Source organism: Symphalangus syndactylus, chromosome 12, assembly GCF_028878055.3.
Source record: "Symphalangus syndactylus isolate Jambi chromosome 12, NHGRI_mSymSyn1-v2.1_pri, whole genome shotgun sequence".
Classification (NCBI taxonomy): Eukaryota; Metazoa; Chordata; class Mammalia; order Primates; family Hylobatidae; genus Symphalangus; species Symphalangus syndactylus.
Genome location: NC_072441.2, coordinates 50,556,606 through 51,710,038, shown reverse-complemented (window position 1 = coordinate 51,710,038; position 1,153,433 = coordinate 50,556,606). Strand labels below are relative to the sequence as shown.

Here is a 1,153,433-nt window from a genome sequence, read left to right as displayed (position 1 = left end):
TGAATACAAAAGGGAAAAAAATACAGGGGCCAAAGAGCAAATAAAGATGACAGACTCAAACCCAATCATATCAATAATTACATTATATGTAAATGAACTAAACACTTCAACTAAAATCAGAGATTTTTTCAGACTGGATTTTAAAAAGCAAGTACATGTTTTCTACAAGAGATATTCTCTAAATCGGTATTTCTCACATACCTCTGTATGTATAGTACTCTGTAATGCATTTATATCTCAAAAAAGATGTAATAATCTTATCACTTGAAGAAGTTTAAATCCAGCTAGGAGTGGATAAGGGGAAAATACTGTATAGAAACACATAAAGCAGTTAAACTAGTCAGATTTTTCTTGAATACAAGACACTGAGCAGGTTTTGCTGTTTACACTAATTCTCTTCTTTCTCTGATAGTGGAAATAGCATCCTATTTGTATTGATCCATCTGTAGTAAAATTTATTGATCTTCTTATATTTTTGCTTTGTCTTCTTAGACTATTTCCTTTTAGTTAAAATTACTTTCATTTAACTTTCTTATTATCTTCCTATTTTAAACTTTCTATTATGTTTACAAGGTGCCAGTTAGGTGTTTTTTAGGCATAATCTGCTATTCTGTCATTACAATTCTATAACAATATATAATTTAGAGGGTATGTTCCAGTGCCTTTCTTATTTGTACTTAAATTACATTAACTCATAGTTGAACACTAACAATTTTTTAATGTACTTTCTTTTTTAGAAGTTTAACATTTACCAAAAAATGAGATAGTGCACAGAGTTCTCATATGCTCTCCATTCGCTTTTTAAAAATTTTAATAGCTCTGGGGGTACAAGTAATTTTTCGTTACATGGTTTAATCATACAGTGGTGAATTCTGAGATTTTAGTGCACTTGATACCCGAGTATTGTCCATTGTACCTCATGGGTAGTTTTTTTATCCTTGGACCCCTCCCACCTTTCGCCTTCTGAGTCTCTAAGGTCCATTATATAACTCCGCATGCCTTTGCCTACTCATAGCTTAGCTCCCACTTATAAGTGAGAACATAAGGTTTTTGGTTTTCAATTCCTGTGTTACTTCGCTTAGACTAATGGCCTCCCACTACATCCGAGTTGCTGCAAAATACATTATTTCGTTCCTTTTAATGGCTGAGTAGTATTCCACGTGTATGTATACCACATTTGCTTCATCCACTCATTAGTCGATGGACACTTAGGTTGGTTCCACATCTTTGCAATTGTGAATTGTGCGGCTATAAACATGTGTGCCTGCACTAACTTTTGCATATTATTAACTTCTTATAAGAGTTTTGTTCATTTGTTACAGTTAATGAACCAATATTGATATATTATTATTAAAGTCCATAGTTTATTCATATTTCCCTAGTTTTCCCCTAATTGTACTTTTTTCCGTTCTAGGATCTCATCCAGGATACCATTTTACATTTACTTGTCATATCTAGAAGCTCCTCTTGGCTGTGACAATTTCTCAACTTTCCCTTGTTTTTAATGACCTTGAAAAGTTTTGAGGAATATTGGTCAGGTATTTCATAAAATGCCCCTCAATTGAAATTTGTCTGACATTTTTCTCAAAATTAGACATGGGTTATGAGTTTGAAGTAGGAAGATCACAGAAGTAAAGTTACCACTTTCATCATTTTACATCAAGAATATATATTATCAATGTGCTTTATCACTGTTGATGTTAACCTTGATCACCTGGCTGAGGTAGTGTCTATCAGGTTTCTCCAAGGCTAAGTTACTCCTATACTGTACTCTTTGGGAGGCAGTCACAGTGCACAGCCCACACTTAGGAGTACAAAGCTTTGCTTCCCCTTCGTATCAGTTAGGATTCTCCAGAGAAACAGAACCAATATGTATGTGTATGTATTTATATTTATACATAAATATAATTTATAAGTTTTCATATATGTATTTACTTTAAAGAATATATATATATACACATACATACATATATACACAAATCCTTAAAATAAATATACATGAAAACACAAATTATAACATACACAGTTGACTTTTGAACAATATGAGTTTGAACTGATCAAATCCACTTACACACAGATTTTTTCAACAAAATGCAGATTGAAAATATGGTTTTCCAGGGATGTGAAACCCAAGTTGATGGAGGGCCGAGTTTTCATATATTTGCTTCTACAGGGCTGACTCCAGAACTTGAGTATGTGCAGATTTTGGCATATGTCGGGGGTCCTGGAACCAATACCCCATGTATTGGAACAAATACCCCAAGGGACAACTGGAGGGGTAGTGAGAGAGAGGGGTCACAAGAGAAGGGGGAGGGTTGATTGATTCATTTTAAGGAATTGTCTCACAAAATTGTGGTGGCTCACAAGTCTAAAACCGCAAAGCAGGCCAGCAGGCTGGGAACTCACGGAGGACTTCTATGTTACAGTCTTGAGGCAGAATTCTTTCACCTTTGGGAAACCTCAGTTTTTGCTCTTAAGGCCTCCAACTGACTGGAGGGAGCCCACCCACATTACTGAGGGTGATTATCATTTACATTAAGACAATTGTTAATCATACCTACAAAATACCTCCACAGTCACATGTAGACTGTCATTTGACCAAACTATTGGGCAACATATCCTAGTCAAGTTGACACATAAAATTTAACCATCACAACCTCCTCAAGTGGTGTTGTATCTACATAAATTATTTGGAATTCTTCTTCATGAGTGCTTTGTCTCTTCTCCCCTTTTTATTTATTGACTTATTTATTTATATCAACATGGATGCAAGAATATCTATTTATACTTGGAGTTATAATACAACACTTATTAATATCTTTTGTTGCTCAAATTGTTTTAGCTTTGGCCATGAAAAACCCTTGATTTGCTCCTGTGTCCCTTTGACATACTTCCACTATTTATTTTATTTTATTTTTTTAGCACTTCCTTACTGTTTAGCACAAGATGCTCCAGGCTCATCTTGTATATATTCTTCCCAGACCTATAATCAGCCATTTCTCTAAAGAGCCCTGGTTTATATTATTGAAGAATGGTATTAGAAACAAAGATCCTGGTGCTAGAAGTGTTCATTGCTACCGGTGTTTCACTACTTTTAGGCTTTCTCAGTGGAGGAAGCAAGGAAATATATGCTTGTATACTAAACCATGTATAAACTCATATCTATAATATTTCTATATATAATCATCTGTGTCTATACTAAGCTAAACATTAGTTCATACTGATGTCATCAACTCTAACTTATTGTCACACAAATCATTGTAGCTTCCTCCCATTGCTTCCACTCCAACAGTGAGATACCTGGCTCTCACCATCCACCATTAACATAATTGCTCCATTCATATTTATATGTATACACACACACACACACACACAACACAAACACTAACACACATATATATAAACATCTCTATATATATAACATATACATATATACCAACCTTTTCCTCATGAGAATTGTCAACCCTTTCCTCATGAGAAACAATTTTATCAACTAGAATATAGTGATTACATGCAAGTACCTTTTATTTTAGTCTTACAGACTACATATTTCCAAAGTTACTTAGTCAGCACCTTTTCTTCCTATCTTATTCACTGAGATTGTTACATTCATTAGTAACACAGATTCTTTCTTCTTATACCATCACATTCATCCTGGGGTATGCTACATCCTAGATGATTTTTTTTAAATTTGCACCCTCTAAGATTAACTTCTTGTGGTATAAAATTTAATGGGTTTTGAAAAATACAGAATGCCATGTATGCACCATTACAATATCAAACTGCACGGTTTCATCACCCTAAAAATGTCTGTATTCTTTATTTAATCTTCTCTTCTTTCTCCCAAATCTACAGGAACCACTGAGCTTTTACAGTTACTTAGTTTTGCCTTTTCCAGAATGTTATGTGATTGAAATCATACAGTATGTATTCTAAAAGAAGACTGGCTTCTTTTATTTAGCAATGTGGATTTAAGCTTCATCTATGCTTAACAGCTTATCTCCTTTTATGGCTGATCAATGTTCTATTGTATGGACATATCATCATTTATCCATTCACCTACTGAAGGATATCTTGGTTGCTTCCAGTTTTTAGCAATTATGAGAAAACTTCTATAAACATTTGCATACAGGTTTCATGTGGACAAAAATTTTCGGATCAGTTAAGTAAATACCTACAGAGTACCATTGCTGGAGAATATGTTAAAATTATGTGTAGCTTTGTAAGAAATCACCAAGCTGTCTTCCAAAGTGGATGCACTATTTTGCATTCCAATTAGCAATGTATGATAGTTTCCTTTTCCCTACATACTCACCAGCACTTAGTATTGTCAAGTTTTTGTTTTCTGTGTTTAATTTTAGCCATTTAATAGGTGAATTCCGGTTTTAATTGGCCATCCCCTAATGACGGGATGTTCAGCATCTTTTCATACGATTTTTTTTGCAATATGTGCAACTTCTATGGTAATGTGTCTATTTAGATCTTTGCCCACTTTGTAATTGGGCTATTAGTTTTCTTAGGATTGAGTTTTAAAAGTTCTTTGTGGTAATCAGTTTTAATTTTAATGATATTTTGGTGCCTACTGGAGAAACTCACAGCAATCATGATTGTCTATTCTCTAATTCTACATTTGGGGTTTTTTAAATTTAATAACTGTTTAATATGATGCACCTACCACCAAGAACCTTTCAGTAATATTTTTGAACATATGCATAATTATTTCATTCCTAACCACCCAATCATGAAACACCAAACTCCCTGACCTCTTAATAGTTTGTCTTTTCTTCACTAAGGAAATACTGTTCAGCCTATAAAATTTTTGCTGTCCCGATACTTGGGTATTGCATACTTCCAGCCAAACAGCCTTGAAAGAAAAGCAGAGTAGAATTATGGCTTGTGTCTGGCAGTAACAATCACAGGAGACTTTTTATTACAAAAAAAAAAATCAAGAAAGACAGACGTTCACAAATGGAGAAGGTTATTCACCAGTAGCTCTTCAGCCACAAATAATCCATATTTTGATGATTTCATATTTTACAGTCCCCCAAATAATACCTTAAAGTGCTTCACTTCTTATCCACATCCTCATAAATCACTCTTGCCTCAAACTGCAAAAAGGGAAGGGGGAAAACGCATCAGTTGTTTTTCTAAATCTTTACTTATTTTTCTGGCCTGTGAGAGACTGGGGGAACTTTTCTGGACACCTTTTACAAGGCATAAGAGACAGTGTAGCAAAGTGGTTAGAAGTCCAGGCTTTGAGCCAGACTGCTTGGGCTCTCACCAGCTGTGGCACTGAAGTCGTCACAGCCTGGAGAAAATTCCTTAACTTCCTTGTATCCCAGTTCCTTCATCTCTAAAATAAAGAGAATAATGATATCTACTTCACAGAGCTGACAGGAGAATTAAATTAGTTAATACTTTGTTGTAGAAGGAGAATAGTACTCAAAATCTGGAGTGGAAAAGCTGAATGTATTCTATCCTGAAGTAAGATCTATGCTGGTCAGGCATAGGCTCGTTGAGCAAAGCAAACTGTTGAACGTTTATTAGGGTACTTGAGAAATGCATAATTTGCAGATGTCTTAGTTACAAAGGCAGGAGTTCTCTAAATCTCTCTTAGAAGCGTGGTTTGTGTTGTAGGAGCGGGTTAATATCAGAGTCAGCTTTAAAAGTATATTCACTGGAGTAAGTCCACTACTGATTGGCCAGCTTTGAAGGCTGTCATTGGTTGGCTGGCTTTCAGAGACATGTTAAATGAAACAAAGTGTCATTTATTCATTAAATAAGTTTAAACAGTTCTGATATATACTTGTTACCATGGTAAAACTGTCTGTTTCTTTCCTACATGCTTGAGGAATTACTCGTTTTTTAAACTTAGATGCCATCAAGTAATAAGTACTCAGTTAATGTTAGCTACTGTAGGAATTTTAACTTGATTTCGTTAATAATGAATGGTTGGGGATAATACATCTTTAACATATTTTTATTTCTAGGTGACAAATTTCTAATTGCAAAAGGTAGAGCATGAAGAATTTAAGAGTCTGACTTACAGCCTCCTCCATCATTCTAATAAGTGCAGTAGCCCTATACATTGATACAGCAACTATTTTCATGCAGAAATGCAGGGCTGTACAAATGAATGGGCAGGAAGAAAGGTGGAAAATTGTCATAAGTAAGTAGTATCATGAATTAGAGCATGTGATATGCTACATTTATGAGATATCCTCTACCTACACTTTGTGTGGAGAGCAGAGATGTGATTTCCTTTGGGGAATCCCCGTGTACACTGAGGCCATTCTAAACATTCCTGAAGGAAAGGATTCTGCAAAGCCAGAACCTATACTAAAGCTGAAGAGCAGATAGCAGGGCCAAAAGTATGATCTTTCTTTGTATATTGTCTTATTTGTGTATGTAAACTTCATTCCATGAATAAGGTACAAATTGAATCTTTTACTTCTTTGTTTACATTTTTTCAAAAACAGCTAATAAAACCTTGTGGGATACAAAGGGGTGAACAGGTATAGGAGAGCTTACTACATCTGCATTATATCCCAAAGTCCTTATGACTCCTATGTAAGTTGAGCATTATTTTTTCTTCTTGTTCTTCTTTTGTACTCAAATACTGAAATGCATTCATGTATTGAAATGTACTCTATAAATCTTTTTCAATAGTTTCTCACTAATCATCCTCTAACCACTGAAATGTGCATTAATATTTCCACTTTTCAGAGAGTAAGAAAAGTTAGAGCCATATGTCCAGTGTTAATCTTCTAATAAATTATATAAATCTGGAAAGAGTCAACTTTTTTTTTTCTCTTACTGTTGTGAGGAAGTCAATACATTTCATCTTTTTCTTTGGAAAAACATTCCCTGAAGAATTCCCTCCAAAAAAATTGGGGCTTCCTTATCATTTTGCACAATAATCTATGTATAAAATTACAACTTGATATCACAAGTTGTTAGCCATCCAAAAACAATTAAATATGACTTTAAAAAGAGAGAGAAATGGCTTGACTCTGCAATATAAGACAATTCGAAATCATTTTCCCATTAACATATGTGTATGTGGTGAGTGATAATGAATGTCTAAGGTGATGAAACATAACTATGATGCAGTGAGGTGTTGTCAAGATTTTTTTTTAATTTCCAATTAGTGTTTGGAGAGCTTTCACTACAATGTCATCAGCTACAGGCCTGTGTGAAGGCATTTTCACTGCTGACGAAACCAGAAAAATATCATGTCTTTCCAAGACTTACAAAAAGTGAGAAATGTAATGTTGCACACAGACTTTTTCAGGATGGAAAATGACATTTTAAAAAAACTTAACTCTTGTTCCACTGACTTTGCATTAACTCTCCTAGGCCACCACTGCTACTCATTAGGAAGGTGGGGCTTAATGAGATAAAATATATTTTTCCATCTTAAATTAAAACTGTTTGCCTTATTATTAATTTAGATTTTGCTGACTTTATAGATAAATTTTAGGTTATCCCTAATGGAGCAACAATATAAGGAGTTGGTGTCTAATAGGTCAGGAAGAATTTCTTTGATTTTAGAAGAAGCTAGCTCTCAAGTATCCTTCTATGTTTCAAAAGCTTGCCTAGATAGTTAGCTATTGGTTATTCCCCAAGTGTTGTAGACCACAGACTAGACTCCTAGTAAGAAAGAAAAGCAAAACAAAATATCTCCTATTTACCATGGGAATAATTACACAGATATGCCTATGTCAATATTTCTCCTTAATCCAACAATATATGATCAAATATAACAAAAATGATTTTAGAGAAAATCCAATGATTTGACAAAACATTTCATTTTCATATTATTTCAAAGATTATCTTCTAATATGCAAATTGAAGTAAGGTATTAGGGATTTATTTCTTAATCTAAATGTCTGAATTCTACCTTCTAACCCTATTCCAATCTCTATTCTCTTTGCTACATTATTAGTTAAATGCTGAATAGGTTGCCATTCTTCAAGAATAAGATACGATTTTATACGCAGCTTGAACAAGATAGCAAAAAAATAGGGACCTTATTAGAATATTACATAATTTAAAGGACACATGCAAACCTTTCAACCAACAAGTGTATACTAATGCTTAAATGTGTTTAGCACTGAGATCCATGTGATGCCTGATCTCTTATTTCTCAGAGTGTATAAAATAGAGAGAAACAACAAAACATATGGATGAAATAGTTCAGCGATAATGCAAGGCAGTATGTCCATAACCACCAAAAAGAAAGATAAGTAACTCAAATACTGTCATTTCTTTAAGCAGCCTAGAAAGGTACCAAGGTAACAGGAAGGAAAGTGAAGGGGCTCAAATCATGGTTCCTTCTAACTAGTTAACCTTTCTGAAACTCAATTTCTTCTTTTGTACCATGCAGGGGTGTATGTTCATAGTTTCTGAGATCCCTTACAAAAGGTAGATCCATTGGAACTGGAAGACTCAGAGAAGCTGGACAAAGGAGTTAGAATTTCAACTGCATCAAGAAAGTTGAGAAAAATTCGATGAGTGAGAAGCAATAACAGGAAATGGGATTACTATGAAGAAAATCTGGAAATAAAAGCAGAAAATGCCATGGTCAGAATATAGTGACAAACTCAGAATGAAAATGAAGGTGGGTTGATAGAGAAAGGCTAAAATATGGAAGTTAAAGGCCACGCTGAGGATTTGAACTTTTTCTGTAAGATGTACAGAAACACTGGAGATATTTTAGCAGGGCAGTGATAAAATCTCTTTTAAGACTATTAATCACATGTAATGGGTTGATTGGTGGGGAAAGACCAGGAGGTAAATGAAAGAATAATTGTCTTTGTGTGAACATAAAGAACCAGAGTAAGGTGATAGAAATGAGAATGCACATGAAGCATTGACATCGGAAAATGTTTAAGAAAGAAGACAGAGTGATTGATGGGAAGGTGCTAAAAGAGAAGGGAGAGTCAGGAATGCCTCCAAGTTTTTTATTGTGGGTGTATGAAAGAAGGGTGATTGCACAGAGGAAACGGGAAAGAAGTATGGGGAGGCAGGGAATGGTCATCAAAAGATCATGAATCTTCATTTAGCTAACAATCTCTGTCTCTAAACAATTTTAAGAAGTGGCTTGGAAAAAGTTGAGCTATATTAATTATGAAGTAATTATGGAAATTCTGAGGAGTTTTGGCAGAGGTGCAAGGCCAAGCAAAAATTTGTAATATCTTTAGCAAATTTCTGCTTACAGGTTTGAAAGAGGTGCATATTTTTTTTTCCTTGAACCATGGGAAAAGGTATTTTTCCAGTATAAAATTGCTTTTGGCAACAATTACACTGATAAATTTCATTAATTTAAATCATTCTTTCATAAGCATTTTGACTGCAAAAAAAATCAAGTTAAAACTTGGCTCATAGTTAGCTACTTACTACATATAGCATATATTTTGTTAAGCTAAAATAAATCTACATAATTAAGTTTACTAGCAACTTGTGCCATTATATTTTGTCAAAACCAAGAGGTGACATGCAATTAAACTTACTTGGCTTTGTAACTTTTCCTGTTAAGATAGGTCTTTTAAACATGTCACTGGCAACTTTTCTCAGAAGCAGGATTTTGATCTTGTTGAAGCAAATACATACTTGAGAAGACGATATTTGTTAGCATAGAATGTTATTACTTTGTCTTAATGAGACCCAGTCAGTGTTTACTGAGTAGAATTTATTCAGTATATGAACATGAATGCAATTATGCTCTCTACTTGACAGTTAAATGATCCCCTTACCTAAGAAGGCCTCTTATCTAGAGATTTTATCAGCATAAATAAACTAAATCTTTACACCTGTAATACAGCTATTATTCAAATTTTCATATGGATGTCCCAAAGTGTAAAAAAGATAGCAATATTTTCATGGGAAAGTGAGTATTCTGTCAGGACCTACTCAACCAAATAGAATAGGTCTTATAATCTCCTTCTACTTCTTTTGGTTTTTCACAATAATAAATAAATGCACAGTGTGTGCTCGATATTTAACTTATGAATTAAAAAGTTCTGAGATTTACTTCTTTGGCATTTAAGTTATCTTTATATCCAGGGCCAAGTAGTGAATACACAATAGATAAGTAGGTACCAAATAGATAATTTTTTAGACTACCATAGCTAAGGCCAAAGAAATATTTTTGAATAAATGAACATGCTTCTAAAGTTAATCTTCCTATCCTAACTCCTGTGTAATGAGTATCTTAGCTCCAGAGAATGATTCTGATAGTGGCAGTGTAAGCATTCGGGTCAGGTTAGTAACACTCTTGGTAGTTGCTATTTCGACTTTAATAAAGGGTGATGTTTGAATGTAAAACTTAGTATCAATTTTGGCACCAAAGTACCACTAAAAAAGTTGGACCCACCATTTTCCAACCCTTTCAATATTGCCCATCTATGACTAGACATTGACAACAGAGTTGAAACTAGCATACAGGACAAATCTTACCCAGTTTTGCCCCCATCTCCTACCTGCTAACTGCTCTCAACCTACCAAGAATGAGACTTCTTTATCCTAAATGAATTAACACAAGAACAGAAAACCAAATACCACATGTTCTCACTTATTGGTGGGAGCTAAACACTGAATTCCCATAGACAATAGATACTGGGGAGGTACTAAAGACAGGGGAGAGATGAAGGGGAGCACGGGTTGAAAAAACTCCTATTCATACCATGGTCACTACCTGGGTGATGGGATCATTTGTAGCCCAAACCTCAGTGTCATGCAATATACCCATCTAATAAATCTGCAAATGTACATTTAATCTATAATAAGTGTTGAAATTACAAAAAAAGAATGAGACTCCAGCAACATTACTAGTGGATTTGGGGTCCCAGAACAACCTCCAACTCTCAAAACCAAGGAAAACACAGGCAATGCTTGAGTGGGTAGAGTGAGTATAATTAAAGTGTGTTTTATTTGCAGGATGGCCTGATACCTTCTAGGAGAAATAGATAATATACCCATTTAAACTTACACCTAGGCTTCTGGGTTGCTGAGGAATGACTGCCACTCATTAGCCTTCCAGGCCATGTTCTAAACAAAAAAGGAAGTTGTTCTGATGGGATAGTCAAAGTATCCAGGATTGGTGCTAGGTGACAAAGCAAATAGATAACTTTTAAGGTAGCATACTAGAGTTCATTCCCATCTGTCCTCTGGCATAAATCATCAGACACTTTTACCAAATTCCCAACTCAAGGGAAGGAAGAAATATAATGAGCTGAAAAAGCCATATCTCCAGATGTACTACAAAATAAGAATTTCCAGAAATGAGCTGCTTCTACCCAGGAGATGTACAGGATAACCTACTGGAATAAGAAATTATAAAATAATATACCACATGTTCTCACTTACAAGCAGGAGCTAAACGGCGGGTACACACGGACATATAAAAGGAAATAACAGACACTGGGGACTCCAAAAAGGTGGGAGGGGAGTGAGGATTGAAAATTTATCTGTTGAGTACCATGTTCACTATTCAGGTGATGGGTACACTTAGGAGCCCAATCCTCACCACTACACAATATATCCATGTAACAAACCTGCCTGTGTACCCCCTGAATCCATAAACATTAAAAAACTAAGAAAGAAATTATATTTATACTTTTTTACAAAATGTAAGAAAGATTATTTTAATAGTATTTATTATACATCTGGACACCAACATCCATACTAGGACATATGTCACCCAGCTTCATATCATATGCAATAGCCCAACATTTGTTAACTCTCAGAATACTGTGATTTACTATATTTTAAAGTGATTTATGGGTTATATTGTCTTCTATAATGAATGTTCGTAATTATTTGAAATAAGATAGGGAGTGTATGTAAAAATCTTTTTTACTCTATCTATGACTACTAGTTATCTCCAGACAATATATTTAAGAATTTTCTGACATGTTATTTATTTATATACTTATCTAAATGTATTTGTCCATATCCGTATGTCCTCATCAATCTGTATCTATCCATTTATGTATTCATCCATTCATCTATCTATAAAGGTGTATTCTAAAAAACTGTGTGAATTAGGTATACATTCAAAATGTTTGAACACCACCAATATGGAAAACAAACAGCACAAGCTCATTGCATCTTGTAACCTCATGTTGTCTTTTCAAACAAATTGATAGAGCACATTTTCTCTACCTCAGGATGGCGGCAGAATCCCCTGTCAAAAGATAAGATTTTAATACTGAGGAAGCAATAACTTCCTCCAGGAAAATTAAGAGCAATCAAAGGGCCTGGAAACTGTTCTGAGAGGGGGTTGAGAAAAGTAAGACATTTCATGGATAAGAGGGTGAGGATGTTTGTGATAGAAGATTATCCCAGTGTCATCTAAACTTAGAGATAATTATTTCATCCATCCATTCCTTCATCACCCCAAAACTATGCATTTTGCTAGGCCCTGGAATGTGAAAATGAAAATGATACATCCCTATCTTCAAGATATTTATGGTCAATTAAGTTAACTCATCTAAACCAATTTATTTTATAATATCAAGATATGACTATTACTTTAAAAATCAAAATTAAAAGGTGAATATATCGTGATGAATGTTGTTTGCCTTTCCCTTTATAAAGAAAGAAAAAACACAAAGTACAAAAACACCAAACATCAGTTCATAAAGACAATTGTTGTCTGTGTTTAATATTATAAAAACACTGTTAAATGTCAATGTACATTTTAATAAATTTAATAATTTAATAAACCAATATTTTAAAATGTACTTGTCGATAAGTCATGCTTTTTCTAGCACTATTTGCCTAAAGTAAATGAAACAACCACGCTTGACATTTAATTGAAAGAAAAATCAAAATGACTTTATATGTTTTGACTGTTATTAGAGTGTATTAAAATGCATTTAATAGAATATTTAAAAGATACTAATCTGGCTTAAATATTTTAAAATTACTTCTTTGTTATTAAAAAATTAAAGGATGACTTAACTATTCATAAGGGATGGTTAAAGCTATTTCAGGTAAAAGAAAGGAGTAACGAAAGAGAAAAGGAGAAAGGGAGGAAAGAAGAAAGGAAAGAAAAAGAAAATAATGAGCTAAAGGCTAAATTGCAATTAATGTATTAAGAAGGAACACCTAAGTCTAATGTTTATTGAGCACTTTCTAAAAGCCAAACTCTGCACTATAGACCTTCACCTAAACCAATGAAGTCTTTATGTCTTGGTGATGACATAAAGTGGTTCCATCTTGATGTCAGAGGTAGACAACTTTTCCCATAAAAGGCCAGATGATAAATATTTTATATAGATATGGGCTACAGGGTAGTCCAATCACTCAACTTTGCCACTAGAGTGCAAAAAGAGCCATAAACAACCATGAAACATCTGTAAACACTGTTTTTTGCATTAATGACATACTTAACTTTCTCTTAAGCATATTAAGACAGGCACGACTGTATCACAAAAAAACTTTTTAAATGGATACTGAAATTTGAATTTCTCTCGCCACAAAATATTCCTTCAATTTGTTTTCAACCCTTTAATAATGTAAAACCAATCTTAGCTGGCTGGTCATACAAATCAAGCATTGGGCCAGATTTGGTCTCCAGACCACAATTGCCGCATCTTTATGATGTTGTATTTAACATTGAGATTAAGATATTTCTAAACTGTCCTGTGAGATGCATTGGAGCTAGCCTTCCAGAAGTTTATTTGTATGAGGTATTGAGAAATCTTATCAGAGAGGACTTTCATCCAAGGGAAAATTAAATTGAAAAGATTGGTCTAAAGGTAGAGGGAGAATTTTTATTTCAATATAATATTTTTTCACATCGTTTTGCCTCATAGCGTAACCTCTATGGAGGTGTGTCTAAATTCTCATGAAGAGCTTAAGTTGAAATGTTTTAAGAGTTTTTGTTCCTCTAAGAATTTTATAACACATCAGAATAGAAACAGCAGTGTTCCGTTATCTAAGGGTATTACACAAAAAGGTGAAATCAGCATTTCTCTCCACTTGCCACCAAACAATCTGTAAACTTTGGCAATTTGGGGACTCTAGAATAGCTTTGGCACAGATGTGACCCAGTAAAGATGGCAGGGCACAGTGGGTAGGGTGCAGAACAAGAAAGGGTAATCCCATTTTTAACCCAAGCTTACCTTAGGAAACTTGGGGTTCCACACTTAATTTAATCTTTACAATAATTATGTGAGGACACTGTTTTATTCGTCTTCTTATCCCTAAGCTAATTCTGAGAGAGAGTAGGCCTAATGGGAATGACAGCAGATCTGAAAGGAATGCATCCTGCTGCTGTCTTTTTTGTCCACAACTCGCCTTGGTATTATTTTTGCAGAAATGTTCATGTGTGGAACTGAGTATATCTCATCCAAGAATATGTTTTTGATTTGGGGGGTTAGTTTTAGTTTTCTAGTTCTAGTTTTGTTTTTACCTAGTGTTGTTGAGAAAATGACAATCTAAAAGTCTAGATAAATGTTTGAAATCTTGTTGTAGAAAAATATCTTTCAAGATTGATCTTAATATACTTTTAAATATTGATTGATAACTGAGCATTTACAGCTCTAAGAAGTTGTTCTCATCCATTAAAACTGTATCTCTGAACACATTAATAATTGTATTTTACAATTTATTTTTGGAATTAATTTCCTTTGGATCATTGTCTCACATCACCCACCAGCCCAGAATGCAAAACTACCATCTTTGAAGTTGTCACTCAGGGGTGGCTTCAATGAACACAGCAAGAAGAAAACTATCAGAGAATCACTTTTTAAAAAAATTATTGAAATTTTAGAAATAATTCAGAAATGTACCTTTGTTTTCCAACGCTGTGAGTGAATAAATTTGACTTTTGAACAACACAGGTTTTAACTACACAGGTTATACATGCATTTTTTTTTAATATAATGAAAAATCTTTTGGAGATCTGTGACAACTTGAAAAAACTGAAAGGCAAAGAACTTGCCCTAAAACTATGGGGAAAAAATTAAGAAAAAGTTAAGTATGTCATGAATGCAAAAAATATATTTAGATACTAGTCTATTTTATCATTAACTGCCATAAAATATACACAAATCTATTTTAAACAGTTAAAATTTGTCAAAACTCAAACACTTACAGACCATACATGGCACTATTGGCAGTAGAGAGACGTATAAACGAACTTAAAGATCCAGAATTAGGTCATAACTGCATAAAATTAACTGCAGTATACAGTGTATTGCTGTAAAAATTTTGTAGCCACCTCCTGTTGCTATTGCAGTGAGCTCAAGTGTTGTGAGTATCCCCTTAAATCACCTGTGTGATGCTAATCATCTCCAGGTGAGCAGTTCTTCTCACCATAAGTTGCATTACACAGTTAAAAGTGTTCTTTCATGGTTCTCATGTAGTTTTCATCTTTTTTTTTCTTTTTCTTTTCTTTTCTTTTCTTTTGCAGTACTGCTTTATTTATACCATCGACTGAGGTTTGCAGCTATGGTTGCCCACCACTTTAGATAGACAATGCATCTTGTAAACAGAAGACATACAGTATGAATAAATACAGTAGAGTACTTTAAATGTATTTTCTCTTATGATTTTCTTAATAACATTTTCTTTTCTCTAGCTTGCTTTACTGTAAGAATATAGTATATAATAGATATAATATACAAAAATGTGTTAATCAAATATATTTATCAATAAGGCTTCCCCTCAACAGTAGGCAATTAGTAGATAAAGTTTTGGGTGAGTTAAAAGTTATACATGGATTTTCAACTTCACAGGGGGTCAGTGCCCCAACCCCTGCATTGTTCAAGGGTCAACTGTATATTGTTTTCAGTTCTAGATAGCAGTTTTTAACTGAGCCACATCAACAGGCAGAACTTTCTAATAATGGTGTGATGAGAAGCTCCTACTAGGCCTTAATCACTGATCAAAACCCTCATTGCTCTCCAGTTTACAGCAATCTTTACTACTGTTGCTATTGTTACAATGACGACATTTTTCCCATCATACTTGATCTTAGGTTTTTATGCTTGAACTCAATTCTAGAGTCCAATCACGTCGAAAAACAAGGAAGAAAAGAAACAAAGGAAGGAAAGGAGGAAGGAAGGAAGGAAGGAAGGAAGGAAGGAAGGAAGGAAGGAAGGAAGGAAGGAAGGAAGGAAAGAAGGAAGGAAAGAAGGAAAGAAAGAAGGAGAGAAGGAAGGAGACTCTTCAAGGATGAAACAACGTCTGCTTACAACAAATCTGTTTTGCCTGTGGAGGAGAAAATTCATGTTCATAGATTCCAGTCTGCTGCCCATTAAGATCCATCAGTATTTCATTTCCACCAAGAGACATTGTGATTCTCTCAAACTCTCTGAAATTGTGGTGAACATGCACAATCATGGGATTACGAACTTCTTCATCCATCACAAATTTTCAATCAAAAAACACACCTAACTTATTAAGTTGCATCTACGGCTGACTTTGTATTCCATTTTCTTCCTGCATTCAGCTGAAAGCATTCACAAATAACAAAATATAATACTTCCCATGTTATGTGTTGCCAGGCAATCAGGGCAGAAATAATTAACACGCGAAAGTGGACTGCCAGTATCCTGCTGAATGGCTCTGGAAAGAGTTCAAATATGACAAACATTCTTAGCTGTCCCTTCTGGGACACGTGCTCTGAAATAACAGTTTGAAAGGACAACTGCCAACTCCAGTTTCAAACAGTTTGACAGCACTACAGAATTTCATTCTAAAATCTGACTCAGTTTTTATTTAAAGGAGAATTCATCTATGCACACTATGTCTTTTTGTGCCCATTTCTAAAAGGGTCCTTCCTGATCTCCTGCCACCTCTGTTCAAGTCCAACTGCCTAATGAAGCTAATCCTGAGCACTAGATCTTTCTATAAATGCAGAATTCACACTGAATTCAAAGGGAGACCTGGGTCTGTGAAGAGCCTTATGTCAGGCAAGCCAAGAGTATCACAGATTTCTTTTTAATGCCCTATCTCACTTTCTCTCTAATTCTGTTTAAATAAAAAACAAGTTGGAAAACCAATCAATTCAGTAAACACGTTCTCACAAAGAAATCTTCAACCAGGAGTACCTAACATGAGAAGCAATGTGATAGATATCTAAATACTTTCAAAGAATCTTAGATGAATTTGTTGCAAGTTAGTTCAATGAACATTTGTTGAGTACTTATAAGGTATAAGGCCCCATGGTAAGTGCTGGAAACCACTATAAAAACACAGTCTCAACTCCCATATACTTTTACTCTGGTGAGAAAAATATGAATGTAAACAATTATTTCAATGCAATTCAAAAAATGCTAAAATCGAAGTATAGATAGGGTGCAGTAGGCATAAAGATCAGAGACTCCCAAGCCGATTTAGTTTTATAGATGTTACTTCTGAAAGGGGCCATGGTGACTATCTAGTATAAGTCACACCTAACACAGAATACCACTGATAAAGGATCACAAACCTTCTGTTCAAACATTTCAGGTTTGGAAACCTGGGTTCAAGTTCTGTTTCCAGTCATTCATCTATGCAGTTATTAAATACTTATTGATACATTATTATGTAGGTTTGTCCTGAGATATTAAATAAATAAGACAATTAATGCACCGGACTTCATAGATCGAACTTATTATTTGGTGTGAAATACAGATATTTGGTAAATAATTGAAAGTGTGCTGGCGGTACACAAGAAGGCATACAACTTTATGCTGCCACATTCTTGCCATGCATGTGAGCATGCCTCTACTTCTCTTGACTTCAATCCCTCACCCATCGCATGAAGGAGTTGAAGCGTATCACTAATGTCCCTTCCAACTCTAAAGATACTATAATTTCTAGAGACAGAGAGCTACTGCTTTGTGAGAGTAAATCTGCTCCTTTTTGAAATCACTGAGCTCTTCTAAAACTTGGTGTAGTGGAAAGTCTCTATCTTTGGAACCCAACACAACTGGTTTAAAACCATCACACTGATATTTACTAACAGTGTGATCCTGGGGTGATCTGTAATTTCTTTGAGCCTTATCTTCCATGTAAAGTAGGAATAAAAAAATGAGGTTTATCAAGACTATTTTTTAAAAAGATAATATATGTAAAATAATATATGTAAAACAAGTAGCATAGTGTTGGTACATAGATACAAAGTATTGCTAGCTATCTTCCCCTGCATTTTTTTCCACTAGCTCAAAATCAATCACTCAATCTCACTAATCTCTCTCTCTTAATGAGATTTGACATTCATTGAATTTATTGAACAATTAGATTTATTGAGTGCCTACTTATTTGCCAGGCATTGTGCTAGGTGACGCAGATACCTGAAAAACAAGACAGTCACTCAGTTCCTGCCCTCATAAAAGAAGTAGGTAGGTCTAATTTTTCTCCAGATGTCAATCTACTTTCTAAGGTAAAGCTTTTGTGGTCCTAACCTGCTTCTCTGGGGTGCTTCCAGAACAAGACTCTGAGTAATGTCCTCAGTGATCCGCAGCCATTTTCACAAGGTACTCTCCAATGATTTGTCTGTGCTTCTGCAGCAGCTCTTCCCTAAAAGCATCAGCCTACCTGGAAAAATACTAAATAAACTCCTGCTTTATGCGATCACAAGGAAACCTCAGCTAGTTTTTTCCAACCTGATTAACTTAAAATGGACCCTAATTGGAAAAAGTTCTCACCTTTGAAAACTTCCATCACTGGAGTATATCTGTTTTTAACTATTGGTAACTAAAATAATCTTGCCTGCCTGAGAAATTGGGGAGGTGGGGGATCTGTGTCTATGCACTTCTAATTTTGAAGTCCTTACAGAGGCTCACATCTTCCCTTTAGTGTCCACCTTTGAAGTTATTTTTTCCAAAGTTGCATTCCCTTAATTAGTTCCCAAATAGACAAAATTGTTGGAGTTACCTTTATCTTCCCCAGATCAGCTGTTTTCAGTTATGGCATTTCTAATTTCCAGAAAGATTCAGAGCAAAAAAATTTGTCCTGATGGGCTCACTCAACCTAATTCCAATTACAGAACGGATTTTTTGACCTTACTTTTAACAATTAGGTGTCTCTCTTTCTGAAATAACTAAGGTTATGAGTGTATTTCCCTGCTTTAGCATCTTGATATTCTTCCTGGCTATCTGAAATAGATAATAACGTCCTTCTAATGACTTGCCTTTTTTTTCTTTTTAAGAATACTTGTATTAGTATTCATTGGCTATCATTTTAGTCATTTTCTTCAGGCAATACTGTTTCCACTGCTTGTGGATTAACAGACAGTTGCTTCCCCATGCCCCTGTGGAATAGACAATCAGAGAGAGTTGCACTGGTCAATGAGCCCTGATGAAGTGTGATCAGTAAATTCTCTTATCACCATGGTAACTGGTATACTCCTTAGACGCTGCACTATCTTGGTACCATGGGGAGAAAGCTTGATGACACATCACTGTGCTCTCCTTCTACATTAACCTTGTTGTTTGACTCGGTTTTTGGGGATATTATTGTTGAAATAATTATAAATCCATAAAATGTCCACATCTATAATTCTGCATGTTATCTATAATACCATAAGAAAATGTGCCAGATGTTTGGATAAGTCAATGTAGGTGATGTCCAAATTTCTTATTTGAATGATCTTCTACAAAAAGAAAGGAAGTGATTTAGCTGAATTGTTCCTTAAAATGCCAAACTGAGTCTTAATGTTCTTGTTTTTCATAAGGGCTCACAAAACATTGCTCTAATTTATATCAGAGTTTTCAGTTTCTGGTTTAATCTTGACATACTACAGGCTTTCCTTGATTTGATTTAAAGCTTTTCTTTCTCTATTTTCCTTGAACTAATCAATACAGTTAGCCCATTTTCCAATTTTGTATAGAAGCTGCTTTTCCATGTCAGTTTCCATGTCAGTGGATATCTTTGTGGGATATGACCCAATAAAATTCCTACTGAAACAATCTTAGCTATTAGAATTCTCCATTCCAAGTTTTTAGAATTGTAGTCATTTGCAAAAGAATGTAGCAGGTTAGTTGTAGGTTATTTGCTGGTCTATATGGGGGAGGGCACTAATTGGCTTTTAATTAACTAAGCCAATATGTTCTATGCCTCCAAACCATTGTTTTTCAATTATTAGCAACCTCCAAAAACCATATCTGTTTCTGAGACAGTGACCTTACCCAGGCTCTTTCTTAAGGGCTTATCTCTGCTGGATGATAAACACCCCACAGGTCTTGGGAGCTCACATTTTGCATGCACGATAATGTAGGAAGTGATATACCTAGCCAAGACTAATGGCTTATCTACTATAAACCATAGATGGGCACTGGCAGGTTTTCAGCTTTCCACTCAACATTTTCGCAATTTAAGGCAGACTCTCAGCATCAGTTGGATGTACTTTTTGCAGTTTACTTTATCATTATTCAGTGCCATGTGATTTCATGTCACAGTCAAAGTGAATAATGGAAGTTTTGCATTATTATTGGCCACAAGCATAACTCAAATGTCCTGGGACTTCACCTGTCTATGGGCGGATCCACAGGAGATGACATTAACAATGCCAAATGGGTTGGTTCATAATCCCAAATTTAGCCACCATCACAGTCATTTTTGTGAATCTAGTGAAAGCTCATGAATGCTAATGACATCAATCCTCTCAATGTCTCTTCACTATGGCCAATCTTGCCCCAAGGAGTCACTTTGCCAATGACAGAGTCTCTAGCGTCCTCTGTGCAAAATCACCCCTCTGCAATGTGTGTGTGTGTGTGTGTGTATTACCAAAAGATTCCCAATGTTTCAAAAACAATCCTGCAAAAGTCTAGTGGTGCTAAATAATACTGAGTTACTTTAATCCCTCATTCTTATAGTACCAACGGATGCCTCATATTTTATTGACAGCTAAGGGGTCAGCTCCAGATCCTGGGTCCAGGGGGGCAGAAAATAACCCTGACCTGTGCATCTCTCTAGTCTCTGACTTCCCAAAAACTTCTGTGCAAAACAACTATTTAAACATTTTTATTGCTGTTATGGATATCAGTGTACCTGAGGGGGTTGTAGCAGCCCAAAGCATCATTAGACACTTTCTCATTTTATCTTCTGTCAGAATATCCTGCTTAAGTAAATGGAGAATATTTTTTAGCAAAATGAAACAGTGGAGAAGATGACAAAAGGGAAATCAGCCTACCTATTCTTTCTTTTTTAAATTCCCAGCCAGGAGGGAAGCAGCTTCCTTCCAAAAACAGTTAAGGAATAGTGATGCTTATGTCTGCTCCAAAGATAAGGGTCACAGCTGGAACTGTTACACAGGCATCTCTTATGACCAAATCACTGTTTAGTGCAGGTCTGTTTCTTTACTCCTAATGAATCCTGGCTTTAGAATTGCAGGAATTCATCCAGCAGAAGAGAGGACTGCACTCATGTGTTATTTGCCCATGAGTGAATCACCTTCGATAGAGTATAAATTCCATAATTTTGTATGATGGATGCTGGAGTGTTTTGTGAGTGGGCCTTGAAAATCAGGATCCAATTTGGAAACATTGGTAAGGACCCTGCAAATGATTGTTGTTACTAAGCACACATTTGTATACTTTAAACCAATCTCAATTACAAAGAATAACATATGTAGAATAAAGTGATAACTGGCAAGATGACAAACACCAAGGCTTAAATCATTCAGGATTACATTAGATATCTGAAACAGCAAATTTTCTAGAATAGTGTTGTAGTGATTTCCATGAAATATACCTTAGTGAAGCAAGGTAATTTTCTCACCATCAAACCATCTGCTGCCATTAATGCCCTTGTTTTCAGAACAGAGGATCAACAATCATATATCCTAGAATGTTTTAAGACTTGCTGTCTTCAGGGCAGATTTCTTTGTTCTCTGATCACTATTTAAATCAAGTATAGCTAAGGCAAATGTCAACTAAACAGGTGTCATAAATGAGTGAACATAATAAGGAGAGGAAGGCACAACAGTGAACCTGTGACATAGTTCCATCCACACCTACCCTTTCAGGGTATATTTTAAAAAATGACTATAAAAAGCCAAATAAATACATCCACAGGCCACACCTTACATCTGCTATGAGCCTATTGGGTGCCTTCTGCAATCTGAGGCCCCTGTGCCAACCCGTACCACATCTGTTTTCACCTTCTAACTTAAACTTATTCATATTCATGTTTCCTTCTTTCAAATCACAGACACTTTCTAAATTACAGGTTACACATACTCACATCAATGAGGCAGAATTCACATTGTATTCCTATTTTTGTAAGACTATTTTTGGAAAATGATACAAATAGTAATTAAATAGAACTGTATATAACTAATCCTTAACTCAAGGTCATTAGTTATTTTTAATCTCAAATATGGACTTTTTCATTTTCTGTATATGCAAAAATTCCAGTCATTGATAAATTCAGACACCTATATTTACATTATACAAAGTGCAAATAAAACTAAAGATAAAGGAATTTGCTAATGTTGGTTTCAGCTACTAAATAGAAACTTCAGCAGTCCTTTAAGATAATAATAGCAAGTCAATGGTTGCCTTCCAAGTATTTTTTAAAAGCTGAAAAAGGTTAATACTCTATTAATGTACTTCTTAATTTGCACATTTCACAGATTTTAACTAGTTATTGCAGCTATTGCATGTTTACATAAGTACAGAGAAGGAGTGTACTCCAGGAATACAGTTATTTGGTTTTACAAATAATGTAAGATTCAGATAGTTTTTCTATCTCAAAGTTAAGCCTCTTAGAAAATAGTTAAAAATAATGAAATGGTTCAGATGGCAGGATGAATTTTCAAGAAATAAGTGAATGTACCATAAATATTCATAATCATGTTAGCTTCACTTTTTAAACAATTTCTAAGATGTTAGCTTGCTTCAGTGTAACTACTGGTCAAATCAGAGACACAAAGGTTAGGGTATGCTTCCTTCATTAATGATTTGGCTCAATGCACACAGCAGTATAATGTATTTTATGAGTGAGGGAAATGATATTGGTTTGAGAGGTCTCATGTAGCAGTCATATCCTGTCCAAATATAATTTTGAAAACAATCAGAGCCATTATGGCTCATACAGAAAGAAAGATAAAGACAGATAGCTGTATATGGGTTTTTAATAAGTAATTCACCCTGGGTCTTGAAACATCAGATTGCCAAGTAATGTTATTAATGTATAAGCATGTTAGTAAAGTCATGTATTCTTTCCATTGGCTGGCTTTAGATATGTTTCCAATGCAAATATTGTGTAAATGTATTGAATCCAAGTTATGCAAATCAAGAATGTAATTCATCTTTCAAGAATTTTACTTGATTATTTCACATGCCAATAAGCATTTTTCTGGCAACAGTATACTATTTATATCTAACATATTCCACTGGTGAAATAATGCATCATTTGCTGAATATTGGATATTTATTGTTTAATATATTGATCACCTCTCAATCTTTAAGGTTAGCATCTTGTGAAACTTCTTATTTGAGTCTTCTATAATGAAAGAAAACTATTGGCACTATCAAATTTTTTTTTTTTTTTGCAAGGAGCAATATGTGTGCTCATAAATGGGAACCTCAAGCAAAGACTTGAAAATAAAACATCTTATATCCAGAATGCTTGACCATCAATCATATTGTCGGGCAGATTTCAAAGACACTCCTTCTTCCAACTGGCCACTCTCCTTTCCTCATGCTCATAAAACACAGTGGGTCTCTGTGATACAGTGTGCCCTCATTTTAACACCAAAGTTCCCCTTGGGAACCTTAATGGCTACTCTCATATTTAGCACTACTCAACATCTACTCTGAGCATCACCTTCCAACACAGACCTACACAGATTAATTTCCCGCAGTATTTGTGTGCATACTTATCTTCCTCATTAAACTGAAAGCACCTTTGAGGGCCTTCTTGTATCATATTCATCTTTGATATTTTGCCTCTACTCTGCCTTTATTTAACACTGACATTTGTATGTAGTTAGTATTCATAATAAAGTGACATTTATTGAGCACTTATTATGTGCTAGGTACAGGTCTAAGGACTTTATATTATTATCTCACTGAAAACTTACAGCCAACTTTTGAGGCGGGTACTATGATTATCCCCAATTAGCAGATGAAGATAGTTAGACACTGAAGTTATAGTCCTACAGTTAGTAAATGACAGAGTCAAGATTGGAAAGTTTTACTCCAGGACCTTCACTCTTAGCCAGTAAACCCGCCTGTACTCACTATATTCTAAATATTTTAAATATACAATAGTAGTAATAATAGCTAAAACTAAACACTTTCTACGTGCCTTTCCCTGTTCTAAGACCTGTTTCTAATAGTTGATAGAAGATGTAGTATTACATAACGGTTAAGAATTCTGCTCAAGTGTGGGATGATCCTGATTCCAAATATCAGCTCTACCTCCCACTAAAACTGTGACTTTGGCACTATCCCATTTTGCAGATGAGGAAATAAGAAATCAAAGAGTTAGCTGGGCGCAGTGGCTGATGCCTGTAATCCCAGCACTTTGGGAGGCCAAGGCAGATGCATCACTTGAGGTCAGGAGTTCAAGACCAACCTGGCCAACATGGTGAAACCGTGTCTCTACTAAAAATATGGAAATTAGCCAGGCATAATTGTGGGCATCTGTAATCCCAGCTACTTGTGAGGCTAAGGAAGGAGAATCACTTGAACCCAGGACGTGAAGGTTGCAGTGAGCTGAGACTGTGCCACTGCACTCCATCTTGGGTGACAAAGTAATACTCTGTCTCAAAAAAAAAAGAAAAGAAACAAAACAAAAAGAAAAAAAATGAATGAAAGGAAGGGAGGGAGGAAGGAAGGAAGAAATCAAAGAGTTAAATAAACATGGTCTAATCAAAATTGATGGCTTGCATCACTTTACAATACCTTCCAACTATGATTATTCAATCAAGAGCTAAACCTCTGCAGATGAAGAACCTCAACTTCTACAGGTGGCACATGCCATCCTTGAGCAGCACAAAGTTTTGGAAGGTTCCTGCTTTATTTAACAGAAATATCTAACATATTATTTCTATCCATTAATTCTAATTCTACTCTGTTAGGTAATGACCATGTTTATGTGTTGGAAATGAAAATTCTAGAACCCACAGTCCAGTCTCTTCTCCAGTCCCCACACTTTTTTCAAAAACCCAGAAAAAGATAATGTAATTTATTTTCTACTTCATGGTCCTTTAAGTATTTGATGCGTGCCCTCTTGGGTGTTTACCATTTTCAGGACAGACATCCTTCTTTCTTCAACCACAGTTATTTAGGAGTCTGTGTCCTCAGATACATTCTACAATTATTTTCTACTTACTAATCCTGAATGACTTCAAACTGTATTTTTCTGACCCAGTAGCTCTCCCACCCTGAGTAGGCCTTGTCTCACTACTGGCCACTATATTTAGCCAGATATATTCTGATTTTCTCATTTGATCTGTTCCTGATGGGGTCTAAATATTAAAAATAATTTTTACATAAACAAAAAAATTAGAGACTCTCTAATGTTACTTGTGGAGCATCATGGAACATTAACCCTGTGGCACATACATAAATATTTTACAGTTTAACCATTTAGTTTAATCATTGAGTTAGAGAGAGAGAGAAAAAGAAAGAGCAAGAGAGATGCATATGAGATGCATGTAAAGGTAGGCATATGCACATATAGTTTAAAGATATGACTGCAGAATGCAAAACTGACCTTCTATTCAGTATTTTTTATATATAGCTGAAAACTTCAGGAATTTTTGGGTAGTTGTATTTATTAGTCCATTTTTATGCTGCTGATAAAAACATACCCAAGACTAGGAAATTTACAAAAGAAAGAGGTTTATTGGACTCACAGTTCCACGTAGCTGGGGAGGCCTCACAATCATGGTGGAAGGTGAAAGGCACGTCTCACATGGTGGCAGACAAGAGAAGAGAGCTTGTATGGGGAAACTCCCCTTTTTAAAACCATCAGATCTCATGAGACATATTCACTATCTTGAGAATAATATGGGAAAGACCTGCCCCCATGATTCAATTACCTCCCACCGGGTCCCTCCCACAACACATAGAAATTCAAGATGAGATTTGGGTGGGGACACAGCCAAACTGTATCATTGTACTAATCCCTGGTGACCTCAGTTAACTGAAATTGTTTTCTAGTCACTGAAACCACCATATTTTCCTCTCTTTTTTCCTGGTATCATCCACTTGGTCTGTTTATCAACAATCACTTCCAACCTCTTCTTCAGCTGGCTTCTCTAATCTGTGGATTCCATTCCCTATAGTTTTCTCTATGATTAATCTTCAACTTACTATACATATTGGCCATCAATTGTGTGCACTAGCTAAAATCTATCATTATAAATTAATCCTTTTGGATTTTGAAAGCTACTTATTTTCAAGAGTACTTTACTAAAATGAAAGTTTTTCAGGTAGAGGAAACTCTTTAAAAAATTATACCATCTGTGAATGAGGCCATAAGGTATCATAACGGCTTACAAGAAGGGAAAGCCAAATATGGCTTGATTCACACCTCTGCATATGGTTCTCTTATCATGACAAAACAAACAAACAAAATCTAAATGATAAAATACTTCCACCTGTGTATGCATTGAATCTTGCTAAAGTTACATAAAAATGGATTCAACAAAAGATCTGTATCTTGACTCCTTACAAAGGAACACAGTTAAGAAAGTTATAGGAGGAGTTAATGGATCCCAAGAACAGGACTAGAATTAGGCTGTAATGTGCTGGAAAAACTTAGGGATTTATTTGGGGCTGGGAGGCATGGCAGGCAGGAACAACATTAAAAAAAACCGGTGAAATTTAGTTTTCCTTTTAGGAAAGGAATGAGAATATAATTTATATATTTTACATATGCATATTTAAGACTAAATTTTAAATTTCCAACCATTCATTGTGAAACAGCAACATAGAGATACCATGGACATCCCAAAATCTAAACAAATCCCAAAACTGAGATTGCAAATGAAACAGTGCTCTACCCACTTTAAAGAACACTTTAACAGTGCTCTTCACAGTACATTATACAGTCCAAGAGAGGAGAAAGTATATTCTTCCCCACACAACATGTTATTGGTTCTTTATAAAATGCTCCCGTGCAAATAAAATTTCAAATTTGATCATGGCCTACATATAATTTCCAGCTTTGAAATCTTGGTAGGGAGAGATAGACAGGGAAATGGAAGATAAGAAAAGTTATTAATTTTTTTCTATTTTAGTTCAGTAATTATTGAATATAATTGATACAGAAAATTAGCATGCTACATCCTCACCCATGTTTGTTTATCTACTCATTCAGTCAACAATGATTTATTTATTGCCTATTTCATGCCAAGCACTATGTATATATATCTATATTACAAGACACAAACACTATGAAAATGGTGCATTTTTTTCCCTTCTTTAAAGTGCAATTCAAACGCCATTTCCTCTGGAAAGCCTCACTAACTAACCTAAGCAGAGATACTTCAGATTTCTTCTACGGCCCATGGGTCTTTGTCTATATTCTTACTAAAGTGCTTTCCACCATGTGCTATGATTTACCATGTTTTTATGCACTTAATAGAGCTTTAATAAATGGATACTCACTTTTCAGCTGTTAGGCCTTCCATCATATCATACATTAGAGCAACAACAAAAGAAACACTACTTATTTTGCCAAATAATTGGAAGTCTATGGAGAAATTTCTAAAGCAATATTGACATAAAATATCAAAGCAACAATTTGTGCTGATTTTTTAAACATAATTAACCTCTTAAGGAAAACTCAATCATTTTTGACTTAATGATGCCCTAAATCATGGTCCAAATTGTTATGCCTCTTCTGCCAGAGACATGGACTCCAAAGGAAATGAGTTCTCACAGGAATGGAGAATGAAAAGACACATAAAGTGTAAGTGGTACAAAGACTGGAAAAGACGATGGATAGTGTTGGAAAGAAGAGAAACATGAGCACCTAATTTGCCTATCTCCTAGAGGTATTTCATTCATTATGCATATGTGAATCATAGACATATATGACCTTGAAAGAATTGGCAAAACCGTAAGAATGCTCACAGTAATCTCATCCTACTTCCATGTATTCAGTGTCCATAAAATGCAAGATCAACTGTCTGCAAATGCCGTGTGAAGCTGATCCCAGAGACCCTGGCCAACAGTGGCTGACTCTGCAGCCAAAACTTTACAGTGTTCTTTGGATTTTACTGGCTTTTTCATGAAATCTAACCTCTCTTTACCAAATGTAACTTTTTTCCTGTTCTTTAATTTTCTGGATCTGTCCTTATGTTGCAAGTACATTTATATTACTATGACAACAGATTTACAAAGCAAAAAATTGACTTGGTTTCTTATCTAAGATTATATTTTCTAACAAAAATATAGTTTCTTTCAAGTTCCATAAAGAATTCTGTAACTTTTAAAAGGATTGTAAATGCCTGCAATTCTTGATATTAATATAACCATAAAGCTATAAGTACAAGCATAAAGATAAAAAGTATGCCTTAAATATCTAAAATATCTAAATATCTCAAAACTACAGCTCTAAAATATCATTGGGACTTTATTCATTCTACAGACAAAGTGAAATGTCTCTTACTCTTATAATGCTTAGGGAGAAGGTTTAGTGTGGAATCTTCAGACTTGGGAAAGAATAGGCCTGAATCTGGCACATTATGAAACCCCATAGAAATAGTTCCTTATATTCAGCGAATGCTTCCTTCTGTGTCATTTTTTGCTTATTTTCCCCTAAACCAATTGATTCCTCTCCAGTGTCACTGAACAGTCTCTGTGTCTCTTTGTCTCTATGTTACACACACACATGCAAACACACATTCACACACAGGGACAGGTTTATTGAGATTTTGACATCTTGTCTTATGAACAAATGAAGTGCTGCTTTACTGTATGGCTCACCAAACAGAAAAGCAAAATGCAGTTATTACTTATACATGTATATACATAATACTCACTGGAACTCCAGTGTAGTATAAAGAATGGTATCTTACTTAGAACATTGAATGGTTTATATGGTAACACACCTGCCAAGATTACTGAGTATGGAAGCTTAGAATCTGAAGTTATCATTAACATCACCAAATCCAAACTTCACACTTAAAGATGGAAAAGCTGAGGTCCATAAAGGTCATAGAACATGACTAGGGTGATAATACTTCATTATAGATTATAAAAGCTTTCGAATTCTGCCAGATTCCTTTAACACAGGATTAATAGCATGCTCTTCAGTCTCCCTTGTAGATGGGTAAGCCAAGAGGGATCATCTTTTGGGATTCTCAGCATTATTAGGGTTATTCTTTTGGCTGGATTAATATATATTTCAAATTGTGGTATTTGGAGCAAGAAACACCAAAAAATCATTAATGACATCACCACCCATGTATACTAAGTGCTGCTCAGCTAAAATTAGGTTTGTATGTGTAGAAAACGGCAGGAAAAAATATCCTTTCTGGTATTTTCATAAGCACATCTCAAAGACATTGTGTAGGAAGCAGATCATTAGGAGTCTATAGCTGTAAACACTGCATAGCCGTTAAAGTTGTCAGAATTGGCACTGGATTTTTCTTTATATTTCAAAGACTTTATTGTCATAAGTATAGTACTAGAGGAGTATGTAACTTTTTCTACCTTCCCACTTCCAGTAATGGAAAGTATATGCAAATATGCCAAGCATAGTTAATTTTTTAAAGATAAAATTAACACTTCAATTGGGTAACATAAATTCCAGCTCTGTTTATTCTGGATAAATAAAACAATTAAATTATATATTACTGATAAATACAATAAAAATAAGATACAGTCTGGGAGTAGCCAGACAGGTGTCACCAGGTTCTCAGGTTCAGGAGAGAGAAAAAAATGTCAAAGCTGGCAGATGGTTCAGAACCTTGGACAGTTGCCCAGTTGCTGTTGCCACTGCTGAACTTCCCTGCCCCCCCAAAATATGGTTCTCCTGACTTAACAAATATTTAGCAGTTTTTCGTCTATTAGGATTGCTGTAGATGGTGTGTTAGTGGCCCCAGAAGAGACAAGACCAACTGTCAAATGTGTGTTAACTTTAAAGACACTCTGAATGCAAGATTTTTAATCATCTGGACATTTATATAATATCTTATTTCCATTTTCATAATATTTTTTATAATAACCTAAAGGAAAAAAACTGAGATCAGCTGCATTTCTGGAAAAGTGTACCAGTTGCACCAAAAAATAATATTTTTATTTGAGACATTTTGCTCTTCACAGATAAAGGGAACTGTTAATTGAAATAATTAAATAGTTTCTTATGTTTAAATTCACTCTGCAATGTCTTTGCAAAGAAGCATTTCAGAACACACAGTATAGAACACTTAATTTAATTACAAGGTGAAAAATATTCAAATTCATTTATTTAAACTGCCCAATACAGATCATATTTAGAAAAATCTACACCATGGATTCAGGAGCGCATGAGAAACCACTTCACTTGCCAGCTGGTTTTGGTGGCAGTGCAGATTACATTCATGACAGAGCTTGAACCTTGTCAGAAATAAGAGATTTCAACAATCTCAGGCAACATCCATAAATCTTTTGCAAAATCCAGCAACTAAAGATAGGCCAGCAGCTATTCTTTTTTTCTATTTTAAAAAGAATGCCTATATATTTAAGTAACAAATATAGGATATGAAACATACAACTTCAATCACAATAGGATTGTTGTTTCATTCAATATGTTCCTTATCTCTGCAGGTCTGGCTGTGCCTGGAAAATATAAAATCACTGCACATAAGCTTTGTAAACAAAAAAGTTACTGTCTGAAAACTCTATACTGTATGAATATTGTTACAACAAAGGCTTCCTTTGGTTGACTTAATATACTATTTTAGCCTAATAATATTGGGTGTGCATTTCTTCCAACTAATAAAATCTATTTAACCAAGTGATTCTCTTCATTTATAATTTATTTGCATTTTATTAATTAACTTTTTGAAGAGTTGGCAGCTAATCTGCAATTTTTTTAAAAGGCTGAGGTCTCTCTGCAGGCTTTGGTGTTAGCATTAAATGAGGGAGCCTATCCTCATCCTTTGTCCCAGTCTAGTTCTAGTATTTTCAGATTTACACAGTCTATCCTACACTGGAAGAAGCTGGACCCGGGATAAATCTGGACAGTTCATTACAGACTGGCAATGTCTCCAAGAGCACTCTCCATTTCCACATCAGTCTGAGAATTCCTGAAGCCCTCTGAGAGGATAAACCAGTTTTGAGGACCAGCTTTGATTACAGCTCACTTTGTAGCTTACCTCTTCCTCTACAAGAAAGCCTTGAACTGATTATTGTTCTTCATCCAAAAGGAACCTTCTTTTTTGTAAACAGAGAGATTTTCTAATGTATCTGGAAGTTTTGTCTCAACCTGAATTCCCTGACAGTTGTCAGGAATAGCTTGATTTGAGTGAACGTTAGCCTTTTCTTTTTTTTTTTTATTATTATACTTTAGGTTTTAGGGTACATGTGCACAATGTGCAGGTTTGTTACATATGTATCCATGTGCCATGTTGATTTCCTGCATCCATTAACTCGTCATTTAGCATTAGGTATATCTCCTAATGCTGTGATGTTAGCCTTTTCATTCAGTTATACCAAATGACACAGAAATAAACTGTGACAACTTGGTGTCACCTTTACACTTTCATATTTTGCACATGGCAATTGATTAATTTTTGTACAAACTATAAATTTTTTTGAGACAGAGTCTCACTTCATCACCAGGCTGGAGTGCAGTGGCACAATCTCAGCTCACTGCAACCTCTGCCTCCCAGGTTCAAACAATTCTCCTGCCTCAGCCTCCCGAGTAGCTGGGACTACAGGTGCGCGCCACCATGCTCGGCTAAATTTTGTATTTTTAGTATAGATGCGGTTTCACCATGTTGGTCAGGTTGGTCTCAGACTCCTGACCTTGTGATCAGCCCACCTCAGCCTCCCAAAGTGCTGGGATTACAGGCATGAGCCACTGTATAACCTATAATATTTTTTAAACCAGAGATGAGTGGTAAGTTAGAGATGAAGAAAAAAAAATCATGTTTTCTAAAAGGAATACATAATTTTCTTCCTTCTATGTTTTATTGGGATAATTAAAGTGATTGATATAGCTAATGTTGAACTCTGTGCCTTGTATCAATATTGTTAATTTTTCTACTCAATGATGATATCCAACCAGTATACTAGTGGGAGAGCTTTGATACCATTTTGCAGATGAGAAAACTGAGCACAAATGAGGCTCAGTGTATTGGCCATCAATTTGGTAAAGTATCAGGCTTGAAACTTGAACTCAGTGTAAGAGAGATTTGTATTATGTACATTCAGTCACCCATGATTTGTTATGTATTATGAAATTAATGGGACTGTGGTCAACTATAGAATCTACAATTGATTATATGCATATTTTTTAAAAACAGAAATACTGAGTAAATATTCAGTGTGCACTAGTGTAACAATTTTTAAAAATAATTTACTGCTGGGACCTCCCAGACCTGCTAGCATGTGGATTACATAGCAGTAAACACAAGATTTATTTTCAGATAGTTGGCATATGGTGCTCGTGAGAACAAATATGTAGGTTTGATTTCTCATTTGGGCCAGTTGATGTAATTCAGGGAAAAGACATATTCCAGAGCTGCATGACAATCGCAGTTACACAATTTAAAGATATGTAATCACAGAGAAATGTAGGTGAGAGAATACTGTTGACTCAGTGAGGTGGGCAAAACAGCCATTCTACAGACCAACTTCTAGTTATCAATTTCATAGTAACAGTTCTTTTCAAAATTCTCTTTTGTTTTATCTAGAAGTTTACTTATTACTTTGGCCTGCAGGTGTTGAAATAACATCATTGTGTGGATTTAAACACTTGTAGATTTATATTTCTTGAATCCAAGTTCTATGATTGATATTGATGCCACCAAATTTACACTAGATCTTTTTCTCAATGAATATCAGAATTCCAAAGATGAATCGTGATTTATAAATTGTTTCCAATATCATATTGCATGTTTCTAGAAAATCCATGCTTAAGTCTAACAATATCATGGATAAAAATCTAATTATTCAAAATTAATGCCAGAAAATCTGGGAAAAAGAAGCTATCACTAATTACTGACCTACTGTTAGTCTTGGTTTCTTGATTGAATTGTGATAACTCATTTAATTCTTCACATCTTTCAATTATGTTATTTATATTTTTGCACTGAGCCATGCTTAATTATATAGCTCTTGCAGACTGTCCTGCACTGGTCCTGAAAGGATGCCAAAGGTAGTAAGGAAGACTGAGGCCACATAGTTGCATTCAATGTATCAATCAGAAAGTTCAGGGAAATATGATTCTGGACTAGAGATTACATGTTTTCTCCTGTAACTTTCCATATTTATGACCTATTTCTGATCCTTCTGTAGGGAACCTCTTCTTAGTTTTATAATTCTTATACTCTTACTTGTGTAATTCTTCCTGCTGCTGAATATCAAGAAACCTCAAATCTTCTCATCGCCTGCCTCACGTGAACATATAGGCTTCCCGCTACCTAGAATTAGAAACCAATTTCGAAAATTTTGAGCATCTTCTGAATATGTCACTATATTTTGTGGAAATCTGTGCTGAGCTTACTGTATCTGAAGGAAAACCACTCTTTCTAATTGATATCCTTGACACCACCATCAAATGTCTAAATCCTCTATGCTTTGAGGATGAATGAACTATCCAGAGAAAACCTCAGATACTGTCTTTACAAGAATTACTCTGAACTAATCAACTAGTAGTATCAAGTGGAATCAAAAAAATAAAAAAGAGAATCAAAGGTGTTTTTTTTTCTGCCTACCATACTGTCCAGTATTCCTACAGCATTCTGTGCTGCCCCTTAATGTCTAAACTTGGCAAAAACTAATTTATGACTTTATCTTTTAGTTCCATTTTCAAAATACAGAATTCATATAACATTTCTTTCTGAGTAAAGAACACTTACCTTTCCAAAAATAAAAATAGAAATGTTGCTTTTGGGTAGTAAATAAATTTGCTTATTCATGAGAGCCATATCTTCTTTTAAAGCATCACAGTAACATTCCCCAGTTTCTGTTTTAGAATAATGTTTGTTTTTTTCTCCTTTGACACCTCAGTACTATGGCTTTATAACACAACAGGGTACGCTTGGTTGGTGTGTTAATATCACAGTTTGAATGCAGTAAGCCATGAATTCAAAAGAGAGAAACTACAAAGGACCAAAAAGTGTATTACTGGTTGAATAAAGCACATCCTGAAGTGGTAATTCAAGTTTTATTTTGTCACTTTATTAATGATACTCATTATGTTATAGGGTATTATATTACATAAAAGGAATCATATGCCCCCAACTGTATATGGATAATGCGGTAATTGCATCAAGGCATTCTAGTAATGCTGCAAACTACCTAAGCAAAGCTTGAATAGCTTATTAGCACCAGAACACAGAAAGGAATAATAGCTCTTATTTTATATACATTGGGGATACATTATATACCACAATAAGTATTTATGTTAGTCAGGTGTAGTAAATGAACACAATTAAAGTGAAATTGTGCAAAGAAATAATCAATCATTGCCTTATAAAGAGAATTACCACACAATCCCTTTGGAGCCTCAAATCTCTTTCCATTTCTGTCCATCAAAGAATCAGGAATGGCAGAAAGAGAAGGAAAAAATTGTATCCTGCCCACATGCAAGAAGAGGAATTCTTTCCCCAAGTTAGCAATCTAAATAGTTACTGGAGCTTAGAATTTTCTGTACTGCAAGGAGAGCACACCCAGGAGTGTGCTATGTCTCTGTCTGCTCGCTATAATGCTGATGCAGATGGGCATTGCACAGGGCGTCTTCACTCTCTTCTGGGGACCATGCACACTTTAACACTTTTCCCATCAAAATCCGAGACAACCTTACTGGGTTGAAATATAAACCACAGGACACATTAGCAAGGATTGAGAACAGCAATTGTTCTTCTAGAGTGCTCAGAGCCTGTAAGTTAATGCCTGGGAAATCATGGAAAGAAAAGCTAACATTTATTGAATATATACTATGTTCCCACACTAGTTAAGTGCTTTATATACATCATCTGATTTACTCCTACAACCCTATAAGTAGGCACTATTATTAATGTCATCTGCCAGAAGAGGAATCTACAGCTTGCAGTGGTCGGAGACCTAGATTAGGATCGGAATGCCTGAAAACATGTGAGTCTAAGTAAGCATAAGAATTCTAAGTTGAGCTGGCTTTGAAATCACTGCACACAACCACATAAACGGTACAGGGAATAGTGTTTCCTCCACTTTTCCAGAGTGAGGCGTTATACTAAGAGAAGGCTGCTGAACAATTTCATATCCCTATTTGGTAAGCTTCACCCTCATACCTAAATAGAACACAAAATCACATCATTACATTATGTTTTACCATGTTCCAAGTTCCCCCAATTCTTGGTTCTTTGAAGAAGCCATCCCTTTCCCTTACAAAACTGGAAACAGTCTCTCATAACATCTTTCTACAGGGTTCTGAAGGGAAAGCATGGGCACTCTGACATGGAAAATTCAGAAGACTTGGGGTAGAGAAGCAAAATCCAGGTGATTGGGCCCAAGAACTGTGCTGAGAGTTCTGGTTGAGGGAGATTAAGTGGAGAAACATGATACTTCACCTAGACATATAATGGGTTCAAAGATGGACTTTCAAACAGATAAACCTCAATTTAAACCAACTTTAACAAACACACTAGTTATATGGCTTTCAGAATATTATTTAATATTTCCAAATCTCAGTTTCTTCATATGTAAATATTATCTACTTCAGAATATCTTCATTAATATCACGTAGTATAAGCTAAATAAAGTAAACTGTGTATGCCTGGCATGCTTAAAGCAGGAAATTCATTTACAATTATATAAACGGAAAGATGACTAACACAGGAGTAACTTTTATGATCATTTTTTATTCTACAAATATCAGAGTTACTTTTGTTATATTAAAATGTGGTGGTTCCAGTGAGGATGGCATGAGTAAGAATGCAATTCTGTGGACGATGAACAGATCTCAATCTAAGTGTTAAGTTTGGTTTTGGTGCACATTTCCTGCAGGACAAAGAGTTAACTCTGACACTCTCCTAGTCTTGACCTCAAGGCAGTCAAGAAATAGTAATGTGAGTAATGGTTTTTCTGTTGGCCGTCACATGGTGGGAGATGACAAGCTTGGAAGAAAAGAAACAAAGAAATCACAGAAAAAGAAAGAGGCCAGCAAACCAGAAGAGCAAGCTATGTATCTGTATCAGTACTGTCCAACAGAAATGTAATGTGAGTCATAAATGTGAGCCACAAGTGTAATTTTAAATTTGCTAGCATCCACATTAAAAAAGATAAAAATTAATTTCAATAATATATTTTATTTAACCAAATAAATCAAAAATGCTATCCTTTCTAAATGTAATCATTGTAACAATTAATAGGATTTGTTACATTTTTATGTCTTTGAACTTCAACCAAACAGTGAATGGAATTTGTTACAATTTTATGTCTTTGATAGCACGTCTTTATTCGGACTAGCCATATTTCAAGTGTTCAGTAGTAGCCACAGGTGTCTAGTAGAAATTGGTAGCATATTACCTATGTATCTCTTCTGGCCAGGAGCTACTGGTAAAATCTAATTGTAGTTGTAGTAGCACCCCCATTTCAGCTTGGGTTAATAGCACCCTCACTCGTCCCCATGCCTGGGTTTTAGAATATTATCAAAAAAGCAGTGTCTCCTGATGCCAGTGAGATGCAGCTGACAGTCAATCGGGGGGACTCCAAAAGGAAGGTAAATGTCACAGTGAAGAGTTAGATCCATGGACCACAGAACTCCTCCTCATCAGGAGATTCTCCTTCTAGAACTCTCCTGTGGGGGACAGGAGAAAGTCTGAGCTTTCATTTGGTTAACTAAGGTACATTGCTACAGAGTGTCATCCCATTTTGTGTAATTAAAAATAATAAGCTTTATATAGGGATACTTTATACGTGCAATGTATATATTAGCCTATTTAAAATAGTATATTTGCAGATGAAGAAACCAACATACAGTGAGTTCCGGTAACTTGCCCAAGGCCCCATAACTAGTGTGAGGTACATGTGAAAATTGTTCCCAGGCAGTCCAGCTCCTAACCATGGTTCTATTGCCCCAGTGCCTTAGTCACATGTCTACCCTTTTACCTAATGGCAGTGACAGGAATGACAGCAACAGTGCGTGTGATTCTGGAATGAAAACCAGATGTCCTAATCCTCATCAACCTGGGGCTATAACTCCTAGTACATGTATTAATATTAAGTAAAATAAAACCCCAGGCCCTTCACTATATCAGCACTTTTTTTTTTTTTTCTTTTTGAGACAGAGTTTTACTGTTGTCGCCCAGGCTGGACTGCAATGGTGCGATCTCGGCTCACTGCAACTTCCGCCTCTTGGGTTCAAGCGATTTTCCACACTCAGCCTCCCGAGTAGCTGGGACTATAGGCACCCGCCACCACGCCCTGCTAATTTTTTTTTTTTTTTTTTTTTAGTGGAGACGGGGTTTCACCATGTTGGACAGGCTGGTCACGAACTCCTGACCTCAGATGATCCGCCTGCCTCGGTCTCCCAAAGTGCTGGGATTACAGGCATGGGCCACCGCGCCCTGCCTGTATCAGCACTTTTATAAGCAACTCTTTCAGCTTAAAAAAATTAAGCTTCCCAATCGTCTCTGCATATATTCAAGAAGAACACAGCTGTTACATTCAGGAGATACTTGGCAGCTAATGGACAATTCCATAAGAAAAAAAAAATTGGCTGAGGTGAAACGTCTTTTGTTTTGTTTCCCCCTTCAGTCTCTCTCATTGCCTCTCATATCTACACTAGTGTTGCATGACTTTAAACTTTTTGTAGGACAGTTCCAAAGACACAGAGATTTGAGAAATACTCTTGGTCAAAATGTTAAAGTTCCAGCAAGTTAAACAGGAGAATAAATGGGGAGAAAATGAGACAGAGTCCCCTTTCCAGTTTGATCAATGAGGCCCTGAGAAATTCAAATGGGTATCAACCTATGATCCTCTTTTTTTTCTCTGCCCTGCCCAAATATTCCTTAATGCAAAGGTTGAGAAGAAGAGGGAGGAGAGTTTTGCAAAGAAAATGACCCATTTTCATCCACCCACCCAACCTTCAGGATTTCTAGTGCCTATTCAATGCTACTTTTCCTCTCCAAGGCTGTTCGCAGGGCTCAGTAAGTGGAAAAGGAGTGGACTTCAGAATTAAACAAACCTGATTTGAATTGCTTCTCTATTTATTTACGAATATTGTGACTTTAGTCACATCACTGAATCATTCTGAGGCTCAGTATGTATCTGCTAAATATGGATAATAACACCTACCTCTCAAAGTTATTGCCAAAATCAAGTGTGTATAAAATGTGTCGAACAGTGCCTGGCACATAATAGCTACCCTTTAAATGATAACCATTAGATATTTTTACGAGTGTAAACTGAAGCATCCTTCTCCCTAGAGATGCTTTTTGTCCAAGTCTGGTAGTTTTAATGAGGAACATCCAGGGACTGTACAGGCACCTATAAAATAAGAACAGGTGCCGGCCTTCACGTCGCTCTTTTCAAGCATAACTGCTGAATAGTAACGCTGCCTTTATAGATGTGGTCCTATGGTCTTCCAAATTAAGGTGGAAGACAACCCATGTAAGGAAATATAAAATCCATGCACCAGAGTCAATGAAGAGAGTCAGCTGCTACTCCCAGTATTCTTCCACTCCTTTCCAAGTAGATGTAAAGTTCCTTTTGGTGAGGACCTAAAATAAGTATTCTGAAGATACAGAAAACATCCTGTCCTATAGCCCCTTTCCAGCCCCACAAGGTGTGCTAATTGCTTGACACAGCCTCAGAGCCAAGCAAATATCTTTCCTCTCCAGGTCTCTGTGCCCATGAATTATGTCCTCTTCTAACCCATAACTGCTTAATCACACTGGGCAGCCCACAAAGGCCTGCAAACCACAACATTTCTCTCACAAATAAAAGTAGAAATGGTAAAGCAGGGAGTGTGTGGTCATCACCCATGGCTGAGCAAAAGTCAGAGCAGCATCCTGCCCTCTGCTGCTTTGGTGAGTCACAAGAATAGATTGGCCATTTAGAGAATTGTGTCTGCCCCTGCCAGTCTAGGAGGGGTTGGGGTGTTGCGTCTCTTGCCTCCCTCTCCAAGCAGCTTCACATAGGCCCAGTTATGGATTCAGGGGAAGAAGAATTAAGCCCTTAGTCTTCTTCACAGTAGATTTGCTCAACTTTCAAGTGTGCATGATATTGCATGAACACATCAGCATATGCAATATAAGATGTCCACACCAGAGCATAGAGGCCTCCTGATGAAATACTGAGAAATGAAGGGACATACATTAAATTCATCTAAAAATTCAAGAGTGAGGTATTACAAAAGTGCACTCCATTTTTCCACCTCTACTTTGCCTTGCACTCTAAATATGTCAATTATATAACTCTTCAAGGTAAACCAGAGTAAAGAGATTAAATACAAAAAAAACCCTTTCTTCATTCAGCAAACACTGATCAAAGATCATTTATAGACAAATGATGGAAGTAAGACATAAGTATTTTCTTTAAGTTTGCTGTCTATTGAAAGAGGTGAAGCCTTGGGCAGTATGGCCATTTTCACGATATTGATTCTTCCAACCCATGAGCATGGAATGTTCTTCCATTTGTTTGTATCCTCTTTTATTTCATTGAGCAGTGGTTTGTAGTTCTCCTTGAAGAGGTCCTTCACATCCCTTGTAAGTTGGATTCCTAGGTATTTTATTCTCTTTGAAGCAATTGTGAATGGGAGTTCACTCATGATTTGGCTCTCTGTTTGTCTGTTATTGGTGTACAAGAATGCTTGTGATTTTTGTACATTAATTTTGTATCCTGAGACTTTGCTGAAGTTGCTAATCAGCTTAAGGAGATTTTGGGCTGAGACAATGGGGTTTTCTAGATATACAATCATGTCATCTGCAAACAGGGACAATTTGACTTCCTCTTTTCCTAATCGAATACCCTTTATTTCCTTCTCCTGCCTGATTGCTCTGGCCAGAACTTCCAGCACCATGTTGAATAGGAGCGGTGAGAGAGGGCATCCCTGTCTTGTGCCAGTTTTCAGAGGGAATGCTTCCAGTTTTTGCCCATTCAGTATGATATTGGCTGTGGGTTTGTTGTAGATAGCTCTTATTATTTTGAGATACGTCCCATCAATACCTAATTTATTGAGAGTTTTTAGCATGAAGGGTTGTTGAATTTTGTCAAAGGCCTTTTCTGCATCTATTGAGATAATCATGTGGTTTTTGTCTTTGGTTCTGTTTATATGCTGGATTACATTTAATGCCATCCCCATCAAGCTACCAATGACTTTCTTCACAGAATTGGAAAAAACTACTTTAAAGTTCATATGGAACCAAAAAAGAGCCCGCATCGCCAAGTCAATCCTAAGCCAAAAGAACAAAGCTGGAGGCATCACGCTACCTGACTTTAAACTATACTACAAGGCTACAGTAACCAAAACAGCATGGTACTGGTACCACAACAGAGACATAGATCAATGGAACAGAACAGAGCCCTCAGAAATGATGCCGCATAGCTACAACTATCTGATCTTTGACAAACCTGACAAAAACAAGAAATGGGGAAAGGATTCCTTATTTAATAAATGGTGCTGGGAAAACTGGCTAGCCATATGTAGAAAGCTGCAACTGGATCCCTTCCTTACACCTTATACAAAAATTAATTCAAGATGGATTAAAGACTTATATGTTAGACCTAAAACCATTAAAATCCTACAAGAAAACCTAGGCAATACCATTCAGGACATAGGCGTGGGCAAGGACTTCATGTCTAAAACACCAAAAGCAATGGCAACAAAAGCCAAAATCGACAAATGGGATCTCATTAAACTAAAGAGCTTCTGCACAGCAAAAGAAACTATCATCAGAGTGAACAGGCAACGTACACAATGGGAGAAAATTTTTGCAACCTACTCATCTGACAAAGGGCTAATATCCAGAATCTACAATGAACTCAAACAAATTTACAAGAAAAAAACAAACAACCCCATCAAAAAGTGGGCAGAGGACATGAACAGACACTTCTCAAAAGAAGACATTTATGCAGCCAAAAAACACATGAAGAAATGCTCTTCATCACTGGCCATCAGAGAAATGCAAATCAAAACCACAGTGAGATACCATCTCACACCAGTTAGAATGGCCATCATTAAAAAATCAGGAAACAACAGGTGCTGGAGAGGATGTGGAGAAATAGGAACACTTTTACACTGTTGGTGGGACTGTAAACTAGTTCAACCATTGTGGAAGTCAGTGTGGCGATTCCTCAGGGATCTCGAACTAGAAATACCATTTGACCCAGCCATCCCATTACTGGGTATATACCCAAAGGACTATAAATCATGCTGCTATAAAGACACATGCACACGTATGTTTATTGCGGCACTATTCACAATAGCAAAGAGTTGGAACCAACCCAAATGTCCAACAACGATAAACTGGATTAAGAAAATGTGGCACATATACACCATGGAATACTATGCAGCCATAAAAAATGATGAGTTTGTGTCCTTTGTAGGGACATGGATGAAACTGGAAAACATCATTCTCAGTAAACTATGGCAAGGACAAAAAACCAAACACTGCATGTTCTCACTCATAGGTGGGAATTGAACAATGAGAACTCATGGACACAGGAAGGGGAACATCACGCTCCGGGGACTGTTGTGGGGTGGGGGGAGGGGGGAGGGACAGCATTAGGAGATACACCTAATGCTAAATGACGAGTTAATGGGTGCAGGAAATCAACATGGCACATGGATACATATGTAACAAACCTGCACATTGTGCACTTGTACCCTAAAACCCTAAAGTATAATAAAAAAAAAAAAAAGAAAGAGGTGAAGCCTATATAGTCACAACAGGATACATTACACACTGGGATGAAGGCAACTCCACATACCACTAGGTTAATCTGTACAGGGTTAGTGTAAACTCTGGCAAATATCACAATTTAAGGGGTGTATAATGGAAGAAAATTCAACACCACCACAAATAAAAATAATGAAAAAAGGAACTCCTCAAGAGTCCTACTCTAGTCTCAGTAAATTACCTTTATTTCTACATCATTGAGAAAATCCCGACAATCAAAGGCCATTTCCATCAACTTTTCATCCCCACACAATCAAACTCATTGTTAAGTTCACACAGCCTTCTCCTCTTTCCTCCCACCCCAGGGAATGAGGTGTCCCCTCCACTGTCATGACTACATTTCTGACTTCTACCCCCTATCCCTCCTGTCTTCTCAGAAACACATTTAAACCAACCATCTATTCTCTCTTCTTTACTCCAGTCTCTTTCCCAGCAGTTTCCTACAGCTGATAGAAATGCACAAGACTCATCTAATAAAAGCTCTCCCTTAGTGTCATATACTCCTTTCCTCACCAACTCTCAGTGGGAATACTCAAATATTTAGTCTACCCTGCCTATTCTCTTAACTCCTCACTGGAAGCCACCTTCCATCCTCCCACTTTACTGAAAGTGCTCTTGCGAAGCTCACCAACGACTAATTGCCAAATGGAATGGACATTTTACAACCACTATCTTATAAAATCTCTGCTGCATTTGCCATTGTTCCACATCCATTTCCATTGGAAATCTCTTCTCTAGTCTCTTAGTGTCTGTGGTTCTTCTTAATGCCTCTCTGATGGCTCCTTCTCAGTTTTCCTTCCTGTGCTCTTTTCTTCCATCTGCCACTTAGATGTCCACGTTCCCCAGAGTTTTGTTGGTGCTTCTAGCTGCTTAGCCTCCACCTTCTCCTGCCTGTTTTCTAAATTCCAGAGTTCCAGTTGCATTTGTGACCTATATAACACATTTCAACCATCACTTTTATTTTGGGACCAAATTATCCAGAGTCAGTTTCTACTGCTAGGAACTTAGAATGGAGGAGATCTGGCTGAGCCGCAATTCTGGTGAAAAACAACAGGAAATGCAGCTGTATATAAGGACAACATGAGTAAACTGGAGCCACCTCACAAACAAAGAAGCAAACAACAAAGTAACACAACAAGCACCTTGGTAGACATACAGCATTCAGATCAAATAATGTGATACTCCTACTTTACTCTGCAGTAAAGTATTTTGTCCAGTTTGGGGTATCACATTTAGACAAGCAAACATGTATTTAAACAATGTTTATTGGATTCTACATGACAAATCATACTAAGCAGTGAAAATTAAAAGATTAGTAAGATTCCTGTCCTTTTGATATTTATTCTACTGGGAAAGATAAAGTTAAGTGCTGTATTAATATAAAAGAAGTACTGGTAGTGCAGAGGGGGTGTAGCCAAAGCTGCTTTGAGGCACAGGAACAGTAATATTTGAGATGAATATTGAGTGATAAATAAGAGTTCACCAAGAAAATAATGAAAAGGTGGACATTCTATGCAAAATCAATGGCATTCAGAGGAGACTGAAATGACAGATGTTCTAGAATGTAGGGTAGAAGAGACAAGGACACCCCAAGATAAGAATGGAAAAGAAAAGTGGTGTCTAATCAAGAAGGGTCAGTTTGTAAGTCGAGCACTGGCCTTCACAATCTAAATTTTAAAATGCCTAAAAATCATATCTTTATGGGTCAAATAAAGAAAATGGGTTTGTTTTATTGTAAAATGAAGTGTAGAGAACACAAAGGTTGCCAGGCACTTGAAGATATGTCTTTCAAAAGTGAAGTTATACAAACTTTTTGCCTACTTATTTACACAATTCAAAAAGAAATTGCTAATAATTGGAACAGCTCTACAATAGAATGGAATGTCTTGTAAAGGAGGTAAGTTCTTTGTTACTTGCAGTGTTATTCAAGCTGGTCTGGAAACTTACAAATTGAATTAACTGGGTAGGAATTTAGGTAATATGAACTTTAAGATATATATTATTTATTTAGGTTTCTACTATTCTTTCTATTAGTTTTGTTGCTGACATATTTGTGTCTTAGGTAGGAAGCTCCATTGTTCGTATAACACTATCTCTTAAGATGCTGGGTCAATAGTAGCAGCAGCCAGTGAAACTACCACTCCCCTCTCTTTTAAGGAAAATATGTTTAGGTCTCAGGAAAGAATACAGATTTGCAATCAGGGTTTTAGATCAAATATTACTCCAGTGATTTTTACCTTCATTGTATTTTAATAATCAACTCCTTTCTATCTTGTCATTTTCCATAATTATTCTAACTTTGAGGGAATAAAAATCCATATATTGGTGTCTGTCCATAATTACTTTTTCCACCACAAAATAAGTTCCTTTACCCCCCTTCAATTTTTGTCCAGAGTTTCTTTTCAAAAGTATATCAGCTAATGCTGCAACACTTTCTGTAGTTGTCAATCTTGGCTGAGTCCTCATCATGGTAATTACTTAATTTTCCTTAGCCAGCTCATAGTTCCCTCAGTGGATATTCCAAAACTTCTATCTCCCCAAGACGATTTCAAATCTTACCAGATTATCTTGCCTTCTACCTCACAGGCAAGTGTGAAAGCATCTAGTACCCCTCATTTTCTTACCCCAACTTTTAAAATTATTTGTATTCATCTTCATTCTTCCTCTTTGCATTTTTGACTAGGCTATTCCCTTAAATTATGCTCTTAATTCCCTCCCATGTCCCATGTCATTATGAATCTTGAATCATTAACTAACATCTCCCTACTATATCTTCCCTTTCCTCTGGGCTGAGAAATACTCCAGCATTATTTTTTTCATTTTTATATAGATCTCTTAATATGTTACCCATTATGAAGAGAGTAGACTTGGAGATATAACAATACAGGTAAGGGACATTTATATTGCTTCAGGATGAAATCATAAAGATATGAACAAGAAAATGGTAGTAGTGATAGTGAGGTTAGAAAAGTTCAATAAATAATTAGGAGATAAAGTCAGTATAGTGATTAATATTATTACACATTATAAGAAGTACATGCTGTCACTGCCACCAAAAGTGAATGGCTCCTACTAAAACCACTGATGCTAATTGTTTGAGATACCACCATACCCCCTGCAAGATTAATACTTCACTCTCTTTCATTCCTGAGTCACTAACTTCAGATTTAAAGTCTTATACTAGCACATCTGATTGGCCAAGACAAGGTCATATATCTATTTTCGAGCTGCTTAGGAACATTGCCCCAGGAAAGCAAGTTATTTGGTATTATGAGCTTCTGTTTGGAGGAAAACGAGCTCCCCATTTTGGGAGAGGGATTAGATCTCAGGGAGAAAATACAAATGTGAATTATACTCATGCCAAGGCTTTTTGAACATAAAGGCAATTTTTTCAATCAATTCCTATTCAGCAGATTTTCCAGTCTTTTACCCTGTTTTAACCTCTTTATCTTTCTTCACCTTAAATATGTCCCAACATTTTAGTTATCCCCCAAGATTTAAACCACTTACAGATTCAATAAAAATGCCTATCCTAACACAAGCCTCTGGCAAAATTGTGTAGGGCAGGGACCAGAGCCAAGGTCTGTGAAACACCAAGATAAAGACCTTCAAATTTGAAGTTAATCAGCTCCCACTGAGAGTCCTGTTCAATGGGCTATAAAGATGCTTAACTGTGCTTTCCATTTTTTATGTTGTTCCTAATTACATAACCAGAATTCTTCTGACATGGTGGCCAACTATAATCTAAGTGCACTATGTCCACAGTATTCTCTTGAATTACCAGGATGGTAAAACTATCAAAAACGGGGAGGGGGTCATTTTATCTTGGTATTTTTTTTAATTGGTAAACCAAAGATGGAAAATAAGAATGAAAAGATGGAGAAATATCTCCTGGGTGAAGTGGAAAATAACAATCCCAGAGGAGCTGTTAAAGAACATTAGACTCTGAAAGAAATTGGGTAATCCACCAATAGATAAGCAAGATGAGACTGTATGATTGATGATCTTTCAGTTTACCTATTGGTGAAAAGTGCTATGAAAGAGGATGTGTCAAATATAAAATGTGACTAGAAGCAGTGCAACAAAATGTTCACCATAAATAATTGGCCCCAAACTTATTGCTTTGAAAACCAACAGGTGTCAACTAACTCATAACTTCAGAGAGGAACCCAGAACTGCTGGCAAAAGGCCCTATACCTTTAGAGTCACAATTTTTCCCAACCGGGGTCCCCTGCAGCTTCAGAACTGGCACACCAGGCAACAGCTCTGTAGCAAAAGGCTTTTTCAAACTGCATTTTTTTCAGCAGTTAAATCTGAGCTGTAACATTTGGCAGGTTTCCTTGCTAACATTTGGCAATAATTGTTTATCAAATGCTAACAAGGAATGCTGCCAAATGTAACAGCTCCGACTAAACCATCTAAAATATAATACTGAGGCAAAAGTCTACAGACATGTGCTCAATTCTTTCCGACTAATCCTAGAAATAGGATCCTGTGCCCTTGGTCATCAGACCATGCTGCACCACAGCAGGGAGGCACAAGGGACCAGATTCTCTTTCCTCTGCACAGTGTATTATTTCCCCTGATTTCCAAGTGAGCTTCTGAGAGAAAGATGCCTCATAAACAGAGATGGAAATTTACAACAGGACATACAGTGTAACTTCATCAATTTGGATACAAATTTGTGAAATATCAGGCAGCAAAACAAAGGCAGAATTACCTTTGATGGACAAACCATGTTTCATTCATATTAGTCCCCCGACTGTGCCTTGCTATCCACATTGAAGGCATCATTTCCGTGCCCATTCAGTCTCTTCCTTCTAGCTCTTTGGCAGTTTAGGTCTAACCTCCCCTGCCTTTGCTGATGCAAATCTTTATAGTTCTAGCTCAAATTCCACTTTCTGTAAGAAGACTTCCCTCCTCCACCTTCCCATTATTCTTGTCCTGCCTTCTTAAGTTACTTTTGTTTTAAACCTGTATTGCCTAAAGCCTTATTTGGCCCTTGATACTATTCCTTATTGCTAGCATTGTTCCCCAGGCAGTTCAGCACCGTAAGTCCTTCCTTCCCCAATAAGCCTACTAACCCCTTGGGAGCAGGATCTGACTGCATAACTCACAGAATTTCTAACAAGAAACTGCATACAATACTGTACTTATGACTCTTTAGGGCACAAATTATAGATCAAATGATTTTCAAATGGTTTGTAAGTACTCATTTACATACTGATATCTGATATGCTAACTGGAAGGTATACTCAGTTATTCACCAAAATAGGTCATGTCAGATACTTTCCCAGGTAATTTTACCTTATGTTAGCTAAATTTGAGTGGGTACATATGTTTGAAAGGAATCAAACTGCTTTTCTTCAGAATTCTAACTGAAAATTTTAAACATTCAGTAATCCTTTATTGAGTCTGAACTACGTGCTACTTTGCTAGGCTCTTGGAATACAAAAATAGGAAAGACACTGCCTTATTCTTCACTGCCCTACTCCCCTCCCCTCAAAAAAACATGCTGGAAAATGTCAAAATATTATTTAAATAACCAAAAATAACCCAATGTTATTTAAGGAATAAAAATAAATAACCGACCATTTTTAAATGTTGATTGAAGAAAATTTTCTTTAAAGATATCTCCTCCAGGCTTTTGAGAATATTTCTCATTTTATATAAATACGTACTCACATCAGACATATATACAAGTCACACATAGTACTACAAGCCAAAGGATTTAAAAACTAGTTCATGGGAGTAGAACAGTTAGAAAAAGCAAACTGAAGGTTCTCATCTCTACTATAAATACATGGCAAAAGTATTTCCAAATGCAAGATTTTGGTATCACAGGAAAAGTATATAGATTCTAAGCACTCTCTGCTTTGCCATTTAACAGCCAAGAGTCATTAGATAATTTTATTAGGTTCTCAGATATTCAAATCCCTTGTATAGAAAATGAGGATAACAACGCCTTCCTTGATTTATGTCAAAGGCCTCTGCCAAATACTCTCTCAGAGTCTACATATAAAATCAATGAATCTCTCATTTAGGAAACTTAGATAACAAGAGTTACAAAGCAGTTAAGAGTAAACTAGAACACATAGTAATAATTTTAAGCTTTTAGATTTTTTACTTAAAATGCATAGTTCCACTCCAGTCTTAAATTGTGCCCAGGAATGCAATCAGATTCCCCTTAACTACATAAAAGGAGACACAGGTAGAGTTTTCCTCATAATATTCCAAAAGATTGTTGGACATGAGTCATATAGAGTTACCAACAACAGGGATGTCTGCTCTGTGCCTTCCTCAACCGTAAGTCCCAGTGAGAAGGATCCAATATTTAAATGGTAACCAGGCAGAAGAGTGAACCTTCGCACAAAGATTTTCAGCCAATAAAGCACCAAATTTGGGCAAGTCTTCTTGGATAGGTGCCAACATAGACTAATTCATAAATTCGTCAGGGCTTGGGACTTTTCCCAGCTGTGCAAGTTAAACCTTTTTAGTGCCTCTCTATGCTATTCCTTCCTGCTGAACCTCACAACATCCAGCTGACATTCAGGCTGTGGAAAACTATATTGCCTTTCCTGATGGAGGAGAATGGAGTTTGCGCTATCCCAAGGACACTGAGGATATGCCGTTTTGCTATAAAAAGAGGCCATGACAGCTTACACAGTGCCTCTGCTCAGAAGAACACCTCCTCATTATTTTTTCAACAGATGTCTTGGTGAAGCATATTTTACTATTTATGTTAGCCTCCTGTAAAACATCTGAGAAAATTCAGAATAACAATAAAAAATGATTGTGTTCACAAAATCAAGTAAATCCATAATATTTCTGACAGAATTGATTACAATAATGTCAAACGCCCCTCTCCACTCTCTTTGAAAGTTATTTCAAACATAAAGATAATAAAATATGTTGCCTGTCACTTGTAAATTGTATGCTCAAAGTCTAAAGAGATAATTTAAAGATTTCCAGGTAGAACAACACACTTGCTTTATTTTATTTGTCAAGGAAATGTATTAGTGGGAACTTTCTACTGTGGAAGTTGGAAACCCCACAAGAGAAGCAGACATTTAAATTACAATATGAAATTTTTTCACGGGTCACATTCCTGAACTGTAGAGGCTTCTTTACAATTGGTGGTGGTGGTGGGTAGAGAGAGAAGCAGATACTTAGTTAATATTTCCATAAAATTTAGGTATAGGTTTTGTTATGGTGGTATAGCATAGTGGCTAAGTGCATGAATGTTTAGTATTAAAACACCTGGGATCAGGTTCCAACTCCATCGCTCACAATCTGTGTGACCTAAGAAAATCACTTCACCTCACTGTGCTTAAATTTCCTGCTCTGTAAAAGGAGACAATACTAATTACCTCATTGGTATATAAAATGAACAATATGAGAAGTATAAATAACTTTATGGCATGAAACACATAATAATTGCTCAACAATGATAGCTATTACTGAATGCACTGATAGCTATAGTTGTTATCAGATATAGTCCTCTACATATATTCCTTCAGCTCGATTTCTTGCTTGTCCCCATTTTTATTATTTTCATCCCATAATTACATCACACTTCTCAGAGTCTATACCCCTTCCTCATTGATTGCTCACTAAACTTTGTAATGAGGGGCTTATGATTTTATTTTTGAACTGGTTGATCTTTTTATTCTCTGCTTTCCCTACTATATGTAAACCCTGCGTGGGTATGTCTTGATCTTCACTGGCTCCTCCAAATCTAGCACTTATCTGTCACGTGGCAAGTGTTCAACACATGCAGTGAAATAAATGAGTGCATCATTGTGCTTTATTTACAGATAAGGAAAGTGAGGCCCTGAATAATTCAGTAAATTGCTTAAAATCAAATCAGTTCAACTAGCAAATGGAGGAGCTAAGATGTGGAGACTGGTTTTCGCTATCGGAGCTCACGCTCATTTCCCTGCACTCGCTGCCTTGTTGAACCTAGAGCTGCATGTGGCAGAGCTCTAGAAACCTGACTCACACGTTTTCCTAACAATTTTTCAGAGCACACTTTCCCTCTACAATATTTTTAATGGAATATCAAAGGGGGCTACTTGTAAATCTCAGTTAGTGGAGTCCTTTTGAACACCAACCACTGACATTCAAGCAGTTAGGCAATTATTGCTGCTGGAAATCCAAAGGCCCAACCTGCATGCTACCAGTATTCCATCTCCAGTGAATTTACCACCAGGGACAATAAAAAAGAAAGTAGTGAAATGGTAAAGTAAGTGTCTGATGGTTAAATGTCACAATAACAGATTTCTACAGCTTAATTGTTGTTTAGGGGGTGAAAGGGAATGTTCCTTGGGAAACAGTAGGGAACAGTTGGTAGTAAAGCCAATTTATGCTCATACATTTTCCTGTCATCAACAAAAGACATCGCCTAGATCTGGCTGAGACAGTATTTTATTGCTTAGTTCTTTTAGATACATAAAATTTGATCTTCATTTTAACACCTTTATCTCTGGAGAGTAATAATAATAATACACATTTTGTAGCATTTCAAAATTCTTCTCACTGCTGGTATACATCAATTATCTTTGATATTTACAATATCCTCAGGTTGGCCAAGGAAAGACTTATTTTCCCCATTTTCCACATGAAGTCATTGAAACAGACGAAAAGCTAAAAGACTTTGTGCCATCACACAGGCTATGACTGACTCAGGACTAGAGCTCATCCCCTGACTCGTAGTCCAATGCTCCTTCTTTAGCGAATATACAAATATGTTTGGGAGCTCCACTGACATTTTGACTTAATTCCAAGCCATTTCAGATATGTCAAAGTCTAGTATTCATCAAAGAGCAAGGAAACTGGACACAATGCTGCTTTTGCATAGCTCTTTTTTTTCAGTTTCTATCAGTACACAGGCCACTTAATATCCTTCCCATATTTATTTGGGAGATTTCATTTTTCTCACTTTCAATAAAATCCCATAGAATTTTTTAAAAACTAAAACCAAAACTCAATAATGAGAATACTTAAGGACCGGTATCCAAATCTGATTAGCATCCCCAAATGGATACTTCCACTTATTTCATAGCCCAGCCTGAACTGTATTTACCTTGTTCAGAGCTAGAATGTCAACATCACTCAAGCTGCTGGTGTGTGGGGTCTGCTGTGAAATCACAGTGAACCCATAAGGGACCGATTAGCATGACCTGCTCTTTATTAGGCAATCATGGCATTTTGACCACATCATAAAAAATCCTTCCGAAGAAAACAGTTTTCTGGCCCTTTGCTACTTAAATCAGGAGAGGGCTTCTTAGACAAATGTGTACTTTGCCTAAATAGCTACAAGTCGTAGTCAGAAAGACATGATAGGCTTCTGAATTTTAAACATCAAAATGTATGGCTGTGAAATATGCAAGTAGTTCACCTTTATGACAAAGCAGGGGATTCTATTTGGACCCCTTTGTTCCTTGCAAAGTAAGACAGCACTTGTTAACAGAACTCTTCTCTTTGTTACCAATACTTTGCTAGGCACGATAGGGGGAAATAAGATTAAGGTCAAAAATCTTGACCTGAAAGAAACTGCAGTGTCACTGGGAAGAAAACATCGAAACACTAAGTGCACTCAGAAGATGTTGTTAAGTTAGTAGCCATTTGATGAACTGTCTAGAAATGTCCCACCCCTACTCCCCAGCATAGGTGCTTCCTATTTCAAGGTATATTTTGTTAATAATCCTTGCTTTTCCTGCAGCCAGGAAATTCCTTAAGGGAACCAGTATAACCCAGGGGGGAAGATCCTATGTTATAGGGTTGGACAGCTCTAGATTTGAAATCTGGTTTCCACTTTATATGCTGAGGAATCTTAAGCAATTTATTTAACCTCTCTGTGCTCAGGTACTTCATCTTCAAAGGTGTAGACAGGAGAGTGTCATGCTGGATATACACAAACCAGAGGTGCCACAGAATGTTAATCTTCCTACTCTCTTACATCATGTATTTTTGTATCCCAAGATACCTTGCACTCCGCATTTGTAATTGCTGACCTTGATGTAAAGCAAAGGAACAAGAATGCTATTAGGCAACCACAAGAGTTAAATAGCAATTTTAACCCAAGGAGGAGGCCCTAATTAGATTAATTTTTAGATATGAATGTAGGCCATTCTGTTGAGATGGTCAATTAATTCAAAAGAAGATCTTCTTTTGCAGAAAGACAGAACCCTACCAGAAAACAAATCCCCTTTCATGTTGTTCTTAGCCAAGAGCAGATGTCTGGCAATATGAAAACATAGTGGTTATTTTCACAAATGAGATCTTTCTTTCTACAGGCAGCATTGCAAAGCTAACTCTGGCTCCTATCTGAGGCTCAAAGATTACTATCTGTGCAGTGTTTATAGCAGTATTCCTGCAGCTGCATTAAAAGGTACCATGACCTCTTTAAGTACATGAATAATCTTCTTCAATGTGCAGTTGTACAGGTTCGGAATTCATTGCTCTTAAACAACCAGCAGGTTCCCAAACTCGACTCCCTTAGGAAGTTCAATTAGCCTCAGATTATTTGCATATTGATCATTTCTTACCCCACCTCCCTTTTATTTTTAACCCTACAGCCTTATTCTACTAGTGTGAAACATATATTGAGTTTGTCAAAACATTTTTCCTCCTGATGCTTTATACCAGTACTTATTTGGAAAATGCCCCAGTTTACCTGTGCCCACTTGCTCCTTATGGTAGTAAAGGGTAGCTTTATCTAGCATTAATTATATGGTAATTTCAGGAACTTTATGAGCATGCATAATTCAATATTGCCTTTCTCATTGTTTTGCAGACCAAATTACCCATTGCCTAGGCTGGAGAAATCAGTTCAAGAGCACCAGCCCTGACTCAATTTAGGATGTAGCTCAAGTGAGTTCATCAGCCTCCTCTTTAGATATTGATCATCACTGCTGGTAGACACAATGCAGTTTTCTTTTTTTTTTTTTCTTTCCCTATTGGGCCCAGCCTTTGGCAGTTTGTTTAGAGAAGCAAAATAATTGTGGAAGAAATCAGGGAGCACATGTTATATGGACTTCATAGAAGGACCCAGATAAATTAGACCAAAAAGCTAAGTCAACCTGAGGCAAAACCCAGTTTTTATACTGTATCCATATTGTATTTGAGTTCAGATCACCTCAGTTTACAAACTTGACTTTTGCCATCATAGTCCCTATCCTAATGCCCAAACTTCCCAATCTTCCACTGCCTATCTTTTCTACTTCTAGGTATAGAGCTGTGAAAATTTAAAAATTTGTAAATACTCTATGGGTTTCATCTTTACAACTTTGAAGTTAAAATAGTCTAAGGAGCTAACTCTAAAGCTAAAGCTATCTACCTCAGGAAGTGCCACCTCTATTTAAAAATATCTTCTCTAAATCACAAAAAAAGTTTACTTCATTCTTCATACTGCCTGAAAGCCCAACTTCATTCATTCATTCATTCAACAAATAATATTGAAAGCTTAACATATGCCAAGCCCTATGTGAGGTGCTCTTGTACCTTTATGCATGAAATTAATTTGAAATAATAAATCTTCTTTTTAAGGATGAAAATATTGGATCCCTGGCCGGGATGAACTATTTTCCAGCCATTTAAACACCGGTGTGAATTAATTCAATCAGAACACTTTCTACTATCAACAGCTTAGATCCGTGGTATTGATGTGAACTGCGGTTATGAAAAGGGAAGGTGAATTAGGAATGTAGGAAACTCAGAACAGAAAGCTTGGCTTTGGACAGAGAGAAATATTAGAACACAGGGTCAACAAATGTCTGCTGTAAAGTAAAAATAGTAAAAAGGTTACTATATGAAGCAAATATATCCATCATCTCATATAGCTATATATTTTTTTAATTTTTGTTGCAAGAATGGCTAAAATCTAATCTACTCATTTAGCATGAATCCCAAATATAATACAATTGTATTACCCTCTAGTCCTCATGTTCATCATTAGATCTCTAGACTGGTTCAGCCCACGTCTGCTACTTTGTATCCTCTAACCTATAATAGCTATTTAAACATTTTATCCAATTCGGTATAAGATAGAGATTTTAAAATCCCTCACTTCTGCCAGGATCACAGCTGTAATTTCAGCACTTTAGGAAGTGGAGGCTGGCAGACCACTTGAGGCCAAGAGTTCAAGACCAGCCTGGCCAACATGGTGAAATCCTGTTTTTACTAAGAATACAAAAATTAGCTGGGTGTGGTGGCATACCCTGTAATCTCAACTACTAGGGAAGATGAGGCACAAGGATCACTTGAACCCCAGCGGCAGAGGCTGCAGTGAGCTGAGATTGCCCCACTGCACTCCAGTCAGGGCAGCAGAGGGAGACTCTGTCTCATTAAAAAAACAAAGCCAGGCATGGTGGCTCATGCTTGTAATTCCAGCACTTTGGGAGGCAGAGGTGGGTGGATCAACTAAGGTCAGGAGTTCGAGGCCAGCCTGGCCAATATGATGAAACCCTGTTTCTACTAAAAATACAAAAAATTAGCCGAGCATAGTGGTGGGTGCCTGTAATCCCAGCTACTCCGGAGGCTGAGGCAGGAGGATCACTTGAACCCGGGAGGCAGAGGTTGCAGTGAGCCGAGATTGTGCCACTTCACTCCAGCCTGGGAAACAAGAGTGAAACTTCATCTCAAAGAAAACAAAAAAACATGGACTATAAATCATGCTGCTGCTATAAAGACACATGCACACGTATGTTTGTAGTGGCACTATTCACAATAGCAAAGACTTGGAACCAACCCAAATGTCCAATAACGACAGACTGGATTAAGAAAATGTGGCACATATACACCATGGAATACTATGCAGCCATAAAAAATGATGAGTTCATGTCCTTTGTAGGGACACGGATGAAACTGGAAATCATCATTCTCAGTAAACTATCGCAAGGACAAAAAACCAAACACTGCATGTTCTCACTCATAGGTGGGAATTGAACAATGAGAACACATGGACACAGGAAGGGGAACATCACACTCCGGGGACTGTTGTGGGGTGGGGGGAGGGGGGAGGGATAGCATTAGGAGATACACCTAATGCTAAATGACGAGTTAATGGGTGCAGCACACCAACATGGCACATGTATACATATATAACATACCTGCACATTGCACACATGTACCCTAAAACTTAAAGTACAATAATAAAAAAAAAAAGAAAAAAAAGAAAACAAAAAAACAAAAACAAACCCTCACTTTTCCCACCAAGGCTATATGTCCCCTTTGTGCTCTTAGGATTCAGATCATAGGCTAATGCTTTGAGGGACATTATTGAGTTCCTCTAGAGCTAACCTAGATATCCGATTGTGGTTTAATTCAACTATAAATCTATTGTGAACTACTGCTATGGCTTGACTGTATCTGCCAATAAAACCTGATTCCCAATACAACAGTGCTGGAAAGTGGGGTCTAATAAGAGGTGATTAGCTGATGAGGGCTCTCCCCTCATAAATAGATTAATACAGGAGTGGGTTAGTTATCGCAAGAGGGAACTTGTTATAAAAGCTAGTTTGCCCCCCTCTTGCTCTCACCCTATTTCTTGCCTTTCTGCCTTTCACCACATGATGATGCTTTATGAAAGCCCTCACTAGATGCAAGTCTGTCAAACTTGGACTTCCCAGACTCCAGAACAATAGAAATAAATCTCTGTTCTTTGTAAGTTGCCCAGTCTCATTTATTCTGTTATTGCAGCACAATACAGACAAAGCAACTATTTACAACACTCTATAAGTAAATGCCTTCCTGGTTCCACACAAACACGTACATGTATATGCTAGAATCCAATCCGCTTACTATCTAGAGGATTTTTGAAGAATAATTAAAATTCACACGTTCACTTCTTCACTCACTAGGCCTGTGAGTGGTTCAAGATAAGATCTATATTATAAGCATAAAGAACAATTAACTTATTTGTTACTTAGGGGCCTCTACACAGATCATTAATGCTAAATTCATATGTAAAAGTCAATAATGTCTATCAGTGAAAGATAACACATTCAAGTCTCTTAATATAACCATTTTGTAAATATTTACTTTGGTAACAGGAATTTAAAGTGGAAGTTTCACCAAGTCAGATACTAACGTACCATAAAGGGTGAATTCCATGCCCAGAATTTAAAACTGAATGGGTGAAAAGTGGTTATTGGACTCCTGAAAACCCTCACCCCCACCAAGGATATAAAATGGCCAAGAGTTTGAAAACTAAGACGATTTGTAAGGAAAGCCATTCTCTAGAGACAGCCTTCAGTGTGCTGTGAGTAGACAGGGGAGGAGATATCTTCCTCTCAGCTCAAGCTTAGACAATAGGGCCAAATGTATGCCCTGATATGTGCTACCTGGATTTCGGGGGGGCACAGTGGACTGGTGTCTGGCATACGCCTGAGAAATCTAAAGGAAAAATGCTCTGCTATCAATCTGAGGTAGCAGGCAGTGAAACAGATTGATATGCGCTACAACAGTGTGGCTACCGGGATTCAAAAGTGTGGCCCAGGGAAGCAAGGGCCAGCCTGGAGTCTGTGGAAAAACTGGATAAAGAGGACAATCTGGTGGGCAAGGTAAGCCCAACGAGGTAGATCCATGGGGGGCTGATAAGGAAACAGCCAGGCAGAGGAAAATGTGTCATATGAGTTCCAAATTACCCACCTCTAGAGAAGTGGGGTCAGAGAGGTTCCTAGTGAGTGTCTCTGAAGAAATGGCAAAAAGCTCATGAGGGAAAGAACAGATTTAAACCTCCAATGCCACTGCACAGCAGTGTCAGCCAAGTAAAATCTTGTCCTCTTCGCCACCCTCCCTTCTGGAATTTCAACCCTGGCAGTATCAAATAGAACAACTTGCCAGAGAGAAGGAAGGAAGAAAGACAAGAGAAAGTGCTGCTGTGCATCCAGCGCTCTGTGAGGACAAAGAATTCCTCCAACTGCGAATGAAATTACAAGTTTTGGTTATTACATAGGACCCTACGCATTTCTAATTATTCAGTGAAGACTACCTTTGTGACTTAAAATGGCTGTAGGGCTTTTTATTACCCAAGAATAAACAAAATTTTAGCCTGTGCGAGTTTTTACCCAGGGTCAGGGGAGGAACTTCTCCCCACTGAATAAATTTCATTAGAATATGGGAGAAAAAATAAAGTTGCCTTTGATTACATCCCATGAGTCTTGCTCATTGAGCATATCAGTTAAACTTCTTAAGATAGAGGGAATTGCTTAAGGGAATACACGATGATTCTTCTCAGCAACTTATAAACAGACTCTAATTCATAAATTTGCTAACGGCTCTTTCCTGCTAGACATTAACAGAGAAAAAAATATCTCTGTTTGGTCATTAGCTTTAATTTAGATATAGCCTTAGAGTTACAAGGAACATCTTGAGGACAAGCAAATGGCTCTAGACTTTATTAAAACCACACTCCAATGAAACACTCTTGAAGCAGTGCCCTTTAGAAATGATCGCTTGAAATAGATGAAATGCAATTCTTTGAAAATTTATCCAACTCTGGTTGCCCTTTGTTTTTCCAGTGCGTGTGCATGATCTGCCTCTTTCCCCCTCACCAGTAGCAAGAAGTCTTCATGCTCAAATGTAGGGCCACTAAGCATTCTCTGATGTTCATCTCCACCATTCTTTCCCCAAAATGACTTATTAAGCACATTTTTTTTTTTTTAGATAGGGTCTCACTGTTTTGGCCCAGGCTAGACTCAAACTCCCAGGCTATAAGGATCCTCCACCTCTGCCTCCTGAGTACCTGGGACTACAGGCATGAGCCACCACACCCAGCTTATATTTCTTTTCTTTTCTTTCTTTCTTTCTTTCTTTCTTCTTTCTTTCTTTCTTTCTTTCTTTCTTTCTTTTTTTTTTTTTTTTTTGAGAAGGAGTCTCACTGTGTCACCCAGACTGGAGTGCAGTGGTGTGGTCTCGGCTTACTGCAGCCTCCACCTCCTAGGTTCAAGTGATTCTCATGCCTCAGCCTCCCAGGTAGCTGGGATTGCAGGTGTGCACCAACACACCTGGCTAATTTTTTTTTGTATTTTTAGTAGAGATAGGGTTTCGCCATGTTCGCCAGGCTGCTCTTGAACTCCTGACCTCAAATGGTCCACCCGCCTCTACCTCCCAAAGTTCTGGGATTACAGGAATGAGTCACTGCACCCAGACTTATACTTCTGAAACATCAAGTATAGACAAGGCTCCAGGTAGTGATACTAAGATGACTAGAATCTGCCATCCCAGGACTACCAATGTAGAAATGGAGCTAGATAGTTAAATAAGAAAATTACTAATAGAGAACAAAAAAATACACTGTGGGAGCAGAGAGGCAGAGATGATTAACTCCACTTAGAGAGGTTGAGGAAGCCCTCCCAGAAGAGGTGACAATTTGATCTGAGTCTTGACAAGTGAGTAAGGGCTCATCAGGCACAGAGCAGGCCGAACAGTGTTTTAGGCATTACATGAATGAGGGACAGTGAGAAGGAGCATGGATATTCTGGGAATTGGATAGAATTTAGAAAGTGATGAGGGCAGGAAATGACTCTTGGCGATGGCAGGGATCAGAAGAGATTACCTGTGTAGTTTGTCTTGTTGGGTGACCTGTAAATGAAAGGGAACCAATGAAGAATAGTCAAGCTACTAGATCCCTGACTGGAAGAAGACAGAAACTGAATGAAGGAAGTTATGATGACTTTCCATACATACACAAGAACCATATCTTTCTCTTGTTCTTCCTGAGCTAACAGATTGTGCACATGATATCAAACTGTCTGGGTATTTTAGTGAAACTGCACAGTGGCATCCACCTCAAATTTAACTCAGAGAAAATTCTTCCAGTTTCTGAATTAAATGCAAAAGAAGACAGATGCATCATACCGCCAAAAGAATAAAGTCTTTTAAAAAGGTAACCCTGTGTTACTCCTTAGCGTTCTCATGACACTGAGACAAAGTATTGAATCAGATATATAAAATTGTTGACAACTTTTTGTATGTGATAATAATCTGTTCAAAAATTTAAGTGAGTTATGACATGTGCTTTTCTTTTTTATTGTGTTTCCTTCAGTTTGTGTCTCTCCCCACACCTCTTGCATTTTGGTACTATGAGATGTACTTTGCTGTTTTTAATGTCAATTATTGTGAGTGAAGTCAAGATTATATGCTACTCTGGGTTTACAAATTTATTATTTATTCCAACACTGTTTCCTCCAGAGAATCAAAGAACATGGTTTCAAAAATTAAAGATAAGGCCAAACACAGTGGCTCATGCCTGTAATCTCAGAAGTTTGGGAGGCGGAGGTGGGTGGATCACTTGAGGCCAGGAGTTCAAGACCAGCCTGGCCAACATGGCAAAACCTCGTCTCTACTACAAAAAACAAAAATTAGCCAGGTGCAGTGGCAAGTGCCTGTAGACCCAGCTATTTGGGAGGCTGAGACTGGAGAATCACCTTAACCCGGGTGGTAGAGGTTGCAGTGAGCCAAGATCACGCCACTGCACTCTAGCATGGGGCAAAAGAACAAGACCCTGTCTCAAAATAAAATAAAATAAAGAAAATATTTATCATTTCTTCATGAAACTCTTGAGAGGTGAGCATCAAAAAAGCAACAAAAAAACTTAGATGTTTGAGTTTTATTTTCAAGTTTTCTAAAACTATGATTGAGTTTAAGAATGTTAAGATTTAAATGAAGAATAAGGTAAACTGTTTTATTACATAACTAGTATCACAAAATATTGTGGGATTTTTAGTCCTATTATATATTTAAAAGATATTTTATTCTGTAATCCTTGACAGATTATATAATTATAAATATTATTGTTATAAATATTATTTATAATTATTTTAACTGATTAATTTATGTGAATCAAAAGTAAATACTTTATTCTATTCTACTTATAGCCTTTCATAGTCCCAATTTTTGTCACTATACATGAGATTGAGTAATTTATAAAGAATAAAAATTTATTTCTTATAGTTCTGTAAGCTGGAAAATCAAAGAGCATGGCGCCGCATCTGGTGAGGATCTTCATGCTGCATAATTCCATGGTGGAAGGAGGAAGTCCAAGACAGGCCACAAGAGCAAGAGAGCAAGAGGGGGGTGACCTCATATTTAAAACAAGCTCATGCTCATGATAACGAACCCACTCCCTAGTTAATGACATTAATCCACTGATGAGGGCAGAAACCTCATGACCTAATGTCCTTTTATTAAGTCCCACCTCCCAACACTGTGGGATTGTAGATTAAGTTTCCAATATATGAACTTTGAGTGACACATTCAAACCATAGGATGGCCCATAGCACATTTGATTATAGCTTATTTTCTCAGTATAGAATTTTGTTTCTACTTGTACATAGCATTTGCCTGTTGTAACATCTCTTGTAATCATAATGATTTACTGAATCTCTTTCCCTCAAAAGACTACAGCCATTATGAGGCCAGAGGTCATATCAATCTTATTCATCCTTTTATTTCCATACCTAGATAAATGCCTAATGCAAGATAGGTGCTCAATAAATATCTGGTGAATGACATTTGAATTTGGAATGTGCCATTAGCCATTTTTAAAGCATGGACAAGATAACCTGAAGACCTGTTTCCTTATCTGTAAAGTGGAAATCATAACATAAAGTTCACAGGATGGTTTTAATATTAAATTAGATAGCTACATATACGATCTTATTTAGAACTAAGAATTCTGATCTAGTCTGTCTGTTCTAATCTATCAGTACCTCCACACAGTAGAGAAATAGTTTAAAAGGGAAGATATGTAAGGGAATGAAGAAGGTGGTTAAATATTTCTGTTGAGTGTAGCTTGACATTACTCTGAAGTATGAAAATGGGAATCCAAAAGGAATTGAGGACCAGATGCATCATCATTGTTAGGTTTTTTACCCACACGAGTAATTCTCTCCCTGTCTTTGCATCATCAATATTCCCCTCTATAATCTGTGAGTGAATTATTAACATCAGTGTGTGGTGAATTATTCACCTCACTATACACCCTAACAATATTTTTTCCATTGGCCTCACATCATCTTCTAGCTACCATTCATTCCGTACATCTCCTGCCCTTTCAACACAACTTCTAGAAGACGTTGTATTTTTTAAAATATCTCCTTTGCCAAACCTAATGAGAAATTTCAGAGCTCATCTTAGTAACCTATTAGCAGCATCTGAAAGAGTTGATCTTTTTCTCCTTCTTGCACCCTTTATCAAAAAAAAAGTTACCCAAGTATCAAAATAATTTTTTTTTTTTTTTTAGAGGGAGTTTCACTCTGTCACCCAGGCTGGAGTGCAGTGGTGTGATCTCAGCTCACTGCAACCTCTGCCTCCCGGGTTCAAGCAGTTCTCTGCTTCAGCCTCCCAAGTAGCTGGGATTACAGGCGCCCACCAACACCCCTGGCTATTTTTTTTTTTTTTTTGTATTTTTAGTAGAGACGGGGATTTCACTATCTTGGCAAGGCTGATCTTGAACTCCTGACCTTGTGATCCACCTGCTTCGGCTTCCCAAAGTGCTGGGATTACAGGCGTGAGCCACCACGCCTGGCCTCAAAATGATTTTTAAAGTGTACATACACAAACACACACACACAACTATAGATATGTATCATTAGCCCCTCCCTTTATTATAGATAAGGTATAGATAAGTATTTTTTACTTAATAATACAACATGGAGATTTTTCATATTAATTCTGTAAAGAGATTCCTTATCCTTTTCTAAAACTGCATAATATTCCATCATGTGGATGCACTTTACTTTGAATAATCAGCTTCCTATAGATGAACATCAGGTTATATCCAATTTTTTGCTGCTATATAAAATGTTTCAATGAATAGTGATATTCAGTCACAACTTCATATTAGTGCATTTTATATGCATTATGTATATAGTAGAAGTTCCTGGAAGTGGGATTACTGAATTATAAGGTAAATTCACTTACAATTTTTTATAGATATTATCAAGTTGCTCTCCAGTATAATACATGAGAGACAGTAGTTTTATTTTGCATTGCTCTTATTCTAAATCACTCCATGCTTGTCAAATATACTGTTTTCACTAGGCTTCCAGAGAAAATTTCTCTCTTGATTCTCTCCTCAGGCTAATGATTCTCTCTTTTTCTGACTTCTTTCTGTGACCCATCCTCTAAATGTGGCATGCCCTCACAGCTCAGCCTTTGTTTTCTCCAATGGAATATCCCTAGACTCCAGAATAGCACCTGTCACAGGATATGTGTTCAATAAATATGCATGAAATGAATGTAATATTTGCAGAATTTAACTTTCACAAAACCTTGCAAAGTAATAAACAGTATTCACATTTTATAGTTGAGGGCACTAAAATTTAGTAGTTACATAGTTTTCCAAAATCACTGCTAGTAAGTGGTAGAGGCTAAGATTAAACCTAGGTCTGGTGAATCCAAAGCTAGGAGAAAGAAAAAATGACAGTTGCAAAGTGTAGTTCAATATTATCTATATTTGGAAAACTGTAAACAATGTAATTGTCCTACAGTAAGGAGTGTTTAAATAAGTAAATATTAACATTATTATGAGTCTATTCAAATGAACATTATAGAGACTATGTGGTTACATGGGAAATTCTTCTGATATTAAAATGTACATCTAGATTATGATTACAAATGATTAATAAGCTAAAAGAGTTACATTTTTTTGTCTAGAGGACTATGAATTTCTTTTTATCTGGCTTCTGTGATTATAATGTTTATTTAACTTCTAAACACATATTAAGACAATAGAAAAATCTTTATTTTAAATCTTGTATAAATATACTTATATTAAGATAACATGTTCTGCTGACTAGCAGACTGTATGATATCCTGTAATTTTTGAAGAAAAGAATAAATGTTGAAATCATAATGTAAGCATAACACACAATTTCACTGCATATATTGTTACAGAAAATATGCAGTAGATATTGGCTTGGGATACCTGACAATTAGCAACCTTAAAAAAAAGCAGGTCATGTACTATATAAATACTATATGTAATAACTTCCTTTCATATCAAAACAGTTTTTTTATCACTTATATTATCATTTAAACTATCTTTAATTTGGCATGGTTTTCTTCTCCCCTTAATAGAATCCTCTATAAAGTGTAATATTTCCAAGAACACAAAATAGAACTGCAGTTGCTATTTAACTTAATACTCTAAAGTTTTTAAACTAACAAAATAACGTTTAGTTATTTGAAAATTAATGATGATATCTCATGTAAATCCACAATTTTATATGTATACTGTTCATATTGTTGTTAAAATATAGCAGAATGCAGATGGTGATAACAAAACTGATATTATCTGACATAAATATAAATTTGTCAGACAAATGTGCTATCTCGCTCTGTACTCTATGAAATATAGGGATAAACTACAGGCACTTTTAATCCAACCAGTAAATTTTTTTAGAGCTATTAATCTCTGGTAGCGAATCAAATAATTCAAATATTTAAACAAGTTAGAAATCAGTATGCTTACATGATCCAAAAGTAATCCAACGGAATTGAGTATAATGCTATCTTCCCAGAACTTAGTTTTTAAACACGTATACACATGCAACAAACATAAAGACTCCAGATAAAAATTGATTTTGATTATGGTCAAATACTGACAAATAGGTTTATCTTCCTTATTCTGCATCTCAAACCATAGTGGAAAAGAATATTAATGATGAAATGTATAAAGGGTTTATGTAGTAACTATAGCAAAGATTGATTGAGCACCATTGCTCCGCGAATCATCCAAAATAAATGGGGTCTTGAGAAAGAGATATTTTTCTGCATCTCAAAGCCATCCCCTCTACTTGGGCTCACAATACTCTCCTCACCTGTCGAGGGATCTGGAGAGTACATTCATAGCCTTTTTCTTTTACAGCTTCATCGCTCCTTCTCCATGGGCTTCTTCCCTTGTGTCTCCAAATATGCATGATTCTCCATTTAAAAAGCAAAAATGATTTCTTTTCATTTTTCCAGTTCTTCTAACCTATTAATATATTCCTTTCCACAAATTTTCATAGGAATTATTTGCATTTTATTCTGGATGATAAAGGCTAGTAAGATTGAGCAGCATGACATGAATTCATTAACATATTTAACACTAGGCAAGGGTCGTATGAGATTCACTGAATGAGTTTAGTAGCCCACAAATCCTCTTCTTCACTTGCTTAAGAACTCAACCATTCTCACTTCTCATTACTGAGCTTCCATTCAAACTAAATATCCTTTGTTCATTCTTCAACTCTTCAACAGAGCACATTTCACTCTTTTTTCATAACAATGACGCTCTGGCTGCTTTCCGGCCTTTCCATACTCTCATTTGAGGTTACTTGCATTGTCCCTCTCTATAGCTTCATCTGTCTGCAAATGCCTCCTACAAGACACTCTTTTCTCCTTAGCATTTACTCTTCTGGAGAATTCATCCAGTCTCATATCTAATCACTGACTCATTCTGCAAACATTCAGAGGGTGTTTATTCTATACATGCCAGTGTCCTGAGCACTGAGTTCACAAGTATGAGTAAGGCAACATACTTGTCCTTAGAGAGCTTAGAATTGAGTTGAGGAAAAGACAAAAAAAAGAAAAGAAAAGAAAGCAGTTATTGAGGTGTAGCTAGGACAATGGGCCCTGCAGAGGAGAGGAAGCCTCCTAGATAAGGGAACATTTGAATCATAACTTAGTATAAGATGGTCAGATGTTTAAACATATATATACATATATACCTATATACATATTTAATATGTGATATATGTTTATATAATATTATATATACACATGTGTCTCACATGCCTAAAACTTACTCCTGCTCTTTTTTTTTTTTTTTTTTTGAGATAGTGAGATGGGGTTTCCCTCTGTCACCCAGTCTGGAGTGCTGTGGCATGATCCTGGCTCACTGCAACCTCCACCTCCTGGGCTCAAGAGACTCTCACGCCTCAAACTCCTGAGTAGCTGGGACCACAGATGCATGCCACCATGCCTGGCTAATTTTTTGAATTTTTGGTAGAGACAGGGTTTTGCCATGTTGCCCAGGCTGGTCTCAAACTCCTGGGCTCAGGTGATCTGTCCCCTCGGCCTCCCAAAGTTCTGAGCCACTTTTGGCCTGGTCACTCTCTCTTTCTTTAAAACAACTCCCCTCTTCTACTTCACCATTTCTTTAACACTGCAATGGGGCTCTCTGGTCCACTAGACTTGAAAAGCCCATATTCACAGTCTATCATTCTTAGGAAAAATATATTTTGCCCATACCAATTATACTTTTACCATTTTAACTTCAGAAAATCCTGGGTGGGTGTGAGAGTTTGATTTAAAAAAGTACAAATTCTAGGTTTTCTTGCAATCAGTGAATTTAATCAGTCTGGGGCAGCTTGGGAAACAGGTATTTTTTTTTAATATCACCAGGTGACTCTAATGTGAAGCCACTTGTCTATGTTCTCATCATTACAAACCCCCATCTAATCTGTCCCTAATCTGTTTCAACAGAAAAATGTCAAATTAATCTTTCAAAAACACTGCTTTAATCACATTTCTCAGATCTAATATAACTGGAACTTTCTCACTTGATCTCTGCAATTTAAAATTCTAAAAAAATTCTGTCTTCTAACAAATATTCTTCATTCATTCATGTAATCAGCTGTTATTCAATATCTAAATGTTAGGTTCAGGGAACTGATAGTCCTCAACTCCTCACAGTCTTCATTCCAGCAAAAAAGACAGACACTCTATAACCACAATTAAATGTGATCAGTCTTAAGATAAGGAAATACTAGACTCTAAAGAAACCCATAATAGGAGAAGTTAGCTTAGTTGTCAAAGATGATCTGCTACACTTTAAATTGAAACATCATCAAAAATTTCTCAGGTAAAATGGAGAGGGAAAGGGAAGATTTCCAAAAGGTAGGCCAGCAGAAGCGGCATATGGTGGTTAAGTGAGAGAGATACCTCATCACTTTTGAAATGTGGAAATAGTTTCATTTCTAAGGAGGGTAATTCGTAAGGAGAACTGTTAGATATGAGTGAGGCCAGACCACACAGGGCCTTATAATGCATGCTAAGGAGTCCGGACTTCATCCCGAAGGAAATGGAAAATCATTGAGGACTTTTATGCAGGGAGTCATTTGCAGGTTTGTGTTTTTGAAAGATCACTACAGCAGCAATGTAAGGAACAGATGAAGGGGAAGCAAAATTAGAGTTGGAGAGGACATGTGAGAGACTTGCAGTAATAATGAAAGAGATACGGAATGGATGGTTAGGATTAAAGAAAATTAGATGGATTGGGAAGGAGTTCAGATTTAGAGTCAACAGTACTTGGTGACAGTGAATATAAGGAACAGAGTGATACTAGGGATGACTCCCATATTGCTGGTTTGGAAAAGTTGGTGAATGGAAGCATGATTTACTAAAGCAGAGAATATTGCAAGCAAAACAGTATTTTCTGTGTTGTTGGGTGGAGAAATGTAATTAACTCACTTTCAGATATTTTAAGTTTGAAGTTCCTTAAAAACAAGTTGGCTCTGAGTGAATGGATATCAGAGTGGTGGGACAACAATCAGGAGTGGCCACAGATGCCAAAGGAAAGGAAGAAAGGTAGTGAATGTTGCAGGAAGGGGCTTATTAGATTCGCAGACCCACCAGTTATTGGTAACCTAAGGGGGAAGGCAGATTAGAGTGTGCTAAAGAGTGATAATGAAGGGAGAAAATGGACAGTCAGTGTTGAAAACTCTCCCAAAAATCTGATCAGGGAAGAAAAGAAAGATATTGAAATAATTAGAGGAAGTGCTGCGCTTTACGATGGTTTGTTTTCCTTGCGTTAATGAGTTTGGTAGGAGTTTTGTTTAGTTTTAAATTTGATAAGTAGGCATATGTTTACATTCTGAAGGAAAGGGCCAGCATAAAGAGAAACACTGAAAATCATGAGGAGACAGTATGTATAACCATGGCCCAAAGCCTATGAGACATTAAGACAGGGTGAGATCCAGAACAGAATTGGAGCCTTTAAAAATCTTTAAGTAAGGGAAGTTCCTTCTCAATCTTAGTAGGATGGAAACGATGGTCAAATAATAGCCTATTCCAATGCAATTTTAACTGTTCCAGAAAACAGTAAGGACAATAAATTTTTTTAAAAAATTAAAAAGCAATAAAAGCATTCATACTAAAACATGAAAAAAATTCAAAAGCATCTACAGAAAAATCTCACTTGTGAATATCAGTGCAAATATCCTAAGTGAGATGTTAAAAAGCAAAATCAAGAAATGGTTTAACATAACAAGAAGAAAAGAGGTGTAGTAGCTGAACATCTTCAGGACTGCCAAGATGGGAGTTGAATGCCAGTCACTGTTGGCATTTAATAGGAAGAAGGGGGAAGAGAGAAGAGGAAGGAAATCTATGGCAGGTATTCCTCTTCTTATTAGGAAAGCAAATATTCTTCTAAGTTTCCCTGGAAGTCTGCTGTTTGCCATATGGGCCATAATTGAGTCACTTGGCCTCTCATAACTAAAAATGAGGGTGTGTGGTGAGCAGTTACCTCCAAACTCAGTGTAGAAGCAGCAAGGGAGCTTGGGATTGAGAATGGCTTGTGACTACTCATCAGTAATCTATGCACAGCATGCATCCATTTCTTTGTATTTTACTCTTTACTGTATCTTAATTTACATTTGCAAATCAAAGTATAAATTGATGCTGCTGTAAAAAATTTAAAACTAAAAAAAGAAGTATTTTAAAATTATAGTACATCACAAGTAAAACAATCAAATCTATTAATCTAATTCACCTAATTGACAGAAGAAAATTATATAGTCATTCCTTGGATCAGAAAAGACATATGACAACATTCAACATCCATTCTAGATTTTTTTAAACATTCATCAAAATGAGTATATATGAATACTTTCTTAACAGTGCATATGTGTATGTGTGTGTGTGTGCGCGCACGTGTGTGTGTTGTGTGTATGTGTCAGAGAGATAAGAGAGAAATATCAGCCCACAAACTGGCATTCAACCTAATGGAGACATTTCTGCTGAAGTTTAAACAAGAAAAGGATAGTCACACTCACCACTGCTATTTAATTTTGTACTGACAAGAGAAAATAATTAGAGATATAACGCTTAAAAGAAGGTGGTAAAACTTTTCCTATTTGTAGACAATTCTGTTATTGAAAAACAAAAGAATAAAATGGAGAAAAACACTACAAAAGCAAGATAATTGAGAATGAATTAAGATAGCAAGGAAAATAATTAATTCATAAAAATTAGTATCAATCATAGGTAGACACAGCAAGTGAGAAGATACATGGAAAAGAATATACATTTACAATAGCCACAGAAAGATAAAATATTATGAAATAAACCTTGCAAAAATGTGCCAAACCTATATAAGCAAAACCTAAAAATACTCATAAAATACACCTAAGCATGACTGAAGAAATAGAAAGACATATCATGTTGTTGGATAGGAAGGCGCAACATAATGAAAATATAAACTGCAAGTTAATTTACAAATTATACACAATTCCAATAAAAATATCAATAGATTTGTTGTAGAAATCTAAAAGCTAATTCTAAGTTTATAGGGAAAAAATAAACAAGAGTAAATTACCAGGAAAACTTTGTTTAAAAAAAGAACACTGAAGTAGGAATAATTCTACTAGGTATTAAACATACTCAAAAGCAGTGCTATCTAATAAAAATATAATGAAAGCCACCTGTATAATTTTAAAACATTTAGTAGCTACAATATAAAAATTGTTTTAAAAGGTAGAATTTAAAAATATATTTTATTTAAGCCAATATATCAAAACATTATTTCAACATGTAATCAATATAAAAGTTATTATTAATATATTTAAAATTCTTTATTTAAACTACATCTTTAAAATCCAGTGTGTAGTTTTCAATTACAGCACATCTCATCTCATACCAGCACATTTCAAGTGCTCAATAACCTATGTACTAGACAGCCTAGCTCTAACAACTAAAACAGTAAATTATTGGCACAGGAATAAGCAGACAGGTGAATGAAATCAAATAAACAATAGATCCAAGTAGAAATGTCAATTTATTAGATGATAAGGTAGTATCTCAAATCAGTGAGTCAAGGATAAAGTTTTTAGTAATGGTACTGTAACAAACGGATAAGCATCAAAAGACAAATTTTGATCCTTATCAGTAAGCGCGAAGTGGACCAAAGACATAAATGTGAAAGGGAAACCATAAAAGTACTAGAAAAAAAATAGACACATTTCTTCATAGCCTTGGAAGAGCAGATTCTATTTGTAACTCAAAAATCCAGAAACTATGAGGGAAAAGGACTAAGAAGTTGCATTACATTTTTTAAAGAAGTCCACAAGGCAAAACACATCAAAATAAAATACACAGACATAAAAAGGGCAAAGCGGAAAAAATTATTAATTGATGTCAGAAACTTAAAACGAAACCCCTACATAAATAACAAGCTTTAAGATATAGAGAAGAAAAAGACCACCAATACAATAAGCAGTTAGAAAAGGATGTGAGTAATTGTCAGTAATAAAAATACAAGCAGTTTTTAAACATATGAATATTTCTCAGCTATCATTTCTCACCTATCATATTGACAAAAAAAGCAAAATGTGATAAATATACTCTGTTGTCAAACCTATGGGAAAATAGGCATCAAAATTATTAATTTTCTTTCTTCTTTAACCCACTTTTAGGAACTGACTTAGATATACTTTCACATGAACAAAATGACAAGTATACCAGCAATTCATTGTGGTACTGCTCATAAAAGCAAAAAGTTGGACACAGACAAGAGGCCTACAATAGAGAACTGTTGAACATAAACTATAGTACATACATACATTAGCACGCTATGCAACTATGGTTGATCCTTGAACAATATAGGTTTTAACTGTGAAGACTTTATACACAGATTTTTATTTCAATAAAAGTTACCACGTGTACCTGCCTCTTCTGCTTCCCCTTCCACCTTCTCCACCTTTTCCACCACTGCCCTGTCTGAGACAATCAAGACCAACCCTTTCTCTTGTTCCTTCTCCTCAGCCTACTCAACATGAAGATGATGGCATTTACGAGGATCCACTTCTACCTAATGAATAGTAATTATATCTTATCTTCCTCATGATTTCTAATTACATTTTATTTTCTCTAGCATATTTTATTGTAAGAATACAGTGTATAATAAACATAACATATAAAATACATGTTAATCAACTTATGTTATCAGTAAGGCTTTCAGTCAGTAGTGGGCTATTAGTAGTTAAGTTCTGGGGAGTCAAAAGTTATACATGGATTTTTGACTGTGCAGAAGTCAGCACCCTTAACTCCCATGTTGTTCAAGGGTCAACTGTACTAAAACAGCAAATAAACAAAAAATGATAAAAACATTTTAGTGAAAAATAAATACATACATACATATAATGCTGTTTTTAATAAGAAAAGTAGATATATAAAATACTTGTTTTTTATTCATATATATTTGCACAAAGAAACACTGGAATGGTGTCCACCTACGGGGGTAGGAGGAAATGGGGTGGATAAGGCGGAAAGTGTTGTGATTTTGATTTCAAACCACATGAATGAATTACCAATTCACAAGAAGAGAACATAAGGTCAAATATATATGTGCTTGTGTGTATTTTTGCATGTATGTGTATGTGCATGCACCAGTTTTTGAGATAATGGGAAATGGAGATCATTATTGGTAATCAAGAGACTAGTTCTAAGTCTGGCTCTTCTAAAATTAGGCTATTACATTGCCTTTAATTTTTACTCTTGTTCCATAAAAATGAATGAATATCTTTTAGCGTGGTTATTATAATGACATTTTAACATTTTAGTTAAATTATAATTCAAGATAAAATTAGATATTTTAGAGCAGATTGGAATTGGAGAAAAAATGAGAAGGAAGACTTGAAGCAGGTGGAGGATATTTGAAAGAGTCAGTGTGAACAATGTGGGAGAGAGTTAAAGGGAAAAAGAGTAGATTTTGCTAAAGTTTTGAGGGTCCAGCTGAGGGAGGTGATCAAGAATCTACCCAGTTGTATGTTTTCTCTCTGTGTTTGTTTCATCTATGTTTGAACCCATAGAGGGGTTCACTCATTGTCGAGCTTCCTATTGAAAGAAACAGGAACTATCACAGGAAAAAGGAGTATAGGATTTGATTAGAGACAGGCTGAGGCTTTGGACCAGAGAATATCAGCTTAATGACGGGGAGTGGAGAGTGAAGATCAGCAGAAGGAGTATCAGAGAAGGAGAAAGCAATGGACCAATGACGTCACTGAATGAATGAGCCGCAAAGATAAAGATTAGGATAAAGACTAGGGTACAGAAATTTTTCCAATGACATGCCATTCATAGTGAGTTTTCCTTTCTCCAAATTTCTCCAGATTTTGCATTTTGTACCCCAAAGTCAGATTGCTTTTGTTATCTCAGACTTTCTTGCTACTCAGACTTCCTTGCTTCAAATCTTTGTTCTACCACTTACTACCTGTGTGGCATTGGACAAGCTACTTAAATTTATGTGCTTCAGTTACCACATCTATAAAAGAGAGAAAAGAGTGATGCTGCCTGCCTTAGCTTGTCATTTTGAGTTGAGGACACCATCAAACAATTAAAATATGACAAATACTTTCTTATTACTGGCTGTAAGACAAAATCTGATTTCAGAGATGTTATAATGTAAAAACAAATATGCACCTTGGATTTGATTCTTATTGAATTAGTTTGCTCCTTCACCATAGAACCTAGGACTTCTAAATTAATATTTTAAAGGCCAGATTAAAGATTTAATATAACAAAGTTACAGCCCATTAATGTTCATTACCAACTCACATTTCTCCCAGTGGTTCCTCTAAAACAGTGAAATAAACCAGCCCAAATTGTAATCATCCTGAAAAGGGGGGTAAGATATTTTTATGGCTTGTTTAGGCAATGCTTATTGATAAATGTTTCTAGTAGAACAGTTATCAGATACAATGTGCCCTATATTCTTTGTGTTTATTTAATAATTGCATGTTATTGTACCTGTTTATTTATGACTCTTTAGAAATGCAGAAAAATTAGGGATAATGATGTTAATATCCCTAAATCAAAAGACTATGTATAATAGGAGAAAGAATGTTAATTTGGATTTAAGCTCATGTGTAGCCTCCTCCCACCTCTGTTACTTTCTGTCTGTATGAATTGGATAAATTACTAACCTTCCCAAAACTGTTTTCTAATTTGAAAAATGGGTACAATCTAATAGGTAAAAATACATACCATTTCATAGAATTGTTGGGAAGTTTAAATAACATACTGTCTATAAAGTGCCTAGATACATGAGGCTTGAATGCTTGTCCCTAACCCCCTACATTGATTTCTACCCTGACATCTCTAACAGTATAAGATTAAATAACAAGGGAATGCTAAGAAAGCTGGACCTATTACAAAACAGTTCATACTTACTAAGATCACTCCCCCTCACCCAAGTCATTTAGTCACTTCCTCTTTTTTTTTCAATATCCCATTAAAAACAGTCTTTTTCTCTTTAGTTTATGATTATCTGGGAAAGGGCAGTAATGCTCTTTGTGAATAATGCTACATATTGAATTGAGAACAAAATAGCTGAAAACAGTCTGAGGCAGTTCTAGTTGGCACACAAATCAATTATAGATCATCATTTAACAGAAACCAAAACACATGCACACTACAGGACTAATTTTGCCCTCAACCTCTCTCTGAGAGAATATATATACACACACACACACACACACACGTATATATACATATATGTATATGTATATATACACATGTAATTGTCAGCCTTCTCCATTGACTTGTAATAAAAGAAAAAAATCTTAAAAATATCAATATTGCCATTCATTTGAATCAGAAAAGGATTGTCTCTATAGTATGTAACCGTAGCAGTGAGTTACCTGCAGTAAAACAGAACTTAGATTCTCTGCATCTTAACAAAGTATTATTTTGTGTAAACACCGATGCAGAAGAATGGCAAGAACTTTTAGCATAACCACTAATACTGATTCCAAAAAAGCGGGAAGAGGCATAAATGCTCTCATGTCTGTGTGCACACTTCTTTGCAGTGTGACATTAATGTTCCTTTCATCAAGAGGTAGAGGCAGTTTCTTTACTTACTTATGTTTGGGTCTGCCTTGTAACTCCCCCGATCAATGGAATGTGATGGGTGTTACGTTATCAAGTTCCAAGTCTATGCCTTAGAGGCCTTGCAGCTTCTATTGTCAACCGCTTGGAAACCAAGTAACACTTTCTAAAGAAGCATGAGCTAGCCTTCTTTACAACTGGTGAGGGGTGTGGGTTTTGCCAACAGCCAGACATGTGAGCGAGGTCATCTTAGATTATTTCATCCATTAAGCCTCCAAGTTGCTGCAGTCACGTAAGTGACCTCATGTGAGACTCGCAGAAAAAATATCCAGCTGATCCCAGCTGAAGCAGAATTAGGAGAAATTCTACTATTCAAGAGAATTCAACAGAATTAGGAGAAAATAAAATTATTATTTTATTTTAAGCCACTGAAGTATTTTTTTCTGAAAAAAAGTGGCATATTTTATTAGTGCTCAAAGAAGTTTTTCAGAAGATCAGAAGATTAATAATAACCATTTGAAATATATTATCAGAAATTGCGACTGTTGGGCCCAAAGAAAGCACAGATTAAACCCAGATGAGTTCACTTCATTTCTTCTAATTCATTCATTCTCTACACCTCCTAACTCTGCTGGAGCATGTTTTGAATTTCATATTTCAAAGCAATGATTGGACCAGGACAGCTAGTAAAGAACCTTGGCATTTCGGCTGTACAACACCATTCTCAAATCCTCTACAGGCCATTTCTCCTTTATCTTCTCCAGAGTTGGCCATATTCTAGTTTCTAACAATTTCTCATTTTTACCATAAGTTTTTTTCCAGATCCTTCGTCTCCTGAAGATGCTTCCTCAGAAAATAAGGATAAACCAGGTGCAAAGAAGTCCAAAATTGTTGCATAAATATCTGGCTTCATTAAATGTCAGTCTACATCTTCACTTTCACTTGTGAAAGCAATGAAATCTGGGCTAAAGAAGACATTTTTGACTCCTTCCATCCTAAATAACTGCTTTGCCAGAAGGGAGTAAAATGCTGCAGCTGGTGTGGGAAAATCTATGGTCCTTGTCTCTAAAATTGGTTTTCCTCTAATAAACTTCAAACTGTTGGGATTTGGGGTATGTTATGTTTCACTAAACTTATTTTATATGCAGTTACAACTAAGTGATAATTTCTGATGAAACAGAAATTGAAACTAAATAACCATACATTTTACTACATCATTGTCCTATACATGTATCAGTTTGTGACATGGTGACCAGGCAGGCAGTTGGAAAGGTGGTCTTAATACATGTTGATAAAGAGGCTGTTTCTTAGAGATATGCAAATTTATCATATTTAACAGAATCACTAGCAAGGCTCTATAGCAATGGCTACAGTATCCTCCAGCCACTATCATATGAGGTGATTTGTTACCCAGCAGTAGATAACTAATACATCCACCAAAAAAGGCAGTATGTTTTGGTAAAAAGAATACTGAAAAGGCAGATGGTAATCTGGGTTCAAGTCCTAATTACACCAACAGGTTAACCATGTGAAATTGGATGAAACTCTTAACCTGTCTAGTTCACAATTTCTTCTTGTGCAAACAGAGAAAGTTTCATTGGACAATCTTTTTATTATTATTATTATACTTTAAGTTCTAGGGTACAATCTTTAAAGTTACCTCAGCTATAAAGTTTATGCTTCTAACTTACTATAACTGACAGCAATTGTAGATCCAAATTAATCGAGCTTTAGTTTTAGAGTATGGGTCATAACTGTCTAGAAAGCCTGGATTCTCACCTGCTAAAAACAATGATACTTCTTACCTTGCTCAGAACAATGATTCTGGAAAACATCTAAGGGAAACTGCTAGTTTGAAAGATACTTTTCTTTTACAAGCTGAATTAATACAATATGATCAGGTGAATAGTACTGGCTTGTATGTACAAACCTAACACAAAAGATGAACTTACAGAATTTTTAAACTTTCCCCTATTTGAGAGCATATTATTTGTAAAAATCCTTAGCCATGGCAATAAATCCAAATAAAGGAATCTGCAGAAATACAGACGGAAAGTGTTGCACCAAGTTTTCAGAATTTCCATTTCCTAATGTCTTCATATCATTTTAAGTAGCAAGAACTAAAAATGATACGTCTTGTCTAATATTCCATTCTACCATAGACATCATGGAATCTACTTATTTTGTAGCTACCCAAATGTTAACCAAGGATTTTGAATATAAACATTTCCTGAACAATCAAAATATTTGTAATTAGCCTCAGGAAATGTTTGTGGGCTCTGAGAAAGTGCCCGCTATCTGGAATCTGATATCCAGAGCATTTGCGGTCGGCTTCCTAGCCATGCAACCCTGGGCAAACGACTAACCTCTCTGAGCTGTAGTTTCCACTCTAAAAAAAGGGATGAGGATATCTGTCCTGATTATTTCAGAATGATATTGTGAGGATCAAATTGGAGGAATCAATTGAAAGGTTTTTACAAATCCTCAACTGGTAATATCCAGAGGAAAGGAAAAGTGAGGGGCCTGGATAATTCTCAAAACAATGCAATGCCTGAAAGTTGGCTGTATGTCCATAAAGCTGTAAGGTTTGAGACAGAAATGATTAACACCAGAACTAGACTTTGTGTTTTCTTTTTAGGATCATTTACTTTTGTCAGTTGAAAACTTTTCCATTTTTTTCTTTTTTCAGCCCTTTTACTTTTTGTACCCCATGCCGTTCTCATTCATGTGTTCAGTAACTCAACTAACAAACATTCATTGAGTTCCTAGAGAATGTGGAAGACACAGATGATCGAGACCTGCTCCCTGGCCTGAGGGGCCCAAAGTCATAAAGCAACAAGTCATTCCAAGGCAAGGAGAAACAGTAGTAATGAAATCACAGCCAAGGTGCCAAGGAAGCAGAAAGGAGGAACGACTCTCTTTTCTGAAGGGCAGAGAAAGATACACTGAGTGGCCTCTCCAAAGGAAGTGATTGGCATTTGAGCAACATCTTGAAACATGAGAATTTTTCTAGGTAAACAAGGGGCATCTGAAGTAAATCATAAGATCACAGCATATGTAAAGCCCTTCAATAAATAATGATAAAAATAATATTAAGAGTTAACATCTAGCATGCATTTGCTATGTGGTAAGAAATGAGTTTAGACTATATTTTTAAAATAGAAGGAAGATATTTTTCACACTTAGAGTATTTCACATAGCAAATATTCAATTCCTGATTTTTTTTTAATTTACATACTCTTTTGGTGAATTAATGTCTCTAATTGGCGCCTCGGTGACATGATGCCCTCCAGTGAAAATTTACCTCAAGGCTATGCATTTAGCAGTTTTTAAAATGCACCCTTTGGTTCAGTTTTGAAGAGAAAATAATTAATGATTAAGAAGTAGAAGTTGTAATAGCTTAACAATAATACATTCAGGACTCTAGTCTTTCTGTTTACAAGGTGTTCAATCTTTTAAAAAATTGCAACTAAAATGCTAGCTATTGGAAGCATTAACAATTTAACTTGCACTTTCTTTGACATCAGTGAAAGGGTATTATTTATCACACTAAGTATATATTATAATCTTCTGTTGATAGTAAAAGATCAAAGATTACCTTGCATCAAACAGAATTATGATGCCATAACATTTTATCTTGTTACAGCTGATATCAATCACTAGGCAACAGTGAGCTGCAGAGCAGATTTTTCAGTCAGTATCCCTGACATGCTCAAACATCTGAAATATAGCAACCAACTTCTATGTGCATTGGTTGTGAAAGTGAAAAATGTAGTATAAACAAATAAGTGGCTGATTGCTAATATCATACATGTTGCTAAATATCAGTTGGCTTCTGAGTGAAACCAAGTGATAGTATTCTTACTAAGAGCCTCATTAAAAGAGAGAAAAGACAGTGTCAATAAAAGGAAAAGTGGAACATTGTTTTAAATGGATGGTGGTAACATCCTCAATCACAAGATTAGGGCAAAGCCCCCTCCTAATGTAACTCTCCAGAGAAATATATAGTCTCTCTCTTTCATCAGAGAGCTATATAAGGCCCTGACTGAAGTCACAAATCTCCCAAGCAAATCGTCTTTCTCAGGAAAGATCACAGCCTCTTTCTTGAGTCAATTTTGAGTTATATCCTAGGCTCACTCAATGGGTAATCTAGGCCACGTTTTTCTCTTCTCATGGTCATGTAACTGCATAGGACTTTTCCTCCCTTCTCATTATGGTGGTGGCTTCGCTTTTTAGATAAAGAGAGCAGAGTACTTGAGTTTTTGCAATGTTCAATGTGCATCCAGCTCTCTCAAATACTGAAGCTATAGAGAGGAAAACATTTTAGTTGGAAAATCATTTGTTCATCTTCATATGCAAATTTTACAGCATGCTGATTCATGTCAAAAACTCAGCACTATATTCATCCCTTTGTCGTACCTGCCTCTCTTTTGATATTTTTAAAAAGGAATTACAGATTAAAAAGAGCTTTATTATAAATCCCAAACTTTAACCTTTCCAAGGACTGAGTGAATATTAAAGTATTTAGCATTTATAAATTGTTACATTATTTATATTAACAAAAACAGTCACTCACCCTGTGAATCATAAAATCATTTTCCTGAAAATTGTATTTTCTTTTTTTTCCTGTATCGAGATGGTCATATATCATATTATCGAGAACACAGCAAAACGTTCCCAAACATGCAAAATTATTGGATGGGGACATTCATTTTTATGCAAACTATATGCATATTAATATAAAACAGTTTGAAAAATGTATCAGATATAATTAGCATGTTTATGAATCTATTTGCTCTGCTATTAAGTAACAAATTTGTAGTAACCATGGCAACTGCAACATCACAGGCACAAGTTCTATTTTTGTAATAACATGAGTACTTTTCTTAAAGCAACATTCATGCTCAAACCTCACATTTTTAAAGTATTAAAAGAAGAGTTTTTAAAATATGTCATTTCATTTTTCATTAGATAAGGGCACATTTTATATTTGAGTTTAATTTATATTAAAAGCTGTTTCTTTTTTGATGTGTGTTGTATCCGTGTCTGTATGCTTGTGTTTGCCAAAAATAATATTTAAGTGTAAAGGGGAAAAGAACCATGGAATATCAGGGGTATGTTAGTTGACACCTGTGGTTATGAGATTGTTAATTTTTTAAGATTCCATTTCACTTGAAACAATACAAATATATTACTTTTCCAAATTTTTATAATAAAAATGAAAGCCAAATGTGGTTTCTCATTAGGTTTTCATTTAAAATTCTTCTTTAGTTGTAACCATTATGTTTTATCAAAATCTAAACAATAACATTTCTCTGCATGGTCAATTTGGGAAGGCTATGTTTTGGTTAACACTTTGTTAAAATAAAGTTTTACTTATTCATCATCTTAGCAGAACCACTTTCAGACATGTCACCTGGGCATTATCTGTAACGTTTGAAAACCTGACTTTCCTTCACTGTAAACTGGAGATTATAATAATACCATTATTAAAATATTTTGGGGAATATAAAATCAGAAAATGCCAGCTTGATAAAAACCTTCATAATCTTTAAAAATTATAATTCTACATTCAGATGCATTTTGTTAAAAATATCAAATCTAACACTGAAATGAAAAGTTACAAATAATACAGGTCCTACAAATATCTGATTTCTGTATCTTCTCAAAAAGCTGCAGAGGTAAAACGGGTGTCTAGGAATTGGGATGATGAGCTTGGAAAAAAGGATTTTGTAAAAATGACCTTTTTCAGTTTAAAAAAAATGTCTGGCCTGGGTTTAAGTCCTTGAATCAATCTCTTACTGAGCCTCACTTTGCTCAACTACATATGGAAATAATACTACCTACTTCTTTGTATTTTTCCATGAGTAAATATAAAGTAGTCATCATATCCTATGATACAGATTTGCCAATAAAAGTAGTTTACTTAATTCCCGTCCTTCATTTTAAAACTTTATTGACTTGAGAAAGTAAAGAGATGGCTAAAGAGAAAGTAAGATGTTCAGATGAATTTGGTCTTTTAGCTGTATGCTCTGAACCAAGGATAGGCTGGAAAGAAATTTCTCTGGACAGACCATAGGAGATGGTGTTTGAGCCAAGACTCAGTTGGCTTTGAGAAGAATGGCTTCAATCTGAGCTTCAAGGGCAAAGCTGTATGCCAGATGGAAAGGACACGCTCATCCTGAGACGGAGGAAGGGACTCTAATCAAACTAGATGGTAAACAGTAAAAGCAAACCCAGGGATACCAAACTTTGGAGCTGGCAAGGTAAAGGAGAACCCAAGAAAGATGGAGAGAGTCTGTGAATCTTTAACTGTCCTCCTCTACCAATAGATTTAATATTATCTTGACCATTCAATGATAAAATTTCAGCCCCATTCAAGACACATCTATTCCCCATTACTTTGCTCTATTTTATTCATAGCACTTATTACATTGAAATTTGATATATAATTCCTCTGCCTGCTAAGATGTATACTCCAAAGACTTGCATTTCTGTCTTCACTGTTTTTTCCTCAGCAACTACTTTTTATATTGAAACAATAAAGATTCTGCGTGGTGTTTGGCTTCTAGTAAGTACACAGTGAAGAATATTTGTTATTAATATTTTTTACTTTTTTCTCAGAGAATTTAAAATTAAGGTCTTCTTGAAGCTGTTGATAATGGAAATAATGATCTGCCTTATTGTCTTTGGGAAAAAGAACCTAATTTTGCCTAGATCGATCACTAGAAAGAGATCTAAACATCTTATCTTCCAAGTGACTATAATCTGTGGCCAGTTGAATACAAATTAATCCAATAGATTATTTGGTCAACCAGTTTAGTTGCTAAATCAAACAAATAATTATCAATCAAGTGATCATTTGCTAAGATGAATCTAATTTTGCCATGGATTCCATATACATCTTTATCTCTGTAAGATCTATTCTTTATTCATAAAAATAAATCATTTGAAAAGTCTATCCCTTTGACAGTATAAATAGCCCCAAGACTAAGTTGCTTACTTTAGAGTAGGTACACATTTTAACTGATTTGTTATCATTTAAAAATTTAGGAAGAAAGTTAACGATGATGGTATGATTAGGTCTAATTTATCTCAACCAATGCAGTAAACATAAATTCTCTCTAGTCAAAGTCAACATTTGTCATTATGTACCTTGCCTTATTTTGTGTGTGTATTTCAGAGGCATAGAAATAGGAGTCATTTTCTGAGCAATAATGCAGTTAGTGATATACTAAACAGGACTTATAAGCTTTCTAATGATAAGAGATATAAACAGTAAAAACAACAGGGAAGGAGTGTTGCCTATGTCTTAGGAAGAACTGGAAAAGCAATGGGTTGGTCAGGTGTGCTACTAGCAGTTGGTGAGGCAATCTGGATCAGATTGCAAGGTAATTGAAATGAGAGGACCATAAACCAGTCAGCTGCATTTTAGGGAACTCCTTATAGGAAATTTAGAAAGAATATTTTTATTCCAGTTTTATATATCAAACAGAACAGGGACTATCTGGATGCTCACAGAACTAGTCCTATTTCAGCTGTCTCAACAGAATTGTGCGTCTGTTGAAAAGCACATATCATGATGGCTGAAAAGGATCTTATTTAGTTAAACTGTAAGACCAATTGCTCTAATGAAAATATTTCAAATACATCATGTCCCCACTTGATGTTTATTCACTCATTCTAGAAAAAAATGTTGTTAAAGTTAAATTTAAAAGTAATAGTATACATTGTGAACAATTAGAAGGTTCAAAAATAATATTAACCAATGAAAATACAATTGCAAAGGGCCTTAAAGACAAGAAGAAAAATTGATTTTTATTCCTTCTCATGCTGTGGTGAAGACTGTCCTATAAAATTGGTATCCCAGAAACAGAACTGTAACAAGGCCCAGCAACACTATTTTGTAGCCTCCCTTTCCTTGCCTTTCAATGTGGCTTCATGATTTTTCTCTCCAACAATAGCTTCTCTTCCAGCCAAAGCTATTGTTATGCATAAGTTCTGTTACTTCCAAGGTTGGCCCATAAAGCTCCCTAAACATCCCTTCAGGTTCTTCTCTCCTTACTATGAGTAAGAATGATGTGTTTAAGACGGTATAGTTCTTGTCAACCCAGGTCCTCAAATGATATTCATTCATTCAACAAATATATACTGAGTGCATCATACGTTGCTAGGCACTAGGTACTATATGGTTCTAATAATTTACAAAACTGGACTTATTTTATCAAAATGATTCAAATGTTATTTCAATAAATTCAATCATGCCATTCAAATATGTGATTTCATAATGTATTTAACGATGTGAGAAATGAGTGTGATATTTAAACTGAAAAACGCCAGACATAACACTATCTATATAGTATAATCCTAATTTTGTTTGACGTTATAAGAGTTGCATAGGCTTTTTCACACCCCATTCCACTCCCCTGCAGCATCAGAGGCTCAGAAACTAAAAATGGCTTATTGTATATCCCCTTGTAGCTAGTGCTCCAGATGTGATTTGGATTCCCCTTGATTTGGGTGGGAGTTATGCAGGGAAACAAGGAAAGAAGCAGGATGCAAGGCACCTATCCAGGTTGTTTGTGTGGATCAAGGCAGTAACAGTGAGGTGCTGGAGCCAGCAGTCATGAGGGGAGGCTTCTTAATTTTGCTGATTCCTGTGAGTGGCAGACACAGTAGTCCTCTGGCTTCTGCTGTGCTTTGGAGTCATTTCTGAAAGCTGAGAATAGACACTGATTTTTCAGCCCTGCAAACAATTCTGTGATCTATCCATATTCCCTAGTAAAGTATGCTGTGCTTAAACTAGCTGAAACGGTGTGTGTGTGTGTGTGTGTGTGTGTGCACATTGTTATATCTGAATTATTGGATTAAAGATTTCTTAAATTAACTGAATCTAACCCATAAGTCATTGGCAATTATTGTTATTTTAATTGCATATAAAAGGCTTATTCTCCGTAAGTACTTTAACTCCAAATTGAATGTTCTAGTTGCTTCTGAAATTACTCTTTAACCGTATTCTTTTCTTATGTCTCTATTGTGATAGTATGGAATCATAGGAACTGCAACTTCTCTAAAAGTGCTGTTACATAAGGCATTTATAGTCATAGCATTAACTATACTCCAAAACCATGTGACTAAAAGCATTTACAGTCCTTAACAAAAAACAATAGTACAAATTATAAGCTCTGAAGATTGGGACTGGCATTAGCCTCAGTGGAGCCAAATCAGTTGAACATTCTAAACAATTTTGTAGACACTTTTTTAAAAACAAAATAATCCAGAAACTTTTCAAACCATATATTTAGATATTATAAGCACATAGAGCTTTTGTAATAATATTTATTATTATTAAACAGACATTTGTTTTGCCCAGATGTATGGTGTCACTCTGAATTGAAAACGTACTGGCATTTCTAGCATAATCATATGCAGACCTCTTAATGAATATTTGCATAATTGTAATAGTATACTCCATTGGTATTATAAAACAGAAAATACATGACCACATCTTCTTGTTGGAAATTGATAGGCCCTCAATAAAGTAAAATAATAATAATTGGTATCAGTGCCTTTTGGATTAACAAACAAAACCTCTGCACTACCCCTATTTCCATACTTTCAACCACAACTTTCAAGACTAGCAAGTAAAGGTTGATATCACTTGGATTATGTTGCCTTTTTCATTTGCTTTCAATGCACTTCCGTTGTGCTCTTGCCAGAGAACAATGTTATAATGCCTGTAACACAGTTGTAGTGATTGATTACCCAAATATTTTAAACATCATGTTGCACAAGTATTTCACAATGTATCACTATCTACCTTCAGCCCAGTTTTTATTCTCTTCCTTTCAAATTCCATGTCTTTACCTTGATCAGAACTACTTAAGAAAAGGAAAAGGTCGCAGATTACTTGGGAATGTTTTGAGTACACCCATTATTGCTGAATCGGGACCTGGTCATACCCAGACCTGGTGACCATATTCTGCCAGGGAGTGCAGTCTCACAGGCTGTTCCCAGGCCAGCCACTCCTAGCTGGGGACTCACTCTCTGTGCCTCCTACCATTGCTTTTTGTCTCCCTCCTCAAGTGTGATGTGCCTAACTTTTTACACAAATATTCCTGAATGTGTATACAAATATATATGTATGCATGAAGAGTTTACTTAATTATAATTACAATTCACTTAATTAACATATTCTAAATTCATTTAGAACATAATGCAGTATCTAGTGTGTTTTCTGTTATGGTAGAAATGTAAAACCTCTTTTGAATTTCATTGAATTGTGACAACTTTTTTTTAATATTCTAAAGTAGAAATGTTTTTCTCTATTTTTTGTGATTAAGTAATCTAATGTTTGTCATACAAAACATTAAAAAGTCACATATAATCCCCCATCCAGTTATAACTAGAGTGAATAAATTAATGTACTCAGGTTTCTTGACAATTTTTGATGCAAATGTACACGTTTTTAATAAAAAAGAGTGTTCTATTTATACCATTCTGTTGCTTTCTTTTACAATTTAAAAATATTGGCCAGGCGTGGTGGCTCACGCCTGTAATCCCAGAACTTTGGGAGGCAGAGGTGGGTGGATCACGAGGTCAGGAGTTCGAGACCAGCCTGGCCAAGATGGTGAAACCCTGTCTCTACTAAAAAAAATACAAAAATTAGCCAGGCGTGGTGGCAGCACCAGTTATCCCAGCTACTCAGGAGGCTGAGGCAGGAGAATCGCCTGGACCTGGGAGGTGGAGGTTGCCATGAGTCAAGATCACACCACTGCACTCCAGCCTGGGCAACACAGCAAGACTCCGTCTTAAAAAAAAAAAAAATTCACATGTTCAGGTGAGACAGGTGAGTCATGAGGATCTGTGTCAAGTTTTGCTCTATGTATCCAATATTATCTCTTCGTCTCCTTTTCAAGAAAATTTCCAATAACAACCACTGATAGATTCCAAAACAAACAAACAAGAACAAATGTGTCACAAGAGGCATTCTCAGTTCCTGTAGTATAATGTAGTAAAGTAAAACTTCATTTCTCCACACTATGTCGAAAGCACCATATAGAACAACAAAGAAAGTAAGTAAAACCACTTATCCCCCAGCCTACAGAATAACTAGGATAGAAGGACCACTACAAGTTTCCAATTCTGTGTAAATATGAAAATAAATACCCAAATCTAGCAGAGGAAACTCTTGAGTCCACATCAAGCAGAGGGTCTACACATGAATACCCAGAAGGAATATTAGCTGACCGTGGTACACAGTTAAAATGCCCAGGGACATGGATGAAACTGGAAAACCTCATTCTCAGTAAGCCATCGCAAGGACAAAAAACCAAACACCGCATGTTCTCACTCATAGGTGGGAATTGAACAATGAGAACTCATGGACACAGGAAGGGGAACATCACACTCCGGGGACTGTTGTGGGGTAGGGGGATGGGGGAGGGACAGCATTAGGAGATATACCTAATGCTAAATGACGAGTTAATGGGTGCAGCAAACCAACACGGCACATGGATACATATGTAACAAACCTGCACATTGTGCACATGTACCCTAAAACCTAAAGTATAATAATAAAATAAAATAAATGCCCATACCCCCATCCCCTGGCCCAGAAAAAGAAAGTCCAACCTTGAGGTGAGAAAATACTAGAACAAGTCTGAGATCTGACAGATCAGAGCACTATCGACTGGGAAATCAACAGGAAAGGGATAAAGTGCATGAAACAAGAAGCAGGTCCCTGGGAAAGCACCACTTCTGCAAGGAAAATGCCAACTTGCAGAGGATGCTCTTGGAAGCTTGAGAGTGCAGGAAAATATGGAAGCAAGAGATGAAACTTAAGGAGCCTGCACAAACAAAAAAAGAGTCACAAAATCAAAACACGCAGCCCTCCACTATCCCCCTACCCAAGAGAAAAATAAATGCAATCAAAGAAAATCAATTTCACCATATTACAAGAAAGATTCTTGGCCTAAGAAACCTAATGAGCCATGCAAGCACATCTCCTTTGTCTACATAAAACTTCTTTCTAGTCTAAGAAAATTAAACATGTTTAAAATTTTTTAGAAAGATAATGTCAAACAACATTCATGCAAAACTATTTTACAAGAAAAATGGAAAATGCAAATCAAAATAGTTCAGCATATATTCTCCTTAATAAAATGACAATAAACCATAAGGAAACTGAATTAAATATCCTTAAACAATAATTTGCAGAATTTTTTTAAGAAAAACTTAAATCATAAGTTTATAAACTTCAAAACAGAAACAGACAAAAAAGCATGAAGATATGAAATAAGAATTGACAGTCAGAAACAAAAGGCATTCTTAAAAAGACAAAAATCATCTTGGAAATAAAAACTAACTTACAAAATGCTGAAGCGAGAATTAATTCAACAACAACAAAAATAGATTATAAGAAATGCTGAAAAAAATGCAAGTATAGCATTATGCCAATGAAAACAGAAAAAAACCAGAGAAATGTAGTTGACATAGAAAGTAAATATAGAACATCTACTATAGAAGTAATATAATCCCCTGAAAAATAAAAAAAAATGAAATAGAATTAATATATAAAATTACAATCAGAGAAAAACATCCTGGAAATAGAAAAAGACATGATTCCCATATTTTGAAAGGCCCATATGTACCTGGAGAAATCACCTAGACAAACTCTAATAAAACTAACCATTAGACTGTAAAGGTGAAGAAAAATCCTGTTGGTTTACTCAAAACACACACACACACACACACACACACACACACCAGCTCTATCAATCTAAACAGAAAGAGAAACAGACAAGCAGATAAAGAAAATGTCTATAAAACGTAACATTGATAAATCAAGGCGACTGGTATCTGAGTGTCCATTGAATTGTTCTTTCAACTTCTTTGTAGGCTTAATTTTTAAAATAAAAGCAGAAAAACTATCACAAGCAACACATACAAAAAAGATAATGAGCAATGTTTATGTAAATTATTTCCTAATTTCCTATCATAATGTCATAATATTTTTGGCTGCATAATGTTCTTTGTAAGAATTTTATGCCATTTTTTAAACCAACAAACCCTTCTTTGACATTTAGGATTTGCTTCAATTATTAGAAATCTTCAAATTTTGAACATGGGTTAAATTTCTTTTAATGAACCAAAATGAGAACAAAAAGTAAACTGGCAACAAAATAATGAGACTGACTTTTGAAATGATTCCAGAAGACAATCTTAAAAAAAGTCTTAGCAATGTCAACATGAACAGAATAAATATAATCATTTTGAAAGGTGAAATGACATTTGCTGTGTAAATTTCATAGTTTGTTTCAAAAAGAACCTTGAAAATAAGTAAAATTTAAAAGTAGAAGAAAAAAGAGAAAATGTATTACTTTATAGTCACACTAAAAAAAAAATTGTAGGACTATGGATATATCTCAAGCACCACTTTCCCTTGATTTTCTTTCTTTCTTTCTTTCTTTCTTTCTTTCTTTCTTTCTTTCTTTCTTTCTTTCTTTCTTTTTCTTTCTTTCTTTCTTTTTCTTTCTTTCTTTTCTTTCTTTCTTCTTTCTTTCTCTCTTCTCTTCTCTTCTCTTTTATTTTCTTATACAAGCAGTCTAGTGTGATTAGTTGGCTGACTGATCGAACATTCATTGAAAATGTACCATGGAAAGCATAAATATATGATCCCTTTTCTCGTACCGCTTACAAGTTTTTAGGGTACAGGTATATACCTAAGAGCTATAATACGGTAACACAAGCATGCACCTACCATATATAATGTAGGTAATACAGGCATACAAATAACGGTTATAAAATAGGTAAAGAGCAATCTGATATGTGCCACAGCAGAGGCAGAGAAAGTGCAGTGCAGCATAATAGAGAAGAGATGGTGCTTGGTTCAGATTTTTCAGAGGATGCCCAAGAACAGTAACAGAAAGTTTCACAGATGCATAAGCCATGACTCAAGTGAGAAAAGGCTTCCCCAGAGAATTATGGGAAAAGTCTTATAGTCAGAAAAAAAAACAAAAACAAGATTTAGAGATCTTTGAGAATTCTTGGATAAATGCAGGACACAATGTATGACAGCAAATATCCATGAGCTCATTCAAAAGATACTTATTGAGGCTGGGCACAGCTGCTCATGCCTGTAATCCCAGCACTTTGGGAGGCGGAGTTGGGTGGATCACCTGAGGTTAGGAATTCAAGACCAGCCTGGCCAACATGGAGAAACCCCATCTCTACTAAAAAAAAAAAAGAAAAAAAAAAGGAAAATTAGCTGGGCGTGGTGGTGCATGCGTGTAATCCCAGCTACTCGGGAGGCTGAGGCAGGAGAATCACTTGAACCCGGGAGGCGGAGGTTGCAGTGAGCCGAGATCGTGCCACTGCACTCCAGCCTGGGTGACAGAGCAAGACTCTGTCTCAAAAATAATAATAATAATAATAATAATACTTATTGAGCACTACCATGGGAAGACTTGACTGACATGCTCAGGATTTTGAAATTGGTCCTCAGAAAATACAGAGTTTTGAAGGCTTTGAAGCAGTGTGGAATGTGGTGATCATGCAAATGGTTAGTGGCATATGAGGGCCTGTCTCGGTCCAACACTAGACATCATAGTCTGCCTTGACTTTGTACAACTGACATGCCCAACAAGTTTATCTATCACTCCTGTGGCAACATGGTTTCTGCCTTAAAAACACTTGATTTCCTGATCAAAATTAGCAACTTTCTATTACTCTACACAGTTAACCTAATGAGCAACCCAAGGTTCTCTAGAGTAGTCGTATGGCTGACACTATAACAATAACAGAAGAATCAGCCCTAAGCTATATCACAGTATATATACACATGAATGCTGAATAAAGAAATAACTTTTCTTCTAAATAGCCAAATATGGGTATAGGATGAATTAATCATAGAGAAAGATAAATAGCCCTGTTATTCACTTTTTTCTTCTGAATATTTGGACATAAAATTGGTTCGATCTAAAGGTTTCTACAAACTCCAGAAACATTCTCCATATGTCTGGCAGAGATATCTACTTTGTCTGATGCTTCTTTGTCCCTTCCAGTCACAGGGATGAAGATAATGTACTACATCAAGAATTATGACTTGATTGGAAGTAAGTGTGATTTTCTAGGTCTTCTGGAAAGTACTGTACATTTGGTTGTTGTGTTTTTACATGATTTCAATTTGAAGCCAACCTTTGAATAAATCTCCTTTGGCTGAACTGCTGTTAGTTTCGGCCTCATTTGATTTAGGCAAAAAAAGTACAATCATGTGCTGAAAGATAGAGCCAAATTTCCTGCACAAGAAAGTAGAGATGTTGCCCCACTCCTCCTGAGGATTAAGTGACAAAATGAAACAAACACTGGATTGGGCTAGAGGACACTTGGATGCTAGGACTCAATCTGTCTCATTCATTCATTCATTCATTCATTCATTCATTCAATAGTTATTGAGCTTCCCATGCACCAAGCACTGAACTAGGCATTGAAAAGAAAAAGACGGCATTGACTTGGAGAAATAATCTTATTCTGAGTTAACCTTCTCAAAAACTTTCAATATTGGGATATCTCCAACATAGTCATGAACTCCGGATGATTTTAAGAACCAAGAGGAGAATATGTGAAACAAGGATGAGAATTGGTAAGAGTGGTGAGGGATCATGCTGTACTGGATAATCTATGCCCCAGCTAAAGGCATTCAAATTCAATTTTTTGAAATATAATATATCAGCAGGGGGGAACCACATATGTGAGCCCAATTTGAAGGGCTTCCAATTTCCCATCCTTGAACTATGTAATTTATAGGATATTCTCTGTTCCTCACATCACTTTCATACTTTAAAATGAAGGAATGAGGCCGGGCCCAGTGGCTCACACGTGTAACCACAGCACTTTGGGAGGCTGAGGCGGGAAGATCATGAGGTCAAGAGATCGAGACCATCCTGGCCAACATGGTGAAACCCCCTCTCTACAAAAAATACAAAAATTAGCTGGGCATGGTGGTGTGCACCTGTAGTCCCAGCTACTTGGGAGGCTGAGGCAGGAGAATTGCTTCAACCCGGGAAGTGAAGATTGCAGTGAGCCAATATCACGCCACTGCACTCCAGCCTGGTGACAAAGCAAGACTCCATCTCAAAAAATAAAATAAAATAAAGGAACGAATGAATGCACAAATGAATCTTGTTCTTTAAAGCTTGACTTCTGTTTAGTTTTTCAGACATATCTAGTCAGATACAAATTTTGCCAGGAGTCCCTTCTTCCATAAGTTGGTTCTATAGAAATGAAAAGCAAACTTGGGGAAAAGTATGGAAGTAGATAGGAAAAGGAGTTGATGACACATTGGCCCACTTTGCTGTTTCATTTTAGGTTGAACCTACCAATACAGCCTTCCACGTCTACACTTAGCCTAAGCTCAGAAGTGCCTTTTAGTCAAAATCTTTGTCTTAGATCTATGATTTAGATTTGGTGCTAAACAAGATACATTTTCAACCTGCAAAGTATTAAGTACAGCATCTGACACATGGTAAGTGTTCCGTAAATGAGAATTGTGAAAAAGCCACACTGCATTGTATATAAGAGCCTTGCCTCATACATCAGAACTTGATTTGAAACCAGGCTCTACTTTTTACTAGACAGGAGACTTTGAACAAGGCATTTCAGTCTCCGTAGTCTTAGTTCCCTCAGAGTAATTTCATGTGGGGTTGCTGTAAGATGCAACTGGATAAGATGTGTCCCATATTCAGCACAGTGACTGGCATTTAGCAAGAACTAAAGAGGCACCGGCCATTTTGTCAGCAACGATGAAAGTTCTGCTTATTTTTAAAAAACATTCTCATTTATCTTTCTGGAAATTGATATATAAAATATCTTAGGAGCACATTATTAAATAGATCATAAAAATTACTCTAAAATAAGTCTTACATATCAATTGTAAAAATTATACACATTGGATGGTTCTACGAAGGTACCTCGTATAAGCCTAGAGAAAACCAAGTGCCACAAGGATCAATATCAAACTTCAAATTTTACTTTCAAAAGAAAAATCTTACATCTAGAGTTCAGGCACATTTTACACATCAGTGAAAATTCCAATCAATATTTCTGAAACTTGTTGGCTGGCATAGATTTTCTATATAGTTGGAAAATTGTATCCAGTTAAATTGTGAAATGTTTAAACAAGGCAACAGAAGTTATGCTGGTATAAATGCAAATAATATTTTAAAATTTAGTGACTAACCAAAATTCCTAATCTTTGGTCTTATCTAAATCTAGGGAAATTAGTTTGATGATTCTAAGTCCTATTTGTGTATTCATCATCCACATTCTGTTTATTTTTTGAAATCAAAAAGGGACATCCTTTTTTTGCATAAAAGCTTATTTTAATCAACAAACAACCATCATCCCACTGAAAATAATTAAATACCTATTTAAAACATAAAAGTCAGTATTTTCAAAAAGTGTACTTTTATCATTTACTTCTGTTTTTTAAAGCTTGGTTAGGATGAGGTGTTTTATTTTTTTGAACAAAAGCTTTTTTCAGATGACACTAAAGGGCTGCCCTCCCTCTCTTCCACCCATATCCATACCAATCATTTCTGTGCCTCAAAGCAATTTCTGACATGAGTAGCATCTCTTCAACATGCTAGCTGCCTGAACCTTGAAAGTAAACACTAACAGTGAAAATAATCCCTCAACTTTTAAAAGGAAAATCTCAGAGGTACCATAATACTAAGGGAAAACTTCATTTCACCCTGGATTTTATTTAACTATTATTCTGAGTTGTCTCTTTTCAAAGCAGGAAACACTTCTCCTTTGGCAATGTTCTAAGCAAATGACTTTATTTCAATTATATAAACCATAAATAAACAGAAATAAAAGAGATTAATGAGCACCGGTGCAACTGAATGACAGTCATTAACGACAATTTTGCTTTATTGAAAAACCTCTCTCTGACTTTTGTTCCATTAAGACCATATCCTAATTATCTCAGTTTCATTCTGCCATTAATAACCTTATTTTCTTAGAAATAGTACTGATAGATGGGTTTTAAACTGTACTTTTGTAAGTAAGACAGAGTACAATCAAGAAAGGGGTTCCCATGTATAGTTTGTGGGAATACGTTTGAAATGATCACACTTCCTAAATGGTCTTGCAAATCAGACTTCAGCTAAATGTAGTACTCTATTATAAGGGACAGGGGAAAAAAATTGAATGTTGGAGTTCAAATTCGTATAATAATTAGAAGGGACATTTATTTCAAAATGTGGAGGACTTGACAGTAAGAAAATGACAGAAATTCAGCTCCACTGTGAATTATAAATGTCAAATTACTGGTATGCATGTAAAAAAGTATGTAGCTATTAGAAACCATACTCTGCATTCACGTGCAGTGCTTCTGCCTTTATCAGCTTCTTATATTCCTCTAAGGTGTTCTGTCATTCACTGTCAAATTTTCAGTGTAAGATTATAAGACATATGTCAGATCAGTGTCCAAAGCTTTCCAGGTTCTGGACACACCAATGCAGTCCCATATTTTACACAATATTAAGTATATTAAATGGGAAAAGCTGCTCAGTTATTAGAAGTCAGTTACAGAGGGTACTCTAGCATGTGATATCATCTACTCTGAGGAATGCAAAGTGCAGGGAAGGGGGGAGCAGCATGACTCTATATTGTGTGTGGACTCACGATGCTGTCAGAGTGTCAGCAGGATGAACAATGAAAAGGATGTTAACTAAATTTTGATGTGCAAGAACATGTGTTTAATTTGCAAGATGCTTTGTTTAATTAAAAGGTAAATACCATTTACAATTCCTCTTGCAGACAAATTTAGAGCAGCAACAACACCTACAGAGTGTTCAAATTGCCAGCAGAATTTCTTGGATGCATTTGATCAATTAAAAGGGTACACATTTGGGGAAAAATAATTATTTTTTCCATTTGTTTTCAAATAGAAATGGCTTTATTTTCTATAAACAGATTATTCCTAGAATTTAATGCCTAGCTAAGTGTGGATTTAAAGATCCAAAAACCATATTATTATGTACCTGGTGCAAAGCAAATATATCTGAAGGCTAAAAGCTTCTCTTGTCACTCAACCTCCATCTCAAATAGGATTTGTTTTCCTCTTTCTGTCTGTCTGCTCTTCTTTTTTTAGCAGGTTAGTTCCAAAAGGAATGTGGGTCACAAAGACCCTTTCACCCCTCCAGAAAGATAACCTCATTCACATTATTTGGGAGCTTCAACAAAATTATTCCATAAACTGTCCAATCTTAAGGCAGGTCGAAAAGATCTCAGATCTCACGTTTTTCTTCATTTAAGATTTGCTACTTTTTTCAGTGACCATGGTGGGAGTGCATGCTATTACTTCTTCAGCTGGCCTCAGGGCACAAAAAGTTGAAAAAGACCCAGACTTCTTTACTTACAACTTCTAATTTCCATAATACAGGTAGTAGAGATAACAATTCAACCACATTTCTGCAATTCAACACTTCGTGTAGTTGTAGCTTGGTTTTGGATATGCTTGGAGGCAGGAAATATACCAGTGACTCTCCAGAGAACCCAACTTAATCATTTCCCTGGTGGATACCACCACATGACATCTGACAACATGAAAGAGAAATTCTGCAAAATTTCTTCAACATTTCACATGCAGTGAATTGGACTTGGGTGGCCCCCGCTATGTAATAATCATCTAATAGTTTCTTTCAACCAGTCCTGCTTACGTGTTTTGTGTTACATGACTAAGATGTAAAAGACTAAAATATGAAGTAGGCAAACTATTATACTATTAACATATTATATTATAAACTATATCTGTTACATTAATATATCATCAGAACTCGGAAGAAAATAAAAATTAAACTGGCAGAAAACAGTACAAAAGAAACTTCAATGGAGTAAATGCACTTTTTCCCTTTGTAATATCAGACAAAACCCTCCTCTACCCTGTCCCAAATTAACAAAAGTTTCATTCTGTATATTTGCCGAGAGGGAGCTTCGTTTCATTGCCAAGTCAAATACAGTAAAACACCAGGGGGAAAAAAGTGCTCCTCTCAAGTGGCAAATATGGATATAAGACAATTGGCAATTGGTCCAAACCTTGACAGGCAAACATTCTTGTGAGGAAAGTGGCAGTTTTAAGGAAGTTACTACATCCTGTTCATTTGATGATTTTTCATTTCAATGTCCAGTATATGTTCTCTTTGTAATAACCAGTTCTATTTTCTAAAAAACACCGTTTTTAATGCATCTCACAATCACAAAACCCAAGATTTTACAGAATTGAATTATTTATACCTTTCCCTCCCCTATTATTCCATTGATGAGGGAACACTACCGTATATCATATTCTAAAAGGGAAAAGTTGAGTTAATCACAAAAACCAATTATAGTAAGCCTTGAAGCTTCTGCCTTAAACTCAAGATAGTGCTCTCTTGCTCTTTGGTTCATCTGTTAGGACAGTCTAACACACATTTGAAAATGTGTCAAACATCTTGCTGAATAATTTCCTCTTTGATCTCTTTTTTATTTCTTTATCCCAGCTCCTGTACAAGTCTATGTTTTCTCAAAGGCATTTAATCCCCAATTCACAGAAAGACCCTGTGATGACTCTGGGAAACAGTCTTCCTTTGTCCATGGATGGATCATCTGAGAGGGCTCTACTTACCTGGTTAGGGTTTGCTATGACCATTTACTACTAATTTCCAGTTGGTGATTTCATTATTTGGCGATTTCATTATTTAGTGATGCATTACTTGATTTCATTGTAAGTTCCTCAAATTTCTTTAACAGAAAAAGCAGAAGAATATCAGCCTATTTTTGTCTGCTTTGAATTTTATAACCTATTAGAGGGAATTTTTAAGAAAAATGTCTTTATAGCCACTGTTAAGACTGCCATTTGATTCTGTCCCACTCCACCGCCAGAATATGTTTCAACAAATGAAGGCCTTTTTTCAGGATTGTTTTATTTTTCCCTCTGTTGAATTCCTAATGCCTAGAACAGTTGCCAAGTTCATGACAATAACTAGTTGTTGAATGAGTGACTGAATCTCTCACAATGAACGAAGTAGGGACGTGATGCTGTGAGAATGCACGGGTCTCAGAGCTTGAATACAGAAAATCTGGGTTCCAGTTCCCATTCTTCCTCTTACTAGATGGGTGACCTTGAGAATTCTGTATTACCTCTCAGGACATCAATTTATTCATCAGTAAAATAAAAGGGTTAGACTAGATCATTTCAAAAAGCCTTTCTTCAGGTCTAAAAATCTGTGAACGCATTTATGGTATAAATTCACACAGACAAGCAAGCTTCATTATATAACATAATAGTTCAAAACTGATATTGACACTAAGGGTTTTAATGAGAGATGAGAAGAAAAAAAAATCCCAACTTGACAATAACAATCACATTCAACTAAATTAAACCTTTGGAAAAATCACAGATCCCCAACATGACAGGAGGCCATGTGGCCAAATAATTTGCACACAAATGACCGAGAAAGCTAAGACATGGGCTGCAGCCCAATCAGTGACTTCAGGCAGTTCGTCTGGTTTTCTCTGATACTTTGAGCCTTACTGAAAATGGAGGAACCCTAAAATCGTTTTTTGAAACATATTCTGGACCTGAGCTACCTTTAACATAAAGGGTAAATCAATTTCCACAATTAACTTCAGTACATCATAAGTGTGTCTTAAAATGTGGATGCCAGTCAAAAATCTTTGGTCAATTAATATTGTATATATTTTTCTCTGTTAAAGTGTTCATTCCAGAGGTTTGTTTTGACATTTTTACTGTAACCATTCACAGTTGCAAAGAAGAAATATATGAATGGAGATGAAAAGCACCGAAATCTTGTTAGTGTTAAACTCCTTTGTGAACAAAAGCTAGCAGAAATAAATGTAATGTGGAATGGCTTTCCTGGAGTAGGGTAGGATGGGTCTTGGGGGGTGGAGAAGACTAAATTGGTACTGAGACGAGCCTTTCAGATATCTTTTTATCTGCTTTAACTGCTTTTCAAGCAAAGCTGATGTAGTTATTTTAGTCTTTTGCCATTTTTGTCATTTAATTCACCACTGAGAATAGCCCTATTTCCACATTTGCATCCTTTCAGTATAAAAAGGTATCCACAATTAAGGTGAAAGAAAGCTTCCTCACTGAGAAATATGGGATTTGGGCTGTTAATGATCTACTGCTTAGCATTTTCAGAAAAACCAAGGATCCTTTTGTGTTTCAGCAGTATGGTTAACTGGAATGGATATAGAACCTGGATCTGCAAGTCTGGTTTTAAGGCCTGGCTATGCACTTTGCTGTGGTAGCTAAATGGATTCATTCTCTCAGTTTTCTCATCTGTGAAATGGGGATAGGGAATTCATAACAAACATTTTAAAAAGCAAATATCTCCCTTTGATCAAATGCTTTCATTCCAGGAAAAGAAAATATTTTCTTCTTTTCTTTATGAAAAACAAGACTGAGACCTGAAATATTAGCTTAGTTACTACCGGTCTGAATTCAATACAACAAACCTGAGTTCTCAAGATATCTCTTTTACTGCCTGCTTTCAGATCCTTGCTCTTCTGCTTACCAACTGTTATAACCTTGGTCAAGTAAATAAATCTTCCCAATCCTTACTTTCCTTCTCTGTAAAATGAGAAACTATCATAGTACCTAATCCATAGGATTGCAGTGGAAATTAAATGAGAAAATGACGGTAAAGGTTGCAACACAGCACCTGGCAACGAATAAGTACTCAACACATGTTAGTTTTTATTGTTATAATTGCGCTTTTATCCTCAGGAGGAGCTGCAACTCTTTACGACCTGTTCAGATCTCCTGGATTGATGAACACAGAGGAAAGATACCAGATCCCTCTTCATTTCATCCCCATCCCCTTACTTATTAGCAGTTCAAAGATTCTGTCATCCACCTGAAAATACCAAATAAGAAAACAGACGCCATTTTAAAAGATTGTCTCGTGGATCCTGCCTAGATGGAACAAACTAATTCCAGGGACAGTAAAAAAAAGTCCTTTGGCTTCTTTCCCTAGAAGAGTGTGTGAAGAAAGTAGGAGCAAATATTAATAGTACTGATCACTTACTAGACCCATCTATACTTATTTTTTGCCTAAGCTTTTGAATTTCTTTTAAAAAACTATCATTCTCCAAAGACAGTAAACATCAAGAGGCAACAGACTTTACTAAAAGTCACAATAATCATAGCATACTATGCCCATCTCTAACTCAAGGCTGCCTGAATAGAAAGAAATATTGTGATTTCTAACAACCTTTTCCTGAGAACAGAGAAGCATACAGCCTATTTCACTGTACCACTCAAAGCATACAGCCTATTTCAAGGTTAAATTAATTTCAAAACGCCATACAAAACTAAGTCATGAATTGTCTAGATAAACAAAACAATCACTTCCCCAATTCCATAGTGAGGGGTGGGAACACAGGAAACCTCGCAGAATGGATGACTCTCTCTCTCTCCTCAGTATATGAATGAAAACTTTTCGGCCCATGCTAGGACTTGGGACTGAAAGTAGGATTCACACTCAGATACGGGAGGAAGGGTTAAATTAAGAGGAATCTGTCTTCCTTTACCCTCCCTCTCCCCAATTCACAGAATAATTATTGGTGTCTACAACCTGAAATATTAGTAAACATTTCCTCCAATAGCTAAGGAAATGCTTCCAGAAACATGCACATCGGTAGTACTCTTCCAGACTGGCAAGTGTGAGTTTGAAGTGTGTGTGTGTGTGTGTGTGTATGTGTGTGTGTGAGAGAGAGAGATTTTGATGCTTGGAAAACATGTTCTAAAAAGCGGCCATAATTTCTTTTTCAGGGGGTCGGGCCCCTTTTGGCTCCTTCAGACCTCAGCCCAGAGAACCAGAGAAGGGTCAGAGACGCACGAGGGAGAGGCTGAACTCACACTTACCTTTGACCAGTAGACGACGTGAGAGTGGGGTTTGGCGCTTTGTTTGTTTTTGTTTTGTTTTCTGTTGCTTCACGCCCCCAGCGCCAGGGCGCTGGAGGGTGGAGGCGGGTCCGGGCTGGGCTGCGCCCGCGGGGCGGAGGGGACCGAGCGCGCCGCCGCGCCTGCCGCGTCCGGCCAGCAGGGGGCTCCGGCGCTCTTCTCCGGGCGTATTGGGCTCAGCCCGCGCGGCCCGGGACTCGGGCAGGGCAGGGGATCTGGAGAAGGGAGGACCAGGGGAGGAAGGCGAGAGCTTGAGAGAGACAAACGGGGGTGAGCCGCACAGCGGGGTTCCCCAAGAGCCAGCGGAGCCTTCTCGGAGCTGCTTAAGACATGACAAATCCTGGAGGAGCCAGGCGTTTTCGTGAACGGGGTCTGAGCCTCCGCCTTACCAAGGCTCCCGAGTCCCGCGGGGCCGTCTTGCTCCGGCCTCCAGCACAGGGCGCCCTTGGCCCGACGGGCAGCCGTCCTCTCGAGGGCGTTAGGGAGTGAGCCGTGGTCCCTGGCCCAAACTCAGGAGGACAGCAGAGAGCTCAGCCAGGGCTACGGGGAGAGCGGTGACTCCCACGCCCCCGCGCCCGCACCAACCGCGCCTCGCGCTTCTGGAGCCGCAAAGCGCAGGCCCACTTAGGAGAGGCAACGGTTTGTCTATGGATGTCCTGTGTAACCACACCTTTGCTTTGGCTTCCTTTCCTCGATCTGAAATCCAAGGTGGTGGTTGATTTTTTCGCTCTCCTACTCTCCCAGAGGAGGCCCCGGTCCGAGCTAGCGCTGGCGGGCTGCGGCTGCTGAAACTAGAGTTCCTGTGGCCAGAATGGTGCCCCTTGCCCGCTCCAGGGCTTCAGAGGAGAGCGAGCCCGGCCCGGGGTCAGGGTGGCCGGCCTGCCCCGCGAAGGCGCGCTGGGCCTGGAGACTTTGTGCTCTTCACTTCGCCAGGCGAGAGTTTAGCCCGGGGCCCGTCCGCGACACCTGGCCTCCGGCGGTTTTCGGGACCCTCTCTCAAAACTGCGCGAGCGCTGAGATCACTCTGGTATTAGCTCCCTTTAGATGAGGAAGGCATTGTATCTTTCTAAGGGGGTCTCTCAGACCTAAGTTATTTTGGTCTGCAGTGGTAGTAATGGCCTTGAATTTGTTTAAACTTACTGCCCACGACACCCTCTCCCCAAATCCCCCCACACCCACACAGTACGCTCCATCACGGCCACCACCACTCCCACTCTATTTGCATTTGAAAACCTCTGGAAACATAAGCGCTTTCAGGATGAACTCTCTCTCTCTCTCTCTCTCTGTCGCGCGCTCTCTCTCTCTCACACACACACACACAGAGCCCGCCAAGTGGAAACTGAGTTGAATCATAGGATGCATATGAATAGGATTGGATGGTCCTTTGCTTCTGCGGATAAGAATGTTTAATAACCCAGGATTCCGGCAATAACAGCATTACAGGGTTTCTAGAACTCTGTTCTGATCCTTTAGAAACTATTACAACAATAGTAATGATAGTAGGAGGAGAAGTAGGACTATGTTTTTCAAGGCACTTGCAAGGAATCTGCTACATCGTTTATGGGAGAACTTAAAAATATTCCCCTTGATTAAGTCAAATATCATCTCTCTTTTCTAGATGCTAATTAAAAGCAACTCTGTTCTTAGGTATTTGACAGTAATTTGAATCAAGATACTTGAAAATTTCTGACTCAATAGCAATGTGCTTCAGTACACACAATCAGGTATAATCATATATATGTGAGATATGACTTTGAAGAGGAGATGACTTTAAAAAAAAACGCCTACTCAAAGACAATTAGAAATGGCTGCTGCAGGCAACCAGTCACTGTTCTGGCTACATATTTGTGCAATTAATAGTCTCACAGCCTAGTCCAAATCCCCTCTTTACCTGGAGCAGGAGTGTTAATGAACTGTAGATGCAAAGCTCTTAATGTATAGATGTAGTGTCCTCTTGAAATTTAACAAGCTTTGAAAATGTAATAAAACAGAGATAAGTATTCATGTTATTTTTAGTTTGTGTTGGCTTGTTGTGTTTTTAATATTGTTTAAAATATGACACAGTTATCCCCAGTTCCTATCCCATATGTCCATTCTGGAGGATCCAGAAAACATATCAGTAGTTAGGGTAACAAAAAATCCTCCAAAAAAGACCCAAGTTTTGCCACTAAACTTTAAGTCTTTATTGAGCATTTCATAATAGCTTTAAAAAAACAAAGTGCAGTTCATGTTACTAGCTACTTTCATACAATGTTGAAATAATACTTCTATAATTTGACTAAGTAAGATTCTTATTGATTGCTAATTTGGTGTTAGAATTGATTATATTTCACATAGTGATATCCCACTGCTCAATGAGATGAATATTTATATAATAGGGAAATAACCATTGCTGGTTTCTTTACAACTCAGTGTGAATAGCCACATGGTTGACTTCCAAATAATAAAAGAATCTTTCCATAAACCTTCTGAAGTCGTTTCTATAAACTTGCTCCACTTTCTAATATTGTGAAAGAGTTGATGTAATTTAATTTCTATTCTGTCAATTATAAATTTATTTCATCTTGGCAAGGTGCTCTATTTGGAAAAGTTGATTGTGGGAATGGATGATAGTATAGCAGGAATATGGAAGTTGAAATAATGTTTCATTTTACAATCAAGACAAACAATATAATTGACCTCATCATATCAGGAGCAGGGAGAATCTGAAACGGTTTGATTTGCATGCACTTCATTGAGTCTACCAAAAGCATACTGATATCAAATTGCCCAGGGCTATATATTTATTACTGAGAATTCATAATTCCAATTCTGTTACATATTTTTTTTTAATTTTGCTGGATCTTGTGGAATAAGGATAAGGGAAGATGAAGAAAACTATACTAAATGTGTCAAAATGCTCCTTGTATCACAACAAAGTGGATGGTTTACTCAATGCAGCTAAATTATCAGAAGAAAAACTGAAATCACGTCTTTAAAGAGCATTTTTCTTAATGCACAACCTGTCTGTAAATAAATAGTTTAAGCCATAATGAAAGCAAACTTAAAAAGTTGACTCTAGTTAAATATTGGGAGAGACTGAGTAACTTGACTACCATCAATTTCCTGAGGACTTGGCCAAATTCTGCCTGCACTTTCAGCCTAACCTGCAGGGGGCAATAGCTTGACACGAATGACAACAAAGGCTGCTGAACTATTAGACTTGAATATCTGACTATGACCCTGGAATGTTGTGTAGGTTGGAAAGAGTGCTTAATTAATGTATATTGAAACAAAAGATCAGGTAAATTGTTTGATTTGTCTTCAAGCTATATTTTTAGACTAATTTAATTCATAACTGTTAGGTTTTTTTTTCCTTAAAGAGATTATGAAAGTTTTAGGAGACACATTCATCTTTAGAATTTTCCTGAACACTAATTGTTTACTATGGAATTTATGTAATGTATGTTACCAAAGAAAAGACAGCAGAATCAAAATGACCATAGTTTTCAGTGTTCAAATGGATGGCAAAATCAGAGGAAATATGGAATTTTTAGATATATTTAATAAAAGATTGTCACATATCTAGATAATAAACTCTGTTTCAATATTTTTTTAAACCTGTAACTATAAATGGGTGGGGGGCAGTCATCCCATTGTTTGCAATATGTCTTCTTTCCATATATCAAACATTATTTTTAAAAACTGGTTTAAACTTAAAATCATGATCAACAATTAGTGAGTTATCTCTTTTATTGCTATATATTTTTCTATTACAAGTGGAATATAATTTATTGGCTGTTGATAATCCACACTCTCTTTCCCTCCTTCTTGGTATTTCCATTCCCTCCCCCATCCCTATATTTCCCCATCAACTGATCTGGGAAGACTGGAAACAGACCAAAAGGGGTTTTGGCTAGAGAGAGTAATTACAGAATTAGAAAGGAAAACTCTTCTCATCTCCTCACTGCAATCATATTTAATGTTCATTATGTCAATTTTAAATGATACAAAATGCCTTCCCCAAAAGGCAGCCTGGTTTTAAGAAGTCAAAAGGGTACCTGGCATTAAACAACATTGAATCAATCCTGGTGGGATTAACTGGACTGAGTTTCTGTATACTGCACATGCTATGGATCTACTTTGATCACAGTAAGGAAAAAAATGATAATAGATTTTTTTTTTTAAATAATTGCTGCACAGGAGTGTTCCGTTTCTTTTATATGGCAGAGTTTGATCTTGATAAAAACCTTTTAAAACATCCTTTTCCCCCCACTATGGTAAAGAGATCATATCTGTTTTTGCTTTTCTTTAAGAAAAGAAAATGGGGATTGCTTACACGGGGAAAGAAAATTTTATTCTCCAACACCCCCTCCCATTCTACTAAACCATTTTAGTCGACATATGTTTGTTATCAGAGAGAGGTGCTGTGAACACACAGCCATTTTCTTAGCAGCTTTTTGACTGTATGTTACCATAGTCCCACAAGGCATTGGTCCTTTCCCATTGGGAAGTCATGAATAAGAGACTATGAAGCTTGCACGTCAGATCTTCCTCAATTAATCCACCATTAGCATGTTTGGGATCCACTACTGGATGGCTAACAGCAGCTTTTGTAACTGTACGCCGACCATATCCAATTATGCTCTGCTAAAAATGAACTCTTTGCAGACCAGCCCTCTCGGCTGTCAGTGTTTTCCGTTTTCCTATTTTAACGTTTGTGTATAGTGGCAGGCGACAGATGGTGTAGATCAGATCGATTTGATTGCATTAGATGATTTTTTCCCTTCCCCACTCCTTTCTGGAAGCTCGCATCAGCTGAAGGCTATCGCCTGGGACTCCTCGGAAGCATGAGCAAGCCGCCACCACGCGAAGGCACTGGGGCACAGCCAGCGCGAGGCGCCGAGGTCCCTTCCCAGGGCTTGTTAACACTGTAACCCGGCACTCGGAGAGAAGAAGCAGCTCCCACTGCCCAGAGCCTACCTCACTGCACATCAGATGACTCCCTGGCTTCTACACACAGTTGGAGTTCCGCTTGAAACCTGGATTTAGAGGGTAAGCACTTCAATCGAGATGGATTTGTGACAGTTACTTTGCCATACAGCAAGACAAATCTCAGCAAACGTAAAGGATGTAGGATGTATGGGAAAGGGAGACTATGTTTACATCGAAAAATGTGTTTCTTTTTGTCTGAGAACGAGAGTATTATTCAGTAAAGATATGTATACTCTTTTTCCATTGATTGTAAGAGTCAACTACCACCCTCCTCCCGATTTTTTCTCTCTCCTTGGTGTTTCCCCCTTTCTACTTGAGAGGGAAGGAGAGAGGGAGAGGGAGGGAGTCAAGGGGGAAGAGAGAGAGGGAGAAGGGGGGGAGAGAGAGAGAGAGAGAGAGGCATTTCAGCTTTAGCTTAATTGGCTTATTTCCTCAAACCGATTGCTTTGTCGCGTTTCTTTATGTATTTTTGGTTGCAAATTGCGAAGCGATTAACTGGGTTGGGTGTTGGAGTGTGGGGGATAGCATAGGAAAGTACTGGGAACCATCAGTCAGTCACTGTGGCCTTGAGAGATCAAAAGGTGCTGAAAGCCCCCTGCCCGCAAAACACACCTCTAGTTATTGGGGCGCGAGAGAAATGTAGATTCTAATAAACATGGCTTGCAGGAGTCGATGAACAAAGGTACTTAATGCGGACCTAAGCCTCCGCTGATATTGTTCCGCTAGCAGTATCTAAATATTCAAAAGCGAAGTGTAAGTTGATCAACAAACGCCCTGATGGTATTGGGCTTTTTCCCTTTTCTGTTTTTGTGTGGAGGGTGGAGAAGCGGGGGGAGGGTGGATGGGTGGGGGAAATCCGACAGCTTAAGGAGGCTTGAATTGAATATGCACCCAGCGGCAGTGGTCTCGTAGGAAATGGTGTTCTCGTAAGTCAGGCTGCCCCGCTCAAGCACGAGAGAGCTTTGGTTAGAGCTCAGAGCGTCAGTTCTGCTGCGAGTGCTGCGGGCAGTCGGCCCGGGTTGAGCTGTCCACTCGTCCAGGTGCTGAAGCTGGTGGAACATTGGGTAGGTAGGGAAAAGGCTGGCACTGCTACTTGGGTAGAGAGAAAGCATATCAACTGCGTTGTTCTAGTTTCTTAAAGCGTGTGAGTCTGTGGGTCAGTGTGTGTATATATTTTATTTTAATTGTGAGGAAGCAAAACTGAAGGAGACTACTTGGAAAGCATTGAAAAGCTGTATGGGTATTTATGCTGTGATTCTGATGCCCTGTGTATTGGGGTGTGTGTGTGTGTGTGTGTGTGTGTGTGTGTGTGTGTGCCTCCCTTGACCATCCTTTTGAGTTTAAAACGTTCCATTTAGTAAATCCAAGCCTATCTGTATGGTGTGTTTCTTGTTTTCCTTTTAATATTAGTTGAGATTTAAATAGAAGAGTGCAGAAGCAAACGTACACTTTGCTCATAGACTATTGCATTACTTTCCCTAAGGGCTTTTGTTTCTAGGAGTTCAAGCTGAAGAGAACCTGTCAGCTTTCTGAATTTTTTTTTGTTCTAGCACCAGAGAAAAGCTCCACTTTATACCTATGTTAGGTAACGGCAGAAAATAGTGCTTATTTATTTGTTTTATTGGTATCTGTCTTTTTGTAAGTGGTGTACTTAAGAGTTATCTGAAAATAATGTAAAACAGTCTGGTAGTTGGGCTATATTGGTTTTCTTTCTAGTTATTTTAGGTTCAGACATTATATATTAAACATCTATTCATAAAACCTAGAATTCATGCTGATTTTTCCATCTGTAAGTAACATGTCAAGAAAATGATGAGTTGGTGTGCCTGGAGAAGTATTATAATTTTTTTTAAAATAAGAGCAAACACAACCTAAGCGCCTTAAATTGCAACCAGGTCAGTTAGAGATGAGTTGTGGTAGTGGGAGAGAGTCTGTTATATAATTACTCCTTGATGAAGAGCTATTTGCACTTACATAATTTGGGAAATCATAATGTCTATTGCCATGTTTCCATATTCCCCCCCATTCCCCTTACATGGATGTACTTTCATGTATTTGAGAGTAAAGGGGAAAGCAAATTGAGAACTTTCTAATGAAGCTACACCATGTCTTGGGTAGTGACGTTGCACTTGTCCATTTTATTTAGTGAACAATAAACCCCCATTATCAGAATATCCACTGCAGGATCTTAAGACAAAGCTTTTCCAGTAAGAGCCATATTGATCATCAAAGAATCACAGAGATTCTCTCTCTGAATGCCAAAATTACAGTCACTTTGCAAATGAGTTTTTATTGGCTTTTTCTTCTTAAAATAATTTTTATGAACACAGAGCTTCAAAGGTTTTTCTGTAGAGGTGTCCACAACAGCTGTACAGCAGTGCATTTACAGTATGTATTTTAAAGGTGTGCTATGAAATTAAACATTGTGGTAATATAAAATGATGCTTAAATCATAGAAAGTCTACCAGCTTGTCAACTCAGTGAGTTTTGACACTATGGAAAATGGGTTTAATTATTGTATGCCTTGAAGCTTTTTTTTCTTTAAAAATCATTATGTTGTATAGCTCTAAGGCCTTCAAAGGAAAGATGCCTATTTTTGTACATCTGTAAGTATTTGATTTCAAGTAGTAAATTGAATGAGTGTTTATTTTCCATGATCTTGGGCTTAAGAAAAATGCATTTCCAAAACACACTACTGAAAATTTCACCCATGCATGACCTATCTTTATTTAAGCCTCACTCCTTCCCAAAGCCGTCTAGTCAAATATATTTGTATTTGTATGGGTAACTATTCATGTCTCTTACAGGGTTCTCTGGCTGCCATGGCACTCAATCAAACCACCTAGAGTGGACTGGCCGAGACCAGACTGGGTACCAAGCAGAGAAGCAGAGGAAAGCACTGGGAGAGCACCAGGTAAACTGAAGGTTACTTGTCACTCCCACTTGTGCCCAAAGAGCCTTGCCACATCTTCCCTCCTCGCTGGAAAAACAGCACTCTTCTGTGTTAAGTATTTGGTTTTGTGATTTGTCTTTCAGAATTGGAAATAGAGCGGCCATTTGGATTTGGGCAGGAAGCAGCCGAGCACAGCTTTGGATCCTTCTTTAGGGAAATCGAGTTATGGATTTATGGTCCCGGTCAAGCTCAGCCCATCCCCAGCCAGGGGCGGGCTCAGCGAGCAGCAAGAGTTCTGGTGGCGGCGGCGGCGGCGGCGGCAGTAGCAGCGGCAGCGGTAGCAGCGGCAGCGGCAGCTTGGTCCTCTGACTCTCTTCGGTGACGGGTATTCTTGGGTGGATAATACGGATTACGTTGTTATTGCTTAAGAATACGCGTAGTCGAGGAGAGTACCAGCGGCAGGGGGGCAGCGGCCGCCCTCCCCAGCCCACCAGCTGGCCACTAAACGCCCGTGGTTGCCAAGGTAGCACTTTCTTGTTCTTTTCATTTCCTCGGGTGTTTTCGCACTGGTTCCATCGGAAAGGCTGTGCGCTGCGCCTCTGGTGACCAGGACTGGAAAATGGGTTCGCGCAGGGGGCGGGGGCGAGGTGAAGGTGATGGGCGGGGAGCGGAAGGGGGTCCGTTCTCCCGAGCCTGCGGGGCGGTTCGGCGTTCCCAGTCCCCTCCTCTCCTCTCCACGGTGGGGTGCGGCTCGGGGGAGAGACGCGGACGGGGCGATTTTCTAAAGTTGGGAACGACTGAAAGGCCTTGAGCAGTTTGGGAGCGTCGCGAGTGAGGCGCCGAAGCTGGGCAGAGGGTCGCCGGGGGCTGCCTCCGCAGAAAGGGCGTGTCCGTGGGCGAAGGTGCCCCCGCAAGCCTGCGGAAGCGCGTGACTTCGCGAATCCCGGGCCCGGGGCGGTGCCGGAGCCCCACCCCCGACCGGCCGCGCCGCTCCGCAACCAGACTTGGCGGCCGAGCTGGGGAGGGGGCGGGAGCCCGGGGGCTGGGTCCCCGCGGAACTTCCAGATCGGAAGTGTGGCGGGTCTCTCAGGAACGCATATTTTCTTTTCGGATTCTCCGAGAAGGGGTGGAGAAACAGGATGGGAACCGGATTGGCTGCAGTGTGGCACAGACCTGGAACCTTCCTGAAAGAGGTTGGGGCAGGCAGTGACTGTTCAGACGTCCAATCTCTTTGGGACACCTCTTCAGCGCTGTCTTCCCTGCCTCTGCCTTTAGGATGAGTCTCAAACACCAACTAACTCAAGGCACGTCCCCCCCCTCAGGTCAGCTGCGAAGGGATGGGAGCAAGAGAGAGCCTCTCCCTCCTTCTACTTAGAGTTTTTGTTTGTTTGTTTGTTTGTTTCAAATATTAATGGACGATAAAACAACACGGATTTGTCACCTCCTAGCGAAGAGGAAGCCACCGCCACCACCCCCCTCAAGCATGCCCGGGCACTCCTGAGGACAATCGGACGTGGCAGGAGTTGGCATGCCCAAGATGGAGCTGGGAAGGATGACCCAGAGTGGAAGGCGTGGGCTGGGGCTCCAGGTCTCAGCTCTCACCAGCGTCGAACCACACAGCTTTGCCAGCTTTGCTCCTTGCCTTTCCTTCTTGTGAGGCATCTGGGACCGTCCTATCAAGGCGCATCAAAGGTGGAAGGACAGAGTGCTGGGGACAAGAACGTACCAGGCGCCCAGAAGATTCCACTAGCGCGGCCAAACACTAAGACCAGGTTTCCTCCCTGCGTGGTGGTCCTTGGTTGTGCACGGGCTGCGCGAGACAACTGAATTCCTGAGAAATGGAAACTGCAGGAGAAAAATCAAATAAACTTAGAGGCCTGTGAAGCTCTCCCTCTCGTCGCTCTGGGACCGCTCTAAGCTGAGCTGCATCTCAGACACCTTCTCCCCCTGGAGGATGGGCCTTTCTCAGGCACGAAGTGCGTGTGCCCCACTGGGCTCTTGCCCGCAAGAGCAGTCTGAACCCTGGAGAGGCTGACACCGAAGGTGTCTTGAAGGAAGCAGGCACACTCTCATGCTTCCCCACCTAGGGTTTCGCCTTTCTTCTAATATTTAGGATTCCCAGTGAAGGGTACTCCACACACACCCTCTCCCTACCCCAATCCCACCCCATTGTGTCTGATCCCACAATTACTCCCAGGGTATCTATACTCACAGCTTTTGCGCTCAAAGAACATTGTTGTCTGCAGGGAACGGGTGGAGCCCTTCTCAGAAGCTCCCGGGGGCGAGTCCATTTTAAGAATGAGTTGAAGTAGGAAAGAAAACACAGATGCTGTCTTTGCATTCGACATTCTATCACCAGCAAGAGAATATGTAACTCCTGTTCTTTCCTTCATTATTCCATGAATTATCTTTTTTCTCTAGGGATCCACCAGTTGGTGATTTAGGGCTTTTAAATATTATGCTTGTTATGTATTTAACAAAATGCAATATGTCTACTGATGGCATTGTTTCCTTGGGAAATTAGAAAAGTAGAAGCTACATACTCTAGTTCCTAGGTGGTCTCTGGAAAGTTGGCCTCATGCTGGTTGGCTAAATAATAAGTGTTTAGGATTTGAAAGGAAGAAAGAGAGCTGAAGGCCTGGTGACAGAGTTTGTGAGAAACAGAAGATGTAACACTCTGGCATTTGTTGAGGGGATGAGGAAGAACTTTTGAAAAATAAGCTATTCTATTCAGTTTTGTGCAAATTTATTGCAGTTGCTTCATAGAGGAAGAATAACGTTTAGAATGGAATAATTGCAAATGCTAGTGATGAAATCTAGAGGAAACCTCTACTCATAGTTAACTGAAAGTATTTTTGTTGTTGTTGTTTAAATACTTATCTCATTGCTTTCTTTCCTTTGCAGAATTATTTTCCTATAATAGTTTCCATTAGGTGTCAGTCTGACTGAACTGGTTCTTATTTAAGTTAGGGGTGAAAATGTTCCATCATCAGACCTTTTAAGATAAGAAAGTGGGAAAAATTAAAACTTTATTAAGTTGAAATTACTGGAGTTAATTTTTATTGTTACAAGGCAGCTTTTTTCTTCCCAGAAAAAATAATTTTAAATTACGTCACCACTGGTCAATGACTGCTTTTGCCCTGTCACTGTCCATAGCCATGATTAAAGAAGTACAAAATGCTTGTTTGTGCTTTTCATGCTAGATCCAAGTAGTGTTAAGTAGTCATAATTTTTGGATGGCTTTTCAATTGATGTCCTAATACTAGAAGGGTAAGCAGCCTTTTCTAATATTTCTTTTGCTTTACGAAGGTGATAGAAATTTTTCCTGAAAAAAAGAACATGGATTCAGCTTAAGCTGTTCATTTGACCATACTGAGGGCACAGTAAAGGAGGAGGGAGACAAATTGTGAAAATTACTTTTGTCCACTAGTTTTACTTTAATAAAGCCTGCTTAAATACTCAGAATTTGTGAACACAATTTATGATGTATAGGTGGGAGATTTTAGGTCACCCATTTAAATTTATATAATGTCTATAAATGGTCAATTTTATACTATAATATTCATTAATAAGTATAAGAAACATCATCTTGATTGGTAGTTTGCTACTGAGTCCCAAGTAAGTAGCTTGATAGAAACTGCATTTTTCAGAAAATTTGCTTATTTTATTCTTTGTATTTGTGAATTCTGTTCTGATGTTGTTGCTTGAATAGAATTGTGGGGAGTGGTGATGGTATTCGTGATTAAAGATCCATAGAGCATCATGACAACCCCATGAACTTTCCCTGAGGCCATTGTGAGCCCTAGAATGATGTGGCTCTTGGTGTCAGAGCAATGCCAATCTAGAACCAGAACAGAGGTCCCAGTGAAAGTCCAAGCAAAGGCAAGCAACGATGAAGTAGCATTTTGATGGAAGGAATATTCCAAAAACCCTATTATCAATTTTTGTCTTATTGTATTCCACATTAGTCATGAGAAATTTTCAAATATAAAAATAGACAACAAAAGTAGAGATGATGGGTATGTTGGGAAACATTTTTGTGTTTTATGTAGGACAGAGGAGAAGTACTAAGGACATAGAAGGAAAGACAGCATAAGGCCATCACAGTTGTTCACCAGCTTGTCAATATGTACAGGTGCAGCTACCATTGTATCACGGAAATGACAGAATGATGTTCTTACTGTGTTGGAAAGTAGTGTATTCTGCATAGGAAACTTACTGTTTAAAAGTAAATTTCTTTTGGATATATTTTCAGTAAGAAGAAAAAATATAATAGTGACATCAGAATATTTAAAGACTTTTAAATCATTTAGCTAACGAATTTATTTATTGATAGCTGTACAACTATAAACACAAATGCTAAGTAGATTTTAAGCAAATAGTTTTGTAGTACAATTTGTTTTTTAAATGTTTTCAGATTTTTATCTTAGTGCTTATACTTTAAATCATGACTTACAAGTCTTGCGTTTAAGTCTAGAAAACATTTTGCATGATTGTATAAAATAAACATTTTAGTTGAGTAAACACTGCAGTTCATCCAAAAAACATAAGCTAAAAATATATAATATTTTAAATTTCTTGAAATGTGTTTATTACCCAGTAATTAGTTGAGTTTGTTGAGTGCAGCCTAACAATAAAATCAGTGTATCTGTATGTTTGTATTGTTGACCAGCTTAAAAATTTATTACCAACTATATCTTGTGAGTTCTGGGTTCTGTTACATCCTGGCTAATAATAATGTGAGCTAAGCAAGGCAGTCTGATCTTCAACACAATTAAAATATTATAATACATATGCAAGGGTAAAGACAACACTTCATTTGCTTTATTTGTGGAATAGCCCTTTGAGACTCATAGTATTTGAAAATAAAATATGTACATATATAGTAGATCAAGCTAGAACCAAATGTTAAAAAGCTATGAGTTCTAAAACATGCAGTTCAAAGATTTTAAATAAGGGTTATTGCCTTTATTAATTTAAAACCCATACTGAATCTCATTCAGTTAAATTACAAACTAAAAAAGACATATTGCTGGAATCTGTTAATACTATGTTTTCAGTTCAAATGCAATTTGTATCATAATATGCTTTTTAAAAAGTTGACAAATTATATTACAATAGTGACATAATTGCATAATTTGAAAGTAGTGTCTATTTGTAAACTTGAATGAATTATGTGCTTTTTGGAAACACTTTTTCTGAAAAGATTTTTATAAAAATGATACATTTTAACTGGAAAGTTGATATTTCTTGCAATTTTGTTTTTAAAATTTGTATTCAATACATGAGTAAGTATTAATTGTTTGAAGCCTATTTTTGTCTCTCTAAGCTAGTGTAGTCAATTTCAATAACTGGTTCAGAGAAGTCTCAAGATAAACTAAAAATTATTCATTTAAAGTAGCTTTTTACATATCTGCCAAATAGTCCATTCGTTTTTGGATTCCAAGAAGAATGAATGAATGAATGAATGAATGAATGAATGTCATGCCTACTATTCTGTCAGAAGCAGATATAAGAAAAAGACCTTTTCCTTTGTGATAGAAATATATCATGATAAGACTTCCAAATACCCTGGATTGTTTTACAGATGACTACACAGGAATTAAAGTTATAGAATGATTACTTTATGGATCCAGTTTCATGTAGTTTGTTTTCATAACTGTTATTTATATAGGCTTTGGTGTTTATTGAGACAAAGCAAATTAGAGAATTGAGGCCATTACACGGAGAAATCTCAAATTTCATTTTGTCCCTCAATTACATGATACTTAAGGAGAGAGATATATCCTGTGGTAGAAAGAACTTTGGAATAAGACTAGAAAATCTGATTTCGAGTACAGATTCTGTTGTGAACTATGACAATGGACCTGTCACACAGCTTGCCTGGTCTTCAGTTGTCTCATCCATAAGAAGGGCTAGATTTAGATTTGCTTAAGGCCTTTTTACCTCTTTAGGATTCCATTTCAAATAAAGCCTTTTTTTTTTTTTTGTATGAATTCTACTCTTCATTTCATGTAAAGATGGTGGACCAACTGATATCACAACTAAGACAGAAGCTTTTAAAAAATATTCACCAACATTTTGTCTTGGTATTAAATAATAAAATGGTCTTTAAGGTTTTTACTTAAATTCTTAAAGCATGAAACACACGGAAATATTTGTTGCTTTTTCATACTTCGTTTTTTATTTGAAGTTTTAGTAGGGAAAAAGCCCCAAAAGAATGTTTTACAGATTCATTCTAATGTGTTAGCATGGGAGTACATGTATGTGTACATCTGTGTAATAAATTTGAAGCTGCTAAAACCGTAGATCTATCTTCATAAGCATTTTAGCCTAATGAGGCCAAATCACAAACAGCTCCATTCAAAGTTGATGTATATGGTTGTAGTGGATAAAGAATGAACATAAACACTTGGCCTCTAAAAATGTTTACTCCTTGTGTAAATGTTTATGCTATTAAATTCAATTACAATATTTGGAAGAGCATGAAAATTACTGTTTTTTTCCATTCTGTTAAAAGAACCAATAATTGTCTAGGATATTTAATTCTTCTAAAAGGGTTAATCATTTAAAATACCTAGTCCAGTGTTTGGCACATAGTAGGTGCTCAAAATATTTATTAATTTTGTGAAAGCAATGATATCCTTTTGGGGCATACTTGAATATAAATTTTACATTTTTTCATAATTATTTAAAGTCACTATTATATAAAATGATTGTTGTACAGCATATATTTAAGTTTAATTTAATGTTAACATAAAATTTAATTCTATAATTGTTTACTAATAGTGCAGCTATTCTTTGCCAAGAAGGAAAATACATTCTCTCTGATTATTTGATATAACTTTTAAATAATGGAAAAATCCATGGGAACATTGCTTTCAAGCTGATATTCTTTTTGAAACTCCAAGTAGCTCTTTAATCTACTATTGAAATAGAAAATTTTAGTCCATGTGAATGTTACCTAATATATTTATTTAATATTAAATGTATAAATATTTGTAAGAATTTATAAAGTTTTAAGACATAATCAATAGAAATGCACTTTATGCAATATAATAATTACTATGATAGCTAAAGATCTGTGTAAGTTTTTTCAGTTTTAAAAAATTATTTACTAGGAAAGCAGACTAAGGTAAATTTTATTTGAAAGGTGTGACTCTCTGGGAGGTTCAATGTATAGTAAATATAAATTGACTTTTAATCACAAAATAATACACCCATTCCCTAAAAATTAAAATAATATGGTTTATCAGCTATTGCTTTATTCAGATAGTTTACATACTTTCCACTCTCAGTTTAATTATGGGTATAAAACATTATGTCCATTGAAAACTTTGACTCTGATTTGTGTGCTAAATGGAAGCAAGCATAAAAAGAATAGAGATTTAAGGAGAAAAAATTAATTAAAAAATAAAAACTTTGAGAATAAGTTCAATAAAAATTCTACAAATCTTTCAAAAGTAATTGCCTTCAAATATATATCTGGGGGTAGGAATGTGAGGTTTGGAAGCCATTTATTCACACTTTTATTAAAATACCTCATGTTCCTTTTTGTTGTTGGATGTAGTTGTCCGTAAAACAGCTTTGAAATTGTTTTAATATTATATATTAGAACAGAGTCAAAATAAGGAGATTCTTTACCACAAACAAGCAGGTTTTTGTTAGTTGTGAATGCTATGTTTATTAAAAATAGTGAGTGACGTTAAACTTTTGAGGCGGTTTCACATTTTCATTTGGTGATTTGTATAGATAACAATTGAATTTGACAAGAGAAAAGGGACAATGATAGCAAGTAACAATATTAATGATGTGGACTGGAGTGAAGAATGTGCAGATTTTGGTGATGTGTTAAAGTAACAATAATGAAATTCCTGCTGGCTGGGACCAGTACACCTTGAAAAAATATCAATCTTAGGAAACGTTAGAAGAGGTCTTGTTCTTTGTATGGTACCCTTTACCCTGTTGTGATGGGTAGTGTTCAATATTGATTTTAGATAGTTTATCTGTGTAGAAGGATTCTTTCATAGTATGAGTGACAAGTGTATTCCAGAGTTCTTGCTTTCAAAGTCATGCTCTGATACAGAAATTTGAATCAATTAAAATAGAAATAAACTCTGAATAAAATAAGCCTAGCTTATCTGTAGAAAATTGAGAAAGGCAAGAAATCTGGATGTTTCTCAAATAAAAGAAAGAACATCAGTCTGAAAAGACTGACTTCTCAAAATTGAGCCTAGGGGGATATGGCTTAAAAGAGACAGCCTTTTTAACAGTTTTTCTATTAGAAAATATATGTATGATACTTGAATTTATGTTCTAGAAGTAAAGTAACCTAGGAGGATTTGTTAAGACAGTATTTCCTGATATAAAATACAGATACCAAGAGTTTAGTTTTTCCTATTCACTTAATTGATTTAAATTTTAGAGAGGAAATCTATTTGTTAGTTAACCATGATAAAGATAGAGAAGATTGACACGTTTGTCTTTGTCTAACTTGGCCTTTATTTCCAAATACACAACATTTCCACCTGATCATTTGTTTGCTTTTAATATGACTATTTTCCATTCCTATATCCACATGGAATACAAAATTTCAGAAGTCTTTGATAAGCTCATAGTAAACTCATATGATATTTAGTTGTCATTATAAATTTCTATCTCAGATCTAGTTCTTTAGTATGTAATACAATTCCCATGTTTCCCGTATGAAGTCCTCACAACACAGAGAATCCAAATAACTTCTCCATGGACACCCAGATAATATTTGGAACCCATTTTCTAAGTCCTTGCTGAGTGTTTTCTTTCTAATACATCACACTAAAACTTCACTAAACGTTGACGTTTTTCTCACGTTACTCTTCCTATTGTCTGAGAATAATTCTTATATTTTTCATACTATTCAGTGATATTTTACCCAAGTAATCTAAACTTTTCAAAAATTCTTATATTGTATAAATAGATGTGAATGTATCAACAGATTCCAAGGGTCTCTAGTGTGCTTGTACTAATTATTTTTTAAATCTTGGAAAATGGTATAGGGTTTCTTAATGTAGAAACAGAAAATGAATCATAATTAAAGGAATAATTTGATCTTTTACCCTAGTTGAATATATTTCAGTAAAACAAGGGAAGTGTTAATCACAATTACATCAACTCAGTTTAATAAGCTTCCAGATGCAAATGTTGACTAAAAGATTGGATACAAAAATATTTGTAATGCAGTGTATTCAATGAAAAATTTAAAGTGACACTGTTAAATAATAGTGACCCCATGATGTTCTCATACCAAATAACAGAAATAAAATCACATTTTAATATACAATTTAAAATTATGTTTTCTTTTACTTCACTTTTTAAATGTTCAAAGCTATCTTGTTGAATAAAGAAGGACAGATCAGCTCTTGGATTAGGGCAGAATCAAAGTAAAATTCTCAATTTTGCAGTTGAACCCTGTTCACTTCTGTTGTGCTATTTATGAAAATTGCATGGTGGTCTGCCACTGCCACATCTGGGTTACTTGTAATGCTAACCATTTAGGGGTTTGAGAAGGTGATTTTGCACTGTGGGTTCAACCAACTTATCAATCATGAAGCATGCTCCTCATACATATGTTGCTTAACAGCAAGGATACATTCTCAGAAACACATCTTTAGGCAATTTTGTCATTGTAGGAACAACATAGAATGTATGTACAGAAACCTACATGGTATAGCCTATTATACACCTAGGCTGTGTGGCAGCCTACTGCTCTTAGGCTAGAAACCTGTACAGCCACATGTTGCTATACTGAATAATGTAGCCCATTGTAACACAATGGCAAGTATTTGTGAATCTAAACACTCTAAATATAGAAAAGGTATAGTAGGAATACAGTATTACAAGTTTATGGGATCACCATTGTATATCTAGCCTGTCACTGATAGATACACCATTATGTGCCATATGACTACCAAATCATTCCTCTATCATAGCAGTGAGGGTTCACTAGAAAAAGTGGTGTAACTATCTTTGTTTTAAATTCATCAAGATAGAAAGTTGATATCCTTTTGACCATTTAATCCCATTTAATATGTTTCCTATTTTATTAATTATAAACAATAACTGTAAATAACTATGTTCATTCTCTTTCTCAAGTTTTTTTAAAGGTTGTAGATATAATTCCGAGATAGGTAGGTAGATAGACAGACAGATAGACTGGCTTTTTAAAATGTATTTTCTTGCTCAAATGAAAATAATCCAGTGGAAAAATTGGCACTGAGAAGCCACACCTAAAATAATCAATATTTTGTCCAAACAAAAATATTTTATGGATTCACATAATTTGGCCAAGAACAAAATGTTTTAAATTGTGTAAAGGATAGATTTTAATCCTCATACCAACTAATTAAGCTGCTTCTGTACAACATACAGTTTTAAGTTAACAGTAATTAATACAGCCAGCTTGGAACCTCAGGAAGCTAAAGCCAGCAAGTGCTTTTTGGTTCACTCGAGAGGATGCGGTTTGATTGCTGGCGCCAGTAAACAGGTTGGGAATTGTCAACATTGTAATTAGCAGCAAGTTTCTGGATTCTCTGCCTGCCAGACTAGTGGGCTGATGCTTGGAGCAGTTGCCCCAGTGGGGAGAGTGAAAAACAAAGGAAGGGAATTTGAGCAACCTTGGTAGGCTCTGCCAGCATATGCCACTGGACCAATGTTTTTCTTGGCAAAGTTCTATTTTAAGACATCTAGCAGTGGTTTCCACAAAATATGAAACTCACCATAGCAACCAAAATGGCAAGCGTCTCTAGGAACCTTTCCTTGATTGGGTATCAGGTCAAACTGTGTTCAGAGTGATACTGCCTTATGTGCAGTATGCTCTGTACCATGCACAATGTGGTTATTAACAGTATGATTAAAAGGGTTAAAATCTGTTTTGGCAGCAATCCTTAAATAGTCTGCCTCTGCCAAAAAGCCTTCAAAGAATAAGGTTATGCAAACCTTATTAACCCTTCGTGTAGTACAAATGGAAGGGAAATGTCAACCTGAATACCACCGAGCATCCAATCTTCACTACTTACTTACATCATTTCAATCTAGTTTTCTTAATTCCAAACTATGTGATTGCTATGAACAAAGGTTGTCATAGATTTTAAACCCAAACCATATTTGCAGTGACTGTAATATGAGGACTACATTAGTAAAGTTTATAAGTAATTTATAACCCAACTGAACAAAAATTAGACTACCTTTTGAAACCTGCTTAATAAAAGTTATATATGTATAGACATGTATACATGTTATACATGTTATATATGTATAGACACACACATATGTAAAATTTCACTATCTTAGAATATTTTATCTTATCTAAAATAAACAACATGCATACTCTGAGTAGTCACAGGATAAATACTAACCCACCTACCTTGTGGCAAAGGCACGATAACAAATCCTTTGGCCTTTTCTTTTTTTTTTTAAAAAAAAGGCAGCTCTGTAGTAAATTAATTTTTCTTTCCAGTCAAAAAAAGGTCAAGGTTGCTGAGCATTGCTAAAATACACATATTAATTTCTCCCAAATAAGTGGTTGGAGTCATATCACAGATATTCTTACTGTCACTCTCTATCTTTGCCAAAATGTGAGGAGGAGTTTCAAAAAGATAAACAGCATACAGAGAGACAAACAAAATAGCTGTCTTTACTGTTTAAAAAAAGTCCTCAAATGGATCAACGTGCTATATTAAGCAATTGCCACGTGGTGATTTCTGCAGGTGGATTATCAAAAGTGCACAAAAATGGCTGTGTAGATCTGGCACCCAGGTGTCTGGTGTAGCATTTAGCGGACTCTTTTGTGGGGAGAAGGATTACTCATTTGTTGGAGACAGTTCAGTTCTCTAATCCTCCTCCACAACAGAATCCATGTTGGAGTGAACAAGCAACACGATTCTTATCCACTCTCTCTAGACTCTGAGGAATGCTCCACAATTATTTATTATTTTCACTGGAATTAGATGCCTACAGGTGGCCCCATAATGTGCCTCCAGGCATACAACCTGCTGTAAATTTTTAAGTTACATTAACTCAGCAGTATGTTGTCTTATAACGACAGTTCATTCAGTTTATGGGGAAAGGAAAGGAAGCAGAAAGGCAGTCTTTCGTGTTAAGCATCATTACAGCTCTTTCCCCGTTCTTTCTTTGAAGTTAGTAAAGGATATTTGGCAGAAGCAACACTCCTGGTGTTTTGGTATGGGCTGTGTCTCCTGATAGATTCAGAAAGGAGGTCACAGGCTCCAGGCCTCTGCATTGTATCCCAGGGACAGATTTGTTTATGGGGTGTCAGTATTAAAAACAGAGGCAGAGCAGTAGGACTTTTTCTTTTTTCATTCTCTTTTTCTCTTACTATTTCCCCTTTTTTGCCTCCCTTTCTCCCTTCCTCTCTCTCTTCTTTCTTTCTTTTTCTTTCTTTCTTTTCTTTTCTTTCTTTCTTTCTTTTTTTTTCTTTCTTTGTTTCTTTGTTTCTCTTTCTTTCTTTCTTTCTTTCGAGTCTCTAAGTGATTTCTGTTACTCAAGTGTTTTGTCATTAGTGGTCTTTCATATTATATTAAGAACAAATTAGTTTAGTTTTATCGAGACATTTGGGCTTATGATGCTGTTGCAATTTCGCCCCTGTCACATATCCTATGTTCTGCAATTGTTTTTTCCTGGGTGTTTGGGTTACCAATCAGTGAGAGAAGGAGGGAACTGCTTCACAGCTTTTTGGTCATTGAGTTTTAGGCCTATCCTTTCTTTGTAATGTTGCAGTTGTCACTGAATGGATGCAGTTAATTCCCTCGTATATTTTGGGGTACAATTCTCAGAGCTGATAAAAAACAAATATAATATCTAAATTAATATTCTTTAGGAGTAGAAATTAGTAGAAACATTTTTAGGGGCAATACACAAGTCGATTTAAGCCTCAGAAGTCCTAGTACTGGGTTATAAAGCTCCTTCTTACAGCCATAACAGAGTAAAATTTGTCTCCCACCATTCTATTCTCATTAAACCTATAGCTTATATTACAAGTAACAATGATGATGTGCATATTTTAAAATATATTTTATGTGTACAAATTCATATCTAAATTATTAAAACGTACACAATAAAACTTGTTTTAGTTTTAAAACATTTTTATTAAAATTCCTGTATCATAGACGTGGGCAAACTTAGTAGCCTAAGGCCAATTGGACACTTGCGAAGTTATCTGCCTTAATATACAAACACCTAGACTAGCCCATCTTTTATTTTACAGCAAGGGATGAACTTGCTGAGAAAAAGCAACTTGCGTATTCAAAGGAACTAGGATGTCTTTCAGAATAAATCATTAAATATCCATTATGCATGTACTATTCATGAGGTTTGTGTCCAGGTCTGTCAACATTTCTTAAATACCTACTATGCAACTGGTATTCTTCTAACTGCTGGGGCTACTGAGGAATAATGAACAGACCTTGCCCTTGAAGCATCCATGATGTACGGGACCTCTTACAATTCAGGCTGTTGGAGACTTGGTGGGGAAGTCAAAGGAATGTAAAGCAGCATCCTCCTTTCAAGGAGCAGACTAGGATGTGGTTAATATTAAACATTAAACTGTATGAAAGTGGTTGTTTCTACAAGCCCTTACTGTTGTCTCTGCACCAGAAAATACTTACATGTCACAGATGTAGTAATAAGTTCTTTCTAGAAGTGGATTTGCCTTCTCTTTTTTCCTTTAAAATATGGAAAGTCTTTCAGAACTGAGTAGACTAAGGAAGCACCAGTTAAGAAAAGGAAAACATACATACTTTTTCACATCAAAGCACTAGTTACTGTATAACCTATTATAAGTTATAAAACACCATTTATAATGACACATAATTATATTATCCCAGGACAAATTATTCGTGTATCCATAGTTATCAGAAAATATGTTTTAGTGATTATAAAATGATAGTGCTTATATGTAATTCCCAAATTCATTAATATTTGATTCCAGAGTCAATAAGTGTCTTTTGAGAATGTGATGATAGGCTTTATAAAAGAAAGTGCTGAACACACTATGCTGTACTTCAGAAAGTGGTTCTCAAAATGGGGCCTTCTTAGCAGTAGCCTGAGTGTCACCTGGGAACTTGTTAAGAATGCCTGTTCTCAGACCACATAACAGGCCCACTGAATAAAAACTCTGAACTCTAATCTGAGTTTTAACAAGCCCAATTCTGATGCCTGCTAGAATTTGAGAACCACTGCTTTCTATTGATTTTTTTTTAAATGACAATTAAAGTCAGGTTCTATGCAACACTGATCCAGTGCTGACCCGTTTTAGGCTCTCTTGTAGATTTAAAGTTATAAGTTATTATTATTAATTAAACCAGATATCTTAAATTAAAAATTATCACTTTACTTGTCTGGTAAATTCTACATTTGGGAAATATTTTAAGCCCCCATTTTGAGTTCTATTTATGTAAAACTTACATAGTACTCTTATTAGTGTTATGTAATGCTCACATTGCTATCTTTATAATTATAACATTAGATTGAATTTTTCCAGGACTTAAACCATTCTTTTATTTAATTTATTATTATTTTTGTAATTCCAGTAGCTGTCCCAATTTTTTACTCTGGTATTTAATTATGTCCCAGTTTACAATCTAGGAGAATCAGCTTAATTTTATAAAAGGCATACAATATTGAATAAGACCTTTAGATCGTGTGTGTGTGTGTGTGTGTGTGTACGTGTTATTGTCTTATGGATTATTATTAAAGTTTTCTCATTCATCTATGACACAAATAATTTTTAAATTCCCGTGGAAGGGAATTACCCTGACAAAATTATTTGAGCACTTACAAAATGTTGTACTATTACAGTAGCATAAAATAAGTTTCCTAATATCTGTATTGGAACTGTATTTAATAAAAATTTACTTAGAACAGAGGTGATTATATAACAGTAAAAATGACTGTTACTGTTTAAGCAATTAGATTATATGGGTTCTCATTATACCAACTGGAAATTGTTTTACAAAACTATAATATGTTCTTACTTCAAACCACAGCTTTTTATTGAAGCTTTCATAAAAACATTAGAAATTCAAAGGCTGGACTGTTTCAAATGCAGCTCTAAAACTTAGTGAATAGTTTCTTGTTTTGCGCTTTAAATTAAAATAGAAAAGAACAACTGTTGAGACCATGTACCTCTGGATTGTAAGACCTAAACTAGTCCTGTGACTTTTACGTATTGGCTTTTGTGTTTAACACACACACAAAAATATCAAACCACCTTGAATGTTAACACTGAAGTAACTGGCTGACAATGTCAGTGGGCTTTTTCTCAGTCCAAAATCTTCTTTTCATTAATGAAACACTGTGTTTGCTTATGTCAATGCATGAACTTAGTCATACACATTATAGGACGCCAGGATATATAACAAAGAATTAATGATAATATTTTTTAGTAAAAGTGCATCTTTGGGGGGTTTTCTTTTTGTTCGAATCTCCCCAACCCCGTCTCTGTATGAGGGAACTGTTTTCTTATTCCTTTCTTCTTTCTTGCCTATTAAAGTTTTTGCTCCAAAAAAGAAAAAAAAAGTAAAAGTGCAGCTTTTACTAATATGTGAACACAAAAGGTAATGGCCTGAGTAGCAAAAAATTCACCTAAAGAAGAAGTATGTGTAACATTGATTAATAAATTCTGTGGTATTTTACTTTGTATCTCTAACACATTGATGTATTCCATAATACTCTGTTTTCTCAAACAGTTATTTGACTGTGTAACAGATCTTCCCCTCACTAAAAATACATTCTGACTATAAGCATAGAAATGTAAATCCATTTCAGAATATGATCTTATTTCCTTTTCGCGGTAGGGGTGAGTAACACTGTCCAAACTTACAAACTTAAGTTAAGAGAGAGTCACAGTGGTGGAACAATTTATGCACACCCAGTTTAGATGGAATGATTGACAGGAAATATGTAAGAAATTCAAGTTATTCTTATGGAGGGAAAAAAGGTCTATTATTTTGACAGTTAACATTTTAAGATTAAGCACTTTAGATTAACCAGAAAGGAAAATGAAATCGTTTTAGTAGGCCTATAGTCTGATGGATTTCGTTATTAAATTAAATAGACACTAATTTAAAGGTTACTACTTCAACCCTTAAACAAAGAGAGTTTTAACTGTATGAAAAGATGCAGATAAAGTACCAAGTAGCTTATATTTAGGCAGAGAAGTTACTTAAAATTCAGAAATGTCAAAAAACGCTTATTCTTCTCTTGCAATTTAATTAAATGTTTCAGTTTATTTTATCTTTAGTTTATCTTAAGTTGTATGGTGGATTAATTGTACTCAATAATTGTTTTGCTGTTAATGGTTTACATATTCTTTTTTACATTAACAAGTGTTATTTTAAACATTTTATAAAGGAAAGTTTGAAAAGAGTTGTTTAATATCACAAAACCCATTGTGATCTTTCTCAAGTGAATTTATAGATTTGTTTTCTTGGCCACATATTTTGTCTAGTTGTGGGCCTATATCACTGATCATCCCATGATATAAGTTATTATATTAAGAGCTGGAAATCTTATCAGATGTGAGCTTATTAATTATTCACAATAAAACATTAACAGTTTAACATTTCTCTTCTGGAAAGCTCAACATGTTTTACAAAGTTGATTTATTCATATCTCTTAACCATTTTATTTGCAGAGTGCTACCTTATGCTATTTAGATTTTTTAATATGCTTATAAAAGTAGATTTATGATAGAAAAGAATTCTAAATTACTCAGTTAAAATGTATTCTTTTATACTTATTGAACTCTAATTTTTACATAAAGTTTTGCAGTTTGTAGTATGTGAAACCTTACACTTAAAAAAGACAATATTTAGTATATTTTTAATAAATTACCATTCAAAAATGAATGATGGATTGCATTAGGTTAAAAAGTATTACCAGAATATCTATTTATAATAGAAAACTGTTGCAATTATAATTATATGCTAAATCTATATATTTATAAAATAATTATTAAGTTAAGCTTAAAATTATTTTAATTTTTAGATACTTGACATAGGAGTTCATAGTTCTCCTGAATTCTGAATTATATTTCATCTTCTAAAACTTTCAAATAAGATTTATATGATATAAATTTTCATTAAAAAAACAGAATGTTTGACCATACAGGAAAAGATAAAATTGAAGAAAGACTTACTAAGGAAATAAAAGTGAAAGTATACTTTGGTCAGGTATTAAGTCCAGGTATTAAAATTAGCATACTAAAATAGAAAATTTTATGTATAACCTGTTTATTAAATCAAAGTATTTCCAATGCCTTTCTTTTGTGTTCTTTCATTTTGATCCATATCGACTTTAATGCCACGACTGGCTCACTAGTAAGTATCAGGCAAGATCATAATTTAGCACTTACCTCCAATTACATGAAAATCGAATCCAAAAATGGCATACTGCAACCAGGTCTACTTTCATGTATCAAAATGGATTGCTGTACATTATAAATGATACTCCCTGATGTTTTTGCAATGATTCATGAAACTATGGGGCTGACATTTTAGTGCAAAGAATTCCATAAATGTTAATAAAGCAGGAAAACGAATCGCAAAGCACTTCTAGATCATGATAAAGCCAGGTATTCTAATAACTTTAATCTCGTTCTATTACTAATGCCATTTGTAATGCTTAAAAGATATCAAAATACAATACAAAATATTTTTATAGCTAAATGAATGGAAATTAAATGTTACAAATCAAAACTGAGCTATGATAAAAGATCACCACATGATAATTAAGCTTTTGCTTTTACATCTCTCAGTATAACATAACCACTTACAAAATAGCCAATCTTTAGGATGATTTAGCATCTTAGCCTGATGTAGAAACAATTACAAAATATAAAGAATTATCATTTATATCATTTTGATGTTATGTGATACATTTCTTAAAAGAAACTTTGAATCAAGTTTTAAATTCTGTACTGATTCATCAGCTTTTACCCTAGTTGATGTGGGTTTCTTAATCTTTAAAATGGAATCCCTCATCTCTCACACAGATGCCATTTCTTTAGTTATATGTATTTAGATACATTTTAAATGTAGAGTAATGTTTTTAAAATCTTTCACTTGTTAATTATATTTAATAATTTATTTGAAAAACTAGGCCACTTATGGCAAGGATGCCACTACTTATTTTTAATCAAGAGTTAAAAATGTAGTTTGACTTAAACAATTCTAATATGATTTCCCAAAGTGATATTTGATACATAATGATTACTGTTTTCATTTTTGTCTGTTTAACTTTATATGTTTATCAGTAGAAAGTACACTTATGGTAAAAAAAACTATTATTTTGTTTATATAATTTTTTCTAAAAGAATTAGCTTCATTTTGATTTTTCTCCATTTTTTAATAGGAGGGACATTTATATGAATTTTTTATTTTACCTTTATTATAATATAAAATTACACTAATTTAAGGATTAAAGTTCATATTCAGAATGGGCATTTATTTTATTTTATTTTTATTTTGCTATATAAATAATAATTTGCTTTCTGTGTCGAGACCCAAATGGATATAGAAATTATTTTGAAATAAAAACATTAATTTTTAATATTTAAGTTCCGTTAGTTATATATTTTACAGAACTATTTATGTATTATTAAATGTTATACATACATACATATATTTGATTTACATTGATTTGTGATGATTATTATATTTCCAATCTGTCTTTACTATGAATATTGTTTTTTTCCCAGAGTATCTAGTTTTAAACAAAAAGTAATCTGTCAATGCGAATCTCTTGGTGTAGCATATTTGAAATTTTATCTACAAATAGATGTAGATGGAAGTGTACTTACTTAGTATTTATTATGGTCTCAATTTCTGTGAATTTCATGCTCACTTTTCCCCTTCATTTCTTTTTGCAAATGGCCACTTTGTCATATGTTTTAACTGTAGGAAGATGAAAAACTCTAAAAGTGCTCACCATCAGCATAAAGTGAGGCATTTTGAGCTCTACTGTGCAAAATGAAAGCATAATAGTCACTGCAAGGAAGACTTAAAGTTCTATTATCCTGTCATTTATACTTAGAGGCACTTCAGTTTCTGGAATAGTTTAAACAAAGGAAATTTGGAATGGATTTCTCTTTAAAATTTTGAAAAACTGGAATACTGAGGCTGAAAGACTACGGAATACCTTCGACCACCTTCCAGATAATATCTGGATGGAGGATAATATGTGATGTAATAAGCTATAAATGTCAAGATATATGAGCATTAAAAAAGGAAGCTGATTTTGTGATGCCACTTATATCACCTCCACTAAGGGAATAGGTCAGCACACTGAAACTGATTTCCCATTTCTGCAAAACAGTGCAGTTCTGCTTCAGGCTCTGAATTTGGGATTTCCTGTTGAAGTCAAAACTAGGTCTATGCTGTCCTGGGGGGTCAGAAACAAAACAGGTTGTGATTATGGAAGCAGTATCTCTGGGCTCACTGCCAAATCCTCCAATACTCCTGGGTGTCGATTTGACCTGTTATAATAGAACCTCACAGGGTGGAACATCTCCCCTCCATCTTCAGTCCTGATAGATTCTGGGTCCATATGTATGAAGGCTCTATCTTTAAACGGGTATCTTTGAATCAACAATAGAATTGTTTTGAAAGTTTAGTGGTGGAAGAGCCTTAAGTGGTCATTTGGTAAAATCCAACTTATTTTAAAGATGACAAACTGAGCTTAGAGATATTACAGTTTTCTTTTTCCAGTAAAAGTCCTGCTGATAGTAGTAACTCTGAAGTCATGGATCAGTTGAATACACATGTGGTTTGACCTATCAAGCATTTGTCACTACCATCATGATTGTTACTACAAAAGTGATTATTATTACGAAAATATTTCTTCCTCACCTATAGTTTATCGCTAACTTTCCTATTATTTACTCGATCACTGGATATCTTATGGAACTTACTTAATTTATAAGGTATTTTAATGTCTTTATTTGAAGTAAATATATTGTTCAAATGTAACATGACAAACATTGAATTCTTTTTCCGTTTATGAAACACAGAGGCTGGAAGGACAACTCTATGTCCAGTTATTAATGCTAGTATGTACACTAACATTAAAAATAACTGATTTTCACATTCAGTGCATCTACTTGTTGGCATTCACATGATGTCACAATCCCCTCCTTTTCTGTGTAAATCTGATTAAGGGGCTTCTCCTGCCATTATTTTGCACGCAAAACTTCGTTCCATTTTGACAACAATCCTCTTTACACAAGGACCTCAGGGTTGAACACTGAAAGTAACTAACCATTACTGTATATTGAATCATGTCTTTTCACATAAAATTGCAAATATGGTTTGAGAGCCAATTTCTAGATTACTTTGGTTGAGTAGGACTAATTACTTTTAAACTGGGTGCAGCCAGGGTCTGCCAGAACAGTGCTGAATTCTTCCAATGTTAGGCGAGCTCTACCCATCCTGAGATTGTCTCATACTAAAGTGCTGTAAGATTATTCATGCTTGTAGTAATGATTAACTGTAAAAATAATGCCAATTGCAGATGATCGTAATAACAGCAGCTATAGTTTATTGAATGCCTACCATGGGGCAGGCATGGCATATAGTATCTATTATCTCGTTTCATTTCCTCCTGAAAATAATCTTATGTGAGTTTTATTATTATTATTTTCTAAATTTTGTTTAAAAACTGAGTTTCCAGAGATGAGTCTGAGAAAAACATCAGTTTGCGAAGTAGTAGACTTGAGTTCTATTCCTGCTTTTACCACTAGCTGAAATGTGACTATAGGTTCAACACTTAGTACCTCATTTCCCTCCTCTACAGAATTAGGTCATAGAACTAGCTTTAACTTTCTGTGATTTTTAAAAAGCTCAAAGCAGTTTATTATTTTTTTGAGAAAGAAAATTTTTTTAAAGCATTCATAGTATCACTGAACAGTATTTTTCTGGTATTTCCCACATTCTCATCCGATTTCATGGCTTCAAGCACAGAACAAAATCCTCATTAATATAGAAGGAAGTCCATAGTCTGACCAGATCAGTGAAGCACAGAGAAAGATATGAAATTCACTTACAATGGGTCAGACTCTTACAAAGTTTGAATTTAGCAACATGAATTTATTATGCTGAGTATATAAAAAATTAAATGGATGATGTGAAGCAAGGTGGGAATCTAGTACAAGCATAAAGGATATTTACAGTATGTGTGATGAAGCATAAAAATACATTTTTCTCCTTCAAAAAGCAAAATGTTGGATATATTCACATAAAACACCTTAGGCTATATCAAGAACACTATACTTAAATACTTAAGTACATTTACATACTATTTATGTAAATGTATTGACTTAATCATAGCAGCTCTAGGGATTCATGATAAGCTGTGAAAATTGTCTATAAAAGATAAATGAATGACCCTTTAAAATAGAATAAAAATTAATTATAGCACACCAGCAATTTTAAGCACATATACGTACCATTTTGAAAATCTGTGCTTTTGCAATGTTAGCAGTTCCTTATATAGTTCTCATAGTGATGCATCCACATCACATATACAGTCTCCTAAACATATTGTATTTTTCTTAGAACATCAAACACCATTATGTCCCATGTCAATTTTGTAATATTTTGAAAGAACAAAATATGGTATAGTAAGCTGACATATTTTCCTTCATTGAAATATTCTTTTGTGTGTAAACTCTTTACAGATTTTTCTCACCATTTTCTCCTTTTCTAAAGTTGACAAAAATGTAAATGATGGCAAAGTGGAAAGAATTATCACTTCTTTCCAAAGTTACTACTCTGTGCTCTCATACTGCTATTGTGTAAATATTGACTAAATTTCACAATTGTTGTATCTGAAATAATAATAAATAATTGCTCCCACTTGGAAAATAGGATTTTTTTCACACATGTGCAAATATGTCACTTGCCCATTGTGAGCAAGTAAGCAATAAAAAGTATAGTTAAGTTTTATTTCACTCATTTATTTATTTAACATTTATTTATTGAGCTCTACTATTTGCTAGGCACTATGCAAGGCACTGAATGGCATTGCTAAAAAATAAAGACAAAGTTGATACCTAAATGAAGCTTACAGAATGATGACAGAGATGAAAAAACAAACCAATAAAGAGAATCAGTGATTACAAATAGTGAAAACTTTCATAGAGGAAGTTAACACCCAAGGAGATAGAGATAAATTAGGGAGGCCAATTTAGATAAGGTAGAATGAGGATCTTTCTGAGATACTAAAAGATAAAAATAAAACTAATGCATGATGAAGAGTGTTCTAAGCCATGGCAATTCCAAGTACAGAGACATTGAAACATATCAAAATATTTTATGAATACATTCTCTGCTTTGTCCTTCAGTTTCATTAATTAGCATGATTCTCAGGAAAATTCAAACTCTTTGCGCAAAGATTTGCCAAAGAGATATCAGGCATTTTTGAAAAGCTGTAGTAATTTGGAAAAATAAAGAAATTACTCTTTAAAAATAGCTTTCAGAGGGGAAAATACTTAATACTTAAAATATTATTCTTCACTGGATATAATGTTTTTAAGAAACTTCAATCTCTTATAGCAATGATCTCTGGATTTCCTGTGTTTGTAATAGCATGTGAGAAAGATCAAGGAGTTTTTATACAATGTAAATCTTATTCTGATAATTTTTTGTCCTTAGCATAGTAACTGTTTCTTATTTATTTATTCTTATTCTCAATAAATCCATTGGATTTCCAAAATATATACTATATTTGAGGAAGTCAGAAGAAATAGAAGTTATTTGTCAAAAATACCTAAAAGTATTTTTATGTGAACTCATCATTTTAGAAAAAACAAATACATGGACCAGCTCAAAGACTGATTTAATGAAGTATCCTCTCATTGGGTTATACATAGGTGCTAGTTAGAGAGTGCATTATTTTGTCTTGAAATATTTACATTGCAAAAATAAATTAAAGAATGTTTTCTAAAGCCATTTTAGATGTTTTTATGAAAATATATTTTGATCAATTGACACAAAAATTCATGATAATGACATCATATACCTACATAACTCCATAACAAATAAAAAATAAAAGAAATTTTGCGTGATTTCATGTACATAATGTAAGGATTTGTCTTTTTTGGCCATCCTGAAATTTTATTTGATTCAAATATTCTTAATTGACTGGTACTGAGTGACAAGAATTAAATAAAAATTGAATTAGTTTAATAACTTTGCATTTCCCAATTAAATGATAATGCTACCAGATTTAAACTAAAACTGGTATATTCTACGAATCTTTAGCTGAGTACTTGGAGGGGGTACCACTCAATCTTCAGAATGATTCTTACAGGTATAATTCTCATTTATTTATTGAGACAAGGTCTCACTCTGTCCTCCAGGCTGGAGTGCAGTGGTGTGATCATAGTTCACTGCAGCCTCCAACTCTTGAGAATAAGTAATCCTCCTGACTTGGTCTCCAACAACACTGGGATTCCAGTCATGAGGCATCATGCCTGGTCTCTAATTCTCACTTAAATACTACTCTACAGCACAAATATCAGTTAAATATCATTTTCAATCAGTTTTGAAATAAATTTAAAGCCTAACAGGAAGCCAAACCATATCTTCTGAGATAGATGTAACACAATCCAAATCCACTTTGAAGAAGATAAATTCTAGAGCAAGGATTTTGTAAAAGTTGGAGATAAAAAGAATTTCTCAGTAAGCTTGTAAAATAAGACATGCAACAATAGTTTAACTTAAAGGCTAAAGCTTGAAAGACAAAGCTAAATTCTGGTCACATGCTAGAAGTTGTAAAATAAAGCTTTGCCCAAAGAACGAATAGACACCAGATTACAGTCATGAATGTCTCTTCCATTTTTACATAGTATTCAGAAGAAGGGAACAATTCATTCAGATACACTTTATACAGGTATTACACAAATGAACTAAGTTGAAAATTATGTTTCAGTTTCAGTTAAGGTTTACTGTTAAGGTTTTGAGCCAGCTAGACGTATTTCTACTTACAACAAATGATGTCATTGAACATACCTTAGTAATTCTTGTGTGAAAGATCAAATGAAGCAAATTTTTATATGCAGATAGTAATTGAGGAAGATATGAAGGTATCATTGACATGGAACCCACATGGAAGAGTAGGGGTCTTTCCATGGTTTCATATTTCTTTATGAATACCTTGTGGTACCTATGACATCAAATGTAATTATTGATTCCCAGACGTATGTCTTCTTCATGAAGAATTTCATGCATACACAATTTTGGATAACTAACACTGTAAAGGGTCTCTTCTAAATCTCTGGTAGATACTCAGTAACTGTGAAATGAAAGGATAAATGCATCAATGAGAAGAGAAAATGAGGAAATGTAACCAAGATAAAATTAAAGTCAGCTACACATAAAACAGGAGCTGAGTAGAGAAGGAAAAACGATTTTCTTTCATCCTATTTACCAAAACATGGAGAAATGGAGGCTGTTAAATGATACATTAGGAAACTATAAATTTTTGGTGCTCCAAAATTCATTAAAGTTTGGCATGCTTTGGTAGGGAGGCAAAAAAAAAGAGGGTGATAAACCATGATTTCCTTTAAGCATGTTTTATATAGTCACATAAGGATATGCATCACCATTGTCTCACATCTATACACTCTTGCCTCAGATCACATCTATCTTGTGGTGTCATTATGATCTTATTCAATTTACACTAATTGATCCTTATAGCCATGTTGGTCTGCCTCATTTTTCTGCAGAAATTTAATCTCATATGCTTTTTAATTTCAACAGTTGTCCTTCAAGGAACAAAGATGGTCTGTATGTAAGGATGCTGTTTCCGCTAAAATGTCATCTTAGCCAATATAGAAGGGTAAAAATAGAAACAATTTTGGATAACTAACACTGTAAGAGTAGCCATCTGCTTCTTAGAAAGATATAAATGTGTTTTCTTATTTCTTTCCTCAAACTAATCCAAAAGATTTCATTCCTGAAATCTGAGATTATGTTATTTCCCCAATTGAAATTTCTGATATTTTATGACCGAATAATGAACTTGCAAATACCTTGGATGAACTTTAAATAACCCATCAAATGTTGTTGATGGATACTACATAGAATGATCCAGCAGCCATCTGGAGACCCGTTGGACGATCAAGCTACCATTTTCCAGATTGAGAAAGCAATCAAAATGAGGAAAATGGGAAGAGTACCACACCAGATGGTATTCCAGCTGAACTATACAAGTGTGGGTACACAGCAAATAGTGAATACTTTCACCACTTGTTCAAAACCATATGGACACAGATAAATGCAGATATTTGAGGGACACCTATTTCTTAAGAGAACAAAAGAGGGGATATCTTAGGGTACTAAGAGCTACTATGTTAACTGACAGGAGGTAGCTGACTTAAATTTTGTTAAGTTCTCTGTTTTCCAAAATAATTTACTTTAGAATATTATAATCACGACAATGTCCTAAAACTTCAAAAAGTATAATTCATGAAATAGTAAAATAAAAGTAATTTAGAGACTATTTGAAACATATTGAGTTAATTTCAACTGAATTTATTTTTCTTAAGTCAAAGTTAATAAAAATACAAACACTCTAAATTGTAATGTAAATCTCACAACATTAGAATACTTGAGATCATGGTTACTTTTAAATTTTTCAGTGGAATAAAGCAACCTAAAACACAAAATTTGTTGAAAAGCCTAGTATTTAGAATTATTTGGATTATAATATTATGTAACACTCACTTATTTCTATCAGTAAGAAACATTCTAATCTCATAGAAGCTATAGGCAAGATTTTGTTGTTTTGTTTTTCATGGGTTTTTTTGCAGAATGGGGTCTCTGTAAAATATAGCAAATTATTTATTTGCTACTTATTACAAAAAGTCTTGGGCAGGCTCCAGCAAAGCAGGGGACTCTATAAAGATATATTCTTGCATGGTTTTATCCTCTCAAACATATATCAGTACCAGCTTTACTAATTGTGCACCCCATGCAAATATTAGAAAGCTAAGACAACAGACCTCTGAAGTAGATATGAAATAAACGTATGCATAAAGAGAAGACATAGGCCAGATGCAGTGGCTCAAGCCTGTAAGCCCAGCACTTTGGGAGGCCAAGGCAGGCGGATCACCTGAGGTCATGAGTTTAAGACCAGCCTGGCCAACATGGTGAAACTCCCGTCTCTACTAAAAATACAAAAAATTAGCCAGTTGTGGTGATGGGCACCTGTGGTCCCAGCTACTAGGGAGGCTGAAGCAGGAGAATTGCTTGAACCCAGGAGGTGGAGGTTGCAGTGAGCTGAGATAGTGCCACTATGCTCCAGCCTGGGTGACAGAGCAAGACTCTGTCTAAAAAAAAAAAGATATAGGAGCATTTGATTTTTCTTTATCTACTTTAGTTACTTCTTCCTACTAAGAATTTTATGATGAAGCTGCTTAGAATGCTTTCTATAAATGATACGTAGAGATAACTCCAATAATAATTGAGTCAATGAAACTTTTTAAACCCATGCTGTCTTTTGCAGAATATGTTAGCATGCAATGCTACACTTTTCTCATCTACAATGGTGTAGACTACAAGCTACAGGAAACAGATAGGAAGCTTCTAGAGGTAATTTTCAGAGATAGTATCTCAGAAACATGTATAAATGATAGTTCGAATGCTATGCAAACAACTGAAATCCCACATTTAACTTTACGGGAAAGAAAGAACTCAGAAATATGCTCTCCCACACACATAGTGTCAACATTTCTTAAAGCAAACACCCCAAACCAATTGTAAGTCAAAATTTGAAACCCCAAAGTCATAAAGTCTAATTTATTTTTATGCTGAGACTACCTCGATTTTAATGGTGTTATTATTCTAATATCAAAAATGTATGGAGCATTTTCCATGTGCCAGGCACAATGCTTAGCTTAAACGGAGTGTTTAATTCTCAGTCCACTCTGTGAGATTGGCATTATTATTTTTTTCCACTTGATGTATAGAAAATAGTCCCAAGAGAAAACATTAGAATTGTCAGAGCATGGCTTTGCAGAAAGCAATCTGACTGAAGAGCACTTTTTGAACTTCATCACCGTGCTATACTGCTTCCTTTGGAATTATCCACCTAAAACATTCTAGTGCTAATTATTTTTCAAAATGAAGAAAGCACATTTAAAAGGAGTCATGTCTGTTTTTTGGTAACTAACATTAAGATTTAGTTACTTCTGTATGAAATTTTATACAACTGATTTCTCCTAAGAGTTTGGTAAAAAAATTAATGCGCCTAGAGTTCCTGGCATATGTAAATCATATTGTTCTTTCAAGAAAGTTAACTTTAGTCTTATTTTAACTCATACATTGATCAATAAATTCCTACGATGTTTTATTTTTTTGTTTTGTTTTGTCTGTTTTTTTTTTGCTTTTTTTTTTTTTTCTTTTTGACACAGAGTCTCGCTCTGTCACCCAGGCTGGAGAGCAGTGGTGTGATCTTGGCTCACTGCAACCTCCCTTTCCTGGGTTCAAGCAATTGTCCTGCCTCAGCCTCCCAAGTAGCTGGGACCACAGGTGCCCACTACCACGCCCGGCCAATTTTTTGTATTTTTTTTTTAGGAGAGACGGAGTTTCACCATGTTGGCCAGGATGGTCTCAAACTCCTGACCTCAGGTAATCCGCCTGCCTTGGCCTCCCAAAGTGCTCGGATTACAGGCATGAGCCACCATGCCCAGCCACATTCTTAAGGTATTTTAACATTCAAGTGAAGTATTTCTCCATAGGAGATATACTGAATAATTTCTAGGTCTATATGAATAACTTATATTACAGATCTGGAGAACCTATTCAAGCATCAGAGTCAATAGAAGTCAAGAAAATTAATCAAAATATTGGCAACCATGAAAATGTAGAGATTAAGACAACTTCTTCATGTTTAAATGGGTGGAATCGCTTATTCAAGTATTAACTCTTTCCACCTGGAGAGCTGAATTCCAGCTATGAATGAGAAAAGCACATATGAATTGGATTGAATAAAATTATCATTTTATGATAGGGAGCTATTATTACACTGATGAACTAAAAAAAATCTACTACAACCATGAAGGGATGTGCTTTTTAATTTATAAAATCTACCTTTACTAGCTGAAAAACCAAGAAAGAAACCACTTTTGTGTCATATCTAACTATTTTGCATGCACATGCTAAAGTCTGTGGTACTCCACTTCTCGACTTGTGACTGTGTGTGTGTTGACAATTGTCATCCTGAGTACAGTTGGGGCAGAGGTCTTAGATCTGATTCTTGCCTCATAAACCGACGGTCAATTTGTTTTTCGCCTGTAAAATTAGACAACGGGTGTGTTTAGGGACTTTTCTCTTTCTTTTTCTAAGCTTCTATTATTCATGGAAACAATATTTTCCAAGATCACATAGGGGAGAAAATTCTTATATGTTCTATGTTAATTGTAAGTAACAGTCACATTTCCCTAACTTACGAAAACCTAAAGACTGCTTCTCTGAGCAGCCTTTTCCCTCCCACTTCTCTATTGCAAGGTTTTATATAATCAGGCTTTTGGTGACATAAATAATATACTCTAAGTTATTCTTGACATCTATTTCCTTTAATGATAAAATAAATGACTTTATGATGCTTGACTGCTCTGTAAGTTGCTGTATAAATGCTAAGTATTTATTTGTGAAGTATATAAACAAACACACACAGCCAACATCTGCTGGTTTTATGTAGATATAGTTTGAAAAACTGTAAAATATATATTCAAATTTTGAAACATTTCCCAAATTGTTACAATTACATATTTGGTCAGAGTAATTCAAGTTCAATAGCTCTTTCAGATTTCTAGTATTAAAAAAACTTTCCCCCCTTTTGCTATAGTGTTAATTTAAAATAAATGACCAATTACTTCTAATAATGAAACTTTTTTTCAAAACCAGAAGAAAATAGCTTTTGGGTATTTTAAAAAAATAATCCACATTGTATACATACATAAATACACACATATACATCTATTATCTTTTATTTTGTTATGGTACAAACACAATGTAAGATATAACTCTTAACAAATTTTTCAGTGTATAATGCAGTATTGTTAGCTATAGGCACAATGTTGTGCAATAGGTCTCCAGAATGGATTCATCTTGCATAACTGAAACTTTAGCCCATTGATTAGCAACTTTATTCACTTTATATTGTTATTTACTTGATATCCTTGAAGTTCATCCATCTTGTCACATATTTCATGATTTCCTTCTTTTCTAAGGCTAATATTCCCCTTGAACATATATACCACAGATTCTCTATCCATTCATCTATTTATGGACACTTGAGTTGTTTCCATATCTTGGGTTTTTGAATAAAGCTGCAATGAACATGGAAGTGCTCATATCTCTTCAAGAACCTGACTTCAACTGTTTTTGATAAATTTCCAGAAGTGGAATTGCTGGATCATATATTAGTTCTATTTTTAATTTTTTTGAGAAACACCTTCATACTGTTTTCCATGGCAGCTGCACCATTTTGCATTCCCACCAACAGTATACAAGATTTCCAGTTTCTCCACACTTTTGCAAATACTTGTTGTTGTTGTTGTTGTTGTTTTGCTTGTTTGATTTTATTTTTGAGACAGGGTCTCTCTTTGTCACCCAGGCTGAAGTACAGTGGTGTGGTCACGGCTCACTGCAGCCTCAACCTCCCTGGCCCAAGCTATCCTTCCGTCTCTTTCCCCCAAGTAGTTGGAACTACAGGCATGCACCACCACGCCCAGCTAATTTTTGTATTTTTTGTAGAGACAAAGTTTCGCCATGTTGCCTAGGCTGGTCTCAAACTCCTAAGCTCAAATGATCCTCCTGCCTTGGCCTCCCCAAAGTAGTGGGATTACAGGGATGCTCCACGGGGGCCAGCCTTGTTTTTTTTTAAAAAAAATAGTCACCCTAAAAAGCGTGGGGTGAAAAGAATCTAGTCAGACAATCACATATATGATCAGATACAGAGATCTTTAAATCAAGAGGGAGCAGAGTATCTCTGGAAGGAAACTTATTCATAATAATGCTTTGTTTTAATCTCTGTAATCCCATGACATGCATAAATAAGCACTCAATGAATATTTTTTGTTTGACTAAGTGAAGATTAAATTTGCCTTTTAGCAAGCTCAGTGATTTCCATTGTTGAAATATAAGAGAACAAGTATTAAAGGGTACCTCCTAAAATTTTCAATTTTTGAGATTTTCAATTTCCAAGTTTACAAACATAGAAATGCTAGTGCAGCATTGGCTTGTTTGAGTTGAGAAATCCTTTCACTGAAATTTAATCGCTTTTGCCTCTCTCTTTTGAGGATATTTTCTTTCCACAAAGAAACTGAGTTTTCTTGTTTCTTTTAAACAATTCTAAGAGAAACGTTTTGTATGGGCAGAGATGGTTGGAGAACAACAACAAGCAGCATTGAGCATGATGCTCAGTGACTCACAATACTTACTGGCTAAGTGACTTCTTCACATTACCAGAGTTAAAAGAAAATAATTCAAATTTGGAGTTTTGAAAAAAATGACCATAGTTTTTTTTTTTTTTTTTTTTTTTTTTTTTTTTTGTGACAGAGTCTCGCTCTGTTGCCCAGGCTGGAGTGCAGTGGCGCAATCTCGGCGCACTGCAAGCTCCGCCTCCCAGGTTCACGCCATTCTCCTGCCTCAGCCTCTCCGAGTAGCTGGGACTACAGGCGCCCGTCACCACGCCCGGCTAATTTTTTTGTATTTTTAGTAGAGACGGGGTTTCACCGTGGTCTCGATCTCCTGACGTCGTGATCTGCCCGCCTCGGCCTCCCAAAGTGCTGGGATTACAAGCGTGAGCCACTGTGCCCGGCCGACCATAGTTTTAAAATACCATAAACTTTTCAGAAAGCTCGTGAATAGTCCGATTTCAAATGGTAAATCCATAAACGGCAAAGATCTAATATAAATGACAACTCTCATATTTCTGGAGTCTTCCTAGATAGTATTTCTCCTGTCACTACTTACCAGAGTTATTAAATCTCTCAGCAGTCCTGAAGTACTGCTGAACCAGAAAGAAAAGTCCTGAATCAGTCGCCCTTCTATTTGAGCTACCCTTGTTCATACTTCCATTAGGCTAAATATCCTAAAATTGACTTAATTGAAATACCTGAAGGCAACTTTCCAGTATGTGAAAGTGCTTTGGAAAAAAATGAAGTGCTCTAATATTAGCAGGGCTACTGAAAGATGAGTGACACATCAAAGAAATGTGAGCTGGTTTTTCCATAATAATTTAAGGACTCAGAGTCCTCTTAAATCAAATGAGTTCTCCAATATATAGTCTAGTCTAAGATTCAAGAAAGCACCAAGAATAGAAATTTTGTGTTATGTTGATTAGTCACTATAAACACTTAAACTGTGATATAGTTATTTTTTTCTCAAGAGAATTCCTTCAAACCCTTGTAGAATTATAAGGATTAGAATAACTGGAAATGCTATAACCACTAGACCATTTTAATGATACCATGTTCATCATCACCACATAGAAACCAGAAAACATAGAATTATAAAATCTTTTCCCATTTGCTTTGCTTGCTTATACTTTCTTATTACACAGTGACAACACAAATGAAAGAATACCAATATGAAGAGAATAGCAAGAAGTTTGAACCCCACCACAACCTCATCCTCTTTCTTATAGTGTAATACTAAAACTTACATCTAATTGTAACTTAATTCACCAGAAGTATACTGTGCTTCTGGATTTGATTTCACACACATCGTAGAGTACCTGATTTCCATGCTGTTTCACTACTACCTGCAAAACTGATTTGCCTTTGACTGATAGGCTAAAATGCAAGCCTTTTGTTTCTCCATAGTAAAATGGATATGAATCCAAATAAATAGAGGTGAAAATTTTCTGTTTTCACATTTCTTGGGAGTCATAACATCCTCAGTGGCTACCTAGAAGCATATGTTTCCGGCCTACACTCCAGAAGAGGTATTTGTTTATTTATGTTTTTTTCTTTTTCTTTTTTTTTGGGGGGGGCATTGCAGCACATGATGCATTATTTAAAACAGCAGTATCCTATAAACTCTTCAAATTTTTAGGCCAATCTTCTAGTGTTACAACTGCCTAACAGGGGACAAGCAGGTACAGTGTATGTGTGAAGTGGGTCTACTGGGAGTTGTGCTGTGCTAGAAAGTACATGTCTTGTGTAGAGGGAACAGCTGCTTTCAGTTCTAGCCAATTGTCACCATGTGAGAATGTGGGCCCAGTATTGTCAGAGCTTCCAAATTTTCAAGAGAAAGCTGGAAACTCAGGGATTCATGTATAAAAAACAAATATCCTGATGTTTAAATACTGGCTTAAATTTTTAAAAAATATTATGCTGGCCAAACAACACATTTGTAGGCCAAATTGAGTCTGCTGGCAGGCAATTTGCAACCTCTACTACCCATATATGATCACAACTTTGTTCATTTTATTTACTGATTAACTCATAATTCACATGCCTGAGCACTGACCCAAATATGTCCAGGGGTGGTCTTAATAATCTAGATCAGCATATCTTCATTTGTGTCAGCTATTTGCCAAGGGTACTCAGTTTTCATGACAAAAAGTAATTTGCCCTATCTACCTCAGTTGTGGAGATATACCTTACTCCACTTTTAAATCCCAACCTCATTTAAATATTCAGATAACAGCTTGATTGTATAAATCGTCCTTTAAAAAGCAGATTATGGAATACAGTGATAAGTCAGGCACAGTTCATGATGCTGTCCAACCTGGAGAGAATTAAACATTTCTGAGGAATTGAACATGTCACTGCCTTAGCCCAGTGGTTTTCAAGTTTTGTTCCATAGAACGTAAAATGTTAGAAGTTCCTTATGGGCCACTTTATGGGGATAACTGAAGGTTGGTATTTGAAATATGGATATTTTTGGTTGACATGTAATAATTGTACATATTTATGGAATACAGAGTGATATTTTGATATACGTATGCAATGTATAATGATCAAATCAGGGTAATTAGTCCATCCATCACCTCAAACGTGTACCATTTCTTTCTGTTGTGAACATTCAGAATTCTCTCTTCTAGCTTTTTGAAAATATGCAATTAGTTATTAACCATAAATGTTATTTTCAAATAAAAAAGCTTGAGAATACTTTTTCATCAGATTACATAATCAAAAATTTTATCTGTAAAGAAGAGTGTCCTATCTTTAGACCAATGGAATTCTAAGTGTCTATAAAAGTGTTTTAGAGGATCCATGAACTACCTGATATATACTAAATTCTGTATGGATCTGAAAATTGCATTTTCTTTTACTTTTATTATATTCTCAAAGGGGTTTGTGCACAAACATAAGATATTGGAATCTATGATTATATATGTTTATTATTATATGTGATTATATGTGAACTGTGAAGTCAGATCTATGTAAGTTATTCATCCAAGACTAATTACAAACTTAAAATTTTTTGTTGATATGTAATAGATATACTTTTGTATTGATTGCAAACTTTTATGTTTCATTTTGCTTATCTTTAAAATAAGAATAAAATAGCATCTACTTCACTGTGTTGTAGTGAAGACCCAACGAGATAAGCAAGATAAATTTATTCCTTAAGGTCATACATATAGTAAGCACTCTATAAATGCTAATTATTACTATTGTTGTTCAGCAAACTGAAACTCATATAGGGAAAGTCACAAGAAAGTAGTATACTATTATGTTTGCAAAGAAAGTGATACAGAAACACAAGTGGAAGGATAACTATTCCTTCTTGGATGATTCAGGGAAGACTTCCAAAAGATGTGCCATTTGAGCTGGTTCTTGGAGATGAGTAGGAGTTTTACCAAGAGAAGTGAGAGAAGACCTTTCCAGGAAGTGAGTAGGAACAGTATATGTAAGGTGTAGAGGGTTCACAGGGATTAGAGAGCTCTGAGTGATGAGAAGATTGGTGCAACTGAATCAAATTGTGCATGCAGTAGAGGGGTAGAAAGTGAAGTCAGAGAAGTAAATTGGTGTTAGAATATCCAGGTGAATTGTGATTTGTAGGCAATGTGAAATCATTGAAGGTTTTAAATAGAAAAATAAGTTTTTACAGGAAGATAATTTTTACGATGTTGTCCAGGATAAATTGCAGTGAAAAAGTAACAAATGTGTGTATGTGTGTGTGTTTAATATGTGCCAGGAATTGTGCTAATCACTTTCTAGCTGGATACTACCTAATTTTCTCAACGAATTTGAAATGCACAGATTACTTCATTTAATAGGTGGGAAAACTGAAGCTTAGAACCATCAGCCATCCAAAATCACATGACCAAGTCATGTACATTTAATCATTTTTGAAAGATTCCAAAGCCCCTTATACTTCCACTACTAAATGTGGTGGGAAAATAGGATATGAAACTTTTGCCATTTATCCAGATGAGAGGTGATATAGGACCGAGGTAAAAGATGGTGATGAGGATTGATATTCAGAAACCATTTTTTGAGGAAAATCAGCAAACTGGGGTAACGAATTCAATATAAAAGAGGAAATAGAAAGCACTACTCAAGGATAAATTAGAGGGTATGAGGCTGGGGAAGTGTTAAAACATGTGGCAGTGTTGAAGACTCAGAATTCAGTAGATGCACCAGGATTTTGGGGGGTGTGAAGGAGCGCTGGTAGAGGGAAAATTTAATGTGAGTTTTAACTGCCTGGAAGACAAGCAGGCGGAGATGTCCAGTACGGAGCTGAAAGCACAGCTCTAGATAGAAGTGTTAGGGATGGTCACTATATACTGTGGTTGAAGTCTTGAGAATAGTGAGATTACCCAGGTAGAATTGAAGTACAGAGAAGACAAGCATTGATATCCAGTTGGAATGATTTACACATTAAATGTCAAAGTCCTCAGGACATTATCCTTATTGTATACAGTTTTGAATCCCTCAGAGTTTTTTGTACAACTTTCTTTCTTTCTTTTTTATTTTTTATTTATTTATTTATTTATTTTTTTTTTTTTTTTTGAGACGGAGTCTCGCTCTGTCTCCCAGGCTGGAGTGCAGTGGTGTAATCTTGGCTCACTGCAACTTCTGCCTCCCGGGTTCAAGCGATTCTCCTGCATCAGCCTCCTGACTAGCTGGGATTACAGGCATGCACCACCACGCCCAGCTATTTTTTCTATTTTCTGTAGAGACAAGGTTTCACCATGTTGGTCAGGCTGGTCTTGAAATACTGACCTCGTGATCCACCTGCCTTGGCCTCTAAAAGTGCTGGGATTACAGGTGTGAGCCACCACGCATGGCCAATTTTCTATATAGTAAATACTTCATAAATGTTCTATGGGTGGATAAATGAGAAGAGTACCAAAAATAGGACCTAAGAAATGGGAAATGGGAAGGGGCCCAGAAAGGAAGTTCAGAAGGATTGCTTAACAGATGGGATGAGATGAGAAGAAGAAGAATGGAAGCCAAAGGAGAAGAGTATTTCAAGATGTAGGAAATGGTCCTATAGATTGAAATGCTTCAGAGAGATAAGTTGGGACAAGAGCTTAAAATCAGCCATTGGCTTTGTCAATAGGAGAGTGCTAGAAAATGTGATTCTCAACTAATCACTGGAACTAATCACTGGGATTCTGTAATACATCCTTTGATGAGCTGGGAGTCAGTCTATATAAGGCAAGTGCCCAAACCCAAAACTTAGCAACATATCTAGAAGTAAAATCTAGCATGAGAGACTAACAGGCAATTAATTGTGCTGAGTTTCATTACAGGTTTCCTAATTGAAAGTGCTTCCTGCTGATAGGGCAGGCTTAATAGATATTAAAGGGAAGAAATGAAAACAAGATATTTCCATCGCGATTCTTTACCAATTAAAAATTCCAAACACAGATGCATTTGAGAATGCATTGATTCACTTAAAGATTAACATCTTCTCACACTGAAAATGTTAATACAAAAAAAGATAAAAATTGTTTCAGATAAAAGCATATGTCTTTGATATTTGTATTTCAATATTTTATTGCTTCAAATGCTTGTATTTTTCTATGACAAACAACCATTTAAAAACTCAGTCTAATAAAAAATCTGAGAATTGTTCTGGAAACATTAAAAACTCATAAATATACTATAACTTTCTATAAATTAAATATCCTCATTATTTTTCCTACATAGGTGGACTTTTTGGATAAAAAAATCAGATAAATTCAATTTTGTGTGATATAGTGCTGTTATAATATTTCATTGTAATGTTTTGAGAAAAAAGGCACTACAATCAAATAAATAAATGCATTTGAATAGTATAGTTTTATTTCTTAGAAAAATAATGGTAGAAAAGTGTAGTTTCTTGTCAAAAATCAGGATGGTTGTCCTCTAGATATCAGATTCTGTGTGTTAAAATTTTATTTATATGTTGTCTTATAAAAATCCAGAAAGAACCAACATTTTTTTTTAACCCACGAGAGAATTTGACACCTCTGAATTACTGAACAATCATTGATCAGCATCTAGCATGCACTCTTAAAGCTCATAATAGCTAACAGGAAGTACTGCTATAGGCTATAGAGTTAGGAATTTAAAAATGTCAGGCAACACTAATAATTCATGCATCCTGGGACCATAAAGCCAGGAGCATGTCAATAATAATGGCCTGCTCTTTGGAAAACAGGTAAAATTAACATGCTAATGTTTTACCTTAGGAGAATATCATGGAACTTTGATAAAAGAAATCATTTTTCTCTAGCATAGGAGGTTCTGATTTGTGTTCTATGGGTTGCTACTACTTATTATGCCTCCTAGATATGTATCCAAATACAAGGCTACATATACTGTCAATTGACAAAGTGCCTGACATGGCATAATAGCAAAATGTGTAGGCAATAAAAAGAAGTGCACAAAATAAATATCGATAACTGAAGAAATCAAGCATGTTAGATGATACAAGAGATTTCACATTTAGGAAACATTTAAGAAAAGAGGTGACAGACAATAAAGGATACCTTTAGGGAGCCCACTCTTTTGTTAAATTTTGATTAGACTTTTTATTTTTATTATTGCAGGATTGCCTATTTTAGAAATAATGCTTAAAATCAAGACTTCAGTTCAAGGCTTAAAAAGCTACCGGGCTCTTGAGAAACTGTTGTTTTGTTTTGTTTTTCTCATGGTCTTCATATTTGAAAGAAGCTTTAAGAAAACAGCTACATTTGAAGAGAAACAGAATACTGGACACAGAGAAAAGGGAAATTGTGTTTTATTGAGTGATTTCTTTATTGCCACTCTGAGAACCAAAAAGTGACTATGGCTATCAAATAAGTCTACCTCAAAAAAATCTTTAGATCAATCTTTAATGAGAGAAAGAAAGAAAGATCATTCACCCAGGTCTTGCTTTATCCACACAATTCTGTCTTTTCCTAACTCATCAATATGCTTGTGGTTATTAAATTTAGTATTTGAATTAAATGCTCAAGAGCCTTGAATGACATTCACCCACCCATTAAAAGATATATAGGTCAATTATATGGCATTGATAAAATCCTTGATATGATTTGTGTCCCTTTAATGACATTTCCTCTAACGTGACAAAATCACAACAAAACATAAGAAAAGAGCACCTCATTACAAAGGAACCCACCATACATTATTTAAATCTTTCCCTCTGAGATAGCAAGAGCTAGAATGCATACTGAGTAACTGCTACTCAACAGGAAATTATTCTTTTTCGTGCAATTCAGACAAATGATTTCTGACTGGTCATTACAAGAAAAACACCATCTGCAAATAATAATTAGAATGTAATACTATTTAAGCTTTTGAAAAGAATATAAAATATGTATGTAGAAGCTCTGAAGCTAATAAAAATATAATGCAGATTACTTCAAAGCATTTTGCATTTATATTACTCAACCACTAATAAAATGAAACAATGTTAAATCAATTTTCTTAAGTCCTATTTTAAAAAAAAATCTCTCAGTTGCATCAAGAATGGTTCAGCTCACTTGAAGTTATAGCCTGGTTTAGGAAAATTGCATTTTACTGCTCTTCTATTGATTTTTAGCAAATTTAAAACTGTCACTATCTGCTGATTCTGCTTATCTTTGAATTTAAAATGTCCACAGTATTTACATAGCATTGAAAAATTACTGTTTCAATGTATTGTATTTTTAATGCAGCTCTCTTTTTGTGGTTTATATAGCTAGCTTGCTACCAAGAGGACACTTTGATGTCATCCTCCTTTGTAGCATACAATGAAATCACATTTTTCTTTAATCGGCAATGGCATACTGATGAAAAGTAAAACCATTTCTCATTTCCCTCCTCTTTTTAAGAAAATTATCATTATCTCAATTGTTTTGCATTTTTAGTTTTCAATAAAGCATATATGTAGTTTTAATGGGTAGTTCATTACTTTAAAAATTATTTGCAAACAAACACAACATAATCTTCAAATTCGCCCAAGCAGAGATATCAATTTCTAGTTTCTTAGCTTACTGATGACAGTTCTACCCCAAGATAAATATATTATTCAGTTTCTGTTACCCATACAACCACATATCTAAAATGCACATAGAACTCAAATTATAAGCATTTGTTGAATTTCAGTCCCTTCAATTATGCTTTATATCTCTATGATTTAGCAAATGATTTATTCAAAAGATGGTCTTGGGGAATGTTTAAATATCTTCTTAAACAATTAATGTGCATCAATCAATATAAAAACAAGCTTTTTTCCTAGTTCCGGTTGAATATGCTTCTTTTCCTAAAATAGACATTACCAAACAAAAGCTATAGATTCAGTTGCTAAGCATCTATTAAAACTATAACAGCCACGTGTGATGTAAGTCGTATCACTCTGGCAAAAATGAAATTTGCATTCTTTGTGCAAATTCATCGTGATTGCAGCTCTCAGTAGTGTAACTGTAGGGGCCTATAAGTAATTTTATTGTAATCATGAAAATATATATTATAGGATTATTATCTAGGCACATGTAAGAATTTCCATTTCCCCTGAAACTTGAATTTAACAAACCGGCATTGTGCCTACTGACTGAATTTGTTTTACTCTGAAAGTTTTAAAATTATGTTAAACAAAATAAATATATTTTGTTTGTTTGTTTTGTATTATTTTAAACATGAAACCTTCTAGATCACAGAGCAGATTTGAATTTTTGATTTATCTATCAATTAAGGATTCAACAGGGGTGAAAAGGAAAGAAACTGGAGTTCATTAAAGGCCTTTCATTTACTCATTCCTTCCACATTCTTTTCAACTTGTTCCTATTATGTGCAGAACACTGTACTACCATGTGTCTGGTGTTGAGCAAACTTCATACATATTAAGTCAATAGAATTAATTAATAAATGTTTTCCATGCCGATATTTACTCAATTATAAAGCATTGAAATAAATATCTTAGATGTGGTGTTTACCATGAACATAATCACCCCATAGAAACCATTTACCTTCCACTAACCTTAGTTATTTGGATAAAATTGAGCAGTTAGGCCTGCTTCCAAGTTGTGCTTATCCTAAGACAATTCTTCCATTTTCAAAGTTACCAGCTTGGTGTCAATATAAAAAAACCCAATAATTTCTAGGATGAAAGCAAAGATCTTTTAATAACTCCAAGACTTTGTTTGAAAGACTCTAAGCGAAACTAATAAACTCCTGTTTAGTTTCCAAACGTTACATATTCAAGTCCTCCAAAGTCCATATTGTTTGTAAGAAGGCATGTAAAATGTACGTTGAAAAAAAATTCACAGAAAAAATTGCTTATGCTATATTTGATGAATTATAAAGTTCTAATTCTGCATGATTTTATAATTACTTCTTAATTATAATTTTCATACCTTCTTTGAGATTTTTTTAAACTCTCAGCTTACCTATATCATTTTACACTTGACAAAAATGAAGTATTGGAAATTTTATCATACATTAATCTAAGTGCCTCAATTATTGATAATACTTATATGAATCAAGTTATCAAATGTATCAAAATTTGTCACCCAGGAGTAAAAGATGGAATGTTCTAGTATATGGAAGCAGTTTGATAGTGTTTTTTGGTACATTTCAGACAGGGATACATTTCTTAATGAAGGACACTCCTTTTTCCACTACCAAGGGCTGAGTCTATTTTTTAATAATAAGATTCTTGTAATTGTAAATATAATGTAATATAATTTTATGCAATTTTGAAAAATTTTAGAAGTGTAAAGAAATTTACAAGAACAAACTGGTCGTAGTCTCTCCTTGATAGCTGTCATGCATTTTAAATATAGTTAGATAGAAAAATAGAAATAGCTACAAATACAGATATGCACACATACAAAGATACAATTCTTCCTAAAATTATGTGATTCTTTTTTAAAGATTTTTTTCAATGGTCAGTTTTGATTGATTTAAAAGCATTTCCCATGTTATGAATAATCTTATAAATTTTAATTATTTGTACTATCTTTTCCTTGCACAGGTATACTACAATTTATTTACCCAGTTCCATTTTGTTGGATATTTAAGTTATTCCCATATTTTAATACTGCAAATGTCACTGTCATAAACACTTTTCAATACACTTTTAGTCAGTATTCTAGTTTTTTATGATATATTCCCAGAAATAAAATGTATTGTCTCAGATGATACAAACATTTTAAGCTTTTCAGTGCACCTTGCCAAGATGACTTTTAGAGAGTTTATCAATTAATTGCCACTATTCGTATTTCATAGTGTTGATTCTATTGCATTTATATCAACTGTGTGTTCCAATTTCAGTAAAATATTGCTAACTTGATAGCTGGGAAATGGCATCACGTGTTGTTTAAATGTGCAACACCCATCATCTAAGGAGGAAATCAGAGCTGCATTAAAGATAGGACTCATAGCAGATGGTGGGGTCTTGCAGGTGACCTGGCCTGGCTATAATTTCTCACTTATAAATGTACAGCTAGACTTCCAGAGGGAGCTCAGGGCAACTCTGGGAGTTTTACAGAGCACATGCTTTGGACTTGACCTCCAAAACCCATGAACCCTCTGGGGATAGAAAAAAGAGCTTCCCACGTGCATAGACCAGGACAGAATTCCTTTCTGTCCACACCTTTAAAATATAGACATTATATTAAAATATACTCATAAATTTATAGATGAAGAAGATTCCTCAGTAGACAACTAGAGACATAAGTAATCTATTCATACTGTAGAAGTAAGTTTTAGATGTAATAGTGATAATTATCTTTGCAACATGACATTCAATCAAACTAGTAGTTTTCTGAGTAATTGCTGAATTATTTGGAAGGAATTTCAGGCAATAGTTTAAAAGAAAAGGGCTTATCTTGATGTGACTGCTTTATGTCACTTTCTGTGTAGAAACTAGTAAAAGCTTATAGCAATATTACTAACCATTAGATCAGAAAATTATTTTGACTTTTCTACTTTTTAATGAACAATAGTTTGGTTATTATTCCATATGTTGAGGTATTAGCATAAGTGAATTAAATAGATGAATGGAGCTACATTCCTGAAATTAAATTTTGTGATTTAAACTGATACCACCTTAATGAAAGATCATTTACACTAATTCCATACGATGCCAAAATAAATTAATTCAAATTGGTTATCAAGTTACAGAGAAAACCTTGGACCTACAAAGTTCATGGGAAATGTAGTGTTGTAATTAGCTGATATTTGAAATCAAGAATCTAGAAAAAATTAGCAAGGTGTAATTGAAAAAAATTTAGACTGTAATTCAGAAAATGTGTGTAATTACCACTTGGTAAGAGACTGTTGCAAAAAGAATCATAGATCACAAACAATGTAAGCAATGTAACTTATTTCAACTTGAAATTATAAAATGGCTCGGTAATAAACATCATTTGCAAATGTTATTAAAAACTTATAAATTTATTTATAGGTAAATTTTTTTGGGCGTGTGTGGCATCTGGAAATTTATTCTCTAGACAGACTTTCAGGGATCACACAAAAGCAGAAAGGCTTTTCTCCCAAATCTTCTACTGCTCAGGATTTATTTAATCATTAATTTGGACAAATCTGTGGGGCCTGGTAGCTTACACCTGTATTTCCAGCTCTCTGGGAGGCTGAGGTGGGAGCATTGCTTGAGGCTAGGAGTTCAAGGCTACAGTGAGCCATGATCGTATCTTTGTACTCCAGCCTAGGTGACAGAGCCAGACCCTGTCTCTAAAATTAAACAACAACAACAACAACAACTAAAACATAAAAATCTGAGAAGAAGAATAATTTCCAGTTAATAAGTGACATAACACCAATGTGCCTTATTTATTTTCCCCAAAACTTGGAATAATAATAGTGTATATTTCCTATGTTTTTAATAATTTCTAGACATTTTACTATGTTTAAATCAATTCAATGTTTGCAATAAAAGCCTCATAAATAGTGAATACATTGATATATTTAAAATATTCCCTGTACAATTATTGAGAATCATTAGAAATGTCATGTGAGAGACAGTACGTACTTGGCACCAGCATTCTCTCTAAAACTTCCTAGGACTTTTAAGAGAATGATAAACTTCAAATGTACTTCAATAAGTTCCACAGAAAAGATTTAATGTTGAACAGTCTTCTCTAACTCATTTCAAGTACAAGAGCTACCATTAAGAAGTCTGGGACAAATACTTAGAGACTGGGTATTTTTCTGTAATTGTGATCCAATTTCACATTGCTTTTAAGGTCACAAAAACTCAAAGGGTATTTCTGATACATGATCTCAATCTCCAACAGATGAGACTGGCCCTCATGAGTACATGTTGCAATGAGACTATCTTCAAAATTGAAGTGATTATGAAAGTATGAACAGGATAATGTGTCAGAAAATATACAAAGGATTATTAATAAAGCAAAATGAACATAGGAATCAATTGCTTAAGTGTCACAGGTTACTGATATCACAATGATGACATAAAACTTTTAGACTTCACTTTTGTTTTTAAAAGATTTTGAAAGAAATGCAATTGATCTAATCTATCATGGAGAGACAGACTCATGATCCTTTTCCTCTGGAAAACAAGGCAGGCTTTTTTTTCTTGTTTTTTTTTTTTTTTTTTTTTTTTTTTTTAATTTTCCACTATTGGACACTATTTCCAAAGTTTAAGGGCGATAGAGCAAGTGGAATAGCTTTCATTTTATAGTCGTGTCAACACTACCCAATCGTGGTTGTAGAGCTGGTTATTCTTTAACTTCTCTTACACTCTTGGGGCCCTCTGCCCTCCAAGACATAAAAAGAGAAAATGAAGTTGCATTGTAGTAGAAGAGATTAAAGCTACATATAACAATTTCTAGACAGGAAGAATTGTTAAATTTTGAACACACTAAGGGAGACTAATAAATCAATCTCTTTCTCTCCTTCCTGCCTTTCTAATTTCTTTAAAGACATTCCTTTCTAAAGTTAAACTGTTTGACAAGCTGCATTCTGTTTTAGTGATTGTCATTATTATGCCCAAGTTAGATGAGAAACATTAAACATTATATTTTAAACTCTAAAAGAAAACATGCTTAAGGCAAAATATATATATCACTTACATAAGTATACAATCTTACTCCTTTCTCTCAAACCATGACTAATTACCTTACATAGGTAAAATTGCTCAGGAATTTAATTTGCTACTTGGAACCCCAAATTTTTCATTGACAATTTCAGGTAAAAGGAAAAACCCAATTCAGTACAAACAGGTTCACATTTGCTAACTGCCTTTACTTGAGACTTAAAATTCAAATACTTGCCTGACATCAACATAGACATTGAAATAAATCTACTTCAATAGAAAGCTAAGATACAATACAAAATATGGAAATACTTTCTGCTAAACTTTAGGCTCAAGGAGACTTCAAAAAAAAATAGCATTGTGTGTGTGCATGTGTGTGCAAATATATCACAATTTATTTGTCCATTTTCCTGTCAATGAGAATTAGAGTAGGCATTATTTTGCTATTACAAGTAGTACTGCTAAAAATATTATTGTACATATCTTCTGGTGCGTGTCTTCTTATACATACACATGTATACACATACACACACATATGCACATATCTTGAGGTGGAATTTCTGGATTGTAGAATGTATGAAAATTCAGCTTTACAGGATAATATTGAATTATTTTTGAAAACACTTGTGTCAATTTACTCTACCACTAACAATGTGTAGTAGAATGATTTATCCACATTGTCTCTAACACTGCTATTGTGAGCCTTCTTTTTGGGATGGGAGGAAGGGTGTTATTCTCTCCTTATTACTAATATGCATTATTTGAAATCAAACATAGAGCTTCCCAATTGGCATGCTAATATACCCCAGTGTTTCCAAACAGGCTGCAGGTTTGCCAACAATAGTTATTCCTGCAGCCCTCAGAGCTTAGGCGTGGGGCCCGGCCTTTTGCTTCCAATGTCTGCTGGGCAAACCCTTCTCTTTTACCCCAGCGTGTAGACAAATACTATTTTCAATGAGTGCCATAATATGGAAATATTTAAGAAATCCTACTGTACAATATACATGGTGGATGGTAGTGTTGATGGTAGTGTTGGGGATTATCCAAATTACAGTGATAAATACATAAATGTGGGGCTCATAAAACCCCTGGAAGCAAAAGAAATAACTTCTCTTTTTAATCTACCAGTTTAAAAAATATGTTTGTGTTGATAAAGTCATCTTCCAAGGATCCCAGGGAAATGGGACCAATAAAAGAGACTATAAGATGCTCTAAGTCTCTTAAATTTATAACACAGTGATTAGTGAAAATATCCCTCACTCCAATAAATAAGAGAAAAAGGATATTTATTTTGATAGCCTGGCTTTCTATTTTTAAAAGTCAATTGCACCACCCCATGGACATTTAAGCCACTGCTAATAAAGACCATTTTTCTCTGTTTTATTTTGCAACTATAGGTATGGGTGGAATTTTGGACCCAAAATTAAGATAGTTTTTCTTTTGCTTTTCTTTGGGGCTGTTGTGTATGCAAGAGTTCATGTTTCCTAATTCACATTTAGCGACCAGTGTGTTTCTTGTAGTCCTTAGAAATAAGTTCACAGAAATCACCATGATATTCTTGGCTCTTGAAAATTCTTGTTTTCTAACGCATGCACACTTCTAAAACTTTTTTACTGAAAAGAAAAAACAGAATAAAAAACGAAAAAACCTAACACACATGCTTATTATTTTGTTTTCAGCTTTTGCATGTGCAAAGTTCTATTTTTGTATGTAACTTATTTCAGTATGGTCTTGTTCTGTCCTTGGATTTAATTTAGTAGACTTTGTCTTTGAATGAATTTTCTTATGAAAATGTAGTAATTTTATTGTATGTATGTACAAAATCTCTTCTTTAAAATGGTAATAGTTTTATATAGAAATGAAATATCAAGAAATCTAATTCTTGACTATGATGAAGGATTTTTGTATAAAAAGTAGTAGTGGAAAACGTTGCCTTTCTTGGGGTCGTCATTTTCACTCACCACATTTCATAAAAATATTAGGTGTTCTGAAAAGTTGACAAAGTTTAAAAAAAACTTCTCTATTACCGTAAGTGCATATTTGTAAGTTATCTTAGTTACCTCAGAACTCTCTCTCTTAGTGTGCTGTTTGATGCAGATAAATTACACAGTAATTTTAATCTGTAAGTATTAAATACCAGGCACTGTAATATATAACACTGTCTTATATCTCATTTAATTGCACAACCTGTGAAATAGGGACTATTTTATCCCAATTTTACAGCTGATAAAATTGAGTCTCAGGTAAGTTAAGTAATTTATTCATGGTTCAGCAGTTAGTAAGTGGAGCTAAAATTTAGTTAATCTGATTTCCAAAGCCCACAATTATCCCCACTTGACCATCTTACCTCCAGAGCTTGAAATATGTGTGGGTTTCTCAAAATGAGCACAAAAATGCCCAGTTCAAAAGATAAAAATAAGAAATAACATGTCATTGTACTTAAAATGATGGGGACATTTAGGTCAGAGACTCAAGGCTAGATCTGGAATGAACCTTGGCCAATGACATATATAGATCTCACAAGGTAAGAAGTAGTGTCTGATAATCTGAACTCACCTGTTACACCCTCAGAGGACATAGGATACTTTTGGAGTTTCCAGCCAGACTGAAAATCTCAGACACTTTTTTCTTTTGATACAGGGTCTTGCTCTGTTTCCCAGACTGAAGTGCAGTGGCACAATCATAACTCACTGTAACCTCGAACTCCTAGGCTCAAGTGATCTTCCTGCCTCAGCCCCCTGAGTAGCTGGGACTACAGGCATGTGCCAGCACGTATCCAGCTAAAATTTTTATTTTTCCTAGAGATGAGGTCTTCCTATGTTGCCCAGGCTGACACTTATTTTTTAACAAGGATAACGATGGGACTTTGAGAATGACCATTTTCAGTTAGCATAAGAATCGAGTGGCTGTGAAAATAACTCTTAACCACGGGAGAGTCCTAGAGACAAGTGTGGTGAGCCTAGACAAACCAATTGAACAGAAGCAGAGATTATGTGTGTTTTGCCATTGCTATATCCCCAACACCTAGAAGTGTACCTGACACATAGTAGGTATTCAGTAAATAGTTGTTAAAAGATTAAACTAGGGGATTAGGCAAGATTTTCATTAGAACCCTTGAAAATTGGTCATAACTCTCTAGATCTGATGACAGTTGGACTCAGTCATTTACCCCCAAATCCCTCCTATCTGCACTAGTTACATCTCAAATCACTCACCTGCTTCTACACATTTATAAACTGTGACCTCCACTAGAATCATAGCACCCAAAACTTCATGGAAGGGAATTTAGGGTCACATAGTTCAGTGAGTATGAGTAGCCATCTAGCCTCCAAATATTAACTACTCTAAGAGCTATTTCTCAAGTCTCCCTGAACGAATTATAGCAATTATTTTAGAAAATAAAGATTCTCATGTCTTCCTTTGGAAATTCTGACTCCAAAAATCTTTTATTTTAAAAACACATCTCAGGTAATTTTTATGCACAGGCATCTGTGAGAAATGCTTTTCTACAGCACCCATCTCCATTTTCAGAGAGCTCCAATAGAAATTTCTATGAACTAATTCTCCTGCACATACTTTGGTACAAGTGGGCTACTGGAGCCACCTTCCTTCGTTCAATCAAACCGCATTTATTCAGCTTATTTAATGAACACTATCTAAGACACTTGGGGGACAGAAATGAAAAGATGGGGAGACCTGTCACACATATGGTACTATGTCTATGCAAAATAACATTGGAATGTAGATTCACAGTGGAAGGCAGGGCAGGCATGGAAGAATTCTGAGAGTGAGTGTGACATAAGCAGATTTGAGTATGGAAAGATCATTTGGGAGTGATGTCAGGCATAGTCAGGTGGTGATTCTTAGGTCAAGTAGCTAGTAAGAAGGCTATTTCTGTTGTCCAACCAAGAAAGAATGAAAACATGCACCAGGACAAAGCAAGTGAGATAGAGAGAAGAATTACTCAAGATCCTTTTCATCCAGTTTCAGCAAATGAGGATATTAAACTAAAACAATTAGATTGAAAGATATATTTACCAGAAAATAAGTAGATGTCAGCAAGTATCAAACATTGGTCAGACATCCCATTCACTCCTTCAAAAATATTAATCAAGCACATGTATTTGTTTGGTGCTGAGTTAGAGATACAAAGATGTACACAATGAATAAGGCACAATTCCTGCACTTAGGGGTCCACTTTTAGCAAGAGAATTAGAATTACACAGGGACAATCATAATAATGTAGTATTTAAAAGAAAGGCTATAATATTGCTATTAAAATGCACCATCAAATTAGAGAGGGGGTGCACTTAATGTTTTAGAGAATATTTATGTGGGAACATAATGAATAAGTAATCCTTTTAGAAATAACAGTAATTTATTGAAGTCTCATGTAAATTATGGGATGTTTTCATATACTTATTTATAGTTTCTTTTTGAAAATGAGTTACAGGTGGCAGGGAGATATTTTATTGGTCACAAAAGACAGGATGAGGCATGCAACTTCAACAGTAAAATTAAAATTAAATTCATCAAAAACACAGACCTCCCAGAATATTATTTATTATTTACAAAAATCATCATGTTGTGAATCAAACTTCTATTTAAATTGCTTTCCCATATTACCCTAGTGAGGTTCCTTACTTAATGAAACATCTAGCAAGGAAGATTTGGGGAACATTTATCCAAAATGCCAGAACTGCTTTCCACTTTGCTCAAATGTTAGCAAGAATCTTTGAAAGTAGAAACACATTTTCCAGACATCATTGTCAAATTTCCCCTAAAGGAGCAATGTGAGTAGATAGTAAGAGAACCATGAATCAGATTGTCAATGCCAGGCTTATGCTGCTAAGTTTCCAGGAACATGGGTCTAACTTTGCAGTCACTTTTCCATTTTAGGATTGAATTCTATTTTTCAAATTAATTTTTTACAAATGTTAATCTTATGTGAGCCTTTCATTCATCAAAGTGTATCATTCATTCTACCTCTTAATTGTATGTATATGAGGAATTAAAGTACTTTAAATGTTAGCCAATTTAACACAAAAGTTAATAAAACAAAATTGCTTGGCAACAATTAGAATGCATTCCAAATCAAAACAGAAATAACATACATTGTCTGCCAGATTGTATTATCCATTAGGCTAGATGGTCTTTCAGTGATTCTACATACCTCTGTAATAGATCTGACCACATTGTATTGTTGATATTCTTTTCCACATTTACATAGCACCTTTCTTGCTAGAATAGGTGTTTTTGGAGGGGATGTACTATGACTTAGTCATCTTTGTATCTAAAGAAATTCCTGGCACAAAGTAGGCTTTCAATAATTGTATGATAGATGACTAATCGACTGCCTAACTAAATTAACAAATTATCTCTGTCTTACTGTTTTGTGTTGGGCCTATACTCTTTTGTTTATATCAGTTATTCAATTATTGGACTGGCATAAGATTTGATTTGAAATTCTCTTTTGAAGTTATATATTGACTAAAAGCCATAAATATAAAATATAAAATAAATGTAAATATTAAAATAAAAATAAATAGAAATAGAAATAGAAATACTGTATTAGATATTTTTCATTCTAAATGAATGAGCAAATTTATTAATAGGTGCTTAAATTAATGAGTTTGCTAATAGATAATATTTTTCTGAGCACTTGCGCATTCCCAGAATATTTTTTTAAACAGAGAAAATGACCAACTATAAGCTTGAAAACGTGTCAGGAAAAAAATAGTAACCTAGAGGAAAAATATGTGAGGGTAAAAAGAGAATAAATCAATCACTGAGGCTTCCAGAAATGATAGAATTATCCAGTAATCCTTTTCTAGTATTTATCCATTTGTTCAACAGTATTGTCTTCCAGTGTTCTCTGAAGGATAATTATGTAAATACTTAGCATTCTCAAAATAATGATAAAAAGGTATTCTGCCCCTCAGAAAAAATTAACAATTTAACAAGGGAAAGAATATTAAAGAAAAGCATAGTTGTGCCAGATCTAAGGGGAGAATGAACATAAAAGAAACAAGTAACTTAATTAACTAAGATGTCAGAAGGTAAATCAGGAAAAACATAATTGTACTTTAATCTATAAATAAGACAATGGCCCAAGATAATTTGTACTGTCTCCTCATGATGTCTGCTATCATTTACACTGCAAATAGTGCCATATGAAATGCTGTTATTTGTATATGAAGATGGTGCTATGACTCATCAGTAACAAATCTACAGAATTGCTTTGTTTTAGGAGTAGGAAAGGGCTGGCAATAAATTCATTCACACTCTCAGCTGGTCCTCTTGTGAGCAATGGTGTACATTGGCAAGTTGAAGTTACAGCTGCAGTCAGTCAGTGAGCCTAAAACAAAACAAAACAAAAAACCCAGTGAGTGAAAAATCAATTAGATTTAATTGGTGAATGGGGGAGCGTGAATCTCAGACCTGATATATCAACACCAAATCTCTGACCAACTAAGCTAAGCTATCCATGTGAAATCAAACAATGAATCTATATTTCATCAATTTTTAACATCAGATGCTTTTATATTTTAATGAATTTGAGAAAACGTCCCCAATTCCTGCTTAATGTACTGACTCCAGCATGCGCATCACAAATAGAATGTGAGACATCACTCAGTACTATAACTATGAGAAAATATGTAAAAATGCGTGGTCAGTCTCAACTTTTCATGGAAAAACACAATCCAAGTAATATTTTAAGTGGTCTCTTCACATGGACCAGCCCCATGGATGGCAGGTGAGTTTGATTTCCCCACAAAATAAGTAAGTTGAATAGGAATCATTAAGCTTTTTGACTCAATGCCTCTGGTGGAATGTCGTGAAAAGATGTTTTTTTAATGTTTAATGCTTTTAAATGATGAAAGCATGATCTAGCATAGGCCTTGTAGTCAATCATAAAGAGGAACTATCACTGATGTTGAAGTTATGCTGTGTCAGGTACTATACCACTCCTCATATTGGACTCAGTTCTAACAGTAGAACTATGTGGTAGTATTATCTTTATTTTCTAGATAACAAATTAAATCTTGGAGTAAAAATTTGTCCCGGGTCAAAGATGGCAAAGATTGAATTTGGTTACAAAGACTTACTCTTAAGTCCATGATAACAAAAATATGACCAAACAGCTTGGCTAGAATTTATGTAATTTGTATTATTTATATTAATCAATGGGTATAAATACTTGACCTAAAAACTCAAGGGGCAGAACATGGATTTTTATATGACCATGATTTTTGACCAAGAGCTTTATAAATTTAGAACATATTGTCAGAAATATTCTATTTTCTCAGTTATTTTAGCTTTATCTTAAAGACTTTACTAAACTGGCAGAATTCATGGGTAGTTACAGCTTTCCAGTCATGCTAATGTTTTAAGAGATGGTTATAACCCAGAAAGTAAACATCTGTTGGGTTAAAAATTAAAGTATTTCTTTCATTAATTTATCTAAGACTTTTTAAATGCGATTCTCAGCGTGGCTTATCATGATCCCTATATTAAAGATAGTCCAATATCTATTAAGTTAAACTACATACTCCAAGGCCAATCAAAGCACTTCTAATTTACCATTCTTTATGGGTTTCTCTGTTTAAACAACTTGGGAACGTTATTTTAAAAAGTGTGCGGCAACCAAGAAAGTACATCTGCATACATACATAGATACTTTCAATCACTGATATGCATGCATGTAAATGAATCACGGTGAAACAATCATTTCAAAAGATAACTGAAAGGTTGCCTTAAAGTCTCTTCTTCCACATTGCCATGGCCTACTAAAAATTCTATCTTATTGACCATGTTGTATTGTCAATGCTTTCTTGCCCAATCAGAGTATGAGCTTTATATGGGCAGAGACTATATTTTTTTTCTCAATGATATCAGTGCATAACACAGTTCTGGCACTCACTGATTACTTATTGAACAAATAATTGAGTGGTGTAAAGTAAAATATCAAATTACGTAATAGCATCATAGGTTATAATCCACGTTCGTATCCATGAGTGGATCTGATTTTTTCCTGCATACTCTTGAATGCTTGAAAATGCATCTTTGGTTCATCCAGGCACAAATTTTATAGAAGAGAGTTCTATTTAATCATGTATAGATGAAATAGAATTATTACTCAAAAGCAACAGGAGCCTCCTATAGTGCCCATGACAGAAGCTGAAAGGAGTTGACTTTCCTTGAATTCTAAGCAATTGTTGCATGCTGGTCCCCGGACAATAATATAAAGCTGGTAAAGTTTGTATTTGAGATGACCTTCAACCTCCATTTTTTGAACTTGTTTGACCTTTTGCCTCTGTTCCCAGGCATCCAAAGCCTCTGGGATGTGTTCTGACTGTAAAAACTCTGATGTTGTGAAAAAAGCTTAAGCTTCGCCTCCACTCAAACCAGGTAACTGGCTTGGATGTGAGTTAATTTCTCTACACTTAGTCCTCTCAGTGTAAGTTTAGAATAATAGTGATCTTCACCTGAAAGGAATGGTGTAGGCCTATATGAAAGGATGTAAGTGAGAATGCTTAATAAACTGTGCAACCTTAAACAGGTATTTGATGTGACTCAAAAGAGCCTTAAAATGAGGGAACTTCTAAGGCCCTCTCTCCCCTGATGTATTTATGATCCAAATAACTCCATTTTCTCCCTTCTATAAATTCCCATCTCTTGTTGCAATTGTTGGGACAGAAAATAATCTGACTGTTCCCTAAATTTATTCACCTTAAGAAAAAATGCCTGACAAGGGTGGGTGCATTGGCTCATGCCTGTAATCCCAGCAAAGGTGGGCTGATGGCCTGAGCTCAGGAGTTTGAGTTCAGCCTGGGCAATGTGGTGAAACCCTGTCTCTACAAAAAACTACAAAAATTAGCAGGGCATGGTGTTGCATGCCTGTAGTCCCAGCTACTTGGGATGCTGAGGTGGGAGGATCGCTTAAGCCTGGGAAGCAGAGGTTGCAATGAACGGAGATCACGCCACTGCTCTCTAGCACAGGCAACAGAAAGAGACCCCATCTCAGAAAAAAAAGAAAAGAAAAAATGCCTTATGAACATAAAACCACCTTAGTTTGTTGATATTTTTTAAGAGAGTTGTGAATCTAATTATTCTGCAGCCTGCTGGGGACAAGTCCGTCTTTTGTCTAATCTGTTCATCTCTATCCTGAGAAACACAAGAGTCAGAAAGGTGGCATCCCAGAAACAAAAGCCTATTCATATCAATGTTAAGGCTCTGATACATAAAGGATGGTAATTTAATTTCCTGAAATTTGTTAGTCTGAAAGTTTAATTAAGAGAAACCAAGACACTAAAATAGTTTTGTATCAAATATGTAGAATAGTGGGACTTAACTACTAGATGACTTATGTTTCCATACTGATTGTTAAAATGATATTTATGAAAGAAACCAAGCATAACCATTTTAACAATTCTAGGCATACTCTAAGAGGTAAAATTAAAATTAGGGAAAATGAGACCATTTATAATGGGCCATTATGACTCTGAATAACGATGATTATTGGTTCTGCTTAATAAAACTGTCATCTAACAGAAAATAGATATTAAGCTAAATTACATTACATTATCATTCTATCATCCCACAGAATTAAATGCAAATCTTAAAAAATAGATCCACAAGGAAACAGACCCAATATTAACCTTTTTTACCTATTTCCAATTAGCTTTAATTAGTAAAAGAACCCATGTGAAGAAGTTAAAAAAGTATATGCTGCAAAAGCATATAATTTACTAGAGCAAATGACTAAATATTTATTACTTGTGTATTTTTAAAACAAGATAGCTTTGTTTTAGAACAGGAGGATTCCAAGGCAGCATCAGAACTTCTCAAACTTCCCTCCTATTATTTAACTTTTGCTCCTTCATTTCATAGCTTGTCCTTCCTGTCAGTCTCTTCCTGTCCTATCTGCTGACCAAGTCATGTAGAGGAATCTTTGCTTTACCTTTCTATTATTGCCATTTCTAAATCTGATTGCACTCAGACAGTATTTCTTTCAAGGTACTTCTTTGGCTCTCAGAATCAAAATTTATAGTTTACGTGACTTCACATGTTGTGAAAATACAGATATTTAGAACTCAGACCTAATTAATCAGAAACTCTATGGTGGGACCTATGGATCTACACTTTAGTGTTTTCCAGAGGTGATTTTTAATATCTCTGGTTTGAGAATTACTGTACTTGAACTACTGACAATTAAAGGCAACATATTAATATTAAGGTATATTGTTGTGAAGTTTAACATTTACTTGGTTTATATTTAATCCATTACTGAAAACATTTATTGAGAACATACTATTTGCCAGGCTGTTTACTGGGTAGTAGGGCTACCTAGATAATGAAACATCCTTTCTCTCGTGCATCTTACAGTCTTATCAGAGGCATTTGCTCTTTCAAATCACTTATAGCATTATCTCTTCAGAACACTATAGAATCCTGTGTTCCCTGCTCCCACTAGTGTAAGCCAAAAAGAGATTTCAGTCAAATAAAATCACAAATAATTGAAATAAAACAATAATAGAAAGTATGTAGACTAGATGTAGATGAAGAGAAAAATAAGTGAATAGGTAGATCGAAGCATATAAAAATGCAACAGAGAGAGAAAAAGAAAAGAAAAATATTAAAGGAAATTTAAAAGGCATGGAAAAAAAATATCAAGAAGCCCTGGCATATGTCTAATAAGAATTCCAGTAACAAATAATAGTATTGATAGGGAAGAGGAAATATTTGATATGATGGCTGAAACCTTTCTTGAAAACTGAAGAAAGCAATGAGTAATTATTTTGAAAATTTAAATAGACAAAAAAAAACCCAAATTATACCTAGTCACTTTGTAGTGAAATTGCAGAACATCAAGGACAAAGAGAGAATTTTGAAATCAAATAGAGATAAAAGGTAATTTACAAAGGAACAATCAAGTGGATGGAAGACCTCATCAGCATTAGGAAAGACCAAAAGAGAATGAAGGCGTAACTTCAATGTGCTGACGAGATAAATCTCAGTGAAAAGTTAAACATTTAAGAGAGAAGGTGGAATAAAGAAGTTTAAAGATGCACAATGACACAGAATTTCCTACTTTCACTTGAAAAAAAATACTAAAAGACGTATTTCATTAAGAAATAAATAAATCAAGAAGGAAGGAGTATGATTCAGGAAGAAACAGTGAGCAAATAAATCAGTAAAAAATATTTTTAAATCTAAGTAAGTTTTGGATATAAATGATATTTGTACTACAAACACTGTTATGCCTTAAGTAAAAACTACAATTAAGTTATAGATAACCTAAATGTTTATAAAAATAGATTGTCAACAGGCAATTTTATTTTTAACAAACTAATTTGGGGATATATCAAGAGGCACTTGAATTAATGTTAAATATGTAATCAAAATCAGTTTATTTTCCCTTTATATTATCACTTTAATGGCAACTTAAAACTCAGCTGACATGAAAACAGGTCTTATTTCCCCTAGAAGAGGTTTACCAATTTCCCCTAAAAGGATGTTTTCTATTATTTTAAGCAGCAATTTCGTTGTCTAGTTTTAGCTTGTCAAACTTGTCAAACATTTAATTGTTGAATGATTAGCTCTTCACAAACAATGAAAGCCCCATCTTAAAAGCTTTTTGTTTATCAGAGGCATCCTAACCTTGTATGCCTCGTTTTTCGAGTCATAGGTATTAGCAGTATTATAATGGTATTAACAAAGAGAAGAGGCTATATGTGACAGAAAATGAGCAACCTATTTATTATGTAATTTAGGAGTTGGATTGGTGTGCTGCAGATTAATAACTTTCATTTATATCGTAGCTATACTTAAAAAACATGATGGAGTCTTTCCATTTTTTCACTGCTTAGATTGATGGGTTTTTCCCTGAAAACAAAACAAAACAAAACAAAAACAAAAACAACTTTTGAATAACATGGCATCTGGTAAAGTCAAGGAGGTAAATTTGTTTTTTTCTTCCTCTTCAAGAGAGAGTTGGCATAGTTTGCAAGAATATTTTCAAGAAACAACAAGGAAACAAGTATGAACTTTCATATTTAATGAGAAATTGAAAGGTGGGTTTATAATAATCTCAGTTCAATGTTTTATCAAAAGTGTTGGCATCAGTAGGCTGGGCACGGTGGCTCACGCCTGTAATCCCAGCACTTTGGGAGGCCGAGGCAGGTGGATCACGAGGTCAGGATATCCAGACCATCCGGGCTAACATGGTGAAACCCTGTCTCTACTAAAAATACAAAAAATTAGCCGGGTGTGGTGGTGGGCACCTGTAGTCCCAGCTACTCCGGAAGTTGAGGCAGGAGAATGGCGTGAATCCAGGAGGCGGAGCTTGCAGTGAGCCAAGATCACACCACTGCACTCCAGCCTGGGCAACAGAGCAAGACTCCATCTCAAAAAAATAAAAAATAAAAAAAAGTGTTGGCATTAGTAATATCAATATATTGTCAACATCTGCTAAAAGTGATCAAACACTTGGTCAGTTCATGCAATCAGGAAAAAAAAAAGTTGTTTGATTCACTTAAAAAAATCAAATCATTTAAGTGTGGATAACGCTTTTTGAATCTTTTGGGGGTGTGTGAAAATAAACTGATGAATGGTTTAAAAAATGTTTATGTTAATTGCTACAGAAATATAAATTTTAGTCGTTTTTTAAGAATTTTTTTTCTTACTACATTTCCATGCAATTAAGAAAATTATCATATTGTTTCTTTTTTTAACTTTTAAGTTCAGGGGTATGAGTACAGGTTTGTTTTGCATAGGTAAACTTGTTATGTGAGGGCTTGTTGTACAGATTATTTCATCACCCAGGTATTAAGTCGAGTACCCATTAGTTATTTTTCCTGATCCTCTGCCTCCTCCCACCCTCCACCCTCTTAAAGGCCCCAGTGTGTGTTCCTCTCTATGTGTCCATGTGTTCTCAGCATTTAGCTCCCACTTATAAGAGAGAACATGTGGCTTTTGGTTTTCTGCTCTTGAGTTTGTTTGCTAAGGATAATGGCCTCCAGCTCCATCCATGTCCCTGCAAAGGACATGATCATGTTCTTTTCTATGCTGACCCACAATTAACCAGTGCATTCTTCCCTTGGATTCCCTAAGCTTGTGTGCCTGATGAGCTGCTCTCCAGTTATGGCACCATGATTTCCATTCCTGAGGGGAGGCTGTGACAAAGAGCCAGGAAAATAGGAGCACCCCTCCTACTCTCATAGTGCAGTGGTTGAGGATCCTTTTTTCTATACGATTTTAAAACTGGAAATACACAAAATGTGCCAACATAATTAAAGGTAAAACTACCATGAAATAGCACAAATATTCTGCACATGAAATGTTAAGAACTAAAACAAAAAAATCTGCTTTTAGTAGGACTACATAAACCTGAACAAAACCAGTCAATACAGAATTGGGCCTATGTACAATTATTCTTGAAGTAATCCAAACACAGTAAGTACTCTAAGATATCTAAAATAATCTATGACAAAGGAAATAATCTGAAAGAAAGAAAAGATAATTTTGGGAAATTCTTATGTGTTATACTTTTATGTGGAGATAAGCTGAATGGAAAAAGAATTATTGTAAAATATTGAGAAAAGATTCTAAGATACGAAATAATTAAGAAAAAGAGAATAGGTAAAAGGAGCCCACGGTGATGAAAAGGCACTGCTCATTTTCTTTTTAAAAAATTTCCTCAAATTATTAAATCCAGGCATTCCCAACTTTTTTTTTTTTAGATGGTGTTTCGCTCTTATTGCCCAGGCTGGAGTGCAATGACATGATCTTGGCTCACCACAGCCTCTGCATCCGGGATTCAAGCTATTCCCCTGCCTCGGCCTCCCAAAATGCTGGGATGACAGCGTGAGCCACCATGCCTGGCCAGCATTCCCAATTTTTAAAAATGAATGATTGGCACAAATCTTAGAAAGCCATTTTCTGTAGATTTGAAAGCTACGCTATTTACATTGTTACTACTTTCTTGTTAAATCTTGCATGTCTGCAGTATGTGTTGTAATAGAAACCTAAGATTATGGTCTGCCGTATTCATATTTTAAAAAGAAAATTTCAGACTGTATAATCAACGAGTTGATGATTCATATTTGCTTGTACAAAGTTAAAAGTGTAACTTGCCAGAAAAGAAGGAGGCCTGAAAAGTATTCTAAATACATTAATAAGAAGTGTTCTACATGAATTAATTTTTGTTTTACCATCTACAGAATTTCTGCCACATTCTAGGCACTTCATATTTGCTGCAACATTTATTCTGACGTTGACAGAACAAGAGAAAAGAAGTTCAATTTTAAGTACCATGGATTGAAATTAAACTTAGGGAAGATATCTTATAGTGTGAATTGTTAATCTGTATTTAACAAGATATTCATTTATTTTGGGTGATTTAAGGATGGTTCCTTCTGGAAACAGGATTACCAACATATGGACCTATTTAGTCAATTTCAACCTTGTGATTTTGAATCTGACAAGTTCTCAGCTGCTTTTACTAAATAATGGATTTTCTTAATAATTACTGTACTCAAACTTAGCAAAAAGCTCTCACGATTTATAGCCCAGTGTTTTAGTCACACATTATTGTGTCTTGTCAAATTGAAACCATATACTACATTCTTTACTTATTAAGATGGTCTTTCTTTGTAATAATTTTGGAGCAAATAGTTTACTTATCTAAACCTCTGATTTCTGATTTAGTAGATTTTTGAAGCATTTCTTTTCCTTACCATACATAAAAATTGTCAGTTGAGGACAAGGAAGGATTAACCTGGACTACGGTGAATAATTGTTCAGGTTGCTTACTGTGTAACTCCAGAGGAGCATTCATAGGGTAGAATATGCAGATTTAAGTATTTATTACAACCATTTTCTGGCAGATAACAGCGGAACACCCTGTTCTAATAAAATTAGTTTATTATGACAAATTGCCTACAGATGGACATAAAGTGTCTTGAGGAAGGGCACCTGCTTTGGACTGAATCCTGTCCCCCCAAAATCATATGCTGAAGCCTAATCTCTAATGTGATGGTATTTGGAGATGGGGCCTTTGGGAGATAACTAGGTTTAGATGAGGTCATGAGTGTGGGGCCTTCCTGATTAGTACCCTGAAAAGAGAAAACAACAGAGAGCTTGCCCTCTCTCTCTCTTACCCCACAGGCACACAAAGAGGTCATATGAGTACACAGTGAGATAATAACTACCTATGAGAAAAGAGAAGAGGCTTCAGAATGAAATCTACTTTGCTGGTACTGTAATCTTGGACATTATTCTCTAGAACGGTGAGATAATAAATTTATCTTATTTAAGCCACCCAGTCTATGGTATTTTGTTATGGCACCCTGAACTAAGACAAATTTTGTTACCAAGAAATGAGGGTGCTACTGTAACTAATACCTAAACATGGGGAAATGGCTTTGGAATTGGATAGTGAGTAGAGGCTCAAGAATTTTCAGGTGCATCCTAAACATATGAACAAACAGTAAAGGTGATTCTGGTGAGGGCTTAGATGGAATTGAGGAATATGTTACTGGAAACTGGAAGAAAGGTGATCCTTGTTATAAAGTGGTAAAAAACCGAGATGAACTGTATTCTAGTGTTTTGGGGAAGGTAGAACTTGTGAGTGATGAAATTAAATATTTGACTTTTCTAAGCAATGTGACGAAGGAGCAGCTGGTTTCCTCCTGACCATTTCTGCTGAAATGAAAAAAAAAAAAAAAACATAAGTTGAAGAAGAAATTGTTCAGCAAAAAGGAACCAGAACTTGAAGATTTGAGAAATTCTCAGCTTATCCACACTATTAAAAAATGACAAAAACTTGTTCTGAAAATAACACCAAGAGTGTGACTGGACAACCACTTGATAAAAGTTTATGAGATTATATGAGCAGAAATTCTTCCAGTTTGAACTGAAGGGGATGAAGATGGGACAAAAAGAATGAAGGCTTTGAGACTTCTGGGTTAGACATGATGGGCTGATTTGCTTATTTGGCTGTGAATCTGCACTATTTCTTTTTTCTTTTTTTTTTTTTATTATACTTTAGGTTTTAGGGTACATATGCACAATGTGCAGGTTTGTTACATATGTATCCATGTGCCATGTTGATTTCCTGCACCCATTAACTTGTCATTTAGCATTAGGTATATCTCCTAATGCTGTCCCTCCCCTCTACCCCCACCCCACAACAGTCCCCGGAATGTGATGTTCCCCTTCCTGTGTCCATGAGTTCTCATTGTTCAATTCCCACCTATGAGTGAGAACATGCAGTGTTTGGTTTTTTGTCCTTGCGATAGTTTACTGAGAATGATGTTTTCCAGTTTCACCCATGTCCCTACAAAGGACACGAACTCATCATTTTTTATGGCTGCATAGTATTCCATGGTGTATATGTGCCACATTTTCTTAATCCAGTCTATCGTTGTTGGACATTTGGGTTGGTTCCAACTCTTTGCTATTGTGAATAGTGCCGCAATAAACATACGTGTGCATGTGTCTTTATAGCAGCATGATTTATAGACCTTTGGGTATATACCCAGTAATGGGATGGCTGGGTCAAATGGTATTTTTTGAGAAGATCAACAAAATTGATAGACCGCTAGCAAGACTAATAAAGAAGAAAAGAGAGAAGAATCAAATAGATGCAATAAAAAATGAAAAAGGGGATATCACCAACGATCCCACAGAAATACAATCTACCATCAGAGAATACTACAAACACCTCTATGCAAATAAACTAGAAAATCTAGAAGAAATGGATAAATTCCTTGACAAATACACCCTCCCAAGACTAAATCAGGAAGAAGTCGAATCTCTGAATAGACCAATAACAGGTTCTGAAATTGTGGCAATAATCAATAGCTTACCAACCAAAAAGAGTCCAGGACCTGATGGATTCACAGCTGAATTCTACCAGAGGTACAAGAAGGAACTGGTACCATTCCTTCTGAAACTATTCCAATCGATAGAAAAAGAGGGAATCCTCCCTAACACATTTTATGAAGCCAGCATCGTCCTGATACCAAAGCCAGGCAGAGACACAACCAAAAAAGAGAATTTTAGACCAATATCCTTGATGAACATTGATGCAAAAATCCTCAATAAAATACTGGCAAACCGAATCCAGCAGCACATCAAAAAGCTTATCCACCATGATCAAGTGGGCTTCATCCCTGGGATGCGAGGCTGGTTCAACATACACAAATCAATAAATGTAATCCAGCATATAAACAGAACCAAAGACAAAAACCACATGATTATCTCAATAGATGCAGAAAAGGCCTTTGACAAAATTCAACAACCCTTCATGCTAAAAACTCTCAATAAATTAGGTATTGATGGGACGTATCTCAAAATAATAAGAGCTATATATGACAAACCCACAGCCAATATCATACTGAATGGGCAAAAACTGGAAGCATTCCCTCTGAAAACTGGCACAAGACAGGGATGCCCTCTCTCACCGCTCCTATTCAACATAGTGCTGGAAGTTCTGGCCAGAGCAATCAGGCAAGAGAAGGAAATAAAGGGTATTCAATTAGGAAAAGAGGAAGTCAAACTGTCCCTGTTTGCAGATGACATGATTGTATATCTAGAAAATCCCATTGTCTCAGCCCAAAATCTCCTTAAGCTGATTAGCAACTTCAGCAAAGTCTCGGGATACAAAATCAATGTACAAAAATCACAAGCATTCTTGTACACCAATCACAGACAAACAGAGAGCCAAATCATGAGTGAACTCCCATTCACAATTGCTTCAAAGAGAATAAAATACCTGGGAATCCAACTTACAAGGGATGTGAAGGACCTCTTCAAGGAGAACTACAAACCACTGCTCAATGAAATAAAAGAGGATACAAACAAATGGAAGAACATTCCATGCTCATGGGTTGGAAGAATCAATATCGTGAAAATGGCCATACTGCCCAAAGTAATTTATAGATTCAATGCCATCCCCATCAAGCTACCAATGACTTTCTTCACAGAATTGGAGAAAACTACTTTAAAGTTCATATGGAACCAAAAAAGAGCCCGCATCGCCAAGTCAATCCTAAGCCAAAAGAACAAAGCTGGAGGCATCATGCTACCTGACTTCAAACTATACTACAAGGCTACAGTAACCAAAACAGCATGGTACTGGTACCACAAAAGAGATATAGATCAATGGAACAGAACAGAGCCCTCAGAAATGATGCCGCATATCTACAACTATCTGATCTTTGACAAACCTGACAAAAACAAGCAATGGGGAAAGGATTCCCTATTTAATAAATGGTGCTGGGAAAACTGGCTAGCCATATGTAGAAAGCTGAAACTGGATCCCTTCCTTACACCTTATACAAAAATTAATTCAAGATGGATTAAAGACTTAAATGTTAGACCTAAAACCATTAAAATCCTACAAGAAAACCTAGGCAATACCATTCAGGCCATAGGCGTGGGCAAGGACTTCATGTCTAAAACACCAAAAACAATGGCAACAAAAGCCAAAATTGACAAATGGGATCTCATTAAACTAAAGAGCTTCTGCACAGCAAAAGAAACTACCATCAGAGTGAACAGGCAACCTACAGAATGGGAGAAAATTTTTGCAACCTACTCATCTGACAAAGGGCTAATATCCAGAATCTACAATGAACTCAAACAAATTTACAAGAAAAAACAAACAACCCCATCAAAAAGTGGGCAAAGGACATGAACAGACAGTTCTCAAAAGAAGACATTTATGCAGCCAAAAACCACATGAAGAAATGCTCCTCATCACTGGCCATCAGAGAAATGCAAATCAAAACCACAGTGAGATACCATCTCACACCAGTTAGAATGGCCATCATTAAAAAATCAGGAAACAACAGGTGCTGGAGAGGATGTGGAGAAATAGGAACACTTTTACACTGTTGGTGGGACTGTAAACTAGTTCAACCATTGTGGAAGTCAGTGTGGCGATTCCTCAGGGATCTAGAACTAGAAATACCATTTGAACCTGCACTATTTTTCAAGGAGAGGAAAAACGGGCCCCAAAGGCAATTCAGAGATAGCCAGAGCCACAGCCTCAGTTTCAACAGGCTGGACAGTCTCCACTCAGCTCTTTGGAGGCAGAACCACTCAGAGGACTCAAGCCCGTCAGAGCTAGGCGGTGGGGCTGGCAACCCCACGGGGTGGAGAGGGTGGGGCTATCCTGCAAATCCATGTGGGTGATGGCTTGGGTGGGATGCTCTGGATTGAACTGTCCTCCCATCCCCTGCTCAGATTCTGTGTTGAAGCCCTTACCTCCAGTGTTATGGTATTCGGGGATGGGGCCTTTGTGAGATAATTAGGTTTAGATGAGATCATGAGAGTGAGGCCCTCAGGATTAGCGCCCTTATAAGAAACCTCAGAAAGCTTGCGAGTTCTCTCTCTCTCTCTTTCTTTTTCTTTCTCTCTCTCTCCGTGCATGCGTGTGTGTGTGTGTGTGTGTGTGTCATGTGGAAACACAGCACAAAGGCAGCCTCTGCAAGCCAGGAAGAGGGCTCACCAGAACCCAATCAAGCTGGCACCCCGATCTCAAACTTCCACCCTCCAAAACTGTGAGAAAATAAATTTCTGTTGTTTATGCTACCTAGTCGACGGTATTTTGTGCTGAGCTGACTAATACAGTTCCTTTCCAGAGTGTACAAAAATGTCACATGAATCAGAGCTCACCAGCTCTGGTAGGTATGATTGTTCAGTGTTCAGCATATAGGAAACACTGGGGAAATGCTCATATGTTCAATGAAGAAAATACGCATAACAAGTGATTTAACAATAAAGTGATAGTTCATTGGATTACTCTAAAAAATATGAGTTTTTTTAATGGCAAACTCTCCACAACACACTTGATAATAGATTGAGAGGAAGATGGCTGTGTAAATAATTAAGCTGAAAAAATAAGTTACATTTGCTCTCACAGATCAGTGGTCAAAGAGAGACAAAATGCTGAGGGTGGGGTGGGGTGCACAGGACATTGAGGACCAAAAGCACTTGGGATCAGCTTCAAACTGAAGGTAATAACTGGAGTCTTAAACACAGATTTTTCCAGGAAAACAAAATGAGAGAAGTCAGATCAAGCAGAGGAAGTTGTATGAACAATCACTAAACTTTCTGACTTATTCTCCAAGTTTCTTATTCCTAAACTACAAATATCTTGATTGCATTCTGAGAACATGATGTGCCTCCCTCTATCTTAGCAGTCACTACTTCATATTAAAATATATTTTGATGCTTTCCTTTCCCATAGATTCTCCAAGTCATAAACAATACCCCCCGCACCTAGCACAGAGCCTGGTACCATGTTGTTTGTCAAATTAGACTGAGCTCTGCTATTGCCTTCTTCACCGGGTGGTCCATACTCTCTTCTACCTTCCTTTAATACACTGGCATATGTTTTGTAAGCCCTCGCCACATTGTATTCAATTGTTTGTTAATGTGTTTGTCTTCCTAATTAGACTGTGAAATTCTTGAAGGCAGAGATTAGGTCCTGTTCATCTTTGCATCATCAGTGTCTTGCCTAGCATATAGTAGGGTTCCCTTAGGGCTCCTTTTTTTATGAAATGAACGAACATTCAGTATTTCAAAATTACTGGAAATTAGTGTGCTTTAGGTAACGGTGAGCGGAAGGAAGATGGATAAGATATAAGACTGGGAAAATATGGGGAAAATCCATGTTTGAGGTTACTTGATTAAAAAGTAGGAGCCTTGAGTGACTTCTGTGCTTGGTGTGATGGTGATATTCACCAAGGTAAGTTATACTAGAATAATAAGTTAGGGAGATAACAGTGAGTTGAGATTTATGAAATATGCAGGTGTCTAGTAGAGTTGGATAATTAGGCCTGGAGCTTGAGAAATTCAGAACAAAGATAGTGATTTGGACATCATGAGAGGCAGTATACAGTAATAATGATAATAACTAGACAGGACATGGTGGCTCAGGCCTGTAATCCCAGCACTTTGAGAGGCCGAGGCAGGTGGATTGCCTGAGCTCAGGAGCTCAAGACAAGCCTGGGCAACATCGCGAAACCCCTTCTCTACAAAAAATACAAAAAATTAGCCGGGCATGGTGGCATGCGCCTGTGGTCCCAGCTACTTGGGAGGCTGAAGTGGGAGAATCGCTTGAGCCTGGGAGGTTGAGGCTGCAGTGAGCTCACATCATGCCACTGCACTCCAGCCTGGGTGACAGAGGGAGATCCTATCTCAAAAAAACAAAACAAAACAAAAACATAATAATAATAATAATAATAATAATAATAATAATAATAAATATTAAAGCACTTTCTAAGTGCTGGGTAATAATTGCTTAGGTAATACATGCTAGTACCCTTAATACTCACATAAACAAACTTTTGGAGATGTGCATAATTATCCCCATTTTACAAACTAGAAACCAAGCCACAGACCTCCTAAATATTTTATCTTAGGTCGTGCAGATCTCAAACCAAGCAGGATTCCCACCCAGACAGTGACTCTGCTTCTAAAATTCGTACTCACTATACACCAGTATAGGGACTGGGACTGTCAGTCTTTCCTTTGCTTTGTGACTTGATTATGTTACCCACCACTTCTGTGCCTCAGTTTCCTCATTTGCAAACTGAGGGAAATAATACTATATATCTCAAAACAGCGCTTGGCATATGGTAGCACTCAATCAACCTTAAATCATTATTTCCATTAGCCTATTTATGAATGTTGAAATCACAGAGGAAAAGGAGATTGGGTGAATGCAGAGAATAAGAAAACCAGAGGGTCCTTGATCCTTTAAGCAGTGGTTGGTTAGAAGAAATCTAGTATGGAGGCTGTGTGATCATCCCAAGGGGAAAAGTGAGGCTTCCAGACCTGGGGCCTGGGCAGAATCTGGGATGCCTGGTCCGGTGCAGAGGGCTGAGTATCAGTCATCCACAGCAAGCACTGCGGTGCTAGAATGATAAACTGAGAAGAAATATGCCAAATCAAAAGCCTAGTCAGCCATCCAAGTGTAAAGTCCATCTAAAGGGACTGAGCAAAGAAATATGAAAAAAAAAAAATAAAAACCAGCTGAGACAGTATGAGACAAAGCTTGAAGTTTCTTAAGCAGGTGTTAAGGACTTCATAGGATGCCATGACATTGAGAGTTGTCCAGAAGACAGCTTTTAAAGACAGTAGTCTTGCACAAGCTGAGTTTGAAGAATAATCAAAGGGGTAGGAGGGAATAAGGATGAGGCAGGATCATAAAAACCCAGGGAGGAAAAAATGTGAAGGATGTGGGGTGATGGGAGATTTGGTAAGATCCCATTTCTTTCCAGCACCCACAACTTAGTTAATCCCTACAACAATTTAATGAGGTGAGCAGTCCATTTATTCCCGTTTTTATAGTTTAGGAAAATTAGACAACAATAATAACTGGCTTTGGGTTACACAGCTGGTGAGCGTCAGAGCTGGGATTTTAACCCAGGCTGCCTGGCTCTCACGCCCATGCTTGCAACCATCTATTGCATAGTCCTTATTCTTGGCTGATTTCCTCTTTGTCGTGGCTCACTTTACTCCATCCCTTGTATGTTTCTAAAGACAGAGAACATGGCGTGAACCCGGGAGGCGAAGCTTGCAGTGAGCCGAGATCGCGCGCGCCACTGCACTCCAGCCTGGGCGACTGAGCGAGACTCCGTCTCAAAAAAAAAAAAAAGAGAGAGAGAGAAAGAGAGAGAACTTGTTTATAGCATTTTCCATCTCCATCTACCTACTCTACACTCAGCAAGACTGGGCGGGGGTAGGGGAGTGGTACACGTTTAGATTTTAAGGAATTGCCCTCTCAAATATTTACGTATAGTCTGTCTTTTCCATTCCTACAAGGCTTCAGATTTTTTTGAAACAGGTTTCAGAAAAAAAGAAAAAAACTAAATACTTTCTTCTTTCACTTCAGGAACCTATGAGGAAAAATAAATCAGTTAATATTCCAAAATGAATTAATGGATTGCTGAGTCAGCAAATTTGATATTAAAACCATTCAATTACTTTCTAAAACAAGAAGGACTAGTTAATATTGATTGGCTGTTTGGTGAGATGTAAAATGTAAAAAGTACTTTGAAATATGTGTTATATCTGTGTTTAAAGAGAGAGCGAGTCAAAATAATAAGAACATTAAAGTTAGAAATGTCTACTTCAATTGGATCCACTCCCTCAGTAAGTCAGTAAGTGCAGTGTAATGCTCTTTAAAGCATAGTTAGAGGATTCAAAATCCATAATGACCTTGAAGGTCTTACCAGGGTTCCAGATAATCAATACTGTTAATAATCACATAATGCGTATTAAGGATCAATACATTCTAAAATTTAAAATAGCCTGATTTGGAATCATGTTGGTACTAATTAAAATTCCAATTTTAACCAACAAAAACATAATTGAATATAAATGTTGGTTAAATGAATAGATAACTGCATGAATAGAATAAAAAACCCAGGCATAAATTATGATGGTTTGCTTTCTGGTCCTGTAACATATTCTTTTTGAATATTCTAATCTCAGATAATTACATACAGATTTTAAAAGTCAAATTTTCTATTAAGATCAGTTCTTTCTTCTATGTACATTATCCATTAGGTATTAAATTCCATTGCATAGAGACAGTGAGAAGATTAATTTGGGTGGATTTGATTGTTGGGGTAAATATAGTATATGAAAATTAATCTTAAACTAAATTAAAAATTCAAGTTTCCCCAGCCTACACTTACTCTGTAGCTCAAAAGTTTTTAACTTTGGGTGTACTTCAAATTGTCTGGGGGAACGTTTAAAAATACCATTTAGTGAATCCCACCCAGGGCAATTAAATCAGAATCTCTGTAGGTGGAGCATTAGTTTTCTCAGAATCCTCCCAGGGATTCCAGTGTGCATCCAGGGCTGAGAACCAACATTCTAGTCTTTTTATTAGCTTTATTAGCATTGATCTTAAGATCCCCTACTCTAGGATGTCAGAATTTCAGGGATAAAGAGATGGTTGGTAAAAGCTACCTTTGTCATTTGTTCATTCACCCTGACAACATATATATTAAGATGATGGAATGAAATGTTATATGAAGATCTCAGGAACACCAACCAATAACACAAAGCCCTAGTTCTCAAGTGACTGAGAGTCTAGTATAAGGGGGAAAAGACAGGTGAAATGCTATATTAAAAGATATACAAGAAAAAAATAAGGCCAACCTGATATCCCACCATCACCTCAAAAGCAACACATCCAAAAGCTTCTCTCTTCTCTCCACACATTTTCCTAGTCCTTAGATACTAGGACCACAATCCTAGAAAACTAGGCTTGGATATTAGCCTGGCACTGACTCCTTCCCACATGTCTTGAGTTGACAAATCGTGTGGGTTTTCCCTCAACAGTATTCCTTACATCTGCATCCTCCTCTGGATTCTCACTTTATGCCTATAGTCTTATTTAATGTTGGTCTAGAATACAAATACAGTGATATAACTTGACTCCCTATACATACTTCCTTATTGCAAAACATAACTCTGGTCATGTCTAAAAATCTCCAGTGATTTTTTTTATGTATAAGAATTTTAAATTACTGATTTTTCAAATTCTAATAACCTCCACTATTTGTCCAAACCATGTAAGTATTTATTCTGGTAGTTTATATGAATACTATTAAGAAGCAATGAAAAAAAGCTAACTAAATATTTTACAGGAACAGAAAACCAAACACTGCATGTTCTCATTCATAAGTGGGAGTTGAACAAGGAGAACACATGGACACAGAGAGGGAAACATCACACACCGGGGCCTGTTGGAGGGTGGGGGGTTAGGGGAGGGATAGCATTAGGAGAAATACCAATCATAGATGAAGGGTTGATGGGTGAAGCAAACCACAATGGCATGTGTATACCTATGTAACAAACCTGCACCTTCTGCACAGGTATCCCAGAACTTAAAGTATAATAAAAAATAAAAATAAATAAAGATTTCATATATGTCAAACACAAACGTTTATGAATATATTACAAGGAGGAATGCAAAAAGCAAAAATGTAAATTTACAGTACATAGTATGGGAATATTAAACATCGTTCCAATATAAATTATTCATAGATTCAATTAAAGTATTATTAAAATAGCAAACAAAATAGTAGATTAAGTGGAAAAAACAATTAAGATAATTGAAAGCAAAATAATATTCTTGGATTTTATAGATTTGTGATGTAAAGAAGCAAAGCTTCATTTGATCCATTTTGTTGTAATTTTTCTAACTGCTCCCAAAATTCTTTTAACATCTACACTACTCAGGGAAACGCTGTAGAGGACCCTGTAAACTATTTCTGCATATTTTCCTTTGATTCCTTCATCTTCAGATGATCCTACTTTTTTCATAAATGCAAGATCTTTGTTACTACCTTTTTTTCTTTTCAAGAACTGGAATATTTTTAATTAAGTTAGACCTATAATTTTTATTTCTTTTTTTTTTAACATTTCGTTTGTATTTGCCATCTTTTGTTTTTTGTACTTGGAGATACCTATGCAGAGTTACCGCTCTCCCTATCAACACTGTCTTAACACATGTGCCATCAGAGTAGGATTATTCCTGCAAAACAAGTTTGCAGCACCACAGTATGTTTGCTTATTATGTGTGAACCATTTGTCTGTCTTTTTTGTATAAATTGAACAATTAAACGATTGATTTTACTTGTATGATGTAATAAATGTCGGAATAATAAAACAATATTATACTAACAAAATTACCAGTACTTTGGACTTCAAATTAATATGACATTATTGAATGCTGAAATACTGAAAGCCTGTATTGAAATCCCTGGATTGCATTACTAATATCACAGTACTTCTTAAGATAATGGTATTTTTACTAGGTGGACTTTTCTAAGTGAGGCACTGTAGGTACAGTGGTCCAAATTTACATAATCCTCTGAAATATTCTGTAATTTAATTATTGTGACTCTATTGTAAAGTAATAAAATTGCTAAGATTATATAGTTTCCCATCAGAAGAAGCAATTCCTGTTATTTAGTTAGTGTTTTTGCATTAGATTGAAATGTCAGAAGGTCATTGGAAAGTTTGCTAATATTTTTTAAATTGTTTTTATTCTTTGCATTGTTTCTGAGATTAAAAAATCATTTAACATAATGTATTGTGTTTTATTTGGAGAAAATTCTTTGCTACATTACTGTTCATTTGCAACATTTACATTTTACATATATGACAGTAAATTTTATATATATATATATATATATATGCAAAAGGAATTTTATTTCAAGGAGCCCAGTTTTAATAACTTACTATCATACTATTGGTGGCAAAAAATTAAAAAAATAAATTTTCATTTTACAATATGATTTTTAGGATTTTAAATTTTATTTATATTTCTAATTTCATATACTTTCCGACATTTCTCTATCAGAACACACACAGACATATTCACACATATGTTTACATAGATGTTCTGACTTTTGCTTGAAAATTTTGTTCTACCCAGAATAACTCCATTCATCCTTTCCATCTTTCTAAATCTTATCCATTCTTCAAAACACTGTATAAATCCTGCCTATGCTTCTCTGGCCACGGTAGCATTAAATCTTCTTTCCTTCTTCTGGATACCTTTGGTCTTTAATATTTGTATCATTAATTTATTAAATATGTTCATTCTCTTAATAGTTCTTAGAGTTATGCTGCTTAATATTTTTTATTTAACTTTTATATGCAGTGATTTAACTGTAAACTTTTTGAGGACAGAGTGCTAAGTTCATCTTTATCAATTTGCTCTCTAATTGCCTTCTGTAAAAACTAGTAAATATAAGAGAAACAAGCAATAAAATCCACACTGCCCATATCTTACATTTTATATGGGAAAGCGATAAAATTTAAAATAAATATATTTATTATGATAATGTTGAGTAGGGATGTTAATTCTCCCATGTGACATGTATATGGGTATATATGTATGCTTGTATTTATAAAGAAACGATTATAACTTAATTCTCATTAGCCTCTTACAGCTTTTCAAAATTCATTCTACTGTGTCTTCTCATGACTGATAACTTGGAAAGGTGATTGACTGCCATTATAGCCCTTGTTTATTTAGGAGGAAACTGGTGTTCAGAGAATTATAACTTGATAATAAAGATTTGATCCTTATTAATTGGCTAAGGAGGTGCCATAATTAGAGTCTAGGAGTCTTCTAATCCAGTTTCTCTCAAAATATCTGCACTGAAAGACCAGCTCCCCACCCACCCCCAATATGCCGCTAACCATTATTTTTTAGTAATATAATTGAATTACTAGAAAAATAAAAAAATAAGTTAAACAAAACACAAGTCCAAATATTTTATTACTAAATTAAACCTCATTAAATTACTTTAACAAATAGCTCTAAGAGTTCCTAAATCATTCATCTCAATGCGCTTATTGTTTTGGTTGGATAACAAATAGCACATGGAACAGCTCCAGTATCTGGATCACACTTTGAGTATTGTTTGTGTCAATCATGACATATCCCTTCTAAAAGAATCATCCTCATCCAGAATATCTGCCATCTAAATTGCTGTTTACTCACACAGGATCTAACCCTAATGCTAACCCAACCCAAACACTAAATTTACAGCTGAATGGAGTGGGGCCAAAAAATAGATTGGCCAGCAATTTTTGAACTGTGTGGCCAGGCTGCAAAAGATGAGCTGGGTTCATCAGTATTTTTGTCTCTGGGCTTAGATATAATATGCGAAGAAAAAAATTTTCTGTGAAATTCCCAGGTTTGGGACATGGTTAAAATGTGAACGAGCAGAAACTTTGAGTAATCCGTGAAAGCTGGATGGGGCAGGGCAGAAAGAGGAATATGTGCAATGCAGCTGAGTCATATTAATAGTAGATCACTAAAGATTAAAGAACTGCTGGGCCAGTCACAGTGGCTCATGCCTGTAATCCCAGCACTTTGGGAGGCCGAGGCGGGTGGATCACGAGGTCAGGAGTTCGAGACCAGCCTGGTCAACATGGTGAAACCCCATCTCTACTAAAAATACAAAAGTTAACTGGGCGTGCAGGTGCACACCTGTAATCCCAGCTACTCGGGAGGCTGAGGCAGGAGAATCGCTTGCACCCAGGAGGTGGAGGTTACAGTGAGCCGAGATCATGCCATTGCACTCCAGCATGGGCAACAGGGCAAGACTCCATCTAAAACAACAACAACAACAACAACAACAAAGATTAAAGAACTGTGCTGAAGCTGAAATATATAAAGCTGCTAGAATTCTAGAATTACCCCCAATACCCCTTAGCCCAAGGAATGAAACATCATTTTCTTTGAATGTCCTAAGATACAGATCCCACACTTCTTACAATGTATGTCTATATCCTAGCTGGCACAAGTATGTCTCTGAATTATTCAAGAAGCTTAGCTTAACCAGGACATAGTCCCAGGCTTTTCTTATTATACCAAACAAGCTTATTTCAGAACCAATAGAAGCCATATTTGAAAGGCAAGTTATTGGCATCCACATCTCTGCAATGAGACTGTAAACCAAACTGTGTTGATCTGGTAGAACTATCTGTTTGCTACTAAAATCTGTCTCCTACATACCTACTTTTCTATTGCTTTGTTTTTAACTTAGTCACAAAAAAGAATAATTACAACATTTTTTATAGTTAATTATAGTCTGATTTTGCTCAAGGAGGAAATATCTTAAAATTTATACCAAATTATCTCAATAATGGATGAGCTCCCACAATTCATCTGCCCTCTGTATGTTCTCCGATTTGCAGAGCTTTTTAGAGCCAACCCCTACTCTTTAATAGGCCAGACATGTGCTTTTAGTTGTACTAACCCAGACACATATCATATATTAACGGCTTCTGGAATCACCCCAGAAATCAAAGGTGTAGGTATGAGATTGAGTGCACAGTGATTTTCAAAACGTGTTTTATTGCTTGATGCTTTTTTTTTTAAAAAAAGGAAAATGTTCAGATAGATTTTAATTCCTTAGCTATATTAAAATAGCATATTTGCTTCACAGTTTAAAAGTTTGTCTTAGTACAAAAATGAAATCATAGCTTCCTTTTTTATTCTTCAGTAAATTCTAAATTTTAAGTTACTGCTAAATTAAATGGTTTGTGTCAGATGTTAACAATATGCAGCTTTAGATTAAAACAAGCTCCATGTAATCTTACTGAGCCAGTAGGTCACAGAAATAAGAGAAAATGTGCTTGAATCACAGGAGAGAAGGGATGTTGGATAGATCTGTGAAATCTTTATGTTGTAGTATCAGCTGATTGATAGCAGTGATTCTCAGAAGGGTTCCAATATTATGCCTTTTAAAAGCTGGAGATTAGTGCAACCATGGTGAATACAGTGACATTCTGGCAAAGAAAAAAGGGTCAGGGCTGGCAAAATGTGGCAGGTGTCAAAATAAAAGGTTAGGCTCTATGCCTGGGGACCCATCTGTCAGATAAAAGTATGACAAGGCAATTAATGTGTTTATTTATGTTGCTTATGACAAACCATGCATTCCCTAAAAATGATCAATTTAAACATTATCAACTGTTTTCTGGAAATTAAAATTAATATAAAAATAAAATGCTTAAAATAAAAAGCATAGTGTAATATTGAAATGGGTTGTTTATATAACCAAATAAAGTTAACTTGGGGAATTATAGTAGTCTTCATTGAAGGATTAGAACTATTAAATATAACATCTTGACAATATAGAGGTTATATTAAGGATCCACAAAACTGATGTTTATGTTGCAAGATAATCTTGGTAGCACTTCTCATAAGTTCAGCATGTTTTATATTCATTGAGCTAAATTTGATAATTTCATAATAAAATGAAGCCAAGAAAACTATGAAGAAATAGAATTTAGATATCCAAGCTATGCGTCTTGCATTTTCTTTAAATGTTTTGTTCACAACCTTGTCATTATTAGAGCTTTCATTTTCACTTTGTGACTAATCCTGACTTCTCTTTAATTTATTTATTATTTATTTAGCTTTCTCACTACTTCTGTTTTACCATCTGTTTAAACTAGAATATGTTTAGATTTAATATTCATCGGTGATACATTTTCCTGCAGATAAAATAAACTACTACAAGCTCCTAAAATGTCATGTGTTTTACTGGTCAATAAAATCTAACCCAGAATTTTGAGAGAAACCATTTACTACAGTCTAAAGTTTTATGCAGAAACTGATCATCTCCACTGTTTCCTTGAATAAAGAAGCTGTCAATTACCATGCATTAATAAGTGAGGCTCACACCTTATAGTAACAACAAAATTAGAAGAGAAATAATATGTATGTCTAGTGTAATGTGATATGCAGAAGAAAAATTTAAATTCTTTAATTGTAAAGGAAAAAAGCCAATATGACAATGTTATTGCCAACGTGCACTTTCTGTCTGCTGAGCGATGAAATTAACAAGTAAAGCCGTTGGAATAGTCAATAAAATCATTTGGCTTTGGAAAGAACAGTGGTATTTTGTTCAATAGTTTTGTTTTCTTTAGGTTGAGGCAGCAATTATGCCATCATCATCACTTTCCATCTTTTAGAAGGGTATTGGTTAAATTTTGAGTTAATGATTTTTTTTTCTCCCCAAGATTCCTTTCTAGCCCCTAACATTACTATAGTCTTAAACTATCTTCTGTTTGCCATACGAAATAGCTTCTCATAGGACAACACCAATGTCAGGGTAGGAGTTGAGGAAGAAAAAGTAAATAAAAATACACAAAATCCAAACTTTGTTATATGTTCCATTCAGTGGCCTTATACATGATTTACAAATTTTGTTTGCAGTTTAATTATAATTAACCACTATTTAAATCAAATTCACTCCTGGCTGTATTTCCTGATTCAGAGTTCCATATTGCTTCTATTGCTGGTTTTAATTTATTTGAACCTCAATCTTCATTTCCTATCCATTTTTTTTTCATTTGCCTAGAGGTACTTGAAAATGCATTCAGAAAAAAAAAATTCTTACTCACCATTTTGTACAACTCTTCAAAACTCTAGGATATGCTACATAATCCACATAATAAAAGTAGTAATTTCAACAGAAAATCAAGATGCCACTCGATTTTGCCATGGATTTATAAAAATGACACATCAGACAACAGGTAAGTTTTTTTTTAACTTATTGACCACGGTAATAATCCATTATCAACTAGCTATTTCACAGGATATATTCTGTCTTTACATTGGAAGAAAATATACAATGAAACTCATTTTATAAAAAGAAAAACCAACTTAATTTATACCTTTATATTTTCACAGAAGCATATGAGAAAAATTTGCTGAGTATCTACTCACTTCAATTCAAACATTTGAAGAAATTATGAAAATTCCGATGAGTTTTTAAAGTCTGTGCTTGCTCTGGTGTAGTGTAGCCATGCATTGATCTATCATCACACAGGTATGCTTTCGTAAATTTACCCTCAACCAATCAGATAGAAATTCATACCAATTTGCAAAATTGTTTTTCTTATTTTTCAAAGCTTAACACATATAAGGTAATTTGGGAAAAATAGATTTTCTCGTTTATCATTCTTTCAATCCATGATAATGTTAAACGGTATTTTTGAGTACCTTTATTATTTAAGCAAAGGATAAAAATTCTTGGTGTAAAATCTGTTAAATGAAGAAAGTACCCAAGTACAATTTTATTTATGTTGTGAAAAAAATGCTATCAGTTTGAAAAGTTCAATTGTTTCCAAATTGTTAAAATGAGTCCCTATCAATCATCAAATGATTTTTTGTATCTGCATCAAATAATTTTGGATCTCATGCATTCTCAAGGTATCATCCCTATCTCAGGGCTTCCATATGTGTTTCTTGTATAGTCTATTGTTTCGTTTTATTTTAGTTGATCAACAACTCATATAGCACAAGGTAAGTATTATGTCATCCCCATTTGCAGATGAAAAATCTCTGATACAGAGTGGATAAATAATTTTTAAAATGTAAGCCCATCTGATATTAGTAATAGGGCTTCCTATCCATCTTCTTACTTGCTCAAACCAGAATGTTGAAGAACCAACAAGTCAAAATGTGAAAGTTGTGCCATAAGGTAAGAAAAAAATAAATAAATATGTGATAAAAAAGAAAAAAGAAAAGAAACAGCAGCAGCAAACAGTCTAAAACAGCAAAGAAATTTGTTGGGGGCCAAACATAAGAATTTTAAGATGAAATGTGGCAATAAAATGCAAATAAGAAATAACACAAAGAAATTGTGAAAGCTTAAGGAAAAAAAGAGGATAATGGAATGAAAGAAGCATAAAACTTTTCCTTGACCTCTATCATATAACTTGTATAATTCTGAAAAACCATTTCCTGTATTAATTTCCAAAATAGTGTAAAAAGATACCTGTGTTCTGAATTTAAAAATGTTATTGACATTCATAATTTTTATGATTTGTCAGGTGAGTAGTTTATTATGTTAGGAAGTCATCACTGTATGATGATTTAGAGGATGGGCTTTGTAGACAACTGGTAGCTCAAATCCTGGCTCTCCTGCTTCCTATTATATCTGTGATCTTGGCAGTCGTGTGTCAGAGCCACCTCCTACTGGTTTATGATAGCTGATTGTGTGCATCTCTTCCCAACATTGTGTTCAGTGACATAACTGGTAGTTTGAAATCAGCCAAGATGAGATTATTTACACCTCTAAAATTGGCACACTAAATCAGACAATCATGGTTTTATTCCCTATGTACCAGCTTACCAGAACACCACTGGACTTTGGGCAAGTTTCCTAACCTTTATGAACCTAAAGGGATTTTTTTTTTCATCTGAAAAGGAAAGTTAAATATGACAGGTTCACATAAGATTCTGAAAACCTTTCATGGGATGGTATATTTTACATGATTCCTGGTACATAGTAAACATCAATAATGGTGGCACTGTAGTATTTTAATTCAGCCTATTGTATATAGAACATAGAACAGTTTCACATTTCTAACATCCTAGAAAGCGTTTCAAATAGTTCGTCCAAATTCCAGGAGAGGACGACTTGTAAAAATGACTTTATAGATGAAACGGTTTCTCCTAAATATTATTGGATTTTTGTAAAGAAGATAAAGTTACTAATACTTGAATAGTAAATTCCTTCTGTATGATTAGTTTAGAAAAAAACTCTGTTTCCTACAGTGATATATATAAGCTTCTTTCTCTCTGTTTCTCTCTCTCTCTCTCTCTCTCTCTCTCTCTCTATATATATATATATATATATATATATATATATATACAGACACACACATATAGAAGCTCAAGGACACTTGAAGTTTTCACCCACTCCCCTGACTTAGATCAAATTCATGGCTTCAGTTTTTCAAAAGTTCTTGATAACTTAACATGAGGACTGATGCTAGCTATACGCCCCACTGTTCAGAAAGCTCTCATAGAAAATTCTGAGCCAGAGGCCACTGTGTCTATCATGATGACAGACAGTATGTGTAACTTGAAACTTTAAAGGTAGGCACTGCAGGAAATAAATTTAAGGAAAGATTAAACAGTCTAGAGATAACCCTGCTTAGTTGCCTACTTAAAAACTCTCATCTAGGTAGTCTTCAATATGAATTATTCTTAAGATCCTTTTTTCATTTCTGGCCTTGGAATTTAATTATTTGTAATATTTTAAAATATCATACATATGCATTTTCTGATATAGCTTATAAATTGTAAAGATCGTGTTATTGTTAAAAAGTATTTTAAGGATCCAAGTAATTTTCTAGTAGAGAAAAAAAAAACTACTGAAGTTGAATTGAAATGTAAGCCCTTTATTACTTCAAAGACTTTATGGTAGATTGTTTACAAAGATAATTGAAATAATTTCTCCTATCCCTGTATGCACACATCTTTGCAATAAGACTTTGCTGTTCCGCTCATCAAGAGCTAAACTTTATTTCTCTCCCCCTTCAATCTGGCTTTGCCAGCTGACTTGCTTTGGCCATATGACACTAGCAAACCTGATGAAAGCAGAGGTTTGACAAGCACGTGCACATTAGGGCTTGCTGTCCTTGCTGCCCTGAGACTGCCACGTGAAAAAGCTTGAGCTAGCTGCTGGGAGGAGAGACCACATTGGGTGGAGATGAACTACACCAGCTGAGGCTCCCTGGACCAAACACCAGACATATGAGCAAGGTCACTGTAGCCCATTCAACCCTGTATGACCTGTCTGCTAACTGGAGTACCAATTCATCACCCACACACTCATGAGCAAAAATAAAATAAAAATTGTGTTTGGAACTGCGGATTGGCAGCCCATGGACCAAATCCAGTCCACTACATGATTTTGTGTATTGTCTAAGGTTGTTTTCACACTACAGTGGCAGAGTTGAATAGTTACAACAGACCATGTGGCCTGGAAAGCCTAAAATATGTACTTCTTCCCCTTTACAGAAAATGTTTGCTGATTCCTGTTTTTGTTTGTTTGTTTGTTTAAGACGAAGTCCAGGCTGGAGTGCAGTGGCGCGATCTCCGCTCACTGTAAGCTCCGCCTCCCGGGTTCACGCCATTCTCCTGTCTCACCTTCCCGAGTAGCTGGGACTACAGGCGCCCGCCACCACGCCCGGCTAATTTTTCTGTATTTTTAGTAGAGATCAGGTTTCACTGTGTTAGCCAGGGTGGTCTGGATCTCCTGATCTCGTGATCCACCCGCCTCGGCCTCCCAAAGTGCTGGGATTACAGGCGTGAGCTACCGCACCCGGCCTGCTGATCCCTCTTTTAAGTCACTAAGATTTGAGGTGATTTGTTAAGCAGCAAGAGATAAATGGCACAGAACTATTTTCCAAAAGGGAATATGTCCCATTTTTTATTAAATGAATTAATTTCTATGCTCATAAAAAAATACAAGCCATACCCACCCTCCCCACCCGCCCCCCGCCCCCCGCCCCCTGCAGGGCCAATAATCCCTTCTATAGCTAAAGGATTACGATTCAGTTTGCACCTCTAAAGTACCGTTATGGAGACTGCTAGTTTTACACCACTATCTGTTTCTTCCCTTTTTCCACAATTGGAACTGGTCATGCACCCACCCAGTCAGGGAATACATTTCTGAGCTTCTATGTCAATTACGTGTGACCACAAGACTAGGTTTTCACTTCTAGAGTATGAATGGAAATCATGCATGGATTTCTTGGGCTTTATCCATGCTCTTCTTCCCCTCTTCACTAACTGGAATCTATAGCAACCTGACTTACAATTCAGAGAATTAGAGGAGCACCAATGAGAGGAACCTTGATCACTTAAAAACTGTGTAGAGCAAGGACTCTCCCCAACTTAAAACAGTATAATGTTGAATCTTCCTTAAGCCACTGAATTATCAATGGATGTCATTTTCATAGCAGGCTACTCTTATCCTAACTAAAGTAATGGTTTTATACAATATACTTTGGCATCAGAATGATTTAGTTGGTAAAACTTTGGATCTTGGGTCAAAAACTCTAGGGTACTTTGAAAAACTTTGCCCCAATTTTCTGAGTTGGCCAGAGGCTTGTTACTTACAGTAACTGTGATTTTATTTTCCTAGATAAAAATATACAACTCTAGGTAGGCGAAACAGGAATTTCGAACACTGACCTTTCTAATTCCTAATTCTCCCAAGTAAGAGGGCTACAATAACCGGTGATTGCCCTAGGCATGTGTCATTTTAGTCCCAAGAAATGCTTGTATACCAACATAGTGCCTTAGGGTAATGTAATGGGAAAATAATCAAGGTGAGTTTTTGGCATTTGGACAGCCACAGATAGCTTTCCCATGAAAGGGCAAATATACACCATTTTGAGACAATTAGAAGAAAATTGGGGAAGACTATTTTAGTTACATTCTGTATATACGTTCAATGATGGCAGCCAGTAAGTCTTAAACTTCAGTGTGTATGAAGGGAACTTGTTAATCATGCAAATTTGAGGACTCTCCCACATGCCCCAGAGATCATACTTCAGTGGAACTAGAGTGGACCCTATAATCTCAAGGTTAAATATTACTTTAAGTGATTCTTTTTTTTTTTTCTTTGAGACGGAGTGTCTGTCACCCAGGCTGGAGTGCAGTGGCGCCATCTCAGCTCACTGCAACCTCTGCCTCCCGGGTTCAAGTGATTCTCCTGCCTCAGCCTCCTGAGTAGCTGGGACTACAGGTGCGTGCCACCACGCCAGGCTAATTTTTTGTTTTCAGTAGAGGCACGGTTTCACTGTGTTAGCCAGGATGGTCTTGATCTCCTGACCTCGTGATCTGCCCGCCTCAGCCTCCCAAAGTGTTGGGATTACAGGCGAGAGCCACCGTGCCTGGCCTAAGTGATTTTTAGATAGTGACCCTTCTTTGAGAAACCACAGCCACAGCAGAAATTGAATTCAGATATTAAGATTCAGTTCAAGGAAATGCAGAAATTGAGATGTGGCAGCAAAATCCTGGTGCAAAAGACTTAACAGAGTTTCCAAATGAAAAGCTTCTAGATTTTAAAATGTTATTTTAGGAATGATTCTATTGAAAAATAAAGAATTTCAAAACAAAATTGTGAAAATGAAATTGGCCTGTTTTGCCTGTGAACTCCCTACTCAGCCTTCAGTATCCAATTTAAAAGTGACTTCCTCTGGAAGTTGTATTAGGTGTCACTGTTACGTGCTCTCATCATACTCCATAATTTCTGGTTCAGAGCAAATAGCACGTTGAGCTTAGTTATCTAATTGCCTGCCTTCCCTGTTGAACTAAATACTCTGTAAGGAAAGAAATTGTGTCTTTCTTGCTCACCAAAATATCCCCAGAGCTTATTAGGATGCCAGGAATACAAGAGGTGTTCAACAAATATTTGTTGAAGGAATGAATCTCTGAATGGGAAATAGCTAGCTGGTTTTACCAGCATAGGAAATGAACATGAACAATAATGAGACAAAGTGGAAACTGCCTAAAGGATGTGCTTATATCAAGCAGATGACTTAAGCAATATAGACCCAGAGGTGTATTCAGAAGATAATATTGGGCCATGTCCCCTTGTGGGCATTTTACTTTGAAGGAAAGAAAAGTGGTAGATTTTAGTGCAGGGACAAGGATTGGAAGGTAAAATCCTTATTCAGACCAGTCTTCCTGCAGGGACTATACATAGCTTTGGGAAAGGGACTTTGAAACACTTTGATTTTCTTTTCAGTAATATAATTATGGTACTCATTCTTTTATGATATTAAATATTCTTTTGGATAACACTGAGGAAGGGGTGCTTGTGAGAAATAGCACTGGTATTTAGATTTGCCAGCTATGAAGGAAATACTCTTCACAGGTATTAGAGTACAACTGACTTGAAAGAAAATTCATCTCTCCATGGTTATATTTCTACAAGAAGTTGTTTAAATTTAAGTAAAATATTAATATATGTTATTTGTCTAACAGTGAAAGATAAAAAATCAAGAACAATAAAACATTAGAGAAGAAAATAGAAAAATCCTGTGAAAAAGGTCCAAATGCAGGCTGCAAAGAGGGGAAGCCAGTCCTAGCAAGCAGCTAACCAGCTAAATGACCTGAAAAATGTCTGTCAGCCTTTATCTACCTGGATCTCATTAGTAAAATTAGGAGGCAGGATGAAATAATTTATAAGGTTGCTATTAGCTTTAAAATTTTTATGAGTTCAGAGCCTTTAAAAACATGGTGTCTTCAGCAGAAAACACCACTGTGAATTTTTTTCAATATTCTTTTTAACTATAATGGAAACAAATTAAAAATAATAGGTCTAATGTTCATAAATCCATTAAATATTTACTGGTCACTCTCTTGATGACTATTTTGATTTAATACATGGTATATATAAATCATCAATATTTTCAAGTTCAGAAATGCACAGGGAGTAATTTTATGACTTCTGTGATGGCTTTGAACTAAAGTGTAATTTACTTCCTTGTTTATGTAAGTGTTTATATACTGATCATTTGTCAGTAAGCCTGAGAATCTAAGCACAATATTATATATGCATGCTAAGTGCTTAGTTTATCATTATGATTTTCCCCTTGAATTGTAAATTGTGTAATGCAGATAATTTAACTTTTCTAGCGTTCCCGTTTATTTTTAAAATGTTAGTGTCCAGGTAACAACCAGAAAAAAAAAACAAAACTCTAAGCCACGTGGTATGCTAATACTGAAAATAAAATGAGGGTTATTTCCCTTGAGGGAAAAGTAATTAAAGATAAAGGGGAGAGATGCCTAGAATAATGACATTCACTATACATAACTAATAAGATAATACTGTTTTAAAATTCTGTAAATTTTTCTTATTTTACTTAATTCTATGTCCTTGCTGGTATTTTTGCTTTTTTCATAAAAATTATCATTTATTTTTCTTAACTGCATATTGCCATTTTCATTTTTTAATTTTCTCACATATTCATACAATTGTTCTCTGTAATAGATGCTGTACAGTAATTATTTGTTGATCGATTAACCTTTTCAATGCTGCTTCCAACACCTACTTCTCATCCTCCGTGTAACAGATACTGTCAGTTACCTACCCTTAACAGCCTTTCCACTCCCAACTTCTGTGAATGGACAAGAGATGCAATTGTGATCACTGAACATGAGGCAACATCTTCTAGGAAGATATTTCCATAGTCTTCAGACAAAAGGAAGAGATATCTTTTCAGACAATATTTGAACAATCCTATATGAAGCTTACCTGAAGTTGCTGTAGGCGTTTGGCAAGTCTGGGGAGACTAACAGACACACTGAGGATAGCAGAAAATAAAGATAGAAACAGCTCAGGTTTTTGGTGAAATTCATGAGCTTCTGAATAACGAACCCCATACCACCCTATCTCTATAAAAGAATTCTTAATATGTGACATAATAAAATTTCTTTATTATTTAAGGCACTTTTAGTTGGGTCTTCTGTTTCTTGCAGCTGAAACTCATACACTCATCATTCTTTTATTTATATTCTCCATATATATGAACTCTATATTCTTATAGAGTCTGGCTAGTCCGAAGTCTTAGGAAAAATAACAGACCAACACTGTTTCTTTTGAGCTAGAAGCTGGTCACGGATGTGAGCACTAACCCAACCATATAATGATGATGACAACAGCTTACTATTATTGAGTGCTCACAATGAATGAAAAGGACATCGTGCTATGAATTTTACATATATTACTTTATTTGATCTTCACTACAGACCTCTAAATTGGGGAGTCATAATACCACTTTTGTTAAAATGCAGAAAATATGTCAGAGCAATAATAAAACTGCCATGGTCCCACAGCTAATAAGTGAATAAATTCAAGTCTGTCGGGAACAAGCTAGTAATCGTTATATATCTCAACGCATGTGGATAATTGAGATATAGACTGTACATGGACATTTAGCTGTATGTAGCATTAAAATGAACAGAGTAGCAATTCATGTTCTCTAGGGTTATCACTTATATTGTCGCTCTGTGTGCTGACTATACTAACGGTTTGCAGGTTGAGGACTGGGGTATGTAACAGTATACAGTATATATACATAGCATATGGTAATTCAAGGAAGAATATTTAAATGACATCAAGTAATGCTGGCATTCCTCTATACTGATACATTTTTAGCACATTTTCACTGGTAGTTTCAAAATTATAGTTACATTTGTGACCACAATTAAATAAAACATGCCGAATTTCCCTGGACATTACCATAAAGCCCTTCCATATTGAAAAAAATCATGTAGTAAAATTGGAAAGCAGCTCATTAAACTGAATCAATGTTTATTGTTTTTGAAATTATGGTTCTTTTGACAGAGAATCTAGGAGACTCAGTGTAGTATGATCTTAGACCAAATTAAAGATCTGTAGTAAGTAAAGCTTGGTAACAAAATAGGTAAAACTCATTTTTTGTAAATAACTTTTTCAGTAATTAATGGTTTACCTTGCTCTACTTACTAGACATATATTTTAAAATCAGTTTTTAAATTTTACATATTATTTTATTTTATAATGTTTGATACATAAAAATAATATGTGCAACTTACATAAAAGTAATGAAGCATGAAAATAAAATAGTCACTAACCCTCCAACCAGCTTATGAGGTAGATATTACCAATATCACTGAGGCTGCATCTATGCTTTCCTCCAAGTCCCATCCCTCTGCCATCCCCAAAACACAATTAGTATCCTAGATGTTAGGTTTATTGTTCCTTTGCTTTTGAAAATAGTTTCTATTACAAATGTATTTATCTCTAGATTTTGCACTTCATAGTTTGGTATCATAGTCAATGTGTTCTGCAACATGCTTTTCTCACTCAAGACTGTGTTTCTTAGGTTCATCATGTTGTTGCACATAGCTGTAATTTGTTCATTTTCATGGCTACATAATACTTCTCTGAGTGACTATACAACTTTTCAAGTCATCAGTCGAATGATATTTTGATTCATTCTATGTTTTCAAAAATTGTTATTAGAAATATGTCAGTAATGTGTTTAAATTATCTATATTTCCCAATTCCTTCCTGGTTAACATATCAAAAATTTAAAAAAGTAAATTGAAGTCTCTCCCTGTGATTGAGAATTTGTCACTTTGTTATTGCTGTTTCAGTCATTTTTGCTGTATACATTTTGATGATATTTTATTAGCTGCACGCAAAATAATTATTAACTCTTTCTGGTAAATTTGTTTTATATAATTGAGTATTTATCCACCTCATTACTTATAGTTTTTATGCCTTAAAATCTATTTTATCTCTATTTAATAGAACTACAGTAGTTTTAAAAATTTACTATTTGCCTGCTATATATATTTTCATACTTCTTTCAAATTTTCCATATCCTTAGGTTTTAGTTGTCGTCATTTTAGAATAGCCAATGTAAAATATCATTTTTGCTGATAGTTAGCCCATCTTGCATAAGCTTCCTTGGAAAACAGACCTTGAGGCAAAAGTTCATGTGTTACAACTTTCTTGAGGATAGAATTTTAGGAAAGCGAGAGGAAAGGAAAAATTAAGGCTAAGGAGTATGTTCCTGAAGTTTTTTTCACAGCCTTGCATCACAGTTGATTGTTAATTGTTGTAGGAAGTCTCCAGAGAGGCTATGTGAAACTATTAGAGAAAACAATAATTACAGGAAGGGATGGCAAACATTTATTTGCTGCCCCCCTCTGTTTTCTCCCTTTTATTGGTTAAAGTCTATTCATTTAGCATTAATGCCGCCATATTCTGGGTTGTATTAGCTTGCCCCTTCAGATATATATTGGAGAAGTCAAAGCCTCCATGTGACCAATACAGCCAGTGGATAGATTCTGTGTCCCTACGTCAGTAGATGCAGTGTGTGGAGGCTCCTAAATCTGTGATGATGGAGGTGGCAGTACCAGTGGCAGTATCCAGGACATCACAGCTGTGGAAGGTGTGAATCTTCACTAGTGCCTCTCTTGCTCTACCAGAGAGGCAAGTGGCTGAGGTCTCGTGATGTAGGTGGTTTCAGGCAGAACTCAGGTAGCACATAGACTGAGCCTAGTACAGTCCATCTCTGCACCACCTGGATCTGCTTGTACTCAGTTTCATCTGAGTACAAGTGCTCTCACTTTTTATCTGAGAGCTGAGGTGCAAGTCCAATCTTTTTTAGGAGGTAGCCAGTTGCAGCAAACCAAGAAACTTAGAGTGTTAGCAAATCATAGTTACAGTCCGCACTACTGCAGCTGGTCTAGGGCTATAATTAAAGGATTTAAAGAAGAAAAAGTGCATAGAGAGAGAGAAATTCAGAGAGAAGAGAAGATGGCATTATGTTAGGTTTCGAATATTTAAAACTTGTAAGGATTCAGAAGTTATATCATCTCTAGTTTTTTTCTTATTTTCATCCCCCCTCCCACTAACCAGATGTCAAACATTTTCTCCTTATTATGGAATTGATCTTTTTAACATTTATCCCTTCATGAATACTTTTAGAATGAAAAATATATTTTTTAACCTCGCCTAAATTCAGTGAGAATGGATTTGTTGTGTAATTTCTAAAACTGATTCTCTTATGGGCGGTACATCATGCAGCAAAATGCCAATTAGGTAATGAAGTTTCTCACAGTTCTACTCTGAAGGGGGTGTGAAATGAAGCTACTGTAAAAAATGTAAAAAATAAAGGAAAGGAAAAAGAAAAACAACCAGAAAGCTAATTGTTCCAGATTTCGTATTTAATGTAAGAATTACTTTGAAATGTTAACCTTAAAAAAGTTTTATGGACACAGCTTGATGAGATGGAATTCAATAGTAGAAGAGAGAATAAAAGGGTTTTAAATATATTTTAAAACATGCTCAGTGGAAGGGGGTTGAGAATAGCATTGTATGTTATAAAGTTATGGGTATAAGTCGAAATTCTTGAACTTTGGAAAGGAACAAAGGGAATAGAGAAACAAGGGAAGGGGACAAAGGAAGTGAAACCATTGGAGGATTTTGTGAAGAGTTCAGATGACACTATTCTGATAAACATTACAAGACTACCACGAAGTTAAGGCATAGTGTTAAACAGGAATTTCAACAATCAGAACTTCCTCCCTTGGCAAAGTATCTGAAAATATGTTAATTATTTTGATAATAGATGCATGCCCAGAAGAATGCCAGGAGAGCAATATCTAGGATGCCAGGTGAGTATATCTAGGATCAGTTTTCACCAATGTGGGAAAAATGATTGTGATACAAAAGTGACAAGACAATTAGGACAATTAGAAAAGCAGTGGCCAGTTAACCAGTGGGGTTCTTCTCTGATTGCTGGTTTTCTGTCTGCTTCACAGACACCTTAGTGTTTCCTTTCTTCCAAGCAAAGGAGGGGCTCTGAGGGCACTTCCTGGGCTGGTGTTCTGGAAGAAAGCCTAGTTATAGGGATAGAGTGAAAGTTACTTAGAGATGTTAGAATATAGAGTAGAGAAAGATTAGAAAGTGAAGAATGCAAAGGTAAGCTTGGAATCAAGTAAAACAATCTCAACACGTCCATTTGATGGCTAAGATGCTGAAACTGGGACCAAGGCAACAGATCAGGAACCTGGGCCCTAGCTGGAGAGGTTTTTGAGAGCATTCCTGCACACTTTGCCTTGGAGGAAGTTACCTTAAAGCTATGAGTAGCAGCCAATTAAGATACTAAGAAACTCTTAAATTTGATTTTTTGTGTGTGTCTTTTTTTCTTCCCTTATTGTGAAAAACTAATTTCAATGGTTTTTCTTACCCATGCATGCTGATAGCTCTCAAATCTAAAATAAGAAAAGAGCTTAGGCAGGGCTTGGTGGCGCATGCCTGTAATCCCAGCACAGTGGGAAGCTGAGGCGGGCTGATCGCTTGAGACCAGCCTGGACAACATGGTAAAACCCCGTCTCTACAAAAAGTACAAAAAATTAGCTGGGTGTGGTGGTGCGTGTCTACGGTCCCAGCAACTTGCAAGGCTGAGGTGAGAGGATCACCTGAGCCCAGGGAGTTTCAGGCTGCAGTGAGCTGAGTTCATCCCACTGCTCCAGCCTGGGTGACAAAGCAAGACACTGTACAAAAAAAAAAAAGCCTCATCTCCTCTAGGTCATTTTTTGTTTTGTTTTGTTTTGTTTTGTTTTTTTTGAGACAGAGTCTCACTCTATCACCCAGGCTGGAGTGCAATGGTGCAATCTTGGCTCACTGCAACCTCTGCCTCCCAGGTTCAAGCGATTCTCCTGCCTCAGCCTCCCAAGTAGCTGGGACTACAAGTGTGTGCCACCACGCGTGGCTAATTTTTGTCTTTTTAGTAGAAGCGGGGTTTCACCATGTTGGCTAGGCTGGTCTTGAACTCCTAACCTCAGGTGAGCAGCCCACCTCGGCCTCCCAAATACTGGGATTACAGGCAAGAGCCACCATGCGTGGCCAAGTCATATTTTCATTTGGGCATCTGACAGGCAATTCAGAGGTAAATGCTACAAGGTTAGGGTCATTATCTTATAGCCCAAATCTCTCTCCTTTTATTTAAAATCTAGAGCTTTTAATATCAACATCTGCCAAACACTTCAAGATGGAATTATTCTTAATTACTCCTTCTCTCATGTTCTTCATATTTATTTGATCGCCGATTACACTTCCTGAAATTTTCACGGGTGTTTTACCACTCTTTATTCCTGCCACTCTTGGGCTCATCTCATGTGCTAGTCACATATTTTCTTTACATATTACAATTTGCTTCCATATTTAGTCTTTATTCATATCAATGTATTCATTTTATGACACTAATATGATTGGGTCAAATCCTGCATGAAAAGTTTTGATGGTTTATCCTTTTATTTATATAAGATAGCTGAAGGAAAAGAATTATTTCAATAGTGTGGATAAAATTCATGTGAAAAAATAAACACACGAGAATATAAGAAAATCATGAAGACTGATGAAGGAGTACTCTGAAAGTTGTCTATTTTAAAATCAACCAAAAATAAAACAAGATATTGAACAAAACTGGAAATATACGACTATAGAATATAATAGAAAGCCCTTTTATAAAAAATGATTAAAATATGTAAAGTATATGTTCAAACAGTAGAAAAGATTTATGATAAGTGCTGTATGGATAGCTACTTAACAGTTATATAACATCAGTTTAAATTCACATAGTACACAAAGAAAATTATGTAACAATTGAAATTATTTAAAACTAGTGGAATGAAGTATGTTATCAAGACTTTGGTGGGATACGTTTCTGAGAAATTTTTTTTTTCAATTCTTTAGTAATCTTTTGATGTATGTAACATATAAAATAAAAGCATAGTCATAAGTATCCTTCTTGATGAATTTTTACAAAGTAAACATGCTTGTGTACCCATCTTCCAGACCAAAAACTAGAACATCACCAGCACCCCAGAATTACTCTTCATGTTCTCTTCAAGGATTTAATAACCCCAAAGGTACTATCCCAAATTCTAAAATCATCCATAAGTTTTGCCTGGTTTTGATTTTTATATAATATAGTCATGCAGTGTTTATTAGTCTGGTTTCTTTTAGTCAACATTATGTCTTTGGGTATTATCCATGTTGGTGCAGGTAGCAATAGTTTGTTTATTTTCATAACTTTCTAGTATTAAATTATGTGATATACTACAGTTGATTTACTCATTCTACTGGTGATGAATATTTGGGTTGTTCCCAGCTTTTTGCTAAAATGAATATTCATAGTATATGTTGTGATCATTAGAATGTTTGTTTTTGAGGAAGGGTGAATATATTACTAATTTCTGTTGGATATACCAAGGAGTGGAATTGTTGGTAATGCATATATGCAGATTCAGAAGATACTGTTTAACCACTGTCTACAAGGTTAGGGTCATTATCTTATAGCCCAAGACTCTCTGTACCAGTTCATATTCTCACTAGCACTACAGAAGATTTTGGTTGCACCACATCCTCACCAACACTAGAATTATCTGTATATTTCATTTTATGTGAGTGGGTTAGTAGGCATGTCAATCTGGTTTTAATTTTCACTAACTTGATGATCACCGGAATTGAGCATCTTGTATCACAGCCATTGGTCATTTGGATGTCATATTTTGTGAATTGCCTATTCAAGTCCTTTGCCAATCTTTCCATTGGATTATATACTTTAAAAAAATTGATTTGAAGATGTTCTTAGTTTATTCTATATAAGTATTTGTTTTATGTGTGTCTGTGTGTGTAAATATTTTTTACCATTGTGTCTTGGTTTTGATTCTATGTTTTTGATTATTGAACATACTTAAGCCTACTGTAATAAAACTTATACACTTAACTCTATTATCAATTTTATAATTTTTCCTTTATGTAAAATTAGTGCGGACTGTGTCCTGATTAATAAATCATTGATTCTTCCAACAAAAAATCCATTATTTATATTCTTAATCTCTTTGTTTTCATTTTAAAATTTTGGCCCACAATTCTTCTGAGATTTACTTTTCTGTATAGCATGAGGTAGTTGTCAAAAATTGCAATTTTTCTATATGAATATTAAACAGAATCAGCAACATTTATTCCCTCTGGCCCTGCAATGTCATCTTTGTCATGTGGCCAAATGAATGTGGGTCTCTTTTTGGACTCTCATTTGTTTCTTTTGTCTATTTGTCTTTTTTTTTTTTGCCAATATCACACTGTCATATTTACTGCAGTTTGACAATAAGACATGATAACTGGTAATGAAAGTCCTTCTGCTTTATTCTTCCACAAGACTGCTTTGGCTATTCTTAGATCTTGGCATTTCTATACAAATTTTAGAATTGGATGATCAATTTCCACCAGAATAAAAACTTGTCTGGGATTTTGATTGGGAATGCATTGAATCTATAGATCATTCTGTGGAGAATGACCATCTTATACACTGTTATTTCTTACAACTCTTGAGCATGTTGTATTCTATCTTTTATTTATGCCTTCTATAATTTCTGTCAACAAAATTTTGTAGTTTCCCGGACACAGGGTTTGTACACATTTTATTAAATTATTTCTGAATAGCTTCTGTTTTATGCTGTTATAAAAGTTATATTTAAAATTTTTATATTATCTTTTCTCTTGCTACGATATAGATAAGCAATTGATTTTGGTGTATTGGCCTTGTATTTTGTGACCTTGTTATAGTCACTTATGAATCTCAATAATTTGTCTAGATATTCTTTTGGATTTGCTACATATGTAATCATATATTTCATAAATGATGGCTTTATTTCTGCCTATAACATCCTTCTCCCTTTCACTTCTTTTATCATGCCTTTTTGCACTAGTTGAGACCTCCAGACACTTTCGTCTCATTTTCAGTTTCTGAAAATGCTTTCAACAATTTACAATTAACTATGATGTCTGTAGACACTTTATCTGAAGCTCTTATGTAGAACAGAAGACCTCATCTGTTCCTGCCTTACTAATAGGGTTTTTAAAATAAATGATATTTAACTTTGTAATCTATTGATATAATTTTATGTATTATTCATCTTTTCTGTTCATGTCGATTATATTAATCTATTTTTTATTGGTAAAACACCATTACAATTCATGCAATAAAACCCATCATTTTAATATATTGTTCTATTTGATTTGCTAATATTTTGTTCAGGAACTTTTTTCACCTGTGTTCCTGAAACAGGTTGATTTAATGTGTGATATTAATTTTTTGTAGTATTTTGCCAGATTTTGACATCAAGATTATATTGGCCTCATAAAAAGAATGGAAAGTGTTTCACCTATTTTTTAACCCTCTGGATGGGTTTATGCTGGATTGGCATTATTTCTTCTTTAATATTTGGAAGAATTCACTGGCGAAGTCAACATGAAAGAGTGTTTCTTTGTGCAACAGACAGGACCTATAGACCTATTTTGTTCCTGATATTGGCAAGTGGCTTTTCTCTTATTTTACTTGATCAGCCCTGTAAGTGATTAGAAATTTTAATCTTCAAAAACAGAAAGTAATTTTGTATTTTGTTCAGTTTCTCTGTAGTGTGTTTGCTTTCTACTGTAATTCATCAGTTTCTGCTCTTTATTACTTCATTCAGTCCACTTTTTTGGGTGTAAGGTGCTGTTTATTTCTTTTGCTTCTTGAGATAGAATCTTAGATGTTGATAATCAGCTTTTTTTGTTTTTTATTGTAAGAATTTAAGGCTGTAAACAAGTCTTTAGAAACAATATTTGGTATTTCAAAAGTATTGATATACTGACTGTATCATACTCTAGCACATAAGGTTTTCTATATCCATTGTGACTTATTTCACTCATGTATTATTGAAAAGTATATTGCTTAACTTCCAAAAGTTGGAGATTTTATAGTTATTTATGCTATTATTTTACAATTTAATTCAGTAGTGGCCAAGTGTATATTCTCTGTATTATTCAGTTAGTTAACATTTGCTAATAATAGTTTTTAGTATACATTGAGTATGCATTTAAAGATATTATACATTTTATGATATTTGTATGCACTGGTCAATTTATGACAATAAGTTATTTGTTGTGTTTAGATATTCTTTATTCTTACTTTTTTTTGTTTTATTGTCTAGGAAGATTGGTGAGTTAAATTCTTTCCAGTGATTTTGGAATTCTTTCTCTTTTTTCTTCCACCAACTTTTCTCTGTCTGTCTATCTATCTATCTATCTATCATCTATCTATCTATCTATCTATCTATCTATCTATCTATCTATCTATCATCCATCTATCATCCATCTATAGTAACATGGTAAGTTACTGGGTATATACAAATCTATAATTTTATATGCTTCTTTTAGTTTGACCTTTTATCAGCATTTCTCTAGAAATTTAACTAGTCTTAAAAATCTAGTTTGTCTCACATTAATGTAACACCTAGCTTCTTTTTGAGTAGCGTTTTTATAGTATATCTTTTTCACATCTTTTTACAATTTGGCTTTCTGTGTTCTTATATTTAAGATATGTTCCCAATAAACAGCATAGTTAGGTTTTATTTTTTAATCTTTTACTCAATACTTAATCCCTTTTAATTTAACATAATTACTGATGGGGCTTTGATAGGTATTAGCATACTATTTGTTTTTCTATATAATCTACCTGTTTTATATTTTTTGTGTCTTTTCTTATCTTCTTTAGAATTAATCAATTATTTTTCACGATTCCATTTTCCCTCTACTACGTTGTTAGTTATATATTTCTTTTTTTGTCTTATTGTGGATAATTATTAAAACATGAGTATTTGAATATAAGTTATTACTTTCTCACTGCCCAGACGATGTAAGGATCTTGGAATAGTTTGACTCAGTTTATTCCACTTCTGCCTTTTGTGTTATTATGATACATTATAATTCTGTATACATTGTAAAGCCCCCAAGCCATAAGCATGATTGTTATCTAAGATGAATATTCATTTATATTTACTTGTATACTTATCCTTCTTTTATTCATTTTCTTCTTCATTTTTTTCCTTTGAGATAATTTTGCTTCTATTGGATTTTTTTTTTTTTTTTAGTTTAGTTCAGCTAGGAACAAATTCTCTCACCATTTGTTTATGTGAAAATTTGTATTTCGTCTTAATTTTCAAAAGGTATTTTCTCTGGGAATAGGATTCTCTTTGATCAGTTGGATATTGTTTCATTGTCTTTTGGTTTTATTGTTTCTTTTATGAATGTATTGATGCTCTTTTAAAGCAATGTTTTTATTATTGTGACTATTTGTATGATTGTATTTTTGTTTTTATATGAAGCAGCTTTACTATTGTATCTATCCTTCTCAGGTCTACCAGAACTTCTGAACTCAACAGTTGATGTGTTCCATCATTTTTGGAACATTTGTGGCAATTGTGTATTCCTATCCCATTCTCTCTGTATTTTTCTTATGAGATCCAATTATATGCTTATTAGATCTTTACACTGTCTTACATTTCTCTTCTGCTTTTCTGTATTTTCATTTTTTCTGTACCTCAGTTTGCCTGATTTCATTAACTCATTTTCCAGTTTATTATCCTCTGTTCCACTGTCTAGTCTTCTTTTAGACACATCTTTGAAGTTTTTCATTTCAATTATTATATTTCTCAGTTCTAAAATTATTATTTATTTATGTTTACATATTCTAATTTGCTGGTGAAATTCTCAATTTTTTCATCTGTTTTCTCTTTTCCTCTATTTCTTTTAATATATTAATTATATTTACTTAGACGTTCTTGCCTGTTAATTTCTAATGTATTTATCATCTGTTATTCTTTCTTTCAGTTTTTAATCTTATTTTAAAAATTCACGTATCCTTGTTTTTGCCTGTCTGGTAATTTACAACTGAATGTTTGTCATTCATAAATTTTTGTCACTCTGGCTTCTGCATATGATATTATCTTCTTGCAGAGAGGGTTCAACTTTACCTTTTTTTTTTTTTCTTTTTTGGCCAGGAAGACAGAGTGAGTAAAGTGAGGGCTTGATTTAATCAGGGGCTGAGCTAAGTTAGGATCAGTTACAGCTTTGATATGATTTTTTTTTTCTACTTCTGGCTTGTTCTCATTCAGTGTACCCACCTACAACTTTTGTAGTAAAACTTAGTTTACTCACTTAGATTATTCTCTCTGGTAGGCTGTGAGATGATTTGTTGTTGTTGTTGTTTACTCAATTAGGCAAGAGTGCAGAAATCTCCCATCTGTTTTTCAGAAGCTGTTCAGCTTCTTGGCTGTCACCTGTGTAGCTTCAGAAAATGGCAAATATCCGGTGAGGAAAATTTGTCAAGTGTCAGTGTCATTCTATCCCTCCCTTCTTGCCAGGATCTTATCCCCACAGGTCTCAAATTTCATATTTAAGCCTTGGAGTCTACCAAAGCTCTGCTCTTTTCTCTGTCCCTGGAGTTTGTTCTGCTGCAGGAGGAAAGCCTGGATTATCAGCTGCTTATCCTGAAACCAGAATTGGCAAATATCCTCAGGAAAAAACTATGATCAGTCTAAGAGCTGACCACTCTTAACTTTGTCTCCATCCAAAATCTTGAGTCTCCCTAGTCCTATTAATGCTTGCAGTTCACCAGTGCCTCCAGGCTGCTATAGCAAAATACCACAGACTGAGTGGTTTATAAACAACAAAAATTTATTTTTCACAATACTGGAGTCTGGGAAGTCCATGACCAAGGAAAAAGGTGTCTGGCTTATAGACAGTGTCTTTTCACTATGTCTTCACATGGTGGAAAGAAAGAAGGACCTTCCGTGGGTCTATTTGATAAGGGTACTAATCTCATTCATGAGGGTTCTGCCCTCAAGACCCAATCACCTCACAAAAGGCCTCATCTCCTAACACCATCACCTTTTGGGTGAGGACCTCAACATAAAAATTTTGATGAGGACACAAACATTCAGACCATAGAACACTTGTATATTTTTAATTAATAAACTTTATTTTAGAGCAATTTTAGGTTTATAAAAAAATTGAGCAGAAAATGCAGAGTTCATATGCACTTAAAAAAAATCACTGTTTACTGTTCTCAACAGGAATGTTGGTCGATTGCAAGGCATTCCACCATGCCAATAACTGAATTACATCTGATGAAATATCTCTCAAGGTGATCAATACATTCAAAAGGAAACACTTAAAATCTAACACAAGTTCTCCAAGTTGTAAATGTACACATATATTTAAATAAAAAACCAGGAAAATATTTTCAACAAAAGTAAAAAGGGTGAATATCTGTATATGGATATTGTACATAACTATACAAAGAGGTCATAGAAGCTAATAATTAAAATACTGATCTCTCAATAGCTAGTTGGATAATTTATTAAAAAGTTTTAATGAGGAGGTAAATTTAATAACTAAATATTTAAGAACCTGCTAGGCTGATGAGCTTATCAAAAATGAGAATGAAAATAAGGATTTTTTTTCCGATCAAATCAGCTCTGATGACTGCTAGACTCTGGACTAGACACTGTACTGTGATCTGTACTGCTAGCAATTAGCTGAATTTTGCTTTAAACGGAAAAACAGTGCCTTGAAATCTTGATGGTACCACCTACCTTACCACAGGAATTACTACCATCTTGAAATTGTTGCTGACTCTGTTCCAATCTACTAGCTTATACTTTGATACTCTCAGAACAAATCAAGCCTGAGTTTGCCATATCCTTTTCGACCGTGATTTGATTTGCTCACCACCATTCTTGGTGTTTACTCTGTGATCAAATGAATTCTTTATACTTTCCCTTCCCATTCCTGATTTTCTTCTCTTTCTATAATAAAATCCTATTATTACTAATATTAAAGTAAATATGGGTTATGATAGTATCCACCATAAATGTGTCAGTGGTAAAACTGGCAATTTCAAACATTGCTAGTGCCAAAGCAAACTAGTAAACTATGTTAGAAAAGCAGAAAAGTATAATGAAAGCAACTAAATATTCAAAAATAAGAGAGTGATTAGGAAAATTGTTTATCAGTTTTATATATTTTTATACACATTCACTTTTAAATGACATACAAAATATTCAGAATATCATGGATAAAATAAAGACGCAAAACGTCAAATAAAACATGTAGGGGGAAAATAAAATCAGAGCTAATATTAGCACAAAAAACATACATGGGATATTGTGTTACACGGTTTTAGAAATAAACTGGGCTCCACTTTTTTATCTTCCCACCAGCCAAGATGGGAGAAAAGCACAGTCAATTATAATGCTCACAAATGTCTGAAAGATAAAACAGACCAGCTGATTAGAAACAATACCGTTTGTCCTGAAACATGAGAGAAATTTCTGCATAGATAGGTTCCCTTCCACATAGATGCAACCATTTTTCAAAAATATTTTGTGAGAATCAAACTCCTTTTTCAAAAAAAGTCTCATACAAATCAAATTCCCATTATTTAAACCAGTAAAATAGATAAGATGGACATACTTGGATATAAGGAACTTGGTAGGATTTTCTTGGGAAAGAGAAGTCTAAAAAAAGAATGAAAAAGTGCAGAGGAAAGAACACCAACATTCAGATTAGGCAGACTAGTACAGACACCAACTCAATCATTTACTGTCTGAGACTGAACCTTTTTAAATCACAGCTTTCTAAGCTTTGAAATTTAGTATTCCTTCCTTACAGGGTTACAAAGCTTAAATAAAAGACAAAAATTATGTAAAACACCTGGTACATAGAATGTGCCAGAAAAAGATTGATTTCCTTTCTTCTTCTCTGCTTTGGTGGTTCATATCTCAACATTTTCTTAAGCTGATTTTGTTATTGTAATAGATTTCTATATTACAGGCAAGAGTTTTGTAGGCCAGAGTTTATTCAGTAATTAATTAAGTAATAATTAAGGTCCTAGTACTTATGTCAGGTACTCTGCCAGGCACTGTACTAGGTGTTGGTATGATTATTAATCTTATGATTATTAATTTTCTTTTACAGCTGTAGTTATATTCTCTTTTTCATATATAACGTTAAAGATATGCATCTTTTTTATTGATTTGTATTTTCTGCAGTTTATCTTTTTTAATGGTCTTTTGAAGAGCCCGTGTTCAAATTTAATAATTCAACTTGTTTTTCATTTATAAATTATTAAACTACATTTGTATCTTTATTAATTCTTCCTTGCTTTTCTTATACTCAGAAGAATTATTTCTAGCTCCTTAACTTGAATGATAAACTCATTCATTTTCATTCTTTCATGTTTAATATACATTCATTAAAGCATTCAATTTTCTTTGGAGTTAGGTCTGGCAATATTTTACCAGTTTTAAACCTTCTGTAATTATACTTTTGATTTCATCTTTTATCTGAGTTAAGAGAAACTTTCTGTTCAGCAGAAGCTACTGGTTGCTTCAGCACCTCAATATCAGTTAATCTCTTCTTATATGGTAACATATTTTTAGCTGAGCACACGACCACCAGCCTAAAGAGTGCTACTTCCCAGGTTCTCTTGTAGCTGGGTTTGCCATGTAACTAAATTCCATGAGGAGGTATGAGTGAAAGTGATGGAATGATGAAACGGTGCAAACTCTTACTCTGAAAGGAAAAGTGTGTCTTCCTCACCTTAATGCCTGAAATGCAGACGTGAAGGAGACAGGAGCTGAAGCAGCTACTTTGGACCCCAGGGTGGAGATGGCTGGTGGAGGTGTGTGGAATAAGCAAGTATTAATAGAAGAAGCCTGGGTGCCTGACACCAAGGAGCTGCCCTATGTTTATAAAATAATTGTTCGTGAGAAAGAAATAAATTTCTATCTCATTTAAAACCCTTTATTTTGAAACCCTGCATCAGCAACTGAAATTATAACTAATAACGGTTAATAATTTTTAGTTTCATTGCATTGTTATCAAATAATATATAATGTACGAAGTCTGCCTGGAATATATTGAGACATCTTAGGTTACCTCATAGATGATCAAGTTTTGTAAATAGTTCTTGTATTGTTGTTAGTTTTAAAAGTTATTTAACTGTGTGCATATGTGTAAGTTTCATATGTATTTACATGTGGTTCAATCTGTCTAATCAATCACCTTACTACTTTCCATACTATGCTCTCTAAAGCACTGCTTCTATGTAATATTAATAGATTCACTTCAAAATAAAAAGTTAAATGGTCCCCGTGTGCTCTACTTCCTGTTTTTATTGTAGTGGTAAATGACAGACTCTGGACCATACTGTCAAATCCTAGCTTCCTTAATGAACAGGCTGTGTGAACCAGACAAGTTATTTAATCTTGCTTTTCCTCAGTTTCTATGTATAATACAGAAAATAATAGTACTTATCTGATAGGATTGTTAGGAGGATTTAAGTGTGAAACACTTAGAACAATGCCTGGCAGAGAGTAAGCACATTTTGAAACAGCTATATATTGAGACATTGCCTATAAGAGGTTCTGAAAAGTAATGAAGTAATGGAATCTGCTTAGTATTACTTACCCTAGCATTTCCAAAACTTATTTGAGTGATCATGACCAGTTGGGGTAAAATGATATGTTCACGGGAGTATTGGTTTTGGAAATGTTAAACTAGATTATTCAGCTCCGCTGCATATTGGGAATTTTTCACCTAACATGGGATATATGAATGACATTTAGAAGTTCTTTAAATCCCTGGAAATTGATGAATTCTATGTGTATATGCTTGTTTATCTGTACACATTTTCTGAAGACAAGACCTATGGATTATATCTGACTCTCATATTTCTACATATGTGTTTTTATACTTTACTGAAATATCAGAGACAAAAAAATAGTGTAAATCTTCTACTGTTTTAATATTCTTTTCTTCTGTTTCTGGTTGATCTCCAAGTTCAGCCTGTACATTATTATTAGGATTTTTGGATTTTCATCCTTTTAATATAATTTTAAATTTCATCACCATCCTTTAATATTTTAAGTTACTCTCTTACCATTTCATATGAATATTCTCTTAACATAGTTTTATCCTCCTTTTATAAAAAATAATACTTTCTTGTATACTTTTGTGAGTGCTAATTTTTTTCTAATAGTATTTTTTTCTGGTTCCTGCAGCAAATTATTACAGAAACAAAATTCTTCTACTAAGTCATCCAGAAGCTCTTTCCTTTCTATTATTTTGTATTGTTTTCACATATTCAAGTTTGGCCTTTATTTTATTTATTTTCTTCATTCTTAAGAAGACAATAACTAATTACACTTACAGTGTGTCAGTTAAGATGGCGAGCAAACCATTTTGTCCCAGCACATTTTCCAACAGTGATTTTGGAAAACCTTTTCAGACGTAAATTTGACAGGGAGGATAATACATGTATATTTCCCATACATTTCACTTTCTATCAAGTTTTGCCTGTTCCCTTCCTCCTTTGAGAGGACATTTTTTTATGCTCTTGATTGATACTCTGATACTCCATAATAATGTAAATATCTTTGTATAACATGTAATTGACTAGGATGCATACTGACCAGAGTTTTTCTGGGTTCCACAACTTTCTGTTAGGACATACTCACAGATTTTATACATCTGAAAACCACTGTGCCATCTCCAAGATCCTATTTCTAATTGTGCGCTTCTTTAGAACTGAAGTCTGTACCTGAATATGGAAAGCTGTAGGTGGGAGGTAAACGAAACAATATTTAGTCCAATTCAATTAACGGTAGCTAAGAAATAGAAAATGGGAAGTGCCTTTCTTCTAAGAGCAGATTTCATGATGTTTCAAGGTATGAGCATTTAACCAGACAGCCCTTTTATTTCTCACATCAATAGCTCCAGCTCACCATAGGATAAAACAACTAACCTCCCCTCCAAAAAAAAAAAAATCTGTTTCTCTTTCTGTATTCAAAACTTTGGCTTATATATTCAACTTTCTTCAAGTCTTCCACACTTGAGAACTTGTAAAGTAGCCCACGAAGCCATGTGGTATAGTGTGAAGAGCAAGATACTTAGAAGCAAATTATCTGGTTTGAAAATCCAGATCTGAGTATTTGATTTGCCTGAATCTTCATTTCTAGAATGTTGTAATCTATATAATAATTATATCTTCCCTACCAAGGCCAAATAATTTTCATAGTGATTAAATGGGAACCAAAACTATTTTGAAATTACGAACTTTAGAAAACAAATACATCAAAATTTTCAGGGTGCAGCTAATACAGTTGTTAAAAGGAAATTAGGTCAGGCGTGGTGGCTCACGCCTGTAATCCCAGCACTTTGGGAGGCCGAGGCAGGCGAATTACGAGGTCAGGAGATCGAGACCATCCTGGCTAACAGAGTGAAACCCCATCTCTACCAAAAAATAGAAAAAATTAGCCAGGTGTGGTGGCAAGTGCCTGTAGTCCCAGCTACTCGGGAGGCTGAGGCAGGAGAATGGCATGAACCCGGGAGGCAGGTTTGCAGTGAGCCGAGATTGCACCACTGCACTCCAGCCTGGGCAACAGAGTGAGACTCCGTCTCAAAAAAAAAAAAAAAAAAAAGGAAATTAACAAATGTTTTTTATTAAAACTGAAAGGTCTCAAATTAATGTTATAAATTTCCACCTTAACAATATACAAAAAGAGGTACAATTTCAATTCAAAGAAAGCAAAAGAAAGGAAACAATACAGATAAAATCAGAAATCATTGAAATAGGAAACACAAAACCAATAGAGGAAAGTCAGTGAAATTGAAAGCTAATTATTTCATGAGATCCATAAAACTAATAAACTTCTTGCCAAACTGTTCAAGAAAAAAATAGAACAAACACACAAATCACCAACGTCAGAAATAGAGAATATAATGGCAAAGGCCATGAAAATAAAGGAAGAAGAAAAAATATTATGAAAAACTGTTGCCAATAGTTTTGATAAATCTATGAAATGGACAAATTCCTCGAAAGACAGAAACCTCCAAAGCTCACTCAAGAAGTAGTTCTATATCTATTAAAGAATTGAATTCTATTAGTGAATTCTACTGAATATTCAATGAAGAAATAGTAACAATTCTACACAAATCCTTGCAGGAAACATGAGATAGAAAGACATTTAAACTCAGTATTAGTTTGGCATTATCCTGCACCTACACCAGACAAGACATTAAAAGAAATCAAATTTCAGACAATATTATTCATGAATATAGATGTAAAAACCTGTAACGAATACTAGTTACTAAGATCTTTACCAATTTTATCTGTTCAAACATCTATTTGTATGTGCAATATTTTTATTTCAGTCTCTGCAACATTATCTACTTCTTGCTTTCCATTCATTCTGTTCTTGTCCTATTTCACAGTCTTAAAACGATCACCTGGATTATTAAAACTTTCCAACTTGTCTCCCACACCTTCACTCCATTCTTTTCACTGCCCTCTATCAGAGTTTCCTTCCTGAAACTCAACATCTCTTTTGAGAGTTTTACAGGATTATTTAACATAATTAGAATCCTTTAGTCCAATATTTGAAACTGTATCACTATACTGTTGTATACTCAGTCAGGGAAACTCCATCATCTTATTCCATCTTTCTAATATTAGTGCCTTTACTTCATTATATCCATTACATCAAATCTTAGACTGTTAAAATCTGACTTCTTCCCCAATTTTAATTTCTCCACCTTTAGGTTCCAATGCTACTTTCTTTGAACAATTATCATATTTCACCTTATATAATAGCTGAATATAGCATTTTTGTTTTTGTTTACACATATTTGGAACATAGCAGATGATACCAGAGTTTACTCTCTATGGGTGATGACTGGCTTTGTAATAAGACTATACAACTTAAGATTGCTGTACAGTATACTTAATGATACTCTGTCTTCTTGTCATTTAACATAGTATTGTATGCACATAAATGTTAGATTATTAATAAATACTTGTTGATGATGAGATCAGACAGATTTAGTGGTAGATTAGAATAAAGCTTGACATATCTGCCCCTTCTTTCAGATGCAAGCATCATTTGGGAATATTTGAGCTTGTTTCTGTCTCTATTTAGCAGCACCTCTTAAACTGAAACCACACGTCAGTATGTGAAGATTTTCCAAATGCCTGGTTCTGTAATTTTCTTGTCCAGTGAATAATAAAAGTGTTTTCATACTTGCGGTTAGTTAGTTCATGGCTATCCTTACTTATATCCTTAGTCATCCTTGATCCTATTTTTCCCTTCCCGACTCCAGGCTTGCATAAGCATGCTTCTTCCATACAGTGGAAGAATGTCCTTAATGCCTATAACTATAATACTGAGTTTGAATATTTAAAACATTCTTTTATCTAATACATACACAACTTGGGGCAATGAAGTTTCCACTCAACTACAAGAAGTATTTATTTTTCCCATTTATTGTAAAAGATACACATCACTAATGTAAATATATACCTGCTCACATGCACAGAAGGAACTCATTTTAGCATAATTTCTTATGCTGCCTAGAAAATTCTTACCTTCAGTTTGAGAGGATTAGCTTAAGAAATACCCCTCTAAATATTTAATTTAATAAGTAGGCACTTTCATTCTTTCTTCTATTGTTAAGGTTTACATTCAAAAACCACGTTTAAGGGGTACTATAAAAAAGATAAAAGCATTCGATATACAACAAATTACCCTTAATATTTCCCAGGAATCAGATATAATTTGTACACTAGAAATAGAAATGTTGAGTCAAAATATCGTAAATCACAAATTTAGAATTTAAATTTTAAATTTAATTTTTATTATTTATCTATTTTTATTTCAAAATAAAATCACCAAAAATGGCATTAACATTCATACCTTCCGACTGTGTCTAATCCATAAAATAGAAAAACTGGAAGCCATAATTTTCACCAAGTTCAAATAAGCAGCATGCCCAATAGACTTAAAATTAATGGACATATTGCACTTAGAATTAATTTAAAAATATTTATTGAGCACCTACTATGTGCCAACCATTATGCAGGAGGAGATGAGCATTTTCTTAGTAAAATATATAAACAAATTTAGTTTTAATTTTAAAAAGAACCCTTTACTGAGAAAATGTAATCAGTAATTTGTCTCTCAACCTCAGAACAATTAAGTTGTCCCTGTTTCCAAATATCCAATTGGAGAGTTCCCAACTTTCCTACATCTCTATTATATTATGAATAATGTTTCTAGCCCACTAATTTTGCTGCTAATCAAACACTAAAAAGAGATTCTTTATACTTTCAGATACGCTTTGAAAAAGGACCCCCCCAACATATGCACCAAGGAATTATAAGTTCATTAGTACACTGTTTTTCAAATCTTAGATTCACAGTTCATTATTCTAACTTAGAGATAAAAATACAATTTTACACTTATATGACACTAAAAAGAATTAGAATTAACATCTGATTATGAGTTTTAATTTTGAAATTAATCTACAGACAGCTCTAATTTAAATATTTCAAATCAAAAACTACCTTTAATATTTTGTCACAAACAATACTTCAAACCTAAATTATACCATTTAGAGTAATGCTTTTCAAAAACATGCAGCATCTCTGGATTTTAAAATAATTTCCATATTTTATAATAGAGTCTAATGTATACAAACCTAAAAATAAATACAGACTTTGCATTTCAGAAACATTCACCATGCTTCTTATTTGATTCATTCTTTACTCAGTTGAAGTTTGTGGCTACTTATTTCTTTTCTATTTTTTGTTTTCTTTTCTGTCTTTTTTTTTCTTTTTTCCTTTTTTCTTTCTTTCTTTTTTTTTTTTTTGAAACAGAGTCTTACACTATCACCTAGGCTGGAGTGCAGTGGCATGATCGAGGCTCATTGTAATCACGCCTCCCAGGAACAAGTGATTCTTGCACCTCAGACTCCGGAGTAGCCGAGACCACAGGTACGCGCCACCATGCCTGGCTAATTATTTTTAAATTTTTTAGTAGAGATAGGGTTTCGCCATGTTGGCCAGGTTGGTTTCATACTCCTGAGCTCAAGCAATCCACTCGCTTCGGCCTTCCAAAGAGCTGGCATTACACACATGAGCCACTGCGGTGGGTCATGACTACATATTTCAATGGAAAATGGATTACCTGTAATCCAGTGATATGACGTAACACTACAAATCACAGAAGCACATATAACATTAATTCTGGCCATAGAAAATGCCTGAAGTGGTTATCATATGCCACTAAATCATAGATCAGCACTGAGACCATTTCATGAAGTTTAAGCACTAAGCCTTTTAAAACACTTTACCTAATTTGGAAAGACTTCCCCCCAATTTGAGTAAAGTTTTACAGAACAATATATCCAAGTTACATGTTAGAAGGAATCCAAACCCAGCTCATCCTCCTAGAAATATAAGTTGAACCGACTTTATGGATCTGCTTTTCTCGCACTAACTCTGGCCATAACTGTTTACTAGGCACGGTGTCAGACCATTGGATAATATATTTCTGTATAAACAAATTATTTGCTTACAAAGCCTACAGTGGTAGTAAATCCCAAAAAGATATTTTCCCTTAGTTCTTGTGATACAGTCTATGCACCTGCAAATAACAATATGAAGTACATTGACATAAGATACTCTAAAAGAAATTTAGGGCTAAAATAAGAATTGGGGAGGATTTTTTCATTTTCTTTTTCATCCTGACTCAATTATTTCTTTAGTACCCAACTGATTTTTTTTTCTGAAAAATCTTTTCTCCTCACAAGGAAATACAGCTAAATACATAAGATAATGCTCTGCTATTTACTCTCTTGGCAAAATATTAAAAATCATGCTCAGAATAAAAAATTGAAAAGAGAAAAACATATAAACATATACATTCACAAAACTATTGCTAAGGAAAGTCATTATAAAATGTTTTTCAGGATATCAAAGGTCATGCAAGTAAAAAACTATACATCTCTTTATTTAATATATCATGGATGAGCTCAAGGGATCATCAAAGTTATTTGATTAAATAATTTGATTTTTGGTCAAGAAAATTTGATATTATTATGACATCATATGAAAGCATTTGACTAAACTGCAAAACAAGTGTACTTACTGCCATTTATTTAATTATTTTACATTTGAAAATATAAAATGTGAACTAAAAAAAATCTCTTTTGAATACTGGAGAAAGCTACTGAAAATACTGGATGTCAGTAAGTCTTTTAAAGATTTTGTCGAATCTTTCCCTCTTCTACTACGAATTGCTGCCAAATTCATAATTCTAAAACGTGACCTAACCATGTAATTTCCTTGTTATCTTTGAGTAATTTCATAAAAATCCTTTTCACCATCCAGTGTGATTATAAACCAAATCCTACGTACCCTTCTAACATGGCGGCTTCCTCCGTGTTTGTGTTGTTAAAAGAATGTTTGTGTTGTTCTTTTATGCCTGGCTCATTCTGACCATTTCCTTCCTATCAGTTCCTGAAACTGAGTATGTTGCATCTTTCTTGTACCACACAGGTAAGTCCAAATTTCTTTCTTGCTTGACTTATTGTAATAATTGGAAATTATTCCTTGAAAGATTGCATGTCATGATACCAGTAACACCTAGTAAATTAATATGTTCCCAAAGTTCAGTGATAAGTTACTTGTTGGAAGTTGAAGAATTCATTTGCCTAAAAAATGCTAATATAATTAATATTCCAGCCGTATTTTGGATAATCTGAAATGTAGCTGAAACATATTACTGATAAAAACATAATTTCCAAAATTCTTATGAAAAGATGTATACCTGTAATCCCAGCACTTTGGGAGGCCGAGGTGGGCGTATCATCAGGTCAAGAGATAGAGACCATCCTAGCCAACATGGTGGACCCCCCCACCGTCTGTACTAAAAAAAAAACAAAACCCACAAAAACTAGCTGGGCGTGGTGGCACGCACCTGTAGTCCCAGCTACTTGGGAGGCTGAGGCAGGAGAATCGCTTGAACCCGGGAGGCAAAGGTTGCAGTGAGCCGAGATCATGCCACTGCACTCCAGCCTGGCGACAGAGAGAGACTCCGTCTAAAAAAAAAAAAAAAGAAAGAAAGAAAGAAAAAAAGAAAAGATGTATACCATAATCCAGCTCAACAACTGGAAGTCAAACGATAATCCAGCTCAACAACTGGAAGTCAAACGTGCATCACTCCTTCATTTTCTATTTTTTGTGCTTCCTTGGCAAATTATGTAGTGCTGGATATACAGTAGGTGCCTTGGTTTTTTCATTGCTTCAAAACTAAATTCTCAAACTTACTGGCTTGAAACAACAACTATTTAATTTGTTTACAATTTTGCAGTCTGTGCTGGACTCAGCAACTGATTCTTCTGCTTGTCTTGCTGCTGGTCACTTCTGTTGGTGAATTCAACCAGTAACTCTGCTGTGGGCAGGTGGGGAAGTTGAGAGAGCTAGGCATCTTTCTTTTTTCATGTAGTCACATGTCCTCTCATTCTGCTTGGTGCTTCTCACATGCCATTTCCAGAAGCATAGCTGTATTTCTGCCTGGAGGCTCAGGGCTCCTATGAGTGCAAAAGTGAAAACTTCCAGACCTTTTAAAGCTTGGGCCTGGAACTGGCACTCTGACATGTTCTTTTGATTAAGCGCGTCATTGGTCCAGCCCAGATTCGATGGGGAAGAATTATACAAGGGGATGAATACCAGGAAACTTGTTCACTGGGGGCCATGAACGGAACAGACTGCCAGAAGGCTTAATCACTACTTACTGAGTTGGCTGCGAGAAATAGAGAACAATGTATTCTATTCTTTAATTGTTGGGGGAAAATGAATTTAGCATTTTGGTAACATGCAAAAATCAACTAAATGGAAATTAAACACTTTGGTATGTACAGAGTGTGACTTGGGTTTTTTGGTTTTTTTTTTTTTTGACAAAGTTCCACTTCACCACAATATCCTACCAATGGGAATTAAATTAAGAAATTTTCATTCTTTTTCTGTGTTAATTCCTGGTTTATAATGCTGAATAATACTTTAGAACACTATCCCACATACTTGGAATAAGGATGCAAAGCACTTGCTTCTTTCTCCTACCCAAATATTTGATTTTATGTTAGCTTCAATTTCATAATTTTATGTGACCTCAGAAAGCAATTCATTAGCATCACAAAGAAAAATAATTAATCAAAGAATCTCAAATAATGAGCTTGCCAGGTTAATGTTTAAAGATACCACAATTACTTGTCATTTTTTAACTACAATGCAAATATTAGTTCTAACAGCTTATAATGAATAACTTCAAAGTAAAGTGGGAACTTTAACACCTCCTTCAAATTCTACCCTGTCCATACCTTTATAGGAAAAAAAAAAAGTGTGCTGGTTAGCATCTTTTGACTGCAAAGGCCACTCAGTAAGGTAATCTAAATAATGTTAGTCAGGATGAAGATGCAAAATATAAATAAGAAAAACAGCAATCTCAAAGACTGTGACATATATAGGTCCCAGAGATTATTTAAGTCTCAAAATATTTCTAGGAAGGAGATCTTATCAGTCCCAGAAAGTTGTCAGTTAACCACTATTTCCTTTCCATACTTGTTTTTTCACTTACAAATTTTGAACTCTACCCTTTATCTTTTCTGTCTTTCGGTTTCTGTTGACTCCTACATTTGTCTATTAATTTCATCTGGGATGTTCAGTGACATTAGGAATAGAACATTTCTTAATTGTGCAAGACTCTTTCACACACTGCACAATATTGATTCATCCTCAGACACTAAATGCTTGTGGCACACATGATCATTGTGACACCTGAAAGTACCCCAGCACCTTGTCATCTCCCCTAGAAGGTGCAATAATCATTTGCACTCAGGGAAGAATAACATAGAGCAAAATGAGTTTTCTATTTCCTCTCTGGCTAACAACTAGGTAGCTATCATGGTTTGTAACAGATAAGAGTTCACAAATATTGGTTGTTTTAGATGATTACATTTATTTGATTGACTAAAAATGAAGAGAACATAATCTTAACACATAATCTAACAATAGTGCTTCTAGGTACTTACCAAACTTATTTGAAAACATGAACATACAGAAACCTGCATGTGAAGCACATGATCATTAGTCATTAGAGAAATGCAAATCAAAATCTTGAGATATCAAATCACACCCATTACATGGCTATAATAAAAAAGATGGACAATAACAAGTGTTAGTGAGGAGGTGGCAAAATTGAAACTCTGAAACATTGATGGAGGGAATGTAAAATAGTACTGCTGCTTTCAAAAATAGTTGGGGAACTATTCAAAGAGTTAAGCAAAGAGTTACCGTATGACCCAGCAATTACAGTCATAGATATATATCCATGAGAAATGAAAACATATGTTTATGCAAAAATGTGTACATAAATGATTATAGCAGCATTATTCTTAATAGCCAAAAGTGGAAACAATTCAAATGTCCAACAACTGATGAAAAGATGAAGTGTGGTATATCCATATAAAGGAATAATATGCAGACATAAAGTGGAATGATTGACACATGTTTACAACATGGATGAACCTTGACAACGCTATGTTAAGTTAAAGAAGCCAGACACAAAAGGTAATGTATCATATGATTCCATTTGTAGGAAATGTCCAGATAGGCAAAGCTATAGAGACAGAAAGTAGATTAGTGGGTCGGAGGCAAGGGAGAATGGGAAATAATTGTTGGGTACATGGTTTTGGGGTGCTGAAAATATTCTTGAATTAAATGGTGGTGATGGCTGCACAATATTGTGAATGTACTAAGAAACACTGAAACATATATTTTAAAAAGATGAATATTATGATATGTAAATTATATCTAAATTTTAAAAAATTAAATGATAAAGCTGCAAATCAAATCTGCACATGAGTTTTTAGAAGTCTTACATATAATAGCCAAAAACTGAAAGCAACCAAGATGTCTTTTGGTAGGTGAAAGGTTAAACAAACTGTTGTCTATCCAAACAATAGAATACTATTTAGTGATAAGAAGGAAGGAGCTATCAAGTTATGCAAAAATATGCATGAACCTTACATGCATGTTAGTAAGTGAAAGCAGTTAGTCTGAAAGGCTACATAACTTATAGTTCAATGTATACGACATTCGGAAAGGGCAAAACTACAGATTCAGTGAACAGACCGGTGGTTGCCAAGGGTTCCAGGAGAAGGCAGGTTTAAATAGATAAAATACAGAGGATATTTTGGTCAAGAAACTTTTCTGTATGATATTATACTGGTGGATACACGACAATTAAATTGTCAAAACCCATAGAACTTTATAGCCCCAACAGTAAAGCTTAACACATGTAAATTAAAACAAAATCATTTAGGAGATTAAGAAATCCCATGATGGAAGGCAATGTGTGACAGAAGAATCTAACTGTACTACAAGTGAATGAAATAACCTCACTGAAGAAAGTAGGGAAAAAGGTACTAATGGAAGCAACTTCTGAAGTTCGTGGAGTCCACAAAGCTAGAGACAAAAGACACGGTACCTAAACAATATAGTGTAGTTGACAAAGTTGCTTCCCACAGGGTTATGGCTTAACAATTCTGATACTACCATATATGTACACTGGAACTGAAGAATTAAGTAAATGGATGGTGGGAGCCAGGTTTCTCACTGTTGGAGTGGGAAGTTACAAAAACACTAGGGGTGGTTAGAATGCTCAATGTGGCAATGGGTTAAAGTTGGAGACATTAGTATGAACTCATGTTTAATTTAGCATATTATTTAATTTCCTCTATATATTACAGGTGGATTATGGAAATATTTACAGATAAGTGTACATACAAGGGTTAGTATACATAAATTTTTTTTTGCTCTGTCAGCTGAGAAGACCTAGAAAAATGACACTCCAGTAGCAATAAGCACACCTAGTGCCCAGATCTTGGTTTCTAATGTACTTTTCTCCAATTGAAGGAAGCAAGTTACCCTGGGAAAATGGTTGATTCCAAAACTGAGGCTGGGAATAAACAAGATAAACTTAGGGCATATTGTAGTGCCAAAAAGTAAGGAAGTGTTAAAACACACATACACACACAGAGACACAAACACAGACACATAATGATGAGTGAAGGGGGCATATCAAAGGGACATTGGAGCCAAATGAAAAAGCTCTCAATGTCAAATGCTAGAAAAATTTAAGCAACAATAAAAAAAAAAAGTAGTGTGGATTATAACTCAAAGTATAAAATAAACATCCATCAGTCCATATTAATACAAATAAATAACTGAATAAGTAAATAAATAACAGAGAATAAACAGAGCTTTCATGCAGAATTCCAAATAATCTATGTAGGTACTTGGCTATAAGGAGGGGGAGCATAACTCCCCATCCTCTGTCCCTACTACCTATCCAAACCCTACCTTTTTTTCAAAGCATAAATCAAACTCTACTTATTTTATATTATTCTCCAATCTGGTCACTCCTTCCTACCACCACAGACCTTTCTTATTATTTTTTTCTTTTTTTAAGACAGTGTCACTCTGTCACCCAAGCTGGACTAAAATGGCATGATCTTGGCTCACTGCAACCTCCACCTCCTGGCTTCAGGTGATTCTCCTGCCTCAGCCTCCCGAGTAGCTGGGATTACAGGCACACACCACCACGTCCAGCTAATTTTTTTCTATTTTTAGTGGAGGCGGGGTTTCGCCATGTTGCCCAGGCTGGTCTTGAACTCCTGAGCTCAGGCAATCCACCCATCTTGGCCTCCCTAAATGCTAGGATTACAGGCGTGAGCCACTGTGCCCCACTGATCTTTCTTATTTCTAATAATTATATGTGGTTTTCTCATAAGGGACTTCATTCTAAAAAATACACTATGAAAATAAGGAGAAGAAAAGAGTAATTTTACAGTGGAGAAACCTGACAAACAATATCTCAGCCAGGTGAACAAATTTAATATCAACAGTGATAAGTCATATTGCTATCACACACTTGTATTATGATGGGATAAAAATGGAACTTTCCTTCTGAAGTCTTCCTCCTAAAAATCTGTAGCCAATCTAATCATTAAGAAATACCAGACAAATCTAATTAAGGGATTCTACAAAATATCTGACCAGTACTACTCAAAGGTCATCAAAAACAAGGACAATCTGAGAAACTGCCACAGCGAAAAGGAACCTAAAGAGACATGTCCAGTAAATGTAGTATGGTACACTGGTGGGATCCTGCAAGAGTAAAAACTATTAGGTAAAAGCCAAGGAAACTTCAGTAAAGTAGGAACTTAGTTAATGATAATGGACTAACATTGGTTCATGAATGTAATGTTCGTACCATACTAATGTAAGAAGGTATAATAATGGAAAATGGGTGTGAGATGAACAGGACCTCTCTGTACTATCTTTGAAACTTTTCTCTATATCTAAAACTATTCTAAAATTAAAAGTCTATTAAAAGTAAAGAGATCGTCTAGGGATTATACGTTGTCACTATTAAACTTTACTCTTCCACTGCTTGTTCCACTCTTTCACTGCTCATTCCACTCTAACATTTTATGATGGCTGTGGCTCCCGTGGAAGATGAACTTCCTCTTTGCCTGGCTTAGTTGTGAGAGACACCAAGATCCTTGAAACAGCGAAATTGAGTGCTAAGTCTTTACAGGGACCCACAGAGCCTTCTCTTTCTATGAACCTACATATTCAGGGGGCCTCTACTCTGTGGAACTTGTACTTCTTTTCTCCTTTCCACTCCTTCCCATTTCCCAGTCAGGAAACTCTCTCATTACCCCCCACCCACTCCAACCGCCTCCCAAAACATAAGCCCTCCACTATCCTGGTCCTGTTCTCTCTCATAAAGTGGATTAATGTCTCAAGAAGAAGTGCTTATTGGGTTGAAAAACTATCCACAAAAACGAAAAAATAATCTATTCATCTATCTTCACTTGATGGGCAGCATGATTAAAAAGTGACTCATTAGAAACACAGTGGCAAGACTTCCTTCTTGGAAACTGTATGTAGAAAGAGCGGGAATTACATTCACAACTAGTGAGTCACCTTCCTCTAATGACAGATAAAATGGCTCTTCTAAAGCCACAGCTAACCAACAAATGACCATACAAATAATAATCCCCTATCCCATCACCACCCCTCTAAAATACATTTAAAGAATGTATTTCTGGGAACACCTAAGCCTCCAGGTAAAATACTAAGTTAAGAATATGATTGGGATGCATACTATTAAAGAAGAATTTTGGCTCTGGGATTGCAAATAAACACTGGATAGTCAGGTTTTATTAGATAATATAGTTGCATGGTGCAGAATATGACCACCTTACACACAGGAAACCTGAGTAGTTGGTCAGCAGGTTTGGCAATTTCTCCAAGAAAGGACTTATTAGTTTAGTAGGCACCATTATCTCTTTCAATGTGAACAACAACAACAAATACACACACACACACAAACACATATTTACATACACAAACATATACACGTATCTTTTTCATAGAATGATATTTTGATGAAAGGTATGTATTTTTCAACTTTTTTCCTCATTTTTGCCTCTACTCAGTCAGTGGGATTATAGCTTCAGCTGAGAGTTATTAAAACAGAAGACAAGTTTTAGAAAAGTCAAATTTTAGCCTCTTGATTTCAAAACCTGTACATCGTAACATTTGGGAGAATATGCAATCAGCCAATTTCTACACTTCCTATCCTCCCTATCAAGGGAGAAAAACCAGTCACTATTGGGACTCTGAGAAAAGAATCTGAGCCCTGATGTTTTACATCCCCTTGCCAGCACCCCATCTTTGACACATTCAGAGCAGAATATGAGGCTCACACTGGCACAGCAGTAACTGAGAGAGAACACAGTGCTTTGAGAGTCTTGTCTTTAGGAAATAGAAGCTTCTTGTACTCATGCAGATGGACCAGCTAATAGAATAGGTGATGCTCATCTCATCAGTCACCACACAGGAACATGCAAATGACTAGGGCCCAGGTGCCTCACTCTCCTTCCTGAAATATGGGCACTTTGCCATCCCCTAAATTTAGAAGAAACTCTAGGTGAATGGGAGAAGAAGTATTAGATTGGCTGAGATTTTGTTTTGCCACTTGGCTGATTAAGGATTCAAAATAGAAATTAACTTTTATTATAGAACACATAAGTTATATTTTGAGTGAACCTAAGTCTGAAGTCTAAAGGCTAGTAACTATTACAGATTTATTAATACTTGAAAAAAGGAAGGATGCATTTCTTTATACCCTGAACTTTGAGAAAACACTGCTAAATACAAAACTGAGGGACATCTATTAAGAAATAAATTGAGGAGGGTTAATTACATAAAATATCCCATGTGTTCCTTTACAGTCTGCAGACCCCTTACAATTAGGCACTGTAATGTAACTTGTTCTGGCCATTGAACTATGAGTAGAATTGACATATGTCATTTCTTATTTAAGTATTTTACTTTGAGGTAAGAAATTTCCGCATCTTTATAACCACTTGGACTGAGGAGGCCACATGTTCCTGAAGGTGTAATCAAAAGAAATTGCAACCTCTGGCAGCTCAAGTCCCTGTGCATCTGTATAGAGCAGAAGCTTTCTACCAGCCCACATGGGATATGTAACGTAAGTAAGACATACACCTTTGTCGCATTAAGCCTCTGAAATTTCTAGAGTAATTTGTTATTGTAGCATAACCTAGCCTACACATACTAATATATTAGGGAATATCCAAAACTTAGAATAATATGAATCTGCTAAAAATCACTTTTCAAGTTAAGTAAAAAAGATAACAAATCAAAATTTCCGTAAATTGATATAAATTCAAATGTTGATAGTACAATTACGAGTATTTTGTATTTCCCTCCTTTAATGTTTTGTTTTATGATTTTCTTATCACATATTCAGAAAAAAAAACATGTGAATGAAAGTGATCACATATCTCTTAAAACTTCACTACTAGAAAACCAGGATGTGTACTGTATACAGTCTTAGGTACTGTAATAGGAGCTAGGAAAAATTTTTCTTTCAATTTTAAACCAAGGGGTTCAAATCTCACATCCCTAAAAGCTATTGCACTAACTATGTCCTTACGGGTCCTTCAATTCTTCTTTAGGATTGCAACACTGTGGCAATTGAAAATAAAAGGAATAACAGGTTCCCATAATTTTATCAGAATATCAAATCAAAGTCACATGCATTTATTTGTTGAACATTTATTCAGTGCACCATGAGGTGTCATGCAATGTCAAGGACAAACAAGAAGTGCATATATCAATTACTGGAATATTACACTCAAAATCCGACCTAGCAACAAAAGACTTAAACAAGCAAGAGTTGGTGTACAATAGCATATAAACAGCCTTCCTTTTTTCCACTATATATGATAAAATACTGAGTTGAATGCATAAACATAATATTTTCTTGCAGCAAACTTGACATATTGAGGCAGAATCTCAGGCTTGGTCTTTATGTGCCTAACTAGGTAATGTCTTGAGTCAAGGAACTTAAACTCCTAGAGGCCCATTCTCCTGAACTGTAAAATAAACATAATAATATCTTCTGGATTGATAATTAAGTATTGTATGAGTGTGTATAATGTACATGAAGCACTTAAAGGAGTGTGTGGCATAACATAATCTCTTAATAAATGGTGGCTATTTTTATTACTCAGTCTCATCATATCGTTTTACTCATGGGGAAAAAAACATGCAAGTTCAAGGCTGGAAATTACACAAAGTCATAAGGCTAAATTAACTCACAGTATACTTGAAAAATAGTATTAGATGTACCAAGTACCTCCATAAACATATGAAAGTAATATATGTGGGAAATTGGTTGTGAAAGGTAATAGCTATTTAATTTTCCAACCAGAATGCACACTTAACACTTGGGTGTTTTGTTTTGTTTTGAGACAGGGTCTTGCTCTGTCACCCAGGCTGAAGTGCAGTGGCGATCATAGCTTACTGAAGCCTGGAACTCCTGGGGATAAACAATTCTCCTGCCTCAGTCTCTCCAGTGGCTAGGAATACAGACATGCACCACCACACCTGGCTTATTTATTTACTTTTTATAATTTTTAGTAGAGACAGGTCTCACTATGTTGTCCCAGCTGGTCTTGAATTCCTGGAAAATCCTCCCATCTCAGCCTCTCAAAGTGCTGAGATTACAGATGTGAGCTACCATGCCCAGCTGCACTTAACCCGTTTTGATCTCAACTAATGCCTGGCACTTTCTATCCACTTTCTCATCTGTCCATTTTATTGTCTCATGTGGGTAGGACTTACTTCCCTATACATTTTTTGTACCTTTCTTGGCATAGGGTGCTAGTCCAGCAAGTTAGGATAGGTTGTGGCCAAAGATGAATACCAGCATTGCAGGTTGTTAGCAGGTCGTGTTTCTAGGGTGAGAAGCCAGAGATTTCCAGGTGAGGAGCAGGATATGGTTTCATATGATGTGGTTAATTAACTGAGGTGAAAGCTGGAAAAAGAAAAAATGAAGAGAGAATAAGGACTGAGGAGTTTCAGAAGAGTTATGGGGACATTGATATTTATTCTTCTGGCTACCACAGTGTCCTTCTACCTACCAATCCTTCCAGCACTATTGACCTTATTACTTACTTGCACTGGTATTGTATCTAATTTCAGGTCGTTGGTACCAACTAAGTTCAAGAATGAGAGAAATCTACCAGTAACAGGAATAACTGGGAGAAGCTTCATGGAGAGGGAGAAGGAATGCATTAGATAATTTAAAGGACTAGATTAAGTATAGAGAAAAAAAATGGAGAGAATCTAGGTGAGGGCAACAGCATGAGATAATGAAGATTGGGGGAAAGGAGACTGGCCTGTGCTTGGGGTAACGAAGATACTGCACTAACTTTGTTCTTATCAGTCCTTCTATTCTCCTCTAGGATTGTCAACACTGTGGCAATTGAAAATAACAGGAATAACTGTTTTATGACAAATGGACCTGAACCCTATGAAATGAATTTGCGAGCACTGGCACAGTTCACATATGCTACAAACAACCATCTTCAGACAGTGTAGCCAACCAACTGTGCCAGACTTAAATTGATGACCCTGAGGTGAATCGTTCTATTGTCACAACATTTCTGATCCTCAAGGCTCTCCATGCTCCTAAACTCTTTTCTTTAATATTCTACAGTGTGTTTATTTTCACAGCTATAAAGTCATACTCAGATTTGCAATGATATTTACTACCATATTTCAGAGTGTTTTAACTGATGTTAGTTCAAATCAATTTTGGAGAAACTTTCCAGCCAAGGGAATTGCAAGCTAGCTGGTTGACATTGGAGGTCAAATACTCCAGGGTATGGGTCTCAAATCACTTAATTCTTCACAGCAAATTAGAAACGGGACTCCAGCTGGTGCTAAAGAATAAGACAGACTTGCTGTATAAGGACAAGCTGCTGCTTGGATTTTGAGTCTTTATATTCCCAAAATAAAAAATGTGAGACCCAATTCCCACCCCCCAATCTCATTCTTTCAGAGTAAAAGATTTCTTAACAACAGCAAAAATCTGGCCACCTGATTTCAATACATAAATCTTGCCAAGGTATAAAAATAAAATATGATTTAAACAGCAACCTGTAATCTCCTGTTGACGACCAGCTGTGCCTCCTATTAGTATTAATGGAAGTTACACAGGCATAATAAGCAGGAGGGGAAAATGCCACCTTATGCTTTTTGCACACCTTAACATTTTTATAGCAAGTCTGATTACAAGGGTTTACTTGAGCGGCAATTAAACAATGATTGATTACTTAGTACAATTTGTATTCCAGGCAACATGCAAATGGCAATGAAATTCTCAGATAAGGAATGGAATAAATTCTTCTTACATCAGAGAATCACATCTTTTTAACAGAAAATGTTTTCTTATATGGAGATAAGAACTTCAGTATGAGTTTCTTAAATAATACATGTTTACCGAAAGACAATAAGCCTTGATTTGGATTTAGAAAGGAATGGTAATGATTTTTGCAAATTGTACTTCCCACTTCACCTTTAGACTACAGCTCTCTTTCCATGATGACAAACCATATGGATGGAAAGTATAATATTCACTCACAAATACATTGACTTCAACTATAGTCACAACTATAAACAATATTTTTCATCATATTTTGACATTGCAGAAATAATATCTACTTTTAAATTGAAAGTGAAGTGAAAGGTTTATTTATTAAGTGTCTATCATGTGCCAGGCACCATTCTAGGTGTAGGCAACACAGCAAAGAACACACAATACTCATGGTAGAGAAGAAGAAGCTGACAATAAACAAGTATATAGATATAGATACAAAGTCAGTGTATACAAAATTAAAAAAATGATCAGGAGAAACTGATGGGCATTGATGTGTATATGTACCTATTCATATTCAGGGGAAAATGATGGAAAGGGAAGTCAATGACTTTGCACTTGCTTTTTCCTACTTAAGGAATATCCTGATCCAACATCATTGAATAGTTGCCTGCTCTGTACCATTTTGATATTCATCCAAGTACAAAGAACAGAAAGAGCTTACAATTAATATGCTGGATAAATAGTAAAGCCACAGTGTCTGATGTGGTATAAGCTGGAGTAAAATGGAGATGACATGAGATCACAGTGTCCTTCTACCTACCAATCCTTCCAGCACTATTGACCTTATTACACAGAGGTATAGTCATTGTAGGCCAATCTAAGCAATGTGTGCTTTACTTGAATTTTAATGAGAATCCATTGATAGGTTAACAGGGGAGTGTTATGACGTAAATATGTTTTTCAACCATCAGTCTAATTGCTGTACGTGTGTTATGGGATGTAATAGAAATGTGACCTACCTTGAAATCTGCATTTTTCCTGAAGAACTGGCTAATATATTACCATTTTCACTTATTGAAAATTTAATGTAAAAGAGAAATTGCAGTTAATATCTTATAGTCAGGTATGTTTAAAACTAAAAATCAGAAATCGCTCCTGCTTTAAGGTACTATTATCATAAAAGGCAGGGATATGTGAAAGGAAAGAGAAGAAAAAGTTATGATGGCTATAAAAACAAAATATTAGAAAAGACTATTAAGGATCACATTGTCCATCAGCTTGCTTTTTGCGGCTGGGATAAATGGCTGTTTATGTTCTTTGTTCAGATTTCCAGGATAAAGACTTCATATCATCCCTGGTAGTCCATGCTAATATTTTGTCTTTGACATAAAGAAGTTATTTTTTATATCCAATTACATTGTCTCAATTTATTAAACCTATTTCATGACCTGATGTCAAAATAGAAAACAACTGCTCACTATTCTGATAAAAACGATTTCAATAAAATAATTTCTTCAAGCTTAGCCAGCTTTGTCTTCTCTAAGCTAAAGGATCTGAAACTCTTTACTCATTCCCTATTTTTATCACTTTAGTCAAATTTTTCTTATGCCCAGAACAATCTAAAGTATGAATTGCTTCTTGTATCAAAGCACGTACAAGTTGATTAGAAATTTATGTTCTATGTTTAGCAATTTAGCTTAGTTAAAATGATGAGAGGAAGATGACAAAGTATTTAACACATTATATTTGTGTCAAAATCTGTAATACAACTCATCATCTAGGCATGGATTTACTATGCGTAACAACTACAACTATACATATTTATTTAGGATGTGGATGATATATGTAATCTATTTAGTCATATATAATAGGTATATACATATGTTTGTTTCTTACTGTAACAAGGAAAAACCATGAAATAGATATTATCATTCTTTAATGAGGATTCTTATAGGTCACAGATTAGACTAGAATAGAACAGAACAGCAAAATAGAAAAATTCTGTAAGGGAACACATTACTCTATTTCAAGGCACACATGTAAAATAGAAGGTATTGAGTGAAGGAGTCCTGGGCAAGAATCCAAGATCTGCCACCCATTAGCCTTGTGAAGATACAGCATTAACATTGTGAAGCCTCGATTTTCTTAACCATATGATAATTAATATACAAAGTCTAATAAATTGCTTAGCAAAATAGGAACTCTAAATGTTAGTTCCATGAATAAAACCAAAATAAAATCCATTTGGATGTTTATAAAACCAAAAAAAGTTCTTTATAAAGTATACTGCATTTAAAATAAATAAAATTCACGATATTGTGGTGGTGTTTCAATAACTCCTACCTACCACCTCCAAGAAAGAAATTAGGTATCAGAAACTCCAATAAAATACATAAGTGTCAGTTTCTATATTTTTAAATTCAGATTATTGTGGTAATTAAATCAAAGATTATGTGTAATGTCCTGGGCATACAGTAGATGATCAATAAAGTCAGCTATTTTTATTAGCTCTAAGTAAAATTAATGATTAAGCATGCATGGTTCAACAGAGGATGCAACACAGCAATCAATGGTAGTTAAAGCTAGTACAGATGGGAAGGTGGCTCTGTCCATATACTCTAGTCATTCATTATCCAGGAACAACAAGTGTGGGCCAGGAAAATCTTTCCCTAGAACAATAGTGGATGCCAAGATCCTAACCACTCAATACAATCTCTCAGAAAGAAACATTTGGTGGCCTTTAAATAGAAAGTATCATGCCAAAAGAATGTTTTTGGTTCTACACTTTTTAATCTCCAAATTGAAAATAGTTAAGTTGAAAAATGTTTCTCAATGGAAAGATGTATTATATTTTTCAGGGGGTCAAAGTCAATCCTGAAATATGTTAATGCTGTTATATCCTAAGGTGCTGCTGGTTTGGAAGATGGGCAAAAAAATAAAAAAATTTATAAAGCCTTTAAGAAACAAACGTGTGTGTGTGACACAGATGGCTGGAATAAATTATGGGACTCAAAAAGCAGTTCAATTTGCTTAGTTTTAAAATCCATTTGGACATTTATCAAAGTTCACGTTGTGAAATGTATTTGTGCTACTTGGAAGAGTGATAGTAATCAGCACCCCGCAACACCAACCCCCAGAAAAGAAAAATAAATTAAAAAAGGAAAAATCTATAAGCTCTTTTCACTGAAGCCTAAAACAAGATAGTTGAATTAATGAATTTAGTGATGACTCATTTTAAGCAACAATTGGAAAAAGTATGATGAATGATTTAAAATATACATACACACATACATGTATATATCTATATATACACAACACATACAATGGCATAAACACGTAATACATCAGTTCTTCCAAAAGATTGTCAAAATACTTTCAGAATGGTTATTCTGTTTAAGATACAAAGTACCAAATAATCTTTCCCTTAAATTCTGCAAATAAGATGTGAATATTCTTTAATATTTAATAAAATTTTTAATAAATGGAGAAGAAACTGCTCAGAATATTTAAAACAACAAAACAAATTAAACTATTTGAATGTGTTGAAAGATACAAGGAAATGGGAAATATTTTCAAATTTATTGGAAATACCAAGGTCCTTTGCACGAATGACTGTATTTATCAAATATTATCAAGTGAGTTAAGACAAGAAGAATGAGAAATGTGTTTCAGAGCAAGCTCTTAGCTTAGAGTTTCTCTGATTGACATACATGATAAATTTCAATTTTTGAATACCTAAAGATGCACTGAGGTGGGTGCTTTGGGGAAAGTACACAAACATGTTGATTTTTATTCCATTTGCTTGTTCAGTCAACATATATTTAGAGCACATCTACTTAAATCCAGACACTGTCTAAACTGAGTGATTCAAAGATTAATAAGATGTAGTCCTTGCCCTTGAACAGCTCTGTCTGGTGGATGAGACAGACACATAAATGTAGAATATTAAATGCTAATACATAAGTATGAAAAGAGACTATAACCTACAATCTGTTTCATGAGTTTTTTCAAAAACATTTATTGAGCATCTACAATATGCTAGGCACTGGTTCAGACACTGATGATACAGCAGTGAACAAAACAGCCTCAGGGAACTTACATTCTATTAGGAGAAGGCAGGCAATGAGCGCACACATCATTAAAACAAATAGAATGTCATTTGTATTCTATTGCTAGGGAGAAAAATAAAATAGGAAAAGGGGGATAGTGTATGTGAGAAATGTGAGCTGCAATTTTAAATATGGTATTCGAGAAGACCTTACTGAGAAGGTGGTCATTATGCAAATGCTTGAAGCTGATGAAGGGCTATCTGTTGAAATACCTAGTATGGAATATCAATGCAGACCGAGGGAAGAGCGAGTGGAAAAATCTCTGTGGGTGGAGCTGGAGTAAATAAGAATAGCAGGAATGAGAAGGCGAGAAGAAACAAAAAGCTAGATATATACATACATGACTTGCAGGCCATTGTACAATTTTCCTACTGAGTGAAATGGGAAGACGTGATGGGTTTGGAGGGAGAGACTGACAGGATTGCTGCTTCATAGATTAAATAAATCAAAACATTCAAACAACTATCTTATAATAGGACATTCTCCACATATTTAGATTATTTTGCCTAGTTAGATAAAGCTTAAGCAGTTGCCAATTTCTATAACTCTTAAAAATAATTTGCCCCAGACTGATGATAATTATTTTGCTAATAATGGACTATAGAATATAGACAAATTTGGTATTCAGCTTTTCATATAAAATACTTCATATAAAAAAATTACAGAATACCTAATATGTGTCTAGGGTGGGAGTAATGAGGTTTTTACCCTGCATGCACAAACACACATTTATAAAAGGTTTGTGTATTGGTCTATCTGCTCATAGTGCAACGGAGCTTGTAAAATAACTTTTACTTTTTTGTATAATTAACTAATATGTGTTTGTTACTTGTCCATGAATATTTAGATCTTATATCATGTTATTTGATTTATTGATATATATTCTTTATATATATTTATATATATAATTGCCCATTTTTTTCTGTTAATATTCTTCTACATCATTTCTAATGCCTGCATAAAGTTGAATTATGAATTCACCAGATTAATGTCAGTTATTTATTTATTTTTTATTGAGATGGAGTCTCGCTTTGTTGCCAGGCTGGAGTGGAGTGGCACAATCTCGGCTCACTGTAACCTCCACCTCCGGGGTTTAAGCAATTCTCCTGCCTCAGCCTCCCGAGTAGCTGAGACTACAGGCATGCAGCACCACGCCCAGCTAATTTTTGTATTTTTAGTAGAGAGAGGGTTTTACCCTGTTGGCCAGGATGGTCTTGATCTCTTGACCTCATGATCTGCCTGCCTTGGCCTCCCAAAGTGCCTGAATTACAGGTATGAGCCACCATGCCAGGCCAATGTCAGTTATCAATAATCAGTTATCAATCAGTCACCTGTTATAGGGCATATATATTGTTTTACTTTTGTATGAACAACTTCAGAATGAACACATTTTTGGATACATCTTGCAAAAAGAATATTGTTTTCTTAAAAAAATCAGAAATAAAGTTGATGACTCAGAGAATGCACATATTTACCGTTTGGCTACTGCTCTGGTTTGAATGTTTGTGTCCTTCCAAAATTTACATGTTAAAACCTAATCACCAATGTGAGGATATTATGAGGTGGGCCCTTTGAGGGGTGATTAGATCATGAGGGCAGAACTTTCATAAATGGGATTAGTGCCCTTATTAAAGCAACCTGGAGAGCTGCATTGTCCCTTCTGCCATCTGAGGACACAGCGAGAAGGCATCATCCATGAACTGGGGGGCGGGGTGCTCAACAGACACCAAATTTGCCAATGTTTTAATCTTGGACTTCCCAACCTCCAGAATTTGGAGCAGTAAATGTCTGCTGTTTATAAGCTAACCACTTCATGGTATTTTGTTATAGCAACCAAATAGACTAAGAAAGCTATGTATTGCTCAACTGCCCTGCCTATATACTATACTAAGTTTTTACTCATTATGAAATCTTATGAACCTGTTAATTTTATTACACCCTCATTTCCTTAAAAAATCTTTGCCAGTTTGATGTGTGAAAAACTCTATGTCATTATAATTTTTTGACATTGCTTTGATTACTGATTGGGTTGACTCAATTTTCACATTTTCATTAACTGCTTGTATTCCCTTTTTTGTGAGTTGGCCATTGATGCCCTTTATCTGTTTGTAAATCACTAGAAATCTTTTCCCCTTAGGCTTTCCATAGTCTCTGTCACGTTGAAAAAGAGTAATGCTAAATAATGATCTGCAATGAAGTTTTAAGATAAAAATAGGATAGTTTTTCATAATATTTATTTACCTGCTATGTACTAGGTACTATGTTAGGCATGGAGGACAAAAAGATAAGACCCACTAAAAATTATCAAGGATCTTACAGTGTAGGGGTAGTGTAGGGGTAAGGGTAGTGGAAATCACGAAAACAAACTGCAGAACAAGAACAGCACATCGTTCATTATTCAGATGATTAAAAATTGATGATTATAATTTTATGTAGGAAAATAGGACGAGAGACATTGACTGAGAGACGGAAATCCTTCTGAAGTGTAGGTTTTTCTTTCTGGCCTCCGATTAAAAACAGAGATCTGCCTTTTAAGTGCCACAACATGCTAAATAGCAATGGTGTTAATATATGGCAGAAATGCACTATTTTGGTTTCTAATGGCACTTATGATTATCACCCAGGCTAGCATGCACAGGAAATGACTGAGCCCATCTCCAGAAATCACTTGCCTTGGTTGATTTTCACACATTCAACCAAGTGAGTCTATGAATATGCAATTACACATACATTGCAATCAGAGTAATACTTCAAAATACACATTTGATCATACCATTCTTCTGCTTTAAAAAACTTCCATGGCTTCCCATTTCTTATAGAATAAAGTTCAAAACCCTAAACAAAGACTAAACAAAACATGGCATGCTTATCTTGCAGCTTCACCCTGGGTCACTCTCCCACTAGTTGCTTAAACTCCAGCCAACAGGGCCTTCTTTCCCTGTTTTCAGTATATCTCTGACCCTGGAGCTTTTACACTTTGCTCTCCTTTCCCGGAAGTCTTTTAATAACCTCCTTTTGCCTTTTTAACTGTTACATTGTCCTTTAGGTCTCAGCAGTAAGGTCATTACCTCAAGGACTCCATTGACTTCTCAGGGCCCTCCACTATAACAGCCTTTTGTTTTTCATTGATGTTGTTATTTGCCGTAAATATATTTTTGTGTGATTATTTTGCAAATGTCCATCTCCCTAACTCATCTGCATAGCGCAGGAGAATAAGAGTTCACTTTTATTTTGCTCATCATGGTACCTCTAGTGTTTTTCACTGAACCTAGCATGTGTTCGGCACATAATTATCAGTGATAAGAATGAATGAACAAATGCAGAAATACCTCAGAACAATGAAATAAATGATGAGATTTAAAAATATGAGTTAATTTTTATGTCCAGGCATGATGATAATTAAGCATGTACATTTTACATGCAGTATAGACTATTTGTTAATTAACATACAGAGGTAACAATGCAGCTTAGATTCACTAGGAAGCAGACTTTGCAATAGAAATGTGTGTGCAGGAAGTATATTCATTATTCAGTGCTGTCTGGATGAGGCCCAGTGAGAACAAGGAAATGAAGCAGGATGGGCAAAGGGAGAAGCTGAACTCTACAGAAGTCCCAACATATGTCCCAGCTAATCCCTTGAGGGACCTCTGAAGGTGGGATGGCCCCTAAAAGGTGTCTTGAATTGAGGCAAGGGCCCAGCCTTTAAATTCCCACATCAACTGTCATTGGATATCTGCTACCCCAGGAAAGGGCCTGAACTTTGAGTGAGATGGCTCTCTTAGCCAGGGGCAATTTCCAGAGAGGGACTCAGCAGACAGCTGTCAACCACTAACACTCCCAGGAGCTAGAGAGAATGAGTGCCTCAGTTTTGAATGGGTTGGGGGATGGGTGGTGATCTGTGAAGCACATCATAACATCTGCTACAGATAACCAAAAGGGAAAATACATACTTTAAGGCAAGGATATGAAGAACTTGCTCAAATGTAAATGAACTAGAAATTATAAAACAATAAAATTCCAGCAATAAAACAAGAAACCACTTTAAATGCCAGTTCTTGGAATTATGACAATATTTGATGGTGAGAGGAAACCAACAAGGCCAAGGAAAAGACCTCTAAGTAGTGAGGCAAATTATTTCAGGGGACATTCATTCTAAAGGATGTTTTCCCCCCACTTTAATTTAGATAAGTCTATAAACTTTCCACTTACACTGCATTTTACCCAAAATCTTTCATAGGCAATCATGCATTAATGGCATTTTTCTAGAACGTGGGAACGTGGGCATTGAAAGATTATATCTTTAAATTTGTAATATTTAATTTATATGACACTGTTCAATTTACAAAATACTATTGCATACATTTTGACATCTGACTCTCATAGTAATCCATTCAGTTAAACCACCCATTTAAAATCACTAAGCGGCAATTTTTGTTTTTCAGTTAGTGGCTAAAGGTTTGTGGTAACAGAGACAATGTCTCTATTGTCCAGTGAGATGGCACTAATGCTTATCACAGTGTCTTAAACAATTGCACTCAATAAATAATTGCTAAATAAATTTATGGGAGAGGTTTGTAGTTTCTCTGTGTTATCTGTGCTTTTTATGGCATTTACATAGTACATGCTGATATACTGCATATCAATATATACAATATGATAGACATGTAGTTGAGCACATTATACTGTTTGTTCCATGAAATATGAACCAACGTATTCCTTATGGTCTTTTTAACAGGAATGCTAGAAATATTTGGGCCTAACTGATCTTTAATCATTATCCTACTACTGGTCAATATGGGTAGGAGTTAATTTGGCCCTTGAAAATCAGACAGTGGAAAAAATGCATCTCATGATCATTCAGCCTCTGACTTTTCGGGAGGAAATCATTTTCAAAGACGTGTCCCCAACCAAAAAAAATTTCTTAATGCTAGACTGCAAAGAGAAATAAAGGCATATGGAAATCTGAATTTTTATTGTGTTTCTAAATTTGTAATATTGAATAACTTTTTAGATGTGAAATTAAAGATGACTCATAAGCCCTACTTCTGACTTTGGTAGTAATAATATTCATTTATGTACTGTAAACTATTAGGTTCAAACATAAGCTGTCTCTCCAAAGCCTACAAAAAATTAATGTGGAACACCTGATATTTCACTGTGCTTCCAGATGGAGGGACAGCTTGACAAACGCCATCATAATTTACAACTTTTAAAAAGTGTGGTGCAAATGCATTTGCAGTAAAAGCTTTAAACAGCTTGCATTATTTACAGGTACAACTGTGTTTAATGTGCAATTTCAATGAATTTAAAATATTAGATTCAATCACTGATCACAGAGCATAGGTGTGGCATGTGAGCAATGTGATTAGATGCCTTAATTAATATGTCAGAACAGGATACATCTGTTTGATGAAGTTGGGGGGGTGGTAAATAGCATTTAAATTTTATATTTGATTATTGACTATCACCGATGAAACTCTTATCTTTGGAAAACCAGCATATTTTGGACTTATCCTCTATGGTTGTTTAGGAGAAGTACAATAACAAAATGAATATGAAAATACACTGTATAACTCTTAAAGATAACTTGGATTCTTGTACACATAATTTAACTATCAATTGCTAACTGATAAGATGTATGTTAAAGTGTAACCTGAAAGAGCAATAAGCCTGTATCCCTGTAGGTTAAGAAATTGAACATTGAACCTGACTGATTAAATTGGAGAAGAAATCATATGTATTATAATTATATATATTATATTTGTAAATTTATATGTTTATGTGTATATATCTTTTCTCAATATATACATATGTGTGTATCTGTATGTATGTATTTGGGTGTTTATATATATAGATTGATAGATAAATAGATATAGATAGATGTATCTATCTATCTATATTTCCAAGAGGATCTAGAGTAAGTAGGTAAGGTGTGGTTGTAGGGAGATGCAGGAACATCTGACTTTGGAACATTACTCCATGAAAAGATAAATAGTTATTTTGACCCATTTTAACTACAAATTCATTGATAGATATTGTGACCTATTTCTCAGCAGTAAGTAGGACAATGAGAATACGTGATGCAGCGAAACTAAAGTTTCTAAAATGAACTGCTCAGTGTATAAACGAATGTACTCTGTTCATTCAATCACCAAGTGTTCTTGGTCTCTTATGTTTCAGTCCTGAGCTAGGAACTGAGTATCCAGTAAACAACAAAAGTAGACATGTGCTCCCTCTTCCTGGAGCTTCCTCTCTAAATAGAAGACATATATTAAATAAGTCACATTCAAATAAATATTTAAACAACATTTTAGAAGTTTATGAAGATGAAATAGAATGAAAAAGACAGTGGGTGTAACTTTGTTGGTAATGGGGATGGATCATAAAGGTTTCAGTGAGACCTAAATGATGAGTAGAAGGGGAAGAAGAGCTCCAAGTGGAGGGCAATGTGCAAAGGTAGAGAAGTGGATGGAGGATGAGAAGATTACCTTGTGGTTGGAATATAATGAGTCAGGGCAAGAGTGGCGGAGAAGCAGAGTAGAGCAGGTCATTCAGAGGTTACTAGGGAGTTTGTATTATATTCTGACTGCAATGGACTATTGAAGGATTTATACCATGGGTACCTGGGTGTGTGGATGTATCTTTGTATGGCATGAGCCAGTTAATACTTTTTAAAGCTCAATCTGGTGTGGAGATGAGGTAAGAATAGAAGCTAGAATACCAGTAGTTTGGACCATGGTGGATGCAGCAAAATGGAGAAATGAATGATTCAAAATCTATTTAGGAGGTTGACTCCTGAGAGTTTGGGCATAGATTAAATGAGGCAATAAGGATAAAGGAGTCAAAGATGATTCTAAGGTTTCCATTTTCTAGTGTCTCTTAATATTTGATTCAAGAAAAATGTATCTGTCTTTTAGTAAGTTCCAGGTTCTGGAAGGTAATCTGATGGTTTGTTCAGAGAAGACTTCTCAACCACTCGAGGTACCCATACCCTAGTTATTCTGTCCTATTCTTCTTTTATCTTACAAGCAGGCATCACATTTTGCTTACTTGCTTATTTTGAGTATAATCTCCATGAGATTGATGTGTATTCTTGAAGACTATATCCGGAGAACCTAGCACAGTGTCTGTGTCTGGCATATTGAAAATGCTCAATAAACATATTTGTTGAATAAAACGATGAATGGACTAATAAAAAAAACGATAAGGGAGAAATACTTGACTCCAAGGTGTCACTATCTAGCCAAGTGCATGAAGGAGTGCCACAAATGTCCTAACAGAAGTAGAAAGTGTTATGGTAGAAAAGAGGTGGGATGCATCTAACAGGGGTGGGGGTGGGGGGATGGGGCGGGGAGAAAAGGAGAGAGGTCTGGAGTACACATATCCTCAAAAAACGAGGTGAATGTTTTCTGGATTGGGACCAACTCTACAGAAAATCTCTCCCTTCTCCTCAGCAAGCTCTAGAGCAAAAACGAAGAGCAACTTTTCAAAAGAGTTTCACATTTTAGAATAAAAAATATTTTTAAAAATAACCATTAAAATGAGGCTTTCCTGCAAAAAGACAACCTTGATAATGTCCCACCTGCAGCACTTCCTGTATGCTGCTGCGGGCTGTGGATGTTTTTGCTCGCCTCCCTCCCCTCCCCGCAGGGGCTGTGAACTCTCAGAAGACCGGTGCTCTGGTATCCTCCACTGCAGCTCAAACCCCGTCCACCTACTTGGTGGATAGATGGAGGAACATCTACTATTTCATCCTTGAGGAGTTCCTGAAAAAGCAGTTGCCCCTCAAACAATGTATCTACATCTCGCGGGGTTTGTGTGGAAGAAAAGAAAAAGTGCAAGTTGTTGCTTGGAGCGCTGACAGCGTTTACCTTTAATCCCGGGGATCCCTCCTATCTGGCCCCGCCTGCCTAGCTCAGTTTTTAGCAGTTTAGAGAGTAAAGGCCAGTCCCCAGAGCGGGTGCTCTACTCCCTCCCTCCCTTCCGCTTGCAGAAGGAAAACAAGCTTGCAGGCTGGGACACGGAGCGGGCTGAACGCGGGAGGCCGGGCTGCGGCTGCTGTGCCTGGCGCGGGAGCCGCAGGACCCAGAGCGCAGCCCCGCCCCGGGGGCGTTGCCGCCCTGCGCCCGCTCCGCCCCCGCGCCGCCGGCCCTCGTCTGCCTGTTTTCCACTCGCACTCCGGCTGCTGTCACTTGGCTCTCTGGCTGGAGCTTGAGGACGCAAGGAGGGTCTGTCACTGGTAGACTCGAGACTGTAGGCACTGCCATGGCCCCTGTGCTCAGTAAGGACTCGGCGGACATCGAGGTACGGACTTCGCGCCGGCTCGTGTGGTGGCGGGGTGGTGGGGGGTGCTCTGCTGGTAGGTGCCGGGGAGGCCCCCGCGGCCCCCGCGCCCCGGAGAGTGAGAGACGCGGGAAAGTTTCCCCCGTGGGAGATATGCGGGGGAGGCGGAGGAGCGCGGAGCCAGAGACCCGCGTGGGCAGGCGGGGAGCGGAGGGGAGGACTTTTCCGCAACTGGAGGGGTTACCCTTTGCGTCGGGACCTGTTTACTTCAGAGGAGATTTCAGGAAGCCTGTCTTGTCCTGCTCTGAATGTCAGTGACTGAAGAAACACTGGAGTTCCAGAGAGGTGGACTCTAGGGGTAGGAGCGCCCATTTCCCACACATTCTACCCCTTCACCTCCTGTATGTCGTTTCTGGACCCCTCTCCACTGCCCCCATCTCCAATAGCTGAATCCTGCTATTTGCAAAGGTGAAGTATAGAAATAAAACATCTGTGTGTCAGCTGTAGCAGTCTCCTCTAGCCATAGTATAGTTTATGAAATAATTTAACATGGAGAGAATGGAACGAAGTATTCAGAACATGAAAAATGCAGTGCCCTCAGAAAAACAAACTGTATTTTTCTCTCCTCTCAACGGTTTTTGATTCCCTCTTGCACTCCGTTTCTGTTAAAAAAAAAAAAAAAATCTTTTTTTTTTTTTTTTTTTCTGTAAATAAGGTCCTACCTGAAACGACATGGGATTTCCTTTCTCTCTAGTATCTTAATATATGGGATGAAAAGGATTTAATTATAAACAGTGAGTTTACACATACTAAACCTAGGTCAGCACTTTTGAGCTAAGACAAACTGCTTTTTAGTTTTCTGTTTTGTTTGGGGCTTTTCTTTATTTGAGTCTTCTACTCTGGTAGAAAATTATGTGTGTGTGTGTTTTCTTTAGAAATAACAAAATTTTCCTTTCGTCGGTCCTTTTGGCGGTTTAAGTAAAAGTTTTGCAAACCACCTGTTTGCAAAATAGCTGCTTTTGCCACATTTTGCCTCTGTAATTGAAGAAACTTTATATTCTGGGAGGAGGTAGTCCTGTTTTCTCCAGGCTCCATAACTTGATTTGAAAAATCATTTTAGTAACAAGAGCCAAAGTGTATTATGTGGACATCTCTGGTTAGTTTACTTTTGGTTTCTGTTATGGAGAGTTGACTTTTTGATATTGAGCAATATGATATATTTAACAAATATTTGTTCATCTGTGTGCAGGATAAGAGATACTTGTCTTTTTCTATATTTCATTTAGGGTAGTCTATTCCTTTTTGGTCCTTGTGACTTTGACTTAACTTTTTTTAAAATTTTATTTACTAGGTCAAAAAACAAGCTTCTGACAGTATTAAGGCAGTATTGATTTCAGATGTCAGAGTTGTCTTAGGATGGGTGGCTTTTGGCTCTTTAATTTCAGAATGGTGTGTTATCTGCTTAACTGATTTCTTTCTCTGCAGTTGTCTTTGAAATCAGTTCTTACATTCTACTGAGGAGAAAGATGCCAGTGAAATATTGAATGCCAAGCTTGATTTCATGTATTGTTTCAACTAAGAACATTTAAGAAGCCCATCCTTTCCACTCCCTCCACTCAATTCAAACTTAGTCTATATGGCCAGTTTGCCTAATATTACTTTTAATCTAGATTGCTGGTGTTCAAACACCTTCAGCTCTTAAGTAGTTCATATGTGCAACACTTTAATCAGTAACATCTTTCATCACTCACAGCACCTTACTTTTCCCTCAAAGTAATACCCGTGATTCATGAGCTAAAATACCATGAAAGAACATGAAATTAATCATTAAAATATAATGCAGTGAGGAAAAATACATTAAGCCTAGGGGAGCACATTCAAGCATCAATGCCTCAGTTGATCCTATTGATTTACCAAAGTTCCTTTTTGTGTTGAAGAATTAGAATGAATTATAAAGGCTCAGTTTTCCATCAAATTTGAATGCTTTTCTTGAACAAATTCATTACAACCATTGTCTAGAGATTGATCTGATTGTGATCATTGTTTTAGCTTCAAATACATGGATAAGCAAGTAATATTTAAAAAATATTGGTATGAAGCAGTTAATGAATGTGATAAGAACACATTGATAAATGTGAAAACTGCTTGACAATTGTTAAAATAACAGAAGTTGATGATAACAACCTACTCTAATAGTAACTGACTTTTCCCTATGAGCTAACTACAGAACCTCAGGTTTCAGTGAAACAGCCAAGAAATATCTTTGTTTCTGGGGGAGAAGTTATTGAGGTATATATAAAGGTGCTTTGTGTGCCTGCTTCATAATTTCTAGTCTGAATCCAATATCACATCAGGATTTGAGGGTTAGGAACGTGGAAAACAATCAGATCACCAAACTCCATAGCTGGAATATCCCTAGGCTAGGAGACAGGCAAGGAAAGGATGTGTCACTTGGTAATAGGACCTAGCTCATCTACTCAGAATTGTTGTTGTAATCATAGAAGTTGCATGAGAAATCAAGTTCTTTTCAGATATATTAATGTGGTTCAGAGCCTGGCTTCTGAAACCAGCTGCCTTTGATTGAGGTCTAACTTTAAGCTGTGTGTTTGGGCAAGTTAGCCTCTCTGAATTGCACATGGAAAATCTGCTAAGGATAATAAACAAATGTCACAAGTTGACAGCATCTTGTTGGGAAAAAGGACAAAAATGTTAAAAAATAAAGATAACAGAAAAATATATATTATTCTCAGGAAAATCACTTCCAATGAAATGATTAGCATTTTAAAGTCCATTAATAGTAGTTATATGCTTTTAGAAGTTATTTTGCTTTGTGAGTTTACTGTTTGGATACAGTCTGAATTTTGTCAACGATGACTTTAATACAAACTCTGCTGGGATGATTTCAAAGAAGGTTAGTATTGGACATTGGTCACTTTCCCAGGCCTCAGCAGTAACTTAACAGCACTTCTTCATTTAGATTGAATTTACAGCCAGTATATTGTGAATATCTGCACATTTGAAAGGAAATGAGAATTATTTTCAAAGAGTTCTCTTTTGTTCAAGACCTTGTTCCCCTCCACTGGCAAGGATAATGAGAATAGACTTTGAAAGTACATATATCTAAACGAAAATGTATGCAGCTGCAGCAAGCTTTTAACTATTCGAATACTAGTACTTTTGATAAATATTTATAGCCAAACCAAGTTGCTATCTGTTACTGTACTGCTACCACAGTCACAATCACAAGGCCCATTCCTTGAATTATCAGTTAGTGAATGTTAAAGGGTTATAAACTTAATTCACATTTACCCTGAATGAAAAAGGGATTTTAGTCCATTGTCCACAAAATCAAATGCATTTTGAGTCAAACAGAAATGATTTCTGAATTACTGATACTATGACTTCTATTCATTTGAAAAGGTAATTGGGAATTTTCTGTATGATGAATTAGGAAAATGTGATTAAAAATAGCGAATTTGGAAAATAGAAGCATAATGGGAAAGACTTGGAGAAAGTGGACTTTACAAATTTTGAAACAAGGAAAGTCATGGGTTATGAATTGGCAGAGCTGGCAAAAAAATTTTCAGTACATCTTTTATCATAGTTGCCTTTGCTGCTGGGGAGGAAGGAGAATCATGGATCCAAAAAAGATAATAAAGATTCCACTTTATAGAAAGCCATGAGTTGTTTATTTATTTAAATGGATATATTTTTACTGAATGTGTAAGTAACAGTCATTTCTTTTCTTCTTCCTTTTATTGATTGGGCACTGCAGATCTTTTGGAAATGTATTCTTAAATAAATTAAGACTTTTAAAGCTTTAGCTTTTTAAACCTATTTTGAGAGTTAGAGTTGTTGAAAACATGTTTGTACTTCCTACTTTAAGCTGTTTTGTGGGCCATAGTTTTACTTTAAAGTGTTTCTCCTTTCTAAGGAGTTTAGCTGGATAGTAGAAATGTGTCTGATTATCTGATTTCAGGAGTCACTGATTCTAATGGTAGCTTCCTGTAGTTTTAAGGTACTGCATATTTCTGTAGTTGAGTGTGTTGATACGTGTTTCAGTGCAGTTTTTTAAAATAGAGATGGGGGTCTCAGTATATTCCCTGGGCTGGCCTTTTACTCTTGGGCTGAAGCGAACCTTTCAGCTTGGCCCACCAAAGTTCTGGGCAGTTTAAAGAAAAATTCTATCCTTTGCATATGAATTCAGATGAATAGTTTTGGTAGTTTAATTAAAATCTGGGAGATTAATGACTAATGATGGATCCTGATGGAGGGTGATTTTTAGATTGGATCTGCTTAACCTTAATGATAGCAAATGGTGTTGACTGATTGCTTAATTGTAAAGTGTGCTGGAATTTAGTAGCCTCCTTTGTTACATTCTAGAAGAAAAATTCACTTTTAAAAAGATGATGAGTTCATATCCTTTGTAGGGACATGGATGAAGCTGGAAACCATCATTCTTAGCAAACTATCGCAAGGACAAAAAACCAAACACCGCATGTTCTCACTCATAGGTGGGAATTGAACAATGAGAACAGGTGGACACAGGAAGGGGAACATCACACACTGAGGCCTGTTGTGGGGTTGGGGGGAGGGATAGCATTTGGAGATATACCTAATGTTAAATGACGAGTTACTGGGTGCAGCACACCAACATGGCACATGTATATATATATGTAACTAACGGGCACGTCGTACACATGTACCCTAAAACTTAAAGTATAATAATAAAAAAAGATGAATATTAACAGGAAGGAATTGATAAGGACACTAAGAAGATCTAGAGTCAAAATACTGATTCAGTTATGGAATATCTTTAAGCAATCATACCTTTCTTTAACTATTTGAATATAGCATCTTACTAAACTCTGTATAAACTGACAACAACACAAGGGATGAAAGCTGGAACCCCAGTAAAATAAAGATGTCTGATCACTGTGGGAGAATTCTAATAATTAGCATAAATGTAAGTAATAGTTTGGAACACTAAAAATAAAAGACAATGAGACTGAAGAAAGATTGTCATAAAATATCATGACAAAGAAAATCAGATGAGATTTGATATAATCCAGGCTTCAATACAGCTAAAGAGGAGATCAAAAAGTAGGATTGGCCAATTTATTTTTCTGCCTCTCAGCTGTATGAATGTATAACAAATATGTTGCAGAGCCCTTCAGTCCTTAAAACTGTAAAGAAAATTTTATTTTGTTTATATTCCACCTTAATTAAAAATATTTAATAAGGCATTGTAAGATTACACCTTTATCTATAATTGGGACTTTGATTTTAAATTGTGACATATTTACCTTCTGGACTTCATTTGCTCATAATCCTCCATATCAAGACAGAAGGTGTTTTTGGCCTCAAATATCAATCGTGTGGGTGCTCACTGATATCCTGGAGCCAATTATACTACTGAGATAACTCTTAATAGGATTATGTCCTTCCTGTGGTTTATAATTATTACTGCTTCCATTGCTTTTAATTAAAATGTTACACTAGTACATATGAAACATCTGCATTCAAACTCAACCTATAACTTTTAGCCAGTTCACCATGAATACATATTTATATGTTGAGTTTAAATGCAGATGTTTTAATTCCTCAATACATATATATTTATATAATATATTTATATAATATATTTATAAAATAATACACATATATTTATATGTATTGAGGAATTAAGTACTTTTTGTATGAAGTTATTTATTTTGTATTTCCCCAAATCAAGCTTCCTTTCATGGTTAGTACAAAAAGAAAACATTGTATTTAAACAGACCTGGGTTAAAATCCTGGCACTATTTTATTTTATTTGTGTGACTGTAGTCAGCTTCTTTCTTGGACTGTCATTTCTTCTTCCGTGAATTGAATTTAATCCTATGTATTTCATGCAATAGCTATAAGGATTAATTGGAGTCACATACACAAAATGCTTCAGACAGCATTTGTCACATAAATATATGCTTTTTAAATTGGTTACACTTATTTTAAATGTTATTACTGCGTCTATCATGTACATTATATAAACATCAATTGGCAAGAATTTGTTTTTACTCTAGTAATCAACTAGTGGTATTGAAGTCTTTTAGAATCTGTGAGAAAGGGAGGAGTCAATGAAGTTAAAAGAATTATGAAAGAGGTGCGTTATAGATTCATAAATGTTGCATATATCTATTATGAAAAAGTTACTGAATTAACATTTGTCAATATTATGAGGGAGATTGTGGAGTTTCTGAAATTCAGATCAATTTAAAGAGACCCATTTCATTTAATTTCTGTTTAAAAATATGTTTTTAGTACCTGTTGTACTGCCAGCCCATGGTGTAAGTTTCAGATGATACAAAGGAAGTATATGGCTTAGGTTTTGTTTATACATGACTATTCACATCTATTACATAGGTTAATAAGATTCAAATCCAGGCTGTCCCCTATCGTTTTTTTACTGCAACATATATGTGGATTGATTCTTCTGTGTTTTTCTGAGTGTTTTTGAGACTAGATCAGGGCTAATGCATAGGTGAAAATTATTTTTTGGCATTCTCATTGAAATGTAGAAGGCATTTGACATTAATTTTTTTCTGAAAAGAAATTCTTACATAATTAAAATACCCTTGTATTTCCATGTGCTAACTGGAGTAAACTTATCTTCTCTCTAAGAAAACATATTAGCTTCAAAAACAGTTTTTTTCTAAACTTTTAAGCAACCCTAAACACACTACATTTGCTTATAAGTAACTCTTTTAGCTCCTAGGAAACGGTTGGAGATAACCTGTTTTGCACCAGGAAAAGGTAAAGTGTGATCTTACTGAGAGATGACTCATATATTACACTTTTTATACTAGCTATAATAATTTCATTTCTTTGAGAATTTTGCCTTGGCTGTGTAACAGCATTTTTGCTAGACTTTACCTCCATCATAATAATTAAAGAGAATCTGTGTCCCTACCTCCCAGGTGCTTGGAAATTGATATTATAAGCACTTATGAATGTCCCCTTGAGGCACTCTTGACTGGGCCACTTTGAAGAAAAATCTCTTCATCAATAATTAATCCCTGAGGGCCACTTCTCAGGGGACCCACACAAAATTACATGTCAACTCCAGGCCTGATTTATACAGGAGGCGATCATGGATGGAGCCCTGACTGCACTTCCTCCTCCCGCGGTGTTTTATTCCTCACCTCTCTCTGCTGGTTCTCCTCCACCTCAACCCCTCAAAGCCCCCAGCACTTTTACTTCTCTCCCAAAACTTTATCCGCCAATTTACAAGTCAGTGTACCTACACAGAATTGACTCACCAGGTAGATCTTAATCTTTATGAAATTCTTTAAGACTGACTTGAAAAATCGTAGGATGTTAAAATTTATAGAAACATTACCATGCCTAATGAAAAGGTCGTGTGAAAATTGCCAGCAAAATAGTAGAATGTATATTTACTATTTGTTAATTAAAATAAGTACATTTCCCAAGATACAGGATAAGCCTGGGGATAATTTTGCATTTTGCCATAGATCCCTTGCTCTCTGACGTTGTGGGAATCATTCAGCCACTGTGAAGAGTTTTCTGATCTTCAGTGAGTTTGCTATTGATCGTCTTTTAAGGATGGTTTGAAATAAAATATGGCAATGGTGAAATTGTTTGGAAATGTGACCTGGTGTGTGATCATATTAAGGAAATGCAGAGATCTTGGCTCCTCGATTTACATACTTGGTAGGATTGAGTGTGCTATTTATACCAGCTATATGAATTTGATGTACTTATTCACCTGATTTTAAACTTTTTTAATGTCTGCTTGCTGCCTTTTCTTTTTTAATCTGATGAACGAGCTAAATCTAAATTTTGCCTAAGAATACAAGAAAAGTTCAATCCTACTATATATGGCTGGAGTTGTGTGTAAGGGTGATCTGGAATTAACAAATTTACATTTTGTATGTTTTTAATAATGCTGTCTTTAACTAGAAATTAAGACTAGAGATTCAAAAAAGGAGATGGGACTCTTTATGCCAATTTCTTCAGTGTGTTTGTTGATTGATGATTGTAGGTGAAAACCATGGCATAAGCAATGGGGTCCCCAGAATTCAAGCTATGCTAATCTGACTCCTTGTGCCACAGTGACCTGAGAGCTTTGAGGGACTTCTTTCAGATATTTCTCTATGCCAAATATTGAGGAGTGCTGGGGTAAAAGTTTAAACTTCTCCACAGTTCAAAGATGAAAGGCATTCAGTTCCCCTCACAGATCCCTAGGGGTAACGCATGTTACCGTTCACCACAAAATGTTCATTCCTGTAAACTTTTAGTGTAACCTTAGTGTAATAAAAGTGTTAACTTTTATTACACTTTATTTCCCCGATTTGATTTTTAAATTATTTTTCATGATTATTACAGAAGATTTAAAACATACAAAAAACTAAAATCAAAAGATGACCCCAAAGGTACATAGTCATCCCACTCAAGTAATCCATGTAATATTGATGTAGTACATTTCTTTCCTGTGCACAAGTTAATCTTTCCCTAAATACTTTTAGTCATATGTAATTCGATATTTGTTTTCTTGTCCTATCAAAAGCATTTCTTCACATTCTTATTAACTTCAGTTTTAAGTCACGGCGTAACATTCCTTGTGAGTGGAGATATCAAAATGTATTCAAGCCTCTCTCATTATCATACATTTACCTTGTTTTTTAGTAGTCAGTTATTAAGAACAGTGTTTCGGCACAATTTTTTTTTATTTGCTTAAAGCATTGTGCTGGAAATACACTTGAGAGTGTTGGTTCAATGATATATAGTGCATTTTGGCTTTGCCCTTCTTGTTTGCATGCTTCAACTGAATTTAGTGTCTTTAAAAATACGTTTTAAAAAAGGAAAAGCGGACCATTTTGGGGTGCAAAGACAGAAGGGGCAAAATGGAAATGGAACCAGTTTAACTGTTTGCCTCATCTTCCTAACACTGATTCTAGGTAACAAAACAGGCAGGCATCTGGATGTAGTTCCCTTTGATGTGGATGTGACTTCCTTTTAACTCAGTGCTGTTAATAGCGTTTCTTTCTGGAGAATGGCTTGACAGCCTGCATGGTTCCTTATTTTTTCTGCCCTGGGAGAAAAGGAAGAGTAAGGTTGGGCCTCAGGTTGTTATCTTGGATGGAACATTCATAAATCTCAGATTGTTGTCGTGAATGGATAAATCTCAGGTTGTTATCTAGAATGAGTAAATGTAATACTAACTGCAGCTGTCTCATCATGTGATGGAAACTTTTATATTATCCCAGCCTTCCCACCCTCACCCCAAGAACAAACCACTCTGGCAGACCAGATTCTCAAATAATTATTTTATCCTAGCCTGCCTTTACTTTGAAGTATGGGTTGTCATGTGTGTGCATGTGCATATGCACTAGCACGTGTGTGTACATTTTCTTTTTTTTTCCTTCCTGATACTCAGAGAAGAAAGGGTCCATGAGTGTAACTACTTTTGACTCAACACATTTTTCTCCCACATACAAATTAAATGAAGCAAAACATACTTCTTCCTTGAGTGTGCTAACCAAAATGACTCTTGATTTTTGCTACATTTTAAAGCTAAAGTTTACTTGCAACCCAAACTCCAGACATTGGTATGCTTTAGGCTCTGTCTTTTCCAAAAGAGATAAAAACATTTGCAGAGAAAAATTTGTATGTAGCTCATGAAAATTACTGCCCATCACCGCTTTCATTCCAAGACTGGACAGTAAGAAACAAAACTTAAACATCCTTTATGCTTAAGATCACAATATTATAGGATCCTAGAAGGGAATCATCAATGGTAGGTATGACTACTTTAAGGATTTGAAATATTTTCAAGTTGATGTCTACATGGTACTACTAATTCGTATAGCTGCCAGCAGCTGTATGAGTATGTATAAAATGATACCCTTTCAAGTGTTAATAAAAGTTATTTTATAAATAAACAATTAGGTGAAACTTTTGTGTGATTGGTTTAACTTGTATTTGTTTGAATATTGGTAAATTTTAAACATTTTTCCACATTTTAAAATATTTTGGGTTTTATTTTAAACAAATTATTTTAACAACATTTTAATGTAAAATAAAAAAAGTAAATAAGAATACAAATAAGAAAAGTAGAAGTATAACAAATTTTAAGGAAACTAGATGCTAATGTATTATAAAATCACAACAAAATGAATGTTATTTTGGAAAGATAAAATCTCCCCAAACCTCAGATAAATTCAGAAACAGCAGTAGACTGATGACCTCAGTCCTTTATAATATTTATTGATAATGAGTAACAGATAATTAATATTTATTCTGATTATAGTGAAAGGACAGCATAGATTTGTGGTTAAGAGTATAGGCTCTGGAATTAGAGTGCTAATGTTCACATCCTAGCTCTGCCACTTACTAGTTTTGACCTTGGCAAATAACTTAAACATTTTATGTTTCAGTTTCCTCATTGTAAAAGTGGGGATAGAAATCATACTTACATTACAGGATTGTTGTGTGGTTGAAGAAAATACTACAGATTGGTCCTTTTTAATAGTTCCAGCATGTGGCAAGTATGCAATTAATATTAAGTATTAAATTATTTATAATGGCTACCACCTATTTTGACTTCAGTGACTTATCTCCTTGACAATATGTTATTTTAGTCTTCTTTAAAACACAGGAATTTACTCTCTTTTTTAAAATCTAAAATATTAATTTTTTCCTAATGTGCTAAGCACTGGTCTAGATGTTGGAAACACATTTTCAAACAAGACAGAAAAAAATTCTGCAGTCAATAAAATTGCATTCTAATGGAGGAACAATAGTCAGTAAAAAAATTTTCTTTAATGTACAGTAATTTCAGATAATATCATGAGCTTTTGTAAAAATAAACCAAGAAAATGTGATGCAGAATGGCCAGTAGGGTCTTCTTTACCTGGTAGTCAGAGAAGGCCTCCTGTAGAGGTGACATTTGAACTGAAACCTAGAAGATCATAAGAAGTCCGCTAGGGGCTTTTGAGGAAAAATTAAAGCAAATCAAAGAGGTGGGACTGTACTTAGTTTGGTAAACAAAAAGAAGTAACAGATGTGAGGGACACAAATATAGTATGTAATGGCATTCAGTTTGAAATCACTATTAGATAGCACAGTAAAGATACCACATAGGCAGCTGAAAGTAAGCTTTTGGACGTCTGTAAAGAAGCCATAGCTGGAGATAGAAATTGAGGAATTATTGACATAAAGATGTTATTTAAAGTCTTGGGACTGAGTAAGATTACTTAAAGACAGCGTAGCTCGACAAGGAACTGAGGACTTTAGGCATTGAGAAGAGGAGAAGATAGCCAAGAAACCAAGGAGGGAGGAAGGATGTGTATGTAGACAACTTTCTTGTCTGCTGTGGGGAGGGTAAGTTGAGGGCATAAAGATTTCTTTTAACTTGGTAACATTGAAAAAGTGTGAGCTTGACAATAGCCATTGGGGAAAGAAGCCTAATAAAAATGGTTTGAGAAGGAAATAGAATGTGAGGAAGTAAGACAATGGCATTGGGAAATGCTGGAGAAAAGTCTTGCTGTAAAGGGGAACAGAAAACAGGGAAGTAGCTGGAGAGGGATAACAGAGCATGCACGTGTGTTAAGGGAAGAGGTGCTGTAGGGAAGCTAGAGTTGAAAGACATAGAGGGGATAATTACTTGTATAAAGGGATTCTTTTGGTGAGAGGGAATAGGATTGATAATATAAGGTTTAGAATAGGTGGTGAGACAGAGAGGTGGCACATTGGGTGGCGGAACAAAAAATAAGTTCCCTCTTCTGATGGATGGTCTTAATTTTCTCAATAAGAGTATGAGGCAGGAGTACCAACTGAGGATGAGAGGAAAACAGGCTATAAAAGTTTGAAGAACAGGTAAAAGTATGAATAGATTTTCTGGAAAGTAGGATAATGAAAATAATAAGTATAGTAGGATTGTTAGGCAGTATTTGTTTTCTACTTGATACCTGCAGTCAAGAATTGAACATGAGAGCAGTGAACATAATTGTGGATTGTTCTCCATCCACTCTTAACTGCTTGGATTCAGGCAAAGAAAATGTAAAGAGATAAGTTTAAGTGGATTAGTTTTGCTTGGGCAATAAAGTTGGAGTGAGAGAAGAGTAGGGAATTAAGGATGTTGTGAAGAAGTCATAATAGTGTATCATGGAAGCTGATCTGAGGGACGTCAGCATAGGAGAATGAGATGACTACTGAAAACACCAGTGATACGCTCCATAGATTGATGGTTTCAGTAAGGTCAGATAATTCTTGGAAAGTGGAATGTTGTCAGAGGTAAAGATTGGAGTGATATGTTTGAAATAAAGCTTTTAGAGATAGTGTGATAATCACGGTAAAGTCAAGACTATAACCAAGGGTGATGGTGGCTGCAATGGGGTGGAAGAACAAGAATTATTGGTGGTGAGATGGCGAGTAAAAAGAGGCAGGTGCTAAATGAGCCGAGAGTCTGTTGAAGTCACTAAGACTGGTGTAAAAAATAGAGTGGAGTTGAAGACATAGAGAATTAGATGTTAAATTCTCATTGAATCTGGGTAGAGGGTGTGGCGGCAACCCCCTGGGGTTGGTAGATGACAGAAGCACTGAGTTATAGGGAGTAGAACACAGAGGAAATACGATGGGAAGATACATAAGAAAGGACAGCCAGGCCAGGTACAATGACTTATGCCTGTAATCCCAGCACTCTGGGAGGCCAAGTGGTGTGGATTGTTTGAGCTCAGGAGTTCAAGACCAGCCTGGGCAATAGGGCAAAACCCCATCTCTACAACACATACCAAAATTAGATTGGTGTGCTGGTGCGTGCCTGTAATCCTAGCTACTTGGGAGGCTGAGGTGGGAGGATTTGCTTGAGCCTGAGAGATGGAAGCTGCAGTAAGCCATGATTGCACCACTGTACTCCAGCTTGGGCAACAGAGTGATGCCTTGTCTCCAAAAAGAAAGGGGAAAAAAAATGAAAAGATAGCCATATGGCTATGGAGACAGTGATTGGAGTGATGCATCAACAGCCAGAGGACAACAAGGACTGCCAGAACCTAGAAGAGGCAACAAAGAATTCTCCCCTACAGATTTCAGAGGCAATATGACAAGGTTGACACCTTTACTTTAGACTTCTAGACTTGAGAATGGGTGCGGCAATACATTTCTGTTTTAAGCCACTAAGTTTGTGTAATTTTTTTAATGGCAGCCCAAGAAAATGAATACAAATTTTGATGTGAACTGCAAAGGAGCTGGGATATTTGTGGAAGGAAGAAAGGAAGGAAGGAAAGAGGAAGGACAAAGAACGTAAGGAAGGCAGGGAGGAGGAAGCAGGGGAGGACCTCAGATACTTTGATAGTAGGAATAAATGAGACTGGGGATAACTAACATTTGTAAGAGACAGTATTTATTAAATTCAAATTCGTAGTTGAAGAAAGTAATTGGGGTTGACTATTCCTAAATACGAAGAGTCTTAAATATGCTATTAAGGTCCCAGTTCTGGCACTTTTGAGCTTTGTGAACTTAAGCTAATTTCCCCATCTATAAAATCGAGATCGTGATCCTTGTTCTGTTTATCTTATAATGTTGTTGTTTGGAAGAAATAAATTAAGAACAAATGCAAATGTAAGCTGTTATTATCATGAAGTTGCTTAATTTACAGATATGCATAGTCCTTATATGAAGGGAAAAGATGTTTGTTATCAAATATGGAAAAGAACCAGGTAGATAATTTTTAAAAACCCACACTAAAAATTAAACACAGCAGTTCCCCTTCATCCAATTTTTGCTTTTTGTAGTTTTAGGTCTGAAAATATTAAATGTGAAATTCCAGAAATAAATAATTCATAAGTTTTAAATTGCACGATTTTGGGTAATGTGATGAAATCTTGCATTGTCCTGCTCCTTCCTGCCCAGCCCATGACTCATCACTTTGTCCAGCCAGGGTCTCCACGCTTTCTAAGCTCCCTGCCTGCTAGTCACTTAGTAACCATCCTAGTTGTCAGATGACTGTGGCAATATTGGAGTCCTTTGTATTCAAGAAACACATATTTTACTTAATAATGGCTCTAGAGTGCATTAGTAGTGATGGAGACAATTCATATATGCCAGAGAGAAGCAGTAAAGTGCCTCCTCAAGTGAAAAGGTGAAAATTCTTGACTTAAGGAAAGATACTGAGATTACTAAGATCTATGGTAAAAATGAATCTTCTGTCCCTGAAGTTGTGAAGAAGGAAAAAGAAATTCTTGCTAGTTTTGCAGTTGCACCACAGGCTGTAAAAGTTATAGCTACAGTTCATGAGAAGTGCTCAGTTACAATGGAAAAGGCATTGTAAACAAATATATATGTAGGGTTCAATACTATCTGCAGTTTCAGACATCCACTGGGGGAGTCCTGGAACATATCCCTGTGGATTAGGGTGGACTCCTGTATATATTTTTCGAAAGCTTAAGTTACCAACAAAACATATTATTCCATGGTTCCATTTTATAAGTAATTTTTAAGTACTTGCTGTTTCTTGGGAACTACATTAAGTACCATTTAGAGTCTGGTTAGAAAGATCTCCTCTAAATGTGCTTTTGATACAGAACAGAAGATGAGGCAAATTCACCAATAATTATATATCAAGACAGAAAGTCATAAGTACTTGGGGATGATGGTTCAGAATTATGGTGTAAGAGTTAAAATATGCATGTTGTAAGTTCACATTCATGCAACTTAATAATTTAGTTTTACACCATTATTTAGATTATATTTAATAAATGATAAAGAGATTCATATAAGTTTTGTTACAGTTTCCCTTCACCTTCACCTCAATATCCAGTAATTTAGGGGCCAGAAAATGAATTAGGTGATCATTTTCCAAGGACAGGTGGAGGAAGGCTGTCCTGGCTGAAATGGCGCAGGTGTGAGGCAGGTGTAAGTATAGGAGCTGGCAGAGCTAGAGTTAATAGGGATCACTGTGGATCTATGCACTCAGAGCATTTTTTTTCTTGTTCCCTACTTAAGAACATGTTTCCAGTCTTAAGAAGATGTATCCGTTTCAGAAATGGTGAAACCAAGGACATAGAAAGGTTAAATGGTTTGATTAAAGTCAGTAGTGAACTGGAAACTAAAATCTATGAATATGAGCTCAGTTTTACATTGCTGTTTATTCAGACATTAAAATACATGACATGAAAATTAGGAATCATAGAGGTATAGAACATTAACTTTTGAAGTCCTTCAAAAGTTACCTCATTTTTCCTGCCCATATGTATTCACTGAGTTTCTCAATAAGATGTTTAATATTCGGTTCTTCAAGGAGTCCTTCACATGTGTAAATGAAGCAAGGTATGAATGGCGTCTAATCCACAGGCCAGATGGTTGCAGTGGAGGGAGCTGATGAGATATCATCAATCACTTCTCTACGTCATGTCAAATGACCAGTTTTGTCCTTTGCCGGCCACTTTGGCGGCTGACAGGATAGAATCTTTATTTGTTGGGGAAATTTGGAAAAAGAAATAGGCAAACTGGATTACCGGACTGGAATTGGTTTTGGGATTCTATATCGTGTTTTCTTTTCTTTAAAGTCTGTATACATTTAGATGTGTTATAAAACTGATTCACTGGAGCCCTTGACTGAAGGACATTTTTCTTTTAGTTCTACTTTATAATGATAATGATGTCACTGTCAAGAAAACCAGTTCATATTGAGGACTGAAAAAGTATAATGACAAGGATATGATCTAAGGTTAATTTTATATTAGCCTAACCCTTGCTCCCTTTGCATCTTTAGTCCTGTATAATTTTGAATTAATTATGCTACAGGAGAGAATAGTTAGAGGTGAATATTGGGTAATTATAATTTGCACTACAGTGTTCAAAACAAAGCAATTCTAGTCTAGTTTTCAGTTAATCTGAAAGTGAAATAAATCCAGAATCTATGAAATTCTTTATAAATTCTAAAATAGTATACTTCCATAAATACATATATTGGGCTTAAAAATAAATATAAATGTAGGTTTGGTAATTTTAATTGTGTAAGTCAACTTTCCGGGAGAAATTAGATTACATTGACTATGCAGGTGCCCATGCTATTACTCAAGATCAGTAGTGCCTTTTAATACCCATGGCGACTGATTTGGATTGATATGGAATTTTGAGTACAAACTGTAAGGGAGTAATAACTTTCAATAGGTTCTTAGTTGGAACATACCCCTATTATGAAAGATGGATTAACAAGAGAAAAGTAAACAAATTGATTAACATGTATATTTCACAAGTACATGGGAGATTCCCAGAGAATGAGTAGTTTTCCCAGAAGTGGTTTTGAAATAGCACCTTCAACAAAGAACAGTACATTTTTAGAGAACTGAAAAGACAAAGGATGGCAACTTGAGGAGAAGGCAAATGCATGGCAGACAAAAGTTAGTAAAACTTGTTAATATAAATTCCTCTGGTACTGTTGCTAGGCTGATAAGGGTCTAAAGCTGTCTTTGGTGGTTAACCTTTTTTCTTTTTGGTAGAGAGGGGGGCAGGATACCATTTTCTTTGTAAATCTATCTACTGCTTTTAGGCAAATAAAGGGAGGGCAGAGAGCTCTCCTGTGTTTCTTCTTAACTGCCTTCAGTGCAATAACCCTTCATATTTTGGGAAGGTATATTCTGGTCTCCCACACTTCCATTATGATTAAGATATTGTCACTGAAATGTTATGATTACCTTGCCACCCAGTGGATCCTGTGTAATCGTTTCTGAATTATTCCATTGTTTTAATAATGACATCTTTAAATGCGTTTGATTTCCATCATGATAGTACATGCATATCATAAACATTTAAAAATAAATAAACAACTTTATGGAATAGTAGTTCTATTCCTCCCAGTGATATGATGGTAAACTAGTAAATGGGAGTTGGGGGAGGGATGGTGCAGAGAAGGGACATCCTGATGTGTAGCCCTTCCTGATTACCCTGGGGTAAATGCAGCCTCTGTTGCTGATTGTAAGCCCTCCCTAAGAATATGGAGTTGGAAATAGATGTTAGCTATCCTCTCTCCAGTGCCCACTGCGTCTAGCTTTCTCCTCACCCCTCTCCATCTTCTCCCATTTCCCTTTCTAGAAGCAACACTTTAGCTGTTTCTCTTTTAATTCATTTGCTAGTAAAATTCAAATTTTTATTCAGCTGTCAGATTTTTGGACAGTTAAAATGTTGTTGTTGGCCATTTGCCTAGCAGTCTTGGAAAGGCAGCTTTTTAAAAGGCTGCCTAAAGTTTGAATTAACATTTTAAAACTCTAGATATTTGGATTTCTTAGTTCCTCTAGTATAGTTTGAAGTAATTTAAAATTACCAAATAATGGGCCTGAACGTGAAAAAAGATGAATTGTAAGACAGTATCAAGAAAAATTTTCCAAGGAATAGTTTTAAAAGATACTGTTGATACTAAACATACTTATATGTTAATATATAATTAACTTAATAACCAAAGACACTTACTTAGCGTTGTCCATGTTAGATATTGATTTGCTAGACCAACATGTTTTGATCATTTCGAGATTCTGGTTATGGCAAAAACTCGTTTGGAATTGATAGACAGAACTGATCCATAAATTGTGAGAAACACCATTTACATACATTTCTAAAAATTTTCACATGCTTCATCCAGCTCTATAATCTGCATTTTAGGGGGTTATCATTCATTCAGATTAAAACCTTTAAAAATAAAAATGTATTATGTTCAGTAAAACAAATTTTAAAGCAAAAGAAATCGGAGCTATTTCATTCTTTGTGATATTCTTAAATATAGATTGTTTCTAGTTTTCAAGTTTTAATTTTGCTTCATAGTAAATACTATAAGAGATGTATTATCAAGCCTTTTCTTACTTAAGTCTTAACAAGTGTGTAAATAGTATGAATGTTGCTCACAACCCACACTGTAATTAATTGGCAAACTTGTTAATTTCCATCACAGAAGTCTCCCATTAAGTCAAATTCTCTTCTATGCCAGCCCAATAACCTTAATTACGATGTAATATTTATCATCCTTTGGAATAATGTTTATATCTTTGAGTAAGTTTAAGTGTTAGGAAGGTTTAAAGAAAGCGTGGAACTATATAGTGATGGGAGGTACCTCTTTCTAAACACCTGGAAGTTATTGCAGTTATTTAGATTGAAATGAAAAATAATAGCTGTTGGTTTCCTAGTGGTATGCTCCATTTAAGAAAAGTCTTAAAAGTCTTAAAAGGTAGATTGTATGCTCCTTTTGCAAAATATTCTATGTATAAAATAATCTCATTAGAATCTGAATGTTACTAATTTGATGAAATTACCACTTATTATATAGCAACATACCCATGCTTTTAATTTATTTTCAGTCTGAATCTTTAAAATGACAGAGAAAGTGTAGGAAGCATTGTATTAAAGTGATGGTGATAATTTACATATCTTTGAGATGAATAATATTTCAATGGAAACAGCAAACTTAATGATTAAAGAATTACTTGACATATAGGGATCCTGTAATCTTTCCTGTGGAAATTAAAGAAATCCAGTTTTACCCAGTAAATCTGAAACACTGAACTTCTGACCTCTTATGCCTCTCACTGGTCTATATTATTTATACATCTTCTAATTCTTGCTCTTATGCTACTTTCAAATATGGTTTCTTATCAGAAGTAGGCTCATAGGCAATGTAAAGTCATGGATAATTCAAAATATTTGGGAGCCTCGTTGTAGTGATATTTTTGTATGAGTGTGGTGATGTGATAGAGTTAGGAGACTTGGTTCTAATCTTCACTCAGTCTTTAATACGGGTTGTTCTTTTACTTCACTAGGTACATCTGTAAATAGAGGTCCCTTGTGGCTCTTACACTCCAAGGAGATACAATTCAATTTATTGCAAGTCTCTGTATTTATGCCTTATATAAGTTCCTGGAGATACTGAGAAGGATAATAGCCAGTCATCACACTCAGTAAGCTGAAAGGCTAGTGGGGCAGACAGGCATATAAGCAGAGAATTTTAGACTATGTGGATTTCAATTGGAATACAAGAATTTGAGGGTTTAATAATAGATGTAAACTATTTTATAAATTGATAAATATTAAACCCAGAATTTCTATTTTAATGGAAGTAACATTACCTGACATTTCTGAATGGTAAATGTATTTTTGATACCAGAGCATCTGTGATTTTTTTACAATTAAAGAAAAATCTTAGCTTTTTAGACAAGATGTCTGAACTTAATTGAAATCCAACAATTAATTGAAAGGCACTGGAGAAATGATGTATTTCACTGGCAGTTTGTTGTTACTGTTGCTGCTTATATGTCATTTGTAAGATGACACCATTATTCAAGTGATGAGCCAAACAGTACTAAATATTTTTTTCCTAAGCCAGTTTTCTATCCCAACTTTTATTTTCTGTGGATACTATTCCCTTATAATCACAAATTGTTAATATGGGAGGTGTGTTTACTTTTCTGTCTCTTTACAACCTATACTCATTGTTATCAAGTCCTGTTAGAGCTTCCTTAACAATATTTCTGAGGTTTGCGTCTTTCATTTCAAGTAACACTATATAAGCAATGTGTACCAGGAAGTTTGATATATATTGTGGCTTAATCAGCAGATAATAGACTTTTCTTTAAGTCTGACTTATTTCAGGTCTTGTTTCTGTAGCTGCACCAGCGCAAAATTGATTTCAGTATTTACAGTGAATATGCAGCAATCTTTGAGTTATACATTAAAAGTAAAATGAAACTAATATTAGCTGCCCATAGATGAAGTACAGAGTAGTGAATAACAGTCCATAATCTGAAGCCAAAATATGTGGGTTAAGAATCTCTGTTACTTCCTGGGGAAGTTACTCAATCTCCTTGTGATTTTATTTTCTCATCTGTACTTGAAAAACACTTGATGGGATGCCTGGCATACTGTAAGCTCTCATTCAACATCAGGTATTACCAAACAGTCATATAAGAACATTAAAAAATGTTCTTATATCTTTTTTAATATAACTTTTTTCAAATGAAAGACATTATAAAATTTTGATAAAAAGTAGCTAAACTGTTATATTGTGGAAGTATATATTAGACTGAGAACACATCCAGAAATCAAGTTAGAATATTGATAGAGATAGGGTGTTTTGCATGGTGTATCTTGGGAGCACAGAAATGTGTTATCTACTACGGCTTGATAGGAGGGATTTAACAGACTGGTTGGAAGTGTGGATTTTGGGGAGGAAGTTGTGTGCATGGGAGATTTTCAAAAAACAGTTTGCAAAGGAGCATTGGATATATTTTATTCACATCATTATGCTATATTGTAAAAATTTATGTCAGTTAAAATGGAGAAACCTATTAGCAGTCGATGAATGGAGATGAAAATGAATTACTTTTTTTGTGCTGGCACAATAAAATTTCCATTGATCATTCTTTGAAATGAGTAATTTTTGGTTTAGGATTTTTGACATATGATGGATTTCAAGAAAAATACTTAAGCTGATGTGATTTCCCACTTGTCTTTTAAGTACATAAGCCAAATGCTTTTATTTTGAAGTTTCCATGCACCCTGGTTTTGAATATTTTGCCTTGTTGATTGGACTATCAGTGCTTCCCATACCTAGTTGGCCACCAGAATCACCTTGGGCACTGTACAAACCAGGTGTTGCGGTATAACATGGGAAAAATTGCTAAAAGCGGCTTAAAGAAGACAGAACTTTATTTATTCCTCATGTAAAAGAAGTCCAGAGATACATACTAGAGTACGTATAGCACCTTTTTGTTGTCAAAAGGTTTCTATCTTTCCATTCTGTTATCCTCAAGTTCACCTCTTTGTTGAAGTTAGAAGCCAGAGCTCCAAAAGCAGAGAAGAACAGGAAAAACAAGGTATACCTCTCCCTTTAATGAGACTCCCTAAAAGATACACACTTCTAAATACATATTATTTCCTGGTACTTAGCGGAATGGCTTGTCAAAGCCTGGGAATTATAGTCTGTAGCTGAGAACTATGGCTCCCAAAATGTAACAGGGGTTTGCTACTAAGAAGGAAGGATGGAGTGCATACTGAGGCAGGAGAGCTGCAAAGTCTGCCACAGACATTTGTTAAACTGATTGATTCCCAAGGCCTATCCATGTATAATTGATAGATGTGTAGGGAAATCTGAGATATTCTGATATTCAGGAGTATCTGTGATAAGTTAACTTTTTCTACTTTAAAGCCCATGGTCCCATGACCACGTATCAATCTCTAATATATTTACCTAAGATTCCTATATAAAAGTGAGTAAAGAAATTACTTATTGCCATTTTGAAAATTTTTTCTGTATTGTTTGTCCAGGTGCTCTATAAAATTAAGCCATGTGAAGGAGTGGCCACTAAAGTATGATACTCTTACTGGAATTCTGCATACACTCAAGGTGGGACACTAGGGAATAGATGTACATTTTGTATTGGGGGTTTCAAGACCACCTTCAGGCACAATTGATTTACTATAAATACCCTCAGGATATAGAAGTTGTTGTATTCATGGTTATAGTTTATTATGGTGAAAGAATAAATTAAAAGAAACAAAGGGAAAAGCACATTTGTCAAAGTTCAGAGGAAGTCACCCAAAAGCTTTCAGTTGTCCTCTCCCAATGGAGTTACACGGCACACATTTAATTCTTCCAGCAAATGATGTGTGACAACATGTGAAGTGTTGCCAACCAGGGAAGCTCACCCAAACCTTAGTATCCAGGGTTTTTAATTGCGTGTTAGTCATGTATACATATAGTGCTGTGTGACTGACTTCAGTTATTCAAGGTTCAGACCACCAGAGTAAAAGCAGATACTCATTGTTAATCACACTGTTAATGCAAACTAGCCAACTGTTACAACGTGGCCCAAGGCCTTTGGCATTAAAAAAAAAAAAAAAAAAAAACACTCTTGTCTGACAGAATAGTCACAGCTTGGTTCCTAGGAGTGAGCTGAGGGCCACTTCTTCTGAAAACAAGCCTTTCTTGGGAATGCTTAGTGTATTAGTCTGTTCTCACGTTGCTGATTAAGACATACCTGAAACTGGATAATTTATAAAGGAGAGAGGTTTGATGGATTCAGAGTTCCACATGGCTGGGGTGGCTTCACAATCATGGTAGAAGGCAAAGGAGGAGCAAAGGCACATCTTACATGGTGGCAGGCAAGAAAGCTTATGCAGAGGAACCACCATGTAGAAAACCATCAAATCTCATGAGACTTATTCACTACCATGAAAACAGTATGGGGAAACCTCCCTGATGATTCAGTTATCTTCACCTAGGCCCACCCTTGTGACATGGGGATTATTACAATTCAAGGTGGGTTTAGTTGGGGACACAGTCAAACCATATCGCTCAGGATTTGAACAACTCAGGCCTATCAGGTTCTTTCCTGTACATGTTTCCACCTGAAACAATAAAAAAGAAACAAAATATATGAAACAATTATTTTTAAGATACTGGCTATCAGGCAATGAAATACAGTGTTCCCTGAGAAACATAAACAAATGAAGGGAACCCTAATATTTTTCTAGTTTATCCTCTTGAGAGAGTTTATAGGCTGCAGCTCAGAAGGGGGAAACCACACAAAGCCTGGTGGAATCCCTCAATTGGAGAGACAGAGCTGAAAGTCTAGGGAGACCAAGGAAGCTAGAGTTTGTAGAACAGAACAACAGAGAGGCTAGAGCTGCTCAGAGAGAAACCTGCAGATCAGCCAAGGGTTCCCCTTGAGTACTCCACAGAGTAATGATTAGCATACGCATGTGGGAAAATGACCCATGGCTGCATAAAGAACAGTCCAACAGAACTAGCACTCACATGGGTCTGGGAATAATGCCTCCTCCCACCAGCCAGACTGGAAAACTTCATGATTCATAGGACATTGGATATTCAGAAGTTTTTTTCCTCAGTATTGGGAAATAATTAGCCCCAGAGCAAATGCTGCTTGATTCCCACCTCACAAAGCTTAAAACCAAGACCTGAGAGGATCAAATTGTTTTCAAATAATTCAACTATGTCCTAGAACAAAACTCAAAAACATTTATAGGAATGCAAAAATATCATGTACCCAACATGGTAAAATTCACAATGTCTATCATCCATTTAAAAATAACTAGGCATGAAAGGATGTAGGAAAATACCACCCATAATGAGGATAAAAATTAATGTATCGAGACAAATCCAAAGCTGACACAGATGTTAAATTAGCAGAGAAGAACATTAAAACTGTCATTATAACTGTATTCTATATGTTCAAAAAATGAAGTAGAGGTGTGCAAGATAGATAGGAGACCCAAATTGAACTTTTAAAGATGGCAACTGTAAGGAGATGAAAAACACACTGGATAATATTGAAGACAGATTAGACTTTGCAGAAGAAAAGATAGTTAACTTGAGGACATAGCAATAAAAACTCTAAAATGAAACACAGAGAGAGAAAAAAAAATGAAAAGACTATCAGTGAGCTGTGGAACAACTTCGAGTGGCCTCATATACATGTAAATGGAATTTCCCCAAAGAGATGAGAGTGAAGCAGTGGGAGGACAGAAGAAGAAAATATTTGTAAAAATGAATTTGTAAATCCAAGAAGCCCAGTGAAACCTAAGCAGAAGAAATATGAAGAAAACAACACCGAGGCACATCATAATCAAATTGGTCAAAACTAGTGATAAGGAGTTTATTTTCAGAGCAGCCAGAGGAAAAAAAACAGGTGTACTGGATACAGAAGAACAAAGATAAAGCAATAGCAGATTTATTGTTGGAAATAATGCAAGTGAGAAGACGTTTAAAGTGTCAGGGAACAAAAACTTTCAGTGTAGAATTCTATTACCCAGTGAAATTAGAGTTCAAAAACCAGGCCAAAGTAGAGACTTTTTCAGGCATACACAAGTTGCAAATATTTATAAGCAGCAGACCCACATTACAAGAAATATTGAAATCATATCCTTCCGGCAAAACGAAACGATAGTAGGTAAAAATAGGGGTTTGCACCAAGGATTACATAATTGCAAAAATGGTAACTACATAGGTAGATATATGATTTTTACTTACTATTTAAATCTCATTGAGAGAATTGGTCATTTAAATTAAACAGTAAAGTATGGGGTTTATAACACATATACAAGTAAAATGCTATATGGATAATCTTTGAAGACATTATGCTAAGTGAAAGAAGCCATTTACAAAAAACCCACATATTGTATGATTCCATTTATATGACATGTCCAAAACAGAGGAATCCAAAGAGTTAGAAAGTAGATTAATGGTGCTTAAATCTGGGGGTTTGGGAAAAACTGGAAGTGACTGCTAATGGGTACATGTTTTTGGCAGGGATATACCTGATGAAATGTTTTAAAATTGACTCTGGTGATGGTTGCACAGCTCTGTAGATATACTAAAATTCATGAATTATATACTTAAAATAGGTGAATCGTGTAAGTGAATTATATCTCAATAAAGCTATTGTAAAAAAGTAATACTTTACCTATAAAGAAAAAAATAAAGTCACTTAAATATGAGACAGGGACAAGTAAAACATGACAGTGCACAAAGAGTGTTGGGTAACATGCACATCATCGGTGAGACTTGACAAGAGCATTTGCAATAGTGGTAGGAAAGTGAAGACTCAGTGGGTAGTTGAATGTTTCTCTTTTTCACTTTAAATTGGAGATACGTATGCATTCTTCTGTGATCTGTTCATGCCCTTTTCCTGCTTATCTGATAATATTTTCCTGTTTTCTTATCAATTTGTGTGAGCTTTATATAAGAGACTAACACTATGTCATTTTTGATGAATTTGATTGATACAGTTCAATGAATGTTTGGAACAGGATTTCTAAATAGGACGTGAAATCAAATGTTAATCTCTAAGAGTCCATTCCAACTCTAATATACTAAATCCTAGGGACCCAAAAAAGATGCCGAGTTAATTTTATTAATCCCTGGAAAGAAGCTAGATTAGGTCAAATAGTATGTAATTACAGTGTAAGATTGGGCATTACATTTTTATATCTTGCTTTAGGTATAAACTTAAATTATTTTAAGTGAGATATTTGTTCTCTTAAATTGGAATTCCTAGGTTGTTTTTGGTAAAAAATTGGGATATCTTGATGTGACTCCATACTGCATATACTAGCTAATACTACTGTTTAAATGGAAAGCATTCTCTCTAGGCATTGAAACAAAGTGTATTAATTAAGAATACAAAATATTACTTATTAAGAAAATAAAAGTAGCTTAAATAGTAATTGTAAGCATGAATTTTACATTATTTAAAAATTTATTTAATACATTAAATTGTTTCTAATAGAACTGATCTTATTTTAGATATAAATCTGATTTCTCCTCGTTCTAAAGATTACAATAGAAGTCCTTGTAAAAATACACATCCTTTAAATCTGTCCTTTCAAAACTTCACTTCTGGGCTCATGTGGCACCTATGTATTACTCTATGAACATACTTAAGCCACTTTGTTTTTATTGTTATGACTGCCTCCTGCAGCTTCTTTTGTTGCAGGGACCATGTCTTTCATAAGTTGAAGGTATGGGTGTTGTACAATAAAGTCCAATTTTTTTTTTTTTTTTTTTTTTGAGACAGTCTCACTCTGACACCTAGGCTGGAGTGCAGTGGCGCGATCTAGGCTCACTGTAGCCTTCGCTGCCTCCTGGGTTGGAGTGATTCTCCCATCTCAGCCTCCCAAGTAGCTAGGATTACAGGCACATGCCACCACACCGGGCTAATTTTTGTATTTTTAGTAGAGACGGGGTTTTGCTCTGTTGGCCAGGCTGGTCTCGAACTCCTGGCCTCAAATAATCTGCCCGCCTCAGCCTCCCAAAATGCTGGGATTACAGGCGTGAGCCACCACGCCTGGCCTAAAGTTTGAAATTTTGATCCTGTAACACTTTAAGAGTGGATAATACGTGACTCATTTGTGTTCTTGTCAGAACTTGTTGCTGATGTTATATTATCACAGATTACAAAGTTCAGTTTGAAGTGTTTCACTGCTGCTTCAGCAAGTCAGTTGCATGATTAAACCTCCGAATGAAACTGAGGAAAACACTGACCTCATATTTTTGAGTAGTTAATGGTTATATGGCTTGAAATCTTTGTAACTACTGACAAGTACTGCATGATGTGCCCTTTGTCCTCTGATACAGAAAGAACACCAAGAAGAAAACAGAATTCTATTTGTACTGCTGCCATGACAGTCCTTTTACTCTCCAACAGAGGTTTCTTGCTGTTTTTTGAATGTTTTGCTAAGGAATTTTTCTCATTAACAACCTTAAAAAAATTTTCTCTAGGAAAGTATTTTGCTTGGTTTTGAGCATAGGAGCATATATAAAATACGTACTTGCTTTTGAGAGTTTTACTGACCAGTTTGATGGGAAAGGACATATGTATTAATAATTATTTGATATCATATCCTATATGTCAAATGAATGGCAGTGGCAAGAACTTCTCTAAAAGTTCCTGGGTACAATCTAACATAGAGGAAGAGCCACTTCGTAACTTCTGGATGAAATGTTTTTTATTTACAGCTTAAGGAAAACTAGCATTTAGACTGACATAGAGTGATTGGATCCTGGACATAGGGCATGATGCAAACAAAGGTATAGAAATAGAAGTGTACATAGATTTAACAAACAACAAATAGATCAGGGTAGAGGTAGGTTGGAGTGGCAGGTGGGTACCAGATTGCACTGCAAGATGATGACTTTTATTAGTATGATGTATTTAATGGGGAGCCATTTCAGCTTTGTGTACGTGTGCAGGTGTGTGTGTGTATGCACATGTGTGCATTTATGAAGGATATCTGTCAAATAAGAGAGAGAAAGCACAGACTTGAAGTGAGTAGTCTAATTAGGAGAGTACTATTGTATTATGATCCTGGCGTACTGCAAGAAGGATCTTCCATAGGTTAGAGAAGTAGGGAATACAAAGGACCAGCCAGATGTGACTAACATGGACTATTATGTGGGTTTACAGAACAAAGGAGAAGTAATAGATACAGATTGACCACAATATGAGACCCAGTTTGTCAGAGAAGTGGTGGTATCATTGACAGAAATCAAGAAGAGTTAAAAGTTTGGGGTGTGTTAAGAGTTAAAAGATCAAGATGGAACACACTGAAGTAGGTTATGTATTTGGCCTTCAATGACGTGGATGACAGTAGATCAAGGAAAGTATCTTGAGGTTTGGGATATAGATATAAAAGTTAACTGCAGAAAGGTAATCATGAATGCCAAGCACTGACTGTTTCCAATGAAGAAGAGCAGAGGGTCATGCAGTAAAGATTCAAGAACCCGGAAATGTGATTGAGAGGGTTAGTGGAAGTCACAACAGTAAAGCCAGTGAAGAGGAAGAGGAGTCTTAATGCCATGATGATAGGGAAACCAAAGCTGGTGAGTTTCTGGATAGAAGGAATAATGAGCAGTATTGAATACTGCATTAAAATAATGGAGAGTTGTTAATTAAACTAAGATTTAATAGCATAATAATAGCACCTGTTTTAAAATATGGCATTTTCATGATTTTAAATAGTCCAACTCCTCAACTCACCCAATTCCCCAACCCCTCAGCTCCTTGCTCTACTCTGATCCTTCTCAAAAAATAGGTATCTTATGATAATCCTTCAATTAATAAAATCCAGAAATGAAAACTCATTTTTATCATATCAGTTCTTATTTTTAACATAAGTCACTTTCCAGCCCATATATATATATATTTCCTTTTAGCTGTTAACCATATAGATGAAGGGCAACTAGTCACGCTATGATTTATTACAGTTTTGTGAACCTGAAAATCATGCTACTTCCTCTATTTACTTAATTTGTAAAACATTTAAACTCAATTAGCCCAGGCCCTGCTTTCATCTTTCCCTTGAAGTCCTGTTTTCCAGCATCTCTATTTGTTGACTGGTATTAAATAATTTTAGCATGCTGGTGTACACTTAGCTTCTTTTGAACTAAAATAACCCTTGGTCTTGTGAGCAGTGTCTTTTGTAAATGAGAGTATTTTATACACAAAAGGTATTAGATTAAAGGTAAATCATAATACGTTTCATACTACTTGAAAAGGCCCTCTAAGGCCAGTTTTACATAGGAGTCAGGCAATTTCTGTAAAGCAAGTTTTGAGGTATATTGACTAATTTGTTTTGAATGAAGAAAAGTATAAATGCTAAAATATAGATTTGCTTACCCAATGAACTGGTGAATTTTTTTGGTAACGTAATAATCCCTGTCAACGTTCTTTTCACAGAATTTTGTCTTGGGATTTTGTATATATTTATACATATGTTCAACTTTGGCAAACGCAAGATATTCCAACATGTATTTTCATAGTTACACATTTTCTACATATTGGTTTTAATTTAAATATGTAATACATGGATGCTTTGCCACATTATATTAAATTGAAAATAGTTTATAATTAAAGTAATAAATTTCAAAATAAAATACAGTATAGGTTATCCTATTTTATATATTTTTGATATCTCTTTATAAGTGTTTGCATTTGACACTTTATTTCTCAATTCCTATAATAAAAATATACAAACAGTATATATAAATATATATGTTATTAATGTTTTGCTATTTAAATTGTTTAAAGAGTAAAGATATATAATTAATAGCTAGTGTTAAATTATTTGGTGATATTGTTTTCCTTTTCTTTTCTTAAATTAAGCAATACTTTAAAATATCTCCTTTGGTTATTCTGAAGTTTCTTCTTGATAAAATAAAATGGTACAGTCAACGTGGTACCATTTGAACTCTTAGGCTAAAGGTGTCTTTAAGTTGATGCCCAATATTAATAGTATTTGCATACTTCCACAGGTGGTAGAATCCTTTCCTTGTCTGTTATGAACTGTTTATGTCCCCTCAAAATTCGTATGTTGAAGACTTAACTTCCAATGTGTGGTATTTGAAGATGGAGCCTTTAGAAGGTAACTAGGTGTGGATGAGGTCATGAGGGTGGGACCCTCATAATGGGATTAGTGCTTCTTATAAGAAGAGACTACAGAGAGCTTTCTCTCATTCTCATTCTCTCTCTCTGCAACATGATCTGCAAAAAGGTGGCTGTCAGTGAGTCAGAAGAGGGAAAAGGATTCTTACCTGGAACCAAATTGTCAGGCACCTTGATCTTAGACTTTCCAGCCTCTCTAACTGTGAGAAATAAAGATCTGTTGTTTAAGCCAGCCAGCTTATGGTATTCTGTTATAAAAGCCTGAACAGAGTAAATTGTCTATGTCAGAATTAGTCACTACCTTTGGCATGTTCTGTTCTGTATTAAGAATTGTGAGGTTAATATCAGATGTTATTATTCTTGTGTTTGAATTATCAATCTTTTCTGAAAGACAATAAAAAGACTTTTTTTTTCTCTTAGAGATCATTTGGGCATCTGTTGTGTGGTATGTATTTTAGAAGTGAAGGAGAGTCACACACTGGGCCTTGCAAAGACAGACAAAGAGCTTCCTGTGGCTGATCTTACCTTGTTGAGTGTGAGAGTGACATAATAGACATGATATTTTAAAATGTATAAACTATTTGTGTTAACTCTATGCTCAGTAGAAATGAATCAAATATTCCAGGTGATATGATGAGCATTCTGAAGGGATTCATTTATTTTCAGTTGATAACATTTTTTGATGTTTTACAAATTCATCATTTTTCTTTTTTTTTTTTTTGAGACGGTGTCTCGCTCTGTCGCCCAGGCTGGAGTGCAGTGGCGCAATCTCGGCTCACTGCAAGCTTCGCCTCCTGGGTTCAAGCCATTCTCCTGCCTCAGCCTCTCCGAGTAGCTGGGACTACAGGCGCCCGCCATCACGCCCAGCTAATTTTTTGTATTTTTTAGTAGAGACGGGGTTTCATCGTGGTCTCGATCTCCTGACCTCGTGATCCGCCCGCTTCGGCCTCCCAAAGTGCTGGGATTACAAGCGTGAGCCACCGCGCCCGGCCACATTCATCATTTTTCATCTGACATACCCTTCCTGGGAAGGAAATGTAATGTAAATTTACCTAAACATGTTGGGACCAAAGACCCATGAGTTATATACAGTTCTATGGATTATAAAATGATATCTCCATTGCTATATATATATGCGATGGATATTAAAATGTGTTTTTGAATTTCATGACCCTTCCACACTGACATATTAATTTGTAAAAGGCATATTGTATTTTCAGGCAGCCTGCCTTTGAAATTGCAGGGCTTAGGGCAATGATAAGTTCAGAGACCCATGACTCAGTCAGTGATTTGGTTTCCTCTGAGATACATCTCTATTTTTTGTACTACCTTATTTATAGATATTTTCTCACCTGTTGTCTTCATCCTTTTTCTATATTCCTGTACTTAAAAACATGATTCCCATGTATACATTCAGAATTGACAATATAGGAATATGAATATACATTGGGTTAATAGTGGCTAAAACCTAGTTCTATTACATACATGGATAACATGTGGTAAGCACTTACTGCATGCACCACTCCAAACATCTTTTGCATTAACTTATTTAATCATCACAACAACCCTATGGGGTAAGTACTATTACTAATCACCATTTTACAGTTGAGGGAGTGTAGAGCTTGAGAGTTTAAATAACCAGCAAGGATAGTAGAGCTAAGACAGAAACCCAAATTTAATCTCAAACACTGTGCATATTGCTTAGTGAATACTTAACAAAATGAAAGTTGTAAGATTTAGGACGATCAGAGATTCTTTCCTTCATAAATTTTTAATCAACTGCAGTGAGTTACCCACTGTGCATAAAGGGAAAATTGGCCTTTGTACAGAGCTAGTAAAATGGTAAAAAAAATAAGAGAAGTTACTTGGAAAAGTAGAACAACCTAGGGGCTTAGAAACCTGTGTCTGGGCAAAGAATGGAAGTACATTAAAAAAATTATTAGGTAAATGTAAGTCTTTGACCAGGACTGATTATCATGGGTTTCTGAAATTTTCAGACTCTAAGGTTGATTGTATCTCAAGTGTGAACCTAGGATGCAGAATAAAGCTGCATTCTCTCCTCTTCTGTTCCCTACCTAGCAGGAGATGGGCCGTATCAGTTCTGAGCTTATTCAAGAACCAAAGGTACCTTTGTGAATTTCTAAGATATTAATGAAATCACTCTATAACTATGACTAATGAGAGACATGGAGAAGGGTGGGATAACTGGCTGAGACTGGGGCTTTTAAACAAGAGACTGTTGAGGAAATAAACTGAAAATTTTAGTTCTCCACTGACCAGCCTTGGTTAGATTGTTACCTGGATAAGGCAACAAATACTCGTCAAAAGCATTAATCAATAGCTATTTCTGTTTTTCTGTTAGCTGAGAATATTTATTGATAAAAAATTGGCACCACAGTAGAATGTTATATTGAAATCAAAGTGTTTATGCCCAATTATGAAATAAATGAGAAAAACATGTTTATTATTATTATTTGTTTACTTGATGCATTGGAAAGTAGTAGATACTTATAGAGAACTCAGAATAAGCCATTACAGAAAAATGTAAGCATAATTTAAATAAGACAAAGCTTAGTTTATCATCTTAAGCATGTAAGTACAAAATGTCAGCAACATGTGTATCATTTTAATGGCTCAGAATTATAGTAAGTAATTACCAGTATTGAATAGGAAAAATTTGTTTATAACTTCAAATGCAAAGGGTAAAGGAAGCTTAATGGTACACTATGTTTGGATAATTACTATTGTGATATAAAACAATACCACATGTTAAGAAAGAGGACATGTTGGTCAAGTAGCTTCCTGCAATTGGAATTCAAGCTCTTGAATAATACTGAAGCTCCAATGTTTTAGGCCTAAGATTTAGTGATTTTATTTGTGACATGAGGGCCTGTGATTGTAATCAATACAGGCTTCTCTTTTTTGCCCTCAGTGGTAATACAGAAAAACTCTCTTTAGATGTATAATTCTAGTTTGTATGTTTCCGCATTCCACTGCTTCACAGAATAGTGTTAACAGACCAAACAGTGACAATATATAACTCTTACTTGATTTCACTTATACTTGGCCCTGGATAATATTCTATCATTTCTTAATCTAGGTAAAATTAGTACAATTAAATTTTTTCTAATTTTGTTCTTCTGCGTCTGGAATAACCAGTATATCTTTATTGTGTTACTGAAAATGTTTGGTAAAGCCAAACAAGTCAAATTCTTTGATGAGAGAAAAATCTCCCTGTATAAGTAATGTACCCTGTATCTGAAAGGGTTAATGGTCTTCTTAAAGTGCTCAATTCATCCAGAGAGGGGACCCTGTGACCTGTTGGAACCTGGCTTTGGCCATTTCTTAGGAAAAATGCAATTTAGAACTCTCCTGTATTATCTGCCAGCTGCTTAGTTATTGATGATATTGACTTTTAGTTTTTTAAAGTCTTGCTTTGGAAAATTATTTTTAACAGCTCTGAACCACTCATGTCATGTATTTTTATTTTATATCACATTTCATTTGGGATATTATTAAGCCAAATCCTTGGTAACCATTTTCCACAATCCAATTTATTTTTACCCAAGATCCATTGAATTCAACTCACTGCCTTTTTGCAAAAGGTTAACCCAATATTTCATGTTATGTTATGCTTTCTACTTATGCTATGTGAAAGAAAAGTAGCTGTGATAAGTAGCCAATAAATTACATTCAGAATGTTTATTCTCAAAAGTTATATTACTATGCTGACATAGATAAACATGATCATTTATCACAATATGGATTATGGAAATAAAAACTAAAATAAATGCAGCCATCTTTCTTGCATGTTACCTGGTTGGTTTGCTTTAAATGTTAGAATAACTACTTTAAAAAAATGTGTCTTTTTATTTCTCAGTTTGAATTAATGGATGAGATTAGTAATGGTTGAAAGCTGAATAGATAAGCAAACATTATATTCTGGAATAAGAAAATGTTTTCACTTTTTTTCTATAAGCATGAGATTACTTGGATCTTCTAATATTGGCTTGGTAAAATAGGTTGTGTTAGTATTATTTCATCATAAGGAATACACCACTTAAAATTAAAGCTTTATTGTATATTTTTCTTCAAAAATACACAGATGTCTAACTTGAGAGACTGAAGAAATATGATTTCTGTAATATTTAGGAGTTACTAAAAATAATCTTGTTACATTTATATTGAGCTAATAAAAGAAGTTTTAGTGGTATTTATTAGAGTGAATAAAGTATATGGCTAAATCAACTGAATGTAGAATTTAATAGGGTTTTATTTTTGTTAACAGCTTTATTGATATACAGTTCACAGATCAACAATTAACCAATGTAAATTATAGAATTCAAAGTATTTTTTAGTGTATTCAGAGTTATGCCAATATAACCATCATCAGGTTTCTTCACTCCGAAAAGAAATCACATATCCTTTTTATAGTAACCATCTCATTTCTCCCTAATCCGCCAGCCTGAGCGACCACTAATATACTTTTTATCTCTATAGATTTGCTTATTCTGGACATTTTATATAAATGGTATCAACAATATGTCATATTTGTAGCTGACATCTTTCACTTAGCATAATGTTTACAGTATTCATCATATTCTTGAATTTTCCAAATTTCTTTCTGTTACTGATATCTAATTCCATTTCATTGAAGAGGGAGAACTATTTTGTATGATTTATTAAGTTAGTAGAGGCTTTTTTTCATCTGGCATACAATATATCCTAGAGAAGATTCCATATAGAGTTGAGAAGAATGTGTATTTTGCTCTTTTAGAGTGTTATATGGATGTCTGTTAGGTCTTGTTGATTTATAGTTGTTGTTCAAGTCTTCTGTTTCCTTTTTGGTCTTCTGCCTGGTTGTTCTATCCACTGTTTAATGTGGAGTATTGAAGTCTTTAGTATTGTTTAAAGGTTTGTTTCCTTTCAAATTTGTTTGTATTTTGGGCCTTGTTGTTAGGCACATATATGTTTATAATTGTTATATTTTCCTGGTAGATTGAGCCTTTATGATGATAAAATGTTCCTCTTTATTTCTAGTAAATTTTTTTGTTTCTTTAAAAGTTTGTTGTTCTGATATTAGTATGGGCACTGCAGCTTTCATGATGCTGCTATTTGCATGATATGTCATTTTCCATCTTTTACTTTCAACATATTTATGTCATTGAATTTAAAGTGTGTCTCCTAAAGACAGCACATAGTTGCATCTTGCTTTTTATCTAGTCTGACAGTGTACATTTATACTGTCTATTATAATTTCATAATTACCTATACTTTACTGTTGACTCTTGTTTTTTTCATGTGAATAGAAGGTTATGGTTACTTACTTTCTGCCTGAAGAACTTCCTTTAATTTTATTTTTTTCACTTTTTATTTTTATTTTTATTTATTTATTTTGAGATGGAATTTCACTCTTTTTGCCTAGGCTGGAGTGCAGTGGCATGATCTTGGCTCATTGTAACCTCCACCCCGGAGTTCAAGTGATTCTCCTGCCTCAGCCTCCTGAGTAGCTGGGATTACAGGCACCCACGACTGTGCCTGGCTAATTTTTGTATTTTTAGTAGAGACAGGGTTTCACCATGTTGGCCAGGCTGGTCTTGAACTCCTGACCTTGGTGATCCACCTGGCTTGGACTCCCAAAGTGTTGGGATTTCAGGCATGAGCCATCATGCCTGGCCAAGAACTTCCTTTAGTAATTCTTATAAGTCACATCTGCTAATAACAAATTCTCTTATTGTTTGTTTTTCTGGGAATGTCTTTATTTTACCTTTATTTTTTGAAAGATAGTTTTGTTGGGTATAGGAGTCATGGTTCACATTTTTTTTTCTTTTAGTACTTTGTATGTCTTATCCCACTTCTTTCTGGTCTCTCTGGTTGTTAATGAGAAATTCACTGTTAAACTTACTGAAATTATTTGTACATGATGAATTACTTTTCTTTTGTTACATTCAAGATTTTCTTTTTGTTATTGACTTTCAGCTCAGCCCTTTTACTGATGTTCTTTGTGTGGATCTCTTTACATTTAGCATACTTCACATTCATTGAGCTTACTGAAGGTATAGTTCAATATACCTTGTTATACTTTATAAAAAAATTAAATTGGGCAAATTTTAAGCCAGTATAACTTCTGTATTTTCTCCTGCTTTGTCTTTTCTTTTTCAGGTAATCCCATTACAGTATTTTGGTTTGCTCAGTGGTGTATCACATATCATTGAGGCTCTGTTAATTTTTCTTTATTCTTTTTCTCTTTGGTCTTCTGATTGTGTAATCTTTCTTGATCTGTCTTTAAGTTTGCTGATTCTTTCTTCTGCTAGTTCAAATCTACTATTGAACTCTAGTGAATGTTTTATATCAGCTATTGTATTTTTCAAGACCAGAATGCCTGCTTGTTGTTTTTGTTAAAATAATTTAAATGATTTACATCTGTATATGGATATTCTGTACTCTCTAAGACATTGTCATCATACTTTCCTTGTAATGGCTGCTTTGAAGTGTGTATTAGTCAGTTCTCATGTTGCTGTAAAGAACTGCCTGAGACTGGGTAATTTATAAAGGAAAGTGGTTTAACTGACTCACAGTTGTGCATGTCTGGGGAGGCCTGAGGAAACTTACAATCACGGCAGAAGGGGAAGAAACACGTCCTCCTTCACATGACAGCAGGAAGAAGTGCTTAGCAAAGATGGAAAAGTCACTTATAAAACCATCATATATCGCAAGAATTCACTCACTATCATGAGAACAGCAGCATGGGGGTAACTGGCCCCATGATTCAATTATCGCCCACTGGGTCCCTCCCGTGACCACGTGGGGATTATGGGAACTACAATTCAAGATGAGATTTGGGTGGGGAAGCAGCTAAACCATATCAAAGTGTTAAATTTGACACATGGGCCCTCTTAATGGGAGTTTCTGTTGTCTGCTTTTTTTGTGTGTCTATATGGATCACACAGTCCTGTTTCTTTGCATGGCTCATACTTTTTTAAATTGAAGACTGAACATCTTACATAATGTAGCTACCCTTGCTGGACACTAACCCCCCTCTAGAGGAGGGCAACTTGTTACTGGTGACTGGATATACTTTTTTTTTTTTATGCAAAGTCTCACTTTGTCACCCAGGCTGGAGTAAAGTGGCCTGGTCACAGCTCACTGCATCTTTGACCTCCCAGGCTCAAGTGATCCTCCTGCTTCAGCCTTCTGAGTAGCTGAGACCACAGGCATATGCCACCATGCCTGGCTAATTTTTGTATTTTTTGTAGCGATGGGGATTCACTGTGTTGCCCAGGCTGGTCTTGAATTCCTCAAGCAATCCACTTGCCTCAGCCTCCCAAAGTGCTGGCATTAAAGACATGACCCATTATGCCTGGCCTGGATATACTTTTTAGGGATGTACATTTTCCTCCGTGTGAACCGCTGATGTCATTCTCACAGGGTGCAGGCTTGGGTATGTGCAGTCATTCTTGGGTGTCCATGGTTTTATCAGGTGTCTCTTTGCCTTTTTCTCTGATCTCTCTCTTAAGTTGTCTGCCTGTAGTAATGTCACACCCAGGTTTTAGTTCCAATGGCTTCTGGCTGATTTCTTTATTACTTTTGCTGTGGAATATGAATTGTTCCACAGTGTGATTCAGTTAAATTTGGGCCTTTTTTCAGTGGTAGTTTTTGAGGTGAGTCCTTGAGGTTTTTTGTAACTCCAAGAGAACTCATCTTATGTTTCCTTCCCTGGGTTTCCCTTGTGAACTATCTGCCTTATGGTTTAGTTTTTTGTTTTCAGGAAGCTACCTCCCTCTTCTTAATTGTTTGACATGAACATTTTTATTGTTTATAAGAGTACTCTTAGGTTTGAACTTCCCTGCATACAGGTTCAAATAAAGTCAGTTTCTTTTGGGGGACTTCTCTGTTCTTATGGCTTATGTCTTCTGGGAAAAATTTCTGGGCCACCACTCCGGAGCTGAGGGTAGTGACAATGGCCCACTTCTCTCAGAGTTAAATCTCTGCTTTATGAGCAAGGTACTAGGTATAGGCAATAGCCTCTAGTCCTCTCAGCTTGCTATTCCTTGTGTGCAAACTCTACCCAGTAAGTGAGGTGAGTCAAGGATAATCAGGGCCGTGGTGTTATTGGCATGATATTCCTGAGGTAGAACCTTGGCTCTATGAGTGGGGGCTGGATGGAGTAACAGAACTCCTGACCTGTCAGCTGCACTTTAGTCTCAGCTGCACTCAGTTGCAGTTTTGTCTCTGTGTAGCATGGGGGAGAGAGAAAATGAGAAATGCTGGCATCTTACCCCTCTCTGGGAGATACCATAGCCCTCAACTGGTGGCTGGGGTAGAGCGAGCTCTGTGTTTTGAGCAATACCCATCTGAGGTAGAATGACTGTCACCTGGACTGAAGTGGTGTGGGTTATACTTCAAATGCCATAGACCTTCACTCCTCTTACCAGTTTTAGTAGATTTTCATGTATTATTGTTTCTTCATTTGCTGTTTGCCTTAAGGCAAATTTCCAGAGACTTTAAAGAGTTTTCATTTTTACTATTTTTGCAGTTATATGTTTATTTTTATGGGAGTCAGTCTGCAGAGGTCCTTACTCTGCCATTCCAGAGGTGACCTCTTAATGGTCATGTTTACTGGCTTGCTCAAGACAGGGTTTGAAATTAATTTTTCATTGAGCTACTCAGGTGCAAATTGATATTATTTAAAGATGTGGTTAAAAATGTTTCCTACCTTATATCTCAAAAAGTGACTTTTAAATATAGCCCTCATCTTTGGATCAGGTTCAATATAAGTCCCATACTCAGAAAAACAGAGTTCCAATTCAATTCTTTTTGCATATTAACTGTGAGATCTTAAGCAGGTTACTTAACCACCCTCAATTTATTTGCTCATCCTAAGTATTGAGATAGTAGTAGCTGTTTGTAAGTTAAATTACATAATGGATGTGAAAGCTTTTGAACTTTTAAACTCTAAAAACTTAAAACACAAAGGATTGTTATTATCACTTTAAATCAAACGCAGAATGAAATGAAGTGACTTTTTCTGATTTTATTCTTGTTGAAGAATACTAAGTATAACATTTATTTTAGAAAGTCATTTATGATTTTTAAATTCTTCATATTAGCATGTGATACTCTTATAAAATCAGCTAAGATATCACCTAGAAAATGATTACTTTATATATGTTGATTGTGGAATTACATTAGTAGAGGTGGAAAATAACATTTTTAGCTTGTGTCTGTTATTAATAGTATAATAATTCTTTTATCTGTTCATTTATTGTGGTCTTTTTGATAGTTCTCTGTGGATCTCAATAAGAGTACATTTTTATATGTGAAAATGGTGAACATGACCCAATAATTTTTAAAGAATCATGGAATCTAGATTTGGAAGGTGATCTTGGATTTGGTTGAATCTAGTAGGAATTGCATTCTCAGGTCCCCTGTCAAATTCTTACTTGGCCACTACATGAACAAATCATGGACAGAGGATTACTGTTGCACATAGCCTCTGGATTCCATTTTCACTACACTTCAATTTTTAGGATGTTTGTAGTTTAGAAAACATGTTGTATCATGCATTTCATTTATTCTTTACTTCTGATTCAGGTGTTGCCCTATTTTGCATGTGAGGAAATCAAAGATCAAAAAGATCAATGGTTTACTCAAAGTTATAAGAGTACTAGGAATTAAAAATTAGATTCATAATTTTTGAATCACTATTTTACAGGAATAAGCATATGCTACCTACCTGGTACTGTATATCATAAACTGAAAGATTTTTAAAAAGTCAGGAATCCCGCAACTCAAAACTTTCACAGTTTAGAAGGGAAGAAAATTCTTAAAGCAGCAGTTACTGTTTAGACTGGAATACTGTGGTAGAGATGTTTCAGTGATCTGGAACAGAAAAATGGATCTAGATTAGTTAGGGGTAACTTCACGGAAGAAGATGACTTTTGAAATGAACATCATTTAAAATGACTGCAGTAATGTCAGCTGGAATGATTTCTAATACAATCTCAGCTGCCACTTTTTAATTTATATCTGAATCCAAATCTTCCTCCATTAATTTCCACAGCCTTGGTTCTGTGTTAATATAAAACAAATTAAATTTCTCTTCCATGTGAAAATTCTTCACCTACTGAAATACACTGTGTCTCTCCCAGATCTTTTCTCCAGGCTTTTCTTCAGCTGTTACATCTAACTTTTCAACACATAATCATTATTGAAACATGGTAGGTAATGTTAATTTGGTTAAACAGAAGCATTTGCTGCTACCATGTTTTCCTCCTCTCTGGTGAAATAATAGTATGTTGTTCATTAATGATTATATTTATTTGTTTTCCGTGAAGTTTTTTTTCTGGTCAAGAATTGCTTCTGGCTAATTAGTAGAAAATACAATAGCAATTACTCGATTCATATTTTGCCCAGTATTAGTCTATTAATGTAAGCTGTTTGAGAGCCATGCAACATTTTAAACATATATTTTAGCTTTTTGTCAATGTATAATGATGTACATTGATATAATGATGTCATTATATCAATGATAACATTATTCGATTTTTTTCTAAGACAAGTATATCTTCTCAGTTTTTCCATATAAATGTCCGTTGTATTAGGATTTTCCCATACTGAACTTTTTTTTGGAAAACCAAATATAGGATTCCTCACTTGATTTTATTAAACATAATCTTGCAAATTTGGGGTCATTCCTCTGATTTACATGTAATCTTTTTTCTTTTTTTTTTGTGATTCCTAAGTTTTCTTTCCTAGCTAACTCTTTCTTTAGGGGCCTGTAGGAGGAAATCCTAGATAAAGTTTGATTTCTAAAAATGCCACCAGACGTGGTGGCTCACGCCTGTAACCCCAGCACTTTGGGAGGTTGAGGCAGGTGGATCACTTGAGCCCAGGAGTTCAAGACCAGCCTGGGCAACATGGCAACACCTCATCTCTACTAAAAATATAAAAATTAGCCAGGCATGGTAGCGTACGCCTGTAGTCCGAGCTACTCGGGAGACTAAGGTGGGAGGATCGCCTGAGCCTGGAAGGCAGAGGTTGCAGTGAGCTGAGATTGTACCACTGCACTCCAGCCTGGGTGACAAAGTGAGAGAGACCCTGTCTCAAAATAAATAAAAATAAAATAAAAATAAGTTTAAACAAATGCCAACATATTTCCATATATTTACACATTGTTTATGCTGTCTTTAGAGTATCCTGGCTTTAAATCCTCGAACACAAACTCATGCAACTCTGCGTTCCACTTCGGCCAAGAAATTAGACAAGAAACATTGGAAAAGAAATCCTGATAAGAACTGCTTTGTAAGTACCACTGATACACTATTTCATGCTGAAAATTATCTCACTCCACACATTATAAGACAAGAGTTTACATACACTTAGAAATACAATTAGGTATTAAAGTACAGCTGTGATTTAAAAAATATTTTAAATATTTAATATTTGAATAAATTCGAAAGTGTATTTTTAATTACACTGCTTTAAAAAATCTCCTGAAATACAAATTATATACAGGTTGAGTAACCCAAATCTGAAAATTCAAAATACCCAAATCTGAAACAAATCTGGTGTCAAGCATTTTTGATAAGGGATATGCAACCTGTAAATTTAGTTTGGTGCCAAAATTTCTTTTTTCAAAATCTTTAAAATTTGTCTTAAAATTGTTTTGCCTAATGACACAATGATACAGAAGAGTTTTCATATTAAAGATATAGTCTAAATGAAGAAAGTTATAGACACACTGGTATCTGTGGACTTTAAAAATACACCCTCACAGAATAAATGAACATTAGATGTTCTATGAACACCTAATATTTCCAGGTGAGGTGTAGGAGCAAAACAGCATTTCTCTGAGATTATTGCTAGAACTTTGTTTAACTGTATATAGGAGATGATTATAGAGCCGGAACTGTGATACCATAGATGGGATGTAAGTACAACCTTAAAGGCGATGTTAGAAATTTTATCTTAAGGTTATATACATTTTTAAATTTTGAAAGAAATGCCTTTTTACCTGATTTCCCCAAATTACCCCAAATTAATATTCCCAAAGTAATGAGTGAGACAGTAGTATTAGCTTAACATTAGCTCTGTTGGAACTTCGTATATACTTTCTTATAGAATGTATGATTTTAGTTGATGTACTTCTTTCCTCCTTCTTACATTATGAACTCTTTGAGGATGGGAATTGAGGGTGTGTGCTCATGTGTGCTTGTATTTATCTAATTTTTAGTTTTTCTATCACCAGCCACTGGGCAAATTTTTTTGAATGAAAAAAGAAATAGAAACAGAGAAACAATGTTATGTGAAAAGATCCCATAGTCACTTAATTACAGACATGGATTTTGAATTCAGTTTTTCTTGGTGCAGTTTTGGGAGCTTTGTTTTCTATCATGATGCTTCTAGTAGAGGTCTCTAAAAGGAAACCAGTGTGATTCAGATTGTTCAAGGAATAGGCCACTTACAAGCCATGACCCAGTTTAATGATAAGAACAATTGAATAACACTGAAAAAAGAATCATAGAATTTTAAACTTAGAAAGCCCTTAAAGACTATTGAGCCTAAATCTCTAATTTTTAAAGGTCTGAGAACTATGATCAGGAGACACTATGTGACTTCCCTAATGTCTTGCATTTATAAGTTTTCAAAGTATTTATGCTCAGGACTTTATTTTGAAACGGAGACTTTATTTCGATGGCTGTTGTTGTTATTTTATGGAAATTAGCATTTGTATCTTATAATGTGATACTATAAATTGAGTTTATTTTATCATTTTAAAAATAATGACCAAGGTGCAGTGAGGTCTGCTTTCTCCGTCAAATATATATTGACCCAAATATTTATAAAAGCAGTTTGACAATATATTTGACAATATTCATTTGGACCTGTGATGCTATACCTAGGGATGCTGTTTATGCTTACGGATGCTATAAGAAGATACCACAGACTAGGTGGCTTAAACAACAGAGACATATTTTCTCACAGTTCTGGAGGTTAGGAGTCCCAGATCAAGGTGATTTCTTCCAAGACCTCTCTCCTTGGCTTGTAGATGGTGTCTTCTCCCTGAATTTTTCACTTTGGGTTTGCTTGTGTCCAAATAAGGACATCGGCTATATTGGATTAGGACATACCCTAATAAACTCATTTTAACTTAATTACCTCTTTAAAGACTCTCTCTCCAAATACAGCTACATTTTGAGATAGTGGGAGTTAGGAATTCAGCATAAGATTTTTGGGGAAATATAGTTCAGTTCATAACAATACTTTTAAATTATCAAACACTTACACCAGTAATTTATTTTCTAATAACATATCTGAAGGAAAGAATTAGGAATATAGGTAAAGAATTAAGCACAAAGAGGATTATCTTAGGCATTATTTACTCAGTGGAGACAAACATAGGGGAAATCCCACTGAATTCCAACCAGTGGGTCATGGTTAAGCAAATTAGAGTAAATTAATTCAGTGGTATATTGTGCAGTTTTTAAGATGTTTTTGAAATAATAATCTGGATAAATTCTATCTGCAATGCATGGAAAGAGGATTTAACATCACTGTATTCAATAGTGATTGTGTACACTTACACATAACCATACTTTTATATATATATATATATATATATATATGCACAAAAGAACAAAAAAAGGAAATATTAATATTGATTATATTTTTTGGCACTTTTGTATATTTCAGTTCTTCTATAATGAGTATTAGTAGAAAAATAAAATGAAAGCTTTAGATCTATGTTAAAATGGTGATCTCAGTTTATAAGATCAGATTTATTGCACTGATGTCTATTAGTTTGAAGACTGTCTGTGACATTCATGAATTTCTCAGAGCAGTGAGGTTTATTCCCAAAAGTGAAATATAAAGCTGGGGTTGAAAGTTATTCTCAATGTGGTTAAATAATGCTACTCCTTACCTATTTGTTATTATCCTCTTCATGCTGGCATAAATAATTGAATGAAAGTGTCACCAAAACATATGGTTTGTTTTTCAATTCATAAAGACCCAAGTAGGATGCTGGAACTTTTATCCCCACTAGCTAGCCAGTAGCCAGTAACTGATGAGATATGAAAAAGTTTTCTTCTTACCTCAGTGACATCTCGTTCTTGTTTTTCTTCACTTCTTTGTTGATTATTTCTCCTCTTATCCCTAGATATTTCAGTGCCCAGAGCTCAAACTCTCTTTCTTTCTTTTAAAATAGTCACTACATTGGTTATCTCGTTATCTCCTTACAGTTAATACTATCTTTAGATTGAAGATTCCTTTATATTTCTAGCCTGCATTACTCTCAATCTATATATTGATATATATATGTATATCTCTATATATAGATATCTGTCTATATATGGGCTATATGTTTCTTATGTTCACTTACCCAAAACAGAGTTATAACTGGACTCAACAATTAGAGAAGTTTTTCTTGAGGCATTATATAGTCCTCTCTTACTATCTGCCTTCTTCCTTTTTTCTATTTCTTTGGTGCTCGAAGCATCTTATTTCAGGCACTGTATTGAATGCTACTCAGAGGTGAATAAAATCTAGCAAAATAAGTAGTCTAAAATCGTTTATTAAAATAAATACAAATTTTGTTTAATAAGTAAATCATAGGCTTCTTAGAAAATAAGCATCTGTTTGACCTGTAAAAGTGCCTTAAGAATGGCAGTTCTGAAATTATTGCCCAGGAATATCTTCACTTGGTAGTTTAATACTCTTCTAGTACTAATTGGAAATTCTGACTTCAGTAGGGGATTTAAACTGGCAAACATGTTTATACTGGTTAATGAAGCACGAAGCAGTTATTTCCAGTATATTTTAAGCAGGTGTTCCGTAACTGCTGTTTATTTTTGCCATTTTTGAAAATGTTGAACTATCCTAATTACATAAATATTTTGCGCTCATTTTTCCTGAGCAATTTTTGAAGACCAGAAAATATTAAAAATAAGAAAACTTATGCTAGGTGAAAATTGAAAGGCAGTTAAAGACAGCCAATTAGCCAATTATTAGACATGTTTTTAAGAATTGTAGCAAATTTGTTCTAAATGCATGACATATACAGGGTGCTTACCATAAATAAATACAATGAGAATAAGCTATAATGCATATTAAGAATTTGCAATGCTTTTTGTGAAGTAATTTATTTAAGCTTCAGAAGCACCCTGTCAGGTATATATTATATTTTATCATCCATTCATAGATGAGGGAACTGAGGCACATGGAAGCATAAGAAACCTATTCACAGTTCCACAACTGAATGGTAGAACTAAAGAATGAACCCATGCAATTTCCAGAGAGCTCTTTTAGTAGAATTGTTTTGAATAAGGAAATAAAATCATTGACTTATTTTCCTTGTAGACAATGAAAATAACTAAATACTATATGGGTTTTGATAATTTTTTTTTCTTGCATGAGCTTCACAATCTCAGTCACTCGTTTGTTTCACATTTATTATCTGTGCCACGTGCCACATTGAAATTCATGTGACATAGGCCTTGCCAAGAAGTTCTCACATTGTTTTGAAGAAGACTGAAATACCGATAAATAATAATAATACTCTTTCGAAGGAAGAACAGTTAAGGAGTTTTAATGATCAGTGTGAGTTGATCATATTTGCCTTTAGGTGAATCAGTCTAGCTTTCAGTGTGGACGATGGATTTAATGAAAAGATGGGAGGCAAGGTCTCTGGGACTGGGTTTAGAAAGCTGGAAGACAAATGATGAAGACTAGGAGGGAGGATGAGCTTGAATTGATTTAGGAGATAAAACACATATGATTTGGGAGTTGACTTTATGTGTATGTTTACTTGTTTATAGCATAAGTTGAGGGTAAATACTAAACTCACTTTTGGGTTATTTGAGGTCTTGTGCCTGTGGATCATTGCAAAAGCTGAAGATTAATAAAGGGTCTGGGATGGAGATAAAGAATTTTCGAATCATCAGGATATATGTAAATAAATAAAAGCCTAGGGGGAGAGTTACCCAGGAAGAGTGTGTAAAGTGGGAAGAGGGTGCAGGTTAGACCTTTGGGATTAGGGCAGAAATTAGAGTGAGGCAAGTGAGGCACTGGCCTGAGGTGCAAAATATAAGGGGCTAACAAAGACTCAGTAATCTAGAAAAACAATAATAATAATGTATATAGGCATACACCTTTTTCCTTTTGCCTCAGGCTCCAGTGTGGCTCAGCATGGCACTGAACATAGCACGGAAAAGGCAGTCAGAGATGAGAATTTAGCTATAAGCACTATGAGAGGTGAGATGAGAACCACAAGAGCATAGTGGGGGACTTCCATGGAAGAAGGATAAGTTAATATGTTTTTCTAATAATATATTATTTCTTATGTTCCAAATACGTTTAATTTATATACTTTTGGAAATTATGCTTAAGGTTTGTCTTGTCTGCTGGCACCATTTTTCCTTCTCAAGTTTACATGGCTATTAAGAGATGAAATCCACTTAGTTAACTACAACTAGCTGTCAGTCTCATTCACGTTTTCATAGATAGCCAGCTACTAGGATCTGTTAAATTTGATGGAGAATATATGTCCCTCCATTGACATATCAAATTCACAATATGAATTTTTATTTTTCTTTTTCTTTTTTTTTTTTTTTGAGACGGAGTCTCGCTCTGTCGCCCAGGCTGGAGTGCGGTGGCGCAATCTCGGCTCACTGCAAGCTCTGCCTCCCGGGTTCACGCCATTCTCCTGCCTCAGCCTCTCCGAGTAGCTGGGACTACAGGCGCCCGCCACCACGCCCGGCTAATTTTTTGTATTTTTAGTAGAGACGGGGTTTCACCGTGGTCTCGATCTTCTGACCTCGTGATCCGCCTGCCTCGGCCTCCCAAAGTGCCGGGATTACAAGTGTGAGCCACCATGCCCGGCCTATGAATTTTTATTTTTAAGCTCCAAAGAAAATAAACTTTTCACCAGATACCCAGTAAGAAAGCAATACCTGTTCTACCCTTGCCTCTTGTTATATGATATTTGAAAATACTTTCTCAAGCATGAGCTTGCTTTTTTGATTGTTGACAATTATTTTCTTCCAAAAATAGACAGTAGTTGAGTTTCTGAAATAAATAAAAACAGATTCTTCGCAACTAAATACCTCTTTCAGTGTGTGAAAAATGCAGTGTTTGTGTAGAGCATGCAGATATCCAACTAGAAACTCAGGCATGCAGGTTGCATGACCTCTTTTATTTTCTTGTAACTGAACTTAATTCTACTGTAAGTATCTGCGAGAGTGGAAACCTGTGTGTCACTTGTAGTATTCATTTTTCCCTGCTTGTGCCCCTTAGCTGATACCTAAGTTTTATGAGGGTTGGTGGCAAGTGTGGGCTGTGAGGTAAGCCCAGCTGATTTTTCATGCCATCTTCCCACTGGTCACCATCATGGGGACTTTGGAGTCATCTTTCATTTTCATTCATTAGAACCCTTTCTATCCCTTGCTTCTCTACTACTTTGAAGTCATTCTTGAAAAGATGACAGTCATTCTGATGTTCCACTCAACACTGGGGCTCAGAGAAGTTCATGGTTCGTTCAATCTACTCTCCCAGGGCTTCATTTGTCGATGAGTCACAGATTCTCCATCTTTCATTTACCCACACCTGGTATTTGTCAGCCCTCTGAGAATAGCCTAAGGAGCTGGGCATTGATCCTCTTTCTCCAAGATCTGCCAATATCTCTGGACCTTCACTTTGCTTTTGGTCCTCATTTTGTCTCTCTGTCTATTAAATATTTATATAGACTGGGTGGGAAGGATGGGAGTGGAGGAAAAAAGTTACTTTTAACTTATCACCCATTTCCTTCTAAATCCACTGTCAATCACTGAAGTCCTTTCAATTTTTCTGAAAACATGACTTCTAAAATTCTAAGCCCAAAAGAAACACCCTTTGTTTCTCTGCTTTCTGTAGTTATATTATTTCCTTCAAGAAATGAAAACCCAGTGGTCTCTCTGCCTAATAGGTATACATTTCTAGGTGGAATGGGAAGGGATGGTAGCAAAACTACAACCACCCCGTAAAGACTGATTTTGAATTTGAATTTATCACGATTGATGATCATCTCCTGCCCTCTATCCAGCAAGTTCTCAAATGAAGACTGTTGGAGTGGGGAGAGATGGCAGAGTAAGTTCCTATTTGGGATGGGAAAGGTTATAGAAAGGTAGGTGAGGGCAGGCAATGCCAGAGGAACCCCATGTTGAGAAGCTGGGACATTACTAGCGTGATCCTAAAACTGAGTGCCAACTTAAATGTAGTGCCACAGTGCCTCACTTACTTCACCCTGTTACTGGCCCAAAGGGCTTCCACTGTCCTGAAGGTACCAGCCAGCCTCAGGACCCAGTAGTGTCTCCACAGGTGTTTAAACTTCAGTAGCAACTGCAAAACCGCAGTAGCAACCCAGATGGATTTGGATGTCCAGGTTGAGTCAGAAGTACTTGCTGGCTCACTCTGTGGGATTTCCTGGTCATTACATTAACTTCTGAATTGCACTACCAGTCATGACACATTATTGAGTGTTTTGAAACACTTGATAATGGTATGATTTTACTGTTAATAATATATTACTAAATATATTATTATTTTCCTATCCCCAAATTAATTTAACTCAAAATTGGTAGACACTTGAATAAAGAGATCAGTTTGCCTATGACATCTTGATTTGAGAAAAACCCTGTATTCAACTAGTTCCGCAAGTAAATTATGTAAACATAAATGGCATACATACATTTTAAAAACAATTTTCCTGTGGCATTTGTTGAGAACATTGCAATGAATTAGAAAAATAAAAGTTTACTTTGAAGTAAGTATATTTTAAGTGATCATTACTGGGCAATAGCTTTCTTATTTCTAACAAATGTTAGATATTATTAATGTGTAAAGTTAATAATTCTGCATGTATGTGTTAGGAAAATTAAAGAAAATAACACTTTAAAGAAAATGCGAGCTTAAAATTTCAGCAGAGGGAAAAAATTAGAGAGGGAAAAATATACTGTGAAATGTGACTACCTAGAAATCCCTTCAGAGTATAAAGCCCATTTACACATACTGTAGACCTTGTAATTTTGAAGTTGAGGTGGAGTCTTTCATTGTATGAATTCTGACATACAACTAGTATTTATTTTAAAATAATAACTGGCTCCTTATGCAAAGGCATTTTGGGTAGAAAGTTTAGAGTCTAGTTGTAGATTTCAAGATGGGAACAGTGGAAAATCTCAATTATGCCTCTCTTGATAGCTACATTCACTCCATAGTTTTAATGCCCATCTATGTGTTTATTAACAGCCAAATGAATATCTCCATCCAAGATCCTGTCTGTATCCAGATGCTTCTTAAGATAGTTCCACCTAGATATTGTATTGGTTTCTGACTATTACTATGTCAAAAACCGAATTATTCATGCCTATTCCTGCCCGGCTTTTCTTTTGCTATGTCGGTAGCAAAAATAATCACTTTGTCATCTAGGCAAGAAAACTTGGGGCAATTCTTGACACTAAAAAAGCTATTATCAACAACACTGTATTATAACTAACATAGAATAAAAGAAGATTCATATAACATACATTCATTTAATATTTTTATGCCATTTGATTTTCATTTCTGTATGGAACAATGAATCAGTATGTCATTGTGGAACTTGCCATATTTGCCATGTTTAGTCAATTCTCTGATGCATATTTTATCACAGTTTCACATCTCTGGAATTAAGATTCATTTTATAGTTAATCTGATAAGAAAGTTTGTATCAGTTTAATTAGCAGTTTTTTGTTGTTGTTAGTATATAAAAATAACATCTTAAAAATATGTGTTGTCTTTGGCACTATAAAATAAAGCATGTACGGAGAGAAGGCAGAAAATATTTTGACTGAAGCAAATGTTCTCCAGTTTTTATTAATGTTGTTGGTAGATGTGATAGCTTTCCATAGCACTGGAAATTCATGAAAAGGAAACTCACTGAAAATAAAAACATAGGTATATGGACAATGGTCCTAGTAACTGCAAGATTGCAGTTCAACTTAGTTTAGGATAATTTTGTCTTGTATTTCCAGAATAAAAAGCAATTCCTCTGAGTGTCTGAATCACATCATTTTTAAGGATTCTCAAATATATTATTTTCCTGTCCCAAATTAATTTAACTGAAAATTGGTAGACATTTGTATAGAGAGATCAATTTGCTTATGGCATCTTGATTTGAGAAAAACCATGTATGCACCTAGTTCTGCAAGTAAATTATGTAAACATAAGTGGCATAAATGTTGATGATCTGTAAAATATTTGTAGTTCTCCTTCCTTATGAATGTATGATATATTTAATATACACAAACCATTTTTGAGTATCTGATACAAATGCCTAATTTAGATTATATGATTCAGTTTCTCATATATTCTTTCCATCTCTGTGCTGAGAAGCAAATACATTTCACTTATTTTTTTCTGAAGTTCTATGATTTAGGGAGTGCATCTAACAAAGGATTTAGCTGTGTGACACAGTGCCATTCTCTGTAATAGTATCTCAAATAATAGTGGTGATAATGGTGATGATGAAGACAATGAGGATGGTGGATAGTGAACCAGGCTGTTTATAATACTAAATTAGTTGATGAACAACTCTATGAAGCAAATATTACTTCATGCATTTACTCCTTATACTCCCTTTCCTGCTTTATTTTTCTTCATAGAACATATTGCCATCTAACATACTATTTTTCATATTGTACTTGTTTGGTTGTTTAGTTATTTTCTCCCCATGAGAATGTAAGGTCTATGAAGACCTATTTTGTTCACAACTGTATCTTCAGGTCCTGAAATAGTGCCAGACATGCAGTAAGTATGCAATAAATAATAATTAATTGAATATTTACTGAAATCTCAGTGTGTGTTAAACACTGCTTTTAGTGCTGAGAATACAACTGTGTACTTTATTCTTCCAGAACTTATATTCTGGTGGATGAGAATTATTACTGTTATTTTGTTAATTATTATGATTATAATCCTCTTTTTATTAATGGGAAATATGAAGCTTGGTGAAGATAAGTGAATTGCTCAATCTACACGTATATAAAAATGTATTTTGATATTCTTTTGAAGAATTTTTTTATAGTAAGTTTTATCTACTAACATACACCTAGATTTCTATAAGAATACAAAGTATACCCTGAAACAGCAAGTAAAATATGAAGCTATTGATTGGTTTCCATTGTTTATATATGTATATGTGAAGTATAAACTCTGAGTATCATCTCCTGAATATTTTTGGGCATTAATTCAATTGCTGGAAATAAGTTACCTTCCGGAGTAATGAACCCACTTAAAGAATTAATTTATTGCATCACACTTTTCAGTATTTCTATAACACCACTATATATAAATTATTTCACTTTGAGACTTATATAGTATAAATATTTGAATCTAAATTGTACATATTTATTAATTACTAAATATTAATGGAAGATCTAACATGTTCCAGCCACTGTGATAAGTGATGGGAAAGGGACAAAACGGTTTTTGCCCAGACAGCTAAGTGGGCATTTGCACAGGTGTTAACCTCATTTCATAATCAAGTTTTGTCAGTACAGCCTTCCATGGGAATTACAGCTGAAGTACCATAGCCTGGTCTCAGAATTCAAGGTTGGCCTCCCTGAGGAACCAGAATTTAAACTGAAAATAAAGATGAAGGAGGGAAGGAAGGAAGGAAAAAGAGGAATTTCACGAGAGTAGAAAACTTGTATCTGAAAGTCCGAAGATGGGGGAGCATACTGATTGAAGTTAAGGGATTGAAACAGTTTCAGTACTGCATGGCTAAAGTCATAGACCGGGGCATATAGAAAAGTACCAAGAGATGATGCTGAGGACCTCTCCACAGAGTAGTGACAATGATGATGATGACAAATATTTTTTTCTCGAAAAGTTCTATAGTCTGGTTATTTCATTGAGAAGCGCATGTTATATGTTAAAAAGTCACATTCTTTGTTTGTGATATGCTGTAATTTAGAGTTTTGATATATATTAGTATCCCTCTTTAAAAGTATGTGTTTTCCTAGTGCTTCATTCCACACATGGACTAGTATTGTCAGAGATTTATTTTCCAGGCAAAAATATGTAATAAGATGGTAATTGACTAAAAGGAAGAAAAGTGTTAACTCTTAATTTCCTGAGGCTGTTACAAAAATGCTTTGCTTTAATTATTTATTTCAGACTGATTGCAACTTTCTCCACATCCATGTGACACACAAATTAAACTCGTTTGTAATTGTCAGCCATCAGCCTCGTTACTTTTATTTTGTCCGTCACTGGTTTGAAGTTTTAATAATGGTTAAGCAGGGTGCTCTTTATTTTTTTAAAACAACTTTATGGTTAATGGAATATAGTTATCTACTCAGGGTTTAAACTGATCTGGAAAAAACTTTCCCCTAAGTAAGGTATATTTCAATTAGCTTTATTTGCAAAAGAAGGAAAATTTTCCCTTCACAGCTTCCTTATCTTTGAGGTTGGGTGTTTATGAGGGAAGACAGTGGAACCTAAAGAGTTCAGTTGTCAGTAGAGAGTTTGGTTAAGAGAGTAAGTGCTAGAGATAATCTGCTTAGCTCCAATTATTGGTTTTGCCATTTACTAGACTATGACCTTGAGTAAATTTCTAATTCCATTACTGCCTCCATTTCCTCATCTCTAAATGAAGAGAATAATATCTACCTGATAGAGTAAATGAGTCAATGTTCATAGTATTCTTAAAATCGTGGTTGGCGTATATATATATGTATATATATATTACCTTATATAAGTATTATTGCCTATCATTATCAGCATTTATAAGGGGGATGCTCCGAGGTTTCTGTTACTACATATGGAAGCCCATCATGATAGTGGATAGAGAACAATGTATATGGAAAAACCATAGAGAAGTACTGAGCAGCAAGATACTGAGGATGGTAATGAAGACAGAATATTTCCTCTATTGCCCAGAAATTTCCTAGTAGCATATTTCTACAGAAACAGAAAGAAGAGAGAGAGAAACAGCCACAAAATTTTTTTGAACACTGTCTTATATGTGCATATGGATGGATTCTTTTTCTGTGATTTTTTTTTTTTTTTTTTTTTTTTTGCCTGTATTTCTCCCTTCTCCAAAAAGCCTCAACATGATGCCTTGGTCTTGGAGAGTTTTTATCATAGGATAAAGGTTTGTATTATTGTGAGGAATTCCACTCTGGCCGAAGCTCTCTTGTGTGAGCTCCTGCGGGGCTCCTGACTGCTAACCTGAAATGTGTTCCCTCTCTTAGAATGGCCCTAGAGTGAAATATTTATTCTCCGTGTCTGACAAGGAAATTTCTCTTGGGAGAAGAAGTTGTTCTTATAGACTACGTATTAGTCCAAGAATATTGAGAAGGGATCCAAAAGATCTGGAACCAAATAGATTGAATTTGTTTACACAAAAATTCTTTGCATAATCATAAATATTAAACTGGAATTGTATGATGTATTATAGGTCAATAAGTAGTATATAATAAAGCAGATGTGTGTTAAGACTATTTCTATAAAAACAAAATATGTATATTTTAAAAGATATTAATGAAGCATATTACTGTATTTACAAATAAGAAATATCTTTGCATATGGGAAAATACAGTGCTCTGAACAAAAGAAATCAGCAAAATTGTCTTTAGAGTCTAATGGTATATTTTACCTTTGCAAAACATTTATTTGGTGCTCATAGCAAATAAATATGTGAGTTTTGCTGTTTTCCCGAATGGGCATACAATGGCAGCTGTCTTTCTAATCGTTCCCCTATTCAAACACTAATCGGTGGAACCCACGTAGAATGCTAGACGCCTGAATAGGTAGACAATGGCAGCAGCGTTTTTAATCACAGTCCCATTCATGCACTAATCGGAGTGATGATTAAAGGACATTAGAGGGAGCACTTTGACATCTGATCCTTTGAACTGACGTCTGTGCAGGCTGCACTCCATAGAGCTCACTTGGCTAAACTGATTTCCTTAAATAAAGTGCTGTGATTTCCAGTGTAGGAAATATTACATTAGAGCCTATTGAAATGATTAGGAATTGAGGAGCTTTTCTTTAGGTGGGAATGTGGTGTATGCTGTATACTCACAAAAGTGAGATCATTAATATTGCATGTACTACTTTGAATATCAGGGACCATAGAGAAATAGCATGAGAAACACCTTCCTGCAGTCATGCACTTAAAATGAATATGAACAAAAATGTGGAACTCTGCTGTCATAGCTCTCCATTACTGAATTTTATGAATTTTAAAATATTTGTATTTTTATATAACACGATAAAGATCCACACATCCTAACTGCATTTCATATTTTTGTTTTCATTAAGCCAGGATATTTTTAATGTTACCTATCTTGAAGTTGCTTTAATTACAAAAAAAATGTGTTATACCCTATTTGCATGGTCATGCTTTGATTCCTTAGTCGTTAGTGAGACAGAATGGAATATTTTATTTTCTCTTTTCTTTCAAATTTCTAATATCTATTTAGATTTTACTAACCTGTTCCCCAGAATATTTCATGTGATTTATCCTAAAAATGTTAATATCTATTCAGCATTTGCAAGTTGAATCAGTAGTTAAAATTCCAACATCAATATTTGAATATGGAGCTCCAAATATCAGTAACTGTATATACTACATTTATGTGTAATGTATGTAGGGGAAGAAAAAGCTTTTCCTTTAACCTCTTATGTTCAGTGGCTGGGGCATGTGAATTAAACTGACAAAAGACAGATTAACAGGAGAACATGCATACACATTTTATTTGATGTTCATATTTTAATTTATATGTGCACAAGGCCTTCACGTGCAAGAAACGAAGACAGAAAGAAGCAGTTAAACCCAGGGGCTTACATACCATTTTAATAAAGGGAGATAAATCGTGCAGAAGTGATAACACAAAGCAAAAGGGGTTTGGGATTCTAGGGGTGATAAATTGTGGGAAGATAAATATATGAGGGATACTAATGGAAGATAAGGGCTATTTTAGCAAGGTTTGTTTGTGCAAATCCATCTTGGTGCCAACTTTCTGTATCCGGTGATAAGGATTTTTCTCCTCCTGGTATGGAAGAAGGGAGGGGAACACCTTCACAAAAGGAAATTTATGTCTGCTTTTAGGCAGATAGGGAGAGAGCAAAGAGCACAGAGCTCTTTCTGCAGTTTGTTGTTTCTTAAGTGCTTTCAGCTCAAAATGGTCTTTATGCCAAGGTGGCATATTTTGGGGTGACATTCTGACCCCCTCATGTACAGCCTCTTTGGATTGTTTCCTTTGTTTATTATATTTCTTATTTATAGGATTCTTTCCTAGAAGATAGGTATATTTATCACAAATCCTGGATAAATTTGACTGTGATGTATACTTCTGAAGGTAGCTGCCACACAAATCCACAAGTTTATTGGCATAGACCCTCGAAGCTTTCTTTGTACCACCTAACTCTGGCCCTCATTCTGGCCACTTGAATCTGATGCAGAGAACTGACCGAGGCTAGGGAAATCAGGTTCTCTCCTAGATATCTAGGACAAGAGATCCTTTTTCATTCTGGGCTGTTTGAGCAGGAAAAAAATGAAAGCTTGGTGCTGCAGGGTGACCATTTTCCACTTGCAACTTGTACTGAAAATGAGAAAAGGCCAGGCTGAGGAGAGAGAAGATAGAGGCAGTCATAGAAAAAGAAGCTGCGCAGGTTTCTCATGGCTTTGTGTAGGGAGAGTTTTGCAACTTCGTGTTTTGTGAGATACTCTTGGATAGACTCTTTTTATTGGCTTAAACTATGTAAATGATGTTTGAGATATAGACAACCAAAAAATCCTAAGGAGCACAGTGCTGTATGTCAAGTCTTAATGACCTAGATAGAGCTGTTTTATTTTTATAGAATACGTTAAAATTACGATTAAGTTGTGCGAGGCAGTAGGGTATAATATAATCAGCTCTGGCTCAGAGACACATGCCCAAACTGAAATCTTCTCTACATTTACTAACTTGACCTTGGGTGTGATTCTTCACCGTAACTAGCTAGCTCTAGTTTCTTTCACTGTTAAATAGAAATATTGATAATTATGGAAATCTAACTACATTATTTTGAGAGTTAAATGAACTAAGGAATTTTAAAAGGGTATAATACAAAGTTTAGCACATGGTAAATGCTCACTAAGTAGCACTTTTTATTATTAATATTTTAGTTTTACCTAAATATTGGTAATGACTTCTGGTTCAGATGATTAATCATTTAGCTTGGATTTCTTCAAATAATATTTTTCTTTTAGTAAGAAATTACAGATATTCTTTGAAGTCTTTTGTGATAGTTCTTGTTATCAAGAGAGTATCTTGTTATTAAGAGTGTGTGTGAGAACCCTTCCTTTATGGCCTAGTCTGACCCCATTTGTCAAGATATTTAATGCCGTTGACTCCATTTAGATTTTGACAACTTTTACACTTTTTGTTTCTCTTCTTCAATTGTTTTCTTCAAAGATTTATAGTTTTCATGATGTAAATAGTTTAACTCCTTGGATACATTTATTCTTAATTATATATTTTTTAGCTACTTGTAAATGGGATTGTTTTCTTGATTTCTTTTTTTTGGATGGTTTATTGTTAATGTATAGATATGTTACTGAATTTAGTATGTTGATTTTGTATCTTGTAAATTTACAGGATTTGTTTATTAGTTTGAACTGATTTTTGGTGTTGGCTTTCGGGTTTTCTATACATAAGACCATGTCACCTGCAAACACACAATTTAACCTTTTCCTTTATGTTTTGGATGCCTTTTATTTCTTTCTCTTGCCTAATTGCTCTGGCTAAGACTTTCAGTACTATGTAAAATAGAAATGGTAAAAGTGGGTATCCTTGTCTTGTTCCTGATCTGAGAGGAAAAGCTTTCAGCTCTTCACCATTGAATATGATGTTAGTTGTGAGCTTGTGATACATGGCTTTTATTGTGTTGACATACATTTTTTCTACACCTAATGTTTACAGTGTTTTTATAATGAAAGGATATTCAGTTTTGTCCAATGTTTTTTTCTGCATCAATTGAGATGATCCTATGGTTTTTGTCCTTTATTCTGTTAATGTGGTGTATCACACTTACTGATTTGTGTATGCTGAACCATCCTTGCATCCTGGGGGTAAATAATGCTTGATTATGGTGAATGATCCTTTTAATGTGCTGTTGAGTTTGGTTTGTTAGTGTTTTGCTGAGTAGTTAATTTTGCTTTTTCATTTACCTAAAGGCTTCTACAACTCAAATCTTTCCTTCATTTCAAAGCAGTTTTCTTCTCGTGTCAACAGTGGCATAACCCACAATTATTCATATGGTTCTTCCTTTTTTGAGTACAGAAAACAGAAGATGTAGAGGAGTGTTCACTGCAGACTGAACGGCTGGTTATGAGAACTGAGGTCCAGAATTAGGACAGAACTCGTGCTCTGCACGAGCCCTCATGGGGCATCTCTCAACTGAACCAAAAGTCTTCCACTTCAAAGTCTATGGCAAGGTGGTTAGGAGAGTGAATGGAAAATAAAGGTTTATTTTAGATATACTTTTGGAATTAGTTTTTGAGGATTTATCCCAATGCTAAGTAAGGAAGTTATCTGTCTGTGGCCATGTAACTGCATGCATTTCCATCTCTTCTATTATCAAATTAGAGAAAACCTCACAATGTAGTAAACTTTTCTTAATTCAAAGATAATTTGAGTTACCAGAGGGTAGGGAATTGTGTCTTAGTCTTCTTTGCTTTACCTATGTGTATAAAACCACTTGTAGCTCAATAGTTTAATGAATAAATGAAAAAGTAGAAGTTGTCTTGTATATATTAATTTCGAATGTATGCCAGTGTTGATATTTTCAATTCATTTAGGTACTTGTTTGTATTACGCTTCTTTTAAAAGCCTAGGGTTTTAGGCAGAGACATTTAGGGCATAGGTCCATCAGAATTGCTGTTGCTCAGAGTCTTCATGGTCTGCCCATACAGTTCTGCCAATTACATATTCATAGTATAATTGGCATATAATTGTTATTGATCTTTATGCTCATTTGAGATCTACCTCTTATACTGTTAAACACACACATTTACTGTTATTTTTAGAAAAAAATTTACTGCCTACATATTGTGAAAAGAATGGAACTATGTGGTTAATCAGAGGGTGAAGGAGGATGGCTTGAAGGAACAGAACAAGATGGAATAAGAAAATGTAGATGGAAAGTCTATGGTAGCTTTTCCATCACATAAATGAATGAATACCCAGTATTGAATAAATCATGGATTTTAGGTCCTAACATTCCATATTCTTTTAAATAAATTATTTTCAAATATCCCCAGAGATATTTCCATATTTTCAGAAATATTATCTTAGAACAACCACAAGCACAGAGTATATAGAAACTTGAGAACACCTGTGGTGAGAAAAATTAAATGCGTCTCATGTGGTTCAGTCAACAAGCTTACTCTGCTTGTTAGAGCTGTTTATTTTAAATTTCCTATAAAATCCAAATAATAGGCAGACAAGTCTTTACCTGACCAACTTGTGTAGGTTGTCTTATACTGTTTGATTCTCAAACCCCCTGGTGAAAACGTCCCAAAGCCTGTGGAAGAAGCAGACATATACAAGGCAGTAGACATTTTTTCCCTCTACTTCTGCAGCAATATTTCCTCCTCCACAAACACATAGCCTAGGTTTGTTACTTCAAAAAAAATCAGTGAAAGTATGTTATTACAACTAGAAGCATTCACAGATATAACCAGCTAAATAAATCTCTTGCCCTCACCTAGAATCAGGCTTCAAAAACAACTATCCATTCTCTAGAAACGCCAGGCTCTCATATCTTACTCTTAAACCCACCATAATGTGGCTTTCACATCCTCTGCTCTGGTGAAACTGCCGTTATGAAGGTTTCAAATGACCTCTTTGTTTCTATTAATAAATCCTGCGAACATATTTCCAGGTGTTTCCTTATCAGAACTTCGTATAATTTGGCACTGTGGATACCCTCCTTCTCGAAGTATTTTTCTTCTTAGAACAGCTTCTCGAGTCACCATCCTCACTATTGAATATTCCTTCTGCCCATCTCTTCTTTGGCCTCAGTTTTTGTCTAACATCTGTCTTAAGCTTTCTCTTATCAAGATTTATCTACAGAGGTGGTGGGGGGGAGAGAGAGAGAAAAGAGAGAGAAGCCTACTGGACTTCTTTCAGATGTAACTTCATTTCTTCCAAATTAGTTCCACTCCTTAGTGGCCCTGAGTCATCTCTTTGACTCAGGCCTGAAAACAATCACCGTTCAAATATGTTTACTGAATCCAATCTTGACCTTCAGGCTTCAACTAAGATTTCATACCTTCTGGAAAATGAATCTTTCCCAGGCCCCCAGCCCCCTGAGCCTCCCTCTAATATAGCCCGCTCTGTCCCCTTCTGCTTTTCTTTCTCCTTTTTTCTTTCAATTAAGCGATCTCTGTTGAGGGCTTATTAAGTGCCTAGCACTGCCTTAGCATTTGGAAAACAACAAAACAGACCAAAAGTTTTGCTTCATGGGACTCTCATTCTAGTCACGGAAAGACAGACAACAGACACTTATAAATAATTACATTATACAGTTTTAAAACTTACTTACATTGTATTAATATTGCTCGTTTACTTGTCTTTCTTCCCAAGGATATAAGTTCCTTTACCTACTAAGTGCCTGGCATTTTATTGTATGCTTAAAAATATTTATTGACTCTGGAATCTGCCTTTGACACTAATCAGTGAGTGCTCTTGCCAAATTAGGCTGGTCTGTATTCCAGGGTTTTATATAAATTAGCTTTAGTCCAATGTCACCTTCATGCTTTATTAAGACTCTAGAGATAAGTTGCCCCTGGACAGATCCATATTACTGTGTTACATGCATTAATTATTTTATTTTTATTCTGGTTTTCAGGGTATTTTAATTGGTTGCTCTCCAATATTATATATAATTATATGTCACATTGTAACAGTATTATAATGAATTGTTCATCATATAAAGACTTCTAGAAAAGTCTTCTGCTAGTTGTTACATAGAAGGCAGAATTTAACTGATTTGTGGGCAGTACATATTGACCTATTCCATTAATTTTAATGACTGCATAATCTATAATATACATATGTAATTATATATTTAATCATCTTTTTATAAGGACATTTAATACTTCCAAGTCTTTACCATTGCAAACCACGTGACCGTAAACTTCTCTGTATATAGCTTCTTATGTATATGTCTGCATGGTTCTCTAATATGGCTTCCTAGAAGTGGAACTGTTGGTTTCAGCAGTGAATGCTGACAAATTATTCTCTAGAAAGGCATTACCAATTTATAATCTCCCAAATAGTAACTGCTGTTTCCCTTCCCTTTTTCAGACCTTTACTTTATAGATATAAATGCTGTTATGTGTGTGTAATTTTCTCATATTCTGATGATCATATGGCATTTCTTTATCAAAGAAAGGGGAGGTTAACCTCTGAATCTGTGGCCTAGGTCATGTTCCTCTGCTGGATGCCCTCAATGCATACCATATCACATTTTATCCTAATTACCAATATCATTATTATTATATTTCACTATTATCATTTCTTGCTTTAACAGTCATAACTTCTTGAGTAAAATACATTACTAAGATTAAAAAAATAGTTTACTGAGAATGATGTTTTCCAGTTTCATCCATGTCCCTACAAAGGACACGAACTCATCATTTTTTATGGCTGCATAGTATTCCATGGTGTATATGTGCCACATTTTCTTAATCCAGTCTATCGTTGTTGGACATTTGGGTTGGTTCCAACTCTTTGCTATTGTGAATAGTGCCGCAATAAACATACGTGTGCATGTGTCTTTATAGCAGCATGATTTACCCTAAAACCCTAAAGTATAATAAAAAAAAAAAAAAAAAAAGATTAAAAAAATAATGATTACAGCTTGGATAGGTCTTGGGTGTAAACATTTTCTCATTTTATTTTTTTGAAAAGTATTTTTATTATTACAATTTTGCCTAGTAGATATTCGAGAGTAATGTAATGATTTTGTCCAAATGGGCGTATTTTTCCCGTTGTTATATCTGTTATCATTTTCTCATTCACTTACATGGTAGTGAGAACGTATAGAATAATTGCCTTTTTTGAATTGACTATAAAATGTTTGTAATTTGATATAATATTAGGTCATTATTTTTTAATGTTCTATTGTTGATTGAGAGTAAAGTATATCCCCTAACTGTGGGATATTATGTTTGACATATACCAATTAATTTGAATTTTTGAGTTATATTGTTTAAACAATACTGTCAGGCCTCTGAACAAGTCATATCACACAGTGTGCACAGTCTAGATAAGGAAGATGAACAATAAAGAAATAAACAAATAGACAAAATTTTAGATACTGGTGAATATAAAGTAGGGAGAAGTAAGAGTTGTTGACTGGTCAGGGAATTTAGGTTGGATGGTCTCCAAAGAGGTATCTTTTTTCATACTTAAGTAGTATATTATTGTGGCTTTTGTTTTTGTTTGCTTATTTAATATTTTTTTTCTATGGTTTTCTCTTTAATTTGATTTCTCAGCTTGTGTCTGGCTTGTTTCTCCTTAGTGTATGTTTGAATTTAAATATAATTCAAGGTGAAAAATGTAGTCTATTATTGATGACTGGATACCATTTAAATGTATAATTATAAATGATAAATTTGTTTTCTATCAAGTGTTAAATGCTTTTATGAGTTTGTTTTTAAATCTTTTTACTGTTTTCTATTTTGTCGTACACATACTCTGGTATATTTTATTGTCTTCTGTAGTGATTTAGGAGGAAAAAATAATAGTGGTTATCTTTAAGACTTTATTAACTATATTTAAACTGAGATTGTTCTAATTTTCTAGGTCAGTAATTAAATAATAGTAAGGATTTTAGTATCTACACTTCTATTCATGAATATTTTCATTGTTTTGCATTTCTTACTTTATGACATCTTTGTTTTATTTACGTTTATACATTTCTCCTGGTACATATGTGGAAAAGAGTCTTTAGAGTGTACAGGGTCATAGAGGCTGCAAATGTAGAACACTGTAGCAGAATGTCAAATTGTTTATGCTATTTATACTTCCACAGCAACATTTTAGAAATAATCTTAATCCCTTTCCGCATTGTCTCCAACAATTAATATTGTCAACCTCTAAATTTTGGTTCACATTGGGGTGTAAAATTATATCTCAATACATTCCTAATTTGACTTTTCCTATATTACTAGTAAGAGATGAATCTAATGAGTTTGAACATCGTTTTATGCTTAGGGCTTTGCATGTTTCTCTTGTGTGCCTTAACTCCATGTCTTTTGTCCATTTTTTTGTTGTTATATTGCCTTTTTTATTACTTATATTGAAGAGCATTTTATATAACATAAATTATATAATTTTTACCTTGTGTTGCAAATATCTTCCCTCAGTTTGTGGCGTATCTTTTCACTCTTTTTAAATTTTGATGAATAAATGTTCTTATTTTTAATTTGGTTGAATGTATCACCCTTTCATTTTACAGTTATTATTTCTTGTTTAAAATTCATTGAAGTTGTATCTCAAAATGATATTTTCCCACTAATTTTGTGTAAAACTTAAGTCTTTACAATGATACAAAGTCTTTTTTTCCTCCTGAGTTAAGGAGCATCTTCTTTTGCTATACTCAGCTTACTGTTTCTGCATCATTTGTTATGTTTTATTCTTTTAAGATATCCACTATCCATATATTGAATTTCTTTTACTAGTACAAAATAGTTATCATTTTCCCTTAGTTTATTTTATGTCTATTTTTGCAGTGTATTTTGAGAAATGATCTCAAATTGATCTGTGATACTAGTAAATTGTCTTTCTGTCTGTAACGTCAGTTCTATTTTCTAATGCTTACAAAGGATTTGTGTTTCTATTATTGCATTTTAGTTTTCTGTAAGTGCCTTTCTCTCATCCCATCCCCACCTTGTTTAGCTAGATTTTATCTCAAAAGATATATAAACCTTAAAAAATGTTATCCTTATCTCTTTTTTAAGTTCCTCCTTTTTTTTTTTTTACCCTGTAGCTTTTTGTCGTTTGAGAAGACAAAACATTTTCTTTGTGTATTAAATATCTTTAGAGTAATGCTTTCCAATGATTCATATAATGTGATTTTTTTTATTGCTCGAGTTGTTTTTATATGGCTTTTGTTTGCAGTATTTTAGGTTAGAAATAGTTTTACCCATTTTTTTGTTAACTGACTTTGTATCTGTTATTTCAGTTGCAAATTTCAGTTTCTGGTTTGTCATTTGTATGGAATGTCATTGTGCATTGAGAATGTAACTGGTTATATTTTATTTTTAACTTAAAGATTTGTCCAGTACTCAGGTGCTTCATATTTACTGTAATTTATGTGTTTAATTTTTTACTTTGTGCATAATTCTCTGCTATGTGTTGGTTTCCACTATAGATATGTTTTATTTCATTTGTTTTAGAAAATTTCATAATACCTTATGTCCCACAGTAAGCTAACTTTGTTTTTCTCTTTTATACTTTTTAGTACAAATATGGTTTACATCTCTTTGTAATTGTTTTCCTGTAGTAAATAAGATATGTTTAAATGTGATCTCAAAAAAATGTTTAGAATTTTATTTATCTGTGTAGAGACAGGGTCTTCTTCTTGGGCTCCAGTGATCCTCCCATCTCAGCCTCTGGAGCAGCTGGGACTATAGGAGTGCATCACCACACCCAGCTAGTTTTTGTATTTTTAGTAGAGACAGGGTTTCATTATGTTGCCCAGACTGGTCTCAAACTCTTGGACTCAAGTGATCCATCTCCCTTGGCCTCCCAAAGTGCTGGGATTATAGCTGTGAGCCACCGCACCCACCCAGCCTAATATTTAGAATTTTTATCTCCCATACTTATGAAAATCTGAAGTATCTTATTTGATCTATCAGAGAAAAATATGGAAAAATATTAAATTGTTACAAATATTTATGTTCATAATGAGCCACCACACCCAGCCTAATATTTAGAATTTTTATCTCCCATACTTATGAAAATCTGAGGAAAAATTATTAAATTGTTACAAATATTTATATTCATAGTGGAACATATCTTTGTCATTTATATCTTTGTTTACATTTATAATGAGTAAATACACAGTAAAAGAAAGGTTTTGCATACTAGTATACTGAAGAGACTTAGAGAAAGGAATCCTTATTGTTGTTTGTCTTGTTGGAGCCTGTTGACTTCAGTAGTGATAGCACCATGTTCAAGAGACCAAAGAAGAGACCTGGATCCAGTGAAGGACACGTAGGGTTTACCAGGAGAACTTACATGTAGGGTGGTCCAGTGGTGGTGGGCTGGACAGGAGAACTGCTACTGCTTGTAAAAAACATGCAGTTTATATAGCATTTTCACTTAACGTTCTCCCCGTAGCATCCTCCATCTGACAATCTTTAACCTGAAACAAAGGGCGTTGATTCCCTGTACAGCCCATGTTCCCCGTGAGGGGCCAGGTTCAGATGTTCTTTATAGATAAGGAATGAATCTCCAGGTTGATCATTCCTGGATTCCTTAGCTCGGAACTCCAAATAAACATTAGTTATTGCTTTCAGATGCGTCTGCCATACGCTGCTCTTTATTGAAAAGGGTGGTGAATGGTGTTGCTAGACAACACAATCCTACCATAGAGATTCTTTTTTTTAAGCTTACATATTTTATATTTAAAAAGAGTATTGCTTAGAGTTATTTGTGTAATAGGCAAACAGATAGAAATCTTAAAGCTGAAGAATAAAACGACACAAAAAATCACTTATTTTTAAGAACAAAGAAGGAAATGATTCAAAAAGGAGGAAAATTATAAAAAATTACCACTAGAAATAACAGAGGAGAAAAAGTTGGGTAAAAATTCGAAAACCAAGTAAAATTAAGTAGTAGATATAAAACATTGTAAATTCATAGAACTGTAACATAACATGTTATGTTGAATCAAAATTAAGTACTACTGCTACATAATATTTGTCAAGCACATTCTGCATTTGGGATTAAAGATTTCATGTATATATTCATTAAGCATATATTATGACTACTATTAAAATTGTTTTGACAGTAGCAAAGATTTGATAATACTTAATTGAATGAAGTACTAGATAGTAATGCCTATTTTTTCCCCAAAGGCTTGTATGTTTACGTAGTTTCATTTTTTTTAAGACAGTTTATTTTGGTAAATATATTAGTCTCATAACTTGATTAAATTGTCTTTGGTATATAGAAATAAAGTTTGAGTTTCAAGTGTCTTAACTGAAGACTTCCCTGAGAAAATTCTTATTGCAGCCAGTGTTAATGGGACTAGTCAAACAGCAAAAACAGATGTACTATCTTTATAATATCTGGAAGTAGAAGAAAGGAAGCAATTTATTCATGAAATTCACTTTTAAATAAGCTGCATTTATTAAAACACTATCCTAGAATTGTAATCCTATCAAGTTTTCATAATCACTTAAATAGCCATAACACAAAAAAACAAAAAATCATAATTAATTTTGAAGACACTGGTTGTGTTTCTGGATTATTTTAGCAGACTTAACAAAAACACTTGAATTCGTGGCCTACAAATCAAATAAGATTGAAGCAATTTAGTTATACACTTCATATATAAATAATCATCCAAAGTTATAAAATATTATCTTACAGATTCCAATCCTGTCAAGCTTCCATTTGAGCCACTGTATCATCACTTAATAGGAGAAGAAATAAAAGGGAAGAAGTTAAAATTCCTTAAGTAAATAAAGGAGAAAAGCATTTTGCTATAATTCTGAATCATTAGAAACAGACTCATTGGAAGAGGATCAACTTATGTTTCAGAAAAACTCCCAAACCAACGTTTGTTTTTCCTCTGCTCTCATACAACACAGCAGTCATCCACACAGAAGACTTGTTTTACCAAGAAGCCCCATACACCAAGCAGTAGACACCAGCTGAGTCTCTTCCTAGTCAGACTGACATTATTTACCTGGAGATAGTGTTAGATTCCACAAGCTAAAGGCTCAGGCCTCGAGACTGCACCCCTTTCAGACACTAGTATCAAGTTGGGTCTCCAGAACTTCAGCCCAGCTAGCTTCAAATTGGGATTCCCATGACCACCTCTTTGGGTTTGACTAATTTGTTGAAGCAGCTCACAGGACTCAGAGAAACACTTGTTTACATTTGCCTGTTTCTTGTAAATGATATTACAAAGGACACAGATGAAGAGATGCATAGGGTGAGCTACGGAAGAAGGGGTGTGGAGCTTCCATGCCCTCCCTGGGAATACCACCCTCCATGAAACTGCATGTGGTCAGCTATGTAGAAGCTCTCTGAATCCTCTCGTTTTGGGTTTTTATGGAGGCTTCATTACATAGGCGTGACTGATTAAGCCATGGCCATTGGTAATCAGCTTGTCCTTCAGCTCCTTTTCCCATCCTTGGAAGTTGGGGGGTGGGGCTGAAAGTTCCAATCCTTTAATCATGGCTTGGTCTTTTTGGTAACCAGCCTTATCCTGACGCTATCAGTCAACATTAGTATACAAAAAGAAAGCACTTTGGAGATTCCAAGGATTTTAGGAGTTGTATGCCAGGAAACATGGAGGAAGGTATATACTCCATGATAGCTAGGAAATTGACTCACTTCTATTTTCAGTGTATGTCTGTTAAGACATGTACTCCATGATAGCTAGGAAATTGACTCACTTCTATTTTTCAGGCTATGGGGTCTGAAGACAAAATCCAGTGCTGGTATTGAGACCCTTCTTGTTGTCAGGGGAAGATGTACTGGGCGAGGCAAGTTTCTGGGAAATAGGGTTCTTGGAAAGGTTCATCTTTATAGAATAGGAGGTTGGGGAGAGGATTGTCTTCTCAGTACCTGCCACTGGGGATCTCTTTGTAATAGCTACCATTTAACAGAATGAATGATAGGATAGATTCAGAGCACCAGAACCTGAACCAGAAACTCCACATCAGTGGGACAGTTGAGCCCAAAGGAGGTCTGCAGCATCTGCCAATGCCAGAGATACCAGGAGAAACTCAGTTTTGCGCTTATGGAGGACCTCCTATGTCAGGAGGGAGTGGTCTGTTGGAAGGACCCTACTTATGCAGTCCTGAGCCTGGGCTGGGTAACGGGTGGCATCTGGTCCATATCATGCATGAGGCCTTGCATTTGCACACCTTCACAACTTGATACTCCTCCTTCGTCAGAGATCTGGTTAGCCAGAGTGTGCCCTGGTGGTCCTCAGAAGTCTCTGCTAAATGTTTCACTTGGAATATCAAGGATATTAGGATATTTTTTGAAACATGTAAATTGTTAATAATTTGTCTTATGTGCAGGCATTTTGTTTTCTTACATGATTAAGGTTTCACTTAGACAACAGAACTGTCAACCTGTTATTTGAGTATTTTGTTCATTGAAAAAAATCTGGCTTTGATAATAAGCCAATGACCTTTTTTTTCTAAAAACTTTTAGGCTTATATTTTATAGGTGTCCATCTCTTCACATGCATGACTGATCTTTTCACCTCCCTTGGGAAAATTTTCCTCTATCTTTATGGGGTAAACACAGTCTAAATAGGATATTTTGTGAAAATATATTTCATTTCTGTGATTCAGTTCAAGAAGGACTTGAAATTTCCACCAGCAATTTTGCCTCTCCTTTCTGTGTGCGTTTTCCTGTTAGTTTGTTTCTGAGTGTGATGAAGCTTTCCCAGTTTGCAGACTTTTAATATGACCTTCCCTCTTTCAGTTAATTTAGTGAGCATTCATGTTTTTTGAATCAAGATTTTCTAAATAACTCAGCTGCATTAGTAAGATTCTTCAAAATTTTGATTCATCTTCTAAGATGTCTCCGTTTTCTGTTGCATTTTGATATCCAAGTTCCTACCATCCATGTTGTCATCTCCAAGAACAGTAGCCCAGTCTCTCACCTTTAACTAGTGTTCACACAGAAGCTTGATCAGACTTGTCATATTTTAGAACTTGTTTCCTACACATTTTAGAATTTTCTAGCATTTTATTCTGCTTAGTGTGTTTGCTCCCTGTTCCCTTTTCCGCTCTTCAGCTTCTTGTGAAAGCAGCTCTGTGTTTCCCTGAAGATTGGAATTTTTATCCAAAGTGTATTTCAGTGCTGTCTGAAGTTGTTCTTCATTGTTCTGATGTATTTTGAAGGCTGTTTTGGTTGCAGCTATGTGAATTGTGTTTCGATGAATCTCCTAAACACTGAAACATTCTGTCTTTAAGCTACCAACCTAAGTTGTTCTAAACATTTAGATTTTTTTTTGGTCCTTTTCTGAGAGTCTTTAATATAAGCCCAAATAAAGAGTTGGGGCTTTCTAGTGCTTTATTAAAGATTTCCAGTTTGTGAATTTCTAATAATTTGTTCTTAAGTTGTCTTCTACCAAAGTTGATTTAAGGCCATTTTTTTTTTGAATGAGACAAATATTCTCATAAATATGTTTTTTCTTCCAAAGTGACAAAAACTCCAGTAGTCTGTTATTGGTCCCTACTTGCATCCAGCAATCTGCAGGGACCTGTGTCTGGGCTTAGGGCCCCTGGCAGCACTACCGTCACCTGTCATAGCAGTTCCAGGACCAGCTTGACACAGAGCACCATGGCCAACAACACGTTCTCTGTGACTCCCGAGGCCACTGCTGAGCTATCTCAGGTCGCCAGAAGCCTGCCTACCACTATGAACTTTTGAGAACACATGTATACAATTCTTCCCTGAACCAAACAAGTGCCTGGCAATGAGGACAGACCTCAGTGGAGGTGGGGAAGGGGAAGCAAGCAGTAGAACACAGCTTTCCCACCTCCTTCACATCCTGACACTCAGAGACTATAATAGAATCACCTGGCCCCTGAGATATGCAGGAGGCTGAGGTGATGGGCTTAGCTGATGGGATCAAGGTCTTGTCATACCCATAAAGTATTCATGGGTTCTCTGTTGGGAAGCTTAAACTACGTTGGATTTGCAGCCCCTAGGCTTGGCCAGTGCTCCTCCATCTCTTAATAACCTTTTCATTCTGTGGCCATGGACATCTCACCCTGCTCATGATGGATACAGGAATCTCCTGACCCTGTACGCTCTTTTGTCTGTATTTGGCTGGCCTTGAATGTACATAAGCAGGGGGTATGGGAGTGGTTTGGAAGACTGAACCAAGAGTTTCAACTTACTTCACTAATACCAGCTTTCAAAACTAAGGAAGAGAAGTATTCAGTAGAATTTTCAAACTTTTCACATATCAGCAATGTGCTAAGTTGATTTTAAACTCTTCCTGAATGTGATAAAATGTTTTCTGACACAAAAGCCTTTCTACATGCTAGTGTTCAGAATCTTAAACTCCGGGCATTTGATACTGAATAGAACTCTCTCTGCTCCCATGGTAGGAGTGTTGGGGCACCTGAGCTTCTTCCCAGTGTAGCGGATGGCCCTTTGAACTATAACCATGTATTGCATAAATGTATTATATGTTATTTTTAGCTACTCTTGAGTATCAGACAGATTGGAGAATATGCAATAAGCTAAATAAACTTTTGACAATTGATATATGATATTAAAGATGCTGCTTATTAAAGTCTCAACATCTGTAAAAAAAATCTGTGAATACAGATATTTTCATGAATTCCACTGCAGAAATCTCTTGTGTTTCTAAATTTATCAGAGAATCTTGTACATCTCTGTCTTTGCTCCAAAATTTATTTGCATAGAGTCTTGAAAAATCAAGAAAAAAAGGCAAACAATTAAATGACATGAATGTTTTCTTTTTATGTACATATTTTCTGGATAATAGAAATGGTGAATTGGTATTTCCTTTTTATTCTGAAGAGTTAACAATATAATCAGCAGTCAAATGTGTGAGCAACAGACAAGAAGATGAGACAAAGCAATATTTTAATTCTGTTCCTATAAGAAATGTCTTTTCATTTTTTTTCTTATATGAGATTCTTTTTTGGCCATAAGTATTTTTTGCAAGGATGAGACAGATTTGCCTCCACATGGACTGGTTTATTATAACATTTTCCTTTAATTGTCTGAGTATAGTTTTGTAAAGCAAAACAATACTGGAAAGTGGGAGAACACTATTTATGTTAACTACGCAATCTTAGACAGGTCACTTGACTTCTGTGCGTTATCTGATGATCTCTTGTTATCTGATCATGTCCTTCATGTCTACTTCCTAGTAAAAGTGTTAGTCTGAAGATAATTGAAGATGATGTGTAAAACATTTTGGAAAATACTAAATTTTAAATAAACCGTAGCTGTTAATTTATTCATATGGTTTAATAGATTTACTGAAAATCTTCGTTTGGGTAATATTCTACTTATAGACTCTAGGCCACATGTAGTGTAATATGTGTCACACTTGGTTAGGAACAAAATCAGCCTTAAGGTTGTGCTCAGCAATATCATTAAGACTGATGCTCATCAAGTAAGCCCACATTTGGCAACACAAGCTTAATTGTTTTTATCAGAGCAGTTCACCTGCTACAGAAACTTAGTATGACAATACCCAGGGAGTTTATTGAATGAAGATATGCTTAAGACTGTGCATAACTAAACTAACAGCATAGAAGTTTCTGAAGGATTGACTTAAGTATAAATCAATCATTAATTCAGTACATTGATACTGAGCATTAATTCAGGAAACTGATATTACCATATAATAAACTACGATAGAACAAGCACTGGGTTATGCAACAGACATTTATACATAGAGGACAGTTCCTGCCCTCATAATGTTTAGTGCAGGAGGGAGACCTACAGAATGCTACAGTAAAACAAGAGAAACAACTTGACAGATGCCCAAGTGCTAGGGTGCCCTTCTGTGCAACTATTACTCAGAATGGGCTCCCTGGGTATCAGGGGAGATTTCTGCCTAGAAGTGATGTCATGATACAAAGGGGTTTGGATATTGACAGCCAATTGATTTTCAATAATAAATTGGTGAAGTATCCCTGAGGGAAATATATCTGAATAGGTCTTGCTAAAATAGCTTCCAGTGTGCCAGCTTGCCAATTTATAATGAGGAAAATATGTATGAGTATTTGAATTGCGATGAACGTCATTTTCTGCCCGTGTTTCAGCTTTATGGGGTAACACATCATCATTATAAGTATGTTGTTGATTTAACCTGAGAAGTCATCATCCCTGAAAAAGAAAATCTATTGGGAGTCAAATTGTATTCAGAAAGTTGCTATACGAGCATCAGATCAGTTGAATTTGAGTAAGATGAAAAGTAGTTGGCATTATACAAAGCAGTTTAACAATGGAAATCACTGATAAAAATGCAATGTTCATTGCTCAATGCCCACACTCCACTTGTACAATTTGGATAACATCATCATTAATACAATAAGAATTATTGTAATAGATTCCATGTTATTATGTTTTATTCTTCAGTTTAAAGATGGGAAAACTGAATTTTGGAAAACTACCAGCTCTGTGATACTGGGGAGGTTACTTCAACTGTCTAGTCCTCAATTTCCTCATTTATAAAATGAGGATGAAAGTAATATATACTAATATTAGTAATAACAGTAAATAATAATAGTTATGTATGTGACTCCGTATGTCTGGCACATAATAAGCATTATTAAGTTATAATAGCACTTATCAGGTATGATTATCCCACCTAAGAGAAAATAGAAAGTAAATTAAAACAGAATTCAAATGATTAGTTTTTAATGTAAGGATTTCTGATTTTAAAAATCTAGGTAATAGCTACTTGAAATTTCCTAGTGCTGGTCCTTGAATGCTTGTGAAAACTGGCTTAATTTCCACATTCTTTCATTTGTTTTCCTTCAGGCATCATGTAGCTGCACTTTCTTTTTCTTTCTTTTCTTTTCTTTCTTTTTTTTTTTTTTGGAAATCGCCCAGTCTCTGGTATGTCTTTTTTTTTTCTTCTATACTTTAAACTCTAGGGTACATGTGCACAACATGCAGGTTTGATACATAGGTGTACATGTGTCATGTTGGTTTGCTGCACCTTCTGCCTGGTTCAAAGATGCAAGCTTTAAGCATTTTCTTTTTTACAGTCCTGGTTTCCCTGAATTGGACACAAACACAAACATGTAGACATACGTAGACAGAAAATCCTCTTGTATAGTGCATTATAATTGATAGAAACCTTTCACATATATTTGTTTAGAGCCTAGAGTCCAGTTTCTTTTTTTTTCTTTGCTACTGTCACCATTAGCCAAGGTAGAAATTTGAAAAGTTGGCCTGGTATTTGCCGAGTTTGGAGGACTAGGGTTAAATATCATATTTGGACTTCGGGACAGAAACTTTCTGTAAAATGTTACGATTATGTAGAGATTTGAAAAGACTACATAGGGGAGGTCCGAATGCCCCTGCATATTTAAATTATAACTATATTTTCTTGAATTTCCATGATGCTGTATGCCATTCATGTGTTTTCCCTTTATTTGACTTTGACCTTATTTGCAGTATGTGCATCTAGGAGATTTAATACATATAGTTGGTGAAAGGAATAAAGAATGAAGTGACATATTACACTAACATAAAAATAAGGAGAATCCTAATCTGACCTCATCATAAGCAATACTTTCCACTTACTTATTTGAATAAGAGTATTAAATAAAGGCAACAGAAGTGACATATATGGTAATTAGACAATGATAATTTATGTTCCAAAATTATAAATTGTTTGAGACTTATCATAGTGTATGAAAGTCTAAATGAAAATGTCCTTCCATATATATTTTTGTATTAATAGAGATTATGGCTATCCCTTCTTCAAATAGTATCTCCTTGAGCATCATTGCTTTGTGAAATGATAAAATATTATGACATATTTAACTTATGAAAGACACTAAAGTTCTGTTTTGCCCTCAGCTTTTCATAGTATGTGTTACTGTGTTTTATTACATAGACAATTTAAGAAACCAGAAGACAATTCATTTTTTTCTGTGAATTAGCAAATTGGTAAGGAATCATGGGAGATAATATATCATATTCTTAAAAAGGACATGTGTTTTAAAAATCACCATTGATATGATTTTTAATATATCATTTATAGAACAGATGGTGGAGTTATAGTTATAAGCAATGAAATACAAAAATCACCTTGCTGGATGGTTTTTTGTAGGCAATTTGCTGGATCAAATTAAGTTGGAAAAAATAGGTGACCGAATTCTATAGATGACACTATTGGTAGTTTTATTTTTACTGTGATCTCCTGTGTTTTTATCTGTCATGATTGTACAGCACCTTTATGTTCTTCTTCTCATTTTTCCTTCTATTCTGTCACTCTGGTATTCTGAGGCTGATATTTTAGATATTTAAAACCAGATTCTGCTCCAGAAAATCCATTTGTTTCAAAGAATTCATATGACATAAAAGGACTGTTGAATCAAAGGACCAAATAGTTCATTAAGAAGCATTGTAAAAGTGAATAATGTCCCAATAAAAAGTTTTATACTTCATTTTCATATCTAAGAATTTAGTTAAGCATATCTTAATTTACTTCTTTAATTAATACCTACTTTAGAAGTTAAGTAACAGAGAAAATTGGAGATTTAACCTACATTTTACCATTTGCAAGAAAGGTACAAAAATATTCTATACCAGCTGTAATCATGCATGACTTTAATCAGATATTTGGAGACCTATTTCAATTGCCTGCGGTGTTAGCTATTCAAACTCAAAATATTCTGTAAGATTCCCTTATAACTTGAGAAACAGATGACTCATTTCCCTTAGACAGCTCAGCTTGTGCAATTTTAGCTGTGGAGAATGAGCTGTCCATTACTTTTTATCACCATTCTCTGCTGAATGCATTTGCTCTTTCTTCCTTTCCATTGCTTGTGTTTGTTTATCTAATTTGGATTATTAGCATGCCATAATGGTCTATAATTTTTTTCCCCTCAGTCATTTGCTTCTCAGGCAGGAAATTTCTTAGTGCTCCTGAGGACAACAACACAACAACATGTGATATTTTGTTTTTGTTAAAGTCACAAAATTAAAAGTTTAGAAGACACTCATGTCTTTAGGAAAAGCTCTATTCAAACACTGCTGAGGAATATTGGCCAGTATTGTTTCCTGTAATTTTGTAGAAATAAAATTTGTAAATTTGTGGGAATAAAGATAGAACTGATCTTTGTTATGAATGGCAAGTGTGGCAAACTTAAAATTAATCAAATATTTTCCTTTATTTTTATCATTATTATTAAGATTCTTTGGAAATTATGAAAGATAGTACAGTTCTTATTTGTGGAGTGCTTGGAGTGTGCTGGTTCTGGTGCCAAACTTCTAAGATTCACATCTAGGCTCTGTCAGTTTCTACTCAGGAAACCTAAGCAAGTCATTTAAGCTCCGGGCTTCAGTTTTCTCAGCTGGCAAATAAAAAAATGAATGTAGAAATGGCTCTTTTACAGGGCTGTTGAAGTGTTTACAAATTAAGACATATAAAGCACTTGCTTAGAACAATGCCATATATAGAGTAAGAACTCAGTAAGAGTTAACTGCTAAGGGATTTTTATTGTACAGAATTTAGGAAATACATATACATAGAACAAAAGCAAATAGAATCACTTGAAATCCTACCACCTAGAAATGAGTCAATAACATTTTGAAATGTGTTCATTTAATCTTATTCTATATGTCTAGATTTTTATTTAAAAATGAGATTGTAGTGTATATTCCTAGTTTATAACTTTGTTCATTTAAAATAATATGCAAATGTTTTGTGTAATCTTGTATTATACTACACATTATTTAAGTGACTTCAGTATCACAATAATATGGTAATTTAGTTATCTGATGCTCTAGAGCTGATCATTAAATTTTTATACAGGGCTTTTTTTGTTTGTTTTGTTTTTTGCTGTCATAACCAATGCCTCAGTTGGTGTAATTGTAATCACTATCATTTCACGTATTTAAGAGTATTTCCTTAAGATATATATAGGTTTGCTTTCTAATATTTAGACTTCAGTTATTACTTACAACTCAAACCATCTGAAATTGATCCAATTTCAAATGTTTGGAGACATATGACTCCTAATCTCCTTATAATACACAGAAAAAAATCCCGAAACCTTTCTTCATTATTTTCCTCTGAAAACCTTTGTTCTTTATTTGAGCTTCTCTAAAACAAGTGTAATACTCAAGATGCTGGTTAATGGTGCCATGCAGAGGGAGATTCTGCTTATACTTAATTATACAACATAGTCTTTCCTTTATAAGTGTGATGCAATAGCACTGGTTCATATCAAATTAAGCATTATTGTATATCATAATTGTGCTTGATATTTACATGCTAGATATACATAAAACTTCTAATACATCTGTTGCCCTAATAACATAAAATATAATTGCATTTCACAGTCCAACTTCCTGAATCCTCTAAAGTAACACTTTCACATCCTCTTAAAAGATGAACTGAATTTAATTTACTTCACTCAATATGACATTTTTGGAAAATAGTCACTAAAAGTCTCTTAAATGTTTTTAAATAGAAGTAGTATTTGTGCAGCCTGTAATCCCAGCACTTTTGGAGGCTGAGGTGGGTGGATCACGAGGTCAGGAGATTGAGACCATCCTGGCTAACACAGTGAAACCCTATCTCTACTAAAAATACAAAAAGTTAGCTGGGCGTGGTGGTGGGCACCTATAGACTGAGGTACTAGGGAGGCTGAGGCAGGAGAATGGCGTGAACCCAGGAGGCGGAGCTTGCAGTGAGCCAAGATCATGCCACTGCACTCCAGCCTGGGCGATAGAGCGAGACTGAGTCTCAAAAAAAAAAAAAGAAGTGATGTTTTCTCTTGTTTGTTAGAGGGGTATAACAATTTTCATTGACATTGAATATTTTAATATTTTAAATGCTGTATTTTCACCTCAGTTTCCTATTATTGTATGTTCTTTGTGGGTTTCACCATTTATGAATATAAAACAATCATGTGCTTTGCATTCACATAGCCCATCCTTTTATTTTTAAATTCTGGCATTTGATATAGAGGTATAGCTTGTATATGACAGAGTAAGCCTTATTTGCTTATTTTTGATTCTGAGAATCTTTTCCTTTAATAGAAAAGTTTAACCTTATTTTTAATTTACATATTTGGACTTGCATTCAAATGCTGTATTAACTCCCAGGCCCACCCCTACCATGTCTATGGTATTTCTTTCTTTTGTTGTTTTTGCTGAAATTTTAAGTTTTTCTCCTGATTAATGTCATACACTATATTTTGATTCTGTAAGTACTTAATACTAACTTTTAAACATAATTGAATTGTTTTTTATAATTGTCAATAAGTATCAGAGTCAATAAATAGAGTCAGGCTCCATTGAGTCCTTTCATTTAAGCAGATAAATTTAGCATGCCTTTATTCCCTGCCTGACAATACCTTCTGTTATTTTGTTAGAATTGCCTGTGTTTGAAATCTGTTCTACTTTTTATTTTTTGGCACTAGGAATCCTTTTTCAAAGAATGATTTTAAATATTTTTATTAAGCTTCATAGGTATGTTGAAGACATAATACCATTTGCTTAAGTTTGTAACACTTTTATTTTTCATTTATTTTCAGTTTGTATATTACATATTCCTGCTATTTAAGAAATTATGTAAATGGAGAGAGTTTTTGTTTGAGTAATTATTTGATGTGTTTTTGTAGAGATTATATTCTTATTTTTTAGCAGTCACTATATTCCAAATGTATTTTGTGGTTCCTGGGAGGAAAGACAATTATTTTGAGGAAAAATATAAAACTCCATGTCCAGTTCTAAATTCACATAGTCCAGTTCTAAATTCATGGCTGTCCGTTGGAAACAAATGACTGATTCCTAGGTAAGAGTTCCCAAGTGTAAGTGGGATTTGAGGGTGAATAGCTAAAAATGATACCTGGGGCAGCCATCCCTTCCTCCACTTCATGGTTTTGAATTTCACAACTGAAAAGTGCTGTTTTTTTGAAGATATGTACTTCTTACTGAATATTTCTGTTATGAAAACATACGATGAACTAATGTTTTATTCTATATTTTGAGAAGTTAAAAATAGGTGAACAAATAATAGTCATTAAAAAATAGAAAGTATGATGTGATTATTTTCCTGTGATTTTAAGACAATGATGCTACATAACTATTTCCCTGTAAAGACTTCATATTGTAATTTGAATAAATGCAAACATTATCATTGTTGAACAAAATAAACAAATATTGTTTCTTCTTTATATTCATACCAATCTCAGTACTTCACTTCTAACACCAGATGTGTAGGATTTTCCCACCCCAAGTAATTCTCCAGTTCTCTGAGGACACCAACTAGGTGTTCTGCAACTTAATTCTGACACTGTCTACCTGGATTTAGCATCACATCCTGTGGGTTATGGGCTCAGTCCCACAAGACGTCCCCCGAGTCAGATGCCAAACACAAGTCCAGGCTGTCTCTGAACAACTGTCTATAAATCAGATGTTGCAACAGCACCCTCCTTGGGTTCAATCATTTGCTAGAATGGCTCAGAGAACTCAGGAAAACAGTTTATTTATTAGATTCCCAGTTTTTTTAAAATAAAGGAATGCAACATGGGAACAACCAATTGGAGGAGATGCATAGAGCAAGGTATGGGGAAGAAAGACATGGAGCTTCCATGTCCTGTCTTGGTTGTACCACCATCCCAGTGTCATGTGATCCTTGAGTTGTCACTTCACCAGCCAGAAACCTCTGTTCAACAACGCCTTCTGCCTGAGTATTGCCCATGCCACCTGGGCTCATTCTGCCCACTCGGCCCAGCAGGCTGTTCTTGGCTCACACCACCAGTCTGGATCCCATACCTGTGAAGGGCAAGCCAGTTGCAGCAGAGTGGCAAGAGGTGTGTGAGTGTGTGAGTGTGGGGTCCACCCATTGCACACAGCCAGGGATGCTGGCTGCTGCGGCAGGGTGGGCAGCTCCAGGCACTGGCACAGGTCCTGGCTCCATGTGAGGCTGCAGCTGGACCAGATGTACCACACGCGGCTTCTGCTGTATGCACCCACATGTGGATGAGGGGAATGTGATGGTGCCTGGAAGCTTGGAGACGTCAGGAGCCACAGAGCCCCAAAGAGGATGTGACAGCCCTGGCTCAGGTAACCCTAGGTCTGGCCTCCCTGAAGGGCCACAGCTCTCCTCTCCTTCGTGTCTCCTACAACATGGCAAGCAGTAGGAGGGTTCTGTTTCAGCCGTGTTTTTGTTACTGCTCTTTCAGTCCCACCATTTGGCGGGTGCTGAGTTCTTGTCCCATGTCCAGGAAGAATGAGGTACGGGGGCTACTGGAGGGAGAGCAAGGTAGAAAGGAGCTTCACTGTGTGACAGAACAGCACTCAAGAGACCCATAGTGGTTAGCTTCTTTCCACAGGCAGGGCATCCTAATGAGTGTCCAGCTCTCAGCAGAAAGGAGACCTGGAGTGGGTAGCTTCTTTCTGCAGGCAGGTCATCCCAACTAGTGGTGAAGACCCAAATTGGCTAGCTCCTTTCCACAGCTGGTTGTCCTGATGTCTGTGAGTCTGGCTGAGTCCAGAGGTTTTATGGGCTTCAGAAGGGAGTGTGTGCTGATTGGTCCATAGGTGGCTGTGGGCAGGCCCAGAAAAAGCACCGTAAGTTCTAACTCCAGGGACTCTACCTGGAACTGACAGTCCATCCCCCATGCTTCAGGAAGTCCCTGGCTTGAAGGTGGGGCTTCACTGGGGACCTGCCCCTTTCCATGCTTGAGGCTGTCTGCGTACTGCTGCCATTGATCATGTAATCTACAGTGCCCAGGCTATTTGTGCCAAGAGTGCCTGTAGGCCCATGCTGAGCAGCCCTCAGCACCCCCTGCTTTCCACTCTTGCTCATCGGTACCCAAAGTCCAGAGGGGCACAAGGTGAGAGACAGCTGGCCTGTCAGCACTGCTGCAAATGTATGCACACCCAGCCAGGTTGCGACAGCTCCTGGGCTCAGCCACAGCTTTGCTCCAAAATCAGAGCAGGTGCCGGGGTGGGGAGAGACCAGGTAGTGGGAGCAGGCACTTCTGAGCCTGCAGGGACGGTAGGGGGTTTCCCAGGCCCCTGAGAAGGCAGGGTTGCCCAGGTCTGGAGCCACAGCTGGGTGGCTGCAGCTGCACCCAAGAGGGCAAGGCTCCCACCCTGCCAATTCAGAAGGGAGTGGGGCTCCCACCTGTACCCGGCTCCTGCTGGCCCTATGGAGGGTGTAGTGCTGGCCACGCTTCCTTCAGCCATACCTCCCCTGCTGCAGCTGGTGTCTTCACAGTGGCCACTCCAGATAGACCACTGCTGTTATCACCAGCACCTCCACATGTTCACTGACCCAAAGTCTGTGAGCCCCTTTCTTTTGTTTTTATAAGGGTTACATTATGTAGGCATGATTGATCAAATTATTGGTCATTTTTAACTCAAACTTCAGCCCCTCTCCCTTCTCCTAGGATAGGGGATGGGGCTAAAAGTTCCATCTGTCTAATCACATGGTTGATTGACTGGCAACCAGCCCCCATTCTGAAGCTGTACAGGAGCCTCCAGGCATCAGTCATCTCATCAACATACAAAAAGACACTTACGATTTCTGAGATTCCAAAGCTTGTAGGAGCTGTGTGCCAGAAAACAGGGATATGTATTTTTTATTATATTGCAGTATATGTATTTTTTATTATATTGCAGTATCACAGTGGTTTGGCAAGATTCTCTGTGATCTGAAACCTGTCTCCTATTTTTCCTTCCACCGTTATGTACCTTATTATCATATTTTAGGCATACTGACTCTCTTTTAGGGTATTTGCAGTTCCTTTTCCTTTGTTAAGATCTTGAAAATGTCTTCCCTGACCATTCTGTTTGTAGTAGATCTTTATTTCCCTATCACTTTATTCTCCTTTCTTTCCCTGTAGTGTTTAACACTATCTGATAAACTCTGATAGTATCTGAGATTATCACATAGTGTTAAATGTAGACATTTGAAGTATGTATATTTTTCATATTTTAAAAAGATATTTTAAGTATATATTTGTATCATCTCTCTCCTGTTCATTAAAATGTAAGCTTATGAGGGCAGATGGCTAGAATATTTAGAATATTTAATAAACTCTAAAAGTATTGTAAACTTTTTTCTAGGAAATTCATACAGATCAAATTCATACAAATGCTGTACATATGAAAATAATTATGGAGTGTTTAGAGTATTGCTTACTAAATTAATGAACATTTGACTTCTTAGGGAAAGAAACATGACTATCCTTTAATCTAGGTATTCCATCAAACAAGGTCAGTCTGATTGTATGCTATAAATAAGCGTTAAAGAAAACCAAGTTCACATTTCTAACTTGCCTAGGAAATAAAAGTTCTCACACAGTCAATATTGTAATGTCCACTGGGGATTGTTCAGAAGGCTCCATAGATGATGGCTTTGGGCCAGACAATCAGATTATGCTAAGGGAAATTAAGATAAAATCCTGTGGACTATACTGAAGAGAAACATTATTTGCTATGAGGTAAAATAGCCTTTTCTACTAAATCTGAATGTTCTAGTGAGTTGAAGTGTTATTTATATTCAAAAGAACATATAGATAGAGAGGTGTAGGGGCGAATTATTGCTATAGTGAGAAGCTGTAAAGCAATATTTTGTTGATTATGGTAAAAATTGGTTAAATGCATTGGGTAACTTTTCCAATTTTAAGCTCAATTAATAAGGAGGGAAATTGAGACCCTGAATAGGTTTTCTGAGATAGGCGTCTGTATAAATTGAGATTTAAAGACAAGTCAGAATGATGAAGGAAGACTAAAGGATTGGATTGTTCAGGCTTGAGACTAGAAGAGTGGGGAGTTAATAACAGTCTTTAAGGATGAAGGGTTCTTATAAGAGAAAGAAGACTAGCTGTTTTCCATCTCCAGTGAGTACAGAACAAGAAGATGGGATTTAACAAATACTTATTGAACATCTCCACCAAGTGCAGAACAAGAGGATGGGAAGTATAAGTGCTTTAGATGAGAACTAAAGAATGTACTAAAATGAAGATTTTAATTCCTTGAGAGGTTATGAATTTTGTTTTTTAGAGATCTTTTAAACAATATAGATTTTTCTCTTCATAACTTTATAAATAGGCACTAGTGTCAATTCACTTTAACAAACGTTTATTGCATTCTTAAAGCCCCTTCCAGTTTAATGATTTCAGCAATGTGTCAGTGAATAGAGGGCTGATAACTTGGTAGAACTAGTCAACATTTAAGCTATTTAAAATAATAATCATGATGTTAGTTATAATAATTAATGAAATCAGTAGAAGAGTAAAAGGTATTAATAGTTGCATTTAGTAGAATCATTATGCAATATAAGTTCCTGTATGAATTGTAGAAAGCATTAAAATATTTGGATTATTCAATTGTATTAAAATGTCTTCTGATGGAAATAAATATATATTAGTGAGAGAGGAAATCAGCTTGAATGCCACCTAGTATGATCTTCCTTTGAAAGGCCATTTGAAAATTAAGCTCTAGAAGAATATTTTCCTCTTTGTGATTAACATATGCACTGACAATTTAATTTTATTATACCTGTTATTCTATTGATGATTGTAGCCAATATTTAATTATTCTAACAAGGATAGCAATATAGCTATTCAGTTCAAGTTGAAATATTTAATATGTTTAATAAAAATGTTACTTTATATATCGCCAAAGTTGATTAAAAATAAAATTAAAATATGCTTAACATCTTTCCCTGTGTAGCAAGTCAGTTTTTAAGAATTTTATCAGCAAGGGACTACATATCAAATTTTCCAGTGAAATTCCACTAATGGTAAAAAAAGAAGCCTCTGACTACTAGAGAAGATCCAGGCCCTTAGCCCATAAAAGGCAGCATCTATGAAGTCTTTGTTTAATTTTAATAATAATGTAAATTTTGTATTCTACATATAATGTATTTTTTATTCCTTGAACCTCTAGAATGGGTCAGATTCGGTTTAAACCCTTCAGATACAGTAGTGAACAAAATACAGGAAAATTTCATGTCTCCTAGAGATTGCATTCTATTTTAATAAAATTAATAATAAAAACAAACAAAAAATAAGCATAATATTCAGCATGTTAGATTCCTATAAGATTTGTTCATTTTGACATTAAAATGTTACATGAATTTTCCATATCTGGGAACAAACATTTTTTTTTCCCCTGCTACTCCGTTTGGGTAAATTGGTGGGATACTGTTTCTATGATCCTGTCAGGTTCGGGAAACCGGTTTAAATTAAATACTTATGTTAGATACTCATTTCAGCAATGAGGCGATTATCATTCTTGAGCTGTCATAGCATTGAAGATTGCATACAGTCATGTGGGGAGAGATGCCATCAGTTTCCTTTTTCACTGCTTGTAAAATATATCAACATAATCACTAGTAAGAGATACTCAGAATTGAGTCAAAGAAGCAGTACAGTGCAATATTTCCAGGCTGTGTTGATAGAAATTTTGATAAGTATATTTTTTGATGACAAGTTAAGCCACTTGTGGATTATGATGAGATGAAAGGGTCACTAATCTTTTGGTCAATCTTCTCTTGTCTCTGTGATAATCTCATAAAAGGATCAGTTCAGGGAATAATGATGAGTGATAATGCCATTAATTTTAAAACTGATACTGTAATTTTCATCACATGTAAATTATCTGAGCCTTGCAATCTACATAATCAACTCTCTTCATTCAATTTTCAAATTTCATTTTCATTGCAGCATTTTGGTCATGTACCATAAATATACTGTTTCTTTACATTTTTTAAAAAATGAATCATGCCCAAAGTTGTAAGAATACTTAAATGGGCCAAATGTGCAAATGTCTGTGTTAGGGTGAACAATGAACTTAAGTTGTTTTACTTGTAGTTTTTAACCTCTAATGCAGCATCATTTTTTCTTCATGGAGAAGGATTCTTATACCTACACTTTCTTCCAGTGAAGGTCAGAAGAGCAAACTATCCACATTCATGCCCATTCGATTAAAATGGACTAAAAGATATAATTTTGGAAACTTCATATATATATAATTCAACTGTTTTATCACTGAAATAAACCTATTGAGAGAAAATAAACTCTTGGAGACAAAGTATAATTTGAGAGTGAGGCTATTGCTCCTTGAATTTGGAAAGTGGCCAGGCCTAGATGCAATGAAATCCCCTTATACTTCTGCCTTTCATGGATTTCACATCATTTGTGCACATAACTCCATTCATTTTTCCAATTAATGTCATATTTGTTTAATAATTAAAAAGGAATGACAAAAAACTTACCCTACTGACATTTTCTTCACATATTTTGACTTTAAATATTTGAGAAATGAAGACATCATAAAAAATAATGGGATGAAATGGTGAATGTGGCAAAGAATAAGGAAAATTGTTGATATCCATGCTTTAATCCCAGAAAAATACAGTATCTGGTTAACCTCCATTTTCAACCAGTTATTCAGAAATTATTTCTATGTATTAAATTTTATGGTTTAGACTTAGATGAATAACAACCCCATTTTCTGCGTGGATGCTTCACTTTGGCCCAAAGCAGATTCAACCAAAATATTACAGCATTGGGCTTAAGAAATTTCTCCTATTTCATTGATCAAGGGAGAGGGTGTTCTGGGTTTTTTTTTGTCATGCATTTAAAAAAACACTTTATAATTTTCAGTACTTTATTGTTGTCTCCTAATTTATATTTTGATGCTATACATTTTCCTCTAAAAATCCACTATAGCTTTATCTCAAACATTATGTCATTTTTTGGTTGTTCTTAATATCCTTTAAAGAGAAACAGCAAACTGTTGTGTGGCCAAAGTTACCCTACACAGGTGAAGGGAAAATTATTGAGAATATATTTGTAACGTAAATGACAAAAATGGCAAAGGATATGAATAGGCAATATCTAAAAATAAAATGTAAATAGCCGATAAACACATGAAAAGATGCTTCACCTCATTAGTATCCAGGGAACTATAAAATGCTTTTCAGTCTCCAGTTGGCGTAGGTAGAGTAATAATATCTAGCACTGGCAAAGTTTCAGGCAACTAACCACTTTCATACATTGCTAGTGGATTGTGAATTACTACAAACTTGTGGTGAATTGTCTAGTAATGTATATCAAAATGGTTAAAAAAGATCCTGTCATTTTCACTATAAAGAATTTATCCCCTAGTAAGAGAAATCACCATCACACATGTACAAGGATATATTATAGCATTATTCATAACGGCAAAATTCTAGGGAAAGAAAACTATGTTTCTATTATTAAGAAAATTGTTAAGTAAAATACACAATATTGAGAAGTTTTTGGAATTTTATAGACATATTTATTGACCTGGTGGTAGATCCACCTATTTGTGGTACACACACACACACAAAAAGAATTGCTGACTGATGTTTTTAAGTAAGTAGACCCCACTGAGAAACAACAAGTACACACACATACCCCACACAAAAAACTGCAACATAAAACGTGTTATGTGAGCATGTAAAACTATAGAAAGGTAGTAATCTAGCTCACTGGAGTAGAATTAGATGTTAGGTTGGAGACAGAAAATTATTGTTACATAACTTTGTATTCAGTTCTTATAAAAGGGCATGTATTACTTTTGTAATTGAATATATTAAGATTTGAAGTTAAAAAATTAAACCATTTACAATATGCATAATTTTCAACATGCTTTATATATTGGGGAGTATACTGTGAAAGGAAGGAAGGTTAGTAGTATGTTTGTTACTAAAACATTTTTTAAAGGAAGTGGTTTTGGAAAGAAGTGGATGTATTTTGTAGGAGAAAGTTTTGTTTGCTGGTTGGTTTAACCAAGGTGTAAGGAAGTCTGATTTAAGGCTATAAACTTATTTTTCAGAAAATTGATTCCTGAGGATCTGCAGAAATCACTGATTCTAGTTCCTATAGTCTCTGTTGTTCTAGCATTGGCCCTGTTCATTTGATGTGATTGAAAAGTTTATATTGTTAATTTTAGTAGTAATACTCAAGTTATATTATTTTTGAGTTACATAACTGTTTCTACTCCGAGGAAACACACAATTGGAAAGAACACAATATTGAGTAACTTGAAAAATATGACTGTTGATTATAGTTGATGAGCAAAATTTTAAAACCTTTTTCCAAAATAGTTTTCGTGAACCTAATGTTCTAGGAAAATATATTCTGTTTTTCATTTGTCTTTGAATATGCACAACTCTGAGCCACATACCGTTACTATTATATCTGGATTTATATGGTTTTTATAATGAACCTGAGTTTGATATGCTACAGCATTGAAGTATTTAGAGAACTGGATTTTTTTATCTTTGCGAATTCTGAAATGCTTGATAGTATTAGAAACATACTAAACAAAATGCTTAGCTAATTTATTATAAAGACTACTGTCTGAGACTTGTTTTTAACATGATTACTGAGCTTATATAAAAATTATATTTCTGGACTAATCTGTTTAACCAGAGAAAATCAAAACATACTTATAATTTTTGATATTTGGATGAAAGTGAGAAAAATATTTTTTATTTTGTATCTTCTAAAATTAGGGTCAAAATTTTATATACTTAATAAGAAATACAGAAAATTGGATAGTAACAGATAATAAGCAACTTGATATGTATTTCAGACACCTGTGTTTCAACTGTCTGTGCTGTTGAAATAAAAAAAAAGTGGACGCCTCAGAATTCTATTCAGATCCCTGCTTCTATTTGCCTACTATCTGCTGTGTTAGACTTTTACCTAATTAATATTTTTACAAAGTCATTATCACATTCAAGCATTTGGTTTCTTAGGATGGAGAGTTTATGAAAACAGAGTTTATCTTTTCCGTATTGATCTATTTATTGCTAATACTTAACAATTTTATAACTGATGATCACTTATTATTCTGGGAAATATGAATTATTTATTCAGTTCCAAACTTTTGAAATAACTGTCTGGTGTTTTAGAAACCAGAAACAAAAATTATAATAGGAGTTTAGACTATAATATATTGCTGCAAGGATAATTATTAAGGGAAAACACAGCTGACATTTTCTGATTTATGCACACAATCAGAGATGGAGTCCAAGGACTGTGACATAATTATCTTCATGCTAACAATTTTTGTAAATCTCTTGACAGAATTTTAGCTAATTTTAAAATGCCTTCTGAAGATTAGCACTTAAAATTGTTGGGGAAAATAGCACAATTTATTAGCAAGGGTATAATTGTAAACCTTCTAAATACTCATTGTGAATATCATTTAGACAGTAACTCCTGCTTTAGCAGCTGGTACATAAGACACCCGTTTATGGAGTCTTGAAACAACAGAGAGTGGAATCTAATTAAAGAGGATTACATGCCAAAGAAAAAATTATTAAAAACAGACTAATAGACAATTGTTATGAATTTAGAAGTCTCTGCCAAATTCTCTTTTTGATACAAATTCATGTAAGTAACTGTCAAGTAAAAGCCTTTATTCCTCCAAAACCAGAAGGATATTAGAAGGCTTTATCTTTTGTGACTTAAAAATGATTGCGTCTCTGAATTTTAACTTAACACAAAAACTTAAATGGTACTATTAATCTTTCCTCATGTATTAAAATGCACACATGTGCTTTTAAAGATAAATGATCAGAAATATTATTTTAGGTTTTTTATTTGATATCTATCTAGTACCAACCATTCCGTAACTGTGTACAGTATACGGAAATCTTAGGCGTATTTTTTCTTTGTAAACAAAAATCAGCTTATCAACTTAGGCACTATTTATTGAGACTTATGTTAAATTGGCTTGCATATTTTTCTTTGTAATGTACATTTAAAATTCATGATACACCAAAGATTGTTAATTTTTAGAGCCCTAATCTAGTAAATTCCTTGTTTCTATTTGAACTGACCCACTCCACTGTGATCTCAAGGGTTTTTTTCCAAACAGAGAATTGAGGTAGCTTAAGGTAATACATATTCAGATGTTAATTGTTTTTTAAACAACATATTTTTTAAATAAGTGATCCTTCTAAATATGTTCTAGAGAAAAGACTGTTTACATTTGTGAGTTTACCTGGTGTCTAACTTTACATCTTACACACACTGGGTGGTGTTATTACAGTACGTCATGGATTGCATTACACAGCCATACCATCTAAATAGACTTTTGTATATTTTAACTAAATTAAGCGTACGTTAAAACTTGATTTCCGAAGACTAAGAATAACATGTTTTCTGTGTTACTAATAAATGCACAAACAAACTCATTGGATTGAGTAAATGAGACATTTGTTTAATATTCTTAAGTGAGTGATAGTCCTATAAACATAGATGAAAAACTTAACCATCCAAAATTGAGACATAGAGGAACACCACTGATGCTCAAGTAGTAACAGTGGATTTATTTGACTTTGCCACCCCCACCCCATCCCTGATACCAAAGTTTTCCTCATTTGCTTAGACACCACTTAGTCTAGCAGGGATTGCCAGATGCTTCAGGAAAACTCCATCAAGGACAAGGGATTGTTTTAAGTTTAAAGCCTCTAGATTACATCAAATTTTTTATCCTTATAGGGATAATATCCTAGAGAGCAATTGTGTAGCTGTGGTTTCCCTGTGGTGGTAATTAATTTAGTGGAGATGGGTCAGATTGTTTGGAGCTTAAAGGTGAGCAGGCTTCCCTGGTTGAAATAGTAGATTTTCATTTTTAAATTGCTCTTGGAGAGCCTTCCCTCTTGTCAAGATTAAGTGAGTAAGTAAATTATAATGGCTTCCAAAATAGTAGATATCAATATTTGTATAATAGTTTGTGGTTGGCAGTACATGGGACATAGAACTCCACAATATATGTTGAAATAATTATACTGTGTTTCGTTTGATTATCATGTAAACCATATGAGACTCAATCAAAATATAACCATACATTATGCAAACAAACACATTGTAATTTTAAATATGAAATTATGATTAAAAAGCAAATACTTTATCCTGAATTTTGTTGACCTCTCATAGATATAGGAATGAATTATCAGCGGGTAGGATACTGTAGCTAAACTTTTTATTTTAATTTATCTCAAAAAAGTACTAAAATATTACTTAATTCTTACTGTGTATGAGAGATGAAATCTTAAAATATTTCAAATAAAATTAACATACTTTCAGACTATAAAGGCAGAAATGAGATTCATTCTGTCTTTTAAAAAATATGTAATAATGTTTGAACAATGCGTATATTTTCACATACATGTTTTTATTTACTTTAATCTTTACAATAACACTTCGAATGGGTAATATTACTTTCATCATCTTCATTGATACCTTCATTTTATGAAGGACTATTTGCAGAGTGAAATGTTAAGCATTTTTGTAAGAACACATAAGCTGTTTAGTTGTGGAGATGAAACTCAAAAACATTTTCTCTCTGCATAGCTCCTACCTCTCCTACTGCATTATATTGTATTTCACTGTGACTCATATAAGATTCTCCTAGACAGGGCCTGATTGTATGCTGGCCACAATTAGTGAAATGACATTAGCTAAATATGATTACCTCTTAATGTTCCCTGAAAGGATTAGACTAGTTAAGACACACCAAAGGGAAAAGCAATTATCTATTGAAATATGAATCTGTTGATTAGAACTGGAAATCATATATTGATAGTAGAATGTTCATCTAGAGTTAAAAAAATATGAATATAGTAATTATTTCTTACTTGTAAAGAACTTCATCAGGGCTAGTTTTGAGACTTCTTGTTGAGTGCAAAAATCAAGATACAACACTTTCCAGAAAGAGTAAGTTCACCTAATTGACTCAATTTTTTTTTTTTTTTTGGAGGAACCTAGACCTTAGGAAATTCTAACTACATGAGAAATGCATGTACTTGTATTACCTTTTCTCAATTTACTTTATGTCCTAAAGAAAAGCTTTGTATTAACCAACATTGAACTGTCTTAGAATTGTAGCAGTACATGTTGGAGTGTGCCATTTTACTTAAATATTCCTCATATTTTAAAATATGAAATTTATCATTGCCTTCATAAGAGTGGTGGTTTCCCTTGTGATAATTCTCTGAGGTTCCTTCAAAATTTAGTATCCTGCAGGTTTTCAACCAGCTGAGATTTGTAATTATTGCTGATATATCACTAATACATGGCAATGGATGTGAGGCATATTTACCTTATAGCAGTTACTCTATTGAATTGGCTATTTTTTTTGAAAATAAGGAGTTAAAAAAAGGTTTTAAACATTGGTATCTCAATGATTAGCATACTATCTAGCACCCATTATGTTCTAAATAAATATTGAATGAATGAATGAGTGAATGACTGGTTTTCATTTCTATCTTGGCAACAGGATTGACTTTTGTGTCTTTTTTTAAGTTAGCAATTTGATGTTTGAACCTAAGATGCTTTATTGTCAAACAGCAATAGAAATTTGCCAACTTCCGGACCCCTTGTTTCACAAGGTTCTTGGACTGCTGATTATATTTGTAACTTCCGTTTTTAAGCTGTTTAGGTTCATTGTGAAATCATCCTCCCTGATACTAAAATTTGGTGCACATAGACGTTGGGCCATAGATGGGCTTCAGGAGCTGTATTGGCCCACTGAAATTGTATATAGCATAGCATATTGTGTACTTGTGCATATGTACTTTTGTGAAAATGTAATTTTTTAAGGAAAAGGATCATGGTTTTCATTATACTCTCATAGGAGTCTTATGACAAGAAAGTTAAAAAAATTCCATAAAGACTTTCTTTTACTTTATTATTCATAAAAATCACCTGGTAAACATGAAAAATGCACATTTTTTTTCTGTTTCACCATATGAAATCTGATCCATTAGGATTGAGTTGGGGTTCATGGATACTCTTCTTCTGTTTATTCTTTCCTCTTTTTCCACCTTTATTGAAAACGTCGTTGCTGAATGTACTAATGGATTTACATATATTACCTCATTTAATCTTGTTGATAGCTCTAGAAGGTAAGTATATTTCACATTGAGGAAACTGAGTTAATTAACTTGCCTAAGGACTTAGCTTGTAGTCAGTAATGGTAAGGTCTGAGGCTAGAGCCAATTTTACTACCTTAGCCCTCCCCCTTTTTTTCTCTTAATCTGGAAAATTTTAAATCATTTCAAAGACACATTTGGAAGTAACAAACTCAGTCATCTCTTGTTCCAAGAGAATTACTTCCTTTCTCTCCTCTGTATTCTTACTACATGTGAGCAAGTTGAGGTCTTGTCTTATTTACCTTCATATCCCTGTGCATAGTATTATCCCTGACATGTAATAGATTTTCAAGATTTTTTTTTCTGTGCTGAAATTTAATTCATTAACTCGAGCCTTTGTTACTTAGTAATTCTGAGACTTAAACTCCAATAGCTATGCCATTAACTTTGTGACTTTTCATTTATTAAAATTGGTTTCCTAATTTATTCAATTTAGGTTTGTATATAAATTTTAGATCTGATTTAGTTTTAGTTATCATAATTATAACATAAAAATGCAGTCCCATGGAAATAAAGTCCTGTGGAATTATCAGTGATTTGTTTTATTTAATAATTTAATTTGCTAGCTGTTTTTTTTTTCTTTTTCTTTTTTTTTTTTTGCTTCTTTCTACCTCCATCCAGCATCAGTAGATTTTTGGTTGAACTTTTTGATTTTTTAGGTATAATTTGAGCGAAGATAACTCAATGAATTTTATTTAAAATTCTCAGCGTTCCGAAATCTCCTTGTATATTATTTTCTTTCATGTGACTGTTGGTGTTCTACTTGTTTCATTATACTTTTATAGAATCCTTAACACAGATGAGATATAAAACACTATGAAATCTATCACAATTGAAACTCTAGACCTTCCCTCAACCCATGGGGATTCATTTGGCAGGAGGCCACCAAAACCAGTTCTTTTTGATGCTTAGTTTCCAGTTTCTACTTTAATTGCTGCCAAAATCTGAACACTTGGGAATTTAATTGCTCATTATATTTGTCACGGTGGTGTCACAGACCCAAATAAAGACTGTTGCATGCAAAATATTTATGGGTATTAATTTGGCCTAAATGTGTATATTGGATTCCATATTTTTCTACATTATAAAGTATAGCACTTCCAGACAGATGTAAAACAGAATCCTGCAAGAGCTTCTGCTCCATTTGACTCTACTAGTAAACTATTTTCCATCCAGCTCAGTATTTAAATTTGATGACACCTAGAGGAAGGCCTATTCAGAACTTTATTATATTCACTTATGCAGTTTACTCTTTAAAAGTGGACTCGTGAGGAGTTTGAGTCTGGCTCTGAGGCTAGACTGCTTGGGTTCAAATCCCTGCTTTATCCCTTGCTAACTATATAACCCTGGGCAAGCTTTACCTTAATCTCCCCTGTGGTTGTTTCCTCATTTGTAAAATAGGAATACATACGGTTGTCATGCAGATTAAATGGTTAGACTTCCTAGAAAAAGTACCTAATCCAGAGTCACTACTCAATATTAAGTGGTTTACTATAATTAATACACACACACACACACACACACACCCCACAGACACAATACATTATATATTAAAGCTATAATGTGTACCATGGTTGCTGATACAAATTTTTCCGAATTTTCAGCTTTCTACTAATTAATTAGAGCTAACCTGTGCCTGTTATATTACATGGCATGTCTGGTCGGCATTAAATTTAATACCTTTGTGACCTTCCATTTTTCCTGTGTATTACCACTTTCTTGCTCCACGTTGTCTAGGCTAGCAGACCTGCTTTTTGTCCCAGTATTTTATTACTAATCACGGATTATTTTTGTTCTTCTGCTTGCCGTTCTCAGGAGTAGTTTATTAATTCATCCTCTCTGTCCCCTTTTCTCTTTTTATCTGTTGCCTTTTCCTTTCTTCTGCTGTGATGGTTGTAGGTTTCTCTTGCGATTATATTGGTCAAAGGAAATTAGGAGGCACTTGGAGGGTGGAAATCACAAGCCACTACCACAGATAAGATAATTTTTTTGAATTTTTGTGAACTTTCCTATCCTGTAAAGTAAGTCCCCTATGTCATACTTGTCGCTGAAATCGTATTCCGGGACAGTCCTATACTAACTTACAGAATCCCCAAGAATGAATAACTTGTTGATTACAAATAATTTACAGTTTTTCTCAGATCTATGCTCATATAAACTGGGCTGAGAACAGATTTTGATTGGAGGCCGCTGGCTCAATTTTACCTACAGTTGTCTCTAATGTTAGAGAGGTGTTATTGGTGGTAAACGTGCAGTGAATCTGTTTGCCCTTTACTCAGTGGATGTTTGATGCTTACTTTTATTTATGGAGAAGTTTGAGCAGATAAAGATGTTAGTTACTTGAAATACTTATTCTATATGGCAAGAGCCTAATATTGTCTTAAATATAATTCAAATCATGTGTCTGTTACTTAGTGCTTCTATATATGGTTCTTGAAGCATAAAAAATAGAAATTTGATTTCAATTTCTGTATACAGAAGTATTTTTAGTCAAGGTAATAGTTAACTGTTTAAATGCTACAGTGCTTACTTATTTCCTTCATTGTTCTGTTGGGCATAATAAACTTTATGCAGACACAAAGTATAAAACATGGAGCATTCGTTCTTCTGTTAGTTAGCCTAATAGTCATTTTGGGTTTCCCATGCTACATCAAGGCAGAATATGCCATTTTAACCAGTTCCTGATAAAATTATTATTAAGGTTGGAGCTTCTACTCATTATAGTGAAGGTACTCTGAAACATGATGTTTCAGCTAAATCAGAAATTTGGCTGCCTTCAATTCCTGGCATCACTGAGCGCTCAGTGTGGCTACTCAGTGTGGCTACTACAGTCTGTCAGTGTCCACGTGTCCACTTTCTCTCTTTTCTCTCTTTCTTTTTTTTTTTTTTTTTGAGACAGAGTCTCATTCTGTCACCCGGCTGGAGTGCAGTGGTGCGACCTCAGCCTCCTGAGTAGCTGGGACTACAGGTGTGCCCACCATGCCCAGCTAATTTTTGTGTTTTTAGTAGAGACGGGGTTCACCATGTTGGCCAGGATGGTCTCCATTTCTTGACCTCATGATTCACCCACCTCAGCCTCCCAAAGTGCTGGGATTACAGGCATGAGCCACTCGGCCTAGCCTTCTGTCTCTTATTTTAATCCAATAATGTGTTTGTCCCCTGTGTCTGTGGCTAGAAAAACTAGATAGTCAAGTAATCTTCCAACCCTGCTGTTTATGCTAGGAATGGACCTTAAAAAATTTATGTCAAATAATTTTGTTATTTCTTTAATTATTTTATGAACTTGTTCCTCTGCAGTGGTGGAGGCCCAAGTAAAGTTAAAAATTACAGTAGAATACACACATATGTTTATTGAGGCACTATTCACAATAGCAAAGACTTGGAACCAGCCCACATGTCCATCAATGATAAACTGGATTAAGAAAATGTGGCACATATACACCATGGAATACTTCGCAGCCATGAAAAAAGATGACTTCACGTCCTTTGCAGGGACATGGATGAAGCTGGAAACCATCGTTCTCAGCAAACTATTGCAAGGAGAGAAAACCAAACACCGCATGTTCTCACTCATAGGTGGGAATTGACCAACGAGAACACATGGAAACAGGGTGGGGAACATCACACACTGGAGTCTGTCTGGGAGTGGGGGGCTGAGGGAGGGATAGCATTAGGAGAAATACCTAATGAAGTGATGAGTTGATGCGTGCAGCAAGCCAACATGGCACATATATACCTATGTAACGAAACTGCACGTTCCTGTACCCTAGAACTTAAAGTATAATTAAAAAAATAAAAGAAATAAAAAAAAAAGATTGCAGTAGGATTGGCAAAGAGGAGGAAGCTGATGACGAATTTCAGGGCCAAAAAGAAACAAACAAAAAATTATATATTTTTTTTCTTAATGGTCTCAATCAACAACATTTATAACTTTGAGAAAGTTTTTAAATTTCTTAAACAGGACACAAAAACACTGTACTTAAATTAGAAAACTAACAAATTCGATCTCAGCTTAAGCAATTCTCTTCATTGAAAGACACTTCTAAAAATGTGGGAAGACAAGACAGAAGAGGATATTTTTAATGTATATACCCAAAAAGGACTTTTTGAAAAATATATAATTTTAATTATTTTAGATTCATTTTGGTAATTTCAAAGATTTTAATTATAACAGCATATAACTGTGTGTGTTTGTTAAAAGGATCTTTGCCTTAATTTGACTTAGTTTTAAAAAATATCAAGGTTAAAAATAGTGGTTTATATACCAATATATTTCAAATCAATTTTTGTACATTGGAAATTATTAATATAATTTCTGTAATTTTGTAAAATTCAGGATACTTATTCAAGAATAGAAAGAACATATTAATACTAAAATTTTGTTATTTAGTTTTTCTTTCTGTAAAGTTACCTAATACATTAAATTTAGTTATTTTATTACCTAAATACTAGTAAATTCCATAAGAAATCTAGGGTACCAAAAGATTCATATATATATATATATAAATTTAAAATTTCTACAGTTTATGCCCTCAAAACCTATTCGGGTTCTCTCAGATTAAGTGAGTTTTAAGTATACATAATTATATTTAGAATTGTAGTAAAAATTTTTTAAAGTACTTTTAGAAAACTCAGTCTAGTATTGCTATTTTACCAAAAAGTAGAAACACTTATGAAATTTAAACTGCTTATGTCGTATTTACTCAGTCTTAAAATTCTTCTAAGAACCTGATCTAATCTAATTTTCACCTAATTTTAAGATTTGAACTTTAGTTTCAAGTACATAAATATATATGTACAGTTGTAAATATTACACATAAAATTGTTAAAGATCTGATTATAAAATTTTGATTCAAAAATTTTGAAACTTTTATTATTATATCTGTGCTCTATCCCTTCATCTTAGTCAATGCTAACTTATTTAGAACTTGGTATTTATTGTATACTGTTTATGGTGATTAAAAACTTACTGGTTTTCTCTTTTGAGTTTAAATTGGATTTTCTATACTTAAGATTATTTTAGAGAACTAATTATATTCCTCCAAACTTAAGAAGTTTTCCTACTTTTATAAATTCATTTCTTCTGTTTATCCACTTTGAAAAATTGATAACGAAACTCCACTTTGAAAAATTGATAACGAGACTTCTGTGACAGCTGTATCATAAAATGTTTTTATTTTGTTACTGTTGTATTTAACTGTCAATTTTAATGAATGCTACCCAATTAAAGTGGTATGCATATTTTTCATGAGTCCATGATCAATATAATCAATTATATGTTTGCATAACTGCATAGATATAATTTTTCTCAGGATCTTAGAGAATTAATGCAATTTTTAAATATGTTGCAGAATTGTGAGAAGCTGGAGAATAATTTTGATGACATCAAGCACACGACTCTTGGTGAGCGAGGAGCTCTCCGAGAAGCAATGAGGTAAGTCTGGGTCACCATAGCAACAGTCACAGATGTGGTAAAGAAAAAGTCATTCTTCATTATTTGGGGAACAAATGAGTTCATTGCCACCATTCAGCTCTGTTCTCTAAGGTATTAATTTGTCAGTGGAGAGACTTCCCTTGAGGCTGTACTTTGGTTTTGAAGCTGCATAAATGTTAAGCCTCAGTGCACAGTAAAAAATGTAAATGTTTAATTTGTTACTTAAAATGCTTAAGGGGTGTCTTGTTTTATATTTATACTAAACTGTGTGATTGAATGAAAATATTGTTCATCTAAATTCTGCCTGTATATAAAGAAATAGACATTGTACAATGGTGCTTTAATTGAGTAGTATTTCCTCCTAATTAATATTTAATTTAAAGAGAGGTACTTACATTTTCATCTTCTATAACATTTTATAGGATTATATTATATTATAGTACTTTTAGTGATTTACATTTTTACACTATTACAAAGCATATAATTAACTTCCTTTTAACTATAGTTGTCTATAATGAGCCTGACTTTTTTTCTTTTTTCATTTCTTAACATCAGTAATTCTTAATATTTATATGAAATTGCCCCAAATTTGATGCCTTTTAAATAACTTTTAGTGAAGCATTTTTCAAATCTATTTGATCGGAATCAAGAAAGGCTTTTTATTAGACATTGAAAATGTGTGGGAAATAAAACTCATCATTCTTGGAGTGAGAAAACAACAAATGATAGTAGTCTTAAAAGTTCTGAGCTTGAATATTTGAGTAGCATAATTTCCAATATATTTGTAAAGAAACAGTATATTTATATTTATTTAGCCTATAAAATTAAAATGTTTTTAAAATATGCCTTCTTCTATCTTAATGCTCATTTTTCAAGGATGTTAAGGCTAAAAAAATTAAAATGAGAGAAAGGATAAACCTAAGAGGCTTCCTAGAAAGGTAGTTTAGATACAATTTTGTTATTGCTAGCACACAGTTACCATATACTTTAGTTTAGAAGCTGCTCTCATTTAGTAACCTTCCTTTTACCATGCAAGCAGCAGGAGAAAGTAATTAAATTTAATAGAAGCTGCCCTCATTTTGAAGCCACTTCTATTTAAAACCACAGGGGGAGGTAATTAAATTTAATGGAAACAGTAGCTTCTACACAAAGATACATGGTACTTCTGTATAGATGATTATGATGTCACAAAAAGAGGAATAATATATTACTAGTACGAGAAATTACCAGCTGGAGCAAGTGAGCCTATTTTATTGTTAATGTCTTTACTAATAAAAAAGAGGGAAAAATAAAACTGAGTGCACAATAGAGAATTTGAATCTATATAAAATGCAATCAGATATTCTCAGAAAGTTTAAGTTATTGAAAATTTTAGCAAATTAAAAATAAGGTGTAAAATACTTATTTTGGAAAAGGCTAATGCAGAAATTATGAATGAATTTCTAATTTTCACCATACATAGTGGTTTATCCTAAAATTACCACTGCTATAAATTTAACATTTTTTGTAAATGCTCATTATGATAAGTTTAAATACAGTAAACATGCATGCCAATATTTACTTGGAAAACTGCAGTTATTCCCTATATTTTTATATCTATTTATTTTGAAGTAAATACATAGACAAACAAGAAGACAAAGAGGGTGCCAACTCTTATGCTTTGAATAAAAGAACTGAAGACCAAAAGACAGAAAGAACTGAAAAGAGGCAATGTGAATGAAAAATGACGTGAATAAGGAAAATACAACGAACAAGGAAAGGATATGTAATCAGTGTAGGAAATTTGTCCTCAAGAACAAAACAAATTGAATTATAAGAATTAATTTCATATGAAGAGATTATTAAATTCTGCCAAATTTTGTTATACATAACATTTTAGAACATATCAGGATGTCCTGTTTTTTAAAAAACTAGAGATGAACTGATGATAAAAACAAGTATTACCTGACTGGAATAACTTGCCAACCACCCATTCTATGAGACAAAGCAGTAGTCTGGATAATTTAAATGAGAATTTAATTTTATGGCATGAAATGTTCTTGTTTGCTTAAGTTATACATTTTACTTACACACACACACACATTATTGGTAATGTCTGGATTCATTAAACACAGTGGAATAATTTAGTAATTAATAGCATACAACAATTTAGTATATGGTGGGTCAGGTGCTTTTTAAAATGTGTTTGGAATATGCTTGAGGTGAAGACCCAGAGACTGAGTATTTCAGTCTTTTCCCTGGCCCAGAACATTTCATGGTAGCTTCTCTATTAGTCCATTGGCCTGGCATAGCTTGACTATGGGACCATCCCTTTTTCTTTCTTTCTTTTTTTTTTTTAATTATACTTTAAGTTCTAGGGTACATGTGCACAATGTGCAGGTTTGTTACATATGTATACATGCGCCATGTTGGTGTGCCGCACCCATTAACTCGTTATTTACATTAGGTATATCTCCTAATGCTATCCCTCCCCCCTCCCCCCACCCCACGACAGGTCCCTGGTGTGTGATGTTCCCCTTCCTGTGTCCAAGTGTTCTCATTGTTCAATTCCCACTTATGGGTAAGAACACGGGGACACGGAGCATCCCTTTTTCTTATTAGCTTGATCTCTTTAGCAGCCCCTAAGTGGCTCCAGGTCCCCACAGTGGTGTTCTTGTCCTGAGTGTGTCTAGCCAGGAGTAACTGGCACAGAGCTGGACCCACATCTGAAGATTGTCCTATTGTGGCTGCAGTGTTGGGGGGCCTTTCGCCATCTTGGGTACCTCCTTATTTATTTAGGTTTTACTATTTCTATGAGCTTAGAACAGAAAAGAGAGGATTCTTATTCACCTCATCCAGTCTCTCTTTCTGGCCAGTCTTTGCTGTGCAGTCTTGAATCTGGTCTTTTGTCAGTATCCGAGTTTATAAATCACTTTAGATCCCTCCCATGCTTCCTTCTGATCCCAGTCTTAAGGATGCTGTGAGCCTGTAGCCCTGGTGTGTAAAAAAGGATGAGGGGTTACAACGTTCTCTGGAATATGCTAGCTAAAGAAAACGTTAAATAAATACATTAATTGAAGTAGAGAGAAAAAAAAGAGGATTAGTGAATATTTGGGTTTTCAGGTGAATGTGAGATAGCTAGGGTTAACTCATGTGTAAATGTGCAATAGGCAGAGGGAAAATATAATGCAACAACTCAAGGAAAAGACTGAGAGTTGATGTGCACATTTGAGACTTGTTAGTATTTTGATACTTGTTGTAGCCAAGGGAAGGCATATGATTTCCAAGAATAGTGCATTGGGATAAGAAAGAAGGAGAGTCCAGCCAGATGTCTAAGAAAATACAGGGCTTAGGAAAATATGTGCCAGGAAAAAACATATTTTGGGATTTAAAATTCTGTATAACCTTCTCTAACAGAGTAAGACTAGACTGAAATATAATGTGCCTAAGAAGAAAAGAACAGGGGAATGGAATTCCTGGCCGTTGTTCTGTGGCTCTTAGAGACATCTAGACCAATGTTGCCCAGACCTTTCTGTGATGAGAGAAATGTTCTCCATCTGTGCCATTTAGTGTGAGAGCCATCAGCCACATATGGCCAGTGAGTACCTGAAATGCGATGAGTGTAACTGAAGAACCGAATATTTAATTTTACTTAATTTTTATTAATTTAAATTTAAATACTTATATGTGGTTAGTGGCTGTGGTTTGTTCTGTGCTGCCCTAAAGGGATGTTTTTGTGTTGCTAATGTGACACTTGACTGCCTCTCACTTAACAGAGTTCTCAACAAGGGAGAGGCCGGAGTGAAGCTAAACCATGTTCACACACATCACACATAGACACACTTACTTTCTTAGGAAACTAATAGTAAAAGGTAGATCCATAACCTGTTAATAGATGTAAAACCAAAACTAGAAAGTGTGATTTGATATAGAGGAGACAAGGTAGCTCTTATTTTATGAAAACATAATTTATACCTAGAAAGCCCAACAGAATTAACAACAAAACCTCCCTAAGAATTTGACATCTTTTAATGTGATCATATTCAAAATGAAGATGGAAATTCTTAAGTTCTTCTAGTGTTACTTAAAACAGTGTCTGTAATTGATAATAGATACTATAAAGATCTGATGAAGTTATTATATGATGAAGTAACCCAAGTAGTTCAGGACATGTTCAATCACCCAATAAATGGTATAAAAGGTTTTTTGTTTTTTTCTGTTTACTTGTTTGTTTTTGCTGTTTGGACAAAAAAAAAAAAAAAAAAAAAAAAAAAAAAAGACTTTATAGTCTCACTTCACATGGCCCAAAGGAAATTTCATGCATTTTTAAAGAGCTAAGGGAAATAAATGAAACAGCTGAAGTCCAGTGGAATGTAGAAGTGACTCTTGGAGATTGAGATGGGGGAAGAGATGATACACTAACCAGTAGGTGAAGAAATCACTAAGCTTTGATTCCATTAAAAAAAAAAGCTTCCATCATTTGCAACAGCATGGATCAACCTAGAAAATGTTATGTTAAGTGAAATAAGCTAATCACAGAAGGGCAAACACTGCATGATCTCACTTATATGTGGAATTTAAAGACTTCATCTCATAGAAGTAGAGAGTAGAATAGTGGTTACCAGAGGCTTGGGAGAGTAGTGTGGAGTGGAAATGAGAGGTTAGTGTTCTATAGCACAGTAAGGTGACCATAGTCAATGGTAATATATCGTATACTTTAAAATAACCTGAGAAAATTTGGAGTGTTGTCACAGGAGATGGAGACCATCCTGGCTAACACAGTGAAACCCTGTCTCTACTAAATATACAAAAAATTAGCCAGGTGTGGTGGCGGGGGCCTGTAGTCGCAGCTATTTTGGAGGCTGAGGCAGGAGAATGGCGTGAACGGGGGAGGTGGAGCTTGCAGTGAGCAGAGATCATGCCACTGCCCTTCAGCCTGGGTGACAGTGAGACTCCATCTCAAAAAAAAAAAAACAAAAAACAAAACAAAAAAAGGCAAGTGTTTGAGGTGATAGATATGCTAATTACCTTGATTTGATCATTACACTATCTAATATGTATTGAAACATCACACTGTATCCAATAAATATGTGCAACTATTATGTGCCAATTAAAAACAAACTTATTTTAAAAAGCTTATGCAAATGGGGACAATCACAAAATTAAAAGACATCAATGTACTGTTTTGCCATATGTATGACAGATTTTAAAAATTGGGAACTCAGTAGATAATTGGCAAAGTATGATTAAGTAACCCTTGGAAATATTCAACTCTAATGGCAAACAAAAAGTGTAAATTTCATAAAAAGTACACCAATCTCTTGCTTATTGCTGCTAATGCAGTTTGGTGGGAAGTTTTTGAGTGCTAGAGATGGAATAGCGAGACAGCTATTCTCACAGATGGCTAGAGATGGAATGGTGAGACAGCCATTCTCACATTCTCAGAGGACTGAAAATTACTGCTGCATTTAAGGAAAGGATTGTCACTAAGTATTAAGAGACTTAAAACAAACATACTTTTTTTGTATTAATTTACCTTCTAGGAATATATTATGCAGAAGCCATAGAAATTATGCATAATATGAATGTGATACTCAAATTATGGAATATAACCACGAACAAATTTTACAGAAACTAATTGTCTACCATTAAGACAATAGACAAGGAAATTATATGTATATAACATAAATATATATAAATGTATATATTACATATAAATATATATTATATATTCATATTTATAATTTTAAAATATTTATAAATTTATAAATTAGATAAAATCTGTATATATACATATATATAATATATTTATATTTACAGATATATACACAGATTTACATATATTTAAAATAAGTCTGTGTGTGTGTATGTATATATATATAGAGAGAAACAAAATTGCTTGTAGAATATTATCTCAACTGAATATAAAAAATGCAGAGAAAAAATAGGAATGAAATTTGGCTATTACATCTGGCTGGTTGGCATAAAGATAATTTTTTGAGGCTTATGCTTTTCCATTCTATATTTTCTGTGATGGGAATATATTATGAATAATTAGAAAAACAGTGAAGGAAAAATGGAGAAAACTAAAAATATGAAATAAATACTAGAATCAATGGTAAGAATCAAATTTGAGACTCCAACTGTAATTTTAGGTAAATTAATTATTTTATTCTTACTTTTTTGTAAAATAGCATTTAACATCTCCTAGGATTTATATGAGGAACTAGGATATATAGGAGAGAATGCTATGTAATTTATGAAAATTAATAAAAATAAGATATAAAATATAATGTTTGTATACATTTTTCCTTTTAATGATGTATGCGCTTACAAGAATTACATGTGTAATGTATAAATAATGGAATTCAGTGGAGAAGTTTACTGCAGTCTTAGCATATAGAATACTAGAAGCAGTATATCTTGTCCAACTTCTACATAGTGTATTGTAGTGCCATGGGTGTGGAAATCTTATACAGGATTTCTGAAAATGATAAAGAAAAAACATTTTAAGGACAGGAAAAAAGTACATCATCTCTAGGTCAAATCTCTGGTTTATAGTATGATAATGAATTTAGAAGTATAATTCTCTTCTTTTCATCATATTTTTTCTTTGTCTTGGTTGATTCAACTCTCTAATCATGCCAAGGTGATTTGATTTCTTTGCTATCATATTCTGTACCTGTTTTAGCCCCTGTGATAAATCCTGAACGGTAAGGGGAAGGATGGGGCCACTTTCAACATTTTGTTGTATTTTTTTTTTTTTTTTTTAGATGGAGTTTCAGTCTTGTTGTCCAGGCTAGAGTGCATTGTTGTGGTCTTGGCTCACTGCAACCTCTGCCTCCCACATTGAAGCGATTCTCCTGCCTCAGCCTCCCAAGTAGCTGGGATTACAGGCGTGTGCCACCATGCCTGGCTAATTTGTGTATTTTTATTAGAGATGGGGCTTCACCATGTTGGTAAGGCTGGTCTCGAACTCCTGACCTCAGGTGATCTGCCCTCCTTGGCCTCCCATGTGTTGTCTTTTTGTCCCTTTTCAGTCTCACAGGCAGTAGAGGGCTATGGGTAATAGATATATGCAGTTGGAAGGTATTTGAATTGAATAACTTGAGAAAAGGTGACGTCAGATTCTGAAAAAGAAGAGGTACATATAGAATATACTCATTAATAAAAAAATAAAAATACTATTGGGAGTTTTTTACAGTGTCTTTCTTAATACACATAAAATATAGACTGTTAATAGATTTATGAGTATACCTCTATGGCAAGAATACAAATTGTTTTTGGAGTGCCAACATTGCCAATTAGGTGTTATTTTATTTGCAGAGCCAAGTCTATTCAGTGAGATCTGTTATATTTACATTAGTACTATAAAGATGAACTACCAGTACATAATGTCTCTGAAATGTATTCTTTTTCGCTTGGCTTCATCACGTGTTAAGAATTTTGTCACTAGATGGTGATGTTGAGTTGCACAGTTTATCTGTGCTGGCTTTTTTACTGGTGTGTGTATACTATTTGTAGGTGCATCATAAACAGCCATATATACAGAGTTAAATATAAAAGTATAACCATGTAAACTTGGAAAGTAGCTTTTAAGAGGTCTAACATTTCTAAATATTATTTGAGTCAAAAGGTTAAACTTTAATGTCATTGTTTCTTTACCTTCAACTCAAGGACTTTTTAGAGGTGGAAGCAATATAAATAGCAATCTAACTTTTTATTGAAAGGCTGAGGTCTGAAAAGAGATCCCAAGACATTTAAAAGAGGTAGTTTTTCAGCTCTTCAGGTATGTCCCATCTGTGTGTATTAGCCTAATGTATGTCTTTAATTTCACTCCTCTGTTAGTATTCAGTAGTACTGGTGTTGACTACCATCTGACCTAACGGTTGTGTTACTACTGGAACCTAGGTATTATTTTAGCTGTTTATGATTTGGGTTATGTTAATATTGCATCTGTTGCTAAATATAATGGTTGAATTACACTGATACTTTAGCTGATACTTCTACATGAACCATGACTCCGACTAAGCCGTGATTAGTAAATCATGAACTGAGTAATTTTGTTCATCTGAAAAAGATTTAAAGATAAGAATATGATCATTATTCTACTTTATCTTAGAGATTTGTGTGTGTGCATGTGTATGCATATTTCTATATGTGATATGTATTATATAGATATTACATGTATCTATATGTATGTATATATTTCTCTATAAAATCTCCCCTTTGCAGTCAAGGAAAACTTGCACTGTGACAGCATTTGGAGTTTGGAGTTCCCTTGCCTTTCAGGTGTATTCATTAGGATTACAAAGATATAAGGAAGTTCTATGAAATTCTTTTAAAATAGTTAAAAATGGGATAGGGGAAGGACAAGGCACGCTAAGTATTTGAGATTAGCGAATTGATTAAGTAGTTTACAAAGTAAATATAAAGCTATGAGGGAAAAATCAAAGTGGCATTGAAGAAGAATATAAAATAAATAAAATGAGAAATGTTAACAAAGTACTTCCAGTGAAGTTAGCAGGTTGTTTAATAGTATGGAAAGTAAATAATTTTTTAAACATTCTGAAAATGTTATGTAATGGTGGAAGTAATAATAGATGATTTCACATTTGTAATTTATTTTTATTTTTCAAAGTGTTGAAAAACAAGTTCCTTTATAATCAGAAATGCCCGTGTATAAGGGTATATTTTAACTACCTGAAAAGTTTGAGCAGTGAGATTGGATTCAGAAGCAATGTTTCAACTCTTTCCTATTTTAATCATTTCTAAAATTCTGTCTTAATTATGTTTTTCCAAGTTTTCTATCACTAAATAGATCAGCAGGAACCTCCTGAAAGCCCTACTCCCCAAATCAGCAGAGAAGAGTATTCTCTTGTCTTCTATGCACACAGAGTGTGTTATCTTTATCATTTCTATTATAGAAAAACGTATTTCACCATGTCCAGAGCAGGTTCCTTGATTTGGTTTATGCCACCTAACACATGAATAAGTCAATCAGGATGGGGACTTTCAGATGTTTTTGAAATCAAAAGACAAAAGTGCATCATTACTTTAGATAATCATGCACCTATCCTAATAAATATCATTGAAATACAGGTCAGAAAATATACGTAATTAGTTTTATGTAATTTTTGTATTGTATGTAATTAATTTCATGTACCTTGAGTAACATGAATGTATGTATATGTCTTTATACACCTATATACACATGCACATACATGGATACACACATTTGGTGATTTATATAATTAGTTTCATGTACATTTTGTAATATGAATGTGTGTATATGTCTTTATACACCTATATACACATGCACACACATGGATACACACATTTGGTATTATCTGTTTGCCATGTAAATTAGGAATATTACTTCCATTCATTCACTTCAGGAGTGAGTGAAAGCCAGATTTGACACTCAGTTTCAGATGGCCCAAATATAATTTAATTGGGGAAATAGAAGAAAACTATTATATTAGCTGTTACCAGTGTTTACTAAAATCAACCATATGGTCGGCAACAATGCTTCTGGATAATTTATGGATTTGTTATTAACTGGCATTTATAAATACAGAATTCTGTCAATTTAGAATCTTTTCCTTCACTTTCAACTTGAATTAGAATTCGAAAGTGAGAAATATTGATTACATAATTATCAAGTACAAATCTGGTGAAACAGTAGAACAAATGAAATCAATTAATAGGTTAACACGATTAATTAAGTTATTAATTATTTATTTATGAAATACATTATAATACTCATTAATCTAAGCATTGGTTTGTTCCACCTGGTGCCTAGTAGGTACTAGGTGACATTTGTTCAAACACAGTATTTGCAGAAAAAAATCAAATTAATATTGCAAGTGACAGTTTGATATTTTTGGAAAGATAAAACCAGAAAAGAAAATATGTACCATTGATATACAGAATGTATCTATTTGAAACAACAGCATTGGGAACAGCAACATGAGTAGGAAGCTCTGAGCCAAGCAAGGTCAGGAAAAATTGCATTTTCCCCTTAGTATCAAAAGATTGTATATTAAAGACTAGGAAAGAAGGGATGCAGCTTTTGTTTTGCTACCAAAGGAAAGTGCAGAGCTAAGTCATTACTCTAGAATGCTTATCATTTTAGATACAAGCTTTGAATGAGCAGCTAATAGCTAAAATTATTTAGGAGATAAAAATTGGTACTGTGAGGATTAGCTTTAATTTTAAGTATCCATAATTGAAGTGCCACATTATGATTTTAATGTTATGATAATCTTGTTAACAAGCTGTTGTGTATATACTATCATATTTTAATGTAGTTGCAAAGCTTAAGTAAACCATAAAGTAAATTGCTTTTTGAATCAGGCTTTTAGAAGTGGAAAATTAGTGGTTTACATGTTTTGAATAAGTATTTTGTAATTATATTTGTCATTTTCTACAACTAAAGAAGACTAATAGAATAGATTTACAGATAATAGATTATTGTTTATAAGCACATTGGCATTTTTTTATTGCTCATTCTAATTATTTGGCATATATGTCACAATATACTATAATAAAATAGCTGGCCCTAGTTTTTTTGTAAGTCATCTCTTCTGGAAGATAGACATTGACATTTAGTTATAATATTTCTCATTTCTCTTATATCAGCTTCTTACATTTAGAAGAAAATTAATACAATTTCTTATCCAGCATTTCTACATGTTATTATGATGTGTACTAAATACCTTCCATTGAAGGTATTTGTGTTTATTTTATTTTGGGGAAAAAGGTCTCCCATTCTGACAAGTTGTTTTTTAAAAATGTGTTGCCTCTTTTGAAAATCAAGTAGAAGTAAGGAAACATTTTATTGTAAAAGGCCAAATAGCATATATTTTTAGCTTTCTGGGCTACATAATTTCTGTCACAACTATTCAATTGTGCTGATGTTGTACAAAGGTATCTGTAGACCATATGTGAATGCATGGGTATGGCTGTGTTGATGTGGCTGTGTTCCAATAAAATTTTATTTATAAAGACAGGCAGCCATCTAGATTCATCCCTTGTGTTGTAGTTTGCAGACACCTGGTTGAGAGCAAATATGACTTAAGTCCATTAGAATAAATTTCAAATAATGTTTGGAGAAATATATTAAGAATTTGTGATTTTCTCTGATAGATTAATACAAATACTATGAAGTCCTTCCAATTTTATCAATGAACATGACTATAGAACATTACTGAGGTGCCCTATCTACTAATTTCTAGGCTGTTCTTTGAAATTGAATAAGTTACATTTCCTGGATTACTCTTTCAAGTAATTAGTGTGATTAAGAATTAAACAATCTAGCTTGTGAAATCACCAATATGCAACAAACATGAGACATAGGTACCAGTGCCACTGAATTAACTAGCATTGATTATTCATGTTTATGTTTTATAGTTAAAATGTGGAATAACCACCAATGAACCATTTACATTATGAAACAGTATAATGTTGCTCTTAGTTGGACAATTAGCTTTCTATAGTATGGTACTTATAAAAGGACAACATTGTGTTATTTTAGTTTACTTATGATTCTTTTAAGTAGATGAATCATGGTATCTATACTAAGACACATCTATGATATCTGATACCAATTGAAAAAATATTGATTGTGGTCTATTATTTTAATGCCTTTGTAAGTTTTATACCCATGGAATTATCTAAAGAATTACTTTTATTAAAAATTTAGTCAATACATATTTAATAAATTAGTGAATCTTGAATACTTTTCTTGTAGTCTACAAAGAGAGTTTTTTGTTTTTGTATTTTTTTTTCTCTTTTTTTGAGTGAAAGGAGATGGCATATAGGATATTCTAAGCTCCATTTAAAAAATGTGTTTGGCACCTGTAGTCCCAGCTACTCAGGAGGCTAAGGCGTGAGTACCACTTGAGTCACAAGGAGTATGAGGCTATAGTGTGCGGTGTCCACACCTGTGAATAGCCATTGCACTCTAGCCTAGGCAATGTAGTGAGAATCCATCAGCTAAAAAAAAAAAAATTAAAAATTAAAAATGTAAATGTTCTTGGTATTTTCTTGATGTGCAAGATGTTATTTGGTGACAACTGTTCTGATATGTTCAGATATGTAGTGAACTGGGAATAAACCCTAATTTCAATGGCTCCATATGATGGCTGGAAAGGCCTTGCTCCTCTCAAAGGCCAACGCTTTCACTTGTGATCTGGATCCCATTTCCTCTAGTCTTTTCAAAAGTTTCCCTTGTGTAAGTACCGTCTCTCTCTTGAAACACTAATTTTTGCCTTTTTTTTTTTTTTTTTTTTGAGACGGAGTCTCGCTCTGTCGCCCAGGCTGGAGTGCAGTGGCGCAATCTCGGCTCACTGCAAGCTCCGCCTCCCGGGTTCACGCCATTCTCCTGCCTCAGCCTCTCCGAGTACCTGGGACTACAGGCGCCCACCACCATGCCCAGCTAATTTTTTTATTTTTTATTTTTTAGTAGAGACGGGGTTTCACCGTGGTCTCGATCTCCTGACCTCGTGATCCGCCCGCCTCGGCCTCCCAAAGTGCTGGGATTACAAGCATGAGCCACCGCACCTGGCCTAATTTTTGCTTTTATATGATTATTTACATCTGCATACTTGCATATTGTGCATCTTAAAGACAAACAAGTAAATGAAACCTGTCTACATTTTCCTCTCCAGGTGCCACTCCATTTTGCTCCTCACCCTCAAAGTCTAATAAAAGAGTTGTCAATAAAGGTTTTTCATTTTTTAATCTCCTTGTCTCACCTTAATCCACTCCACCTGGACATCTCTTGCTGTCAGTTCAGTGAGAATGCTCTGTGTTGCCAAATCTCTAATTTATACTTGATTCGTCTGCAGCATTTGCTTCAATTGACTCTCCTTTCTTGAAACATTTTTCCTCCTAGGCTTAAGTTACTCTACATCATTTTATTCCTCCCCTGCTTCATTGGCCACTCCTTTTAACTCTCCTAGGCAGCTATGTCCTCCTCTTTTCAATGTCTAAATATTGACATATTATAGGACATAATATTGGAATGCCTTGTTTCTACTATTTTCCCTTCTGTTCCTGGGTAGTTATCATTTCTTTCCTTAGATAACCATCTATTTGATGATAACTGCCATACTTTCATCTCTGCTTTTGATGTCTCCCCTGAAAAAACTTCACCTTTACACTTCAGTCAGACACTTGACTTAGCCACTTCAGTATGTAAATAACAACTCAAATTTAACATATCCAAAGGTGATATCTGGATCTGGACTTCTTTTCTCTTCTCTTCCCTTCTCTTCTCTTCTCTTCTCTTCTCTTCTCTTCTTTCTTTCTTTCTTTCTTTCTTTCTTTCTTTCTTTCTTTCTTTCTTTCGTCTCTCTCTCTCTCCTTCCTTCCTCCTTTCCTTTCCTTTCCTTTCTCTCTTTCTCTCTCTTTCTTTCTCTTTCTGTCTCTCCTTCCTTCCTTCCTTCCTTCCTTCCTTCCTTCCTTCCTTCCTTCCTTTCTTTCTTTTTCTTTCTTTCTTCCCTCTTTCTTTCTTTTTTCTTTTTGAGACAGGGCCTCACTCTGTCGCATAGGTTGTAATGCAGTGGCATGATCTCAGCTCACTGCATCCTCCCCATCCCAGATTCAAGCGATTCTCATGCCTCAGCCTACTGAGTAGCTGGGACTACAGGCATGTACCACCACACCTGGTTAGTTTTTGTATTTTTAGTGGATATGGGGTTTCACCATGTTGGCCAGGCTGGAGATTCCTGGATTTCTCACCACAATCCTCCACTGAACCAATTCATCCACTAGTCTTTCTATCTGAGTAAATGGCAGTAGCATCATCTTTAGTTATTTGAACTACAAATCTGGAATTTATGGAAAAATTTTTCTCTCTCACATGTGCATCTAATCAGTAAGAAAGTTGTATAAAAATTCCTGTTACAGCTATATCCTTGGAATCTGTCCAGTTTTGTTTCTCCCCTGCTACCCTCCTTACCTCTCATCTGAACTACTGATTTCCCTTTTTACACTCTTTCTTTAAAAATCCATTTTCCACAGATCACCAAGATGAACTAAATTGTGACCTTTCTCTCCAAAGGCTTGCTATTTTACTTAGAATAAACGACAAATTCCTTACTCCTAACTTGTCTTGCAAAAACCTTTGTGATCTTCCTCTGACTCATTAACCATATGTCTAACCTCTTTCAGCCTTTCTCACAAAGCTTCTGACCAACCATCTTTCCATCCCTAAAACTTTCCAGGCTTGGACCTGATGCTTACCTGGGCTCCTTCTTACGTGGGCTCTTCCATGCCTTGCTGCTTCTTGCTATTCAGCTCTTAGCTTCAGTGTCATCTTTTCCAAAAGGGGTCAGTGAAGGTTAGGTGAATAAAAATTGAATGAAAGAGGTAAAGTAATTTGGGCATATGGCACAAAATTGAAGGAGCCAGAATTTGAACCCAGACTCATTCCTCTTGCAGAACTCATTACCTCTCAGAAAATTTTAGGGGTGTGTGTGTGCGTGTGTGTGTTTCCTATCTAGGCCATGGGATATAAGTAGTTTGTCAGTACACTTTATGCACATATTAGAGAAAGCTTCATTAAAGGAATAAAGGAATGAAATGATAGATATCATGAAATTGTATAAAGATATTTAAAGATCAGTCTTCCTAATGTTTCCCAAGGGGTCTAGGAAATTTAGTTTAATTTAGTACATTTTCTAACTTCAGGCTTATAGCTCTGTCCCATTTTAAGGGCCATTACTTTGGCTGGGGAATAGAAGAAGTAATAGTAGTAATTTTATTTGGAGATCTTCCATAACATCAACTTTTAGTGGAAATGGGTGTTTGTCATTGGACCACAGAGGTAATACTTTTAGTTGATATCTGTGCTATGTTTACAAACCAATTATCTTGCTAGCATCTTTCTCTATCTTTCAGGAGAGTTTAGAGTAATTCTTTTTTTTTCTTTTAGATGGAGAAAGAAAAATGATTTACAATAAGGTTAAATTACTTACTGGCATTATATTTGTCATTGTCATATTTTTTCTTCATATTTCATTTCTTCCTTCATCCTCTTAGATGATGTTTATAATTTCATATTCTGGGAGGGAATATTGCTTGAGACATTTCTCACCCAGAGGTAAGAATTGGGTTGAAATTTAAACAGCTTGGATGAAAAAGCTGTTTGGGGAATCAGATTTTTTTTCTTTTTAATAGTGAAAAAATGATAAGAATTTTCTTCCTATGAATAAAAATAATTACTAGTTTTGACACATAATTAAAGGTAAATGATTGCATATGAGGAAGCTATATTAAATAATTTAAATACATTGGGTAGCCAGTTTGAGCCAGTCGCTACCATTAACTGCAGTCTGAAAGTTGTTCCTTGTATGGGGTGTTCCACCAAAATGAAAGTCTATTGTTCTTTGGCATTAATACAAGACTTGTCCTGCATTTCATATTTACTCTGGATTATAATCTGTTCATCTGAAATTTTTTGAGAGTGGATTGTTCTTTCAGTACTTCCACCAAAGTACCTGTCTGTTTTTAAAGAGCATGATAAATATTTTTGTCATACATATTTCCATAGATGACATAGTTATTGCAGAAGGGTTTCTTGACTATATCAATACTAACATATACTCTTTGAAACCTATAATTATATGAGCAAACTAATAATTTCTAGACATACCTGAATCATTATATGCCTGTGATTATGATTTTTCTGCTTGTTTATAAAAACAAATACATTTTAAATATGATGATGCCTAGAAATAGAGTATTTTTTAAAATGCCAAATAGTTTAGGACCATTAATACCTCTCCATAAGCCAAGTTTTATATTTTATATCCTCATAAATATATAACATAGTAGATTAATTTGACTTGGCTAAATCTAGATTATTGTGTTACTGTTAGGGTACTCAGTCTTAAAAATGCACTTCGGAAAAAAATTCTTAGTGTTTGAAGACATATATAAATATACACACACATTCCTTGTACCATGATTCAAATTGAATATTTTTGAATGGCTTATCACATTTCAGGTTTATCTCATTATACAGAAAGTGATTGTAGTTACAATATATGTTTACTAAAAGCAATATGAGGCAAATCTTTTTCTGTTCTTGATCATTAAATTCAGTTCATTTATGAGGCCTGTCAAATACCAGGCACAAGGCTGGGTGCTAGAGTATAAGAGTGAAGAGCCCTCAATTCCTGCTTTCAAAGCTTAGTGCCTAGGGGTAGATTTACTGTCAAAAGAGGTGGTTTTTTGAAAGTATTTAGATGGAAGCCAGTGATGTGCATAAAATGTTTTAAGTCATCAGCATGCATTTATTAATTCTAAAATCATGAGGGAAGATTAAAGCAAAACCAGTGGGAAAGAAGCAGTGGGTAAAGGAAAATCTGAAAATAGTCACAGCTATATAATAACTGATAAGGAAAGAAAGAAGTTATCACCAGAAAGAGATGACTGTTATATTGTTTTCTAAAATTTTCAGTTATAGTGATTTTCTAATCTTAATGATACCTTCAAATGTGTATGTATCACATTTTTATTTATAGTTTTAAATTAATTTCTTTAATGATCTCAGACTCTTTATCTGTGATTGATAATTAAAGGGTATTAGGCTTTATAAGAACTATCTGTAGCTAAGAGTTACAGTGCACCATCATATACACTTTGAATTTCAACCTACAATTTGGAGATTATAATAGAGGAAAAGTTATATATGTTTGCAACATGATTATGTATTTTAATACAATTTTAAATTTTGGTATGTGTATTAAGATGGAATTAAGAATACTGATTGATTGTAAAACTGAAGTTTAGAAACAAAGTAATTTTTTATATGCAAGGGGCTGAGATCCAATCTATGACATTTTAGAGGTTTTCTTTAAGAAAGAGGGGTTATTACGTTGAAATATTTACTGTTTTGAGCAATGTTCGTATTTGTGAATACTACTAGCATTTATATCTAAGGGATGACTCTAGTTTAAGAATTATAGTGTAAGGCCATTGAAGGCACAGTGGCATTGAAGATTTGTGGAGATACTCTTACACCTGGTTTAGTCTTTCAAATATTTATTGAGTTCTTACATATGCAAAGTACAAGTAGAAACTGGAGATACAGTTATGAACAAATTTTCATGAGCTTTATCCTCATGAAAATTGGATAATGGGCAGGCAGGTGGCACTGATCAAATAATCACACAAATGTATATAAAATTGTAACTAAGATAATTCTACAAAGACGAAGAAGGGTTGCTAAGGGTGTAAATTATAGGAAGATTTGACAGGGGAGTCTTCAACAAAGAGTAAATCAAGCTGAAGTCTGAAAGAAGGGTAAGTGGATATAGGCTAAGAAAATAGGCCAGTGTATAAATGAGAGATTTCTGATGTAAAGTATTTGTGGGCATGGGGTAGATGAAAGTAACTGAAGACCAATATGACTAAAATGCAGAGGGCACGGAGTTACATTGTGGGAGATGAGGTTGAAGCTATAGGTAGGGGCCAACCTTGGGAAACCCCACTGGGAAATTTTGTCTTCATACTAGGAGTATTTCGTATTATGAAATACTCTTTATACTGGGAGTATTTCATATACTAGGTAAGTATGTAAAATAATTAAGCTTTTGAGATACATCACCATAATTATAGAATTTTTAAAAATATGACTCTGGCTGAAATAAAAAGTTCAGAAGGATCTAAAATGAATACAGAGAGCCTGCATGGGAGGCTATCATATTGATTTTGGTAAGAGATGGATATGAGAGCTCTAATATGGATATTAGAGCTCAAGTAATGTTGCAGGGATTGGAGAGATGTTTAGGATGTAAAATGTGAAGGATGGGAGAAGAGAATTAACAGTCAGGTCTCTGGTGTAACTGGATGGATAGGGAACTGTATTGGTAAGAGTGTACATTAGTAGAATATTTCTTTGCAGGTTTATTTGACAATATCAAATTTAAATATTCACTCCCTTTAATCTGTAATTAATGGGAAAATAGGATGATATGCTATGTAATTATTTAATACATGATGCTATTTTCTCTTCACATCTGTTGTACTAAGTGAGGTGGGTAAGTGCCCTTTTTATTTCCCATTGATGCTTCTCTTTTTTCTTTGAGATGGAGTCTCACTCTGTTGCCCAGGCTGGAGTGCAGTGGTGCGATCTCGGCTTACTGCAAGCTCCGCCTCCCGGGTTCACACCATTCTCCTGCCTCAGCCTCCCGAGTAGCTGGGACTACAGGCACCCGCCACCACGCCCGGCTAATTTTTTTTGTATTTTTATTAGAGACGGGTTTCACCGTGTTAGCCAGGATGATCTCAATCTCCTGACCTCGTGATCCACCCACCTTGGCCTCCCAAAGTGCTGGGATTACAGGTGTGAGCCACTGCGCCCGTCTGATGCTTCTTTATTTTACCTTTCTCTTCTGGAAATCTATAAAATGTGATTCCCATTACATCATATTGCTTGTTACCCATCCTTCCTGTAGACACCTATGGATCTTTTGCTCACACTCCTTATTCTTTATAAAGTTTGTCTCTGGGCTTGCTTTGTCCAACTTTTGTCCTGATTCTTTGTTAGTTCAATAACCCACATAGATGAGGCATTCAGTACCTGACCTCTATTCTTTGAATTCTTCTCCTCCAGTATTTTTGGTTCTCCACCTTAATCCAGTCACCTACTCTCACAGTTACCTCAGACACTTAATTCTGTGATATTGTGTATACTACACCGTACCTCAGCCATCCTACATTTCCTTGTGACCACTGATTTGTCTTGTAGTTCAACAGAAGTTAGCTTGCTCCCAAATTTTAGGTAGTCCTTGACTCTCCTAGTCTTTTTAAAATCGTTCCTCGTATTCTACGCTCAGTCAATCAGAAACTATTGTTGACTCTCCTTTAAAACAAATCATATTTCTCTTCTGTTCAAAACCCGCTAGTGATTTCAAACTACACTTAGAGTAAAAGTCAAAATTCTGACAATGCCCTATGTGATCCTGATCCCCTCTACTGCCTCCATGACTTTATATTTTAGAACTCAATTTATCTCTCACATTTAGCCATACTGATCTAAACAATGAGAAATTAACACTTTTCAAAATAACCATAGGTCAGAAAATAAATAACGGGAAATTAAAAAAAAAATTTTGAACTGAACAATGAAATTAATCATGAAAACTTTTCAAATGCAGTGAAAGAGTCACTTAAAAGAAAGCTTATGGCCTCTTTGGAAGACAGTTTGGCAGTTTTTTTACAAAATAAAATTACTGCATATATTTATTATATTTTTTTAAAGATTATGGCTATATAAATAAATATTTTAAATAATAAAAAGATATAAACCCCAATTTAAGACCTGGTAAGATTGAGAACAAGGCAAGGATGTTCATTCTGACCACTACTTTTTGGCATCATACTGGCAACGCTAGCTAATGTGATAAGAAAGAAAAGAAAATAAAGGTGTACAATTTGGGAAGAAATAAATGAAACTACATTTGTCCACAGATGACATGATTGTCCATGTAGAAAATCCTAAAAATTGACCAAAAAATTTCCTAGAATTAATCAGCAATTATTACTTTGTTACTAATAAGCAAGATTGCCAGATACAAGATTAATATACAAAAGTTAATTATTTTCATATATGTCAGCAATGCATAATAAGAATTTAAAATTTAAAAGATAATGTCATTTAAATTAGTACCGAAAAAAGAAATAATAAATTTCATAACATAGGTACCAGATCTATATGAGGAAATCTATAAAAATATGGTGAAAGAAATAGAAGAAAAACAAAATAAATGGAAACATCTTTTGTGTTTCTGGACAGGAATACTCACAATTCTCAAGATGTTGGTTCTTTCCAACTTGTTCCACAGATTCAATGTAATTACAATCAAAATACCAGGAGGTTATATCTTGCTTAAGGACAAAATGATTCCAAACCTTATATAGAAAAGCAGAAGACTCAGAATAACTAACATAATATTGAAGGAGAACAAAGTCTGAGAATTGACAATACCCAAATTTAAGACTTACTATAAAGTTGCAGTAGTCAAGGCAATGTGATGTTATTGAAAGGATAGACACGATCAATGAGCTAGAATACAGAGCTCAGAAATAGGCCTACATAATCAGCTTGTCTTTGACAAAGGTGCAAAGGCATTTCAATCGATAAATGATACTGGAACCACTGGGCATACACATGCTAAAAAAAATCTAGACACACTAGACACAGATCTAACACCTTTCACAAACATTGACTCAAAATGAAGTATAGAACTAAATAGAAAACACATGCCTGCTTTATTCTGAGAAGATAACATAGAAAATATAGATGTTATTGGATTTGGTGATAACATTTTAGATACAACTCCAAAGGCATGATCCATGAAATAAACAATTGATAAGTTAGACTTTATTACAATTAAATACTTCTGCTCTGCAAAAAACAGTCAAGGAAATGAAAAGATAAGCTACAGACTAGTTAAAAATTTTTATGAAAGAAACATACCAGATAAATAAATAACATAAAAATATAAAAAGAACCACTAAAATCCAACAATAAGTAAATAACTTGATTTTAAAATGGGCAAGAGATCTGAACATACACCTCATCAAGAAAGATATACAGATGGCAAATAACCATGTGAAAATATGTCATTAGGGAATTGCAAATTAAAACAACAGATACCGCTACACAATTAGAATGGCCAAAATCCAGAACACTGACACCACCAAATGTTGATGAGAATGTGGAGCAAAAGGGACTGTCATTCATTTTTGCTGGGAATGCAAAAATAGTAAAGCCACTTTGGAAGGCAGTTTGGCACTTTCTTACACAATTAAACATACTCTTACTATCCAGTCCAGCAATTGCATTTTTGGCATTTACCCAAAGTAATTGAAAACTTATGTCCACACAAAAACCTGCACACGGATGTTTACTGCAGTTTTATTCATAATTGTTAGACTTTGAACTAACCAATATGTTCTTTAGAAGATGAAGGCCTAAATAAATTGTAGTACATCCAGACAAAGGAATATTATTTAGAGTTAAAAATAAATGAGCCATCAGGTCACAGAAGACATAGAGTACAGTTAAATGTGTATTACTAAATGAAAGAAATCGATCTGAAATGATTATACACTGTATTATTCCAAATGTGTGACATCCTGGAAAAGGCAAAACTAAAAGACAGTGAAAATATGAGGGGTTACCAGGGGTTTAGGATGAAGAGATGAATAAGTGAGGCACAGAGGATTTTTAGGACAGTGAGAATACTTTGTATGATACTATCATGATAGATCCATATTGTTATACAATTGTCAAAGGCCTTAGGATATACAACACTAAGATTGATTTCTAATGTAAACTATGAACTTTGTGTGATAATGATGTGTCAATGTTAGTTCATCATTGTAATAAGTGTAGTACTCTGATTCAGAATGTTGATGGTGAGGGAGTTTTTGCTTGTGTGGGGGTAGGAGAAATATGGGAACTCTGCATTCCTTTGAATTTTACTGTGAACCTAAAACTATTCTAAAAAAGGAAGTATATACAATTTTTAAAAATAGTCAAAATATCTGAGTAAAAAATGTCCCAAAGGATGATATACACACATCCAGTAGAAACATGAGAGTGTGCTCAACATCATTAGTCAGCAGGAAAACACAAATTAAAGCAACAGTAACATACTATTTTATACCCACTTGTATGATGAATATTAAGAACACTGGCAAAACCCAAATTTTGGTGAAGATGTGAAACAACTGCATTTTCTTCTAGATTTTGCTGTTATTTACTTCTAATTTTCTTCCATTATGGCAAGAAAATAAAATCTGTAAGATTATATTTTGAAACTTGATTTTTGTCCCTGCGCGTGGTCTATTCTTGGTGAATGTTTTGTGTGAACTTGACAAGAATGTTTATTCTGCAATTGTTGGATTTAGTGTTCTATAAGTAGATTGAGGCGATAGATTTATCCAGCTCTTCAGTATCATTACTGTTATTTATTTATGATTCTGATAGAGGGTTGCTAAAATCTCCAACTATGATTTGAGTTTGGTCAGTTTTTTTCTTTCAGGTCTGACAGTTTACATTTTATGCTTCTCCTGAACCCTCATTCATTTTGTTTATTTCTGTATTTTGGAAGCTTCTAGCCTCTCTTTTTTAGCCTCCCACAAACCTCTTGAATTCAGTATGTGTCCAATGGGGAAACAGACGTGTTTGTTCTCTTAATTTTCCAATTATAACACCCCTCCGCCTGTGCTGGTGATCATTAAACGTTTTGCTGATTTCTCCTTAGCCCATCTTAAGAAAGTTCTCCTCTCTTAGGAACTTTTGTTTGTCTACTTCTCCTTGCTTTCTCAGATCTCTTATGCCTCTAAAAAATATGGTGGTGTGGTTTACCCAGCTTTTTCTAGATTTTAGCAGAGAGAACATTGACTGGCCTCCTGTGACTTACTACATTATGCCTAGAAGGCAAAATTCCTTTCTGTGTCTACCTCAGTACATTGTTTTGGCAATCAAGATCATGGACTGATTGAATATAAGCAACTACACATCATTATGTTTAAAGGAAGACAAAACTGTGCTTTTTAAAATAATTTACCTTCTGTTTTGTTTATTTCAAGCAAAATATTTAACCCGCTGTCTTTTTCCCCTGTATTTTCTTTAAAATCTGGACATGTAAGAAAGTTTCATGCCTGGTCCTATTCTCACTCTAGGTTCATGTTCTATTCTTTGGCTCTTAACCACTATGTATATCAGTGTCTCTCAAGTCTGTGTTCTCTGCCCTGGTCACCCTCTTGAATCTCAAACTTACAGTTTTAAATGTTTGTTTGACATTTGATTGTTCTTCAAGAACTTCAGACTCAACATTTCAATCCCCAAATTCATTTGCTTTGCCTTTCAGTTGGTCTCCTACATTCCCAGGGTTCTACATCTGGCTCTGTCAGTGGGACTGACTGTAATTTTTAGTAAGCCCCTTAATCTCTGTGATCCTTACCTTTCAATTTATATTTCATTTAAACGAATCAAAATATAGCTAGATTGCTTGTTTTAACAAAATATTTTATCAAGTGCCAAATTAGTATTTTTTTTTGTAATAAAACAGCTATCACTTTATTCTTTTTTTTTCACTTTTTTTATTTTTTTATTTTTTTATTTTTTTTATTTTTATTTATTTATTTTTTATTATTATACTTTAGGGTTTTAGGGTACATGTGCACAATGTGCAGGTTTGTTACATATGTATCCATGTGCCATGTTGATTTCCTGCACCCATTAACTCGTCATTTAGCATTTATCTTTTTTATACAACCATAATAGAATTGCTGCTACCTCATATGTAAATGAAATAATTTATTACTTTGGTAAGAATTAGTTATTAATTGGTCTAGTTAAATAAAGAATAATTAAGGATAACTTTGTCCTGTCAACTCAGTTCAATGCTCAAAAGAATAGGTTTACAAATCCTAAGAGATGAAGTTAAATTAGTTTTAATTGAGCTTTTTATATGACCACTTAAACACTTACCTATCCTAAAGTGTCTGTTTTTACAGCTAGAATATGCAACCTGTTATGTTCTAATTTCTTTAATTCCTTCTTTTCTCTGGAGAGAGTTCTGTATCATTGAGTATGCTATTCCTGGGTGAACACAATCAAATGACTTTGACTTTGGTGTAGGAAGATAAATATCAATGAGCTACTGTAGGGATAGGTAAACTCAAAAAACATGGTAGAACTTGTCTAATTGTTTTATGAAATAAATGTTTTCATTTATTTTTCTTAATGAAATTGTATAGCATCTTAACATCTTGAGACCTCACAAATAGTTTTAGGACTTTATATTATAGGAAGTAATTTGCATGATTATGTTCAATTCCTTTCAACTTTTTTACTACTCACAAGCGTGTCTATTTCTGAGAAAATTCCATATGTGTCTTTATGTAAAATAAAATCTTTTAGTATTCTTGTAGCTTGATCCTTAGTAAGTGGTGATAATACATAAAGAACAGGCATTATTTATATAAAATTCTAAATTGGATGTTATATCCCACTGCATAGGCTCTTGTTTTTCCCTCAGAGATATTCATAACAAATGAGAATTAGGGTCAAGAAAAATAACATTTAATATAACAACAAATTTTGTTTTTTTAATAGACTGTGATGAGACTTTTCATTATTCACTGGAAATGAAATTTCATTGCTATTTAGCACAATTGTTCATAAAACTACTTCGATTTAAAACCATTTAAATGAATTGTACTGCTTCATTGACAAAATATTTTCAAAGTTATTTTCACTTTAAAAATGGTCTTGATATTTTAAGTCCAGGTAGATATGAGGTAGAGTTGCCTAGTATTTTCTGAATTAACATTTTAAATTCATCAATAAAGATAACAGCACTTTTCATAAAAGTTATTTGCTTTGGCAAAACTAACCATGTAACGCATGGTAATATATAAGCATAATGAAATATAACCCTAAGTCATAGTTTACAGGAGTTAATTTGAAGACTCTTTTATATACAAGGAAATTTTGACTTTTCAGCCGTATTTCATTTAATAATCAGAAGGGGAACTTTGTAGTCTTTTAATAATGAAATATATGCTGTTAATCTTTTTCTTAAAAATTGGAGAAGTCACATTTTTCAAAATATTTCTTATCTCTCTGTTTTTCGTATAGTCCCATTTCATAGATACCTGGATAGAAGTATGTGTGTCCATATTTTCATTCTCTGAATATACATTAAATCATGTAATTAAGAGCAATCACCATTATCAGTAGTTTTAAAACACCTTTTTGATTAATGTCTCAATTTTTTTCTGCCATACTATTTTTACCCATGACAAAGGATAATTCAGAAATATATATAAAGGAAGAGCACGAAACAAGATTATTATAGTAACTTAGTGATATATTATAAAGAAGAGTATTTCCTGTAGGGTAGTCCAATTACAAAATAGTAAAACAGGAACAAAACACAATAAAGTGTTTTTCCTATTTGTTTCAGTAAGTTTAGCACAGCAGGAGTCATGGCATTCCTCCTGACTGGTGCGTCAAATCGGCAGTTTGAAATGTAACTGCAAATGGGAATTATTTTAAAGACACCACATATAAGCTAATAACCTTAGCCATATAAATGAGATAATTATACAGCATTTAATATATTTAGTTTGTTTTTAGTGTAATAATTTCATACCTTCAGTTTGAGAGAATATGTTCATTTTGAAAGATTAATAAACTTTTATGTTGAAGGCATGTAAGAAGTAAACTTTGAATCATTTAAAGGCTGTTTGCCTTTATAAGTTTTTTGCAGGTATGTTTCTTGCCAGTTCAGTTTAGTTTGAGGAAAAGATGCTGTGAATTAAACGAACAACAAACATCACAAAAAAATTGACATAGGATCCAATAGAACTTTTGAAAAATAATCTAAAATTACTTCAGAACAACATCTTGGATTATAGCATAGGAGAAAAAGGATTGATTTTGTGGATTTGTGGAAATTTGACACTTTTTTTAATGGCAAGTGATCTAGATTTCAGAAAGGTCAACCAAGGCAAGAAGGATAAGTGGGAGAACTGGGACTTCTATACTAAGGGAGGATAAGATCTCAAAAGTCAGGTGTCTCTTGACAGTGACTCTTGAAAAGATATAGTTGGGAGTCTTGGTAAAAGAAATATCTGAGGGATAGATCTGAGGCCCCAAAAGGAAAATTGTGCTTTGAGTAGTACAAGCTGCTTCTGACTCTGTAGTTCCTTATATATTTTTTATTGTGTAAGTCCAAAGTTCCTACTGCAGAAGAGGTGACCCTAAAACAGTGTGAGAATGTGCTGAGTGATTGCTGGTAGTATGGAGCATTATACAGTCTGCAAATGTGGAGACTGTAAAATGAGTTCAGACAGGAACTTTTAGTCTTGCCCTCTGACATTTTGGCAGTTCTTATTCAGGCAGAAGAAAGATTTGTCTTAATTAAGGCTTATGTTCATATGTTCATAATTAAATAGTTTTAAAAACCTGAAAGAATTTGCTAGAGCCAACTGTCAGAATTGTGCTGTATCCAACTACAAATTTATCTGGAAGGCATTTCACTGCCAAGCTTTTTGAATATGTAGTCTGAACAGCGTGACTCCACGTCTTTACCTCCCAGTCATACCTCAACCCACTACAATCTGGCTTCTTTGCATCATTTTTTCTGTTAGACATAGTGCCCTTTACAAAGTAAAAGCTCAATTGACACACTGATGTATTTTAATTTTGTTATTTATATTTTATATCCTACTTCTAAAATATTAAAAGGAGATATATTAAGTTTGTATGAAAATTAGACACTACTAGTCAAATAACAAAATAAATAATCTTCATCACATATTTTAAATTAAACAATTGAGACAAGAACTACAGAAATTGGGGGAAAAAACATGCTAAAGCAGTGAATAGTTAATCTACATGGTTGAAATTTCAATAAGGGAGAGGAGGCAAACCATAAAACAGTTTCACAGAATACAGGAAAAAAGAAACATGAGAGAGAAAAATAATAGGCCTTTCCATTTGCTGTTCCCTCTGCCCCCAAATATTTGCATGCCCCCGATACTTCCTGTCATCCTTCAGTTCTTTCCTCAAATGTTACCTTCTCAGGTTTGCCTTTTTTGGCTACCATATAAAATTGGAACTCAACTTACAGCATTAACACTTCTTATCCGTTTTTCTAACTTATTTTTCTTCTGAGAACTTACAACTATCTAATATGCTATATATCTTACATTTTAAAAATCTTTAATGCATCTCTCTCAGTAAAATATAAGCTCGTGGCAGGGCCATTATTAGTGACATAAGCTGTATCCATTTGAGGAGTAGGAACAGAAGCTAAATTGGTGTTTTGGTCAGTTTTGGCTGCTATAGCAAAGCACCATCAATGGGTCCCTTAAACAACAAACATTTGCTTCTCACAGTTCTGGAGGTTAGGAGTTTCAGATCAAGGAGCCAGTAGACGTTCTTGGTGAAGGCCCTCTTTCTGACTTTCAGAGTATTGTCTTCTTGCTGTGTCCTCATATGGTGGAACGAGACCTAACTAGCTTTCTGTCCTGTTTTTAGAAGGACACTAATCCTATTCATGTTGGCTCCACCATCAGGCCTCATTACCCTTCAAAGTCTTCACATTGGGATTAGGGCTTCAACATGTGAATTTTGGTAGGCACAGACATTCAGTCCATAACAATTGGAATAGGTTGTAGAATGAATGGACGGATGAATGCAAAGAAAGGAAATGGAGATTGTCACTATAGATTTCAAACTTTTTCCCTACTTTTTGACTGTGCAGAGGAGGAAGGAGATGTAAGACTCAGGGAGAAATGTTATCAGATTGGAACAATAAAAAAAAAATTAAATGGTATTAAGGAGGCTCCAAGAAACAACAGAAGAGATGAAAGTTAAAAGCATGTGACTCTACAGAAGGTGAAGGAGATGGAATCTAGTTACACTTGGGATTCCTGTTTACTAGGAGGAGGGTCAGAAACAGCATCATGATAACAGGCGGAAAAAAAGACAGTGGCAGTTACAAATAGGCCCACAGAGATGGTGGCAGCACTATTTGGGAGTGCCACTTGAAAGCTTTGTTTTGTCACAGAAGTAGAAAGAAAGGTTATCTGGTGAGGATGAAGGAATGGAATAGGACTGGCTTGGAAACTGGAAGAGAAAGAAGAAAGTTTTAAAGAGCTATTCTAGGGAATGGGAGAGTGAGAGTTTGACCAAAGAAGTTAAGTTCCATTGCTGTGCAGTGCTGAGAGCTCGATCTGTGACAGAGGTTAGACCATGAGGCTAGTTTTCTGCATGAGTTTTCACCGTGGACATGGATATTTTCATCTGGAATTAGGATATTCTAAGGCATGATGGAAGAACTGCAAGGGGGCTCTTTATAAAAAGTTATTTGAAGTGATGAAAAATAGAATTTGAACAGTAAAAACTTGAAGTAAGTAGATAAGAAAAAAATAAGAGAAGTCAATAATAATAATAGCTATAATTTGTTGCTCACCTATGTGCAAACAACTTTTCTTAATACTTTACATATATTTACTCAATTCTTGTGACACTCCTATGAAGTAGGTATTAATACTTAAATTTAAACTTATTATTACTTTAATTTTACAGTTAATATCATGAAGACATCTACATTTATACAAAAAATAAATGGCAAATATGGGATTTGAATGTTTCTATAGTCTAGTTCTGGTGCCTTCACTAAATGACTTTGCTACACAGAGATCCTGAGGAGCATAAATATCAGTACTAATGGGGGAACTGAACAAGCGAAATGGGAGGTTTGGAGATGTGCATCGGAAGAGTAGGATGATTGAATTAGAAAATTCAGAAAGAATATACTTTAAGCTAACAACCAGATTCTGTTCTAGGCAACGTGAACTTCTTTCCCCCGCTACCCTCCAGTGGAACAATTCAATGCTGCAGGCATAAAATACTTTACCTGCATTTATTGAAGATTATCTTTTTCATGTATAATTTTTGAGACAAAAAAAAGTTTTGATAAGACATTGAGATCCTAGTAATTTTGTTATGGATTTTTAAGAAAATAGATTAAAGTATTCTCAGTGAAAGCTCCATGGGAGAGCATCTTGAGGTAACAGTCTCAAGAAATGGATCAGACTGGGATAAAGACCAAAATCACAGAGTAGCAACATATGTTTATTTCAGGTTATGATAGATCACATAATTTGTACTTCACCTTTGTTATTTCAGATAACTAGCATGGAGGTTCAGAAGGTGATTTTTTTTTTCAGGATGAAAGCTTATTCATGTGGGTATATCTTTGGCTCTAGAAATTACTGTCATATACTCAGTAACCTTTTTGAAAATTTGCTGATTGATCATACAAATCAGGGTCATCATTTGTGTTTCTCAAGAAATACTGAAGCCACTCCAATAAATAAACTTCATGGGAACTTGTTGTTTTTACTTGATGTAATGTGACTGGCTAACCATTGTATAATGTCTCTGTGCTTCCATTTTGCATTCTGTAGGGCTAGAGGAGGTGTACCAGTGTGGAGCAGTGTACAGGCTTCCAGGCCCACCTTGATATAGGAGCAAGCTTGGCCTAAAGAAGGCAGTGTGGATGAAGCTTGGTGGAGGGAGATGAGTTACAAGACTATACAGGACTCATTTCCTTGCCATAGAAAGGAATATGAATTTTAATTTAATGATAAGAAGCAAGTAGAGACATAATGTCTACACCTTATTACAGATAGAAAATGGAGATTCAGAAAAGTTCCATAATTTGAAGATGAGACTCTCATAAGTGGCAAGGCTGGACTTTATACTCCTGTCTGCCTGTTACAATGCCTATTCTTTTTTCAATACCACCTTTATTATCTGGTACATAGATACTTAACAAATGTTTCTGAACATATATGTGCTCTGTGATATGGCAGATGAGACTTTAAATAACTGTAGTGAATACATTTAAAAATACTTTAGATGCATTTATTAAATAAAGTATAACAATAACATCAAGCTTTATTTTGATCATTTAATTTTTTGATAATGTGTTAAATAGTTTGTATGGATTATCTTATTTATTCTTAATAACAATCCTATGAGGTAGGTACTATTATTATGCCCATTTTGTATGAACATGGACAAATAGCTTCACCTCAATACTGTGAGGTAGGTACTATTAGTATACTCATTTTATAATAACAACTATCGAATATTTAACAAACATTGCAAATCTATACTTAAAATGGGTATAATAATAGTACCCGCCTCACAGGATTGAGGTGAAGATATTTGCCCATGGTCATACACAGAGTAAGTGATAAATTCTTAATAGCAGAAACTATTTCACTATTTACTTGATTGTCACAGGGAATTCTTTGAAACCATGTTTATTAGCCCAGTTTGTGGTTATTCTGTGTATGACTAGATGGTTATAAAAATTTAAAAATTAATTTCATAGTTCACATTCTTAATTTTCTATAGCAATTCAGAGAGACTATCCAGACATATGAATTAGGAGAATAATTCTGAAGAAATAGATGTCACAGCAAAGGACTCTAGTTATAGGTTAGGAACATGTTCTTTTTGGGAAGATGGCCAAAAAAGAATTTTGAGGATATTTTTTCAATTATTTAACAAATATTGAAAATCTATTATGTTCCACTTGGAAAAGAAAGAATTGGTGGGCAGGAGCCAACTAAGATCCAATAAACTTTTGTCTGTGTCTTAACTCTTCTGAAGTTGTTAGAACGTTATGTTCCCCAGAGTTAGTTGTTTTGGTTGACAGAAATCTATGATATGCCAGATAAAGACTTTCTAGTTACTATTAACTTTGCCTTGCATGTAGAAAGAAAATATTACTCATCAGAACTTATCATAAATCTTAGGATGCAGTCATATCCCTATATATATTTTGATTATTTCAAAATCAAATATATACTTTATAAAAGGCTTACTATGTTTTGAAAGGTTCGTATTTTCTTTTTTTTTTTTTTTTTTTTTTGAGACAGAGTCCCGCTCTGTCGCCCAGGCTGGAGTGCAGTGGCGCGATCTCGGCTCGCTGCAAGCTCCGCCTCCCGGGTTCACGCCATTCTCCTGCCTCAGCCTCTCCGTGTAGCTGGGACTACAGGCGCCCGCCACCACGCCCGGCTAATTTTTTTTGGTATTTTTAGTAGAGACGGGGTTTCACCGTGGTCTCGATCCCCTGACCTCGTGATCTGCCCGCCTCGGCCTCCCAAAGTGCTGGGATTACAAGTGTGAGCCATCGCGCCCGGCCCGTATTTTCTTTCTGAAAAATGGAAAAATAGTGCTGGCCTCATGATGCTTGGTTTAGTACGGGAACATACATACTAATATAAACAGCATGCCCAGCCAATTCATTATCATCCTGGAACTATATTCAGCCTGGCTACTATCATGAAAGATGAGTAGAAGCAGTGAGCTGGCAAAGCTGGCCTCTGCCTCTGGTTGTTAAGCCGTTGGCAGCTCAGGATGCATGACCTTTCAAATATACGCTTCTAATTCAGGACTTCTTGTGATGTCATGTAGTTATGTTCTTCCCTTTTAGTGTATTCTCTCTTCAGAATTCTGTGCTGAAAAAAGGAAAAAAAAAAGAAATGTAAGCTACTGTCCTTTTGGCCAAATGTTGAACTTTTCCTTCTGTAACTTTGTAGGTAGGAGACAGCAGAATAACTGATCTTCCTACCGAAATGAATTTCCTTGGGCAAAATTATTTCAAAAAATATGTCTGGTATCTTTGTTTATACCTCAGGGTTGCCGAGCTATCAGCTGCATGCCTGCTTTTCATTGAAGCATATGTATATTTGTGTATATATGTGTTTGTATGGCTTCTAATAACATAGTAATAATTTCAGGGGAGGAAATAGAAAAGAAAGCAAGTTAAATGTATTACATTTTTGTATTTCCTCCTTGCATTTTTTTAAAAGATAAGACTGTTGTAAAATATAAACCGGTAATTTGATCATTACTTGTTATTCATTTGAACTAGTTCAGTCAACAGATAATGGACAGTGAACAGAGAGACCTCTTTTGGTAAGCCATGTAGTTTTTCCAGGGGTGATTGTTATGCTATGTGTATTTAGATAGAAGCTTTTCCCTGTGTAATCAGCTTGCTGCTGCCCATTTTACTGCCAAACATTCCTTCTCTATGGTAGCATAATACTGTTACCAAGGGAACAGCTTATGGCTGACACATACAGTAGTGCCACAAATTAATTTCACAGTTATCAGGATATAAGGTGATAACAGTAACGTGAGCTACTGTGAAATTACCATTGTTCCCACAGAGTTACAGTGTAATTATTACTTTTGTGGTAACTTAGCAAATAATTCGCTTCACTACTCCTGGATGTTTGTTCTCTCTTCTCTGCCTCACCCTCCTTCTTTGTCTTTCCCTTTCCTTCCTATATTTTCCTCTTTTGTTGATTCAGACTCTCTCCCTCAGTCTCTTTTCACAATTACCAATTAATATAGAGTATGTTTTATATTGGCATTAAGAAAGAGTTTTATTGAAGTGGAGTGAAGGCATTTCATATATGTAACTCATGGGCATAATTAGGATGTTCACTTCTATCAAAGATATAAAGGACTAAAACAGTGTATTGAGAGGATACATTCGATTTGTGATCATTGTAGACTGAGAGATTACAGTTTTATTTTCATAGAACGTTAACTTCATATGTTGAATAGAAGGATCCGTTTAATGTGATTAAAAGCAGGGAGAAGGCCGGGCGCGGTGGCTCACGCTTGTAATCCCAGCACTTTGGGAGGCCGAGGCGGGCGGATCACGAGGTCAGGAGATCGAGACCATGGTGAAACCCCGTCTCTACTAAAAATACAAAAAATTAGCCGGGCGTGGTGGCGGGCGCCTGTAGTCCCAGCTACTCGGAGAGGCTGAGGCAGGAGAATGGCGTGAACCCGGGAGGCGGAGCTTGCAGTGAGCCGAGATCGCGCCACTGCACTCCAGCCTGGGCGACAGAGCGAGACTCTGTCTCAAAATAAATAAATAAATAAACAAATAAAAATAAAAGCAGGGAGAAAAATTAACTTCCCTAATTAGCTGTGTAGCTTAGGACAAGGAAAACAACTTAAGCTTTAGTACTTACATCTGTAAAATTGGGATAGTAATAATGCCCACCTAACAGAATTGGTATGTGGATTAAAAGAGATAACATGTGAAAGTGAATTTTAAACTGTACAATAAAAGTTTTAAGCTATTATGATCATTGTCATATAAATGGGGATACATCTGTAAAATGGGGTTAAGTATATTCACCTAACAGAATTGCTATGTAGATAAAAAGAGATATGTGTAAAAGTGAATTTTGAACTGTACAGTACAAGTTTTAAGCTATTACCATCATTGTCATATTTTAATGGAGGCATCTCTTGATGACAGCCTACCCTCATTAGGAGAAAATTTATAAGGAGAATTCAAAATAACAGCAGTAACACAGGGAAGAACAGTTTTTATTGCATTTTATTATAATAAAAATAGTGTTTCATTATACCTAGGGCACAACAAAATGAGACGTTATCATTATAAAATAATAGTAATTTTAATAATGAAATTTTCCAGAGAATGAAACTCATATTTTTTTATTGTTTTTATTGAGTATATGTATATGTTAATTAAAATTTCAGCATTGAAATATAAAATAATATTATAGGAGTGTGTATAGTATGTCCATTTTTTTAAAAAAGCTACAGTGGTGAGTACATGTGAAATATGAATTGTTCACTATGTCAAAAAGTGAAGTTGCTAAGACAAAGATAAAATTATAGAAGTGAGTTGAATTTGTGTAGGAATGTTTGTTTTTAATTGCGTCAATGTACATTATGATCTTTGGTCTCCATTCTATGTTATTTTGCTTTTAAAACGTATTTTATGTATTCTGTTAGACAGCATGTAGCTAACAGTATCTGTCACTAAATGTTGAGTAGTTGATTATGTATTTATTTATCATTCTAACACTATAAATTATACACTTTTAGCAGTTAGAAAATTGATACATGATAGAATAAAATGATTTGATGAAATTTGTAGGTAGGTGTATTTGTTGAATGAATGAATTAAATATGGTGAATATGTAGTAAACTGCCTCCCATTGCTAAATGTCTTTTTAGAGAGGGTAGGAAATTAAAAATAATTATTTTCTCATGTAAATTTTTCTGCCACCCATTTTGAAGTTACCCAACACTGGCAACTTTACGTAAAGAAGTATGACTTTAACTGGGCTCTCTGCTCATCCCATTAGTTAAGACTGCTTTCTTGCATTATTATTATTTTGGAAATAAGTAAAATTATTTTTATTTGCTACTCTTATTTGTTCTCTACAAAGAAAATCTAATGTGATCTACAAAAAGATACTAGAAAAAACAAGACTAGGTATATTGCAAGATTGATATACAAAACCAAATATATTCTAATCACTAACAACAAACAACTGAAAATTAAAACTTAAAGCAACACCATTTAAAATAGCATGAAAATTATACAATACTAGGGATAAATCTGACTTGTGAAAGATGTGAAAGATATGTGTACTAAAAATCTATGTACCCTGCCCTGAAATAAGTGAAGCATGGCTTCCCACTTTTTAAGTGTGAAATAGGTGTAGTGACTTTTTTCCGAAAAGTATAATATGTAAAGAGTTGGAAAAGAGTAACTTTACAGAAGAGAAGCCTGAAAAATACTACCTAGCCAGGCAATGAAGATTGACATCAATGGTAGTAAGTCATGTTGATAATATGTACCCTTAGGTGAATGGAATATAGGTCAAACAAGCTTTTTAAAATAGAGATTTAAAAACAAAAGTAATATATGTTAACTGTAAACATGTATGATCAGACTTTAACATTTTTAGTTTGCTTTTCTGTAATGGTGAATGATGTTGAGTATCTTTTCATGTGTTTTACGCCATCTGTATGTCTTACTTGGTAATGTGTCTATTTAGGACATTTGTTTATTTTTTTTGGTCGGCTTGTTTCTGTTATTATTGATTTTTAGAGTTTAAAAGATATCATGGATTCAAGTTCTTATCAGGTATGTGTCTTGAAAATATTTCCTCCTAGTATGTGGGTTGTCTTTTCATTCTCTTAAGAATGTGTTTTGGCCTGGCCTGGTGGCTTATGCCTGTAATCCCAAAATTTGGGGAGGCTGAGGTTGGTGGATGGCTTGAGCCCAGGAGTTTAATGCTAGCCTGGGTAACATGGTGAAACTCTATCCTTACTAAATATACAAAAATTAGCCGGGCATAGTGGCACATGCCTGTATAGTCTCAGCTACTTGGGAGGCCGATGTAGGAAAATCACCTGAGCCCAGGAAGTTGAGGCTGCAGTGAGCCATGATTGCACCACAGCACTCTAGCTTGGGCGACTGGAGTGACACCCTGTCTCATACAAACAAACAAACAAAATACAACAACCAGGTGTTTTAAAGAACAGAAATTATAATTTTTGATGAAGTTAAATTTATCAATTTCTTGTGCTATGATGTATATTTTGGTGTCATATCTAAAAAAATCTTTGTCTACCCTAGGGTTGCAAAGATTTTCTGCCATGTTTTCCTCTAGAAGTTTTGTAGTTTTGTGTTTTACATTTGGCTCTAGGTTACATTTCACATTAAATTTTATATATGGTATGAGTTATGGATCAAATTTTTTTTTGTTTTTGTTTTTTCATATGGGCATCCAATTGTTTTAACGCCATTGTAGAAAAGACTAATTTCTCCACGGAATTGCCTTTGCACTTTTATGAAAACCAGTTGTCAGTATATTTGTGTGTCTCCTTCTGGACTTTGTATTCTGTTACATGATCTTTTTTTCTATATTAACACTGATATCATATTGGCTTCACAGTTAGTCTTGAAAGCAGTTAGTTATAGTTCTCAAAGTTAGTGTTCCTTTTTATAAGTTGTTTGGCTATTCTAGGTCACCTGAAATTCCATATGAATTTTGGAATAAGTTTGTCTATTTTTACTAAAAGCATCTGCTAGGATTTTGATTGGGACTCTGTTGACTTGATACATCAATTTGAGGTGAATCACCATCTTAACAAAATTGAGTCTTCTGACCAATGAACATAGTATGTCTTTCCATTTTATAAGGACTTTAACTTTTTTTCTCAGCATGGTAGTTTTTTTAAATATATTTTAAAACTTAGGAATAGTTTTAGGGTTACAGAAAAATAGCAGAGACAGTACACTATATAGAGATTTCCCACCTACACCAAGTCAGTTTCCTTTAACATCTTTTATAAATGTGCTTTGTCACAATTAATGAACCAGTATTGATACATTATTATTAACTGAAGTTCATATTTTATTCATATTTCCTTAGTTTTTACATAATGTTCTTTTTCTGATTTAGAATTCCATCCAGGATACCAAATTAGATTTACGTATTATGTCTCCTGAGGCTTCCCTTGGCTGTGGCAGTTTGTCCAACTTACCCTGTTTTTTATGACCTTGACAGTTTTGAGGAGTATTGGTCAAGTATTTTGTAGAATGTGCCTCACTTAGGATTTGTCTGATGTTCTCCTCATGATTAGACTGGGATTACTGGTTTTGGGAGGACAAGAACTGAGATGAAGTGTCATTCTTCTATTTTCATGAAATTTTATGGGTGTTTTGATGTGATTGAGGCTTAGTTTCATCATCTGTAAAGTGGAGATAATGATAATGGCATGCAGTAAACACTAATTGAGAAAACTATGTGTATAAAGTATTTAGCATTAAGAAGATCTGATGCAGACTAAGGAGCTCAGTAGCGGCCGGGCATGGTGGCTCACGCCTGTAATCCCGGCACTTTGGGAGGCCGAGGTGGACAGATCATCTGAGGTCAATAGTTCAAGATCAGCCTGGCCAACATGGTGAAACCCCATCTCTACTAAAAAATATAAAAATTAGCTAGGTGTGGTGGGTGCCTGGAAGCAGGGAGAATTGCTTGAACCTGGGGGGCGGAGGTTGCAGTGAGCCAAGCTTGCACCACTGCACTCCAGCCTGGGCAACAGAGCAAGACCGTCTCAAAAAAAAAAAAAAAAAAAGAGCTCAGTAGCAGTATTTTTCTCTTTGGGAGATGGGCAAGGCCATATGACTAGTTTGGTGTCAGGAGTATCTATGATTAAGGTCTTCCTTCCTTGTGTCTAATGGGCTTACCAAAAATAGTTGTTAATGGAAATATCTTCACTCTGTACTGCATTATGACTATGCATAATAGAAGTTAGCAGGTGAAAGGTTTGCTTGGAACAATTAAGAAGCATGAATCCATTCCATCAGCTAAAGCATTTAGAAATATAGTTTTTTTTTTTTTGTAATTGGTTTCTCAAACTCAAAATATTATGAGCATTGTACTTCATGGAGCAATAGGATATTGACAATATTTGGGTTTTTTTCTTTTTTACCTATTACTAGCTTCCTTTCTATATTTCTACTTCTTTGTCTTTTCCTACAATGTAACATAAAAAAGATCCATTACAATACTGGTGTAGCTAAATATTTGAGTGCACAAATTTTAGTGATCAGAATAGCTTTAGACAGGTGTATAAAATGCTTGTTTTTTTCTCTGTCCTCAGTGTGGGAAACTGAACAGGATAAATTAGGTTAGTCAGTACACTAGCATTTAATTATTCTTTTTCTCAAAAGAAAGAAGTTTTTAAAGTAGTAAAAAGAACTGTATCTGAGGCCAACTGATTCACAACCAGACCATCACATTTAGTTACTAGACTTAAGCATGGCTTCCTTGGAGACATTCTGTGTTATCAAAAATGAAAATTACTCCTTCAAAAAATTTACACATAGTACAAATTTAGCACACCTGTAGTATGAATCTACACTAGACCACAAAACTTGTTCCAATACTCTAATACTACAGTTGCAAAAGCACATCATTATGGTTTCCAAATTAAGCAGAGGTTTCAGTGGTTTTAATTTTGTGAAGATGTTTTCCTTTCTGAATCAGATTGTGAGTCTAGCAGTTCTTAACTGGGGGACTGCGTGTTCCTGTCTTTTGGGGGACATTTGGAAATGTATGGAGACATTTTTGATTGTCACAATGATTGGTAGGTTCTCTGACATTTGATAGGAAGGGGTCGGAAATACAATACATCCCACAATGTTGTGGAAAACATTTAATAAAAGGGAAGCATTAAATATTCCTTAAAAATGTGAATCATGCCACTTGAGAACTGTGGGTAATCCTGATGTCTTATGAGAAAAAATCTGTGTTTATGTACATTGTGCATTAAACTCTTATTTAGACATAACTTTGGATGAATCAACTGCCTTTTTTCTTACTGAATATGTAAAAATTAATAAAGAAGCTATAAGCTCAACAGAGTAACTTATCTATTCATAAAATGTCTTTCAATAGTTTAATAGATAACTGGAAATTTATTTTTGATAGCAGCTTATACTAAAGCAAATAAGGACATGTGAAAATTGTAGATAATCTTTAATCATGCCTACAAATTTGATTAAAATCACCTGTTGATTTTTTTTGCTAATTGAATCTTTTGAACTCACCAGAATGTCTTTCTAGTAATTCTCCTTTTTCCAATATGTGACCTAACATGAGCCTAGTCTTTTGAAGAATTCTAAAGATGAGTAAAAAAGAGATGTGAAGAGAGTAAGAAATAATATCCAAATGGTGAGAACACAGAAAATAACCACACTGTTTTTACTTTTTCAACATATGGTATTATCCACATTTTGCAGAAAAATAGAATGTATTCAAGCACGTTTTCTGAAACAAATGTCAGAAAAGTAAGAGAACCATATAAATCACATTGTTGCAGACTATTCTGTGCCCTCCATGAAAATATTGTATTTTTGTTTGAAATATGTAAATTCTGTAGAAAATCAGTTCTCTCTAGGGTCATCTGGTGTAGAATCCTTCTGGGCTTTATATCATCCTTTTCAATATGTTTAAGAAAGAACTATTAGAGACTAAAATATTAGTATCATTGCTCTCTTTCTTACCCAAGAAAAGTGACCTCTTTCAGCAGCAACTTTTCTTTGTAAAAAGAATGTGATCTTGAATTCAGCTGGGTCCATGAAGAGTATTCGTTTTGAACCTAGGCCAACTTTAAGACAGAACTGATCATTTTTCTCCAATACCAGAAAGAGTTCGCTCCTAGAAAATGGTAAACAGTGTGGGGATTCCAGATGATTTCTTGAGGGAAGTAGATGAAAAGTTTACAACGTAGGTCCCAGGTTTCTGTTAATGTGGCTCCTCGTTAGACTTGTTCCTTCCCCAAAGCTGCCCCACCTCCCACAAATACCTCAAGTGATGCTATTGTGGTTTTTCTCTGTTCTTTAACTTGATATTTCTCCCTTGCAATCTTGAAGGGCTTCCTTTTTTGTTTTTCAAAACCATCAATCTCTAAGTCTATCAAAGACTTAAAGCAGTATATAAATTAATCATATTGTGTTAAAGCTGCATGCTAATAACCAGCTGAGATCAGCTGTACTCAGTGGTTGAGCATTTTGATTTGAGGAAGGGAGCTGAGTGATTTGTGGACATGGAGTCTTTCAGGAGGTATATCTAAGAAGACATATTTATTTTATTCTTAATTTTGTTATTCAAATACTGCTTTTGAGAAAATTATGAAATAGCAAAGGAACTTAGGCCAGCATGAGGTCATACGGGCTTGAAAGGAAGTGTGGGAGGTGAGAAAAAAAGCACAGAAAAAATAAGGCTATTTAAAATTTTCCTTGTCATCTACAATAAATAATGTGATTTATTTTCTGAGGGTGAAAGCCTAAAATTCATTTTCATAAAGTATTTCCCAGAATTTAAACTACTAGAATTTACCATGCAGGGTTTTGTATCTTACTGATCAATAGTAAGCATGCAAATAATAGCTTGTGATTCAATTTTGCAAAAGAAAGAAATGCTGTTAAATGATTGATGCTCCCAGTATAGCCAGAAGCCATATCATTAAACTGTGTCTCATATAAAGCATTTTTGAGGGAGGGTCAGCTCATGTGATCAGTTATATTTGCTTCTGAAATATGTAATATATGGATAGTGCTTTCAAATTTTAATACTGGGTAATTAGTAGATTAATTTTATACTCAAATTAGGGCTGTTATGTGGACATTAGCCAGATTCTGGGTCACTATGAATTTATTATTAAATGAAGGTACTAATGTGTACCCCAGTGCAGATTATTTCTTGGGTTAAGGTTTTATTCAGCCACAGGTGTTTGCATTAAACAGCTTGTTCCCAGCACATTGGGATGCCTAGGTGGGCAGTAGACCGCATGAGCTCATCAGTTTGAGACCAGCCTGGGTAACATGGTGAAACTCCATCTCTACAAAAAAATACAAAAATTAGCCTGGCATGGTGGTGCATGCCTGTAGTCCTAGCTACTCAGGAGGCTTAGGTAGGAGGATGACTTGAACCTGGGAGGCGGAGGTTGCAGTGAGCCGAGATGGTGCCTGGGCCATAGAGCCAGAGTTTGCCTGGAAACCAACAACAACAACAATAAGAAAAAGAATACAGCTTGTATTTTTGCCTTTGCAATATTATTCAATCCTGGATGAGAATTCAGGGGAAATGCCTTTCTGTCCTTTATTAGCTGATTAGCCTTGGGAAAAATCAGGTTAGATTCTATAGGCCTATGTACTCCTTGATCACTTTTTCCTCACTTCATGTTAGTTATCGATTGCTACATAATCAACCATTCCAAACCTCAATGGCATAATGTAATAACAACTTATAATTTTTTTGCAGTTGTGTCAATTGGCTGGACTCAGTGGGTAGTTTCTTGGTCTTGCTTGAGCTCATTCAAACTATTTCAGTGATGTGGGAGCGCTGCTGATGCTGGCAGGACCAAGATGGTCTCTCATGTAGTTGGCAGTTGATACTGTCAGCTAAGGTATCTTTCTTCTCTCTCATGTGGCTTCTCCTCCTTTGGTAGGCTAAACTAATATCCTACAGCCTAGAGGTCTGGATTCTAAAAGAGCAAAAGTTACCAAGCTTCTTTAAAACCAGGTTCAAAACTGGTACAGCATCACTTCTGCCATCATTTTATAGGTCATTGGAACTCACAAAGTAGTCCAGATTCAAGGGAAGGGAATGAAGGTCCCAAGTCTCTGTTAATGTGGCTCCTCTGTAGCTTTGTTTCTTCCCCAAAGCTGCCCCACCTCCTGCACATAGTTGCTGTTGCAGCTCTATATATATCTTCATGGGATAAACATCACGGACATACAGGGATGGGAGGGTTTGTTGGCACCGTCTTATAACAAATTACAAATAAATATTATTATTACTTATTACAAATAAAGTAGTTTTCACATTGTGTTGCAATGATAATTTAACCTGTCTACCTCTCTACTACAGTGTGATTTTTCTAGAGGAAGCTTTATTACTAAATCTTGTCTCTTATATGTATGCAGCAGGTGACCGATAAAGGTCAATGGTAGAATGATCTCTATGTTGAAGCTGTTGATTACGATAATATCAATGTTTATATATGCTTATATTTTAGCACTTACATGTAAATATCTTCACCTCTTTTCAGAAAAGAGGATTTTGAGATTAACTTGGTTTTTAAAAGTGCTCTATTGTTATAGCCTTGTTCAACGGAACTTCTGTGTGTTCAGAATTTCCCTTAAGATTTAGCTTTTTTTTTTTCTTTTTTGTGAACAAATGGAGGACATCATAAAAATTGCAGAAGGATCATTATTTTAAATGGTGTGCCTTAGACTTGCAGTCTTTGCCAAGAATTGTTCTTTAAAGTGTTTGCTACTTCTCTGCCTAAGGGTAAGTTGAATCTTGTAAATAGACCTCTTTCTTCTTCTTCATGTATTACAGACTAGCAGGGGAACTTTGCCATGGATGACTGCCATTATTCTAAATGCAGGCTAGAAATGCAGGTTGACAATTTAAGCCAGCAGTTGTGATATAGCATCTTGAAACTTCTTTATTTCCAAAGTGTTTTCATTATGATCTATTTCACTGTTTAGGATAAAAGTCTCACTTACTTCATTTTACTTTAGATGTTGATGCAATTATGGCTTATTAAGTTATGCTTTCAAATATTTTCACTGCCAATATCAAGTATCCTACTGGGAAATCTGTGAAACAAGATGAGAGGCTTTATTTTCTTTCTGAATTTAGGTATTATTTGTGTGCATATATAACTTGAAAATTGTAGTAGTATTTTCTGTAATTGACCAAATGTTCCATTTTTTTCATTACTATTGTATGGAATATAGGAAAATGCATGAATATTTTAAGGACTGTTCTTAGTTCACAGTGACCTGTGTTTTTTTTTTCTCAAAGCCAGAGAAATAAAGCATAAAATATGGGGCAATGGTTAACTAGTCTAGAAGTTAGGAACTTCCATGCAAAAGGAGAACAATTTACACAATTTTCTCCCTCATTAGTTATGTAATAATTAGCTTTTTATTTCCACTCAAATTCTTTCAGATATATGCTATATTCTAACAAGCTTTCCCTTTGCAAATTTTTGCTATTTTTAGGTCAAACAAAATAAGTAATAACTCATTGTTGCCAAGATAACAAGTTAACTCATTGACTTTAGAATGTGTAATTTAATACTGGCCTTCAGAAATCACACTCTTCAGCCTAAAAATAGTGCCACTCTTTAGGTGTAAACTTCAGGTGTCTATTCTGTTTTATTCAGAGACAAGCTAATAAAATGACTTATACAAATGTCTCCTCAGGTAGGGCCCTAATCTTGTGTGTGAGCACATTTCCAGGATGAGAAGGATAAGTATTTAATGGATGGTCCTTTGGTATAAAATAAAATAATCTTTGATAGATGGTGGTTTTAAATGGGAACATTACAATAATTCAGAGTGGACTAAGCACATTTTATCTTTGTGCTTTTAAAAAAAATCATTTGTAAGGGTGATGTCTTTTGTGTAAAAGTGAAGGCCAATTACATGTCACAAATGTCCACATTTTTACATATCACACGTTTTTTCATCTGTACATTAAAAGAATCCATGAATTTCATCAGAAATATAAATTTTCTAAGGCACCAATCATCAAGTTTGTTAGAATTGGTAAAGTGTTGGTTAATAATAAACATGTAAAAGAGAAAGGAATGCTTTTCTAAAATTTGCCCTTGTTCCTTTTAGAGTAATATGATTTAATTGCCATTCATCTTCTCTGATTGTCTTAAATTGCGTATTTTGGGAGAGAAGTTGAATCCCTTTTCTTTTTTTTTTTTTTTTATTTGGCTGAGGCATATCGTTGACCCAAGATTTAAAGGCCAAATTGGGAAGATACCATTGCAGTCAAGAGTCAGTGGCCCGGCCGGGCGTGGTGGCTCAAGCCTGTAATCCCAGCACTGGGAGGCCGAGGCAGGCGGATCATGAGGTCAGGAGATCGAGACCGTCCTGGCTAACATGGTGAAACCCCATCTCTACTAAAAAATACAAAAAATTAGCCAGGCATCATGGCCGGTGCCTGTAGTCCCAGCTACTAGGGAGGCTGAGGCAAGAGAATGGCATGAACCCGGGAGGCGGAGCTTGCAGTGAGCAGAGAACGTGCCACTGCACTCCAGCCTGGGCAACAGAGTGAGACTCCGCTCCAAAAAAAAAAAAAAAAGACTCAGTGGCCCAAAAGAAAAGATAATCTCTCTTGTGGCCAGCATAAAGATCTATTAATAAACACCGGGTGTGTGATGTGCTTTCTGAAACTCACTGCATATTTAGGTTCTATTCATGTTTGGAGAACTGCTATAAAAACATACAGCATTGAAGACTGTTGATGGATGAGTGTCATTGCCTGTTGAAAGCTTCAAATCACAAATATGTGTGTAAGTAATTATTTTCTTCCATTTGTAAAATACCACTTTAAATATATATTCAAATTGGATAATATGCATAACATAAAACAGTGATCTAAACTGGTTCGTATTACAGTATGAAGAACACACAGATAGAGGAAATCTGTGTGGTGCATGTTGTATTTCAAGGAGATAGATTTTTACCTTTCTCATATTCAGTAAAGTACTTTTATATGTTATACATTATCAAAGTAACAAATGAAATATGCATAATTATTAAATGAAATGTTCAGTGGACTTTGTGGTGTTTGAAGCTTATACAAAATGCAAGTATATTTTGCTATGCTGCTATGTTTTTCTCTTTCTACAAATAAAAGTTTTTATTAGCTATATTCTCATTTAATGATTTTACTAAACAACAGGATGTGAATAATTTTCATTAGACAGCAAAAATTAATAAATGTATTTGTGTTTATTAAAATCAGAACACCATGAAATTATAAAAAATTATAGTTTACAAATAGCTTATTGTCTTTCTTACTTTTAAGCACATTATATCCTGACACAAAAGTAACCAGTGCAGGAATTGTTTTCCTGGCTTCTGTTTGTCATTAAAATTCTTCTGGACATGCAGTTTTATGTATTGGCTACCTTTATTAGTGTCTATTTAACTCTATAAAAAATGGAGGCCTTAAGTTGATATAGGTGACAGTCAGAATCACAGTCTCATAACAATGCCACATTGGATAACTCAGGTTAATCTGGTAATATGCATCCCTTACATGTTTTTCACAGTAGTTAGAAGAGACTGTCTGAAAAGGAAGTAGGAGAGAGGTAGGTAGATTTGAACACAGATCATTTATGAGAGAGAGTGCTTCCATAGTGCCTGTGTGAGTAACAGGAAATATAAACTGGATTTCCTTTCTCGGTAAAGTAATCGCCTATTTTGTTAAATGAGAACCACCCAGAACATTTTGTACTACACCTCTTGAGAAAGATAGTTTAGTCTTATAAAACTACATATATTTACATTTGTTTAAAACACTTAGAGACTTAAGTGTGTTCTCTTGTTCTTTATGTCCTCTTCATCTAGAGATCTACTTCATATCTCCCCTAGAGCTTCTTGCCAGGGAAGCTTGGTTACTAAGTAGATACCTACACTCTCAACTGTTAGTATCAAGAGCTGAGAAATTGGTTTTATTTACACTGTAAGAGTAATTTTTTTTTTTTTAAAAAAGGAAAAGCATGACTTATGTCTAAGGAAACACTGTTGTTTAGAGAAGTAATGAATGGCAATTAGCAGGAATTGTCATGTCCCCCATTTTGCTTTTTAGTATTCCTCCTATGTTGAACACTGATAGTCTCTTTGGAACAGAAAATCAAATGAAGTCAAGTATTGCATATTAGATGGCTGATAATGTGATACATATCTCTTATAACCTATTACTTCTATTATTAACAGCAAAAAGAAAGTGAGAGGATAATACTGCCAGTATAGTTTCCTCCCTGCTTATTAAGCCAAGATATGTTTACTGCCTCTACTCTGAACTTGCCTCTGCTGAGGTAGCATCTATTGTCATGGGAACCATTATTTTATTGGAAGCATGGGAGATTGCAGCGAAAAGCTGATGCTTTCTGTTACCATGATGTTGGGTTAGACTTGGGATTTAGAATGAATTACTGACCATAAGAAAGTGTAGCCTTTCTCTGAATGAGTTGTCTCCCGAATCTGCAACTTTTTTTGTCTTTTCCAGTTTTATGACCTCTAGTGAATGATGCCTCCTTATCTTTGATTAAAAATAAAATAACAAGGCCGGGTGTGGTGGCTCACACCTGTAATCTCAGCACTTTGGGAGGCCAAGGCAGGTGGATCACCTGAAGTCAGAAGTTCAAGACCAGCTTGGCCAACATGGTGAAACCCCCATCTCTAAAACACAATAATTAGCCGGGTAAAAAAAAAAAAAAAAAAAATTAGCCGGGTGTGGTGGCGGGTGCCTGTAATCCCAGCTACTCGGAAGGCTGAGGCGAGAGAATCACTTGAATCCAGGAGGTGGAGGTTGCAGTAAGCGGAGATCACACCACTGCACTCCATCGTGAGCGACAGAGCAAGACTCCGTCTCAAAAAAATAGCAAATAAATAAACAGTAAAATAAAATAACAAAGCTGTATTCTTTCCTTATTTGGAAACATCTCCCCTGGGATAGCAGTCCCTACTTGCCAAACCCGATAAAGCACATCTGATTTTCTGTGGTGTAAGTCATCTTGTATAAAAGTATTACTTTAAGTAGGATGATCAATACCTATTTCTGTACAACTAGGGCGTGGAGTTCTTTTTCATTTTGGAAGAGACCAGTTATTTATAGTCATGATCATTCGAATAATAGTTTTGTCAAAAATCCGTTTTTTATCTTTTTCTGTTCAACAGCGTTGGCTCTGTAAGAAATAGAAAGGGGACATTTGAGAGATGAGTAACACAGGGATTATAACAGCTAGCATTTGGTGCTTCTCTCCAACACACTCCTACCCCACGCTTTCAGAATTCTCCAGTGCCCACCACAGCATTGCACATTCCCCTAGGACTGTGCCTTCACTATGTCGGCTCACATGGCTGGCTCACATTAGGGTGAACCATGATATCACCCTGATACTGCCACCTGATATCCAGGGAATACTTTCTCAGTCCTGACTCCTACAGGCAAAAGTAACAAAGGACTTTGACCATTTATTCTGTCAAAGGTATCAAAGGAAAATAATTTACTCTTTGTAAATGATTTAAGACATCTGATGAATACTATTAAAGGTAGAAGGGATTGTCATATAAAGTAGCACTGAATTTGTGGTCAATTTCTGAGTTGTTTTTCATTCACTGGTCTTGCCTTTATACTACTTTTACTTTCTGTGCTTTTACTGAACGTTTTAAATCTAAACAGGGAAACGAATAAAATTAGAATACAGTTTGGTAAGATGGGAAGTAAAGTGAGTATGCATGGCAGTGCCCCCAGCAAATGTATAATTCTCAGTCCTCTACCTGCAGATAGGGAAGAGCTCACTGTGATGGGGTCCCATGATCCAGGAAAGGCAGCTGCGAGGGATGTGGACTTCCGTAGAACATGCTCCAAGCAAGGCCGCAGTGACTGCTGTCCATTGTGCTGCAAAGACAGCTGTCTGGGGCCACAGAAGAAAATGGGATAGTGGGTTTGAAAGAAAAGCAAATCTGTGGAGAAATGAAGATAACAGAGGTGGTATAGGCTGGTAGCTCTGCCCCGTGATTTATGTAATGCGCAGGGAACCAGGCAGTATGGAGAAAGCATCCTCCACAGAACTTTGTTTGCAGTGGTTTAATCTTGTATCTATTAGTGAGAGAGGATGAGGAAGAGAGAGAGCAGAAAAAGGTGTCTGAGTTTACTTCCTCAACAACTTAAAATTTCTGTCCCTACATGGCTACCTTGTACTAATACCTTCCAGTGTTGCACTTTTCGGTCTAAGAGATTTACCAAAGAATAAAGGATTGGAATGAGACACAGGCCTGATGCTAAAGTGAATCAGTCAGAACCACCATATCCTGTTTCTGTGTGATCTTAAGCAGCTTTCTCAACCTTTGCTAAGACTCAGTCTTCTCCTCTGTGGACATGCATGTGGTTATTGAGCTAAGCTGTATCTAAATTTATAAGCATTTGAAATATTATTTAGTGCTGATTAACCATATTAAAATGAATTATTGGTATAGAAAAAATGTGAGTTGACTTGTTAAAATCATTTGTATAATTTTTAGGGTTTATTTAGAAGATAGGTAAATAATGTCTATCATTTAAAGCTGCTAAGAAATTATTTGTAGCACAGTTTTGGGAGATGTGTTAATGGATACTCTCAGGAACTCAGTGATCTTTATCACATCATTAGGATCACATATACATTTAGGATGTGATTCAGGTTGATATAAATCATTTTGTTTCAGAACTTGCAGGGCATTTTTTCTACCCTAAACAAGACTCTAGTTGTTAAAGAAGGGTTTAATGATTTTGAAAGGATGTCTTCATGTAACTAAACATGCATGGAATATGTTATACAGTAGGTGCTCAATGGATGCTTATATGTAGACATACAAGAATAGATGAGCAAATCAAAACATTCTCTGGTGGCATCTCAGAAATAGTAATGCTTACACTCTAAATATGAAATAACTACATATGTGTAATTTTATCAAACAAATGGTGGTCTTAAAATCATAGGTAATTTTTGTACCAAAAATATAAAGCAAAATTATTAGTTTTTACTTTTGTATACATTTACAATGAATAGTTCCTCAAAATGTTTAAACATTTATGGTAATCACATACAATGGATGGAAATAGAAGTCTATAATGGAGATACAGGTGGAAGTTTAGCCAACCATAGCAGTGTAGCTCAGACTGCTATATCATGAGTAATACAGCTTGTTTTCTTGGTTTTCTGTGGCTGTGTGCTCCAAGCAGATTGCCCCGTTAACTGTCGTGAGAGCTGCAGTTGTAGTCATTCTGGACATTATGAAGCTTCTAGAATAATGCCTATTAGTTATTTGTTCTGCTGTTATGTTAAAGATATGTTCATATTTTCATTGTCTTTACCTTGGTGTATTCTCTTAAAAATATGATATTGTCTTTATCTGAAATAGTATCAAGCATCTTTAGTTTTCTTTAAATGTCAGAGAAATTACTCTGCAAATTGAGTGACCAAATTTTTAATGGTGAACACCCAGAGATCCATGCAATACAATTTATAGTAATTCTTCATTTGCAATTTGACAAGTTGCATGTTTCCATCTGGCTTCTTTTCAGTTAAAAGAAGGGACAAAATGAGGTTTTGTAGAGTACTACTTGCTTGGTAGAACTTAGAATATACCTCCTTCTGAGTTGACAGCTGTTGCAGTATGTTCAAGAAGTATCCATGATTTCTTCCCTGTGGCGTCACCAGGTGCTGTAGTGCCTGGAGGAGTTAAACGTGGCACTAGCTTTTACAGATGTCATCATTGTTATCCACATGTAAGAACTCTCGATTAAAACTTTGGGCAAACAGCAAATCAGTAATTAAGCATTATGTTATTGTGCATGACTTTTTAAAAAATTTATTGTTCCTTTGTCCATGAAGTTTAAACAAGTTTTAGTGAATTTTCAGTGTTCATGACATATGGAAAAGTTTAGTGAATTGTCAACTTTTTTCTCAAAACAGCAGGGTCGAAGTCTTAATCATAGCCTTTATTTGTTCAGCAGTTTCTGATTTTTCCCCATTTATGATTTAACTGCAACTGAGCATTTTATTGAAATGTTTTTGTTAGTAATTCTGCTTAGTTTGAAAAGAACATGAAGGTGATTACAAAAGTACAGTACAATAAGTTAATACTCTTTTTCCTCAATTCCAAGACATCATTGATTTAAAAATTGCTTTTGTGGGAGAACACAACTGCATTGAATGTAATTATAAGACATAACTTGATTTTAGAAGCTTCACTGAAATCAAACAATGTAGAAATTAAGTTATGTAAGTAGTCGTTATATATTAGGCACCCAATAAATATTAGATATCTCCAAAGATATTTTTTTGTCACAACTTATGAATAGACAATCTATAGTTTATCCTAGAGACGAGGTAACTGATCATGGCCCTACAGCTAGTAAAAGTTAGAGTTGGTTCTAGTTGTTTAACTTCTAAATTCTTATTTTTCCATAGAACCAAGTTGTTACATAAAGTAAATGGTACTACCAGGCCAAAGTGAAAATAAGGCCGAAAAAAAAAGATGCAACCAGGAGTGATAATACTGTACAGAATGCACGCCATAATTTCTTATATCATTGATTAAGATGAAAAATAAATTATTCTATAAGTACTTTAGCAACTAATGCAAAAAGGGAAACAGAGAACCCATTACAAACATGAATCACTGGATCCATAGAGAAAAATAAATCAGCTCCTATATAAAAACTTCATGTTTCATGGTACAATGGAAATTTCTACTGTGGATACTCAAAAAGAGGGTTATATGTAGGCAGGTACTTTATTTTGTAGTAGTAGTAATTTTATAGTACTGTTTTCTTTTGTCTTGTAAATTTCACATGCTAATATATTTATGTTTACAGTCATTTTTCAATTTTAGTCTTTATTTTCCCTGTACTTTCTTCAAATTTAAGCTATTGCAGCTTGTAAGTGTGTGTGTGTGTGTGTGTGTGTGTGTGTGTGTGTTTGCAAAATTATAGAGACAATAAGGGCAAATACTTGAATATAACTTCTTAAACTGTTATTGGAAAAATAGACTCTAAATTTTAGGTCAGTTGCCAGCATGTAATCAGTTACATGCCTGATCCTTGGATTTAAAAATGCTTATGAAACCATGTCAAAATTATTATTTTGTTCAAAATCTAAAAATACTCTTAAATGTAGTGTTTTTCTCTCAGGTTGCTTTGAATAGAGCTAATAACTTAAAAATTTCAAATAAATTCCAGATAATTTCTAGACATTATGGCCATATTCCTAGTGAAGGTTTATTTTTATAACAGAATATTCTGAAAATTAAGATATAAAAAGAATTGTCATAAGGTGGCAGTATGTTTCAATGCTAACCGTCAGTATAGAAAGAGAGCTTGTTGAACCAAGTGGTTCCTTAGCTAGTTTGAGCTCTGTGTGAAAATTCCCTGTAGATTTTTTTGAGGAAAATTGAGCAGCTATTTCTTAGGTAATATGTGTGAAATTATCAAAGATACTACTCTTTTGATTTTCACTATTACTTACTGGTGCATAAAATGAAACCTTTTCCTTCACCCTATCTATGCCTATATATAGTGATATAGCAATGAAAATAAATGTCTTTTGTTATGGTCATTGATACATTTAAGTGGTAAATGAGTTTACATGTTTTAAGATATAACATTTTAGGTTATAGTCCTGTTGAATATTGTGTAATAGTTATAACTTTGACTTTGGTAACATTGAATGCAGAAGTATTTTGGCAGGGTTTAATAAATAGCATTAGTCTATGGAGAAGTAATAGAATTTAAGCTTTTTAATGAAATAGAGTAAGTTTAATTCCTTGCCTTCTCACTCATTAGCTTTGCAAACTTGAGCTAGTTACTTGGGCTCTGGATTTTTTTTCTTGTTAATAATTTAGAGATAATATAATGTTTACCATGCAAGACTGTTGAAGAATTTAATGAGATGATGTTTATGGGTATGCTTTCTAAATTTTGAAATGTTTTCTAATTTTTATTATAACCAAATAATATATTCACTCTTCCTTCCCTTCCTCCCTCCCTCCCTGCCTCCCTCCCTTCCTTCCTTCCTTCCTTCCTTCCTTCCTTCCTTCGTTTCTTTCTTGTTTTTTTTTTTTTTTGACAGGGTCTTACTCTGTTGCCCAGACTGGAGTGCACTGGCAGAGCCTTGGCTCACTGCAATCTCCATCTCCTGGGTTCAAGCTGTCCTGGTGCCTCAGCTTCCCTAGTAGCTGGGACTATAGACGTGTGCTACCATGCCTGGCTAATTTTTGTATTTTTAGTAGAGATGGGATTGCACCATCTTGGCCAGGCTGGTCTCAAACTCCTGACCTCAGGTGATCTGCCTGCCTAGGCCTCCCAAAGTGCTTGGATTACAGGCGTGAGCCACTACACCTGGCTCCTATTTCTATTTTCTGATGTAATCTTAAGAGAAAAACTTGAGGGTTGTCGCATTTATTTGCCACATCACAGGTTAGTACATAATGGCTACTTCACCACACAGTCAAGCTAGAACAAAAAAACAAAAAGCATGTCTTGTTCATCATTCATCACATATCAACATTAAAGCATTTTTAAATTTCCTACCAATATTATGTGTGTGGAGGAGGTTACTAGGACCCAGAGGACATGATATCTGTCCTTAAATACCTTTCTGTTTGGCTGAAAAAACAAAACTAGATAAGAAATGGGAAGACCTGTGTTCTAGGGTTAGCTGGCTTTGAAATCTTGAATAGGTTTCAAAGGTTCTGTGGCTCCAGTCTCTCATTTGTACATTGAACTTGATCATCTGTAAGGTCCCTTCTGGCACTTTTATCCACAGAATATTTTGTGTTATGAATTTGCTAATAAGTAAGCACCATACAGTAGATTTTCAAAGGGAAGAGAAATTAGTGTGGCCTTGAGTATTTGCAGTCTCTTTGGCTTTATTTGCAAGAAACAGCTTTGTAGTTGCTCATAAGTGAATGGATAGTCATTTTCATGACTAAATAATCTTGTCTCTATGGTAAGTGAAAAAATATACATACATAACATTTAAAAGCCTGGAGCATATTACTTTTTTAAAAATTTTAATGTTATAAATGAACTGGGTGAAAAAGTGAAACATTTAACATTTACAACTAGGTGTTAGGTAGTAAATAATGAATACTCAGAGAAGAAAAGACATACAGATAAATAATTGTTGCAGTTATTAGTAGTTCCATCACGGTAAATGATATCCACATTTCTTATAGTATTTTTAGATAATTTCACTTAGAATATATAACTTTTGTCAAAAAGTTTGAGGACTACTTTAATTAAAACTCACATTTGTAGCTTTGTGCCTTTATGAATTCTCAAATACACTAGAAAATGGCTAAACTTGTAATAACAATAACAACTAATTTTGACAATTAATAAAGTCCTAAAGAAAAATATACTAAGTGTACATCAAAAAGAATTTCCATAAGAAAACTTTAAGCAGGTTTCCTATTTTTGTTGTGCTCCAAATTTACATCACAAAACATGGACTGCCTAAGACCAAGGAAGGAAAATGCTTCAAATACTCTGCCTCTGTCTGGAGAATTTACACTTGTGTTAATGAGGAAGCTGAGTATCAGTTTCTGTGTCTTTTTCTAGATTGTCTTTGCAAAACAGAGGACTTTTTCCTGGGTCTCCACTACTACTTCTTCTACATGCAGGCAGATCTTGAAAAGCATAGAAAAACTAGAGAGAACGTCCTGGGAAAATAATCCAGTCATAAGACGTTTTTAAGAGGATCACCTCAAAAAATAAAGACTTGCAGGTTGTATGATACAGATGAACCCTGGTAGCAGTGCCTGCAACTACTATGCACTATATTCTAACATCCTGGAGCATACTGAAGAATATTAACCTTTGTGATAACTTCAGAGATATGGACACACCTTGGCATAATTTTAGGACTTCAGCACAGTTCATGAAAGCATGACTTCTTTGAAAAAGGAGCAACATGTAGACTGAGATAAAACAAAAGAAAGAGATAAGACAGAATTAAGAATCTAAAAACATTAAATAAACTCCACTTTGCAGGCATTCATGAGTAGAATTATAGCTAAAGAAAAATACAATCAGTGGTAAAAAGAAAAAGAAGAAATTTGATCAGCTCTTGACAAAGCAGATGAAAATGATAAAGCTTAAAATTAAGTGAGACACTCTGTTGTGCTATCAAATGCTAATTCTTATTCATTCTAGCTATGTTTTTGTAACCATTAACCATCCCCACCTTTCCCCACCTGCATTCTCTTCCAACCTTATCAAACATCACATGTAGCCTATAAATATATATACCTAATATGCGCCCACTGTAAGTAAAAATGAAAAAATTAACAGAAAGTGAAACACATCATAGAAAATTATTTTCAAAATTCTAAATGTAAAGTAACATACAATAATGTGAGACAAACTCATTAATATTCAGGATAAATGATGACCCAATGTGGGTTTTCTTGAATTCACGAAAAAACTATTTGCATTCTAGCTATGGTATCATTCAATTTTCTGGAAATACAGCAATAAACAAAGCAAACATTACACCTGCTGTCACAAAGATGACATCCTGAGGAGGGAGACAGATTATAAACATTAGGACACAAGAATATATATAATATATTGGGAGATGATAATATGTTGAGTAAAAACAGAGCAGAGTTAAGAATCAAGAGTAGGGAGGCAGAAATAGGTATACCCCAAAGAGAAAGTTAAGTAAGTATAACCAATAATCAGAGATGTCATAGAAGAGTTTTTTCTTTACCTGAATGTATAACTCCAAATGATTTATTTTCCTAGTTTACTATTAGCTAGTCAAGTTATTATACTACAACAATTAAGAAAAGTCCTGCCAATAAATATGTAAGTGAAAGGGACAGATAGATTACCAAGAACGGGGGTGGAAATTTAGGTGGCTTCACCTATTCACTTCCATATATCAGAAGATAATATAAAAATTTTGTCTGCAGAATTTTAAAAGAAATTATGTTGTGGGCTAACAGTTGTATGTAGAGGCAAGATAGTTAATGTATGCTGGTGTATAAATATATTCTTAGACATTCAGGGGTTCAGAAAATATACCATTTATCTAACCTATTAGGAAAAAAACCTGGAAAATATTTTACACTTGAATGGAAAACAATTTAGAAATTGAGAGTACAAGTACAAGTGAATATAAAAGACAAATATTTTTTTAAATAGTAGATAATAGTAGGAGTCTGGCAATATAATGATGATAATCTACATATAAACCCCAGACACTGTCACAGACCTGGCATTCATAGAGCTTCTTTCTTTTTTTTGCCCCTACTCCAGTTTGGCATGCAGTGAGGTGACCTTTGAGGATGCTATTTCTAGCAAATCATTGATGACGATTTGGACATTCAAAAGGTTTTTCACTTGTATGTTTTCAAAGATGTTCTTTAAAATGTTCAAAATCATCAAACTGTTTCCCACAGTACTGACATACATGAATTTTTTTCCTAGTTCTTTCCCAGTTACCAACTTCTTCAAGGTAGTACAATTTAGGTGCTGTTTCCATGTGCTCTCCAGAAGACACTTTTTATTGTGTATTTCACACTTGAAACTCTCAGTAGAATGTGATTTCATATGTTCCTTAAAATGGCAAAGCAATTTAAAGGTGGCTGTTGGGCATGGCCTTTGCATGCTGTGGACATGCCCAGGCATCCGAGATGGGAGGGGAAAGAGTAAGGATAGATACCTGGAGCCATATTTGCTTGTGGCTTTTTAGGTAGAGGCTGAGTCGGTGTACCTCTACAAGTGGTCTGATTTGCACCTTTGGCGGCTGAGTGAAATGCTCATTTTACTTAGTAACATTGCCACAGCCTCTAGCAAAACTCTTAATATCATAAAGGAAGAGATAAGAGCCTTTCAAACAGTGAGAGAGAGAGAGACAAGAGATGAAGTCTGGGGTGTTTAACCAGCCTGGTTAGGGTGGTTAAAACTCCATGAGGGCAAACAGCCCTTTACTCACAGGAAAGAGAGGTGGCAGTGTTTAGGAAGGGTGGCAGATCCTACAGTTTTGCACTCACACTCACCTTCCAGGATCCTGGACGAGCCCCCAGGTGAAACAGGAAAAGTTCTCTTATCCCCCTCACAGGGCATGCAACGGTGGTATGGCTCACTTCTTCATTGTCCCAAAGCTCAAACCCCTAGGGGGAGCATGCATATGGGCAGGTAGTGGGGAATGTGGACCCCACGGCAGCATCTAGGGTTGGGTGTTTACAGCTCCTGAAGCCCCAGTGAATATGTGTTGCAGTGTGCTCTTTCAGCTTAGGTGTCCACAGGTGGCTTGTGTTAATCAGCCCAGTTAGATCTTCTGCCTTATCACAAGGACAGAGGGCCTTCTTTCTGTATCCTGGGTTCTTGCCTTAGTGTACTGAAAAAATCAGATCACATGTGGGCTTGGAAGGTGGGTGCAAAGTTTTTTATTGAGTGGTGGAAGTAGCTGTCAGCAGATGGATGGGGAGCCGGAAGGGGGATGGAGTAGGAAGGTGGTCTTCCCCTGGAGTTGGGCAGCTCAGTGGCCGGGCTCTTCTCTGACCACCCTCAGCCAAATTCCATGTAATCTGCATCGTTCTGCCATCAATGGCCGTGTCGTTCTGCCATCGATGGCAAACACAGTGTCTGTCAGTGTGTTTTTCTGCTGGTGTGTTCCTCTCAATGTCCAGCTGCCTGTGTCTGTGTGCCTCCTCGTGTCTCGGGGTTTTTATAGGCACAGGATGGGGGGCATGGTGGGCCAGAGTGGTCTTGGAAAATGGAACATTTGGATCTGAAAATAGGAGTGCTATTCTTACTTAGGTCCATGGGCCACAGGCCTGAGGGTGGAACCCTCACCAGGGACAATGCCCTTCTTTACCCAGCACTTCCCTGCCCTTCTCCTGTATCATTAGTAAATATGAATTAAACTTATTTACTAATATCCTAATATGTCTTGTGGAAATAAGCTCAGAGGAAATATATATTCATGATTAAGAGTGTTGGAATTAAATTTCCTGGATTCAAATTTTACTTGAATCACTTTCTGGCTTAGTTGTCTCATTTGTGCAGTCGATGAATGGCATTAGCCTCCCAGGATTGATGTAAGAATACATAAGTTACCCTATTGAAAATTAGCAGGGTATAGGCATTGTAAGAACTCAATATTTATTTCAGAGCCATTGTTAGAGATAGAATAAAACTTCTCACATTTCTTCCATAGGGCTCTGAAAAAGTTAGTTCAAAACAAATTTTAAATTTCTTAGCTAGTTAATTATTTAGATTCCTGATTTTCTACTCTCCAAGTGAATCTCCTGCAGAGGCCATGAAAAATCATCTGCATAGAGCTCTATCAGAGACCATCCATCCTCTTCAGAAATCTGGCCTCTCAGCTTTTCAACTTTATTAGAAGAAATATTTCTATTCTTTGTAAGTTTACTTTTAAGGTATGCCTTCAGTCAAACTAGTTTACCTCCTTCAGCACCTTGTTCCCTCACATATATGTTTGTATGTTGTTGTTGTTATGCTAGATTCTCCATTCTCCTCTGCTTACCAGTTTCCTCCATTCATAAGCATGTATGAGATTCTTCTATACAGAATGTGCTTTGGCTCAACTTTGCTGTTCTCCCTAGTTATCATTCTACTTAAATTATTTCTTTCACAAGTCAGCCTATTTTTAACAAATCTGCACATGAAAACAATGCATCTGTTTCCTCATCAAATGCTTACTTCCAACCTGTGAAATTACACTTCTGCCTTCAATGCGATCTATTGAAATCATACTTTTATAGATGACTGTGGAGTTCTCCAAATTCAAGTAGCTTCTCTACAGTTTTCTGTGGAGAGAAGATAGGATGAGAGGTGGAATACTGCTGTTGTTAACTGAGCAGGCTGGATAGCTAACTTTTCCTTTAATAAAAGAAAGAAAGAAGTACAATTTCTGAGTTCTTTAAGGTAAAACATGGATTTGGCTCATCCCCTGCTGTATCCTCATGACCTTGTGCAGTGCCGAAGACTATGGAGGACACTCAAGAAGTAGTTACTGAATACAGAGGATGTTGAGTGGCAAAATTGAGAGAGTCTTGTCTTGTTTTCTCCATTTTCCTTGTATTCCCTGATGAGAATGAGGAAGTAAGAGAGTAGTTTAAAGAGATAAAAAAAATGTAAGACAACATCATTGGGCAGAAAAAGTGAGAGGACTTTAATAAATAAAGATTTATCTTTTATTTTTGTATAATATAATAATACAAGAAAGAATATTAAAAATAATACCTTTCACTTATTTTTCTACTTACTAAATTTTATAGCCTTTTCCTTTTATTAAGAAATGGAAATAAGTTAAGCATAAGAAAAGCCCATGTAGTAGATAATATTTTATAATATGAAATGTTTTGTAAGATAAAACAAAAGGTGCTTAAAATTATTCGACTATGTAATCAAGCACACAAGTTATTCATTTTGAAACAGCAGTGGCTTTTTTCCTTATCCATTAAATATGAATGTTTTCATAATTATTTAGAAAATCTGTGGAGCTAATATACTGTCTATCATATTGACAGATGAAGTCAGAAACATTCCTAATCCCCAAATATGGGTTATGTAATGAGTTTTAAAGAAGATTAATGCATTCATCTAACTGTTTTGAATCAGATGTAAGGGAATATGATGTAATATACAACTATTATTCAGAATCATACCATGATTTAATTTTCTTTCTTTAGAATGTGTGCTTTTAAATAAGATATACTGCTTTACAGTAAAAATATGCTTTTTTGTTAATTTCATCTCCTTCATTTATTTGAAATCTGTATGCATGTCTTCTTGTGCACATACATGCATGTCTCTATGGGATATATTACTAGAGATCAATTTCTGGTTAAAAAGGCAGAAGTGTTTTTTACTAGAAATGTGAAATAGCTCATTGAAGTTGATGCAGCTGCTAACAGCATATTAAAGTACTTATTTCTCATTTACTTTCCAACATTAATATTTTTCTTTTTTCTTTGTAATGGAGACAAAGTCTTGTTCTGTCACCTAGACTGGAGTGCGGCTCACTGCAACCTCTACCCCCCAGCACATGCCACCACACCCGGCTACTTTTTTTTTGTATTTTTAGTAGAGGCGGGATTTCACCATGTTGGCCAGGCTGACTTCAAACTCCTGAGCTCAGGTGATCTGCCTGCCTCAGCTCCGCAAAGTACTGGGATTACAGGCATGAGCCACTGCGTCCAGCCTATTTTTCTTTTTAATGTTAGCAAATTTCATGTGAGAAAACGTACATTTTGATTTAATTTCCTTAATAACTAGATTACACATTTTTCCATATGTTGGATAAACATTTGAATTTTTTCACAATGACTAGTTTATAATACTTATGATATTATTGTCTGTTTTAGCTACATATGCACAAACACATCCTGTGTATATGTGTGCACATATCATTTTAAGATTATAATAAGATATATTAAGGAGCTAGTGAATGTTAAAAACTAAAATATTTGAAAGAGACTTGTACAGCGGCCGGGCGCGGTGGCTCACGCCTGTAATCCCAGCACTTTCGGAGGCCGAGGCGGGCGGATCACGAGGTCAGGAGATCGAGACCATCCTGGCTAACATGGTGAAACCCCGTCTCTACTAAAAATACAAAAAATTAGCCGCGCGAGGTGGCGGGCACCTGTAGTCCCAGCTACTCGTGAGGCTGAGGCAGGAGAATGGCGTGAACCCCAGGGGGCGGAGCCTGCAGTGAGCCGAGATCGCGCCACTGCACTCCAGCCTGGGCGACAGCGAGACTCCGTCTCAAAAAAAAAAAAAAAAAAAAAAGAGACTTGTACAGCAAATAATTTGTTACAGTGAAATTTTTTATTTGCAAGAGGATTTGAAGTTTCCCAGTGTAATGAAATAAAAGTAATTGTTATATTATCTAGTCAGCCTGTATGGAATCTATATCAAAAAACACTTATGCAAACTTAGTATGTTTTCTAGCTACTCAAAACAGTTTGAAAACAGTTTGTTTTCATGTACAGTGTTAGTCACTACAATTATTATCTTTATATTCCAAAATTTTTCTCATTTACATGCAGAGCATTCACTATTCAAATGTTGTTTTCCCTTTTCTTATTTGGAAAATCTTGGTACTCATAGAAAAGAAAATATGGAAAGTTTTTTTAAAAGGCTTTGAGTTTTGTTATTGAATTAATTTATTGAAAAACATTGGGCATTTCTTTGTTTACATAACCTAAATCATAACATTTGTTTCTAACAGCTAAAATCAGTATGTGCTGTCATATATCATACCCCTAGTAAGTGGCCAAATTTGTGTTTTAATTAAATAATAGACTTTTGTGAATTAATTGTTGAGATGGTAAAGCCATACTGATAATAATCTTTACACCAAACAACTAGGACACGTGAGCTTCAAACTTGGCCAGATCGCAGTTTAGTTGTGGATGCACAGCATGAACATATTAATGAGCACTGGCCCTTTGCATTTGCAGCTCCTTCTGCCAAAATGCCCTTCCTCTCAGATCTTTCATTGAATGGCTTTTTAATATCATTCAGGCTTAGTGTAAATACTGGCTTCCTATGCAAAAGGCTCACTACCTAATCTAAAGGATCTCTGCTTCTATAAATCAATCACCAAGTTTTTTGTTCATTTGACAGCACAATCACAGGTGAAATAATCTTGATTATTCATTTGTTCACTGATTTGTTCCCATGTCCTCACCACCTTGTATTCCCACCCTAAATGGTACTTCCGAAGTGGAAAGATAACTTCTTTTAAATGTTTCCTATAATTTTCTATTTTATTTCTTTGGACAGTGATTTTTAAAATAATTTATGGAGATAGTGTTTGCAAATTTTTAAGCTGTTTTCACAGGTAGAATAAACAGCTAATATGTTCAAGTTTGATAATACATGTATTTATATTTTAACAGAAATATTTCTAAATCAACTTCACATTTTACTTTGAAATATTTTCCACCAAATATTTTGAGGAATAGTTCTGAGATCTTGTCCTACTCTTTGAAAATGTTTAGAGTGAAGCAAAACTGTTCTTCTAATCTAAAAAATAGAGTGTTTTAACCACCACAAATCATCTTATAATTATTTAAAATGAAATCATCATTATATAATGGCAAATGTTTTCCAGCATGATATGTTAAATGGTGTTTTACAACTCAAATACATGATAGAGATTATTCTCTGGTTGAAAAATGTTAAAAATAGTGTTTTTTCAAGGTAAAGAAGAGGCCTGTTACCACCTTGTTGACTTTGCTTTTCCATTGCCTTAGAAAAAATTGTATGATTGTATCCAGCTCTTGTATTCTTTGGGAATGAAAATCATTATGCCAAAGAATACTTTATTGCTTCCAAAATGTCCTTTTCTTTCCTGCAGAAAACTGCTACTTAATGGAAATCTAGGCAAAACCAGCAATTTCTAAATAGTTTGTAAGGAATCTGGGATATTCTGTCAATAGAAAGATGGATAGCTATAGAAAGACCCCTAATAAGTTATATCTTAGTAAATGCCTTTCTTTTTGTAATCTCATATGAAAAACCAAATGAAATTTTCACTTTTAACATTTAATACTCTTGAGTTTTTTTGTGTGTTTTTTCTTTACTTTATGGAGATTTTGTGATTATATCGTGGTTAATATTATAAATATAATTTTATTTCCCACTTATTTTATTGCCAAAATATGACAAATATTTATTGTATCTTAAAATTGTGTTTTGTGAAATTTGTTTTGCTATATTTAAGAGCTCTCTCATTTAGCCTTTTCATTTAACCTGGTAGACTGATGTGGGATTTTTCTTATTTGGAAAAGATGCATTTTGAAATAATATTTTTGGGTTTAGAAGCCCTACATGCGTGAAAATCAGTTTTTAGCCACAGCAAAAGATGTGGAGCATTTATGCATCTTGTAGCAGGAATTTAGCTTTTATAATTGAATTATTCCAATTTTCACATCACAATAACTGTTCATCTATCTAAATTACAAAGAAAATGACTAAGTTTGGAATGTGAAAGAATGCTTAAAGTTCTTACATTATCATCACAGATCTTAATGTATCTTCTAAAATGACAATAAAAGAGATGAGTGAATTTCTTTTTCTGTCAATCAGTGATTTGTGTGAAATTCTTACCTATATAATTATGTTGGGCAATGCTTGCAAAAAAGTGTATTTAGGATCAATTCACATTGAAATAAACTCTGGCAAGGGCACATTCAGGACACGAGTTTGTTTTTCCTGGGTCCCAGGTCTATGGCCTCATTATAAAGAAAATTTTTAATTTTTTTTTAATACACACAAAGATATACATACAGACATACAGCAACTTTCAGAAATCTGTATATTATATGGCTCCAAGTATTTAAAAAAATCAAGAAGTATTTGAATATTAGAGGCTGCTTGCTCAAGATATTTCATAATTAGGAAGAGATACATGTACATATTTATGAGAATACTACTCAGATTCCCAAAACTTTTGAGGACCTGATTGCTGTCTCTCCGGGTTATGTCCTTCTTTACTTGAGCATTGTAAACTTATTCATGGAAACATTTAAGTAAAAATCAGATACTCTTCTATTGCAGTAGTGGATTTTCTATGAACTTTGACAAATCTCATCATTTCCTTAGTATTTTGGCAGGAAAAACACAGTCAAGTTGAAAGAACCTAAAATGATTATCTAGTTTTGGCCCTATCTAAAGAGAGGATTGCCGAAATTAATTCTAGATATTTTAAAAATTTGGATGTTAGTTAATGTACGGTTGATATTTGCAGGGGATCATTGCATGTGTTAACTGCTGAAAAAAAAAAAAAAAAAAAGAAGGCCAGCCCCAAACTCAGTGGCTTCAAATAATAAACATGTATTATTACTTGCGTATACTTATGCATCATGTCAGGGCTGAATTGTGTAGGTAGTTCTGCTTATCTTGACTGAACTCTTTCACACATTTGGGATTTGCTGCCTGTAGAGTAGTCCGTGGTAGATTTGGCTCCATCACGTGGACTCTTCTCTGTGTCGTCTCTCGTCCTCCGTCAGACAAATTGGGAGTCGCTCACATAGGAATGGCAGGGTTCCAGAGAGGAAACAGAACATGCAGAGTTTCTTGAGGCTGAGGTTCAGAATGAACATACCATTATTTCTGCCACATTCTCTTGGTCAAAGCAGTTTGTCTCAGTTTAAATTCACAGAGTAGGGAAAAAGCCTACCCTTTGATAAGAAAAGCTGCAAAGTCCCATTGCAAAGGTTATGAATACAGGGAAGGGTAAAAAAATGGACTCATTTTGTCTCAAGTCTATCAGAGACTACCATCCCTGGTCTCAGTTATACATGTCTCTCCTAAAGGAAAAAATATGCCCAATCCAAACCCAGAAATTGAATCCAGTTCTAACATCATGTTAATTCCAGGGTCTCCTATACTACCTGAAGTTCTGATGTGGCTTCTCAGATGTAACTCCAAAAAGAGGAAAAACAGGAGCTACCTAGCAATCACTGATCAGTAGTAATTCTGAAATCATGCTAGAAAAATGTTACCAAGTCCCTCATCTACAGAATAGGAAATGTTTCTTAAATCCTGCTTTTGCTCCCTGGGAGTAACTTCCCTGTTTATTTTTTCACGTGGTACCCTTTTGCTCTACCCTCTATGATGACCTTCATATTCTATCACTTTCCTGGGCTACTTCTGAAGAAATGGTCTATTTGGCACCTGATTAGTTTTCTTGGACTTATTCTTTCCTATAGAAAGTTGTAGACAATTTAGTTGATGGCTATTTTACCTATGAAACTTACTGTAAAACTTTGTGGGTTTTCTCTAAGTGTGGTTATACTCTACTCTCTGCTGCAAAATCCATACTACAATTATTTTCAAGAATGCTTCTTTGTACACAGTTAACTACAGCTATTTAGGGATTTGACATTTATGGGACCACTCTTTAAGATTTCTAGAAGCACCCTTCCCCTTTCCTTTCCCCTGTTGGGCACCACGTAATTCTTTCAGAAGTGTTAACAAAGGGTTTTACGGCCACAGCCTTAATTTGATCATAGTCTTTAAGCCTCATTTTACATGGATGATCTTTTGCCAACTGGGAAAACTATAAGGAAAAACAATTTTATTTTCCAACTCAGCAATCCTTGGCCTCTCTATATTCCCTCTAAAATCTGCTTGCAAATGGGTGAGTGCTGTTTTGATTCTCTCCTTATCAATATACCTTATCACATGCAACTGACATTTTGAATATAATATCTAAAAAATTATCTTACCATACTTCGTAAATCCATTAGGTATATTATCTTACTTTAAATTTACCACAGGCAACAGTTACTTATTTATTTTTTTTGAGACTGAGTTTCTCTCTTGTTGCCTAGGCTGGAGTGCAATGGCCCAATCTCAGCTCACCACAACCTCCATCTCCTGGGTTCAAGCAATTCTCCTGCCTCAGTCTCCCGAGTAGCTGAGATTACAGGCATGTGTCACCATGCATGGCTAATTTTTTGTGTTTTTTTTCATAGAATTTCTCCATGTTGGTCAGGCTGGTCTTGAACTCCCGACCTCAGGTGATCCATCCGCCCTGGCCTCCTAAAGTGCTGGGATTATAGGCGTGAGCCACCATGCCTGGCTGCAACAGTTTTACATTTGCTGCTGCATAACACAGGTCACCATTCTTCCATCACACATAATCTTTTCATTATTCAGCCTTTGATAATAGTTCACTTATCATCTTTCTAGCTTTTGCATCAATTATCAGCCTCTGCTTACTACCTGATCCTAGAGCCAGTGCCACATATTTTAGGTTTGTGTTATGTATTATTGTACTTGTAGGCACAGTCTTTCATCAACTAGCTATTGTTGTAGATCAAACCACTCCCAACCCAGTGGCCTAGAGCAACGTGCATGTATTACTGCTCACAAGTCTAAGGATGAGGTGGACGGTCCTGCAGGTCTACACTGGGCTCAACTGATCTCAGCCAATTTTCTGATGAGTTGCCGTGCCTCCTAAGGAGTAAGGCTGTCAAACTATTCTGTTCATTTCCTAAACCCACCTGGGAGGTGTGAGCTGTTAAGTAAAAACAGAGTGTGGAATTCCTGGGGTAGATTATCTGTACTGACTGTCCTAGCTGCTGTCTTACACAGCTGGTTCTGTGTCCTGTGAGCTTATACCTGAATAGCTCCAGTGATCTGCCTCAGAGTAATGGCTGATGGGCACAGTGCTCTAGTAGCCTCTCTGTATAGCCTTAGACCAAAGAAATGTATTAAACACAAATTTCTGAAAACACTTTGTTGATAAATGGATTAGATATCCAAGCAATGAAACATAAAATAGAAAAGCATTTCCTTCCCCAAAACTCTATAAACAGCTCCCACAATGAGTTTGTGACAATGCTTGAAACTAAAAGTAAAACTCAAGAGTGAAGGCGTTGTGTAAAATGTTAAAATCTGTGACTGAGAAAGGTCAAGGCATTTGTATTTTTAAGCTTTAGAAAGGGTTTGTCCTCTTAATGTTTAGGAAAGGGGCAATACCATTGTGAAATAAATATTTAAAGAAGATTTGCCTGGTAGTAATAGGTAGGTTCGAATGGAAGAAATACATACAAATATGTCAAACATATGAGAATATTAGTTCACATAGAACTTAATCAAAGTATACTTAAACTATAACATCTCACTGATTTATTCCTTAATTCATTCAACAAATATTCATTGAATATGTAAATTGTTGGGCACTGTTCACAGGATCAGAGATATAATATAAATTAAAATTAATATCGCTTTCAAATAATTTTCAGTCTACAAGGAGAAGTACATAATAAATCTCTAAAACAAATATGGTACATAAAATATGGTGAAGCTATTTATAAATCAGCATTGCAGATCATAGTAAAGTATTGTTAAAGTTTATTCTTAGGAAAAAGATATTTTCCCTAGAGTTTAAAAATTCTTTAAAGTGTAAGTTAATTATAAATAGAACTAGTTTACTTCTTTTCACATAAAATATGGGAACTGAAAATTGGACAATTAACTTTGTGTAAAGTGATAAAGTTAAAAGTTTGTTTTTTTGCTTAGAACTGAAAGACAAATGCTAAAAAGTATTCATTATTATTAACTGGAACATGTAGTGCAGATGTAATGTCACCTTTGTACTAAACCAAAATAGATAGTCAAAATCTAAATACAGATCTCCTTTTAAGTATTTTGGAATTATACAAGAATTTCTTAGCAGGGAATGGGAAAATATTAAAAAGCTCTTGTGTTGGGAAGACAGTCATTTTACCTTATGCTATATTTTAATTTCCTAGTGCTAGAATTTTATGGATCTAACTATGCATTTAAAATTTGTTTCCTTCTTTATTCTCTAATTTTTTATTTTCTTGTTTTTCTCTCTTTATGTAAAATCTTCCCTCCTTTTTTCACTTTTTGTTTTATATTTACCCCTTCATCAGTTTTATTTCCTGTTCAGTTTGCTTTGACCCTTGTTTCCTCTTTATCAACTTTGTCTTTCCTTGCCTGTTTATGCCGTCCTTCTTACCACAAAAGGTTCTGTCAGCAGTGTCATTATTTTTTGAATACAGTGATGACATCCTACTTTATGTTCATTCTGAATTAATAAAATATGTAGTAACTATTAGTGCAAACAATTGTGACCTGACTGGAAGAAAACGAAAATCCTTGACGATGTTTTCATACACAATAAATGCATACCAATTAAGCTAGTATGAAGCTTCACATTCAGAGAAAAATAAGATTCATAATAAATGTTTGGATGAATATTGAGAATTTTGATGCCTTTTTTATTTTAAAATATTCTTTTCAAATACCCTAACATAAATAAAAAATAATCAAATTAATAAATCACAATAATTTAAAAGATGCATTACCTTTTTATATGATACATTTTACTGCTATGCAAGAACTATTTTAATCAATAGGCAAGATTATTCAGGTGAGTTCAACAAATTTGAATTCCTACTGTCTATGACAAACTAGGCTAGCACAAGAATATGTTGTTGGATATAATAGTTAAAATCCTTTTGTTTTCCTTTCTCGATGGAGGAGTTCAGAGAAGGGATAGGTCAGCCTTGATGGACACAATGAAGGTAGATTGGGTATGCTTTTGCCAGAAGAAGAAAACTAGAGGAAATGAGAGAAACAGAAAAAAAGAGGATGAGAATGTAACAATAATTTAAGAAGTTTGTATTGTGCAATTAAAAAAAAAAACATTGGTTGCATGTATAGGCACTGAGTGGAAGATAAATTAGACTTTATCTACAATAATTTGTTAATCTAACATTTATTAAGCCCCTCCTATTAACTGGGCACTGTGCTAGAAATATAATGATACAGAAAGGAATACAATATGGGCACTGCTCTGAAATGATTTTAAAATTTAGTAGGGGGAGATAGATGTGTACGTAAATTAGTTTAATCAAATATATAAACAGAGAAAGGTAAGGCACAATGGAGGTGTTGGTCTTTCTCAGTCAAGAATATTAGGAAATGCCTTTCATGCTGGGTGTTAATGAGGATAGCAAAATATTTACTGGACATTTACTACTTTACAAACGCTTTGCTAGACTCTATAGAGACTTAATCTCCTTTGTTCCTCATAATAACTAGGAAGAAGGAACTTTTTATGCCACTTAATACAGATTAAGAAAGTGAGGCTCACAGCAGTTGTGACTTGACGCATATTTAATATGTAGAATAATCAGGATTTGAATCTAAGTCCATTTTACTTTTAAGAGACTGCTATTTCTACTACCCTATTTCGGGAGTGTGAGCTTGATTTGACAGTTCTTTGAAAATGTTATGGCTGCTATGCTTAAAACAAATTGGAGGTGTACATAGTTTTGGAAAAAAAAAAGACAATTCTAGTCAAGAAATACTGAAGTTCTCTGCTAAGTAGATTGGAAAGAAAGGACGAAGACAGGAATAAATGTGGACAGAGAATCTAAGGCTAAGAAGGAGAGGATTTAGAGAATGACTGATCAAGTTTTAACAAAATCTGAGCAGTTTTAAAATATAAAGGCTGACTTAATGAAGTTACAGAGAAAAGCAGGGGAAAATAATGGGTCTCTTTCCATTCCTTCTATCAGCTATTTGTTCATGACTTTATCATTCCTTGGCAGGACTATGACAATAACCTGCTACTCATTCCTTATACTGACACCAGAAGTGAGTTTCTACAGCATCCTCTGAATAATAACCTTAATGGCTCTCCTTTATCTGTACAATAATATCTAAAATTCTCATCCTCGGATATAAAGGTGTTAATCTTGTCACTCTGTGGTACATTTTGTATGAGTTATCCAGTAACATATTACAATTCACTGAATTTTTCTCTGACTATGTCCTCTCTGGAATGTACCTCATCTTTTACTTTTTCATTTCAATCACATAATTTTCTTTTTTTAACTTTTATTTTAGGTTCAGGAGTCCATGTGCAGGTTTGTTGTTTAGGTAAATTGTATGAAACTGGGGTTTGGTGTACAGATTATTTTGTCAACCACATAGTAAGCATAGTACACGATAGGTAGTTTTTTGATCCTCACCCTCCTCCCACTGTCCACCCTCAAGTAGGCCCTAGTGTCCTTGTGTTCCTTCCTTGTGCTCATATGTACTCAGTGTTGAACTCACACTTATAAGTGATAGCATGTAGTATTTGGCTTTCTTTTCCTGTGTGTGTTTGCCTAGGATAATGGCCTTCAGCTCCATCCATATTTCTGCAAAGGACATGATTTCATTCTTTTTCATGGCTGCATAGTATTCCATGGTGTGTATATATAACACTGTTTAAAAAATCCAGTGTAATGTTGATGGTTAGGCTGATTAAACGTCTTTGCTATTGTGAATAGTGCTGCAGTGAACATATGCATGCTTGTGTCTTTATGGTAGAATGATTTATATACCCAGTAATAAGATTGCTTGATTGAACAGTAGTTTGGTTTTCAGTTAAGGAATTGCCACACTGCTTTCCACAATGATTGGAACAATTTACACTCTCACCAACAGTGTGTAAGAGTTCCCTTTTCTCAGCAACCTTGCCAGCATCTGTTACTTTTTGGCTTTTTAGTAATAGCTGTAATGTCAGAATTTTCTATCTTTAGAATTTCTGCTTGGCTTTTTTTAGTACCCTCCATTTCTCTTTAATTTCTGCTCATTTTGTTTCATATATTCTCGTTTTGTCATTAAGGGATAGTAGTACCTCCTTTATTTTCTTATGATAATTTTAAACAGTAATTTTAAAAACGTTTTCAGATTGCTCCTTTTTCACTTTGTAATAAATTGGTTTCTTATAATTGGCAGTCTTTTTTTGGTGTTAGTTTTTCCTTGTATCATTTTAGAAATTTTGTGAATTTGTGCATGTATGGTGATTGTTGTGTTTGTTTTTATCTTGATGAACTAACAACTCTGATTGCCTCAACATGGACTTTAAGCCACCTGATGTAGAATCATGTCTTAAACTGGTGGCTCTGGGAGTAGTCCCGTTGATAATTGTGTTGATGTTTTATCTATGGAAACCACACGAGGGGTGGCTGGACCTACACCTTAGATTCAAGCTACATCTGTGTTGGATTCCTCCTTTCTCTTTGGCATACAGTTTTATATTATCCTAATTAGCACGACTTTCAATGTTGTTTTAACCCCTTGCATGGGAAGATCAGTCCTATCCACCTGGCCCATGATTTGAAGCAAGGAGCTTAACTACAGTCCCCCACCTGAGGCAGGGGACGTTTGGTTTCAATTACACTAGCGGAGTTGATTCTAGGCTATCTCTGCTTGCTTCAGAACCTGGAGCACTTCAGACCTGTAGCTTCAGTTATGCTTGCTACCCTGTGTCTTTGTTTCTTCTCTGATCCCTGAAGTGTCTCAGTTGTTCTTTAGGTGCCCTCTGTACTTTGACATTACAGTCATCCACCAAGGTTCTGTGATCCCCAGTGATACTGAAATCAGTTGATGTTCAAGTCTCTGATATAAAATGGTTTAATAGTTGTGTGTAACTTACACACATCCTTCCACATCCTCCTGTATACTGTAAATCATCTATAGATTACTCATATACCTAAAAAATGTAAATACAAGTATAAATAGCTATACTGTATCTTAAAATTCATGTTATTTTTATTGTATTGCTATTTTTTATTTTTTGAAATTTATTTTTGAATATTTTGCTTTACAGTTTGTTGGATCTGCAGATGTGAAACCCACTGATATGGGAGGATCAACTTGTATACTTGTGGGGTGTGTTTGTGTATGTGTGAGAGAGAGATTCAAATATGGCTGTATATTTGGAATGAAGATGGGCTTCCAATAAAAATTTTGCAACAAAATTCTTAGAGGACTAGTAAAACTGAGTTCCAATACAGACTAGAATTTCATTCCAGCTACCCTCTCTCAGGTATCTGTTATCCTAACTCTTCTGAGGAACAGAGATTTTTCCTGAGTGCTTTACGTACTTCTATATTCTATGCCTCTGCCCATTCTGCTTCTTCCACCAAAACACCTCCTGTTCTCTGTCGAAGACATCGTTCTTTAAGATGCATCCCAAAAGCCACTTTCCATGGGACGTTTCTCTTGTTTTTTCCCATTCCTTTCTTTGTATTTTTAGTCTTTTGCACATGCTTTTAGTTTATCACATCCCATATATCCATAATTGGATATTTAAGTATTTGCTGTCCAATAATATGGTTATTGTGTAAGTTATGGATCACATTCTGATCATCTTTGAAACTCTGGTGCATAGTATAGTGTTTGTCCCATTGTAAGTATCTAGGAAATGTTCGATAAATAAATATGTAATTATTAAGTGAATTAAATCAGAATCATCTCTTTAGTAACAGTATATCAATTTAGGACAACAAAAAAATACATAAAAGATTGTAGAAGGTGGCAATACAATGTAATATTTATTTGTTTTACAAATATTCATCTAAAACAAAGCACAGTTTAAAAAATACCAGTATTGAATGGTTTCTACACAATAATAAACAAAAATATACTTGTCTTCTAAGAGAAGTATTTCAATGTTACTTTGGATAAGTGCTGTTTTCCACTGTTATGTGTAACTTGATGGCTAGTAGGAAAAAGAAATATCAAAGATAGTTGTGAGGTTAGAAGCAGCCATATGGATAAATTTGTTGGATTACCTAAGAGTAGGTGAGCATAATATTAAAAGCTAAATGGGCAGTAAAGACTCAAAAGCCATGGTTTTAGCAATTTTAAGAAGCATTAACCAGAAACATGAAGGGAAGTAGGACAAGAGGAATAAGAAATCTGACCTAATGATTAGTCAACAAATGCCTTAGGCTTTTAGAACTTTAAGATATTTAGTGAAATATTTCTGAACACCAATGCAGCAAAGCTTTGTTTTGGAATGATGCAGTAATGCTGGTATACAGACTGGGCAGCAAGTAAGCAAAGCACAAGCCGAAAAATTTAGTCCCACAGAAGTACACTGCAGGTAAGGTGTTGGTGGAATGGGCATGAACACCAGCAAACCATGTATAAGTGAATAAATAACTGTGTCTTGAATAGCTGCTTGCCCCAACACTTTGTGTACTTTATTGGATTCTCATGATTCTAAGGTAAATATTATCTCATTTCCCAAATGGAGAATGTTAGAAAGATTAAGTGGCTTAGCCAAGCCCTGAAGCCTCCAAGTAGCAGGGACAGGATATAAACTCTTATTTTCTGGCTCCAGACCAGATCTTTTGGTTATTCTGTCTTATACTTTCTAGAAAGAAGCTTGATGTTTCCTGTGCAGGAGGCTAAAATGACATGATAGGGATAGAAATAAATGGGAAATTGCTGACTGTAGTGAAGGTCAGTGCCTGATTCTCAAAATTGAACTTAAATGACTCTCTTAAGGACTTATTCCAAAATTTTACTAGTTGGACTGCCAAGAAATACAGGGTGGAGAAACTGGAAACATTCTATATCCTAATCACTTAATGTAGCCAAATATTTTGGATCAGATTAGAGTTGTCAAATATTTTACCTTTTTTACTGCTGTGGATTGGATTTCATTCAAGTTACTCACATTCTTTTTAAAATAAGGGTTTCAGGCCTCAACTATGTTCTTATTGAAAGATTAATGTCTCTCATGTAAAGAAACATTCAGAGTTTAAAATTTTGGTGATTATCAATTTCCCCCTAAAATGAAACTACGTTTTTTTTTTTTTTTTGCTCTCATAAGGTGATAACACTTTTGACATATGTGAAGAGGACATGGGGTCATGGCCCTTGTGTGTTGGAAGGCACTTTAAAGACCACCTAATCATACACCCATTGCTCGTAGCTACAAAAAGTGAGGTTTCACTTAGCAGAGGTTAAGTAGTTTGTTCAGGGTTATATAATTTGTTGATAACAGAATGGCAGCCAGATTGCATTGTTTGTCCAGTGTTTTCTCAATGCAGAGGGACAATTATGGGTTAGATTTTCTTATTTGTCTTCCCTCAAGAGTTTATTTTTAGGTATCTTTGATTGCCCTATGACTGAAGTATTTTGTGATGGGAGATGCCTATAAATGAGATAATCAAAAAGGGGCAGGCGCTCCATTTCTCAGGCAGTGCATATTATGGGAATTCAGTAGTGCAGACAAAAGAAATAGTTAGTGCCAAGCTGCCTTATTGGGTATTCATTTGGTAACACTATGTGGAAAATGATGATCATTTTTTTTTCCTAAAGAGATTGTACCATTTACATCCCCTTGGATCCACAGTGAAATTTCCTACATATTATAAATACTTGTCCTGGAAGCTGATGTATGTAAGATGTGTGTTTTTCTAGTTACTTGCATCATAAATACTTTATATTCTGTATTTAATACTGAATTATAGCTGTCTACATTATTTCTAAGTATATGAAAAGGGGAAAGTCTTAACAAGGCAAAAATATTCCTATTTATAGTAATGGGAGTTAAATTACTTTCTAACAATTTCAGTTTTTTCAAGATAGGAATGCATATCCTCAAAAGCCAAACAATGGCATAGTTATCTTTGTTACTATTATTATTTATTTATTCAAAAAGCATTTGTTGAACACCTGGTGTGGCTGCTGCTGAAAATGCAAGACTAACCTGGCATTTTCCTTGCCCTCATCAGCCTCCCTGGACTCACCTCCTGCTTCAGTCACCAGGGCCTTCTTTCAAAGCCTCCAAATGCTGGGCCTCCTGCCATCTGATGGTATTTGCACATCTCTCCTGCCTCTTTCACTTGTCTCCTCACCCTGGCTAACTCCTGCTTCTTCTTGACTTAGCAGGAAGACTTTCCTGATCCCCTGATCTCACTGTGCTGTGCTATCATGATTTAAACTTAGTCTACAATGCAATGTTTGTTTGTTCACTTGTTTAATTCTGAGTTACAGAAAGAATCTGTCTCTGTATTACTTGCCATCATTTTCCCTTGACCCTGGACCTAACAAGTACTCAAACAATATTTGTTGAATGAATGAATGTCCTCCTGAGACCTGTCAGGCTATTTAGGGATACAGTTAGCTTACAAATTAATTATATTATAGTTTGAAAAATATGGGGATATGAATAAGAAAAAAATAACATTTAGGAGGAGTGGGGGGTAGTTGAGGAAAGCTTCTCAACAGGAGATGACACCTAATGCTGTGTCTTGAAGGATGCCCAGGAACCTGCCAGATAGGGAGTGGGAATGAGCAGCACACATTTCTATTGAGGGAAAAGCAAGAGTAAAGGCAGGAAAATTGAAAGAATATAGTATATTTAACTGAAAATAGTGCTTTCGTATTAGCATTACCAAAAGCAATACTGTACTGTCGTCTTATATATAGAACTTTAACAACACCTCTTCAATATGAAAGGATTTATGCACCCATGATGCTGGGAGAACAGATTAATATCTTCCTAGCTTGCAAAGCAATTTCCTCTCTGTGGGGTTGTTCTGAAAAGTTCACCTTAAAAAAATACCAAGTAGGGAGCAGGTGAGAAAGTTCACAGCTTAATGAAAAGGTGGCACATAAGAAAAATTTCTGTAATATTATTTTAAAATAAGTTTCTCTTCTTCTTTCTGTTTAATTAAAGTAGAAATTTTAGTGTTTTCTCATCATATCGGAGGCATTCATGTTTTGGAAAAATACCCATTTTAGATGTGAGGAATAAACGAGGCAAAACTCAAACTTCCATCAGAGATCTTCCCTTGACAGTGGGAGACTCATTGGCCTCCCTGCCTGCTCCTACCACTCTGGGCTATAAGATAATGATTGCCAAGTCGTTGTGTAATGTAACTCATCATGCAAATGGGATATCTATGGAGATCAGTTTATGTTTGGCTTTGTGGTATGGCTGCTGCTTTCATTATAATCCTAATAGATGCACGTGGCATTTACAATTTTATTCTTATGATCTCTTTGGTTACACAGTTTATTTTTATTCAACATGATACTACTTCCCTTCTGTGTTCCCCCTTGGTTGGCTTGGGAGATTAAGACGTTTTTCATCATGTTTCCTAGTTAACATTTATTGAGCAGCTACTATAAATATGATGTTGGTGCTTGTCCTAATTACCTCATTTATTTTCACAGTAACTGATGTGGTAGTCACTGTTTTACAGTTTTTACCATAGCTCTATACTTCCCAGTAGCTATTAAAAAACAGTGCTCATTTCCCACTTTGTATTCTCCATTGTTCCTAGATTATAATACAAATGATTTACATTATTGAGCACTCATTAATGGCAGGAACTGTTCCAAATGTTCCACATGTATTATTTATTTAATCCTCCCTATAATGGTATGATGACTAGACTATAATTAGGAATTTAGATGAGGAAACTGGGGCACAAAGGATTTAAATAACTTTCTCAAGATCACAAAGCTAATTATAGAGCTGGATTTAAATCCAGAATCCATTAAACCATACTGCCTTTTATGATATTGTGTTGTGGTGGGTATCAAATGTATGGTGTGTGGATAAAAGAAGAGAGATCAGTTGAAAGAAGGGATGATTTATTTACAGTGGGGGTGAATTAAATGTAGTTGGGCAGAGAGCTCTGTGAAGCAGATTCATGGTGCACTGTTATCAGCTTGTCTGAGTCTGATGAGACAAAACATGCTACATGCAACAAGTTGCATGAAGCCGGTTTATTACTTACAGATAGACAGTAGGGAAAACAGGAGCCTAAGACTCATTGTGAGCCAGTCCTCCAAGGTTTAGGAAAGTTGCCCAGGCGTGGATGATATCACTAATGGGGGCATCCCACTGGCATCACGGCTGAGGGACTCAGGGAAGCAGCCTGCCCTGGATTTTATATCCCAGGGTCATAGGACATATTGGGCTAAAGTGTTGAAGGACTCTCTGTTTCTAGGGGAGACTAGAGCAGAGCTTGATCTGTTCTACCTTGTCTCTTCTTAGCTCAGGATGCTGCATTTACAGCACATGCTATAGTTGTTCTTGAGACCTACAAGCAGGAAAGAGGGGAGAACTGGGTTGGTACAAGGCTGTCCATAGAATTGTCCTGCAACCTCTATGCCACTTTCAGTAGGATAGTATCAAGTGCTTTCAATTCCTCACATTCTGTGTCTTCTTAAAGCCATGTGTTACTTGGCCTGTCCACAAGACTCTCTCTCTCTCTCATTCTTCCTGAAGAAATAAATAAATACCTCATTCATTTAGTCAACAAATGAAAATTGAACGGTCATTGTGTCCTTAGCATGATGCTAGGCTTTGAAGATAGAGGAGTGAACAAATGAGTGTACCTCTGAACTAGGGTTTTTATTGAAGAAAAAAATAGACACCCTGTATCTCTTATCTTTCTATTACCCTACCTCTACATAATCTGAGGATGGGCATTTATTTATCTGACTCAACCACTGTGAAGATTCTTGAGGGCAGAACCTATAACTTACTCATCCTGTTATCTCCAGCACATAGCAAAATCTCAAGAAAATAGTTAAGTGCTCTATAGACATTTGTTGATTGAAGGAAAGAAGAAAACAAAGAATGAAGGAACAACGCAAATAACATGTTAAGATTCCGCAGAACACAAACACATTTAAGTACTATTACCTTGACTCAAATTTTTCATTCAGCTTTCTTAAATTAATGGAGCATGTCACGTACTGTGACAGCATTGTCAGTGCTCTTATGCATTTCATTAGGAGCATAGTGGAGGGAATTTTCCATTTTTACAAAACTATATTTTATTTGCCCTTAGCTTTTTTATTTTCCTGTTTTTCGAGTTTAAATCATATTAAGCTGTAGACAGCTAATTTTAATGACGTTATTTAAGATATTATTTCTGAACATTGTGTCCTTTAGCTTCTAGGCTAATTTTCTCAAAAAACCTTCTCTTAATGAATAGATCATCTTCATATTAGTTCACTTTCCAAGCAGTGCCATTGCCCGAAAACGTGGTCTACCTTATAATATGAATTAAATTGAGAAGATTAAACATTTATATTCTTATCTGTTTTTCACCCATATTCATTAATTTCCTGAAATTTCCACATATTCTTTATGTGCAACATCAGCATTGATTCTTAGGCATTAAATGCCTACGAACAAAAACATCATGTCTTAAGCCATTTCATACAAAAGCTTGCATGAGGTTATAGTGGTCCCACACAATAGTTTTAATGGGGACAATTTTGTTCTGAGCTACTTTTTTGTCATTTTATATGATATTCCAGATGCTGGATAGGGTTATAATTAGTTTAGAGTCATGGTTATATAAGTTGGATATGTATTTTTATTTTATCTATTATATATGTATTTTTATTGTATCTATTATGCCTCATATTTCTGATAGTTATAAATGTTGTTTCTAATTGCTTTTATTTTGTCTAGTATTTCTACTGGAAAGATTGGTCTTACTGATTTCTGTAGGTAATTTACATATGAGAAAATGCTTTGCAAATAATTACATGATCTGCAAGTATTTTTGCTGGGTTCCTAGTAAATAAATTGAGGAATTTTTGTTTGCTTGTTTCTAAATTCAGTCATATATAAAATATATAGTAATGACTATGTTATGCTTGGTTTTAATGTGTTATTTCAGGAAACTTTCTCAAGTTCTCTGGGATTACTGGCTATCATTATGAGAACTATTGCAGAAATGAAATGGTGATCCACACAGGCTGGTCTGTAGAGCAAGTCAAACCTGGATAAGAGTCCTGAATCTGCCTTTCACAAACTGTGAGACAAGCCTTGATGTCACTATACTCTGTTCTGAGGAAGTGGCAGAGATAACCAGAATTATAGATTTTTAGGAGATTTTTATTAACTTCTTGATGATTATCAGGATCATACAAATAGGCAGTAACATATTTCAAACCTAAATCAGAGGAGCAAATTTTGTGCCTTAATATCTTTTTCTTTAGAATGAGAATAACAACAGTATCTACCTCGTCGGGTTTTTATAAACATAGGAGTTAATATTTATATCTACCTCATTGAGTGATTATGAAAATTAAATGAGTTAACATTTATAAAACACACAGAACAGTGCTAGTATATAGTAACCCCTTGCATAAATACCTACTAAATAAATTAAATATAATGTTTAAATTGGAAAGATTTGTTATTTACATAAATTTGAAGAACATTTATTAAAAAATAATTTTTACCAAACATTAGCTGTATGAAAACTGGATTATTGCCAAAATTCTGGCTTTTTCATCTGAATTCAAATTAATCTATTTCCAAGTAGACTAACCTCAAAGACAAAGGAACCCAACCATTTTCTCACTGGAGGAGGAAATAGAAGATAGACGAGAAAAGTGAATCAGCTGTTACAGTCCAATGTGATAATTGCTTTGATAAGGGAACCCACGGGGTGCTATTAGAGATCAAAATGGCTCCAAGCATGATAGCCAGGGGGTTTCACAGGAAACATCTGAGCTGAGTTCTGATGAAAACTTGAAGTGCGGCTCTTCAGGAAAGGGAAGAGCATGTGGAATGCACAGTTTGAAAATGACCTACACATGGAACTATGAGCAGAGTTCTAGCGTCAGGCAGGTGTTGCAGCTCTAGCTGTGGAAATGCAATAGAAGCCGAGGCTCAGAGATGATATTGTACCAAGATTCTCCCCTTAATGAGAATGTCATGATCAGATAAGGATTTTAAAAAGATCACCAGGATTGCATTAAAACTTTAGAAAAAAATTTGTGCTGAATAAATTATCCTTTCACTTGGCGTAATCAACATAGATTTAGCTAAGTAAAATGAAGGAATATTTAAATTTAAATTGAATTTAAATGTAATGTGTGTGTGTGTGTGTGTGTCAAGTAGGTTTACTTTTTATTTTTGTAAAAGGGAGAATGGCACCATTTTTATGGAATAAAACTACCAAATAAACTTGTATGGATGTCACACATGAAACTCAACAGTTCTAAGAGGAAGACAATTCATATATGGACATTGCTTTCCAAATGTGCTATTTCATCCTCTATAATAATGGCAATCACTGTTGCACTTTTAAAGAAAAAAACTACACACACAAAAAAATCTTTTTTTAGGCCAGGTACAGTGGTTCACAGCTGTAATCCCAGCACTTTGGGAGGCTGAGGTGGGCGGACTGCCTGAGGTGAGGAGTTTGACACCAGCCCGGCCAACATGATGAAAGTCTCTACTAAAAATAAAAAAATTCGCTGAGCATGGTGCCTCAGGCCTGTGATCTCAGCTACTTAGGAGGCTGAGGCGTGAGAATTGCTTGAACCCAGGAAGCAGAGGTTGCAGTGAGCTGAGATGGCACCACTGCACTCCAGTCAGGGCGACAGAGAGAAACTCCATCTCAAAAAAAAAAAAAATTGTTTTTAGAGGCAGCGTTCTGTCACTGAGGCTGGAGTGCAGTGGTACGATTATAGCTCACTGCAGCCTTGACCTTCTGGGCTCAAGCAATCTTCCTGCCTCAGCCTACAGCTGTGACCGAAGTAGAGACCACCATATCTGGCTAATTTCTTTCATTTTTGTTGTTTTTTAGTAGAGACAAGGTCTTTCTATGTTGCCCAGGCTGGTATGGAACCCTGGCCTGAAGTAATTCTCCCAAAGCATTGAGGTTACAGGTGTGAGCCACTGTCCCATGCCATATATATGTATATGTGTGTGTGTGTATATATGTATATATGTGTATATATATGTGTATGTATATATATATATATTGAAAGCCCTCTCCGTGCAGTATGTGTCCAATATATTAAGTCATCATCTTCTAAGTAGGTTCCAGTAACTCCTCCCTTTTGCCAGCACGGAACTGAGAACACAGAACCTTTTAATAATTTTGAGTTGAATTATTTCTGTTGTTTAATTATACCTACACAGCTAATATGTGGAGACATTTATTTACTTCAAGATTCTATTATTGGTGAATACTATCTTTTAATTTTAAGGTCAAACTTCTTTTTCACTATTGTTTCAGCTTAATTAATGAGTGCCTCCAGCACTTGCATTGTCACTCAGTATTCTTTTCATCCACCTCAGCCCTTTTTTTGATAGCTTTATGAGCCACCAAATACTCAGAAATATAGTCATCCTTTGGTATGTGCTAGAGAGTTGCCAGGACCCTTACATATACCAAAATTTGCACATACTCAAGTCCCTCAGTTGGCCCTCCATACAGGCAAATTTTGTATCCCACAAATACTACATTTTGAATCCTCGTTTGGTTGAAAACAAAAGCCCATGTATACTTGAGCCCAGCAATTCAAACCTGTTTAAGTTGTGTATCCATTATGGTCACTCTATTAAAACTCTTAATTGAATTCTTTCTAAGGCTTTGGAGGGATTTTGAGAAAGGAATTTCATATATGGGAGTATCATTGGTTTGCTTTTGCCTGGTCGATTCATATGACCAGTGCAAAAAGTAAAAATTACTTAGGATAATGTGATTTTAGTCAACATCTATGTCTTGTTTTTAATAACATAAGTTATACCTACTTATTGCAAAAAATGCAAACAATGTAGCATTGTGAAAAGTAAAATCTATCCCAAATCTTAGTCCACATGCCCTAAGGTGGGTTTACATATTTGTCTACATACTGTTTTTTTCATAACAAACATATTCCATACATCTAGGAATTGTATAGGAACAAATAACCTATTTTATTTATGGATTTAACAATTTGACTTCCTTTTTCACGTCTTTTTAAAAAATTTTTATTTTTATCTTAAGTTCAGGGGTACATGCACTGTAAATCTATATGTCAGATTACTATTACTAATATATTATTTCTGAAATTGCCCACAAATATGTCATAAAATATAGAGCTTTCTCAGTTTTGAAGTTTGCTGAAAAGTTTACTTCTAGGGCATCTATGAAAAATATATATTAGTTTTTTAAACTTTTCTAAAGGGGCTTCATTGAAATTCAGATAAACATACAACAGCTGTTTCAAAAATTAAGAAGATAATTTGCATAGCATGTGAATATACAACCCAAAATAATTTTTTTCTATGAAACCTGGAATAATTATTTGATATAAATCAAAGAGTTTATGACGCTAATGGGGTAATGGTCCAGGTGAAATAAGATTACAGTGCAATAGGAAAGCTGTAATAAAAACTGTTAGTACTGTCATCAAGGTCTGTGAAGGATCAAAAGTGTATTGAGCATCAAGTAACAGCTGTCTAGAATATGAAGGAAACCATAGTTGTGGTGAGCACGGAACAATATCTTGGTTTGCAAAAAAAAATTACATATGGCTTGTTATTGTTAAACTAAAAATGGTAACTATAAATGATTGGACTGTAAAAAATACTCTGAACCTTGGGCTTCAGAATATGGCTACATGTTAACTAAATGCATAACTATTCTCTATTATGGATATATGTGGTTACATTTATGTAAACTTACTCAAATTAATGTGGTATATAAGATGTAGGTATTTCTCTATTAAAGCTATTAACTGAACTCTTTAAAACTCTTCAATTAAAACTATTCTCTATTAAAACTCTTTAACTGAATTCTTTGTAAGGTTTTAGAAGGATTTGGAGAAAGGAAATTCATATATGGGAGTATCATTGGTTTGCTTCTGCCTGGTCAATTCATATGACCAGTGCAAAATGTAAAAATGGTTGGACTGAACACTTAAAGCATATGTCTATGTTTGTCAGATGTCTGCTATGCTTATTGTGCATAAATAATTGTAAAACATTACTCTGACTCTTCACTAATTCCTTCCACATTAAAGAAGAGAAAGCAATGTATAACTTACAGAACTTACAGAAAGACAGACCATATTTGTACATGGATAGCCTATTTTGTCAGGGAAATTTGCTACCCTACCCTGGAACATGAGAAATATTTTGTTGCCATCTCATTAGATGATAACAGTTGAAACAGGGAAGGGAGATAGGCTGTACAGAATAGATACAGATAATGTGTGGAACAGGAATAAAGGAAAGCGTCTTTTGTCATATATATTCTCATACTTACCAGTTGCATCCTTCAGATACTTTTCAAACATATGCAACCATAATAAAGATCAGTCACATTTTTAGCTAGAATGTAGCCATTTTCAAAAGTACAAGCTTCACAGTACATGTGTTGTCCAACCTGTCATTTTTAATTTAATTATTTTAGAAGAATATTTTTTTACATCATACCATTACCATGGGGAAACAACCAAAAGCCTCAAGAAGAAAGGATTCCATATACAATACACTGTAAATAATATTGGACCACTGATGAAATTGACATGTATTTTTGTTGTTTGATTTCCTGAAGTATAGTGACTGAGAAATGTTTCTTAAACACATATGAGCACTTATATATGTGCCAGCTAATAGGATACGCACTGAGAACCAAAGATGAATTATAGTCTTTCGTTTTATTTATTCATTTGAGATGGAGTATTGCTCTGTCGCCCAGGCTGGAGTGCAGTGGCGCAATTTCAGCTCATTGCAACCTCCGCCTCCCGGGTTCAAGTGATTCTCCTGCCTCAGCCTCCTGAGAAGCTGGGATTACAGGCGCGTGCCACCATGCCTGGCTAATTTTTTTGAATTTTTAGTAGAGATGGGGTTTCACCGTGTTAGCCAGGGTGGTCTCTATCTCCTGACCACGTGATCTGCCCGCCATGGCCTCCCACAGTGCTAGGATTACAGGTGTGAGCCACCGTGCCCGACCAAATTATACTCTTTGTCCTGGATGAACCCGTAATCTATCTTCATGGATTGCATTAGGCAATAGTTTCTTTTCCCTGTATTTTTTTCATTAATTCATTCGTTCTTTTCACATTATTGAGTAGTTAAATGTACATGGTGCAGTGGAACTGGCATAATCTATTTTAATGGATTGCATTAGGCAATAGTTTCTTTTCCTTGTATTTTTTTTCATTCATTTGTTCATTCATTTCACATTATTGAGCAGTTAAGATGTATATGGTGTGGTGGCAGCTGCTGTGTAAAATAAAAAGAAGAACCATATAGCATTGATAACTTGCTCTCAGTATTAAGTTCTATTATACTAATCTCTACATGGTCAAATCCTACCTGTTCGTCAACTTTCAGCATAAGTTTCTCTATCTAAGAAGGCTTCTCTGGTTCTCCTGAGAGGAAAATAACTTTTCCTTCTTCTGAAATCCCTTATGGAGAAAATGAATACTTAAAGCATATGTATATGTTTGTCAGATGTCTACTGTGTTTAATGTACGTAAATAATTATAAAACATTATACTTTGACTCTTCACTAATTCCTTCCACATAAGAGAAAGCAATATATAACTTTCAGAATATATTGAAGATTGTAGAGAATACCTGTTAAGTTACTAAAGAAACACATGTAAGGGTATATAATCTTTAAAAATTATCGCAACAATTTGATGTACAAGTTATCCCCATTTGCAAATGAGAGAAGTCATGTCAGAGAGTTTAAGTCCTTTGCCTAATGTCTTAAAACCAGTAAAGTGAAGTCAACAATTAAATATGGGCAATCAAGCACCAGCACTTGTACTCTTAACCTCAATGCTACGCTTTCTGAGTTAATACACTTAAAGGCTTTGGATGAGCAAGCACATTTGAGCACTCAATATTAGCATACACGAAAGTCTGGGTGCATGCACACACTAAATACATATATGCTATGTATTATCTGACTGACTTATGCTAAATATAGACAGATTCTATAAAGCATCCTATCCTAGGTACATGGCTTATCACTATTTTCCTCGGTACTACAGGACAGAGGAAACTGATCTTCTTGAATCTTGCCATCTTCCTCAATCCCTTTAAGTACATACTCTCAATCCCCACCATCTTTAAGGCGAATAAAGAATGGCTTCCTAGGAGAGGGTTGCTAACAAGCCCGTCCCTCCAGGACATAAAGCAGAACTTTTATCTATGGTATTCTCTGGTTTTCTTGATTAAAGTGTACCTCACTTGTAGCTGCAGGTGACAGGGATCAAGTTTTATCAGCTATTTTAGTGCCCAGATATCTACTGGGCAGGAAAACATTTAACGAATGTTTTTACGTATTTTTTCCTGGTATTCATTGACTTTACTGTTACTGTTTCTGTATTATTGGTATATAAAAACTGGTGAATAGCCAATATTTAATTACTTCTAATAGTTGTAATTAATAACTTATTTTTTGTTCAGTTTTAACAATTCAGTTTATAAACCACAATCTTATGCTCCATAAATAAATTTCTAACAGAGAGTAATCAAAATTGGGACACTTTTCCTTCATACGGCAACCTACAGTAATTTCATTCAATCCCATAATTTTCAGCATAATTATCAGTACGTTCGTTTAGCAACAACAACAACAACAAAAAAACAAATAAACACCACCACCAACAAAAAAAACCCAAAAAACAAAAAACATTTTCTTTTGGCCTTTTGGTCATTGTTGTTTAGTGTTACTATTTAAATCTTTTCATTTATATATTGTTTATATTTCCAGTAAGTGAGAGCCCCAGTAGATTCAGAAATTGTTAAGTACTGATGCTACTTTCTTTATATGGGCTCTATTCTCTTTTCATTCCTGGTTATAACTGTCTGGACCTGTATTCATCATGTGTGTATTTTCTTCCAATGACTGCTTTGCAGTTATTAATGTATACGATTTCGATCACATCTTTCATGTTCCACCACTGTATACCAAAAGCCTTCTTCTTTATCCAGATATCTTTCAGGGTAAGAAAGCGAAACAAATACGTTTAAGAGCAATGGTCTTCAATAATCATAAATATGTTTTTTCCTGTATAGTAAAATAGGACAAGCTTTGTTTAAAATTTTGTAAAAGGTGATATGTACTAAGTTTTTATGAAGGTATTTTATTTGCTTGTAAGACAGCACAAAGTACTTGACTGAGGTTGTGGTTTCTTATGCTATTGAGGATTTTGTAGCATATTTAATTTTTAATAAGAATATGCTAATAAAAGTATATTTCCAGCACAAACCGCTAAATCACAGTTGCTTAAAATTGTAATAAAACTAGCTTCCTAATAATAACATATGAATTAGAAGAAAATAAATGTTACAGACTAGAACAGGCAATGGATTGAGTTAGAAAAGCTTGCCATAAATTCTGAGGAAGATTTAGGACAAGTCACTTTCCTTCTCTGAGTCATAGTGCCTCAATGACTACTAAGGTTGGGTAAGTCTTCAAAATTGCTTGATACTGTAAAACCTCAGCCTTTTCATCTGGACTTGAGAAGCCTCTTGAGGAGACAGTCAAGACTACCTTTTACTTTTTTTTTTCCTAAACTAAAATTGGACTCCAGGAGAGATAATACTGTAGTCTTTCTAGCTGTGACTTCTTAACTGCTTTTTTTCGCAGTCTTCGAATTACTGTGGCACGGAGGCACTGATGTCTTCAAGAGATGGGGTCACTAGAACACCACCTTTTAAAATTCTAACCTGTTTTTGTACGTAGATGGGATAGTCCTGGGTGTAAGATACTAAATGTGTTTTAGTTATTTCCTCCACCGTCTTGGTCACTGGTCTTTTATGCTTATGGGAGATGACTGGAGCCTCATCTATGAGGTGGAGATAGAAGTAGTCTTATAAATTTTTAGGAATCTGTTATGGATGAAGATAAATAATGAGTATGGAATTTAATGTAAGTCCCTTCATTTAATTCAAAATATGCAAAAAGTATAAACTATACATTTTAAAGCTATTATATGGTAAAACCAATAATCCCCTGACATAGACTTCAGAAAATACTTACAGGAAAGTTCTCAACTGTGTTTTATTCCCGGCTTCCTGGTTATTATCATCCAACAAATAATTTTGAGCATCAGTTGTGTGAATTGTGTTCTGTTCTAAATTTGCTTCTCTTGAATTGTTTTGAAGCACCCATGTGCAAAAGGAAATTTCTAGTAGATAAATAGCTCTTTAAAATTATGTTTGGTATTAACTTGTAAATACAAATAAATATCAAAAGCCTCAAAACATGAACATCACAGGTGTGGTTAAAAGGCGAATGGTGCACAGCATTAAAAATTCAGTTATTTTCATTGATGTTATCATAGCTTCCAGCTCAGTATAATAGAGGCTGAGCCAAGATGCATATTTAAGAATATTCAAAGTTAGTTCCAGATAGCCCTAAGCTATTAAGAACCTGTGGTGTAATCAGAGAAGCAGAGTCAGAAGTACATAGGAAGGGCTGTTAATGGATTATTAAGAGAAGCACAGAGGTATAAATAGGCAGATAATTATTGGAAGCTGAGGATGGCTTTTGGCTGTTTTGACTGCTTAATGGATCAGAGCATGGAGTTAGTCCTATCCTGTTTTAAAGATACCAGCCATCTTTCTTGTCTCATTTTATTATGATAGGGTCTGGAAGCAAAGGATAAGGATAAAAGTTGTGGAACTCATACATGTATGACACTTCCAACTTCGATTTCTTTATTCATATTTCTTTTCAGCCTGATAGTTGATTCTGCCCAGTTTTCAGTAGACATATTGCACCATTGAGGAAGATATTAAATTATGTATTTTCCTACACTGGTGCTTATAGGGTAGGGAAACAAGGTTTTGAATCCATCTGATACATCTAAACTAGGTAGACTTTCCAAATGATGATATAGAACATTAAATATCTAAGGAAATGCAATATTAATATTAGGAAAATATTTATATTTTAATATAAATACTTTATTGCTTAATGCCATTATATATAAATTAATGTAGATTTACATAGCCTGATGAAACAATGCTGACTCAAACCAAACTCTAGCAAAGCTAAGACAATGCAATGTGAGTTTTAAGGGTTTCAGATAGATTTGTGTGTATGCGTTTTTTTATTATTATTTTTTATCTGAGAAAGAAATTAATTCAGCCATTTAAACTCATTGAGTAGAAAATTCTTTAACAAGCATAGGTTACAATTCCAAATGCTGTGGGTGGTTACCAATAAAAGAAGCAGGCATCTGTTCTCAGATGTGTGAAGAATGAAATGCCGCTTGTTTCATTACTCACTATAATATTTTTGGTGTCATACTATGGAGTCAAACTGTCTAGCCTCACGGATATTTGGGAAGAGGAATCATGTTTCTCTTTCTCTAGAGAAATATCATGGACAAATATATCTTTAATAGTATTTGGCCTTTAAGTAAAAGTACTTAAGTTTTCGTACATTTTTTATGGTCATGTGGAATCATAAAAAATTAACGTTGATTAAGTATTGTATATTTTGCTCTTCGAGAAATTAATTGTTATGCTTTGTATTAAATATGAAAATTTAAAAAGTGTATGCCTAGTGAAAACTCTTAAGTTGTTTCCTTGTAGTTTAAAAAAATCAAATAAACTTCTTTAACTTTATGTATAGCAACTATTTGGGGGAAAAGTATGACATAATTGTTTCTCTGAATTAATTTTTGCTGCTTATGCATTTAAAAATAAACTGCAGTATAACTGAGTAACTTTGAAAGGTAAAAGGGGAATTAAATGACTAAAGATGAAAACAAGTGTAATTTAAATGTTACTTTTAAGGAGAAATTTATGTGGAACTGTGGTTTACAATAATTGTTGACATATTTCCCTAAGTACTGTGTCTGTGATTTTTCATGGTATCAATCATTTAAAGCAATTTAGGTAATAACATTCTGACATGCATTTCTGCTATTTTATTTACACCATTTGCCTATATCATTGTAATGCAGTACCTTTCTGATTTGGTGCAGTAAATGCATTCTGTAATATCTATTATGGCATGGTCAAAGGATAATTTATTGTCAAATAGAAAAATAGGTCAACACTAATGTCACTTGATGATCAACCCCCACCCCTCAAAGTTTAATAAAACATCTCACCAGTATGCATTCCAGTGCAGTGGTTGATATTTTATTAGGACTACCTGGCTATAGCAGTAGTGTAATTACTGAGCTGTCAGAGTGATAAGTGGGATTAATGGCAGCCTGATGCACTTTAGTCTGCAGAGCGCTTAGAGAATTGCAAGATGGTATTATTATCAGAGTCTGCCCATTCTGGCATATTCATGACACCAAAGGAAAAAAGAATGCTACAATTCAGGTTTGCGTGGCCCTGCCTCATTAACATCTGACATTTTCAACAGCTGTTATTTGTGAACTAGCTCAATAATAAAAGGAGAATTATTTGGTAAAGAGGCTTAATAACCACAACTAAAAATCCTTACGTTGTCAATGCTGTTAGGTGAATCTGTTTATGTTGAATATAAGATTTCTCTGGAAGAACAGAAAAATACACTGCACATTAATTTGGTTCCCTTATATCTGCTGACATTAAAACTTTATTTTTTAATTGTGTTATTATTCAAGTTGGGTGTTAGAAAAAAGAAAAGCAGGAAACTTGTGACTTCATAGAGATAACCAGAATCCATATGATGTGCCATATATGTGGTGTGTGTGTGTGTGTGCTTACTCTTGTGTAATGGCAGATATTTTTACAACTGTTTAAAAGACTTTTTTCAACAATAAGATGATATTTAAGTTGGCATATTATTTACTTTTTAGCTATTTTATATTGCGACATTAAAGAAAATCCTTTCAAACCACTATTAATGCTCAGTATATTTATCCGCATGACAGTTACACATATAAATATCACCTCATTTTAACATCAAGGACCAAATAGGCCATACATTATGGAGTTTTTTGTATTGTTTGCAATGTATGCTGCAGATTATACTTTGAAAAAATTATTTTTGAACTCAGCAATAGTGTTTCGGGGAAAAAATGTTAAGTATGAGCAGACAGGAGTTCAACTAAATGATAGATGTGAATCTAACAATGGCATTTAGAGAAATGATAGGGGAGAGGTTTAATGACTACATTTCAGAGAGGACAATTGATTATGAAAAGCCTTTGGTACTCATTATGTAAAATTTAATTTAGAGAGAAGGCTAAGGGCACAAACCAGAGAAAAGAGATGAGATTTAAAAACAAGATATTAATTAGGTACTGAGAAATTGGTTCAGACAATGAAGAGGGCTCTCTTACTCACAAAAGAATGACAAGGAGACTGGTATTGTTTTCATGAAGGAAATGAACCAAGGTCTTTACACGTGGAAGTGTATAGAAAATGAGCTAGCTAGTCACCTTTGTCACTGAGCAACGTAGGACTCATTCTTAGTGAAATTCTTGGAGAATGCTGTTTTTCTGACACATGTGGCAGTAGTATATTTTCTTTAGTTGTCTATCTCCACACTCATTTCTTTCTACTCCCACTCTCACTTTATGCTAGACCAAATTCATTAGTTCACCTACCCTGTCACGTTCTTTTCTTTCCAGGCACTGGTGCATACTTTTTCTATTCTTGGGTAATTATCCTGAGTGACCCTGCACTCAGAATCCCAGTGTCATTTGCTTTCCTAATGTCCACTCATTCTTCAAGCTTCTATTTCAATATTATTCCTCCCAAGAAGCCTGTCCTGACAACCTCCCTCCAGGACCACTGTCTTTCATCTGTGTTCCCTTAGCATACTATATTTCACCCAGATTCTCATTGACCACATTGACCAGTGTGTGGCTTTTTGTGTCTGTACTTCATTCAAACTACATGTTCTATGATGGCAGGACCATGGTGATATTTTTCCAACACTTTTATATTCTCATATCCCAGGGTCTGCTATGTAATGCAGGCTTATTAAATATGTATTAAATGAATGAATAAATGAAAAACACACATAAGTTAATGTGCAAATAAAGGATGAGTCTGGCCATTGGTTTTAGTTGTCCTGAATGAATAATTATAGAATGTTCTAATGTTCTAATAATGTGGTTCCAACTATGAACACTAGAATCACTTCAGAGGCCCTTTTCAAAATGCAGATTCCCAGGCCAGTAACTTGGACTCAGTAGGGGCTCCTCTGTGAAGTCTGTGCCATTTATCAAGCTTCCCAGGTGGTTCTTAGGTGCAACAAAGTTCAAATATATCTCTGGCCGGTCCCCCAGAGAGGAGAATCAGATGAGATTAATATGCAGGAAGTTTATATGCAGGTTAACATCTGTAGAAGAGTGAAGGAAGTGGGATTGAGCAAATAGTCACAATAGATGCTTCAATGGCTCCTTGCAGACTAGTTCCCCAAATATGGGAATGGGTAGAGAGCCTCTCACCCCACTCACTGACCTTGAATTGGATGTGTGCTGCTACTGGAAAGGAGGCTGACCTTGTTGGAGCCCATTCTCTTCAGCAGCAGAGGGAAGGCAGCTGTGGGAATAAAGCTTTGGTCCTGAAGAGGGTGGATCTGGGCTATGCTTTGAAGCATCTATTACAGAACTCAGTTGTCCTGTGAATGGGATGGAGGCTGAAAGACTTCAGAAAATTGGAAAGAGAGAGAGAGGTAGAGAAGGAAGCTGGAAGGAAGGAAGAGTGGAAGAAAGGATATTTCAAGTAGTAAAATAAGACTTTACCTTTGATCTTTGCATTTGTATAATAGGGCGTGGTGGCTCAGGCCTGTAATCCCAGCACTTTGGGAGGCCGAGGGGGGCGGATCACAAGGTCAGGAGATTGAGACCATCCTGGCTAACACGGTGAAACCCCGTCTCTACTATAAACACAAAAAATTAGCCGGGCACGGTGGCGGGCGCCTGTAGTCTCAGCTACTGGAGAGGCTGAGGCAGGAGAATGGCATGAACTCGGGAGGTGGAGCTTGCAGTGAGCCGAGATAGTGCCACTGCAGTCCAGCCTGGGCGAAAGAGCAAGACTCTGTCTCTAAAAAAAGAAAAAAAAAAAAAGAATTACAAACCTTATCATAAAATGTGCATGCAAGTATTGTCAGCATAGTGAAGGATTAAACAAAACTGATAGAGTGAGGGAATGGTATGTCCTAAATAAGTATGATTCTCTTAAAATCAAGAAGGAACTCTGAGAGGAGGGGCAGTTACTAGCCAGCATGATTCTCATTTATGCATCCCAAGAGGAGTGCCAAAGGTGAAACACAGAAACTTTGTATTTATTGCTTAAAAATGTTTTGTACCTAAATATGATATAATTTTATTTTTACTTACTAGACACGGACTCTGAATGAGTATAAGGTAGAAAATAGATTATCTCACTTATCTCGTAGTTTAACATAGTTATTTTATTTCCTAGATGCCTGAAATGTGCAGATGCCCCCTGTCAGAAGAGCTGTCCAACTAATCTTGATATTAAATCATTCATCACAAGTATTGCAAACAAGGTAAATTCATATTTAACTCTGCAAATGAAATAATAACAGTATTTGATCTTGTTCTCTATTATATGTGGGTACAACGTACAGCTTGTCTTAGCAAATCCAGTTAAAGCATTAAATATGACATCTATAGGCATTTAAAAATGTGGCACATTTATTAATTAAGCACTTCTAAGTTGCGATTTGTCATGAAAATCCAGGTTCATTGTTTTTTGTTTTGAAAATTATTTTGTGTTAAAATGAGTGATTTTTAAAATTCAAGACACTGAAAAGATTGATTTTAGTTTATGCTTGCTAAATACTAATAGACAGGAACTGTCATTGATCATCAAAACACATTTATGATTTGTGAAATATCTATGAAAGTGTGCTTCGATAGTAAGTCTAGCGCATAGAGATATCAAGGGAATAGACTTTTTTTAACTAAAATTCAGTTAATTTGTTTGACTCGAAATAATTCATAACGACTTATAGAGTTGTAGCAAAAAAAAATACACAACAAAAATTAGAAGAAAAGGCTTAAATGGGCATGAGTAGAACAAAAGGAATTTTGATCTTTAATTTTTTAAAAAATCAATGTAAGTCTAAGCCCAGTTTTCATTCACTAAGTGAATGGTTCATTGATTGAATAATTAATAGTACCTATTGTTTTTGTGAAGAGAGCATTGAGAGCTCTTGCCCAAGTGTCTAATCCTTTAAGGATGAGCAAAGGCTGAACAAAGTCTCCCATAAAGATACAGAGAATCCTTTCACAAGGTTTAACACTTATTTTCTAAAATGCTGTAAAGATACCTTAACTCCTAGTTCTTCAACAACTAGGTACCTTTTTACACATAAAGATTATTTCTTAATATTTCAAGTACTTAAAATAGATAATTTAGGAGAAAAATGATAAATACTTTTATATCAATTTAGGGTTTTGAAAGAATTTAAAAATTATTCCTGCATGGTCAGATTTAAATCTGCGTTGTCAGATTTATTAGGATTTGAAGTCTGGTTTGAATTTTTAGATAAACCACTTATTGTGAAACTGGGGATAATTACCTCCTTACTTTCACTTATGAAGGAAAGGTAGCATCTATCTTACAGAGTTGTAGTATAAACTGAATAATATTTTTATATGAAAATGTCCAATATAGTGATTACTCAACAATTTTTTATTTGGAATTATTAGTTTCCCTATTCATTCAGTACGGTAAATACTATAGAAGTGATTGCTGTTTTTGAAATAAATTGCTATTTATAAAATCACATTTTTTAATAAAGATCTCATCAGTAAAGGAGCGTCCAAAGTTTGAAGTCTAAAGTATTTTCACTAAAAATATATCTAAGTTAACACTCTTCATATCAAGCATGGGGAAATATGAGAATTATGATGGACTATCTTAGAAGATCCATGCTACCCCAATTTTTTCATAGATATTTCAGAACCAGTAGTTATTTTATGAGTACACACTTCGTTTATTCAAGGTCTACACAAATATATAGAAAAAAAGACAAAAGGGATTCTTAGAGAAGTTTACAAAATGTCTAAGCAAGATCACAGTCATCTCTATTTTTGGAAATCTACTTTCTGTTTCATTAATTTATTCATATTCTTTACCTAATGGAACATTGTGCTTAGACATCTATTTAAAAGATTTTTATATGAATATGAGATATTTGAAGATGATTAATTGAGAAGATAATATGTTGTCAAACTTCAAAAAAAAAAAACTCCCATAATTTTTTGTTGAAGGATTACTGTAGCAATCATAAAAGGTCAAAGGTTGTTCTTTAAAGCCTGCAGCTTTTTAGATATTTACCAGCTGTGTACAATGTAGGCTGTCCCACATTGCTTTGCCAGTGGACCTTAACGCAGGAGGGGGGTTCTTTCCAGGTTGAGAGGGTAATTGAATCGCCAGACTCAATGAGCCTTGCACCTCTTTGAGAAAAGGATGTCGCTTGTTTTGTATTGTGTTAGGCTTCTGTGATTCAGTGGAGTTTAGGCCAATACTTCCATTCTTTATTTTCTTACAAACTGGATTACAGCTCTGGTTTTGAAAGGTACACTCAATTCTATTGTCCCCCCCTCAGTCAGTTTTTCTCTGTTTGGTTTGTGCAGGCTGTTGTTTGCAATTGTATCTCTCAATTGGAAGTACACATTTCAGATTCATCAAACTGTGAATACTGGGTTATATTTCTTGATAGGTTTTCTTTTAAAAAACACTACTTTCTATGAGAATGCATGAGATCAGTCTATAAATATAGTGAAATAAATGACTGTTTTAAACAGTGTTCCTTGATTTCGTGATCCTGTATTTAAAACAATAGAGATATGTTCTCTTTAAAACTTTTGTATTAAAGTGTAAGCCATCGATTTTTCCATGATTTTGCATGTGTTTATAAAATCTGCATACTCAGATTGGTGTGGCTTTTGTGTATAGATAAATAAATGTATAATATATGTTACAGAAAAGCTGACTAAATTACACAATGTAAAAGAAAAGTTTTTTCTTTGTGATAGATCCTTATTAAAAGTAACTGGAAGTTAAAGGAACAACAAAATTGAAGTAGCAGAAATATTGATAATGTTTGCATTTATAAGAAAGTTACATTGATATGTGTGTGTTTGTATGTGTGTATGTATGTCTGTGTGTGTATATATATATGGTTGAGAGGGATATATATTGTATATATACTGTACACACACACACACACACACACACACATATTACAGCTGTTACAAAGCAGAAAAGCAGAAATGTAACCAATAGATTTGGTGCTTTCTGCTTTCCAGTTTGCCTTTCAGTTTCAATGGCTGAATGGTTTATACTCTTATCAAACAAAATATTGATCATATCCAGAATAACTTTGTAAAGCTTTGCTCAAATTCTGACTTCCTTGCTCAGTAACTAGTTGCTCCCCAATGCCTAGAAACAAATGTCCAAATACATAATCTATTATGTAAGTTGGTTGGGGTTTCTCCCACTATTATATTAAAGAAGTAAATAGAAGAAAAAATGTTAGAAAGTCCATAATTTATCACCCAGTAATTTTTTCAAATGTAAAGATTTAGATATATGCAACAAAAATTAGTGATAAGATTTCAGGTTTCCCTTGGTACACGAGGTCAGTTTCTTCATCTTTATTGTTGGATAATAAGTATTTACCCCTCTATCCATTTAAAGAGTATTGACTTATCTATCTGCCGTAAGATGGTGCTCAAGAGAACAAAGCTTTAAAACGAAACAAAACAAAACGTCTATCTCCTTTGACCAGCATGTCTCTAAAGTTATAGAATTACAGTTAGGAGGAATATTTTAGAAAATGTCCATAATAGACAAATATTTAGAAACAGAAAGTAGATAAGTGATTTCCTGGGACTCCGTTTGGAGAGTTGGGCAAAAATAGGTGAGGAGTATTTATAAAAGTGGGTAATGACTACTAGTGGTGATGGAGTATCTTTTTTGAGTGATTCAAAAATCAGTGTTCTAAATTAATTGGTGTACATATGCTATGTGAATTATATCTTAAAGCTCCACACACACACACACACACACAAATGCACACACACACCCCCACCTCTATCTCTGTTATATTCCTAGAGGATACACAAGCCATAATCCTGTAGAGCTGCTGAGTTGAGTATGCCATGTGATTTAAATAAGTAATTCTGAACTCATGTGCCAGTTTTCATTACAGATGACCTGCCAATTTTGGTGTATATATTATGGGTTGGTTTGTGTCATTTAGAATATCAATGTGAGTGGGTTTTGTGTCATAGAATAAGGTTTAATTCTAATTACCTCTTTCCATGTTACAAGATGTTCTGTGGATATTAATTCTCTCTTTTAAAATTTGATGAGAGTAGTATAATTGCTTTATTTAGTCAATATTGGATTAGCTTTATTCACATTTTTGTCAATTTTTTCAGTGCTGCAATTTCCATGTGGAAGCAGTTCTACTTGGAATAAATAAAATTTTATTCAGAAAGGGTTTTTTTTTTGTTGCCAGACTATCTTAATTTTTGTTTCTGAACTATTTTTATTTCCATTTTTTTACTTTTGAAAAGTTTTTTCACTAATTACAGAATTCAGGGTTGGCAATGATTATTATTATTTTTCCACCTCATAGCACTTAGCATTTTGGGGCCTTTTATCATACAATGCTACTATTGAAAAATGAATGGAAGTCTAATTATTGTTCATTTGAGGTTAATATGCCTTTGGGGTGCTGTTTTAAAGATCTTTTAGTTTTTGATGTTCAACAATTTTACCATGACTTATCTAAGTCCATATTTCTTTTTATTTGTCCTACTTATTTTTCTTTGGAATTATTGAAACTCGATTAATTTCTTTCATCATGTTGGGAAATATCTCACTGTCTCTCTTTATGAAGCTCTTATTAGACACATGTTAAATCTTTTTACTTTGTTCTCAATGACTCTTACATTTCATACGTTTGTCTTTTTATTTACAGTGTGGGGGTTTCCTTATAGATAATTTCCTTCAATTCTATTTTGAAGTTTACCAATAATTTCTTCACCAGTATCAAATATGCTGTTAAAATGGTCCATTGAGTTTTGAGCTACAATTATATCTTTCATTTCTAAGAGTTTTTTGTGCTTTTTTTCTAATCTGCCAGCTTTTTATTAATCTTTTCAAGACTTTTATTTTATTTATTTATTTATTTATTTATTTATTTATTTGAGACAGAGTCTTCCTCTGTTGCCCAGGCTGGAGTGCAGTGGCGCATTCTCAGCTCACTGAAAGCTCCGCCTCCTGGGTTCACGCCATTCTCCTGCCTCAGCCGCCCGAGTAGCTGGGACTACAGGCGCCCGCCACTACGCCTGGCTAGTGCGTAGTGGCGGGCGCCACTTTTTTTTTTTTTTGTATTTTTAATAGAGACAGAGTTTCACTGTGTTAGCTAAGATGCTTTCCAACTCCTGACCTCATGATCTGTCCGCCTTGGCCTCCCAAAGTGCTGGGATTACAGGAGTGAGCCACCGCGCCTGGCCGCCTTTTCTTTCTTAAAACGTAAAATATTCGTTTTCATATTCTGTCAATTTTACTATTAAAAGTCTCTGCGAGTCTGATGATACTGCCTGTTCTATCTGTTGCCTCCACTGAGTGCTTTGTGTTCCCTTGTACGTTCATTGAATTTTTATTATTTTTTTTTACTCTGCTCATTTGTGTTGATGCCTTATTGGAGGAAATTCTCTGAGAACCGTGAAGCATGCATGTTTCTTTACAAGGGATTTGTATTTGCTTCCCTCAGGCAGTGGCTTTACTGCCAGTCCTCTGGGACCACCTTCAACTAAATTCCTCACTTAATGTTTTTTTCCAGTCACCAAGATTGTGTGAATCAGGCCAAAAATACAAATTATAAATTTAATTTGCTAAGGACATTATTTTCCCTCCTTTTCTTGTGTACTCGTTTAAGACTGAAAAGTTTCTGTGCAATTCCAGGTGGGACCTAGGTGGGATTAATTTTAATTTCTCTTTCTGGTGATGTGGACTTACACAATCTTAGCTTTATGATTGAGTCTTCTGTTAGACTCAGACTTTAGGTGGGCCTTGGACTTTTTTTTCTAAAACCTATGTCCTCAGAGACCCTTAAAACAGAAGCCTTTGTTTACATGGTTTGGCAAATGCCTTTAAGATGATTCCCACTGATTTCTCCGGTCTACTTACTGCCTTGTTATTTTCAGTCCTTGGACATGCCTATTCATGACTTAAAAGCTATTTTCCTATAATTTTAATTTCTAATTAGAAGAGTCATAGCAGATAACTAGTTTTCAATATGCCCTGGAAAAGTGCAGTAGATATTGAAGAATGAGTGGATAGTCTAAACTGATGAAAAACCCAGAGATTTTGTAGGAAAATATAGGAGTAGCAATTGGGGAGATATATGGAAGAAAGAAACTTTAAAAAATAAAGACAAAAAAGATTTATTATATCAGATACTGATACTATAAAGCTACTGTAATCACAACAATGTAGTATTGGTGCAGGAATATACATTTCTCAAACAGATGAGAGTCTATAAATAGAACCAAGTAAATATGAGTATATAATATATAATAAGGAGGACATTTCAATTCAGTGGAAAATGAATTACTTCTTCAATAAGTAGATCTGGAATAATTTTGACTTTACTTTTAGACTCTTTCATAGGCTATCTCCTAGAATATTTTTCAGGTGGACTAAACTTCTACATATTAAAAGTACGTATTTAGGATAATTTTAATTACAAGCAGCTGTAAAATATAGGAGAGGAAATTTTACTACCTGCATTTTAAAAATATATTTTAAAATAAAAACTAACCACACTTGAAACCAAGTGAAAAATTATTTGCCATGCATGTTTCAGTCCAAGTGTTAACATCTTCGTTAATCAAAGAGCTCCTGAAAATTTATATGAGAAGGATAACTCAGTGCAGGCATAGGCAAAAATTTTACTATTATAGAAGTCATATAAGTGACTATTAATCATATTAAAGTTAGCCTACTTGCATATTAGTAAGATGTAAATGAAAAGATGAGATACCAGTTTTCTCTCATCAAATTGTTGAAGTTGAAAAGTAAACCCCTATGTTACTCAGCAGGAAGGAAAGAACTTTTATATGATGGGTGTATATTCGAGAATTAAAAATATATGTACTGTTTCACCAGCGTGCTTTATTAATTTGTTCTACCTAGAGAAATAAAGTAATTACAATGTGAAGGGACACATATACGAGTATATTATTTAAAGCAATTATAGCATTGTTTGAAGTAATAAAAAACTGGTGAAGACTTTAGTATCCACTCAATATATTAGGCTATATTTATATTATGGAAGGTTAAGAAGCAATTCTTAAAATTGCGTTTTATATTTATTGGTCTGAAAGGATATTTGTAGTAAGTGAGAAAGGACAAACTGCATAGTAATGTGAAAAGCATGACACTGCTTTTAGAAAAAAATTTAATCTGTATATAAACAAAAAAGGGGAGGATGTAATTTAACTTTAGTTTCTTCATTTGATTAGGGTTAGTGTAGGGTGAAGTTAGGTTTCTAACATTTTCCTTATAAATCTCTAAATTACTTTGCTTCTTATAATGAACATACGTTTTATAATAAAAATAATATATTAAAATTCAGTCATAATATTAAATAAAATAAAGCTGAGAGGTTTCACAATAGCACATGACAGACCCTATTCTAAGTTTTCATTGTGGTGTAAGGAGTGAGAGAAATATCAGGATTTTCTCCCCAAATTACTAAAATAGTTCCAAATATGTTTTTTGAATAATTAGTATACTAATGCCACCTTTATTGCCTATTTGATTCCATATTTATTTAGATCTATTTTCAAATCTTCTTTGTCTTACCTATCTATATGTAACAGGACCAAGCTGTTTTAATTTCTATGCTGTGTAGTATATTTTGTTATTAACTGAAAGCATCTCCTTGATATTACATTTATTTTCAAAGTATCCTAGCTTTTTTCTGCATGTAAAACTAGCTTTGTAAACTGAAAGAGTTCTACAGAATAAATGTTGAGCACCATGTTCAGACTATAATAAAATATTAATTTCTAATTATTAATGTAAATGTATGCCCACCTTGACTCATTCATTTATTACTAATGTTACTGTAGTTAATGTAACTATTAACTAAATTTTCCAGAATCCAGACTTTAATTTTAATAAATAACTTCCTAGTCTTGAATCTGACAAATTGTGGAATACTAAATTTACTAAAGACAAAGGACTGGGGTATTATTGTTAAAATATCACATCTTAATTAATGTATGGTGTGAAAAGGATAGATGGATATAACATTATTTATTGAGTCATTAATGCTTATATAAAATGTATCTTGCTTCTGTTTTGATACATATATACCTTCACAAGGTTACATTTTTACTTTTTTTTTTTTTTTTTTTTGAGACCGAGTCTTGCTCTGTCACCAGACTAGAGTGCAGTGGCACAATCTCGGCTCACTGCAACCTCCTCCTCCCGGGTTCAAGCCATTCTCCTGCCTCAGCCTCCCGAGTAGCTGAGACTGCAGGTGTGTGCCACCACGCCCAGCTAATTTTTTGTATTTTAGTAGAGACTTGGTTTCACCACGTTAGCTAGGATGGTCTCCATCTCCTGACCTCATGATCCACCTGCCTCGGCCTCCCAAAGTGCTGGGATTACAGCTCCTGGCTCATTTTTACTTTTAATCACAGCTGATACAATGTGTAATGGTCACTGATTTTATTCACTTTTGCTTTAATAGAGGAAGTTCAGATTTGAAAAGCCTGTTGCTCCAAGCAAATGTTAGTCAATTATAAGTTATAAAATGTAAAATAAACAACTATAAGTCTAAGAGTCATGTTAGTATAAATGAGAAAGGATTTTTATTATACATCTTAAGCCGATTTTATATGAAACAAGTAACATCATATTGTTTGTGGTTGTGTGTAGTATAGACAAATTTAAACATATGCTTTTGTAAATATTTGATAAAATTTAAATTATTTTTAAAAAACACTAATGATATAAAAACTAAATATATATAAATTAAATTGGAATCACAACTATTTTCTTTCACAATATTAAGACAAGGAAAAATCTGTATAAAGAAACACATAGGATACTAGTTTGGGTATTTTTAATATTAATAAGTAAAAGTCAATGTAACAGAATATAGACCAAAAGAAAATGTAATTGAACTAGGCATCTCATTGTATAGAAAAGACATTGGAAACCCAGCAAAGCTAGTGACACAGCTGCTTGATAGTATAATTAAATTTTCTAGATTTCTTTTTCAGTGTGCCTTTGTATTACACTATGCTATCGATATTAACAAAGTATGCAGATTATGAAATATTGTTAAAATATAAAAGGCTAGAACATTTGCTATCATGACCAAATTTTGTAAGTGCTATTAACATCCTGAATATTGAGTAAAAAGTATAATGTAATAGACTTCATGTTAAAGAAATTTGGGTTTAGTTTTTTTGAAAACTACTTTGAAAAATTAAATTATTATTATTATTATTATTATACTTTAAGTTTTAGGGTACATGTGCACAACGTGCAGGTTTGTTACATATGTATACATGTGCCATGTTGGTGTGCTGCACCCATTAACTCCTCATTTAGCATTAGGTATATCTCCTAATGCTATCCTTCCCCCCTCCCTCCACCCCACAACAGTCCCCGGTGTGTGATGTTCCCCTTCCTGTGTCCATGTGTTCTCATTGTTCAATTCCCACCTATGAGTGAGAACATGCGGTGTTTGATTTTTGTCCTTGCGATAGTTTGCTGAGAATGATGGTTTCCAGATTCATCCATGTCCCCACAAAGGACATGAACTCATCATTTTTTATGGCTGCATAGTATTCCACGGTGTGTATGTGCCACATTTTCTTAATCCAGTCTATTGTTGTTGGACATTTAGGTTGGTTCCAAGTCTTTGCTATTGTGAATAGTGCCGCAATAAACATACATATACAAAAGTATAGTAATAATAATAATAATAATTTAATTTTTCAAAGTAGTTTTCAAAAAAACTAAACCCAAATTTCTTTAACATGAAGTCTATTACATTATACTTTTTACTCAATATTCAAGATGTTAATAGCACTTACAAAATTTGGTCATGATAGCAAATGTTCTAGCCTTTTATATTTTAACAATATTTCATAATCTGCGTACTTTGTTAATATCGATAGCATAGTGTAATACAAAGGCACACTGAACAAGAAATCTAGAAAATTCAATTATACTATCAAGCAGCTGTGTCACTAGCTTTGCTGGGTTTCCAATGTCTTTTCTATACAATGAGATGCCTAGTTCAATTACAATAAATCATGACACATGTGCATGTGTCTTTATAGCAGCATAATTTATAATCCTTTGGGTATATACCCAGTAATGGGATGGCTGGGTCAAATGGTATTTCTAGTTCTAGATCCCTGAGGAATCGCCACACTGACTTCCACAATGGTTGAACTAGTTTACAGTCCCACCAACAGTGTAAAAGTGTTCCTATTTCTCCAACTCCTCTCCAGCACCTGTTGTTTCCTGACTTTTTAATGATGACCATTCTAACTGGTGTGAGATGGTATCTCATTGTAGTTTTGATTTGCATTTCTCTGATGGCCAGTGATGATGAGCATTTTTTCATGTGTTTTTTGGCTGTATAAATGTCTTCTTTTGAGAAATGTCCGTTCATATCCTTTGCCCACTTTTTGATGGGGTTATTTTTTTCTTGTAAATTTGTTTGAGTTCATTGTAGATTCTGGATATTAGCCCTTTGTCAGATGAGTAGGTTGCAAAAATTTTCTCCCATTCTGTAGGTTGCCTGTTCACTCCGATGGTGGTTTCTTTTGCTGTGTAGAAGCTCTTTAGTTTAATTAGATCCCATTTGTCAATTTTGGCTTTTGTTGCCATTGCTTTTGGTGTTTTAGACATGAAGTCCTTGCCCAAGCCTGTGTCCTGAATGGTATTGCCTAGGTTTTCTTCTAGGTTTTTTATGGTTTTAGGTCTCACATGTAAGTGTATTATTATATTCTACAGTGGACATAAAAAGGTTTTTCAAAAAGGCCTCCATTCTAAGTACATAATTTAAACCCATTAATAGCTTCAAAATATAATTAGTATCGATTCTAATTATTAGAATTATATTTTGAAGCTATTAATGGGTTTAAATTATGTACTTAGATTGGAGACTTTTTGAAAAACCTTTATATGTCCGCTGTAGAATATAATAACACACTGTACTACGCATCACAACAGTCTGTCAATTAAGGAATTGCTCATATTCTTGTCAATAAAGAGCAAACTCTCACAAAATAGTCTGAGTTTTTGTATAGAACAAATGGTGTGATATTAGAGTCTAGATTTAATGGCATAAATAAACATGTCTTTTGGCATGGCATAAATAATCATTAAAGAAAAAGTTTTCAGCATTTTATATGTAAGTTATATATGTTTGAATATATATATATTTCACATTAATATGAGATTCTTTGATTAATAATCTTCACCTTTCAATAATTTCTCAAACTTAAACATTCTCATTTGCTTGCAAGCTGTGTAATGTTCACAAATGAAATTGTAGAATTCTTTCAATGCCCAATGCTTTTTTTTCAACTCTAATGATGACTAGCTTTGACGTCTTTGTTTTTGTATTTGTATTAGTGTTTAGATGTAGAAAAGTATCCTATTTGAAGCAAATTATACAAACTCTACTACACACTAAATAAAAGAGTATTTTATATTTTTCTTTCTCTCTTCAAATTTCTTAATAACTTACTGGAAATGAAAAACTTAAGCCTCTAAATTTCTTATAAAATTTATTGCATTTATAATTATTTTCCCTGGATAAAGTGGGGCTTTTATAATTTTAGAACATATATTCATGTTATTTAATTTTAATTGACAATTCAAAAACTATAAAGCACTTTCTTATTTTTGCCTTTTATAGAGATGTTCATTTTCAATATTAAAAGATAAGTAGGCCAGGCGCAGAGACTAACACATGTAATACCCTCACTTTGGGAGGCCGAGGCGGCTGGATTACTTGTAGTCAGGAGTTCAAGACCAGCCTGGCCAACATGGAAAAATCCTGTCTCTACTAAAAAAATACAAAAATTAGCCAGGCGTGATGGTGCATGCCTATAGTCCCAGCTACTCGTGAGGCTGAGGCAGCAGAATTGCTTAAACCTGGGAGGTGGAGGCCACTGCACTCCAGCCTGGGTGACAGAGCCAGACTCTGTCTAAAAAGAAGATGGTAAGTAGTCATCAGTAGTTCAGTTTCTAGTATTATATACGTAGTTGACTACATGCTTACAGCCAAAAGGGGTTGATTAGACATGATCTCTGACCTTAATAAAACAAAAAATGAGACACGTCATAAAAATATAAGACTACCGCAAATATATATTAACAAACGCAATCATCAAAAGGCTGTTGTACAAAGTGCTTTCTGGCATTATGCTTCCAATTGGAAAAAAGCTGAAGTATTGATAAAGGTCTTTAAAAGAAATGTTATCTGAAAAGAATGGGTTTTGATACAGATGAAAGTTTTATTTCATTTAGCTGGAACAATATAGAGGCAACAATATTGATTCTTCATTCATATCTAGTGCTTACCAAAAGCACTCTCACATATTTGATGAATAAGGAATTGAATACATGTGCACACATAGACTAAGTTATTTTGACTAACTCATGGGGAAAATTGTAAGTTCTCAAGTTCATTAAATAGAGCAGGGAGGATAGATGCAGAAAATAGGAGTAATAGAAGTGACTTAAAATTTATATAGGTTCTATATAAAAAGTTATACCACCATTTATATGCCCCCATGTCGTTGATTTTTTATGGTTTGGTAGATTGGTGATTTTCTCTACATACATTTTGCTTCTTTCTTTCTGTATTTCTTATTCTACTTCCTAACATGGAATATTTATTTAATATTTATTTAGTAAATATTAAAATCTTAAACTCACAGTATTAACATTTAACAAAATCTTTTTAGGGACAAAAAGCCTAAAGGGGTAGAGTGGGAACCTAAGTTCAGTGAATCTATTGTATAGTACATAATGGAATAGGCATCTTATCCATGCAAAGTTAAAAAAAATACATAATATAAATATGCCTGACGAAGGAAGAATTTTGATCTTCATGTCTCAAGTGATGAAACCGAGGCTGAGAGATATGACATTTCCCCAGTCATATTGCTTGTGCATAGTATAAGCAGAATTCAAATTCAGTTGATGGCTTCAAAGCTTGTGTACGTGTGTGTGTGTGTGTGTGCGCGCGTGCTTGTATGTGCCTGTGTTTTTGTTCCAGTTAAATGTCTCAGGATCAATAAAAACTTTATCTTCTACAGGAATGATTATTAATTTCCTTACATGTATAGGCTTAAACGAGGCTCACTGAACTAAATGTATAGTTCTAAAAACGAATCATATTGTATAAAACTGTTCTAAAATGTAGTATATCTAAGATATGAAAAGAGAATTTTTCAGAATAAAACTAGTCAAACCTATTCTTCTGTCTCCATTTTTTTTTTTTCTACGAGAGTATCAGTACGATGAGGGCAGGAATTTTCATGTGTTCTGTTCACAATATATCTACATTCTTCTTTGCCAAATATCTGAGGACCCACAGGTTGTTCATTGAGGGATGGTGACAGCTTGACAGAGTGTTCTGTGTGCATGTACTTTCTGTCTGTGGTGCTAGAGACATTTTCTATTCAATTAATGTACATCAGTACATTCACCATTACAGCTTGAGCCAGAAATAAAAGTAATGTTAATTCACCCTTCTCACACATGCAAACTTCTTGAAGTTTAGCCCAAGTAGTTTTTTAAATGCAGCAGATTGGAGTTTATCTTGGAAGGGTGCTTCCATCTGTGAAAACTGTCATTGGAAGAAGGAAGAACACTTTAAAATAAATCCACCAGCTGTATTGATAATCTTGTAGTGATATGAAGACTTGAATATGATAGGACTATTTGTTAAATTAGTTATACCATATGACAGGGTAGCGGCTTGCGAGTTTTCCATTTCTTGATAATGACTTTGGAAATCATTAAATTGTGGAGGAATGACACTAATGCAGTTTCATGCTGTAATTTTAAAATAAAAAGCAAAGTATAGAAGTTAAATTATTTTAAAATTAACTCACCTAAATGTCATATGTTGTGCCTATGGAAATGCTTTAAATACCCCAAGGACTAATAGAAAATTCAACATCTGCAAATTGTGGGTAAATTAGTGGGCCAAAGAACATTCAGTGCCTAATGTGTTGATTTGAAAACCACAAACATTTCAAATATTATTTTTGTCTTTAGATTTTTGTTAGAAGAAGGATTGAAAGTCCTAATGTTTTGTACATAAAATATCTCTATGCACAAAAAAATCAGATATGTATTTTGTATCCCTCCTGACATAGCCCTGTACATTTTTTCCTCACATGATGGAACACTGAAATGCTTGTGACTGATTGAATAACATGAACCAGTTGAAGTAGTGTGTATTTTCTAGAAGGAGACTGCCGGGTTGTCTATAAAGTACCCTTCTAAATTTAAATTTTCTAGCCTTTACTTTTAAAAAGAATGAAGAGCTCACAGAATAGAAATCAAACCTCTTATGTAGAAGGAGGACTCAAGAAATCTTCCCACTTGCTATGAGAGAAAAAATTGATATTGATCTTGACATTCTCTGTGGGAAGAATTGAGGAGGTGTTCCCCTTCTAATAGGTTTCTGAGTGTCTTTGGCTCTGAGTACTAAGATCCCTAAACAATGGAGTTATCTACCATTTCTTCAAAGTTATTTGTAATAGATACATTGCAAAGGTGACCTCTGAATCATTGCTTAATATTGGTTCAACCCATTTTCAAAATCATGCTTCTTTATTCTATGAAACATGCCTATGCTTTCCTCTTTCTAGGCATCTTTGTTTAACCTCTCTCAGGCTCCCTACCTTTCCCCTTCCTTTCTGAGAATTTCCACATCATCTATTCAGTATTTTTCTTAGTTTCTTAATACTGGAACCCTTCTATTAAAAAGCTTTAATTAAATACTAATCCCTCAGCTTGCCAGTCAGAATCCTCCATAATTTGGTTCATGCATATTTTTCAAATATATCTTCTAATAATCTTTCCCAAGTGAATGAATTACCTCAGCCAAATTGCCAAGTCATTACACCAAGCCCTATTGTGAACTTTCTTGAATATTTACTCATATCAATCAAGAATGATGTGGCTATGATTCTCTCTTGTCTTAGACAAGTCACAACCAGAATCATTTTTACTGTTACCCATTTAAAGCTGATGCTGGACACCTTAACCTGAAATGACTTCTTACTCTGATGCTAAAGCATCTTGATATCAGGAAGCATATACTTGTTTTTTCAAAAAAATAAACATACACATAACCCTTTATATTTAGAAGACATTCAATAAATTCTTACTAACTTAAAACAATTTTTTAACCTCCTACAAATTTTATTTTGGTGAAAGGGTTACACTTAGAGTCATGAGAGTGTTAAGAATTATTAGACAATTTCATGGCAGTAGTAGATCAGGCACTCATAGTTTGACAGCTATAGAAAAATCATGAGCCATAAGTATAACTTTAAATATTTTATTTGTTGAAATTTTTCAAACGTGTCTCTTTTTCTTCTTGTGATATCATTTTATGTGCAATCTTTAAACCAATTTGGGGCCCATGAAACAATCAATATTCTTGTGGAAAGATACTTAAGTGTTTAATTGGATTATGTTTTTTTTCTCTGCTTCTTTACCCCAAGTATCCTTAAAAGTGGTCGACCAATTGCAGATCACATTTTTTTTGCATGATACTGTTTTTATATTACAAGGAAACTTCTAATTATACAATGGGAATTTTGAGTCATGGAGTCAGTCAACAAATATTTGTTAATGAATCACGTCAAGTGTTTCTGCGATGTCATGTAGGAGGAGGAAAGAATACTGACAGTGACTTTGAGATTATTTCTAACAGTGATGACCTGCTCAGTTGCTCTTACTAAGTGAAGAGATCAGTGGGCTTCAGCAGGAACTAAGTATGTTTGCTTAGGAATAGACTGATTAATTCTAAGTTAGTAATTGCTCATTTTCATTATTATTAAGTGAAATTATCCAAAACCAGAAAGTAAGGTCAAGGAAATGACTGTCTTTTTATTATCATACTAAAGTATTGTTTAAATACAAGGGAACAACTAAGTACTATTTAGTTTTCTAGGAGAAAGAAACATTGGCTCACTTCTGTGTTTATTCTTAAAAATTCAACCTATGAATGTACATGTTAACTAGTAGATTTACTTCAAGTAGAGATGCAATTTCTATTCAGAAGAAAAATGACTCCAAAAGTTATGTTTTATTGCCCTACAGGTCATTGCCCAGTTTTGTGTATAATCTGGCTATTTTATGCAATTATTCCTTTATTAAATTGAGTATATGATTCCCACTCCTTTAAATGCATGCTTTAAAACATAACAGCTTTTATTAGATATTTTCGCTTCCCATTTATTTGTTCATGTAAGTGAAGTTGACAATTCACTGATGTCTAGTACATTTGCAGTTTCAACCATCACCAAAGTCAATTTGAGAACAATTTTATCACCCCTAAAAACAACCTCCATACTTATTAGCAGTTATTGTCCATTCCCTCTCAGACCCCCACATATATGATTTACTTTTAGTTCATTTTTGTGTTTGGTGTGAGATAGGGTCAAACTTCATTCTTTTGCATGTGGATATTCAGATATTCCAGCATTGAAATGAATATTCTTTCCAATTGAATTGTCTTAGAACCATTTTCAAAAATTAATTGAACATAAATGTGAAAGCTTTTATCTGGACTCATATTTATATCACATTGATCTACATGTTTATCCTCATGTCAGTACCACACTATCTTGGTTATGTTAGCTTTGCAGTAACTTTTGAAATCAGGAAGTGTTAGTCCTCTAGCTTCATTCTTATTTTTCATTTTAGCTATTCTGGATCCTTTGGATTTTCCTATGAATTTTGGGATCAGCTTGTCAATTTTGGCAAAATCAGCTGGGATTTTAGTAGAGATTGTATTGAAATTTTAGATAAATTTGGATAGTATCATCATCCCAATAATTAGTCTTTTGGCCCATGATCATGGGATGTATTTTCATTTGTTTAGGTATTATTTAGTTCCTTTCAACAACTTTCTGTAGTTTTCAGAGTATAAATTTGAACTTTCTACGGTTTTTAATACATATAGTTCTGAATAATTTATTTTGTTTGTTGCTCTTGTAAATGGAATTATTGTCTTGATTTTATTTTTCGTTTGTTCATTACTAACATATTGAAATACCATTAATTTGCATTTTAATCTTGAATCCTGTAAGTTTGCTGTACTTTTATTACTTCTCATAGTATTTTAGTGGATTAGTTAGGGTTTGTATATACAAGATCATTTTACATGGAAATAGAAATAGTTTTTCCCTTTCCAATCTGGATAACTTATCTCTCTCTCTCTCTCTCTCTCTCTCTCTCGACCAATCTCTCTCTCTCTCTTTCCCTCCATCCCTCTCTCTCTCCCTCTCTCTCTCTCCTTCTCTATCTCTATCCCTCCCCACTGTCACTTCCTCCTTCCTTTTATGCCTAATTATCTAGCAAAAATTTCAACTGCTATGGTGAATAGAAGTTGTAAAATTTAGTGTGATGGCTGATTTTATGTGTCCGATGGATTGAAACTTTGTGTGCCCAAGTATTTGGTTAAATTTTATCCTGAATGTTTCTGTGAGAGTGTTTTTGAATTAGATTGACATTTAAATCAGTAAGGTTAGTAAAGCAGACAGCCCTCCCAAGTGTAGGTGAGCCTCATCTAATCAGTTAAAGGACTGAATAAAACAAAAAGGCTAGCTCTACCCTGAAAAATACATAATTCTTCCTGTCTGACTACCTTTGAAATGGAACATTGGCTTTCTCCCCTACTCTTGGACTAGAACTAAAACTAAAACTTAACTGGTTCTCAGGCCTTCCAAGTGAGACTTGAACTAAAACATTGGCTCTTCTGTGTCTCCAGCTGGCAGACTCAAATTGCAGATCTTGGAAATTTGCAGGTTCCTAATTGTGTACCAGTTTCCTATAATAAATCTCATATGTATATACACACACACACACACATACACACACACACATACACACACATATATATGTATACACACACACAAACACACACCCCACATACATCCTATTCGTTCTGTGTCTCTGGAGAACTTTGACTCCTTGATTAATGCAGTGAACATTCTTTTCTTGATATTGGAGGAAAGCATTCAGTTTTCACCATAAAGTGAGATGTTAACTGTAGGTTTTTGTAGAGGCCTTTTATTAAGGTGTTGAAGTTTCTTTCTGTTTGTAGTTTGTTGAGAGCTTTTGTCATGAGGGATGTTGAATTTCTCAAGTGCCTTTTCTGAGTCTTTTAATATGATTGTGTGATTTTTTTGTCTTTTATTCTACCGATACAGTATATATTTTGACATAAACCAACCTTGCATTCCTGAGATAAATCCCTCTTGTATGTTCTAGAAGTATTTGTCAGAAATTAGCATAAATTGTTATTATATGTTTTATACAATTCACTGATTAAGCCATGGCAGCCTCAAATGCCCTTGACTCAGATTTTACTATCTTTATTCTGTGTTTGTTAATGAGGTAAATATAATCTTTCACACATTTTTCTTCTCTGTGTGTAAGATATTTCTGTGTTAACTTTTGGATATTATACTTTGACAGCTTAATGATTTATTATTAACCTGTTTTAGACACTACCGAAGACTCTGACAAACACAATGGTAAATTTGATCAAATTTGGGGGAAGAAACAGATCCTCATCTCTTGATTAAAAGAAATAGACTTTTAACTTATTAAGCTTTTCATTGAACTGATGGAAAGACCACAACTAAAAGAACTATGTAATAAAAACTACTTAATATAAAGTGTAATGAATCTAATGGACTAGCTATATGTCCTCCAGCTTATATTGAAAAGAACTTTTGTGTCTGTGTATGCATGTGCGTGTGTGTGTTTACATCAAGTTATGGACCGTAGCTGAATAAGATCACTGTAACTAGATTCTATAATCTATTGAGCCATAAACAGTATACTTTAGTATGAATCCTGCCTCTGCCACTTATCTGCTTTATGATCCTTTGCTAATTATTGACCCTTTATATTTCAATTTTATTGCTTGTGAATTTAATTTCATACCACATTCTTACTATATATTCAGAAAATATATGTAGAAGAACTATTCTTATATGGCAGACGTAACTGTTCATTGCTGAAGGGACACTGAACAAGACAAATACTGTTAAACCACCACGAATGCTGTGAAAGCTGTGCATTAGCTTTTATTTTAAAATGTTTATTTAGTTCTAAAATGTCAGTTTGATTCTTTTTAAACAGATTCCAGTATTCTGGTGCTATTATTAATTGTTTCTTTTTTTGTCTTTTCTTTTCCTGAATTTTCATCAAGGTTATTTTTAAAAGTCTTTTTTTCTGACTTAAATTTCTGGATTATCTAGGAGTTTGCTTATTTTATTTATTGTTTTCTTATTACTATCAGGCATTTGGTCCTGTCTCTTCTTGCATCTAGGAATTTTTGATCGATCAATGGACATCCTATATAGTGAGAGATGATAACAGTAAATAAAATAATTGGTGCTAAGAGTAAATAAAAGTCTTTTGAAGTGCTGGAGATATGTTAAAGGGTCAATAAATAGTAAATGTCATTGTTACTTTTTGTTATCATCAGTATTCTGTAATCACCAGGAATTTGTACTTATGTCTGAGGCTTTTCATGGAAGCAATGTCTGTGCTTTCAAAGACCTTCAAAATTATTATAAATAAAAGCCAAAGGAAAAATAAATGCAATATGTTTATATTATTAAGTGCATTCTATCAGCTCTATTCTTAAAATGTATTTTAGAGCAGTTTTAGATTTATGGAAAAATTGTGACAGTAGTACAGAGAGTTTCCACATGCACTCATAATTACCCCTGTTATTAACACCCTACATTAGTATGATATATTTGTTGCAATTAATGAAATAATATTGATACATGATTATTAGCTAAAGTCCCTAGTTTATTCACATTTTCTTAATTTTTACATTTTTTTCTGTTCCAGGATATCATAAAAATCACCACAATACATTTACTTGTCATGTGTCCTTAGGCTTCTCTTGTCTATTAAAATTTGCCAGACTTTTCTTGTTTTTGATGTACTTGATAGTTTTCAGGAGTACTGGTCAGATGCAATTCTTCCTTTTGATTAGAGGAAAACATTCTCCCAGATATTCAGCTTATTATTCATTCTTTTTTCAGGAAATAATATGTTCCAAAAATAATGAAAGCTCTGGCTGCTTTTAATTTAGTTAAATGGAGGATAACCTGAGTACAACCATTTTTTGTTGTTTTAAAGTTTAGGTTTTGAGTTTGTTCAGACAATGCCATCTAATTTTCATTTGTTAAAAAGTGAAATGAATAATTTTTGACAAGATATAGTTAGATGACTTGTAAATGAAAACTATTTACAGAACATTTATTATATTTTAAACTTCAGTTTTCCAAAATTGATTAGTTACTCATTTATCAGCATACTGTGCATTGAATATTCCTATGTGTCAAATACTCTGCTAAGTTTTAATTGATGGTTCCTGATAGTAGTATTGAAACCTATGCATCTTATACACATTATTATCTTCAATCTGATTACCTAGTAGAAGAAATAATGTTTGTCATAATTTGGCTGTTTACAGTATATTTTTAAGTAGTAAAATTTTATTTTGTATTAATTTTGCAGAACTATTATGGAGCTGCTAAGATGATTTTTTCTGACAACCCACTTGGTCTGACTTGTGGAATGGTATGTCCAACCTCTGATCTTTGTGTAGGTGGATGCAATTTATATGCCACTGAAGAGGGACCCATTAATATTGGTGGATTGCAGCAATTTGCTACTGAGGTATGTATGATATACACGACATCCCCCCACTACCATCACCATGCAAAAATATCTTAAAATAACTTTAATCCTTGGTGCTCTGTTGATACCCAACATTTTTAGTGTGACACACAGCTCAAGTATGTTTTGTACAACAAACTTTATTTTTATTTAGCAGCTTGGCTACAAAAATGAAGTTTATAAAACCATATGTCAAATTAGTTGCAATCCCAGCAGGTTATTAAAATACTTTGACTGAAATTCTATAAATTAGAAGATCCAAAAATAGAACTTATTCATTAACTTTATATGGAAGTATGGCAAGGAGACCCTCTTACGAAAAGACTATCTTCCTTAACGGATTATTTTCCCTGAAACTCCCCTTAATCTTTAAAGCTTAAAATACAGCATATTTCATTGTATTCTTTGAGTAATAAAGGTTAGAGAATTTTCAAAAACCCTGAAACTGAGTAATGTTATTTAACCACATTAATAATGTCATTAGATTTTGTGAACTTATAGATTGGATATAGTCTTTTATTTGGGTAAAAAATGTATAATGAAATAAAATGAAAGCACTTTTTTTTCCTATTTATCCCATAGACTTTGATCCTGGCTTTCTCTTTAATGAATCAGTTGTAAAAACTTTGATTCTCCAGACACTCTTGGGCTCTCTGAGGTCTCCTATTTGGAGTCAACAAGCAGGTTAATTCCCATGTATCATTTAAATGATCAGCTTATATGAAGGGTATAGTAAGATTTTATAATCTTTGGGGACTAGTTGGCTAGAAGGTCAAATTAAAGTGCCTGTCAACACTAGATTTTTAGTTAATGACTTACCAATCTCGTTTTGTCAACGTAAACACAATGTGTTCTTTCATTTTAGGACCCTTCCCATAATATTCCTCAAGCTTAAGTCTCACTTTGCTTTTAGTAATAAATCAGGGTTATTCCCTTCCTGCTTTCTGACAGGTTAATTCTAAAGAAGAGCTCCTGGGAATAAGAAAATAGAAACAATTCAAGGTTGTGGATTGTTGCAATAAATTCTGGGATTTAATTTCTTTTCTTACCAAATTCAAAATTGCATTAGGCTTACCTGACCAGCACGAAGTATGATCTTTACTGCCTGTGAAAATCCTTAGTTGATGGAGAAGATTCACTTGAATTCCTCCTCACCTTTCTTTGGGGACCCATTGCCTCTTCATTAAACCAGGGCAAGCTTTCACAGATGCACTCACATACTGTGTATATCAACTAACACAGCATTTTAAAACAAAATGAATTAAAATGATATCATTAGTTAGTAATTGATCTGGTCATGAGAGGTGTGTGTGTGTGTGTGTGTGTGTGTGTGTGTGTGTGAGAGAGAGAGAGAGAGAGAGAGAAATACATTATTCCTCTGGAAACTCTCACATGGTTTTAATTCTTTTCTCTGGGAACACTATCCCTCTGGGAACTCTTACTTGGTTCTACCACTCCATTCCCAGAGCAGAATCTATTTAAGACAAGAGACATGTGCCTTCAGAACAGAATTTATTAGAAACTCACTAAAATTTGAGAGTGGTCACACTTAGGTCTTGCCATAAGTATCACCTAATGAAGAGTTATGCATAGATTAGGACTGCAGTAGATGCATTTTAAGTGAATCAAGGAATTTAGAAAAGGAATGTATCTGCCTATTTCATTCCAATTATAGTTTGTATAACTGTGATTTCAATATCAAATTATAAATTAAAAATGTCCTTGTGGGAACTACTGAGAAAAGCTTTTTGTCCTTTTTTTTTTGGGGGTTGGCCGATTATGGTGCCTGATTTTAGAAAGTCCTGTATTCCCTAGGTCAGTGTGTGGTTTACTTAAATTTGCCCAGCTGTCAAAGTTGTTAGGAAGTTAAAAAAACAACAACACGAGTAACTACTTTTTCACTGATATTCATGGAAAAAAGTACAAAGTGCAAAATGTTATTCTTTCAAACTACTAAACTATTGACATGAGTATTTAAGTTGAAGTGCAATATGATGCAAATAATTTTATGTTTTGATTGTTTGATAAAACAATGATTGTTTTTTGACCTTTAAAGAAATACAAATCTATTTTTTCAACCAAATTAAGCAAAGGTTAGGAAAGCAGATTACAATAGTATGGTATTTTTCAAAATTGTTTTTCCTGTGACTTACACGTGATTTTTAAAATACCAACTCAGTAGTCTGCCATTATTGGTTAGGTACATACCTTATTCTTCTCCAGTTTAACATGAGCGTGTGATTTGGAGGGACCGTAGTGGAAAAGGAATAAATCACATGATGCATAGCCTTACGTAGAATCAGGAGGCCAGCTGCTTTTTTTTTTTTTTTTTTTTGTGGGGTTGGGGGTGGATCTTGTGTTGTCATTCCTATTCAATCTTTTGCTGTTTCCACATTTGTGGTGTGAACAAGCAACCTTCCTTCACACACTGGTGTGTTCATGTAGTAAACAGGCTACTGGGGTGATTGTGACTCACTCTAGGAGGCACTTTTTTTCCCTAGTAATATTTTAATCCTATCATAACATTGTTTCAATAAAATAACTGGGAAATAATAGTTTGGTTTAGATTTTATCAGTCACATGATGGTTTTTGAATTTCTCTGCACAAATATAACCCTTGAAAATTTTATTTTGAAAATTATTTGTGTATTTATTGGAATTTTGAAAGAATTATATATTATTTACATTTAATAGACCACCTAGACTCTCACTGCCTCTGAAATTTAATTAATGAATTGTTGGAAAAGCAGAAGGAAATGAGAATGCATCTTTTTACCCATTGCCTAAAGTTGGAAAAAAATGATTTTACATAGAAAATTAGCTGCATGTCAAATCAGTTCTCTTCTACTGATTAAAAAGTTATGGAGGCAATCTAGAAATATTAAAATTAAAAAAACCCAGTCTTCCAGAATTTGTGTGTCAAAATGAATGAGAGCTGGAAAATTTATACTTAAAATTACCACCTCAATTCTGAATTTTTAGGAATATACTGGATTATGATATTGACATCTAAATATAGAATTTGTTTCACAAAAACATTTTATAAGATTTTTCTAATATCTATGAAATATACCATTTTATGGTATATTGTGGGGTTGGGGGTGGATCTTGTGTTGTCATTCCTATTCACTTGTATTTAGATTTTATACTTTTATTGTGCTAGTACCCAGAATCTACAAGAAACTCAAACAAATCAGCAAGAAAAAACAATCCCATCAAAAAGTAGGCTAAGGACACAAATAGACAATTCTCAAAATAAGATATACATATGGCCACCAAAAATGTGAAAAAATACTCAACATCACCAATCATCAGGGAAATGCAAATTAAAACCAGAATGCAATACCACCTTACTCCTGCAAGAATGATCATAATTTAAAAATCAAAAAATAGTAGATGTTGGCATGGATGTGTTGAAAAGGGAACAAATGTAAACTAGTACAACCACTATGGAGAACAGTGTGGAAATTTCTTAAAGAACTAAAAGTTGATCTAACATTGGATCCAGCAATCCTACTGCTGGGTATCTACCCACAGGAAAAGAAGTCATTATATGAAAAAGATACTTGATCACACATGTTTATAGCAACACAATTCACAATTGCAAAAATGTGAAACCAGCCCAAATACACATCAGCCAATGGTTGGATAATGAAAATGTGATACACACACACACACACACACACACACACACCATGGAATACTACTCAGCCATATAAAGGAACAAAATAGTGGCATTTGCTGCAACCTAGATGGAGTTGGAGACCATTTTTCTAAATGAAGTAACTCAGGAATGGAAGCCAAACGTCATATGTTGTCACTCATAAGTGGGAGCTAACTTGTGAGGACACAAAACCATAAGAATGATACAATAGACTTTGTGGACTTAGGGGGAAGAGAAATGGTGGGTGGGAGGATGAGGGATGAGACTACCCATTGGGTACAGTGTACACTACTTGGGTGATGGGTACACCAAAGTTTCAGAAATCACTACTAAAGAACTTATCAATGTAACAAAAAGTCACCTGTTCCCCAAAAACTATTGAAATATTTAAAAATGTAAGAAATTGCTGTTGTTTTAAGCCAAAAAAGAGAATGGAACTGACATGCAATTCTAGATGAAATCAGGTGACTCATTCAGAAAAGAGTTGTCTTTAGATTTTCCTTTTTTATGTTTCTTAAAATTTTTTTTATTTTCCTTTTTGGCTCTCAGCAAGTTTCTAAACTATCACCTCTCATTTGACTTTACTCAATCCTTGTCGTATCAACATATACTATTTGCAGTAATGCAATAAATACTTTGAAATATACAATAAATGATTAACTACAGTTACACTATTGTGCTACTGAACAGTAGATCTTATTCTATGTAAGTGTATTTTTGTACCCATTAACTATCTGGAATTGAATTGGATTTTTCATTAACACAAATAAATGACAAATGCTTGAAGTGTTGGATATCTCAAGTTTCCCTGACTTGATCATTACACATTGTATGCATCTATCAAAATATCACGTGTACACCATACACATTTGCCACTAATGTGTATTCATAATAATTAAAAATAAAAAATTAAAAATTGAAGAATTTTTTTCATGTAATATATAAAATGTATTTTGTTTTATTTGCTTTAGATTGAACATATATTATAGATAAAATGCTAAAGGCCATGATATTCCCTTCCCAAGCAAGCACTCTGATTAATTGATGAATCTTGTCTATGTTTTATGTTTCGTAACAAATAATTGTACAAATAATGTGGAATTCTCAAATGAATGTTGAAGTTTAGAAACTTTCTCATCTGTTTATTGACCATTCATCTTCCTCATCTGTTTTAAAAAAATTTATTCTTTGTACATTGTGTCGTATGTGTGGTGATGGAGGGATCTAATGATATAACACACACATCCTGGATTCTCTACAGAGAGCCAGTTAACTCAATTCCATTTATTGTGTAGTTTGTTGTTTCCAGACTGATTTATAATAACTCTAATTTTATATAGTAAGATCATATGTATGAATTTGTCTGCTTTTGTTTTTTTTTTGGCAGGGTTCGGAGCTCTTTATTTTTTTTACATTGATCTATTTATGCATCCATTCACTGATACAAAATGTATTAATTGCTACAGTTTTATATTTTTTATATGATGGGGTGTTTTATTCTTGATTTACCATTTTCAGAATTTTGTTAACTATTCTTATGCCTTAATAACATGAAGATGGGATATTTCTTAAGGGTTAAAGAAATAATATACTATATATTCCAAGGAACTGTAAACATTTATTTCTATATTTTATCAAGGGTAGACACAGTTAGAATTAAATTAGTCCAGTAAATATACACTAATACAATTAAAAATGTCAAGTCTTGTGAGACTACATTAAAGAACATTTAACAATTATTTAAATTACATCAACGTTTATGTTTTGCTTAAACACGATAATTGTTTTGAAGAATTGGGAATGGAGAAGGAACTTGTTCACTCAAATTAGTATATGATTGTTTTAATAGAGTAAATATTACTTCTACCATATCTTCACCTTGGATATGGAAGTTGCTGAAATTCTTAAACTTTTGTATTCTACAACTATATTTTAGGAGAATATAGAAATATGTATTCTAATGAACAATAGAGTATTGCAGGTGTGCTCTGAAATAATGTATTTCTGTGATAAATTTCATCTGTCAAATAGAAGAGTGGAGACAGAAATATTAAGTGCAAGCCCCATATTAAAAACAATCATCAAAAAGATGAGTATTTGTGCATAAGCTGAAAAGTGAGGTTGGAAATACTCTAGCTGTGTATTATGTTGATTGCTTTATAAGTAAGATGATCAAATGACCGAGATAGGTTAGAGAATGATCAGGACATTATTAATAATCAATCCAGTACAGCAGGAGTAAACTAAGACCACCCCAGGCAAATTATGTGAATTTGCAGGTGTTATGTGAATACCCAGTGTAATAAGAGCCCACTAGGTAAGGATTCAGCTAATCAAACTAACATTGATTGGGCATCGATCAGCACTATGTGTTGTTGTAGACTGCTTCTTTACTATAAGTCCTAGGAAACATTATAGTTTCTCAGGAAATAAAGCCAAAAATTGAAATAATGTAGTAAATGAAATAAGACATATATGTTTACATTGGCATCCTTGGACTTACTGTCCAATCTTCATTAATTTTTGTCACATGGTTTTGGAGGTGATTAGACCTTAGTGCAAAGGAATGTATCAGGCAGGGAGAAAATGCAGTTATATTGTACTTGCATAGTGCTTCAGTGCATTTTTGTAATATCTCACTCTAAAATGCTGATAAACAACGCTTGAGGGCATGCAAAACAGGTAATGTTTTTTCCATTTTGGACGTAAGGAAACTAAGAATCAAAGTGGTTACAAAATCACAGCTAATGCTAAATAAACTCCCAGTGTCCTGCACAATGTTGAGTACTTTATTTAGAGCTTGATTAATCCTCAAAATAAGTCTCCAAGTAATGTCATTATTTCCATTTTACATATGAGTAACAGGAAGCTCCAGGAAATTAATTAAATTCCACAACATCACATCTAGTGAGAGGCAAATCTAGAATACAAACCTAGTGGTTTAATTTTCATTACTTCACAAACTCTTACTTGCCCCAGATAATGTTACTAGTCAAAGACAGAGGCTCAGTGTGAACCCTGGTTTTCTGGCTGTAAGGCCACAGTAGTATCTGTTGCATCTTCTAGACTAGCCAAATATACTTAGTCACCCTACCTCACAAGTCCTTGTTTTTCTGTTAGATATGAAGCTACTACATTGAAATAGGTTGGGTAAGACCAACACATATGGCTGAGTTTTTTTTTTTTTTTTTCTTTTCTTTTTTAACTTCTGTAGCCAGGAATGAATCTAAGTTTTATGGGGCTTCAGATAACAAAATGTTGGGTTCATTCTTTAGAAATTACATTACAGCACTACTGAAAAATTTAAATACAGGTCCTTAGAAGGGGTCTATACGGGGCAGGCGTGGTGGGTCATTCCTTTAATCCTAGCACTTTGGGAGGCCGAGGCAGGTGGATCACAAGGTCAAATCAAGACCATCCTGTCCAACATGGTAAAACTCTGTCTCTACTAAAAATAAAAAAATTAGCCAGCCATGGTGGTGTGCACCTGTAGTCCCAGCTACTCACGAGGCTGAGGCAGGAGAATCACTTGAACCCGGAGGCAGAGTTTGCAATGAGCCGAGATCGCACCACTACACACCAGCCTGGCGACAGAGCGAGACTCCATCTCAAAAAAATAAAAATAAAAAAAGGCGGGGTCTATGTGACGAGGGACCTTGAAGCGTTAAGTGTTTATCTGCAGTTTTATTTTATTTTGGAATGCCTAAGTATGACTTTGTGAAAGCTGTTATACAAGTAAATTTAGGAATAAGCCTAGCACATTTATGATACAGTTTGACAAACTGATCGATAAAATCTATCAGTTCATTATGTAATCTAAAACTAAGATACATTATCATGATAATGAAAAATTAATATATATAGCTAATAACTTTTTGCAGGTCATTTATAAATAGGATATAGATTAAACTATAGTTGTTAGATTAATGATATATCACACTTGCCCTATTATCCCAAAGTTTTATCACTTTAAATGAGATTTCTCTATCCTACTTGTATTTAAAATAGTACTACCAATTATTTGTGAATGTTTTTTACCAACACCCAACCCTCAAACACAAAGGTGAATTATTTCTGAGGGAAGTAAGATATAGATGAAAAATATGCATTAAGCACTAAGAAAATAAGTATTTTTTACCCTGGTAAAATGTGTCTCTCTGGAATGCAGATACAAGTAACATCTTTGAAGACTTGATTTGTGTCTCTCCTTTTACTCTTAATGCAATTATTAATAGAAAAGAATAACGTCTTGATAGAATTCACTAAATATCTGACATTCTTCTCCAAAAATCTTTAGAAATCTATTAAAATATTCCTTACTGGCACAGTGGTTTATAATAGAACTGTGGGGCCAGATGAATTGCTAGATGATTTTCATCACAATATTTTAGTTTGTTTTAAAACTGTATCTTAATATCTAGAACTTAAAAATAAGCTACAGTGATTTGGGGGCAATAACTTTGAAATTTACCAAAATTGCATGGTTAAAATTATTTGCGGTTACTTTTTTCTACATTAGTTTTAAAAAATAAATGTAAATATATACAATTTCATGGGCAATTTACAGTTTTAAAAGATTCATTGGTTTAAGCTTCAACAACTTAAAAATGTATATACTTTCATAAAAATATTTGATGACTAATAATATAGAGTGGTATAAAGCAATATTATTGTATCAACATGAATCACTTGTAAAAGGCATGATGCTATAAGTTAACATTTAAGCCACCCATTTATCTTCAAATAATAATGATAAGTAAAATTTAATTAAAGTAGAAAAAAGATTAAGAGGTGAACTGAAAAACAAATATAAATACCTTTTGGGCCAGAAATGGTATAAAAACATGGGGACTAGGTTATTCTCTGCTAACTTCTGCTGGGAAGTGGTCTAGGGTAAACTTAAGCGCCAAAAACATCTTGCATGGTAGAGGACTGGACTCAGCTCCACCTCATAGAAAGTTCAATAAAAAAATAGGTGCAACTGCTGTACAGAGCTGAGGCTTATAGAAAGCTGCCGAAAGAAGCAGAGAAAGCTGTACAGCAGGTATTGTGGGCATGTGTCTATGGTACAGTGATGTGGTTCTGTGATACCTCTAATCACCTTGGACTGGAGCCCTGCACTTTGAGAAACTTGTTTCTGCAGTGGGAGAGAGGGATAGGAGTATTGTTGATTGAAGGCCACCACATACCTGATACGAAGCCGTAGGGAGAGTGCACCAAAAGAGAAAAAATTCACTCAACGTAAATGAGAAACAAAAAGGTGGAAACTACGTTAGGAAAGATAATCTATTAGTGATAATTTAAAGACTTACCTGATGGTACCTGACTTTATCCTAATGAAACACAAATAATATTATAATCAGGCCTTTAAAATTAATATGTATAAAATAATATCCTAAAATGAGATAAAAAAATCAACAGTGAGTTTAATATAAAAAATAGTTGACTGTAAATTTACACTATAATGACAATCTCAATAGAAAAGGTCAGTTTTGGGCTGGATAGAGGCACAAATTGCAGAACTAAAGAAATAAAAAGTAAAAATATGGTCTGGGTATTCAACCAGAGCACAATAAAGAGATATGAATGAATGAAAAGTTTAATAGAGAAGTTCAGAAGCTTCTAAGACTCCAATACACATGTAAGAGGAGCTCCTAAAGTAGAGAGAGAGAGAGATTGGCACAGGAGGAGCCTTAAAGCAGTTATGGTGGAAAATTTTCCAGAAAAAAGGAAAGATGAAAGGTCTTCACCTAGATACAGGGTTGTGGTAATATTGTGCAATACTAAACATAATGAGAATCAGAACTTCAAGATAAAGGGAAAACAAATTACTTGAAAACCAAATGACGATTACTCTGACCTTAGATTTCTCATCAGCATCTACTAAGAGTTATTCTTTAGAAGGAAGGAAACAAATGTGGAAAGAAAGATAAAAGAAACGATGTATAAAAATATGGTTGTGAATATAATTAAATATTGATCCCAGAGTAATTGTAACTTATTTTGAGGTTTTAAAAATAAAGATGTAAAAAAAAGTTTTATAACACTGACAAGGAAGTGTTTTGGAAAATAAAAATAATGAAAAAATCTCTTAAAAGATGTAATATTCATAAACATTTATACACATGACAACATAACTTTACTTAAAATTTGTAAGGTTTATTTGTATAAAGTGTATTAGACTGATTTAAGAAATCTACACTTTTCTGAGCCTAACGTAGAACAAGTCCATCATTTTCATGCACTTGCAGAACATTTATCAAAACTGACCATGTACTAAAAAACAGTGCCTTATAGTCCCCGACTTACAGTGATTCAACTTAGCAATTTTTGACTTTAAAATGGTGTAAAAGTGATACACATTTAGTAGAAAACTTACTTCAAATACTCATTCAGCTACATTATTTTTAACTTTCAGTACTGTATTCGATAAATTACATGAAATATTCAGCACTTTATCTTATAACAGGCTTTGTGGTAGATTATTTTGCCTATCTGTGGGCTAATGTAAGTGTCCTGAGCATATGATTTTGGATAAGTTTCTCATAACCAAACTATAAACACTTACATTTTCAACTATATTTGGTCAGTTTTAACCACTCTATTCAACTGGTTTATCAAATATCCAATTAACTTTTGTATAGTCATAATAACATGGACTATGATCTTATGAGTCAGTTCCTTTGTATAGAAAATGAACACTCATACCTAAAGTCGAAGATTTTTGGGATTGGAGATACAAATACTAAGTTCCCCAGAGAGTGCCTTGTAAAGAGAAGGCATTCATCACAAGAAGTTATCACCATTGACTCTCATCTTCACAATAGGTTGCTGAAGTAATCATTACTCTTTTAACTTTCAGAGTTGGTATTTAGAAAGGTGAAGTACTCTCTAATATAACATATATATTTTTTGTTGTTGTTTTTAAGATTTGGCTTAGGTGTCAATTTCTCTTCCAGGTGGGTTTACCTTCTCAAATACTCTGAGAGCACCATTTGTGAAAATTAACACTGTACCAGACAGGCTGCATAGTAATATAGTTTATTAAAAATATTTAGGACATATGAGTGCTCTGTTATCCAGGGAGCTACTTACTGGAGAGTCTATGTTTTTATTCATACTGGTGTCTAGGACATAGGAGGTACATAAACAATACCTACCAAATTGAAAAGGAAACTGAATGAAAGAATATTCTGATTTCAGCTAACAAAGTATTTTTAACCTGCCAGATGTATCTCTCAATGTCTATTTTAATAATATGAAAATTATGGAAAAAATCTTTGAGAATTACTAATACAGTAATTTTGATAAATAAAAATTTGACATGACATGAAGTTTTTATCATTTTTAATACATTTGAAACACAGTTCTCACTTTTGGTGTTCCTGGTCTAATTGTTGTGAAGAAAACTATTTGCCAAGAAGCCCAAGTATATTTCTTTTCAAAGAATGAATGCTGTGATTAGTATGTACTCAGTATTTCCTTTGACTTGTTTTACAAAAGGAAACAAATAACAAAGAAAAATTACAGAGAAGCATCTCCTAGAAGGTATGTAATTTGAGGTAACTTACTTTTGGATGCACAAATAGCAATCTTTCTTCATTCAGGCATTCAAAAGGTAACGAGACATTCATCCCACTAATTAAGTAACTCAAGAAACTGAAACCAGCAAAAGAAAAACTGATGTATTATTTTTATTAATATTTATGTTAGACCTACACTGATGAAATAACATTCCTTTAGAAATTACCAGAAATTATTTTTATTTTATAATGAAATCAAGCTAAACACTTGCAAGAGTATAATCCTCTTGTGAGGTACGCAGAATACAATCATACTGTTAAAATTTATCCTTCAACTAGTAGAGATGTTCTAAAATTTCCAAGAATATTTTACTTCTCATGACTTCCCTATAGTATATATTTGCTATTGTTTGGTTAATTAGAACAAACAGAGTAATTGAGGAATAATTACAGCTATCAAACATTTATGTTTATTTTCATTATATACTCTTTTAGAAAGCAAGAAAAGTTAAAATGAGCGAGAGTTACCCTCAAATTTGAATTGGTAAATATACTTTTATTTACAATGCTTTGTCCTTTTTCATTTATAGAACACTATATAATGATTAGAAAATTATACTATTTCTGTCTCCAGAAGGTGAGGAGACTTGGGAGAAAATCCTGTGGCTCCTCTCTGCATTGCAATCTTTCCATTTTAAATATCAGTATAATCTCTCCCTTTCTTCAAAGTAATGTGAAAATTATGGAGAAAATGCTGGTAAAGTCAATTTGGAGTGGTGAAATAAATGCACTTTCAAGATGAATATACAAGAAAATTAATATTAAAAATGTTCCTCAAGAATGTACTATGTACCCACAATATTAAAAAATTTAAAAAGTAAAATTAAAAAAATATATACCATGTACTTACAAAGTAAAAAAATTAAAAAGTAAAATTTAGAAAAGGATATTCACTTGTAGATAATTCTTCTTCATTACCACTGAGGTAGAACTGTTTTCCTTGGTGACTTTTACTACTTTGTTTAAGCATATCACTGGAGTCCAGGAATTTTGAAATTCATCAAAATCTTGAGTGCCTATTAAAATAATCTTAAAATAGTCCAAGTGATAACAATATTTGTAGGGAAGGGAACACCTTAAAAAGAATACAAATGCAATGTTATAAGACAAGAAAAGGAAAGGAAACATATACAGAGAAGGAAGAAATAAAACTGTCTTTGTTAGCAGATGACAGAATTGTCTATGTAGAAAATTCCAAAGAATCAACAGAAAAACTGGAACTAATACAGAATTTTGACAAAAAGGGATATAAGATTAATATACAAAAGTCAGCCACTTTCCTTTACAATAGCAATAAATGATTAGAATATGAAATTAAAAGTATACCATTTACATTTTCATCCTTAAAAATGAAATACATAGATATAAATCTAATGAAATATGTATAAGATGTATATGAGAAAAACTATGAAACTGTGATGAAATAAATAAAAAAAGCTAAATAAATGGAGACATATTCCAGGTTTCCAAATAGAAGACTTCTTATTTTCGAGATGTCAGGTCTTCCAAATTTGATCTATAGATTCAGTACAATCCCAAATCAAAATCTCAGGAAACTATTTTATAGATATTGACAAACTGATTGTAAAGTTTATATAGAAAGGCAAAAGATTAACCAACATAATATGGAACAACAAAGTTGGAGGACTCAGACTACCTGATTTTAAGACTTACTGTAAAGCTGCAGTAATCAAAACAGTGTGGTATTGTTAAAATAATAGACAATAGATCACTGAAACAGAATAGAGAGCCCAGAAATAGACACACATAAATATAGCCAACTTATCTTTGACAAAAGAGCAAAGGCAATATAATGGAGTAAGGGTAGTCCTTTCAACAAATGATATTTGTACTACCCTACTTCCATATGTAAAAATGTGAATCTAGAAACAGACCTTACACCCATTGAAAATTAATTAAAGATGGATCATAAACCTCAATGTAAAATGCAAAACTACAGAACCCTTTGAAGATAACATGGGAGAAAATGTGGATGACCTTGGGTTAGACAATGACTTTTTAGGTACAACATCAAAGGCAAGATTTATAAAATAAATTATTGATAAGATAGACTTCATCAAATATAAAAAATTCTGAGCTGGGTGTGGTGGCATGTACCTGTAGTCCTGGCTACTCAGGAGGCCGAGGGAGGATTGCTTGAGTGCAGGAGTTTGAGACCAGCCTGGGGAGCATAGTGAGACTCTCATCTCAAAACAAACACGGAAAAAAAATTGAAACTTCTACTCTGCAGGAAACTGTCTTGAAAGAAAATGAAAATACAAGCCACAGACTGGGAGAAAATATTTGCAAAAGACATACCTGATAAAGAACTGTTATGCAAAATGTCCAAAAGTCTCTTACAACCTAACAATATGAAAACAACCCAACAATATGAAAACAACCCATTTAAAAAATGATACAAAGACCTTCACAGATATCTCACCAAGAAAGATATACAGATGGAAAATAAGCATCTGAATAGATCCTTCATATATATCATCAGGGAAATGCAACGTGAAACAACGAGATACCACTATACTATTAGAATGCTTAGTCTGCTCAGTTTGCTACAACAAAATAGCATAAACCGGATAGCTTATAAACAACAAAAATTATTACTCTTGGTTCTGGGTGCTGGGAATTCCCAAAGTGTTTGTAGATTTATAATATGCTCATAAGCTGCTTTCTGGTCATAGGCAAAGGCTTTTTACTGTGCCTGTCTCACATGTGACAGGGGCAAGGTATTTCTCCTGGGGTTGTTTTTAAGGGAACTAATCTAATTGAGGAGGGCTCCTCATAACCTAATCGCCTCCTAAGTCTCTCATGACCTAATCACTTTTTAAAAACCCCACCTTTCTAACATTTGTGGTTAGTTTTCAACATATGAATTGAATGCAGTGGGGGCGTGGACACAAACTTTCGGAGGAGACCAAACAGCCAAAATGCAGAACACTGACATCACCAAATGCTGACAGGATGAGGAGAAATAGGAACTTTATTCTTTCCTGGTGGGAATGCAAAATGGTACAGCCAATTTGGAAGACAGTTTTAACAGTATCTTGCAAAATTAAACATACTCTTATCATATGATGTGGCAATTTACCCCAAAGAGTTGAAAACTTACGTTAACATGCAAACCTGCACATGGATATTTATAGCAGCTTTATTCATAATCACCCAAATTTTTGAGATATCCTTCAGTAAGTGGATGCGTAAATAAACTATGGTACATACAGATATTGCAATATTATTCAGGATTAAAAAGAGGGGAGCTATCAAGCCATGGAGAGACATAGAGAAAACTTAAATGTATGTTACTAAATGAAAGAAGCCAATCTGAAAAGGCTGTATATTGTATGATTTAGACTGTATGGCATTCTAGAAAAGGCAAAACTATGGAGACACTAAACAGACCAGTGGTTGCTGGGGAGAAGGTGAGAGAGGGATGCATGTGGAGATTAAGAAGATTTTTAGGACAGTGAAAGAAACTATTGTGTATAATGCTGTAGTCCTATGATGCTATTTTCATAATAAATTTGTGCAAACCCATTGAAGGTTCACCGGTTGTAATAAATGTACTGAAATGTACCACTATGGAGAGGATGTTGATAATAGGGAGGCAGTTCTCTTAATGCACCAACTACCTTAGTTCTCGGGTGGCGGGATAGCATGGTGGGAAACCAGATGATGTAATTCAGTGTTTTTTAAATGCTTCATGAACAATTCTTGGTTTGTAAAGTGAATTTATTAATTAAAATAACCAGCTATTTTTGTTAGTAGATTGACTAGAATATATTATATCAAAATATATTTTATCAGAATGTATGAATTTAATATATTAAAATATAACATTCTAAGTGGGTTAGGAATGACAAATTCATATAATTGTTTCAGTTATAATTTCTTATTGAAAAATTAGAGATATATAGTGAAATTTTTAACGATTACTGTGAAAATGTGATAATAACAGAGTTTTTTCTCAAACAAATTTACAAGAAAAAAACAACCCCATCAAAAAGTGGGTGAAGGATATGAACAGATACTTCTCAAAAGAAGACATTTATGCAGCCAAAAAGCACATGAAAAAATGCTCATCATCACTGGCCATCAGATAAATGCAAATCAAAACCACAAGGAGATACCATCTCACACCAGTTAGAATGGCAATCATTAAAAAGTCAGGAAACAATAGGGGCTGGAGAGGATGTGGAGAAATAGGAACACTTTTACACTGTTGGTGGGACTGTAAACTAGTTCAAACATTGTGGAAGTCGGTGTGGTGATTCCTCAAGGATCTAGAACTAGAAATACCATTCGACCCAGCCATCCCATTACTGGGTATATACCCAAAGGATTATAAATCATGCTGCTCTAAAGACACATGCACACATGTGTTTATTGCGGCACTATTCACAATAGCAAATACTTGGAACCAACCCAAATGTCCAACAGTGATAGACTGGATTAAGAAAATGTGGCACATATACACCATGGAATACTATGCAGCCATAAAAAATGATGAGTTCGTGTCCTTTGTAGGGGCATGGATGAAGCTGGAAACCATCATTCTCAGCAAACTATCGCAAGGACAGAAAACCAAACACTGCATGTTCTCACTCATAGGTGGGAATTGAACAATGAGAACACATGGACACAGGAAGGGGAACATCACACACCAGGGGCTGTTGTGGGGTGGGGAGAGGGGGGAGGGATAGCATTAGGAGATATACCTAATGCTAAATGACGAGTTAATGGGTGAAGCACATCGGCATGGCACATTTATACATATGTAACAAACCTGCACGTTGTGCACATGTACCCTAAAACTTAAAGTATAATAAAAAAAAAAAAAAATTTCAGGCTTTGGAGTCAAGTAGCCTTAAGATAAAATCTTTTGTATGTGAACCTGACCACAGTTTTCTTACCTAGGAAATGGATCTGATAATTGTACCTCCATAAAAGGTGGATTGAAGACTAAATGATAGAGATTTAACATAAAGCCTAGCACATAGGATATATTTCAATAAATATTGGCCTTCTTATTATTGTGGGGAAATACATATTAGGTATACTTTTCATTCATCTTTAAATACTTCAGTCACTCTCTTCTGATATTAACAAGTTTATTTCATTTATTACATTGTTTTGGCAGTTGACTCTTCAACTTAAAAATTAAATCGTTGAATATTAGTTAGTTGATGGACAACTGACATTTGCTTTAACGAAAAAGAGAGGGGTCTTTCTCACCGAAAGAGCCAAAATATTTTATAATATTTTTGTTACATTATGAAACAATAGGGAACTATATTCTAAGAAAAATCTCTTAGGAATTTGATACTGTAAATAACTGGACCTAATATATCTTTTATGTATAATTTGTTTGTAATTTTATGTTACACTTCTCTGAAGACTGATGTAGTTTAATAAAAGGAATGAAAAATATTATTTTTGAAAAATATTCTTCGCATTTGTGGACACTTTAAATTGTATAATTTGTTTTAACTAACTTTTGTAAACTTTTATTTTTAAATTTAACAAAATTAAGTTAACCCTCTTTTTAACTTACACAATTTATTCATTGGCAGTTTAAAGTGTTACATTATTAGTTATTTTAATTTACATTTTTCATATAATGCCAACTCTAGATTTATAATTGATTTCAATTTTCATAGTTTCATAATATACTTAAATACAAATCACTACCCCCCATTCACCCACAAAATATTTTTGGAGCTATTTATTTGGCTTTTTGTCCATTTGCCCTCATTTTGTCGTAATCAGGCTACATTCATGGAAGTATATTTTGTATATATGAAATAATCCATTATTTGTATTTCAGTTAAAAAGAGTTAGTTGCTGATGTTTTAAAGGGATAGAGGGCCACTTACGCCTTCAAGTCTCCATTATGTTTGAAAGTGTAACTTATGTATTTCGGAATTTAGGGTTGATGATAGAAGAATATTAGTGGCAATAGTGTGCTGAAGCCAGCTAGGAACAGCTCTAGTGCTGATTAAATTTTTAGGAATTTTGTAAACGGGTTGTGAAACATAGTGATTTTGAAAAATTAAAGTATATAGACATGTAGTCATAAAAATCATATTAAAAATAACTATAACAAATACTACAAACTCACTGCCTCTAAATTATTTATTTCCCATTAACTATGCTCCTGAGATTATTTGTATCTATTGCATTATATGTTTGAAATTTTAATTTTTGCAGTGATGGATGTGTTCGTTTTATTATCCACTAGCCACATATAGTTATTGAGCACTTTAAATATGATTAGTGCTACTGAGGTCTTTGCATTTTTAATTTTATTTAATTTTAATTTTAATTTGAACTTAATCAAATGTGGCTAGTGGATTCCGTCTTGAACACTATGAGTTTAGATACACTCTGTCTCATGGAATTTGAACACTAGGTGAAATGAGAAGTAAATAACATTTGCTATATGGGCAGACAGTTTCCTAAAGCACTTTCCACATATAATTAGCTCATTAAATTCTCAAAACATCTCTATGAAATATATTTTATTAATCCCACCTTATTAAGGAGACTGAGGCATAGAAATGTTAAAGGACTTGTTCAATTCCATACATCATGAGAATGATGGAAGTCAAGACTTAACCCCAAGAGTCTAGTTTCAATGCCATACTTCTAAAAATATACCACCTGTTGTGCTGAAATTCACAAAAATGTGGTTCAGTTATTTACTTCCTTAAAAATTGCATCAAGGTTGATCCAAACTCCTCTAAAACTCTGGGGGAAAACCCAGTGCAATAAAAGGTTTAAATAAAAAATCCCAGAACAGAGCAGGCAAAGGGATACCAATTGATAGATTAGTGTATTGAGCCAAGCAACATAATGAGTATGTATTGAACAACTCTTAAGCTGCAGTGCCTGTGCTTGAGCAAATTGGGCTAACAATTTACATTCTAGTATGTGCACGTGATGCTATGTGTACTGAGGAGTGTGCTTGCTTTCATTTCTTCAAACACTGTAAGAGTCTTTAACTCTGTGTTGGGTACTTAGTAGGGATTCTGTAAACATTTTTTAAAATAATTCAGTGTTTGCATTTCATAATTTTTTTAAAAGAAGGCTTAAATTTTTATTCAAAAATATTGAAATACTTTAGGTGAAAATACATACATATTGTGTATTATTTGGTAGTTGCTACTTTATTATTTGCTTGCCATTAGCTGGAATTTGTGTCAGATATGCTAGGCGTTTCAGAACTTACCTATTTCTTGCTTCTGAGTGAATTCTGAGCACAAATTCTATTCCATTTGGTTATCACACTGTAACTTCATATTATAATGAATGCTGTAGCCTTAGTAAATTTAAATCTACTTCCATTGTAAAAGATGTCAGCAATAAATGATACTTTTAAATAAATCATAAATGTCTTCATTTAAGATTTGTTAAAATGCAATGTTATTTGTAAATGTTAGCAGATTTTAACATGAGAAAGTTAAATATTTAATTATTAGTTCACAAACCTAAAACTATTCAACTAAATATGAAAGAAATTAGCATTTGTTTAATCCCTAAATAAAATTAGCTATATCTCTGTTCCCTGATCAGAGATACTGGATCATGTTAAATGTATGTTTTAAATATCTCTTTATGAAAAGTATGTGAAATCTTTCTTTGGGGAAATATAAAAAATATATTTTAACTATATTTTAATTAATGATCTAATAAAGTATATATTTATGAAAAGTATCTGAAACCTTTCTTTGGGGAAATATAAAATATATTTTAACTACATTTTAATTAATTATCATATAAAATTATTAATTTAGAAGTAGAATTTAGTTCTCTGTTCACATTGCTTAGAAATAAATAAAAGATAACAGTATGTGTTGATTCAAAAATAATATGTAAGAAAATCTGTACTGTTTGGATAGCGCAGGGAAGAGCAGGAACACATATTAATGATTTGTAAATTATACAAATTGTAGCTGGGAATAAGAAATTGTTGTATTACCAATTTAAACTCATTAGTTAACATACATTCCCCCTTATATCTAAAAACACTGAATATTAAAAGATGAATTCAAAGATGTTGCCTTCCCTTAAATATTTTATGGTCTAAGAGAGGAAACAGATAAGTAAACCCATAAAAGTGGCAAAGTATTAGAATGAAAATGACACAATATTATGAGACCATTTATGAGGGCCTTTCATCTCATGCTGAGAAATTGACCCTATAATATTTGTTGATAATACCATCTTCAATTTTTTAAAATAAGATTGTTTGGATGTTCCTTATGTGTTTGGACTTTATTTACAGTAGTTTGTGGTATATGTGGGATGAGGTTAAGAAAATGTAAAGTCCTGTCACCTTTATTCCTCATTCTTAAGAAAACTTACATTTATATCTATTGATCTCTGTCTGGGTTTCCAGGATAGAAAGTTACTGCTTTGACCTATTAAATGCAAATAACTGTGTGAGCCAATCCATTGGATAGCATAAATAACTTACCTATAATATGGATTTATTCACTGGCCACTTCTATTGGTAGTCAAGTTTTCATAAGAGTAGAATAATGAGATTATTGTGATTTATTTCTTCTACTTTTAGTTCTATCAATTTCGCTTTATATATTTAAAATTGTACTTTAAAATCTTGTTGAAAAATTGACCATTTCCTTGCTATGAAATGTTCTTTAAGTTTAGTAATGCATCTTGCCTTAAAGTCTAATATTTCTAATATTGGTGTATATATATTATATATATATAAAATATATATATGTACCAGCTTTCTTTTGATTAGTGTTTGCATTGTATAACTTTTTCTAGTCTTTAACTTTACACTTACCTATCTGTGCTCTTATATTTAAGGCATTTATCTTCCATAACTTTTGTCTTTTAATTGGAATTTTAGTCCATTTACATTTAATATAATTTATCATGTTTGTTTATATTTACTGTCTTACCATTTGTTTTTTTGTTTCCTACCCTCTACCACCTATTTATAATAATTTTAATTAATACATTTTAATAATATATTTTTAAAATCCCACTCCCTCCTTCCACATTAGCTAGTTATGTTTTTTTGCTAAATATATTTTACTAAATGTACTTAGTAAATTTAATTTTTTTATTTTTAACAAATTCCAGTTTTTAATGAAGTTTACATTCTTCTTACATACTTTTGAACATATTAATCATAGTTATTCTAAAATTTATTTTTGAAAACCACACTTTAACTAGATTATGTATGTATCTCTTTCAATTTTTTTAGGTTTATTTTTCTTGCAGGCTTGGACTTTTTAAAATAAAAACCCAGGCATTTTATAAAAACTTTGTAGAAACTGTGGTTGACTTATTATTCACAGAAAGTGCATTCTATCGTTTGGTAGATAGATAAGAGTGAGGACTGATCACTGTCGTTTAAATCCAGGGCTGAGTTGACTCAAGGCTGGGTTGACTATTTACCCCTCATTTGCCCTACTTATAGAGTGTAGCCCTCCAGAAGCTTCAGCTGTACACTGAGGTGTTTACTAGGGCTCTTTCTTATTTAGTCACTCCAGTTTTTGTTTTTCCTGGACCATAGGGTTTTCTGTTTAGATCCTTAGGTTTTTGTCATATGCACTTTAAGAATTTATCTCACTTTTCTGCACTTTATTTTGCTCCAGGTTAATGGCCTCCTACATTTCCAAAACTCTGTGTCTCTCTGGTTTCAAAAGACTGCCAACATCTCTTTTCTGAGCTGTGGTTCTCTTCAAGATTCTTCGCCTTCCTCCCTTTGGTAAGAAGTCGCAAATCCCTCAGGGGAAAAGTGACTTCTGGTCACTTAACTTTGTTCTTACTTTCTCTCTGAGATGTTAGCCCTTCCAAGATGCCTGCATCAGTAGTTCTTGAATGTTTCAACTATTTTTTTTAAATCATTATTCTCCCAAAGTTAATCTATCATAATCAAAAGCAGAATTCAAGAAATTATTTATTAAATGTCTACCGTGTGCCATCACAATGCTAACTCCTATAATGCAAGGGTAATGTGGTTACATGTGACATGTTTTCTGATTCGGGGAACTAACGTTCTGCTGAATGACATCATAACACATGCCACAGATAGGTTGGTAAGTGATTATGTTGGAGACATACAGATTATGCTGTAGGAGCTTAGAGGAGAGGCACTTAACTTACCCTCTAGGTGGGAGTAGGGAATGTGCCCCAGGAGTGTTTCCCAGAGGAGGCATGACTCTAGAAAGGAAAGATTGAAAGTTAGCCATAATTCCTCATGTACTTGACACAATTAAAGTTGTAAGTATTATTATTAAGTATCATATTAATACTGAAAATATACTGCTCATTGATATTTAAAACAAGAATTCGTTTGAAACATCAAAAATATGTTTGAGGATGTAAGCTAGTTTCAAAATTTTAACCATGGCAATTGATTTCTCTGTAGGTATTCAAAGCAATGAGTATCCCACAGATCAGAAATCCTTCCCTGCCTACCCCTGAAAAAATGTCTGAAGCCTATTCTGCAAAGATTGCTCTTTTTGGTGCTGGGCCTGCAAGTATAAGTTGTGCTTCCTTTTTGGCTCGATTGGGGTACTCTGACATCACTATATTTGAAAAACAAGAATATGTTGGTGGTTTAAGGTAATGCCTACATTTATTTCATGTTTATAGTGTCAGAAATGATGGAACAAAACAATTATGAATATTGTTGGTTCATAATCATATAGAAACTTCAGGCTCACAGATGGTATTTTAAATGTTCTTTTTCCAAATGTTCAAATTTTGATTACATTATTCACTTTAAAATTTGCAGTTGGCTTGAAGCAATATTTATTTAAGAAATTTTCTCTCTAGTTCTGTGAATTTAAGAGAAATCACTGCAAATTATTTTTTGATTATAAGAACCAATCATGTGAAAAATGGTTTTAGCCCTGTGAATATTTCTTTTAATGGAGATATAACTGAAAATCATGGATATTAGTGATGGGGGAAAACCTAGATCCGTGGAATATTGGACTATTCATTGTGTTGTCTACACAGATATGTTGTCTTACATATTTTCAGTTTAAAATTTCTTAAGTCTTACTATTGATTAAAATTTTGTCAGCATGTACTAGAAATGTATTTAAATATACATTTTTAGAATCACATGATCATATTATTCCCATGAAAATTTATACATGGAAATGGGAATATATATTGAAAATAAACATAACTCTATACTGGACACATATTTCATTATCATAAAGGAATAAAATTTATTATGATTAGGGAATAGATATTGCTTAAAACATTTTATACAAAATAAAGAATTTGGATGGTAACTGAATAATATTACTCAATTGATTTTTATTTTCTCTATGTATATTATCAAAAAAATCATGGTTTACAAAATGTATCCATTTGGAATATCTGTTTCTATGCTTAACATTTAAATTTGTTGTGGCTACTGCCCTATGTGTAACAAATAAATTAATCATACCCAATAATCACAGAGGATAAATTTAATCAAAGTTGTTACTAAAATTTGTGAAGTTTCTTATGTTTTTCGGCACCTGTGAATATATGTTAATAAATGTATAAATTGCAGTATTACTCAACAATATGCTAAGCCCAAGATAACATAAAATTATCAATTATCAATTATTTGTATAATTGATTTAAATATGTTGATATATTTATTAACATAAATATTGATGTGTAAGCTATCATTAATATAATCTTATTTGACTGAATCATCAAGCAAAAATACCACATTTTAGGAAGACCCTTTAGTGTGGATATGAAACATAAATAACCTGATTATTAAGAAATAATTATTCTTCTGTACTGACACTCCACTACTATGAATTTCAAGAGATTACATGTAAATGAATTTATTTTTCTGGAAAGTAAAATGTCCTATATATTGTTTTGCTGGAGAGATTTAGAATATCATTTTAATGGCATTTACCACAGCTTTATTAATTAGAAAAAACATAATCTATTAACAATATATGTATAAGCATTGTGTGTTGTTTTCACTTATACACATCAGTGAATATCTGAGTCAATTTTTAAAATATGAACTTAATTGTGTACCATGGTAAACTAGGAAAAACCTGTTTGCCACTTGATTGCATTTTCACAAAAAGCCTAAAATGGAACCAACCCTGTTTATAACTTATTCCGTATTGCCAGTGTTGGTAGATTACTGTTGTTAGCCTATCTCTTTTTTAACTCAAATGCAGGCTAGACATTTGTAATTCATATAAATTAGTACTAAACTTGGTTTTTTAAATTTATTTGCTGAACATTTTTTAGTGAGACAGAGTTCTCTGGATCCAGACCAAACATGGTGGTTTTTCTTTTAAAGTTGTTAAATTCCTTCTTTTGCCTTTGAATCTTTTCAGTATGTAGAGACAATATGAAATATTTAATCAATCTCATTTGTACCGTCCCATGGTAGAGGCATTCTGTGTCACTGTTACAGGATTATAAAAACTGATGCTGGAATTTAGCCGGAATTATAACCACAAAACTTTCCTGTTACTTTATTTTCTACTTATGGCTGCCTCTCATTCTCTTGTATCTTGAAAGTGGCTAAAAAAGATTAAATTAGCTTTGTATTTGAAATCAATTGCTTAATGAGGTAATGTCAAGTTTTATCTTTCCTTCTCCTTTGCATCCAAACAGATTCTTTTATCTCTGGTGAATTATTATCACAACCACTTTTTAAGAAATCACTGGAGTCAGTGAAAAATATCTAGGATTTAATCTCTATTGCATTGAACACATCAATTATTTTTAATGTTGCAACAAATTTATAAAATAATCAGTAGTTTTGCTTTCCCATAACAGTGGCTTCTTTTTTTTAGGACACGAGTTTAACAGGGTTAAAAGGGCTTGATATTATAACAAAGATAAACAAAATAGTGTTAATAGATTTTCAAGAATGTATGAACATATATACTTTCTGATTTTTCTCTTATAAATTAATATATAAGGATTATGATGTTATTGTTAGGATAGTGAGGCCAATGCTGCCCTTTGCTTTACCTCTTTCTAATTTTATATTGTTTTCATTAGGGCTATTGTTTTTCTTGTTGATTGACAATAAAGAGAAGTGGGGTCTAGGTGAACTAGTTATAGCAATAGGAAGTATTTTGAGAATGTGTGATGTATTACAAATTTAAGTCTATTATCTCTGTAGTAATAAACTGAAGCATACCTCTGTCAGAGTATGAGAATTGTGCTTTAAAAAGAATGGAAAGTTGTTATATTTCATCACACAAAAGAAACATGAAAATAGAAGAAATATTTTTTTCATGTTGTCTGACATTCCACTGACTATACTAAAGGACTTATGATTACAAGAAATTTTTTTTCAAAACCTTAGATTGTTACAGGAGCACAGATAGAAGAAAAGTTTGATTTCCTAAGCACAACAAACTTGGAAAATAATCATTACTATTAAATTCTTTCTGTCCTTTTATCTCCTTTCTCACCATGCAGTCTTCAGAGTAATCTCATTTACTCTCATGGTTTCAATTACCACCTACATGCAAATTTCTTAAAAATCCATATCTGCCCTGACCTCTTTCTCCATTCTGAGCAACAGATTTATACATTCAGATCCTAGACATCTCTGTATAACTTCATATCAATGATCAGTGTTGCTTCTCTTCCTGAGTTTGCCATCTCAGAGGATGGCATCACCAAAATGGGGATTATCTGGGCTACTCTTTAATGTCCTGGCAATTCCACTTTATGAACACTCTAAAAAAATGTCCTCTGATATCCTTTACCTCTCAGTTTCCTTTTTTTTTCTTATTTACTTATTTTTTTTTTGAAAGAGTCTGGCTCTGTCACCCAGGCTGGAGTACAGTGGTGAGATCTCAGCTCACTGCAACCTCCACCTCCCGGATTCAAGTGATTCTCCTGCCTCCGCCTCCCAAGTAGCTGGGACTACAGGCATGCACCACCATTCCTGGTTAATTTTTGTATTTTTAATACACCAGAGAATTTTTTTTATTTTGGCAGAGGACATTATTTAGGATATTAGTGATATTATTTAGAATTACTAGCTCATGAAAATAAGACAAAACAGGCTCATTTTAGTAAGTTTTATAATGGTTTTTAAATTGTCTAAAAAGAACACACCCTTTTACTTTACTGCCTGCATCTGGGCTTGGTGTGGGGCTGGAAAGGGAACAGTGTGTGATGATGGAGTTTAGGTCCTGAGCAACTCATAAAATGGGGTTGTCTGAGGACCGGTGTTGGGATGCAAGAACCAAAGCTTACTATTAGGCATGATAAATATGAGATACCCGTTAGACACCCAAGTGAACATAAAAGTCTGGAATTTAAGAAGAAAAATGTGGAAGCCATCATACACTGATGGTATTTTAAAGTCCTAAGACATTTCCCCTACCCACTTATCTCATCCCACAGTAAGCCTTCCCTCCTTTGAAACACTTGTTCACATTTAGTATTTTACATTTGTCATGTTGTTCTGCTTATGTATGTGTGTATGTGTTTCATCTGTTTGCTGACTTCATCCATTAGTGAATATAAAAACGTCACACTTTTCACAGTCAGTAATTTCCACCTACCCCCTACCTACTTGACTGTAACCAAATCTAACATTTCTCAGTATTTCACGTTTCTCTGATTTACTTCAGGAGATGCTGGGAAATGGATTCTCTCACACTTATTCATGTAACACTGTGCTAAGTGTTGGTGACAATGGTTTCAGAGCAGCATGAGGTTTTAAGCAGAGTTGCTGAACCCCAGCAGCCTGGCTTCCATTTTCTCTGGTGCCTACATCTGCATTCAAAGTTTTACTGCCAAGGGTGGTGGCTGCCCCTTCCTCCTTTCTCAGGTTTTTTTCCTGCTAGGTTAGGTGTTCCTTTATTTTTTTCGGACCAACAGAAAAGTCGTCCCCGCTTTTTATAACATGCTCTTTCAGAGTTTTTTTCTTAAGTCAGAACCACTGACTTGCACTCACACTATTTTTTTTCCTTTTATTCCATCTTCTACTTATATCCCATAAAAATCCAAGAGTAGGCCTGACTCATTGGAATGGTCTCGGCTTCACAATGTGTCTGGATGTATTTAAGATTCTCATCTTGTGGTTGGTTTATTTGGCTGGAATTCTTTGTTCATAGTCCATTGCTTTTGCTTTCCTGTTCAACCTTTTGAGGATCTGCATCAGTGCTCAATTTTAGTCCATATTTAATCTCTCTGTCATGCAGCCCCATGTCTATCAAGTCTGTGTGTCTGTTTGTGTCCACATACAGTCCATAGTTGTTAAGAATCTTTCTACTTAGACTTTGAAGGGAAAACATTCTTGGTGCCCAGAGCATTCTGGCACATTCATGTTACCTTGAGGTAATGTGTGGCTGGAGTTCACAAGTTGGCTTAAGAGATTTTTATCTCTGCCCTATGACTGAATTCATTCTTAAACATAATCTCATATTTCTAACTAGAGGGAGGCTCCTTTAGTGTACAGCTTTGATTTTATGGTGTTTGATACCTTGCATTTTCTTTTCTTTTTTTTTGAGACGGAGTCTGGCTCTGTCGCCCAGGCTGGAGTGCAGGGGCGCGCTCCCAGCTCACTGCAAGCTCCGCCTCCTAGGTTCACGCTATTCTCCTGCCTCCCAAGTAGCTGGGACTACAGGTGCCCGCCACTACGCCCGGCTAATTTTTTTGTATTTTTAATAGAGACGGGGTTTCACCGTGTTAGCCAGGATGGTCTTGATCTCCTGACCTCATGATCCGCCGACCTCGGCCTCCCAAAGTGCTGGAATTACAGGCGTGAGCCACCGCGGATACCTTGCATTTTCTATAGCATTGAGCATGATGTCTTGCTGATTGATATATAAAAATTAATTGCATAATCAAGTTCTTAAGTCATCAAAGAATGAAAAGGCTGCACTTTGGAAGATTTTTCAATTGATGATCCAGCAGATTCATCTTCAACAATTATTTATTTTACAAATTAATCTGTATAATATATAAAATATAATTGCTATTATATATATATATACACACATTAAAGATATAATGGATATACTTCTCTCATTGTGCATCCCACATTCTAAATGTAATTATCTTTTGTGTACCTTCCCTGATCAGAAAGAGAACTTATTAACAGTGGAAATTTGGTAAAATTCACCATCAAGCATTGCAGCTTACACTTACCTGGCACTTTGTAAACACTGTGCCTGGCACTATTCACTTTTAATTAGTAGGTGAATGAATGATTCAGCAAATGAATGAATGAGTGGATTGCTGTGTATTCATGGACATATATAGCTTTTTACTTGTTAACAAAACATTGGAAAGTGTTTTTAGCTTGCTTTTAATACTCTATTATACTACTAAAGTAATAGTTCTATAGGCCTCATTATTTTTTTTAAATGCAGGCAATAGGCATTAATATACAATAGGATTGTTTTTTAATGACTGAACTTTTGGGATACTCATTGCTTTCAGAGAAGACTAATTTATTGTAAAAATGTTCTATAGATCACATGGAACTGATTTTGTAATATTCTAAACAGTATGGTAATGCAGTTACACATTTGCATATCAACAAGCTGGACGTACATTTATAGAATATGTATATGAATGTTAGTATATATATGTGTAGACATATATTAAAATCTATATCTCCATCTAGCTTTATTAACAGATTTTAAGATTTTTTATCTTAGGAATTTATAGAATTATTATGAAATAAATCAACCAAATACTTTTTTTTTCCAAATACTTTATTAAACTTAAAAGTATTGAAATTGCTTTTGGACAGTTTTATACTTATCATTTTCTATTGCTGTAATTTAGTTATTTTTATATCAGTTTCTACTGTATCTTCACGTAACATGTTTATATCGATAAGAATGTAGATGTCCTCATGCATATCTTATGTGATATATAAATATCCTTAGAATAGATATTTATTTACTACTAATCCATGAAGACATGTTACATTTTTTTAAGATTGGTCAAAGATTGGTCATTTTTCTACTGATGCCTGTTGTTCTTTTTCCTTTTTTTTCAGTACTTCTGAAATTCCTCAGTTCCGGCTGCCATATGATGTAGTGAATTTTGAGATTGAGCTAATGAAGGACCTTGGTGTAAAGGTAAATGAAAAAAACACCTCTCTGTGTACTGCTCAAAAAGAAAGGAGTAAGCTCTACACTAAAGATTAACAGCAAATGTCATGCATTTTAGGAAAGAACAATTAAAAGCTACACCAGGCAGAAGCAGAAAGATGCTTCCCCTTGCTTAGGGCATTTGTCTGTCTACTGTCTGAATGCCACTAGCCTGGAAAAGGGCAATCAATAGTTCTCATCTGGCATGCCTGCATGTGATTAATTGTCTGTAAGAAACAAATTCCTAAATTGCTTTAGGGGTTCAGTGCAGCTAATAGAAGGATTTGGTTTCTTTAATCACGTTTTTTCATGCAAGTTGTGTGCACTCTGAAACATTAGTATTTCACAATTTGGAACATAATTTCTTACGGAGATTTATTTTATTTCTTATATTCATCATGTCAGTAGTGTGAATGTGATAATCCTTTCTCAACACAAGCAGTAAATCAGTGGGATAGAAAGCAACAGCTTCGTATTTTTTATTATTTTGTTAAATAAATATTGTGTTACTCTTTATGAAATGGTTGAAAATTTGACACATCGTTATTTTCAGCATATAGCTTTAAATATTCCTCTTCTTTTCTGTTAAGAGCATTATACTGTAGCTCTTCACTTGAACATATTGCTATTTTGTTTCAAAAATGTTAATTTTTAATAATAGATATAACACAATAGATTAGTAATGTACTGTGATTTACATAATACATGCTGTAAGTATATGCAGAAGATACTTTGAAAAGTCATTAACAAACTACTCATACCTTTTGCATTTACCAATAAAACTTAAAATGAATCAATAAAAGAGAAAACACTCAAAACAATATTTTGTGGTTTATATTTATAATTACATTTTAATTGACAGTGGTTGGGTGATGAAACATTCACACATAATGACTAAACAAGATGTCTGGGAATAAAAACACATAGTATAGATTTGGGCAACTTTATAAAAACTTAATGTTCAAAATTACAGTGTTCAAAATAGATAATTTAGAGGTGATTATTTTACAGAAGTATATTCTGAAAAGTTTCAAAATGTCTTTCATTTTGAATACAAGTTCTTCTCTAAATCTCATTAAATATGGAAATGATTATTGAAATTTCCAACTATTAGATTTGGTATTCTGAATTGAAGATGAATGTTCCCAACATAAAGACATGGGAAATATTTGAGGTGATGAATATCCTAATTATCCTGATTTGATCATTACACATTCTATGCATGTATCAAAATATCACACATACCCCATAAATATGTAAAATTATTATGTATTAATAAGAAAAGAAATTAGGCTTTATTTCTCCATTTATCTTATACAAAATTGCAAATTTGCATTCAGTTTTCACAGGACCAGATATATTACATAAATTAGAGCATACCCATTACTCTTATTTGAAAACTCATCAAGGTGCAGTAATAGGCAATATACTGAGTGCCAAGAAATATTTCTTAGCTATAGTCATGCCACTTTTTATTTTTTGTCAGATATCTTTGGCAAAGTCTATTGATATCTAGAACATTGGGCAAAATCTGCTCTCATAAAAAGTATCTACTAATATTTGAAGAAAATATAAAAATATTTGTTTATGTATGCAAAGAATATCTCAGAAAGATATAAGAATCTGATAGAACAGATTGCCTTTGAGAAGGTGTGGGACAATTTTTTCAACATTTTGTACATTTGAATTTTAAACTGTGAATCTGTTACATTATTGAGGAAAAAAATGGAACCTAAATTAAAGAGAAAGCTAACAGTACTGTCTTGTCCATCTCTCAAGCTGTTTTAAGATGTGAAGGAAATGATGTTTTCAGATTTGCTTTGTAAACAATAAACTGTATATACAATTCTGAGGAAAGATAGCAGTGAGATTCTTTTTCACTCTGAGGATTTGTATCCTTTGATGAGATACTCTTGCAGCTTTTATGATTTACGAACTTTAGCCATAAGTGGGTACATTTTGACAAAGTGGTCTGTGCTTATTACCTCCTTTTGAAAAGTCATTACAGAGGTTCTTTTTATAATTTGCCTTCTGTTTGTCCCTCTCAACTAATATATATTTTAAAGTCAAAAATAATTTCCTGGCAATGAAATGAACTATTTTTGTGGGTTCATACTGTTTGACTCCCGTGTAGCATATGATGTAAAAGTTCTCATATATGTATGTATGTGTTTTGACTTTCATGACCTAGCATTATCTTGTTTATTCTTCTACTTTTTCTTTTACTTCCCAAATAGGTTTGTTTCATTTACTCAACAAATAATTGTTCAGAACTTATTTTTGCCAAGTAATATGCCAGGACTAGAACCATGTAGAACCATCCTTCTTTTGAACTCCAGTCCTGTGTACTTAGTAGCATATTAATTATCATCCAAATAACGTAACCTGATTATATCCAGAACCCAGTTCACTTTCTTTATCTTCACTCTCAACTATCTTTTTTTAGCTGCATTTCCTACTGAATATTTTAATTTCAATTTATCTTATACTTATTAGCCAATCAGTCCTTGTTCGTTCTAAGATTAATTTTTCAAGTCAAATATCATGTTACAAGAAAATAAAGATAATTTTGTTTGTTATTTGTATTTATATTTTTCTTCCACAATTTCAATATCTAGTATGTTAAAAAAAGGAGGTATAATACATGGAATTCTTTTTCTTGTCTCTGAAATGGGATTTTTAAACATATTGAATAAATATTTTTCTAGTCTTACATTAACACATTTTATTAATTTAAAAAGTTAATAAAAAGTGTGTTAAATTTTTCAATTCCCCTTTGTAAATACTTACGTTGAGTTTATATGTTGAATTATACTAATCATTGAATTTCTAAAATTTATCAATTTTGGCATCATGTTTATTTCTGTACATGTAATTCAGATTCAGTTGGTTAGTATTTTTAAAATTTTTCTTTTGCATTCATTTATTTATGTAATGGATATTAAAACCAGAAATATAGCAGGGAACAGTCAAATAATATTGTTACCATTACAAGTTTTAAATGTACAAAGACTTTTTGTTTTGTTTTGTTTTATTTTTATTTGTTGTTTTGTGAATTTTTGATAATAGAGTTATATTAGCCTTATAAGATTAAACTTCTAAGCATTTTATTATTTTCTCATTGGTAAGAATATTATCTTGAGACATCTTTTTTACTAAATTTGGAAGTTGTCATCGTCTCCAAGCACTCTTATGAAATAGAACTATGACCATTTTTCTTCATATCTTCTGTAAGTTTTTTCCACTGATTTTATTCTCATGTCAATTTTGCCAATATATTTCTAGAAAAATTTCTGCTTCATTGAGGTTTTTGAATTTATTAGCAAAAATTTAAGTCTATTATTTCAGTATACAGTAAAAATATTTCATCTTTGCCTGTGATTATATTTGCTCTTGCATCTCTAAATTTTCTTTGTGTTTTCCTATCTAGTTAATATTTTCTTTAAAATAAACAGTTACCAAAGTTTTGTTTTTTTATTCATTAATTGCTGACTATATCTTTATTAATGCTTTTCCCTGCTATTCTTGTTAGTCTCTTTTTTAAATTTATTTTTATTTTATTTTATTTTATGTTCCAGGATGCATGTGCAGGTCATGTAGTTTTGTTACATAGGTAAACGTGTGACATGGTGGTTTGCTGCACCTATCAACCCATCACCTAGGTATTAAGCCTCACATACATTAGCTAATTATCCTGATTATCTCCCTGTCCCTGCCCCACTCGACTGGCCCCAGTGTGTGTTGTTCCCCTCCCTGTGTCCATGTATTCTCATTGTTTAGCTTCCACTTGTAAGTGAGATCATGCAGTGTTTGGTTTTCTGTTTCTGTGTTAGTTTTCTGAGGATAATGGCTTCCAGCTCCGTCCATGTCCCTGCAAAGGACATGATCTAATTTTTTAATGGTTGCATAGTATTCCACAGTGTATATGTACCACATTTTCTTTATCCACTATATTATCGATGGGCATTTTGGTTGATTCCATGTCTTTGCTATTGTGAATAGTGCTGCAGTGAACATACATATACATATATCTTTATAACAGAATGATTTATATTCCTTTGGGCATATACCCAAAAATGAGATTGCTGGGTCAAATAGTATTTCTGGTTCTATGTCTTTGAGGAATCGCCACACTGTCTTCCAGATGGTTGAACTAATTTACATTCCACTAACAGTGTAAAAGCATTTCTATTTCTCCACAGCCTCTCCAGCATCTGTTGTTTCTTGACTTTTTAATAATCACCATTCTGACTGGTGTGAAATGGTATCTCATTGTGGGTTTGATTTGCATTTCTCCAACGATTGAATGATTTTGAGCTTTTTTTCATAAGTTTCTTGGCCACATAAATGTCTTATTTTGAGAAATGTCTGTTCATGTTCCTTACCTAAGTTTTTGTTTGTTTGTTTGAGGTGGAGGCTGGAGTCTAGCTCTGTTACCCAGGCTGGAGTGCAATAGCACTATCTTGGCTCACTTCAACCTCTACCTCCTGGGTTCAAGCTGTTCTCCTGCCCAAGTCTCCCAAGTAGCTGGGATTACAGGTGGCCACCACCACACATGGCTAGTTTTTTTATTTGTATTACAGATGGGATTTTACCATGTTGGCCAGGCTGGTTTTGAACTCCTGATCTCAAGTGATCCGCTTGCCTTAGCCCCCCAAAGTGCTGAGATTACAGACTTGAGCCACCATGCCTGGCCTCCTTTGTCCACTTTTTAATGGGGTTGTTTTTTTTTTCTTGTAAATTTGTTTGAGTTCCTTGTAAATTCTGGATATTAAACCTTTGTCAGATGGATAGATTGCAAAAATTTTCTCCCATTCTGTAGGTTGCCTGTTCACTCTGATGATAGTTTCTTTTGCTGTGCAGAAGCTCTTTAGTTTAATTAAATCTCATCTGTCAATGTTTGCTTTTGTGCATGTGCTTTTGATGTTTTCATGATGAAATTTTTGCCCGTGCCTATATCCTGAATGATATTGCCTAGATTTTCTTCTAAAGTTTTATAGTTTTGGGTTTTATATGTAAGTCTTTAATCCATCTTGAGTTAATTTTTGTATAAGGTGTAAGGAAGGGGTCCAGTTTCAATTTTCTGCATATGGCTAGCCAGTTTTCCCAGCACCGTTTATTAAATAGGGAATCCTTTCCCCATTGCTTGTTTTTGTCAGGTTTGTCAAAGACCAGATGGTTGTATTGTGTGGTCTTATTTCTGAGATTTCTATTCTGTTCCATTGGTCTACGTGTTAATTTTTTTTCCAGTACCGTGCTGTTTTGGTTACTGCAGCCTTATAGTATAGTTTGAAGTCGGGTAGCATGATGCCTCCAGCTTTGTTCTCTTTGCTTAGGATTGTCTTGGCTATGTGGGCTCTTTTTTGGTTCCATATGAATTTTAAAGTAGTTTTTTCTAACTGTGAAGAATGTCAATGGTAGTTTAATGGGAATAGCATTGAATCTATAAATTGCTTTGGGCAGGATGACTATTGTCATATTAATTATTCTTATTCATGAGCATGGAATATTTTTCCATTTGTTTGTGCCCTCTCTGATTTCTTTGAGCAGTGGTTTGTAGTTCTTCTTGAAGAGGTTTTTCACTTTCCTTGATAGCTGTATTCCTAGGTACTTTATTCTCTTTGTAGCAGTTGTGAATGGGAGTTCATTCATGATTTGGATCTCTGCTTATTGTTGGTGTATAGGAATGCTAACAGTTTTTGCACACTGACTTTGTGTCCTGAGACTTCGCCGAAGTTGCTTACAACTTAAGCTATTGGGCTGATCAATGGGGCTTTCTAGATATGGGATCATGTTATCTGCAAACAGGCATTTTGACTTCCTCTCTTCCTATTTGAATACTCTTTATTTCTGTCTTTTGCCTGATTGCCCTGGCCAGAACTTCCAATACTGTGTTGAAATGGAGTGGTGAGAGAGGATATCCTTGTCTTGTGCCAGTTTTCAAGGGGAATGCTTCCAGCTTTTGCCAATTTGGTATGATATTGGCTGTGGGTTTATTGTAAATGGCTTTTATTATTTTGAGGTATGTTCATCAATACCTAGTTTATTGAGAATTTTTTAACAGGAAGGGATATTGATTTAATCAAAGGACTTTTCTGCATCTATTGAAATAATCATGTGTTTTTTTCTTTATTTCTCTTTATGTGATGAGTTACATTTATTGATTTGCATTGTTGAACCAGCCTTGCACATAGGGATGAAGCCAACTTGATTGTGATTGATAAGCTTTTTATATGCTGCTGAATTTCATTTGCCAGTATTTTATTGAGGATTTTTGCATCAATGTTCATTAGGGATATTGGCCTAAAGTTTTCTCTTTTTGTTGTATGTCTGCCAGGTTTTGGTATCAGGAAGATGCTGGCCTGATAAAATGAGTTAGGGAGAAGTCCCTTGTTTTCAATTGTTTGAAATAGTTTCAGAAGAAATGGTACCAGCTTCTATTTGTAATTCTGGTGGAATTCAGCTGTAAATCCATCTGGCCCTGAGCTTTTTTTGGTTGGTAGGCTATTTATTACTGCTTCAATTTCAGAACTTGTTATTGGTCTATTCAGGGATTCAACTTCTTCCTTGTTCAGCCTTGGGAGGGTGTATGTGTCCAGGAATTTATCCATTTCTTCTAGACTTTCTAGTTTATTTGCATAGAAATGTTGATAATATTCTCTGATGCTTGTTTGTATTTCTGTGGGTTCAGTGGTGATATCCCCATTATCATTTTTTATTATGTCTATTTGATTCTTCTCTCTTTTCTTCATTAGTCTACCTATTGGTGTGTGTGTGTGTATATATATATATATTTTTTTTTTTTTTTCAAATAACCAGCTCCCGGATTCATTCATTTTTTTGAAGGGTTTTTTGTGTCTCTATCTCCTTCAGTTCCGCTCTCCGAGTTACATGGCACTTATTCTCAAATCGATCACATAATTGGAAGTAAAACACTCCTCAGCAAATGCAAAATAACTGAAATAATAACTAACAGTCTCTTAGGCCACAGCACAATGAAATTGGAACTCAAGATTAAGAAACTCACTCAGAACCACGCAATTGGAAATTGAACAACTTGCTCCTGTATGACTCCTGGGTAAACAATGAAATTAAGGCAGAACTCACGAAGTTCTTTGAAACCAGTGAGAACAAAGAGACAATGTACCAGAATCTCTGGGATGCTGCTAAAGCAGTGTTAAGAGGGAAATTTACAGCGCTAAATGCCACTTCAGAAAGCTAGAAAGGTCTCAAATTGACACCCTACCATAACAACTAAAAGAACTAGACAAGCAAGAGCAAAATATCCACAAAGCTAGCAGAAGGCAAGAAATAAGCAAGATCAGAGTGGAACTTATTTGTTATTTGCTTTAAAATCTTGAGTTGTAAACTTACTTCATTTTCATTTTATAGATTGAATAATGAAAACATTTCAAGTTATTAGTTTCAGAAAAATCTTTGTCGGCATTCATGTGTTTTCATTATTTTATTATTTTTATTTTTCTTCAGAAAGTAGGTTTTTTTTCCCCATGTAGACAACAGTTATGTAGGACAATATTTTCATTTGCTTCTGTATTCTTGTGATAGAATTCATAATTTTTTCACTTTATTAGCCATATTTGCATTTTTTTAATTTGTCAAGCATACTCTCAATTGAATTTACACCAAAGGATCATTTATAGTGTAATAAAATTGTGTATTCCCTTTAGGAGAAATGGCTTCTTAGCTGATGTTTATTTTTAGAAAACTTCTTAATTTTATAAAAAAAATTCTAATATAAACCCCTACAAATTATTTTTAAGCTAAGATGCACTTCAGTAGAATCTCCTGTGATATTTGTGTCAATGTGACAAATCACTTAAATACTTTTTTTGTAATGCAACTCAGAATTTAAATAGAAATACATATTTTTGTTTCATGGTCTTTATATCCTAATTTTTCAAAGTTAAAAGCATAAAATATGAATGAAGATATTGCATTTTTGCATATTTAAAATATGTATATTTGTCATTTCCCAAAGTATTCTGATAGAATTCTAATTGATTAATTTGTAATTTCTATACATTTCTTCTGCTTCGTAGTTTGTTATGAAATATCTAATAGAGGTATTATCTTTTTCTTAATAACCTCTTATAACATCTTGTTTTTCACTATAGTTATTTGAATCAAGAATATCTGTGATTATGAGGTAGTATTAGAAAATAAATATAAAATCATATTATTTCTCTCCCACAAGGAAAGAAACATGTACACTAATAGCTAATAAATAATTTTCATTTCTAAAGATAGCTAAATACTTTCAAAATTTCTTCATTTTATTTTCTATCTTAGAGCTTCTGGAAATATTTGTTCTATTTAACCAAATTTTCTATTAGAAAACTGTGAAGAGTATATATGTTTTTATTTGATTTTTAAAAATAATGGGCATCACCTATTTTATTTGAAGATTTATACTCCACAAAAAAGTTGTAAGCCTTTATCCTGCATAATAAATGTTATTATGTATATAAATACATATTATAGTATATAAAGAAAGTTTTCATCAAATCCCTGAGACTATTAGATGGAACTTTGGCTCAGGGTATATGACATTCAGAACTGCTGGAATAAAGTAGTGACTATTACACTGAACTCGAAATAGATTGAATTTGTATTCCACATTTAGGTAAGAAACATCTAATAATATGCTACTAAAGTCATTAGAGGAAGGTAGAATATATACTGTTAACCATATTTAAGAAAATCAAGATGGAAAATATTACATATGTAAAAGTACGAGGAATAAAGAAACAAAAACACCAAACAAAATGCCCATAATGTGATTTTTCTAGCATCATATCTATTTAACAATTAACATTGAGATTTCATAGCTTATCAGCCAAGGTGATGTTCTGATAGCTGTAGTTGTCTCGCAATTCTAGTTTTAGTTAACACACATTTCATTTCAATTTCCCAAGGCATAATGTAAGCAAAGTTTTACCTTTGTTGTCAAGGAATTTTTCTTCTAATTCTTTCTAAGAATAGATTATTTCTTGCATGGCAAATATTTGGGGTCTCAGGCTTTTAGGAAAGGGAAATTTGAATAGGTTCCCATTCCCGAAAAGGAAGGAAGCCTTGTGCCTGTCACTGCATGGAATGTTCTTATTATGCCTTTGTCCTCATTTCTACTAGGGATCTGCTGCCCAGTGATGACCATCCTCCATCTTTCCCACAATGTCTGTCCATGGTAAAGTCAAGTCTTGCTGGTCTCCATCCCAGTAGATTCACATCAAGATCAAGATACTTGTCTTTGCATCTTTCCATACACGAAAGGAAAACTCAACTGTTTTCCATCCCCATTTGCACACTATTGTGTGTTAGAGTAGAATTAGACTGTATAAATACAGAATGTCTGAGCATCTTTCTTATATATTACAAAATCAAAGACATTTTCACTCTGCTGTGGTGGAAGAATTAGGATGTCTTTATTCCTCTTTGATAAATCACAAAAAGCCACTATTAAACTAAACTATTGTGCCTTCTCCCACAAATACCCACCTCAAAAAGGTTGGGAGGTCTTCTTGAATCTTCCTGCAGAGGCACTGAATAAAGTAAACCTAAGTTTAAGTATTTTGAGAACCACCTCCACCAATTAATTCATTGGCATGGCATTCCACTGCTCAACTTTGGAAATGGCAGACTTACTCAGTTTGCTAATATTCTATTAGAATGTTTGGACCTGGTGTTTTCTTTTATGTCTAACCTTTATTATTATATATTGGTATGAACAGTATTTGATTCGTAAAACAAACAGCAAAATTATTTTTCTTTTTCAATAAAATATTATTTAAAAGTTAGAATAAATTAAAGTTCTAAAGCCTTACTATTAGATAATTTTAATAGCATCGAATTCTACTAATTCTGATAGTAATACTATTACTTACTATAAAATGCTTTGAATAATACATATTTAATTAATGTTCCAGTTTAATGTTTTTTGATACATTCCAGAGTTCTGAATATTCGTTATTAATCTCACCTTGGTTGTCCCTTGTTATAAACTTTCTGACAGTTACCATATCTGCCAATATAAAAACAATTACTATTTTAGGAAGACAAAACATGGCCCTCTATGATCCAGTTCCAGTCATCCTGTCCTCTCCAACTTCTTGCTCCATTGCTTGCTTTGCACTTTATACTCCTGAAACACAACCTTTTTAGTAGGTCTACACATACAATATGCTGTTCTTTGCCCTTGAGGATGGTGCCAGCTCTGCCCTCTAACTTCAAGAGGCACAAGAGAACAGCAATTATGCATGTTGGCTCTGAAATTAGACTATATATGTGACTGCTATAAAGGTTATATAAGCTCTCTTGTCCTTTAGTATCATTATCTGTAAAATGAAAATACTGATAACACTTCATGGGGCTGCTGTGGGGATTAAATGAGTCAGTATATGCAGTACTTAGAAGAGAGCTTTACACTTAGGTGCACTATTCAGTGTAGCTGTAATTACCAGTTCATGGGTATACATTGCTCTTCTTCTATGACTCAGCTTAGAGACTGTTTTTAGGAACATTTTGCCTTCAGAACACAAAAAACCTACCAGGCATTGTGCTTCCTTTTATATGGCAGGAAATATGAGATGCAGCTATTTGTCTTTTACTTTCAAGGGGACTTACTGGCACATACTTGACAACTGGATCTCTAAACTTCACTCAAGAGGCCAGTCCCTGATCATAGAGTTCATCTTCCACCCACTGGAGTGCAGATATCTTAACAGTTTCCAGCATACTCACCACCTCTTGTTCATGCTGTCTGATCTGCCTGATGTCGTCAATGTAATGAATCACTGTGACGTTCTGTGGGATGTCCAGATTGCTTCAGATTACATATATTATTACTGAAAAGAGTTGACATATCCCTGAGGCAAAACTGTAAATGAATATTCTTATCTATACTCTGTGACTCTGAACTATTTCTGATCTCCTTCTCTAATTAGAGTGGAAGGAGTATGCATTTGCCAAATCAGTGGCCACATGCAGTCTATGTGTGGCCTTATAAAACTTCTCTAGCAATAATACCACATCTGTAACAGAAACTGCAATCAGGACTACTCTTTAGTTAAGCCTGCAGACATTTATAGTCATCCTCCAGAAATTCTCTGGTGTTGGCAGGGGACAGGCTGGTGGATTAAATGGGGATATGACAGGGACCACTACCATCTCTCCCCATCCCATTGCACCCAGGATAGGATATTATCTTTGATTTAGTCTCTTGGCTGGATTTTCAGATATTTTCATGTGGTCTTCCCAACTATGATAGCTTTTATAGCTCTTACTTCACAGACCAGAGACCCAGTGCAGGGATTACTTCAATTGACAAGTGTAACAATTTCAGTTATGCTCTTAGAGACTAGGAGAACGATCACTGACTGAGTTGTGGTTTCAGTGGGCCCACTGTGAACTAGACTTCAGTCAGGCTCCATTTTTTACCTCACCCTGTAAGTACCCACTCTTGTGTTTCCAAGTATCAGTGTTACTGAAGAACCAGTGCTTAATAGTCCTTGAAATGTCTGATCATTCCCCTTTTTCCAGGGCTTAGTTGCTTGGATAAATGACCATAGTTTACTTTGGGAAAGGACTAGGGGAATCACAGTATTTACTTGTAGGGATGTTTCAGGGTCTTTCTTCCTAGGGACCCTGACACCTCCCTGGTCAGCAGGTTCCAGAAGTGAAAATTGTCTCATATCTGGGAACTGACCAAGTATTGTGACTTTTACTAGGGGTGACTACCCTCTGCTTCCTGACTTTATTCATTTTCCCTTGACAATGTCCCTTATCAAAATCCTGTCTTTTCCTTTTAAAGGCCCTATTGAAATCCCACTTCTCTGTATTCTCAACCTTCTACGTTTAGCTAAAATGAATCTCCCCAGCCTCTGAACTCTCATACACATGTGGTGATCATAGCCTGTTTTATGTTATATTTATTTGTGTATATCTTTTGCCCCTACTTGACTGTACATTGGTGCTGGAAATATGTCTTATTTATTGTCTTATTATTTAAATGCGCCACATCGTGCTTTGAACATATTTTGCAGGCTATGGAAGTTTACTGATGGTTTTAATGACACTGGCTTTTCTTCTGCATTTAGCCCTTAATAGAACATGTTCCTGTTCTATTTATGTACTATTTTGTTTATGTAAACCTGTATACTAAAAGACAAAAATGTTGTCACATTTTATATGGAATCTTATAGAATTTTTGGCTGACTTTTGATTCTTTTTGATGTTAAATATTAGGATTTTAATTAATCATATGCCAAATTTTCTTATGCAAAATATTGTTTCTTATAGATAATTTGTGGTAAAAGCCTTTCAGTGAATGAAATGACTCTTGGCACTTTGAAAGAAAAAGGCTACAAAGCTGCTTTCATTGGAATAGGTGAGTAGTTTACTCTTAAATATATTTATTTCTAATGTATTTTTTATTTCCTAGCAATATCCAGAAGAATGACTGCCTTCAGACGTTTTCATGATGAAAGTTATATTTGTTCAGGGAATAACAGATAGAAATGGTTGGCCAAGTAACTAAATTTCTATTTTATAAGTAGGAGTGCTGTTTCACCTTAATTATGGAGAGATTTCAGCAAGATGTTTATCTTCCCATTCTTTCACCACACCATCATTACCAGTGAGAATCTCTAGGAAGAAAATATTTTCAAGTCATACCACCAGAAACTCAGAATCTGTCTAGAGGCTGTAGCTTTCTTTTTATGATAAAAACAATTGATTAAAGTGATAATAAAGGATGGAGTTGGCTCATTCCCTTTGCTCTTCATTTTTCAAAATTTTCTAAAGACTTTTCTTATTTGGTTGAATTTTTTAAATGTTCCATCAGTGTTCTGAAAGTCCCTTAGACAGTGTATTACTCCTGAGGCACTCAGTGTATACTGTTTTCTCATATTTTGCCTAAATATGTTATGGAGAATGAGTTTTCTAACATTTTTCTTCCACTTAGTATTTACTGAGAGACCAGAGAGAGCAAGTAAGTTGGCTTGACTTAGTCTTTGCCTCATGAATGTCATGTTCATTCTCTGATATGATTTGTACTATGGGCAATTATGGCATATAAATTGAGTATGTTAAATCGGGGTCCCCAAACTCGGGGCCATGAACTAGTACTGTACTTTTAGGAACCTGGCCACACAGCAGGAGATGAATAGTGGGCAAGCGAACATTACTGCCTGAGCTCTGCATCCTGTCAGATCAGCATTAGATTAGATTAGAATCTAATGGCATTAGATTCTCGTAGGAGTGCAAACTCGTGTGAACTGGGCATCCGAAGGATCTAAGTTGCATGCTCCTTATGAGAATCTAAAACTAATGCCTGATGATCTGAGGTGGGACAGTTTCATCCTGATACCATCCTCTTTCTCCAACTTGGTCCATGGAAAAATTTTCTTCCATGAAACTGGTCCTTGGTGCCAAAAACTTTGGGGACCACTGTGTTAAATTGTTACTCATTTTTAATATAAACTCATCGTCTTGTATTTTACTTTGTCTGTCTCTTTGGCAGTTCACACTCAGAATATGAAGTTCTAAATAATATCATCTCTTTAAGTGATCACACACTGAGTAATGTTTGTTTTGCAGCTGTCCTTTTTCATTGCCTTTCTGGAGTGCAATCATCATTAATGCTTCTTTGTCTACTAAACTTTTCTTATCAATGTGCCATTTCTAAGACCATGCCTGTCAGCCCCTTTATTTAGGTGAAAAATTAGGAAAGCAATATAAATTTTCACTGTCTTCTAGCTCCTAAATGACTCAACTGAACCTCCTTCCTTTCAGAAAATTTTGGGTGCCATTGTCATTAGTATCTGTCTATATGATCTTAATTACGATATTATATTTATTGTGTATATCAAAAGTAGGAAGGAGGCAAGATCTGATATTTTCCCTAGGTTCTATTTTTAGGCATCCTGTATTTGACTTTAGCTTTACTTTTCAACATTACATTTGTATTGAGAATTTAATGTAAAGAAATTGGGCAGGTGTCTGTAAGTTCCAATTACTGTCAATAAACACATGATGAAAAATGCTTGGTCAGTAGTAAATGGAAAATTCATCAGGCTTTAGGTCTGCAATACTGATAATGTTATCAAATAACTATCTGAAATTCACCAATGTACTAAAAGATATGTTTTCTATTATTTGAGTATATACTAATACAATTATTAATACATGTATATGTAAGAACTTCGTCTACAAAGAATTTTTGTACTGAAGAAATATGGACCAATAAAGTAACCAATACATTGAAATACCCAAATTAATTACATAAGAAGCAAATTATTCCAAAATTTGGAATAATTAAATTGTTCATCACTCTGAGTAGTTATAACCATGAAACACCTTCTAACTGAAATAATCAATAGTGTTTCAGCTTTTTAATTTAATTTTATTCTATTAAGTCCCCTTAAGTATATTATTTGATAATGCTATACTGGCTCACAATACAGTTGTCTCCATTTGACTCTGCACTGAGGTGTGAATACAGCATTTAGAATGTAGAGTCCTTTCATATTTATGTGCTGTGCATTTTCATGCTGAGAAGTGAATCTTTGACATTTTGGTGTAGTGATGTGAGGAATGCAGTTATGCTCTATTTCAGTATTTTGTATGAAACATATACAAGAAAAATTTCATCATGTCAAAAAGAAAAGCTTCAGTCTGTGGAAGACAAGTAGCCGTATTCTCTAGGAAATGTTTATTTGACACTCATGAGTGTCGATTTGGGAATTTATGACCTTTGTATTACCATATAACTGTCGGTTACTTGGACAGCCACACAACCTTACATGTTTTTGTTCATTAACCTTGCTTCCATGTTGTAATTAAACTTTACTCACTTATTTTATCTACCCTTTCTCACTGATTTTGTAGGAGGAAATGTAGAATAGGAATTCCATATTATTTAGGATATACGTTTGGGCACTTTCAGAAAACAATAGAGGGTAAAACAATATAAACATTTAGTTCTTTCTCATGTAACAACGTAAGCCATTTTCAAACCTGAATTCCGTCTTTGGTCTATGGGTAGTTACCATGTTCACATTCATGCTAATAGAAGTGGGAAAGAGGGAAGCAGCTCCTTCAATCTTATATTTATGAGCCAGAAGTTACACAAATCAATTCTTCTTTCATCTCATTGTCTGTAACCTAATCATATAAGCATGGCAACAGCAGAGGGTGCTGGGAAGTATTGCCTTTTGCTGGGTGGACATAATCCCCATCAAACGTCTAGAATCATAGGGAAAGGGGATGACAGATATTGAGAGAGGTTAGAAATGAAAGTCTCTGTTACAGGTGTGCATCATCATTAGTATTTGACACAGGAGATCAGTAAAGTACTTAGTAGCAAAGAAAACACTCTTAGTACCTGGTGCATACATGTTGGTTACATAGGTAGTTTTTAAAAATGGAGATGCTAGGCCAGGCGTGGTGGCTCACACCTGTAATCCCAGCACTCTGGGAGGCCGAGGCAGTTGGATCACGAGGTCAGGAGATCCAGACCATCCTGACCAACATGGTGAAACCCCGTCTATACTAAAAATCCAAAAATTAGCTGGGCGTGGTGGTCTGCACCTGTAATCCCAGCTACTTGGGAGGCTGAGGCAGGAGAATCACTTGAACCTGGGAGGCGGAGGTTGCAGTGAGCCGAGATCTCACCACTGCACTCCAGCCTCCCAACAGAGCGAGACAACGTCTAAAAAGAAAAAAAGAGATACTTTCTGTTTCTGTAGTTGGAAATGCCATAGTTATTAATCTTGTGTATTTATAACTACCATCTTATATGTTAGATTGTGTAAAATAAAAAATATTTTAAATTAACTATGACATAATGAAGATAGTTCATTAAGCCCATTGTATTAAGTCTGTTCACATGTTTCCTGATTTTAACTATAGTGTGTGATATTGCTTGTGAAAAGTCTCTCACTTTTAGAGTTTTCTCTAATACTACCAGAGTCCATTAAGGAAATTATCTCATTGAATGTACATCATTGTTACTTCTAAAGACTTATGTCTCTTGAACCATGAGAAGTTTAGCTTCTTCTAAGTACTGAGATAAAGCCCTATGTCTTATTCAAAATTAGTCTGTTATCTTCACAATAGTTGAGTCTTTGTTAAAGACTCTAAAATTTTGGTAGTTTTACTGAAATCAAAGCACCTAGACAGCATGTTATTGAAAATATTGAGAAGTAGAATTGGAACATCTACGATTCAAGGCTTTTAAAAAATATTGGATGGCTCTGGTTGGTATTGAAATTGACATAATAGGTTATAACCATTGTTTCTTCCTTTTTATTTTATAAAAATAACCAGAATATAATAGAATAGAACATATCAAAGTGTGTTAGCTATGGTTAGGGCAAGTGTTATTTTGTGAAAAATGTTTTTCAGCTGTGTGTATGTGTGTTTGATGTGTGTGCTTGCACATTCACACTGCATTAAAATAAAATGTATTTTTTAAATGTGGCTCTAGTTAAAGTTTGATAGCCAGTGCTATACAATTTAAGGACTCTGATGGACTAAACACCTTTTTCCCATGGTATACTCAACACTTGTCAATAAGTAGCTATTAGTGAGTTAAATAAGTATTGAATTACTACAATCAATGTCCCAAACACTGTGCTAAGAATTAAAAAAACAATAAAGAAATCTGAATTCATTGTTTAGGTTGGTATTAAATTGAGTCAGAAATATCGTAAGACATACAAAAAGAACCACCGTATTGCACAATTTCAGGGGTGGGACGTAGTAGGGTACATGGGCTGGACATGGGTATAGTTCCTTTTTTTTTTTTTTTTTTTAAGTTCTGTGGGTAATTTTATTCTAGAGCCAGGTTTAAGAATCACTGTTATAGATAACTGAAGAGATGAACCCTTGGTCTTTGTTTTAAAGAAGCCCATTTCTTTTTCTCTTTCTGATTGTCCATCTTCTGATAGTTTTCATTTCATAGCCTCATAAAACATGATAGTGCCAAAAAGGTTAAACAAGCATGCAAGGGAAAGAACATCCAGTAAGACACATTTAGGTAACTGAGCAAACTTTATATATTCTTCTGCCAAGTTTTTCTTTCTTTGAATTTATGTTTTTAGAATGCATGAGAAAGAAGGGGTTAAAGGGAAAATGCAGTGAAATCCATTATAATAGTCACAGTAGACACTATGAAACAGGAACTACAGGAAGGTTTTATAGAGATGAATAGTCACTTTTTCAACACCAAGTGCTTTACTTGTGTCCACCCAAAAGATTTCCCTTGAACTTACTTCTTGCTACCACCACTCCCCTCACTTAATGCCACTGGTATACTGCTGTGGCCTCAACCAGTCTCTTTGGCCACCACTGTTCACACAACAAAAGTAGTAATCATGCTGAAATCAGATCTGTTCATTATTCTTCACTAAAACTCTTCCATAGCTCCATATTTCCCTCCAGATAAAGAAAAGTCCCCACAAAGGTTTTCAAGGCTCTTCTTGATTTGGTCACAGCTAGGTCTCTAGTCACTTCTCCTATTGAATTATGTGATTCAGCTATTCTGAACTGTTTTTAGTTTTACCTTATCTGAAGTTTTTTAACCTCAAGTTTTGGACATGGGCCTGGAGATATCTTTATTTTCATATTTGTGTGCTTGACTTCGATGCTTTTTTTCTATTTGATACAATTATTTTACTTGTGATGATCTACTCCCTACCTTCATACTTTAGCCTGGATTAATGAATCATCTTCCTCACCCCCCCGCCCCACGCAAATTCTATGTTCCTGCTCTCTTTCTACATGTTCAGACTGACTTTTTACTGTAGTATAGCACTTCTTCACCTTCTTTATTATAATTGACTAGTTACATGTTTGTTTCCACCACTAGAAGTTAAGCTTCTTAAAGACTGTAGATTCTGTCTACCTTCTTCATTGACAGATGTTTGGTGCCTAGCAAAGTGGCTGGTACGTAGTAGGAACTTTATACGTATTTTTAGTTATTGAATTTAAAATGCAACTCTTTTGACTGTTTTCCAAAATAAAGTAAATTTATAGGTTGCTTAACAAAGTTGGCAGTTTTGGAGTATTATAACATTGCCCAAACCCAGGGGGAATACATTTTACATTATTATAATTTTGGTATTACACTATTAATGAAATAAACAAGTAGGAATAGTGATATTAGCAGTGGTGATATTGGTAATAATAGCAGTAATACTGAATAATATTCCAGGCTCAATTCTTAACACGATCTATCCTTTTAACTCTTGAAATGGCCCTGGAGGTCGATATTCTTAACACTCTTTGATGGATAAGAAAATTAAGACTATCAAAGGTAACAGAAAAGAAGTAAATGGCAACTAAAGCATGGAAAATGAGTTTTATAAAGAAAGTAAAAAAAAAATAACAAGTGCAAATATCCATACCTCAATTGTGACTCGAAGCCGACATGACTCTGTCTACATTTCAGCATCTCACTTAAGATTCTTGAAGAGGGTAAGCTCATACTCAAGAAGAATTAGTCTTTATATTTAGCCTCATTTTTCTCATTGTTATCACAAATTGGTTTTCTTTTAGTTGCCATCAGAAAATAATATTTTTTTAAATGTGAAGATTCCCAAATATTATAACAGACAAATAAGAGATAATTATAATTTAAAAAATCCATTGAGAGATTGTGGTATTAAATTTGCTACAGAGTGGCCTTTAGTTAAATCTCTCATGCCTTCACAAAGCCGGAATTCTTCTCTATAAACGTTATTCTTAATTGGCTTCTTAATCAGGAATTTCTAAATTGTACATAGTTGTGTATACTTTCTATTTATTCAGAGAAAAATGCAATAAAGTTTTTAGACCATTTGCTTTACTTGTGTCCCCAGATAAAAATGTAAATTGTTTAGTCACTATCCACAACTATGAATAGATTATTTTAAAAAATAAACCTGACTTAATTTTAAGCAAAAAGCAAGTCTTGAGTATTTTGCCAATCCACTTTTTTATTTGTAATATTGTTTAATCTAGTGTCACTTGTAAGTACTTCGGTATAATTGTAAAATGGCTCCCAAGAATTTGGAAATGAGGGAAATAGAATTCCAGCTGAGAGTTCATTAAATCATTACTTAATGAGTTCATGCAAAGCCCCAGAAGGAGATAAAATAGATGTAGGGCAATTATTCTTTGATCATATTAACATATCTATAGAAAGCACATATTAATCTGCAGAAGCAGGCAGTGGGGGCTGGTCATCTTTAGAAGTATTGAGGAAGAAAAGGAACCTGCAGAAATATCAGCAATATTGACAGTGTCTGTTTTAAGGCACCTGAATCAATGGACCGGGAGTTCTTTGAGCCCAGGTCATAAGATAGACAGAGAAGTCTATTTTAGAGACCTGTCAATTTTCTTGTTCTGATTCCAAGCTCACCAAACTGCCACTGATTCCTAAATAGTTTGATTATGGGAGATGAGTGTGGGAAGGGGAGGTTGCAGTGAGGTGAGATGGTTCCACTGCACTCCAGCCTGGATGACAGAGTGAGGCACCGTCTCCAAAAAAAAAAAAAAAAATTACATAAAAATAAATAAATAAATATATAAAAAGAAAAGAAGACAAAAGACAAAAGAAAAGAAAAGAAAAGTTTATTCTGTGTTCATATATAATGAAATATATGTCATTTATAGTAAAGAATATAGTTTTCCTTTTGTCATTTTTGGTTGTGTGCATATATCCCTCCCCTGTCACCGACACAAACACAGTATATTAAACATTTATGAGAGTTGGTGTTGGTTTTTATCCTTGAATTGCATAATTTCAGCACATTTCTTAACACATAATACAACATCAATAAAGTTTTTTGAAGTTAAGTAATTGGAAAAAGAAAAAAAGGAAACAATGGAATAAATGAAAAGCAATGTAATAACTTGTTGAGAAATTTTGAGATTATACTTGATTACTTCACTGCTTAAAATTCATGGATCTTTCCAAGCATCCTCTTTTATCTTTTTTTGTTTTTGACAAAATGCAAAGACATATTCATTAGTTCTGATTAACGACTCAAAGACACTCTTAAGTCATTCTTACTTTGATGCCTTATAATTATGTCAAGTATTACATTACTGTGCTGAATATCAGATATTTTCTTTAAGTATTTTTGGTTAATTTTTAATGGTAGTACTCGCTAGGGTATTTAATGAGCGTTTTGTGATGAAGATGATGATATAAGGAAATATTTTTTTAAATCATGGCTTTTTCTACTGGTAGAAGACTTTACATGTTGTAGATCAATAAATATCTGTTGAAGTATTGATTTATTAATTATTAACTCTAACCCTATTAACTCACTGTGTCTTCCATATTATTGTAAAAAAGTAGATAATTTATTAATCGCTAAGGTTATTTTAACATTATATAGCTTATATTCTTTTTATTTTAAAAAACCTTTTATAAAACACAAATTATATTTTAAAATATTTTATCTTCTTTGCATTTACCTTCTTTGTGTTTATCTTCTCAGTATTTGTTTGGATGGAGACATGGAGGAAATTTTATTATATTTTTCTATATATGTTTCATGGAATAAAGACATATTTTACTTATGATAGTTACCTAAATTAGAGAAGTAAAACAGTTCTTTTTGGTCTTTTCATTGTTTAAGCATTAATTTTCTTTTAGTAGTTTCCAATAGTTTAATTAACTCTTAAAGTGAAGTTGATAAGAGAATTGGAAAATTACTGAACTAAGAAAAATGTTGTCTTTCAACTGCTATTTATGGCTGCCAGTTACATTTTTTTTGTGGGAGATAATTATCATTTGAACCTGGAAGGGGTTATTACTGAACATATACTATGGGTATTTTCTTAGTCCTGTTAGGCTGCTATGCCAAAATAGCATAGACTGGGTGGCTTCAATAACAAACATTTATTTTCTCACAATTCTGGAGGCTAGAAGTCTGAGATCAGAATGCCAACATGGCTGGGTTCTGGTGAAGGCCCTCTTCCTGGCTTGAAGATATCTGCCTTCACCCTGTGTGTTCCTATGGCCTTTCCTTGGTTTATCCGCATGGAAAGAAAAGGCCTCTGACGTTTCTTCTTTCTATAAGGGCACTAATCCCATGATGGGGGCCCCACCTTCATGAATTTAACTAAAACTAATTACATCCCAAAGGTCCTATCTCCAAATATCATCATGTTTGAGATTAGGGCTTCAGCGTATGACATTTGTCCTTAGGATCATCATGAAGTTTTGTTTTGTTTTCCGTTTGGTAATCATACTATAGGTCTACATTGTCCTCTAGAGGTAGAATATTGATGTTGAAGGACAGATTTTAGGATACTTAACAAAATTAGAAGTTACCGAGATAGTGGATATTGTCAAGAAGACTTTTGGAACATCACAGTTCACAACCCTTCCCCTCCGCCCCCTGTAATTCAATGAAGCTGAATGTGGAGAATTCAGGACTACATTGTATTCATGTGCACAGTACACAGTGGTTTTCAAATAGAGCTAGATGTACTATTGGATAGTTATTTTCACACTACAAACCACACAGCTCTTATCTTACAAATTGCTGCTATGTAAAGTTTGGTGAACTGAAGAAGACATACACAGAAGAAAAGAGCGATTAGTAAGAGAAAAGGAAAATGGCATGGAAATGGCAGGAATTGATGCAAGTTGGTGGAAACTAGGCATATTTCCATATATGATATATATTTCTTTCTAGAACAATCTTACCAAAGTACAGAAATGTGAAATTTTGGAGGATAATTTATGTTTTATCTATTCCTTATTTCCTGTTTATTCCAGTTAAGCTATGCCATCTTTCGTTAGCAGGATTAAAGTGATCTAATAATCTCTTTCTTTGTCATTTAAACAGCTTTTTTGACTTTAAATGCTTAACACCTGTATACTCTAAAGCAAGACCAAAGCTTTTAAGGGACTGCGTTAAATATTTTAAGTAACAAATCTATTTTAGAAGCAATGCAATTAAAATTTATATCAAATCAGTGTTTCTTCAGATCTTGCCTTTGAATGGTTTAAGGGGTGTCCAAAACAGTCATATTGTTCCCAACTTCCCAAATACAATCTAGTTTGGTTATATTACTTTTTCTGTTTCTTAAACTCATATTAGTTAGTACTATCATAAGTTATGTCAGGAATTAATATATGGGAAAAACAATACTGCAAGAATGATTACAATATGAAACATAAACTCTTAAAATGCATTATTAAGCGTTAATACTGTGGACATCTAAGAAAGTTTTATTTTTAAAACAACGTTTTGGTTTATTTACTTTCCTATCTCAAAATATGTAAGGAATCTGATGTGTGTTGTCATCTTCTGATTAACCATGCAGTGCCACCTGGTGTGCAGATGGAACGAACATTACACATCAGAGGCTGTGTTCACACCCACCCCCACCATACACAAACTTACATGGCAGAAAGTTAACAGATGTTCATTTTGCTTATGTTACTGAGATGCGTTGTGCATCCAACTCTTAATTCATAAGTTAAATTTGGAGAATAAGATACTGATATTTGGGTTAATCAGTCAAAGATTATATTAATACATCCATTATGAGAATAAAGTAATATTTAATTAGAAAATTGCTTCTTTGGATCTTTAAGGTCTTATTTTGTGTTTCTATTCTTTCTTTTTTTTAAAAAAAATACTTGGTAGTTTTGTCTATTGAGCCTTATCATCTATATTTTACTGATAAATTTATCATTCCTAAAATACTGTAGTTTGAAACTGATTGCTATTTAATTTCTCTGGTTAAGTTTCCATTTTACAGGAAAAAATAGCCCTTCTTTTGTCATTTATGGAGATTGTATCACAGTCAGGTATTTTTCCACTTCTCTTACTCTTTTAATGCCACTGTTGGTTGATCACATTTTAAAGTGTATTTTTAAGCTTCTGCAATATACCTAGCAGTGTGCTAGCAATTATATGTTACAGAAGAATTAAAGAGGTTATTATATATTTAGAAAAGTAATTAATGCATTTTAGAAATAAGAACTTTGTGATATAAATATAATAAATAGAATAGCTACATTTATTGAAGTTATGTGCAAAGTCATGTTTAATTCTCACAAAGTAATTGTGGATTGGTATTATTCATATCTCTATTTTACATTTATGTAAATGGTGTCTAACAGATGTTAAGTAACCTTCTCAAGTACTAGAACCTGGATTTAACTGAGGTCCCTCTGAAACCAAAGCCCTACCCTTGGCTAATACATTAAGTTGGCAGAATTTAAATAATCATTTTTTAAAATTTATTTATGCTTTCTTAAAAAATATTTTAAATTAATTCCTTTTAAAAAATTGTGGTAAAGTACACATAGCATAAAATATACCACCTTCATCATCTTTAAGTGAATAGTGGGATTAAGTACGTGCACATCGTTGTACAACCATCAGCACTATTCATCCACAGAACTCTTTTCATCTTGCAAAACTGAAACTATACCTATTAAGCAACAAATCTATGAATTTGACTATTCTATGTACCTCGTATGGGTGGAATCATACATTATATATTTAGTGTGTGAATGGCTTATTTCACTTAGCATAATATCTCAACCTTCATTCATGTTGTAGCATGTGTCACAATTTTATTCCTTTTTAAGACTAAATATTTTTCATGTATATATCACATTTTGTTTAACAATCAATCAATGGACACTGGATGGTTTCTGACTTTTGGATATTGGGAATAATGCTCCCATGAACATAGGTTATACAAATATTTCTTTGAGTCCCTGATTTCATCTCTTTTGGCCACACATCCATATGTGGAATTGCTAGATAATTTGGCAACTCTGTTTAATTTTTTGAGGAGCCAACATACTGTTTCCAAAGTAGCTACACCATTTTATATTTCACCAACAGTGAAAAAAATTTGCAATTTCTTCACATCATCGCCAACATTTGCTAGTTTGTTTTTGTGTGTTTTTTGATAGTAGCTATCCTAATGGATGTAAGTAGTATATAATGATGTTTCATTTACTTTTCATTTGCAGCCTGCTTGTTACCAACAGAAACTTGCAGTGATAATATATAGATAAATTTTTTTTATTTTTTTAAAGTATATAAATATATGATTAATCAACAAGATGAATTAGACAATAAGAACCTCTCCTATAAAAATTAAATGGCATTCACATTTTTTGATATTTTGAGGGCCTCAATTAGATTATATGCCAAAGGGATGAAGAGAGAGGGCCAAATTCAGCAGGAAGACCAGTTTTGAATTGGCAAATTATAGAGAGGACTATTAAGAGATAGCAAAATATCTTATACTTAAATTTCTAACTAATAAACAAAGTTAAGTGAGTTGTCTACAAAATTTGTCTATAAATGAACAGATATCAAATATTTTATATGTTGTGGGCTGTATGGTCTCTTTTATAGATATTCAGCTCTTTACCTTTGTAGTATGAAAGCAGCCTTAGAGTGTATGTAAACAAATGAATATGGCTATGTGCCAATAAAACTTTATTTAAAAAATGAGTAGAGGGGCAGATTTGCTCAGCAGATGATGCACCAAAAAATTACTTAAGAACATTATTTGCTTATATTTTCTTCTTCTTTTAAGGAAAAACATTTTAAGTGGAAGTCTAGTTGAAATATAAATCAAGTGAACTTTTGTCTAATAGAACCTAACTTGTTTTGCGTGCATGCATCTGTTTGTGGAATTTAAGAACACCAACATAGGTAGCAGAAGAGGTATCTATCACTGATTATTTTGTACTAGCACTTTAAAATAGCTGAATTTTTGTGAAATCCCCCACGGTGAGAAACCAACCTTGTTTCTCACTCCTTAATTACCATTTTAGCAAATAGTTTATTTGAAAGGTGTATCCAAAAATATATTTTCCTGATACCATGCTTGTGTTATTTTTTTTAAATATTACTAACACAAGCTGCTGCTTTTATTTCTAAAGCGTAGTGTTTTATCCTTTTAAAGTACATCTTCAATAAATAAGTTTATACTTGATTTTGTAATCAAAGAAAAAAAACACACACACAACCAAGAATTAAAACACAGAAGGGGCAAGGTAGGGTAGTTCATGCCTGTAATCCCAGCATTTTGGGAGGGTGAGGCAGGAGGATCGCCTGAGGCCAAGAGTTCCAGACCAGCCTGGGCAACATAGGAGACCTTATCTCTACAAAAAAGAAAAAATTCGCCATGCACAGTGGGATGTACCTATTCAGTAGGCTGAGGTGGGAGAATCACTTGAGCCCAGGAGGTCAAGGCTGCAGTGAGCCGTGATTGTGCCACTGACAGAGCGAGATTCTGGTCCTGAAAATAATAAAATAAAATAAAATAAATAAAACAAAATAAAATAAAATAAAATAAAATCACAGAAGGCATAAATGAGAACTGAAATTAGTCAGTTTCTATAAAGTGACTGATGGTTCTAAAAGTATATCTTAGACACTATTAATGAATGGTTTTATTTTTCTTATCAATTTTTGATAACTTAAGAAAAAAGAAAATATACATATACAAAAAAAATTTGTCTTAGCCTCTAGGCTAGGACTTCTTCTATAAAACCTCTTTAACTTTTCCTTTTCACTTTATTGTTCTGTCTCTGTATTCTTCATGATGAATTCTAACAATTAGTACCTATTGACTTCAGCCAGGAAATAACAAAAAGCCATCCAGAGCATAGTTCCTTTTATTCAAGGTGCTCAGGGCAGTACACTGGAATTATTTTAGAAGATGTCCTTAACTTTTTATGCAAGCATATTCATCATCTTGCTATAAATGACAAGTATGCATTTGTTATGTAGCAAAATTTGTTAAAAACCATAGGAAAAGTATTACTGATAAATTAATTAAAGATAGACTCATCTGAATACTGAATAAGAAAAATACCTGGATATTGAATAGAATTTGTGATTTTTCTTCATTTAGAAGATAATGTGATTGGGTAGAAATGCATTCTTTTGTGGTGGATCAAAACACGTTAGTTAAAATCTGTTTGATCTATTGTAAAAATATATTAACTTCAAGACTGACTAATTCAATTTTTTATTCCTTTTGCCTTAAACTGGATTCAGGTTGGCCTTTGTGACACTTAGAAAAATGCAAAAAGAAAAAGCAAAAATAAAAACAACAATGTGAAAAAAGATTGATAATGAAAAATAGTATTGTTATTTTATGGGAGGCATGATCACTTATTATATTAATGTCTATTTGTAATTACTAAAATATAAACATTTTAAGTATATGGACTCAAATTATTTTCTAAAGCAAACCACTCTGGCACAGTCAAGTAAATACATTATTGAGATTTTGTGGGTATGTTTGTTTTCCTCTCCTGTTGACTGTAGAAATATTTGGTTAATGGAGTACTCTAGGGCAAGTTGAATCAAGTTGTGCCTTTTCTCCCATTCTAATGTGGTTTTGGTAGCTATATTACTAGAATTTCTGACAGAAACATTCTGGGTGATAATACGAGATCATATGGGGCTTAGAAAAGACAGAGTATTAATCTCTAGTGATTGATCTATCTGTGAGGTTTTCTGCTACAGTGGTAGAGACTGAAACGTGTTAGACTTTTAGTGGTAAAGCAATCTTACGTTTTTCTGCAACTGCCTTCCACTATATTTAAGTATGCCCTTTTTTCCCCTGTGTATGTGTGTGTGCGTACATGTGTTCTAGCTTCCAGCGTTTTACAACTTATAGTCATTTTTTCTGAAAACTGGAAGCTTGAGGTGGCAGAGTAAGGAAAAACTAAAATTCATAAAGGCAGCATTATCTTAAAGTTATTTTCACTCGAAGACCCTTGTTTTTGTAGGATCAGAAAGCAGCCTAAAATCAACAAGTTATATGAGAAGCAAAATTCCCTAAAGAGGTTAAAGGTTTTGGACTACTAAGACCTCTAATAAGAGGAAGCAAAATAAGGCAGCGATTAAGAAAACTTTTGACTTATAGTTTTTATACCCAAGGTATAAAACTATAGTTATATACATATTATGTAGATATACAATATATACATGTATATTTGTGTGTGTGTTTTACTTAATTATGCCCTCACAACCTTAAAATACCATTTGAAATAGAACTTTAAGCTACAGTTTAAAATACTAAACTCATAGCTATACATATATATGTAGACACACATATGTATGTTTTGAATAGTTTTATACCTATAGCTATATATATATATACACACACACATAACACACGTATATATGCACATGCACACACATATATATGCCCTCATGACCTTAAAATCCTATTTGAAAAATCTAATGTTTTTAAGTTTCCTTAGAATCCAACTTTATCATTGATAAAATATCAACAGTCATGTGCTTAAAGTAGTAATAAAATAAATTATCTTCATTCTCATAATTTTAATAATGGTAAGGATTTCACCCACACTATTGCTTATATAACTTCATTTACTCATTCAGTAAATACAGAGTTCCTGATCTGTGATTAATATGCCCTTGTTATCAAGAGGCTTACAGTTTTGGGGAGAGACAGACATGTAAATATTTTCTAATTTGTGACTTTGACTATTCCTTGTTTCCCACAATATATAACACAATATGAGAGCATCCAAAAAATTTTGTTCACTTACATGTATATATTTCTATTCATTCATCCTAGACTATAAGCCTCTGTAGAAAAAGGATAATTCAGGAGACATGCTGGGGCAGGGATTAGGAGTGCACCCAGATACAGGGAATGTCATATGTAACAGCTCTATATTCTTGCTAGAGTTTTCACTTCCAGAGACATGTGCTGACAAATAGGGACAAACAGATAAACTAGGGCCAGATTCAGGAGACTTCACATGGTAATGCAAATGTGTTTAGTTATCTATAGTTATTGAGTGTTTACTTTGTGCTGTGGAAAATGAAGGATTTTGATGTGAGAGGTAAGAGATGAGAGAGATAGGTTTGGTTGCACTGTGAAAATGGTTTGTAGAAGAGCAAGACCAGCACTGGGTGATTTTTACATTGTGGCTATTGGAATAATTCAAGCAAGAGAAAATCGAGGACCTGAGGTAGGGCTGCAAGAGCTGAGAGCAGGAAACAAACATAAGGAAATACAATGAATGAGTCTTAGTTACTGATTAGATACTGTTAGTGAAGGACAGGAGTCAGAAGGACTAGGCAGGGTAAAGATCTAAGAAATAGCTACAAGTCAGGGGATGTTTTGAACACTTCTTTTGACCAAATAAATGGATGGTGGTGACAATTACCCAATAAAATAAAATAAGGGGAGATTATGAGATCTTTTCTGACTTCTTATGTTTGAGATTCCTTGTGACAACCTGGTGGAAGTATCCAGGAAGCTCTTTGGTGTACCTGATTAGTTCTGGGGAAACCATATGAGAAGTGTGGGCAGGAGAGGTAGATTTGGTATCCTTGGCTGTGGCAAATGATGCTAGTGGCAGTATCTCCTCACTGTTTGCTAGTATAAATCTTGAAGCTAGTTAAATTCAATCAGTATGTTATAGTTCGTGGTTGCTGGGAGTAATAGAAATAATATAAACTACCTTTTCACTGAAATTGGCACAGAGTAAGATGCCATGGCATTGATGAGATCATGTATTTAGTTTTCATAACCACCCTATGCAGAATGAGAAAAAATTATAGCCCAGTGAAACTGTGTGACTACCAATTCCACAGAGTGTGATATTCACACACACTGAAATGAATAGGCTCTAATTCCGTATTTAAGAATATTATTTCAACATGATTTATTCATAGTGTGTTTTGGTGTTGCCATTGCCCCATCCTTATTTTCACCAGATCATATATTAGATAAGTCTGTGTGGCTAGAGAGGTTTTCATGATAATAGGGCAAAAAAGGTTAGTCCACATGATGATTAACTTTTGTTAGCACTGTGTTTCGTTTTTGTTTTTGTTTCGAGACAGAGTCTGGCTCTGTCGCCCAGGCTGGAGTGCAGTGGTGCGATCTCGGCTCACTGCAACCTCTGCCTCCTGGATTCAAGCCATTCTCCTGCCTCAGCTTCCTGAGTAGCTGGGATTACAGGCATGTGCCACCATGCCTGGCTAATTTTTTTGTATTTTTAGTAGAGACGGAGTTTCCCTATGTTGGCCAGGATGCTGTCGATCTCTGGACCTCCTCATTCACCCGCCTCAGCCTCCCAAAGTGAGTGCTGTGTTTTAATATCAGCTGTTTGATGTACACAGCTGATATTCATGAATACTATTGAGGCTGCTAAAGAGTTGACTTGGGGCCGAGTGTGGTGGCTCACACCCGTAATCCCAGCAATTTGGGAGGCCGAGGCGGGTGGATCACGAGGTCAGGAGATCGAGAGACCATCCTGGCTAACATGGTGAAACCCCATCTCTACTAAAAATACAAAAAATTAGCCAGATGTGGTGGCTGGTGCCTGTAGTCCCAGCTACTAGGGAGGTTGAGACAGGAGAATGGCGTGAACCTGGGAGGTGGAGGTTGCAGTGAGCTGGAGCCAGGATCGCGCCACTGCACTCCAGCCTGGGTGACAGTGCGAGACTCTGTCAAAAAAAAAAAAAAAAAAAAAAAGTTGACTTGGAAATACTAAATATTTCCTATGTGTGAAAATATATACCTTCTAAAATAAAACTTGATATTGTGTGTGTATATGTATATATACACGTGTGTATGTATGTATATACATACTTAAAAGGAGATGAATGGGAGAAGAAAATCTTTTACTTAAAAATATTAGATTGGGGTGTTTTAAAAAGCAAATTTCCTTAACATTATTTAACATGTAGCATGTTTTATAAAAGTTGATGAAGATTTATTTCATAGAGACATGTTCATCATAAAAGTGAGATGTAAATTCATTCCTTTTTTCTTACTAACCAATAAAGTTATTCTGCAAGAGAAATTTCAGTATTTATTGTAATTTGATTGACTTTAAGTTTGCTTCTTCCATAGAGCTTTGTTCCTGGGTTTCTATATATTTTTTTTATTTTATCAAAGCGTAGTATATGTCTTAACACATTTAAAAATTATCTTATTTTGGCAAGTATCAACTAGACGGGTCTCTAAAATTAACTTTTTCCCATAGTCACAGTTAAATATTGTATTCTTCTAAAGTAGGGGAGGAAAATATGCATTATGCATTATGGAAACATAACATCAGTCCTCCTCGATTCTATATGTTTCCATAATGCGGAATAATTGAACATATGTTCTCTACCATTGTAGGCTAATTGGTATACACACAAGAAAATGAGGGGGAAGGGAGTGGAGAGAACATTGTAGGCAAGTCTTTGATCTTGAGATTTATGTTTACCCTCTTCAAATGAATTGGTAATAATGAGTTCATTACAACTCTAATATGTATACCTACATATGTGGTATATGTTAAATCAAATGAGCAGATATTTTTAAACATAACTGGCATTATGCTAAATTATTCCTCCTCTAATATGTAATAGGACAGACCCAGAAACCCAAACCTGTGGTTTTCTCAAACTTCCATGGTACCTCATACAATAATTATGGAGAGGTAAATCATGATACAGTGGCTTAAGGGAGAAGAAGAAGTGAGAGTTTGTCGGTTGGGTTTTGTTTTTCTAATAGAGAAATATGAACACATTTTATGGCAAGATAAAGAAGTGAGTAGAAAACAGATGTTTGAGATGATAATTAAATTTAAGTGGGGAGTGAGCAAAATAGGAAGAGACCAGAAAAGAAGAACATAGGCAGAAATGTACGCTTTTGAAAGTTGAAAAGATATTTTTTCCCATTGACACGTAAATAGTGAAGACAGAAAAGGATCTAAGGTGGAACATGTCAGCCAAGTGAGTTCACTTTGCTTTAGCCTCTTCTTAGTGAAGTAGTAAGGTTTTATTTACTCCTTTGGGTAGGAAGGCTTTACTAGAAGCTAAAGGTTGGTGGGGAGGGATGAAGAGAGAGAGAAAAAGAACCTTGAGTCATCTCCAGGAACACACGGAACAGAAAGTGATAAGTAGTGTGAAGAAACTGTACGACATAGTAGAGAAGTATAGACAAGGGACATTACATTGTTACTTAATTAATTTTACATTTATGATGGGTCTTAATACTAGTTTACATTTAGGAGGTGGAAGGAAGCAAAGAATAAATAAAGCATTTTATTATAACAGAGGGAAAAACTAGGGATGATACCTTTATTGAACATTAGTTTTATTGTTTATAACTAAGATAAAAGTAACATATTTTGTACTTTTTACAATGAAATTAGTGATTATTTATCAAATGGATATTCTAGGAAACCTACAAAATTATCACCACTTCAAGCATATAAAAATAAAATCAACAAACACACAAAGCTGGTTTGAGCCAGTTTTATCCAGCTATAAATAATATTCAGGTTGTAATTAATTGCTTTGAAAAGAAGTTAATCCTATCAGGTCATTAAATAACCCCATTAGTAAATTATTGTGACAAGCATATTAGTTGTTAAAATACAGGAACAGTAGCATTTTAGCAAATTGTTAGTCCTTAGCAGCTACTTTTATTTTGCCTAAATATAGTGATAGAACCAACTACCATGCCATTACAGAGTATTACTGTTGGAAAGAATATAGGGCATTTTCTGAGTTGAAAGTTGAAGATGAATTCACCTGTAAGCATATTATGCTATGTGCACTGGGTTTATTTCAAAATCAGATGACCATATGAATATACAGTACTCATATATAGTGAGGTGGAAATTGAAGAAATGAAGGTGAATGTGAAGAAACAAAAGAAAGCAAGAAAATGTATATATGATTCAATGAAGGGCAATGTAATTTAGCATTCATTCAAAAACTTTTGAGTTCTTATACTATGTGCACTTTAAAAAATTTCAGGTACACTTCATAGCATTACATGAATAAAATAGCAAGTTGAAAAATTTAACTTGCTGTTTTGAGGAATGAAGTAATTCATTTTAAGTTAAACTTTCAACTTCAGTTGACGGAAGAAGTGAGTACAGATTTCTGTCAAAGACTTAATTAGCCATATATTAAAGAACAATAGTTCAACATACATGGCATGGAAAATACTCCCCATTATGGATTGATATTTTTAAACTATAACTGTTCAGAGTAATACAAATAACCAAATAATATCCATCACTGAATATGTTGAGCTGATACCACTCTTATACAAATGTGCAGACTGTATTTGTAATCTAAAAATTATCATTGAAAGCTTTCCCTTGAATTTCCAGACTGGTTGGACATATGTAATTATATCAAATTTATATATTCATTCTGCCAGCATTTACCATGGTCTGTCCTAGGTACCTGTTATTAAGCACTCAATAAAGGGGAAAACATTTTCCTTGACTTCACAAAGATCAAAGATTCATTGGGTGTAAGGTAACATAATTATAACAAAATATGGTAATAACGTAAGTAGTGATAGATTCCCAGAGATTTCTGGGTGCACAATGGGTAGGTCCAACATTCCTGGGATTACTTTTAAGTATGAGGGTGTGTACTGGGGTCAGGGAGGGAGCCATAGAAAACTTCCTAGAAGAAATGGTGTCTTTACTGAGTTGCAAAGATAATTAGGAGTTAGCAGGAAAAGAGAAGTTAGAGGGAGAAGGTTTTTTTCTGAAAGATGTTTCCAGAGAGCCAGGTGTTCAGTGAACTAGCATTACAAACCTCTAGTGTTTCTGGATCTGTGACACTCCAATTTTTGAGTCTTTAGGCTGAAGTGTAAGGCAAGAAGCAAGTCATACAGTCACAGAGGGCTTGTTAGTAGGTTAGAGAAGTTGGGCATTTATTCTACTGAATATGAAAAGTGATGAAACGGTTTTATGCAGTGTAGGCTTTCTGGGTAGATGATGAATTTAAAAGTGATGAGACTGGACATGTGGAGATGGGCTGGGCAGAGGTTATACAGTGCAGGAGAGAGAGGATTGGAGATTGAACTTGGGCAAATGCTGAAGTAATTAATTAATATTTAAGTCTAAATTCTTAGGTCTTTTTTCCTTATAATTTAATATCAGGAACTTTAATAAGAGCATTAAAAAATAAACCACTAGTAAGAAGCTGTTCGAATTACATGATGTTTTAAATTTATGTGGCTTAGTGTTTTCAATGTTGTATTTATCCCTGTGTACATATAATCAAATCTAACCATTATCATAAAAGTCAAAATAATTATTTTCAACCTAATAAAGCTATATTTTCCCAGTATTGACATTGTAGAAGTGATGTATTTTGATCAGCATTTGCAGATTATGTAAGATTATTCATATAATTGGTTTCAAAGCATTTTCTCATATTTATCTCCTTGAATATTAAACCTCATTAGGAAATATATATTTAGATATGTAGAGAAGACTAATTTATAAAACTAAAACATAAAACTATTTGAAGTGTATAGTAGAGCATTAACAACCATTGAATTCTTGTATAACCAAACAAGATGTTTTCTTGTTGTTTTGGCTTATTTGCTGCAAACTGTGGGTACTATCTATAGAATAAAACTAGTACTCATGAATAGAAACAAGCAACTGAATACCTTTTAATTTCTGTAGTTGTGTTCCTATAGGTCTATTTCAACTATCTGTTGGTCTCGAAAGTGTTTGAATTTTCATGTGAAATTCAAAAGCAAAAGCTGCTGTTTGCTTTAATGATTATTCAGGAATAATTCTAATTAGCAAATCTGTGGTTCCATTGTTTCTAGCGCATGGTCTCTGAGAAGAATTTCAGAAACCACCAGTCTTCAACATTTTCCGCTAGTTATATATTTCTAATTGGAATATATTTCTAATTGGAACACGTTATTGATGTTGAATTATCAGTTTTCTGATACCATTATTAAGATAAAAATTGCAGCATAAACTGTTATTTCTAGACGCCCATGGTTCCTTTGTTAGGGAATCATCTTTTATCAGATATATTTATGACTACAAGAAGATGGATGGTTGTTCATTTACACACAATGTATTAAAAATAAAACCAGTTGCTTAGTCAGTAATGGCAAAAGAATGTGTTTTCACTGATTGAGAGGAGATCATTCAACACTGTCAAAAAATAATTTGCTTTATATTACATTTGCCCATAAAAAATATTGACAACTTTATAAGTCATATGAGTGAGGCAACTGATGGGCAAGACTGCATGTTTTAGAATTTGGAAATTTAATTTAAAAATACAAATTTTAATATTCTTTAGAATTTTTAGTGAATAAATATCTACAGAAAGTCATAACTCATTTTTTTTTCCCCAAGCCTTGCTTACTGGCAGGCTAATTGAACAGTGAAGGTCCTAAAGAATACAGGCTGGGCACAGTGGCTCATGCCTGTAATCCTAGGACTTTAGGAGGCCGAGGTGGGTGGATTACCTGAGGTCGAGAGTTCAAGGCCAGCCTGGCCAACATGGTGAAAACCCATGTCTCTAAAAATACAAAAAATTAGCTGGGTGCTGTGGCTTGCGCCTGTAATCCCAGCTTCTGTGGAGGCTAAGGCAGGAGAATTGCTTGAACCTGGTAGGTGGAGGTTGTGGTGAGCTGAGATCACGCTGCTGCACTCCAGCCTGGGCTACAGAGTGAAACTTTGTCCAAAAAAAAAAAAAAAAAGATACAATTGTGCAGCAGAGTTAAGAAATTGAAGTTGAGTTTTGAATCAAGCCCAAGTTCATTCTTGGAATATTGACCATTCATAGTAAGCAAAGTCACACCTGGAAATAAATCTCATAGATCCAGTCAGTCTTTTGAAAAAAAAATTAAAAAACTCCTAAGTATTGAGACAAAGTATGATACAGTTTATCGATGGAAATTCTTCTTTATAAAATTAGTTTAATGAGGATTTCATTTAAAAATGGCAGACCAAATGCAAGTGTATCTCTATATCCTGTCCTGGATTGTCACAAAAATGTAAGCAACAGGATTTGTCAAAAATTATAAGCCCAATGGTTGAACTAGTTTACAGTCCCACCAACAGTGTAAAAGTGTTCCTATTTCTCCACATCCTCTCCAGCACCTGTTGTTTCCTGATTTTTTAATGATGGCCATTCTAACTGGTGTGAGATGGTATCTCACTGTGGTTTTGATTTGCATTTCTCTGATGGCCAGTGATGAGGAGCATTTCTTCATGTGTTTTTTGGCTGCATAAATGTCTTCTTTTGAGAAGTGTCTGTTCATGTCCTCTGCCCACTTTTTGATGGGGTTGTTTGTTTTTTTCTTGTAAATTTGTTTGAGTTCATTGTAGATTCTGGATATTAGCCCTTTGTCAGATCAGTAGGTTGCAAAAATTTTCTCCCATTGTGTAGGTTGCCTGTTCACTCTGATGATAGTTTCTTTCGCTGTGCAGAAGCTCTTTAGTTTAATGAGATCCCATTTGTCGATTTTGGCTTTTGTTGCCATTGCTTTTGGTGTTTTAGACATGAAGTCCTTGCCCACGCCTATGTCCTGAATGGTATTGCCTAGGTTTTCTTGTAGGATTTTAATGGTTTTCAACCATTGTGGAAGTCAGTGTGGCGATTCCTCAGGGATCTAGAACTAGAAATACCATTTGACCCAGCCATCCCATTACTGGGTATATACCCAAAGGACTATAAATCATGCTGCTATAAAGACACATGCACACGTATGTTTATTGCGGCACTATTCACAATAGCAAAGAGTTGGAACCAACCCAAATGTCCAACAACGATAGACTGGATTAAGAAAATGTGGCACATATACACCATGGAATACTATGCAGCCATAAAAAATGATGAGTTCGTGTCCTTTGTAGGGACATGGATGAAACTGGAAAACATCATTCTCAGTAAACTATCACAAGGACAAAAAACCAAACACCGCATGTTCTCACTCATAGGTGGGAATTGAACAATGAGAACTCATGGACACAGGAAGGGGAACATCACGCTCCGGGGACTGTTGTGGGGTGGGGGGAGGGGGGAGGGACAGCATTAGGAGATACATCTAATGCTAAATGACGAGCTAATGGGTGCAGGAAATCAACATGGCACATGGATACATATGTAACAAACCTGCACATTGTGCACATGTACCCTAAAACCCTAAAGTATAATTAAAAAAAAAAAAAATTATAAGCCCAGAAGGAAAAAAAGAATAGAAAGGAGCAGAAATGACAACATTTTGGAAGTTGAAAAGCAGATGGCTACATGAGGTTGGACTTAGCAGACCCAAGAAGGCTAAATCCTTAACCAGACTGGAGAAGTATCATAATGTGTACTACTGAACCTACTTAAAGTTTCAAGATTGGTAGTACCAGGTAGCTGTGGAAATAAGAGTGAAGACAAGGCCAAAAAATAGGGGATTTATGTAGAGTCTATTAAAAAAAGTAGCTAGACCCCTTGATTCCCTCATTCATCTTGAGTAGCTTGAGAATTCTGTTGTTCAGTAAAGAGGATAAACCCAATGTCTAGACCAGAGGACACAAGACAGAAAGATCTTCCATGAAAAGAAGGGATTAGTGCATTTCTGCATGCTACAAGTGGAGAACATTATTTTCCTTCTTCTTGCTGGGCTGCCAGAACAACTGCTCCGTAGGTAGAATATGACAGTTTGGCTTGGTTATTTGTTGCATAAGATGTGTTGTTGTGAATTATAAGATTGCTAGTTACTGGAAAATGGTACATTTAGATTTACAAATAAAAGTGGAAATATGACAAAATTAGAGCTCAAGAAATGTAGGTATTTTGAAAAGTCCCTCTTGTCTTCTAAGCCTTTATTTTTACATAATAAATAATGATGTTCTTTAGCAGTTATATTATTAAAAAGTAAAAAGTAAAATGTGTCCTTCTTTTTAGTTTCCTAGGCATGCTAACCCCTTTTCATCCTGATTTCTCCCAAAACAGTGAAAGCTAAATGACTCAAAAAGAACCTTTAAAGTCAGTATTTCTGTTAACTGGCTCACAACACAAGCTAACATGAGTTCATTCAAATTTATATCAAATGTGCACAGTTTTTAAAGTTTTTGTTTCCCTTGGTTGGGGCGGGATGGAGGCAGAGTCTTCTGCAGCAGTGCTTTGTGTATTCCTATGCTTGTTATTCTAATTTGATTGCTTCTGCTATAAAAAGACTGTTTTTAAGTATTTTAACTTTTATTGTTGTCACCAAAATTTTATTTTCCTTGTCCAAGCTGAATTTTAGAAATCAACTTGTTTAAACAAAAGCAAAGCAAAACAAAACAAAACAAATTTAACTCCATAGGAAATTACTTCTATTACTTTGGATCTAGGAAGCTGGATGTATTTCAGCAGGCAACAGTGGAAGGAACTTGCAAAAAGCATCTTCTGAGAGCTGAAACAGCAGTCACAAATGTGTCTCGCTCTATTTGAGGCTTAACAGAGTAGGAGAGCTAAGCTTCAAGAGACCATGTCTTAGCCTCTAAGGAAAAAGATGTACATACTTTTGTGTGAGCTGTGCAGTAATTTTAAAAATCAGATCCATGACACTTCATTGTGGGATCACAGAGGATTTTGTTCATTTTCAGAATTCCTCTTCACTAAATTAATTGCCAAAGTTTTTTTCTTAGGAAATGCAAGGGTCAAGTGTGCTTGTGTATATTCAAGTAGGTCACAACAGTTAGAAAACTATTTCTGTTATGGTAGCTGATATGGTTTGGCTGTGTCCCCACCCAAACCTCATCTTGAACTGTAGTTCCCATAATTCCCACATGTTGTGAGAGGGATGGGGTGGGAGATAATTGACTCATGGAGGCGATTTCCCCATACTGTTCTTGTGGTTATGAATAAGTCTCACAAGATCTGATGGTTTTATAAGGGAAGCCCTTTTCTCTTTGTTCTCATTATTTCTTGCCACCACCATGTAAGACGTACATTTCATCTGCTGCTGATTGTGAGGCCTCCCCAGCCACATGGAACTGCGAGCTCAGTCCACATAGGACTGCAATTCCAGTTTTCTTTATAAATTACCCAGTCTCGGGTATATGTTTATCCGCAGCATGAAAGCAGACTAATACTTAGCCCATATTTGATTTTTATTGACTATTTTCATGTTATTTTTATTATTATTTACCATTTAATAGTATGTCTTTATTTTTATAAAGGACATTTCTGATAAATAGAACAATGTAGTGATCAAATTATTCTTTCTAATAGTATGCTTTTGCTGCTCATGTCAAATAATATGTATTGGAGATTCTATACAGAAAGATTATATACAATAAAATACCTCACATAATCATGAAAATATATGGAAATATGTATTATTTTATTAAAACTCCCTGAACTTTTATGAATATTAAAGGGTCACATAATGAAATCTTGTATCTTTTGGGAAATCACTATAAAAATTATATTGGTCAGTAAATCTTTATATATTGGCTGATGTCATAGAATTCCTTAAAGAATTTTGTTATAGGAAAATAGTTTGGTTCCTAATGAGTCAGTAAGCTTTCTTTCATCAGATATTGATATCTATGTAATTTCTAATAATTTCATTTTACTTCAATGCAAAAAATCTCAGGGTTAATTTCAGTGCTCAATCATTGTAATTATCTCTCCATCATATTAGATTATTTAAAATGCATTATGGAAGCAGGAAAGTGTATATTATAGCTACATATTCTGTAATCTATTTGGCCCTGTGCAATTCTGTGAATGTCATCTTTACTTAACTCGTTAATTTTTGAGATTGTAGGGTTAGCTAAGATAAGGTGGGGTTTGTAAACTGTAGAGACACCTTGATAAGTTATTGTGCACATATATGGAGAGCACACGCACAATATTGATCACTGCTAGATACAAAGTTCAGACTTCAATAGAGATCTGATTCTGATTTTTCTCTATCACTCTTCAGTCTATACTCACAGTTTCATAATTAAAGTCTTATTATTTAGTATAAGGACCATACCTTATGTTTATCCTTTGTTAAGTGTGTGTGTGTGTGTGTGTGTGTGTGTGTGTGTCTGGAAGGATAGCATTTTAGCATTATTACTCATTTAACAGTACAAAAATATTGCAGACCCTTTCCTATAAAAAGGTGAGAGGAGAAGGTAGGGAGAATAGAAGAGAAGGAAAAGGGGGACACTGGTCTCATGAAAATATAAAAAGACAAGAAAAATTATCATGAGAATACAAAGACAACAGAATATAAGACAACTAAGAAATTGAAATTTTGGCTAGGCATGGTGTCTCACACCTGTAATCCCAGCACTTTGGGAGGCCGAGGTGGGCAGATCACGAGGTCAGGAGACAGAGACCATCCTGGCCAACGTGGTGAAACCCCGTCTCTACTAAAAATACAAAAATTAGCTGGACGTCTTGGCACGTGCGTGTAATCCCAGCTACTTGGGAGGCTGAGGCAGGAGAATCACTTGAACCCGGGAGTTGGAGGTTGCAGTGAGCCGAGATGGCACCACTGCACTCCAGCCTGGCAACAGAGGAAGACTGTCTCAAAATAAAAAAAAAAAAAAAAGGAGAAAGAAACAAACTGAAATTCTGACTATGAAAGGCCACTTTTACCTGATTCCATTCTTTCATTTAATGATTTGTCATATTTTTGAAAGGTATTATTTGTCCATGCACTATACTTGTCCTTCAGTAAAGAATTTAGGCATACTCTCTTCCCAGAGATGCTCATCAGTGTTTATGGGGAAAAATATTATTGTAGTGAAGTACAAAGGGAGGACAGAGAAGATAGATAAATGACCATCTAGGGGGTTGAGTCTTTAATCCGCAGGGGTGGGAGTATGTTAGATAGAAAAATTGGAGCAGGATCATCACTGGCAGATAAAGTGGTGTCCACCATGACACGGAGACTTGAAAGAAGGGGGCGATTTTGAAAACTGTGATACTTATGGGATGGCGTATGCCTAGGAAGCATGATGAGGGAGGGAGAGAGTAAATAACAGTAGATAGGACATGAGGGTAGGAGACAAATAAACAATTATGGGTCATATACTTGAGGTTAAGAAGTTTACAGAGTTTAGATTTATCCTAGAGACAGTGAAAAAGCATCTGAGTTTCTTGATTGATATCATAGGAAACTGCCTTAGGCCTACCATGCCTTTATATGGTAAGGAGGTTCAGCATATAAAATACTGCAATAGCAATGTCCCTCACCCTTCTCCCCTCAGATTGAAATTATGTGGGTTTTGTTGAGACCTAAATGAAATCGTGATAATATGCTTTGCTTTTAGCTTTTCTTATTTACTCTGAATTCTTCAGATCTTTTTCTGGAAAATTCTCCTGCACAAATTCACATAATGTTTATTATAAATTTACTGGGAAGGGGACCATATCCATGTCTAAAGTTATTAGCACTATACCTTAATAGGAGACAGTTTGTGAATAATCAGTAATGATACCAATTCATAATGATGAAACAAAATATTAATAAACTATTTCCTTTTTATTCAATTGCGTGGCCATTTCTAGTTTATGAATTCATTATCAGGTCAGATTTTGAAGTGAATGTTAGCTTTATGTTCTTATAGGTTAGGAGATGTTAGTCAAAGAGGATGAATAACATGAGAATTTTTTAAGAGAAAATGAAAGTGATTTCTAAAATTCTCTTCTGCGGCATCTGTACTCTTCAGCTGTTTTTAAGGCAGTAAAGCAATCTAGATTAAATCAGTTGTCCTTTTTTTAGGTTATATGACTATTTATAGAATGAATATAGTGACTCGTGATCCGTAAGATCATCTTGATTTCTTGTATTATAAATTGATCATTTTCTGTTATTTATTTACTTAGAGAATAAAAAAATTAAGATTTTACAGTTGTCTCTCACTTTGTTCCATTTTCTTTTGTGGGCTTAAAAATTATAGTAGGTAGATATATTACCTTTCTTTGGCTTCTGAAATTTAATAGCTTAAGCTAAATTAAAAATATGTATATCTCTGAATCTTTCTTCTGGCAATTTTATGTGTTAGATATTAAATATATTCATAGAAAAAGAGTTTATGTTATAAATTTATTATTATTGTGGACCTAATTTTAAATGCCGATTATGACTGCATTTATTTGGCATTTTTAAAATCTGGTTTGATTTAGCTCCCGATAAAGCATATTGAATTCAGAAAATATAATACCATTTAGGATTTTTTGCTGCAAAATCTATTACACTGTAGGAGGTTTCACATTTCCAAAATGCAAGCAGTAAGTATTGTGGGGTCAGGGTGTAACCAGTGAATGAAAGTCAGAACTCAAAATGAATTGCCTTTTCTGTTTAACACTGGGCACTGATAGAAAATGATAATGTTTGATTAATGAACGGCAGCCTTGCAGTGGGTGAAAACATCTGCAAGAAGTGATTTATTATTTCAAAGGTATTGGAAGCTTGCGGTATCTTGCCGATTTAAGTATGTGTGCCTGAATAAAATAAATGAGATGCAACATGTGAAAAATGAAAACACATTACTTGTAAAGGATGTGTCACAAGCAGGGTATTTTTGTTCAAGTACACTTTGTCATGGGGATTTTTAATGCTGTTCTGAATACAAATCATTTAGCTGGTTCATAAAATCGCCTCAGTTGGAATTCTTGCATCTATCATCCAAGACATAAATGAGGGTTAAACTTAATGTGGTGTAACATTCCTTAAATGTTCAAATTTTGTATCATATACAACTATTAAAATTGTACATGTTTTATGTATAAAGATGAATAAATTGTAGCTAGTTAAAATAAGGGTGCCCAAAGAGAAACAAGGTTTGAGGTCTTAATTGAACGCTCATCAAATACTCAGAGCTAAGGCTTTTCACTGCAACTATTGTGGCTAGACATTGAATAATCTATCATTTTATGATTGAACAATTTTTAGTTAGGTGACATGTTATATGACAAATAATAGAATATAATGAAGGGAATGGTACTATCTTAAGTACTACTGTTTAAGCTTTCCTGTGTGTGTGTGTGTACACACACCTTGAATTATTCACTGTGGAAACTGAGATAAGATTTAAATTTTTTTCAAGGAGCAAGTAAACTGATAATATTCATAATAGGAATGATAAAGAATGTGAAAATAAACTTGGAATAATCTATATTAGAGTTATGCCCTAGGGACTACTAATTCCTTCTTTTGTGGTTTATGAGATGTATCTATCTGTTTGTTTAACTTACCTCTAAAATGCACTTTTGTGAAGTTGGGTCTTATAATTATGAGCAAGCTCCTGTCCAGATCAACAGAATTTAGGAAAATATAATCACCATCATAAACTAAAATCTATGAGAAAACATGTCTTTTTTTTTTTTTTTTTTTTTTTTTTTTTTTTTTTGAGACGGAGTCTTGCTCTGTTGCCCAGGCTGGAGTGCAGTGGCGCGATCTCGGCTCACTGCAAGCTCCGCCTCCCGGGTTCACGCCATTCTCCTGCCTCAGCCTCTCCGAGTAGCTGGGACTACAGGCGCCCGCCACCACGCCCGGCTAATTTTTTGTATTTTTAGTAGAGACGGGGTTTCATCGTGGTCTCCATCTCCTGACCTCGTGATCCGCCCGCCTCGGCCTCCCAAAGTGCTGGGATTACAAGCGTGAGCCACCACGCCCGGCCGAAAACATGTCTTTTTTAAAATTAAAAACTTTCAAATTGCATGTGTAATTGTTAATAACTTAGAAACTGAATTGGAGCAAGGTTTATGTATCTCTTTTGACCATTGTAGCCTTAGGTCTTAGCATAAAACTAAATCTTCGCTAAATGTTTTGTTGAATGATTGAATGCATTACAAGATTAGAAGAGGAAACATTATTCTTAGCAGTTTTGCTCCTTTTTCTACTGGAGTAATGGAGAACCTGTTCTATGCCAGGCAGTGAGCTGCACTTGAAATATAACAGTAAAGAGGACAGGTAGAGTCCTTGTTCTAGAGGAGCTCCTAGCCTGTGGGAGACAGACATTCAGTACACCACATCACATAATGAAACATTTTGAAAAGCAGAAATGTAAGGGGCTATGAGGGCGCATTCCAAGGGAACCTCCCGTAAGTGGAGGGAGGAGGGATCCTGCAAGCTGAGTTTTGAAAGAACAAAGAAAGGAGGCAGTGGCAGGAGATGGTAGATAGCTATGTTGGGAAGTGAAATGATCAGATTTGCATTTGGAAAAAGAATTACTCTGTCGGCCTTGGTGGATGGCAGAGTAGAGGTGGGAAACCTTTTAAGAGGTTATAGCAAGGGGGCTGTTAATAAGAACAGGAGGTAATGCATTGATTCTAATCTATCCAGGCATACAAATCTTTGCCAACTATGGTACCTCAGTGTTTCGCCTGTGTCCCAGTTTCTGTTTTCTTCCAGGAATGGTCATGGCTTAAAAATAAGAGTGTCTTTCATCATTACTTTTTGGAACTTCCTACTTCCCTTTCTTATATTAAACTTTCAAATATGTGAGTCTTAATTATCATTTAAGTTAAACACAGTGGTATTCTTCTGGCAATAACACAGTTCCAATAAGATTTTATGTTTTCCAAGTTTTGACTTCACTAAAATGTGAAAAAAAAATTTTTTTATTATCAAAGAGAAATACATGATTAATTGTAGTATGAGCAGATTTAAGCACATTATTATTTCCAACCACAAAATCATTCAAAATAGAAAACAAAACATGTTTTCAGTAACTTATTCATGTGCAGATAGTATCATAAGTAGGACAATAAATATGAACAAGATTTAAAAACGCATTTATAAAAAGAATTTCTACAACCTTTCTATTTTCTAAAATTTGCTAACCCTCACTGTCAGGAATATTTCACTCATCTTTTGTGCTATCATATAAATCCAGTTTTTAAATGGAAATAGTCATGATCATCTTGAGAGCTCCTTATGTAGCTGAAAATCTTTATTAAATTGATTTTTAGTATTTACTTCTCTAGGCTGAATAATTACAGTTCCAATTAATTAAAGACTAAAAAGTGCTTCCTCAATTACACTGCAATATGTAGGCAAACATAGGAAAATATAAACCTTCTTGATTTAGGAGTTTTTTAGAGCTCCTCACTTAGATGTTAAATATTAATATAGCCTAACATGCTTAACATCAAAGGACATATAGAGATTTGTTCTTCTTACTAATTATGTAGATATAACATATGTAAAACAAAATTAAGATCTGGATGTACTTACTACAAATATAATACGAATTTAGATTCAATATAGGACACTGAGGGTCTATAGAGGATCTTCTAAGGGGAATCTTCTCTGACTGAAATGAGGTAACAGTAGCTGTCTGCTTATATATAGTTTCAAAGAGTCTTAAATTCCAAATGATTATGATTAAAAAGTTACTTAATGATTCTTTGTTCTATTTTTTAAAGTTAATTATGAATAATCACATAATTTGCCTCACAGGATCATTGAGAGGATTAAATGATTTTGCACAGCGAAAATGCTTAGAGTAATGCCTGGCATAAAACAAATGCTTAACATGTGTTAGCTATTATTATAATGTATTCACACCTTTCAATAGTGAATAAAACTATGTGTCTTTATAGGAGAAATCAGTGTCTTTCCTAGTTATGATTCCACTTTTCCTTGATTTCTCTTTTTTTTGTAAAGTGTTTTCTTTTAGTAACTATTTCTAAACCTCATTGTCAAAATACTAATTTTAACTGTAATCATATAACAGGAAATCAAAGTTTATTCCCCAAGTATTTTAGCTTCCTATCTATTGAGATGATCCACAAACACCAAATTGCCTGTAAGTACCACGGTCTACCTGACTGGGTCCACTTTTATTTTAGTTTTAAGTCAGTTTGCTTATAATGCCTTAGACATTTACTCTAAGCCCCAGAGTGATTTCCGTAGTCATACTTTCTAAGGTTACATGTTCTAGATGATGACTGCTTGATTGAATCCATATTTAATCTCACTGTCTAGATTCCTTACCATGATTATAGTGAGGCTATCAGTATAGTTTTCTGATTGCCAGACCAAAACTATGACGATTGACTCAAACTATCACCTAATAATGCTTGCACTTAAATCCAGACTTGACATTCAGTAGGCTTATTATGACTACAAGGTTCCTTTCAATAATAACTTTCTGCGTTTCTGTAAGGCTGTAGCCAAGGTGAAAGTTAATGAAAATCTGATTTGATAGTAGCAGCAGGAATGAATTTAAGAAGATGGATGAGAGAGAAAGGGCAGAGTTGAGTCATCAGTAATTGGCAAAATATCAGAAGTATGAGTTGGGAAAAGCTAGAAGAGACTCTGCAGTTAGTAACTTTTTATTTTAGTAGCTCCTTTTTGGACATAATTTTGGTTATCATACAGCCTTGACAGTTTAGTGATCTTAATATTTTATTAGGAAAAACTTGAAATATGAAGTAATTTTATATATCTGTTTTCTCAGAAGAAGTTATACAATTATAAAAAGATACTATGCAGATATAATATGGTTTGATAGCAAGTCAGTAATTAGAGATAATCTTTTTAGCTCATTCAGAGAAATTATAAAGATTTTTTTTTTTTTTTTTTTTTTTTTTTTTTTTTTGAGACGGAGTCTCGCTCTGTCGCCCAGGCTAGAGTGCAGTGGCGCGATCTCGGCTCACTGCAAGCTCCGCCTCCCGGGTTCACGCCATTCTCCTGCCTCAGCCTCTCCGAGTAGCTGGGACTACAGGCGCCCGCCACCGCGCCCGGCTAATTTTTTGTATTTTTAGTAGAGACGGGGTTTCACCGTGGTCTCGATCTCCTGACCTCGTGATCCGCCCGCCTCGGCCTCCCAAAGTGCTGGGATTACAAGCGTGAGCCACCGCGCCCGGCCTATAAAGATATTTTTGAATGAAATTATGCTCAATATTATTTTATTATACATTGTATATATATTTCCCTTCAAAAACATATGTGATTTTGGATTTAAAGTTGTCTGCTTTTAGTAAAACACTCATGCTAGATAAATACTTATTACATTAGAATAAAAACTGTATATTATACTGGTTCTGTTATTGTTCTTGTTATTGTTGTTTTCTTCATGATCTCCTACATGTTATTTCAACCCAAGAGAATTTATCTTTCATTTCTAATCAGATAGACATTTGGCTCTGTACTCATCTCCCCATCACTTTGGGCCACCAAATATAAGATTACTTATAAGAGGCCGGGCGCGGTGGCTCACGCTTGTAATCCCAGCACTTTGGGAGGCCGAGGCGAGCGGATCACGAGGTCAGGAGATCGAGACCACGGTGAAACCCCGTCTCTACTAAAAAATACAAAAAATTAGCCGGGCGTGGTGGCAGGCGCCTGTAGTCCCAGCTACTCGGAGGCTGAGGCAGGAGAATGGCGTGAACCCGGGAGGCGGAGCTTGCAGTGAGCCGAGATTGCGCCACTGCACTCCAGCCCGGGCGACAGAGCGAGACTCTGTCTCAAAAAAAGAAAAAAAAAAAAAAAAAAAAAAAAAAAAAAAAGATTACTTATAAGAAAATGTATAAATGTTAAAATTTAAGAATATTTGTGTATTTAAATTTTTATTTGTGGAAAGGACGCCAAAATATTTAAACTTATATTTTCTAGTAAGCTAGTTCCCATTTCTCCTTAAAGTCAACAGCCATATCAAAAAATGCATTTTTTTAGGAAATCAGAAAACAAATACAAGTGGTATATTCTGATGCAATTTAGGAGCTTCCAGAGCTGATAAAATCAGGCAATAACTGCAGATGAGAAAGTGAAAATAAGTATTTTAGAGTCTTGGGAAACCCAGGAATGGTATATCTCAGATAGAAGGGCACTTTGTTCTTCTTTAAATGGATGGGTATGGGAACTGAAATGAGCAATGCTGGTGAGGGGAAGAAACAAGAACAACCAAGAACTTTCTGAACTTGATTTTGTTCAGAAAAACAGAGTAGGTGAAACTACTCAAGTAATCCAGTACAAATAAGCCATATTTGCAAGTGGCGTCCTATCCCTGTGGCAGCAAAAAAGGAGAGAACTCTGTCCCTCACCATAACCACCTCTGCAGGAACATCTTGCAAACAACCAATTAAGCAAAGTTAGCTCATTACATGATGAGTGATAAGATATTCTCATGGCATTAAAAGAAAAATACTATGGAAAATTTATGGAAAAGAGGCAATTAATTTACAAAGAGATAAGCATACTTTCCAAAAAAATTGCAATGGAACACAAAGAAAATAACAAAACATTTTGAACTTATTTAAAATAAGAAAACTTAATCTCGTATTACCATGAGTGTTTTGAAAACCATAAAGCATAAGCCTCAGAACAAAATAAGAAAAAATAGGAAATAGAAAGTGAGTTGACAAAATATAAAAGAAGATGTGCGTTAAAACAACGTAATCACTAAAATCAAGACAAAATGGGAGAAGCATAAGAATGAATAAAGATAACAAAGCCCTGTAGAGGACATCTGATATGGAAAGGAGAAAAATGAAAAAAAAAAAATAGATACAGATAAAAGTAAAGAATAGGGAGAGAAAATAATAACCAAAGGAAACAAAGCAGATTCAACATATGCGTAATTGGAGTACTTCAGGAGGATTCTGCACTGCACTGGAACAGAATAAATATTTGAAACTATAATACAAAAAATCTTTTTGTGTGAAATGAAATGTTTGAAATTATACTTTGAAAAGACTTGCCCTGGGATGCTTTAGACAGAAATATCCTAGGAAAACTTTTGTATTTTACAAAATAAAACTTCCTTGGACATATAGGGAAAATGATCAAGTCATACTGAAGAGAAAATATTAGACTGGCTTTACACTCCTCACAGCATCATTCTGTAACAGAAAACACTGAAACAAAACTTACAAGTTATTTAGAGAAATAAAGCGTGAGCCAAGTATTTGATATTCAGCTAAGATTTTCTTCAAATATAGAATCTAGAAGTAATTTCTCAGAACTCAGAAAAGATTGTTTTTTGGAGACTGTTCTTGGTGAAACTGTTAGAGAAAAACTTTAGTAAGATTGGGGTTCAAAATTATTGTACAGCGATCAATAGCTTTTATATATGCAAACAGTAACCCATCAGAAGATGTAGTAAGGAAAGACCATATTTATAAGAACAACAAAAATTAAATTATTTTGGTATAAACCTAACATGTCATTAAGCCTCATGAATTAAAATAATATGGCATTAGATCATGAAAACATATATTAACAGAACAGATTAGAAAAAAAAACAGAAACAGACACAAATGCATACAGAGATTTAGGATATTTAAAAAGTAGCATTTGAAATCAGTGTAGAAAAGATAAGTTATTTATTACATGGCATTGATATAACTGGGATATCCTCTGTAATGGAGTTGGATCCATTCACTAAGATAAAATAATATATTTCATGAAAAAGGAAATTAAAATGACTTCTAAACTTTTGAAGAGATGCTCAACTTCACACATAATAAAAGAAGTGTAACTCAATACTCCCTGACCTACCATTTTATCTATCACACTGAAAAATTGTTGACGAGGCTACAAGGAAATAGACACTCCTATACAATTATTATATAAAACCATCAATTCCACCTCTTGGAAATTACATACATGAAACAATGTGTATAAAAGCTTATTAACTGCACTACTGTTTATAATAGCAAAGTAATGGGAACAACCTAAATGTCCATCAAGAAAAACTAGGTAGTAACTGATAAATAACTTACAGCATATTCACGCAATAGAGTACTATAAGTTTTAAAAATATTTAAAGATCTTTAAATACTGACGGGGAAATATCTCTAAGATGGAACAGTACTGTGAAGAAAGTTGATGTAAAACCATATGTATTATAATTTGCGTGAAAAAGTAAATTTTTTCTTGTGTATGCATTAAAAAATTATAGACACAAGGCTACCCAAGAAAACTTAAAATAGAGGAGACAACAGTGAAGGGTCACTTTTCATGGTGTATGTTTTTGTATCTTATCTTTGCATATGTGAATATATTAATTATTCCAGAATGTATGTGTGAAATATTTGCCATTAAAAACATGTAAAATTGGCCAGGTGCGGTGGCTCATGCCTGTAATCCCAGCACTTTGGGAGGCTGAGGTGGGCAGATTATGAGGTCAGGAGTTTGAGACCAGCCTGGCCAATGTGGTGAAACCCTGTTTCTACTAAAAATACAAACAAACAAACAAAAAAAACAAGCTAGCTGTGTGTGATGGTGCTCGCCTGGAGTCCCAGCTACTTGGGAGCCTGAGGCAGGAGAATCTCTGGAATCTAGGAGGCGGAGGTTGCAGTGAGCCAAGATTGTGACACTGCAGTTCAGACTGGGCAATAGATGGAGACTGTCTCAAAATAAACAAACAAACAAAAAAGGAAAATTCACTTTATAGTGTATTACCATCTGATGTATATACTCAAATTATTTGCAACATATAGTTACCTGAAACCAAGGGTCAGAAAGCTATGGCAAGAATTTTTAACATGATTTTTGGTAGATATATAAAATTACAGTTTTATTTTTATTACTTATTGGAGATGGAAAAGCTTGAAATTTTCTATTCCAAGTTCCCCCATATACAGACATAGCATTCAGTACAGATGTTTTCTGTGATTCTCAGTAGAAGGCTTCTGTGCAGGAAACCGTTGCAGTTAGCTCAAATAAAGGATGATTCTTTTTTTTTCAGATTTTAAAAATACATTTTTCTTTTTCTTTTTTTATTATACTTTAAGTTCTAGGTTACATGCGCAGAACATGCAGGTTTGTTACATAGGTATACACGTGCCATGGTGGTTTGCTGAACCCATCAATCCCTCATCTACATTAGGTATTTCTCCTAATGCTATCCCTCCCTTAGCCCCCCAACCCCCGACAGGCCCTTGTATGTGATGTTCCCCTCCCTGCATCCATGTGTTCTCATTGTTCAACTCCCACTTATGAGTGAGAACATGTGGTGTTTGGTTTTCTGTTACTGTGTTGGCTTGCTGAGAATGATGGTTTCCAGCTTCATCCATGTCCCTGCAAAGGACATGAACTCATCCCTTTTTATGGCTGCATAGTATTCCATGGTGTATATGTGCCACATTTTCTTTATCCAGTCTATCATTGATGGCCATTTGGGTTGGTTCCAAGTCTTTGCTATTGTAAACAGTGCTGCAATAAATATACATGTGCATGTGTCTTTATAGTAGAACCATTTATCATCCTTTGGGTATATACCCAGTAATGGGATTGCTGGGTCAAATGGTATTTCCAGTTATTGATACTTGAGGAATTGTCACGCTGTCTTCCACAATGGTTGAACATTCCCACCAACGTGTAAAAGTGTTCCTATTTCTCCACATCCTCTCCAGAATCTGTTGTTTCCTGACTTTTTAATGATTGCCATTCTAACTGGCATGAGATGGTATCTCATTGTGATTTTGATTTATATTTCTGTAATGACCAGGGATGATGAGCTTTTTTTCATAAGTTTGTTGGCCACATAAATGTCTTCTTTTGAGAAGTGTCTATTCATATCCTTTGCCCACTTTTTGATGGGGTTGTTTGCTTATTTCTTATAAATTTGTTTAAGTTCCTTATAGACTCTGGATATTAGCCCTTTGTCAGATGGATAGATTACAAAAAATTTCTCCTATTCTATAGGTCGCCTGTTCATTCTGGTGATAGTTTCTTTTGCTGTGCAGAAGTTCTTTAGTTTAATTAGATCCCATTTGTCAATTTTGGGTTTTGTTGCCATTGCTTTTGGTGTTTTAGTCATGAAGTCTCTGTCCATGCCTATGTCCTGAATGGTATTGCCTAGGTTTTCTTCTAGGGTTTTTATGGTTTCAGAACTTATATTTCAGTCTTTAATCCATCTTGAGCTAATTTTTGTAAAAGGTGTAAGGAAGGAATCCAGTTTCAGTTTTCTGAATGTGGCTAAGCCAATTTTCCCAACACCATTTATTAAATAGGGAATCCTTTCCCCATTTCTTGTTTTTGTCAGGTTTGTCAAAGATCAGATTGTTGTAGATGTGTGGCATTATTTCTGAGGTCTCTATTCTGTTCCATTGGTCTATATATCTGTGTTGGTACCAGTACCATGCTGTTTTGGTTACTGTACCCTGAAGTATAGTTTGAAGTCAGGTAGCATGATGCCTCCAGCTTTGTTCTTCATGCTTAATGTTCTCTTGGCTATACGGACTCTTTTTTGGTTCCATATGAAATTTAACTAGTTTTTTTCTATGAAGAAAGTCAATGGTAGCTTGATGAGGATTGCACTGAATCTGTAAATTACTTTGGGCTCTATGGCCATTTTCACGATATTGATTCTTCCTCTCCATGAGCATGGAATGTTTTTCCATTTGATTGTGTCCTCTCTTATTTCCTTGAGCAGTGGTTTATAGTTCTCCCTGAGGAGGTCCTTCACACGCCTTGTAATTTGTATTCCTAGGTATTTTATTCTGTTTGTAGCAGTTGTGAATGGGAGTTCACTCATGATTTGTCTCCTGGTTTGTCTGTTATTGGTGTATAAGAATGCTTGTGGTTTGTGCACATTGATTTTGTATTCTGAGACTTTGCTGAAGCTACTTACCAGCTTAAGGAGATTTTGGGCTGAGACGATGGGGTTTTCTAAATATACAATCATGTCATCTGCAAACAGGGACAATTTGACTTCCTCTTTTCCTAATTGAATACCATTTGTTTCTTTCTCTTGCCTGATTGCCCTGGCCAGAACTTCCAATACTGTGTTGAATAGGAGTGGTGAGAGAGGGCATCCTTGTCTTCTGCTGGTTTTCAAAGGGAATGCTTCCAGCTTTTGCCCATTCAGTGTGATATTGACTATAGGTTTATCATAAACTGCTCTTATTATTTTGAGATACGTTCCATCAATACCTAGGTTATTGAGAGTTTTTAGCATAAAGTAGTGTTGAATTTTATCAAAAACCCTTTCTGCATCTATTGTGATAATCATGTGGCTTTTTGTCATTGGTTCTGTCTATGTGATGGAAATGAAAGCGGAACTGGAAAATACCAGGAGTAGAAGTAAAATCCTTCTTTATTTGGTGGTCAGAAAGTCTTTTATATCTGATCTGTCACTTTTTGTTTCTTCTGTCTCCATCCCCTTCCTTTCCTCTGCACCTTTACATGTGCTCATTATATATGTCTCCAAAAGAAGTTCTCAGTCCTGTACTTTGCACCAGATTTCAACCAAATTCCCCACTACTCACCGTGTACAGTATCTGGGTGGATTTGTCAGAAATCAGGAACTAGATTAGGCATTCATCCCCCATCCAATCAGCTGTGTCTAAAGAAATGATCATTTGGTATGTTCCCTCATGCAAGCCTGAGGACAGTCTCAGCAGTGCCATATAGCTGTTACACTCCATCCATGTGCCAGACAGGTAGTCATATCCTTCATCTAAGAAAAACTGGGAGCCTATGGCTCCCTTTTCAAATTGAAGAGGAAAAGTTTATGCCAGAAGCATTTTATGCTAGAAGGCCCACCCATTAAAGTCATAGCAGGCAAGAATAAACAAATTACTTATACTAAATGTCATATCTTGGTGCCTCAAGCAAAAGGGCCAAGTATGAGTCATGCTTTTCTTCTATCACTGTTTTGGCCTCTGTGACTTTTCTATTGAAGTGACCATTTTTTTTCACCCAGGGGAAATTTTTATGATGGACCACTTGTGTAAAGGGGCAGGAACTTCATGGCAGTAGCAGTTGTGGAAAACTCAGGCTCTGTTCCACCTTTTGCCCATCTTTCAGGGAAAGCCCTCAAGCTGGTTAATCCACGGTGTGGTTACGTAACTGTTACAATGACAGACTGTAATAATCTAACAGAAAGTAAATAAATTGCCGGGCACGGTGGCTCACACCTGTAATCCCAGCACTTTGGGAGGCTTAGGTGGGAGGATCACCTCAAGTCAGGAGTTTGAGACCAGCCTGACCAACATGATGAAACCCCACCTCTACTAAAAATACAAAAATTAGCTGGTCACGGTAGCACGTGCCTCTAATCCCAGCTACTCGGGAGGCTGAGGCAGGAGAACTGCTTGAACCTGGGAGGCGGAGTTTGCAGTGAGCCAAGATGGCACCATTGCAGTCCAGCCTGAGAGAGAGACTCTGTCAAAAATAAAAAATAAAAATAAAAGAAAATAAAAGAAATCTATAAGGAAAAATGCTTCTACAAGAAGCTGGAAGCAATACTAAAAAAAATCTTAAATGCAACAATTGGATTTGGAAAATGCCATTTTCTTAGAAGTTTTTTCTTAAAAACAAATCGAAGAATTTGTACCCTTTAAATCTGTAAGTCACTATGTAACTTGACTTCATTCGTATGTATTTAAACATTTTAATGAGTTGTCAGTTATATATGAAGACTAGATAGATTTTCTGATGTCCGATTAACTTTAGGTTGCTTTTGTTTTGAAAATTAACTTCATATTTGTGATGTGGCAAAAACACCATTTCTGCCCCATTGTTTCAGTTAAGTTGAGTAGAATAAAGGCCAGTTTTCACAAGATTGTTCATCAGTGTCGCTCAGAAACCATGTTGTCTTGAATAGGAGTGTGCTGCATCATCTGTTGATACACATGTGTTTGAGGATCTAATTTGACAATGTTTTTTAAAAAAATTGGTATTAAAGCCTCCATAGTTTCTTGAATTAACAATCAGATAATTAGAATCAATGTTTTATCTGAAAATCTTATTCCTTTGTTTACCTACCAATTATATGAAATTAAGTTCACATACACACACCCTTCTAACGCTGAAGGACCCAGCTTCATAGACTATTTATAAGATTGGAGTCTTGTTTTTAAATGAGGCCATTGATTATTTGATATAGCACATCACCTTAATGATCACTAGGAAGGAGATTTTTAAAAACCTCTAGTAAATTAAACTCTTATTTATACTTTTAAAAATGTATAGTGCTTACAATTTTTTTTCCCAAAATTTGTATAAGAAAAATATAAGATGAGGGAAAGCAACTGAAAATACACACACAAAATAACATTTAATAGTGAATAGAGTACAATAATTTTTTTCAGTGTCTGAGCCATGGAGCAGTAGAAAACAAAAGATAATAGAATATTATTTTTAACTTAGCACACACACAGATTTTGTAATAATGGCATTATCAATGAGTAAGCAATAGAATTTATTAAATGTTTACATATATATACCAATCATCTATAATGTATTTTTAAGTCATTATTGCAATCCTGAGAATAGTCTTATTTCTGTCTTGTATATGGAGACACCAAGATTATTTAAAACTGTGTGCCTTACAGTTAGTAAATGGGTAGAGCTGGTTCAATGCAACCCAGTGTCTGTATATCTTCTGCCTCATCAACTGCCTACGAAGAAGATTTGCCTTACTACACTAGTGATGGATAACATAATGCAGGACTGTTTTGTGGCTAAAAATATGTTTTTAAAGCTTCAATAATATATATTGAAACCGTTATGATACCATCTCCAAATGATATGGTTTGGATGTTTATCTCATCCACATCTCATGTTGAAATGTGGTCCTCATTGTTGGAAGTGGGGCTTAATGGGAGGTGTTTGAATCGTGGGACTAGATCCCAGATGAATAGCTTGGCGTTGTCCTTGCGTTAATGAGTGAGTTCTCACCCTGTAAGTTCACGTGATACCTGGTTTTTAAGAAGAGCCCGACACTTCCTCCTTTCTCTCTTGCTCCCTCTCTCACCACGTGACATACCAGCTCCCCCTCCCTTCTGCCATGATTGTAAGCCTACTGAGGCCTCACTAGAAGCGTTTGATATGAGTGCCATGTTAGCACAGCCTGCATGGGCAAATAAACTTCTTTTCTTTATAAATTACACAGTCTCAGGTGCTCCTTTATAGCAATGCAAAATGGACTAAGTCATCCAATATGAAGATTTTCTCTCACTCAATACCAGGAGCTTTAAACTTAATTCTTGAATTTTCATAATGGCTTAAGTCTATATAATCAATAATAAAGAGTTGGTAAGCTTGTTGATGGCCATTAATTTAGAAAGTAGCTTCTCCTAGGTGACATAATGATTTGCTGCAAGTACCCACATGTGCAAAAACATCCCTGTCTTATTCTGTCAGGCATGGCTTCCCAGGGCATAGTTCTCTGTGGAAATAAATGAGAGCATAACTTCAGGGGATGTGCCAATGTACATATGTCTGTGTGCTTCTCTTGACCAAATCCTGGTATGCTGAGGGTGAAAACCCTCACTGTACATACATTTTGAAAATGTTATCCATGTGATTCTCATCTGTAAAACCCTCTGCCTTCCAGATGAAAACTTGTTCTCTTCCTTGGTCTCAACAAATTGGAAACACAAGTTCTAGACTTGTTGAGGCCAAGGAATAGAGCAGGCTTTTATGAGAACACCATTAATATTTAATGTTATATGAGATACAGTACATGTGCTTAGAGTGAACACCAAAGGCTCATCAGGCAAATTCAGAGAAATGATGCTGGGCACAACATATTGCATTTAGTGCACCCTTCAAACGAAAGAGACCTTGTCAACAAAAGGTCTTGGTTTATCTGTTCTCTATTCCATCCTTTCAGAATGATCCTTAGTATAGATTTTCACAAAATCCATCAGTAAGGTTAGTATTTTCCTGAAATATTTTAAAAGAATTGGAAAAGAGATGTATAGTAAAGTAATAAAAATATTAATTAGAAAGCATAATAGGCATCACTATTCTTAAAATATTCATTGGCTATCACACTTGTTCCCTTCGTGGAATTACATCTCACCTATTTCCTTTATTGGCTTCTTTCTGCCCCTTCTCTTTTCTCACTTCTTTCTTGTTTGTCTTGGAACAAAAAAATATGTATGTCTCCTGGTCTCAGGCAAAGCTCTTTAGTCCTTTGCCTGGTTTTCTGGGCGCTTGCCAGCCTTAGGGTATTTTGTGTTGTTGGGGAGGGAAAACTTTTCCTGTACTCTCTTATGTTAAGTGTCTGGGGGGGTCTATAAAATAAACCGCCAAAAGATATTATCAGGAGGAAAAAAGGTTTATTCATATGCATAAAGGAGCTAACAAAAGAAGTAGGTAGCTGGATAAATGGTTATAGTTAAAGCCTAATATACCCAACTTAGCAGGGGAGTGGGGGAAGTCTTCTATGGGAATAACAAGTAGGTTTCTTTAGGAAAGACAAATTGGTTTTGAGGAGAACAAATGGGAGATAAAGTTTGTGATCATGTTCATTTATGAGGTGTGTGTGGTCTTTCCTTCTTCTTCATGGCCATGAAACTCTCCTGAAGAGAGGATTTATGGTAGCTTTACTCTTAGTCTTCTTCCTGGGAGTAGAAGCCACCCAGAAGAGGGAATTTATGGCAGCCTCATTTCCCAGAAGTTTCTGCTTTTAGTCAAATTGGGAAAGCTCCAACAATGTTTTTTTCTGCATTGGTTGAATCTCAAATACCTTCAATTTAATTTCTTATACCAACTCTGGGGACCTCAGTGGGTTCCCACACAGTGAATCAAGGTCCCTGGCATTTTGCAAGGTGGTATGCCTGTCATCCATGCTCACAGGATTTCTTACTGACCCCGGGTAGGTTTGTCAAGGCATTTCATGGGAGAGACAATGCCCTCATTCACTGAGTGAACTTCTCATTTCTAGTGTTAAGATAATATGAATAAGAACTTTTCACTTGTTACAGAAACTAAAGAATTCAGACATTACTGGGGAAGCATTCAAGACTCTTCAGTAGAAAATAACATTGTAAAGCTGTGTTGATCTCAGAGAAGTGGGGAAGCAAAAGTTTGTTATTAATGATGATTTTAAATAATTATAAAAATGATAATTCACATATTATATGTCTTTATTTGCCCATGTCCTCTTTCATATAAAAATGACAAATGCAAGTAATCCTGAAAGTGTTCTTGTCAGGCACTAAGAAACGTAAATAAATCATACTTAACTTTACACAATTCTATTTGGTGGATTTTTATCTATATTTTATTTATAAAGATCATGAAATTAGAAAGGTCAGGTGACTTGCCCAGGGTAACACAGCTGTAAGCAGTAGGACCCAGATGTGATGACTGTAATCTAAGAGTAAGAAATAGAGACCCAGAGAAAGGTGGGGCCAGTTGAAATGGAAATGAAAATGGAAAAAAGAGATGAAATGGGATCAACAGTATGACTTGATTAATTGGTATTATTACTTTGATATTATTACTTTGATGATTGACTTAGTAACTACTATATGCTTGGAGTGAGAGATAGGAATGAAGCCAAAAATGATGCTAAGTGAGCCTGGCTTAGTGATTTTTTTTAATAGAAATTATGAGGGACTATGGCTGGGTGCAGTGGCTCATGCCTGTAATCCCAGCACTTTGGGAGGCCAAGGGGGGTGGATAGCTTGAGTCCAGGAGTTCGAGACCAGCCTGAGCAATATGGAGAAACCCCATCTCTACAAAAAAATACAAAACTTAACTGGGCATGGTGGTGCATGCCTATAGTCCCAGGTACTGGGGAGGCTGAGGTGGGAAGATTGCTTGGGCCTAGGAACTCAAGGCTGCAGTGAGCCGTGATCACACCACTGCACTCCAGCCAGGGCAACAGAGTAAGATCCTGTCTCAAAAACAAAGAGGCAAACGAATAAAAACAATTATGAGGGACAGCAGAATATCTAGTTTTTGGGAAGGATGACAATTTCTTCAACTTTAGACATGATGAGTTCAGTTAATAACAATGTCAGTATCTTTCCTTTTAAATTGTTTGACATTAATTTTTGAATACACTCTATGTGTACAATATAGACACTGAGGATAGCTGAATAATTTTAGCAGACATATTCCCTGCCCTTGAAGAATTCCATGCTAGTTGATTAAGAAATGCATCCATGTATTTAATAGCTAGAGAATAATTTCAGTGCAATTTGTAAGTAAATTCATTATTTAGGCAAGAAGCACACTGGTGGTCTTAAACTGTGGGTGCCAATTACATCGTTAGCACATAATCCCATGGTGGAGCCACTGAGGGAGAAGTAGGCAGTACATTCATCTCCCATCCCAAGAGCTGCACCCTGGCCACCGCTAGCTCTTGGTGTGTATACATGTCACTCTAGGGATGGAACACTAAGGAATAGGCTGTGCCTCACAAAGGCCCTGGAAACAGGTTCCACCTTTTGGGAATGGAATTCCCACGATTAAATGGGAGGAAGGAAGGTGTGGGCTTGAGGTGGGCATATATATCGGTCCCTACAGAATTCCTTATCCTAAGGTACAGCCAAAGAAGAGCAGTGTCCTCTATGGTCAGTGCCTTTTAAACCCTGGAGCCAAGGATCAAGCTAGCCTGGGCCTGAGGCAGTGCCACTCCAGTCTTTCTCTTCAGAGGCATCACTCTCAATGGCACCTCTGTGCCTCCTCACTGTTTTCAACACTCCATTTAAGTAAACAGAACATGAACTGAACACATTTTTTTCTCCCTGGTTATTTGCATTTTAAGCCCTTTATCTCTAGCTATAGATTGAAAGGCTTTGCCTGTAGTTAAAGGAATTTCAAGCAATTGCATCTAGATGGATAAGATTAGATTTGATCCTGAGGGGCTTCTCTTTGTCCCTAAAACTCCTGGTATTGTCAGTTTTACTATATCCAGACAGTGAATAGGCTTTGTTCTGTTGCTATTCTATAAGCCTTGCAGAAACTTGTATGCCTACTGTGGCCACCAGTGTCAAATACTGCACAATGCTCACCTACAATTTTTTCAAATAGTGTTCCTCTTTCTATTTTATTCTTTGGTGCTTATAAGACATCTGTTGATATATTTTGTGTCTTCCACCTACTTATTCCTGGCTTTTTCCTCTACCTTGTGGATGAATTTCTCGGTATCATCACTAGTTACTGCTTTGATATCTTCAGAGTAAGAATTATCTTTTTAGTTATTTTTATTTTGATGATTATATATTTTTTCTATTGTTATGTGTTATTTTCTTCAAATCTGTTGTTTTATATTTAATTATTTTTCTTTTTGTGTCGTAAATTGATGCTTCATTTTGATAAAAGCCAGTGTGTCAGTTTCCATTTTAAGCATTGACATACTTATTTCAAAGTTTTTGTTGGTGTTCCTTAAAATTAATTTAAATTCTGTGAATTCATGATTCACTTATTGACTTACTTGGTTTTTGTTCTTAGCATTAGAATCTTTTACAGGATTTCGGTTTGGCTTTTCAGGCTTATTTTTAATAGGAATTTGTAAATTCGTATTGGCTTTACTTTCTTCTCTCTCTTCATCTATAAACTGTCCTTCCTATCTAGTGGTTTAGCAGTTTCTTCACCTATTCCTTCAGGACTCTAGTTCTTATCAGGTCTTCAAGGAGAATCTACTGCAAAATATTCTACTTTGGCATAAGGATGATTTTGAGCTGAAGTCCAGTTGAGAAGCAGAAGATGCAGGAAGAGTTATCTGCTTTCCCCTTATCTGTCTAAAAGCAGGGCATAAATTTTCCTTTGTGAAGGCTCTCCCTCCTTAGGCTGGCACCAAGAAGGGAAGAACAACTCTTATCACTGCGAATGGGGAGTCAACGCTGAAACAAGTTTGCACGAATAAACCTTACTAATGTAACCCGTGTATTCCATTAATTCCCCCATATATTGTCTAGCCACTTCCCCATGAGTTATCATCCCTTGAAGCCCAATGCCCCCTTTTAAAAGGCATATAAACCCCTGAATCTAACCACTTGAATTTCACTTCTTTTCTGTGAATTCCTATCCATGTAAATATTAATAAAAATTTTAGACCTTTTCTCTTACCTAGCTTTTGTTAGTTTAATTTGCAGGCCCCCTTGACAGAACCTATGAGGATATGAGAAAAGTTTTCCTTTTTTTTTTTCGACGTCTTAATAATGTGCTGGGGGGCTTTTCCCACAGTGATGTCTAAAATGGTTGATGATTTGGTTTGATTAATAGTGAAGAGGCTGTGTCTATGCCCTCCCACTCTCTCTAGGTTCCTATTTTAAAATAAAGTCAAAGTTCCAGTCACTGTGTTAGTAACAGTTTTGGCCACTTATCTTTGGCAGCTTAATACTACCCTAGGCCCAGGCTTTCAGGGAAAACCTGGTTCCAGATCCCCATGACATTTTTAGTCTCCTTTACATTATAGGGACCTTAAGATTGCTTGCTACTTTACATTTCTGTCTCATTTCATGGTCCAAAATAATCTTTATCTCATATTTGACCCTAAGTCTTTTTCTTTCTTATTGAATATAACTTATTGTTGTCATATCCTATCTTGACCCAAAATCCTTATAAACATGGTTTACTTCACATTTTAGGTTCACCTTTCAGGTCTCTCAAATATTATTTTTTGGAGGCTTTTAATCAATAGCATGTGATTAGCAGGAAAACTAAAGAAAGCCATGAGGCCTGGGCAAATTTGATACAGTTTGAAAAGTATGCCCCATTTTTTTGTGTTAGATTATGTGTGTTTCTGAAACTTGGAGAGAAGCCAGGGACATTTTATTTAGTAATGTGAATGTTGGCTCTATCTTTAGGCTCTAAAGACCAATCTAAGATTGACCAGCAATTGTAAAAATGTTGAGTGATCTAAAACAATTTTGTCTAATTTTCGTCTTTTAAAAAACCCATCTTTTAGCCTTTTTATCTGAGGATACAGTTTATGCAAATGAAGGTAGTGACACCTGTAAATATATTAAAAATCCTGAGACCATTGTTTTAACTGAGGTCCTTATTGACCATTTCAATAAGGAAATGGCTGCTTATTTGCACAACAACATCTCAGTCAGTTGAACTTGGGGAAGTCAGAAGTAAGATTGGGGTCATTATTTGGCTTAAAACTTTTCCAGTGAGAGTCAAAATATCATTGATGAATAGCAATGTACATGTATGATTAATATTCCAAGACAGATTTTGTAAATGTATTGTGTGTCTTAAAATATTTGTTACTCTCATTCATGTCCAGGTTTTCACAAGTTTAGAAGTACATTTGTATATCAGTAGTAGTATGACTAATTATCTCTACATGTATTTATCATTAAATAAACCTCACAGGAGACAGAAAGATTATTTACTTAAGCAGTAGAATACTGGGGATGGTAGATAGCTCTAGAACACAGGATTACATCGCTGGAATGGCACTATTTATTAAGCTATGATAATACTAATGTTCCTCTTTGATGTATAGCATGTGCGACTTCAGCTGAACTTGTAGAGAGCCTTAAGGATGTTTCATTGAACATTTAGTATGGCAGCCAGCCAGAATACATTTAGCCTAAGCCCAGATGACGGGCTGGTAATGAGGTAGTGATTGATGACCACAGCTTCCTTATGAAAACCTGCTTGATATGCTGGGGGGGAAATGCATTGCCAGCTCTTTTCATTTCAGTCCCTGTTACATTAGTAATTTTTACTGTGAAGAAGTTACATGGGCTTCTGCTTATGCACTCTTGGCATCCCTTTTAGATTACAATCGAACGGTGGTATAGAATTTTAGAAGTCCAGCCCTGTGGCTATATTTATGTATAATTCAAATCTCAATTTCAAAAGAGTCTTTAAAAATCATTTTTAAAAACTATAACTGTGTCATCCATAAAATACTCTAATATTATTTTTGTGCATCTGTTTAATGTTATGGTTTCTCTGACTCCTCTATCCCCCATATCCCCACACAGTGTCATAAAGCTCTACCCACTCCCATAACTTTAAAGAACAGACATTTGTTCAAATTCCTAAATATGTTTCAAGAAGACTCTATTTTCAATTATTTTTGCATTTTTGTGGTATGTATGTGTGTCTTTTCCTGAATAAAGCATATAAAATTAATTCATATAAATTTTTATGTATGAAATTCCTCTGGCTTAGTTCCTTTGAAGCACTTTTTGTTTTTTGTCCATCTCTTTTTTGCTTTATGCATTTGCTCTCTTACTCTTTTGTCAACATAAATCATTTCTCAGATTGGGTTCACATAAGCACTTATGATTGCAAAATGCCACTTGCTAGAATGACCACTTTGGTTGCCTCCTGACCTGGGACAAGGTAGAGCAAGGCCCAAGATTGACATTTCACCCTTAATAAGTCTTGCTTGTTGAAATGCCAACAACAAATAGGGTTTGCTGAGATTGACAAGAGAAAATAAACTATGCTTTAAGCCAGCTTGATTGTGGCTGGCTGGGCTTTCAATTTTGCTAGTCAGAGAGAGTGTGTACCCTTTTATGCCTTGCAGCCATCACTCCTTTGGGCCTGGAGTAGCCAAACAGAATGCCTGAAACTCCTGATCTCAATCCAGTCAGTGGGGCAGCTCAGACAATGACAGTTTGAAGTGACTGGGAAATCCTGTTGAGACGCCATAGCCCACATTTGGCGTGGTGCCAGCAAATGAAAATCAGTAAGCTTGCTCTCAGAAGCCTGTTACGTGCTTATGTTTTTGTTGTTTCAACTACCTCCATTTCTTCAATTATTTAAGTTATTAGAGGATCTGGAATGAAACAAATCAAGACAAAGGAGTATTAGTATCCTTTTGAGGTTTGGCTTATCTCTCAAAGCTTTTGATAATACTTCCTATTGATGGGCTTTGTAAAGGGCAGGAAGTTGTATTACCACTCTAATTCTTTACTTTGCTCCCTATCAAAAAATAGTAGCAAAATAAGAGTTGTACCAAAGTGGAAGGCTTATCCCTTCCTATTATAGAACTTATCTTTTATTAATAAGTTGCTCACCACTATTACCACAAAACCATACTTTCTTACTGGAGATAAAGAAACTTGTTATTTACTGGGAAAAGTTTCTGGTAGCAAAACTTGACCTGAAATGAATTATTTACAAGTTTAGAAGAAAGACTTGCTAAGTCAATGCTACAGCTGAGAAATAAGCCAGCACTTTCTCCAAAACAGCTTGAAGCTGACAAAACACTAAGCTCTGAGGTCCTAGAGAAGCAGCAGTTCAGGGTCTTGTTAGCTTCGAGCTGCAGGAAAGACAACACTGGCAGAGTGCTCAGAGGAAGGAGCGGCCCCCCAAGAGGGGGATGTGGAGGGAGCTAGAAACAGCATTAGAGAGAAGGCATGGAAAAATAGAGCAACACCAAATTAAACACTGAGAGATGATGAGGCACATAAAGTACTTAAAGGAGTTTTGGAGGTAAAAAACAAAATAAAAGTAACTGGTTAGGAAGGAAAATGGGAAATGAAATAAAACAAATTGCACAGAAAACTTTAGGGCAAAATATAAAAGATGTCCAATGTAAGAATAATACATTTGTATTATATTTATATAGTGCTTTATATTTGTATTATTTTATTCAATTCTCACAATGCCCAGTATAAATTTCATTACTCCCATTACATAGGTGAATAAAATTAAAATGATTGCATAGATCATAGCATTGTCTAAATCCTAATTTCTAAAATCCACTCATAGAATTTGCTGAATATATTGATATAGGGCAAAGATTTCTAGCATTTTATGCATTTGTTTTTTTGTTTGTTTGTTTGTTTGTTTTGTTTTGTTTTGTTTTTGGAGAGACACTATTTTAAATAGGATTATCAGAAATGGCCTGTCTGTGGAGGGACCTTTGAGTAACTGAAAGAAGTGAGAGTATCAGTTATGTTGGCTGTATTCTGATAAAATATGGCTATATCAAACTAAGTAAGGGGGCGAAAGGGATGACAGCATTGGAGGAGGATGTGTTAAAAGAACTAGTGCCTCTGTAAGCAGGCTTCAAACAATGAATGATGCCCCCTTCATGCACCAACTGCCTGACCACTGGGGTAGGATAGCTTTGAGGTGTGTGTCCTACACTGGCTCCTAGAATTTTTAGCATGACTTTTTAACACATGCTTTACTTTGTTTCCTGTCTCATTCCCCACTCTCCTATTGGTGTTTCCTGGGATTATCTCCCAAATAAATACTTGCATTTGATTTCTTAACTCAGGCTCTGCTTCTGGAAGAACTCAAGCTAAGAGAGTGGTAGCAATATAAGTGGTAAGAATTCATCAGAATCCGCATGCCATTTAGAAGCGAGACCAATAGGATTTACTGATAGATTAGATATGGGGTAGGAGGAAAACAGAAAATCAAAGAAATACATGACTTATTTTTAATGGTAATCATTAAAAGGAGCCATAAAAACAACCAACTTGTGTGATTGTTTACTAATTGCCAGGCACTCACCTAGTCCTGCTGCACATGTTAAATCATATGAGTTATCCCTAAAGCCCCATCATTATGAGTCTGGGTTCCTTTATTTAGCATGTAGAGGCTAGGATTTGAACTCAAGGTATCTAATTTTAAAGTCTGAGCACATACATAACCACTGTCCTCTTTTGCACAGATACTACATAGGCTATAAAACAGCATGGTCATACATTCATATTTACATACATATATACATGCATATCACTAGTACATATTACATTCATATTTACTAATTCTGTTTGCATATAATGAAGAGGTGGTGCTGAATTTTTCTTCTAGCCACTTTTTTTGCATGTATGCATATGTATTTTGTAAGTCTAAGTAGGACTTGGCTATCATGTCAAAAATCATGACCCTTCTCATACAAATTAAGAGGTAATATTACTATTATTATTATTATTGGCACAATTTCTAAGTTGTACTGAATTTTCTATAATTAACTGTTATTTGATAGAATTGTTTGAAAATATTACTACATGCTTGATTGCGGGACCTAAAACAGCAGGCAACATATATATGATGCCAAAGGCATCTTCTCTTATCACTAGCTGATATACAAATGATAATTTAACTGTTAATGTCTGAGAATATTTTCTCTTTCCCATATACAATAAGAAAAATCACTGTGTACACTGAGTGGTATCTAGGAATGTGATATGTATTATTCAAAGTTTGAGTTGCCTTGAAATCAAGGTATAGGGAGGAATGATGAGGACACATGGGAAGAATTTAGAAATAGGTCCTTACAGCAAAAAGTCCACCTGGTCCCTAGAATATAGATGGAGGGTATTGGAGAGCCTGAGCAATAGAATGAATAGAGCTGGGAAACAAGTACTTATCAGAGGAGGATTTGGTCCATGAAAGTGGTCAAGATTTGGAAGACCCTTTCCCTTTCCCCCAACATCCAGGCAGTTTTCATATCATGATGATTCTGTGCCTCAATGTCTCTGAAATAGGAACCTGCCTTTTCATTCCTGCTATCATTATCTTTGTCCATGTGATTGTCTTTTTGCTAGTAGATAGTTACAACTCACTTTCAAGCTGGTCTTTTTAAGGATAGCATCCAAAGTCTTTATACCTAATGGTAAATGACAAGTTAATGGGTGCAGCACACCAAGATGGCACATGTATACATATGTAACAAACCTGCACGTTGTGCACATGTACCCTAAAACTTAAAAGTATAATAATAATAAAAGTAAAAAATAAATAAATAAATAAATAAATAAATAAATAATAAATACAGTCTTTAGCATGGCTCAAAAGGCCCTTTGTAATTTTGCCTTCCTGAACCTAATAGTATTATAATGTTTTTTTTGTACATATATAATGTATGTGTTTTATATAATATTAATATATGATACTATTAGTGATGTTATATCAGATGATAATCTGCTAATGATGTTCAACTCCTCTAGGTCATCTAGGTTGGAGAAATGTTTCAAGATAGAATACTTGGAAGAGAGTCGGTGTTATTTAGAGCAGTATTTTCTATTAAAAGCAAGGTGGAAATTGAGGAATTTTACAAGTTGCTAGCCCTATGGCAGATGGTAGCATAAGTGGGTAAGATAAAGGCCTCCTAATACAGTGTCTTGTTCTTTGTTAACAAGAAATGAAAAAGAAGCATACATTTTTTGGTTCTTAGAAAACCTGGGGAATTGCAGAGCAGGAGGGTGATATAGGGAAAATACCTGAAACAGAGTGAGTTGCCACAGGCTGGCTTCCTCGTGTTCTCAGTGCACAATGGAACACTGGGGAATAGGCGGTAGCATCAGTTCTTACTTGGAAGAGATAATTGAAAACTTTTCTGTTTCTAGAAATAATGTTTCTTAAATTGTTGTTGGTAATATTTACATATAAAATGTCATTAATCCTGGAGGCAATATGTTGTAAGTTAAATTATATAGGATTTGAATCCGAATCCTGGATCTGCATCTCAGCAGATGTTTTACCTTGTGTTATGGACTGTTTATGTCTCCCTAAATGTGTATGTTGAAATCCCAACCCTTGATGTAGTGGTATTAGGAGGTGGGGTCTTTGGGAGGTGATGAGGACCTGAGAGTGGAACCCTCATGAACTGGATTAGTGTCCTCATAAAAGGAGTCTCAAAGAGCTGGACCTGAAGAGGCCCTGCACCAGATCCAGGCATGCTGACACACTGATCTGAGATTTCCAGCTTCTAGAACTATGAGACATGAGTTTCTGCTGTTTGTAAGTCACACAGTCTATGGCACTTTGACATAGAAGCCGGAACTAAGATACCATGGAAAGGTATTTCAGTCTGTTTAAGCTCTAGTTAGTTCCCTTGTGGAAAAAAAAGAAAGAAAGAAAGAAAGAAAGAAAGAAAGAAAGAAAGAAAGAAAGAAAGAAAGAAAGAAAGAAAGAAAGAAAGAAAGACTACTAATATATTTTACTGAGATGCTTTGGGAATTTAAGTCACTGAGAAAATACTTCGCATGTAATATGTATTTCAGAAATTAAAGTTCCCCTCCATTTTCTTTCCTTACTATGTCTTTTATTTTTATAATGGTCAGGCTAATACAGAAGCAAGACATGCTAAGACTTTATCTTTCCCACCTATGATAATCAGGCAAATAATAACTGATACTGATTTAACATTGTTTTAGAAGACCAATGTTTACTTTGTGAAATGTATATATCACATTCAGAAACTATAGATGGGAGTAGAAACTTGAGGCAAAATGTGAACCAATTTTCAGTTAGGCAGAGGAGCTTGCCTCCTTTTGGAGGAAATGGGAAGTCATTGTGTGTTTTTTTTATGTTGTTTGTTTTTTTCTTGTCTTTGGAGTAACCAGTTGTAGTCATTGGAAATATTTACTCCCAATTTAAATCGAGAATAAAATCTTCTAAAAAAGAAATAGTTGAAGTAACTGAATATTTATATGAATTTTTTGTTTATATTAATGATTTTCTCATTTATGTTAATATCATTGACATTTCAGAATAATTGCAACTTAGATTAGAGCCTAAGACACTTTTTCCCATTGATTTAACAAACATTAATGAAACGCTGACAAAATGCAAGAGACTCTGGACTTGGCACCGTGGGAAATAAGAGTTTATTCATTTAACAAATAGTTAAGTATTTAATGCTGTATTTCAGGCATCATGGATAGAGTGAACAATTAAGAAAGAAGTGGTCTCTGACCTCACTTTGCCCATAGCCTAGTAGGTACAAGAGTCAAGAGGACAAGCTTTCCTACCCTTGATATTTGAAATGACCCGAAAAGAGCAATGATTTATTTGTATTGACAGATTCATCATCTGCCAAAGCCCCCGTGACCTTTTCTTTCATTTGTCCAGTCTATGTCAGTGATGTCACAATTATTGTATAAGGTTGCAAAGCTTCAAAAAATAAAACTGAGTGTTTTATCATCCTATTAGATTGCCAGGGCTGCCATAACAAAGTATCACAGACAGGGTGGCTTAAAACAGAAATTTATTTTCTCACAGTTCTGGAGGCAGGAAGTCTGAGTTCATGGTGGCAGCAGAGTTGGTTTTTCCTCTGAGGTGTCTTTCCTTGGCGTTGTAGATGACCATCTCCTCCCTGTGTGTTTACATGCTGTCACATCTGTATATGCCTATGTCCTAATTTCCTCCTGTTTTTAGGGCACCAGTCATATTGAATTAGGGCCCACTCTAACTAATGACCATAATTGTAATTACTTCTTTGAAGATCTTATCTCCAAATACAGATGGGTTGTCAGGTATTCGGAGTTAGGACTTCAGCATATCAATTTGAGGGGATACTACTCAGTTCACAACAGTTACCCATTGATATATCATCTATAATCATTCTGTCATCATTTTACATCCAGTTATTCTATTGCCTCTGATACTACTCTAATCCAGATGCTTATAAACGACAGTGTTTTCTTTTAAAGGCAGACTCTTGTTCAGAAATTCTTTACATTTAATCCTTCTAATTAGAATTATTTCTCAATAGTTCTTTTCTTGATTTATAAAAGTTTATTATAAATTGACAGTTTATAATTGTATACATTTATGAGGCATAAGATGATGTTATAATATTGCAAATAGAAAGTGGTACAATTAAATCCAGCTAGTTAACATCCCCATCACCTCAAATCTTAACTTTTTTTGTGGTAAGAACATATGAACTTAATATCTTAGGAATTTTGAAATGTACAGTATTCTGTTCTTAACTATATTCACTGTGCTGTGCAGTATAACTCAAAAAAAGAAAAAAGCATACACTTATGGTCTGAGATTTTAGACCCTTTGACCATCATCACCCCATTCCCCAACACACAAGCTCTGTAACCACCATTCTCCTCTTTGCATCTATGAGTTTGTTTCAGATTCCACATACAAGTGAGAACATGCAGTACTTGTATTTCTATGCTTGACTTGTTTCACTTAGTGTAATGTTCTCCAATTCCACCCATGTTGTTACAAATAATAAAATTTCCCTTTTTTAAGTCCGAATAGTGTATATATACATTTTTTATCCATTTATCTGTTGATAGATAGTTTGATTCTAAAGTTTAGCTTTTGTGAATAGTGCTGGATTAATACCCAGAAGTGGGATTTCTGAATCACATGGTAATTCTATTTTCAGTTTTTTGAGGAACTGCCTTTCTGCTTTCTATAGTGGCTGTACTAATTTATATTCTCACCAACAAGAGTGTTTTCTTTTCTCCACATCCTTGCTAACACTTGCTGTCTTTCATCTTTTTGATAAAAGTTATTCTGACAGGTGTGAGATGATATTTCATTGTTTTAATTTTTATTTCCCTAGTAATTAGTGATATTGAGGATAATTTTCATATATTCTAGGCCATTTGTATGTCATCTTTTGAGAAATGTCTATTTAGATCCCTTGCCCATTTTCAATTGGGATTTTTGTTTTACTGCTATTGAGTTGAGTTTCTTAAGTATTTTGGATATTAACTCCTAATCTGAGGTACAGCTTTCAAATATTTTCTCTCGATCTGTAAGTTGTCTCTACACACTGATAATTGCTTCCTTGGTAATGCAGAAGTCTTTTAGTTTGATGAAATCCCATTTCTCTATTTTTGCTTTTGTTTGCCTGTGCTTTTGGGATCAAATCCAAAAAATCATTGCCCAGACCAATGTCATGTGGCTTTTCTCCTATCCTTTCTTCTGGCAATTTTAGAGTTTCTGGTTTTATGTTTAAGTATTTAGTCCATTTTGAGTTGGTTTTTTATATGGTGCAAGGTCAAATTTTGTTCTTCTACATGTGGAAATCCAGTTTTCCCAATAGTACTTTTTAATGAGATTATCCTTTACCCATTGCTTATTCTTGGCACCTTTGTCAAAAATCAATTGATCATATATGCATGGGTTTATTTCTGGATGCTCTACTCTGTTCCCTTGGTTGATGTGTCTACTTTTTTTGGCGAATACCTTTCTGTTTTAATTACTCTCACTTTGTTGTATAGTTTGAAATCAGGTAATGTGATACCTCCAGTTTTGTTTTTGCTCATGATTGCAGTGGCTATTGAGGGTTTTTTAATGGTTCCATATGTGTTTTGGTAATGTTTTCTCTATTTCTATGAAAATTAAAGTTGGAATTTTCATGGGGATTGCATTGAATCTGTAGATTCCTTTTGTCAGTAGTTATTTTCATTATATTATGACTTTTATCAAAACCCCCTCATTAAAATGTTTCTGTCACTATGTCTGACTCCCTGAGGCCATGGTAACAATTGAACACTGTGTTCCCAAATTTATTTCCTGTTATTCTGCAGTGAATTATCTTTGCTGAAGACTGAACATCCTTTTTACTTTCTATAAAAGACAACATTTAACAGCCTGCTCTAGCTTTATGAGTAAGATTATGTGTTTTCTCCTTTGTGGGGAAATTCATGAGGAATCTTTACTGGCTTGTCTTTGTTATTCAGACTGCTTTCTTCATCTTGCTTTTTTGTGGGGGACACCCCTCAGTTTGCACCTAATTCTTACCTCTCTGCTTCACAGTCTTTGGTTATGATTCTTGAGAGCATCCCTTTGCTTCTTGAGTCACTGGTCATTGCCGACATCCTTGGACTAACTCCATTCACTTTCAACATTGCCCAGCTTGATGGAAACTAGAATGACCAGAGTACTATCTCATACCCACTTTCTTGAGAAGTGGTTTTAAATAATTTTTGCCTGAAGTCTTTGCATCTGTTTTGCCCTTCAGTATCGTGATATTCCCTTCTCAACTTCACATATGCAAATCTTAGCTCTCCTTATTCTGTGTAAACGCCATTCTTTTCATGAAACTATTTCCTGATTCCTTCAGATCTTGTTTGCCTGCCTTTCTTCTTCATTTCACCACACTGGAAACTGCATAAAATAACATCTAATTATATACAGTCTTGTATAGAAACTCATACTTCATGCAACTTAGTCTTTTATTCCTCAGTATCTTTTTAAATAAACTTTTTTATTTTAGAACAGTTTTAGATTTACAGAGTTACTTTAGAGACACTACAGAATCGCTGGAGTCCACATTCAGTTTCCTCTATTGTTAGCACCTTACATTAGTATAATATGTTTTTGTTACAATTAATGAACCAAAATTAATACATTATTATTAACTAAGGTCCATACGTTTGCTAGATTACCTTAGTTTTTACCCAGGGTCGGTTTTACCTAGAGTCTGTCCAAGATCCCAAGTTATATTTAGTGGCCATGTCTTCTTATGCTTTTTTTGGTTGCAATGGTTTTTTCAGACTTTCCTTATTTTTGATGACCTTGACAGCTGTGAGGATTACTAGTCAAATATTTTTTTAGAATGTTCCTCAAATGACATTTATATGTTTTTTCTCATGATTAAACTGGGGTTATGGGTCTTTGGGCAGAAGACCACAGAGGTAAAGGGTTATTTAAATCGTCTTATTTTATATACTATCAATAAGCTTTGTCATGATTAATGTTAACCTTGATTTCATGACTAACATAGTGTATGTCAGGTTTCTCCACTAAAAAATTGCTCTTTTGTGACTCTTTGCATATCATGTTCTTTGGAAGAAAGCCACTATGAGCAGGCCACACCTAATGAGTGGGGAATTATGCTCCACTTCCTTGAGAATAGAGTATCTACATAAATCATTTGGGATTCATCTGCATGGGAATTTGTCTATTCTGCCCATTTATTTATTCACACACGTGTGTGTGTGTGTGTGCATGCATTACTGTGTGTTTGTGTTTTAGCACTTAATTTCTGGCCCTACAAGATGCTCTAGGCTTATCTTGTATATTTCCTTCCTAAGTCCTAGAATCAGGTGTTTCTCCAAGGGGCCCTGATTTCTTTTATTGGATAATGGTATTACAAATCCAGATCTGGGAGCTAAGTGTGCTCATTGCTACTGTGATGTTTTTGCTTGTTAGGCCCTCCCAGCTGATGGGTAAGGGAATATATATGTGTATACTGACCTATGCATATACATATATGTGGACATCAGTACAAAATTAGACTTATTTATGTAAAAATATGTGAATTATTAGATAGCTGATTTTGAATAAAATGCTAATACATATATATTTCTTTAACCAGATTTATCTATGTTAAACTAAGCATGCATATATACTGATGTCTTCCACTCTAATTCATCACCACATAGACCATTGTAGCCTCTCTCTATCCTTTTCTTCTTATTTACATTTAACCTCCCAGTACAACAGTGAAAACACCTGACTCCCATAATCTACCATCAGTTTTCTTAATTATTCAATTCTTATTTACATGTATTAAAATTGTTAATTCATACCACCATTCCAATTCATTATGTTTAAAATGATATAAAAGTGCCGGATACTTAGCATGTTTCTGTACTACTGAAAGGACCTAGAATAATGATGAATTTATAGTAGGTCCTATATGCTATTGATGGGTCTCCAAAATAGTTGATATACTCAATCAAATCTAAATTTCTTTTGATATTCAAAAGGCATTACAGCCTCTTGCAGTGCTGACATGGCCATCATTATAAAATTAGACAGACTTGTACAGTATATGTACAAATGTGCTGATTGTTAGATAGCTGAGTTTGAATGAAATGCTAGACTGTTTTTTATTTCATGATAAATCTCTTAAGAGGATGAAAGCATTACCTAATTATCGAATTGTTAAATAAAGCTATAATCCATTTACAAGTAGGAAGCTGATTTTTTAAATTAAAAAATGATTATCAAAATGGAACCAGAAGTTGCTAAAAGAATGATTAGACAGGGGCAGGAGTATGAAGGAAGGCTAAGAAGAGTGGACTTTCACACTTTGGGACAGTGAAGAATGAAAGAGCCTATACTAATAGAATTTATAAAATTATGAACAATATAAAGGTAAATGTGGATTCCTGGCCAGATATCAGAAATTGTAAGCTATCTGAAACTTCACTGAAATAAATTTTGGCCAACTATGTTTAAAAAGTTAATTTTAAGAGGACAAATGGTTAATAACCTATGAGATGTTGCCAGTAAGAAATCTAAATGTGAGAGTGGGTGCCTTGGCTCACGCTTGTAATCCTAACACTTTGGGAAGCCAAGCGGGGAGGATCAATTCAGGCCAGGAGTTTGAGACCAGCCTGAGAAATATAGGGAGACCTTTATCTCTACAAATAAATAAATATATAGTGGAGTGTGGTGGCGTGTGCCGATAGTCCCAGTTAGGAGGGAGGCTGAGGCTGGAGGATTGCTTAAGCTCAGGAATTTGAGGTTATAGTGTGCTACGATCATGCCACTGCACTCCAACGTGGTCAACAAAGTGACACTGTCTCAAAAAAATTTTTTTAAAAAGGACAAAAAGAAAATGTAAATGCCTTCAAAATGGGTATGGGAACACCAATAAATGGCAGAACATTAAGATGAATGCCCTGTGTATCAATTGGAATAGTGATTGCAGCCAAATCTCACTGGAATCTGAGCGTAACCCAGGCTAATAATTCCAAAGTGCCTATGTTTTTTTTTTTTTTTTTCACTTATACTAGGAGATTTTGCCGAACTTTAAAATTAAATAAAAAAGAATGGCTAAAAACGGTTCTTACAGCTTTCAGCTTTTTTGTATTTAGAATCAGTCATGGCAATCACAGATGTTTGAATTTGATTTAACTTCCTCAAATCTATTTTTCAACATGAGAAAAAGCTGTCAAACAGTATAGGCACAAATGCCACTGGCAATACTTTAAGGCCTTAAGCCCAGAAAATAATATTTTCATATTAAATATATCCATTTTAAAAAGTTACCTTCAAATTTCCTAGAAACTAAGTGAAATTAGTTTGTATAATGGTAAAATCACAAAAGATACCAAGAGCAAGAAAAAAACTAACATTTTTCAAAGTTATAAGAAGTATGATTGCTTGACTTTTTATGCTAGTCAGTATTATAAAAATAGAAGCAATGGTCATTAACATTAACATTGTAACCGGTGTTTCCCTTGCATTGATAAAAGGGTGGATGCGGATTTAATATATGCAATACATTTGAAAGAAAAGCAGATTATTCCTTCAGGATTCTCATGTGACATTCTGAACAATTAAGTACAAACATATGCATAAGTCCAATTTCATGGAAAGTTGCTAACTTGTTATCTCTATATATTACTACATGCTAAAGACAAGTGAATCAAACAGAACATGGTATTTTTTCCTGTCAACCAGCATTCCATTTTGATCATAAGCTAGTAGTTGTCAGGTTGATATAAATAAGATGCTTAAATATAATTTGGTACAAATTGTTTAAAGTAGAAATAATGTTATTAGGCATCTCTAGCAATCCTAAAAGAAAGGAAAATATTTTATGATTTATCAAATGATTACCTAATTGATTTGAAACTAAACAATTGACTACATTTTTCTAGAATGTAAGATTTTGTAAATTTTACCAATCTGTGTGAAATAAAACAACAAAATTTTACCAAAGTATATAATCCTTATAACAACCTGATTATGTGATATATTATCCCCATTTACAGTCTGGTGGATATCCACATCAAATAGAAACAAAAATCATAAAAAAAGAATGAAGATAAATAAAAACATCTTCACCAAGATTACTTACTGTTACTGCAGAAATGAGACACAAGATTGCATTCTAGATGTTTCTGGTGCATTATTATTTCTTCTATCCTCACTGCCTTTGATTTTATGTGGTGAGCTCACCAAAACTCCATATTAAGCTATGAGCGAGAAACCCCGTGCCCTTCATTAGTCTGTGATGGTGCCTTGGTTAAACTGTTGGTTTTGAAGCCTGATTGCCTGGATTAAAATCCTATGTTTATTTCTGAAGTGTGGCTACCTGAATTCAAATTCTGTATCATCTACCTAAATTCAAATTCTGTGTCATCTATAGCAATGCTGCTGGTTGTGTAGCCATAGACTGGCGCCAGACTCTGAACTGGTTATTACTGGTCTGTAATGAGATAAGCCCACACACTGTATTTAGAAACTTTTACAGAAACTCGACAGAGTATAGAAAAAAATTAACCGGGCATGGTGGCGCATGCCTGTAATCCCAGTTGCTCGAGAGGCTGAGGCAGGAGACTTGCTTGAACCCGGGAGGCGGAGGTTGCAGTGAACCGAGATCATGCCACTGCACTCCAGCATGTGTGACAGAGCCAGACTCCATCTAAAAAAAAAGAAAAAAAAATCCTTGACAGAGTAATTACATGTCTAATGAATCAAGTAATAAAATGTCAGGGCATGCTATGCCTGTGATTTTTTTTGTCAGTTTCTGTTTCTAGTAATTTATTTGTGTTTTCTTAAAAAATAATTGAAAAGGATTGGAATGAAAGACTAGTCCCTTGCCATGGAGTGTCTGAGAAACACTGATCTAGAACAGTACTAAGGCAAAGCTTTAATGTCCTTATCATTCAAATTGGACAAAAAGGAAAGCAGGGCAATGATTTTTATACCTTTCAGGTGACAACACTAAAAGGGGTCTACTGTACCATATAAAAATTGTTTCTCTACATACTTGCCCTTTTGGTTTCTTATGTAGTTATCAGACCTACAGCAGATCTGACCCTGGTATGACTTACATTTTGGGGACCCAAGTGGCAACTGAGAGAGTTTTAAAAGAGAAGGCAGCTTGAGACTTTTTCCTTCTTTTCATAAAAGTTTCTCCTTATTTCGAGGTGATAATTCATGGCTTAATAGTTCTTAAACTTTAATGTGTATAGGAATCACCTGGAGATGTGCATCCATCTCTGACTCTGAGGGGTGGAGTCTGAGTTTCTGCATTTCTCATATGGTGCTGATGCTGCAGATTTGCAGATCTTGCTTGGTAGCGATGATTTGACAAGTCTTGTTTCCCAGGTATGCACTCCACCTAGTGCCTGTCAGCAGACACCCCTAACCCTTGCATAGCACCTCTCTCAGAGACAGAATCTCCCTGCAAATATTTTGTAGGTATCCCTAGTTCGTAGGAGATGTTTTATCCTCACCCTGGACTTACTCTCAATGTTGGTATTTTTCACTGGACCTAGAGACCACCAGAAGCCAAAGATCCTGCAAAGCTAAAGTTCTCAGAATTCCAATGTAAATATAATTTTATTTAAGCCAAATAGCTTTTTAAATTACTAACTTACAAATATGAGTAGGACAGGCTGACTGGTCTGACACAGCCACCGTTGCTTAGTGTTTTGTAACTCTTGTAAAAATATATTTGCCTGAAATCAGTAGTCCCTAGCCAATTACCTTTATTTGGGCATGGATAGTTGAGTGTTTTTGTGTAGACATTTTAGAACAGTCTTGTGGTTCTGATGAAGAACGTTTGGAGGTTGTAAACACGAACTGTGTGTTTGTGTGTGTTTATGTGTAGGTGTTTGTGTGTGTGTTTTCTTCATACTTATGCCCCATCTGAATATGTGGGAATTAGATCTTTGGATCATTTACAAAAGAAAGAAAGAAAATTTTCCTAGTAGCTTGGACTACATGTGCACACCACCATGCCCAGCTAATTTTTGTATTTTTAGTAGGGATGGGTTTTCACCATGTTGGCCAGGATAGTCTTGCAGTAGAATCACTCGAACCCGGGAGGCGGAGGTTGCAGGGAGCTGAGATCCCACCACTGCACTCCAGCCCAGCAACAGAGTGAGACTCCGTCTCAAAAAAAAGAAAGAAATAAAACTTTCATAGCCTTAATTTTAGGACAAATCACTACTCCAATAATCTTAGGAATTTTAATGCAATAGTGGAATATTCATTCTTCAAGTTTTCTTTTTGTTCATAACATAAACAATTGAAATTAAAAATTATAATTGCTGTTTCGTACTGTACAAGTCATTCACCTAGGATATATATTTCTTCTTTTTTGTATGAACTAGGTTTCTATTTTTTGTGTTATCACAGTTATCTAAGCACTTAAGTAATTTGAGCTACATGGTTAGAGATGGTTTTTAATATTTGTGATTCTTGGGTTTATAATATTAACATGCTTGCAAATCTTGGTTTTAGTAAAACATCCAAGTAGTTTGCATGAATAATTAAGTGAACAATAGGTAAGTATCCAGCATCTCTGTATGGTCCTTCTGGTCTTTGAATGTAATCCTATCTGTCTCAAAAAGATAATATTTTGAGTAAGAATTTTATTCTTGACTTAGAATAATTTTCAATCTCATTATCCTAAATTACATTTGGATCCTTGGATATTTAAAAAGAAAAGGATGATTTATTCACATATGTGTGGAACCTTTCTTTTATGATGCTGAGAAAAGTGTGACAATAAATAAAAAGTGAACAAATGAAAACTGAATTTACCATTCCTTCATTAGACTAACATTAATTGAATACCTAGTATGTCCTAGGCAGAAAGAATGCCAAGAAGAACAAAGCAGAAACTCCGTAAAGAGTTCCCAGTCAAAAAAATAAGAAATCATTTATTAGAGTGCAGTGTAAATACCAGTAAAATAGACTCAAACCCTGGGTGTAAGGATAATGAAGAGGAGGAACACATGGTAGGAATCTGCTATTTCTGTTTGGGGTAGGGAGTGACAGTAGTCTGTCAGTCTTCTCAGAGAAGTTAACATATCATGTGCTTCATAAGGATCAAGGTAAACGGAAGCCAGGCAAAGGAGGGAAGGAGGGGCATGCCAATCAGAGGGAATCTTAACTCAGGGGTAATGAAAGGGGATGTTGTATTCAGTGCACTATAGGACAGAATTCAAATTGGTTTATCAGAAATGAAGTGTAATTGCTGAAGGGGTGGGGGAGATGAGACTAAGGTTCAAATAATGAAGGGCCTTATATTCCTTGCTAAGGAGTGAAACACTGGGGACTCCCTCGAATTTTTCATTTTAGAAAAACTTATCTGCCAGCATGATGGGGAATGATACCAACAGAGAGGAAAGAAGCAGGAAGATCAGTTTGGGAGGTTATTTTTTTGTCAGCCAGGATAGAAATGATAAGGGCCTAAGCAATATTAGTGAGATTGAGAAGATTAATTTGAAAGATTATTAAGTGAAAAGAATAGGATTTGGTGATTGTAGAAATGAAGTTTGATGGAGAGGGAGATGTATAGGATGGTTCTGTTTGTTACTTGGTAATCTGCATAGCTGGTATGTAGTTTGTACTTACCAATTATTTTGTCGTGTTTTACATGAAGGTCAGAATCACCCCACTGTTGGTCAGCATAGATTCCCGACACCCAGCATAGTGTCTAGCTCATAGTAAGTGCTCTATGAATATATTTTGAATCAGTGATCATCTCATAGTTCAAAAGACAGAAAGTGGGAATAGTGGAACATTTGGAGAAGAAAATGAAGAATAGCATTTTGGACATCTTGAATTTGTTGTGTTACTAGCCCAACCAGTGGGAGATGTTCAGTAAGCAGTTTGGACAATTGGATATATGGATTTATGAATTTTTACTTTTGTAAACAAGAATTATGCCTTACTCATGGTTAGAGACCTTAGCAGTGTTATTTAAGTTTCCAAATGTGTGCTAACTTTAATCATAGTTAGCACTAGTATTCAAATAGTATTGCATAGTTTAAGAGTAAGCTAGATCTTTTAGGCATATATGAAAAACTAGATATTGCCCTGGATTTTAAAAGCCTACAGTCTTAAGGAATAAATAAGGCAGAGAAAAGAGGCGGCTTTGATTGTAGAAAGAGCATTGATTTTTCAATTAGAAGATCTGTAAGCCTTAACTTTGCTGTTAACTAGATTTTAGTCTCTAAGAATTGTAAAATTTTCTAGACTGCAGTTTCCTCAGTACTAAAATGAGACAATGATATTTCATGGTATCTAATGTCTCTTCAACCTGTAACATTAAATAATCCTGTACATTCATACTTAAACATGATTTTAAAATACATATTGAAAAGTGTGCATCTTGATGGGTGGGGAGGATGTATAGTTGATTTATATTAGTGAGTAGTCGTGATGCTTCCTTCCATTGCTAATGAAAATGAAGTGGAACTTAGAATTAACTAACTGGATTTAGGCCTCGTCTCTGTCAATAATTAGCTATAAAATTTTGGACTTGTTAAGCCCCTTCTAGGGGCTAATTGTCCTTGACATACCTTTTATCTCTAGTCTACTATGGTTTTATTAAAAGTATTTATGTGTGATTTTATTCTGTCAAACTTATGGGGAAAATCAACTCAGTCTTATAAATATCATTCGCATAATATCTATTAAGGCAACACTTGATCTACTGAAAACACAGAGTAAAAGTATTTAAATTATTCATCAGAAACATTGATGTTAAACTAATTCTTCTAGCTCAAGTCTCTAACTCTTGTGGTACCTTAACACCTTACCTGTATCTATAATTATTCTTTCATAAATAAAATCTGGAGTTATCCTAATTTAAGTGTGACATTTATTTTTTGTATTATTATCTGTTTGATACACCCTGTCATAAAACTTTAAAAAAATTTTAAGAAACTTTGAAGATTTGCCTCATTTAAAAATATTAATTAAGTTTTAAATCACCATATCCCAATACCATGTGTGGAACTACGGTAGCTGCTATATGAAATTTTTCAGTTACTTGAATATCAACTCAATGAGAGAAATTGCTGAGATTACAAGTAAGATCCATCCCTCCCCCTGGCTCTTCAGGAGCCGGATAATTAGATAAAAGGATGAGCTAGTAAAGGAAATTCAAAGACAGTTATAATATTGTATGTATGCACAAAGGAAAATAACATGGTAGAACTGCCACTTTTATGGTCTCTGTAGCTACTGCCACTGTGACATTATCCTTTCTACTTGTGCCTTTACTAATTGTCGATGTTTGCTGATACATAATCATACCCATTGTTGTCTGTTTATCTTATTTCTGTCATGTCCTTTGTGCCTAAAAATCTATACATTAGGATTCATTTTATTACATAAATGCTATATTCATGCTCTAGCTCTTTCCATTTATAATTTTAATTAGTAAATATATATTGAACAAATGAACAAATTTAAACACATATTGGCAGATCATGCATTGAAAACAGGTGTTTCGGAAAGTCTCACCAGCACACTCAGTATGCCCCAGATTTCTAGATGTCACATTTAAGGACTTTTTGTGAGTGAAACCACCCAATAGTTTATGTAAAACAGATGATAAATATGAGGATGCAGAAGAGTAAAAAATTTATTAAAGGTTTTAGTGACATGTCCACTCTTTTTCTAATCATTTTCAGAGAGGTATGGTTGATTTTTATAAGCACACTGAACAGAGAGTGTGCTAAAGGAAATACTTTCCTTAGGAAAGAGGGTTCCCAGACTTAAAATCAATTGACTATTAACAACTAAAATTATCTTTTGACTGTACAAATAGACTTTACATTCAATTAGTATATGATTTAAACAAATTTAGATAACTTGCCTAGAGAACAATGCCTGTTACAGGAAGGCTGCTTAATAAATATTTATTGAAGGAAGGAAGGAATCAAGGGCAGGGCAGAAAAAAGGAAAGAGAGAAAGGGAAAGAGAGAGAAAAGACATGTCTGCCCAACTTCGTTTCAATATTTTTATGTTACTATTTAGCATTTTAGGGTAGTAATAAAAATCTCATGGATAATATTCATTCTAGATTATTCAAAACTCTATAATAATCAATAAGAAAATTTCAAAATTAGATACAAACTCTTAATGGAAAAACATCCATGTAGTGTTGCCCTGGCCTTGATTATCTCAGTATTTCAGAGAAGCACATGCTCATAGAAAGGAAGCCTCAGGTAAATGACAACTCTTGCTCAGCACTGGGGGCAGCATAGAGGATGAAGGATTGAAGAAACAAGCCCAACTACTATGGTATAATTTGTCCTGGGGTTTTGGAAGACATTTTGCATATAATCATTAAAGCTAAAATTAAAGCCAAAATTAAAGATATTATTTGCTGCTTAATAAATGATATATGTTTTATAACTTCATTAAGGATGGTGCCTTCCTTAATTATTGCATCCATGAGATTTTCAGTGAGGTGCATATTAACTGCAGAGATAATAATGTTTCTATATGTTAATAATTTTAGATGGCAAACACTTGAGCTATTTTGCAGCCACATGGGAGGAATCATTTACATCTTTAAAGGCTTATTTTACCATTAACCCCTTCATTTGAATACAGTGGATAGCCATATGTAAAGTATTAATTTTTTTTTACATTAGTGCTAACAGCAAGTATTTTAGACCCACTTGTGTGAAAAGATTACAAGCCACAGTATTAGGCATGCACCAACATTTCTGAGATTAATCCTTGTTAGACCAACCTAATGGGAACATATAACTTGATTTTCTATTTATTGATCAGATGCCTCCTGGTTCTTTTATTGTGTGAAATGAAACTCCACAGAGACAATAGTATATTGCATTAATATGCTGAATTTAAAAATGCAACATCATATTAAGTTGGTCTATTTTGCCCTTTCTACTTTTAATACCACTTAATATCAATACAGGGCATAGGGGGATCTGTGGAAATAGGATACATCCTAAATATTTGTCATTATGGCCCAGATTAATGAGCCATTCATGAATCTTTTAGTCATAGACTAATGCTTGAAGCTTATGTTAACAATAAAGTTATGAGAATATTTCCTAACTCAGTCCTTGCAACATGGGGAGTGATGAATGTTTATGAAAGAATGAATGAATGAATCAGAACACGTTTTACTACAACTAACACCTGTGTATTAACTATTAAGTACCACAAGCACTACTTCTAGGTTTGCTTATATTATCTCATTTAATCATTACAAAAAATCCTAATCTCAGTGCTATTAAGGATCTTATTCTTGTTTTGCAGGTGAAAAAATCTGTAGTAAAAGGTGGTATACTAACTTGCTGTAAAGTAGCAGAGTCAAGACTCAAACTTAGGTTCTGGCTTGGATTTGTCTAGCGCAGTACACAATGCATTGTGAATGTTTGAAAACTGCTGTGATGATGGTGGTAATGATGTGGAACTGGAAATGTTATCTGATGTGTAGAAAAAGTTATTTAATACTAATTATAGAATTTTCAAATTACAGTTGCATGGATTGCCCCGTAACCTCCTAGAACACCTTATATTTACTTGATTTTCAACAATAAGACATTTTATTTTTTATCTCTATAGAAAAATAAGATTTGTGCATTTTTGTATAAACTCATTGATACGGTTTATCACCCAAATGAAATTCTCTGTCCTCACCCAACTCTCATCTTATAGCTCTCATAATTCCCACATGTTGTGGGAGGAAACCGGTGGGAAATGATTGAATCATGGGGGCAGGTCTTTCCTGTGTTGTTCTCCTGATAGTAAATGGGTCTCACCAAATCTGATGGTTTTAAAAGCAAGAGTTTCTCTGCACAGGCTCTCTTTTTGCCTGCTGCCATCCATGTAAGATGTGACTTGCTCCTCCTTGCCTCCTGGCATGATTGTGAGGCCTTCCCAGCCACGTGGTACTATAAGTCCAATAAATCTCTTTTTTTGTAAATTGCCCTGTCTCTGGTATGTCTTTATCAGCAGTGTGAAAATGAATGAATACATCTATTATCATATGTATGTTTGTACATACATACACAGACACACACACACACACATATATATACACACACACATATATATACACACACAAACACACGGATATATAGTTAACAAATAGAGATATGAAACTAAAACTGGTAATATCTTTTCTCTTTCTGACATCACAGTTACTTTGCATTTTAAAGCTCCCCAGATGTATCAATGTACTTGGATATATGTATTTTGTAAGCAGCTAATCATGATTTGAGTAAACAATGAATTCTTTAATTGCTTAAAAATAGGATTTTCACATGAAGAAGTTGGGAAAAAAATTGTAATCTTTATAGAGAAATCTGAAATCTGAGATACAAAAATCTGATTCCATCTGAAATCATGTACTGAAACCACTAAGGAATCTGTTTCTGTAGTTAGTTGATCATATGTCCACGAAGACAGCTTTGCTTTTTAACCCATTATGTACACATTTTTCAGTATTTAGTTCTGTCATTGGAGGACCTGGAAGCAGTGAGGGTAATGAGGAGCAATGATAGTTCAGATGTATTCTTTCCTGAAATGACAGTTGAATTAAATCTTTCATTCCCACTGCAAACATACAAATCTATAATCTTCTTTCAAGATGAATCCAGAATCAGGAGTCTGCACTCTTTTATTCTTGGTCAGGAGATTAAAATTGATCACAGGCCACACAAGGGAGTTGGCTGTAGTGTCACAGCTCAATGTGGTTAACGAGGACAGCACTTGCCTTCTGTTCTCCTTAACCGTGCACTTATAAGTTACAAATATTATTGATTCCAGGGGTCATCTGAGGGTATAGGGAGGTGGTGTGACTTGACAATATTTTGCTGTTTTTAAGGGGTAAGAACTATGAGGCCTGATAGCATCTGGGACAGGTATAGTTTAAATCTGACAAATGAAGATTTATAATTTTTTGAGATGGCAAAATCCTTCATGTAGAAATAATGAATGAAAATTTGATAGTTGATTTAACATAGGTCAAATGACTTGCAGTGAAAGAAGAAAAATAACACTTTAATTATTACCTCTTTCTCAAAATGAATTGATGATTTTTGTCATTGTGATCTGTGCTTTAAACAAATGAATAGTGCTTAGAAGATAGTTTTACAAGACGCCATTTAAATTTAAGTGGGTGTGGTTTACCTAAAATCATTCCAAAATGTAGTGTAGGTGGGATGATAGGTAAGTAATTACTTAGTAATCTTTAAAGCATATTTTTTCTTTCTTATGAATAAAATAGCTATATTAACATTCAAGAACCACATAGCACTGTATGCCACATTTTCAGACTAGGTTAAGCCTCCTTTTTTTTCTCTCTAACAATAAATATTAAATGCTGCCCTAAAGTATATTTTATGAAATGATGGAAGAAACAATATATTTAACAGTTTTCGCTATTTTAAATCTGACTTTGCCACTTGTCTGTGAGATTATAGAAAGCTTTTTTTACTGCCTTGAACCTCAGTTTGTCATCTGTAAATGAGCATAAGGATACCTAGTCCATAGTGTTTTTGTGGGGCTCAAGTATATAAGAAATATTTTAAGTAATAAATCACTTTACAAATGCAAAGTTTTAAAATATTTATTATTACTGAGCTTGTATAATGTTGAGCTTATATTTAAGACAGTTAGTGGTGAAAGACCTTCTGAACTAGATGCTCTCTCTTTTTCTTTATCTTCTGTAGAATACATTGACAAAACAGCAAGTTAGGGTTTCAAAAGAGTCTAGATTGTGGCTGGAATGTGAACTGATTGGACTAGACTTCATTGCCAGTAGTGGCCCTTTATACAGCATGGTCTAAGAGGACAAATCACATAGCTTAGCATTAGAATATGCCTTCTTTAAAAAATGTAAACGTATTTACAAATGATTAAAAATGGCCCTAAAACCATATGTCATCATAGAAATTACCTATTGAGAAACTGAAAAGAAAGTATGAAAGCAGACTGCTCAGTTTATTAAACCAAAGGCATTTGGAATGTAATTCATTATTTTACATTGACTTTGAAAATGTGAGATTTTTATTGATTCTATCAAAATGTATGCTCTCTGTACTATCATTAGAGTGGTTCAGATGTTAGTATAATTCGTGAATTGGTATATATTATATAGTTTACAGTGAACTTAAATAGTTTCTAAACAACAACTGATATTTCTGTTTGATCTCCCTAAGTAATCCACCATGAACTATTGCTATAGATTCTTCACCTAGTAGTGGGATAAATGAAAACATGACTGTTTGCCAATTGCACATTAATATACATTTATATGTATATTATTAAATTTATATTAAATGCATATTAATGTACATTTTAATGTGCTCCAATTAAGATGAAAATAATTTTCATTATTATTAAATTTCTCATATCTGTCTACGTCTTCATAATTCAAGAGCACTTAAAACAGGTCAGGTGAGGAAGCACTAAACATTTCATTTTACAGGTGAGGAAACTAAGCCACAGGGAAGTAAGCTAATTTGCCATACATCACAAAGCTAGTAGGTAGGGAAACCAAGAGCAAACCTAAGTGTTGCTACCTTACTCATATATTTCTACTGTCTAGGAGTCTTTATTTGGTTTTGGTTTCAGAGGTCAGAAAATCTATGGTAGGGTGAACCAGACATGAATGTACCCTTTTGTGGGATTTCCAAACCCACTAGTAGAAAAACAACACCTCCATTGTTCAGGGCTTTAGTTTTGATGTATTTACTTAAGATTGTAAGAGAAGATTTTCTAAATGTGGTTTTTAATCAAACAAATATTATACAAATTAAGTTATGTCCCTTTTATATTATTTAATCAGAATGTAATTGATGTGCAGTTGCCATTACTGACTTAATTTTTACTTCTTGAGAAAGCACTCTAGTGCGAATATATTCTCCCTTATACTGACTCCTGGGAAGTCATGTGATGTATTCTCCCTCTGGCCAATTCATTCTTTTCATACTTTGTCCGAGATTACCACTAGAATACTTCCCCATGTGGCTATTATAGAGCTTTCCCCTTTCTTCTTCTGAGTTGGCTCATTTAAATAGATTCTAATAGTTACAATATATGTATTTGTGTTTTGTTGCTTTTGTTCTGTTTAATATTCTCTTTCAATAAATCTTTTTGTTTATATTATTTCTAAAATTAATTGTAGGCTAGTGGCCTTGTATTGTACTGAAAATCAAGAAAGATGACTCCTAAAATCAAAAGTGTTCTTTTGAACACTGTTTGTGCTTTACAGTGTACATAGTGTTATACACTGTATAATGTTTTAAATTTTTGCATCTGTTTTTCTTCTGTGATAACAAGGAAGTTTGAGCTGATACCTCTCTTTTTTTGGCTTCTGGCATACCGCTTTTTCCTACCCCTCCTCCTGATTGGTCCTTCTTCAATATCTACTTTAGCTTCCTTTTCTCTTTCCTTCCTTAAGGTGTGTGTGTTATCTTGTGCTCCCCTCTTGGCCTTCTCTTCTGATTACTGTATACACTCTCCCTGGATTAGCTCATTAGCATCTCTGACTCCCAGCACCATTTTTTTGCTAATAATTTTCAAATCTGTTTATCTAGACTGGATTTCCCTCCCGAGCTTCAGACGTTTGTTCCACACTCTATTAAATATGTCCAAAAAGGAACAACACTCTTCCCTTAGAATCTGCCCCTCTTCCACTATACTGAATCACAGTGTAGTAGGAAGAAGGACATGTAATAAACAAATTTAGAATGGAGCAAGACATGTGCTATGAGAGAAAGATGTATAGGCTATTGAGATACAAAAGAAAGCTGAGACTCAGCTTTGACCTTGCCATTTATAACCACAAGGGACCAAATCCTATGAAGTTAAAGCCTAAATATATTGAGATTATATTTTTATTCTTCTGCATCCCCACTGTCAGTATCTTAGAATAAGTGCTATTTTTTCCCATTTAAGTTACTGTAATAGGAGAAGAGAATGAAAACATACCTCTAGGGAATCTGGAGGCACAGTTTTGAATGCCATATATAGGATTTCTTTGAAGTATTAAAATTTCATTCAAAATTTGCATTTCATTTCTCAGTCTCTCTACATTTGTCTTAATATGTACACTATAATTTAAATTACTTATCTTTGAGTGAAATTGTTGCCCCAGGAGGGTAAGCTGTGTTTGTACTAAGCTGTGGATACCCCCTGCAATGCCATGTTGGTGGAGGTTACTAGTAATCTTGGTTAAGAAGAAGAGAAGTTTTCCTTTCTTATCTGGATTTATGCAGTATCCCCTTATATCCACCTTCTTCCATTCTTATTTTCTGCAAATTATTTCTATATACTGCTACCAATTTGTCCTTGCTAATATACAAAGCTGATTATATCATTTCCTAAAATGTTTCCTCAGTGTAAAATCCAAACATCCTGGTGTGACTTGAATGACCCCTCATAGTTTGGACCCTGCCTATTTGTCAAATTTCACATTTTGCTTCTTCCTGTCTCCTCCTATCTACTCCCCTCATCATATCCCAGTTCTTGTCAGATTGAATTCATACCCCATCATGCCCTTGTATATGAAACTTATACTCCCCCTTTTTCTATGACTGGAAACATTAATCTTTTAAGACTCAGCTTTAGAATGTTGTCTCCAGTCCAGGTGAAGTGCCTTTGTAACTGCTCCTGTGGTAACCTATACATCCTTCTCTCATAGCAGGTGTCTTGCTCTATTCTAAATTTTTTTATTACATGTCCTTCTTCCTACTACCCAAGAAGCTATTTATCTATATATTCCCAGCACCTAATATGGTGTTTAGCACATAGTAGGTACTCATCTGTGTATCCTCATCACCTAATATGGTGTTTAGCACATAGTAGGCATTCAGTAAATATTAATGAATGAGCGGTTAAATAAATTAAATACCTAGAATTTGTATTTCCAACTGATTGTACTCACGATTCTTAAAAAATCAAGCTGGTTTCCAAATCCAAAAGTTGAATATGATAGACTATTTTAAAATAATTTTATGTAACAAAAATTTCAGAACTAGATATATAATGATTATACATTGAAACTGCCAAGTTTTGCATGCTTAATCGCCAATACTCAAGGAAATTTCAATTGGGACTAAATGTTTTAAAGTGTCCATAGTTTTCATTGTTGTTAAAGTTGTTGTTATGGTGTTTTATATAATAATTGTGTTAAATATCAAGGAAGAAAAAATATCAAGAAAGGTATGCATATGAAAATAATAGGTTTTTTAAGTACATCAAGATCAGTTCATCTATTAACATTTTCCATATGCCAGTCAGTATGCTAAGCAATTATCATATTATTGAGATATATTATCTCATTTAATATCCCAGCAAAGCAGGTTTTATAGTTAAGGAGACTGAGACTTAAAATTTAAATAACTGTCATTATGCAAGGTTAAACAGCTAGTATTTATAGTGAAGTAGTATATTAGTTGGTTCTCACACTGCTATGAAGAAATACCCAAGACTGGATAATTTATAAAGGATAGAGGTTTAATTGACTCACAGTTCCACATTGCTGGGGAGGCCTCAGGAAACTTACAGTATGGCAGAAGGCAAAGGAGAAGCAAGCACCTTACTCACAGGGTAGCAGAACGGAGTGAGTGCCAGCAGGGGAAATCACAGATGCTTATAAAACCATCAGATCTCATGAGAACACACTCACTATCATGAGAACAGCATGGGGGAAATCACCCCCATGATTCAGTTACCTGCCACCAGGTCCCTCCCACAACACATGAGAATTATGGGGATTACAGAGATTACAATTCAAGATGAGATTTGGGTGGGGAAACAGCCAAACCATATCACATATCGATATGAACATAAAGATGTCTGATGTTAAAAACTATTGCTTCCCATTACACTGGACCCAATATTCTCACAAATTCTGTTATAAACAGGTATTCTTTCTGTTATAAACAGGTATTCTTTCTGTTATAAACAGGTGTGTAGTGATTGTTATATGTGGAAAATTGCAGTGCATTTGGCATTTTCAACCACAGTCTGTACATTTGAAAAGACATTTGGATATGGTATAGTGTAATTGATTTAATATTAGAGTGGGGAAATGTGATTCTTTAATTATTTTTGAGTCACAGGATCCTAGGAGAACGTCACGAAAAGTGTGAGCCCTCTGTACACAATAAAATGCATACTTACAAAAGGTACTCTGTTTTAATATAGTCTTAGACTCTCTAAAAAACATAGACAAGGCCCAGAACTCCACTTCTAGATGATTTACCTATTTTATTGATGAAGAAACTGAGGTGCAAAAGGGTCAAACATGTTTCTGGAATTGTTGACCAAGTGCATCCATCAAGAATGCCCTTTAGAAAGTGATTTTCTTGTGAAATTTTCTGAATTCCTAGAAAAGTACTGCGATTTTAAGTCTCAGCAACGTGACAGTAGTACTAAATATATTCCAAGTATATTTATGCATGAAAATAATTTAATATTTTCTAATATCTAACATATTTCTTGTAAAAATCTATTGAGAACAGTAATTTTTTGGAAAACTTATAAAATTACAGTAATGACTCAGAGTAAAATAAAATAAATTTGCACAGAAGTTTATCATTTAAAGAGGAAAATGCAGAATTAAAATGAAATGACACTGATCGGTGAATATTATCAGAAGATAAAATAATTATATGGTAGCATGACAAATTTCTATGTTTGTGAATTACATTTTCTACCTATAAAATCAGTTATTTCATTATGACAGAGCTATTTTATGCCTACTTGTCCACATAACAGTTCTGTAAGGAAATACGGTTTTGTAGCTTCTCATTTTAAAGATGAGGAAACTGAGGCTTAAAGTGTAATTATTTATGCTTGGATTTATAGCTATATAAGTAACAGAGTCAAGAGCTCACTAGAGAGATCATATCCTTCTGAACTGAGCAGCTCTCCATCATTTCACATATATGCCTGGAGAAAATCACGTAGATGTAGAAAACAAGTTCCAGCAGCTAAGAGAGAGTCACAAGCGCATTTGCTACATGTTCTTTATTTTAAAGCCTGCCACTTGCTTCCTCAGTCTTGTATTGTTTCACTTTGCAGAGCTCTGAAGGCCAGAGCATACATGAGTAATTCAGAACGATTCTTAGCTTTCATTTCCGTTTTAATCCATGACCCTAACTCGTACATTGTGTTTCACCTCATTTTATTCCAGTACTACAGCAAAGGCTAGTTTACTTCAAAGGAAACTGTTTAAATGCCATTATCAAAATGCATGGTATGTTAACAATTATTACATAAAGTTTTTCAAATACAGAATATTTCAGTCTCACAATATGATTGTATAATTTGCTAGAACAATTACTGATAAAGGGGTTATCAGTGCCTGTGTTTAAGAATTTACTTGAGTAAAAAATGTATAAAAGTACAATTTTTAAAAACACCTTCCAGAAAGTAACTAATACAATACAATGAATGTGAGGTAGATTTACTGGTGATTAACACATTAGTAATACTTTTGAGATTACATTTTTAAAGGGGTCTTCTTTCTTCTACGGAATGTGTGTTTATGGTGGCAGCTTTAATGCTGTTTCCTACTGTGCAGTTCAATAGAGTATGTTTTTAGGTGGTTGGTTGAGGGTTTTTTTCTGTTATGTATGTCGATGGAGATAAGTGTTTTAATTACTTTTTTAATGTCTGTGCTTTTGTATTTTTCTCCTCTCTTCCCTTTTATTTCCTGCTGTTGAGATTACTGCCTCATCTCCACAGCAGGTGGCTGTTGCAAATTTGTTTTCTTTGTAAGCCTGGAAGATTTATTTCGTAATATAACTGTTCCTTTTTAGTATTTTATTATTAATGATTTCTTTACTTTGGGATATAGTATACTTACACAGTCCTAAACAGTAATTTCCTAACACTATCTAAGAATTCCAATCATTAAGAAAAAAAATCTTTGCCTGAGGCATATTGTTTGAGATTTTTGCTTACCCTTACTTCACAATGTGGGGATTAAAATTTAAGGAAATTGTTTTATAGCAAAAACCAAATGAGAAAAAGAAACAGAGAAAATAGAAGGGAGGGAAATAAAGAAAAGGAGAAGAGAAAAGGCTCAAGAGACAAAGTATACTCTAATAAATAATACCATAAAGCAGAGTAATGAGGATAATTTTATGGCTGAAATATGAAATTACATTAATATCTTTTCTAGAAATGTTTTAACTAAACCAAATGCTAATATTAAAGTATAATTTCAATTATTACAATAATTTCTACTAATTATAAGCAAATTGCAATATTATAAAGTAATAATGAAGAAAAAAGTACTTCTTTTTTTTGTCCAAAGGGTTTGTTGTTCTCATTGCATCATAATGTCCTATAGATAGAAGAAAAGATGCAACAGATCCTAATATAGACATGATCTGTTATGAAAGTACAATATACTCAAGGATATTTTATCTGTCTCTGTAAAGAAAGCCATAATTTTATTAAACAAAATAAAATATATGTATTTTTTCCAAATGTATAAAGGAAGTAAAAAGTATGAGACCAAAAATGCATGGTGAACCCATATTCTCATTTTGTTTATATTAAATCACTGGACATTTATTACAGATAAAAAAAATCCTCTATAAGAATTTCAACCACTCAAATTCAATTCATATGTGTACTTGTACTTCTTAATACATTCATTGCTTTGTTATAAAGAATATGTTCACATCCTTTCTCACCTGTAGATATTCTAAATTGAAGTCTGATAGTAAGTTCTAATATGAAGTTAGATGAAGTAATTACATTGGCATGATAGAATTTGTGTGTTTTCTGCATGAAGTATAGAAGCCAATTGAAATACTTTATAACTTCATAAAAATTCTTTAGTTATTTTATTCTCTTTTCTAGTGCTTTTTAACATTGTACTGTACTATACATTAAATACAAAGAGAAATTCAGCATGTATCAGATTTTCAAAATTATATAATAATACTCAGTAATCCACTTGGTTCTGGACTTACTGTTATGTGCTGCTGTACAAAAAAAAATCTTGTGTAATGGGAAAAATGTTATTTAAATGGTATCTCCATTCATAACATTTTTTAAAATCTTCTTGTTACTCTCTAACCAATTGTGTGATACACACAATTAATGTGTGTGGTCACATTTAGAGAAAGAGTATAGACAGCAGTTATATGAAACAGATGTTTAATGGGGATTTCAAAAATCAATGAAATGAATATTATTGTGATGCATGGTGATCTAATTTCATATGTGTTATATTGAATCACTCCATTTTTTTCTGAATTCAGTCTGAACACTCAGTACTAAACGCATTTACAGCGGCACATCGGGAAGAAAATGGGGAGTTTTATTGAGAAAAGGACCACAATAGGCCATCATTGATCTATTCTCTTTCTCATCAATATATAGATCCTAGAATGATAACCCATATGGCACTATTGTCCCTTAGAAGTAAGACATAAATCCTTTGAGTGATCTTTAAGTGACACTTTATAATCCATTGCGACATGCTTAGTTAGACACTTGAAAGGAATATTTTACTTCCACATTGTAATCTCAACTGCTTGGGCTTGAATCAGGAATAGCTTATCTTCTCTAATACATATATAAACATATATATATATATATACATAGATGCATATATTTATGATTTTCTACCTACTTTTACACATGCTGTATACAGCCACCCAAATGGCTTATGATTAATTGTAATATCTTCTTTATTTGAAAGTGTTTATTATGAATCTCTTTATCATGTAAGCCTTTTTCCCCAATAGTTTTTATACTTTACCCAAGACAGTAATAATGACTTACATTTTAATGTTATTTTAGATTTACCAGCATGCTTTATGTGCACTTTTCTACCTAATTTTCAGAAGAACCCTGTATAGTAAGCAGGGTTGTCTGCATTCTAAAATTCAAGGAGTTTGAGAGCCACAGGATTAAGCAATTTTATTCAATTACAGTTATAAAATGGAAATAATGAGATTAGAACCCAGTTCTTTAGATCCTAGGTCAATGCTGTCTGAGACATTATTTTGTTCTTAATGCTCCAGTTTGAATGACACTTTGAACAGGAGTGGGCTTCTTCTTGCTATTAATACTTTCCTTGTTTTGATGCACATGTAGCTGGAGTTCATTGTAGTCTATAGAATGAATGAAGTTAGAATAATACTCTTATGTGGCTACAGCCTTTCATTTTAGCCAAAGATGCTAAGTTTCATGGACTGTGATACTACCTATCCAATACTGACCACTTAAATCTGTAATAATATAAACTGTGTATATCATGGATTAGATGATCATTTAGCTTATATCTACTCAAACATATCATTTCATTAAATCAAACAAAGGCTTTAAGGAAGCAAATGAAAATTAAAGGAAACATTTATTTCACATCTATGCAAAGAGCTTTATATACCTGTTTTTCGTGTTAATTCTCCCAACAGTCCTATGATGAGGCTGCTGTTGCCCAGAAAGTGTAATTTATTTGGCCAAGGTCATAATAGCTAGTAAATTCTAGAACTAGAATTTTAATGCAGGAAGTCTGACTTCAGAGTTTTCAGTCCTATCCAGTATACTGTTTACAAATAATTGTACAAATAGGTCAGTTGGCCTTAAGATTTTATAAGATTTAATAAACAAAAATAAAGACAAAAGTTGTTACATGGATTTTTCTTTTACTAAGACAGGGGGCAGTCAGCCTGGTTTACTCCATAAATACATGTTTAATCTGTGTATTTTAAGACTGTCCCTAATGCAGCACCATTTCCCAAGCCAGCATTAGAAAATAAGGACTGAGTAACATAACATGTGAGATCTCACATACAAAAGTACTTTGGAAGGTGAAAAACTTACGGTATTTGCCATCAGCTACATTTTGCTGATCTCATCCAGAAAACTTGAGAGTAGTGACATAATCAGTGTTGTTTTATTTGTCTACCAAAGTCTTATTGAAAAAACACGTGTGTGAAATAATAATAATTGGTGTTCCTATAGAGTTCAGTATACTAGAGCATTGTCCATTTGTTTTTGTTTTTGTCTTTTTTTGAGACAGAGTCTCTGTCACCCAGGCTGGAGTGCAGTGGTGCGATCTCAGCTCACTGCAACCTCTGCCTCCCAGGTGCAGCAATTCTTGTGCCTCAGCCTCTGGAATAGCTGGGATTACAGGCATGAGCCACCACGCCCAGCTAATTTTTGTTTGTATTTTTTTTTTTTTTTTTTTTTTTTGGTAGAGATGGGTTTTCGTCATGTTGGTCAGGCTGATCTCGAATTCCTGACCTCAGGTGATCCACCCACCTTGGCCTCCCAAAGTGTTGGAATTACAGGCGTGAGCCACCGTGACTGGCCAGTATCACCCATTTCTGTGAGCTACAGCCTTTGGCCAGGGACTTGAGGTAGTTTCTCGGTGCTCTGTGCTGTCTTCTTCATGCCTGGGATTTGTGAGTCTATCTCCAAAGATGACTGTCTTTCTCATGATGGCTTAGCTGTCATTCAGGTGAATCCTTTCAAGAGCAAGAAGCATCACACAAGTGCTTGCATCATTCAGTTAATACTAAACAAGTGGTTTGGTGAAGTAACACAAGCAAACATTACAGAATCTGAGTAATTCTTAAACATGCCCTACGATAGCTATGAAAGCAAAGCCTTAAAAGCTTTTTTTTCTCTTTTATTACTTCCTAGATTTTAATATGTAACAGAACATCTAATATCTTGTTCATGTTAACTGAAGTTGTGTAAAACTTTATGTGAGCACAAGGACAGAATTTACTATATATACTGCTGTTATTTATTCTGTAGTTGTTCCAGAGGGAGGTGCTTTGGCAACAAAGCAAGGATACACATTTCAAAGAATATCAAATAGTGAAAAATAACCAGGATATACCCAAGAGGAATTCACTTAAGAAGGAAAACATTTCAGAAAGGAATTGTACTGGAGAAAATAATCACAAAACAAAAATGCCGACAAGAGAAGCAGCCAGTCCTTTCTCTGTCACTAGATCGGAACCTGGCTGCAGACACATCCTGTGAGGTATGCATATCTGCAGCCTTGTAGAGAAACTTAATACATACATGTTAAATGATTACTTTAGATAGGACTGGTTATGTAGCTTCACATTATAACCTGGCCTATCTTACACATGAAAAAGGCAGCCATTTTGAACTCATAACATAGACTCTACAACCAGTGTCCACGTTAGAAATTGGCACTGCTGCTTACATGTTCTGTGATCCTTCAGTGAGTTACTTAATCCCTATATGCCTCAATTTCCTCATATTTAAAATGTGGATAATAACATCAGTTGTCTCATACAATTATTTTGAGAATTAAAATGAGTTATATAATAATCACCTGGGGGCCAGGCATTGAGTAGTGTCTGTAGTCAATAAAAGTTAATTTAAATTTTCTGTAACATAAGCAGGATCCTTCCTTCCTTCCTTCCTTCCTTCCTTCCTTCCTTCCTTCCTTCCTTCCTTCCTTCCTTCCTTCCTCCTTCCCTCCCTCCTTCCCTCCCTTCCTTCTTTTTCAGAGAACGTGAAAATCACCATTTAAAAATAATTCTTAAGGAGGTGTTCCTTTGTATAAATGCATGCTAAAACACCAAAAACTTCAATAACTATTCTAAAGAAACAAACTATTTGGGCTCCTTGAAAGACAAAGACTATACATATATACTATGCTGAACTGTTTTGTTTGTAAAATCTTTGTCAATTCATCTTTATTCATAAACTCTCTTTTTCACACTGAAAGGTGAATTAAAAAGTCATTTCAGTGTCATTTTGAAATCATCCTGGTATAGACACATACCTTATTTATTAATATGCCACCTACTCTCAGAGAAGTCTTCCTTTGATAGATGACTATTTGCAAGTTTCATTTTCTTTCATATTTCACTTAAGATTGCCTCATTTTTCTTTCTTTGTAGAACTTTATTTACATTTGCTAAGGTTTAATACTTTTATTTAAGCTTTTATTCTTTCCTTGCCATGCAATATGAAGTATGAAATAATTGATAAATTACAGAATAAACCTATCTTAATATTAATAGCTAATGTTTAATGAGTATTCACGATGTGCCAGCTCTCAATTATATATATGATTTATCCATATATATATTTTTAATATTTTTATAATTTTATAATATTTTTAACATTTTTTAAAAATCTCACATCCATGAGAGAAGTATAATTATTATCTCTGTTTTTAGAAATGAAGTAGTGGAAAATCAGATCAGATTAAGAAACTCAATTTCAGGGTTCTCCAGAAAAACACAATTAGTAGGATGGACAGATGGTTAGATAGAGATGACTTATTTTAGGGAATTGGGCTATTTAATTATGGGAGCTGGTAAGTCCAACTCCTTAGGGCAGGACAGGAGACTGGAACTCCCAAGTAGGAGCTGATTGTGCAGACTTAAGACAGAATTTCTCCTTCCCCAAGGAAACCACAATTTTGTTCTTAAGGCCTTTTGATTAATTGATTGGATAGGGCCCACCCACATTATTGAGGCAATCTCCTTAAAGTCAAGTGGTTGTAGATATTAATCACATCAATAAAAGTCTTTCCCAGCAACACCTACCTTAGTGTTTGATTGACTAATGGGTGTTATAGCCTAGCCAAGTTGACACCTAAACCTAACCTTCACAGGATTCACAGGAACTTATACAATATCACAGAACTGGTAAATGAGAGAGGAAGGACTCATACCAAAGTCTGTCTAGTGACAAAATCCCTGCTTCTGATCATCCCACAGCACTATGATTAGCATAGACTATCAAAGTATCCACATGGAGACCTTCAGATGCACTGTCCCTGGCCAGAAGAGATGACCTGTCACCCAGGTAGAGGAGGAGGGCTCCGTGGACCTTGAGGCCCTATGTGTGACCTGGGGTGTGGCTAAATAACCTGCAAAGAAAAGCTAATTATGTGTAGCATAGGTATATGTTGGTTTGAACAGTCAAATGTAGACCTAACTTCAGTCTTCTTTTAACAGGTTTCAGAAGGAATCATTTTGTCATTAGAGAGCCTTCAAGAACATATTCAGCTATTTTTACCAACCCCATCCCTCCACCCCAGGTTTTCTAAAAGAATCACATAAACAGCCACCCATTTATATAATCGTTTCTGTTACTAATATACCTTTTTATGTCATAAAAGGGAGAAACAGTCTTATCCCCATTTCCTTCACAGAGAAGCTGAGGCAAAGGCAGGTGAGGTGGCTCCCTTAACTATGCTACTACATAGTGGAAATCATTTTGACAGCAAAAGGTCTTTTAAAATCATTTATGAGCAAATGTTATGGAAAAGGAAATTCAGGGGTGCTGGATGGAGAAGAAAAAATGTTTGGTTTAATCTGAAGAGACAATGGTGGTTTATTGCTGATTACTCACAACCCACAGAAACCTTCAGCTTTCAGATCAGATATGGCATCCACCTTATCTCATATGACAAAAGTCATCCTTGGGCTATGCTTATTACTCTGTGTCTACCAGCAAATGTCCATTGCCCTTCATTTCATTGTAAAATAAACTCCTGCCTCTCTAGAATGACCCATTGGTAGAATGAGTCTTAGTAATAAAATAAAACTACATGTTTTCTCCTGCATTTATGGAATTGAGATGAATTATTTCTCTACTTGCCTTGGCTTGGATGGGGTGACTGCTATAAGATTTGCTTCATTTACACTTTGGAAAAAAATTAGTCTGCTACTCATTTTCCTTTCAAAGTTTTGGTAAGAATTTACTAATTTATAGTTGATATATGCACAATGTAGAAAATTTGGAAAATAAGGAAATAATAAAAATTGGAATATCCTTAATACCACCACCCTAAATGATCTCTGTTTGGATTACATGGTTTATATTAATACATTTTTTTTACAAAATTTGAATTATACTATACAGAGTTTTGAATCCTGCAGGTTCGTTTAAGACTGTATTTTGATTACAATCTTATACCATATTTCTCGAATATTCGTTCTGTTGTCTTTTTCTTTTATATGGTAAAACTAACTTCTTCATTCACCTGAAATTCTGGTACTCTCTCATCTTATTTTCCTCTTTCTGTATTAATCATTTTTGTGCATTAAACCTTTATTTGCATGTGTCGGTATTTTCTTAGGATAGATTTAAAACTATTTTCTAGATATTGAACACCAATGTATATTTCCACCAAAAGAGTATGACAAGTTCCATGTCTACCATTGCTGTATAGTTTAATTTTCTTAAATATTTTTCTTTTTATAGAGAAGTTACAACTGTATTCTTTTAATTTGTAGTTTAATGACTCAATGGAGTTAATATTTTTAGTAATTATAGGTGATTTATATTTTTTCTTCTCCCAATTTTTATTATTCTTTATGTTTGCATTGAAAAGCTTATATGTTCCTTACTGATTTTGAGAATTTATGCAGTAAAGACATTTAATTATTAAAACATTTTCTTGGTTAATAATTTTCATTTTAATTCATTTATATTTTTGAAATTTAGCAGTGGTCGAATTATTGTGGCAAAATACATTATTTTTTCCTTTAATTTTTTTCCTTCATTAAAAAAGAAATGATTTTACTTATTCAGGACTTAGATAAATATGTACCCATTTTTAACGCTTTTTTATATTTAGTACTTTAATATAGCTGAAACTGACTTATTTATGACATGAGGAAAGAATATAACCTGATTTTCCCTGTAATGTTATATATGTTTATGTGTGTATATACATGATATGTTTCCATATATTTATAGGTATACATTAATGTGTGATTTACGATGTGTGCTTGGTTATATATTAAAGATATACATGATATACTCTGAGATCTGTTAGACTGTATTATGTACATTTTATATTGATTTGCTTACAGATGTTTTCCTCTAAGGATGACATTATTTCAAAGATTAAAGTTTTCTTTTTTGTTTTAATATCTAGTAGGAAAAGCCCCTCCTCCTGCTAATGATATTTTATAAATTTGATTAATTAGGTTTGCCAGAACCCAATAAAGATGCCATCTTCCAAGGCCTGACACAGGACCAGGGGTTTTACACATCCAAAGACTTTTTGCCACTTGTAGCCAAAGGCAGTAAAGCAGGTATAACATATTGTCTTTTATGCTTCATAGTGAGTATGCTATTTTGTTTATTGTAAAGTAATATCAAAATCAAGCTCAGCAGCACATTGTTCAGATCTCACACCCAACCTTGCCTAAGACCCAAATGTAAAGTTTAAAAAAAAAAAAAGGCCGGGTGTAACAGTTTGCCAGAATCGTCTGTTTGTTCATTCTTCCGGTAAAGTATCATCATAAGGAATTTTCACTGTAACATATATATGTCTAAACTACATCATGAAAAATTGCTTCAAGGTAAGCAAGTCCTTAACAAACATTGGAAGATGTTTTTCAAAGAAATGGCACGAATCATCACATATCTTACATGATTTGTATCTACACAGGCAGAAAGATTGACTGTCTTGTCTTAAACAGTAATTTTATGAAGTTAAAATAAAATACTTTGATAGACACCCTATCACTTTATACACCCCAAAAAGAACCACCTGAATGAAGGTTGTACCTTGCTTTGGCCTGACCAGAGTCATTGTCTTTGGGGAAAATTGTAATATTTTATCCAAAGCTAGATAATCTAAATCCTTCAAAGGTATATTTTTAAAGAGGTCTGAGCCACAGCTATTGCTACACTAATTACATGTAGAAATGATACAAAGTTTTATGCTTCTCCCAGAACTTAAAACAGTAAGAAACTTTCTATATTAAATTATTCTTCAGAAGTTTACAGCTAAAGATGCATACCCTCTCCACCTTCTTCCTCTCAGTAGAACGGGATGTTTGTATGTCTGAAACCCTTTCTGGGGAAGGTCATAGTGCACCTAGCTTATATTTGAAAATTACAGACTGTCCCAAATACAAAATCTTCCAAGCAAAATGATTACACTTATTGAAATTATAGATTTATTCTATTCTTGGTACCATTTTAAAAATTATAGTAATTTATCTTATGAACAGTTTTAGTGCTACCTAACACATAAAGAATACTTGCATTTTACTTTTTTTACAAGGATCTTCATATGAACAGGAAATCTTAATAGAGATGACCTTGAGAAATGGATGCTTAGAAAGTCATATTTCTTTTACTGCCCAATTTCACACACAAAACCAGAGGAAAGCAGTGAAAAGGAGAAAGGTTTATTTGAACTATTTCAAGAAAATAGTTCTCAGAAATTCTTCAGTTACATAAAGGACACTTATTCAGCATGTTAATATTCAAAGTTAACAAAATATATAACAGAGGTATGTGTTAGAAATTATATAAGGTAATATATAAAAAAGTATTATAATGAAATATTGCAAACCGTTAACACAGATCATAAGGATCACTTTTCTCTTCTAGCAAAAAGAAAATTATGCTAAGTTAAAGATAGATATCACAATTTTGATGAAGAGAGTTTTAATTGATTGATTCCAGTCTGTTATGACCTAAACTTCTCAACATGTGTTGTAGGAATCCTAGAAGAAAAAAGAAACTAAAGATACTGACTATGAAATTACATATATGAGCATATTTTTAAAATGGGAATAAAACTGTCTTTCAATGAAGCAGAATAATTTGATAGTGACACTTCATCCTGGAAAACTGCAAGATGCAATTTTACACTGCTTTGAGTAAAGTATCTTTTGAGCTGTCATGCAGAAATGGTTTCTCTACTTGAAAATGGGGTTTTCCTTTCATCATTCAGGAATGTGCTCCTGTCACTCTCCATTGCCATCGATACGGGGAGTCGTGATTGTACTTGGAGCTGGAGACACTGCCTTTGACTGTGCAACATCCGCTCTACGTTGTGGAGCTCGCCGTGTGTTCATCGTCTTCAGAAAAGGCTTTGTTAATATAAGAGCTGTCCCTGAGGAGGTAAAATGGAACCGTCAGAAAATACGGAGTTGTACTCCAACAGATTTTAGGAGATGAAACTGTTAATGTTTAAATCGCTAGAATGTTGAAATTGTCAAATTCAAGTTTAAAAATTTCAGGGCTACACATAATTGTTTCTTTTCTAATTCAGACGTTCCAAGTAAAAGAAAATTTGTAACACTGATGTGGGTAAAATGAGAAATTTAATCTTTGTCAATACTCAAGTGCTTCTTGTTAGTGTTAATATGCTTGAAATGTATTCTATTTAACTAGTAACAATGGAAAGTGCTAAGTCTTCCATATCCTGAATAGTAGGTACTCTTCACAAAATGTATGCATAGTAGAAGAATGTGGTAATAAGACACATTCGGAATTTTCCGTAAGCCAATTTACAAACTGCATTCTAAGATGTATGCCTTGGTCATACTTTCAGTCAGTTCATTATTTGTGAAGCAAATAGAAAGAAAAGGGTGTCATGTATATTTTTAAAGTGCTCTAATATAAGCACTACTCAAAATTAGTAGTTAGTTAGCACACTAAAAATAGCATGTTTGGCTGGGTGCGGTGGCTCACGCCTGTAATCCCAGCACTTTGGGAGGCCAAGGCCAGTGGATCACAAGGTCAGGAGATCGAGACCATCCTGGCTAACACGGTGAAACCCCGTCTCTACTAAAAATACAAAAAAATTAGCCAGGCGTGGTGGTGGACGCCTATAGTCCCAGCTACTCGGGAGGCTGAGGCAGGAGAATGGCGTGAACCCGGGAGGGGGAGCTTGCAGTGAGCCGAGATCGTGCCACTGCACTCCAGCCTGGGTGACAGAGAGACTCCATCTCAAAAAATAATAATAATAGTAACATGTTTAAAATCATTTTATTCTTACCAGTGACTGGTGAGTAGTCTTGGGTGAGGTATCAGCTATTTACGTGTACTACACACTTCTCAAATTTTAATGCTATTAGAGAAATATAATACCTTATAAAGAATATTAGTTCTGAGAACAAGAATCAAATGTATTTATAGAAAGATAAATTACTCATTTTAATCAAATCAGTATTATGAACTTGACTTGCTTTGGAATGCCTGAATATGTTTGGAGTCTGTGTACTAGGTAAGAATTATAGCTGTAGTCAATAGGTAATTTGTCATATGTAGATTACCCACATTACAAATTAATCTTACCAAAATATCAGGGTCACCATTGGTTCATGGCTGAGTTTCAAATTCCACGTTTATTATCTGGACTTTTCTCCATCGAATCTACCCTTTTTAGACTTTTTTATAAAATCCAAGTAGTTTTATGATCATAGTTTTTTTTTTTTTTTTCCTGGAATGCAGTCTTAGGCAATAATTAGTGTAATCATGTTTTTTTTTTTCACATAGAAACATTTTGATCTTTGTATTCCTGTGCATAGCACAGGACCTGGCACATAGTTTGTACTTGAGAAATAGGTTTTAAACTAAACATTTTAAATATTAAGTCTTATCCTTCTGATTCAAATGTTAGAAAATTTTCATTACCAAAGGTGACTTCTTGAGAGTTCGAAGGGGAAGATGACACTGATTGGCAATATCAATTTACTTCTCATTTTATATCATAGTCATCTTCCATTTGCAAGGGTCACTGGAAAATGAATGGTGGTTATTTCTTCTTAGGCAGAACTAAGACACAAACAAACTGAGACAAGATAAGAAGAGGGTAGCGGTATGAATTTATTCATTCATTCATTAAAACTACATTTATTGAGCACCTATTATGTACCAGGTATTGTTCTGGGCAACTTAGATACAACAGTCAGCAAACCACTTAGAATTTCATGCCCTCGTGGAATTTATACCTAGTGAGAGAAGATACCCAATAATTAAATAAACTGTCACATAAATAGTATATTGAAAAATAATTAGAACTGTGGAGAAAAATTAATATAGGAGTATAATCAGTGTGTGAGAGAGGAGGAGAATGGTGGAAGAGAAGGCAGGGTTTGCCATTTTAAACAGGGTGGCCCTGGAAGACCTCTCCGATGAGATGATTTTTGAACAAAGAGATGAGGAAATTAAGGGAAAGTAGGCATCCAGGAGGTAAACATCCCATGGCAGGCTAAATGCTTTCACCCTTTATTGAGGAAGTCTTCTGGATTTGTGGAATAGAAAAAACGCCAGTATCATCAGCATAGAGTAAGAGAGGACAGAATGTGGCCGACCGGATTATGTATTGTAGGCATTCGTAAGACCTTTAGGTTTTACTCTCATTGAAAGAGAAAAATCACTAGGCTGCTTTGAACAGAGAAGTGCCAAGCTCTGATTTAAATTTTAAAATGGCTACTCTGCTGAGAATTGACCATAGTGGAGTGGCATCAGAAGCAGAGAGGCTAGTCAGGGGCTAAGTAAAAGAGTGAGCTATTGGTTAATGTGAGTAGATTACAAGAAGCACAGGATCAGAGTAGAGGCATAGCACCTTGGAAGGCCAGAGCTCAGCTGCCTGAACCTTGATTACCAAAGTGTTGAGAAGCAACAGATCCTTGAGATAATAGGTAACCTGCCTGCAGTAAAGCTTAGTAGAACTCAAATGGGTCTGGTCTTAATTAAAACTAGAAGAACAAATGTTTGAATGTTTAAATTATTTTATTATTAGTTTACAATTAACCAAATTTTTATATGATATTAAAACTAATTGACCTTGAGATTCATGTGAGAAAGGGCCATGATCGTCTCTCTGGGTCACTTTTACCTTCTGCTTGTTTAGCACATTGGGTGCTACCTATAAAAGATTCAACAAATAATTGTGAAATGAATGTTTACTGGAGGGAATCAGCACCCAAGGCTTTCTAGCATTACAGGGGCTAATACCTTCCAAGTTAGATAAACATTATAACAGAAGCTTTTGAAGGTTCATCTCATAATTTTAGGCAAAATTTCTTGGAGAGATGGAATAATAAGTAATATATGATTAGATTATGCAGAGTTTTCAGGATTGATTCACTTACCAGGGATAATACCATGTAAGGATTGGGAACTTTTGGCATTCATAGAAGTTTCAGTGTTAATCCTTTATGGCCATTGCTTGGTTTTGCATGCATCAAAAGAGGAGCCAAAATATTGCAGTGCTAACACTCATGAAACTGGAAAGTCAGTAGAGTACAGTTCCAATATCATGTATCTACTTTAAGATACAGATTTTGAAAGGCTAGGTCTAGGACGTAATTTTTAGCCAATATGAAGAATTTAATATTGGCCCTAATTTCTTGGGTAATTGTCTTCTTTCTCCTATGCTGTCTCCCCTAGTACAAACTTCAGCCACATTTGGTTTCTTTAGAGTCAGTGAAGATTGAGGAACAGGGACATTTAGAGATGTCGTCATATATGTGTGTTATTTAATGGTCATGGACTCTTGGGTGTAATTTGGAAATAACATGATTTGTCAGTAAAATGCCTCACCATTAGGCATGTCAGCATGTGTATGTCTGATGGTGCAGTCTAATTCTCATTCTTTGAGTGAGGGAAATACAGAACAATATAAAGTTTTCTTACCCTTTAGTGACAAATATAAATTATGACAGAAGCCAGTTACATTTAACATGGTGTATTAATCCATTTTCATACTGCTATGAAGAACTGCCCGAGACTGGGTAATTTATAAAGGCAAGAGGTTTAATTGACTCACAGTTCAGCATGACCGGGGAGGCGTCAGGAAACTTACGATCATGGCGGAAAGCAAGACACCTTCTTCACAAGGTGGCAGGAAGGAGAAGTGCTGAGCAAAAAGATAAGAGCCACTTATACAATCATCAGATCTGTGAGAACTCACTCTCCATCATGAGAGCAGCATGGGGGAAACACCCCCATGATTCTCCCTTTACAGGTGGGGATTATGGGGATTACAATTCAAAATGAGAGTTGAGTGGGGGCACAAAGCTTAACCATACACATGGAATTGTTTGAGACCATGTATATTCTGTGGTTAGTAACCAAGAACTATATGATTAGACTCAGGAATGTTTTAATCCACAAAAGTAGGAGACATCATCCAACAGACTTTGTAGTGACAAACACATCCCGTTTCTCTAATGTAGAGGTTTTCAAACTTTAGGGTGCGTTAAGTCACCTAGAGGGCTTGTTAAACATAGATTGCTGGGCCCTGTCCCTAGAGTTGCTGATTCAGTAAGTCTGGGGTGGGTCTGAGAATTTGCATTTTTAACAAGTTTCCTTGTGATGCTGAGGTTGCTGGTCCACTGCTCTGATGTATCATCAATGTGCTTTCCAGCTGTCTAATTAGAGTCACAAACAGTGTGCTGTGTGGAGGTACTTTGCATCTTGGCTAAGAAAGCATTAATACTAAAGGATATAGGTTTGATGAAATGAAGATATGCAGGCATCATCAGCATATTGATGTAATTCTGATTCCAAGTGTCTTTCCAGCTCCCTTGTGGCCTCACACACATGCTAAATAGGATGCTACTGACAAACTAGCGCTTCTCAGCCATGGGTCCTTAGGGAAACCAGCCAATCACTCGGCACTATCCTCTAAGAAGATGAGGGAAAATCTGTTAATAATTCCCTCCAGTACTTTCTGCAGGCTTAAATAGGTGAGATTAAATTTCACAGGATAACAGAATCCCCCAAAATGCTGGTATTAAAAGCTGTTGACAGATCAGATAGAACTGCAAGGATGCTTTAGGCAGTTGGGAATCCCTAAAAGGAGGCATGAAGGTCAGAACTCAACAGACCTGCTAGAGTTGATAAATTTAAAGGATAAGGTTAGAGAAGGACTTTATAGTTCTTATTAATTATTACTGAGAAGAGGATGGTTTCAAAATTACTTTTAATAGCACAATCCCACACACAAAGTACATTTCAAAGATCTGTTGTTCACATATTCAATTTTCCGATAGCAGCAAAACATGATTGATCTTTAATTCTGCTACATTTTTATGGGGACTGCATGCTACTCCCTGGGACGCCTTAGCTTCCCTTTATTTGTTTGTCAAAATGGTAACTGATTTAACTTTGATATGTCAGTTTTTACATATTTTAGCTATTGAGAGGGTTAACTGTTTTGATAATTAATGCTACTTTATTATTTTAATTAGAAAAATAACAATACCAGATTGCTCAGTCTGTTTGTCAAATTTTTCTTTATCTGGTACTACAACTTTGAAATAGCACAATGTTTAAAAGAATGTGCCTTTTAACTGATTTTTTCCATCACCACACAGCATACCCCATAACAGATCATTTTTGTGGCATGACCTATAGGCCTCTTCTCAGATATTTTTAATATCAAAGGACCATGTTAAAGCTACATCTGTAGATAGTTTTATCATCAATTTCTTGTGGTTAAACATGCATTTTTTTTTTTTTTTTGGAGATGGAGTCTCACTCTGTCGCCCAGGCTGGAGCGCAGTGGCACAATCTTGACTCACTGCAAGCTCCGCCTCCTGGGTTCACCCCATTTTCCTGCCGCAGCCTCCCGAGTAGCTGGGACTACAGGCGTCCACCACCATGCCCATCTAATTTTTTGTATTTTTTAGTACGAAACGGGGTTTCACCATGTTAGCCAGGATGGTCTCCATCTCCCGACCTCGTGATTCCCCCCTCCTTGGCCTCTCAAAGTGCGGGGATTACTGGTGTGAGCCACCGCGCATGGCCTAAACATGTATTTTTCTACAGATAACTGATGCTTTCTAGTTTTAATTTAATTACAACAAATATGAACCTGGGACTATTTTTAGAAAATAGCCCCCATAAGCTGACAAATTTAATTTTATTTACTAAGGGTGATGCTTACAGCAGTTCTTCAACGTTTGGCACCTGCACATCATTTGAGTTGGTGTTCTTCGTGGAAAGTAATCAGAGACATGGTGACATGATTTGCTATCTGAAGGTAGCTGAAAACAAACACTTACACAAAATCTTCTCTAGGCACAAAAAGCTAATTAATAGTAGTTAGGGGCTCCCCTGCTACTAAGATATTAAAGTAAACCTTTAAGACTTTATGATGACAGGGTGATGACATATTCCAAGGATCTGTATATATTTATCTTTTGGAAAGTTGTGAAACTTCAGTGTAGTATGAAAAGGTAGAATGGAATAGTCAAAAAGGAATTACAGTTGGAGCACTTGGTTCTTGATTTACATTCTAGTCTGAGTATGCCCATCTATAAAATTAGTGTTGTAATTATATGCTTCTTAAAGTTTTTTACAAATTCCTCATTTTATATTTTTAACATTCAGAGAAATATATATGAATGATGTGGAATCTGGACAGGAAGGCTCTATTTCTTCACAAAGTGACAACTCTATACTGAAAATTTTAGCAATATGTATAAATATTACACTTAAAACAAATTGCAATTAATGTATCCCCAGCCAATTGGTGAGGTAAAATCTACCATATTCAAGACATGAGTATAAAGAAACTGACAGGTGAAATTGTCAGAATTCTGCAGTACATGTGATAATTCAGATGGTGAGTGGAAAAAAAAGAAGATTGCAAATAGGCCAGAAGCCAACAAAAGCTTGTGCCCATTTAAAATTACATATTTTAAAAGCATAACTATTTTCAAAATTCTGAAGGAGGTTGTTGCATTATGTTGACCAGGAATATCTGAGGAACTGAAAATTATATGCTTTTAAAAAATCTTTACTAATCTTCTCTCTCTCTCTATATATATATATATATTTTCTCAGATACACCCACAGATTCATTAAAAGTGAACATTTTTTACCTGGTGTGTCACCGTCAGGCCTTATTTAATAACAACAAATTGTTATTACTTTATTAATTTTTTTTCATTTTAGTAGTTTGTAATGAAAGTTGTATATAAGATTACTTTATTCCTGCACCATCTCTATCTTTTCTATCTTATGTTTGTCCTTTTCCTTTCCCACTTGGTGAGATTTGGCTTTCCATTCAAGGATCTTTTGTGGGTTTTTTTCACTTCCAGCCTGGTAACCACCTTTCTGGGGCAATGCCCACATGAATAGTTGTCCTATTAGCCCAGTCTTTTTCTGCTGCACCCGTTCAATGTAAATGACATAATTCTTCCTGTAACCTTGGACCACTTTGCCACCTTGCTGAACTTTTTAGTGTCCTCACACAACCTGAACTTCATCATCCTTTCAGATGGGCATGGATCAAACATTGTACTTCTATCTCAGCTCTTTGGAAAGAGGGGAAGACATAATTGTTCTGTGAACATGGGAAGGTGCATTGAAATACCTTTTATGGCTCTTTCTTGCTGCTGTCAGAAGTCACAAAGGAGTTGAACTTCCCTTTGGCCACTGCCTGGCAATAGTTGAAAGTGGGAAGAGATCTGTATGCTCTACTTCATTCATTTTTAGGTGAACATTAGAAGCCCCTCTTCATTTAAAAATATTCACCTCCGCTTTTCAGTATATTTTCTTGTCCTATAAAATGAAAATATTAAAAAGTAATTTGTATAATCTATTAAATACACATTAGTCAATGTATATGCTATTCAAAAGACATAAATGAAAAATACACATGAATTAACATAAAAACAAAGAATTGTCATTCTTTTAAAAGTGATTATTTAAAAAAATTTAAAATTTTTTTGTAAAATTCTAAATTCTAAAATTCTATTCTACCTTTTCATACTATACTTTTCTATTCTACCTTTTCATACTATACAATTTTCAAAAAGATAAACATATATAGATCCTTGGAATGTGTCATCCCCCTGTCATCATAAAGTCTTAGAGGTGTACTTAATATCTTAGTACCAGGGGAGCCCCTAACTACTACACGTGAACTCATCCTTCAAGGTCTGTTCCAAATGTCATTTTCTCTTGAAGGCTTCCTTAGTTCCCTGCCAATTTAATTTCTCTTTTCTGTGGGCTTTTTATGCTTCCTGCTGTTAATAGAATTTATCACATAGGGTACTTATTACTTTATACTTATTCCATAAACTGAACTACAAGCTTCTTTATTGGATTGATGAATTCAACTTGGCATCTGACTCAACATATAGTGCAGTCCTTGATTCAAGGTGGCTGACCAGTGAAGCATGTTGAATTAACCAATATATTAAAGGCATTGAAAACTTTGTAGGAAGACTTTAATATGAAATTTTCAGAATATATAATTTTATATATATACATATAACTCAAAATTATTTCTGATAGCTTTTAAATAAGTACACATTTTATTTTATTTTATTTCTTTTTTATTATTATTATTATACTTTAAGTTTTAGGGTACATGTGCACAACGTGCAGGTTTGTTACATATGTATACATGTGCCATGTTGGTGTGCTGCACCCATTAACTCGTCATTTAGCATTAGGTATAGGACCTAATGCTATCCCTCCCCGCTCCCCCCACCCCACAACAGTCCCCGGTGTGTGATGTTCCCCTTCCTGTGTCCATGTGTTCTCATTTTTCAATTCTCACCTATGAGTGAGAACATGCGGTGTTTGGTTTTTGTCCTTGCGATAGTTTGCTGAGAATGATGGTTTCCAGCTTCGTCCATGTCCCTACAAATGACATGAACTCATCATTTTTTATGGCTGCATTAGTATTCCATGGTGTATATGTGCCACAAAAATTAATTCAAGATGGATTAAAGACTCACATGTTAGACCTAAAACCAGAAAAACCCTAGAAGAAAACCTAGGCAATACCATTCAGGACATAGGCATGGGCAAGGACTTCATGTCTAAAACACCAAAAGCAATGGCAACAAAAGCCAAAATTGACAAATGGGATCTAATTAAACTAAAGAGCTTCTGCACAGCAAAAGAAACTACCATCAGAGTGAACAGGCAACCTACAGAATGGGAGAAAATTTTCGCAACCTACTCATCTGACAAAGGGCTAATATCCAGAATCTGCAATGAACTCAAACAAATTTACAAAAAAAAAACAAACAACCCCATCAAAAAGTGGGAAAAGGATATGAACAGACATTTCTCAAAAGAAGACATTTATACAGCCAAAAACACATGAAAAAATGCTCATCATCACTGGCCATCAGAGGAATGCAAATCAAAACCACAATGAGATACCATCTCACGCCAGTAAGAATGGCAATCATTAAAAAGTCAGGAAACAACAGGTGCTGGAGAGGATGTGGAGAAATAGGAACACTTTTACACTGTTGGTGGGACTGTAAACTAGTTCAACCATTGTAGAAGACAGTGTGGCGATTCCTCAGGGATCTAGAACTAGAAATACCATTTGACCCAGCCATCCCATTACTGGGTATACACCCAAAGGATTATAAATCATGCTGCTCTAAAGACACATGCACATGTATGTTTATTGCAGCACTATTCACAATAGCAAAGACTTGGAACCAACCCAAGTGTCCAACAATGATAGACTGGAATAAGTGCACATTTTATTTTAAACTGTTAAAAAAATTATTTTGTCACAGTTTTATGTCAATCTAACATTAAAAGTAGACAAAAAAGTAAATTATCCCTAGTTTTCAGTCTCTTAAAAGATAGCTGAGAACTAAAAAAAAAAAAAAAAAAAAAAAGGAAATACGAGCAAGTAATATATAAAAAAGCAAAAATTAATAAAAATTACTAGAATCCGAGAGTATTAGCAAGTGGCAGGAAACAGATGATCCTAATTTGTAAAGAATTTGTACATGGAGGCATTTTAAGATTAAAGGAGGAACTACAAAGGCACCAAGTTACACAGAACGTAGTTTTGTGAGATACTCCAACAGCTGCCAGGAAGGCTTGAATCCATCAGAACCTAAGATGAAAATAGGTGTTAGGTTTAAGAAAATGTCATCAGTAGTAAATGAATAGTGTTTAAAAATTCTCTTTTTGGCCAGGTGCAGTGGTTCATGCCTGTAATGCCAGCAATTTGGGAGGCCGGGGCGGGCGGATCACGAGGTCAGGAGCTTGAGACCATCCTGGCTAACACAGTGAAACCCCGTCTGTACTAAAAATACAAAAAAATAGCCAGGTGTGGTGGCGGGTGCCTGTAGTCCCAGCTACTCAGGAGGCTGAGACAGGAGAATGGCGTGAACCCGGGAGGCAGAGCTTGCAGTGAGTGGAGATCACGCCCCTGCACTCCAGCCTGGGCGACAGAGTCAGACTCCATCTCAAAAAACAAACCACAGCTACAAAAAAAATGAACTCTTTACTTGTTAAAAGAGATGTATTTAATGATAGTTGTGTCAAGGCATTTTAAGTCTCTAAATTATTCCTTACATTGCATATCTGGGTTTTGCAGCACAATAGTGACACAATAAAATTAGTAAGGACTCAGTTAAGGGACGACTATATTTATCCAGTGTGTAGTACAACTCTCATTTGGAGAAATGTTTCTTTATATTCAAGATTCTTCAACTTTAAAAAACTTGAAATGAAAACATTCTGTATGTGAATGAAGCCTGTAATACCATACCAGGTACTAAAAGAAGGAATGTCAATTTGTGGTCTCAGCAAACTTTTTTTGCCTAATTAAAAGAATAATTGCAGAATTTGCTTTTACAGGCCAGAGATTAATTAACATATAAAAATTGTTCTGCATTTCACCACTCAAAATAAAATGTCAAAAATTACTAAATATTAAAAAACTGTTTAGTAAATTAAAGAATATGAGATCAAGTGTGAATGGGCCAAGTTTAATGCCCTCCTTCATGTCCTTGGTAACCAAGATAACTAGAAGATTGGATTGTGAAATCAAACTCATATGAATTAAATATCACTCTGTATCAAACTTTATTGTTAACTTCAAAGATACAATTAAAAACAAACTGTCAGGTAAACAAGAAGTGCAGGACCACTGCCCACAGAGTTCCTCAGGTTCTATCTTGCTGCATTAGGATTTGCTCTAAACCAGATTAACATGTGGTCTCTAAGTCATGTAAGTAGCTCCATCACTTAGATCAAAGAAAGTTGTTTCACTTATGAGACATCTATTTTATACTCAGATAGTTATGTAACTTGCATTACTCTTTATAGTGATCTATGCCCCTTAAATTCACGTTTCCAGGTTTGTTTACTATAGCAATCCTAAACTAACAGATATGCCATGCCAAAAGCATTCCATTGGTAAGGACTCTTCCACTTATAAATGACAATAGTTTGTTTCCCATTAGGATGTTTATATATTACATAGAGCTTTAACCAAGCTGCTTCCCTTCTTTTCTTCTTGAGATAAACTCCTTTACCCTTCCACACCCACTTCTTCAAAGAGAGAGAATGGATCCCATACAAGAACTTCCTAGTAACTAATTCCTTTCCAGTGATTAATTCCTACTTTTCTTTCAAGGATATAGCACTTTTTCCCTGCTGTCCTTTCTTTTTTTTTTTTTTTAAAGACAGGATTTTGCTTTGTCACCAAGGCCGGAATGCAGTGGCATGGTCGCAGCTCATTGCAATCTCAAACACCTGGGCTGTAGAGATCCTCCCACCTCAGCTTTCCAAGTAGCTGGGACTACAGGCAGATGCCACCATACCTGGCTAATTTAAAAAAAAAATTTAGTAGAGATGAGGTTTCTCTATTTTACCCGGGCTAGTCTTGAACTCATAGCCTTAAACACCTCGACCTTCCAAAGCACTGAGATTATAGGCCTGAGCTACCGTGCCCAGCAGCGCTGCCCTTCCTTGATCTGCACTACTGCTAAGTGAAATGCCCATTTATGTGCCATTCAAGTACACTGCCTTTACACATGACAAAGATTCCTAACTTGGCCAATTTTTTTTTTTCTTTTTTTTTTGAGACCGAGTCTCGCTCTGTTGCCCAGGCTGGAGTGCAGTGGTGTGATCTCAGCTCACTGCAAGCTCCGCTTCCCAGGTTCACGCCATTCTCCTGCCTCAGCCTCCTGAGTAGCTGGGACTACAGGCGCCCACCACCACGCCCGGCTAATTTTTTGTGTTGTTGTTGCATTTTTAGTAGAGACAGGGTTTCACCGTGTTAGCCAGGATGGTCTGGATCTCCAGACCTCATGATCCGCCTGTCTCGGCCTCCCAAAGGCCAAATTTTAATCAGGCTCCTAAACCTTCTCCAAGGCCCACCTGTGTACTTCCCTGTAAAGTGTGGTTTTAGCAAGAACCCTCCATTATCAATATCTGATGACACTCTTTATCCCCCAAATGAGAGTTAAACTCCAAATACAGAATGCGGAGGTAGGAAGTAATAGCCAAGGAGTAGGTTGCGGGTGAGTAGATAAAATATTACTGAAAGGAAACATTAAGGTAAGACTTAATCCTGTTGGCTAAATCAATCTAACAGGATTCTTGCAGAAGACAGGCGAGGGTCAGACATCACCTGGGTCATAGTGGAGGATGAGGTAACTGATGAGATATTGAAGATGATTAGATATCAAGGGTGAGGGATTTTGCTAAACTGACTTAGCAGGGTTATTGCTAAATCTGGATTTTACAAAAAAGCACACAAGTGGGCTTAGGAAAAGGTTCAGAAACCTGACTAAAGTTGGGTCAAGCAAATAATGTTTGTCATACATTATTACCTACAAATGCTGATTTTCTGCTTCTGCGAGATTTTTAAGGCAGAGTTTATTTTAACTGTAGCTCACAGCACTTTTTTTGTACATAATATTTAACAAATGTTTGGTTAGATCTATGCATGGAGGGTGCTCTTACCACATGGCTCTGAATGTTTCTGGTACATCCAATAATTTAACAGTGATGAAATGAGATAATATTTTCTAGGTTTATCACTGGCTAAAGTGGACTACTAAACAATTTTTCTTCTAAATAATATTTTTAGGTTTTTGTGTTCATATAGAATGGATAAATGGTCAATTAGTATTAGAGGGTAATCTTTACAAAGAATGTTGTTTCTTCATATTGCTTCTCAAACTTTGGCTTATTAGAAGTTATCCCAGAATTTAATATATGCTGGTTTTGAGCTCTGCTCATTATAGTTTATAACCTATTCTTGCTTTGCCTATGTGCAATCTAAAAATGAGTTGACATCATGCTTTTAATTATAGAAAATTAAGTTGTTTCATAATTTCTAGAGTATGATGCCTGTAATATTAATCAGACCAAATCATCACATTACATAAAGTTAATCATTAAAATGATGATCATTATTGCATGCTTATAGCATGCTATTTTTATTTCACTCAGCATCAGCCACATATCTTTCCTGAATATGGAGGTGAAAATCAAAGCTGAGAATTTTTTTTAACTTTCCCGCTGCTGTGTAAAAAGAAAGTGACAATCTGATTTGTCAAATGTAAAAAAGGACCCTTATAGCTGCTTACTAGTTTATTGGTGGAGATTAGGAAAAGAGAGGTTGGCATGTTTGCTTGATATACCAGTTGTCCCTCATAAAGATATGCTCCATCAAACAAATAAATATATATGGGTGCCATGAGGAGAAGCATTCATATCCAGATTCAGAGTTACTGATTATTAATGATTATTGACAAACACTAGTTGTTAAAAGGCACTAACTCTGACATCTGTGAATTACTTGTCACAGAAGGCTGGTTAATTTAAACATTAATGCTGCATGTGGTTAGACTACCGGTCAGTTTGGTCCATGTTTTCTGATAGCAGCATAACTTGACAACTGAGGAGGAACACCATTTGCTTTTTTATTTCAACCTTGCAACATAGGATGATCTGGGCAGGTAGCATGTCTTCTGCTGTGTCCTGTTACTTACATTGGGATGAATGTTTAATAGCCATTCACTCAGTATACTACTAGTTGGTTGTACTTTCCTTAATTTGAATGTCCTTCAGATTTTCATAATAATTTGTCCTTCTTTCTACTAAACAAAACTGTATTCAGGGTCTACTGTGTGCCAATCATTTTGATAGACACAGATAGGGCTGTGACCAATCTTGATGCCCTGTCCTTCCATGTGACATTCACTTGATGCCTCTTCATTGGCTTACTGAGTGGCATATATTCTGATTTACTGGGTGTCTATCTTAATGTTCATGTTGTTGACTTATCAATTGTTGACTATTTTAATATCACTCTTGGACATAAAGGATAGAATGTTAAATAAGGTATTCTTCCTCTAAAGAGTGTTGAGAATGAGTTTACTATTGAACAAACTTATTTAAATTCTATGTTAGTTTTTAAATTTTATATCTTAAGATAATATGTTCTGTGTAGCTAATATCCACTTTGTGAAGCAGTACTTTTTGTTCTAAATTTACTCTTTATCTAGATTCAAGGTGTCTCTATTAACTCGTTTACAATATTGGGTTCATAAATCCATCATGTGGTTCCTATATTTCATGATTTTATAGTACCTGTAAATGTGCTTAGACTGGGAAGCCTGAGTCTCCTCTTCCCACAAAAGGGACCTATGTCTAGCCAAGCTCTTCACCTTTAACTTTAGCTTTTCCTTTTCCACTTTGCTTTGTTTGAGGTTCAGCAACTAGAATCATACAGTCTCATTATTTCAAATATACTACAGTTGCTATTCTTGGACATCATGAAGACCACATAGGATTTAGTTTCAGCCAGATCCTAATTTCAGATTTTTTCATCCCTTAATGTATTTTTGGCTTCTCTGAGCCTCAGTTTCTCCTCTGTAGGAAGAAAATAATGCTTGTCCACAGATTTTTTTTTTTCTTTGTGAGGCCAGCAAGCAGCAGTGTGCCTAAGGCTGTATGCTAAATCTGTAAAATCATGATGATGCCCAGTGCGGTTTTGGCTTTTTGCACCACAGCAGGGAGACAAAGTCGATTTGAAGCTAAATACTTTTTTTTTGTAACAAATATACGGGTGTCATAACATTTTCTGTCTGAAGATTGAGTTACATGTAAAGCATTATATGTATTTTCTGTATGAAGATTAAGTGAATTATATGTAAAGCACTTAAAATAATACTTTTAAGTGTTATAAATACTTATTACCATTATTATCTTCTTATAAAACAAGATTTATGGCCGGGCGTGGTGTCTTACGCCTGTATTCCCAGTACTTTGAGAGGCTGAGGTGGGCGGATCACTTGAGGTCAGGAGTTTGAGACCAACCTGGCCAACAGGGTAAAACCCCATCTCTACTAAAAATACGAAAATTAGCCAGGCATAGTGGCAGGTGCCTGTAATCTCAGCTACTTGGAAGACTGAGGCAGGAGAATCACTTGAACTGGGGAGGTGGAGACTGCAGTGAGCTGAGATCTTGCCACTACCCTCCAGCCTGGGCAACTGGCAACAGAGCGAAACTCCGTCTGAAATTAATTAAGTAATTAATTAAGATAAAATAAAAAATAACAAAAATAATAAGACAAAATTTATAACAAGACAAATAATAGATTTGTTAAATAGTGAAAGTAAATCCTTATGATGTCCAAAAATATTTCAAAGTATATTTCACTTCACATGTAATGTCACAATTTTCATTTAGGATCTTTAAGATGAGAGCACTCTTTCAATGATTGGGACAGGCTCAAGATGGAAATAAAGATTTTCTTACTTACAGTTCCTGAAGGGGTACACATCATGCACAGAGGCCACACACACGGAGGTCAGGTGTGCATGGAGAGAGAGAGAGAGAGAAAGAGAGAAAATGGGACCTGCGGGCCAGTGCCTTTATTTATGGGTCCAGGGCGTTATCCAAACAGGTTTCTCGGGGGAATTTTAACTGGTTGGTTTAAAGCAAGCAGGCACAAGTTCCAGGACGTCAAGCATTGGCTGAGAGGCAGTCACTGTGGTGTGTCTGCACAGTCCATGCAGGGTGGAGGGTCAGCAGGACCAGTCCAGCAGGCTGCATCTACTCATTTCATAGGGATGTGGTGATCAGGGAGCAGGTGTATAAGGCAAATATCTTGATCCACCACACTGAGAAACGGGGGTGCTGCAGGGAGGTACAGTATAGAATGGGAAACTGTGTGTCAAGGGTGACTGAATCTTTCTTCTGCTATAACAAAGTCCAACTTATATTTAAAATAGATGCCAAGGCAGCATACAATGGTAAGCATTCACTATACAAGTTTACCCTGTATTTTCATTGTCCTAGTATTTCCCTATTTCCCAAGATAAATCTTAACATGATCTCACTCTCCCAATATTAATACTTTCCCAACAAATATATATATGCAAGTGATATTACTATTTTTTCTTTAAACAATTTTCCCTTTCTTATGTAAAATGGAAAATCTAGCTATGAAGGAGCAAAATAGCAGGAAGTGGTGTGATTTATGTCTGCTGCTTAGTAGTCTAATTCTACATGTATTAGTGAGTGAAGAAGATCTCTAAAGTTTCAAAAGCAAAAATGCAGACGAATCTCTGTGGGGTCCAGTGTTCATGCCATCCCCAGTGCACTGTCGGATAATTGGTAAGACTGCTAGATATTTGAAGACATGTAATCAAACCTGGTGCACTTAGATGAGCATATGCTAAAGCCAGTTTTCTTATGTTTATAACTATATATGGTTATACAAGGTCCTCAAAAATCAAAACCATGGTGAGAACATTACTAAACATTACTAAAACATGCTCAGGCATTCAGTGATTAATAATCTTTATTTTAAATTCATAGAAGCTTTTGATTTGTTAGTCATGTCCAATTTTTGTTTCCAAATTTAATGCCAAATTTGCCAAAATGTATAAGAGATTATCTATATGTAATAACAGATACTGTAGAGGTATTAATAGATAGCAAAGATAGAGTGGGATCAAACAGATCCTAAATCAATCTGTAAGACATATTCCCAATAGGTACAGCATAGTTCAGTGTTTCATTTCTGCCCTCCACAGAAAACAGTACTGTTATAGATACACATTGTATATTGATTTATTCAAACCATAAACATTTGGAGTTGTTATTCAATCAAGTGTGGCATTATCATTAAAATGTAGCACCATTTGACATTTTGAAACACAATAAACTGGTTTATATTGATGAGTTATAAGGTGATATGTGGCACAAATGTGACAAAAGCGATACAGAAAACATATTTTACATATTGGAATCATATTTATTTCATAATTTTAAGTATTCAAGGAATAGTTTGCCTTCCAGAAATCATACATTTTTATTTTGTAGAAAACTAAAGAAGAGTCTAAGGTTTGTCTTTGTCCTGCCTTTTACTAACCTTTGTTATTGGGCCACCTTTCTCTTGAAATCACAATCTTATTTCTAAGTGATATTGAATAGCTGAAGAATGATTCAGAGAAAAAAAAGTGAATTCAGAAAATAGCAACTATGAGTACATAGCCTTCTATATGCTAAATTCTGCTTTAGGCATTTTACATTTTGGAGTTGTTTTAAGTAACACCACACATACTGATTAATGAGATGGTGTTCTCCCCATTTTATATATAAGGAAACTATCCCAAATAAGCAGCAGAGCAGTTTTCAGATTTGATTCAATTCTGCTTACCTCTAATCTTCCTGTCTGAGGAGTGAGCAGTTTTATATCAACTGTTTTGTATATTTACCAGCATAACATCCCACATGTTATGTTTTATATTTTGCTAATTTCTTGATTTTCATAATATAAAGGGAAAGACTGTGTAATAATTTTTATGTGGTTCCAATTTTTAAGACTTTAATGACAATATTAAAAATATCCTAAATAAGACATAGATTGAATAGCTTCATAATAATGTATAGTATAGATCAGTGTTTCCCAACCATTTTCTTCTTACCCTTTTTGGGACTATCTTCAGATTTTTTTCTTAATCCTCCCTGCTATAATTTTAATACCATAGATATACTGTATAACTGTTTACATCCTTTAGGTCTTTGAAGGGACCAGACCATTATGATATCTAAGGATTTTTTTCTTTCCCCCAAGAATTAATTTTTGCTCCCTGGGGCAATATTACTGTCTTTGAAAATGCATCGTAGAGACCAAATGCTGAGCCAGTCAACTATAATCTAATAAAGACAGTGGTTAACAAAGTATCATCTGTGCACTAGAAGCATAGCATCACCTTAGGCATTTGTTAGACATGTAAATCCTCAGGCCCCACTTAAACCTCCACAGTTAGAAACTCTGAAAATGGGCCTATGTCATCTGGTTTAATGAGCCTTCCAGGTGATCGTGATGCATGGCACTAGTTCTGGATAGGTTGTTGAAAGATGGGCCCATGGCTTGATGACAACATTGAGTTAATTATTTTATGTCTCAGTTTTTCCATCTTGACAAAGCCCAGATAACTCTTAGTTTGAAGCCTCATACACACAACCTCAGTGGAAACATTACTCAGGGATCCTATTGAGAATCTGCCTGACTTTCAGAGTGAAGGAAAATAATGAGACTGAACATCCCAAAACACTTCAGTAGGACATTTTTGCATTTTTTAAAAAAAGAACATTCAACATAGTACTTCTGATTGCATTGACAAAGGCCTGGATTTCTCCAAAAACAATTAATGGAAAAATAAGCAAATGAATAAACATTAATATTCTGTCTCAATGAACATTCCATTATGCATATGAAAACAAACAGAAACCGAGGTATCCAGATTTTATGGCAGAATGAATTACATAGGAAATGGGGAAGAACTGGAGATTCATCAGGAGGACATGCTTGTTTCGCTGTCCTCAGTTTTTCATTTATAGTATTTGTTTCTGTGGTTTTATAAAAGGAAGAAAAAATGTTTTTTATTTCTTAGTTCTACAGTTTCTCTAGTCTTTTTCTCCTACCTACCATTCTAATCATGTACTTGCACAGATTGGCTCACCCACTTTATTGACTTTTTTCCAGCTTGGATGTATGCAACCTGGTAATAAACAGAAGTATTTCTTTTAATATGCAGCATGATTAAAAAAAGAGAGCTTAATTACTGAATTGAAAACATAAAAATAATAGGCTACTATGGTCAGAAACCTCACAAACTACCAAATGTAGAGCATGCAGTACTTAAAACTTGAGAAATACCTTATGATGCCGTGATCTATAAACGTCCACATTACAACTCCAATTCAAGGCTCCCTGAGTCAGTGATTTACAAAATGCAAATAACTGGCAACTGAAACTCAGATTTGATGAAAGAAAAAGCTGCATATTGACTTAATATCATAAGCTTTAGCATGTATAATTCAATTAGAAATCAAATACTGTGTGGAATAAGAAACATTTTCAAGTTTCTTCTCTGTTTTGTTTTAGATGGAACTTGCTAAGGAAGAAAAGTGTGAATTTCTGCCATTCCTGTCCCCACGGAAGGTTATAGTAAAAGGTGGGAGAATTGTTGCTATGCAATTTGTTCGGACAGAGCAAGATGAAACTGGAAAATGGAATGAAGATGAAGATCAGATGGTCCATCTGAAAGCCGATGTGGTCATCAGTGCCTTTGGTTCAGTTCTGAGTGATCCTAAAGGTACAGTGCTGGGAGCTGAAATGTGTGATGCAATTGTCTGTTATTTTAGTGCTATCATAGTTTCTAGCTTTCAGGGAATTGTTTTTCATTTTAACATTTATTTTCCTCTTCTAGTTAAGAAGTAAAAGCAATCTTGATTCAAAAGGCTTAGAAATGTTATTTAATGCTTATACAGAATTATTTTTAAAGTGGCAAGAATTGAAAAGAACATTAATCTTTCCTTTAAGTTTATAACCAAAACACATATTCTACTCTATAATGATATTTGCCTTGTTTCTTATAGAAGAATGACTTTTTCTTCAATTAGACTAGAGTAAGAAAATGAGGCAGAGTAGTTGGAACAGCCAGTCTTCAATGATTCAGACAAATTAAAATCTAATGAATGGCCAAAAATAGAATTTGTGTTTATTACCATCCTTGTGCCAGATCATCACTTCAGACGTCAGAATTATCAAATTAGAAAGTTTAAATGTCTGTCATTTTCACCTGGATGACATAAATGAAATGCTAAGAAAAACAAAATGTTTTTTAAAAAGATAATGAGAGAAAGAAATGCTTTATATAACATTTCAATTGAATAATGATTCAGTCAAGTAAGACTACTTTGTGTTATACTTTCCCCACATACAGTGTTTTTGTGGGTCATTGTAGATGAAAGCTTATGTATCTAGGCACCTTCATTTTACAAATCATTTTACCTTTTAATTCACATTGTTGAAATGACAATTAACTCTTTTGTTTTCTGAAGGGAAAATAAAATGTGTTTTTCTAGGTCAGAGATTCATTAAGAACAACCATACCAAAAATCTCTCTAAACCTGATGATTCCTATGACTTCCTACTATATCCATGCTGAAATTACATGTTTTGTCTGATGTTGGAAGAGATATGTACATGAAAATGTATATTTTTATGCCACAGATAAGTAAAGGATTCAACTAGTCATCAGATATTTTATCTGCAGGGCATCAAACATCTTGGTATTTGGAAACATCCAGATGTTTAATGTCATCAAGATAAATGTTTTCAAATAGCTGGATGATGGCCTAAATTTGTCACTTTTTATCTAGACATTTATGTGGTATGTAGACACAGTCAGAGTATAGTTTATTTATTTAACTGAATTCAGGAAGGAAAAAAGAACAATATGTAAAGTGCTTATATTATCTTAAAAATCTCATTCTTCTTATTATTAAATACTATGTACATCACCAAAAATTGAGTAAAATGTTGAATCATGTTTAACTAGCAATTCTGTTGATTATTTGCCTAACACTATTTAAATTTATGTTCCATAATTGGCAATCCTAATATTAATAAGAATTATCTTTTCCTAAACAAACCTAAACAGATTTGACTCAGAAAACAGCTTTTGCAATCTCAGATACGCTTTTATAAGCTTGTGCTTGTGTGTGTGTGTGTGTGTGTGTGTGTGTGTGCAGGCATGTGTATTTGTGTATATGTGTATGAAGAATAAAAGATTTAAGTTAGCATATAAAATACGAAGAAGGAGAAAATTTGATCTATTCAAGTTTGACTAGGTCATTTCAGAATTTATGCATTTTATTGCAGAATTTACTGTGTATATTTCTTCTAGTACTTCACATATGCCACCCTTTATACATTTAGAGAAGTCAAGGAAAAAAAATGTTTCTTTGCTATTTTTTTTTCCTCTTCTGATTTGAAATAATAAACTGCCTGTAGAAATTATCCTTAAGTAGAATTACTAACTTTACCAGGAGCCTTCCATATTGACATTAATAAGAAGTTATTCTCCAAGTGAGAGGGGAGCTGGCAGAGCTGCAGTGTGAGATAGTATTCATTCCTGGACTCCCATCCAAATGTTTTCAGTACTGTTCTTTTGGATGGAAAACATTAAAGAAAGGAGTCACAGAAGCAGTATTTGTTAGAATTTGATCAAGAAGATCTTACTCAATAGGATTTAAAATCTTAATAGTTTCAAAGTCAGAAAACTGTCATGTGCACACATATATGTAAAATAAAATGAAAAGCATTTTATTGGAAGCAAGTTGTCCATTTGGGTAAGAAGAGAAGATATTCATGTTAATCCTCTTCTACCATAAATTCTGCCCCATTCTAACACTATGTGATGTCATTTCTGCGTGGCACCTAGTTATTATCACATATGTGATACCTGTTTTAATGCATTCATCTTTTAAAATATTTACTTCTCTTTCCACCCCTCCACTTTTCTCCTTTTCAACCTTACGTTGCCCAGACTTCAGTGAACTGCATGTCAAATGCAGTGACATCCTTTCAGTCCTTACTATATTTTCTACATTTTATGATTGATAATGTGAAGAATTCTGTTTAAAATGCTCTCCTCCAAGTCACTTAAACTTTCTGAGGCTCAATTTATTTATCTACTAAGAAAAGTATAATAATACCTTATCTTTCTACCTCTCAGGACTATTGTCAGAATTAAAATGAAATAATGTAAAAGACTTGGAAACAAAACTAGAACATATTCTTGTTTGTGACACTCTATTACCTTGCTTCTTCTTTTAACTATTCCTTTCCAAGCCTATCACTGACTGCTTTTCTTCCTCTAGCTTTTTACTTTCCAAAGTTCAGAATTTATTCATTTTCTTTCCTTAACATATTTATTTCTTCAGTTAACTGAATGTCTTGTTCGTTCTTTCATTTATCCATTCATACGTGCATTCATTCCTCAAGATATATAAATGAACTTCTGTGTGCCAGACAGTGGCTAGACTTAACAGTAGGCACTATTTCCTTTTTGTGTAAAAATGACTCTGAAATCTAGTTTTCCACTCCCCATTTCTCAGAAGACCTCCTTTCATCCTAAATTTTTGTTCATGCATGTGACAAACATTTACTGAGTACCTAATGAATGCCAAGTGCCAAACTGTATTCTAGAGAGTATGAAAATGCGCTAGTCGTTGCATGGGCTTTAAAATTCCATAGACTAGGGGTGGAGGCAGATCTGTAATCAATTAATTTTATTACAAGGTGAGGAATGTGTACATTAAAAGAAATTTGCACAAAGTAAAAAAAAAATGTTCACCTTATCAGATTTACCTAAAACAGATCTTTTCTCAAATTCACTATTATTGCAAATGGTACCATTAGTACTCCCCATAGCCAAAGTTCAAAATTTTACCTCAGTTCAAATTTCTATACAATATTTATTAAATGTACCAATGTTATACTATGGTATAAAGCTTCCACTTCTCAACACTTGAGAACATCAGCAAATGGCCTTATATACGTTCTGTGTATCCACCTATATTTTCTTCTGTTCCCTGTTGAATTATTCCTGCCAGGGAACATTCCGTAGTGGCAACACAGAAAATCTTTGGTAAATGCATTACATAAAGACATACTGAAAAATTCAAGTAATGAAGTTAACTTGACAGAGTACATATAAAGTACAGTGATAAATTACACTCTCAACAGTCTCTGATTACAATAATATTTTAAATGAAAATACTTTTAAAATCTCAAATATATCAATAATAAGAACTTGAAAAGGTAAGCTAATTAGAAAATTGAAAAGAGATTACATTTCTAATGTCAGTTTTTTCTGAAATATTACACAATCTTTGTAAGTTTCTAAATTTGTTTCACAATGGAGAATGTAAAATAACTATTTTAGTGTTATACACCTAATATAACTGTAATAAATATTCCCTATCATAAAATGATAAGTGCCTCAACAGCTTATAGAAAAGATAAGTATATCATTTATAAAATCAACTTGGATAAGATTTTGGGATTATAGTTGCTAATTAATTCATTGCCACTAAGGATAATAAGAGTGATAAGTAATCATCATTACTTTGCATAATTCTATTTCTTCCATCACTTTTTGGATTGTACCAGGGAGTGGGAAGTAGGAACAAAAGACTACATATTCCATATCCATGTGCATGGAATATATATGTGCTGATCAGCATAATTTAATTGAATACTTCGTTAAACACTAGCTCAAATTTTAAAGGCAATGTTGTCCAATTTCTGACTCAGTTGATATAAACTCAGCCTTAAATATCTTTCTTGCGAAAAACTCGAAATGGTTCTACTTTTAAAAAGTCTCCTTTATTCCCTCTAAGAATGTATGACTCCAGATCACATCACATTAGCTTGAGATTTTATTGTTCTAGATAGACTGTAAAGGCTATCAGGAGATTAAGCACAAACTTTCTGTAACTGCATTTCTACTTTACAAATATTGTCCATTCACTGGAAAGTTCTAAACATTTATTTAAAATGTGTATATGTATGTTTTATTATACATACATGTATAATAAAATATAATATAAAGATATGAATATATATTTCTATATAAGATATAAATATATATATTTCCTAATATAAGACGTTTCCTCTTCTGCCAAACACTATTTTCAATATTTGTTGAATTGAATTGTGTTTCTTCTTGTTTGTTGGTACAATATCAGGTTTAATTGATTTATTGTTTGTTTTATAGTGTATCTCTCCTTCTCTTTCTTGTTGGAACCAAACTGCCAGTTGTTAAGTGGGCCCAAATTTCTGTTAGTTTTGAATTTGTAAGAATTCTTTCACCCTTTCACTAATCTCATGGCTTCATTTTTACAACCAAGGCAATAAGGTTGCCTGTGTCCTGAGATTCCTAGGAGATCTGAATGACATAATTTTATGGTTTGTTGAATATGCTTTCAGACAACTGAATGTACTTTAGCTCATTCTGTGATTCTGTGCCTCCTCCATACCCTGTACCACAACCACTCTTTCATTATATGAAATTTTGACTTTGTAAAGATTTATGTTCTGTGATCTTCTGGAATCTATTTTATTTTCAAATTATCCTATAAACCCCAAGGAGGGCAAGGAGTGCACCTTTATACTAAATTGTAGTCCCAATAGCGACTGACACATTAGTGCATATTTGACTTGACTTGCTTCATGTTAGGGTATTAATTTTATTATGAGTTACCATTTTTTCCTATGATGGGATCTGCTTGGTTTATTTTTCTTTGAAAATGTAAAAGTTAGAAAAATAATTCTATTATTCTATTGCTCTGAATTTTTCCTTTGTTGTGGCATAAATTATTGCATTTTTCATAATACAATAAATATTACACTAATTAGAGTCTATCTGGTATATTGGCTGAGAGCAGGGTCTCTGGAGCCAGGCTGCCCAGCTGGAAACCTGGCTCTTCTCCTTCTAACTTCATCGTCTTAATGAGTTACTTAGTCTACCTGTTCTTCATGTTCCTCATGGTGTAAGGGGGATGACTATAGTATCAACATCCTAGAGTTATTTAGAAGAAATGAATTAATAATATATGTAAATCATTTACATACAGGCCTAGCATATAGTAAGCTTAAGTTACAGATGTTATTATTAATCTGTAACAAAACAATATTTTAGTAATTAAATTGATTTATATTAACTTTTATGTAGCTCTTCATGTTGTTTAGGAATAAAATCATTTGAATATCAAGACTTCATCAGGAACCTTGGAGGCTCTGTCAACATGACTTTGTAAAGAAGTGAAGCAGATGCTCATACATTCATGATTTTTTTAATGAGAAAATGTTCAATATATATGGTTAGATTTTTCCTGAAAAAAAGATTGAACAGTCTGTAACTGTATTATTTATTTTTAAACTGTTATCAATTCTAATGTTTTTCATGCCATCAAAAACAATTCTTCAACTATTTTTAGTTGTTAGAAATCCCCATTTTGCCAAATTTTCTTGATCCAGGTGCAGCACACCAACATGGCACATGTATACATATGTGACAAACCTACACGTTGTGCATATGTACCCTGAAACTTAAAGTATAATAAAAAAAAAGAAATCTCCATTTTGAATTTCTGCAAATGAGTTATGTAAAAAGCACATATTTTTAAATGACTTTGGTTCTTCCTCTTAGAAATGATGAAAATTGGACCACATTTTTTTGTTTAGTATAAGGATCATTCATTTGTATTTTAAGAAAAGAAAGCACTTTTGAATTTTCAGCTAAGTTTGAGATTTTAAATGCTTGAAAATTATGGGATTACATAACTAAGATTAAAAACCCATGTTTTGGGAAGGGATACGTTAGGATGAATGGTGATGGACTCAGCATCATGTTGCCCCACACTGCTCAGTAGAGCGGAGACAAGGTGACTGAGCTCAGGGCACAGCCAGGGAAGATACGACCCTTCTCTTAGGAAAGGAATTTATATACTTCACCCACTGCCTACATTTTCTTTTAGCTCACTCACTGGGAACTAGAGATAACAAGGAAACACAAAACCTAGATAGTTCTGAATCTGTAATGCAACTCTCAGAAATCAGCTCCCTTGATAACATTGATTGCAATTAGTTCCATAAGGGAGTGTTTTCAGGAAAAAAAAAAAAAAAAGGTTTTTAAATCACTCATCAGTTCCTCTTATTAGAAGGCCCTCAGAAAAGTTTTTGAAAGCCTCATGGGGTAAATCAAACATTCTGTCAATAGCAGCTTTGAGTGTAGCTTTGATTCACTTGCCCCCATACTGAGAAAAGGTGCAGGCCATGGGTTAATTTGCCTTGTTCTGGCCTAACTCAGAACTAGAAATTGCCAGTTAGGCAAGAAATGGCCTGCTAAGATTCTCACGATACAAAAATTCAAGAATTTTTTAAATATGTCCATTTTTCTTTTCTCAGTTGTTTAGGTGTTGGGAAAAGCCTACGAAAAATGTTTTAATGTTGGCACTAGATGAGTTTGGTATTCAGAAATGGCAGTTACCTATGTTTTAAAAGACCTGGAATCAATATGTTTGATTTGATTTACTCCTTATTAAAATGTAACTTATTTGGTAATTTATAATGAAATTGAGAATGCTAGAACATTTTAATAAACCCCAGTTGTTGGTTAACATCATGTTCTATTTTTCAAACAACAAAACATCTCTTATAGAAGCTACTGGTAAAATTTTCTATGAACAACTGTCCACTCTTTATGACCTTCAGCTTACGTAATTTCTCGTATCAAAAATAAAGGGGAAGGGGGAAAAATGGAATACTAATTTGAGAAACTATCATAATTGGACAAATTTTCACTGTTGCATGCATTTTAATAAATATTTACAATGAAGTTTCAAAGAACAGATTAAAGAATACTGCACTATATTGCTAATTAGGATACCTTTTTGACTAATGGCAAAACATTAGAGGAAGTAAGAACGAATGACATTCTTACTTAATGTTAAGAAATAAAGTAATCAGTTCCGTATAATACACTGGGTACAATACAATAACTTGCATTAGGAGTTTCCTTATTTATATTTCTGAATGTGCTAGAAGGGACCTAAGAGATCGTATATTCTAATCCTCTCACTTCACAGGTTTTTAAATAACATATGGTGGCTAGTGCAGGCTCTTTTTTAAGATAGGTTTCAGGGATAAAGTAGTGAAAAGAGAAAGGCAAACTTTGCCTCCAAGAATGCACATTTTAACAGGGGAGACTCACAATTACAATAAATTGTACTTTGAGAAGTTTAGATTCCCGAGGAAGCACAGAACAGAGTCTAAGCATTCAGGGAAGCTTCCTAGAGGAAGTGGGTTGTAAATTGAAGTCTGAGTGATGTGTAGGAGTTTCCAGGTGGAACGGGGGTGGAAGGGAGGGAAGCCACAGGGAGATTATGCAATTTGCTCAACACCACACTGTTAGATTAAATAGTCATTTTACAGTCATTTTAAAAAGCTGTAAAAAAAATATGTCTTTAGAAAGTTGTCATCAGCCTACTTACTTCATGCATGTTCTCATCTTCGTAAATGAAGGTCTGAATTTTTCATTTGTATTTCTAAATAGAACTTTTTATTTTATGATTTCTACTATTCATCCTCTTATTATTCACCATGGAATGAACATTTCTTGATGCACAACTGTGTTCCAGGCACTGCTCAGGCACTAGGAATACAGACACAAGTAAAAGAGCCATTGCCCTTCAGGGACCTATAGGCTAATGAGAGAAATAGACATGTAAATACATATATAGCAACACAGTGTGCTAATTTGAGATCACATTTGGAATGGGTTTTAGAGCTTGAGTAGGAGTTTCCCTGTTACAGAGAACATCATATACAAAAGTATGGGCCGACAAAATGACCTCATATGCCCAGACAACGGGGAGGCATTCTGTTTTGCTGGACCAGATGGTGTGTGGTTACATAAGGGTAGGAAGCAGGTAGGGATAAGATGGCAGGAAATATGGCTAAAATATATGTGGAGTCAAAGGATTATATGCTAAAGTAGGGAGTTTGAATTTTACGCTGTAGACATGCAGGTGACAAATGAGGAGGTTTAAATAAGGAAGAGCTCTTTGTCTTGAATGAGGTAATTCTAGCAGGTGTTAGAGCTTCCTTCTCTCTGCTTGGATTTTGCACCATTTGTAATGATCTTCAAATAGTTGGGGGTTAGAAAATAAGTAACCACATTTTGAGATGGTTCATATTAGTAGGCAAATGCATTTTCTAACATTTGGTGCCTCAATTAGGTAGAGTTATTCAGTCACAGGCTATGATCCCACACAGTAAATGCTGTTATGAGAAGCTGACCCGGCAACATTTTCAGTATAAGGGGAGAAAGAGAACCTGTGCTCAGATGGGCTGCTCTCAAGTTATAGGTTTGACCAGGGTGGATTATATATGCCTCATTTCTTCTTCCAGATTCACTAATTTGAATTCTATTTTAGTGTTTTGGAGAGAGGCGAGAAAGGTGCAATGCGATACCCTGAATGTTATACAAATGATTGTTTCCTTACATGGAAGGCAACATCAGGAGTGTGGAACTACACAGTGTCCGTAATTTTGGGAAAGATGGCCTGGAATTAAGAAAGACTAGTTAAAGGATTAAAATAATTTTTTCAGTAGTTACCATGACTAAGTTAGAGGAAGTGGAAATACAGGAGAAAATTCGAAATCAAGATATATTTCTTAAGTAGAATAGTCAGGATTTGGTTATCTGCTTGATAAAGAGATTACATGTGGGGTAGCTAGCTGGGAGGTAAACAGGTGTTTATAGTGCTGACAGAACTCACAAATGTAGAAGGCAGAAGAGATCTGAGTGAAATGGTGGTGTGTTGAATTTGGATTTGCTATTGAACAACTGAAGCAGGGGACTAGAACTAAGGAAATAGGGAATGACTGAAAACAGACATTGGGAATTATTACACATCATCTTCCTGTCTTTTCACTACTATACCTTAATGCCTACAGCAGGAGCTATTCATTGATTTAATTAATTAATGAAAGGTGTTATAGCCTATCATTTAAATAACAGCTTCTTAAAAGTGTGATTAAAGAGTATATGTGGCATTGATTCTGGAAATCCAGAAGCCTGTCATATTCCATAATATGAAGAGAAAAAAAGTCAGCTTTTGTCACTGTTGATTTTCTGATGGTAAATATTTTAAGGAGGTTATGACATCAAGGGACAGTTTTATTCCATGGTACTCTCTCTACCGCCCGTCCGCTTTTTAATAATACACACGATTCCTCATGTGCTGCCGTGTTGTTTTAAAATGTCCGAATAATAACATTGATAGATCCTGTGTACCGATTGCCAAATGATGAAAATGAACTATTTTTGTCTTCTTTGTACAGTGCTTTGCTTTTAATTATATTTTGGGCAAGAAGAATTTTCAGGAACCTAACTGAAACACTGTACATGTTTCAAAAATTGTTCTGATTATCAGAAATATTTTTGCTTGGTTGAAAGATTATCATCTTTCTATTATGAAATATGCTGTGCAGGGTGAGGATGAAGTGGTGGAATCTAGTGTAAGTACTGGCATTTCTGCAGAATAACTATCCAAACTAATGGAATCCTTGCACAATTTTTCTTTGGGATTATTTTGAAAGGGTGGAGATGATGAGGAGGGAGGTCAAAATGATAACCGTGTTGAAAGTGATGGGGAATCAACATCACATCACTTACAACTGCCTTAGATATCCATTAGAAGCACAACATGATATTTCTGTAATTATTTTACTTCCCTCTAATAACTGCATAGGAATAGGTTTGTTTCCCCAGTGAATAGCTCTGCTCAGAGCCTTTCCTTATCTTTATTTTCCAGGTTTCACTAGTGGTTGATATCATATGCATTCTTACAGGAAGACAGTGAATAAATCAGTAGTTTTCCATCAAATTAAAGATTACATACAATAAGTAGAGCAGTGGCATGTAACAAGTTTTGTTAGGGAAAGAAGGTAGAAAATGGAAAAAAATAACGTAATTGTTTCAGAGAACAGAAATCATAAAACGTAGCAGATGGTTTTGAACACACAGTGAGTGTAATAGATGCATTTAATGTAATAGATACAGTGAGTATAATAGATAAACTGAGCTTTATTGACCACAGCCTATAATATTTTTCTTTTAAAAACTAGTTAGCTTATAGTATAGTAAAAGGTTATTCTGAAACCTAACATGCTGGTGAAATGTTAAACTAAGCTGCTATGAGATGTAAAATCAAGATGTAAGATATAATTAAATTATAAAATGATAATATAGAGTATAGTAAGGTTCTTAATGATATGTACTTTGTATTGCAGAGTGAGATTATTATTGTTAATTACTTCGTGTTTGTGTTCTTGACTCAAAGCACAATATAAATAGGACAACATCCCTATCTAAAATATTCTGGTTAAATTAGACATTTGGCAGAGCATGGTGGCTCACACCTGTAATCCCAGCAGTTTGGGAGGCTGAGGCAGGTGGATCACTTGAGGTCAGGAGTTTGAGACCAGCTGGCCAACATGGTGAAACCCTGTCTCTACTGAAAAAAACAAAAATTAGCCAGGTGTAGTGGCACGCGCCTGTAATCCCAGCTACTCGGGGGGGCTGAGGCAGGAGAATCACTTGAACCCAGGAGGCAGAGGTTGCAGCAAGCCAAGATCATGCCACTGCACTCTGGCCTGGGCAACAGAGTGAGACTCCATCTCAAAAATATAAGACATTGACCTGCATATATGCTATTGTATAAATTGGAAAATTACATTAAATCTTATTCAATATCTACTCCCAAAGTATGGAAGCTACTCAATTCAAATGTAATATACTGCCATTGTTGGAGGAGGAAACCAGTATTAATGTTAACATCCATTTGGGGGTCCTGCCTAACAGTATGTGGATTAATGCTAACCAGTGCTAATCTTTTTTTCCTCTTTAACAACCATACTTGTTATATTTTATAATTCTAAAGCTCTTTAAAGTGTTTTCAAGACGTACCTGACCATTTTTTCCATAAAAATATGTGAAAGAACGGCAAACATATTGTATAGTAAGTGTTTGCCAAATATCCAATGATTTTCCAAGCCCTCCTCAAAGTGTATTTACAATTCGTTTGGTTTAACATGACCCAGTGTTTCTCCCTATATTTGCATACTGTTGCCAAATGAACTTTACATCACCAGTCTCATCACATTACTCTCATACTTTGGAATCTAAAACTATTCTTCCCTGATGGTGGGATTAAAACCAAATGCTTCAATTTAATTTTGACATCCTTCTAATCTGCCCTCCTACATACTTGTGGGATGTTACTTCCCATTCTTTCATTCTGTATTTATTATATGTGTTTTGTATTAATTATACAAGATTCTTTTAGGTTCTCTAAAGTTCACAAAAATGAATACATTGTCCCCATCTGCAGGAGCTTGCAGTCTAATAAAGGAGGAAAGATGCATGCAAATAAAGTTACCTTTAGGTAGAAAGTGACTCAGGAGAAACAGATAAATTGCTGGTGTAACATACAGGATAGACAGATGACTTCCAGCAGCAAGAATTGAAAGGTTTTGTGGAGGCAGTGACATTTATAGTAGTTGAGGATTGGGTAGGAATTAGGAGAACAGAGACAGGGATTGAAAGCACATTCCAGTTATAGTAAACAGGCTGGATAAATACATGGGGGAGTTTCTTTGTCTAGATTATAAGGTATATGAGAAATAATAGAGTAAGGGTGGAAAAACATATCATTGCTAATTCATGAAATGTTTTTAGTGTTTAGCTATGTGAACTTTATTCCAGAATTGTGGTACTGGAAATCTAAAGAGGCATGTAGATTAAATATGTTTGCTACACACACATAGGGACCATGTAGTTAAATATGCTTCTCCTTTTTGATTCTTGCTCTTCTATTTCACTCTGTATATCTTATATATTCTGAAGTATATTGACCGTACCACTGCAGGGTACTTTATTTATATTTTAACCCAAAGATCCAGCACAGTCCTTAACTCAATAAATATTCACCAAATGGATGAATGAGTGAAGAGATGAATAAATGGTTGAATGAAAAGAATGAAGTGACTTATTCTAAATGTCTGTACTGAAAATTAACAGTAAGAGCAAAATCATGTGAAAGTGTTGTATTTGTGAGGTGTCATGAAGGCCAGCCAGCCCTCCCTCTGTTCAGGGAATGGTCAGACGCTGGACGCTTTCTCTTTGCATTGAGAATGGTTTCCTAAGACTGGTCATCCTGCTTCTACTCTCACTTCCATATAATCCTACCAGAATGAGCTTCTAAACAGAGATTATTTAATTTCTTTTTTTTGTTCTAAACCTACCAATGCTGTCCTATTTTATTGTAATAAACTTCTTACCACGATTAATAACACGCTTCTTGGTTTGGCCCCTGCCTATTTCTCAGACTTCCTCTCTTGTCTCACTTGCTTTCCTTCACCCACATAAAACCTTCCTTCTACTCCTCACGTGCTAAAACTGCATCTCATCCTTAACACCCTTGCCACCGTTCCCGCGCTTCTTGGAATAATCTGCCTGTAAGTCATCACGTGACTGGTTCATTCTTATCCTTTATGTTTTAGCTCTGATGCCATCTCATCAAAGAGGTGCCCTCTGACCCTCCATAATTGCTATGATCTAAAGCACCCCTTCTGCTTCTCACATCCCTCATCTTATACTAGTCTCTTTCATGTAACACTATTCATAACCATTTTCACTATCACATAGTTCACTTACTTGTTTACTTTTCATTTTTTATCTTCTGCCAGATGAAATTGACAACACGCAAGGATGGGTCTCTTATCTGTGGTTTACTACAGTGCCTACAGCAGGATTTAATACATGAGAGACCAAAAAAAAATTTTTTTTTTGCTAATTGAATGAATGAAGGCAAGATAATGCCTTGCTTTTTTTCCTATTAAAAATTATCAAACACCTAGGAAGAATAGCTTCTATACACTGTCTTATGTCTTTGCCAGATACTTGGTCCATAACTTCAGAATTCTGTTTTTTGCCTTTACCCATTTAACTGCAAGTGTCACCTTTTTATGGTTCATTGACCTCCACGTCATCAATCTATTTACCTACATTATATTTCTTTTGTATTTGATACTGTTGAAATTACCTCTTTACTTGGCTTGTGTGGCTCAGAAATATTTTGATTCTCATGTAACTCTGAGGAATTATTCTCTAGCTTTAGTTCAGGTTATGCTTGCTGACACTTTAAAAATAAGTGAGTGATTCTATTGTCACCTGTTTTTGCATTCTTTCTTTGGTAACTTTACCCAGCCTTGTGATTTATTTGATCCTAAGTTGCAGTGCCCTCATCTGAGGTCTAGGCGTGTATCTCCAAATGCTTCTGTGGATTTTTCAGGCATTTTCCAACTACAAATGTAGTTGATTTCTAGTGAGGTTTAAATACTAAGGGTGTGACCTCGGTGACTTATCTCAGTCTCACATTCCTCAACTATAAAATTGAGATATACCTATTTTGTGAGGATCCAAAGAGATAGTATATACAATGCCTAGCCTAGAACCAGCTACATGCTGATGAAAGCACTCAATAAATGTTTTCCGTTATTACCAGTTTTATCCCCATTAGATATAGCCTTTGCCAATGTTGATATTTGTTGAGTGCATGATAATACAGCTAGTTCTCTATATAAAGAAACTATACTTTTGAATTGCACATTTACTTATGTACTAAAATTGTTTAAACAAAATTCTACTGTGTGTTTTAAGTTTGCATTGAAGTGTGCCTACTGACGATTGACAAGGAAAAAAAAGCCATAAGATGGATATCAAAAAATAACATTAATGAGCTGCTAAAGCTAAAATTACAGGAACTTATGAAATTGGTTAAACATAAAAACCATTAAACTGTTTACTGAAGCTTCACAGATATACTGCAGCTAATGAGCATTTCTGCTATTTAAATAAGCCCAAATTGAACACACATTACATGGATACATAATTAGTCATGGCAGTCAGACACACATAGACTTACTTTTAAAGCTCTATTTAGGGAATCTTTTCCATTTGATTTATTTTGTTAATTAAAATATTTTTCAGTGTTCACTTATATTTTAATAATATTGTTTTCACAAGCAGTATAATTTATTACTGGTTTCCTATTTGTTTTTATTTTTCCGTTAAATGCAGCAAATGGGAATTTTATATGAAACATTTTTCTTAACCCCTTTCAGTAATTGTTTATATCATTTGATGACATAATTCAGCATTTAAAAAATTTTGTTTGCTGAGAAGTATACAAAAAATATTTCCATACCCTTTCTATTTTTTCACTGTCTCATAATTATCAAGAAATATTAAGCACCCAAATGTGCATAGAATTATAATGATTATGGTCCAAACCAGATTAAAGAATGATCTATTCCTTCAAGGAGTTTGCAGTCTTAAAGAGATGGTATCATTGAATTTAAATAAGCAAATCAAAGGACAGCATTTGGGAATCCAACAGAGAATTTGAAAACAATTTCCATATATTTACTTCAAGGACATTGACCTCCTGAAGGAGATCTCTTCCAGGTAAAATGAAATCCAGTGTTCAAGGAGTTCAGCGTCTTAAATAGATAGAATTATTTCAGAGAAATAAGCTTGGACTATTTTAATTCTGAATTGGTTTGTTGGTCAGTTTAGGAAATGAAAATGAAACTTCCAATAGAATACAAATAACACAAAAGGAGTTGCTATAGGCTATTATTGACATCCATCTTTTCCATTCAACTTGGGGAGCCTAAGTTTATCCTGAACAGGGTGAGGGAGAAGATCAGATCTGTACTTTACCCTGACTGAATTCTACTAGCATATTCAAACTGAAAATTATCTAACCATAGCAGTAGGAAAATCAAATAGTTAAACCGATCAAAAGAAATTCACTATGTGCCCATTCCTCCCTAGTCAGTATGTTTGTCAGTGTAGAAACACTTTTCCTCTGCACACTGAACTGACTCTCTAATTGTGAAAATAAGACCTACAAGAAAAATAACTAAGATGGAATAACATGAATGCTAAATAAGTGGAATGGACAAATACTACATTGTTTGACCAAAAGACATATATTAGATTCCGCTTATATGCCAATTATATGCTGGATGCTGGGAGGAAGTAGCTGACTTAAATAAGTTATCTGAACTTAGGAGTAGTAGAGGTAAAACAAATAACTGAAATAAAGTCACATAGTGCCTAGTGTAACAGAAAGTTGTTAGTGGTTAATTCACCAGAAAGGGGGAAAAAAAAAAGGTTTCATTGGAAAGAATGCTCTCAAGGCTGAATCTGTGAAGCTAGCCAAGACTAGAATTCTTTGCTGTTCCTGTCTTCATTTTAGTTATTCCCATGATCCCCAATGCTGAATTTTAAGAGACTGTGGTGAGTCTATTTATTCTGGCTTTCTCTTGCCCCCACACCCAAAGTCAGAAGCAGCAGGACTTTGGAGACAGAAATAATTGGATTCAAATACTGCCTCTGCCACCTCTTGGCTTTATTGAGGATGATAATATCCACCTTCACGGGTTCTTTTGTGATCTAATAAGATATTCCATGGAAATATCCAGCAGTATGCCTGCCATGTACTAGAAATCCATAAGTGCTGATTGATTATTTTTTCTAACATTCTTCTTTAGTTGACAGTGACGTTAATGGAATGTAAGAAGTAACTAGGATAAAATTTTCATTGGATGGATTGGCACAACATGTTAACTGACTGGATGTTGAGATATTTGGAAACAAGATTCAAGGATTATACTAAGATTTGTAAGCTCTATTTTTAGTTTTGAAGAAGAGAACGGGGCCAGATGCGATGGCTCATGCCTGTAATTCCAGCACTTTGGGAGACCGAGGCTGGTGAATCACTTGAGGTCAGGAGTTTGAGACCAGCCTGGCCAACCTGCTGAAACCCCATCTCTACTAAAAATACAAAAAGTAGCTGAGGCCGGGCGCGGTGGCTCACGCTTGTAATCCCAGCACTTTGGGAGGCCGAGGCGGGCGGATCACAAGGTCAGGAGATCGAGACCACGGTGAAACCCCGTCTCTACTAAAAAATACAAAAAATTAGCCGGGCGTGGTGGCAGGCGCCTGTAGTCCCAGCTACTCAGAGAGGCTGAGGCAGGAGAATGGCGTGAACCCGGGACGCGGAGCTTGCAGTGAGCTGAGATTGCGCCACTGCACTCCAGCCTGGGCGAAAGAGCAAGACTCCGTCTCAAAAAAAAAAAAAAAAGTAGCTGAGCGTGGTGGCAAGTGGCTGTAATCCCAGCTACTTGGGAGGCTGAAGCACGAGAATCACTTGAACTTGGTAGGTGGAGGTTACAGTGAGCGGAGGTCATACCACTGCACTCCAGACTGGGCGACAGAGTGAGACTCTTTCTCAAAAAAAAAAAGAAAAAGGGAATAGAAAAAGCAGCAATGATGATTAAAAACTCAGCATGAGGACAGGTGGGAAGCAGAAAGTATGATGTCATGGAAGCCAGGCTAAAAGACTTCCATGAGGAGGAAGTGGTTATCTGTTGAATTTTGCTGAGAAATCAAGGAGCACAACAAGGGGGAGGCACATTAGGTGCCTGTCGAACAACTTTGCCTTTGCATGACCCTGAGAGTAAGGACCTCCTTAAATTTTGTTCATTGTCTGCCTCACTCACCTCACCCTATTTCAGGCTCTGAAGCAAGATGATCACTGGGAAGAATCACTGGACTTGGCAACCTGGAACCAATTAATCATCTCAGTGAAAAGAGTTTTAGTGAAGCTTTTGAGGCAAATGCAGACCTGGAATGGTTTTAAATTGGGAGGTACTACTGTACATGTATGTACCTACATATAGGAAACCTCTAGTTTGTAGAGAGTGGCTGGTAATAGAGAAGAGAGTGGATATAGTGTAAGGGGCAAAATTCCTACCAGGTCAGAGGAGAGGATTCTTGGGCCCATGTGGAGAGACTGGCTTCTGATAGGAGGGAGAGTTCCTTAGTGGTATTAAAAAGGAAGAGAGAGATTGAAGGTATAGATCCAGTAGGTTTGTAGTTTTGCTGATGGGAAGACAAGAGAGTTCTCATGTGATAGCTTTTATATTCTCTGTGAAATATGAGAGAAGGCCTTCTCCTGACAGTGGGGGCAAAAGAAAGGAGTCGAGTCTGTAGAAGGTTTGAGGAGTGAAGCAAAGGTAAGAGGTGTTCACAATGAGTGGAGGAGGTGAAAGAGTAAGGTCACCAATAATAAATCATGAGATGGGAAGGCCCAGAGGAAGCTTGTGAACTGAGTTTTGGATGTGATGATTTGGAAGGGACATTAGAGCATACAGGTTATAATCTTAAACAGGCATCCAGAAGTTCCAGAATAAAAGGAAAAACTCAAGGGAGAGTTTGAGGCCATCTTTATAGAGATGAAATTGAAGGCCCTAAATGACTATGATTTCTGACAGAGAAAGTGCAGTGGACTGAATATTTGATAGCCGAGAAAAGGAAAATGAAGAGGTGAGAAAGGGCTAGAGCCCAAGAAGGACAGTTTAAAGATAAGCAGAGCCAGAGTAGAGGAGCATTCTGCAAATCAAAGAAGATCAAAATTAATGCCATTCAACTGTTGGATGCTACAGAAAGGCAAAAGAGCTGAAGAATAAGGTCACAGAATTTGGTGACCGTGGAGACCATACTTTCATTCGAGGAATAATTTGGTGGTGGGACAAGTAAGCAGTCCAAGTATATGACTGAGAAATTCGGTAAAGGAAGATATAAGAATGGCAGTGAGAAAAGATAACCATGTCAAAAACAAAGTTTTTCTCAAATTGGAGAGGAGAGGAGAAAATGACACATACAATATACTAAAAAGAGACAGTATTTGAGGACCTGGAGGAGCAGGAAGGTGCAGAATCAAGGTTACCTTCTGAGAGACTGGCAGAAGGAAAACGATGAATCTTCACTGTGGAGAGCATACTGATTAAAGTACTGAGAAGTGAAAGGGAGATGTGAAGACAAAGCTCAAGCCATCCAGACTTGATATTCTTAGTTGGAGGCATTCTCTGGTTCTGGCCCTTCCTTACCCCAGGTTATTCCATTTAAACAGAACTCTGATATCCTGGCCTTGTAATTCGAATTTATTTTGATCTTGCTGAGATTTTGCTTTCAGCGCTGAGTTACTGAGATTACTGCCTCAGCTCACCTTTTAGTTTCATTGTGATTTGGTCCTAGTGGGTAATAGGTTATGTAAAATTAAACAACAAGGACATAGATGAATTCGTCTATGTTTTCAAGGTATTATTTTATTGTAAATGTTGAAAGTTTTTATTCCCCCCATTGTTTTATAACACATCAATCTCTCCAAAGAATACTAATAATCCTTCTTCATTATATCTGTTGTATTATTTTATTGTTTATGGAGAATTAATTTATATTTGTGTACTAAAATATAACATTCTTGACATCTTTTTATAAAAACTGAGAAATATACTTGTCATATGCTTGTGGGTTTCTCTTTTACATATATGACAGCACAGCTACATCAGTTTAATTGACCTTGGCAATCTGCATCTGCTAGTGATGTGTCCCTGAGGGATGGTTTCTGCAATTTTAAGCTGTGGCTTATTGAAGAACTTGTGTGTCACAATACCATTAAGTCTGTATAAAAAATCATTTCATGCATAGCATTAAATTGACTAAAAGTTCCAATTTCAAAACCATTTCTTGTTATAAAGCTACCTCAGAGTGTCTTTGTTTTTTAAATAAGCTCATTTGAACATAGTAGTAATTAAAGCAGAAAATTAACATAAATCTTGAATGTTTGGTATGAATTAAAGTCGTTTTCATTCTTTATAAAGACTGCATAAAATTCCAGGCACCATATCATTTAACAAATTTCTCTTCCAATTGCAGAATAATATAGACTGTGAATAAGCATGTTTTGGGATTCTTTTACAAGTTCTTTTTCTGTTCAACTATGGAGCTCCTGGGACATATGCCACAGTCTCCATCAAGATGCAATCTCATGGAAATCTGAGAAAGCTGTGCATGAACATAACAGAAAATCCCCCCCATTTTATAAACAAGAAAGGAATAATACAATCCTTTATTAATATTCATTTAACACTTCAGAGGAAATGGCAAGCAGTTATTTGGTTTGCAAATGTAAATATACATTTTTCATCCACTTATGCTTTCACTCCTTCCAAGCTGGGTAAAGACAGAACAGAAGATTTGCTTCTGAGATTTATTTTTATTGTATTCCAAGCTAAATGTATCAGCAGAGATGTAAAAGAGCTCTAAGGAGTTCATAGAAGAACAGTTACAATGATGAGGATGATAGTTTTCCTCATAAGGAGCAACTAAATAAATAAATTCCTTTCTTAGAAATTATGAATAACATGCATGTGGATTTTTTCACTGAATCCTTGATTTGAGTTCTAAGCTTAAAAAAATGATTAAATAATTAAAATAATGGCTATATTTTAAAAGAACAGTTGAAATTAGGAAAGGTATTTAGCTCCATAATCAGATTTAACAAAGTTTCAGTAAATTCATATATAGTATGAATCAAAAAATTCATGTTATATATGAATATTACATGTGCTTAGAGTCTACTATATGTACAAGGAAATGATCCTAACCATTTGATGTTCCAGTTGTGATACAGTCATTCTTGGTGCTTAGGGCTACTGAAAGAAAACATTACTGACCCACTGTAGCATTGCTTATATTTATAAATGTTGTCCATGTTCTACTTTCTTAGTGATCTTTTTGTAGATATTTGATAAGCCAAATATCGGGTATGAAAATATATACAGATGGTCTCTATTTTGATTGATGTTAGTAACCTCATAACCAGCTGTGTGATCTCTCAGCTTTTTCTTTTTATTTCTGGAATGAAATTAGAACATGTTAAACTTGAAGGCCTCCAAAATGAGCAGGAGGAAATTTGGTAGTTAATTTTCAAAAGGTGACTGAGATGATTTTTAATATGAAAGAAAATCCTTTTTCTATTTTAGAATAGAGTATCAAAGAATTGTTTGATTTTTAATGAAGTTAGCTGGATATTGCAAATGATAAAATAATTAAAACAGTTGATATTCAGGTTTAAGACTTCAAAGGATAAATAAATCAAATATTGAGGAAAGAAAGCTTATTTTTAAAAGTATACATGAGTATTATGAATGTTTAGGGATACATAATAACAAAATGCATATACAATAGAAATGCCCATGAGCAGAAGAGTGCTTTTGAATTGACAAATAAATGCCCCTAGGGTGGCTTATGATGTTGGTGCTAAATATTTTAAGAAATGTAAAGTTACTTATTAAACTCAGAGTAACATTTCCTGACTACTTATTGACCGCGTTTGTGACAGGTGGAGTGTTAAAGCGAATTGTTCTGTGTACATTTTTTGCATCCTAAAATATGGTAAAGCACATTCTTCAAGAACTTCAATTTAATTTGTGAACCATTTGTTCAGCACCTCCTGTGTACAATTCACTGTGCTCAAGTGAAGATTCAAATTTTATGAAGCCTGAAGTGTATACAATTTGAGAGCTCTTCTTTAAGAAAAGAAAAATTCATAGATTTGAAATTAGGCACAAGGCTTTGAAAGAGTCCCATAAAGTGAGGGACCCTACTTAAGCTTCAGTAACTTCACAATAAAGTTATCCCTTCACATCTAGGGGGGGCTTAGTTCCAGGATCCCCCATGGATACCAAAATCCATCTATGCTCTCAAGCCTGTTATAGAAAATAGTATATTATTTGCATATAATCTACACATATCCTCCCATATACTTTAAATCATCTTTGGATTACTTATGGTATCTCTAATACAATGTAAATGCTGTATATATAGTTGATATACTATATTGTTTAGGGAATAATGGAAAGAAAAAAGTATGTACACGTTCAGTAAAGACATAAACATTCTATTTTTTTCCCAAATATTTTCAATGCACAGTTGATTGAATCCTCAGATGTGGAACCCACAGATATGGAGGGCTGACTGTAAACATGTCTTTGACTCTAATTGATGTTGTGGGACTCAGAGATAACTAAGGAATTATTCCTACCCTGCTCAAGCATAGAATGAAATCCGTACTTAAATTTCAAGGATATTCCTGTGAAACATGAGATAAATGTAAAAAAAAAAAGCTTTGATCTCCTAGTGATAAAATTTTGAATTTCTTATCTTTTTATTAATTATCTTTACTTCAGATCTCTTGTAGGCCAAAGTTTTGGAAACATAAGGTCATTTCTGATAGAACAGAATTCATTTTTACCCCTTGCCTCTATTTCTAAAGCTAATTACATATATCATTCAATGATGATGTTTTACAGTTGCCATTATTAAAATAGGTTGAATTGATGAGCCATACTCACTATTGACTTTCTTGCAACTCAAGTAACTGTCAACAGATAGTAGTGATGATCTGTTATGCAGTGGGGAACAAATGATAAAGGTCTCTTTTCATGTGACCTTTAAAAACATTAGAAAAATTTCCTTAAAATGCCATTCTGCTTTGAAAATAATTACATGAATATTTAATTTTCCTTTCAATGAAAGATGAAAAAACAAATAGAAACAGTAGAAGATTTTAAAATAAAAACCTGAGTATGATAGCACTGACCCATCTGCTCATTCATTCATTCATCCGTCAATCCAATTGAGTGTCCTCTGCTCCAAGAACCGTAGTGTGCTCTGTAGAACACAGGCAAGCAGTGTGGACAAATTCCTGTTCTCATGTAACCTACGATCTTGTGGGAAAAACACAATCAACAGTAACCCCTCAATACTTTTCTACAACTCTAACATTCTTTAAGTAGAAAGCTACAAATATATACCAATGTTTATTTTATTTCTATGTTTTTTTCCTCTATTTTACTCAGAAGAAACTGGCTTTAGGTGTCAAAAATAACGTTTTTTATATTTGGCTATTTTGTGTTATACTTGATTCATAAATCAATTCAACAACTAACTTTTCTGTTCCCAAATCTCCCAAGCTCTCTTCCTTTAGTTTAAGTTATTACTAATATTTTCTCTTTGGAGTTGGAGTAAAGAATAAGGCCCTTAGTCTGTCTCAGATGCTGTGCTTAAAAATTATGGCATTGCCTAGAGAGAATATTTTATCCTAAACACTGGCTTACTCAGTTTACTCCATCAAATAGGGTGTTGTCCACCTTTCTTCATTTCTTCTCTTGCTCAACCCTTTCTCTAAATTGCATCCATTGATCTCTTCCAAATGTCAGGATTATGATTTCAGAATGTTCGTTAGATATTTTTCTTAAAGAAACACAGCCTCCAGTTTTTGCCCATTCAGTATGATATTGGCTGTGGGTTTGTCATAAATAGCTCTTATTATTTTGAGATACGTCTCATCAATACCTAATTTATTGAGAGTTCTTTGCATGAAGGGTTGTTGAATTTTGTCAAAGGCCTTTTCTGCATCTATTGAGATAATCATGTGGTTTTTGTCTTTGGTTCTGTTTGTATGCTGGATTACATTTATTGATTTACATATGTTGAACCAGCCTTGCATCGCAGGGAGGAAGCCCACTTGATCCTGGTGGATAAGCTTTTTGATGCGCTGCTGGATTCGGTTTGCCAGTATTTTATTGAGGATTTTTGCATCGACGTTCATCAAGGATATTGGTCTAAAATTCTCTTTTTTGGTTATGTCTCTGCCAGGGTTTGGTATCAGGATGATGCTGGCCTCATAAAATGAGTTAGGGAGGATTCCCTCTTTTTCTATTGATAGGAATAGTTTCAGAAGGAATGGTACCAGCTCCTCTTTATACCTCTCATAGACTTCGGCTGTGAATCCATCTGGTCCTGGACTTTTTTTGGTTGGTAAGCTATTGATTATTGCCTCAATTTCAGAGCCTGTTATTGGTCTATTCAGAGATTCAACTTCTTCCTGGTTTAGTCTTGGGAGGATGTATGTGTCAAGGAATTTATCCATTTCTTCTAGATTTTCTAGTTTATTTGCATAGAGGTGTTTATAGTATTCTCTGATGGTAGTTTGTATTTCTGTGGGATCGGTGGTGATATCCCCTTTATCATTTTTATTGCATCTATTTGATTCTTCTCTCTTTTCTTCTTTATTAGTCTTGCTAGCGGTCTATCAATTTTGTTGATCTTTTCAAAAAAACAGCTCCTGGATTCATTAATTTTTTGAAGGGTTTTTTGTGTCTCTATTTCCTTCAATTCTGCTCTGATTTTAGTTATTTCTTGCCTTCTGCTAGCTTTTGAATGTGTTTGCTCTTGTTTTCCTCATTCTTTTAATTGTGATGTTAGGGTGTCAATTTTAGATCTTTCCTGCTTTCTCTTGTGGGCATTTAGTGCTATAAATTTCCCTCTACACACTGCTTTGAATGTGTCCCAGAGATTCTGGTATGTTGTGTCTTTGTTCTCATTGGTTTCAAAGAACATCTTTATTTGTGCCTTCATTTCATTATTTACCCAGTAGTCATTCAGGAGCAGGTTGTTCAGTTTCCATGTAGTTGAGCGGTTTTGAGTGAGTTTCTTAATCCTGAGTTCTAGTTTGATTGCACTGTGGTCTGAGAGAAAATTTGTTATAATTTCTTTTCTTTTACATTTGCTGAGAAGAGCTTTACTTCCAACTATGTGGTCAATTTAGGAGTAGGTGTGATGTGGTGTTGAAAAGAATGTATATTCTGTTGATTTGGGGTGGAGAGTTCTGTAGATGTCTATTAGGTCCACTTGTTGCAGAGCTGAGTTCAATTCCTGGGTATCCTTGTTAACTTTCTGTCTCGTTAATCTGTCTAGTGTTGACAGTGGAGTGTTAAAGTCTCCCATTATTATTGTGTGAGAGTCTAAGTCATTCCCTTTGAAAACGGGCACAAGAAAGGGATGCCCTCTCTCACCACTCCTATTCAACATAGTGTTGGAAGTTCTGGCCAGGGCAATCAGGCAGGAGAAGGAAATAAAGGGTATTCAATTAGGAAAAGAGGAAATCAAATTGTCCCTGTTTGCAGATGACATGATTGTATATTTAGAAAACCCCATCATCTCAACCCAAAATCTCTTCAAGCTGATAAGCAACTTTAGCAAAGTCTCAGGATACAAAATCAATGTACAAAAATCACAAGCATTCTTATACACCAATAACAGACAAACAGAGAGCCAAATTATGAGTGAACTCCCATTCACAATTGCTTCAAAGAGAATAAAATACCTAGGAGTCCAACTTACAAGGGATGTGAAGGACCTCTTCAAGGAGAACTACTAACCATTGCTCAATGAAATAAAAGAGGATACAAACAAATGGAAGAACATTCCATGCTCATGGGTAGGAAGAATCAATATCGTGAAAATGGCCATACTGTCCAAGGTAATTTAAAGATTCAGTGCCATCCCCATCAAGCTACCAATGACTTTCTTCACATTATTGGAAAAAACTACTTTAAAGTTCATATGGAACCACAAAAGAGCCCGCATCACCAAGTCAAAACTAAGCCAAAAGAACAAAGCCAGAGGCATCATGCTACCTGACTTCAAACTATACTACAAGGCTACAGTAACCAAAACAGCATGGCACTGGTAACAAAACAGAGATATAGACCAACAGAACAGAACAGAGCCCTCAGAAATAATGCCGCATATCTACAGCTATCTGATCTTTGACAAACCTGACAAAAACAAGAAATAGGGAAAGGATTCCCTATTTAATAAATGGTGCTGGGAAAACTGGCTAGCCATATGTAGAAAGCTGAAACTGGATCCCTTCCTTACACCTTATACAAAAATTAATTCAAGATGGATTAAAGACTTAAATGTTAGACCTAAAACCATAAAAACCCTAGAAGAAAACCTAGGCATTACCATTCAGGACATAGGCATGGGCAAGGACTTCATGTCTAAAACACCAAAAGCAATGGCAACAAAAGCCAAAATTGACAAATGGGATCTAATTAAACTAAAGAGCTTTCTGCACAGCAAAAGAAACTACCATCAGAGTGAACAGGCAACGTATAAACAGAACCAAAGACAAAAACCACATGATTATCTCAATAGATGCAGAAAAGGCCTTTGACAAAATTCAACAACGCTTCATGCTAAAAACTCTCAATAAATTAGGTATTGATGGGACATATCTCAAAATAATAAGAGCTATCTATGACAAACCCACAGCCAATATCATACTGAATGGGCAAAAACTGGAAGCATTCCCTCTGAAAACTGGCACAAGACAGGGATGCCCTCTCTCACCACTCCTATTCAACATAGTGCTGGAAGTTCTGGCCAGAGCAATCAGGCAGGAGAAGGAAATAAAAGGTATTCAATTAGGAAAAGAGGAAGTCAAATTGTCCCTGTTTGCAGATGACATGATTGTATATCTAGAAAACCCCATCATCTCAACCCAAAATCTCCTTAAGCTGATTAGCAACTTCAGCAAAGTCTCAGGATACAAAATTAATGTACAAAAATCACAAGCATTCTTGTACACCAATAACAGATAAACAGAGAGCCAAATCATGAGTGAACTTTCATTCACAATTGCTTCAAAGAGAATAAAATACCTAGGAATCCAACTTACAAGGGATGTGAAGGACCTCTTCAAGGAGAACTACAAACCACTGCTCAATGAAATAAAAGAGGATACAAACAAATGGAAGAACATTCCATGCTCATGGGTTGGAAGAATCAATATCGTGAAAATGGCCATACTGCCTAAGGTAATTTATAGATTCAATGCCATCCCCATCAAGCTACCAATGACTTTCTTCACAGAATTGGAAAAAACTACTTTAAAGTTCATATGGAACCAAAAAAGAGCCCGCATTGCCAAGTCAATCCTAAGCCAAAAGAACAAAGCTGGAGGCATCACGCTACCTGACTTTAAACTATACTACAAGGCTACAGTAACCAAAACAGCATGGTACTGGTACCACAACAGAGACATAGATCAATGGAACAGAACAGAGCCCTCAGAAATGATGCCGCATAGCTACAACTATCTGATCTTTGACAAACCTGACAAAAACAAGAAATGGGGAAAGGATTCCCTATTTAATAAATGGTGCTGGGAAAACTGGCTAGCCATATGTAGAAAGCTGCAACTGGATCCCTTCCTTACACCTTATACAAAAATTAATTCAAGATGGATTAAAGACTTATATGTTAGACCTAAAACCATTAAAATCCTACAAGAAAACCTAGGCAACACCATTCAGGACATAGGCGTGGGCAAGGACTTCATGTCTAAAACACCAAAAGCAATGGCAACAAAAGCCAAAATCGACAAATGGGATCTCATTAAACTAAAGAGCTTCTGCACAGCAAAAGAAACTACCATCAGAGTGAACAGGCAACCTACAGAATGGGAGAAAATTTTTGCAACCTACTCATCTGACAAAGGGCTAATATCCAGAATCTACAATGAACTCAAACAAATTTACAAGAAAAAAACAAACAACCCCATCAAAAAGTGGGCAGAGGACATGAACAGACAATTCTCAAAAGAAGACATTTATGCAGCCAAAAAACACATGAAGAAATGCTCATCATCACTGGCCATCAGAGAAATGCAAATCAAAACCACAGTGAGATACCATCTCACACCAGTTAGAATGGCCATCATTAAAAAATCAGGAAACAACAGGTGCTGGAGAGGATGTGGAGAAATAGGAACACTTTTACACTGTTGGTGGGACTGTAAACTAGTTCAACCATTGTGGAAGTCAGTGTGGCAATTCCTCAGGGATCTCGAACTAGAAATACCATTTGACCCAGCCATCCCATTACTGGGTATATACCCAAAGGACTATAAATCATGCTGCTATAAAGACACATGCACACGTATGTTTATTGCGGCACTATTCACAATAGCAAAGAGTTGGAACCAACCCAAATGTCCAACAACGATAGACTGGATTAAGAAAATGTGGCACATATACACCATGGAATACTATGCAGCCATAAAAAATGATGAGTTCGTGTCCTTTGTAGGGACATGGATGAAACTGGAAAACATCATTCTCAGTAAACTATCGCAAGGACAAAAAACCAAACACCGCATGTTCTCACTCATAGGTGGGAATTGAACAATGAGAACTCATGGACACAGGAAGGGGAACATCACACTCCGGGGACTGTTGTGGGGTGGGGGGAGGGGGGAGGGACAGCATTAGGAGATACACCTAATGCTAAATGACGAGTTAATGGGTGCAGGAAATCAACATGGCACATGGATACATATGTAACAAACCTGCACATTGTGCACATGTACCCTAAAACCCTAAAGTATAATAAAAAAAAAAAAAACAGAGTGAACAGGCAACCTACAGAATGAGAGAAAATTTTTGCAACCTACTCATCTGACAAAGGGCTAATATCCAGAATCTACAATGAACTCCCACAAATTTACAAGAGAAAAACAAACAACCCCATCAAAAAGTGGGCAAAGGACATGAACAGACACTTCTCAAAAGAAGACATTTATGCAGCCAAAAAACACGTGAAAAAATGCTCATCATCACTGGCCATCAGAAATGCAAATCAAAACCACAATGAGATACCATCTCACAACAGTTAGAATGGCGATCATTAAAAAGTCAGGAAACAACAGGTGCTGGAGAGGATGTGGGGAAATAGGAACACTTTTACACTGTTGGTGGGAGTGTAAACTAGTTCAACGATTGTGGAAGTTGGTGTGGCGATTCCTCAGGGATCTCAAACTAGAAATACCATTTGACCTAGGCATCCCATTACTGGGTATATACCCAAAGGATTATAAATCATGCTACTATAAAGACACATGCACACGTATGTTTATTGCGGCACTATTCACAATAGCAAAGACTTGGAACCAACCTAAATGTCCAACAACGATAGACTGGATTAAGAAAATGTGGCACATATACGCCATGGAATACTATGCAGCCATAAAAAATGATGAGTTCATGTCCTTTGTAGGGATATGGATGAAGCTAGAAACCGTCATTTTCAGCAAACTTTTGCAAGGACAAAAAAGCAAACACCGCATGTTCTCACTCATAGGTGGGAATTGAACAATGAGAACACATGGACACAGGAAGGGGAACATCACACACTGGGGACTGTTGTGGGGTGGGGGGAGGGGGGAGGGATAGCATTAGGAGATATACCTAGGGCTAAATGACGAGTTACTGGGTGCAGCACAGCAACATGGCACATGTATACATATGTAACAAACCTGCACGTTGTGCACATGTACCCTAAAACTTAAAGTATAATAATAATAAAATTGAAAAAAAAAAGAAACACAACCTGATTCCTCTTCCATGACTCTTAGATTCATTAGAATGCAGCATATTTAGCAAATAATTGCAAAACTACTTTACAGAGCAATTTCCACAAGGAATTAATGGTAATATTTGCATTTGTTGCTTTTAACAAAGCAAAGCAGAAATTGCTGGCTAAATGTAACTATATACTGGATCCATTAAATTGCTTAATAGTAAGTGTAAATAATTTAATGAAAATGTTATATATGTTGTCTCATTTTGCTTTATAAAATGTTTTGTTGTAAAAGGGAGATTAGCCATTGACCTGAATTCATGATGTAACTTTCAAAAGTGACACATATGAACAAGTTGGGGATAATATCAGTAGTAACAGATTTGTAAAAATGATGGCTATGAATAAAGTTTTAGAAAAATGTATTTTGTATTTATTTAAAAGGTTGTACTTCCCTTCTTTATAGATCCATACTTCGCAGACATAAATGTCCGCTCTGAAACATTGACCAAATCTGTGGTCTTTAATTCCTGTATGTGAGGTGTAAAGTTATGTCAGTGCACTTCAAATGTGTTGTTAACTCCAATATTTCATTAGCTTTTCATTTTTATAGTTTACTAAAAACAGTTGTTTGAATCCCTGGAACAATAATTAAACCATTATTTTTCTTAATTTTAAAATTATTGTTATGGAATTGTCTGTTGATTAGTCATTGTCTATTGTTTTTCACTTGTTTTTTCTAGTGAAAGAAGCCTTGAGCCCTATAAAATTTAACAGATGGGGTCTCCCAGAAGTAGATCCAGAAACTATGCAAACTAGTGAAGCATGGGTATTTGCAGGTGGCGATGTCGTTGGTTTGGCTAACACTACAGTGGAATCAGTGAATGATGGAAAGCAAGCTTCTTGGTACATTCACAAATATATACAGGTAGGCATTTGCCATCATTTCCACTTAATTCTTTTCCAATGGATAAGTGCTTCATTTATTTTTGATACTCATCTATAATAGCATTTCTGTTTGGTATATAATAAGCATATGTACAATATGTCACATACATAGTTGTATAAAAATGTTTAAATGTAGACTAGGTAGTAGAACTGTTTAGTTGATTAAAAATTGGGCCAGACGGGCGTGCCACCTAACGCCTATAATCCCAGCAATTTTGGAGGCTGAAGCAGGAGGATGCTTGAGCCTGGGTGTTCAAGATCAGCCTGGGCAACATAGTAAGATCCCATCCCTACAAAAAGTAAAAAATTAGGTGGGCATGGTGGCACACGCCTGTGGTCCGAGCTTCTTGGGAGGCTGAGGTGGGAGGATCTCTTCAGCCCAGGAGGTCAAGGCTGCAGTAAGCCATGATCGTGCCACTTGCACTTCAGCCTGGACAGCAGAGAGACACCTTGTCTCAGAAAAAAAAAAGAAAGAAAATTTATAATGCATTTGTACTATTTGAGTACTGTGAAGTCATTAGTCCTGATGTATTCAAAATATTTATTATTGGCTTAAATACATATATCATACACTTATCAAATCTGATGGTATACAATATTATAGGATATATACTAGAATCTACATTAATTATAATCTTACATAGTCCAAAAAATGGTTTGAGCTGTTCATTTGGACCAGATAAGGTCCTATTTTCCAAATTCTATGCACCTAAGTGGAAAGGAGACAAACATTTGATGAATTTCAGTTGTAATTTTTATTTTTTAATTTAATTTAATTTTTTTATATTTTTTGAGACAAAGTCTCGCTCTAATGCCCAGGCTGGAGTACATTGGCACGATCTTGGCTCACTGCATCCTCCGCCTCCTGGGTTCAAGCAATTCTGATGCCTCAGCCCCCGAGTAGCTGGGACTATAGGTGCATGCCACCACACCCGGCTAATTTTTATATTTTTAGTAGAGATGGGGTTTCACTATGTTGGCCAAGCTGGTCTCAAACTCCTGGCCTCAAGTGATCTGCCCACCTCAGCCTCCCAAAGTGCTGGGATTACAGACATAAGCCACCGTGCCCAGCCTTCAGTTGTAATTTTTAAAAACAATTTAGTTTTTAACAATTTAGGATACAGAATGTGAAATGATGAGATGTGAAGCTGAGCATACTTTGCCACAGCGACTGTGGTCTTGAGGAAGAAAGGTGTAACTACCAGATCTCAGTAGTAGCTTACTTTACGACTAAATGCTTTGTTTTCTTTTTGTTCTATGATTTAATTAAATGTAGATACAGTTACCTCATTTATGTAAAATGCTCCTGGAAAATTTGCTCTTGTTAATAAAATTTTTATTCTTTCTTTCCTATTCAAGGAAGACTGCTCACACTGTGCCTTTTTACCACTCTTGTTTTGGTTCTCTTGTTTGTTTCCCACATGCTAACAAAATTCTCTTTATCTTTGATGCTTCCTTTAATTTCTTCCTCTTTTCCATGACCATTTTGTCTATTCTAGTTGTCCTCATGTTGGTGTAACTAATGCAGGGCCTACTTATTTGCTACGTAGGGCCTGGACTTGACACTGATTATATCATCTTTTAAAAGTTTGATTCACCTGCCTGCTTCCACCTCCTCCTTGGCATCTTTGAGTAGTGTGGCTTGAGTTGTTGGGCCAAACCATAGTGTCCCACAAATGTAGGAATCTCAAAATGAATGAGGTAATTGGGAGACTGAGGTGGGAGGATCAATTAAGCCCAGAAGTTGGAGGCTATAGTGAACTATGATCACACCACTGCACTCCAGCCTGGGTGACAGAGACCTCATCTTTAAACAACAACAACAACAAAACAACGAGAGAGAGAGAGAAAGGAGCCTGTGGATTTTGCAAAGAGACAAAGCTTTGATTTAGGAAATAGCATCTAGGGAGATGCCAAATCTAAAATTTTAAAACTTTAAAAAGTTATACGTCAAAAGGGACTAGGCTAGGCAAAGAAAGGAAAAAAAAAAAAAGAACACAATTTAAATGGAGACAGACACTGGGAAACCAAAAGGAGACAAGTTGGTGAGTGGTTCAGGCTCCAGTCTCTGCAGTGACTGAAGGATAGATAGCAGCACTATGCTTTACCAAGTGTTTATGGTCTCAGACAGAGGAAGCAGCAAAGGACAGCTATCCACTCAGGGAGTGGATGGTTCCCTACTTTGCCTCCTTCTGCATTTCCTGTACCCCAAACTATCTTCCTATTATTTCTTATTTTCAGAGTAATTTCACGGTTTTTTTTTATAATAACAAAGGATTTATTATCATTTGCAGATGAAATAAATGCACCATCCCATACTTGAAATATTTCAATAAGCCTTAACATTTTTCAGGTTGTACCAAGGCACCACCACTGCCTAGTTATATTATGCACCCATTTCTAGATTAAAAAACTACACCTCCCTTAACATCAGTTCTGTACTGTTTCTGGTTTATGATACACTTCCAAAACAGCAAAAAATTGCAAGTATGTGCAAACACTGTGGTCCATTCAGAGTACTGCTTGGTCATCATCTTCCTCTTCCTCCTCTTCTTCCTCATAGCTATCTTCAAAGCCCTCACTGTCCTCCTGGTCTTCATCCCCCTCTATTGCTGTGTCCCACTGTGGGTGATTTTCTGGCACAGGCTTGGCCTCATGAACTTCCAGCTTCAATGGTTTAATCTGATCCAAACCCATATAGGAGTCTGATCTCAGAAATACAGTGTACTGATAATTTCCAGGCTTGCCTGGTGCAGGAAACTTCAGCTCTACCTCCTCTGTATCTTTCAGTGTACACACATGATATGGCATGGATATTCATGTCTGCTCCTTCCTATCTGCAATGTAAAGCCACCACCATTCTTGTTTTTCCTCAGGAAAGTAAAGGTTATACACAGGATGTGTTATTTTTGATTTGGTTTCCAATAGAGCTCTCTCTTTTTGCTGTATGCTTTGTTGTAATTCTTGCCACTCTGCTTCATCATCTTTGTTTTGTCTTTCATCTTGCTCTCTATTGGAGTCTCTGTCACTACCATCATCTTTCTCACTTTGGGAATCTCTATTGGTTTCTTCTTCTTCAGAATCACTGCCCTTATCTGAAACTTCTTCTTCATCTTCCTTTACTGCAGCTTCATTCCCAACAACTCCATTTGCCTGCTTTTGTTTCTGTTGCTTTGACTGTGGTAATAGCACAGGTGTAGGGTTTTTTTTTAAAGGTTTCTTTTTTTTGATTTAACAGTTTTCTTGGGTCCTTTACCCTTGTTTTGCCGTCCTCCTTTTGTCCTGTTCTTGTTAGTTTCACCCTGCCCATCTTCTGCTGGCTGTTCCTCTTCAGCACAGATGGACTGCTCCTTTTCAAATACTTCAGCCATTGTTTGCCTTGTCAACTTAACCAGCACTGTAACTAAGGATCCTACTGTGATGTTGTTGCTGTCTTCATCATCTAACACCTGTGATTTTATATTCATGGTCACATATGGAAAACACCCAAGGACAGCCATAACCTCTTCATATTTTTCATCTTCAAGGAAGTGCAGTAGAGTATGACGATCTGATTCTTTTAAACTCACCAAATCATGGATAGTTTTAATTTTATACTTCTTATGATTAGAAACCCGTCTAAGACTGTCCTCTTCAATGTGAGGGAGCTGCAGAAGGGGAGACTTAAATTGCTGAAGTCCCTGAACGGCCATCTGAGAAATCTTCATGCAGTTTTCTAGGGATGCCAAAGTTGGAGCACGAAACTCCCTTTCTTCACGGTTCGGGGCCATTACTATTAGTTGGCAGTTTTTAGTTTCACAGTTTTTAATCTTACCTCCTGCTGTATGACTCTCTAATCTGTACCTCCAAAAGGGCACTCTCTTGCGTAATCCAGCAGTCCACTGAATATCTTCCCTTGTGTTTCTAATCTACTTTTCATATTCACCAAACATCTTCATGTAAATGTCTTTCCTACATTTCAGATTCACTGCTTTTAAGTCAATCATTCCTTCCCAACTTGCTCCAACTCCAGTATTTAACTTTTTTTTTTTTTTTTTTTGAGACGGAGTCTCCTTTTTTCACCCAGGCTGGAGTGCAGTGGCTCAATCTCGGCTTGCTGCAAGCTCCACCTCCCGGGTTCACGCCATTCTCCTGCCTCAGCCTCTCCAAGTAGCTGGGACTACAGGCGCCCGCCACCACGCCCGGCTAATTTTTTGTATTTTTAGTAGAGACGGGGTTTCACCGTGATCTCAATCTCCTGACCTTGTGATCCGCCCGCCTCGGCCTCCCAAAGTGAATATTTAACATTTTTTATTTCCAGGTTCAAACCTACTAAGTTAATGGTCCTCATAAATTACTCAGAATAATTAAAATTTCGACATCGATTTGGAAATCAATACAATGCTGATGGCTTCTTATTTTACAGAATAACAATATTAGAATAAGGGAAACTGATATTTATTTACATAAATTAATAGGACACTTTATGAAAAAGTTAGGAAAGGCTAGAGTCTCAGAATAAGAGATATGCTCAAGAAAGTACAGTTAAAAGATTTACATTGGTGCACATACACAACACACACATAAATTTTTTTCATTATAAGACAAAACTGTACATAGCTGTATTTGCCAACTACTTATCTAAGTTTTTATTCTTCTCTCTTTTGTATATAACTGGTCAATTCTTATTCTATCTCTTAAACACTCTTTTATACCCTTATTTTATTTTGTTTATCTTTTGTGTGGAGTTATAATTTTGATTGACCAAAAATCTTACTGAGCAGCCTGCTAGCTCCTTTAAGAAATGAAAGTGGAATCAAGGGATAAGAGATAAGGTTTTTGTATTAGGCCAGATGAAGCCCAGTGAGTGTGTGAATTTGTAGTGAAAATGGTATGTGGGCAGAGAAGCTAAAAAGATTTGAAAAAGTAAAATTGAACACAGGTCAGTGGAGGATTTTGTTTTGTTTTGTTCTTATCCTAAATATTTAAATGCATTTATAGATTTTAAATTAAAATGAATAAACAATACTTAAATATATTTATTTATGATTGTAGTTTGGTAGTGTTTCACAATATCATTCTAAAGGACTCTTAATGTTATTTTTTTTCTGATCATTTCACTGTTATCTTTTAACTTACCTGAATCTAATAAATGTGTACTGGAAAAAAAAGAAATTATTTTACTTCCATGTAATGGCAAATAGGAAATTTGAGTAGAAATCTGATGTATAGAGAAAGGAGAGAAACAGACCTTTAGGTATAATGAAGAAAACATGCATCTGCTTTAAAAACACATATTGCTAGGAATGATAGTGTTTGAAATATAAAATAAAGGTTGTGCCATGTAAGAGTTTTGGATTTGGCTGAAGGATTCAGACCTGTCAAACTAAGTGTTGAATTACATGTTAAAATGGAGTAGAGAGGGAAGGTAGGTAAAAATCTCTGTCAAGTAAAATCAACATTTCCACCTTCCTGCCAGGGTGTTGGATGCGAAGTGCTAAGCAGCGATAAGGCTAACAAGGTACATATAGACAAAGTGGGATTTTTCTCTCTCCACATTGTCATTAACTTAGTTCTGGCCTCTATCACCTCTCTTGAAATTGTCTCCACTCTCTCTCCTGTCAAATCCAATGCCCCTACACTGCAGCCAGAGTCATCTTTCTAGATTATCAGTTGAATCCTAATTTGCTCATTTAAAGCCCTTCAATGACTTTTCCTCACACTCAAGGTAAAGGCCAAACTTCTTATCTTTGAGATCCCGATTTGAATGTCCCCAAGTGTACCAAGATTTCTCCTGAATCTGGGCCTTTCCCCCGCTTCACCCATTTCCCTCTGGTTGAGTCCCACTTGTCCTTCAGGGTTGGCTTCCTCCTCCTCATCCAGGGAGTTTGTGACATGAACTTCCTGTGTGCTCCTTATTTGAAGCCTGCTTACTGGTCTGTCTCTGCACAAGCCAGGAACCATGTTTATGTATTACTGTACCCTCAAAATAAAGTATTCATCTATTACATAGGAAAAATATGCAGAAATCATTTATATTAAATACATTTAAGAAGGAGTTAAGAAAACTAATGAGTTTGTTATATGATCAGTTCATTAGCACTATAATATTGTTTTCTCACGAATGTAGCATTTGTTAAAAAAAATTTCTGTAGTTTATAGCTGGTTGGTCAGCAGCACAGGTAAAATAACCCGAGGCTTGTTGTTGGCATTTGAAGTGGTAGGGGGCAGTTTTGGGGAATGAGCTCTCAACCTGTAGGAACTGGTGCTATCATCAGATAGATAGTGTCAGAATTGAGCCAAATTAGAAGACATTCAGCTTGTGTCCACTACAGAATTGATTGTTTTCTTGCTGATGGGGAGCAATTCGCACACACCTGGTGTCAGAAGCGTGTTGTGAGATTTTAGTAGAGAAACTGAGTTTGTTTTATCCACTCACACAGCATTCAGAAGGCGGAGCACTTGCTTTGTTCTAGTGTTAGCATATAAACAGATTTGGTTGCAAAAAGTGGAGAGAAAAGGGCTATATGGATATCTTATCGTCTTATGTCCTGCCACTGAGAAAAAACTTGGAGATAGAACACAAACTAAATTATTCTAAATTATAATCCCAGATCAGAAGCTCATTGTCCCTTCAGTAGTCATGGTAGTCCTGAGAAGGAGCTCTTATAAACATGGAACATTTTGTCAAATATTGTTGATCTACATAGAAATTATAATCACAAAACTAACTGGTTTGTTACATCATGAGAGTTATTTTTGCCATGTCATTATTCTTTTATTAAGAATTGTTTTCAATTCTCTATATTTTAGATGCAACGTTTAAAAAGCCACAGTATTTATTACCAGTAATGGAAGGGAACAACTAAATGTACATGTTGCTGCTACAAAAGTAGTTGTGGTAGAAATATATATATATTGAGAGACAAAAAATAAGAGTTATTAATAGAAGGATAAATATGGAATCAACAGATAGAGGTAGAAATCCAAATAAAATAATTTCTATAGAGCACCATTTTAAATATAGGGAAGAAATGAAAAGGAAAAGATCTGTTTTCTTCCAAGTAGGATTCATTCCATGAAAATCAAACATTTAGGGGAAAATGCAAAGTGTAAGGATGGAGGCATCAGGGCATTAAATTAAAAAAAAATTTGAGTACATATTTCTAAGTGACCTCAGGAGTCACTGCCTACTTAGTTACATACAGAATAATTGCAGTTGAATAGTTATAGAATATTGTTTATTGGCAGCCAGCATTTGAAGTTAACCTTCAACAACAATAGAAACAACACAAAAAGTTAATTTTTTCATTCTTGGCCTAGGTTCAATATTTCTACTACTGTGTATATATATATGAGTTTGCCTAAATATATGTTCCTGAATACTATTCTTCTGTTTTATTCTGCAAACTTATTAAAATATGCTGTATTCCTATAGTAAGTATCCACATTCAGGTGTTTGATAATGTTTTGATTATTTCATTTATGAATCTATATTATTTCTTCCGATTTGTCAACCCCCTTCTGCAACTAAGTTGTGAGGCAGAATAATTTTAGAATAGATACACAAGACACACACGCAAATATTCTGGAGTGATGCTGAATCTAAAATACATTCCTTAACCCTGTAAGCTCATGAAGCACAAGTATCTTCAGTTTCTCTGCAGTGTTTTTCAGCTTAATGGTAGCTTGTGTGAAATACTATTGAAAGTTATAATGAAGTTCTTTAGCAGTTACTGTGATTCTACTCAGATGCATGTAGTATATGGGTATATTTTGAAATAGGTGTTTATTAGGTTCATCAGAACTATCATAGATGTCTTGCATTGGTGACCTACTTTTCTACTGCTTACGATTTTTTCTGTGTGTATTTTCTTCTGGCTTGACTGAGGCACAAAAAAATCACTAGTGGTTGAGGGAACTAAGTATCTCAGGGGATTGGTAATGAGATACAGAGCCTTTAACCTCTTGGTCACTAGTTCAAATCTGCCCCAGGTCAAGAGTGACAGAAAGTCATTACCATCTGATGGCAGTTCAATAGGCTATGTGAAACGAATTTGTGATTTCAAGACCTGGTGGAGACAAATTCATGCCATAGACCTGCAGTAGAGTGAGTACAAATGGTAGCTGTGGTTTTGGTTTGAAGAGAAGTGAGAAGTCCAGTCATTGCTAGATATTCCATCTTCTTTCTGTGAGCTGAGCTTCCTTTTGGTGCATTCGTTAATGGAATGGCATGAGAAAACTAGGTTTATGCCGTGATTTGGAGCCAAGAGGAGCACATCCATAGGAATCTTTGTCTGTCATTGTTGCTAATGAGGTACAATTCAGCATCACTAAATAGACTTTTTTTTTTTTTTTTTTTTTTTGAGACAGAGTTTCACTCTTGTTGCCCAGGCTGGAGTGCAATGGCGCGATCTTGGCTCGCTGCAACCTCTGCCTCCCGGGTTCAAGAGATTCTCCGGCCTCAGCCTCCCAAGTAGCTGGGATTACAGGCATGTGCCACCACGCCCAGTTAGTTTTGTTGGTCAGGCTGGTCTTGAACTTTTAAAAAGTGATTTTAGTCTCAGATGATGATGAATTCAAGATTGAAAGTTACATCATCCATGTCTTCCATTTCTTCAATGCCCTCAACGTATATTTTTTAAAGGTTTCAGTTTCCTTTTTAATCATGACATTAATTTCATCTAATTTGGACATATGACTGAACATTTAGGGAAGTCTGTTCATTCTTTTTAGTCTTTCACTTGAAAAATACTTAGTTAACAAACAAGAACAGACAATTATAAAGACAATTAAAGATATGGAATTCCAAATTGAGTATCATGGAAAAAGATCATTGCAATAAAATCTAATTGAATTGTGTGCATTCATATCAATAAATGAAATTTTTTACATTCTGTTATTTTTTGGGTTGAGATTATGTGAGGAATTCTGTCTTTCTGTTATCTTTAATAAACTGTCATTTTATTAACAGTTTCTGATTTGGGGACATTTTAAAGGAATTATCTTTCTGAAGAGGAAAAAAGGCATGTTTATACCTGAAAATTTTATAAGACGACAGCATTTTAATAATAGCATGTTTACTATTTTATTTTATGTTGGGGTCAGTGATTTTTGAAATGAATCCACAATGCTGGATTGTAAGAATTTTAAAGCTACCTTGAATAATGCTTATGATGTGGGAAAAAACGTAAAGAATAGTAATAACTCTGCCTCATGTTAAAGATTTCTGCTCTGGACAAAGATGAACAGTTGTTGAAAATATGACAGTCAGGGATTTTAGAAAACAAACTTACAAGAACTTCTCTGTGTTGAAGTCCCTGTTACTTAGAAGACCTTCAGTCCCAACTTTAAATAAAAGACACTTGTTATCATTATCATTGCTTAAAATATCACTTTAATTCCACATCTTCAAAGGCATTCTTTTGCCCTGAAATATACCAGTGATTTCTACAATATCTGAAGAACTATGATTTGAGAATTAGAAATTTAAATTGCACAGGCTTAATATTAGAGTATTTCCGTTACCCTTTGCAGGTTTTGAGGCAGCTTATTCGACCTTACAGTCTCACCAGGAAGCTAATGGGAAAGCCTTGCAGCAATCTTCACAGGAAAGTTTCCAAATGTCAAGTGTCATCTTTCCAGCTGTTAGATGAATGGGTAGCCAAGAGGCGTTTATTTGGGTGTGCAGCCCCTGTGAAATCTGCGTGAGGCGGGAGAAAAGGCTATGATTTGGCGTTTAGTTTACCAGCATCAGTATAGTTGCAAATCTCCTAGCCAGGCAAAGGATTTCATTTTGTGGTTTAATGATTGACAGCCAGCTGCAGTGTTCTTGCACTTAAAGAATAAAAATGCCTGAAAAAAGGGCATCATCGATATGTCATACTAATTTTTGAATCCTCTACTGCTTCAGATAAAAACAATCTTATCAACAGAGCTGCCTTCTTCTTCTCTAAACCCCTTTCCAACTGAGAAGAGGTAGGCTTTTGAAATGACAACTGTATTAAAATCTTGAGACTTATTGAAAAAGTGTCCTTCAGTTTAAGATATATTGTAAACTCTTTAATTCCTGTGTTAAGAGAAGATTGATATAAATCATTGGCCACTGTCAGGTTGAAAAACAATGAATATCAATAAAAAGACAGTTTTAAATCATAATGGGTTTAGTTTGAGATAGTGATAGCCTCCAAAAAATAATATTGAAGTATGTCATGGCTAAATGCTCTTTCCATGCTAAGTTTTGCCACTGGGTCAGGATCATAGTGTTGAGATGACTTCAGGTCAGTCTCATTGGGAAACTGAGCCTTTAGACTTAACTAATACCAGAAATGTATGTGATCTCATCTTTATCTCTCGCAATGACAAGCAGTAAAGTCAAATTTGCTTACAGTCATTGAAAAATGAAGTCTTCTTCAGTTGCTTATAAATAAACATACTAAACTCTATAGTACTCTCCACATAATTTCCCTCTTTGATAGTACATTCAGGTTAAATTGTGATGTGTTCTTCAGCTAATATTTTAAAATTATTATTATGCATCACAGACTTGAAACTTTTTCTATTAAAAATTATATTCCTAATAATGTGAAGTTTTTTGTGTATAAAGGAGAATTTATTTTTTGTAACATCCGTATGTTCTAAAAGGAAGTCAAGGAAAAAATGAGCATTGAGGCTGTACCTAATGGAGCTATCAAAACGAAACTGTCTAGTTGGTGATAGAGAAAGAAAATACCATGACTAATAAGTAATTTTAATGCCTTTTATTAACTTTGTATAGGTTCCAAACTTGTATTAAATGGCAGTGTTTGACCTGAAAAGTAATTTAAAATGAAATTGTCTCCATAGAGACAGAATATTTCCTTACCCATATAGCAGTAGATTGCTACTTCAGGCAGAGATAACTGAAGATTAGAATGGGCAGAAATAAAAAATAACTGAAAAATCTGATCTGATACATAGGGAATCTAACCTTAGTTCATGTTGATGGAGTATGAAAGAAATTAACCACTGCAGTATCAATTGGTCCAAATAGACTAGAAGTGTTATGCATCCCATGCCAAATTTTCAGCACTCTAATGCGTGGGGCCCTCTGGGTCTAATGGCAATGTAGCACAATAAAACAAAACACCCAAAACCTTCAGTTTGCTGTGGAAAATTTAAATACAAAATAACCTAATTGGAAATTTTGACCAGAATGGTGTTGTTCTGAATTCAGTGATTTAGTAAAGTTGAATCTCAAACAAGCTGTAAAGGATCAGATCAAAAAATATCCAGGATGGTATAATGGCATCCTGAAAGTCAAGCAGTCTGGGTTCAAGTCCTGAACTAATTGCTCAGTAATTCTGCCTTCAGACTTTTGGGAATATCATATTGCCTTTTTGGTTTTCTCACTTATGTCTCTGAGACAGAACATTGTCATCATAGAGGTAGAATTCCCAGCTCAAGGACTTAACAACTTTTAAAGTCTCCAGTACGTTATCTTGAACCTCATTATTTTCATTCATGAAAGGGGTAGAATTATAATTTTATATGGTTCTAAAACTCAAATAATATATATATAAAAAATTAAAAATCTAATTTATTGAATACCCATTATGGTTGATTGTTTTTAGAGGCTTAGCATTCACATTATATGCAAAATTACCTCTGGATTAACCATTTTCCTATTTAAAAAAATGGAGAACTATACTGGATTTGGTAGAGATGTAGTTGGCCATGAGTTAGGAAGCTGAGGAACAGGATTTAAAAGAGTAAATTCACATAGTTAGATAATTTACTCAGAAGAATACAACAATAATAGAATTATCTGAAAATGCTATAAAAATTGTTAAATATCCTCAAAGAGATAAAGACAAGAATAACATCCATAAAAAATAAAAGAAAAAAATGTAATGCTTTTCTTAAGGTGTTAAAACTAGTTAATGGCAATGCTGGGGCTAGAACCCAAGTTTTTCTGTTCTCGATTCTACTGTTCTTTTCAATAACCAGCTTACTTTTTCCTCATGATGTTCTTTTCTCTTTTTCTGAGTTCCAGCTGAGCATGTGGAAGTCAGAACACATAAGTAAGTTCCTACCAGTTATCAGAGAACTCTGCTCCAGAGTGGAGACAAGTATTGGACTTTTTGTGATTCTTGTAACCAATACTCAAAATTCTACCTGATTTCATTTTAGATCACTTCCCATATATTGAACAGTCACTATATACCAGACAACATCCTGTGAGAATGTAGCCTTCAAGTAGATTTTTAATCAGTTTTGTTTTCTGTTGTATCCCTAGAACTGGTTACTTTAACGTGGTTACTTTAACGTTGGTGGTTGGCCAATGAAATGCCTGCCATATGTAGGCACTTAAATACAGTTGAAACAATGAGTAGGTTTTGGAAATGTTTTAGATTATGAGGACACTGAGTTTAGGAAATGGATTTTATAAGTTCACATGGCTCAGTGGTGATAGATAATACCTTAGACTACTAAAAGATCTGGTGCTTGTTGGTGGGGTAGAGTTACCATGGAAACAGAAGGATACAAATGAGCATGCTTGGGGTTTGTAGTTTTTCTCATTTGATCTTCACAATCATCCTTCCCTATAGATATTGTTATTTCTATTTTGAAGTGACCTCTGGGCAACCATACTGGTTTTCTCTTCACACTCTATCCTCACCTTAGTCTATTTCAGAGAATTCTCCTTCTAGAAATATAAGGGTTAATAGGTTAACACAAGAGCAAGTATTGGCTGATATGTTGTTGACTTACAATTTTGAGCTTCTTATTCCAAGGCTTAATATTTAACATCACTGCTGTCACCTTTCTTAAATGTCAGCTTCTTTTATTTACCTTCATCACTCTCACCTTGATCATACTGACTCCTTTATGTTACGTGGATTTGCTGTCAGGCACCACCCTGAGCTGGTCACCATGTTTTTATTACTTTAGTCATTGACATCTTGTCAGCAGTATCACCACCTTTGCCCCTGGGCCTGTCAGTGTGGCAATTGTTACCTTTTTGATTGACACTTTGGAAAATTTGTCAACATATTATTTACTATTTTAGGGGGATCTCTGTCTAGCTTAAAGTCATTTCTTAAAGTTGATTTACTGTTTTATTCTTTGAACAGACTCTTTGGTTTGTATGCAGTAGAGGCTATAATAGTCTACATGCTATTATATTAACAGATAATATTATAACTAGTAGAATGTAAAAGAAACCAACATATTACTGTAGTTCAGTGATATGGTTTAGATCTGTGTCTCCACCAAATCTCATGTTGAATTGTAATCCCCAGTGTTGGAGGTGGGGCATGGTGGGGGGTGACTGAATCATGGGGGCAGAATTAGAGTATCTCTCAGGACAAACTAAAACAAAAACACAAAATACCAAAAGACTAATAAAAAAAAACTTATGCAAGAACAGTGCTAAGAGATGTTTTATAGCAGTGAATGTCTACATTAAAAAAGAAAGATCTGAAATAAATAACCTAACTTTAAACATCGATGAACAACAACAACAAAACAAGAACAACAACAACAACAAAAAAAACAACTAAGCCCAAAGTTAGCAGAAGGTTGGAAATAATAAAGATTAGAGCAGGAATAAATGATATAATGAATAAAAATATAATAGAACAAAATCAACAAAATTAAGAATTGTTTTTCAAAAGATAAAATTGACAATTTGTTATCTGAACCAAGAAAAAAAGAGAGGATTCAAAAATGAAATCGGAAATGAAACAGGAGACATTACAACTAATGCCAGAGAAATAAAAAACAAGACCATAAGGGACTATTATGAACAAATTTGACAACTTAGAAGAAGTGGATAAATTCCTAAAAACATACAACCTATAAAGACAGAATTAAGAAGAAATAGAAAACCTGAAAAGACCAATAACAAATAAGGAGATTGAGTCAGTAATCAAAAACCAACCCAAACAGGAAAGCCTAGGACCAGGTGGCTTCACAGGTTAATTTTACTGTACATTTAAAGAAGAATTAATATCCTTTTTTCCTAAAGGCTTGTAAAAAATAGAAGAGTAAATACTTCCATACTCATTTTATGAGGCCAGCATCACACTGTTACCAAATCCAGACAAAGACACCACAAACAAAGAAAACTACAGGCCAATATCCCTGATGAATATGGATGCAAAAACTTTCAATGAAGTATTAGCAAACCAAATTCAACAGCACATTAAAAAGATCATATTCTATGACCTATAAATCTCTATAAAGCAAGACTTATTCCTAGGATGCAAAGATGGTTCAACATACACAAATCAATAAATGTGATAACACTGCATTAACAGAATGATGGACAAAAACCATATGCCAAACCAAAGAAATAAAAGGCATCCATATCAGAAAACAAGAAGAAAAAATAACCATTTGCAGAGGACATGATCTTACACATACAAAACCCTGAAAACTGCACACACACACACACACACAAAAACTGGAGATCTAATAAACAAATTCAGTAAAGTTGCAGGATTCAAATCAACATAAAAAAAAGCAGTTGCATTTCTGTATGCCAACAATAAACTATCCAAAAATTTAAGAAAAAAATCCATTTACAATAAGACCAGAAAGAATAAAGTACTTAGGAATACACTGAAACAAGGACATGAAATACTTTTAAAATAAAAACTCTAAAATACTGCCAGAAAGTAAAGCAGACAAAACTAAATGGAAAGACATCTTACATTCTTGGATTGGAAAAACTAATGTTAAAGTATCCATTTCACCTAAAGCAATGTACAGATTCAATGAAATCCTTATCAAAATTCCAAATACATTTTTACAGAAATAGAAAACGTAATCCTAAAATATGTATGAATCCACAAAATACCCAAATAACAAAAACAATTTTGAATAAGAATAAAGCTAGAAACATTATACTTCCTGATTTCAAAATAATTACAAAGCAATAATAATCAGAGTATTATGGTACTGGCATAAAAAAAAAAAAAAACATGCAGAGCATTGGAACAATAGAGAGCTTATATCCTACAGCCATGTCGTGTATGGTCAACTATACAACATATACAATGACTTTCAATATGAAAGTCAAGAATGCATAGCGGGGAAAGGATTGTCTCTTCAATAAATGTTACATTGGGAAAAGTGGCTATCCACATGCAAAATAATTAAATTGGAGTGTTATCTTTCACCATAGACAAAAATTAACTCACAATTAATTAAAGACTGAAATGTAAGACCTGCAACTGTAAAACTCCTTAGAAGGAAGCATATGGGAAAAGCTTCATGACATTGGTTTTGGCAATAATTTCATGGATATGACACCAAAAGTGCAGTCAACAAAAGCAAAACAAGAAGTGAGATTACAACAAACTAAAAGAACTTCTGCATAGCTAAGGAAAGGAAACAATCAACAGAGTAATAAAGCGGCCTTTAGAATGGGAAGAAATATTTACCATTAATTAATCAGCAGTTAATTTCCAAAAAATATAAGAAACTTTTAAAATTCAATAGCAAGTTATTTAAATAGTCCAATTTTAAAAATTAGCAGGGGACTTGAATAGATATTTTTTCAAAGAAGCCATACAAATGGCCAACAGGTATATGAAAAAATGCTTATCACTGATCATCAGGAAAATGAAAATCAAAACCACATTGAGATATCACCTGACACTTGATACAATGACTATTATCAGAAAAACAAAAGTTTGACAAGTTTATGGAGAAATTGAAACCCTTATACAACTGTTGGTGCAATGTAAAATGGTGAAACTGCTATAGAAAACAGTATAGATGTTTCTCAAAAAATTTAAAATAGAACTATCGTATGATCCAGCAATCCCACTTCTGGGTATATATCTAAAATAACAAATCATTATCTCAAAGAGACATCTGCACCCCCATATTCACTGCAACATTATTCACAATAGCCAAGATATAACCTAAATGTCCACTGATAGATAAATGGATAATGGCCAGGCGCGGTGGCTCATGCCTGTCATCCCAGCACTTTGGGAAGCTGAGGCAGGTGGATCACGAGGTCAGGAGATCGAGACCATCCTGGCTAACACGGTGAAAACCCGTCTCTACTAAAAATACAAAAAATTAGCCTGGCGTGGTGGCAGGCACCTGTAGTCCCACCTACTTGGGAGGCTGAGGCAGGAGGATGGCGTGAACCTGGGAGGCGGAGTTTGCAGTGAGCTGAGATTGTGCCACTGCACTCCAGCCTGGGTGACAGAGCAAGACTCCGTCTCAAAAAAAAAAGGAAAAGAAAAAAGAAAAGAAAAAGAAAAAAAATTCTGATTTATACATCCAAGAGAATATTAGTCAGACTTAAAAAAGAAGGAAATTGTACTGTTTGTGAAAGAATGGATAGACCAGGAAGACATGCCAAATGAAGTGGCCATCACAGAAGGACACATACTGCATTATTCCCTCTATATGAGGCATCTAAAGTAGTCAAATTTGTAGAAATAGACAATAGAATGATGGTTTCCAGGAGATGGGTGAGAGGGATGTTGGGTATATTGGAAAGAAAGAAGGAAGGAAAGAAAAGAAAAAAGAAAATAAAAAAAAAGGAAAGAAAGAAAAGAAGAAACAAGGAAGGAAGAAGAAAGAAGGAAAGAGGAAAGACGGAAAGGGAGGACAGGAGGGAAGGAAGAGAGAAGAAAGAGAAAAAGAAATAAAAGGAAAGAAAGAAAAAGAAAAGAAAAAAGAGAAAAGAAAGGAAAAAGAGAAAGGAAGGGAGGGAGAGAAAGAAGGAAAGAAAGAAAATAAGAAAGAAAAAGGAAGAAAGAAAAGAAAAAAGAAAGGAAAGAAAAAGAAAAAAGGAAAGAAAGAAAGGAAGAAAAAGAAAGAAAAGAAAGAAAGAAAGAAAGAAAGAAAGAAAGAAAGAAGAGAAAGGAAAGGATAAAGCAAGCAACAATAACAAAGGGACACAAGGAAACTTTTGAACGTGATGGATATGTTTGTGACATGGATTGTAGTGATAGTAACATGAGTGTATGCATATATCCAAAGCACTGAATTTTATACATTAATTATGTTTATTGTAGACTGATTATACCTCAATAAGGCTGTGGAAAAAAAGATGTGTAGTAATACTGCTCTCAGCATATTAATATATAAATAACAAAACAATGTTTAGTGAAGCCATTTTTTAACCATTAATAAGTAAAATAGACTACTTTTTTAAAAAAAAGAAAGAAAAGGTACTCTGTTAACTGTTGTGTTCCTAGCACCTGGACAGAATGCCTGCCATACAGAATGCACTTGATAGATAAATTTTATATGCTAAGGAAATATTTTAGATCATGGGACAAATGGGGTTTAGGAAGCATATTTTACAAGTTCAGTTGGCTCATTGATGATACTACCTTAGGTTGCTAAAAGAGCTGGTACGTGGCAGTGGGAGAAGAGTTTACATGGAAATAGAAGCATGGAAAAAGAATATGTCAGAAAGAGAAAATAGCAAGTGTAAATGTCCAGTTAAAGGCAGAGTTTGGTAGAAGGCACATGTGACTATGATATATATATTTATAGAGATTGGCATAAGGTAAGTTTGGATAGGTAGACAGGACCATATCATGAAAGAGCTTGTAGGCTATCATGGAAAGTTGAATATTAACAAAATCCAGTGGAAAACTAATGAAAAGTTTAAGCAGGTGCATAACACAATCAAATTTCTGTTTTAAAAACCCTACTCTGGTACAGAGTAAAGAATAGATTTGAGTAGGAGGCAAGGAGAATGCAGAAGTCAGTAAGAAAAAGTCTCAGTAAGAGATAATAGTGGCAAAGAGAATGGAGTCAAAAATAATTAGATTTGATGTAGAATAGAAATGAGAGTTGAGAGAGAAGAAATATAAAAAAATACAATTATCAGGTTTTAACAAGCTTGATGGATGGTAGTGTCATAAAGTAAATGGGGGAAAACTGGGGAGGAATGGTTATTTTTTTGTTGAAGGAGGAGGAGTTTTTGCATGATACTACATTAAGTTGTTAAAGAGCTGATAATTGGGGGTAGAGGTAGAATTTAGATGGAGAAAGATGGGACATGGATTTGAATTAATACCATTTAATTTTCAGAGTCCAGATATGCTGACCATTATGCCATGGAGCCAACTAATGTTATTTAATTTTCTAGTCTTATTTTATGCTCAGATTACAGTATAGAGGAATGTGAACATAGTCTTTTAAAGAAATGCGTAAAATGGAATCATTATTTTGTAGAAACTTCTGAAGCCTCAAATCAGAAAAGATTTTATATCAGAAAGAAATTTTATTATGAATAATAATTTCTCAAAGTGGAGAATGAAATCTGTTTTTATATTATAATTGTAATCACTGGAGCTAGGCCTTTCCATCACGGAAACAGCTAATCCAAATTAATTTTTACCCTGTAAGATTTGTCCCTCAATAGATATTTCTTCAAAGAGCGAAGGAACTGATCTTGAGTTAATTAATGCATTAATCCAGTCTGTGAATTAATCTAGCCACAAGCAGCTATGCAATGTTATTTATTCTTTTCCTTAAAATAATTTCAGAATGGATGTTTCTATAGCAGCTGTACTCCAAGATAGGGCCCGTTGTAGCATATCACAATGAAATATAAACAAAATGAATAAGTGAAAGCTGTTTAATTATTTTGAATTGCATGGAACATAGTGATGGCGATTTCTTCTTCAGTCAAATGTAACGAACACTACCACTAGTATTGCTTTCAGTAGTGCTTTTCTCTTCCTTTTTTTTTTTTTTTTTTTCAAATTTCATTCTAGCAAAGCAAATTAGGAGAAAATGCAACTGGGATATATACTTATCATGTGAGTTACTTTTTCCCAACAACATAATCATTACACATCCAAATGTCTCTGCTATAATTCCATGACCCAACCAGGTATAACAGATGAAACCAGTGGTAAAGAGTAATAATTTAATAATAAAATAATGGGTTATTATAGTTTGACTGTATTTTTATTTCTATTCTTTAACTAATGGCATTATGATTGTCTTAATGATATTTGAATAGTGTATGGTTTTTGTTTTTGATAAGATTTTTCAATGTGTGTATATGTACTCTGTGTGTTCAGTCAAACCATCATGAATAACTTTTAGGTTAGTTTCTTGTTTTGAGGACATTAATAATTTAGGAAATTCATGTTTATGTTAGATGGGGGCAGCAGTCAGGCGCGGTGGCTCACGTCTGTAATCCCAGCACTTTGGGAGGCCGAGGCGGGTGGATCACGAGGTCAGGAAATCAAGACCATCCTGGCCAACATGGTGAAACCCCATCTCTACAAAAAATACAAAAATTAGCCGGGCATGATGGCAGGTGCCTGTGGTCCCAACTACTCGGGAGGCTGAGGCAGGAGAATGGCGTGAACCCGGGAGGTGGATCTTGCAGTGAGCCGAGATCACGCCACTGCACTCCAGCCTGGACGACAGAGCAAGACCCCGTCTCAAAAAAAAAAGAAAAAAAAAAGGGGCAGCTTGATATAATATAGTTAGTGTAAACTTTCAATTCAGGTCTTGCTCTACCATTTATTAATCTTTGGACAAGCAGTTTACTTTCTTTGGGCCTCACTTTCCTCATCTTCAATAGGAGAATAATGCATACCTTAAAATCGTGATTAAAAAATACCTATCACTGGGTCTGGTATAAATATTACTTGCAAATGGACAACTGTCTTGTTGATTTTAAGTATAAAATAGAAAAAAATTTAAAGTGTCCTATTTTTACAGTAGACCTTAACATTTGGACAATGTGTTGATGCTTGTCAGAGCTGACACTTTATTAGCAGATGAGAGGTCCACATGAGCACCTTTTAGACTATGTTCCGAACTTAAACAGTCTGTTTTCTTGAACAGACCCCCAGTAGCCACGTAGTTGAATAAAATAGACACCTAACACAATATTGGCCAAGGCTGAATCTCTTACTTGAGAATTAGGAACTAGGAAAAGAACTCATGTTACTGGAGAGGTGACCTCATCCTTGAATGCTCTGTGTAATTTCTTGGAGGGATTTTTAAAATATTTTTAAAAATACTATTATTTGAGTCCCCCTCCAAGGGATTCTGATATAATTAGTAGGAAGGTACCTGGCCTGGACATCATAATTTTTAAAACTCTCTACGTATTTCTCGTAAGTATAGAGTAAAAAATGACTGGGCTAGACCTACACAATATTAATCATTCTGGATAAAGAAATGGAGGAAGCCAATTGGAAGAGGGGGAAGAATAAAGTAGCTGTACATAGAAAGAAAGAGGACAAAGCACGAAAAGTCTTCTTACTTTCCTCGAGAATTCCCAGCTCTTCCTGGAGGCCTGGCTGCATTTCTGCATGAGTTTCATGAGATCCTCCTGTAACTCATGATAAGTATCTGAGGCCAATTCCTTACTTCCCACCAAAGGATTTCATTCTAAATTGGAAGTCAGAATTCCAGTAGGGAGGAAAATGCTCTATTTTAGGCAAGACCTTGGCAAAAGTGTGATGTTGGTGAATCTTTATGTCATTTAATGTGACTGAAGTATAGAATCTCACACACACACACACACACACACACACACACACACACACACACACACACACACACACTCTTAATTACCCAGGGCAATTACTTACTCTTCCCACTAGATGGCTCTTGGAGAGACTGGCCTAAAATCAGCAATCTTCCAGAGCTTGAATGCCACTCTACATTAGAATCAGAATAATGGGCTTTTATAGATTTGGAATAAAGCTAATGATTATTTCATCTAAACTGATTATCACCTTACTGGGAACTAATTTGAAAAAGACACTAAGTACCCAAGGTCACTAGTCTAATACATTCAGTAAATATGTTGAGTATCTCTCTGCCAAGTCTTATGCTAGGGGCTGAAATTAAATCAAGCGGGAGATAGCATATATGTAAGCAAACAAGTACAGAGTATGATTAGGAAGCAGCTTTGCTTGTGGGAAGCTGAGGAGGTTTTCTTTCTTTCTTTCTTTCTTTTCTGTTTTCATCAGCCGTACTGCAATATAATTTGTATATAATAACATTTGCCAATTTCCATTGTACCATTTGATGAGTTTCGACTGATGTGTGGAGTCGTGTAACCATCACCACAATCACTCACCGTAAACGTTGAGTAGGAATCATCAGCCTACTGTGGTTCCTGTGCTGGAAAAGACTGAAACATGAAGCAAAGGGATGAGTTAAAAGGTTATTGTGGTAAATTCAGTGAGAGATAACCGTGCTTAGACCAGGAGGTAGTAGTGGAGATGAGAAATGTAATATATTTGGAAAAAGAGACAGTAGATTTTTCTGACAGACTGGCTGTAAGGTCTAATAGAAAAGGCACAAATGATTGTAAGGTTTTTGGCCAAAGGTATTGGAAGGATACAGTTGCCATTCATTGGAATGGGCAAGGCTGTAGAAGAAGCAGGTTTGGTGCAGAAAATTTGCATCAGGGGTTTTCAGTTTAAAATGCCTAATAAATATTCAAGTGTAATAAGTTTAAAATACAAATCAGAAATATCCAACTGATTGCAGTAATCTAATCAGAGGAGAGGTCTGAGTTAGGGATAGAAATTTGGGGGTGTAAATTATATCCCGAATAAACTGTAATGTGTCCATCAAGAAGGGATAACATCCTAGGGGTGTTTGATGATGGATACAGACTATTTTCAAAAAAAGAAAGAAAAAGAGATGATTAACACACAATGTCCAGAGGTGAGGCTTCCTGGATGCTCAGTAACTGAAACATCCAGAAACATTCTTAGGTTATATATTGGTAAGTTATCTTGGCCTCAGAACTTTGTGGGAATATATCTTAGACCATGACTAGTTCTGATTTTTGAATAGGCCTTTTCTGAGTTGGTTGTTCTACACTTTACCACAAGCCCCTTGTGGAAAAGGTGCCCAGCCAAGACTTCAGAGTTTATGGTGATAATGATCACAAAGTCATGGAATTAGGGCTTGGAAAATATCCTAAAGGTTATCTAGCTCCAACTTCACACCCATGGCATGACTAATAGATAATCTGAGTCATATCCAATGGAAATGAGCTCACATCTCCCAGGACAGACCCTCCCCCTAATGGACAACTCTATTTCAAAATTCTTTCTTATGTGAAACACAAACATACCTCACTGTAGTTAATTTTCTTTTCTGCATCTAAGGGACCCCAATGACTATATTCCTGCAGTTTGAGAGTTTCAACTTGACCATAAGTTTCTTGGCTTTCTCCCCTTTACAGAGCCTGTTACACAGTTTAGTTTTTAAAACTTCAACCCTTGGCCTTCACTACACCTTTGCAATATCTTCTGTCAAGAGACTTCCTAGACTTTTTTTTTTTTTAGTTTAAAATAATTATTCATGGTTAAACTGTGATAAAACATACATAATATAAAATTTGCCATCTTAGACATCTTTAAGTGTACAGTTCCAGTGGCATTAAGCACATACATCATGTTTCTCCAGAACTTTTTTACCTTGCAAAACTAAAACACTATACGCATTAAATGATAGTTTATCATTTCCCCCTCTGTCTCCCTTTTTCACACACAAGGAGGATTTTTAGTGGAGAGGACAACGGGACTGACTTTTGAAGGCTTAGTTGGAATTTTCAAAGCATTAACGCCGGCAGGAAAGAACATTCTAAGCAAAAACAAAAATCAAAAGGCAAAATGCAAAGATGCATTAATGATATTGTTTTATTTGAGAAATTATAACTAGTTCAATAAGTGGAAGCAAAAAATATTTTGAAGGAGGGGTAGGAGATGAGATTAGAAAGGTTGGGGAGGGAGAAGGGCCCAGATGACAATTGGGATTATATAATGCTGAGGTTCTGCTTTATTCTGTATGTAGTAAAGAACATTGAAGGAATTTGCAGATGACAATGAAATGAAAAAAATTAAGTGTAATGCATATATATTTGGGACTCCTGATGGTCTATACTTGTCATGGAGTTAATTTTTAGAAATTTTATTGTAAGTGCATAAAACCTTTACTCAGCCTCCCCCCAAAAACTCTAAGGGTGAAAAAAGCAAACTTTAAATAAATAGTCTTTAGACATCCTTGTTATTTTCAATTTCTCTTATGTCTAGGAAGGACTTCTAAAAAGGAAAGGTTACTCTTTATCTTTACACTCTAAAACTTGGACATTTAGCTTTTCCTTAATCTCCATTTTTACCATTCTCATCTCAGTTCTTTAGGACTTCAGCTTCTTTTCCTTTTGTAGTTTTCTTTAGTTTTCATTGAGTGTATTTTGAACAATCAAAGAGGTCATGATGATGTCCAGGTTATAAAATGATTCTTGCTTTACAATGGGAAGGGAAGGAGGGAAATGGCAAAAATTCAAGTTCTCATTTTTAACCTTCTCAACTATGTTAGCGGATTCCTCAATTTCATAGCATATAGGTAAATGAGATGTCTAACAAAGGATAACTAGAATACTAAAAATATTTTGTATTAAAAATAATTATTAAAGATAAAAATGTTTAGCCTAGAGAAAAAAAGAGATGTAGGAAGTATATGTTAGTTCCGCAAAATATACTTGAGGAATGCCATGTGAAAAGGTGATTTTATTTATCTGTATCTCTACAGAGGAAAGAATTGCCTTCAAGAATAAGTATTTTATATAGATGCATTTTTTTTTTTCGTGACGGACTCTCGCTTGTTGCCCAGGCTGGAGTGCAGTGGCATGATCTCGGCACACTGCAAGATCTACCTCCCGGGTTCATGCCATTCTCCTGCCTCAGCCTCCCGAGTAGCTGGGACTACAGGTGCCCGCCACTATGCCCAGCTAATTTTTTGTATTTTTAGTAGAGATGGGGTTTCACCATAGCCAGGATGGTCTCGATCTCCTGACCTCATGATCCGCCCACCTCAGCCTCCCAAAGTGCTGGGATTACAGGTGTGAGCCACTGCGCCCGACATACGTGCCTATTTTTAATTGCAATGGAGATAATAATTTGGTTAAGATATGTTTGGTCACTGTCCTCAAGGAGCCTATGTTGTTTTTGAAGAGAAAATTAACATGTACGGCCGACTATGATGACAGCTGAGTAGCAGCATATTTTAAACTGTGGAATAGCCGCATTAATGTCTTCTTTTGAGAAGTGTCTGTTCATGCCCTTCATCCACTTTTTGATGGGGTTGTTTGTTTGTTTTCTTGTAAGTTTGTTTAAGTTCTTTGTAGATTCTGGATATTAGCCCTTTGTCAGATGGATAGATTACAGAAATCTTCTCCTGTTCTGTAGGTTGCCTGTTGACTCTGATGATAGTTTCTTTTGATGTGTAGAAGCTCTTTAGTTTAATTAGATCCCATTTGTCAATTTTGGCTTTTGTTGCCATTGCTCTTGGTGTTTTAGTCATGAAGTCTTTGCCCATGCCTGTGTCCTGAGGTATTTGCCTAGGTTTTCTTTTAGAGTTTTTATGGTTTTAGGTCTTACATTTAAGTCTTTAATCCATCTTGAGTTATTTTTTGTATAAGGTGTAAGGAAGGGGTCCAGTTTCAATTTTCTGCATATGGCTAACCAGTTTTACCAACACCATTTATTAAATAGGGAATCCTTTCCCCATTTCTTGCTTTTGTCAGGTTTGTCATAGATCAGATATTTGTAGATGTGTGATATTATTTCTGAGGGCTCTGTTCTGTTCCATTGGTCTATATCTCTGTTTTGGTACCAGTACCATGCTGTTTTGGTTACTGGAGCCTTGTAGTATAGTTTGAAGTCAGATAGAGTGATGCCTCCAGCTTTGTTCTTTTTGCTTAGGATTGTGTTGGCTATACAGGCTCTTTTTTGATTCCCTATGAAATTTAAAGTGGTTTTTTCTAATTCTCTGAAGAAAGTCATTGGTAGCTTGATGGGGATAGCATTGAATCTGTAAATTACTTTGGGCAGTATGGCCATTTTCATGATATTGATTCTTCCTATCCGTGGAAATGTTTTTCCATTTGTTTGTGTCCTCTCTTATTTCCTTGAGCAGCGGTTTGTAGTTCTCCTTGAAGAAGTCCTTCACATTCCTTGTAAGTTGTGTTTCTAGGTATTTTATTCTCTTTGTAGCAATTGTGAATAGGAGTTCACTCATGATTTGGCTCTCTTGTTTGTCTGAAGACATTTGTGCAGCCAACAAACATGAAAAAAAGGTCATCATCACTGGTCATTAGAGAAATGCAAATCAAAACCACAATGAGATACTGTCTCACGCCAGTTAGCATGGTGATAATTAAAAAGTCAGGAAACAACAGATGCTGGAGAGGATGTGGAGAAATAACACTTTTACACTGTTGGTGGGAGTGTAAATTAGTTCAACCATTGTGGAAGACAGTGTGGCGATTCCTCAAGGATCTAGAACCAGAAATACCATTTGACCCAGCAGTCCCATGACTGGATATATACCCAAAGGATTATAAATCATTCTACTATAAAGAGATATGCACACACATGTTTATTGCAGCACTATTCACAATTGCAAAGACTTGGAACCAACCCACATGCCCATCAGTGGTAGACTAGATAAAGAAAAGGTGGCACATATATACCATGGAATACTATGCAGCCTCCAAAAGGGATTAGTTCATGTCCTTTGCAGGGACATGGATGAAGCTGGAAACCACCATTCTCAGCAAACTAACACAGGAACAGAGAACCAAACACCACATATTCTCACTTATAAGTGGGAGTTGAACAATGAGAACACATGAACACAGGGAGGGGAACATCACACACTGGGGAGTGGGGGGTTAGGGGAAGGATAGCATTAGGAGAAATACCTAATGTAGATGACTGGTTGATGGGTGTAGCAAACCACCATAGCATCTGTATACCTATGTAACAAAACTGCACATTGTGCACATGTATCCCAGAACTCAAAGAATAATACTAACTTAAAATTGTGGAATAGTAAATAAAAAAGAGGCAGCTACTTCAGAAAAGTGTATAGATGGTAGTAAGGAAATGTCCCAACAAGTATATGCTTGAATGAATCAGTTGAGTTTGGAAGGATTATGAAGAGTTTATTGCATGAGTAAAGTCTTAGATTTATTTGTATTTTAGGCAGGTAAAATACATGTAACCATGTGATGAACTATTGGTAGTTTAAATTTTGTGTTTGTTTGGTGGTAGGTGGTAGATTTATTTGTATTTTTTTGCATATAAATGTCAGAGACCTTGTCTGTTTTGTTCATCTTTTTAACCCCAAGTTCTTAACAAATACCTGCTGAATAAATAAATGAATGAAAATAGTTCTATATGAACATTAATAACTGAGTCTAACAGGTATATTGGCACTATGTTATAAAAGAATCAGACTATGCCATGCAAAGAAATTTTAAGTTGGTTTCCTGAAAAATATGGGGAAGTTAATGCATTTTAGTACTTAAACATATAACCAAATATTTTCAAAGTAATTAATAAATTAAAATAATTATACTTTTTGTGATCTATAAGTGTCTCAGATAAAATAATTTCTCTATAATGACAAGGGAAGAACTTTAGAATGGGTAATTTTCAGCAGATGGAGAAGAAAGATGGAATGTGAAAAGTGCAGAGGTAGGGAGGCATAAAGTAGTTTTGAGAAGGAATGATTGAAACATTTTATTTCTGAGGGGTGGCTTAAGAACATAAGCCAACAAGACAGCAAACTATATATTTTATTGTGGCTTTACCAGTAACTGAGCAACTTACAGATATTCATTTAGGCTCCTTTGGCTTTAGTTTTCTCTTCGTAAAATAAAGTTTAAAGTAGATAGTCTCTTCGATTGTTCTAGCTCTACATAATAATAAATAGAACTGAAAAAGTTGACTCAGGACACTCTATGGAGGAAACTAAAGAGCAGGCTCTTTACTTTGAGCTTCACTTAATGGGTTTTAGAGTATCATGGTGATATGGTTTGACTGTGTCCCCACTCAAATCTCATCTTGTATTCTCATGTGTTGTGGGAGGGACCCGTTGGGAGGAAATTGAATCATGGGGGCAGGTCTTTCCTGTGCTGTTCTCATGATAGTGAATAAGTCTCACAAGATCTAATGGTTTTAAAAAGGGGAGTTCCACTGCATAAGCTCTCCCTCTTTGCCTGCTGTCATCCATGTAAGATGTGACTTGTTCCTCCTTGCCTTCCACCATGATTGTGAGGCTTCCCCAGCCACATGGAATTGTAAGTCCAGTTAAACCTCTTATGTTTGTAAATTGCCCAGTTTCGAGCATGTCTTTAACAGCAATGTGAAAATGAACTAACACACATGGCTTCTTTTAAAAATTGTTTTAGTATACCTTCAAATCTATCTCATCAATTAACTTGTATTTATTGTTGAAAATATGAAAATTATAATAAGCAAAAATTTAAAAATTAAATGTCGTCTAAAACTCTGATTCTGAGATATAATTCTCCTAGCATGTTGATGTTTATCTTTTGTGATTGATGGATAAACAGAAACATACGGCAAAATACATATATATGTTTTTCCACCAAAAACTTGGAATTTACATATAATATTATAATATTAACTCACTGTTTTACTTTGTACATAATAAACCCTCTTTCATGTCAATAAATTATTTTCTTCTGTATCATTTCTGATGCTAGCATAGCATTCCTTTTTACAATATAACCATTATGGAACCTATCCCCATTGTTCAACACCTAGGTTGTTTCCTTATATCTGTTATTTATTAACACTACTGGATGAATGGAAAAATAGAATTGTCTGAAATTGAAAATCTGGATAACATATTCATTAGGAGGGAATGTGATGACATAAAAGAGTTGAGGTTAAAGTGTAAGAGCAAAGCATCTACATCCAAAGGCCTTGAAGTATCTTGGAAATCTGAGTTTGGAGATTGCAATTGAGATTTGGGAGGAATTAACCTTGTGATGAGAGCTGAAAGTAGATATGCTTGAGTTCCCTGAGCAAGGGTACAGAGGGGGAACAGGCTTTTAAATTTCAGAAAAGGAGGTGTACGTTAGGGCATGGATGTATGATGAAGCTGAACAGACTGAGTTGCTATAGCACGACAAAGACAAAGCTAAAAATAGCCCTGTGTTGCACAGTATGAAAGAAGACTGCCTATGACAAGTGAAGGTTTTAGATTATATTATAAACATATATACATAGTAGCACTTTTGTGAATAAAAGAAAAAATATATAAGAAGCTGTATTTCTCTTTTGAAAGAATTGTGTGTGTGTGTGTGTGTGTGTGTATTTTATTATTGTTTGCTTTGTTGTGTTTGGTTTTTGTTTTGTTTTGAAGCTTAAGGAAAATCTTGCAATATTTGTCCAAATCATTTTCTAAGTATTAAGGCAGCAACGTTCATAAGAATTTCAAAGCAATTACTTATTTATTTAAAACTACATAAATTAAGCAATGCAAGTTGAACTACATGTACATATCTGCCTCCTTGGGCTGTTGCCTAATGCCATATATAGCTACAATTATGAACAAACCAAAATTCATCTGTAAGATTGAAAAAAATAGATATTTCAACCCACAGCCATAAAAAGAGAAGAATACTTGCAAGGTCACTTATTTCACCTTGTAAAGTACAGATACGTAGGACCATGTGTAGTTCTGCTGTATCAAAGGCAAGTTGGCTCAACGTTGTTTCTAAGACAGAGAAGTTGTTTCTATACTTTTACTGATATTAATCAACCTGTAGTGTCAGGAAATTCTTCTTTAGTCTAACCCTAAAACTTGCTTGATTCGGTTTATATTATGATTACACAAAGCTAAGAAAATACCATCAAGCAAGGTTTCATGAATTAAGTACAAAGAGGCTAGTTAGTGGGACCAGGAGAAAAATTCTGAAATTATTCCCTTTTGTGTTTGAACTTCAGTATGTTTTAAATAAAGTTGTTTGTTTTTTATTTAATCGATAATACTCTCCATACTGCCTTTGAAATTTAAAAAGGATGGTATTGTATGTATTCAGTTTACTGTTAACTGACTTTTTGCCAGTTTTTGTCATTGTAAACATCCATGTGGACACATATACATACACACACCTCAGATTAACCTCCAATTTCCTATATTTTACATTGTAGCTTTTGTATTTGCTAATAATCCTTTTAATAGTATAGCAGTCCTATGTGAGGACAGAAAAATTATGTTCACACCCAGACTAACCAATATTCAGAAATGTGTCTTGAAGCCCAGAACATCCCTGGGAGAAGGTGCCTGCCATAGCTGAAGCCTGGATCCCATCAGGCATCTCTTTGCATGTACCAGAGACACATTAGTGTTTCAATTGACAAGTTTGATGCCTTTTTACATATTAAGTGAACTTTGCTTTGCATTGTAAGTGGTGGAGGGCCAGAAATAATTTCTATGCAAGTCATGGCAATCTTTATCTACACAAGACACACTCCTATAAAATTAAAGTTCTGCTCAAATAACTTTTCTTTTGAGTGATGATTCACAAGAGAAAGGATTTCTACTTTTGAATTAACTAGCCCTGTCCATTCAGTAACTGCTTTGGCTGAGAAAATTCATCCTTTTTATATTTGCCAGTGTTATTTGTCTTTTGGAGATAAACAGAGAGAGAGAAGGGGAGGGAGGAATGGAGAGAGAGAGAGACTTTACAAACAAAAGACCTGATGCAATCTTTAATAACCTCCCCAGTCAGAAAAGGAGACAACATTTAGCAAGCACCTATGTATGATGTTTCAGTGTGCCATGTGCTAAGAGTGTTTTTATTAAATCGTTCCAATAATCCTGCAAAGAAGCATTATCACCATGATCATTTAACAAAGGTAAATTTACAGTTTTGAGTGCCAGTCGAAGATTTTGACATAAACTATTTGGGACCTATTTGGTTTCAGAAAAAAAGGACAAACCCCCATAATGCACATGAGAACACTACCCACTTTCCAAATTAAATGTCTCCCTGCAGCTTATGATTTCCTGAATTTTCCAGTCTTCCTGTGAGGTAGAAATTAGGCAAGCAGCATTCCTGCTGCTATACTGAAAACTATAGAGAAGAAAAGACAGGGGCATATTAGTTGGCTTTCCTAAAATTGCCTGAACAGTAGTGAGATTACTGGAAATTGAATTTAGGCCTCCTGACTTGCCGTTGCCCATATCGCTGAGCACTAAAGGTATTTTCATAAATTAAGTAGAAAGAGACTGGGTTGGACCAGGGAGAAAAATTCTAAAATTATTCCATTTTGTATTTGAATCTCAGTATGTTTTAAATACAGTTGTTTGTTGATTTAATTGATTTTATTTCTGCTAATACTCTTCATACTGCCTTTGAAATTAAAAGGGGATATTATATGAATTCAGTTCACTGCTAACTGACTTTTTGCCAGTTTTTTTCATTGTAAACAGACTGTTGTAATCTATATTAATTCGGATGCTGTGTTAAAGTGATTTTTTTTGTAAAATATTATATGGACAATTTAGATGTAATATGAAACCAATTATTGGTTTGTATTTTGCAGTCACAATATGGAGCTTCCGTTTCTGCCAAGCCTGAACTACCCCTCTTTTACACTCCTATTGATCTGGTGGACATTAGTGTAGAAATGGCCGGATTGAAGTTTATAAATCCTTTTGGTCTTGCTAGTGCAACTCCAGCTACCAGCACATCAATGATTCGAAGAGCTTTTGAAGCTGGATGGGGTTTTGCCCTGACGAAAACCTTCTCTCTTGATAAGGTAAGAAAATATTATTGAAGTCATATAGAAATGTCTATTATATATTTTAATTAAGGTATAAATATTATAATGGATTTTTTTACTAAGAAATACTACTTATTAAACTATTTGACAAGACCTATCATTACACATTAATCTTTAGTTTCTTTCCTTCCTTCCTGTCCCATGGAAGAAGGGGCAGGCATACATTGGTATTGTCTAGGAAGCAACAAAGATATAAATATTGCAAAAGTGACTTTTTCATTTAATAATCACAAACTCTTATTTTTGTATTATTAATTGTTTCATTGTTTTTGGGTGCCTCAGCTCAAAGATAGGGACACGATTTGATTTGCACAAAATTCTGGGATTCAATTTATGTTGAAAAGAATCTCAGTGTAACTTACTGGTATTGGTAATAAGATAGATTCTTTATAAATTTGGAATATAGAAACCTTTCTCAAAAACAAATACCCTGAGTTTCATTTAACATTATGACTTTGTACTTAACCAGAAGTGGACATCTTATACTTAGTAGGAAATAAACTACGTATTAAAGTTGAGATTGAGTCTTTAAAGTACACAACGCATATAAATGCATGTTTTCAAAGTAAGATGCTTTATACAAGAGGGTTGCATCCTTATATGGTTTTCAATTAGAAAAGAACAACAGACTTTAACATTTTTAGACCATTTATTGATAAATTACAAATGCTAAACCTCTCAATGTATTTAATACTAACTGGTAGTTAGTAATAATTAATGTATATGAATGCGTGAATTTAGGACTAAGAAAAGAGTATCATTATTTGAATCAGCTTTATCCTTAGGCAAAGAAAATAATAGAGAACAAACATGCCCCATTAAGCACATTCTCTCTTTCTTTTTCCTCTTACTAGGATCAATAGCTGGCATTATTATGGCTAAAACATTAAGGCTGTCTTATTCTGACAGCTTTACAAGATGCAATGTGTAAGTGTGGTCAGGAAAATCTAGAGAATTCTCAAAAGTTAGAAAAAAAAACAGTGCAGGAAAAAAAATCCTTCATAAAGATTTTTATATTTAAAGAGAAGTTATTTTTTCAAATAAATCAACTGAATATTTTATTAAACAAAGTGTAAAAAGTAACAGAATATACTAGATTCAGCTTTAGAATATCACGAGTCAATTGTTTATAACCTTGCAGAATATTGATAGTGTATTTGTCTTTGTTTCTATTGATTCTTTAAGAATTACTGAGAAGCTATAATCAAATGTTTAATCTGTTGGAGAAAACTGAGTCTCAGATAGCATTTATTGACTATATTAGTTATGCTATTAAAAAATATATATGTAAACCAAAATAGGTGGCTAATTGGGCACAAGTGAAGAATTATAGCTGAAAAAAAAGGTGTTTGCTGCTTTGAATTTGATGTTTTCTTCGCTTGCGATAATTGAATTCTGATTAATCAGAGACATCAGTCTTTACACTGTTGGTGACATGCATTGATTTGTGATGCTGCGTCTTTCAGTAACCTAGGAGCACTTGCCTTTATTAGGATCACCAGCAGAAATAAATGTGGAAGCTAAGTTCCTTCTAAACCTCCAATTTGAATTTAATCTATCAATTTAGAAGTCTGTGATGCTGGTTCAAAAGGGGAGTTATGAACAAATGGAAATTAAATTTGGCACATGAAATGTAACCATGCGGGGTTTTTTGGAAACCCTGTTTTACTTACTTTGATGGTGGGTACAACAAAATATTGTGCAGACTATTTTAAACATGTCTGTGCAAATTGCAATGACAAAAATAATGAAGCCACCTTGGGCTTATGTAATGCCATTTTCAAAAAAGATTATTTTCCGTACGTGATTTTGCAGAGTAGTCCGTTTGCCTCATAGAGGTCTACTTGTTTTGTTTCCCTATCTGGTTCCTAATTAGTGATTAAATTTGTGAATATATAATTACATCTTATGTGTTTATTTCTATGTTTTCCTATTGATGAAATGTTGGTAGTATACAACTCAGTAGTATGAACATACTTTTTTTCCCCACAGCCTTTTACTAAAGACGTCTATTAAAATATTACATGTACTATACATTTCTGTGACATTATAGTATACTAATTTAGATTAGCCTTATTATAATTTATTATGGCAATTGAAGAATCTATTTAAAGTGTATTAAAATTCAGAAGCTTGACATTTGAAATTTGGATGCTCTTAATATGACAAAGGTTATTCTATGGGGTTTTGTTATCATATGAAATATTAATATTTCACAATACAATTTTGATGAAGTACAATTTGCCAAGCTTGCATATGATAAAGAAATTAAATGCTTACCAAGGGAGTTCAGTAAAAATTAGAGCCCTGACTGAACATCTGCTAGAAATTTTATTATCCTGTCCTACTGACAGTGTGGCTCCCTCGTTGTTTTTCTGGATTGACAGCTGAATATTGCACTGATTTCTGCAGCAAATATGTTTGCGTGAACTTTGTTTCCCTTTTTTTATTTTTTTGGGAGTTTGGAACATGCTTTTGATTTTCATCCTCTCTCTCTATATATATATTTTATACTCTTGACATTTGTAGATGCCAGATTGAGGTCTAATACGCTGTAGCACCGATAGACCACTGACTTACAGTGAAATGCCAGTTGATATCTCAGTAAACAAATATTATTATTCTTTACTGTGCAGTCTATATAAAAGCTGTATGTGCTTTCTTTAAAAAGGCAAATGATCAGATTTTTAATGTCAAATATAAAAAGATCTGTTTGCTTTTGTGTTAAATAACATCAAAAATGGCTTTTATTAACTATATTCTTCCTCTTCAAATCTGTCTTTTCAAGAATGTTTCAAAATAACAAGATTGCTTTTCTTGAGATTCTATTTATGTTTTATAAAGATAATAAAGTCATATTTAAAATATAGTTATGAAATCATTTTTCTATATAAATGTATATCAGCTCCAAGTTTAAATTTTGAAAGGTGGGAGAGAAATCGATCTGTCAAGCTTGATTAAAGCTAAATTATCATGACAAAACAGAGAAGTGATCTGTTTAAGAGGGGATATTAGAAATGGTTTGGACTTCACATAAAATAACCCCTTGACCTGTGTTCACATTATATTGATAGGAAGTAGATAAAAACATTTTGTTTTCATTAATCTTGTCCATAAATCTTGTTCTCTTAGAGAGCTACATACTATATTACTGCAAATCTATAACATGAAACTGCAAGTTGCATAGCTTTATTACTACACAGATAAATAAACTAAGAAGTATTTATTTCTATCCTAAATCAAATCTAAACCCAAGCAACAGTTCACTTCACTTGTAAGCCCTCTCTATACATAGGTTAACTTGTGATTAACTTTAATTATGAAAATATCTCGAATGAATAGATTTTGTTTTAATAAGTATCAAATTAGGTAAATAAGTATCCATGTAATAGGTCTCTCTTATAAAATGCTAAGAAGTAAAAACTGAAAATATTTAAGCCTCTTTTTTTGGCTTCAAAGTATTTATGTAGCTCTTTCTGTAAAATACAACCTTATACCCTGTAGCACAAAGCTTAATGTATAGGAGAGGGCTTGATAATGTTTCATAAATATTCACTGGATAAATGAATACATAGTTTTTTTGGCAAGAGCATATTGAGTTTATTTTTTTCCCAGTATATGAACAGACAGTTAACACATAAAAGAATTGACTGTTTTGAGTATTGATCTCAAACGAAGGAGAAAAGGTCAATTAAAAAATTTTCATATTCTATGTTGCTTTTCTGTAGTGCATCTATACATGTCTAAAAATGAAAATGTCAGTGAAATTTCTAAACGTATACATTGTGGTTTAAGACTTAGGTTGTTGTATAAACCTTTAAAATGCAGAGAATTTTTGAGAAAACAGGGCAAGTTTCACACAATATTAAGAAGATACATAAAAATCGGCTGGCCTAACTTTCTAAGTGCATGTATTGGTAGTCCTGAGAGAAGAAATGTAACCTGTTCTTGAATGCTTTTAGTGACAAGGAATATACATCTTTAAGGCAATACAACCTGTATGACTGTAGAAAGATCTGTTTTAGAAATATGTTCCTTTTATTGACCCCATATCAGCCTTCTCATAAATTTCATCCATGTTTTATATATAGTTCTGCCCTCTGATACGTCGTGGAATAAATAAGAGTAACAATAATATAAATGAATTGTTTATTTAAAATAAAATGTTGTTGTTGTTGTTGTTGTTTTCCACAAGTAAATAAATACCTTAGAGAAAGTCTAACAAATATGGAGAAGCAGTGTAGTGTGGGGAAAAGTACTTTGGCCTGGGAGGCCCTGGTCTTAATCCAAATCTGCTTCTAAATCACTATCTTGGACATGTGTAATATTATAGGTCATTGTTATAGTTATCATTATTCACATTATTAGCTATCCTATATTCAGTGCTTAGGCTGTATAGACTAAATGTTTTTATAAGTTATTTCATTTAATCCTCACAATCTGCTTATAAGATAGATAGTATTGTTTTCAGATGAAATAATAGTCTGAGAAAGTGAAATAAATTGTCCATGACTTAAGACAACAATTATCTATTTGACTATAGTCATGTGGGTTGGCAATTTGGGCTTAGCGCGTATGATCAGTTCTCCTACTTCACAGGGTGTCAGCTGGCCTCAATCATGCATTTACAGTTGGTTGTTGGGATCCCTGGGGATCAAGATGTTCCACTAATGTGTCTGGAGCCTCATGTGAGATTGCTATAATTGCGGAGATGGCTGAGCTTTTCTCTCTATCTCTTCATAATCTCTCTTGCCTCACAATGTCTTATCAAGGTGGCTGGTTTAGATTTGATAAGGCTACTTCACAAGGCTAGCAGTGTTCTAGGAGGACAAGAGTGGAAGCTGAAAGATCTCTTGACACAAAGACTCCAAAGTCTACACAGTGTTACTTCCGTATTTTCTTCAAAGCATGTTACAAAGTCAATGTATGTTGATGAAGTAGGTAAATACCATCCGCTTGTTGATGAAAAGAACTGCAAAACCACATTACAAAGGGACATGCATACAAGTAGGGAAGGATTATTGCAGCCATCTTTGCAAACAGTCCTAACCTGCCCTCTGGTTAGAGCAATTCACATCCCTCCCAAATGTAAACTGCATCCACTCCTTTCCAAGGCACCCAAAATATCATCTAACCATGGCATTAGGCTCAAGGTTCATTATCTTATGATCTACATCAAGTCCAAATGCCTATGAGATTATTTGGGTTTAGTTTCTTTTTATTGAGGCTTCTGTGATATAGAAAGACATGTTTTCTATCTTCCATACACCCAACACAAAATGATACAGTCAAGAGAACCACAGTAGATAAAATCTCCTTTAGAAACAGGAGAAATGGAAGGCACATAGCAGTCACTTGTCCATAGCAATTTTGAAATTCAGTTTGGCACATGTTTTCAGGGCCTCTTGCTCCAGCGATGGAGAATCAGGGTCCATTTATGCTCCTTGGTAAGGATGTCCTAATCCATTGTTCCTATCTACTATTGGCTCTGCCTTCTGAGCTATTGATGATCTCTGGGCTACTGATTTTCTCCTCTGAGTTTTGTTGTTGTTGTTGTTTGTTTGTTTGTTTCGTAAATGGCTGATGGCCCCTGTTGACAGCTGAGTAGCTTTGTCAGCCTGTTCCTGCCCAAATAAAGTTATAGCACCCTATTCCTGTCTTTGTTTTGAATTGTTTCTTTTAATCCTAACTCATGGTGATATCATCATAAAACTCTCTTAACATAATTTTGAATCTATTAAGGACTAAATTGATGCCCAAAGTCACATCCATAATTCTTTTTAAACAGATTTCTTTTATTTTTGGATATGCCTTGCTGTTGTGGTACAATGTCTTTAGGAATATTAGAAGCCCTGAGAGAATCTACTAGGACCTGCCTTAGGTCTTTCTAAAGTCTTAACAAACTGTCTTACTGCAATATTCTTGAGATGATCTTTAAGGTACTTTATTTTGAGAATCTTTTTTCCGTCTAGGAGAGAACAAATATAAAGAATAGTTTATTTCCTGACCCAGTGTGTCCTAGGTCCTGACCCAGTGTGTCCTTGGATTCTGTCTGTTTTGCATGGCAAATTTAAATATAGCCTTATTTAGCTCTTTTCTCTCATATAGTACCTTATCACACTTGGGTAGAAACACTCAACTGAACACATTCAGTGTTCTGTCTACAGATGTATTATGTTCACTTTCTGTTTTCAAAATTATCACTGCTGACGTTCTTGCCAATTGTTCTGTCACCACGTAATACAGGCCACTTTTCCAAACCTCCAGTAACAATTTTCATACCATATTTTAAGCCTCTACTATCAGTTTGTTCACCATTCTTCCAGCATTTACCAAGATCTTACTCTTGATTTTTCAAGGCTCTGCCTGCCTCACAATGCCAAAGCCAGGGCCACATGTTTTATATTTTGTTATGCTAGCAGACGTAACCTATTTCAGCATCATGTACCTATTGCTGCCTATCAGACCACCTTACCAAAAGCAGCAACACGTTTTCTGCTCTTGTTTCTACAGTTTGGCAGTATGGCCAAGGCTCAGCTGGGTTGACTTGCCTTTGCTCCACATGATATTAGTTGTTCTCACTCATGGATTTGCAATCAGTTGACAGACTGTTTGGTGGCTGGCTGGTGGCTGGTCCTGGATGATTTCACTCACATGCCTGGGTCCTCAGCTGACATGACTAGGCCTGTATCTCCATATGGTCTTATCTTCAAAGAGACTACACTGGACTTGTTCACAAGTTGTCAGTGCTACAAAAAAGGCAGGAGGAGAAGTTGCAAATCCTCTTGACGCCAAGGCTCGGAAGTTGCACAAGATAATTTTCATTGTGTTCCATTCTTTAGGGTACATCACAAGACCAGATCAGGTTGTAACAGCATGGAAATGGCCCCTCCCATCAAAACACTGAAATCCACCACGTCAGGATTTGAACCAAGGTCTATTTGATACAAATCCCTGCAATTTCCACTATATCATGCTTTTACATAATGTATCCTCTCTGGACCACATTACTTTATGTCTAAAATGAAGGCAGTTTGACTGCATTCCTGTCTTCAGAGACTTAGAGTTCAGCCTGAGCATTTACACTGAGGACTTTCTACCCACTGCTTCAAATAGAGTGGCACTTATGCTTGTCTTTCTATGGAGAAATATAAGTTGCACAGAAATTTTATATTTCTATGTGCAATTTCAGAGAGAATACAAGAGAGCATTTTGATTTAACAGCTTCTCTGAATCTGCTGTTATCAGATGCCAATTTTTTGCCAGCCACACTGGCCCCCTTTCTAATTCTTCAACATGGCAACTTCCTCCCTGTCTTAGGACCATTTTGCTTGGTGTTTGATCTGCCTGGAATGTTCTTCTCTCAGATATTTATATGACTGGCTCCTTCTTCTTAATCAGTTCTCAGATCAAAAGTTACCTCCTCAGAGAAGCTCTTGTTAACCATTCAAAACCCAGGCTCTCCATCCACATTACGCTGGTTGTTTTTTTCTTCACTGCACTTATCACCATGTGAAATTGCCATGCTCTTGGTCATCTATTTGTTCGCTTATTTATGTTCTATTTTAGCCACTCGAGGTAAGCTCAGTAAGTAGAGAGATATTGTCTTTCTTGCTCACTACAACATGCCCAGTGCCAAGAACAATGTCTGGCAGATAGAAAGGACGCAATACATACTTGTTAGATGAATGAATAATTATAGTATTCTAATTTGAACCACAATTCCACATGACAGCTCTTCAGTTACTTGGAGACAGCTCTCATGTCCTATCCATAAGCCTTTTCTTTTTCCTTTCTAAATAGTTCTGTTTTTCTTTTCATAATAAGGTTTGCAGACTTTTTACCATGTAGGTTGTCTGTTCTCCCATGTGGATTCCAAGAACTTGTTTCAATCCACATTATTTTAATTGAGAGGAAGTTGCTCCTGCATTTGCACAAATTGCACAAATTGCTAGCACCTATCAACGAGACGAGAACTGAGGAATAACATTGTCAGGACTGTAAATGCTAAAGATAATATTTAAAGTTGAAAATTTCACAAACACGTCATGTAATAATATTTTAGAGCCTGGGTAATTCTCTATGGATTACAATACAGAACATCACAATTTATTTTTGTAACTCATTTTGGAAAGCCTTATTAGAAATAAAGATCTGGATTTTTAAAAAAGATTAAATAAAACTGATTTACTTAATTATTATTAAGAGTTTAATATTACCTCATCATGAACGTCTACGAAACAACAAATTAACAATAGTCCAGTGCATTATTTTTGCTGCTGTAGTTCTAGCTTCCAATTTTGTATATGATTATTTTCTATTTATTGCATAATATTGTTTTCCTGATAATATACTTATACATTAACTAGGAGTTATAATTGTTTAAATAAATTCAATGTAAGCATTTTATCTGGGAGACTTTTAACATGCCAAAAACTGAGATGACTTCTGTATACTAATAGTTTATCACCTGGCTAGGTTCTTTTTTTTTTTTTTGAGACGGAGTCTTGCTCTGTCTCCCAGACTGGAGTGCAGTGGCGCAAACTCGGCTCACTGCAAGCTCCGCCTCCCGGGTTCACGCCATTCTCCTGCCTCAGCCTCTCCGAGTAGCTGGGACTACAGGCGCCCGCCACCACCCCCGGCTAATTTTTTGTAGTTTTTAGTAGAGACGGAGTTTCACCGTGGTCTTGATCTCCTGACCTCGTGATCCGCCCGCCTCGGCCTCCCAAAGTGCTGGAATTACAAGCGTGAGCCACCGCGCCCGGCCAATTCTTATAACTTACATTTATTTTATTGAAATTCATAAAATCAACTCATCCTCAAATTATAAAGAATTAGTTTATTAAATGGCTACCGTTCACATATAGCAGTCCTATGGGAGATTTCATCCAAGTGTTCACTTCAAGATTATTTAGCAAGCTCTTCTATGACGTAACCCTCATTTCTTCATCAACAAAAGAACGTGTATGTGTGCTTGCACACTCATGTGTACACATTCAATATTGAAGCTAAATCTTGCAAGTTAGAATCTAATGAATACACCACTGTCTATCCTTAAAGTTTTAAATCAGTCTCTGTTCGCAATCATACCATGTTTGCCAGACTTAGTCTGTTAAGTAGAAAATATAGATTAAGATGCTTTCAAACACAATTTAATGCATGTATTTCTAATATTAAGTAAAAATCTTTTAATTATAGCCAAAGTAATATTTTTAACCATGAAGCAGACTAATCAATTTTCCAATATAACTACATCTTCACCACTTTCCCATTTCAGGCTGTGATTTCACACCTGTTAATTAGTTAATCATTTTGGTAGAGTGGACAAAGTGAAACTCAAATAGACTTTTTAATAATATGAATTGACATGTACAATTTTGATCTGGGTTAGCTGGTAGATGAATCTAACTTATAATGGAAAGTACCTCTTATTCGGTTTCCTTTTTTAAAAAAAGCAACTGGTGTCAAGGTTAATGGAAAATTCTCATAATTATGGCTAATGGAAATTTCCTTAAAGTACAGTCTTGCTGTTTGAGAAACTGATTTTACCCTTATTCTGTCTCACATAATTCTTTTGTAAATTTTAAATTTAACCAGTTAAAAATCTCCATATTCTGGGTATGTTTAGATGATACAATCTTTGGTTAAAATTAGTTGGATTGAATTCCATAATATTCTCCTTGCCTTTGTATTTTCTTTATTGCTTTTTAATAAGATTCTAGTCATTACTATGTAATGATATTCTTTATACTCATTTTAAATACTTTATACCATGATTACCTTACTGTCAAATTTTTATTAAAGGCATACCTACATTGGCTATTTTGTTACAAGACTGACTCTGTTTTAGTAAAATTACAGTTCTCTGTATGCTCCTTTTTCCTAAAGGACTAGCAATGTGCTTAATGTTCAGGTACCACTATTTTTGAAATGAGGTTTCGTAAGAAATAAAGTGTCACTAACTCAAGGAAGTTACTGGTCTGTTAGGGAAATATTCACTCAAACTGCCCTATCACACACCAGTTACCTTTTTTTACCCCACTGCCTCATCTGCTTCTTTCACTTCATCTAAGTCCATTGCCCTTTTCATCCTGCCCTGCTTTTTTCATTTGCATGTTTTTCTACAATATCTCATGTGTCTGAAACAGTTTCTCACTTCTATCCTGCCAAATTTACCCTCTATTTATGTGAAAAATTAGCTTAAAATGTCATTAAAGAAAGTACCATTTTTAGGTATCTGGGCAAGATTTGATGTATTTTGAGAACTCTTATAATGTCCTTTTATATATACTATTTTTCGAGTGTGTGTGTATGTGTATGTGTGTATGTATAGCATTTACTTTAGAAAACTTAAACTGTAGTTCAGAATATATATATACACCAAAAGATATAAGATGACTTAAGGCCACAGGAATTCTTAGACTAAAATGTTACTTAATACTAAAATGTTACTTAATATGCAATATTTTATTTTTAAAATTATTTTATACTTTTAATTTTTAAAAAATTTTTTATTTTCAATATTTTATTTTTTTATTTTCTTCACATTTGAACTGTCTTTATGTGAGAAGGGATAGCACATGGATAGTCATGGTCATGAGAGAACCGAGCATATGTAAGATGCAGCATAATGTCTTATGAAATAAGTATAAGTAGCTATAGAGACAGTGAGAAAGGCCTGTGGGGTTAGGAATTTAAATATTATTGTATAAACAGGGAACCTGTTGTTAAGAGGTTTAATCAAAGAAATTACATAATTCAATTTGGAAGAGACTCTTAATCATCATACAACTGCTGTTTATCATTTCAACAATAACTTTCACTTCTCTCCTCATACAAACTCTTTTTTTTCTGACAAAACTGGTTTTATCACCAGGTTTATGTTTGCATCATCTATACCTTCATTTTACCATTCTTTATCCATAAGAAGACATTTATTGTTATTCAAATATTAAAAGGCCAATGACCACCCAAGTCCCCTGAAGCTACATTAACCAATGGTTATCTTCTCTCCATTGTCTGAGCTCTTATAGAATTTTACTCAATGGATACAAGAGGGAGTGGATTCCTTTTAAACTCCACCCCACCCCCGGCCCCTTTCCTGAATGGAAGCCTTTGGAAATCAAATCTTGTGACCACCAGGCCCTGCAAATGGAACCTGCTGACTGACTACCTCCCTCCTCTTATCAACCAGTTTTATTTTGCAATGTAATACATTGTTCAGCAATATAATGAATTTTAAATTGATAAATATTATTACCTCTTGAAGAGTATTTTCACTTTCATGGCTAAATATAATTTTGTACAGCCATAATATTCCGCTTTAGGAGACATACTTTTGTTTAGACTAACGTTTATCTAATGAGTACCTCCAAGCATTCTTCAAAAATACTTCCCATCACTTCCTTATGGTGCTTTTGAATCTTTGGTCATAGCTTGCTCTCTAGGAAACTCCTAGGAAGCTATTGAGTTACTTAGCTTTTCTCTGCTGCAACACATTTGCCTTTCCAAGGGACCATATTGAACAGAGCTTAAGGTGACTTCACATTCCTTATTTAAATATGGGTCCCTTAATTGGTCCACAGGAAAATCTTACATTTCCTTTCCCCTGACAAATTCTAGGAATACAGGCTAGTTGCTGTACAGTTGCATCTCTTTTAGCTCATCTTTTAGAAACAGACAACTCAGACCTTTTTGATATATCAAGCAGAGTGGAACACTGTATACGGTGCACCAACCTCCAAAAAAGAAAATAAAACTGCGGGGAACACATATAAAGTGCTCTGAAGGGTCCCTTTTAAAAGCTGTCTCTTGGGATGTGGGATGACAGTGGGACTCATATAATCCCAGAAGCATGCTCCAAAGAAACCACGTCATAATCTCCAATATCCATCCCTAACTTTTTGTTAACATTTTTTTTTCCGTATTGGAGTGAAGGGTTTAAGAGTTCCCTAAGCAGATTTTTGTTATCTACTTGAACATTTCTGTAAGGGAAAAATTTATTTTTGTGATTTATCTCAATGCCCCTTAAGGTCTCAGCCAAAATGTATATTTTAATATTCTGTTGCATTAATAATATCCATATTGAATTTTAATTATGGACATTTAGTATATGAAAATGCATTATTTAAAAACCCTTAAATTTCATACAACTATTCACATACAGAGATTTTTTTTCTGGATTTTGTCAGTAACATGTAATTTTTTAATATGGCAGCAGGTTTTAGTCCAGATCTTCCAAGAAACAGTTTTCAAGATGTGATTAAACATGCATGGATTTGATTAGGTGAAATAATTGTGGGAGACAATATGGAGGGGATTGAGGAGGACTGAGAGAGCCATAAGACAGCAATAGAAGTCAAGCCATAAATTGGGGAGGGAAGAAAGAAAGGTTGAGTAGGAGCATCATTGAGTGCCTTGCAGACTAAGAAAGCTTCGACAAAGCCATCTGGAGTCTTTGTGTCTCTCAGGAAGGGGCCTGCTTAGTATCTCTGCCCTGCTCAGTCATTGGCTGAGCCACAGGAAGCATGGCTGTAGTGAAAATGCAGGTGTGGATTCATTCACAGCACAGCAGCTGGGGTCCTTGCTCAGTTATACTCCTGATAGTTGGAGTTACGTGAGACTGCCACAAAGATATTTGAATCTTTTACAATACTCAGCATAAGGTAGGCAGCCACTTAGTATATGGCTTTTAAATGGGGGGAATAAACAAACATTGGTGTGATTTTTAGACATCTCCTGTTGATCAGTATAAAGAGAAATATTATTGTATAGACAACAGAGATCCACGGGTAAATAAAATGTATACAAATATTATCTTATTAAGTATTATAATATGAAAAGAGAAAAACAAGCTTGCATGCAGAAGGCTAGAGAGGCACAATATACTCTTAAGTTTTAAATTATGGTTTTCACAGTGAATCATACTAGTTATTATTGAAATGTTGCAGTTGTCTCCCTTTGTTTTGAGAAACGTATTGAGGGTTACCTCTTCTGTAAGTAATTTGACTGTTAATAAATTAGTTAACTTATCTAAACTTCCACATGTTCAATTACAAAATAGACCATAATACCTGCTCTGCCTTTTTACAGTATTCTAGTGAGGCTTAGATTGAATTTTTTTAAATAAAGATATTAAAATGATTCATAACATGTAAAATGCTTTATTAACCCTGTCAATAAAAGTTATAATTCTTATTACCATAATCTGTATGCCAGACTAAAACATTAATAGTTAAGGGTAGAAAGTCACTTCCCATCTCCACTGGTACCACCTACATCACAGCCCCCATCATTTCTCACAGAATACTATACCAGCCTCCTAAAAGAGTCTTGCTACTTCTACTCTTATCCTAAATTCCAGCCTCCACACCACTGCCAGAGTGGTCTTTGACATCTTAAATCAGATCGTGGCTGTTTGCTTAAAACATTTCAATGGCTTCTCTTAGCCCTTAAAATAAAATCCAGAATCTTTGTACAAATCATGTCATCAAACAGCTCCTGCCTGTCTCTCGGTCCTCATCTCATTCTACTTTACCTCGTACCAAAAAGGCCACAATGGACTTCTCTAGTCCTCCAACCTGTGGCCTTTCAATAACTGTTCTTGCTGGTAATTTTCAGGCCCTTACATTCAAAAAGAAAAACAAAATTGCTATTAATGGCAAAGTTTAGATAATGCAGAAATAATTATGTTGTCATAGTGGTTTTATACTTATGGAAGTTTATCAGGTGTTAGAAAATGTATATGGCAGTTAACCAATTAAACTATGAAGGAGCGGTCACAAATTCCTCCTGTTCTTTTTGGTTAACAGAAGATCTTATGACTTTTAAATCATTCAATAAAATTTATCCTCTTCTGTAATATTTCTGAAAAGAAAAGTGATAAAGGATCATTCTTTGTTAGAGTTGTTGGGATCTCATTAGTTACAAGTCATGAAATCTTGAGATAATGGAAAATATTTTATATGGGTCAGAAATTGCATTACAAAGAGCAGTGGGTATTATATGACATATACGTGACCTCAGAGGAATACATTTGTAAACATGCTTTTCTATATAAAATTAATGTGTTAATTTAAGTGTTAAAATCATGTAACGCATGTAAAGTGTTAACATAAACATTAAAATGCTGAGGTGTGATTTCTTCGTAGCTGACTCAAAGAAAACTAAAAAACGCTTCCCTACCCCAGAGCACTTTTTATCAGTGTTTGTAGGATTTGTGTCTACAACTGCTATTAACATGAGTCAGATTTCTTTTTTTGAGACAGGGTCTCATACTGTCATCCAGGCTGGAGTGTAGATTCACTGTATCCTTGAACTCCTGAGCTCAAGTGATCCTCCTGTCTCAGCCTCCCAGGTAGCTAGGACTATAGGCGTGCACTACCACACCTGGCTAATGTGTTTCTGTTTGGTTTTGTTTTTAAAGACAGGGTGTTGTTATGTTGCCCAGGCTGGTCTCAAACTTCTAGGCTCAAATGATCCTCCTGCGTCAGCCTCCCAAATTTCTTGGATTATAGGTGCGAGTCACTGCGCCAAGCCGCATTAATGGGATTTAATTGAGTAGCTCTCTGATACACTGATTGAAAATTTACTCAAGTTACTATAGGCAGAGTAAATCAGGGGGTATAATTCATAGTAAATTTAAAGTGTTTTACATTAAAACATGAAATAGAACATATTAAGAAGTTGGCTCTATAACCATTTTGAAGCAGATATTAAAGTAGTTTTAATGTTAGACTTCTGGTATTAAATAAAAGACAAGTTTATAAACAGTTCAATAATTGGACAGGCTCCATATTGATTTTTTTCCTTTGTTATATAATATTACCCACTTCTGCGTCCAGAACTATGTCGTACAGGGTTTGAGAGTGCTAGAAACATGGTCGCTGTTGTGTATTGGAATGTGCAAAGACTGAAAGGCTGTCACAGCAGTCAATAAGATCTGAGAGGTGTTGACTAATTGCCTGCTAATTACACAGTAAATTGTCTAATTAAGCTGATGGTTAATTAGGGTACGCTTGCACAGCAGTCTTGTGGAATTTGTGTCTGATGTCTGGGAAGCAGCTTGTATAATTGGCAAACTGGTAAGGACTGGCAGAGAACATGACTGGAAAACTCCCTGCCAGTGGATGACAGAATACGGATTTAGTGGAAACAAAAGGGTTGTCATTTTTGTACTGAAGGTTTTGTTTCAGTTCTGCAGCTATTCTGCAGTGAGCAATTGAGAAATGCATCTGAAGCCTAAATTACGTGAGTAAAAGAAGGCTTAAAATGTGCGTCAGAATGTAAAATATGTTGCTTGCATGGCATGTATCACCTCTGATACACTGTCTCACATTATATTAATCTACACATTTTATGATTCTACAGTTTCTCCTTTTAACGTATATATTTGGCAAAAAATAAAAAAGGATAATCCCATGCATATAAAACAATGCCTCTTTTATGAAAATATAAGATAACAAAATGACTGATTAGAAGACATTTGAGATAAGAGCTTTGAATTCATTATTTAATTATTAATTTATATATCACTGAATCATAAAAATATTAGACATGATACAAATATAAGTTTGGATGATATTTTAACTGAGTAAAAATTGTATTTGTAATGAGAGCATTTTTGTTTTACTGTTTATGCAGTTTTGTCATGCAACTGGATTTTGCTTGTAGTTTAAAATATAAAAAAAAATATTTCAATACATTATTAAATGTATTTGATTTCTGTGTGGATGTGAGTGGTGTTTGATGAATTACCTGTAAAATTTGAGTGCCTTTAAAAATAACAGTTCTAGAAGTTTGTTTTGTTGTTTTTGTTGTTCTTTGTAGCTTAGGAAGTTTAACTTTTCATTTCAATAAGTCACCTATGGCTGAAATACTAACATAAAAATTCACCCTGCAAATAAATTAAATGAATCCACTGGAGAATATAGGTCCTTTACAGATGATGTTAGGTAGATACACATTGCCTCTTCATAAGAGACCTGAATGTAAATGATTGCCTCTATTACCATTTGCCACCCAGATTCTATCATATTTTGAGGATTTTGCAATAAGATTTTAAACAGAACATTAGGTTGCAGTTGTAACAAAGGACCACAAGTTCACAGTGACCCTTGGATTGACTTACACTTTTGTGTAAATAAAACATGAAAAACTTTTCAGTATTTCCAAACTAGATTACTAAATAAAAATTGTATTTGTAATGAGATAAGAAGGCCTAAATTAAATTATAGTATCAAAAATTTTTGTGACTTTCTTATTAAATAAAATAAATCTCCTTTTGTTTTGAGAAAAGTGTTGAGGGTCACCTCTTTTGTAAGTAAGTTTTGTAAGTAAGTCTGTATGTGATTAGATAGATATGGATGTTTTTTTGTTCCCGCTGTTCTCCAAGGAGAATCTGAAATTGTATATATACTATATATGTTTTTAGATAGAGAGAAATACACATTATGCAGTCTCTGAAATGTCTTTGTCTTAGCATTAATCTTGGAGATATATGCATAGTAAATGAAAATATTTACTGGTTTAACACAAAAAGTGTTTTTCTGCGTTTCAAAATACTAGTTCTCAGACATAAAAATGGATGTAAAATAAAAATATTTATTTCAAGAATGTAGAAAAATTATATTCATTCCATTTGAAGTATAGATTACGGTCTTGGAAGACTTCATAAACAAAGTATTCAAGATAGCAGAAAAATGAATTTACCAAATTTACCAAAGGAATATAAAGCTAAACACAGAAATTGTTTATTTAAAGATATATCTCCTGAGAGAGAAAAATCAGATAGAGGTCAGTGTTGTAACTCCAACCCATCTATATTTTGATCCAGTCAGCTTTTCATGTTAGTCCTCATGAAAATAACTTTTAAAGTTATTTATTATAAGTTATAAAGGCTTACATAAAAGAAATATCAAGTAGATCTATCAGTAAAATTAAGGTCTTAGAGAAGAACTCTTTATAAATCATAACTTTCAAGAAAAAATATTTCTTTATGTTTACAAATAAATTTCAATGTTGTTTTCTATTAAATTTTAATCTATTTAAGTACATTGTACATTCATTATCACTAAGAATAAATTTCTAATATTCTAATGATAAAAAATGTTAAATATTTGAGTTGATGGACATGTTTGAAGTGATATGTTAAATGGTTTAATTTAATCTTTCCACATCGTATTCAAAAGTCATAACACCACTTTGTATACCATACATATATGCAACTATAATTTGTGAATATATAAAAAATGTAAAATAATTTTTAAAATGTAGCTGGCTTCCATTAATATATAGCCATCACAAGAGTGAATTCTGTATATCATGATTTTATCTGATGAGAACTTCATGTAATACTTTACTTTGGCTTTTAAATAAGTACACACACACACACACAGAGAAAGAGAGAGAGAGGCAAAGTACTGTGTGTGTATATTTAAAGACAGTTTGTCTTTTAACCCCTTGGAAAGCTTTATCTCTGTAATTTAAAAAATTCAGAATAAGAAAATACAATATTTAGTGTTCTTAACCATCAACTTCATCTCCAGAATTATTTGTTTTTATAGTTTACGTATAAAATCCATTCTTTAAAGTGCACCCTTTCATGGATTTTAGTGTATTCACAAATGTGTATCCATCACTACTATCTAATTTCAAAACATTTCTATCACCCCAAGAAAGAAACTCCATACCCATTAGCAGTTACTCCCCATTCCCCACATCCCGCAGCCTCTGGAATCCAGTAATGTATTTTCTGTCTCTATGGATTTACCTATTGTGTACATTTGATATAAACAAAATCATATAATATATGACTTTAGTGTCTGGTTTCTTTTATGTATTTAGTATAATATTTCAGGGTTTACCTGTGTTGTAGCATTTATTAATGTAATGCTTCATTTCTTTCTGTGGATATACCACTTTTGTTTATCCATTCATTAGTTCATAACTGTGGGGTAATTTTCTACTTTTACCTATTATAAAGATTTCTTCGTTTATATGTAAGTTTTTGAGGGGAGATATATATATATATATATATATTTAATTCGCTTTGGAACATAGTTAGGAGTGGAGTTTCTGGGTAATATGGTAACTCTATTTTTAACTTTTTGGGAATTGCTAAACTGTTTTCCAAAGCAGCTACCCCAATTTACATTCTCACCAGCAATGTATGGTATTTCCAGTTTCTTCACATACTCGCCAGCATTGTTGTTCATCTTCTTTATTATAACCTTCATAGGGGGTATGAAGTTGTTTGCCATTATGATATTGACTCCTAGTGTTATTGATAACTAGAAAAAGTAAAAATATGAAGGCCTAATAATTTCCTTAATATTCTTATTAACAATCATTGTGACAACTGGTTGATATAATTGACAGTTAAAGTAGCTTCCACTTTCCATCGTTTTTTCCCTTGTTCAGAAAGTGTGGTCATCAGGGGCAGTTTGACCCAGTTCTATTGGAAGCATGATGTAATAGCAAATCTAAAAATAGAGTTTTGGAGTTACAGGCAACTTCCGAAGAATATCTAGTTATATAGGTTCTTTGCCTTTGGAAGAAAGTGTTACAGGATCATCTATATTCAGTGAGTAGTCTCTTACTGTGTATATATAGTTCAAAGAAATGAATAAATATTCCCAGCTAAATTTTGAGCAAAACATACAGAATTAGAAGCCAAAAGGAAAGATTTAATATACTGTAGATAGCAAGGAGAAAGATTATTACTCTAGGAGTCTGAATCAATTGTCGTTCCCTGCTCACTTCTGCCCTGCTTGGTAATTTTATCATTCTAGATATAATAGCACAGACTGTGAGTGTTAAAAAAAGACTTGCCTCAGATCTAGCTTGAGTCTAAGAGCTTTCATTTACAGATAATGAGAACTATTCTTTAATCAACAGATTTGTTCAAGTTCATTTGGATGGCAATAGAGTGCTCTTAAACCACGTACTTGGCCCCCTTAGCATTGTATTTTTTATAGTATTTTATACTCTGTGTAGTTTGTTCGTTTTTATAGACCATGTATAACAATAAGATACAATCCTGGTTCTCAGAGAGCCTAAAATCTAGATGTGATATGCATGAGAAAACATGCTATGAGAGAATGAGAAACGAAGAGCTATAAAACTACAGAGGAAGCACCAAACCAAGCTAGAGCAAGGGATGCCATTGGAAAAAAGATGATACCAAACAGTTGCCCTGCATAGTGCCTGTCCAAAGAATAGAGAATACATTATGGATGAATATCATGAGCAAAGTCAGGGAGAAAAAGAAAGCCCCGTAAAAATGGGTGTTTACTTTCACTGGAAGGATGATGTAGTGAGAATGAGAATTAGAATGGAACCACATAATAAAGGCCCTTGTTTGTTCACCAAAGAGAGTTTGAACTTTATCTTAAAGGATAATGAACTATATGCAAAGAAGGATAAGACAGGCTTGGATGTGCATTTGAGAGAGGATTCTCTGATAATAGTGTAGAAAATAGTCACAAGAGTGAGAGCAGATGAACATGTTCATTGCACAAGTAACTGATGACAAACTATTTCTAGGCAGCGTGCTTGGGTGTTGAGGATAGTGGAGAGGAATAAAAGGCCCTAAATTCATGGAGCTTACAGTGTAATACAATAGGGAAGAAAAGATATTGGCTCAAGGTTGTATCTAGAGCAAAGTGAACGTATTTGACATGTATAAAAGAGAGTAAAGCAGCAGTCCTGGTGACTGATTGCATGAGGCTAGATATGGGAAGAGAGAAGTTAGGAAAAACTCTGGTATCTCTGACTTGCCAGCTGTTTATTATTGTTGTTTTGCAAAGGAGGTGAACATAAGATGAGAGAAACATGGTTACTATGTTCTATGCAGTCACTGAAGCAGGACCTTTCAATATCAAAAGAAAACTGTCAGTAGGTACTTTTATTCTCCAACTATAATGATGTCAAATATTTGGAAAGAAAAGGTCAACCTAATAAAGGACCTGCAGTTATTAAAATTGATCTTAAAATGTTAATAATCTTTCAGATGTGATATAGGCACTAATGCGGAGTTCTAAATTTAAAATTCAATGTAATTATTCTAAAATTAGATCTAAAACTAACATAGAAAGGGGAAAAGTTAAATAACAGAACAGGATGTTAAATCAATATGATTAATTAATTTGATATAAATAACTTGAGTATTGCTATGTTTATCTGTAAATCATTTATCATGGTACCAGCTGTAAAAGAAAATCTTAATAATAATGATAATGATGTGTGTCATCCTCCCACCCAGCAGAGGTGTCATGACAAATTGTTAACAAACTGTCTTACAGCACTTCACAGATTCAAATGCTAATGTAATAATAATATAATCAATAATAACAAAATCAACAATATAACAAATCATTTTGATGTGGCTTGGAAAGAGAAATTTATTAAAACATTGAGTTCACATGAATAAAGTTGAAAAACAGAATGATTTACCCTTTTAAGTCTATATTTACATTTTGACTTTTAACTTTCAATGAAGGGAAGAGGGAGCACAGAGAAAGGACACTGCCTGAAACTCTTAAAACTCTGATTTCTGTAGTCTTTCTGGACATTACAGAAATTAATCTACATATTTTCATCCAACTATATCTCCCCAAAGTATGTTTTAACATCTCTCTCTCCTGCTTATCTGCAGGAGAAAGGCCATAAATCTTAGCGTGCCTACAGTGCCCTCTCTCATCTTTCTCTTAGTCTTAATTCCTCCCACTAACCTCTTCCCATAAAGGAGACACAATAACAGAAGCCTTAACATGTTTAAAATATTTGTCTCTTTGGAACCTGATAAAATTTCTCAGACTTCACATGATGTTTTTATTATTCAGTCCACAAACTATGCTTGTGCACATGGATGTACAGACCACTCACTACTCAAGGTAAAGCTGCCTGAGGGTGCCATGCACAGTCTCTGAAGATGGCTTGTGCTTTTCTGCCCCAGCACTTGTGTATGCAATGTGCTCATATCTGAAAAGCTCTGCCCAGTATCTTGCTTTTTGAGAATGCAGTTCATCCTCAGGAGCCAGCTTAGATGTGACCCACCCTGGAAGCTTTCTTTTATCTTAAAATTGTGTGTGTGTGTGTGTGGTGTGTGTGTGTGTGTGTATGTGTTTTCTTTTTTCAGACAAACTTTCACTCTGTCATCCAGGCTGGAGTGCAGTTGTGTGATTACAGCTCACTGCAGCCTGATCTCCTGGGCTCAGCCTCCTGAGTAGCTGGGACTACAAGAGTGTGACACTATGCCTGGCTAATTTTTGTGTTTTTCATAGAGTTGGGGTCTTGCCATGTTGCCCAGACTTAAAGTTGTGTTCTTATAAACTGTTGGAGTCCTAGAACCGCCTATGTTAAGAGGAAAAAGACAGAAATTGCAATGAAATTGCAAATCTGCCACTAACACACTATGAAGCCTTTTAAAATGAGATAGGTGAACCAGCTATCAGTCAGCTCTTTTCAGTTCTATCATGCTGAATTTAAATTCATTTTTTTAAGCTGAGCATGGTGGCACATGCCTGTAGTCCCAGCTAATTGGAAGGCTAAGATAGAAAGATCACTTGAGCCCAGGAGTTCGAGGATGCAGTGAGCTATGCTCGCACCTCTGCACTCCAACCTGGGCAACAGCAAGACCTTATCTTTAAAACAAACAAACAAACCAAAAAAAATTAAAACACTTAAAATTTTTTTAGAGTTATCTGTATAGCAGGTCCATTTTCCTCCGTGAAGCTAGCATTGGGTATTTCTTGTGTGTATATATTATATGTCAAGCATTTCGAAACCATATAATTTACATTTTCTCTTTTACTACTAGCAACTCACTGTGGTAGATGTCATAATCTCCACTGCATGGATAAACTGAGCTTTAATACTTTCGAATTCCTCTGTTCTGTCTGTCCCTACAGTCATATCTCAGTTCCTTGAACGCAGCAGATGCTCAATGAAGACTGAATTGCCCTCTTCTATCTTGTTAGAGTTTTTTGCATACAGATGGAAACGTGATATGATTTATCACCTGATAGAAATCGATCAATAATATTTGTGTGCTATCATTTTGCTGCAGGTAGAATTTAGGTTTCTGTAGGCTTTTAGGAAAGAAATGAGAAACTTGTTAAAAGGTTTGCTATGGGCCTCTTTTTAAGTCCATTATTTTAGGGGACCAGCTTTCTCCCTTAAGAGTCCTATAGCTCATGGGACCGTGTTTGGCTATTCATTGACAATTATTGTTTTGTTTTCTACACCTCCCTAGTCTTCCCTCCAGTAAGATGTTTTACATCCCATGAATCATAATTCCCACCTGACATTAACCAAGTTTACTAGCAAGATCCTGTATTAGGTAGAGCAAATTCAAAGCCAGGAGCCCTACAGAGAAGGCAATGACCCTGATCTCACACCTTTACTTCTTAAATCTTTAAAGACAAAAATAAATTTCAAAGGCAATGAAAAAGTTTTTCTGAGTTGAACTCCTCTGGGCTCTGGATTTCCATGGCTTCCTTCATGGCTTGTGTTTTAGTACAGTGGTATGAATATGAAAACCGTTAGTACTAGGGGATTATTCTCTCTCCAGTGCTCTCTGCAATATTTTAAAGGTGTCCCAACGTTATAGATTGCACTGAAATAATACAGCCTACTTGGTATTACATTCTGTATTCATATTTACTATAAAATGTCTTGCTACAGCATATTCCTTAACTTCCTATAGAGAAGGATGTAATGTACAACAGAGAAGTACATTTTTTAGAAACACTGAAATGAAAGTTGTTGATTTTAAAAGACATCTTGTCACAGATGAGTGAGGGAGAAAGAGATCAAACCAGCAAGTCTAGCCAATCCAACGTTTCATTCATGCATCTCTTCGGCTTAGTGCTTTCCCCTTCGGTATCATTAGCATTTTCATTTCGAAAAATGACAGTCTGCAGTGGAAGCAGTAAAAATGTTCAACCTGTGGTTTAAATTATTGATTTTTTAGAATATTGAAGCAGTATTTCAAATGGATTTTGTTAGAGATACTTCTGGGTGGGGGGCTTCAAAGGTAATTTGATACCCAAAAGCCTGTATATTTCAGAGTTTCCATTTCTTTGAATTTCTTTAGACTCTGGATTATTGGATTAAAATGTTTATTATCTTCAGGATTGTAAGTAGCAGATCATTGCTGCTTGAACTTGAAACATATATTTGCAGACTGTGCTCTTCATGATTTATTGTGCATGCTCATTCTGTGATCAACTGGCAAAATAAATCTTCATTTAGGAACAAAAGCATGTTAAAATAATGGAAAAGATACTATGATTTGCATACATAGAATGTCAGTAGTCCAACTGATAGCTAGTTTACTGTAATAAAGCATGCAAGGCGTGGTTCTATAAGAATAGATTTTAATGAAGCTCCTCAAATTGTGTTATGCTAATAGGGAGTAGAGTGTGACCACAGAGATTTTCCTTAAAGTCATTTTAAGTCTCTCACCACAGTCAATACTTACATATGAACAGAAAATGTTTTGACAAGGACCAGGATTACTGACTGCTGTGTGTATGCTGTGCAGGTAGTTTGCTATTTGCAGCATGTTTCTCCTTATGGAAAAAAGCTACTTAAAAAATTACATTATATCAAAATGCCTTGATCTGCAATCATTCCACAAGTCCAAGCCCTACTGAAGTCAATGAGAGCTTGGAGTACAAATTTATGACTATATCAAGCTTAATATGTGGAGAGTTGCATTATGTTTTGTAATGTCAAATATCACACAGCAATGGGATGACACAAATTTGAAATAAAACCTGATATCCCCCTTTGACAAGTGGAAATGAATTAAAAATACAGTATCAGAAGAGATCTTTTTGAGGCATTGAAACATAAAAGGGAAACCTGCCACAGAATACATGAGATGTATCCATAATAAGCCCTGCAACATTTAAACCAACTTGTAAATGCCTTTCCAAAGGCAGTGCTACCATGAAAGTTGGTTGGAGAATTGCTGAATTTGCTACTATCGGGGGAAAACATGTTTAATATGATGATGCAAAACTGTAAGATCAAATCTTTTTGTATAGCAACCCCGTTTTCATCTAAAAACTTCATATAATAGACAGTATGATTAAAATAGTTTTAACGGCCTTTAGAGATAGAAGTTTTAAATATTTTCATATTGTTTATATTGTTATTTGTTGAAATTATAGTTAATAAAACTGAGGCCCAGAGAATTAAGTATACTATTCAGCATCATTCAGCTATTAAATAAGGAAGCCAGCATTCTTCCTTGGTTTGTATAATTCCAGAGCCAATGCTTTTCTGCTACAAGACTCTGTTTCATTAAAGATGTCACTTAAAATTGGCCTCAAAAGCAGCTTAAAAAAGGAAATGAAGACACAGAAAAGGAGTGAGCCCTCACGGTTACATAGTATATACAAAATTTAGTTATTTTTCAGTTTCAAGGGTGAAGCCACTCCTATCTGCTCCCTTCCTCCATTCATTAGGTGCATCCCTCATTTAAAACTATTCCTGTGCACTTATGTCCCAGGCACCATGCAGGAATTAACTCACTGAACCTCTGCAACAAATCTATGCAATATACATTCTATTGATATTATTATTATATATCATATTATTAGTGGTATATAATATACAAATATATAATAATATACTAATTATATTATAATATACTATGAATAATATATATTTTATTATATAGTATCTATATTAAATAGTATATCATTAGGTTAATATATTATATATTAACAAATTTTTACATATTTATATATTATATATCTTTAAGTCGTTAGATCATTTTATAAGAGATGGAAATACAATTGCAAATTTTAATCTTAGAAGTATATGCAGAATTTTATATGCAATATATATATTCACTATTTAGTTACATCTTTTAAATACTAAGAAAAATAGCAAAGCACTTGCTTACTGCAGAAGAGTAACTGTAGGAAAATAAGTATTTAGTGAAAGGTGTGGCCATCTTCTAAACTTGAAAATCAGGTTTTTTTTTTTTTTTAGCATTACATTTCAGGGCAATAGTATTTCAAAGTCTGAATCTTAATTTATTCAGAGAAGAAATTAAGTTGAGGAATTCCACTTGATTGCAGATATTAACCAGTTGTTGGCAGTAGACTTTTCCACTCATGTTATGCTTCTTGAAACTGTACACCTAAGTTCACCTTCTGGTGGGGGCCCAGATGTAGCAATTTGTGTTTCTATTTTTTCTTTTCTTTCTCTTTTATTCCAGATATTAAACATCAAACATTCCCTGAGATGCATCCTCTTTTTGCCTTCTCTCTGCAGCCTCTAAATATAAATAATTCATATTATATTATTAATATAATTATTAGTAATTATAATAACACTTACAATATACTATTATAGTATATAATTAGTATGTTATATAATACTTATACAATTATTAGTGTGTTATACTAATATAATATATAATTGTAATATATGTAATATAATATATATTAATAATATATTATATATGATAATATACTATGTAATATATAATATATTATCAGTATATTATATAATATATTATCAGTATATTCTATATTATATTATTAGTAGTATAATAATAAAGGATGAAGGTATGAGACAGAATGATTGTTCTTGATAAAACTGTTAGTAAGTGCTACAGCAGATGAGATTTCTACTATGAGGAATTGTCAATATTCAGTGAGTTGATGATGACAGTGACAGCTTATTGGGCATTTATTATGTGGCAGGCAGTATTTTAAGCATCTTTCATATACCATTTCATGTAAGTTTTCACAATAGCACTATGGAGTAGAGGTAGTATAATTATTAACACTTTACAGGAAGGAAGCTGAGTCACAAAAGGGTTAGTGACTTGCCCAACCAGGAACACGTTGTTTATTTGGTGGAATGATGAAAGTACTAAATACATTTCTTAGCCTCTATTGAGTCCTCAAAAAGTATTATAGGTATTAATGTTAAAGGCTATTTCTAGAGCAATAATCAAGTATTAATACTTGTTGAATGAATAACTAATGAATAAAGCCCACCTCTGCAATTTACTAGCTATGGAACTTTGTGCCAGTTTTATTTAAAATACTAAGTTTGGTGCTGGGAAAAGTGGCTAGCCATATGTAGAAAGCTGAAACTGGACCCCTTCCTTACACCTTATACAAAAATTAATTAAAGATGTATTAAAGACTTACATGTTAGACCTAAAACCATTAAAATCCTACAAGAAAACCTAGGCAATACCATTCAGGACATAGGCATGGGCAAGGACTTCATGTCTAAAACACCAAAAGCAATGGCAACAAAAGCCCAAATTGACAAATGGGATCTAATTAAACTAAAGAGCTTCTGCACAGCAAAAGAAACTATCATCAGAGTGAACAGGCAACCTACAGAATGGCAGAAAATTTTTGCAACCTACTCATCTGACAAAGGGCTAATATCCAGAATCTACAATGAACTCAAACAAATTTACAAGAAAAAAACAACCCCATCAAAAAGTGGGTGAAGGACATGAACAGACACTTCTCAAAAGAAGGCATTTATGCAGCCAAAAAACACATGAAAAAATGCGCATCGTCACTGGCCATCAGAGAAATGCAAATCAAAACCACAGTGAGGTACCATCTCACACCAGTTAGAATGGCCATCATTAAAAAGTCAGGAAACAACAGGTGCTGGAGAGGATGTGGAGAAATAGGAACACTTTTACACTGTTGGTGGGACTGTAAACTAGTTCAACCATTGTGGAAGTCAGTGTGGGGATTCCTCAGGGATCTAGAACTAGAAATACCATTTGACCCAGCCATCCCATTACTGGGTATATACCCAAAGGACTATAAATCATGCTGCTATAAAGACACATGCACACGTATGTTTATTGCGGAACTATTCACAATAGCGAAGAGTTGGAACCAACCCAAATGTCCAACAATGATAGACTGTATTAAGAAAATGTGGCACATATACACCATGGAATACTATGCAGCCATAAAAAATGATGAGTTCATGTCCTTTGTAGGGACATGGATGAAACTGGAAAACATCATTCTCAGTAAACTATCGCAAGGACAAAAAACCAAACACCGCATGTTCTCACTCATAGGTGGGAATTGAACAATGAGAACTCATGGACACAGGAAGGGGAACATCACACTCCGGGGACTGTTGTGGGGTGGGGGGAGGGGGGAGAGACAGCATGAGGAGATATACCTAATGCTAAATGAGGAGTTAATGGGTGCAGCAAAACAACATGGCACATGGATACATATGTAACAAACCTGCATATTGTGCACATGTACCCTAAAACCTAAAGTATAATAATAAAAAAAATAAATAAAAAAAAATAAAATGCTGTTTGTTTTCTTATTTGTAAAATTATTATAATGAAATAGGAATATTGTAATTTACTGAGTTCATGCATGTGTCAAGTACTCCTGTAGCATGTAACAAAAGTAAAACTTTAGCAAGTACTCAGGGCATAGTAAGTACTCAACAAAGGCTATCATTGTTAATGTAGTTTTTCATCCTCATTTTAATAGGACAGGAGTAACCAGGACAATAACCACCGGTCAAGGCTGTGGTGTGTCCTGGTGTAAGTGTACCATGTGTATTGTCTACCACAAATATTGATGTTGATAAAATTTGCCAATCTTAGAAAATTTTCCAGTATTACTTTTATTCCTTTGTGTGTGTGTGTATTTAGGTCTAGACAGTTTTATCAAGTGTAATAATAATAAGGATGGAATCCTCTGGGAGTATTGTGTATAGGTGAGCATGGCTGGTCAACATTTTCCTAGCTTTGTTGTGCTAAATTCATCCATTCCTTAGATTTGAGCTTTTTGCCTTAACTTCAAGGTAGGAACATGAGCTCAGGTGTTAAACCTGGTGTGCTTGCTTAGTGTAGCACATACCAAAAATTCTGTGGTTCCCTGAAAATATATTTTTCCTTAACAACGATTACTCCTAAAAACAGGATTCCTGATATCACTAAGCTATGGGTTGTCTCTTCAACTACATTTTTTGTACTCAAACGGTGGTGATGATGCAGGTCAGGCAAGCCCCCAAATTGGGGCTCAGCCCACGAGGGTTCTTAGCTTTGCCTAGGAAAGAATTCAAGGGCAAGCCAGAGGTGTTAGCAACTTTTATTGAAGCGGCAGCGTACACAGCAGCAGAGGTACAGCTTGTTGTGGAGCAGGGCTACCCCATAGGCAGTGTGCCCAGAGCAGCAGCTGAGAGGCAGTTCTGCAGTCATATTTATACCCACTTTTGATTACATGCAAATTAAGTGGCAGATTATGCCGAAATTTCCAAGAAAAGGGTGGTAACTCCTGGATTGTCGGGTTGTTGCCATGGAAAGGGGCGGTAACCTTTGGCTGTTACTATGGCAATGGTAAACTCACATGGCACACTGGTGGACATGTCTTGTCTTGTAGAAAGCTGCTTCTACCCTGGCCCTGTTTTAGCTAGGTCTCAATTTGGTCTGGTGTCTGAACCCTGCCTCCAGAGTTGAGTCCTGCCTCCTACCTCAGTGTTACCTAGTTATAGCCATGATTCTTCTGACTTAACACTTGTAGGTTCACAGTAATTTGAGGTTAGCTTACGAAGTACAGATTAAACTTACAAGAGCACAAATATTGGATTAATATAATTTGCCAATCTTATGAAGATTTCCCCGTTTTAATTTTATTCCTTTGTGTACGTGTATGTATATATAATTATATGCAGTTTTATCACGTGTAGGTTCATGTATTTACCACCACAGCCAAGATAAAGAACAGTTCTATCATCACAAGCAACCCTTACATAAATTTTGTAGTCACACTTACTTCTGTCCCCTCACTCTCTGCATTCCTAATGCCTGGAAACCATAATCTGTTCTCTATCTCTAAAATTTTCTAATTTCAAAAATATTATATAAATGGATTTATACATGTGTAAACTTTTGAAATTGGCTTTAAAAAAAATGAGCATCATACCCTTGAGATGCATTCAAGTTTTTGCTTATGTCAATAGCTAGTTCCTTTTTTTTGCTGATTTGTATTCCACGCTATGTATATAACCACAATTTGTTTAGTCAGTCACCTGTTGAAGGATATCTGGGTTATTTTCAGATTTTTGTTGCTACAAATAAAGTTGCTATGAAAATTTGTGTACTCCTTTTGTTTGGACATAAGTTGTCATTTCTCTATGATAAATACAAGGGAGTGCAATTGATGGGTCCTATGCTAACTATATTTTTAATTTGATTAAAAAGTGCCAAACTGTTTTTCAGAATGGCTGTAATATTTTATATTCCCACAAGCAATGTATAAGTGATCTAGTTTTTCTACATTCTTGCCAGTACTTAATTTTGTCACTTGTCACTATTTTTAAAAATTATTTAACAGTTCTCATATGCATGTTATGATATCTCGTTTTTTCTTGTTTGTTTGTTTTGTTTTCTGAGACACAGTCTCACTCTGTCACCCAGGCTGGAGTGCAGTGGTGCAATCTCAGCTCACTGCAAGCTCTGCCTCCCAGGTTCACGCCATTCTCCTGCCTCAGTCTCCCGAGTAGCTGGGACCACAGGCGCCTGCCACCACGCCCAGCTAATTTTTTGTATTTTTAGTAGAGATGGGGTTTCACCGTGTTAGCCAGGATAGTCTCGATCTCCTGACCTCGTGATCCACCCGCCTTGGCCTCCCAAAGTGCTGGGATTACAGACGTGAGCCACCGCGCCTGGCCTCATTGTCGTTTTAATATGAATTTCTCTAATGTGCAATGACATTGAACATCTTTTCACATGCTTATTTGCCATTTATATATCCTCCTTAGTAAAATTCCTCTTTCTCCATATGTTTTTTTTAATTTAAATAAATATCCCAGAGGTCACTCATTAATAGAATATAAAGATATTTCTTTGTCTTTGTTTCCACTGATGTATAATTCTCCATTGTGTCAGTATACCAAAATACTATCATCAATTATGTATGAAATTGGTCATCTTTAATTTCAAATTGGTCAATAAATAAATATCCATGTTTAAGAAAATTAATCAAAATTTAGCTTTTTATTTCTTAGAAAGTATGCGAAATATGACCTGAGTACAGATAAAATGATTCAAAGATGACTAATCTCCAAAACATCTTATGTTTAATATTTGCATGGCTATTTCTGATTTATCTTTTTTTACTCATTAATTAATGCTTGCTATTTTAATAATGCTATTTAGTAACTTTGAAAAATAATCAAGTTGATAACTTATGGAGAGAAATTCTGTATTTATGTTTAGAAATAGCTTATATAAAAAAGAAAACTTTACTCAATTCTAGGATTTTTCAGTAGCCTAGTGTTTTAAATACTGTGTTATAAACCCATATAATAAATAAGAACAAAACTAAAGGTATTAATGAAAATATCCCAATGCCTTTGGAGTTTTAGAAATTCTGAATTAATCATAAATTCATATAAAATTTGATCTGGATAGCACTAACAGTGATATATATACCTTCTCATTATTTACAGAAACATTAAAGTTAAAGGATTCTAAATTAAAGTGATCTATCTGGGTAATCGATATGGAATGACTAACAGTCTCTTAAAACACCAACATCTTATACTGATTTATGTGATATAAATTCTGTACTCTCTACCAATAATCTCCATGGCTTAAGTTCTGTATTATTTTTCCAGTCATTAGAACCACAAAACTTAGGAACGATCTGTCATAAAGTTTTGCAGGCCCCAACTTTCAACAACAACAAAAATGTGCGTCTGTTATTTCATACGTAATGGAGTACAGTACAAATGAAAAATTGAGTATTCTCTTCAGCCCTTAAAAACTGCAAAATGGAAGTCCAAAATAATTTATTAATGTACTCAAATAGATTCTATCCTTACATATTTTACAAGTAAATCACAACTGCACTGTTATATTATCCATGAACTTTATAAATTTCAAAAACAATCGTTTAAAAAATTATACTTTAATTAGTCACTAGATAGACAATAACAACGTTATGATGTGCCTCTTTAAAATTATGAATTGTCACATAATCTGGGTATTTGGGGTTGTGCATGAGTAGTAAAATCGTTTAACTAATACATTGTATTAACTTCCTGTTAAACATAGTAGTTTTATCATACTGCATACTTATTCTCCTAATCTCTATTCCATTTCAATATTGCAATATCATTCATTTAAATCAATTTTTTAAAACTATAGTATATATGCAAACTCACAATGACAAACATATCAGGAGATTGAACATAGTAAAGGATACCAACAAAATATTAGAAGACAGAAAGTGAGTGTACTAATTATAAGTTACTTAGCCGACTGAGGATATCTGGAACGATCTGGGGGCAGCCTTGTAGTTGCTTCAAGTCAATATTAGCTGAAGAATTTTGCAGAGGCTCGGCAATTATATTCCTGAAAATGAAACTGAAAAATGACCACATGTATTTTAAAATGAACCAAATAAAACTAGAAATCAAAATTAATTAAAAAATTCAATGAACTGATTAAATAGCTGAAGAGAAAAATAGTGATCTGAAGAAAGGAGATAGAAAATATGAATAAAATATTAAATGACATGGAAAATACAATGAGAACTTCTAAAAAAGAGTATGTCAGGCTGGGCACAGTAGCTCACACCTGTAATCCCAGCACTTTGGGAGGCTAAGGTGGGTGGATGACCTGAGTTCGAGACCAGCCTGGCCAACATGGCAAAACCTCATCTCTACTAAAAATAGAAAAATTAACCAGGCATGGTGGTGCACTCCTGTAGTCCCAGCTACTCTGGAGGCTGAGGCATGAAAATTGCTTGAACCCGGGAGGTGGAGGTTGCAGTGAGCCAAGATTGATTGTTCCACTGCACTCCAGCCTGAGAGAGCAAGACTCTGTCTAAATAAATAAAAACAAATGAGAGTATGTCAGAGTTCTAGTAAATAAACAAAATAGGGAAGATCCACTACAAAGAAGTTAGCTGAGACTGTCCAGAAATGTTGAGAGACCTAATGTATACATTGAGGAAGCTCAATGAATCTCAAACAGAATAAATGAACAGAAACTCCTCATTACACTCATCGTAGTGAAATAACAGAAAATCGGAGACGAAGAAAAGCCCTTAAAAGTAGTCAGAGAGAAAAGAGATGGCTTAAGGAAATTCCTTGACATAAAGACAGAGACCACAATAGTCTAACATAAGAGATGAATTCATAGTCACCTGAGTGAATACAGTGAGTGGAAAAATAATCAGTGCAGAGAAACAGTACAATATACTAACTCCATGAATAAAAATATAATACTATTACAATTGACAAATCAAAGAAGAAATATTGGAAGTTAAAACTGTGACAGTACAAAGTAAATATGTATTTTAAGAGTTGGAAGGGAAAGTTGTGAACATCTTTCAGAAAGAAGAACAAAATGACAGAACTGAAAATAGGAAAGACAAGACAGGAAAAATAGAGACTGTGACTAATAGCTCCATATCTTTAAAACAGTTGTGCTACATGGAGAAGTCAGAGCGAATAAAGAGGAGGGAATTTCCAACAATATAAAATGAGAAGATGTCCCCAGAAATGAAGAACATGGTGGCCACAAAGGCACAATGAAATGAGAAAGACCCACACCAATATTTATCATCTTCAGATTTCTAAACATGGATTCAGGAAGATCCTAGAAAATTCTAGAGTGAAAATAAGCAAGCCATCGATAAAGAAAGCAAAAACCTAAAAAAGCAACACTGGAAGTTAGAACACAATACTTCTGAAAACCTAAGGGAATTTTTTTGTTTTTGTTTTTGAGACGGAGTCTTGCTCTGTCACCCAGACTGGAATGTAGTGGTGCTATCTCTGCTCACTGCAACCTCCACCTCCCGGGTTCAAACAATTCTCTTACCTAGTCTCTTGAGTAGCTGGGATTACTGGCACAAGCCGCCACACCCAGCTAATTTTTGTATTTTTAGTAGAGATGGGGTTTTGCCATGTTGGCCAGGCTGGTCTCAAACTCCTGACCCCAGGTGATCTGTCTGCCTCGTCCTCCCAAAGTGCTGTGATTACAGGCATGAGCCACGGGGCCCGGTTGGAAATTGTTTTTGGTATTGAATTCTTTACCAACCAAAATATCAGTCAGATGTCATGTCTTAGTTCATTCACTTTGTGCTTCTACAACAGAATATCTGAGACTGGGTAATGTATAAAGAAGATAATTTTTTTTCACAGTCCTGGTAGCTAGGAATTCCAAAATCAAGGAATCACCATCTGCTCTAGTGAGGGCCTTCTTGCTGCGTCCTTATATGGCAGAAGAGAGAAGCGCAGGCAAGCTAGCTAGCCCAATGCTGCTCGAAGCCTCTTTCAGCCTTTTTTATAAGAGCCTTAATCCCATTCATGGGTAAGGAGCCCTAAAAGCCATATCTCTTTTTAAAAAAATTTTTTTAGGTCCAGAATATATGTGCAGGATGTCCAGTTTGTTACATAGGTAAACGTGTGCCATGGTGGTTTGCTGCACCTAACAACCCATCACTTAGGTATTAAGCCCAGCATGCATTAACTATCTTCACTAATGTTCTCCCCACCAACCCTGACAGGACCCAGTCAGTGTCGTTCGCCTCCCTGTGTCCATGTGTTCTCATTGTTCAGCTTCCACTTATAAGTAATACTATGACATTGGCAACACCTGAATTTTGGAAAGGACCCATTCAAACCACAGCAAGGGCAGATAAATACATTTACCTTCCATGAGCCCTTTCTCAGGAAGCAACTGGAGAGCATGCTCATTTGAAACGAGCAAATAAATGAAGAAAGCCAACACTGGACTGCACCAAAAAGAAATTCTGATAGGACTGCAAAGGAAATTTGAGGCCAAGAGGTATGCAGTATACCTTGAGAGCAGTCTGGGATCAGGTAACCAAGAGCTAGAAGGAATTTCTCAGGAAACAGAGGAAACTGTTCAGTTATCTGATAGCTTTGACTTTGTGGAAAGTCAGATTATGAGCCATTTTGTGAAGTGACCATGGTATGTGGGAAGACAGCCTGTGATTCAGGAAAAGTCAAGTAAATGAGAGAACATTTAAGTTGGGGTGAGAGTGAAATGAGAGAGCGGTTACAAGAAATGAGATTACAGACTGCTATTTGGTTCTGTTGTGACCAATATTTATATAGCTACAAACATATAATGCGTTTAGATTTAACTGAAAATGTGTTAAATATTTTAGGAAGTTGGAGGAAAATAAATTTGCTTGAGAGGTTATATAAAAGAGCTGAAATCTTAGCTTCCATCATAGGAAGTTAGGGGCAAAGGCAGAGGTGGGGTGAGGTGGGGTGGGAGTGCTTTCTCTGTACAAAAGTAACTGGCCTATTCTCGGTATCCACAATCAACACAGAAATGCTGACTGTTCTCTTTAATGGCTACTCATATTACAAAAACTAAATTTGCTGTCTTTGATTCCCAATATAATAATAAAAGTGCTTCCTTATTATCACTAATGAAACTGGCCTGGATGTATTATTTTATCCAAACTAGTTCTTTAGCCATGTGTACCTGAATCTGATTCAGCCCTTACTTGAGGAAAAAAGGTAGAATTTAAGTATACATTTTCTGTGTTAGCACTCACATGGAAATGGTATCTTTCCTTCAAGTTCTTCATTCTAAATAATCTAATGATGTCAGTCAATACTTATAGAATTGTAGCAATCTTAAACTCTAGTGGAGAAAGAAAAATACAGGTGTTTATGATGTGACATTGATTTTAGCAGTTCATCCTTAGTGGAAAATGTAATTGAATATGTGTTCCGATGGATAAAACCACTTTAAAGGAGGAATAAGACAGTTTAATGCAATGGGAAGAACTGGGTATATCCACGTATTAAATAACTGTATAGTTCACTGATTGACAGTAAGTCTTTATATCTAGGATTTGTTATATATACCCCTTAGACTCCTCTTTCAATACCAGCACTACGCTTGTTCAATTGTTGTCAAGTTGACATGTGATATACTTTGTTATAACTTTTAATGTGATAGACCTTTCTTCTCCACTCCCACAGAAGATAATGCATCTACTTTAGTAAAAGTAATCTAAAAAAAGATACTTTCAATGCAACGATGGTTTATAATCTACTATCAGTGCATTATATCCTTCTCTAGAAATGTTTGTATGTGTGTGTGTCTAAATATATGTGTGTGTGAATGAACACACATATACAGAGAGAGAGATAGTAGAGATTAAAATTTTCTGAAGAACTGATAATTTAAAATATTTATGTTAGGCAAAAACCCATGCTCATGCAGCTATCAGTTATGAAACATTATAACCAAAAGAATCATGACTTTTAAGGAATAGTTTGAATTTTGTAATTTTTAATATTCCAATTTAAAAGTTGTATTAATATATTTGGTTTTATTTTTCTGTTTATTATCTCTCAGAATGTAAAACAGATAAAGGAAAACCCTTTGGTATTATTAACTCACTTTTTCAATAGCTGTGTAATTCTCAGAGTATGGATTAGATACAGTATTATTTGCTTAACCATTACTTTTTTGATGAACATTTGGGTTTTACAATTTTTGTCACTATGAAATGTTCTTATTTTGTTTCCAATACTATAATTTCCCTGGAATAGACTCCAATAAGTGGAATTACTCATTTAAAAGTATATATATTTTCAGTGTTGAAAGAAACTGAAGATAAATTTCCAAAAGTATCTCAACAGTTCACACACTAAATAACATGAGATAGCATCCCTCCCTGCCTCTACCTCCAATCTCTAGCACTGGATGTTATCAATCTTTTAAAGATGTTTCAAACTTTTTGTCATATTGGCCAAATAATATGTGCAAAAAAAAATGGCATCTTATAGTTGGTTCACATGTACATTTCTCTATTAGTAAGGCTGAGCATTCTCTCAAATCATTACTTACCTTTTTTCATTCTTCTTCTATGAAACTGCACATCATACATTTCTATTGAATTATTTGCCTTTATCATTTTAAGGAGTACTTTTATACATAGAAGATAGTAATCTTTAACAAATCGGTTTTTCATATTACATTCTCTTTCAGCCTTTTATAATATTTTTTTCTTTTTCTTTTTTGAGACGGAGTTGCACTCTTGTCGCCCCAGACTGGAGTGCAGTGGCATGATCTCGGCTCACTGCAACCTCCACCTCCCGGGTTCAAGCAATTCTCCTACCTCAGCCTCTCAAGTAGCTAGGATCACAGGCGCATGCCACCATGCTCGGCTAATTTTGTATTATTAGTAGAGACGGAGTTTCTTTTTTTTTAAAAAAAAAAATTTACATTTTATATTTTTTTTATTATTATTATTATACTTTAGGTTTTAGGGTACATGTGCACAATGTGCAGGTTTGTTACATATGTATCCATGTGCCGTGTTGGTGTACTGCACCCATTAACTCGTCATTTAGCATTAGATATATCTCCTAATGCTGTCCCTCCCGCCTCCCCCCAAACCAAAACAGTCCCCGGAGTGTGATGTTCCCCTTCCTGTGTCCATGAGTTCTCATTGTTCAGTTCCCACCTATGAGTGAGAACATGCAGTGTTTGGTTTTTTGTCCTTGCGATAGTTTACTGAGAATGATGTTTTCCAGTTTCATCCATGTCCCTACAAAGGACATGAACTCATTTTTTATGGCTGCATAGTATTCTATGGTGTATATGTGCCACATTTTCTTAATCCAGTCTATCGTTGTTGGACATTTGGGTTGGTTCCAAGTCTTTGCTATTGTGAATAGTGCCACAACAAACATACGTGTGCATGTGTCTTTATAGCAGCATGATTTATAGTCCTTTGGGTATATACCCAGTAATGGGATGGCTGGGTCAAATGGTATTTCTAGTTCTAGATCCCTGAGGAATCCCCACACTGACTTCCACAATGGTTGAACTAGTTTACAGTCCCACCAACGGTGTAAAAGTGTTCCTGTTTCTCCACATCCTCTCCAGCACCTGTTGTTTCCTGACTTTTTAATGATTGCCATTCTAACTGGTGTGAGATGGTATCTCATTGTGGTTTTGATTTGCGTTTCTCTGATGGCCAGTGATGATGAGCATTTCTTCATGTGTTTTTTGGCTGCATAAATATCTTCTTTTGAGAAGTGTCTGTTCGTGTCCTTTGCCCACTTTTTGATGGGGTCGTTTGTTTTTTTCTTGTAAATTTGTTTGAGTTCATTGTAGATTTTGGATATTAGCGTTTCACCATGTTGGCCAGGCTGGTCTCGAACTCCTGACCTCAGGTGATCCACCTGCCTCGGCCTCCCAAAATGCTGGGATTACAGGCGTAAGCCACCGTGCCCAGCCTTTTTATAATATTTTAAAACTAAAAAATTCACTTCTAGAAAAGTAAAATGTACACAAGGTTAAACATTAAATAATGCCAAAAATATTTTGATGAAATTCAGCAATTCCCTGCCTCATCTTTTCACATTCTTCTTCCTTGATCTTGTTAAGCTATACTTGCAATTCTTACTATGTTTAGATTTGTAAATTCATGCTTCTAGAGAGTATGACTACACTTCATTTTTCTCCAATTTAAACATTTTCTATTGACTTCCTGTTATACATAACTATCATCAGTTTTTTCTATATTTTACTTGATTTGTTACGAATGTATACGTTTTTTACACATAATTCCAAAGATTCTGTCAGTTTCCATCAGTCATCTGGAGACAAGTCTTTCGTATTCCAGAAGTGTACTTCATTTCTGAGTACTCAAATTACTTTATGCCACTCTCCATGTGGCATATTTCTTTTTTTCTCAGTTTGATATTTTATTTTCCTAAAACCAGTCATCCAGAAGTTGTTCAAAAAAGGGTGTATAGTAGGTATATTTTTAGTATCCTTATAGATTTAACATTTCTAGAGTAAAAAAAATTATTTTTCTTAAAAAGTTTGAACACATTACACCTTGCTTTCTAGCATTTAATGGTGCTACTGAGAAATATATTTTTCAGGCAGAAAGAAATAGAAGAAAAGCAGGAAGATGCAAGTTCTATATTAGGGAAAAAAGTTTCCCAGAAATTCTCAGATTATTTCTCACTAGCCAGATGTAAGTCAAATGGTCTCTCCCAGCTGCAAGAGAATTTAAGGCAAGTTTTAAATTGGACACATTGCCCCCGAATAATATCAGGATCCTATTAGTAAGAACAAATATAGGAATGGATATTGGATAGGCAGTGAAAAATAACTATTGAATTTGGTTTCACCATAATTTATATGACTAATACCTTATTCCAAACATACCTCACAAACATACCTTGTTTCATTGTGCTTTGCTTTGTTGCACTTCACGTGTATTTTTTTTTCTTTTACAAATTGAAGGTTTGTGGCAACCTTGCTTTGAGCAAGTCTGTTGATGTCATTCTTTTTAATAGCATGTGCTCACTTTCTGTCTCTGTGCCATATTTTGATAATTCTTGCAATGTTTCAAACTTTTTTATTATTATTGTGTCTGTTAGGGTCATCTGTTACACCAGTGATCTTTGATGTTATTGTAATTGCTTTGGAGCACCACAAACCATGCCCATATAAGACAGCAAACTTAACCAATACATGTTGTGTGTCTTCTGGTTGCTCTACCAACCGGCTGTTCCTCTGTCTGTCTCCCTCTCCAAGGGCCTCCCTATTCCCTGAGACATAACAACATAGAAATTAGACCAATTAATAATACAACAGGGTTCTCTAAGTGTTCAAGTGAGAGGAAGAATAACTCATCTCACTTTAAATCAAAAGCTAGAAATGATTAAGCTTAGTGGAGATGGCATTTCGAAAACTGATATAGGCTGAAATCTAGGCCTCTTGCACCAAACAGTTAGCCAAGTTGTGAATACAAACGAAATGTTCTTGAAGGAAATTAAAAGTGCCACTCCTCTGAACACATAAATGATAAGACATCAGAGCATTCTGATTGCTGCTATAGAGAAAGTTTTAGTTGTCTGGATAGATCAAATCAGCACAACACTCTCTTAAGTCAAAGCCTGATCCAGAACAAGGCCTTAACGTGCTCCAATTCTGTAAAGGCTGAGAGGTAAGGAAGCTGCAGAAGAGAAGTTTGAAGCCAACAGAAGTTGGCTTATGAAATTTAAGGAAAGAAGAGATCTCCATAATACAAAAGTACAAGGTGAAGCAGCAAGTGGTGATGTAGAAGCTGCAGCGACCTATCCCGATCCAGCTAAGAGAATTGGTGAAGGTGACTACATTAGATAACAGATTTTCGATGTAGACAAAACAGCCTTATATTGGAAGAAGATGCCATCTAGGACTTTTACAGCTAAACAAGAGGAGTGAATGAATGACTTCAAAAGACATGCTAACTCTTGTGTGATGGGCTAATTGCAGCTGATGACTCTAAGTTGAAGCCAATGCTCATGTACCATTCGGAAGGTCCTAGGGCCCTTAAGAATTATGCTAAATTGGCTGAGCCTGGTGGCTTACGCCTGTAATCTCATCAGTTTGGGAAGCCAAGGCAGGTGGATCACGAGGTCAAGAGATCGAGACCATCCTGGCCAATATGGTGAAACCCCGTCTCTACTAAAAATACAAAAATTAGCTGGGCATGGTGATGCATGGCTATAGTCCCAGCTACTTGGGAGGCTGAGGCAGGAGAATTGCTTGAACCCAAGAGGCAGAGGTTGCAGTGAGCTAAGGTCATGCCACTGCACTCCAGCCTGGCAACAGAGTAAGACTCCATCTCAAAGAAGAAAAAAAGAAAAGGAAAGAAAAGAAAAGAATTATGCTAAATCTACTCTACCTGTACTCTTTAACTGGAACAATGAAGTTTGGTTGACAGCACATCTATTTACAGCATGGTTTACTGAATATTTTAAGCCTAAGGTTGAGACCTACTGACTCCTTCTTGACAATCAACCTGGTTATTCAAGAACTCTGAAGGGGATATACAAGGAGATTAATGTGTTGATACCTTCTAACACATATCCATTCTGCACCCAATGGATCATGGAGTAATTTTGACTTTCAAGTCTTATTATTTAAGAAATGCATTAAGGCTATAACTGCTATAGTGATACCTCTAATGAATCTGAGCATAGGCAGTTGAAAACATTTAGTGGTGAATGGGAAGTATTTACCATTCTAGATTTCATTATGAGCAGTCATGGAAGGAGGTCAGAATCTTCATATTAACAGAAGTTTCAAAGAATTTGATTCCAATAATCATTGATGACTTTGAAATTAGGCCAATCAATAACCCTATAGTAGCCTCTAAGTGTTCAAGAGAAAGGAAGAGTTGCATATCTCTCGCTGAGTTCAAGTGAAGTTCAAGACTTTGGTGGAGGGAGTAACTGAAGATAAGTTAGAAATAGCAAGATAACTAGAATTAGAAGTGAAGCCTAAAGATGTGACTTAATTCCTGCAATCTCATGATAAAACGTGGATGGATGAGGGATTGCTTCTTATGGATGAGGAAAGAAAGTGGTTTATTGAGATAGAATCAGCTCCTGGTGAAGATGCTGTGAACATTGTTGAAATGTTGACTCCAATATTGACTTAAGTTCTACTGTGGGTAAAATGCTATCCAGATAGCATTGCATGCTACACAGAAATCTTTTGTGAAATAAAGAGCCAAGTGATACAGCAAATTTCATTGTTGTCTTGTTTTCCGAAATTGCCAGACACCCTAACCTTCAGCAACCACCATCCTGATCAGTAAGCAGCCAGCAACATCAAAGCCAGACCTTCCACCAGCAGAAAGGTTTTGACTCTCAGAAGGCTCAGATGATCATTAGCAGTTTTTAGCAATAAAGAATGTTTAAATTAAGGAATGTACATTTTTTAGACCTAATGCTATTACATACTGAATACACTATAGCATAGTGTATATATTGTATACACTGGGAAACAAAAAATAATTGTATGATTCACTTTATTGCAATATTCACTTGCTTGTGATGGTCTGGAACTGAACCTGCAGCATCTCCTAGGTGTCCCTGTAGTTGACATATAAGCTGTTTTTTTTTTTTTTAATATTTTTGTTGCAATAATGCTAAACATGGTATCTGTGTGCACATATCTTTATATGTTCTATGACTCATTTGTGAAATAAATACCTAGAACTGGGATTGTAGTTCAAAAAGTACATTTTGTGGTACTTCCTATTGCCTAATTACTTTCAAGTTTTCCAGTGTAAATTCCACTAACAGTTCACAAAGATTCTTACTTCCTTATGCTGCCACCAGTGCATAGTTTTATCATTAAATTCTGACTTGATAAGTATAAAATTGGATCATTTTATCTCTGATTACTAACAAGGTAAAAACATTTTTCATTGCTTTGTTTTTTCATATAAATTTATATTTTGGAATTGTTTATATTTTTATCATTTTCTACTAAAGGGGTCATCTTTTTCTCATTGGTTTCGAACACATTTTATAATCACACATATATTTTACTCTTCCTAGCAGCAGTTATTTTTGGATTTTGATTGACAGTCCAACCCAGAAATGTAACAACAAGTTTATTTGTCTTTAAAAAGGATCTGAGATGGTTCTGTTACAGCAGGTACAGTATTAGTAAAGTGGAAGTGAGGTGGCTCTGGCACCGCTTTCAGTGTCCCCAAATGATTCTGCACCATAGACTTCCATGGTCACTAGGAAAGGGACTGATTGATGTAGTCTGTCAGTTTAGGGAAACCATCACCTCGGGGATCTATTTACTCTTTGTTACCTTGCTAGCCCATGACTCCCCTCAGGGGTAGGAATCTAGCTTTCATTCTCTGATGTAACTGTATCTCCTTAGTTATAGATTACTTAATAATCAAACTCAACAATGTATAGGTATCCAGTGAGTAGAGTGTAACCTCAGCAGGACTCTGATTTATCTTGGATCAGGTATTCACTTTTTGAGTTATTGTTGCAAGGAGGATTAGGCCAAGGAGGATTAGGCCAAAGGTCAAGTCTTTCACATCTCTGAGGCTAGAGCAGGGGTCAGCAAACTAAGGTGCACAGGCCAAATTTGGCCACTAGCCTAGTTTTGTAAATAAAGCCTTACTGCGACAAAGCCATACCCATTGGTTTATATTGTCTATGGTGGATTTCATGTTACACTTGCAGAGTAGATGTGACAGACAGATCCACAAAGAGTATTTGCTAAATGGCTCTTTACAAATAAAATTTGCCTACCCCAGGGCTAGAGGAAAGGCCACAACTCAGCCATTAATCCTTTTCTCCCATATATCAAGAACATTAATCCATGCTATCTCTATTTTGAATTTTTATTTAGTCTATTTTTCTTTTACTCATTAATTTGTTCCTTTACTTATTTATTAAGTCATTTATTTATTCATTTATTGTCACTGTTTTTATACTTAAAAGTTTTCCAACATTTAAAGTTGAGGCATGTGTTAACATATGTTTTCTACTACTTCTTCTGTTTTATCTTTATGTTTTTAATATATCTAGAGTTTATTTTGGTATGTAGCAAATCATCATGATTTAACTTTGTTTTTCACTAAATTATCAATTATCCTATGTCAATCGATGAATAACTCATATTTCCCCATTAATTGAATATTATAGCCTAACTATGTATCAGATTCAAACATGAATGAATGCCCACAAAAATGATGCCCGCAATCATTGCCCTGCTGTTTTGCTCCATTGGTCTTCCAGTTTCTTCTTGTAACATAACCATACTGTTTAAGTTACTGATTTTTATTACATGTGCTAATATATATTATTAACCTTTATTACATTTTCTCATATATTATTGAACTGTATTCTTCTTTTTACATTATCTTAACTTTTCTAGCAACTTTTATAGCTGTAAGTATAAGATACAATTTTTATAGATAAAAGTTGGAATTATTTTTTCATAATTGCAAAAGTCAATGATAGGAATTTATGTCAGAATTGCATTTTATTACTTACAGAATTCTATATAAAAGTTAGATCAAACATTTGTTATAACATATATCTCATTGAGATTAAATAAAATTAGGAAGAATATTCAAAATGCCAAAATTAAATATCTACATGCATTTTCTACATTATATGCCATCACAAGTTTGTTGTTAAATAGGAATAACACATAGCTCCTGTGTTTATCATTTATTTTTTGTTTCTTTATTAATCTTAAACTGGTACAGAAAAACTGAACCTTAAGTTGTTATTAAATGAATTATTTAATTAATTAATAAGTATATTCTGGTACAGAAGTACCATGTACTGGTACAGAAGTATAACACATAGCTCCTGTGTTTATCATTTATTTTTTGTTTCTTTATTAATCTTAAACTGGTACAGAAAAACTGAACCTTAAGTTGTTATTAAATGAATTATTTAATTAATTAATAAGTATATTCTGGTACAGAAGTACCATGTACTGGTACAGAAGTATAAACTGGTACAGAAAAAATTAACTTTAAGTTGTTATTAAATGAATTATTTAATTAATTAATAAATATATTCAGAATATCTAATATACAATTACTAGGAGTAATATTAATCTGTAAGTCTGTATTAAGTTGATTTAATACCTGAACTCTCTTTTCAAAGGACTTTAAATATTTAAACATTATTAGAGACATTCCCCAGAAATTTTAAATGTGAAATATGTCTGACAGAACACCTGATCTGTATCTAATTGTAAATATATCTTTGGTATGTTTTCATATGTTTAGTTAGACACTCAGAGTATGTATAATGGGCTATATTGGCATTTACATTTCATTGTGTTAATATTTATATTTACATTTAGAATACAAATTAATTGCATTTCTGGATAAACAACATTGTTCATCATTAGAATATTTTATTGTAGACTTTGTGTCATTTTGATTACCTTGCATAAGTATTTAACCTCTTTTTTAAATTCAGTAAATGATTTCATTCTCTTTTGATATATACCCAGAAATAAAATTGCTGGATCATATGGTAACCTATTTTTAATTTTTTGAGAAACTTTTATACTGTGTTTTCTTTTTTCTTTCCTTTTTTTTTTTTTTTTTTTTTTTAAGACAGTTTCTCACTCTGTTGCCCAGGCAGGAGTGCAGTGGCATGATCATGGCTCGCTGAAGCCTCAACTTCCTGGGCTCAAGCGATCCTCCCACCTCGGCCTCCCAAGTAGCTGGGATTACAGGCATATTCCACCATGCCCAGCTAAGTTTTTTCTGTTTTTTGTAGAGATGGGGTTTTGCCATGTTGCCCAGGCTGGTCTCAAACTACTGGGCTCAAGCAGTCCGCCCACCTTGGCCTCTCAAATTGTTGGGATTACAAGTGTGAGCCACTGTGCCTGGCACATACTGTTTTCAATAATAGCTATACCAGTTTATATTACTGCCAATAGTGTATGAGGATTCCCTTTTCTCCACACCTTCACCAATACTTGTTGTCTCTTGACTTTTTGATACTAGCCATCCTAATAGGTGTGGGGTGATATCTCATTGTGGCTTTGATTGCATTCCCCTGGTGATTGGAACTATTGAGCACCTCTTCATGTACTTTTTGGCTCTTCGTGAATCTTCTTTGGAAGAATCTCTATTCGAGTCATTTGACCATTTTTAAAGAGATACCTGCACTCCCATGTTGACTGCAGCATTATTCACAGTAGCCAAGATAGAAAAACAACCTAAGTGTCCATTGATGAATGAATAAAAAAGAAAATGTGGTATGTATGCCTACACATGGAATATTATTCCGCCATAAAAGAAGGAAATCCTGATATTTGGGGCAACATGGATGAACCTAGAAGACATTATGCTAAGTGAAATAAGCCAGACCTAGAAAGACAAGTACTACATTGTATGATCTGATTTATTTGCGGAATTTGAAAGAGTTGAACTTGTAGAAGCGGAGAGTAAAATGGTAGTTGCCAGGAGATAGGGGGAAGCAGGTTGGAAATTGGAAGGTGTTGATTAAAGGGCACACACTTACACTTCTAAGGTGAATATGTTCTGGGGATCTAATATACAGGATGGTGACAATAATAGCATATATTATATTTTTGAAATTTGTAAAAGGAGTAGATCATAAATATTCTCACCACAAAAAAACAAAGGCAACTATGCGAGGTGATGGCTGTGTCAATTAGGTTGATTATAGTAATCATTTCACAATGTTTGAGATATGAAATCATCACATTGCATATCTTAATATCTTAAATATATACAAGTTTTGCCAATTATTCCTCAATAAAGCTGGAAAATCAAAAGTTCAGTAAATAATTAGGGAACATTTTATCCTATATTTTTCTCTCATTATGGCTATTTAGGTTAATATAATTTGAGAAAAGTTTATGGCTTTATAATCAAATTCCCAAATCTTGTCCTTAAAGATAGATGTTTACTAAAAGTGAGTAGTCACACAAATACGAAGTATCAGTTGGAAGTGAACTTACAGGCTTACTGGCCATCATCTGCTTACTCTATTCCCCAATTTGCTGCAATTAGTGCCCTGGCTAATATGTATGTAAGTTTTGTTTTGGTTGCACAACTGAAATCCAAGTGAAAAATGTAAGGAGATGTCCCTCACATCCCAATAACAGTAAAGCAACTTCCCTAAGGAAGAAAGTGTACTAAAAATTGGAACCATATATGGACTCTTTCTCAGGTTGTTGCCTCTGAACCTATCCAAAGTGATGTGTATATGGGAGATGAAGGTGTGGCAGAGGCTGCAACCAGGTGGATGAAGGAGAGAAAAGGCAATTCTCAGAAAAGGAGTGCTGGGTAGTTAATCCAGTAGGTGTCTACTACACTATCCTCAAACACTTTAGTTAAGAGGAACTTCAGAGACTGGCAATTGCCTCTTTAAACAGCTTTGGATGTTTGAAAGTACAATTGAAATGCTTTTGAGTAGTTTCTAATTATTGTGCACGTTATCCCATCTTAAGGTGATTCAGAAAAATTTAAACCCCCTCTCTATGACTGTTCTTCAGATAAGTAAAAATAGTTTTTTGTATGTCTCTTCTTTTCCTTATCCAAGCTAAATATGCTTGTTTCTTTTAACTGTTTCTCATATGACCTGACTTTAAGTCTCTAAACCTCTCTTTTTTTACATTTTCCACTTAAAGTGTTCTAGTTTGCTGAAAACTGGAGGCACTACTTTGAGCATCTCTGAAAAAGAGGGGGACGGGATGGGCATGGTGGTTCACGCCTGTAATCCCAGTGCTTTGGGAGGCCGAGGTGTGCAGATCACCTGAGCCCAGGAGTTTGAGACCAGGGTGGCCAACATGGTGAAACCCAGTCCCTACTAAAAATACAAAAATTAGCTGGGCATGGTGGTGGGCGCCTGTAATCCCAGCTACCTCGGGAGGCTGTGGCAGGAGAATCGCTTGGACCCGGCAGGCTGAAGTTGCAGTGAGCCGAGATTGTGCCACTGCACTCCAGCCTGGGTGACAGAGCAAAACTGTCTCAAAAAAAAAAAAAAAAAAAAGGAAAGTGGGATGATCACATCCGATACTAATTTACTACGAAAATAAAAATGCTCATTTCTCTCTTGACTATATTGAAATATAAGCTCCATGGTGTTTTATTAATGTTTTCAGCTGATAAACTGTACTGTCTCTATCTTGTAGTTGTGTGGTTGCAGTTTTAGACCACAAGTTACATGTTAATTTGTTAAAGTAAGTCCATTGCTCTGGTCCATCACAACATCTCTTTGGATCTTGATTCTGTATCCAAGATATTTGGTCTCCCTCCCTGACTCTTTGTTTTTGTTTTTCGGGTTTTTTTTATTCCCTGTCCTGGGACCCCCATCTTTGTTTTTATACTTTCCCTATTGACCCCTTTAAAACATATTGAAGATACAGACAATGAAATATGAAACTTAGAGGGAAACTCGTTTGATCTCATTATACATACTGGCATCAGTGAAATAGGCATATAAGGCTCTGTTCTTACATTACATTTTCAGAAAAGATGTATGGCCTAGACCTGTTCTGCATTGTTGTTCTGCATTCTGCACTCACAATCTCCAGCTCAAATCCTTTCCCTTTACCAGATCAAGCAGTGTGGATAACTAATTCAGAAACCTTTTTTTTTTTTTTTTTTTGAGATGAAGTCTTGCTCTTGTCACCCAGGCTGGAGTACAGTGGTGCCATCTCAGCTCACTGCAATCTCTGCCTCCTGGGTTCAAGCTGTTCTCTTGCCTCAGCCCCCTGAGTAGCTGGGATTACAGGTGCCCGCCACCACACCCTGCTAATTTTTGTACTTGATGGGGTTTTGCTATGTTGGCCAGGCTGGTCTTGAACTCCTGACCTCAGGTGATCTACCTGTCTCAGCCTCCCAAAGTGTTGGGATTATAGGCATGAACCACTGCGCCTGGCCGTAATTCAGAAACCTTATAATTCTTTTGTAGGTCTAACTGTATCACTAACATGGGCAGCTTCAGCAAGTTAGCATTTGGAAGCCCTCCTAAAGATCAAAGTTCTCCCAGTATCCTTGTGCAGTTATACTGCTTACAGCTATATACAACCTCTGAAACACCCAGCATCCATTCACCAAAGATAAAGCATACATCAGTATTATATTGCACATATTACATCCATAGAGAGGGTAAAAATGTTAATGCATGGAAGACCATGAAATCATAATAATCATTTGTATTGTGCCACACATTATTTTAAGCACTTTAAACATCCTTTATTTTACCTTATCCAAACTAAATACACTTTTTTTCTTTTACCTTATTTAATGGCTGTGTCAATTAATTTTTCAGATGTTATCTCTGACTATCTTCATTTTACTAATGAGGAAAGTGAAATAGAAAGAGGCTGTTTACTTGTCTGGGTGGCACAGATAGTAAAATAAAAGAATCAGTATGTGAAACAGCTAATTTAACTTCATTCTCTTTTAAACAATACACCATAATGCCCCATCATATCAAAAAAATGATTCCAAAAATGCAGGGGGAATGGATGAAGTTTATGAGAATCAATATATACCTGTATCTCTTAATCTGGTCCCTCAGTCCGTTGGAGCACCTCCTAATTCCTCTAAATAACGTCAACACATTTAGTAAATATGATCTGCTTATGTCTATAATCAAGTCTATTTAGCTATCCATTTGTTATGTGCAAGAACGATGAAAATGACCTGGCTGAGGGCTTTTATATATTAGGAACACTTTTCCATGTGAATACACAATCATTTAAGTATTTTTCTCTAGCCCATATCCTCCATGTTATCTAAGTAAACAATCAGATACTTTGCTTGCAATTGTTCAGATACCTGGAATCTTTCACATTTCTCTGTATATTAGATTTGTAGCAATTTAAAAAAATAAGATTACTTTGAAATTACTTCCATTACAAAATTGATCCAAGACATCGTAACCCAATTATAAGATCAGAATATGGCGTTATGGTTAGTATCTACATTCTAAGTTGTGAACCTTTAGTATAGTTTAATTTTATCAGAGAAACAGAAACTTATCAATATGCTAATGAATGAATTTCAACATACTCTTTTGTATAGCTAATATGAAACAGTGATGCTTGTACCTATTGTTTTATTTTCACTACCAGAAAATTCAGTAATATTAGAACTGTTTTTTAAAAAATCAACTACAACCAAAAAGGTTTCTGAGGAAAGACTGGCATTTTATTTATCTGTCTTTTTTTTTTTGCAATTTTAGCTTCCCTTAGAGCTATTTTAGCTAACAAGTTGGAATTCTGGAAGGCTGCAGTGTATATAAATCACTCATTCTTTAGCCTTTGGTTATCAGAGCCATGAGGTTTTATTACACTTAGATTTATCAGATAAAAGGCTTCTGGAGACCTATGATGTTTGTGTAACCCTCACCTAAATTTGAAAATAGTTATATGTAGTGCTATCAAACATTACAGATATTAGGACTATATTGTGTTCCTAATGAGCTTGATATAGTAAATGGCTGTTCCTTTATACCATTTTTGCAGAAACAATTCCTGCTGATAAACATTAATGGTGACTATCTACAGAGGGCCATTAGGATCACAGAGCCAGCTCTGATAATTTTGGAGTTTCCTAAAAACTTGTCAAAAGTGCAATCATGTTTTAAATAACGTTTTGAACTCTTTCAAGAAACTAATTTTTTTGGAATCTGTTATTATGCATTGGCCAGCTGCTAATTTCTTGCTGCTACTTATTATGAATAAATTCAAGACTTGTGCCCTCCTAACCTTAAGAAACTGAATCATTCGTCCTTCATCCTTAAACTTAGCAGGAAAATCAAAATGCTGTTTCAACTCACCCTCTGTAGTCACCTTTGGTCTTCCTCTTTAATCTACTCCTTCATTCTTAGGACAAGGAGTCTGCAAATGATAGCCCCATGGGTCAAATCCAGCCTCCCACCTGTTTCTGTACTGCCTATGAGTTAAGAATGATTTTTACATTTGTAAATTGCCTTAGTCCATTTGGGCTGCTATAACAAAATGTCATAGATGGGTTAGATTCTAAACAACAGATTTGTTTCTCACAGTTCTGGAGGTTGAGAAGTCTAAGTTTAGCGCACTGGCAAATTTGGTGTCTGGTGAAGGCACACTTTCTGTTACATAGATGATGCCCTCTACCTGTGTCCTCACATGATGGAAAGGACAACGGGTCCCTCTAGGGGTCTCTTCTATAAGGGCACTAATCTGATCCATGAGGACCCCACCCTCATGACCTAATTACCTCTAAAATGCCCACCTTCTAAAGCTATCACATTGATAATTAAATTTTAAAATATGAATTTTGAAGGGACAAAAACATTCAGACCATAATATAAATGGCTGGAAATAAATTAGAAGATTTGTTACATTTGAAATTAATATGAAATTAATATAAGCAGCAGTAAGAAAACAACAGCTGATTAATACATACATACATATGGAAGTCAAATTTTAGTGTCCATAAATAATTTTTATTGGAACATAGACACACTCACTCATTAATCTTGCCTATGACTACCTTCCTGTGACAATAGCAGAGCTGAATAGTTGTGACAGAGATTATAGTGCCTGTAAACTCTAAAATATTTATTATCTGACTCTTTACCATAGGAGTTTGTCAACCCCTGCTCTGGACAGTCTTCTCTTGTCAGGGCAGGTTTTTATGAGGTTGCACCAAACTAAATAGCTTCTTTTCTAGATCTGTTCCGTCCTTTTGCACTCCAGAAAAATCTTGTTCAATGCCCATTGTGGGTTCAGATATCCCTAAAGCATTGGGATATGGCAAGAAAGTATGAAAATATTTATATTATTTGTCTCTTTTGTTCTGATTTCTATTTTTGTAAATGTTCTATTGGAGATTCAGGTCAAAAGTTTGCTTTGTTGTTGGAGTACATGATCAAATAATTTTAGAGACCATTGACCTACGTAAATACATCAGAAGCCTGCTCACCTGGCTCAGCAAGGACAAACACTGACAACCCGATAGCAGCGAGAGACAGTGAAACATTTATTGCAGGGCACCAAGCAAGGAAGATCAGGCAACTCACACTTAAATCCTGACCTCCCTGATGGCTTACAGATGAGGATTTTTTAAAGCAGGGGTAAATTTCAGGAAAGCAGAAGTTACAGGCAAAATTGTAAATCAATACATGGAGGTTTCGCATTGGTTTTGGCCTAAAAGGGCAATATATCATGAAGCAGGGGCTTACAGTTCGTAGGTAGATTCAGATATTTTCTGATTTGCAATCAGTTAGGGAAGAGAAGGTTTGTTTTGAAATTCGCAGTCAGCAAAAAGAATGTTAGCTCTGGTTCTTGGGTTTGACTTTCTCTAGGTACCTCAGAAAGAAATGTAGAACAAAGAACTTTGGTCAAAGTTCAGCCCTTAGTTCTCCCTTATCTGAGGCCTGCTTGCAGGCAGATCCATTTGGTGGAGGTACAGATTTCTGAAAAACAACTTAGAGACGTATTTTATTGTTAGTTTCTATGAGAGAACAAAACATCCTGTGATTATAGCTTCCTTGGCTATTGTTTTGAGCTACTATTACCTTCTTGCTTATCAATTTGCTTATTTACTTCTCAAAGCTAGTTAGGTGCCTGGAATTTTTCTTGAAGGATCTCAAGATTTTCCTTTATTTCCATGCTTGGGCTCCCACCCTCCGCCCCCACTGCAGGCCCCTAAAGGGGGTTCTTTCTCTAGCTCAATAACCTGTTTTCTGTAAAATGTTAGTGTTCTTTGGGATATTTATGGGTAATATATGAAAAAAAACTTTTAGAATCCAAAAGGTTTGAAGGATAATGGATTATAGAAAATTATGCAGTTAGGTTTAGTACTGGATGCCTGATGGCCTTTAATATGCTTAGATGCCTTATGAGTCACCAGAAGGAGGTCTCTTTGGTGTTTCCCCAAAATAGTGTAGTCACATAACTTCCCATTTAGCCCCAAATATCTCAAAGAACATTTTTGAAAAAGGTTCTCTCATTTCATAGAATGTTTCAGAATGTTAAATTTTATTGCATGTGTAAAAGCACAAATGATAATTATAGAGCACTATAAAAATATCAACTATCATTTGGAGATGCTTTTATCAATCTTGACACCCAGACAGGCATCTAAGTGACTGACTCAATTGTTACTTAAAATGTATTTGTTGTCGTTGTTACTGTTGCTACTTAATTAATTTTGAGTATATACTTGAAGTCAGACTGTGATTACAGCCCAAAAGAAAACTGCCACCATGATGATGTTCCTTATAACCATCTAATGATTTGCAAAGCTACTTCAGCAAGCTAGTGATAGGGTCTCAATCAGTATTTTAACCAAAGTGATAGGAAGATTTAGATTGTAGAACCTTCTGCAGGGATCAATTTATTTTTAGGTCAACCAATAAGAATATTTTGTGGATATATCCAGATTTTCTATTTGCCAACTTTTTTTGTTGTTATAATTTTGATTACACTGTAAACCAGAGTGTATGTGAGACATGTCTCAATCAATTTATGTATTTATTTAAAAACAGGGTCTCTCCGTGTCACCCAGGCTGGAGTGCAGTGGTGCAATCATAGCTTACTGCAGCCTCTTCCTCCCAGGCTCAAGCCATCCTGCCACCTCAGCCTCCCAAGTAGCTGGGACTGCAGGCATGTATCACCATGCTCAGCTAATTTTTGTAGAGACAAGGTTCCCCACATTGCCCAGGCTGGTCTTGAACTCCTGAGCTCAATGAATTTAGAAGTTTATTTTGGTGAGGTTAAGAGCATGCCCATGACACAGTAGGGCTTGATAACTTGTGCCCAAGATAATCAAGCTACAGCTTGGTTTTACACATGTATTAGTCCATTTTTACACTGCTAATAAAGACATACCTGGGACTAGGCAATTTACAAAAGAAAGAAGTTTAATGGTCTTACAATTCCATATATCTGGAGAGGCTTCATAATCATAGCAGAAGGCAAGGAGGAGCAAGTCATGTCTTACTTATGTGGATGACAGTAGACAAAGAAAGAGAGCGCTTGTGCAGGAGAACTCCTTTTATAAAAACCATCAGATCTCATGAGATTTATTCACTGTCATGAGAACTCCACAGGAAAGACTTACCCCCGTGATTCATTTACCTCCCACAGGGTCCCTCCCACAACACATGGGAATTCAAGACGAGATTTGGGTGGAGACACAGCCAAACCATATCATTCCAGCCCTGGCCCCTACCAAATTTCATGTCCTCACATTTCAAAACCAATCATACCTTCCCAACAGTCCCCCAGAATCTTAACTCATTTCAGCATTAACTCAAACGTCCACAGTCCAAAGTCTCATCCAATACAAGGCAAGTCACTTCCACCTATGAGCCTGTAAAATCAAAAGAAAGTTAGTTACTTCCTAGATAACATGAGGGTAGAGGCATTGGGTAAATACAGCCATTCCAAATGGAAGAAATTGACCAAAACAAAGGGACTACAGATTCCAAGCAAGTCTGAAATCAAGCAGGGCAGTCAAGTCTTAAAAAGTTCCAAAATGATCTCCTTTGACTCCACGTCCCACATCTAGGTCATGCTGATGCAAGAGGTGGGATTTCATGGCCTTCACCAGCTCCATCCTGTGGCTTTGCAGGGTATAGCCCTCCTCCTGTCTGTGTTCATGGTCTGGTGTTGAGTGTCTGCAGCTTTTCCAGGTGCATGGTGCAAGCCATCGGAGGATCTACCATTCTGGGGTCTGGGGGACAGTGACCCTCTTCTCACAGCTCCACTAGGCAGTGCCCTAGTAGGGACTCTAGGGCACTGATGCCACATTTCCCTTCTGCACTGCCCTAGTAGAGGTTCTCCATGAGGATCCTGTCCCTGCAGCAAACTTTTGCTGCCCTGGGCATCCACACATTTCCATACATCCTCTGAAATTTAGGCAAAGTTTCCCAAACCTCGATTTTTGATTTCTGTGCACCTGCAGGCTCAACATTATGTGGAAGCTACCAAGGCCTGAGGCTTCCACCCTCTGAAGCAACAGCCTGAGCTGTTCCTTGGCCCCTTTTAGTCATGGCTGGGGTTGCTGGGACACAGGACACGACACCAAGTCCCTAGATTGCACACAGCAGAGGGACCCTGGACCTGTCCCATAAAACCATTTTTTCCTCCTAAACCTCTGAGCCTGTGATAGGAGAGGCTGCCACATAGGTCTCTGACATGCCCTGGAGACATTTTTTCAATTGTCTTGGGGATTAGCATTTGGCTCCTCGTTACCTATGCAAATTTCTGTGGTCAGCTTGAATTTCTCCTCAGAAAATGGGATTTTCTTTTGTATCTCATTGCCAGGTTGAAAATTTTATTTTCTTTATTTTATTTTATTTTAGTTTTTTGAGGCAGAGTCTTGCTCTGTTGCCCAGGCTGGAGTGCAATGGTACAATCTCAGCTCACTGCAACCTCCACCTCCCAGGTTCAAGTGATTCTCCTGCCTCAGCCTACTGAGTAGCTGTGATTACAGGCACCTGCCACCACACTAGCTAATTTTTGTATTTTTAGTAGAGACAGGGCGTCACCATGTTGGCCAGGCTGGTCTTGAACTCCTGACCTCAAGTGATCTGCCCACCACAGCCTCCCAAAGTGCTGGTGTCACAGGCGTGAGCCACCATGCCCAGCTAGGTTGGAAATTTTCTAAGCTTTTATGCTCTGTTTTTCTTTTAAAACTGAATGCCTTTAACACCACCCAAGTCACCTCTTGAATGCTTTGCTGCTTAGAAATTTCTTCTGCCAGATACCCTAATCATGAACTTGAGAGAGATGTCTCTCAAGTTCAGAGTTCCACAGATCTCTAGGGCAGGGGCAAATGCTGCCAGTCTCTTTGCTAGAACAACAAAAGTCATGTTTCCTCTAGTTCCCAACAAGTTCCTCATCTCCATCCGAGACCATCTCAGCCTGAATTTCATTGCCCATATCATTATCAGCATTTTTGTCAAAGCTATTCAACAAGTCACTAGGGAGTTCCAAACTTTCCTACATTTTTCTTTTTCTGAGCTCTCCAAACTGTTCCAACCTCTGCCGTCTATCCAGTTTCATAGTCACTTCCACATTTTTAGGTGTCTTTTCAGCAGCACCCCACTCTACTGGTAGCAATTTACTGTTTCAGTCCATTTCATGCTGCTAATAAATACACACACAAGACTGGGCAATTTACAAAATAATGAGGTTTAATGTAGTTACAGTTTCACATGGCTGGGGAGGCCTCACAATCATGGCAGAAGGCAAGGAAGACAAAGTCACATCTTACATGGATGGCAGCAGGCAAAGAGAGAGTGCAGGGAAACTCCTCTTTATAAAACCATCAGATCTCCTGAGACTTATTCACTATCACGGGAAAATCACAGGAAAGACCTGCCCCATGATTCAGTTATGTCCCACCGGGTGCCTCCCACAACATGTGAGAATTCAAGATGAGATTTGGGTGGGGACACAGCCAAATTATATCAACACATTTTAGGGAGACATAAGACATCAATCATTACGTGCAAGATATACATTGGTTTAGTCCAGAAAGGCAGGACAACTTGAAGCAGGGGAGGGTTCCAAGTCACAGATTCAGAGATTTTCCAATTGGAAGTTGGTTGAAAGAGTTTATCTGAAGACTTGGAATCAATAGAAGGGCGTTTCTGGGTTAAGATAAAGGATTATGGAGACCAAGATTCTTATTATGCAGATGAATCCTCCAGGTAGCAGGCTACAGAGAGAATAGATTGTAAATGTTTCTTATCAGCCTTAAAAATGTGCCAGACTCTTAGTTAATTCTCTCCTAGATCAAGGAAAAGACCTGGAAAAGGAAGGGGATTCTCTACAGAAAGTAGATTTTCCCCACAAGAGACAGCTTTGCAGGACCATTTCAAAATATGTTAAAGAAATATAGTTTAGGATAAAATACTTCAGTTTCTTTCAGAACCTGTTATGTGATGCTATATTAGAGTGAGGCTGGAATTTGGTGTCTTATTGCACAAAAAGTTTGTTTCATCAGTCTTAAGATCTCTATTTTAATGTTAATACTAATAATGTTAAAATAATCTCTATTTTAATGTAGAATGAGGCATGTCCGGCCTGACCTTCCCATCATGACCTGAACTAGTTTTTCAGGTTAACTTTGTAATGCCCTTGACTGAGAGGAGGGGGCCTATTCATATTATTGGGGACTTAGAATTTTATTTGTAGTTTACAACACCTTTTACAGAAAGAGAAGCTACTCTGATTAAAGTAATTTGTTAAGTAATTTAAATGATGAAATTCTGTATATCATATTGTCTTCTGAAGGATGAAGTGAGAAGTGTATTATCTTAGAATTCTGGGTTTGAACTAACAACTCCATTTGCTTTCAGATCCCTCCTCCATAAGTCAAATTTATTCATTTTTTTCTATAGTAATGCCTGAAAAGTAGTGCTGATAGTTAGAGTACTATTATGAATAACACATTGTGAAATCTAGAATTCTTAGGGTTTCTTTGTTTACTTGGTTAATTATTTTTGTTTGGTTTTGATTTTAACTTCTGAAACCTTACCCTGTGAGGGCCATATGGATCACCTTTCAGGTATAACATGATTGTCTCATAAAACTAAAAAAAAAAAAAAAAATTTGAGAGGACACAGACAGGAAGTTTTTCAAATGTCCTTCAGTTTACTTGTTTTCGGTTCCCCAAAAGAGACTGATGCAAAGCAGTTTGGAGTTTGAATAGCTTTGAAAGCATTTATTGTTCCAAGGCTAATTTTAACCTTGTGATAAAGATTGCTTTTTGTATTCAGTTGAATGTGAGATCCAGTAATTGTTTGTCAAGGCTAAGTGCTGTAGGACATAATACATTTTTTAATAGTGTTTTGTAATTATAATACAAGCATCTTTATGGCCTAATATATGAAAGAATGCTATTGAGTAGAATGATGAGAAAACAGACTTCAAATTTTATTATTTTAATTATTATATCTCATAGCTGCTTAACTTATATTTAGGGTAGTTTGACTTTGTATGTATGCTCAAATGAATGATTTTTCATTAGCTGAATAGTTTCATAGATCCTTGGCAGAAACAAATTTTTTATCCTCCTCATTTTTTTCTTTCTATTTTAGTCAGTAGGATATTGGTGAGGAAGGTTCCCTAAGGTAGCGAAAACAGTTGTGTGTTGCCCGAAATGACTTTAATATGAGTTTGAAATTACCTCTATAGGGAAGTTTTACACTTTCTCTGTTTTCCAAAGTTTCTATGATTGAAATCTCTAGAATAAAGTTGAAAGTAGACAGATTTAGCAGGAGAAAGGACATACAAATTTATCACCTTCATATACACGGAAGTCCCACAAAATATGAGACTTTAAGGAGTGCCAAATTGTGGAAGCCTAAATAATATTTTGAGCTACAGAATGAAGTAGGGGATTGGGGCTTCTGAGGGGAGGTGGCAGCACAAGTAATAGAAGGGTGAAAGGAGGAACTGAACTGAAAACAAAGGTTGTCTTATTATGCAGATAAAGTGTCCCAGGTAGTAGCCCTAAGAATAGGTGAAAAGTCCAAGTGTGATCTCTTTTTTTTTTTTTTTTTTTTGAGATGGACTTTCACTTTTGTTGCCCAGGCTGGAGTGCAATGGCATGATCTTAGCTCACCGCAGCCTCCACCTCCCAGGTTCAAGTGATTCTCCTGTCTCAGCCTCCCAAGTAGCTGGGAATACAGAGGCCCGCCACCAGGCCTGGCTGATTTTGTACTTTAGTAGAGACAGGGTTTCTCCATGTTGGTCAGGCTGGTCTTGAACTCCCGACCTCGGGTGATCCGCCCACCTTGGTTTCCCAAAGTGCCGGGATTACAGGCAGGAGCCACCGTGCTGGGCCGTGTCTCTTCTTTTGCAAGGAGTTAATTTTTACTGGTTAATGTAGATTCCAGGGAAAGAGTTCAGGACAATGACATTTCTTCAGGAGGAATTTCCTTTAGTCAGATAAAAGAAACTTCTGAGAAAGCTTCTCCCTGCACTTCAGGAGAGAAAGGATCAAGAGATGGGGGCTGGTAGAAGGCCAGAGAGACCTTGGTTCTGAGGCTATTCCTTTAGTTCAAAGTACTCAGCATATCAACGCACCATACTTCAGGGTATCGTTTTTTGAGCCTCAATGCCTCTAAATCATAAATTTGTGCCAAGGGTTTCAGATAGCAGTATCTCCAATCTGAAATGTTTCCATGTTGTATGTTTTGTAGTTGTATAGATAAATGACTTTGAAATCCTCATCAGTGGTAGATTAGGGATCCACCAAGGGATCTGTAATCCCAAAGGATCATGTCATACAAGCTCATCATTTTGTTAGTGGAATGACTAGAATCAATATTCTTTCTAAAACATCATTCAGAACCATATGACAACAGAGGTGGTAATATTGAGGCAAAACATACAATCTTAGAATTAAACACTGCTATCTTCAGATTTGCACCTGCTTTTTTTCTGCTTAATGAGTTTGTTTTCATTTTTTACTATAAAAATTGCATACCTACAAAAAGTATATAGTTTAAGATATAGTAAAAATGAATACCTTTTTCTCATTTCACAGAATAAGAGAACATAAAATATTCCTGTACCTTTGATTCTATGTGTGCCTCCTCAATTATGTTCCTTTCTCTTTCCTCGAAAGGTGACTATTTTACGTTTTATGATAATCATTTTCTTGCTTTTGCATATGTTTTTCACATAATGTTTTTCTAAACAGTGTACTATTTAGTTTTGTTTATTTTTTTGCTTCATATAAACATAATCACACCTTTATATTTTTACACAGCTTGCTTTTTTCTTGTTATTGTTCAATATTTTGTTTTTTCACATCAATCCTAGTTGCAGAATTAGCATTAGTTCATTAATTTTCTCTACCATATACTATTTGCTCACAATTCCTTTTGTTGGAAATGTCTTTATTTTATCTTTATCCTTGAGTTATAAGTCTACTAGGTATGCAATTCTCAGTTAACATTTCTTATTCATATAAAATATTCTACTCTCTTCTGGCTTTCATTGGTACTGCCAAGAAGTGAGCTCTCAATCTGCTTTTTATTTTTGTGAGTATTTTTTTCCTCTGGTTATTTTTTAATTCTTCCCTTTCTTATATACTACAATGTATCTAGATATCAGTTTTTTTAAAAACTTATTTTCCTCAGTTTGTTGGTGTCTGGAATCTAAGAATTGGTGCCCTTCATCAATTCTATTAAACCCCTGACAATATCTTTGGAAATAGTGCCTCTCCTATTTCTCTCCATTTGCTTCTTGTGAACTGCAATTTGATTTTTCCTTTACCTCATTAAGCTATTCTCTGTGTCTCTTAACCTCTCGATCATGTTTTGCATCACATTTGTTTGTGCTTTCAGGTAACTTTCCCAGATATATCATCATATCATCCCTAAACCATTAGGTTTTAATTTTCCATATTTTTTTTATTTCTAGAAATTCTATTTGCTCATATGTTATATCTTCATGATAAACTTTGAGTTTCTCATTATTTATACATTCAAGTCTCTCTTGTATTTTTAAGCGTATTAAATTTTTTATATTTTACATCCAGTAATCCCATTATATACATTTTTGGGTAGACCTGATTTTGTAGCTTTTTCTTTGCACTGGCTCCCACCTATGATATCTTTTTTCTCATGTCATTAGTGGTTTTCTTCTCTTGTGGGCTCACATTCCTTGAAAATGTATTTATGGGAATTTATAAATATTTGAGGTAAAGTAAATTCTTTCAGAGAGGGTCTGAGATTGCTTTTACTAGTTATCTAAGGACATCATGACTAGGAACCACTTTTAAACCAAATTTTTAACCTCGCAGTTTAAATTTTGGGGCTCACACAGGTTAAGATTCTTAGAAGAGACTTACCTCCTTGATTACTAAAGCTGAAACTGACGCATGACCCGCCATTGCTCTCTAGTTATTTTCTAGTGAGAGCATCACTCTTTCTTGGTCCTATATTTATGTGGAGATTTCTACTCTACCTAACAACATACTCAGTCCCAGACTTTGTCTGCTGTCTCAAGTGTTTGTAACTCAGTTTCCAGGCCACCAGGGATGGGCAAAAACCTTGAGGTAAACACCACCCAACAGTTAGTTTGCCCTTGGGAATCTCTGCTTTGTGCTTATTTCTGATCTCTCAGAAATTTCCTTATTTTGATACCAGTACAGCTATGCATCTTTTAGAAAAAAACATATCCTGTCCAGTAGGTTTATCTGTGTTATATTGCAAGAGATTTCTTTCAATATCTTGTTAACCATGTTGTAGAAATGGAAAACTCCTCTCTTGACTCTTTTAGATACTCCTTTAAATAGTAGTCATTTCATTTGCAGTCGACTGTAGAGCCAGAGATTTACACAAGTTTTCCTAAAAGTAAAGATTTTAAAAAATATTTATCACTTCCAATGAAAATTCTGCTCTAATACTTGAAGATAATTAATAATTGTTAAAACTGACTCATGCTTACACCTTCACAGCTGCTATTCTGGGCCTTAAAAGATTTCTTCAAAGCATATCACATGATCATCTTATAAGCAGGCCAACAGAAATTTCTAAGTTAATTACAGTTTGGCAGAGTGTATCCAAAACCTCTTATCTGAACAGTGAACCCAATAATTTAATCAGTCTGTCTGTTGATTAATCACGTTCTAATCCATCTGATATCAGCACTAAAAAAGCCCTTCATCTGTTTCTTGTAAAACTTATCTCTATGAATGCACAGCTGCTGTGAGCTATTGGTATTAATAACTTGAATAGGAGACAGAACACAATGGATTCTCAAAGCCTGCAGAAAAAGTTTGAACTCCTTAAAACAGTCATTCAAGACTCTGCAATCTGACCCAACTCTATTTAATCCTCCCATCCTCATTTCCGGTTTGTTTCCCAGCTTTAGCCGTGAACTAGTTAAAGCCAGTCACCTGAACTCTCACAACTTTTGTTTTGACTGTTTCTGAAGCTAGTTAGTTGGTGAATGAATAAACATTTATTTATCAAATACCACATGCCAGTCATGTGCTGTATTGCTTCATTTAATATCCTACAACTTCTCCGTGACAGAGTGATGGTTATCCGGATCGGCAGATGAGAAGGTCAAAAAACAAAACAAACCACTTTTAGTGTCTAGTTTACAAAATCATAAGCTCTTTGAAAAAGGGCAAGAGGAAAAACAAAAGGCTACATGATTATGTGAGCCAGTATTTTCATCAGTCAGACATAAATAAAATTCAGAAAATTAATCTCCATATTTCTGCAGCATAAGACACCACGTGCTTTATATATGTGACACACTATCCAAGAGGTGAGGAACATTTGGTGTTGGGTGAGCACTGGAGAATATGTGTGTAAAACTCCTTCCTTGACATATAGCAGACATTCAGTCTGGTCAGTTTTCATTTATTATTCCCCTCTTTTAAGCCTAATCAGGTCATACATTTTTTCTTATTTATTTTAGAACAATGTGCTCTTCTTTGTTCTTCCTTTACTACTTCTTCCACTGTCTTCCCTTCTTACGTAGAATATCTATCCATTCCATCAGTTCAGCCTAGGCCAAGACTGAGATTAAGTACACACCGTGCCATTTTGTGTTGACAGTCTTCAACACACTAACACATGATAATGAGAGAGTCCCAGTATAGTCTAAAACACTGGAGAATGTCAAAGCATTCTTAGAATTTTGATCTTGCAAGGTTTTGGGCCACAGGAATAGGAAATGGACCATCTTGTTTGATTCAAGACTATGTAGAGTTTTTATTTCACTAAATGATAATTATTTTGCCTGTCTTACCACCATTTTCCTAAATAATTATCCTTTATCAGTGTCTGTATATTTTCTTCTAAAGTTTCTAAGGTGAATTTAAATCTACTGGTCCTGGTGTCACAGATTCCTGTAATACTAGTTGCCCAGCTCTCAGTTATGCCATGGTTGTTTACCTGAGCATCTGGGTGAATCCTAATTAATTTTATCCTGCCAGACATAGTTCATTAAACAAGGGATGACTAACTAATGCAGCTTAAGCCCATTAGGGCCTCTGTCACCAGAGGTTAAAATCTGGCTAAGAGATTACAAGTTTGGAGGAGTGTCTTTCCCTACAACTTGTAAACTTGGGACTATCATGTGAACTGAGACAAAGGAGGCCCTCTGTGGAGAGACAGAAAGAAAAATGAAGAGGTAAGCCAGCAGAAGCAGAGAGGAGACACAGAGTGATTCCTAGCTGAGGTATAGTTGCATATTTGTGTGTGTTATGTGAAATACTCCTTTTCCTTAAAATAAATAGACCACACCCCATTTTTTAAAAATTTAACTTATTCAAGTTGATTTGTTTTTCTTGCAACTAAGTTCTAATTATTATTATGTATATTAAATGTTAAGAGGTCACTAACAACATTATTATTATCCATATCACATAAGCACACCTGAGTTCTAGTCTCATCTCTAATGCTTACTAGATATGCAACCATGGATATAGGTCGTGATAATTTCAAAAGACTGATATATGTGAAAGATTTGTGCTATACATATCTAAAATATTATTATTTCTACAATGTCAGTGCTACAACTTCTCTGATAATTTGTCTTTTATTTCTAGGATAATAGTGCTATTTTTGCTTATTGTGTTTTCAGTGTATATAGGTCTGAAGTTCCTTATGACAAAAGGGCAAATTCTGTCACTAATTCAGATATTGAGTACTGCCTTTATATAAGATACTACAAGAGAAAAATATGATTTATTGAGAACAAATACTCATCTTGCCCACTTTGCCCCTCCAAGAAAACCAAGTAGAGATTATTCTGACCATTATAAAGTTTATTCTGTGGAGGAATCAAATATTAATATACTTAGTTCATGAAGAAAATAAAATGTTAGCGAGTTCTTTCATAGTAGTGCAATTGTTCTAGAAACTGGGCCACACTTGAATTTTATTTCACTTTTAGCTATTCCCAGGGTATCAGTATGTTAGATTTATAATGATGGAATCCAACTCTGTAACAAGATATTTGTTGTTAGACTTGTCTGTAGACTGATTTGCCTCTTTTGTGAAATAATGTATGGTTGTGTTGTACTTATCTCAGTAGGATTTTATTAGGAAAGTGATATATTTTAGGAGACAGTTTGTCATGAAGTACATTTAATTTTTGAACTCCTAGTTTATAAAACCAAATAATTAAAATATTTTTGACAAAATATTTGCAGCAGAATCTTGGAAGTTAAGAAAACAAAACAAATGTTTCTTTGATTTCAGTTACAGGTTTTCAAGTAAACTGATAAGACTTTATCAGCAACTCATAGCAGTATACACTATGTTACCACATAACTCATTGAACAGATTTCTCATTCTGCCACACATTTCTGCAGTTCAAGAGTGAAGCTTCTTTATAATTATATATCACTAGTACTTTCAGAAAGCCCTCCTTGCTCTACCATTTCCAATTTCTCCTCCAGCATCTACCTACTCCAAGAAGTAACTTCTATCTTGAATTATTTTTAGTTGTTACCTTACTTATATTCATAGTTTTATCCTATCAATATGTTTCACTACATAATATATTGCTTTGTGTTGTGTGTCATATTCTATATATTTTTCTAGAACTTGCCCTTTTCGTTCAACAAGATGTTTATAAAATTCATCCACTATGGTATATGTAGCTATGATTCACTTTGCAAATTTTATTTCTTGTTTTCATCCAACTTTGTTTGACCCCATTCTTTTTCTAGCCTCTTACTCAGACATTTCTGCAAAGTTTTCTTTTTCTGTTCATTGTGGCCATTGTGACTGTTTTAATTCAGTAGTAACCATGGAAACATCATAAGTTTTTATAATAAGAGAGGTCAAGTACATGAACCTAAACAAATATAATCAGTCTGCTTACCATTTAAATCTCTTTTCTGATAGAGAAAAAATCATTATCATCACTTCAAATGTTAAAAGGTCACTAATACTTTATGTTATAATGGTAGTTATAATATTACATAAAGCAAAGCTATTACCTAACACTTCCTTTTCTATAAACATCTCTTTTTAAAATATCTGAATATCATTAATGCACTGAAGATGAGAGCTATGGCAGTTTGTCTTTTTTATTATAGAGAATGAACTCTTATCTACTCTAACTATTCTTGAATATGTTTATTTTGTTATATTAACTCCCTTAAGCAATGCTAATAAGACTTAGCCATTAAATATTAAAGCAAAATATTCTCTTATGAAATCATGCTCAAATTCTAGTCTTCCCAGGTCAAAAGCTTTAGTAAGTTATTGTCCAATTATTGAAACTCTAACTCTAGTTATATAACCAAAGATAATTGGTTATATCTTTGTTTTCATTCATCCTTCACTTAATTTAAAAATTCTAAAAGTCTCAAGTCAGTGGAGAAGGTTTTTGGCAAAACAATAGCAAACATGACTGAATTTGGGAAAGAAAACCTAGAATAAAATTTGTATTACCGATTTATTACTGGATGAATACATTGGAATTTTGCACTTTAGTTGAATTTGGAAAATGTTGAATTTCTATGATGCTAACAAATTCCTTACAGATAGTTAACCCGTTCTACAACAGTAGGCATCTGCAATTTGAGAAGTTATAAAGGGCCTTTTATCTTTGGTTGAATTAAGAAATGAGAAAATTGACCTGTTTAAATAAACATTCTCTATTATAAATCAACACAAAGGAAAAAGCATTCTCTATCATAAAGCAAATAAATTTTCCTTTGATTTGGTTTGTACTTCCTGTTCATTATCTTGATTAAGGAGATCATTGATAACTCTCCTATGCTGTATTTACAGTTTAACACCACATCATAGAAGAGAAAAATAAACCAGCTCCAACATTAACAAGAAACTTAACTCATAATACACAAAGAAAGAATTGTTAAAGGTAGAATTGTAGGCTTTGAGGTATTACTGAGGGGGGAAGTGCTTAAGAAAGAAGTGTTTTCTTGACTGTCTTCCAATTAAATACTGTCAGCTTATTGATCCTTTTGGCGAATGTGAGATGGTGGCCTTGTGGTTATTAGTAGGTTACTGTAAATAGCATATAGCATATAGCTTAGAATTCCTGAACCATGAAGATTTTTTCCTTATTAGTTATAGGTGAAATTTCCATTCTGTGTCTTTTATATTCTATGAGATTTTAAAAATTCCTATGTATACTGTTAAGATGTGTTCTTAGCATACAGGACAAACGTAAAAGACAACCGTAGTTGGACAGGCTCATTAGCTAGGAAATACCGTAGGTGGTCATGGATCAGGTTAAGAATTCACATCCACATGAACCAAAAAAGCCTGGGAGTTGGATTGTATCTGAATGGGGGCATTCTAATTAAATCCTAGAGATCAGCGATACCCAGCAGTTAAGAACTAGCAACCAGGAAGGTCTTAGAAGCTGCAGTGAGATGAAGTTCAAGCATGCTTTCTGTCAGGGAGTCGTCACAGTAGGCTGCGTGAGAAGGCCTCTAGCAGTGGGTGGTTTGTATCACAGCACTTGGTTCAGGGATCTATCCATGGGAGGGGGTGTACTGAGTTGTAGAAAAAGGGGTCCCTGAAGGATCAGAAGAAGCAAGCAAGAACCCAATTCTAGACAAATGGACTAGAAGGAAAAGATCTAAGCATAGTAATAAATCCTGAACTTTGAATCAAAGCCTGTTTTTGCTATAAAGACATACCTGAGCCTGGGAAATTTATGAAGAAAAATAAGTTTAATTGGCTCATGGTTCTGCAGGCTCTATAGGAAGCATAACAGCATCTGCTAATGTGGAGGCCTCAGGAAGCTTCCAATCAAGGCAGAAGGTGAAGGGGGAGCAGTCACATCATATGACAAATCAGGAACAAGAGAAAGAGGGGAGAGGTGCTACACACTTTTAAAGGGCCACATCTTACAAGAACTCACTCACTATCATGAGGACAGTACCAAGAGGATGACACTAAACCATTTATGAGAAATTCTCCCCCATGATGCAATCAATCATCTCCACCAGGCCCCACCTCCAATACTGAGGATTACATTTCAACATGAGATTTGGGTGGGGTACACCTCCAAACCATATCAAAGCCCAAACCACCAGTCTGTTCTGCAGCAGAATGTGGCCAACAATAAATGTCTTTGGTTCTCATACCTCAAGACAAGACTTATTCTAGTGCCTATGGTTTTAGTCTAGACTCATTCAATATACAATACTTTATTTTAGCACCACTAAAGGCCAGGCTGGAAGCTGGGCATGTAATAGTAAACAAAATATAGTTTCTTTCTTTACAAGTCTTATGCTGTAGTGGAAGGTACAGTCAGGAATATAGACAATCACAATAAATGGTAGTAAGAATGCCAATTGGGGAAGGTATATATTGTTATGGTGGCATGAGTCAGAGCATGTTACTAAGACTCAATGGAGTTGGAGAGAAAAGAAAAACTTCTCAAAGGAACTGAAGTCTAAGTGAAGATATGGAGAATGGGCAGGAGTAGGGATGCTGCTAACATGCATCAGTTTTGTTGAATAAGCAGGAAGCACCTGTTTCCAGGTGACCAATAAATTAAAAAATGGTCGTCAAAAGCAGATGCCCCATTATTTGCCCACCAACACAGTACCAGGGCTCTTGACTTGGTGAACTAAATACAGACTTCACTCCTCCTTGGCTAAGAAATCCTGTGTAGAGAACAACTTGTGACCTAGGTTGAACTTACTTAGGTGAAGAGCACTTAGAGTAGGGAGTAAAGCAGAGGAAAGGAGGGTCTCAAGGTTTAAAGGGTGTGGCTCTTAAAAATTGGAACACAGAAGAAAACCAGCCTCATCTGAGTGAAATATTTCAAGAATTGTCTTCTCAGACCATGAAAACACCAGAGTACCCAATGGATGAGCTTCACAGAGCCACCTGTAGGGACGCAGAACATACATTTAAGCATTTGCCAAGATGGAAATTGACCCACAAGGCTTGAGCTTCGTGGAGTAACTCTGTTTGTCATTTTACTCATTAAGATTGTGAACCATGGTTTCACAATAGCAAATCAAAGCAAGGCTGGTGATGTTGCACACAATTACAATAGAAATGGAATGGCTTAATTAGTAAAAAATTAACTGGCATGATTCCTATAAGTTAAAATGTACATATTTAAGGAGGCTTATTGTAACATTTATACCATTTATTTTATAATATACTAATTCGCATGTAAAAGTGAATGTAAATTACCAGAAATTAACATGCAATGTGAAGAAAAGTCCTTTTATCCTCTGCAACTGTAGCATTTGGCAGATTCAGGAATAAATAATCTTTTGTGGCAAGGGTATGCCTTATCAAACATATGCAGATCAGCACTAATTAATGCTAATTAAGGTTTCCTGTCTATCTAGTTGGAAAAACGTCCAAATGTTATGAAATCCAGTTAGTATGCCTATTACGCTAATTGTTTTATATGGGGTGGTTCTTAATTAAAATATGTAAATTGACCTTAATTGCTATATACTAATGGGGGTTCATGTTATCTTACTAAAAGTGACAAGATGGTGAGGAGGGGTACTTAAATGACTAATTCTGATAAATCCTTAACTAAATGACCTTTACTCAAAATTAATTTTAATTGGAAGTTGGCAAAAGAAACATTTTCCTTCTTTGTTTCCTTTTAGTTTTAAGTAATGGAAGAATGTTATTCTTCTTTGTTAATACAGCTTTAGAAGCAGTTGTGGATTGTTAATTACACTTAACAAGAAAGTTAATTTTACTGTTTACTGTTTATAGGTATCAGGAAGTTATTGATATACTCATTTCAGTCTTGGAGAAAGTGACTTTCTTCTCATTGAATGTGAATATGTAGTTATAATCCTATAAGTAATTTGACCTAGCCAGTTTATTAGAATGTGTGTTAATGGTTGATGAGCTAGTAATACTAATATGTATTCCTTCACTGATTTACGTCAGAGTTACTTCTTTTAGAAAAAAAATATAAACTTTTTACTGACATTAATTCTTATTGGAGTTAAACTATGATTGGAGATACCTAGATTAAATAGACAGAAATGATAAACTTTTGCATTTTGCCTATCATATTTTTATTATTTAATTGCAAACAAATTAAAATGAGTATGCCCTAAATGAGTGTTAATGAATATAAATATTTTTATTTTTGCACTATTCTAAACCTAGAATTACAAGAAGTAATTTAGCTAAAGCTAACAAATACTTTATTTTACCTTTTTATTTGCAAGTAGTTTATGTTCAATTCTAATTTAATGTATACTAAAAATTCCTCTGCAAAAATGTGAGAAGGGACTTCATAAAATATTGTCATATGGAAATGAGCAGATAATAAAGATTATAGCTTTTCTTCGTCAAAAGGCGACTCAATATCTTTACTCTTTCATCAGGACATTGTGACAAATGTTTCCCCCAGAATCATCCGGGGAACCACCTCTGGCCCCATGTATGGCCCTGGACAAAGCTCCTTTCTGAATATTGAGCTCATCAGTGAGAAAACGGCTGCATATTGGTGTCAAAGTGTCACTGAACTAAAGGCTGACTTTCCAGACAACGTAAGTGTGATTTAACATCTAAAACAAGAGAATTGGCATAAGTTGGTGAATGTTTATTTAAACATCCAATTCATAGGCTTATAAATATTAATGTGTATATTTTATTAAATAATCTGCCAGTTGCTTTGCTGATGCATAGAAAGATAAAAAAGAAAGAAAAGCTCAAGAACTCATAAAAATCCACACAATGTGAAGCTTTGTTATAAATGGGTGCCATGTAAGATGGAAGAAGTATCTACATAAGCAGAAGGAAGAGAAATGAAATACTCATTTTATTGAGTTGGCTTTCACTGTATGTGGCTGGTATTTATGAAGGTGATGACCTTAGGAAGAAATTGCAGACTATAAATCATTTTAAATATAAACCTGAGGCAGAAGCAGCATATCTTCCTATGAAGTTTATATTTTTTCAGTAGGAAATAATTTATTAAATAATTTTAACACTCCTATAGTAAATGAGTCAACTATCTTTTATAAAATCTTTTTTTCTCTTAAAAGAACCATGCCTAAATATTGCAGTAAAATCAGGCTTAAATATAATAGATAATATTTTCTCTTCAATAATCTGGTTAGGGTGATCCTTAATGTCATTCATTTTTTGTCCCTATCCCTCCCACCTCCCTCTCCCACTTCCTATTTTTTTCCTACTCCCTCTTCCTCTTTCTCTCTCTTCCCTCCTCCCTTTTCCCCTCCCTCCTCCTCAATTCTCTGTCTCTTTCAGATACACACAGCTTATTTCTCTTTCTTTCATTCTTTCTTTCAATGAATTGTTAGTGAATGGAGGTTGAGGTTTGAGGCAATGTGTGTGTTTATGTCATCGAAAATATTTTTTTACCTACATGTGTCTTTCAAAGACAAAAGACAACACTTAAGTATACTAATGATAAATATTTTTAAATCTATTGAAATTGGTGGATGTTTGTCTACAAATGGATAAATTGCAAATTCTTACAAAGGAATATAGAAATCACACGATTGCCTTGCCCATCAAGTTTTTCTTCTGTTTTAGACAGCTCTAATTATTTCAAAATTATCTCTTGATAATTTTGAAATAAAATACATGCACATAGAAATAAAATAAACTTGAAATAAAATACATGCACATAGAACTTGACATAAAATATATGCACTTGAAATAAAATACATGAAATAAAATAAAATACATTAACTTGAAATAAAATACATGCACATAAAACGAATGTAATTTATCTTCCTCAAGATAGTCGTTTGGATGTGAAGGGAACTATCATGACCCATCTAAAATCTGTAGTTTCTGCTTATTAGGAATTTTTCCCTTCCTGAGCTTGACGTGAAAATTATCCCTGTTTTCACATTATATAATTAACTCTATATAAGAATTATGCTGAGCTATTTGTTTATTAAAGGACCCACATCTTTTGGGAAGCCTTTCTCAGAATGATAAGGACTAAAAAAAAAAAAAAAAAAAAGATTAACTCTAAAAAGAAATAATATATTTGTAAACCTGATCTACACTACTAAATATTAAATACTCTGCCAGGTACTGAACATGCAACATGATAATAATTGTTATAATATATTATGAGCGCTCATATAGCACTCACTCTGTGCTAGGCACAGTTACAACAGTTTTATTTATTTTAAGCTCATTTGAACTTTGTGAACAACTTTATAAGATAGGTAGTATTATTTTCTCTATTTCACTGATGAGGAAACTGAGGCACACAGTGATTAAGTACCATATCAATCGTTACACACCTAATATATGGTGAAGCTAGAATTTGAACTTGAAATTTGCTTTTATCATGCATGCTCTGTCTGATAAGAGTGTTCTCTGATCCAGTGCATTTGTCTATGTTGTCCTTAGATATTCAGTATTACATTTTTTTTTAACTAGAGATGGGCCCTCCGCACCTGACTCTGTAGCCCAGGCCAGAGTACATTGGCTCCATCATGGCTCGCTGCAGCCTCCAGCTCCTAGGTTCAAGTGATCCTCCCACCTCAGCCTCCCAGGGCCTGCAAGTGCATGCCACCATGCCCAGCTAATTGTTTAATTTTTTGTAGAGATGACGTCTTGCTATGTTGCCCAAGCTGGTCTTGAACTCCTGAACTCAAGCAGTCCTCCTACCTCAGCCTCCCAAAGTGCTGGGATTACAGGTGTAAGCCACTGTTCCTGGTCTAGTACTACATTTTAATGCAACATGAGAATGGTATGAAATATAATTTCCCAAATACTGATTCAATAGTATCTAGATAAGCTAATGTGTCTGAAAAAAAATATTTTCCTAAAAAATAACTCGTACCAATGGATTGTCTTAGCTTCATGTGACACTTTTTCTCTTTTTTGGGTAAGAGTAAGTTGTTGTAATAATGACCACCAAGAAATGACAGTAAGTGGACAAGAAAGCTGAGAGGAAACCCTTGCTTTGTGATTCTACAGTCAAGTAGAAAGAAGAGACATAGTTAATATTCTTTTCAATTTCCCTGGCAATAATTTTCTTCTCTTAGAATGCTTTTTCTTGAGAAAACAATGCATACTTTTCTTGTTTCTGATTCTTTCCCTATTTAGATTATACACATCATTCTTTTTCTGTATTCCTAGAACTAATTTCTAACATTTTTACTCCTTATATCGAAGATAACATTTTAAATACCATTAAAATGGCATTCCCATTTGAACCCATAGAAATAATGTGTGTGCACCTCAATATTGCCATGCTGAGAGTAGACAGTCCCCTGCTGTTTTGGAATTATTCTGATGGGTTTGCCCAATGAGCTGAATGAAAGAAGGTGACCCTTCATTTTCCAAGTTTAATTATCACTCTTGCTGGAGTTTTTTCACATCATTCTCGAGTGCATGGCTGCCACCTTTAATGACAGGGACTGGACAATTCAACCCACTGTGGCAGCTTCTAAGCAAAAGCTAACTTTTCTGATAAAAAGAATTGTGCTGGGTGTGGATATAGGTCAGCTAATATCAGTAGCTAATGTCTCTGTTTCCAGAGAGGGTGAGCACCAGTTGACCGTGAACCAGAGGAGACGGCTGATGAACTTCTTGAATGTAAAGGCAGAGAGACCTCTGAAATATATTGTGAGGGCTCATCTCTGAATTGTCACAGTTATACCAAAGCCTACATTCACACTAGACTTCTGCTTGGCTTTCAAGGTTTCCTTTTATTTATCCGTGAATTAAATTTGGCACATTGATCATTATAGTGACAATTTATTACTGACTAAGAGCTTTTTGTTCCTAAGTTGAGATTTTGTAATGCTTATTATTAAATGTACAGAATAACTAGGGCTTGCAGAAGTCAATTTTAAGTGAATCCTTTTATTCTCAATGCAAAAGCCTTATGAATCATATATTTCGGGCCGGGGAAAATTTTTTTTAACAAAAAATACATGCTGCACTTTGAATGCACTGAATTAGGAAGCAAAGACTGAAATTTTTTATCATTTGTGGCAGCTAAAGTAGGAAGCAGAAGGTAGGGCTTCGGCAGTGAATCAGCTAGTGAAGACAGAAAAGGAAATGATGGCTTTGTTAGAGAAATTAATAAGGAAGAACAATTGATATGTAAATATACATCTATTACAATACACCTCATTTCTGTAAAAAACAATTTCTCAGTTAATTACTGAGAGATCAGCATTGTACACATTAGGTTCAAAGTGACTCCAAAGAAGTTGATCTACATCAGCACTCCTGAAGGTGCTTTACTGACAACAATAGCCTCTAAATATTGAGTTCTTAACATTTCATGTGTACCAGGGACTCCTTAGGCACTCTGGTGAAGCTTAAGAGCCTCTTTCCAGAATATTTTTGAAGGCATAATACAAAATTCATAGTGTTACAAAGGATTCCATCTCACTTAAAATATACGATATAGTAATGTATTTTTTTTATTAAGGCACTAAGTAACAATCTAGTGGTGGGTCTAATAACTACTAAAATTTTGATGTCATGATGAGTATAAGTACTTGAGATTTCTGCAGCAACTCTACTGTGATTTTCTGTGATTTCTTTTGGTGCAAAGTGACAGATATCAATAGTGCCACTATGGTTTATTGCATTTGTCATCTTAAAAACATCAGACAATTGGCTGAGTGTGGTGGCTCATGCCTGTAATCCCAGCACTTTGGGAGGCCAAGGCAGGCAGATCACTTGAGGTCAGGAGTTTGTGACCAGCCTCACCAACATGGTGAAACCCCGTCTCTACTAAAAATACAAAAAATAGTCAGGCGTGGTGGCAGGTGCCTGTAATCCCAGCTACTTAGGAGGCTGAGGCAGGAGAACTGCTTGAACCCAGGAGGCAGAGGTTGCAGTGAGCCAAGATTACGCCACTGCACTCCAGCCTGGGCCACAGGAGTGAAACTCAATCTCCAAAAAAAAAAAAATCAGACAATTTATACATTTAGAAAGGAGTAATACTTAGAAAGTATTACTACCTGTGGGCTAGGAAGCAGGCTTCTGGCCAAAACCAGAGACAGAAACTTCAAGGGAAGAAAGGTGAGACAGGAATTTATGGTGAAGGGGTTGGCTAAGTATACATACTAGGTATAGGTGAAGCTATGAATATTCATGAAGGGGGACTTAACATTTAAGTTACATATTAGGTTATAGGAGAAGCTATGAATATGCATGAAGGGGTCTTAATGCATGTGTGCTGAACAAACATGCATGTTATATACATGCAATGTTCACTTTGCAGTGGAGACAACATTTGAATGTATTACGGTTGGGCTGTATACATCAAAAGGTGAAGCAGAGACATGAAGGCACTCAGTGCACAGCCTCTGTAAACTGGCCAGAACCAGTCCATGGTTTGTAGTCCCTTATCAGGAGAAAGTTGCTAAAATCCATCTCTTGTCCAATCAAACCTGTAGTTATGACTTGTGGAAGAGGGGAAGTCAGTCAGCGTCTGGTGATCAGTGAGCTGTAATTGTTTTTATATTGCTTATCTTGAGGCCAGTGCTTGTTTAACTGCCAGAGAAAAAGAAAAAAAGATCTTTGTGGCACTGAGAACAGTTTATTCTTTAAGTGCAGAGGTGCTTGTCTTTACCTTTGCCTGGCATGGCCTTAGGTCTCCTTTATAATTTGGTATCTTATTGACACAAAGAGTCCATTCTGTCTCACCTGGGGACCGAGGGGCCTTATTTTTAATTTATACATTCATCATTGAAAAATGTCAAAGTTTAGAATATTGGTAAAAATAAAAGTCTAAATGTTTTCTCACCCAAGTTTATGGATTTCTGTATTCTATAAAGAGTTTCTGGACCGCAGGTTAAGAACCTGTGTCCAGTAGCTCTCTATTCTGTTTGGATATTGGAATCTCCTGAGAAGCTTTAAAAAAGATATTTATGGTTAGGCCCTATTCTGTTCTATCATTTCAGAAATCTCTTGTGGATGCAACGAATATATATGTATGTTTGTGTGTGTATGTATATGTATATATGTGTATATATGTATATGTGTATGTATATATGTGTGTGTATTTTTTTAAAGTTCATCAGTTGATTCTACTACATACTCAGCCAGCGTTATTTATGGCTCTTGACCTATATTATTAAATATTTTTAAAACTCCCATATCAGAACAATTTATTAAGAGCATTTCACAAGTTTCAGGCACTGTGCTAAGGGCTTTGTGTATCTGTGAAGCAGAGATTTTTTTCCCCATTTTAACGCATGATGAAACTGACAGAGATATTGCATTGACTATCTTGGGTAACATAGCTAATGAGTGAAAGCACTAGGCCAGGAAGGCTTTCCATTACACCTTGAAGAAATATTTCATTTGGCCCTAAGTAGCCTGAGAAATTAAGAATATATGTTATTTCAACCCTCTTAAGTGGGCAATCTTAAATATAAACTTTCAAAATAAAAAACAAATAATCTGACAAAGAAAGAAGATATGTTATCAGCCAAGCATTGTTTTGCTCTTAGTCCCAGCTAAGGACATTTTATGCCCAGCTCTTAATGCTTTACAAGGATGTAGCTGTCTATTGAAAATAGTGTCAGTGGGACTCCATTTGGACTTGGATTTAAGCTGTTACCTGGCCTCATCTGACATTCTGTATTCCAAAATGGGGGAAGTCAGGGAACTGAGTCAAATTTAGGTGTCCTGAAAGCGAGGAGGATACTTATTGCTTATTTGATGGGTGTACGTTAGTTCGCGACCCTTGTACAGTCTTCTTGCCATCTCCATGAAGACTACCTCTGCAAAAGTAGGCTTCTATTTCTTTGAAGTTTTTATAATTAAGTTTCACTTATTAGAAATAGGGGGATTTTTTGTCACTCGTACAACTTGTTTAAAAAAATAAAATTTAGTAACAGGTGAAACTATATCTGTTGTCAGGCCAGCAATGGCTAGTACAAGATAATTACTTTTGTTGCTTATTAAAGAACTTCGAGAGCATGAACATCACCTTAGTTCTTTTGCCTTGTACCCCAAAGAGGATGTTCACAAAGAGAAATGTAAGAGTCTCTATACTGGAGGGACTCCTCCTTTGTTCCTTCTGAAATTTTTTGAGCTTGTCAAGTCCTTGTTTCTGTTGATTTCTACACAGTCCCATGCTGATTTATTTTAAATAAATTAGGAGACTGCTGAAGCAACTATTGAAGGGAAGACTAGTATATCCCCAGGAAACAGTTCAGTTTTTTTTGTACTAGAGCTTATGTAGTGATTTTCTTATATTCATGAATTCTAGAGTCAATATATACTTACATCCTATCCTCCTTTCTTTGCCAAAATTCGGGGCATATTTTAGCTCAGATTATCTAGTGACATTATTTTGTGGACATTTATATTCTTCTAATTTAAAAAAAAAGAATATATCATAATAGTAGTGGAAATTTAAAATATGAGTGGTTAAGAGTAAAAACATCCATGCCCACTTATCCTAACAAAATTCTGTTTTTCTAGAGTTGTAGTCTAGGAGCTAAAGGCAGAGGGCTCAGAGTCAGAACAGATTTGAATCTCAACATCTCCTCTGACTTGTTTTTTATGACACTCTCAGCCTCAATTCCTCATCTGTGTGACCCTCAGAGGTTGTTGTAAACATTGTGAAAGATTACGTATAACATTTTGACACACGGTAATTATTCACTACCATAAATTAGATTGCGTAGAATATTTATGCATTTGGTTTTTATACCTATTTTTAAAATAATATTTTTATATGTTGTGAAAGGGAGATTTGGCAAGTCAAAGGTAACAGCATGTGTATAGCTTTTAAAGTATATTGCCCAATTGATTTTCAAAACTTGGTGAACTAGTGGTTTTATACAAAATACTTCATTTCAGAAATAGTTACCAATTTAAAAATTAAACACTAACTCGCTAAATATGTTTTTCAGTGATTCCTTCAATTTGAGTTCACTATATGTCCTATATCATGTAAGTTTTTGGACTCCTTGTTTAATGTTTTATTTATTATACTCCCCTGCTTTAATATCATTCATTCATTTTACTTCACAGCCTCTCATTAAAACACTTAAACAGTAGTTCTTTTCTTGGTATCAGCATAGAAGCAAAGAAAAAAAATATATATTTAATTTCACAAAACAAGGGTAGCAAGAATATGTAATATGGCTCACAGTTCTGTGATTAGTTTACGGCTCCATGTAGCCAAGTATTTTCTTGACATAGGACATTCGTAGTTCTTTAAAATAAAATGTTAGCGCATCCTAGATGGAAATGGAGACTGGATTTACCCTCCCAATGGAAACAACAACAAAAATCTTACAATGTACCTGAAACAACAGCTTTTAAGACCTGGAACATCAGGCAATAAAGGAGAGTGGTCACTGAAAGACAGAAAACAAAGGACTTGCCCCAGGCCCTGAGTTGAGGAGGAGGAGCAAGTGGCTAGAATTCACAAGATAAAGTACAGAAAGCAGAGAGCTGCATAAAGAGAATTCCAGAGATCTGCAGGTGTTCTCTTGAGTATGCAGCAGAGTACAGATCAGCTCATGCATGTGAGTAAACAAAGAGACTGGAAAAAAGGAGGAATGACATGGACTACTCCTTGGTTCTTACATATATCTGGGAATAGTGACTGATCTTGCCAGCCAGATTGGAAAACCCTATGACCACAAGCATTGAATAGAATATAAATAAGACTCTTAATTAAGTATTGGGAAATAATTCGCTCCAGGCTGGGCACTGCTTTGGTCATGCCCAGCAAATGTTAAATGTGAGATCTGAAAGGATCAACGTGTTTCCATATAACTTAACTGCAACCCAGAACAAAGCTGAAGAATATTTATAGGAATACAAAAATACCTAGCACCAAAAAAGGTAGGATTCACAATATCCAGCATTCAATAAAAAATTACCTGTTATGTAAATAAGTAGAAAAACATAAGCCATTATAGGAGGAAAATTTATAGATTAAAACCATCCTAGAACTGACAAGATTAGCATTAGCAGACAAGTACAATAAAGCTGTTATTATAATTCTATTCCTTATGTTCAAAAAGCTAAGACATGGAAGATAGATAAAATATCTAAATAAAACTTCCAGAAATGAAAACTACAATGAATAAGATGAAAGGGACACTGGAAGCTATGAACAGCACTTCAGGCATTGCATAAGAAATGATTAATAACCTTAAAAATATAACAATAAAAACTATCCAAAATGAAACACATACACACACACACACACAGAGAGAGAGAGAGAGAGAGAGAGAAGTAAACATACCATCAGGGAGCTGGTGACAATAAGTGGCCTAATATATGTGTAATTAGAGTTCCCGAATGAAGTTGTGGAAATACAGAAAAAATTTCAAGAAATAATAGTGCAAAGCTTCCAGTTTTGCCTAAAACTACAAACCCCCCAAAACACCCCTCCACAGAAAAAAAAACCCAAGAAACTTCATCAACTCCAAGCATAAGAAACATTAAGAAAACCAGGCAGTATAATGTAATCAGATTAATCAAACCAGTGATAAAGAGAAAAATCTTAAAAGCAGCCAGAGAATAAAGACATGTTCTGTACAGAGAAACACATGTAACAGTTACTAGTGTGATTAATTGTCAGAAACAATCTAAGCTACAAGACAGAGGGGCACCATCTTTAAAGTACTAAAAGAAGAAAAGGACGAATATTAACCTAGATATCAAAATCCAGCCACATACCTTTTAAAAATATAAGTGACATAAATAATTTTCAAGCACAATAAAAGGAGGTCTACACTATGTAATGTTAAACTGTTTTAGGCAGATGGAATATGATGCCAGGTCAAACTGTGGTTCTATACAAAGGAATAAAAACCACCAGAATTGTAACTACATTGGTAAATATATGGTCATCCTCACTTTGATACTGAGTCATGGGAATTAACATGAAGTTAAAAATGACCTTATATAGTATTAAGAAATAAAAGAAATATTGGTTGGATTTTTAAGCTTCGGCTTTGCTGAAGATTAAAATGCTGGTGGTTCATGTCATTCAGTAAAAGAAGAATCTTGAGAAAATCCATCAAACCTTTTAAAAGAGTCATTTTACAAGCATTACTGGCTACAACATACTCTTTCTCAAATTCCCCTTCATTTTGTAATTTGTCAGGCTGCCTTTTGGGTGAGAATATCGTCTTTCCACATTGGAAGTACAGCATCTAACACACTGAACCATGTGAAAGAGACCCTGGGGATGGCAATGATGCAGTGAATGTGGAGTCTTTCTTGGTATAAACTAGCTCATGAGAGAGGCAATGGAAACAATTTATAAATTGCTTATGTTTGTCACATACCCAGTTCATGTCAAAAAATGAAAATAAAATTCATATTCAAAGAGCTGAAGAGCTTTGTTCAGTAGGCTCGCTTACATAATATCAATTTAGTAATATTTCATAACAATTGGTGTTGAGATCTCAACTCCAATGTAATCTTAGTATCAATTTGGTACTGTTTCATAACAATCAGTGTTGAGAACTCAACTCTAATGCAATCTTCTCTTTTTTTTTTTTTTTTTTTTGGGAAGATTCTTTGTAATTTATATATTTCATTTGTACAATGAATCCCTTTTAACAAAGTAAAATCATATAAAAACCATTGTGGATTTTTTTTTCTTCTATTTCATCAGTGGCTATGTGGAGAAAGGGTGACAGTTTTGCAGAAGTTGTCATTCAAACCAACAACTGAGCATTATATCATTATATAAGTGTGTCTTCTATGTAAAAGCATCAAGAGAAATTATAATGATACTATATCCTAACATACTCCAATTGAGATAGAAAGATTAGACATTAGTTACCTCTAAAAAATAAAAAAAAAACAATTTTAAGGAGAAAGAAAGGATAACGTGAAAACTGTAACAATTATTTTCCTCCTACTTATCCCCTCAAGCCTTTAAAATGTACCTTTTTTTTAATCTCAAAGGGCCCATTTAATCTGCTAATTTGTCAGCAATTTCAGAAAAATGTACAACTGTTTTATGAGAGGTTTAAATGTAGGAGGCAATATACAGTTTTTATTTAGCAGAATATGCTACAAGTATATGTGTTTCATTAGCTTTGTTACAAACTATTCATTTCATTTTACTCTTTTTTGGGCTTATTGATAACTGTATATTTTTTTTCTCCCCCAGCTTCCCTTTTTGCCAGTAGCTAGTTTATTCTTTTACATTGTACCCTACAGGGAATACTCTTTAGATATTTATTTTTCACAAAGAACTAATTTCATATTTTCCCCCTGAGGTCTTCTAAGATATTTACTTGAAAGCATCCTCTTTATTGTTTAAAATAGCTTCTAAAAAACAAATACTTAACACATTATTGTTTTGAGGGTTTATATACTGTATTTTAATGACTGCTTTTCTTTTTTAATCGTTATTTTTGATTAATTGATTCAGTTTAACCTATATCTGTGATCCACAAATATGATCCAATTAATTGTAAATCAATTAAAAAGAGACTGTTCATGGGAAACACAGGACTACTAGCTTAATCACCAGGCAAACCAGACATCCTTAAAATAAGACAAATGAAGTATACTTTGATATAAGTTAAATGTGTATAATGAATTCTTTAATTTACTGAAAATTTTACTATGTGGGATATGTCTTCATTTTAATAACCAAAATTTATAAAAGTACAAATTAGAATGAGGGCCATTTTGGTAAGAATATATACTAATACAGGTAACTAGTAGTTACCCATTTAAATAGGAGGCAGGGAAGAATCAGTGAGTGAAATTTGTTGGTAAAGATGTAACCATATTTCTACCAGTCTCTTCAACCTTTCTACCAGTGTATTTCATAACCATGTTAGAGGGAAAATGTACGATTTTTTAAACAGGAGCAAGGAGGAAGAAGAATAAAAGAGATATACTTTGGCAATGAGCCTTTTCCCCAAAGCAAACTGATTCTTAAGGAAAGTAGAAGAAACAAGAATTGACAAAGGGGTTTTACGAATTGAAAACATAACAATTTCTTAGTTTTGTATAGCCATTTATAGGATACAGATGTGTATTTCTCTGAATTGATCTCACAGTAGCCTCACAAAAAAGATACGAATATCATCCCGATTGCATGATAAGACTGATATCTGGATGAAGGCAAGGAATTTCCTACGGATAGTTTTTAAATAGTAAGTGATAGAATTTCAAATTGATAACAGAACATCTGACCACACAGTCCCCACTGTTGCTAAGAAACTATTTTCTTAAATAAAGCTATACATATATACTTACGCACAATAAAAAGATTGTTTTTTAAAGCCAAACATCAGATTATTTAGAATTATCTATGAATGATTTACTTTTCCTTTTCACCTGGATTTTCATTTCCTTTGGTGGAGGTGCTAATGAGCAGAGAAATGGGAAAGGTAATCAGCCAGAGGGAAGAGAAGAATCAAAGACCTAGATAATTCACAAACTGGAAAATGAGCTCCTAACTAATCAAGACTGGATTGTAAATAGGATAGAAAGAATTTATGCATCCCTGGTATTAGCCTGAATAGCATTTGTACCCAATCCAAGGAAAGTATTTGTGAATTTCAGAGTTGGCTATTTTTTCTCTCTGAGATTCTTTTCCTGAACTAATTATCCATTGTGTACACAAAGCAAAGAAATAACTTATCATTAAAGTCATTTTTGAGGTAGATATTTCACTTTGCACATTGTTAAAATGCCTAGAGCATTAATAAGGAATGAGTTAACTTTATTAATACATCTTCTTTGGGGATTTTCTGATCTATATACTGATCAGCCAAAAGGAAATTTTCTGTAATATTTTATTCATGCAAAATTTAGGGAAGCAACCAGATTGACTAATCTTTCCATAATAAATAATTTAATTTAACTTTGTGCTGCTTTTTGCATTTTAATTTTTTCATAATGTGTCCTTTAAAACCTTCAATATTAAAATGATCAGTGACTGTTTTGTGCCTGATTTAGTTTAAATTGTAAATTTAGTTATGGCTCTTGGGTTACAAAGTATGGGTGGGGAGATGTCTTAATATAGGAAATGAACACAATTAAAGACTGGAATGGCTATGTGTACAATAAGTTTTTAAATGAATTACTGGAAACTGTGTAGCAATCAATATGAGAAATGACATATAACACCATATAACAGTAATTATTATTGTTACCTTGACTATAATTATTCCTCAAATGCTTTACATTTCATATATTTTCATACATACTATTCAACTGCAGAGTTGTATGAAATGTTTTATGACTCACAGTTGTTGCCTAATCTCTTGCTTAAAACCTTCCAAGGCCTTTCCAATTCAAACTCAGACTACTAGGATAATAGATACCATATGGTTAGCTTATGACTTTGAAATTCAGGCAGGACTTCTGCTTCTAGGAAGGATGTAGAAAGCTATAAGAGATTATTACTCCTACCCTAATAACCATAACAAAAGATATAAGCCACAAAATCAGACTTTCAAAAAACTCACCTGAAATCTGAAAATGCAAATAAACCTAAATGAACTAAATTTCAGAAAGTGACAAAGAGAGCAGAAACTCACGACTGCTTTGGTCCCCGGAGAAACGGTGAAAGGAAGATGTCACCACAGAGACACCAGTTAAAATTGTAAAGAACTTTGGAGTTGTGTGATGTGTGAAAACCCCAAGAAGCCCAGGCACGGACCATCTCTGCACTCACCAACCAACCGTCTCATGGGACTTCACTGAATTGTCAACCAAATGTAAAGCCAAGGCAGCCAAGCTGAGAGAGATCCCCCCTAAGGCAAGCAGGACCTCCACCAGTTAAAAGAGGTCTGCGGAAGGCTAAGGCAGGAAAAAGCCTTGAGAGAAATCCCCGCAGTGCATTCTAGGCCTTCACTAGTTGTACTGCAGTGGCTCTTTGGAAGGTTAGAGGAAGGGAAGATCAGTAGAAAGATATCCTGAAGCACAAAAAGCCATGGTGAAACGACAGAGCAGAGAGAACTCCTGAGCAAGCGAAAAACCTAGGAGCTGGCCTGTAAAGCAGCAAGAGATATCCCTTGGTTCAGAAAGTTGGTTACTGGATTAACAATAAGTAAAGAGATTCTAGAGTCTTTCTGGGACTCAAGTCCCAAGTCCTGCTGAAGAGAAGGTTCTGCTCTCAACACATTTGAAGGCAATGAAGAACCGAATCTAACTAAAGCCACGGCACAACCCAGACTCTGCTTAACTATAGACTTAATCCACTCAGTCTCCTAATTAGCAGCCTAATAAGAGAAGTGCTGTACCCTTTTCTGGGGATGACTATTATTTCTGTAAATTTCTATTGTTCTTTTACAGAAACCATCTGGCACTCAATAAAATTATAAGACATGAGGAAAAAAAAGGGTGGCCCAAGATCAACAGAATATTCTTGAGAGTGGTCCATAGAAGCAGATCCACACATAGAATTGGAATTATCAGATAGAGGCATAAAATAACCGTGATACATGTGGGAAAAAAAAGATCTAGTGGAAGAGGTGGAAAAACAGTCATTTAAAGATGTGGAATTTTATTAGAGAGTTGTAAAATAAATATTTTACAGATCCAAAGAGAAATAAAAGAAGTGAAGACTACATTATGAGAAATGAAGAATTCATTGGCCAGGCTTAAGGGAGACTAGACAAGATGGAGGAAGGAATCAGTGAAGTTGAAGACATAGTAATGGAAATTAGAATAGGCACTATGGAAAGCAGTGTGGGTGTGGGGGAGGGCTCTAAAAAAGCTGAAAATAGAACTACCGTATGACCCAGCAGTCCTGCTGCTGGGTATGTATCCAAAAGAAAGGAAATCAGTATATCAAAGAGATATCTGCACTCTCATGTTTTTTGCCACACTATTCACAATAGCCAATATGTGAATTCAACCTAAGTGTCCATCAGTGGATGAATGGACTAAAAAAGAGTGGTATAGATACACAATGGAATATTTTTCAGCCATAAAAGGAATGAAATTCTGTCATTTGCAACAACGTGGATGGAACTGGAGAACATTGTGTTAAGTGAAGTAAGCCAGGCACAGAAAGACAACATTTCATGTTCTCACTTACATATGAGTGATAAAAAAACTGATCTCATGGAGATAGAGAGTAGAATGGAGATTACCAGAAGCTGGGAAATGTAATGAGGAGGGGAAGGGGAAGGATAAAGAGAAATTGGTTAATGGTTACAAAAATATAGTTAGATAGAAGGAATAAGAACTAGTGTTCAGTAACATAATAGGGCTACTATAGTTAACAATAATTAATTTCATATTTCAAAATAACTAGAGGAGTGGAATTGGAATGTTTCTAATACAAAGAAATGATAAATGTTTGAGGTGATGGATATCCCAATTACCCTGATTTGATCATTACACATTGTATGCTTGTATCAAAATATCAGATATCCCATAAATATGTACTCACATTGTATGCTTGTATCAAAATATCGTAGGTACTCCATAAAAATGTACAATTATTATATAACCATAAAAATTATTAAAAGAAATTATCGAAACTGACGAAACAAAGAGAAAAAAATATGCCACAGTGTCCAGTACCTGTGGAACAATATCAGAAGTTCTGACATTCATATAATTGAATGTTATAAAGAGATAAGAAGGAGGTTGGAGCAGAAATCATCAACTCACTTGGTACCATCTCCTAATGGCCTTCCTTGGCCATCATTTTAAAAGCAGGCCCCTATGACAGACTCCAATCATTCTCAATCACATTGCTAGGTTTTAGTGCCTCAATAATATTCATTACTGTATAAATTGTTCCTTTATTTTTTCCTTTTATTCTACCAATATTTATTGAATGTCTGCTAAATGCCAGACATTATTTTAGAACCTAGTATTGAACAAGACAGATGGAGTATCTTTTCTCACAAAACATTTTTTCTCTATGTGTAAGAATCTTTTTTCTTTGTTTTCTCATTTACCCCTGAATCTTTACCTCCTTGAAGAATGGCTGGTGCATAAGGGGAGCGCAATAAATATTTCTTAAGAAAAAATTAATTAATTAATTGTCCTGCAGGTTAATTCTAAAACCCTATTTTTAAATTTCCTCCCCCAGGATTGTCTGGAAAAAACTGCTAAGCCTGTTCTGCTATCTGTTATGTTTTTTTCCCCCTCTAAACTCAGGCTCCACTTCTACTAAATTCTCAGTAGGATTGGTTGACATATAGGCAATGTTTACAAATTGGTATATAGATAGATATAAAAAGTATATAGATGTAAAATAGTATTTTGATAAGAGGAATCAGATGTTGGGGAAGGATAATCATACTTCTATTAATGCATGAATCAATGCATCTTGTAATTATGTGCATATAAGACTGCTTCCTAACCAGACAGCAGTCTCGCAGTGTTCCTAGGGCCAAGCCCCATGCTTAGCACAGTTCAACTGCTTCTCTTTTATGTGCATCATAATATTTTATTAAATTTCACGTGAAAGAGGACTTTTTTTTTTTTTTCTGAGACTGAGTTTCACTCTGTCGCCCAGGCTGGAGTGCAGTGACGCAATTTCGGCTCACTGCCACCTCCACCTCCTGGGTTCAAGCATGCTAAATAATCTATAAAAATCAGTCTTATAAATAAAGGACACATGCCATAAAATGTTTCTATCTTTTTAAAGGCAACTGTCAAAATACTTTTTAGAAATTATTCTTCTCATTTAGACTCCATGTCCCGTAGGCCTTGTTAGGCAGAATCTGAGAAACCAATGAGCAAATCTGTCAGTCTTTCAGTGACTGGATTACTAAGTAGATTTCAAGTCACACACTAGACTTCTCCAAGGGTACGTCTTCATTCTCATAGTTCTAACTAAGGAACTACTACACATCTCCTGTGATTTTCTGATTTATGCTCTGATTTACTCCCAGCCATCACTGGAACAGGACAGTCTTAATGATAGTAGGAAACATGTGAGTTGCCGTTATTTAGCGTTCTCAATAAACGTAACTGAATTATTAATCATAGAGACACTGAATGCCAGAGAAACTTTGAATTAATTATCAAGCATTATATGACTTAGTCTGTTTCTTTACCAAGGGAAAAACTAAGGGTTAAAGAGATTGGTTCCAAACTTGTGCAAACTAGTGTTCAGTTTGTCCACATTTATTAAGCACATCATACTTCTTTTCTTAAATATGTTTTTGATTATTGATTACCCCCCTTTTCCACGACCCTCTTCTACACATCCCTATTCCTCTTAAATCCAGAGAAAACACAAGAGTATGGCATTAAATTTCAGATGCACATCTTTTAGAATTATATGTTGCCAATATCGATTAGTCAGGTTATCATAATTAATGATGACTAAATTCGTTAGTAGAAGCTACTTGTTTTTGTGCAAGTTACTAGGCTGAGTAATAGACATACTTTATCACTAATTCTCAGCACGATTTTAGACAGGAGGTATCATTATCCTTACTTTACAAATGTGGAAACTAATCCTAAAAAATAAGAAGTATCTTACTCAAGATAAAAAGACTAGAAAGTGGCAAACCCAATAATTGAACCTCAGAGTTTTCAATCTCTCCTATATACAAAACAGTTAAATGTAACATATACCTAATCATATTTCCTGACCTCCAAAAAAAGAATAAAGAGAAAATAAGATACTTCTTTCTGTTTATGATTAAGGCAGATGAATGTATGCTGAAGTTATTTCTTAAGTAAAAATTTATTTACAGATACACTATTGATTTAAATTTAAGAAGCATACCACTTTTTTAGGTAAAACAAAATCAAATTATGCAAAATAAAGCAACTTAGAAAGCATACCAATGTTTCTACTCCTACATATGGTACAAAAAAAAATTATATTATCCCCTTTAGTAAAACAAATGATAATTCTTCATTAACTCAGATTTACCAAGATGTATATCAGGTTACCCTGGTTAATAGTTTGAGATGAATGTTTAACATTATCTCTGTACAATTATTAAGACTACATAATAATTTGTGTTGTAATTTATAATACTCCCCAAATCAAAATTCATGTCTAATGTTCATTTCTAAAAATGCCCACACTATTTTAATGCCCACACTAATTTAAGCTGTTAAATTTTCCTGAACTGATATTTTGATTTTATTTGAATCCTTGTAAAACTTTTTAAATGATTTAAAAAATGTAATACCCTATTTACCTAATAATCTATTAACAAAAAGCCCACTTTCTCAGGCTAAATTAACACTACAGTTTTGAAATCTTTCTTACTGTCACTCACATGAGCAAACATAAAAACACCTACACGTGCTCAAAAAAAAAAAAAAAAGAAATAAAAGGACTTGCTGAATTTTGGACAACATGTTCATTTTCAATTTATCTGAATCATTTGTGTCTGTAAGAGATGTTATGAAGTTTAATTTTTAAAAATCTCAAGTAGATTTTGTTATTATTGTTTTGCTTTTTAGTGGCTGTTGTTTCTTGGCCGGCTGATTGAATTTCTTGGTCTTAGCTGCCTACTAGCATAGGATCTCCCTGTTACTTCTAAATAATGAGCTCAAACTCTGAAACTTCCCAGGAACAAAACCTACTGCTTTCCTGCCTCTATTGCTTCCATCTTACTAATTTGTCCTATAGTATCTGATTCATTGTATTCATTTACATAAGTACTCACTGGGTACTAAATTATTTAAAAATTCTTTTTCATGTTCAGAATTTGAAGAACTGCCTATCTTTCCAAAAATAGATTTAAAAAACTGACTTATGTATTAGGAAGTCTGTAATTTGTGGGAATGTTGATGTTATGGGGGAAAATCATGAAGCATATTAAAAAAAATGATTAAATACTGTACCATGATCTTGAAGAACTAGAGCCTTTCATGGCTGTGTCACCAACTATATGAACTTGGGCAAGTCATAATCTCATCTATAAACAAAGAGGTTGGGCAAGGTCACTCTCCTAGAGATACTACACTTCTGACAGTGATTTGATTAAATGGACCTCTCACTGAGGCTCAGAAATCACTTTCGTAATGTATAACTTTTATTGTATTGTTACAGTGTGTATTGAATAGTAGAAGAAAAAGCTTTTATATTTTAACTGAACCATAAATACTTAGCCATTTTTTAGGCATCTTTGAATTGCACATAAGAGAAACCAGTGGGATCTCATGCTTGGAAAATATATGAGATCATTCCAGAGGTGAATACATACTATTTTCTATTCCCTACTCCATTTTAGTCATATGTAATGAAATGGTTTGATGGGAGCAACATAGAAAATTACTGAGAATTTTTATATTCTGAGGTTCTTTGACTGTTGGCTGAGTGGGCAAAGGGGCAGGATTAATATCTATTTCTGGAAAAAATGTTTGAGACGGAGGTGCATTTTCAGGGAGAGATTTTTTTTTGCTTGCTTCATTGGGCAAGAAAGCTTTATCTTGTTCTGTGAGGTTAACTATGGGAACAGACCACTGCTGGGAGCTGGGGAACACAAGGCCGAAAGAGGAAGGGAGAGAATGCTCTGTTAGTTTCCTGGTTAGACGGGTCACGTTGCACTTGGGGCATGAAGATTAGGGTAAGAGTTTTAAATCAGCTGTGAAATTATTTTGGTACCTAGTATAGAGTGAAGGATTGGGGTTATGTTTTCTTAGTAATTTCCTACAATAGACACACAGGAGTTTTATATTATCACCTGTATGTGCTGAAGGTATAGGTCTTTAGGTAAACAAAAATGTCAGTCATTTGGCCAGGCAGAAATAAGAGTAGGTTTATGTTGGCTCTTGAGATAATAATCAGAAAAAAAAAAGTGAAGGTCATTTTTGTCTGATCTTTAAGACTTCCAATATCAGAAAACTTCCTTTTGATGGATAGTACCAACAAATATTTAACTTCATAAACAGATAATTAATCTCAAAAACAAACAATAAAAGATAAATCTTTGGATATATAGCCCTCCTTTTGGGTCATAGTATCCCAAGTTAGTAGTTGTAGATATGAGTTTTCTTAAAGGACTTATTTGAAGATTAACTAAGAAATACTATAGGTTCAAAACAACTTAATTCACATATTATATGCTGCATTAAAATAAAGTCCTTCTGTTACCAACTCTGAGTCTTAAATCTCTTATGCCATAGAGATTTGCAGAGACATCAGATAAAATAAAATTCTAGTTTGGCCTAAAAAGTTACTGACATTATAAAAATCATGCATCATTGCTTAAGGTTAATATTCTCTAATCAGTTACCACCCAACAAGAATAATTATCCTCTTTTCTAGAGCACCTCCGTTTTGACTCTGCTCTCTGAAACATATCCTCTTAACATCTCTTGATAACCTAAATTTTTTTCTAGATCCTAGTATCTACCTCTTTGCCTTTACTAAAATATCTATTAGCCCTGAAAAAGAGGAGTATTCCTTAAAAATCTCTCGAACAGAAGTCACTGTTTTCCATTCTCCCTGCCTACCCTTCATCCCACCCCACTATAGAGCCACTCCTCTATTTTTAAGCCAATAGTTGCATCCAGTACTCTTCCTGCTTCCCAGTGCCATTTGGAGAGAGGTAGAATCAGCATTCTATGAGACTAAGCCACACTCTTTCTATCCTTCAGCCTCATGGGTCCTTGCTCTGCATTTCTTTCTCTTCTTCCTCCTTACCCCCAAATATTCATGAGACCTTTGGTATATTACTTTTAATCTTTGTCTGCTGTCAGCATTTATGGTCTTTGCTACCACCTATCATCCTCTAGTTACTTTTGCCATCATGTCACTGACTTTCTTCCGTAGACAGCTCCTGCCCTTCTTTTCCCAAATAATTTTGCCACCTCTGCAGTCTTGAAAGCTGTGTTCTTGTCATCTGAACCAAAGTCCTTATCTCTGTATCTCCCACCACGTGTACTTTTGACAATTTCATGACCTCTTGCCTCGTACCTCCTTTCTGCTCTAATTCTCAGCCGATTTCTGATTCTGCTACCCTCCTTTTCCAGCCTATATTTAATGAACACTAATGTCAGCTAATGCCTTTCTTTTAATTTTGAAAAAATGAAAAATAATGAAAATTATTTTCATAAAATAATAATGTAATAACACCTTTACTTGGAACCACTCAGAACCGGAAAATGTTAAGTTTTTTAAAATGTTTGCTTTACTTTTTTCTTTGATTATAGTTTTAAAGAGTTAAGATGCAGATTTTTTTTTTTTTTTGGTAAACCGAAGCTGAAATGTATAATATGTATGAAATTGTGCAGCTAAAACGCAAACAAGTGAAATTTCTGAAAAAGGCATTAATGAAAAAAATGCTGTCAGGGTTCAAATGAGAACTTGTTTACAATCCTATGCAGGGGCATTGACCAGAGTTGGGGGATTTAGGTGAAGCCATAGCATGATTGGATAAAGTCTGTTTGCAAAATGTCAGATGTACTTTTCTCGCTATTGAAGTTCAACTATAGGTGTAGGATCCCAACCATATATGAATCATTATAGATGCCTTCATAGACATCTGTTTCTTTTTTTTTTTTTCTTTTTTTTTATTATACTTTAGGGTTTTAGGGTACATGTGCACAATGTGCAGGTTTGTTACATATGTATCCATGTGCCATGTTGATTTCCTGCACCCATTAACTCGTCATTTAGCATTAGGTGTATCTCCTAATGCTGTCCCTCCCCCCTCCCCCCGCCCTACAACAGTCCCCGGAGTGTGATGTTCCCCTTCCTGTGTCCATGAGTTCTCATTGTTCAATTCCCACCTATGAGTGAGAACATGCGGTGTTTGGTTTTTTGTCCTTGCGATAGTTTACTGAGAATGATGTTTTCCAGTTTCATCCATGTCCCTACAAAGGACACGAACTCATCATTTTTTATGGCTGCATAGTATTCCATGGTGTATATGTGCTACATTTTCTTAATCCAGTCTATCGTTGTTGGACATTTGGGTTGGTTCCAACTCTTTGCTATTGTGAATAGTGCCGCAATAAACATACGTGTGCATGTGTCTTTATAGCAGCATGATTTATAGTCCTTTGGGTATATACCCAGTAATGGGATGGCTGGGTCAAATGGTATTTCTAGTTCGAGATCCCTGAGGAATCGCCACACTGACTTCCACAATGGTTGAACTAGTTTACAGTCCCACCAACAGTGTAAAAGTGTTCCTATTTCTCCACATCCTCTCCAGCACCTGTTGTTTCCTGATTTTTTAATGATGGCCATTCTAACTGGTGTGAGATGGTATCTCACTGTGGTTTTGATTTGCATTTCTCTGATGGCCAGTGATGAGGAGCATTTCTTCATGTGTTTTTTGGCTGCATAAATGTCTTCTTTTGAGAAGTGTCTGTTCATGTCCTCTGCCCACTTTTTGATGCGGTTGTTTGTTTTTTTCTTGTAAATTTGTTTGAGTTCATTGTAGATTCTGGATATTAGCCCTTTGTCAGATGAGTAGGTTGCAAAAATTTTCTCCCATTGTGTAGGTTGCCTGTTCACTCTGATGATAGTTTCTTTTGCTGTGCAGAAGCTCTTTAGTTTAATGAGATCCCATTTGTCGATTTTGGCTTTTCTTGCCATTGCTTTTGGTGTTTTAGACATGAAGTCCTTGCCCACGCCTATGTCCTGAATGGTATTGCCTAGGTTTTCTTGTAGGATTTTAATGGTTTTAGGTCTAACATATAAGTCTTTAATCCATCTTGAATTAATTTTTGTATAAGGTGTAAGGAAGGGATCCAGTTGCAGCTTTCTACATATGGCTAGCCAGTTTTCCCAGCACCATTTATTAAATAGGGAATCCTTTCCCCATTTCTTGTTTTTGTCAGGTTTGTCAAAGATCAGATAGTTGTAGCTATGCGGCATCATTTCTGAGGGCTCTGTTCTGTTCCATTGATCTATGTCTCTGTTGTGGTACCAGTACCATGCTGTTTTGGTTACTGTAGCCTTGTAGTATAGTTTAAAGTCAGGTAGCGTGATGCCTCCAGCTTTGTTCTTTTGGCTTAGGATTGACTTGGCGATGCGGGCTCTTTTTTGGTTCCATATGAACTTTAAAGTAGTTTTTTCCAATTCTGTGAAGAAAGTCATAGACATCTGTTTCTATAAAAGACCTTTTCTAAATTTTCCTCTGGTGTAATGAAGTTCTGGGTCAGTAAAGGAGACTAACATTTTGAAAAGTTGTAGTCGTAAAAGGAAAGCAGAAATCTCTAAGTTTCCCTTCTTTCTTCATTTTTACAGTTTTGGTAACAATATTCTTGGTTGATATTTAATAGGATAATAATTGTTCGGTCTACTTTGATGGTTTTTGCCTTTATGATGTTATGCTGAAATATCTCGATTTGCTTAATTGTGTTCTACTGAAAGATTCTAAATAGGCAAATCATCGGAGATCACTTTCATAATCTGTTATATTATATTGTTGTAAGAGGGAGACCTATGGCAGATATTTTTTATTTGTTTTTCTTTAGTTGAAATGTGGTAACATCTATTTATACTGCTGATTTTCTTATAGGCTTAAAAAATAATATTGATGCCAGAAGCACACATATTTATCATCTGGGGATTTCAAATTAATTAATCCTTTCTAAAAAAATGTTTATCAATATTTTATAATGCAGTACCCTAAGCATAGTCATCATATACCCTAGGTTTTCCAGGGCAGAGTCCATGAAATTTATATGAAATTGATGTGATATTATTGTTATAACTTCATATATTTTTAACACAAAAAAATTTTCAGATCTGAATTGATTAAGCCTGTCCTTAACTAATTTAGAACATACTAAAATAAAGGTAATGTGAGAAGCTGACAATGGTCAGTTTAGAAACTTTTAATTGCTTGGGTTTATATGTTGTGGAAAACTCTGAGAAAAAATTAACCTTCAATAAAACAGCATTCAGAAAAGGATTTTTTTCAGTTCACTGTGGGCAGAAGAATCCAAAATATAGTATTCAAAGGGTTCATACTAGCTCAGATGCTAGTATCAGTGTCTGGAGAAACATCGATCTTATGAAGGTGACAAAAGGTATCCTATAAGAATTACTGAGCCCCAACTATATAATGAGTGTTATAGAGAAATTCACTATAAATATTTGCATAAGAAATGATAAAGACACATAGCAACTATAGTCAGTGTTCATTTTCTTCTTACTGTGATTCGAGTGACATTCTTTAACCTATGGGAGTAAAGGATGCTTCTTTCATATTCTAGCAGGTCTTGTTTTCACACTGTGTTTCTGTGTCTTGCCTGAACAGTGTGTCTATGTTTCCTTTCCCAGTAGTATTCTGACCACCACTCTCAGTTGTCTTTTCTACTCAGGAGGTGAAAGAGAAATTTCTACCCTGTTTCCATCCTGCAGCATTATGGTTATTTCTGCATAAACTACCCTATCAAAAGTTCTAGAGCCTCACCATGTAACCACGAAACACCCATTACTATAGGTGTAATGGGTTTTCACATATCCTTTCCACATATCCTTTGATCTGAAGAATATTAAGATCTTTCAAGATATCATTTTTAATTAAACTTATGAACAGCTTTTAATGCAGTTTTGTTTAATTGTCTGGCTTTATATGTTATTGGAATTGTCTCTTGTTATCATTAGTAGATGAAAATAAATATAATCATTATATACTAAGAAAGTTCTACCTAAAAAGACAAACAGATGTGTCATAGTGTCGGTGTGTTAAAGAGGTGCAAATCTGAGAATCGGGAGGACTAGGTGTATTTTTGGTTGCATATTTGGTTTTATAGTGGGTTTATTGGCAAGATTTTGCACTCACAGGCTAGTGGAAAGATGAATGACAATATTAATTTCTTATTTTATAATCAGTGTCAAAGAAGCTTTTCAGTGCAAAATGTCCAAAGGGAGAAGAGGACTAGAAAGTAAAGGGTACATTAAGCTGGAACCTGAAGTGACAGTGCTGTGTTATATTGCAGAGATTCTGCAGTATGTCAGGGGGTTGGTGATTCAATTGTCTGAATGCATGATTTGGTGGGCCAGTTTAGACGAGAGCAAACTGGTCCTGTCACTGAAATCACAATGGGTAAAAATGGACCTATTCAATCTGCCTCTCAATGCCCCAAATTCTTCCTGGTTGTAAATTAGAGCTTTAGGACAATGCATTAACTCATTCAGGTCACCAGGGTACTATGTCGGCTCAGTGCTCACAATTGCCCATGACCAATTCTGCACTCTCCCCAGCAGGAGGGATGCAATGTCATTTTGTACTCACTTCTTTAGGATAATATCAGGTCTGAAAGGGAAGGAACAAAGGAAGTTGCTGCTTTCCTTCCACCTACCCCACTTAGCCATAATCACACCCCTCTTTCCACTTGGCCAGACTATGAACCAGACAGAAAATGAGCTTAGAGGTTGTGTGGTTACTCAAAGACTTGAATAAAATCAAGAATTCAGTGCTGTTCAGCTCCATCTTCAAGTCAAAGAAAATGGGCATATGGGCAGCATAGGAGAGCTGGAGCGTTTTCTACCTCGTCCCTAGTAAAATCATTACAATATGATTTCTCTTGCTAGGACCAACATTTTTATGTGGCTACTGTCTGCTTCCATGACAGCATTTCACTCCATTCCCTGCTCAGTCATTAACATCCAGCAACACTGGCTTTTTCTGTGTGTTTAAACATGCCTAGTTCTCACTGCATGTGGACCTTGATGTATGATATTCCCCTTACTTGAATTGAGTCATTGTTCACCCAAAACAGATTCCACCTCATCTGTGAAATTTCCATTTTCATGTCACTTCTACATGGAGACATTGCCTGAAAGGGTGAACTGTATTACAGGCCACTTATTTACTTACTCATTCATTTATTTTGGATAGCGTCTTGTTTGTAGCACTTACCACATTTTGTAATGTATACCATTGTGTTAATGTTCCTTGAATGTTTCTCTTCTCCACTAGATCACAAGCTTGAAGTATGCAAGTGTCACATATGTTTTCATGAATACTATATTCTCAGAATCTAGTCCAATTCCTGGTCCATAGTAGGTGCTCAGGGAATGAACTCCCAGAATCCACCACCCTGTCATGTGCTCAAGGTCCTTGTTGTGACCTGTACAATATGAAGTAATACTAGTGACCCAATAGCCCGTGGAGGTAGGAAATGAGACATCTGAAATCCAGACCAGAAAAATACATTCTAAAAAAGGTTACTCTACTTTACCTCTCCTTCGTTTGGTACATTCTTGGTCTTCTCCGAGGTCAGTCTACTACAATCTCTAGTTAGCAGCAAACATGTTTTCAGAGTAAGTCTGTATATGTGACCTTAGCTCTCTAATTGAAAGTCATTTGTCCTCTGAAGGCTTCTCTAGTCATTACCATGGTCCCTTGTTAAGGACTAAACAATTAAATTGTGTAAGTTCTCTTCCCTTTAATTGTAAAACTGTCTCTAATAAGTGCATTATTTTATTTGAAATGCACATTTTCTAAACCGTAAACAATTTCATATTCAAATATTGCTACCTTTATTAATATTTTAATATAATAATGTTAAAAATAATTCCCAAAACCAATGCTGATAACTAAAAGATTGTTAGGTCTTTGCTTTTTTAAAAAAGTTAATTCCTAATATCACTTTCAACTATTGGTGAGAACAATTCCATATCTCTTGCTTTCTTGAGGTAAAACACAAAGTGTGGGAATAAACAACAGTTTCAGGGGTATTGTAATACAGAACTCCAATCCCCACTGCCCCTATTCTGTATTTCTCCGCTCCCATCCTCAGGGGCTAGTGCTTTATATGCCTGACTATTTCACTCATACCATTTCAGAAACTCACCTCTGTCAGAAATTCCCCCCATATCAGTTTTTGGACACATTCTTCCTAATGCTCTTGCCATGGGGTCTTCAAAGCTGAGAATTTTCCACCAGAGATAATAGTCTTTAAGATGCTCAGAGTGTTGCTTTGCTCTTTGAATGGTGTGTTTTCACCTCCCTGAGGAGTTGCAGTAATATCCCCCTGACATGGAGACAGGGTGCCTGTATCTCACCTTGGGCCACAGTACTGGTCCATATTGATAAGCAGCTGTGTCCCAAACTAAAGCACATACAATACATTCTTCCAACAAATATTTATTGTCACCTGTTACGGGATAGGCACTCTTGTATACTCTGGATTAGGCAATAATTAAAAACTGACCAAAAACCCATCCTTATGTTTCTCAAACACCCAAAGTTTCTGGGCAATCACTTTTTTGTTGTTGTTGTTGTTGTTGTTGTTGTTGTTGTTGTTGTTGTTTTTTGCTCAGAAATTTTAAGCTTGATAACCTCACGAGTCTTAGTGTGAGGCCCCAAAACTTTTCACATTTCTCTAGGGAAATATAATGGTTTTTCATGCAAATAGTTAATCTCTGGAAGTAAGATCCTTGATGGTTTGATACAATACATAAAAATTTAACATTTCTTGACCACTTGTGTGCCAGACATACGCCAAGAGCTTAACTAAAACTAACTCTTAAGGTTGTTGTGAGAGTTAAAAGAGTTAATATTTGCCACACCCTTAGCACTAATATTGCATCCATTTTATAGCTAGGAAACTTGGAGAAATTAAGGGGCTTTACCAAGTACACATGGCAAGTTAGTGAAGATACTAAGATAATGTATAGGCCATAAGACATCAGTGACTGTGCTAAATACTGAAGAGAGAAATGAATAAAGTGAACAAGGAACAAACCCCTGCCATCACAGTGCTCACAGTCTCAAGGGGGAAGGCAGCAACTAAATAGGTTCAGAAAACTATGTGCAGATGAGAAACACACAATGTCACATAGTAGTTCAGAGTATTAAGTACCTAACTCTACCACAAGAGCAAATTGAGTAGGACCTTCCAGAGGAAGTGACTCTTGATTGACATCTTGAAGAATGACTACAAGTTCAACATGTGGGCAGAGAAGGCACTGGCATTACCAGCAGAGTGATGCAGTACCTTTCAAGTTTGAGAAAATATTTCACAACTGGGAACTACAAATGGCTCCGTACTGCCTGAGTGCTGAATACCGATGGGAGAATAGCAGACATGATGTTTGGAAAGAGATCCCTAGACTGCAGGAGCCCAATTACGAAGGGCCATTTATGCTTGCCTAGGAGTTTTAGCTTTACCCTGGAGAGATGGAGAACTAGTGAGAGATTTTATGCAGAGAAATTATATGATCCTGCTTGCATTTTGGAAAGATCCCTGAGTGGCTCTGCAGAAACTTGATGGAAGGGAAAGCAAGGATAGAGACAACAAAACCAGTTAGCCAAGGAACAAATAAGAGTTCAGAAATGAACATGGCAAGGTAAAAAAAACCTACAAGTTTTCACATTAAACACAGACTCTTTCATCTTCAACCCCAGAAAATTACGAAGTGTTCTCAATGTCTTCAATTTGCTGCTTAGATCCACTCTCCTCCCTTCAACACAGTATCTGCATCTGGAAGATGGACCTACTTCAGTTGGCCACCTTGCCCTCTAGGTTCCAGTTGGACTCAGTCAGGACAGATCAGAGAGATTGAGGAAGGGGAGGCCTCCTGCAGGGTCACTATGAAGTACCTGTGGATGCCACTGAAATCTCAGTTCACGTCTGGTGGCCCGTTTTGCCAGCCTCTGGTCTTAAGATGGTCCTGGGTCTTTACTGACACTTCCAGTGTCCTCTACTGTCCCTTGTGGGGACACAGCACAAGGCTATATCTTTGTAAGTAGTTACATAACATTTATTCATTTTATCCACAATTGACTGTTCTTTCTATTTCCTGCTAGGATTCTGAAGAATATGTGAGAATAAAGGAAAATAGGCATTGTCAGAATCTGTTAGTAGGATTATAAATTTGTACATTCTTTCTACAGAACATTTTGAACATAGCAATAAAATTTTTGAATACATGCACTCTTTGACCTAGAAATCTCTTAATTAAAATTTCACTCAGTGGATAAAATTGCCAACATAGGTATAAACCAATGTTTACTGTGGTATTTTTTAATGTAGTCCAAGTTGCAGAATGGTATGCATAATATTATCTTTTTGGTATAAAAAATATATTTTTATAAAGATAAACAACGTTAATAGTGTTCACATATGTGGAAAAGGCCTGGAGGCAGAGGGTGGGGTTATAGGTAGATTTTGTCTCATCATATTCAATTCTTCTAAACGGTTTCAATTAACTTTTAACAAAAATTATTTTTAATTTTCAAAGATATCGTTAAAATTGGAATATTGGTGCCTATTTCACAGGGTGGTTGTGAATAACCAGAATTGTATTATAATAGTGACTATGTACCAGGTCTATAGGAGGACCTGGTAATAAGTGGAGATAACTGAAACTACAGCAGAGTAATGGAAGTGAAAGAGGTGATGAGTTTTTGAGTGGTATAGGAGTTGGAATTACCAGAGATGGTGATTATTCAAGTAGCAAGAGTAGGGCATATATTGCATATGAAGAAGAAAGTATTATGCAGTGATTTTCAGTTATCACTTAAGCAACTGTATGTTGGATGGCTCCATTTACTAAAAGTAAAATGCACCAGGAGGTAGAGATTTGGGAAGGGAGATGAAGAGTTTGGTTTTGCATAATGGAGTTTCTGGTGCCTGTGGGATATCCATTGGGTTGTCTAGGAAGCACTTAGAAAAGAAAAAGTCAAATGATCTCATGGCAAGTAGGCCCCCTCTACCCCGAAACATCATTGTCTGGGAGTAACAGTTCAAAATCAGAGATTATAAGAGCCTTTTCTTAGAATCCCTGCTGCCACCTTGGATTTCTTTTCCTTTTTTCAATATACTTATTTTTCCTTTTTCAGTCTTTAGGGTAAGTGTCATTGCTTCTAGGCTTTGGCTGAAACCTTTGTCCATTAATGCAATTTAGTCTACTCTAGCAAACTAAGATATACCAACACATTTTGGTAACTAACAATGCAATTCAGCTTGTGTCTTGGTTCTTGCTTGTTCTGTAATACAGTGTATTTTTGCACTGAGAAGGTTTTCATTATGTTCTACTGTTGTATATTTCATTGGTATATTTATGTTGATAATTTTTACTTTTTCTTGTCATATTTTCTCATGGGAAAATGTGTGATACTTTTAATGTAAGAAATCATCTTAGGCTGGGTGCAGTGGCTCACGCCTTTAATCCCAGCAGTTTGGGAGGCTGAGGATGGTGGAATACCTGAGGTCAGGAGTTCAAGACCAGCCTGACTAACATGGTGAAACCCCATCTCTACTAAAATACAAAAATTAGCTGGGTGTGGTGGCGGGCACCTGTAATCTCAGTTACTCGGGAGGCTGACGCAGGAGAATCCCTTGAACCTGGGAGGCAGAGGTTGCAGTAAGCCGAGATCGCGTGATTGCACTCCAACCTGGGTGACAGAGACTCCATCTCAAAAAAAAACATCATCTTATATCTATCTCAATTAGAACTAGAGGCAATTTTAATGCAAAACAACAAAAGTAAGCTGTGTTTTGAAGAAAGCTTGCCAAAGCAAATATTGGAAATAAATACATTATATGTATTTCCCACATCTCTATGTAGTTATTAATACTTTATTAATTTAGAGCCTCAGGAACATGTTTACATGTAACTTATGCTAAAGCACAAAAAGAAAGTAGATGAAAATTTGTTAAATTATTTACTAAATCCTTCCACAAAATACTTTTTTAAAATAAAGGGATTATAGATCAGTAATGTCAAGATATTCTGCATAGCTTGTCTTTATCAAAATAAGGAATCTTTTTATTAAGGCAACCCAGGAAGGGTAGATTTATGGATTGAAGGGAGTATGTTTAATATGTCTGTATCCATCTAGATTGACAGTTCTCACAGACATGAATTTCCCCAGAGAGACAGTGTTACTGGTGTCAGTGGATGGCATCATTTACTTCAATGTTCCATTATTAAACTGATAACAAGATAATTCCTCTGCTTCTCAGAGACATGACAGGGTTTACAATGGTTAACACTCTTATTGTATGGGACTCAATTTTCTGGGTAGTTTTTAATAAGAAGCTTATTTGTATTTCAATATTGAAAAAAATTAAAGTGAAAACAACATCGTAAAATAAATTCAAAATCAAATATATCAGGCAACACAATATGGCTATTTAAAGAATTTTTGCTTACTATGTGCAGCTTTGTTGAAAAGAAATGTACATTTCCTTCAATTTTTCAGCTCAATTTTACTACACAGTAAAAAGCATATATTAGAGTATGCTATTTGTTGAAATTGAAATTTACATATTTGGTTGATTATCTGAATAGAAGAAATATATAATAATTTTAGATAATTACAGGGGCAGAGGAAGTAGCTAATATTGGTTGAGTGTTTTTAAGTTTTCACTTAAAATACAGATATAAAAGAAGCAATGGAGATAGAGATAGCAATAGAGACAGAGATATAAATAGACAAATAAACAAATAGAAATGCTTTAAAAACCAACTCAACAGTTCACTAAGACCACTCTTATTAACCTCATGTTACAGCTGAAGAGACTGAGGCTGACAGTGGTTAGTTAACTTATCCAAGACATTATGAAGCTTACCCAAGGTCCACAGCTAGTAAATGTGAAAGCCCATGCTTTTTTACTAGATTATACAGCCTCTCTTGTAGGGTTTAGGGAAATATGTTCATTTTTAAATAATTAATAATGTGCCTTAATTAGTAATAATTATAAAAAGGAACATAGTTCTCCAGCTAGCAAGCAGGGGAAATAGTAGTCAGACTTCCCTATATCTGGCTCCAGAACTTTCCAGACACTCTTTTGAAAATTGAAATTGTTTAATTAATATTTGTGTGGCTATATTTTATTTGAGGGTAAATGCTGACAGCTAATCCTTAAGGCTGCACATGAAGCCAGGGTCTACCTAAAAGGGGGTTCGATGAGCACCTCTGGGTTGAGGATATCTCAGGAGGACATTAATTAATCCTGTCATTCCAGTGATGAGTGGAGCAAGACTTTTGCATTTGTTTAAAATTGTGTTGTGTTTGCAAAGAGCTTTATAGGTCATGGATCCCTAATGATTTCCAGATAGAATTCTTTTCTGTTTCACCAAGAATAATGTGAAGCTTTCTACCACAGGCAATGCCAACTGCTGACTACCACAGAAATACTTCAAGAGAAGTGATATATCAGTGGCTTCAAAGTATTCTAGGATCCATTTCTGATGGAAACATGTCACTGTATACCTTGGAGCTAAAACAGAATAGCATTTTCAAAGTTAAAAATGAGAGAAGTCCAAACATTTGATATCTAATGGATAAAGAAAATCAGAGAGTAAAACATTTTCTCAGCCATTGATTCTGGAAGGATATAGCACCATACACAGTCACTGGATATATTTCCTTTACCTATCCCAAATTATAGCTCCACATGAACTATTGACAAGATATAAGTTTCTGTACTACATTACATGAATGAGAGATTAATTTATGTGAATTTATTCCTTGTTGGCAAATGGAAAGACACAGTTTAAAGTCCTTTCCAAGCTATAAGGAATTAGATTGCCCTTTTTGTAAAGGATTCTATATTATGACGTGTTTTTCCAGATTCTTGACAAAAAGCGATTTAATATCAAATTCTGACAAATGAGAACTGAAACATCAATGGTTCTTAAGCATTAATATTATTGGATTTCTCTTGCTAGACATGTCATCTTCATCTTTTTTATTGTAAGACAGGTATTATTGAATAGTTACCTTATCTACTAATCAGGAGTACAACTCATAAATGTATAAGACATTATATACGAAAAAATAAAACTTACAAGAAAGAGACGCCACCATCAAAGGAGTATAAACTTGTTGGGAAGACTGGACAAACACATAGAAGTTAACAATTAAGTTTAAAATGATATTACTTCATAAAAGCCATACCCTATACAAGCTGCATATATGCTATAGAAGTAAACATACCTGTTAGTGTACCACAATCCATATCACAGAGAATGGATGATGCAGCAGAAATGTCCAAAAAATTTATCGGTAATAAAGCATGGAAAATGCCACATTCTTCATAACTATCTCATTCAAATACGGACAACTCAGGAAGCATAGTATTTTTTAATAATTGTAAATGAAGGCCAGGCATGGTGGCTCACGCCTGTAGTCCTAGCACTTTGGGAGACCAAGGTGAGTGGATCACTTGGGGTCAGCAGTTTGAGACCAACCTGGCCAACAAGTGAAACCGCACCTCTACCCCAAAATACAAAAACTAGCTGGGCGAGGTGGCCTGTGCCTGTAATCCCAGCTACTCGGGAGGCAGAGGCAGGAAAATCGCTTGAGCCCCGGTGGTGGAGGCTGCAGTGAGCCGAGACTGCACCACTGCACTCCAGCCTGGGTGACAGTGTGAGTCTCTAATAATAATAATATAATTGTAAATGAAGTGTTATTTCATTGAGGCTGGAGATTGTGAAAAAGATCCTGATTCATTTAGATAGGATCATGACTGTGCTACAACACTTGCTTAAATTAAGGAAGTCTCTGAAAACTATGTACATTGATAGTAATTTTCCCAGCTTTTCATTCTACCAAGGTCCTAGAGTTTTGTTTGCCTTTGTTCTGGTTTTGTAGTTTTGTTTGCTTTTGTTCTGGTTTTGTTTGTTTGTTTTTCCCTTAAGGAAAGTTTTCTCCTTCTTCTTTTATACCTTTAGGAAGGGTAGCTTCATAGGAAGTAAAAACAGCCATGCTACTTACACAGAAACTCATTTGATAAAGAAAAAATTAGCTAGAAGTGAAATAAGTTAATGAGTTATTTTAAAAAAAGAATGAGATAGTCTAATAAAGATTATTTGCAGTTGCCTAAAAAAAAGATTTGCTGATAATGTTATTTAGGATGAATAGATGGAAGAAGCTGGCCCTGCAAGCCAAACTAAAAGCCAGACACAAAGCCAGGCAATATTATTGCTTCAATACTGCTTACTGCTAGGACGCCTAGTAAGATATAGGCTGTGACCCTATTTTGCACCTAGAAAGACTTAACTAAGACATTTTCTAGCTACAGCATATTCAGTGAAGAATACAATCTCTTCTACAAACAAATAAGAGTCCAGTAAGAAATGAAGTGGGACAGACTAATTCTATATAAGAATAAACACTGTTAAGGCAAGAGTATATTTAGAAGGTGAGCATCCTACATTTATAGTTAAAAACCCAAATGAATTTTCTATTCTGAGTCCCCTCTGATGTGCATCAGAAAAATGGCACCATGAAACCACTGCTCGACCTAAACTGTACAAGTCCTATAATACATGAAATGTAGCCACTAATTTATTTTGAATAATTTTTATGAGATTTCTTCAAGACAATAAGATAGGGATAATATCCCATATTACTGAGCTTCACAGCATCTACCGTATATTTGCCTTTAATGGTATTTTGATACAGTGAGTCCTTGAATGGAAATTGTCTACTCAACCAAGGCTGATAACCAACTGATAGAAAGACTAATTGTAATAAATTATAATTTGAAAAGAAGGCATTTTCCTAGACTAGACAAAAATTTACCATCAAGTGTGTATATTGGTATGTCTCCTTCCAACTTGTAGGATTTTTAATGTGTGTGTGTGTGTGTGGGTGTTTTTTTTTTTCTTTTTTTTACTGTGCTTTTAGATTTTTGTTTTGTTTTATTTCTTTTTGTTGAGTAGTTTTGTCTCATAGGTGGCTATTTCTGATTGGAGTCACTGGAGCAGTTGGTTGAAGGAAAAGTGCATATGTACTTGTATCTATTATAATCTACATATAACTTCTATGTATACTATGTATACATATGTATGTATTATTTACATATAATTTGGTGTATGTTGTGCACTTAAGAAATGCATAAATCTCTCTGGCTTGGCTGATAGTTACCTAATGAGAAATAATACTCCAAGTCATGAAAATATGTTGAAAAAAAAGAGGATAAGAAATTGCTTAGCTTGATCTAGGGGCATAATTACGAGTAGCTTGAGGGAGAAATTGAAAGACAAAAACTAGCTTGTAATCCCAGCACTTTGGGAGGCTGAGGTGGGAGGATTGCTTGAGCTCGAGTTCAAGATCAGCCTGGGCAACATGGTGAAACCCTGTCTCTACAAAAACAATACAAAAAATTAGGCGGGCATGGTGGCACAGGCCTGTAGTGTCTGTAGTCCCAGCTACTTGGGAGGCTGAAGTGGGAGGATCCCTTGAGCCAGGGAGGCAGAAGTTGCAGTGAGCCGAGATCCAGCCACTGCACTCCAGCCTGGGTGACAGAGCCAGAACCAGTCCACAAACAAACAAACAAAAAAACAACGAAAAACTCTTGACAGTAACTACCTCTACTATATTGTGAATTCCTCCTAAATAAACAGCAAAAATCCTCATTACTGTTAGAGCATACTGATGGAAACATTTAATGCTGTACTGTAGTGAATAGTTCTTTACTAGGGAAAAGATGGATTGGGTGACACATGAGGTAGACTACGTTGGTATCTCCTTATTTTTCTATCTGTCCCTCACTGAGCAGAGAAAACGCAGCATGGTCTCAAGAAAGAACAGCATGGTGCCAAAAGAAGTTTCCACTCAGCCTTTACAGTCTGCATTCATTCTTTTATTTAGTAAAATGTAAGAGGTTTTTGTTTTGCTTTCATACTTTTTATTCCAAATACGGAGCCAGAGACCATTTACCCTTTGTTCTTGGTAGTTGAAAAGTGTAGCATATGGTAAACCATTTCATTGAATAGGCATTCACGATCATGCATGTGAAAATGCATTAGAAGAATTTATGAGACATGTGAGGACATAGGCTGCATCTGAGACTAAAATCCTCATCACAGGCTTTTATGGCATTCTACTATGATGACTTGTTTAGGGTGGTGTGGGGGAAGGACACCTTTCTGTTCTTTCATTAAATGATAGACCTAGTGGAGTTGGTTGTAAATAATTCAAAAGGTTCTGAACCAGAATTTGTCTTTTAAATCAAATGATTCTAGAGGCTATTCTTGCTTTATTCTAATTAATGAAAACAATCAGTGCTATTGATTTTATAATGCTCTTTGAAAATACATAGCAACTCTCAAAACAGGATGCATTTAATGACCCCAAACTGCAGTCGTACACTTTCTTCCTAAAACTTAATTGTCCATACTTTCATATAATAATTTCTAAGACAAAGGTATGCTTATACATTTATATTTTAAACAAACTTCCAAATTGGCAAATTTTTCTGGTAGAAAAAATACATAATCTACTCTTAATTTAGAGGACTGTAACCCCATAAAGTTACTTCATTTTGAAAGGATACGTTTCTCCTATTTGTTTTGTAAGTTTCAAAAACCATGTAATTATGTGTGGGAGAAGGGAGAAAAAAGATCGCAAAACAAACCCCTTATTGTAGTTTCTTAGAAACAGCATTGATATCAACATTTGGGCATTTGTGAGCAAGCTGGAAAGTATGAACAATGAGAAAAAGGCACATTTAAGAGAGTAAGTAGTTTGTTTTCAAGCCTTCAGTGTATTATCTTGAAAATGCGTCAAGTTTTAGACTATGAGAAGATCCTTCAGAGTTTGCTTTAGGCTACAACTCCTAATGCATTGATTATAGTTAAATGTGACTTTAGTTCAGCACTTGAAATAGCTAACATTCACATTAGAAAAAAATTATGAAATGACTAGTTAAATTGAAGAAATTGGGGAATTTTCCTCCCGGTATGCTTAATGAGGTGTATACCCTTTGCGTGCATTGTAAATATTAGTGCATATGTATTATCATAGAAGTATATAAATATGGCTTGAATACCATTTCTTGATTTTAGTTAGATCACATTGCCTTTTGAATATCCTTATTTAAAGAGGTAATGTGAATTTAACAGGAACTTGTTGTACACTCTGTTTTATTTTTATAGTATGCAAACAAGAAACAAATGCCAACACATTCATTATGCTGTTTAACGTCTACACCAGAAAGGTTCCAATCACTTTGAAAAAGGTCCTTTCAGTACTTCTACTGTAAATCAAACTTTGTCATGCTTCTGAGAAGAAACATTTTGAACTGAAATCTGTAATGAAGATTAAACCCTATGATGTTTTAAAAATGTGGGAAACATTTTTGGTTGATCCCTAAGCATCAACAGCATATTAAGGCAAAGGAAAGATTTATCAGTATTCAATGATAAATGAATGCTTTATTTTTTTAGTATCATTAATCATTATCCTAAGTAGTGAGACGTGTTAGAAGTTTTTTCTTTTTTTTTTTTCCTATTGCTGTTTACTAGGGTGCCCATTGTTAGCAGGATTGGCAGCTCAAAATGGAGGTGGAAGCTCATGAATTCAAACATGGAAATACCTTCTTGTACAGAAAGATCTTATAGAGATGAGGGAAATTGTAGTGAGGATGGAATATGATAAAGTGGGAGGAAGGAGAGCAGAAAAAAAGTGAAGTTGATTTGTGCAGGAATAGTACACAGGATCATTAGTTTATTCCTTCACTGTTTACACTGAGCTTCATTATTGTGCCAGCTCAGAGATGGGCATTGAAGATGCAGTGCTGAAGGAGATGATCTCATGGGGAAAAAGAGGATGAGTATTATTGAAGTGCATAGGAGACAGATAAGTGCAATGAAAATCTTTGTCTCATGTAGAGCCTGGATTGGAAAAGAATCATCCAGCTGTGTGATCAGAATGCATACCCTTTAGACCATTCAGGTAAAGAACATGATTCCTGGTTTCGACCCCACCGTCCATTCTTTCCTCACCCAACATTGCAGCCATTCCCAGCTCACTATTCTATCTTTGACGTGGTATCTGTTTGCAATAGTGCCCTCTATGGGTCCTTCAAATCAGAGAGGCACACATGTCTGGGGCTCACAGTTCTAGGAACTTTTTCTGTGTAAATAGGACAAAAATTTTTAATATCAATTCTGCTCAAGCAATGTAAACTAGCAAACAATTTACTAAAAAGTGGTGTTACGTATTAGTGAATTTTCTAGCATTTTGGCTAAATCTAAAAATAATTTTAAAATATTTATAAAATATAAATGTATCTATAAACTTTGGTTCTATAGCTCTACTTCTTTTTTAAACTGTATTAATTTACAAATATAATATGCCCACAATGTGACACTACAGACAGATCAAAGGAGCATATAAAGATGATGCTTTTTACCCTTTCCAATGACATATTTTTAAAAGTCTTACCTCTGGATGTTTAAAACCAAAGTATTCTGCTATTTCAAAATGTCATTGTTTGCACTCTAGCTAAATTGTAGAAAAAAGGCAACTCTGAATAAGACATTATTCTTTCAGTTATAAAAAATAATCATTGAATTTATTGAAAACTGATGTCAAATATATGATACAATATAATTCTAAGAACAGTCCTATGAAATAAGTATTGCAACCAAATTATTTTCATTTTATATATCGGGTAGCTGATGCAAAAAGACTTTCAAATGATACGTTAGTGTCTATTCATTCCACAAGTATTTACAGGGCATCTGCTCTATGCCAGCAGTATTCTGTATCCAAAACAAAGATTCTCACTTTATTGGAGCTTACATTCCAGCTGCAGAGAGAAAGACAATAAATAAACAAGAAAATGATATAATAGAAAGTTCTATGGAAAATAAAATAGAGCTGGGAGGAGGTCGTTTGTAGTTTTTTTTCTTCTTTTTCTTTCTTTTTCTTTTTCTTTTTCGAGACAGACTGTTGCTCTATCACCCAGGCTGGAGTGCAGTGGAGCCATCTCAGCTCACTGTAGCCTTCACCTCCCAGGTTCAAGCAATTCTCCTGCCTTAGCTGGGATTACAGGTGAGCACCACCATACCCAGCTAATTTTTGTATTTTTAGTAGAGACGGGGTTTCACCATTTTGGCCAGGCTGGTCTCAAACTCCTGACCTCAGGTGATCTGCTTGCCTCTGCAAAAAGGTGTGAGCCATTGCACCTGGCCCTGTAGTTTTAAAGAGCGCCACTGAGACAGTGACATTTGAGCAAAGACTTAAAGAAGATATGGAAGAACACCATGTGTATGTCTGGGGAAGAATGTATAAGGTTGAGGAGGCAGCCAAGGTAGAGTCTCTCAAGTGGGAGGGTGTGCAACATGTTTCACAGTGAATGAATCTAAGCTTTCACTTAGAATTTCTGTGAGGTAATAGGATAGATATAGTTGGAAAAGAGTAAGTTGTGTATTTTTACAAGTCCTTGACTTTTTAAAGCATTGCATTTAACAAGCATTAATTGCATCTCAATGATTCTTTCATTTGTTCTTGATTCAGCAAATATTATCTCAGTTCCTAGTATGTATCAGGTACCTTGATAAAAAGGACCAGCAAATTACCACCCACAGGGACATGATGAGATAGAAGACATAGCCCGTGTTCTCTAGGAGCTTACCATACATTGCCTAAGACACAGTACCACTATCGTACCCACCAGGATTATCTAATTGAACATGCATTAAACTTTCAATCATAGTTAATGAGAGCAAAGAGCTACATCTCATAAAATAATTATAATAACATTATTTACATAAAATCTTATTTGGGGAATTTAAAATCTTTACAGAAAATGTTTTAATAATCTTTACAAAACCCATGTGCTTATATGTATTGTATTAGTCAGGGTTCTCTAGAGGACAGAACTAATAGGATAGATGTATATCTGATGTAAATATGAAGGGGAATTTATAAAGGAGTTTTGACTCACATGATCATAAGGTGAAGTCCCACGATAGGCCGTTTGCAAGCTGAGGAGCAAGGGAGCCAGTCCAAGTCCCAAAACCTCAAAAGTAGGGAAGCTGACAGTGCAGCCTTCAGTCTGTAGCCAAAGGCCCAAGAGCCCCTGACAAATAACTAGTGTAAGTCCAAGAGTCCAAAAGCTGAAGAACTTGGATTCTGATGTTGGAGGGCGGGAAGTGTCCAGCATGGGAGAAAGATGAAGGCCGGAAGACTCAGCAGGTCTGCTCTTTCCACCTTCTTCTGCCTGCTTTATTCTAGTCATGCTGGAAGTTGATTAGATGGTGCCCACCCAGATTGAGGGTGGCTCCGCCTCTACCAGCCCACTGAATCAAATGTTAATCTCCTTTGGCAACATCCTCACAGACATAATTAGGAACAATACGTTGCAATCCAATCCAGTTGACACTCAATATTAACCATCACAAGTCCACCCCTTGTCGGCATGAACCCATACACATCTCCTGAAATCATACATAATCTCCAAATAAAGACAATAATAAGGTCATAATTACACAGCTATTCTTTGCACAACCAGAAGTGCATTAATCCTTACCCTAAATGCTATTACATAAAGTTAACAACACTTAAATTCTTACATGAAGTCAATAAATCTTATGTCACATGGTAAAGGAAAAAAGGAAATAAAATGAAGATATTTTCCCAGTAAAAGTGTATACATGCACAAACATGTTCTTAACAAAATAAGAAGGAAATACTCGTGACAATTATAGTCCTCATTTCTGTAGCTGGTCACGTGGTCGTAGCTGGTATTGATGACTACCTTCTTCTGCTACCCATTCTTTATTCCCTTTGCCTTCAGCAAGCACCTCAGCAGGTCGTGGTTTTTTACCTGGTTGAGTGACCCAAAACTTCATTCCTAAAGAGTCTGGGCCGTTTATAGTCCAGCCTGGATTCAGTTGTTGTAGTTTCTCACTGACGTTAATCATAGGGCATGGTAATACTAAGAGATGCCCTAAGAGATCTCCTGTATTCCATGCATAATCTTCCTTACCTCCGTTGTGGAGTAGTAGACTGATTTCATCTTGATAGTCTGGGTCAATAACCCCAGCCAACACTATAACTACTTTCTTAGACTGTTGACTTAGAGGTAGCCCAAAATGGCCAGGTGGCAATCTTAACTTCCAGTTTAATGGAATCGTTGTTGTGTCTCCTGGTTGCAGCATTATTTCCTCTGGAAGTAAGACCTCTAGACCAGCTGAACATAATGTTGTGGGAAAAGGAAGGAAAACTTTTGCTAATGGGTCACTAGGGGTGATGGTGAGTGGTGCCACTTCTACTTACACCCCTTGAATCCTGGACCCACGTATCTTGACTACGGGAGGAACAGTACCGTGTATTGGATGCTGATTCAGAGCATACACAGCCTTCTGGAGAACTTTGCCCCAGCCCTGTAAAGCTTTGTCACCTAGTTGGCATTGTAATTGTGACTTCAAAAGGCCATTCCACCATTCTATTAATCCAGCTGCTTCAGGCTGATGAGTTCCTGGCCACAGGGACATGATGAGCTAGAAGACATAGCCCATGTCCTCTAGCAGTTTGCCATCCATTGCCTAAGACACAGTACGACTAATGTACACGCCAGGATAAACATGCAATCATAGTTAATCAGAGCAAAAAGCTAAATCTCATAAAATAATTATAACAATAGTATTTACATAGAATTTTATTTTGGGATGTAAAGTCTTTAAAGAAAATGTTTTAATAATCTTTACAACACCCATGTGCTTAAATGTATGGTTTTGGAAAATGTACCCAGACTATTTGATGTTGTGCATCATTCCATGTAATTATTTTAAGAGTTTTCATTATTTTATTATTAACCTCTTTTTTTATTCCTATGTTACATTTTAATACTACATTAATTATTAACCTTTTTAATTTAGAAAGGTAGTTTATTAAATGAATATTTGTTAAAGCCTCTGAAAGGAAGTTTATAATTGGAATATAAATGCATAATAACACATTTTAAATCAAGCTCTTTATGTGCCATTGAAAAGCTCTTTTCCTGAATGAATCATAACTTTGCAGGTACTATATCATGACCTTTTAAATAAAAGCAAAGAAAATATCATGCACAGATTTTATGTGGAAAACACACCTTTTTGTTTGTGTATAGTGCATTCCAATCTCATGACTTTAGTTGACTTACTACAGTCTCAGTGAGAGCTCAAAAGTGATAGAACAACTCAAATCCAGTTGGACATTGTAGATTAATGTCAATACCAGACATGCTATGAAACAGTGAATGGCTTATAGGCATAAAAATATATGATAGCTTGTTTCCGGTTACACATGTAAGGTGCTTGGAAGTTGCCACTCCATCCTAACAAGTAAAAAGCTAAAGAGCTAATTTACACCCCCACCAACAGTGTAAAAGTGTTCCTATTGAGAACCCATGGACACAGGGAGGGGAACATCACACACTGGGGCCTGTTGGGGGGTGGGGGGGCTAGGGGAGGGATAGCATTAGGAGAAATACCTAATGTAGATGAAGGATTGATGGGTGCAGCAAACCACCATGGCATGTGTATACCTATGTAACACACCTGCATGTTCTGCACATATACCCCAGAACTTAAAGTATAATAAAAATAAATAAATAAAAATACTTGATGTCTGAAAAAAAAGAATATTTTAAAATAGGTTTTATTTATTCTATAATAAAATAAATAAGATATACTTAAAAATAAAAAATAAATAATAATAATAATTTAAAAAGCTAAAGAGACTAAAAACCAACAGCTCTTCTTAGATTGTAAGAGATGGGAGGACTCAGGGCAAAACTGCTACCCCAAGGTTAGAGAGATAAAGAGGCAAATATAGGGAACTATGGCTTACTGAAGCAGAGACTCACTAGCGGAAACCACATCAGGATCCAGGACCAGCATAGGAAAACCTGAACTATAACTGATGAATTTCTGGAGAATCAGTGCAGACAAGTCTGAGAGTTAAAAACTCCAGGAGGGCCCAGGCATAGGGGACACCAAGGATATTGTGAGATTTATCTAGAGAAGTTTGACAAACTTCTCAAAGTGGGTATTAGAGAAAATTCACCTGCTGCTTCTGGCAGGGGGAAGAGAAGAAGAACCATTTCAAAATATGGCAGAGCATTCTGTTTTTCTTAATGAGACCTAAAGAGCAAGAATAGACTGGAGTGAAATATTTAAAGTATTAAGAGGGCCAGGCACAGTGGCTCACGCCTGTAATCCCAAAGCTTTGGGAGGCCAAGATGGGTGGATCACTTGAGGTCAAGAGTTTAAGAGACCAGCCTGGCCAAAATGGTAAAACCCTGTCTCTACTAAAAATACAAAAATTAGCTGGACATGGTGGTGCATGCCTGTAATCCCAGCTACTTGGAAGGCTGAGGCAGGAGAATTGTTTGAACCTGGGAGGCTGAGGTTGCCATGAGCCAAGATCATGGAACTGCACTCCAGCCTAGGTAACAGAGTGAGACTCTGTCTCAAAAAAACAAACAAAAGAATAAATAAATAAATAAATAAATAAAGTATTCAGAGAAAAATCCCACCAATGCAGAATTATATACTCTGCAAAATTATTCTTCCAAAGTGAAGGAGAAAGAAACACTTTCTCAGACAAACAAACATTGAAAGAATGTGTTCAGAATAAACCTCCTTGCAAGAAATGTTAAGGGAAGGTTTTCAGGAGAAGGAAAACTAGTCCAGAAACTTGGACCTACATAAAGAAAGGAAGAACATCAAAGAAGGAATAATTTAAGGTAAAATAAAAATGTTTATTTTTCTTACTCCTAATTGATCTAATAACAATTTACTCAAAATAATCATAGCAACAATATATTTGATTGTGTATACTTACATATAATATGTGTGCTTATGTATACCTATATATAAGTCCAGTGAATGACAGCAGTGAAACAATGGACAGGAGGGAGGATATTTTTTTTTATTATAAGATGCTCATATCATCTGTGAAGTGGTACAGGGTTACTTGATGGACTTGGATTAGCTATAGATGTATATTGTAAACTCTAGGGCAACCATTACAAAAAGTAAAAAAAAAAAAAGTACAAGTGATATGCTAAAAAAAAGTAGAAAAAAACTGAATCATATAAAATAATGAAATAAAACCACAAAAGACAGAAACAGTATAGAAGACAAAATAGGAACAGAGAAAAAAATAGAAAACATTAATAAATATAGTAGATATTAATCCAGCTATATCAACACTTATTTTGAATATCAATGATCTAAATATGCCAATTAAAAGACAGAGATTGTCTAAGTGGATTTAAAAACCCACCTATGTATTGCATATAAGAAATTCACTTTCAATACAAAAACACATAGATTATAAGTAAATGGATGAAGAAAATGTATCATGCTAACACTAATCTAAAAATAGCAGGAGTAGCCATATTAATTTCAGGCAAAGCAGACTTCAAAGCAAGGAAAGTTATCAGGGACAAAAGAAGGGTATTACCTAATGATAAAATGATCAATTTTCCAGGAAGACATAAGAATCTTTAACGTGTATCCACCTAATAACAGAGCATCAAACTATGCCAAGGAAAAACCAATAGAACAGCAAAGAGAAGTAGTACATCTATTAGCATAGTTGGAGACTACAACACTCCTCTGTCAGAAATGGACAGATCCAGTAGGCAGAAAATCAGTAAGCACATAGTTAAACTCAACAACACTATTAGTCAACTGGATATAATTTGACATCTATAGACAACACCGTTCAATAACAGAATACACATTTTTTCTCAAGTTTACATGGAATATTCACCAAGATAGAACACATTCTGGACTATAAAACATACCTTAAAATTTAAAAGAACAGAAATCATAAAGTCTCTGATCTGAGAACACAATGGAATTAAATTAGACACCGCTAACGAAATATATCTGGAAAATCCCAAAATATACAGAGATTAAACAACACACCTCTAAATAACACATGGGCCAAAAATGAAATGTCAAAAAGCATTAAAAATATTTTGAGCTAAATGAAAATTAAAAGAAAACTTATCAAAATTTGTGAGGTGCTACAAAAGTAGTACTTAAAGGGCAATTTATATCATTGAATACATATATTAAAAAAGAAGAAAGATTTAAAATTAATAACCTAATTTTCTACCTTAGGAAATACAAAATGAAAAGCAAATTTAATCTAAAGTAAGCAGAAGAAAATGAATAATAAGAATTAGCAAAAATCAATGAAATCAAAAAAAAGAAAATCAATATAGAAAATCAACAATATCTGATTATTTGAAAAAATGTCAACAAAATTGATAAGCCTCTAGCCAGGCTAATGAATAAAAAGAGAGGACATAAGTTAATAATATCAAAAATGAAAGGGTGGACATCACCACGGGTCCCAGGGACACTAAAAGGAACATAAAGAATGCTATGAACAACTCTATGCCCACAGATTTGATGACCTAGATTAAATGAACCAATTCCTTGAAACTGCCAAAACTCACACAGGAAAAATAGACAATCAGCTTATATCTATTAAAGAAATCAAATCAATAATTAACAACCTTCCAAAACAGAGCAAAAGATCCAGATGGCTTCACTATTTAAGTCTACTGAACATTTATGAAAAATTTCTACCAATTCTCTCAATATCTTTCAGGAACAGAGGGAATACCGATAGTCTCAAATTTATCATGTTTGAACTTAGAATTTTTCAACTTCAAGGTGATGCAAAAGCAACATGCATTCAGTACACTCCTCAACTTACAATGGGATATGTCCAGATAACTCCACTCACTGTAAGTTGAAAATCTCATAAAGTGAAGCACACACTTTTGACTTACAATATTTTCAGTTTATTACAGGCTTATCAGGACTTAACCCCATCATAAGTCAAGGAGCATCTGTACTTTTTAACTGATTATATGAGGCCCTAATACCTAATAATTGCACTGACAGCAAACCAGACAAAGACATGCTAGAAACTATAGACCAGTATCTCTTAAGATACAAAAATGCTCAACAAAATATTAGCAAATTCAATGCAACAATCTATAAAAAGAATTATATATCACAGTGAAGTGGGATTTATCTCAGACATGCAAGGCAGGTTCAACATTCAAAAATCAGTTAATGTAATTCATCACATCAACAGACACAAAGAAAAATCACATGATTTTATCAACAGCTGCAGATAAAGCATTTGACAAAATTCAACACCCATTCATGATCAAATCTCTCAGTAAACTAACAATACAGAGAAACTTCCTGAGTTCGATAAAGAATATCTATAAAATACTTTCAGCTAATAACACATTTAATGGTGAGAAATTAGAAGTTTTCACACTAAGATCAAGAACAAGGCAAGGATTTCCCCTTTCACTATTTCTTTTCATAATTATACTGGAACTTCTAGCTAATGCAATAAGACAAAATAAAGGTGAGAAAGGGGTATGCGAGTTATCAAGGGAAAAATAAAACTTTTTGCAGAAGACATTATTGTGTACATAGAAAATCAGAAAGAATTGACCAAAAAATGTCCTATAATTAACAAGTGATTATAGCAATGTGGCAAGATTAAAGGTTAATATACAAAAGTCATTTGATTTCTTCTGTATCAACAATGAAAAAGTAGAAGTTAAAAGAAACATAATATAATTTACATTAGAATCAAAACAAATGAAATACTTAGGTATAAGTCTATCAAAATATGACAAGATCTGTTTGAGGAGAACTACAAAACTCTGAGTGGACAAAATCAAACAAGAACTAAATAAATGGAGAGATAGTCCATGTTCATGTATAGGAAGACAGTACTGTCAAGATGTGAGTTCTTCCCAGCTTGATCTATAGATGCAATGTAATCACAGTTGAAATCCCCGCAAGTTGTTTTGTGGGCATTAACAAACTGATTCTAAAGTTTAAAGGCATGCCAGAAGACCCAGAATAGCTAACACAATATTGAAGGAGAAGAACAAAGTTAGAGGACTGACACTACCTAACCTCAGGACTTACTATAAAGCTACAGTAATCTGACAGTGTAATATTGGTGAAAGAATAGACAAATAGATCAATTGAACAAAAAAAGACAGCCCAGAAATAGACCCACATAATTAAATCAACTGATTTTTGACAAAGCAGTAAGACAATTCAATGGAGAATACATAGTCATTTACCAAATGGTGCTGGAACAACTGCATGTTCACACACAACAAAAAATTAATCTAGACACCCTTCACCAAAATTAACTCTAAATGGATCATACATCTAAATGTAAAGCACAAAAATACAAAATTCCTACAAGATAACATAGAAGAAAACCTAGATGATCTTGAATATGTTGATGACACATGTGTTTTTAAACACAACTCCAAAGACAATATTCATGAAAGAAATTATTGATATGCTGGCTTTCATTAAAATAAAAAACTCTGGCCGGGTGCAGTGGCTCACACCTGTAATCCCAGCACTTTGGGAGGCCAAGGCAGACAGATCACCTGAGGTCAGGAATTTGAAATCAGCCTGGCCAACATGGCAAAACCCCATCTCTACTAAAAATACAAAAATTAGCTGGACATGGTGGTAGCCTCCTGGAATCCCAGCTGTTCAGGAGGCTGAGACAGGAGAATCGCTTGAATCTGGGAGGCGGAGATTGCAGTGAGCAGAGATCGTGCCGCTGCACTTCAGCCTGGGAGACAGAGCAAGACTCCGTCTCAAACAAACAAACAAACAAACAAACAAACAAAAAACTTCTGCTCAGAGAAAGATAATGTCAAGAGAATGAGAAGACAAGCCACCGACTGGGAGAAAATATTTGTAAAAGATGCATTTGAGAAAGTACAGTTATCCAAAATACACAAAGAACACTTAAAACTCAACAATAAGAAAACAACGAATGAGATTTTAAAAAATTAGCCAAAGACTTTAACGGATACCTCATCAAAGAAGATAAACAGATGGCAGATAAGCATATGAAAAGGTAACTCTACTTCGTGTCAGGAGGGAAATGCAAATTAAAACGACAATGAGGTACCACTACACATCTATTAGAATAGCCAAATTCATAACACTGACAACACCAAATTCTGATGAGGATCTGGAGCAAAGGAGTTCTCATTCATTGCTGGTGGGAATGCAAAATGATTTGATCACTTTAGAAGACAGCATGTGATCTCAACAAAATTGATAGACTTCTAGCAAGACTAATAAAGAAGAAAAGAGAGAAGAATCAAATAGATGCAATACAAAATGATAAAGGGGTATCACCACGGATCCCACAGAAATACAAACTACCATCAGAGAATACTATAAACAACTCTACGCAAATAAACTAGAAAATCTAGAAGAAATGGATAAATTCCTGGACACATACACCCTCCCAAGACTAAACCAGGAAGAAGTTGTATCTCTGAATAGACCAATAACAGGCTCTGAAATTGAGGCAATAATTAATAGCTTACCAATCAAAAGAAGTCCAGGACCAGACGGATTCACAGCCGAATTCTACCAGAGATACAAGGAGGAGCTGGTACCACTCCTTCTGAAACTATTCCAATCAATAGAATAAGAGGGAATCCTCCCTAACTCATTTTATGAGGCCAGCATCATCCTGATACTAAAGCCTGGCAGAGACACAACAAAAAAAGAGAATTTTAGACCAATATCCCTGATGAACATTGATGCAAAAATCCTCAATAAAATACTGGCAAAGGAATCCAGCAGCACATCAAAAAGCTTATCCACCACGATCAAGTGGGCTTCATCCCTGGGATGCAAGTCTGGTTCAACATATGCAAATGAAGAAATGTAATCCAGCATATAAACAGAACCAAAGACAAAAACCACATGATTATCTCAATAGATGCAGAAAAGGCCTTTGACAAAATTCAACAGCCATTCATGCTAAAAACTCAATGAATTAGGTATCGACGGGACGTATCTCAAAATAATAAGAGCTATTTATGAAAAACCCACAGCCCATATCATAATGAATGGGCAAAAACTGGAAGCATTCCCTTTGAAAACTGGCACAAGACAGGGATGCCCTATCTCACCACTCCTATTCAACATAGTATTGGAAGTTCTGACCAGGGCAATCAGGCAGGAGAAGGAAATAAAGGGTATTCAATTAGGAAAAGAGGCAGTCAAACTGTCCCTGTTTGCAGATGACATGACTGTATATCTAGAAAACCCCATCATCTCAGCCCAAAATCTCCTTAAGCTGATGAGCAATTTTCAGCAAAGTCTCAGGATACAAAATCAATGTGCAAAAATCACAAGCATTCTTATATACCAATAACAGACAGAGAACCAAATCATGAGTGAACTCCCATTCACAATTGCTTCAAAGAGAATAAAATACCTAGGAATCCAACTTACAAGGGACGTGAAGGACCTCTTCAAGGAGAACTACAAACCACTGCTCAACGTAATGAAAGAGGATACAAACAAATGGAAGAACATTCCATGCTCACGGATAGGAAGAATCAATATCGTGAAAATGGCCACACTGCCCAAGGTAATTTATAGATTCAATGCCATCCCCATCAAGCTACCATGACTTTTTTCACAGAATTGGAAAAAACTACTTTATTTTTATTTATTTATTTATTTATTTTTTGCTGTCAAGAAATTTGTTTTGTTTTTTTTTAAATTTTATTATTATTATACTTTAAGTTTTAGGGTACATATGCACAACGTGCAGGTTTGTTACATATGTATCCATGTGCCATGTTGGTGTGCTGCACCCATTAACTCATCATTTATCAGTAGGTATATCTCCTAATGCTGTCCCTCCCCCCTCCCCCCACCCCACAACAGGCCCTGGTGTGTGATGTTCCCCTTCCTGTGTCCATGTGTTCTCATTGTTCAATTCCCACCTATGAGTGAGAACATGCGGTGTTTGGTTTTTTCTCCTTGTGATAGTATGCTGAGAATGATGGTTCCCAGTTTCACCCATGTCCCTACAAAGGACATGAACTCATCCTTTCCTATGGCTGCATAGTATTCCATGGTGTATATGTGCCACATTTTCTTAATCCAGTCTATCGTTGTTGGACATTTGGGTTGGTTCCAAGTTTTTGCTATTGTGAATAGTGCCACAATAAACATACATGTGCATGTGTCTTTATAGCACCACTACTTTAAAGTTCATATGGAACCAAAAAAGAGCCTGCATTGCCGAGTCAATCCTAAGCCAAAAGAACAAAGCTGGAGGCATCATGCTACCTGACTTCAAACTACACTACAAGGCTACAGTAATCAAAGCAGCATGGTACTGGTACCAAAACAGAGATATAGACGAATGGAACAAAACAGAGCCCTCAGAAATAATGCCACACATCTACAACTATCTGATCTTTGACAAACCTGACAAAAACAAGAAATGGGGAAAGGGTTCCCTATTTAATAAATGGTGCTGAGGAAACTGGCTAGCCATATGTAGAAAGCTGAAACTGGACCCCTTCCTTACACCTTATACAAAAATTAATTCAAGATGGATTAAAGACTTATATGTTAGACCTAAAACCATAAAAACCCTAGAAGAAAATCTAGGCGTTACCATTCAGGACATAGGCTATGGGCAAGGAATTCATGTCTAAAACCAAAAGCAATGGCAACAAAAGCCAAAATTGACAAATGGGATCTAATTAAACTAAAGAGCTTCTGCACAGCAAAAGAAACTACCATCAGAGTGAACAGGCAGCCTACAAAATGGGAGAAAATTTTGCAATCTACTCATCTAACAAAGGGCTAATATCCAGAATCTACAAAGAACTTAAACAAATTTACAAGAAAAAAACAACTCCATCAAAAAGTGGGCAAAGGATATGAATAGACACTTCTCAAAAGAAGACATTTATGCAGCCAAAAAACACATGGAAAAATGCTCATCATCACTGGCCATCAGAGAAATGCAAATCAAAACCACAGTGAGATACCATCTCACACCAGTTTGAATGGCCATCATCAAAAAGTCAGGAAACAACAGGTGCTGGAGAGGATGTGGAGAAATATACACTGTTGGTGGGACTGTAAACTAGTTCAACGATTGTGGAAGTCAGTGTGGTGATTCCTCAAGGATCTAGAACTAGAAATACCATTTGACCCAGCCATCCCATCACTGGGTATATACCCAAAGGATTATAAATCATGCTGCTATAAAGACACCTGCACACATATGTTTATTGTGGCGCTATTCACAATAGCAGAGACTTGGAACCAATGCAAATGTCCAACAATGATAGACTGGATTAAGAAAATGTGGCACATATACACCATGGAATACTATGCATCCATAAAAAATGATGAGTTCATGTCATTTGTAGGGACATGGATGAAGCTGGAAACCATCATTCTCAGCAAACTATCGCAAGGACAAAAAACCAAACACCACATGTTCTCACTCATAGGTGGGAATTGAACAATGAGAACACTTGGACACAGGGTTGGGAACATCACACACCCAGGCCTGTTGTGGGGTGGTGGGGAGGGGGGAGGGATAGCATTGGGAGATATACCTAATGTAAATGATGAGTTAATGTGTGCAGCACACCAACATGGCACATGTGTACATATGTAATAAACCTGCACATTGTGCACATGTACCCTAAAACTTAAAAGTATAATTAAAGAAAAAAAAGAAGAAGACAGCATGTGGCAGTTTCTTGTAGAACTACAAATACTCTTACCATATGATCCAACAACTCCACTCCTTGGTATTAACCCAAAGGAGTTGGAAACTTATATTTGCACAAAAACCTGCACATGGATGTTTACAGCAGCTTTATTCATAATTGCCCAAACTGGGAAGTAACCAAAATATCCTTCAGTAGGTGAATTATAAACTTTGGTACATACAGACAGTGATATATTATTTAGTGCTAAAAAGGTATAAATATCAAGCCATGAAAATACATGGAGGAACCTTGAAAGCATATTACTAACTGAAAGAAGCCATAATGAAAAAACTATATACTGTGTGATTCCAATTATATGACATTCTGGAAAAGACAAAAGTATGGTAACAGTAAAGAAATCAATGATAGCCAGGAGGGTTGGATGGGGTAAGGGAGAATGAATAGGTGGAGCACAGAAAATTTTTAGGAAAGTGAAAATACTCTGTATGATACGAAAACAATGGATACATGTCATTATACATTGTCCAAACCCATACAATGTGTAACAGCAAGAGTGAACTCTGATGTAAACTATGGATTTGTATGATGATGCTGTGTCAATATAGGTTCATATACATATAAGACATACCATATATATATCTGTCATACATATATGACAGCTGCTACTACTACTACATGACTACATAACTAGTATACACAGTAGTAGTCATGGTCTTCTATACATACATATATATTAGTCATGGTAGTTTCATGCATGCACTTTTGCTTGTAGCAAGTATTACAATCTTCATAGGAATGAAACTGAAGGTTTAAAAATTTATTAATAATAAGCCATCTTTCTTTCCACCAACATTTACTAAATTACAATTACATTAGGATTGCTAGGCAATCCTGCACCAAATGATAAGAAACTAAAGGTGAATGATAATGAGCATGTTCTCACATTGAGTGAGGTAAGAGAAGTGGGACAAGAGAAGAGAAGTATATAAACAAACATCTATCTGACACAGTCCAACAGGAACTGAGTAGTGGTTGGTATAGCACACTTGAATATTAAGATAAAGCAGTGATTCCGTCTCTGAGATCATTGAGAATGATATAGTTGAGGTTAGCACTGAGTTAGACCTTGAGAAGTAGATAGGAGATGTATAGTCAGATGTCTAGGATGGCACTACAAGAAGGACCAACATGAGGAAAAGAATGGAAATCTAAAAGTACATGTGGTATGCGGTAGGCAGTATATATAAGAGGTTCAGTTTGGTATGTCAAGATAAGGGGCAGCAAAGTGATTTGGAGCCAGATTATGAAGGGCCAATACTACCCTATCATCAGCCCTTAACATGCGTTAATGGTTGGGAGGCTGTGAATCATCCCATTGGTTCCTGCTCACTTGTTCTTTCCTCTAATTTTATTATTTCTTAGGCAGTTCCATCTGCTGGTCTAGCTTAGATGGTATGCAGAGCTGTAGTGAAATAACTCATTGGCCAAGATCATATAAATAAGGTTAGCCTCTGAGAATGAATATAATAAAAAACTGACACACATTGAATAAAATTCACCGTCTATAAAAGTAAACAAACACATTTTCTATAAAGGTTGTATAAGGAGCACAGAAAAATCATTCAAAGTATAAATATTATAGTCAAACAGATCAAGCTTTGTATCTACTCTTATTAGCCATACAACTATGAGTAGTTATTTAACTTCTTGAAGTTTTTTTTTCTGTCTATAAAGTGGGGCTAATAACTTCTATGCTATGATGTTCTAAGGATTAGAGATAAGTCATGTGAAATTCTAAACATAGTACTAAGCATATGCAAGTACACAGCATGTAATAGTTCTTATTGTGGTACTTAGTAAAAGTGGCATCAGTTAGCTTTTCCTATATAACAAAATATCTCAAATTTGGGATTGAAACAATTATTAATTTAGTTCATGATTCTGGATGTTAGCAATTTGCTTAACTGGGCTATGCTGCATGGTTCTTCTGGTCTCACTTGGTCTTACTCCATCTGTGGTCAAGTTCCAGGTGGGCCAGGGACTGGCTAATCTAGGTCAGCCTCAGCTGGATGGCTTGTCTCTGTGTCATGTGGTCTGTCATCCTTCAGCAGCCTATGCTGGCTTGTCGACTTGGTAGGATTTCAAGAGAGTAAGCAGAAAAGCACCAGACCCCTTCAAGCCTTGGTTTAACTCTGGCACAACGTCACCTCTACCATGTTCTACTGATAAAAACAAGTCACAAAATCAGCCCACACCCAAAGGTTGAGTAGATAAATGCCCCCACTTGATGGGAGTCCTTCCGAAGTGGCATGGAAACCAGGAGGGAACAGTTTTTTCAAATAATCTACCACGAGAGGGTTGAAGACATAAAATCAACTAGAATCTCTAATGTAAATTGAAAGGATAGGAAATCAATATGGTATAGTCTTGATGTTGTAGAGAGGAACTTCGAATCAAAAGACCTGAGCTTAATCCCTGCCTTTGCTATTGATTAACTTGACCCTGGTAAAGTAATTTAAATTACCCCTGCCTCATTATTATCAGTATAAGATTCTCCAAATTCAAGATTGTTGTGGGGGATAAATGAGATAATGTATGTGAAAATCTGTACTAAACTGTAAATACAGAAACAAATATAATGAATAATTATTTTTTGATATAAAATGTACTTTATAAATTATAAAAGGATCTAGAACCCCTTACCTTTACCACCTATGTGTCCTTATTCTGTCTCTAGGATGTAGGAAGGTACAATATATATTAAAATATATATTTTAAAAATATATAAAATATATAAACAAATACAACATAACAAATGTTATAGCAGAAAAATGCAAACGATACTGAGGAATCTGAGAAGAGGGGTGCCAAAGGAAGTAAGGGGAGCAATAGGGCACAGGAGAGGCATCCCAGAAGGCAATGTCTACATGAGAAGCACGAATTTACTAGAGAAAATGATTGAAAATTCAAATCCAAATGCTTCGCTGATTAGAAACCATTGTTTTGTCCCTTGCCTGCATAAACCAGGTTCCTACTTAGATATCTTGCTTCATTTTCTATGAAACGTAACCATTTGTTTCTAAGTCAGCCAAATTGAACTACCCGAGATTTCTTAAACACAGCATATTCCTTAAATACACCATCCTTTGCTTTTGCTCTTGCTGCTCACTCTACCTGGAGTACTCTACCTCCTTGGATTTTTAAATCAATTTCCAATACAGACATACTTCATTTTATTGCAATATTGCTTTTTCTTACAAATTGAAGGTTTGTGGCAATCCTGCTTCTAACAAGTATATTGGTGCCACTTTTCCAACAGCATGCACTCACTTCATGTTTCTGTGTTCATATTTTGGTAATTCTTGCAATATTTCAGACTTCTTCATTATTATTACACTTGTTATGGTGATCTGTGATTAGCGATCTTTGATATTATTGTAAGTGTTTTCAGGTGACACGAACACCCATTGAGAATGGAAAACTTAATTGATAAATACTGTGTGTGTTCTGATTGCTACACTGATGGGCAAATCCCTCATTTTGTCGGTCTCTTCAGGCCTCCCTGTTCCCTGAGATGCAACAATATTTAAATTAGGCTATTTAAAGTACTTCATGACTAAAACACAAACACCAATGGCAACAAAAACCAAAATTGACAAATGGGATCTAATTAAACTAAAGAGCTTCTGCACAGCACAAGAAACTACCATCAGAAGTGGAGCCAACATGGCCGAATAGGAACAGCTCCAGTCTACAGCTCCCAGCGTGAGTGACGCAGAAGACGGGTGATTTCTGCATTTCCATCTGAGGCACCAGGTTCATCTCACTAGGGAGTGCCAAACAGTGGGTGCAGGACAGTCGGTGCAGCACACCCTGTGCGAGCCAAAGCAGGGCGAGGCATTGGCTCACTCAGGAAGTGCAGGGAGTCAGAGAGTTCCCTTTCCTAGTCAAAGAAAGGGGTGACAGACGGCACCTGGAAAATCGGGTCACTCCCACCCTAATACTGCACTTTTCGAATGGTCTTGGAAAACGGCACACCAGGAGATTGTGTCCCGCACCTGGCTCAGAGGGTTCTACACCCATAGAGTCTCACTGATTGCTAGCACAGCAGTCTGAGACCAAACTGCAAGGCAACAGCAAGGCTGAGGGAGGGGCGCCCGCCATTGCCCAGGCTTGATTAGGTAAACAAAGCAGCCAGGAAGCTCGAACTGGGTGGAGCCCACCACAGCTCAAGGAGGCCTGCCTGCCTCTGTAGGCTCCACGTTTAGGGGCAGGGCACAGACAAACAAAAAGACACCAGTAACCTCTGCAGACTTAAATGTCCCTCTTTGACAGCTTTGAAGAGAGTAGTGATTCTCCCAGCACGCAGCTGGAGATCTGAGAACGGGCAGACTGCCTCCTAAAGTGGGACCCTGACCCCCGAGCAGCATAACTGGGAGGCACCCCCTAGTAGGGACCGACTGACACCTCACTCGGCCAGGTACTCCTCTGAGACAAAACTTCCAGAGGAACGATCAGATGGCTGAATTTGTGGTTCATGAAAATCCGCTGTTCTGCAGCCACCGCTGCTGACACCCAGCCAAACAGGGTCTGGAGTGGACCTCTAGCAAACTCCAACAGACCTGCAGCTGAGGGTCCTGTCTGTTAGAAGGAAAACTAACAAACAGAAAGGACACCCACACCAAAAACCCATCTGTACATCACCATCATCAAAGACCAAAAGTAGAAAAAACTACAAAGATGGGGAGAAAACAGAGCAGAAAAACTGGAAACTCTAAAAAGCAGAGCACCTCTCCTCCTCCAAAGGAACGCAGTTCCTCACCAGCAACAAAACAAAGCTGGATGGAGAATGACTTTGACGAGTTGAGAGAAGAAGGCTTCAGGTGATCAAACTACTCCGAGCTACAGGAGGAAATTCAAACCAATGGCAAAGAAGTTAAAAACTTCGAAAAAAAATTAGATGAATGTCTAACTAAAATAACCAATGCAGAGAAGTGCTTAAAGGAGCTGATGGAGCTGAAAGCCAAGTTTCGAGAACTACGTGAAGACTGCAGAAGCCTCAGTAGCCAATGCGATCAACTAGAAGAAAGGGTATCAGTGATGGAAGATGAAATGAAGTGAGAAGGGAAGTTTAGAGAAAAAAGAATAAAAAGAAACAAAGCCTCCAAGAAATATAGGACTATGTGAAAAGACCAAATCTACATCTGATTGGTGTACCTGAAAGTGACAGGGAGAATGGAACCAAGTTGGAAAACACTCTGCAAGATATTATCCAGGAGAACTTCCCCAATCTAGCAAGGCAGGCCAGCATTCAGATTCAGGAAATACAGAGAACGCCACAAAGATACTCCTCGAGAAGAGCAACTCCAAGACACATAATTGTCAGATTCACCAAAGTTGAAATGAAGAAAAAAATGTTAAGGGCAGCCAGAGAGAAACGTTGGGTTACCCATAAAGGGAAGCCCATCAGACTAACAGCTGATCTCTGGGCAGAAACTCTACAAGCCAGAAGAGAGTAGGGGCCAATATTCAACATTCTTAAAGAAAATAATTTTCCACCCAGAATTTCATATTCAGCCAAACTAAGCTTCATAAGTGAAGGAGAAATAAAATACTTTACAGACAAGCAAATGCTGAGTGATTTTGTCACCAGCAAGCCTGCCCTAAAAGAGCTCCTGAAGGAAGCACTAAACATGGAAAGGAACAACCGGTACCAGCCACTGCAAAAACATGCCAAATTGTAAAAACCATCAAGGCTCGGAAGAAACAGCATCAACTAACGAGCAAAATAACCAGCTAACATCATAATGACAGGATCAAATTCATACATAACAATATTAACTTTAAATGTAAATGGGCTAAATGCTCCAATTAAAAGACACAGACTGGCAAATTGGATAAAGAGTCAAGACCCATCAGTGTGCTGTATTCAGGAAACCCATCTCACGTGCAGAGACACAAATAGACTCAAAATAAAGGGATGGAGGAAGATCTACCAAGCAAATGGAAAAAAAAAGGCAGGGGTTGCAATCCTAGTCTCTGATAAAATAGACTTTAAGCCAACAAAGATCAAAAGAGACAAAGAAGGCCATTACATAATGGTAAAGGGATCAATTCAACAAGAAGAGCTAACTATCCTAAATATATATGCACCCAATACAGGAGCACCCAAATTCATAAAGCAACTCCTGAGTGACCTACAAAGAGACTTAGACTCCCACACAATAATAATGGGAGATTTTAACACCCCACTATCAACATTAGACAGATCAATGAGAAGAAAGTTATCAAGGATACCCAGGAATTGAACTCAGCTCTGCACCAAGCAGACCTAATAGACATCTACAGAACTCTCCACCCCAAATCAACAGAATATACATTTTTTTCAGCACCACACCACACCTATTCCAAAATTGACCACATAGTTGGAAGTAAAGCTCTCCTCAGCAAATGTAAAAGAACAGAAATTATAACAAAGTGTCTCTCAGACCACAGTGCAATCAAACTAGAACTCAGGATTAAGAAACTCACTCAAAACCGCTCAACTACATGGAAACTGAACAACCTGCTCCTGAATGACTACTGGGTACATAACGAAATGAAGGCAGAAATAAAGATGTTCTTTGAAACCAATGAGAACAAAGACACAACATACCAGAATCTCTGGGACACGTTCAAAGCAGTGTGTAGAGGGAAATTTATAGCACTAAATGCCCACAAGAGAAAGCAGGAAAGATCCAAAATTGACACCCTAACATCACAATTAAAAGAATGAGGAAAACAAGAGCAAACACATTCAAAAGCTAGCAGAAGGCAAGAAATAACTAAAATCAGAGCAGAACTGAAGGAAATAGAGACACAAAAAACCCTTCAAAAAATTAGTGAATCCAGGAGCTGGTTTTTTGAAAAGATGAACAAAATTGAAAGACCACTAGCAAGACTAATAAAGAAGAAAAGAGAGAAGAATCAAATAGATGCAATAAAAAATGATAAAGGAGATATCACCACCGACCCCACAGAAATACAATCTACCATCAGAGAATACTACAAACACCTCTATGCAAATAAACTAGAAAATCTAGAAGAAATGGATAAATTCCTCGACAAATACACCCTCCCAAGACTAAACCAGGAAGAAGTTGAATCTCTGAATAGACCAATAACAGGCTCTGAAATTGTGGCAATAATCAATAGCTAACCAACCAAAAAGAGTCCAGGACCTGATGGATTCACAGCCGAATTCTACCAGAGGTACAAGGAGAAACTGGTACCATTCCTTCTGAAACTATTCCAATCAATAGAAAAAGAGGGAATCCTCCCTAACACATTTTATGAGGCCAGCATCATCCTGATACCAAAGCCTGGCAGAGACACAACCAAAAAAGAGAATTTCAGACCAATATCCTTGATGAACATTGATGCAAAAATCCTCAAAAAAATACTGGCAAACCGAATCCAGCAGCACATCAAAAAGCTTATCCACCATGATCAAGTGGGCTTCATCCCTGGGATGCAAGGCTGGTTCAACATACGCAAATCAATAAATGTAATCCAGCATATAAACAGAACCAAAGACAAAAACCACATGATCATCTCAATAGATGCAGAAAAGGCCTTTAACAAAATTCAACAACGTTTCATGCTAAAAACTCTCAATAAATTAGGTATTGATGGGACGTATCTCAAAATAATAAGAGCTATCTATGACAAACCCACAGCCAATATCATACTGAATGGGTAAAAACTGGAAGCATTCCCTTTGAAAATTGGCACAAGACAGGGATGCCCTATCTCACCACTCCTATTCAACATAGTGTTGGAAGTTCTGGCCAGGGCAATCAGGCAGGAGAAGGAAATAAAGGGTATTCAATTAGGAAAAGAGGAAGTCAAATTGTCCCTATTTGCAGATGACATGATTGTATATCTAGAAAACCCCATTATCTCAGCCCAAAATCTCCTCAAGCTGATAAGCAACTTCAGCAAAGTCTGAGGATACAAAATCAATGTACAAAAATCACAAGCATTCTTATACACCAATAACAGACAAACAGAGAGCCAAATCATGAGTGAACTCCCATTCACAATTGCTTCAAAGAGAATAAAATACCTAGGAATCCAACTTACAAGGGACGTGAAGGACCTCTTCAAGGAGAACTACAAACCACTGCTCAATGAAATAAAAGAGGATACAAACAAATGGAAGAACATTCCATGCACATGGGTTGGAAGAATCAATATCGTGCAAATGGCCATACTGCCCAAGGTAATTTATAGATTCAATGCCATCCCCATCAAGCTGCCAATGACGTTTCTCACAGAATTGGAAAAAACTACTTTAAAGTTCATATGGAACCAAAAAAGAGCCCTCATTGCCAAGTCAGTCCTAAGCCAAAAGAACAAAGCTGGAGGCATCATGCTACCTGACTTCAAACTATACTACAAGGCTACAGTAACCAAAACAGCATGGTACTGGTACCAAAACAGAGACATAGATCAATGGAACAGAACAGAGCCCTCAGAAATAATGCCACATATCTACAACTATCTGATCTTTGAAAAACCTGACAAAAACAAGCAATGGGGAAAGGATTCCTTCTTTAATAGATGGTGCTGGGAAAACCGGCTAGCCATATGTAGAAAGCTGAAACTAGATCCCTTCCTTACACCTTGTACAAAAATTAATTCAAGATGGATTAAAGACTTACATGTTAGACCTAAAACCATAAAAACTCTAGAAGAAAACCTAGGCAATACCATTCAGGACATAGGCTTGGGCAAGGACTTCATGTCTAAAACATCAAAAACAATGGCAACAAAAGCCAAAATTGACAAATGGGATCTCATTAAACTAAAGAGCTTCTGCATAGCAAAAGAAACTACCATCAGAGTGAACAGGCAACCTACAAAATGGGAGAAAATTTTTGCAACCTACTCATCTGACAAAGGGCTAATATCCAGAATCTACAATGAACTCAAACAAATTTACAAGAAAAAAACAAACAACCCCATCAAAAAGTGGGTGAAGGACATGAATAGACACTTCTCTAAAGAAGACATTTATGCAGCCACAAAACACATGAAAAAATGCTCATCATCACTGGCCATCAGAGAAATGCAAATCAAAACCACAATGAGATACCATCTCGCACCAGTTAGAATGGCAATCATTAAAAAGTCAGGAAACAACAGGTGCTGGAGAGGATGTGGAGAAATAGGAACACTTTTACACTGTTGGTGGGACTGTAAACTAGTTCAACCATTGTGGAAATCGTTGTGGCGATTCCTCAGGGATCTAGAACTAGAAATACCATTTGACCCAGCCATCCCATTACTGGGTATATACTCAAAGGATTATAAATTATGCTGCTCTAAAGACACATGCACACGTATGTTTATTGCAGCACTATTCACAATATCAAAGACTTGGAACCAACCCAAATGTCCAACAATGATAGACTGGATTAAGAAAATGTGGAACATATACACCATGGAATACTGTGCAGCCATAAAAAATGATGAGTTCATGTCCTTTGTGGGGACATGGATGAAGCTGGAGACTGTCATTCGCAGTAAACTATCTCAAGGACAAAAAACCAAACACCACATGTTCTCACTGATAGGTGGGAATTGAACAATGAGAACACATGGACACAGGAAGGGGAACATCACACTCTGGGGACTGTTGTGGGGTGATGGGAGGGGGGAGGTACAGCATTAGGAGATATACCTAATGCTAAATGACGAGTTAATGGGTGAAGCACACCAACATGGCACATGGATAGATATGTAACAAACCTGCACATTGTGCACATGTACCCTAAAACTTAAAGTATAATAATAATTAAAAAAAAGAAACTACCATCAGAGTGAACAGGCAACCTACAGAACGGGAGAAAATTTTTACAATCTGCCCATCTGACAAACAGCTAATATCCAGAGTCTACAAAGAACTTAAACAAATTTACAAGAAAAAATCAAACAAGCCCATCAAAAAGTGGGCAAAGGATATGAACAGACACTTCTCAAAAGAACACATTCATGCAGCCAAAAGACACATGAAAAAATGCTCATCATCACTGGCCATCAGAGAAATGAAAATCAAAACCACAATGAGATACCATCTCACACCATCTCACACCAGTTTGAATGGCCATCATTAAAAAGTCAGGAAACAACAGGTGCTGGAGAGCATGTGGAGTAATAGGAACACTTTTACACTGTTGGTGGGACTGTAAACTAGTTCAACCATTATGGAAGACAGTGTGGCGATTCCTCAAGGATCTAGAACTAGAAATACCATTGACCCAGTGATCCCATTACTGAGTATATACCCAAAGGATTATAAATCATGCTGCTATAAAGACACATACACACATATGTTTATTGTGGCACTATTCACAATAGCAGACTTGGAACCAACCCAAATGTCCAACAATGATAGACTGGATTAAGAAATGTGGCACATATACACCATGGAATACTATGCAGCCATATAAAAGGATGAGTCCATGTCCTTTGTAGAGACATGGATGAAGCTGGAAACCATCATTCTCAGCAAACTATCGCAAGGACAAAAAACCAAGCACCGCATGTTCTCACTCATAGGTGGGAACTGAACAGTGAGAACACTTGGACACAGGTTTGGGAACATCACACACCAGGGCCTGTTGTGGGGTGGGGGGAGGGGTGAGCGATAGCATTAGGAGATATACCTAAGGTAAATGGCGAGTTAATGGGTGCAGCACACCAACATGGCACATGGATACATATGTAAGAAACCTGCACGTTGTGCACATGTACCCTGGAAGTTAAAGTATAATTTTAAAAAAAGAAAATAGTCTGTTTAACAACTCAACAATGGCCTCTAAGCGTTCAAGTGAAAGGAAGAGTTGCATGTCTCTCACTTTAATCCAAAGCTAGAAATGATTAAGATTAGTGAGAAAGACATGTTAAAAGCTGAGATAGGGCAAAAGCTAGACCTCTTGTTCCAAATAGTTAGCTAAAGTGTGAATGCAAAGGAAAAGTTTTTGAAGGAAATTAGAAATGTTACTCCAGTGAACATACAAATGATAAGAAAGCAAACAGCCTTATTGCTGGTATGGAGAACATTTTAGTGGTCTGGATAGAATATCAAACCATTCTAGATGCCATTAAGAACGTTCATGAATCATGAGAGGAAGTCAAATATCTGCATTAACAGGAGTTTGGAAGAAATTGATTGCACGCCTCGTGAGGGATTCAAGACTTCAGTGGAGGAAGTCACTGCAGATGAGAGAAATAGCAAGAGAACAATAATGAGAAGTGGAGCCTAAGGATGTGACTGAATTCCTGCAATCTCATGATAAAACTTGAAGAGATGAGGAGTTACTTCTTATGAATGAGCAAAGAAAGTAGTTGTTTGAAATGAAATCTACTCCTGGTGAAGGTGCTGTAAACGTTGTTGAAATAAAAACAAAGATTTAGAATATTCCATAAACCTATTTGATAAAGCAGTAACTGAATTTTAGAGATTTGAGAGGATTGAAAGAAGTTCTACTGTGGATAAAACGCTATGAAACAGCATCACATGCTACAGAGAAATCTCTTGTGAAAGGAGGAGTCAACCAATTTAGCAAACTTTATTGTTGTCTTATTTTAAGAAATTGCTACAGCACCCAGGAATTTGATGCCACGGTAAGCTATAATCCCACCACTGCACTCCAGCCTAGGTGACAGAGCAAGACCCTATCTAGAAAAAAAAAATAAAAAGAAGAAAACAAGAGTGAGAAAGAAAATGCTACAGCCTTCAGTAATAACCAGCCTGATCAATCAGCAGCTATCAACATCAAGACAAGACACTCCTTTAGCAAAAAGATTATGATTTACCAAAGGCTCAGTTGATTGTAGTGTAAACATAAGTTTTATGCACTGGGAAACCAAAATATTTGTGTGACTTGCTTTATTGTGATACTAGTTTTAGTGCTGTGATCTGGAATCAAACCTGCAGTGTCTTCGAGGTATACCTCTAAATGTCCATGGGTGATTTCATAATTGGCCAAGTGTTTCTGTTGTATGGTGCCTTCCCTAATTCACAGTTACAAATGATTACCCTTTCTTTTGCTCTCATTTTATCTTGGTTAATATTTTTTTTGTATCAGTTTTCATGTTTCCTTTATTAGGCCATATGCTTTGACCATTCCTTATACATTTAGACAAAAGGAACAGACATTTGATCAAGAGAATTCAGCATGCAAATTACACTCAGAAAGCAAAGCAATTCAGTGTGGTCAAAGCAAAAGTTGCACTATGGTCTTGTATAGCCTATTGTTTTATCCTGAAATTGGATTTGAAGCCAAAGTGTGATATGAGGAGGTTTGTCTCTTTAGAATAATTTGACAGATAGTATACGCTGAAATCAGATATGGGGCAAGTAATAAGGAATCTTCTGCAGTAATCCAGGGAAGAAATAGTGAGCATCTTAATGCAGTCACAATGATGAACCTGGAGATATTTGGAAAATAAACTAGAGCAGTACTTCTCAAACTTCCCTGTACTTTAGGACCACCTAGAGAGCCTTGAAAAACTCTGATGCCTGCACCTCACTCCGTACAAAGTAACACAGAATCCTTGGAATTATTATTTTTTAACTCTGTAGGTAATTTCAATGCTCAGCCAAGTACTTGGTAAATCACTGGATGTGGGTGACAAAGATAGGATATTCCTAGTTTTCTAATCTGGGACAAAAGAGTGAAACATAAGCATATTTAGTGTGGATAAATAAGCAAATTTAGAGTGGAGAAATTTAAGTTTGGTTTTGGACAAATGGAAATTAAGTGCTAACAGGTAGTCGTATATGCAATTCTTGCACTTAGGAAAAAGATGCAGTTTAGAGGTATACACTTTCGAGATTTTCTGCATGTATTAATAGATATTATTTACAATCATTGCAAATATGATGTCTAGTGAATGCATGTGAAATGAGACTAAAAGAGGACTGTGAGTGGACCCTGGGAGCATCAACATGTGAGAAATTGTCAGAGGTAGAAAAAGAACACCAAAAAAAAAAAAAAAAAAAAGGAAAAGTAAGTGGTATCTCCAAAGCTCAGTTAGAAGAGGGGTTCAAGAAGCTGGAGGTGGTTAGTAGTCTTAAATGCTGAAGAGAGTTTAGTACAGATCTCGGCTGTATCTAATATATTTGGTGAGGTCACTGTTAACCTTAGGGAGATCAGTTCCTAAGCACATTGGGGACAGAAACTAAATAAAAATATATTATGGAGTGATCAAAAGGGGAGGAAAAAGCAAGTTACTGTAGCTCCTAGAGTGGTACAGTGGTTGTTTCCTGTTGTGTTGGAAAACATCTCTGATTTTTTATAGAAACTCTTGTATATTGTTTAACTTTAAATATTACCTCTCTGTATTTGAAATATTTGTGTAAATAAGACATTTGTCAGCCCCAAAATAAACCAAAAAATGATGAATTTTTAAATAATTTTAAAAGACAACTTGTAAGCATACTAGTCTCATTTATGACCATTAAATAAACAATGAACAAATATAATTTGAAAAGCTTATTATTTTCACTTTAAAAGTCTTATAGTCAATGTGTATATTTCAGGAATATTGCACCAATCTCACTTTCACTAAATTTGAACTAAGGCATAAAGGACATCTAAAATTTGAATGTTGTATGGTTAATTAACATTTAATAAACTTATTTTCTTTGTTTAAATGTCTTTGAAAATCAAATGTCTCATGCTGTTTTTCCTCATCAATATAATCCCAGTAGTCTTAGGAATGATTTTGTTAAATTGTTTGACAAAACCTAACTTGGCTACTTGTAATTTATAGTTGTTCACCCCTGTCACTTTGCAGTTTTACCCTACTAAAAAAATTTAGATTGTCTTGAAGCTGAATTGTTGACTGGATTTCCTATGTAGTTCACAGTATGGTTACAGAATACCAAAACAGCATTGTCAATGTGTTTTAAAAAGCATAGACTTGAAGTCAATGGGAATTTGACAAGACAGCCTGCTTGTTATTGTAAGCCATTTGCAAGTTTTATGTTGTTCTTCACCTTAATTTTTAATGTGTAAACTTTAATGAAATTCAATTTTTAAAAGCTACTTAAAATAATTTTATTTATTCCCTAAGGAAATGGAATTGTCAAAACAAAAAAGTTGACCATTAAATTTGATTTAAAATTTGATTTTATTTAAAATTTCAAAGGATGACAATGGAAGCCATATAGCACTACTTTTTTTTTTTTTTGCCAAGTAGGCATCTGCACATTGTTTTTCACCCTTGAGATACCTTTTAGAGAGAAAGAAATATGCAAAATTTGATTAGTAAATTATCATACTTTGCATTTTATATGCTTCAAAATGTTAATGTCTCATAGAAATTAGATGTTTACAGAAAGTGTATACATTTTCTTAAGTTGTATTAATTAGTCAAAATGAAAGTCAAAACTATTAAATACTCCAATTTAAAAGTATTTTCTACAAACCAGAATTCACTAAAAGAATGGCTTTTCAGGAGCATATCAAATTTTAATGACTTAAGCACTAAAAAGCATCTTCATAAGATGGGTCTCAACTCTAAGACAATCTATTAAACCCAATTTCATATTTTCAGTAATATAAAGGGGACTGTAATCTGTGTTCCAATTTTGTAAATCATCTTGTCCTTTTATTTTTACTAATTAATCATATTTTTCATAAATATTATCAACACTGATTAAATAAATTTGCCTTTTTTACCTCGTAATCATACCATGTTCTAGTAAATTTGCTTTCCCTTTCTTTTCTTTCTTCCTTTTTTTTTTTTTTCAGGGACAAAATTTCATTCTGTCACCCAGGCTGTAGTGCAGAGGTACAATCATAGCTCACTGAAGCCTCAAAACTCCTGGGCTCAAGCCATCCTCCTGCCTCAGCCTCCTGAGTAGCTGGGATTACAGGCATATGAGCCACCATGCTTGGCCCATTTTTAGAGACTATTTCATACTTTACCTCTTCCTCATAGTCACAAACCCATAACTAGTTCTCTTTACTCTCAGTAAGAGACCTTACATCCTAGTTCATAAAGAAAATGTAGATACCAGGAAGAATGGTTTTACTTTTTTCACATCGAATTTAGAAACCTAGATGTATCCATACTTATTTTTTTCTCTCTCTGCTCGTCTTCTATCCTGTTAAATAGAAACAATGCCACTGCCTCTCTTAAAGCCCACTTTCTCCACTTGTACTCTCGACTCATCATCCCCTCTTCCCTTCTGAAGAGCTTCTTTCTCTTTCCCAAATCATTTTCACTAGTGTAAAAGCATACTTAAATATAATCCATTAAGAAAACATCATTAGTCCTCCTATGACCTTGTACAGACTGCCTTCATTTGTCTTTTAGCTAGCCCAAGAAAACCTTTAGAGAGATTCATGTATTGCCTCTACTTCTTCATATTCTATTCACTCAATTCATTCTAGCCTGACTTTTGTCCCTGTCACTTCCCTGAAACCCCTATTATAAAGGTTACGAATGGTTTTTGTCTCTTCAAATCCAGTGGACACGTTTCTGCTCTTTGACGCAGACTTTCAGAAGCATTCATCACGGTTGATTGTTCCTTACTTTTTGGAACACTTCCTTCTCTTGGCACGACATCACACTCTCTTGTGCCCCCAGGTCAGTCCTAGGGCCTTTCTTTTTCTCTATATTATTTCTTCCTTTTGTGAAGTCATCTAGCCTGGTGACTTCAAATACCATTATATTTTGAAGTCTCTAAAACTTGCACCTTTATCCTTGACCTCTTTAGTGAATTCTCCACTCATATATCCAGTGGCACAATTGATGTCTTCACTAATGCTATGCTTACTAGACATATTAAATGTAAAATATTAAAATTGCTTTCTTCATTAGGCTTTATTCTATCTCAGTAAATTGTCTACATTCCACAGTTCAGTAGTTCAAGCCAAATATCTAGGATCATTCTTAATTTCTACTTTTCTCTATTTCTCTCTGAATCTAAGCATTCACCAACTGGAACCTCAGAGCTATCCACTTCTCTATATCTCCGTGGATATTATGAAAGCCACATTATTTCAACATAATCAGACTCCTTGCTTTCACCCTTAACCCCCTTATCCCATTCCCTATAGTCACAAGCATCTTTTGAAAATGTACATCAGATTATTTTATCACCCTCCTTTAAACCTTTCTGCGGCCTCCCATTACACCTACAATAAAACCCAATCTCCCACAGGGTTCAGAGCTCCCAGAGATCTGGCTATTGCCTGCTTCTCTCATTTTCTTTCATACTATTCCTGTCCTCTCATGAATCTACAACCACAAAAGCCTTCTTTTTTCCCCTTGAACATACCATGCTCATTCCCACCTCAGTCTTTGCACCTGTAGTTACTTCTACATACCTGGCTGCTTTTACTCACTTCCACATTTTATTTAATGTGAGGTGCCATCTCATCTCTCAGTTTTCAACTCAGGGAGCTTTTTACTGACTATGTATCTGATATGCATTTATGTATTCTGGTGATCCTCTGTCATGCTCTCCTCCTCTATTACTACCTTTCTAACAATAATACTACAGATAGGTCTAACAATTGGAACTGGAAATGGTCCAATTAATATATCTTTTTTTTTAAACTCATTATGACATTTTCCTCCCTAAAATGTAAGCTTCAGGAGGGCAGGGACTTTTTCTGTCTTGCTCATCACTTCTGAGTTAGAACAGCTGTTGGCATATAGTGGGGCTCAAGAAATATTGGTTAGAAGTTGAATACATAAAGATGCTAAGTCAGTGTCTCAAGCTCCTTTTTGTGTGCCATTTAGTTCCTCTCATATTAGATGCTCAATTTGCTTATTAATCAATTAGGTGACATTGAATCTCCCACCAGACTGTGTAACATAAGACACAGTTCAAATACTGTTCAAATACTGGGGAAGACAAAGTTCAAACACTATGTAGCATCTGGGTTTCACTATCTCTTCATTCAATAATGTTTTAAAATATGAGCCATAAAAATTGAGCACTAGAAATGGCATAAATTAAGTGAAATATTGATATAGAACAATGTTGCTTTTATTTAAAAATATATTTCATTGGATATTTATTTCTAATAACATTGTATGATGTTTCGCGGTATAAAATATCCATCATTCTGTTTTTTTCTTAGGAAAAAAAATCTGTTCCCTCCTGCTTGATTAAAAACGGAGTACAGCAAAACACTGAAGGGCTTTCTAATTATCAAATAAATATTAAATTATGTCCAATGTCCTTTTACTGTTAATATCTTTTAGCCTGACTCTTTGAAAAATTGCTCTTTTAATAAAAGGTAAAATTATTTTTTGTTCATCTTTATTTCTCAGAAATAGAATGCTACCACGTATTTTCACAAACCATCCTCTGGTTTTAGATAAGGATATTTAGAATCCTCAGACCATTTCACATTTTAAAAATAAATATAAAGTCATTTTTTCCCGAAATGTAATTGATTTAAAAAATTGCTTTGAAAATTTCTTCAAAAAATGACAACTTTAGTTTTGCATGTAGTAATTGTCAAGACTCTTAAATCATAGAAACAAGAATGTAAAAATAGAATTTCCTTAAGCCAAAATGTGGTATTATTAGTTTAAATATGCAGATATGTTAGTAAGGCACCCGGCCTTAAAAGTGGCTGCAAAGGGGATCTCTCTCCATCTTGTGTGTTTGTCTACTTTCTCCTGTCTCTGTTTTATTTTCTCCCAGTGTAGTAAGCTTTGGGATAGGAAAGTGGTTAAGTGAGGAATCAGTGATCACCAGCAGCTCTGAATAAACTTCATTCCAGTTTAATGACCAACGAGAAAAAAAAAAAAAAAAAAAAAAAAAGCTTTAACTTTCCCAGTTCCACTGAAGGATTTTGATAAAAGCAGAGTACCTAATTCCTATGATTAGTGCAGATGGGGATACTTTCTCATCTTTCTGGGCAAGAAGATAGAGTCTGCTTTCAATGGATAGGGAAAGGAGAACAGGGTAGCGCTTGGCTGCTCAGAGCATGCAATGGAAACCTCTGCTTACCATAATATATCTCTCCCATCTGTGGTCACCCCTTCCCAGTCAGAGGCTGCCCCACCAGCATTCGATGGCATGATTCTCGCAATGTCCTGAACAACTCTCTGTATGATATTTATTTCCCTTCATCAAGCCCAATTGTAGTGCGTCATGATTCTCGGCGACCTACAGGGTGAACAATTATCTTAACCAACCTGGCACAGTCAGTATAAATTTGAAGCAAAAATAGCTCTGTTAAAATTAAAATTGCCATGTAAAAGAGAGAAACAGTGTTAGTCCCTACTTGAGAGCACGTATCTTATCCCACTGTCGAGGCTGGTAAACTTTGCTTTCCTGGTGTGGATTTCTTTGGTCAACCCATCTGCCTGGCTAGATTCAGCCCATGAGAAAGGTTTTTCTTGTCCTCCATGGAACCCTGAGAGGGGAGCTGGAGAGGGAGGTGCACATGCTGTGACTGTGCTGATTGAGCAGCCACTTCATAGTTGCATGAGAATGTGAATTGGGGGATTATTTTGTTATGCTAGGAGGTGGAGGTTTTGTGGTTGTTGTTGTTATTGTTTTATTTTGTTTTTTTTTTTTTAAGAAAAAATTTTCTAAAAATCTATGCCTATTGCTTATCAGTTTCACCACAGGGTAACTAGTATCTAATAGCTCATTTTTTTTTTTTTCTTCTTCAGTCTGTATCTTTGTATGTGTCTCTGCCCTTGAAGTTCTAGCAACAAGCCTCAGGGCTCTGCCCATTCCCTAAATTCTTAGATTAACTGACTGTTTGTTTTTTACTTGACCTCTGCCTTGAGTCCACTGAAGACAATAGAATGCTGTCACCTCCCCAGGCATCATCCCTCTTGATTTTTCCTTTCAAATAAGGTCCTTAATCTCTCTCTCTCTCTTTTTTTTTTTTTTTTTTTGCAAGGAATGCCTACACCAAGAGGTATTAGGTCTAGTCCTGGAAGATCTGGTGCCCTCTTTGAAGTTCTCCCTGATCTTTTTTCTAACTGGAGAATAGGGCATAGCATCCCTGAGCTCTTAGATTACTTGGAAAGGGCAGAAAGCATCTCTAACTGAAGCTGTGTAATTACATGGTGCCCCTTTTATGCTTGCAAATGAAGCTTGGAGTATGACTTTTCACTTCTTTTAGCCCCTAGAAAAAAGGGCCATGGAACAAGCTTTCTTACATTTTTCTCCCCAATTCTGAAAAGCTATAGTTTCACTAGATGAAAAAAATTGAATCCTAAACTCAATGAACAATAATTTGGCATGCTTAATTTTCCTTCTCTATCCATCATCTATTTTTACTTTCTTCTCTTTGTTCCTCTCTCTAAGGAATCTATTCAAAATTGCTGTTTCTCCTGGCTTCCATATTTCGGAATGTTGTTCAACCTTTTTGTGACTAATGTTCTGCTAATTTCTCAGTGGCTTTGATTCAGACTCTCAGATCTTTTGCTTCCTTGTTTTTAATTGCTTCTCTAGTTGACTAGTCCTGTGTATTTTAATATCTGATTATTTTTTCATCACCAAGACAGATACCTTCATCAGCCCTAATCACTCTTCACTCTTACTCATATAATCGCCAGCAGTTTTCAATTGTTTATTTTTCCCTTCTCTAACTTATAGTATCCATTTCTACTTAATCTTCTTAAAAGGGTAAGCTGATAATGCAACCCTTTGCTCCTAAACCTCTGATGACCTCATTCATTTATTCTTTCAGTCTTTGATACCTGCCAAATACCATGCTAGTTATTGTAGATAAATGATGACTAATGCAGAGCAGCTCCAGCTTTCATGATGTTTATAGTCTATCCGAAAAAAAAAATTTAAAGACATGCTTCTTACCCTGGTTTTTAGAACTCTCTCCAATATGCTCACAACTTTCTATCCTCCTGATGAAAACATTTATCTGACTTTTACAGCATATCTTTGTTTTTTGTTTTTTCTATGTAGTGAGAGCACAGTGGCTTTTTAGAGGACTCTTACCACTAGACTCTGCAACTTTAAGCTTGGCACAAACTCTTTGTGTCTCAATCTCTTAGTCTTTATTTTTTTATTTTATGGAGATAGAATCTCACTCTGTTGCCCAGGCCAGAGTGCAGTAACACAATCATAGCTCCCTGTAACCTTGAACACCTGGATTCAAGTGATCCTCCCATCTCAGCTTCCTGAGTGGCTGGGACTACGGGGGCAGGGCACCACACCCAGCTAATTTTTCTATTTTTTTGTGGAGGCAAGGTATTGCTATGTTTCCCAGGCTGGTCATGAATTTCTGGGCTCGGGCCTCCCAAAGTGCTGGGATTATAGGCGTGAGCCACTGCACCCAGCCTCAGTCTCATAGTCTTTAAATGATAATGATAGGAAATAATTACTTACATGTATCAAGTATTTGCTTTGGGCTGGCAAAACCTAGTGGTTAAAAGCACAGACTCTCAGTCAGTCACACTGCCTGGCTCTGGGTCCTGGTGCTGTTCCTTATCAGCTATATGACTGTCAGGTCTCATTGCCTTGGCGTCTTCATCTGTAAATTCATCTGTAAAGTGGGGAGAATAACATTGGGAATTATTAAATAAGTTAATAAAGTAAAAACCATTGAAACAGTGCCAAGCACACTGTAAGAGCTATGTAAGTCTTAGCAATTTCTGTTATTACCTTTTTTTTTTTTTTTTTGAGACAAGAGTCTCGCTCTGTTGCCCTGGCTGGAGTGCAGTGGTGCGATCTTGGCTCACTGCAACCTCCACCTCCTGGTTCAAGCAATTCTCCTGTCTCTGCCTCCCGAATAGATGGAATTACAGGCACGTGCCACCACACCTGGCTAATTTTTGTATTTTTAGTAGAGATGGGGTTTTACAATGTTGGCCAGGTTGGTCTCTAACTCCTGACCTCAAGTGATCCACCTGCTTCTGCCTCCCAAAGTATTGGGATTACAAGTGTGAGCCACCACGCCTGGCCAATTTCTGTTATTACTTTTCTTAATAAGTGGCACTATTATTCATATTTTACCAATTAGGAAACGAAATACTTTGCCCAGGGCCACACGTAAGTGACAGAGTCAGGGTTCCAACCTGGACATCCTAGTTTCAGAGGAGGCATTGGTAATTATTACTCTATACAGTCTCCATTATGGGATTTCTGTAATAATGTAGTTAAATAATCAATATATAATAAAATTTAAAACTGTAATGCACTATGAATATTTCAGATATTATTATGCATACTATAGGGAGTTATGTTTGAGACACTAATTTTTTTTCTTTTCCATCACTTAAAACCTTTTCACTATACCAGTAATTACAAACAACATTTTAATGGCGTTGTATAATTAGACAATCCGTTCACATACAGGCATGTATTTACATCGCTACTTTCAGAGGATGGCAAAGTCAGTAAAATCATCTGTATTTTGAAAAAGAGAATGCTGAGGATCAGAAAAGTTAAGTAACTTGCCCAAGTGTTCACAGATAGTAAATGAGAAAATCTAATGTAATTCCAAAGTGCCAAATGTCATCCAGTGTTTTGCTATCTTACCCTGCTATTTTCTAATGATTTATTTTTTAACAGTTTGAAAACTAATTTTATAATATAGTTCACCGTTATAAATTTATGTAAATATTAATATATCTTTGTGTACAACTGCATAACTACTTGAACTTATATTCTTTTCTTTTTCTTTTTAAAGATTGTGATTGCTAGCATCATGTGCAGTTACAATAAAAATGACTGGATGGAACTTGCCAAGAAGTCTGAGGTAATGGTTGCTTTAGTATATATTTATTTTATTTCTTCTCTCCTATTTTTATTAGTTTTAAATAAAGAGCTGCCATGAAAAATAATACAATAGAAGTAAAATTGAATTGAAAATGTAACTTAAAACATTTCTATTATAATTTGTTTACCCTGTGTTTTCATTAAAATGATGGAAATGTAAATTTAAAAGGAATTTATTCTATAAAAGCGGTCTCTTGGATTTCACACACTACCTAAAAATCCTTTATTCTCTGAATCCATACACTCTTTATTTGCATGTTAAGCAAACTGTATATTATGATGGATGCCATGATAAAATTTAATTCTACCTTTGAGAGTCTAACTTGATCTTACCTTGCCTTTAGGCAAACTAGTTTGACAGTAAGAGAAGAAATTTTGAATATAAAACTCTTGAATATTTAAAGTATAAAAGGTTCATTTAATACTATTCTAGTTTGAATACAGACATGCATAAAAGAGTGGGACAGAATGCTTCTGAATGGAACACTAGTCAGCAGGTTTTCCATAATATAAATTGAATCCTGCACAAATGCAAACAAGTAACCATGTGCCTTAAATTTGTATTTCAAATAGAAAAATACATACTTAAAATTATACACTTATGTCCATCATGCTGTCATGGAAAATAGTCTGGAGAGTCTTAGCTGGGGTTCCTTGAAAACCTCTCAGTAATGTAGAAGACTAAATCTAACTATACCAATGAACTAATTGACGCTACATTATAAAATATTGCAAAGCTGCCTATAGTGTTCAAAAATGTTGATTATACATTTTTTTTGGATATTTTAAAACTGAGAAGGGAAAAATTACTACTGGGACTTAGAGGGGTGAAGTTAAACATGATCAGTAATTGGCCTCGTGATCTACCATGCTGGGTTCATTTGATACATGTATTTACCTAATTGACCATGAAATCTTCCACAGAGCCCGTGCTTGGCATGAGCTTTGCCAATTTTAAGCTGACTATGATGAATGGCTTTATCATTCCACTTGCTTCTCTGCCTTTCTGTAAGAACAAAATACTTTTCAAAATTATTTTTTCAATATTAGACATTAATTTTTAAATAGACAAGATTACTTTTTATAAGTCAAAAGCCTTTAATTATAAACAAACTAGCTAACCTAAAGGTATTTTTCACATTTCATATTTTTCTTTAATTTCAGTTTTATTTAATATCACCTTCTAATTACTCTATAGCAAAAACATAAAAAGAAAGGAAGAAAGAAAAAAAAGAAAGAAGGGAGGAAAAGGTATGCCTTTTGTTCAGTCAAAACAGTCTGCAAAATCTCTCCATAGCAGAGCAGTCTACATAACAAGAGGGTATGATAATGTCAATTAAAAAATAAAAGTCTTCACTATAATCTTAAATCTGGACTAGCCCAGGAGATGTCATATGAAGGAAATATCCCCCAGGCCTTCACAGCTTCTAGGAGGGTAGGATTAAGCAGCGTGATTTCATCACAGCTCATATGGAAGGCACCCAATAACGTTTTGTAGAATCAGTATTTGGTTTTGGTTTTATGAATATGCTTCAAAACAGGTTAAAACAGATTTCCTTACAATGGAAAAACCCACATTAAAACAAACCAACAAAAACATATTCAAGTCAAAATTACTGTACTACCTAACGTGTACATTTCTTTTGGGGTGGTGATATAGGGATGTAAGAAATCAGAGTCACCACACCAGCACTCTAGCATGGCATCTGTTTTAAGTTTAACTAATGATGTGATATGATGATGTATACTAAACCTTAAGTTTATAAAACCCTCTTTATGGCAGATTAATTCTTGAATTACACAATAGAGAGCTGAGGAAACCTGCTATCAGCTTTTTACTACTTTATCTGAAACAGAAATGACACATAAGGAGCAGTAGAACCTTAGAATGCACATGCGTTTCCTGTTGTCTTCTATATTCTTCAACCTGGTTTGAATTTGTCATGTTTTTGAGCACCATAAATAAGTTTCTACTACTTGTGTCAAATCAGTAGCATTGTTAGAATCTAGTTAGTTTTCTTGATCCAGGTACCTGATCACAGGCTGTCTTGCTTTTCTGGAACCTTGGTAGTCTACTCCAATTCTATGCAAAAGAAGATTTATGAAACACCTACTATGTATAAAGTCCCTAGCTAGCCAAAACAAAGATGAATAATAGGGAGCAATCAGATATGCCAAATTGAGCCATTACTGAAGGTTCACAATATTCACTTGTAAATGGATCTTTAATCCAGTGTAGTCGATCTTGAATCAATTTCTTTCTTAATTTGTGATCAGCCTTGAAAATAGAGCCTGAGTAAAAGTTAATGTGAAAAAGCTTTATTGAAGTATACAATCTCAGAGAAGTAAGACTGAGGAGAAAAGAAAAATGAGATAGGAAGAAGGGAAAACAAGTGCAATATGGTGCATTCCAGAGCTGGCCACAACTTCACAACGAAATGGAGCCAATTGCTCAGTCATATGGGACAGGGAATAGCACATCATTTCTCAAGATGATAGAATCACCCATTCGCTCATCACTTTCTAGGAAAGGAAGTGGAAGGAATGAGTCTACTGGCTCCTTCAGTCTCCTGTCTCTCACTGGTCCCATTTCACTCCATAGGGCTCTACTTTCCTCTGAACTTTTGAGTGGCATGTCCTGCCCCTTCAGGGCAGCTGCTAGGGAAGCTAGATTTCCTAACATGGGGTGTGATGCTTCTTCTAAACCCAGAATTGTAGGGGAAGGCCAGAGCCTCCTGATGGGGCCTGGGCACTGGTGCTCCTGGAGCTCTCACTTTGACAGGCTCAGTGGAGGTTGTGACACAACCCACTTTCATCTGGAGGGAGTCTGTGAGAGCGGACAGTTACTATAGGAGATGTGAAGATAGCAACAGGGACTGGGGCTCCCCTTTAACTAGTGGCAAAATTCCTGGGTGACAAGTAGGGCCATCAAATTTGAGGAAGCGTATAATTGGCTGTGGTCCAAAATGCATCATTACCAAGTTTAACTACAATAGCTCCACTAATCTTCTTGCTCTCAACCAATCCAAATTCTTTCCATCTTTCCTAATTTCAGAACCCTTAACTTGACCATTAAGTGCTACTTGGCCCCTCCCCTGCCTGCCTCTCCCCAGTGTCACTGTGGGTCTGTTTTCTGCATTCCAGGTCCCGCTGCCTTCTTTTCCTCCTCCAACACGTTCCCAACTCAGAGCGTTTGCTGTTCCCTTGGCCTGCAATGTTCTTTCTTCCTCAATCCTGAGGCTTTGGCTATGTAGTTTAAACCTCCCTGTCCTATTCTGTAAGACCCTGTCTTCAGAGGCCAGTTGACCAGATGGTTAATGAAGCTTAAGCTTCAGGGCATTTACTTGCATGGGCCACTTCCAAGTCCCTGTACCTAACTCTGTGTTTACAATGTTTGATTATTGTTTTTTCCTTAAAGAGGGTTTTCCAAATTATTTAAGCATTAGGCTCCCCAAAATCTGGATCTGCCTCTGTCTGTGTTTTTCCTCTGTAGCATATAATAAAGTGGTGATTAACAGTTGTGTCATTGGCCATTACTAATAGTTCCTCTGTCCTGCTTGTTAGAAAGCAAGTTCCATGGGGATCGAGACCCTTGCATAGTTCACTGCTTAATCCTCAATTCCAAGCACAAGGCTTTCTCTACCAGCAGATATTTGTTGAATGAAGTAAAAAAGAAGTATACAGTTCGAGTATTGCCATGTGACAAACAGAAAGGAAGCCATTACAAAATAAATGGGAAGAATGGTATTTTATTTGGCACCCATGAACTTGAAGTGTTTAAAATCCAATGATGATGATTTTAAGTCAGGTACCTGATGAGAGATTGCCAAGGTTCTGGCCACCTTTGGTAGGAAGAGACAAGGAAGGTCCAGCAGAAAGGCACAGGCACTAAAACCAAGTGACCACACTATTCCCAGCGGGGCCAAAATAAAACACTAAAACACTAACAAGCCAGGTTCCTATCAGTTTTTTTACCTGAATCTGAGTAGCAATATGTCATGAATTAACTAGCTGTGAGAGTTAGAAATCTCAAATAGTTTGAGGTAAAAATCAAACAGAGGCACATTACAGAGATATGTAGGACCAGTTGAATGTTAAGTCTCTGAACAGGGACAATAACAGGACAGAATGGAATCACAGGAGATAGCCACGCAGCTGGAGATGAGAGATAGTAACTGACTTTTATGTCCAGTGGGGCCCAGGTCTATGTCAGAGAGGCTTAACATCCCAGAGAACTTTAACTCCAGTTTTGGATAGTTGAGACTAGAGGATAGCATTGCTACTTGGAAAGTCAACATCTGACCCCATGTATTCATTTAACAGAAGAAGTTAAGAGGGAATCCAATAATTATGCCTTTCATGCCCCAGTACAGTACACTGTTCTCACCCTACTTGAGCTCTGATGTCCTTTGTCAGCCCCTATGACCCATGGACGTCTTCCCTTCCCATTTGGACCGTGGTATACCGCACCATGCCACTGGCCGTGTAGACATCCTTCTGGCTCTGCTCCGCTTAGGCTGTGACATCCCACACTGGGCCCTCATGGCTCCTCCTCAAATGCTCGTGCTCACCTGTCTTGCCCTGCTTGACCAATGACTTTAGAGCTGTATTAATCAGGAAGGTAAGGGAAAGAAAGGAAAAGGTAAGGAAAGAAGGAGAAGAGAGGAGAAATGCCTTGTGCCTGATTTCGTTGTATATGTTGCACAAGAGTTTATGGTTTTGCCACCTTAGTTTCTCTGGGTGTTTTTATAAAGTGGTTCAGAGAATTTTAAAAATTATACCACTGCCATATTCCAAGAATTTCTCAGGATAGTTTTCCTTTCCCTCCTGAGGTATAGACAATGTAGGACCAGGTGAGTTAACTTAAATTATTTTCATATCAAGGCAGAGGAAGCAAAAGTCAGAGGTCTAGTTGGATGGATAGGTAAGTATTTAGATAGATAGATGATTGATAGGTAGATAGATAAAGTATTCAGATAGATAGTATACATCTTTATAGTATTTACTACATTCCAGAAGTCATTTACTTTTATCAAATTTATTTTTTATCACTCCTCTTTAAATTTTATATATGTTAAAGCTCTTATTTTTCTTTTCAGTTTACTTAAAACTGTAAAAAATAAACTTTCTTTTTTGGCACTTCTCATTTCCTGTATTAGCCTTGGAAACATTTAAAAATACATCTCCCTAGAACTCTTCTGTGCAAATATCAAGTTTATTTATACCTTATAACAACAACTCTGTGACTTAGTTCCACTTTTTAAATATATTTTAATTTTTAATTTTTAATTTTTTTGGGAGTTCTAACTTATCACTGACTTGATGTTTTTCTTTTTTTTTCTTTTTTTGAGGAAACTAAGGCCAAAAGTAGTGAAATAATGTGTTCAAGTTCACACAGCTAGGTTGGAGTAAAAGTGGGATTCAAACCCATAGTTTGGCCCAGAGTCCACACCATATATATATATATATATACACACACACATATATATACACACACACACATATATATATACACACACACATACATATATATATACACACACACATACATATATATATAGACACACACAACACACACACACTCTCTCTACTGTGTGTAGATGGATGATAGATAGATAATGTAGGAAATTAGTAACAGTGTTTTTCCTATGTCACTGCCATCACTAGGATATTTCATTTTATAACCATTTAGGTGAGTTAGAATAAACTCCGGGTAAGTGACTAAACTAAAAAACTTGTGACTAACAAGAATCAGAATGCATGCCCAATTTCAGTTAATTTAACATTTCATGCTAATTCAGCAATTAAGGCTTTTTGAATGGTTAGAGTTGCTTGGAAATGGAATTAACTGCCTTTTAAGGTGGTGTGCATCCTGAGACAGGAATTTTCAAGCAGAGGCCACATGAGTGTTCCTGTTCTCATGGTGTCACCTTGAACAGCATTGTCTGTTTTTGAGGCTTGGATGCACATTTCAAAGGCCTTTCCAGGTGTGTTTGGTGAGTGGGCATTTGTATATGTGTATAATGTTGGGGAAATTATAATAACTAGTCATTGAAAAAATTTTATATTGGACAGGTGATTTTAAAATATTTTAATTTTTACTTCAAGCTTGGAAGCTGTAATGATATCAAGCTGTTATGTTTTTCATAACACACTATGACAACTCCAGCCATAAAATAAGTGATTTGTAGTAAATTATAATAGTGGGTATAAATGCAGGTCCTGGACTCAGAATGCTTGGGTTCAAGACCCTACTATCAGCTATAAACTGTGGGATGTTGGATAAATCACTTGAACTCTTTATGTCTCAGTTTTATCAATTGTAAAGTAGAAATAATGATATATCCTACCTCTTAGAGTTGCTGTGAGGACAAAGTAAGATAAAACATACAAAGGACATAGTAAAGTATCTGGCATATTGTAAATGCTCAATTAATGTTAGCTATTATTATGTAATATGGTAGCTAGGTGTAAGTTTGAAATGAAATATGCATAATGTAAATATGTATACAATTATGATGTAAAGCCTTATTTAATCCAAAATGATGTTGAATTGATTTACTGTTAATTGCTGCATTTCAGTTAAATAGAGAAGTCTAAAGGAAATATTTGAAGTAACCAGGAAATAAGAAACATGTTATAAGTGTATACTTGCACTATACAATCTTTTCGCTAAGCTGGTAATTACTGCATGGCATGGTTTTGAGACAGGTCATATTATCCACAGTTGACACTTGAGCAGCTGGAGACAAAGAAGGTTGACTGACTTGTCCAAATCATCCCCAATTCCTTAGCTACAGGCGTAAGATTAGAACTCAGGGTTCAGCCGGCTGTGCTCATCCATGCTCACTACCATACCATCAAGGAAAGAGTAGCATGGTTTTCAGCAATTCCCAAATAACATGAAGACTTTTAAAATCGGATTAGGAAAGCAAAACCATAATGAAACCATGTTAAAAAACAGGCTCAATGATCAAATGGACTTTAACAAATGTGCAGAAGAAAAAGCAGACTCACTAATCAATAAAGATAGGCAAGAATATCAACCGATTAATGACTAGCTGGAATTCTTAAGTTTGTTGAGGTCCTGCTTAAAATTCATAAAGCAGAAAAAAATAGGCTAAAATCTTAAACAATTAGGAAGGAAAGAGAAAGAAGAAACAACTGTTGCCCTAAAGAAAGGTCTGGTGTACTTAGAAAGTAGTGAACTATTTTTTAAGCCTTTGCATGTGATAAACCTGTTAAAATACTCTTGTAACCAATTCAAGCTTGTAGTTGGCCTTACCGAAAAATAAACCGCGGCACTGGAAAAATTATAGAAGTTAGGTAAAAGAATATAAAATTTCAATCAGCTAGTTCATTCCTCCATCTCTAAAATTACTATAACTTTTTTTTTTTTTTTTTTTTTTTCTGGAAATGGAGTCTTGCCTGTCACCCAGGCTGGAGTGCAGTGGCGTGGTCTCAGCTCACTGCCACCTCTGCCTCCCAGGTTCAAGCCATTCTCCTGCCTCAGCCTCCCGAGTAGCTGGGATTACAGGCACAGGCCGCCACACCCAGCTAATCTTTTGTATTTTGGAAGAGATGGGGTTTCACTGTGTTGCCTGGCTGGTCTTGAAATCCTAAACTCAGGCAGTCCTCCCACCTTGGCCTCCCAAAGTGTTAGGATTACAGTTGTGAGCTACTGCACCCGGCCACTATAATAACTTTTTTTTTTTTTTTTTTTCGGAGACAGAGTCTTGCTCTGTTGCCCAGGCTGGAGTGCAGTGGTGTGATCTCGGCTCACTACAAGCTCTGCCTCCTGGGTTCACGCCATTCTCCTGCCTCAGCCTCCTGAGTAGCTGGGACTACAGGCGCCCACCACCATGCCCAGCTAATTTTTGTATTTTTAGTAGAGACGGAGTTTCACTGTGTTCGCCAGGATGGTCTCGATCTCCTGACCTCATGATCCGCCTGCCTCAGCCTCCCAAAGTGCTGGGATTACAGGCGTGAGCCACTGTGGCCAGCCTATAATAACTTTTAAAAGTGTTTCGTTTATTCTTCAAGTTCTTTACAGAAGACTTCCCACGAATTCTAAGATTCTCAAAGTACTCTAAGAATACTTAGAATGAATTATGTTGTTCATTTATACAAGATCTATTTGTATACCAAGGAATTAATGATTTAAATAAGAAGGATTCCTATTAAGTAATTAAGACAAAACTATCAATACTTCCTATTTCTTAGATAAACTGTTTTTAAGTATGATAATGTTGATTTTCGGTTAAAAACGTTTTACATTTTGCTTATTCATTCTAGCTAGCCTACTACATTTTTGTTTGTATGCCTACTCCCAGCGTCAGTTATCCATAATTAGTAAGATTTGTGTCCATAAAAATAGAAACTATTTAGGAAAGAACAAATGTGATGTCAAACAGATCTGAGTTACAATCTCTACTGTGTCACCTAATAACTAAGCTTGTCATTAAACCTCTCTATGCTTCAGTTCACGTGCCTGTAAAATTGGTAGCATAATAATATGAAGATTATGAGAATTAGAGGTAACAAATATAAAACATATAGAGCAGTGAGTGGCCCCTTATGAGAACTCAGCAAATATTTGGTGTGTGATTGTTGTTGTGGTGGTGGTTGTTTTATAGACCTTAATTTGAGAGAGTTAGACTATACCTCACAAGATAGCTGTGATGCAGAAAACAATAGTTAACACTTGACAAATGTGACTTTTGTTATCAATGGTGAAAGCCTATTGGTATATAAATAAAGCTTTGCCTTTTATTTCATTTTCCTTTCTTGTTTAAAGGATTCTGGAGCAGATGCCCTGGAGTTAAATTTATCATGTCCACATGGCATGGGAGAAAGAGGAATGGGCCTGGCCTGTGGGCAGGTAAGGACCTTGACAGCTGCCACTAAGTATGTCACTGTGACATAACAGGCCCCTGTATGGATAGTTACTATACCTTAGGCAAGGAGATGCATGGATCAGATGACTGGCTAGAGACTTCCAGGTCTGCATTGTTTAAATATTTAGTGTTTAAAAAGTGGAAAATGAGGGAAGCTGAAATTATAGCAACTGTTTAGTTTTATTGAGGAAAATATCACATTATGTGCTTGACAGGAAGTAATATCATAACAAATAGTTTTTAAAAGCGCTGAAGCAGAATTAGCTGATTTCAAATGCAGTGTTCTTTATTCATTCCTGATGCTGATCCAGTTTCCCTGGAGCAATATACTGTACAAAATGCATTGTTCGTAGTGATTTTGTAGTAAATGGGGCACAGCACAAATTGCATTTTACATTTTTTAGCATATGATCATTATTCACTAACTGTATTTGGGGAGTTGCAAAAAGACTTTGATGCTATTTTTATTTTTGGATACAATAAATGGAACCTTCATACTAAAATACTTTCAAAAGCCTAATGAACAAAATGTGAAATAATATGTTAATGTATAGAAAACACTGCATCTTTATGTAACTAGTTAAATGTTCGATGTTAAGGAGCACTGTAAAAACTTAATGCTAAAAAGGTGAGTATTTTGCATCTCATAATTTACCTTTTAAGCCCAGAAGGAAATGGTGTGAATTAAATAATATGAAATGTAGTAATTTCTGACAGATTGTCTAGTCCTGGAGAGTTTACTTTTATCTCCACATCTGGCACAGGGCCTTGTACTTAGTAGGTACCCAGCTTTTTTTTTTTCTCTCAAGTCATCAAATTGATTTGAATTAAACTCAGAGGCCCTTAATTTGGGAGGGCAAACATTTCTGCTTATTCAAATGAACATAGATTGCTATCTTTGTATTAGCATTCAGGAAGAATTTTAAAGTACTTTGTAAATATTTGACATGCAGAATGGATTTGTGACTTAAGGAGAAACAATTTTTATGTAACAACAAGAAAGGAGGGTCTAGTCAAATATTCTTCAAATATGTTCTCTGTTCCACTCACAACAGGTTGCCCAGAAGATCAGTAACTATGATATATGATAACAGAACCAAGACTCAGAACTACCCAGTATGGGGAAAACATGACATCGAATCGTGACTTTTATGAGTCACATGATTAGATATTAGCATTTAAGTAATGTGATTAAAATGAGAAGGATTCCTTAAAGGATACCTGGAATGGGGGCTGAGTTAGTATTCTTTTCCCATCTCAAGTCAAGATTGTCCCTCCACTTGTTTCACAGTCTCTGAATCTCAGAACCAAAATATTTTTTAGCTACATGGATAGAAACAGCTATGGAGGTTTTGAATCTATTGATTGCTTTGTTAGGGGAGAATGCAATTCAGTATTTCTCTCTTACCACAAATATGACAATTATTTTGAAAATGTTGCCCTAGTCCCACCTGAGTTTATTTTTTGGAGTAGGCTTTTGCTATGTGAGCACATCTGAATTTACTCAGCCATTAAGTATCTTAGGTGTATCCTTTCTAGAGAGTTATTTAGTCACATAAAGTTTTGCACAGCCTTTGGCTGAATGAGAATGCCAAATGCTAAAACTTTGCAATCAGAGATATCGTTAAGCTTTCTAAAAACTCTTAGAAAACTCATGTTCCAAAAACCATGATATCTTGGCCGAAAAAAATTTAGGAACATTTCCATTTCACTTATTAGTTATAATCTCTACAACTGAAACCAATTCTTCATATCAGCCAAGTTTAGAAATTTTCTTTTGAATGATATTCTCTTGTAAATTATATAATTGAAGAATAAAGCTAATTTAATCATTTTTGTTCCAACATATTTTAAATGATTTCTCTGCCTGAGGACACATGAATGTTCCATATTTTAAATAAAGGCAAGGCAGAATATTAGTGCATTTTAAAAAATGCTTTTCTGTGACTCTGACTTTCCGAAGTGAGCACAAACACACTCAGGCTTATTTGCCATTTCCTCTAGTTCCTTTTACCCCTTCTCTGCCTCCTGTTCCCATTGCTTCTCCCTTTACCTCCCTAAGTTTCAAAGTCTTGAACACTTGCCAATTGGTGGGATGGAGAATTTATACTCAGTGGTGGGGGACTGAAGAGTCATTCTAGTCTCTCTTCCCCATTGCTATGTGATCTTGCATTTCATCTGTTGAAAACTTACTATGTGCTAAGCACAGAGCTGCATACATGGCCAGAACCTTATCGATATTTGCTTCACGAATTAGACATGCTGTTGGTTCCATGGCTCAAATATTTATCTGCCAGAGACGCTTTCTTGTTCAGTACACATTCCTCTCTAAATACTTGATTTTTTTCTCCTTTATCTCAAATATTTTCTGACAAATATTTAATGAGTGAAAAATGATGCCTTTGTACCTAAGTAATTTGCCTGTGTGTAATCAACATTATATAGATCTAACACTGATATATATGCATATATATAAGCTTATATATACACATCTATATAAAATAAGTGATTAAAAATCATGAAATTTATAAAGAGGGAAGGCCATAATCCATACTGTACAACATTATGGGTTCCATATTTACTTATGAAATTTATAGAAACAGAATCTCAAGCTGACCTTGGGAAACTGCATTGTGTATTCCTGCAAAACAAAGCTTCATATCAAATCTTAAAACACCTCAGCATTGCTAAGTGTTTAAAAGTAGTCTCTTGTATTCATTCCATCAGCCATCTGTGTCACCTTTATCAAGCGACTTGCTCTCCTGAAGGATAAGTGTCCATCTCTGAAATATGGGATTTGAACTAAATGATCTTTAAATCTCCTTTAAGCTTTAATATTCTGTTAATGTTAACATTAAAAATAGCAGGCTACTGTTATTTTTAAACTACCTTTAAAGAGCATTGTTAAAAACAAAGAAATATACAAGTGCATATTGTGTTGCTCTTTTTTAAAAAAATTTACTAAGTTCTGGGATACATGAGCTGAACGTGCAGGTTTGTTACATAGATATACATGTGCCATGGTGGTTTGCTGCGCCTATCAACCTGTCATCTAGGTTTTAAGCCCCGAATGCATTAGGTATTTGTCCTAATGCTCTCAGCCCTCTGACCCCCCTACCCCCAACAGGCCCCGCTGTGTGTGATGTTTCCCTCCCTGTGTCCATGTGTTCTCGTTGTTCAACTCTCATTTATGAGTGAGAACGTGGTGTTTTGTTTTCTGTTCCTGTGTTAGTTTGCTGAGAATGATGGCTTCTAGCTTCATCCATGTCCCTGAAAGGCACATAAACTCCATTTTTTATGGCTGCATAGTATTCCATGGTGTATACTGTGGAAGACAGTGTGGCGATTCCTCAAGGATCTAGAACCAGAAATACCACTTGACCCAGCAATCCCATTACTGGGTATGTACCCAAAGGATTATAAATCATTTTACTATAAAGACACATGCACACGTATGTTTATTGCAGCACTATTTACATAGCAAAGACTTGGGACCAACCCAAATGCCCATCAATGATAGACTGGATAAAGAAAATATGTTGCTGTTTTTAAAAATACTAACATTTCTTTAGCCCGCATTAAGGCAGTATTTTACTTAAGTGATTCTTGTTTTTACTAATGCTTACCCTAACTAATGCTGCTCGCTTTTTGGTATATTTTACTTTGACGAATGAGAATCTAAGCAGCAGTTGCTCAAAAAGGCTATGATTGGTTAAGTGGACATCTTGTACTTAAAGTGGCTAGAATAGAACTCTTGGTCTTTTATACTAGAGGCTGTGCTTCCATTTTAGTTAATGATGTCAATAACCCTGATGCTCAAGCAAAGGTGAAAATATCGTTCGGTTTTGGTTACGTTCATTCCAAAGAATCAAAGTTGTATTACAGCATGAAAAATAAAATATGACTCTCCTTCCATTCCCTCCCCACAACCCTCTAAAGCTGGTTGAGTTTTTATTCCATTTTTCACAAAGCAGAGGCCCTCGAGTTTCCCAGGTCAAAGATTTGGTCAGTGGCTTCTAGACCTGCACTTTGATTTGATATTAGCCTGAATAAAGGGAAGTTGTCTAGAACAGTTCCTAATAAGTAGGTATTCCAATATCAATGTTAAGTATCAGTATTATTAACTGAAAATTAAGTGCAGGATTACATAAGCTCTAAAGTTTTTTTATAATTCTATTTCATTTCTCTAAATATATGAAACTACAAGCAAACCTGAATCCACTATTTAGGTTCTGTCTCCTGCGACTAAAGGTGCTTCTCTGGTGTATTAACATCCAGATTTAAAGTTGTCTACATGCAATTTATATAATTCCATTTTCTGTAACAGCATATTACTTAATAGATGTTATTTATTATAACCAATTCTATAAAATTCAGCCAAAATGACACCTTTTTGAGGTCTTCCCCTTTTCCTACATGCTACATGTTCTTACCACATTGAGTACTAACCTTCTTTTAGCCTACTAAAATTACATTAAATATTTTTACTTCCGTCCTGCAGAACCTTCTTACCCAGTTCAGGCTAGTACCGAATAGACCTCGAGTAGGCCTTTGTATTGTGGTGGTTGTTGTGTTTTTAAAATTATTGCCAACAGTAGGTGGCAAAAAAATCCTATTATTTCTGTTAAAATAATGACAAGATACAGCCTTCCCTGGCCTGGATTGTCATGCAACAATAAGAAGGTAGACCTTAATTAGGCTCCTCTGACACTGTTTCTGGTACATGTGAATAGTAGCAGACATTTAACTAAGAATATGTGCTCATTCTCAAACATGAATTTGGCCAGTATATATCTTTCTGATTCACCTTTTAATATCAAGACCAACCTTCCCCAGGAGTTGTACTGAACCTCTGAGTTCCTGACATTGTTGTCTTTGGGCTGCCTTCTTTGGCCAGCAGTACCTTTAATTCTTAGACCTTCCATCAGCTATCAAAAGAAAAATAGTTGCCCAGGAGTTGTAAGTGGAGTGAGATATGTGGTAAGAGGCCTTGCCTTCCTGTTTTATCTTCCATATGGCAATAAAGAAGAGCAAGACACAGCGTGCTCCAGAGGACTTCTCAATGCTAGTCATATAATCCTCTTGGAATGATTTTCTTTTTCCTGCCATCAGAAAACCTAAAGCTGTTTACTTCTTTTCCTTGAGTTGATGATGGGGCATAGTAAAGCACAGAATTTTGTGACTGAGAAGAACCTTAAAGATTTTCCAATTCATCTCCCTTATATACAGGATAGGAATTAAGGACCAGAAAAGTGCCTAATCTGCCTTAGCCTAAGGTAACCAAGTAGCAAGTCCCACAGCTTTAGTGCCTTTGTTACTGACCCCTGTCTAGTGCTCTGTCTGGTATTCCCAACTGTGTTATTTTGGTGTCTCAAAGTTTCTGGTCAAGCAGGAAAAGTCAGTGCACTGCCCTGGCTACTCCCTACTATACCTTTTTGCATACAATTATTATTCCTTCTGCTTGGAATTTATGCCTTCTCAGCTGAAATTATCCAAATGGAAATCACCTCTCTAATTCTATTTCAAATGCCATTCTAATTCATGAGCTGGGTGTATATTATCAGTCAACCAAACTTTCCACGAGGAAGGAAGAAGAATATATGTGAAAGGGTTTAAAGGTAGAAACCCAATGCATACTCACATTTGAATCTGTAGTGACCTAGAGCTTGAATCACTGTCAAAGAATTTGATTTCTTTACCTAACAGTTCCAAGAGGCTACAAAGATGTTGTTTCCCTAGCCCTCGATGGATTCCAATTGTTCAGTGGTTTGAATGCCTTCATTGTAGGTATGATTGCTAAAGAGTGAACAACTATTTAGTGTACACTCATTTAGTAATGATTTATTTGGATAGAAAGTTCAAAAATGATACTATAATCAGAGAGAAGACTGCCGTAGCTTTACAGGGAGTAAGGACCTGAACAAAGATGGCAATACCACTGTTATCATCTGTTATATCTTGTCACCTCACAGTCCCCTTCCTGCATTTAATCATATTGTTCAGTTCTATGCATAGAATTTTTAAGTATTAGAATGTTCAACTCAAACAGTCCAAACATTAGTTTTGTCATCAGGGAGATGTATGAAGTCATGCTTTCATGATGATTTAGCTAAGCAAGAATAAAACGTTTAAAAGTGGTAAACCTTAAAATTGATTTTTAAAGATTATTACTCCAAATACCACCCAGAGCAATACTTTGATAATTCCTTCACGATCTGTTCTATGTTCAAACTTAATTTGCACAAAAATGTATGTTTTTTTTAAAAAAGAGAGAGGCTTTTGTTTCTGTTTCAACATGCCAGCATTTTTTCATTAGACATTAACCACAGATTATTACTCTTACCCTTGCCAGAAAGCAGACGTCTGTCATCAGGAAGAGAATCCAAACCAAGTGTGAGGACCACAGTGCCCCAGATGTGCTAGAATTTCCCCTGGGAAATAAAGTCTTCCTTCAGCAGCTGGGTTAACAGACCCTCTATCTCATACGCAATGCAGTGTCCAGGGAGCAATGACCACAGCCCTGCTTGGATCAGACCCCCATAGATGTCTGTGGAGGAGACAATATGAAGACACTCTTTTAAAACCAAACAGCTGAAAAGTCATAGTATTTTCCATATTCCCCAGAGTTGAAACTCAGGAATTCAGGAGTATAAGAAATCCCAAAGGTTAGAGAAAAGAATGTGGCAGCCCCAGCACTTGTAAAACACAACAAACTTAAGCCACAGTAGCCTCCCTGGCGTCTCATGGGGAATCTAAGGTGAGGATCACTGCTGAGTTCCGTTCGCTTTTTGATACTGATTAGGTATGTGCTCCTGAGACATCTTCTGCAGGGTCTTGATTCCTCTCATTCCTTGTGACTTATGCCTCTATGAGCTATGTATGTGGAGAATTATCCTCAATGTGATGTTTAGTTATGCCAGAATCAGCACGGACACATATAGGTTTGGGCTAGAGAGTTGGAACTCCAGGTCCATGATTTGACTGGATAAGTATGGGATAGACTAGGTTGGCCTCAGTGGGATGATCCCCTGAGACATCACTGTTAAGGGTTTGAAAATCATTGCACTGTGAAATAACATAGTTCCGTGAAGAAACATGAGAAATGACTGTGTGGTATAAGCTTCTGCAAAAGTGACTAAAATCTGATGTTAGCCGTATTCATTGGATTCATCCTATTTTATTTTCCTCATAGCATTATAATTTTTGACGTCTTTAAAATAAATTATCCACTTGTTTATGAGAAAAACTATCTCTAATCAAAAAAAAATTTGCTTAATACTATATTATGTTGCCTAACTTTTTATTTGATTTTAATTCTCAGCCATTTGATAGACGTGGGTGCTTACATAAGTAGATAAACTACAGGAAATCTGTAAGAGACATTTATATAACTGCCAATATTTTGCCTACAGCTGGTTCTCTATGAGTTTTTCAATTATAGTTATTAATGTTGGTAATGATATAAAAATTTTTGCTTCTTTTAAAAATTGTAATTTTTTTAGTCGAAAGCAACACTGTTTAAATCTAACTGAATTATCAGTTCTAGGTCAGGAAATATTGTTGTTTTTGTGTAGCCCAACCATTATGCGGCAGTGAAAAACATTATATATAGGCCAGGCATGGTGGCTCATGACTGTATCCCAACACTTTGGGAGGCTGAGGCAGGAAGATTGCTTGAGCTAAGGAGTTTGAGACCAGCCTGGGCAACATGGCGAAACCCCGTGTCTGCTAAAAACATACTAAAAACAAAATAGCTGGATGTGGTGGTGTGCACCTGTGTTGTGTTTCCAGCTACTTGGGGGACTGAGGTGGGCGGATCACTTGAGCCTGAGAGATGGAGGTTGTGGTGAACTGAGATCACACAACTGCACTCCAGCCTGGTGAATGTTACAGGAAAAACAGCTAACTATGTATTTTTTAACTTACTTGGTTTTTGTTGTTCTCATCATTTGTTTTATTCCAGAAATAAGCAGCTAAAGTATTTTTTTAAGTTTTTTAAAAAATCACCCTCAAATATTTGTTCACATCACAATGAGTTTGAGAAATACAGCAGAATTCTCTATGTATTTGTTGACTATAGCATAAGGATGAACTAAAAATGTCATAAAGAGAGACAGAGACAGAGGTGAGATGGAGGAGAGGCTATGGTCTTAGTTCATGATTTCATGAAGAGTTCAGGTAATGTAATGTCACAGAAGAATAATAGAGATCGTCAGGGCAGAGTAGAGACAAGGTGGGAAGCCAAGATTGCTAAGAAATGAATATTGGCAGCAAAAGGGAGGGTCTAGTTATGTGATCCAACTAGCCTAGAATATTGGAAGAACTGGTGGACAAGACTGAGTCATGTATTAGAAGCCACAAAAGACTCGAGAGTAAAGGAGACTGCATGTCAGGCTGAAAAGCAATATTGGACCAGAAAACTAGTAAGCACTCAGCAGCTGAGAGTAGAAGCATCAGAATTCAAGATAAGGCAAGAGAGAAAATAAGGAATAAGACAAGTCAAACGAAGGCATCAGAGGCACCACCTTCACAAAGACCTTAAAATTAAGGTACTTCTACCTCAGAGAGAAATTTGTACACACTTCCTGCTGAGGTAGAGTCAGTCTTTTACAGTGCAATCAGTTTAAGGTTTCCAACTGGGATAGGTGAGCTGTCAGGAAGGAGGCGTGTGGATTTGCCTGACTAGAGAAGGAGATAAGGTAAGTCAAGGAAAATAAATTAATTAAAATTATGGCATTTTACAACTTAGGAATATTGGGCTGAAGACCGAAGGCCCTGTGCCTTTTGTCATGATCATTAGGGAAGCCATATTCTCTGAGAACTATTACAACCCCCCAGGCAAACATGAGATGGTGCTTATTGATAATCACAGATTTTATACCAACATGAAGTCTCTCTTGACATTGTTTATATTGCAGAGATCTTGTTGAAAATTTTGTTTTATAGCTAACTTTGTTTTTATTCTCTCACCAAAAGCACCTTAAGTATCAGTATGCTTAATGAATATAAGTACTCTACAAAAAAAAAGTTATGTTTAAGGAGAAATCAATTTAAAGCATGAATTACAATTTTACTCCCTTTGAGATGTATTAAACACCTTTGACTCTTTCCTCATGTTATTTGTTATTTATTTTTTCTAGGGTTGATTGCTTGAGTTTTTCCCCTTTCTCCCTATTTGTTGCTACTGAGTCTATTCAGTTTTGAAAGTCCTCATAGATAGGTTGCAAATTCCATTAACCTTAGTATGTGTTCATGATTCATCAGAAAAGAACATGCAGCTTTCTTCTCTTATTTGTAAAACGTCTAGCCCTCCATTAAATGAATGGAAAACTTTGTTGCAATTTTCGTTTGCCAACTTTTTTTCTTTCCTTGACCACACCAAAACTGTAAACAACATGGCAGGCTTGCCACTCCTGTTTTTCCTGTAATTGTGTTTTGGGTAACATGGAAGCAATTGATATATGAAGGGATAATAGTATCTCTTTTCTTCTAATATCTGTATAGATATAGATATAGATATCATGGAATACTACTCAGCCATAAAAAGAATGAAATAATGTCTTTTGTAGCAACATGGATGGAACTAGAGGTCATTATCTTTTTATATATATATGTATAAAGTTCTAGGGTACATGTGCACAACGTGCAGGTTTGTTACATAAGTATACATGTGCCATGTTGGTTTGCTGCACCCATCATCTCATCATTTACATTAGGTATTTCTCCAATGCTATCCCTCCCCCTGCTCCCTACCCCATGACAGGCCCTGGGGTGTGATGTTCCCCGTCCTGTGTCCAAGTGTTCTCATTGTTAAATTCCCACCGTGAGTGAGAACACACAGTGTTTGGTTTTCTGTCCTTGTGCTAGTTTGCTCAGAATGATGGTTTCCAGCTGTATCCATGTCCCTGCAAAACACATGAACTCATCCCTTTTTTATGGCTGCATAGTATTCCATGGTGTATAGGTGCCACATTTTCTTAATCCAGCCCATCATTGATGGACCTTTGGGCTGGTTCCAAGTTGTTGCTATTGTGAATAGTGCCACAATAAACATACGTGTGCATGTGTCTTTATAGTAGCATGATTTATAATCCTTTGGGTATATACCCAGTAATGGGATCGCTGGGTCAAATGGTATTTCTAGTTCTAGATCCTTGACAAATCGCCACACTGTCTTCCACAATGATTGAACTAGTTTACACTCCCACCAACAGTATAAAAGCATTCCTATTTCTCCACATCCTCTCCAGCATCTGTTGTTTCCTGACTTTTTAATGATGGCCATTCTAACTGGCATGAGATGGTGTCTCATTGTGGTTTTGATTTGCATTTCTCTGATGACCAGTGATGATGAGCATTTTTTCATGTGTCTGTGGCTTCATAAATGTCTTCTTTTGAGAAATGTCTGTTCATATCCTTTGCCCACTTTTTGATGGCATTGTTTGTTTTTTTCTTGTAAATTTGTTTAAGTTCTTGTAGATTCTGGTTATTAGCCCTTTGCCAGATGGGTAGATTGCAAAAATTTTCTCCCATTCTGTAGGTCGTCTATTCACTATGATGGCAGTTTCTTTTGCTGTGCAGAAGCTCTTTAGTTTAATTAGATCCCATTGTCTATTTTGGCTTTTGTTGCCATTGCTTCTGGTGTTTTAGACATGAAGTCCTTGCCCATGCCTGTGTCCTGAATGGTATTGCCTAGGTTTTCTTCTAGGGTTTTTATGATTTTAGGTCTAACATGTAAGTCATGAATCCATCTTGAATTAATTTTTGTATAAGGGGTAAGGAAGGGATCCAGTTTCAGCTTGCTACGTATGGCTAGCCAGTTTTCCCAGCACCATTTATTAAATAAGGAATTCTTTCCCCATTTCTTGTTTTTGTCAGATTTGTCAAAGATCAGATTGTTATAGATGTGTGATGTTATTTCTGAGGCCTCTGTTCTGTTCCATTGGTCTATATATCCCTTTTGCTACCAGTATCATGCTGTTTTGGTTACTGTAGCCTTGTAATATAGTTTGAAGTCAGGTAGCATGATGCCTCCAGCTTTGTTCTTTTTGGTTAGGATTGACTTGGCAATGCAGGCTCTTTTTTGGTTCCATATGAACTTTAAAGTAGTTTTTTCCAATTCTGTGAAGAAAGTCATTGGTAGCTTGATGAGGATGGCATTGAATCTATAAATTACCTTGCGCAGTATGGCCATTTTCACAATATTGATTCTTCCTGTCCCTGAGCATGGAATGTTCTTCCATTTGTTTGTGTCCTCTTTTATTTCATTGAGCAGTGGTTTGTAGTTCTCCTTGAAGAGGTCCTTTACATCCCTCGTAAGTTGAATTCCTAGGTATTTTATTCTCTGTAGCAGTCATGAATGGGAGTTCACTCATGATTTGGCTTTCTGTTTGTCTGTTATTGGTGTATAGGAATGCTTGTGATTTTTGCACATTGATTTTGTATCCTGAGACTTTGCTGAATTTGCTTATCAGCTTAAGGAGATTTTGGGCTGAGACAATGGGGTTTTCTACATATACAATCATGTCATCTGCAAACAGGGACAATTTGACTTCCTCTTTTCCGAATTGAATACCCTTTATTTCTTTCTCTTGCCTGATTGCCCTGGCCAGAACTTCCAACACTATGTTGAATAGGAGTGGTGAGAGAGGGCATCCCTGTCTTGTGCCCATTTTCAAAGGGAATGCTTCCAGTTTTTGCCCATTCAGTATGATATTGGCTGTGGGTTTATCATAAATAACTCTTATTATTTTGAGATATGTTCCATCAATACCTAATTTATTGAGAATTGTTATCATGAAGGGCTGTTGAATTTTGTTGAAGGCCTTTTCTGCATCTATTGAGATAATCGTGGTTTTTGTCATTGCTTCTCTTTATATGATGGATTACGTTTATTGATTTGCATATGTTGAACCAGTCTTGCATGCCAAGGATGAAGATGACTTGATCGTGGTGGATAAGTTTTTTGATGTGTTGCTGGATTCGCTTTGCCAGTATCTTATTGAGGATTTTCGCATCAATGTTCATCAGGGATATTGGTCTAAAATTCTCTTTTTTGGTTGTGTCTCTTCCAGGCTTTGGTATCAGGATAATGCTGGCCTCGTAAGATGAGTTAGGGAGGATTCCTTCATTTTCTATTGATTATAATAATTTCGGAAGGAAACTGTTCTGGTACCAACTCCTCTTTGTACCTCTGGTAGAATTCGGCTGTGAATCTGTCTGGTCCTGGACTCTTTTTGGTTGGTAGGCTATTAATTATTGCCTCAATTTCAGAGCCTGTTATTGGTCTATTCAGAGATTCAACTTCTTCCTGGTTTAGTCTTTGGAGGGTGTATGTGTCCAGGAATTTATCCATTTCTTCTAGATTTTCTAGTTTATTTGCGTAGAGATGTTTATAGTATTCTCTGATGGTAGTTTGTATTTCTGTGGGATCCGTAGTGATATCCCCTTTATCATTTATTATTGCATCTATTTGATTCTTCTCTCTTTTCTTCTTTATTAGTCTTGCTAGCGGTCTATCAATTTTGTTGATCTTTTCAAAAAACCAGATCCTGGATTCATTGATTTTTTTTAAATGTACTTTGTGTCTCTATCTCCTTCAGTTCTGCTCTGATCTTAGTTATTCTTTGCCTTCTGCTAGCTTTTGAATGTGTTTGCTCTTGCTTCTCTAGTTCTTTTAATTGTGATGTTAGGGTGTCAATTTTAGATCTTTCCTGCTTTCTCTTGTGGGCATTTAGTGCTGTAAATTTCCCTCTACACACTGCTTTGAATGTGTCCCAGAGATTCTGGTACGTTGTGTCTTTGGTCTCATTGGTTTCAAAGAACATCTTTATTTCTGCCTTAATTTCATTATTTACCCAGTAGTCATTCAGGAGCAGGTTGTTCAGTTTCCATGTAATTGTGCGATTTTGAGTGAGTTTCTTAATCCTGAGTTCTAATTTGATTGCACTGTGGTCTGAGAGACAGTTTGTTGTGATTTCTGTTGTTTTACATTTGCTGAGTAGTGCTTTACTTCCAACTATGTGGTCAGTTTTGGAATTAGTGTGATGTGGTGCTGAGAAGAATGTATATTCTGTTGATTTGGGGTGGAGAGTTCTATAGTTGTCTATTAGGTCTGCTTGCTGCAGAGCTGAGTTCAAGTCCTGGGTATTCTTATTAGCCTTCTGTCTCATTGATCTGTCTAATATTGACAGTGGACAGTGGGGTGTTAAAATCTCCCATTATTATTTTGTGGGAGTCTAAGTTTCTTTGTAGGTCTCTAAGGACTTGCTTTTTGAATCTGGGTGCTCCTGTATTGGGTGCATATATATTTAGGATAGTTAGCTCTTCTTGTTAAATTGATCCCTTTACCATCATGTAATGGCCTTTTTTGTCCCTTTTGATCTTTGTTGGTTTAAAGTCTATTTTGTCAGATACTATGATTGCAAACCCTGCTTTTTTTTTGCTTTCCATTTGCTTGGTAGATCTTCCTCCATCCCTTTATTTTGAGCCTATGTGTGTCTTCTTTGCATGTGAGATGGGTCTCCTGAATACAGCACACTGATGGGTCTTGAATCTTTATCCAATTTGCCAGTCTGTGTCTTTTAATTGGAGCATTTAGCCCCTTTACATTTAAGGTTAATATTGTTATGTATGAATTTGATCCTCTCATTATGATGTTCTCTGGTTATTTTGCCTGTTACTTGATGCAATTTCTTCCTAGCATTGATGGTCTTTACAATTTGGCATATTTTTGCAGTGGCTGGTGCCGGTTGTTCCTTTCCATGTTTAGCGCTTCCTTCAGGAGCTCTTGTAAGGCAGGCCTGCTGGTGACAAAATCTCTCAGCGTTTGCTTGTCTGTAAAGGATTTTATTTCTCCTTCACTTACGAAGCTTAGTTTGGCTGCATATGAAATTCTGGGTTGAAAATTCTTTTCTTTAAGAGTGTTGAATATTGGCCGCCACTCTCTTCTGGCTTGTAGAGTTTCTGCCGAGAGATCCACTGTTAGTCTGATGGGCTTCCCTTTGTGAGTAACCCAACCTTTCTCTCTGACTGCCGTTAACATTTTTTCCTTCACTTCAACCTTGGTGAATCTGACAGTTATGTGTCTTGGGGTTGCTCTTCTCGAGGAGTATCTTTGTAGTGTTCTCTCTATTTCCTGAATTTGAATGTTGGCCTGCCTTGCTAGGTTGGGGAAGTTCTCCTGGAAAATATCCTGCAGAGTGTTTTCCAACTTGGTTCCATTCTCCCCATCACTTTCAGGTACACCAGTCAAATGTAGATTTGATATTTTCACGTAGTCGCATATTTCTTGGAGGCTTTGTTCATTTTTTTCACTTTTTCTTCTCACTTTTTCTTCTCTAAACTTCTCACTTTATTTCATTAATTTGATCTTCAATCACTGATACCCTTTCTTCCATTTGATCAAATCGGCTATTGAAGCTTGTTCATGTGTCACATAGTTCTCGTGTGATGGTTTTCAACTCCATCAGGTCATTTACGTTTTTCTCTACACTGTTTATTCTAGTTAGCCATTTGTCTAATCTTTTTTCAAGGTTTTAAGCTTCCTTGTGATGGGTTCGAACATCCTCCTTTAGCTTGGAGAAGTTTGTTATTACCAACCTTCGGAAGCCTACTTCTGTCAACTTGTCAAATTCATTCTTCATCCAGCTTTTTTCATTGCTGGTGACCAGCTGCGATCCTTTGTAGGAGAAGAGGTGCTCTGGTTTTTAGAATTTTCAGCTTTTCTGTTCTGGTTTATCCCCATCTTTGTGGTTTTATCTACCTTTGGTCTTTGATGTTGGTGACCTACAGATGTGGTTTTGGTGTAGATGTTCTTTTTGTTGATGTTGATGCTATTCCTTTCTGTTTGTTAGTTTTCCTTCTAACAGTCAGGTCCCTCAGTTACAGGTCTGTTGGAATTTGCTGGAGCTCCACTCCAGACACTGTTTGCCTGGGTATCACCAGCGGAGGCTGCAGAACAGCAAATATTGCAGAACAGCAAATATTGCTACCTGATCCTTCCTCTGGAAGCTTCATCCCAGAGGAGCAGCTGCCTATATGTGGTGTCTGTCGGCCCCTACTGGGAGGTGTCTCCCAGTTAGGCTACACGGGCATCAGGGACCCACTTGAGGATGCAGCCTGTCCGTTTTCTGAACTCAAACACCATGCTGGGAGAACCACTGCCCTCTTCAGAGCTGTCAGACAGGGATGTTTAAGTCTGCAGAAGTTTCTGCTGTCTTTTGTTCAGCTATGCCCTGTCCCCAGAGGTAGAGACTACAGAGGCAGCCAACCTTGCTGAGCTGCAGTGAGCTCCACCCAGTTCTAGCTTCCCCAGCTGCTATGTTTACCTATTCAAGCCTCAGCAATGGCAGATGCCTCTTCACCTGCCGGACTGCTGCCTCATAGGTCGATCTCAGACTGCTGCACTAGCAGTAAGCAAGGCTCCTTAGGCTTGGGATCCACTGAGTCAGGCACAGGATATAATCTCCTATGCAAATCTCCTTAGCAAATCTCCATTTGCTAAGACTGTTGGAAAACCACAGTATTTGGGTGGGACTGTCCTGTTTTTTCAGGTGCCATCTCTCATGGCTTCCTTGGCTAGGAAAAGGAAATCCCCTGACCCCTTGTGCTTCCCAGGTGAGGTGATGCCCCACCCTGCTTCAGCTCGCCCTCAATGGGCTGCACCCACTGTCCAACCAGTCCCAATGAGATGAACCAGGTACCTCAGTCAGAAATGCAGAAATCACCCGTCTTCTGCATTGATCATGCTGGAAGCTGCAGATCAGAGCTGTTGCTATTCGGCCATCTTAGAATGGAATCCTAGAGGTCATTATCTTAATTGAAATAACTCAGAAACGGAAACATTCTCACTCATAAGCAGGAGCTAAATAATTTGTACACGTGGACATAGACAGTGGAATAATAGTCATTGGAGACTCAGAAGGGTGGAAGGGAGGAAAAGGGTTAAGGTATGAGTAACTACTTAATGGGTACAACATGCAGTATTTGGGTGATGGCTATACAAAAAACTCAGATTTCACCAGTATGCAATATATCCATGTAACAAAACTGCATTTGTATCCTGTAAGTCTATTTTAAAAAGATAGTACTGGAAGTCCTTACCAGACCAATCAAGCAAGAGAAAGAAATTAAATGCATGCAAATAGGAAAAGGAGAAGTCAAATTGTTGCTGTTTACTAACATGATCTTATATGTAGAAAATTCTAAATATTCCACCAAAAAAAACCACTGTTAGAACTAATAAATTAACACAGCACAGTAGCAGCATACAAAATCAATAAACAAAAATCAATGATGTTTCTGTACATTAACAATGAACTATATGAAAAAGAAATCAAAAGGAATCCATTTAACCAAGGAGGTGAGAAACTTACCCATACACTAAAAATTGTAAAACATAATGAAAGAAATTGAAAAAGATACAAAAACAAATACATCTTGTGTTCATGGATTAGAAGAATTGGTTTGTTAAAATGTCCATATTATCTCCCAAAGCAATCTACACAATCGGTGTAATACCTATGAAAATTTAAGATAGTTTTTCATAGAAATAGAAGATATAATTCTAAAATGTGTATGGAACCACAAAAAAACCCTGAATAGCCAAGTCAGTCCAAGCAAAAAGAACAAAGCTGTGGACATCATACTAACTGATTCTGAACTCTACTACCAAGTGATATTAGTTAAACAGCATGATGTTGGCATAAAAATAGACTAATCAACCAGTGGGACAGAATGGAAAACTCAGCAGTGAACCCATTCATATATAGTCAATTGATGTTAAATAAGGGTGCCAAGTATAACCATTGGAGAAAGGACATCTTTTCAATAAAGGGTTTTGTGAAAAATGTATATCCATGTGCAGAAGAACGAAATTAGATCATTATCTCACAGCATTAACAGAAATCTTATCAAATGGATTAAAGACTTAAATGTAAGACCTTAAACTGTAAAACTACTAGAAGAAAATATAGGAGAAAAAGTGCACAATATCGGTCTACATAATGATTTTTTAGATTTGACCTCAAAATCACAGGCAACAAGTGCAAAAATAGACAAATCGGATTACATCAAAATAAAAAGTTTCTGCACAGCAAAGGAAACAATTAACAGAGTGAAGAAGCAACCGATGGATTGGAAGAAAATATTTTTGGGCCATAAATCTGATAAGGGGTTAATATCAAATATATATAAGGAGAGTAAACAACTCTTTGGAAACCAAACATATAGTTTGAATAAAAAAATGAGCAAGGGAGCTGAATAGACATTTCTTAAAAGAAATAACACAAATGACCAATAGGCGTATGAAAAAATGCTCAACTTTGGTAATCACTAGGGAAATGCAAATTAAAACCATAGTGAGATATCACTGACACCTGTCAGAATGGCTGTTATCAAAAAGACAACAGATAGTAAGTGCTGGAGAAGATGCGGAGAAAAGGGAGCCCTGGCACGCTGTTGGTGGAAATGTAAATTAGTATACTTATTATGGAAACACTATAAAAATTCCCCAAAAAACTAAAAGTAGAATTACCATATGATCCAACAATCCTACTTCTGGTTATTTATGCAATAGATTCGAAATCAGTTTGTCAAAGAAATGCCTGCATGCCTATCTATGTTCCTTGCAGTACTGTTCACAATAGGCAACTTATGGAATCAACCTAAGTGTCTATCAACAGATGAATAGATAAAGAAAATATGGTATATATACACAATGGACTACTATTCAGCCTTAAAAAAGAAAGAAATTGTGTCACTTGCAACAATATGAGTGGAACTAGAGAACATGTTACATGAAGGAAGACAGGCCTAGAGAGACAAATACTGCATATTCTCACTTATACGTGGACTCTAAAACAACGAAACAATCTAAAACTAAAGAAACAGAAAGTAGAATGGTGGTCACCAGAGGCTCGGGGTAGGGAGAATAGGGAGAAGATGGTCAAAGAATAGGGAGGAGGTGGTGAAAGGATGTAAAGCCTCAATTAGGAATAATAAGGGTTCTTTTTACTATGAGATATATTGTAAAACATGGTGAATATAGTAAGTAATCATTTATTGTACATTTCAAAATTGCTGAGAGAGTAAATTTCAAATGTTTGCACCACAAAAAGTAAGTATTGTAGGTGATGGATATGTTAATTAACTTGATTTAATTTTAATGAATGCATTGTATTCATAAATTATAACATCACTTGGTAACTCAAATATATACAATAATTTTTCAATTCTAATTAAAAAATAAAATTAAAAGTGAAAGATTTTGAATATTAAACATATACATATTTTTCCTATAGAGATGATAGATTTAGAATACATAAAGTGAAATATAGTTTCCCTTTAGGTAGTAAACAAGTATATTTTAAGGTGATTGCAATAAAAGTATAGTTATCATGATGTAAATATATCCCAAAATAATAAATTCATAAATGATTCTTATGTGATTAGAAACTGATTTTATTCAGTCAGTTCCCGTTGTATTCTAGGCATAGTGCCTATTTCTACACATGGGATCACATTCATTCCTCAGTCAACTTTGAGGGGGAAGATAGCATATTCTCCACATGAAAAATAAAGAAACTGACGCTAGAGTGACTTGTTCCCCATTGATTCTCCAGGGATTAATGTGATTCTGGCACATGGCAAGTATTCAGTAAATAATTTGGGGATAGATGAATGAATGAATGAATGAATGAATGATTGAATGAATTCACCTTTGACACAAAATGTCTTTTCCTGTCATTGGCAGCGAGAAGATCCTGAGAAGGATTGTTCTTGAGTATGACCCAGGAAAGTAGTTCCTGATTTTTTTAAATTGAGAACTTACATTTCAAATTAATTTTCTTCCTTCTATGACCACTCTTCATAACTTGTTCTGATTTTTTGCTATCTTTCCACCTTCTACTATTTTAAGCTTCACATGTCTGATTTCTCCAACCTAAATATGTTTGTCCAGAATTACATACTACTTATATATGCATATTAATAACAATTTTCTGTGATCTGGACCATCTTTTTCAAAATATTTTATCTTTGGAACTCAAAAATCATTTTGTTTAGGAATGAGCATTTTTTGCATTTTGCATTTTACTATAGGAGTTTGGAGGATGAAAGATGTCAAAACAGCTGACTGTGACTTCCTTTTACACATCTATTATCCTATGTAAGCAAGGGTTGTATCCAAGGATGAGAGGAGAGAGAGAGAAAGTGCACTGCCTAGCCTGGCCTTCTGTGGAATTAAGGGATGCACTTTTCAGCTGTCTGTATGCCTATTACCAAACGGCGAACGGTTCTGGATTACAAATGCCCCAATGTCCCATCATGCTTTGTTGAGAGCAGGTACAACAGCTGACACCTGCTGTGCTTTTTGTTTACCAGGCTCTCACCCAAGGGCTAATTCATTTAATCCTCACAGCAACTCTATAATATATTTACTATTATTGTTCCCATTTTACAGATGAAGGAACTCAGGAAGTGTAAGTAACATGGCAGGGTCACACAGCAAGTCAGTGGTCTCATCTGGACCCAAATCTCGGCCATCTGGCTCAAGAGCCTGTGCCCCTGACCCTCAGACATGACTGCCTCTCGAAGAATTTTAAAGAAGTAATCCCTGGCTTTATCAATCACAGAAATTACTGATAGATATCTTAATGATGCATTTCTGTTTGAAGATACTGCTATTTGTGGAAGTTATGAGAGTTCCTCTATATAAATACTACCGAAAAGTCCAGTTTCTGGAAAATGATTGCTGAAAATGATTTGTATGGTCTCTATTTTTTTGGAGACTTTTAAGTTTTTCTGCACCCAAAATTCATTTCTAAAGAGAAACTGTAGCATAGAAAAAAAAATCTCCAGACATGATGAAAACAGAATGCAGTTTTCCAGTTATTAATGTTAATTGTCCAAGTCAGATATTATGTTTAAAATCCATGTTTTGGTGGTTGTTTACTTTGACATGACCCCTGCCTTAAAGGAGGGTATATGTAGTATCAGATTAAGAAACTGCTCTGGACAGAAGGTGATTATTTAGGAAAAGCTTTAAAAGGGGGAAAAAAACCCACCGAGGTGTCTTGAAAGTTAATACACCCTTTCTTCAAATGGTGGGAAGCACTAAATATGTAGAGCGCCATCCAGCACCATAAGTGCTCCTCCTGCCCTTGCCTGCCATTCCACAGCCCTGCCCTTCTACAAAGGGTAGATCATTAAGCCATCCAGGCGGTGGGGAGTATTTTCATATAGCTATTGCCCTTTATAGCAGCCTGGCAGCGAGTGACCATAATAAATTATGCACTGCTCTGTGAGACTGTGACACAATGCACTGGAGGAACAGCGGGGGTGTTAGAAAATCCATTATTTGAAATTTTTGTTTCTTTTTCTTGCTAGATTCCATGCTGCTCTTTTCCTGTCATCTTGTTCCTTTTTTTCCTATCTATTGTTTTGAGGGTTTTGTGTCTGACAGTTCTTTTCTACTGCTGGTTTTGTCCTTTTTGTTACCTTGTTTCTGCCTTCATGGGCTCCCCCACCCCCCTTGCTTGATCTTGTGTGTTCTGAGCCTTGTTCTCCTTTCTGTCATGCGTCGTTTGCCTTACTTTTCTTTCTCTTTCTGCCTTATTGTCTCATATAATACAGAAAAACAAATTCTCTTTTTGTCTGCATTCTTTTACATGGTGTTATGTAGTTGTCATTTTCTCTTCACGAAAGGTGCATTTTACTGTATGTGCTATTCAGTTTGGTTCCAAGAATCCCAAACACATGTCCGGAGAAGTGCCAATGCTGATGGCAATAAAAAACAATCAAACATCATCCCACGAAGTAGGGAAGGGAAAAAAAATCCAACAACCAGAATAGCTTTTTTGAAAACAGTGTAGACCTATTTCTTCCCTGTAGATCAGTTCACATAGAATCTGTAAGTTTTTTTTTTTTTTTTTACTATTTCAGATTGTTCAATATTTTCCTCTTTTCTCCAAGAGCAAGTCTTTTCCAAAGTGACAAATTTTTGACACTATTGCTTGTAAATCAAGCTATCTGCTCATTCTTTCATTGTTTCCCACTGATGAGTACAGCCTGAAAAGATAGTTCCACTAAGTGAAATTCAATTAATTCACTGATTCATTTAATTCATTAGTTATTAATTGAGCAACTATTAGGTAGCAGGCCTCATGCAGATGTTAGAGACACTGGGCATCGTCAGTTTAGGTTTCATTCAATCTTCTATATTCCTTAGTTGGTTATGTCCATCATTCCCAATTTTTCTTTCCTCTTTGTGTGGACACAACACATTGGCACTTGCTGTCTGACCTCCTCCACTTTCACTTCCTTGATCCCTTTGGATCTAGAGCTCCTTCTTTTTATTTAGAGTTATTTGAGAAGGACTTCCAATTTTTCTGCTTGAAAATCTCACTGCATCATATTAGAAAGTTCAAACCTCCTTGGCAGTGAATACCAAAGAATGTGCCAGATTCTTTAACCCCATTTTTGTGTCACACTCAAAATGAAATAAAAACAGTAATCTCCACCTCTGGTATGGCTACAAATTTTTGTAATACTTGCAGTAGCTGAATTAAATTGAATTGATATGTATAGTTACGAAATATAAGTGAGTTACATCAAAATCTGCAATTCAATTCTTCTTTTACAGTATTGAGTTCCTTGTTCCTTTTAAATGTTTTTCTCCGTTTGCTTTGATTTGCCTGACTGATTTCCTCTTTTATAAACATTCTCTTTTCTAATCCTGTTTCTCCTGAAACACGTTTGATTTTGTTTCTCTCCCTATCATGTTTGCTAATTCTCCATTTTTTGCCTTATTGTATTATAAGGTTAATGCTGTTTTTATTTTTGTTGTAGTTATTATTTTAAATAAGATTGGGGATAGTAGCTCAAAAAATTTAGTGTACTGTCTTCCACCACGGACATGATTTCTTCTATCTCTGTATTCATGTCCTTTATAATTTTAACCTTTCCCCTTGACCTCATATCTCTAAATTTCCAGTTCAGTGTTTCTTTCATTCCATGATTTATTTTTTTCTTTTCTTGCCGCTTTGATTCTGCCCTTTACCTTTTTCCTATATCAGGCTTATTTTTAAAAGAAACATTGGTTCTTTTAATACCATTTTGCAAACGCTGTGGGAACATCTTCTCTCATTTTATTTTTACTAATTGGGCTTTCAGAGTAAACTCTCCAACTTGTCATATAGTTCATTTTAAGCACCTGCAAGAATAAGTCAGTTGCCCTGTCAGCTTCCAGAGGCACTGGAATGTTCATGTTAGATCTTACATATTTCAAACTTCCAATTTTTAATTACTCTCTTCTCAGTTTGGAGAAGAGGGAGGAACAAATATAAAGAGCTATGAAGTTGTGAAAGAGAGATAATAAACTGAAAATAAATAAGCAAATGTGATAACGGGGACACTTGCTTCCTTAGAGATTGTCACAGGGAAATTATTTATAGTGGCTGAATAGGAGATACAAAGTTCAGAAAACCTCCAACAGATTCTTTCCTGAAGGCCACGACTTCCTGTAGCCAATTCCATCAAACACAGTGGCTTTTCTGTAAGTTCACCATATAGAGTTTCATTCATTTCATTACTAAAAGACTCAGCCTTGGTAAGGCACTGCTCCCATTTTACAAGTCTTTGATATGGCACATTCATTTTTAAAAGCACACAGTATCGGTTGCTTTGAATCTCATATTGCATTTCTATTGACCAGATTCCAGTTATAACATAAACACTTGGGTAAATGATTACATTTTAAAGTCAGTATGTAAAACAACCCTGAACAACTATGTCAGATGTTTTTAAATTTTTTCTGATTTTGTGACTCACAGCATTATTAATAATTGAAACTCTATTCTGGCTGTGCTTAACTAGTGCCAGTTTTAATACAAAACCTGTCATATTTAAACACAACTGCTCCAATAATAAGCTATTAATATATCAGTTAATTTACTTCACTGACCCCTGTAACCTAAACTTTTAGGTCACCTTGGATTTGTCAAATGGGATGGCTGCCTACAAAAGTTCAGTCTTATATATGGAGGAGTAAACATAAAAATGTTAAGAGCAACCCACATTCCATTATAAATTGTAAGCATAGAAAGAATGTAAGTAAATTTGAATGACTAGATTATTTTTAAGTATCGGTTGTATATAGTACTAAACTTCAGATTAGAAAACTGTTTAAATAAGGCATTTTGGATAAAAGCCTATGGTTTGAGTATTTAATATCCTCCTCCTTACCAGCTGTATGCCAGCCAGTATTACAATAAAGTTTAATTCTTTTTAGCTAAAAAGCAGATTTCAATTTTCCCATGGATTCCTTTCGTTTTCTTTGGTCTCCTTCTTTGTCACTCCTACCTCTATCTGTTTCCCAGCCCACAAGAGAAGTGGTCTTCAGCTCTGAGACTGGTTTCTGTCACTGAATTTTGCTTAAAAATTAACTTTATCTTTCTATTTCTTTAATTACATATTTCTTCTCTTTTTGCTTACTTAGCGTTTTTCTTGTTTGATTCTGCACCATGATATTTTTTTTCTTTGGATTTTCTTAGAATCATTGCCAGTTTCTTCAATAAGAACGTGTAGGATTGGCTCACATTGATAATATTAGATGGTTCTCATTTTTGAGAGCTTATTATATGCCAGGAAATGGTTAACATTTTAAATAGATTATATTATTTAATCCTCAAACAACTCTCTGAGCTAGTACTACTATTATTCCTACTTTCTAGATCAGGAAACTGCAGGATAGAAAAGTTAAGCAACTTGGCCAAAATTCTACAGCCAGAAATTGGCCACAGGTTTCTGTACTACAGGACTGTACACTTAATCACTACTCCGTAGTTTTTCTATAAAATGACCCCAGATTATATTACTTGCTTTTCATCTTGATGTCAGAATAAGTGATTTCCTCACTGTGTCTTTCCTTATCATGAATTCCGATGACAGCTCAGAGAACTGAAGCAGAATAGTGTCCATATCGGGGGAGGGGAAGTTGAAGCGTATGGCATTAACATCTGGATCAATATTCTCCTTGCCATACCTTCTGGCTCCCTTCTGTCCACCAACTGCATGAGATTGTGTCACACATGACAACTCTTATCTCTGTTACTAGAGTGGCCACTTTCTAAGGGCAAGGTCTTTGTCACATTCTTTTTCATTTCCCTCACATTACCTTGTACATTAATATTTTCCAGATAAAAGGACAGAAATTGTAGGCCCTTGTGGATGAGCCTTCCAGGCAATTCTGCTGTTCAGTACTCAAGCTGTGCCACTGTTTTTCCTCAAAATTCAGGAAAAAGGAGTGGTTCTTCCTTCCATGTAAGCCAGGTGCAGACAAAGTGGTCTGTTTTGCAAGAACTTCATTGTTTTACACAACTGTGTTTTCCTTATTTACTGAAATTGGGTACAAAAAAGGAAGCAGGATAACTTGGCTAAGTAGTTAACTGTCTCTTTTGTAGCATGCAACAATCTCAGATACTTGAAAAGGTTTTGCAGAATTTTAAATACATGTTCCCAAAGAGCTTATGTTTTTATTTCAAATTACAATTCGCCAACATTCAATCCCTTGTTATTGCTTTGTCAGACTTTTAATTGAATTATTCAGAACATGAAACAAAAGGAAAGAACTGTAGATATAAGCACAGTAATATTAACAGAATTACCAGAGTGCTGAGAATTATTAAAGAGGACATTATGTTTGTTAATCGGGCATTTAATTTTTCTTCTGTTTGTTGATGGAAAACATCCTTTTGGAAAGGATTTTCTCAAAAACCTTAACTGTGACAATGCCTTCTTAACATCCATGAATATACTGTACAAGCAAAAGCTGTTTGAAACCTAATTAGTCAAAAAGATTCCTAATTTTCATTTTAACTGTAGAATGGCTGACCAGCATTCCAGTGAGATTGGTTTTCAGTACACAAGAGAAAGCTGGCCTTCCAAACAGGCTTTAAAAAGTCAGAAATGCAGGAGGAAATGTTTTAAGCTATTACAGACTATAGCAAAAAAAAAAAAAGGATATATTGTATTCTTGAGAATACCTGAGAATGTTTATTGTGGTCTCACTACAAAAAATGAAGACTATGTGAGATAATGCATATAAGTAGCTCAATTTAGCCATTCCACAATGTATATATACTTCAGAACATCATCTTGTACATGATAAATACATACAATTTTGTCTGTCAATTGAAAAAACAATCAGTCAATAAAAAAACACAATACTCCCTCAATTTATGAGCCCGGCACAACCTTGATATTGAAAGATTAGTGTAAGAAAAGAAGTTATAGGTCAGTCTCACTCATGAGCATCAATGCAAGATACGAAACAAAATGTTAACATGCTGAATCCAGCAACATATTAAAAGATTAAAAAGATGAATATGGCCTGACAACATGGAGCTTATCTCAGTAAATCCAGGTTGGCTTAACAGAAAAAAAAATCATGTCATGTAACTCATCGTATTAACAAGTTAAAGCAGAAAAATTATATGATCATCTCACTAGATATGGAAAATATGTCTGGTAGAAGTCAAGATCCATTCATAATTTTAAAAACATCTTAGAAAATTATGAATAGGAAGGAACTTCCTTAAAGTGATCAAAGATGTTTGCAAAATATCTGCTGCAAACGTCAAACTTAATAGTGAACTGTGGTAAGCATGTCTTTAAAATCAGAAATAAAACAAGGGTGCCTGCTGTTAGCATATTCATTCTACATTGTACTAAATATAAAATGCCAATACAGTAAGGCTTGAAAAATGAATTTAAAATAGATAAAAAATGAAAATATCAAGATTGGGAAAAATGACATTATTCACATATCTTCTGATAATCTATAAAGATATCCAGAAGAATCCACTGATTTATATATTTAATGGATGTTTAAAGGGCCCCAAATCACCAAGGCATTCAATAATAATAATAAAAGAAAATATTTTATATAGCATTTATGCTAGACATTGTTCTAAGCACTTAACATATATTAACTTGGCCATAACCACTTTCAACAATTCTTATAAAGCTGTATCTCTTAATATAAGGGTTTTGACACAGAGTTAGATAAATTGAGCAAACTCACAGAACACAGAGCTCATAAGATACCCAGACAGATATGGAAGCTTGATTTTTGTCTGAGCTATCATTACAAACTAGTGAGAAAATTTTGAACTATTAACTAAATACTAGTAAGAGAATCATTATCTATACATAAAAATCAAGTTTAAGTCGATAGACCTTTATGTGATAGGCAGTATGGTAAATGTTTCAAAAACAATATTGAGAAATGCCTTATGGACCTTATAATCTATAAGGATTCCTTAAACAAAGCAGAAAATACACAGATCATAAAAGTTTGTTAAAATTTCTTAATCAAAAAATACCGTGAGGAAAATGAAAAGACAAGATATAAATTAGGAATAAACACTTGTTCTACAAACAAGTGACCGAAGAGTGATATTTAGAATATATGCATTTCTTCAAATTCAGAAGTGGAAGACAACTCAATACAAAAATTTAAAAAAGGATCGAGCAACCACTTAAGAGAAGATACAGTAATAATTTAAAAACTAGAAACAACCAAATGCCCATTTATGGTAGAAGAGATAAAAAGACTTGTAATTATACAGTGGAATACTTTGTAGCAATAAAAAATGAATGACATACGGCTATATGGAAAACATAAATCTCTGTGATACAATGTCAAATTGACAAAGGAAGTGTTGCTCAAGAATAAGGAAGAGTATTATTTCATGTATATGGAAGATAAAAACATTTAATACTATATTATATGTTCTTTGGAGATATAAATGTGTATGGTAAAACTTTTTTAAAAGCAAAGGAATGAGAAATAAAAACTTATTTTATATAGTATATGTATTATAAATATTCTCTTTCATTTACTGCATTAAACAAAATTTTAAACCTATTTTTACAATTCTTGCAACATGTTGGGAAAGTCTTGTAAAAAAATAATTAAAATAATATGACCCAAGTGTAAATGTTGTTTTTGTACTTCTATTAGGCAGGTTTCATAGTGATTAAGAGCACATATTTCAGAACCGGATTGCTGAGTTCAAATGCTATGCATACTATGTTATCATATAAAGCAAGTGACTTTGCACTCATTTTGTCTTCTGTAAAATGGGTTAATAACAGCATTCATCTCATGGAGTTGTAATCAAGACTAGAAGCCTTTTTACACACATAATTGCAAGTGAGGTACCCATCACTTTTCTTCCTGCTGTTTTCTACCTCTCAATTAAAAAGCATTTTCTTGCATCCCGGCAGTCACCATTATCCAGTCTAGGATATGAGTTATGAGGGAAAGATGATTGAGCCATTCCACTTGGATTCCATTTTTGTGTTTTCAAAATGAAATTTTGCTTGGTGAAAAGTTTTCTTACTTTTGTTTCGTTTTGATCGCAAAGTTTAAAAAGCATAGTTGTGAATGAACATTTTTTTTTTTATTATACTTTAGGGTTTTAGGGTACATGTGCACAATGTGCAGGTTTGTTACATATGTATCCATGTGCCATGTTGATTTCCTGCACCCATTAACTCGTCATTTAGCATTAGGTGTATCTCCTAATGCTGTCCCTCCCCCCTCCCCCCACCCCACAACAGTCCCCAGAGCGTGATGTTCCCCTTCCTGTGTCCATGAGTTCTCATTGTTCAATTCCCACCTATGAGTGAGAACATGCGGTGTTTGGTTTTTTGTCCTTGCGATAGTTTACTGAGAATGATGTTTTCCAGTTTCATCCATGTCCCTACAAAGGACACGAGCTCATCATTTTTTATGGCTGCATAGTATTCCATGGTGTATATGTGCCACATTTTCTTAATCCAGTCTATCGTTGTTGGACATTTGGGTTGGTTCCAACTCTTTGCTATTGTGAATAGTGCCGCAATAAACATACGTGTGCATGTGTCTTTATAGCAGCATGATTTATAGTCCTTTGGGTATATACCCAGTAATGGGATGGCTGGGTCAAATGGTATTTCTAGTTCTAGATCCCTGAGGAATCGCCACACTGACTTCCACAATGGTTGAACTAGTTTACAGTCCCACCAACAGTGTAAAAGTGTTCCTATTTCTCCACATCCTCTCCAGCACCTGTTGTTTCCTGATTTTTTAATGATGGCCATTCTAACTGGTGTGAGATGGTATCTCACTATGGTTTTGATTTGCATTTCTCTGATGGCCAGTGATGAGGAGCATTTCTTCATGTGTTTTTTGGCTGCATAAATGTCTTCTTTTGAGAAGTGTCTGTTCATGTCCTCTGCCCACTTTTTGATGGGGTTGTTTGTTTTTTTCTTGTAAATTTGTTTGAGTTCATTGTAGATTCTGGATATTAGCCCTTTGTCGGATGAGTAGGTTGCAAAAATTTTCTCCCATTGTGTAGGTTGCCTGTTCACTCTGATGATAGTTTCTTTTGCTGTGCAGAAGCTCTTTAGTTTAATGAGATCCCATTTGTCGATTTTGGCTTTTGTTGCCATTGCTTTTGGTGTTTTAGACATGAAGTCCTTGCCCACGCCTATGTCCTGAATGGTATTGCCTAGGTTTTCTTGTAGGATTTTAATGGTTTTAGGTCTAACATATAAGTCTTTAATCCATCTTGAATTAATTTTTGTATAAGGTGTAAGGAAGGGATCCAGTTGCAGCTTTCTACATATGGCTAGCCAGTTTTCCCAGCACCATTTATTAAATAGGGAATCCTTTCCCCTTAAGGGTGTACGAAAAATGTAGAGCCCATTTTGTTGAGTGAAGAAAAGCAGTGACAAATAGAATGGGCAGCATAATTCCATCTCATCATTAACACTAATGTCAGAGTATACACCAAAAATATTATGGACAGTTTTCATCTTCTTTTTGTCCATATGTATTTTCTAAAATGATAATGCACTCTTCATGTAAGCAGGGGAAAATGGGACATTAGGAAAAAATATTTTTAGCCAGTTGCTAAGAAAATGACAAACAATTCAGATTTTTATAAATGGATAGACAATTCAAAGAAGCAAAACTACCAATGGCCAGTAAACATGAAAAGATATCCAACCCAGCTGGTCAGAATGGAAATACAAATTAAACCAACACAGATATTACATTTTTCGCCAACTAATTTGGCAAAGAGTGATTACCATTAGTGCTATAGAGAGTGTGGGGAAGCAGTCACTTTCATATTTTATTAGTGGAAAGTGAAACAGTACCACCCTTTGGGAAAGCATTTTGCAGCATCTAAGTAAATTTCATGGCATATACTTTTAGTCCCAGCAGGCCAATTCTAAAAATCTCTCCTATAAAAATTATAGTACATGCATAAACATGTTTAATGTGGTTCAGGTTGGCACCATTTTTAATAACACAACTGGAAACAAATGTCCATCGTTAAAGAACGTTGAGTAACTTATGGCATGTACACAATGGGATACTCTATCACTATAAAAAAACAGTGAGATAGATCTCTATGCCTTAATGAAAGGGAAAAACTAAAGCAATTTTCACATATATCAATGTAGTGTCTGTGTGTGTGGTGATACATATAGATTATATATAAAAATGTAAAGAGAAAAAAATTGAATGTTAAAATAACAATAATACATGTATTATATAAAGATGTACATATATAAACATAGGGTTAAAAGAATGAAAAGAATAGACACCAACACTACTAGTGTTTAGAACCTCTGGTACTGGGAAAGGAGAACTTTCATTTCTTTGTACAATTGTCTATATTTGAACAATTCTCAACACTTGTGTGTTTTATTGTTATCTTCTGAGTTATGAAATGGTACTGCATAGCATTAACTCAAGCGTGAATGTTGGTCTGTCTATTCAAAGAATAAACCATATTTATTTGGAATCATACTGCCCTACTTCTAGAATTCTTTAGAATGGTTACTAACAAGTACTTTTGGCGAGATTCTCTCTATCTCTCTCTCTTTTTTTTATTTTTAAGAAATAATGACCAAGAATAAATTATCCTCAATTCATTTACTTAATCTAGGGTTCCTTTTCATAAAATAGTTTAAAATAGCTGTTTTCCACTAATAAGTACAATTCTGCAGTTCTATGTAAATATTGAATCATGATGTATTAATTAATATAATAACAATTATTAGTGTAATTTTTAAAAAAATAAAATGCTTGTTTAAGAAGTTTTACCATGGAAACAGCACATGAAAGTATTTACCATTTACCATTGGAGTAAATAGGTAGTAAATGATGATATGAATATAAACGAGTTAAAATTTTAAAGACTTACAGACTTTTTTAACTTGGCATTGCTTTTGTGAAGATTTATAATATCTCACTAGCTATTTTCTACCTATTTATTGTAGTAAAAGGACTTTGTTCTTTCATACCTGACCACAAAAGAAAGCCATTTGTAGCTTTAGCACTCATATATTAAGGGAGTTGTATGCTTTTTAAAAAAATTTCTCATGGAAGACGTAAACCTAATCAAACCTTTCTACCCTCTAGCTGGTAACCTCTGCATGAACTAAAGAGTTGAAATATTGTTTAATCATGCTACATACCACTTTTTACAGTTATGAGAAACATTATTTTGCTGCTATAGAAGCAACAAAACAAAATGTTTTTACTCTGTGTAAGGACAAGTATATTTTTTAAATTATTTATTTTAAATAGCATGATTTCTTATACTACACTTTCGTTTTCCGTATTTTAAATATTACTTTTAGCAAAAGGCATATTTTTAAAATAATGATAATACACATGCGACCTGGACCAGAGAGCCTCATACTGACTTGTGCCTCAAAGATAAACAACATGTAATTTCAGTTGGCAATCTTTACTTGATTCCTTCAGTCCAAACTCAACTATTATTAACCTTTGTTTGTGACAATTGAAGAGAATAATGGTTGAATTTGGGGCCTTTAATGTCACATTGAAATCAATAGCTGTAAATGGTAGTTGCCACAGTTCTAACTGATCTGTCACATTCAAACAAAAGAAGGCCTTTCTCAGTTCATAGAAGATAGCTGGGACAATTAAACACATACACACACAAGAATCTCAAAAGACTTTTATAACATTAAGGAAATGTACTGATTCACAGTATTTTTTTAAAGGCGTTTGTTTGTTTGTTTGTTTGTTTGCTTCTTTGAGTATTTTTTTTTTCTCTACTGAAATTTTAAGTCAAATACAGGAGATGTAGCTGACTTCACCCAGAGATCAAAAATTGGGCTCTGTCATAAAAACAAATTGAATTGTTCTTCTCAAAGTGGTGGTGATGGTAAGTGGTAGGAGGAGTGATGATAAGCTCCTTCATGAGCTGGCAAGGCCAGTAATTGCAAAGGCCACTAAATGAAAACAATTCAAAATCCTTGAAGCCAGATCCCTGCATGCCACTGACAGCACCCTTACCTCTAGTTCAACTCCCAAAACAAAAGTATCTTTTAGACTTCTGCACATTCATCAGTGCTAAACTTTCAGTGCTCAGTTTTGACTTTGTTTTTGCTTTTCTTATTCTTCTGGACATTTGGGGAATGTAAATTAAGGGGTTTCAGTTCAAGTTTCCATACATGACTTTGATATGCATATTTGTCAACTCTGAACCTAATACTAGTTATAATTGACTGTACATTGATTAATTCCACTAAGAACATAAGTCGACTTTGCTTAGCACTGTGAAGCTGTATGAAGTAATAAGAATGTTTCAGTGATTTACTAGAAAGAAAAAGCCTTAGTAATTTTTTTCCTTATAATAATAACAGGTTTCCAAGTTTTATTAAGGCACAATATGAAATATTCTTATTCACTGAAATACCATTCCAACCATCCTTTGAAAAATTAAATTAGTTGTTCTTCGAAGTAGAAACTAGAAAGATTCAATACTACAAGAATATAGGAGATTAAAAGGAAGAAAGTAGACAAGATCATGTATTTACCTCGCCTTAAGCAAAAGTACTATTTTTTCTCAGCTTACAATTTTATATGACAATTTTTCACACTTAACATTTTCCAAATTATTAGTTTAAGGACTCCATTATTTTTCTAAAAAATTATACTTCTCTGAAATAAATTCATTTACTCAAGAGGAACATAATCAATTTTTAATATGTCTTTTCCCTAGTTTATTTCTTCTCACTAGAGTATGAGATTCTAAACTTCGTCAGATCAGCTACCTGGGACAAAACAAGTGCTGTGCTGGTAAAGCAGTTCTCCTGAAAACAAATCTCCTATTTGTAGCATTTGTTGCTGGTTTCTGTGTTATGAATCCTCTCACTATAGCCAATTTCAAGCTACCAACCTGATGTCACTCGACATGGAATTGACTCCAGGACAACACTGAAACACTTAGACTTTCTCTAGGAAAGACTTGATTCTGCAGCCACTGTTAGCATGACTAGAACACTAACAATAGAAAAGGATGTGCTAATCTTCCTTAAGGAGAAAAACAGAGTGATAAAATGGCTGGCCAGAAAGCAAGCTGTTCTTACCAGGTCTCCATGATTATCTGCTTTGATATAAAGGAAATAAGGATCCTTAACTTGGTAGGGTAAAACTAAAAAGTTTTTAACATAAATTTCACCTTTTTAAAATGCTAACCTAGAAAACTCAAAATGTTCCTCTTTAATGGTGTGGTCTCTGTTCAGTAAAAGAATTTAAAGACATGAAAATTCCATGGGTTCCTATGTATATCCTGTATTCAGGAGATCTGTTCCTTAAATGATATTATTTTAAGAGAGAGAAGGATTCATGAGAAAAAATTTTACTTGTCAAGTCTTGTGCATAGAAATATCAATCTAAGTATATCTGCAGTAAACTAGGGTCTTTGCAATTCAACTTGATATAATTGAAGGTATTTGTATGAATTCAATATACATGTCCGCATGTATATGTAGAGAGAGACAGAGACAGAGACAGAGGGAGAGAAAAAGAGAGAACCCTGTGTTAATCAGCTGCTTTTGCTATGAAACAGAAAGGAAGACAAACTAGCCTAAGCCCAGTAAAAGAAATTGTTGACTCAGAGCCAAACCATAGGAATGGCAGTACTCCTGACATGGGGGAAGACCAGAGACAAGAACCTAGTATCACGGTACCCCTCCATCAATTTCTCTTGGTAACTAGCCTTTACTGTCACTTTCCCGCAAATATAAGCAGTTGATAAAGCGGTGAGGTAGGTCATCTGTTGGTTTAAATTTAGATTTATTAAATTCTAGTCAAAGAACCCAATGTATAAAACAGCTATTTTGGGGGAAATTGCCAAGGTATTCTTGTGGCCAACTGTATGTCAAGTAATTCACATGAGTATATGAGAAAAATACATGTGCTACATATGTTGCTACATAATTTCACAATTATCTATTAAATCAAGCAAGTTAATTGTATCACTCAACTTACCTACGTATTTGCTGTTTTCAATCTGACTGATCAGTCAAAATCTAACAGATACCTATTAAAATTTCCCATTGTTGTGTTTTAATTTCATTTTATTTTTTGAGATAGGGTCTCACTCTGTTGCTCAAGCTGGAGTGCAGTGGCCTGATCACAGCTCACCGCAGCCTCAACTTCCTGGGCTGAAGGGATCCTCCCACCTCAGCCTCCCGAAAGTAGCTGGGACCACAGGCACACATCACCACACCTGGCTAATTTGTTCTTACTTTTTTTGTGGAGACAGAGTCTCCCTATGTTGCCCAGGCTGGTCTTGAACTCCTGGGCTAAAGTGGTCCTCCTACCTTGGCCTCCCAAAGTGCAGAGCCACCATGCCTGGCCATCGTTGTGTTTTTATATCATTTCCCACTTTTTTCCTATATGTCTTTTCTTGTTTGATATATAGTTTATGCATATAGCTTTGGGAATTATTCCTGTAATCATTATATCACTCATTATCTTCATTAGTGCTTTTGACCTGAGTTTTCATTGTTTTCTTAACATTAACATCGCCATTCCTGCATTCTTTTTTTTCTTTTCTCTATTTTCACAATTAATCCCATTAACATATATAGTGGTAAATGACCTATTTACTTATTATTATAATATTTTGTGTTTACTGTTTATTTACTTTGTTGGGTGTTTTTTCCTTTTTTAAAAGTCTATTAATTTGGAAATTGCATTCTTCTGCTATTCACAATAATACGTGAAACAATATTTCTTGGTTAGTATATCCAGTTCAATAATGACAATGACCACACTAAGACAGCCTACTTGCCCATTTTACTCCTGAACCTCTACTCCCTGTACCTTTTTAGAGACTTTTAAACTCCTTTCTACCTTACTTCCTCTTCCTTCTTTTCTCCACAATTTTTGGATTTTGCTGAGTAGCTGAAAGCTCTTTGTTACGGGTTTTAATTAAACACACAGACAAACATAAATTTTAAGAACACTGTCTTATAATTTCTATTCTAAGTCTTAGTAATAGAATTATCATCACATAAACTAAAACAAGTTAACACTGTTTATTCACTGTATTAACACTGCATTGTGCTTTGCTCTTGTAAAGAAGAGATTTGCTTCTGGTAGAATTTTTATGAGATTGGGAGTACTTCCTGGAGTATTTTCTTCAGATAAGGTATCAGTACATGGGTGGCATATGTTCTGAATTCTTGATTGTTGAAAACCATTGTGCCTTTTTTCTTAACATTTGATTATTATATTGGCTGGTATAAAGATTCTTGGGCGACAGTCATTTTCTTTTAATAACATAGTCGCATAATCTTTCTTTTGTAAGAAAACTATTTTTTGTTCTGAGTAGAAGAAAGAATTTTTTCATTAGCATTGGAGGTCAGACATTTTCCCTGATTATGTCTAGGTATGTGGCTTTTTGTAAAATTAATCCTGTCTGAGTCTTAGTGAGCCCATTCAGTCAAAAGGCACAAGCCTTTCTTCAGCAGAATTTTTATTTTGTTATTTCCATGATTATGACTTCTATTTGATAGAAGCTGAATTTTTCCCCATCTGGAACTACTTCTCTTTGCATGTTATGTCACCTAGATCTTCCTCTAAATCACTTATTTTATCACTAATTTCCTTCTTTGTCCCTTTATTTTGGTCATCCAGACAGTTAATTCAGTTCTCAGCAGTAGCTACTCTCTTTTTTTTTTTTTTTTTACCTCGTCTGTTTGATTTTAGAACTGTGAAAATCATTATTGTTAGTTCAAGTAATTATTATTTTTATTTTCTAATTGTATCTCTTTGAGAATACTCATTACATTGAAACTAACATTCTCCTCTATCTCACTCATTAGCTCTTCCTTAATAGTAGCTACCTGTTCAAGCTTGACCTCCCTCCCACACGTTTAAGAGTAATGAAATAGGTAGCAATTTTTCTTTGACTTCCTTGTAATGTAGATTTTGTCACACAAGAACAGGCCAAAATTGAGGTTTTCTTGAGTACTAGTAAGCTGGAGGTTTGTGGGTACAATGGCAATTTTGTCTGGTGAGCTAGTGATTACACCCTAGCATACCAGAACCTCTTCACTGGGACAGGTATAAGACCAGGACCTAAGACTCTCTAGGTCCAAGTGGGACAAAGTTCCTTCTAAAATATAAAAACTTGTAGCATTTTGTCCCACCTATTGCATTACCCCTACCCTCCCAGGACTGCCTACCAGCCGCATGAGGCAACCTCCTGAAGGACTGTGTGAGACCTTGACAGATGTGCTCTTCTTTGGATGATTGAAGCTCCACCAGCATATATAGCTGGGCAGTCTCCAGTGGACAAGGAATCTGCTATATATTAGCTTCAGACCTGTTGGGACCTCTGTTCTTCTCCCTTCCCCAAGATAAATGAATCCTCACACTTGCTCTCTTCTCCAGGAAACTCAATGCTTCAATGGTGCTACTTGGCTTATTTGAGTGTTGACTTACCCCAGCATCTTCCCATCTTCCTAGAATCCATTTTCACAGTTTTAAATATTGCCACCAAGTGTAAAGGTTTTACCATATACAATTTTTTTTATTTTCACCTTTATTTTGCTTAGATTATTTCTAATGAATCTAATTTTCCCAGTGTCCCAGTAAAAATAGCTGTGGGGTTAAAGTGGCAGGTGAAAATAATGACACCATAATGTCTTGCTACTTCATATATAAAACTCTGTAACATATAGACTGTATAATAACAGACACATTTAATAAACAGTGATGGAGGAACAACTACATTTAGAAAAGGAGAAGGAGAGAATCAAGGTATAAGTTGTCAGTGGTACTAAGTACAGAGTCCATTCTGCCTGGGAGATTTAGTGGCAACTCACTTCCCATGAAATAAAGCAAGTTCTTTGTGTAGCCAGTCTGAGTGCCACAGCTTCAGGTCCTGTTGCTGGGGAATAACCCTTGCCCAGTATTGGCACAGTCATAACTGTTAACATAGTTAAATGGTACTCAACTGTTAAGCAATCCCATGCCATTCTGCCAGACTTAAAGTGTCTCTGGAAATACAGCTTTTTAAAAATTCCACTCAGATCTGTATTGATTTCATTTGAGACAATCTCCTAACTGGAAACCAATTCCAAAAAAAAAAAAAAAAAATGTGTTAAGTCATGAGCCTTCAACTTAGCCCTGGTAGTTTCTTAGCAAAAGGCCTAGGAGGTCAGCCATCGGCTAAGATCTCATTTGAAGGTCTTCTGTCTTAGAACAGTGGAAATCAGAGGGCTGTCTTAGGAGGCCTAGGTGAATGAGATGCATTATACTACAGAGGTGAGCCAGCATGTGGTGGTCAGGGCAGAAGGATGGAGAGTGGGAAATTAGTAGCTTTCGTTTGGACAGGAAGCATAACAGGAGGTATTTGATAGAGTCCTGAGGAACTCTGCTTCCTCCCAGCTCTGACTCACCTGGGAATATTTATTTCTACTCGGCACTCTACTTTAAGCTCAATATCAGATAGAAGAACTTCTCCTTTCCAAGACAAACTTCCCTACTTATGTGCTTAATCTGAGCCTCATCAACTTCTTAAAAATCTTACTCTCTGTTCAGCTTTTACATTTTTCACTTCTCCCCTTTCACGGTCCATTCCCATTCTCCTACGTGCATGATAAAAATTGCTTTGATTCTACCACCCTCTCAATATACATGTCTATTTTTCATTATTCCTTCCTTTCCAGTCATCCAGAAAACTCTTTCCTTCCACTCTCCAAACTCTTTCTGTCTGTACTTTCTCCTACTCTGCTCAAAACACTATCAGAAATGTCACCAGTCACGTTTTCACAATCATCTTGCTTTTCATTTACTGCAAAGAATTTGACCTTATTTATAACCTCTCCTTGAAACCTCTTTAACGTTGTATTTTTCTATTGAATCCCATCTCTGTGACCACTTCAGTTTCTACCCTCTGCTGTTCCATTTTCACCTTGTTCCTCAGTCAGAAGTAGAACTCAGCTTTCCTAGCTCCTGATTCACATCTCTTTCCTTGATATGATTTGTTTGTTTGTTTGTTTGTTTTGAGATGGAGTTTTGCTCTTGTCGCCCAGGCTGGAGTACAGTGGTGCAATCTCAGCTCACTGTAACCTCTGCTTCCTGGGTTCAAGCAATTCTCCTGCCTCAGCCTTCTGAGTAGCTGGGACTACAGGTACACGCCACCATGCCAGGCTAATTTTTTGTGTTTTTAGTAGAGACAGAGTTTTGCCTTGTTGGCCAGGCTGGTCTTGAACTCCTGACCTCAGGTGATCTGCCCACCTCGGCCTCCCAAAGTGCTGGGACCACAGGCATGAGCCATCACACCCAGCCGTCTTTCCTAGATGTGATTTAAATATGTTAGCACATCCATTCATTCTACAAACACTTATTGAGAACCTAGTAGGTATCAACACCTCAGGTTTGATGACTGGTGGTTTTACTAGACTTAGTTCTTTAAATCATCTTTGCAGTTATGTTTTAAAAACTGCTGTAAAACTTTCAAAATTGATTTGGGCTCATTGATACTGCATTTACATGTGCTGGGTCAGGCTTTGAATAGCCTACCAGGTATAATTCAAGAGGCACTCCATAAAGGCTTACTTGCTCAAATGTATCTCTTCTATTATTGTACCATGGTGTCTGAATTATGCACTATTATTGAGTCATTCTGTGTGGTGGAGACACTGTCACATTGTTGCTTTTTTGGAGCTTTCTTTTAAAATATGAGTATTCTTTATAAGGAAAAACTATTAAGCTGTTTATAACTTCATGACTAAAATATGAAACCAGTCACCTCGAAGAGAGACTTGAAGAGAGAGAGAAAGACACGAAGGACAAGGATATGGAACACTGAGCAAAGGAAAATGCCCATGAGAGTCAAAGGGAGAAGGAGGTCTAGGTAGCCTTGGAATACTGGGATGGAGGGGGAGGAACAGAAGGACAAAAAATATCAAAGAGTAAATTGAGTCTGTTGTCTTTGCTTTCAAAAGGCAGGTGGACTTCTGTGAAGTAATGCATCAACTGTACTATTTTCTTTTCCCGTATGTTATTTTAAAATGCAAGAAATTTAGAGTTATTTTGATACCTATCTGTTGAATTGGCTGAGTGGAAAAGGTAATGCAGAGGGTTATGGGGACCCAACTAAGTTAGAGAGAGCTGTGGTAAATGGAACTCTGAGTTTTGACATCTTTACAATTAATGCCTGATGATTATGTATTCAGTTGTTTTAAGGAAAAATATATAGTGATCCCATGAAGAAACATGGCGCTATCATATCTAAATAGATTCCACCTTCACACCATGTTTTAAAGAATTTCTAAGGTGATATGAGCTCAAAGTTCTCCTGCAATCATTTCTGAATATTGGAATCTGTGAAGGTCTTTTAAACAGATGCATGGACTGCCTTTTTCCTGAGATTCTTCAGGAATTCTGGATCCCAGGCATCCTGTGTGTTTGTGTGTGTGTGTGTGTGTGTGTGTGTACTTAACTCCATAAATGATTGTGATGCATAGCCAGTGTGAAGAACAACTAAGCCAGGAATTTGATGAGCTTAGTTTGATTAGATAAACTGCAGCCATGGAAAGAAGAGGGGAGGCTCTGCTTCCCTGTTAGGAAACATCTTATAATTAAATTTAGGAAGCAACCTCTACAAAAGCTGACAGCAAAGTTTTCTATGCAGGCTGCAAGGAAAGCATGATGAAAAACACAGGAAATATTTTCTCTAGAAGTTTGTCACAGTGACAGGCATTCTGTCGTTTTTTAAAAACCTACTATTTGGGTCTGTTCCCCACTGCCCCAACACACACAGAACCTCCGTGGTAACACACTTACACGCTGTGCTTTTCCCAATATGCACCGGGCTCTCTTGTTCCCTATGGCACCTTTGTTCATACTTAGGTGGCGGCACAAATTCCCCCCTAATGTCTGCCTCATCAAGTCTATTTGTTCTCCAAGGACAAATTTAAATAGTTCTGCTGAGCACTGATACCCAAAATGACTATTCTCTTCTCTAAGTTCTACTGTAGTTTGTGACATTGATCTTATGATTATAATTTATTGAGCTCCTACTATGTGGTCAGCACCTGTCATACAGCTGCTATTCAACAGAGCCAGGAAAACAGAGGCCTAGTTAATCCAAAGCCAACATTCTTTTCATTACTTTGCAAGTTGCAGTCCCTACTCTATACCACCTTCTATTAATACTTTGATTACTTGGACTTTGTCTTTGCTCCTAGCCTGAAAGCTGCTTATGGTCACAGACCACAGAATATGCATGTTACAAATCCTGTAGTGTCTGCTATTGTTTTGTTTGTTTGTTTGTTTTTTAATGTAGAGGGATGAGTTGAACAATGACCATGCAGCAGGAATTAGTAAGAGGAGGGGGTATAACTTCAACCATACCCCATGCTAGCACTTGTACATCTGGAGCAGTTGCAGTTCTTCTAGCATCTTAAGTCTTAAGTTTTTAGGCATTTTACTGTCAAATTTAAAATAACTTGCAAGAAAACTCTGTATCTTCAAAAAAGTAGAGTTCCATAATAAGCTAAGTAAGCCAAATTTTTGCAATTACTGAAAAATTAACAAGAAATTATTGGGGAAAAGTAAATCTACTAGTGCTGAGACTTAGATATTCATGAGGGATATGTCCCAAGACCTTCTCAAATCCCCAAGTATCACTATAATATATAATTTTCCTCATAAAATGCAGTAAAGTATAAATGAAATATTTAAATGATCCCTGTAGACCCCTAATGAGTCTATAGAAACAGAACTAAAGTCGTTTATAATGCTATTAACATAAATTCTGAATTGAGCACTGGCTAAAACATTTTCAAACATCACTTTTTCTTGTTTCCATATAGAGCATATGGTATGCTCATTTTTGTCTGAGTCACCATCAAATTTATCCAGAACTTCTCTTTTTTGGCTAAGACCCATCAACTTTTAAAAACTGTACTTAAAAAAAAAAAAAATTCAGCTGGGTGCGGTGGCTCACGCCTGTAATCCCAGCACTTTGGGAGGCCGAAGTGGGTGGATCACGAGGTCAGGAGATCGAGACCATCCTAGCTAACATGGTGAAACCCCATCTCTACTAAAATACAAAATAATTAGCCAGGTGTGGTGGCGGGCACCTGTAATCCCAGATACTCTGGAGGCTGAGGCAGGAGAATGGCTTGAACCGGGGAGGCGGAGCTTGCAGCGAGCTGAGATCTTGCCATTGCACTCCAGCCTGGACGACAGTGCGAGACTCTATCTCAAAAAAAAAAAAAAAAAAAAAAAAAAATCCTAAGACTTAGCAATTGGGGCTGGGCATGGTGGCTCACACCTGTAATCCCAGCACTTTGGGAGGCCGAGAAGGGCGGATCACAAGGTCAGGAGATTGAGACCATCCTGGCCAACATGACAGAATGTGCATCATTGTGAAGAAGCAGCTCAGACTTCAGACCACCACTTGCAGAGCTGGGCAAGAAGAGTGTATTACTCTGGACAGTAGATCTAGGCCCAGAAATACCAAATATTAAAATACAAAAAATTAGCCAGGCATGGTGGTGCATGCCTATAGTCCCAGCTACTTGGGAGCCTGAGACAGGGTAATTGCTTGGAAACCAGAGAGGTGGAGGTTGCAGTGAGCAGATCATGCCACTGCACTCCAGCCTGGTGGCAGAGCAAGACTCTGTCTAAAAAAAAAAAAAAAAAAAAAAAAAAAAAGAATTAGCAGTTGGCTTTCTTTGGGGGTCTTTTAAATAAAACTTCATAAAATTAAACTACTAAGTTAAAAAAAGAGTTAAGACTTCAGTGTAGGGGCTAGCTGGAGAAGCTCTTGAAAGTTCAGCTCATTCTCAGCCATGTGAGTCATTCACATACCCTCACTGCATGATTCAAGTTTCTTACAGAATTACATATTAATATGTTCTTTACAACCATTCACAAATAGTTGAAACAGCAAATGTTTAGTCTATGACTCTCAGAGATTTAGATTCTTTAATTTCAGCCTCTTTTGTGTTTTTCAATGTATCCATCAACAATAATAAAGAATTTACTTACTTGACTATGCATTTTGTTCATTGTTCCAGAGTTTGTGATTTATATTACTATTCATACTATGTCAGGAATCAAAAAAGTGCAATATAGTTTCTATCACATGACAAGGCACCACTATCATTTTGTTGGTAACTATCTTGAATTGTATTCATGCCCAAGCATGAAGACAGAGTACTTGGCTTGGAGCAGATGAAGATGCTTCTAGGACACAGAACTCAATGAAATCATCAAGCCTTCAAACTCAGAATTCCTAGTTCAATAATTTGCCTATAGTAATGCTATTCCTAGTTCTACTTTGATATTACTACCATCCTTATTATATTGCTAAAAATACATATATGCGTGTGTGTTTAATAAAAATTGAACGCATGTGTGAGAAACTTGAAATAACTCTGTTTTATACATGTATATTTTTATTTAGCTCATTTAAATTTTCCAAAAGCAATCTGGCCCATTTAAAGTAGTTAAATTGTAAAACAGAAGCAGAACTAACTCAGAGACTACAGGAATAGACAGGACGTGTGCCTCATTGTAGAGAAGCAGCTCAGACTTCAGATTACCACTTGCAGAGCTGGACAAGAAGGGTGTATGACTCTGGACAGTAGATCTAGGTTCAGAAATACCAATGGAATTCTCAGTGTTCCTAGGCACTTTTGTGAATTTGTGTTCAAACGTAGGGTAAGACATTTATCTAGTGTGCCATTCGTGCATGGGGACTCAAAATTTTTTTTTTTTTAAGATGGAGTTTCACTCTGTCACCCAGGCTGGAGTGCAGTGGCACAATCTTGGCTCACTGCAACTCCACCTCCTGGGTTCAAGAGAATCTCTTGCATCAGCCTCCCGAGTGCCTAGAATTAAAGGCGCCCGCCACCATGCCCAACTGATTTTTGTATTTTTACAGGAGATGGGTTTTCACCATGTTGGCCAGGCTGGTCTCGAACTCCTGACCTCAGGTGATCTGCCCGCCTGGGCCTCCCAAAGTGCTGAGATTACAGGCGTAAACCACTGCGCCCAGCCTCGAAATTATTTCTTACCCTTACCCGTTAGTAGCCACAGAGTGCTCATCAAACATCACTTTAGCACAGGATTAAATACTGGAAATAAAGAATGTTAGCAGTGTACATTTGTAATGCTGATTACATCCCAAAGAGAAAGTTACTTTATTTTGAATATGCTTGTAATATAAATGGCTCTTCCCACTCGAATATTGATAATTCAAAGTTAGTGACATCACTACAAAAATGAATTTATGCAGTATTCAAATTGGTAGCATTTCCACATCCTGAAATATCTTTTTGTAATGCTCATTTCTATTCATGAAATCTTAACAAAATTCAGATTTACTATTATTTTTCTTTGCCTTCTTCTTTAATAGGTGCTTTAGGCTTAAGTTCATCCTACCAAATTGCCCAAAAATCTAGGAAGTAATATGCAGAAGTTGTTTCTCATTCACCTTGGAAAATATTTTCTCTAATCAAACTTTAAACAAATTATTAGCTTTAATTAAATGTGAAATAAAACAAAAGCATACAATAAAAAGCCCTTTGGTGTAAAGAGCTGATACAAATAAGGCCAACTTGAATATTCACAACTTTTCTATAATAATTGATTGCAACATAATCACAGTAAAATTTCAGCATACTTTAAGTACATTTAATTGTATAAAAGTAAATATGTAACTCTGAAATGATCAACAAAATACTACTTAAGTATACTTTGTAAAAGTAAACCTACATTTTATGTAATCTGACCATTTTTTCCTTTTCTAGTAGTATATAGTTCTGTTATCTTTTCTAACTAATGTGTCTTTTGGATACCTATAACACTATTGATACTTTTCAAATAATTTTATCATAGTATCCAGTTATATAACGAGTAGTATTTATTTATTCATCTGTTAAGTACATTTCTATTAAGCAAAAATCTGAGTAAACTCTGAAGGAAAAGTAAATGAGTAAATTAATTCATTCAAGGGCAGGAGCAAGTGTGTGTGATATGAATGGGATGGATATTGTGGTTGGAGGAAACAACATTAATAAACTCTGGCCTGGGAGTTAAACATAAGTAGACTAATATGACTTTCCTAACATGCTATATAGTGACTGGTTTTCACTGCATGCCATGATTTAGATGTATTATATAGGCTATTGTCTCTTTCTTATTTAGAAATAACCGTGGCTATAAAATAGTAGCATTACTGTTTTATTTCTTAAGAGGCATCTCTATGGTGTATAAGGTTTAGGGAATTCTATTATGAATAACATAGGCTCAGATTATACATTGTGGACGAATCAAATTATGCATGTGCTATCTGAGGGGAGATCTGTATGTGAGCAAGACATAGAAGCCCTGTATACTCTACTCTCTCTCAGAGGACAGAGGAGATTTGAAGACCAATTGTGGATGGGTATCGTGCATCAACTGAAATACCCACTTATATCTCCTTCATCAGTTGCCCCTGTGTTAACATACAGCATCAAAGTTCCTACTTGTGCCAGGCCCAGAGCTATTGATTACCCAGTTCTTCTAAGAAGTTTTATCTTCTAAATGTCTATTGTTATGTATTTGCTTTTCGTAATATAAGTTTTGCCTACAAACACAGCACCTAGCATCAAAAGCAAGGCAATTTATGAGCACCACCCATTAGAAGAGATTTAGTGCCATGTTATTTATAACAAAACCTGGAAATAATCTCAACATCCAAAAATTGAGAAATAAATAAGTAAAATAGGGTGTATCTATATGATGTATAAATTATTATATGAAATATATAACTGTTAAAATAGTATTTTTAAAGAAGCTTAGTGACATAGGGAATGCACCTTATATAAAAATGAAGGATATATAACTAAAAATGATAAGCATTAAATTTTGAGTACAGTGTATTTACTCAATAAAGGAGTAAAATTTTCTTAAAGGAAATAGACCTTTTTAATTTTATTTCTATTTAGTTGTTTCATTATAAGTAATTTTAGTTTTTTCTTCTGTATTCAAGTTGGTATTTGCTTCCACAATAATTAGGAACTTTTTTTATAATCCGGAAAATACTTTAACATTTGAAAAATATAATGCAGGAATATTGAATGAATTACGGTAAATAGTTGTTTCTTTTCTCATTCAAGGTAAGACAAGTAGATATGATTTTAATCTGTAGCAGGATAAGAAAGATATTCAGTGGAATTTGATGATTATAAATATTATGAGAAGCAGAGTCTACTGTATCTCTTGCTAGGGATACTTTGAAAGAAAATAAGAAAGCTAAAATGATTTAAGCACCATAAAGCTAATAGGTGAGAGGACTTGGAAAATCATTAACTGTGGTATATATGTTAGTTTTAATATTGTCTGGGAACTTCTTCAGGTCCTATTTAGGCCTGTGATCTCAATTATGTGTTTAATTAGCAAAGTTCATTTTTGGTGTCTCAGACAGTTGCTGATTTCACATTGTAAGAATTCGGGGATGTTGTTTAAACCACAATTGATTTATTTTAAAATGTCTTATAATCTCTTTATCTTTACATACATTTATTGCCTTGTATCATAACAGATGATCTCTTTCATCATGTCATTAGTTCTAATTATGAGAACTGTAAAATGATAATTAATTGATATATTTGTTTTACACATCTTTTATGTAAAGCACAGTTATAGGCTCTGATAGTTCAGATTAATTTTATTGTTAGTTTTCTTTGACTATATGTTTGCAAATATTAATTTCTTAACCCCTTGCAATCTGCCTTCCATCTTATTAGGTGTCTATAACTACATTCCCGTAAGTTGCCAATAACTGTGAGTGGTATATTCTATTACTTACATTTCAGTCTTCATTCTACCTCATTTCTCTGCAGTATTTTACCTCAATAATTTCATCCACATCTTTTTTAGGGGAAGTGGTCTTCTCATTTATATTTTTCCTGGTTGTTCTCCTCTCTCTCTGACCATTATAAGGATTCTGCACCTTAGTATTAATGATCCCAAAGCTTAAGCCCTTTTCCTTCCATCTTCTCATCCGTTCACAAGACATCAACCACCATCTACTAATTAGAGTTTAATTTGACAGTTCTGCCAATGACTCTCAAATCTATGTTTCCAAAACTCCTTTCTGAGATCCAGATTACTATTAACTCTCAGACAGATTCTTTCAGGTAGCTGTCCCATAGAGACCTCAAACTCAATGTGTCTAAAATTCATTCACCCTTCCCCAGCCCTTGCCAAAACCTGCTTCTCTTGTGTTTCCTAACTTGGTTGATGACACTGCTATCCTCCAGCAATTGAGATCTGCAAAATTTTAAATTTTCATTCCCCAACTCTGATTTGTCTTTATCTTGAAACTTTTTAACATTCATCTTTAAAATAACATCCTAGTCCACTTGAAGTTATTGATTTTCACTGACATTGCTTCACATTAGCCATACCTTCTCTTTCTGATTGGTCTCCTGCTTGGACTCTTATCTTATACTCTCACCCCATAGACATATATAAGAGTTATGTTTCGCCCACTTTTTGATGGGTTTGTTTGTTTTTTTCTTGTAAATTTGTTTGAGTTCATTGTAGCTTCTGGATATTAGCCCTTTGTCAGTAGGTTGCAAAAATTTTCTCCCATTCTGTAGGTTGCCTGTTCACTCTGATGGTAGTTTGTTTTGCTGTGCAGAAGCTCTTTAGTTTAATTAGATCCCATTTGTCAATTTTGGCTTTTGTTGCCATTGCTTTTGGTGTTTTAGACATGAAGTCTTTGCCCATGCCTATGTCCTGAATGGTATTGCCTAGGTTTTCTTCTAGGCTTTTTATGGTTTTAGGTCTTATGTTTAAGTCTTTAATCCATCTTGAATTAATTTTTGTATAAGGTGCAAGGAAAGCATCCAGTTTCAGGTTTCTACATATGGCTAGCCAGTTTTCCCAGCACCATTTATTAAATAGGCAATCCTTTCCCCATTGCTTGTTTTTGTCAGGTTTGTCAAAGATCAGATACTTGTAGATATGCGGCATTATTTCTGAGGGCTCTGTTCTGTTCCATTGGTCTATATCTCTGTTTTGGTACCAGTACCACGCTGTTTTGGTGACTGTAGCCTTGTAGTATAGTTTGAAGTCAGGTAGCGTGATGCCTCCAGCTTTGTTCTTTTGGCTTAGGATTGACTTGGCAATGTGGGCTCTTTTTTGGTTCCATATGAACTTTAAAGTAGTTTTTTCCAATTCTGTGAAGAAAGTCATTGGTAGCTTAAAAAGTGGGCGAAGGATATGAACAGACACTTCTCAAAAGAAGACATTTATGCAGCCAAAAAACACATGAAAAAATGCTCATCATCACTGGCCATCAGAGAAATGCAAATCAAAACCACAATGAGATACCATCTCACACCAGTTAGAATGGCGATCATTAAAAAGTCAGGAAACAACAGGTGCTGGAGAGGATGTGGAGAAATAGGAACACTTTTACACTGTTGGTGGGACTGCAAACTAGTTCAACCATTGTGGAAGTCAGTGTGGTGATTCCTCAGGATCTAGAACTAGAAATACCATTTGACCCAGCCATCCCATTACTGGGTATATACCCAAAGGACTATAAATCATGCTGCTGTAAAGACACATGCACACGTATGTTTATAGTGGCACTATTCACAATAGCAAAGACTTGGAACCAACCTAAATGTCCAACAACAATAGACTGGATTAAGAAAATGTGGCACATATACACCATGGAATACTATGCATCCATAAAAAATGATGAGTTCATGTCCTTTGTAGGGACATGGATGAAACTGGAAACCATCATTCTCAGCAAACTATCACAAGGACAAAAAACCAAACACTGCATGTTGTCACTCATAGGTGGGAATTGAACAATGAAAACACGTGGACACAGGAAGGGGAACATCACACACCGGGGACTGTTGTGGGGTGGGGGGAGGGGGGAGGGACAGCATTAGGAGGTATACCTCATGCTAAAGGACGAGTTAATGGGTGCAGCACACCAGCATGGCACATGTATACATATGTAACAAACCTGCATGTTGTGCACATGTATCCTAAAACTTAAAGTATAATAATAATAAAATTTAAAAAAAAGAGTTATGTTTCTAAAACATGGATTAAATGTATGGCCTTCCATGTTTTCTAATTGCCTAAAGGATAAGGCACAAAACTTTCAAAAACTGACCCTAAACTCTAGCTGAACCATGTGGACATGTCTCCTCCCTGCTTCCTTCATATGCACTAGTTTCCTTCCCATTTCATGTGATACCATGCATTCCTATGCTTTTGAACCCTTTCTTAAGTATTTTTTAGTCATACATTGTTCCATAGGCTCTACTCCAGCCAGTGATTTTGTGAATCCCTCAAGATTCCAAACTACAATCACCTTCACTGTTGTCTCCTCACATCTCTCTCATACATACACACTGTAGAAGTTAATAAAAACTAATCACTCCACTGCTAAGTTTCCATTCACTTCATAAACACTTCAAGTAGAACACATTGTTTTGGATCATTTTTATGTCTGTTTATTTTACCAAAACAAGAATGGCCTAAACCATGAAGACTGTAAAGCTTTCATGGTTAGAGGCAGGATGGTTTCAAGTGCTCATTTAAGGACATTGGTCCAAATTCAGAAGGTTTCAGTATTCCCACAAATTATTCACTTTCAAAAAAAGTAAAAAGCAGTAAGAAATCTGTGAGTTACATTTGTGATTTTAGCAGTTTTATATTAAGTTCTAGGAATAGTAGCAATTTGAAAGGTATGAGATAAAGACTTCTTTATAGTGCTGGATGCTGCCTTTGCCCAGATGATGTAAAAATCTAATTAGGTGCTGTGGCTTCTAGATGTTAATTACATAGCCAGCAAAGTTCACCATAGTATGTTCCTTTTTAAGTGAAAAAAAAAAAAAAAAAGCAAAGTTTTAAACTATCTAAATTTAGCAGTCCTTTGGGTACTCTGCATTTGTTGAATATTGCAAAAGTAAATACCCATCTGTTTTAGTACTAATATGACTTTGTATATCAAGCGGTTTAAAGATTTTTTTCCCCCATGAAAACTTCATCAACTGTTTTATCAACAATGTAGGCTTCAGGCATTTCTGTAAAGTTGAGTTGGGATAAATGAAAGATCTTTTCGAATTGGTAATCATGCAGGTATTGAGAATGAAAGGGAGATCATATTTTAATTTAACTTCAGTGCCTCAAGATATTTTCCCTTATGGACTATATTACTGTTCTCTGTCTACATATCCATCTTGTAGAAATCAGCCACTGTTAATCCATTTCAAATAAAGCTTTCCTGGATCTGGGTGATATTTATCACTTCTTTCTGCAAGGGTCTCCTGAATTATATGAGGGATTACTCATTATGACATATTAAAATGCTAAATGATTTATAGAGGAATAGAGATATATTGTAATTCTAAAGGCCATTTTTATATTCTACTGAACCTGACATAATTTAAGTGTCATAACTGAAACTATAACTTGATTGTAAGTTCTTTGAGGACAAAGTTGATGCCTTACGCTTGTAATTTCCACATAGTCCATGAAACTAAGGACCTGCTCGGCCAGGCCAATAGCTCCTTTCTAAAGAAAAGTAACTAGAAGCAGTATTTGGCATACACCTGCCATAAAAGTGTGTGTCCTGGCTACCTTGACCACAATTTACTGGACCAGATACTGTATCCCTGAGCAAAAAGCAACCACTTGGAGACTAAATAAAAAGAGGTCAGCAACTTGTCAGGAAGTGTGATGCCGTAACCCAGGCAATAATGTCACTCCACACTGGATAGTGGCCAACTGCCTGTATCAATTAACACTCTTAATTGCAAGCAACAGAAACTGACTGGCTGTCAGAAGTGAAAGGAGATTTATTGGTGGGATACAAGATGCCTTACGGAATCAAAGAAGGCAGGAACGGCAGGCTTAGAAAATGGGCAAAAAACAAAAAGGCTCAGAGAATGAACACCAAGAGTTGTCCAGCTAATACTGCCTCTACCAGGGTTGATATCCACCACTACTGCCATCATTGGATACTGTCAGGAGATGCTGCAACACACACTACCACGAATACACTTTAACCACTTTTCTGATTGTGAGGTTAAAACTTTGGGCTGGATCTTCAGTTAGCTAGGCCTAGATCGTGGACTGGTTTTTTGGTAGCAAGACAGTAGAAAGAGTAAGACCCTCTTTTTAAAGGCATGCAAAATGGGGATAGTTCCTGTGTCCTACCAATGCTTCATATGGTTTCAATTTCCTGCAAATAGGAAGGGAAGTCAAATTTCAGACAGCCAAAATATAAAGAACACTGTATGTACTGAGTCTTGTTCTCTGTGGATTTGTTTTCAAATATATTATATATATATGTATATATATGTGTGTGTGTGTGTATATATACGTGTATATATACACATATGTATATATATGATATGTATATATGTATATAAATGTGTATACGTGTACACATGTATATGTACACGTATATGTACGTATACATATACATATATGTATATATACATATATACGTGTATATATACACATATGTGGATATAGATATGTGTATATATGATATGTATATATACATATATACATACGTATTTACACACACATATATGCCTATGTATATACACACACACATATATGCATATATATATATAGTAAAAAAATTGAATTGGAAAACCAAATTCAACTCAATTTTGAAAAAAATTGGAGAACCAAAAAGGTAATATAGGAAAAAGGAGAAAGTGAGTAGAAGTAGAAATGGAATAAGAGATGCTGAGAAATAAGAGCAGATGTATTCGTATTGCAGAGTTTTTAATCCTTCAAACAATAGACACTCATTCCTAAAGGAACAACGAGAAAACAAGAGCTGCTCTTTAGAGCTGCTGTATGTCTTACAAAATGAGTGATGGTGTCCCAGTCCCCAGAGGCCTAGCTCTTCCTTTACCAAAAACATTTCACTTACTTTTTTATTTTTCCATGTATGGTTGTAATAAACTCCCCAAAATGGAGTAACCTCGCCATGTTTCCTTTCCTTGACACCTGAAAGATTAAAATAGAGAACTCTCTTTTTACACAGACACACCCCTTATGACATGTATGCTTATAAACCACCACATGAGTGTAATAAATATATTGATAAGGATTTTTACGTTCAAGATTGCTAAAGATTTTAGATAAAATCCAGTATCCATGAATTTCATTTTGAATTTGTGAATACCACACTTATAAAAGGTCATGTTTAAAGCCTTTTCTATCCCACATTATCACCAAAGACTTCTACCAAAGTCACCCACTTTAGTATTTTCTTCATAGTATTATTTCCTTTAGTATTTAGCTCAAAAAGGGATATCAGTCCACAGAGCTGGCAAAAACAAACAAACAAACAAACAAAATGGCCTAGATATTTCTTTCCAGCTCCTACAGCAGCAATGGGAAGAAATTCTTTAAAGAACTATACCAACTCGTTATGGATGAGTTCTCCTTAGTCGGAACCATTCATTGCTAAGGGATTGCAGTTTTTCTCTGCTAGGTTATTTAAAATTGCCTCAATAGTAATTCTTTCTTGCTTGGATTTCATAACATTCCCAGGACACAAGCATAACTTCCCTAGACTCTCTTCATCCTAAATGTATCAGCATGGTGGGTGATCCAGGGCAGAATGCTGCCCCACACTAGCTTCCTCCCTGTGTTGGTTAATCATTCACTTCAACATGGGATTATAAAAATACTGAGGTTTTATGCTTGTGGTTGTTTTCTAAGTCTAGCACTGAAATACATAAGCTAAGTGAATAGACCAACAGATGTATAAAATATCAATTGTTATACTGTTTACACTAATGCTTTGCATTAGGAAAACAAATGCCAAACTGCTTGAAGTCTGCAAAGAATAAAAACTCCTTATTATACATTTACATACACACTTGCCCTTATCCAAAATGAATCCATACATAGTAGGGCAAGCAGCTGCCTATATTTCATAACCCACTGAGGTCTTTTTAATGTGTTCTAAGCAATGATTAGGAAACCTGCTGGGGTTCATTTTGGCTCAGCTGGTCCACAATTTTGAACACCTACTGGTGGTATCAGGAAAATATGTGCATGACCTGTTTCTCCATATATTAAGATCTTCCAAATTATGCTGCATACCCTCATTAATAAGCAAACTATGGATGACACCCTTTTTGTATGGTAGATAAAACTACCATTTTAATTTAAAGATAAATAATATCCCACACATAAAGAAAGTTCAAGCTCATTTTTTGGCTCAGTATAAAGGTTTCAACAAAAGAATAAACTATTCTGAAATGCTTTAATGTAGAAGATTTGGAGGTGTCCTAATTACCACGAAATATGGCCAATGTATGGCTCTTGAAGAGTTTTTTGTTTGCCTATGAAGATAGGCCTATGGAACCTATGTCAATCTTGGTTTTAGAAAAAAACATGATAAAAGCTAAGACAAGGGAAATAGACCTGGGAATATACACCATAGGTAAAGAAAAACATTATAAGGCAGAAAGGAATGGCTGCCCCGAAGTGACAGACAAGTCATAGATCAAGTATGGGTGCAAGGTGGGCAACTTCAGATCAATTCAGGCAGGCATAGAGGCTCAGAGGGATCCAATCCAGAAAGAAGTGAACAACGGATAAAGTCTAGAAATGTAGAATACAGATAGTGGAAAGGGAGAACTAGACTTCAAACAAGCAGAATGGATTATGAAAGCTAAAGCAGACATTAGAATGGAGTACAGTTCAGAACAGAGGGCATTGGAGGCTCAACACACCTGGAAGAAGTTTCATCTGACCTCGCAATGAATGATTTATTTTATTTTATTTTATTTTATTTTATTTTATTTTATTTTATTGAGACAGAGTCTTGCTCTGTTGCCTAGGCTGGAATGCAGTGATGTAATCTCGGCTCACTGCAGCCTCCACCTCCTAGGTTTAAAAGATTCTCATTCCTCGGCCTCCTGAGTAGCTGGGATTACAGGTATGTGTTACCATGCCTGGTTTTTTGTGTTTTTTTTTTTTTGTTTTTTCCTTTTTTGTACTTTTAGTAGAGACAAGGATTCGCCATGTGGGCCAGGGTGGTCTTGAATGCCTGACCTCAAGTGATCCACCCTCCTCAGTCTTCCAAAGTGCTGGGATTACAGGCATAAGCCAATGTGCCCAGCCTCTCAGTGATGTTTTCAAGAGGTTTGTCATTGATTGCATCTGTAAGAGACAAAGAATTGGAATGAGTATTAGCATATACACTGATTCCTCTGGCCATCCTCCCTTGATGGATAATTTTGTCTTGCGGACACAAAGACATCATGTCCTTTATCCATGGGCTTCTGCATAGTCGCTTCCAGAGTCCCACATCACAATAGTGAGTTTGAGCAAGTTCTAAAATCAAAAGATCAAGTGAGTGTCCAAACTCTTTAAGGATGTCTCTGAGTTGTCTTTTTGCAGAGGTCACTCAATCATTGTCTCCTACTACGTCCCTAAAAGCAGTCTTTTTCTAGGAAAAAAAATTAGCCCTGCTTCCTGGTATTGGGCCTTTTCTCTTCCCTGAGCATATATTGGCTATTGCTGGGTATGTCACCAACAAGGCTTAACTGTATTCAGGACATTCCAAGAGACCTTGTTCTGTCAAGCCAAGGGTAGAACTAGAATTCAGAAGAAATTTGAGAGATTTTTTTGGATTCAGCGTAGCTTTCTTGAATTCCTCTCAGTGAGATATCCTGGGGTCACTGGGGCAAGTTTTTTTTCTTCTTTGACTTTCCTAGAATATAGCCTAATCTTACAGGGAGAATTCTTCATACAAGTAAAGAACTGTTGTGTCAGTTGAGTCTTCCAGGAATCAGACACAGAGAGGGAGTTAGGAGGGCAAAAGGTTTATTGGAGAGAAATGCTTGTGAAAGGAAAAAAGTGGAAGCAAAATTGGAAAAGGGGAGCCATTGGACCCTGATACAGACACAAGAAAAATCTTTGCTAGCCCAGTAGGGAGCTTCAGGACAAAAATTGCCTATTAGAGGAGTCCCACATTCACCAGAAATAGCTAGACCCTTGTACTACAGTTTTGCTATCATTCACTGGGTTCTCCCTGAAAGAAGCATGACCCCAGTTTAAAAGTGAGGCACACCTAAAGGAGGAAGCAGTTAGAGGCAGTCAGCTCACCACACTCCTGCAGCTGGGCCAGAGTCTGTTCCTGAAGGTAGATCTGAGTGGTTCATGTCTGTGTCTGTTGCAGTTGCCTGCTTCTGCATGTATTTTTCTAAGACCTTTTCATAACTTAGTTACTTTAGCATATCTACTCATCAGTTCTCGTGACAAGTTATGCGACTCCTCAACATTTCAGAAAGTTAACCTTTAAATTGCAGAGCCCCCTCTACCATGCAGGGTCTGAGCCCTGCTTCCATTTCTTTGATGCAACATGGGATTCCTGGAATAGAGACAAGGTATTTACATATTAAGATAGCAATAGTGCTACAGTGCTCCTGAGAGGCTCAGTGTCTAGAATAGCACATGAAACTGTGGGCAGAAGGTGTTCATTGATCTGTTTATTTGGGCAGGTACCTCTCAAACTTCATTACCATGGCCAGGTGAGGCCATGGATTTCCTGTTGGGATTAGCCAGCAGAAGCAAGATAATTCTATGAAATCTGAATCTGATTCCGTAGGGACAAATTGTGGCAGAGGAGATTTGAAATTTGAACAGCTTTCAGGGCTGATCTCTACAATTAACACTGCCATTTGAGAGTAAGAAGTGAGCTGGTGGAGAGAATCTGAGAGTCCTCGCAGAGAATTAAAATAGTGCCTGAAAGAACGCTGGCAGTCAGGAATTAACTGAACAGTGAGTAGTGTATGGCAATTCTTGTCCATTTGTAAAAAAAAAAAAAAAAAGCTTTAGAGACTAAGTGAAATGGGGAGCATTGACACTAAGAATGTCAGAGGAATGGTACACTAGGGAAATTTTGTCTGAAAGGAAGAAAAAAAATCATTAAGTTATATTCACCAGAAATGATATTTAAAGGAACAAAACAGGAATGTAGTTCCCTTTAGCTGATAAAAACATGGACAGCATCTCCCTTCCCCTCAAGGCCCCAGGGACTAAAGACTGGGAGTTGAGGCAGGGTCAGGGTAAGAGGTACAAACTCTGGAAAAGCCCTCAATATATTAAAGGTTCAGACAGAAAGGATCGTGGTCAGCCTGGGCCCTCAGGTGGGTTCTCGTGGACTTCCAGGCCACAGTAGGGGACAGTTCTCTCCAAGTATTTTAGCTCACTGATGGAGAGCATCAAAAGACCGTTTTCAAACTCAGTTGGCTCCTGGAGTAAGAGCTGCTAATATCCTGTGTCTCCAGCTTATTTTGGCTCCATGGAAGAGGAGATGCAAATGTTTTGTGGTTCATGATGGAAAGCTGGTATGCAATTAGAAGTTCTTCATTCTTTCATTCAACATGGTATTTACTGTCTTTCATGTACCAGGCTCTTTGCTAGGATAAAAGAGTAAAATACATCCTCTAAAAGACTAATAGTCTAGTAGAAAGAAATTGATTATTAAACAGAGAAGATGACTATAAAACACTGTGATAAATGCAATAATAAAGAAACATTATAGGAGCACTAAAGAGGCAGTCATTTACTAATCCGTCCTGTGCTGAAGTGGGATGGAAGGATTTGTCATGGAGGTCTGCTTTGAAGGGTATTATTCAAGGGACAAAAAATGAAGGGCATTCCAGGTAGAAAGAGAGAAGTAAGAAAAAACTTGAAATGAAACAGAATAGAGAAGGCTATGTGCCTGGGGATGAGAGAACACACAATTGGGTCTATGTCATCTTCTACTTAAGGCACAAGAAAGTGGCCACACACACACACACATGTACACAGGCACACATGTACACATTCCAGGTATATACAGTTACAACATTTTATAATCACATTATGTGTTTGTTGTATGCATTTGTCTCCCCTAGACTATAAAATATTTTGGTTTATGTTTTTACAGAACAGGGATAGCATATTACATGTCTCTAAATCTGTACTATCCAATATAGTACCTAAAACAGTTGTCTGTTAGGTTATCCTGGACCCAGTATACTGTACTCTCAATTTTCCTCCAAGTACATAGAAATAAGAAAGTCAGTGTCAATTTGTGTGGTGTAGGCTCTATCAATTCAGCAATACTGTTGAATGCCTACTATGTGTCAGGTTCTGTGCTACCCGCTCTGAAATAAGCTGAAATGATAGAACACTTTCAGAATGTCTTGTCTTTTGTGACACTTAGTATCAAATATCCATTTTATTATGTGCCTGGTTTGCATTTCCTTGCAGACTCTAGTTTCATTCATCTTAGTGTTCAGCATGGAAAATTTGTAGTGCCTCATAGTCAATAAATATTTGCCAAAAGGGTAGAACCCACATTACCTACAATGCCACTTTCTTTCATTTTTCTTTTTATATTTGAGTGCCTTTAGAATTATTTTTAGAATAATAGATGAAATTTATCTATATTAGAAATAATTTACCTATATTAGCATGAACACACAAGTGTAGAGTTTGATGTGTTTTGGCAAATGTCTATACCCGATTATACCACATTCAAAATATGGAACATTTCAGAGGTAATCACTGCTAACAGGTTACAGCGTAAATGTGTAATCTGTTTTTCAGACCTCTATATAAATATATGTACATATTTATATTTTAAAAACAGGATTAGGCTATGTGCGTGTTATTCTGTGTCTTGCTTTTGTTCACTTAATGTCTTTTGGATGTCTTTCTATGTCAGTTTATAAAGATTTATTTTTAATGGCTGCATAGTATTTCATTGTATGGATTATAGTACTTTTCACAAATCTTCCCATATTGACATTTATTCTTTTTTTTCACTACTGCAAACAGTGCTGTAGTGAACGGCAGACATCTTTGTACACGTATCTTGAGTGCGTGTGAATTTCATTAGGATAGATATTTGGAATTGGAATTTAAAACTTACTAGATGAGCTTTACATTTTTATACATATTGCCACATTGTTCTTCAAAAAGGAGTTATTAATTTACTTTCCTATTGAGAGCCTATGAGAACGCCTGTTTCTTTGCAACCTCAGCAAAGAGGGATATTATCAGTCTTTACATTTTTGGCAAATCATGATAGGTGATCATGTTTATTCTTTTGTTTTTCTAATTACTAGCGAGATTCAATGTCTTTTCATATTTGCTGGTCGTTTGTATATTTCCTTATTGTGGAATATAGACAACGTACATGAAACATATACGTATGCATGTGTAAACAGATACCTACACACATACATATATATTTTTTAACAAATCATAGTGTGCACACCATGTGACCACCAGGTCAAGAAATAGAACATCTCCAACTCCTCAAAAGCTCCCTATATGTCCCTCCCTAACACAACCCTCTCTGTCCACTTTAACACCATCCCTACTCTTTGCTTTGCTTTTTTTTCGTAGTTTTATCACCCATGTATATGTCTCCAAAGACCATATTTACTTTCTATTTAAGGAATTTATATGAATCAAATTATATTGTATACTTTTGAGACTAGTTTCTTTTGCTAAGCATTATGAGATTCATCCTTATCATTGTTATGTAGCTCTAGTGTGTTTATTCCATTGTCTGACTGTATCACCATTTATTTTTCATTTTATTCTTGATGGACAATTTGGATTTTTTCCACTTTGGGGCTATTTCAAACAGTGCTACTATGGATATTTTGAACATGTATTCTGGAGTTTGCATCTTTAAAAGGACATATGCATAAGAGTGGAACCTAGATCATGCCAAACTGTTTCCCAAAGACTCTTGTACTGATTTACATTCTCCCCAGGGTGTATTGACTTTCCCCCAACCCCCCCGATCTGGTAGATATATAATGGCATCACATTGTGGTTTAAATGAGCATTGTCCTTATATGGAAAAAATGTGAAAGGTGTTCATAAGGCTGATCACATTTCATGTATTTTTTGGCCATTTGGATTTCATCTTGAATGAAATCCAGTGAAGCATGTTATGTTGAATGAAGTATGTTAAAGTTTTGCCCATTTTTCTCATTAATTTGCGGGTGGTTCTTTATATATTCTGGATACTACTCCTTTAAAAGTCATGCTGCAGAATCTTGTCCCACTTTGTGCCTTGTCTTTTCATTTAAATATATTAACATTTTAATTTTAATATCTTCAAATATATCAATAGTTTTCCTTTAAAGAAAATGGAGCATTTCCATTACCCTCAAAAATTTTCTTATACTTGTTTCCACTTAATTCCTCCTCCATGCCTAATTCTCAGTCTCAGCAGCCACTGCTCTGCTTTCCATACTCATAGTTTTTCCTCCTACAGAATTTCAATAAATGTATGCATGTAATGTCTACTTCTGTAACTCAGCATCATGTTGTTTTATTAATTCCAAGTTGTGGCATGATTCATTAGTTTCTTTTTGTTGCTGAATCATATTTCATTGTGCGGATATGCAGCAATTTTGTTTATTCAACTCACATATTGATGAATATTGGCGTTATGTCAAATTTGGGCCTATTTTGAAAAAGTTTCTAAGAGTATTCATGTGCATGTTTTAATGTAGAAATATGTTTCCATCTCACTTGTATATATAATTAAGAGTTGAATTTCTGGGTTGATTAGTAAGCCCACGTTTACCTTTTTAGGAAACTGCACAACTGATTTCCAAAGTGGTTGGACCACCATTAGAATACTTAGGAAAACAGATGCAAGAAGGACACATGCTAAAAAAAGTTAATAAAAACATCTCCATTTTAACATATAATCTTTGCATTCACTAATATTATAATTGTACCTGGAATAGTTGACTGCCTGTCCTGTTTTATTGACATAGAAGGATAATACATCACTTTTGCTCATTATTTTGCAGCTACTTCTAGTCTTACAGGAATAAGTGAAGTAGAAGCCTTTTATAGTTCTAGTTTACAATTGATGGCTGAATTTCACTTCAGGGAGCAATTTTGCCAAAGAAGATGAAGGTTTAGGACATGATAATGGGAAAGAAAATTAAGAAGGTGAAATTGGTACTCGGATTGATCTTCTGGGCCCCAGTTCTTTCCATCAGAAACATGGATGTAATGAAAATTCTAGCCACCTCTTGGAATGTCATATAAAATAAGACTTAAGAGTTGCTTAGCGAAAAACGTTTTATAACTGGTAAAATTTTTCAGTGGATTTATTGAAATGCCAGCTTCTAAGAAAGCCATTTTGAAATGAATTGTACAGAGTCAAAATTACTAGGTAAATGGGAGAGAAATGTTTCTTCAAGTCAAAATTTCACTTGTAATTTAGCTTATCAGGAAATTCTCAGTCTCATTCTGTAGTGCTTATTCCTTTGAAGAGGATATGAAACCAGTGAGATTTGATGCCCTAAGTAATTGGTGGAAATGCCTGCTCTACAATGAAGAGGTCATCTTCAGGGTCTCAAAAGCAGCAGGATGGATCATTTATAGAACTCCCTTAATGTGTAACTAAATACAGAGTAGTTACTAGAATTAAAAATTATTATCTTGTGGCCCAGATTAGAAATTGAGCTTTAGAAACAACCAGTTTTGCATAATGGACATTACTGCAGCAAGTAATCTGCATTCCTCAGCATTACATTTTCTAATTGTGTTGTCACCGTTGTTTGATTTTCATAGGAATCTATTCCTGATAAGATTAGTTGCAGGCAGACACTGGGCTGTACTTCATCAAAATTTTCAGATAGGCCAAATTTGCCTCTAGCTTGCTTTTACCAAATCTTTTCTCAGCACTTCACAAGTCTGCTCTGGTACCTTCACTTTACGTAGTATCCTCAAGACCACTGTTTGCTCCCTAGATCTGTCACTCATTCTCTTAGGGGCTTCAAGTGTCTTTCTGCTTATAATACCATACACCTCCATCACAGGAAATCATTTTATTGCTTCAGTGCTTTCTTTGGTAATCACATTGAATAGCAAAAGGGTTAACAGGTATTGAAGAACATGCACACACACACACACACACACACACACACAGAGACAAACAACTACTGTGACAGAGATTGCAAATCATGTTCAGGGAGAAGCGTTAATGCCTTTAGAAAGCACCAATAAAGGCTTTGTGATCTAGGTAGACGTTTTTGTGTATTAGACATTTTAAAATTTTGTTAAGCTATTCTATTTTGCTTAATTATTCATCACTTTTTCACAGAATTACCAGTGATTTGTAAAGTAGTCTTCCTACATTTCATGCTTTTAGACATTATCATAAAATATATCTGGGTTTTTCTTAAATCTAGACATAGTTTATATTTTGATGGATATATAAGGAAATAATGTGAAAATATGCCAAGTTGCCAAGTTTTCACTCATTCCTTATTCATTGACACAACATATATTTTTTAGTGCCCAGAAATAGAGCAGTCAATAATTGTTTTTTGTTTTCTTTCTTCCTCTTCTTCTTTTTGTATGTATTGGTAATGGTAAACTCTTGATTTGTCTGAGAGATAAGAGTACTTTTGTATATTTCTGATCCTGAAGATTTGGGGAAGAATTAGACATTGTCTAAAACTTATTTATTTTAATAAGATTCTAAAAACTGGCTTGTTACAAAAGGCAAAGCCATCTCATGCTATCACTGGAAATTGAGAAGGTCAAGATGTAGAAACACTATTAATTGCTTTTAGATCTTGAACATTCATATCAAAATTGTGAAGAAACCAGGAAAATATAAATAGTTACAGTCTATTCTTGAATTCCCCAAAGTATATAGATTCATTTCATGATGTTATTGACCTCACCACATTTCTAGTTGGATTAGAATATTCTCTATTATACCTGTCAAACAAAACATTGCAATTTATAGAACAATCATTAATTTTTATGGTAATTTTGGTTAGAAGTTGTTTTTAAAATTTTCAGGTAGCCAAATTGTACTTACTCTTGGCTGTGATGATTAGTCAGCAGCTGGCTTGCCTAAGTATGAAGATGAGAAAAATATATGTGAACACTGTCAACTTTACTCATGGAGGGTCAAATTTACTCATGGAGGGTCAAATTATGGTATCTCAAAATAGAGACAGATGATTCAAGTAAACAGTGCTAACCAAAAAAAACCCATGTCTTTCTAAGAATTTGAAAAACTTTGAACAAATTCCAGATTGTTAAGCAATGGGTAAGAGGCAGTCATTTAAAGCAGTCACCTAGTGAAAATCAGAAAAAATGTCTGACAAATGTTCGAAGTAAATTATTATGGCATGGGGGTCAATAGTATTGAAAGCCACTTAGAAGCCTATATCAGATTATTAGTGTTTACTGTATTGGAACCAAATAATATTTCAAGTTTGTTTCAGTAATTCTTACCAGGATACATTCCATGTATTATGCTATTCAAGTGATCTTTAAATTATTGTCAAATTCTACCTTAAAGAGAGCTTCCACAAAGGACATGCAATTCATATCATCTAGAGTTACTGTCATTTCTAGGCTAAGTCCCATGGAAATTCATAACTTAGAAATGAAAGTCACAAAGATGCAACTGCCTTCATAATACCAATGCAGAGGTTATAAATATTTCATGAGCATTGCATGGGCAGGGGCAGATCTCCATTTTCATGAGTTAGAATTTGTACAGCTAAGTCTCCACATTTTACTATTCATAATGCACACTATGCCCTGTAGAGCATTCCATATAGTACTTTTTTAATATTTATGTTTAATGAAGAAATTACTGTTCTAAAAAGAGAATAAGCCAAGCCAAAGACTTTTTTTAAAAGTATTAAGTTTTGCTTAATAGAGATGATAACAATCAACAGAAATTACCTCATTGCAGTATCTTAGCACAAAAATGCATAACTTTTTGAGTAATACAGGATGATGGATCAAGACACATTAAACCTAAGTGAAAAGGTTCTTTCTAAAGGTTATAACATTACAAATCTCATCTTAAAGGAATTCGAAAGGTTAAAATGCAAAGAACAACTTTCTTCCATATAAAAATATTAATTACAAATGATATGCTTGCCTACTATTTCATAGTTTAAATATATGACTGTATTTGTCTGAGTTTTTCTTTTATTCAAAAACATTTTAACTTGCTAACATAATATTACCAAGTTCAATAATGAATTGCTATTGCATACTTTAAGGTAATTTATCAAAGCACATTATCAGTACCTGTCAGAATAAATTTTGCACTAAAAGTAATGAAAAAAAGGGCTATTGTATGTGTTGAAATCAAAGAACATTACTGTACTGTAGCTAAGTTATTCACTGGAAAGGATAGGTGTTTGCCCTCTAAATGATACTTGCCCCATGAGAAAATAAAAGCCTGGAAAATCACAGAAAATAGGCACAGGGAAATGTCTATTTCTTGCTTTTTAAAATGAGCATTTGATATTTTATTTCATTTTTGTCATTTTGATCAATTCTTTCAAGTACGTGAGTGCTGAAAATGCTGCACAGATCTTGGTAACATTTACAAAAGTAAATTAAAGTTACCGATCAGCTCATGTATAATACAAGGCTGAATTATTCCATATTTGCATATACTATATATCACATGTAGATTGATGATGAAGTCATAGATTTTATTTTGAATACACGTCAAGACTAAGTCTAATAATGAAAACAACAAGCTTTAGATTTAATATCATTCACTTGAGAGTCAGCAGTTTAAATATTTATTTTGCTTAAACCAATGAGATCACTAGAAATTTTGTAATGTTTCTTGTACTTAACATCAAAAGTTTGTGTTTCATTCCTGATAATATTTAACTGAAAGTGGGAAGCACTGTCTTCCATTTTGTTCTTTGAAATTTTATTTTCTAAAGGCTCTCTTGAGGAATTTAACCTTTATGTGATGAATTTGCAGTTCACTTGAAGTGTGTTAACCTTAGTTCCCTAATGAGTCTAGGTGTAATACTGAGGAGGAATTTGAGAAATATATCATGTAGCTCATTGTCAAGTTGGATTTGTCTTGCATGTCTCCAGCTTTGCTGTTGTTCCAGTACACATTTTGATCACAATTCTTTAATTATGTTCTATATTTAACCGACCTATTTGAACAGGATCCAGAGCTGGTGCGGAACATCTGCCGCTGGGTTAGGCAAGCTGTTCAGATTCCTTTTTTTGCCAAGCTGACCCCAAATGTCACTGATATTGTGAGCATCGCAAGAGCTGCAAAGGAAGGTAAGAACTTGACTTGAATCAGTTGCCCACTACTGTAAATATTGGCCCACATAATGTAGCCATACTCAAGTATGTCTTCTCCTACAAACACATGTATATTTTTTTGTCTCAATTTTAAATGTTTCCAATTGAGCACTTGATCCCACAAACACAGGAGATTTACACCTGGACTCATGCTAGCAAATTGACCATGAACTTTGATCTAGAAACACAAGATCGTTTATAGTTTTTCCTAATAAACACTGATTTCACACATTATAAGAACAAAAAACACAGTCACAGCAAACCTGTCCAAAATAAATGACCTCATAATGTAACAATTCAATATATTAAACTTTAATGAAGTAAAAAAGAAAAAAAAAAGAAATTTCAATTTGCACAGTGTGAAATTTCTTATGAGTTCTCTTCATATTTTATAGGGCCTAGCTGACTTCCTTAAACACATGCTCAATAAATATCTGTTGAATACAAAAATCATGCATGCTTGTGTTCCATCCCAGGGAAATTGCACCCTGTCTTGCAAAGACATTGTAAATTACCTGGAAAATAACACCAAATACAAAACATTTGGTAACAACAAGTCTGTATAATAATTGAGAAAGACAGCATTAGGAGATATACCTAATGCTAAATGACGAGTTAATGGGTGCAGGAAATCAACATGGCACATGGATACATATGTAACAAACCTGCACATTGTGCACATGTACCCTAAAACCTAAAGTATAATAATAATAAATTAAAAAAAAGAAAAAAAATAATTGAGAAAGTAAAGTTGTGGTAATTAAAACTTCTTTAATGTTTGAAATTTTAAACATAAATGTAGGAGTTAAATTAGTGAAGAACTTTGAGGAGAAGACATGTTCTCAAGATAAAATAGAATGCATTTTTCTGGGATGTGAGGGTTTGAATGGGTTTTAACTATCGTGTCTTATAAGAGCTGCATGAAAATGTTGATGTGTCTTTCACAGGTGGTGCCGATGGCGTTACAGCCACCAACACTGTCTCAGGTCTGATGGGATTAAAATCTGATGGCACACCTTGGCCAGCAGTGGGGATTGCAAAGCGAACTACATATGGAGGAGTGTCTGGTAGGTGTTGCCCACTTCTTGCATTGTGCTTTCTTGGAGGTTGCTGAAAAATCAGAAGGTCATGTTGAAAGAGTTTTGTGTCCTTTATGATCCCAAATCCTTATAACTCATAGCTGATCAATATTCCTAATAGTTATGACAGAACAGATTGAATATGAAAGCTCAAGTGACAGCACAGGATGAGAGAATATCAAGATAAGGTCTTGCACAAATTCTATTCTCTTGTGGTCCATGCTTTCCTAAGAATTTCTCATCGTCTCTCAGTTCTTTTGCCACTTACTAGTAAGGGTTAATATGAGGGCCCTCTGAGAGAAAAATATAGGCACCCTTATTACAATATCTTTTTCATGGTCTGGACTAGTTTCCATTCTTCCTAGAATTTAGACATCTACCTTCAAAAACCTTGTCCCAACTGCCCCAAACAAGCTATTAAAACACTGAATTAAGCATCAGCTGACAAGACATTTGCAGACCTCACACCTTTGCATGCTCTTTCTCATCATCATATGCTTGAATTTGAAAAAGAAAGAGAGGTTTTAATCTCAAGGTCCTGTTCAGTATCTCTGCCCTGTGCACTCTGTGACTGTGACAACATGAACTTGGTCTTGCAGAGACAATGCTGTAAGGTTCTTGACTGTACTGGTTTGGGATTAGTCTCCTTGGTGATAGAGAAAGTGGTAAATATACATAACGTAACAGTGCCCCACTGTTCAAGAAAAGCATTGCTGCATCAGACCAAAATGTGCTTTTGGAAGAGACTGGACAGACACAAATAAAGCTCTATCCATGCTGAGGTATTCTGTTTTGAGAGTATGAAGTATGCCTGTGAGCCATGAGGAACAAAAACGGTTATATTCTGCTTTTAATTGAATGCCATTCCCACAATGTCAGAAAGAAGAAGGCTGACGAGGAGCACCTGCTCAGGCTTCAGACACAGCTCACTTTTATCAGGAGCTATCAAACAGGGCCTTAAATATTATTGTAATGCAGAATAACGTGGACCGCATTAGCATGTGCCACAGAAAGAGAGTCAAGAGACTCCAGAGTTGGGCTGTAACATGCACTATGTTTTCTGTCAGCCCATTTCAATTTTTCCACCCTGCCATGTTGACAGCAAGAGAATAAAGGAGGTCACAGAGGGTGCTGAACATTAAAAATTAATAAAAAAGAACTATTGCAGTAGTATTTTATATAAGTAACACCATTCACGTTTTCTCATTTAAGCTGCAATTTCTGAATATTCTCCCATGCTATAACTCAGTCTAATAAAACTACAAAATTACAGCATTAGAAAAAGTCTTTTGTGTTGCAGTCTTTAAGCATACACACACTGGAAATTATAGCAGTACCTGAAAACAAGCTCAGCCATACCTCAGGGCCTGTTAGCATTTCCATAAAACTCTATTTCTAAGATTTATAAATTCATATATAAATATTCACTTGGGCTATAAGCTTAGGTAAGCCTGGGTAGAACTTTCATTTTAAACAACAAAAAATCCCTAACATTTTAAAGGACTTGTACCTCATTTCTAATAGGTTCTATATTAAGTTTCTTCACATTAAACAATCTGTTTTGAAAATAGCCTTTCTCCACATTGACAGAATTAATATAGTTTCCCTCCTTTAAAGCAATGCTTGCTTAAGTTTAAAGGTAATAGAATCTGAAAAGCAGTTTAAATAGGCAATGATAATATATTTTAGGACAGAGCAAGTTCTATAACAGAGTACATTCAGTATGAGTTCCAGCAAAACTTAGCCTAGCAAAATTGTGTTAAATAATAATGGTTTCAAATTTTACGGGAGTTTTATCAAATATGGTTGTCAGGACTTCAAATGCTGCTTTAATACTGAAAGTTATACAAAATAAGCTAGATATTTTTATAAGATTTTAAAAAAATTTACCATGGCACAGTGCTAATATCTGCTCAAGTGTTCTCTCAGAGCATGGCAATGTCTGCTTTCAGAGGTGCTGCATGAATCAGATTTTTAAAAAGTGAAAACTAAATAGAGTTTAATTTTAGATAGCCGCCTGAACACAATACATACTTTTCATTGCCAGTGAAGGATATTTTCCCCTTTCGATATATTCTTTAGCTGTTTATTCAATTGTTATTATTTTTCTCAGAATAAGATTTCTGCTCTTTGAAGATTATGTTTTGTTTAAATACGGAAATAGTGAGGCACCTGGAGTAGTATACCTGCTGTAGAAAAATGGGCACATTTCAGGAATGTTCTTCTAGAGAAAATGCGTTAGCTAATAAAGGACAGTGACTTGCATTGGGAAAACAGGATCTCAGCTAAGGAATGTCAGTGGAATTATTTCAGATATAAGTAACCTGGATTTGAGAGCAATGTCTTTCAAAGGTTGGTTCCCAACTCATGAGTATACTATGCAGTCAAGTTTAGTGAACTGTAATCAACATTTTAAATAATGAAATAGAATAAAAAATGTCAGAATGCTTTGCATATAGTTGGGATAAGTATTGTTTGGCCAAACTTCTTTTTCAGTTATACACATAATATACACTTATATATGCCATAATGTAAAACGCACTTTTTACTTAGTTAACTTCAAAATATTTTGAGAGTTACTGTTTCAGAGGGAGGTCTCTTTTGTTAAATAAAAAAGTCAATAAGACTGTAGAAAGATAACTTCTACCTGCTGTAGCTTAAAAGTTACATCAAGAGAGCAAAATAGGACCTCACTCCAAAGTCTTATCCTCAGCTTTGCTATTTTAGAAACAATTTTTCTAATTCATCTACAGATGATTAGACTCTGGGTGGTGCTTAAATATATGAAACAAACTCATAATAAAGTGATTTATAAACTTGAATTTCAATTATGGGAGAAATACGTCATAGTATTGCTCCATTAAAAAGTTGAATTATATACCAGATGATTTCATCGTGAGAACAGTAGAAAAGGAAATCTTGTTTGGTATCCAAAAGAAATATTTTTTATCAAACAAGGATGGCTGATTCAGCTCTCCACCATATAAGTACTCTGTCTAAACCGTTGATTCTAAAGAATTCTGTACCTTTCTTTAGACAGTGTAGATGTTAACACTAAGTTGTTAAGAACTTTCCTTTTTCTAGAATCCACGCAGAAAACTTCTGTTGCATCAAACAGCAGTTAATTCATGTATTGTCACACAGCTGAATAGTTTATCGGGTTTGGAGAGAGGAAAGGAAGAAGAAATTCTTTGACTTATTTGATTGGAAAAATCCCTAATCTCAGTAACAATTATAAACTCCATCTTTGAGTGTGTGACTCATTATTTTTCCTAGTTTAATTTATTTTTTTCTTGTTTTAGTTTCAAATTTCAACCTTTTTTTCTGACTTCATTCCCAAATAATGAGGGCATCTTAAGATAGCCCCCAAATCAGTGATTACTATCACCTATATAAATGGTGTTATCCAGCTGTGGTGTGACATTTTCACATGAAATCCTCCCTGTGGGTAAGATTCTTTGAGAGCTGGTTAAGAATCAGTCCTGCATGGCATAAACTAAAGATGTCTTTCTTGCAGCTGACTTCATGAGGATAACCTTTATTCATTTACAGGTGCTTCGGGAGAAAAAGTATTCAAGCATTTTTCAATGGGGCAAATTCATTTGAAATTTTTGTTGTTGTTCCTTGTGTTTTTAACGTTTTTTTTATTAATGGCGAATGAATTTCATTGTCCTATATATATTTTGTATGTTGCACTTACAAACACATGCACATTCACATACATAGGAAAGAGTGCAGAAGGCACTTAAATTGAAATAATTATAGACACTTTAGGCTCAATATAATTTACTTCCCACAAGCTTGAAAAACTAACTTATTATTTTAAATTATTTTATTTGTCAAATTTGTTCTATTTTCACCAAAGGAAAGGAAATTCTTGTTCTTAACTTCAAATTTTGAATGCTTGTTTGAAGTTATTAATTATGTATCAACTTATACAATTACAACAATGAACACATTTTGTTCAGTATTAAGACTTATAAACTTTATTATTGATTTCTGGATAATTCATAAAGGATGGCTTTTAAGATTTTCTGTTTCAGCCCAAAGTTACTCCTCTCATAGAGGTTATTACAGAATCCAGTAAATGACTGTGTATTTCTAAATAAATTATAATGGAATATTCTGTGAATGTTCTTAAAGTCTACAAGTAAATAATGAATGATTTGAAATCTAGCTGTGTGAGATACTGGACACTGGCTGGTATGGTTACAAGCTTTCTAAAGGGGTTTTCATTGTAAATCCAACATAGGAAATACTAATAAAAGAAGGTACAAGTTAGAAATTTAGCTAGTGATTTGTAGATCTGCGTCAGTGTAGGGCCAGAAGTGAGTACGAAGTGTATAATTTATAAAACTTGCACAAATGTGAATCAATATAGCAGCTCAGAAAGGGATTTTAGGCATCTACTTCACATCGCATAGTTTATGTGTGTTTTTAAGATAGTTACTTAGGCATGAATTGTTAGAATGCAGTAATAACTTGGCAGCATACACTGTGCTACTGGGCATTACGTAAACACAAATCTAGTGTAACCCACTCTAATCATACACTTATTTTGTTGTATTTATTAGTGAATATTTGTGTAAAATCAGGGAGATGGCAAAACAAAACAGATTAGAAACTCAGAAGTTTTAGTTACATTTTTCTTTAAATAACTATTTTCACACATGCCAGCAACTGAAGATTTTGGCAGGATTGCTCTAAGTTCTTACACCACACATTACAATTCTATCATGAAATACAGTGTTAGTATTTTTTTTAATTGGGAAGTTGTTTTTAATGTGCTGGATTTTTTTATATGTCAATCACATGATTATTGATGCATAAATTGCTTTTAGAAAAACACGCCTACTATCTGTCATCAAATTTAGGCTATCTATTGTAATCATCTTTATCGATAAGAGCTTAGGCTTTAACACTGAAGATCTAAAATAATCTGATAGATACAGATAGAATTTAAATGAATAAAAATGTGGTAATTCATGCAAAAAGAATAATTAAAAGGAGAGCCTTGCATTTTATACTCACTGTTTTCCTTTTTTTGTATGTACAAAAGTAATGCAAAAAATCTGGCCTGTTATTCACCTATGTAAAAACATTCTTAGCTTATTACAAGTTTAACTGATCAAACTATTAAAGACCTTGTTATACAAATATGTACGTACTATATTTGCAGAACAGTCAAAAGTAGGCATTTCAAATACAGATGCTAGATTACAATTTTATTATGAGTTATCACTTTGGTTGAGAGAGGCTTACCATTAGAAATATTCTCATTTAAATAATGCTCATTTGAATATATTCATGTACAGATTGACAAAGAATCCCTTCTTTCATTATATTGCCTTTCCTGGAGCCTCAGTATCTCACTGTTTAGCCATCGTTGGTCTGTGCAGGAGATCAGGGCCCTAATAATAGATTTTTGACAGTGAGCTCGCCTGCTACCTGCCCTACACAAATCCTCACTGTTCATGTTTGCTTCATGGCAACAAAGCAGACAGAAGGAAAATGCCAAGTGCTGAGTCTGAGGTACAGCCTTGCCTTGGCTTGACATTTCAGCAGAATAGCAGTTTATGAGATGCATAATTTTTCATCTGGGACTCAGCTGCCATATTCATAGACGCTTACAGCTCATCGACAGACTGGAGCAAGGGCAAAGGTTTAAAGCATAGATCAAGGTCTACATCCTTTCCTTAGATATTTTAAAATAACTATTGTCCTGCAGATAAATGGTAGAACCAAATAGTATTTAAGAGCCAACAAATTCATGGGTACCTGGATATTATATATATTTTCCTTTGGTTAAAAATTAGGAAAATAAATTAATGTCTGTTCCAGTTCCTAAGAAAATATTTGATAGACTTTGTAAACCAAAGAACTCTGACAAGCATATTAAGAAAACTTACCTTTGCAGCAGTGGTAATGAATTATTAAATTTCTTTCCTCTGTGTGTGTTTTTTCATAAAGAATGATTTCAAGCTTGAAATTAATCAAAAAATGTTCTATTATGAAAGTAAAACTAGAGAGTATTGTGTCACTGTTTGAGCTTGAATTTAAATATTCACAGATTCATGCATATCTACCGTACTAAAAAATCAGTGTAGGTACACGTCAGTGGCTGTTTAATTTAGAACTACACATCTCTGTAAGCTTCAGAAACAGTTCACCATGTCACAGTCTCATACAGAACAATGGTACAGTACATTGGATTAATTAAGGAAGCCTTGCAGAGAACTGAGTTCTCAGTATGTCAAGATTTCAGTTTTATGTTAAATATTTTCTAAAGGCCAGACCCTTAAATCTCAGGGGCTGTACCAAGCAGTGAGCTGTGAATTTAACCATAGGCTAACTGCTAATGATAAGGAAAAGAGTCCTAGTTGAGGCAGCTGTAATACAGTCATTGGATTAGGCTATCAATCACTCGACTCCCTAAGGAAAAGGGGAAGAAGACCAAACAGTGAAAAGGGAAATTAGGAAAGGAGGGCATGACTGGAATGAGATTCCTCACCATCTTTATCCATTCGTCATCCTAAATCCCTAAGCATCAGACCAAACTCTCTAGCATTACTCTGACTATACAGCCAGCACATTTATTCCTCACATCTAGAGGACTATCGAAATGTCATTGCCTCTCGGTAGTTGAAGATCTTGAAACCTGCTGGAAGCAAATGTCTGAATACTTAAGAAGAAATTAGATTAATTCTTAATTTGTGGGATTTAAGATCTATATTTATGAGTCTTTTATGGATCAGGATTCATCTATGTTAGTAAAGAAAAATATTTTTATTTAACTTGTAAACTGTAGCCAATTTTTGCGTATCAACATCCTCTTGATGAGGTGAGATTCCAGTAGATCAGTGGTTCTCAAACTTTAGCATGCATCAGAAACTGGAAGGCTTGTTGTGACACAAATTGCTGGACCTCTTCTCCAAAGTTTCTGATACATAAGGCTTGGAGGGCCTTATGTATCAGAATGTACACTGCTAACAAGTTCCAGATGATGCTTTTGCTACCGATCTGGGAACCACACTTTGAGAATAGTAGATGAAGAAAGATTAGTATCATTGAGCATTTTAGTTAGAATATCTTATTTCCAAAAGAATGTCAAATGCTTTAAGCAATGGTAAAATTAGAGGGTTATAGTATTTGATGAATAAATAAGAATCTCTGCCCACAGTTAAGTATCTGAAGCAAATTATAGTAGATGAAGTCAGAATTCTTAGAAAAAGTGGAACACAGTCTTTGAGGTCTCAGAGTAGAGAAGAAAATATCACTCTATTTAAGATTAAATGTTGAGTGGAAACCATTGTTTATGCAAAGAGAATTTATTATGAGTGCCATTGAAGACAATTTATGGATATCACTAGTCCTTTGAAAAGAAAACAGGTGTGAGTTAGGCAAGGATAAAATTAAGTTCTCGATTGTGAAATGTTATGTTTTTCTTCTTAACTTTGTATAGACACTAGCATATTGAGTAATAACAGCTCTCTTCTAGGACAGTGCTTACATGCAAATTTACCTAGTTATGTTCTCAAACCCTTAAAGTGTGGGAAACAACAGTACTGGTAGCTTACTGCTCTTCTCTCTTAATTTACTGCTTTCTTGCCATCCCCAGACAATGCTATCCTTTTATTAGTGGAAGGGAGGAGATAACCAATGATGTGGAGATATGCTATTTCAATGCAGTGTCCCTGCTGTTAGCACTGTTACAGTATGCACTGAGCTCTTCCAAAGTCATCTTTATAGACTGTTCATGATATTATTCATCAATCCTGGAAGCTGCTTGAAACCTTCTTCTGACAGACAAATATCCTGATGTGCATTCCCAACAATTTAGTACCATGTGAATGCCTGGTAGAAAACACCTCAAATTCCAAGAGGTCCTTAAATGTGGGGCATAGTAAACCTTTGAGACACATCCACGGTATCTGATACTTGAAGGTGGAGACTGCCAGGGTTATACAGGAGTGATGATAAGAGTTGGTATCAGAATAGAGAACAGAAAGGAATTTGGTCAGGCCAGCTTAACTTTACTTGCTATGCTTTTGGAGAGTTCCAACGTTTCAATTCAATTCAGTGAAGAAATATTGGATTGGAAAGTGTACTGAAGATTTTATATACAGTACATTATTTCTGTGGTTTTCAAATTGTTATGCTTACAAATACCCTACAATTAAAACGTTATAAACCATATATTCCTCACTCATTTTAGTTGACCTGAGAATTTTAGCAGTAAGTTCAAGTGCTAGCAAAAGACATAATCCCCCATGTTTTGCAAATATGAATTCTTTAAATGAAATTATTTCAGCATTTTTTAAATAAACCTACTAGGAATAAATAGCACCACTGTGCTTTTTTATATTTATCATCACCCATTTAAAAATTCATAAACATGCTCTAACAAAGATTGGGAAGTTTTGCCTCTTTTTTTTTCTCCTTAAACTCATATTTTAAATAATTTCTCCATGAAATTTTATCCTATTTTAATGTTTTTTTAATGCTTGAACATCTTAAGGATCCTCTTTGGAAGTACTCTTTAACAAAATATATGTCTATAAATGGACTTTTACATTTTAAAAATTCCTAGATTCAGTCTTTAAATGAGAAATTATTTCCTGTATTGTTAGAATTTATAATTTATACTCTATCAAAACAACATGAATATATCATAAATATTGATAATTATTCAAAATAAATTTTATTGAAGATTCATTTATTAATGAGAAACGTATGGCTTTTTAAGTAATTTGATCATGTATCTATGAAGACATATTATTCTTAAATTGAGTTTATCATCAGTTTTATTCTTTTATTTTTTTAGGTGTGGACACTGAAAATCCTTGTTTATCTAAATAAATAAACTGTAAGGAGTTTATTATAGTCATTTTACCTAAATATTTGAACACCTTCTCTATTGTAAGCCTAAAATTAGTTAGCGATCTTCACCAAAAGTGATTAAGCAACTTGATGACTTGCTCTATTTTATAGAAATCAGAAACCTAGGTTTTACCTGATTTGCAAGAATTTTTGTCACTCAATCATTAGAATCAATCATTTTCTCAAAACCAACACCAATGTTTTGAATTATTTTGTTTGGTACCCCCAAATTTTTATATTCTATGTATATGTTATTGTAATATTTGAGATCAATGAAAAATATGCTTTTTTTCTAAAGTAAGGGAAGGACCGTTGAAACAGAGGAGTTGAGACAGAAGAACCGGCAGGAAGCCTGGGTTGCATTGTTTCTCAGGCATGCAAAATTTAAGAAATCATACATATGGAAACTGGGAAACTAGAAAATGATTCCCTTAAAATCAGTTTACTTGTGGGATATGTAAATTTCTGTGTAAAGTGTAACTCTGTGTGTGTATACTCTGTGAGAAAACCACTAACGTATTTCACTTAATCTTCACACAACTTTATGACAACTAAGCAATACCTTGGTTTTCCTTTTTATATAAACTTAACTATGTCTCTTACAGTAGCACTGGCAATTTTAAGAAAATTATCAGGCTGAGAGCGATGGCTCACACATGGAATCCCAGCACTTCGGGAGGCCATGGCGGGCAGATTGCTTGAGCCCAGGAGTTTGAGACTAGCCTGAGCAACATGGTGAAACCCTGTCTCTACCAAAAATACAAAACAGCCAGGCATGGTGACATGTGCCTGTAGTCCCGGCTACTCCTGAGGCTGAGGTAGGAGGAGCGATTGAGTCTGGGAGGTCGATGCTGCAGTGAGCCAAGATTGAGCCCATGCACTCCAGCCTGGGCAAAAGACTGAGACCCTATCAGAAAAAAAAAGTTATTTATGGATTTATAAATCTCAGTATTTAAGTTAATATGTGCTCTTTTTGGTATTTGGAAATTTCTGTTGACAGACTTTTGTATTGCTAGAAAATTGATCAGCATTTCTGCATTCCTCAGCAGCACTGGCTATTCAAGCAATGCATAGCAGCTGTGTGGGAATTTGAGGCCTTTGAATAATACAATCTTTATGTGCCCAGAACTTTATTGAACACTTTATATGCATTCTTATTTAAATAACCCTGGGAGGTGGATATCATTGGGCCCATTCTGCAGACTTAGAGACTCAAGTCTAGATACTTAAGAAACTTGCCAGAGTTTACATAACCAGGAGATGTCATAGTCTGGGTTCATACTCAGATCTTTCTCCAAAATGAACTTCTAGGCATTTTTATTAATGTCAGAGATTAACATCTGTCATATCTGTCTAAATATAGTATACTCATTAAATTCTAATAGTCTACAAGTGTCACTTACTAATCTAACATTTATTCTCTCTGGTTTTGAAAAGCTGCCAGTGTACTCTTCTGTGACCCTTGTTAAAATTATGGGCCCATATTACCTGTTTCTCTCAGTCTCTATCTCAAAAAATTGAGTCGGATAGGTAAATAAGGGAAACATTCTTGGATTCATTTCAAGGAACAAAAACGAGAGGCATCATTCAGGCATTTTTCTTGAAGTGTAAGCATGCGGCTAGAAATGAAGCTGCCATCAATATAGTAATAAAAAAAACCTTATTTCTTACTGCCTTGGATAAATCGTCTGAGCACTCAGTCTAACTGTAATGCCGAGAGCAACTTTGGATGTCCTTCTTAATTTCTTCTTTGTAATCCTGAGTAAGTTACATATGTGTAACTGCATATGTCTCACCTTCTTTTCGAACAGATTGATCTTTTTTCCCCAAAGCAGCATCATCTCTTTTATAATTTCAACTGAGCTTGCAAAAGCCTAGTAAGTAATTCAGATATGCTACCTTTTCATTAGGTGAGGAAAAAGAGAAGGACGTTTTGAAGATGATGAGGTAGGGAAGAAATTGAGATTTAAAAAACCTAATACTAAGTCCTTTCTGAAGTGAAAAAGGAGCTCACACTATTTCTCATTTCTCCTGGCTTACAACAAAACAATATATAATATAAATAAACAAAAATAAACAAGAAGGTTAAACTGTCTTAGCACGTATCTGTCATGATATGGTGTGAGAAATGTTAATTAGTATGTATTAATTTGAAAAGAAGTGTATGAACAGAAACCATGAGTCCAAGGAATGTTCCTAATTAGTCTCAGTTCATTTAGCACATTCGGTTGATGACTGACCTGCTTGGCTTATAAACATCTTAAAAGCAAGAGCCATTGTTTCTTTCATATCAACTCCTCCAGAATTTATGAAAGTTTCAGGCACATAGTAGACATGTAAGAAACCCCATTTTATTCTTAATATTCAGTTGCATACAAGCAGGAGGATTTAGTGATTGGACTGGTTGTTTTGTTTGAGACAGAGTGTCACTCAGTCGCCCAGGCTGGAGTGCAGTGGTGTGATCCCTGCTCACTGCAACCTCCACCTCCCGGGTTCAAGCGATTCTCATGCCTCAGCCTCCCGAGTAGCTGGAATTACAGACTCACAGCACCATGCTGGCTAATTGCTCGTTTTTGTATTTTTAGTAGAGATAGGGTTTTTCCGTGTTGGCCAGTCTGGTCTCAAACTCCTGACCTCAGGTGATCCATCTGCCTCAGCCCCCCAAAGTGTTGAGATTACAGGTGTGAGCCACCACACCCGGCCTGGACTCACTTTTAATCTTTGCCAGCCATCTTGATTTTGCTGTTGAGCTTTTGGAAACTTAGTAAGAAATTCTAACTAATAGAATATAGGCCATCTTACTATGTGTCAGATGCTGGGAGCTTTTCACATGTTATGTTATTTAATCAGTACGACAAACCAATCAGGTGGGCACAATTAGGGGCCTGTTTTATGGAAAGATAAACTGAGACACAGAAAGGTCAAGTAAATTCTGTAACATCACACAGCCGGTATCCAGGTATATGGGAATCTCTACTGTCTGACTCTTCATACTGTACACTTCACCACTGTGCTTCAGCTGCCCCCTCTCCGTTGCTCATTCTGTATTAATTTATTCTATTAAGCTTTTGTAATGTCTTAACATATTGTAGGATAAAAATATATAGTCACTTTTGTACTTAACAAAAAAATTGACTGAAAACAATCTATAAATATAACACTAAGATTAATCACTGTTTTAAAAAAATTCACAGTAATGACAGGTCACAATTACACTGTAAGTGGTCTAGTAAACCTCTCCATATTCCTATTAACCTCCGTGCTTCATGCATTTTTCATATTAATATACTGAGAAATAACACAAAGAAACATATGTACTTTTCAAGGCAGATGCCAAAGGTTTAATGGATCAAATTATTTCTATGTTGGATTTTTATTCAATAGTTCCAAACATTTGGTCTTTTTCTTTAGTTTACTCCAATACTAAAATGAAATTATAAATTTCTCTATTAAGTAGTTAAAATGAAAACATAATAGAAATGAATTAGGCCAACAACAATGCCTTGTGTCATTGAAATATCTTTTTACCCTAGTGTTCCCAGATCCCCAAACCCTTGTGTTAATAGCAAGTTTATACTAGATGAGGGTGTGGTAATATTTTGTAGAAATAGTGTGTGTGTGTGTGTGTGTGTGTGTGTTTGTGTCCAGGTGTTTGTTCCTTGTACATTTTTTGAAATCACTCTCAAAGACCTTTCTTTAGTTTCACCCTTTTTATATAGGCTTGTGATATGGTTTGGCCGTGTCCCCACCCAAATCTCATCTTGAACTGTAGTTCCCATAATCCCCACATGTCATGGGAGGGACCCAATGGCAGGTAATTGCATCATGGGGGCAGTTACCTCTATGTTGTTCTCATGATAGTGAGTGAGTTCTCACAATAGCTGATGGTTTTATAAGGGGCTTTTCCCCACATCACTCTGCGCTTCTCCTTGCTGCCACCACGTGAAGAAGGACATGTTTGCTTCCCCTTCTGCCAGGATTGTAAGTTTCCTGAGGCCTCCCCAGCCCTGCAGAATTGTGAGTGAATTAAACCTCTTTCTTTTATAAATTACCCAGTCTCGGGTACGCCTTTAATAGCAGCATGAGAACAGACCAATGTAGCTTATAATACAGCAGAGGTCACTGAAGTCTTTAGTGTGATAATAGTCAACTGAGGAGCTTTTCAAATACACTGATTCTTGGAATTAGAGCGTCTAATTCAGTAGATCTTTGTTAAGGCCAAGCATATATATTTTCAATTAGCATCTCTGAGGATTCTGATACATGCAACTTTACCCACTTTGAAAGGAAAAGAAATAAAACCTAATGTGGGGTATAACACATTATAATTTTGTGTAAAAAAAAATTAAGATCTTTGTTTTAAGGAGAATGAAATGAAAAAATGTATCTTTGGTAGGTTAAATTTAGTCAATGATCATTCTAGTACTAGTAATTCAAATATAGGAATTTAGATTTTAAGTGATTGGACACTCGGGTGGACTCTCCAAGAGTCTCACTAAAATATATGAAGACATAGAGGATAAACAAAAATTTAATGAGATGGGAGAATTGCCTGAGCCTAGGAGGCAAAGGTTGTGGTGAGCTGAGATTATGCCACTGCACTCCAGCCTGGGTGACAGAAAGAGACCTTGTCTCCAAAAAAAAAAAAAAAAAAAATTAAAGGAACAACAAAAAGTTGACTTTCAGCCAATTGTCAGAATGGCCAAGAAATTTTCACAAATATTCTATTTAGTGAACTTCACATATGGATTTAAACTTTGAGTGATGGGATTCAGCAGTAGTAGTCCTTCTTTACTACTCCTAATTTCTGACCAGGTATTTCTGAGAGTATGTATGTATGATTGTATACATCAAAAAGCAATTATAAGGATACTGTAATAAGTGGTTCAGGTTTTTTTGTGTGTGTTTGTTTTCTAAACTACAAATAGATAAAAATAGAGAAATGAAGCACTTGGCACTTTTATACCTACTTTAAGGCAAGCAGGATTGCTCTTGTTCTGATGCCATAGGATAGAACCTACAGTGAAGGAAGCCTCTTCATTTCTCTTCATTTCTGCGAGCAAGCAGTTGTTGGAAGCAATGCCTAATGTTTAAGAGGTCTAATTTTCAGAAGCCATGATCTTCAAGTAGAATCAGAGACTTTAAGATTCCTGTCTATTTACTGTGAATTTTGTAGTTTACATATATCCCTTCTATACAGAGTGTTAGAGGTCAAGGCAAGGAGGAAAAGTTAAAACCCTCCACCTTTCGTCTTGTAGAGTCCCATAAAAATCTGCTAGATTCTGCCAATTTGGCTTTGATCCAGACCCGTTAGCATCAATGTTGTGTGTGTCTCCAGTCCTGAAAAGGGAATTCACCCAAACAAGCAGACAGAAAAAGCAGGGCAATTCACACTGGGTTGAAATAAGAAGATACAGAATGGATAGGAAAATACGTGGGAAATGGAAAGACAATACAGGATCAGAAATACAGTAGCACAAATAAAATACACATTGCTGTTGTGACAGAGCAGAATTGAGATCATGGAAAATTGAATGTGTTGTGAAGGATAGCCATTGGAATTTCTCCAGAAAATGTAGAAAAATAAGACAAAGTAATCAAAATTATGAAAGAGAAGGTGACAATCAGACAACCCAAAATGAATTCATGATGAAGTAGCAGGATGGGAGTGGGGGAGCAGAATAATTTCTATACATTTATATTCATAAATGAAATTGATCTAAAACTTTTGTTTGATGCTTTAAAAAATTGACTAGCAATTAATTTTACATTAAATTGAGTTATAATAAAAGACTCATAATATGGCATTTAGTTCAACAGCACATTAAAAGATATAACCGTCTTGACCAAAGAAGAATATTCCAGGAATGCAAAGATGGCTTAATATTATGAACATTATTAATGTAATATACTATATAACTGTATCCAATATGAAAAAACTTAATTCTTTTGAAATGATCTGGTAACTCATTCTAAAATTTCAGTGTCACTTTCTGTTTAAAATCTTAGAAAACTAAAAGTAGTTTATGATAAATATTAATATTGAGAATATACAACAGAAACCAAAAGTCAAACTCACACTTAATGAGTGAGTTTACTATTAAAAGTAGTTCCATTAAAATAAAAGTCAAGACAAAGATCTATACCATGAACATTGTTATTTAATATTGTGAAAGTTATGTGTGACACGTGTAACATGAAAGAAGCGACATATCTTTCTAGAAAATACCATTATTGTTAATAGAGATGCTCTGTTCATATACCTAGGAAATGTGAAGAGTTATTTTAAATCTCAGAATTAATTCAAGTATAGGATAGTGAGATGATAATGGTGATGCTTAAGGTATTATATCAGCTGCCTTTTATTAAGGAGATTTTGTGTACCAGGCTCTGAGTTAGGCAGCTTTCACAAAGAATCATTTCTTAAATGAGAAAAACGATACCAAGGCCTGAGGTCCATTGGTATTTGAGGTCAGATCTGACTGATTCCAAGGCTTATACTCTTGGACCCAGTGTTTCACTGTACAGTAGACATACAAACAATTGCTTTCCTATACACCAGCATTCAAACTAGCAAAAACAAAGTATAAAACACTCATCCTTAAATAATATATGGGACTGAAAGAAACAACATAACTACTTCAGCATAGAGAAGCAGCTTTTGAATATATGACAAAACACAATATGTTCTTATAGTAAAAGACTCATAGTAAATATGGCATTTATTTCAAATTGAGTTATATTAAATTGAGTTATAATAAAAGACTCATGGCATTTAGTTCAAATTAGAAATAAATATGGCATTTATTTCAGATTAAGTGAATTAGAAAATTGAAATGAGCTTTTTCTTTTTTTTTTTTTTTCGAGACAGAGTCTCGCTGTCGCCCAGGCTGGAGTGCAGTGGCGCGATCTCAGCTCACTGTAGGCTCCGCCCCCCGGGGTTCACGCCATTCTCCTGCCTCAGCCTCCCGAGTAGCTGGGACTACAGGCGCCCGCCACCCCACCTGGCTAATTTTTTGCATTTTTAGTAGAGACGGGTTTTCACTGTGTTAGCCAGGATGGTCTCGATCTCGTGACCTCGTGATCCGCCTGCCTCGGCCTCCCAAAGTGCTGAGATTACAGGCGTGAACCACTGCACCCGGCCGAAATGAGCTTTTTTCTAAGACATATAAAATCACTTTAAAATTTAGGAGCAAGAGGAAACAGGAAAAAATCACTAAGCAACTTTTTCAACTAGATGAAAGGTGAAAAAGGACATACCTAACAGATTATTTAAACCAATTTCAAAATTATAATAACTAAGACAATGTTTTCTGGCACAAGAACCAGTAGATTAAACCAATGGAACAGAGAACTGTGAAATAGTCTTGGTATTTCCAAGAATATCACATATAAAAAAAGACACTCAAACCAATTGTCAGGGAAAAAAAAGATGTTTTATTAAACAGATAATCAATGGATAAATTAGCTATTTATTTAGAAAAAAGTCTAAGTATTAACTTTTCTTCATACTATATATCAAAATAAATTATAGACTAAAATTTTAACAATTGTACTAAATTAAACTATTAGAAAGAAAAAAGATAGGCGTATGTTTATCCTATTTGAAAATCATTTCACCATAAAGACACATGCATACATGTGTTCCTCACAGCACTATTCACAATAGCAAAGACATGGAACCAGCCTAGATGCCCATCAGCAGTGGACTGAATAAAGAAAATGTGGTATATAAACACCATGGAATACTACACAGCTATACGAAAGTGAAATCGTGGCCTTTGCAACAACATGGATGAAGCTGGAGGCCATTATCCTAAGCAAATTAACACAGAAGCAGAAAACCAAATACCGCTCTCACTCAGAAGTGAGAGCTAAATACGAAGTACACATGGACACAAAGAAGGGAACAATAGACACCGGGGCCTATTTGAGAGAGGAGGTTAGGAGGAGGGTGAGAATAGAAACTACCTATGATGATTAACTAGGTGACAAAATTCTCTATACACCAAACCCATGCAACGTGCAATTTATACATGTAACAAACCTGCACGTGTACCCCTTAAACCTAAAATAAATGTTGGCAAGAAAAAGTTGAATTTTATTTTAAAAATTTTATACTGGTAAATTAGCTTCTGTCTAGTCAAGTAAACTAGTTTATCTGGAAAATATATGATTTTCTGCTTTTGTCTATTAGAGTCATAAAATAATATTAATGTATTTCCTAATATTAAACAACCTCTGCATCCCTGAAAAAAAAGAGAAAATGGTAAAGGAAAGCTTTGTAAAGATAAAATAAATGGAAAAATATCAGTGAAAATATTGCAAATATTTGACTGCATGTTATCTTTAAATTTTTATATATCAAAAAAAGAACAAAATTAGAAGATGAATATAAAACAGTGTTCATAAGACAACAATAATGCAATTGCTTCAGAATCGAGGTCTGTGACTTCTCATTCAGAGAGTATGATGTCATAAAATAGCTGTATCCTCAACAAAAGCTTTGTAGTCAACACAGTAATAACACCAGTGGGTTTTCTCTTATAACATCCCTCAGTGTAGGTTTAATATCAAGCATAATATCAAGTGGTAAGTCAATAAAAGCAACTCTGAGCTGCTCTGGCTTAAAATAGAGATAGATTTTTAAAGTTATTTGAGCAATAGATGGAAAAAAGCCAATAACTTACGTGCAAAAACTCTTAAAACTCGGTTTGCAAAGACATGCAAAGTGAAGCAATGGTGAGCTATTTTTGAGTATCAAATTGGTAAAATATTTAAAGGCAATATATAATTCAAAGATAATGATGAGGTAGATAATTTTATACCCTACTCATGATATTACGCTTTGTTATACATCATGGGGGAAAAAATTAAAATTATTCCCTGTGTGTCCTAATTGATGTCATTTAGGGATGTTCCTTAGCTTATCTGTGTTAAACCCTCTATTTCTGGATCCCATACATTTCTCACCCTTATTATATTTACTTATTTTCCTGGGACTTAGTTTGATAACTTCCTGAGATATTCTAAGCATTCTGAGAAACTTTAGATAAAATTTGCATATTTGAAAATGTTTTTATTCTATCTTCATACTTAATAATTTTTGATTGGGTATAAAATTTTATATTGGAAACAATTTTTAATTAAGTATTTATAGCCAGTATTCTAGTTTCTTCTATCAGTTATAGAGAGGGCTGATCTCATCTGTTATCCGCTCTTTGATTTAAATTATATATACACACATCCATATATATACATATATATATTTATATATTTTCTCCCTTTCAAATTATTTTATCCTTTTGGTAGGATCTACTCTTTATCTCTTGTGATCTGGTTTTCACAACCTGGATTTTCCTTTTAATTTCTTGTTTTACTCTCAGCTCTTTTCTGCGTGGAAAATTTTATTTTTAGGTCTGGAAATTCTCTGGTGTTATCTGTTTATCATTTTTTCTTCCCATTTTCTCCATTCTTTCTTTTAGTCATTTCCCCCTCTGATTTCTTTTGTTTTGTTTCTCCTATTTGAATTTTGCTTTCTCTTTTGGGAGATTTCTTTGATATCATACCTGTAACTTATTTTTTATTGATCATTATATTTTAAATTTTGTACAACTCTTTCTGCTTTTTGATAGTTTTAAAAATAATTTTGTATTTATAACCGAACAATAATCGTATTTTATGGGGTGTGTAGTGATGTTCCAGTGCACGAATACATTGTACAATGATCAAATCAGGGTAATTACCATATCCATCACTCTAAGCTTTTATCATTTCTTTGTGGAGATAAGGTTTAAAATCTTCTAGCCATCTTGAGATATACACTATATTGTTATTTGCTGTAATCACCCTACTGTGTAATGAAACAACAGAAATGTTTCTTCCTAACTATAACTTTGTATTCATTGACTAACCTATCCAGGCCCCTGCTCCCCCCACCCCTCCCCAGTCTCTAGTAACCACTTTTCTACTCTCTACTTCAATGAAATTAACTTTTTTAGATTCCACATGTGAGTAAGTTCATGCAGTATTTCTCTTTCTCTGCCTGGCTTATTTCACTTAACATAATACCCTGCAGGTTCATCCATGTTGCCATAAATGAAAGGATTTCATTCTGTTTTATGGCTGAATAGTATTCCATTGTGTACATACCACATTTTCTTTATCTGTAGATGGCCATTTAGTTTGATTCCATATCTTGGCTGTTGTGACTAGTGCTACAATAAACATGGACGCACAGATATCTCTTCAGCATAGTGATATCATTTTCTTTGGTGGTTTCTTTTTGATTGCATTATCTTTTGGATTCAGTGCATTCTGTACTGTCTCTGAAGATGTTAACTATGGTTTTTTTCTTACAGTTTCCCTTCAATGCATATATAAATCTCTGTATCTTCTGCCTCATTATTCCTTTATTTATTTTGATTATTTGTTTTGGTTTCTCTAGTTCATGTAAAAAAAAAAAAAAAAAACTTCTGAAATGTCTGGGGATTCAAGACATCCTCAATTTAGTTTTTAAGTGTGAGACATTAAAAAGTTGATTGGAAGCCTTGAGTATGTGAGTGAAGTTTAACAGCTAGGGAGCTTTATTGCAGAGGAGATTGAGTGGTAAGCTCTTCCTTTTACTGTGGCTAACAAATGTGAGTATCTTCAGATCTTTTCTCTGGCGATAAACAATTTCATAGAAGGATCCTCAGATCTCCATCATGAAAGCAATGTACCTTTCTGTAAAAAAGGGATCAGTGGATGAATGGTAGTGCCCGCTTTCAATATGCAGACTTTCATTTCATTTCCTTGCTTTCAGTTTCCTGTCTCAATTACAGCCTTCCACTAGTTTTGATATCTGGAGTATCTCTAGTACACTTCTATAAAAATAAACTTCTGGCTCACGCCTGTAATCCTAACACCTTGGGAGGCTGAGGTGGGCAGATCACCTAAGGTCAGGAATTTGAGACCAGCTTGGCCAACATGGTGAAACCCCTTCTCTACTAAAAATACAAAAATTAGCCAGGCATGGTCATGCACACCTGTTGTCCCAGCTACTCAGAGGCTGAGGCAGGAGAATCGCTCGAACTCAGGAAGCGGAGGTTGCAGTGACCCAAGATCGCACCACTACACTCCAGCCTGGGTGACAGAGCCGGACTCCATCTCAAATAAATAAACAAACAAACAAACAAATCTCTGTCTCCAGTGGACCACTAGAAACCTGATTGTACAGGGTTGTGGTGGAAACTGGGGTCCAGTTGGCCCTATATACCATCTTCAGACAATCTTCCCATTTCACCCACTGTGCCTCCCTGCTTGAACTGTACTCTCCATTACCCTATCTTTAGCTGCCTTTTTGGGAGTTCTACATGTTGAGTGTTCTTTTTTTCTACTAAGTCAGTTATCATTTTACAATCTGCTTTTCATCTTCCAAAACTTCTCATATATGTGTGGGGAATCTGCCATGTTTAAACAAAGTATGGGTTATGCTTAATATAATTTCAAAAACAATCCCTTGGAAATTGTAATATCAGAATCTAATGTCTTACAGATTCACCACTTTGCTCACTACCTGAGTGACAGGATCATTCATATCGCAAACTTCAGCATCATGCAATATACTCATGGAACAAATCTGCATGTCCGTCCCCTGAATCTAGAATCAAAGTTGAATATTTTTAAGAAGTCATATATTTTAAAAGTCAATTTCTGCCATTCAGAAGCTCGAGTTTAGTGTCTGCAAAGGGCTGTGGAAAAAAATAATTTGTATGAAATACCATTGTCTTAGTAAGAGTGTAATATATATTTATGTATATATGTGTTAAGAGTGTGTGTATATATCTACACACAGTTAAAATTGATACACTGATAGTAAATTTCATTGTGCAAGAAAAACAGATTATTCTCTGTACTGTCAGAATTGAGGGTTATAGATTTCTCTAGCTCTTTGCATCATTACTACATAACAGAAAACTTTGTTTCTTCCTAAATGATGCTTTATTTTCAATTATACACATCAGATTATCCTCATTTGGCTGTCTTCATTTTTCTCTGCACATTTTTGAAACTTTTAGAGGGGAGCAACAACAGGAAATCTGTTTGGGGGTTTAATAAAACCACCAGGTAATTTGGCATAATTGCAGCTCTGATCTGTGACTTTTTAAATCTAGGCATTGAGTTAAGAACATTAAGAAACATTGAACTATCACAGCTTAGTCATGTGCTGGCACATTATCAACAACAATGGCACATCTCTTTCCCTGTCCATTTACTTTCTGTAGTTTCTGGTTGTTCTGCGCTGAACTGTAATGTGATAAGGGGCAGTCAGACCGTAAATGTAACTTTTAAAAATTAGATTATCAAAAACACAGATTTGTTATAGACTGGCACATTACTTTTGGCTTTTCTGGTACTTTCTTATGAGATGAAGCCCCTGAGTAGGCAAACTTTCACTAACATTTCTGGTAGTTACTAGTAGTCAGGTATTGCTCGAGACAGAAAGAAACATTTTAGAATAAGGAAAATATTAAGCTGCAATCAAGAGAAATTCTTTTTAATCTTTGCATTTCCTGGAACAGACTGAGTCATGAGATGAATTGACAGTAAACACTCACATTGACACATGAGTCAGAGTTAGTCACATAAGGTGAACTAGGCAATCACAAACTAAATAAATAGATCAGAAATCCCAGAGACAAAGGGCTAAATATAGTAGAATGCTCAGAAACAGCAATGAGGATACATGGTGTGAAGTAAGTTGAATAGGAGAGTGAACAATTGACAATGAGATTGGGGGACTAACCACAGATCACATAGGCCCTGCGTGGATTTTGGGATTTATTCTAATTTTTGAGGTAGTTATATGATCTAATTTCAATTTCTAAATAAATGGGCACTATGGCTGTTGTGTAGCAGACAGACTATACAGCCTAAGAACGGAGACAGGGTAATTATTTTTAAAGCTAATTCAGGAATCTAAGCAAGAGACAGTTGTGGTTTAGACCAGTGTGGTAGCAATGGAGGAATTGGAGGAGGGAGAATGTTGTGTTCAAAATATGTTTTAGAGAAGGTCAATGGGATTAACTGATGGGTTGAATGTGTGATACAAGAGGAAAGGGAATTATAAATAACTTCAAATAGTTTGGGCTGAGCATGTGAACAAACAGTAGTGCCATTTTAAGTAAACTCTGGAGAACAGCTTTATGGCAAAAGAGTAAGGGAGAGGGATCAATAGTTCATTTCTGATTTGAGGGGCATTTTGTTTGTTTGTTTTGTGTTTTTTGTGTTCTCTTTTTCTTTTTTTTAAATTTCAACTTTCATTTTAGATTCAAGGGTACACGTGCAGGTCTGTTACATGGGTAAATTGCATGATGCTGGGGTTTGGGATATGAATGATCCTGTCACCCAGGTAGTGAGCTTAGTACCCAGGGAGTTGTTTTTCAACCCCTACCTCCTTTCCTTCCTCCCTTTCTCCTCTGGTAGTCCCAAGTGTCTGTTGTTCCCATCTATATGTCCATGTATAGCCAGTGTTTAGCTCCCACTTATAAACGAGAATATACAATATTTGGTTTTCTGTTCCTGCATTAATTCACTTAGGATAATGGCCTCCAGATGCATCCAGGTTGCTTCAAAGGACATGATCTTATTCTCTTTTTTATGGCTGCATAGTATTCCATGGTGTGTATGTACCAGATTTTCTTTATTCAATTCACCATTGATGGGCACCTGGGTTGTTTCCATGTCTTTGCTATGGTGAATAGTGCTGTGATGAACATACAAACACATGTGTCTTTTTGGTAGAACAATTTATTTCCCTTTGGATATATACCCAGTAATGAGATTGCTGCATCAAATGCTGGTTCTGTTTTAAGTTCTTTGAGAAATCTCCAAACTGCTTTCCACAGTGGCTGAACTAATGTACCTTCTTACCAACAGTGGATAAGCATTCCCTTTTCTCGACAACCTCACCAGTATCTGTTGTTTGTTGACTTCTTTTTTTTTTTTGAAACCGAGTCTTGCTCTGTCACATTTGTTGACTTCTTAATAGCCATTCTGACTGGTGTGAGATGGTAACACTTTGTGGTTTTGATTTTCATTTCTCTGATGATTAATGATGTTGAACATTTTTTCATTTTTTCATTGTTGCTCACTTGTACGTCTTCTTTTGAGAAGTGCCTGTTCATGTCTTTGGCCAGCTTTTTAATGGACTTATTTATGTTTTGCTGGTTGACTTATTTAAGTTTCTTGTAGATTCTGGATATTAGACTGTTGTTGGACACATAGTTTGCAAATATTTCCTCCCATTCTGTAGGCTGTCTGTTTAAACTGTTGGTAATTTCTTTTGCTGTGCCAAAGCTCTTTAGTTTACTTAGGTCACACTTGTCAATTTTTGTTGTTTTTGCAATTGCTTTTGAGAACTTAGTCACAAGATTTAAATATAAGACCGTTAAGAGTCCTAGAAGAAAACCTAGGAAACACCATTCTGGACATCAGCCTTGGGAAAGAATAGTTCTTTTTGGGTATGTTGAACTTAAGACATCTTATCAGACATCCAAATGAAGATATAGATTAACTAGTTGGATATTTGACCCCGAAGTTCAAGGAGAAGAAAGAACTGAATACATAAATTGAACCTTCGTGCCATAAACATGAAATAAAAAGTTGTGGAACCTGTTGAGATATACTAAGAAATGCATACAGATAAAGAAAAAAAAAGAGCTCCAGTGACTATTTTAGCATTTTATGAACAGGAAGAGTAAGAAGATCCAGCAAAAGAAGCTGAGAGGAAGAAGATCAGGAGAAGGCATGATAAGGCATGTGCAGTGAGATAGCTATGCACATGTCTATGCCTTAAGGAGAGAGGAAGCTAACAGGAAGCTGACTTATCATGGAAAAGAACTGAAGGAAGATTTCCTGGAAAGAGGAAGGATTGAGATAAATTAACCTTCAAGGTTTTATTTAGGCTTATAAATAATTGGCAAACTATTATCCACCTCTTCTGGAATCTAAATCTTGCTCCTTTTAAGGTGTGTGCATTCTTATAGGAAATAGATGACATATACTCAACTCAATTTTTAGAAATTTCAAAATTTCTAAAGCCACTTTTACATACTCATAATAACCCTGAGTGACAGTTGTTTGTAACTACTATTACTCAGAGTTTACAGGTAAAGGAAAATAAGGTGAACAGATCTGCCCAAAGGCAAATAGACCACTGCAAAGTGACAAAAGTGGGAGTAGAACCTCTTGCCTTCTGAATCCTAGATTCTTATACTTTTCACTCCACTACCTATTGCAATAGAAAATTTGGTACCTGTCAAAGGAGCAATTCAAGCAAAGATCTGTAGGAGCTCCATGGAGGGAGTGATTACTTCTTACTGGAAGGATCAGGGAAGACTTTGTGGGAGAGATAGCATTTTAGCTAAAACTTGAAGAAGGAATATGATTCCAGGATAAAAGTTACGTAGTCATGGTGTTCAATGCTCTGGATGATTTTGTCCCAGCTTACATCTCCAACCTTATCTGTTGCCATCCCCTGCCACTGCCCCAGGCCATGATCAACCATACTGAGCTACTCGCACTTTTACCTAATGCCAAGGTTGCTCTTGCTTCTATACCTATGGTACCTACAAGCATACTGCTCCCTTAGACACAGAGGCATTTCTACCCTTAGAACCAGCTTCTCAGTCCAATATTTTCCTTACACTTCCCAAACTACTTTAGACGCCCTTACCCCTGATTCCATGCATCTTATGCATCCTATGCATCTCTCTCGTGTTTGTGTCATATTCTATACATAATTTCTTGTCTGTGAACTTCAGGGGATCAGGGACTTTCCTGGCATATAATTGATGCCTAGACCCACACACCAGGATACAATGGTTACCAACCAGCACTGATCACTTTTTGACAACCGGGAGCAACTTCCTGTGTAACGGAACATATTATGTTGGTGCAAAAGTAATTGCGCGTTTTGCCATTGAAAGTAATGGCAGAAACAGCAATTACTTTTGCACCACCCTAATAGTAAATGCTCAATGGATTTTTGTTTCTGTTATTATCATCATGAATGAGTATTTGTACTTTGGTTCATAGTATTTTGTATTAGTCCATTTTGCCTTGCTATAAAGGAATACCCAAGGCTGGGTAATTTATAAAGAAAAGAGGTTTAATTGTTTCCAGGTTCTGCAGACTCTACAAGAAGCATAGTGCTGGCATCTGCTTCTAGTGAGGACCTCAGAAAGCTTCTGATCATGGGGGAAAACAAAGGGAGAGCAGATGTTTCACATGGCAAGAGAGGGCACAAGAGAGATGCCAGGCTCTTTTAAACAAGCGGCTCAGGTGTGAAATAATAGATTGCCAGAACTCATACATTACCACAGGGATGGCACCACGCCCTTCATGAGAGATCTGCCCCCATGGCCCAAATATAACCCACTAGGCCCCACCTCTAACAGCGGGGATTACATTTCAACCTGAGATTTGGAGGGGACAAATATACAAACCATATCATGTTCTAGGTTCCTTGAATTTAGATGTATATATCCAAATTAATATTTATTTTCTCATTTTTATTCTTTAAAATGTAAGCTGCTAAAGTAAATGTTGCCTTAACTTTATGTTGTATAAAATCTCCTATTTAGCACAATAGGCAGCAAAGAATAATTCACAGGCTGTGATGATAATAATTTAGAGTTTTGTTCTTTCTTCAAAAGTAAATGTTTCCTTCAACTTTACCCCGAAAATTCAAAAGGAAAATTGAAATGATGGCTTGTGAACTTTTTGTTGCATACACATTTCATTAAACATTGCCTTATCCCTGGAAAATTATTACTAAATAATTTTGTTTCAGAATTGTACAGATATCAAGAAATATTGGGGCTTCAGGGTTTCAAATAATGCAAATGACATATCAGACAAGCAAGACACTTGCATTTTAATATGTGTGAACTCATGCAAGAAAGAGAACAGGATTGAGAGAGCTGGATAAATGTCTTACAAAAAAGCAATAAACATACAAATCCTCCAGGAAAACTGGTGCAGTAATTTAATCACATATTGACAATGTCTGTATTCCTAGATAAATGCAAAAAGACTTTCCAATTTATAAATAGCTTACTACTTCCTTAGTCCTCTCTCCACACTGTTTAAAGTCCATGGCAGGTAAACACACAAAAGCAAATATTTACACTTTAAAGTTTTAACTGCCATTTTGCAGTCAGTATGGAGGTAATTGTACTATATTAAAAAGGGGTATCTTGTGAGAGGGGGTAGTTTAGTTGGAGTATAGATGAATAGCTAGTCTGTGCCTCAAACATATTTTATATAATTCTGTATTGATTTTCTGCATTCCTTTTTTGCAAAGATTTTAGGATCAGAAAATATTGCGTTTCACCCTTGGCCTTGTTAGGCCCATGGCAAACTATATTTTGAAAGGCCTGAACAGTTAGAGAATTATGTTTCTAAAATTTATCTTTTTGCTGGATACTATTAGCAAATTTGACTTAAAACACATTTAATTGTGAAAATTGTATGTCATAACATTAAAATACAGTCATCTACAAGTTGTTTGAAATAACTATTTGGCATTTAATGAAAGGAAAATCCCACATTTCTGTCTCTTCTTTAATTTTATAGTAACACCCATAAAATGCCCTTATTTCTGATTCCCTTAGGCAACTTTAGGGTTGAAAGTCTTGTACGTTGACTTCAGCTTAAATGTGATTTAACATTTAATATCCACTCTCCTCTGAAACTGACGGGAGAAAACACACTTGTTTTATTTTAGCACAACTGAAAATAAAGACCAGTGATAGGCCACATCCTACTTATCTGATCTCAGAGACACCTTATAATAGAAAGTTCAGGGTTCTGATTGTTCAATATTCTAAAGGAGTCATTCATGTAAGTTCCATCAGAAAGATATGAAACAGCTTGTAGTAATGTATCTTTTCCTCAGTCAAAAAGAAAAAAAAGCTTGAACTGGGTGAAGATCACTATGTCATTAATCTGCTTAAAGATTAACCTTTTTAAACAGCCAAGATTTGTAACATACTTGTTCTTATTCAAAGTTCAATTGTGTTCAGCACCATGGAAAGTTTTATGATTGAATATATGTAATTATAGTATATAGAGATTTAAAAATAACTCAAGGGATTGAACAAAGTTTTCCAGTAGTTAATCATTAATGAAGATCTTAAATCTGTACTTTAAATACAGACAAAACTAGTTATAATGATCTCATTAGTGCCTTATTAAGGTTATCTATTTTAGTATTCGTCAGGAGAATTCAGATGGAAATGAACTTCTTAAGATGTTTAGGAGAGGTTGATGATTGTTTACTCAGTTAAAAGACATACCATAGCTGATTAATTGTAGTGCAAATAAAGAGTCAGACTAGAAGCAACAGAATAGCTAAATGTAGCCCATTCTAAAATTTAACTTTCATGCTTGTGCTCTCTGCCATATTTTTGTTTGTTTTTATTCATGAGGCCAGAAAATATTTTTTAAAATATAGAGGAAGTTGGAGAAAAAGCAGAGAAAAAATAAACAAGACTGTGAATTTTATTTTCCTAGGACTTGGCTGAGTGTCAAGTTGAATAGAGACCTTTCACAGGTGTTCAAAACTTGAGTTTTTAAAGGAGAAAAATGTGCTAGTTTGCCTTTGACAAAGTCTGTTGCCCTAAGTTCAAATTGCAGAAAGAATAAAATTTTTCAGAAAGAGGCTAGCAATTACGGTATCAGTTTGCTCTTAAAAAGGAACACTATGATATAAGGGCAACTGAAGCTGCAGTTATTGATATAAATACACTTCAGGGAGAAGAACAGAGTGAATGTCAAATCATCAGGGAACATGCTTGAGATCAATTATTCAAAGTGTGGAAGTCCTTCCACTCGAATATTGTGATTCAATAGTTCACCAAGTGGGAGAAAGGAGAATGCAGCTATTTGAGGATGTGGTAAGGTAGAAAACAGTAATGAGTAAGGACTAAAGGAAAATGATCTATATATTTATGCCCTAGTCATTTCTTCTCTCTATTGTTTTAATCTGCATTAACAAAACATGCTTTTATGGGGTTTTCAAAATATAGTATCTGGCAGAGTGTGGAGAATATGCAAATTTCTTGAAAAAGATTGAATTTAAAATAGCAATCTCTCTTTGATCTTTATTACAATTTTTCCTCCAGTGCACATCCCTCTTCTAAGAGGACAGGTAAGACTTTGATAAGTATTGCCAGATCTGATTGATCTCTAAAGCCCAAAGAACCTACTTGCTTAAAGTTTTTCTGAGCTGGTCCTTTTTGTCTAATTCCACAAGATTATCTCTGGGAATACTGCAGTTAACTTCTTCCTGATTTTATTTTATTTCTCTCCCTTCTCCTGTCCATTCTCTACACTACATTTAATTTTCTTTTATTTTCAAAATCCTTGTTAATGATGTCCACAAGCTCATTCCTAAGAACCTTTCTATCCTTAGTTTTCCCTGCCTGCCCCCAGGCTCAACTGTGCTCCAGTCAGAGGGAACTGTTCTAGTCTCCAATGCACCATTGCTCCCCACACTCTGTGCCTTATCTCTTGTCTGGGGAAATCCCAGCTTCCTTCAATGTGCAAACAAACCTTCTCTATGAATTCTGTAGCTGAATTTGATGCTTCCTTTGATGGGAAACATACTTTCAGTGTGTCTCTGTCAAAGGACTTACATTTTGTGTGGTTACTGCATTTCTCTTTTAGCAGTTTGCAAGTTCTTTAAGCACAGAAATGTCCTCTTGGTCGTTTTTTAAATCTTGCATTAGCAAAGTACCTGGTATGTAGTAGTAGTAGGCACTCAATAAACACTTGGGGAAAGAATAAAAGAGGCAGATATTAAGAGCAGAAATCTTCCTGAATAAATTTGCTCAAAATATGTAAGAGTTTGTGAGAGAACGTACGTAACTAACTTCTCCTTAAACTGTTTACATAGGCAAGGATCGCTCTTGAAGAATATAACCAGACAAAGTTTATCTTTGTGCCTCTCACTTTTATTTCCTTTTTTAGCAGACAAATTCCCAGTGTTCACAGCACTTTTCTTCATTTGAGACAAACATTTTTCTCCCAAAATCTACCCTTAGGTAGCAGTTGTTTATATATGAAATATTTTCCGGCCCCACACTTGCAGCAGAGCTTACTAGCCCCATGTTTTGCCCACTCACAGCCCTTAGAGCACAGGTCCATATGAATGGGGAATGGTGTAAATGTTGTAGTTAATGATCTTTCACAGAAAATGTGTGTGTGTGTTTTAATTAGATTTTTCTAGATTTAACACAAAGGAATAGCTTGAATATGAGAAATATCAGCACTTGGTTGAGATACTGCAAGAACACAGATTGGGGTAGTGAAGAATAAGAAATTATAGTCTATACACATTCTATTGGAATATGATGATGCCTCTCAACTGCAAGATGACCATATATCTTTCCTTTGGGAAGACTAAACACATTCTCCAGTTGTTTATGAATTAGACTCCTAATGGGAAATTGTTAGTGGTTCTATTGCTTTCTTTACTACTTTTCTTGCCTCCTCTCTTCCTTTAACAAATAGAGTGCTTTCTATATGCTACTCTGCTGGAATGGCATGAAGGAAACATACATGGCCCCAGGCCTTCGTGGTGCTTATAACCTATGTCCCTCCGAAAAGCACCTGAAATATGGAAGAGTTTACAGTTCTTCATTTGAGCCAAATGATGTGACATAATCTCATATGCTTTTCAGAGGGAATTTGGGCAATTAAATCTTATCATAAATTTGCTGATGAAGTAATTTACTTGGAAAGATAATAAGCGCTGTGGACTGAATGGTGCCCCTCCCTCCAAAGTTCATATGTTGAAGCCCTAACCTCCAATGTGACTGTATTTGGAGATAAAGCCTGTGAAGGGGTGCTGAAAGTTAAATGAAGTCATAAGGGCGGGTCCCTAATGCAATAGGGCTGGTAACTTTATAAGAAGAGGAAGAGATATCAGAGCTGTCTCTCTACCATGTGAGTGAGGACACAGTGAGAAAGCAGCCATCTCCAAGCTAGGAAGAGAGCCCTCACCAGAAACTGGATCAGCCAGCACCTCAACCACAGACTTTCCAGCCTTTGGAACTGTAAGAAATAAATCTCTGTTCATTATAAATTACCCAGTCTTTGGTATTCTGTTAAAACACTATAAAATGGACTAAGACAGGAAATTGGTACTGAGAAGTGTGGCTGCTGCTATGACAAATATCTGAAAATATGGAAATGACTTTGGAACTGGGTAATGGGTAGAGGCTAGAACAGTTTGGAGGAGAAGGCTAGAAAAGCCTAGGTTTCCATGAATAGAGCTTTCAGGACAATTCTGGTGAGGGCTCAGAAGAAGACAAGAGCTACAGGGAGAGCCTAAATCTTCTTAGGGATTACTTAGATGGTCATAATCAGAATGTTGTAGAAATGTGGATGGTAAGGGGCATTCTGATAAGATTTCAGATGGAAATAACGAATGTGGTATTGGAGACTTGAGTAAAAAGCTATCCTTGTGCAGTTGCAAAAAAATGTGGTAGAATTATGTCTATGTTCTAGGATTTCGTGGAAGACAGAACTTAAGAAGAAATATCTAAACAATATCTGGCAGAAGAAATATCTAAGCAACAAAGCATTCAAGGTGCTATATGGTGGCAGCTTACAGTAAAATGAGAGAGAGAAATGTTTTAAAGATGGAACTTATAATTAAAAGGGAAACAGAACAGAAAAAAATGAAAAACTCTCTACCTACCCACATAAAGAATAAAAGAATGTGTTCAGGAGGGAATACTAAGTGTGTGGCTAAGCGACTGTTTGCTAAAGGGATTAATATGGATAGAAGAAATCCAGGTTTTATTCATCAAGACTATGGGAGAATGAGCATGGAGGCATTTCGGAGATCTTCAAGGCAAGTTAGGACCTTGAAGGCAGGGTTTCTAGACAGCGGCTCACATCGGACCTCAGCATTAGGTGCCCTGCACTATCTTGAGACTTTGTTCCCTGAATTTTGGTCCATCACCCTCAGCTGCCCCAGCAGTGGCTCAAGCAGGCCTAGGTGCACCTTGATCCATCACTCCAGAAGGTATAAGCTGTAAACCTTCACAGTGTCCACATAGTGCTAATTCTTCAAGAATATAGAATACAGGAGCTCTGGGGCCATGGCACCCTCCACCTAGATTTCAAAAGATCTCTCAGTTAGCCTGGGTCCCTAAGAAGAGACTTGTCATAGACACAGAGCCACTGCAAAGAACTATTACTAGGGCAATGCACAGCAGAGTGCCGGAGTGAGACTACTGCAGGGAATCCCCACTTTGACATTACTTAGTAGAGCTATGGGAATGAGGCAGTCCCTGGGACCCCAGAACTGTGGTGCCACCAGCATGCAACTGTAGCCTAGGAGAACTGTGGGCATAAGACACCAAACTGTGAGAGCTGCTGAGGGTACTGAACCCATCAAAGCCATAAGCAGGGCTGCCCAATCCCTAGGGGCCCAACCCCTGCCCCAGTGTGTCCAGGAGGTGGGACATAGAGTCAAAAAATATTATTCTCTAGCTTTAAAATTTAATGTTCCCTTGTGGTTTGGACTTACATGAAATAAGTTACTCCTTTTTTCTTGCCTATTTCTTTCTTTTGGAATGGGAATGTCTATCCTATACCTGTCTCACCATTGTGTTTTTGGAAGTAGATAACTTGTTCGATTTCCCAGGCTGATGGGAATTTGCCTCAAGATGAATTGTGCCTTGGGTTTCCCCCATATCCGACTTTGATGACACTCTGGACTTTGGACTTACGAGTTCGTGCTGGAATGGGTTAAAGCCATTGGGATGGAATGAACATATTTTGTATATGAGAATGACATGATTTTGGGGCACCATGGTGGAATGCTATGGTTTGAATTGTGCTCTTTTGATCCATCTGAGTACAATTTATTATCTATAAAATATGGTAATAATTGTGAAGATCAGCTGACATTTAGGAAGCTTGAGTTAGGGACGATGATGGAAAAATTTATTACTGTGTAAAAGTTAAATTAGGATTTAGGGATGTGGCTTATGCATTTGTCTTAGCTTAGTAAAACAAATAGATTAATGGAAACAGTATTGTTTTGACAAATCATTGGAATTTTTAATTCAGAAATGTATAAAGTGGGAAGAGAAGGGTTGGCTCACACCTGTAATTCCAACACTTTGGGAGGCCTAGCAGGGAGGATTGATTGAGCTCAGGAGTTCACGACCAGCCTGGGCAACATGGCAAGATCTCATCTCTACTAAAAATTAGAAACAAAAAACATAAAACAAAAAAAAACTAGCCAGGCATGGTGGTGTGTACCTATAATCCCAGCTATTTGAGAGGGTGAGGCAGGAAGATCGCTTGAGCCCAAGAATTTGAGGCTACAATGAGCTCTGCACTTCAACCTGGGCAACAGGCAACAGTAAGACCTTGTCAAAAAAAAAAATAAATAAAAACAGAATTTTTCTATTAAGATTCAGAACTGGCAATCATAGTTATCTGTAGGTAACCAAAAGTATCTAGATCGTGATCTGGCTCTTCCATTTCAGCCTGATTCTCATTGTTGTAGCATCATTCTGATTTTATCTTTAGCCATTATTTTAGAAAAAAAATAGATAAAAGAAAAAAGATAGTATCAAGGGCTATTTTCAGCCATGTTATACGTACTTGACATATATTAAAATTTTGATCATCAAATGAAGGGGATAATTTTTCAATTATCTGAGGTATGTGTTTAACATATTTTTTGTTGTGGTGGTAGAGTTTATTTTGTTTGTTTTGGAAATATTTTGGTCAGAATCTTACCATACCCAATCTCATAGAATGTTTTGTCAGGTTTAGTTAAAAGGAGAATGTGGATGTCTAATTAATTCATATCTAATGAGGAATAAAAGTTAGAAGGCAAACAGAAATGTATTAATTTGGAAAAATGCTATTTTTCACGTCATGTATTATACTTAATCACCATAGAGGGTATAGGTTTTCATCAGTGTACTACTGATTCCCACTATATTTTCTTAAGTGTAATTGTTTTAACAGTTCAACACTTAAACAATATATAATAATGGCTATGTAAGCTTCAAAACCTCACAGCATCCTTGTAGCAGAAGATTCTAAGTGCAGAGTTATTAAAATTGTAAACTGTTTTTAAGTTTATGGGAATCATTACCTATCATCTCATCTGTATTACATTTGTTTTTGAATAAAGATTAACATTTTTTTCCAAGCCTTTTTCTATATTGTAATCATAGTGGGGAAATGGTATTTCAGACCTCAGATAAAAGCTTTATAGTGATTTCATGTGACAGAATTTTATCTGGGTTTCAGGGAACTCTAATAATAGCATTTACAATTTTTCTATGCAATTTCTTCTCTTCTTGTTACCATAGGAGTATGGAAAACACGTTCTTGGTTTAAAAAGCTAAAAGAAAGAAAATCAGCAGTTTAATCTGAGTATTAGGAAAAGGATCACAAATCCTGCTATAGTATTTTGTATTTAAGCTAGTTTCTGTAAAGGCCCCTGACATGCCCCTTGGGAGCTAAATATTGACAAGCATGCTTTGGCAATCAAGATCAAGCTTGTTAAATTAACACAGCTCAAGTCTTGCATTGACACTATAACCCAACACTGAGAACTGTTATCTTACCCCATTTATTTTGGCTTTATAGGTGATACTGTATACTTGAATTAGGGATTTGCACTGTATCTTAAATGCTACAATTGTGAATTAATTTGATTTGAGAATATACTAGCCCTTATCATCTTCACAGTGGAAATTATAAGTGAAGTGTAACATTCATTGTTTTCTCTCCCAGCATGGATCCAGAATGAAACTGCTGTAGACCTAAGTCTGATATTATCTTCTCTATCAGAAAATGTCTTATAATTTTCACCTCCTAAAAAAAGAAAAAGAAATAAGAAGAATTATATTGTTCTTTATATAGCTTCTGGTAAAAGAAAATGTATCCCAAACTGCTAATTCTTTAGAGGCTTCGTTCAGAAGTTAAGACAAAATATAGATCATAAAAGAAATAAAGATTATTTTTCATTACTACTCTCAAAACTTTAGAATTTTAAAAAGTTAAAATTAATTGTCTTCAAGTTTTACTGGAAAATGTAACCCATTTTTATTGTCCAGGAAGTTGAAGAATGAATTGTTAATTACTAGGAATAATAATGATAAAGGTGATGATGTTGGTAAGAACTAACATTTATTAAGGGCTTACAATGTGTTCAACCCTATGTGGAGCATTTTACATGCAATCGCTCATCTAACTCATATGAGATAGATACTTCCATTGGCCTTATTTCACATATGAGGAAACCAAAACTCAAAGAACTTGAGGAGCTTATCTGGTCATTCCCAGTGTTGCCTAAAGATTACCTTTATTTTCTTTCCAACGGATATACCTACAGTCAAAGTAGTAACTAGACATTTCTCCTGCCCTTACAGAGCTCACACATTAAAAGATGAGGCAGGTGGGTATTCCTATTATTCAAGATGTTGTTCCCACTCGTGCTACAAAGAACAAAAAGAAAGGAATCTGGTGATTGAGGATGGTCTAGGAGTGCTCCCCAAATGATGTAATATTTCGTATTAGCCTTAACAAACAAAGAGAAGAAGGGAAAAACAAAAAAATTCAGGCAGTAGGAATAGCAGGAGAAATCACACAGAGGTGTGAATAATTGTGATATTTTCAAGAAACAGCAAATAGTTCAGTGTTTAAGGAGTTACCAGGTAGAAGTCACATGAGTGATGAAAAAAACTTACTGAGTTTAAATGTCAGAAACACACTCACCAGCTGATGACCTCTGTAACTTCACTGTGAACTGAAGATAATGCCAAAAATCAGACTTCATACAGCTATTATGAGGAATAAATTAGCTAATGTATGCCAAATGCCTGCCTAGCCTAAGTTCTCAATTCTAAAACACAGTTTTATCTCTTTTTTTTTTTTTTTTTTTTTTTTTTTTTGAGAAGGAGTCTCGCTCTGTCGCCCAGGCTGGAGTGCAGTGGCGCAATCTCGGCTCACTGCAGGCTCCGCCCCCCGGGGTTCACGCCATTCTCCTGCCTCAGCCTCCCGCGTAGCTGGGACTACAGGCGCCCTCTACCTCGCCCGGCTAATTTTTTGTATTTTTAGTAGAGACGGGGTTTCACCGTGTTAGCCAGAATGGTCTCGATCTCCTGACCTCGTGATCCGCCCGCCTCGGCCTCCCAAAGTGCTGGGATTACAGGCGTGAGCCACCGCGCCCAGCCAGTTTTATCTCTTAAGTAAATTCATACCCTTTGCTACCTTCAGAAGTAATTTTGGAACTGCCTTCTCAAACTATTTTCTTTAAATAAAATAGCCATTTGGCACAATTTCCCTTCGAATTTTCCTGCTTGGCAAGTTAGGAGAGAGACACAAATTGTTCTTTTTAAAAGATGCATAGTCTTTTATCTTTTTCTCAAAGAAAGTCATCATAACTTCATCCACACCAGCAAGTGTCACTTGATACTTAATTTTCTCATATTTGTGCAGTTGGATCTCTAAATTAATTTTGGATAGATGTGATTGCAGATACATATATTTACAATAAAGTAGCTGTCATAAAAATAATGTATTCTAAAGTTAAAGGTGTCCATCACAGTGCCCAGCGCCTGGAGGTATCCATTAGCTCCCCTTCCGTTTCTTTCCTTTCAAATTTCTATTAAAAGCCTTTTCTGAATCTACTTCAAAAAGCTACACGGAAAGAGAACTCCAGACATTTTGCCAATGACTTGTTTGTCATGTGTTTGTCATACTTCTTCACAATTCTAGACTAAGTCTTCACAATCCAGCAACTATTTACACCCCTATCTACAATTCAGTGACATTTACAAACTGTTTACTTATGGTGAACGATTATCTCTTTGTTCTGTGAAAACAAAATATGTGTTCTCACTTGCATGCCTTCTTTGAAAACATTTCTGAAGTTTGATATGCCTGTGGTCCATTTATCTGATTTTGTGCTTTAAATGCTTACTGCCTCCGTGTACTTTCTGGAACTTGCCTGCTCTCTGAACTCTTTCTGGACTGTCTGCTACACTCCCCTGGCATTTAGATTTCATACATTATATAGTTATGTTCAGTCTGCAGATCCCCTCTCCAGCAAAATATAACTCCATTTAGGTTAGGAACCTGATTTTTCTATTTATTTGACACAGAGTGAAGTTTTGCTTTGGAAAATGAAAATCACCATGTGTCCTTTTGTTTTGTATTTGAATGTTTTTTGTTTGTTTCTACTAAACCACACATTCAATAAAGTTTATTCATGTAACTATTTCATAAATTGCTGAAACATTCTAATTTTATGATAATTTTAAGACTTACACAAATATTTTTCAATTCTATACTTATACAACAAATTAATATCTTCTCAAGCAGCACTTTTAATAATTATTTAAATTTGTTACTCTTCAGATTAAATGACCTACAGCCATCACACCTCTCCAGAATACTTTCATTGTCATTTTTGGCTGTATCTCTATAGTTTATTTGTTATAAATATGATAGTACAGAATACTATCATATAAGTTTCATTACTAAAAAAGATACAGAAATCTTAAAAACTAAATATTTAGAAACTGATGTAACTAGTTATAAAACCATAATTGTATAAGAGAGTGTTCTTTTATAACAAGAAGTCTTCACATCTGTCATCCAGTGTTTTAATGCCTATAGTACTTATTAGCTGACTATTTCTATTATTACCACTTTACAAGCAAGTGCCATTCTTGAAACTGATTGATGTTTAGGAATAAAGCACATTTATTATATGTTGCCAACTTCAGAAGAGCAATCTTATAACCTACAGCGCTTTTTGAGAAGTGATGATACCTTATATTTCTGGAACTAATCACTGCTAAAGAAAGTAAAAAGGTGAAAGCATAATTTTTTTTCTTGTGAAGACCTTTCATTGCATTATATGCCATTCAACTATAAAGTGATGATAGTGTTTTATCTGCCAAGAATGACAGTGGTGAAAGGTAACTTTATGTATATATGTAAAGAGATGTGTACATATCTATCTGTCTATGTCAACCATTGCCCATATCATCTTCCAATTTCAGTCTGGCCAGTCTGACTTGTACAGATATAGAAGAAGGATGAAAATTGAAAGCAAGAAATAAAATTCTTGTTGTATTTAAGCAAAATTTGTGATGTCAGTATAATTGTTTTATTATTTCACTGCTTCTTCCAAATCATTATTGTACAGTTTTCACTCACCATTCTTTGAAGTTCTCGCCTCCATTATATCATCTTGACCTTATACACTGACTTTGCCTCCCATTGTGCCACCTGATCTCATCCACTAATCCTAAGTCACTGCCCAACCTTGATTGAATACTTTGGTCCTTGGCCACTGGTCTTTCAACTTCTGCCTGTGGTCCCAGCTGCTTAGGAGGCTGAGGCAGGAGGGGCACTTGAGGAGGGGTTCGAGGCTGCAATGAGCTATGATCGCACCACTGTACTGCAGCCTGGGTGAAAGAGCAAGACTGTGACTCAAAAATAATCATATTTTTAATTGGTAAAATCCAGTTTGTGGTTGCTATTAAGAGAGGAAAGGAGAATGTATACCAAGCTTTTTATGATCCTAAAGTCCATACACAGTTTTCAATTGAATAACATTTTAGCAAACTCTTTCTAGTAGTCAGCATTGTCACAATCTCTTTGAGCTCTAGGATCCTATTTATGAATAAGGCATTTATAGAATCCCAGTTTTACAGTACTGGAGATACCATGCATGGCAAACCAAAACATAAGTAATAGGCTATATTTCATGTTTTTAAGTAGCTCAGCTGTTTTCCATCCAGTTAGCCTCAGGTATTTACCCAAACTCAAATTTGTTATCCTCTAAATACTTTAAAAATTATCACAGTAAATGGCATTAACCTGAGTCCTCTTGACACTGTCAACCCTTTTACTCTGCCCTCTTGACCCTTTTACTGTGCATTTCTAATTAGTCACAAGGTTTTATATAGTCCATCTCCGAATGTGAATGAAATCTTTTATGTCATTTTCTATCTTATATAGGCTTGACTTAGTCTAAGCCCTTGTGTTTATAGACAATTCTTAAATGACCATCTGCTAATCACTTTCACTTTCTTGTCCTTCTGGTCCTTATGCAACACCGCCATCATATACAAAGTCCAAAGTACAATCTTATCTGGTAACTACCTTGCTCAAGATTCTCAGAGGCCCTCTCACTTCTGTAAGAAAGGGTCCAAAATGCTAAATGCAGAATATAGTACCCTTCACAAACAGGCCTCATTGTATCTCTGCCTTAGTTTCAGTTCTTATGAAAGCAAAGCCTGAAGACAAGGGCTTGGATGTAAGTGGCCTATTTGGGAGTTGATCTTGGGAAATAGATATCAGGGAGGAGGAAGCGTGAGACAGAGAAGGAGCAAAAGGCAACTTAAGCAGGTATTACTTTTAGATCACATTTATGAACTCTTAGGAAGTGTGCAGAGGCCTTACAGAATTGTCCCCCTGAAGGATGGAAGGCGGGAGCAGCCTAAGGGCTGTCCCTGAAAGTATTTATTCACTTCCCTGTACTTTTGTGTCTTGGAAGCACAGGCTTAGTAGGCTCTTGTGGTGGCAGGAGAGGCCCTGGGACAAGGGGTACAAAGAAGTTTAGCAAAGCATGAGGTGGGGCGCTGTTTTCTTGGGGTCAGTCAGAGCTGACATGGAACTGACTAGAAGAGCTGCTGTTGAATTAGAGATGGTCAAGGAGGCTGTGGTGTGTGTCCCAGAAATATCTGCCCCACTCTCCATCTAGCCTTGTCTCCTTCCTCTCCCTCCTAATCATCTTTACTCTAGGCCCTACTATACACCTAACATTCCAGCCAGATCTTTCTCCTTTTGCTCGTGCAGTTATCTGTGATTCCCTCCATTCCTTCTCTGCATTCTAAAATGCTAGTTATCCTTTAAGACATAGTTCATATTTCATCTTCAAGTAAAGATGACCCAACTAGACAAAGTACAATACACTTTTCTCTGATTTGTCATGATCATTTTCTAAGGTTTACCAGAGTCATTAACATACATTATAATAAGTTATTTATATATTCATTTAGCTAGAGTGTACATTTCTTAAAGACAGGGATAATGTCTGACTCCTATTTATGTCACCAGTTCCAAACATAATAGCTGCTTCATAGCTGGCATTCAATAAATGTCTACTTATTTAATGAATGAAAATATTTGGTTTTTAATATCTAGTTTAAATTTGTATAAAAATTAATTTTAAATTTAGATTTTTTTCCAATTGATGGTATGAAACTTAAATTGAAAAAATAGCTGGGAAGATATACTTGTACCATATATATACACGTATACATACACAAATATGTATATACGTATACATATATACACACATATACATATGCACACTATATAGAGATATGGTATATGTATATTTACATAACTCTCTCATGCTCTCTCTCTCTCTCTCTCTCTATATATATATATATATATATATACTTTTACTTTAGTACCAGTAGTAAATATCAAAATATGCTCTCAGAAAATACATTTCAGTTGTCACTTATAAAAATATAGGTCTCATTTATGTAGTATAAATAAATCTGAATGTTTTACTAGTTGGAGTATTTTGGATTCTAATAACAAGATATCAAATATAGAGATTTTATAGATAGGTGAGTGTATAGTATATTTTCATATTATCCAACCTATTTTTTTAATTATGTCACTTTTTTGTTGAGTACATTCCATAATTTTATAATAATTTAGTTTTCTCCTTTCAAATGCCAGATGTTCTAATAAAAAAAATCTCAGAATTTTTCTTTCCATTGTGGTATGTTAAAAGCACTTTTTTTTTTTTTTTGCATGTCACAGTGCACTCAGTCTTCTGATTTCTTTTTACCAATTTTTGGCTTTGTGATTTCCAAAGGAATTTGTTGTTAATCATTGCGTGGTGTGAAGTGGGAAGGTGGGTGGGCAGAGGAAGGGTGTAGATATTTTAAAGTCTGGTTTGTGGACAAGGATATGTGTTACAGATAGACTACATGATTTTACATCATATGTTCCAATTATTGGCAGATTTATAAAATTATAAAGACTAAGGGACTTTAAGCAATCCACACTTAATTTTGTTCTTAGTGCTAAGGTGTCTGAGGAGAGGGGAGAGGTAAGGTAAAGATGGGAGATAAACAAAAGAAGAGATGTTAGAGAAATAAGAGGAGGTGTATTAGTCTGTTCTTACACTGCTAATAAAGATATACCTGAGACTGGATAATTTATACAGGAAAGAGGTTTAATGGACTCACAGTTCCACATGGCTGGGGAGGCCTCACAATCATGGTGGAAGGCAAGGAGAAGCAAGTCACATCTTATGTGGATAACAGCAGGCAAAGAGAGAGCTTATGCAGGGAAACTCCTCCTTATGAAACCATCAGATCTCATGAGACTTATACATTATCATGAGAACAGCATGGGAAAGACGCACCCCCATGATTCAGTTACCTCCCACCGGGTCCCTCCCACAACACATGGGAATTGTGGGAGCTACAATTCAAGGTGAAATTTGAGGGGGGACACAGCCAAACCATATCAAGAGGGAAATATAAAAGAAAGAGAGAAGGAAGGATGAGGAAGGGAGGGAGAGAGAAGCTTGGGAGCTATATAGCATTGTTTCAGAATATGAAGACTGCTATTATTGGGTATGCTAACAATGGAAATGTTTTGCCAGCACTTTTGTTAGCGGGCAATAAAAGACATCCTGGAGGGAAATAATTCAGTCACTGTCAGACATTCCCACTTCAACCATAGGCCTTCAACTTTTGGTAGGAACATAAAGTCTTAAAATAGGCAAAACTGAAAGCTGTCATAATCAACTATCATCAGTCATCAGTCAATACCAATTTCTTATAGAAATAGCATTAATTCTTTTCATCTAGGAGATCTTGTTTATAAAGGAGAGCAGTTGTCACCCATTTGGGCTGGCCCTGCCTGAAAATGAAATGATGAACTCGACTTCTGAAGCCCACGTGACTTCTAGAGCATGAGCTAGTCTGCTGTTCTGCTGCTGAAAGTCAGCAACCTAGCATAGGGATGAGGAACGTGGACTCTGGCGCCAACTGCTTGGGGTAAAATCCTGGTGCCACCACTTACCGGTTTCCCCTGGTTAGATGACTCAGCCACTCTAGATTTGTTTTCCCATCTGAAAAAAAAATGGCAAAAATAAAAATACCTACCCCTCTGTATTAGTCCGTTTTCATACTGTTGTTAAAGACATACCCGAGACTGGGCAATTTACAAAAGAAGGAGGTTTAATGGACATACAGTTCCACGTGGCTGGGGAAGCCTCATAATCATGACAGAAGGCAAAGAGGAGCAAGTCACAACTTAGATGAATGGCAGCAAGCAAAGAGAGAGAACTTGTGCAGGGGAACTCCTCTTTATAAAACCATCAGATCTCATGAGACTTACTATCATGAGAATAGCAGGGAAAGACCTGCCCACATGATTTAATTACCTCCCACTGGGTCCCTCCCACAACATGTGGGAATACAAGATGAAATTTGGGTGGGAACACAGCCAAACCACATCACCCTCCTAAACATTGTGAAGATTAAATTACTTAATATTTGTATAACACTTACACTAGAGCTTGTCCTATAGGAAGCGCTGTATAAGTGTATGCACTTAACGCTTATGAAACTGGGCCTTTGTCCCTGAAGCTTTGCTCCCTGAAGACTTTGGTTACATGAGCCTTCTCTAATAAATGGAGACATAAAACATATATTATCTTTGCAGAAATACCCCAAACTGTGCATTTCATTCATAATTTGATACTCAGGCATGCCCTAAACTCTCAGAATGACTTAAGATGAATGTGATGTCTAAATGAAGCCAATGTAGATGGTGATGATGAACAGTTTACCACATCCACAGAGCTTTTACCAGGTGTTAAGCATCAAACCTCCTCTTCCACCTTCTGATCTGAACTTCCACATACCAAAGCTCTAGCATCAAAACTTCGGTTTTATCTTCTGCGTCTTGGCCTCTTGACATACACTTGGCAAATGAGATCTTTTCTTCTTGTCTGGGTAAGTCTTCTGAAGTAGGGAGTGTTGAAATAAATGGCTTATGACATGTATAGTGTTGAAATAAACGTTTATTTTAACACTTCATAAGTTATGAGCCATTTAACACTTTTCACTTGAAGTGTTTAAATAATAGGTTTTATACAGGGATGTGTCATCCACTCTGTTTAATGTAAAAGTGAATATGTAAATACATCCATCTATCTAATCGGGATTTTACACCCTTTGGCTGCCAAACAGCCTGGTTGCCATAGTTTCTGGAGTAACCTGAAATTAAATTTTCTTCTCTTTCTGTTTCTGTTGATAGGTAATTTGATGGTACAAAAGGTGATTGGACATCACTCCATTAATGGACAAATGGTTAAATACAGTTTTTTTTTTTCAGAAATCTAAAAAAGTGTCAGCAAAGACCAGAGCTGACAGTTATATGCTTTTGTAACTAGAACAGCTTTTACTAGAAAATGTCAGGATTTTTCCTTTCGTTTTTAGATTAATTGCAACTTGTTGCAGGGTTATTTTTGAGCATTCGTACAGATAAGTATGTATATAAAAAGCATATGTACAGTGCAATGCCTAGAGCCAATAGGTACATACAAATATCAACTTCTTGAAGGAAGGCAAAAAGTTTCTGCAAAACGGCACTAGTTTGGGAGTCAACATATTTGGGTAGAATCTGAGACCTTCCAGTTACTCTTACAAAGACAAAATATTTAACAATTTTTAGCATAAAAAGTGATAGCTCCTGGAGATTCTGTGAGATTTAGATAAAATAACATAAGTAATATTAATAAAAGCCTTAATAGAGTGCTGTGTGCATATTTAGTTCATTCAACAAAGGATAGTTATTGTTATTGCTATTATTCCTTGCTAGGAAATGGCAATTAATTAAAATAGCTACGAATGTTATATTTTTAATAATTATTTTCAATATTCACAAGTTTGTGTCCTTGTTTTTCCCAAACAATACAGGTAAACTGATATTTTTATAAGAGCAAGAAGAATCCAAGTGTTATATAGGGGAAACTTTTAAAAATAAAGGTTTATTTTTTAATGATTTTAGACTTACAGAAAAGTTGAAAAGATAATGTAGAGAATCCCTATATACTTCTCATCCAATTTACCCTGTCTCTAATTACAAGGAGTATTTTAAGAATTTGCTAAAGTAATACCTTGTGTTGGAAAGTTTTTGTGCCAAAACCTGAATTTAAATGCTAATAGTGATGGGAAATGAATGGAACAAAAACATTGTGAGATGGAGGATGAGAATGGCACGAGGGAGCGATGCCAACAGAAGGGAAATTAAAGGGAAACACTTAGCAAAATCTTAGCTCTCACAAAGACTTCTCATTTTTCCATACATAAAACAATACCCTCACGTATCTAACTATATTGAAAGAGTTAGTTGAGACATGAAAGGGCAAATGTTTGCTTTTGCTTTCAGATACTAAAAAATCTTTTAAAGAATAATTAAAAGCTGAGAAGTAAAAACGCTCCAGAAAGAATACAAATACTGGCATTCGTTTTCCATTTGACATTTTCCGATGTCTATAAATGCTATTGATTTCAAATTCTAAATTATTTCACTTCTGAACACGCCTTGTAGAATTATTACAGTGCTATTTGTGTGGGCTTGTAATCATTGATTGTGACATTATACTCTCCATAAATGTGCCATTGTGAATAATTAAACTTGTTAGTATTTTGTTTGCCTACAGCCTTTAGAGTGATAGCCTGTTTTTTGGCAATCATAATGTTTCTCTAGTTCAGTTTGTGCTGGATATGGGAAATACATCATTTTTTTCTGAGACTTTTTCAATACATTTCCATTTTCAAATTTTAAATTTTAAGAACTGCTTCATAATATATTCAGCATTTAGTAAATTAGAATTCTAGGAGTCTTATGATTTGTATTTCAAAGTTTATAAATAAATAATCTTCTAGGATGAAAGCAGATCTTTTTCATACCAGTTACTGCCTGTGAAAACACTTGCCTAGAGTAAAACAAATGTTAGTGTTCCAAAAAAATATACATTGTGACCGTTGGCCCTATTTACACTGGATTGCAAATATACTTGAAAAAATTTGAAAGTGTTATAGTTTAATATGATTTCTGTTGACTTCTACACAATTACAAAGAGTCTCTGAGCTCTGTTGAGAAAAACAGTATATAGCGGTTTTGGCAAAGGTTCTAAAAAATGTCTCTCCCCTCAAGGCATAGAAACCATGCTCTAGCTCTGCCTCTGTAACTAGATTTAGCATATCTGTGATGCCCAATGCCCAAACCTGAATGGTCGAATGCTGTTTGGAATTATTATACACAATTTAAGCATTTGGATGATGAGACACTTATGTCAACAATATAAATTGGAAAAAAACAAGAAAGAGCGTCTATGAATATGGAAAAATATATGCATCACATTTTGCTTAGATATGTGCATTAGGCACAGACTATATATCCTTTCCCTACCAAGTTGGTCCTGACAATGGGCTGTCTCCTCTTCTTGCGAATGGAAGTTAGCTAACTGCCATTTGGCAATAAGTTGAGTCATCCAGGATTGCACACTGGCCAATTTGCCTGCATATCCATGCCAGTAGACAAAGTAATGACCTCAATTTGACAAGAGCCTGAAATTTCATCAGAAAACATTAAAGATTGGAAAAGTAGCAAATAGAGAAAGGATATTTCATTACAAACCCACTATAGACTTGACATAACTATGAGCCAAATATTCCTTAAAGATTTGTCTGGGAAGTTAAGTTTATAACTACAAGGTTTTAATAGGAATAACACCCTTGAGTGACCCCTCTCTTGTTTTGGAGAGGTAAAGCTATACTCAAATACCAATTTGGGCATAAAGTGCAGAAACAGACATTCTCATTATATGTTAACAATATTTGTGATCAGTTGATGGCATTTTTTGAAATTTGGCTCTGGGGTCTCACTTAGCACTACAGTCAGCAAAGGGCCAAACTGCTTCTTTGGCTCACTGAAGCTGTGCCTTTCTAAATAGAGTGATTTTTAGCATGCCTGGCTAATTCAAGAGTTATGATTTAGAGGTATAGTCTAGCCGTAACACCAGTCTTTATATGTGCATCATTTTGTACTCCATGTGTCCTTATTCTTAGTAACTAGTGATTTGTCACTGACAGTGTGTTTGTGTGTGTATGTGTATGTTTGTGTGTACGTGCTTGTATGTGATATATGTGACTTCTGTAAAAGCATTGCTCTCAAGAAAATTTCATGGAGATTACAAGCATTAACAAGAGCAACAACACCATAAAAATTGCTCTCACTGGGTCATCTAAGTTGACATTGATTTACCTTACATGATGTACTGCAGACGATGATCTTCAGTCCCATTCACCTTTATAATATAAGCTCACAGATTCATTTTTTTTCTTCTTTTCTTTTCTTTTGTTGTTTTTTTTTTTTTTATTTTTTTTTAGACAGAGTTTCGCTCTTGTTGGCCAGGCTGGAGCGCAATGGCGCCATCTCGGCTCGCTGCAACCTCCGCCTCCCGGGTTCAAGCGATTCTCCTGCCTCAGCCTTCCGAGTAGCTGGAAAGGCGCCCGCCACCATGCCCAACTGATTTTTGTATTTTTACAGGAGATGGGTTTTCACCATGTTGGCCAGGCTGGTCTCGAACTCCTGACCTCAGGTGATCCACCTGCCTTGGCCTCCCCAAGTGCTGGGATTACAGACATGAGCCACCGTGCCCTGCCACAGACTCATTTTCTATTTGCAAATGGGAAGATGTCCTCATATTTCATAAAATGAAGTATTTGAAAGATTCTGACCATCAAAAGAATTTTTTAGAAGTGGATTCTTATAGGAGATGCTCACTTTTGAGATGGACATTTTTGCTACTTATTTATGTATTCATATATTTTTATTTTTAATGGAGTATAGTTAAATACAATATAATACACAGATATATGTTCAGCTAAGCTAGCTTTCAAAATGATACACATCTGTAGTAACACAATCTGAAACAAGATAGAGTATATTTCCTTCACACCAGAAAGTTCTCTTGGGTTGCTTGGTAGTCAATTTCTCCATCTCCAGCTGAGACTTATACCACCATAGATTCTTTTTATCTGTACTAAAACTTCATATAAACTAAATAATATTCATTCTATTCTCTCTTTCTCTTTCTTACCTTTCTTCCCTGCTACCTCCATGTGTGTGTGAATAGGGGACATGTCTGGCCTCATTTGCGCTCAATATAATTTTTAAAATAATATTGTCACATATATCAGTAGAAATTTCATTTTTATTGCTAGTAGTTTACATTCTATTAATTGACCAAAATTTGTTTATTCATTCTCCAATTGATGGATATTTCGGTTGTTTCCAATTTTGAGCTGTTATGGGTAAGGCTGTCATGAACACTTTTGTACATAGCTTTTTTAGTTCTGTTTTCACTGTAGAGTGAATATCTAGGAAAGAAATTGCTGCGTGATAGGATAGATGTATGTCATTTTTTAAAGAAACTGTCAAACAATTATCCAAAGTGATCTTTCTTTCTTTCTTTCTTTCTTTCTTTCTTTCTTTCTTTCTTTCTTTCTTTCTTTTTTATTTTTTTGAGACGGAGTCTTGCATTATTGCCTGGGCTGGGGTGCAATGGCGTGATCTCGGCTCACTGCAACCTCCGTCTCCCGTGTTCACGTGGTTCTCCTGCCTCCGCCTCCTGAGTAGCTGGGATTACAGGCACACACCACTACATTTGGCTTATTTTTTGTATTTTTATAGAGACAGGGTTTCACTATGTTGGCCAGACTGGTCTCAAACTCCTGATCTCGTGATCTGCCCGCCTTGGCCTCCCAAAGTGCTGGGATTACAGGTATGAGCCACCGTGCCTACCTGTGATTTATCATTTTATACTCCTTCCAGGAGCATGTGAGAGTTCGTTTTGTTCCACATTGTCATCAACATTTGGTGTTATAGTCTTTTGGATTTTTAGCTGTTCCTGTGGGCCTAAAATGATGTCTCATGGTGATTTTAATTTCAAGTTCCCTGATGTGGAACACTTTTTTGTGTATTTATCGATCATTTGTATGTCTTTTTTAAAAGTATTGTTCAAGTATTTTGTCTATTGTAATCTTTTAACTGTTGGTTTCTAGTTCTTTATATATTTTAGATATGAGTTCGTTTTAAAATATATGTGTGTGAATACATTTTTTTCTAGACTTTGGCTTCTTTATTTTCTTAATGATGTATTTTGTTGAAGTCCAGTTTATCAATTTTTTTTTAAATTAGTCATTGCTTTTAAGATCCTTTCCATGAAATTTTGCCTAATTCAGGGTTACAGAAATATTCTCCTTTTCTTCTCCCTAGGAACTTTATGGTTTCAAGTCTTACATTTAGATTTATAATTCATCTTGAATCTTTAAAAAAACTGTGTATGAAGTGAGGTAGAGGCCATGGTTTCATTTTATCCTTGCTTTTCTTTTCTTTTCTTTTATCCCCCCCTTCCTCTTACAAATATCCTGCTTTTCTCACACCATTTGTTAGAATGACTTTTTTCCCCTCATTGAACTGACTTTCTGCCTTGGTCAAAAATTAATTGGCCTTATCTGTGGGACTATATCAGGACTCCGTTCTCTGTCACTTATTCGTCATATATTCTAATGCCATTGTCTTTATTACTATAAATTGAAAGCAAGTCCTAAAATGAAATTGTGTCCTTGAGTTATTTTCTTTCCTGATTATTTTTGCTAATCTACATCCTTTGTATTTTTAAATAATGTTAAGAATCAGCTTATCAGTTTCTTCAAAGAAACCTTTTTGGATTTCTGTTTTGAGTTGTGTTGAATCTACAGATCAATTTGGTGAAGTTTAACATCTTAACAGTATTGAGTCAACAAGTCTATGAATATAGTATGTCTCTTTATTTTCTGAAGTATTATCAATTTTTTTCAGAAATATTTTACAAAATATTTTTAGTGCACAGATCTTACATATCTTTTCTAAATGTACTCCTATTTGTTGCTTTTTGGTGCTATTGTAAATATTATTTTTTAACTTTATAATTGCTTCTTGTGAGTATATGGAATAGAGTATATAGAAAGTATAAAGAGTATATGGAGAAAGAATTTTTCAACATTTAGTCTGATTTTAGCCATAGGTTTTTTTATAGATGTTCTTTGTCAGATTGAGGATAGTCTCACCCTTGTTTTGCTTACATTTCTCATCATGGATGAATTTCAAATTTTCCTGTGTACACTTTCTGTACCCTTTTGAGATACTCATATGTCTTTTCTCTTGTATTCAGTTGATTGGTGAATTACATTAATTGATTTTCAAATGTTAAACCGTGTATTAGTCCGTTTTCACACTGCTGATAAAGACATACATGAGACTGGGCAATTTCCAAGGAAAGAGATTGGACTCACAGTTCCATGTGGCTGGGGAGGCCTTGCAATCATGGTGGAAGGCAAGGAGGAGCAATCACATCTTACATGGATGGCAGTAGGCAAAAAGAGAGCTTGTGCAGGGCAACTCCCGTTTCTAAAACCAACAGATCTCATTCACTATCACAAGAACAGCACAGGAAAGGCCCGCCCCCATAATCCAATCACCTCCCACTGGGTTCCTCCCACAACACGTGGGAAGTGTGGGAGTTACAATTCCAACTGAGATTTGGGAGGGGACACAGCAAAACCATATCAAATTACCTTCATATTCCTGGGATAAACTATTTGATCATGATGCTTTACACCTTTTATATATTGCTGAATTTATTTAATACACATATTTGGGTCTATGGATATTGGTCTATAATTTTATTTTCCTTTTATTTATTTGTCAGGTTTCAATATCAAGATTATACTGGCTTTATAAAATGAGTTGAGATTGGCTCATTCTTCCTCTATCTTCTACAAGAGTTTATGTAAGATTGGTATTATTTCTTCCTTTAGTTTAATAGAATTTACCAGCAAAGCCATCTGGGCTTGCAGTTTGCTTTGTGAAAATGTTTTTTATTATGAATTCAACTTCTGCAACAGTTATGGATCTATTTTTAATTTTGACTTTCTGTTTTCTGTTGTCTTAATTTTGGTTAGTTGTGTTTTGCATGGAATTTGTGCATTTCACTTCAACTGTTGAGTTTATTGTATGACATTGTTCATATTGTTCTATTATTATCCTTTTATATTTTTAGAAGCTGTAGTGATGGCATTTTTAAAGCATTTACTATGTTCTTGTCACTGTGCTGTCTGCTTTATATAGATTATTCTATTTTATTCTATTTGGTTTTGTATTAGGTACATTAGAAATTCATGCCTACTCAGTGGCTGGGCAAATCACTACTAGTTTTTATCATCCGTTTGGTTGAGGCACATCCCCAGCTTGTAGTCCAAAGCCCTGAAACATCAGGGGTCTCAGGGGCCACACAGATATGCACAGCTTGAAACTAGCTTCCCATTTTTGGCATGTAGCTGACTTGCGGTATGTTAAGAGAGGTTGCCAGACTGCTCCATATCCTCATGCTCTAGGGTAGTATTACAGTTCCTTTAGGTAATACTTTAGGAGATCTTGTCTGAAGTAATGTAGTCTTAAGTTCTTTTTCCTTTCCTAGTTTTTTGATCATATGCTCTTTTTAATACATGCTACAGATTCCTGCAGTATTTATGATGTTTGTTAAAAGTATAGATGCATCTGTGAAAATGGTAATTCACATTACTGGCAATAGTTACTGAATGGTTGAATGGAATGGAACACTTGTTCTCTTCCATTATATAAGCTCTCTATATTCTGAAAAAGTGGATCATATTATTCTAGTTGTAATTCTTATCTCTTCTGTTTGATAAAAATCCTAATATTACTTTTCATCAGACTAGGAAGATCTTTATGATCTCTAGAAAGGCTGCAGACAGGGACATGTATAAAGAGTACAGATTCTCTTTAGTCTCCCCTGAGAAATATTTTTATTGGCAGTAAATAGCAATATTTATTAATTCATTAATAACAATTGCTATTAACATAGCAATATTATTTTTATTAACAATAAATAGCTTTGAACTTCCCTCATTTGATCTTTTGTTTAAATTTAAACCTGTTTATTCTTATACTAGGTCAATATTTTTTAATGCATTTTAAAAAGTAAAATATCATATAGAAATTGATATTGGTAGCTGCGAGAGCTGGGGGTAGGCTGTTTTCCTGCCTACAAGGCAACATCCCTACACTATGTAATGCACTGTATACCATTTCCCAACCTGAGAGGGTACTTTGGTTTGGCTGTTAACGTGTTTTATAAATATGATTTGTTCATTACTATATCTGCAATTTTTCTCACCTTGTTCCCAACCTCTGCCACAGTTTGAAATATCCTAATTTTTAGCCCCAGACCTACCCACTTATCTTTCAAGAGCCCAGCTGAAGTAAGTCCTGCATCTTCCTCAAAGCCTTCCTAGACCACCTTGGATTTCCTGGCTCTCCTTGTCTTCTAAGTTTCAGCAGTGTCTGTCGTCTGACCCACAAAATTGGGCATGTGAACATGGGTTGTCCATGTTTTCTATCTCATTGACCCAGCCTTATAAGCTTGCTGAGAAGAGACATCTCTTCTGCTGCCTTTGAGCAACAGCCATGGTGCTGGGTACAAGAAATAATTTTGACTGAAAATGATTTTTTTTTTTTTTTTTTTTTATACTTTAGGGTTTTAGGGTACATGTGCACAATGTGCAGGTTTGTTACATATGTATCCATGTGCCATGTTGATTTCCTGCACCCATTAACTCGTCATTTAGCATTAGGTGTATCTCCTAATGCTGTCCCTCCCCCCTCCCCCCACCCCACAACAGTCCCCGGAGCGTGATGTTCCCCTTCCTGTGTCCATGAGTTCTCATTGTTCAATTCCCTTCTACCCTATTGAAATTTAGGAAGAAATGTTATTGTCAACTGACAGAGCAACTTAACAGTAGGATCTCTCTTTTTCGAAGTGCCTGGTCAGTTTTAGAGTGAGCATTGATTCAGAGGGTTCAGATAAGGGCCCAGGTACAGATGTCCTTGTCCACACCACATCTTTGAGAGTTGTCCAGGCCAAAGAAGAGAACAAAATGGCATCAACTGCTGTACAGCCTGTGTTTCAGTAGACTCTGAGGGACACAGCCTTATCACAGAGCATAGAGATTAACACATGTAATTCTTTGTAAAGTGAAAGAGAATGCGTTGCTGAGAGTGAAAGGAATGGTTTTACAGTACAGCAAGTGCTGCCATGGACACCCTGGCCATAGAACCACCCACAGAGTAAACAGAGCACAGGATTTCAGAGAGAAAAGAAATTGTGATTTTCCAAAGGAAGAAGAAATAGGATCCTAATGGATGTGGAACCTCTTTTTTATTATTTTTCTGTATGTTCTCAGAATAATGCCCACTTGTTATCCTGGATTCTCCCAAGAGTAAAATGAAACTCCGGTCATCGGCATTATCATTGTCATTATAATCTTCCTCCTCCTATTCAAATAATCATATTTGAAAACACATAGAATGGTGAGATTTTTATGCTGTGTAACATTTGCTCTGGACATCCTTAAGCAAAATCACATGAGAAATGTTACTTCAAGTCCACTAAGTCTGTCATAGGTGAGAATAATTTCTTGGCTGGGGAAATATGTCTTTTTTAAATAGTTATTCTGTTTATACTTATAGGTAAACCTTTAAAATTGTAGGCAAAAGCATTGCCAGAAGCTCTTATTTGGAGAGATTGAGACATGGGTTAATCTGGAAATAAAGAAAAGCCCTCATATTCAAACCTGGCAGTGAATTTTATGGTGATATTGCAGACTAATTGTCTTATTGTTATAATGCATTACTTAACCACACAGCCCTGCCTTTCTTACATGCACATACTATTTAATTCCTTGAGCCTGAATTTCCTTGTCTGTAAAATGGAGATAATGTATATTGACTTGTAACGATGTTGTGAGGGTATAAATAACTAGTGAATAATTTAGCAGAGCAACTGGTACTTAATAGGTTCTCAAGTTATTTCAGTCTAACCATAAAAATAATATTGCCACTGGCTTTGAATTCTAATTTTATTTTTTCATATGAAGTGGACAACAGCTTAAAAATTATAAAGTCTTCAAATAGTTTTACCACCCGCAACCAAGACACACTGTATAATCCCACATCAATGGATCTTAGTAGTATAAAGAACTGAATAGCAAGGAAGAAACTGAGTTAGAACTCTGGTCTATTTTAAATGATAAATACTAGCTGCGATGTAAAACCATTTGTGCATTTCCTCAATAACTCTACTTTGAAAGTGCACTCCATTTTTAAAGTAAAAGCACATTTAAGATTGATAGTAAGAAAAATTTACTACTTGTTCCTGCATCAAGGTTATAGAGCAAATAATACAATGAAGGTATTATACATATTCGTAGATATATATGAGTATAGTTTACACCAGCCTATCACATAAATCAACTTGTAAAACTCTCTTGTTTCCAATGAGAGTACATATGATATGGCATCTACCATGGAAACTAAACCAACTTGGAAATAGCAATAATGTCCTTAATTCAGTAATACTTTTTCTTTTAGCTGTATTTTTCCTCTGGGTAAACCTGTCTGCACACTGGATTTCTTTCTAAATCTGAATGTCCTCTCTGGCCATATTGAAGAATGTGCTTAGTGTACTGTTTCATTAAACTGCTGTGTTATCGGGTAATTGTTTAAACATAATGCCATAGCACTATCAAAAGGAAAGGTGAACTAATGGCATTTGCAAATGTCAGGGATTATCTTAACACTTTTATTATAGTTTATAAAAAGTAGGTTCAGGGCATTTCATGGCAATTATTTCTACAGAAATTGGTTATTTAAATAAATTGCTAATTATCTGAAGATGACAGTATTGAAAATGCTACTAATGAGTTGTTTAATAAGTGTAGCTTGTGGTGGCCACCTACAGGTTGAAAATAGAAAGAACATAAATGTAGACTAATTATGCCTAGTAAATGCTGTATATTTTTCTCTCTAGTGACAAATTTAAAGACATTTAGGTCTTCATGCCATCTTTTGAGTCTTGGACAGTATAGTGAGTTTCTAAGCTCCTCATAAATTTGGTTTTGGTTCTAAAACAAATTTCACTTTGCTTCTGTAATTGTCTTTGTCCTATTATTCTTGGACATAATTATCTTTAGTTATAGCTAGTATGATTCTATAGTTTATCATCTGAACTGGGATACTTTTAGACCAAAGGAAGATAGCTATTGTTACATCATGTAATTACAAATAAATACAGGTGTAATAAACTGGGACTCTCCTGGGCAAACTGGGCTATATGGTTACTCTAGTTATACAATTACTAACTACTCTACTTCTAATTTAATTTTTATCCAACAATTAATATAATGTCTATTTTTCTATAATCTTGATTTTTATGGTTTTATCATACCTGGATAATATATATTTATTAATTATAACAATTATTATTATTAACTCTTCTTTCTAAAGCTTAATTTATATCCAGACATTTAAAATCAGGAAGCAGCATAGCATTGTGGTTAAGAGCGTGGTGTTGGGAGTCAGGTAGGCCTGGACTCCAATACTGGACCCATACTTTCTAACAGTGATCTTGAGGATGTGGCATTTATCCCTACTGAATCTCAGTTTACACATCTATAAAAATAGAGACAGAAATACCTATTTCATAGTAATGTTACCAGCACAATGTATGCAAAAATAAATAGGAAAATATCTGTTAATTAGAAAGCATTCAAAAGAGGAGCATTTATATTTAACATATTTAATCTTAAAAGTTAACTCATACTTGCTTCTTATCTAAGTTACTCACTGGTATCTATTGGAAAACTATAGAGCATGTAAAATTGCTCTTAAACTACCAAGAAGAAGTTATAGTATCCCCCGATTTTGAATTGGAAGAGAAAAACTAATCCAGTATTTCCTGTAGTACAGAGAAGTCTTTCTGTTGCATCTTGCTGTCAAGTAGCCATCAAGATTCAAGGAACAGGGAAGTCCCATTGTAGCTGCTTTCACTGCTGAATTTACAATAAATTAATTATAAAAATAAGAATGACAAAATCAATCGTGTATGCTGAATTGTTCGTCCCAATTTTCTACATAGGATAAGCCCTTTTTTTCATGGTTATCCTTCAAATATTTGGAGACCATTTATAGGATTTCTTTCAATCACTATATACATATATATGATATGTGTGTGAGAAAGACAGATCAAGAGAGATCGTTTTATTCACTCTGTTGTGTTTGTAGATCTTTTATCTAAAATATTGGACACAGAACCAAACATGTTCTTTGTAATGTACAGAGCATAGAATCACTGTATGTATCACCCATATATAAAAATGTCACATCATATATTCGGATGATGCTTATTCTTGTAAGGTGAATTTTAGGAACATTATAAAAATAGATATTTTCACTACAGAAGTAAATTATAACACCGTTTTATCAAAAAGAATCCAACAATAAAAAGTATATATATATATAAGCTTGAAAGGTCTTCAACCCCTTTACTGCAGGACTCACCCCCTTTCCCAGAGATAATACCTGTGAACAGTATGAAATTCAACATTATATGCATTTACATGCATACATACTAAATGTAATCACATACTTTTCTTGACAACAATGGGACCATACTATATATATTGCTCTGCTACTTGTGATTAACTCTTAACATTATAAATTAGAGCTATTTGCATGTCAATTTTAAAGGTTTTCTAGAATATCATATATTGATGAACTATAATTTATTTAATAGAGTAACTACTCGTGATCCTTTAGATTGTTTTCCACTATTTTGCTACAGAAAATAATACTTCCAGGAACATTGTTGTATATTTGACTTTGTGTCTAAGCACTAATGGAACAGATTCTTCAAAAAAGACTTAGAAGAGATATATATATATATATATATATATATATATATATACACAGACACACACACACACACACGTTGCAAATTACACTTAAAAATCTAATAAAGATTTATTCACACAGATACACACATTTACTACCATAGACTCAAGCTATGAATATTCATAATTTTGAAACCAATGAAATAACATATGGGTTACAAAAGGATGCCCAAATGTTATATCTAGGAATGAATATTAACAATCCTTAAAAATTAAGTTTATCCTTATATGTGTTATAGCTGAATGTTTATTTTTCTGATCAATTTTCTTTGGCTTTGACACTAATATTAGCTTATATACAGTATAAGCTAGGCACTGTGCCAAGTCTTTCCCATGAGTTGTATCATCTAATACATCCCAACTCCCTAGAATATTATTAGTATTAATGTCCTTGTTTTTCAATTAGGGAAAACCAGTGTTTTAGGAAGTTGAGGAGCTTGCTCAAAGCTACAATTGTATAAAGCAAATGATTTGAGACTTACACCTAATTGGTTGGACTTCCTCTGTGTTCTCATAGCATCAGTCTGTACTGATACTAGTTTTCTTAGGCAAAAATAATCCAAAGATGGTCCCTTTTGTAATTGCTGCATTGTCACTTCTCAGTAATAACTGAAAATGGGAACTTTCATGTCGCAGAGACTTTATTTTTAATCGTATTAGATCCTTTTTAAACTACGTGACACTGGATAAGTTATTTATTCAGCTTGAGCTTCTCTTTCTTTATGTACAAAATAGAGAGGACAGCGCCTAGCTTCAGAGTTATAAGGGTTAAAGTATACAGTGTACATGAAGCCCCTGCCTCAGTGTCTACACGTGGAAATCACTCTATGAGTGAGTGATCCTACTCATTCCACTAACAGTAGCTGACACTTTCAGAAAGGAGAATGGCCCTCTTTGGTGAATATTATTAATTCTCTTGGTAAAAATAAATGCCTAACACATGCTAGGTACTGAGTTATTTAACATGAATCCACTAGGAACATATTGAATGCATTATGAAGCAGATAAACATAGCTATGAAGATATGAAGTCTTGGAGAAAACAAAAAATTCAACTAAAGTTAAAACATTTTCAGAAGAAAATTTTTAGCTTTTCTGAAAAAACTAAAATAACATCAAATAATCAACTTTATTTTTTCCATTTCTTCTCTTTAAATTACACATCTCTACATATAACCCTAGATCCTTTTAGTACTTCAGTTTCTGGTTGAATTATGCAAATATTCTCAGAGGACCCTAATCCATGTGTAAAGATGTTATTTTTAAATAGCTGTGTCTCATGTATTTATTAGTATATTAACTTCATTAACATTTTACACTTATTTTAGTAAAGCATAAATTTGTTGGTGCTTCATTTATATGTAGTTTATAAAAATCAATCTCTCACCTCCTAAATCCTTGAAATTCTTGATCTACTAATTTTTTTCTTCTGGATGATGTTAAACCTATTAACAATTAGACAGTCAAGGTTCAATTTCTAATGAATTTGTTATCCACTTAATTCATTATATTTTAATTAATGTAAGCAAATTAAAACTACATTTTCTTTTTGCATACACAGTGAGCACGAATGAGTATTATAACCCAATTTCTGTTTTATTGCCAGCTAGAGCTATTATCAGGGAGTTTATTGTGGACTTAGTTCTAACAATTAATTGTGTAACAGTCGCTGTCCTAGGAGTCAAATGATTAGGGGGAAAAATACAAACAGAATTAAACTCAATTATTCAAAATTCCAGTTATTTAGCATATGTTCCACACTCTCTTGCTCATTAAAAATTCCTTTTTTCTTCAAGGATTTAGTTATGCAAAGTACATCTCTGCCTCCTTTTCACCAATAAACTTGAGTTCAGATATTGTAATTAAAATCCATGGACATTTTGCTTATCAAAAAAAATTCTTAAATATATTGATGTCAGCCTTTTGAGGCTTTTTTTCCTTTGGAGTCAAAGTAATCTTCATCAACATTATGACACTGCTAAATGACAGCTGTTAGGAAAAGAGTAAAAGGAGGGGACATGTATGGTCCTCTTAAGGTTTCAGAGGATAAAGTTCTGTCATCATAGGCATCATGCTTTTGTCTCCAATTTAAAAATTGGTTTTAATTGCATCACTAAACACACAAGAACACAGAAGGCAATGTCAAAGTAAACTACATAAATGCTCCCTCTGAAATCAATCGTCCTTGAGGGCAGTACAAATTATAACAGCAAACACTTCTACAATTTTTATTATGTGCTAGCCTTTTATATATATTATGTAATTTATTCTTCAGAACAGCTCTATGAAGACGTTATTATAATTTTTATTATTTTATAGATGACAAAATTGAGATTCAGTGGGATTTAAAAGTTTTCACAAAGTCACACAGCTTATAAATGGAACTAAGATTTGAACCTCAGCAGTTGGCCCAGTTGTCTCTCTGACGTTGGTAACTAGTTCATCCTCAAATTGCCTTCTTGATAGAATTCATATTAATAGTATTTATAAAATGTATAATGTTCTAACAAATGTGAATTGTTTCTAATGGAATACTGGTAGAGAATGAATAACTGGATTCAAATTATTACCTTGAAATAACCTACTACAATGATAAGACCTGGTGTTTTGTGAGTCAAGCGTAGATATATAGTTAGGACACAAACTGATGAACCAGGAAAAAAAAGCCATAGGTGCTTAAAAATATTTTGTGGATAGACAGATTAATGGATAAATGAAGACTGAGTAAGGAACCTGATTGCCATGATACATTAATACACATATATCAGTATATAATATTATAGCCAATGATAGCGTTTCTGAAATTTATTTAAAATGATATCTGACAAACGAGAGTTCATTTTCTTAAGAAAAATACTTTTCATCAAAATCAGATTGATTAACTTAATTCAAAATCTCTGGCTTACTAAAATGGTTTTCTGAAACATGAACCAATTCAAAAATGTTCTGTGTAGTTTATCTAAGACAATCTGTGAATTCGACACACTGATTTGTATTTTAAATTGTGACTACATGGAGGGCCTAGAATGATTAGAGACCAAAAGTTACAGTTCAGTCTAGTCCACTAGGAGAGCCACATAATGCAAGCAAAGTTCTTGGTAGCAATGTTGCAACTCATAAGTCCAGTTCATTTTTTGTTTGTTTGTTCGAACCTGCAGCTTGTTTCAAAACGTAGGAACTCAGAATGGCTTGATTTTTATTGGAGGATTCCACACAGTTGAAGCAGAATGACTTGATGTAAGTGAATTCCCCATTAGGTTCATCTGGCCACCCCATGTAGATGAGGGCTTAATTTAAATTGCATGTTACCTGTTAGTTCATTTAAGTGTATAGGATTTCAATTTCTTGATTTAAACCTTGTTGTTTCCTTAAGGATAGAGCCCGCATACACATTCTTTGAACTTCTTACACTGGCTTCTTCCTCCCTAGTCTTTGGTCTAAAAATCATTAATCACTGTAGCAGTGACAAAATTTTAAAAGACCTTTATCTCGATAATTGTAATTCAGGAAGTCTTTATGATTTTAATTGGCATATGTACAATTTTGTATGGCATTGATATATGTATTTTCTTTAAACCAACAGTTCTATTTTTATCTTGAACCTATTATTACTTCATTTCTGTCATTCTAAAACTAAAAATAAATTCTATATAGCAATTTAGGAAAATCCTTTTATATACCTTCATTTTCCTTCTAGAAACCGTTCTTAGTGGATGAAGTCATTCTTAAAACCTATTCCCCATAAAAATGCTGAGAACAGGTAGATTATATTTCATATTAAATCAGTTGAGTTATAAAAAATCAAATTGGGTTTATAATGGAAATAAAAACTGAATTTACTGTAGTCCAGCAACAGAGAGATCATTTCTTCATTTTTTGGATCTCATTTCCTCCAAGAACATAGTTACTCTTAACTTGAAAAAATACTCTTGTTTTTTGAAAAGTTTTTCTGTTCATTAGGTACATTATAAAAGCCTTAGAAAGGAAGAAAAGCATAAATTAGAAAATGTCTTATTGACCTAATTGAACATCTTCAAATGCCAATAAGAATTTCCTGATTTTTTTAACACCTGTGTAATAATGTTGCCCTTTAAGTGTCACTGGTTAATTTTTCAAAGCTGTGTTGCCATTTTATGTCCATTAATATCAATAGAATATGTGGCCAAATCCCTGTATACCACTTTGAAATTTTACCCCTTACTGTTAATGATAGTCTTCTAACAGTGGAGGTAGAAATAAATTATTTATCTACTTAGCTCAAATTTACTCTCTTGGGTCAACTAAATAAGGGGGGAAAAAACCAATATTTCTTTATTACTTCAAAGTAGTGTGTATGTAAAGAAGCCATTGGGTTAGTATGTATTGACTATGCCAGTTATATTATGCAGAGATAGCTGTGTGTCTATCAAAAAGTTTGTTAGAGCTTTCTTTAAAAAATGCTTTCCTTTAACTTTTGTTATGTAGATTTCTTTCAGTATAACTAAAGATATGTGTATATATATATGTGTGTGTTTGTATTCTCACTATAAATTCTGTCCACCATTAGCCTTTTTATGGTTAAAACATAAAAACTGTGAGGAATCACTGATAAATAATATAGAAGTAGAATCTTAATGTCCATTTCTAATTTGCCCAACTTAATACTTTGTATTCAAAATGTCTATTATGAATTTTGAAGTATCAGCATTGAATATTCCTAAGGAATACTATAGTAATATGTAGAGGAAGATGTTTTAGGTGTGGGAGCCACAAGTAGACATTTCCACAAACATTTTTGTGTTGAGTACAAAAGCATTAGTCATGCAAACGTTCAATTTTATCTGAAACAGATATGAACAGGATAAAAAGAAAGCCACTGATTTTTTTTTTTTTTTTTTTTTTTTTTTTTTTTTTGAGACGGAGTCTGGCTCTTGTTGCACAGGCTGGAGGGCAATGGTGCGATCTCGGCTCACTGCAGCCTCCACCTCCCGGGTTCCAGCAATTTTCCTGCCTCAGCCTCCCCGGTAGCTGGGATTACAGGCGCCTGCCACCACATCCAGATAATTTTTGTATTTGTTTGTAGAGACGGGGTTTTACCATGTTGGCCTGGCTGGTCTCAAACTGTTGGCCAGGCTCGTCTCAAACTCCTGACCTCAGGTGATCCATCTGCCTCGGCCTCCCAAAGTGCTAGGATTACAGGCATGAGCCACCACTCCCAGCCTCTGTTTTAGACTTTATTTTTTAGAGCAGTTTAGGTTCACAGCAAAACTAAGAGGAAGATACAGAGATATTCAATATATCCACTGCTCCAACACATGCATGACCTCCCTTATTATCAACATTCCCCACTAGAGTGATACATTTGTTGTCATCGATGAACGTGCATTGACACCTATAGCCTAACCACCCGAAGTCTGAACTTTACAATAGGTTTCACACTTGGTGTTGTGCATTCTACGAGTGTAACAGATACATTCTCTAAGTGTGTTTTGTGTGTGTGTGTGTGTGTGTGTAAATATGTAACAACATGTATCCACCATTATAGTGTATGTAGTATTTTCAGTATCCTAAAAATCCTCTTTGCTCTGCCTATTTATCCCTGACGTTCACTCCTTCAACCACTGATATTTTCACGTCTCCACAGTTTTTCCTTTTCCAGAATGTCATATAGTTGGCATCATATGCTATCTAGCCTTTTCAGCTTGAAAGCCCTTGTTTTAACTTTTTGTTTCTTTTCTTAATTATTTTATTTAATTTTTAAATTTAATTTAATTTAATTTTAAGTTCTGGCCATTTTTTAAAGGAAGGCTGTGTGTGCTACCTCAGAGTAAGCACTCCAGTAAATACACATTGATATTGCTGGTGACTAGTGGTGGTGGAGGTGATGACAAAGAACTCGCCACATGAGGCTGAACCAGTTGTTTGTTTATGTTGTTTGTGGAGCCCTGGTTTAAGGCAATGTCAAATTCTTGCATAAATTGAACTGTCTTTAGTTCAGAAAATGCTTAAAGGACCCCTGACTTATAAAGGAACACCAGGAATATCTAATTATATTCCTTTATTATGAAAGCATTAATGTACTCTGGGATGTTTAACATTTGAGAATTCAAAGCAGCTTTAGTACAATATATTCATTATAAAAATAGCCCCAAAGTATTCTTTCTATCCATGCAATTTTTATTACTATTAGGGAATAATATACTGGTAATGTCTGGCTAATTAAATATTTAAAAACTAAATGCATGCACTCTAATTACTAGATTCTAGTAAATTCTCTTTAACTTGATTAAAACTTTCTAATATGTGAAAAATTGGATTAGACTCCCTATTATTTTTTCAAATTGTGGGAAGTACATATAAAAAGCAACATGGAATCTGTAAGTTCATCAGCACCTTGCCTTTTTTTACAGTCTATGTTCACAGCATCTGCTTTGTACTCTAAAGAAACATAACATAGCTGTATGTCTATTGATGTGCTATATGTGATTGTTTTTCTTTTCAAAATCTGCTGTTCCTTGTTTTTTGTTTGTTTGTTTGTTTTTGAGACAGAGTCTCACTCTGTCACCAGGCTGGAGTGCAAGGGTGTGATCTCGGCTCACTGCAACCTCCGCCTCCTGGATTCAAGCAGTTCTCCTACTTCAGCCTCCCAAGTAGCTGGGATTACAGGCGCCTGCCACCACGCCTAGCTAATGTTTATTTTTGTATTTTTAGTAGCGGTGGGATTTCACCATGTTGGCCAGGCTGGTCTCAAACTCCTGACCTCAGGTGATCCATCCACCTCGGCCTCCCAAAGTGCTAGGATTACAGGTGTGAGCCACTGATGCTCAAATATTCTATGCAATCTTTTACATATTACTGTATATCAAGTTGTAATATGCATGTAATATGTGTGCATAGAGAATTCTGTGTTTGCTGTACCTACTTGTATAACATGTCTAAATTCAATATTAGTATCAAAGTCCTTAAAATAAATAAACATCCATTAACAAATTAACATGCTTTAAAACAACATTTATACACTACATATGTATACATCTTAAACAGAGATAAAGTAATTTGAAATTTGTCCAGTGACACTGTCATCACATGATAGTAATAGAAGTAATATAAGACAGTATACTCAAGTGGTCAGTGTGCTAACCATTGATTATTCTGATTTTGTGTAGGGACAGCAATCAGACCTATTGCTTTAAGAGCTGTGACCTCCATTGCTCGTGCTCTGCCTGGATTTCCCATTTTGGCTACTGGTGGAATTGACTCTGCTGAAAGTGGTCTTCAGTTTCTCCACAGCGGTGCTTCGGTCCTCCAGGTAGTCATTGTGTTTGTCTGTCCGTTTTAAAAATCTCCATCTCACAAATACAATGTAAGTTATGTGACAAAAAAAAATAGATTCTTTTTTGGGCCTCTTGAAAAGGAGGCCATTTGGGATCAAAATGGCAGCATGTATTAAGTTCCTCTGACAAGTTATGAAGAGACCTGAGGTATATTTCCTGTCCTGTTGAGGGCTTATGAACCCACTCTCTTTTCTTTTTTATTTATTTATTTATTTTTTTTGAGAAGGAGTCTCGCTCTTTCACCCAGGCTGGAGTGCAGTGGCGCGATCTCGGCTCACTGCAGGCTCCGTCCCCCGGGGTTCACGCCATTCTCCTGCCTCAGCCTTCCGCATAGCTGGGACTACAGGCGCCCGCCACCTCGCCCGGCTAATTTTTTTGTATTTTTAGTAGAGACGGGGTTTCACCGTGTTAGCCAGGATGGTCTCGATCTCCTGACCTCGTGATCCGCCCGCCTCGGCCTCCCAAAGTGCTGGGATTACAGGCGTGAGCCACCGTGCCCAGCTCTGACTCTCTTTTCTTAATACATTTATTCACCCACGTGATCCTGAAATAAATTAGATCAGGTACCAAAATGCGTACTGTCCTCCTGGAAAAACAATACCTGAGGAAATGTGGGTAAAAGTAAAATCTCAATTGAAAAACAAAATGAAATCAAGGGTATGAAAATCTATGTCATTACCAAATTTGATCCTGAGATTCCTGGCAGCCAAAGAAGGAAATTGTTGGCTTTATAACTTTTAAAGTATTAAAATAAATTGATTGTTCAGCTTCTTGTGGTACAAAGCTGAGGGAACTTCTTTCTTCCCTTGTCCTCTTAAAGGGATGCTGTGAGATGTAGTGAATTGTACTCTTAATAATACCGCTAAAATAATAAAAATTAGGACTTTAAAAATTATTCATATACTTTTTAAAAATAATGTTGCTCAACATGGGCTTAGTACTGTCAGCACATTTTAGCATAAGAATTTCTCATTCAGGTTTTGTAGTCTGAATTGGCCTAGGGACCAAGCTTTTTATATGACTAGACTGTGAACTCTCTGGTAATACTCCATTAATAATGACTTCTCACTACTTAGCATTGATGGTAACTGGAAAGCAGAAAGTTTAGCATCACATATTCTCTGGCAAAAGGGTTGAGTGTAAATAGTTCATGTTGCTAATTTGACAATCAGAATTAACATTGTTCTATAAAATACCTACACTCTACGGTGGAAATACTATGTATTAGAAAGCTAATGGAGGCAGACTTCTGCTTCCAAGAAGGTGGAATAGATTTACTTTTCTCTATGCCTCCCACTATATACAACTAAAAACCCTTATATATAAAACTGATGATATAAGAAGACTGAAAGGTGAAGAGAAGGCAGATTGGCTAGGGATCTCAAGACCCGAGAAACAACACAGTGGTGAGTTTCCTGGGATTTTTTTCCTCACATATCTCATCTCACACTTGGAGCCAAAGAAGCTCAACAACCCAGAAACAACAATAGGCACAGACGAAAAGCCTGCTGTCTCTAGCCAAAGAACCAGGAAAGGGGCAGCCTAGCAAGAGAGAGAACTTTTAGACATAACTTCCCTGCTCCACCCAACACCACAGATAAATATTCCATCCCTACATCCATCCATGCAAGCAAAGGACAAGTAGGGATCTTAGACGTCCACCCTCATCAAGCAGTCTCACATCCCCACTGGGCAAAAATGAGCCCTCACCCCCATCCCATATCAGAAGCCTGGACTTCTGCCCTCACCTGAGAGTAATGAGGTGTCCCTCCTCCCCGCTTCTACAGTAGTAGTAGAGGAGGTCTAGTGCAAAGTCAGGACCTTCATCATCACTGTGTGGTCATAAGGCCACTCTCCTTTCCTCCTTCTTACGGTGTCAGTGAAGGCCAAGTAGGGAGCAGCAACAAGGCGTGCCTGCACCTCTTAGCCAGGGGTGTGTCAGTGCAGGCTCACTGGAGAGCCAGAATTCTCACCTCTTCCCAGCAGTAACCAGGAGCCATGCCCCTTGGGTGTCCAAGAAAGCCAAGTAAGGTACCTGGGCTTCTATCTGGCATTAAGGAGGTGGCATTCTCCACTTCCCCTGCCAGACTGACACCAAGGAAAGCTAGCAGAAACAAAGTTTAAATAAAATCAAGAGTCTCTTAATATTATACCAAAATTGTCAAGATTTCAATTAAAAATTTCTCATGATACCAAGACCCAGGAAAACCTCAGGCTGGATCATAAAAAAGAATTGATAGATGCCCACATTAACATGACAGAGATACTATAATTATCTGGCAGATATTTTAAGCCTCCATTATAAAACTGCACTAACAAGCAACTACAAGCATGATTGAAACAAATGAAACAACAGAAAGTCTGATCAAAGAAATAGAAGATATAAAGATGAAAATTTTGGACTTAAAAATGCAGTCACTTAAATACAAAACTCAACTGATGTGCTCAATAGTAAAATGAGAGAAAAGAAGAAATCAGTGAACTAGAAGATAGAGCAATAGAAACTGGCCAATATAAAAAACAGAGAGAAAAAAAAAGACTGAAGAAAAGAATGAAAACAGCCCTCAGGGAACTATGGGACTATAACAAAAGATGTAACACTAATGTCCTCAGAGTCCCAGAGGAGAGGTGAAAAAGGCAGGAATGGAAAAAAATAATGGCTGAAAATATTCCAATTTTTGCAAAAGACATAAACCTGTAGATTCAAGAGGTCAAGGTAAACTTCCAAAGAGGGCAGCTTCAAAGAAATCCATACCAAAATCCATCATATTCAAATTTCTGAAAACTGAAGAAAAAGATAAAACCTCGATAACAGCAAGAGAAAGATGACACCTTACTTATTGGTGACAAACAATTCTAATAACAGTGGATTTCTCATCACAAGCCATGGAGTCTGGAAGTGGGACATTTTTCAAACGCTAAAACAAGAACTGTCAGCTCAAAATCCTGTGTCCTTCAGAAATGAGCCAGAAATCAAGACATTCTCAGCTAAAGAAAAACTAAGAGAATGTATTGCCGGGAATCCTTAACTAAAAGAATGGCTAAAGGAAGCTTTTTCAGAAGAAAGGAAATGATAAAAGAAGGCACCTTAGGATATCAAGAAGGAAGGGAGAATATGGAGCAGTGTCTTCAAAAAGAATCTGGAAGATAACAGTATCCAGGCTTGAGTATCACCTGAATTTATTTTCATCAACATGTAGAAATACCTGGGCTGAAGGATACAATGGAGTTATGCGTGGGTTTCAGAAGAGACTCTTGCTCATGGTCACATGTGACCGTGGGCAAGTCACACATGGAAGTAAAGACTATTGACTGTCTACTATGTGCTGGTAGTAATTGCTGCTACATACAGTATTTCCACAACCTATCTGAGAGTGAAATTTTTAAATATTTTTTTTTTATTGACATCAACTAAGGCTTGGAGGATGAAAGTGGTTGATATGGCTTGGCTCTGTGTGAGATTACAATTCAAATCTCACCTTGAATTGTAATAATCCCCACATGTTGTGGGAGGGACCTGGTGGGAGGTAGTTGAATCATGGGGGCAGGTCTTTCCTGTGCTTTCCTGACAGTGAATAAGTCTCACTAGATCTGGTGGTTTTATAAAGGGGAGTTCCCCTGCACATGCTCTCTTGCCTGCTGCCATGTAAGACGAGACTTTGCTCACCATTTGCCTTCCACATGATTGTGAGGCTTCCCCAGCCATGTGGAACTGTGAGTCAATTAGACCTCTTTCCTTTATAAATTACCCAGTCTCAGGTATGTCTTTATTAGCAGTCACATGACTAGCAATGGAGCCAGAATTCCCATCTAGAGTTTCACAGCCACAAAGCAAATACTCTTCCAACTAGACATATTGCCTGTCTTCCATCACAGGACCTGTAAGACGGGAATATTAGTAACACGCAAGTCTTCCGTGCCCACTCAACGCTTACATGTTCAGGCTAAAGCTTACCTCTGAGAGTCAAGATTCTATGAAGAGAAGAAAAGTGAAATCATAGAAAACTAAACGAGAGTTATGTGTCCTGCGTGTAGATGTGTGCTCAGGGTGCAGATCCTAGTATGTCAATATACATAGGGTACTATGTGTCCTCATAGAAATGAATGGTGAAATAATTATTCAAATGTCAGTTTCTACTTAGGCTCCTCTTAGATGGAAAATCAGAAACTCACTGACTATGCCCATAAAGCCCATTATATTCTGGACATGAAAGGACCCTGGAACTGGAATTGCAAGAACCAGTGGGACAGTTCTGGGGCAAGACCTTTACCATCTCTCTTTTGTGGGCCATGTGATTTCTTCTTCAGAAGAAACTAAATTTCTGTCCACTCTTGTTCTCTATATGGCTTACTCCTGCCTCCTCTGAACTTCTATCACATGGCTGTCATGACCCTTAGACCCACTCCACCTTGTAGCCTTTTAGCTCTCATTTCTCTATGAAGTGTCTCACTAGCTTACTGTCTATTGGCTTGGATTTCTTCTTTTTAACTTTTAAGTACAGGATACATGTGTAGGTTTGCTACATAGGTAAACTTGTTTCATGTGGTTTGTTATAGAGATTATTTTATCACCCAAGTATTAAGCCTAGTACTCATTATTTTTCTTGATCCTCTCCCTCCTCCCATCCTTCACCCTCTGATAGGCCCCTGTGTGTCATTCCCCTCTATGTGTTCCTGGGTTCTCATAATTTAGCTTCCACTTCTAAGTGAGAACATGCAGTATTTGGTTGTCCGTTCCTGTATTACCTTGCTAAGGATAATGGCCTCCAGCTCCCTTCATGTCCCTGCAAATGACATGATCTCATTATTTTTTATGGCTGAATAGTATTCCATGGTGTACATGTACCACATTTTCTTTATCCAGTCTATCATTGATGGGTATTTAGGTTGATTCCATGTCTTTGCTGTTGTGAATAGTGCTGCAATGAACATACATATGCATGTGTCTTTATAATGGGATGATTTATATTCCTTTGGGTGAAGCTCAGACTGCTAAGAGAGGAAATCTGTTTGCCTAAATTTATCTTTTTATGCCAGGCCCCATCATAAGCCATTGGTTACCCCATGTATTGACTGCTTGGTGTGTAGCAAAAACGTAGTAAATTTTGGTTGAATGAATTTGTTAAATGAATGTGCTTGGTTATGGGTTTTTTGTTTTGTTTTGTTTTTACCAGAATTGTGAAGAGGGGACAAAAGGATTCACATGGTATAAAAAAATCATTACCTCTTTAGCTCTAGCTGGGAATAGCCCAGAGACTTTCCGGCTATTAAAATATTGGTTCCCAAATGATTTTGTTAAAAATGTAAAGTTTCACACATAGGTTTTTACTTCAGAAATGAAGAGGAAATCAAGACAATTTCAGCTAAAAAATACCTAAGAGAATTTATTGCCCAGAGAACTGGCAATCTAATCTGTAGAAATTTAAAGATTATTTATCAGCTCTGCCATTAGCTTGAGTCAGATTTTTAACTCAGCTGGAACATGTTTTTTAACCAATATTAGCTGAAGTATGAACTAAAATCAGTATTAAGATATATATATATATATATATACTTAAGATGATCATAAAGTGGGAAATATTTGAATTTATAATTTTAGTTTGGTAGTTCAGTGGAGGGTAGAGAATATATATTTCCATCTTTCTTCCGTTCTGACTGAATTTCACTTCATTCCACTCCCTAATCTTGGGTTAACCTAACCTTTCATTCAGTATACTTTTAAGCTGTTGAATATTATTAGAGAAATTAATGTAACTCTGCAATTGGGCTTACTCCAAATACATAGTGTTTAATGTCTGCTGGGGTTTGGGTAATAGTCAGTATTTCTTTTTATTCTTCTATTTTTTTTTTTACTTCCCATCAAATTCGGTTTTTTTTTTCTTTTTTTTTTTTTTTTGAGAAGGAGTCTCGCACTGTTGCCCAGGCTGGAGTGCAGTGACGCAATCTCAGCTCACAGCAAGCTCCACCTCCTGGGTTCACACCATTCTCCTGCCTCAGCCTCCCAAGTAGCTGAGACCACAGGCGCCTGCCACCATGCCCGGCTAATTTTTTTTGTGTGTGTATTTTTAATAGAGATAGGGTTTCACCATGTTAGCCAGGATGGTCTCGATCTCCTGACCTCGTGATCTGCCCGCCTCAGCCTTCCAAAGTGCTGGGATTACAGGCGTGAGCCACCGCGCCCAGCCTCAAATTCTTTCAGTTGGTTCGAATCTTTTTCATACAGCTCAGAGCCCTGAGCCTCTCCATCATCATCCTCCCATTTCTCTCATATCATCCTTTCATTGGCTCTCGTTGCCCAACCCAATTCTGTTCTCTCGTTTTACAATATTTATTAAATCTACCTTTCTAATGGTTTCTATTCACAAGTGAAATGTGTACCAACAAAATGAATTCTTTATAGCAGGTATGACCAGACAAATGAAATTCATTTAAATATCTAGGTTATGGTGCTGATACACTGGAGTATAGAAATAGAAGTCCTATAATGGGTATAGAAATAGTAATATAAATAAATATTTTGCTTCTGATTTTTCTCATACACTATTCATCATGTATATAGACTATGTAGATAAGTGAGTGCCCTACTAAAATTAAGATTTACACTCAGTAATTTCAAAATCTTATGTAATTAAGTGAGTTCACTGCTAAAATAAAGATTTACACTCAAATTAGTAATTTCGAAATCTGTTCCAAATGAATCTATGTTTGTAAATTAAGCCATATGACTGACATTAAGAAGAGTAATGACATTTCAAGAATGGAAAGCTAGCCGGGCGCGGTGGCTCACGCTTGTAATCCCAGCACTTTGGGAGGCCGAGGCGGGCGGATCACGAGGTCAGGAGATCGAGACCACGGTGAAACCCCGTCTCTACCAAAAATACAAAAAATTAGCCGGGCGTGGTGGCGGGCGCCTGTAGTCCCAGCTACTCGGAGAGGCTGAGGCAGGAGAATGGCGTGAACCCGGGAGGCGGAGCTTGCAGTGAGCCGAGATCGCGCCACTGCACTCCAGCCTGGGTGACAGAGCAAGACTCCGTCTCAAAAAAAAAAAAAAAAAAAAAAAAAAAAGAATGGAAAGCTAATTTTTTTCATAAGTTGTATAAGTGTGATAGCGCATACCTTCTTTCTTGCTTTATATGCATCACTGAGAATAATTCATTCATTCATTTTTTAATAAATATGTATTGAGACCCTACTATATATTTTAGCATTGTTGTAGAAATTTGGAATATTTCTGTGAATTAAAAAAAAACAGCTGAAGTCTGTTACCTTATTGGGCTTACATTCTTGTGAGTGGAGACAGAAAAATATACAATAAATGTTAAATGTAAGTCTATTATATTTAACATAAGATAAGTGCTGTGGGAAAAAAATAGACTTCATTGTAAAGATAATATTTTTATTAAAAATTGTTGGTTGTAAATCCTACAAAATTTTTTTTGAAGAAAAAACCTAGGTTACAGCATCGTTTGCTTAAATTTTTGCCAATTGAGGAATTAAACGTAAGTTCACAAAATATTGTATATCACCTCACAGTTTATTTTTAATTTTATTTATTTATTTTCATATGTATAATCAAACTGAACCTTATTATCACTTGATATACCAAAATACATTTTGCATGTCAACATACTTTGGTATATAGTGCTACCTTCAGTGGTCACATATTATCCCATATTATAAATGCACTGAAATTTATTTATAAAAGCCATTATATGAGTTCTTCTTCACTACTAGTTTAAGCAGTGCCGAGAAAACCAAATTGCATTTATCTCTAATTATTTCATAATATATTTTAGTATAATGTAATTGATCAGTAAAGGGCATATACTTTTTTTAAACTTCTTAAAATTTTTGTGGGTACATAGTAGGTGTACATATTTATAGGTTACATGAGGTATTTTAATATAAGCATGCAATGCATGGTAATCACATCAGCTAAATTGGGTCCACCTCACAGTTGTTAAACTGAAATGTCTCTTAGGGTTTCAGATGACATTTTATTGGGCAATTATTGCTTTTCTTTCTTTCTTTCTTTCTTTCTTTCTTTCTTTCTTTCTTTCTTTCTTTCATTCTTTTTTTTTTGAGATGGAATCTTACTCTGTTGCCAGGCTGGAGTGCAGTGGCAGTGGCACGATCTCGGCTCACTGCAATCTCCACCTCCCAGATTCAAGCCATTCCCCTGCCTCAGCCTCCCGAGTAGAGCTGGGATTACAAGCGCATGCCACCACACCCAGCTAATTTTTGTATTTTTTGTAGAGACGGGGTTTCAACATGTTGGCCAGGATGGTCTCGATCTTCTGACCTTGTGATCCACCCACTCAGCCTCCCAAAAGGCTGGGATTACAGGAGTGAGCCACCATGCCCAGCCCAATTATTGCTTTTCATAGCAAAATTTGCTTCAAACTTTTTGAGCGAATTTTCTTGGAATGTATCATTTCTCCGTGGCACTGTTTGTTTCTATGATCTTATTCTATAACATGCTTTGACAAGGTGTCAACATTTCAATGGTAAATCATCCAATCCTCTAACCTTAAAAAATGCTTCAGTGATTTTTTTTTTATGAAAAATGCCAGTGGAATGTTTGTAGGGATTCTATTGAATATTTAGATTGCTTTGGATAGTATGGATATTTTAACACTATGGATTCTTCCAGTCCTTGAACATAGAATATCTTATCACTTACTTGTGCTTTCTTCAATTTCTTTAATTCATGTTTTGTAGTTTTCAGTGTACAGGTCTTTCACCTCCTTGGTTAAATTTATCACTAAGTGTTTATTTTTATGCTACTATAAGTGATATTAATTCTTCGATTTCTTTTTTGGATATTTTTTGTTAATTTATAGAAACATCACTAATTTTTGCATGTGAATTTTGTATCCTGCAGCTTTATTGAATACATTTATTCTAACTGTTCTCTTTTTTGGTGGAGGCTTTAGAGTTCCCTACTTATGGTATCTACAGAGTCTATTTTTCTTTCTGATTTGGGTGCTTTTATTTCTTTTTCTTCCTGATTAATCTGGCTAGGACTTCCAGTACTATGTGGAGTAAAAATGAGGAGAGTGGGCATCCTTGTCTTGTTCTTGATATTAGAAGAAAAGCTTTCAACTTTTCACTATTGACTATGATGTTAGCTGAATGCTTGTGATATATGGCCTTTACTGTACTGAAGCACATTCCCTGTATATCTAATTTTTTGAGAGTTTTTATTAAGAAAAATGTTCAATTTTGTCAGATGCTTTTTCTGCATCTATCAAGATTATCATATGGTTTTTGTGATTCATTCTGTTAATGTGGTGTTGTATTTGTTGGTTTGCATAGGTTTAATCATTCTCACATCTCTAAGATGACTGCTGTTTGATCATGGTGAATGATTCTTTTAATGTGCTGTTGAATTCGGTTTGTTATTACTTTGGTGAAGATTTTTGCACCCATGTTTATCAGAGATACGGCCTTTACTTTTTTTCCTATAGTACCCTTTTCTGGGTTTGGCTTCAGCGTAATACTGGGCTCAGCTGAAACTCAAACTCAAAATGAATTAAAGATTTAAACATAAGACTTGAAATCATAAAACTCCTGGAAGAAAATACAGGGGAAAAGCTCCTAGACATTGGCCTTGGCTATGATGGTTTGAATAGGACATCAAAGGACATGCAACAAAAGAAAAATAAGCAAGTAGGACTACATCAAACTGAAAACTTCTATACAAAAAAGGAAGCCATCAACAAGATGAAAAGACTTCCTGTGGATTTGGAAAAATATTTTCAAACCGTATGTCTTTTAAGGGGTTAATATTTAAAATATATAAGGAGTTCTCACAATTCAAAAGCAAAAAAAAAAAAAAAAAAAAAAAAAAAAAAAAAAAAAAAAAAAAACAAATAACCTGATTTCAAAATGCTTTACTCAGGATCTTTGAAGAAAAAAAATGTGAAATCAGAAAAATGAATGAGAGTTATTTGTCCTGAGTGTAGACGTTAATATCCTTTGAGTAAAGAACCTGAGTAAATATCTTTGAGTAAGGAACCTGAGTAAATAATGGACCAAAGGAGACATAAATGGCACAGATATTTGAATAGATGCTTAACATCACTGATCTTCAGGAAAATGCAAATCAAAACTACAATGAGATATTATCTTACACCTGTTAGAATAACTATTATCAAACAAGATAAAAATAGCAAGTGTTGATGAGGGTGCAAAGAAAGGGCAACTTTTGTTCATTGTTGGGGGAAATGTAAATTGGTGCAGCCATTATGGAAAACAATATGGAGGTTCCTCAAAAAATTAAAAACAGAACTACGATGTGACCTAGCAATCCGTCTTCTGGGTAAATCCCCAAAGGAAATGAAATCAGCATTACAGATGATAGATAGATAGATAGATAGATAGATAGATAGATAGATAGATAGATTGATAGATGATAGATAGATGATAGATGATAGATAGATAGATAGATAGATAGATAGATAGATAGATGATAGATAGATAGATGATAGATAGATCTGTACTCCCATATTCTGTGCAGTATTATTCACAATAGCCAAGATATGGAAGCAACCTTAAGTGTCTATCAATAGATGAATGGATAAAGAAATTGCAGTATATATACACAATGGAGTTTTGTTCAGCTGTAAAAAAGATCCTGCCATTTGTGTCAAAATAAATGAACCTAGAGAATACTATGCCAAATGAAATAAGTCAAACCCAGAAAGGAAAATGTTGTATGATCTCTCTTATATGTGGAATCTAAAAAAAAAAAAAAAGTTGACTACTTAGAGAGTAGAACTGTAGTTATCATATGTCTGTGCATGAAGTAGGAAGGTTACAGAGAGGCAGTTCAAAGACACAAAGTTGCAGTCATGTCAGATGAGTAAGTCTGGAGATCTAAAGCACAGCATGAGGAATCTAGTTAATAATATTGTATTGTATACTGGATATTTGCTAAGAGAGTGGATTTTAGACACTCTTACCACCAGAAAAAAATGTTACTGTGTAAAATGAGAGATGTGTTAATTGGTTTGGCTGTAGTGATCATTTGACTGTGTATATGTACAACAAAACATCATGCAGTACACTTAAATCTATATAATTTTAAAATGGATAAAATGCTTCAATTAATGCTGAATATAAAAACTAAGGAATTAGCTAGAGTAATCTGAGTACTCCAGATCATTTTCCTAGTACACTTTGGAGTGAAAATTACTATTACAACAGAACCAGATGTAACACTGTGGCTTAGAAATGAGATTCAAAACCGATTACAGGCTTGTGTTCCTGGGTAACTGCTCTTATAAGTTCTTCAGTCAACCCAACTGACTTCTAATTTATTTAAGTGAACTTCAGTGTCTTTGAAATCCCTGATTTTTTTAATCTTATTTGACAGGCTTTCATTAGTTAGAATATGCAAATTAGAAATATGAAAAGGACAGATGAAAATTATCAGTAAATTTCAGGTACTGATATTTATAAAAACCTTCCTGTTAAATTATATTCTCAAACTATTCATAAACTCCTGAGGCCTTGAAATCTTTTTGAGGGCTACTCTGAAAAAAAGAAGTTTGCTTCTGACTGCCAATTATTTATTCATGAAGAGAAAAATAAATAAATAACTAGTAATTCACCTTCAAAACAGTTTGAAGGGAGAACTTTAATAAATTAACACTGGCTTTTTTAAGTTTTGGTTTCATTGTTAGTCCCAGGTCTTATCTTCCCAATGAGTCCTGTATCTTCCTTCTAGTATTTAAGTACTAGACTACAATTTCTGTTGAAAAACTATTTAGGGATTTGTATTACAACCAAAGCCCAGACTGAGTCAGTTGCTTTCAGTGATAGATTTCATTATAAAATGTTCACCTTCCTCTATAAATAAAAAATATACATACTATATGACTTTCTTTCACTGAATGACTGTAGGTTTCTAGAATTTAATTTAATTTAATGATACTGCCATTACAATTCATTACCTTAAGGACTTTGATTCAGAACGTCAAAAATTATCAGTTAATTCACAAACAATTATGACCTGTGCCTTCTTTGAGATTGTATGGATGTGTGTGTGTCTGTGTGTGTGTGTGTGTGTATGTGTGTATGTGTGTTTAATTCTATCTTTTCTGCGTGGGTTTGTCACTAAAGTTAATAGAAAATCCTGAAATATAACAGAAAGGTGAAGCATAGTGGGCATTTGCTGTGGAAAGTCATGGTCACATGACGGCCCCTCGCTGGACTCAGATAACCAAATCAATTTTTAACAATAATCAAAGCTGCTCTGATGGAGCTAGTTCAAGCTAAATGGAATTTTTTAATGTGATCAGGAAATGTATTATTTTATTAAAATTAGAGAAAAAGAAGTAATTGAAGCAGCACGATGACACTGTTTCCACTTGAGTGCAGATGGATGCATTACCCATATTATCTCTTGGTCATAATATACACAGAGACTTCACTGCTTCAACTTTACTGACGGGTGTCTTTAGGTGATAAAAATTTTTCATCCTATATTACAAATTTTCATTGGGTAGGTGGAAAATATTTATTCAATAACTTCTAATTTTTTATTTCATCATCATTCAATTTCAAGCCACAGGATAATAAATGTAGTAAAAATACTTGACAGCATTCAAGATTATTTTAAATGGAATCAGAACTATTTCATGTAACTGGTTAAAAGAGAAATATTTTTTCTTTCCATTATGCGATTTCTTGTGTCCTGGCTTTAATGAATGTTTCACTTACAACTTTAAGAACAATATGTAAGTAGATATTTTTAAAAATAGAAACTCAATATTCTCATAATAATATATAAGAAAAAATGCTTTTAGTTTATCCATTCAATGATGTTCTAATTGCTGTGTCAATTATCACATTATTTTAAATTACTTTAATGGAAGGTTATTTTCAAGAGGTTTTCGTATTTAAAAAGCATCTTGATTCTAGTGCAACAAATGTTTATAAGCAAAGAGAATAAATTAAATGGAAACTTATTACGTCTTTGAGTGACTACACGTTCTCCACTTGATAGAAAGATTAACATCTAGATTCAAGAGAAATTAATTGAAACTCAAGCTAATATTTTTGAAAGACAGTTTTACTATAGAAAAAAATAATTGCATTGCACAATGACTATTTCAAGTTAGAGAATAATCATGAGTTAGCTAAGATGTTTGCAGGCATATAGCTACAGAAAATTCCTGACCTTATATAAATGTCCTTGCCTAAATTTTTTCTTGTCCCTGACAAATCCTTTATACTGTCTGTTCCTATGTGAATTGTATGCAGAGATGTGGCTAATTAACGGTCTGACTTCTTTTTCAAAGAGTCTTCATATGCTTGACCAAAGTCTTAAACTACTATTTTTATTCTTCATTTTGAAAGAAAATCTCAGTTGTTTAGATATTCTTATTTCACATATTATTTTCTAAACATTGTATATCTTTGTTCCTTTCCTCTATTTCTGGTTTATCAGTGTCACTTGAAATGAGTTGTGATTAGATGGGTAACTGATTTTTTAATAACTGTGTCTTGTTCATCCAAATGACTATTAGAAATAGTTATTTGGGGAGGTAATGTAGTAACTACTCTTTATATATTGGGAATGGATTTCATTTCCCATTTTAAAAAGCTAAAGAGAGCCAAGATGAATGACCAAAGTTGGTTGTTGAGTGAATTAGGTATCCAAAGTCATGAGTCTTTTTTCTGTTAGTTCATAAATTGATTTTAATTATCAGTTTATAGAGAAATGTTCCAAAATTGTTCTGAGCAGTGCCAACACCTTCCCAGGTGATTATTTTGAAAAGACCACTTCATTTTGATGTATGTAATTTGATATTTGTTTTAAAATTGTTTCAGTGTTTTATAGACTCTGGTACTAAGCTAGAGATCTAGAAAACCTAGACTGTACAGGGAATTTAGAGAGCTCTGAGACCATAGCAAAATATATTATAAAGAGTATTAATGATCTGTTGACTATTACCTTCTATTTTTTCAAAAAGCCTTTTCCATATGTTAATTTATATAATTCTTATAAAGCTATGGGTATATCAATAAGCCTTTTTAACCCCATTTATAGATTCGCATATTCACAGTTTGTAATTTCCTTGAGTTTATTTTATCAGTTGACTTTCCAGTAGGACTAGGAACCATGTTACCTGATTTCTATTCTATAATTTGTCTCTGCATCCCCCACCCTCTCTGTTACTGTACTCAAGAAATGTGCTAGCAAAATGAAAGAGGAATTCAAAATAGTAAACATGTGAAATCTTGCTCTTTCACTTATTAATTGCTGATTCTTCTCAGTTCTTGAGCTCTGTCTGCGAGTAGTTTGTTTATACCCAATCATATAATTTTATAAATGAGATATTTGTTTTTGTCTTATTAAGTAATTTATCCCTGACTTCTTCAGTTTCCAAAATTATTTTGAATTCTGGTCATTCTTTCCACGTGCTGAGTAAAGAAAACTTTGAGATTGCTAGAAGACTGGCTACTCTTCGGCTCCTGGGCTGTACTTGGGGGAAGCACAGAAATCCATTTGATCACATTTTTGGATAACATGAAATTTGGAGTAAACTTGGAATAAGGAGTAAATCACAAAGTAGATTCAGAAAAATCAGGAGATGCATGTGTGATTGATCTAATATGAGAAGATACAGTTAATTATTGACAAAAGTAAGGTCCTATTCTTGTGTACAAAAACTTAACTATACATCTGAAGTGGAGACAACCGTGGCAAAGAGAAGATTTTGGGGAAAAACCATAGAGGGATATAATTGACAGCAAGATAAACAGTATAGCTTCCTTTAAAAAGTTGATCTTAGTTACATTTGAAATGTGATATCTAGGAAAATGAAAATAATGTCCTCAATGAACTATCATAAAATGACATCTTTATCACCTAATGAGCCCCACTATATCCCAGGCAGAGCTCAAGCATCAAGGATATAAGGATATTCTCAGACATGTGAGACCTGCCCTCAGGCAGCTTGCGTGCTAGAAGCTCCCTCATAGGAGTGATGTCTTAGTCCATTTTCTGTTACTTATAACAGAATACTCAAAGCCGGGCAATTTTTAAAGAAAGGGAATGTATTTCTTACAGTTATGGATGCGGAGAAGTCCAAGGTCAAGGGGCTGCATCTGGTGTGAGTTTTCTTGCTGGCAGAGACTCTCTGGAGAGTCCTAAGGTGGGGCAGGACATCACATGATGAGGGGCCTGTGCTTGCTAATGTCCTAGTTCAGGTCTTTCTTTCTCTTCTTGTAAATCCATGAATCCTAATCCCATGATAGTGCATTAATCTACGAATGGAATAATCCGTTCATGAGGGCAGAGCTGTCATGATCCAATCACCTCTTAAAGACCCCACCTCTCAATACTGCCACATTGGAGATTGAGTTTCAACATGAGTTTTGGAGGGGACATTCAAACCATAGCAATGATAAAATAATTGAGCCATTCAGAGAACTGAGAGAAGAGTATCCTCCTGGCCAGAGAAAGAGCAACAGCATAAATATCAAGGCGTAGTTATACAAGGGTGTGAGCAAATATGGCCTATTTCAGGCATGGCAAGACATACTGAACAAAGGTGAGAATGATAGGAAATGAAGTGAAAGACATGGGCAGAGATGAATCTTGTGGAGTATTTCAGGTCATGATAACGATTTTAGATGTTATTCTGCACTTGAGGAGTGACGTGTCTCCAAAGAGTGGCAAGGTCTTTACATTTTCACAGGCCAATGCCACACCGGCTGTCGCTTTCCTCAGATCCTGGAGTGAATGCTTAGTGAGCCTTTTCTACTTTGTACTTCCGTGGCATCTTGTTCATTTTTAAATCATGGTTTTTATCCTTCATAATTTTAATTCTCCTCTCTTCTAGGGCTACTCATCGTCTCCTTCACCCTTGGTTAGCTGCTTGTAAATATTTTTTACTACTCTCAAGGGTGACAGGCCCCAAAATGTGCCTTTATCAACTCAAATTCATCACTTCTAGAGGAAATGTGTCTCCAAAGCACATGTTCTGTTAATGGTAGGACATCATCATTAACTTTCTATAGAAGGGAAAACATTATTAAATATTAATCAAAAAATCAGACTAACACAGATCCCTTTCCAGAATCATTCAGTTCTATCAGATCCCTTTCCAGAATCATTCAGTTCTATCATGTGCTTAATATGTTTAAAAATTTTCCCAAGGGTTCAGATGAGAATAGATTGTGCCACTCTATTTCTCTTGCAACAAAAAATGAAAATACAGACCACAAAAATACATTTCACAGTTGGTCCCTCATAAGCATCTACCTCTCTAAGAGTTTCCAATCATGTCATTCAGTTTTGTACACCACTGTTTTGCTTTGTGTGTACTGTCCCAACTCTTTATAACTTTTCTTCATTACATTTTCTAAATAACACTGAATTATAAGCTTATTATAAAAATGAAGCTCATGGGTTATGGCCACTCTCCTTTTTAAAGGACTTCTCTCTCTCTCTCTAGCTGATGATTACTATCTTTCTTCTAAAGGGTTCAAAACAAATTTAGATTTTTCTGGGCTATTTTCAGACTGGTACCTTTAATTTTTTATGCACCTTTGCCTTTTCAAAAGGCAATTTCTCTTTGCAGTACTAACAAACCAAACTTTAAAATCTCTTATCCTCCTAACACCTACACTCATGTTTATGTAGGGCTATTCACAATTAGTCTCATGTTTGGTCACCATCTTTTCAATGTGTTCACAACAAACTAGACCCTCTGATGTTATCTTCTTCTCAGAAAGTCCACTCATCACTTTTGATTTGGCATATCATTATTTTATTCTTGTTTTCCTTTTTTCCCTGTGTTGGTGTACTTCTGATTTCTTCTGAGTTTATTGCTTATGGAGTAGATTTGAAAAGGTCCCATTCCTAACCATCTTCCAAGATTAGAAAATTTGAGGATTTATTTATTGACTTTTTGGGTTTGATCTAGGATGTCTAAAGGCTGAGGCAGAACAGAAAAGAGGAAAAGGAAGGAAGACAATGTTAGACAGTAGCTAGACGGGAATGACTCCAACTCTAGACCAAATATATAACCAAGCTCTGAGAACCTCTGTATAAAGGTGGGTGGGTAGCTCTTATTAGTGAGATAAAATTAAAGCTGAATTGTTCTACCTTATACCTCTATATACCTAATACCAAGTATGTTTTTGGTCATTTTTTGTTTTTTCTTCATAAATCACTACATTCAGTTTCCTCATTCTTAATGCATTCTTTTTTTATTTGTGTAAATTTAAGGATTACAAGTGCAGTTTTGTTACATGGATTTATTTCATAGTGAAGTCTGGAGTTTTAATGTATATCAGCCCTCTGGTCCAGCCCTAAGACTGCTTATAAAATGAATATCAGCTGTAATTGTATCTGTCTCTAGTTATAAACTGATAAAAGAAAGAGTACCAGACTTACATAGTTCTAGCCATGAAGTTGACATTTATTACTTTTTTTTTTTTTTTTGGTACAGATAATCATGACTTAGGAATAAAAAATAAGCAAACAATTTGGGCACACATTTATTCTGGTGGTATTTAATTGTGACTAGCTGCAAATAATGATTGTAAAAGAAATTGCAGTAAAATATCAAAGTTCTCACAGGCCTGAAAACATTTTTGTAAATACTTTTATTAGAAATCACAACTATGTCTCTTATTTAGAAATATAGAAAATCAATGATAAGCTTAAAGTTTACAAATAGTAGTGAAGGAAATTACTGTCAGACTATCTCTCCATTTCAGGTGATTTCTAGATCACAGTTCAGAAACCAGATTTAGGATGAATGACCTCTGTCTAAACAGGGAGCATGATCAAGTACAACACTGAAATACAAACGTGTGTTCATTTCCACCAGATAGAATAATTATTATCAATTAACGTGTTTTTTGTTTTTGTTTGTTTTTTGAGACAGAGTCTTGCTCTGTCGCCCAGGCTGGAGTGCAATGGCACGATCTCGGCTCACTGCAACCTCCACCTCCCACGTTCAAGTGATTCTCCTGCCTCAGCCTCCCGAGTACTTGAGATTACAGGCACCCACCACCATGTCCAGCTAATTTTTGTGTTTTTAGTAGAGACGGAGTTTCACCATCTTGGTCAGGCTGGTCTTGAACTCCTGACCTCAGGTGATCCACTCACCTCGGCCTCTCAAAGTGCTGGGATTACAGGCGTGAGCCACGGCGCCAGGCCCTCAATTGAGGTTTTGACATAAACGTGAGAAAATTTAACATTGTCAAAAGTATGCTGTGAAGACGTGTATAAATATTTACTCAATTGGAAATTTGCATCCTCTTCTCAAACACTTTTTTTTTTTTTTTTTTTTTTGAGACGAGTGTCGCTCTGTTCCCCAGGCTGGAGTGTAGTGGCGCGATCTCAGCTCACTGCAACCTCTGCCTCCCAGGTTCAAACAATTCTTCTGCCTCAGCCTCCCGAGTAGCTGGGACTACAGGTGCCTGCCACCACATCCGGCTGTAATTTTTGTATTTTCAGTAGACACGGGTTTTACCATGTTGGCCAGGCTGATCTCGAACTCCTGACCTCAAGTGATTTGCCTGCCTCGGCTTCCCAAAGTACTGGGATTACAGGCGTGAGCCACTATGCCCCACTTCTCTCACACACTTTAAAAAAAAAATTATCTCTGGAATAAACTGTTTATTCATATTTTAAAAGTTTGCTCCTGGAAAGAAAAACACGTCATCAATGTTCTCCAAGTAAAATGCTTTTAGGGGAAACTTTTGAATGTTTTACTGCAGACTACTCAACAAATTTCTATTTTGGATAGAGGACCAAATGGATTTCTGTTTTATCTGAGTATTAATAAAAAAAATCATTCAAAAGCTTGGCTCTCTCAAACTATGTATCTGTGCATTATATATGTGGTTTATGGCATCACAGTTACAGTTCAGTAGATTTCTAAAAGGCTTTTGAGATAGAGACATGAATTTTTACAGATTCTAATTACAAGTTAGAAGTCATCTCACTGTGGGAAATTAAAAATGAAGACAATTAGAGAAAATTCCAGTTGAAAGAAAAATGCGTTTTGGAAAAAGCAATAAAAGCACACACAAAAAAGCAGGAAAGTAAAAATCACTTATCAGTAGCCTCTATGATTCATTTGTAGATCAATAATGTGTAGTTAATGCATTACCAGGAGAGCATTAATTTGCAATTACCGCAGGTGATCTGATCCTCTCTTCTGTCCATTGACACAAATGACCTTTTTTTGAAAGAGAGTCTTTAGTCATTATTTTAAATAGAGCAACAGAAAGGCAAAAAGAATGTATAGGTCACTTTCAGTCACAAGTATCTTATACCACACAAAATGGGAACGTTTGTATTTTAGCGCCAGTCACATGATGGAGTGTCATGGGCCTAAGCATGGGCGTGCCTGTTTGTACGCAGGAAGAATGTGGTATGCACTATGTGATAGTGGGTAAAAATAATTCAAGGATGAAATTACAAGTGCCCTCAATTAAATATAAAATAACGTAGATCTTTCATAAACCTCTACTACAAGGAAAGGTATGAGAGATTTTAGTTCAGCTAAGTGTGTGTTTTTCATTGCCTCCTTTTGAACATACAATCTGAATAGCCTGGGAGGTGGAGAATCAGATGCCTCAAAACCATACATTCTTGAAAGAAAGTGGACTTCAGCTCTCTAGAGACCCTACTGTAATCATAAATAATATGGCAAGCACTCAGATGACCTTTTCCAGAAGCTACTGGACAGGTAGTGATACCAGTCTCAGAATCACCAAATAAGAACAGGAAGTCACTGAGAACTCCACCTTATTCATGAATGCTTCAACCCAAATGAAAATGCGTCAAATTGTTTGGGTTGAAATCCCAGCTCTGTTGCTCATTAGCTATATGACCTTGGGCTTACTAGACGTGTGAACATTTTATACTTCAATTTTGTTGTCTGTAAAGCGGAGATAATAATACTACCTACCTCATAGTATGGTTGTGAGGATTCACAACCATATGCAAAGCACCTCATACAGTATCTGGAAGAAAGTATGTGTACCACAGGTACAAGATATTAATTATCATCATCAGCCATCATCATCATCCAGTCTGCTAGTAGTTTTATGCATTTATGCCAGATTCTAAAATAAAATGTACAGCCCTCTATTCTAGCTTTTGACTAGTATGTATCTTAGCTCAAGGGTCAAGTGTTAATGTTTTGTTGGGAGATAAAATTCTAGGGTAGCAAGAGTAAAAGAAGATGGAAATGAGACAGAGAAAGATGAGACTTGAATACAAGGTAATGCATTACTGAGTTAGCCACTGCTTCACAATCTTCAGTGAGACACAGACAGCCAACTGGCCACATGGAATAACTCCAGATAGACTAGCTAGAAAGCAATGCCTTGGGGTAATCCATCACAGGAAAAAATGGAGAGGAAATGTATCTTCTATTCCCTTCTGCCTTCTGTCATGCATTGGTTGAAGTTCATCCTTCTGGAGAGTCCACTCCCCAGTCCTTCTGGATTTTATCACCTGGTGAAAGCCTCTCCAACACCCTGTGGTTTGGCCTAGCATGGCACTTAATCCACTATATTACTCTCTTCTACACTTGTGATTATCCAACGTGGTTGAACGTTCATAAAGTTATACAGAATTTCTGCCTTATTTTGGAGGACATGCCTTCGTATATCTTTCATTCATTGGTCTACTTCTTTTTAAAACTAGATAGAATCTATCCGTGCTATTTTCATAGTAACAGAGACTTTCAGAAATGGAGAAAACCTTGACAGTCCATAAATAGTTGAATGTTGTATTCATATGACTATGAGTGGTACACAGGTGAGTGAAAATAGCATGCAATTTTATAATAGTTTTACCATATCATAACCTAAATCAAGTCACTCCCAGGATGCAATACAGAAGGCTAAGTTGGGTGGTCTCAAGTAAAATTTGGCTGCTGTTAGGGAATTCTATTGGTACCCCCAAGGCTTGCTGGAACCCGGAGAAATTAGTACAGCAGTGACCTAAGCATGGAGAAGTGATCCCTGCTTGTTGCTGGAAACCCAGGGGAAGTGCTCTGAAATGCTTTCAGTAATGTGCTTTAAAAACTGGCAAGCATGCATGCAAAACATCTTCTAAAGCTATTAATCAGAAAGGGATTTGACAAGCAGATGGGACATGTGCCTTTCTAGAAAAGTGTCTAAAATGGGCATTTTAGTAACTCGTGATGGGGAATATCATCCTTTTACCCTTTCTCCATTTATTCCTTGGTCAAAGCAACAGTGATCCATTAATCATCCACGTAGTCAAGCGAAGGAGAAAGAAGACAAGGAAACAAATAAATGGGATAAAGAAAACAGAGGACGAAGGTCCTTATGGTCAAACAATTGACAATTTTATAAAGGAAAACAGCTTACCTACAGCAGTTTCCTTTTTTATCCCCATGGACAGGTACATTTTATGAGTAAAATAAACCACTGGTTCAATCATTCATTCAAAGTCCCATATTTGACTGAAGTAGTCTGGCAGGTCAATCTGGCCATTTAGAAGTTTTAACCATTCTAATTGTCATTTAAAATCTGTGATTTGATTTTCACAGTACCTGGCATTCTAGTGCCTGGACATTGTGATAACCATCTTAACTATCTTAAGCTGACATCATATAAGGAACCGATCATTAAGAGAACATAAACAGTTTCCCAAAGCCTAACTATAATCCACAACCAGGTTAAGTATGTTGTGACTTTGCAAATTATGATAATAAAAAAATTATCATGGTTAACTTGTATATAAAATTTACTATGAGACACACCTTTTGTAAGCTAAAATTATAATAATTTATTTATACCTCCAGTGATCCTGTGAGATAGTTATTGTTATAGATTGAATGTTTGTGTCCCCCCAAAATGTATATGTTGGAATACTAACCCCAATCTAGTAGTATTAAGAGGTAGGCCTTTGATAAGTCAAAGGTTTGATAGGTCAGAGGGTGGTGCCCTTATAAATGAGATTGGTGCGTTTATTCAAGAGACTCCAGAGCACCCCTAATACTTTCTGCCACTTGAAAACAGCAAAAAGATGGCTATCTATTAATCTGGAAGCAAGTCTTCACCAGACGCCTTGATCTTGGTCTTCCTAGCCTCCAAAACTGTGAGAAATGAATGTTTGTTATTGAAGCTACCCAGTCTATGGCATTTTTGTTATAGCAGTTCAAACAGGCTAAGACAGGTGTTATTACTGTCCTCATTCTATAGTCAGGAATGTTAAGTTAACAGGATGGCAAGTTGTGATATGAATTTACACAATCTGGCCCAGAATCTGTTATTTTAACCAGTATACTATGTTGACATTTCTGCCCACTAAAATGGCTAGTATCAAAAGACAGACAATAATGACAGTGAGGATGTGGAGAAATTGGAATCCTCATGTATTGCTTGTTGGAATATAACATGGTGCAACTGCTTTGGAAAACAGTTTGGCAGTTTCTTATAACGTTACAAAAAGGTACCATACAATCCGGAAATTCCACTCCACATCATCTATCTAGGACAAATAAATATATATATCCAGAAAAAAAGACTTGCATACAGATGGTCATAGCAGCATTGTTTCTAATACCCCAAAACTGGACACAATCTAAATCCCTAGCAGGTTGAGGAATGGTAAACAAAATGTGGTGGTACATCCATACAATGAGATATTATTCAGCAATAAAATAGACTGACACCATAATAGCACAGAATATTTTAACATGTATAAAAACATGCTAAACGAAGATAAAAAGACACAAAATACTAATATTTGTTATTATAAAATTCCATTTATACGAAATGATTGGATGTGACAAAATTATGAGGACAACAAATCAGTAGTTTCTTGAAGCTTGGGGAGGTGGCAAAGAGTGCCTGCTAAAGGATGCAAGGAAACTTTTGGGTAATTGGAATATCCTAAAACCAGGTTGTGGTGATGCTGCACAACTCTATAAATTTACAAAAATATCATTGCCTTGCACACTTATAGTGGGCGAGTTTTATGCTATGTAAATTTTACCATAATGTTTTTAAAAACCCACATACTTAAAGATAGCTTAAATAATAAGTGTAATGAAGTTATTAAACACTGAATTTTGAAATCTGAATTGGGAGCGATTCATAGTGGAGAAAAATCTGCAGGCAAGTAAGGGGGATTTCACCCATGCTTAGAAGTTCTATTTCTTCAAAGTCTTAACGAGAAAATGACATAATACCTTTATTTAAGATATGTATTCTATTATTAGTATCAGCAATGTAACAAAATTAATGTTTGTGAACCTTGCCAAATTTAAAAATAAGCACGTTTAAATAACTCTGCCTAATTAAGGCATCCTGGGTAGGAAGCATTTCTATATTTCTCAAGTGTGTTCCATGTATTAAAGTATTAAAATTAGAGTATTTCCTTACAAATAAGCACTAATCATACTTTGTATAAATGTTTATGAATGTTGCAAGTTATTTAAATTTTAAAACTGTGTATTGTTTAAGAAAAGTTAAATATATCAAGGAGAGATTGGCTTTGAAGCTGTCAATAGCTAATATCTGCTGAGAAGCTCACTCATAAGATTCATATTATCAAACAGTGTATTATGTAGCAGTCATAATTTCTATTCATTCAGCAAATAGTTATTGAGTGTCTGATGGGTACCAGGCACATTAGTAAGAAACAGATATATAAGAAAAATGTCAGATAGTGGTAAGTACTTTACATTAACTTAGAATTTAAATTAGACTGTGTGATAGTGACTGGGAGGATACCTTGTCTGGTTGGGAAGTCGTCTCTAGAGCAGTGATATTTAAGCTGAGAACTGAATGAGAAGATTTATCCAGCTATGGGAAAGTATGGAGAAAGGCATTGCAGAAAGAGCAAAGCTCCTAAGGCAGAAATAAGCTTGACATACTCAAGGAAGGCCAACGAGGCAGGACCAGATCCTGAAGTACTTTGTAGAAAGTGTTCCCATTTTTGCAAAGTGAGGCAAGACATTGTTGGTCTTATGCAGTGGTAAATTATGATCTAATTAATATTTTTAAATAATCATCCTAGCTGTTGTGTAGATAATTAATTTAGGAGGGTCAAGAGTGAATAAAGAAAGTATTGCAGTGGGGCAAGTGAGAGATCATGATTGATTCCAGTTGCAAGAAGCCGTGGTTATGGCAACAAATAGACAGATTCACAATATATACTTGAAGTAGTGCTACAACATTTGCTGAGAGATTGAATGGTTGTGGACATGAAAAGAAAGGAACAGAGATGATTTCTAAACTTTGGACTGGTGGAGTGGTAGGCTGCAGTGAGTGGAAAAACTAGGAATGGTATTCTGGCTACACTTAAGATGCCTAGGAAACACCTCGGTGAAAATGTCAGATAGGCACCAGTATCTCTTTTTTTCTATCCTACTTTTAGACATGTCTCAAGCCTGAAAATGCATGTACAAGCCAATGCAGATAAATGAATGTATGTCTTATCTCCTAGCTAGGATGTATGTGCATTTTCAATTCTTAAGAATGCTTCATAGTAATTGAAATAATATTAGGCACAAAGCAGATATATGAATACTTGCTTGTGGACAGATGCTAAGGGGAGAGAGGAATGCCTTACCATAAGTCTCGACCAATGAATGTTTAAAAACAGACAATAAGCAACTATGTATTGAATATTTCAGAGGCCAGTTTCAGTAATCTCTTGTCATTCTCAGAAATATGTTCCTGAAGCTAAATTTTAGAAGATTATGAATCTTTGAGGAAAAGAGTAAAAGAAATGAAATTCACATGAAATGTACATTTTAAAATAAGTAAATGGTCTATAAAACATTTCCCTCCAAGGGGGAGGAAAAAAAAAACACTCTACATTTATTAGCCTTAAACACATGCTCATCCAATTCTATAACTTGCCTTCTTTGAATATTCAGGAAACATTCCTTCTTCATTTTGTTTAACTGGTCAGATTTCCCACACATTTAATATTATTGTGACTCATCAGTCTTTTGAAAACTTTTAAACCAGATTCTCCTGGCCTGAAATATAAATGCTCCAAGTTAAACATCTCTCTTCGCCTATTCTATGGTCATGCCCCACATAATCAGAAGAAAGAACAATGCTTGCTCTTAACTTCTTTTAACAGATATGAACCAGGAGGACCTTAACATTTTGTGGAATTAAAGATGTAGGCATGCAAATAAAACTGCCATTATCTCCAAATCAATAATTCTGTGTTTGTAAGACAAAAGAAGATAATATGTCTAAAGATCAAAATATCAAACCTCTGTTTCAGATAGCTGGCTTAATCCCACAGTGATAGACCTGTCAGATATTATAATATTTAGCATATTTCATCATGTGGAAAATGATAGGATTTCAGTTGTCATGCTTTAAGGGCATGAGCAATAATCTCATTATCATCTTCCTAAATCAATCACTATGTCGTGGATATTAACTCTGTCTGGATGGCACCAGATGTAGTAATGAATATGAGGTGAGAGGAAAGTTTCATGACTCATCATTGAGCCCAAAAACAATGACACAAGCAAAAAATCAGTTTAATCACTGGTGAATTTGTATGGCCAAATACATCACACATTACACATGCCTGGTCTTACACAGCTACAGTAAGAATACTGTTGCACATTTATAGAGCCTGATGTCTCTAAAACACACAAAATAAATGTGAGTCATCTGGAGGGAGTTAAAAAAAAAGCCAATTCTGTTGCATGTCTGAGCATTATTTAATTAGGTAATGTTGATTATAAGCAGATTCAGAATATAAGCAATGGTTTAAAGTGTGACATTTTGTAGACAAAACTGAAATATAAAACACATAAAATCCAACTTACCTATATTTACCTTATTTACCTTTTCTTTGACCTAATTCATATTCAATAATTGATTTAAAACCTGTAGTATATTGATTTATGGGTAGGCGGTGGTAATATGATTCTGGTTTATACTCTCAAAGCATAACAATTGAAAGGTCATTTCCTTTTCTCAAAATTCGATCTTATATGTTTATCTGTGTGTGATTAAGTTAATTGTTTACAACAAAGATGTGATTATTTTGGTCCTGGAGCCCAATGGAGCAACTCATCTTAGAAATTAGTCAATATGGAACACACACACACCCCTCAAAAGACACTAGTTGCACATTCAGATACAAAATTCAGAACTTGAATAGTTATTCTTACCTCTGAATCAAACTCATTGTGTCACATGTATACCAACAAGGGAGGCCTTCCTAGTAAACAGTACTTAATAATTCTTATCTCATTTGGTCCTCACAACAGCTGTGCATAGAAAGTTCATTCTGACAGGAAACAAACGGCATAACCTCAGGCTGCTTCAGTCAACAATTTTGTTTGATAATAGAATGTGAAAAGAAACCAGAAGATTAGTCCATAAATTAACATGTGCCAAATGAAATAATAAATTAATTAGTAGGTAATTTTTGAGTAATAGAGAAAGTTTTTGGAGAAATGATGAGTTTGAATATAGCTCCCTTGGCGGGGTGCAGTGTCTCACGCCTATAGTCCCAATCCTTGGGAGGCTGAGGCAGGAGGATCGCTTAAGCCCAGGAGTTCAAGATCAGCCTGGGCAACATAGCAAGACCCTGTCTCTACAAAAAAAATTAAAAAATTAGCCAAGCATGGTGGCATGTGCCTGTAGTCCCAGCTACTCAGGAGGCTGAAGGAGGAGGATTGCATGTGCCCAGGAGTTTGAGACTGCAGTGAGCTATGATCGTGCCACTGCATTCGGCCTAGGCAACAGAGTGAGACTCTGTCAAAAAAAAAAAAAAAAAGGAAAGAGAGAGAGAGAAAGAAGAAAGAAAAAGAAATAAGAGAAAGAAAAGAAAGAAAAAGAAAAGAAAGAAAGAGAAAGAAAAGAAAGACAAAGAGAGAAAGAGAAAGAAAGAAAAGAAAAGAAAGAGGAAAAAAACAAAAACAATTGCTCTCTCCTGGTAAAAATTCAGAATAATCTATTAAACACTCCTGGCTACATTCCCAGCAAACAGAAGGCCTTTACTGGGCATGTGCAGTGGTTTTGCAGGACCTGTGTTAGAGGAAGCAAATCATTTACGATGGCAATAATATTTGTACAAATTTGCTCAATAATACATTTGATCATTTACTTTGAACTATTTCAAAGTTAATTTGATGAAGTGTTGAACTTTATGAACTTGAAATAATTAAAAATAGAGAGAGAATTCTTTAAAATAAAAATATTGGTCCTGACCCAAGAATACTGGACTGACCTCTATTGGTGTGTGATGCAGAAACCCAAAAAAATTTGACAAGAGAGTCCAGACACAAAACAAGATAGAAGACCTTTTCCTTAGCGTCTCTGGGCTCTGTTTTATCTGTCTTTTATTAGAGTTAGAATCCAGATTGCTTTAATATATATGTGTGAAAATTAGAACATTGTATATATTGGATTTGATAGTTTGAATTCAGTCATTGTTAAATGAGATCTTTATAGGGTTCTTAATTACACATTCCTTCAGTTAGTGTTAAAGGGGACTATCATAAGAGAAAACATAATCAAATGACAATTGCTGATAAGACTCAGGCATCCAGACTGGGAGCACCAGAGATGCAAAAATTGATACACAGGCTTTGTCCAGTTTGTCTGTGACAAATAGTACTTTGAATATGAAGAAGAATGCTGAAGAGGTAGAGTTACTTCCTTGCATCCTTGAAATACATTGGCATATCCAAAGAAGAGTTAAGTAATAATGCAAAGATATTAATGTATAAATGATGCAATGAGTGATATAGAATGCAGCAGAAGTTGAGAGAAAAGTATTCTCTTGTGGATTGGTGTGAGTTCTTAATTATGATACATTTGTATAATTGGAGAGAAAAATGTATTCTTGACAGGGAATGAAAGGGAATTGTGTTTGTCACTGACTGATACTATTACAATATTTCTATTTTGCTTCATTTATTCATTCATTGAATAAGTCATATGCCAGGCAAAGATCTTTATGTGGTAAGTACTGGGTGTACAGTGGTAACCAAAAGAAATATAGTTTCTGCCCTTTTTGCTGTGTCTCTGAAATCTGGTGAATGAGATCCAAATGATGGTACCTATTGTGCAGTTATTTAGGCACTGAAGTAGATAATTATGTATGTTTTATTTGATATAATACTTACAAGAAATCTATGCTGCATATACATAGGTATGTATGTGTATATATGTGTCTATGTATAAATACGTGTACATATATTGTATATCATATATACAATATTGTGTGTATATATATGCTTGTGTGTATATGTATGTGTACACATAAACATAAAAACATACACACACATATAAACATATACATTAACATAAACATATAAACATGTATACACACATACATATTATAAGCATATAGATTATATATATATATATATATATATATATATATATATATATATAAAATCTCCCAGTTTTCACATGAAAGCTAGTTGCCTTCGTAGTAGTGGTCAAAACAGAAAGCAGGATTGCACTGTGGTTACAAGAAAGGATCCTATGGGCAAACTGAGCCAGAATTTTAATCTTTGTTCTGCCATTTAGTAGCTGTGTGATCTTAATCAAGGCCTTTAATTTCTAACCCCATATTTACCCATCTGCTAACTGAAGAAAATAATAATACTTACCCAAGGTGCTATTGTGAGTTTCAATGTGGTGCTACATGTAGACCTATTTTGAACAGGGTTTAGAACATAATAAGTAACCTAAATAAATTTCAAAATGCTGTAATCATAAGGGAATTTGGGTAAAGCATAAAGAAATAAGTTACAAAAGGACAGAATATTAAGTTTGTTAAAATACACCAAACTTTTCCACCCTTAAAGGATATGGATTTTGAGTAGCTCCTTGCCTCTCCTGTCCCCTTTGAGTTTTTTTTTTTTAGTCTGAAAGACCCTTGGAGGAGTGTCTGGAGAAGACATGGAAGCTCCGTACCCCTCCCTCATACCTTGCCCTATGCATCTTCTCTGTTTGGCTGTTTCTGAGTTGTATCTTTTATCATAAACAGTTAAACTGAAGTCCAGTGGGACAGCAGAGCAAGCCCATGATCATAGGCAATGTCCGCAATTCATTTCCTGCCACCCCATTCCCATTAAGCATTGGAGATGCCCTGTGAGGACCCAATTCCAGTGAACCACATTGTTTGAGAGTTCAGCAAGATTCAAGACAAGTTTCCAGGAGATGCAAGGGATAGAGGAAAGAAATGTAAAGAACACTGTGGCAAAGCAGCCAGACTCCAGCAGTCGGGTTTCTACAACAGGCTGGTGCAATGAAAAAGAGGCTGTCCAGATAAAAGGAACCTTGAGGGACAGAGCAACTGGATGCAACATGCAGTCCTGGATTGAACCCAGGCTTGGATAAACTAGCTATAAAAATATTATGGAAATTGTACTATGGATATCAGATTACACTAAGGAATTATTTATTTTATTAACTGAAAATATTATTTGGCTATATAGAAAAATGATTTTATATTTTAAAATATATGAAGTTCTTACTAAAGTTGAAAAAAACTGTGATGATTTTTCAATAGGTGAATGGATTCTGTTGCTACAGAACTACCTGGGGCAATCTTAAATGCATATTGCTAAGTGAAATACGTCAATCTGAAAAAGCTACATATATATGATTTCAATTATATGACATATTGGAAAAGGCAAAACTATGGAGACAGTGAAAAAGATCTGGTTGCCAGGGGATGGGGGAGGTGAGGGTGAGAGGGATGAATATGTACAGCATAGTAGATTTTTAGGGCAGTGAAGCTATTCTGTATAAAACTCTAATGACGGATACATGTCATTATACATTTGTCAAAAACCATAGAAAGGTACAATGCAAAGAGTGAATCTTAATATAAACTATGAATTTTAATAATAACGTATCAATATTGGTGCTTAACTGTAACAGATGTACCATCTAATGCAAGATATTAATAATGGGGAAGGTGCCGAGTTTGGGGGTGGTGTGGGCATATGAAACTCTACTATCTGCCCAATTATTCTGTAAATCTAAAAGTGTACTAAAAAGCAAAGTCTATTAATTTTTTTTTTTAAGTTGGAGGCCAAAAGGGACCCTTTAAATCTAGGATTATCTGGATCAATAACAGGATCAAGTTGGGTCCTCTTATTGGATCAAGTCAGGTCTCCAAGATTCCAAATCCCCACCTAAGTAATAAAAGCCTTGTGAATTAGATCCAATGTTAATGCTCTGAGGCCTGCATTAAGTATCTGAAAGACCAGAATGTTAAACTAAACCGAAAGTGACAGAGCATTTTGAAATGCATTCCAGAGGGACAAGTGAAAGTCTCCCTCCAATATAAAGACAGGAATGAAAACAACCCTCTAAGTAAGGGAATCACAGATCCTAGTGGTACAGGACAATCCCAGTTTATACTGCTGGTCCTGGTATTTTCATTAATAGTTTCCTGTTTACTCTCAAGTGTCACAGTTTGGATGGTAAATTATATGGTCATCTCTAAGCATCCTCCTAAAACCCTCAGCCTAGAACTTTTACTGGTGTTCGTAATCTTTCTTCAGGTTGTCATAGTCACAAATCATAAAATATGTGCCCTTTTAGTGAGAAGGCATAAATAAAACTATTTCTTTGGACATTGCATTTGTTCGTCTGTAACCATGTTCCAGTAGATCCATCTTTTGTAGCTGAGGACCAGTCATTTTACTTTTAGGTTCTTGGCCTTCATTAAAACAAAAAGCCAAAAAAATACTAGCATACAATTTATTTTCCTGGTCTTTCCGCAAAACCACAAACTTTGTGAGCTTTTATTTTTCCATATACACGGTAAAGGGATTAAAAATGAGTTTAATATTTTTAAGTTCCTTTTAACAAATGCAAACCTTATTGCTTTGCTTCTCTAGCCCTCCCATAAATATGCACCGTGTTTACCATATATTAACTTCAATATTGGTAAGGTTGCTTTGTTTTTCCTATGGTGCTTAACTCTTACATAGTTTATTCACTCTTAATCAACTGAACTTTAACTTTTGTGTCCCAGAATATATTGGCAACTCAGTCAAAATTGTTGACTCACTGATAACAGCCAAGTTGTACTCTCTCACAAATTTGTGTTTTTATCAATTATAGATTAACCATCACACCAACTACTGAATTGTGAATGCTTTAAGAGGTAGTCAGGACTACTTGAGATGTTATTTTCATGTTAACAAATGTTTCTCATTGTAGGAGAATTGTTCTTTTTGTTTGTTTGTTTGGAATGTGAATGTCTGCTTAGTTATTGAGTGACCACATAACCTCCATCCATCTTCAGGGTTCAGAAAAAAATTCCATGCGTTAATTTTCCCTATAGACTTTTTCTCTCTAGGCATTATGACTTCTCCTCTGTGATCAAACTCTGTGTGGTATTTTAGTGAATTATATGATAAATCAAGTTTTCCCAGCTGTGTTGACTCTGTTGAAAAAGAAAGATTGCCTAAAATTAAGGATTTGAGTCATCTGACAGCTATTGTTTGAATGTTTAGTTTCCTTTTCTTACCCCACTTTTATCATGAGAGGTGCTGAGCATGCACAATGCTACATGCAAACCCTTACACCACCACCTGTGTTACTGCAGAGTAATTGAAAATTGCTGTGGTAACTGATGCAGCACCAAAGCCTGATGGTGAGAAACGATGTTAGTAGAAAAATCCTACTGCCTCTGAAGCGCAGTGGCCAAGCTTCCTCAAACTGCAGCCACAGTTCCTAACCAAAGAATGGGCTGCATAGGATCCTGGTGTGTAGAAGACTCTAGTTGTTACCTCAGTCTTTTGAGTCCTGTATTTATGCCCGTTGGGAAGCAGAGCCATCAACAGCAATATCTTTGAAGAGACACAACAGTAATCACCATTCTTTGGCCCTACGTGTTGTACCTGGCTCACCCATTTTATCTCTAGTGTCGCATAAAAGGCAGACAGAGGTGCTGTGTCTCTGTATGGTTCTTATTATTATTTCTTGGTTGCAGTCATTACTGAGATCTGAGTCCAGTTAGAGCTCACTTTGTAAAGGACAGATACAAGGAAGGGAGCAGGGCAGTCTCGCCTGCAGGGCACAGCCCTTTGACTAATCAGCCCAGGCCATCTTCAGTGAAGCTGTGTCATCAACAAAGTGCAGCAGAGAAGATCAGTCTCACAAATGCTCTTCTGAATAGTAGTCGAGTGGGTAGCCCATCACCTATGCTGCCTTTGAGAAAATACTTGGAGAATTGATTATTATATTCTGGCTGGCAAAATGTGGTTTGGATCTCAGTATAATATACCTTGAAAACATTTTATTCTCTTCAGTCTGTCTTTAGCTGATCTTGGGTTAAGAAATTAATTAAAGAATGACCACAGAGTGACACTGAAAAATAGACTTTCAGGCTCCATAAAGTTCCTTCTTAATTGGAGGAAAAGGGGGAAATTTATATACTTAAAATTTATCTGAGAATTTATCATTTAAGAGGATAAGTAATGTACTGAGAAGAAATATATGATTTACAAAATCAATGACTCCTATACCATTTGGACTGATCAATGAGGGGCAATTAAAAACAGCTTTGAAAATATTTAATAAACAGAACTACTTATCCATTTAGGCAATTTTTCTGAACTGAACTTTTGAAAGACAACATCTCCGGGGCTATTCGTTTGTTGTTCTTTTTTTCCCAATCCTATTTGCTGTGGTCAGAACATAGACAACTGAACTCAAAGCCAGATTTCTTAGTAGAATGGCATTTGGACAGCTATTTTACTTAGTGATCCTGTGCAGTTTCGTAGCAAAGCTGAAATAAGCCCTCTCCTTTTGGGGGAAACAAGATGTTATTCTGCTGAATGCTAGAATTTTATCACTTTGGAAAAAAAAAAAAAAAAAAGCTGCTTGAGAGACCTAAGAATATAAAAGCATTTGAGATCTCAGAAGGAGTTTAAATCAATGCACTGCCACAGTTACAGAGCAGATGAAAGAGCCTGCTGTCTCAATTGCCAGGAAACTACTTAGAAACTCTCACTTTGATTTCTTCACGTAGTCCGTTACATTACTGCTAAATGCAATATATAGGGACATCATGACTTTGATGTTGTACAGCTCCAACAAATGGAAACTAATATGATAGAACAACTAAGATTTGTGGTTTTATGTGAATATACAAACGCATCCCCATCTAGTTCCCTATTTACTATGTATCTCCAGGGGCTGTCTTTTAACCTATATTTTTATAAAACTATAATTTTGGTGTTTTATTCATGAATTCCAGTAAGCAATGCCATGTTTATGTAGTACCAAAAGCTCACAGGCGGATATTGTTATTCTGAATTCTTACCTTATCTATATGTATTGTACAACAATTTTTAAAGTACAATGTAATTTTATACATCTGTTTGTCAGTACTGGTCAGAACTCAATTCCGTGAGTAATTATTGATTCCATGCCTTCAGAAAATCTGATTTTTTTAATCAGTAGGTGTGGACAGATAGAATTAGAAACTGCATAACATCCGAAAACAGCAGAAATTTAGCTTCCAGTTAAAGTAAGAAATTTTAAGTGGGTCATCCAAATATTGAAACCTTAAATGTTAAAAATCTGTGGGTAAATGTGAAATCACTTTGCTTCTTTTTATGAAAATTATAAATATATGCTTGTTTATATATGTAAGACTTTCATCTCATTTAAGGCTTTGAAATTTATGGAAATAATAATAAAAAGAAAAGATAAAAAGCTCTGCAGAGGTCAGAAATTCTGAGTCTTACTGTTGGCCCTCCCAGTTACTAATCTTGATTTTGGGCACTGCATTCAATGTTTGGTTTCAATTTCCTCACTTACTAAACAATTAATAGCACCTTCTCTGTCTTTCTCTTAGAACTGATGTACGATGATATTCACAGGCAGTGTTGTAGCAGAAAGAGCTTCAAACCAGGCGGGTCTGCCAGCACTGCCTCCAACTAGCTGTGTACCATGGACAGATCATTTAGCCATTCTGGACTCCTAATCTCTGAAATGAGGAAGCTGGTCTGAAAACAAGTCTAAATTCCCTTTAATCTTGTTTGTCACCATGCTTTGAAAACTGTAAATTATTGTATAGATATTTCTTTTTGACAGCATGCTTTGGAAACTATAAAGTGCTATATAAAATATTGCAGATGTTTTGCATAGTTTAAACAAAATATGTGCTTATCAAAATAGGTTAGTAAGAAGAGATAATATAATCTTCTTTTTCCTGAGAAAGCTTTAAGAATTGGATGAACAACCCTTCTTATTCAATATTTCATATATGAACCACATTCATGGGAGGCTTCTTGAACCTCTTCCAGATACATATAACTCAGTTATTAATGCAATTTGTAATGTGATAACCATTGCAGAAGAATTTCCATTTTTGCTTAAATGTAGTAATTCTCCAATAGAACTTTTACTAATGAATTTACAGTACATTTGAGACAACTTTAGACTTAAATCGTAAGCATATATTTTACTTGCATATAACCTGGAGGCACATATTTCTAAGTCCTAAAGTGTAGTTTATCCACTTGTATGATAAGAAATGAAAAGGGATAATTATGGTCATAGGTTTATCTGAGTTGTGTTTAATAGATCAAGATCTCTATTTTTAAACTTTGTTATATTTTAAAATAGCATTTGAAAAATGTGCTATTTGATTACACAAAAGCATGTGCCAGTCTCAGGGTGTTCCTGCTTTTGTAGAACTCTTCTCTGCCAAATTATTTACCTGGGATAAATATTTTTAATCTAATTTAGATTTTATTTGATAGCTTCCTTGTAAATTTATTTTACTTTTCAGATGAAGTGAGCTGTTTTTTAATAGGCAAAACTTTCCGTTTTGGCCTCTGCCAGGCATTTGAAATTCTAGATTACCTGAAATTCTACAATACCTATGAGGTTTAGTACCATTCTGTCTAAGCTTTATAATTTCCACAGTACTTCCACCTTCATGATGTAATTTAATCTTCACAACAATAAGATGTTATCATCCTCTTTTTTCAGATTTAAAAGAGGGAGAAGGGACTCAACAAGCTAAATGACTAGCCCTAGTTACACAGCTGCCAGATGACAGAGTTGGGTCTCAGACCTGAGCCTTCTGACAACAAAACCAAAGCTTTTTTTTTTTTTTTTTGGAGATCATTATTTAATGCAAATAAAAGTAAGACCCATGGCTTTCCTCTGCAGTATTTGACCAAAAATGTATTACATTAAAAAAATTATATCCTGCCTAATTCATGCCCTAATGATTTATTCATATTATGAAATTTAATTTTGGTGCCAGTGTAGCTGAGTATAAGCTACTATTTTAAGCACTTAAGTATGTTGCCTTTTAGTTTCCTATGTGCTAAGTATTTAATCTCCATTTTTAAGTGAAAAAAAATGTTCATGATTACACAGCTAAGACGTAATTGGAACTCGATTCAGCTTGACTTCTGTGTGCATGCTCTCAGCCTCTTAACTTAATATGGCATAGAAACCACAAGATTTGACTTTAAGAAACAGGACTTCAAGTCCAAGCTCTTTCCATTTTTCAAGTAAGAATATTACTCCCTCTCCTGCCTAAGTCAGGTTAATTTTGAGTACTGAAAGAAATAATGTATGTAAAGAAGATTTTGAAGACGTAAATCTCCATAAATAGGTAATTTACTGATAATCTAGTTAATCTCATTTTATGAGAAATAATGAGAAAAGAATAGCTCCCCACAAACCTCTGTCACCATCCAGGTATTTGTACAGTTGCTCTGCACAGGTAGGCCTCTATTAAATGCGCCTGCACCTAAAGTAAAAATTCAGGGCACTGTGTCAGACCCCTGGAGGAGACTATTTGGCGCTTTATGGCACACGTCAAATCACGCTGCACAGGGGCCACCACCTACTCAGCTCCTGTGGAGGGCTGGTCCTGCTGAGAATCTAGGGGCCTCTCTTTAAAATAGCTCACTATAGGGATATTCACACTTACAGAAATAATTAATGGTGGCAACGATCCTTATAATGGCACCTGATGCCCTGCTGTGAAGAAAGATAAACCAGCCTTCGCCATAAAGAACTTACAAATTATACTAAGCAAACATGTTAACAGCTATTAAGAGTCCTAATCAGAGCGGTGAAACAAATAATTAAGAGATGTCATATAAAATGCACCCATTTAGGCATAGCAGCTATGTTTGGAGTTTTAACAGGAACCGTTTACCTTTGAGATAGAGATAAGGCCCTCAATGGAGTATATAGGTCAGTCAAAGACAAGGCATCTTTCTAAGCAGTTCCATTTCCTGAGATCAAATCCATGGGCAAAGCTGTTCTCAATGGTGCACTTGCATCCTAATATCTATTTTTAGTCTTATTAGTATTTAATCAGCAAATTATTCTTGTTTCTTCAAACATGACTTCTTATTATAAGTCGTGCATTCTTTGAAAGGCTAGGAAAATGTTGATATAATCTAGTAGTAAAAATTAAGAAAAAACCTATTTGTTTAGAAGAAATTTTTTTTGCAGTCAGCATTTCAGTTGAGATGAGATTCACCCCTGCCAGTGCTTAAGACTTTGCTGTTCTAAGTGTGGTCCAGCAGCAGCAGCAGCATCCCCTGAAAATTTGGCCAATGCAGGATTTCACTCCAGGATCCCACTCTAAAGCTGCAAAACCAGAATCTGCATTTTAAAAAGATCCCCACCTGATTTGTATGTGCAATAAAATTTTAAAAGAAAATATCAATGTGCAAAGTTCCTACTATCAAAAATTCTATCAGGAAAATTAGTAGGTTTAATCTTATTGGAAGTAAAAATTAAACTACTCACTTCGGAAAGGTATGTAAATGGTGTGACATTTGCCATATGATTAAGTATATCTGAAGTGGTCCCCTCCAGCACTCGTGTCTCGTGGTGGATTCCAGGGCTTCCAGCTTTGCACACTATCCCAGTCTTGCTCAGTAAGTATCTTGTAGTCTCTCCTCCCTCTTCAGGTTTTGTGTTCAGTTCACATTCTCAGTATAGCTCCCAATTATGTGGAACAATAACACTGCATGATAAAGAGCCTAGAAGTGGGTGGGAAGAGGAAGTTTTCTTAGCCTTGAGTCCTACCATGTTCTTCTACAGTTAAAAGATACCAAGTCTACATTTTGATCACTCCACTCCTTGGCTGAGTCTACGATATACAAATTGTGCCATGTTTGAGGATTGAGAGAATTCATAGCTTTTTTATCTTCTTCCTGGAAACATCAGGGATGATTTAGATTAAACTTTACTTTTCATCCCTTGCAGAGTATTTCTAGATTCCTTTTAGCATCAGCATTTTACAATAATCGTGAAAATCCCATAAAGTACATGACATTATGTGATTTTCAAAATCTGATTTCTTATATTCACATGGTGAACTATTTTAAGACTATAGTAAAGTATACCCATAAGCATACACTACAAAAAAATAGGATCTCAGAGTGAGCAAAGAGGATTAAGTAAAGCATCAGTTGACTTTTATAGTCAAAAGAAAAAAAATACCCCTGTGGAGGAAATGATAAGGATGTTCCTTATAATTGTTGTGAGAAAAAAAAAAACAACACCAACTCTAAGAAAGTTATAACAGGCCTAATTAATGTTCAAATTGTTCCTCCTGAGAAACAGATTTTTTTATCTAATGTAAATGGGCTTCCTAGAAAATGTTCTTGTTCATATTTAGTAGTTATTCTATACTCTTTTCTACATTGTACTAACATGCAGCACTTCAGAATAGAAAATGAAGGGGTTTTTGTTTCTGCTTTTTGGTTTTGGCTTCTTACTCATACTGTACAAGTAAGAAGGTAAATTGAAAACATTGACAATTTTTATCTGAAAGCGTGGATTTTTCAAAACCAGAGCTATATTTCAGTTCAAGATAACTTGATTAAATTTTTAAAAACATATGTATTTGGTCCATGCAATAGTTGTAGAGAAGTATTTGTAGTTATATTAAAAGTTTTTCCTCTGTTAATGTCTATATCTAGGTCATATTCTATCGTATAGCCAGGAATTCTGGTGCCACCACTTTCTAACCATGGGGCCTGGAGCAAGTGATTTAACTTTCCTAAGACTCAGTTTCCTCATCTGTAAAATGGGGCTGAAAATTAAACCTATCTTTTAGGGTTATCTTGAGGACTAAAGAAGATAATATATTTAAAAGTGCTAACAAAGTGCCTGGCCCATAAGAAGAGCCCACATCATGTTAGATATTGCATTGTTTTATTCTCATTACATAATCATTCAGCCAATTTTGACAGAAATCTCATACACAGAAATCAGTCTGTCCTATTCTGAAATGTAATATAACTATATCTGCTTAAAACATAATTATTTTCATTCTTTAAAAAAATAAAATGTGGGCCAAGCATGATGGTTCACGCCTGTAATCCTAGCATTTGGGGGAGGCCAGGTGGGCAGATTGCTTGAGCTCAGGAGTTTGAGTCCAGCCTGGGCAATATGGCAAAACCTCATCTCTATAAGAATGAATGAATGAATGAATGAATAAATAAATACCAAAAACAATTACCCAAGCATGGTGGTGTGTGCCTGTAGTCCTAGCTACTCGGGAAGCTGAGGTGGGAGGATTGCTTGAGCTCAGGAGGTTGAGGCTACACTGAGCTATGATTGTGCCACTGGACTCCAGCCTGGGTGACAGAGCAAGACTCTGTCTCAAAAATAAAAGTAAAAAGCAAAATGCAAAACCCTATAACCTATACCTCCAGCTCGCCTCTTCCTCTTACAGGAGCCAAACTTCTTGTAAATGTGACCTGGCTGCATATCTTTAGTTCATCATCCCTCATCCGTTCCTCAACCTACCAAAAAAACCGGCGTCTACTCCATTGCAGATCTCTCCTATAAAGGCAAACGTTATCCGGTATATTGCCAAGTGTTACATCCAGTCATCACTTTCAGCTCTGATATTCCTGACCTTTCTGCAGCGCCTGACTTAACTCTCTTGGATCTCTTCTGCTTGGTGTCCCTCACGATCATCTTCCTTAGTCTTCCTTTTAAGTGCTAGCATTCCCAGAATTTCACACTTGGCCTTTTTTCAGGTACACATCATGGAATCACTACCACTCCTTGCTGAGAACTCCTAGGCATATATATATATATATGAGTTCTTTCTCTCTCTCTCTCTCTCTCTCTCTCCTTATCCCTTTCCCCATTCTGGAACCTCCTAGTATGTTTTCAATAAATTCTCTCAACCAACCTAGCAACAATGAGGTATCAGGTAGCATGCTAGGCACGAGGCTTACGATAAAATGTATTTAATCAAAGACCCAAAAGACTTTAAGAGTCTTTGAAGTAGAATCTTCTTATTCTGTTTTCAGGCATTTCCTTCATTTTCATTCATGCATGACATGATTTTTCTTTGTTGGCTGCCATTGCCAGACACCCTGGTATATACTAGGTATTCAACGTCTGGGAAAATAGGATAGAAATGAGTTTTTCTTTGCTCAGTTTTGTTTTAATGGTTGCTTCATTGGTTGAATTTGAAATATAAATTAGGAAGGATGTTGAATCCATGTTGTAAATTTTGAATTTGATGTGATGTTGGGCCATGTTGGTGAAGAGGTTCTACAGGAAGTTGTAAATGAGTCTCTGGAATCTACATGTGATATCAAAATTGGAGGGATATCTTTGAAAATAATCAACCTAGAAGCAGTTATCTAAATCCACATTCTTCAAGCTTTAACTCAAATCCCAGCCACAATCACAGAATCCCCAGGGTTTTTTTAGTGGAAGAACTTTAATTTCTCTGATTCAAACTTCCTTAACTCCAGAATTTTTTTATTTTAGTTTTATTTTCTTTTTAATCATTTGTAATAGTCCATTTCCATTCTCATGCTGCTAATAAAGATATACCCGAGGAGGGGCACAGTGGGTCACGCCTGTAATCCCAGCACTTTGGGAGGCTGAGGTGGGTGGATCACAAAGTTAAGAGATTGAGACCATCCTGGCCAGCATGATGAAACCCCGTTTCTGCTAAAAATACAAAAATTAGCTGGACACGGTGGTGTGTGCCTATAGTCCCAGCTACTCGAGAGGCTGAGGCAGGAGAATTGCTTGAACCCGGGAGTTGGAGGTCGCAGTGAGCTGAGATCGCACTGCTGCAGGGTGAGACTCCAAAAAAAAAAAAAAAAAAAAAAAAAAAAAAAAAAAAAGATATACCTGAGACTGTGTAATTTATAAAGGAAAGTGGTTTGATTGACTCACAGTTCAACATTTCTGGGGAGGCCTCAGGAAACTTACAATCATGGCGGAAGGGGAAGCAGGCATATCCTTCATCATATGGTGGCAGGAAGGAGAATTGCCAAGGAAAAAGGGAAAAGCCCCTTATAAAACCATCAGATTGTGTGAGAGCTCACTCATCATCACGAGAACAGCATGGAGATAACCACCCCCATGATTCAGTTACCCCCACCAGGTCCCTCCTACTGCACTTGGGGATTATGGGAACTACAATTCAAGATGAAATTTGGGTGGGGACACAGCCAAACCATGTTATCATTATTCATTCATCATATATTTGTGGAGAGCACACTAACCGACAAACACTGTCCTAGTCACTGGGGATAATATAGTGACCAAAATAAATGCAGTTCTTCCCTTCTGAAACTTTGGTCTAATTGGGAAGTGAGTTGTCAACTAAATAATCATGCAATAATTAGAAGTTAAAAATGTCTGATTAAAAGAAGGCCATAACCTATCCTGGGCTCCTGGAAGCCTCCTTGAAGAAGGGACATTTACCATGAGCCTGAGGAATGGTTGGTAGTTAGCCATGTGTGGAAAAGAAAGGCCTTCTAGCCAGTGAGAAGGTCTTGTGAAAAGATTCTAAGGCAAAGAAAGACTATGGCATTTTTTTTTTGAGGAAGAGTGGGAAGACCTGAGTGACTGGATCATAGTTGACAACAAGGAGAACAATAGCAGATGAGGAGGGAGACAGAGGCAGCGGTAAGTGATGGTTGAGTTAACTGAATGAACAGCACTCCAACCTCAGTTTGACCACCTTCAGACATGAGAACTGCCTGCAGCAGCACTTCCCAATAGAGGGACAATGAGAATTTAAATGTCCTTTATTATGTTGTGCCAAATTTGACTCCTTAAGCCTGATATATAATAAACTGTACCTATTTAAAGTATACAACTTAATAAGTTTTGGAACATGTATATACCTGTGACACCATTACCATTGCAAGTTTATGAAAATGTTTATTGTCCCTGGAAATTTCCTTGTGTTCTCTGCAGTCCATTCCTCCCCACCACCCCCATCTCCAGACGGCTACTGATCCATCATGCCTCCAACGGTGCCTGGCACATAAAATAAATATTCGTTGAATCAAAGAAAAGTGAATCTGTTTGGAGAATTATCTCTTGGTTTGACACTTGGTTGACTGCTCCGTCTTTTCTAGGTATGCAGTGCCATTCAGAATCAGGATTTCACTGTGATCGAAGACTACTGCACTGGCCTCAAAGCCCTGCTTTATCTGAAAAGCATTGAAGAACTACAGGACTGGGATGGACAGAGTCCAGCTACTGTGAGTCACCAGAAAGGGAAACCAGTTCCACGTATAGCTGAACTCATGGACAAGGTATGTGCTTAAATCTCCTGTGTTATTCTTGAGAACTCAGCCTTGGTCAGTTTCTATTCCAGATCTTATTTACCATCTCACATTCTCACTAACAAAGGAAACACAGGGGCTGGTGGATGTGATTTCTTCAGTGGACTCTTTCTGAAGGAGACTTGATTACAGCCATATGATGGGTCTGTGAGCTACCTTTTTATAAAACCAATACAACACAAGGTTATATAAAAGGAAAAGACTGACGTTTGCAGTGTAAAGTGCCTCCAAATTCTTGCTTACTGTGGTGATGACTGGCATTCTTTCCAGTGGGAGTCTGGAGATTTCTTTATGCTTTCTGGAAATTATAACATTACCTTTCTATTTTCAAGACAATCAAATCACTGTAGTCTTGAATAATATAAGGAAGCTTTTAAAATTAAAATCTAATCAGTATCTTTTGCAACTCCTTCTGCTGTGTGGTTAAACCGGGGCTCAAAAGGTTATGTCCCAACTTTCTCACTAACTGCTATTTTCCAAGAAATATACACTACATTTACATTTTCTATAATACAGTGATTTTAGCAACACTGCTAAAACAACATTCAGCATTTTGCCTTTGTATTTCCTTTGTATTATTCTAAACAGATAATCATTGTCAGAAGACATTTCTCGAGCCCTCAATGAGGGGAGGAAAAAATTACAATTCTTAGTCTTTTCAGCTTGTCACTACATCAATAATTAACTTTAAAAAAAAGAGAGGCAGTATAAAAAGATTCTTTAAGGAAGCATTTAATAATTCAAATGAATCTTAACTTGAAGCAGGTCACATGAAAAAGAATGGAAAACAAAAGCCCTGGGTTCTCTGCCTTGGATGACTGGGTTAGGGACTCAGAAAGAATAAGAGAAACATCATATAATTGACTTATATTTGGCCAGTTTTAGTAGAAAATATCACTGTCCCTCTCCTAACAGATAGCCAAAAAAAAAAACCCTTCTTCAAGAGTAGTGTGTATGATTGCAAGTCCAGTAATGAAAAAAGAAAAGGAGGAAAGAAATAAAATCTTACAATGTGGGTTCCAGGAAAATGTCATGATGAATGACTCCATGAGTGGCAATCAAAGAGAAAGACTGTGACATTAATATTTATAATATTGTAATTAGCAAGATAGTGCCTAAGCAGCATTATTAGTGTAACTAATCATATTATCATAAACTGACTCTGCAGTATTTAGACAGTGAGTGTTCTTGCCTTTATCAATGACTATCAATATCCAAGGTTGTTTATAGGTAAAAAAAATTCACAAATGACTTTACATTCATTCAATGTAAATATCTCAAGGAAACTGTCTCTGACATGATAGTTTATGACCATCTATAAAATCATTGTCTCAAATTTGGGTGGTTGCCATGTGAGCTGAAATAGAAGTAGCTGCATTGTACTGTCATGTTTTGTCTTTAAAGGATTTTCACGCTCATTTCAAAACTTACATATTCAAATAAAAGATGGGTAATGATGAAGACAACTTGTGTCAATGACATAAATGGAAACTGATTTGGTAATAGTTTGAATCGAGATTCAGACTTTATTTTGTTAAGCTCAGCTTTCATCAAAATCATAAGTGTAATTTTCAGCATTATCATTCGTTTAAAAAAAAGGAAGATTTTTCTATGTGATTATATTAGTGATTCATTTCTCATCACTAACTTGAGGAATAAGCAGATGGTCTGGTAATAGATTTGTGCTTCTGGATTCTCCAGTGCAGGCTGACATGACTAAAACAATAGGTGATTATCCCTTTAGATTAATATCCCCAGTAGTGAATCAAAGTACTCTGGATCTAGGATACAGGTGATTTCCTAATCGTTCTTTCTTTTTTTTGTCCTATAATTATTTATTTTTCTTTTTTTTTTATTATACTTTAAGTTCTAGGGTACATGTGCATCATTCTCAGCAAACTAATCGTTCTTTCTTCATGTTGCTGCTGCTTTTGTGTGTGTGTGTGTGTGTATGTACCTGTGTGTGTGTGTATGTGTGTGTGTGTGTCTTTGCAAATAACTCACATTGTCCTATCATTAGCCAAAGAATAGTATGCTGGTCCTCACAGTGTCCGCATACTATGGGGAGATGAGAGAAAATGTAGACCCTTTGTTGAAGGACACTCTAGAAGTATCTGGCTTCTTTACACAGGAAAATTTTGTTTGGAAAGTACAATTGCTATTCTGATTTTCACTCATAGGTCAGGCTAGAATAAACCAGAATAGATATTTAGAAGAAACCTATTACAGTGCAGTGTTTGACAATGGAGAGAAAATGAGACTTGGACTATGGAAACAAGGATTTGGCCAAGTATGTCATGTTATCTTTCAAGTAATTAGCATATTAATATACTCTCCTTATGCTTACCTTACTTATTAATTGATCAAACTGCCCAAGCAGTGTTTCTTCAGGTGGCTGTTGAAGGGCAGGTAGTTGGGTGTTAGTACACTTACGGTGCAAGCCATTTAAACCTGTGCCTGCGAGAAGAGCAAATTCCGGAGAAGAACAATCATCAGCTTTGGCACAACACAGAGCTGTTGATGTCAAACTCTTGGTGCTTAAAAACCATGCATCATGCTTGTGAAAAATGTAGGTTCCCAGGCCCCACCAGCATTGATCCTGAGTCAGTGGGTCGGAGGTGTGTTGAGAATCTGCATTTTAACATCATAATTCTCATGGAGGGATCCAAAAATCTGCATTGCCAAAAGGAACGAAAAAGAGAATAGCAGTACAAAAGTGAGAAATTGAGAAATCAGCAATGAGCAGAACACAAGCTTCTCTTGATGGAGAAAGTAAACAAAAAATAATTTTGAGCTGAAAAAGAAGTGAAATAAAAGAGGCAGGAGAGGAATGCCAGAGAAGCATCACACTAGGTTCCAAATGGCCAGAGGTTGGAAATACCCAATGAAGAAACTGAATGTAGGACAGCAGTTATTAGCAAATAGTAAGACTGCTGGATTTATGTGACACTTCCTTATTAGCTAGACAACTTGGGCAAGTTACTTAATCTCTCTAAACCTTTTTATAAAACTGTACAATGAAAATAATTACAATACAGTTCCATAATCCCTCATTAACAATTCTGAAATCCAAAACATGCTGAAACCAAATGGCTTTACATAATTCATTGGGCAGAAAACCTGGCCTGAACTGATGTGAGACTTGCTATAATCTTTATTCCTCTCAGAGAACGTCAGATTAATGTGTTTGATTCCAGATTGCTACCCCACACCTTGCTGGGGCTGGAGAGGGAGTGTTTATTAAAATTAGGTGTATGTACCATTTTACATTTCTAAAATCCAAAAGATATTTCTAAATCCGTACATCTGGCTCCAAAGGTTTTAACTATGGGCTTGTGAAGATTACCAAAATGAAAATATAATTGCAAATATAACTTTATCCAGAAATTCATCTGTAGAGTTGGAGGCAATGTATATATTTTAGTGATTTTAGAAAATAAAATATTACTATTTGGCACTTTTAATTATGGGAAATAAGAGTTATGTTGACATTCTTGGTTAAGAAACATGAAAGAAATTGGACAGTCCAATATTTGAACAGCAAGTTTTGCAACTGGAAAAGCATGAAAGATTATGTCTTCACTTTTTGGTGCTTGGGATGAGAACAGGACTTCTAAATACCAGTCATGAAAGAAAAACAGCAGAGGCCAAAAACTAATGATCACTTGGGATCTGCATGCATTTCCACATGCTGTTCCCGACATCTGGAATGGCCTTCTAGTTCTCAAGCATCACTTTCTCTTTGAGCTATTCCCTGACATTTGCAATATAATTAATGTCTCCTTCTCTTTTTTAACCTTAGCTGTAACCAGTATCACATCGCAGTTGTATTTTTGTAAGTCTGCTTCCTTTACTAGAAAATAACCTCACTTTTCTTATCTATCTTTACATCCCAGTTCTCTAGACATGCACTGAACATGGTAATGCCTTAATAAATGTTGACTGAAGAAGTGAACTAATGACTAAATGAATGTTGAAAGAAAAAGGCTTATTGGTAACATTAAGAATTAGTAGTCACTTGACTTACCAAGCCATTACTTTTTCCATTACATCAGAAAAGAAAAGAATGTGTAAAGAAATAACCTTTGAACTTAAAGTTCCTTTTTATGTGTGAATCTAGTTTGGTAAAAATAACATGGAAAAAGCCAGAATAGAAGGAGTGAGATAGATAGGTGAGCAAGCTTTATGCCTTCTTGACTTGGCAAAATATGCCTAGATTATAAGCTTCTTGACGGCCTGGAACACAGACTGTGTGCCAGTGCCTAATGAATGTCTACCATGTAGGAGTAATGGCATGGTAGCTGAATTGAACATACTGATCAATCATTAATATATTTTTAGGATCTACCTTAAATGTCACTTCTTTTGTGAGTCTGTCTATGACCCTCTTCTTTGGCCTCCAAGAAAGTCAAATCACTCCTTTTCGTTCTCTTACACCCCATGGTTCCTATAATTAGTATTGAAAGTACTGCATTTTCTTTTAATTGTATATCTTCTTGTCCATTGCCGCAGGTCATTACAAGCATTTTGAAAGAAAGATAATATCTTATTCATACTGGAGTTTGCAAGCACCTAGTACAATGCTACATGTTTATAGAATTAAATTGCACGAATTATCTATTGTGTCCTTATTTAGGAGGAAAAAAGAAAGCCAATGTATAATTAAAATTCCAGCTAGATCCTTTTAAGAACAGCAGCAGTCATTTTAGAAGAAAACAATAAAACTGCCAAATTACTGTACTTTCAGTAGGTATTAAAAAATGATGAAATACCTATTGGTGATGTTAATAAATGAACATAATCTGTGCTCATTAAAAGGCTTTCATTAGGATAAAATCAGAAATGCTGTCAGGGTGGTTGTACAGCAACTCTGAAAACAAGGATTTGTTTTGATAATAGAAACCAAAATTGTATCCATATGACCAGATACATCATTCTCAGTTATTGATAAAACAATTCTAAAATTCATATGGAACCAAAAAGAGTCCAAATAGCCAAAGCAAATTTGACAAAGAGAACAAAGCTGGAGTCATCACATTACCTGACCTCAAATTATACAATTAGGCTGTAGTAACAAAAACAGCATGGTACTGGTACAAAAATAGACACATGGATCAATGGAACAGAATAAGGAACCCAGAAATAAAGCCACATATCTACAGTCAACTGACCTTTGACAAAGTTGACAGAAAGCATACACTAGGACAAGGACACCTTTTTCAATAGTGGTGGGGTGATTGGATTGCCATATGCATAAAAGTTGAATTATACTTCTACCTCTAACCATATTTAAAAATCCACTCAAAATCCATCAAAGACTTAAATGTAAGATCTGAAACTATAAAAATACTAGAAAAAAATCTAAGGAAAACTCTTCTGGACATTAGTCTAGGCAAAAATAATTATGACAAAGACCTCAAAAGCAAATGCAACAAAACCAAAAATAGACAAATGGGAATTAAAGTAAAAAGCCTCTGCACAGCAAATGAAATAATCGAAATAACAGAAGGCCTGCAGAATAGGAGAAAATATATTCAAACTATGTATCCAACAGGGACTGTCACCCAGATTTTACAAAGAACTCAAATAACTCAACAACAAACAAATAACCCCTATTAAAAAGTACGCAAAAAGGACATGAACAGACACTTCTCAAAAGAAGACATTTATGCAGCCAAAAAACACATGAAGAAATGCTCATCATCACTGGTCATCAGAGAAATGCAAATCAAAACCACAGTGAGATGCCATCTCACACCAGTTAGAATGGCCATCATTAAAAAAGCAGGAAACAACAGGTGCTGGAGAGGATGTGGAGAAATAGGAACACTTTTACACTGTTGGTGGGACTGTAAACTAGTTCAACCATTGTGGAAGTCAGTGTGGCGATTCCTCAGGGATCTAGAACTAGAAATACCATTTGACCCAGCCATCCCATTACTGGGTATATACCCAAAGGACTATAAATCATGCTGCTATAAAGACACATGCACACGTATGTTTATTGCGGCACTATTCACAATAGCAAAGAGTTGGAACCAACCCAAATGTCCAACAACGATAGACTGGATTAAGAAAATGTGGCACATATACACCATGGAATACTATGCAGCCATAAAAAATGATGAGTTCGTGTCCTTTGTAGGGACATGGATGAAACTGGAAAACATCATTCTCAGTAAACTATCGCAAGGACAAAAAACCAAACACCGCATGTTCTCACTCATAGGTGGGAATTGAACAATGAGAACTCATGGACACAGGAAGGGGAACATCACACTCCGGGGACTGTTGTGGGGTGGGGGGAGGGGGGAGGGACAGCATTAGGAGATATGCCTAATGCTAAATGACGAGTTAATGGGTACAGGAAATCAACATGGCACATGGATACATATGTAACAAACCTGCACATTGTGCACATGTACCCTAAAACCTAAAGTATAATAAAAAAAAAAAGTACACAAAGGATGTGAACAGACATTTTTCAAAAGACAACAAACCCCATCAAGCGTATAAAAAACTGTTCAGCATCACTAATCATCAGAGAAATGTAAATTAAAACCACAATGAGATATTATCTTATACCAGTCAGAATGGCTCTTATTAAAAAGTCAAAAAATAACAGATGTTGGTGAGGATGTAGGAAAAAAAGGAAATGTTTATACATTTTTGGTGGGAATGTAAATTAGTTCAAACTCTGTGGAAAAGAGTATAGAGATTTCTCAGAGAACTGAAAATAAAACTACCATTCACCTCAGCAATCCTACTACTGGGTTTATATCCAAAGGAAAAGACATCATTACATCAAAAAGATACTTACATTCATATGTTTATGTACTTTGACAGTTAATAAAGAAAATGTAGACTACTATTCAGCCATAAAAAAAGAATGAAATCATGTATTTTACAGCAACATGGATGGATCTGGAAGCCATTTTCTTCTTTTTTTATTTTTTAAATTTATTTTTATTTATTTATTTGAGACACAGTCTTGCTCTGTCACCCAGGCTGGAGTGCAGTGGCACATTCTCAGCTCATCGCAACCCTGCCTCTCAGGTTCAAGCGATTCTCATGCCTCAGCCTCCCCAGTAGCTGGGATTACAGGCATCTGCCACCACGCCCAGCTAATTTTTGTATTTTTAGTAGAGACAGCGTTCCTCCATGTTGGCCAGGCTGGTCTCGAACTCCTGACCTCAAGTGATCCACTCACCTCAGCCTCCCAAAGTTCTGGGTTTACAAGCATGAACCACTGCGCCCTCTGGAGGCCATTATTTTAAGTGAAACAACTCAGAAAAAAGGTCAAATACTGCATGTTCCCACTTGTGAGTGGAAGTTAATTAATGTGTACACATGCACATAGAGTATGGAATAATAGTCATTGGAGTCTCAAAACGGTGGGAGGGTAAAAGCAGGGTGTAGGATGAGGAATTGGGTAGAAGCAGGATATGGGATGAGGAATTGCTTAATGGGTACAATGTACATTACTCATGTGATGGTTACACTAAAAGCTCAAACTTCACTATGCAATATATCCATGTAACAAAACTGCACTTGTACCCCTTAAATTTATACTAATAAAAAAATAAAACTGAAATAACACAATTTCATAAAACTATTGCTATATGGTTGTGGCAATATTATATGTAGATGTCTAATTATCTATTTCTTTTCTGGCAAGTTATTCAACACAGAGAATAAAGCATTGTCCAAAGAAATGTATAAATGTCAACAGCAAGACCCTTACCAAATGCAATAATGACAGTTTCACAAGAGGATACTATAATTTCCTATTTACAACTTTAAAAGTTTGGTATCTTCTATGCCACTTATTTTTCCTTATTGAAACATAAATTACATAGAGGAAAAATACAGAGGTCTTAAATGAACCATTTGACAAGTTGTGACAAACACATATATCCGTGAAATCCTCACCTCTGCCAAAGCATGCAACATTGCCAACACCTTAGAAGATGCCTTGTGCACTTTTCCAGCCATTACCTCTTCCTTTACCACCACCAGAAGCAAACACCATCTAGCACCTGTCACCGTAGATTAGTTTGTTCATGTTTTTTAGCATTCACATAAATGGAATTCTACAGAATATGTATTTTTGTGTATATTGCAACTTTCACTCACTACAATATTGCAGAGATTTTTCATATTATTGTAGGTATTAGTTGATTTTTGTTGGTAAATAATACTATATTTTATTAAAATACCACAATTTATTTACTCTAAATTATATTTAGGCTGTTTTCACTTTTTTGGTGTTATAAATATTTTTGCTATAAACATACTTGCATAACTCTTTTTGTGAACATGTTTTCATTTCTCTTGGCTAGTACATAGGAGTATAATTTCTCAGTCATAAGGTGGATGCATAAGTTTTACAAGAAACTTCCAAACAGATTTCCAAAGTGGCTTCACTATTTCACAGTCCTACCAGCTGTGGGTGGGTGTTTGATTCTTCTGTGTTCCAGCCACCTTTTGATATTCTCAGTCTTTTTAGTTTCAGCTATTCTAGTATGTAAGTATTGGTATCTCATTGTGATTTTAATTTTCTTCTCCCTAATAAGATGATGTTAACACTTCTTTATGTTCTTATTGGCCATCCATATATCTTCCTCTGTGAAGTGTCTATTCAAATATTTTGCCCATTTTTAAATTTTTTAATTGATTTTTAGAAGTTCTTAATCATTCTGGTTATAAGTCCTTAGATCAGCAAAAGCATTTGACAAAATCCAACATCCAATCATAATAATGGCCTTCAGCAATTCATTAATAGAAGGAAACGTCTACAAAAATTCTATAGCTAGTATCATACTTAATGTTGAAAGGATAAATTATTTTCTCTTAAGATCAAGAGCTGGGCAAGAGTGTCCATTCTTTCTACTTCTATTCAATATTGTACTGGAAGTCCTAACCAGTGCAATAAGGTCATAAAAATAAATAAATGATGTTTCGATTGGAAAAAAATGGGCTTACACTGTCTTTATTTGCAGATGATAAGATTGTGTGCATAGAAAATCCTAAAAGAACCTGTAAGTACACTATTAAAATAATAAGTGAATTTAACAAAGTTTCATAATACAAAAACAATATACAAAAATGGTTCTGTTTCTACATGAACAATTGGAACAATGAACTGGAAATTAAAATTTTAAAATGTCATTTACAATGGCATATGAAAACTATAAAATACTTAGGAACAAATTAAAATATATGTAGTATCTGCACTGAAAGAAGAATTGCTTTCACAGCCCTGTGGATACATGCAGCCAACGAGCATATGAAAAAAGCTCAGTGTCACTCATCATTAGAGAAATGCAAATAAAAGCACACTGAAATACCATCTCTCTCCAATCAGAATGGCTATTAATAAAAACTCAAAAAATAATAGATGCTGGTGAGATTGCAGAGAAAACAGAATGCTTATACACTGTCAATGGAAGTGCAAATTAGTTCAACCGTTGTGGAAAATAGTGTGCTGATTCCTCAAAGAGCAAAAAAAAGAACTGCTATTCTACCCAGCAATCCCATTGCTGAATATATACCCAAAGGAAGATAAATCATTCTACCATAGAACACATATGTTTATTGCAGCACTATTCACAATAGCAAAGACATTAAATCAACCTAAATGGCCATCAGTGACAGATTGGATAAAGAAAATGTGGTACATATACACTATGGAATACTATGCAGCCATAAAAAGGAACGAGACTGTGTCTTTTATGGGAACATGGAAGGAGCTGGAGGCCATTATCTTTAGCAAACTAATGCAGGAACAGAAAACTAAACACTCCATTTTCTCACTCATAAGTGGCAGCTAAATAATGAGAATACATGGCCACAAAATGGGGAACAACAAACACTGGGGCCTACTTAAGGATGGAAGGTGCGAGGAGGGAGAGGATCAGGAAAAAAATAACTACTGGGTACTAGGCTTAATACCTAAGTGACAAAATAACCTGTATAATGAACCCCCATGACACAACTTTACCTTTATTACAAACCTGCATATGTACCCTTGCATCTAAAATAAAAGTTAAGAACTGCTGAAGAAAAATTAAAGAAGACTTAAAACAATGGTTAAGATATATTAAGATGTTATTTCTCCCTGGATTGATCTGTATATACACCATAATCCCAATCAAAATCCCAACGTGTGTTTTTTAGAAGTTGACAAGCTATGCTAAAATTTACACTGGAATTCAGACAAACTAGAATAGCCAAAACAGTCTTGAAAAAGGAGAACAAAGTGGGAAGTGGGAGAATTTGTACTATCTGCCTTCAAGATTTTCTATAAATCTACAGTAATCAAGCAAGTGTGTTTGGGTGTCAGGGTAGACAAATAGATCAATGGAATGGATAGAAAGTCCAGAAATAGACCCACACATACACACTCAATTGATTTTTGACAGAGGTGCAAAAGCAATCCAATGGAGAAAAGAAAGTCCTTTCAACAATTCGTACTGGAATTATTGGATACTGATATTAAAAAATGAACCTCATGTCTACCTCACACAGGACAAAAAAGTAATTTTAAATATATCATATAAAAAAGTAAACAGTAAGGTAAGACTGTAAGATTTTCTTTTGAGAGTTTTAGATTCACAGCAAAATTGAACAGAAGGCGTATACTCCTTGCCTTCAAACTGTACATTTTTAAAAGAAAACATTAAGTATCTTTATAACCTTGGGGAAAGGAAAAATGTCTTGGACAGGATACCAAAAAAACACTAACCATACAAGAAAAAATAGATGAATTATGCTTCCTCACAATTAACTTATACTCATCAAAAGATACAATTAAGAAAATGAAAACTCAAGTCACAGATTGGGAGAAAATATTCCTATACTTGTATCTCATGAAGAACTTGTGCCCAGAATAAATGTATATAGTATTTTCAAAATGTAAACTGTAATAATTAGAAAATTTAATTTTATCGATGAGTATATAGAATCTTAAAATGGAAAATCTATAATAAGGACCTGCTGGTAGGCTCTTGCAGCTTACTCCTGTCCATCTATGATAACATTTTTGGGGGACTTTTTTATACTGTAATGACCATTCTTGGAGCTAACCCAGAAAAGAGGAGAAGGGAAGGGGATGAAAGCCATTTTTCTTCAAGTTCATTGTATGGCCCTCTATTTCTTGTCCATGTTGTTTTCTCCCATTGCAGCTTTGTCCCCACAGTTATTCTCCCTGGGACTGCCAGACAGTTACATTATATTGTTAGAAAAGTTCCAGATGATATTTACATTTCTATCCATTACTTGGGTAATGATTGATATAAAATATATTATTGAGGTCACTTTCTATGATTGTAGTCAGATCACATGAGGCTAAATATTTTTTATTGTTTTAGTTCATTTCGTAGGGCATGAGGAAAGAAAATAAAAAACAAAACACCAGTCCCTGAAAGTTCAAATGTTCAAAATTATCAGATCAGAATGTACTGCATAAATGTTATGAAGGCTTAATCTACATCTCAATATCGTCAGATGGTTTGAGTGATATCTGAAGTAGAATGCTGGAGTGTCAAGTATCCTGTAAAAATAAGACAGACACCTGTTTTATAAATGGTGATTATTCCTCCTTAGAAGCAAAAAATGTTGGATAAAATTTGATAGCCCTATCTTGTTCTGAGCTTCTGATCATCTCATCAGTGTGTGATGATCCCACAAATAAGTCAATGTGCTGTAGTCAAAAGCTTACCACAGAAGAGAGAGTGCTTGGAACCCAGCAGGTCTGAGTTTAAATCCAGGCATGATGCCTTACTACCGGGTGAGCTTGGAACAGCTACATGGATCCCACAATCCTCCATCTATGTAAAGGCAAACTGAGATGATGATAGCTATTTTGCAGTACTTTGTAAAGATTAGAAATCATATATGTACACAGAAGTCTTCTGTGATAAAAAAAAAAAAAGAGAGAAATCCTCTATCTAAAGTGTATAGCGTGTAGTTGTAAGCAATCAATACATGGGGGTTGTTGTTATAACTATTTGTAACATGGAGATGCATAGATAGATAGGCAATTTGGGGTAATACTGAATATGTGATATATCCATTTCCAAAATATATGGGTAATATTGGGGTAGATAGAAACATTTGAGCAATACTTTATGAGTTGATTTCTTCTCTCCTTTGTGCAGATTTTTCAGATGGCACTTACAAATTGTTTTTAGAAGTTACCTTAACCTATTGACACCATGATTTTACTAGCTTAGTTTTGTTTGATCTGGTCAAAAGCTAGCATCTTTGTCTTTTGAAGCACCTCCTATCCCAAAAAGCTTCTAAATAATTCAGAAGTGTTCACTTTCCAGGTAAAATGGAGATAAATTAATTAACTTCAAGTTTGGGCAGTAAATTGTCATGAGTAGTCCATCATTTTTCCTAAAATAGGCAGAAGGGAGGTGTCTACTGCTGTTGCCAAAAGTTAACATCTGAATTTAACGTGAACCATTGGGGGAGGGGCTGATAAGAGCCCCCCAAGTTATGGGAAGAGGTAGTTTTGCATTGCTTATAACCAGAATAGTTTGTGAAGTCCTATAAGCCTCCCCAACTTGGTTTCTCTCATCCCAGGGGTAAGTTGGTTCATTTTACAAGGCAACTCTAATCATTTGGTAGTACCTGCTGAGAGCCCTGTATAGAGGAAGTTTGTGATGCAAAGCCTAGCCCAGCAGAGGTGTGTGATCAATTGTCAGTGCCTGCATGGACATTGAAATATAGGATGAGACATTAAGTGTGGAGTACCAACAGGTCACCTGTTCTAGGAATTTGGGCAGCAGTGTGCTTTTTGAATCTGTAGCCACTACAACTGCCTTATCACAATCCACCATGGCATGCCTGAAATAAAATGTAAACTATACTACATTTTCATTGTGTTGTCATTCTCCCATAAGTTCCTTTCTTTTGTCCATCATACTTATACAAATTATGATTCCCCATTTCTCCTTACTACATCAAATTGATATCTAATTGCCAAACACAAATGCAGTTACTTCTTTTGTCACATTCATGGGAGTGATTAGGTATAATTCCTCATACTTCATCAAATATAACTAATCAGAATGCACCTTATTTAATTATATACTTAAAACTTGTATAAAAGTGCTTTTCATATTCAACACAAGTTGTCCACATTAATTCTGATGTTGCTTTTAAACCATGAAAAAAAATGAGGATTGTTCTTGTTCTGGGTGGAAATTGAGGATTTAAAAAGAAATCATTACTATATCCATGTAAGTTAAAACTTGAATTCAAATTCTAGCCTTGAATTCATGCCCTACCTTTCCTTCTATGATCTCTACAAAATCAGTGGACATTTATAGCAAACCAGTTAGCTTTGTTCCCAATCCTCATTTTATGGAGTAAAGAAAGTACCTCTCTGCAATTTTGAGCTATGCCCCTGATACTCTTCCTGAGAAAAACATGTATTTGTTATATCTCCCGTTAAGCCCATCTGCTCACTTGAATAAAGGGAATATTAGTTTGAAGATATAATTTTCTAGTAATTATAGGAGTCAAAGGAGTCATTTTGATAATGTAAAGAGTCAACAGAAATTATAATTATATTGAGCTTTATGCCAATTTGTCCTCATCTAAGATTTCAGGGGAAAAAATTGAAATGTCTGCTGTTTGGAATAATAAAAGGGGGATTTAATTTACCGAAAAAAAAAAGTAAAACAGAACAAACCATAATTAAATTTATTTTTAGCTTCAAGATGATATGGATGTTGGACAGCTTTACCAAAACCCTGGGAGCTTAGGAAAGATAGGTGAGGATATCTTCAGTTGCCCTGAATAATTGGCAGTCTCACACTTAACCAAATCAGTTAGACATTCAGATGAAATATCCATCTCCTTTCCTTTTCTTCTTAGAAACCTGGTTACTCTGTTTGGTTACCCATATTGATCTAGTTAACCACCTAATTATCAAATATCCACTCTATTTTATGCTGTATAATCTTAAAAAGCAATGTTATTGGTAGCTCAAATCCATGCCTTATAATAGTTCTGTGCTTCATAGTCACAAGTGACCCCTCAAAATGTGTCTGAGAAGATGTGACTACAACGTGCACAGAAAATGTGACTAATGCTGCACTGAGAAGCCTTTGATTTGCAGCTTCAGGCACTGTTTGTGAAGTGCCTTATAGACTGGAAGTGCCCTGAAGCCTTCATTCCCAGCCCCTTACACCATGCTGGCCAATCTGCTGTGGATCGTTTCACTGTCAAGACCATGCCTTTTGAAGATTTGTTGCCATACATCTTTAAAGTATTTTGTTTGTCTTCCCTACTTATCAGTTTTATCCCATTTCATCTCAAACTACAGAGCCTTTTCTAGGTCCTGTGCTGGCTGTTAGTCTCTTCAGTTGCTCTGCCCAGCCCAGCTGAGCTGAAGAATGTCACCCACCCATCATCAGGCTATCAATCTGGGCATCTTTCAAACCCTAAATGTTACTAAGTCTTTATTTCCACTTAATGTAGGTCCCAAGTGAAACGAACAAAGGCAAACACATAGCATTTGTGGTAATCCAGTCCTCCTAGGAAAATAAAATTATTCCTGTGCTACTGTATATAATCTTTATTGAGATACAGAGTAATGCTGGAATGCCATCTGACTTTGCATGCTTTTGGCATTTGTGGTAGATATTGCTAGTGCTTGCTAGTGTTTTCTATTCTTTGTCCCCTCTGGTTTTGTAAGAGAGGCAAACCTCCCTGCCCCTTGGATGTTCCATATGAGTGAGTGACTTTAGTCAATGAAGTGTGAGCAAAGTGTGGTGTATGACTCTTTTGGCTGGAAGCATTTAAGCACTAGCACTCAATTCTCCCTACTCCCTTCCTCTGCCACGATGAACACAGAAGTCTCATGCTGAGATGGTGGCAACATAAAATGGATGGCCTAGATGGTCAGATACCACGTATTAGCACAGCTAGAGACACAGCAGACTTTTTCTGAGTAAGAAAGGAACTTTTATTTTGTTAAGCCACTGAGATTTAAGGGTCTGTTATTACCACAGTATAACCTGCCTATGAGGATTAATGTAGAATTCCAGATAACTTGTAACTGTTTCCAAAGGGGTAGCTGGCTCTTTAGCCCTGTGAAAAATTATGACATGGAAAAGTTCATTTATATGGTTAGATTTTGTGTCCCCACCTAAATCTCATCTTGAATTGTAATCCCCATAATCCTCATGTGTCAAGGGTGGAACCTGGTGAGAGCTGATTGGATCATGGGGGCAGTTTCCTCCATGCTGTCCTCGTGAGAGTGAGTAAGTTCTCACGAGATCTGATAGTTTTATAAGGGGCTCTTCCCTCTTCACTCATCTCTTGCCTGCCACCACGTAAGATAGGCCTTTGCTTCCCTCTCGCCTTCTGCCAGGATTATAGGTTTCCAGAGCCCTCCCCAGCAGTGCAGAATTGTGAGTCAACTAAACCTCCTTTATAAATTACCCGGTCTCTGTTATGTCTTTAGAGCAGTGTGAGAATGGACTAATACACTCATTTTTTGTGTTCTTCACTTCCTTTTCGGCACTCCTTCCCATCTGCAAGTAGCTAGTGCTGTAGTGCAGCTTCCCATTACATCACTCCACTAGTAGTCTGACCTCTCCTGTCAGAGTGCTCCAGGCTACCACATAGCCTTTCTTTCCATAACACAGCTAAAATGTTTATTCCCCTGTTGTGCCTACGCTATGGTCTTAATGTTTGTGTCCCCTCAAAATTCATATGTTAAAATCTTAACTGCCAAGGTGATGCTATTAGGAAGTGGGGCCTTTGGAAGGCAATAAAATTAGTGTCCTTATAAAAGTGACCCCAGAGAGATCCCTTGCCCCTTCCACCATGTGAAGATACAGTGAGAAGGTGCCATCTGTATGGAAGCAGGCCATCCCCAGATACCAAATCTCCCAGCGTCTCAATCTTGAACTTCCCAGCATCCAGAATGGTGAGAAATAAATGTTTGTTGTTTATAAGCCACCAAGTTTATGGTATTTTATTATAGCAGCCTGAACAGACTAAGACAGCCTGACTTTAAATAAGTTAGGAGGATATCCAGCAATTGGCCTCATCCAACTGTGGAACCAAGAAGAGTGTGCACCTTACTCATGGTTTCCGTCTTGTAAGCAGTAAGCCTTGTACAATATACATACTTTCTCTTAGCCCCTATTTCCTGATCCAAAAAATTAGGATATATGTATCTCGTAGGAATGTCAAAAAAAAAAAAAACAAGAAAGACTGGTCTGAATTTCTTTTTCCCTTCACAGTTCGGGTTCTAGAAAATGTCATCTCTACTCACTGTCCTTCATTTCTTGCTTTTCTGTCTTCAGCTAGTCAAGGTGTGATTTCTACCCACTGGCAACCCCCAAAATCACTAAACATGCTCTCGCTAAAGTTGAGTTAGTTACTACTGATCACCCAATCCAGTAGATACTTCCCAGTCTTTATTTTGCGAAATCTGTGTTACATTCAACAACTGACTACTCCTTCACACTTGAAATGTATTCTTTGACTTTTAAACACATTTTTCTCCTATTTCGCTATTACTTTTTTCAAGGAAGCAACCGTTAGTACCTAGTATATGCCGGTCATTATAGATGCAAACATTAACAATAATATAATTGTGCCCTTAAAAGGATCACAGACTGTGTGGAAATTGAACACTTAAATAGTTATTAACAATATAGTGTGATAATTGCAATTATAGAGATATACACTGACAACAGAGGAGGAGTTTCAGAATATTTTCCCAGATAACCTGAAACAAAGTCTAGTAGGAGTGGGAAAAATACTCTGGGATAAGGCATAAAGCATGGCAAGGGCCTGGAGATAAACAATATTTCTGTGTGTGAAGAGAAACTTCTTAGAGTTAATCTTTTAGGACACCCCCCCTACACACACACACACACACACACATTTTTTTGTCCCTTGAATACCAGTATTCCCTTGTTCCATCTGTGGCTCTCATATTGTTGTATGGTCATTTGAACCCTGAAGCCAATTTTCCTCTCTTTATTGTTATCTTCCAAATCTGTACTCTCACCAAAGACCTCCCTGTGGACCCTACACATTCCTGTATTCAGCTTTCTGGTGGACTTTGATACCGAACATCCCAGTTCAGCGCTCTTTCTGCAACCTCAGAATAAAACAACAGTAGTGATTATCCCTGACAATTATATAAGCACTTTATAATTTACAAAGCACTTTGGCATACATTATCTCACCAGCTGCTTCCTTAATGTAATAGCAGCAGTGGGCAAAAAACCGTGTCACTCCCGACAGCTCTTTTCTGACCTTGGTCTCCCAGCCCCACCTACTAAAAACATGAGAGCATCTGGATGAGAGCTGATTAGAGCCTGGAAGCTGACCTTGCGTGGGGACCAGGGGAGCATGACAGCAGTGGTTGCCACCTCCACACCTTCTCCATCTCCGTAGGGGCAATAGAGCAAGCCAGAGGTTTCATGGCAGAATGCAGGAGGCTACACAGAGCAGCAAGGCTTCTCATGGCCTGCCTAAGCGGAGGCTGACAGTGGCAGGCATCAGCTTGTGGGAGGTTAAGCACTTATCCACTCTCCCCCCACTTTTCTGATTTCTCATTTCTTCCATGCATTAACTATCATTTTGAAAGTTTCAGTGGGTTAATTAAATTCTTCTAGTGTTGATGCTAAGAAAGCTGAAACATTTTCAACTGAGATTGACACTACTCAAGACATAGGCTTCACTGATGTTTGTTCAGTAACACTCCAATATGTCACAGGATTGCCGAGAGAACATCTGAGAGCTATAATGAGCTAAAAGTCAAGTACAGGGGAAAATGTGTTCCAGACTGCTGCAGATGTTCTCAAATCAAATCATATTTCTGTGAAATGCCATATAGAATATTCAGCTGTTGAAAGATGCAACATGAAAGGACAGTTCAATTGATTTGCACTGTATTTAAAAATTTTATGTAGCCTAAATTATATGAAATGGCTTTTCCCACTTTTGAATCAATTAATAAGAGATGCACTTGATTCTAATGAGCTTCAAGGATGATTTTTTGGGCTAAGAGGTATGCATTAGTTGGTTCAGGTAGGAGCTAAGCCTTATAGAAGGTGGCAGTTGAATAAGGGAAATAAGGTATAGGTGAGAAACACATTCTCTAGACCCATTCCCTTGCCTTTATTCTTCGTTTATCGCTTTGGCACCAAAATGGAGAAGACTTCTGTTGAATGAATTCACCAAGATTCTGATAAGTCTATCTGTGATACTATGTTGATAGTGATTCATTCTGCCCCTCCTGAGAAACCCAAAGGAAGCTTAAAGGAGGAGATCAAGGAAATGTTTTGGTAGATGCATCTGTTGTCATAATCAACTTATATTTCATCACACAGGTGACCTTGCACATCACCATAATTTTGGTAGTCTGTCCTTTGATTGGGAATAGTATTCTCTTACATAAAAGAAAGCACTGAACAAGAGCTGACAACCTAGGTAAATGAGAGAAAAATGCTTAGGTGAGATTAGAAAGTACAGTAGAACACTCCACTGAGATATTACTTCACACCCCCTAGAATAGCTAATGTTCAAAATACTGCAAACATTAAATGTTGGCAAAGATATTGAGCAGCTTGAAAATTCATACATTGCTAAGGAGTGTATAAAATGATACAACTACTTTGGAAAACTCTCCAGCAATTTCTTATAAGACCCAACAATTCTACTCCTAGGTATCTTTCCAGGAGAAATGAAAGCACATGTCCGTAGGGTTTTGAGGTAATTGAATCTCACAAACATGTAAGGAAAAGAAACCAGACACAAAAGAGCAGTTACCAAATAATTTCATGTATGTGGAGTTTAAAATGGGAGTAACAAATCTATATTATTTGAAATCAAGACAGAAATTTTCTCCAGTAATATTTTTATCCTATATCTCAACTGGGGTGGTAGTTTTGTGAATGTGTATCTTTGTCTAAAGTGTAAGTGTATACTTAAAATGTGTGCATGTTATAAATACTACATATTATAAATACATATTATAAATCCTACATATTATAAATACATTGTTAATTTTTTTAAGAAATGCAAATTCACTCTGAAAGAAACTATAGGATAAGCATTTGGTAATATTTCTATGACAAAATAAGATATATCATATAAGAAATACTAAAGACATTTTTTATGCCCAAATTACTTTTAATCAGGTAGCCTTTGGGAACTAAAAACCTTATGAAGTTAACCACTGGAAAAGAATAGCTGGTACCTAGATAAAAATCTTGGCTGGAAACCAGCTTAAAGAAAATGAATGGCTAGGGGCATAAACAAATGCATTTCACTCTGCCAACTTGCCAGCAGCTGGGTGTGGAGTTGGAAGACTTTCGGCCTTTCACATCAGGGAGGCTGGCTAGGACTTAGAGATGGAGAAGGGGCACATCTGCTCCTTGAGGAGTGAAGTAGGTAGTGGATGTGGTGTCACAACTCAAAGGAGAAGCTGCTTCTTAAAGATGGAAAATTTGATTAGGTCTTCTGGTAGGCCTTCCGTTTGCTTTGCTTTATAGGATCAGCCAGTGCCTGCAGACTCCGTTAACAAAAGCTGGCCTTGCCTGAGGCCAAAGCTTCCAGAACAGAACCTTAAATTGATTGCTGATAGGATATTACATGCAGGGCTGGACTCTTTTGCCCTAACGTCCTACCTACCCTTATACAAACAAACCCAGTGGGAAATTTGTCTGGAAACTTTAAATCAAATACATTTCTAATGCTTTAATATATGCATTGACATTTTGTCTTGTAATAGCATTATTATTAATGGATAATAAAATTATAACATTTATAGAACTGAAGACAAAACACTTGAGATTGAATTTCCATTCACTCTGGGTACACTTTGTGCATTTTGTAGGGCATTAGTATTGCAAATTGGTAAAGAGTCAAAAACTATACTTTCATTCTGCTATTTTTGTATTCAGATTTCTGCCTTTGTACTTCCTATTATCTAGGATGCCTCTCCTAGAAAATTGTGACTGGAAACAAGTATCGCACATCTTTTCTGTACTCACCTAATTGTGACAGATTTTGATTTTTGGTACTAATTAGAATTTATTTTATATATACCTGCCTCAGAAACTTTAGTGTTTGGATTTTAATGATTTAAATAAACATCTATGCATTCAACAAATACTGAGTATTCCATGCCAGGCACTGCAGTAGATAATTGAGATTGAGTGATGAATAAGATAAACTCTTTATCATTGATGATCAATTGTAAAGAAAATATAGTAATAAACTCTAAATACTTTACATAATTGTATATACCTTTTGTATATGTGTATATATATGTGTGTATATACACACACACACACACACATATATATATATATATACTCATTTTACAAAGGTGAAAACTGAGGTTAAAGAGGTTTAGCTATTTATTAGTGGAAGCGGGATGCAAACCCAATTCTGTTTATTGCAAACACTGTGCTCTTAACCATTCAATTATCACTCCTCAACATAACTGCTATTATGCTATCGGAGTTATGGAATTAGAAGGAAACAAGTGTCCATCTCAACCTAGGGCATCAGGAGCAGTTGGGAGGCAACAGATGAACTGAGTCTTGAGGGATGAAAACACTATAAGGTTTATGTAAATGTCCTCATTAATTCCATTCTATAGGCAATGGCTGGCTCTGGCTAAATGATCATTTGTGAAAATTGCTACATTTTTATTTATAGTGGAGAAAGAGTTACAAATCTGTTGGATAATTAATTCCTTCTCCCGATAGGGCACAGGCTTCATTCTTAGTTTGTGCTTTTGGGTGTCGTTGTCTTTTAGCATAAATCCTATCAAATCTTTGTGAGTTTTGCTTTTACATTTCCTTCATCTGTGACGAGAAGATTCTATTAGCAACCCTGGCACCTTCCATTAAAGTCTACAACTTCCAACTGCCAGGAAGGGATAATGAAGTGATAAATTTAATTTGATACCAAAATATGGAAGGCAGAGATATCTAAGTGAATTTATAGCATTAGCTATGTCTTTCCTCTTAGCATTAACAAAAGTTTTATGGCAGGTTATCAAAATCAGTGCAATAAAAACAAATTCATATGAATTCCTGTACACAGAAATCAGATCTATACTTTGTATCAAATCATGTCTTTCCCTCCTCTTAGCATTTTTGGGCTCGTCAGAACCTAATATGAGTTTTAAGTATTTTATTACTTGAAGGATGACAAAAAATACTGTTGACCAGCTTATCAAACATTTTTTACTCATTAATGTATGTGTCCTGGAGTTTATAAAATCGAAGTCTCCTTCTCCCCACTGGCTAGAGACCAGAGAGCCTACGAAGAAAGATAACACCATCACCGATGCCTACAGTTGTGACAATGAGGGCGGTTCAAATTCTGTGGGATGGAAAACCCACTTTCACCTGGATATCTTAACTGTTTGTATCATCGTCGTAAACACAAAAATTCTTTTTGCTCATTTGCATCCTTATACTTTGTCTAAATACTAACATTTCCACATCAAGATCCCTTTGTTTTAGTGAGCTTTATCTTACACCTTTATCTTTGTCTTTCCATATCTTAGCATTACAATTAATATTGCTATTCTAGTCGCAGGTGATGCCTGTAAACTGCACCCACGGAATGCACAGCCAGGCTAAGTTCTGCTTTTTCCATGCAGTGATGTATGTGTTCATCCTATAAAACAGACAAAACTGTTAGAATCAGTTTATCAGTACAAGGTTATTTGCCCAAGGAAAAGTAGAATTGATAATCATGATAATGACAATACAAATTAAAAACCTTCAGTGGTTGTTATTTCACATTTTGAGGGCTTTTTATGTTATCTGCATTAATCTTACAATGATTTATGTAAGGTATGAATTATTATTCTCTATCTTGTTGAGAAAAGGAAGGCTTGGAGGGATTAGGAAGTTGTCCTAGGTCCCATGCTGAAAAGAGCAGAGGCAGCATTCTGGTCCTGGTCTGTGTGCTCACAAAACCTCCGCACTTGCCTTCTACATTCTACCACCCCTACTTGTTAACTTGTCCAGAGAGAATCATTGTTTTTAATGCTTGGGATTTGATTCTGAGTTGGCAGAGAGCAGATTAAGATTTTGCTAATCTGTGGGCAAGATTGTTGAAGGTTTTACCTCTTTCCCAGTGACCTATGGCAGTCAGTTGTAGTAGAAATAATACAATACTCACCTGTATTCAGTGAACTTAGGATAAATTATTGCTTTTGCAGGCATGCCACCTTCTTTCCTCAACCTTTCATCATTGGCATCAAGCCACATTGCCATCGTGGGCTGATCCTTACCATGGACCTTCTGTTTATTAACAAAGATCACAGGTCCAACTCTTCCTCCTTCTATTCTGCCCGTATATATTATATTATGTGACTTTTAGCTTTTCTACAACAAATCCAACTTGGGTTATGACTTCATGTATTTATTTACTTGCATATATTTTCCCTACCAATGCCTTAATTAGACTAGTTTTTCTGGTCTGTTGATTATGTCTTTGAAAGTATTTAAGATAGGCCATGCACGGTGGCTCATGCCTGTAATCCCAGCACTCTGGGAGGCCGATGTGGGTGGATCATTAGGTCAGGAGCTCGAACCAGCCTGACCAACATGGTGAAACCCCATCTCTACTAAAAATACAAAAATTAACTAGGTGTGGTGGCACGAGCCTGTGATCCCAGCTACTCAGGAGGCTGAGGCAGGAGAATAGCTTGAACCCGGGAGGCGGAGGTTGCAGTGAGCCAAGATCATGCCACTGCACTCCAGCGTGGGTGACAGAGTGAGACTCTATCTCAAAAAAAAAAAGGAAAGAAGAAAGTATTTAAGATAAAGAGAGCAAGAGAGTAATGAAGAAGAGAAGACCTTCAAGGAATGGGGAGAAACCTGATCCTGAGGTCTGCATGGATCCCTGTGAATTGCCTTGTTCTCCCCAGCTTTGGGCCTTCCCTTCATCAGCTGCATTGCCTATGTAAATGTGTATGGTTGCCTGGCTGCATGCCCAGCAAACTGTTGATGTGAACATTGCCTTCTGTGTCTCTTCAGTCATCTCAATTTCATATAAAATCAGCTATCTAGGCAGTAACTGAGTACTCGAATGGGCTTCAGATTCCCCTATGGTAAGCAACCTTCAATTGGCTTATAACACTTATTACTGTCCAGGGTATCAGACAATGACTGATTTACACTTAATAGCAAGGAAAACCCTAGATATACCTGCCAAGGACCTTTGAGTGTCCTCATCATAACTGCAGGTGAAGTTTCCATTCACACAGTCCTTACGCAAGCATTGTAATGTATGCACTTCTGCAAAGGACCAAGAGAAAACTTATGAGGGGCGTCTGAAAGTATTCTAGATCTGTATGTGGGTTCTTTCCCCTGCCTTTGTGATGCTAATATATTTTCTGTACGTATGCCTGCATATTTCTCCCTGGAAGTTCCCTAGAGGATACCTGGCCTCATACTCTTGTACCATAGAAGAATTCCCAGAATAATGATCTAAATATTTATCTACTCCTTAGTTATTTATTGAGTGTCACAAGGTATAAATACCATGGTTGGGGTGAAGTGCGATGAGGCAGTAGAAGGGGGATGCAGGTGGAGATGGAGAGCTCCAAGGATGTTTCTGAGTGATTCCAGTGTCATGACCTTAGAATGTCAACAATCCAAGGCAGAGCATAAGTGTGCATACAGCAAGAGTTACACTACCAGTCATCAACAGGGAGGATTTTTGAAGTTTTCATTTATTATGCTAAATGTCTATAGAATGCAGATTAAAACAACATGGCTAGTTCAGTAGTGATTAAATGTGACAAGTTGCTAGTAAAGTCTATTAAAAGAGGAAAGTGTGGAAGTATTTTTGCGGTGAGCCGAGATCGCACCATTGCACTCCACTCTGGGCAACAAGAGCAAAACTCCATTCCAAAAAAAAAAAATAAAATAAAAATTAACCTAATATATCAAAAAACATCTAATCAATTATCATAGGCATCTGTAAGCACATCTTCATACTGAGAGCATTTTCTCTCAAGTATTTCGCCTTGGAAAGAAATGCTCCTTCTAAGACAAAATGTAAAGAGAATGCCAATTTGTAAACATTTGGAGTTGGAAAGAAAAGAATACATTATGGATGACTGATATCATCGGTAAATATTGACTTTTTAGAACACTCTGATGAAAATGGTAATGATTAGACCATTCCATAGAGAAATAAATGTAAAACTGTAAAATGTTTATAGGTAACACAAAGTAGGTAGAACTGTTAATATTTCACCAAGAAGAATAATCAAACTGATTATTCTTCTTGAGCAAAACAGAATCACTGCTGGGTGTAGTGGCTCACTCATGTAATCCCAACACTTTGAGAGGCTGAAGTGGGTGGATCACTTGAGGTCTGGAGTTCGAGACTAGCCTGGCCAGCATGGTGAAACTCCATCTCTACAAAAAATACAAAAATTAACCAGGCATGGTGGTGGGTGCCTGTAATCCCAGCTACCCAAGAGACTGAGGCAGGAGAATTGCTTGAACCTGTGAGGTGGAGGTTGCAGTGAGCTGCAATCGCGCCAATGCCCTGCAGCCTAGGTGACAGAGTGAGACTCTGTCTCAAAAAAAAAAAAAAAAAAAAAAAATTACTAAGTGGGAATTGAAGCCCTATCTCTATATGAGCAAGCGTAGTCAGGTGTAGTGCCTAATCATGTTAAATTCATTTTTATCAAAGGGTGAAAATGCGAATTCTGAAAATTTCTGAATATTAAAGTTCAATTTGGTAATCTAGAATATATCTAAACTCATTGGTTAAAAAAAATCTAAATAAGGAAAAGTAAGCAGTGTTCCTTTGAAAGCAAGATTTGTCTAAAGCAATGTATGTGAATAGGGATAGGGAGAATGAAAATTCAATGAGAATAACTCGTACCAGATGAACATACCGTCCTCTTTTAATGTGTTTCTAGGCAATGGATAACAATTTTCACCCAACTCTTACTAAATATTAATACCTTGCAGTGGCCTTTACTTCAGTTACCTCATTTAACACTCAGCAATCTGTGAAGTAGGTCTTCCTGATACCTGTGCTTTAACTGATGATAAAACAAGTGGTTCAGCTGAGATTTGAACCTAGACAACAGGAAATGAAAGCCCAAATTCCAAACCATTCTACATCCCTCAATAGAGTGAAGAGCTGCTGCCAGCAAGGCATATCTTGCTTTCTGGAAGACATTTGACAGCTGAGTATGATAGCCTGTTACACACTGTGGAGAAGATTGTTACTTGGATCACAGAGCTAGAAAGCCTCATAATATTCTGATTTCCCTAAGAAAAGCTTAACTTGTTTGGAGAATATCACGCTTAAAAAAAGATTTTATGTTCTTAGAGTTCCTCAGATTTATAATTAGAATCTGTGAATATATGACTGGAATAAAAACTTTAGGTTTATCATCCACTATAGAAATCCATCATCCAAACTAGAAAACATTACTCCATCAGGAAATGTTATTTTATTAAAAATAATATACTTATGACTATTAAATGAGAGTAGTCGACCTCCGAAAGAAAGGTCTAGAAGTTTTCCCAAGATTGGTAATAAAGAGCTACAAACTTGTGAATTTTAGAAATAACTACTTTAAAATGCAGGCTGTTTACTCTTTCTAGGCTATAATATACCTTTATGCTATCAGACAAAAAGCCCTACTTTACTAAGTGAATTATTAATATAAACACATTTCAAGAAATTGTTTAACCTACTTAAGATAATTAACAGCTTTCAAGTACACTATCAAAATTCATATGAAAATCAACAATGAATGTGCTGTCTTAAATGAATGTTTGTTAGCAATTCTTCCCATTGGATGTACCTGAAAAAATGCATTTCTTTCCCAGTAATGTGTAATTCAGTCTTTTCACCAATTCAAAAGGACTCTTCACACAATTCATCCACATTAGTGCATTTTTACTGTAGAATTTTGTAGAATATAGAAAGCATCCTACTCCCTGTGGATATAATTTGATCTCAGTTATATAGTCATTTTTCTCATTCTATCTTCCTCTACCAGGAATTTTTCATCAGTTGCTTACTGATCTTACTCTAGAGACTCAAAGTAATTATGTCCAAGAATTGTACAGTGTCAAGAAGAGGTAACTTTCAGGAAATGGAGTGATATGTGCTTTAATTTTTAAATCTAATGCCAGCACAGTAAATAAAATCGAGAGAGTATATGAATATGAGCTAGATATTCCATAGAAGTATATATTATGCTCTTCATATGTCCAAAATAATTTTAAACTACACTAAAACTTTTGAAAAATATACACTTTTAATGGGATATCTTCTGAAAGGCTTTGAAAGAACAAGATTTCCCACCAGGAAAACTGAAATATAAATCTCTTCATGAAGAATCTCATCTAAAGCAGAATCTCATATTTTTTATAAATCTAAACTTTGGCTATAAAAAAATTTCCGTTTCTGAATTTAGCATTAATATACTCTTTGAAGTGATTAACAACATTAGTGGTAATATAAACTATTGAAAATAAAATAAAAATATTTTCCAAAATGTTCAAATAATGTGGTACTTCAATAATATTCCTGTATCTGCATTAAATTCTGCTTTTTTAAACTTTGAAATATAAGTATAGGGCCATCTGGCAAGTTTGGCAATTCTTGCTTATGTCTGGAGAACTCATAACATAAAATATAATTTCTGGCACATAAAAGCATTTATACCTCTGAATTAAGAGAAGGGGAAGTTTGGAAGGAATAGGTAGCTGTGTCGGCCAGCTACCAAAGGGCTGAATGGAAGGTAAAGATAAACCATTAGTTGTCTTAAGGAAATCTTAAAAGAAAAGTGAATTTTTCCCATTTGTATGACACCTAAGCTTTACTGTACAATGTTACTTTTTTTCATGTTAATGTTTTTAAAACTTTTATTTTAGTACATGTGCAGGTTTGTCATATAGGTAAACTCATGTCATGGGGGTTTCTTTTACAGATTATTTTGTCACACAGGTACTAGTCCTAGTACCCAATGGTTATTTTTTCTGATTATCTGTTTTCTCCCACCCCTCACCCTCAGTAGGCCCCAGTGTGTCTGCTCCCTTCTTTGTGTTCCTGTGTTCTCATCCTTTAGCTCCCACTTATGAGTGAGAACATGCAGTGTTTAGTTTTCTGTCCATGCATTAGTTTGCTAAGGATAACGGCCTCCAGCTCCATCCATGTTCCTGCACAGGACATGATCTCATTCTTTTTTGTGGCTGCATAGTATTCCATGGTGTATATGTACCATATTTTCTGTATCTAATCTGCCATTGATGGGCATTTAGGTTGATTTCATGACTTTGCTATTGTAAATAGTGTTGTAATGAACATACCTTATGTGTACATGTATCTTTATGGTCGGTAGGATAATTTATATTCTTTTGGGTATAAACCCAGTAATGGGATTGCGGGGTTGAATGGTAGTTCTTTTTTAAGCTCTTTGAAGAATTTTCACATTGCTTTCCACAATGGTTGAACTAATTGATACATCAGCAGTGTGTAAGTGTTCTCTTTTCTCTGCAACTTTGCCAGTGTCTGTTATTTTTTTTAACTTTTTAATAGTAGTCATTCTGACTGATGTGAGATGGTTTCTCAATGTGGTTTTGATTTGCATTTATCTAATGATCAGAAATATTGAGCTTTGTTTTCATATACTTGTTGGCCACATGTGTGTCTTCTTTTGTGAAGTGTTTGTTCATGTATTTTGCCCACCTATTAAGGGGTTGTTACTTCTTTCTTGTAATTTGGTTAAGTTCCTTATTGATTCTGGATATTAGATCTTTGTTTGATACATAGTTTGCAAATATTTTCTCCCATTCTGTAGGTTTTCTGTTTACTCTGTTGACATTCTCTTTTTCTGTGCAGAAGCTCTTAAGTTTAATTAGTTCCCATTTGTCAGTTCTTGCTTTTGTTGCAATTGCTTTTGGAAGCTTCGTAATGAAATCTTTGCCCATTCCTGTGTCTAGAATGGTGTTGTCTAGGTTGTCATCCAGCGTTTTTATAGTTTAGAGTTTTACATTTAAGTCTTTAATCCATCTTAAGTTGATTTTTGTATATGCTAAGGAAGGGGTCCAATTTTAATCTTCTGCATATGTCTAGCCATTTATCTCAGCATCATTTATCAAACAGGGAGTCTTTTCCCCATTGCTTGTGTTTGTCAGCTTTGTTGATAATTAGACGGTTGTGTAGGTGTGCAGCCTTATTTCTGGGCTTATATTCCATTTTATTGGTCTGTGTGTCTGTTTTTGTACCAGTACCATGTTGTTTTGGTTACTGTCGCCCCGTAGTATAGCTTACAGTCAGGTAACATGATGCTTCCGACTTTGTTCTTTTTTGCTTAGGATTGCCTTGGCTAATTGGGCTCTTTTTCAGTTCCATATGAACTTTGAAATAGTTTTCTCCAGTTCTGTGAAGAATATCATTGGTAATTTAATAGGAATAGCATTGAATCTGTACATTGTGGCCGGGTGCAGTGGCTCATGCCTGAAATCGCAGCACTTTGGGAGGCCGAGGCAGGTGGATCACGAGGTCAGGAGATCGAGACCATCCTGGCTAACACGGTGAAACCCCGTCTCTACTAAAAATACAAAAAAAAAAAAAAAAATCTGTACGTTGTTTTGGGCACTTGGTCATTTTAATAATATTGATTCCTCCTATCCATGAGCATAGAATGTTTTCCCATTTGTTTGTGTCATCTCTGATTTATTTGAGTAGTGTTTTATAATCCTCATTGTAGAGATCTTTTACCTCCATGGTTAGCTATTCCTAGGTATTTCATTATTTTTGTGACAATTGTGAATGGGATTGCCTTCCTGATATGGCTCTCGGCTTGGCTGTTGTTGGTGTGTAGGAATGCTCGCGATTTTTGTGCATTAATTTTGTATTCCAAAACTTTGCAGAAGATGTTTATCAGCTGAAGGAACTTTTGGGGCAAGACTGTGGGGTTTTCTAGATATAGAATCATGTCATCTGCAAACAGTGATAGTGTCACTTCCTCTCTTCCTATCTGGATGCCCTGTATTTCTTTCTCTTGCCTAATTGCTCTGGCCAGGTATTCCAGTACCATGTTGAATAGGAGTGGTGAGAGAGGGCATCCTTGACTCGTGCTGGTTTTCAAGGGGCATGCTGTCAGCTTTTGCCCTTTCAGTATGATATTGGCTGTGGGTTTGTCATATATGGCTCTTATTATTTTGAGCTGTGTTCCTTCAATACCTAGTTTATTGAGAGTTTTAAACATAAAGGGAAGTAGAATTTTATCAAAGACCTTTTCTGCATCTATTGAGATAATCATGTGGTTTTTATCTTTAGTTCTGTTTATGTGATGAATCACATTTATTGATTTACATATGTTGAACCAACCTTGCACCCCAGGGATAAAGCCTACTTGGTCATGGTGAATTAACTTCTTGATGCACTTCTGAATTTGGTTTGCCAGTATTTTGTTGAAGAATTTAGCATCAGTGTTCATCAAGGATATTGGCCTGAAGTTTTCTTTATTTGTTACTACACAACTTTTCCACTTGCCATTTTTCCTTAATGACTGAACTCTATGAACCAAAAAACAAGTGAATACCAGAAAGCTGTCTCTCAATCTTGTTTCTAAAAGAGGGTGCTGTGGTTTGAATGACCACATCCCCTGTAAAATTGATGTCAAAACTTAATCCCCAGAGCATCAGTAGTAAGACATGTGGTCTTTGGAAGGTGATTAAGTCATGAGGGCTCCAACCTCATGAATGAGATTAGCACCCTTATGAAAGGGCTTGAGGGTGAAGGGAACACTTTCTTGCCCTTCTGACCCTTTTACAAAGCGAGGATAGGGCATTCATTTCTCTGGAGGATGCAGCAACAAGGTGCTATCTGGGAAGCAGAAACCAAACTCCCGACACCAAACCTGCCAGCACCTTGATCTTGGACTTCACAGCCTCCAGAACTGAGACAAAAACATTCTGTTGTTTAGAAATTACCCAGTCGCTGCCATTTTTTATAGCAGGACAAATGGACTAAGACAGAGGATCATCCTATTAGTTTCTGATATTGTTCACAGGAAACTATGTGTTGATTTGGGTAGTAGATTGTTTTCTTTCCATTTGGAAAAGCACTGTAACTACATATGGTTTAAACTTCATGTTGAATTAAAAGTGAAGTAGGATAATGTCTCTGTATACTCCAAGTATATTTATGGCTGTTTGTTGATTGGCTTAGAAATACCCACAGCTCTGTTATGATTGCTGATGCTTTTAGAAGGTGAGAACTCTTTATAAAGGGTCCTAATGTATTAGAACATTGATATTGTTGTTTTACTTGTATCATTATGGTAGAATCATGGGTTGCATTGCTCCACAGAGTTTCCAGGCTGTTTTCTGTGACAGAGCTTTTAACATTAAAAATGAAAACATTCAACAATAGTGGTATATATAGTCAGGCTGTTTGAGACATTCCCTGTAGCTGTGTAAGACGCTTTATTTAAGGGAAAAATCCTTGAAGAAATTAATTGATATGAGCCAGAAGTTGTTCAGCCGATTTAATCGCTAATCTGCTGTTGTTTCTAAATTGAATGAGATCCAGAAGGAAGTCTGCCTGCTTCCAAATCAGCCAATTCAAGATATGTGCGCAGGATGGAGTTAGACCACTGTATGCTAAAATGCCAGCTCAAAATTAAGCAGGCTTTGCTATGGGTGGGGATGAGGGAGTGATTAGCCAAGTTTTAAACATGCAAATTCACTTTTCAGGGCATTTTGCCAAGTTAACTAAGGCTATCCTGAAAGTATTTGAAAAATTAACTCAAGAATAAATAGTGACCAGGCCTGAATTTCTGTTTTCAAAATTTGTTAAGAACTGAACTTTGAAAAATAAATCAGTAAGTAAAGTAAGGCTTTTATTCAGATATCACATTATGGAATCCCAGTCATAGTACAGTCTCTTGTGAATGAAGTAAACAATTTAGGTTGTACACTTTCTGCTCCCCACTGACTAGTTCTATGTGTAAGGCTGTCCTGTTCTCTTTGAAATTTAATCTGTGAGACAATAAGAGAAATTTTAAGTACCAATAAATTGTAATTGATTTTAAACCCTGAGAACTAGAGGGGGGCTAATAGCAGAGGGTAAATCTCTTACAATCCTTCTATTCAAAGAGTTAGCTTATCTCTCATCATCAAACACCCCCTAACTTGGCCTTCAAAATTCTGCTGGACTCTCTAATCCCACATTTTTCAGGTAGTATATTAAAGAGTTGTTCATTTTCAATTTTCTTATCAGTACTACAGAAAAGATACAGTGTTAGTTTAGTTAAGGACGTATAACCAACATTCTATTATGGAGAGCTTAGGGAAAATATTCCATCTTGCATTTCAAGTGTAGCTTCCCATTCTACTGAAATATTCTGAAAGGATAAGAAAGAAAAGTTGTCTTTGTTGTTATTTTTCCTTTTCACCTATTTTTATAAAATAATTTTCTGCTTTAATTCCATGCCCTTTAAATAGGAATTGTTCTAAAATTATCTTGGAAGGCCCAGCACAGCACTATATAGAAATTGTTGGTGAATTAGTTGAATATGTAACACTGTAAATATAAAACTATTGGTTATTGCAATGACTCTTGACCCAAACAGTGAAACACTATGTCTTCCTAATGATAATGGTATCCTAATGATAATAGTATCAGTAAGAAAGATTTTATCCTTCATCTTTCTCTAGGATAAAAGAAAAGGACAAGAGAGAGGGAAGGAGGGAGAGAAGAAGACAAGGAAGGAGGGAGATAAGGGAGGAAGATGAAATCATAGGATTTATTTAGTGGCATAGTAACTGAATAATCATATGTCTGTTTTGTTATTTAATGGATAAATTTATTCCTTTAATATTCCTATTTAACATTCTAATAATAAGATTAAAAGGAACAGAATGTATTTCTAATTAATTTTTGTTATTTTCCCATTTTTTCATATCTCCTTAGCTACAGTTTTCTACAAACATACCACAAATTCAGTCTCAAAATTGCCCCCTGAATAGTTTCTGCAACTTACTTCCTACATATTATTAAAATGTTAGAAATCTTTATTTATCTACCTTAAGCTTCTGTGGGCTTCTTAAACTGGTAAATGTATGGTTTGTGGCTTTATTTTTTTACCGAGTTTAGGAAATATTTAGTCATTATTTCTCTAAATAGTTTTTCTGTTTGATTCTTTCTTCCTCTATTCTGAGACTCCAAATGAATATATATTAGAACTTCAAGGATTGTCCCACAAGTCCCAGATGTTCTTTTAATTTTTTTAGTGGTTTCTCTGTTTTTCAGATTGGACAATTTCTACTGGTCCATCTTCAAGTTCACTGAGTCTTTCCTCTCATACCATCTCCATTATGCTGTTAAGCCTACCTAGTGAACTTTTTATTTTAGTATCACATCTTTTAAATCTAGAATTTCTTTTTGCTTCATTTTTCTCATTTATTACTTTGCCTTATTTATTATCTCATCATTCATTATCAGAGTATTTTTCTTTATATCCTGAGCATAGTTATAATAACTGACTTAAAATCCTTGACCTCTAATTCTAGTATCTGGATCATCTCAGGACTGATCCCTGTTGATTGCCCTTCATTTTGAGAGCAGTCAAAATGCTCTTTCCTATGTCTGACAATTTTATATTGTATCTAGACTGTGTAAATGATACATTATAGAGAGACTCTGGACTCTCCACACCTAAGAATCCCGATTTTTGTTTGTTTTAGCAGACAATTAAGTTATCTTAATACAAACCCCAAAACTCTGCCCCTTCTGCAGTTAGCAACTGACTGAAATATCTGTACAGTTATTTCAATCTTAGCTGGGCTGCTTGGCATCTGCCAAGCACATGCATAGCTCAGATGTCAGCCAGTGATTTGGGTAGACTACATATGCAGAATCTGGTGGTCCCTCTCTGTAGCTTTCTTTCTTGGATATCTCCCCAGTTTCTAGATGTTTTGATGGCCCCAACACTGATTTCTCAGCCAGTTAGAAGACGAATTTCTCTCTGAATTTTAACCTCCCTGCTTGGTACCACCCCCTGAGCCTGTTCTCAGGCAAAAAGGATAGTGTCATTCCCTTCTTCCAGGTGCCAATTCCCCTTTAGTTTCTGCCCTCTTTTGTACATTCTTCAGTGCATTTGGATACAGTGTGTGTGTGTGTGTGTTTGTGTGTGTGTGTGTCTGGTGAGTTATCTGCAGGAAAAGCCCAAAGGAGGTATTCTGCCATTACCAGAAGTTGAAATCTTCAAAAATCATCTATCATAAATAAAAATATGAAGATCCTTATAGAAAGAGCATTCACCTAGATATAAAACTTTTTCAGATTGCAAACTCATAAAATTTGAAGACTTAAATGATTTTTGCTGTTGTTTTTAAATTCCCATCCTGTGTACTGCCATCGCTAAATCAGGGTAATGAATTCACTGGTTGTGAGCAACTTGACATGATTTGTAGAAGCACAAAAAGCTCTGGGGAATTGGACTTGGTATTGCTCACTTTTAAGCTAATAAAGAGAAAACCCTACAATCAAATGCAGTGAAGGGTATAATTGGTGCAATACTACTTGCTATCAGTGTACTTTTCAGGGTCATTTTTGTTAACTGAGGAATGAAGTAAAACATTTTTAAGCACCCAGTACTTCAATAAGAATATGTATGGTTACCCTGAGCAGTCAAGTCCAAATATGTGATTCCTGATTATTATAGAAGTACCTATTCAGCATTGTAAAGAATCTTTCATTGTAAAGAATCTTATTCTTTAGTTGCAGATATATATCACCTGAAATCAAGCCATGTCTGGAAAATATATCACTTTTAGCTCCATGTACCATTAAGGGTGAATAAAAGTGTCAAAAGTAAAGGAGAGCTTATACACATATTACAGGTATGGGAATGTCTGTACAACTTGAAAATATATCCATCAAGAGTTGTATTTCACAGAAATTGAAATATTTCAGAAGCAATACTCTATTGTGTGCCACGGAATACGTATTTCCTGAGTCTGGAGAAATTTCAAGCCTCCTTTTTTCTGTCGCATATGTTCTGGCTGATGCCTTATAATCATTGCTTCCCCATTCAGTCACCATGGAAATGAGAAGGACTTTGTTGTCTTGGATAGAGAACTGACTTAATAATAGGAAACTCCATATACGGATAACTGGGCATTTGTGTTCCTCAGGGGTCAGTAATAAAACCCATCTTATTTGAGGAATAAAATCCCACATAAGTAGATAAGTCTTCCCAATAAGAAAAAGGCAAGATGATGGTAATACACTGAAAAGGGATCTCTAAAACTCTGTGCATGGGCAGAAAAGGTGATGTGTGTTTGAATGTGGGCAAACACATTGTCACCAGCAACATCAGCATCACCAGAGCTTGTTGAAAATGCAGAATCTCGGGCCCAACTCCAGACCTATGGAATCACAATCTGCATTTTAAAAAGATCCCCAGGTGATTGATACGTAGGTTTAAGTTTGAGAAGTACTAGAATAGATAATACAATAAAATAAAATCTCAATGTAAGAAGCATCTCATCTGTCTTATTTAGTGAGACCATTGGAAAGTGAGGTCAAAAGGACACTAAGGAAATTTGTAGATGGCTATAATTTGGGAACTACTTTCAATTCTCAGAAAAAAGATAACTGGCACAAAAGAATCTAAAGAGATTACAAAGAAGAAAGAAGAAATGAAATGAAACTTGGGTAAATGTAAGATATGAATCTGTGAAATAATAATACCAAATAAGGCATTTAATAGACACAATTTAGAAAGCAGTATTATCAGGAGACCTAGAGCTAGGATGAAAGTGAAGAACAAATTATAGTAAAATCAGGCTTTCAGTGTATTAGGATAATAAAAACAACTAATGCAATTTGGGGCCTCCTATCCAGAGACAAATCATGGAAGAGGCAGATAATAGTTCTTTTTTAATGACTCAAGTGAAAATTCAGAGAGAATATTTGGACACAAAAGCAGAAGAGCTCTGGCTTCATATAGAATCCAGGGAACAACAGGTTATAACATTTGATAGATGAAAAGAACTATGAATAGTGTAAATGATGATTCCAAAGTCAGACTTATGACAACACTTGGAAATATGAAATGTGAAAAGCCTTTGATTTTAGGAGGCATGAAATTTGAAGCATAGTAGTGAAATCAAACAGAAAAAATATGTCCTGAATATTAACACACATTCCACATATTTAATAGCACCAAGCCCAAGTCTGTCTGCTCAACTATTCAGGCCACATATACGTTCCCCGCAAAGAGAAAATAACCAGTTGTAGCTGACGCCTCACCCCTCCACCAGGTCTTGAGAGAAGTTCAGACAGCCTTTATAGCTCTACCTTGCTTCATTTTTGCAATGACACAAGTAAAACACATTAACTTACTTAGGGTGAGTACACCACACCTATCATGTACCTACCTAGACATGTGTTTTTGTTTTGGTTTTTAATTTATTTTTTATTTCAATAGGTTTTGGGAGGACAGGTGGTGTTTGGTTACAAGAATAAGTTCTTTAGTGGTGATTTCTGAGATGTTGGTATGTCCATCACCGAAGCAGTGTACACTGTACCCAATGTGTACCCAATGTGTAGTCATTTATCCCTCACCCCCCTCTCACCCCTTCCTCTAAGCCCACATTGTATCGATCTTTTTTTTTTTTTTTTTTTGAGATGGAGTCTCACTTGTTGCCCAGGAGGGCAGTGGTGCAATCTTCACTGACTGCAACATCAACCCCTGAGTAGCTGGGACTACAGGAGTGCGCTACCATGCCTGGCTAATAACATGGCTAATGGTTTTGCCGTGTTGACCAGGCTGGTCTTGAACCCTGGCCTCCGGTGATCTGCCCACCTCAGCCTCCCAAAGTGCTGGGATTACAGTCGTGAGCCACTGCGCCTGGCCCCACTGTATCATTCTTATTCCTTTACATCATCATAGCTTAGCCCCCAATTATCAGTGAGAACATAAGATGTTTGGTTTTCCATTCCTGAATTATTTCACTTAGAATAATAGTCAGTTCCATCTGGCTTGCTATGAATGCCATTATTTCATTCCTTTTTATGGCTGAGTAATATTCCATGGTGTATATGTACCACGTTTTCTTTACCCACTCGTTGATTGATGGGCATTTGGGCTGGCTCTGTATTTTTGCAATTGCTATAAACATGGTTGCACAAGTATCTTTTTCGTATAATGACTTCTTTTCTTCTGGGTAGATACCCATTAGTGGGATTGCTGGATCAAATGGTAGATCTACTTTTAGTTCTTTAAGGAATCTACACATTGTTTTCCATAGTGGTTGTACTAGTTTACATTCCTACCAACAGTGCAAAAGTGTTCCTCTTTCATCACGTCACCATATCCACGCCAACATCTTTTTTTTTTTTTTTTTTTATCATGGCCATTCTTGCAGGAGTGAGGTGGTTTTGCATTGTGATTTTGATTTGCATTTCCCTGATAATTAGTGATGCTGAGCATTTTTCCATATGCTTGTTGGCCATTTGTTTTCAGAATTGTCTTTTCATGTCCTTAGCCCACTTTTGGATGGGATTGTTTGGTTTTTTCTTGATGATTTGTTTCAGTTCTTTGTAGCTTCTGGACATTAGTCTTTTGTTGGATGTATAGATTGTGAAGATTTTCTCCCATTCTGTGTGTTGTCTGTTAACTCTGCTGATTATTTCTTTTGCTATACAGGAAGTTTTTGGTCTAATTAAGTCTCATCTATTATCTTTGTTTTTGTTGCATTTGCTTTTGGGTGCTTGGTCATGATGTCTTTGCCTAAGCCAATGTCTGGAAGGGTTTTTTTAATGTCACCTTCTAGAACTTATATGGCTTCAGGTCTTAGATTTAAGTCTTTGATCCATCTTGAGTTGGTTTTTGTATAAGGTGAGAGATGAGGATCCAGTTTCCTTCTTCTACATGTGGCTTGCCAATTATCCCAGCACCATTTGTTGAATAGGATAGACACGTTTTTAATACTGTCCTCGCCATGTTTTCCTGGGGGTATAGAGCCAGACCTAAAGTTGCACATCATGCCAGGTCATCATATTGCTCATGAACACAATCAAGTGGACGGGAGTGTGGATGCAGCTATTATTCTCTTTTTCCCCATCTGAACCTAAATCCTGTTCCTTTGGATAGCAATTCAGACTATCCATTAGGTTCCAGACTAGTTTCAGTATAGTAGTAATGGAAAAAAAATATGATGTTATCAGCTATACTCATATTAAGCTACAGAGAATACTGCAGTTTTGCCTTGACCAAAGAATGCCTCTACTAGATGAAAATCAGAACTTAAAGTACAAGTAAATAAATAGCTGATTACAAAAGATTCTTACATTTCAAAAGGCTTCTCCATAGAGCTCCTTTTAAAAACTGAACTCCTCTAGTGTTTTTAAGTGTTTTACAGACCATTAACTACATGGCAGAGGGGCAATGAGAAGGGATTTCTAAATTTAATGAACTAGGACACACTCAAATTGAGGACAGATAAAAATAAGACAAGTTATATTTAAAATTCTACTTTATCAGTGGGAAAACACAACCATGAAAACCATCTAAACATAAACTTGGAAAGTATTCAGTTCTCAGGTATGCTATACCTGAGAGAGTGACAACTTGATGAAAATATTGATGATGACAATATTGTATAAATATAATTAGGTATATTAATATATTAGTCTACAGAATATATACAGCAATATCTACATGTGTGCCTTGCGTATATATGTTATATACAATAGATATGAGTACTATATATAGTATATTTTAAAAATTATTAAATATGGGTATCTGTGTATTTTTATGTGACATTAATATTATAATTTAACAGATATATTTATAGATATTAACTAGCTATATCTGCATGTATTTTTGTATATATTCAATGTGTTTATGTAAGTGTGTGTGTGTGTGTGTGTGTGTGTGTGATTCAGCCATCACCTAACAAAGTGGAGGCATCATTCAAACTTCCCACCTTTGCATTTTACACCTAGATTTAATACCAACATTGACTTTGCAAATCTCACTCTTCAAAATATAAAATAACCCAATTGTCCATCCGTTCCCAGCTCTTAAACTCTTAAATCTCATTTAGATATGGTTTAAACCAGGAAATAAATTAGCCACATCCCTAGAAACTTTGGCTATAATTGCCTAGTGTATTTTTCCAATAGTAGTGTTTGAAATGCTTCCTATGAAGTAAATGCTTTACAAAGGTAGCAGAAGGAGATTCCTGGAAATAGCAGTGTAAATGGCCTTGACTGCATTTTGATAGGAAACTTCAAGCCATGTTGATTAATACATTATCCATAAAATTAAACCAGCCTAGAAAAGGTTAATTTTTAAATAACTATAATCTTAATGTAATACTTATTTTTGATGAGGACAGGCTGAAGAGAGCTTAATAAAATATACTAGACAAATTCAGATAATATACTACTTCAAAACTGTTCCATGAATAACTTTCCATTTTTAAATTCTTCTATGGAATAGTAGAGTGTGACCATTAGTATGTTTTTAATTTAAAATGCATTTTGGAACATATTAACAGTAAAATTGAAAGAACAGGGATTTGAAGATTTGGATTCTGTCTGTACTAATAGCTGATTGCATAGTACCAGATAATCTTTCTTTTTCTTTTCTTTTCTTTCATTTTTTTTTATTTTTTTATTTTTGAGACAGACTTTCACTCTTGTAGCCCAGGCTGGAGTGCAATGGCACGATCTCGGCTCACTGCAAATTCCACCTCCCAGGTTCAATCAATTGTCCTGCCTCAGCCTGCCTAGTAGCTGGGATTACAGGCGCCCACCACCATGCCTGGCTAATTTTTGTATTTTTAGTAGAGACGGGGATTTCACCATGTTGGCCAGGTTGGTCTCGAACTCCTGACCTCAGGTGATCTGCCTGCCTCGGCCTCCCAAAGTGCTGGGATTACAGGCATGAGCCACTGCACCCAGCCCCAGATAATCTTTCTGATTCTCGGTTTTCTCATCTAGAGACTGGAGGTAATTCAGTCTTCCCAGTTGACTTCACAGAACTGTTTTAAAGAATCAAAAGAGCTCATATATATATACGATTATATCTGTATAATCTCTATATATGTTCTCAAATACAGTCAGGTATATGTAAACATACGTAAAGTATTTTAATGTTTCTACAGTTTTTTTAATTTTTTTAATTTTGTTATTATTATACTGTTTTAAAAGGAACACATTTCATAGAAGAATGTTATGAGAAGGTAATGATTTCTCATTTTGAACATAAGATAGCTGGATTTGATATCAGTATTAATTTTTATTGGGTATTGACTTCGCTTTGCTTATCTTATAACAAGAGGCCATAATCCAAGCATAGTTTATTCCATTGACTTTATTACTTTATCAAAGCTAGTAATTATACTTCTGGTGTTTCCAGACCAACAACAAAAACAATTGAACATAATGCAATGAATATTGCAATGAAAAACATTTGTCATTATAATGTACTAGAATTCCAGGAAGATGCAATATACTCTATTTGTGTGTAGTTTCTTATAAACAGCCTTAGTTCTATTTGAAGCTAAAGAAGAACAGGGTGGTTAGTTTCAATATGTTGACAGCTCATTCTCTTTAAGTAAAATAGAAAATGGAAAAGAGAAGGACCTAGAAAGAAGCATGTCTCACTCCATCCAGAAGTCATGAAAGCAGATGATGCAGTGATGTACCTAGCTCTGAGGTCCTCTCTTGTATAAGAGAAATAAATATTCATATATACAGTATATCTGAGAAAAGGGCTTCTTCAGAGGAGAACCCAGAGAGAGCCCAGTGCCCATAAGAAAATGCCTGGGTGAGCTTATTATAGTTCTGGTTGCCCAAGCAAATTATATTTTACCTACATGAAGATAATAGTAATAGTGAGAAAAATGTTCTTGAACATTTGAATGGTGCTTTCATTCATTCATTTATTCATCCATCCAGCAAATGTTTATTAAGCACCTACTGTGAAGCAGGCAATGTGCTAAACATTGTCATACTGTAGCAAAGAAGAGAGACTGGTCCTTTTTCTCTTGGAGATTACAATGTAATCATGGACAGAAACTATTTTAGTTTTTTTTTTTTTAAGATATAATGTGTACTAAACATTTGCAGGAGAAAAAGGCATGCTTAGAAGAAAAATAGGGAATGTGGAGCTACTTTAATTTGGGTATCAGGGAAAGGTTCTGTGAGAAAGAGATACTTGGAATGAGATGTGAAGGTTGAGGAGCCAGGGAACAGCGTTCCACTGGTGAGAGTAGCATTTGTGAAGGTGTGCAAAAACCTGAAAGACGGCCTTTGTGGCACAAGTTAGAGAAAAAAACTGGAAGTAACACCACATGGTATTAGAAAGGTTGACAGTGGCCACATTATGTGGAGGCTCGTTGACCGTGACAAAGAATTTGGATTTTATTAGATGTGCAAAGGGAAACTGCCAAACAGTTTTACACAGAAATGGTGAAAATATACAAATACATCGTCATGCTACTATGTGAAAATATATAGGAAATGTGATGCAATGGAGTTACAGACATCATTATGAGGTGGTTAGCAGAATCGGCTTTGTGGGTATGTAATCTGTGCCATAGCACAAAGCTTCCCTCTCAGAAGGGTCCTGCTCTTGGATTAATGCTCTGAAAACTCCATCTTGAAATTCATAATAATTTTTAAACCGGGAGGCTTGGATTTTCACTTTTCATTGGGTCCCCAAATTATGTCACTAATACTGTCTACTATAGAAATCGAGTTGCAAGATGATGTTATAAACTAGGATAATGAAACTGGAGAAAGACAAAAGTTATCAGCTGGACACAGTGAGTCAGGCTTGTAATCCTAGCACTTTGGGAGGCTCAGGTGGGCAGATCACCTGAGGTCAGGAGTTTGAGACCCGCCTGGCCAACATGGTGAAACCCCGTCTCTACTAAAAATACAAAAATTAGCTGGGCATGGCAGCGCATGCCCATAATCCCAGCTACTTGGGATGTTGAGGCAGGAGAATCCGCTTGAACCCAGGTGGTGGAGTTTGCAGTGAGCCAAGATCATGCCACTGCACTCCAGCCTGGGTGACAGAACGAGACTCTGTTTCAAAAAAAGAAAAATAAAGTTATCTCTATTTCACAAGTGAAACACAGCTAGAATTCTGTATCAGATTGCCAGTAATATGGGCTTTCAATTTGGTCCATGTAGAGCATTTTAATTGTTTACTCAATCCTAACTTGTGATAATCAACACATATTACATCCATTTAGTAAATACTAGTTTTCAAAAGATTGCTAATTTTTGTCATCTTCTGTTAGTGCATCTGCATGTTGTATATGTACAATAGAGATGAATTCCAAAGGGCATGAAACATTTACCTTTACCTTTCCATTTCATTAATATCTATCAAGCCCAAAGCATACAAAAGACTCTGTTGTAAACTTAGAGTGATGCAGGTATTTTCTATTAAGAGCTTATAATTGAGTTGAAAGTTAAGATCTAAATAGCTATAATACAAGAAAGGATATACTTGTAAAGCAGATACAAACAATGAACTGTAAGATTTTTCGTTTCTTTAGAAGAATCATTAGAAGTTTTATCAAGTGTTTCTGCTTATTTAATCACAAGAGTTCAAAGATGTTTGTCATGACACCAGAATGTGAGATGACATTATTATGACATTTCATTTTAATTAAAACTAGATATTGCCAGGGATTCCATAGTAGATGTCTCCCAATATGTAGTAATCCATAAGATTGTCATGGTATATATGAAAATCCCATTTATAAGATAAATATTATTGAGGTCTTTAAAGAAAAAAACTTCAAAATGCCTCTCCTTATTTCCTGCAGAATGAAATAGATCTATAATTAAAATAATTCTTAGTATTCATCATCAGAGTTGAAAAATAAAATTAGACTTTTGATTCCTAGATGGAAATCTATTAAGAGATAAATGACAATATCGTGGTTGCTGCACAACACGTCTGTCTTCAGTTTAAGTTGCACAAACTGCAAGCAAATGTGGATGTTTTCTCTATAGTATGGAACTTTCATCAGGGAAAAGCCTAGTTTGATGATGAAATTTCAAAGCAGATATCCCAAAAGAACACACACACACACACACACACACACGCAGACACACACACCCTACACATACACCAAACAGAAGAACACATGGGCAATGGAGGGATGTACCAGTGCCCCAGAGACAGAGACCTCTGGCACTAAAGAACTGTTCTTGTCATGCATGGCAGCTTAAGGCTCCAGACATTTCATCCCAGGACATTTGTTACAATTGCAGGCTTCCATGATTCAGGCTATGGGCAGAGTTTCTAGCTTATATCTCCCGAGACCTACTCAGAGCTCTGGTTTGCCTTGCACTTATCTCCCTTCTCAAACCTGTGCCTATACAATAAAGTAGTCATGTATCTGTCCAAAGTGCACACACTTTGTAACTTAGGGTAAAAGAAAATGCCTACCAACTTAGGCTACACCAAGTTGTATAAACCAATATTGCACTCACCCTCTTGATTCTACCCATTCTCAAAGTACAATAAAAGAGAGCTATTACTCGCTCCGCAATCACTGAGCCTGACATGATGCACAGAAGAGTTTAACATGAAAATAAGATGGACTGATGGGCTAAGGACATAGAAGACATTGAGAAGATTTGATACAACTTGAGAAATACGTGTAAGTCTTACAGTTGGAATATTTAGGAAAAGGAAGGAGCATTTTGGATAGTCTTATCTTTATCTCAAATATCAATATCCTAGTTTAGGCTTTAAGGACCACTCTTCTGTGCTAGGCTGTGTAGGCTTTCTCCTCCCAGCTTCTCCTTCTCCAGACCCTTTACATATCACTGCCAGTTTATTTTTTTCCAAAGCTCATTTTCTGATTCAGAGCATTCAGTGATACCTCTTGACCAACAAATGTAAGGGATTCTTTCATCTGGCATTCAAGGCTCATTGTGATCTCCCTGCAACCTATTTTGCCAGCTTTTTTTTTTGAGACAGAGTCTCACTCTGTCACCAGGCTGGAGTCAGTGGCGCAATCTCAGCTCACTGCAATCTCTGCCTCCTGGGTTCAAGCGATTCTTCTCCTGCCTCAGCCTCCTGAGTAGCTGGGACTATAGGAGCATGCCCCCACACCCAGCTAATTTTTGTAGTTTCAGAAGAGACAGGGTTTCACCATGTTGGCCAGGATGGTCTCCATCTCTTGACCTTGTGATCCACTGGCCTCGGCCTCCCAGCTGGGATTACAGGCGTGAGCCACTGCACCTGGCCTATTTTGCCAGTCTTACTTTTGTTACTTCCTTCCACGTAAATTATCTTTCAGTAATGTGGTTTTCAAACATGCTCTCCTCCTTCCTATAACAGCCTCAATACATTGGCTCATGACATGCAGTTCTTCTGACTCTTTATTTTCCTTGCCTATTGAAATTCTGCTAATTCTTACCTAACCCAGGAAGCTTTGTTTATTTTTCCCACTGGATATATTTATCTCCTCTAAACTAAGAAAGCATCTATTTTATACATATATTCATATTTATCATCCGTATCCACGTTTATTTGAGTAATTGTACTTGATTTTACCCATCTTTCTACTGCAGCCCCAATTATAAATATCATATGGACCATACTTTTATATGTCTCTGTCTCACATCATGCCTCCTGATCACAAAAAAAAAAAAGATTCAGTAAGGTTTAAAAAATGGCTAGAAAAGATTGGAAGAGTATTCTCCATATTCTTATATTTAACAATCATTTTATTTCCATCCAGACCTTATGGAAAGTCCATTGGCTGAAAACAGAACAGACAAACAAACAAACAAATAACCCTGAATGTTTAATAGAGACTGCCCAGAATAACAGGATGTATTGTATTGCTTTTGTTCATGGTGCATGCCCTTTACATTGCCAGTTCAAGAGCTTATGGTTGGGGTGATCATATAGGCCAGTTTGTCTCTGACAGTCCTGCTTTTTGTGCCTGTAATTATTGATAATATCTTCCCTTCACTCTCAAAAGAATTCTGGTTTAGATGGTAAAGTATATGGTCACTCTCCCTAAGGACCATTTTTGTGGGCAAGTGAAAAGACTCTCTCTACTTGTCAACATTGTATTAGTTTTCTTATACAAACTATTAATATTATAGAACTGGGATAGAGTAGCATCTCACCCATTTCTTCCCAAAGCTTTAGGTTCATCTAAAAAGCAAATAAATCAACAGACAGACAAAAGAGCAAAAATAAACAAACAGAAAAACAAACAACAAAACAAGTCCCAAAGGCTAAGCCATTTGAAGTAGAAAAGGATAAAACATAAGGCTTAGGATCATTGGGAGAGATATTTTTTCTCCTCCTTTTTCCCTTTTCTCTCCCAGGAATTCTTCAATAGACTCAATTGAAGCCTTGAGTTTGAGGTTTTGTATTCTCAGATGGTAAGCACACCTATTAAAAAAGCAATGTATTCATGTTAACTCCCTGGCACCAGCAGGGCCTGTGTATTCATTGCTAGCAGTGGACACCATGCCAGGAGAACCTGACTCCTGGTGCAAAAGGATTAGGAAAAAAAAAAAGTCAAACAATGCCAAAAAAAGAAAAAACCCACATAATTCTTTTCTGTACTCTGTGGTTTGTTTTACTTAGGAAAACGGCCTGGTTATACCCTGCAGCACGCATTCATTACAGTGATCTTTGACTGGCAGATGCAGAGTAATAGGATGCATATTTTAGTGCTTATTATAATACCCTGTCCAAAAACAACTTGACAAATTTGTGATTTCGACAATATCTCATTTTGCTGGCTGCAGTGCTCTGTGATTGTCTGGCCCACGTGGCTTCCAGATTATGCATACCACCAATACTTCTCATTAAAATGGCCACAGTTCACCAGTTTCGGTAGCTTGGAACGAACTTGGAATGAATTATTATACAACAAAGAGGCTGCTGTCATGCAGAACAAAAGACAAGCAAAAGAGAGCTTTGGCTTAATGAGGCTAAGTGAGTGTCTCCCCTGCATCACAGCTACTTGACGGCCTTTGAGCATGGATTTTTTTTCTCCACAGGCCAAAACCTTTGGTCTATTATTTTGTGTTTATGCACCTTGAGGCTAATATACATTTTAATATGCTGCACATGGAGAAAAAAAATCAACCATTAGATTAGAACATGTGCACTCCCTGTTAAATTAATGACAACCGAACATAGAGATAAATTTAGGTTTTCATATTTAATTATAGCACACTGCAGTACGTTTAGCAAGGATAAATTGCACTATTATTATGCTTCATTTTTTTTGACATCTTCTCCTACTAGTAGTGCACACTTGCCCCAGCACCACCACCACCATCACCCTGTGGCCATGCTAACATCTCTGCATATCTTCCTTTTCTCCACATCACACAATCTCAGCCACCACGTTGAAAGGTATACTGTTTTATTTGCAAGACTTAGTGGAAGAAATAATGCCATTTTGGCAGTTCTGTGTGCATAAGAAAGTGATTTGTAAGAAAAAAATAAGTCAGCTAAGAATAATTGTTATCACTCCCGCTTGCTTCATCAGATTATAGTGATGGGCTCAAGTTCACTGCTTTTCTGATCAACCAAAGGCACAAAGCACAGTATGTGACTCTGAATAGTTGATGTTTCACTATGACTCAGATGACCTGTGTATAAAGAAGTAGTCATAACAATCCCAAGAAAAATTCCAACAACCTTGTCACTTTTTGAAGCTTTTCTCTGTTGATTTTCATCTATTTATTGTAGAAATGGGAATGCTTCAAGTAGTGAAAGTTACAGAGTAATAAAGATCGTCTTTGGGGAAAAAATTTAGCAAAGTTGATAGTAGAGATTATGGATATTGCTGTTCATTCTTTCAAGACCACCAAAGCAGGAACAGATTGTTAATATAACTGAAATGTCAAAGTGAACTTTTCATGTAGAATGACCAGAGAACTTGTAGTTCTTTCCATTTGGGGACTGTGATTTTACCTTCCATTAATTGAGTGTATTTGTTCCATGTTACATCTGAGCTTATAGTTTAGCTTGCTTCATATACCAATTAATAGAGTTCCAGATGGTTGCCCAGAATGTAAGAGATTCTTCTTCTATCTTTGCTTAAAGCTGAAAGAAAGGCATTTGCCTATGTCTCTGCATTAAGGAAGAGTACCCATTTGTTGTCTTTTTGCTTTAAAAAGTCACTTGAATCAGCAAATGTCTTAAAATCAGAGAATACTTTTTCAGGATCTGAGCACTGAAATCCGGTTCTGGGGTTATCCTGAGACTTACCCTTTATTTGATATTTGTTTCATGGTGATGCATAGCAGGGTTTGATGACCAGAGGATCACGGCAAGAATAATAATTTCCTTGTTGGGAAGGTCTGTAACTGAGGATAAAGAGTCAGAAGAGTCAGTTACCATTGGCTGGTGAACAACTCTTCTTGATGACACATAAAAGCAGCCGTTACACATGTATTAAGAATAATTCTCTTTGCCCAAATTCTGGTCAAATGAAATTTGAAAGATGAGATATAAGAAATGGCCTTACAAAGATGGGCTGTAAAATCCATTTTCAAAATGCTTTTTTGTTTAAAGTTGACTCACCTCAGACACTGAAAGTGTGAGGTAATGAATAGCTAAGTAGCCTGGCAATATGGCGATTTCTTATGACTTAGAGCTATTTTTTATAGTGTTTGCCAAGCTTAAATTCTAAGAAACTCCTGTGCGAAAAGAGGTGAGGATTATATTTACTATTTTATAGAGGTTGACACTGAGTCTGTAGGTAGAAGGGTCTATCTAATTGTTACAGTCACTGGGTAATACTAAATTTCCTTAGGAATCTAGATTCACTTATCTTGGAGGCTCTTTCCACCTGTGGACAAGTGGTTTTGATATCTCAATCAGTATTAGATAGTGGTTATCAAGTCATTTTTCTCGGTTAATTCACTTTGAAATTCAAATAATTTGCTCTGAGTGGTCAGATGTTCTCAGTCCTAAATACCCTTGCCATTGAACATTTCAGTGTGCTTAAAGCAGATGTCAAGACACCCTACAGGATTCCAATATAGCCACTCTAGCAAGAAGGAATTCCAAAATATGCCTTATTGCAAACATCCCTGGTAGAATGAAACTGACTTATTTTCAAAATAATCATAATAATTTTTAAAATAGTATATTATGGCCCTTAGAAATGCTCATGTTATTAAGTTAAAAAAAACAAGAAACCTAGCTATATCTAAATATAATTCCTGTTTTGTTATTTAAAAAAAGCATGCATTTGTGGACAGGAAAAAAAAGCTATGATAATACCCATATATTACCAGACATTTCTGAAAGCAGAAATTCTTGGTAATTTTTCTTTCTTTTTCTTTTCTATATTTCCTCAGTTTGCTTTAAGGAACATGTATTTTATACCGAGAAAAACTAAAAATGAAAGCAATAGATTTCAAAAGTTTTGTATAAGTCTCTAAAGAATTATTGATCAAATATTTCATCAAAATAGCCTTAGAAGAGCCAAATTTAAAAGAATCAAGACTATTCAAGTGCCAAGCTGGAAAATCAGGAAGGGCATAAAGAGCTGGCATTATTTAGCTTACAGAATCAATTAAATTAGTTTAGGCAACAAAGAATGGCTGAGGAGGAATTGCTATTTTTCTGTACAAAAAATAACAGATTATTATGTAAAGTTTTATAAAGAGAGTAACAGTGTTTTAAGTCTACTACTGATGAAGGAAAGTGAAACAAGTATGAAGAATGAAATCTGATGGAGATACACTTTCCAAAGAATGAGCTGTTCGAAAGAGACTGACATCTCTGGAATCTTTTGTTTCTTGTTTCTTGTTTTTCTTTTCTCCTCATTTCTCTTCTTTGGTCCTTGAGAAAAAGAGAGATTCGCATGTATTTATAATTCTATATGTGTAGTAGAACCATATGAAGGAAACTAGTTTCTTTTTCTTTTCTAATGTTACATGAAGTTTTCTATAAAATATATTTATCAGAATTTTCAAGTTGGCTTTTCACATTTAACAGCAGAAATGCTTGCCAAAGTCTAATTGAAGATAGATTTACTTATCCCTATTGTACAATATGATTATTTGCACCATGAAAGGCCCAATACTCTTTGAGTGCAAGTTGACTTGAAGAACTATGTAGATTGATTCTGTTAATTTATTTTAATTTTTACTAGGGTTTACATTTCTATTCTCTCTGCATTCTATGGGGATAAAGCTCAAAGTATAAACCTTGAGTGCCTCCAAATCTAATTAGTACATCCTACTCCAAACAGCCTAACAAAGAGCAAATCAAAGGAGCTCTTTGACCTGCTACTGATTTGAGAGTTCCTAAGCAGTTCCCATGTGTGGTTCTAGAATACCCAGAATGCTGATTTTGGTAGGAGGTAGTGGATATGTACTGCAGCTACTTGGCAAAGGAGTCAGTAACTCCTCCCCTGATCCCGGAGGGTTCTGTGATGCCTCAAATGGAATCCAGTTAACATGACACAGAGGCCTCTGGGCATCTATTGCCATCCATTCATTCAGCTAAGATGCTGAAATTCCTACCATATGTCAGACACTGTTCTAGACACTTGGGATTTATCCATTTAAAAAAGGAGTCTACCCTTGTAGAACTTATATTTAAGTAAAAGAGATAAAAATGAACAAACAGTAAAGATAATAAATGATAGTATATTCGATGATAAGGGCTATGTAAACAGGAAAAGTGGAGAAGGCAAGGGAGTTCAAAAGTATGGGAGTCAGGAAACAGGTTGCATTTTAAAGGTTAGAGAGCAGTGAGTATGGACCTTTTAGAGAAAGTCTCATATGAGTAAGATGTGAAGGAAATGAGAAATAAGCTTTGTGGATGTCTGTGAGAAGAGATTTCCAAGCAGAAGGAATAGCCAGTAAAAAAGCCTTAAGGATCAGCCAAGAGTAGGGTGTCTGGAGTAGAGCAGATAGGGGGAGTAATAAGAGACAAAGGGAGGCAAGTAAGGTAGAGTAGAGGAATCGTGGCCATGCTCGTGCTCTAACTTGGTTGCCTTCTAATTCAAGAACCTGTTAGTCACCTTCTACGCACCTCATGCCTCGCTTTGTCTTCCCAGCTTCCCAGTTCGGTCTGGCATACATTTATTGAGCTTCCGTTATGTGCCAGGGACTGTGCTAGAAAATGCAAGTACAATCCTACATGAAGCGAGATCACTATACATCTTTAGTACTTCCCATTCCATTTTGGATCACTATGACAAACAAGGTTTGCAGATGTAATATGTACTCAGAAGTGAAATTTCCCTACCTCCACATGTTTACAGATCTGTTAGATGTATTACCCACTCAGCTCACACTTACATTTGGCTTCATGTCATCACACAAAAATTAATTACTTGATTATTGGGGGGAAAAAAACAGTATTATAGTGTACCAAATGAGCTACACTTTCAAAACAAGCCAGAAACATCTTTATTCTCTTAAAATCCACTAAGCTCCTCTTCTTGGCTATGGGTAAAATCCGAGTTTTTCTGATCACTTCCAGACATTAGAACACCCTCAGATAATAAAGAGTCCAGCCAGGAAACTTGTAGCTCTCCTCTTATTTACAGAATCTCTGCTTTAATCTGCACTGGACCCTATAGCAGCAGTAGAGAAAAGGCCAGATGCTTAGGTCGTCTGTGATTATCTTCTGCCTCCCTCTCCCATCCTTCTTCTCCGCTTCTCCATGTCACCTCTGATTCCACCAGTGTGCTGGGAAAGGAGGAAGCATATGAGGCTAAAAGATGATTGCGTAGTGCTCTTGTGGCATGGTACTGATATTGACGCAATCAGGGCAGGTGCCAACTCTTTTTCTTAAAGGATACCTCTGTGGGATCTTCAGAGCCTCCCATTCTCTCTCCCTGGTGATACCTTCTGCTCTGCCCATTATGATTTCCTATGCTTCAGCATTTCACCCCTCAAGTCTCTCTCTACTGGGATTACCTCTCCTTGGCAAGGCTTTCAATATAGTTATATTGCAGCAGCTTTCCAGAATGTCCCCAAAACAAAATCCTGTCTCTGTCATCATAAGCAAACATCTCTACTGGCCCTACTATCAGGGAACCCTGACAACCAACCTCTGACATACAGGCCTTTCTCAGCAGTAGTCAGACACCAGCCTCCTTACTTTAACCCTCCACAGCTACCCACCCAAACACCCAGGGGCATGTCCATGTTCAGGTTGCTAAGACTGGTATCACTACCAGTCAGCAAGTGTCAGCATAGTGGCAGACAGTCAGCAAGTGTCCCATAAAGGCAGATTTCTCCAAGTAGTAAATAGGTAGCCCAGAGTGAAAAAAAAAAAAATGTCAGTTGCCTCTTTGGGCAAGTACCCCACTCTTGATTGTATTTAGAGTGTCTTCTGTCACTTGGCCTGAGGTAGCAGAAACAGAACTTTTTACAGGAGAGAGCAGAGAATATTACAGCCTTTTTCTGGGCTCTCAATACATAATCTTTTCTCCAGTGTCTTCTCTGCCTCTCCTTAGAGCTATAGGTGACAGGGAAAAATCCCAGACCTACAGAATAAATTTGAATCACGTCTCACCAAGTCCTGCCTGATCCACCTTTAGAAGAAGGAGATTTGCCAACATTCCTTTCATAGTCGGGGCCTCATCTAAGACTGAGAAACATCTTATGACATCCTATTACAATAATGCTGCCTTTGCCTTTAATCTGTTGTTCGTAAACATAAAAAATCTTTTCAGTCTAGAAATACCTGGTAGTGTGGTCATGACATTTAAAACCAAGAATGTAGTGATACTTCAGTTGGTTAAACTCAAGTTTTATAAAGATAGAGGTTTTAAATATTACAGGTCCAAGATTTTTTAAATCCATGAATAGAACCCAGTCTTGGGGTTTAATACTGTTTCATTTTCTTTTGCATATCTAAACTTACGAGTGTTATTAGGTTTTTCATAATGTTTTGATTTTTCTTTAAAAGATTCATCTTGTGAAGCCATTTTCAGAATACATAATTTTTTTTTATTTTTATAACTTGTTTCTCAGAAGAACAAAAAACACTTTGCAGTTTTCTAAAAATCCCACTGGCGTGATCCAATTATAAGTAGAGAAATCCAGCTACAGCATCAGAAATGAGATGGAAGGAATCTGAAGCACCATGACTGACTTGTTCATCACCGATGAACCGAATCTGGCATCGATCAGAATAGGATCAACGGAATTGCAGAATTCTTAATTTGGAGCTATTATAGGAAATTAATCTACATTTTGGATAAGATTTACTAATCCAAAAACTTAAAAAAGAAATATCCAATTCTGGCAGACTTCTTTTTTGAAAGGACCAAACTCAATGACAAAATTTTAGAATTCCTGAAAAGAATTAACTGGAATTACCTTGGTGTTTTATTTGATAGGTAATATTTACTACCCACAAGCCTTTGTTATGAGAGTTGAATGCATCTACCCAAGTCAGTCATGTGACTGGAATCAGTGAAAGCTCGTCACTGGTGCCGCACAGTAACTCACAAGCAGACAAAAAGCCAGAGGAGAGCTCTTGCTTCTCCAAATCCCTGGAAAATGCATTGCCTTAATTAGCAAACACTATCTTGAGTGACTCCTCTAGAGACTCCCAATTAACTAAGCTTCTAGGCTAACATGAATTCTTCTATCTTATTAGTTCATTTTTATGTTTTTTAAATCAACAAAATTTCCCAACACTTTCTCACCCTAGAACCCAACCTTTATGAACACTTTTTGCGAGTAAAATGCAGAAGAATGAAACCAATGCAGTTTATTAAGCAAATAATCTTAAAAGCAGCCCACAACACAACTGCTCACCAGCTCTCAAACTCACCGGATTATATTTTCTACTGTTTTCAGTTACTTCTATTTATACTTCTAACCGGATGAACTCACCATGCCCCCTACTGCTTAAGAGCAATACTACCACAGTGTAGCACAACACAGCACATCCTGGTATTCTCCAGAGATTTCCTTCTGGCCATATGCTAGCTTTCAGAATGCTTGTTGAACAACATTATTTGTCTCCCCTTGGTCACCAATGCCAGGATAAATCTGTGGAGTCATGCTGGCAGAAGAAATGGCCTCCAATCAGCAACAACAAACAAGTTCTTTATTACTGACCCCACCATCTGTCCCTGTTTCCACATGCCACTCTCATATAGGAACAGGTTTCCACCAGGCCAGGTTCAGTGTGCATCCAGCATCCACCATTAGGTCAGCTTGAATATCCAGATTGCAACTGTGCTTAGCCTCTTACCTAGCTAACATCCTTTATCCAGAATGGAAAGTGGTTGGTGGACACTGAAAAAAGCCTGTGAAAGCTGTACTGCTGATAAAAGACATGTTTGCTAACGTCTTGGATTAGGGATGTGTACTTAGTGGAGATACCAGCCTGGGTGTGACAAAGGCAAGATTTAAGTGTTACTTCCTTTATGTTAAGGTGTGCACCCACCAAGACCACTCTGCTTATAAGCAGTGAATGTGAAAGGAGTGTTCCCTGGTACTTTAATTATCCGCCCATTTTTACAATTGTGTAGCCAGAGATGTTCCCAAGATGAAGTTGTTTCCTAAAGGCTCATTTCAGAGAGGTAGATGATCGTACATGCTTTGCCATTGTAGTTTCAATATAAATACTTTAGGCCTGCTTGCAGCGCATCTTGAGTGCTCAAAATATCACATTTAGTGACAAGGATAAAAAAGACAGTGCTCTCAAACCAGCAATATTAAAGTAAGTGTGCCAAGAGCACATTATGAAAAAACTGATGGAGATACAGAGCCGACAGAATGTCTGCAGAGAAGCGCAATGAGAGAAACTGTCTTTTCCTGTTAATACCATTATGAGAAAGCTCATGGAAAGTTATTTTATTAAGTGTTTGTGTTATTAAAACCTATTCCCTTGTCTGAAATTTAATGCTACACAATGTACTAAATAGTCAAGTTTCAAGAGAGATGATAAACCTGGAAGAATTACATTACTACCCAAATTATTGGTCATTGTACAGGGATTTAAAATTTAACAACCACATTAAACACCAAGCCAAATCAATAATAATATTTTCAGTCTCTCCAAGGCAGATGACTGAATATGCTGAAAGCATTGTGGGACTGTGTGGCACTGTGTTAGCTGGTCCATGCGTCATTGAGGCCCATGTCTGGTATAATCAGCTCTGGGAAGGCACTGTATTCTTAGCATTCCCGGAAGGCCTGCTATTCTACAGCAACAAAAGACACAAGCACGGCACAGTACCACAGCACCAGCAGCTGCACAATAAACCTGGTTCAGATTGAACTATTTACTTGGCATTTGCTATATCCTTAGGCTGCGCTGGATTAATAGGTGGTCATCTTTAGCAAATATCACAGTGATGGAATAAGGAGATTTGTTAGCCAACAATTTCTGATTTGTGTCATTTGTAAATATGATAGTTTTAGTTGTCCATTTTAACTATTCTTTCTAGTCGACAAATACCTAGCTGGCTACTCTTTACCAGTGTCAAGGATGGCATTGAAAAAAAAAAAAGATCTAGCTGATTTTGGCTCAGAAGTTCTTTCTTCTTGTCACATATTTGCGTTCTTGCATTCTTTAAAGGTGTCATTTAATGGCAGCACCTTATTTTTACTGACAGTGTTTTTGGGGAGGTTCAGACTATTCCTTCGTGATTCATCCAAATACGTGATTCTCCCTTGGATTCCAGCACAGTTTGTGACCTTCTAATACTGAAGCACTAAATATCATTCCTGCTTTTATGGCAGGAAGTTTCCAGGGAAAAACCTAGGTGGGTAGGAATTGAGAATTCCATGAGAGAGATACTAAGATACCCCAGTCTGGCATGGGAAAAAAAATCTCATTACATGTCCAAAAGGAAAAACACACACATGTGTATACATGACTGGATTTGCGAGGCAGTCCACACAGTGTAGGAGAGTGCCACTGAATCCCAGTGCTAAACATGAGACATGCCTCTCATTTTCTCGTCTTTAAAACAGGAATAATAATAGTACTGACCTCACAGGGTGATTGTGAAGACTATACGGAAAAAAGAAACATGTTTAGCACAAGGCATAGCACAATGAGTGCTCAGGATTTTATTTGTGTAATGATTCCTAGCATTTTTAAAGCTTAGAGTTTTATGAATGGAGCCTCTGATTTAGGATCGTGCTGGATTTCCAACCTTTAAAATTATGCAAGTCATTCTTGTGTGGAAGCAGAAAGTGAATAAATGGATTGGCATCAAACAACATCAGACTGGCAACAGGGAGGCCTAAATTTCAGTCTTAACGTTATATTGACTCAGCTCATTACTTCTGGGAATGATGGTAACTCCTCGGGCCTTGGTTTCCTCATTTGAACTGAGGGAACTGGACTCTATCAAAGTCCTTTCTGATTTAAAGAACAGTGATCCTGGTTGTGTTCTTCTTTGCATGCAGAAAATAGCCATAGCCCATTGTAGAGGAATTTTGAAAAATAACAGAAACACTCTCTCAGCCTAGTATTTCCACTATTAGTCCATCATTTTTTAACGAGGTCCATCATTAAAAATCCTGTCTAGACATCTGCTTTTAAAAGACAGCTATCAATCAATCAATCAGTTTAGCTATTGAGTACCTATGTGGGGTGAGTATAGAAGATAGAAAACAAGAAATCCTATTCTACCATAAGATATTGAAATCTACTTGGAAAGAAAAAAAACCACTATTTTTTAAAAATTAATATTTAGTAAGGGTCAAATGAGGAACACAGGCAACAACTATTCCACTTATGTTCCTACATGTCTTTTAAAGTAGTTTACCAATCTAAAAGATTAAAGATAATAAAATTGTTAAAATTTAAGACAGAGCAGAAATTATTTAGAAAGCAAGAAGTGCTTGTATGGGAAACAAAAGATAAGCTATATTATTAAAACAGGACATCATGTTTAGCTGCAAACTTATTGGTAGCCAAGAAACTAAAGAAATTCATGAGTTTTATAGCTCTCATGGTCTGATAAAGGGGGATGTCTAGGTTTGTCTTAAGAGACAACACTCTGCTCCTGGCAGTAAATATTGGGAAAATTTTGTTACATGGATCCATATTTAATGAACACTTAATAATTTACTGTACAATGCCTATAGCTAGGGTTTTGTGAAAAATACAAAAATGTCTTTCAAATACCTATACCATATCAATTTTTAGTGAAAGCCAAGGATTAGCTAAATCAACTCAAAAGAAGTACGCTCGAGTGAATCTAAGCTAATAAAATCAAAGAACGTTGCTTCTTGGTGACCAAACTTAATGCTTAGAGAAACTCAGAAAAATGGTGGATTAAGCTGTCTTTTAGGCTGATTTTTAAAAATATCAATTATCTCCAAAACATTTTTTAAATAAAAAATATATATATAAGACCCCGCCTGGAAAGAGTAACCCACTAGGTACTGTTCACCTTTGTGTAAGTTATTTCATCAGATCTTTTTCTATTTAAACTCCCGACACTGAGGTACTCTCAAATCCATACCTTGGTTTCACTGAGAGGAGGTAAGTATCAAAGGCAACGTTAACTTACTTCATCATTATGCCGAGGGCTACTAATAAGAAGCAACATCTCACATGGCCCTGCAGAGCTGGGCTGAACCTTTAAAAGTATGTAGTAAAAATTCTCTGCTAACTGGGCCACCACCAACTTCAGAAAATCGTGTCAAAATAGAACATTCAAATAGTGAACATCTACTGATATTTTAAGATTTAACCAAATGGCCACCCTCTTTAAGGAAGCCTTTGTTGACATGTTTCCTCCTCTTCCTCCCCAAACTTGGTTAAATGGCATAAATATTAATTCAGTTCATTTAATTCTTATCACAACTGCAAGAAATCATGACTATTATTACCATCCTGTCACGTATGAGGAAAGCAGCATACAAAGGTGGTATATAATTTGCCAAACTATCCAGCCTGTCAGTAGCAGACCAGAGAGCTAGACTCAGGCAATCTGTTTCAGAACTCATGCTCGTACATACGATGTGAGAATACAAAATTCTGGCTTATTTTAAACTGATCATTTTTCAGGGGAAAGCAAATATTTATACTCACGTTTAATAGAGTTATTTTCATTATGGAAATACATTAATAACTCAATTTAAATGTTTAAAGTGATGTTTTTCCCATTTTTTGAAAACTTAGGGTCAGCCTAGAGCCAGCTATATAAAACCCTAGCTTGGCCATAAGTCTTTACCTAAAAGATAAAGAAATTATTATCAGCTTATTATTGCTGCCCACACTTACACCATAACAGTCTCTACCTAATATAATTAGAATATATATATATATATATGTATTTTTTTTTTTTTTTTGAAACAGAGTCTGGCTCTGTCACCCAGGCTAGAGTACAGTGGCACGATCTCAGCTCACTGCAACCTCCACCTCCCGGGTTTCAGCGATTCCCCCACCTCAGCCTCCCAAGTAGCTGGGACTACAGGCACATGCCATCACGCCTGGCTAATTTTCTGTACTTTTAGTAGAGACGGGATGTCACCATGTTGGCCAGGCTGGTCTTGAACTCCTGACTTCAAGTGATCTGCCCACCTCAGCTTCCCAAAGTGCTGAGATTACAGGCGTGAGCCACCGCACCAGGCCTAGAATACAATTTTAAATAAAAAATGTAACCTAATAGGTCAATGTGTATCATAGAAGGTTTCATACAACAATGGGAAAGGATTTTTTAAATTGCAGTGTGCTCTATGATACTGTATAGCAATTACAGAGGAAAAAGATCAAAAATGTCTCATACCATATACCAAAACAAATTTCAAAGGATTAGATAGTTAGATAAAAAAAAAACCAAAGTACATGTAGAAGAAAATAAAACTGAATATTTATCAAGCTTCTGTAGGTAATCAATTTTTAAAAGCAACAAAAAGGAAAAAGACACTAACAAGCAGATTCCCCTGCATAAGTTAGAGAAAAAAGTTATTTTTTCAAACAAAAAAAGTAGAATAAAATAAAGCTATGATACCATTGTATGTTATCACTATCAAAAAGCAATTAAAAAAGAAAGAGAAGACCAAAAATATATTTGTCTGCATAAATTGTAAAATTTATGTATGTAATATATAACCCAAATCCAAAAAGGCTAGCAACAGATTTAGGGAAAAATATAATGTGTGGCAGAATTAATGCTTTTATTTTATAAAGGGCTAAGCTAAATTTTTTAAAAAATATCTTAGTACTCTATAGTCAGACAGTTTACAAAACAAGAAATAAATCTAAAAAAGAACATAGAAAATGTTCAAGCTAACTAGTTTTTTAAAAAAATGGAAGGAAAACTAAGGCCTTACTTTTTCATCACATACCAACAGAGCAGAAAAAAATAATATTCATGTTATATTAAGAAATATCAAGTATTGGTTTGAAACTGTTGATGTCATAAATATTGATGACTTTAGAAATAGGTTCAGCTCTTTGGAAAAGAAATTCTATAATCTAAAGTATTTCAATTAACTCTAAGTAAATAATCCAAAATATATTTTTAATGTGTGTATAGAAGTTCTCTTCATCATTGCTTACTAATGAAATAGTAGTCATTATAAAAACTTGGGAGCAATACAGAAAATAATTGATTAAATTACAGTAAATTTATTGGATCAGGTGTTTTAATGATAAAATGCAAAATGAGCAAACATACGCAAGTCATTTTTCATCTTGATGATTTGCACATGAAAAAGATGGAAGAAGGACCTATAAGAATGATAGAATTTATGATAGAATTTTTAGAGTGCTAAATTTATGTAGAAGTAGTTGTTGTTGTTTACATTTCTCCATTTGTCAAATGTTCTATAGTTATTACTGTTATATTTGAAAAATATAATTACAAAATGTTTATGCACAATTCCTATTTTATATTAGAAATATGGAGCTGTGAAGATTTCCTCCATCTCATTCATTTCCTAACCCAGTACACTGTACCGTAGCTATGTTAACGAATGTGGGGTAGAATAGATTAGTGATAAGATACAACGTTGTATTTATCTGTAGAGGCATTTGTATATCACTTAAGAAAAAAATTCTTAGTATATAAAATTTTATTATTAGTAATGGTTCTTACACTGAAGTGTTAATGCCAGGAACGATGTTCCTGTTGGTGAAAGCTTTAGCGGTGATTTGACTGACTGACCTAAAGAATGCTGAGATGTAGGAAGGTCTGATGAGGATCATAAAGGAATTACATTGTGTATGTGTGTTTTTAAAAATATGTTTGTGGTTTGTTTTTGTATTTTCAAAATCAACATTTTCCTAGGCTTCTTTCCCCATGTTCTTCAAATTTTTAGTTGTGTTTATTTTTAATAGCTCAGTAATTGGGACTGCCACAGAAATCTTTTCAGACATATTTTAAATTGTAGGCACCCTGGCAACCATTTATCTTCATTTTAGAATCATTTAAGTAAAGGAAAATAAGTGACAAAAAAGTTTTTGTTATGTAAAAAATACAAAAATGGTAACCCTAGAAACTAAAATTATTCCATTTTGAATGATCTTTTCTTCATTGCTGGTTTTGTTCATGGATTTTCTTCCTGTTAGGACCTGGATGCCTTGGCATATTGCACTCTCATTCTTCAGGAGTCTCTACTTTGAACTCCTCAGTAGGAGCACCTTGATTTCACCTCTGTATTGAGTCATATGTGATCAGGTCATGAAGACTGATGTTTGTGCTCAGATTTCTTCAGATCCTATAAACATTCACACACACACACAAATAGTTGTCTCTTCAGCTTCCACTGCTCTTGACCTTCTCAGTGTATTTCAGTTGTCTTGCTCTGACATATAGCAGGGACCAGCAATGCATGCTCTTTGATCTTCTTCTTGTGCACATCCCATAGCACTAACCTTTCTCAGGTAGAGGTAAGAGAGACATTAATGGCCTTTCTGTGACTGCTATCTAGCAAAGTTAGCTGATATAGTGGTGCCTGGGTATTATTACATGCATGAAAAGTACCATTCTCTTTCAGATATTCTGTATGAGGATTATAGCAGGGAAAAATGCCGCACATGTTACCTCACTCTTTTTACCTCAATTTAGGAAATATAATTCACTAAGAATAGATGAAAGCCAATAAGGATGAGTACCATATTATTGTGCTCAACTTTGACCAAAAGCCAATTTAGGTTATTTCAAATGACTAATTACATCTGACCTGTAGCCTTCCTTTTTTTTTTTTCTTTTTGGTTTATTTTAGTGCTTTGAAATTTTGGGAATCCAATCAGGAAATTCTTGAGCATCTTCTACGTGTAAAGTGCTGCCTTAGGTACTTTACAGGAAATAGAACTTACTAGCATATTCATTTTTTCCCAAACACTGTTCGTACTTAAAACTGTCATAATGATTTTCAGTAATTAAGTAATAACTGAGCATGTAGAAGTTAGATAGATAGATGATAGAGAGAGAGAAAGAGGGAGGAAGGGAGGGAGTGAGGGAGGAAGGAAGGAAGGAAGGAAGGAAAAGAGAAAGAAGAGAGAAAGGAATAAAGGAAAGAAAGAGAGATAGGGAGAGAAGGAGAGAAAGAGAGAGAGGGAGAGAGGGAAGGAGGGAAGGAGGAAAGGAAGGAAGGGAGGGAGGGAGGGAGGGAGGGAGGGAGGGAGGAAGGAGGGAAGGAAGGAAAAAAGAAAAGGAGAAAGGAGAGGAAAGGAAAAGATCAGATGGTAGGAATTAGAGTGAAAAAGATAAAATGGGGATGGAATGGAGTTACTATCTATGTGTATGTAAGTCATAAGCTAAATATTATCATTAGTAGGGATGATATCCCTAATAAAGGGAGGTTAAAAATAAGACTCTGAGCAGCCTAGCAACTAATGCAAAAAGTGGAGCAATCACATATAGATCACATGCAGACCACAGGACCTACAAGTATAAACCAATAGAAGAGGTAAAGAGCATCTCCTTCTGGTAGGATTCCCTCAAGAAATGTCTGATGTGTCCATACAAAGAAGATATTTTGTTCTAGAACCACATCTCTGATACAAATGCAACAACAGGTTCCATAATGTAACATTTTATACTTTCCTTTTTCACTCGTAACCATGAAAAGAATTTTGCAAAGGACTCTCCAGCTAACCAGATCTCTAAAGATCTAGCTTAAATTTAGAACACCTAGAAGTAAAATTTAGAGAATTCAGAAAAGTGGATCCTTCAAAGTATTCTCCTTAAATATTTTATTTTCACATCTATGTTTGATCAAGACTGGGTGGTGGACAGCATGAGAGTAGCAGTGAAATTTTCCTATATTGCTATTTAAAGGCAGTTCAGTGCCTTTTTATTTTACCTTCTAATAGAATATCTATAGGAAAGGCTGGGCATTTAGAAATGTCAGGATATGGACCAGGACAGTCCTCATGAGTAGAACCAACATTCTGTGTAAAGATAATCCTGAGTTTATTTAAAACACACTGTGAAATGGGTAATGGAGATGTTGAAGATGACATGAAGATGCAGTTTATAGTCACTGGGTGCAAACAGGAGTTAAAACTGCAAAGTATAATAAAAAGCAGAATAAAAATGCTACAACAGGATGCAATGACAGTAGACTTTCTAAAAGAAATAACCACCTTGTGGTGGCATGTTAGAGGGTAATTTGAGTGAGGAAGCCTAGCATTAAAAGAGACTGACTAAGAAACTATTGGAATAGGCCATGTGAGATCAGTTCAAGGGCCTGAAACCTGGGGAAGAGCCACGGAAATGAAGGGGAAGAGTGAGTGAGAGAGATGGGAGAGGGAAATGACTGTGCTTGGTGACCAACTAGGGGCAACAGCAAAGAAGTCAGAGGTCACATGAAGCTTTCTAGGCTCTGCAGCTGTGTTACTATAGATCAATGATGGTGACAAGGAAGACCAAGACGGAATATATGAGGCAACTGAAAGTTTGAATCTAGTACTCAACAAATGACCATTTTAAGAACACAGCAGGACCGGGTGTGGTGGCTCACACCTGTAATCCCAGCACTTTGGGAGGCCGAGGCAGGAGGATCACCTGAGGTTAGGAGTTTGAGACCAGCCTGGCCAACATGGTGAAACCCTGTCTATACTAAAAAATACAAGAAATTAGCTGGGCGTGGTGGCACATGCCTGTAGTCCCAGCTACTTGCAAGGCTGAGGCAGGGGAATCTCTTAAACTGGGAGGTGGAGGTTGCAGTGATCTGAAATCATGCCATTGCACTCCATCCCGGGTGACAGAGCAAGACTCCATAAAAAAAAAAAGAAAAAAAGAAGAATACAGCAGGACCTTTTAGAATGAGTATTTGCATGTTTCCAAGAATAACTACAGATAAGCTCTGTAAGGAACAATGCTGCAAGTTCCGGCTTGGACGAAGTTTGGGTGGGCTTCAGTGGGAGAGGACAGAAAAATGGTGTTTTTTGTCACTCCTCCATCCACACTCTACTTTTCTCTCCTTCCCTCCATCTCAGTTGATATTATCCTACAACATACAGTATTCAAATATTGTTTCAGGAACTATTTACTTTAATCTTTAGGAGAGAAAAAAGCAAAAAACAAAAAATACCCTAGTAGCATCAAAGTTAGCATAGCACAATTCCAGACTTCTGCTCATTGTTGAAATAGAAGGGCTTCTGTTCAGTCTGCAAGAGTCTGATATACTGCAGTGTTCCTGCCATGCAGGCAGGCAGCAATCCCTCCCCGAGTCCCGTAAGAGCACTTTACATTTTCTTCCCATCTTTCAGCTCATAAACATGTTTCTCTTCAGAACACACACCATATGCCATTGGAAAAGGGCTGTAAAGTTTTATAGATATATTTGAGAGTATTATAAGGGCATAATAAAGCAAAACTAATGCAAAGGAATGGGAATTATTGAACAATGGAATTAAAATATTAGGCACGGATAACTCTAACCACACTCAGCTTGTTTGTTTGTATAAGTCATAAAAACCCAGAACTCTTGTTTAGTTCAAAGACATGAAGCCTTTGAGTCAGGCTTAAAAAACAAAATCAACAATGGCTATACTGAAATGAAAGCATATATGCCAGGCATCAGTAAATAAGAATTCAAGAATATGTATGTTTCTGTAGTAGCCTAAATAATATATACGATGCTCTACGTATTTTGAGGTGAGAAAACTTATTGCGTTGCATCTTGTTTGCATTTCCTTGGGATTTTTCTACAGGCATCCTTTTTCTGAAGGGATTAATGGATTCATTTAATCAGAATTATTTAGTGCCTGTTTCAGTGAGAGTGTTCAAGCATACAGAATAGAAATACTAGTCCTTGATACTGAGGAACCTGCACTCCAGCATGAACCAACACTTATTCATTCACACATTTATTAAGTACTCAACAAATTTATTGAGTGCCGATTGCTATGTACTTGGTCTGTGCAAGATTCGCAATACATACATGGTTTGTTATTGCAGTACATAGAACTGCGTGGAAGATAATGGCCTCTGTTTAATATACTCTTCCCATAATCCGAGAAGATGCTCAATGGAGTTTAGCCATGAGTTGGTGTTTCAAAAAAGAAACAATACAGGAGCTGTAAGACAAGGAAATGGCTCCAGAAATGGAAATGTTGATGTCAAAGGTCTCAAAATAACTAAAAAAAATCTAATCTGTAGCAAGCAAATTAGTACTGGAAAGATGCCAGTAGGGGACTACTGCAGAAACTAATTGTTGGGATTTTGAGCCTGATATAAGTAATAGAACTTAATGAGGATGGGAGAGAATGGGTTGATGATTACCTTTCTAGCAACCTTCAAGATGGAATTTCTAGAATTAATTAGAATTTCATAAAATAACAGGAAAAGGAGGTGGAATGGGATACGAGGGGTTTCTGTAGCTTCATAGAAAAAGGAGTTAGGTACAGAAATGCTGCGTAGGAAGATGAAACAAGAGTCAGCCAATGAGAGATGTACAACTCTGCACAGAAGCTTTTACTAGTCTCCTTTGCCTACAAAAATGTAACTTCCAAGACCCTCCCCTACCTGGACCAACCCAGGCTCCCTTTTCAACATACCATCAGCATTGTTACCCTTCTTCATAAACACTGAGGTCCAATCAGGCTTTGATCTGTAGTTTCCATGTTCTGTTTTCCTCTTTGTCGCACACATCATCTCATGGCTTGGAATGTCTTTCCTGTTTATGCTGTGATGTCCAGACTTTGCCTATGCTGTCAGGCCTTGTTCGTGTCCAAGAAGGCCTGCCTTATCCTCCAATTGAATGTGTCACTTCCCTTGTATGAAACTTACCATTTTCTACATTTATACTTGTCTTCCCCTTTCAATTAGACTGTAAGTCCTTTGTGAGCAACATCCAAGTACTATTTATCTTTGGGTTCCTTGGAAAACCTTGTAAAGTACTTTGTACATAAACACAACTCAAAAATATTTGTTGATTGAATAAAGGACTGTCCAGGCAGAGCAAGGTACAAAAGTCCTAAAGAAAATATAAAATTTGAGAAAATTTCAAGATGCTGTTCCCAGGGAATTTTAAGAAAAACTGAAATGTGGAAATCATGTGCAAAAAACACGCTAAAGAGAAAATGAAGTTTTAGCTACCATTCACCCATTCATTTACTCAACTAATGTATTTGAACAGTTGTCTGTGACAGACAGCATGCTATTAATATTACAAGATTCTGTCCTAGGCCTGAGGGAAAGTCAGGTACTCAGTATAGTGTAGTAAATACTAAGAATGAGTTAATCTCAGATGTGATAGAAGTGAGTGTCGGCAGGGAGTGCTTCCTGGAGAAGGCCATATCAAGGTGGGACCTAGGACATAGTAAGGATTCACCTATTAGATTATGTTGGAGGAAGGGCATATGAGACCCAGCATGCATGTGCATAGACCGAGGGGCATGATATATAATAGAACATTAGGGGCCTGCAAAGAATTTGATTTGGTAGAAGCTTGAGTGTGAACAAGTGGAGAAAGGGGCCAGGGAGGCAAATCCAAGCAAGTGCTTGCTTTGTTAAGATCCAGAGGATACATCTAGAAGTTCTACTTGAGCAAATTTATCAAATACTCTTGTGTAGAGGTTGGATTCACCACTTAATACCATATCCATAAGAATGAGGGCCAAAAGAGCAGTTCTGGAAAGAGCCTCACATGCACAGTAAATTTCACTTGTTTTTAAAAATTGGGAATCTCTGACAAGTCAGACAAGAGCATGGCTGAAGTTTATCACTGTACTATTAATCTCAAAAGTTTTACTTTTGAAGTTACTTTTTGTACTTAGCCAGTAATCATCTCAAAAGAAAGGAATGATATGAATTATTTCTAAACTAAACCAAGTTAACCATTTTAAACTATCTTAAAAGTACCTATTCATATAAAAATAATTTATTGCTTTCTTAGTAGTTTAGACTGCTATGTCAAAATATTATAAATCAGGCTTATAAACCACAGAAATTTATTCCAAAATATAGGTGCTAGCAGGTTTGGTGTCTGGTGAGGGCCTATTATCTGGTTCCTAAACAGCCATCTTTTCACTATAACTTCACATGGTAGAAAGAGGAAGGGGTCTTTCTAAGATCTTTTTTATGCAGGCATTAATTTCGATTTTTTGGACTTCACTCTCATGACCTAATCACTTCCCCAAGTCCCTACCTCCTACTACCATCACTTTGGAGGTTGGGATTTCAATATACGAATTGGGGGAGGACACAGTCAGACCATAGCAATTGCTTCTCTGGCTTATTCTGGCCTGTTGAGTAAACTGAGTCTCATTCTCCAGGCCTTTGCAAGTATTCAGCATAGTTACAATAATTATAAGTACTAGAAAGTCATAAAACTGGAATTTCTTTTTTATAACTTTTTACTCAAATCTACTTAATTTTCTTTTCTTTTTCTTTTCTTTTTTTTTTTTTTTTTTGAGACAGAGTTTCGCTCTGTCGCCCAGGCTGGAGTGCAGTGGCGCGATCTCGGCTCACTCCAAGTTCCGCCTCCCAGGTTCACGCCATTCTCCTGCCTCAGCTTCCCGAGTAGCTGGGACTACAGGCGCCCGCCGCCACGCCCGGCTAATTTTTTGTATTTTTAGTAGAGATGGGGTTTCACCGTGTTAGCCAGGATGGTCTTGATCTCCTGACCTCGTGATCTGCCCGCCTCGGCCTCCCAAAGTGCTGGGATTACAGGCGTGAGCCACTGTGCCCTGCCTAAATCTACTTAATTTTCTATAACAAATGAGATGTTGGATATGAGTGAGGAAAAATGCATCAGAACATCTATGGTGTAATACTTTTTCTGTTTTTTTTTTTTTGTTGTTGTTGAGAAAAACGATCTCATGTGATCAAGATAGTCTTTTGAAAACAAGATTCATCCACATAAATAGGAGACATAGTTGTACATGTTGAGTCTCCATTCACAAGCAAACAGTCCTTATCTTAGTCAAAAATGGGGGATTATTTTAAAATATTTCCCCTTTTCTGAAAATCCAGTTGCCACTGCAAGGTCCTGAAACCACTGATAACTTCCCAAAAGAAGTGGCTTATTTCTTCCCCACTAGTTAGTTTATTAAAAAAGAATCCTTTAAGCCTTTTTAAAAGGTTTGAAAATTAAATTAACATTCTAAAAAAAAAGTTTTGAAGTTCCGATTTTACTCTATTAATTCAGTTCCTCCAGATGCTATTCAAGGTGAACCTAGAGTTTTTCTTTCATACCCACTAGGAAAAGTACGTACTCTCTAACTTCCCATGTTAGTGCCCACAGGTTTTTAGAGAATATTTATGAACCTCTTGGTTAGCAGATAAAAAGAAGTAAGTGACTTTCTTAAATTCGTAAAGCAAAGGTAATCCAGAAAATCACTATGAGGAGATCAGATAAACTATTCACTGTGTGGCTCCACAAATACTTGGGGTGAGATAGATCATCCGGGGTGTGCAAAGATGCAGGAAAATTTTAGTAGCATCTAACTTTCCTCAGTGGACTTATATCCACTGAACCCAAACATTTTGTGCCTAATAGCTGGCCAGATAGGAAGGTTAAATTCTAAGTGGACAATGGAGGCTATATTCTTTCATCCTTGGTAGACACTAAAGCATGTTAAAAGAAATAATGGAAAATACAAAGCACAGATTATTATGTGGACACAGACCTACTGAACCTGTGCTTGGAATAAATCTAGTCCTTTTGTTTCCTTGAACTGTTTTTTTGGGTAACTAGCTCTCCATGTTTTTAAAATTACTCAGAAAAGTTACTAAAGTCATAATGTTGAAGCATTGCAGCCCAGTTAGCATGTCTTTCTGCCTTATCTCACAACAAAGTATTAAGAAATAAATAACCTAAGAGTTAGGAGAATTATTTTATTAGGGACTAAAATCTGTCTGGTCAAACTAATGACACATTAAAATACCAGAAATCTGTGCTATTTAGAGCAGGGCGGGGGTGGAGGGCATTTGCTTTGGTAAAGTGATCAGGAAGAAGTCCATTAGGAAATTTTCCTCTGGTTCCTACAGATCAGGCCTTGCATCATTTCAAAGCATAAATTCACCAGATAATCGGTGACTTTCACGCAAAAATTGAGAGTTCCAACGTTGTTTAATGAAGCAAAATCCATGGAAAAGTGAAATGCAAAAAACCATCACGATTTAAAACACAGAGAGATAGAACTTCACAATGGCAGACCGTATTTGGCAGGGACCCAAATTCATTATTGCACATTGACCTGAATCACCCAGGCTACTCTGTATGCTGCAGGGCTCAGAACCTGCACAGTCCTCTGATAACTCAATAAAGGTGTCTGCCTAAACACAGCAGCAACTATAGAGGAAATTGGATATTTCAGTTGTTGTAATGAAGCTAACAACAACAACAAAAAAATCTATTAAAGATTAGATAGACTATAAAATAAATTTGGGAAAGATAAATGAGAGAATTAAAACCAAAAGTAATGTTGATATGCATTCATATATATATGTGTCCATGTATATTTTCTTAATAAATGTTCTCATCCATTTTTTAAGCATCTACATTGTGGATTTTCTTACATTCAAAGGACCAATAAAGAAAAATGTTGTAAATAAGCTAGTATATAAATGTGATGCCAAGGAGCATATATATTTTTCTTCATATATTTACTTTGTTTATCAGATTCAAAAGTAAGCGAGACCTCTGGGCTATTGAAGGTACTATATTTCAAACCCTACTCAGATGAATTTTTACTGTTTTTCTTATATTTATTTGATATCATAATACCAATTTCAGAGGACAATAAAGAACCAAGTCTCAATGAACTAGTTAAATTGAACCTTAATGTTAGAAGCAGAATTTATTAGAAAAAAAATAAATTTTGTCTAGAGGAAGTGTGGTAAACTGTTTGTGTGTATATCTTAGTACTGACTGACATATAGAGTAAATATGTTTCTTCTATGTAAAAATACCCAATTTTTGGAATTCAAATGAGAACCTACAATGTTATGGTTAGCATTAGGATTTTCAGCCTATGTTTCATCAGCTGAAAACTAAGGTTTTTCCTTTAAAACTGAAATAAATGTGTCAGCATCATGTTTTACTATTCCCTGGCCACATGGTGGTTAACCTTTACTTTAAAGGATGGTCTGATCTAATGAGATGCAAGTATAGAAGAAAAATATCTGAGAGTATAGGCAACCTTATATTTAATTTGACTAATCAGAGCAGTGCAATTGAGGACTAAAAAGTCAATTGCCTAAAAGAGTCATGAAATGATCATCCACTAGTCTCTCCAGTAGTCACATTCTTCTCAGGTCCACATACAATGTTATCGTCAATATTCAGGAAAAAAAAATAAAGATAGCAAGGAGTAAAGAGGAGAGTTTCTTTTTTTAACTGAAGGGATAAAGTAAGTGATATAAGGAAAGATTAAAACAGCATTTTTTTAAAGAACAGTAGACTTGCTTAGTATCATCAGGCATGTAACAGGCTGACTTTTGGCAATGCCATATGGTAATTATCTGCGTACATATATGAGGAAATAAGATAAAATTGGTTATAATTAAGTTAAAGAGGTTTCATTTGAAGAATTCTTAACCATTCAGATTAAGAATACTAGAAAGAATAAGGAGCTAAATTGCAAAGTCTCTGATGGGAAGTCTTTGAAATATAAGTGTATGACTCTTTATTCTAGAATATTCTACATTTACTGCTTTACAGTTATCAGTTGGATAGATTCCATAGTTCTTAAGCTTTATAGCCTAGTACTTCTAAATACTTATTTACTTGACTAAGCATATTTATCCCTAGCCCCATCACTGCCACAAAAAGCAAAATAAAGCATCCTTCCTACAGCACAGGCTTCTGAATGAAGTCTGTCTCCCCTTTAAGAGCTATTCGTGGTTCCCCAGTAAAATAATACAACATGTAAAGCCCAGCCTCTAATATGATATTCACCTATCTTTCTAGAATTATCTCTCTTTTCATCCGTACTCCAGCAAACATCTACAAAGGAAGTAGGCTACATGAGACTAATTGCTACTCCTCAAATGCATTCTGCTTCCCTTAACAGCATTCTCATTGCCTTGAATGCCATTTATCTCATCTCTGGTACTGAAAACATTTCCATCCTTCAAGACTCAAGAATCTTGGACAAACCCTCCTTGATTTCCCATGATAGTACATTCCATGCCCTGCTCTAGACTTGAAACATGTATGTGAACTTCCCTAGATCATAATCTACTTGCAGACCCAGGCCAGGATGTTGTCTCTCTTACAGTGCCAAGCATAGTACCTATGCTATAATGGCCCTCATTGAATTACTTTGCTTACAGCACGCTGGACTAGTAGCTGAAGCCTTTTTTCGAGCCCAAACCAACTAGGTTTATTTTTTATTTCAGCCACACACAAGTCCTAGGATCTGACTCTGTTTATAAGCCCACCTTTGGGCTAATTCCTTACCCTGGATTTGGAGTTTGGCTCCTTCTCCCATACCAAGTTCAGCTCTTGTAGAGTCCACAAGGACCCTGAAAGCAAGAGGTGGTTTTCTTTCCAACAGAGTTGTTACATGCATCAACCTATATAATGCAGCCATTCCTGCACCCAAGAAACAACTGGCCAGAAGTGACCTCATGATAATTCTTTGGGAAACATGTTTTTGAGCACCTGCAGTATGTTAAAAACTGTCCCATACCCTGAGGATTATTTAGTGAACAGCAGTATACTTACATATCATTGGAATGGGGATAGATAATAAACAAAATAAATAAATCATAAAGTAATATTGAAAGTCAGAAGTGCCAAGAGAGGAAAGAGTCATGGAAGGGATATAGTGAAGGCCAAAGAGTGGCAGGAGGCAGGGAAGAATTTTAATGTCAATGGGATGATTAGGAAAGGTCCCACTGAGAATGTGATATTTGAATAAAGGCTTGAAGAAACAATTTCTTGACACAAGATTCCTACTGGAAAGGTAGCAGGTCCTCACCTGCTCAGGGGCTGCACCCCTCTGCATCACCCCTCTGCATCTCCACCATGGCACTAGTGCAGTGTGGTGTGGAGTTGACCTCATTCCCCTATGGCAGCATCATTCCCAGAGTAAATTAAGTTTCTATTCCCTGGCTTATTCTCGAGTTGTGAAATACAGAGAGAAAAGAGTAAAACCAGAGTTATTTTATGATCCCCTGACAGAAAACACAGTGTTATTTATTACTTAGAACTCTCCCCAGAGATTAGTCACGATTTAATATCCCTAGTTGACTAATATGCTCAGGCATCACCATTAATACATACTTAGACACTTGGCATTCCATTTTAGTAGTTTCACAAACATCTTTAGCAAAGCTAACAAACAATGTGGTCCCAGATTCTTTTCTCCCTAAAGACCCTCCATATTTCTTCAGCTTGCTGAGCTCACGCTGTTTGCAAAAGAAGCTTTGCACTTACAGGAAAACATGGAGGGCTTAGTATGTGCCCCATGGTTTTTACAGCCATACTACTAAAAACGTGGTTGAGGGTGCAGAGGAGAGACTCAGAGCATTTTCACATTTTCCTATTGACACGAATTGGCTGTTTTGACAAGGGAAAGTCATGGCATAGGATTTTTTAGATAAATTAACAGAATGAAAGTGCTAAATTAAAATTGCGACATTGATTTCCTTTTTAGCTCAGCTGTGCATTATATAAAAGGGTCAGGAGAAGGATTTATTATGGGTGATGAGTCTCTGTCGTGCGCTAAGAGACCGGTATATAAAATAAAGTTGTCCATTTCAGACACCCTTTGTCTTCAAGGAAAGCTGTCTAGGTGGCCCACGGGTGGCAAAGGCGCTGAAAGGAAATGGAAATTGATAATCGGTCCTGTTAGGCGGATTCTCTGCATGTTCAATTCATATCCTTTTGAAAAGAAGAGATTAAGATGAAACCTCATTGAGGAATACACATTTTGAAGAAAATAGAAACAAAGGTTCTGCAAGGCTATTTCAGTTGGTGTCAAATGTGAGAACAAGGCGACACAAACTTATATGAAGAAAGGACATTAACAAAATCCTCAGACAAAGAAGAAGCTAATAGCAAATATATGCAGCCCTCTTTGTGGATGCTCACAGGAGAAGTGGTACAACTTGATTTACAAAAGGCCTGGATAATTATTTGTTACTTGGAGCCAACCCTGCCTCTCCCTCTGCAGAGGGCAGGCACTGACCATCTGCGGGTCTTCGTTTAGCTTTTGTGTGGATGAGAATTAGCCACATTTCTGCATCTGGTAAGCTTTGCATGAAGAGATGTTTGAAGCACTGGCTTTGTTTTGTTTTAAATCTTTAAACTGCTCCCTCAGCTTCAGTCAGAGGATTACTGCACATCTAACCACGAATAAATTGAAATATCAGCTGAAGAGAGCACATGTTGCTTGCTGGTGGAATAATGGACGGCAGGTGGTAGAGGGTTTTGTTTTCAGAAAAGCACAGGAGGCTAGAAGTGACAAGAGTGATTTTGTGAGAGGGCTGAAACTGTCAGGATGAAGTCAGAGGGGTCAGTAGTTCCTGAGCTGACCTTTTTAAACAAACCCGGAGAAGACCTTTTACTGGATCCTCACAGCAGTTGCACATTCATGCCAGAAAGGTTGCCCCTCCTTCTAGATATTGAGAATCCTAACAAAAAGCATATTTTCTATGATAGGGCCCATGTTCACCCACGTGGTAGCCTGACACTCCCTCTCCTGTCAGCCCGTGACACACAATCCTAACTGCTCACCTGCCCCACCACACACACACACCAGCATTTGAGCTGTCCCTTAACGCTTTTCTGCAGTCTTTGATATCATCTTCCTGTCAAATCACAGAAATCAAGGGAGTGGGCTGCAAAGCGGGACACTCGTGTGCTAATTTCCATGTCATTGCTTTGAATGGTTTTCTGGCATGAAGAGCTGTTACCTGACTTCTGGAGGCATGCTAAAGTGCTGAGACCCATTGTAGATGGCCTAAAAATTCACTTCTTAATGTTCATAAGCCACAATTATAGAATGCACTGCCGTATGGCTTTCTTTTCAAATAAATATTGTTCTGTTTGAGCTCTGTTATGTCACTGGAAGTCACAATAAATCACACACCTAGTATGCTTTCTACTGAATGCTTGTTGTTCAAAATTCCCAATACCTGAAGGAAAGAACCTTTTGTCCCCAAAGTCTGTGAAAAAAAAAACGAGAGATTTTCTCCCTTCGTCACTAAATATTATTATATTATCGTATCCTCTTCCATTATTTTTTTCTTTCCTGTTTGCAACTGGCACAGTAATTTACTCATTCAGCATCAATCCTCAGATGATATGCGCTAAACCACCAAAATGTGAGTTATTAAAGACAAACAAACAAGTTTTTTGAAAGTTTTGAAGCAAATAAATGTGATTATAAAACTTAGAATATTTTTCTTCCGTTTGGTTCTATGTAGTTCTCTAAACTTCTGAGTCAACAGTAAAAGGGAAATTTGGTGACTCATCCCTCAGATAAGAGTTAATTTTTGAATCTGGCAGAAAAAAATAATTTAAACAAAGCCCTAGAACCGGAATCTCCTTATTAAGTACTGATTCCAAGTTCAGTACTCTTCAATGGGCACTGCTGTTTCCAGGCACTTAAACAGCAATGCAGCTTATATTGTTAGACCATGTTTTTCTGATGCCCTCCTCAGTTCCTGCCCCACGCAGAAGCCAGGAAGCACGGAATCTACTTTATAGTTGTCTCTTGCTTTCTACCTGTGTATTTTTAAATGGCTCTGTATGTTGGAAAAGTTTCTGGCTCAGAAAAAGAAAATGTTAAAAAGAAAGAGAAATGGAAAGAGCGTTTAAGCAGAAGGTTAATGACAGGGTGAGAAACAAAAGGGGGGAAAAAAAGGTGTTATCCCAATAAAAGAGAGCTCAGGGTGCCCAGAGTCCAGGTGGAAGACCCGCCTGGACTGGGAGGAGATGTGCTGGCCTCTAAGGGATGTCACTTCCTCCTTGCATCAGCAAGGTCAATCTTGGGAAGAATCAAAAGAACAGGAAAAATAAAACAAAAGGTGACATTTGAAAAGAAATGATCAATAGATATATACAATTACAATAAAATCTCAAGCAAAAAGGAAGCAAAAATGTATTCTATAAGAATGAAAACAGAATTCTTTAATTCTCTACTGTTACCTCAAACACAGGAGAGAATTAAAAAGAGAAAAAGTGTTACATATAATTATTTGGTCAGAAAATCTAGAGGGAGGAGTAATTTTTTGTCAAATAAAAACTACTCAAATTGATTATGTAATCAATAATCATCCATAGAATTGGAAGCAAATTTTAAAATTTATTATTAAAAAGATATCAGGCACAAGTGATTTCACATCTGAATAGCTAATTGTTTTATCAGAGTTTCTATGTTATTTCAACAATTACAACTTATAGAAAGGTACAGAAAACTCCCTAATAAATTTATGAACCTTGACCAACTTTAATACTAAATCCTGACAATAGTACAACCCGGAAAATTGTAGACCAAAATTATAGACCATTTTCACTTATGAATAAAAATGCAAAAGTTCTAAACAAAGTATGATAAATTGCATCTTCGACATTCTAGCGACACTAAAAGTTTCTTGCACTATGTATACAATGGATTGTCTTTCTCCTAATTGTCTCTGTATTAACTTTATAGAATGAATGTGAGTAAACCTTAGGAAATAGGTTGAATTAGTACATAAGAAACATGATAAGAGTGCTTGATCCAGCTTCCTGTAAGTGTCCTCTGCAGTTATACAGCAATGAAAAAGCTTTGCTTTAGCATATGGTTCTGAAATGATCTTCTAGTGAAGATTGTTCAGGAAGTCTTTCTTCATCCATACATTCACATATAGTTGAAAGCAGCAGATAAATGAGCGACACTTGATAATTACAAGGCATTCAGTCAATCCATCAATAAAGATTTTATTTTGGAAACTTTGTAGTGTTAGCACATTCAACCTGTCATATGCTTTTATTCCAGGGGTCTGGAGTTGCTTTTTTTTTTTTTTTTTTTTTATGGAGTCCTGCTCTGTTGTCCAGGCTGGAATGCAGTGGTGTGATCTCTGCTCACTGCGACCTCTGCCTCCAGGGTTCAAGCGATTCCCTTACCTCAGCCTCCCGAGTAGCTGGGATTACAGATACACACCACTATGTCTGGCTAATTTTTTTTTTGTATTTTAGTAGACATGGGGTTTCGCCATGTTGGCTAGGCTGGTCTCGAACTCCTGACCTCAGGTGATCCACCTGCCTCGGCCTCTCGAAGTGCTAGAATTACAGGTGTGAGTCACCGGCCTGGATTTGCCTTTTTAAGCATTTTCTGAGGTAGATATCTGAAGACAACTCAAATTAGTCTGTATATAAAACACTGCAGAAAGGAGATTGTGTACAAAAATTAATCCTGTGAGAAAAGCTACCCATTTCCATAGTAAATCCATGATTTGTCATTTTATTTATATATTTATATATTTTTATCTTTTATTTATTTATTTATTTTGAGACAGGGTCTTGCTCTGCTGCCCAGGCTGGGGTGCAGTGACACAATCCTGGCTCCCTGCAGCCTTGACCTCCTGGGCTCAAGCAATCCTCCCACCTCAGCCTTCCGAGTAGCTGGAACTACAGGTGCATGCCACCACACCCAGCTAAGTTTTGTATTTTTTGTAGAGACGGGTTTCACCATGTTGCCCAGGCTGGTTTTCAACTCCTGGGCTCAAGTAATCTGCCTTCCTTGGCCCCCCGAAGTGCTGGGACTATAGGTGTGTGCCACTGTGCATGACCAATTTGTCATTTTACATCAGCTATAGTTTATATCTGGACGTCCTAAGCTTGTGTCTTGGTAAGATGCACTGTAGCCCCCCGTTAAAAGGCAGTCATGGTGCAGGCAGTTTGGGTGTGCTCATTGAATAGGGAGCCAGCTAGAGGGATCAATACCTAAAAAATTGTAGGTGCTCAGCAAACATTGGTTTAAGTTAAATGTTTAATTTATTTGGAAAGACAAACTTTTAATCTGTGTGTTTTGTATATAAATATTTTCATATGTCTATCTGCCTAAATGTATTTCTTCTTTGAGAGCTACAAATAGAAAAGAACTCACTCTAATAAAAGCTAACATTATAGTTTTAATTCTTGGAAAGTTAGCATTGCAGTTTAATTCTTGGAGGATATTAATTTGCCAACACCCCATATAGACCTAAAATGTAGGAGTTTCATATTCTCAGGAATAAAAAAATCTATATCCTCAAACATATGCAGTGCTTTGCTGAACTGAATAAGCATTTCTTACTTATTATGTATTTAACCATATTTTAGAAGTGGGCCTGAGGTCTACTTATCATATTTCTGTCTGTATAGTCATTACATATGCATCCTCCCACAGCATACATTTCTTTGGTATCTACCATTCTAAATTATGATTTGAGATTCATATTTTAAAAACATATAAGATAACAATTGTGACCATAATAATGATTGTAATTTTCTTCCTGCATAGGTTTTTATAACAATTTCTGTTAGTGTGCCTTTTAAGACAATACTTTTAAGAACATTTTCCTCATTATAAAAGTAGTATGTGCTCACTGTAGAAAATTAGGAAAATACATAAGTATAATAAAAACTATATTAGGATCATACTGTATGTGCTGTTCTAATCCTGCTTTCTCTTTCACTTAAAAATATATTATGGAAGCATTTTACTTGCACCTTTTAATTCTTCTAAATGTGATTCTCTTTGAAATGGCCACGTAGGATTTTCAGGAGTAAATACCAATTTTGTCAATTTGCTATTTTACAACTTTTAAACAATAAAAGCAGAATCCATGTTGATGACAAACTGAACTCATGGGGGCCAGTGCTGGTACTCAAGGACTTTTCTCTCAAACACAAAATGCTGCAATATCATAAGAAATAAATCAAAGCAAGGGAAGACCCCAAATTCAGCACCCACCCTTTATTCTGTGTGTTGACACAAAACATTGATGAAAGCAAGTGAAGAGTGAGCCTCCCCATATTGTCTTCTGTGTAATAGAACCCACACCATTGTATAAGCAGTAACGACTTCTTTGGCCGTAACTTAAAGACATCCTATTTACACTAGGGTCCTTTTTTCAGTTGTGAATAGATTGCATTTAAATTACAAACTTGGAAGGAAGAGGTAAAAGGATTACCAAGTGTGAGAGATGAATGACGAAAAGCAGTAAAGCCTATGCAATCAGAAGGATAAGTCTCACAGTTCATCTGACATAAGAGATGGATTACAATGGCTCTGAAGTGGAAGACAGTTTACTTAGGAATTTAGCAGTAATTTGCATTTAAGGAATGCATTAGTGTATTCACATATACAGTTTCATCATTGGATGATTAACAGGAATATATGGTATTTGTTTATGATTTTATTGAATATGATGGGTTTTTTATTCGTCATTCAGGGAAAACCTGCTTTCCTCAGACTATTGGCTGCGATAACCACCGTCAGCCATTAAATGATGTAATGATGCTGTATTGACACTGTCCTGTGTATCTTTCTCTTTGTGGCTCATTCTGCCCTAGAAAAATATCTCTAAGGGGCAGTGCCAGAATTAACCCCTGCACACTGATCAACAGAAACTTCTTCTAGAAATAACTAAGTCTGTCAATCTTTCAAATATTTAACTCATGCAAAGACATTCATGGATAAATACAAGAGGGAAATCATTCTCTTATAAAATGGTTAGGACATCCTGAGTTTGTTTGAAGGAACAAATATTGCTTATGCTATTTTCTCCTTGAATTCACATTAGAAGACACAAATACAAATATATAATGTACATAGTCTTTAACCTAAAAAAATCTTTAGCACCACATACCTCTAGAAGAGTAGAAGAGATATGGATAGGAAAATGGAGTCAAGAAACAATAAAGACACCTATCTCAGGAGTTTTCAGGTATGGACTTAACCCGACTCAATAACATACAGTAATGTCCACCCTCACCTCTCTTTCTTTGTGATAGTCACTCATCGTTTTCTGGGATAATGCTGGAAATAGAACAAGGTTTATTCTTTGCTTTTCTATGATGGCAAATTTTGAAGTTTTATACATCCAAAATTTGGACTTTCATTTATAAATAGGGTTTTAGGAATGATGATGTAATTTCCATGTAGCATCACCCTAGGAGTAATGAGTTGCCATTACTGTATTATGGCTACTAACAGTGATGAGAAGGAGACTTAGAACTGAGCCAGTAAGTATTTAGAAAACACAATGCATTTTACCAAATCTAAGACATGCATTTTTTCATTTTTAATACCTCTGAATCAGTTTGTCTTACAACTGATGATATCCTCAAATTACCAGATGCTGAATGTGAAAAAGTTTTAGCAATATTTTAAACAATGTATTTTCCTTATATTTTCTTCTTTATTGTATGAATAAACAATGTATGATAGCATCTTAAATGTGATGAAATATAGAGCTGTGCTTTTATTTTGTAATAAATGAAGGTAAAATTATTTACTGTTTTGGTAGTACTTATAACTGATATTCAAATATATCAACATATACCATCTCCAAAACTCCCCTAGACAGAGAAAACACATTCTCTTGGAAAGATCTTCCAGAAAAGGAAATTGAAAATCTCATCCTGATTCTGTTTAGAAACTTACTTTCTCAAATCTAACTAATGGGATATTGGGCCAGGTAGATTAGTGAATTCCACACATAATCCCCCCAAACTCAATTTATTCATTAAATTCACTTCTTCTTCCTCTATGAAATGGATTACTAAGGCTAGAGGACTAACCAGCTAGATTAATTTGTTACCTTTTCTTACCTTTCCTTTCTGATAGTCAATAATGAAAGAAATGCACAAGTCAGAAAGAAGCAGTAACACAAGGGCCCAGATTATCCCTAAATGGAAAAACCATCCCTGGATAACACAGAGCCCGCTGTGCTTTAAATCTTTCTATAGGATTCAATTCAAAATATTGGAGTAGAATATAGATACCATATATGTATTATGTATATGCATTGTATGACTATTTGCATATACGCACAGTAGGCACACACATATTTAATTACACAGTTACATGTGTTAAAAAGGCTTTGACCACAATGTTCTGAAAACCACTCTTAAGAAGCAAGAATGTGCATGTTAAAGTTACTTTCTGGGCTAATAGAGATGAGGAGAAAAGTTATTGGGGTTTGCAAATTTATTTTAAACAGATTCCTTAAAAATACCCACTGACCTACATTTATTGAAAGAAAAACAGTCAACTACAAATGTAATTGTTATCCTGTCAGGAATTTATTAATAGACAGGCTGTTGTCATCTTTGTTTAAATGCTCTAAGTTGACAGAATTTCATTTACATTAATGGGTGGAAAGTCCTTTTCTTACTTGTCCAACAAACTGGAGACAAAGTGCCTGCCAATGTTTTAATTTCTGTTTCATGTTCTAGTTAGAGAGTGAGAAGAATGCTTTCACTCCACAGTGTCATGAATATGATAATCTATGGAAATCACGGGAAAGCAGGTACTTAAGTTAAGCATATACTGTACTACAGGAATCCCTGATGAATTCAAATCTCTTCTGTTTAGAGAAGATGTTGTTGCCTGTGAAGTGACAGACTGCCAGATGTTGGTGAAGTAGCATGGTAGCAGGCTCAGATCTTAGCATCTTCCCTAACCCCCACAGATGACAGCATCTAGTTTAGGCTACAGAATGGTCTTGCTTTCATTCTTTAAGCACTAGTGTTTACATTTACCCGTCAACTATCAAATCTTCATTTTCTTCATTTTACTTATTTAAACATGTGGAGCACAAAATTACATAACTGTATGAGCAATCCTGACTTTATACAGTGTATGCAGTCTAAATGTGAAATAAGCAGTTCTCCATCACGTACAACATGCTTAATCCATTGACTTCCCTTATAAATGCTGGAGAAATGGTTTGCTGAAGGGATGGGAAATGTTAACTATATCATAATATTAAGCACAAGGCAAAATATTTTAAAAGCACATTTTAAAAAAATAAATACATTAAGATAGTGTCATTGTGTACATAAGTAGTTCACAAAGTTAATAATAGAAAGCTATGAGACATTGCTAGAATTTCTATAATAAAAATAATGTTGATGATAAGAATTTCTATAATGATGGCAAAGAGGCCTATTAAGTGCCTATTGTGTATTAAGCTCTGGCTTCAGTCTACACAATTTATATAAATTATATAATCTTTACAGCTTTATAAAATATTATTCCCATTTTATGAGTGAGGAAACTGAGATCTGACAAAAGTTAAGCAAAACACGACTAAGTCAAAAACCTAGTAGAAATGGAGCCAGAATGGGAAGCCAAGCTAAGTTCAAGACTGTACTGTGTATAAATGTACAATTACCCAGTACCTTCATTCATTCAAGAGTGTACAATGAGCCAGGCATTGTTCAAGGTTCTGGAAATTAGTAAATAAGATTAGTGAACATTTTATTCTAGTAGCTCATACCTTTTAGAGGGGTTGGAGATTTTTAAAAATAAGCAAATAAATGATGTGAATATTTTTTAAAAGGAGATGTGAAGAGTGTGATTTGAAAGGCCTACTCTAGATTGGGTGGTCCAAGAGTGCCTCTGTGAGGAGGTGACATTTTATCTGAGTCCTAAAACATGTGAAGGATCCAACCATGCAAAGATTCGGATGCAGACCAAAAAAAAAAAAACCCAGTAAATGTAAAGGCCCTAAGGTCATATGATCTTATAAGATTTTTCAAGAATAGCAAGAACAATATGGCTGGAGTGTAGTGCGTAAAGGGGACAGTGGTTAAAATATATTGAAGAGGTGGGCAGGGGCCAGATAAGCCTACAGTCATGGTGATGTTTTCCGATTTTATTCTAAAAGCAATGAAATCATTGAAGGATTTTAAGCAGAGGAATGATCTGTCATAGTTTGTATTTAAGACAACTTCTCAGGCTGCTATAAGGAGGATACATTATACCAAGTCAAAAGAGAAATCAGGTAGATTGGTTAGGAGGCTATTGCAGTAGCCCAAGGATGAGGCAATTGAGCCTTGGACTAGAGCCATATCAATGGAAATGGTGAAAAGTAGAGAGATTTGGGGTGTATGTACTACCCAGCAAAGGAGACAGTTAGAAGTGATGTAGGATGAAAAACAGAATAGTGGGGGGTTTGTTTATTTTTTTAAAATAGAGATAGGGTCTCTCTATGTTGCCCAGGCTGGTCTCAAACCCCTAGGCTCAAGTTATACTCCCGCCTCAGCCTACGAAGTGCTGGGATTACAGGAATAAGTCACTGTGCTCAGCCATAGGATAGTGTTTTCAGAAGGAAAGAAGGGTCAACTAGGTTTAATGATGCTGAGAGATAAAGTTAGATGAGCACAAGCAAAAATGTGGCCACAGGATTTGCACAATAAAGGTTGTTGTTAACTTCATTATGGAAGCATTTCAATTGTTTGGAATGGAGGACAAATTCCTGAAAAGGGTATGTTGAGGAGTGAATAGGAGGTGAAGGTGTGAGGACAGACACTATTAAAAATGCTTAAAAGAAGTTTGAAGGGAAGTAAATTAATGATGCCTGAAAGTGGCTGTAGGGTCACAGAAATTGTTTTGTTATGCTTAGTATATTTGTTTTTAGGATGAGAGATGCCAAAGTATATCTGTGTGCTACCGAAAATAATGTAAAAATCAGGGTGAATTGTTGAATAGTCAAAGATAAAAATGACAGAAGCAAATTCCTTCAGATGATCAGAGGGTACATGAGATGGAGTCCATGAGTGTAGTCTTTTAAAGGACATAGGATACTTCTCTTAGGAGTGGAAGAGAAGACAGAGGGTGAAAGTGCAGGTGAGTGGGATTATTTATGTTTAATTCTATTGCACTAAAAGTTATTACATATTCCCTGAGGAAGAAGATCACATCTGTTTTATTCTCCATTATGTCTTCAATGGTCAGCCCATAGCATGTGCTAGACAAATTGTAAATACTCAACAAATACATCTGAAAGAAGGAGCCTTTCCCAAGGATGTAGTTTATTAGGTCCTTCCCTCAGTATCTTTTCCTAAAACACCAAAAACTTTAAGTATTGTTGGGCAAAACAGTAGCCCAAAAACTTCAGGAAGTTCATGGCCAGTGTAGAGGGAGCGGCACTAGGCTTGGAGTTGGGAGACCTAGATTTGAGATGAATTCTGATTTATGGATGTTTGTTACTGTATTCTGTAGCTGCATGGAGAAGCTATTATTTGTGGAGCACTTTGCCAAACGTATAAAACATATTTTCCCATGTTTAATGTTTCATACATGTATGGTAATTAAGTATATTAGAAAGATATTTTTATATGAAAAAACTTATACTTGCTTTTATTTTCTTTCCAATATAAATCTCTTGCTTAGCATAGAGCTACTAAAAATTGACTTTCAAAATGATGATCATTTTATTCCAGTATGCTCTGAACTGTAACTCTAAATGGGGTTTTAGATGGATCAAAATGTAATATTTTATGTCCTGTGCTGTAAAAGGGATTAAAACAGTTATCCAGGTGTTTCTGCATAGGAGGATATTAGGTATCATATTGCATAAATATGGAAGAAAATTGATTAACCTATTCTTGCTCCAAATATAGCCTGAATCTTGTGTGCTTTTTACCCCGTATTTATAGCAGTCCCATTTTCCTCATCACCTCATTTTTGTGTTTTCCTTTGCTTCCATTCCATTGTGCAAGGCAATTTTTATTCCATTTTCCCTCATTGGTTTTTGCCCTTGACATTCTATGCAACATTTAGCCATGAAAGCAGTAGCATTTTGAAGGTGGATTTCAAAAGCAAATTATTTCATCCAAGTACTCCTAAGGCACTGGAAGGACTGTTGCTGAGAAAATCTTTCTTTATGTGTTGTTAATACTCTGTGACATTTTTATAATTCAGAGCACTCACATCATCTTTACATTATTTATTATATTGTGCATAAATGAGATCTATGCACAATGTAATAATACTTTGGTTCTATAATGCTTTAGAGTTTTCAAAATAGTAACAGCTGCATTTTAATCATCTATTTATGCTTTTCCTATTTTAAATAGTTGTGATGAAGAACAAATGGGCAAGGTGATTGTTGTTACTTCTGTTTCACACAGATGAAAATTGAGGCTCACAGAGGGCAAGTGGCTTGCCCCAGGTCACTCAGCTAGTTTCTGCATTCTAAGATCAATGATCATTCTGCATATTGCATTGCTTTAGTAGAAGGTTCTATTTTTCTCCCAAATCCTAAAACTCTAATATGTACCAAATGCAACCACATGTGTATCTATATTTTATTCTTACCTCTTTAGTAATTTCATGCCTGTTATCATTTATATTCACTTCTAATATTTGTGGTTGATTTTCTGTAGAGTGTGTCTCAGGTGAGTTTGTAACTAGACATCAAATTTTGTCAAGATAATTACAGCGTAATGTTAGTTATGAACTGTATGAATTTCCCAATTCATACAGCGTTTTAACAGCTTTCATTAAAAAAATTTTTAGTTCTATTAATTTTCTGTACCGATTTCATTATTTAATAATGAAGTACAATAGCTCTAATATCTTTAGTTTTACCTTTTACTAATGAAGCCTAAAACAGTTTATGAACCCATCCAACCTTGGAAGTTTGATAAACATGATCCATGATATCCATATGTTATAGCCTAATAGACTCAGAATGTTCTATAGTTAAGCAGGATGGAAAGAGTTATAATTTATGACTCAATCTGATGTTTCATTCACAGACAATGTGATGCCACCTAGGCATAAACCCTAAGGAATTCTAATTGTGAATTTGAAAACAAAACAGATCATATCACTGGGAGGGACCTCATAGATCATGTAGTCAAACCCCCTCATGTTACCGGTGAGAAAACTGAGACACAGAGGGAGTCACCAGCCTGCCATAGGTCACAAAACCAGCTGACAGCAAAGCGAAGATCAGAGCCCCATCTCCTAATTCCCAAGTGAGTACTGTTTCCAATATGCCACATTACCTCCCCCAGCAAGATGCCTCCCATGGGGCATTGCTTCTTGAAGATGAAGTATATTAAATTCACATTTGGCTGCTAATCATTTTCTCAGCAGCTCTATGGTATTTCATTAACTTCTGCATGTAACACCCTGGCCTTTCACCTGTATTAACTTGAGCTCATTAAACTTGAGGCCAGTAATAAACAGGACCAAACTAATTCAGATATTTTGCTTGGTATGTGTTCAGCATTTTTTTAAATGGTTTCTACTGTGCGAAACACTTCCCCTTCACAATTTGTGGAATAAGTAAAACAGGAAGCATAGATTTCAAGGAATGGAGTATGTAGGTAGTATGCTTCTTTAAATAAATAAAAAGTATATTTAAAACCTACCTTATACAAAACATTATGAGGACTACAAAGAAATATGAGTGGCAGCATAGCACAGAGTCTCACATCAGGCAGACTTGGATTTGAATCCTGGCTCTGCCATTTATTAATGGTCAGAATTGTAGCAAGTTACTTAGTCTTTATGCCCCTCAGAGTTGTTGTGTATAAATGGACACTAGAATACCCAACTCATGGATATTCTTTATCTTCATTGCAGTAAGGAAGAGATAATGTACTCATGTGCTTTGCAAAGTGTCTGGTATATAGCCATGATCAGTTAATAAGCTGACATATTCGTGAAGGTGATGATGATGGTGCAGTTCCTTCCCTCTCCCTTGTTAAATTTATAATCGCCTCTCACTCAGCCATTTTTGAAGAAATTGATTTTCCCCACGTCTCCTCCCCTACCTCATCATCTCTACAAAATATAAGCAAAGGTCCTTTAGAATACGAGGAAAGTAAAACTAAGTCATTTTACCCATCCCAGGTTGTCCACCAACACTGCTTTATGTTCCATTTGACTAAGAAGTAAGTCTTTGGCAGCTCATAGACTATGCAGGCCCCAGTTAACAAAGTTCCTACGTAATTTTAAAAGTTAAGAATCTGACTGAGCAGGGGATGGTGATAAAGGAGGGGTCATCTACAGAAAGATGACCAACAAAGAGGTAGAAATAGAAGTCTGTCAGGAAGAATGACAGCATTCAGGAGTTTCAAGGCAGAAGCCATTTTGAGTCAGGGTGAGGCAGTCAGCAGGCAGTGTGGGAGTGAAGATCAATATTGGAGCCTTGGTGTGGGGACAGGTAGTCAGTGTTGGTTCTCTGTTTCCCAAATACTACGTGTATGAGTTCTCCAGAGAAACAGAGCCAATTCCCATATTAGATTCCCTCTTATATATCCATACATAACCAGTAGGTTATATATTCAATTCCCTCATATATCTATATGCAGCCTATTGGTTATATTATTATAGCCAACAGGTTATAGGTTATATCTGTATGTAACCCATTGGTTATATATAGGTATGTAAAAGGGAATTTAATATGGGAATTGGCTCACGTGATTATGGAGGCCAAGAAGTCCCATGACATGCCATCTGCAAGCTGGAGAACAAGGAAAGCTTGTAGCGTAATTCAGCCTGACTCTGAAGGCCTAAAAACTGGGGGAGCCAATGGCATACTTAACTCTATGCCTGAATCTGCAGGCCTCAGGACTGGGAGACGAAGGAGGCAGCAGATGGTAGAGGAGAAGGCTGGTCGAGTGCTATAAGGCCTACAGTCCAAAGGCCCAAGAACCTAGAGCTCTGATATCCAAGAGCATGCGAAGATGGATGTCCTAGCTCTCACTCCAGAAGAAAGAAATAATTTGCCTTTCCTCCACCTTTCTGTTCTACGCAGGACATCAACCAATTGGGGGATGCCTGCCCACATTTTCTTTACTCAGGGCATATTTTCTTTACTTGGTCTACTGATCCAAATGCTAACTGCTTCTGGAAACACTCTGACAAACACACCCACAAATAATGTTTTACCAGCTCCCTGGGCATCATCTCTTAACCCAGTCAAGATGATACATAAAATTAACCATTACACCATAGAACCCTTTTTTAATTTTCTACTATAACAGCTTTGAAAATAATGATAACCTTAGAACTCATCTAGTTCACTTTCCTACCACTACCAGAATCCCATCTCCAACATTCTGGATCATTCTCCCTTTCTGCTACCGCCATCATCCTACAGTCCACCCTTCCTTCTGCCACTATGAGGATCTGGTCACACATTTTCAAATATCTGGTGTTCCCATACACCCTAAAGAATAAAATCCAAACACTTTGCCCAGAATTCAGAGCCCTATCTATAGATATTCCAGCTTCATCCCCCACTATCTGCCTGACATTTAGTATATTTTAGCCATATAAGGATAAGCTCATCCTGTAGTTCCTTCACTTCATTTCCTTACTTCTCTTCTCCTCCTACAACTAGGCACTGCTTTCCCCTTTCAGAATTTTTCAGCATAGTTTAAATTCCTCCTTCACTGTAAAAATTGTATTAACCTCTGAGCTGGAATTAATTGCTCATTGGATCTGGGTTACATCAGATTGTTTGTGCATGTTGTCCTCTACTTATCTTACTTCTCCTTACAATGACGTATGTAAGCCAGATGTCAGCTGACTTTACCCAGTCCTGTCCTTCTGGAGATTGCTACAAAATCCCCAGAGATTCTGTTCTCTAGGTTGCTTCTGGCTATAAATTCCAGCTGTCATTGAATTCTGAATCTCCCTCAAATCTCCCTCCTGTTGGTTTCTATTCTTTTCAGCTATATGCCAACCCAACCATGAAACTCAACCCTGTTTCCCTGATTTTCCTCCAAATTTCTCACCAAGACATGTAAGTGTGTGGCAGATGTTCTTAGACAGAGGCTATGGAGGAGGATTTAGATTGAAGCAATGCAAACATCTTAAAATTAAACAGTGGCTCTCCCTGTTTATAAATGTCCTTCAGCCTCATACCAACAGGCTTTGCTCCTTCTCTCTTGCCCTCTCTTTTCACACTTTCTTTTACCCTCTCCTCTCTTTTCTATTCCCCCTCTCCTTCAAAATTCTACCTTTCTCCATGCATAATGGTTGGACCATCTGTTTGTTCTGGTTTCTCCTAAAACATGCCATCAATTTCACATTTCCTAAATCCCAACCTAGAGGTATTTCTTCAAAAATACTTACTTTAAAAAATGACAGTTTTTAAAGAGAGATCTGATGTGAGTTATTTAAATTGTTTCAATATTAAAATAATAATTTTCTTTTCTCAGTTCCTTTGAATATGACTTAATCATCTTCATAAGGCTATAAACTGCTTTTGGAAGGAACAGCCTCCTGGTCCTCTTTGTGGCCTAGGCCCCAGCACCTGTACAGCACTTAGCAGAAAGCAAGTCTTATTTCCATCATCCTTTGCTGGCATTCCATGAATGTTAGACTTTCTTCTCTTGATTGACTTTATTCCTAATTCATGATCCGACTTCATCACTTCACAACAAAATGTGCTCTGCCTGCTTTTCCCAGGGGAAGTGCGTCGCCCTCTTGTAGATTGTGAACGATGGAGCAGAGGGTTAGCAGTCCATTGGCTCCTCGGTGCCTTTTCCAAATTGTCACCCGTCTCCCTCCACTGTTTATTCCACCTGGAGGATTCTCTTCCCCTTTCCCGACCTCACGCCTCCATCTGCACCACTTGCCATCCTACCTTCACCTTATGCTTCAGAGTTTAGCTCAGATGACACCTCTTCTAGAAAATCTGTGACCCCTCAGCCTGGGTTAGATACACATTGTCACTGCTCATGTAACAGTTTGTGTCACTTCTGCCACAGCCCTTGTCACAGGGCATTGCAATTGTTATTAATATAGTCTCTTTAAGGTCACACACTATCCTTTCTATATAAATTTCAAGTGTCTGGCTCCTTATAAATGTTTTCTGAATGTATGAATCACAGCTTTTCTGTAAGTACGATTTTTTTCATGTCATATTTAAAAACCTATTTATATACTTTAATTTGTTTCTGAAAGTAATTGTTTGGGATTGCTTGACAATTAAAACAACCAGAAAGATTTTGTAAATATATTCAAGATAATCATTCATTCATTTATTCATTTATTCATTAAGCTTTGAAAAATTATATTCAGCACCTATTATGTGCTGGATCAAAGTTACCTGTCTGGGATCTCCACCTGGGCAGATGGACACATAAGCTAATGATGATAAGGCAGTGCAGTAGGCGCAGAGATTAAAATATGCCCAGGATATTCTAAACCACTGGGCAGGGAGGGTAATCAGTAAAGGAGATTACTTAGGTGTTATGAAGACTGAGCTGAAACTAAATAGCCTAATTGGCATGTACCAGGTGAAGAAGACAGGATGGGGTATTCTGGCAGAGGGGATGCATGAGCAAACATGGAAACACAGAGCACAGTACACAATGCAATAGAAGCAGTTAAGGCTTATGGGAATAAATTGGCAGGCATACATTTTGCAAATATTATTCCATTTAATGCTTATACCAACATCGTGAGTTTGATACTGTCATTCTCATTTCATTGATAAGGAAAATTAGTAGTAGAATAGTTAAGTAATTGGCTCATAGTCACACAGCTAATGAGTGCAAAACTGATTTTAATGCAAATTTGACTTCTAAATTATTTCCCTCATCACTATGTGAATGTTGACTTTCTACTTTCACTATGAAACATGAACTATCTCTGCTTTTTACCAATGTAGAGATCACACATTTAATCAAAAGTTGAATGCTTACATTTATCAGGTTAAACTAACACTCATATTTTATATATTTTACATGTCCAATGCCAGTGTACTGATTTGCATCATTGGCCATCACATAGCACTGTGGTAACATGTAATATGTGGATGGACTTTCTGTCTCTGTCTTTTTATTGTGTTCCACTGTCCAAATTTGATAATAACATGAAACATTGCTTACTGTTATATCAGTGATTAAGCATTACATGCCAGTTACATATGGGAAAATCTGAGCTTCTGATTCTAAACCATGCTAAAACTGATTTTGAAATAAAAATCAGCATCAAATGTGAGTAACTGATTACTTTCATAATTGAAAAGAGGAAAGAAGAAAAGTAATTGAATTCACAAAGTACAGAACAGAAAAGAGACTTCTCATCTCTATCTCCTGTGCTACCTTGAATCATGCTGAGCACACAGAGATTGAAATTAGGATGAGTTAGGAACTTTACCCGGATTACTTTATTTAAACCTCACAGTGGCCATTTTATAGATAATGAAACAGACTCAGAGAACCCATGCTCTCAACCATTATACCATTTTTTTATGCTCCCATATTTTTTATTTTAGGTATCCAAGAACTACTTCAATTAGCTTTTTGAGTTTTTTAAAGATCAACTCTTTGAACATTTATTTTCTTCATTTTTCTCTGCAATTATTGGTCATTTTATTGAGTTCAAACAGTTTCCCAAGGAGTCTGGCATATTATTCCTTGAGATAACTGCAATAACCAGGTATATTTGACATATAATTCAATCTGACAGTAGCCCTTAATGAATAGCAAAAGATACTTACAAAATTAATAACAATGATAATTTGTACTACACCATCTGGAAATTGTGTAGCCTTTAATGTAGCACAGGACAGTTCCTGGCCCAGAGTGGATATTCAATATTGTATTTGTTGAATAAATGTCAAAAGACTGATAAATAATAGAGCTATGTCATATGCAAACATGTCTTTTGGGAAAAAAAGCCAACTTTTAGATATCCTTTACATGTAACTTATCCTTTAGTCTGTCAGTTGTATACACACACACACACACACACACACGAAATAGGTATAAAGGAGATAGATAGATAGATAGATAGATAGATAGATAGATAGATAGATAGATAGATAGATTGATTTCAGGTTTATACTGAATAAGATACATATATACATATATAGATATCTGATACTGAGTGATATATTCTGATATAAGCCTGAAATATTTTCATCTTTCACATATTACAATTTAGATATCAAAGTAATGACTTGTCTTTCTGTTATTGTTTCCAATTAGATAAGAGAGTGTGATTAAGAAAATAGAGTTGATCCATTACAGTACTATAGACTAGTGCTATTAGGCAACTTGCTGCCATTCTCATAAAAATTATGCAATTTAAACTGGAAGATACAAGTGCTTGCTTCTATTACAAACAAGAACCCTTTTCTACTTCATAATATGCTCAATTACCTTTAGATTGATCCATGAATAAATTATAATCCAAATAGACTTCTTTACCTTAAAGCTTTGCTGGCTTAAGGTATCACTGTTGATTCATTATGTTGTCACTTTTCTATCGGCAATGCAATGCTTTTTATATCTGGATAGAGACAGTTTTAGTGTAAGATACTGTTATCTTTAAATGACTAGGATTTAGCCTTTCTGGTGAGAACAAATTCATCACTGATGAATCCCTGGAGAAACTATTGAAACAAAAATCACACCATTTCTGAGCTTTGTTCAGTTCATCAGTTACAAAGCAGCTTTTGATAGTCCTAAAGAACTTTTTCCTTTGTTTAAGAAATATAGCATGACGCTCAAAACCTCTCACTTTGAGTTACCGCAGGCTACAACTTTTCTGTAAGAAAATAATGAATGAAGAGGAAAATCTCCTGCTGCTGGCACTGTCAGGTCCTGCTGCTTCTCCTTCTGCAATAGGAAATCAGTTAACTATATGTTCAGGCAGAGATTTGAGCTAAATGCTTTATTAATCATCACTGATTGCACACACACACAGTGGCCAACTATGCATTCATCTTCACTCTTTCTTAGCTTTGTTTTGCTTGCTTGCTTGCTTTTTCCTTCTTCCTTTTTTTTTTTTTTTGCAAGATCAGAACACAAATGTATGCCTAAATGTAGTATGTGTAAAGGTGATCGGGTGATCCTTTGGTGCAGGAGAAAATTGATGTTTTTTGTTTTCAGAAAACTTTACTTTTAAAATGTTCAGTACTTAAATAGCCTTAGGACCACTTTAATATATACAACATATTTTTTAAAGCACTTAAATTTTCAAACTAATAAGGAAAGCAAAATGTCTACAGCAGCCTTAAAGTTTTGGAAGCTGGTACTATACCTTAGTCTCTGAGAGCTCCATGTAGCAATGAGGAATTAAACAAAAGTGAACCCAATTTGATGTGGAGATGCTTGGTGGAAGGTTGAAGGAGCAGTCACTGATATTTGGTATTTTTTTTTTTTTTTTTTGCTTTCGATTTAAAAAAAAAATGGCAAGTTTTTCCTTTTAGTCCATTAATTCTTCTAACCAATGCACAAAGAAAATCCTGTAGGAATCTTTATGTTAAATTGAGATTCTCTCTTTAGGACTAATTATAAAACCAATTAGCACATTAGAAACTTAGCATGTTAGCCAGGGGAAGGCTGTGTAACATAATTTATGTATGGCAAATGTGGTCAATCATTGCAAAAAAATGACAGAAAATATCAGGCTGTTGGATATTTACACAGGCTGTATTATATTCAGCATCAAAAGATTTCAAAAATTTATTGTTATTATTACCATTGTTGAAATAATTTGAAATCATTATGGTTTAAATTTAACTACATTCATTGTCTGCATTTGGATAAATAATAATCTGAATGAAAAAATATGCTATCCTCTGATGTACATTTAAAGGAAGATAGATTAAAAGTTTCCAAGAATGATTTCTTTTGAACGGCCTTTACAAAACTCTTAGGTGAAATTAGATGATGTTGAGTAAGGTAAAGTCCAAACAGAGAACCATGTAAACCCCAACAGGGAAAATAATGGTTCCGATTTTCATGGAGCCTGCTAACCTGAGGCATCTGCTAGAACCAGAGGTCCTATGTTTCAACACTTAATCATTCTTGATAATCTTTGATTATATTAGATTAGGATTGAGATGCCCCTGAGGTATAAGAGAAGCACTCAGGGGGTGACATTCTAAAGATTTATATCATGTGGATATGTGCTCGCCACCTTATGTGGTATTATCTGGACCCCAAAGGCATTTCTTTGGCACCAAGTGTAATCCCTAACACCTCATATACCTCATATGCCCCATGAAAAAGCCATTTCATAAAAGGACATTTCATAAAAGCATTGTCTTTTCTATATTAAGGATGCTTATATATGTGATAAGGACTTGTTTTATACTCTTATTTATTTTATGCTTTTAGCAAGTCAGTATCACTTGTTTTATAGCAAAATAGATAGAAAATACTATCTCCCCCATCATATTATTTCATATTACTGCAACAATTAAATATTACAATTTAAGAAAGCATTAAGGCATAGAGATGAAGTACTCAGTTCTAGTCTCATTGTATATAAATTAATTTGGCACTCATAACATTGTTTCCATTTACTTGACTTGTTGACATAATTATAATGAATTGATAATGGAAGTAACAATCTTAGATATTTCCACATAAGTATGTTCTTTGCTAACATAAATTACAGTTGCAGTTTGCAGTTTGGCTTAATTGGAACATGGTTTAAGTTTAGCTTGCCTACTCTACTGAAGTCTCTAGAGGACCAGAGAACTCATTTTCCTGGGGCGTTATGCAAGCTGAAATGTGGAGGCCAGTGTTTTGAAACAAGTGTGATTTTTCACCAAAATACTTGCTAGGTCAGAGATCAGGATGACCTTCGAGTGCTGTAATTTTCCAAACCTCCATCAGCTAGATGAATGGGCTTTCTTCTGCAGGAGAGAGAGGGTATTTCTGCAGTCTTATGAAAGAGACCTAGCAATTCCAGGTTATAGGCCGACACAAAACATTTGGAATTCAGTGATGTCTATCACCAGCAGTATGTGTCAGTAAAAGTGAAGATCAAAGGTTCTAGAAGAGGGGAAGGACAAAGTGAAGAGAAAATAATTGTGGGATAATGAATGGTATGAGGGCATTTTCATGTTAACTTGAAACCACTTAGCATTTTTCCATGACGCCCAGGTATCTTTCTAAATGAACTTTGTAAAGTACAATTGGGTAACCTTGAAATGTAAAGCTCCATGATGTGATTTTGAATACTGATGGAGTTTGTTTAAGCACTGTAATATTTCCTCTCCTTTTCATTTCTATTTTTGCCACCATGCAAAATAAAATTTATTTTCTGTACAGAGAAATCAATATTTTTACCATTTTTGTTTTTCAGCTATTCCAGTAAATTGCAATCAACATTAGTTACAATCTTTAAAGAGATGTATTAAGAATTTGAACACAGTAAAACAGAGATACAGATGAGAACTTTGGCAAAGTACCTTTGCTATTGACAAAAGCATTTGTCAGGGACTACAACTGTGTCTATATCATGCTAAAAACCTGATGAAGGGGAAAAAAGCACCAATAGGTTTCACCTTCTGTCTATACAAACCAAACAAATGGTTTAACTAATAGCTGTTGTTTTAAGTGAATGGGTTTGGTTTGCCATTGTGAACTTTTTTCCATTTAGAAGTGTATTTTAATTAACATTTGTACATGTAATACATACATATTTGGTAAAAGTATTGTACTATTGTGTTCTTTTTAATAATTAATGGAACCTGATACCAAGAAGACTAGTGGTCCAAAACAATGAGTGAAGACCTAGTTACAGTATACATGAAACAATCCCTAGACACACATTTGTTTGTTGATAATATTTATATGTTTATATCTTCCCATTTTTCTCTTCTCTGAGCTAACATGCTTTCTTATTTGTGTGTTTTCCTTTTAGAAACTGCCAAGTTTTGGACCTTATCTGGAACAGCGCAAGAAAATCATAGCAGAAAACAAGATTAGACTGAAAGAACAAAATGTAGCTTTTTCACCACTTAAGAGAAACTGTTTTATCCCCAAAAGGCCTATTCCTACCATCAAGGTAAAAATTATGCCAACTATGTAAGTATGCCTACTTTACTGGTTAAATATAAAAATATAGTTAAAATGCTTATTTACTGCTTAAATGTATCACCAATTTGGTTTTAGAAATATAATGAAAGTTTTAAAAACATCTGTCCATGGTGAAAACTGCATTTAAATTATAAAATAACCTTTTTTATTTGCGTATTTTATACTTTTTAGAACACTGTCAAGCATGCATTTCATGGAAATTTTTATATACCTTAAATGTGTCAGGAGATATTAAGATGAAATTCCTAGTTTTCTTATAGTCATTTAAAAATTATTTTAATCCATAATTAACTCCAAGATATCTTGTATTAGTCATGTAGTACAACTCAGTTATCAATAAGCACATCAATATCAATGTGATCACTTGAAAGTTTTGGAAAAACTTTCTCTGGTTTGGCCTCTGGAAAGCCTGGACATTTATTTGGGTCTCAGGAGATTATTTTCTGGTAATAACAAAAATTGCACTAAGATGGACCTTTCTTGATTTTTTCCTTAAACTTTTCATTTTGACAGAAATGTAGATTCACATGTAGTTGTAGAAATAATACAGAGAGGTCTTGTGTACCCTTTATTCAGTTTCACCTGTTTTGCATGTTGCAAAACTATAGTATGATATCACAACCAGCATATTGACACAGACACAATCTACCAATCCTATTCAAGTTTTTCCAGTTTTACTTCTACATGTGTGTTGTATTTAGTTCTGTACAATTTTGTCATGTATGTAGGTTCATGTATCCACCACCACAGTCAAGATACAAAACAGTCCCATCACCACCAGGATTCCTCAGGTAGCCCTTTTATAACCACGCTTTCTTTTTTTCTGTCCCCCTCAAGACAGTACTGTTTCCAAGCAGTCATAATGAGAAAAAAAGGAGGTGTTATTGGATGGCATTCTGTCTGAAATCATCATCACTAAAATGTAGTTTGCAGTTACTGAGATTCATTCTTCTGTATTTGATGACACTCTACACCTACATCTCCACTTTCTGTTTGAAATATCAGCTGAAAAGCTTGCTTTTATGTGCTCTCAAGTAGACCTCACTGAAATTCATCTTTAGCAGTCAACTGGAGACTGGAACCCTTAAAAATTCCTTCTACCTATGAAGAAAAAAAAGTGTGTCTCATGCTAAAAACAGACTCAATGTTCCAAAATTTCAGCAATACAGAGTTCCAAAAGGGCAAAGGGAGTGGCTGACCACAAAGCGTGCCAGCACTTCAATGCCATCATTCTAAATAAAATGAACATTTGGGACTTTTAACAGCATAAAAGCCCCAAATCATCTCTTGAGTTGTTCATGTTAAATTATTTTTGTACCACTAAAAGTATGAACTGAACAAACTGAATGCAAAGGCCAGAACCTACAGCCCTTCACGAGCCTTTTTCGCCAATGCGTGGCTATGACTACTATATGATTTGGAGATATAGTGTGTCCGGAATTGGTTCTTGCCCGTGGGTTCATGGTCTCACTGACTTCGAGAATGAAGCCGTGGACCTTCGCGGTGAGTGTTACAGCTCTTAAAGGTGGCAAGGACCCAAAGAGTGAGCAGCAGCAAGATTTATTCTGAAGAGCAAAAGAACAAAGCTTCCACACCGTGGAAGGGGATCCCAGCAGGTTGCCACTGCTGGCTGGGGTGGCCAGCTTTTATTCCCTTATTGTCCCCTCCCATGTTCCATTTTTGTCCTATCAGAGTGCCCTTTTTTCAATCCTCCCTGTGATTGGCTACTTTTAGGATCCTGCTGATCGGTGCGTTTTACAGAGCGCTGATTTGTGCATTTTACAGAGTGCTGATTGGTGCGTTTTTACAGAGCACTGATTGGTGCATTTTACAATCCTAGTTACAGAGTGCTGATTGGTGCATTTTACAATCCTAGTTACAGAGTGCTGATTGGTGCATTTTACAATCCTAGTTACAGAGTGCTGATTGGTGCATTTTACAATCCTCTTGTAAGAAAAATTCTCCAAGTCCCCACTGGACCCAGGAAGTCCAGCTGTCTGTACCTCTCAATAGGAATTCTCCCAGCTTTCTCTCTCTTCTTAATCAATTTGAATTAAATGTAAGATCTCCATCTCTAGGCATCTTTTCCTTAGGTGTAAAAATTTCTAAAGGAAGATATTATTTATATTTGAAATAAAAGAAGTGCAATATGATTATGAAAGCATTCTTACCTTTTCTAGCCCTCAAATCTTTCAGAGATTATATATTAAATATTGATAACCTAGACAAAAAACAAAACAGAGCAAACAAAAAATCTACTGTGGTTGCATGAAAGCCTGTAGATCATTAATCAAAAAAAATCAAAGTCAGAATTAAATAAACTAAAGAATTGTGAAGTCTTGGATGTAGATAAAGATTTCTGAAGTATCAAAGAGAGATAAGGCATCTTATTAAAAATAGTGCAAGTTTATGTTCCTCTCCTAAGTTGTCTTACTTTAGAGGTTATCCAGAGTGAAATGTCCGTGGTGTTACATGTTACATAAGCCTCAAGACATTGTAGATACCATCTTACCAGCATCTTAGACCTTATCAGTGTCAACATCTTAATGGGCAGCTGTGGTAGATTTTCTCAGTGTCTGGTGGATTTTCCACTACCTCGGCCTTCTCCCCAGAATGTCCATACTCATTCCACCTGTTGTCATTTGTAGGCAGATGCTCTGCCCTGTCAAAAAACAAAATAGTAGCTGATAGTGGTGAGGTTTTGGGAGAAGGGAGCATTTCAGTTTTTATAAATGCAGTTATCTCTTTAGAAAATTAGAGATTAAATTTGTTATAACAAATAACTATTATAAATATAAAACTGTATTTATATTTATATTATATTATGAAACTGTGTGTGTATATATGTATATATACACACATATATACACATATACATACACACACAGAAGTTTTAATTTGTGTAATCATCTCTAGCAAAGGCTCATTTTGTGATTTTTGCCCTTTGTTTGCTTAGGTTAGCCTTTTCTACGTTAAGATTATATCAATATTTACCCCATCTAGTTGTTTTAGGATTTTAATGTTTGTATTTTATTTGTTTTGCTCTAAAGTATCATGTAGAGTTATAACTTTATTTTTTTCCAAATAGACAGTTGTTTCAAGACCTCAATATTTGCATTTTAAAGGGACCCCTTTCATCTCTCAAATTATGATTCAGTGACAAAAATGTACCATAAATTGCATCACTTACTTTAATATTCAAATTTTCAACCTCTCAAAATGTTCTAAAACTTTTCAAGGGCAAATCAAAAATGAATTAGACAAGGTTCTAGTAAGGATGGTCAATCTCTAGAAAAAAGTTTTATGCTGTAAGTATTTGTCCAATAATAAACAATTTTTAAGTCTTTATAAATGAAAACTTTTAATTAAATTCAAAATTCTGGGTTCTAAACTCCTTATTTAATTAATGCCAAAACTTAAGATACCCCTTTTACACTTCTAAAAAACAAAATTATTTATTGTCCTGTAGCTTTGATCCTTTACTTTGAAATATGTTTAATATGATTCCTTTTTCCTTCTGATATTAACCTCATGGAAGAGGTAGGGGAAGGTGGGCCTTGAGAAAATCACTGAGTTTAGAGAGCCACGTGTAGCCTCATATGATGGAAGCTGAGGAACAGGTTGGGGAAACGAGAAACGGATTGAAAGAATATGATGTTGGTGTCTGTATTCACCTCTCTGCTTCCTTCTCTCTGTATAATCTTCCTCTATGATAAATCTAAACATTTCCTACACAATGACTCAACTATTCTCCATCCCAGACATCTTTTCTATGCCTCAGACTTGCGTCAACATATCTTGGGTCACCTCCATCTGCATCGTCTGAACGAGGAACCCAATAGCCATCATACTTAGAACTAAACTGATGCCCATTCCTTCCAAACCTGCTCTTTCTCCTGAGTCCTCTGTCTCAATGAACCCCATCTTACCTAACTCAAAAAGCTGCAGTTCAGCCTGGATGTCATCTTATTACTCATCCTATTCACAAGCTAGTCAGCAATGACTATTGTTCTTATCTCTTACATCTCCCTCCTCTTACATTCTTTACATAACGCTGAGGCCTCAGTGTGTTCCTTACATATTCTTACCTGGAATTCTAAAACATTCTATTAACTGTCCAGCTTTCTTTTGTCCTCCTTATCTAATCCATTCTCCAACTATTATGAAGGAGTCTTTTAAAAATGTAGGACTGTTTTAGCCCTTGCTTAAAATTCCCCCATCATAACCGTAGTCCTAAGGTAAGCTCCTTAGCATAACCTTCAGACCCATCACATTTTAGCTTTTCCTGGCCCAAGAAGCAGCTTCAATGGAATGATAAAAAGTAGAATCCAGGAAGTGATAATTTGAGGAATGAATGAAGACTGAGAAAGTAACAACAAAGTGTGCAGAATACACTTTCAGTAACTTGAGAAAGGTCAGTAAGAAAGGGATAAGAAGAGGAATGGAGTAGAGGAAAAGATTGTTTTGTTTATATGAGAATGATCCAGGCTTGCATACGCTTGCATATATTTGGGAGAGAATAGCTGAAGCTGCCAGAAAGGGCATGATTAAGGAAACTACATCTTTGGCAAGCAGAGAGGGAAAGGAGTCTAAACAATATATTAAGATATCTTGCATAAGAGGAGAGACGTGTCATGAAGCTGAATTTGGACTTCCCAGTGTCATTTTAACAAGCAGACATATTTAAAGAAAGTGACCATAAAAATGTCTTCAGAAACTATTGCCCTCATTGAAATACAAAGCAAAGTTTGTAAAATTTTAACAGATTATATTTATGGTGAAAGAATTTCCTGAATTAGGCATGGGACTACTCTGTCACACTGCCTGGGTTCAAACTATGGCATTGCCACTTCATAGCTGCATGAACTTGCCTCAGCTAACTAATCTGTGAAATGGAAATAATAAAAGTATCTGCCTCATAGAGTTATAAATTAGATGATGTGTGAAGTGCTTTTAGCATGGTGCCTGCACCAAATATGTCCTAAATAAATGTTATTATTAGCTATAATATTTGAAATGAACAGTTTGAAAGAAATCCACGTTAAGATGACTATTCATTTCCATTTTGTCCAATAAAATGAACTGAAGAATGAAAATAGAAATACATAAAGCTCTGGAGGCCAACAAAGTTGGAAGTTTTGAAGAAGCCTATATATTTTTCAGGAAATCTTTATTGCATACCTACCATGAGATAAGCAATGCACTAGGAATTGAGCATCTGCAGGGCAATAAATAAAACATACACAGCTTCTGTCCTCATAAAGCATACAGAATATAGAAAGAGGCAGATATTAAAGAATCACACTAACAAGATACAATTATTTTTTGATATGAGCTACATAGAAAAAATACAAGATATATAGAATCTGTTTCATAGTGAGACCTAATTTAGATTGAAGGGACCAATGAAAGCCTCCTTGAGGAAGTGACATTTAAGAAGCCCTGTAGACTAAGTAGAGATTAGAAGGGAATGGGGAACTGAGAATATTTCAGGTATGCCATAATGTGGTCCCGGATTTGTTAATTGACTATGGTAATGGAAACAGATGAAATTAATAAAATCTTGTTAATTCCTCCTCCAAGAGTCAGTGATTCTCATTATATTAGGCATAGGTATAGTAAAGAGCTGATAATAAGAAGACTAACATGTCCAGCTTTTTTACGGTTCCACAGAGATAAAGAAAAATAAAAGATAATGAGTTAAGGTTTTGATGTTAGTGTTTTAGGTTTGAGGGAGGTTTGGGGTGTAGTATGAAAAACTTAGATTTGAGTGTATTGAAATTGAAATTATGGGCCTATGCTGGAGGATATAAAGGAGAAAGAGCTGACATTTCCAACTCCCACTGTGTTCCAGACCCAAGATAGAAGCTGCACATGTATTTTCTTATTTCTTACTTAACCTAATACTCTATGAAGGAGTAGAGAGTTCTGGAGGAACAAATGTGAAGAAGTGATCAAAGAAAGAGAAGGATAACCAAAATAAAATGATAGTGTGGAAGAAATCCGAAAAGGAAGTCTTAAGAATAGGCAAGTGTCCACAAGGTCAGAAAGCACCGATTGTTTTACCAATACTTTGTATTGTTTCATGTTGTCTCGCGTATGCACTCAATGAAATTCCACCTCTAGTTGACAACAGTTGTCAAATTCACCCATGTATTTTTCTTCATTCATCCAATAATCTTTAATGTGCAACCACTATGTTCCAGTACTATAGCAGTCATTGGCACGATCCAGTAGTGAAAATCCCAGCTCTCATGCAGCTCACAGTTTAGTAGGGAGAAACAGACAATGACAGATAAACAAATGAATACATAATATGTCAGATGGTGACAAGTGTAATGGAGAAAATAGAACAAGCTTAGGAGAATAAAAATTACTAGAGAGACTGGCCAGGGAACACCTGACTGTTTAATGGCATATGGGCAAACACCTAAAAAAGTGAGGGAATGAATGATGTGGGTATCCAGGGGAAGAACACTCCATTCAGAAGGAACAGAAAGTGCAAAGACCCTGAAACAGCAAAGTCCTTGGCAGGGAACCAGTAAGGCTTTTAGAAAGGAAGACTGATAGGATCTGGCTTATTTTTGCAAAGGATCTTTCTGGCTGCAGTGTTGATACAGTTTGCTAGAGGTGCGAAGGCAGAAACAAGGAGACCAGTTAGAAGCTATTGCAACAATCCAGGCAAGGGATTGGCAGGAGGGAAAATATATACTGGATGATGTCAGAAGGCCTCAACTCCATTGTTTTAAATGAAAAGATATGTGTGAAAGTATTATACACAGCATAGCTCTATTCAAATTCTAGGAGCCACAGTTATCATTTTTATACAAGTCCCTGCCCTTTTGCCCATTATTTCAGACCACATCTGGATGATGTGGCTGTGTGATTTTTCAGTCCACGTTGATATGAACGGCCACATTTCCTTTAAGAGTCATTTTCTCTCTGCATGTGCATCAGACGTTGCTTCTTGTCCTTTTATTGTGGTTTTTGTTGCTGGTTTTTAGCACACACCCAGGCACGCCATGTAATTGCTGCTACAAGATTACTTCAGTGTTTTCCCTAGAGTTTCTTCTTTCTTGAGATACCATTTTTCCTACTTCCCTTTTTCCTGGAGGACCTGGGTTATCTGTTTTCATGCTTAATATTTTTTCTGTCCACCCATCTGTTTATTTTAGCTTGTTTCTTCCCTCCTCTCTGCTGGCCTCTTTATAGATTCCTCTGTTCGATAGTTTAAACTCCATGACACTGCTTTGTTTATCCTCTCAGCTTCCACAGTACATTATTCCCCATCTGCTGTAGAAAGAACCCCAGTGTCCCACAAAGTTAACTAAGCCCCTCTTGTCTGAACAAGTTTTTCAGTCACGCATTCAAGTTTCTAATCTACCCCATCTTCCCTGGTTAGGAATGCAGCAATCATATTTCTAAGCAAGCCATGCTCAGTAGATCTCATCTTTTGTTCTTTTTTCCTTTCAAATGCCTTAATGACTTAATGGTCTATTTCTTCAGAGGTAGGCAGTTTCAATATCAGTCAATCAGCAAGTATGTATTTAGTATTTGCTATGTGACCAGCAGTGTGCTAAGGACTGCAGGAGATTCAAAAAAACAGACACGGCATAGTCCAAGGCTCAGGGATGTTTGCAATCTCGATGGAGATGTAGTGCTAACATATATTTATTATGCACTTGCTGCAATCCAGAAATTGTGCTAGAAACTAGGAATACAACGTGAATTTTAAAAAGAAAGACGTCTATCCTTATGGAGCTCATAGTCTAGCAAGGGAGAAAGACACATGTTAAAAATTATTTACAGTTCAATCAAATATGTACAAAATGCTCTGGGAAAACAGAGGAGTGAAAGGGATTAGTTCTGCCTCGGGTAATTGTGGAAAGCTTCACAGAGATGGTGATATTTAAAATGGAGTTTAATAAATTAGTGTTAATTAAGCAGAGAATTAATAATAAAAGCTAATATTTATTGAGTACTTATGAGGTTTCAAGCATCGCTACGTGCTTGCGAATTAGCTCATTTAATCCTCACAATAACCCTCTGTGCTATTATGGAGTAAGCAATTGATAAACAGAGAGGTTAAATAACTTTCCTAAGGTCACACAGCTAGGAAGATATCAAAGCCAAGATTTGATTCCAAAGGGTACCTCTAAAACTTGGGCCCTTAAGCACTGTCCTCTGCTGTCTCTCATGAAACATAGAAATAAGAAAGAAAAGGAAGGTGACATTTCAAGCAAATCAGTATGTTTGCAAAGCACAGTATTCAAACATACTTGTAATAACATGCAGCCATGGGACCTTAAATCCAATACACAATCCCTGGATCAAGCAGATAGTGACATCAAAATGGTAAACCCATTCTTTTGTTAAATTGGAATTCATAGAAAACACAGAACTGAGAAGCAATAATGAGGAAAATAACTGGGTTTTATAAATCAGTATTAATAACAGAATATAAAAAAGCAATGGGGTCAACTGACTAAACTGCTATGAATTTCATCTGAACATCAAGCATGGTTATGCCCAATGTTATCCAGGGACTAGAGAGTCCTTGAGAACCAGAAATCTTTGCTAGACAACGTACATCCTGATTCTCCCAGCCCCTTGAAAGTAAAAAAAATTAAAATTAAAATTAAAAATTAAAAAAAATGGCCTCAGAGGCCCTCTGTCCTACCCCTGGGAATGATCTGGGGCCCTGGGGACAGCCTGGCATCTGCATGATTTCGTTTTTATCAACACCACATCTTCATTTCCAATGCATAATAGCATAGCATTTACCATGCATATGGCCCATATTATAAAGCTACCAATTCTATAAGGGAAACAGAAAGAAAAAGATTCTGAGGAAGAAGAGGGTATCAAAAGAAGTACCGGAAGTCTGATGGGAAAGAATGAGATAAAAGAAGAAAAAGAAACCTGGCCTCCTGCAATGAGTATAAAGATTTCCTTCTAAAAGATGAACAAGGACCTTCTGAAGAAGCTCCTGACATATTCCACAGGTTCACCTGTGCTAGAGAAAAGAAACCAGACAATGCCTCCTACAGGAGGCAGTTTCGTTTCCTCGCTGAGAGAACTGAAGTGACAATGTGCACATTTGGCCCAGTTAAATGAGAAACGTGCTTTATTCCCAGGCAGCATATAACAGAGACTTGAGAGTCTGCCAAGACTTATAAAGTCCGCTGAATGCTTTCCACTTCTGTCGATATATAGGAGAATGAATTCTCATTCTCTTTATGAAGCCGGGAATGTATCTCTAAAGTCTTTGAATTTCTGGGTAGGAAAATGAATGGTTTAGGGGCACTAGTGATGTTTTCATCTCTTCTTCCTGCTGCTTCTAGTAAGAGATGGACTGCATCTCATAAGACTGGCAAGACAGTGTTGGCAGGACACCAGTCAGCCTGATCGAGTGCTTTATTATTTCAATTGAATTGTGAAAGGAAGGAGAAGAGTACTCAGATAAAACTGTAAGACCATATTAGATACCATGGAGCATAAACAGGAGGGAACAGAAAGAAAAATAGTGGAGGCCTTGCCCAGCAATTTCCAAAAGATACCAGAGAAATGGGCTGGGAACAAGGTTAATATTCTCACTTGTCCCTGTACCAACAAATAGCAGATGAAAATTATCAAACTGAACTTTAAAAACTGAAGAGAATTTGGTAAAATAATCCCTTAAGTCTTATGGGGATTTGTAGAAATGTGATTCCTGACCAGATTATGGCATGGAAAGATGTATCTTGTTTGGAATAAATAGGTCTGATGGAAGGGCTGGGGAGAAGCAGTATCTATCAAAAAATTATACACATGCATGGACATCCACGAACCTGAGGGTGGAGTATGGAGGAAGCAGCTGCAGGAGAGTGAAATGAAAGAAAAACAAATGTTACCCTGGGACTGCATCAGAGACCTTGTAACCAGATGGTTAATAGGGACGGCAAGACAGAGGGGCGACGAAAGCCTTTGCAGACTTCAGATGGAAATCCCACTCCACTAAAGGCAAAAACATCAGAAAAGTTATTGAATTGCCTTGTTGGAAATTTAATCTCACAAAAGAGAGAGAAGTAATGAGGGGACTTGCTGCTTTGGCTTATTTCTGGCTAAAAAAGTCTGTTTGAAGAAAATGGCAGCTAAAGGAATGTTGAAGGAAAGTAACCATTCCACGTTAACTTAGAGTTTATTAGGCCAACGAAAGGAAGTCTGAGCTTAGAAATGCAAGTATCCCACCTTTAGTAAACCTAATTTCAGGAAGTTCAGAGAAGACAATAGATATTATCTTACAGTCAGCAACTCTAACCTGAAAATGGATCAGGAAAAATGAGAAGCTGACAAGTACGAATTTGATTATATAATCACTAAGTTTCCTAAGAAGTAAGAAAAAGGTTATGCATTTAGATAACTCACTGTTTGGTGCTCATATGAGAAAAGACATATCACATTACCAATGATGAAAATAAAAGGGTGGCATCGAGATTTAAGGATGGATCAGAAGTGCTAAAGCCTCAAATGATCTGAGTTTGGAGAAAATATTAGGAAAAATAGAAACATTTTGTCTATTAATACTCACTATTTAGAGCAGGTGGTACACTGTTAAATTATAATTAGAGAGAACTGTTTCACTCCTATTATCTTTCTCGAATCCCATAAAGAATGTTATCAGAACTGAAAAGAGTAGAGAATATATTTGAGAGTTAAAACCTAAGATACCTAAGGATATTGTAAAATCACATTTACCTTCATTAAAAGAATTTAAATCCAAAGTGTCTTGCAAGACATTACCACTTTAAAGCCTGAGCTCATCCCAGATAGAAAAAATACAGTGATCAGGGCCACAGATAGGTACTGAACCAACTTTGCTCCCAGCCAATCCTTACTCATCTGACTCTCTCACTAATAATCTGCCTCTCACCCAACCCTCTCTCACTACTTTGGTTCCAAGAGTCTCACTTGCCTCTATTCCATCTCTTGATTTACTTGCTTCTCTCACCCTCGCTGGCCAATCTAATCCTTCATTTTCTGGATCATACTTTGTCTCTACCCTCTGCTCTCAGCATATTCAAGCCGAGTCCTTAGTTATTTGAGTTCTACGAAATTTAAACTTAAGATGTCCTTTTCTTACTGTACAGTACCCCTGTCTGCCTTCTGCTCAGAGGGCATATATAGAATATCCAGAATAAAGCGCCTGCTGTATTTTTAAGTGCTTTTCTAAGAGATCACTATACCACACTGATGAAAAATAAATGTTGCTCCAGGTTCTTTACCAAAGAAAAAGGTGGATGTTGTAGGGGAAGTAGGGAAAAGATGGAAACAAATAAAAAAGATTGAGATCTAACCCCAAAGGAATCCTACAAAGGTCATTCAGCTTTTGACTTGGGAGCGTTAGTAAAGGAAGAAGTTAAAAATCAGCATAAATTCAGTAAGAGCAAACCAAATTATCTCATTTTCTGTTTTGAAAGATGTATTAGGCAAGAAGTGAATATACCATAAAAAGATATGACATTGATAATGGTACAGATAAGGAAATAGTTAAATGATTAAATAGCTGCATCCAAATAATTTAAATATTGAATGTTTTTAGGTTAGAAGTCATAGTGACTGCCCACAGCGTGCTGTCCTGGGTCCTGGTTTTTGAAGGACACTTATTTGCAGAAATTGTACAAAGTGCAGACCGTCTTGACCTACAATGTTTTATCTTATGTTTTTTTTAACTTTACAATGGTTCATCTTATGAAATTACAATGGTTCATCTTATGATTTTTCTTTTTACTTTACAATAGTGTGACTTACAATGGTTCATCTTATGACTTTTTTTTACTTTAAGATAGGGCGAGAGCCATAGGCATGCAGTGGAAAGTGATATGATACATGCTAATCAAATATGAAGACTTGAAGCTAGAAAGAACAACTAACATGCTAGATAATCACAATTTGAAAATACTTCCATCAGCTATTAAAAATAGGCCAAAACTAATAAATTAATATTAGTCGTAATAAATTCAGAATGAAACATCAGGGATAGAATCAGGGCTGTCTAGTTCCTCACTCTTTGGCCTTAAACTTTATATCAAACAGAAACATTGACTGGTCTATTAAAAAAAAAAAAAACTTGGCCAGGCGCCGTGGCTCACACCTGTAATCCCAGCACTTTGGGAGGCCAAGGCGGGTGGACACAAGGTCAAGAGTTTGAGACCAGTCTGGCCAATATGGTGAAACCCGGCTCTACTAAAAATACAAAAATTAGCCAGGCGTGGTGGCGGGTGCCTGTAGCCCCAGCTACTTGGGAGGCTGAGGGAGGAGAATCGCTTGAACCCAGGAGGCAGAGCTTGCAGTGAGCCGAGATTGCACCACTGCACTCCAGCCTGGGCAACAGAGCGAGACTCAGTCTCAAACAAAACAAAACAAAACAACAACAACTTTTAATTATCTCAAACAAGTAATAAATTGATAATAATGGGAACTTGGAATTCTGTAGTATTTTGCAACATCAATTCCTTGAACACCTACATTAAAATTAAATGTTATCATCTACAATTTAAAAGATTTAACATTGCTTTCTCCACATACATATCTACATATAAACATTTCCACTAATCAGGGATGGCTACACCATACTGCTGAACCTTTGTACAACCAAATGGGTGTAATAATGAATTGGAATAATGAATATGGGTTCCTTGATCTCCACAGACGTGTGTATAAGAGGGACTGGAGACTATCCAGCATAGTCCCTTCTTCTTTCCTAACCAAATGTGAGGATGTGATCTTTCTTCCTCTTTCTCTCTCTTTCTCACCTTTTCCCCTTTTCGTCCCTTCCTTGCCCTCTCTCCTCCATATCCCCTTTCTTAAAAATTTTTTTTGATGGCCTATGGTATTATATCTATTATGTGGAACTGATGACAACAGATACCTTTTGAGTCCTTAATATATTTCAGGCCAGTGCCATATGTTTTACACATTTTCTCACTTAAACTTCATGCATTTAATAGTTGATGATATGACTGAGATTTAAAGTATACAGTTAAGTAAATGATGAAGCAGGGACTGAGAACCAGTGTTGCCTGACTTTAAATATGTGACTTACCGGTTTTATGCATCTTTCAGCCAACTCCAGATTCCAGGACATCTACTCAAGGGTATTCATAAGCTGGTAGGCTTTGGGATTAAAACAAATGTCCACATTCTTAGCCACATGGAATAATTTTTTTTGCTACTCTTTCCCAAAATGGTTTAAAATAGTTGTCATTCTTTTATCCTCTTCCAGATGAAGAAATAAATATAATTTTCTTAAAAAATTGTAATTAATAAGGCATGAATTGTTAACATCATGTGCTAATAATCTAGAGGCTCCACGTTGGTTTCACATTAAACCATGATGTTTTAATAAATGACAAAAGCAAATCTCCAATATAGAGAAAAAGGCATATTTAATGTACACAGAATGTGGACTTGCTCCACATAAAATTTCTAAGGCATATACAACGTTTCTTTTGAAGAAGGCTTATACACTTGTTAACTGCCTAGGGAGTTTCCTGTATAATCATCTTTTGAATATTTATTGATGATTTTAGTCATCATGATCTGATTCAATGAAACAACTCTTTGGGTTGATTTATTTACTAGGTTTAAAAAATTATTTTCTATCACATATAAATGGCCTTTTACAGCCAGATAGTGACCTCTTGAATTTGTTATTTTAAAATAGTACTGGGAAATATTACACATATCCAGATACTTTGACTATGATTATTTTGTATTTAAAATACTTATATCAATAAAAACGTTCAGTAAAATAGCTATTACTTCATCCCACTATGAGCCTACTACCATATTTTATGTTTAGTGTATAGATATATAAAATTTATATTTATTTTAACAAATATTTGCGTACCCATTGTGTTTCAATGATCTCCAGAAACAGGATACACCACATGAGATACACAGATGAATAAAAGCTTACTAAGAGACCACAACATAGGAAGCTAAATGTAGAAAATATCCATAACATGAATTAGAATTGGCTAAATAGAGACTAACAAATGAGTCAGCATAGCAGAGTGCTGATGATCGTGGTATTTAAAGTCAGGCAACACTGGTTCTCAGTCCCTGCTTCATCATTTACTTAATTGTATACTTTAAATCTCAGTCACATCATCAACTATTAAATGCATGAGGTTTAAGTGAGAAAATGTGTAAAACATATGGCACTGGCCTGAAATATATTAAGGACTCAAAAGGTATCTGTTGTCATTAGTTCCACATAATAGATATAATACCATAGGCCATCAAAAAAATTTTTAAGAAAGAGGATATGGAGGACAGAGGGCAAGGAAGGGACGAAAAGGGGAAAAGGTGAGAAAGAGAGAGAAAGAGGAAAAAAGATCACATCCTCACATTTGGTTAGGAAAGAAGAAGGAAGGATTAAGGAAATCTTCATGAAGTCATGAAGTAGTGGCGTTCGAGATGTCTTTGAAGGATGCTTGGGATTTGCAAAGTGGAGTTAGGAATGAAAGGTATTTTAGACAGAGGACTTAACCTAATGTTAGACCTCAGATGGGTCAGTTGAAAAATGTGTCCTCCAGTGTAGCTGAAGTGCATGGTGTTTGAAACTGAGAAATAAGATAGAAAAAGACATGTTTGCAGAAAGCCTTAAATGCCAGCATGGTAAGCCTGTGCCTAATTCAACAGATTTTTGAATAAGGTAGTGAGAAATTTAGTCTGTGTCTTATATCCTAGATTAAGATGGCAGCATTGCACAGGGTAGAGTGGGAAAGGAAGAATGTGAGGATGAAACTTATCAAGTAGTCTCTTACAATTGCATTAAACATAATGAGAAATTCATTAATAACGTTTAAAAATGGCAGTAAACATGGAAGGGATTCAAAAGATATTGCACATCCAGAACCCAGACTTGGCAACAGATAGGAGATATTGGAGCAAGTTATGCAGTGAAATATAACTATGAAATTCCAAGACTCCATGATTGGAAAAATCCTAATGCTATTCACAAAACTAAAGAAATACAAAGGAATACCCAGTTCGCGTTGTTGATGATAAGTTCAGTGAGTAGAGAATTTGAAGTACCAATCTCTAATGACAGTGCTCATTATGCAGCTGATAAATGTAGATCTTGAGTTTATGGGAGCATTTCAAAATGGAAATACTGATTTGGATGTCAAGTGCCCACCTACAAACAGACTGCAGTGTAGTTGAAATTACAACTTCAACACATTATAAAGAAAATAGGGAAGACAATATTGGAAGTTTTCTAGCGTCTTATCACTTGAGAGATACACAAAGGAACTGTATAAAAATGTAAACTTTGTCTCAGTTTGAAATTCCATGATAATGAGTATATTATAATTTAGAGATCAAAGAAAAAAAAGTAAAGAAGAGTAAGCAAGATTATAAAAAGGGCAGAAAATGCAATACCAAAGAGAATATGGAAAGATGATGTTAAGTAAGAGTCAAACCTTGAACATGGACCTTGAATTCAAACAAGACTCTCATGTTAATAGTTAAAAACAAAAGCAAAAATATTGACAGCATGCTAATTTGACATTGCTACTTTCTTTTGTTTTGTTGTATGAAGCAAAATGTTTCTTATTGTTGATGAAACATAGTCTGTGCTTCACATATTAAGCACACTCCCAATTAGTATGAAGAACAAAGCAATGTGTAATCACATGAAAGATCTTCAATGGTGAAAGAAGAAAATTCTAGTTCTTCAAAAGTAAAAGAGCATCTAACTTAATTATTGGATCAACCTAATCAATTAACATAAATTAGAATTTTTAAATAATGTTACATACTCTTCAAGACATGACAGGTGAGTATTCTATCACAGCACTTTTTAAATTAAAATCTAAAATCCTCATACAATGAAATAAATGCATAACATTCACACTCGTATTCCCTTCATTATGAGCAATCTAAACTTTTCTAGCATAGTGTATTACCCTTTCTCACTTTGCATTACTTTTGGTCCTTCAAGGCCCAAAAATGAGGAAAAGTAAGCCATGACAACTTAAACAGGTGTCATTTATTCTTTCTGTCCACAGAAATGCTGTTTTCAATTATCCAGTCGAAAACCTATTGAATGCAGTTAATTAGGTCCCGTATTTCTAAGCTAGGCATGCATATTGCCCATCTTTCAGAAGACAAACATCTAAGCTATAATTATCATAAAAAGCTTATCTATGAGAATTATGCTATCCAAAGTGTCCCAAGTTAATATAATGCAACATTGTATAAAAACAGGAAAATGCTGAATGATATTAATTATTACATGAAAATATTTTAAAATGAGCTTGCTAAGTAATTCAGTGGCTATTTTTAGGATGTAATAGGAAAAGCACTGCAGTACCTTGGAACATTTGGTGAATTGAGCAGCGTAGAGCAAGTTGTGGCTATGATCGATGAAGAAATGTGTATCAACTGTGGTAAATGCTACATGACCTGTAATGATTCCGGCTACCAGGTAAGAATCCTGCTGGAATTAGAATGCTATGAGACATGTTTCTTCTGGGTTTTGTGGCAGAAAGCATTTTCTGTTGCTAAGTGTGAAATTTAAACCGGTGGTGCCAAATATTGCTCTTCTGCAACAGTACATCTTTCTCTCCTGTCACCCTTGTAATATGGTCTTTTTTAAAAGGAAACTTGTAACTTTTACTAACTATGTCAGCATTTAATGCACAGAATTATTTTTAATACCATTTCATCACCCACAACATTAGAGAGAAAAATCCAACTGAAAAGAGAAATGCACACAAAATTATAAATACTAGGAAAGCATTACGCTTTAATACAGAGGAAAGGGAAAAGAACTACCATTTATGGCCATTACTCCGAAAGCCTATGATTCCTTCTGCCAAAAGAGAGTTCTCTTCCATTCAGTATTGATTAGGCTTTTACTATGGTCAGAAGGAAGCACTTTCCCACCAACGAGTTGTATAGGTTGGTCCCAGGAATTCTTCTGAAGCTGGAAAAGCCTAAGAGATGCATTCTTCCCTCATGAAGTGAGCCATAGCTACTTTCCAGCTCTTCAGTCCTCAGCAGAGTGTCTAGCATGCAGGAAAAAAAAAAGAAAAGAGAAGAAAAAGAAAAAGAAAGAAAAATTGGGGATTTGACTCCTTGTGGACTATTCTCTTGAAAACACATTCTGTGAATTTCTCTTTGGTTTATAATTTGCTTCCTCATTTACTTCTTATATATTTATAACCTGCTGTTTTTTAAAGAGTTTGGCACAACTGTGACTTTTAACTGGTTGAATTTTAGAAATGAATGAAAAATGATCGTAACAATACGTTTAAACATAAGTTTCTTCTCAAAAGCCTGATTTATTGTGAAAGTAAAAGAATTTCTTAAGATGTAGAGTTTTCAGAAAGCAAATTTTAAAGTTTTGGAAAACTACTAAACTATTAAAAATTGCTAAAAACTATACAATATTATTTTCATTATATTTTTCAAGCTATAAGTAAAAAAAGATCTTTTTAAGAAATGATCAATGGAACGTTCTAAATTCATAATAAAATGTCCCCATTTTTAAAAAGAGAAGTTTATGTACCTTATTCAACCTAGGGGCAGATCCCATACTGCTCATGGTGGGATTTTGCATATTCTTATGGCAGACATATTTTAATTTAAAAAAAACTATTAATTTTTCTTCCTAGTTTCACAGTTCTACACCAAATTTTTACTCAGTTCATCACTTTTTTCTAGCTAAAAGGTGTCTTAACAGTTATTTTTATAAAGTGCTAGCCATATCACATTTACTTTCATGTCATCTTTCAAATTAACCAATCAGAGATCAATCAGGAAGTCCCATAACTATCAGAGCATCAGCTTTCTAATATCTTAAATCTTAGAACTTATGGCTCCCACCGTGGAATTCTAGACTTGGAGCAACTTTAGAAAAATCTTCTTAGTAATGAGAAAGAAAATCACAAGTATGCATTTTAAAAGACTTAGAAAGTTCTTTGATTCTTCTGTCTCAGAAGATAAAAATAGAAAATCAAAATTTTTAATTGAACATATAGTTTTATATCTTTGCAGATTTTCAAAGTATATTGCTAAGCATTAATTTTTATCAGTTACTTCATTGTTTCCATTTATATAAAAGGGTACATAAGGAAGAGAAATCGTTTTTACTCATCCAAACAGCACCTTAAAATGTTGTTTTACGAAACATAGCACCAATTTGTGTGGACAAATACTCTTACGACTTGCTATAGCTATAGTTCTTGTTCAAATATATGTTTATTCTTTTTTCTTTTTTTAATTTTATTATTATAATACTTTAAGTTTTAGGGTATATGTGCACAACGTGCAGGTTTGTTACATATGTATATATATGCCACGTTGGTGTGCTGCACCCATTAACTCGTCATTTAAAAAAAAAAAGAAAAGAAATTAAAAAAATAAATTAGACATAGTAAGGGATAACAACAATAACTAATAATAAAATGGAACAATTATAACAATGTAAAAAAACATGTTTATTTCCTTAAAGATCAGACTTTTAAAAAATATTAAGCAACTATCATGATTTACTCTGAAAATATTATTTTCTTTTATATGTGCATAAAAGAGGAAAAAATATAGTTGCATGTGGCTTCATGTGGAGGAGGGAATTTTTTAAACAACTATATATATACACACACATATACACATAGATATATATATACACATATATGTACACGTATGTGTGTATATATGTGCGTGTGTATATATGTATGTATATATATGTGTGTGTATATGTATATATATGTGTGTATATATGTATGTATATATATACACACGCACATATGTAATTGAATTATAACATTGGTATGAGACAGGAAAAAAATCAGAATAATGCAATTCCTTGAAAATGTAAGATTTGTAGAGCTGGCCTCAAGGGGTACCATGGGGGTGGAGAGACACTTAATGTCCCTTATAATTTCCTCAGCCCCGACTTAGTCACTGCAAAGTAGTACACAGTCTGAGTAAAACTTGAATTTTTTTTGCTAGTGAGACTGCCAGGCAAGTTTCCTAAACCCGCTCTGACACCATGATCCACCCCTACATAGCTGCCCTGAAATCCCTCCTGGATAGAAATCCTGTAACTTCCGCTGAGGTCTTACATATCATTTTTCATTACTGAAATGTTTCTCTTTAACGGGAAAATAATCATCATACCTTTTTTAAAAGAAAAACTCAATCCTGAATTTCACACTAGGTATTTTTAATTGCTTATTCTACATTGCTTCATGGAAAGAAAAAGAGAGGAAGGGAAGGAAGAAGGGAGGGAGGGAATAGAGGAAGATGGGGGAAGGAAAATTGTAAACTTTCTCAAAATCCTAAGCGGTTTCAGAGCTGGAGTCCTGGCTGTGGTAATCTGGGCTCAGTAGTGTCAGGGCCGGGACTGGACACCAGTTTTCCTGGCTCTCCATTCAGTGTTTTTTCCCCTTCATGGCGGACAATGACTAGAGTCAGCTTGGAAATCTTCAAAACTCAAAGCTGACTGTTAAGCTAATTTTTTTCTTCTGCTTTCTTCTAAAAACTACATGCATTATTTGAAATCCAAACAAATGTATTCGTTGCCTCAGAATCTGACAGTAACACTTTTCCACTGTCAAGAACACAGAGTGTGAAGAGGAAAAGGAGGACGTGTGAAAGTCCCCCAAAATCCACAGGTAGAAGACGCCCCATCCTGGTAGAACTGGAAAGACCCGAACTCTGCTTAGAACAAAGAAAACTAGAGAGTGACTATGTTATGACATATTTTCCTCACACAATGAAGAAAAATGCCCCTAAGGAATTTTAAACATTGTGTTTTTAATTTAAAAGGATTTCTTTTCTCGCTCTTTTTTTCCTCCTCTGTCAGCTCAACTGTTGCTATAGTTGCACCACAGAGCTGGACGTAGTTGTCTCATAGTGCAGCTCCTCTGCAGCAGAGAAAAATGTTGACGCTAAAATGGGGACATTCTTGACCTTTGTGGTCAGTGACATCAATACCCTCTGTTTCTGTTTGCAGGCTATACAGTTTGATCCAGAAACCCACCTGCCCACCGTAACCGACACTTGTACAGGCTGTACTCTGTGTCTCAGTGTCTGCCCTGTTGTCGACTGCATCAAAATGGTTTCCAGGACAACACCTTATGAACCAAAGAGAGGCATACCCTTATCTGTGAATCCGGTGTGTTAAGGTGATTTGTGAAACAGTTGCTGTGAACTTTCATGTCACCTACATTTGCTGATCTTTTAAAATCATGATCCTTGTGTTCAGCTCTTTCCAAATTAAAACAAATATATATTTTCTAAATAAAAATATGTAATTTCAAAATACATTTGTAAATGTAAAAAATGTCTCATGTCAATGACCATTCAATTAATGGTCGTAAAATAGAATAATTCTTTTCTGAGGATAGTAGTTAAATAACTGTGTGGCAGTTAATTGGATGTTCACTGCCAGTTGTCTTATGTGAAAAATTAACTTTTTTGTGGCAATTAGTGTGACAATTTCCAAATTGCCCTATGCTGTGCTCCATATTTGATTTCTAATTGTAAGTGAAGTTGAAACAAAGTACACTTTAACGTACAAGAAAATGTATCCAAGGAAACATTTTATCATTAAAAATTACCTTTAATTTTAATGCTGTTTCTAAGAAAATGTAATTACCTCCATAAAGTACAAATGAAGAAAGTCCAAAAGTTATTTGCTATGACAGGAAAAGAAAGCCTAAAATTGAGTTTGTAGAACTTTATTAAGTAAAATCCCCTTCGCTGAAATTGCTTCTTTTTGGTGTTAGATAGAGGATAGTGAGAATATTTACTAACTAACTACCATTCACTACTCATGCGTGAGATGGTTGTCCAAACTCATCCTCTTTTAATGGCATTTCTCTTTAAACTATGTTCCTAACAAAATGAGATGATAGGATAGAGCCTGGTTACCACTCTTTTGCTGTGCACATACCTGCTCTGACTGGTTTTAATAGTCACCTTTGTGATTACAGCAACTAATGTTTGAACAAAGCCCAAAGTATGCAATGCTTCATTATTCAAGAATGAAAAATATGATGTTGATAATATATATTAAACGTGCCAAATCAGTTTGACTACTCTCTGTTTTAGTGTTTATGTTTAAAAGAAATATATTTTTTGTTATTATTAGATAATATTTTTGTATTTCTCTATTTTCATAATCAGTAAATAGTGTCATATAAATTCATTTATCTCCTCTTCATGGCATACTTCAATATGAATCTATAAGTAGTAAATAAGAAAGTAACAATCTATGGCTTATTTCTATGACAAATTCAAGAGCTAGAAAAATAAAATGTTTGATTATGCACTTTTAGAAATGCATATTTGCCACAAAACCTGTATGATTGAATAATATCAAATAAAATATCATAAAGCCTTTTAAATATGGTATTTTGCTGCCTCATTTGCAAATGTAATTTCATATAAACCATTTAGATTTTGAAATAGAGCAGTTTTTGGTTAGTCCTATAGAGCATTCCATCCAGATATAAAACTCATGTTAGTTTAAGTAAAATGAGGGTGATGATAGTACAGTTACTCAAATGTTTCACTTCCTGTCCTTCTTACCCATCTTTACCTACTGAATTAGATTCCATTCTGCCAAAAGGCATCTTTTACTGGGAACAGGCCAGGATTCTTGCAATGGCCAATGGGCAGGGACAAATGGAAAGTGGCAGCCTGCCTGCCTGCCTGAAAGTGCCAGTCTCACTGTAGGAAGTACACATCTCACTTAATATTACTGCTTAGATAGTTATGTGATATTATTGACTCATGTAAATGGACTCTCTTTGCATTCTTGTCATGGTGAGGGATTTTAACTTTTGGAGTTGGTAACACTTAGAAAACAGTTCCAGTAATCTAGAAAAGAGATTTACCAGGGCTATGTGGATGCCATCATAATGTCTTCCCCCTTACCTGAATCTGATGAGAGTTTTTCACTCTGGGAGTTTAGTAGGCTTCTTGGAATATTATGAAAGATATCCCATGTATGTACACACCTGAGTCCTCTTCAAGATACTGAATGCCAAATGCCAGGCAGAAATTTCCTTGATTGTGATTAAAGAAATAATCATGACCTTTGCATTTTTTTCTGAGAAAGAGAGGGCAAAATACTTTAGCTGTTTCTGTAACTACTTTGGGGAACTACAAGTGACCAGGGTTAGGCCATGGCAATCCATGATTTTATACTAGTTTCTTCCTTACACACATTTCTTTCTGTTTTATTCACTTTCTACTTCATACCAAGAAGTTTTTCTTATCCTTGTTGTGTGTAGAAAACATAACTCAATTTTACATGTGTTATTTACAGAGAGACTCAGAATAAGGAAGAATGAAAACCACATTATTCCCATCCAGCAAGACACCAGGAGCCATTGACCCTAACACACACATTCTCATGGCGCCTTACCTCCAGACATGATTGGGGACATAAGACCAGACGAGATACTGTGGTTAGTAAGCACTTCCTAACGAATGTCTGAGAAGCTGTACTAAATGTTCTACATATATGATAGTTAATTGTATGTGTCAGCTTGGCTGGGCCACAGTACCCAGACACTTAGTCAAGCATTATTCTCACATGTTTCTGTGAGGGTGTGTGTTTTGGGGTTAGATTTACGTTAAAATTAGCAGACTCTGAGTAAAGCACATTGCCCTCCATAATGTGGGTGGGCCTCATCCAACCAGTGGAAGGCCTGGCTAGAACGAAGGCTGACTTCCCTTGAGCAGGAAGGAATTCTCCAGCAGACTGCCTTCAGCCTTCATCTACATCATTGGCTCTTTCTGGTTGTACATCAGACAGCCTTTGAACTTGAACTATAGCTCTTTTCTGAGAGGCCAGCTTGCAGGCCTCCCCTATCAAAGTTGGGACTCATCAAGCTTCCACAATTATGTGTGTTCATTCCTTAAAATAATAAATAAATTTTTTAACGAAATAAATTAAGTGTATCAGTTATGTTTCTCTGGACAATCATGACTAATACAACATATATTATTACATTTGAATGTTATAAGGATCACAGGTAAGTGCTATATTTTTTTCCATTTAAAAATGAAGACATAGGTGCTTAAAGAGTCTAACTAACTTGTTCCAGGTCATATAACTGTTGAGATATGTTTGTAGGTGCCCTTGGTTATGTCTAATATGCTACATGCCTTCATCCTTTTGTTCAACCATTTATTCATTCAACAAATATTTATGAAGCAGCTATTATACAATGAACCAAGCACTGGACTAAGGGCTGAGGGTATGAACTCAAATGATGAATGCTTCTTGTCTTAATCTGTTAGGGCTGCTATAACAAATTACCATAAACTATGTAGCTTATAAACAGCAAAAAACAAACAAACAACAACAAAAAAAAACATTTCTCACAGTTCCAGAGGCTGGAAATTCCAAGATCAAGGTGCCAGTAGATTGGAGGTCTGGCGAGGGCCTGTTTTATGGTACAGAGATTGCACCTTATGGCTGTGTCCTCACATGGTAGAGCGGTGAACAGGCTCCCTTGGGCCTATTTATGAGGGCACTAATCTCATTAAGGAGGGTTCCACCTTCATGATTTAATCACCTCTCAAAAGCTCCACCTCTTCATACCACCACCTTGGATATGGAAATTTCAACATATGAATTTTGAGGAGACATAGACATTCAGACCACGGTACTCCCTAACTTCAAGGTGCTTACAATGTACAGGGAAAATAGGTAACGTGGTGAATGCTAGGAAAGCAATCTTGAGAGCAGGGACATCAAAGGCATACTCTCTTAACAAGGTGGCAATTAAGCCAAGTTTTTTTTTAAAAAAAAACTTTGGCTCTTTTATTTAGAAGCTTTTTCATGTATTCAACAACTAGATTAAAACATATCTCTTTAATTTGGGATACATTGATTTTTCATAAAATATAATATTTTTAACATGTGATTATCAATATTGCATGGTGATTAAAAGTTTGGGCTTTGGAATAAACAGAACTGGATTGAATATGACAGCTGCCACTCATTATCTGTATCATCTTGGACAGATTATTTAATCTTTCTGAATTTGAGCTCATAAAGGAATTTCCTAAATAGGTAACAAGAGAAGGCACCTCAAGCAGTGAAAACAAGAGAGAGCACAGAGGTTTGAAAAGTCTGGAATGTTCGGAAAACCACAAAAGCTTGAATTAGCTAGGACAAAAGGAACATGTGGTTGGAAGTAAGGTGGAGACAGAGAGACAGGTTTGGATCACACTAGAATCCCTCAAGGAATCAGAATCCGCACTTCGTTCACTCATTCAAAACTATTAAGTATCTTCTTTATGCCAAGCACTTCCTAGCTGATACTGATTCAACTATGAACAAGACAGACATGGCTCCTGCCTTACTGGGTGTGCATCTTAGTGGATGATAGAAAAATGAAGCAAATAAATTAACTGCAAACTATGATAAGTGCTCTGGCAGTAACAACAAGGCCTGCGATGGAGCTGAGGAAGGTACTTATTCCTCCAAGTGTGGGCAAGTAAGTCCTGATGGATGGGAAGAAACCAATCGCATGAAGAACAGAGAGTGTGTTCCAGAGGTGAAACAGCAATTGCAAAGGTCAAGAGATTGGAAAGCCTGAGTTACTTAAACGACTACAAAGGTAAGCTGAGGTAGGATAGTAAAAGACAATAGCTAAAATCTATAGGAACCATGAACTAGAAGCAATCTGCAAGATGCTCCTTGGGATGTCTCCCCTTCTCCCACTCTGACTCCTGTTATCACCTTTTCTGTACAGTTAATGCCAACATCTATACCTGTAAGTTGGACTTCTGAGTACCTGAGCACTTGCTCTATTTAAATATTTTTAACTTAATTCCAGTATCTTTCTGGTCCGTACCCACATCCAGTCAGTTACCATGTCTAACAATTTTACCTCTAAAACATCTCCTAAGGCTTGCTCCAGTTTTCCATCGTACAAACTGCCGTGATTCATTCTCCCATTATGTATTATCCAGCTCTTGTAGGAATATCTCACTCCCACTCATGCGAACACTCTCCTAGATCGCTTGCCAACCTGCATATCCTATCATATTTCTCCATTGTTATAAAACCCTCAAGATTTCTCCATGTTTTAACAAATTAAAATGGAATTCAAGACCCTCCTAGGAAGGCCTCCCACTACTATTCCAACTCTATGTGACCTTCCTTACCCCCAAAGTTTGAGGATTAATATGTATTTGGAGTTTGATACCCTGCTGCCACTTAATTGCTTGTCACCTCAGACATCCAAACCTCAGCTTCCTAATCTGTAAAGTTGATATTAAAATAGTTTGTACCACCTAAGGTTAAGGTTATCGTGAGGATAAAATGAAATAGTGACTCTCAATGAATAAGTATTCAATTACTGTTTTTCTTATTTAAAAACATCCTATAGTGAAACACTAAAAAACAAATGTTTTGAATATATTTCATATTTTGTCTCATGTATTTTTAAGATTAAAATGTTCATACTGGGACTATCTGTAAATCTTAATGGTTCACTCATTAATAATCAGTTAAATACAATGTTTAATATGTATTCAGTTAAAAAATGTTTATATCAGAACTCATCTAATCAAATTATACTGTTTAACAAATAGATAATTTCAATAATAAGAAAACAGTAACTAAGATGTTACATTGTCCTATGACACTGTCACAAGTTTATCTTGTATTATACTTATGGTAGAGCTTTGTCAATACATTGAAATGGCTTAAAATTTTATGCTGACTTTGTATAATGTCAAGAAATAAATTACTTGTAGATACTTGAGAATTTTTATATAAATCTTATGTTTTTAATGTTGAAAAAAAATCTAGCTTTGTTATAAAACTTCACTGACCAAAAAAAAAAAAAAAATGCCGAAATTGAAATGTAATGAAACATCTCAGTTAACTGCACAGAAATGTAGTCAGGTAGAGGTTCTTAGCCCCATTTCACAGATGAAAAAACAAGGCTTAGGAGTTTCTGTGATTTTCCCAAGACCATACATTGCCAAGGACAGAGTTTATATTTAAACCTGTTACTCCAATCACTCACTATGCAGTCCACAGTGCATGATCCCCATCTTCACTGGAATATCTCAAAACTTCCTACTAATATGAAAATAGTTATTCACCTTGCACACAGGATAGTAGAATCCATATCTGCCACTTGCTGAACTTGGATACATTAACTAGACTGCTCAGCCTCAATTTCCTCATCTATAAAATGGAGAAGATAATAGTCATACACTTAATAAGTTAGATATAATTACTGTTGTTCATGAGCGTAGAAATTTCAAATACAGTTTTAAAAGATATAAGGCCACTAACTGAAATCTACATTTGCTAGACTCAAAGTCAGATGGTCATAGTAGTAACTGGTAGTATGACTTCCTAGACTAACATTTGTCACGGCAATCTGGAAAAAAAAGACATTCCATGCAATGGAAAGATCAAGATTTTTTTTAAGAGTAAGTTAACCAACCGGGAGCGGTGGCTCATGCCTGTAATCCCAGTACTTTGGGAGGCTGAGGCGGGTGAATCACGAGGTCAGGTGTTCTAGACCAGCCTGGCCAACATAGTGAAACCCTGTCTCTACTAAAAATACAAAAATCAGCTGGGCGTGGTAGCACATGCCTTTAATCCCAGCTATCTGGGAAGCTCAGGCAGGAGAATTGCTTCAACCTGGGAGACAGAGGTTGCAGTAAGCCTAAATTGCACCACTGCACTCCAGCTAGGGCAAGAGTGTGAGACTCTGTCACAAAAAAAAAAAAAAAAAGAAGTTAACCAATTCTGTCAAACATAAAAGATCTTAGTAATAAAATATAACATATATAATTGAAAAGGTGAATGTGATTAAAATGAATATATTTACTTATATATTATATATTAGTATATAAATATGAAAATAGATAAATATTAAATGATCTCATTTTACCTCCCTAATTCTATAAGCTTGTTATTTCTATATTTTTTAAAAAGGAAATTGAAAGATAAAGCAAATAAATGACTTACATAAATTGACATGTTTAATTGGAACTGTATTTGGAAATGAAGCTAAGTTGACTTGATAGGCAATGCCCTCTGTCAGACAATCTTTCTGAGCATTAGATATTTTGCTGTAATATGGATATTTGGAGATGCATTTTTCACGTTTACATGGTCTTAGGTTACCAACAAATGGGCTGGCAAAATCATGTAATAATATTGTCTGAAAGGTACTGCCCTTAGAAATGAGTATGTTACCTGGCAGGATCTGGTCTGCTTCTATCCTATGAAGTTAATCCAATTAACAGGAAAGCCATTAGACACACTAGTATCTACCCAGAGCCGTAACATTTTCCACTTACTCACATATGTGCACAATTCAGCAAACTGCCTGCCGGGTGAAAATTTGGACTAGACCCTTAATGGTTCTGAGAAGTTCCTGTAGTCTATAGTGCTCCCCTTTGTTAATTAATATGGTAGCATTAACTAATATGGCACATCTTTTATTAATATGGATTTTCTGCTTAAATTTTTAAAATTACAGATGCCATCTTTAAATTGGATAGTGCTATTTGCATTGGAAACAAGCATGGCTGACTGTCTTGTTGAGTGTGTTAACCTTTCAGTAGCTGATCTAGAGCATTTATAAACTGTGATACTGTCTTTCATTTACTATTCTTCTAGTATGCACTATAAACTTCCACATTATAAAAGAATCCAAGTTATTTTGTCACTGGCAAATAGTCTATAGTAGTGAGTCCTATTGATTTATGAATCTGTGCAGTTGTTTACAGAATTTATGTCGTGCTTTTTCATATGCTGTATTCTGCAAGCACCAAGAGCCTTCTGTCTGTTTCTGTCTTTCTGCGGCCCTGCCTTCCTTATTCCACTACCATTGATGCATTCAAGTTTATACGCTGCTGGCAGTTTTCAAAGATTTGCATTAATCAGCATATGGGTCAAGACCTCCTCTCTCACCAGTAATTTTCCTTTATGTGTTTCTACTGAAAATGAGATCTACCTGCCTATTAATAGTGTTGGCTTATTCATCTTTCCTGCCTTCTATGGTATCCATCTCTATGAAACCTAGGTATTTGGTCAATAACAAAGAACCAAATATATTAATATATATGCATATACACATCCATGAGTGTGCATACATACATGTATGTTAAAATTTAAGACGAATGGAAAGGTTAAGTCTGCATATTTTTTCTTGGAAGCATAAGAACCTGAGTGGAAGATAAGAACCTTTCAATTTGATTTATGTCTTCAGGCAAGAAACTCAAAGATGCTTATTTCCTCAATTTTAGAAGAGCAGCTTTTGAGTAAAATAGGTAGAAAGGGGTTAGGGATTTGGGATAGGGCTGTAGAAAACAAATCATGAATATTTTTACACTCCATTTCAGTTTTGCAACATTTGGGAGACCATGTCTTGCTCTTCTTTCTTACAGGATATTTCAATGAGACTTCAACCAGCATATGTGGTTGGGGTAGGGGGAAAGAGTAACACCTCATGTTCTCTTTCTCTTTTGAGACTACAAGCATGAGTAATTTTTATCACACTACAAAGTCTTGCCAACAATTATGGCCAATAACATTGCTTTGCATCACAATATAAACATGAGCTAACCCTTAAAACTTTGAAAGTTTCTTAAAGACAAGAATGTGATATCTTTATGTTCTCCTCTGCTAAACATGGAAGTATAGGAATCCAAGGATCTAGAAAACCAAGAACACCTAGATAAAAACACACATATTAAAGATAAAGGGAAAAATATTAGACATTCCCAAATCTTTCTTTCATCCTGACTTCTCTAAAACCCAAACCTGTATGTATATATTTGAATACAAATGTGTATTTTATTCAAATACAATGTATATTCATATACAAACCCTAAACTCAATATGTCTAAAGTTTACTCTATCTCTTCCTAAGTTCATATCTTCTCTGCCTTCTACATGTATAACCGCTTCAGCATTCTCACATTTGCTTAGGATTGATCATTAAATTTGCAATGAACTCTTTCTTCTCTTTCCCCCCTACCTCTTCCTTTTCTTTCCTGCCCCATATCAGTAAGGATGTTTGATTTCAAGTGACAGAAAACCAACTCAAACTGGTTTAGGAAAAGAAAAAAGAATTTTATTGCCTCACATAACTTAAAAGCCCAGGAATAGAGTTCACTGAAGTTTTTACTGAATTCAGAATTTCAAACAGTGGCATCATCAGAACTGTTTCTCTTCATCTCTCTGTTCTTCTTTATGTGGCTTTATTTTCAGGCCACATGTAACCCCTGTAGCTGAAAGTTCATATTATCTTTATTGTTCTGCGTGGTAGACAGAATAATGCTCCCCACCCCACTGCCCCCAAAGTTACCTATATCCTAATCCCTGAAACCTGTGAATATATTAAATACCATGGCAAGGGGGAATTTGCATGATGAAATCCTAACCAACAAAGTGATGGTATTGGGAAGTGGGGCCTTTTAAGGGATGCTTGGGTCGTAAGAGCAGAGCCCTCATGAATGGGATTAGTGCCCTTATAAAAGAGGGCCTAGGGGGCTTATTCACCCCTTACAAGGTGTGAGAACACAGCAAGAAGTTGCTATCTACGAACCAGGAAATAGGCCCTCACCAGACACAGAATCTACAGACAACTTGACCTTGGACCTCTCAGCCTCCAGAACTGTGAGAAATACCTTTCTGTTGTTTATAAGCCATCCAGTCTATGCTACTTTGTTATAGTAGCCTGATTGGACCAAGACACCTTCCTTAAAGAGGATGTTCATGATCATAAACAGACCTACATGGGGACTTGTCATATAGTTAAAATTTTAAGATGACTTATTTGGTACAGCAACAGTAAAAAACAAACAAACCATATTTTGCATATGACTATCAGGTCAACTATTTTTACATTGGTGTTTACAAATCAACACTCTTCATCACCATGCTTTAAATAACAGAGAGAGTTCTACACTCAACAAATAGCAATTATTAAGGACTTTCAGGTGGCAAGGTTGCCCAAATTATCATGAAATTATTGGGCTATATGTATAAACATTTAGCTTTTGGATCAATTTTATCAGCTGGGAAACTGTAGATTCTTTTGGTTGCACAGAAAAAAGACTCACTAAGATTATCTCGTAGCACAGGGTATGGTGCAGGGTATGGCAGCACAAAGTCTAATTAGGATGCTGTTACATCTGCTCAAGCAAGAAATTTTGAGTGCCTGGACTAATAAGGCAGCAGTAATAGGGTTAGGGAGGAGGGAATGGATTGAAGAAATATTTAGCAATAGGGTTTAGACTAACAACATAAATTTATTAAGAGCCTACTAAATACCAGCCACTGTGTAAAGGGAAAATATAGCAGTACGGTGTTCTACACTTCTAATGAAATGTTGAACATTTTATTTTATTGCTATTATGCAAGTATAGATAAAGCCATCCTTAAATTCGTCTGGGAAGGCAAAGGATGTTTCACAGAGGTTGTATACCATGGGAACTGAATCTTCTGGAGTTGGTTCAGAATGCAGATTCTGGAATCAAATTCCCTGTGTTTGAATCCTGTCTCTGCGTCTTAGCTGTGTCTTTGTGTGGAAGGTACTTAATAATCTAAACCTCACTTTTCTTGATTGTAAACAGATGTAGAAAGAAAATTACTGATAACAGCTGACATTTAGTAGTCACCATGTCAGGTACTATCCCAAATACTCAACAGCCAATAATTTATTTAGCCATCACAACAATCTTATGAGGTAGGTACTATTATTAGATGAGGAAACTGAGGTACTGATATATTAAACAGATTTCACACACCACACTGATGGTAAATGGCAGAGCTAAGATCTGAACCCATGCAGTTCAGCTCCCGAATCCATGCTGTTGATCAATATGCCACTTTCCCAAGGATCAGCTGCTCAGCATTACCACGAGATCTAAAGGAGATGATGCATGTAAAGTGCTTAGCACAGTGTCTGCATGTAGAACTTGCTTGATAAGTATTAGCTTAATTTTATACTCATAATATAAAATTAAATATTAATAAATATTGGCTCTTCAGATTGGTGTCACTGGGTGGTTGGATCTGCTGGTTAGACACTATAAAGAGTACGAAGGAGGGAAAAAGGCAGCTGTCCTGAAGCAGAAGGCCAGGACCTCCATTTCCCGCTTCTCTAGTTGTAAGCAGTGGGATTGCCTATGCTTATGCCTATGCTTCATGCTTCATAGCATGGAATCTTTGAAGTAAACAGATAGGAGAGTATGGATTTATTCAATCAATAATCATTTTCCAAGATCCAGCAATGGGCCAGGCCTTGGACCAGGTTTCATGGGGAACACAAAATTGAAATAACGCCTTCAAAATAAGATTAGTGGCTAAGAGCTCAGGTTCTGGAGGCAGATTTTCTAGGTTGAATGCTAACTCTGCCAATTGGCCACTTGAGACTTTGGGCAAATCTCCTTACTTGTCTGTGCCTCACTTCTCTTGTCAATAAAATGAAGAAGAGTAAGCAGATCTTATAGGGTTGTGTGCAGACAAAGAGAGGCAAGACCTGTAGGAACAGGGCAGGGGCTCTATAAATGTGCCCTTTGCTTATTTCCAACTCTCCACACCAACCCATATGTGTGACCTCAACTTGCGTCCTTGTCACCTTTCATCAATACTAAAGCAATTGCCCAACAAAGTGCTTTTTAAACTTCTTTTTTTCCTTTTTGTAGCATAGAGTTTTTCAAAAATAAATTATATCAAAATAAATTGTAAAATACCTCCACATCTTAGCATGTGCTACTTCCTCATTCTGTATTGGTCTTAATTATGCCACACTTGGAGGAAACTTTTTTTTTTCTTCACATATTATCTCAAGCAGCTGGGACCTCCTCTCTGAGGATATCCCCAACTGCAAGAATTAATCATTCACTCCCGGTAATATCTCTACTCCTTATGCATATGCCTATTAGTGCATGAGATTACAAGCAGTTGTCATATTCACCTTTGCATTCCCAGAGCCAGGTGCAGAGCATGGCATGTAGTAGCCTAGGTACATAATAAATTATCCTTTATAACAGCTTTATTGAGATGTAATTCATGTAACAGCCATCTAAAGTGTAAAATTCAATAGGTTTTAATGCATTTACAGTTATGCAGCTATCACCAGAATCCATTTTTATGACATCAGAAAAAGAAACAGTCAATTAGCAGTCACTCCGCATTCCTCTCTGCCCAACCCTAGGGAAACACTAATCTGCTTCTGATCTCTATGGATTTGCCTATTCTGGACATTTCAAAAATAGAGTCATGCAATATAGTGTGGATATTACCACTGTATTTTGTGACTGGCTTCTTTTGCTTAGCATACTATTTTCAAGGCTAATTCATATATTAGCATGTATCAATAGTTCATTTTTTCTATGGCCGTATAATATTCCATTTGATGGATATGACATATTTTATTTATCCATTCATCAGTTGATGGATATTTGGGTTGTTTGTACTTTTTGGCTATTATGAATAAAGCTTCTGTGAACATTCATGTAGAAATTTTGTTATAGACATACGTTTTCATTTCTGTTGAATATATACCTAAAAGTGAAATTGCTGGGTCATGTGGTAACTCTTTTTAACCTTTTATGGAAGTGCCAGACTATCTACTAAAGCAGCTACACCAACTTACATTTCCACCAACAGGGAATGAGTGTTCTAATTTATCCATGTCTTTGCCAACACTTATTATTATCTGTACTTTGGATCATAGCTATCCTAATGACATGAGATGGTATCTCATTGTAGCTTTGGTTTGCATTTTACTGACAGCTTATGATGCTGAACATCTTTTCATGTGTTCATTGGCTTTTTCTGTCCCTTCTTAAGACCAGTGTCTACTCATATTGTCTGCTTATTTTTAATTAGATGGTCTTATTATTGAGTTGCAGGAGTTCTTTGTACATTCTAGACTCAAGTCCCTTATCAACTATATGATTTGCAAAAATGTTTCACATTCTGTGGGTTGTCTTTTCACTTTCTTGATACTGTCCTTTGAAGCACAAAAGTTTTTAATTTGGTGATGTCCAATTTATCTATTTTTTAAAATTGTGTTACTTTTATTTTTGGTATAATTTATCTAAATAACTATTAGCTAATGAGAGTTCACAAAATTTACACCAAGGCTTTCTTCTGTTCATATTTTTACCTTTACATTTAGGTTTTTGATCCATTTGAGTTAATTTTTTTTAGATGGTGAGTAGGAATCCAACTTCATTCATTTGCATGTAGATTTCCAGAGGTACCAGCCCATTTGATGAAAAGACCAATCTTTCCCTCATAAGAAAGTTTAGAATTAAACTCCATGCTACCCCACCTCTGCCTTCAGGGAATGCATAGTACTGTGATGGAGACTGGTAGATACATGAGAAAGTGGCAATGAAACGTAACAATGTGTGAGCCCAAAAGAGTGCAAGAGCTTTGTTCTTTTGGCTTAGGATTGACTTGGCAGTGCGGGCTCTTTTTTGGTTCCATATGAACTTTAAAGTAGTTTTTTCCAATTCTGTGAAGAAAGTCATTGGTAGCTTGATGGGGATGGCATTGAATCTATAAATTACCTTGGGCAGTATGGCCATTTTCACGATATTGATTCTTCCAACCCATGAGCATGGAATGTTCTTCCATTTGTTTGTATCCTCTTTTATTTCATTGAGCAGTGGTTTGCAGTTCTCCTTGAAGAGGTCCTTCACATACCTTGTAAGTTGGATTCCTAGGTATTTTATTCTCTTTGAAGCAATTGTGAATGGGAGTTCACTCATGATTTGGCCCTCCGTTTGTCTGTGATTGGTGTATAAGAATGCTTGTGATTTTTGTACATTGATTTTGTATCCTGAGACTTTGCTGAAGTTGCTTATCAGCTTAAGGAGATTTTGGGCTGAGATAATGGGGTTTTCTAGATATACAATCATGTCATCTGCAAACAGGGACAATTTGACTTCCTCTTTTCCTAATTGAATACCTTTTATTTCCTTCTCCTGCCTAATTGCCCTGGCCAGAACTTCCAGCACTATGTTGAATAGGAGCGGTGAGAGAGGGCATCCCTGTCTTGTGCCAGTTTTCAAAGGGAATGCTTCCAGTTTTTGCCCATTCAGTATGATATTGGCTATGGGTTTGTCATAGATAGCTCTTATTATTTTGAGATACGTCCCATCAATACCTAATTTATTGAGAGTTTTTAGCATGAAGGGTTGTTGAATTTTGTCAAAGGCCTTTTCTGCATCTATTGAGATAATCATGTGGTTTTTGTCTTTGGTTCTGTTTATATGCTGGATTACATTTATTGATTTGCATATGTTGCACCAGCCTTGCATCCCAGGGATGAAGCCCACTTGATCATGGTGGATAAGCTTTTTGATGTGCTGTTGGATTCAGTTTGCCAGTATTTTATTGAGGATTTTTGCATCAATGTTCATCAAGGATATTGGTCTAAAATTCTCTTTTTTGGTTGTGTCTCTGCCCAGCTTTGGTATCAGGATGATGCTGGCCTCATAAAATGAGTTAGGGAGGATTCCCTCTTTTTCTATTGATTGGAATAGTTTCAGAAGGAATGGTACCAGTTCCTCCTTGTACCTCTGGTAGAATTCGGCTGTGAATCCACCTGGTCCTGGACTCTTTTTGGTTGGTAAGCTATTGATTATTGCCACAGTTTCAGAGCCTGTTATTGGTCTATTCAGAGATTCAACTTCTTCCTGGTTTAGTTTCGGGAGGGTGTATGTGTCAAGGAATTTATCCATTTCTTCTAGATTTTCTAGTTTATTTGGGTAGAGGTGTTTGTAGTATTCTCTGATGGTAGTTTGTATTTCTGTGGGATAAAGCTGGAGGCATCACGCTACCTGACTTCAAACTATACTACAAGGCTACAGTAACCAAAACAGCATGGTACCAGTACCAAAACAGAGATATAGATCAATGGAACAGAACAGAGCCCTCAGAAATAACGCCACCTGTCTACAACTATCTGATCTTTGACAAACCTGACAAAAACAGGAAATGGGGAAAGGATTCCCTATTTAATAAATGGTGCTGGGAAAACTGGCTAGCCATATGTAGAAAGCTGAAACTGGATCCCTTCCTTACACCTTATACAAAAATTAATTCAAGATGGATGAAAGACTTACATGTTAGACCTAAAACCATAAAAACTCTAGAAGAAAACCTAGGCATTACCATTCAGGACATAGGCATGGGCAAGGACTTCATGTCTAAAACACCAAAAGCAATGGCAATAAAAGCCAAAATTGACAAATGGGATCTAATTAAACTAAAGAGCTTCTGCACAGCAAAAGAAACTACCATTAGAGTGAACAGGCAACCTACAAAAATGGGAGAAAATTTTCGCAACCTACTCATCTGACAAAGGGCTAATATCCAGAATCTACAATGAACTCAAACAAATTTACAAGAAAAAAACAAATGACCCCATCAAAAAGTGGGTGAAGGAGATATGAACAGATACTTCTCAAAAGAAGACATTTATGCAGCCAAAAAACACATGAAAAAATGCTCATCAATGGCCATCAGAGAAATGCAAACAAAACCACAATGAGATGCCATCTCACACCAGTTAGAATGGTGATCATTAAAATGTCAGGAAACAACAGGTGCTGGAGAGGATGTGGAGAAATAGGAACACTTTTACACTGTTAGTGGGACTGTAAACTAGTTCAATCATTGTGGAAGTCAGTGTGGCGATTCCTCAGGGATCTAGAACTACAAATACCATTTGACCCAGCCATCCCATTACTGGGTATATACCCAAAGGACTATAAATCATGCTGCTATAAAGACACATGCACACGTATGTTTATTGTGGCACTATTCACAATAGCAAAGACTTGGAACCAACCCAAATGTCCAACAACGATAGACTGGATTAAGAAAATGTGGCACATATACACCATGGAATACTATGCAGCCATAAAAAATGATGAGTTCATGTCCTTTGTAGGGACATGGATGAAACTGAAAATCATCATTCTCAGTAAACCATCGCAAGGACAAAAAACCAAACACCGCATGTTCTCACTCATAGGTGGGAATTGAACATTGAGAACACATGGACACAGGAAGGGGAACATCACACACTGGGGACTGTTGTGGGGTCGGGGGAGAGGGGAGGGATAGCATTAGGAGATATACCTAATGCTAAATGACGAGTTAATGGGTGCAGCACACCAACATGGCACATGTATACATATGTAACAAACCTGCACATTGTGCACTTGTGCCCTAAAACTTAAAGTATAATAATAATAAAATAAAATAAAGAATGCAAGAGCTGGCTAGAAATGTCTTCTTCAAGTTTCCAAACTGAGCCCCAATATTGAACATAGAGTTACTTACAAACAATGATTCTCTCTTCCTATGATATACAGTTAAAATGACACCTGCATAATGCCTCTATTATCTCCACTCATATGCAATTCTCAACAATTAATAGACACCAAGAATGAAACCACAGGGGAAGATGGAGATTCCTCCATTTAAAAAGAAGAAAATCTTAAGTGTTATTAAAAATAAAAGCTAGGAAACTGAGGTAGGTCTCTCTTGAAACACAAGTCCCATTATCTTTTATGATATCATCCTGGTCACAGATAAATTAATTTGTTTAGCTTTAAATAAAAGGCCACCACATTGCCCTTTTTTACTCTTCTGTCTTGTTTTCCATTCTGAATCTGAGTGCCTGGCTTCTCTGCAGATATTGCTGAAATCACCATACTCAATTAGCAAGAAAGGCCTACACTACCTACCCTCAGATGCCTGGCAGAAGGTGTCCCAAAGGCTATAAGGAAGGCTTAAGAACTAGCAGAGCTTTTCAATCACAGCATCTTATTTCAGCATCTGAGCCGAGCTTTGAGTTTGGTACTTCTAAGATGATAAAGAAAATACTGACATGAAATGACATTATTCATCAAAATTTTGACATTTATCTCTAAACTACAATGTATTAACAAGATACCCTAGAATCATTTTCTTTCTTTATTGTGATAATATGTATATGTACGTGCACAAAAACATATGTGGTATTCTGTAATTGTGTTTTTCCAGCAACAAAAACAATCAGCATAATTCTTATGCATTGAATAAAATGGATATAAGCTCTTTAAAATTTTTCTGGTAAAGATCTGAAATCTTCTTTTGTTGCATAAAGGAAAGTACTGGGGTTATCATTTGCTTTAATGTGGAGCACCACTTTGCTGATGACCTGTGGAAGGCGTTTTCCCTCCCAGCATCTGGCTACCTGGCAGACTCCATAGGCAGCTGGGAAAGAAACTTCAGAGCTGCTTCTGGGTCTTCCACATAATTAGCCTGTTTATAGGCCATCTGGGTTGCTTTGATTTCACCATCGCCATTTCTCTTTTCTGAAGATGTTCTGTGTGTCTCTTCCTTTGGGACTAAAATCATTAATAAGTCCTTCCTTAGTTAGGGACACCAGCTTCTTTCATGTGTCTGGCAACTCTCTGCCCCTCTGGATCCATCTGATTATGAAGCACCCTACAGACCAAGGGAGGGTGATGTTTATATTTGATTATGCTATTATCAAATTAACAGGCCTCATTAGACGGAAATTACAGATTTGGGGCTCCCTAATACAATAGATTCTTAGAAAACCTCATCCAAAGAATAACAAAGCATAGTTAAAGAGAACTATTGCAAGGCCAGGATTTTAGTGAGGGCTGCTCAGATGGATAGAGAAGCTGAACTATTGGTGCTGTGCTAATAGAACAACGTCAGTATGAATTTAAGCTAATTTGAATATCATGCTATTCCCTCTTCTCAGAAACCCTCCTTTCTCCTCTTCAGTTATCAAATCCTACTTATCTCTAAAATCCATATCAAATCTTACCCAAAGTATGCAAATTAGCTGCAAATGAGGTCATAGAAAGGATTTTGCTTGTATCAGATGACATTAAATGTGTTTTGATTCAACATGTTAAAATCAAGGTATTTCACATCACAATCTTGACTTCTAAATCCCTTTGAAAACTCAGATCCAACAGCCATCAGCTCTAGAGCAGAGGTTGGAAAACTATGGTGACCACACCATGGCCTCTAGTTTTTGCAAATAAAATTTTACTGGAACACAGTCACACCCATCCAGTAATCATGTGGTCAATGGCTGCTTCCATGGGTAACAGAGTTGCAGAGCAGAGTTGCAACAGAGACAGGAGGGACTTGAAAAGAATAAATATTTGCTATCTGTCACATTACAAGGAAACATTTGCCAATCCCTGAGCTAGGCCTGAAGCAACTGCCCCTTTAAGTAGGACGTGAGTTTTCCAGGTCAACAGACCATCCCACCACCTACACAAAGCCTATCATATCTCCAGTTGCCTGCCTGTCCCCTGTAGACCTGGAAGTTTTTTTCTCTGTTTACAGTTTTTAGAATCTCTTAACATGTTAGCTCATGCTTTTCTTTCTCTCTCCTTTAACCAAGTTAGACCCAGATTCTCCCCACTGTCAATCAAAACAGCCACATTTATCTGCCCTGGTTTTGCTGCAGAAATGTTTTCTTCCTGTGCAAAGTTTGTTAGTTTTGTCTCTCCAGGGCAGGAACATTTCTTTGCTTCTTTTGCATTCCCCTAAGGCCTGGTGCAATGTGAATAAAATAGTAGACACTTAGTAAATATTTTTTATTTGACTTATTGTTGTCAACCTGATGTACTCTAACCTCAGAAACAAATAAAGAGTACTAAAATAGATGTTTTTGATTCAGAAAGAAAAACTCTAGGGGAAGATGCACAACAAGAGGAGTCACCTGCTGTCTGCTTCACCTGACCACCTATCTACCCTCTGGAAGCAAGGGCAGGGTGCCTCAGGAGAAGCCATGTCTGCCTGCAAGAAGTCCTCTCTGGGTGGCAGCCTCAGCCTCTCAGTTATGAGGGCTTGTTAGCACACACACCATGACTAGCTCCCTGCCTTGGGGCAAACTCTGACTACCTCAATTCACAAACGTAGTTATATAAAATAGAACATGCAATAAGAACTAGAACAACCGAGGAGCTTCGACTCTTGCGTCTTCTGACCAGTGTATTTTTTTCCTCTAGGCAGGGAAAACATAGGAATAAAGCAAGGGAAGTTGGTTAGATAGTTGGAATGCTTGCTGACATCAGTTTCAAAGAGTCCAGAGCACTGAGGCTGGCAAGTCACCTCCCATGACCAGGATTCCCTTCCTCAGTGGTACTTTAACAATTTCTGTCTTTTGAAATCATTTCTGGGATTTCATTACTAAACAAATGCCCTTCCAGTGTAATATTTCTTTTGTAAAACATGTCATTGTTAGCATCCATTCCTTAATTAGGCCTAGGAAACTTCTATCTCTTTACCATGGCCTTATATCTCTGGTTTGATTAGTAAATACTGATCTTCCGACCTAAATCTCAGAGGTATTTTATTTTCAAGGTGAACAGAAAGAAATGTCAGAAAGTCATCCCAGAGTTGTCCCAAGGGCTAGCTGTGTAACTGAAATAGGACAAGGTAGAGTTAGCACACTAGGGCAGCTAAACTGAACACCAAACTGAAAACCAGAGAGAGAGAAGAAACCAAATCTCCAACATGCAAAGGCCTGCTGGAACCAGAAATGCCAGGTCCATAGGCTCACAGTCTAATTTCACTGGGGAGATTGCCCTTCAGTTTGAATTACAATCATCCAAACAGTCTCTAAATTTTGACCCCTGGCTTCAAAAGAGTAGGAAGGGACTGCTTTCTCTAGTGCAAAAAAAATCACAGTCTGTCATGGCTGTTGACCTTGGTTCAATGGCCTTCCTTTTCTATGGGAGCCCATCAGGGCTCTGTGTAAAGGTGAAAGATGATGCAGGATTTTCTGCTCTTTAGCTCAGTTAAATCCAGTATCTTGTCTCATGACCAAGAAGAATTAGGCACATGGACACATTGAAGGGTGAGGAGGGTGGAATTTATTAAGTAAAAGGGGAGCTCTCAACAAAGAGAGGGGTCTGGCCAGCAGCTTGCCATCTCACGGTGGAGTGCTAGGACTTTCACATACGAGCTGAAGAGGCTAGGCTCCTCTGCAGCATAAGGCATGAATTCCTGGTGACTCTACCCTATTCTCCCAGTGTGCATGCAGACATGCCCAGGCAAGCCATAGGTAATATAGAAAAAGGTAACATTCAATTGGTTAAAAGGGACTATTCAGAAAGAATCAGTTGGGAAAAAGCAGGCAAACAGGGGCAATTCTTCCTCTGGGTCACAGGTTTCATCTGGTCTTTCAGCCTTCAGGCTGTTTTAGGCTTGAAGGTGGGGTTTTGCCAGGGACTCTTACCTATCTGCCGAGGCATCTGTCTGCCTTCTGCCGCTATCAGGGACAGCCTCTCAAGGAGCAGGCATTCAGAGTTGTAGGCTGGAAGAGGAAATGATGGTGACACTGGGTCTGCTCACATTACTAAGCCAAAGTAAATCCATGAATAGGTGTAGTTCTTAATTCCTACCCACAAAGCTTGGGGCCACATGTGCTTCCAACTTCAGAATTTTTCATATTTTAGGGAAAAAATGCATATGCTTTATGTTATATATACCCCAGTGGGATCTAGGGCAGCACTCCATATGCAGAGTCGTTAATGCTTCTGAATCATTGTATATAATATTCACTCTAAGGTTAATGAAGACTCTACAGTAGACTCACATCAGTTCAGATTTTGCCCCCAAATGAGTGCTGATCAAGTTAGTTTTACTAACAAATGACTGCCCCTACCCCCAAAAACTCTCTTTATTTTTGGAGTTCGTTAGATTTCAGAATTGTGGAAAAAAGATCATGGAACTGTACTGCCAAATAAATCTATAAATTGATTATCATCAACTTTAGCTCATCTTTAGTGCTATCTCAGCCCAGTGGGAAACATTGCTGTGCCTCAGGACCTTGGCTCAGGCAGAGAGAGGTTCCCATGGCACTTGTTGCCTCCAACCTGCAGGCCCAGAAGGCTTAGATTGTTTTCCTCTACTCATTAAGTTTGAGGATGCTTTTTCCCAGAAGGGAAATGCTACCTTTTGATTTTCTTCAATAATGAAGAATGAGCATTGTTGATTTTACAAATTTTACTGCCAAACATTATGGGGACCCAGAGGTGAACTGGTGAGATATCAGTAATAGTAATAATAATAAAAGTGGGAAATAATAGCAGTAACAATAGTACTAATGGTAATAATAATTATTAATACTTATTCTGCCATTATGTGTCATCCATTGTCCTGATAGCTTTATTTACATGATTTCATGGAACTGCAAAATAAGTCAATGACATAGATACTAGGATTATCTCAATTTTACAAATAAGGATATTGAGGTACTGATAGGTTAATTTACAAATTTACAAACTTAGAAACTTAAACAAACCCTGACTTTATTCGTGAGATGGGAATGTTACAGTTGGATTAGACTGTCATCTCAGCTTATTGGTTTTTATTTGTTGAAGATAGAAATCTACATCACTTCTTCTTCCCTCCAAAAACTCTCTTCGATCATTAAGTTTTAGAGGAAACTATAGCAGAACAATAGAAACCACCTTTCCCCAAGTGGTTGATTGATTTATTCCAGCAATTTCTAACCATATGAAAAACATTTGTCTCCCTTTCAGAGTTCTCTTATATAGATCTAAAACAGACAAAGTTCACTGGCGTCTCCACAGACTTTCCACCACTGTTCCCATCAACTACTGGATGAATTTGGAAAGTGTAAGAAATGTCCTCTTGCTTTAAGGAACTTTATAATTGGTTGCCCTGTAAAAGGACTAAAGCAGTGATCATGAGCTAGCCAGCAAGGTTTAGTAAATGTAATAGGGCAATTTATTGATCAGATTAAAGGATGACCCTAGTTCAGTTTAACATAAGTTAACAAGCAGTTTGGAACGCACCAATAGTTAGACAACTCTTTTGTGTTTCTGCCTAGAAAAGCTAAACATTATGAGAAGTTTTTATGTTTGTACTCAAAAAAGTATTTTTTTTCCTGCTCCAAAGTCATTACCAAATGTGTTAAGATATATATTTCCACCTACAGGTAATGATTTATCCTGAAAACAGAAGATAGAAGTAAAATTCAGAATGAAACTAACATTTGCAAAAATTCTCACCCTGTGGAATGCTACCATAAAATTAAAATAAATGTGCTTTAATCTCCAGTCATAACTGCTTAACACCCAAAAATCCTGCCCTTCAAATATTAGCTTATAAAAAAGACATTCCACTACTAAAAAGGTAGTCAATGTTCAATTTATCCAGGAATATTTCCCTGCCTCCCGTTTATTCTATTTACACACGAATGGCTAAGTAACTAGAATGTATCTGCTGAAAGAAGAATTATTTTCCTTATTCTCAGGTCTTGAGACTTCTTGCAATCACCATTTCTATTTGCCCTTATTAGAAAAAGGTTCAAACACAGTAACCATAGCTGACAATATCATACACAGTTACCACACATAGTAACCAACAAAAATATATCCAATATTTGGTAGTTGATATTTCACAGGAAATTATTTAATACTATCATGAGATTGGAGCCAGAGAATGAAATCGTTCAATTTGATTATGTGGATGACACTGATGTCCTGATTCTAATGACCAAGTAATATATATGCAACATCTATGTAAAGAATGATTGTAGTCATGTTAATAATTAGGATAATCTTAAGTGACTTGAGATCTGATCTGACCACTTCTAATAAAAAGAAAAAGTTACCATGCCAGGCAGATGACTCAAACTCTACTTTTATTTAAGATGAGCTCACCTAGAAAAACGTAATGAAAAATTTTCATCTTCCAGGCCCCTCCCTATACCTGTCTTTTTAAAATTCCTCAGCTCTTCAGAGGCCTCAGAAAAATAGCCCACTTGATTCGGCCATTTCATGCAAAACCCTGTGTACAGACAATTTATTTGAATTGTTCATTCTGAACTCTAATAAATAAGCCAAAAAATCATTGTCAAATAAATAGATAATATAACTGGGAAAAAATATCATGCTAAGAAATACAAGACTCAATTACAATCTCTTCATTTCATTCATTGACACATTTTTCAAGTAGCTAGTGTAAGGCATTATAACAGGCATAGACAATAGAGAGATTATCCAACTGTAAATTACTTATTTGTGAGATCTGTGTTTCATATACAATTTGCATTCCCAGTACCCAGTACATTCCTGGCACATAGTAGGTTCTCAATAAATATTTGCTAAATGAATTTGATCAAATTGTATTGTGCACCAGCTTTATCAGATGCTGAGACAGTCACCAGGAATACAAAGATGAAAGAAAGACACATTCAGAAGATTACCAAGAGGAGGAGTGTCACTTAATGATATATATATAAAATTATTATAATGTTGTTCACATATCATGTAATATTTTTTGAATTATAAAAGCAATTCATGTATATTATGGAAAGTTAGGGGAAAAAAGAAAATTTTAAATGAACTATAATTATACCACCTAGAGGTAATCACTTTGATTACCCAGAGGTATGTACCATGTGTATATCTTTCCAGGTTCTTTTCTATATTTCAAAGGGGTGTGTGCATGTCTATGTTTTACTTTTTATGAAAATATAATCACATAAAACCTTCTTATTTTTAAAAGAAACTATTAAGAAAGTAAAGAGAAAGCCATAGACAGGGAGAAAATATTACATAATGTTGAGTGATACAAACATAAGACAGAGAACTTATTTTCAGAAAAAAAAAATTCTAAAACGTTACAACTCCAGAAAAAGGAAAATTAACAGTGGCCAAAGATTTAAACAGACATTCACCAAAAGAAGATATAAAATCACTCAATCACTTTAAAAAACAATTTGACAGTATCCTGTAAAGTAATCATATACTTACCAATTGTTATAGGCTGAATGTTTGTGTCTTCCTAAAATTTGTATGTTGAAATTATAACCTGCCAATAAGATAGTATTAGGAGATGAGGCTTCTGGGAGGTTATTTGGTGATGAGGGTAGAGACTTTGTATTAGTCCGTTCTCATGCTGCTATGAAGAAATACCTGAGACTGAGTAATTTATAAAGGAAAGGTTTAATTCACTCACAGTTCTGCATGGCTGGGGAAGCTTCAGGAAGCTTACAATCATGGTGGAAGGGGAAGCAAACACATTCTTCTTCACATTGTGGCAGCAAGGGGAATTGCTGAGCAAAAGGGGAAAAACTCCTTATAAGACCATCAGATCTTGTGTGAACTCACTCATTATCACAAGAACAGCATGGAGGTATCTGCCCCCACGATTCAATTACCTCCCATCAGGTCCCTCCCATGACACATGGGGATTACGGGAACTAAAATTCAAGATGAGATTTGGGTGGGGACACAGCCAAACCATATCACTCCTTTCCTGGCACCTCTCAAATCTCATGTCCTCATATTTCAAAACACGAGCATGCCTTTCCAACAGTTCCCAAAGGCTTAACTCTTTCCAGAATTAACCCAAAAGTCTAAGTCCAAAGTCTTCTCTGAGACAAGGCAAGTCCCTTCCAACTATGAGCCTGTAAAATCAAAAGCAAGTTAGTTACTTCCTAGATAAAATGAGGGTACAGGCATTAGGTAAATACACCCATTCCAAATGGGAGAAACTGGCCAAAACAAAGGGGCTGCAGTGCCCAAGCAAGTCCAAAATCCAGTGGGGCAGTCAAATCTTAAAGCTCTGAAATGATCTCCTTTGACTCCATGTCTCACATCCAGGTTATGCTGATGCAAGTGGTGGGCACCCATGGCCTTGGGCAGCTCTGCCCCTGTGACCTTGCAGGGTACAGCCCCCTCCCAGCTGCCTTCATGGGTTGTCATTGAGTATCTGCAGCTTTTCCAAGTGCACAGTGCAAGCTGTCAGTGGATCTACCATTCTGGAGTCTGGAAGAAAGTGATCCTCATCTCACAGCTTCACTAGGCAGTGCCCCAGTGGGAATTCTGTGGGGGGGCTCCTATCCCACATTTCCCTTCCACCCTGCCCTAGCAAATGTTCTCCTTGAGGGCTCCACCCCTGCAGAAAACTTCTGCCTGGACATTCAGGTGTTTGAATGCATCCTCTGAAATCTAGGCAGAGCTTCCTAAACCTCAATTCTTGACTCCGGTGTATGCAAGCTTAACACCATGTGGAGGCTGTCAATGTCTGGGGCTTGCATCCTCTGAAACTATGGCCTGAGCTGTACTTTGGACCCTCTTAGCCATGGCTAGAGCAGCTGGGATGCAGGGCATCAAGTCCCAAGGCTGCACACAGCAGGGGGGCCTTGGGCCTGGCCCACAGAACCATTTTTTCCTCCTAAGCTTCCAGGTCTGTGATGGGAGGGGCTGCCATGAAGACCCTGACATGCCTCTGAATTTTCCCCATTGTCTTTGTGATTACCATTTGAATGCCTGATACTTATGCAAATTTCTGCCGCTGGCTTGAATTTCTCTCCAGAAAATGGGTTTTTCTTTCCTTCTGCATCATCAGGCTGCAAGTCTTCCAAATTTTTATATTCTGCTTCCCTTTGAATGCTCTGCCACTTAGAAATTTCTTCCACCAGATATCCTGAATTATCTCTCTCAAGTTCAAAGTTCCACAAATCTCTAGGGCAGTGGCAAAATGCTGCCAGTCTTTTTGCATGGCAAGACTGACCTTTACTCCTATTCCCAACAAGTTCCTCATCTCCATCTGAGAGCACTGCAGCCTGGACTTTGTTGTCCATATCACTATCAGAATTTTGGTCAAAGCCACTCAATAAGTGTCTAGGCAGTTCCAAACTTTCCCAATCTTCCTGTCTTCTGAGCCCTCCAAACTGTTCCAACCTCTGCCCATTACCCAGTTCAAAAGTCACTTCCAGATTTTGGGGTATGTTTACAGCAGCACTCCACACCCCAGTACCAATTTACTGTATTAGCTCATTCTCACGCTGCTACGAGAAAACACCCAAGACAGGGTAATTTAAAAGGAAAGAGGTTTAATTAACCCCCAACTGCACAGGGCTAGGGGGGCCTCAGGAAACTTACAATCATGGCAGAAGGGGAAGAAAACACAGCCTTCTTCACATGGCAGCAACAAGGAGAAGTGCTGAGCAAAAGGGGAAAGCCCCTCATAAAACCTTCAGATCTCATGACAAGACACTCACTATCATGAGAATAGCATGGAGGTAACCACCCCATGATTCAATTACCTCACATCAGGTCCCTCCCACAACACATGGGGATTATGGGAACTACAATTCAAGATGAGATTTGGGTGGGTACACAGCCAAACCACATCAGCCTTCGTGAATGTGATTTATGCTCTGATAAAAGAGATCCCCTTGTCCCTTGCCACAGCAAGAAGATGGCCATCTACAAACTAAAAAGAGAGCTCTCACCAGATACCAAATCTATTGGTGTCTTGATCTAGGACTTCCCAGCTTCCAGGACTGTAAGAAATAAATGTTTGTCTTTTAAGCTATCCAGTGTATAGTATTTTTGTTATAGCAGCCCAAATGGACTAAGACACCAATCAACTGAGCAATTCCACTCTTACGTATTTATCCAGGAGAAATGAAAACAAATGTCTATGTAAAGACTTGTACTTGAATGTTTATAGAAGCTTTATTCATGATAGACCAAAACTGGAAATGACCCAAGCATCCATCAACATGTGAATAAATTACTGAATGTCCAAATCAAATGCGAATCCCCAATAAAAGTAAAGGGACTACTGGTACACAGGACAACATGGGTGAATCTCAAAGTCATTATGCTAAAAGAAAAAATCCAGACACACACAAAAAAAGTGCTCTATGGTTCCATTCATATGAAACTCCAGAAAAAAAATCTAGTCTGTAGTGACAGAAGTCAAATCAGTGGTTGCCTGGGGCCAGGGATGAACATGAGGAATAACTAGAAGGGAATAGCAGAAAATATTCTATATATTGATTGTGGTTGTGGTTACATGGTAGTATATACTTTTTAAAAAACCATAAAACTGTACTTTTTAAATGTGAGTATTTTATACTATGCCAACTGTACCTCAATAAAGCTAATTTTGAAAAAATTGAATCACTTAGAATATATTGATTTTAATTCCAATAATAACCTTAAAAGAGAGCAACAAATAGTTTTTTATATCACTACATGTGTATCTCCAGCATGGTGTGTAATGGCTTGATATTATGGCTGTGCTACAATTTATTTAACTGTGGAATATTTTAATTTTGACCTTTTCAAAAACTATTATAGATAAAGCACTATATTGCTCACCCTTGAAAATATGAGTTAAATTTACATCTACAAATTGGAAATCATTACATGGAAAAGCAAAAAGGGACATTCAAAGTAAAGGACAGACAGCTATAAATGATATAGAAATTGTAAACATAATGCCCATTTAGAAAATTTCAGAAGGTCTTTTTGACTACAGAGCAAGTGGGGCATCAGAGGAGATGAGGGTGAAGTTGCTAAGGTTCACGTGAAGCCTCTTCTAAGCCATACTAAGAACTTTGGATTTTTCTCAGACAGAAAAGGGAGGAAATCAAAAGATTTTAAGGGAAGGGACATGATTTCACTTATGTTTTAGAAAGATTACTTTGACATTTGGCTGGAGAATGGATTGGAGGCCTGTTTGATCACAGTAATCCAGGAGAGAAACTGTGAGTATCTGAGCTAAGAATATGGAATAGAGTAAGGAGGACAGTTCTCATAGAGACCTATGAAGAAGGGAGATGAGGAAGACAAAGAAATCTAGGTGACCTCCCAGGGCCAAAAAGAAGGTAAGGAAGAGATTTATCAATGAAGCTGAAATATTACATGAGTCTTTATCAGAGCCTGAAATTCATCTACAACCAGGGTTGGATTACTGGTATATTTGGCAAATTGCAGAGGACCTATAAACAACATTAATAGGCCTATACAACAAACTCTGCCACTTACATTACTATGTTCTAGTGAGTTTTTAAAATTGAATTATTTTTGCTGTTGTGTTGCTGTTGGTAGTAGCAGTGATGTTGTTATCCCAAATATAATACATTGCTACTGACTAGCCATATAATAGTGCATTTGATAATTACCTTGATAACCTATTCAAACATATTCTATGTTTTAGGGTTTCACTCAGAGTAGGTTTTTATTCTGAAGGAGCATATATTTACTCTTCAGATCCCCTCTTAACATGGGACATAGGTAAACTTCTTTTATAAGGTTTATAATGTGCAAACATATATTCCTTTTTATGCTACTGGTCTATTTATTGGATTAACTAGAAGGATTTGATGTGAAAGCTTAGAGTGATATTGAAAACACATCACTTCTATTGTAGCCAAGAAAATCAGCTTTAGAATTAGAGACCTTGTATTGGGCATTATGTGTAGACCTTTAGCTTTTTATCACAGCTGTTCTTTGTTGCCATGACAACAGAATTAACCATTTCATTAATATCAGTGAGAAAAGACACGTATTTATGCGTGTCTGACTTAGAATGTAGTCCCTGCTCAGATTTCAAGACCTTTGGCATGCTCATAGACTTGTTTTTATTCCTTAATATTTTGCTTAATGTTTCTACAGGATTTTCAAAGCAAAGTCTTATATTTTTAAAATTAAATTTCTATTGGCTGTGTTGGTTTGGCTGCTTTTTAGTGTCCCCTGAGTGGCGAAATGAGCTTCAGAATCTGAAGCTAGTGAAAGCAATAGGAAAGAAAATTCAGTACAAAAGAAAACAGTTACCTGTTATAAGAAAAGTCAGTTGTTTGTTTTTTCCTTCTTTTGAGCCCTACTTGGTGAAATGGGTGTTACTATAAATACTGAAGAGTAATCCCTCATCAAAATGGGTGATCCAGCTGTTTCTGTTGCTGCTGAAAGCAGGTAGTGTGCTGATTGCAATTGTGATGAAAAAGCAGAAAAAAGTGTCCTACGACAAGTAAAATCCATTATTTTGAAAATAATACCTCAAGATAATAATTTTGCCCATTCCCCAAAAGCTACAATGGTTCCCTACTTGTTTGTATCTGGCTTTTCTTTTGAAGGAAAAAAAAATGATTCTTAATAAGGAACTCTCTATAAATATTCATACTTTTAAAGACCAATGCAAAAATTCCCTAATTACCATTGAAACAGTTTGAGGAATCTGTTAACTCTGTTTTCTATTCATGCACTTTAGCTAAATAAGGATTATCTTTAAATAAATTGAATTATTTTCTTCAGAATTATTATTATTAATTTCTATATTTTTTGAACACCTATCATGTCTAAGCAAATTTGCAAAGTGCTTAAAATATGTTATCTCATTTAAGACATGAAACAACAGCTGTATGAAGAAGGTACTGCTGGCCGGGCGCGGTGGCTCACGCTTGTAATCCCAGCACTTTGGGAGGCCCAGGCGGGCGGATCACGAGGTCAGGAGATCGAGACCACGGTGAAACCCCGTCTCTACTAAAAATACAAAAAAATTAGCCGGGCGTGGTGGCGGGCGCCTGTAGTCCCAGCTACTCGGAGAGGCTGAGGCAGGAGAATGGCGTGAACCCGGGAGGCGGAGCTTGCAGTGAGCCGAGATCGCGCCACTGCACTCCAGCCTGGGCGACAGAGCGAGACTCCGTCTCAAAAAAAAGAAAAAAAAAAAAAGAAGGTACTGCTATCCTCATTTTATAGCGAAGGAAACCGACATTCAGAGAGAACTTGTACAAGATTTCACAATGAATAAGTAGGATCTGAATCTTAATAGATCTGATCCCAAAGCCAGTGCTGGCATTCATTAGGGAAAAGTGCCACCCTCAACTCTTTGTTTCTGCTCATATAAATATTGTAACAACACTTAAAATATTTACATTCCCTCCAAGGCATTTTGTCCTGGGAGGGGGGAAAAGTCTGAGAGAAGATTATTCATAATAATTAAACTCATAAAACAAGAAAGCAGGTTTGAATCAGACATAAAATCTTTAAACCAAGAATGGTTTGGTGAGGCTAACTGCACACATATGAATAATTTTCAGTACTGAATAAAGACTTTGTACCAACCACTGAAATAAGGAAAAGACTTTTTACAGAACACAGTAGGTTTTTATTTTTAATTTATTTACTTTTTTAGTTTTTTTAAAGAACAGCTTGACTGAGATATAATTCTAATACCATAAAATTCACCTAAAGAGTACAAGGTAATGGTTTTTAGTATACTCACAAAATTGTACAATCACTGCCACAATCAATTTTAGAACATTTTTTATCACCTCCTTCTCTAAAAAAACCTTTGTGTCCATTGTCACCATTTTCTTCCTTTCCCCTCTCCTCCCTTCCCCCATCACCCCAACTCTAGGAAATCATTAATCTACATATCTCTATAGAGTTGCTCATTTTCGACATTTCACAAAAATAGAACCGCACTTTACATCGCCATTTGTGTTTGGCTTTTTTTACTTAGTGTAATATTTTCAGGGTTCATCCATGCTGTGGCATGTATCAGTACTTCACTTCTTTTTATGGCTGAATAAGAACCCATTGTATGTATAAATCACATTTTGTCCATTGACAGACATTTGGGTTGTTTCTATGTTTTGGTTATTATGGCTATTATGAACAATCCCCCTGTGAACTTTTGTGTACAAGTTTTTGTACATTTTCCTTGAGGCTCTGTTTGTTTTTATGTCATCCTTATCTAATAAAAAGGTGGGGCTCAAACATACTCTGGTGACCAAAGACCTTGTGGAATTCTAAACTATAATCACATCAGAGCTTTACTTTTACATTCTGTGAGTTATACGTTAGAGACAGAGTGATTAATTCAGACACCATTGCTCAGGGGTCTTAGCCACTCTTACAACTTTCATGAAGATATTCAACTCATTTCTTTTCTAAGTGACAATAATTATTGAAGCTCTTTAAAACCCTAAATTTAAAAAGTACAAGAAAGCATTTACATAAAATAAAACTTACTAAAGTCTCAGACAGAATAATCTATCTTACCTACTTATCAAATAAACATTTTTGAAATACTACTTCTTCAATTCAATTAGATGCTTAGATAAATAAGACCTAAAACAGTAGAAGCGAGTGGCACTCTATTTTTCACTTTTCAGTGCTAACATTGTGAAGGATTCTTCAAGTTTCTTCTCTTCCAACGGTGACAAAGCCAAGACCTAGACTTCAATAGACCCAAAGGAGTGGGTCTGGTTTCTTTTTCATTAAGTTATATGATTCAGTAATAGATCAGAATGTTTTGTAATTAGAAATAAACACATCATTTATTTGTTGAGAGTAAAACCCTATAAGCTGTTCCTAATGGGGAGCTCTTTCCTTGAATTGAAGGTGAGAGTTTATCTTCGGTCTGAGTCGTACGGAGGAACCATGAGAATCATAACCCCTGCTAAGGTACAAAGAATCCAGAGAAGGTTAAGAGTAAATTCTTGATATTTTTAAATGATGACTTGTGGGTTCCAAGCATAGCATTAACTTCCATTTTAGAATCTAACAGAAATTGCGTCAGCTAATAAGCTAAATGAGGCTTTTTAACAGTTGCTTCTCGTCTCTGCACAAGAGGGCAGCCTTTCACCAAAACCAAGGAAAACTTGGGCAGAACTGTGCTAATGTATACAGAGACCCCCTCCAATCATAGAACTTCCATGAAGAGCTCCCTTGACATGAAGAATGAAGAAATTATGAGATAGTTAATACCATGTGCCCATGTGCTGTCAATCCCAGAAAATGTCTGCACATCAATATTGCCACACAAATGTTTGCAGTTTCAGTGATATTTTGCCTTTAATGTTCTATAAATATTGTTTGAATTTCTTAAGCTACTGTATACAATTATGGACTTTTGAAATTAATTGTAGGAATAATACATTTTCTAAATAAAAAAACCTATTCATGCAATTAAATCACTCGACCCTAAAATAAAATTTTTTTTATATATCTCATGAGAATGTTTTCTTAGTGGTTATCCATTATTAGATTTCGAGGTTTTAGAATCAAATTGCCATAATCTATTCCAAATGAATAATAATTCATATTGGGACAATTATAAATTTAAATTATAAAATACAGTCAAAAAGATTTACCGAGAAATTAAGAGAAACCAAAGAGGGTTGCTATGTGCATACACTTCCAAAATAATTAACCACATTTGCCACGAAATACATAATTTAAATGTATCATGATGAAACTAAAATGCCATTTGCCACGAAATACATAATTTAAATGTATCATGATGAAACTAAAATGCGATTAAAAAGGGGGCTAAAGTTAATTTGTCACACAGGAAGGTAAATGTAACTGTCTTTACATTCAAAGCTTTGCAACAATATTTTCATGAAGTATCAAGTAACCACAACCCTTTTTTTCTCTTCAAGTTTATGGAACTTTCAACTAAACCTTTCACAGGAAATTACTGTCTCCAAGAATATAAAAGCTTTTATATAAAGGATGCTGATCAGTTGTTCTCCATGGACACAGAGGTGCAAACAAGCAGAAATTGGTTTAATAAATCAGGAGATATTTCAACTGGACACAAAGCAGAACTTCTTGACTATCATGGAGATAAAGAAAAATGGGGGAATCTTTCCAATAAATTTTTAAAGATAACTGTAAAAACATCTAGTGAAATGGATAAGAGATGTCTTTACTTTTATTACTTATATTTACAAAATTGAGTACTAGACAGAAAATAATGCATACACAATATCATTTCAACCATTTTATTTTATTTTTCAATAAAGTAATACTTTCATACTAATAAGCTAATAGAGTAAACAAGGAATAGCATTTCCATTTCCTTCAGGTTTTTGTTTTGTAGATAGACACAAGTATATTTTGTCATATACATTGTAAGAACTGGGCTTCCTTTAGATAACATTTACTGGTGGGGAAATACAAAAGACAGCCAATGTAGATAAAAATGTTTTTCAATTCTTACTTGCTCAACAAATGTTACTAAACTGAAAGCTCCTTAACTGTAGGGACATTAGGTGCCAAGAACTCTGTCTGGCACATAGTAGACTTTCAGTATAGGTTTATTGAATTATGTTTCCATAAAATTACAGTTTTTTTCTGTATCATTATGAGAATCAAACTCGAAATCTTAGTTTCATTTTCATAGACTGCAAGCAGGATTGGAGAGAGAGCTAAACTGGACTTACGTATAACGGTTTATAAAGCCCTTTCACAATTTTCATGAACCTGTACTACTTTTCGCTTGCTTTTAAGCAAACCATACTAACCAAATACTTACAGTCTTTACTGAGAGTAAATATTTATTCAACAACAAATATTTAGCTGAAATTTACTATGTACAAGACATCATGCCAGGTGCTAGGGATATAGCTGTAAACAAAGTAGGCACTGTTTCTGCCTTCCTGGAGCTTACATTCTAGAAAATGTAACCAAATTAAGTTGGCAATTAAGTATTTAATTACAGGTGCTATAAGTGATACAAGGAAGAAGTCCAGGGAGTTATGAAAGAATATTCACAAGACTTACTGATGGAAGAGAAAAAAATGCCATTACAGGATAGAAATCATTGACGTTGAGAACTGATTTTATAAACAGAGCTTCAAAGAGCAAGTAGGAGAAGTTAAGTGGGGAGTTCATGGAGAGTATAGTGGGATGATTGCATGTCGGAGGTAGGAACATAAGCAAAGACCTAAGTCAGGGAAAAGAATGGCACCATACAGGAAAGAAAATGGGGCAAAGTTGCCAAATGTGGAGAGGGAGAGGAAGTTTCTCAGCATGATCAAAAGAGCAAAAAAGGCATAAAAAGATAAAGATGGAAGACCAAATGAAGACACCACCTGCTGGGGAGAGGCTCACTTCTCGTTGGTCTTTCCTTTATTCAATACCAAAACTACCTTTCGTTGCTCTTCCACAACTGTTCTCTACAAGCCCCACCACATTCCTAACCATGTCAGTTCCCACTCTGCAGAAAAGATAATGTAAACTCTAGTGCAGTTGCTTTTGACTATAGAAGCATCTCTTCAAGGATTTAATCATAATATAGAATATTTTCTATCAGTGCCATGCTGAAATGGGAGGCATAAATGATGCATAATTCTTGAAAACCCCATTGTAGACTTGAGTCTTTATAACAAAATAAAAGCTCCATATTAAACTATAAAGCATTATGCTTCCATAAAATAAATTAAATAAATGGCCAGCAGGGGTGTTTTACACAATTTATTGGTGCCCTCTAGAGTCAATGCTACATCTCATTAGTGGCTCTGTCACTCATGAAAAATGTGGCACCCATCAGCATCCTTCATTAACTTAAAGCATGTGCCCACACATCAAATATATATTTTTTAATTATGGGAACAAGCTATAAAGCGGGTGTGTGTGTGTGCGTGTGTGTGTGTGTCTGCCATGAACAGCAGAGAACATTCAAAACCCTCCAAGGCTTTCTTTGTTTTTGTTTTGTTTTGTTTTGTTTCTTTTTAACCAAAATGGTGAATAAGATACTGTCTCGTCCTTTTAAAGTTATTTCTCTCTACTGACTATTCCTGCTTGCATTCATTGCAATCATCCAGACTTTGCCAGTTTTTTTCCTTCTTGACATTTCATTTTTAATTAAAAATGACATTTTAATTAAAAGGAAACATATGTAGAATAAACAGAATAACTCACCAACAGCAGAGAGCTGGGGCTGTCCTGTCAGCTCAGTTTTAACCTTTCTGGCTCACAAAAGCTGTGCTGGGCTTCTCCAATGGTTGCCAAGGCACATTCTTGACAGAGAGGAAGAAAAAGATGGCCATCAAACCAAGATCCACCCACATTCAGAAAACCCTGAGAAATGCAGAGGATGGAGAACAGAGAGGCTATACCCGCTCCAAACTATATTATTTGGGACTTTCAGAACTAAAATATTAGTTTTTCTTCTGTTCAGAATATTAAAACTATCACTTTGGTGAAAGACCCCAGTTTTACAACTTTTCATGTTTACAGATGGCCTGATTTGGCAATCTTAAATGTTAAGGGAGTTAGAAATCTGGCAGGAGGTAAGCACAGCCAAAAGTAAAGAATTACAAATAAAACAAACTACCCTTCTATGAACATCCATAACTTAGAATAATTTGCACTTCTCAGGGCTGTTTCCCCTCCTATGTCAGAGCTGGTGTTGGTGGGGTCCATAGGAAGCTGGACGCCTCTCCTCTCCCTGAAGTGAGCTGGCTCCTTGCACAAAAGCATATTGTGGTGTAGGAGGAAGTGCAGCAAGACTGTACAAAATGACAAAGAAAGAAACCAGCAGTGGCTACATACTGCATGAGGGGCAGACCAATGGTTCTCTAAGAAAAATCACCGAATAGCATTAAAAAGCCCAGGTCCTCAGAAACCACCACCTGATGAGGATCAACAGGTAAATGGATGACCCAATTTTCACCACATTGCGTGCACACCTTCTGACAAGCATAAAGGCACTGGGACAGACAGAAATCAGTCATGAATAGTCACTGTAATTATAACCCAGCATGAAGAAGGAAGGAAAGGAATATCATTTTGTGGCACCCAGTAGGTGCCAATAATTTGCCATTCTAGTTCAAAAGTGAATTATGTAAGTCGGTGTTATAGGTTGAATTGGTTCTCAAAAATAGATACATGAAAGTACTTCAGAATACCAGTACCTCAGAACATGACCTTATTTGGAGCTAGGGTCATTGCAGATGTGATCAGTCAAGTTAAAACAAGGTTATAACTGGAGTAGAGTGGGCCTCTAATCCCATATGATTGGCGTCAATATAAGAAGACGGCCACGTGAACACAGACAAACACAAGGAGAATGCCATGTGGTGGCAAAGGCAGAGATTGGAGTTATGAAGCTGCAAGCTCATGAATGCCAAGGATTGCCAGCAATCTATCAAAAGCTAGGAGGAGGCAAACCTACGGGTTTCAGGAGCAGCATGGTCCTGTGAACAACTTGATTTTGGACTTCTAGCTTCCAGAGCAGGAAGACAATAAATTTCTGTTATTTTGAACCACCCATTTTGTGATACTTTGTTACAGCAGCCATGGGAAGCTACAACTAATGTTAATGAAATAGGTCACATTTTTTTAACCAAAAAAAATTACCTCCTATTAAGAATAACCACAAAATCATCAAACTGGGTTCTTTCAACATGTATTTATTAAGCTCCTATTGTCTGTTCTGCAGCTAGTACGCTAAAAACTGCCTTCAAAGATTATTCAGCCAATCACGGAAAATGCCCGTGCAAAATACAGGTAAAGCAGTGCCCTAGAGTGTCATGGATAGTTTTATACAGTTAGGTACCTGATGTAAACAGAGGATCAAAGAGTTGTGCACGGAGAAGATCACAAATGGGGTTATATATAATTCACTGTTAGGTGTTCAAGCTAAGTGTCATCCAATTAAATATGGCTTAAAAGGAATTTTTATTAGCAATGATCATTTGTGAATGAATTCTTCTAAGAAACTGCAAGAGAGGTCTAATGTTATTAAGGCTTAAACAGTGAATAAATGAAGCAAGTATACATTCACATAGCCATCAGCTGCCCAGTTGTTTAAAGCAAGTTTGTAGATAATGAAAACTCAAACCGTGTACCTCCACACACAGATTGGACACTGTGTATGCTCAATAAATACATGTTGAAAGAATCCAGTTTGATGATTTTGTGGTTATTCTTAATAGGAGGTAATTTTTTTGTTGTTGTTTAAAAAAAAATGTGTAGTCACCTGCTTCATTAACATTAGTTGTAGTTTCCTATGGCTGCTGTAACAAAGTATTACAAATGGGTGGTTCAAAATAACAGAAATTTATTGTCTTCCTGTTCTGGAAGCTGGAAGTCCAAAATCAATGTGGATGGAAACTACCCACTTCCACCTCCAAACCTAACTTATGCTCGATATCAGCATGACTTTTCTATTGCCATCATTAATAAGACTTTCCAATTCCAGGAGAATTTAGTTCAGACAAATGACTTGATTCTGCATGAGAAAACTTCCTGGAAACAACTAAACTCTTCAATGGAAAGCATGAACAGTTTGTACCCTAGAATTCTTTACATTCCTTCCCTCAAGAATCCTCACCTTGCTGTTTCCACCAATCCTAAACAGTTGTATGGTGACCCTTACTGAATCCTAATCAAGTCCCCACATTAAAACACCCATCTTAAACCAAAAGTCTCAACAAATTCAAATTTTGCTTTCCCACTTCCCACACACTGCCAAAGTTCTATCAAGGTGGTATTCTGTCTTACTTTGGTAAATAATGAACTGAACTTTACATTATCAACACATTGTGCTAGTGATATTTGGGGAGCAAGTATTCAATAATTATCATGAGCACAGGATAAGGGAAAAGTTTGGAGAGAAAGAACAACGTTAGGGACACATTGGGATTCATCAGGGAAGCCAAGGGACCCATGTAGAGCAGAGAGGAACGAGGCAGTACAGCCCCATCTGGGATTGGCGTGCAGGCAAGAGAGGCTCCCCACTGTAGGGAAACGGTGAGTGAGCAAGAGAACCCGGGGACCTACACTTCTGCCATGGACCTTTGCAACCCTGGGCACAGGAGATACCCCCTTACTGCCTCCCCCTGGGATCTCCAGACTGAAACGAAGAGCTGGGTAGAGTCTAGGAAGAGCCGCAGCACAGGCCCTCGTACAGCCCCAAGGAACTTGGATCCCTGAGCACCCTGGCACCCGTGGCCATAGCCCTGCCAACAAGGGAGGCCAGGCTCTCATGCACATCCTTAGGATAGAGGACACATCCACAGTGCTGAGGAGTGAACAGACTGCAGGCTTTGCCTCCACTGCACCTCCCCAGGCAAAGGCCACTGCCCTAGGACCCCAGCACAACTACTCTATCTCCTCAGAGCACACTAACTGGTCGCAGCTCAGCATTTCTCTGGGTTGGTTCTCCCAGAGGTAACCAACAGGACTGCAGCCTTTGCTGCTGCTGCTGCAGGCTCCATCCCTACTGCCGTCAGGCTGGGGAGGGAACAAAAAAAAGCCTAAGAACTATTATCGTAGGCCTCCAGCACACTGCAGCTGCTTTATGGAAAAGTGGCCAGACCGTTTACCATGAGGGTTCCTGCCCCCTGCCCAGCCGCCCTGCCCTCACCTGATAACTTCACTTGGTGGCAACTCTGCATTTCTCTGGAGTGGAATACCCAGAGACAACCCACAGACTTTCTCTGCCATTGCTGCTGCAGTAGTACCATCCTTGCTGCCCTTGGGTTGAGGAACAAAGAACCTGCTTGCTTTGTTCGCACCTCCAGCACATTGCAGCCACCATACAGAGGGGAGCCCAGTTTCTCTTTCCTGTGAGCCCCTGACCCCCTGCTCCAGCAGGCCCAGCCCTGGCTGAACCTTCCCATTGGCAGCCCTTCTGTGTCTCTCTGGAGTGGAGTTCCCAGAGGCAACTGATAACTCCTCTGCCACTGCTGCTGCAGCTGTACTGGCTCTTGTTGCCCTTGGACGGGGGAAGGAACAAAGAGCCGTGGTGCTTCACTATACCTCCAGCACATTGCAGTCACCATATGGAGAAGAAGCCAGACTGTCTTCCCCATGAGACCCCCATCCATCCTGGTCTTCACCAGGCAGGGTCCCACAGCTTGGGTTCACAGCACAGCCGCCCCACCCACAGCTGACCATTCTGATTGGCAGTGGCTCTGCATTTCTCTGGGGTAGAAGTGGTACCCCAAGAGATAAGTGAAAGATCCTCTGCCATTGCCACTGCAAAGGTCCCTGATCCTGGTGCCACCAAGTTGGAGAGGAAACATAAAACCTTAACTCACCCCAGGGATGTAGTGTGAAGCCTGGGAGTGCCAAGCTTAGATCTATGGCCAGCACTTGAGTGGGAGAGGAGCCCACAATTTCAGAACATTTAGAGATAGCATGGCTGCAAACATAAAGAAGTACAGAGGAGACAGGGGGCTGAGTAAGAGTCTTTCTACTGGTCATTATGCTGAAGCACCATCCACTGGACCACAGTCCAAACTTCAGCACCAAAAATAGTTTGCTAATATATTCATCTATAAAACCAAGGACAAGAACTCAGCCCCAAAGACCCTGCACAAAGCTGTGGCCTTCTGAAAACATCCGGAAACTAAGCCAACTGACTATACTCAAATTTCACCACAGTTAATGGAACATGAATCCACTCTGATGAGAAGTAACCAGTACCAGAACTCTGGCAACTCTAAAAGCCAGAATGTCTTCTTAATCCCAAATGATCACACTAGCTCCCCAGCAATGATTCTTGACCGGAATGAAATGGCTGAAATTACTCAGAATCTAGATGGCAACAAAGATCCTCAAGATTCAGGAGAAAGTTGAAACCCAATCCAAGGAATTTAAGGAATGAGTAAGATGATTCAAGAAATGAAAGATGAAATAGCCATTTTAAGAAAGAACAAAACTGACTTGATAGAGCTGAAAAACTCACCACAAGAATTTCATAGCATTATTGAAAGTATTAACAGCAGAACAGATCAAGCTGAGGAAAGAATCTCAGAGCTCAAAGACTGGTTCTTGGAAGTGACTCAGTTAGACTAAAATAAAGAAAAAAGAATTTTAAAAATTGAATAAAACCTCCAGGAAATATGGAATTAGGTCAAGAGACCAAACCTATGACTCACTGACATTCCTAAAAGAGAAGGAGAGAGAGCGAGCAACTTGGAAAACATATTTGAAAATACTGTCCATGAAAATTTCACCAACCTCTTTAGAGAAATTGACATTCAAATTCAGAAATTTAGAGAACCCATGCAAGAAACTGTATAAGATGACCATCCCCCAGACACATAGTCATCAGATTCTCCAAGGTAAACTTGAAAGAAAAAAATTCAAAGGCAGCTACAGAGAAGAGGCAGGTCACCTACAAATGGAAGAGTGGACCTTTTAGCAGAAACCCCACAAGCCAAAAGAGATTGGGCCTATACTCAGAAACCTTAAAGAAAATAAACTCCAATCAAGGATTTCATGTCCAGCAAACTAAACTTCAAACAAAGGAGAAATAAAATCCTTTTCAGACAAGCAAGTGCTAAGGGAATTTGTTACCACCAAACCTGCCTTAGAAGAGATCCTTAAAGGAGTGCTAAACTTGGAAACAAAAGACCATTATCCACCCACGCAAAAACACACTTAAGTACATAGATGACTGACACTGTAAAGCAACTACACAATCAAGTATACATAGTGACCAGCTAAAAACATAATGACAGGATCAAATCTGCACATATCAATATTAATCTTGAATATAAATGGGCCAAGTGCCCCATCTAAAAGGTGCATAATAGCAAGTTGTACAAAAAAGCAAGACCCAACTCTACGCTGTCTTCAGGAGACCCATCTTACATGCAAGGACACCCACAGGCTCAAAGTAAAGGGATGGAGAAAGATCTTTAAGCAAATGGAAAACAAAAAAGAGCAGGAGCTGCTATTTTTATTTCAGACAAAACAGAGTTTAAACGAACAGTGTTTGAAAAGGACAAAGAAGGGCGTTACATAATGATAAAGGGTTCAATTCAACAAAAAGATTTAACAATGCTAAATATATATGCACCCAACACTGAAGCTCCCATATCCATAAAACAAGTTCATAGAGACTTACAAAGAGGCTTAGATAACCATACAAATAATAGTGGGAGACTTCAACACTCCACTGATGATAATAAACAGATCATCAAAGCTGAATATTAACAAAGATATTTGGGACTTACACTCAACCCTTGACCAAATATACCCAACAGACATCTACAGAGCTCTTCACCCCCACAAAAACACAGAACATAAATTCTTCTGATCTGTACATGGCACATACTTTAAAGTTGACCACAGTTTCAGCCATAAAGCAATTCTCAACAAATTAAAAAAAAAACTGAAATCACACCAACCACATTCTCAGACCACAGCAGAGTAAAAATAGAAATCAATACGAAGAAGATCTCTCAAAACTATACAATTACATGGAAATTAAACATCTGCTTCCAAATGACTTTTGGGTAAACAATGAAACTAAGGCACATATCAAGAAATTCTTTGAAACTAACAAAAACAAAGATACTGGATACCAGAATCTCTGGGACACAGCTAAAGCAATGTTAAGAGGAATGTTTACATTGCTAACTGTCCACATCAAAAAGTTAGAAAGATCTCAAATTAACAACATAATATCACACCTAGAAGAACTAGAAAAATGAAAACAAAGCAACCCCAAACCTAGCAGAAGAAAAGGAATAACGAATATCTGAACTGAAGTGAATGAAATGGAGGTAAGAAAAAAACATATAAAAAATCAAGAAAACCAGGAGTTGGGTTTTTTTTTTTTGAAAGAATAAATAATATTGACAGACTGCTAGCTAGACTAATAAAGAAAAAAGGTGAGAAGATCCAAATAAAAACAATCAGAAATTACAAATGGGACATTAAGACTAACCCCACAGAGATACAAAAAACAAAACAAACAAAAAAACCCAGAGACTATTATGAATATCTTTATGCACACAAAATAGAAAATCTAGAAGCAATGGAAAAATTCCCAGAAACATAAAACCTTCCAAGATTTAAACAGGAAGAAATTAAAACCTGACCAGACCAATAACTAGTTCCAAAATTGAATCAGTAATAATAACAAAAAAAAACCTTACTGACCATATAAAGCCATTAACCAGGCAGATTCACAGCTGAATTCTACCAGATATATAAAGAAGAGTTGGTACCAATCCTACTGAAACAATTCCAAAATTCAAGGAGGAGGAGCTCCTCCTTAACTCATTCTATGGACCAGCATCATTCTGATACCAAAACCTGGCAGAGACACAACAAAAAAGAAAACCTCAGGGCAATATCTCTGATGAACATAGAAGCAAAAATCTTCAAAAAAATACAAGTAAACTGAATCCAGCAGCACATCAAAGAGCTAATCCATCACAACCAAGTAGGCTTTATCCTTGATATGCAAGGTTGGTTCAACATACACAAATCAATAAATGTGATACATCACATAAACAATACTAAAAACAAAGACCACTTCATCATCTCAATAGATGCAGAAAAGGCTTTTAATATAATTCAACACCCTTTCATGTTAAAAACCCTCAACCAACTGGGCACAAAAGGAACATACCTCAAAATAATAAGAGCCATCTATGGCCAACCCACAGCCAACATCATACTGAATGGGCAAAAGCTGAATGCATTCACCTTGAGAACCAGAACAAGACAAGGATGCCCATTCTCACCTCTCCTGTTCAACGTACTACTAGAAGTCCTAGCCAGAGCAGTCAGGCAAAAGAAAGAAATAAAAGACATCCATATAGGAAGAGAGGAAGTCAAACTATCTGTCCTTGCAGACAATATAAACCTATACATAGAAAACCCCATAGTCACTGCCCAAAAACACCTAGATCTGATAAACAACCTCAGCAAAGTTTTAGGATACAAAATCAATGTACAAAAATCAGTAGCATTTTTATACACCAATAATGTCCAAGCTGAGAGCCAAATCAAGAGTGCAATACCATTCACGATAGCCACAAAAAGAATAAAATACCTAGGAATACAGCTAACTAGGGAGGTGAAAGATCTCTACAATAAGAATACAAAACACTGCTGAAAGAAACCAGAGACAACACAAACAAATGGAAAAAATATCCCATGCTCATGGATAGGTAGAATCAATGTTAAAATGGCCATTTTGTCGAAAGCAATTTATATATTCAATGCTATTCCTGTCAAACTATGAATGGCATTTTTTCACAGAATTAGAAAAAACAATTCTAAAATTCATTTGGAAAGAAAAAAAGAGTCCAAATAGCCAAAGCAACCCTAAGCAAAAAGAACAGAGCAGGAGGCATCATATTACCCCAGTCCAAACTATATCACAAAGCTGCAGTAATAAAAACAGTATGATACTGGTACAAAAACAGACATATACACCAATAGAAAAGGTTAGAGAATCCAGAAATAAAGACAGACACTTAGTATGTCTCTCTGATTTTCAACAAAGCAGACAATAACAAACAATGGAGAAAGGACTTCTTATTCAAAAATGGTGCTGGAATAACTGGCTAACCATACACAGAAGATTGAAACTGGACCCCTCCCTTTCATCACATACAAAAATCTACTCAAAATAGATTAAAGACTTAAATGTAAAACCTATAACTATAAAAACTCTAGAAGAAAACCTAGGATTCTAGACACTGGCCCTGGCAGAGACTTCATGATGAAGATTCCAAAAGCAACTGCCACAAAAACAAAAATGGACAAGTAGGATCTAATTAAATTAAAGAGTTTCTGCACACCAAAAGAAACTATCAACAAAGTAAACAGAAAACCTACAGAAAGGGAGGAACAGTTGCAAACTATGCATCCAACAAAGGTCTAATATCCAGAATCTATAGGGAAATTAAATCAACAAGCAAAATCTAACAACCCAATTAAAAAAGTGGGCAAAGGACATGAACAGATAATTCTCAAAAGAATACGTACACGTAGCCATTGAGCATTTGAAAAAAATGCTTAATATCACTAACAAAACCACATTTCACTGATGAAAATCACAATATCACTACTGAAACCAATATCACTAATGAAAACCACAATGAGATACCATCTTGTAGCAGTCAGAATGCCTACTATTAAAAAGTCAAAAAATAACAGATGCTGGCAGGGTTGCAGAGAAAAGGGAACACTTACGTACTGCTGGCAGGAATGTAAATTAGTTCAATGACTGTAGAAAACAGTCTAGAGATTTCTCAAAGAACTTAAAATAAAACTACCACTCAACCCAGCAATCCCATTACTGGGTATATACCCAAGGAATATAAATCTTTCCACCATAAAAACATATGGATGCATATGTTCATCACAGCATTATTCAAAATAGCAAAGATATGGAACCAACCTAAATGCCCATCAATGGTGGACTAGATAAAGAAAACACGATACATATACACCATGGAATACTATGCAGCCATAAAAAATAATGAAATCATATCCTTTGCAGCAACATGCATGGATCTGAAGGCCATTATCCTAAGCAAATTAATGCTGGAAAATAAAATCAAATATCACACGTTCTCACTTACAAGTGGGAGCTAAACTTTGAGTTTCTTGACAAAGAAGGGAGCAATAGACATCAGGGCCTACTTGAGGATGGAGGTTGGGAAGAGGGTGAGCACTGAAAACCTACCTATTGGGTACTATGCTGATTACCTGGATAACAACATTATCCGCACACCAAACCCCCATGACATGCAATGTATCCGTAACAAACCTGCACATGTACCCAGTGAAACTAAAATAAAAGTTGGAAAGAAAAGAAAAAAATATTTTCAACATATCTAGAAAACAATTACCATTCTTTACCTCTTTAGATGGTTTCTGGTAAGAGAAAAAGAAGAGGCAAAGAGTACTCAAATGTTCAATTCTGCTTTGCTGTGTTTTATTTTCTTAATAATGTATATATTTTATTTTTGGAGTACCACAATAAATAAAGGGACATCATTATGTTAAAAAAAAACCACAACATTAGTTTTTAATATGCTGAACTTTAGATGTCTAAGAAACAACAAGGTAGAGAAGTCCGGTAACGGCAGTTAAAGGGAGCTTAAGAGAAAGATTTAAGCAGAAGAGCTGGGTAACTTTGTAAACTGAACAGTGACTGAGGCAAATTTCAATCAATTAGAGGTTAATTTTGCCAAGGTTGAAGACACTCCTGGGAAGAAGAAATGCAAGTCATAGCAGGATGTGTGACCAGTGCTTTTTCAAAAGATGGTTTTGGGAGCTTCAATATTTAAAGGGGAAAGAGCAAGCTGGAGGGGAACAAAAAAAGGAGAGTGGGTAAGCAATGAGACAAGTGGTTACATTCTTGTGAGGGTCTGATTAGCTTTGAGAATCTACATTTTACATGTAAAAGAAAGGAGCAGAGGAAAAGTCAATTTTGCATTTGTCTGGCACTCAGTAGATCTACACATTACGTAAGATGAAGTAAGCATGTGAAATTACAGCTATTGGTTTGAGAAGAAAAGGAAGGCAGTTTATGCATGTATGCATGACTTAGTTTCCAGGCTTAACTTTCCCTTTGGCATAGTGACTGGGGCCCTGAGAGTCTATTTTTCTTTTACATCTTCGTGGAGCTCACTCAGGGAGCATATGGGGAGGGATGAAAAAGGGACCTGGGGCAGGAACATGAGAAGGAGTCACAGTAAAGAAATGGGGCAAAGGTGAGAACATAGACCCTCTCTCTCTCTTTCTCTCTCCCTCTGTCTCTCTCATTCACTCAAGATTATTTGTGAGATTCATCACAATGTGTCCTTCAAAAGAAGTGCTAATTAAAAATCAAATTAATCATGAAAGGACCTTAAACTCTTCAGGCCAATTTTGTCGTTTTGTAATGTACATAAACTTTGGGGGTAACATAATTCTGACTTCTCAGGAATGAGTAAGCCCTAGCTGACACAAAATAAAGTAGTTTTCATCAAAATAAACAAAAAAAGTCATCATCTAAACTGTATGATAATAGCTTAGTTATAATTTTTAAAAAGGAGACATCAGTTTTCCTAGAGCTGTTTAATTATCACACTTGTTCCACTCTATTACTTTACACCCTGATGAAAATGAGACAACAATATGATTTTCCTGGTCATTTCATAATCATCCATTAAAACAAGGGGATTGATTATGCAAGGCAAGTTCCCACTTCCAATTTCCCACAAGACTCCATGTGGTACATAACTGGTTGCTAAACAAACGTTTTTCCCTTAAAGTCACTTAACTTTCTTTGGTTTTGTTTTTAAGTAAAGGGATTCATCAGGTTCCGGCTTTCGTTTTGATTTTGAAGTATCAGCCACATCATCAGCTTAGATACACTTAGTCTGATTTTAAGCCACAGCTTCCTAGAGAGGTAGGACATTATCTGCATGAATTGCCTTCTATGACCAAGAAAGTTTTGGTTTCCTCAATTTTTTCTCTTCCCCTGGATTGGCAAACATAAAGCAATCATGTGAATTTAAATGTTAGATCACTTAATGGTGGCTAGCATCATATACACATTGCCTGCCTTACTGAATTTAAGAAATAATTTTGACATGAGGTCAAATCACCTTTAGTGACCCTGGAACATCAAGACTTGTTTAGATGTAAATTGAACTCAATGGCAACTACCTAAGATGTCTAGCATTCATTAGAGTTTGATGAAAGAATAAATCAGTCTAACTGATCATTAACAAATCATAACTGCCATGAGAAAAATGCCAAATATAAACCCTAAAAAAATGAAGATTTCCTGAAAGGCCAACCAAGTAATAATTTAACTAGTATTTTTGGCCACTCATTAAGTCCAAGGCATTCTACTGGTGGGAAGGGAGACGCGACGGTGGAAGAGAAGTGCTGTATATGGCAGTTCTTCCCAGAAAGGTTTAGAATTTGAATAATCTGTGGCAACTATTAGTTTGGAGCATAATACTAAGTTATCACAAATATGATTTCTTTTGTTATGCCTTTTAAAGTTCTATGTGCAATATTTTGTACCTGTGAACATATGTTTAAATACCTAAGACACACATGCTAGAGAACAAGAGCCTTGAGGTAATGGATTCTGTACTCTATTCTTCTTTGTATCCAAAAATGATAATCCCAATGCCTAGCCACTAATAATTACTCAAAAAGAGTTTGTTGAATGAATAAATGATTGTATTAGTATATTTGTGCTGTTCTTGTGACATTTATGGTAGAAATAGGAAAGATACTGAGAACAATTAAGCAATTGATTGTCAATTACCTCCAGGAGGGGAAGTAGAGACAAGTATCATTTTTCTCCCAGGAAAACATTTCTTCCCATTTACATTCTGTTCTTTTTTTTTCTTTTTTTTTCAGATGGAGTCTTGCTCTGTCCCCAGGCTGGAGTGCAGTGGCATTATCTCTGCTCACTGCAACCTCCAGCTCCCTGGTTCAAGCGATTCTCCTGCCTCTGCCTCCTGAGTAGCTGGGATTACAGGCTCCGACCGCCACGCCCAGCTAATTTTGTGTGTGTGTGTGTGTGTGTGTGTGTGTGTATATATGTATTTTTTTTTTAATAGAGACGGGGTTTCACCATGTTGGCCAGGATGGTCTCGATATCCTGACCTCGTGATCTGCCCGCCTTGGCCGCCCAAAGTGCTGGAATTACAGACGTGAGCCATAGCGCCTGAACTAGATTCTGTCTTACTTAACATTACATTCAGGAGGTAGTCAGCAGAGTTGCTACTAAGAAGCCTTATTGGAGAACATTTTTGGGCTGTATAAAATAGTCCCACTTTGAAAGTGCTGAGAGCTATTTCTGCTGAGGTGTAAGCCATAGTAAAATACTTGTGAACAATTTTCAGACATCATTACACTAAAAAAATACAATTTTTAATAGCACCTTGAGGTTTATGCTTGCCTTACACTTTCAATTTTAAGTACAAATGAAACAAATATAATGCATAAGAAAATACTAGTAGGATATGTAGAATCCATTCAAGACCATGCTTTTCCTCTTACCCCTCTGTTATTTTAGGCATGCCACTTAACATGTTTCCTCAACTATAAGACAGGATAATAACATCTGCTTCACAGGATTCTTGTGAATGTTAAATGAGATAATGCATGTCAAATCTCATTTAATTGTGTTTAATTCATTTAACATTTTACTAGGTGCTGTGTTAGAAGCTTTCTCATTCTTGAAATGTGTCATTATTAAGTTAGGCTCTAATGCCATGTTTTCACAAAGTTAAGAATAATCAAAGGTACTTGAACCATAATACATATAATATATTTAAGTAATAGAGGAAATTGTTTGAAACTACAACTCTTGTGTTCTATGATATTGATTGGAGGCGTGTGTGTGTGTGTCTGTGTGTGTGTGTGTGTGTGTGTGTGTGTGTGTGTGTGTGTGTGTATTTTAAGACTCCCTTTGGTGAAAGTCCGGGAATCTTAAAGATCGCCAACAACTTCTTCAGGAAACATTGACATGATATTAAAATGGTCGACACACTGAAAAACTTTAAAAAACTCTTCTCTTAGATTCCCTGAAGGTTCTCCCTGGGTTCACTTCTTTCTTTGTCTTGGTCATTATCTCTTTTCCTTTCCTCTGTGGATCATAATAAAAAATGAAGTTGATCCTTTGGCCACCTGAAGACTCTGAGCTGGAAAGATGACCCACAAACCTTATGGACCTTCACAAAATGGTGATATCCAACCAATGTAATTAACCAAAGAGCTGTAATTTTTATCAATTTTCTGTGCTACCAGCAGCTTAGAAGGTATGTATGTGATTTCATAGAGGATGATTTTATCTTCAATCCCTCTCCCTCCATTGACTTCTCTGATGATCACTCTTAAATCTACTTCATGCTTATTTTGTAAAGCTCCTTCTACTTTTTTAATAACCAAAAACTAATTTCATCCCCACTCCCTTGGTACTCAAGACCAAACTTCTTTAAAAAAAAAAAAAAAAGGTTTCAAAAACTATCTTTAATTTTTTATGCCCTCGTATTTCCTTAACTAGAAACAGTCTGGAAATAACTTCCGTGTCCTACTACTTCCACGTGCCACTTACTTAAAAACACCATGATGTTCTAATTATCAAACGAAAAAAAAACCCTTTTTTGGAAAATCCTTTTCTAGGCTCCATGAGCTCTCTAATCTGCAAAAATTTCTTTCTCACGGTATCATGAGTCTTGTGGCTCTCCCCTCTTCTACAATCTCATCATTCTCTACATGCAGCAGCTGCTTCTCAGCGACAACCCTCCATCATGGAAGTAAAGCATGACAATGTTGTGGTCAGTTACCTACCTCTGAGTTATTTAACCATCTGCAGCTCAGTATCCTCTCATGTAAATTGGGGGTAATAATAGTGCCCACAGCACAGGCTTATTGTGGGTACTAAATGAATAAATTTATGTACAGTGCTTACTTAGAACTGTTCCCGGCACATAGAAAGTGCTACGTACGTGTTTGCTATTATTTTGCTGCTATTATTCACACTGCATATATGTATATTGGTTCTAAGTCTTATTCCAGTTTAATGTATATCATGTTTAAATAGGTACATCATAGACTACATTAAAAATCTCTTGAAGACTAATATAGTCTTATTTGTGCATTCCCCATAATGCCTTAGGCATTGTAGGCCTGCAGGTAATGTTATCTGAATTGTTAAACTGCTTACATTAGTGAAGTTTTACTTTCTATTTCGACTGTCTGTAGTCCTTGCTAAATTTTACTTTCATAGGCTCAAATGTAACCCATAGATTAGGATTACTTATAAAACTGGTGATTCTTGAAAATTCAGCACAGGAAGTATTTTAATTTTACCACGAAACCAAGAAGCTGTGTCATTTTTTTCCTAAGAAATTAATTCTGCATTTAACTGAGAGGTTATCATAGTGTGTAGTGTGGTTTCTAGACCACTGATGGCCCACGAGTGCCCCCTGACTGGTCTTAGGGCTCATCACTTGTAGTTTGCAGGTTTATAAGACACCATCTGTGCTTTTGTTGCTGCCACGATTTCATAATCTGTTTATGATGGTCAATAAAATCCAAATATTACTTCAAGGGTACACCAATCATGCTGTTAATTCTAAAATATATTTTATTTTTATACTGAGAAAAAGTTGGCAGATGAGGGGGTTCACTGGATTTTATGTATAGCAACTGACCTGAGATTGATGAAGTGTGCTAACCATTTCTTTGGATAGTCTCTGAGCAGAAAAGGTTGCAAACTCTTCAAGACTTTTTCACATAGTCTGTCTTATCACAGACCAAAGCTTTCCTGTTGACCAGCTGCATATAATTGTATCTTTGTCTTTGAATCAAAGACAAAGCTAGACATCGGCCATCAGTAATAAAGGACAGAAACAAATAATGGAGTCATCTGAGGCCACTGACATTTTATCAAGACATAAACTGTATTTTCAGTTCTAAGGAATCTATTAAAATAACTCCAACTAACCAATCTTGTGCCTCATATTATTTATTTTACCCATTTCAATATAAGCCCCAGTTACTCTAGAAAGCAGCTTGACAATGCATAACTTCTCCATTAGGAATATTTTTATGGAGCCCATAGTTATGAGTTCATTTGCTATTCACTGTAATAGCACATATCATAATGAATTCATTTAGTATTCATGTGGATAATGCAAACACCATTTAGTAACTGGTTAATGAACTGAGTGGAGTTCTTTATCCTTCCTGAATTTTATAAGAAACATATTTATTTAAATCATCAACTTCTTTTTAGCTTCATTTTACACATGCTAGCTTTTTGTTGTTGTTCTCCAAAGTCCAAGTAAAGAGCGGGAAAGCAAGGGACAGCTCTCTCTGGATAATGGAAATTCCACAACAAAGAGCCATGAGGCAAGAAGATAGAGCAATTAAATGTAATTATGTACAAGTTCATTACAGGCTAGTTTTGACTGTTTTATTATGACAATTAAAAAATCACCAAAGTAATAATACATATGCATCAATCTATGAGCTAAAAGTACTATTTTAATGCCCATTTTATAGATTACAAAACAAGATCAATAACTGAAATACAGAAGGATTAAGTAATTTGTTCAAGCTCACATAGTAGTTAAGTGAAAAAGCCAGAGCTCAAACCCAAGTAGTCCCATTTCAGAGTCCATGGCCTTCACTCTTATACCAAACCACATGCCAGTGTCTCAGCTCTTTTATAAAATAATGTTATATGTGTATCTTGCTTAGTAAAGTTTTATTATAAAGTGATCAAAATCCTCCTGAAGCATTTTGAAAAATTAAAATGCCAAACAGCTTCAATAACCTACAGTAAAGTACTAAACCAAAAATTAGCATGATCCAGTTATATTGTGTTGGTAATTTGGGTTGCAATAACTAATTGCTTTTAGCTAGGGTACACACACAGTCATCCAGGAAGAATTTTGTTTGCAACTCATGCCCACAAGGTAAAATACGGCATATTCCAGAGTAAAGCAGGCAAAAGAAAAGAGAAATACAGAAAACATAAAGTAGAATTCTCACCAACAAAGTTAAGACCATAGATAGAAAGAAGTAATGTATGATATGGGGTGGCAGTTATCACAGTAGATTTGCTCTTCTTAAATAACATCTATAAGCCAAACAAAATCTACATGCAAAAATTAGAGGTTGTCATAGGAGGAAGAAGAAAAGACCTCCCTTCCCTTCTATATATGTGCACAAATTATTAATCAATGATTTTACATGAGAGATAAACAGAGCCTAAGAAGGGATGTGAATAAAATGACATCTGAAGGAAATATCTGAGTGATAAGTAGTTAGAGAAGCCAGAGGAAGAGATGAGAATTATTTATTAATGTATATTCTTAGTTTTTCTACAGATGATTTAAGGTAAATGTTATAAAATAGAAATCTGAATAAATTTGGTTCAGGAGTTTTTTTATTCTATTTTTATTTATTTATTTTTTGCCTTAAAGGAGTTTTTCAAGAACAATTTTAGGTACACAGCAAAATTGAAAGGAAGGTATAGAGATTTCCCATATGCCTCTGCCACCACACATGCATAGATAGCCTCCCCTGTGATCAACATCCCCCACAGGGTCGTATATTTGTTACAATTGATGAACCTACACTGACACATCATAATCACCCAAGGTCCATATTTTATACTAGGGTTCACTCTTGGTATTGGACATTCCATGAGTTTGGGCAAATGTATAATGATATGTATCCTTCATTATAGTACCATAATGATTACTGCCTTAAAATTATCTGTGCTCCATCTATTCATCCCTTGCTCTACCCTCACTCCTAGAAACCACTGACATTATTACTGTCTCCGTAGTGTTGCCTTTTCCAGAATGTCATATATAGTTAGAATCATGCTGTATGTAGCTTTTCCAGTTTTGCTTCTTTCACTGAATAACATGCTTTTAAGTTTCCTCCATATCATTTCAATGTTTGATCGTTCACTTCTTTTTTGTGCTCAATAATATTCCATTGTCTGGATGAACCACAGTTTATCTATCTGTTGACCTATTGAAGGACATCTTTTGATTCCAAGTTTTGGCAATTATGAATAAGGCTGCTAAAAACGTTTTGTGCAGGTTTTTGTGTAAAGGAGTGAAAACATAAGCTTTCAACTCCTTTGGGTAAAATACAAAGAAGTATTATTGTTGCATTGTATGGTAGGATTAGTTTTGTAAAACAATGCCAAAGTTTCTTCCAAATGTCTATATAATGTCGCATTTTTTTTTTTTTTTTTTTTGAGATGGAGTCTCGCTCTGTCCCCCAGGCTGGAGTGCAATGGCGGGATCTCCGCTCACTGCAAGCTCCGCCCCCTGGGTTCACGCCACTCTCCTGCCTCAGCCTCCCAAGTAGCTGGGACTACAGGCGCCCGCCACAACGCCCTGCTAATTTTTTGTATATTTAGTAGAGACGGGGTTTCACCGTGTTAGCCAGGATGGTCTCGATCTCCTGACCTCGTGATCCACCTGCCTTGGCCTCCCAAAGTGCTAGGATTACTGGCTTGAGCCACCGTGCCCGGCCTAATGTTGCATTCTTATAAGCAATGAATGAGAGTTCATGTTGTCCCATATCTTCTTCCATATATTTACCTGCTTTTGGTGTTGTTCTGGATTTCAGCTATTCTTTTTTTATTTATTTTTTGCATGTCTTTTTTATTTTTATTTTTAATTGAAAAATAACAATTGTACATATTCATGGGGTATGTAGTGATGTTTCAACACATATAATATATAACGAAAAGATCAGAGTAATTATATCTTCCGTCTCAAACATTTATCATTTATTTGTGTTAGGAACATTCAATATTCTCTTCCTAGCTATTTGAGTCTATATAATATGTTGCCATCATCCTGCAGTGTTATAGAGCACTAGAACTTGTTCCTCCTATCTAGCTGCAATTATATATCCTTTAACTAATCTCTCTCTATCTCTACCTTCTTCTTGCTCTTCCCAGCCTTTAGTATCCCCTGTTCTGCTTTTTATTTCTTTGAGATCAATATTTTTTCATGTCCACAAATAAGTGAGAATATGCAGTGTTACTTTCTATTCCTGGCTTATTTCACCTAACATAATATCCTCCAGTTCCACCCATGTTGCCATGAATAAGAGGATTTCATTGCTTTTTACAGTTGAATAGTATTCCATTGTGTATACATATCACATTTTTGTTATCCATTTGTCTGTTGTTGGACACCTAGATTGATTCCTAATTTGGATATTGTGAGTAGTGCTGCAATAAAGTTGTGGGCACAGGTATTTCTTGGATATAATGCTTTCCTTTCCTTTAGATAAATACCCAGTAGTGGGATTGTTGGATCCTATGGTAATAATATCTGTAGTTCTTTGAGGCACCTCCATACTGTTCACCACGGTGACTATACTAGTTTACATTTCCATCAACAGTGTATAAGAGTTTCCTTTACTCTGCATCCTCAGCAGCATTTTTTTTGTCTTTTTGGTAATAGCCATCCTGCGTGGTAATAGCCATCCAGGATGGCTATTATGGTTTTGATTTGCATTTCCCTGAAACATAGATGATGTTGAGGATTTTTTCATGTATTTTGATCATTTGTATGTCTTCTTTTGAGAAACATCTGTTCAGATCATTTGCCTACTTTAAAATCGGATTGTTTGTTTTTTGTTGTTGAGATGTTTGAGTTCCATGGCCAGGTGCAGTGGCTCACACCTGTAATCCCAGCACTTTGGGAGGATGTAGCAGGCGGATTGCCTGAGGTCAAGAGTTCAAGACCAGCCTGGCCAATGTGGTGAAACCCCATCTCTACTAAAAATATAAAATTAGCTGGGCCAGGTGGTGCACGCCTGTAATCCCAGCTATCTGGGAGGCTGAGGCAGGAGAATCATTTGAACCCAGAAGGCAGAGGTTGCAGTGAGCCAAGATTGTGACACTGCTCCACTCCAGCCTGGGTGACAGAACAAGACTCCGTCAAGGAAAAAAAAAGATGTTTGAGTTCCTTGCATAATCTGAATATTAAACCCCAGTTGAATGAGTAGCTTGCAAATATTTTTCTCCCATTCAGTAGGCTATCTTTTCACTTCGTTAATGATCGTTTTCTTTGCTGTGTGGAAGGTTGTTAGTTTGACATAATCCCATTTGTTTATCTCAGCCTGTGCTTTTGAGGTCGTATTCACAAAATCTTTTCCTAGACCAATGTCCTGAAGTGTTTCCCTATGTTTTCTTCTAGTATACAAACTGGAAAGGAGAAAGTCAAATTGTCTGTTTGCAGATGACATAATCTTATATATAGCAAAACCAAAGGACTCTAGCAGAAAACCTCTTAGAACTGATATTCAGTAAAGTTGCAGGATACAAAATTAATATACAAAAATCAGTAGTATTTTTATTCACTAAATAAACTAGCTGAAAAAGAAATTAAAAAAGCAATCTTATTTACAATAGCTACAAAGAATAAAATAAAATAAAATACTTGGGAACAAATTTAACTAAAGAAGTGAAAGACCCAGGAGATATACCTAATGTAAATGACAAGTTAATGGGTACAGCACACCAACATGGCACATGTATACATATGTAACAAACCTGCATGTTGTGCACATGTACCCTAAAACTTAAAGTATAATAATAATAAAAAAAAAGAAGTGAAAGATCTCTACAAGGAAAACTACAAAATACTGATGAAAGAAATTGAAGAGAATACAAACAAATGTAAAGACATCCCATGCTAATGGATCAGAAAAACTAATATTGTTAAAATGACAATACTATCCAAAGCAATCTACAGATTAGATGCAATCCTTATCAAAATACCAATGACATTCTTCACAGTAATAGAAAAAAAAAATCCTAAAATTCAAATGGAACCACAAAAGACCCTGAAGAGCCAAATCAATCCTGAGCAAAAAGAACAAAGCTTGAGTCATCATACTACCAGACCTCAAAATATACTATAAAGCTATAATAACCTAAACAGCATGGTACTGGCATAAAAACAGATGCAAAGACTAATGGAACAGAAGAGAGAACCCAGAAATTAATCCATATATTTACAGCCAACTAATTTTTGACAAAACTGCCGAGAACAATTACTAGGGAAAAGAGAGTCTTTTCAATAAATGGTGCAGTGAAAACTGGGTGTCCATATGCAGGAGAATGAAACTAGACCTCCAACCCTATATAAAAATGAAATCAATTTCAATTTTCTGCCTATGGCTAGCCAGTTCTCCTAGCACCATTTATTAAGTAGGAAACCCTCTCCCCATTGTTTGTTTTTGTCAGGTTTGTAGAAGATCAGATGGCTGTAGGTGTATGGTCTTATTTTTCAGTTTTCTATTCTATTCCATTGGTCTATGTGTCCATTTTTGTACCTATACCATGCTGTTTTGTTTACTGTAGCCTTGTAGTATAGTTTGAAGTCAGATAGCATGATGCCTCCAGCTTTGTTCTTTTTGCTTAGGATTGACATGTCTATTCTGGCTTTTCTTAAGTTCCATATGAATTTTAAAATAGTTGTTTCTAATTCTGTGAAGAACGTCAGTGGTAACTTCATGGGAATACCATTGAATCTATAAATTGCTTTGGACAGTATGGCTATTTTAATAATATTGATTCCTCCTGTCCATGAGCATGGAATGTTTCTCCATTTGTTGTATACTCTCTGATTTCTCTGAGTAGTGGTTTGTAGCTCCCCTTGAAGTGGTCCTTCACTTTCCTTGTTAGATGTATTCCTAGGTATCTTATTCTTTTTGTAGCAATTGTGAATGGGAGTTCATTTATGATTTGGCTCTCTGCTTGCTTGTTGGTGGTGTATAGGAATGCTAGCGATTTTTACACGTTGATTTTATATCCTGAGACTTTGCTGAAGTTGTTTAGCAGCTTAAGATACTTTGGGGCTGAGACTATGGGGTTTTCTAGATACATGATCATGTAATCTGCAAAAAATATAATTTGACTTCTCTTTCTATTCGAATACACTTTGCTTCCTCCTCTTGCCTGATTGCCCTGGAGTGGTGAGAAAGGGCATCCTTGTCTTGTGCCAGTTTTCAGGAGGAATGCTGCCAGCTTTTGCCTATTCAGTATGATATTGGCTGTGGGTTTGTCATATATGGCTCTTATTATTTTGGGATATGTTCCCTCAATACCTAGTTTATTGAGAGTTTTTAACATAAAGGGATACTGAATTTTATCAAAGGCCTTTTCTGCATCTATTGAGATAATCATGTGGTTGTTGTCTTTATTTCTGTTTTTGAGATGAAAGACATTTATTGATTTTTGTGTGTCAAACCAAATTTGCATCCTGGGGATCAATCCAACTTGATCATGGTGGATAAGCTTTTTGCTGTGCTGCTGGATTCAGTTTGCCAGTATTTTCTTGAGGATTTTTTATGTTCATCAGGGATATTGGCCTGAAGTTTTTCTTTTTTGTTGTGTCTCCATCAGGTTTTGGTATCAGGATGATGCTGGCCTCATACAATGAATTAGGGAAGAGTCCCTCCTCTTCAATTTTTTTGATGTGTTCCAAAAAATTCCTTCTATTCCTTTCCCTTTCAATTTTTTGGAATAGTTTCAGTAGAAATGGTACCACCTTCTATTTGAATTCGTCTGGGTCTGAGGTTTTTTTTTGGTTGGCAGGCCATTATTGCCTCAATTTCAGAGCACATTATTGGTCTATTCAGGAATTCAATTTCTTCCTGGTTCAGTCTTGGAAGGGTGTATTTGTCCAGGACATTGTTCATTTCTTTTAAATTTTCTAGTTTATGTGCATAGAAGTGTTTATAATATTCTCTGATGTTTGTTTGTATTTCTGTAGGGTCAGTGGTGATATCTCTGTTATCATTTCTGATTGTGTTTTGTTCATTTGATTTTTCTCTCTTTTCTTCTTTATTAGCTTAGCTGGCAGTCTACTTTATTAATTTCTTCAAAACACTAGCTCCTGGATTTGTTGATTTTTTTAAGAGTTTTTCATGTCTTTATCTCCTTCAGTTTGGCTCTCATCTTTGTTATTTCTTGTCTTCTACTAGCTTTGGGGTTTGTTTGCTCTTGGTTCTCTAGTTCTTTTATTTGAGATGTTAGATCGTTAACTTGAGATCTTTCTAGATTTTTCATGTGGGCATTTTGTGTTATAAATTTCCCTCTAAACACTGCTTTAGCTGCATCCCAGAAATCCGGGTATGTTGTCTCTTTGTTTTCTTCAGTTTCAAAGAACTTCGTGATTTCTGCCTTAATTTCATTATTTACCCAAGAGTCATTCAAGAGCAAATTGTTCAATTTCCATGTAGTTGTGTGGTTTTCAGTGGATTTCTTAATCCTGAGTTCTAATTTGATTGCGCTGTGGTCTGAGAGACTGTTTGTTATGATTTCAGCTCTTTTGCATTTGCTGAGCAGTGTTTTACTTCCTATGATGTGATCAATTTTAGAGAAAATGTTGTGTAGCAATGAGAAGAATGTATATTCCATTGTTTTAGGGTGGAGAGTTCTGTAGATATCTATCAGGTCCCCTTGATCCAGAGCTGAGCTCATGTCCTGAATATCTTTGTTAATTTTTTGTCTCAATGATCTGTCTAATATTGTCAGAGGGGTGTGAAATCCTCCCACTCTTATTGTGTGGGAGTCTAAGTCTCTTTGTAGGTCTCTAAGAATTTGCTTTATGAATCTGGGCGCTCCTGTATTGGTTGCATAAATATTTAGGACAGTGAGCTTTTCTTGTTGAATTGAACCCTTTGAGGTAGTCTTCTTTGAGTTAAATCTGCTTGGTCTTCTATATATTTCTTATACTTTGATATTAATATCTTTCTCTAGGTTTTAGAAGTTCTCTGTTATTATCCCTTCAAGTAAACTTTCTACCGATATCTGTTTCTCTACCTCTCCTTTAAGGCTAATAACTCTTAGATTTTTCCCTTTTGATGCTATTTTCTAGATCATCTAGTCATGCTTCATTGTCTTTTCTTTTTTTCTTTTGTCTCCTCTGAGTGTGTATTTTCAAATAGCATGTCTTCAAGCTCACTAATTTTCTCTTCTGCTTGATCAGTTCTGCCATTAAAACACTCTGATGCATTATTCGTTATGCCAGTTGTGTTTTTCAGCTCCAGAAGTTCTGTGTAATTCTTTTTAATTATTTCAGTCTCTTTGTTAAATTTATCTGATGGATTATTTTAATTCACATGTTATCCTCTGGGTTCATCCATGTTGTTGCAAATAACAGAATTTCAATCACGTCATGACTGAATAGCATTCCATTGTGTATATATACACCACATTTTCTTTATCTATTCATCCATTGTTGGATTGTTGGGCACTTGTAATGATTCCATATCTTGGATATTGTTAATAGTGCTGCAGTAAACATGAGAGTGCAGATACTTCTTTGACATAGTAATTTCTTTTCCTTTGAATATATACCCAGTAGTGGGATGGCTGGGTCATAAGGTATTTCTGTTTTTAATTTTTTGAGGAATCTCCATACAGTCTTCCATAGTGGCTGTACTAATTTACAATTCCACCAACAATGCGTTTGTGTTCCCTTGTCTCCACATCCTCACCAACACTTGTTTCTGTTGTCATTTTGATTATAGCCATTCTCACTGAAGTGAAGTAGTATGTCATTACGGTTTGGATTTGCATTTTCCTGATGATTAGTGATGGCGAGCATTTTTCCATGTACCTGTTGGCCATATGAATGTCTTCTTTTGATAAATATCTATTGGGGTATTTTAGCCATTTTTTAAATTTGGTTGTTTATTTTTCTACAGTTAAGTCTTCTAAATACTTTGGAATTCTGGGTATTAACCCCTTGCCAGGTATATAGTTTGCAAATATTTTCTCCCATTCTGTAGGCTGCATCATCACTGTATGGTTTCCTTTGCTGCGCAAAAGTGTTTCAGTTTGATTTAATCCCATTTGTCTATTTTTATTTTTGTTGACAGTGCTCTTTAGATATTATTCAAAAAATCCCTGCCCAATCCAAGTCATAAAGTGTTTCCCCATGTTTTCTTCTGGTAGTTTAATAATTTGTGGTTTTACACTTAAGTCTTCAATCCATTTTGAGTTGATGTTTGTATTTGGCGAGAGGTAGAGGTCTAGTCTCATTCTTCTGCATGTGGATATTTAACTTTCTCAGCACCATTTGTTTTAGGGACTGTCTTTCCCTCAATTTGTGTTCTTGGCACCTTTGTTGAAAATCAGTTGGCTGTAGGTACATGCATTTATTTATGGGCTCTTTATTCTATTCCATTGAGTTACATGTTTGTTTTTATGCCAGGACCATGTTGTTTTAGCTACTATATCTTCATAGCATCTTTTGAAATCAGGTTGTAGGATGTCTCAAGCTTTTTGCTGTTTGCTCAGTTTTGCTTTGGCTATTCAGTATTTCTGTGGTTCCATTTGAATTTTAGGATTTTTTTTCCATTTTTGTGAATTATTTTTTGTCTCTATTTTGTTTATTTCTGTGGTGATCTATCCTGGAGAATGTTCCATATACAATTGAGAGGATTGTGTATTCTGAAGCTTTTGGATAGAATGTTCTGTAAATATCTGTTAAGTCTATTTTTTCTGTTTTGAAGCTTATGTCTGATGTCTCTTTGTTGATTTTCTGATTAAATGATCTGTCCATTGTTGAAAGTGGGGTGTTGAAGTTTCCTAATATTATGATATTTCACTCTATTCTTCCTTTTACATCTAATAATATTTGCTTTATGTATCTGGGTGCTCCAGTGTTTGTGCATATGTATTTATAATTGTTATATCCTCTTGTTGAGTTGAGCCCTTTATCATTATATAATAGTCTTCTTTGTCTCTTTTTATAGTTTTTAACTTAGAGTCTATTTTATCTAAGTATGAATACTCCTGTTCACTTCTGATTTCCATTTGCATGCAATATCTTTTTCCATCTCTTCACTTTCAGTCTATGTTTGTCTTTAATAGTGAGATGATTCCCTTATAGGCACCATATAGTTAGGTCTTTTTAAAAAATCCATTCAGCCACTGTTTAACTTTTAATTGAAGAACTTGATCCACTTGCAATAAAGGTTATTATTGAGGTTATAATTTTGTGAATCATTTTCTGGTTTTTAGAGGATCTGTCTTTAGATCCTCTGTTATTATTTACACCTGTGGTTTGGTGATTTTTTTTGTGGTGCTAAACTTTATTTCCTTTCTCTTGTAGTTTTTTCTTGATAGCTAAGCATGATGAACCAGGCAATCAATTCAAATGGAACCACAGAAATACTGAATAGCCAAAGCAAACCTGAGCAAACAGCAAAAAGCTGATTTCAAAAGATGCTATGAAGATATAGTAGCTAAAACAACATGGTCCTGGCATAAAAACAAACATGTAACTCAATGAAATAGAATAAAGAGCCCACGTAAATAGGCCTTTAATAATGTGGTGATAAGGTGTGGGCAAGGGGAAGCATTCTATAGTCTTATAATCAGGTCTCAGTCTTTTATGAGCCTGTGACTCTGATCTAGGCACTTCACTAGTGATTCTTCGTTTCCCATCTCCCTTAGGTGGGACAGGATGGCTAAAGTGAGCTAAATTTGGGTATTTTCCTTTCTCACGTGAAAAGTTAAAGTTGACTGGAGTTGAGTATGCGCCTTCCCCCAGGTCAATTAGGCTCTGATAATAGCCCAGCAGGTCGGGCTCTGGTTAACTAGTTTCCCATGCGGGCCTTATTCAGAAGAATGGAGTGCTCTGGCATATTTCAAAATGGCTTCTTTTCCCCTTCCCTTCGAGAAGCACAAGGACATTTATCTGATATTTACTGTGAAAACCTGGTTAAACTCCTAGAGATAAAACTCACGAAAATGTGGGAGGCCCCCTGGAGTTTTTGACTCAAATTTGTCCACACTAAGCCTCTAGCAATTCGCAAATTACAGTTCAGGTTTTCTTACTCTAGCTCTTGTTCCCACGTCTGTTTCCTCTCCTGAGTTTCTTTTCTGACAAGCCATGACTCCCTGCATTTGCCTGTCTCTCTAGTCTTGGGTTGAGCAGTTAGCCTTGCATCCTCACCTCTTTGATGGACCTAAGGAAAGTTGATTTTTCAATCTGTTCAGTTTTTTACTTGTTTTTAGGATAGAGTGGCAACTCTAAGCTCTGTATGTATGAAACCAGAAACTGGAAGTCAATGAATTGTTTTTTAAACTCCAGGACCAGAGATATTAGAGTACAGTTAGCCTAAAAAAGACCTCTTCAATGCCCGTGATTAAGATTTGAATTTGACTCTGAGCTTTCTGGATTCCAATGTGAAATAGTGAAATGGGTTTCACACCAGAGCCACATTGAATAATGAGGTTAGAAAAGGTCCTCAGTAATATTCCTAAATAACTAATACAATGATAGGATTTATAAACCTTTTCTTATAGTCTTACCATAATGAAAGGTCTGAGGGCCTGAAACACCAAAGCATGTTTCAATTAAAGAATCACTCTGACATGGTCCTATCACTATTATTCAGAATAGGTAAAAGTATCTAGTCCACCTCTTTAATTTTAGACAAAAGAAAAGAGAACTATAAGGATTTTAATTTGTTCATTTTCTTCTCCAGTACTCACGAACGTCACATGTTGAAAGATGGTACTCCCAGAAAAAGTATAAGTTGATCATTTCCCCCACTTTCTCTCTTTTTTAAAACCAAAGACATTTATAACTCCTCATCAGAGATTCTGATCAGCATGAACCAGACAGTTTCTCTATACTGAGTTGACCTAATTGGAGCCAAAAGAAAAGAAACAATGAAGTACTATTGCAGATCAATTTAAGGCTTCCCTCAGGCTCCTGAAATAATTAAAAATCCATAAGGATTCCCAATATAGTCCCTTATTTGAAACTCACTGGATTGGGTCACAGGAAATTACATATGGATATGGAATTTTATGTCTTGCTTGCATTTTATAAATTTTTCTGGAGTATTTCACATAAAATAAGGAAATAATTTCATATATGTTATTTAAAGTCAGGACATCTTCTGAGCCAAATAGGTGACTTTTAGAAATGGAGTTAGGACATGATAATCTGATTACATATATATCTCTATATATGTAAGTATGTATACTCTGTCATTGTTAGAGGAAGAAAGAAAAGACTGGAGACAATAATGAACCAAAAAGAAAATAAAGAAGAGTAGGAGATAGGGGAAGGGAAGGAAAGGAAGGAAGAGACTTAAAGAGAATAATAAGGAGAGGGAATAAGAAAGATTAAAATAGCTTTCATTCATACTGTGCAGCCAAGACTATCTATACTATGTAGCACTAGACTCAGTGCTTTATAAGTACAGTCTCATTTATTTTTCATATTTGCACCAATTTAGAAATGAGGAAACTAAGGCAGAGAAAGGGTGAGTAACTTGTTCAAGTGTATTCAGCAAGAATAGAGCCGGGATTTCAATTTCTGGTTAGTCTGAGTCCAAGGTGCTTTGACATACAACACTATGCTTTTCCTAATAAAATAAATGAGAGAAAAAACTTTAAGAGACGAAAAGGAAAATAGATAGATAGATAGATAGATAGATAGACAGACAGATAGATAGAATCTGAAAGAAGGGCACAGGAAAGGAGTCAGGGGTATGCAGGGACAGGTAATATGAAAAGAAGCTGAAGTGGCAGCCTTGCCAGCCTCCAGTTAGTTTTATTGTGTCTCTACCTTGTAAAAACGTAGAAGTTTTCATTACTGTTGGGTAATTGATGGCACATCATATGGGAATGGACACAAGATAAAATGTACATATAAAAATAAATATGGTAAGAGGTTTTTGAAACGTGTCTTGCTTCTTAGCTCAGCATACTTTAGATTTGTCTCTCATTTGGGGCAGACTATCATGTCCTAACTCCATTTCTAAAAGTCACCTCTTTAGCCCAGAAGATGTCTTGGTTTTAAATAAAAGATATGAAAGTACTTCCTTATGTGAAATACTCCAGACAAAATTTATAAAATGAAGCAAGACACAAAATTCCATTCTTAAGGTAAACCTATAATGGAAATATATAGGATTCATGAACACTAAAGGGTGCAAATAAAATCTGTCTCCCAACTTTGTGGGGTGAAATAATTCTCTGGCTTGTTTTGTTCTTCATAAAGGCCAGAGTTTCAACAGGTTTATTGTAGCACCAGTGCTGAAAAGAGCTGTGAAAGATTGCCAAAATTAGAAATAATCTTTAAATAAAATAAAAACATAACCACTGTGCAAGTTTTTATTTTGAACATATAAAAGATAGACAGCAGCATTGATATTTGGCTAGAAAGTTACGATAAAAAATGTAAAATCAAAGACAAGTTGACAAGATTGGAAATTCTCCACCATGGTGAGTAAACACAGCAATGAGAGGTATATGGTAGCAAAGCCTTCGTAGCAGGATTGGTAGCCTTTTTGGAAATCCATTCTCGGGCAAACAGATAATATTTTGTCCCTAAATACTTCAGTCTCCTATGAAAAGGGCTGATACAAAAGTCAGGCCACACCTGGGTCCAAGAGCCAGTTTACTCACTGTCTACCTTATGTCTCCAGAGTCTTGATAGCTGAAAGTAAATGATGACCACACTTTACATTACCTTACCTTACAGAAATATTGCTCCAGTTAAATAACAACAACAAAAATTTCTGCTCATCTCTGTAACAATGCCTATTTATGAGGCTGACAGGCTGATGAGCTATCTTGCTGTTATGGGCAGAAATGTGTCCCCCTAACCCACACTAAATTCATATATTGAAGCTTTAATCCCCAGTACTTCAGAGTGTGGCCACATTTGGAGATGGGGACCTTAAAGAGAGGATTAAGTTAAAATGAGGCCATTGGGCTAGACCCTAATCCAATCTGAGTTGCATCCTTATAAGAAGAGAAATTTGGACACACGGAGAGATACCAGGTATGTAGGCCAACAGAGGAAAGACAATGTGAGGACTCAATGAGAAGATGGCCATCTGTGAGCCAAGGAGAGAGGCCTCAGAATCAAACCAACTCTGCTAACCCATTGGTTTTGGACTTCTAGCCTCCAGAACTGTCAGAAAATGATTTCTGGTGTTTAAGCTACCTAATATGATATTTTGTTATGGGAGCCGTAGTAGACTAATAGACCTGCCTTTCTTTCTGGGGTCTTTCGGCTAGGATGGAGAGGAGAGTCCCCTCCCAATCTCTCCCTGCCCTAATGGGTTTGCAGAGGGTAGACAGCTGGCAAGTCTGGCCTTTCTGTGGTTCTCTTCTTTCTCTTCACACACCCTGTCCTTTGCATCTTCTTATCTCTTTGCCAATACTCTAATAACCATTTGTTATTTTGAAGACAAAGTGTTCCTTGTTTTTCTATTCCCTTCTGTCTACTATTGTTTCACTCTTTTGCTTATGGAGAGATGGTTTGCAAGTTTTCCAAAAGAAATAAATTATTCCACAATGGATGGAAAACCTTTAGTTTGGACATAAGTTTCTAGCTGAATCCTAAGTCATTATTTGCAGGAGGTGAAAAGGTATATTTTGGGGAATTTTTATCTCCATTATAAAGACAGTCTGGAGGCTCCACCTCATCTCATATGTTCTTGACATAATAAAAATTAGAACTGTACTTAAGTTTTTCCTAAAGTTGTTTTCTGTCCTACTACTGAGCGATCCGGTAAAAATGTGTTTTTCTTGGAGTTGGCTATGTATTTCTTGAAATATTTCCAAAAGATGCAAAGGGTCAGACTCTAGGTTCGAATCAGTTCCAAATAACATGAGTCATTGCTTCTAAATTTCCTGCCCCTGTCCTAGTGTCTAGAGAACAGAGGAAAGGGAGCCTGAAAGTTCTTCCTGAAGGACTTGGAAGGAAAGTGGGACAAGGATAAAACTGACCAAGGTAATTTTCTCAAGGTGGCAACTTCAGGAGGGTGTCTATCAGCTAGGGCATATATTTAGATCAATTGCAGTCTGTGTAAGCACACTTCATTCCTTGTCAATTTTGCACCCTTCTTGCGTTTGTCCCACCCTGTCTCATCCTTTTGCTCCTCGTTTTCCGCATATATACCAGCTTGTCCTTTCAAGCTGCTAGGACAGCCTACTATCGCCATAAATTAGAGATTATACTTATTCAACATTAAATTGTTTTTTGAACTTTCTGTACAAATGCGCATTTATTCCCAGGTGCAAAAAACATTACTACAAATTAGCCCTAGTGTTATTATCATCATGCTCCCAGAGTTCATGCTAGACAAAAGAGATTTGCTAACATCAAATATAAGTCTACATATAAAGCACCTTTAAAAAAAAGTATTTGAGCTAAAATTGTTAATGTTCATTTTTCCAAATGATGGGGCTCGTTGCTGCATGTACCCATCCACAGCACACCACTATTTCTCACACTCACTGATGCTGGTCAAGAAGAAAATCTTCAACCTGACTTCCATATATTTTCAAATATGTGAAGTCCCAAATGTAAATGTATTTTTCTTACTTAATGCAAATAAAAAAGAATGAGAAAGAAATTTCTTCTTCCCATCTTGGCCCTAGTTCAATGCTGAAAATGTAACCTCCACAAAATGCAAGCCTTTTTCAGTGACATAATTCCTAAACAGACTCTTATCCAGAACCATCTTTTACTCAGCACAACTACAGCAATGTAAGGCAGCTGTAGCCAGACCAGTGATATTTCCCAGTTGCAAATTTCAGATTCCTCTAAGAGCTGACCCAGGTCTACATCTTAGAATTGTGTTACACAATGTCCTGTGCATACTAATTCTATTTTTCTCCTTTCATTAAAAAGCACCAGGTGACAGGTACAGCATCAAAAAACTTTAACAATTTAGTCACTGAACTTCGCATGTACACTTTCATTCTCTGCTTAAAGCTATCTTAATCATAGTCCTGGATTCTTCCAGAAGTCATTCAGTAGAAGGTCCTAGCTATTCTTCTAAGATAGGTGTTTCTTATTCCCATTGGCTCCTCATTGCAAGCTTATCTCACTTTAAATGAACTCATCTAAAACTCCAAACTAAGGATAATATTATTTACTTCACAATAATGTTACTTTTGCTGAAAGACATAATAAAATTTTTCCATATAATTACCTATTTATTAAATTAAAATTCAATTTGCATACCATTTTCCCAGTATATTCATCAAATTGTATAAAGCAAGAAATATGTTTTCAAGTCCCCTAATAGTTACCTCTATAATTTAATGCTAACTTCAAACAAATAAATTTAGTTGAGTTTTACTCTTCAGCAAACCAGTATTGTCTATTCATCACCCTGTCCCTTCTCCTGGGAACTTCTCCATTTCTATTCCATTCACATATTTCTATGAGACTGACATGTTTTCACAAATGATCCTATTTCTTCATCTCAAGTCACATTTGATTTATTCTAGGGGTGGAAAATTAACCCAAGTTAGGTCAATAAAATAAATTGCCTTGGATTTTTGAACTTGACATCAAGACAGTGACAAAACTGTCACCCTCTTGTGATAAGATGTAAAATATACAACTTATAAGCTATGGTCATTCATGTTTCCTGCCATTTGAAGAAAATGAGTTGGAAGTAAGAGAAAATGAACGCAAAGAAAAGCAGATTAGAACCAGAGGGACCTATCAGTATTTGCTTCCCTGTGTGAGTTGTTCCTGCGGCCTCATGGCCTCCCTGCTCCTCCCACAACTTCGCTGTTCAGTAGTTCTTTGGACACCACAATTCAATAAATTTGTTTTCTTCCTTAAGTTACTGCAGGTTAGATTTCTGATATGTATGGAAAGTCATTACATGCTTGAAGCCTCAATAATATCTTTTTTAATTAAACATTCTCTGAAATTATAATATGAGATTAAGTTGTTCTGGAAAGTAGGTATAATATTTTTAAGAATCCAAAATCAGGCTATAAAACTGCTGAAATGACTCAAGTGCTTACCAGGAGGACTGATTGTAAGACTGGATAGATGTAGTTGTAGGTCAACAGCAAACATCAACTACTAAGAGAAGGCACATCCTCTCCTTTAAGGAGGGACGCTGTCCTTATTAGAAAGGACCAGTGTTAGAGAGTCACAACCTGATGGTACAATATGGCCATGCTCATCTTCTCTTCTCTTTTTTTGCCAAGAAAATGGGCTCAAATCATAACTCAGCTGCTCACTAATTCTGTGATCTTGAGCAAATTCCTTAGCTTCCCTATACCTCAGTTTTCTTAACAGTAAATAAGGACAACAACACATTCGTCACTGGGTTGTGGTAAAGGGTAAATGAGTTAACTTGGCCTAATGCCTATACAGATGTAAGCTCTTAATGAATGTTACCTATTTATTCCTAGTATAATCGTCATTATTATCATTATAGTCTCCCTCTAAAACATAGAATATTAGATTACAAGAACATGGGACACTTGCTATTACAAAGAGAAACTTGTGGTGAAGGAGAAACTCTAGAGAATCTTAGTTAAGGATTATAGGACCATGAGTTCACCTTGATTTTTAAAAACTTGAATTTGAATGCAAACAGCGTATTTTTCTGGGGAACGACCCTTTGCTTTCATCAACTACTCAAAAATCCTGGCCTATAAAAAGTTAAGAACCCCTGCTAACAGAAAATAAGACCTACAGGTTTTAAACTAGAAATTGAAACTAGAAACCTTAGAGCTGAGAATAGACCATATATACTTTTTGGGGTTTTTTAAGGCTGAATGTTTCTACCCCATCTCAAAGAGTTAGTTGGGGAAATATAAATAATGCTGACTGCTGAGAGTTCACAGGGGTGGGGAAGGAAGGACGGGGATGGGAGAGGAAGAGAACAAGAGGCAGTGCAAAGAGAGGAAGAGAGTGAAAGGGAAAAATTTTAGGAAAGCAATACAGATTGCAGTTTTGGCGATTTCACTCAATGCATGTATGTCCCAGAGAGAATTGAAGGTGGAGTGTGAGAATACGAAAATTTGCTCCTCAAGCCAGCCCCAGTTCTCACGTGCCCCTCGTCATGCAAGTATCTGTGCTATGTTGCCTCAGATTCTAGTGCTTAAAAATATGTATTTCTCATGCATTATGGCCCTAAATGAAAGGCACCTACTACATCTGGTGCACAGAAATACGTACTGATTTATCAAACCTGGGAATATAGCTGGTGGTGCAGGATTCACTGAGAGATTTTCTCAGTCTTCAATATGGCATCTTCTTGAGATTTTCAAGGGTAATTTTGATGGCATATGTCTTTCATCCTTCATGATTATTGTAGAACTTATCACTTAGAAAAAAACTCCTGTGTCCTGACTCTGCATTTAGCATGCCACATTTGGGAATAACCAAGAATTGTTACGGCACATTCTCTATAAGTTTATGTGCAGCTACTTTCAGACCTGAGCCCCAAGGAACCCGTTTAGGCCTCCCATTAGAGCTCCAGAATGTCACAGGTGTTGTTGTGTCATCTCCATCTCATAAATAGCTGTATCATATGACTTTCATAGACTTAACAGTCCTAGAATTGATGGGACCCTTTGGGAGAGGATGCAATGATAGCACATTATTCTGTTAAGGGTCCATTGGTTATTTTACGTTTTTTTCTTGACATCTGGTTGTGGCAAGCTCTTGTAGTGACACTTGTCCACTATTTTCATTGTGGTATCCATTGACAACTTAACCTCTGGCTAAGAGGCTTCGAGCATGTAAGATTTTCAAAGCTTAAATCTGAGGAATCCAATGTTTCTTGTCTGACTTTATCTCCCATCATATAATCGATCTTAGTTTTCTTTTCATTAGTCCATCCCAAAGACCAAATATAGTATGTAATCTGATAGACTACACTGGAAAATGGAAAGTATTTCTCCACAGTATAGAGTCAACATGGAATCTGCCTGCATACACAGTTCCTTTAGTCAAAATGAATACTCGTCTCCTGAAGCATATGCTTATTGTTTTTGTCCTAACTTGCTTTAAGAATAGGGAAGGCACTTCATCAATACACAAATGAATTGGGTGTTTGTGTGGTCAACCAAGAAGTCACTGTTAAAGAGCTTCTCTTTTTAACGGTGTCTTCTTGTATCCTCTAACTTTTTAAAGAAAATGTCCTATCACTATGTATAAAGCTAAAACAAAAATGTGAAACAAAAACTCAGTAAAATCAATATCAGTGTGAAGCACAAGTGACTTTAGAAAAGTTACTCCTGGCCGGGTGTGGTGGCTCATGCCTGTAATCCCAGCCCTTTGGGAGGCTAAGGTGGGTGGATCACGAGGTCAGGAGTTCGAGACCAGCTTGGCCAACATGGTGAAACCCTGTCTCTACTGAAAATACAAAAAAATGAGCCGGGCCTGGTGGCGCACTCCTGTAATACCAACTACTCAGGAGGCTGAGGCAGGAGAATGGCTTAAACCCGGGAGGTGGAGGTTGCAGTGAGCTGAGGTCACTCCACTGCACTCCAGCCTACGTGACAGAGCAAGACTCCATCTCAAAAAAAAAAAAAAAGAAAAAGAAAAGGAAAAAGAAGTTAGCCTTAAAAGTGTATTCTTAAAAAAACTATTACTCATTTGACTGTGATACATAAAATTTATGTATGACAAAAAATAGAAATGCTATGAACAAATTAATTTTTCAATGTTAACATCACTTAATCACTACTGTCCATCAGTAGTTCACACAATAATACTATGCAACATTTAGCCTGACCTCCTTCCTTTATGTGTAATTATTGCCAGAAATGAGATATACCTGTGTCAGTTCACAATTTCAAATTACCTCTATGTGATAATTTATGTTAATAGCATAATAGCATAACAATGACGGATAATGTGTACCAACATTTACAAATCGGTTGCAATGCATTTCAATTACAATTCTCTTCCTATCTCTGATAAGCAGCAAAATCAAATTAACAGTGCAACCATTAGTTACTGAATTATCCTAACATGTAGAGCCTTTACTTGGACACCTTTTCATTTGTAGAACTGCTCTAGGATTCTAAGCGCAGCCAAATAGGCAAGAGAATCAACCAAATCATGCACAAGTGCTGCTAATGATTTTATATGGAGCAACAGAGAATATAATCAGGAGGTGACACTAAAGGACTCATGGTCTGGTTAAGGCCAAGAAGAAGAGAATGCAGTTGATATTACACCAGAGTGCAATGGCTTGTGTTATATGGAATAATATGATATGGGTTGAAAACAAATGAACCAATGGCTCACCTCCCTCTTGTGTCCTAGCCACAGACCAAAGTAAAGTCTGTGCAAAGGTCCCCAAGGGTAGAATTTCAGCTGGTCCTCATTTCATGAAGGCTCTTGAGAATCTCAGTGACTCAGTATTTCCTCAAATGCTTGCCACAGCTCAGAATTCAGGGGCATGCAAGGCTTGTTCCATTATTTATGAGGCAGGGCTAGGCCTGAGAGGAGCAAATCAAAACACTCTACTCAAAGGAATCCCTTGAAAGTTCAGTCCTTAATCAAATGCACCATGCAGTGCATTTGAAGAAAATGTCCTATAACTTTGTATGTAGCTTGAAAATGTGATGCTCACACTTCCTGTGATAGGAAGGCACAATAGTGCTCCCTATTCTAGATACATGGCCAGATACTTTAACCATCCGGAGCACTACGTTCCTTTTGGGTGGAACACTATTTCTTTCTTAGGGAAAGCTTGGAACTGTGGATGGTACCCATTTTGGAAATGCCTATCCTATCACCACCACAGCCACGTGTTGAGGAAATCTTTATGCTCATACCATTTACAATTTGCGATTCCTTCACGTGCTCTCAGTATGTTACCCATTCAGAATATTTTTGCTGCTAAGGAGAAATTGTGTAGCTACAGTAGACTTAGGATTTTCCCCAAATTAAGGAATCCTGCAAGCTGTTACTAATCAGGCAAAGAAACCCAACAAGCCAGGAAGTTTATGCACCAGAAATCAGAGAGTCCTTGCTTCTCTACTGGATTCACCTAATATTGAAAAATTCCCTCACTGCTACTTCGACAAAAAAGCTGTCTCTCAAACTCTATGGGCACAGAGGTTAAAAGCACTATGCCTGGAATAGGAGTGCCTGGGTCTGTTTTCCTCCCACCACTTACCAACTGTGTGACCCTAGGAAAATCACTTAACCTTGTTGTGTTTTAATGTCCTTGTCTGAAAATTAGAAAAACAGTAATATCACTTCATGAGATTGCTGTGATGATTAAATGGGACTAACACATGCAAAGCCCTTAGAACACGCCTTGTCGTAGTGCTCAGTAAACACTAATTCATCTATTGTTCTACCAAAGAAAAGCACAATATTCACAGACCTAGAAGGACAACTGAAATATTCCAAACCATAGCTGCATTGTACATAATTACTGGACATCACTTGGTCAGAAATTGCAGACAAAAGGAAACCTCATGTTTATGGTAGAAGAGGGCCATCAATCAATCATTCTCTTCTATTGTTGTACTCAAATCCAGAGTTACTTGAAATCCAGTTTGGCAATCTCTAGGAGCCTTGGTAGGAGATTGTTCTCCACAAGAGATAACACAATATTCTGAACTATCACAGTACCTGGTGTAAAACAGGAGTGTCTTGAATGATAAGCCTATGAATCCTAGCTCCATCATTATCTAAAGAAACCTTGAGTTGGTGAACTGATCTCATTCCTGGCGGACTAATATAACCACAGTAACATATAAAGTTATTAAAATGGTATGCATAAATCGTACACTTGAAGGCTCACCAATTTTCATTATGTGTATAATACATACAGTCTGAATCCCTTAGATTTTGCATGAGAGATTTCAGAAGCCAAAAAAAGTCCTTAAGTCAGTGAGGATCAATTTTTAAAGCAATATGCTTGTTGAGTAAAAGGTAATGTGTTTTTATACAGTCTAGGAAGTGCTGTGAGCTCTCCAAGCTTCCTTCATTTATTGCTCTAATCAGCAATCCAATGTGCACAAGACCAGATTCCAAATAAAGAATATTCCTTGGAGTGAATCTGTGATGCTACTTGAGAAGTTGTTATCAGGATAGAAGAAGGATCTTTGGTTTACAAATGCTTGTGATTGAATTTTGGTGATCATTTGTTCTCAAACAGGAAAATTTGGTATTTCTATTCATTTAAGAAAAAGGTTGTTATAATTGCCAAAAAATAGGCAGAAGGCAGATTTTGTGTTTCTATCGTGTTTCTCTCTAAATGTGGTGCATTGGACAGGCCTGGAGAAAACAAATAATATTTTTAAAAGTAAGCATAGAACTACAAGGAGGCGGCATATCAGACTTGCCGGCGACGCTGCACGTGGATGCTGACAGCCTCACCCAATCTTCACATATTAGCTGGTACAGCCAAGTGAGTGATGCTGCATAAATATGAGAACTGGTGTTGTTAGGCATCACAGCTACCATGATATAATTAGTTACCCATTCTGAGTCCCATTCCCCAGTGGGAAGAGAAACCAAAGGGACAGAAAGAGAAAAATATTTCAGATTCAGAAACAATGCTTGTCGTTGACAGCGTTTTGCTATGAGGAAGCTCTCAACAATCTCATCCCCCTGACTCTGGCATGCAGCCAGCTGGCATTTCTGTGGGCTGCACTGAGAACCAGTGAATACCATGTGGGCGGTTGTCAACATTAGAAACAAGAAAAATAGAGGGAAAAAAATGCGTTGAGAGTTATAACATCAACTTTCAGGGCCTTTTTATTTCTATCCAGATGGCACAAATATTCCTAGGTATTGGTACCCACACAATAGGCATCCCGGGATAATAATCATAAGAACTTTAAAGTTTAGAAAATACTTTTACATACATAGGCCAAGAACTGATATGGTAGTAGTCAGGTATATCCCCACAACTGCTGTTTTTTTATTTTTATTTTTTTAGTTTGCATATGGATCAGAGCTATCTGAACTGGTAAGAAAGTCCAGCAAAATGGAAGTACTGTGTTCTTCTCTTGTAGGTGATATAACAGGTACTCATGTGATACAGCATGTGACATGTTTGCCACCAGTTCACATTATAATGCAACGTTCATTAGTTATATACAAGTATCAGAAGTATCTTAGGGGGGCCTCTTGGCCCCTAGATTACTGGATGATGTATCACCTTAAACAAACCTGGCTTTAAGTCTGAATATTCCACCTATCATGGTACAGTTTATGATCGCTCATATTTAATTTATTTTTCTCATTTTTGACAGGAGAACATGTCATTCTGATACTTATAAAGCTGATATTGATGGATCCCCATGTGCCAAGTGTTTTTCTGAGTTTTTTTGGATGTGTTACCAAATGTAGTCCATGAAACAACTGTGCAATAGGTATTCTTATTTTCCTCACTATTATTCCAATTTTCTATATTAAAAAATCAAGGCAAAAGGAGATCCAGACGACACACTTATAAGTGATACTGTCAAAATCCCAACCCACACAGATTGGCTTCAGATCCTGGGTCGTAACCACTATGTGCATGGCCGCTCATATCCTACCTCACCTGTGTCTAAGATAACGCATGTGAAAAAATGAACCCAGTAACCCAGTATGTAAGAAAATATTTAACAAGTGTTAGCTATCAATATTATAATTAATGTTATTAATACCATGGTAATTATTAGCCTTTGTCTTATACTTTGTTTGGGATACTCAGAAAAGGAGACTTCATTTGTTTCAAGAAGAAGATAGATTCCACAGAATCAGCAACTCGAAACAAGTCAAGTATGACAACGGACCTGCTGACACCTCAACAGAGTGGGAGTTGTATATTATGTCAGTGATGGCGAGAAGATTGGTTCAAATGCACCTACTCGGAAAGATAGCATCCCTCTCCAGTGACATGAAATAGAGCACGTACTCACACACTTGGAGAAGATGGATATGTGAAGTAGAGGTAAACATGGATAGTACAAATGGAAGGAAGGAAATCAGAGTTACATGCCTTAAATGCCGCCACATCATAAAGCATGAACATGACACAAGGATGGTGAAAACCCCAATAGACAGGTGGAAGGATATTCAGGCCTAGATCATAAATAAGGTATTGGGAAAAACAGTAGAAGGTAAGTGGCTTTTGTTAGTGTTCAACCAGAGGCAAAGGACCTTTAATGTCATCCCTTCTCATGCGTTCATATTAAACCATGAAGCTACAAAAGAATGGGACTTTCCTTTAAAAATGTCAACCGGGATGATGTGCAAATAGTGTCCTCACTACTCCTTTCATGAAGTATGTGGGAGTGTGGGCAGGCTTGCCTTCGGCCCCTCCATACGGGCAACCCTGCATATGTCTAAGAATTTCATACTCAGTAGCATTACACACCCTCTAGGCCAGTGTAGTCTATGAACACTTTTCCATTTTCCTTAGGATTATGATGAAGAAGAAGGGAGAATAAATTAAGCTTCCATCCTCCCAGCCCCAGCTATTCATGCAGTGGTTTCCAAAAGAAACAGATGGGAGGTATATGTTCTTCAAACACTTAAGTTGCCAAGGGCCAGCTATGACCTGGCACAAAAGCACCATTTATTTGCTCTAACTCCATCTTTATCTTCACCACAGCCTTCTTTTCTGAATATCAGGCTCACATACCTAAAATCCTACTCATTCTCTGCATTTAGATATCTAACAGGCATCTCAAATTTAGTATGTTCAAAATGGAAACTTTGATCTCCCTGTCACCAAAAGGGCTCTAAGAATCTTACCCACCTCATTAGAAGGAACTTCCCATCCTTTTTAACTCATGCAAACCTATACACTCACACCTCCAGTTGATAGGGGAAAAAATAAATTTTAACCTAATCTGATAAATTTAGATCCAATAGTTTACTTATTCTCTTTAGATAGCTCAGTCTATTCTGATCCAACAGTGTCTTTTCAGGATTTTGAACAATCTTATCCTTTCCCTGCTACTTGTCAAAATGTTGTCACGTAGAAGAATGTAGGTAATGTGACCTAATGCTGGCACTGGGGAGGCAGAGTCTGTGAATTCACTCAGTGTTCTCTGCTACAAATGGCGTGGTGAGCTTGTGCTGTAGAGGTATAATGTTTCTATCTCACATTTTTCTGAAAGTGAGATTCTGGTGTTTATTGCTAAAGTCCATAATCCCAACCATTTAAATTCATTTCCTTGATTCTCATCTTGGGATCCTCTGGCCTCTGTAGCTCCTCACCAGGCCAATTCCTCCAAGCTTTCCACAGGCCAAGGAGAGCCAGGAGTGCTCACTCAAGCTTATCCCTCAGAGCCACAGCACTATCACTCCTAAACCAATCTGGGCTATAGCAAAGATTGGAATTGTTGTAAGAGCCTGCAGCCTGCACCCCCCATGTACCACACCACTAGCACTCACATTCTCAGAATCCCAAAATTATGTGGATGATTCTAAAGTTCCCTTGTGCCAATGAGATGCCGACCAAACCAAGGGGCAGAAAGACCTCATTACTCTTGCTCTGTCTGCCTCTTCCCCACATCCTCCTGGAACAGAAGGGGCCAACTTCTGGCTTTCCATTTCCCTTTCCTCATGATCTCCTTCCATGCCAGGGCAGCAAGCCTCATGGCCTCGCTGATAGAGTCAGAAGAGCAATCCTCTTTAGGTAATAAAAGAAACATGCTGCTTAAAATCCTCTATATTTGATTCTTGAAAAGATAAATGAGAAGTAAGAGAATGGAGGCAAAACAAAGAAGTTTTATCTTGGAAAAAAAAAGCCTGGATTTCAAAACGACTGCTGTGATGCAAAGATCACATTTAGTTAACTATGGTATCTTGGACTGACTGTTATACAACCATTTATTGAACACTTTCTGTTGTCAATGTGTGTGAAGTGTATTTTGTAATAGTACAAGCTTTACATGCATTATCTTTTTTAAACCTCAAAACTATCCCGGAAGAAAGGCATTTTTCTTGTTCTTATTTCACAAATAAGGAAACTGAGTCTCAAAGAAGGTAAGCTGCCCAAAAGGAATATATTTAGCAAACGTAAGAGCCAGAATTCAAATCTAGATCTGTTTGTCTTGTGACCAGTACACAATGAATAGAATATTTAAAAATACATCAATGAGATTTTCGTTTTCATTTTGAAAGTGCAAGATAGTTCATCCCTCAAATTGCGTCTATAACATAAAAAGACAATTTAGTTAAAATTATTGGTCACATAACACAAAGTAAATGCAGAATATATAAGGAAGGAAGGAAGGAAAGAAGGAAGGAAGGAAGGGAGGGAGGGAGGGAGGGAGGGAGGGAGGGAGGCAGGCTTGGAGGAATTGGCCTGGTGAGGAGCTACAGAGGCCAGAGGGAGGGAGGGAGGGAGAGAAGGAAGGAAGGAAGGAAGGAAGGAAGGAAGGAAGGAAGGAAGGAAGGAGGGAGGGAGGGAGGGAGGGAGGGAGGGAGGGAGGGAAGAAAAGCAGGAAGGTAGGAAAGCAGAAAGGAAGGAAGGGAGAGAGGGAAGGAAGGAGGGAGGGAAGGAGGGAGGAAAGTACATAGTCCATAGTGTAACTTCCCAAAGACAATTACACATTTGGTAGAGTCATTATTGTGATTTTCTACTTCTCTGTGTATATCCAGACTTTAAGAACTCAATATATATTACACTCGGAGTAAAACAAACACAAAAATTTTTTTGAAGACAGTATAGATTATTAGACAAGACAGGGCTCTGGAGTCATACTGCTGGGTTTGCACAATACTTCTACTCAGGAAAAATTAGCTCTACCATTATCATTGCCACTGATAGCTTTCTTAAACACATCTAACCACCTCTATGAGCTCACCACCTCCTTTTGTAGTAACACATAAATAAATTTTATTCCTGCTAATGAATGCAGCTTAAATCGTTTATTTAAAAATGCCTTAGGTAACTATCTCTTTACAAATAGTCTTTCAGATTCTGCAGCAAATATCTAGCAATATAGAAGTTAAGTGACTGTACCTACACTATGATTACAATCACACAATGTTAATCAAATGAAAAAACTCTAAAATAATTATTTTAAAAGACAGAAAAAGCTAATTGTGAAGACGACAGGATTACTGATATTGTTTGTTAATTTGTTTACTGAGACAGAGTCTCGCTCTGTCACCAGGCTGGAGTGCAGTGGCGTGATCTCGGCTCATTGCAACCTCTGCCTCCAGGGTTCAAGCAATTCTCCTGCCTCAGCCTCCCAAGTAGCTGAGACTACAGGCATGTGCTACCACGCCCAGATAATTTTTGTATTTTTAGTAAAGACGGGGTTTCACCACCTTGGCCAGGATGATCTTGATCTCTTGACCTTGTGAGCCGCCCACCTTGGCTTCCCAAAGTGCTGGGATTACAGGCGTGATCCCCCGCGCCTGGCCAATATTCAGTGTTTTAAACCGTTTTCATAACTCTTAAAGGTATATTTGTTTTATAATTTTAAAAATTAATTAAATTGCCACAACAATTTCCATCCTCCACCCCATCACAGATACACAAACACAAGCACATATACACAGAAAATGCAGAATTCTTATTTAAACGCTATTTGTCTTTTACTAAATAGTAAACTCCTTAAGTGCTTTTTATGCATCTTTATACTTCTGGCACTCAGCCCAGTGTCTGGCAAATAGTAGGTACTCAATAAACATCTGTTGAGCCTTTCTAAAATATTAACCAGAGCTCTAATTGGTCTTTTCATACCACTTAACCCAAAGAAAGTGCACATATATTTGATCTATTGGTAGTGACATAGATGACCACTAGAAGCTAACATTTGATGTGTACCGACTCCAGGTAAGGTGCTGTGTTCACATTTAACATGTATTATCTTATTCAGTCCATGTGATTACCCCATGAGTTGTTGCTATCTTCTTTATTTTCTATTTCCTTTTTTTTTTTTTTTTTTCGACAGATGAAGAAAAGGAGGTCCAGAAAGTTTGAGTTACGTGTCAAGGTCACACAACCAATGATAAGTTGCAGAGCTGGAATTCCACTCTGCCTGGCTCCCAGGTTAGTGCTCCTAACAGCAAGCCATGTTGCCTCTCCCATCAGCGTTGCATATGCTCAAGTTCCCTACAGATAATTCACATGCAGAATAAGTAGATTGTTGATGACGGCTCTTCTCTGAGTTGTGACAGTAGAACTGTACTGTCCTATACAGTAGCCACCAACCACATGTGGTGACTGAGGGCTTGAAACGTGGCTGGCTAAACTGAGATGTGCTGTGAGGGTAAAACACACACCAGATTTTAAATGTTTGGTACAAGACAGGGAATGTAAAGCAACTTAATAACTTTTTGTATTGATTGCATGTTGAAATAATATTTTGGATCTATTAATTATTTCGCTATTCCAAATAAAGTCTGCAATTTAGTTAAGAATATTGGATCTATGATGATTTCTTAGTGTTGTTAACTTTGCCATGATTATGCAAAATGCTGACATTAAAAGAAGCTGGGTGAAAGATATACTGGAACACCATACTATTTTTGCAACTTTTTGATGTCTAAACTTATTTCAAAATATAAACTTAAAAAAATTACTTCCACTTATTTCTTTCTACTTTTTAAAATGAGGCTTCTAGAATGTTTAGAAATGCTGTGTGTGGCTCACATCATATTTCTATTGAATAGTGCTATACTAGACCATCAAACTGCAGTAAGAACCAGGTAACATCCATCCAACTCTTCACTATCAATTCAGCTCCAAGTCTAGAGATAGTTTAGTTTACCTAAAAAGCAGTTTTATTGTTGGAAATCTAATGGAACCATCAGTTAATGAAGCCCCATAACACCACTAAACCAAAGTGAGTAACTTTTGGATTTGTAGGTCCTCCAGTCAATCTATGACTCCAGGCAGAAATACACTAAAACTTTTCCTGGAAGACAGTCCTGCTCTTCAAAATCTCCTGTGGACCTTTCCACCATCTTCATTAGAAAACTACTCCAATTTTTCATAATATGAAAGTCAGAACATTTTTCCTCTTGACAATAATATTAAATATGATGATATTTATGGGTTTTTATTTCTTTTATATCCCCTGGCGTTGTGAAGTAGGCCAACTATACCCCCCACCTCAAAAAGAAAAAAAAACAGTCTGAAGGCAGAGAATAGATTATGCATTATACACTTGCTCAGAAATGCTGTGAGTTAACGCTCATGTTTGAAAAATCATATTAAGCATGGTGAAGTTGTAGGGGAATGAGAAAAAAATATACACTTAAAAAAACGACAATCCCTCATTTATACTTTTGTGAAGACCATAATGAGTAAGTATAGATTAAACAAAATTAGTAACTCAAATTAGATCACTGCTTACTCCGTATTTATAAATGCAGTATGGTGAACTGATAGGGCATTTAATCACCTCTGAGTCAGGAGACCTGCATACTAGTTCTGCCTCTAAAAAGTCACTCAACCTCATTAATCCTTAGCCACCTCATCTGTAAAATGAGTAGATAGGATTAGACTGGAATTTTTCCAATCACAATGTTATGCCACTGGTAGATAATGAAATCAATGTGAAGGGTCAAGACAAACTTTCTTTAAAATGAAACAGAATAAAGGACTTCAGAATTCAATGCACAGATTAAGAGTCAACATTGTTGCATAAAACTTCCAGTATGGGCTACCACAAAATCGTTTGAGAATCCCTGTTTAAATGTCTAGAGTTCCTCATACCTCTGAGATAATATGCTCAAAACAAGAAACAAACCAGTTACAAGCAACAAATCCAATTCCGGTACTCCTCAGTCCCCACCAAGCAGTCCAGGACGCATCTGTGAGGCCTCTAAAAATGGCCACCATCAGTTCTTTCCTTCCCTGTACATACACACACTGCTCATTCATCCCCTTAACGGTGGGGATCTATCCCTTCCTACCTAGCTCCCTTCCCTTGAATCGGGGCTGGCCCCATCACTTGCTTTAATCAGTACAATATGTCAGAAGTGATGTACTCAGACAAGCCCCGGCCTTAAGAGTACTGGAAGCTTCTGCCTCCTCCTTCCTGCAAGCCACCATCATGTAACACATCAGAACTCTCTGAGACAATGCTCTCCACATGAAGAGGGCATGTGGAGAGGAATGCCTGCCCAGCCACCAGCTGTTCCCAACATCACAGCTGAAGCGGCAGACGTGTGAGTAAAGAGGCCATTTTACAGGTTCTAGCCCAGCAGACACCACAGAGTGCAGGAGAACTGTATCACTAAGCCCAATCCAGGTTACAGAATGACGAGAAA

At 35.5% G+C, this 1,153,433-nt stretch overlaps 1 protein-coding gene, 2 long non-coding RNA genes and 1 pseudogene across 9 annotated transcripts; 2 read left to right on the top strand and 2 right to left on the bottom strand.

The window, feature by feature from the left end:
* Positions 1-154,038: 154,038 nt before the first annotated feature.
* LOC134733736 (uncharacterized) lies at positions 154,039-167,535 on the bottom strand. Its single transcript, XR_010117357.1, has 2 exons — positions 167,452-167,535; positions 154,039-164,470 (listed from the first exon to the last, which is right to left on the bottom strand). It is a non-coding gene; the product is annotated as an uncharacterized lncRNA (long non-coding RNA).
* Positions 167,536-172,345: 4,810 nt separating this feature from the next.
* LOC134733735 (uncharacterized) lies at positions 172,346-214,147 on the top strand. Of its 4 annotated transcripts, none has more exons than XR_010117354.1 (5): positions 172,346-179,564; positions 179,722-179,860; positions 207,948-208,064; positions 209,589-209,630; positions 212,532-214,147. It is a non-coding gene; the product is annotated as an uncharacterized lncRNA (long non-coding RNA). The 4 variants fall into 4 exon arrangements; XR_010117355.1 differs by lacking the exon at positions 212,532-214,147 and adding an exon at positions 210,445-211,036; XR_010117356.1 differs by lacking the exon at positions 212,532-214,147 and adding an exon at positions 210,249-211,036 and having other exon boundaries at positions 209,589-210,217.
* A 3,425-nt stretch (positions 214,148-217,572) lies between these two features.
* On the top strand, positions 217,573-1,076,451 carry DPYD (dihydropyrimidine dehydrogenase). Of its 4 annotated transcripts, XM_063624340.1 has the most exons (24): positions 233,139-233,312; positions 273,428-273,538; positions 327,547-327,629; positions 416,626-416,713; positions 437,044-437,205; positions 458,876-459,072; positions 465,479-465,560; positions 477,888-477,975; positions 563,423-563,530; positions 565,189-565,358; positions 584,396-584,606; positions 613,805-613,989; positions 644,387-644,602; positions 712,318-712,482; positions 784,807-784,875; positions 793,693-793,776; positions 856,217-856,337; positions 857,309-857,428; positions 919,481-919,623; positions 961,048-961,227; positions 1,053,308-1,053,451; positions 1,069,823-1,069,963; positions 1,073,501-1,073,672; positions 1,075,823-1,076,451. In XM_063624340.1, exons 1-23 carry the CDS (start codon positions 233,274-233,276, stop codon positions 1,073,669-1,073,671), a joined length of 3,078 nt encoding a protein of 1,025 aa, XP_063480410.1. In that variant the 5' UTR covers positions 233,139-233,273; the 3' UTR covers position 1,073,672; positions 1,075,823-1,076,451. The 4 variants fall into 4 exon arrangements, with proteins under 4 accessions (XP_063480412.1, XP_063480413.1, XP_063480410.1 ...); XM_063624342.1 differs by lacking the exons at positions 233,139-233,312; positions 1,075,823-1,076,451 and adding an exon at positions 217,573-217,698 and having other exon boundaries at positions 1,073,501-1,074,896; XM_063624341.1 differs by lacking the exons at positions 233,139-233,312; positions 273,428-273,538; positions 327,547-327,629; ... (1 more) ...; positions 437,044-437,205; positions 1,075,823-1,076,451 and adding an exon at positions 458,124-458,212 and having other exon boundaries at positions 1,073,501-1,074,896.
* LOC134733733 (translocation protein SEC63 homolog) lies at positions 616,264-617,817 on the bottom strand (annotated as a pseudogene).
* Positions 1,076,452-1,153,433: the final 76,982 nt, after the last annotated feature.

What these genes read in the sequence shown, in the direction of transcription:
- DPYD (XM_063624340.1), top strand. Translation starts at nt 233,274, where the DNA reads ATGGCCCCTGTGCTCAGTAAGGACTCGGCGGACATCGAG. An exon ending in GCTCTCCGAGAAGCAATGAG is followed by an intron (nt 327,630 to 416,625) that starts GTAAGTCTGGGT and finishes TTTATTTCCTAG; the next exon opens with ATGCCTGAAATGTGCAGATG. An exon ending in AGCCAAAGGCAGTAAAGCAG is followed by an intron (nt 563,531 to 565,188) that starts GTATAACATATT and finishes TTCATCATTCAG; the next exon opens with GAATGTGCTCCTGTCACTCT.